The following is a 1,127,715-nucleotide window of genomic DNA, read 5'->3' as shown; positions in this document are numbered from 1 at the left end:
GGTGCCCCCAGAAGTTTTTTTTGTTTCTGTTTTTAATTTTTTTAATGTTTATTATTTTGAGAGAGAGAGACAAAGCATGAACAGGGGAGGGACAGAGAGAGGGAGACACAGAATCTGAAGCAGGCTCCAGGCTCTGAGATGTCAGCACAGAGCCCAACATGGTGCTCGAACTCACAGGCAGAGAGATCATGACCTGAGCCCAAGTCGGATGCTTAACTGACTGAGCCACCCAGGTGCCCCTGGAAGTGTTTCATACAGAGTTTTACATGCTGTCTTCCCTAAGTTTGTCCTGTATTTGGCTGTCAGAAAAATGTATTTTTATTTGCCTGGGAAGTTTCAAAATGGAAAATAGCTTTAATCAATATCAATAAATCTAAAAGCCAACTTCACTTCGGGCCAACTGTTGACACATACATTGACAATTCTGAGCAATTCGTGTGAACTGGCCAGTTATATCTTAAATAAAATTATGCTTCCTATTTAAATGTTCCACGTTTTCCTTGTAGATTTCTTGGCATGTCTCTAGTACTTACAACTTAACACTATATATAAGTGGTATATATACCACTTTTTTTTTTAAATATAATTTATTGTCAGGTTAGCTAACATACAGTGTATACAGTGTACTCTTGGCTTCGGGAGTAGATTCCCATGATTCATCACTTACATATAACACCCAGTGTTCATCCCAAAAAGTGCCCTTCTCAATGCCCATCACCCATTTTCCCCTCCCTCTTGCCTACCCCCCCCCCCATTAACCCTCAGTTTGTTTCGTGTATTCAAGAATCTTATGGTTTGCCTCCCTCTGTAACCTTTTTTTTCCTTTCCCTTCCCCCATAGGTGTCTGTTAAATTTCTCAAATTCCACATATGAATGAAAATATATGATATCTGTCTTTTCCTGACTGACTTATTTCACTTAGCATAATATCCTTCAGTTCCATCCACATTGTTGCAAATGGCAAGATTTCATTCTTTTTTGTTACCAAGTAGTATTCCATTGTTTATATATACCACATCTGGGCTCTTCCCATAACTTGGCTATTGTTGATACCACTGCTATAAACATTGGGGTACACATGCCCCTGTGAATCAGCACTCCTATTTCCTTTGGATAAATTTCTAGTAATGCTATTACTGGATCATACAGTAATTCCATTTTTTGAGGAAGCTCCACACTGTTTTCCAGAGTGGCTGCACCAGTTTGTGTTCCCACCAAGAGTGCAAAAGGGTTCCCCTTTCTCCATATCCTCACCAATATCTGTTTCCTGAGCTGTTAATTTTAGCCATTCCAACAGGTGTGAGGTAGTATCAATGTGGTTTTGATTTGTATTTTACTGATGATGAGCAATGTTGAGCATCTTTTCATGGGTCTGTTGGCCATGTGAATGTCTTCTTTGGAAAAGTGTCTATTCATGTCTTCTGCCCATGTCTCTACTGGGTTGTTTTTCAGGTGTTGAGTTTGGTAAGTTCTTTATAGATTTTGGATACTAACTCTTTACCTGATCTGTCATTTGCAAATATCTTCTCCCATTCTGCTGATTGCCTTTTACTTTTGTTGGTTGTTTCCTTTGCTATGCAAAAGCTTTTTTTCTTAATGAGATCCCAATAGTTCATTTTTGCTTTTATTTTCCTTGCCTTCAGGAACGTGTCAAGTAAGAAGTTGCTGTGGCTGAGGTCAAAGAAGTTGTTGCCTGTTTTCTCCTCTAGGATTTTGATGGTTTTCTGTCTCACATTTAGGTCTTTTATCCATTTTGAGTTTATTTTTGTGTATGGTGTAAGAAAGTTATATATCAGTTATTTTTAAAAGCATCCTTAACCCCAAGTATCCTCAGAGCTGAGCATCAGGGACCTCTGCCTTTAGATACAATCTCAGTCATCTTGCGGCATCAGCATTTCCTGCATGCAGATGGCAAAGTCTGGTAATAATGCCTCCTGGGTGATAGCCAAGGTCTGGAGCTTTACTCTGAAGTCTTGGTGAGGATGCCTTCAGACAGAAGATGAACAGCTGCTTCCATGTCTCAAGAAAATACTCCAGTATAACCTAACAGTTGTAGGATATGTGAAGGTTTTTGTGATCTGGTCCCATCAAGTGAAAACATTCTTCCATTAAAGCAGTCATGATGAACTTGAGTTTTAAACAATGATGGGCTGACTCTTTTGGTAAAGTTTTTTATACAGGCATACCTCAGAGATAATCACGGGCTCAGTTCCAGTCTACAGCAATGAAGCAAATTTCACAATAAAGCAAGTCAAATTAATTTTTTCGTTTCCCAATTTGTATAAAAGTTATGTTTTTTACACTATTCTGTATCTGTTAAGTGTGTAATAGCATTATGTCTTTAAAAATCTGTGAATTTTGGGGGCGCCTGGGTGGCTCAGTGGGTTGAGTGGCCGACTTCGGCTCAGGTCATGATCTCGCGGTCCATGAGTTCGAGCCCCATGTCGGGCTCTGTGCTGACGGCTTAGAGCCTGGAGCCTGTTTCAGATTCTGTGTCTCCCTCTCTCTGACCCTCCCCCATTCATGCTCTGTCTCTCTCTGTCTCAAAAATAAACGTTAAAAAAAATTTTTTTTTAAATCTATGTTAATTTTAAAATACGTTATTGCTAAAAAATGTTGACCCATCATCTAAGCTTCCAGTGAGTCATAATCTTTTGCTGGTGGAGGGTCTTGCCTTGATGTTGATGGCTACTGACTGATCAGGGTGTTGGTTGCTGAAGGTGTGGAGAACTGTGCCAATTTCTTCAAATAAGATAAACTGATGGGCTAATTCCACTGACCTATAATTCAGGCTCGCTTTTCTCTCTGGCCGTTCTACCTTCCCCTTCTTTCCACTGGGCAATCTGCATGTCTAAATCCATCTTGGTTTTCGGAAGATGGTGGCTTAGGAGGATGCTGGGCTCACCACGCATCCTGCTGATCACTTAGATTCCACCTACACCTGCCTAACTAACCCAGAAAACCACCAGAAGACTAGCAGAACGGAGTCTCCGAAGCCAAGCGCAGACGAGAGGCCCACGGAAGAGGGTAGGAAGGGCGGAGAGGCGGTGCGTGCTCCACGGACTGCGGAAGGGAGCCGGGGCAGAGGGGCCCGCCGGCCAAGCAGAGCCCCCAAGTCTGGCTTGCAAAAGCAAAGGGGCTGGACGGAGTGTGTTCTGACAGCAAGCGGGACTTAGCATCTGTGAGGTCATAAGTTAACAGCTCTGCTCCGAAAGCGGGAAGGCTCGAGGACAAAGGGAGGGAGAGTTGCTGAGCCCCGGGACGACAGAGCTCAGTTTCGCGGGGAACAAAGGCGCTCGCCAGCGCCATCTCCCTCGCCCACCCCCCAGCCAAAATCCCAAAGGGAACCAGTTTCTGCCAGGGAACTTGCTTGTTCCACGCAAACACCCAACGCTGTGCTTCTGTGGAGCCAAACCTCCGGCGGCAGGCCTGACTCCCTCCCGCTGCCACAGGGCCCCTCCTGAAGTGGATCACCTAAGGAGAAGCAAACTAAGCCTGCCCCTCCTGCACCCGTGCACCTTGCCTACCCACCCCAGCTAATACGTCAGATCCCCAGCACCACAAGACTGTTACTGTGCAAGTAGCCCAGACGGGCCACACCACCCCACAGTGAATCCCGCCCCTAGGAGAGGGGAAGAGAAGACACACACCAGTCTGACTGTGGCCCCAGGAGTGGGCTAGGGGCAGACATCAGGTCTGACTGCAGCCCCGCCCACCGACTCCAGTTATACACCACAGCACAGGGGAAGTGCCCTGCAGGTCCGCACCACTCCAGGGACTCTCCAAAATGACCAAACGGAAGAATTCCCCTCAAAAGAATCTCCAGGAAATAACAACAGCCAATGAACTGATCAAAAAGGATTTAAATAATATACAGAAAGTGAATTTAGAATAATAGTCATAAAATTAATCGCTGGGCTTGAAAACAGTATACAGGACAGCAGAGAATCTTGCTAAAGAGATCAAGGGACTAAGGCACATTCGGGAGGAGCTGAAAAACGCTTTAAACGAAATGCAAAATAAAATGGAAACGATGACGGCTCGGATTGAAGAGGCAGAGGAGAGAATAGGTGAACTAAAAGACAAAGTTATGGAAAAAGAGGAAGCTGAGAAAAAGAGAAAAAAAATCCAGGAGTATGAGGGGAAAATTAGAGAACTAAGTGATACACTAAAAAGAAATAATATACGCATAATTGGTATCCCAGAGGAGGAAGAGAGAGGGAAAGGTGCTGAAGGGGTACTTGAAGAAATTATAGCTGAGAACTTCCCTGATTTGGGGAAGGAAAAAGGCATTGAAATCCAAGAGGCACAGAGAACTCCCTTCAGACATAACTTGAATCGATCTTCTGCATGACATATCATAGTCAAACTGGCAAAATACAAGGATAAAGAGAAAATTCTGAAGCAGCAAGGGATAAACGTGCCCTAACTTATAGAGGGAGACCTATAAGACTCGTGACTGATCTCTCTTTTGAAACTTGGAAGGCCAGAAAGGATTGGCACGAGATCTTCAATGTGTTGAACAGAAAAAATATGCAGCCGAGAATCCTTTATCCAGCAGGTCTGTCATTTAGAATAGAAGGAGAGATAAAGGTCTTCCCAAACAAACAAAAACTGAAGGAATTTGTCATCACTAAACCAGCCCTACAAGAGATCCTAAGGGGGATCCTGTGAGACAAAGTACCAGAGACATCGCTACAAGCATAAAACATACAGACATCACAATGACTCTAAACCCGTATCTTTCTATAATAACACTGAATGTAAATAGATTAAATGCACCAACCAAAAGACATAGGTATCAGAATGGATAAAAAAAACAAACCCATCTATTTGCTGTCTACAAGAGACTCATTTTAGACCTGAGGACACCTTTAGATTGAGACCGAGGGGATGGAGAACTATTTATCATGCGACTGGAAGCCAAAAGAAAGCTGGAGTAGCCATACTTATATCAGACAAACAAGACTTTAAATTAAAGTCTGTAACAAGAGATGAAGAAGGGCATTATATAATAATTACAGGGTCTATCCATCAGGAAGAGCTAACAATTATAAATGTCTATGCGCCGAATACGGAGCGCCCAAATATATAAAACAATTACTCATAAACATAAGCAACCTTATTGATAAGAATGTGGTAATTGCAGGGGACTTTAACACTCCACTTACAGAAATGGATAAATCATCTAGACACACGGTCAAAAAGAAACAAGGGCCCTGAATAACACATTGGATCAGATGGACTTGACAGATATATTTAGAACTCTGCATCCCAAAGCAACAGAATATACTTTCTTCTTGAGTGCACATGGAACATTCTCCAAGATAGATCATATACTGGGTCACAAAACAGCCCTTCATAAATATACAAGAATTGAGATCATACCATGCATACTTTCAGACCACAATGCTATGAAGCTTGAAATCAACCACAGGAAAAAGTCTGGAAAACCTCCAAAAGCATGGAGGTTAAAGAACACCCTACTAAAGAATGAGTGGGTCAACCAGGCAATTAGAGAAGAAATTAAAAAATATATGGAAACAAACGAAAATGAAAATACAGCAATCCAAACGCTTTGGGATGCAGCGAAGGCAGTCCTGAGAGGAAAATACATTGCAATCCAGGCCTATCTCAAGAAACAAGAAAAATCCCAAATACAAAATCTAACAGCACACCTAAAGGAAATAGAAGCAGAAGAGCAAAGACACCCCAAACCCAGCAGAAGAAGAGAAATAATAAAGATAAGAGCACAAATAAACAATATAGAATCTAAAAAAACTGTAGAGCAGATCAACGAAACCAAGAGTTGGTTTTTTGAAAAAATAAACAAAATTGACAAACCTCTAGCCAGGCTTCTCAAAAAGAAAAGGGAGATGACCCAAATAGATAAAATCATGAATGAAAATGGAATTATTACAACCAATCCCTCAGAGATACAAACAATGATCAGGGAATACTATGAAAAATTATATGCCAACAGATTGGACAACCTGGAAGAAATGGACAAATTCCTAAACACCCACACGCTTCCAAAACTCAATCAGGAGGAAATAGAAAGCTTGAACAGACCCATAACCAGCGAAGAGATTGAATCGGTTATCAAAAATCTCCCAACAAATAAGAGTCCAGGACCAGATGGCTCCCCAGGGGAGTTCTACCAGACGTTTAAAGCAGAGATAATACCTATCCTTCTCAAGCTATTCCAAGAAATAGAAAGGGAAGGAAAACTTCCAGACTCATTCTATGAAGCCAGTATTACTTTGATTCCTAAACCAGACAGAGACCCAGTAAAAAAAGAGAACTACAGGCCAATATCCCTGATGAATATGGATGCAAAAATTCTCAATAAGATACTAGCAAATCGAATTCAACGGCATATAAAAAGAATGATTCACCATGATCAAGTGGGATTCATTCCTGGGATGCAGGGCTGGTTCAACATTCGCAAATCAATCAACGTGATACACATCACATTAACAAAAAAAAAAGAGAAGAACCATATGATCCTGTCAATCAATGCAGAAAAGGCCTTTGATAAAATCCAGCACCCATTCTTAATAAAAACCCTTGAGAAAGTCGGGATGGAAGGAACATACTTAAAGATCATAAAAGCCATTTATGAAAAGCCCACAGCTAACATCATCCTCAACGGGGAAAAACTGAGAGCTTTTTCCCTGAGATCAGGAACACGACAAGGATGCCTACTCTCACCGCTGTTGTTTAACATGGTGCTGGAAGTTCTAGCATCAGCAATCAGACAACAAAAGGAAATCAAAGGCATCAAAATTGGCAAAGATGAAGTCAAGCTTTCGCTTTTTGCAGATGACATGATATTATACATGGAAAATCCGAAAGACTCCACCAAAAGTCTGCTAGAACTGATACAGGAATTCAGCAAAGTGGCAGGATACAAAATCAATGTACAGAAATCAGTTGCATTCTTATACACTAACAATGAAGCAACAGAAAGACAAATAAAGAAACTGATCCCATTCACAATTGCACCAAGAAGCATAAAATACCTAGGAATAAATCTAACCAAAGATGTAAAGGATCTGTATGCTGAAAACTATAGAAAGCTTATGAAGGAAATTGAAGAAGATATAAAGAAATGGAAAGACATTCCCTGCTCATGGATTGGAAAAATAAATATTGTCAAAATGTCAATACTACCCAAAGCTATCTACACATTCAATGCAATCCCAATCAAAATTGCACCAGCATTCTTCTCGAAACTAGAACAAGCAATCCTAAAATTCATATGGAACCACAAAAGGCCCCGAATAGCCAAAGGAATTTTGAAGAAGAAGACCAAAGCAGGAGGCATCACAATCCCAGACTTTAGCCTCTACTACAAAGCTGTCATCATCAAGACAGCATGGTATTGGCACAAAAACAGACACATAGACCAATGGAATAGAACAGAAACCCCAGAACTAGACCCACAAACATATGGCCAACTCATCTTTGACAAAGCAGGAAAGAACATCCAATGGAAAAAAGACAGCCTCTTTAACAAATGGTGCTAGGAGAACTGGACAGCAACATGCAGAAGGTTGAAACTAGACCACTTTCTCACACCATTCACAAATATAAACTCAAAATGGGTAAAGGACCTAAATGTGAGACAGGAAACCATCAAAACCTTAGAGGAGAAAGCAGGAAAAGACCTCTCTGACCTCAGCCGTAGCAATCTCTTACTCGACACATCCCCAAAGGCAAGGGAATTAAAAGCAAAAGTGAATTACTGGGACCTTATGAAGATAAAAAGCTTCTGCACAGCAAAGGAAACAACCAACAAAACTAAAAAGCAAACAACGGAATGGGAAAAGATACTTGCAAATGACATATCAAAGGGCTAGTATCCAAAATCTATAAAGAGCTCACCACACTCCACACCCGAAAAACAAATAACCCAGTGAAGAAATGGGCAGAAAACATGAATAGACACTTCTCTAAAGAAGACATCCGGATGGCCAACAGGCACATGAAAAGATGCTCAACGTCGCTCCTTATCAGGGAAATACAAATCAAAACCACACTCAGGTATCACCTCACGCCAGTCAGAGTGGCCAAAGTGAACAAATCAGGAGACTATAGATGCTGGCAAGGATGCGGAGAAACAGGAACCCTCTTGCACTGTTGGTGGGAATGCAAATTGGTGCAGCCGCTCTGGAAAGCAGTGTGGAGGTTCCTCAGAAAATTAAAAATAGACCTACCCTATGACCCAGCAATAGCACTTCTAGGAATTTATCCAAGGGATACAGGAGTACTGATGCATAGGTCCACTTGTACCCCAATGTTCATAGCAGCACTCTCAACAATAGCCAAATTATGGAAAGAGCCTAAATGTCCATCAACTGATGAATGGATAAAGAAATTGTGGTTTATATACACAATGGAATATTACGTGGCAATGAGGAAAAATGAAATATGGCCTTTTGTAGCAACGTGGATGGAACTGGAGAGTGTGATGCTAAGTGAAATAAGCCATACAGAGATCCCATAGGGTTTCACTCTTATGTGGATCCCGAGAAGCTTAACAGGAACCCATGGGGGAGGGGAAGGAAAAAAAAAAAAAGAGGTTAGAGTGGGAGAGAGCCAAAGCATAAGAGACTGTTAAAAACAGAATAAACTGAGGGTTGATGGGGGGTGGGAGGGAGGAGAGGGTGGGTGATGGGTATTGAGGAGGGCACCTTTTGGGATGAGCACTGGGTGTTGTATGGAAACCAAATTGTCAATAAATTTCATATAAAAAAAACACAATACAAATAAATCCAATGCAATAAAGTACCCTAAAAAAATAAATAAATAAAAATTAAAAAATAAATGTTTATGTTTATGTCTTTATCAGGTCTTTGATTACTTAAAGTGAAAACTTCTCAATGTTAAATGAGCTAAATTTTGCTAACAACTATATAACCCTACATATCTGTCTTTGGAATCTCCCGTTTCTTTCTTTTTTTTTTTTTTAATCTCGTATTGCCTACCTTGGTTAAATAAGATTTGTAAAGATCTGTAATCCTATTTAGGATATGCTTTATAACTTTCTAAGGTTTTTATAAACCTAAATTGTAAATGAAGTCTTTTTGACCAGTTAGGCCTTTTTATTTGGTATGTTAAGTGGAAAGCTCTGTCAAATAATGGTAAAACTTAGGTTGTATTTCTTGGGTAAAAGCTATAACTGCTCAAATATATATGCAATTCCTAAATTTTTAATGTTTTGGCAATAAGGCCATCACTTGATATTCTGACTATCAAAGTGTTATGTGTCAGTAATAACCAAATTTCCTTGTCATCATGAACTCTCACATCATATTTTTAACCATGTCCATTTTTTACTTCTGTCATTTATAGTTAATTGTTCTGATGTTCCTACAAAACGTGTTTCATCTTCAAGGAGACTTATAAAAAGGATCTTTAAGACAGATACAGGTTTTTGAAATCTTTAAGATTAATATAAAAATGGGTAAGAATTTCCAGAACTAAAAAGCTGCATTCAAACTGAACAAGAATTAGAAACATAGAACTAAATGAACTGAGGAAAATGGTCACAGTTTTGTGACTCTTGTTTTAAAGTATTGCTGGTTCTCTAATGTTTGCTCTTCTAGATTAAGGAAACTTTCTCTTAAGATATCCATTATATACAGTAGTAGGATACTGAGTACAATAGATAGGATAATAGAGTACAAACTGAAGTATTTAATTTTTCTCTCTACTTAAACCTTCTAAAACTCAAAGATTATCAGTGAGTATTCTTTCATGACAATTGCAGTTATTTGCATTAGTTCAATAAGAATCTGTTCTTGTAACAAGACACCATTGGAAATACTGGTCATTTTACCAAGGCTTTGGCTGGAATTGTAGCAGGTTTCTCGCACAGAGAGTCGTGACACTGAGGCTTTTCTTTCCAGAAAGGTACTTTATTTGTACTGACATAGGCTTAGAGGATTTTTACCCCCAAGCTGAGTCCTGAACACCACATGGTATAGCCTTTTATGCATTTTCTACTTTGTATCCCATATATGGGTAACATATAGACATACAGTCTGATTGATTGGTCTCATGTTACAGGGTAGTGACTGATGCACATATGCACATAGCCAAGTGGCCTTCCCTTATCTTAAGGTCTTTTCTCACCACATTCCTTAGGGAGGGGATTCTACTACATTCCCCCATTTGATTCTCAGACCCCCCTATTTTGGGTCAAAGAGCATAACCTTGGTTTAGAGGTCTATATTTTCATAACATTATCACATGCATGGCTATAGCTATTTTTCTTTTAACCATTGCCTCAATGAGGCTGTAGACAGACCGTATAACCAGGGGAGCTAAGCAAGGTAGGATTAAGCAAGTTTCCAAAATCAAGAGGATAATTCCCATGAGGGTTTTGAATGCCCTAAGAGTTAAAAAAAAAAATCCTCTGAATAAAACTCCCTGGGGTCCCAACCTTTCCAGGTTTAGATTGGGACATGAGCAACTTTCTCACTTGATCTGTGATCTTTTCTATAACTTTTCCTTCATCATCTATCTGTAGGCAACAGTTAGTTAAACTAACTAGTTAAACTAACTAGTTAGTTAAACTAAAGTTAAACTTAAACTCCTGCCTCTGAAGCAAGCAAGTAATCTAAGGCCAAGCGATTTTGATAGATAGCATTGCACATTTTGGTCTGCTGCTCAGCTAGTAAATTAAAAGCCCTGGCAGTTCTATTGGTTATAATGTCTACAACTTCTTGCAGCATGATTATGTTGTTTAGCATAATAATGGGATTACAGTAGCTCCAGGACCCATCCTCCGCCCAGGTGGCAGGGCCATAATATTAGATTATATGCTCAGGAAGCCATTCATCATCTTTCCAATTGCCAATTTGTAAGGCACATCATTTCCTTTGAGTCTCCCTGTCCGCATACACTTGGACTCCCAAATGTTCCCCTCTAGCAAGTGGGAGCAGTAAGAAATAATGACGGATAGTTCCCAGCACACATAACCCAGACCAACCTGAAGGAAGTACTGTATAGGCTGTCCTTCCACATATCCAGTATATTCCACCTGGTGCCCACCATTCGATGGCTGCATCGACATTATCCCAGGCCTCTTGGAGATGAGAGAAGTTAGACAGGGGTGGGGTGTCACAGACTTTGAGTCTGGAGTTCTCTCTTGTCCACCAAAAGAGCAGATGCAGAAATGAATACGAGAGAGGCTAATGTCTGAGAGGAGACAAGAGCCCTGCATAAGCGTCCTTTCTCCATATTTATTAGGATCAGAAGGCTTACATATGTGATGCAGAAGTAAAACTTACATACATGGTGCAGAAAGAAACAATAAAACAGTAATCATTAATTCATGTGTGTGAGAGAAAAGAGATTTTCAAAGATACGCGGTGTTAGGGGTTAGGATCAAGACAAATCAAAATAGCCATGCAGATGGCCATTTATTGCAGGAACCAGGCACCTTATCTGTTTATCTTAACTCTTCTACAGGCTAAGACAGATAGAGAATGCTACCTCAGGGTTAACAAGGTATTTTGGTCACTAATTAGCCCTCAGCCCTTTCACTGTGTGGCGACTTTCCACCCTAACCCTTGTTAATCCATTGGTGCAAACTCGAAGAATTCTTAAACTTATCCTCCACAGTGGGGATCTGGCTCAAGGTGATCTGGGGTTCCCCACTATTGGGTTTCCCAGGCAGTTGAGTTATAAAATCTTTGGCCCAGGCATGTCAAGCTTCCAACAGAGATGGTGAACTTCCTTCCCCAAGGCAGGAATTTTTTTTTTTCCCCAAGGCAAGTTCCCTTTCCCCAAGGTAGTTTTTGTTTTTGTTTCTGTTTTTTGTTGTTGTTGTTGTTGTTGTTGTTGTTTTACCAATAATTGAGGTTTTGAGGAACCCCAGTAGTAGGACGGGGTATTCTGTTCCACTATAAGATTCATGTGGATCTATTTCTGTAGACTCCCATGGCCATTGATCCCCCCATATTGGTACCAACAAAGCATCCTATCCACAAAAGGAAGGAGAGTGCTAACAGAAACCTCTCACCATATTCCCAGCCAGACAGGGTGGTTTCAGCCATTTCTATGGTGAAAAATAGACCAAGAATCACAATAACAGTGAGAAACAAGGGGTAACAGTACATCACAGTAAGGAAACAGATATGGAAAATAAGAACAGTATTTTGTTACACTGGACCGTGATTCCTCACGCTTCTGCTGTGCATAGATTAGTCAGCTTCCAGAGTGACTAAAACAGGGCTGCAGTCTCTCAGAGCCTCTGGAGTTGCAGATTGCTTCTTCCATATGGTCAGCTTGCACGTTGTTGATGGATCAGGAATGCATTCCCAATTTTGAGATATCAGTTTAACTCTGCTGTGGTGAATCCAGGGTCCCACCTTGGCTACCCTTACTGCAGTAGAGGTAGACAAAATAACACTGAACGGGCCCCTCCAGAGGGGCTCTAGGGGTTGGACATTCCACTCCTTCACCCATACAGCATCTCCTGATTTAAAGAGGTGAGCGTCTGTAGTCAGACTCTCAGCTCCCTAACCTAGTGGTGTAAGATGGTTAAGGTAGAGCCAAGGACCGTCATCTGTTGTCTTACGGTTAGATTGCCTGTCTTATTTAGAAACCCCCCCCTTATGCCCTTGATAATGGGGGGAGGGTACCCATAAAGAATTTTATAAGGGGAGAACTCCATCTGCTTCTTTAGTGTCCCATTTATAGCTGCAGTCTGCCTCCCTGAAGGTCCCTTATCTCTCCCTGCCTAATGTTAACCACTTCCCTATTCATTCCTCCCCTGTAATAGGACCCCTAACTGTTGTTAGGGAACAGGGATGATGACCATTCTGGCTTCTTCAAGTTGATAAGGGACAGTGTGGGGGACAAACAACACTAATATATATTGATAGAAATTGTAGTGGTTTCCTCGAGCAGGTCATGGTGCCTGAAAAGGGTCAAGGGAGAGTTTTCTAGGGTAATGAAAATGTTCTATAGTGCTGTTGGTTATACAGATACATACCTTTGTCAAAATTTACTGAACTGTAGGTTTAAGATCTGGGCATCTTATTGTATATAAATTATACCTCAATTCTAAATAGTAAATATTTAAAAAAATTCAACACAATTAGGGGCATCTGCCTTGCTCAGCCAGAAGATCATGTAACTCTCGATCTCAAAGTTATCAGTTTGAGCCTCACATTGGGTGTAGAAATTACTAAAAAAAATAGATAAACTTCAAAAAATTCAGCACAATTATATGCCATTTACACACCTGTTAAAATGGCAAAAATAAAACAAGAAACTGATAATATCAAGTTTTGACATGGATATGGAACAACTGAAACTTTAAAAAAATTTTTTTACATTTATTTATTTATTTTGAGATACAGAGGGAGACAGAGCACAAGCAGGGGAGGGGCAGAGAGAGAAGAAGACACAGAATCCGAAGCAGGCTCCAGGCTCTGAGGTGACAGCACAGAGCCCGATGCAGAGCTTGAACTCACAAACTGTGAGATCATGACCTGAGCTGAAGTCAGATGCTCAACCGACTGAGCCACCCAGGCACCCCACAACTGAAACTTTTATACATTGCTAGTGGGAATACAGAATGGTTTAGCGACTTTGGAAAAAAGTTTTTCTGTTTTTTTTTTTTATATTAAACATATACTTATGACCTAACAATCCCAGCCCTAGGCATTTACCCAAAAGAAATGAAATGTGTGTTCACACAAAAACCTGTACACAAATGTTTACAGCAGCTCTATTCATAAGGACCAAAAACGAGACCATCCACATGTCCATCACCTGGTCAATGAACAAATGATGCCGTTTCATACAATGAAATACTGTTCAGCAATGGGAAGACATAAACTTTCAACAACCTGGATGAATCTCAAAAACAACACTAAGTTAATCCATCCTCGAATGGCTACATAATGTATGATTCCTTTTAGATGATGTTCTGGAAAAGACAACACCGTAAGACAGAGAATAGATCATTGGTTGCCAGGGGCTGGGGCTCAGGGAAGGAGATTAACACAAAGGGGCATGTGGGAATCTCTGGAGATGATAAAACTATTCTCTATTTTGACTGGAGTAGTGAGTTCATCAGGATTCATGAAACTGCATATCTAAAAAGGATAACTTTTACCATAAGTTGTACTTCAATAAACTTGACTTTAAAAATAGAGAGGGGTGTCTGGGTGGCTCAGTCATTTATGTGTCTGACTCTTGGTGTCAGCTCAGGTGATGATCTTGTGGTTGTGAGATTGAGCCCTACCAGGTTCTGTGTTGAACATGGAGCCTAAATGGGATTCTCTCTTTCCCTCTCTTTGCCCCTACCCTGGTTCATGCTCTCTCTCTCTCTCTCTCTCTCTCACACTCTCACTCTCCTTCTCTTTCTCTAAGTAAACTTTTAAAAAAATAGAAGGTAGGGACGCCTGTCTGGCTCAGTTGGTAAAGCATGCAACTCTTGATCTCAAAGTTGTAAATTCAAGCACCGCATTGGGTAAAGAGATTACTTAAAAATAAAATCTTAAAAAATTAAAAAAAGAAAGTCATTTTATAAATGAGTAGGTGGAAAATTTAATTCCAACTAAAGTTCAATATAGTGTCCTAATTCAATGCAAAGAATATGACCTGATTTGTAAAAGCAAACCAACAAAACAACAGCACAATCGCACATAGTCTCATATTCTGCAATGCAATATGTAGCTCTGATTTTGGTTTATATGAAGACATATAGGTTCATGACACATATAATCCCCGTGTTTCATTGTGCTAGCTATTCACTCAACAAATATTGAGCATCTACTGTGTACTTCGCCCCATGAGAGATGCTGACCATAACATGGTCAGATATAGGCCTGTTCCCAAGAATCTCATCGTGCAGTGAAGAAAATATATCATAAAAAGGATATATTTATCTTCAAAAAATTAATCATACCATTATGAAAGAAACTGAAGAAGACACACATAAAAAGGAAAAAGATTCCATGCTCCTGGATAGGAAGAACAAATATTGTTAAAATTTCAATACTACCCAAAGCAATCTATATATTCAATGCAATCCGTATCAAAATAACACCAGCATTCTTCACAGAGCTACAACAAACAATTCTAAAATTTGTAGGGAACAAGAAAAGACCCTGAATAGCCAGAGCAATCTTGAAAAAGAAAACCAAAGCAGGAAGCATCACAGTCCTGAACTTCAAGCTGAATTACAAAACTGTAATCATCAAGACAGCATGGCACTGGCAAAATACAGACACTCAGATCAATGGAACAAAATAAAGAACCCATAAATGGGCCCACAAATGTATGGTCAACTAATCTTTGACAAAGCAAGAAAGAATATCCAATGGAATAAAGACAGTCTCTTCAGCAAGTGGTGCTGGGAAAACTGGACAGCAACATGCAGAAAAATGAACCTGGACCACTTTCTTACACCATACACAAAAATAAACTCAAAATGGATGAAAGGCCTAAATGTAAGACAGGAAGCCATCAAAATCCTCAAGGAGAAAGCAGGCAAAAACCTCTTTGATCTTGACCGCAGCAACGTTTTACTCAACACGTCTCCAGAGGCAAGGGAAACAAAAGCAAAAATGAACTATTGGGACCTCATCAAAAGAAAAAGCTTCTGCACAGCAAAGGAAACAATCAGCAAAACTAAAAGGCAACCGATGGAAGGGGAGAATATATTGCAAATGACATATCAGATAAAGGGTTAGTATCCAAAATCTATAAAGGAACTTACCAAACTCAACACCCAAAAAACAATCCAGTGAAGAAATGAGCAAAAGACACGAATAGACACTTCTCCAAAGAAGATATCCAGATGGTCAACTGACATGAAAAAATGCTCAACATCGCTCATCATCAGGGAAATACAAATCAAAACTACGATGAGATACCACGTCACACCTGTCAGAATGAATAACATTAACAACTCAGGCAACAACAGATGTTGGCAAGGATGCAGAAAAAGAGAATCTCTTTTGCACTGCTGGTGGGAATGCAAACTGGTGCAGCCTCTCTGGAAAACAGTATGGAGGTTCCTCAAAAAGTTAAAAATAGAACTACCTTTTGACCCAGCAATTGCACTATGAGGTATTTATCCAAGGCAGGCAGGTATGCTGTTTCAAAGGGGCACATGCACCCCAATGTTTATAGCAGTACTATTGACAATAGCCAAGGTATGGAAAGAGCCCAAATGTCCATTGAGAGATGAATGGATAAAGAAGATGTGGTATATGGAAATGCCAGCTGGTGCAGCCACTCTGGAAAACAGTATGGAGGTTCCTCAAAAAATTAAACATATAACTACCCTGCAACCCAGCAGTTGCACTACTAGGCATTTATCCATGGGATACAGGTGTGCTGTTTCAAAGGGACACATGCACCCCCATGTTTATAGCAGCACTATCAACAATAGCCAAAGTATGGAAAGAGCCCAAATGTCCAATGATGGATGAATGGATAAAGAAGTGGTATATATATACAATGGAGTATTACTCAGCAATCAAAAAGAATGAAATCTTGCCATTTGCAACTACATGGATGGAACTAGAGGGTATTATGCTAAGTGAAATTAGCCAGTCAGAGAAAGACAAATATTACATGATTTCACTCATATGAGGACTTTAAGATACAAAACAGATGAACATAATGGAAGGGAAGTAAAAATAATATAAAAACAGGGAGGGGGATAAAACATAACAGACTCTTAAATATGGAGAACAAACAGAGGGTTACTGGAGGGATTGTGGGAGGGAGGATGGACTAAATGGATAAGGGGCACTAAGGAGTCTACTCCTGAAATCATTGTTACACTATATGCTAACTAGCTTGGATGTAAATTTAAAAAATTAATTAAATAAAAATAAAGTAAAATGAAATGAAAAAAAATTAATCACACCTTGTCATTTTCACCAACAGACAGGAATGTCCATGTTCGTTATAACACATCCTGAATAGCAATTTGATGATCTGAAGCCCTTATTCTTTATTTCCTTTGTTTATTTTAGCCTGATGTCAATTTAAAATAAAAGTCAATTTAAAAACCCCTTTGCATGCTACAAAATATTTTGTGGCTGATATTTGTCATCATTATAGTAAAAGATGTAAAAGATTAAAAAAAAAAGATTGCATTCTGAAGGCCTAAAAATCTCCACTTTAAGGCTCACAGGAGGGTGACCCCTCTGGAGTATATCCTAGTAGAAAGAGTAATAAATATGTTAATACTTTTAACATGTGAAGTACTCAGTGGCTGTGACATACAAAGAAACATTCTGGTTTCTGCCTTTGAAGAGCTTATAATTTAGGTAAGGAAACCTGAAGTTTATGAAAAAACATCTTCCCTATAATATCCACATGCAGTGCTTATCCAGCTTGAGTGTGCATCAGACTCACCTAGTAGGCATGTTAAAACATAAGTTCCTGGACTCCACCCCAGAATTTCTAATCCAATAGGTCTGGAGTGGAACCCAAGAATCTGCTGTTCCCAAGGGATCCCATCTTGCTGTCCTAATGAGTAAAATGTCAAAGGTTTGTGTCAGAGGAGAGATCACGTCAGATGAGCTGATCAAAAAAGCTTGGAGCATCAAGTGAGGACAGAGCTAGGCTCAGAAGAACAGACTCAATTGCTTTGGGAATATCTATATATTATATATCTATAATGTAGATATATAATAAAAGTAAAACATCAAAAATGCAGGTTGGGTGTTGTTCATGAAGTTTAGTGGGAAAGAAAGTTGGAAAGTTCAATTGCATTAAATTGTGGGGGAATTTGGGTATCATCTAATGTATCATTTACTACCCTCTAGGTTGCAAGTAATAGAAACAAACTGTTTTATCTATTGCTGCACAAAAAATTATCCTGAACTTGGTGTCTTAACACTATTTCATAGCTTCTGTGAGTCAGGGATTTGGGTATGGCCAAACTGGGTGCTCCTGGCTTAATAAAAATGTTGGCCAATCCCCCGGCTGCATGTGTTCTGGGGTTCAGGTCCTATCTGCTGGACTCCTGGCATTTAATAACTGTTTCTCAAAGACATGTGGTAACTTGTTTTTCCTTTTTTGTTTTAAAAATAATAATGTCTCAAAAAATACACAAAACAAAAGGAAGAATATCTAATCACAGAGCAGAAGTAAACACTGCCGATATTTTGGGGCTCCTGGGTGGCCCAGTTGGTTAAGCATCCCACTTCAGCTCAGGTCATGATCTGGCAGCTCATGGGTTTGAACCCCCTGTCTGCTCTGAGAACTCAGAGTCTTGAGCCTGTCTCAGATTCTGTATCTCCTTCTCTTTCTGCCCCCTCCCCTGCTCATTCTCACTCTCTCGCTCTCTCTCAAAAATAAACATTTAAAAAATTTTTTTAAATACTGTCAATATTTTAGTACATGACTGTCCAGTGTTTTGTATGCATACTTCTAAATTTCTGGTATCAATATCAAAAGTGACATCATACTCTACTTCTGATTTATAACCAGTTTGTTTCATAACATGCTATTTTCCTGTGTCATTAAATAATTATGTCAAAAAAAAATATCGATAGGCTGCAATGATCTCATGGCATCAAAGAGAAAATGTGCCCCATGCTCATTCACATGAGCCTTGACAGGCTTCAGGTCCTCACTGGCTGCTGGCCAGAGATTATGATTCCTTGTCATGTGGCCTTTCCACTGGGCTGCTCACATAATGGCAGCTGGCTTTCCTCAGAGCAAGGGATGAGAGTGAGAAAGACCCGAAATGCAAGCCATAGTCTTCTTATAAACTATTATTGAAATAACATCTAACCACCTCTGCTATATGCTCTTCAACAGAACTGAATCCAAATGCAGTGCACTATCCAGGGGAAGGGTTTACATAAGGGAATAGACATCAGGTGTTGGGGATTTGGGGTACCAACTTCAAAGCTATCTACCACAATCTACCCTCTGGCCTCCCAATCATTTGTGTCATTAAAAGCATCAAAATGCATGCACTGCTCTTGCAAGGCTCTCAAAAATTTCATCCCACTATAGCATTATAGTGATTTAGAAGGTGATTTAGACTCACCTTCTAAATCAAATTCACATGCCAATAGGGTATCTTGAGACAGTTCCTTAAGTACAGTGGCTCACTCTGGTTTCTTCACCTGAACATAGATGAAACTAAAGAGACAAGTGATCTACCCCATACATAGTCACTATATAGTGGTGGGACAAGTGTGGGATAATTGTCAGGGTCATTCCTGTTCAAAAGGGGTGGGTGGGGGGGTGGAAAGATAGGAAGCAGATTCACAATGATTTTGTTACCCAGCTGACCAAACATGGAAGTTTCTTGACTAGATCTGAAGACCTGGGAATACTTTTCAGAGTTCTTGGCTCTACCCTCTGGTCTCTTGGTTCTGCACTCAGTCACACTTTTTCCTTTTCCTAGACTGCCTCCTGGCAGTAGAATTCTGAGGGTCCAAAGTACTTTCCTCATTCCCACAATCTCTGTTCCTTCTAGTCCAAACTGGTGGTTCTTCTGGTGACATAATACTACTAAAGTTTTTGTGGGTGTCCTTTGAATCTTTTCAGGTTCACTCAATTAGATACACCCACAAATAAATGTCTTTGAAATAAACCCCTTCCTTATATTGCTCTTCCTCCAGCTTACTAAGGACCCTAATATTTGAAACACCCTTAATCCATTGACAGGGCCTTCTATGTGACTGAAGTATACTCTGAAGCACAACTTTTGCTCTTTCTGGAGAATCAAGAAAATATTTTGAAAAGATTTTATAGTTATAGTCTCAGTATCTTTAGACCACATTTTCTTGACAATGCTACATATTTCCTCTTTGCTCAACAGCCATTTTTTAATTTTAGCCTCATTTGCCACATGGATAAGCTGAACATATTCAAAACCATTAATTCAAGTTCCTTTTTATTTAAGAGTCTTCTCAAATTATCACTCCTCTCTCGTGTTTACTATAACCAACAAGAAGAAACCAGGCAGTATCTTTAATATTTCACTTGGAAAATTCATTAGCTAGGTCACTCAATTCATCAGGGATATTTTATTCTTTCAGCATAGCTGCAGGCAACAGCATTGGTAAACATTCTGCTTGGACATAACAAGGATCTTCTTTCACAGTTTCCAACAACATTTTTCTCATTTTTTAGGCCCTTTCCAGTATTTTCCTCAAAGTTCAAAACTCTATGAGCACTGTTGCAGGCATTTCAAGGTATCATCAACACTAAACTCAAACCATGGTTTCAAAGCCACACCCACATTTTAGGGTTTTGTTACAGCAGCATTCCTGCCTTGGTACCAAATTCTGTGTCAGTCAAGGTTTGGTCCAAGAAGAAGGAAACACTATTATATATATAACCCATGTATATGTGGATATTCATAAATAGACTTGTCACAGGACTTCTGCTACAAAGATTTGATCTTACAAAATTGTGAAAGCCAGTCTATCAGTCTCCACAAGGCTGTGGGTCTGCATCTGATCCTGGAGGATGTTGTCCACAGGGCAGGATGTTAGGAGGAGAAGATGGATGTGAAATGAGACAGAACAAAAACAAGCTGGAGTCCACAAGCTTATGCTAGAACCCCATTCAGAGAGACCGAAACCCATGTCAACTCCTGTTGTTTCTGACCATAGTAGGCTAGGTGACCTGCAAAACTGGGGCCTTTCATCATGACACTAAAAAGCACAGAACCTGGTTCAGGAGTCAGAGGATCCAGAGAAGGAGGCAGTGGCAGGCCTTGTTTTAATGACATGGACTGTCAGAAATGCAACACATGTATGAGCTACAAAGTTGCTGCTGCCTCATTTCCCTCCCAAGTCTCTTTTAAAAATTTCTCTTGTGGGGTGCCTTGGTGGCTCAGTCAGCTGAACAACCAACTTTGAGTCAGGTCATGATCTCAAAGTTTGTGAGTCTAAGACCTGCATTAGGCTCACTGCTGTCAGCATGGAGCTGTCTACTGATCCTCTGTCTTCCTCTCTCTTTGCTCCTCCCCTGCTCATATTCTCTCTCTCAAAAATAAATAAAACATTAAAAAAAAAAAAAAAACCTTTCTTGTGATACTTAGGCACCATACAGGAAAGACAACCCTGGGGACATCTGGCTGGCTTAGTTGGTGGAGCATGTGGCTCTTGATCTTGGGGTCATGAGTTCAAGCTCCATGTTAGGTGGGGAGATTACTTAAAAATAAAATCTTAAAACAAAAATAAGGAAATAGTTCTGGTAAATGTAGGTCAGCATAGCCAACTTGAGAAATCACAAAACCATCCCATCAATTCTATGTACCATTAAGAAAAGGTAATTTATTGTAAAGGGAAATCTCCACATAACTGGAGGGCAGGAACGTAGGGATTTGAACCCAGAAATAGAAACTTGTTCTACACTCAAGGAACTCTCCTCTCTCTCCATTTCTGGTTTCTATTTCTCTAAACCTATAAGCTTTATTTCATTTCTTGGGAGAACACCTCTCTTTGCATCACTGTGCCTATGGTGGTTGGAAGACAGACTTTCACAGCTCCCAAGTGCATAAGACCATTTCTTGATTCCTGTCTTAGCTTGAGTTCCCCCAGAAAATTCAGCCTAAGGTTAAGATGCATGTGCTTCAACTTTCTGATGAAGTACAATCCCTGTAGCAGGAGTCAGAAAGGAGAGGAGTGAGTCAAGGAAGGAGGAGACCTATTGGTATGGGAGTGCATTGTTGAGCAAAGAAAGCATGCCCATTCCATCTCTCAAGATATGGCCCCAAGAGACCACATAATCTCTTGTGTCAGGAAGAAGAGAGAATTGATCTTTTGGCTCCCCTCTTGTAAGTCAAAGCTTTGCCCATAAAAGAAAGATGTGGGGCGCCTGGGTGGGGCAGTCGGTTAAGCGTCCGACTTCAGCCAGGTCACGATCTCGCGGTCCGTGAGTTTGAGCCCCGCGTCAGGCTCTGGGCTGATGGCTCGGAGCCTGGAGCCTGTTTCCGATTCTGTGTCTCCCTCTCTCTCTGCCCCTCCCCCGTTCATGCTCTGTCTCTCTCTGTCCCAAAAATAAATAAAAACGCTGAAAAAAAATGTTTAAAAAAAAAAAAGAAAGATGTGCCCTCTGCCCATCTATGAAGTCCATCTGCCAGTTTCACAGACCCTCATGCCTCATTGTTGACAAGGAAGCCCCAGGACAGGAAGTGAGAGGTCCATGTAGACACCTGAAGAAAGTTCTCTTGGTTTTTGGTTGAAGACCACACAGACCTATCACAGATGAAACAAGGATCCCAAAGACAGAATGAGATGTGAGTGGTACAGTTCAAACTCTAAATTTCCAAGTAAGTGTGGTACATTGAGTAAACTTAGGTTAACTGTCCACCCAAGGTTTAATACAGTGGGGGGGGGGGGCGGGGGGAGAGATTTTATTGTACACATATGGCTAGTGAGATCCTGCCACTTTGGAATGGTGAGATTAGCTAAGAAGAAATTTAGGTTTTTGTTAATACTATTAGAAAAAAATATTAATATTGGAAATGAGACAAAATTATCATTTGAAGATAATAATTGTCTTCCTAGAACTCCCTCCACTCAAAATCAGAGGACAATTCACTAAATTAGTAATAATGCTTTCCTATATACCAATAATAGGTTAGAAAATATACTGGAATAAAATAATCAATAACCCAAAAGATTTCTGCTACATTTAAGCTAAGTCGTCTGGACTGTGTAGAATAAAGAACATATCAAGATTAGATTCAGCAAAAATGATAGAAACCCTAAAATACCATGAATATAAAGAGAATAGGGTTCTCTCTCATGTAAAACTAAAAAACTCTGGAGTTAGAGCAGCTCAGGTATGGCAGTTCTTGGTGACAAGGTCCTAGGCTTCTATCTTTTGGTCCTCCATCCTTAGCACAAAGCTTTCATTTCATATTTCATGAGGGTTATCAGCCAGCAGAAAAAAAGGAAGTACTAGAGACTGACATATCTTCCCTTTAAAGACACCTTTCAGAAGCTTCACACCTACTCCTACTTGGGTCACAATAGTCAGAACTTTGTATCTAACTGATGAGGTTTTTCTGGGGTGATAGTGGGGTTGACAGGCTCCAAGAAAGAATTCTTGAAGATGTCTTTGGTGCAAAAAGGTGATTTTATTAAAACATGGGGACAGTATCCACGGGCAGGAAGAGCTGCCCCCGGACCATGAGGAGAGACTGGTTATACACTATAGAGTTGGGAGAGGTAAAGTCCAGGGGAAGTTTCCAAAGAGATTTTCATATGCTAAAGAGACTCACAGGAAACTGAAGTCCTAGTTATTGTCAAGCTGAAGTTTTTCCCTCTAACAAAGCATTAGTATTAAGACAGTAGGGAGTTTCCTGGAGAAACTTTTACTCTGCCTGCTTCAAGTATTTACCAATGGGCTGCAGGTTATAAGGAAATTTAGTTCTATCTGACGTTTCCTTCTGCCTTTGTTCCACACATCACTATGGAGGGGAGATGTTGGGGCTCCAGGAAATGGAGTCTATAGGTTTCCAGAGATTAGAGTGTTGATAAGATTGCCTTTTTCTTGTAATTTACTAAGATATTTGTAAATAGATGGAGATTCAGGTCCTGCAGGACAATAATCTCTATCCAGTTAGCCATTTGTTTTTCCCCTTCCTTTGTTCTTGGGCAGCCACCGGTGCCCAAGGAATATCACACATGCCCCACCTGGGGATGGGGGGGCGGGGGGGGGGTGGATGGCGGCCTGTCAGCTTGCCTTATGCTCCCTCATCATAACTACACCTAATTGTAAGCAAGGCAGGGAAATGTGCACCCAGCTAAAATGGTAAAAGTGGTCATGGATGTGATCCATCCACTAACAAAGAAACAGGGGAAGCAGCTACTTACTTATGGGTCACTAGCATTTTCTAACACAGTAAGAATAAGAGAGAAATGATCAGCACTGTACTTCTTGCTTTGGTTTAGTTTGGGTTTTTAATATTTTTAAAAACTTTTTTCTGGTACAAATACCAAGTAGACAGCTCAAAGTGTCTGACCTCAACAAAAACATGCAAAAACCAAACAGAAACTGTTAGAATCAACTTTGCCAGAACTCTGGAACAGTCAAAGGTTAACAGCAATGAGAACACCAATAAAATTGAGCAACTTAAAAACAATAAGAAAGATTTGTATGTTTTTATTTGCCCTTCTCCCATCCCCTCCCCATCTTGCTTGTGGCCTTGAGGACAGGAGCCTATTTTCTCAGTGCAGGACATTTGGTCTCAGAGGGAACAGGACACATCTTATTTGCAAAGATTATGTTTACCTGTTTATCTGGGGCTACTGGCAAGACTGATACATGGTGTTTGCCTTTGTTTTGCCAAATTCAGAGCTCATTTAGGGAAGAAAGGAAGTAGGTATTCTACAACAACACTGTACGTTAAAAAGCAACCTACAGCTGCCTCAGGCAAAAGATTGTTGTTGAGGAATACAGTAGAGCACCTGAATTCTGGGAGGAAAACCAGGGGTAGAGAGTTTCTTGAGGAAATGAGGGCATTCAAAAGTCCTATATGTACTGGGGATTTTGAAAACCACACACATGCTGAGGGCAGGATGCAGGCTCAGAAAAGATATGAGAGTATCTTAAGCTTTTACCTCTAACTGATCTACAGGCTCAGTGCAAGCAGGAAGTGTAGATTAAGGCCTGGCTAAGCATTGAAGGAGCACCCCAGCACAGAACCAATCTGAAAAGATGGGAAGAGAGTTTTCTCTTCTCTCCCTCCTACCCTCCCTCCCTTTCTCTCTTTCTCCTGTCATTAAGGAAATCTTTGTCAAAACACTAGCTAAACACAAGCTAAGAGAATATAGACTTCAGAGTCCACATGTGACAAAGAATACGGACCTTACACTTTAGAAAAGACAGTAAGCACATGAACACCTACAAATCATAGCAAATGAAAGGGAGGACCTACACCAGCTGACTCCATCTTGTTCTGTGTCCTACACCTTGAGTGACTATGTCCCCGACATGCCCCCTTTCCGGGAAAATTGCAGAAACCTCAGACCAGGCCTCCTCCCCTTGAGTAACCTCCTGCTCACCCGTTCAAACTTCCTGATCAAAACACGACCTGCGTAACAGGACTCCGACCCTTTCCCAGCCAATCGGCAGAGGCCATGACCCTTCCCCAGCCAATCGGCTGAGGCCACAGCCATTACCTCACCAACAGCCCCTAGACCCCAATAAAACCTTTGTGCTTTTAAAACTCTCTCTCCCCAGCATCTCACCGCTGCGTAGGTGCAGGTAAGGGATTGAGCTGGAGCTAGCTTGAATAAAGGCTCTTTGCTTTTGCATCGGACTTGGCTCCCTGCTGGTCTTTGGGGATCACGAATTCTGGACATAACACAAGCAAGAAATAAACCCTGATAAAGGGGGAAAATCTGATTTCTAGAGTTACCACATTATAATAAACAAAATGTCCAGGTTTCAATAAAAAAAATTAATGAAGCATGCAAAGAAGGAAGAAGTATGGCCCATTCCCAGGTAAAATTAAAAGCAACTCTCCCTGAGGAAACATAGACATCAGACTTACTAGACAAAGGTTTTAAGTCAGTTGTGTTAAATATGCTCAAGGAGTTAAAGGAAATCATGGATAAAGAGATAAAGCAAAGCAGGAAAAGAATGTCTCAACAAATAAAGAATATCTTGGGGCACCTGGGTGGCTCAGTCGGTTGAACGTCCGACTTCAGCCCGGGTCATGATCTCGCAGTCTGTGAGTTCGAGCCCCGCGTCGGGCTCTGTGGTGACAGCTCGGAGCCTGGAGCTTGCTTCTGATTCTGTGTCTCCCTCTCTTTCTGCCCCTCCCCCCTGTCTCTCTCTGTCTCAGAAATAAATAAACATTAAAAAAAATTTAAAAAAAAAGAATATCTATAAAGTGATAGCATTATAAAAAGGAACCAAAAAATTCTGGAGCTGAAAAACACAATAACTGAAGTGAAAATTTCCCTAGAGAATTTCAATAGAGATTTGAGTAGCCAGAAGAAAGAATCAGTAAGCTTGAAGATAGATGGGTTGAAATTGACAGGTGTGACAAGAATGAAAAAAGTTCAAGAGCCTAATGTACAGCGAGCAAGTGTACCAACATACAGATAATGAGAATCCTAGAAGGGAAGGAGAAAAGGGAGCAAAAATAATTTTGGAAAAAATAATGGCCAAAAACTTCCAAAGTTTGATGAAAGAAATGAATCTACACATTGAAGAAGTTCAGTGTTGGGGTACCAGCTGCTTGATCAGTTAAGCCTCCAACTCTTGATTTCAGCTCAGGTCATGATCTCAGGGTCATAAGATTAAGTGCCATATTAGGCTCCACACTGAGCATAGAACCTGTTTAAGATTCTCTCTCTCTCTTGTAATAGGTCAACTTATAAAATATCACAAAGTTTATTGTATATAAATTCGGCTTAAACTCACCTTTCATGAATAATTGAGATAAAAGCTTATGTAGTTCCCTATTAGGGTTATTGGAAATTACTAACCACCCTATCTTGCTTCTGTGACTTCGCCTGCTTGTTAAATAACGTAGGTTGCAAAATGCTCCCCCACCCCTTCTACCAAGATCTGGCCTAGGCAAGACCAACATGTAAAAAGTCACAAACTCACTGCCCCACGGTATCTTAGGTTTCTAACTATGGTCATTTTAAACCCTCTTAGGACAAAGAACTTTAAATTGATAGGTTCCCGTCAAAACTAACGTCTGTGTGTCACAATATAATTGGCTACCATGAAATGCTGTAAATTGTAATTGGTTAACTAAATAATGACATTCTCTGACTTGCTAAAATCCATATAAGTTCACTGCTACCTTTGTTTGGGGCCATTCTCTGCACTTTTCTCCTTAAGATCAGGAGATCAGGTTTGGCCCAGCCATGAATAAAATCTTGCCTCCCTTCTATTTGGCGTCTGGTGGTTTTTATCGACAGCACCCTGTTTCATCTCTCCTCCTCTGCCCCCACCCCCCCAAATAAAAAGAATGAAAGAAGTTCAATGAATTCAAAAAGGATAAACACAAAGAGATCCACACTGAGACACATTGGACTCTCAAACGTATGGCCCGTATGCTCCCCACCTTTACCCAGTCTGTGTCCAAGCTTTCTGCCTGTCAGTGGTGCCTCCCTCCAGAGTCTTATCCCTGGGGTGTCAAACCCCCCACTTCAGAGGCTCCTGTGGCTTGGACCTGCGCTGATCATCTCTGGGGGAGGGTCTCGCAGAGCAATGGCTGGGTACCAACTTGTCCCAGAAAATGTTAGCATGACTGCACAGTGGCAAGGCTCAGAGTTTATGGTAAACTGCAATACACAACTCATGCCAGATTTTGCTACACTCAGTTGGCATCTTTATTCCAACATCAGTAAACGTGGAGCTCTCTGGGATCTGCCAGGACTTTTGCCTGTGGATAAGCCCTGCCACCTCTACCAAATGCACTCCAACCAGGGGAACTGCTTCTTCCGATGTGGCACATAGGCCCCTCAGACCATGCTGCCTACTCCTGGGGATTCATCCCACTTCCTTACCAGAACACTGCCAGGCACTGAGCTCCAAAACTACAGACTCTTCACTCCACTGTTATGGAAAACTGGCAGTATTGAAACCCTCTCCTTTTTCCCTGTCAATGGTTTGGGGGAACAGATTTCTTGTCCAGTGCCCTGTGAGTATTTTCATTCTTTCTATCTTTCTCTCCAGCTACTTCCAGGGGGAGTGTTTTTCTTGCACAATACCAACACACTGCACTCTTTCCCCCTTTCTCTTTCTCTCTCTATCCTTTCTCTATGAATATGGGTCCCTACCCTCCACAGCACTGCCGCTTTTCTCTCCCCTACTCAGCTATTTCACCTATTTGAACCACATACCTGCCAAGATCTCTCACTCAAATTATGCAGATTGTTGCATTCTCAGATCAATTTCCTAGGTGTTCAAAATGGCTCGATGCTGATCTAGCTGTGTTTCAGGGACAAGACAAGCTCAGGTTCTTCATACTACTCTGCCATTTTGACTCCCATTATTCATAGTCTTTGCATTAAATTGAAATTTGACCTGTAACCACAGTCACAGAAATGCAACATTTTGGAAAGGTTAATCTGGGAGTGGTATGCAGAATTAATGAAGAGGAAGAGAGACAGAAACTTCAAGTAGGTGATTATTCCAGTTATGGAGACTGGATTGTAGAAGTAAACACTTTGACAATAGGAGTGAGATAAAAACCTTGAGAACAAGCCCCTATATACCCAGGGCACTCCCTGCCTGGTGTTGCTTTTCTTTCAGAGCAGAACTAGAACCAAGAAGCAAACCCAGACCGGTTCAAACTGATCCAAGACAGGATGGTCACCAAATTTGAACTTTCATTGACTTTTTCCCTCGTTTTAATGTTAACAATCACACCCAGAGATAGACACTTAGCATGCAAATGAAACATGTTCTATCAACTGTACCTGCATGCCTACTTTCCTGGGATTCCCTGCCCCTACATGCTTAACCATCACTCCTTTCCCACCTCAGCCTCTATAAAACTTTCTCTGGCTATTGTTTGGGGAGCTAGTTTGACACCTTTGTGGTGATTGTGTCTCCCCTTACCATAGCTTTTGCCCCAGTAAAGCCTTGCCTGTGGTTTAAATTTTGGTCCAGCCCATTTCTATAGTTTCTGGGCCCAAGGACCCAAGTCTGGTAAGAGTAGTATGATGGGTTTTTGACGTGTGAAAGTAATTTTGTATATGTAATAAAGTTCCTAATTAGTTGACTTTAAACGAAGGAGAGTATCTTGGTGGGCCTTATTTAATCAGTGGAAGCCCTGTAAAAGAAGGCTTAGACATTCTCTGAACTAGACTCTTTTTTTTTTTTTAATTTTTTTTCAACGTTTTTTATTTATTTTTGGGACAGAGAGAGACAGAGCATGAACGGGTGAGGGGCAGAGAGAGAGGGAGACACAGAATCGGAAGCAGGCTCCAGGCTCCGAGCCATCAGCCCAGAGCCTGACGCGGGGCTCGAGCTCACGGACCGCGAGATCGTGACCTGGCTGAAGTCGGACGTTTAACCAACTGCGCCACCCAGGCGCCCCTGAACTAGACTCTTAACAGTAGCTGGGTCTACAGTTGTTCTTCTTTAGCTGGCTCTTCCTTCCTGATTACCCATAAACACCAAATTCAGCTTGTGTTGGTGGGGTTCCATCCTGCTTGTGATCATCTCTTTCTGATACTATGTGACAACAGCATTGGCCCATGCCCATGAATTCCTGGCTGCCCACTAACTTCCCCTCCTGATGGCCTATCCAACACATTTTGGACCTGCTTAGCTCCAGCCTGAACAATTAGGTAAGCAAATTCCTTGTAATAAATTTTAATATGGATTATATATGCACATATATATCTCCTAGTGTTTCTACCTCTCTGGTTGAACTCTGATTGATATACATTTTGATATTTTATACTAAATATGGCTCCAGAACAACAGAATCTTAAGAATAAATTCTTGAAGAAGAAGAAGAAGAAGAAGAAGAAGAAATTCTCTGAGGAGTGCCTGAGTGGCTCAGTCGGTTAAGCATCTGACTTCGGCTCAGGTCATGATCTCACAGTTTGTGAGTTCAAGCCCTGCATCGGGATCCACGCTGACAGTTCAGAGCCTGGAGCCTGCTTTGGATTCTGTGTCTTTCTCTCTCTCTGCCCCTACTCTGTTCAAACTCTGTCTCTCTCTCTCTCTCTCTCAAAAAAATAATAATAATAAAATAATTTTTTAAAACATTGAAAAGGTTAAAAACAAAGAATAAATTTTCTGAATTGTTTCTGGGTTTTCTGGAATTGGCTCTCTGGTTAGATTTAAGGCACTAATGACCCTGTTTCTGGTGATAATGAAGACACTGTAAGTTCATAGCATCACATGGCATAAGAGTTACTCAAATTTCACTGTTGGATATCTACAATTGAATGATGGTGGGAGGGGAGGTTCTAGGTGCCCAAGTATTTGTTAGAATATTTCAGTAAAAATAAGATAGAGAATGGAGTTGAGTGGTTGCTTCTAAATACACAGAGAAATTGAGGAAAGTTAAGAATGAGCCAAAGGGACTTTTGGGGAAGATGGTGGAGTAGGAGGACCCCAAGCTCACCTTTTCGCATGAATATAGCCAGGTAACACTCATATCAGTGTAAATAATGCAGAAAACAGCCCAAAGATTGGCAGAACAGATTCTCCACAGCTAAATGTAGTCACTGTGGAAAACAGTATGGAAGTTTCTCATAAAATTAAAAATAGAGGGCCCCTGGGTGGCTCAGTCGGTTAAGCGGCTGACTCCTGATTTCAGCTCAGGTAATGATCTCACTGTTTGTGAGATCGAGCCCCATGTTGGGCTCCACGCTGGGTGTGAAGTCTGCTTAAGATTCTCTCTACCCCTGAACTGCTCATGCTCTCTCTCAAAAAAAAATTAAAAATAGAATTACCATATCATCCAGTAATTCCACTATTGGATATTTACCCAAAGAATATGAAAACACTAATTTGAAAAGATATATGCACCTCTGTGTTAACTGCAGCATTATTTACAATAGTCAAATTATGGAAGCAGCCCAAATATCCAGAAAAATGAATGAATAAAGAAGAAGTGGTATATATATGCTGTAATATTACTCAGCCATAAAATAAGAATGAAATCTTGTCATTTGCAACAACACAGATGGATCTGGAGGGTATAATGCTAAATGAAATATGTCAGTCAGAGAAACACAAATACAATATGATTTCACTCATATGTGGAATTTAAGAAACAAAATAAATTAAGAAAAAAGACAAACCAAAAACCACACTCTTAACTATAGAGAAAAAACTGATGGTTGACAGAGGGGAGGTAGGGGGTGGGGATGGGCAAAATAGATGAAGAGTACACTTATCATGATGAGTACTGGATAGATGTATAGAATTGTTGAATCACTATATTGTATATATGAAACTAATAATAACACTGTATGTTGACTATACTGGAATTAAAAAAAGAAAAAACAGAATGAGTTGAAAGCCTCACACTCCCAGCTTAAGTTCTAATAAAGGGCCAAAAGCTTCTATACTTGCCCTGAAAAAAATCTTATCTCCTATAGCTGCAAGCCCAAGATTTCCAAAAATCAAACCCACCACCTTTAGTGAACAGCTGAATTACAATACAAATTGAATTCCTAACTTCACAAGGTCTTTTTTGTTAAAGTCAGGGAATTGATTGGGAAGGAATGGGATCCTAAAAATTGGAATGGGGCCATACCAGGTGATCCCAATGAAGTTGGGGATATCAAACCCTTAAATTCTACTGAGTCTTTGCCAGACAAAACAGCCCTTCCACCATAGCCTGAGGATGTTAGCCCTCTTTTGTTTAAATAACCTGTAATAGTCTCCCTGTGGCAGTTGCCTTGAGAGGCACCAATGATCTTTCTTAGAACTTACCCCACAACCTCTTTTGCCATCTAGGCATATAAACCACACTGCAATCCCAGCAGGCTTCAGAGGATGAAGTGCAAACTGTGACCCAGAATATTACCATCATTTTAAATTCTGGTTTTAAGACAAAAAAAAATTTCTTATATTCACCTGAGGTCCTTTGGACCCATATGAATGGTAATGTAACAGTGGTCTAGGCCAGCTTGGAAGAGTAGAATTCACTGTTTTGAGGGAAAGGGACAGTGGTTTCAAAAGACCCTTAGAATTAGTTCTTATCCTTCCACCTCCTTTCTCCCCTGCCACCTCTCCCGATATTGACATGGATATTTGTATATGTTAACCATATATTTTTGTTTTCTTCCTTCTCTCATCCTCATCATCTAACATAAGATATATCATTAATAGTAACTTTATATTGCAGTGTAAAAATTACAGCATACCAAGGAGAAGAGAAAGCATCAGCCATTGATGAAGAGTCCCCATCACCAGAGTGACTGTGAGCTGGGGAAGGGGAAATAACCTTAGCACTGACTGCCTGCCTGACCTTCTGTCATCTGTTGGAGCCTGCATTCTGCAAATCTGGAGATCTCAGTCTGCTTTCCAGGTCCAGGGGCTGCTGGAGGGCAACCAGGTCATCACCCTCAGTGATTCCCTGGGTGGTAGGGGTGACACTGACCAGAACAAGCAGTTCCTAGTCTCCTAGGAATTAGAATATTCTGCACAGGCTCAGGTGGCCAGGGCTGCCCTCACCAGGCCTTCCAGGCTGCCAGATTGAGGCAGATAAGACAGCTTCCATAGGGCCAAGGAACCTTCTGCTTGCCTATCCCCCAAACCCCTCACCCCAGATGGGATAGTCCCTACCTCCGGGAAGTACTTGGAGTATTTACAAGGTTCCATTCTAAGAAGGGCTCCAGGCAGCACCAGGTATAGAAATTGGAAGAACTCTCCATCCTCATCATCACTACATTGGACACCTTTTATTATAGATAAATTTTATACAATGTTGTATAAAAACAATAATAAATAATAATGTAAAAGTAACAATAATGATGAGTAACAACAATGATAATAATGACGACCACAGTAAGAAGTAGGAGGCGGTGGGGAGGAACAAGAGATGCAAAGGGGGAGAGAAGATTAAGTTCAGACCCTCTGAGTGAATAACCACCTATCCACATGAGGTCACTGGCAGTGGTTTGAAATCAGAGTCCTAAATTTGGACCAAGAAATGTGTTCCATGAAGGCCAAGGAGGAGCAAAATGAGAGGGGAAAAAAGTACCCCCCCCCTCACCCATGCAGAGGGCATGGCTAAGGCTGGGACTCCTGTTTGCATTCTTAGAGGAGAGGCCTGCAGTGGTTGTGGGGCTGTGAGAGAGGTACCTTGGTCAGGGACCTGTCCTGCAGCAGGGCCTTGGGCTTCCCTAGAGATCAGATCAGCAAGGAGACAGAGTCCAAGCTCCGACTTTAGCCCCAAGCCCTTCCACATCAAACTTTTGGTACAAGCTCTGAAGGCGGTACCCTCTCTGAAATCACTTTCCGCTGCCCTTCTGGTATTTGTTCTACCTGCCCCCTCTGGTTCCTGCCTAAAGCATTCGGAGGGTGTCCCTTCAGTGCTCCCCGCTGGCAGAGGTGGCACTGCAAGGAAGAATGGCTTTTAGCTCCCAAAGAACTTACAAACGGCACAGGCCAACTAAGCAGGCGTTAGCAGTTCCCGGGCCCTTTACAGACTTAGATCATATTCAGTCTCAGGGAGGCCAAAAACATCTTCCTTGGGATTTCCAAGCTCACATGGGCAGAGCTAAGCCTCCAGAGGGGTTCTTGGAACATTTTTATAGTCTCATTTGACAAACAGGCACAGGATGGCAATGCTGAACCCGGGAGCAGCTGTGTGTATAAGATATATTCAATGTTTTATAACAACAATCAATAATAATTGTTAACGTATTAATTGATTAATAAGGAAAAGAACAATTTGATTACAAATGGAGGATGAGGGAGAGGAATCGAGGATGAGTCCTCATTTTATGGCTTCAGCAACTGGAATGAAGAGTAGTACTCTTCCATGAGATGGTGATAAAGGTGGCTGAGCAGATTTGGAGCTTGGGAGGCAGAGGGGAAAACAGTTTTAAAGAATGCTCAAGTTGAATTCCTGCAAAATAGAAATATCCAAGAGTCAGTTTGACAGAGGTCTGGCCAAGAGAAATAGAAGGAAAGGATGCAGAACGTTGTGAAAACATTTCAATAACGAAAATGTTTTCTGGATACAGATTGTCTTTTTCCAAAGTTTTCCACAATAAACACATCTTATTTACCATTATGGTATTCCACACAGCATTTCTTCTAATCAAGGAACTCACTTCAGAACAAATAAAATGTAGCAATGGGCCCATGCTCACGGATTTAACTGGTTCTATCATGTTGCCCATCATGCTGGAGCAGCTGCCTTGAAAGAATTTACTTAGATTATTTTTAATTTCTTTCAACATTTTCTAGTTTTCAGTGTATGTCTTTAACCTCCTTGGCTACATTTTTTTCTAAGTATTTTATTCTTTTTGATGCTGTTGTGAATGGAACTGTGTTCTTCCTTTCCCGATTGTTCAGTGCAAGTATATACAAAAGCAACTAATTTCTATATACTGATCTTGTATCTTGCAACCTTACTAAAACTCTTTTACTAGTTCTAGTGGGTTTTTAGTGGACTCTAAGATTTTCTACATATAAGATTATGTCATTTGCTAATAGTTTTTCCTTTTTCCTTTCCAATATAGGTATCTTTTCTTTCTTTTTCTTCTTCTAGTTGCCCTAGGTAGACTTTAAGTACAATGCTGAGTAGAAGTGATCTTAGGGGTAAAGTGTCCAATTTTTCACCATTAAGTGTGCGGGGTGTCTATAAATGCCTTTCATCATGTTGAGGAAGTTTGTTTCTATTCATACCTTGTTAAATGATTTTATTATGAAAGGCTATTGGGCTTGATCAAATGCTTTTTTTGTATCATTGAGTTCATTGTGTGATTATTATTTATTCTATTGATAATGATGTTAATTGATTTTTGTATGTTCAAATAACTTTATATTCCTAGGATAAATCCCATTTGGTTATGGTGTACAATTTTTTAAATATCTTGTTGCATCCCATTTGCTAGTGTTTTGTTGAATGTTTATGTGATTTTTAAAAATTACGATAAATTACACATAAGAAAATTTATCATATTAACCATTTTTTAAAAATGCTTATTTATTTTTGAGAGAGAGAAAGAAACAGAGTGTGAGCAGGAGAGGGGCAGAGCTGTCAGCTCAGAGCCCAACACAGGGCTTGAACTCACAAACTGTGAGATCATGATCTGAGCCAAAGTTGGATGCTTAACTGACTGAGCCACCCAGGCATCCCACATCTTAACCATTTTTAAGTGCATAGTTCAGTGATATTAAGTACATTAACATTGTTGTGCTACCATCACCATCCATCCTCAGAACTCTTTTCATCTTGTAAAACTAAAGGTTTGTACCCATTAAATAATAAATACCCATTCCGCCTTCCTTACAGCCATTGGAAACCACCCTTATATTTCCTACCTCTATCAATTTCAGTACTCTAGATACCTCATAGAAGTGGAATCATATAGCATTTGTCCTTTGTGACTAGCTTATTTCACATAGAATAATGTCTTCAATGTTCATCCACATAGCATGTGTCAGAATTTCATTTCTTTTTCAGGTTGAATAATATTCCATTGTATGTATATTCCACATTTTGTTTCTTCATTCACATGTCAATAGATAGTTGGGTTATTTCCACCATTTGGCTATAGTGAAAAATGTTAATATAAACATAGTTATACAAATATCCCTTTGAGACCATTGTTTTGCATTTATACCCAGAAATGAAATTGCTAGATCATGTGATGATTCTATTTTTCATTTTTATAGCATCTGCACCATTTTACATTCCCACCTATAGTGCATAATGGTTCCAATTTCTTCACATCATCAACACTGGTTATTTTCTGTTTTTAGGGTTTTGTTTTGTTTTGTTTTGTTTTAAGTAGCCATACTAATGGGTGTGCAGTAGAATTTCATTGTTGCTTTGACTTGTGTTTCCCTAATGATTAGTGATGTTGAATATCTTTTCATGTGCTTATTATGCATATCTTCATGGGAGAATATCTGTTCAAGTCCTTTGCCCATTTTGTTTTTTTAATTTTAATTTAAATTATAGTTAGTTAACATACAATGCAATATAGGTTTCAGTAGAATTCAATGATTCATCACTTATATGCAACACCCAGTACTCATCATAACAAGTGCCCTTCTTTGTACCCATCACCCATATAGCCCATCCCCCATCCACTTCCTTCCATCGACCCTGAGTTTGTTCTTTATCTTTAAGAGTACCATATGGTTTGTTTCCCTCTCTCTTTTTCCCCCTCCCATATGTTTGGGTTTTTTTCTTAAATTCCACATATGAGTGAAATTATATGGTATTTATCTTTCTCTAGCTGACTTATTTCACTTAGCATAATACAATCTAGCTCCATCTATGTCATTGCAAATGGCAAGATTTCATTCTTTTTGATGGCTGAGCAATATTCCATTGTGAATATATACTGCATCTTCTTTATCCACTCATCAGTCAATGGATATTTGGGCTGTCTCCATAGTTTGGTTATCATTCATAACACTACTATAAACATCAGCGTGCATGTATCACTTCAAATCTGTATTTTTGTATCCTTTGGGTAAATACCCAGTAGTGCAATTGCTGGATCATAGGGCAGTTCCATTATTAACTTTTTGAGGAAACTCCAAATTCCAGAGTGGCTACACCAGTTTACATTTCCACCAACAGTGCAAAAGTGTTCTCCTTTCTCTGCAAATTCACCAACATGTTGTTTCTTGTATTGTTAATTTTAGCCATTCTGACAGGTGTGAGATGGTATCTCATCATGGTTTTGATTTGTATTTCCCTGATAAGTGATGTTGAGCATTTTTCCATGTGTCTATTAGTCACCTGGAAGTCTTCTTTGGAAAAGTGTCTATTCATGTCTTCTGCCCATTTCTTACCTGAATTATTTGTTTTAGGGGTGTTGAGTTTGATAAGGTTTTTAATAGATTTTGGATAATAATTCTTTGTCAGACATGTCATTTGAAAATATCTTCTCCCATTCCATAGTCTGCCTTTTAGTTGTGTTGATTGTTTCCTTTGCTATGCAGAAGGTTTTTATCTTTTTTTTTTTATTTTTTTAACATTTATTTATTTTTGAGACAGAGAGAGACAGAGCATGAACGGGGGAGGGGCAGAGAGAGAGGGAGACACAGAATCGGAAGCAGGTTCCAGGCTCTGAGCCATCAGCCCAGAGCCTGACGCAGGGCTTGAACTCACGGACCGAGAGATCGTGACCTGAGCTGAAGTCGGACGCTCAACCGACTGAGCCACCCAGGCGCCCCTCTTTTCTTTTTCTTTCTTTTTTTTTTTTTTTTGACATGTATTCACTTTTTGAGAGACAGAGACAGAGTGCGAGCAGGGCAGGGGTAGACAGAGGGAGACACAGAATCCAAAGCAGGCTCCAGGCTCCAACCTGTCAGCACAGAGCCCGATGCAGGGCTCGTACTCATGAACCATGAGATCATGACCTGAGCCAAAGTCGGACGCTCAACCAACTGAGCCACCCAGACGACCCCAGGAGGTTTTTATCTTGATGAAGTTCCAATAATTCATTTTTTCTTTTGCTTGCCTTGCCTTTCAGGATATGTCTAGTAAGAAGTTGCTCAAAGGTCAAAGAGGATGCTGCCTGTGTTCTCTAGGAATTTGATGCTTTCCTGTCTCACACTTAGGTCTTTCATCCATTTTGAATTTATTTTTGTGTATAGTGTAAGAGAGTGGTCCAATTTCAGTCTTATGCATGTCACTGTCCAGTTTTGCCCACACCATTTGTTGAAGAGACTTGTTCTATTGAATATCTTTCCTGTTTTTTCAAAGATGAGTTGACCATATAGTTGTGGATCCAATTCTGGGTTTTCTATTCTGCTCCATTGATCTATGTTTCTGTGTTTGTGCCAATACACAATATGTTTCTGTGTGCGGTCTTGATGACCGCAGCTTTGTAATATAGCTTGAAATCTGGAATCGCGATGCCTCCAGCTTTGCTTTTCTTTTTCAGAATTCTGTTGGCTATTCGGGTCTTCTGTGATTCCATACAAATTTTAGGATTGTTTGTTCCAGCTCTGTGAAAAAATGCTCATGGTATTTTGATAGAGGGATTGCATTAAATGTATAGATTGCTTTGAGTAGTATAGGCATTTTAACAATACTTGTTCTTCCAATCCATTGAGCATGGAATGCTCACATCTTGGTGTCTGTTTCAATTTCTTTCATAAGTGTTCTATAGTTTTTAGAGTCTAGATCTTTTACCTCTTTAGTTAGGTTTATTTCTAGGTATCTCATTGTTTTTGGTGCAATTGCAAATGGGATTGATTTCTTGATTTCTTTTACTTCTGCTTCATTATTGATATATAGAATATACAACAGATTTCTTCATGTTGATTTTATACCCTGTGACTTTGTTGAATTCATGTATTAGTTCTAGCAATGCTTTTGGTGTAGTCTTTTGGGCTTTCTGTATAGAGTATCATGTCATCTGTAAGTAGTGAAATTTTGATTGCTTCCTTGACAATTTGGATACCTTTTATTTCTTTTTGTTGTCTGACTGCTGAGGCTAAGACTTCCAGTACTATGTTAAATACTAATGGGTAAAGTGGATATCCTTGTCTCATTCCTGACTGTAGGGGAAAGGCTCTCAGTTTTCCCCATTGAGGATATTAGCTGTGGGTCTTTAATATATGGCCTTTATGATGTTGAGGTATGTTCCATCTATTCCTATTTTGTGTGTGCAGCAGTTATCAAGAATGGATGCTGTATTTTGTCAAACGCTTTTTCTGCATCTATTGAAAGCATCAAAAGGTTCTCATCTTTTATTAATGTGGTATATCACACTGATTGATTTGCAAATATTGAACCAGCCCTGCACCATATGAATAGATCACACTTGATCATAGTGAATAATTATTTTAATGTACTGTTGAATTTGAATTCCTAGTACCTTGTTGAGAATTTTTACATCCATGTTCATCAGGGATATTGGCCTGTAATTTTCTTTTTAGTGGGGTCATTGGCTTTGTAATCAAGGTAATGCTGGCCTCATAAAATGCATTTGGAACTTTTCCTTCCATTTCTATTTTTGGAATGGTTTGAGAAGAATAGGTATTAACTCTATTAAAGTATGGTAGAAGTCCTCTGGGAAGCCTTTTGGCCCAGGATTCTTGTTTGTTGGGAGATTTTTGATAACTGATTCAATTTCTTTGCTGGTTATGGTCCTGTTTAAATTTTCTATTTCTTCCTGTTCGAGTTTTGGTAGTGTGTGAGTTTCTAGAAATTTGTTCATTTCTTCCAGATTGCCCAGTTTGTTGGTATACAAGTTTTCATAATATTCTTTTATAATTGTTTGTATTTTTGTGGTGTTGGTTGTGATTCCTCCCCTTTCATTTTTGTTTTTATTTATTTGGGTCCTCTCTCTTTTGTTTTTGATAAGCCTAGCTAGGGAGTTATCAATTTATTAATTCTTTCAAAAAATCAGCTCTTAGTTTCATTGCTCTGTTCTACTAGTTTAATTTTGTTTCTGTATCATTTATTTCTGCTCTAATCTTTATTATTTCCCTTCTTCTGCTGGATTTAAGTTTTATTTGCTGTTCCTTTTTAGGTCCTTTAGGTGTAATGTTAGGTTGTGTACTTGGGACCTTTTTTGCTTCTTGAGGCAGACCTGTATTGCAATATACTTCCCTCTTACTACTACCTTTGTTGCATCCCAAAAGTTTTGCAGTGTTATGTTTTCATTTTCATTAGCTTCCATGTGTTTTTTAACTTCTTCTTTACTTTTCTGGTTAACCTGTCCATTCTTTAGTAGGATGTTCTTTAACCTCCATGCATTGTGGTCTTTCCAATTTTTTCTTGTGGTTGATTTCAAGTTTCATAACATTGTGGTCTGAAAATATGCATAGTATGATCTCGATGTTTTTTTTACCTGTTGAGGTCTGATTTGTGACCCAGTATATGATTTATTCTGGAGAATATTCCATGTGCATTTGAGAAGAATGTGTATTCTGCTGCTTTAGGATAAAATGTTCTGAATATATTTGTTAAGGCCATCTGGTCCAGTGTGTTATTCAAAGCCATTAATGATTTTCTCCTTAGATGATCCATCTATTGGTGTAAATGTGGTGTTAAAGTCCCCCAATATTATTGTATTGTTATCAGTGAATTTCTATAAGTTTGTTATTAATTGATTTAGATATTTGGATGTTCTAATTTGGGGGCATAAATATATATGTTAGTTCTTCTTGATGGATAGACCTCTTCGTTATGATATAATACCCTTCTTCATCTCTTGTCACACTCTTTGTTTTTAAATCTAGTTTTTCTGATATAAGCACAGCTACTCCAGCTTTCTTTTGACTTTAACATGAAAGATGGTTCTCTGTGTGAGGGCTTGTTTAGTGGTCATGAACTCCTTTAGTTTTTTGGGGGAAATTCTTTACCTCTTCTTCTATTCTGAGTGACAGCCTTGTTGGATAAAGAATTCCTGGCTGGATAGTTTTCTGATTTAGTATGTTGATTATATCCTGCCACTCCCTTCTGGTTTGCCAAGTTTCTGTGGACAGATCTGCTTCAAACCTGATGTGTCTTCCCTTGTAGGTTAAGGACTTTTCCCTTGCTGCTTTCATAATTCTTTCCTTGTCTGTGTATTTTGTGAATTTGACTATGATATGTCTTAGCAATGGCCAGTTTTTATTGAATTTAGTTAAAGTTCTCTGTGCTTTTTGGATTTTGATTTCTGTGTTCTTCCCCTGATTAGAGAAGTCTTCAGCTATAATTTGCTACATGAAGCTTCTGCCTGTTTTTTCCCTCTCTGCATCTTCTGGGACTCCTATGATATGAATGCTATTTTGTTTTAATAAGTCACTGAGTTCCCTAAGTCTACTGTTGTGATCTATTGCCTTTTCTCCCCCTTTTCTTCTCAGCTTCTTTATTTTCCATAATTTTATCTTCTATATCACTGATTCGTCCCTCTACTTCATCCATCCTCCTTGCTATGACATCCATTCAGGATTGCTTCTGTTTTAGCATTTTAATTTTCACTGGACTAGATTTTATCTCTTTTATCTCTGCAGTAAGGGACTCTATAGTGTCTTCTATGCTTTTTTGAAGCCTAGTTAGTGTCCTTATAAGTGTTATTTTAAATTCTAGTTCAGGCATCTTACTTATATCTGTGTTGATTAAATCCCTGGCCTTCACTTGTTCCTGTTCTTACTTTGGGGTGAATACTTCCATCTTGTCATTTTGGAGAAAAAAAGGGGAAAAAAGGTAAAATTAAATTTAAATTTAAAATAAAAAAAATGAAGGGCACCTGGATGGCTCAGTTGGTTAAGCATCTGACTTCAGCTCAGGTCATGATCTCACAGCTTGTGAGTTCAAGCCCCATGTCGGGTTCTGTGCTGACAGCTTGGAGCCTGGAGCCTGCTTCAGATTCTGTGTCTCCCTCTCTCTCTGCCCCTCCCCCACTTGTGCTCTTTCTTTCTCTGTCTGTCAAAAAGGAATAAAGCTTCAAAAAATTTTTAAATTAAAAAAATGAATAAAGGAAGCTAGATCCTAGATGTGTTTTGGTTTGCTTGCTATGAGAAGCTGTTTGTAGTTGTGCAGCTTTATTCTCAAAGATTTCTGATCTGTTTCTTGGGTGTTCAGAATGATCAATATTTATATAGCTATGTTCAAGGTAGGAGGCAAGGTTAGGGTCACCCTACTCCTCTGCCACTTTAACTCCTCCCCCCTTTGCCCAGTCTTGAATCGAGTTGCTTGTTTTTTGCTGTTGTGGAGTTGTGTAAGTTCTTTATATATTTTGTATTTTAGCCCCTTATCAGATATATGACTGGAAATATCTTCTTCTATTCCAGGAGTTGCCTTTCACTTTACTTGTTGTGTCCTTTGATGCACAGAAGTTTTTAGATTTGTTGTTAGTCCCATTTGCCTATTTTTTCTTTTTGTTACCTGTACTTTTGGCAACATATCCAAGATATCATTGCCAAATTTACTGTCATGAAACACTTCTCTTATGTTTTTCTTTAGAGTTTTATAGTTTTTGCTCTAACATTTATGTCTTTGACCTATTTTGAGTATATTTTTGTATGTGGGTTAAAGTGATTATCCAAATTCACGCTTTTGCATATGGATATCCAATTTTTACAGTACCATTTATTAAAAAGACAATCCTTTCCCAATTGGATGCCCTTGGGGGTCCCTCTGAAGCCTGCTTCACTACCATGGCACTTCACTGTATTTGGCAGCTTTCTCCAGGCAGCAAGCCACATCAACAACTGACACACTGGGGTGTGGGGACACAGAAGGGCATGCCAGTGAGCTTTCCATTCAGCTCAGGGATTATTTTGCCTATAGCCTTGGCAGTGTCAGTAGAAGCAGGGATGATGTTCTGGAAAGGCCCTCAGTCATTATTCTACAGCTTCCCAGGGGGGGCCATTCACAGTTTTCTGGCTGGCAGTGATGGCATGGACTGTGGTCATGAGTCTCTCTATGATGCCAAAGTTGTCATGGATGACCTTGGCCAGAGGTGCCAAGCAATTGGTAGTGCAGAAGGCATTGCTGACAATCTAGGGGAAGTTGTCATACTTCTCATGGTTCATGCCTGTCACAAACATGGGGGCATCAGCAGAAGGGTCTGGTGGTGAAGATACCGTGGACTCCACAACATACTCAGCATCAGCATTATCCCCATTTTTAAAAAAAAAATTTTTTTTTCAACGTTTATTTATTTTTGGGACAGAGAGAGACAGAGCATGAATGGGGGAGGAGCAGAGAGAGAGGAAGATACAGAATCGGAAACAGGCTCCAGGCTCCGAGCCATCAGCCCAGAGCCCGACGCAGGGCTCGAACCCACGGACCGCGAGATCGTGACCTGGCTGAAGTCGGACGCTTAACCGACTGCGCCACCCAGGTGCCCCAGCATTATCCCCATTTGATGTTGGCAGGATCTCACTCCTGGAAGACGGATATGGGCTTTCCATTAATGACAGGTTTCCCATTCTCAGCCTTGACTGTGCCATTGAATTTGCATTGGGCAGAATCATACTGGAACATGTAGACCATGTTTAGGTCAATGAAGGGGTTATTGATGTTGACAATATCTATTTTGCCAGAGTGAAAATCAGCCCTGGTGACTAGGTGCCCAATACAGCCAAACCTGCTTACTCCAACCTTCACCACCATGTCTTGGGATGTAAGACATGGCAAGACTGCACCAGAAGATGCCACATCTGTTGAACAAGGAGGAGCAAAGAGCTCCTTCTGCTAGTGATTTCTAGTTTTATTCCACTGTAATCAAAAAAGATGTTTTGTATGATTTAAATCTCTTTAAATTCCTGAAGACTTGTTTTGTTGCCTAACATATGGTCTATTCTAGAGAATGTTCCTTATACACCTTAGAAAAATGTTTATTCTGATGTTGATTGGAGTGTTCTGTATATGTCTTTTAGATCAAATTGATTTTAAAAATTTACTATAAAGCTATAGTAATCATAACATACAGTAATCATAACAATGTAGTACTGGCATAAAGACAGACATACAGACCAATGAAATAGAATAGAAAGCCATAAAGAAACCCTCACATATATGGTCAAATTATTTTTGACCAAATAAGGAAATAGAATACTTGAACAATATGTCCTTAGCTTATTAATAATAGTTTTGAAAAATCTTATTCTGATAATTCCAACATCCCTCCCATACCTGAGTATGGTTCTGATGCTTGCTCTGTCTCTTTAAACTGTTTTTTTTTTTTTTGCCTGTTATTGTCCTTAAAATGTTTGTTGAAACACATATATTATGTACTGGTGATGCTGGCAGGCTGGCTCCAGAGATCCAGAGAGAGTCCTGCAGGACCAGCCAAGAGGGTCATTGGCTGTGTATAGGATGGAAATCAAACTCAAGTCAGCAGGCAGTAAAAGCAGAGTTTATTGAAGGTATAGAGGGAGTGCACATACAGAAGGAATGTCTGGGAGACTCAGGAAAGGAGGGGGTCTTGTCTTTATTTGGGGTCTGGGGATTTTTACTGCGGACAGTGGTCTGGTGTCCGTGTCCTCTTAGGCATCCAGGAACTGGTTAGAACAAAGATGAGATCACAGATGTTATTCCTTGGAGTCAGGGGTCTTGGCATTGAGATGTCTAGCTCTGGTGATCTGGAATACATATATGATAACTTCATCTGATCATTCTCATCTGGTCCTTCCTTAGATGTTATCAGTTCTAGAGAAATCATGAACTCCTTGTCCCTTACAATGCTATTTGCATTACAAGGCATGTGTCATGTGGGGTGGAGGTACAAGTCTTAGCAAGAATAGAAGCAGGAAAAGGAGAAAAAGCAGATTTTTATGGAGTCTTTCAGTTTCTCTATCTTACTGGGTAAAAGGATCTGTGGTAAATAGACTTTTATTGATATGACATTAAGATGTAGTGGGGTGGGAAGAATTCCATAGTTCATGAAATTATGATTATGATGAAGAAGCAAAAGGTAAGCTGAGAGCAAAGCACAAGCTAACACCCTGCAACTACCCTCCCACCCAGGTAAGATGTATGTGACATTTGTTAGGCACTCCTGGCTGCCCAAGAATAAAGGAAAGAGGAAAAACAAATGGTCAACTGATAGGATGTGAGTCTTCATCAGTTTGCAACTGTCTTAATGCTTTACAAGAAAAAGCAAGCTCCAGAAACCTATAGACTCAATTTCCTGGACCCCTAACATCACCCTCCTGTCCATAGGATAGAAAATCTGACATAGTCTTCATAACCCCAGTCCAGCTCTTTCTGCCCGCAGGAACTGTCCCTTGCTATAATCTTTTTTGCACTAAAAATGTCTTAAGAATTTTTTTTTTGACCAATCCTCCTAAACCCCCCTTCGAACTATATCAATTAGTTCTCCATTTTCTAGTAAGCCTATGCCCCCGGGCTGTGAACTTCACAAGTGTTTCTCAGTTTTCTCCCCTTTAGGTGGGACAGGATGGCTAGAAGGGGCTGCATTGACTATTTCCCTTCACTCAGGTTGGTTATGCTTTGATACCCCACAACCCCCCCCCCCGCCCCTGCCATGAGTTAGGGTTTGTTGAAATGGTCCTCTTGAGGACAGGCTTTGTTAAGAACATACTACTCTGGAATATTTCAAAACAGTTCCTTTTTCTCCTCTTGCTGGAAGCACAAGGTGATTTTTCTCCAGTCTTCACTGTGAGAACATAGTAAGACTCCTGGAGATAAAAATTGCAAAATTTTGGATATAAAACAGGCTCCCTCCTGGAATTTTTAAGTCTTAAGCTTATCTACCCTGAGGCTCTGGCAGTTCATTAGTTTCAGCTTAGGTTTCCCTACCCTAGTACTAGGTCCCTAAAAGTTTCTGTTCATGGCTTTCTCTTTTGGTAAGTTCTGATTCTTTGTATCCACCTGTCTTATCTCTCTGATTTATGAGTTAGCAATTTGTCCTGTGACCTCACTTCTTTAATGGATCTAAGAACTGTTGATTTTCAGTTCTTGTAGCTTTTTACTTGTTAGGACACAGTGACAACTTTCAAGCTCCAGATATGCTAGACCAGAAACTGGATCTCCAGAATTTCTCTTTGTCAATATTCTCATTTTGTTCATATAACAATATATCAATGTATGCTTATATTGTGTTTTCCTGATTTCCTTTAGTTCTCTGTATGTGTTCTAATTTAGCTCATCAAGCATATTTGAGGTAGTTGTTTCAAAGTCTTTGTCAAGTAAGTCTGAAACCTGTGTTTCTTTAGAGTCAGTTTCTGGAGATTAATTTTGTTCCTTTGGATGGGTCACGTTTCCCTGCTTCTTTGTATGCCTTGTGATATTCTGTTGAAAATTAAGCATTGAAAAAACAGGTACCTCTCTCAGTCTTTGCAGACTGACTCCATGCAGTGGAAGACATTCACTAATCATTGCAAGTGAAGACTTAAGGCATGTATCATTCTTCATTCTTGGGGTGTGTGAATGCTTCTGCCCCCCATACCCTATATATACAGCTGCTTTTAAAATGTCTTGTTTCCCTAAGAGTCTCAACCTCAGGGCTTTAGATGTTCTATTGTATTCATCTATGCATAATTAATCTCTAGGTCTGAAATTCCCTACAGCTTTCCACCATGCTCTGACATCCACCACTGCTTTCATCAGCCTCCAACCTGATATTCAAATTAAGCCACCATTCCTGTCATCACTGTGAGCCAAGCAAGACAAAAAACAATCTCTCTAAAAACCCCCAGACAAGTCAGAACATTGCAGACAACTCCCACTTTTTTCCTTTCATCCTAAGGGAGAGACCAGAAATTGAGTGGCTTCCTCCTAAATCAGACCGGGTTTGGGGGGGGGGGGGGGAGGAAGGGTAGTAGGCAAGGGTGATCAAAAATGCCATGAAATTTTTGTTTGGAATATTTTCAGTATAACTTTTTCTTTGTGCATTTGTTTAGTTGCTGCAGATTACTAACTGGTTTCTAGAGTACTCACAAAGCTACTTTGGTAAGCTACTGGGTGGCTTATAAACAACTTGATGTTTTTCTGGGAGAACAAGGGTTTAGGGTTTCCTACTCTGTCATTTTGCTCACACCAACCAACACATTATCTTTTCTATGTGGTAAAATTATGTAATAATCTTGAGATTCATCCATTTTGTGATAATGCTTCCATCATTCTTTCCTTTTTATTAGTGTTATTCCATTGTATGAATATAGCACGATTTATCCATTTTTCCTAGTTATGCACTTTGAGTTGTTTCTAGTTTTTGCTATTATGAATAAAACTCATAAGAATGTTCATGTACAGGGGCACCTGGGTGGGTTAGTCAGTTAAGCATCCAACTCGTGGTTTTGACTCAGATAGTGATCTCATGTTTCATGGGTTCGAGCCCCACATTGGGCTCTGCGCTGATGTGAAACCTGCTCAGGATTCTCTCTCTTCCTCTCTGCCCCCTCCCTCCCTCATCTCAAAAATAAATAAATAAACTTTAAAAACAAAGAATTTTCACATAAAAGTTTTTGTGTAGAGATACATTTTCATATCTCTTGGGTAAATACATAGAAGTAGAATTATTGTACCATGGTGTACATGTATGTTTTTATAAGAGATATCCAATATGATTTCTTTTTTTGAAGTGTCCTGTTTTTATTGGGTTGTCATTTTACTGTTGATTTGTAGGAGTTCTTTGTATACTCTGGATATAACTCCTTTGTCAATTACATGTATAGCAATATTGTCTTCTAGTCTGTGCCTTGGCATTTCATTCTCTTAACATTGCCTTTTGATGGGAAGTTATACAATTTTGATCCAATCAATTTATCATTTTTTCCCTAAAGATATTGATGAAAGAAACTTATCTGTTCTAAGAAGTTTTTGCCTATGTCTACCATAAGATTTTGAAATTATTCTTTTATGTTTTCATCTAGAAGCATTGTATCTATCTTTTAGATTTCACATTTAGATCTATGATCCATATTGAGTTAATTTTTGCATATGGTGTGTGCAAGGGGAAGGTTCAGTGTTCCCCCCACATGGTTATGCAGTTATTTAGCACCTTAAAAAAATCCTATTTCTCATCTCATTGAATTACTTTGGCACCTTTACTGAATATCAACTGACCATACCGTTGTGGGCTTGTCTTAGTCCATTTGGACTGCTATAACAGAATACCATAAACTGGGTGGCTTATAAACAACAGGATTTTAATTCTCAAAGTTCTGGAGGCTGGGAAGCTCAAGATCAAGGTGCTGACAGATTCAGTGTCTGGTAAGAGCCTACTTCCTGGCTCATAGACCTGTAACCTCACATAGTGGAAGGGATGAAGAACTCTCTGGAGTCTTTTTTCTAAGGACACAAATCTTATTCATGAGGGCTCTACCCTCATGGCCTAATCACCTTCCAAAAGCCCCACTTCTAAATCCCAACACATTGGGGATTTGGTTTCAACACATGAATTTTGGAGGGACACAAATATTCAGTCTACAGCAGGACTTATTTCTCACTATTCTGTTTCATTGATCTATTTGTATATCCTCATGCCAAGACCATACTTTTTCTTTTTTCTTTTTGACAAAGAAAGAGGAGCATAAATATGTTACAGTAGTTGTATTAAAGTCCTTCCCTACTAACTCCAGTATCTCAGTCATGTTGAGATCTATTTCTCTTGGCCTATTTTTTTTCTTAATTTCTTGATTTCTTGTGGGTTTTGTTTGTTTTTTCACTTGTTTTTTGTTTTGCTTTGTTTTGTTGCAGTCTTGGCATTTATGACTATATACCAAATATCACAAATGATTCATTGTAAAATTAGAAATATAGGTAAGAAATAAATTTCTCACCACGAGACATTATTTTATAATTAGGATGACCCAGCTATTTCAGACTATGTGAGTTATGCTGTGTATTACCAATATAATGGAAACTATCATTTGAATGACATTTCAAATCTTTGTATTTTTTTCTAGTAATCAATTGCTGATCATCTTTACTATGGCCGTGTTAATTATATACATACTATATATACATATAAAATCTTGGATTATAATTCAAAATTATATAAACTGGGCACTTACAGTTTGTTTTTGTTTTTTCCCAATGATTTCCTCACCCATATTTCCCACTGGTTTTTCTTTATCTTTCTTTCTTTCTTTAATTAATTAATAAATTTTTAATTTACATCCAAGTTAGCATATAGTGCAATTATGATTTCAGGAGATTTCGGTGATATATCCCCTGTGTATAACACCCAGTGCTCATCTCAACAAGTGTCTTCCTTAATGCCTCTTACTCATTTAGCCCATCTCCCCATCCACAACCCTTCCAGCAACCTTCAGTTTGTTCTCTGTATTTAAGTCTCTTATACTTTTCCCCCTCCTTGTTTCTATATTATTTTTGCTTCATTTCCCATATGTTCCTCTGTTTTATATCTTAAAGTCCTCATATGAGTGAAGTCATATGATATTTGTCTTTCTCTAATTTTGCTTAGCATAATACCCTCTAGTTCCACCCACATAGGTTTTCATTCTTTTTGATTGCCAAGTAATACTCCATTGTGTGTATATGTGTGTATGTGTGTGTGTGTATTCTTTATTCATTCATCTGTCAATGGACATTTGGGCTCTTTCCATTCATACTTTGGCTATTGTTGAGCCAAGACCATACTTTTAAATACTGGGATTTTATACAATTGGTATTGTTTCTTCCTTGCATGTTTTATAGAATTCACTCCTGAAGCTATATAGACTTGGAGATTTTCTTTGAGGGAAGGTTTTAAATTACCGATTCAATTATGTTTCTTCTACCAATATGGAACCATTTATATTTTCTATTTTTTTGTGTGTGTCAGTTTTGGAAAACCATGTTTCCAAGAAATTTGTGTTTCTTCTGTATTATTAAATTATTTCCTTGAAGTTTTTCATATACTTCTTTTTAATACCTTTTTATTTTTTTTATCAGAAACTATTGGTGTTTCCCTTTTTATTTTTGAAGTTGGTAATTTATGTTTTTCTAAAATCAATTTTGCTAGGGTGTAACAATTCTATTAATTTTTTTTTCTTTCAAGCAAGCTCTATGCCCAATGTGGGACTTGAATGCACAACCCTGAGATCAAGATTTGCACATTCCACTGACTGAGTCAGCCAGGTGCCCCTCTAAAAGTTTTTTAAAAGTAAGCTTTTTTGCTTGGTCATCTCTCTTCTAGTTCATTGACCTCTGTCCTTATCTTTATTATTTCTTTAATTTTTATTTTCTTTGGATTTCATTTGCTTTTCTTCCCCCTAACTTTTTTGAGGTAGACATTTAGATAATTGATTTTAAACCTTTCTTGTTTTATATGTATTTCATATATAAACTTTACCTCTGAGAATTCATTTAGCTGCATCTTGCAAATTTTAATGTTGTTTTTCATTATTAGTCCTGCATATTTAAAATTTCCATGTGATTTCTTATATGATCAAAGGGATATTTACAGGTGTATTATTTCATTCTTTAATAGTTGAGCATTTAAAGTTATAATTTTGTTATTCCTTTTTAGTTTAATTCCATGGTGGTCAGAGAAGGTACTATATGATTTCAACCCTTTGAAATCTGTTGAGATTTGTTTTACTTCCTAGCATAGGGTATGTTTTGCGAATATTAAGTATTTGAAAACTTTCATTCTTCTCAGTAGTACCGGGAGGGTTCAGTATAAAGGTTTTGAGCATCTTTTATTGAATGCAATGTATTCTGTATTCTGTATTGTGAAGGTAATATTTAGGTCAAATAGGTTAGTTGCTTGCTTTATTTATTTATTTATTTATTTATTTATTTATTTAAATATTTGTTTGCTTAAGTAATCTCTATCCCCAATGTGGGACTTGAACTCATGCCCCCAAGACCAAGAGTCACATGCTCTTCCAACAGAGCCAGCCAGGCACCTTCACTAATTGTTTAGAAAATTTTTCTGTATCATTATTTATTTTTGTGTCTGCCTGTTCTGTCAGTTATGAGGAGAGAATTAGGATCTCTAATAATGACTGTATATGTTCATGTTTCTTCTTCTGATTCTATCAATTTTCCCAAGCATTCTAAAACTTATTTGGTGCATACATACTAAAAAAAAAGTTTTTTTCTTAATGAATTGATCTCTTTATCTTTATCAAATGTCCCTTTTTATTTCAGGTGACTCTGTCTTTAAGTCTTTGATATTAACATAGTGATGAAAACTTTTTTATGATTGTTATATAAATGGTAGATTGTTTTCCATCTTTTTAATTTCAACCTCTTTGTCTATTTTAAATAGCATATATTTGGGATTTGTTTTTATTCAGTGTAACAATTTAATTGGAGTGTTTAGTCCATTTACACTTAATGTAATTGATAATATGGTTGGATTTAAGCCTAACAGCTTGCTCGTTGTAACTGCTTATCTTATATGCTTTTTGCTTTTTTGCTGTCTTCTTTGGATTGAGCATATTTTAGCATTCTATTTTATTTCCTCTCTTGGCTTTTTATATATGCCCGATACACCTTGAATTTGTATTCTATCACTTCATCTACAGTGTAAAACAAAACAAAACAAAACCCTTTGGAATCTAACTTTGAGACTCAGCCCTGGACAGAGTGAAGTAGTAATCTGATTGAAAATGTGTGGCTGAGAACCAGAAGCTTACTTAAAGCCCATGTTTTGCAGGAGTGTTAGGGAGTTCCAGGAACTTCTATGAAAAATGTTCTCAATATTTAAACAACCGGTAGATTCTGGTCTAGTCAGGATCCATTTGCTGTGACTTTTTGCATTATCCAGACAACAGCTGAAAGTAAATCTTTTGTGGTTTTCATAGTTAAGTGGCCAGATTTAGAATACTTGATGCCCATCATTATTGGGCATCCACTAGAACCACAATGTCGGTGGGTGGGTGAAGGGGAAGTGGGTAGGTGGGGTGTGTGGGGTGTTTAGGGACGTTTTTTCTCCTAAGCATGCTTGTGATACGCTCACTCCATTTACTGTTTCCACATGATTTGTTACTAAATTGGCCTCTGTCAAGATTGTCTTTTGGGAATTGTTCAAGTTTTCTTCTGCCAGCCAACCCCCCCCCCCCCGCCCCAGCCATTCCCCCAAGTCTGCACTTGTGTTTGCCCCTGGCTCAGAGAGAGATGGGGTTGAACAGATATGATCACTGCAGGGTCTGTTGGGGTCATTCTCCCCTAGTTGGCTGGGCTCTGGCGGTGTATACCTGTTGCACCCTGTACCTGGCCGCCTGCCATGCTCTGGCCTGCGGAGTACAGGTGTGCGCACCTTCTACATGGCAGTGGCGACGGAACGACGCGCCCTGAGTGTCCCGCCTTTTAGTCTTTTCTGCAGCTCATCCACCGACCGCCCTGATCCGATGGAGCCCCGGAGCAGGATGCGGGCCCCGCTCCTTTTCCTCCACGAGCCCGGAGGCTCCCACGGGGAAGCTTCACAGCAGTACTCCCCAGCTGTCCCACGCAGAGCTGAGGCAGGTGGCCCTCGGGGCTGTCCCTAGGAAGCACCTTAGGCGGCCGGAGGGGAGCGCAGCCAGGGTTTTTCGGTTGCCTCCTTCCAGTCCATTGGCGTCGGGCGTGGGCGGGCCGGCTGGATCGGGGTGGGGGGCGGAGGGGGAGCGAGCAGGGGCGGTGGGCGGTGGGCGGTGGGGGTGGGGGGGTGCACCGCGCAGAGGAGAGAGCTGCCAGAGCTGCGGCCCGAGCGCGGAGGGAGGAGCGCCAGGAGGAAGAGGCCGAGCCGGGAGAGCCCCCGCCCCGGGAGGAAGGGGAGGAGGCCGGGTGTTTCCTGGCGCATTCCCGGCCCGCCCGAGTGACTCACTCAGCCTGGAAACTCCCAGGGCCCGTCCGGGACCCCCGAGCCGCCGCCGCCGCTGACCCAGGTGAGGAAGGCTGCTGCCCCCGCCCAGCTCCATAAACCCTGTGAGGTCCAGGCGGCCCTCGGAACCGAGTCGGGCATTGCGGCGGCGGTGCCCGGCCGGGGCCCCGTGGGCGGCCAGGACTTGGTTCTCCGCGGCGCGGCCTCCCCGGCGGCGCGGCCTCCCGGGATCGCTTTGGCCCACGGACGCCTGTTTCCGTGCCTTCGAACCCCCAGTTCCAGGGCATCCCGGTCTATGCGCCCTTCGAAACCCTCACATTCCCGGCCCCAGCGCTCTCCGGCCCCTGACTCCTCATCCAGCGCCCCCGGCCCCTGCGCCCCGGCATTCCGGATCCCGACCCCCCCCCCCCCCCGCACGTGGCAGAGCTCAGTGGAGAGGGTATATTGGTGTTTTGTAGTTATTGTTGGAAAGTAAGGCGCAGACAGCTTGCAGTGAGATCGTGCGGCGAGACCTGAACCAGTTTTTGCTCATTTTGTGCCCCTATCTGAGGGAAGGAGGAGACACTGGCCAAGCGAAACCATTTTGCAGAATCTTGGAGACGAGTTTTAGGCTTTGTTAAGGCGCGGGGATTGTTACGTGGGCTGCGCTGTTCCTACAGCCATACTGAGTGTATTTTAAGGATGAAATACGTGCGCTTAGTTTGCAGCACATTGTGGGTGTGAGAAAAAGGGTGAGAGGGTAATTTGGGAATGGGGTTTAAGGAGCGTTTTTTAAGCTGAGAGGCGTCCAGACCATGTCCACTTTAGTGTTATGTCTAAACAGTACAGATAGCAGTTGCTATTAAACCTAGTGTTGGATGATCTGTGCTTCTGTGGGCGACTGAGACTTTGTAGTGTTTCTTTTCTAGTAGAGGGTACTGTGTGCCACATTGGACGGTTTTTACTGCTTTGTGAGCCCAGTGGTATTTCTTGGCCTTTTTCTAATATTATTTCTTCAATGATTAGTGATTGAAGTAGCATTGATACCTGGTACTGTAGATCAGATTGCTGTGCTTGACCCCTCGTCACCAGCTCTTGGTGATTGTGCCAGAAAATCCTGTCCAGGTTCATCAGCCAGAGGTGGCAGTTTCTGATGCTGTGTGCTGGAATGCCTGAACCATTGAGGGTCCCACCCCTGCTGTCCCTTATCCCTGCAGGTTGTTAGTGGTTTTCCGTGTGAAATGTAGATGTGCAGGCACAGAGCTGAAAAGAAATCACATTTTAAATAAACGGGGACACAGCAAGTATGCATTTGTAGGAATTCAATAGGAATTTGGTGCTGTTTCATTCTCTGCTGCCTTTTCCCCCCTAGAGCATCATCTCTGTGACAGAGGCAAATAGAATTGTGGTGGAATACATTTCCTGTGTTAATACATATATACATGTGTTTGTGTGCTGATACGTCGCTCAAAGAAAATTTTCCTTTATTTTGGTATGTGTGTTTATTTGGATTTATTTTTAAATTTACATGCAGTAAAGTTATCTTTTTGGTGTATGGTTCAATGAGTTTTGACAAATGCATAGTCATATGACTCCCATCACAATCAAGATACAGAGCAGTTCTGTCACCCGCCAAATTCCTTCAACTGTCTTTTTGTAGGCAGCCCTTCCTCCCATTTTCAACTCCCGGCAACCACTGAGTTGTTGTCCATTGTTACAGTTTTGCTTTTTCCAGAATGTCGTATACGGTCTTTGAGTCTGGCTTATTAGTTCACTTAGCACGATGAATTTGAGATTAATCCATTTGCTAGTTTATCCCCAAGGGGTAAAGACATGAAGATTTGAAAAGTGTACGTTTAGGATACAGCCTGAGAGATTCAAGCAGTATTTAAAAATTTTTTCTTTAATGCTTATTTATTTTTGAGAGAGAGAGAGAGACCGAGCTCGAGCAGGGAAGGGGCAGAGAGAGAGAGGGAGAAAATCCGAAGCAGGTTCTAGGCTCTGAGCTGTCAGCATGGAGCCTGATGCGGCACTCGAACTCATAGACCGCGAGATCATGACCTGAGCTGAAGTCAGATGCTCAACTGACTGAGCCACCCAGGCGGCCTCAAGTAATATATTTTTTTAAATTAATTTTATTTTTTTAAATTTACATCCAAATTAGTTGGCATATAGTGCAACAATGATTTCAGGAGTAGATTCCTTAATGCCCATTACTCATTTAGCCCATCCCCCCTCCAACAACCCCTCCAGTAACCCTCTGTTCTCCATATTTAAGAGTCTCTTATGTTTTGTCCCCCTCCCTGTTTTTATATTATTTTTGCTTCCCTTCCCTTGTGTTCATCTGTTCTGTGTCTTAAAGTCCTCATATGAGTGAAGTCATGTAATATTTGTCTTTCTCTGACTGACTAATTTCACTTAGCATAATAACCTCCAGTTCCATCCACGTAGTCGCAAATGGCAAGCTTTCATTCTTTTTGATTGCTGAGCAATACTACGTTGTATGTATACGTGTGTTGTGTGTGTGTGTGTGACACACACACACACACACACACACCACACAACCACATCTTCTTTATCCATTCATCCATTGATGGGCATTTGGGCTCTTTCCATACCTTGGCTATGGTGATAATGCTGCTATAAACATTGGGGTGTATATGTCCCTTTGAACAGCACACCTGTATCCCTTGGATAAATACCTAGTAGTGCAATTGCTGGGTCATAAGGTAGTTCTATTTTTAGTCTTTTGAGGAACCTCCACACTTTTCCAGAGTGGCTGCACCAGCTTGCATTCCCACCAACAATGCAAAAGAGATCCTCCTTATCTGCATCCTCGCCAACATCTGTTGTTGCCTGAGTTGTTAATGTTAGCCATGCTGACAGGTAGGTGTAAGGTGGTGTCTCATTGTGGTAGTGATTTGTATTTCCCTGATGATGAGTGATGTTGAGCATTTTTTCATGTGTCAGTTGGCCACTTGGATGTCTTCTCTGGAGAAGTGTCTATTCATGTCTTTTGCCCATTTCTTCACTGGATTCTTTGTTTTTTGGGTGTTGAGTTTGATTAGTTCTTTATAGATTTTGGATACTAACCCTTTATCTGATATATCATTTGCAATATCTTCTCCCATTCTGTCAGTTGCCTTTTAGTTTGGCTAATGGTTTCCTTTGCTGTGCAGAAGCTTTTTAGTTTGATAAGATCTCAGTCGTTCATTTTTGCTTTTGTTTCCCTTGCCTCTGGAGACATGTTGAGTAAGAAGTTGCTGTGGCCAAGATCAAAGATGTTTTTGCCTGCTTTCTCCTCAAGGATTTTGATGGCTTCCTGTCTTACATTGAGGTCTTTCATCCATTTTGAGTTTATTTTTGTGTATGGTGTAAGAAAGTGGTCCAGGTTCATTCTGCATGTCGCTGTCCAGTTTTCCCAGCACCACTTGCTGAAGAGACTGTCTTTATTCCATTGGATATTCTTTCTTGCTTTGTCAAAGATTAGTTGCCCATATGTTTGTGGGTCTATTCCTGGGTTCTCTATTCTGTTCCATTGATCTGAATGTCTGTTCTTGTGCCAGTACCATACTGTCTCTTGATGATTATAGCTTGTAGTATAGCTTGAAGTCCGGGATTGTGATACCTCCTGCTTTGGTTTTCTTTTTCAAGATTGCGTTGGCTATTCGGGGTCTTTTCTGGTTCCATACAAATTTTAGGATTATTTGTTCTAGCTCTTTGAAGAACGCTGGTGTTATTTTGATACAGATTGCATTGAATATGTAGATTGCTTTGGATAGTATCGATATTTTAATAATATTTGTTCTTCCTATCCAGGAGCCTGGAATCTTTTTCCTTTGTGTGTGTGTGTGTGTGTGTGTGTGTGTGTGTGTGTGTCTTCTTCAATTTCTTTCACAAGCTTTCTATAGTTTCAGTGTATAGATTTTTCACCTCTTTGGTTAGATTTATTCCTAGGTATTTTATGGGTTTTGGTGCAACTGTAAATGGGATCAATTCCTTGATTTCTCTGTCGCTTCATTGTTGGTGTATAGGAATGCAACCAATTTCTGTGCATTGATTTTATATCCTGCAGCTTTGCTGAATTCATGAATCAGTTCTAGCAGTTTTTGGGTGGAATCTTTTAGGTTTCATCTGTGAAGAGTGAAAGTTTGACTTCCTCCTGGCTGATTTGGATGCCTTTTATTTCTTTGTGTTGTCTGATTGCAGAGACTAAGACTTCCAGTACTGTGTTCAATAACAGTGGCGAGAGTGGACATCCCTGTCTTGTTCCTGACCTTAGGGGGAAAGCTCTCAGTTTTTCCCCATTGAGGATGATATTAGCATTGGGTCGTTCAAATATGGCTTTTATGATCTTGAGGTATGATCCTTCTATCCCTACTTTCTTGAGGGTTTTTATCAAGAAAGAATGCTGTATTTTGTCAAATGCTTTCTCTGCATCTGTTGAGAAGATCATACGGTTCTTGTCTTTCTTTTATTGATGTGATGAATCATGTTGTTTTGTGGATATTGAGCCAGCCCTGCATCCCAGGTATAAATCCCACTTGATCGTGGTGAATAATATTTTTAATGTATTGTTGGATCCAGTTGGCTAATATCTTGTGGAGGATTTTTGCATCCATGTTCACCAGGGAAATTTGTCTATAGTTCTCCTTTTTAGTGGGGTCTCTGTCTGGTTTTGGAATCAGGGTAATGCTGGCTTCAGAGACAGAGTTTGGAAGTTTTCCTTCCATTTCTATTTTTTGGAGAAGTTTCAAGAGAATAGGTGTTAACTCTTCCTTAAATGTTTGGTAGAATTCCCCTGGAAAGCCATCTGGCCCTGGAGTCTTGTTTTTTGGCAGATTTTTTATTACTAATTCGATTTCCTTACTGGTTATGGGTCTTTTCAAATTTTCTATTTCTTCCTGTTTCAGTTTTGGTAGTATATATGTTTCTACAAATTTGTCCATTTCTTCCAGATTGCCCATTTTGTTGGCATATAATTGCTCATAATATTCTCTCATTGTTTTTATTTCTGTTGTGTTGGTTGTGATTTCTCCTCTTTCATTCTTGACTTTACTTATTTGGGCCCTTCCTTTTTTTTTTTTTTTTTTTTTTTTTTGACCAAACTGGCTAGTGGTTTATCAATATTGCTAATTCTTTCAAAGAACCAGCTTCTGGTTTCATTGATCTGTTCTACTGTTTTTTTTGGTTTCAGTAGCATTAATTTCTGCTCTAATCTTTATTATTTCCTGTCTTCTGCTGATGTTGGGTTTTATTTGCTGTTCTTTTTCCAGCTCTTTAAGGCATAAGGTTAGGTCATGTATCTGAGATCTTTCTTCCTTCTTTAGGAGAGCCTGGATTGCTATATACTTTCCTCTTATGACCGCTTTTGCTGCGTCCCAGAGGTTTTGGGTTGTGGTGTTATCATTTTCATTGGCTTCCATGAACTTTTTAATTTCCTCTTTAACTTCTTGGTTCGCACATTCATTCTTCAGTAGGGTGTTCTTTAGTCTCCAAGTATTTGTTACCTTTCCAAATTTTTTCTTGTGGTTGATTTCGAGTTTCATAACGTTGTGGTCTGAAAATATGCACGGTATAATCTTGAGTAATATTTTTAAGTCATGAAAAGAATGATAAAACTTCCAGTTATTAAAAAATTGAAACCATACAGAACTCTGTGTGTGTGTATATATATAAATATATATATTATACATAACATATATAATACATATATTTTAAGTTTGCTTATTTATTTTGAGAGAGAGAGTGTGCAAGCAGGGAAGGGGCAGAGAGAAAGGGAGAGAGAGAATCCCAAGCAGGCTTTGTGCTATCAGTGCAGAGCCCGATGCGGGGCTTGATCCTATGAACCATGAGTTCATGACCTAAGCCAAAACCAAGAGTTGGACACTTAACTGACTAAGCGACCCAGGCACCCCCAGAACTATATATATTAAAAGTGAAATTTCCTCAGTACTTCTGTGGTACTATATAGCCTTTTCTGTACATACACATAGTTTTTGGTTTTTTGTGTGTGTTCTTTTGGTAACATAATGAGATTATATTGCATATGTCACTGTACCTATCCATTTGATGATTTTGGCTGATTTAAAGACCTTGGAGATATTTATATGTTGGCATACACAGTGTATATACACAAATTTTCCTTCATTCCTTTTTAATATCTGTATAGTGTTCCATAACATGGACATATTATAATTTATATAATCAGCTTCTTATTAATTGACATTGTTGTTTCACATTTGTCACCACCATAGTCAATACTTTTGTTTCTATCTTTGTGTACATACTCAGGCTTATCATTCTGGAAGTGAGTTTGGGTTTAAATAATACCTTGAGTACCTATGCTCCAGCAATGTTCTAAGCCAGGGTTATTTTTCCTATAAAGGTCCAGAGAGTGAATGTTTATCACAACTACCTCATTCCACTGTTGTAACATCAAAGCGGCATAGACAATATATAATGAGAGTGTGGCTGTGTTTCAATAAAAGTTTAATTACAGAAACACCAGTGTGGCTAACTCTAGTTCTGGGTACTTTACATACTACGTATCCTTGCAGCCCTCAAATGTAGGTGCAGTTATTAGGCCCACTTTATGGATGAGAAAATTGACAAAGAAATGAAGTATATGTCCAAGTTTATGTGCCTGGTAAGTAGCAGAGCCAGCATCTGACTGCATACATCAAGTTGAAAATGAGAAAGAAGCTGCCCCAAATACCTTCCCCAAAATGTTAGATCCTAGGACCTGACCCTCACACACACTTACTGAATCACTCGCTTATGATTCTTTTAAGGCAATATGCTTACTCAGCACTCCAGGAGCACTTGCCTTCCCACTCCTCAGATGGGCCAGTGTTCCCTTTGTCCCTCTCACTGTGTGACTGTGTCCTGGCTTTTGATTTGTGTTTCACTAGCATCACCTTATAGAGAGGTCAGCTCAGTGTCTGGGACCACCCAGCTACCCAGTGGTAGGAAAGACAGACTTGAGCAGGTGAGATCAAGCTGGGTCCTGGCAAGTCTGCTGCTTTGAGTTGTTGATGTCTGCTCCAATATCATTACATGAGCCCAGGTGGGCACATTGGTTGGCCTGCCTTGACTCATTTTCCTTCTTTGGAGTCATGGGGAAAGTACCTATTAGATTGTTACGAAGATCAAATGAGATAGTACAGGAAAAATTCTGTAGAAGGGACAGCTACTATTAGTGCTATGTTTTCTAAAGCCTTTATATTAGAAAAAAATTTATTTTATAAAAGTGTGAAGTTTTAAGTAACTAACCTGTCTCCTCTACTTTTATTGTTTTTGCAACCAAAATTTAGCCAGCTCTTAGCAGCCCCAGGTATAGTATGGATTAATTACATCTACATAATGTAAGAACTTTAATTTAGGCATTTCAGTAAGGACAGAAAAAGAAAAAAAAGGCATAGAAGTTGGCAGGGAAAATGAAACTGTCCCTTATTTGCAGATGACATGATGATCTGTACAGAAAGTCCAAGGCATCTATGAGAAAACTATTAGGACTAGTAAGTGAGATTAGCAAGGTCACAAAATGCAAAGTCAATACATGTAAGTCAATCATTCTGTATACTAGCAACATACGATTAGAAAGTGACATTTTAAAATACCATATTCAGGGGCACCTGAGTGGCTCAGTTGGTTGAGCAACCGACTCTTGGTTCAGCTAAGGTCATAATTCCGGGTTGTGGGATTGAGCCCTTCTGGGCTCTGCGCTGAACGTGGAGGCTGCTCGAGATTCTCTCTCTCCCCACCTTGTATTCTCTCTCTCTAAAAATAAACATAAAAAATAAAATAAAATACCATTTTCAGTAGTTTAAAAAAATCAAATACTTAGATATAAATCTAAAAACACAGGAACTGTATCCTGAAAACGACAAAATGCTGATGAGTGAAACAAAGATGATGTAAATAAATGGAGGAGCATACTATGGTCCTGAGTTGGAACACTCAACATGGTAAAGATGTCAGTTCTCTTCAAATTGATGCATAAGTTTAACACGAGTCCAGTAAGATATCTCAGCGAAAAAATATTTTAAACAAGTTATTGAGGTATAATGTACATAATTTATTTACTTTAAGCATACAGTGATTTATAGTAGATTTACAGGGTTGTGTAGCCATCACCATAATCCGGTTTTAAAACATACTTTTCACTCCAGTAAGATTCCACGTGATCTTTTATAATCCCCATTTCTAACCCAGCTCTAGCTAATTGCTAATTTACTTTGTCTTCTATAGAGTTGCTTTTTCTGATCATTTAACATAAATGGAAGTATACAGTTTGTAGTTTTTATGTGTGGCTTCTTTCACTTAAAATACTGTTTTTGGAAGTTCATTTCTGTTGTAGCATGTATCAGTATTTCATTCCTTTTTAGTACATTTATATTGTTATGTAACCATCACCACCAATCATCTCCAGAACTTTTTCATCATCTCAAACGGAAACTCTGTGCCCATTAAACAAAAACTCCTCATTCCTACATTTCCCTAGCACCTGGCAACCACCATTCTACTATCTGTCTGTGAACTTGACTATTCCAGATATCTATATAAGTGCGATAATATAATATTTGTCCTTTTTTTTTCTGGCTTATTTCACTTAGTAAGGCCATCCGCTTTTATCATGTATTAGAATTTAATTTCTTTTTAAGGTTGAATAATATTTCCTTGTATGTATATACCATATTTTCTTTGTCCATTCATCTGTTGATGAACATTTAGGTTGTTTCCACCTTTGTCTGTTGTAGAATGCTGCTATGAACATGGATATACAGATACCTCTTTGAGATCCTGTTTTCAATTCTTTTGGGTATATCCCCAGAAATAGAATTGCTGGATTATATGGTAATTCAATGTTTAGTTTTTTTTAGGAATTGCTATACTGTTTAACACAGCAGCTGCACCAGCATTCCCATCAGCAATGTACAAGGGTTCCAGTTTCTTCACAACCACACTAACACTTGTTATTTTCTGGTTTGTTGGTTTGTTTTTAAACAAATATTTTTTGTATGTTTTACATTTTATTTATTTTTGAGAGAGAGAGAGAGACAGAGCAGAAGTCGGGGAGAGGCAGAGGGAGAGGGAGACACGGAATCTGAAGCAGGCTCCAGGCTCTGAGCTGTCAGCACAGGGCCCAACGTGGGGCTCAAACTCTTGAACCGTGAGATCATGACCCGAGCTGAAGTCATAATGCTTAACCGACTGCGCCATCCAGGCGCCCCATGTTGGTTTGTTTGTTTTGATAACCATCCTAATGGGTGTGAAAGTGCATCACATTCTGATTTGGATTTGTATTTCTCTAGTGATTAGTAATGTTGAGCATCTTTTCATGTAGTTATTTGTCATTTATATATCTTTGGAGAAATGTCTGTTCAAGTCATTTGTACATTTTTAAATTACGTTGTTTGTCTTTCTGCTGTTGAGTTGTGGTAATTCTTTATATATTTTAGATGTGAATCTCTCATCAAATAATAATTTGCAAATATTTTCTCGCATCCTGTGGGTTGTCTTTTCACCACTGACAGAATCCTTGGGTGCATATACTAGTTTTTAACTTTCATGTCTAATTTATCTATATTTTCTTTGTGGTCAGTCTTTTGGTACATATCTAAGAAATCCTTGCCAAATCCAGTGTTATGAAGCTTTTCCTAATATATTTCCTTCTTAAGAGTTTTTTTTAGTTTTAGCTTTTATGTTTAGGTTTTTTATTTATTTGAGTTAGCTTTATATATAGTGTAAGGTAATGGCCCAGGTTAATTCTTTTGCATGTAAATATCCAGTTTCCCCAGCACCATTTGTTAAAAAGACTGTCCTTTTCGGGGTGCCTGGGTGGCTCAGTCGGTTAAGTGACCAACTTCAACTCAGGTCATGATCTTGCGGTTTGTGAGTTCAAGCCCCACGTCAGGCTCTGTGCTAATAGCTCAGAGCCTGAAACCTGCTTCAGATTCTTTGTCTCTCTCTCTCTCTCTCTCTCTCTCTCTCTGCCCTTCCCCCACTCATGCTCTGTCTCTCCTTCCTTCAAAAATACATAAACATTAAAAAAAAAAAAAAAAAGACTGCCCTTTTCCCATGGAATGGTCTGGACACCCTTGTTGAAATCATTTGACTGTATATGCAAGGGTTTATTTCTAGTACTATTCTGTTTCACTGGTCAGTGTGTCAGTCTTTATGCCAGTGCCACATTGTTTTATTATTGTTGCTTCATAGTAAGTTTTGAATTCAGTAAGTGTGATACCTCTGACTTTGCTGTTCTTGTTCAAAATCATTTGGCTCCTCTGGGTACCTTGTAACTCTATATTAATTTGGGGGTGTGATTTTCTATTTTTGCAAAAAATGCTGGTGGTATTTTGAAAGAGATTACATCAAACTGTAGATGGCTTTGGGTTATATTGTCATCTTAGCAATATGAGGTTTTCTAAACCATGAACATAGAATGTATTTATTTGTATCCATGAACATGGAATATACTTATTACTTTCAGCACTGTTTTGTGTTGTATGAATCTTTCACCTCCTTATTCTTAAATATGTATTTTTCTTTCCTTTTTTAAATTTTATTTTAATTCCACTGTAGTTAGCATACAATATAATTAACATATAGTGTAATATTAGTTTCAGGTGTACATATAGTGATTCAACAAATTTCTACATTACTCAGTGCTCATCATGGTAAGTGTACTATTATTAATCCTTTCATGTGTTTCACCCACCTCCCCTCCGGTAATCATCAGTTTGTTCTATATAGTTAAGTGTCTGTTACATGGTTTGTCTATCTTTTCCTTGATCATTTGTTTTGTTTCTTAAATTCCACACAAGAAATTGTATGGTATTTGTCTTTCTCTGCCTGACCGATTTCACTTAACATTATATCCTCTAGATCCATCCATGTTGTTGCAAATGGCAAGATTTCATTCTTTTTTTATGGCTGAGTACTATTGCATTCTATGTATATATCACATCTTCTTTATCCATTCATCTATTCATGAGTGGCTTCCATAATTTGGAGGTGTAAATAATGTTTGCAATAAACATAGGGTTGCATATATCTTTTCGAATTAGCGTTTTCCTATTCTTTGGATAAATACCCAGTAGTGGGATTACTGGATGATAGAGTAATACTATTTTTAGTTTTAAAGAACCTCCATATTGTTTTCCAGAGTGGTTGCACCAGTTTGCCTTCCAGCAACAGTACCCAAGGGTTCCTCTTTCTCCACATCCTAACCAACACTTGTTTCTTGTGTTTTTTTATTTTAGCCATTTGGATGGGTGTGAGGTGATATCTCATTATAGTTTCGATTTGCATTTCCCTGTTGGTGAGTGATGTGTCTGTTGGCCATCTGGATGTCTTTGGAGAAATGTCTGTTCATGTCTTCTCATTTCTTTTCTTTCTTTCTTTCTTTCTTTCTTTCTTTCTTTCTTTCTTCTTTTTTTTTTTTTTTCCTTTTTTTTTTTGAAAGAGAGAGCATGTAAGCAGGGGAGAGGGGTAAGGGAGAGAGAGAAAAGCTTAAGCTCAGTCACACAACCCTGGGATCATGACCTGAGTTGAAATCAAGAGTCAGGTGCTCAACCAACTGAGCCTACCCAGTGTTGCAGGGAGTATGGCCGGAGTCGCAAAAGATGAGTCTGCAAAGTGCAGTTAAGTGAAGGTCCTCATACTCAAGTCGGATTGAGGCCCCGAATCCAGAATGAAGCTTCTTTTTATTAGGATAATTGCTAAAGACTATGTGCGTAAAGTCAGCTAAGCAAGTGTGTTAATCAATCTAATGGTTAAGCTTTTCAAGGTTGAATTTCGAGTTAATTGGTTTCTATAACACTAGGAAGGGTCCAGTGTTAAGGAGGATCCGGCCCTGGACAATGTTAATGGCTCTAGGCGTTCCTTATAAGCCTAACTACAGCTGTATTCAGCTGTGTAAATATGTCCTAAGGCCTTGCACCTTCTCCAGGCCTTCCCTTTTGAAGTCTTTTCCTTTGATGCTTCTCTCCTGCATCTCCCACAACCCAGGCTCATTTCTTAATTGGATTATTTAGTTTTTGGGTGTTGAGTTGTATCAGTTCTTTATATATTTTGGATACCAATCCTGTACTGGATATGTCATTTGCAGATAGCTTCTCCCATTCCATGGGTTGCCTTCAGCTATGTTAATTGTTTCCTTTGCTGTCAGAAGCTTTTTATTTTGATGTAGTCCCAATAGCTGATTTTTGCTTTAAGTTACCTTGCGTCAGGAGACATTTCTAGAAAAATGTTGATGTGGCCAATGTCAGAGAAATTACTGCCATGCTCTTTTCTAGGATTTTTTGGTTTCATGTCTCACATTTAATTCTTTAATCCATTTTGAGTTTAATTTTGTATATGGTATAAGAAAGTGGTCCAGTTTCATTCTTCTGCTTGTGGCTGACCAGTTTTCCTAACACCATTTGTTGAAAAGACTGTCTTTTTTCCATTGCATTTTCTTTTCTGCTTTATCAAAGATTAGTTGACCATGTAGTTGCGGGTTTACTTCTAGGTTGTCTCTTCTGTTTCATTGTTCTGTGTTTGTTTTTGTGCTAGTACCATACTGTTTTGATCACTACAGCTTTGTAATATGTATAACTTGAAGCCTGGAACTGTGATACTTCAGCATTGCTTTTCTTTTTCAAAATTTAGGGTCTTTTGTGGTTCCATACAAATTTTAGGGTTTTTTGTTCTAGTTCTGTGAAAAGTGTGGTTGGTATTTGGATAGGAATTCCATTAATCTGTAGATTGCTTTGGGTAGTATAGGCATTGATACAATTTTTATTCTTCCAATACATGAGCACTGAATGTCTCTCCATTTCTTTGTGTCATCTTCCTTTCTTTGATCAGTGTTTTATAGTTTTCAGAATACAGGTCTTTCACCTCCTTGGTTAGGTTTATTCCCAGGTATCTTGTTATTTTTGGTGCATTTGTAAATGGGATTGTTTCTTTAATTTCCCTTTTTTTTTTTAATGTGTAGAAATGCAACAGATTTCCGCACATTGATTACTTGTATCCTGCAACTTTACCAAATACCTTTATGAGTTCTAGTAGCTTTTTGGTAGAGTTGTCCAGGTTTTCTAAATACAGTATCATGTCATCTGCAAATAGTGAAAGTTTTACTTCTTCCTTACCAGTTTGGATGCCTTTTATTTCTTTTTGTTGTCTAATTGTTCTGGCTAGGACTTCTAGTACTGTATTGAATAAAAGTGATGAGAGTGGACATCCTTGTCTTTTTCATGGTCTTAGGGGAAAAGCTCTCAGTTTTTTCCCATTGAACTCTCAGTTTTTCATGTAAGGCTTTTATTAAGTTGAGGTATGTTCCTCCTAACTCTACTTTGTTGAGAGGTGGTTTTTTGTTGTGTTTTGTTTTGTTTTGTTTTGTTTACCATGAATGTATGTTTTACTTTGTTAAATGCTTTTCCTTCATCTTTTGAAAAGATCATATGGTTTTTTTATCCTTCCTCCTGTTGATGTGAAGTATCACATTGATTGATTTGCAAATATTGAACTACCCTTGCATCCTGGGAATAAATCCCACTTGATAATGGTGAATGATTTTTTTAATCTATTGTTAGATTCAATTTGCTAGTATTTTGTTGAGGATTTTTGCATCTATGTTCCAGAGATACTGGCCTGTAATTCTCTCTTTTTTTTTTTTTTTTTTTTTTTAGTGCTATCTGGTTTTGGTATCTGGGTATTGCTGGCCTCATAGAATGAATTTGGAAGTTTTTCTTTCTCTTCTATATTTTGGAATAGCTTGAGAAGAATAGGTATTAACTTTTTTTTTTTTTAACGTTTATTTATTTTTGAGACAGAGAGAGACAGAGCATGAACAGGGGAGGGGCAGAGAGAGAGGGAGACACAGAATCTGAAACAGGCTCCAGGCTCTGAGCTGTCAGCACAGAGCCCGAAGCGGGGCTCGAACTCACGGACCGTGAGATCATGACCTGAGCCAAAGTCGGACGCTTAACCGACCGAGTCACCCAGGCGCCCCAGTATTAACTTTTTAAATGTTTGGTAGAATTCTCCTGTGAAGCTTTCTGGTCCTGGATTTTCATTTGTTGCAAGTTTTTTGATTAATGATTCAGTTTCATTGCTGATAATTAGTCTGTTCAAATTTTCTGTTTCTCCTGCTTCAGTTTTTGGAGGTTATATGTTTCTAGGAATTTATCCATTACTTGTAGGTTGTCCAGTTTATTGGCCTGTAGTTTTTCATAATACTGTCTTAGAGTCATTTGTATTTCTATGATGTCAGTTGTTATTTCTCCTTTTTCATTGGTGATTTTGTTTGAGTTCTCCCTGTCTCTCTGTTTTATGAATCTGGTTGGAGGTTTATCAATTTTGTTGGTTTTTTTCAAAGTATCAGCTCCTGGTTTCACTGATGTGTTCTATTGCTTTTTTAGTTTCTACACCATTTATTTCTGCTCTGATCTATTATTTCCTCCCTTCTGCTGGTTTGGGGGTTTGTTTATTGTTCTTTTTCTAGCTCTTTTATGTATAAGGTTGCATTGTTAGAGATTCTTCTTGCTTCTTGAGGCATACCTGTATTGCTATAAACTTCCCTCTTAGAGCTACATTTGTAGCATCCCAAAGATTTTGGATCATTGAGTTTTCATTTTCATTTGTCTCCAGGTATTTTTTTTTTTATTTCCTCTTTGATTTCCAGGTTGACCCATTCATTGTTTACTACCATGCTTTCAACCTCAATATATTTGTGCTCTCCAGATTTTTTCTTGTGGTTGATAGCATTGTGGTCAGAAAAGAGGTATGGTATGACTGATCTTTATGAATTTGTTGAGATTTGTTTTGTGATCTAATATACGATCTGTTCTGGAGAATATTCTGTGTGTACTTGAAAAGAATGTGTGACCTGGTGTTTTAGGATGGAATGTTCTGAATATATCTGTTAAATCCTTCTGGTCCATTGTGTCAGTCAAAGACACTGTTTCCTTGTTGATTTTCTGTTTCAGTAATGTGTCTGTTGATGTAAGTGGGGCATTAAAGTCCCTCACTATTAGTGAATTGCTACCGATTAGTTCCTTTATGTTTATTATTAACTGTTTTCTGTATTTGAGTGCTTTCCTGTTGATTGCATAAGTATTACAATTGTTCTATCTTCTTGTTGGATTGTCCACTTTATTACCATATAGTGTCCTTCCTTGTCTCTTGTCACAATCTTTGTTTTATTTATTTTTGTTTTTTATTTTAATGTTCATTTTGAGAGAGTTTGCAGGTGCTTGTGCGAACAGGGGAAGGACAGAGAGAGAGAGAGAGAGAGAGAGAGAATCCCAAGCAAGCTCTTGGAGCTTGGAGCCTGATGTAGGGCTCGATCCCACAACTGTGAGATCAGCAACCCCAGCTGATACCAGAGTCAGCTGCTCAACTGATTGAGCCACCCAAGCACCCCTACAGTCTTTGTTTAAAGTCTGTTTTGTTTGATATAAGTATTGTTATCCTGGTTTGCTTTTCACTTTTTTTGCATGATAATGCTTCTCCATCTCTTCGCTTTTAGTCTGCATATGTCTTTAGGTCAAGGAAGCATATAGATGGGTTTTGCTTTTTTGTTTTATTCATTTGTATCTTTTGATTGAAGTGTTTAGTCCATTTGCATTCAAAATAATTATCGATAAGTATGTATTTATTGCCATTTTGTTACTTGTTTTGTGCTTGTTCTTGTAGTTCTTTGTTCCTTTCTTCTCTTGCTTTCTTTCATGGTTTGCTGGCTTTCTTTAGTCATATACTTGGATTCTTTTCTCTTTATCTTTTGCATATCCATTACTGGTTTTTGATATGTGGTTATCATATCAAAGGTTTATATGTAACATCTTATGTATATAGTAGTCTATATTAAGTTGATGGTTGCTTATGTCAGAACTCACTATTTGTGCCTTTTCCCCCAACATTTTAGGTGTATGGTATCATACTTCACATCCTTTTAGTTTGTGAGTCTCTTGACTGAGTTGTATAGGTATATTAAATTTTACTGCTTTTGTGCTTCCTACTTTTCTTACTCCTATTTATGGTCTTTTCTTTCCACTCAGGAGTGGAACATTTCTTGTAGGGCTGGTTTAGTGGTGATGAATTCCTTTAACTTTTGTTTGTCTGGGAAACTATCTGTCCTTCTGTTCTGAATGATAGTCTGACTGGATAGAGTATTCTTGATTGTGGGCTTTTTCTTCCAGCATTTAAATATATCATGCTACTCCCTTCTGGCCTGCAAAGTTTCTCCTGAAAAGTCCACTGATAGCTTTATGGTAACTATCTTCTTTTCTTTTGCTGCTTTTAAGTTTTTTCTTTATAACTACTGTTTGCCATTTAAATTACTGTATGTCTTAGGGTAGATTCCCTTGGGTTGATTTTGTTGGTAGCTGTCTGTGCCTCCTAGATTTAGATTTCTGTTTTCTTCACCAGATTTAGGAAGTTTTCAGCTATTATTTCTTGACATAAAATTTTCTATTCTTTCTCTTTTCCTTCTGGGATCCCTATGATGAGAATGCTATTACACTTGATGATGTCACTGAATTCCCTTCGTCTGTTCTTATTTTTTATTGTTTTTCTCTCTCCTGTTCAGCATGATTGCTTTTCATTACTGTGTCCTACAGGTCAGTGATCCATAGTTCTGTTTGCTCTCATATACTGTTTGTTCCCTTTAGTGTATTTTTAATTTCATTTATTGAGTTCTTCATCTCTAATTGGTTCTTTTTTGTTTTCTGTTTTTTTGAGGACCTCCTTGAAGTCCTCCATTCTTTACTCAAGTCTAGTAAGTATCTTTATGACCATTATTTAATTTTTTTAATATTTGAGAGAGAGAGAGAGAGAGAGAAAGAGAGAGAACATGAGTGGGGGAGGGGCAGAGTGCAAGATGGAGACACAGAATCCCAAGCAGGCTCCAGGCTCTGAGCTGTCAACACAGAGCCCGACGTGGGGCTCGAACTCACAAACTGTGAGATCATGACCTGAGCCAAAGCTGGATGCTCAACTGACTGAGGCACCCAGGTGCCCCAGTCACCATTGTTTTAAATTCTTCATAAGGCATATTACTTATCTCCATTTTGTTTGGGTCTCTTGCTGATTTTTCCTGTTCTTTCATTTGGGACATATTTCTTTGTCTCCTCATTTTGTCTAACTTTCTGTGTCTATTTCTATGTGTTAGGAAAGTCAGCTCTGTCTCCTGCTCCTGAAAATAGTAGCCTTATGAAGAAGAGGTTCTGAAGTGCCCTACAGGGCAGTATCCCCTGTTCATCAGAATGTTACATTTCAGGGGTATCCTCTTTGTGTTGCATGTGCCCTACTGTTGTGGCTGAGCTGATTTGCCTTCAATCCAGTCATGTGCAGTGGCTTTCTTTGCCTGTTGTGGTCAAGATTTGGTTCCTTTGTTGTTAGTGTGTTATTCTGGGGCTGTCTTGGTCTTTTTTTTTTTTTTTTAAGTTTATTTGTTTATTTTGAGAGAGAGAGAGAGTGCAGGGAAGGGGCAGAGAGAGGAGAGAGAAAGAGAATCCTAAGCAGGCTCTGCACTGCCAGCACAGAGCCTGACAAGGGGCTCAAACTCAAGAACCATGAGATCATGACCTGAGCCAAAACCAAGACTTGGACACTTAACCGATTGCACCACCCAGTCACTCCAGGGCTGTCTTGGTCTTGAGTCAGTTCAGGCATTTGCCAGAGCTGCAGTAGCACTGAACTAAAGGTTGCTTTCCCTGTATTGTCTCCTGAAGATCTTTCATTAGTAGGTAGGGCCTGCAGTCAGACCAGATGTCTTCTCCTAGCCTACTGCTGGGGCCACTGTCTGACTGGTTGTGTGCCTAGGCAGAGGCACTTTGAAGTGATGTTGGCCTGTGTTGGGGCTGCTTGCATACTGTTAGACTTGTGACACCTCTTTGGGTGAGCTCCAACCAAGAGTGTAGTGGATGGGGCTGTCCCCAGGAGAATGCGTAGGTTGGGCTCACAGTGCCTACAAGGTCCATGCTGGTCCATTGTAGGAAGGCACCTGCTGCTCCTTGGGAAAACTAGGCTGGTGGGTTTGGTGATGATGGGTCCACAGAAGTGCTTGGGGGTAGGGGTGGGGCATACTGTTAGCAAGGTAGGTGGAGAGTGTGGGAGAGCACTGGTTCTCAAAGGTGTGCTTGTATTATATCTATGCTGGTGTGTTGGGAGGGTGGAGAATGGCACCCACCAGCTCCTTTGTTCCTAGAGAAGTCTCCCAAAGATCCCTGCCCTTCCAGGTTATGTTCCAATATTAGTAAATAAATCTCCTTCCTGTATTCCCCAGGCATTTTTCAAAATGTTGCTTCTCTCTTGTATCTCAGGGGGACTGTTTGTTGTGCATTGCTTGAAGGGTGGGGACTCAGTTTTCTATTGCCCTCAGGCTCTCCCAGAGCTGACTGAGCTCACTGGTTTTTAAGGTTTCTGGTGTGATTGTAAGAACTTGGAGAATTAGGCTCCTCTGGTTTTGAAACTGAATGTTATGGGGATTCATATATCCTGTGTGGGAGCCTTGTGTGGGGTTCTGCTCCTTTCACCTTTCCATGCTCATGGTGTACCTCTGTCCTGAGGACAGTTCTGTGGGTCCATTTGGCTCCCGACCATGTCTCCCCCCTTCCTACTTTCTTTTCTGTGGCCTCTTCTCTACATTTAGCTGTAGAGGGTCTATTCTGCCAGTTTTCAGGTTGTTTTTTGGGTCATTTACACTGATGTGGGTGTTATCTAGTTGTACCCACTGGACAAGGTAAGTTTGGGTTCTTCCTACTCCACCATCTTCCCTAGAAGTCCCTTTTTAAAATGTTGATGCTATTGTACATAGAATAAATAGAATGTTTTCTTTATATCTCTTTTTGGTTGTTAATTGCGACATAAAGAAATACAGCTGATTTTAATGTGTTGCTTTAGTATCTTGCAGTTTTGCTAAATCATTTATTAGCTCTAACGTTTTTTTATTTTTATTTATTTTTCTAAATTTTTTTAAATATTTATTTATTTTTGAGACAGAGACAGAGCATGAATGGGGGAGGGTCAGAGAGAGAGAGGGAGACACAGAGTCTGAAGCAGGCTCCAGGCTCTGAGCTGTCAACACAGAGCCTGACACGGGGCTCGAACTCACAGAGTGCAAGAGTCCATGCTAGTTGGTGATACAGAAAAACCCATTTTTTTTTTCAACGTTTTTATTTATTTTTGGGACAGAGAGAGACAGAGCATGAATGGGGGAGGGGCAGAGAGAGAGGGAGACACAGAATCGGAAACAGGCTCCAGGCTCTGAGCCATCAGCCCAGAGCCTGACGCGGGGCTTGAACTCACGGACCGCGAGATCGTGACCTGGCTGAAGTCGGACGCTTAACCGACGGCGCCACCCAGGCGCCCCTGGAAAAACCCATTTTTTAAATAAAACCCATTGTTTTATTTTTAATTTTTTATCTTTCAAAGTTTTAATTTAAATTCCAGCCAGTTAACATATAGTGTAAATTTAGTTTCAGGTATAGAATTTTAGTGATTCAACACTTACATACAACACTTGGGTGCTCATCACAAGTGCCCTCCTTAATCCGTGTCACCTATTTCAGCCATCCCCCACCCACCTCCGCTGGGCAACCATGAGTTTGGTGTCTATAGTTGAGTCTATTTCCTGGTTTGCCTCTCTTCCCCCACACTGCTGTGTTTCTTTGTGTTTTTTCCTTGAATTCCATATTTGAGTGAAATCATGGTATTTTTCTTTCTCTGACTTATTTCGCTTAGCATAATTCTAGCTCCATATAAGCTGTTGCAAAGGGCAAGACTTTATTGTTTTTGATGGGTGAGTAAATGGACACTTGGGCTCTTTCTATAGTTTGGCTATCGTTGATAATGCTGCTGTAAACACTGGGGTGCATGTATTCCTTCAAATTAGTATTTTTGTATCCTTTGGGTACATACCCAAAGTATTTATAGTAAGGCACATTGTTTTAAAATGTGGGAGAGAAAGGCAAGGTTCAGTAAAGTATGCTTCTTTTCTTTACATGATTTATTATTATTTTTTTTTAATTTTTTTTCCACGTTTTTATTTATTTTTGGGACAGAGAGAGACAGAGCATGAACGGGGGAGGGGCAGAGAGAGAGGGAGACACAGAATCGGAATCAGGCTCCAGGCTCTGAGCCATCAGCCCAGAGCCTGACGCAGGGCTCAAACTCACAGACCGCGAGATCGTGACCTGGCTGAAGTCGGACGCTTAACCGACTGCGCCACCCAGGCACCCCTACATGATTTATTATTTTACATGTGAACAGATTGCATAAAAATATTGGACATTTCTACTTTTCTGGGAAGTACCTTTATTTGCATATAGAAGAGGAAGAAAATCAGTGTTCATATGTTAGCAGAATCATTTCAGTTTCTTCTTTGGTTATGCTGTGGAGTTTGGCAAGCAAAATACTTTCAATTTGTAAAATAAAAATTTAGAAATACTGGGAAGACTCCTCTTAGTGGTCATGTTGACTCAGGGTGGAATCAACACGTGCATGGCACTCTCACTGTGGGTGCCACAAGCAGGACTCTTGAGTGGGCACCAAAGTGATCAGTTCTGCATTTTCCTGCCTGTGGTTTCACCATGTTTTGTAACCTTGGTGTTGAGCTGCTTTGGCAGTTTCTATTTTAAACAAAGATTAGTCCTCTCAGTGCCTGTGTAGAGCTAACACTTGCTGGCTCTTGGATAGGACACACCTTCACTTGGCTTGTCTGACAGTGGGCCACACTCCTTGCAGATGTCCCCAGAGGGAGGCTCTGGATCTCAGTCTGTGCTAGACTCTGTCTCCATGTGTGCATGGTGGTAGTGCCTCCCCTGCAACATACCCCTGGGTCCCCAGCTTCTGGCCTCTGAATTGGTGTCCCCATGCTTCATTCCTTCCTTAGAGCATCCAGGTGCTAGCTATTGCTGTACATACTGCTGCCTACCCTTCCAGAGCTTCAGGTCAATTTTTGACCTCTTTGTGAGCTGGGTTAGCTGCCACCCTATCTTACTGACAGTGAGAACACAACCTAATCTGGTTCCTGGCCCTTGGATGCTTACTATTTATTAATAGGCATGTACCTAACAATAGTTTTTTTTCCCTAAAGTTTATTTATTTATTTTGAGAGCGATTGACAGAGAACAAGAGCAGAAGAGGGTAGAGAGAGAAGGAGAGAGACAGAGTCCTAAGCAGGCTCTGCACTGTCAGTGTGGAGCCTGACTCAGGGCTCAAGCTCACAAACTGTGAGATCATGACCTGAGCTGAAATCAAGAGCCAGATGCTCAACCATCTGAGCCACCCAGGCACCCCCTCCCCCAGCATAATGGTTTTACTTTCATTTCTTTTTTTTTTTTTTAATGTTTATTTATTTTTGAGAGAGAGACAGAAAGAGAGCACTAGTAGGGGAGGGGCAGAGAGAGAGGGAGACACAGAAACTGAAGCAGGCTCCAGGCTCAAACCCACAAACCATGAGATCATGACCTGAACTGAAGTTGGGATGCTTAAACAACTGAGCTACCCAGACAGACACCTCTACTTTCATTTATATTTTTGTGGTGGACAGTAATTTATCTAGGTAAGACCTTACCTTAATAAAAGTTACAGATCTGTGAAGTTATTTGTTGAGTTCCTTTGTGAGTATGTGAGACCTACTGGAGTTAAGTGTTTGATTTACTAAAGATTTAAATTTAGAGGCTGTAGTAGGAACAGAAGTAACCAGAACCAGTTTGCTTACTGTTTATGTTTTGAGCTGTCTCTCTTAGTGTTTTAAACCAGCCTTCTAAAGAAGCCACCTTAAGCTGATGTCCATCGTCCCTAGGTTCAACCTTTATTGGCATTTATTTTCTTTTGCTCTTCATTTTTATTCTTTTACACTGGTAGATGACTGTCCTTCCAAATACATGCAAATGATTTCACCCAAAAGTGTTTTCAGATATTTTCTGTTTCTAGAACAGTGTTAGAGGAATGGTGATAAAACAGAAATACATCTCTGTGGTGACAGAAGTTTATCCTCTAATCTGCTAAAACATAAGCCCCCCCCCTCCCCCCCCCCCCCCCCCCCCCCCCCCCCCCCGGCCTGAGTCCTGCTCTGGGCTGGCCTGGGCTGGCCCCAGCAGGCAGTGCAGACTGAAGTTGTCCAGGCTCAGAGGAGGCCTCGTGTGGAGACTTCAAGTCAGCTCTGTAATACTGCCCCAGGAGCCCTGTGGTCACCCTGAGGTGCTGTTGGGGGTCTGAACCAGGGCTGGACCCTTCAGGAACAGATGCCTCCATGCTGTGCTCTCAGGGGACCTTGGCAGGGATGTCTGGACTGTGGATCCTCTTAGGCACCCCTTGTCAGCAGCCCCCAGCCACCTGCCAATCCTTTTGCTTCACCTGCCATGTCCATGTCTGAAGGCAACGGTCTTATCTTACACCTTTGTTTTGTTTTGTCTCTGCCACACCTTTCCTGACAGTATCCCATTTCCTAGGGATACTGGCTTATTGCAGACACACTCATACTGGTACGTGTCACACACACACACACACACACACACACACACACACACACACACACCACACTTTTTTTTTTCTTTTTGTTTTTATCTCTTGGCACCAGCCATACTGCCAGTTGAAAATCAGTCTCACTGCTTTAATTTTTGTGAATTCTTTGCAGCCTAAGTATTCTTTTTTTTTTTCCTAAGTATTCTTTTTTTCGAAGACCATTGAGTTGTATAAGGACTCATTGTGTATTGTTACCTTTTAATGGAACTGCCAGCAGACGGGGGCTTCCCTTTCTTCCCTCCCACCTACCCCCATGCTACCCAGAAACAGGGAAGACTATTAAATCATATTTATTTTTACAAAATGTTCTCTTATTCACTGTTCTTTGCTTCAAAAGAGTGTGGTAACTATTACACTTTATAGAAATCATCTTGCCTTTTCGCTTGGCTGCTTACTGTGGCTCTGTCCCCTGTTCCCATGCTTCCCACCTGCCCCTGGGCAGCTCTTTCGGGGGTTCTGGCTCTTGCTTGCTTCTCTCTTGCCCCTCAGGCCTAAGCTGCTTTCTAACACACAACACTCACCCTTGTGAAACTCATTTTATTGACTTCTCTGTTTGCCTCTGGCCTTTACCCAAGTGGACACAGTGCCTGGTGCTGGGGTGGGTAGCTCTGTCCCTGCTCTGTGGGGCCTCTGAGCCTTGCTCTGCTCATCTGTCAGAGTGTAATGGCCCCACCTTGAGGGTGGGTGAGAGGACAACTTATTGAGAGGATGTCAGGATAAATCTGAGCCTGAGGGGCAAACATTGCCAGGTGAAGGAGAAAGAAGAAGGTCAGAAGCCGTCAGCCTTCAGCATGTCAGGTGGGTACTGCCCTTCTAGTGGGCAGCTGTGAGGAACTCCTGCCCAGTACTGGGAACTCCAGCCTTCTGACTACTTGTGATTGCTTGACCTCTGCCTAGGGTCCTCTGATACCCACCTGTGATGGCCACCTGAGATGCATGGGACATCATCCTTGGGCTCTAAGTCCAAGTGGGAGATGAAAGGAAGAGGTGCCCCTAGTTCCCTCTGCTCAGGAGCTGCACTGGCAGCATTGTCCAGGCTGCTGGCCCTGTGTGAGGGGATTTATGCATGCCAGTATGGTCTGTATCACAGCGGGAGAGGGGAGTCTGCATTTAGATACCTCTTATGGAGGCAGATGCCAGCAGGATTTTGAAGACCCTGCCCTGCACAGACCTGAGCCTTCATTTGGCATGAGTCTGCTCCTGGCCTTGAGCAACCTGCAGTTGTTTGACAACCACCTGAGGTCACCTGCATCCTGGGAGTGCCTCACTCAAGGGCAGGGAACTTGGGGCATAGAAGGAGGAAGTAGCCTAGCTGGGCTGGGAGTGTTATAGTGTGTCACAGCACAGCCTTCCTTCCTCTGCCCTGTTCCTCCAGCTCAAGCTCACAGGCATGTGGTCCACATACCAGGGTCATGCTCAAGCTTGTTTTTATTCCCAGCCATCTGCTTTTTCTGCATTGAGCATGTATTGTTTCATGGTCAAAAAACAGCAGCGCATGGCGGATTTTAACAGCCAGTTGGTGCAAGGGCATAGGGACCCTGTCTGGGCAATTCTGCTCAACTCATTCTAGCTCTGTGTTAGTTTTCTTAGGCTGCTACAACAAATACCGCAGACCAGGTGGTTTAAGGAACAGAAATATATTGTCTTACAGTTCTAGAGGCTGAAAGTTTGAGATCAAGGTGTCTTCCAAAGTCTCTCTCCTAGGCTTGTGGACGGCCACCTTCTGTCTTGTGTTCCCATGTGATTTTCCTTCGGTGCTTGTGGTCACAGGCCACCCTGCTGTGACCAAGCCCCAGCTGGTGTGCATCTCTGTACATGAAGCTGTATGTGAGCTGAACTGGTGGAGACAGAAATGGGATTGAGTTATTAAACTGTAAACTCCCACCAGGCAGCACTGTTGGGTTTGAGCACTGTTCCAGATATGTCATTTTCATTATGCTTTTGGGCATTGGCATTGTGGAAGCTGGTTACAAAGTCTTATCACTCCTTCCAGTGCTCTGTCCCACAGGCCTTGTGGTAGCCAAGCAGATGATGCACACTTGTCCTAGGGATACCCAGGCTTTGTGGGGGCTGACAGTAACATGGGCAGTAGCATGGACCTGAGGGGATGAGGCAGGAAGAGGCAAATTCCTGTGGCTTGGGGCAGCTAGAGTGGTTACAGAGAGCATGGACTTCATTTCTAGAGTGATGTGATGCCCATAATGAGCACAGGATTTCCTGGTGGCAGTTAGAGATGGAGAAAAGTAAATAGATTTAAAAGAAATCTTGGGGGTGGCTCAGTCGGTTAAGCCTCTGACTTTGGCTCAGGTCGTGATCCTGCAGTTCGTGGGTTCGAGCCCTGCATCGGGCTCTGTGCTGATAGCTCAGAGCCTGGAGCCTGCTTCGGATTCTGTGTCTTCCTTTCTTTCTTTCCCTGCCCTGCTTATGCTCTGTCTCTCTCTCTCAAAAATAAACAAACGTTAAAAATAATAATAATAAAAGAAATCTTGGAGGTGGAACTGTGAGGTGTCAAAGAATAAATCAGGACAGAGACTTTGGAGACTTGGACCCAAAGCTGACTATTCCAAGTTTCCTTAATGTGGTTGAGGCAGAGGCCATGCAGATACACATTTGTGGAAGATGCACAGGATGGAGAGACGTGGGAATGTTTCTGGGGCCCTGGGATTGTGTATGTGTATTCATGGCAGCTGTATGTGTATTCATGGCAGAGTGTTTGTTGAGGGGTGTTTATGGCTGTGAAAAAGATGAAAATGTGACAAATAGGAAAGAACAGTAGTGAGGCACAAGGCACAAGGCATTGGCCTTGGCCAATGGTCCACACAAAGCTAAATGGGTGCTGCGGGAAAATGTTCAATAGTTTGAAAATTTTTATTTTGAACATTTTTATGGAAGTTGGAAGAAAGAAGCAGCTTACAAAACAGCTTGTATCATATTCTCTTCTTTCTGTGGGGGATGGAGGCATTATGGACTTTTTTCTCTTTTCCATATTTTCTGATTTATGTATGGTAAATATTGCCTTTTTTTTTTTTTTTTTGCTCCTGATTTTTGTTGTTGTTGTTGTAACATAAAATTTACCATTTTGACCATTTTTAAGTGTATAGTCAGTGGCATTGAGTGCATTCACGCTATTGTGCAGTCACCACCACCAACTTTTCCAGAACTTTTCCCATCTTCCCAGATGGGAACTCTTGTACCTATTAAACACTAACTCCCCATTCCCACCTCCTTCCAACCCCTGACAACCATTGTTCTACTTTCTCTCTATGACTTTGACTACTCTAGGTACCTAACATAAGTATAATCACACATTCTTTGTCCTTTTGTGGCTGGTTTATTTCACTCAGTATGAAGTCCTCAAGGTTCGTCCATCTTGTAGAATGTGTGAGAATTTCCCTCCTCATTAAGGCTGAATAGAGGTGTGTGTGCACCATACAAATATTGCTGTGTTTATATGAGAAAAGTATTCTTTAATAGTGATTTGAATAGAGCATTTATGTTTTTCCTTGAATGTGACCTAAGTGTGTCACTGAGTCTGTCTGCAGCCCTCTTGTACCACCTCTTCTCCCATCAAAGGTGGTCTTGGGCTCTCTTGGGCAGAGGTGGAGGAGGAAGAAGGGTCCTGTGGGCGCTGGGCAGAAGGCCAAGATGACTGGTCACAGGGCAGTATGGCTGTCCCAGGGTAGTTAGCCTGACCTGTTTTCTCACTGACCAATTGCACAGGTGGCATGGGAGCATGGAGGCACTACAGGAGCCCCCAAGCCTCTCCTGGCACAGATTGGGCTTGGGCCATGCAAAGGGCCAAAAGCAGGACTCAGGGCTGGATCCATAGGAGACATGGTGCCTTGGAAGATGTTACTGGGACTCCCTACTCTGGCTCTTTAGGGCAGTGGCCAGTGCGAGAACCAGCCTTCACTACTTGGTGCTTTGCTATCCTGGACTTCTTCTTTCATAAGTATGCAGAAGAGGAAGTCATGATGATAGAAGGAAGTCGATGATGGAAGTTAAAAGGCCATCTTCCTTGTTTACAAAGGACCAGATATTTTGAAAAATTATCTGCTACATTTTAAATTTATGGTTAGAAACATGCAGAATAGATATGTTGTTGAAGGGACTTTTGTGTAAATGCTAATTAGTCCCAGTAGGTCCTAGTATTCAGTTCCTCTGTGTTCTGGCTGATTTTCTGTCAAGGACAGAATTGTTGCTGTCAGCGCACTTGTGTATTTACTTCTCCTTTCAGTCCTGTTGGTGCTGGCTTGTTTGAAGCTCTCTCCTTAGATGCATCCACATTGAGCATTGTTCTGTCTCCTTGATGAATGACCTTCTGTCATCACGCAGTGCACCTCTTGAGCCCTGGGAATTTCCTTGCTCTGAAGTTTACCTCTCACATAGCCATTCCAGCTTCCTTGGGACTGGTGCTTGCATGGTTTATCTTTTCCTCTTTTACTTTCAACTTATGTCATTATATTTGAGGTGAGCTTCTTGTAGCTGGCATATAGTTGAGTCAGGATGTTTTTCATCCTGACAGTCTCTGGTCTTTAGTGTGTTTAGACTGTTTGTGATCAATGTATTTATTGGTATGTTTGGATATAGGTCTACCATTTTATTATTTCGTACTTTTTATATTCCCACCCCACATACACTTACATATTTTTGTGTGTATATATGTGTGGCTTATAAACAATAGAAATTTATTTCTCACAGTTCTAGAGGCTTAAAAGTCTAAGATCAGGGTGTCAGGGTCCCAGCATGGTCTTGTCTGGTGAGGATCTGATTTTTAATAAGAAATACGTATTTGGGGGCACCTGGGTGGCTCAATCGGTTAAGCACCTGGCTTTGACTTTGGTTCAGGTTATGATCTCACAGTTCATGGGTTTGAGCCCTAAATTGAGCTCTGCCCTGACAGTGCTTGGAATTTTATGTCTCCCTCTCTTTCTGCCCCTCCCCTGCTCATGCTCATGTGCACTCTCTCTCAACATGAATTTAAAAAAGAAATATATATATTTAATTTAAAAAAGAAATATATATATATTTGGTCTTCATGTGTTTCTGACAGAGAGTTCCTAAAATCCTTGTAGTTCCCTAAGTGGAAAAGAATATAAAGGTGTCTTGATATTCATTAACAAACCCCTTTCAAAAAAAATTTTTTTAACGTTTATTTATTTTTGAGACAGAGAGAGACAGAGCATGACTGGGGGAGGGTCAGAGAGAGGGAGACACAGAATCTGAAACAGGCTCCAGGCTCTGAGCTGTCAGCACAGAGTCCGACGCGGGGCTCGAACTCACGGACCGTGAGATCACGACCTGAGCGGAAGTCGGCCGCTCAACCGACTGAGCCACCCAGGCGCCCCAACAAACCCCTTTCAACCACATCTGAGTTTATGTTAATGAGGTAACTTTTGGAAAACTCCTTAAAAATGGGAGCCATTTGCCAGGATTGGGGGGGTTGGAACTTTTAATCCCACCTCCCTGACCTTGGAGGTTGAATCCTTTGCCAATAGCCAGTTATTTAATCAGTCATGCCTATGTAAGGAAGCCCACAAGGACAGGATTCTGAGAATTTCTGGATTAATGAAATATGTGAACATTTGGGAAGAGTATGGAGCACTCAGAGAGGGCATAGAAGTTCAACACCCTTTTCCATAACTTGCCCTATGCCTCTCTTCCATCTGGTTGTTCCAGAGTTATATCCTTCATAATAAACTGGTAATCTAGTAAATAAAATACTTTGCTCAGTTCTGTGAGCCATTCTGGCAAATTAATTGAACCCAGGAAAGGGGTTTTGGGAATCTCTAATTTCTGTCAGAAGCACAAGTGACAACCTGGACTTTTGATTGGGGTCTGAAGTGGCACAGGGGGCAGTCTTGTAGGATTGAGTTCTTAACCTGTGGGATCTGATGCTATCTGCAGCTAGTTAGTGTCAGAATTGAATCATAGGACACCCAGCTGGTGTCTAAGAATTGGTTGGTGGTGTAGGGGGAAAAAAACCCATGCTTTGGAATTGGTCACAGAATCAGAGGACCCTTTTCCAGGTTGCAATCCCCAGCTTCTCATTGTGTCCTCAAATAGCAGAAAGAGGATCCCTATTTTTTCCATTGCTCTGCTTCCTTTTCCTGCCTTCTATTGGTTATCTGAACATTTTTAGTATTCCATATTAATTCATTATATATGATCTTTTTATAAGTTATGTTACTTTTCATAACTTTTTTATTGGTTGTTCTAGGGATTGTAAAGCACACGCTTAACATTTCAGTTTACTGAGAATCAGTATTTCACTACTTCAAATGGATTGTAGAAATCTTACACCTTTCCCTTCCCCCCCTTATGTCATAGTTCTCTTACATATTATGTTTATAGTCACCGAAATCCTATTAGACAGTGCTTTAATTTCTTACTTTCAACCACAAAATATCTTTTAAAGAGCTCCAGAAGAAACAGTCTATTCTCTTGTTCAGTTTAACCTCTGGATCGCTTTTGCTTTGTTCTATGTGTCCCAGGTTTCCTTCTGGTATCACTTCCCTTTTATCTAAAGAACTTTGATTAGCCTGTTGTCTATGAATCCTCTTACTTTTCCTTTATCTGAGAATGTTATTTCACCTTCATTCTTTTTTGTTTTTAATTTTTTCCAGTGTGTATTTTATTTTTGAGAGAGAGTGCATGAGCATGAGCGGGGGAGGAGCAGAGAGTGAGGGGGATAGAGGATCTAAAGCAGGCGGTGCATTGACAACAGCAAGTCTGTTGCGGGGCTTGAAGTCACAGTGAGATCATGACTTGAGCCGAAGTTTGACACTAAACCGACTGAGCCACCCAGGCACCCCTTCACCTTCATTCTTGAAGACTATTTCACTTGATATAGGAATCTGTGTTGACAGTTCTTTTCTTCCAGACTTTAAAAAGTGTCATTCTACTTCCTAAGGCCTCCTTGGTTTCTGAGGAGAAATCAACAGGCATTCAAATTGTTGTTCTGTAGGTAACGCATTTTTTTCTCTGTTTTAAAGATACATTATTTTCATCAGTTAATTTTTTTTAAATATAGTTGACACCCAATATGTCACATTAGTTTCAGGCATACAACATAGTGATTTGACAAGTTTATACATTATGCTGTGTTCACCACAAGTGCAACTACCATCTATCCTGATACATCCCTGTTACAATACCATTGACTGTATTCATTATGTTGTGCCTTGTATTCCCATGACTTATTCATTCAAGATATCTTTTTTTTCCTTTGCTTTAGTTTATAACAGTTTGATTATGATCTGTCCAGTAAGGATTTCTTTAGGTTTATCCTGTTTGGGATCTATTAAGCTTCTTGAATTCATATGAGTGTTCTGCCAAATGTGGGAAGTTTTCAGTCATTGTTTTCAGCTATTTTTTTACCCACTTTCAGCACTCCTTGCACTCATAACACAAATGTTAGACCACTTTTCTCATCCCAAAGTTCCCCTGAGGATTTTCACGTTTTTCCCAACCTTTTTTCAGTTGTTCAGATTAGATAATTTCTATTGTTCACCGAATCTTTGTTTTGCTCTTGAGCTCATGTAGGGGCTTTAAAATTTTTCACACAGTATTTTTAGTTCTAAAAGTTTAAGGATTTTCTTTAGTTCTTTATATAAAGGTTTTTTTTTTTTTTCCTCTGACATTCATTTTCTTTCAGTTTGGAAGTGTTGTCATTGTTAGAGCATTTTTTTAGTAGTTGCTTTAAACTCTGATGCATGATTGTAGTATCTGTATTATTTCATTGTTGGTATGTTAGTCATCTTTTCCTATAAGAATTAAGACATTCTGGTTCTTTGTGTGCTGAGTCGTTTGGACTGCAACTGGACGTTTTGTATATTATGAAATGAGACTCTGGGTCTTAAGTCCTAGGCAAATGCTGACTTTTTATTTTAGAGTCAAACAACCTGGTTCAATTTAGGGTGTGGTTTTGACCTGCTTTCTCTGGCGTGTGATTCAGTGTCAGTTCTGTTCTCAGAGCCCCTGCGGTGCCATTTGGATCTGTCCTATGAGTGCTGCCTCTGGCCATCTGGGAGTTTTCTGTGGTCTCAGGGATTGGGGTGTGAGAGGATCAGATCCATGCATTTGTCTCTTGGGCATGGGCTCAAAGTTCATGAGCAACTTTATGGGCTTGCTCTTCTGAGATTCTTCCTCTTCACATTGTCCCTGGGGCTGTCCAGTACCTTTGGGTTCCTTTTTTGGTTCTTAAGCCAGCAGCTTGGGGGTTTGGTAACTTGCCCTACCATGTACTTCTATACCCACACTTTCTCTGGGGCCTAGTGTTGGGAGGAGCTTCTTCCATTGAGTGTTCTCATCCAGCTTGTCTGCTGCTGTTTCCTTCTCACAATACATGTAAGCTGCCTCATGTGTCCCATCTGGGGTCAGAGCTGCCCCACATGTCCTATCTGGGATCAGAGCTGCTTGGTGTGTCACATCTAGGGTTGCAACTGCTTATACTCCCTGTGGCCTATCCAGGTTCAGACCAGCATTCAGCTGGAAGCAGGCTGGAGTGTGCGGTCTCCTCTCCTGGAGCTGGCACAGATGTGTTAGATGACACCCACCTTCATTTCTCTGTACTAGCCTTCTCTGTACTAGCCTTCGAGTTTATGCTCTCAGTCCTTTGCTAACACCTCCCTGTTTCATGTTGGCCCTTGGCCCTCAGCTTAGCCTCTACAGGCTGACCATGGAGAAAGGGCTCTGGCCTTTTCCATTTTCATCCTTAGTGTGTAACGTTGCTTAGAGGACCCACCTGGGAAGGTCTGCATGCTGGGAAGCACTGTTGCCCCCTTAGAGGATGTGCTGGCTTTCTTGAGGGCAGACATGGTGTTGAAGATGATATTCCCTACTCTGGCCCTGTAGGAGCCCCTCTGGGAGCCCTCTAGAGATGATGGCCTTAAGGTGGAAAGGGTGACAGGAAGCATGTGCCCTGCTCTATGACACTCCTGGAAGCTAGAAGAGGCTACATCATGCCTCCATTGCCAGCAAGCCCTAGAAGAGACACCAGACTCTGGGGGATTGGTCCTGACACCTCATCCACCCCCAGTTCCCTCAAGTGAGGGGTCAGGGGAAGGGGGTCTGATTGCCACACCTTGGAATGGTTGTCAGAGTATTACTACCCTTCCTCACAGTACAGGTGGCTCTGTGTTTTGTTCTAGGCCAGGATGGCAGCCCAGGTGACACTGGAGGATGCACTGTCCAATGTGGATCTCCTGGAAGAGCTGCCTTTGCCTGACCAGCAGCCCTGCATTGAGCCCCCACCATCCTCACTGCTCTACCAGGTGTGTGCCGAGTGGAAGTGGGGTGCATTGTCTGCAACACTGACCTCCACGTGATGGTTTTTCTCTTCCTTTCAGCCAAATTTCAACACTAATTTTGAAGACAGAAATGCATTTGTCACTGGGATTGCAAGATACATTGAACAAGCAACTGTCCATTCTAGCATGGTAATTCCTTCTGTTTGTCTTTGTTTTCCTTGGGGGAATAGTACCTGTACTGACAAATGTACACCTTTTTGGTATTATCCTGATATGATCTGTGGTAAGGAAAAAAAGAAGAAAGTGGATGAAAATGCCTTATGTTTTTAAAAAGACCTTTGTGTTTCTTATTATAAACATAATACATATTCTTTCTGAAAATTTAGCATATATAGCCCAGAGAAAACCTTTGTCAGCATTTTGAGGGAGTACCATTCTCTCTCCTCTTTATATTTTTATTATTTTTTTAATGTTTATTTATTGATTTTGAGAAAGAGAGTGCACAGTTGGGGAAGGGGCAGAGAGAGAGAGAATCCCAACCAGGCTCTGCGCTGACAGTGCAGAGCCCAGTGTGGGGCTCGAACTCGTGAACCGTGAGATCACTACCTGAACCGAAATCAAGAGTCAGATGCTTAACCGAGCCACCCAGGCACCCCTCTCTCCTTTTTATTTACGCTTGTATTCACGAACACAGTTATACACTAAGATATGACTTCGATTGCATGAATGAATTGCAGTGTTATTATGTATTTTAATGATTTCATGAACTTTTCACTTGTCTTTAAAATGTGCCAGATAAGGTGATTTTTCATAACTGTATAGTTCATTTTGTAAATGTCCACAGTTGAATTACTTTTGCATGTTTACTTAGTTTCCCTTTTTTTCTTTGTAATAGAAAATGCAGTGATGAATATCCTTCCAAATCCATCATTATTCCCATTGGTAGATTTGTAGAAGTGAAGTTACTGGATTCAAGGTTGTAAACATTTTAAAGCATCTTAAGAATATGATGAAATTGTAGTTGATGTTTTTAGAACATCTCTGAACTTCTTACCATTTTTATCAAAGGAAACAATGTGAAAGGAGTAGACACTAAAGCAGTTTAAAAATGATGGCAGTCCTCTTTGCATGGATACTCTCTCTGGATTTTAAGTGTTGCAGAAATACAGCTTTTCCTCCCCTGCACTGGGGATGGCAGAGCTGCCTCAGTCTTAAGAGCCTTGAAGACCCTGTGCGCATCTGTGCTACTTCAGGTCTGCACTGGCAGCAGGTTGTTTAGGGTTGAATGGAGCTGAGGAATAGTGGCTGTGGCAGGTGCCTTGGGCTGTGCTGGCTCCTCTCCAGCCAACAGAAGCCGTGAGAGTGTTTGGGCGGTCATTGTGGCCACACTACTACACTGAACGTCACCAGCCTCTTAGCAGCTATCTTGTGGCGTGCAGGTCCTCGTACTTGTCTATTCTCAAAGTGAGAGGATACTATGAAGTATCTGGGTTTTAGCAACATGGCATTTCCTTTTTTATGATCATTTTCCTACTTGTCTTTGATTTGCCCTTTGTACCCTTGCAGAATGAAATGCTGGAGGAGGGCCAAGAGTACGCGGTCATGCTATACACCTGGAGGAGCTGCTCTCGGGCCATCCCACAGGTGAAGCCATCCCAGCCAGGCCACGCTGTCATTCCTGTGATTCCATCCCTGCTGGCCACGCCCCTACCACAGACCTCACTCCTACCCTTATGGTTCCCTCATCTCAGCCAGACCACACCCCCATGCCACCAGCCCTGCCTCTATCCCACCAGTACTTTCCCCCTCCTGCACCCTACCCCACAGCCTGCTGGGACTGCCTGCTCTCCTATCTAGCTAATTTGAAGCCTCTATATCATACTTGTTTATTCCTAGGTGAAATGTAACGAGCAGCCTAATAGAGTGGAAATTTATGAGAAAACCGTAGAGGTCCTTGAGCCTGAAGTTACAAAACTGATGAATTTTATGTACTTCCAGGTAAAACGGTGAAATAATCCTAGGGGTTTAATGCAGAGGAGTAGGAATCTGGCCCACTCTCACCCATCACCATGACTTACTAAACAAAGTGTATGTGAATTAAAGCAGTCATCATGGCCTCTGAGACAAAAGGGCACCAGACCTTTGTCAGTCTACAGCTTTATTGGCCCTTCCAGAATAAATACGTCTTTTGTGTTTCACTTCTCTTATTTCTTTAAGAGTGAATGAATATTTCCTTCATGAAGACTGCTTTCTGTCAGTTCCAAATATGTTTGTCTTTCTGCCAGTTTGTACTTTTGATTCATCTTGTTTTTCAGATGTTTTTCTCTCAGCCTCTGCTGACTGTCCACTTAGTGGTCCTTGGCCTGCCTTGGCTCCTTTGGCCCATTGGTTGGGTGGAGTAGCCACAGGGAGGGGACTTGCTGGCTTTTTAAGGATATACTTTGGAATTGTATGAAGGTTTTTATTATAGATTCCTTCAGCAAAAGGAGAAGATAGAACTTATTAGGAGATGAATTTTTGTTTTATCTTAAAGGTTATTAAGAGGAAAAATTTCCCTGCCCCCATCTTCACCTCTGAAAGTGAAAACATCTGTTTGTAGACCTTCTATTGGAGCATTTCCTCAGTAACTTTGCTTGAATAATCAACAAAATTCTTTTATTTTAGGGATAGTTGGTAAAGTGGAAAATTAATGGTGATTATCACAGAGCAAAGGCATGTGGAAATTACTTTATAGAAACAAGTCTCATTACCTGAGCTGTAAATGTCCATTCACTTGGGTGGGTATTTCATCAAAGAGTAACAGTGACTGTGCTTGCAGGTGGGCATGGAGTTGGCCCATCAGTGACAGCAGTTTTTTTGCCCTCCCTTCCTCTTTTCAGAGAAATGCCATTGAGCGTTTCTGTGGGGAGGTGAGGCGCCTGTGCCACGCGGAGAGAAGGAAGGATTTTGTTTCTGAAGCCTATTTGATCACGCTGGGAAAGTTCATCAACATGTTTGCTGTGCTGGATGAGTTAAAGAACATGAAGTGCAGTGTGAAGAATGACCACTCGGCATATAAGAGGTGAGCTTTGACCTTGTGCCCTAGGACCTTGCAGAGAGTGCTCAGGCAGGCAGAGTGGTTCTTGATTAGCCACATGCTCTGCACCTAGTAGGTGCACATCCCATATGTGCTGAAATAACCACAACTGTTTGGTAGTGGTTGTTTGGCAGGCTCAGGACTATTTGAATACACACTCCTACGTATAAGATGCAGGGGTAGCTGGCGGATTATGTGTGTGGCGATGTATTGAGTGAGATGTCTTCTCATAGAGTATGTGTACATTGTGGTTTTATGAAGCTAGAGCGGAATATGGACACCCTGGTCATCCTCAAATGTTTGTTGAGGACCTCTGGGTGCTCAGCACATGTGAGAAGGAAGATGTGCACAAGATCAATCCCTGTTACAGAGGGTTAGGGTCACTGTAAGGCTTTTGGCTCCATAAGCATCTTGATGAACAGCACCTCACTTCCTGGTTGTACATTTTGGGAAGGTACACACCATCACAGCAGTGGGCAGAGCTGGCCTGTGGACTGTCTTGGGGTCACACTGAGCTTCCAGGTCCCCAAAACCAGCTCTCCTCCAGGGAGAATGTGGAGAACTTCTGGAGAAGAGAATTGGAAAAGGTGGGTGTGCCATGGAATACTGTGAGGGAGCAGTTGATGGCAGGAAGAGGAAGAAGGGTGGTTGTTTAGAGCAAAGCGAGCTGTCTTCTAATAAACTTTCTTTAGAAAGTCTGTGCTTGGTACTGTTGAAGGCATGGTTGGCTGGAATGAGATGCTGACTACTGTTTCTTCTGCTAGACAAAGAATCTTTGCTGTGAAATTAAATTTGATGAGATTTTACTTTGCATTGGAATAGGCTTTAGTTGTGTTGTATCTGAAATCACACAACCGTTGTCGGGTCTTTAAAATAAAATCAACATGGGATATAGTGCTAAACAGATCTAAGATTGAGGCAGCAGTAGGAGTTAAGCTGGATCATCTAGGGTTTTAAGCTTGGTCCATGTGAAGTTAAGTGTAGGCATTCATCACCTAGAATTAGCTCTATACAGAAGCCTGGATCTCCAGAACTAGAGAATCCTTGGAGTTGACCTGTTAACCTTGCTTGAATAGGAAAGTCTGGAGTTGACCTTGTTTGATGTGCTTGCAGGCAGTCCGCACCCCCTCTAGGAGCCACCCAAGCTCTCCTGAGCACAGAGTGGGCCTGGGGCACCCCCCAGCTGCCATTGGCTTCTTCCTTTGACCTCTGTTTGGGATCCCTTATCATCTTCCCAGATAGTAACCCCCATTTCTCCCCAGCCCTCACACACTTACACTCACACTTTTTATTTGCACCTGGAAATAGCTAACAGTACAAATGTTTCTGAGTATAAATGCCAGGATAACCTATATGGTGAGGCTTGAGGAAAATAGAAAACAGCATCTTTGATTTTAAGTTTATTTATTTTGAGAGAGTGAGACAGCATGTGCCTGGGTGTGTGCGGGAGAGGGGGCATCTCTCAGCACATAGCCCGATTGGGGACTCAGTCTCATGAACTGTGAAATCATGACCTGAGCCAAAATCAAGAGTCGAACTCTTAATCGACTAAGCCACCCAGGTGCTCCAAAAAAGTGCTATCATATCAGGGTTCATATTAGGTTTAACTATATAATTTATTTTTTAGTTTTTAATGTTTATTTTTGACAGAGAGAGAGAGAGAGAGACAGAGCATGAGCGGGGGAGGGGCAGAGAGAGAGAGGGAGACACAGAATCGGAAACAGGCTCCAGGCTCTGAGCAGTCAGCACAGAGCCCGACGCGGGGCTCGAACTCACAGAGTGCAAGATCATGACCTGAACCGAAGTCAGACGCTCAACCAACTGAGCCACCCAGGTGTCCCTAACTATATAATTTTTTAAAACCCAGAGAAATAATAGAGGCTTAAACAAGATTGCAGATTATCTCTCATTTCTCTCTCATCTGAAAAGTCCCAAAGTAGGTGATCTGCAACTGATGAGGGGATTCCACAGTGCTCATACCAGGGCTCCTGCTGTCCTGCTGCTCTGCCATCTTCATGTGTTGTCTCACGGTCCAAGATTGTTGCTTGAGCTCCAGCTATCATGTCTGCATTCCAGTCAACAGGGAGACAGTAGAATAGAAGGGATCATACTGTTTATTATCCATATACTTCCAAGTACTTTGCAGTGCTTTTCATTATATCTCATTGCTCAACCATTGGTCATGTGAAGATGAAGCACATTGCTGTAACATGGAAATTCAGGATTTATTCCTAAGGAGGTATGGAGGAAATGACTGTTGGGATAGGTTATTAGCCTTTACCATGGGAATTTTTTTCAGTAAAACCCCAAAGTTTTTAGGTTGCACAGACATGTCCTTAGGTGGCCAGTTTACGCTAAACTTTTTGGGGGACAGCCCTAGATGTGCAGAATGCTCACATTCGCTGCTTTATGCTGCTTTGCAAGACTCAGAGACTCAGTGTGTGCCTTCCAGTCTTATTGGACCTAAGTGTACAGGTAATTCTGTGTATGCTGTTTCCTCTCTCCTCACATTTTCTCTGTGGGTAGGTCAGGTGGACAGTTGTTTGTTATAGATGTTATAAGTGAGGTTCAGGAGAGTTCAGGAGGTCAATCCAAGATTGAGCAGTGTTTTGGTGGTGGAACCAGGATTCTGTCTCTGACCTTTGGCACCAGAACTGTGTGTGGTCCCTGACTTGTGGGAGACATGGTGGCCTAGAGGATTCTTGGTGGAGAACATGGACAGTGCCGGCCATCTTCATTACCATACTCTGGGAGTCACAGAGGGGGAGGCAGTCTTTCTCAGACTTAGGAACAGGTAGCCCAAGGGAGAGGCCAGTGTGCAGGAAATCCCCAAGAAGGCCTGTGGTTGGTGCTGCCATGTCTCTGAAGAAGTCCATTAGCTGTTGGACAGTGAGGTCGTGAGCTGTCCAGGTTGGCAGAAGAGTGACCTGGAGTCCAGGGTAGAGAAGTTTGAGGACGCTGAAATTATAACTCGCTTCTAAGACCTACATTATCACAGATAACTGCAGCCAGATAAAGTAATCTTGATTTTCTGTGCTTTTTTTTTTTTTAATCATTAAGTCCGTTGGTTATATGACTTTTTTTTTTTTTTTTTTGCTTTCAAAGGGCTGCTCAGTTTTTACGTAAAATGGCGGACCCACAGTCCATCCAGGAATCACAGAATCTGTCCATGTTCTTGGCCAACCACAATAAGATCACCCAAGTAAGGCTTCCCCCACCCTCCCCACTTTGGCTGATGGCATGCACTGCTGGGGTCTGAGGGCCAGGGAGCTAGGAGCAGTCAATGGCATGGATTTCCCACTTTGTGTTTCAGTCTTTACAGCAGCAGCTTGAAGTGATTTCTGGCTACGAAGAGCTCCTCGCTGATATTGTGAATCTGTGTGTGGATTACTACGAGAATAGGATGTACCTGACACCCAGTGAGAAACACATGCTTCTCAAAGTACGTGTATGGGCATGGCTGCGCACATAACTGTGCAGAGAGACAGCCTTGCTCTCAAGAAGAGGCTGTGCTTTGACTGTGATGCTCTTGCCAACCTTTTCTTATTCTCACGCTTGCCGTGTGTGTGTGTGTGTGTGTGTGTGTGTGTGTACACGTACGTGTGTTTGTGTACACAGCACCCTCCACCCTGCTCACAGCCTGCACTATAGGCTCTCCAGACACATTCCTTTGAATGTGTCCCAGGCTTGATCCCATTGTCAGGTATATGACATGCCTACCCCTGGAGAACGTGCTCATGACTGAGGAGTCCTGGTCAAGGGCTTCTGTCAGCATTAGCTTCTTGTAGCAAAGTTATCATCAGATTCTACTTGTTAAGGATGTGATTCCTAAGAATTAACACTACTGTGTCTCCATGATTGTAGTAGACTTTTCTTGGTCAAGAGCATGGCCTTTTACCATACTTTTCTTTATTACTCAGTTTTAAATTGGGGAGTGTTTTCAGTGACATTTCTTACTGGGATGAGGAGAAGTCAGTTCTGCCATTGCATTTGCTCTGCTTTCCACCTTTGGGAAGGATGGCCCTGAAGAACACTGTGCTGAGTGTCCTGTCAGCACAAACCCTTCCCTATAAGAGTGGGCCCAGCCCCAAGATCTCTTCCCCACAGGAGAGCATGGGCGAGTTGGTGCCCTCTCAAGTGGAGCACTTTATGACAGTGGAAATATTCTGTTTGTGCCATCTGGGGTGGGAGTCCCTGGCCATGGATACTTATGGAAATACATACTTAGTATTTCATTGGGCTTAATGAGAGGTGGGTGTTTGTGCCTGGAGAGAACAGTAAAATACACACAAGAAATGACACAGATAAAAGAAGAGCTTCTTATGAAGGGATAGCTATTTATGAGGAGCTTTTAAAAGTGCTTTTTGAACTTTTTTTTTAATGTTTATTTATTTTTGAGAGAGAGACAGACAGACAGAGCATGAGCAGGGGAGGGGCAGAGAGAAAGGGAGTTACAGAATCTGAAGCAGGCTCGAGGCTCTGAGCTGTCAGCACAGAGCCCGACGTGGGGCTCAAACCCATGAAACCGTGAGATCGTGACCTGAGCCAAAGTTGGATGCCAACCGACTAAGCCACCCAGGTACCCCTAGAAGTGTTTTTTGAAAGAAGAATGAACTCCCACTTCAAATATATGAACTGTAGCATTAGAAGTTTTTATGGGTAATTAAACTTTTAGGTCTGAGTTTTATGTGCCATTTTGTGATTTTCAGGTCATGGGATTTGGTCTATACTTGATGGATGGGAGTGTCAGCAACATCTATAAACTTGATGCCAAGAAAAGAATAAACTTATCCAAAATTGATAAGTACTTCAAGGTGCGTTACATTTTTTTAGATAAGCCTTTCTTATCAAGTGTATACACTTAATTTTGGGAGTTAAACCTCTGTGCCCCATATTTGGAAACGTGGGTATGGGCAGTGGGGCGGGGGGAAATCACTGGCTCCCATCTGCAAAGGCAGCAGTTTTGTCTGGGTTTGAACCTTGTATAAAGGGCATCATGCCAGGTGTACTCTTTTGTATCTAGCTGCTTTCACTCACTTATTAGATTCATCTCTGTGAGATCCTGAAGCTGTAGTCCTTAGGTTTTCATTGTGGTATCACAGCCCATTTTATTATTATACCTCAACTTATTTATCCATTCTGCTGTGATGGACATGAGTTTTGGCTGGTACGAACAGTGCTCCTTTGATTTAGTGCACATCTGCGCATGTTTGTGTTTGCTCAGGGCTAGGATTGGGGGCCACAGGCATATACATTTTCAGTGTTAGATGTAGGCTAACAACTTCCCACATGGCTATGCTGATTTGCATTCCCATCAGCTATGAATGAGCCTTCCTGTTGCTCCACATCCTTTGCCAACACTTGACACTCACTTTTTTGAGGAAGTGCATCCTAAAGGGTGTACATCATTGTGATATTTTTGGCTGACATTTCCTTGTGGTTTAGTTCATATTTCTCTGATAACTTCACGCTCTTCATCTTTTGTGTGTTCTCTTGTGAAGTGTCACTTCAAGTTTCTTGCTCCCTACCCCGCTCCCCCACCCCCCTTGATTTATAGTTCTTTATATATTCTGGGTACATGTTCTTTGTTGAATACATGTGTTATAAAATACATGCATTCTGTGCTTCTGGCTCTCCTTTTCCCTTTCTTAAAGGTGTCATTTGGTGGACAGCAGTTTTTAATTTTAATGTAATCTAATGTATCAATCTTTAATATCTACTTTAAGAAATCTTTGTAGGGGTGCCTGGGTGTGTCAGTTGATTAAGCGTCTGACTCTTGGTTTTGGCTCAGGTCATAGTCTCACAGCTCATGGGATCGGGCCCCATGTCAAGTTCTGCACTGACAGTGTGGAGCCTGCTTCGGACTCCCTCTCTCTCCCTCTCTCTGTTCCTCTCTCTCTCCCCCCCGCCACTTGCTTTCTCACTCTCTGTCTCTTTAAATAAACAAACATTAAAAAAAAAAGAAATCTTTATATAGAGTGGGCTTATAAGAATTTTCTTCTTGTTACTTTCTAGAAATAGCACTATTTCTTTTTCCATCTAGATCTATAATCCTCCTGGATCTGGCCTCTGTGTATGGTGTGAAGAAGGGTGTTGACATTTTTTGATTTTCTTTTTTCCCCTTATGGGTATCCAGTTGATTCCGTCCATTTATTGTAAAGGCCATCTTTTCCCCCATTGCTGTGCATTGTTGCCTAGGTCATAAAGCAGGTGTCTATATATATGTGATACTGTCTTAGGTTTCCTGTCCTCCTCAACTGCTCTCCATGCTCCAGGGCAACACTGTCTTAGTTGCTATAGTTTTCCGTAGAACAGATCTGCTTATCAAGAAGACTTTAAGTTACGTTCTTCAAGATTATCTTGGATATTGTCCCTTTACCTTTCAAAATAAATTTTAGAATTGGCTTGTTGATTTCCATATACACAAACACATATATGCACTATCCATAAACCATTTTTCTTCTTGGAATATTGTTTTGTTTTGATGTTTATTTATTTTTGAGAGAGCATGGGTACGGGAAAGGTAGAGAGAGAGAGGGAGACACAGAATTTCAAGCAGGCTCCAGGCTCTGAGCTGTCAGCATGGAGCCCAAAGCAGAGCTTGAACTCACGGACCACGAGATCATGACCTGAGCCAAAGTCTGGTGCTCAACTGACTGAGCCACCCAGGCGCCCTCTTCTTGGAATATTGTTTGGGATTCCATTGAATTTATAGATCAGTTTAGGGAGTGAAAAGTACCAAGTCTTCCAAAACGTTAACTTGATATATTTCTCCAGTTACTTAGAACTTTAAACTTTCTCTAGAATTTTTAGTAGTGTTTTTGTTTAGAGGTCTTGAACATATTTTGTTAGATTTATTCATATATATTTTAGTTTTTTTGATGCTATTGCAAGTCGTTTCCCTTTAGATTTTAATTTTCTGTTTGTTACTAATAGAAATGCAAATTGATATTTTTTTATGAGCATGGATCTAGCAACAAGGTAGGTTAATTGTAATATTTGAATTGGTTTTATGAATATTGGTTCTTAAATTGTATTTTGTGCAGAGATAGTATTCAGCCCATAGTAATTACTACCATTATTCATTGATTGTATTTGGTGAGTAAACATACATAATGACCTTATTTTTTTTGTTCTTTGAATATAGCAGCTCCAGGTTGTTCCACTGTTTGGGGACATGCAAATAGAACTGGCAAGATACGTCAAGACCAGTGCCCACTATGAGGAGAATAAATCTCGGTAGGAGGAGAGTGAGTTGTCCAGTAGAACATTCTGCAGTGTTCTCATTGTGGTTTTATAACACTTATTTATCTTGACAGTTTTAATCATCTGGAACCAAAACCAAAAACCCATCTGGTAGGCCCTGTCACTTGTGACTGCCTACTTTTAAATTTATTAAAACATGCAATTTATTTTCTTTGTTAGAGAAATTTAACCAAGAAATTTAACCAAGAAATTTAACCAAGAAATTTATTTTCTTGCTTATTTTCTTGGTTAGAACATCTGTATTTCATTTTTTTTTTAAATATGTGAAATTTATTGTCAAATTGGTTTCCATACAACACCCAGTGCTCATCCCAACAGGTGCCCTTCTCAATACCCATCACCCACCCTCCCCTCCCTCCCACCCCCCATCGAACATCTGTATTTCAAATGTTAGTAGTGGCTACTATGTTAGCACAGCTATAGAACTTTTCCATCATCAATCGCTTCTCGGCCTTTTGGTTAAGATCAAGTGTAGAACTTTTCCATCATCACAGAGAGTTCTTTTGGATAGAACTCACGGAGAATGTCCAAGTGTAAACAAGCGGCACACTGGTAAATGCTTAACAACTAGCCCTGCTGGGCAGTGGGATGTTTGCATTTATATTACAGAGCTTATAAAACTATCACTGAAGAGCCAAATCCAGCCCAGGGCTATTTTTGTAAGATCTCTGTTGCTGTGAATGGCTTTTACATTTTTTTTTTTTTTAATGTTTATTTATTTTTGAGAGAGGGAGAGGGAGACAGGATCTGATGGGCACTGCGCTGATAGCAGAGAGCTTGACAGGGACAGGGCTTGTGGACAAGGCTTGAACTCACGACCCGAGATCATGACCTGAGCAGAAGTTTGAAGCTTAACTGACTGAGCCACTCTGGCCTTTACATTTTTAAAGGGCTGGTTTTTGTTTTTGTTTTTTTTTAAAGAAGACAATGGCTGTGTGACAGTGTAGCCCACAAATTCTGAAGTATTTACTTTCTGACCTTGTACAGAGAGAGTTGGCCAGCCCCTGGCATAAAGAAAGGGTCTGTAGCTCACAATTACAGATGAGAAAAAAAACACACCATACTTTTTTTTTTTTTTTGTAGATTCCACATAGCTGGTTGAGTCTTCACAGGATGCTTTGTTGACTCTTGCCAAACAGGTGTATCCATAGCCAACCTACAATTGCAAATAGCCATGATTTTGAAAAATCAATTACATCTCAATCTGCTTATTCAGAGGTTGGCAATCTTTTTTTGTAAAGGCTGAATTATAAACACTTTAAGGCTTTGCAGGCACATGTGGTATCTGGCATATATTCTTCTTTTCTGTTATTGTTGCTTTTTTTAAATAATAGAAATGTGAGTACCATTTTGTATGGCTCTAGGGCCGTATAAACACAGGTTGTGTTTGGTCTGTGCTGTAGTTCGTTGAGGTCTGTGCTAGCTTATTTCCTAATAAAATTTACCATTAAATTTGATATACCATCCAGTTAGGTGACTTCTCATTCTTCTCTAAGTTACGTTCATTAAACTGAAACCTCTTTCTGCTTCAGCACTAATTCAAGCTCTGATCTGGAGCATGTGCTGATTTACATGGTGTAAATACTCCCACCATGACTGACTTGAGGCTAACAACTTGTTTCAGCTCTAGTAGCATGCCATTACACAGTGCTTCTACCCTAACAGACACAGATGAGCTCTAGATGAGAGGTAATGGTAAAACCAGTAAGACAATCAGGAAACAATGAGTTTTGCATGCTTATTTCTATTTTTTTTTAAATTTTTTTTTAATGTTTTTATTTATTTTTGAGACAGAGAGAGACAGAGCATGAATGGGGGAGGGGCAGAGAGACAGGGAGACACAGAATTGGAAGCAGACTCCAGGCTCCGAGCCATCAGCCCAGAGCCCGACGCAGGGCTCAAACTCACAGACTGCAAGATCGTGACCTGAGCTGAAGTCGGACGCTTAACCGACTGAGCCACCCAGGCGCCCCTTATTTCTATTTTTTTAATATGATCTATTGTAAGTCAATAGCATATAATTGGTGTTAGTGGGCATTTAACAGCCACCTTGGGAGGTGCCTGAGCAAGTAGCGGTGAGCTTTGAGAGCCCAACCCACTAGCCCTGCACCGACATCTGGGTTCAGAAAGGGTGGCCAGAGTGTGTGATGTCAGCAGTCAGGTTCTGGGCTCTAGGGCCTTGCTTTAGGTGGACATGCTTTTTGGGGCCTGCAGGGGAGGCAGGTTTATTGAGGGTGGAGCCTGGTCTAGGGCCTGGGCCTCATGTACTCATTGCAGACTCAGGGAGCCACCTTGGATGATGCCAACATAATCATTGCATCATCTTATAGTGGAATCAGAAAGTAAGAAAGGACTGCTGCTTGAGACAGTGTCCCCATTATTTTGAAAAGTGGTAATCTGAATTCCTTCCCTTCAAGCAAAGAGGACCAGTTTGTTAAAAACATGGTGAGAGTGTCTGTGCTGAGTGTGAGGGAGCAGAGGTCAGAGCCCTAGGGCCCATACTTTCTGCCTAAGAGCTCCAACAACTTTTAATTCTTAATAAACTTCTTTCCCATTAAATTGACTGCTGCTAAAATGGTGTATTGTGCACATAAGTCAACTGTCTAACTTCCAAGTAATGTCAGTTTTCAACTCCCTATAAGGATAACTTTTGTTTCGGAGTCTTTGGCTGACTTGTTTTCTACTATAGCTTATGTTTTCACATGTGAGTAATAAAGAATTCTTAGTTCCCACCAAATCTGCAGTATGTGTCAAGGGTCCTTGCACGGTGATGCAGTATCCTAAATCCAGCAACACCTCTCAGCTTTTTGAAAGTAGTTGGCTGATTAAAGAGAAATTATGATTCCTTTTCCAAAACACAGGTATCGGAAGATAGGACAGTGACCCTAACACAGGGAGATGGGGCTGGCTGGCTACTTCTTTGCTGAGAATTCATATTCTCTCCGAGCCTCTTTCTCCTTGGTAGCATGCAGGACCAGTAGGCCATCCTGTGTGCCTGCTGTGCATATGTCCCTGACCACCCAGCATTATGATGTATAAGTCTTATGCAGGTACCCTTTCAGGTAATACACATTTTCCCTTCACTGCCAGATGGACATGCACATCATCCAGCAGCAGCCCGCAGTATAATATCTGTGAGCAGATGATCCAGATCCGGGAGGACCACATGCGCTTTATCTCAGAGTTGGCGCGCTACAGCAATAGTGAGGTAAGTGGATCTTCCATGCCTGCCTGTGCTGGTACCTAAGGCCACAGCTGTGCAGGAGCCTCTGGCTGGATAGGAGGACATGTCCTGTGCACCCAGAGGAGGGCCTGGAGTTGGGGGTAGAAGGAAGCACTGTCTCACCTATAGGTCTTTTTAATTCCTTCCAGCTTTGCAGCTGGGTTTTCTGTGTCCTTATTTGGGCTGGTCACATTTTTCCCATCTGCCAAGCATACCTCCAGGCCAGCCCTGCCTGTATGTGGGGTGGATAGGAGTGGAGAGGTCTGAGTCCAGAGGAGCAGTGGGAATGTCATTTTTCACATCTGAGCAGGCAGGGCAGCGAGGTCAGGGACAAGCAGTAGTCAGTGGTATGGGTGTTACACATAGTCTTTGAGGGACTATGAGACCCTATGAGTCCCCTTTGGGGACTTGAGACCACATACACCGGTCTGGTTTTTGAGACTGTGGTACTTCAGGGTTCTCAGGAGGACCATTAACATTTGGAGGGAGTAACTCTGTGTTGACCCCACCTACTGCAGGGCAATGAGCTCCCCTGTTTCTCACCCAGCAAACACTAGCCATCATGTAACCAGAATGACTAGAAGATAGTCCAAATGGCTCAGAGCACATGCTTATTCCAAGCAGACCCCTGGTGGCCAACTCCCCAGAGAGAAGGTAGTATCTCACTCCTTCCCAGCCACCAGCACAACCCACAGGATAGAGATGGGGTGGGTGTTCAAGAAGGCTGTGCTGATAGAATTGTAAACCAAACTCTTGGAAAGCTCTCAGACAACATATAGAGTTGATTTCTACCCTAAAAATAGGTGCATTTGATAGCATGTATGGTTCCTGTCTATTTTTCCTCTGGTTTCTGCTGTCATACCTTTATAATTACAGTAACGGTTTGAATAAGAAAAAAGAGATCTGTCTTTGAATGCTGCACAGTTGTTTTTTTTTAAATAAAATTTATTTATTTATTTTGAGAGTGAGAGAGAGAGAGAGAGAGAGCACAAGCGAAGGAGGAGCAGAGAGATGGAGAGACAGAATCCAAGCAGGCTTCACACCATCAGCACAGAGCCCAATGCAGGGCTCGAACCCACGAACTGTGAGATCATGACCTGAACCGAGATCAAGAGTTGGACACTTACCGAGTGCCACCGAGGTGCCCCTGCACAGTTTATTTTTAAACAGATTTATGGATATTTAATCCACATACCATACAATTCACCCATTTAGATTGTACAATTCAAAAGTTTTTAGTTTATTCACTGAATTGTGTAACTACCATGATAGTCCATATTCGAACATTTATTACCCCCAAAGCAACTCCATACCCGTGTGCTTCTGCTCTGTATATAGATCAGAGGTTCCAACCACCCTCTCCTTTGGGTTTCCATGTGTCTTACAGAGATAAGGGCTCTTTTTAAACATGGCTATAGTACCATTATCATACCTTAAAAAAAATCAAGTATTCCTTAATATTAAAATCGTTGTTTAGTGTCTTCTATCGACTCACAAATGGTTTATTTTTCCAAGTTTGTTTGCCTCAGTATCCAAATAAGTTTTGTGCACCATAGTTGGTTGGTGTGTCTCTTACTCCCTGTGGTGTCATTTGCCATTGATATGGTTTGAAGTGTTGGGGTTCAGAGCCAACAGCCAGGAAAGAATTTTTGAAATGTCTTTGGTGCATAAAAGTGGTTTTATTAAAGCCCAGGGACAGGAACCATGGGCAGCAAGAGCTGCACTAGGGTTGTGAGGAGTGACTGGGTTTTTTTTAAGTTTATTTATTTTGAGAGATTGCACACGTATGTGTGTGTGTGAGCAGGGTAGGTGCAGAGAGAGAGAGAGAGAGAGAGAGAGAGAGAGAGAGAGAGAGAGAGAGGTTGTGTGCACATGCAAGCAGGGGAGGGGCAGAGAGAGAAAAAGAATCCCAAGCAGGCTCTATGCTGTCAGAGTAGAGCCTGGCGCAGGTCTTGATCTCATGAACCACGAAATCATGATCAGAAATGAAATCAGGAGTTGGACGTTTAACTGACTGAGCTACGCTGATCCTCCTACATAAGATTTTCTATCCTTTGGAGGGCAGGGTAATGTTAAGCCTCCAGGAAACAGTCTGTAGGTTTCTGGAGATTACCTTTTTTCTTATAAATCATTGAGACAGTTGCAAACTCACGGAGACTCGTCCTACATGACTGTGATCTCTATCAGTTAACCCTTTGTTTTTCCCTTCCTTTGTTCTTGGGCAGCTAGGAGTACCTGAAGAATGTCTCACGTATCCCACTGGGGTGTGAGCTTGTGCTTTGCCTTCAGCTTGCCTTTTGCTCCTTCATCATCATGTCCCCTGTGCTTCCACTGCGTTGGTTCTTAGATTCAGGAGCCTGATTAGACTCCTCTTTCATCTGGCCACCTGGCCCATAATTTGCTGCGCTGCAGTCTGCTAGAGTGCTGGCTGTCTCACCTGGGTTGTAGATAACCACTGTTCACTGCCAAATGTATGAATTCATTAGGGCTGCAACCTGATGGTACTCTACTCTATTCACTCCTTCTCGCTCTGCATGTATGATTCCTTCAGGAGAGACAGGTCAGAGCTGGATTCCTTTACTATGCATATCACATTTTCAAATAACTGATTCTCTAGCATCATCTAAGGTAATAAACTTTTTTGAATACTCTTTTGAAGTAAATCTACTTCAGATTCTTTTTTTTTTTCCCTTTCATGCTGAAAATCCTGGTTCTTAATTTGACTACAGCATTTTTTGACTTGATGTCTTATCTTAGTATACACTTACCAGTCTTAAAATAGCAATACCAGCACTGCTAATAACAATATAATTACTAGAAACAGTATAATTGTATATTGTCATATGTGATGTTATAATATAGTATAATGACAATATAATTACTAAAAAGTATTTTAAGATTTCTTTTGTAGTTAATTTTGTCCTTAGATTTTCTCCCTCTAGGGTTAGAGAACAAATCATTGTTTTACTTTTTTTCTTTCTTTCTTTCTTTCTTTCTTTCTTTCTTTCTTTCTTTCTTTCTTTCTTTCTTTCTTTCTTTCTTTCTTTCTTTCTTCTTTCTCATTGTTTTTCAAAGTCACTTGAAGTGGTTTTTGTTGGTCTCAACCTCCTGATAGTGATACCTGAGGGACTCACCTATCTTTGGCAGTCTCCATAGACATGTCCCCGAGCAGAGCCAATACTGTGGCTGCACAGGCCCTGTGGTTCTTACTACAACTGCAAGATGTACCTCAGCAACAACCATCAGGGAACTTTGGGGGAAAAAGGCATATGTACTCAGAGTTCTGGAAGGTACATGGCATGCCTGGGGCCACAAAGTGAAATGACAACGGAGTGTGGACCTCGAGCTCTGTCTTTATTAAGAGACCAGGGTGTAGGGTACCTAGGATTTCATTGGTTTACTCTTTATTGGCAAATTTCAAACATAAGAGCAGGAATGAGGGCAGTAAAGTGGGTCACTCAAGTGATGATTTATGTAGGTCACCAAGAGCTTTCTAGAAGGGGAACTTCATAGATTGGGCTACCTGGCTCTTTATCTACTTATGTAGCTGGTACTGTGTTTATTCTAGATGGATGTTTTTGAAATAGATGCCTCAGCAATCAAAAGCTTAATGCCAGGCACTTACACTATAATAAAAAAGCTCATTGTCAGATACCTGCACTACCTAGTTCCTCTGTGCAGTCATGCACCCAATTCAAGTACACACTTTAATTCATTGTTTCATTTTGCTTTTGAGTTTTAAGGATTGCTTTTTTCCCCTAATTTAATTTTATATCATAATTATATAAAATATTTATGTGGTTCCAAAGTCAGAGGTACAAAAGGAGGTATATTCCTCTCCACCCTGCACTTTCCTGTCTTTTAGGTAGCCATTCTTAAATTTTTTTTCTACATTTATTTATTTTTGAGAGACAGAGAGCACAAGTGGGGGAGGGGCAGAGAGAATGAGACACAGAGTCAGAAGCAGGCTCCAGGCTTTGAGCTGTCAGCACAGAGCCCAATGCGGGGTTCGAATTTACAAACTGACAGATCAGGACCTGAGCTGAAGTCCGACGCTTAACCGACTGAACCACCCAGGCGCCCCTAGGTAGCCACTGTTAAATACGAGTTTTCAGAGGCACCTGGGTGGCTCAGTCAGTTAAGCATTAGACTTCGGCTCAGGTCATGATCTCACAGTCCGTGGGTTTGAGCCCTGTTCCAGGCTCTGTGCTGACAGCCTGGAGCCTGCTTCAGATTCTGTGCCTTCCTCTCTGTCTGCCCCTCCCCTGCTCACAATCTGTCTCTCTCTCTCTCTTTCTCTCTCTCTCTCTCTCTCTCTTTCAAAAGTAAAACATTAAAAAAAATTTTTTTAACTCTTTTAAAAAAGTAGAAAAAATAAATTTAGGTTTTCATTTTTTATATAAGCAAATACACACGATGTGCATGTTTTCCTTTATTAGCTAAGTAGAAGCATAACTATGCACATGGTTCTCTTAACACCATGTCCTAGAGATCCCTCCAGCACAGTCTGCAGAGACATTCTCTTCTTTGAGAGCTGCAGAATGTCCATTATCAGGGCTCTACTGTTGCCAGCCTTTTGTCATGGTAAAGGCTCATATGCCTACATCATTTTGTAGTTTTGCAAATGCACCTTTAATGTAGATTCCCAGTGGGTCTGATAGGTCATGGGGTAAATGCATAAGTGACTTTTCTAGATGTAGGGCAACTTCTTGATGTTCCTGTGCTGCTCTAGGTTGTCACAGGGTCGGGCCGCCAGGAGACTCAGAAAACAGATACCGAGTACCGGAAACTCTTTGACCTGGCGCTTCAGGGCCTGCAGCTGCTGTCTCAGTGGAGTGCTCACGTGATGGAAGTGGTAGGCACTCTATGCTTGCTTCTATTTGGAAATGCAGAGACCTGAAAGAACATCTACCCCTGGTTGGTTACAAGTGCTTTTCTTCCCAAGGCCATCAAGAAATTAACTAAATGATATTTTTTCTGCATTAACTTTAGTCTTTGTTCGAGAATGAATTGGCTTTTTATTTCTAACCCTAGAAATAAAAATGTATATCAATCTAAATGTTTCTAAGATGGCTCAGAATATGTTTTGTCTGTTTATGAAAAAGTCTTATCTTTTAAAACATTTAGATAGAATTTGTACCATTATGATTTTTAATTCTCATGCAATTTATTATTTATTTATTTATTTATTTATTTATTTAGAGAGGGAAGGGAGGGGCAGAGAGAGGGGGAGAGAGTGAGAGAGATAAAGAGAGAGAGAAAGAGGATCCCAAGCAGGTTCCATGCCCAGTGTGGAGCCCAATGCAGGGCTCAGTCTCACGAACTGTGAGATCATGACCTAAGCAATCAAGAGTCAGATGCTTAATTGACTGAGCCACCCAGGTGCCCCTAATTCTCATTTTTTTTAAATGCTTTCTCTGTGGAGTTCCAGCCATTGGTTTCTTTTGTTTAGCATTACTAAAATAGTTTCTGATGTGATATGAAGATTTGGATACCTGTAAGTTTTGGAAGATTTTCCCTCCTCTTGTTTACTTTGATTAGATGAAAATTATTAAATCAGATCAGCACATGATCATTTGAAGAGCTGATTTTAAAAAGAAGTGGTGATGAAATGGCTAGTTTTAGATATTCAACACAAAATATCCTGGACATTTTACCTGATATATTTCTTAAACCTGAAGTCACATGGCTAGAATGTTTTGCAGTTTTATGGAGATGAACTCTTGGTGTGTGTGTGTGTGTATGTGTGCATAGTGTATGTGTGAGCATGCATGCATGTGTGTGATTTTCAGATGCAGCTAATATTAAAAGACTAACCTTTGGTTACTTTGGTGATGGCCATGCCAGTCAGACCAGAAGGTAAGCATTTTACGTTCAGTGTGGATGTCTCCCCCTTTTCTGACCACACCAGTATTCATGGAAACTTGTGCACCCAACGGACAAGTACTCCAACAAGGACTGCCCAGACAATGCTGAGGAGTATGAGCGCGCCACCCGCTACAACTACACTAGTGAGGAGAAGTTCGCCCTGGTGGAGGTGAGGTTTGCTTTCTTTTCCTCCTTTGACTCTGGCCTCAGACTGTCTGTCTTCCCATTCAAAGCAGAGGCAAAATCTTGAGTAAAATTCAATGAATAGTTTCATGTTGTTGCTTCTGTATAGGACAGCCCTTTGTATCTGTTGTAGTTGTCAGCAGAACAATAAAATAGGATGTGAGTTTCTGGTTTCTGTATTGATAGCTCCCTGTGAAGATCAGGGGTTTGTTCACAAGTATCTGGGAGTAGGACACATCTTGGGGGAGGGGGCAGAAGAGGAACAAAATGTGGACCCTGGTGGTCTGAGAGGACCCCCTGTGTTTCCAGCTGTTGTCACCAAGTTCTTTGCTCTCACATATGTTGGCTGTGTTCCCTCAGCTCTGCAGTGTCTTCATGAGCCTTTTGATGAACAGAAGTTCTTAATTTCAGTGCCATTGAGTTTCTTTTCTTTTGTAATTGGACTGTTTTTTGTCTTGTTTAAGAAAACTTTGCATACCCTAAGGTCATAAGATATTCTCCTCTACTGCCTTCTGGATGTTTTATTATTCTGACTTTCACATTTAGATCTGAAGTTCACCCCAAGTTAGTTTATTTTTAAGTTTATTTATTTAAGTAATCTCTACACGCAACGTGGGGCTCAAACTCACAACCCCGAGATCAAGAGTCACATACATCCTCTTCTAACTGAGCCAGCCAGGCATCCCTCTCCTCCCCCCACACCCAAGGTTAGTTTTTAAAACACTTCTGCCCCCATTGCTCCATCTTGCCACCTTTGTTGTCAGTCAAGCGATATGAGTGTGATATGGGTGTGATTCTGGTCACTTTTCTAATCCATTGTTTTAATTGGTCTATCCTTGTTCTAACACCACCTCCTTCTTAATTACTGTAAGTTGATTCTGTGTCAGGTAAAGCAAGCTTTTCTGTCTTCAAGAGTTCCTTGGTTATTCTTGCCCTTTGTATTTTCATACAAATTTTAGAATCATTTTTTCATATCTCACAGTGAAACCTGTTGGAATTTTTTATGGGTATATGAATAAACCTATAGATCATTTTAGGGAGAATTGATAAATTTAGAATATTGAGTCTTTTATAAACATGATATATATCCCTCCATTTATTTAGATTCTCTTTTATAATCTGTAAAACTCTTCCACATCTTTTGTTAGCTTTATTTCTAGGTGTTTGTATATGTGCTGCCGAAGCGAGCACTTATTTCTAGGTGTTTGATATGAGATGGTATATTTTAAATTTTTTCTAAATGTTTGTCACTGCTATTTAACATGTAAATTATTTTTTGTATTTTTCTTTATATCTACTAACTTGTCTAAACTCATTTATTAATTGTAATAAATTATCCATTAGATTTTCTACCTATATAATCATCTGAAAATGATGACAGTTTTATTTATCCCAATTTTCCATTTTTATTTGTTTTTTAAATCACACTGGGTAGGATCCCTACTTGTTAAATAGGAGGCACTAGGCTTTGTCTCATTCCTCATCTCAAAGGGAAAGCTTTCAACATTTCACTGTATAATGTGTTTGCTACATGTTTCTTAATGCCAACAATCATCAGTTTAAGGAACTTGTGCTCAATTCCTTATTTGCTAAGAGATTTTATTATGAGTTGATATTACTTCTATTAAACACTTGGCATCCACTGAGGTACTCCTGTGACTTTTCTCTTTCATTCCATTAATGTGTTAATGTGGTTAATTTATATTGATTGTGAGGGTCCTCCCCCCCCCCCCCCCACTGGTTGGTTTGTCTTTTTGTTTTTTTGTTTTGTTTTGACCAGGTTTAATGTAGCCTTGCATTCCTGGTATAAACTCAACTCAGTCATAATAGATTATCCTCTTTATATATTGTTAGATACAGTTTGCTAATATTTGGCTTAGGATTTTTATATCAAACTTGATGAGAGTGAAACTGTCTTTTACTATCCCTTTTAAAATAAACCTTTTAGGGGCGCCTGGGTGGCGCAGTCGGTTAAGCGTCCGACTTCAGCCAGGTCACGATCTTGCGGTCCGTGAGTTCGAGCCCCGCGTCGGGCTCTGGGCTGATGGCTCAGAGCCTGGGGCCTGCTTCCGATTCTGTGTCTCCCTCTCTCTCTGCCCCTCCCCCGTTCATGCTCTGTCTCTCTCTGTCCCAAAAATAAATAAAAAACGTTGAAAAAAAAATTTTAAAAAATAAAATAAACCTTTTATTTTAAAATATTTTCAGTTACAGAAAAATTGCAAAGATTATACAGTAAGTTCCTGTATACCCCACACCCATTTTTCACATTTTATATTAGTATTGTTATAATTAATAAACCCATATTGATACATGATTATTAACTAAAGTCCATATTTTATTCAGATTTCCTTAGTCTTTCCATAATGTCTTAATTCTGGTCTAAGATCCCACATTACATTCAGTTGTCATATCTCCTTAGGCTCCTCTGGGTTGTTTTTCAGACTGCCTTTGTTTTGAATGACCGGTCAGGTATTTTGTAGAATGTTTCTCCATTGGTATTATCTGATTAACCTGGGGTTATAGGTTTGAGGAAAGAGGATCACAGAGGTAAAGCACCATTTCAGTCATATCACATCAAAGGTACATGTGGTCAACAAACTCATCACTGTTGGTGTTGACCTTGATCACCTGGCCAAGGAAGTATTATCAGGTTTCTCTATTATGAAGTTACCTACACCTTCCCCTTACCCCTGTTCTCCCCTTTTTATGGTGTACTTTAGGGAAGGAAGTCTGTGCTCAGCCCACACCTGTGGAATGGGTAACATTACTTCTTTATAACCATCCATTCTAGTTTTCTGGATGCTGGCTTCATAAAACAATTCATTGAGGGCTCCCTTCTTTCTGTATTGTCTGTAGTCATTTGTGTAAGGTTCATATTCTTCCTTAAATGTTTGCTAGCATTTATGTGATGGTTTTTGGTGATCAGTTTCTTTACCATGCACATTTTCTATTTCTTTTTATATCAGTTTTGGAAAGTTGTATTTTCAGGGATGGTAAGTCGTATTTTCAGGGAGTTTTCAAAGAATCTTTTAAATTTTTCTAATTTTTTTGTAAATATTTTTTAAAGTTATTTTTAACATTTATTCATTTTTGAGAGGGGGCGGGGGACAGGATACTAGCAGGGGAGGGCAGAGAGAGGGGGAGTCACAGAAACCGAAGCAGGCTCCAGGCTCTGATCTGTCAACATGGAGCCCGACATGGGTCTCGAACTCCTGAACTGTGAGATCATGACCTGAGCCGAAGTTGGCGCTCAACTGACTGAGCTACCTAGTTGCCCCTAAAATTTTCTATTTGTCGTAAAGTTTTTCATAATAAATTCTCCTCTTATTTTGTTAACACCTTTTTTTTTTACATCATATGCAATTCATCTGTTTTGAAGTATAAACATTCAGTGCTTTTTTTTAGATATTCACAGAGTTGTGCAATCACAATCAAATTTAGAACATTTCTGTTATGTCAGAAAGAAACTTTGTACCCATTAGCAGTCACCCAATTCTCCCCTCCCTTTTGCCCTAGGCAGCCAGTCTGCTTTGTGAACTCTGTAGATTTGCTCATTCTGAACAGTTCATATAAATGAAATCATACAATATGTGGCTGACTATGATTGACTTCTGTCACTTAACATAATGTGTTTAAGGTTCACACATGTATCAGTATTTCATTCTTTTCATTGCTGAATAATATCCCATTATATGGATGTATCACATTTTATTTATTTATTAGCTGATGGATATTTTGGTTGTTTCTAATTTTTCACTATTGCGATTAATGCTATTAGCTTTTCTGGACTAGCTTTTGTATGGACTCATGTTTTCATTCCTTTTGATACACCTAGGAGTAGAATTGATGGGTCATATGGTAACTCTGTGTTTAACATTTTGAGAAACTACCAGATGGTTTTCCCAAGTGGCACCACTATTGTATACTCCTATAAATAGTGTATGAGGGTTCTACTTTCTTAGAATCCTTGTTAGATTCTAAGATCCTTGTTAGATAGAATCCTTGTTAGATACTTCTTAGAATCCTTGTTAATTGTCTGTCTTTTTGGTTCTGGCCACCCTACTGGATGAGAAGTATATCTCATTATCATTATGATTTTGATTTGCATTTTCCTAACAACTAATGATGCTGAGCATATTTTCATGTGCTTGTTGGCAATTTATAAATCTTCTTTGGAGAAATGTCTATTCAGATCCTTTGTCCATTTTTTAATTAGATTTTTATCTTCTTATTGAGTTTTTTATATATTTTAAAGAGTTCCTTATCAGACATGATTTGCATTTTCTTCCGTTCTTTGGTTGTCTTTGACTTTCTTAATGGGGTCTTGGGAGCATCCCTCATCAAAACAACACAGATTTAAATCAGCAAAAGGCACCTGGGCATAGTCTAGGAGAAACCAGATGCAAACTTCTAGGTATCCCCTACTAGTGCAGTTGTGCAGGATGTACTTTATTTTCCCGGCAAAGATGAATGGCAGCATGAGAAAAATGTTGCCAGCTAGGGAACCTTACCCAAGATCTTAGTGTCCAGGTTTAATAAAAAACCTCAATAAAGGGGGTTAATAATGTCAATAATGTAGGTCAGTAGTGTAGGCATGCAGCTGCTCAGACTCCAGACTCCAGTGCAAAAATAGGTGTTTACCATAAATTACATTGTTGGTATAAACTATCTAGTCACACTGGTACTGCAGTGGCCCAGAGCCTTAGGTAGCCACAAACACTCTTTTCAGAATATTCGGAGGCTCAGAGCTCAGTTCCTAGGAGTTGGCCAAGGAAGGGCCAGTCCTAAAAACAGGGCTTTCTTGGGAATATGCAGGGTTTGATTATCTCAGTCCTCAGAGTTTATCCTTTCCTGCGTAGGAGTGTTTTGCATGTGGATATCTAATTATCCCACTACTGTTGAAAATGGAATATTTCCCTGTTGAATTGTTTCCACACTCTTATTGAAAATCAGTTGACTGCAAATTGATAGAAATGTGTAAATTTCTGAATTTCTGTTTCTATTCCATTGACGTGTATGTTTATCTTATGTTGATATAGTCATATAGTCACATAATCTCTTAATACCTATAAACTGTGTGACAGTTGATAAGGTGTTTTGGGGTGATGGTAGAGTTCGGAGCTGATGGCCAAGAAAGAATTCTTGCATCATCCTTGATGTAAAAAAGGTAATTTTATTAAAGCACGGGACAGGACCCATGGGCAGGAAGAGCTGTCCCGGACCCTGAGGATAGAATAGTTACATACTTGGGAGTTGGGGGGATGTAAAGTCTAGAGGAAGTTTCCAGTAGGATTTTCTTGTGCTAAAGAAGACTCATAAGATCCTGGAGGCCTAGCTCTTGTCAAGCTAAGGTTGTTTTTTCCCTTTAGCAAAGCATGAACATTAAGACTGTAGGGAGTTCTTAGAGAAACATTTTACTCTATATTTGTCAATGGCTGCAGGTTATAAGGAATTTTAATTTTATTTGCCATTTCCTTCTTGCCTTTGTTTCCCCCATCAGTAATCATCCCCTTTTCTTTCTTAATGCTGGTAATTGTGGCTTGTCTATTTTTCTTGATTAGTCTTGGCTGGACATTTGTCAATTCTATTATTTGTTTACTTATTTTTTTAAACAGCTTTATCTTCATTGATCACCTTCTGTGATATGCTTGTTTTCTGTTTTGTTAATTTTTACTTTTATTTACCTCTAGTTCTGGGGGGGGGGGGTTATTTTGCTATTCTTTTTGTAGATTTATGATGAATATTAGATTATTATTATTTTCACACATTTTTGTTTTCTAATGTATGCCTCTAAAGCTCAAAATTTTACTTTTTTTTTTTTAATTTTTTTTTTCAACGTTTATTTATTTTTGGGACAGAGAGAGACAGAGCATGAACGGGCGAGGGGCAGAGAGAGAGGGAGACACAGAATCGGAAACAGGCTCCAGGCTCTGAGCCATCAGCCCAGAGCCCGACGCGGGGCTCGAACTCTCGGACGGCAAGATCGTGACCTGAGCTGAAGTCGGACGCTTAACCGACTGCGCCACCCAGGCGCCCCTCAAAATTTTACTTTTTAGCATACTTTTCCCACATACCATAAATTTTTAATATGTAGTGTTTTCATTTTCATTCAAAGTGGTTTGAATTTTATTTCAGTTAAAAAAATTTTTTTTAATATTTTATTTATTTTTTGAGAGACAGAGAGAGATAGAGTGCGAGCAGGGGAGGGGCAGAGAGAGAAAGACGCACAGAATCCGAAGCAGTCTCCAGTCTCTGAGCCATCAGCACAGAGCCCTATGCAGAAGATGATAACCTGAGCCAGTCTGATGCTCAACCAACTGAGCCACCCAGGCACCCCTTGAAATCAGTTTTAATTTGAATTGGGGCATTTGCCTTTTTTGGGCAGAAATCCCCCCCACCATTAGAAAAGCAACACAGAACCATCAAATAGATCCCTAAAGCAAACAAATAGAACACTAAAGTATGTAGTAAGCGCAGTATATGATGCTGCCACAGAGATGAACTTTAAGCATTTTAGTGTAGTTTCTTCCAGGCCTTTTTATGCATATTAATTTAGCATGCTGTTACTGTTTAACAAGTGGAATTTGGGCTATAAACTCTTATAACTTCTTTTTTCTTTTCCAGCTAATAACATATTTGCTTTCCTGAATCTTTTTTGTTCTTTTTCCTTTAAAGTCCTTCACAGGGCATGTGCCTTTATGCATTTGGGAGTGCTTTGAGTCAGTCACCAAATTCTCTGTTAGCTCCATGTCAAGCGAAGCAGATCCATCCCTGCCCTCAAGGCACTCATGGTCTAATGGAGTCAGACCCAGGCATAGGGACAGCTACTGAGCCAGAGCTCCTGAGAAGAGTTACAGGGTAGCAGCTTCAGAGCAGAAACATAGGAGGCCAGGGAAAGGTACTATGCATGAGAGGGAGGCAGCTTCCAGGTGCAACTTGGCATCACCTGAGAAGGAGCCATCGCCTGTTCTCCTCCACCATACTGAAACTCATGTGTCCCCCTGCAGGTGATTGCCATGATCAAAGGCCTGCAGGTGCTAATGGGCAGGATGGAGAGTGTGTTCAACCACGCCATCCGGCACACCGTCTATGCTGCGCTGCAGGACTTCTCCCAGGTTACCCTCCGGGAACCACTCAGGCAGGCCATCAAGAAGAAGAAGAATGTCATCCAGAGGTCAGCCTCAGTGTAATACCTCCCTGTGAGCTTGGAGTCCAAAACTGTAGAATTAGTTTAGTTTAAACAACTGTATAGTTACATTTTCATAAATATGCTCAATGCATTTATATTCAACCTTCAAAATCCCTTCTGGTAAATGTCCTCTAAGATTTTTCATCTCAAAATGTGTTGTCTTTAAGTATTTTTGCTTCTGTTCTTTTTGGCCTGTCCTACAAATTGGCCAAAAAATACATAGATATTGCAGACATCTTGTAGCGATCCTGAGCTAGTTTTCTCTTAATATTTAGCCTTTTAAAGTTGTCTTTCAAAGACATTTATGTAAAATGAAGCTTACAAGGGCTCACAAGTGTATTGATTTCATTTTCTTGCTTTATAATTGATGTGTTTATCACCTGGCTTGGTATGATTTTTAGCATTAATAAAATTTTATACTGTGAGTCTTCCCATTTTGCTCATGCTTGCTGTAGTAGGAAGCTAACCACATGGGAAATGTATAGTCTAAGAGTAACTTGGGTTTTAACTAGAATTTTCACCACGAGATAGGATAGGTACATCTGCCAAGTGTGGTGCCTATGGGGGGGTCTCCACATGGTGGGATGGGAGCATGTTTCAAATGTGTCCGAGACATAGACCCAGTCCCCACAGTTGTGTCGGTGACATGTTCCTTTAGAAATCAGGGAATCAGCCAAGGGAGGTCGAGTTTCAGCTCCCTAGGTGGATGTTTGTGGTCTGTCCTCTTGTTGCCCTTTGCATGACAGTGTTCAGGAAATAAAACACCACTTCCAGGCTAATTGATGCAAACTGCAGCTAAGTCAGATCTTCTGGGGCTACTAATGTCTCAGAGAAAACAGTCTATCCAAAGATAATTTCACTTTGAACTGGTCCATTATCATATCCCACACTGTCCCCAAAGGAAATCAGGTGTGAAAATTGGTTTTCCAGCTGTGTTAGGTGAGGAGATGCAGTGATTGTAAAAGTCCTGAAGCTATAAGTGCTCCATGCCTCACTGATGACTTGATGGGGCTGTTTAGTGTTCTGCAGGCCATCAGGAAGACCGTGTGTGACTGGGAGACGGGGCACGAGCCCTTCAATGACCCAGCCCTGCGGGGCGAGAAGGACCCCAAGAGTGGCTTCGACATCAAAGTACCCCGGCGTGCCGTGGGACCCTCCAGCACGCAGGTTTTCATCCTCCCTGCTCCCCTGCTCTATCTGTTCCCCTGAGTGGGCTAACCCAAAGCTGAGGGTTGGTAAGCAAGACCGGGAGTAAAATGACATCACCACTTCTGCTCAAGATGATCAAGTATTGCCTGTGCCTTTTCTGCTCCTTGGTTCCCTGCCCAAGTGAATCTGGAGCATTCTTGTGATTCTCAGATTTGATCATTTGCATGCAGAACTTAATTTGACTGCATCAACTCCTATCACAAAAATGTGGGTGAAAGTCTATGTGTCCGTATTTATGCTGTGTTTCCTGATAGGTGTTTAAATGTATGGTTATAATTTTTACATTGGGCCTAAAAATGATTGTTTCTGAAGATAAAACTTTTAGAAATTTAAGAATATACCTTTTTTGTATCCCTGGTCTTAAGCCACCACTGCTCTTCTCTCTCCTGCCATGCTCAGCCCCCTGCTCCCCAAAAGCAGCCTTATTCTGACTCTCATATCTGATTTAGTATGTCCTTCTGCTTTTCTCTTCCCATTTTGGGATGTAGTACTTCTTAACTCATCATTCTTCTGTTGAGGGCTTTTATAATCCCTTCTTGCCAGTCTTTCAGAGAACTACCAGCAAAACACATTGTTGGCTATAAATGAAACCTCTCAAATATCTGGGAGGAAAGCATTTGGCCCACCCAAGGAAGACGCTTGTCCTGATTCTGTCCAGTGTGCATGCACCCTTCCCACCCTCCATTCCCATGTGTGTCTCCCCACCCTATGATGTGTGTGTCCTGTGACTAACGGCTCTCTCCCACCTCTCCCCCCATCTGTCCATGTCTAGCTCTACCTGGTGCGCACCATGGCGGAGTCCTTGAGCTCTGCCGAGCTGCTGAGGCAGCTCAAGTCTTTGGGCATGGAAAGACTCTTGCATGTGGTAAACGCGTTTCTGAGGCAGTCCTACACCTATCCGCCTCTTTTAACCTTTGGTGGTAAGACATCATTTGTTTTTCTTGTTGACATTATGGCACGGAGGTGAATTGCTCCGTTACAAGTTCTTTCTCACAGGCAGCACCAACTTGGCTACTTAGATGGGCGCCCAGACCCACTTTGAGGAGCTGGCATAGTGGTAGGCTTACTGTTGCAGCCTGGCTCTGGTCAGGGCATAGCACAGTAATCTTTCTCTTGTGGTTTATCTGAGTTTGGTATAACTAATGTGCCATGTATATTTTCTCCCCCACAAATGTTTCCTTGGATAATGCAGCTTTACATGGTGAGAACCATGCTAGAGTCCCTCATTGCAGACAAAAGTGGTTCCAAGAAAACCTTGAGAAGTAGCCTTGAGGGGCCCACCATATTGGACATAGAAAAATTTCATCGAGAGTCATTCTTCTACACTCACTTGATTAATTTCAGTGGTAAGAGCTACTGCTGACCAGCGTCTGGCCCAGCATGTTCTAACACTAACACTGTCTAGAATGCTTCTGCTGACCATCCCTGCTGTGGTCCCTCACACACCCAGACGATGATCCATGTTGTAACCTTCGTGGTATTTCCTTGCCTGTTGCTTTAAATGCACGGCTGGCAGGGCTCCTTCCATGTGGCGTGGCCCTTAGAAAGATGAGGGCCGTGGGCCTGCAGCTGGCTCTGTGACCTGAATGCAAAGCCTTTGTAACCCATACAAGGTTAGAAACACAGACAAATGTCATCTGTCACCTGGCTCGAGAACAAGATAGTGATGAATATGAGAAACAACCTCCATGAGCACTGATGTGTGGAAGGTGGCAAATCACCTTGACCAGGGCATTGGGTGGCTACCCTTTGTCAATGTGGAGTCTGTGTTTACTCCAGTGCTGCAGCAGCTTCCTCAGAGCAGGAAGCCTCTATCTTGGCTGGGAGTATAGTGGGTTTGGAGTAAACAGTAAGGCTTTTGTTTTTCACTCGTCAAATGATGGAAACTTTTTTTAAAGTTTATTTATTTATTTTGAGAGAGAGAGAGAGAGAGAGGAGTGGGGAGGGGCAGAGAGAGAGGGAGAAAGAAAGAATCCCAAGCATGCTCTGCACTGTCAGTGCAGAGCCCGATGCAGGGCCCAAACTCATGAACTGCGAGATCATGACCTGAGCCAAAACCAAGAAGTCGGATGCCTAACTAAGCCACCTAGGCACCTGGAAACATTGTTTTAAAAAAAAATTTCTGTTTTGCATTAGATAGATTTGTATTGAATATGCATGTAATGCTGCATCTTTATCCTAAAATAAAGTAACACGGTTTTTATTTATCCTTTTATTATTTATTTACTTACTTAAGGTTTACTTATTTTTGAGAGAGTGAGAGAGACAGTGTGAGTGGGGGAGGGGCAGAGAGAGATGGAGACACAGAATCCGAAGCAGGCTCCAGGCTCTGAGCTGTCAACACAGAGCCCAACGTAGGGCTCAAACTCACAAACCGTGAGATGACCTGAGACAAAGTCAGATACTTAACCAACTGAGCCACCCAGGTGCCCCTATTTCTCCTTTTAAAAAGGCCATTTTCCCCCTTCCCAGTCCCTCAAAGAAGCTCACAGGGTTGACAAGGTCCCATTGGCAGGTGGTGGTATACCAGACCAGCAGGGGCCAGATGCTGAATCTTCTCTTTTTGTGAGCAGGAATGTGCAATGTCTAGGGTGGCTTTGCTTGCAGCCACTTTGTGGTTGTCTCATCCCTAGTGTGAGGTGCCGTGTGACCCCTCCCTGCTCATATCTGCTCCCGCATGGCTCACGGCTGAGATTGAAAGAGTCAGCATCTCACACATGCCCCCCTCCCACCTGAGATTGTCCTGCTGAGTCTTTTCTGCTTGCAGAAGATTAACGTGATGTCGTTTGAATCCTTCAAGAAACGCTGCAGCAGTGCTGTGACCTTTCACAGTTGTGGTTCCGAGAGTTCTTCCTGGAGCTAACAATGGGCAGGAGGATCCAGTTCCCCATTGAGATGTCCATGCCCTGGATCCTGACGGACCACATCCTAGAGACCAAGGAGGCATCCATGATGGAGTGAGTGCCCTGTTGACCTGTTTTAGTTATTTGTGGTAACCAGGGTCCGTGGTGGCATTTGGGAGCTGGGAGAGGGAGGAAGAGGCTGGACTGTTTTCAGCACTTTATTTGAAGTTGTCATACTTGGGGTAAGACTTCAGAGATTAATACAAGTAATGGGTTTCTTGGCTTTAGACTCCAACTGGAACATAGCGGAAGTCACTAAGTCCCACTGTGTCCAAGTAAGGCCCTGGGGACTCAGCTAAGATCAGCAAAAGGAGATGTGGCCTGGCCTTTCGTGTGGCACAGCCTCTGAGCCAGATGAATTTGGGAGAGAAAGTATTAATTGAACAGCTTTGTTTTGTGGTCAGGACTCAGGGCCAACGGAGGGGATCAGAGATTTTGAAAATATGAGGTCCATGAAGGTATTCTTGGGAACTGACCCAGCAGGTTCTTCGACACACAGAGCAAATGTCTTTGTCTTTGCCTATGCACATCAGTTCTTATGTGGTGGTCAGGAGGATGGCCTTCCACTTTCTCTGGAGTGGCCATATCCTCTGTTCTACAACACTGGAAATCTAATGCAGAGGCCTTGGCATGCCTCTTTGTCGCATCTTTGTAGTTGAACTTGACCCCACTGCTCACACAGCCTCCCTGCTGTGAGGTGGGAGGGGCCTTGTACCCTCAGAGGATCCTTATTACTGGAGACCTCTGGCTGCTGCCTTCTGTCCAGACACGGGGCAGAGGGAAAGGGGCTTTCAAAAGCTATGCTGGTCATGGTCATGGTCAGCTGTAGGACCCAGGACCTTTATGTTTTTCTTGTTAAGTCAGACAGTTCATTCTTAGAAATAAGAAAATAACTTGTTTTTGTGGTTATAAAAAATACTGTATTCTGTGGTGAGAAACTTTAAACATAAATGAGAAGATGCAGCTACAGGAGGCCCTTGTGGACCCAACGGGCCCTGGGCATGACCTCCATAAGTGTGTCCCATCTGTGGGATTGTCTGGCTTATTAGTCCATTAGGATCCTGGACAAAAACCTAGTTTGGTGTTTGAAGTAAGAACTGTTTTTCCTCATGTGAGAGGTTGGCAATGAATGTTAAATTTCACTTGGAGTATGGGATGTGAGAGCCGAAAAGCCCTTTGTGGAAGGCTGGGCTGACCACTTGCCCCCTCTGCAGGTACGTCCTCTACTCCCTGGACCTGTACAATGACAGCGCACACTATGCCCTCACCAGGTTCAACAAGCAGTTTCTCTACGACGAAATTGAAGCAGAGGTGAGGGCCCAGGCACCTTTAACAAACTTTAATTTCCTTTTTCTCTGAGTGTTACAGGAAGCAGATTTTCTTTAATAGTACAGGAGGTTTAAACAATAGAATGAACTTTGAAATAAACATTTTGTAGTAAACCTTCCTATCTGTACTTTTCTCTCTGCATCTACACATGTGATGATTGACAGCATGTCATAAGCACCTGTTTCCTCACCTGTCTTCTGTTAAAAACACAGTTTAAAGCAGGTGCATCTACATAGTAGATGTACTGAACCAACCCCTATTTTATTTCTTTCATTTTAGTTTCTTAGTTTTGCATATTGTAAGTAATGCTTTGATGAACTTCCTTGCACCTAATTTTTTAACTGTGTTCAATTATTTTTTGAGTACAAATTCCTATAAGTGGAATTATTAAATTTTTCTACATGTAGCTAAGGAGATAAATCTAAGGAGAAAATTTAAAAATTTTCTAGTTTAAGATATAAGACAGTTTAAAGCTCAACAAATTACATCGTGCATCTGGATTTCCTTCTCTGCCTCCTCGCAAAAACTAGAAAACGCTTCTTAAGGGCAGACACCTGCAGGTCCTGTAGTGTTTCCCCTTTGAGCACATGGTGTCCTGTGAGCACCATGTGGGGTGGGGAGACTAACCCTATTTGCAAGGGAGAATACAGTTTTAGGGGTGGAGTCATAGGGTTTATCCATCCTATGTGTCTTCACCAACCTCACTGCTTAGAGCAGCCAGCCATGCTCCAGAGGATGCCACCACACACAGTAGTTCCTGGGACACACAGCCTGGTGGCAGAGCAGAACCCAAATACAATTAAACCACTGGGAACACTTGATAAAGAGAGACTTTTTCATACTCCTTTGCCTTTAAGAGACATGAAGCTTTTTTCTCCATCAGTAAGAAAGGTTCTGACATAATTCCAGTGGCTGTAGTGGTCACTCCTGGCCACACCATAATATATTTAATCTGCTGGTGTTAGACAATGAGTTTATTTCTTGGGGTGCCTGGGTGGCTCAGTCAATTGAGCGTCAGACCCTTGGTTTCGGCTCAGGTCATGATCTCATTCATGGTTTGTGGAATTGAGCCCTGCGTCAGCACAGAGCCTGTTTGGGATTCTCTCCCTCCCCTCTCTGTCTGCCCCTTCCCCACTTGCTCATGCTTGCTCTCTCAAAACAAATAATCTTAAAAAAAATTTGAGGTTGTTTTTTGTCTCTCTTTGCTAATAATTGCCTTTGTTTGCCTTAACAAAAGATTTTCTTTTAATTTTATATTCCCAGAACTTATTTTATAACTGAAAGTTTGTACCTTTTGACCACTTTCACCCATTTTGCCTACCCTTACCCCTGCCTCTGGAAACCACCAGTCTGTTTTCTGTGCATTCTTTTTTTTTTAAGTTTATTTATTTTTGCAAGAGGGTGTGAGTGCTAGTGGGGGAGGGGCAGAGAGAGAGAGAGAGGGAGAGAGAGAATCCCAAGCAGGCTTTGTACTGTCAGTACAGAGCCCAGTGTGGGGCTTGATCCCATGAACCGTGAGATTTTGACCTGAGCTAAAATCAAGAGTCAGCTCAACCGACTGAGCCGCCAAGGCACCCCTCCCCCCTCTTTTTTTTTTTTTTTTTTAAGATTTCACACATGAGATTGTACTGTATTTGTCTTTCTTTGTTTGACTTACTTCAGTTAACATAATGCCCTTAGGGTCCATCCATATAGTTGCAAATGGTAGGATTTCTTTTTTTATGGCTGAATAGTATTCCATTTTATATATATACATATATATATGTATATATATGGATAAATATATATGGATATATACACATACACACACGTGTGTGTGTGTGTGTATATGTGTGTGTGTGTGTGTGTGTGTGTGTGTGTGTGTGTATACCAAAATTTCTTTATATGTTCATCCATCAATGGACACTTAGGTTGCTTCCATGTCTTGGTTATTGTAAATAATGCTTCAGTGATCATGGGAGTGCAGATATCTTTTCAAGTTCGTGTTTTTAGTTTTTTTGGATAAATACCCAAAAGTGGAATTTGCTGGATCAAAAGATTTTTTTTTTTTGAAGTTGGGTTATTTGATCTTTAGGGAATAAAAATCTAATATATGCTTTCTTTTTCTTCAGGTGAATCTATGCTTTGACCAGTTTGTTTATAAACTGGCAGACCAGATATTTGCATATTATAAGGTTATGGCAGGAAGGTATGTGGTTTATGATTTGGACATGAAATCTTGGGTTACTTGACATTTCCATTAAAATTCACAGCATATGAGAAATGTCTTCTCTTCCTCTGTACTAGTTTGCTTCTTGATAAACGTTTACGATCAGAATGCAAGAATCAAGGGGCAACGATCCATCTCCCGCCATCTAACCGCTATGAGACACTGCTTAAGCAGAGGCATGTGCAGGTGAGCCAGACCTCTCCTGGGCATGGTGAGGCATGGAGCCAGCACTGGAAATAGTGTGGTTTTCTTTGAGCTGACTGGGTATTAATAGATGTCAGTATGTTGTGTTACTGTGGAGACATCCTTGTAAAGTGTTGAGATTTTAAAGACAGTTTCTTTTGGATACCCTGAAATACAGAGGAAGATTTGTAGCACTCTGCACCCTGTCCTGTTCTACCTCTGGGGAAAGGCATGGCCCCAGAGGGCTTGGGTCCTCTCTAAGAGCCCAAAATTCAGAACTTGGAAGGAATGAAGGTGAGAAACACTTGTCAGCTGAGTGTTACAGAGGAGCTCTCTCTTGGCCAGCACAAAGAATAAAAAATACAGTGTTTACTTTTGTTTCCTTAAAAACAATATGTCAGAAAAATGAGTAATATACAGAAAACTGTAGGGAAAAATGCATATAATTCTACAGATAATTACCATTCACATTTTGAGACATTTTCTACCAGGATTGTATCTATATGTTTATGTTATTGAAATGATATTGAGAAACACATATGTTTTTAGGATTCTGATGTAGAGAGGGAATAATTTTCTCTTATTCATTCTTGTAATACTGTGAAAGTTAGGCATGTGCAGACTGCTCTGTAGTGGGGGTTGGTCCTGAACACCATTGTGAGGGGTCCTAACTGACAGACCCAGATTTTCAAGGTGTGTGGTGAAACTTAGAGTTTCTCTCCATGATGTTAAGTATAAATTCAGCAAAGGATGCTACAAAAGTCCTTTATGGTTTTGACCTGAAGGAATTTTAGCTCTAGGAAAGTAGAGTATTTGATCATGACACCTATATATATAATTTGATCTAAAATGTTTACATTTTGTGTATTATTTGTTTTATCTTTTGGAATTGGATTGTGGAACAGATATATTTAATATCTGTATAGGTGTGTAAGTATATAGATATACATATACATATATACATATGCATATATACATTTGTTTTTTATTGTTCATTCTTTTTTCCTTTCTCCATCTTCCAGCTCCTGGGCAGATCCATAGACCTTAATCGCCTGATTACTCAGCGTGTCTCAGCAGCCATGTATAAGTCTCTGGAACTGGCCATTGGACGATTTGAAAGTGAAGACCTGACATCAATAGTTGTAAGTGCTCTCCCCTTTGTCAAGCTCAGCAGAAACTGGTCACAAGGATTGGAGCTAATTTTAATTTTGTCCTTATGATAAACTGAACCAATAGTAGGTTCAGTTTTTGCATAGAAATCAAAAGCTTTGCACTACTCGAGCTTGGCCTATCCTGAGTATCGTTTTTTAGTGTCTGTTCTTATTGGCTGCAATTCTAAGATGACTTCAAAGAACAAATAATCCTAACCTTGAATAAATTACACCTAACTATGGTAAGAGAATAAAAGAAGGAAAATTTGGGGCCTCTGGGTGGCTCAGTTAAGCATTTGACTCTTGGTTTTGGCTCAGGTCATGATCTCACAGTTCGTGAGTTCGAGCCCCATGTTGGGCTCTGTGCTGACAGCACAAAGCCTGCATGAGATATTCATTCTCTCTCTCTCTCTCTCTCTCTCTCTCTCCCCCTCTCCCTCTCCCTCTCCCTCTCCCTCCCCCCTCCCTCCCCAGCTCCTCTCTCTTTCTAAATAAATAATTTTTTTAAAAAAGGAAAATTTTAAAAATCAAAAAGAAATGAACACAGAAAAAAAGGATTTGAAAGAAAATCATATAGAAGATTAACAATGAAGATCCAACATACAATACATATCACAAGGGTCTCTGAAGAGAAAAACCAAAGCAGTGTGACCTGAAAATTGTGTTTCCAGGAAATGTGGATAAAATTTAGTACATGCTATAAATATATATTAAAAGCCTGTGGCATGTGCCTGGGAAAACTGACCCAAAGTGGCCAATACCAAGGAATATTTCAGTGGAAGTATTAGATTTTTTTTTTTTTTAATGTTTATATTTTTGAGAGAGACAGAGCATGAGTGGGGAAGAGGCAGAGAGACAGGGAGGTACAGAATCCAATGCAGTTTCCAGGCTGTCAGCACAGAGCCCAACATGGGCTCATCCAACTCATGAGATGCAAAATCATGACCTAAGTTGGAAGTCAGACGCTCAACCAACTGAGCCACCTAGGTGCCCCTGTTAGAAGTATTAGATTTTAAAGGAAAAGAAAAAATTCTCTGGATATCTGAGCAGAGTGATAAGAGAAAGAAAATTTGTCTTCAGAGTTTGTCTACAGCTATTCATGCCAGAAGCCAAGGAAAGGAAATGAGAATTAAGGATTTTATGCCAAACCAAATAGATCTTCCAAGAATGAAGGCTTCAGACATTGTTAGTGAACATGTAAGAACACAAGGAAGGTTGTTCATTACTAAAGATGCAGTTTTGGCTAGAACAAGAGAGGCGTCAGTGAGCACTGGGCTTCAGCAACTTGGGTTCAAGCATCTCCACATAGGGTGAGCAGTGCTCCTCATATTCTTCCACAGAATCAGGATGACTGACATAGATATCTTATATTCTTTGTCTTCATACTTGGTCTTTTAAAGCTGGTGTGTAACTCACATGTACAGTGCACCTCAGTTTGGACCAGCCATGTTCTCATTGCCATTATGTGGCCATTGGCTACTACAGTGGATAACACAGACCTAGGCATATTTATGAGCAAATTAGAAGTTTGGAAATCTATCTGTGAATGCACTTGCTGACTGTGCTTTGTCGCTGTGCACAGTAAGAGAGGCTGACTCAGGCTGATGCCTGAGGACACATAGCGTGCCAGCAGGGCAGGGGTGGATGCATCCTAGTGGTCTCTGCCCTAGGGGTGGTTGGAAGCCAGTGAGGGGGCAGTGCGGAGGTTTCCTTAGTGGAAAAAGGATGATGGAGGTGTGACCACGGTTAGGAGGGGTGTTTCCAAAAGAGTGGAGAGGACATAATGAATTTAGGTGTAAGAAGCAAGCTCCTGTGGCCTACTAGACCCCCACTGTGTATATTCTTGGTCTAGCTCACCAGCCTTACCTCTGTGTATACTATTCTCTCCTACCCAGCCCACCCTAGCACCATGGCACTGCCCATGTAAGGAATGGGGGCCAATGAGCTGGGCTCAATTCTGTCCTCACACCCCTGTCTTTGTGGTACTATAGGAGTTGGATGGCCTCTTGGAAATCAACCGCATGACCCACAAGCTGCTAAACAGGTACCTGACACTGGACAGCTTTGACGCCATGTTCCGGGAGGCCAACCACAATGTATCAGCGCCATACGGGAGAATCACCCTCCATGTCTTCTGGGAACTCAATTACGACTTTCTGCCCAACTACTGCTATAATGGCTCTACCAACCGGTGAGCATGTAACCTCATGGATAGTTTTGGATGCCCTTGCCAAAGGGTTCCTAAACAGGATATCTCTGGGCCTCCACATTGTCCATTAAGTTGCTTTTTCCCTGTTCCCTATCATTTGTCACGTCCAGGGTACTCAGGCCCTCCCAGTTTCCTCTTTTTGCAAGTATAGCCTTAGGCCAGCCCCTGGGCATGTTTTATGGCTTTGCATGTAGAGACTCCACTGGGGCACTTGCTTGTAGGTCAGAGCAGGATCTCATGGTGCACGTGGACAGTAGCTGCAGGGTCTGCACCACCTCCACCGTTGTCAGTCTACCTGATGTTGGAATATAGTGGGTGACTTTCTATTTTTCTTCCATTCTGGGATGTTGGGGTGTATGAAGATCAGTTTGTGAGCCACACTCTCACCAACCTACCGTTTACTGCTATGTTGAACGACATAAAAGTGGCCAGTTATGTGGGTGGCACGGTTGATTAGTGGTTTAGCCTCCTGATGTGGCCCAAATCCTGGGACAGCCCTGCCTTGGCCTCTGTGCACTGGGCAGCTATCTGTCCAGGTTTGTTCTCTGTGCTCTACTCTAAGCTGACCTTCTGCTCTGTGTCAGCATGTGCCAAAGACATGTGTGTGTGTGTGTGTATGTATGTGTATTATGACCACTTTTTAAAAATCACTGTCTGGCTTTTCTGCTAGATCTGAACATCCCACCATGTATTAGCTGAATTGTTACTGACTTTCAAGCCCAGTTTTATGTCTCAAAGGACATACTGAGGACAGAAGGGAGGCCCTCCTGTGGTCTGATCATGTCTGCTATTGCCATTTTCTATTTAGGACCTCAAGGTTGGTTTTCCTTATAGGGACACAGGCTTGGCCCAAGGTGCATGGGGCTATGCCATCACACCAGCCCCAGGTAGCTGACACTTGCCAGGCAGCAGTAGTGGGAACGTGACCATAGCTTCCAGAGCCACAGGGGGAGGAGTCCCAGTCAGTCTCCTCAGATTAGGGGGCTTCTGGGCCTGGCTGGGCATATACCAGAACCAGACTTTACACACTACTCATCATTGTTTAACTTCTTTGAAGGTGTCTAGTCTCCTGAAACAGATATCTTTCAAATTGTTAGAGTCTGGATTAACTGAAAAAATATTTTTATTACATAAATAATGCATCATAATTGTAGAAAAGCTAGAAATCATATATACATATATGAGGAGGAAAATAAATCCCTAGAGATTGCTCGCATTAAAAAATATATCGATGGGGGGGGGCATCTGGGTGGCTCAGTTGGTTACTGAGGTTCCGGTCATGATCTTACGGTTCGTGAGTTCAAGCCCCACATCAGGCTCTGAGCTATTAGCTCAGAGCCTGGAGCCTGTTTCGCATTCTGTGTCTCTTTCTCTCTCTGCCCGTCCCCTGCTTGTGCTCTCTCTTTCTCTCTCTAAATAAATAAACACTTAAAAAAATGTTTTGGGGCTCTTTGGGTGGCTCAGTTGGTTAATTTTCCGACTTGGGCTCAGTTCATGATCTCATGGTCATGAGATTAAGCCCTGTGTTTGGGCTCTGCGCTGGGCATGGATCCTGCTTATGATTCTCTCTCTCCCTCTCTCTCTGCCCCTTCCCTACTCTCTCTTTCTCAAAATAAATGAATAAACATTTTTTAAAATGTGTATTTCTTCTACAGTTTTTGTCATACAGTCAGATATACATATATATTTTTTTATTTTGCAGAAATGAGTGCTATTAGGCATGCTATTATATACACATTTTTATTCCACATGATATATCACAAGGAGGGTCATTCTGTATTAGACTATAAATATGCTTTTCTGCTTCTGAAAATCTGTTTAAGTCATGGCTGATGTTTGCAGGACCAAAGAGTTGTTTTGGTTGATCCATTTGGAACCTTTGGAATTAATTTCTGTTACCTTTCCTTAAATTGTTTTTGCCTTGTCAGGTGTCTCTGAAGGTTACATGCAACAGAACTCCACCATCAGTAGGCTGAAAAAAAGGTGTTATGGTGAGGTTGGAATTGGGCAACACAGGAAGTTGTGATTTTTTTTTTTGGTATTATTTTAGATTGTATTTTTTAAATGTTTATTTATATTGAGAGAGAGAGAGAAAGAGAGAGAGAGAGAGAGAGAGAGAGTGTGTGTGTGTGTGTGTGTGTGTGTAGGGGAGGGGTAGAGGGGGAGAGAGAGAGACAGGGAATCCTAAGCAGGCTCCATGCTGAAAGCACAGAGCCCAGCCTGACTTGGGGCTCAAACTCACAAACTCTGAGATCATGACCTGAGCCAAAACCAAGAGTCAGTTGCTTAACCAACTGAGCTACCCAGGCTTTTTAAAAATTATCTAGCATTTGGTCTTCCTTTGAGGGATTTCTCAGAGATCTTGCAAAAGGAATAATGAAAGGTGTTCCCTGAGCCTTCCTTATGCCTGTTGGACTGCCCTGGTCTCCTCGGTGATGGTTCAATGGGTCAAGTCCTCAGAATTGATGTGAGCTGTGTAGAAGATCTGCAGAGGAGGATCAGGATTACATGATGATGAAAAGCCAGCATTTGCCATAAACTCTTGTGTTGAACTGCTATGTTTTCTGAAAGATACTTTAGACATATGAACACAAGTTTGGTGAGGAAGAGTGGAGTTAGGGAAATGGATCAAATTCTGAGTCCCTGCCCACCAAGATAGGCCCTTGTTGGATGCCCTGTTTGGGATTGATGATGGAGAACATCCCCCCTTCAAGGTTGCCTGGCCTGCTGGCAGTAGGGGTCTTATTGTCAAAGACAGAATTGACAGGGCTCAGGTTAGGAAGTTGGTACTATGAAAGGTAGAAAACCTCCAGGCCAATGTCGGTTATAGGACCCTGGTAGAACTGTGTGAGGAACATTGAGGCATCCAATATGTAACTGAGGAGTGGTGTCAGGTCACACCTCAGCCCTCAGCTACCTGAGACCATACAATGTCTGATGTAAATGACAGTGAGCAGAAGGGGCAGCTTTGGGTGCCTTCATCTCTTGTGGCATATTTCTTCCATTGGCCCATGAGATGTGAATACCCCTGTTTGCAGAGTGAGCACAGAGCCCATGGAGGCTGTGAGTGGTCCCCACCTGTGTTGTAAGGATGCTGCTCTGCCCACCAAGGCTCCTGAGAACTGAACTGGAATCCTGAGAAGACAGACAGAATTGTGTCACCCAGTATTTTAATTCCATCCCTGAGGGTTTCCTAAGAACTGTTCAAGGGAAACCAGAACTTCACTGGTTGCTTATTTTTGATTAGTGATTTTGTCTGATGGCTCTAGGAAGTGGTTTAGGGTAGCCTATGACTTAAATTTAACCTATACAGCTGATAATTGTGTGAAAATGCTGTAGTTCTGGAAATAGGCAATGATTGGGATCAAAGTCAAGCCTCAGAGGGAGGAAGGCCACAGAGGAATGGGTGTGTCCTCAGTGCAGTGTACAGTGAAGCAAAGGGCATTACTTTGTCTGTTACTGGTGATGTTAACTTCTGTCTTTTGGTTAGGATGGTGGCTGCCTGGTTTCTCCACTGCCATGTTATCATTTTTCTGCTTAGAATTTATAAGTAATTTATAGAGAGATAGTTGAGACTTCATAAATAAACTGTTCCTCATTAAAATTTGGCCTACTAGTTTTATCATCTGTTGATGATTCTGACCCAACTCAGTTATCATTATGGTGGTTGACAATGGTGATTTTCAAATGTCATCATTCCATGTATATATATTAGTTGGCCTTCAGCTATATATGTTGGCATATATTTATTTGTTTATTATAAGTAAAGACTTGCAGATTCTAACTCAGCATTGTAATCTGTTATTATCATGATTTGGTTTTTGTGGCTTAAATTGACCCCATTTTGGCCAGTGGGAGCCCCTTCCACCTGGTTTTGGTGTCCTATTAGCTGTCCACATCATTTTGAAGCACTGCCCTACTTTCTGCACCACAAAAAGTTCCAGGTTCATCTTGTACTTCTCCTGCTCTATCTTTGCAATTTTTTATTTCTACAAGGATTCCTTTTAGTGGAGAATATTTTACATCTAGGCTTAATGTTTACAAAGTAAGTCTGGGTGTTAGATATGTTCATTGCTACTGGAATGTCATTGTTTCTAGACTCTTTTGATGTTCAGAGCTAGGGAGTACCTGACTATGTACTGTATTAAGTCCCTGTATTACCACAAACCTTGGGGCTTAAAACAACCAAAATTTATTTTCTCACAGTTCTGGAGTCTAGATATCCAAAACCAAGGTGTCAGCGGGGCTGTGCTTCTTCTGAGACTCTGGGTAGAGACTTTTCTTGCTTTTCCCCAGCTTCAGGTGGGTGGTCAGCAATTCTTGGCCTTCTTAGCATGCAGCTGTATCATTCCAGTCTCTGCCTTCTTAGACACATGCTGTTTTCCCTTCTTCCTACAAGGACATGAGTCATATTGGATCAAGGGCCTGCTCTGCTTCAGTATAACTTCATCTTGACATTTGCAGTAGCCCCATTTCTAAATAAGATCACATTATAAGGTACTGGTAATTAGGACTTCAAATTATCTTTTTAGAGGACACAACCCCATAAAATGTTTATGTGGTGGGGGGTGGGGGTTGCTTCTCTGTAGCGGTCTACATGTTCTAACCCTGAATTCACACTAATATCTTCAATTCCAGTTCAGCACTGCAGTTCTCATTCTCGTTTTCTCCCTCCCTTTCCATTTTTATAACTCCTTTCTACAGTGAGAATCCTGTTTCGTTATTAGTATATTTACTCACTTGCTTAATTCTAGAAAATGCAGAAAATTCAAAATTACTAATCCTTTCCACCATGAACACAAGCCTACTAACTGGAATTCCAATTTTTTTATCTTTACATTGAGTGTATTTATACTCAATATATTTGACTATATGTATATATTTCATATGTATATAAATACATAGTCAAAATACAGTGCTTAAAAGTTATTTGGGATAATGAAGTAACAGGGTTTGGATATATCTTTTGCCTTAAACAAGTGAAAAATTTATGAAACCACTGTTTCAGGCATTGCCTATTTCTCTAGGGGAAAGGAAACAAAGGAGGTAAGCCCTACGACTTCCCTGGGTTTCTGCTTGGAAGCACTTTCTGGGCTTCAGTGTGGAAGGATGTATCCCAAGTACAGCTTCGAAGTCTTATTTGGTAGAAGGGACAGATTGGAAACAGAGGATTCTGAGACAGCTGGAATTTGCAGGGCAGATTTGCAGTATGAGAGAAGAGAGAGCTGCATAGAGGAATAGCTCCTGAGACCAACTTAGGGGCCCTTTAGTCTTTGTTTGAATATTAAACTGTGTGTGCATTGTGGATTGTGGAGATCCATCTTTGTGGATCTCCACAAAGATGGGCAAAGAACAACTTTTTGGGGGCTCTAAGCTGAAGAATTCCCGGAGCTGACACAGAGCTAGGAGCCATCTGAGGCCCTGCCAGCAAGAATGGGGAGACCTCACCAAATACCTATGCATTCAGTAGAATTGCCAGAAGGGCCTGCCTTAGTACTAGCCCTAAGCTGTTTACAATACCATGCCACCCTAATTATGAAAGGTTCCAGCTGACTTGCAAGCAGTTTTAACATTCTGCCCAATATAACTCAACAGTCTTTAAAGGGTAACAACAAAATCCAGACACTCAAAAGCATGACATTTCTGTGTAAATGTACTCCCCTCAGATATGCATGTTCATTTCATGCACTGGTGGTATTATGCCAAGTACATCCTTTTTTATTTATTAAAGTGTAATATGTGTTAATCAAGTGCTTCATGTTTAATAGTTAGCAAATCCATGCAGTAATGATGCTACTTTATAAAAGTTTTATAAGGTTTTTGGTTTTCTTTCTTTCTTTCTTTCTTTCTTTCTTTCTTTCTTTCTTTCTTGAGAGAGAGAGAGAGAGAGCAAGCAAGCAGGGGAGGGGCAGAGAGAGAGAGAGGGAGAGAGAGAATCCCAAGCAGGCTCCTCTGTGCTATCAGCACAACACAGAGCCCGACACGGGGCTCAGACCCATGAACTGTGAGATCGTGACCTGAGCCAATTATCAAGAGCCAGACATTCAACCAACTGAGCCACCCAGGAGCCCCAAAAGTTTTATATGTTTAAATGAACTCTTCTGATATGAAAGTATTAGCCAAGCTTTTCATGTCCACTTTAAAATCCAAGCATTTGATTTTCAAGGTCTCCTAATCCATTATCAAGCCAGTATGTTGGCTAAATGAATGTGGTTATAAGTACTTAGTTTGCTCTTTCTTCCCATTAGCTTGTAACTAGTGATTTGAGTAACTGGATATCAGTGCCTGTATCTTCCTTCCCACTCCTATCCCCGAGGTCATCACCATGTCCAGAGACCCAGCAAGGCCTGAGTACTAGGTCATTACCACTTGTCAATGGACTGCATTAGGCATGAAATGGTCCTGGTGCCAACAGACCAGACTGTCTTCCAGAGTTTGGAGACTGCTTATGCAGTGGTAGGACCTGGGTGTTCTCACTCTGTGAATTCTGGATACATGTATATCATATTTCAGAGTGTTTATATCATCTGTACTATGGTTTTTGATTTCTTAGAATTTTCCTATGTGATGATTGTATCAGTTAACTGTGAGGAAAATTTAACTGATGGGTAATGGAAAAGTTCTGAATTTTAAAGAAGTGCCATTAAATTTTTTTGTTTTCTTTTCCTTTTTTTTTCTTTTCTTTTTATCCTTTTTGTTTAGATTTGTTCGGACAGTATTACCATTTTCTCAGGAATTTCAAAGAGATAAACAGCCTAATGCACAACCCCAGTATTTACATGGATCAAAGGTAGGCCCTTTTGTGTTTGTGTTAAAAATTTTAAGTTCACAATGAAGCATATTTTCTAGTTTAGTTTAATTCATGTTAGTTGCAGTGATTTAGATGTATCATGCCATGTGTGAAATGTTATTGTTTTCTTCCATTAGCATCTTCCTAAAAAGTAATAGTAGTGTTAGGACAGCCCTCTGGCTGTCGTAGGTGTCCAACTAGGCCTGGCCTCACTCCTGGCACTACAGTAAGTGAGGTTGTCAGCAGATTTAATGGTTTAAAAATATCAAACCAGGAAAGTGTGGAATAGGCTCAGGGCCATATCTGTGACAGAGAGGGCAGGATACCTTGTCCAGGTGTGATGCCACAAAGGGAGGGGCTGAGGTGGGAGGGGGCGTGGAGAAAAGGGTTGACATCCAGAAACCACAGGCAAGCAGGCAAACTGGCAAAAACCACAGAACCACTGCTGTCTAGTAAGGTAAGACAAGTGTCCAGGCTGAGGGTGGCTGAATTTGTAACAAGAGTATTATTAAAGGTTAGTTTTGTTAATAATTAAAGCACTCTTAGGGTTTCATAAAAAAAAGACAAACCCTTGATAGTAAAAATGAGATAGATTTAATGAGCAGATATTTCCAAAAAATGTAGTAAAAAAAAATAGGAATAGGTAACTGGCCTCACCAGTAATTAAAGAAAAATAAATGAGTGCACATGGGACTGTATGATTCTAGGGAGCCAGCTGAAATGTTTATCAATATTTAAATGTTCTCACTTGTAGGAAGCTGGACAGCTAAGGGAATAAATCAGACAAGTATAAAGTAAGGTCTGCTATGGGGGTGGTCATAACAACATTGTCATAAAAAATACGGAAGCAACCTAACTGACCATCACGTAACACTCCAATAACTTACTGTCCACTGGAATACAGTCATCACAGATAATTACATAGATTTTGTGATAGGTTGTGGGGGCTGTATTGTATTAAGTTGAAAAAAAAAAAAAAAGATCACACTCCAAACAGAATATTCCTTATTACAAAAAGATAAACCCAGAGAAAAGATTAGTGGATGCTAAAAAGTGGCTTTCTCTGGGAGGGCTGAGTCTGAGAAACGTTTTCCTTTTCTGAACTCAGTTTATGATGTGTGTGCATTGTTCTCACTAGTTATTTTAAGCTGTTTCCTCTGATGTTGGTGTCAGCCTCGGTCTCCACACAGCCTGTAGGCTGTGTGGGGAAGTGGATCATGGCCCCTGCCTGGTCATGGACACCAGCGTCTATGGCCTTAGAACCTAAAGCTCTGAGCAGCTGCTGCTTCATTCGGCTCTAAAGCTCTAAGGGGCTGAAGTTTGGGCAGTACCATCTTCATATTTTCTGCACATTCGTCTCACAGGTGCAGAAGTGAGCCTATTAATAATGACATAAAAGGACCACTCTTCACATCCCTAGTGCTGGCTCTCAGGAGGGTGTCAGAATTTCAGCCTTCCCTTCTGACTAGTCTTTGAAGAGACAAGTCCTTGGCTCACCCTCCTTCTCTTCCTTCAACTTCTCCAGGCTTGTGATATCATCTCCCTTTGGCCACTTCTGTCTTAATCAGAGCATCATAACACTTTACAAATTAATGTGACCATTGAAAGTTTTCAACCTGTCAGCCAAGAAGGAAATGGTAGATGTCTTAGTGGGATAAGCCAGAGGGTTAAGTAGAGGATATATTTGGGAGGAAGGGGGAACCAGTGTTGAGAGAACTAGAAACTGCCTGTGTTTTGCAAGGATATGTGGAACTTCAAGCTGAAATGGATGCTGTCTCTGTTTTCCACATTTGGGTGGTGCCATGTACTCTGCATTGTGTGTGGGAAGGGCATGTCCACTTGAGAAGCTGTGTTCCTAGGATGCTGTGAAAGGAACTGTTGTGATAGAACCTTGGCTGGTTTTTAGAGAGGCCTTGCTCTAACAAGATCTGGATGCTGAGAAGGAACCAGCCCTGCACAGGACCCCGTGGTCCCGAGTCTCTGTCACAAGATGGGGGTGGGGAGGGGTGGTGTATGACAGGCAGCTTGGGCCGGGGTCTGAGGGAGGGACCAGGAGCAGATGGAGAATGTTGCCAGGTGGGAAGATGTTATCCTAGTCCAGGCAGGAGGTGGTGCCTTGGACCAGGTGGCATTGACAGAGATAGAAGTAGCTAGACTCAAGGGGTATTTTGGAAGTGGATGTGACTGGACTTTGGCTAATAACCCAAAGATTGAAGGGGAGAGAAACGGAAGACCCAAAGATGTTTCCTAGGTTTCTGGCAGTTGGTGGGTGGAGGTGTCCATTTTTGAAGTCAGACAGGGCTAGATTTAGGAGGGTTAAAGGGAAGAGGCCTTTATCCCTGGGGCCTGTGTCCACTCCTCTTCCTAGGTCTGTCTGCTCTGCACATCATAGACCTTACTGTGAGCGGGGGAGGATGCTGCCCTGCTGGGTATCTGTTTTGGACACATCAGGCAGGTTTCATGGCTCACTCAGCTGAGGCAGAGGTTGTGGGAGTTGGTGGGCTGGGTTGGAGGATCATATTGCCCCGTTTGTTAGGGTCAGGATTTTGGCTGCTGTGTTAAGCCTAGTGATGATGACCAGGAGTGAAGAAGGCCAGATGTCATTGTTCTTTCTGCTGTGTTCTGGGACTGAGTGTCATTTTTAAAAATATTAAATAATGTTTTTTTTCTACCTATACCAAGTTGCAGTCATAGTCTCAGGGCTCACTCAGCAAGTGTTTCCTGGGCATGCGCTGTGACCCAGGCTGCACCTGGCCTGAGCCAGGGAGCAGAGTTCTTGGCTCAGCAGGTGAGTGCAGGCCTTGTTCCACAGAGGCCTGAAGGTGTGGACTGGGCCCTGGTGTGCAGACAGGTACCAAGAGCCTGGGCAAGGGAAGGGCCCCAGCAGTTTTGGGAGCATGGCCAGTGAGGCAGGGAGGGTGGAAAGGAGACTGAAGCTGTTGAGATACAAGCAGGGGGCCACATGTCCCTGTTCTCTCCCTTCCTCCCACTTGGCCAAAGATTTCTCGCCTGCAGAGGAGTCCCCAGCAGCACTGCCTCAGAGAAGGGAGGTGGAAGATAAAGCACCTGACTCAGTGCTGCCTCTGGGAAACCCCACTGGTCAGACAGGTGATGCTTATGATGGGACACGAGGCCCAAGCAATTAACAGACTCTGCTCCTGTCCCATGCCCAAGAGACACCCACACTCTGTGGACCCTGAGAGAAGGCTGTTCTCATGCTCTGAGCTGCTGCTGGTCGAGTGTAGCTGGCAACAGGTGTAGACCTGTGTACATGTGTTGAATCTCAGGGCAGTCGAGGCTAGGACACAGGTCAGGAGCTGAGGGGCTGCTACCCCATATCACCTACACTAGGACATCCTTTTAGATGCCAGCTGATCTGAGAAGTAGAAGAGATGCTTCTAACCCATTCTTTCCTAATCTATTCTTTAGAGTGTGAACCTTTCATTTCTGTCTTCTTGTTTGCCTTCATTGCTGTCACTACAGATGGTAACTTGAACTTGATTGTGCTAGGACTATGCCTTTGGAAGTGGGCAAACACTGTGATTCTGGCTGGTGTATTGGTGCAGGCTGCCCACCTCCTCTGCCCCTCCAGAAAGGCGTGAGGATTTTTAGAAGGATTAGAATAAGTACTCTATGCCCCCTTTCTGAAATTAAAATGTAATCAGTGTTGAAACCTATCCCGAAGCTGACCACCTGAAGGGTGTATCAAAAACGAGTGAAAAGTCTTATTTAGGGGAACAAAAGAAAGCAATTATCAGAGAGAACTTAAAACAACCAGAATACAGTGTACAGGTATAGAATTCACATTCTATACTGATGCCACTACACTGATGCCATTTTACTCAGAATATATCATAGTTATGTTTAGTAAAATTCAATCATTTAAAAACAAATAAATAAATAAAGTGTAGTATTTTACCTTCTTGGAGCTAAAAGAAGTTTTATATAGTTTTAGAAGATAGGACTAGAAATTTTGGCAAGTAAGATAGAAATTTCTTGGGTCTGTGTTAACTAAAAGATTTGCTATGAACTAGGCTTGATTCTGAAGTTTAATCCCTGTCTTAGGCATGACCACAAAATATGTCTTTATAATGCTAAGATAAAAAGAGAAGAGCCTGTGGGAAGGAGGAACCAAGAAATGAAGTGATTTTTCCATTCTCTCCTCCATTTCCTCCCCTGCCCCAGCATTTGGAGAGGATGACAAGGCGTAAGGGAAGTTTGGCGCTTTGAGGAAAGGTAGATGCTTGTGATTTACCACACATTTGCACAGCGTCTGGCCATGGGGTGTCAGACCAGCCTCCCGCATGGTCGTTGGAGGGATGGATTCCTGGGAAGAAGGCTTGTGGTGTTGGTTCTGAGAGAGTGGTTCCTCACCAGCACTATTGTGTCCATCCTGCTGCCCAAACACAGTGTGCATCCATCCTGGTGTTAATGGCTCAGGATTTGGTTTTATACTGGAGTTTTTGGTTTTATACTGATTTTCCTCCAGGAATTCAGGCAGCAGTGTTACTGCTTCTTGTACAGCAAAGATCCTGAGGGGCGTGGGGTCTGTGTTCACACCTCATGTGTCCTCAGGGGCGTGAGCAGTCTAGGGTCATCTGCTGTACCCATTCGGAGGAAAAGAAAGATTAGATGAATTGGACTTGATTATTCTTTTAAAAGTGATCAGCTGCGACCGAACTGCAGATTTCAGCCTCAGTTTGTCAAATTACGTTTGTGTCATTTTTATTCTTATGCCCTAAACTAGTAATTTTTGTTAAATTGTTTGGATTCTAACAAAAAGTCTGCCAAAAATTTGGGTGAGTGACATTGGTGTTGACTGTTCATCTTATATGATACTTTTTTGAGGACCAAAAAAAGCAGAATGACAATATATCATGATATCAGAGTTGAATATTGTATTCAGAGACATCATTTTACTTCATTTTGTTGCAATGCAGTTTATAGTGTTTGTACCTGTGAGATTATGGAATACCATGAATCCAGTTCAAAAATCTAATGTGTTTTTTTTTTTATTTTAATGAATGATGAACTAGGATAAGTGTCTTGTGAGAATAATATTGACTTAGATGAGTGGCTCATTTATGGTGCTGTTTGGTTCTTGGAATATCACCACTCTAAGTGAACATGCTCTTGAGTATGTCACTGATGCTCTCTTTCTGTAAGATAAGTAATATTGTCCCTGACTTACAGTTGAAGACTCATACCGTCAAGGGTGTTAGAGAACCCAAGACACACCGCTAGTGAGTCTAGCTCTGTGTCCTCTGGTTTCAAGGTGAGACCCAAGTCTTTGTGTCAGGTGTGGCTGGCAGAGTGTTTCTTGAATTGAGCTGTAAGTATTTATTTTACAATAAAGTATTTGTAACTTTGCCCTTTTCAGAGGTAGTGCCTTCTCTTCTTCCTCTGAGTAGTTACACCACTTTAGTTGTAGTGCCCCTGGGATGTGCCCTATTTGGGGTGAGTGTAGTCCATAGGGAAGCTGGACATTAGCTGGGAGGTGGGGGAGTATTTTTTTAATGTTTATTTTTGAGAGAGAGACAGAGCATGAGTGGGGTAGGGGCAGAGAGAGAGGGAGACACAGAATCTGAAGCAGGCTTCAGGCTCTGAGCTGTCAGCACAGAGCCCGATGTGAGTCTCAAACCCACAAACCACAAGATTATGACCTGATTATGACCAGGTATTATTAAGCCACAGTCCCTACGCAATTCAGGGCAACTTTGAAAGTGAATTTTCTCATTTGTAATATGAGGCCCTCAGATTTATTTTTGTTTTTAAGTTTTATTTTAATTCCAGTTAGTTAACATACAGTGTTACATAAGTTTAGGTGTACAATATACTGATTCAACAATTCCATACATCACCCAGTGCCCATCATGACAAGTGCACTCCTTAATCCCCATCACCTATTTCACCCATCCACCCCTCCTGTAACCATCAGTTTGTTCTCTGTAATTAAGAGTCTGACTCTGGGTTTACTCCTCTTTCCTTTTTCCCCCTTTATTCATTTGTTTTGTTTCATAAATTCCACATATGAGTGAAATCGTATGGTATTTGTCTTTCTCTGAGTGACTTCTTATATGTGTGTGTGTGTGTGTGTGTGTGTATGTTGTGTGTACACACACACACCCCACATCTTCTTTATCCATTCATCAATCAGTGGACACTCAGCTGTTTCCATAGTTTGTTTATTGTAAATAATGCTGCTGTAAACATAGGGGTGCATGTATCCCTTTGTATTAGTGTTTTTGTATTCTTTGGGTAAATACCCAGTAGTGCAATTGCTGGATCACATGGTAGTTTTAACTTTTTGAGGGACCTCCATACTGTTTTTCAGAGTGGCCTCACCAGTTTGCATTCCCATCAACAGTGCGAGAGGGTTCCCCTTTCTCCACATCCTCACCAACACCTGTTGTTTCTTGTGTTGTTGATTTTATCCATTCTGACAAGTGTGAGGTGGTAGCTCATTGTAGTTTTGGTTTGCATTTCCCTGATAGTAAGTGATATTGTACATCTTTTCATGTGTCTGTTGGCCATCTGTTTGTCTTCTTTGGAGAAATATCTGTTTGTGATTTCTGCCCATTTTTAATTGGATTATTTGCTCTCAGGCCTTTGAGTTTTAGAAGTTATTTATATACTTTAGATACTGGCCCTGTATCAGATAGGTCATTTGCAAATATCTTCTCCCATTCTGTAGGTCACCTTGTAGTTTTTTGTTGATTGTTTCCTTCACTGTGAAGAAACTTTTTATTTTGATGTAGTCCCAGTATTTTACTTTCGCTTTTGTTTTCCTTGCCTCGAGAGATATACCTAGAAAGAAGTTGTTAAGCCAATGTCAAAGAGCTTATGGCCTATATTTTCCTCTAGGATTTTTATGATTTCAGGTCTCACATGTAGGTCTTTAAACCATTTCGAATTTCTTTTTGTGTATGGTGTAAGAAAGTGGTCCAATTTCATTCTTTTTGCATGTAGCTGTCCAGTTTTCTCAACACTGTTTGTTGAAGAGACTTTTTCTCATTGGATATTCCTTTCTGCTTTGTTGAAGATTAGTTGATCATATAATTGTGGGTATATTTCTGGATTTTCTATTTTGTTCCATTGATCTGTGTGTTCATTTTTGTGCCAATACCATCTGTCTTGATCATTACAGCTTTATAATATAGCTTGAAATCTGGAATTGTGATGCCTCCAGCTTTGCCTTTCTCTTTCAAGATTGATTTGGCTATTTGAGGTCTTTTGTGGTTCCATACAAATATTAGGATTGTTTGTTTCAGCTCTGTGAAAAGGCTGTTGCTATTTTGATAGGGATCACATTGAAAGTGTAGATTGCTTTGGGTAGTATAGACATTTTTAACAATGTTCTTCCAATCCATGAGCATGGGATGTCTTTCCATTTCTTTGAGTCTCTTGGAGGCAGCGTATAGAGAGGTCTTGTTTCTTTATCCATTCTAACATGCTTTGTGTTTTGATTGGAGTGTTTAGTCCATTTACACTCAGAGTAAATGATGGATATGTATTTACAGCCTTTTTTTTTTTTTTTTTACTCATTTTTTCATTGTTCCTGGGGATTTTCTCTGTTTCTTTCTAGTCCTTATCACTTTTGGTCTTTCCTTCCCACTCAGAGAGTCTCCAATATTTCTTTTAGGGCTTGTTTAGTGGTTTCGAACTCTTTTTAGTTTTTGTTTGGGAAACTCTATCTCTCCTTCTATTCCGATGATAGCCTTGCTGAATAGAGTATTCTTGGCTGCAGATTTTTCCCATTCAGCACTTTAATATATCCTGCCACTCCCTTCTGGCCTGCCAAGTTTCTGTGGAGTGATCTGCTGCTAACCTTATTTGTCTTCCCTTGTAAGTTAGGGACTTCCTTTGTCTTGCTGCTTTTAAGATTTTTTTCTTTAGCATTATATTCACAAATTTAATTATGCTATGTTTTGGTGTTGGCCTACTTTTGTTGATTTTTGATGGAGCTCTCTGGTTTTTAAAGCCAAAATTTATGAATATTAGTCCTCTTATGTGAGCTCCCTGGTGCAGAGATCTTTTTCTCTGTCCATTTTGCACACTCAGTTCCCTCTTTTCTGTGGGCAGCCTCCTTCTGCCTTTCTGACCATTGTAACATTTCAGATGTAGCTTTTTCTCTGTATTTCGATGTGGAGTTTGTTCCCACAGTCTTTGGTTAGCTCTCCATCTTACTGACTTGGAAGTGGGTCATATCTCATTGAAAACATGAGATGGGGTAAGCTCAGGGTCCTCCTCCTCCACCATCTTTCCTAGCTCCTGAAACCTTTAGATTTCACTAACAATTTGCATGTTTTTCTTTTGAAACAGTAGAACTTATCAAGCAAAAACCTAACATGGAATCCCAGCACTTAAATGCAAATTTGAGGAGGAGTTAGGAAGAGGATATATCTGGTCTGATGATCAAAATATGCCCCTTTCAAGTGTGATTGGGGTTGTAAGGGTGGGCACAGCACAGGCACTTGGCAGTGCTTCCAACCTGGTCAGTGTTTTATTTGAAAATTGTTTTCAGTTTTCATACTTTCTGTTTTGGGGTCCTAGGACACCCACACATTTTGATTCTCCGGAAGAACTCACAGACTCACTTGTACTAACAGCTGTAGTTCATTATAGCAAACGGATGCAAAACAGGATCGGTAAGGGAAAAAGATGCATCAGGTGTGATTGAACTGGGCACAGGCTACCAAAGTTGTCCTTCATGGGGGTTGCTTGGGATGTGTAGTTTTTCTGCCCAGCGAAGAGAGGTCCACTCAGATCCTCAGGTCCAAGGCTTTCACTAAGGCTAGGTACATAGGAATATGCCACCTATGTTGACCGTTCATAGTTACTGAAACCCCAGAACCCCCAGAAGGAAAAGAGCCCATCATAAATCACTGTTTGTACATATAACCTAAACAAGTTTATATAGCGTGTTTAAGTGCCCTAGTGGTAGAAAACAACCTTATTGTGCACAGGCACCCCAATGTTTATAGCAGCGCTGTCAACAATAGCCAAAGTATGGAAATAGCCCAAATATCCATCGATAGATGAATGGATAAATGTACACAGACACACAGACACACACTGGAGTATTATGTGGCAATCAGAAAGAATGAAATCCTGCCATTTGCAACAACGTGGATGGAACTACAGGGTATCGTGCTAAGCAAAATTAGTCAGAGAAAGGCAGATATCATAGGACTTCACTCATATGTGGAATTTAAGATACAAAATAGATGAACATAAGGGAAGGGAAGCAAAAATAATATAAAAACAGGGAGGGGGACAAAACATAAGAGACTCTTAAATATAGAGAACAAACTGAGGGTTGCTGTAGGAGTTATGGGTGTGGGAAAGGGCTGAACAGGCAAGGGGCATTAACGAGGACACTTGGGATGAGCACTGGTTATTATATGTAGGGGATGAATCACTGGATTCTACTCTGAAATCATTATTGCACTATACGCTAACTAACTTGGATGTATATTTAAAACAAAACAAAACCCTTATTAGTTGGTAACAATCCAAAGGATGAATTCCCAGGAATTACAAGCAGGCCTGCTGTGCTTGTTCTTCAGAATCCTCACTTTTCTGATGTGGTTTTCAGTGTATGTAGAGGAAATATTTAAGACAATGATTAAGGGGGCAGGAGGAGGATACAGGGAACCTAAATGGAAGTGAGATTGGTACATTTCAATCAAGGTGGTAAAATGTTGGTAACAGTGGATTATGATTAACTTATACAATGTATAAGACCTAGAACAACCACTAAAACATCCGTGTGAAGAGATACTCTTGAAACTACTATAGGTCAATTGCAGTGGAATTCTAAAAAATGTTTAAGTGACTCAGAGGAAGTCAGGAAGAATGAAACAGACCCTACTTAGATATCAATAATTACATTATGTGTAAATGTCCCAAATGTAAGTGAGACATCTAAATACAATTAAAATACTGAGAGATAGGCAAAGTGGAGTTAAAAAGTTGATTAAGCAAGACATGTACTTCAAATTAATGATATAGGTAGGTTGAAAGTAAAAAGATGGATTAAGATATACCATGCAAACAATCAGAAGAAAGGAGTGATTCTATTAATATAAGGTAAAATAGAGTTCAAAGCAGAGAATATTAATCCGGGACCAAGAGGAACATTACATAATAGGGTCAAACCACCAAGAAAATAAGGCAGTCCTAAATGTTTGTGTACCAAACAATAGAACTTCAAAATACTTGAGACAAATACTATACTAACATGGGTGAAAGAAGAAATGAACAACTCCACAATTATAGTTGGGGAATTCAACATTTCTCTCTCTTAGTCATCAGTAGACAGAAAATCAGCAACAACAAAGAAGTAAACACCATCAAGCAGCAGTAAATTATTGACATGTGTAGAACACTCTACCCAACAAGGGCAGAACATACATGCTTTTCAAGTGCCCCTGGGGCTTCCCCCCAGATAGACCATATTCTGGGCCATCAAACAAACCTCAAGAAAATTTTAAAAGAGTTGTTTTAAAAAGACAACCAAACTAAATGAAATGCAAATATATCAAAATTTGTGGGATGCACCTGAAAAGTGCTGAGAGGGAAATACACAGCACTGAATGTTTATTAGGGGTCTCCCGGCTGAGTGTTCAATCTGTGTTCTTAGACAAGCTTGGAGGTCTCCTCCTATAAGAAACCACCCTGATTTCCTTTCTCACCCATTCTCCCTGAAAGGGCTGCTGTCCCAGCTCCCCATGTGTCCCTGAGATCAGTGTTTGCCCCAGATGTCTCCACCAGGAGACTGGAAACAGCTCCAAGGAGACAGCAATGAGGATGTATTTGTTTGTCATTCCAGGACCTTAAACTGGCACTTTGATAAATCTTTGAAACCAAATGTCTTTGTTTTCTTTTTTCTGTTTTAGCAAGCTTGCTTGTCATGTTTTTATGTTGAAGATATAAATACCAGTAAGGGCAGTCTAATAAATTCTCTGGAATTCTCCATCTTAAGGGCATGGTGTATTGAATGCATCTTTGGTGCAGCAATTTTTTCATCTTGGCTTCATAGTAACCACATTGAAAATTCTGGAGATTTCATCAAGCCCTTATATTCTTTGTCCCTCAGGCTTTGAACTTGGCCTACTCTAGCATTTATGGCAGCTACCGAAACTTTGTGGGGCCTCCGCACTTTGAGGTCATCTGCCGGCTGCTTGGCTACCAGGGCATTGCAGTGGTCATGGAGGAGCTGCTGAAGGTCGTGAAGAGCCTGGTATGTTTTCCTCAGTCTGCTTCCTTTTCACAGTGCAGTGTTCTGCACCCAATTCTTTTTTTTTTTTTTTTTTTTCATTTATTTTGGGGAAAGTGCAAGTAGGGGAGGGACAGAGAGAGGGGGACAGAGGATTTTTGAAATAGGCTTTGCACTGACAGGCTGATAGCAGCAAGCCTGATGTGGAGCTCGAATTCAAAAAACGAGAGATCATGAACTGAGCCATGGTCAGATGCTCAACTGACTGAGCCACCCAGGTGCCCCTGCACCCAATTCTAATGTGGGGAGGGGGGTTTTCCACTCCACTGAGCAATTCTCGTATACCAACTGGGTGTCCTATAATTCAACTCAATTATAGCACTGTCTACCTTGAAATAGCATGAGTTCCTACAGATTAAGGGCTCTGACCCACAAGACTGCCCTACCCTCACCCCCACTAGTTTCAAGTCTAATTTGTCACCTGTGCCTCTGACCCACTGGCTGTAAATCAGAGGTTTCTATAACCCCCTCCTTGAGTTCAATTAATTTGCTAGAGCAGCTCACAAAACTCAGGAAGCTGGTTTACTCTCTAGATTACCAGTTAATTACAAAGGATACAAATCCACAGCCAATGAAAAGATAACATAGGGAGAGGTCCTGAAGACAGGAGCTCCTCTCCTTGTGGACTTTGGAGCCTCTCATAGTGGCTTGTGGACCTGTTCTGGTTCCCAAATCTGTAAGCTCCCCAGACCCTACCCTGTTGGGGTTTTATGGGGGTTTCAGTATATAGCCACAATTGATTAAATCTCTAGCCTTTGGTGACTAAATTGACCTCCAGCCCCTTCTCCTCCCCAGAGGTCTGGGGGTGGTACTAAAAGTCCCAAATCCAACCATGGAGTTGTTTCTCCTGGCAGCCAGCCCCCATTGGTGGGTGGGCCTCCAAAAGTGACCTTAATAACGTAATAAGAGATGCTTTTTTTTTTTTTAAATCTTTTTCACATTTATTTATTTTTGAGAGACAGAGTGAGACAAAGTGAGAGTGGGGGAGGGGCAGAGAGAGAGGGGGACACAGAATCCGAAGCAGGCTCCAGGCTCCGAGCTGTTGGCACAGGGCCCGACGCGGGGCTCAAACTCACAGAATGTGAGATCGTGACCTGAGCCACAGTCGGATGCTCAACCGACTGGGCCACCCAGGCGCCCCATAAGAGATGCTTTTAAGGCTCTCAGGATAATTTGAAGGTTTTAGGAGCTCTTTGTCAGGAATAGATACAAGACCAAATATATATTTATTATAAATCACAGTATCACACATAACCTTAAATTTTCTGGGGTAGAAAAGCCAGGGGTCCTTCCTCTGTGGTGTTTAGCACCACTTTTGACCATATGTAGTTTGATTTCTCTCCCATCTATCTTCCTTTTTTCTTTTTTTTTTTTTAGTTTCTTTTTTTTATATTTAAAATTTTTATTTTAATTTCTTCCCCAACTTTCTTAATTCAAGAGAATAGGTCCACGGGGCGCCTGGGTGGCGCAGTCGGTTAAGCGTCCGACTTCAGCCAGGTCATGATCTCGCAGTCCGTGAGTTCGAGCCCCGCGTCAGGCTCTGGGCTGATGGCTCAGAGCCTGGAGCCTGTTTCTGATTCTGTGTCTCCCTCTCTCTCTGCCCCTCCCCCGTTCATGCTCTGTCTCTCTCTGTCCCAAAAATAAATAAACGTTGAAAAAAAAAAATTAAGAGAATAGGTCCATGTTATTTTAAACTAATTCGTAGAAAAAGTTAAGGGGTGCCTGGGTGGCTCAGTCAGTTAAGCCTCTGACTTCAGCTCAGGTCATGATCTCATAGTTTGTGGGTTGGAGCCCAGCGTTGGGCTCTGTGCTGACAGCTCAAAACATAGAGCCTGCTTCAGATTCTGTGTCTCCCTCTCTCTTTCTGCCCCTCCCTTGCTTACTCTCTGTCTCTCTCAAAAATAAATAAACATTAAAAAAAATTTTTTTTAAAGAAGTTATGTACCAAAATATAGCTTTCTTATAAAGGACCACTGCTGTTGCCCAAGGGAACCATAAAGGCATTATGGAGAGACCATATTTTAGTTGGCAAGCATCTGGGTAGGGACAGTTGTATGGAGAGGCCCATTTCTGATTGTGAAGTAGGAGTTTTCTTAAAACACAGATCTCCAGGAAACATTTATACTGGGGAATATGGAGGAGAGTCTGTTGGCCACGAGGAGTTCAGAGCTATCTGTGGGGTAGGCCTGAGCAAGAGGCAGATGGGCTCAGCTGTGAGGCAGTGGTGTGGGCAGGGTCCCGCTGCTGTTCAGACTTCTGTTGCCCAGTGATAGCTGGTTGTACCTGCAAGGCTGATGATGTGCACCCCTGTCCTGGATGCTAAGGGTTAAACTGTGAATAAAGGATTCAGACACTCATCTGTGTAACTTCAGATTGAGGTCAGAAGTTCTATGCAGAAGTATTTTATTTAAGTCTTTTTGCAAAGAGAAAGTGAGAGAATGATACATGTAGACTAACATGGATTTAGTTTTCTATGTTCTATTTCTGTTAATTGAGAAAGAACTTTATAAAATCTTAATCTTTAATCTTTTTCCATTATTTTAATAAACTACCTGTGATTAAGCCCATTTCTTTAAAATTTTTTATCATGAAATAGACACTTTCAGGCATTTCCCATGCTTAAAGCTGAATTAATGGCCACATAATTAAAGTAGCAGTCCATCAAGGAGATGATATGATCATTAACACAAAGCAAAACCTGACAGAATACTAAGAGGTTGACAAAATATACAACCTGTTTGGATCAGAAATCAATTAAGAATATATAAAAGTTGGGTCTTTTGGCACAGACATGAGCCCATGACCCACTCGGTCACTGCTGGGACCCCCAGCTAGAACCTCTGCCCCAAAACACATACCTTGTAAGGTGTTAGGCACATGAGGTGACATGGTCCAGTGTTGCAGCTACACCAAATCCGTCAGAGGAATACAGAAACTGCCCCATGAGGATGTCACTTCTTCAGAGCCACCACACTCACCACAGATGGATACAATTAGAGCTCCTTGCCCTCCCACTGTCATACCTCAGGCCACTTGTCTCCTGAAAGAAGAATTGTGTTTTAGAAGATGCATTTAGTTACTCCTGTAAAGTCACTCTGGTGGAGGTTGTTTTCTTTCTGTGGATAGGATTTCCTTTCCCAGCCAAAGTGATTCTCAGTCCTGGTCATTACCATGTGTTTTACTAACAGACTCCCTTTTAGAAGCCCCACGCACCACTCACAACCTTTGAGACAGTGGCAGCCAGTGGCTGATGCAGCCTATCTCTCCTACAGCTGCAAGGCACAATCCTGCAGTACGTGAAGACTCTGATGGAGGTGATGCCCAAGATCTGCCGCCTGCCCCGTCATGAATATGGCTCTCCTGGTGAGTATGGGCACCTCCCCAGGAGTGCAGTACAGAAGGGACAGCATAAACATTCAGACCTCAGTGCAGTATGTCAAGTCAGAAATTACTGATAAGGGTAGGATCTCCTTTCCCCAGGTGGGAGGAGGCCACGAACCTAATCAAAGCCTGGTTGTTTCCAATGGAACAAACAAACCAGCCTTTCTTTTGGGAGCAGGTGTGTTGGAATCATCACACTTGGGTGGGGAAAATATGGGGGAGAGGGGCAATGCCGCCTAATCACTGATGGGTGATGGGGCTCTGAACTCTGAACACCTGACTCTTGCACAGCACTGGGACCTTGAAGATCACCAACCAGGGAAGGACAGGGAACTCAGCTTCCAGGTCCAACTGCCCTGGGGATCCTTGCAAAATGGCAGTTGGTACCTGACAGTTGGGATGAGGGGTTTGAAAACTGTTAAGTCTCCAACTTTGTTCTTCGTAGAGTTGTTTTGGCTATTCTAGGTCTTCTGCGTAACCACATGAATTTTGGAGTCAGCTTGTGGACTTTTGACTGGGTCAGCATTTGAATGTATAGATCAAATTAGGGAATATTAGCTTTCTTTCCAGTGTTTATGCCTGGTGTCTTTTTGTACCTTATCACAATGTGCAGGATCTCCAGGACAGTGATGAAAATGTGTGGTCTTGCTCTGGGGCTCAGAGAGAGAGAATGCAGGTTCCACCACTGAGACTCATGACATTAGCTGCAGGGCTTTTGTAGATGTACTTTAGTAGATTAAGTACATCCCTTTCTACCTATGCCTGAGAAGGGATAATGAATTTTATAAAGACCTTCTGCCTCTGCTGGAGATGATGATGTGGTCTTTCTCCTTTATTCTTGTAATGTGCCTCCTCAGAAGATACAGGGTTGACAGAGAAAGAGGCTTTGGAGCTGAGTCCCAAGGCCCAGGTGATGGACAGGCTACTGTTGCAAGGAAGATGTTGGGGTCAGGGGACACATGGCCATCTCCATAGCAGGCACGATGGCAGTGTCAGAGGATGTTTCATGACCAGCACAGATGCTCCCAGCCGTAGAGCCCAGGCTGTGCCTCCAACCTCCCCAGTACCCTTACTCACTCTCTGCTACTACAGGCATCCTAGAGTTCTTCCACCACCAGCTGAAGGACATTGTTGAGTATGCGGAGCTGAAGACCGTGTGCTTCCAGAATCTGCGGGAGGTGGGCAATGCTGTCCTCTTCTGCCTGCTCATCGAACAGAGTCTGGTGAGTGCTCAGCCTAGCCAACCCCCAGGCCATGTAGAGTTATTCCCCATAGGTGACAGAAAAAAGAATTTTTTAGAGGCTTGATTTATTGGGGTTATTTAATGGGGGTAAAAAGGGAGTAAGTGTTACAAAGCACCATTTTTTTGTGTGTGACTATTTAGACTTTAATTTGAATTTGTTTCCTGCAACTGAAAAACAAAAATGCAGTGTAGTTCATCATTTAAGAATGTTCTACTATGTGAGCACTGTGGAAATATTTTAATATGTAGTATTTGCTATACCTAAACAAACATGGGACATGTTAGGGCACTACTGCCCAGGAGAGCTGTTTGCATGATGGAAAATTCTATATCTGAGGCTGTTGAGCACTTGAAGTGTGGCTTAGTGTGACTAAAGAACTGATTTTTAAGTTTGGTTGAATTTTAATTACTTTATGTTTAAAAAACTACATTAATGTCCCATGACTATTGTGGTGGATAGCATAATAGAGCAAATTCTGGAAGCTTACTATTACTGAGAAATTGCACAGGGGGACACCTGTTCTCTCCACTGGTTGCCTCCTTGTGGTGTCATTTAGCCTGTCTCTCAGGCCCCTCATGACAACTGACCATTCTGAATTGGAAAACCTAGTGACTGTAACATACACACTCTTGTGGCCTTACTCTGGTTTTCTCTCTGTTGTGACTAAGGAGGTGGGCATCTTCGTTTGTTGCTTGTTTTTCCTATTCTGTTAAATCCTCATTGTGTCTTTTGCCCATTCTTCTCTAACTTTATAGAAGCTGCTTGTATATCCTTTGTGTTTTACATGCATTGCAAATACTTCTCCCTGTTTGTGGTGTCTTTTCACTCTGATAGTGGTGATTTTTTTTTTAATAAACTGGTACTCTTAATTTGTTTTTTTTTTTTAAGTTTATTTATTTTGAGAGAGAACATGTGCAAGTGGGGGAGGGGTAGACAGAGGGGAAGAGAATCCCAAACTGACAGCGTGAAGCCCAACGCAAGGTTCAAATTCACAAACTGTGAGAAATCAGAGTTGGACGCTCAACCAACTGAGACACCCAGGCAACCCCCTTTTCATATCTTTTTGACAAAGTTCTTTCCTACCTAGGGAATCATAAAATACTCCCTTATATTTTCAACTGAAGATTTTAAGTTTTGTTTTCTAGATTTAAGTTTATAATCCTGGAATTAGTTTTTGTGTGTGATAAGAGTGGATGAAGTTTCTTTTCTCTCTGTGGAGCTAATCAGTTGTCTCTCCTCCAGTGGCTGAAGAACCCCTCCTTTCCTTTATGATCTGCAATGTCACTGTCATCTGCCATATTTCTGTGGATGCACTGGTCAGTGTCCAGGCTTTTGCAATGTCCTTTCTGCAGGCCTTCATGCATTGGTCATGTTTATGTCCATGGCATAACAACACATTGTCTTATTCCTGATAGCTCTCACTTAAGTCTTGCTACCTGACAGAACATATTTCCTTACCATATTCTTCTTCAAGGGTATGTTGCCTTTTCATACATTTTTGCTTTGCTTAAAGTATTGGTTTGCCAAATGTACTGAAAAAGCATGATATTTCAGTGTTAATTGTGTTGCATCTCTATACCTTTGGGGAGATTTTTTGCTGTGTTGCTTCTTAAAGGAGTCTCTTGTCTTCAGGACCTTGGGAGCTTGACAGAGGCAGGGTCATGCTTTAGAGTGACCGGGACCAGGGTGCCTATATACATTTCAGGCCATGGCAGCCAGACTACCATACTCTAAAGACTGAGCCACTGGATTGGCCACTTTACACCTAAATTAAAAAAAAAAAAGAAAAAGAAAATACATTGTCAGAGAGTCCAGGGTTGGATGTGGATACCTCCAGGAGCTGATGGCATCCCATTAGGACCTGCATCTTTTGACTTTACCCTCTGTTACTGTATTCCTGGGTAGACCCTTTCCATGTGTGTGACACAGAGGGGGAACCCCAGGCCATCTGCAAGTCAGCATGGACTCTGAGTGAGCAGCCCCTCATGTGCTATCCTCTTCCACAGCAGGAGTGACAGCATGAGGTGGAGGACCCACCAGAGTCACTTGGTGGGCTGGGCAATTCTGCAAAGAGCAGGTAGGCTGCCTGTAGAGGGAGCAAGCAGCTGATGTCCAGGGCAGCCTCACTCCAGGAACATATTAGGGAGAACTGAATCTTATACTACAATATTTTGTGAATTTTTGACAACCAGATAAGCTAAAAAGAATTATTTTAAATCATAATCTATCACGAAGTTTAAATATTTAATATAGGAAGATTCCCTTCATGTGTGACTTTTCCTGAACACATAGTGCCACACAGTATAAAGTGCCATCTCTCTCATCCATATGTATCTAAACCTGAAGGTGTGTTGTAGTCACTGGCGTTGAGTTATGGCAGGGAGCCCCAAGTTTTACTGAGGGAGGACTGCCTTAGAGAATTGACATTAGTTACTGGCAGAGAACCATTAGAAGGCTGATTTTTCTCCTGATCCAGCTGTGCTTTTAGGAAATACGATAAATGGTCAAAACCTTTTCTTCACCTACAAAATAGAACATGTCCAGGAGGCCTTATACGGACATAAAAGAATTATAGAACCACTGGTGTTTGATGCTGGAAGGACAGAACTCATCAACTAAAAGGAACAGTCCATACCCATTTTTAGGGCAACAGTTGGACATTTGTTGGCGTTTGGTTGGAGTGTGAGAGTGTGATGCTGTATTAGAAACTTAAAACAGAGAAATTGGAAACCCATGTGATCTTTGCTGCCTAGATCCCTAAATTATGCCTGTTGCAAATCTCTCAAGACTAGCAAATCCCTTCTGAGACTTGTTCAGCACTCAAAGACCTCACCACAATCCAGTGGGGATTGGTGCCTCAGCAGTGGAAGAATCCCCTGGGCCTCAGGTGCCTGGTGAGTGCTGGGTCTCTTAGCAGCCAGTTGACACAGCTCCCCTTCGTTCTCTCCCTTTTGAGACTAGGCCTGTATCTCAAGTGTATACTCTTGTGCTTAGTTCCTTTGAGTGACAAGCATAGTATTGGACACTGAGAAAAGATGTTAATTAGTAGTTGTCAGTTGACTTGAAAGCAAACTTTGGCTTATGAATGTATGAATATTTCTGAAACAATGAATAAAAAGACAATCTACAGTTTAATCATGTGCAGTTTTGTTTTTCTTTTTTTTTTTAATTTTTTTTAATGTTTATTTATTATTGAGAGACAAAGAGACACAGAGTGTGAGCAGGGGAGGCACAGAGAGAGGGGGAGACACAGAATCCGAAGCAGGCTCCAGGCTCTGAGCTGTCAGCACAGAGCCTTATGTGGGGCTAGTACTCACAAACTGTGAGATCATGACCCGAGCCGAAGTTGGTACCTTAACCAACTGAGACGCCCAGGTGCCCCGCAGTTTTGTTTTTCATGGCAGATTCTGTGACCCATGCCTGAGGCATAGTGAACACCATGCATGGCTCTCTTCTGGACGTGGTAGCCCTTCCCTATAAAAATGCCTGTCACCACCCTTCCTCAGGCCCTTTGCTTACTGTCACCCCTTCACTTCTCCTTTCTCCAGATCCCCTTGTCAGTGCACCTTGTGGAAGTGGTGAGAAGCCACATGTTCTGTGTTGGGCACGTCTGCTCCCAGGTTCAGTCCCAGATAGGAATTTTGTGGTGTTGGCTTTTGTCCTGTTGGAAGTAGGAGGTTATATTTTGCAGTATGTCCACTAGGGGAGAATTTCCCATGGTGGAAGGAGGTATGGCTGTTGTTCTCAATCTATCTCAGATGATTATGCCCAAGTCCCATCAAACCCACGGGCAGGTTTGAAGACGCTAGACACTGATCTCTTCTTAGTGGTCTCTACAAGGAAGGTGATAAAAAATAAGTTTTGGTATTTGTGTAGGTTCTCACTATCATATATGGAGGTATTAAGGATGAATCAGATTGTCACATTAGAAAAGTGGGGTAACTGTGACCCAACTGCCAAGGCAACAAGTATTTGGGTGGGGGCCTCCAGGGCCTGTCCATATGTGGCCATGCAGTAGTTGTCCCAGTTGGCACCAGGATTTGATTCAGTAACCAAAAATGTTGATCTTTTTTATTCTTAATTCATGCATTGGGTAGATACATGTAGCTTCCTGAAGTTTGTTTGTTTCATTCTATTTTCAAATTCTGCTCCTTAAACCCAACCTGGGTAGTATTGTTTTGGTGTTTTTTAGTTTATGCATGTGTGTCTAATAAACTTTTTTCCTTTTTATTTCTTTTTCTTTTTCTTTTTCTCTTTTCCTTTTCCTTTTCCTTTTTCTTTTTTTTGTTTCATATGTAGAATTTAGTGATTCATCACTTAAATACAACACTCGTGCTCATCAGTCATCATTAAGTCTTTCTTAATACCCATCACCCATTTAGCCCATCCCCCTGCCCACCTCCCCTCCAGCAGCCCTCAGTTTGTTCTATATACAGACATGTATACAATGGACATTTAGGCTCTTTCCATAGTTTGGCTCTTGTTGGTATTGCTACTATAAACATCAGGGTGCATGTATCCCTTCAAATCACTATTTTTGTATCTTTTGGATAAATACCTATGAGTACAATTGCCAAATCATAGGCAATTCTAATAGATCAGTTCTATTTTTAGCTTTTTGAGGAACCTCCGTTCTGTTTTCCAGAGTGGCAGCACCAGTTTGCATTCCCACCAACAGTACAAGAGGGTTCCCATTTCTCCGCATCTTCACCAACATCTTTTCTTTCCTGTGTTGTTAATTTTTTTTTTAAGTTTGCAAATGCTTTATTCTTTGTTTTACTGAAGACTATAGCCTGAGAAATGGCCTTTTAGATTGCTCTGAAGAACTTTGAAGCTTGTTAGCTACAGGGGAATATATATATATATATATATATATATATATATATATATATATGGGAAAGGATATACATTCCTTTTTTTTCTTTTTTTTTCTGCTCCTTTAATAGGATTTTTTTTTATTTTATTTTTTATTCTTTAAAATTTACATCCAAATTAGTTAGCATATAGTGCAACAATGATTTTAGGAGTAGATTCCTTAGTGCCCCTTACCTGTTTAGCCCATCCCTCCTCCCACCACCCCTCCAGTAACCCTCAGTTTGTTCTCCATATTTATGAGTCTCTTCTGTTTTGTCCCCCTCCCTGTTTTTATATTATTTTTGTTTCCCTTCCCTTATGTTCATCTGTTTTGTCTCTTAAAGTCCTCATATGAGTGAAGTCATATGATTTTTGTCTTTCTCTGACTAATTTCACTTACCATAATACCCTCTAGCTCCATGCACGTAGTTGCAAATGGCAAAATTTCATTCTTTTTGACTGCTAATACTCCATTGTATATATATATATATACACGCCACATCTTCTTTATCCATTCATCCATCGATGGACATTTGGGCTCTTTCCATACTTTGGCTATTGTTGATAGTGCTTCTATAAACATGGAGGCGCATATGTCCCTTCGAAACAGCACACCTGTATCCCTTGGGTAAATGCCTAGTAGTGCAATTGCTGGTCGTAGGGTAGTTCTATTTTTAAGTTTTTTGGGGAACCTCCATACTGTTTTCCAGAGTGGCTGCACCAGCTTGCATTCCCACCTGTGTTGTTAATTTTAGCCATTCTGACAGGTGTGTGAGGTGGTATCTCATTGTAGCTTTGATTTTTATTTCTCAGATGATGAATGATGTTGAGCGTCTTTTCATGTGTCTATTAGCTATCTGGATGTTTTCTCTGGAAAAATGTGTGTTCAGGTCTTTCCATTTTTTTACTGGATTATTTGTTTTTTGGGTGTTGAATTTTATAAGTTCTTTATATATTTTGGATACTAACCCTTTATCAGGTATGTCATTTGCAAATATCTTCTCCTGTTCTGTTGGTTGCCTTTTAGTTTTGTTGATTGTTTCCTTTGCTGTGCAAAGATTTTTATATTGATAAATTCCCCATAGTTAATTTTTCCCTTGCCTTTAGTTAGAAGTTGCTCTGGCCGATGTCAGAGAGGTTACTGCCTGTGTTCTCCAGAATTTTGATGGTTTTCTGTCTCATATTTGGGTCTTTCATCCATTTTGGATTTATTTTTGTATATGTTATAAAGAAGTGGTCCAGTTTCATTCTTTTCCATATTGCTGTCCAGTTTTCCCAATACCATTTGTTGAAGAGACTATTTTTTTTCCATTAGATATTCTTTCCTGCTTTGTTGAAGATTAGTTGACCATATAGTTGTGGGTCTGTTTCTGGGTTTTCTGTTTTGTTCCTTCAATCTGTGTGTCTGTTTTGTGCCAGCACCATACTGTCTTGATGACTACAGCTTTGTAATATAGCTTGAAATCTGGAATTGTGATGCCTCCAGCTTTGGTTTTCTTTTCCAGGATTGCATTGGCTATTCAAAATCTTCTGTGGTTCCATAAAAATTATAGGATTGCTTGTTCTAGCACTGTGAAACATGCTGGTGGTATTTTGATAGGGACTGCATTCCATGTACATTGCTTTGGGTAGTATAGATATTTTTTTTTTAATTTTTTTAATGTTTGTTTATTTTTGAGACAGAGACAGACGGGGCCTGAGCGAGGGAGGGTCAGAGATAGAGGGAGACACAGAATCCAAAGCAGGCTCCAGGCTCTGAGCTGTCAGCACAGAGCCCAACTCGGGGCTCAAACTCATCAACCGTGAGATCATGACCTGAGCCAAAGTCAGATGCTTAACCAATTGAGTCATCCGGGCACCCCAGTAGTATAGATATTTTAATAATGTGTGTTCTTCCAGTCCATGACCATGGAATGTTTTTCCATTTCTTTGTGTCATCTTCAATTTCTTTCATCATTGATTTATAGTTTTCAGAGTACAAATCTTTTAATTCTTTGGTTAGGTTTATTAGGTATCTAATTCCTTTTGGAGCAATTATAAATGGGATCGATTCCTTGATTCCTCTCTCTACTGCCTCATTATTGGTGTAGAGAGATGCAGTAGATTTCTGTACATTGATATTGTATCCTTCAACTTTGCTTAATTCATATATCAGTTCTAGCAAATTTTTGGTAGAGTCTTTTGGGTTTTCTACATAGAGTATCATGTTGTCTGCAAATAGTGAAAGTTTGACTTCTTTCTTGCCAATTTGGATACCTTTTATTTCTTTGTGTTATCTGGTTCCTGTGGCTAGGACTTCCAGTATTATGTTAAGTAACTGTCTTGAGTGTTGACATCCCTATCTTGTTCCTGACCGTAGAGGAAAAAGCTCTCAATTATTCCCCATTAAGGATAATATTAGCTGTGATTTTTTTCATAGATGGCCGGTCTCTATTATGTTAAGTTCCCCCTAAACCTACTTTGTTGAGGGTTTTCAGCAAGAATGGATGCAGTACTTTGTCAAATGCTTTTTCTGCATCTATTGAGAGGATCATATGTTTCCCATCCTTTCTTTTATTAACGTGGTGGATCACATCAATTGACCTGAGAATATTGAGCTCCCCTTTCAACCCTGGAATAAATCCCACTTGATTGTAGTGAATGATACTTTTAATGTACTGTTGGATTCGATTTGCTAGTATTTTATTGAGAATTTTTGCATCGATGTTCATCAGGGATATTGGTCTGTAGTTCTCTTTTTAAGTGGAGTCTTTGTCTTGTTTTGGAATTAGGGTAATGCTGGAGTCATACAATGAGTTTGGAAGTTTTCCTTCCGTTTCTATTTTTTTGGATAGTTTGAGAAGAAAAGGTTAGCTCTTCTTTAAGTATTTGGTAGAATTCCCCTGGGAAGCCATCTGGCCCTGGACTTTTGTTTGTTGGGAGATTTTTGCTTACTGATTCAATTTCTTTGCTGGATATTCTTTGCTCAAGTTTTCTACTTCTTCCTGTTTTAGTTGTTGTAGTTTCTAGGAATTTATCTATTTCTTCAAGATTGCCCAATTTGGGGGCATATGATTTTTCATAATACTCCCATAATTTTTGTATACATTTGGTGTTGGTTGTGATTTCTCCTCTCATTAGTGATTTCATTTACTTGGGTCGTTTTTCTTTTCTCTTTGGTAAGTCTGGCTAAGGGGTTACCAATTTTATTAATTTTTTAAAAGAAGCAGCTCCTGGTTTCATTCATCTATTCTGTTGGGGGGTTTTTTAGTTTCTATATCATTGATTTCTGCTCTAATCTTTATTATTTTCCTTCTGCTGGCTTTAGGCTTCTTTTTTTTTTTAATTTTTTTTAACATTTATTTATTTTTGAGAGACAGAGAGAGATAGAGCACAAGCAGGGGAGGAGCACAGAGAGAGGGAGACACAGAATCCAAAGTAGGGTCCAGGCTCTGAGCTGTCAGCACAGAGCCTGACGCGGGGCTTGAACTCACGGACTGCGAGATCATGACCTGAGCTGAAGTCAGCTGCTTAACCAACTGCTTAACCAACCCAGGCACCCCAGGCTTCATTTTTTTTTTTTTTTCTAGCTCCTTTACGTATAAGGTTAGGTTGTCTATTTGAGATTTTTCTGGCTTCTTGAGGTAAACCTCTATCGCTATATACCTCACTCAGGACTGCTTTTCCTGCATCACAAAGGTTTTGAACCATTGTGTTTTAATTTTCATTTGTTTCCAGGTATTTGTTTAATTTTCAATTTTTTTAAAAATATTTTTTTAATGTTTTTTAATTTATTTTGAGAGAGAGAGAGAGAGAGAGAGAGAAAGAGTGCGTGAGTTGGGGAGGGACAGAGGGAGAGAGAGAAAGAGAGTCCCAAGCAGGCTCTACGCCATCAGCGCAGAGCCCACTGTGGGGCTTGATTTCACAAACCGTGAGGTTATGACCTGAGCTGAAATCAAGAGTCGGTGCTTAACTGACTGAGCTACCTAGATGCCCCTCATTTATTATTTTTTTAATTTCCTGGTTGACCCATTCATTCTTTAGTAGGATGTTCTTTAGCCCCCATGTATGTGGTCTTTCCAAATTTTTTCATGTGGTTGACTTCAAATTTCAAAGTACTGTGGTTTGAAAATAGGCATGGTATGATCTCACTCTTGGTACTTGTTGAGACCTGACTTGTGATTCAGTATGTGATCTATTCTAGAGAATGTCCCATTGCACTTGAATAGAATGTGTTTTCTACTGCTTTAGGATGGAATGTTCTGAATAGGTTTGTTAAGTTCATTTGGTTCAGTGTGTCATCAAAGCCATTGTTTCCTTGTTGATTTTCTGCTTAGATGATTTGTCCATTGTTATAAGTGGGGTGTTGAAGTCCCCTACTATTCTTGTATTACTGTTAGTGAGTTTCTTTATGTTTGTTATTAATTGTTTTATATATTTAGCTTCTCCCAAGTTGGGGCCATAAATATTTACAATTAGTACTTCTTGTTGGATAGACCCCTTTATTATGATGTAGTGCCCTTATTCATCTCTTTGCAGTCAGTCGTTTAAAATCTAGTTTGTCTTGGGACGCCTGTGTGGCTCAGTTGGTTAAACGTGCAACTCTTGGTTTCGGTTCAGGTCATGATCTTGCATTTTGTGGGTTCGAGCCCCTCATCAGGCTCCATGTTGACAGTGCAGAGCCTGCTTGGGATTCTCTCTCTCCTTCTCTCTCTGCCCCTCCCCTGCTTGCTCTGTCTGTCTCAAAAATAAACTTTAAAAAAATCTTTTTTTAAATCTAGTTTGTCTGATAGAAGTATGGCTACTCTGGCTTTCTTTTGACATCCATTTGCATGGTAAGTGTCTCTCCATCTCCTTACTTTCAATCTGCAGATGTCTTTAGATCTACAATGAGCTATGAAAGGCAGTTGTATAGATGGGTCGGGGTTTTTTTGTTGTTTTTTTAATCAGTTCTGACATCCTTTGTCTTTTGATGGGAGCATTTAGTCTATTTACTTTCAGGATAATTATTGATAGATATGAAGTTAGTGCCATTTTATTAATTTCTTTTGTCTGTGTTCCTTTTTAGTCTTTGTCACTTTTCTTCCTTCATTCCACTTGAAGAATCCCCTTTAATGTTTCTGGCAGGGGGTGTTTAGTGGTTACAAACTCCTTTAGTTTTTGTTTGTCTGAGAAACTCTTTATCTCTCCTTCTATTCTGAATGATAGCCTTGCTGGCTAGATAGAGTATTCTTGGCTGCAGATTTTTCCCATTCAGCACATTGAATATATCATGCCTTTTTCTTGTCTGCCAAGTTTCTGTGGACAGATCTGTTGCTAACCTTATTTGTCTTCCCTTGTAAATTAAGGACTTCTTTTGTCTTGCTTCTTTTAGGATCTGTCTTTGTCTCTATTATTTGCAAATTTAACTACAATATGTCTTGGTGCTGGCCTGCTTTTGTTGATTTTGATGGGAATTCTTTGTGCCTCCTGGATTTGGAGGTCTGTTTCATTTGTCAGATTAGGGAGGTTTTTGGCTATAATTTCCTCAGATGAACCTTCTGCCCCCTTCTCTCCCTTTTCCTCTGAGACTCCTATGATATCAATGTTATTACATTTTATGGAGTCACTGAATTCTCTATGTGATCCATGATACTTCTTTCCCTCTTTTGTTCTTCATTATTTCCCATAATTGTATTTTTTTATGTTACCTATTCATTCCTCTGCTTCTTCCATCCTTGTCATTACATCCAGGCAGTTTTGATAATTAGTTACTGCATTTTTTCATTTTGGTCTGATTAGTTTTTAGCTCTTTTATCTCTGTGGTAAGGGACTCCCTGGTGTATTCGATGCTTTTCTCAAGCTCAGTTAGTTATGATTGTTGCTTTAAGTTCTGGATCAGGCATATTACTTATATCTGTTTCGATTAGATCCCTGGCTGTGACCTTTTCTTGTTCTTTCTTTTGGGATGAATTCCTCTGTCTTGCATTTTTTCTAGTTCTCTGTCTTCTTCTGTGTGTTAGGAAAGCCGTTACGTTTCGTGCTCCTGAGAGTTAATGGCTTTATGAAGAAGAGGTCATATAATGTCCAGGGCCTAGTGTTTCAAGAAGTGTCTCTGGTGCATATTTTATGCACTGTGCTGCTGTGTTACAGCTGCTCTTTCCTTCAGGTCAGTTCTCTGCAGTTTCTCCTTGCCTGCGGTGGGGAAAGTCTGGACCATTGCCAGAATATAGCAACTTTTAACTAGGTGTGCTCTTGTCTGCTTGTTAAAAGAGACTGGATTCTATTTCCACTAGAGCTAAAGCTTTGTAGAACTCCATGGTCCTTAGACATAGTGTGTGTGGGAATTTGTGCTGGTCTTCTGGAGAATAGGCCAGCGGCTCTGGTCCTTAGGCATACTTGCCCAAGAAAAGCACTACCAGCATAGCACAGGAGGGTGGAGCTTGGTGTAAGCAGTTTAGGCAGCCAGTATTGACGCTGTGGTATTTACTGAAGTTAGTTTATGCTGAGGGGCAGGGGAGGAAATGGCTCCAGCCAGCTCCTTTGTCCAGAGAGGGGAGTTCATGCTTGCTTCTGTTTAAGAAGCTCTCCCAGAGGAGGAAGCAGTTTCTCCTTGTGTGTCCCAAGCATCCAGATCGCTGCTTTCACACTGTCTGGGTCCAAGTTGCTTGCCTGCCTGGAGCAGTGCAGTATACTTTGAGCTCTATCCCAGCCAGGCCAACTGAGTTTTAAAACTCCAAACTTTAGGGACCTAGCATGGCGGAGATCTGCACTCATCCCCTTAAGGAGGGTCTTGCCACACCAGGACTGATGCAGGTTTGTTCCAGAAGGATAGTTGTACAAAGTGCAGGAGGATGGGGTTTTAAGTAAAGTACACTAAAGACCCAGTGTACAGGTTAGCCACCCTCAGCAAGTATCCCTGGGCCTATGCTGAGGTGTGGGGGAGGGAAATGATGCCCTCCACTCCTTTGTCCCTAGAGAGGCAATGCCACCTCTCTCAGATGCGCTCCAAGAAGGAGGAACGGTCTCTCCCAGCTCGGTCCACGGGATCCTCAGATCATGCCTTCTGCCTCCTGTCTTCTCTACAGGAGCACTGTAGCACCCTCGGAGCTTTATACTAGCCACACAATGGACCACCACTCCAGTCTTTGAGCCCCACTGGTTGCAGAAACTCAAGAAAATCAGCCTCTCGGGGCGCCTGGGTGGCTCAGTCGGTTAAGTGTCCGACTTCGGCTCAGGTCATGATCTCGCGGTTTGTGAGTTCAAGCCCCGCGTCGGGCTCTGTGCTGACAGCTCAGAGCCTGGAGCCTGTTTCAGATTCTGTGTCTCCCTCTCTGTCTCTCTGACCCTCCCCCGTTCATGCTCTGTCTCTGTTTCAAAAATAAAACGTTAAAAAAAAATTAAAAAAAAAAAAAAAAGGAAATCAGCCTCTCTTTTTTTCCTAGTCAGTGGCTTTGAGGAAGTGTTTTCCTTGTGTATGCCTCAAGGCCTGTGTATACCTGTGTATGCCTCTCTCTTGCCTCTCAGCGACCAGGGCTCCCTCCTCTCTGCAGCACCCATGATCTGTTTCTTCCCCAAACCATGTCTCTGCACCTCCTACCTCCCTTCAGGTGGACTCTTCTCTCCCTCTAGTTGTGCAGTTTGTTCTTTCAGTCCTTAGATCGATGTCTTGGGTATTCAGAATGATTTGATATTTATCTAGCTATGTTCGAAGTACGAGACAAGCCTAGGGACCCCTGCTACTCTGCCATCTTAGCTGTGCCTCCATTAAACTTTTTATTTTAGAATAGTTTTTTTTTTTTTAATTTTAGAATAGTTTTGATTTTAGAATAGTTTTCATTGCTTATTTGTTTTTAATGGTAGTTTTTATAGTTTTTAACAATAGTTTTTATATTTATAGTCTTTAGTTTTTATTGTTTTTATAGCTGTTCTTACTTTGTTTGTTTGGTTTGGGGGCAAAAATTTGAGCTCATTGGCAATAACACCTGGAAGCAGCACAGCTGGATGAACCACCTGTCTTGAATGGTATTCCTGGCCTGTAGGCTACTTTACTGCCTGCACAGCTCTCCTTGTGTGTGGCTCTGCCTCCAGCATCCTACCTGGTAGCTATGGTCCCTTGTCAAAGTTTCCCATCCTCCATCCATTTCCCTGAGTACTTTTCTTGCAGTCAATCAGCTTCCAACTGACCCCCTTACACTCTGACCATTCACTCACCTCCTCATTATTGTTTTCACTCGACAGTAAATATATCCTGGAGATCACTCTACATTTCTTATCTTTTTTGAGCTGCACATTATTCCATTGACATCACACTCCATTATGTGTTTGCGTACCATGCAATCATCATCTGATCATGTCCCTTTTTTTTTTATCTTGTTCTTCTCTCCTCCACACCTTCTTCGCCTAGAATAGAAGGCCCAAGCGAACAGGTCCTGGGTGCACTGGCCTAGAGGTGACTTCTACTACATATATTCTGCATGAAGAGCTCATGCTTTGGTGCTGGCCTCAGGAATAGAAGGCAGAGTGTGGAGGGGTCAGTCTCCTGGTTGAACAGGTCACAGCTAACTGGCTGCTGCACTAGATTTATGTTAGGTGACCATAGGACACTCACTTATAAGTACAGAAAGTCTTATCTTACTTTTCTTGGTCTTACCTTTGCCATCATCTGGGGAGATCCTTGGAAGGGAAAATAGCATCAGTTGGTATATGTCTTGACCTTCTGTTAATAGTTCTTTTGTTTAATATTTTTTTTTAATTATTGTAGAATTATAAGATTTTAAGATGGGTATACAGGAGAAGGTTCTGTGGAGAGCCTGATGTAGATTGAGAGAGAGCTTACTCACCTCTTCTGCCTGCCCCATGGTGAACACACCAATCTTAGGGACCCTTTTTTGTGGTTTAAGAGCCTTCAGTCTCTGGAAATAAGCCCTGTTCTTGACCACCTTTAGATTCGTGGTGGGTTTTTAGTTCTGCAACTCTTGTGATATTAGAAGTAAACTCTACCTCTACACTGCAATATTCTGGAGAATGGGTCTTCTTTTTATTACCTCTTTAAAAGAGTTGTGTTCCAAAAGTAGGTTCAAGATGACTACTCAGAACTTGGTTTGGGTGCAAGAATGATGCTGCCTTTCTTTCTGCCTCTAGTGCTGCTCACAGAGGAAGCACCTTCCTCCTGTCTATGCAGTGGTGTCTTGTTATAAAGTCTTATAACTCAGTTACAAACTTAAGAGGCAGGTAGCAAAAGTAAATAAAATTTGAAATTCAGTTATTCAGGTGTACTAGCTGCATGTGGCTAGTAACTAAATGTATAGCACAAACAATACATTTCCATCATTCCAGAGAGTTCTACTGCACAGTGCTGCTTAGACTATTTATTTTACACTAAAATGGCAAAGATATAGATCTTGTTTTCAGCACCAGACTTCTGTCTGTCTTTGCAGTGAGGTAAACTTCCTAATGCAACCTTCTGTTCCTTTGCTGTAGTCTTTAGAAGAAGTGTGTGACCTATTGCATGCAGCCCCATTTCAGAACATCTTGCCAAGAGTCCACGTGAAAGGTGAGTTTCTGTGCCTCTGACCAGGGAGTCCAGATTGCCTATGCAGTGTTGAGTGGTGACACATGGTCTTTGTGACCAGAGAACTCAGTGCTAGTTTTGTTTGAGTTTGGTCCCTGTTCAGTCATAACTGAAGGTAACTGGAAATGTAACATAGTTAAATTAATATTGAATAATCGAAATATTTAAGACTAAAACGGTATATCTTGGATGTGCTTCAGAATAGCAGGGGACGTTGAGTATCTATGAAACAAGAGTGGCACGAGTTGATCCTCATTATAGCAAATGGGTACAGAGAGTTTTTGTACTATTCTTTGATTTTGATTACATTTATAATTTTTAGTGTTTAAAAAAATGAATGTTGAACAGAAAATCAGTTCTGTCATTTTGAGTTAAAATATCAAATGAACCAGTTTTCTAAAACAATGTTCAAAGAATCTATGTGTATAATTTTAAGAAATCTTCATGTGTTTCTTTGACAAAATTAAACTTCAGCAATCATTTTCCATGCAAAGGAACAGAAAGTTAAAAAAAAAATTAAAATATTTTTTTCTACTGCAGAGGGAGAGAGACTTGATGCCAAAATGAAAAGACTAGAATCAAAGTACGCCCCACTGCATCTTGTCCCTCTGATTGAAAGACTGGGGACCCCTCAGGTAATGCGTACTGTGACAGCTGTCACTGTGGCAGGTTTGGTATCCACATCAAACCACTGGCACGGCTGGGGCTTCAGAACACAGGTTCTGGATGACGCACCCTGGAAGGTGTAATGAGGTTGGATGGGCCCTCTCAGGCCTCAGTGTTTCCAGTGGGGTTTGTAACTGGACCTTGTCCCAGGATGATTGGGAAGTTTAAGTGAGCTAACATGTGCAAAGGGCTTAGGACATCACCTAGCATGTAAGATGTACACAGTAAATGTTACTTTTTTGTGTGGTCTGTCCTTTCATGAAGAAGGCTTTTTTCATAAGTTTTTAATAACAGAAAGTGGGAGTCTCCTATAGGAGGCAAGGTGTCAGGGTAGAGTTCCATGATTTTATATCAGCTTAAGCTAGAGCTGGGTTTCATAGTTGTGGCACTGTCCCCAGTTTGGATCAGATAATTTTTTGTTGTGGGGGCTGTCTTATGAATTGTAGGATGTTGAACAGTATCCCTGGCACAACAGCCTCATGGAAATATGGCATAGAAGCAGCAGTGTGAAAAACACCTGAGGCAAATGAAAAGGAGAGTAGTTTACTCATCTCAGAGCTCATCTTGGAGGGATTGAGATCCTTGGAAGATTTCTCCAGGAACAAAGGAGCTGGCAGGCACCATTTCCATCCTCTGCCCCCAGCATAAACTCATGGCCACCTTCAGTATAGCCAGCACCATGTTGACACTTACTGCCTAACTTGCTAACATTGCTACCCCACTCCCCACTGTGCTGCAGCAGATCCACGCCCTCTAGACAGGCTCACTTCAGTCCCAGTATAGCAGGAACCCCCTACAGAGGACTGGTGCTGCACAAACTTTGCTAATACCACCAAATACCAGGCTCCCCTGCCCCTCGCCATTACAGCTCCTCCCCTCCAATATGCTCTTGGCCAGAGCCCATCCAGGGCAGTGCCACAGGCCTGGCAGTGTGCAAGTACCTTGACAAGGGTCAGTGCCAGTCCAGAATGACTCTTACCCTGGACAGAGGGAAAGATAATCACACACACAAGTCAAACAGTGGGCCCAGCAGTTGGCTGGGGGCAGACAACCAGTCTGGCTGCAGGCCCTGCCCACCAACGAAAGCTCAGGGGACAGTACAGGGAAAGCAGCTGTAGTTTGGTGCCACTGCATCTCTGGCAAACACCTAGTCTGACTCAACTCAAGCCCTAGGCATCATGAGACTGGCCCATTAACACCACAGGGACCAAGCAAGTACCCACAATAGGCAAAGAGCCACTGCAGACAACTGAAGGAAAAGCTCAGCCACAACAGCAGGACATGCATACCATATATAGGAGACACACCTTAAGTGGCACTACAGGACCTCTTCATAAAAGCTACTTCTTTCGAGAACAGGAGACATAGCTGATTTTCCTAACACATAGAAAGAAACACAGAGAGTTCATTCCTGGGATGCAAGGGTGGTTCACTCACCACTGATCAATCAGTGTGATACATCAGTAAGAGAAAGGATAACAACCATATGATCATCTCAATAGACTTAGAAAAAGGATTTAGCAAAGTACAATATCCATTCCTGATAAAAACCTTCAACAAAGTAGGTTTAGAGAGAACATACCTCAACATAATGCAGACTTTATATAAAAAACCCACAGTGAGCATCATACTCAATGGTGAAAAACAGAACTTTTCCCCTAAGATCAGGAACAAGACAGGATGTCCACTCTCACCAGTTTTATTCAACTTAGTACTGGAAGGCCTAGCCATAGCACTCAGGCAACAAAAAGAAATAAAAAGCATCCAAATTGGTAAGGAAGAAGTAAAACTTTCATTATTTGCAGATAACATGATACTATATATAGAAAACCCTAAAGACTCCATCATAAAACTACTAGAACTAATAAATGAATTCAGTATATTCCCAGGATACAAAATCAATGTACAGAAATCCATTGTACTAATCTGTACACTAATGAAGCAGCAGAAAGAAATATTTAGACAATCCCATTTATAATTGCACCAAAAATAATAAGATATTTAAGAGTAAACTTAACCAAGGAGGTAAAAGACCTGTACTCTGAAAATGATAAAATATTGCTGAAAGAAAGTGAAGATGATAGAAACAAATGGATAGATATTTCATGTTCATGGATTGGGAGAATAAATATTATTAAATATCCATATTAGCCAAAGCAACCTACAGTTATAATGCAATCCGTATCAAAATACCAACAGCATTTTCACAGAACTAGAACAAAGAATGGTAAAATTTGTGTGGAACCACAAAGAAATCCCAAGTAGCCACAGCAATCTTGAGAGAAAAAAAACAAAACAAACAAACAAACAAAAAAGCTGAAAGTATCATAATTCCAGATTTAAAGTTATATTCCAGAGCTGTAGTAATCAAACAGTATGGCACTGGCACAAAAATAGAGATCAATGGAATAGGATAGAAAGTCCAGAAACTATGCTTCAATTATATAGTCAATTCATCTTTGACAAAGGGGGAAAAATATGAAATGGGAAAAAGATAGTCTTTTCAACAAATGGTGTTGGGAAAACTTGACAACTACATACAAAAGAATGAAACTAGATCACTTTCTTATGCCATATACAAAAATAAATTCAAAATTGTTTAAAGACCTAAATGTGAGACCTCAAACCATGAAAGTCCTAGAGGAGAACAAAGGCAGTAATTTTTCTGACATTGGCCATAACAACATCTTTCTAGATATGTGTCTTGAGGCAAGGAAAACAAAACTATAAAAATAAACTATTGGGATTTCATCAGAGTAAAAAGTTTTTGCATAACAAAGGATACAACCAACAAAACTAAAAGGCAAACTGCTGAATGGTAGGGGATATTTGCCAGTGACATCCGATAATGGGTTAGTATCCAATATATATAAAGAACTTATACAACTGACACTAAAAAACCAAATCCAATTAAAAATGAGCAGAAGACTTAAACAGATATTTCTCCAAAGAAGACATCCAGATGGCCAATAGACACATGAGGAGATAACATCACTCATTCATCATCAGGAAATTCAAATCAAAACTACAATGAGATATCATCTCACACCTCTCATAATAGCTGAAAGCCTAAACACAAGAAACAATAAGTGTTGGCGAGGATGTTGAGAAAAAGGAACTTTCTTGCACTGTTGGTGGCAATGCAAACTGGTGGGTCCACTTTGGAAAACAGTAAGAAGGTTCCTCATTAAATTAAATAAATGATAGATAGATAGATAGATAGATAGAACTATATCTAGGATCCAGTAATCGCACTACTGGGTATTTACCCAAGGAATACAAAAACACTAATTTGAAAAGTTAAACGCACCCATTTTTATTGCGATATTACTTAAAAAAAGCAAGTTATGGAAACAACCCACATGTCCATTGATAAATGAATGGATAAAGAAGATATGGGGTGTGTATGTGTGCATGTATACATATATACATATACATATATATGTATATGTATGTGTGTATATATGTATATGTATACACACAGTGGAATGTCATTCAACCATCAAGAAATGAAATCTTGCCATTTGCAACAATATGGATGGAGCTAGAGTATAATGTAAGTGAAATAAGCTAGTCAGAGAAAGGCAAATACAATGTGATTTCACTCATAGGTGGAATTTACAAAACCCAACTGCAGAGAACAAACTGATGGTTGTTAGAGGGAAGGTGGGTGAAATAGGTGAAGGGGATTAAGAATAAAACACTTTTCTGAGGACACCTGGATGGCTCAGTCAGTTGAGCACCTTACTTAGGCTGAGCCTTGTGAGTCTGAATCCCTCATTAGGCTCTGTGCTGACAGCTGGGAGCCTGGAGCCTGTTTCAGATTCTGTGTCTCCTTGTCTGTCTCTGCCCCTCCCCTGCTCCCCATTCGTGCTCTCTCTCTCTCTGTCTCTCCCGCTTTCTCTCTCAAAAATAAACAAATACACTTAAAAAAAATAATTTTCTTGATGAACACTGAGTGGAATAGTTGAATCACTATATTGTATACCTGAAACTAATATGACACTGTCTGTTAACTACATTGGAATAAAATTTAAGAAAAATTTTTTTAGAACACAGTATCCCTGACCTCTGCTGACTAGATACCATTCACCTCACCCCAAGCTGTGACAATCAAAAATGTCTCCACACATTGCCACATGTCTTCTGAAGGCAGAATCACTCCCAGTTAAGAACGGCTATAGTAGACAGTTCTCCTAGACTGAAGTATATTTAATCTAGTAAGACATATATGTAATAGCTGACATATTTATGTTGCTGATGCTTATTTCTAGAAGTCCTCTTCTGCAAATTAGGATAGTTTTCAAGTAAGTCAAAAATAAATCTGGGTAGTTTGGTTTCAGCAGTGAGCCTGCCATGGCTCATAACATTCCATCCTTTCTGCAGCAAATTGCAATAGCGAGAGAGGGGGACTTGCTGACAAAGGAACGTCTCTGCTGTGGCCTATCTATGTTTGAAGTCATCCTGACTCGGATCCGGACCTTTCTGGACGACCCTATCTGGCGTGGGCCTTTGCCCAGCAATGGAGTCATGCATGTGGATGAGTGTGTTGAGTTTCACAGACTTTGGAGTGCCATGCAGTTTGTCTACTGCATTCCTGTGGGAACACACGAGTTTACAGTCGAGTAAGTGTACTCAGTGGATGGGGAAAGTGGGAACAAGCTGGTGTTAGGCTCACATAGAAGACTACATTCCTCTGGAAGTGGACTAGAAGTTTTTCAAGTTGCTTTAAAGCTATTTAAGTGGAAGTTCTTAATGCTCAGGAGGTGACTTGGGGTGAAGTTTCTAGGTGTTCTCTGAACCCATGGAAACTTAGGTAAGTTAAGTTTTCTTAACTGTGCATTTTCTAGATGCGGGTGTCCACAGCTTCATAGAATCATTGTTCTTGGAGGGTCTGTGATCTGAAATAAGGTTAGGAAACAGCGTGCCAAAGGAACTCAAAAGAGACTTTTACCAAAAAGGACACGTCATCTGCTGCTTGGCGTTCCCTTCCTGGCCTGTTCCCAGTAGATCCCTTGGTCATTGAATTCTGGACACAGAGTTGTAAAAGACTTTATAATTGTTTGTTGATTGCTTGTTGTCCTTGTTGCTTCTTATTTCTAGGCAGTGCTTTGGCGACGGGCTCCACTGGGCTGGCTGTATGATCATTGTACTTCTTGGGCAACAGCGGCGCTTCGCTGTCCTGGATTTCTGCTACCATCTACTTAAAGTCCAGAAACATGATGGCAAAGATGAGATTATCAAAAATGTGGTATGTGGAAGAGAATCTTCCACTATGTGGAAGTTTCACAAAATATTTACTGAAAGTTATTTTTCTGGGAATGTTTTTCATCCCAATACATAAGGTGACACCAACTGAAGCTTTCTTTTCCAAAATGAATCTAAATATACTTGCTAAGTAAAGCAGTCAGGCAATTCAAATAGTAATTATTCCATTTTCTTTCTCTTTTTAGGGTACTTAGATCTGCTTCATATTATACAGCCTTATAGAATCTGCATTTTTAGATTATTGGCGTATTATTCCAGTTTCTGGCTTCCTTTGTTATAGTCAAAATGTGTGTGGTTTGTTTTGTTTTGTTTGATTTCTTTGTTATGACTGCTCTTTAGGCCTTTTTCCCTTTGTCATTTTATGGATTCTTTGTAATTCTAGAAAATACTCAGCCATTATCTTTTCAAATATTTTAGTTTTCTTCCATTCTATTTTCTTTTAGGACTGCAGTTACTTACTTGTTAGATATTCTTCTGGTTTCCATATCCCTTATCCTGTTAGTTTTCTAATTAGGTTCCAAATCCACAACAGATTACCACAGGCTTAGTGGTTTAAAACAACACCCATTCTCTCACAGTTCTGTAGGTCAGAAGTCTGGGTACAGAATGACTCAACTGACTTTATTTATCATCTCAAGGCCAAAATTAGTGTGTCTGTAGCACTGTGTTCCTTTCTGGAGCCTCTGGGGATGAATCTGCTTCCAGGCTCATTCAGGTGGTTGGGTGGTTGCAGTCCCTTGCAGTTAGAGGACCAAGGTCCCCATTTCTTTACTTCCCATTGGCCTACATCCTTCTACTTTCCACATGAACCCCTCCAGCCAAGGTGGGTCAAGTCCCTCCCATGCTTCCAATCTATCAACTTTCCTTTCTGCTATATCTCCTGCCTCTACCTGAAGGAAGTTCTCTGCTCATATGATTAGGTTGGATTCACCTAGAAAATCCAGGGTAGTTTCCCCATTTTAATGTCTAATCTTAACTACATTTACAGTCTCTTTTGCCATGAAAGGTAACATTTTCATAGGTTCTGGGGATTCAGGCATGGACGTCTTTGAGGGGCTACTCTACCTTCCGTATCTCCCATTTTCTGGTCTCTCTGGGCTGTTCCCAGAGTACTTTATTCAGTTATCTAATTCATTCAGCTGTGTCTAATCTGCTGTTTTTAGTTTTGAGAAATAGTAGTTTATTTTTAAATTTTTGATTCAGAGGATGCCTGGGTGGTTCAATCGGTTAAGCACCTGACTTGATCTCAGGGTCATGAGTTCAAGCGCAGCATTGGGCTCCACACTGAGTATGAATTCTATGTACGTACATATATGCATACATACATGTGTGATGCCTACATATATACACACATACATACATACATACATACTTACAAGTTTGATTTAGTTCAAATCTTGGTGGTAATTGATCATTTTATCTTCTTCACCAAATTTTTCCCTTTTTTTTTTTTACACATTTGATGTATTATATTTTTTAATTCTAGTATGTGAGGCCTCAAAGGTTATCTCAAATTCTGAAATGTTTTGTGTGTTAGGTTTTTTATTTGCCAGCTCTTGTCCAATTGAACTTAATTTGGATTGCTTTTCTCCCAAGATATTTATTTGCTTCTCATCTCCACAGGCTGTTACCAACTTGGGGCCACATTAGCCTAATTAGAGGGTCCTGGCTTCATGGGGAGTCTTCAGGTGTAGCCCAGCTTGCTTACAGCCCAGGCCATCTCCTCATCTCACTGCTGCTGGTGGCATCTGTCCCTGAGGAGGTCCTGGCTTCTGCTTTACTTCCTGCATAGACAAAACCTGCAGTGCTTTTTAAAGTTTCTTCCTGTGTGTGTGTGTGTGTGTGCATGTGTGTGTCTGTCTGTCTGTGTGTCTGTGTGTGTGTGTGTGTGTGTGTGTGTGTGTGTGTGTGTCTTTTATTATTAAACCAGGAGGATCTATCAAAGTATCCTGTCTATAATAACTGGAAATCTAAAACTTGTATTAGATTACTGGTCTTTCCCCACTGACCATATTATCTTCATCTTTACATCACCAATTTTTAGCACACAGCAGGTTCTTAATACCTGTGTGTTGAATGAATAGGTCTAAGTTGTAAAAGTAAATCTACCATCAGTAGTATGAAACCAATAGAGAAATGTATTTAAATGTAAAATACATTCATTGTCCAATAGGTACATTACAGAGATGTGTGCTAGTAGTTTGCTATAATTTTTGAGAAAATGTGAAAATTCTGACATTTTGAAACATGAAGAATAAATGTACATGTTTTAATAATAAAACATCCTAATTTTAACTGTTGCAGCCATTGAAGAAAATGGTGGAGAGAATTCGCAAGTTCCAGATCCTAAATGATGAGATAATTACTATCTTGGACAAGTACTTGAAGTCTGGTGATGGAGAAAGCACACCTGTGGAGCATGTTCGCTGTTTTCAGCCACCTATCCACCAGTCCCTGGCCAGCAGCTGAGGACATGTACATCATGTTTTTGAAGAGTCCCAGTACTGACTGCATTTAATAACTATAAGGGCATGTTTTTCTTTCCATAAACTATTTAGTAAGATTTTTAGTGACTATTTTTCAGTATCTCTGTGCCTGTTAAAGGGGGTACTTTTCAATTTAAAAGCTTAATTTTATAAAATTATTTTTCTAGACTAAAATTGTATATGCCTCTGGTAATTAGAAAGTCTGAGAATATTAGCTGCTAATTGTTGCCATCATGTTCTTACAGAATTATTTTGCATTTTTCTATGGAATGTTCCAACAACTAGCTATGTCAAAATGCTGCTGAGTTCATCCATATATTCCTTAGCAAAGGATCAGTAATGTTTGGGGAAAGATTTATGGACTTAAGAAACTTAATACCAGCTCATTGTAATAAAATCCACTACCAATTAGAATTAAACTTAATGCTTATTTAGCTTTTGTTTAGGGATTTTTCTGATGGTCTTTTATGAATAACCTTTTCTAAGTCATTGTTCCTTTTTTTGTGTCAGTATTTCAGAAAATAGTGAACTTGATTCCTCTGCTTCTACTAAATCCAGTTGTGACAGTCTAATTTGTAAGGTATGATTTAAAGGTTACAGAAATCAAACTAATAAAACTTAATTGTGTTCATTCATTTAGTGTTGTTGATAAGGTTTTGGAGTGATGGGGGTCTGGAGCCAATGGCCAAGAAAGAATTCTTGAGACATCTTTGGTGCAAAAAAGTGATTCTGTTGGGGTGCCTGGTGGGCCCATTGGTTAAGCGTCCAACTCTTGGTTTGGGGTCAGGTTATGATCTTGCTGGTTTCATGAGTTATGATGAGTTTCATGAGTTTCATGAGTTATGATCTTGCTGGTTTCATCAGGCTCCACGCTAGCAGCCCAGAGCCTGTGTGAGATTCTCTCTCTCCTTTTTCTCTCTGCCCCTCCCCTACTCACCTTGTCTCTGTCTCTCTCAAAATAAATAAATAAACTTAAAAAAAATTTTTTTTAAACATGATTTTATTAAAGCATGAGGACAGGACCCATGGGCAGAAAGAGCTGCCCTGGGACAGTGAGGAGAGACTGATTATATACCTGGGAGTTGGGGGAGGTAAAGGCAAGGGGAAGTTTCCAAAGAGATTTTCATATGCTAAAAAAGAATCACAGGATACTGGAGGCCTAGCTATTGTCAGGCTAAGGATATTTTTCCCTCTAGCAAAGCATTAACACTAAGACAGTAGGGGGTTCCTAGAGAAATGTTGTACTCTGTATTTACCTCAAGTATTTGTCAATGGGCTGCAGGTTCTAAGGAAATTTAATTTTACCTGCCATTTCCTTCCTGCCTTTGTTCCCCATATCACTATGGAGGAGAGGGTGATGTTGGGGCTCCAGGTAACTTGAGTCTACAGGTTTCTGGAGATAAGGCTATTGATAAGATTGCCTTTTTCTTATAATTTACTAAGATATTTGTAAACTGATGGAGACTCATGTCCTGTATGACTGTGATCTCTATCAGTTAACCATTTGTTTTCTTAACTTTCCTTTGATCTTGGGCAGCCAGGAGTGCCTGAGAAATATCACACATATGATGGGGGGAGGTGTTTGTGGGGTGTCAGCTTACCTTATGCTCTCTCATTTTGTGACCCTATGCCCTTGTTTGGGCAAGGTACTTTACTTATCCCAGTGCACACACCTGGCTCAGTAGGTCTGAGTCTAGGTCACCTGCAACCTTGCAGGAAGGGACAAGACCATGATAGGGAGTAACTGCCGTATGGCTTTGGAAACACACCACTAAAACCAAATCCAGCAGCATCATACATGCTACTAAAAATAAAGTCTGTGAACTATTCCATTCTACTCTTTAACCTTGACTTATTATGAAATGAAACTATTCTTTACAAAAAGTTGCCTAAAAATGTTGCTTTTGATAATGTGAACTAATGGCAGATTGAGGTAGTATCTGTGCTCACTCTATACTGAAAGTATAGAATATGTTGAGGAATTACGATTAATGGCTAAATTTAAGTAATTCATTTAATAAGTTCTGTAAGATTCTGTTATAAACTAAATCATATGTAGTAAACATTTATGTACAAGACAATTTCAAGTGTTATAAGATGTTGAAATAAGAATTCATTAAACTATGCATTCTCAGTGAATGCAGTATCACACCCAACAGAAGTGAAAATTGATTCTTACTCTATTATGTACAAAGTACAGATACACAGTACATAAACATATAGAATATGTGAGAAGTAAGGGAAATAATTCATTTTTCAGAAATACCAAATAAAAGCTGTGCTGTCTTGTTAGGAAAAATGTATGAATACCTCCCCACCACCACCACAATGAAGTCCCAAACCTTTAGACACTTCACTTCCTGTTTTTTTTCCCCCTTTCCATTTTGTGAGCTTATTTTCACAGGTTGCATGTGCCAAAGAACAAAGGGAAGAGAGACTAAAAGTCTCTGTGACACCTCAGGGAATGTACATTTGTTCCAATCAGACTACTTCTTGCCTTAAGGGTGTAGGGGATGTCTAGGTAAGGCTATAACCTCTGTAGTACTCAGCCAATGAGGAGCCAGAGAAGGGACTTGCATGTTAGGAGATAAATTGCTATAACTGCCCTGAGTGTGCCTTCCGGTCAGACACTAACTTTCTCAAGAATGTTGATTAAAGCCTCACTTCACTGTGCTCCAAGTCTCCGCATCCCTCCTTTGATTGGGTTGGTGGGCCTATTTCTCACAATTTGGGGGCTTGTCCAGTATTCACCTTAACCTGCAGGGTCCAAGTTCTGAGAAAGGGGAGACACGTCCCACCCTGGTTTGGGTGGCCTTTCCATGGGAGGACCCCTGGCCTCTGCAGGATCCATGGAGCTCGAGCTTTTTACCTTTGGAGACAGAAGAAGTGATGCTGGGGGAAGGGTAAAAGACAGGTACCACAGCAACCTGGTAATTCCGTGCATGGTCCAAGATAGGAAAATTAGACTAAGTACTGCTTGGGGGTCAGGAAATCTTTGGAGGCTATTTGTGACTGAGATCTATCCTATATATGAAGTGAATGTAGAGTCTCCATCTGCAGTTTCGTTCTCCCAAGAGGGGAATGGAGGGAAACGGCTGGAGACAGACAAAGCGAGTCCTGGAGAGTGCAAGAAACCTCCATTGAGAGTGGTTGAGCACCCCAGGGAAACTCAGAAGCAAGAACTAACCTGGTTGAGGATGGGGAACAAAAATTCTAGGCCTAGGGATAAGGGAAGAGACACCCAGAAAGAGGTGGGGTCTCGTCAGATTCCTCCACATAGTCCCCAGAGTACTGGGAGGATGCTCCTTGTACAAGGAACAAGGACAAACCTAAAATAATCAAACTCTACTGCATTGCTTGGACTAAAGACCCAATTCAATGACTATCTGTTTTTTGGCCCATTTGGCTCAGCGGAAGACTGGGTCTATGGCTGTGGTACTTCATGTGAATGACAAAAGTTCCAGTACAAGGGAGGAAAGGGACTCACTATGCTCTCTGCTGGTTATCAAGAGCTCTCCCTATGTTTTCAAGAGTAAAATGAGAGAGATCTCAGGTTTCTATTTCAAAACCATGACTGTAAGGGCTGAGACTGAGGAAACATGGGATCTTCGTCTTCAGTCCCCAAGGACTCTCCCTTGGGATGCCTTTTTTCCCCCCTGGAATCAATTCAGATTGCAAGATCTAAGAAAAAAAAAAAAAGGATCTTTTATATTACTGCCTGGCCTCGATACTCATTAGGAGATGAAGAAAAATGGCCCATTAATGGGACATTAAATTTTAATACAATCCATCAGATCTCCTCTGCAAGAAATAGGACAAATGGAGGTACCCTGTGTCCAGGCTTTCATGACCCTAAATAAGGATCCAGAATTGAGGGCCTCTTGCAGAATGTGTTTACCCAAATGTGTTTGGCTAGTAAACTCCCTCCTGATATATTGGATGATTGTCTAAGTAGGCCTCCTCCAAATAAACCCAGGTTGCCAGAGGAAACAGGCCATTTCTAACGAAGGGGACTCTGACACTCTCACTGTTCCTCCTTCCTAATAGACTCTAGCTGTATGTGGGGGTTTCTTCCTCATTCATTTCCTGGGTTAATGATTATGATAATTAGAGCTAATTGGTTAGTCTACCTCAGGGGAGAGACTTTAAGGAATATTCCCAAGCAGCTGCTGAAACTCCTTCCTTTTGTTTCAGGGAAATTCCCTATCTTCTCCAGCCTGATACAGACTCCATATTTCCACTTAGGTGGAAAAAAACATTGGCACCTGCTCCTCTGTTTGAGCTGATGAGGTTTAGAACCAGGAATCTTCTTTCTCTGCCTTCTGCTAGCACCTCATCTCTTCTGCCTTCCCCTCCTCCTCCTCCTGTTTCTGCACACCTACGGTGCAGCCTGCATAACTGATTCTATACCCTCCTCTCTGTCTCTGGCACCATTGGCTCCTCCTCCCACCCTTGATGTCAAGGAGTGAAGAGCACTCACTTGGACCTCCCACTTCAGATTCCCCCACTGGTAAAAGCTGACAATTGACTGACTTTTAAGTGGACACAGGTGGAACATAACTCATGTATTGAGTCAGCATTAAATATGAAGCTTGTTGGGGCGCCTGGGTGGCGCAGTCGGTTAAGCGTCCGACTTCAGCCAGGTCACAATCTCGCGGTCCGTGAGTTCGAGCCCCGCATCAGGCTCTGGGCTGATGGCTCAGAGCCTGGAGCCTGTTTCCGATTCTGTGTCTCCCTCTCTGCCCCTCCCCCGTTCATGCTCTGTCTCTCTCTGTCCCAAAAATAAATAAACGTTGAAAAAAAAAAAATATGAAGCTTGTTTTCTCAGCCAGAGTGTTCAGCCAGCTGAACAAAAGTTTCCCAACGTAGACAATGGGACAGGGTTGATTGGGACATTAATCCTGGGGACAGGGTTAGGATGCAGGATTTAAGAGAGCTAATAATCAAAAGGATCAGGAGTAATCAAAAGGATCAAATCTACTCCAAGATATCAGAATGTTGCCAAGGCTTTTGAGATACAGCAAGAGAGGAGTACTACATGGCAATGAGAAAGAACGAAATATGTCCCTCTGTAGCAACGTGGATGGAACTGGCGAGTGTGATGCTAAGTGAAATAAGCCATACAGAGAAAGACAGATACCATATGTTTTCACTCTTATGTGGATCCCGAGAAACTTCATAGAAACCCATGCAGGAGGGGAAGGAAAAAAAAAAAAAAGACGTTAGAGTGGGAGAGAGCCAAAGCATAAGAGACTCTTAAAAACTGAGAACTGAGGGTTGATGGGGGCTGGGAGGGAGGGGAGGGTGCATGATGGGTATTGAGGAGGGCACCTTTTGGGATGAGCACTGGGTGTTGTATGGAAACCAATTTGACAATAAATTTCATATATTGAAAAAAAAAAGATACAGCAAGAGAAAGAGGAAACCCCAACTGCTTTCTTACAGAAGCTTAGGGATCAAATGAGGAAGTATTCAGGCCTATATCTGGAGGACCTAGTGGGGCAAGGTCTCTTGAAGGTTAATTTTGTAACTAGAAGTTGGCCTCATATTGCCAGAAGGTTAAAAAAGATGGATACATGGAATGAAGAGCAGATAGAATTGCTCAGGGAGATTCGAAAGATTTGTAAAGAGGGATGAGGAGAGAAAAAAACAGAAGGCAAAGATTATGGTAACTACTGTGGAGAAAATGAAAGGAAAGGGGAAATAGAGAACCCCCTGGAGTGGGGGATGATGAGGAAAACAAGGGCAAGAGAAATATAGTTTCAATAAATCTTACAGCTTGCAGCCCACTGATAGACATCTGAAACATGCAGAGCATGACCTTCCTTGAGGAACATATGGTTACCTTAATGCCTTAATATATTTGTTTTACTACCTAGGTTTACTGAAGGTCAAATTAGATATTGTTGGATATCTAATGAGATAAAATGCTAAAGCACTGATTACTAAACCTCAGTTTATGCTTTTAACTTCTTATTGCAGAGAAACTAAGGCTATTTGGGTCTGTTTGTAAACATGCTTTGTGCTTAATAGATTCATAAATTTGCCATCTAAAGAATTCTGACGAATGGTTCACAACTGGTAACTACTTAGTTTTCACATGGAGACTGAAGTTTCTAAGAGTTAAAATTCTGCTAACTGTAGTTAAGACTGATGGAAATAAGTAAAGCAACTCTGTAGAGAAGTAAATGTGTAAGAAAGATATAAGAAATGGAAATATATTTTTGTTGAAGGTAAACAAAAAAAAAAAAAAAAAGTAATTTTGTCCTGAATGGAGAGAAATGGCTTGGGACAAAAATCTGAATACAAAGGAACATTGTAGAAGGTTGATGAAGGGAAATCTTTGGAAAGGAATTTTATGTGTGATTAGGATAGACTAAGGTTAAAATGAGTGGATTTTATTTATTTTTATTTTTTTTAATCTTTATTTTTGAGAGAGTGAGCAGGGAAGGAGCAGAGAGGGAGACACAGAATCCAAAGCAGGCTCCAGGCTCCAAGCTGTCAGCACAGAGCCCGATGCGAGGCTTGAACTCACGAACCGTGAGATCATAACCTGAGCTGAAGTTGGCCGCCCAACCAACTGAACCACCCAGGTGCCCCATAAATGAATGGATTTTAAAGGTACACTGGTATAAGATTAAAATTGCTCATCCTTTCATCCAAAGGCTGGGAAAATGGTGGTGATACCCTCGCTGCTGGCATTTGTGTTGCTTCTGCAAGGCAGAGGAATGGATGACTATGATATATAGGGATTTTACCGAGATACATGGGAGCCATTTTGCTACACTTAGCAAAGTGTATGCTGACTTGTATAAATCTAGATACTTTAGGGGTGACTTGGTGTCTTGGTTGAGCGTCATGATCTTGCAGTTTGTGGGTTCGAGTCCCACATCAGGCTCTGTGCTGACAGTTCAGATCCTGGAACCTGCATCGGGTTCTGTGTCTCCCTCTCTCTCTGACCCTACCCTACTCACGCTCTCAAAAATAAACATTTAAGAATTTTTGCGGGGCGCCTGGGTGGCTTAGTCGGTTGAGCATCTGACTTCAGCTCAGGTCATGATGTCACAGTCCATGAATTTGAGCACTGCATCGGGCTGTGTGCTGACAGCTCAGAACTTGGAACCCACTTTGGATTCTGTGTCTCCCTCTTTCTCTGCTCTCTTTCTCTCTCTCTCAAAAATAAACATAAAAAATTTTTTTTATTTTTAAAAATTTATATCCAAATTAGCATATAGTGCAACAATGATTTCAGAGGTAAATTCCTTAGTACCCCTACCCATTTAGCCCATCCCCCCTCCCACACCCCTCCAGTAACCCTCTGTTCTTCATATTTATGAGTCTCTTCTGTTTTGTTCCCCTCTCTGTTTTTATATTATTTTTGTTTCCCTTCCTTTATGTTCATCTGTTTTGTCTCTTAAAGTCCTCATATGAGTGAGGTCATATGATTTTTGTCTTTGACCAATTTCACTTAGCATAATACCCTCTAGTTCCATCCATGTAGTTGGAAATGGTAAGATTGTATTCTTTTTGATTGCTGAGTAATGCTCCATTGTATGTATATACCACATTTTCATTATCCATTCATCCATTGATGGACATTTGGGCTCTTTCCATACTTTGGCTATTGTTGATAGTGCTGCTATAAACACGGGGGTGCATGTGTCCCTTCGAAACAGCACACCTGTATCCCGGGGATAAATGCCTAGTAGTGCAATTGCTAGGTCGTAGGTAGTTCTATTTTTAGTTTTTTGAGGAACCTCCATACTGTTTACCAGAGTGGCTACACCAGCTTGCATTCCCCCCGCCAAAAAATTTTTTTAAATGGACACCCATGTGGCTAGAACATATTTATGTGGGCATTGCTGAAAAAGGCAAGGGAATAGACCTTGATGTGGCCCTTTTAGCCCCACTCAGTGGCCGATATTATCCTTACAAAGAAAAGGTTTTCAAATCCCTGTTGGGCCAAGATAAAATTATTCCATCCTCTACAACCAGGGGAGTCTTGCTTAATTGTAGTCAATACCCCCAAAGTCCCGTAGGCAGCAGAGAGGGGTGAGAAATTGGGGAAGACAAGGTCAGCTTTCAGAGGTAGGGTCAAGCCTGGATAAAAGTGACTACTCCCAGCACCTTGCGAGACTAACAGGACTTTTTGGCTGCCAGTCGCATAGCCAACCAAAATGCAGGGTCAGGAGATAAGGCTTCTGGCCCACTATAAGAAATTGAGATAAGGGTTGTCTTTTCCTCTTTTTCTTAGAAATGGACAATTCCCCAACCAAGACCAATAAAAAATTGAGATGATTTTGATCTACAAACCCTAAAGAAAAAGGGACTCCTTTTCTTTTGTACCAAGGCGTGGCCCCAATACAAATTGGCCTGGCAGCCACAGGGAAATATCAATAATACTATCCTACAATTGGACTTGTTTTGCAAACATGAGGGGAAATGGGGGGTGGGAGGAATCCCTTATACACATTGTTTTGGGGCCTTAAAAAAATCAAGATACTTGTAAGCAGTGTAAGGTCAATCCTTACTGGTAACCTTTTCCAAAGTCTAGCAATCAGGAGGGGAAACAAGGGCCTGTACCCAAAGCCAACCTTAGGGAAGAAGGAAGGGAAGTCTTCCACCTCAACCTCCTCCTCCGTGGGTCCTTGATCCATATATCCAGACTTAAAAATGAGCACTTCTGCTCCCTGCTGCCCACCTTATCCAGGCCCTCCCTATAGTGTAACAGGCATGTTTCCTCTACAAGAAGCTAGGGTGCTGGAAGGAGAAACTCAAGGAGGTACCACTATAAGATTACAAGTACCTTTTCATTACAAGATTTAAGTTGGATAAAAGGATGTCTAGGTAAATTTTCTGATGATCCAGGTAAGTATATAGAAGCCTTTCAGAATATTCATGTATGTTTTAACATGGAAAGATATAATGCTTTTGTTGAATCAGACTCGAGAAGCATGGTGTTCTGCAGCAGCTGAGAGATCTAGAGATGGGACTGGAGGTCCTATAGGGGACTTCCAGTTCCCTACTGGAGCTCAGGCAGTTCCATCCCAAGATCCTAATTGGGACTATAATAATCCCATTGGGTAATGGTATCGCTGCCACTTCCAAGCCTGTGTTTTGGAGAAATTAAGGAGGTCTTTTAAGCCCTTAATGCTAAATTAGCCAGTATTCTACAGACACAGAATGAGAGCCTGGTGACTTTCCTGGAAAGGTTAAAGGAGGCTCTCATTAGAGGGCTATCTTCTCTGATACTCTCTGAGGCTGAGATGATGCTAAAGGACAAATTTGCCATTCAGTTGGCCCAAGATATTTGGAGAAAGCTGCAAAAATTTGGCTGTTGGCCCAGAAGGGACCCTAGAGGTGCTCTTATGAGCACTTATGAGTATATTACAACCAAGATCAAGAGGAGAATAAGGAACAGGAAAGGAGGCCTAAGAAAAAAATCTGAGGCCTAGTTGCAAGCTTAGGTATTATTTCAGACCAGACTTCCCGAGGTCCTGGCACTAAGTGCCATTTATGTGGCCATTCAAGGCACTGGAAACAAGAATGTTCTCAGAGGGGACAACTGAAATCAAAACCCAGTATGCAATGCCCCTTGTGTGGAGACAATTGCTGGAGATCTTAATGCCCTTGGGGATCTCAATCTGCCAGGGCTCAGATAACCAGTGTCCCTGAAAGGGACAGATGGGGCCTGGGGCTCTTTACAGTGGCTCCCCCAAACCAACTATATATTGGAAACCCAGAGTCTCACATACCTCTGGATATAGAAGGAAAACCAATTGATTTCCTTCCTGACATCAGAGTCACCTTTTCTGTCCTTTCCACTTCTAGCCAACTATTCTAATGCAGCATAATGATTGGAAGCATCTCTGGAAAACATGACTAAATTTTTCTCTCAGCCTCTGGGATGCATATGGGGAGACATAATTTTTTTCACATTAAAAATTTTTCAGAGAGAGAGAGAGAGAGAGCATGAGCAGGGGAGGGGCAGAGAGAGAGACACACAGAATCCAATGCAGATCCAGGCTCTGAGCTGTCAGAACAGAGCCTGATGTGGGACTTGAACCCACGAACTGTGAGATCAGACCTGAGCTGGAGCTGGACACTTAATGGACTGAGCCACCCAGGCACTCCCACATTCTTTTTTGATAATGCCAGGGAGCCCCACTCCCTTGCTAGGAAGAAACATCATGACTGATGAGGGAGCATAAGGCAAGCTGAAGGCAAAGTATAAGCTAACAGCCCCCACCACCCCCAGGTGGAATATGTGTGATGTTCCTCGGACACTCCTGGCTGCCCAAAAACAAAGGAAAGGAAACAAATGGTTGATAGAGATCACAATCATGCAGAAGTCTTCTTCAGTTTATGGATAACTTAGTAAACTGCAAGAAAAAAGCAATCTTATCCATAGCCTAATAAAAATCTATAGACTCCATTTCCTGGAGCCCTAATATCACCCTCATCAAGATGTAAGGGGTTTTCAGGGCAAGTACTTATCACTATGGTGATGTGGGAAACAAAGACAAATGAAAAATTCCCTTACTGCCTACAGTCCAACAAGTCCTTGAAACAGGCAGAGTGACCTTCCTCTATGAGTTCAGCTGCCTCGATGATAACACTTTAAGGGCAAAAGGGAATCTTGGCTTATCATCTTGACCCCCCCAGGATCCTGTGAGTCTCCTTAAACATATTAAAATTCCTTTGCAAACCTCCTTTATCTTTAATTCCTAAGAATATGTTGGCAATTATACTCCAAGCATATGGCTCTTAATATACATCTGAAGGGTCTCATGACTGAGGTTTTACTAAGCAGCGTTTTCCTAACTAGCCCCTCAAGGTACTGGAAACCTTCCTTCCAAAATTCCTTAGAGACTTACACTGTAACTCCTTCCCAACCTGAAGGTATATAACCACTCTTCACAACCCCAGTGCAGCTCTTTCTGCCCGTAGCATGTGGGCTGCACTGGGGTTGTGAAGAGTGGTTATATGCTATGGAGTTGGGGAAAGTAAAGAGGAAGTTTCTTAAAGGAATTGCCATATGCTAAAGAAGACATTACTGGAGGCCTAGCTATTGTCAAGCTAAGGTTGTTTTTTCCTTTAGCAAAGCATTATCCGTAAGACAGTAGGGAGTTCCTGGAGATTAGGCTATTGATGATTGCCCTTTTCTTGTAATATTACTAAGATATTCGTAAACTGATGCAGACTTTTTCAGTTTAACCATTTGTTTTCTGTCCTTTCCTTTGTTCTTGGGCAGCCAGGAGTGACTGAGGAATATCACATATCCCACCTGGGGGTGGGGGATGTGGTACCTTATCCTTTGCCTTCAGCCTGCCTTATGGTTCCTCAACTCCAAAACCCCATCATGAATTACAGGCTATAGTGCTGCTAGCTCCAGGATGGATAAACATTTGCCTAAACTTATAGTAATTTAAATATCAAATATCAATCTTTCCTTGAGGTAAATTACACCTCATGGAATGCTTATGGAAACTGGATGGCCAAAGAAGGAATTGAAGATTGAGGACCATGAACTCTTTCAGAAGCTTAATTATTCTATTCAACAGTATCACAAGATCCAAATAAGTATGGAAGAGGGAGGAAAAACTATAAATTGATTTAAAAATATATATATGACCAGACATGTCAGGGATTGTTTTGAATGGCTACAATATGTCTTTCCTTCCCATGGTGTGATCTCCTCCTGTTACAGAACCAGGCTGGAATGCTGGCAGAAAAACCAAGCAGCACTCGGAGATCTTGGTGGATCAGAGATTTATTTAACACCAGTTGGCTCAGAGGAGACCGTTTCTCCAAAGATCTGAGCGCCGAATGCAAGTGGGAATGGTAATTTATAGTTGTCAGCTTCCATATCTGTGGGGTTTTTCACGTGCATGGCAGGGCAAGAAGAACCCAGAAGAGAGGTCTCCAAGCTAGAGACCAGAGCTTGTTTTAGTTCCATCGGCCATCTTGTGGCGTAAAACTTTATTCATTTTCCCAACACTCCCTAGGAGGCATTGCATTTAGAATATTAATGCTTGTTGGTATGGTATTCTTTTTATATGTCATTCATAGATGCCATTGCATATGCCAGAAAAATAGGACAAAATTTTGCTGAGACATTCCAAATAATTTCTCATTGTATCAGACCTCTGGCTTGACCTCTGAACTTGCCCTGCCATTCCATTATTACCACCCCCTCAGCAGGAAGCAGTTAAGATTATTGTCCCAATTCCTAATGGCAGTGTGGAGTCACATGTTCAAAGGGGGAATATGATAGGAAAAAAAAGGATTCAGTAAACAGAGAGGGAAAGGTTAGGACCCAAGGTGCCTGGGTAGGGGAAAACATACTTTGGAACAATGCTGGGAGCATCTGACCACAGCAAACCTCCTCAGGCGTAAGGTTCCTTTTAAGAATGTAACAGACACTACCTACTCCACTTCAGGTTTCCCTCAGGAATTGGACAATCCAGCTCCTAGAGCTATCAAGCCAGTAAGTTGGAAGGAACAGGAGGAAAGATAGGGGGGCTGACCAGAATCTTACAAATTTCTGTGCCTTACGGCTAAAATAATCTGTTATTATTGGAAGATAAACCTGTGAGGAGAGCCAACACTTGCTATGTTTGTGACTTCAAACATAAAGGAAATATAAATGAAAATGGAATCAACTTAGAAGAGGGATTGTGAGAAGGGAGAGGATTCATCTTCAGAAATAACAAATAAGAGCTGTGCTTTATTTATGTATAGTTGCAGGTACAACCTATTGGATATTTACAACCCACACCCCCTCCACCCACCACAATGGAGTCCCAAACCTTTAGATGCTTCACTTCCTGGTTCTTCCCCTCTGTTTCGCAGGCTGCATGTGCCAAAGAACAAAGGGAGGAGGGACTGAAAGTGTCTGCAACTCCTTAGGCAATTTATTTTCATAAATCGTCTGCTGTAAGTGCCCTCAGTGTGCCTTTCGGTCAGACACTTGCTCTTGAAAGGACGTCGATTAAAGCCTTGCTTCAGATGCTCCAAGTCTCCATGTCCCTCCTTCGATTGGGTCGGTGAGCCTATTTCTCACAGTGTATCTGTGATATTAAGATTACATGGGAGAGGCAGTTAGGAAAAAAAATGTCTACAAAGGCTCTTTACAGGATTAATAAGAAAATGGTGATGAAAAGGAAATTTATTTCATGAAATTTGGGAGACTAACTCGGTCCTGATAAAGCCAATGCAGAGCTGTGTGGGACGTTGGTGCCATTACCACAGTGAGGCTCTGGCGACCTCCAGGCAAGGACAGTGAGGCACCTGTGGTGACTGGTTACACAGTGGAGGTCAAGCTGTGTGACCTGGGGTAGGAGCAGCAGAGTGGGAACAAGCCTGTGTTCTTCCTATTACCCAGTGGATAGTGTCAACTATCACTTTTATACGGCCAATTGCTATGATGATCTGTTTTGAAGCTGGATGGAGTTCATTATATAATATTCTACCTTTTTGCATACATTTGAAATTTTCCATAAACACTTTTTCATGGATGTTTTTAAAAGGTCAAAATATATAGTGGTCTACACAAACTCTTAAGTAAAATATCTGGTACAAAGAAACCATATTTTACAAACATCTTAAGTGTGTTCTAAGCATTCAGACTTAGATGAGAACTGTTTCAATTTTTCTTTTTATTATAACATGAACTAAATTTAAGAAATTAGTCTTTTGACTTTATTTCCCAGAGTTGTTAGATCTAAATGACAATATAACTCATTATGAAAATACACTGAAAAGTACAAGAGCTGATGTAAAATGGTAATCAAGGTTCCAGGTATCAAGGGATTAGAGTAAGTGAAGAATGAAACTGGTCAGGCTGTAGTCTGACAGACACAGGATGCGCTGGTTTAGCATGGTGCCATCAAGGAATAGGAAGACCATCAAATGTGTGGTGGTAAGTCACAGTGTGAGAAACATTGCCTCAGGCAACTTCCTACCCTCTTTTTTTTTTTTTTTTTTTTTTTTGTAAATTAGTTTTTCTTCATTTAGTAACTTAGGTTTCTCTTTTAACATTTTAAAATTAAGTCATCAAACAGGAGTCATTTTTACAGGTAAGGTAAATCACAGGATAATGTATTAGGAAAATTTTGTTCCTTTTTAAATCAAAAAGCCTTCAGATGGTCAGGGATTGATGGAGTGGGGATGACAAATGTACATTTCAGATTTTCATCACCAATGAAAAAATACAGCATTTTTATAGACTTAAAACTGTCAGTGCATTTAGATTTTGGTGAAGGAAAATTTAAAATACCTCTATAATAATACAATGTTAATAGAAATTGGCCATGTACTGAGGTCATTTTAGTGAGCTACCATCATGTAAATATAAGAAAAGTAATTTCTTGGTCCAAATCAGTGAAATTTTAAAAAAGATTGTCTCTAGAGAACATTTTTTGAGAACAATGTTTTTTCAGACACATTCTGATACTCAAATTAACTTTATAACACAATTATAGATTAACCTTTTAATTACATTTTTCTTAAAAAGCTGTGAGATTTCCATTTCTTCGGGAGACATTTTCACCACTGTGTTGTTCAATTCCACAGGTTAAGTTTTCGTCATTATTACTAAGAACTTCATACATGTTAGACAGATTGCCATTCATTGCTTTTTCATCTTGTCGAAAAGACACAGGGAGACTTGCTAGAGTAAAGCTGACATCTTTAAAGGCATGCAACAAGAATATTCCCACAATGATTGTAAAGAAGCCACTCAAAGTACCAATGACATCATCAACAGGCATATCTTGCCACTCCTTAAAAAGAATAGCTGAACAAGTTAAAACTGATGCTGTAAAGAATACATAATATATTGGAGTCACAATGGAAGTGTTGAATATATCCAGAGCCCTGTTCAGGTAATTAATCTGTGTGCTTACACAGACTATAAGGCTCAGCAGCAGAATCCAGGCCAGGGGATGTCGCAGCACAGGCTTTCCAGCAAACAGCTCTTTGATAGCAATGCCCAGGCCCTTAACACAGGAGACTGAAAATGCTCCAATTACAGAGCAGATTGTTATGTACACAAGAATGTTTGTCCGTCCATGGCGAGGTCCCACCACGAAGATTAAGATCAATGACACAATGACCACAAGTGTTGCAAAGACCACAAAACCTGGAGGAGGCAAGAAAAGGCTTATTTTAGTAATGGTGTAAGTATTAAAAGAAACCCCTGAGAATCCAAAACTCAATACAAAGGAGAAAAGGTGTGTCCCTAAAATAAGTATTAGATTTCTTTTGCTACCCTAGCAAAAGCACACTCATAAAAATTTAGTTAAATGTATACACTGGAAGCACCATAACATGCTTCATATTCACAAATTGTTATACCACTAACATTTTTAACATAGTATCTCAGGCCCCATGATAATTAGACCATAGGAAACATCAGAATGATTCACAGCCACCTATTCTAGAAGATCTTACTACTTCCTACCCACTGGAATGCTCTAATTCCAAGAATGGAAATAATCAGAAACTAGTGGAGAGAAATTATGAGATGATCTTGAACACTCAACAATTTATAGATGCTGAAAAGAACAGCAGTTATAAAGTTCATCCTAAAAGGAGTAAATTTTTTAAATATTTAGAGACAATATTTAGAGACAAACACTGGGGTAAAGAGCAAATCAATAAGAGAATCTGAAAAGTATTGTCAGGGTTCTCATTGAATATGGAGAACTGAACTTAGCAAACAAATGTGTAGCACCATGGGCCAGGCACTTTTCTCAGAAATTTGCACTGATTAATTCATTTAATCCTCACAACTACCCAATAATATCAATACTATCATCTGCATTTTAAGATGAGGAAATTGAGCAGTCACTCCTTAAACTCTGCTAATAAATAAATAGTAATAGGATTCTTAAAGAATGTACAAAAACAAGAACAGGTAAAGGAGATGACAGTAACATTATGGAAGCCAAAAAGCAGAAGATAACTCATAACTGATAAAGCATATCTACGAAAGCTGAATCCCACATCAGCAGTGATCAAAGACTAGAATGTAACTCAGTTTACAGCACAGAACTTTCCAAAGATACAATGTATCTCTGGAAGTGGGGTTAGGGGAGACTGAGAAACAGGAGGCCTGGCTGAAAGTCTATTAAATTATGATCCCAGAATCCCTGCTCAGTTCTGAACATCTGAGTGACTGTTCTTCCTTCCACAGTGAACTGGAGGACTCTGGGCCAGTTGAGTATGAAGGTACCACACTAACACAGAACTTTAGGGTAAGGTAAATGTCTATGCCATTGACTCCCCCTGTCCCACTCAACTCCCAGGACTCAGGCAGCCAAGGAGGAGACTTTGCTGGGGATTTGACAAGCCCGACATTCAGAAGGCAGCCAAGGATCACCAGGAGAGGCACCAAAACAAACAGAAAAAAACAATGGTGAAATACCAGAGAAGCAACCAGAACTTGAAGGGGCAAAATTGGAGAAAAAGGTAAGGTCCACACTCATCTCTCTGCTTTCTCCTTTGCAATGACTGCCAGTTCTAGAGTAGGGAGTAAGGATGGGCATAAAGGCCAGCAGAAAGTGGTGACTTGAGGCATGTGGAAGTTTCAGTAGACTAGGCAAAAATAAAACCTTGGAATTTTGGGCTGCCTAAGCAGCTAGGACACAATGGACCAAGATTCCAGAAAGCAAGGAACTGAAGACAAGTGAGCCCAAATTTCTATGTGCAACTCCCCTTAAGGCATTTGTAGGCACAGAAGCTGCACGTGCCTAGGTTAGAGAAGCCAAGTGGACAGCCTGGTGAAAAAGCAAGAGAGCTGAGTGAAGAGGCCTGCAATCTTGGAATGCTAACACAGACACTGCCATTCAAAGTTCACCAAGGTGGAAGGTCCAAGTAAACATCCCAGGCTATCAGCTGAGAGAAAAGGACTTTGATCAAGAATATAAGCAAAATGGAAAGACACCAGCCCCTAAAAAGATAGAAGCAACACTTTAAGTTAAAAGTAATCTGTACTTGTATCTGCCCGACAGAAGAAATTTAGGTTCTCTCTGAAGGAATAAAACATCATTTAGAGCCTTTACACTTTTTAATATTGTATGTCCAGCATTTAACTGGAACTGCCAAAAGACAAAACTAAATGACTGAAAACAAAAGAAAAAATGGAGCCCACAAATAATCTTGACGTTGAAGTTTGCAGAAAAACTTTAAAATAACCAGGACTCTCTGAGGACTTGCTGCTTACCACCATGCATGTAATTGACCATACATATATGTGAAATGTTGAGAGGGTGAATTTTGTGTTGTGTTTTTTTGGCACACACACACACCAAAGAATAAAAGCAAGCTCTTGGAAATTAAACATGAAATAGCAGAAATAAAAAGTCAAAGAGCTGTAAGACAAAACTGAGGATATATCCCTGGACACAGAGCTAAAAGGAAAAATGGTAAAAACAGGGAAAATATATATAAGAAAAGTCATGGTACAATCAAGGAAGTCCAATCAACAGAAGAATAAGAATTTCACAAAGAGAAAACAAAGAAAATTAAAGGACAAACTGATTTCCTAGAGTGAGATACACATTTCCAGATTTTAAAAAATCCATCAAGTATCTGGGACAATGGATAAAACTGGCCCACAGCTAGGTACATCAGTGGAAAATTTCAGACGACAAAAGCAAAGACGACATCCTGAAGGTTTCTAAAGATAAAAGATGGGTCACATATTAAAGATAAAGAATCAACTGTGTTTGATTTCTTAGCAGCAACACTGGAAGTGAGAAGACAATGAGGTCACATAGATTAAAGGCATTTTTATATATACAAAGTCTCAAAAAGTCTCATCTCTTCTGTGCCTTTCTTCTCTCCTACAACAGTGGCTCCAACCAAAATGAAGGAGTAAAACCAGGATTCAGAGCCAAGAAAAAATAGAAAGTGGAGGGGATCCTCTACAATGCTGATGAAGGAAAATCTAGAATGACAAATGTGCTAGCACCCTCAAGATACCAGTCTAGACTAAGGTCAAAAGAGTCTCTGGCAGAGATTTCCAGAAGAGATGAAACTGCAGAATACCTAATATGTTTGAAATTTCTGAAGGGAGAATTAAGACCACCGGAGAAAAGCTTCAAGATGGACTGGTATATTCACAGAAAAGTTATCAAACAATATCTTTATTAGTAAAGGAGAAGAAATCACAACATATCATATGTCTAAACTGGGAATAAAAGTTATGTAGTGATTATAAATAAATCACTTACACGGAACTAAGTACATTCAACAGGTAGTAGATATAACAGATGATGCCTAAAGCCAGAGACTAGCAGCAATATAAGCATGTTATTTATAGACAAAGAGTTAAAAGAACAAAATAAACAAGGGTTTAGGGGCTGATAGGGGAGGAAAATGACCACTATTTTTCATAATAAGCTATGTAGAACAATTTGTCTCTTTACATGCACATAAAATTTTAGTTAAAATAAAAACTAAATAAAAAAGCAAACTAGTAAGACTGATACAGCTTTTATTATTTCTTACCTGGATCTCCTAGCTTGTGAGACATTTCATTTAGAGTCTCGATCTCCTCTTCTTTTGGAGCATGAATGACCATAACTGTAGATCCTAGAATACTTAGCAACCATCCAATTTTCCCATGAAGATTAAGTCTTTCATTTAGAAAGTATGAAGAAAGAATGGCACTAAAATGGTGGAGAGGAGTGTGGAACATTAAAATAATCACACTTTTCTCATATTTAAATATCAACACAACTCAGAATTTTAAGTTATTAAAAAACTAAAACACTGTGAACTTGTAAAGATTCTGGCTTTCAGACAAAGCTAAAATGAAAGTTTCCAGAGAAACACTGGTTTCATCATACACTAAACCAGCATAGTTACCGTATTTCTACTGTAGAAAATATGAAACTTACAATAAATGGAGCTGTGGCACAAATTTATAGCATTTTTATTGCATTTTATAGCATTTATAGCCTAAGAATATAAGTACAAACCCAAATTTTATACTTAAAATTGGCTCAACTTTATTTATCCATACTGGTTGATGCATACTTCCTATGTGTTCGTGTAATAATTTGTCTATTAATTAAATCATCAAGTTTAAAAATTTTTTTGATGTTTATTTGATAAAGAGACAGAGCATGAATGGGGAAGGGGCAGAAAATGAGGGAGACACAGAATCCGAAGCAGGCTCCAGGTTCTGAGCTGTCAGCAGAGCCCAACACGGGGCTCAAATCCATGAGCTGTGAGATCAAGACCTGAGCCAAAGTCGGATGCTTAACCCACTGAGCTACCCAGGTACCCCTAAGTTATCAAATTTTAATACATTATAGCCAGTTTAATCCAAATCTAAAAATATATATAATGTAAACCTATAAATATAATGGTATAATATACAGAAAATTCAGGGTAAAAGACAATGTACCATAATATATCATTATATATTACATAGTATCTTGAAAAATTATGTAATTTACATATAATATCAATTTATATATATATACAGACTATCTTGGGGGAGAAAAATTAAAAGAAAACTTATTAATCAACTTTGAGAATAGTAGCCCAAATCCAACTTCAACTATTAGGGGCTAAGCTAATTAGCTATTGGGGCTAAACATTAAGATAACAAAAAGGACAAATCTTGGACTGCTCCAAATGAGTACCCCGAATCAGGCTTCAGAGGCACATAATCTTGCACCAAATCACTGATTTTCTGTAGTAGGTATAAAAACTGATTTATCAACCATCATCTATCAAAGTGTACATGTCTCAAATGATAAATGTTCCAACAAGTCCAACTTGAAATTTTAAAAAATTGTAATAAAAGTAGAACTATCATTGGCTCTGAATACAAGAAAAGCATAGATGCATTTTCTCTCCCAAATCAACAGCATGCCTATGCACAAAAGATAACCCTTTAAAAGCAAATTATACACAGCTTAAAAAAAGTTCTCAAGATTGTTTAAATATAAATTATTCTGAGCATGTATAATTAGATGGTACTGAATACTTCATGGACTAAAATACCGACTGCTGTTTCTACATATGAAATGTAGTGTCCTTACCTTACTAGGACGCTGAGAGCTCCTAACGGAGTCACTAGGGTGGCTGGTGCAAAGGCATATGCAGCAAAGTTGACCACCTCACCTGCTCCCACTTGGGAGATAGACAACAAAAGAAACTCAGGAACAAATCACTCAAAATGGAAATGCCTGCATTTTATTTTCATTTAGAGTTGACCCATGAACCGGAGTTTAAACTTTGTCCACTTACATGTACATTTTAACCACTGTAGATGTATTCTGTATGATCTTAATATTTTCTCTAGTTTATTAAGAATACAACGTATGATACATATCACATACAAAATATATGCTAATTAACTATGTTGTTGGTTAAGACTTCTGGTCAATAGCACACTAATAGTAAAGTTTTTAGGGAGTCAAAAGTTATTTGTAAACTGTCAACTGCACAGGGGGTTGGTGCCACTAACTCCCATGTTGTTGAAGGGTCATACACACACACACACACATAATAATGTACTATTTATATATTATGTACTATATATATAATATATATGTGTATATATTATGTATGATTTCAATTGTATTTAGCAATTTATTTTCTCCCAGCTATTCATAAAGGTTCTTCTGTAAATTATCAACACTAAAGTTCCAACTAATTAGAAACAAATCTGTAATTTTAACTGGAAGAGACCTAATTTATGCTTACAGATTTTTAAAAATAAAATTTTAATAGATACCTATATCCTATGACAACAAACACAAATCAATTAAAGCAGCTAAAACTGGTGTAAAAGCACTTCTCCCAAGTCTTTTTCACTAGCTTTTTCTTTTTTTAAAACCCAACTCTTATATTCGAAGGACATCCTTAGGTACCTACAATGTTCCAGATGCTGTTGTAGGATCAGGAAATGCAGCAGTGAGCAAAACAAAGATACTGTTCTTCTAAAATTTACATTTTGTGAGGGAAAACAGGCAAAATAAAGGTCAAGTGATTAGCCACGCAGTGTAGAAAAACAAAGTGACAGAAAGGAATGGAGTGCTGAGGGCAGGATCGTGGTGCCAAACATGGGCACTCTGATAGGAAACTTTTAGACAGTCTGGTCTGAAGTGAAATATTTACCTGCAGCTATCCGGGGGGGAGAATGTCCCAGTCAGGGAGTACAGCAAAAAAAACCTCTGACTCAAGGCAATGTCTGGCATGTCTGAACAGCAAGGAAGGCAGGACAGCTCCAATAGAATGAGCAAGGGGAGAGTAGCCCAGGAGTCAGAGGTAGCCAGGGCCATAAGGCACAAGTCCTTTGTGAGTCCTGACAAGGATTTCATCTAAATTGAAAGGCCACTGGGGAATCTTATGCAAGGGAAGGATGGGATCTTATAGAAAAAGATCACTCATGGCTACTGTTTTCCAAAATGGTTATACCAAATTTCACTTAGTAGAGTAACAGAGCTCCCTTTGTCCCACTTGGTGGTACTGTCAGATTTAGAAGTTTGCTCATCTGTTAATGGGGAATGGGATTATTTTATTATTCTTCCAATTTGCATTTCCCCTTTTCATGTGTTGGACAAAGGAAATCTTTTAATGGAGAAGCTGGTCAACTTTTTTTTCCTGTCTGCCAGTAAATCTATTTGTTTTCTCTTACTGATTTGAGGTAAGTTTTTATATATTTTGGATGTAAATCTTCTGTGGGTTAAAAATTGCCCTAGGCAGGAGAGTCTTTGACAAGGTGGAGGGGAGTGAATCCAGAACACAGATGGAGGGGCTAGCCTAAGCAGGAGGAGGAGGTTTTTCTTTGTAACGAGAAAAAGGGATGAGAAAGAAGGTAAGATTTCAGATTTGGTGTGGGAAATGGAGGGAGTTCTTAATGGCTTTTATGATCTCTCTGAAGTAGAAGGCCTACCACTATTTGAGAGTGTGGAAGCCAGTGGAGTTGGAAGAGGAAAATAGAAAGTTTAAAACAGACTCACTGATACTTCTTTTTAAGTTTATTTATTTATTTTGAGAGAGAGAGAGAGAGAGAGACAGACAGACAGACAGACACTCCCAAGCAGGCTCTGTGCTGTCAACACAGAGCTCAACGGGGGGAACTGTGAGATAATGACCTGAGCCAAAATCAAGAGTCAGATGCTTAACCAACTGAGCCAGCCAAGTGCTCCTTGTTTTATTTTTTAATGTATATGTATTTGCAAACCCCCTCTCTCCCAAGACTCACTGATTTTTAGGGCAATTGAAACTACGCTGCATGACACCGTAACAGTTGATGTATGTCATTATACGTTTCTCCAAACCCACAGAATGTACATCAAGAGTGAACCCTAATGTAAATTATGGACTTCGGGTGATTGTTATGTGTCACCACTCTGATGAGGGGTACTGATAATGGGAGAGGCTATAAATGTGTATGGGCTGGGAGCATATGGGAAATCTCTGTCCCTTCTCCTCAATACTGCTTTAAACCTAAAACTGCTCTAGGTTAACTAAACAACAACCAGAAAAAAAATAAAAATAAAAATTTCCCTAGGCATGTAATAGAGTGTGCTAAAAAAAAGCCCTGAACTGGAGGAGTTTCAGAATATTGGAAAGTCACAAGGACATGATGAAATGGAACTAGTGGCAAAGAGGTGCTATCTGGAAAAAGAGGAATGTGAAAAAATTAAGAGTTTTTATCCAAGGTAAAGTGCCAGAAGAAAACATCACAATAAAGTTACAACAGCTAAAAGCTGAAGCAATATCAAAGAATAGCTTTGTAAATGAAATCATTTCACGAATCAAAGTTACATGAGAAAGTCCCATCAAAGGAACAAATATTGATAAGCTATTGTTTGGAATACTTTTGTATTGTTTTATATCAACCCTTTTTTCCACAGTGTTGACAATTTGATATCCATGAGATACCAACTTAATATTTAGTAATATTTTGAGTTAAATCAGCAAAATATTACAACCATTTTTTTGCCACATTCTGTAATTTGCCTTGTCATTCTTTTAAACTCTTGATAGTGCTTCCTACAACTTGCTTGAGAAATGTTATTTTTTAATTTTAATTCCAGTATAGTTAACAGTGTTGTTAGTTTCAGGTGTTCAATATACTGATTTGACAATTCTATACATTATTCACTGCTCATCTTTAAGTGTACCTTAAAAAATTTTTTTTATTTTTTAGAAAGAGCACAAGAGTGGGGGAGAGGGGCAGAGGGAGAGAGAAGAGAGCCACAGAGCTTGATTCCACAACTCCAGGACCATGACCTGAGCCGAAATCAAGACCAGGGCGCTCAACAGACTGAACCACCCAGGCACCCCTTAAGTGTACTCTGAATACCCTTCACCTATTTCACCCATCTCTTATATGGGAGATCTTTCTTTAAATTCTTTATCCTTCAAATTCTTTAGTGTTCTCTTTCACATTTAAGTTTATAAACCACCTAAAGTTTTTATGTATGGAGGTAGATATCAAATCTTATTTTTTTCCATACGGATTGTTACAATAATATATACTGAAAAGCATATTTCTCTATTTCAATATCATCTTTGCAATAAATATACTGTTTTTGGGTTTTAGGGTTCGCCATTCTTTTCTATTGGTCTATTGTGTATTTTGGCACAGTACCATACTCAGTGTAGCTTCATAATAAATCTTAATACCTAGTAGAGTAAATCCTTTCACCTTTTCTTAAGAATATCTTTGCTTTAGGGGCACCTGGGTAGCTCAGTCGGTTAAACAGCCTTCGGCTCAGGTCATCATCTCATAGTTCCTAAGTTTGATCCCTGCACCGGGCTCTGTGCTGACAGCTCGGAGCCTGGAGCCTGCTTTAGATTCTGTCTCTCCCTCTCTCTCTGCCCCTTTCCCGCTCACATTCTGTCTCGCAAAAATAAACATTAAAAAAAAAAAAAGAGTATTTCTGCTTTACTTGGACTTCTGTATTACCATTCAAATTAAAAAAACAAATTTTTTTTTCTAACGTTTATTTATTTTTGAGACAGAGAGAGAGCATGAACGGGGGAGGGTCAGAGAGAGAGTGAGACACAGAATCTGAAACAGGCTCCAGGCTCTGAGCTGTCAGCACCGAGCCCGACGCGGGGCTTGAACTCACAGACTGTGAGATCATGACCTGAGCTGAAGTCAGACGCTTAACCGACTGAGCCACCCAGGCGCCCCTCAAATTTTTAAATCAACTTACCATGTAGCACATAAGCACATAGGTTTTAAAAGGAATAGCACTTAACCTGTCACTATGGAGAGGAATGTTGACTTTCCAATAAGGAATCCTTCAATCCATGAAAATAATATATCCTTGTATTTGTCTTTTTCTCAATAAGATTTCATTTTTTCCATCAGTATCTTTCTCATCTTTTGTTAGATTTAGAATTAAATAATTCTTATTTTTAAGAATTATATGCAAATGACACCATTTTAACATTTCATTTTCTAATTGTTGCTGATAATACAGAAACAAAGCTAAGTTTTGTATATTGACTTCGTAACCCAACACCACTTTGCTAAATCTTAATTTTATAATTTATCTGTATATAATTTGGAATTTTTATACCCACAATCATACAATCAGTAAATAATAAGTTTATATATTTCTTTCTATTTCCACCTCTTTGCCTTACTGCATTTATTATGAAATTCTTTCAGGATATTGAAGGAGTAACGAGAAGTCATTTGTTTGTTTCCAGTTTCAAAAAAGGAAGCCTTCAATATTTCATTTTGGTGCTTATTTTGATTGTTCTGGTTTCACTGGTCTTGAAATGACTTATTTGAAATGGTTTTTTAGTTATGAATAGTTGCTGAATAAAAATTCGGTAAACTGAAATGATGCTTTTTCTGAATTTATTAACATCATTAATTACAGTGATTGGTTTTCCAAAGTTATGCCAACTTTACCCCCCTAAAATAAATCTAGTTTGTTCATAATTTATTTAGGATTTTTGCATATATGTTCACAAATGAGACTAGACTATTTTTCCTTTCTTACACAGAGTCAAGTTTTGGTATTAGGATTATACTAGATTTTTAAGAAGAGTAGGGGAATGTATACCGTTTTTTCTATTATTAGGAAATTACTCAATTGCAATTATTTCTTTTAAAAATAGGGGCGCCTGGGTGGCTCAGTTGGTTAAGCATCTGACTTCCGCTCAGGTCATAATCTTGCAGTCCCTGAGTTCAAGCCCCACGTCGGGCTCTGTGCAGACAGCTCAGAGCCTGGAGACTGCTTCAGATTCTCTGTCTTCCTCTCTCTGCCCCTCCCCTGCTTCCACTCTGTCTCTCTCAAAAATAAACATTAAAAAAATTTAAATAAATATATAAATAAATAAAAATGACCACAGAACTTGCCAATGAAACCATCTGGGCCCAGGGCTTAATGTATGTAAAGGTTTTAAAACTATAGACCCAATTGTACTAAGTTAGTAGAAATCTGCCTATTTTATCCAAGTTCTTATATTTACTGAGATAAAACTGTTCAAACATCCTGTTGGTATCTACAAAACTCTAGTTACATTACCAGCTATTCTGCCTTCTCTATTTCTCCATCAGTTTCAACAAAAGGTTTATCAATTTCATTTAGATCATAAACCCAAATGTTGGTTTTAATACCTTTTGTTTTCTATTTAATTTTAGCTCTTTATTTCCTTCTACATTTTCTTCTTTTTTTCTTGAACTAGATGCCTCACCTTTCTTATTTTTAATTATATTTATTTAAAACTGTAAATTTTAATAACTTCAGTAATAGTCCACAAGTTATGATATTTTGCATTGGGCACCAACATACTACTTTCTAATTTGAACATATTTTCTATTTTCATTCTGACTTCTTTAAACCATGGAGTACATAAGTGTATTTCTAAACTTCCACACATAGGGATTTTTATGTATTCTTTTTGTTACTGATTTCTAAGGTAATTATAATGATCTATGAAAACACTCCATTAAATCCTTTGAAAACTTTAAGACTGGCTTTATGGTCTAGCAAATAGTCCATTTGTATAAATATTCTTTCCATATGCCCTTGAAAACAATGTAGATCAATGACATGTCCAAAAAGTTTGTTAAATTTGCTCTTCAAATGTTCTATAGACTTAACAATTTTACTCTGCTTACCCTATGAGAGTGTTATATTAATATTTCACCATATGGTGTTGGATTTGTCTATTTCCCCTGTTCCTGTGTCAACTTCTGCTTTTAATATTTCAAGGCTATATTATTGAAGTTAGAACTGTTAAAGCTTCCTGAGAAGTTGAACCTTTTATCTTTATGCTTTGAATTATATTTTACCTAGCGTACTCTTCAATCTCAACTTTCTTCAGGTGTTTTTCCATCTTTCTCTTTCAGCCATTCTATATCCTTGTTTTACAAGTGCATCTTGTAAAAGACATGTAGTTAATTTTTATTTGTTTTTATAATTCCAATACAATAATCTTGTCCTGGTTTCCATTCTTAGCAGCACCTGACTCTGACCCTTATTAGCCCAATTCAGAAGTTCACTCTCTCTCCTACCTACCTGCTCTGAAGTCTGCAATTACATCTAGAGCAGAAGTGTCTTCAGCTTATCATTCTGAGCTTTACGCCTTTCTCTGATCTTGGCTAGGTAATTCACTACATGTTGGATCTTTCATGTTTTTAAGAGTGTATATTCTATCCAACCTTTTAACTTGTTTTCAGCAAATCTTATCAGTTCATCTTCAAAACAAAATCCAGTATTCTACCACTTCTTAACACGCTCACTGCAACTCCCTTGGGTCCATGCCATCACCACCTCTTACCTGATTATTTCAATAACCTCCCACCCGGTTTTCTTGCTTCTTCCCCTATGTGGTCTATTCCTCAACACAGCAGCCTGAGAGACCTTATTAAAACCTAAAGCATATCATGTCACCCCTTTGCTCAAAAGTCTCCAGTGACTTCCCACACATTAAAGTCAGAGTCATTTCTGTGATGTACAAGACCCACCCTCATTACTTCCCTGAACTCATCCCCTGCTACTTCCCCCACATTCACTCTCTTGCTGTTCTTGCCTCTTTAATGTTACCTGAGGCTTTAATAATCCAGTGCTGCATTAATAAAGCACTCCAAAATGTGGCAGTTTAAAAGACAAGCCATATTTTCTAATAGTCAAGATCTCATGGTTTCTCATAACTTCTATTGGTCAAGACTTCAGAAAGGGATTAACAGGTACTTCTCACTCAGGGTTTTTCAAGAAGTTTATAGTCAAAGATATAAGCTGGGGCTGCAGTCATCTGAAGGCTGGATTTCCCTCAGTAAGCAACCCAAGCAATCAAGGCAAAGCCACAGGCTTTTGGTGACTTGGCATCAGAAGCCACACATTACAACTTCTTTTGCATCCTATCACCACACTGGGCCAGCACTAATTCAGTGTGAGAGGATTATACAAAAGTGTAAATACCAGGGGGCAAAAATCATTCTGAGCTATCACACTTCAAAAGGTCAGATTTGCTTCACCTCATAGCCTTAATATTTACTGTTTCCTCCTGCTTAAAACATTCCTCCCCCAAATATCCATATGGCTAGCCCCCTCATTTCCTTTACATCTTTTATCCATCTATCCTTCACATCCCTTCCCTATCTTACTCCTAGCAAATGTTAGCATTTGTCACTAACACACACATTTTAATTTCTTTATCTTGTTTATTATTATTTGTCTTCCATCTAGAATGTTAAGTCTTATGTGCATAAGGATTTTTCTGTTTGTTTCAACAGTTTATCTCCAGCGCCTACAACACCTGGCATACAAGAAACAATCAGTATTTGTTGAATGAATAGTCAAATCAGTCTCTTTGTTATTTCAACTGCTCTTAAACTTATAAGAACATTTACATAATTTAATCCTGAATACTTTGAAGGCTCAGTGAATTAAATATCATTTTTTATGTACTTTTTAAAAATGTTTATTTTTGAGAGAGAGAGAGAGAGAGAGAGAGAGAGCAAGCAGAAGAGGGGCAGAGAGGAAGACAGAATCTGAAGCAGGTTCCAGGCTCTGAGCTGTCAGCATAGAGCCTGAGGCAGGGCTCGAACTCAACGGGCCAGGAGATCATGACCTGAGCCAAAGTCGGAAGCTTAACCGACTGAGCCACCCAGGCGCCCCTCTATAAACTTTTTTAAAGGTAATCATCAAAATAAGCATGGACACTCTTATCAAATGGATACCTGTTTTCCAATTTGGAATGAAAGTCAATGAAGGGGGAGGAATTAAAAATGGGATGTTTTCTACAATCTTTTTTTTTTTTTTTAAGTTTATTTATTTATTTTGAGAGAGAGAAAGAGTGCACAAGGAGGAGTGGGGCAGAGAGAATTCCAAGCAGGCTCCACACTGTTGGAGCAGAGTCAACAATCCCACCAACTATGAGATTACAACCTGAGCTGAAAACAAGAGTCAGATGCTTAGCCAACTGAGCCACCCATGTGCCCCTCTATGATCTTTTACTATCAAATTTATCTTCTTAAACTGAGAATTTAAAAAAACACAGGTATATTAAACATGTTTTAATCAGACAGGTAAAAGAAAGTCTTCTCATTCAAATTAAACTATTAAACTGCTTGCTAAATGACTTTTACTGGCTTAAGTTTTACATATTTTGAGTACTGTTCATTAAAAAACAAGAATTTAAGAGGTGCCTGGGTGGCTCTGTCAGTTAAGCATTCAACTTTGGCTCAGGTCACGATCTTGTGGTTTGTGAGTTCGAGTCCCGCATTGGGCTCTGTGCTGCTTGGAATCTGGAGTCTGCTTCAGATTCTGTGTCTCCGTCTCTCTCTGCCCCTCCCCTCACTCTCTGTCTCAAAAAAACCCCCAAAAAACACTAAAAAATTTTTAAAATAAAAATGAAGAATTTAATTAGTTTTAAAATGTGCTAGTAATATGAAGCTGTACTAGTATATGCAAATATTTTAATATACAATTATATTTTCTTGAAATGTTCTCTATACATACTTGATAGCAATCCAGCCCACCACAACCATTCTTTAAGATATGCATGGCCACCTTGACCTGTGAATGAAAAAATATTTCACTTTTTGGGAACATTATCAGACTCTTATAAATTTATGACAACTATTAGCTATGACAGATTTTAAAACATCTTATTTGTTGATGATTATTACTTTGAATAAAGGTTCCATCATGATTTCTTAGATAATATTTTTATGATTTTCTTAGAAAAGAGGATGAGGATAATGAAAATGTTACAATTTTTAGGTTTGCACTATACTACAAACCTCATTCCTAGAGTGAAGTAATTAAATTAATCCTTATATTCAGTCCATACTTCATTCTTTTGTTTCGTGAACTCAGCTTCAATAAACCAAGTAAAGAAAATGAACCAGTAAGTAGTAGTCCAGCTTCAAATAAATTAGTCTGAAAGTGGATAAGCCATATAGGTGTGGGTTAGCCCCATTTATGAGGCAGTTACCTTGGAGAAAGGGGTCTTATATTGACCATACATAAAAAGTTAAGCATTAATCACAGTCTGGGGCTGCTAGGATATTCACCCTCCTTTTCTACTTGACTTTCTTCCCAATAAAAATAATAAAACCAGGAAGCAACTGGTACTTAAGCCATTGTCCAAAAGAAAAAGCCAATGCAAATGAACTCTTTGATAAACATATCCATCATGGACAATGCAAGTACCTGTCTTAGGACAAGAATGAGGAATATACTTGTTCACGCAGTATATGCCAATACTCTCTCCTTTGCCCACTAACCTCTAATAGAGGCTACTATTTTAAGATGGTTTGACTAGCTCTGGCCATAAAGATGGCACAGGAAAGAGGGAGAAGGTGTTTTGTTTTGTTTTGTTTACTACCAAAGCAGGTCTTCCTGTGAGGTCAGAACCAGACCTAGAACTAAAGCAGAGACTGAGTGATGAAACACGGCCAGGATGCAACATGATGCTGTTGTGAATGCGCCAAAGTCAGAGTGGGGTTCAATCATAACGAGTATCCCCCAAGATCTTGCCTTCAGTAAGATTCTGATTCTATTCATAAACCCTTATTTCCTTCTCTGCAGAAATATCAAAATTTTAAGATAAGACTGGATGCTAATAGGGCACTGGTCCTTATTTCCACTTTGAAAGTAACTATAGGAGTGAACAGCTAGCTTATTAATGACATTGTCTCACTTTTATTTTTCTCATTACAAAGTAACTGATGTTTGATTCTCTATAAACATTTACAAGGCTTGCATAGTTCAAAGTTTCAAATACACTAACTAGGAATTAAGATGTGGTCATCTACCATCAAGAACCTGAGTAAACAAGCATACACAGATATCATTTCACAGTCACATAGGGCATAGCCTACCTGCTCTCATGGAGCCTTTCCTGGCAAGGCGCAGAAGACCTTTTTTTTTCAAAATGAAACTCCCGCCAATGAAAATGCTGGAGCTCATAGCCAATCCCAAACCAATGTAAAAGTCATATTTTCCACGCCCCTGGATCATTTCGTTTGTTACTGAAGTTCTTTAAATCACACTGATTACAAAACAGAGAAACCGCTGGTGCTAGAGGCAGGGTTATGCAGTCTTCAAATCTAAACAATGCAAAACAAGACAAGATTTTCAGAGAATGATAGTGATAGTCCAAATGCAACTCAAAAATTTACTCCATTTCTCTTCTCATAAAGGAATATTTTCATTACTACTATTGATAATATATTTACTATTTATAATTTACCACTAATGTAATTATCTCTCTTCCAATTATGGCAAAAGATAGGATCATGATATAAAGCCATACTAAAAAATCAAACTCATGGAATCAGGGAACAGACTGGTGGCTACCAGAGCCAGGGATAGAGGAGTGACAGATATGGGTATAACATAAAGAAGTCTGGGGGTATAATGTACAGCATGGTGACTACAGTTAAAAATACTGTGTTGTACATTTGAAAGTAACTAAGATCTTAAAAGTTCTCATCACAAGAAAAAATTTATAATTGTGTGAAGTGATAAATGTTAACTGAATTTATTGTGATCATTTTATAACATATACATATATGTAATCATTATGTTGTATACCTTAAGCTAATATAATGTTATATGTCAGGGATAACTCAATAAAACTGAAAAAAATTATGGGAATGCAAGCTGGTGCAGCCACTCTGGAAAACATATGGAGGTTCCTCAAAAAACTAAAAACAGAATTACCCTACAACCCAGCAATTGCACTACTAGGCATCTCATGTATCCATGAGATACAGGTGTGCTGCCTTGAAGGGACACATGCACCCCAATGTTTATAGCAGCACTATCAACAATAGCTAAAGTATGGAAAGAGCCCAAATGTCCATCAATGGATGAATGGATAAAGATGTGTTGTATATATATATATATTTATCTACCACATGTATGTACACACACACACACACACACACACACACACACACACACACACACACAATGGAGTATTACTTGGCAATCAAAAAGAATGAAATCTTGCCATTTGCAACTACGTGGATAAAACTGGAGAGTATTATGCTAAGTGAAATTAGTCAGAGAAAGACAAAAATCATATGACTTCACTCATTTGAGGACTTTAAGAGACAAAACAGATGAACATAAGGGAAGGAAAACAAAAATAATATAAAAACGGGGGGGGGGGACAAAACAGAAGAGACTCATAAATATGGAGAACAAACTGAGGGTTACTGGAGGGGTTGTGGGAGGGGGGATGGGCTAAATGGCTAGGGGCACTAAGGACTCTACTCCTGAAATCATTGTTGCAGTATATGCTAACTAGTTTGGATGTAAATTAAAAAAAATAAAAAAACGAAAAAACCAGACCTCATCTGAACAGGCAAGACAGCCAGAGATTGTATACCATGTGCATGGTACTATCTATGCAAAATATGGTAGAGGAATATCTGTAGGTTAAATAAATACTGTTGAAGCAGTAAGAAAAAAAAAAAAAAAAAGAAAAACAATACACTAAATTTAAAAATTTAAATTAATTTTATAAACTCTAGTTTCATATTTAAATAATGGTTCCAGTCTTAGTTGACAGTCCAAAGTAAAAAAACTTTGCTGTTAAGAAAAAATATTCTACAGAATGAAAATAAATCATAAAAATATACACATTTAGTTCATAAATACATTTACCAGTTTCACAACATGTCCTTTTTAAATAATCTACACAGAGAAACTCAAAATTTTCTCACCCATACACTTTCTTCTTTGAAATCTATGTAGATATAAACAGATGGTTATTTATTTGTTATTTAGCCTATTTGGAGGTGTGTAGAAAGAAAACAGCCTCCACATTATTTTGTTAGCAGAGGATGATCATTCTAACAGACAGATGTTTGCCATAGTGCAAGTGTGATACTGATGGACTTTTTGGAGAACATGAGGGCCATGGACCTAGAGGGCTCAAACCCTAAGACCAGACAGGAAGCAGAGGCTTATCAAAGACATTTCAAATGTCACTCATGAACTCTGCTAACAAATGAACTAAAGCAAAGTGCAGAAAGTAGAGGGAAAGATATTACTCAGCAAGAAGGTTTATGATTAGTTATAACTTACTGCCAGCCCAACTTTCTGGTAGGTCCTGAGATTTTTTGTCCCCCAAATTAACTACTGAGTTCCAGAACTAATCTACAATTCAGTCAGGATCCTCACTCATTAACCCTTGCCCACTAGCCAACTTTTTCCATTGTTCAGGTTATGAGATTCTGGCTTTTAGCAAAAGCATCATAACCCTAACCACCTAACCCCTCAATTGCTTTATCCATTCACTCAAACAGTATTTACCAAACATAAGCATTAAGCATTATGCTAAGCTCTATGCATAAAATGGTGATAGCTAAATTTTAGTCTTCCATGGGAGACAAACAAAAGACAGTTAAATAAAGGGTGATAATGTTCTGTAATAATGGTAAAAAGGGGCCAAAGGGGCCAGTGTTTAGATTTGCCTGTTGAGTCACATTATGGTTCCCAGAACCCTTCATAAGAACAGTCCTTCCCAACCCATTGATTTGGGGCTTGGCTCCATGGCTTATGCTGGCCAATGGGGGGGAAGGTGTAAGTGACAGGAGTGCCAGTTCCAAGTCTAGACCTAAAGAGGACCTTTATATTTCTGCTTGCCCCTTTGCACCCTGCCATCACCCTGTGCACAGCCAAACACAGAGTCATCCCTGCTGACTTAATGAACCATGAGTACGATCATAAATAAATGCTACATGCCACTGGGATAACTAACTTACACACCTAAACAGACTTACTACAGATAAATATAAAATTCCCGTCAGATTTTTGAAAAACCAAAACTTGTCTGCAGAAATGGGGATCAGTGGTAAAGATGGGTGGCAGGCAGACAGGGGTTCATTGTATTATTCTACTCTATGTACTATGTATGTTTGGACGTTTCCATATTAAGGTTTTTTAAAACACATGTTGCAGTGCTCAAGAGCTGCAGAGATGTCAGGAGAGAAACAACTGACAAGTCCCAAAAGCAAAGTCACCCCACAATCTAGGATAAGATAATATTGAAACATGGAAAGAACATAAGACACTCAAGTCAGGGAGGTGCTCCGAGTTTTATAAGTATCAGTCACATACAATATGGATGAGATTAGCTAATTGAAACCTTTCCAGAACTGATCTTTCTCATAAGGATTTGGAGAAGTATCCCTAGTCCTCTGAATGCCACTCCTAAGGGAAGAAAATGCATTGAGAAAGGTCCAAGGCAGGGAATTTGGAAGATTCAGTCCTGCCTCTAGCTGGGTGCATGACCTTGGTTGAGTCGCCACCTTAACAGAGACACATAAGAAAGAAGCTAAAGAATCTGTAAAGTTACTGATTTCCAAATTTCAAATAAACTATTGGTCTCTTTATGTGGTAGCCCCAAACTTCAACTTAACTTCAGCTTGCCTTTGGAATAATTCTGGACTGTGACAATCAGTTATGTACAGAGACATAAACATATGCAGGGAGGAGGGAGGCAGCAAATTTGGGAATAAAATGATTAGCAGAAAGAATTACTTCTATAGACTGTAAGGGTGCCTCGGTGGCTCAGTGGGTTAAGCGTCATCTTTGGCTCAGATCACAATCTCGCAGTTCATGAGTCTGAGCCCCATGCTGGGCTCTGTGCTGACAGCTCAGAACTTGGAGCCCGCTTCAGATTCTGTCTTCCTCTCTCTCTGTCTCTCCCTAGCTCATGCTCTGTCTCTCTTGAAAATAAACATTAAAATATATATAGAGAGGGGCGCCTGGGTGGCACAGTCGGTTAAGCGTCCGACTTCAGCCAGGTCACGATCTCGCGGTGTGTGAGTTCGAGCCCCGCGTCAGGCTCTGGGCTGATGGCTCAGAGCCTGGAGCCTGTTTCTGATTCTGTGTCTCCCTCTCTCTCTGCCCCTCCCCCATTCATGCTCTGTCTCTCTCTGTCCCAAAAATAAATAAACGTTGAAAAAAAAATTAAAAAAAAAATAGAGACTATAAAAAGATTATGACAACAAAAAAAGTGTGCTTAATGGTATTCCCAGCACACTCTAAATGACTCACTTAACCATGTTTATGACCCAGTCTTCCTCACTAGACTGTCAGATGCTGGGCTCCTACAGCTTCAAAATATGTCTTAATATCGGTTTTCTCAGTGAATATAGATGAATGGAATAATTATAATTGGCCCTAAAAATAAAGCTGTATCATTTAGATCAGCTTCCTAAAATGTAACAACTGTTTTTACAGTGTATAAACTTACGAACTGTAAAAAGTTGTCAAAGTATGCTGGGAAGTGATAGTGTTATATGTAAGTGAAAATGCAAAGGTAACAGTAAAAAGTCTGGGAAGATGGAAGTAAAGAAACCTAGCTACCAAACACACTTCAGCCCACTCTGCATTCCAATGAACAAGGATCACCTAATAGTCATCAAAGCACCCCCTAACTTAAAATCAGCTCCTTTAACCATTATCATCATGAAGCACTGTTCTTAATTATCATTCAAATTCTACTGAGGAAGTGACTACCTAAAGTTCTCTGGTCCACAAACCTCCCTTTTAAAAGTCTGAACAAGCTGATTTATAGTTTGAATATTCTGAAATCTATAAAATATAACTTTGTTACCTACATAGATGATACCCATAAACAAGTCAGGTTTAGCTACAGTTCCAATCCAATAGCTTCACAAATCCAAATTCAGACTTCACTTACATAAAGCTCATTTTTTAATTTTTTTATTTTAGAGAGAGACTGCAGGCACACTCACAAGCAGGTGAGAGGGACAAAGAGAAAGAGAAAGAGAGAGAGAGAGAGAGAGGGAGGGAGAGGGGGAGAGGGGGAGAGAGAGAGAGAGACTACACCTTAAGCAGGCTCCATGCTCAATGCAGAGCCTGGCGTGGAGCTCGAATTCACGAACCCGCGAGATCATGACCTGAGCCAAGGTCAGACGCTTAACTGACTAAGCCACCCAGGTGCCCCTGAAATGGATTGTTTTATTCTTGAGTATACTATGAAGTAGGGCCAGGTTTAAAGACAGCTAAACAAGAAAACTTAGTATGTTTCACTTCAACTATGTTCTCAAATCAGAGATGACAAGCTTCAGGTGATAATGTGCCCATCCTACCTCTGACAGGGACCAGGTAGAAGGTTCCATCCCATTCTCCTCTCCTCTAGCTGTTATATTATTTATAGTGTGGTCATCTGTTCAGTAAACATATGCGGAGCAGCTCTAATATGCCAGATGTTGGGGTTATAAAGATGATTTGATCACAAGTCCCTGACCTCAAGGATTCCACAGCTGAGTAAAATGATCTGAAGTGACCCATTTTAATTTTAAGCACACTTTTAAAGGCTCTTAGAATTTCCAAATTGTTCTTTCTGAAGTTTAATTTTCAAAGGTGATTTTACTTTTACGAATATTTATAACATTAACTTTCATTAAATACAAGTTATGTTAAAAATGAAATAAATATATCTTAAAGAAAATAAAGTTTTGAAATTGGTCCACCTTCTTCTAAAATATGGAGAACATGTAACAGGAAAAGATGGGACTAGTATTCTACCATCTATAAGATAAGCTGATACTAAGATTTGCTTTGCAAAATGACTAACAGTAGGCAACACAATTACCAAAGTCATATACTTTTTAAAAATATACCAACAGAGGGGCGCCTGGGTGGCGCAGTCGGTTAAGCGTCCGACTTCAGCCAGGTCACGATCTCGCGGTCCGTGAGTTCAAGCCCCGCGTCAGGCTCTGGGATGATGGCTCAGAGCCTGGAGCCTGTTTCCGATTCTGTGTCTCCCTCTCTCTCTGCCCCTCCCCCGTTCATGCTATGTCTCTCTCTGTCCCAAAAAAAATAAATAAACGTTGAAAAAAAAATATACCAACAGAAGTACATTTACAGCTTTAAACTTGTCACAGCATTTTTGACATTTCATTTTCACAAAACCTTGAAAGGTATGTGGTGAGGGCCCCATGAAGAGAAAACAGGTACAGAGATGTCAAGCAACTTCTCAAGAAGTGGGTAGGTAGCAGAACCAGTGCTAGAATCCAGCCTTTTGCCTTTCCCACTGGAGTCTCCATTTAGACCCAGAGGTGGAACACAAGGAAGTAACAGCTCCAACCAGGCTGTCAGTGTAAATCATCATCTGCCCAATCTGCTCCTCCTTGTATTCTGACCATGGCTTCACCATCCTCATTACCCAAACTGGATACAAGGGCCAAGAGTACCATATGGAGTATACCTTTGTGAAATACAGCCTCATATCTCCATGGCTCTCCCAATCCTCATTCAGCTTCAACAATGATGCTATCACACTGCTCTATAAAACACATCTGTGCTATCTCATTCTCCTGCTTAAAACCTTAGAATGGCTACCCAATGTTTACAAAAAGAAGTTCAAATTTTGTAATCCTCTAACACCTTTCACCATTTGTTCCCAACCTAACTTTTAAATCTTATTTCCCTATACTATAATTCACATACCCTATGATACACCAGAGGTCAATATACTGCTGTCATTCTTACCTACTCCTTCTCCTCCTCCATACCTTTGTTTATATTCTCCCTTCATCTTAAAAAAAAATTTATTTTTAATGTTTATTTTATTTTTGAGAGAGAGAGAGAGCATGAGCAGGGGAGGGGCAGAGAGGGAGACACAGAATCTGAAGCAGGCTCCAGGCTCTGAGCTGTCAGCACAGAGCCTGACGCAGAGCTCAAACTCACGAACTGTGAGATCATGACCTGAGCCGAGGTTGGACGCTTAACCTACTGAGCCACCCAGGCGCCCCTTCCCTTTCGTCTTTTAAGGTGCAAACTCAAAATGCACCTCCACAATGAAGCCCTGCTTGAATTCCACAAACCAGAGAAATCAATCTTTTCTGAATTCCTTGGCCTTTAAACCTACACTTCTCTTTGGACACTTTTCTAGCCTATATTATGGTTACTTATGTATACGACTTACATCCCCTTCATGGTGGCTTCTTGTGGACAGGTGCTTATCTCATTTACTCAACCAACAAACATTGACATGAATATATACTATGTTCTAGGAATGGGAATATAGCAGTGAATAAAACAGACCAAAACCCTGCCCTCATGGAATTTACCTTGTGTTGGAGGTAGGGCAAGACAATTAAAAAAAATAATAATAAATAATAATATTATATTGGAAGGTGGTAAATACTATGATTAAGGGCATTGAGGAGTTGGGTTGAGGGGATTCTATTTGAACTAGTTTGGTTAAGAGGCCCAGTGGAGAAGATAACACTGAGTAAAGCCCTGAAAGAGACAGGAAAAGAACAAAGCTGAGGAAAAATGCAAAGGCATGGAGGTATGAACTGTTATGCAGCTTTCCAGGAAAAGAAAGGCCACTGTGGCTGAAACTGAGTGAACAAGGGTAGGCAGGATACCACAGCAGGGTATTTTTATATAAAAGAAATATCCTGAAAACAAGTGTAATTCTTTTTTATCATTTCCCTCTAAATAGTAATAGCTACTACTTACTGAACACCTATGAAGCACTGTTCCAGGTAACTGATACACATTATTTCTAATACATACAATAAGAAGAAGGTATCTTTATCCCCACCTTACAACTAAAGAAACCAAACCTCCAAGGGGTTAAATCACATGCAGAGGACCACACAGAAAGTTATACAGTCTGAAATGGAACCTAAGTGTCTACTAGACTCTACTTCTATATGGGCTGCCCACACTGAATGAAAACTAATATTAGAGTTCTTAATCTTTACTTCTGTTTGGTTTCCACTGATTTAACTTTTTCCAATCTCTTACTTTGCTAATTATTTTTAAAAAGTTTTCTTTAATGTTTATTTTTAAGAGAGTGAGAGCGAGCGGGGGAAGAGCAGAGAGAGCAAGAGACAGAATCTGAAGCAGGCTCCAGGTTCTGAGCTGTCAGCACAGAGGCCGATGCAGGGCTCAAACTCTCCAACAGTGAGATCACGACCTGAGCAAAGTCAGCCAACTTAACCGACTAAGCAACCCGGCTTCCCGCTAATTATTTTTAAAAACGGTACTTATAAATACTGCAGAACCTAAATCTCCAATCCAAATTTAGCAACATCAGTTATAAATTAAAATTTTAACTTACATGTAAGTTTAATATGGTCTCCCTTATGAAAAAAAAGGCTGGAAGAGGTCAGAGATGACTTATTCACTCTCATTTCCTTGTAAATAATACTCTTTATTCTTATTTAAAGTTTTAAACCCTGGTAGAGTAGCTCCGGCCTGGAAAGAAGAAAATACATAAGTAAGCAAAAGGACTGAACAGTTACCAAACAGTTTCAAAAATTTGGCTACTAGCCTCCATAGTCTTTTTACTTACCAACATGAAACCTACTCAACCAAGCATAAACAACATAGTACTTCAACAGATAGCTTACTGCAATGAAACAAAGATCTCTACTCTCCCATCTTACTTTTACTACTAAAAAAAAAAAAAAAAAAAAGTACTACCTAGGTATATGGTTTATAGAGAATTTCTAAAAACAGAAAACGTAGTCCTGTATTAAACGAATTGAAAAACCTAGTGAACAAATTAAAGAGACACAAAAACAAAACTAAACGTATATAGAGTTTTTATGAAAAGGAAGGAGGGATTAAATGACTTTATAAAAGTTAGGAAATTAAAAGTCATGTTCAACGGCTGACTTCTAAAACTTGTTCAACGGTCAGTTAATATCTTCGCAGCAGCTGAAACAATCTAAAACTCACAACAAAACGAAAACTATGTGAATGAGCTGAATGAACTGGTGCCCCGACAGGGTCAAGCCAGATTTCCATAGAATTTAATAGCAACCCAATTCGCAGTGGGATTCCTTGAGGCAGGATAAGAGGAAAAGCCCTTCCATTTCACAACACACGTGTTCCCAGGGAAGAGAAAGGCGCCCCTGAAGGGCCCCTGCCAACCCAAGACCAGCAGATTCGACCACAGCCCCTTCGCCCTTGCTTGAAAGAAAAAATTAAAAACTGGCGACCTCACCCCAACTGGAGGCCGCCCATGGTCCCCTCCACTACCTGGCCTTGGTCACCTCCGCTCACACGCCCACACAGGCCGCACGGGCCGCCCCTTCTTGAGCTCGCGCGGCCAGTGCCTTAGACGCTGTCCAGTAGGAGGTGAGAGCATCCAGGGCTGCAGCCGTGCGCGCCGCCTCCTCCATGGGGGAGCGCCGAGGGGAGCCTGCCCCGGATGACCCGCGACCGCCGCCGGGACCTAGAGCTGGAAGTAGCAGAGGAGAGCCTGGGCGCGGTAGAGTGACGCAAAAGGAGGCGCGCGCACGCGCAGTGCAACGCAGCAAAGGCCCGCCCCGGCCCACCTTACTGTGGATTTCCGGTTTCTTTAGCTGGCCTTGGGCTGTGGAGAGCAAAGAGAGCGGGGCGGGATGAAGGAAGGAGTGGATGCGATATTTTGCAAAGTAGGTTCGACGAGCAAGTGATTGAAGTCAAAGAACTGTGTGCTGCTTGCTTAAAATGCGAATTCCCTTACGCGGTTACCGTGTAAAGCTGCATTTTAAGCAGACTGCCTAGCAATCCCTAGGGAAATGGTGCTCCGAGAGGGCAAGGGGCGGAGCTAGGGCTGGGCCAGGAGGCTGGAGGCGGGTCCCGGAACGCAGAGGTGCGAAACCAAGTGGTGGGGGCGGGATTGGGCTCCAAGTGGGGCTGTTTCTTCCCGAGGGTGACCTAATCGAAACCCGTAGAGATGGCGTTCTTTTTAGTGGTTTGGTAAAAGCGCCTTTTGAGACACTTGGAGCAGCGATGTATTTCTCATGAGATACATAGGCAACCCACTGTTAGACTATCCCGCCTTGGCTTTCTTAGAACCCACAATCATGGTTTTCTATAAAATGGACAAAGACAGAGGGCTCATTTATAAGAGGAGGGGGCGGGATGGGGTGCGACTAGCCAGGTCGGGTTATAGGTGCCAAGGTCCTCTGGGTATGTTGTTCCTGTTTCTGAATAGATTAAAAAAAAAAAAAAAACAAACTAGTATTTGAAATGTTAATCATGTAGAATGGGATTTTTTCTTTAAGTTTATTTTGAAAGAGAGACCACGAGCTGTGGAGGGGTGGGAAGAGAGAGAGAGATCGATCTCAAGCAGGCTCTGCACTGTCAGTGCAGAGCCTGAGGTGGACTTGAACCCATGAACCATGGGATCAAGACCTGAGCTGAAATCAAGGGTCCCATGACCACCAACTGACCCACCCAGGTGGAGGCGGGGGGGGGGGGGGGGGGGGGATGTTTTTAAGTGAGTGCTTGTTGAACCAGAAAATGCCAAATATAATTTGCTCTTTTCAGACTAGTCTAATTGGACTACACAGCCCCTACACTCTGGTTTTGTTATAAGTGACTATGCAGCCACTAATTTAAAAGTTTTTAATCTTTTGTGAGCTTGGTAACCAGCTAATCGTGCCATTTTAGAACTGACTCAGAGGGCCTTTTTTGCTTATTTCTTTGGTCTCAGCCAAATTCTAGCTGGATTACATAGCCAAATAAGGAATTACATTACATATTGAAAGATGGTTGGCATGTTCGTCTCTGATGATGTGATAGATTGATGAAAAATGGCGGCAATTCTCTGCTTATAAATGTACCCAAACATTTTGCAGAGTGACTTTGCAGCTCCACCCCATCCCCTGATTCTGCCTTGGCCTTGGGACTGGGGATAGTTTTCGGCCAAGAAAATGTGGTGGTTCCCAGTCTAAATTTTGCTAAGAAACTGGACTAGCTTGCTGGAGAAGGAGACCATGTGGAACAGAGCAACTTGTAAAGCTACCCAGATGAACCATACTATGTCCAGACTCCAGAGACTGAGCCAACAGACTGATCCAATTGGTTGAATGCACTGTTGATCCACAGACCTATGAAAAAGACTAAATGATTGTTGCTTTAAGCCACCAATTTTGATGTGGATTGGTATGTAGCAATAACTAACAAATGCCAACAGATACCTATAGGAGGCAGATGATTATAATGAAAGTAGTGGTTTGCATGAATACTTAGAAATTATGTTAATTTAACTTAAGGAATTTGTTTGCAGGTCTTCTCTGCCAGTATTCTAATCATTCCAGCAAAGCCCTGCTTCATCTATTCAGCTTTCTCTCTTTGTTGTAGTCCACAGACTCCTCTCACATTTATCTGGTCCTCCCATCTGACACTTAACAGTCACATTATACAATGCATTGTTTCATAAGTGTACATAACATACCTTGCTAACATTATGCAGGCTTCTTAAATGCCCAGATCACTCTCTAGCACGTGATGTTGCATTTCTTTTTTTTTTTTTTTAATTTTTTTTTTTTAACATTTATTTATTTTTGAGACAGAGAGCATGAACAGGGGAGGGTCAGAGAAAGAGGGAGACACAGAATCCAAAACAGGCTCCAGGCTCTGAGCTGTCAGCACAGAGCCCGATGCGGGGCTTGAACCCAGGGACCACAAGATTGTGACCTGAGCCGAAGTCGGAAGCTTAACCGACTGAGCCACTCAGGCGCCCCAGCATTTCTATATATAATGTGAATGCTCAAGCATTGATCATAAGACATTTTTAAATTTTTAAAAATCCACTTCCAGGGCGCCTGGGTGGCACAGTCGATTAAGCGTCCGACTTCAGCCAGGTCACGATCTCGCGGTCTGTGAGTTCGAGCCCTGCGTCAGGCTCTGGGCTGATGGCTCGGAGCCTGGAGCCTGTTTCCGATTCTGTGTCTCCCTCTCTCTCTGCCCCTCCCCCGTTCATGCTCTGTCTCTCTCTCTGTCCCAAAAATAAATAAACGTTGAAAAAAAAAATTAAAAAAAAAATCCACTTCCTTTTCAAACACTGCTGGTGGGATTATAAAATAGTGCAACTTCCTCGGAAAACAGTTTGGCAGTTCCTTAGAGAGTTAAACATATATCAACCATATGACCCAGATGTTCTATTCCTAGGTATTTATCCAAAAGAAATGAAAGCATATATCCACTAAAAACTTGTAATTGAACATTCAATAGCAGCTTTATTTGTAATGGCCAAAAAAATGTAAGCAACTCAAATGTCCAACAACAAAGCAACTGTGGATGAGCAACTGTGGTGTATCCATATAATAGAATACCACTGAACAATAAAAGGGAATGAACTACTGATACATGTTATAACATGGCTAATTCTCAAAATAATTTTGGTAAGTGAAAGAAGCCAGACCAAAGGAGTATATAATAAACAATTGTAATATATAGCAACAAAGTGGGTGGTTGACTGGGAGTGGAGGGAACAAGAAAGGCAGAGAGGGATCATAGTGGGTGGGGCAAAAAGAAACTTTGGGGTGATGTATATGTTTGCTGTTTTGCTCATGGTGATGCGATCAATCTATAACATATCGCATACATCAAAACCTACCAAATGTATATTTTATATATGTGCAGTTTACAGTATGTCAATTATACCTCAATAAAGCTGTAAAATTTTTTGTCAGTTATAGAAACAACTTATATAAGCAAGACTTCTCTACTAAACAGTATTTTTGAAAATCATGTATTAGTAAATCAAATAGTTTTCTCATGTCTAAATTGTTCTTAAGTTGCTCTTCTGTGTTTTGGTTTTGTTACCACAGAGGCCAGCCAAGAGCCCAAGAACAGCATTTCAGGTGTACAATATAGTGATTCATCACTTGCATACAACACCGTGTGCTCATCTCAACAAGTGCATCACCTATTTAACCCTAATCCCCATCACTTATTTAAACCACCCCCTCCCCATCTGTCCTCTGGTATCTCTAGCATTTTAAAGGTATTATATAAATGTTTTCCAATTAATATTATTAAGTTTACTCAAGACCATAGACTTAAAAATGTAGTAGGGCATATTCTAAAAACATTTGTTGGAGGGAGAGAGGAGAGCTGTCTGGAAAAGATAGTAATAACTTGAAGTAAATTTAGGTAGAACACTAGGATGTTCATTAAAAGCCAGGAATTGGCTTTTAATAATTACCTCATTTGATGAAATGGGGAGTGGATATGGTAGGCAGAATAAAGCCCCCTTCCCCAAAGATTTCCACAGTTCTAACCCATAGAACCTGTTACTATGTTATGTTAGAGGCAAAAGGGACTTTGCACCTGTGATTGAATTAAGGGTCTTGAGATGGGGAGATAATCCTGGATTGTCCAAGTGGGTACAAAATAATTACACGGGTTTTTGTAAGAAGGCAGGGGCGCCTGCAGGCTCAGTCAGTTAAGTGTCTGATTTGATTTCAGCTCAGGTCACGATCTCCTGGTTCATGGGATTAAGCCCTGCGTCAGGCTCCACACTAAGAGCATGGAGCCTGCTTGGGATTCTCTCTCCCCGCCCCCACCCCTCCCCGTTTCTCTGCCTCTCCCCCATGCACACATGTTCTCCCTCTTAAAAAACAAAAAACAAAACAAAGGCATAAGTGTCAGAGACAGAGAATGAGATATGACAACGGAAGAAGGATCAGGGAGATGCAACATTGCTAATTGCTAGCTTTAAAGTTGCAGAAAGGGGAATAAGCCAAAAAATGTGCAAGGCCTCTGCTGAAAAAGGCAGGGAACAGATTCTCACCTAGAGCCTCCAGGAAGAATATAATCCTGATAACACCTTGATTTTAGCCCAGTTAAATTCATGTTGGATTTCTGTCCTCCAGAACTGTAAGATAATAAATTTGTGTTGTTTTAAGCCAAAAAGTTTGTAGTAATTTGTTAGAGCAGCAATAAGCACACCAAATTTGGGTAAGGAGGACACTAAGATCCCCCTAACATCATCACCAAAAGTAAAAGGATTCCATTTTATAGACAGGCAACCACACTTTGACTTCTCCATCTTCCATCCCTTTATTTCAGTTATTTTATATGGATTTGTTGTGTTTGTTACTTGATTAGCATCCCTCCTACCCTGCTTGCCATGGTGCAATTCAAATCCCAACTTTCAGATTTCCTCAGCTGGAATCCTTCTCTTCTGAACTGCTAGTACAGATAGAAGTATCTTTGTTTTTGTTTCCTGACTGCCTTAGCTCTCAAACTCAAAAAAACTTTTTGAAACGACCATGTGAGGTTTGAAATATGGTGTACCAGGTGATAAACATTAAAACAAAGATGCCAACAATGCCATGAGTCATCAGAGAGGCACATGACTCAGGAACAGAGAAAATAGAGCATAAGCTCTTTGGAGGGCAGGGGGCATGCCTGATTTTATACAACCCTCAGAACTAGGTGCAGTACTACTAGCTACTACTGCGCTTGGCTAGAAGCTGAAACTTACAGTTCTATACTAGTAACCAACCAGGACAAGTTTTTGTAGAATTTGGCACTTACACGCTTCACAACCTCAAAAACCTGTGTGGAAAGGGGTATCCATAGAAACATTTGGTGGTTTTTAAAAATGTCTGTTCCTGATTTCTAAATAGATATAGTTTGATCAAAATGTGAGTAATTAGGGGCACCTGGCTGGCTCAGTCAGTGGAGCATGTGATTCTTGATTTGGAGGTTGTAAGTTCAAGACCCACTTTGAGTGTAGAGATTGCTTACAAGTAATCTTTTTAAAAATGATTTTAAAAATCTTTTTAAAAATGTAATTAAATCCTTTTGGACAGAGCCTAAAAAATACATATTTTTTCTCAAATAAAATATTTTTCTGTTTAACAAAGTGACTTACAGGACACTAAAAAGATTAATAATAAGATTTCTGATGATACTTGTAGTTTTAAGATGTGTTATAATTCTCTAAAGTTTTATGTGCTTAAAATATAATAAAATGTTATGTTATATACTCCCCAAACATGTAAAAGATATTAATATATTAAAATATACCTGGTTTTCTTTAATTGTGTCAGAAAGTAATCACTAGATGGTAAATTCCTTCACACATCATGGTTTTGCTCCCTAAGATATTCACAGGCACATATTTTTTAAATCATGATGGGAACTGGGCTATTTGTTTCTGTAAAGAACATGGGAAACATTTAATTGAGGAATTAGGATGATATAGAACCTGGGACTACATGGGTGTTTCAAGTAGTGGGTAAAAAAAAAAAGCAACAAATGTTCAGCTAGAAATAAGTTATTTTATTTTAAAACACATACAGATTAATAAATATTATTGGAAAACTTAATAAATAGCCTTTTTTATTTACATAAGGCAATTACAACATGCTATGACTATTTCTATAAAGCAAAAGATAAGCAAGTCTTAGCCATTGACAAATGTGTGTATGTATGCTAATTGGAAGCTCCCCTGATACATTTACAGGAAAAAACTTATGCAGTCAATCAACATTTTACATTTTTTATCTAGTCTTCTTCTCTTTCACGATTATATTCCATTTTACAAGAAAGTAATAGTTGTCATTTAAAAAGGCAACAACACTCAGGAATGCTACTGGAAAACAGTACCTTTAAATTATTCCAAAGTGCAAAAACACTGACATAGAGGTGGGGGGAGGGAATTAGTACATTCTGACAAAGAAAAGAAACTTTTCAACGTGACCTTTTGGCACTAGTGGTTTGGGAGCTCCTGACATTTACCTGGTGTCAGGTAATTCATGGTCAGGGTTGAGCTGCTTGGAAGCAGGAAGTTCAGCATCATTCCTACCAAATTTAACACAACAGAATCAATCTGGTTCACAGGTCATTGAATCTTCTGCAGAACATAAACATACGCAGAATGTCAGAAAATCTTATCACATCATCAGAATGTGATCTTTCAGTGCAGCTTTTAAAAGTCCCTGTTTAACCTTCACGTTTTATAATAGAATATATAAAAGCCTTCCTTAAAAAAAAAAAAAAAGAAAAAAGAAAAATTAAAGCTTCATGGAATCGTGCAAACTTTACACCCAGCACTTCCTTTGCTTACTCAGTGCTTGAAGCTGCATGTCTAAAGCACAGTCCTGAGCATACAGAATGCCCAGTGCAAGCTGAGTTTCCACTTCACCACTCCAGAGCAATCCTACACATAACACTCTTGTCTGAGGCTACCAGCACACGCTAAAAGTGTGAGTGCTCTAAAACAGGTGATTTGGAGAACCATCTCACCCCTTTAGAGGTAGAGAAACTGAGGCACAGAAAGGTTAAGTGACTCACCTATAGTTGCACAATTCAAGGAAAAATAGAGAAAAGAACAAATAAATCTTTCTCCCTGGCTCATGCTCTGGGGTCCTAGACAATGCTTTTTATCACATTGGGTACATCTGAAATAGATTTATTTACATGATCATTGTTCTACTGAGTATCAACTTTTTACTACACAATAATTTTTGATGTAACATAAAGTTACATTTCTTAAAATATAATTCTCTTGTTGCATTTCACAGCATGTGAGAAATGTATATGAAAATAAACAAGTAGTGATACTGAGCCAAATTCTCATTCTCATTCCTATAATTCTTAATCTTTTCAAGTATATGATGGAGGTATAAGAATCTGGCCAGATGTGAAAAATCACCAATAAACTAAAGGACAGACCCTTAAAATTCATCACCAGTACAACTGTGAGGTGGAAGTGAGGAATACAGAAAATTGAGGTATTTTATATGATAAACTGTTTTATGGTGTGACTGGTGTGCAACTTGATCTTTTCTCTTTCCAACTCAAGTTAACAGGCTTCTAGCTATGACTATGAGTAAAACATATGAAAAACTAACATGGACATGTCCTTGGGAAGAAGGTCAATACTAAGTTGTTAATGTTACATTTTTGGTCCCTGAGAAGGCGGAACACCAAGATTCCATCTAATCCTGCTTGATGGGTGAACTACTTCCTTGGTTTCAAACACAGTGAGAAGGATAACTCCTTCAGACCACTGGAACCAATCAGACAGTCATGAACAGATCTAAATTGAAGCATTTTTCTCTTTCCAGTTTCCTACTCGGTCATAAGAGGTCTAAGTCAGGATCAAGTAGGCATCAAAAAAGAGCAATGGCCATGGCTCTGTAGACAATTGGAGCACTTTCTCCACTATTCTAGATTAGTTGAGCAGCTTGGAAAAGAGAGGTACCATCTCCCAATAAGAACTATGCAGCCATCAATACCTTTGGTCTCCATGGACCAAAGTGCTTGTCTACACCTGGAAGACACTGCATATCAGTGCTTTACAAATGTCTAGGAACTAGCTTCTAGAAGTGAGCACAGTATTTACAAAGAGTGAAGCTGTCAAGGAAGAAGGAAGATGAGGGGTGACTGTACACGTTAATAGTGTTCTGACAGACATGAAACCCAAAGAAAAAGAACAAAGACCAACCTACTACAGCTGGAATGAACTTCTGGAAATAATATTGAGTATAACAAACTTGCTTGAAAAGTAGGAATTGAAAGAATATTTCTTATTGCTGAACCAAGAGCAGCAAAGTGTATTTCACTAACATTCTAATGTGAAAATACTGTAGTGACATCTGACTGAAGAACGAGTTATGAGCAGTTCTTATTCCATGTGTGGCAAGAAGCAGACCGCCCTTCCTCTCGAGGACCTTCTCTACAGAGATGGAATAGTCCTCTAGAAGAACAAAATGCCCAGGGTGGTCTCAGAATCCTTAATAGGCCCTACACTTGATCAATTAGCAAAACAGAAAGCAATCTTTTCAAATGCAAAGATTCAGATGAAAAAACAAAGCATTGTCCAAGTAGTAGAGGAGAGAAACGGCTTATTTAAGTATCCAGAGTAAATTTGCAAATTGTGATCAGAAATAGAAGATTTTAGAGAGGCTTGAAAACAAGTAGGCGGTAGGTAAATTTCTTCTTAGTTTATCAGAGATAAAGCCCAAGGAATAGTATAATCATGAAAATGTTTCATATGTATTTACTTTTGGAGAGACCAATGAGACCCATTCCCATTCTAGCTCCTCCCAAACTCTCACTTTGAGGCCTTTTTTTTCTTTGCAATTCCAAATGAATTATGAAAACATGAATGTATAAAAAATACATATATATTATTAAATCAGAAGTTATATGCTCTATGTCAAACTTGAAAATTGGGCTCTTTAGACTGCTGGTCATGTCCATTTGAGGCTAGAGTCACACACTTGAAATACAATCCTAAGAACTTTGTCCCACTGGAAGGAAAGCTGTGCATCCCACCAAAATAATCTGCTAAACCTGGGAGAGTCCAACTGTTCCAGAACAAGTCATCCTTAAGAGGAGATCAACTATTACTACTTTCAGATTTTGTTTTGCTATAAACAAAACAAAACAAAACAGGGATGATCATCCAGAAAATACCACTGCTGAGTATCCATGGAGTAACTGTGAACTAAAATATAATGAGGAACACTAATAGATGAATTTAAACTAAGCTTCAACTGTAAGCTGTAACAAAATAAACAAGATAATTTCCTTAAGACACATGAACTTTCTCAGTATACTTTTGTTCACCACATGTATTCTTTTAATGTCTCAAACTCCTTATGTAGGAAACTATTATACTGACACTGCTACATGATATTTTCAGAAAGTTCAGTTCAATAAATTAAGGCTTGCATTCCTAAAAATACCTGATAATAAAAAAACCCAAATCTTTAGGAGCTGATAAAAAAAAAGTGAGGGACTTTTTGAGTATTTATTAACTGTCAGTTAATGTAAGATTAAAAATTTTTTAAACAATTTTGTTGCTGCTCTTAGTTCACTAATCACTGACAACTCATGCCATCACATGTACTTTTAATTCATAAAGGTGTTCTTCACTGTATGTTAAACTATCCTCATTTTATTTAGCCTCTTTTATTTAGCCTTTTATTTAGCTTCCCCACACTTTAGGGAACAATTTCTTTGGTATTTAGAAATGCTCTTTTTGCCTGAAAAAATATTTTTTTCCTTAGTGAGTAACTTTAATTTGGGTATTATTAAATGTGATATTCTAGTTCACTAATTCTGCCTTACCCAATCCAATTTTCCAACTTGGCACAGTTCCCTATTAGATAAAACATTGCATATGAAGTACATGATATCTTGATGAAACAACTTGCATCACTTTGTGCTTTGCTCCCACTTACTATACATAGGAGGTTACTATAAACAGACAAATGATCTCTTTGATCCAAATATTGGCATATTTAGTGGCTATTTTGCATTTCAGAAGATTAATGAGAGGTTGGGTGAGGAATTATAGGGTGCTCTGTCATCTCAAACAACAGGGAGATGGCTAAATTAATTGTTTTCATTTTAGTAGAAATTCTTTTGAAAACTTACTTTGTATGTTCCAATTTTCAGAAACTTGCCTGAGCTTGACTGTGTCTTTTAACCTGTTCCTGTATTATAGGGAACCTGATATATGTGCTATTGAACAGTTACTCTCTCATCTAACAACCTTATTATCAAGTTGAATAATTTATTTCTTTGGAATGGCCACAATGGTCACTGAAAGAGAATGTGGATATATTTGATACTGGGTCCCAGTTACATAGATTAAATACAAATAAAATACCTTATGCTACTTAAGTCAACTGTCTTTAATTGGACAATAAATACATGCTAAAAAGGTCAATTTGCTCTTATGTGTCTTTCACTGTGACTTTCTTCCAACAAATGAATATACTGTTATTTCTAACTGCTCTATACATTTATATTTTGAATAGTGAAATATTAAAGTATAATCAAAGAGTTATTCTAAGAGAACATACACATAGTAATAGTCAAATTAAGTGAAGAGTTCAAGTGATAAAGGCACTGAAATTGATTTGAGCTATTGAAAGTCATCCTATAAATGGAACTCTGCATCATGTCCACTCATTCTCTATGTTCAATTAAAATGTCTTGGAGTAGGAGGTGGGAGAGTCAGCTCATTAGCAGATTAAAAACAATTAAATGTATATACTTCTTATTTGGATGAGGTACCTGAATGTTATACATGCTTAATGCAAAATAACACAACTACAGACACATTTACTGTATAGTCAGACTGTAAGACAACAATTTCCCCCATTTCCAAAATAATCTTCTAAGTAACAATATCTGCTCCCCTGCAAAGACTAACCGGAAAGAGCCCAACTTTATCTTCTATTAAATAATGTTAAAATATTGTTAAAGGAAATAGTATTCATGAAAGCTTCCAGGTTAATGGCAATGAACATGAGATTCCTCTCATCAGAGAGAGATGATGCCCAGACAACCATTTAGCAACTTTAGACTGCAGAGGGCTGGGCCCCTACTTGGATGCTGAGCAATGCTCCCTACTGTCCACCAGACCACCCATTAATATGCAAGCAACTTTAATACCAGTGATTAGGGTCTCTTCTACTTCACATCAAATTAGGACCAGAAACCACATCCATTTCCTATTCCTTGAGCCACCCACCCCCCTGTTGCATCCTAGTCTGTTTTCATATTAGATTTGTTCATTTCCCCAAGGTTGAAATTGAACTCTTTGAACACCTGTATAAGGACAATCCCAACAGAGACAGTAGTGAACCCACAGGCCATACCCAAGAAGTCCACCAGGCCCACGTTGCTCCATTCCCGAAAGAGGATGGCCGAGGCTAACAGGACGAGGGTGGTGAATACGACGTAATAGATGGCCCCGAACACAGAGGAGTCGAAGCACTCAAGTGCCTTGTTGATGTACCTGAACTGGACAATGATGCTGCAACCAAGCACGGCGAGGAGCACCAGGCACAGGCAGAGTGCCCGTTGACTGGATGGGTTGTTGTGGAAGATGTCTTGGGCTGCCAGCCCGATGCCCTTGGTGGAAGGCACGGTGAAACTCCCCAGCAAAGAGCAGATACTAATGTAGACCATGATGTTGGTAGGCCCATGGGCTGGTGCAATCCAAAAGATGAGCAGTAGCAGCATAAGGAGCACGATACACAAATAGCCCACAAACACTGGAAAACAGACAATTTTCTTACTTTAGAGTCAATTCAACAAACCCTAGGCAGAATGTGGTCCTGTGTGTGTGGCCAGAGTGGGAGGGTTCTTCAGGAACATGTGAGAAAGCTGTGGGGTAGTTGTGCTGTTGCAGTGATTTAAGGGCTACATATAGTGGGCCAAGGCCAGCGGCCCTGAGATGTGGAGATAGTACCACACAAAAATCTCATTCTTCTCACAACTTCTGAGGGTCTCCTTGGACTTGTAAGTGACAAATGTGCTTATAATTATCAGAGCCTAGAACCCAGTTATATATAAAACAAAGTAATTTTTGCATATATTTAATATGCACTGAATTTTTCAGAACTTCATTAAGAACTTCATCCCATTGCTCACAACAATATCCCCTGAATGTTTGAGTTAATAGCACGACACTCCACATGAGTCTTTATTTACAGCTCCCAGGCTCTCAGCAACTCCACAAGGCATGGGGTCTACTGTTATGTCTTCTATAGTTGTACCTGAGCATTCTATTTTATTATAAAGTACTATTGGGCTATTTCTCCTTCATATTACATTTAAGGCTTTATTTGCTTTGAAGTTATGTGTACAAAAGGAGGTTGTAATTTCTAATTCAATCTGAGATTATAAAGGAGGTGTTAGAAGCTGGGCCTGACAGGGCTAGGAACAGCCTGGACATGCACTAGGCAGGCTGTGACTCTTCCTCAAACGTAAGAAGAAAAAAGAACTACGGAGCCCTGTTCTGAGGGAAGATTCAGGAAGATGACCTTAAAATTTCTTCTGAGGCAATTCTTTGACAAAAAAATTCATAATGTTTTTTTAACTTTTAGAAAAAAAATTTAAAAACTTAGAAGCCTGTTGGGGTGCCTAGGTGACCCAGTTGGTTAACAATTCAACTCTTAATTTCAGCTCAGGTCATAATCTCACAATTCGTGAGATCAAGCTCCACATTGGGCTCTGCACTGGCAGCATGGAGCTTGCTTGAGATTCTCTTTGTCCTGAGCATGTAAGCACATGAGCTCTCTCTCTCAAAATAAATAAACATTAAAAAAAACTTAGAAACCTCTTTAATTTATAAGTGGCTAGAATAGGGGCGCCTGGGTGGCTCAGTCAGTTAAGTGTCTGATTTCAGTTCAGGTCATGATCTCGCAGTCCGTGGGTTCAAGCCCCACGACAGGTTCTGTGCTGACAGCTCAGAGCCTGGAGCCTGCTTCAGACTCTGTGTCTCCCTCTCTCTGTTCCTCCCCTACTTGCACTCTGTCTCTCAAAAATAAAATAAACATTAAAAAAAAATTTATAAGTGGCTAGAATAACATCATTTTATATTCCAGGTTAAAACACGTTATTCATGTTAAAAAGAAAAATCTTTTAGGGGCATCTGGGTGGCTCAGTCAGCTAAGTGTCCAACTCTTGATTTCAGCACAGGTCATCATCTCACAGTAGTGAGATTGAGCACTGCATCGGGATCTGTGCTGACAATGCAGAGCCTGCCTGGGATTCTCTCTCTCCCCCTCTCTCTGCCCCTCCCTGCTTGAGCATGTGGCTCTTTCTCTCTCAAAATAAATAAATAAACTATAATTTAAAAACAAGAAAAATCTTTTTGCTACCATCATATTTTCATACCAAATTATTATGGCAGTATTCAAATTAGATATGTTTTTTGTAAAAGTTAAGACCTGAATATACTGGTATCATCCACATTTATCAGAAAGTAAAAGGCCTTTGGATATACTTTTCTGAAAATTACATAAAGTAAATTCTTCAGGATATTCATATCCATTTTTCTGATTTTTTTCATGTTTTTGTACTTTCATTTCTCACAGTTTTGGAAATATTTTGGCTTTTACAGGAGGAAGTAAATATAACAATGCTAAATGTTTAGGGATAAAAAATTACAGGAAAATACAGTCTTGGTTAATTTCATTATGAATCCCTTTTGAAATTTTACAGATATTTCCACTGCAATGTCATTCACTGCCAATTAAAAGCTATAAAAGAGTGGTGAGGTATTTGTGGCTTAGAGATGTCTGTATTTGGGATATTGGTGTGGATGCAGTTTTGTGCTGGCACCTGTCTAAACTTGTTGGTAAGCAATATAAGATGGTCTGCTGGGAGTAATTTAGAAGAATCTATACTTTAGGCCAGTACAATTATGTAGACTGTTGTTTTTTTATAGCATTTGTCATGTCAAAAACATGTAGAAAAACTATACAGAGATCTCTATGGGAAATCCAAAGATAAATCAAATTGGGTCTCAGCTCTCAGTTTCACATTACAGGGAAGTGAGAGGCTTGGGCACAACAGTGGTCCTGAGGGGAACATGGTCCAGAGCAGATCCCAGGAGGACTGACACAAAAGAGAAGAGACAGTAGGAATGCAGGAAAGGAGGTAGGGTGGGAGCACTGGGAGGTGGCAAGAGGTGACAGGAGGAGGCGTGTGGGGGGTGGTCATAGGAGGTAGGGGAATGGAAAGGCCATGGTAAGTGGGAGGTGGGTGCTCATGGGATTGAGGCCTGAGGGGATGAGGCCGCGTTGAGGGGGCCAGGTGATAAAGGCGCCCATGCGCAAGATCCCAGAGGTCCGGAAGAAAGCAGAAGCGGTACTGAACTCCAGGGAGCAGGAATGCAAGGTCCAGAACCACCAGACCTCCTCCCACTCCTGGGGCAGCAGGAGAGCAGGGGATGCTATAAAGTGTAGGGCACAGCAATGGCCACTCATATGCAAAGTCAAACAAAGGGTCTGTGAAAACAGACCATAGGTAGGCCAACCCAAGCCCAGGCCTGGATCACACTGGAGACAGGCAAGCTCTCTGGCACCTTTGCTAGAAAGGAGTTACCTGGGTTAGTCAGCTTCTCTTCCAGCTCAGCCTGAGTGGTCACACTCTCAGATTTCGGGGAGTGGATAATCAATACAACAGAACCTGCACAACTTAGCAGACATCCCAACTTGCCCAAGATGTTGAGCTTTTCCTTCAGAAGATAAGAAGCTAAAATGGACCTTTGTTTAAAAAAAGAGAGAGAAAAATCGTTAAAATTTAATACTATCTGACCTGTTTCTACTAACTGTAGTTATTTTAGAAAAGCCATATTTTCTTCATAGCCATATTCATTTTTAACTTAGTTTTTAAGAGTAGAAAAGATTAGGAATTTATTGAAATTATTAAATACAAAGGATTTTCATACCAGTACCATGCAGTCAATACATAGTTAATGACTCTTAACTCATACTGCTATACATTATTTCAGTAGATATGAAATAGATCAGAATAGAAAAATAAGTCATCATTCATAAAACGAGGTTTTATGGTTAAATAAAAATATTCTTTCCTTATTTCTTTATTTTTGTTTATTTATTTATTTTGAGAGAGAGAAAGAGTACGTGTAAAGGGGCAGAGAGAAAGGGAGAGAGAATCCTCATTGACAGTGCAGAGCCTGATGTGGGACTCAATCGCACAAACTGCAAGATCATGACCTGAACCGAAACCAAGAGTCGGATGCCTAACTGACTGAGCCACCCAGGTGTCCTGTTTCCTTATTTTTAAAAGCAAACAATCAAAGAAACTATGTTAAGTGGGAAAGTAGGATATGAAAACTGTTAAAATAATTATAAGTTATTCACGATCAAAACACGTCAGTTAAAATAAATTAAGAAAATGCACAAACAAGAAAAAAACCAAAATGCTAATAGTAATTACATTATGGTAGGAGTATGGGTGATTGGTTATTTTTCTCTTCTATAATACCTCAAATATTTAAAATGTGGTCACATTATTTTTTACTGCAAAAAAAATCATCTTAAAACACCTATAATTTTTTTAAAAAGTTTTTGTTTTGTTTTGTTTTTTAATTAAATAGGCTCCACGTCCAACATGGGGTTTGAACTCATGACCCAGAGATCAAGAGTCACATGCTCTACCTACTGATTGATCCAGCCAGGCACCCCAAAATCTCTATAATCTTAAGGTTGGTAATATGTTTCCTTTTTTTTTTTTTTTAATTTACATCCAAGTTAGTTAGCATATAGTACAATAATGATTTCAGGAGTAGAATCCAGTGATTCATCCCCTACATATAACACCCAGTGCTCATCCCAATAAGTGTCTTCCTTAATGCCCCTTGCCCATTTATCCCATCCCTATATTTCTCCATATTTAAGTCTCTTATGTTTTGTCTCCCTCCCTGTTTTTATACCATTTTTGCTTCCCTTCCCTTATGTTAATCTGTTTTGTATCTTAAATTCCACAGGAGTGAAGTCCTATGATATTTGCCTTTCTCTGACTGACTAATTTCACTTAGCAGAATACCCTCTAGTTTCATCCACGTTGCTGCAAATGGCAGGATTTCATTCTTTTTGGTTGCTGAGTAATACTCCATTGTGTATATCTATACACACACACACCAAATCTTCTTTATTCACCGGTTGATGGACATTTGAACTCTTTCCATACTTTGGCTATTGTTGATAGTGCTGCTATAAACATTGGGATGCATGTGCCCCTTTGAAACCGCGTACCTGTATCCCTTGGATAAATACCTAGTAGTGCAATTGCTCGGTCGTAGGATAGTTCTATTTTTAATTTTTTGAGGAACCTCCATACTGTTTTCCAGAGTGGCTGCACCAGTTTGCATTCCCACCAGCAATGCAAAAGCATTCCTCTTTCTCTGCATCCTCGCCAGCATTTGTTGTTGCCTGAGTTGTTAATTTTAGCCATTCTGACAGGTTTGAGGTGGTATCTCATTGTGGATAGGATTTGTATTTCTCTGATGTTGAGCATTTTTTCCATGTCTGTTAGCCATCTGGCTATAGATGGCTATCTTTATTTATTTATTTATTTATTTATTTATTTATTTATTTATTTATTTATTTTTCAATATATGAAATTTATTGTCAAGTTGGTTTCCATACAACACTCAGTGCTCATCCCAAAAGGTGCCCTCCTCAATACCCATCACCCACCCTCCCCTCCCTCCCACCCCCCATCAACCCTCAGTTTGTTCTCAGTTTTTAACAGTCTATTATGCTTTGGCTCTCTCCCAGTCTAACATCTTTTTTTTTTTTTCTTTTTCCTTCCCCTCCTCCATGGGTTTCTGTTAAGTTTCTCAGGATCCACATATGAGTGAAAACATATGGTATCTGTCTTTCTCTGCCTGACTTATTTCACTTAGCATAACACTCTCCAGTTCCATCCACGTTGCTACAAAAGGCCATATTTCATTCTTTCTCATTGCCATGTAGTACTCCATTGTGTATATAAACCACAATTTCTTTATCCATTCATCAGTTGATGGACATTTAGGCTCTTTCCACAATTTGGCTATTGTTGAGAGTGCTGCTATAAACATTGGGGTACAAGTGCCCCTATGCATCAGTACTCCTGTACCCTTGGGTAAATTCCTAGCAGTGCTATTGCTGGGTCATAGGGTAGGTCTATTTTTAATTTTCTGAGGAACCTCCACACTGCTTTCCAGAGCGGTTGCACCAATTTGCATTCCCACCAACAGTGCAAGAGGGTTCCTGTTTCTCCACATCCTCTCCAGCATCTATAGTCTCCTGATTTATTCATTTTGGCCACTCTGACTGGCGTGAGGTGATATCTGAGTGTGGTTTTGATTTGTATTTCCCTGATAAGGAGCGACGTTGAGCATCTTTTCATGTGCCTGTTGGCCATCCGGATGTCTTCTTTAGAGAAGTGTCTATTCATGTTTTCTGCCCATTTCTTCACTGGGTTATTTGTTTCTCGGGTGTAGAGTTTGGTGAGCTCTTTACAGATTTTGGACACTAGCCCTTTGTCCGATATGTCATTTGCGAATATCTTTTCCCATTCCGTTGGTTGCCTTTCAGTTTTGTTGGTTGTTTCCTTTGCTGTGCAGAAGCTTTTTATCTTCATAAGGTCCCAGTAATTCATTTTTGCTTTTATTTCCCTTGCCTTTGGGGATGTGTCGAGTAAGAGATTGCTACGGCTGAGGTCAGAGAGGTCTTTTCCTTTCTCCTCTAGGGTTTTGATGGTTTCCTGTCTCACATTCAGGTCCTTTATCCATTTTGAGTTTATTTTTGTGAATGGTGTGAGAAAGTGGTCTAGTTTCAATCTTCTGCATGTTGCTGTCCAGTTCTCCCAGCACCATTTGTTAAAGAGACTGTCTTTTTTCCATTGGATGTTCTTTCCTGCTTTGTCAAAGATGAGTTGGCCATATGTTTGTGGGTCTAGTTCTGGGGTTTCTATTCTATTCCATTGGTCTATGTGTCTGTTTTTGTGCCAGTACCATGCTGTCTTGATGATGACAGCTTTGTAGTAGAGGCTACAGTCTGGGATTGTGATGCCTCCTGCTTTGGTCTTCTTCTTCAGAATTACTTTGGCTATTCGGGGCCTTTTGTGGTTCCATATGAATTTTAGGATTGCTTGTTCTAGTTTCGAGAAGAATGCTGGTGCAATTTTGTTTGGGATTGCATTGAATGTGGAGATAGCTTTGGGTAGTATTGACATTTTGACAATATTTATTCTTCCAGTCCATGAGCAGGGAATGTCTTTCCACTTCTTTATATCTTCTTCAATTACCTTCATAAGCTTTCTATAGTTTTCAGCACACAGATCTTTTACATCTTTGGTTAGATTTATTCCTAGGTATTTTATGCTTCTTAGTGCAATTGTGAACGGGATCAGTTTCTTTATTTGTCTTTCTGTTGCTTCATTGTTAGTGTATAAGAATGCAACTGATTTCTGTACATTGATTTTGTATCCTGCGACTTTGCTGAATTCCTGTATCAGTTCTAGCAGACTGTTGGTGGAGTCTATCGGATTTTCCATGTATAGTATCATGTCATCTGCAAAAAGTGAAAGCTTGACTTCATCTTTGCCAATTTTGATGCCTTTGATTTCCTTTTGTTTGTCTGATTGCTGATGCTAGAACTTCCAACACTATATTAAACAACAGCAGTGAGAGTGGACATCCCTGTCAGGTTCCTGATCTCAGGGAAAAAGCTCTCAGTTTTTCCCCGTTGAGGATGATGTTAGCTGTGGGCTTTTCATAAATGGCTTTTATGATCTTTAAGTATGTTCCTTCTATCCTGACTTTCTCAAGGGTTTTTATTAAGAAAGGGTGCTGGATTTTGTCAAAGGCCTTTTCTGCATCGATTGACAGGATCATATGGTTCTTATTTTTTCTTTTATTAATGTGATGTATCACGTTGATTGATTTGCGAATGTTGAACCAGCCCTGCATCCCAGGAATGAATCCCACTTGATCATGGTGAATAATTCTTTTTATATGCTGTTGAATTCGATTTGATAGTATCTTATTGAGAATTTTTGCATCCATATTCATCAGGGATATTGGCCTGTAGTTCTCTTTTTTTACTGGGTCTCTGTCTGGTTTAGGAATCAAAGTAATACTGGCTTCATAAAATGAGTCTGGAAGTTTTCTTTCCCCTTCTATTTCTTGGAATAGCTTGAGAAGGATAGGTATTATCTCTGCTTTAAACGTCTGGTAGAACTCCCCTGGGAAGCCATCTGGTCCTGGACTCTTATTTGTTGGGAGATTTTTGATAACCAATTCAATTTCTTCGCTGGTTATGGGTCTGTTCAAGCTTTCTATTTCCTCCTGATTGAGTTTTGGAAGAGTGTGGGTGTTGAGGAATTTGTCCTTTCTTCCAGGTTGTCCAATTTGTTGGCATATAATTTTTCATAGTATTCCCTGATAATTGTTGGTATCTCTGAGGGATTGGTTCTAATAATCCCATTTTCATTCATGATTTTATCTATTTGGATCATCTCCCTTTTCTTTTTGAGAAGCCTGGCTAGAGGTTTGTCAATTTTGTTTATTTTTTCAAAAAACCAGCTCTTCGGGGCGCCTGGGTGGCGCAGTCGGTTAAGCGTCCGACTTCAGCCAGGTCACGATCTCGCGGTCCGTGAGTTCGAGCCCCGCGTCAGGCTCTGGGCTGATGACTCAGAGCCTGGAGCCTGCTTCCGAATCTGTGTCTCCTTCTCTCTCTGCCCCTCCCCCATTCATGCTCTGTCTCTCTCTTTCTCAAAAATAAATAAATGTTAAAAAAAAAAAAAGAAAAAGAAAAACCAGCTCTTGGTTTCGTTGATCTGCTCTACAGTTTTTTTAGATTCTATATTGTTTATTTCTGCTCTGATCTGTATTATTTCTCTTCTTCTGCTGGGTTTAGGCTGCCTTTGCTGTTCTGCTTCTATTTCCTTTAGGTGTGCTGTTAGATTTTGTATTTGGGATTTTTCTTGTTTCTTGAGATAGGCCTGGATTGCAATGTATTTTCCTCTCAGGACTGCCTTCGCTGTATCCCAAAGCATTTGGATTGTTGTATTTTCATTTTCGTTTGTTTCCATATATTTTTAAATTTCTTCTCTATTGCCTGGTTGACCCACTCATTCTTTAGTAAGGTGTTCTTTAACCTCCATGCTTTTGGAGGTTTTCCAGACTTTTTCCTGTGGTTGATTGCAAGCTTCATAGCATTGTGGTCTGAAAGTATGCATGGTATAATTCCAATTCTTGTGAACTTATGAAGGGCTGTTTTGTGACCCAGTATATGACCTATCTTGGAGAATGTTCCATGTGCACTCGAGAAGAAAGTATATTCTGTTGCTTTGGGATGCAGAGTTCTAAATATATCTGTCAAGTCCATCTGATCCAATGTATCAATCAGGGCCCTTGTTTCTTTATTGACCGTGTGTCTAGATGATCTATCCATTTCTGTTAGTGGAGTGTTAAAGTCCCCTGCAATTACCACATTCTTCTCAATAAGGTTGTTTATGTTTATGAGTAATTGTTTTATATATTTGGGGGCTCTGGTATTCGGTGCTTAGACATTTATAATTGTTAGCTCTTCCTAATGGATAGACCCTGTAATTATTATATAATGCCCTTCTTCATCTCTTGTTACAGCCTTTAATTTAAAGTCTAGTTTGTCTGATATAAGTATGGCTACTCCAGCTTTCTTTTGGCTTCCAGTAGCATGATAAATAGTTCTCAATCTAAATCTAAATAGTTCTCACTCTCAATCTAAAGGTGTCCTCAGGTCTAAAATGAGTCTCTTGTAGACAGCAAATAGATGGGTCTTGTTTTTTTTTTATCCATTCTGATACCCTATGTCTTTTGGTTGGCGCATTTAATCCATTTACATTCATTGTTATTATAGAAAGATACGGGTTTAGAGTCATTGTGATGTCTGTATGTTTTATGCTTTTACTGATGTCTCTGGTACTTTTTCTCACAGGATCCCCCTTAGGATCTCTTGTAGGGCTGGTTTAGTGGTGACAAATTCCTTCAGTTTTTGTTTGTTTGGGAAGACCTTTATCTCTCCTTCTATTCTAAATGACAGACTTGCTGGATAAAGGATTCTCGGCTGCATATTTTTTTTGTTTAGCACACTGAAGATCTCATGCCAATCCTTTCTGGTCTGCCAAGTTTCAAAAGAGAGATCAGTCACGAGTCTTATAGGTCTCCCTTTGTATGTGAGGGCTCGTTTATCCCTTGCTGCTTTCAGAATTTTCTCTTTATCCTTGTATTTTGCCAGTTTCACTATGATATGTCGTGCAGAAGATCGATTCAAGTTACGTCTGAAGGGAGTTCTCTGTGCCTCTTGGATTTCAATGCCTTTTTCCTTCCCCAGTTCAGGGAAGTTCTCAGCTATTATTTCTTCAAGTACCCCTTCAGCACCTTTCCCTCTCTTCCTCCTCTGGGATACTGATTATGTGTATATTATTTCTTTTTAGTGTATCACTTAGTTCTCTAATTTTCCCCTCATAGTCCTGGATTTTTTTGTCTCTCTTTCTCTCAGCTTCCTCTTTTTCCATAACTTTATCTTCTAGTTCACCTATTCTCTCCTCTGCCTCTTCAATCCGAGCCGTCGTGGTTTCCATTTTGTTTTGCATTTCGTTTAAAGCATTTTTCAGCTCCTCGTGACTGTTCCTTAGTCCTTTGATCTCTGTAGCAAGAGATTCTCTGCTGTCCTCTATACTGTTTTCAAGCCCAGCGATTAATTTTATGACTATTATTCTAAATTCACTGTTACATTATTTAAATCCTTTTTGATCAGTTCGTTAGCTGTTGTTATTTCCTGGAGAGTCTTCTGAGGGGAATTCCTCCGTTTGGTCATTTTCGATAGTCCTTGGAGTGGTGAGGACCTGCAGGGCGCTTCCCCTGTGCTGTGGTGTATAACTGGAGTCGGTGGGCGGGGCCGCAGTCAGACCTGATGTCTGCCCCCAGCCCACCACTGGGGCCACAGTCAGACTGGTGTGCGCCTTCTCTTCCCCTCTCCTAGGGGCGGGATTCACTGTGGGGTGGCGTGGCCCATCTAGTCTACTTGCACACTGCCAGGCTTGTGGTGCTGGGGATCTGGCGTATTAGCTGGGGTGGGTAGGCAAGGTGCACGGGGGCGGGAGGGGCAGGCTTAGCTCGCTTCTCCTTAGGTGATCCACTTCGGGAGGGGCCCTGTGGCAGCGGGAGGGAGTCAGATCCGCTTCCAGAGGTTTGGCTCCACAGAAGCACAGAGTTGGGTGTTTGCGAGGAGCGAGCAAGTTCCCTGGCAGGAACTTGTTCCCTTTGGGATTTTGGTTGGGGGATGGGTGAGGGAGATGGCGCTGGTGAGCGCCTTTGTTCCCCACCAAACTGCGCTCTGTCGTCTGGGGGCTCAGCAGCTCTCCCTCCCTTTGTCCTCCAGCCTTCCCGCTTTCCGAGCAGAGCTGTTAACTTATGACCTCCCAGACTCTAAGTCGCGCTTGCTGTCGGAACACAGTCCGTCAGGCCCCTCCGCTTTTGCCAGCCAGACTTGGGGCTCTGCTTGGCCGGTGGGCCGCCCCTCCGCCCCGGCTCCCTCCTGCCAGTCCGTGGAGTGCGCACCGCCTCGCCGCCCTTCCTACCCTCTTCCGTGGTCCTCTCGTCTGCGCTTGGCTCCGGAGACTCCGTTCTGCTAAGCCTCTGGCGGTTTTCTGGGTTATTTAGGCAGGTGTAGATGGAATCTAAGTGATCAGCAGGATGCGCGGTGAGCCCAGCGTCCTCCTACGCCACCATCTTCTAGAATTATTTCTTGATGGCTATCTTTAGAAAAGTGTCTATTCACAGGGGCACCTGGGTGGTTCAGTCAGTTGAGTGTTGGACTTCGGCTCAGGTTCATGAGTTGGAGCCCCGCATCGGGCTCTGCACTAACAGCTTGGGGCCTGGAGCCTGCTTCAGATTCTGTGTCTCCCTCTCTCTCTGCCCCTCCCCCACTCACATTCTGTCTCTCTCAAATATAAATAAGTATTTTTTAAAAAGTGTCTATTCATGTCTTTTGCCCTTTTTTTCACTGGATTATGGTTTTTGGGTGTTGAGTTTGATCAGTTTTTTTAATAGATTTTGGATACTAGCCCTTTATTTGATATGTCATTTGCAAATATCTTCTCCCATTCAGTCGGTTGCCTTTTAGTTTTGCTGATTGTTTCCTTCGCTGTGCAGAAGCTTTATATCTTGATTAGGTACCAATAGTAGTTCATTTTTGCTTTTGTTTCCCTTGCCTCTGGAGACGTATTGTGGCCTTGCTGTGGCCAAGATCAAAGAGGTTTTTGCCTGTTTTCTCCTGGAGGATTTTGATGGCTTCCTGTCTTAAGCTTAGGTCTTTCATCCATTTTGATTTTATTTTTGTGTATGGTGTAAGAAAGTAGTCCAGATTCATTCTTCTGCATGTTGCTGTCCAGTTTTCCCAACACCATTTGCTGAAGAGACTGTCTTTTTTTCCATTGGATACTCTTTCCTGCTTTGTCAAAGATTAGTTGGCCACACGTTTGTGGGTCCATTTCTGGGATCTCTATTCTGTTCCATTGATCTGAGTGTCTGTTCTTGTGCCAGTACGATACTGTCTTGATGATTACAGCTTTGTAGTACATCTTGAAGTCTGGAATTGTGATACCTCCAGCTTTGGTTTTCTTTTTCAAGATTGCTTTGGCTATTCGAGGCCTTTTCTGGTTCCATACAAAGTTTAGGATCATTTGTTCTAGCTCTGTGAAGAATGCTGGTATTACTTTGATACGAATTCATTGAATATGTAGATTGCCTTGGGTAGTATTGACATTTTAAGAATATTTGTTCTTCCAACCCATGAGCATTGGAATATTTTTCCATTTTCTTGTGTCTTCTTCAATTTCTTTCATAAGCTTTCTATAGTTTTCAGTGTATAGGTTTTTCACCTCTTTGATTAGGTTTATTCCTAGGTATTTTATGGGTTTTGTTGGATAATATATTTCTTATTTCTCTGTATAACATCAGTATACACTTTGAATTGGAAAACCAAGACTTTTAGTTATCATGGAACTAGTAATTGTCACTTTGTTGTTGTCTATGCCAAATGCACTCAGAGAACATGAACATCCATGAGGAAGGCACACCAGACCCAGATATACTGGATTATTTCCTTTTTAATCCTTGTTTACAGATAAAAAAGCTGAGCCTCAGAAAGGATTATTACTGAACCCAAGGCCACAGAAAGCTAACAAGAGGTGAAATCATGGTGATGACATACACATAAAGCCAAAGCTCCAACTTTTTCCATATACCACTTTGTGTCTTTACCCCTACACAGCCTGGTCCTCAAGGAAACCTTGGCAATGTACTTGGGGAAATAAATAACATCACTAAAAGAACCAACAAATGATGTTAGAATACACAACTGGGTGTTAAATTGAGGGGCTCCTCATAGCTGCACACAGAAGTGGAAACCAGAGGACTGGGAAGCTCTCAGTGCAAGAGATGAGCCTGGGATGATAAGCAGGCTATGCCACAGTGGAAGGTGGCTGCCATGCATGAAAGCAGAGAGGCAGCTATGAGCCTGAACCACAAGGCCAACTCATCTCTTAGTCCACTGTAAAATACCAGAGTACAAATTAAATAGTACTGCAAAATAGTTTATTACTCAGTTTCCAAGATGAGGGGTCATAGCAACCACTATACAATACACTATGTGGAGCCACACAGGGAACCACCAGGGTTGGTCATGAGATGGGGTAAAGGAAGAACCTATCGTGGTTTCTGTGAGAAGGAATGGGGAGGAAGGGTAAGCCCAGGTTTAGAATTGGCTAATGTGATTAATTTCAAGACTCTGGGGCATAGGCGCTCTCCCTAGTTGTCTCATACCTGGCCCTGGGGAGATTAGGCTCTGGATTAGTTGGTTTACATTTGAAAAGAATGCCTCCCCCACCTAAGGGGTGATAAATGAGGGAGAAGGCCAAGGCAAGGTGACTTGGGCTTATTATTGGATTGTCCAGAACTAGGTGTGTTTAGCACATGCATGTAGGGCAGATGTTAAAACATCAAGTTTAGAGAAGTTAGAAACATAGTATAGTACTGTGTCATTTAAGGACACACGAAGAAAGGATTTGGGCAACTACTCACCTCTGAGTCTATTCCTCATTAAGAATTAGTCCTTGCCCTCCCCTCTGTGGCTAGGAATGAACAACCCCATGGTGGCTGCGATGGAGGCGGAGTATCTACCTAACAGGCCTCCCCAGCACGAAATCACCAACTATTCAATTCAAAACCTTTCTCTTATTGCTTTCCCTGGGCTGCAATCATTAGAGCCTATTGGCTTCTGAGCTGAGATTAGATGAAAGGCAATCACGAATCAACAAACTGTCCCATAGGCCCAACCCAGACTACTATCTGCTTTTGTAATTAATGTCTTACTGTACCACAGTCATGTCCACGTGTTTTGTCTGGTCCATGGCTACCTTCCACTACAACACTAGAGTTGAGCAGTTGCAACAGAGCCCATACAGCCCACAAAGCATAAGATATTTGCCATCTAGCCCTTGAGAGAAAACGTCTGCCACCCTCTAAGTTAAATGGTTAAATGGTCAGTGAAACTGATGGCATAGCTACCTGGAGAGCTGGTCTGAGATGTACCTACAAGTTACATGTTGGCATCAGGGCCACAACACAGAGAAGCAGTGTCTGCACTGGTGAGGGTGGGGGTGGGAAGGTGAAGTGGGGAACAGTTTGATAAAGAAAAGGCAAGAGAAAGAGGAAGAAAGAAACTTAATGCCAAGAGTCAATAAATTATCTCAATAAACATATAGCAATAGGAAACAAACAAAATGTGCTATTCACAATAGCTAAAACATGGAAGCAACCAAGTGTCCACTGATGGATGAAAGGATAGGCAAAATGTTGTCTATATTGGGGCACCTGGGTGGCTCAGTCGGGTAAGTGTCTGACTTCAGCTCAGGTCATGATCTCATGGTTTGTGAGTTTGAGCCCCGCATTGGGCTCTGTGCTGACAGCTCAGAGCCTGGAGCCTGCTTCAGATTCTGTGTCTCCCTCTCTCTCTGCCCCTCCCCCACTGACACTCTGTCTGTCTGTCTCTCTCACAAGTAAATAAACATTAAAAATTTTTTTAATAAAAAATAAATAAAAATGGGCAAGATGGTAAATTTTATGTCTATTCTGCCACAATAAAAAAAAAAATTTCTTTAAATGTTCAGAGAGCAGGAGAGTGCTCATGTTCCCATGAGGGTGGCCATTCAGAGAAAATTTAGGTTATGAGAAGGAAACATATACCATGGGAATAATCACTTACACACACATAAAAATGCTGTGGAATTAGGAGTATGAGTTTACGAAAACTCAGGGATTTACTAGATTGACTAGATATTTTATTATTTATTATATTTACTATAATCTACCTATCTATATTATTAAAATAAAATCAAATGAACTTTTTTTTTGTTTTTTGTTTTTTGTTTTTTAGAACGTAAGGTTGTTACCTTTTTACAATGTTTATTTATTTTTGGGACAGAGGGAGACAGAGCATGAACGGGGGAGGGCCAGAGAGAGAGGGAGACACAGAATCGGAAACAGGCTCCAGGCTCTGAGCCATCAGCCCAGAGCCCGACGCGGGGCTCGAACTCAGGGACCGCGAGATCGTGACCTGGCTGAAGTCGGACGCTTAACCGACTGCGCCACCCAGGCGCCCCTCAAATGAACTTTTTAAGAGAGCAACTTATGACAAGTTTATTTGGCAAAGTAGATAAAAGTCAGACTTTTTTTTTACTTGAGAGTGCATGTATATATATTATTAGTGATATAGACAACAACCTTTTCAGAGTATGTTCTCTTTTTACTTACCTACTGAAAAAAAAAATTTAAGTTTGAGAGAGACAGAGATAGCACAAGTGGGAGAGGAGCAGAAAGAGAGGGAGACAGAGAATCTCAAGCAGGCTACATGCTGCCAGCACAGGGCCTGATGTGGGGCTTGAACTCATGAAACTGCAAGATCATGACTTGAGCCGAAATCCAGTCAGACACTTAACCTACTAAGGCACCCAGGAGCCCCTACTTACTTATTTACTTGGAGCAAGAAATGAATCTATGTATCTATATGATTCAAATAGTATTTTCTAAAACAAAAGTCGGAAGAAATTGATGCTGCATTTCTAAGACAGTGGTAGCTACAAACATTTTTCAAATGACAGCATTAATAAACAGTAGAATGTTATTAGGAGGTTGCTAAAAAAAATGAAGGTTAACTTTTTCAAATGATTTGTCTTTCCTCTTCTAACAGTATCGTGTGTCATACTGAAATGAGTACCAAATTATTTGCCCCAATTTTATTATAAACAATGTTACAACATAAAAGGCAATTTAAAAATTTAAAAATGACAAAATCTCTCCATGCTGTCAGACACTTCTTTACTTTCTAACATTCTCCTCAGTTCTATCCATATCCACATATTTTTCCTTGAACTCACAATGGGCTCCATCATGCTGTTTGTTCCCCCTCATCCACTGCTTCTCTAGGAAATTTACTTGTGAAAATACTTAGGACAGTTTATGGAACATGAAGCACAATAAATGTGGTTCTCTTTCATTTATAAAACCATTTACGTATGTTATAAAGCTGAAATTGTCTTTGAATATTCAATATCATTTGACATTTATATTGGTACATATACATATATCAAATATTTCCCCCTAATCATTTTCTAAGATTCTGTTCCTCAAAACTGGACTCTTGCTTAAAGATCAAAAACACTTGGATGACTCTGGATATCCACTGCCATTATGCCTTCTGAAAGTCTATATTAGTTTAAATTGGATAGACAGTTTGTCTATTTTCTTTCTTTTTCACAGTTTTACTGAGATACAATTAACATAATACAAAATTCACCCATTTAAAGTGTATATGTAAAGTGTATGGAATAGAATTACACATCGATCACCACAATCAATTTTAGAACAAACTTTAGTATGCCAAAAGCAACTCTTTAGGACTCCTTAGCCATAACTCACCACACTCCCTCATGCATACATCCCTAAGCAACCACAAATCTACTTTTTGTTTATATATATTTCCCAATTCAGGACATTTCATATACATGAAATCAGATAATGTATAAATGGCTTATTTCACCTAGAATAAAGCTTTCAAGGTTTATCTATGTTATAATGTATATAAGCAATTCATGTATTTTATAATAATATCCCATTGTATGAACACACCATCTATTATATATCCTTTAAATTTTTTTGAATGTTTACTTATTTTTGAGAGAGAGCACATGTGAGCAGGGGAGGGGCAGACAGGGAGATACAAAATCCGAAGCAGGGTATAGACTCCAACCTGTCAGCACAGAGCCTGATGTGGGGCTCAAGCTCACAGACAGCGAGATCATAACCTGAGGTGAAGTTGGATGCTTAACCAACTGAGCCACCCAGGCACCCCTATTATATATCCTTTGTCACTTGATGGACATTTGAGTTGGTTCCACTTTTTGTCTGTAATGAATAATTCTACTATGGACATTTGCATACAAATATTTCTATAGACATATATTTTCATTTCTCTTGGGAATTTACTTAGCTGTGGATTTGCTAGATCATATGGTAACTCTATGTTTAACTGTTTGAGGAATTGCCAGGCAATTTTCCTAAGTAGCTGCAACAGTTTGCATTCCCACCAGCATTGTAAAAGGTTTCCATTTACTACAAGTTCTAGCCAACACTTGTTAATATCCTTCTTTATGAATACAGCCATCCTAGCAGAGGTAATATCTCATTATGGTTGATCTGCATTTCCCTGTTGGTTAATGATGTGTATTACTTAATAGGTTTATGAGCCATTTCTAGATCTTTGGAGAAAGGTACACTCAGATCTTCTGCCCATTTTTAATTTATTTGTCTTTTTATCAATGACTTGTTATGTAGTCTAAATACAAGTTCCCTATTAGATATATAACTTCAAAACTTTTCTAATATTCTGTCAGTTGACTTTTCACTTTCTTTCTTTTCCAGCTTTATTTATATACAATTGACAACAGTATGTAAGTTTACAGCATACAATGTGTTGATTCAATACACTTATACATTGCAAAATGATTGCCACCAGTGTTAGCTAATACCTCCATCATGTCACATAATTTCCACTTTTTTTTTATCTGTATGTGTGAGGGCATCTAAGAACTCTTCTCTTAGTAACATTCAAGTATATAATACAGTATTAACTATAATGACCATGCTGTACACTGAATCCCAGAATTTTTCATTTTCTAACTAGAAGTTAGTATACTTTGACCAACACATCCCATTTCCCCCACATCCCACCTCTCATACCCACCAGTCTATTTTTTCTTTTTTTTTTTAAGTTAAAATCCAGTTAGTTAACATACAGTGTAATATTAGTTTCATGTGTACAGTGTACTGATTCCACACTTCCATACAACACCACTTGCTCATCACAACAAGTGCACTCCTTAATTCCCATCACCTATTTAATACATCCCCCTACCTACCTCCCCTCTGGTAACCATGTTTGTTCTCTACAGTTAAAAGCCTTTCTCTTGGTTTGCCTCTCTATCTCTTTTCCCCCCTGTTGTTCATTTGTTTTCTTTTTTTTAATGTTTATTTATTTTTGAGAGAGACAGAGACAGAATGTGAGTGGGTTAGGGGCAGAGAGAGAGGGAGACACAGAATCCAAAGCAGGCTCCAGGCTCTGAGCTGTCAGCACAGAGCCCTACGCAGGGCTCAAACTCACGAGCTGTGAGATCATGACCTGAGCCGAAGTTGGATGCTCAGCCGACTGAGCCACCCAGGCGCCCCTCATTTGTTTTGTTTCTTAAGTTCCATATATGAGTGAAAGTCATATGGTATTTGACTTTCTCTGATTTACTTATTTTGCTTGGCATAATAAGATGTGGCTGCTCCATCCACATCTTGCAAATGGCAAGATTTCATTCTTTTTATGGCTAAGTGGTACATATACCATTGTATACATATATACCACATCTTCTTCATCCATTGATCAGTCAATAGACACATGGGCTGTTTCCATAATTTGGCTATTGTAGATAATCTTGTTATAAACATTGGGGTGCATGCATCCCTTTGTATCCTTTGGGTAAATACCTAGTAGGGCAATTGCCGGATTATAGGCTAGTTCTATTTTCAACTTTCTGAGGAACCTCCATACTATTTTCCATAGTGGTTGCACCAGTTTGCATCCCCACCAATAGTGCACAAGTGTTCCTTTTTCTTCACAACTTCGCCATGTGTTATTTCTTGTGTTGTTAATTTTAGCCATTCTGACAGGTGTGAGGTCTCATTGTAGTTTTGATTTGTATTTCCCTGATGATGAATGATGTTGAGCATCTTTTTCACTAGTTGGCTGGCCAGCTGTATATCTTCTTTTAAAAAAATGTCTATTCATGTCATCTGCCTATTTCTTAACTGGGTTATTTGTTTTTTGGGTGTTGAGTTTTATAAGTTGTTTATATATTTTGGATTCTAACCCTTTATCAGATATATAATTTGTAGATATCTTCTTTGATCCCATAGGTTGCCTTTTAGATTTGTGGATTGTTTCCTTCACTATGCAGAAGCATTTTATTTAATGAAGTCCCAATAGTTTATTTTTGGTTTTGTTTCCCTTGCCTCAGGAGACATATCTAGGAAGAAACTGCTACAGTTGATGGCAAACAGGTTACTGCCTGTGTTTTCTTCTAGTATTTTTATGGTTTCATGTTTCACATTTAGGTCTTTATTCAGAATTCCATTTTGAATTTATTTGTGTATGGAATAAGAAAGTGGTCGAGTTTCATTCTTTTGCATCATGATGTCCAGTTTTCCCAACACTATTTCATTAAGAGACTGTCTTTTCCCCACTGGCTATTCTTTCCTGTTTTGCCAAAGATTTCCTGCTTTGTCAAAGACTAATTGACAACAATTAGTTGACTAGTTATGGGTCCTGGGTTCTCTATTCTGGGTATTCTATTCTGTTCTATTGATCTATGTGTCTATTTTTGTGCCAGTAACATACTATTTTGGTTACTACAAGCTTTGTATTGTAATGTGAAGTCTGGAATTGTGATGTCTCCAGCTTTGCTTTTTCTTTTTCAAGATTTCTTTGGCTATTCAGGATCTGTTGTGGTTCCATACAAATTTCAGGATTGTCTGTTCTAGATCTGTGAAAAATGCTGGTGGTATTTTGATGGGGATTGCACTGAATGTGTAGATTGCTTTAAGTAGTATAGACATTTTAACACTATTCTACTAGTGCATGAGCATGGAATGTTTTCTATTTCTTTGTGTCACCTTCAATTTCATTCATCAGTGTTTCACAGTTTTCAGAGAACATGTCTTTCACCTCTTTGGTTAGATTTATTTGTAGGTATCTTATGGTTTTTGGTACAATTGTAAACGGGAATGATTCCTTAATTGCTTTTTCTGCTCTTTCATTATAGTTGCACAGAAACACATGAGATTTCTGTATGTTGATTTTTTATTCTGCAACCTTACTGAATTTGTGTATTGGTTGTAGCAACTTTTTGATGGTGCTTCAAGTTTTCTATATACAGTACCATGTCATCTTCAAATAGTGCAAGTTTGACTTCTTCCTTGCTGATTTGGATGCCTTTTATTTGTTTTTGTTGACTGATGGCTGTGGCTCGGACTTCCAGTACTATATTAAATAACAGTGGTGAGAGCGGACATACCTGTCTTGTTCCACGCAATAAAGGAAACCTCTCAGTTTTTCTCCATTGAAAATGATATTAACTGTTGGTTTTTCATAGATGGCCCTTATTATGCTGAGGTACATTCCCTTTACACCTACTTTATTGAAGGTTTTTCTCATAAATGGATGTTGTACTTTGTCAAATGCTTTTTCTGCATCTATTGAGAGGATCATATGGTTCTTATTCTTTCTTTTATTAATGAGGTGTATCACATTGATTTGCAAATATTGAACCAAAAGTGCAGCCTAGTCATAAATCCCACTTAATCGTGTTCAGTGATTCTTTTAATGTATGGTTGGATTTGGTTTGCTAGTATTTTATGCAGAAATTTTACAAACCTGTTCATTAGGAATACTAGCCTATAGTTATCTTTTTTAGTGGAATCTTTATCTGGTTTTGGTATCAGGGTAATATTGGACTCATAGAATGAGTGTGGAAGTTTTCCTTCCATTTCTATGTTTTGAAATAGTTTGAGAAGAATAGGTATTAACTCTTTAAATGTTTGGTAGAATTCTCCTGTGAAGCCATCAGGCCCTGGAGTTCTGTTTGTTGGGAGTTTTCTGGTTACTGATTCAATTTCTTTGCTGGTTAGTAGTCTATTCAAGTTTTCTATTTCTTCCTGTTTCAGTTTTGGTAGTTTATGTGTTTCCAGGAATTTAACCATTTCTTTTAGTTTGTCCAATTTGTTGGCATATTAATTTTTTTCAATTTTTAAATTCCAGTTAGTTAACATAGAGTGCAATACTGATTTCAGTAGTAACACTGTGATTCATCACTTACAACACCCAGGACTCATCACAAGTGCCATTTTTAATACCCATCTCCCACCCAAATCCCTACATCAACACTCAGTTTGTTTTCTATTTTTAAGAAATAAAAATAAAACATCGTTTGTTCCCTCTCTATTTTTGCCCCTCCCATATGCTCATCTATTGTATTTCTTCAATTACACGAGTGAAATCATATATTTGTCTTTCTTTGGCTGACTTATTTCCCCTAGCAAAATACACTCTAGCTCCATCCACATCATTGCACAATTGCACATGTAAAGATTTCATTCTTTTTAATGGCTAATACAAAATTGTATGTGTGAGCATGTATGTTTGTGTGTGTGTGTGTATATATATGCATATATGCATATATGTATATATATGCATATATGCATATATATGTATATATATGTATATATATGTAGATATGCATATATATACATAAACACCACTTCTTCTTTATCCATTCATCAGTCAAAGGACATTTGGGCTCTCTCCATAGTTTGGCTATGGTTGATAATGCTGTTATAAATATTGGGGTGCACGTACCCCTTCAAATCTGTATTTTTGTATACTCTGGGTATGTACCTAACAGTGCAATTGTGGGATCATAGAGTAGTTCTTATTTACCTTTCTGAGGAACCTCCATACAGTTCTCCAGAGTGGCTTCACCAGTTTGCATTCCAACCAACAATGCAAAAGTATTCTCCTTTTTTCATATCCTAGCCAACACCTGTTGTTTCTTGTGTTGTTAATTTTAGTGATTCTTTCAGGTATGAAGTGGTATCTCATTGTTGTTTTGATTTGTATTTCCCAGGTGATGAGTGATGTGGAGCATCTTTTCATGTGTCTGTTAGCCATCTGGATGTCTACTTTGGAAAAGTGTCTATTCATGTCTTTTGCCCATTTCTTAACTGAGTTGTTTCTTTTTGGGGTGTTGAGTTTGCTAAGTTTTTTATAGATTTTGTATACTAACCCTTTATCAGATCTGTCATTTGCAAATATCTTCTCCCATCCGGTAGGCTGCCTTCTAGTTTTGTTGATTGTTTCCTTCACTATGTAGAAGCTTGTTATCTTAATGAAGTCCCAATAATTCATTTTTGCTTTTGTTTCCCTGGCCTCTGGTAATGTGTCTAGTAAGAAGTTGCTCTGGCCGAGGTCAAAGAGGATGCTGCCTGTGTTCTCCTCTAGGATTTTGATGGCTTCTTGTCTCACATTTAGGTCTTTCATCCATTTTGAATTTATATTTGTGTATGGTGTAAGAAAGTGGTCCAGGTTCATTCTTCTGCATATTGCTGTCCAGTTTTCCCAACACCATTTGTTGAAGAGACTGTATTTTTTCCATTGGATATTCCTTCCTGCTTTGTTGAACAGTTGACCATGTAGTTGTGGGTCCATTTTGGGTTTTCTATTCTTTTCTTCTGATCGATGTGTCTGTTTTTGTGCCAGTACCATGCTGTCTTGATGACTACAGCTTTGTAATACAGCTTGAAGTCTGGAATTGTGATGCCTCCAGCTTTGGTTTTGTTTTTCAGGATTGCTTTGCCTATTTGGGGTCTTCTGTGGTTCCATACAAATTTTAGGATTGTGTGCTCCAGCTCTGTGAAAAATGCTGGTAGTATTTTGATGGGGATCGTGTAGATTGTTTAGAGTAGTATAGACATTTTTTTTTCAATATATGAAATTTATTGTCAAATTGGTTTCCATACAACACCCAGTGCTCATCCCAAAAGGTGCCCTCCTCAAGAGCAGTGTAGACATTTTAAGAATGTTTGCTCTTCGGATTTTGATCATGGTCATTTCCAAAGCGTTTGAACTGGAATTCATTACCACTGGGTTGCACCACCCATGTGAACTTGCACATCCCTTTCAGGGAGACCTGGCCTCAGGAGATGACAGCATTCAGTCCTGGGAGGAGCCTGCAATTAGTCATCACTTGCAGTTGGTGCCATCCCTAGGAATCCAGAACTGTAAAAAGCTAAACGAAACCTGCTGTCTGAATGGGTGAACCTGCACGCTGGGGTCCTTCTGTGCCTGCCCCCCTCCTTCTATGGCTGGAACTGTGAGCATGATTCACACTAAGAGAACTGTAAGTCTGGTGCCCCACGGCACCTGGCTGCCCAAGAGACGGTCCATGTATAAATGCTGGCACTGCCAGGTTTCACTGCTTTCCTCCAACATTTCTACCGAGGTGTGATGGCCATGTGATGCGTGAGCACTTCCTGGTTTCCAGGACTCCAGAATTAACACTGTGTTCAGGCACCATTTTTTGCTAGCTGGCATCTGCCTTGCTATACAAGATACTGTTAATGGACACTTGCATATGCAATATTTGCTATGCAAATTCTGTAACCTGTAAACAGGTTACAGAAGACTGTCACTCTAATGTCCTAACTGGAAGGTGACCATTTGCCTTGAAATAGTGGACAGATTTTCATCATGGTTCCTAACATTTTCTTCTTTTCTTTTTTTAAGTATGTGATAATTTATTTATTGTTTTTTTTTTTTAATTTTAACTTTAATTTACATCCAAATTAGTTAGCATATAGTGGAACAATTTCAGGAGTAGATTCCTTAATGTCCCTTACCCATTTAGCCCACCCCCCTCCCACAACCCCTCCAGTAACCCTCAGTTTGTTCTCCATATTTATGAGTCTCTTCTGTTTTGCCCCCCTCCCTGTTTTTATATTATTTTTGTTTCCCTTCCCTTATGTTCATCTGTTTTGTCTCTTAAAGTCCTCATATGAATGAAGTCATGATTTTTGTCTTTCTCTAATTTCACTTAGCATAATACCCTCCAGTTCCATCCACATAGTTGCAAATGGCAAGATTTCATTCTTTTTGATTACTAATACTCCATTGTATATATATACCACATCTTCTTTATCCATTCATCCATCAATGGACATTTGGGCTCTTTCCATACTTTCACTATTGTTGGTAGTGCTGCTATAAACATGGAGGTGCATATGTCCCTTCGAAACAGCACACCTGTATCCCTTCGATAAATGCCCAGTAGTGCAATTGCTGGGTCATAGGGTAGTTCTATTTTTAATTTTTTGAGGAACCTCTTTTCTGTTTTTCAGAGTGGCTACACCAGCTTGCATTCCCACCAACAATGCAAAAGATCCTCTTTCTCTGCATCCTTGCCAACATCTGTTGTTGCCTGAGTTGTTAATGTTAGCCATTCTGACAGGTTTGAGGTGGTATCTCATTGTGGTTTTGATTTGTATTTCCCTGATAAGGAGTGATGTTGAACATTTTTTCATGTGTCGGTTGGCCATCTGGACGTCTTCTTTGGAGGCGTGTCTATTCATGTCTTTTGCCCATTTCTTCACTGGATTATTTGTTTTTTGGGTATTGAGCTTGATAAGTTCTTTATAGATTTTGGCTACTAACCCTTTATCTGATATGTCATTTGCAAATATCTTCTCCCATTCTTTCAGTTGCTTTTTAGTTTTGCTGACTGTTTCCTTTGCTGTGTGGTCCCTAACATTTTCTTAAAGTCCCAACTACTTTCCTCTGCCCTTTCCTCTCCAAAAAACTTGTTTAAAAAAAGCCAGCCATATTTACATTGTGGCCAAGTTCCAAGTGTTTCTTATTATTTCCCTTTAAACAATTGAATTCTATCTTCATATTATTAAAGACTACTCCTAATGTGGAACTGAGGCTAAAGCTTGGAGTAGAGTTGATCAAAATCAATAAAGACCTCATCTTTAGGGGCGTCTGGGTGGCTCAGTCGACTGAGCATGCAACTTCAGCTCAGGTCATCATCTCATAGTTCATGGGTTTGAGACCTGCATCAGGCTCTCTGCTGGATAGCTCAGAGCCCGGAGCCTGCTTCAGATTCTGTGTCTCCGTCTCTCTCTGTCCCTTCCTTGCTCATGCTCCGTCTCTCTCTCTCTCAAAAATAAACATTTTTTTAATTAAAAAAAAAAAGAATGTAAAAAAGACCTCATTTTTAAAAGGAAAGGAAGCCTCCGAAATGCTAGAGAAGACAAGGGCAGCCCTTTTTTCTCAATGCATTGTAAAGAGATTGAAGTCTCCTTGGAAAAAAATTCTACCTAAATTTCCCCAACATGGGGCACCTGGGTAGTTCAGTCAGCTAGGTATCCAACTTCGGCTCAGGTCATGATCTCAGGGCTTGTGAGTTCGAACCCCATGTCAGGTTCTGTGCTGACAGCTCAGAGCCTGGAGCCTGCTTCAGATTCTGTGTCACCCTTTCTCTCTGCCCCTCCCCCACCCACGTTCTCTCTCTCTCTCTCTCTCTCTCTCTCTCTCTCTCTCTCTCTTAAAAATAAACATTTAAAAATAATAAACTGCTTTCTCCATACAAGTATTTTAACTGTTGTAAAAAAGAAAATGTTCACAATATATGCATTTAGTTGTACACCAGGTGATAAAACTATGTACCGTAAAACTCATTTTTAAAATACATTGTGTGTATGAGCATGCTCAGTAAAAATGGGAAATCTATGGACCAAAAAAAAAAAAAAAAAAAAAAAAGTTTGCTGTTTCAATCCATGAACATGGAATGTTTTTCCATTTATTTGTGTCCTCCTTAACTTATTTCATAAGTTTTCTACAGTTTTCAGAGTACAGCTCTTTTACCTCTTTGGTTAGGTTTATTCCTAGGTATCTAATTGTTTTTGGTGTAATGGCAGATAGGATCGATTCCTTGATTTCTCTTTCTGCTGCCTTGTAATTAGTATACAGAAATGCAACCAATTTCTGTATGTTGACTTTATATATCATGAGACTTAGCTAAATTCATGCATTAGTGTTTGCAATTTTTTGGTAGAGTCTTTTGGGTTTTTTACATAGAATATCATGTCACCTGCAAATAGTGAAACTTTGACTTCTTTCTTGCTGATTTGGATTCATTTCTTTTTATTGTCTGATTGCTGAGGGTAAGACTTCCAGTACTATGTTAAATAGTAATGGTGAGAGTAGACATCCTTGTCTTGTTCCTGACCATAGGGGAAAGGATCTCAGTTCTTCCCCATTGAGAATATTAGCTATGGGTCTTTCACACATGGCCTTTATAATATTGAGATATGTTCTATATATCCCTATTTGTTGAGGGTTTTTATCAAGAATGGATGCTGTGACATGGTGCCTGGGTGGCAAAGTTGACCATCTAACTGTTGGTTCAACTCAGATCATGGTCTCATGGTTGGTTTGTGGGATTAGGCCCCACATCAGATACTTCATGGACAGCCCCAAGCCTGCTTGATATTCTCTCCCTCCCTCTTTCTCTGCCTCTCCCCACTCACACACACACACACACACACACACACACACACACTCTCAAATAAATACACATAAAAAAGAATGGATGTTGTATTTTGTGAAATGCTTTCTTCTGCATCTACTGACTTGATCATATGGTTTTTATTCTTCGTTTTATTAATGTGGTATATCATGTTGATTGATTTGAGAATATTGAACCAGCTCTGCAGCCCTGGAATAAATCCCACTTGATCATGATGAATAATTCTTTTAGTGTACTAGTGGATTCAGTTTGCTAGTATCTTGTTGAGAATTTTTACATCCATGTTCTTCATTGGGGTCTTTCTGGTTTTGAAATCAAGGTGATGATTATAGACTCATTATAGAATGAGTCTCGAAGTTTTCCTTCCATTTCTATTTTTTGGAACATTTTGAGAAGAACAGGTAGTAACTCTCCATTAAATGTCTGGTAGAATTCCCCTGGGAAGCCATCAAGTCCTGGGTTTTTGTTTCTTGGCAGATTAAAAAAAAAATTTTTTTTTAATGTTTATTCATTTTTGAGAGAGAGAGAGACAGAGTATGAGCAGGGAAGGGGCAGATAGAGAGGGAGACACAGAATCTGAAGCAGGCCCCAGGCTCTGAGTTGACAGCAGAGAGCCTTATGTGGGGCTCAAACTCATGAACCATAAGATCATGACCTGAGCCAAAGTCAGAAGCTTAACCAACTGAGTCACCAAGGCACCCCTCTTGGGAGATTTCTGATTAGTGTTTCAATTTCCTTGCTGGTTATGGGTGTTCCAATTTTCTATTTTTTCTTGTTTCAGTTTTGGGAGTTTGTATGTTTCTAGCAATTTATCCATTTATTCCAGGTTGTTGGCATATAATTTTTCATAATATTCTAATTGTTTGCAGTTCTGAGGTATTGGTTGTGATCTCTCCCTTTTTATTTGTGATTTTAATTTCTTGGGGTCCTATCTCTTTTCTTTTTGATAAGTCTGGCTAGAGGTTTGTCAATTTTATTAATTCATTTGAAGACCCTGATCTTACTTTCATTGATCTGTTCTGGTTTTATTTCTTGTTTCTACAGTGTTTATTTCTACTCTAGTCTTTATTATTACTCTTCTTCTGCTGCCTTTAGCCTTATTTTCTGTTCCTTTTCTAGCTCCTTTAAGTGTAAGGTTAAGTTGTGTATTTGGAACCTTTCTTTCTTCTTGAGGTAGACCTGTATTGCAATATACTTCCCTCTTATGACCACCTTTGCTGCAATCCCAAAAGTTTTTGACTGTCATGATTTCATTTGCTTCCATGTAATTTTTTATTAGGTCTTTAATTTCCTGGTTAACCCATTCATTCATTAATAGGATTTTCTTTAACTTCCATGTATTTGTGGTCTTTCTGAATTTTTTCTTGTGGCGACTCCAAATTTCATAGCGTTGTGGTCTGCATATATGCACAGTACGATCTCAGTCCTTTTGTACTTGTGGGGGGTTGATTTTATCTTTTTTAAAAAGTAGGCTTCATGCCCAATGCAGGGCTTGAACCCACAACACTGAGATCAAGACCTGAGCTGAGATCAAGATTGGATGCTTAACTGAATAAACCACCCAGGATCCCCATGTGGAGGGTTGATATATGAACCAGTATGTGATCTATTCTGGATATTGTTCCATGTGTACTCAGAGAATGTGTATTCTGCTGCTTAAGGATGGACTGTTCTGAATATATTTGTTGAGTCCATCTGGTCCAATGGATCATTGAAAGCCATTGTTTCCTTGCTGATTTTCTGCTTAGATGATCTGTCCATTGCCGTAAGTGGGATGTTAAAGTCCCTTACTATTATTGTGTCATCATCAGTGAATTTTTTGTTATTAATTGATTTATATATTTGGGTTCTTTCAAGTTGGGGGAATATTTACAATTGTTAGGTGTTCTTGAAGGACAGACCCCCTTAATTATGATATTATGCCCTTCCTCGTCTCAAGTTGAGTCTTTGGTTTAAAATCTAGTTAAAATTGGGTATAAGTATGGCTACTCTGGCTTTCTTTTGCCATACATAAGCATGATAGATGGTGCTCCATCCCTCCCTTTCAATCTGCAGGTGTTTTTAGGTCTAAAATGAGTCTTCTAGGCTTCTGTGAAGATGGTGGCATAGGAGGACACTGGGCTCACCGCGTCCTGCAGATCACTTATATTCCAACCACACCTGCCTAAATAACCCAGAAAACCGCCAGAAGACTAGCAGAACGGATTCTCCAGAGCCAAGTGTAGACGAGAGGCCCACGGAAGAGGGTAGGAAGGGTGGAGAGGCGGGGAGTGCTACACGGACTGGTGGGAGGGAGCCGGGGCGGAGGGGCAGCCCGCCAGCAAAGCAGAGCCCGAGTCTGGCTTGCAAAAACGGAGGGGCCGGATGGAGTGCGTTCTGATAGCAAATGGGACTTAACATCCGGAAGGTTATAAGTTAAGAGATCTGCTCAGAGAACGGGAGGGCTAGAGGACAAGGGGAGGGAGAGTTGTCGAGCCCCGGACAACAGAGCACAGCTTGGCGGGGAACAAAGGCGCTAGCCAGCGCCATCTCTCTCGCCCATCCCCCAGCCAAAATACCAAAGGGAACCAGTTCCTGTCAGGGAACTTGCTTGCACCACATAAACACCCAACGCTGTGCTTCTGGGATCCATCCCTCTGGCAGGTCTGACTCTCTCCCGGTGCTGCAGGGCTCCTCCAGAAGCGGATTTCTGAAAGAAAAGCAAGCTGAGCCTACCCCTCCTGCCCCTGTGCACCTTGCCGATCCACCCCAGCTAATACGCCAGATTCCCAGCACCACCAGCCTGACAGTGTGCAAGTAGCAAAGACGGGCCATGCCACCCCACAGGAATCCCGCCCCTAGAAGTGGGGAAGAGAAGGTACACATCAGTCTGGCTGTGGCCCCAGCGGTGGGCTGGGGGCAGACATCAGGTCTGACTGCGGCCCCGCCCACCAATGCAAGTTATTCAAGACAGCACAGGGGAAGTGCCCCGCAGTTCCGCACCACTCCAGGGACTATCCAAAATAATGAAACGGAAGAATTCCCCTCAAAAGAATCTCCAGGAAATAACAACAGCTAACGAACTGATCAAAAAGGATTTAAACAATATAACAGAAAGTGAATTTAGAATAATAGTCATAAAATTAATTGCTGGGCTTGAAAACAGTATAGAGGAGAGCAGAGAATCTATTGCTATAGAGATCAAGGGACTAAGGAACAGCCAAGAGGAGCTAAAAAATGCTATAAATAAGCTGCAAAATAAAACGGAGATGACCACAGCTCGGATTGAAGAGGCAGAGGAGAGAATAGGTGAACTGGAAGATAAAATTATGGAAAAAGAGGAAGCTGAGAAAAAGAGAGACAAAAAAATCCAGGAGTATGAGGGGAAAATTAGAGAACTAAGTGATGCACTAAAGAGAAATAATCTATGCATAATTGGTATTCCAGAGGAGGAAGAGAGAGGGAAAGGTGCTGAAGGTGTACTTGAAGAAATAATAGCTGAGAACTTCCCTGATTTGGGGAAGGAAAAAGGCATTGAAATACAAGAGGCACAGAGAACTCCCTTCAGACGTGACTTGAATTGATCTTCTGCATGACATATCATAGTGAAACTGGCACAATACAAGGATAAAGAGAAAATTCTGAAAGCAGCTAGGGATAAACGTGCTCTAACATATAAAGGGAGACCGATAAGACTAGTGACGGATCTCTCTACTGAAACTTGGCAGGCCAGAAAGGAATGGGAGGAAATCTTCAATGTGATGAACAGAAAAAATATGCAGCCAAGAATCCTTTATCCAGCAAATCTGTCATTTAGAACAGAAGGAGAGATAAAGGACTTCCCAAACAAACAAAAACTGAAGGAATTTGTCACCACTAAACCAGCCCTACAAGAGATCCTAAGGGGGATCCTGTGAGACAAAGTACCAGAGACATCACTACAAGCATGAAACCTACAGACATCACAATGACTCTAAACCCATATCTTTCTTTCTTTTTTTTTTTAATTTTTTTCAACGTTTTTATTTATTTTTGGGACAGAGAGAGACAGAGCATGAACGGGGGAGGGGCAGAGAGAGAGAGGGAGACACAGAATCGGAAACAGGCTCCAGGCTCCGAGCCATCAGCCCAGAGCCTGAGGCGGGGCTCGAACGCAGGGACCGCGAGATCATGACCTGGCTGAAGTCGGACGCTTAACCGACTGCGCCACCCAGGCGCCCCTAAACCCATATCTTTCTATAATAACACTGAATATAAATGGACTAAATGCACCAACCAAAAGACATAGGGTATCAGAATGGATAAAAAAACAAGACCCATCTATTTGCTATCTACAAGAGACTCATTTTAGAACTGAGGACACTTTCAGACTGAAAGTGAGGGGATGGAGAACTATCTTTCATGCTACTGGAAGTCAAAAGAAATCTGGAGTAGCCATACTTATATCAGACAAACTAGACTTTAAATTAAAGGCTGTAACAAGAGATGAAGAAGGGCATTATATAATAATTACAAGGTCTATCCATCAGGAAGAACTAACGATTATAAATGTCTATGCACTGAATATGGGAGCCCCCAAATATATAAAACAATTACTTACAAACATAAGCAACCTTATTGACAAGAATGTGGTAATTGCAGGGGACTTTAATGCCCCACTTACAACAATGGATAGATCATCTAGACACACGGTCAATAAAGAAACAAGGGCCCTGAATGATACATTGGATCAGATGGACTTGACAGATATATTTAGAACTCTGCATCCCAAAGCAACAGAATATACTTTCTTCTCGAGTACACGTAGAACATTCTCCAAGATAGATCACATACTGTGTCACAAAACAGTCCTTCATAAGTATACAAGAATTGAGATCATACCATGCATACTTTCAGACCACAATGCTATGAAGCTTGAAATCAACCACAGGAAAAAGTCTGGAAAACCTCCAAAAGCATGGAGGTTAAAAAACAGCCTACTAAAGAATGAATGGGTCAACCAGACAATTAGAAAAGAAATTTAAAAATATATGGAAACAAATGAAAATGAAAATACAACAGTCCAAACGCTTTGGGATGCAGCAAAGGCAGTCCTGACAGGAAAATACATTGCAATCCAGGCCTATCTCAAGAAACAAGAAAAATCCCAAATACAAAATCTAACAGCACACCTAAAGGAAATAGAAGCAGAACAGCAAAGACACCCCAAACCCAGCAGAAGAAGAGAAATAATAAAGATCAGAGCACAAATAAACAATATAGAATCTAAAAACACTGTAGAGCAGATCAATGAAACCAAGAGTTGGTTTTTTGAAAAAATAAACAAAATTGAAGCCAGTCTTCTCACAAAGAAAAGGGAGATGACCCAAATAGATAAAATCATGAATGAAAATGGAATTATTAGAACCAATCCCACAGAGATACAAACAATTATCAGGGAATACTATGAAAAATTATATGCCAACAAACTGGACAACCTGGAAGAAATGGACAAATTCCTAAACACCCACACACTTCCAAAACTCAAACAGGGGGAAATAGAAAACTTGAACAGACCCATACCCAGTGAAGAAATTGAATCAGTTATCAAAAATCTCCCAACAAATAAGAGTCCAGGACCAGATGGCTTCCCAGGGGAGTTCTACCAGACGTTTAAAGCAGAGATAATACCTATCCTTCTCAAGCTATTCCAAAAAATAGAAAAGGAAGGAAAACTTCCAGACTCATTCTATGAAGCCAGTATTACTTTGATTCCTAAACCAGACAGAGACCCAACAGAAAAAGAGAACTACAGGCCAATATCCCTGACGAATATGGATGCAAAAATTCTCAATAAGATACCAGCAAATTGAATTCAACAGCTTATAAAAAGAATTATTCACCATGATCAAGTGGGATTCATTCCTGGGATGCAGGGCTGGATCAACATTCGCAAATCAATCAACGTGATACATCACATTAATAAAAAAAGATAAGAACCATATGATCCTGTCAATCGATGCTGAAAAAGCATTTGACAAAATTCAGCATCTCTTCTTAATAAAAACCCTTGAGAAAGTCGGGATAGAAGGAACATACTTAAACATCATAAAAACCATTTATGAAAAGCCCACAGCTACTATCATCCTCAATGGGGAAAAACTGACAGCTTTCTCCCTGAGATCAGGAACACGAAAGGGATGTCCACTCTCACCGCTGCTGTTTCACATAGTGTTGGAAGTGCTAGCATCAGCAATCAGACAACAAAAGGAAATCAAAGGCATCAAAATTGGCAAAGATGAAGTCAAGCTTTCACTTTTTGCAGATAACATGATATTATACATGGAAAATCCGATAGACTCCACCAAAAGTCTGCTAGAACTGATACATGAATTCAGCAAAGTTGCAGGATACAAAATCAGTGTACAGAAATCAGTTGCATTCTTATACACTAATAATGAAGCAACAGAAAGACAAATAAAGAAAGTGATCCCATTCACAATTGCACCAAGAAGCATAAAATACCTAGGGATAAATCTAACCAAAGATGTAAAAGATCTGTGTGCTGAAAACTATAGAAAGATAAAGAAGGAAATTGAAAAAGCTACAAAGAAATGGAAAAACATTCTGTGCTCATGGATTGGAAGAAGAAATATTGTTAAAATGTCAATACTACCCAAAGCTATCTACACATTCAATGCAATCCTAATCAAAATTGCACCAGCATTCTTCTTGAAGCTAGAACAAGCAATCCTAAAATTCATATGGAACCATAAAAGGCCCCAAATAGCCAAAGTAATTTTGAAGAAGACCAAAGCAGGAGGCATCACAATCTCAGACTTAGGCCTCTACTACAAAGCTGTAATCATCAAGACAGCATGGTATTGTCACGAAAACAGACACATAGACCAATGGAATAGAATAGCAAGCTGAGAACTAGACCCACAAAAGTATGGCCAACTAATCTTTGACAAAGCAGGGAAGAACATCCAATCAAAAAAAGACAGTCTCTTTAACAAATGGCGCTGGGAGAACTGGACAGCAACATGCAGAAGAATGAAACTAGACCACTTTCTTACACCATTCACAAAAATAAACTCAAAATGGATAAAGGACCTGAATGTGAGACAGGAAACCATCAAAACCCTAGAGAAGAAAGCAGGAAAAGATTTCTCTGACCTCAGCCACCGCAATTTCTTACTTGACACATCCCCAAAGGCAAGGGAATTAAAAGCAAAAATGAGGGGTGCCTGGGTGGCTCAGTCAGTTGGGCGTCCGACTTCAACGCAGGTCATGATCTCGCAGTCCGTGAGTTCAAGCCCCGTGTCAGGCTCTGTGCTGACAGCTCAGAGCCTGGAGCCTATTACAGATTCTGTGTCTCTCTCTCTCTCTGACCTTCCCCCATTCATGGTCTGTCTCTCTCTGTCTCAAAAATGAATAAATGTTAAAAAAAAATTTTTAAAAAAGCAAAAATGAACTATTGGGGCCTCATGAAAATAAAAAGCGTCTGCACAGTAAAGGAAATAATCAACAAAACTAAAAGGCAACCAACGGGATGGGAAAAGATATTTGCAAATGACATATCAGACAAAGGGCTAGTATCCAAAATCTATAAAGAGCTCACCAAACTCCACACCAGAAAAACAAATAATCCAGTGAAGAAATGGGCAGAAAACATGAAGAGACACTTCTCTAAAGAAGACATCCAGATGGCCAACAGGCACATGAAAAGATGCTCAGCATCACTCATCAGGGAAATACAAATCAGAACCACACTCAAATATCACCTCACGCCAGTCAGAGTGGCCAAAATGAACAAATCAGGAGACTATAGATGCTGGAGAGGATGTGGAGAAACGGGAACCCTCTTGCACTGTTGGTGAGAATGCAAAGTGGTGCAGCCACTCTGGAAAGCAGTGTGGAGGTTCCTCAGAAAATTAAAAATAGACCTACCCTATGACCCAGCAGTAGCACTGTTAGGAATTTACCCAAGGGATACAGGAATACTGATGCATAGGGGCACTTGTACCCCAATGTTTATAGCAGAACTCTCAACAATAGCCAAATTGTGGAAAAAGACTAAGTGTCCATCAACTGATGAATGGATAAAGAAATTGTGCTTTATATACACAATGGAGTACTACATGGCAATGAGAAGGAATGGAATATGGCCCTTTGTAGCAACGTGGATGGAATTGGAGAGTGTGATGCTAAGTGAAATATGCCATACAGAGAAAGACAGCTACCATATGTTTTCACTCTTATGTGGATCCTGAGAAACTTAACAGAAACCTATGGGGGAGGGGAAGGAAAAAAAAAGAGGTTAGAGTGGGAGAGAGCCAAAGCATAAGAGACTCTTAAATAAAACTGAGAACAAACTGAGGGTTGATGGGGGGTGGGAGGGCGGGGAGGGTAGGTGATGGGCATTGAAGAGGGCATCTTTTGGGATGAGCACTGGGTGTTGAATGGAAACCAATTTGACAATAAATTTCATATATTAAAAAAAATAAAATAAAATGAGACTTCTATAGGCATCGTGTAGGTGGGTCTTGTTTTTTTGTTTGTTTTGTTTTTTTAATCCATTCTGATACCCTATGTCTTTTTATTGGAGCATTTAGTCCATTTACATTCAGGATGATTACTGAAAGATAGAAGTTTTGCCATTGGGTTACCTGTAAAGTTGGTGTTTCTATTGATGTTCTGTTCCTTTCTAGTCTTTGTTGCTTTTGGTCTCCCCCTCTTGCCCCCTGCCCCACTCAAAGAGTCCCCTTTAAAATTTCTTCCCTGATTGGTTTAGTGGTCACAAACTCCTTTAGTTTTTACTTGTCTGGGAACTCTTTATCTCTCCTTCTATTCTCAATGACAGCCTTGCTGGATAAAGTATGCTTTTTCTTTTTTTAAATTTTTTAAATTCTTTTATTTATTTTTGAGACAGAGAGAGACAGAGCATGAGCAGGGGAGGGGCAGAGAGAGGGGGAGACACAGAATCTGAAGCAGGGTCCAGACTCTGAACTGGCAGCACAGAGCCCGACGTGGGGCCCAAACTCACGGACCGCGAGATCATGACTCGAGCTGAAGTCAGACGCTTAACTGACTGAGCCACCCAGGTGCCCCATAAAGTATTATTTTTTTTAATCAAAAGGAATAACAAGCGAATTTATTATTTACTTATTACTGTATTTGTCGCTTGATAGATATCATGTAACCATTACTTTTATTAATATGTAATATTTAAATATAAATGGCACAAAAAATGAATAAAACATAAATGTGACTATACATATATTTCCAAAGTTTATATACATTAAGGAACCTCAGAATTAATCAACAGATTAGTACTCTATTCCTGTTTTGATAGTTGAATATATTTTTCTTTTTAGTCTGCTATCTTACGAGGCTGTTAAATTATAAAGTAGGTATCATCGTAAAGACAGTAATTTTGTGATCAAGAAAAAATACTTAAAGAATTTTGAGTGGGGGGCACCTGGGTGGCTCAGTTGATTGAGCCTCTGATTCTTTTTTTTTTTTTTTTTAATTTTTTTTTTCAACGTTTTTAATTTATTTTTGGGACAGAGCGAGACACAGCATGAACGGGGGAGGGGCAGAGAGAGAGGGAGACACAGAATCGGAAACAGGCTCCAGGCTCTGAGCCATCAGCCCAGAGCCCGACGCGGGGCTCGAACTCACGGACCGCGAGATCAAGACCTGGCTGAAGTCGGACGCTTAACCGACTGCGCCACCCAGGCGCCCCGAGCCTCTGATTCTTGATTTTAGCTCAGGTCATGATCACATGGTTCATGATATACAGCCCTGCACAGGGGACTGCCTGTGATTTTCTCTCTTCCTCTCTGCTCCACCTCGCTCATGCTTGCTCGCTCTCTCTCTCTCTCTCTCTCTCTCTCTCAAAATAAATAAACATGGAGGAGCTGTTGGATAAATAATTTTTATGTGTTGGAATGTTAAATCTTGATTTAAACCCTGCTTGTTCCATGTTCTCAATCCTTGCCGAGAATCACCTGAGCCATGCAGGAAGATCAGCAAGGCGCTGTGTGCTGGCAACACCATGCAACGCTGCAACCGAATTGAATCCAATGCAGCCGCCATTGCTGCCGCCCAAAGAGTTTCGTCTGGATAAAGTATTCTTGATTGCATATTTTTCCTTTTCAGCATGTTTGAATATATCCTGCCACTCCTTCTTGGCCAGCCAAGTTTCTGTGGACATATCTGCTGTGAACCTGATCTGTCTTCTCTTGTAGGTTAAGGATTTTTTTTTCTGTTGATGCTTTCAGGATTCTTTCCTTGATGTATTTTGTGAATTTGTCCATGATATACTTTGGCGATGGCCAGTTTTTGTTGAATTTAATGGGAGGTCTCTGCATTTCTTGGATTTTGATGTCTATGCTCTTCCCCAGATTAGGGAAGTTTTCAGCTATAATTTGCTCACATAAACCTTCTGCCCCTTTTTTTCTCTCTTCATCTTCTGAGACTCTTATGATACAAAAGTCACGGAGTTCCGTAAGTCTGTCTTCGTGATCCATTACCTTTGTTTCCATCTTCTTTTCAGAATCATTATTTTCCATATTTTTATCTTTTATATCACTAATTCCTTTCTCTGCTTCATGCGTCCTTTCTGTTATGCAATCCATTTGGGTCTGCATCTTAGTTATAGCGTTTTTATTTTTGGCCTAAATTTAATCTCTTATCTCTGCAGTAAGGGATTCTCTAGTCTTCTATGATTTTTTAAATCCTACCTCAGATATCTTACTTATATCTGTATTAATTGAATCCCTGGCTGTCATTTCTTCATGTTGTTTCTTTTGGGGCAAATTCCTCTGTCTTGTCATTTTGGAGGAAAAAACATAATAATAAAATAAAATAAAAATTAGAAAAAAAAAGGATGCTAGATCCTAGGTGTGTTTTGGTCTGCTTGTTAAGAGAAGCTTGAGAGAAAAAAAGTAAAATTTTTTTTAAAAATCTGCCTTTTCTATATTCTAGAAAAAAAAAAAAAGAAAGAAAAAACAAAAAGCCAGATCCAGTTTCCCCTAGAGCTGACACTTTGCAGCACTCTGTGATCAGCAGACTTAGTGCATGAGAGGGAGTTGTGTTGGTCTTCTGGGAGAGTGGCCTGCTGCTCTCATTCTGAGGTATATTTGCCCTAGTGGAGATGTGCCTGGAGGATCCGGGGGGGGGGGGGGGGGGGAGTGGAGCTTGGTGTAATGTGTCTGTTCTCTGCTTGGTGGTGCTGTTTAGCTCACTGAGGTTGATTAGTGGTAGTGGGCTATGGGTAAAAATGGTTTCATCCCCTTCTCTAGTCTCTGAAGCAGAAAGTTCCAGCCCTCACAGACACACAAATGATCCCCTCTGCTCTGTCCCTGGTGTCCTTGACCAGGCTATCCGCTTGCCTAGGCATGGCAATCTTGTGTTTTATACCTCAGGTGCAGCTGTGTTTCAAAACCTCACACTTCAGACAATGCACTGCTTGAACCCACTGCCTAATCCTGAGGGAGGTTCTTGACACACTGTGGCTGGTACCAGCTTTTTACAGAAAACAGAACTGTGCAGCAGAAGTGGCCTGAAGTTTATGGTAAACCACAAAACACAAGGGGCACTAGGGTATGCTGCCCTCAGCTGACACCTTTGTTCCTATACTGGTGAACAGGGCCACCCCACAAGGTCTTTTGTGCATGAAGAGGCCCTATCACCGCTTCCAAATGCACTCCAAGCAGGGGAGCCACTTCTCCCCGTGCAATGAAGGGGATCCTCAGACCATGCTGCCTGCGCCTTGGGCTCTGCCCTGCTTCCTTACCAGAGCACCACCAGGCACTGAATTCCAAAGTTTCAGATTCTGTGCTGTTTATTTATTTTTAAATTATTTTTAATTTTTAGAAAGAGAAAGCACACACACACAAGCCAGGGAGAGGAGCAGAGAGAGAGAGAAAGAATCTTAAGCAGGCTCCACTCTAAGTGCACAGCCAACATGGGGCTTAATCCCACAACCCTGGGAATATGATCTGAGCTGAAATCAATGGTCAGATGCTCAACTGACTGAGCCACCCAGGTGTCCTTGCACTCTGCCATTTATAAAAACCTGGTGGTATGGAAACCCTCTTCTTTTTCCGTGTCAACGGTTTTGGGGAACAGTTTCATTTGCAATCCCCTGCACATTTTTATGCCCCCCCCCAACTTACCTCTCTGCAATCAGGGCTCCCTCCCCGCATCAGCAGAGCCTCTTTTCTCCCAAAAGTCAACTCTCTGCAGTTCCTACCTCCATGGGTTGTTTGTTCTGTTTGTAGACGAGAAGCTTTGTTTTCTAAGACTTTTGACTGATTTCTTGGATGTTCAGAATGATTTGATATTTATCTAGCTGTTTGCAGGAGGAAGCAATCATAAGGCTGCCCTACTCCTCTGCCATCTTAACCAGCATATAGTTTTTCATAATATTCTCTTATGATTGTTTGTATTTCTGTGGTGTTGGTTGTTTCTCCTCTCCCATTTGTGATTTTCTTTATTTGGGTCCTTTCTCTTTACTCTTTGATGACTGGCTAGGGGCTTACCAATTGTAATTTTTTAAATTATTTTTTATTTAATTTATTTTTTAAATTTACATCCAAGTTAGATAGTATATAGTGCAACAATGATTTCAGGAGTAGATTCCTTAATGCCCCTTACCCATTTAGCCCATCCCCCCCTCCCACACCACCTCCAGTAACCCTCTGTTTGTTCTCCATATTTATGAATCTCTTATGTTTCGTCCCAATCCCTGTTTTTATATTGTTTTTGTTTCCCTTCCCTTCCTTTCTGTTTTGTATCTTAAAGTCGTTATATGAGTGAAGTGATATTTGTCTTTCTCTAATTTCGCTTAGCATAATACCCTCTAGTTCCATCCACATAGTTGCAAATGGCAAGATTTCATTCATTTTTATTGCAAAGTAATACTCCATTGTATATATATACTACATCTTCTTTATCCATTCATCCATTGATGGACATTTGGGCTCTTTCCATACTTTGCCTATGTTGATAGTGCTGCTATAAAGGGGGTGCATGTGTCCCTTCGAAACAGCATACCTGTACCCCTTGGATAAATACCTAGCAGTGCAACTGCTGGGTCATAAGGTAGTTCTATTTTTAATTTTTTGAGGAACCTCCATAATGTTTTCTGGAGTGGCTGCACCAGCTTGCATTCCCACCAGCAGTGTAAAGAGATCCTCTTTCTCTGCATCCTTGCCAACATCTGTTGTTGTTGGGATTGTTAATGTTATCCATTCTGACAGGTGTGATGTGGTATCTCATTGTGGTTTTGATTTGTATTTCCCTGATGATGAGTGATGAGCATTTTTCATGTGTCAGTTAACCATCTGGACGTCTTCTTTGGAGAAGTGTCTATTCATGTCTTTTGCCCATTTCTTCACTGGATTGTTTGTTTTTTGGGTGTTGAGTTTTATAAATTCTTTATAGATCTTGGATACTAACCCTTTATCTGATATGTTGTTTGCAAATATCTTCTCCCATTCTGTCAGTTGCCCTTCAGTTTTGCTGATTGTTTCCTTCGCTGTGCAGAAGCTTTATATCTTGATAAGGTCCCTATAGTAGTTCATTTTTGCTTTTGTTTCCCTTGCTTCTGGAGACGTGTTGAGTAAGAAGTTGCTGCGGCCAAGATCAAAGAGGTTTTTGCCTGCTTTCTCCTTGAGGATTTTGATGGCTTCCTGTCTTACGTTTTGGTCTTTCATCCATTTTGAGTTTATTTTTGTGTATGGTGTAAGAAAGTGGTTCAGGTTCATTCTTCTGGATGTCACTGACCAGTATTACCAGCACCACTTGCTGAACAGACTGTCTTTATTCCATCGGATATTCTTTCCTGCTTTGTCAAAGATTAGTTGGCCATACATTTGTGGGTCTATTTCTGGGTTCTCTATTCTGTTCCATTGATCTGAGCTTCTGTTTTTCTGCCAGTACCATACTGTCTTGATGATTACAGCTTTGTAATACAGCTTGAAGTCCAGGATTGTGATGCCTCCCGTTTTGGTTTCTTTTTCAAGATGGCTTTGGCTATTCAGGGTCTTTTCTGGTTCCATACAAATTTTAGGATTATTTGTTCTAGCTCTGTGAAGAATGCTGGTGTTATTTTGATAGGTATTGCATTGAATATGTAGATTGCTTTGGGTAGTATTGACATTTTAGCAATATTTGTTCTTCCTATCATGGAGCATGGAATATTTTTCCATTTCTTTGTGTCTTCTTCAATTTCTTTCATAAGCTTTCTATAGTTTTCAGTGGACAGATCTTTCACCTCTTTGGTTAGATTTATTCCTAGGTATTTTATGGTTTGGGTGTGTAATTTTTTCAAAGAAAAAGCTGGTTTCACTGATCTGCTCAGTTTTTTTTTTTTTTTCAACATTTATTTATATTTGGGACAGAGAGAGACAGAACATGAGCGGGGGAGGGGCAGAGAGAGAGGGAGACACAGAATCGGAAACAGGCTCCAGGCTCTGAGCCATCAGCCCAGAGCCTGACGCGGGGCTCGAACTCACGGACTGCGAGATCGTGACCTGGCTGAAGTCGGACGCTTAACCGACTGCGCCACCCAGGCGCCCCTCGTTTTTTAGTTTTTATATCATTTATTTCTGCTCTATCTTTATTATTTCCTTCCTTCTGATGGCTTTAGGCCTAATTTGTTGTTCTTTTTCTAGCTCCTTTAGGTGTAAGGTTAGGTTTTTTATTTGGGATTTTTTTTTTCTTTTGCTTCTTGAGGTTGGCCTGTATTGCTACCTACCTACCTCTTAGGACCACTTTTGCTGCATCCCAAAAGTTTTGGGCCATTGTGTTGTAACTTTCATTTGTTTCCATGTAGTACTGTTTTATTTCTTCCTTGATTTCCTGGTTGACCCATTGATTGTTTATCTACCTTCTGTTTCCATGAGTTCAGTTTTTTTTAGATTCCATATATCAATGATATCTATAGTATTAGTCTTCCACTAACTTATTTCACTTAGCATAATGCCCTGAAGTACATTCATGTTTTTATAAATAGCAGAATTTTCCTTATAGTGATTTTCCTTTCTTTTTCAATAATATATCACGTCTTTTTTTTATCCATTCATTCATTGATGGACATTTAGTTTGTTTGCATACCTAACTATTGTGAACAATGCTGCAATGAACATGGCAGTGCAGACAGCTCTTTGAGATCTTGTTTTCATTTCCTTTGGATATATACCCAGCAGTGGGGCTGCTGCATCATGTGCTAGTTCTATTGCTAGTTTTTTGAGGAACCTCCACACTGTTTTCCATAGTGGCTATACCAATTGACATTACCGCCAATAAAACACCAGTGTTCCCTTTTTTTAATGCCCTTCCTAATACTTGTTACCTCGTAGTTTTTTGTTTGTTTGTTTGTTTTTGATAATAGTATTTCTAACAGGAGGGAGGGGATATCTTACTATTGATTTGATTTACATTTCCCTAGTGTTAGTTCTGTCAAGCACTTTCTTGTAACCGTTGGCCATTTGTACATATTCCTTGGAAAAATGTCTATTCATATTCTCTGCAAATTTTTAAATCATATTGTTTGTGTTTGCTATTGAGTTATAGTTCTTTATACTTTTTGGATATTAACCCCTTATTAGATACACGATTTGCAATATATATTCTCCCATTCTGTTGGCTGTCTTTTCATTTTGTTTCTTTTGCTGTGCAGAAGCTTTTTAGTTTCATGTAGTCCCACTTATTAATTTTTGCTTTTGTTGTGTTTTAGTTTGTATCCAAAAAATAATTGCTAAGACCAATGTCAAGGAGCTTCCCCCCTATGTTTACTTCTAGAAATTTTATGGTTTCAGGTCTTATGTTTAAGTCCTGAATATGTTTTAAATTTTGTGAGTGGTGTAAGAAAGCGGTCCAATTTCACACTTGTGCATGTGGTTATCCTATTTTCTGAACACGATTAATGGAAGAAACTATCCTTTTCCCTCTCCACTTGATTCCCTTGTCAATGTTAGTTGACCATATATGTAAGGGCTTATTTTGGGGCTCTCATTGCTGTTCAACTGGTCTGTGGAATGGCCAATACCATACTGTCATGATTACTATTTTCATGCCAATAACATACTGTTGTGATTACTAGCTTTATATTCTAGTTTGCAGTCTGAAAGTGTGATGCCTCCAAATTTTTCTTTCATTCTCAAGGTTGCTTTGGCTTTTGCAGACCTTTGTAGTTCCATATACATTTTAGGATTATATTTCTGTATCTGTGAAAAAAGCCATTAAAATTCTGATAAGGACTGCACTTAATCTATAGATGGTTTTGCATAGTATCAACATTTAAACAATATTAATTATTCCAGCCCATGAATATGAGATTTCTTTCCATTTGTACATGTCTTCAATTTCTTTCATCAAAATCTTGTAGTTTTCAGAGGGTTCAAGATGGTAACATGGAAAGACCCTGAACTCATATCCTTCCAGGGACACAGCAAATCTACACCTATATACAAAGCAATTCCTCCTGAAGAACTGAGGGTTGACTGAATAGCTTTTGCACAACAAAGGATAGAGGGACCACACAGCAACTGGCAAAAGAGACAGAGGCATGGTAAACATGGAAACCCCACCCCTGATGCTACAACTATAGTGGGAAGGAATAGCACTAGGGGACCTACCTGCATGCATATTCACCTGCCCTAGGACACAGAAAAAAAAAGCTATGGCTTAAAGGGAAACTAGAATTGAAGTGAAATAAGCCTGTAGCACTTGCCAAGTAATAGAGAAACTGCTGGAACTCTCTCCAGGTTCAGAGGTACTTGTCAGCACCACTGTTATGTTCACCTTCCACCTTGAAACCACAGATCGGAGTAGGGTGCAGGTGCCTGAGCTGGCATGTCACCTCAATGAGCACCAGGCCTCTAGCTCACACCAACCCCAGCATATGCCCCAAGGCAGTCCCTAGAATGATGCCTATAAGGGCTCTGTCTCCACAAGGAGGCCCCCATACTGATTCCTGCTCAAGCTCCAGCCATCCCACTAACACCGCCCCAGTATGGTGGACACTGGGACTCCCCTGAAGTGCTCCCACTACAACTCTAGCCATCTCACCAAGGCAGCACAGGTACAAAGCTCCCAGAAAACCCCCAGCATGCATCTACTTCAGCTCTAGGTAGCCCTGATGCGGAACCCCCTGGATCACCAACCATCAGCCACATCAACTCAAGCTGACCCACAAAGGCACACCCTGCATCAACACCCCAGGACACCAGGCCTGTGCCCACTTCTTCACTAACTGTCCTACACTGTATGTTAACTAACTTGAGGATAAATTTTAAAAAATATAAACAAACAAATAAATAACGACCAGGAGACATACTGTTTCACCTAATTCATAGAAACAAACACAGAAAGCCAAACAAAATGAGGAGACATATAAATACGCTCCAAACAAAGGAATAAGAAAAACCTCATGAAAATAATTAAATGAAATGTAGATAAACAATCTACCTGATAAGGAATTCAAAGTGGTGGTCATGATGATGCTCAATGGACTTGAAAGAAAAATGGATGGGGGCACCTGGGTGGCTCAGTTGGTTAAGCGTCTGACTTCAGTTCAGGTCATGATCTCACAAGCAGTGGGTCTGGGCCCTGTGCATCAGGCTCTGTGCTAATAGCTCAGATTCTCCCTCTCTCTCTGCCCTCTCCTACTTGCACTCTGTCTCTCTTTCTCTCAAAAAAAAAAAAGCTAAAAAAATTTTTTTAATAAAAATAAAAATGTATTCTTAAGTATTTGTTTGTTTTGGTACTATTTTATAACTGAATTGTTTCCTTAATTTTCATTTTTGGCTTGCCCACTGCTACTATATACAGATACAATTAATTTTTTATATTGAGCATATATACAGCAACCTTGCTGAACTTGTTTATTAGTTCTAACAGTTTCTTAGCAGGTCCTTAGGATTTTCCATACATAAGATCATGTCCTCTGCTAACAGAGATAGTTTGACACCTTCCTTTCCAATCCAAGTGTCTTTTAATTCATTTTTGTTCACTCAATTTGCTTGCCCAGCTACAGTGGCTAGAACCTTTAGTACAATGCTGAATGTAAGTGGCAAAAGTAGATGGCTTTTTCCTGATCTAAGGGGGAAATCATCCAGTCTTTAACCATTAAATATGATGTTAGCTGAGGGTGGGGGGTGGGGATTCACAGAGGTCCTTCGCCAGGTTAGGAAGTTACCCTCTGTTTCTAGCATATTGATTGTTTTCATCATGAAGGGGTACTGAATTTTATAAAAGGATTTTGCTATGTCTATTGACATGTATTTATTCTATTGATGAGGTGTATTAACTAATTTACACTGATGCTAAATCTATCTTGCATTCTTGAGATAAATCCCACTTGGTCATACTGTATAATCCTTTTTATATATTGCTGAATTTAAATTAGCTAGTGTTTTGTTGAGGATATCTGCATATACGTTAATAAGAGAATGGTTTACAGTTTTCTTTTCTGATTTCTTTGGTTTTCTTACCAGGGTAATATTGCCTTATAGACTGAGTTGGGAAGGGTTCCCATCTCTCCTATTTTTGGGAAAAGTTTGTAAAGAATTCTATTAATTCTTCTCTAAATGCTTGAAAGTACTCACCTCAAGTGAAACCACCGCTACTTGAATTTTTCTTTGTTGGAAGTTTTTATATTACTAATTCAATCTCTTTACTTGCTGTAAGTCTATTCAGATTTTCTATTCTTAAAACATTTTCAGTAGTTTGAGTCTTTCTAGAAATGTGACCAATTCATCTAAGTTATCTAATTTGTTGACATACTGTTGTTTATTTGCTTATAATTTTTCTATTTCTGTAGAGCTGGTGGCAATATCCCTCTTTTGTTTCTGATTTTAGTAATTTCAGTCTTTGTCAATCTAGCTGAAGGGTTATCAATTTGTTGATCTTTTTAAAGAACAACCTTTGGGTTTTGCTGCTTTTCACTGTTGTATTTCTGTTCTCTATTTCATTTATTTCAGTGATTTTGCTTTCTGATTTCATTCTATTGCAATCAGAGAAAGTATTCTGTATGGTTTCAATACTTTCACATTTATTGATGATTATTTTTATTGCCTAGCATATGGTCTATGCCAGAAAATGTTCCATATATATACTTGGGAAAATGTGAATTCTACTGTTGGGTGGAGTGTTCTCTCTGCCCTTCCCCCACTCACGCTCTCTCTCTCTCTCTCTCTCTCTCTCTCTCTCAAAATTAAACATTAAAATTTTTTTCAAAAAATCCCTTATATCATAGCTTTAATTACTGACATATTTAACTTAAATCTTTTTCCATTTTATTTTTTATTGTAGTAAGTTAAACTTTTCATTTTTATTACTTCAAACTTTAGACACTTCTTATCCTTTCAACATCTGAAAGATACTCTTTTTTTCAAGTTGTAAAAATAAAATTTTTCTTATCCATGGGCCATAAATCATGGAAATATAGCTAACTTTTTTTCCCCTCCTCTTTTACAGATTAAACCTCCATCACACATACTATGGGTTGTGCTAAAGTAAAGATGCAAACTTATTCAGTAAAAATCAGAGACAGAAAATGTCTACAGCTATATGTAATGGATTACTGGGTACATTAACTCATTGGATTTGCCACAGCTTTACACCGAACGCTGAACTCTGCACTACTGAGCAGGATGACATACTTCAATATATCACATAATTCACATGAGTCATGCACTGCAATAGTATCAACAAACCATTCAATGTTGTATTTGCCTCTATTTCCACACTTGATGGCCATCCAGTATATAATGCTTTATTCACTTATTTTGATGGTTCTATGATTTAAATTGATGTTCCTACAAATTGCTTACCAGTTTTCCCAATATAATTTAAAGGAAAAAAAAACCCCTCTCTCTTTTAGACTAGAGACATGACTGTTAAATGCAGTTTCCAATACTAGACTAGATCCTGTGCTAGGAGGAAAAATGATGGCACAAATGAAAAACAATGGTATAAAAATAATGGTATAAATGGTAAAAATAAAGGTATAAAGAATAATAGTATAAAATAAGGGTATAAGGGGACAATTAACAAAATTGGAATACGGAAGGCAGATTAGACACATGTATTACAATGTTAAATTTATTGAAATTGATCATTGTACTATAGTTATTAAAGAATATTTGTGGGGTGCCTGGGTGGCTCAGTCAGTTAAGGTTCTGACTCTTGGTTTTGGCTCAGGTCATGATCTCATGGTTTCATGAGTTCAAGCCCCACATTGGGCTCCATGCTCACAGTGTAGAGCCTGCTTGGAATTCTCTGTCTCCCTACCTGCCCCTCATCCACTCACGCTGTCTCTGTCTCTCTCAAAATAAATAAATAAAGTTACTTGTCATGTTAGGAAAGAATATTTGTCATGTTATGAAATACAAACTGATGTGTTTAAAGGTGAAGAATCATGATAGAATACATAGTATTCTAGCGGATCAAAAAGACCTCACAAAACAAACAAATAAAAAACCAAAGAAACACCACATTCATATAGAACAATGGTTCTCAACTAGGGATGATCTGCTTCCTCCCCAAGGACATTTGCAGTGTCTGGATATATTTTGGGGGGGGAGGGGTACCATTGGCATCTGATCAGTGGAGTCCACAATGCTACTAATAAGCGCCCTACAATGTACAAATCAGCCCTCACAACGAATGATCTGGTCTCAAATGCCAACAATATTGAGGTTGAGAAACCTTGATGCAGAGAAAGCAACTGGTAGAGCGAAAGGGATAAAATAGCAACAATAGCCGTGTCTAGGTGAGCGTTATGAGTGTTGTTTTGATTATTCTTTTGTTTTAAAGTTTTTATTTAAATTCCAGTTAACATACAGTGTAGTATTAGTTTCAGGTGTACAATACAGTGTCTCAACTACTTACAGACTCCACCTGGTGCTCATCAAAAGGGCACACTTTAATCCCCATCACTTATTTAACCCATCACCTGTTTTGATTATTCTTTTTTTTTTTCTTAAGTAGGCTCCACACCCAGCGTGGAGCCCAGCATGGAGCCCAGGGCAGGGCTTAGACTCACAACCCTGAGATAAAGACCTGAGCTTAGATCAAGAGTCAGACACTCAGCCAACCAGACACCCCCCTACCCTGAATTTTAATTATTCTTAATCTTGTAACTTTTATGTAATTTGGAAATTATTTCCAAATAAAAAGTGTTTTTAAACTTCTTTTATAATTTTTTTAATGTTTATTTTGAGAGAGAGAGAGAGAGAGCGAGAGAGATCACGCGCGCATGTGAGTCGGGGAGGGGCACAGAGAGAGGGAGACAGAGAATCTGAAGCAGGCTCCAGGCTCTGAGCTGTCAGCACAGAGCCCGACACAGAGCTTGAACTCACAAGCTGTGAGATCATGACCTGAGCCCAAGTTGAACTCTTAACTGACTGAGAGCCCCAGGCACCCTAAACTTCTTTTAAAAGTACTATGTTGTTATGATTATCATACACTGAGTCATTACAGAGAAAAGTGGACCTATTTTGGGGCTCTGTATTCTATTTCTAGTCTATCTCCTGAAGATTTGGAGAAGTGAACATTTCTGGTGAGGTGACTTAATAACTGCTAAAGTCCACAGAAACAGTTCTTTGGGTCTTAATTAAGCAAGGTATTTTTTTTTTTATTAAATTTTTTTTTCAACATTTATTTATTTTGGGGACAGAGAGAGACAGAGCATGAACGGGGGAGGGGCAGAGAGAGAGGGAGACACAGAATCGGAGACAGGCTCCAGGCTCTGAGCCATCAGCCCAGAGCCTGAGGCGGGGCTCGAACTCACGGACCGCGAGATCGTGACCTGGCTGAAGTCGGACGCTTAACCGACTGCGCCACCCAGGCGCCCCTAAGCAAGGTATTTTAATATATGCATATTAAATGTGCAATGTGCAAAGATTCCAGGGTCTGATTATTTGCCTGATTTTTTTTTTCAGGAGAACAAATCAGAGTGAGGTTGGGCTCTAGGAAGTTGGAGCAGTGATTCCCCAAAGTGAGCACCATTCATGCAATCCAAGCTCTTAAGGGCCATCCAGACACAAAGCAACATCAAGCCACATGCGATATTAGCCTTTTGGGATAACAGCCACATCCTACAAACACATTTCCAAAGTTAACCTCTAGAAAACACGTTTGTGCTTTCAGCCTACAGAATTTTAAAGCCTAATTAACTTTAAAGTACAATTTAAATGTAATCATAAGACACCCTTCTCTGAGAGTCTGTCTGGAATGCAGCAGAATACCAATAAATAAATGAGTTAGAAACTTGGATTTTATTTCTCTTCTATTATATCTCTGTTTATTAATAACTTCTCCAAAGGTAAAACGGAATATAAATAGGTTCACAGGAGGATATGTATTAAGCTATTTAATAAATGTTTCATAAAATCATTTTTTTAGGTATGCCAATGTAATAAAAAGACTCTACTTGTAATGCATGCTGGCTGGCAGCCTTCGAGCCCCCAGTCCTACCTTTTTCCCTTTGCCCCACATCTGGGCAACCTGATAAGAAAGCCTGCTCATACCCTTAGACCTTTGGTGTCCTCAGTCCCTGGCACTGGCAGAAATTTCAAACCACACAAGCCCCACCTGAGTGTGGGAACCTCCATCCCACTCACTTTCTAACAATAAAAACCCAAAGTCCCACCTCCCTCATTTCCCTCTGGACCAAAGAGAAACCCTTCTCCTAGGTGTGGGGATCCATGTGCTATAGATTGTTATGAGTCATGAACTCTATTTTACACCCATTGGTGCCCATGTGTCATTTGTTCCAACTCCATAATTTTCCAGGGTGGAGTGGGAGAATTGTCCAGTGTCTGGTAGAGGATTCTAGCTACCCAGATAAAACAGTAACTGACTAGTTTTGCTTAATGATTTCTCAGAATCACTTGTCAAGGCAGCAGGAAGACTCTAGTCTCTAAGTCTTCCAGGGCAAAGACCAGAAGAATGATAGGATCATACTTACTGATGTCCACACATAAATTAGGGTCTGAAATATACCAAAGCAAATTTCTATGAGAAAGGTTAATAATTCACAAAACAAAATTGAAAGGATAAAATTAAACCATACAGAGTAGAATACTGAAGTTACAATTAGTTACAATTTTGCTTTTACTATTATAGAGACAATTAAAATAGAAAGTTTTTTTTTTTAAACTACATGTTAAAAACAAAAACACAGACTCCCAGCTCTCACCCAAACGGCACTCCAAGGGCACCCAGTGGAGTCACCAGGACTGTGGGGACCGCCGTGTAAGCCAGGAAGTTTCCAATCTGGCCAACAGCCACTGTCAAGAGAATCACAAGGATACCACTTGCAATTACAGCTCTCTTTCAGCAATGATCAGAGTTTAATTGGGCAAGGAGCTGTTCTGAAAGGGCTATTTCTTCTCTATTACTTGTAAGGAAGCAAATGTGGGGCATTATTGCATAATTAAGGGTCCTGAAGGCAGGGGAGAGCAGGCCCCAGAGTGTCACTGACCCAAACTGGAAGACTAGTTTCCTCTGTGGAATTTCCCAAACTAAATGGCAGTGATTGACAGTAGGCGCAACAGCGTATATTTCCACTTTCCCCTTAACACATCCTTGTTTTACAACTAATCGCGTAGAATTTCTTGAGCCCCTTCAATGGCTTGGGACTTAACTCCAGTATAGACCACTGGGCCACAGTGACACGCTGCTGATATACCAGGTAGAAACACAACTGCCTGCATAGGACTGCATTCAGGGCTATACTAAGAGAGCTTAAAGATGAGCTCCTCAATAAAAGGAAATAATATCTGCTAGGTAACATCTTGCCTGAAAGGCAATGTGTGACAAATAAACCTCATAATATTGTTGAATTTTATAGTATAATTTTTCTTTATATATTTAGGGTTCTGAATTCTAATCCTATTAATTTTTATATGATAGCACATAACCTCTGCATGCGACCTCTTTTATCAGTCTGATTGAAGAAACTCTCCTTTGTAAAACCAATTACGTTCGACAAAACAAGAAATTTCACCAAGTGCCAACAGCCTGACTACAGATGAGTAAGCAGGAGCTATTTTAATTTCTTTGGAACCAGGACAGTCTGACCTGGACTAAATTCAGGGCTTACTGCAGGAAGTAGGACCCTCTACCTCCTCCCAACCGTGACTCCCACCCTGGTCCACAGTCCAAAGAATGCAGCCACACTCATTCCAACCTCTGCAGTCCTGCTAGAGGAATGACTGATCTTAAGAAAGAAAGCACATCAAACTGTTCACCACACTGGGTACTTACTTGCAATTGTGCCTGCCCACCACACAATGTCTGTTAAATAGGAAGTACCTATGAAAGAGTGAGATAAAAAGGTCAGAAAAGTACAAAGCAAGAGGTTTACAAACTATATACTTTAAAAAGGAACTTTTACTTGAAAATAAAATTGAAAAGAATATTGAATGCCATACTGCTTAGTCACCATTTTAAGAATCTTTAAGTTAGTCTATAAATAGCAGCATGAAAAACCACTAAAAGTGGCAAATACAGGTATTTTTTTGCAATGAACACAAGCTGACCCAAACAAGTCAAGCCTTTATTAAAGAAACATTTTTGAGCTCATCATGTGACCCAGAGTCACAAATATTCTTTGGCATGAAGTTTTATGTTGAAGTCCAGTTCTCTCATGCATTTACTGTAGGTCATTTATATGATAATTTTATTAGTATAGGCTTCAATGACTTGGTGGTTAAACAGGTTAGTCAATTTTCAAAATTTACCTTTCTCATATGGCTCTCTTTTCAACCATTTGGGCAGCAGACCTTTTCTCTCACTCAGTGATTTGACATTTTACACAGTTTCTTGTACTCTCTTAGGTTACCCTCATATACCCCATGTATAGTCAGACAGAACCATGAGCAGGTGCCCAGGCCTCTCCATCACATGGGTCCCTCCTTCCTGTATGAGGAACCTGCAGCAAGATGGTCTCCCAACCGTTGAGACACAGATTTGTCCCACTTCAGATATGTCAAAATGTTTGTCTGACAGGTTTCTTCACTTCAGGTTAAAGTACCTAATTCTAGAGTTTAGCCATTCTAATAGGTGTGAGATAATATTGTGGTTTTGATTTGCATTTCCCTGATGAGTGATGTTGAGCAACTTTCCATGTGTCTGTTGGCCACTTGTATGTCTTCTTAGGAAAAATGTCTATTCAGATCTTGTGTCCATTTTTTAACTATATTGGGGTTTTTTTTGGTGTTGAGTTGTGTAAGTTCTATAAAGATAACTTATATCTTAATATTTTGGATATTAACCCTTATCAGATATATCATTTGCAAATATATTCTCTCATTCAGTAGTAAATGATGTTACAATAGGGATGTAATGGGACAGATGGTAGCTATACTTACAGTGAACACAGCATAATGTATAAACTTGTCAAATCACTAAGTTGCACATCTGAAACGAATGTAACATGTTATCAGCTATACTCATTTAAGTAACTCTGTAGTTACCTTTATAGGGAAATTACTTTTTAAAAAATAAAGTACCTAATTCTAACTGGACGTTCTAATTCTTAATAATTTAGTATAATGAACACAGGAAGTCAGTGATTCATGGAGGAACAGAATTACAGGTATTACAATATGTACTTGAAAACAGTGAAATGGGGCTAATAAGTAATGACAGAGTAGGAAGAATGGATGAGTTAAAATATGATCATTTGGCAACATCACAATAAAAACCAATGTAGCAAGAATCATTAATGGATACTAAAGCAAGTGGATAAAAGTTTGTTGAGGAATATAAGATTGCCACATAGTCTCCCTTAATCACCTCCATCAGTTTTTCATTAATTATTAAGAGAAAAGCTTACCTTTACAGTACTCTATAGACCCTGACAGACATCACCTAACCAAGTGGCTCAAGTTATCATCAGCAAAGGGACAAATCAATATTACATGCTTCCTGAGCGGATGCACTGAGAAGGATACAACATTATATCTGGTATTCCCGCCAAAGTGCATCACTTGAATTTAAATATGAGGAAACTGTGAAATAGACTATGAATTTGCTGGTTTGCACTCTAAAAAAGTGGGCACCTGGTTGGCTCAGTTAGTTAAGAGTCCGACTTCGGCTCAGGTCATGATCTCACAGTTAGTGAGTTCAAGCCCCATGTCGGGCTCTGTGCTGACAGCTCAGGCTGACAGCCTGCTTCAGATTCTGTGTCTCCTTCTTTCTTGCCTCTCCCCTGCTTGTGCTCTGTCTCTCTGTCTCTGTCTCTCTCAAAAAATAAATAAGCATTAAAAAATGTTTTAAAAGACAAGGTTCTAAAGACAAAGAAAGGCTAAAGAACTGTTGCAGATAAAAGAAAACTAAGACATGGTAACTCAACACATAAGATGCTAAATGAAAAAAAAAAACGTTGCTATAAAGGACAGTATTAGGGCAATTGGCAAAATCTAAATATGGACCGTTGTCAAGAAAAGACTTATAAAACCCACTTTCTTTCTACATGAGAATGTGACGCAAGGTTCACTTTCTGGTTCTAGGAAGCTGACAGCCATGCGGCCAGAGGATAACACTTAGAAATGACTTCTGATGGACAAATAGCACCTGACTGGAGGTCGGTGAACACCTGGTAGAGATCCCATTACTTGGACTCCCGAGTGCAATGCCTCTGGGAACAAGTATGTCTCCTGTGGGGCTTGGGAGCTCTGCCTCTGTGACTTTACCCTAGGGGGCACGAGGCTCATAAGGCAGGGCTGCTGTGGCATTGCCTACTGCAGCTCTGCCTCCAGGCCCCTGAGCCATGCTTTGCCTCTGCTGCCAACCTTCAGCAGGAGAGGGCACAGCACTAGCTATGGCTCCTGTCCTGTGTCCCTGAGTGTGTCTGAGGCAAACGTGGACCGTACAGCTGAGCCCAAGAAAGCCCCTCCTAGTAAGCACTGTAGACTAGTTACCAGATATTAGTGCAAAATCCATGTTGAATTTCCTGAATGTGTTAATCACACTGTGTCTACTTAAAAGAATGCCCCAGTACCCCCCAAATACATGCTATATTTAAGAAAAAAATTGTTTTAGTTTTTATTTTAAGTAGGCTCCATGCCCAATGTGGGGCTTGACTCATGACAATCAAGAGTCACATGCTCTACCAACTAAGCCAGCCAGGCACCCCTGCATGCTGAATTTAAAGAATGAAAGTTCATGAAGTCCACTTCCAGAATGCTGGTGTGAGGAACCCTGTGGACCAGTTTCCCACTGAAACAACAATAACTGCCAAATAAAGTATTAAAATTGTTTTTCAAGTCTCTGAAATTGCCCTAAAAGCATATAGCAAATAAAGAAACGTGTACTCAAGAAAAATCTACTAAATCACAGTGAGAACAGTGTAAGCCCTTAGCACATGAGCTAAGACCTATTTGTTCTCTCCCTCACTGCAATTCAGCTTCACAGAAGCTCCACTCCAGGCTGGTAACCAAGAAAATGAGGTCCCCTCTCCCTTTAGCTCTCCATCACCAGGAAGAGCAGTTCTTCAGCATTTCTTATCCCCTTCAAGTTGAATAGGCTAAATATCTGATCAGTGTATCCAAGAGTTTAGGGACTTCTTTCCCCAACCCAGCCCCTACCCAGAGACTCTATCCCTGGTACAACAGGCCCTGATCATCCTATCCTGTTTTAAGCCTGAAGGTAGGGTGCAAGTCTCATGCTTAGAGAGGCAAGCAGAGATCAGAGGCTACCAACTACTCCCAATAACTAGTCTCAACAAATATACCTGCCTTAAATTAACTGGACAAGACTATGAAGCAACTAAAAGCTAGATGTGATACCCAATGAGGCAGACAAGAGAAAAATTAGGTAAAGAAACAGTCAAAGCCCAGCTAGTCATCTCAAGTAAAGGTGCACATACCCAAGACTATAACCTCTGAGGTGTGTGTCATTACAGGCTTCACAGGGGAAACAGACTTTACCAAAATACTCCACTAAACAAATTTAGGTCACTAAACAAATAAACAAGCAAACAATCCACCGAGACAAGGAGGTCAATCAAATTCCAGAGTTGCTATCATACATTACCTAAAATGTCCAGATATCAACAAAATTCATGACAAAACAACAACAAAACAACCCAATTCAAAAATGGCCAAAAGACTTGAATAGACATTTCTCCAAAAAGATACACAAATGGCTAATAAGCACATGAACAGATGCTCAACATTGCTAAACATTAGGGAAACACAAATCAAACCCATATCACTTCACATCCACTAAAGTGACTACTATTCACAAAAACAAAACAAGTGTTGGTAAGGATGTGGATAAACTGGAAACCATGTGCACTGCTGGTGAAAATGGAAAACGGTGCAGCCACAGTGGAAAAGGGAATGGCAGTTCCTCAAGAGGTTACATATAGGGTCACCATATGATCCAGCAATTCCCCTTCAAGGTATATACCCAAAAGAACTGAAAGTGGGGACTTAAACACATATTTATTTGTACATCATGTTCATACCAGCATTATTCACAATAGACAAAAGGTGGAAACAACAAGTATTCTACAGCAGATGAATGAACAAATGGACAGACAGAATACAATGGACATGGTCCTTTTTGCTATACACGAAAAAGCAGCAAACGGTACAAGAAAGATTGTTATTCAACCTTAAAGAGGAATGAAATTCTGCTACATGCTACAGCACAGATGAACCTGAGAGACAGTATGTTAAGTGAAACAGCCAGTCAAAAAATAACAAATATTTTATAAGTGAACTTAACATGAGGTACTGAGAGTAGTCACTTCCATAGAAACAGAATGTGATAGGGGCTGGGAGTGAGAACGGGGGGTTCCTGTTAAATGGGTACAGTGTTTCCGAAGGAGATTATGAAAAAGTTCTAGAGATGAATATTGGTGATGTCTAACACAACATGAATGCCTTTAACACAGCCAAACTATTCAATTAAAAATGGTTAAAATAGTAAATTTTATGGCATGCATATTTTACAACAATAAAAAAATAACTGGAGCAACAGAGGCCTGAAAATGTTAAGCCCATGACTCCCTATCATCTTGAGATATAAACTAAGTCAAGAGCTTCCAGCATTATGAATCATAAACCAGAACGCCCATGGTAGGAGTGCCTGGAGCCTCCACAATATCTGCAGTCCATCCTACAATGACACTATTGCCATCTAGTGGTCCTTGAGCCCTAGACCTTTGGGGTCTCCTGTAACCTACGTGCTATTCAACTTCAGGAGGAGATGCTGGGTCAAGTTACTCTCCAGGCAGTGCTTCTTGATGGGAAAACTGTTATTTCTGTCTTTTTTTTTTTTGGTGTTCAAATGTACTAAGAAGATGGGTATAGGGACCATTCTACAGAGATTCTGTGCCTTTTTGCTCTTGATAGTTTGTCTTCATCTTTTTCCTTGTAGGTCTCTTAGGGGTTAAGTAGTATCAAGAGGAAGCAAGGCAAAGTTTTCCTGTTTATTCTGCATGCTGGGAATGAGGAACATTTTAGGTTCATGAATAACTTATTGTATATTTGTATTATAATTAAAGATAAAATATTCGGGGCGCCTGGGTGGCGCAGTCGGTTAAGCGTCCGACTTCAGCCAGGTCACGATCTCGCGGTCCCTGAGTTCGAGCCCCGCGTCGGGCTCTGGGCTGATGGCTCAGAGCCTGGAGCCTGTTTCCGATTCTGTGTCTCCCTCTCTCTCTGCCCCTCCCCTGTTCACGCTCTGTCTCTCTCTGTCCCAAAAATAAATAAATGTTGAAAAAAAAAATTAAAAAAAAAAAGATAAAATATTCTTGCTCCATTTGTTACACATGAAACAGAAGCAAAGAACACAAGGTAAACAATAATTAAGTGCTTGAATGATGTTGGTTTCTATTAGGTGTAAAAGTTCAAAGAAAAAAAATGCTGTGTGATGGCATGATCATGTAATAATAAAAATAAGAACCCCTGCTCCCTAAATACAAGACATGCAAAAAAGCCAGGAGAATGTGACCTACATTACATACACTATACAAACAGGGAAAATGCAGGCAACTAAAACCGCCTGTAAGAGGGCCTAATTTCAGACTTCACAAAAATCTCAAACCATCCATTAAAAATATGTTCAAGTCACTAACTGGAATTAAGATAAAAACTTAAAAAAATATGTTCAAATAAGTAAAGAAACCATGCTTAAAGAAGTAAAGAAGGTATGTGTAAATACAACTTCTCATCAAATAGAGAGTATTAATGAAGAGATAGAAATGACTTTAAAAAAAAACAAACCCAAACTGAAATTCTGGAATTAAAAAGTACAATACTGGAATGAAAAAAGAAATCAATAGCAAATTTGAATATTCTCGGCAAAAGAAAGATTTAGTGAATTTGAACATAGATTGATAAAGACTGTACATTCTGAAGGAGGGAAAAGCATAAAGAAAAATAAATAGAACCTTAGAAAAATGTGAAACAACATTAAGTACATCAACACAGTCATAATGTTACTACCAGAAGGAGAGAAGAGAGGAAGTAGAAGAAAAAACATTCAAGGAAAAAAAAGGCTGAAATTTATGAAACATGATGAAAATTCAAGAAGCTCAACAAACTCCAAGAGTTCCACACACAAGTCACATTGGTAAAAATGCTCAAAGATGAAGAAAAATTTTAAGAGAAGCAATAGAAAAATGAATGATAATACGCAAGACAATCTCAGTAAATTAACAACTGATTTCTTAGCAAATTTTAATTACAATTTTTAAAAAATGTTTAATTACAAAACACAAATTTGTTTCCCTTTCTCACCTTAACCGATTTGAAAAGCTATGGGACATATGTGCACAGAACTGTTGTTGGATTTATAATACATAGAATTGTAATATATTTAACAATAACAGCATAAAGGATGTGGGTGTGATCAAAGTTTTACTGAGTAAGGACACGATAACTTAACTTGAATGCCGTAAGAACAAATAAAGAGAACAAAGAATGGTAAATAAAAAGGTTAACATATCGATGGAGTGCCTTGGTGGCTCAGTTGGTTGAGTGTCTGACTCTTGATTTCAGCACAGGTCATGAGCTTGGAGCTTAAGATTCTCTCTCTGTCTCCCTCTTTCCCTCTCCCCCAGCTCGCTCGCTCTCTCTCTCTCTCTCTAATAATAAAAATAAAAATAATTAAAAAAAATTTTAAATGGTTAACATATTAAACTCTATAAATCTAGGGGCGCCTGGGTGGCGCAGTCGGTTAAGCGTCCGACTTCAGCCAGGCCACGATCTCGCAGTCCGGGAGTTCGAGCCCCGCGTCAGGCTCTGGGCTGATGGCTCAGAGCCTGGAGCCTGTTTCCGATTCTGTGTCTCCCTCTCTCTCTGCCCCTCCCCCGTTCATGCTCTGTCTCTCTCTGTCCCCAAAATAAATAAACGTTGAAAAAAAAAATTAAAAAAAAAAACTCTATAAATCTATATTTGCTTTTCTTTATTTTAGAAACTTCTTTAAGGACATAAAATTATATAAAGCTTGCATTACTTTAATCATGTATTGCAACAATATATTGTTGGGTTTGTAACATAAAAACAATAACACAAATAAAAGAAGCAGCAATATACAAGCAAGGCTTCTATATCTAATTAGAATTAAATTAGCATAAGTCTAAAGTACATTTCTTAAAAAATTTTTTTTCTAATGTTCATTTATTTTTGAGAGAGAGAGACAAAGCGTGAGCGGGAGGGGGAGAGAGAGAGGGAGACACAGAATCAGAAGCAGGCTCTTGGCTCTGAGCTGTCAGCACAGAGCCCAACTCAGGGCTGAAACTCACAAACCATGAGACTATAACCCGAGCCAAAGTCAGCCACTTAACTGACTGAGCCACCCAGGTGCCCCTAAAGTAGATTTTCTAAGTTAAGATGTATATGGTAAGTTTAGAGCAACCACTAAAAAAATAATGCAAAAATACATTGACAGGGAAAATATCAGGAGGGTGAGATTCAAGTGGTAAAACAGGAGGATCCTGAGCTCCCCTCCTCCCATGCACACCAAAACTACAGCTACCTATAGAACAACTCTCTAGGAGAACTACCTTAAGACTAACAGAATAGTTAGTCTGCAACTAAAAATATAATGAAAAAGCCATATAGAGATGGGTAAGAGGGGCAGAGAGTCTAGTAGGAACTCATGCCCCCAGAGTAACAAACCAAAAGCAGAGGGATATCACAAAATGGAGGTTATCTCTCGGGAGCAAGGGGATCAAGCCCCACATCCGGCATCCCTACCCTGAGGACCTGCACTGAGTAGATGAGCCCATATAAAATCTGACTTTGAAAATCAGCCCAGCTTAACTCGAGAAGAACCAAAGGGCTACAGGATATTAAGACTCCAATCTTAAAGAGCCAGAGCACTATACCACTCACTCCATGACTCAGCATAGAGCCAGAAGTTTGAAAAGTAATTGGACCATGCATGAAGGAGATTATTTGACTAATTTTAGGGTATCTGCTAGAGGGGCTGGGATCTATAAGAACTTTCTCCAGGAACGGAAGTGGTGGTACAATTTTTATTATTCTCCTTCTAACTAGCTGACCTGGTGCTGGTGGGTACCATTTCTGGTAACTTCCCGCACCTTGCTAGCACCACTCTCCCCACCCTGGGGACTCACCCCACCTACCCTGCCCACCCAAGCAGGCACACTTCCCAAGTGGCTTCCACCTAACTCCCATCCCCACAGCACCTGGTGGGAAGCATCAGCTGAAACCACACCCTCCTCTAGGGACTCCCACAGGGCAGAAGGGAAGGAGGAGCATCCTTGCCCACCAGCACACTCACAACAGTAGTGGCCTGGTTTCACAGTCAACCACACCAGGGGCCAGTCAAGCCCACCAGTGTGCCCACAGCAGTCACGGCTCAGCCATGATAGGAGGACATATGAAACCCACAGAGGCGACATCCCTGGAGCATGTAGTTCTGATAACCAGGGGGGATGGTGCTTCTGGGCCCCAAAGAAGACCCTGTATATAAGGCCCCTCTTTCAAGAACAAAAGACATAGTTGATCTACTTAATGCAAAGAAATAAACACAGAGAGTTAGACAAAATGAGGAGACAGAGGAACATGGTCCAAATGCAAGAATAAGACAAAACCTCAAAAAAGAACTAAATGAAATGTAGATAAGCAAGCTACCTGACAAATGGTTCAAAATAATAGTCATAAAGATGCTCACCAAATTTGGGAGAAGAGTGAATGATCTCAGGGACAACTTCAACAAAAGAGAAAACATTAAAAAGTTCAATCAGAGCTAAAGAATACAATAACAAATAAAAGACATACTAAACAGAATCAACACCAGATTACATAATACAGAAGAACAAATCAGGAATCTGGAAGAGAGGGTAGAGGAATTCAGCCAAGCAGAACAGCAAAAAGGAAGGAAGGATGGATTTTAAAAGATACTTTAGGGAACCCCTGGGAAAGCATCAAACACACTAACAATTGCATTACAAAGGTCCAAGAAGGAGAAAAAAAAGGCAAAAAAGTTATTTGAATGAAAACATAGCTGAAAACATTCCTAATCTGGGAAAAGAAACAAACATCCAGGTCAAGGAAGTAAAGAGAGTCCCAAAAAAGATGAGCCCAAAGATGTTCATATAAAGACACATAATAATTAGAATATAAGAAATTAAAGACAAACTCTTAAAAGCAGCAAGGAAAAAGCAATTAGTTACATGCAAGGGAACCACTGTAAGTCTGTCAGCTGATTTTCAGCAGAAACATTGCAGACCATAAAGGAGTACAATGAAATATTCAAAGTGCTTAAAAAAAAAAAACTATTGAGAATACCCTACCTGGCAAGGTTATCATTCAGAATTGAGGGAGAAATACAGAGTTTTGGAATCAAAAGTTAAAGAAGTTCATTACCACTAAATCAGCCTTATAAGAAATGTTGAAGTAAATTCTTTAAGTGAGAAAGAAAAGGCCAAAACTAGAAGAAAATTATGAATGAAAAATTTCACTAAGAAAAGGAAACATATAGTAAAAGTGGTAGATCAACCACTTTTAAAGCTATTATCAAGGTTAAAAGTCAACATTAGTAAAATCAACTATGTCTAAAATAATTAGTAAGAGATCCACAAAATTTAAAAATGTAAAATATGACATCAAAAAATTAAAATGTGAAGGGGAAGTAAAAGCGTAGCATTTTGACATAGTGTTTGCACTTAAGTAACCATCAACTTAAAATAGACTGCTATATGTACAGAATGTTATATATGAATCTCAGAGTAACCTCAAACCATAAAACTATAATATACAAAAAATAAAAAGGAATCCAACAGTAACACTAGATAAAATCATTGATTCACAAAGAGAGCAAGAGAAAAAAAAAAAGGAACAGAGAACTACAAGAACAAACAGAAAACACTGAACAAAATGACAATGTGTACATGTCTATCAATAATTACTTGAAACATAATTGGATGAATGCTCCAGTCAAAAGACACAGGGTTGCTTAATGGATTAAAAAAACAAAAAACAAAAAAAACACCAAGATCCAACCATATGCTGCTTACAAGAGACTCACTTCAGACCAAAAGACATGTACATATTGAAAATGAAAGGATGGAAAACAATAACCCATGCAAATAGAAATAAAAAGAAAACTGGCATAGCAATACTTATATCAGACAAAATAGACTTTAAAATAGACTACAACAACAGACAAAGAAAGGTATTATATAATGATAAAGGGATAAATCCACAAGAAGATATAGGGATTTTAGGTATCTAGGCACCCAATATAGGAGCATCTATGTATATAAAGCAAATATTAACAGATTTAAGAAAGAAATTTACAGTAATGTATTAAGAGTAAATGGTTTTAACACCCAACTTACATCAACAGACAGGTCATCCAGATAGACAGTGGACAAAGAAACAGTGGACATAAATGACACATTAGACCAGATGGACCACATGGACTTAACAGATGTACACAAAACCTTCCAACCAAAAACAGCAAAATACACATTCTTTTCAAGTGCACATGAACATTCTCCAGGATAGATGACATACTGAACCACAAAACAAGTCACAATAAATTCAAGAATACTGAAATCATATCAAGCATCTTTTGACAATTATAGTATGAAACTAGAAATCAACTGCGAGAAAAAAACTGAAAAAAAAAAAACCCCACAAACAAGTAGAGGCTAAAAACGGCATACTACTAAACAACTAAGGGCCCAATGTAAAAACCAAACAGGAAATTTAAAAATACCTTAAGACAGGTGCACCTGGGTGGCTCAGTTGGTTAAGCATCTGACTTTGGCTTAGGTCATGATCTCACAGTTTGTGAGTTTGAGCCATGCATTGGGCTCTCTGCTGTCAATGTGGAGCCCACTTCGGATCCTCCGTACGCCCCCCCCCTCCGAACATCCCTTATTCATGATCTCTCCTTCTCAAAAATAAACATTAAAAAAATAAAAATAAAAATAAAATACCTTAAGACAAAACAAAAACAAACACAATACTCCAAAATCTATGGGATGCAGCAAAAGCAGTTTCTAAGAGAGATGTTTATGTCAATACAGGCTTACCTCAAGAAACAAGAACTATCTCAAACCACCTATCTTTACACATAAAGGAAGTGGAAAAAGAACAAAAAACCCCCAAATTAATAGAAGGAAGAAAATAGTAAAGATCAGAGACTAAAAGAAACAACAGAAAACATCAATGAAACCAAAAGCTGGTTCTTTGAAAAAATAAACAAAATTGATAAGCCCTTAGCCACACTCATCAAGAAAAAGAGTGACCCAAAATAAATAAAATCAAAAATAAAGAAGAGAACTTACAACTGATAGCACAGAAATACAAATGACTTCTATGAACAATTATATGTAAATAAATAGGACAACCTAGAAAAATGGATAAATTCATATAAGCACACAATCTTCCCGGGCTGAATCAGAAAAAAATAAAAATTTGAACAAATCTACTACTAGTAATGAAACTGAATCAATAATTAAAAAAAAAAAATCCAAACTCATTCTATGAAGCCAGAATTACCTTTGATTCCAAAACCAGACAAAGACCCCACTAAAAAGGATAATTACAGTCCAATATCCCTGATGAGCCCGGATGCAAAAATGCTCAAAGGATACTAGCAAATCAAACTCAACAATACATTAAAGAATTATTCACCATGATCAAATGTGACTTACTCCTGGGCTGCAGACTGATTCAATATTCACAAATCAATGTGATACACTATGTTAATAAAAGAAATAAAATAATAAGAACCATACAATCCTGTCAATCAATGTAGAAAAAGCATCTACAAAATACAGCATCCTTTCTTGATTAAAAACCCTCAAGAAAGGAGGGATAGAAGGAACACACCTCAAAATCATAAAGGCTATATACAAAAGACCCATAGCTAATGTCATCCTCAATGGGGAAAAGCTGAGAGCCTTTCCCCTACTGTCAGGAACAAGACAAGGATGCTGGTACTATTTAACATAGTACCGGAAGTCTTAGCCTCAGCAATTAGGTAACAAAAAGAAATAAAAGGCATCCAAATCAGCAAGGAGGAAGTCAAACTTACACTCTGCAGATAACATGACACTCTATATAGAAAACCAGAAAGACTTCACCAAAAAATTACTACAACTAATACATGAATTCAACTAAGACACAGAATATAAAATCAATGTACAGATATCAGTTGTATTCGTATACACCAATAATGAAGCAGCAGAAAGAGAAATCAAGGAATAGATCCTATCTGCAATTGCATCAAAAACAATTAGATACCTAGGAATAAACCAAACCAAAGAGGTAAAAGATCTGTACTCTGAAAATTATAGAAAACTTAAGAAAGAAATTGAAGAGGACACAAAGAAACAGAAAAACATTCCATGCTAATGGATTGGAAGACTGTTGTTATAATGTCTATACTACTCAAAGCAATCTACACATTTAGTGCAATCCCCATCAAAACACCACAAGCATTTTTCACAGAGCTAGAACAAACAATCCTAAAATTTGTACGGAACCACAAAAGACCCTGAATAGGCAAAACAATCCTGAAAAAGAAAAACAAAACTGGAGGCATCATAATTCCAGAATTCAGCTGTATTATAAAGCTGTAGTCAAAATAGTATGGTACTGGCACAAAAACAATAAATCAATGGAACAGCATAGAAAATCCAGAAACGGACCCACAAGTGTATGGCCAATTTATCTTTGACAGAGCAGGAAAGAATATCCAATGGAAAAAGTTTCTTCAACAAATGATGTTGGGAAAACTGGATAGCAACATGCAGAAGAATGAAACTGGACCACTTTCTTAAACCATACACAAAAATAAACTCAAAATGGATGAAAGACCTAAATGTGAGACAGGAAACCATCAAAATCCTAGAAGAGAACACAGGCAGCAACCTGTTCGACATCAGCCACAACAACTTCTTGCATATACATCATCAGAGGCAAGGGAAACAAAAGCAAAAAAAAAAAAAAACTTTGGGACTTCATCAGAATTAAAAGCTTCTGCACACTGAATGAATCAACAAAACTAAAAGGTAGCTTAGGGAAGGGACCAGATATTTGCAAATGACATATCTGATAAAGGGTTACTATCCAAAATCTATGAAGTTAGCAAACTCAACACCCAAAAAACAAATAATCCAGTTAAGAAATAAGCAGAAGATATGAATAGACACTTGTCCAAAGAAGACATCCAGATGGCTAACAGACACATGAAAAAATGCTCTACATCACTCATGATCAGGGAAATAAAAATCAAAACCATGATGAGATACCAACTCACACCTGTCTGAATCCCTAAAATTAACAACAGGAAAAAAAAAAAAAAAACAGGTGTTGGCAAGGATGTGGTAATGAAAACTGGTGCGCCACTCTGGAGAACAACATGAAGCCTCCTCAAAAAGTCCAAAATAGGGGCGCCTGGTGGCGCAGTCGGTTAAGCATCCGACTTCAGCCAGGCCACGATCTCGCAGTCTGTGAGTTCGAGCCCCGCGTCAGGCTCTGGGCTGATGGCTCGGAGCCTGGAGCCTGTTTCCGATTCTGTGTCTCCCTCTCTCTCTGCCCCTCCCCCGTTCATGCTCTGTCTCTCTCTGTCCCAAAAATAAATAAACGTTGAAAAAAAAATTTTTTTTTTAAAAAGTCCAAAATAGAACTACCCTACCATCTAGCAATTGTACCACAAGGTATTTACCTAAACGATACAAAACTACAGATTTGAAGGAGGACATGCCCCAATGTTTAAAGAAGCATTATTTTTTTTTTAACGTTTAATTATTTTTGAGACAGAGAGAGACAGAGCATGAACGGGGGAGGGGCAGAGAGAGAGGGAGACACAGAATCGGAAGCAGGCTCCAGGCTCTGAGCCATCAGCCCAGAGCCCGACACCGGGCTCGAACTCACGGACCGCGAGATTGTGACCTGAGCTGAAGTCGGACGCTTAACCGACTAAGCCTCCCAGGCGCCCCTTAAAGCAGCATTATTAACAACGGCCAAGCTATGGATAGAGCCAAATGTCCATCGACTGATGAATAAAGAAGATGTGATATATTTATATAGGAATGTTACTCAGCCCTCAAGAAGAATGAAAACTTGCCATTTGCAAAGATGTGGATGGAATTAAGCAAAATCAGAGAAAGATAAATACCATATGATTTCATTCATATGTACAATTTAAGATACAAAACAGGGGCGCCTGGGTGGCTCAGTCGGTTAAGCCTGCGACTTCAGCTCAGGTCATGATCTCACGGTCCGTGAGTTCGAGCCCCGTGTCGGGCTCTGGGCTGATGGCTCAGAGCCTGGAGCCTGCTTCCGATTCTGTGTCTCCCTCTCTCTCTGCCCCTCCCCTGTTCATGCTCTGTCTCTCTCTGTCTCAAAAATAAATAAACGTTAAAAAAAATTAAAAAAAAAGATACAAAACAGATGAACAGATGGAGGGGGGGAGAAGAGAGAAGGAAACAAAGCACAAGAGACTCTTAATGATAGAGAACAAACTGAGGGTTGCTGGAGGGAGATGGCTGGGAGATGGGCTAGATGAATGATGGGTATTAAGGAGGGCACTTGTAGTGAGTACTGTGTGTTGTATGTAAGTGATGAATTGCTGAATTCTACTCCTGAAACCAATACTGTACTATATGTTAACTAAAATTTAAATTTAAAAAAAAATAATAAATTCCCAACAAACAAAAGCCTAGGAATAGACACTTCACAGGTAAATTCTACCAAACATTTCATGAAGAGTTAATACGTATCCTTCCCCAACTACTCCAAAAAATTTGAATAGGAAGAAATGTTTCCAGATTCATTCTACTAGATATGCATTACCCTGATACCAAAGCCAGACAAAGAGACTACAAAAAAATAAAAATTACAAGTCAATATTCTTAATGAATGAATATAGGTGCAAAAATCCCCAAGAAAATATTAGCAAACTGAGTTCAACAATACATTAAAAGGATCATTACCACAATTAAGTGAGATTTATTCCAGGGATGCAAATGGTTCAATATCCACAAATCAACCAACCTGGTACACTATATTCACAAAGTAAACGAGAAAAATCATATGATCATCTCAATAGTTGCAAAAAATGTATTAGACAAAATTCAACATCCATTTACAAATAAAAACTTCACAAAGTGGATAGAGAGGGAATAAACTTCAACATTAAATAAACCACATAGGGGTGCCTGGCTGGCTCAGTCTGAAGAACATGTGACTCTTGACTTTGGGGTCATGCATTCAAGCCCCACATTAGGTATAGAGATTACTTAAAAAAATAAATAAAACTTAAATACGCACATACGTACATATATACCATATATGACATTACCACATATGACAAACCCTCAGCTAACATCATACACAACAAGGAAAAGCTTTTAAAATCAGGAATAAGACAAAGATGCTCACTCTCACCACTTTTATTCAACATAGTACTGGATATTCTAGCCACAGCAAAGCAAAAAAAGAAAAAGCAAAAAAGCAGAAAAACAAAACAAAAATAAAAACAAACAAAAAACACTCAAAACTATAAAAAGAAAGAAAAAAAGAAAGAAAAGGCATCCAAATTGGTAAAAAAGGAAAACTGTCACTATTTGCAGATGACATAAAACTATATATATATAAAACCCTAAAGACTCCTCTAAAAAATGATTACAATAGATGAATTAAGTAAATTTTCAGGATACAAAATGGACATACAAAAATCTGTTGTGTACACTTATAATGTATACACATTATATGTAAGTGTATATACACTTATAATGACCTAGCAGAAAGAGAAGTTAAAAAAATAATCCCATTTACAACTGCATCAGAAAGATAAAATACCTAAGCATTTAACCAAGGAGGTGAAAGACCTTATAGTGAAAACTGTAAGCCACTCATGAAAGAAACTGAAGACGACACATACAAATGGAAAGATAAACCCTGCTCATGGATTAGAAGAATTAATATTGTTAAAATGTGTATACTCAAAGCAATCTACAGATTCAATACAATCTCTATCAAAATTATCAATGGCATTTTTTTCACAGAAATATTACAGACAATCCTAAAATTTGTATAGAACCACAAAAGACCCAAAAATAACCAAAATATTCTTGAGAAAGAGCTAAGCTGGAGGTATCATGCTCCTTGATTTCAAACTACACTACAAAGCTCTAGTAATCAAAACAGTACATTATTGGTGCGCACGCGCGCACACACACACACACACACACACACACACAAAGACACATAGATCAACAGAGCAGACAATAGAGCCCAGTTATAAACACATGCTTACACGGGCAATCTACAACAAAGGAGGCAAGAATATACAATGGGGGGAAAAGTCTTTCCAATAAATGGTGTTGAGAAAACTGCTCGTTTACATGTGAAAGAATGAAACTAGATCACTTTCTTCCACCATATATCAAAGTTAACTAAAATGGGGTAACCACTTAAATGTGAGACCTGAAAACATTAAACTCCTAAAAGAAAACATATGCGGGGCGCCTGGGTGGCTCAGTCGGTTAAGCCTCCGACTTCAGCTCAGGTCACGATCTCGCGGTCCGTGAGTTCGAGCCCTGTGTTGGGCTCTGGGCTGATGGCTCAGAGCCTGGAGCCTGCTTCCGATTCTGTGTCTCCCTCTCTCTCTGCCCCTCCCCCGTTCATGCTTTGTCTCTCTCTGTCTCAAAAATAAATAAATGTTAAAAAAAAATTAAAAAAAAAAAAAAAGAAAACATATGCAGTAATTTCTTGGGACATCAGCCTCCACAATATTTTTCTGAATTATCTCCTCAGGCAAGGGAAACATAAGCAAAAATAAACTATAAGGACTATATCAAACTAAAAACCTTTAGCACAGCCAAGGAAACCATCAACAAAACAAAAAGGCAACATGATGAATGGGAGACAATACCTGCAAATCACATACCTGATAAGCAATTAACATCCAAATTATATAAAGAATCCATACAACCCAATACCAAAAAACCCCAAATAATCTGATTAATAAATGGACAGAGGAACTGAATAGATAGTTCTCCACAGAGGACATACAGATGGCCAACACACACATGAGAAGATGCTCAACATCACTCATCATCAAAAAGACAAGAAATAACACGTTGGTAAGGATATGGATAAACCCTCATGCATTAAACCCTTATGCACTGTTGGGGCGGGACATAAATTGGTGTAACAGCTAAGAAAAACTATATAAAGTTTCCTCAAAAAATTAAAAACAAAACTACCATATGATTTAGTAACTCTATCCCTAGGTATCTACCTAAAGACAACAAAAATACTAATTGGAAAAGGTATATGCACCCTATGTTTATTGCAAGATTATTTACAATAGCCAAATTATGGAAGCAACCTAAGTACCCACTGACAGATGAATGGATAAAGATGTGGGGTATGTGTGTGTATAGATAGATAGATAGATAGATAGATAGATAGATAGATAGATAGAGATATAAATATATATATATATATATATATATATATATATATATATATATACATATACATAGAGTGGAATATTAGTCATAAAAAAGAATGAAATCTTGTCATTTGTGACAACATGGGTGAACCAGACAGTCTTATGCGAAATGAAGTCAGACAAAGAAAGACATATTTGGTGTGATATCACTCACATGTGGAATCTAAAAAACAAACAAAAAAACGAACAAAGAAAACAAAATAGAAACAGACTCATAAAAACAAAGAACAAACTTGCCAGAGGGGTGAAGAGGGGGCAGGGGAAAGATGGGCAAAATAGGTGAAGAGGATTAAGAAGTACAAACTTCCAGTTATAAAATAAGGCATGGGGATACAAAGAAAGCAAAGGGAATATAGTCAGTTATACCTTAATAACTACATGTGGTGACAGATGGTAACTAGACTTGTCATGGTGATCATTTTGTAATGTATGGCAATGTCAAATCACTACATTGTACACCTGAAACTAATATAATGTTGTATGTCAACTGTACTTCAAAAACCATATATACATAGTGAAAAATCACTAAAGGAATAAAATATTACACTAGAAAAATTCACTTTATGCAAATAAAATGAGTATAGAAACAGAAAGTATATGAAGCATATACAACAAAGAGTAAATGGCATACATAAATCCAACTGTAATAATTACAATATTTAACATCAGTTGGTTTATAGTATCATTCAAGTCTTCTATTCCTTGTAATCTTCTGCCTAGTTTTCTATAAAAACTTTACTAAATAAATTTTTGAAAGTAGCATACTAAAGTCTCCAACTATTATTACTGAATTTTCTACTTCTTTTCTATGTCAATTTTAATGTATTTTGAGACTGCTGTCAGGTACATACTGATTTAGAATTGCTACATCATCCTCATAGATGGACCATTTCATTGTTATAAAATGTCCTTTGGTTTTTTTTTTTATAAAATTTTTTTTAACGTTTATTTATTTTTGAGACAGAAAGAGACACAGCATGAACGGGGGAGGGGCAGAGAGAGAGGGAGACACAGAATCGGAAACAGGCTCCAGGCTCCGAGCCATCAGCCCAGAGCCCGACGCGGGGCTCGAACTCGCGGACTGCGAGATCGCGACCTGAGCCGAAGTCGGACGCTCAACCGACTGAGCCACCCAGGCGCCCCTGTCCTTTGTTTCTAATAACAATTTTGTGTTACAAATCTACTTTGTTTCATATTAGTATAATAACTCCACTTCTCTTTTGTGTATAAATAAATATTCTCATTAATTTAAATAATTGTAAATGTACATCATCCTACAATATCTTGAAGCTCATTTGTATGGCAGATGCGCACAATAATCTACTCAAATTTTTAAAAAGTTCTGTATTAGATATAACAAGATTTGAGGGACTTTAAAATTGAGGAATCAGTCACAATTGTGGGGAAACAGAATGTTGGAGGCAGAGAATGGTCAACTCCTTTTATTGCAATGAATATAGTTTGGTCATCAGTGCTTATGGAGTCAGGGATTGCTGCCGCAGCAGTATCTGGAATATGGGTGACCCTCCTGGGGCAGAAACTGGTCCAAGGATGCCAGGAGCCAATGCAATGAGACCCATGGGTTCTCCTCTTTCACTGCTACATTACCCAACACCATTTACCACCATATAGCACATGCATTTGGAGGTTTAGGAAAAAAAGTGTTAACTAAAATGGGGAAAAACCTGGGATACAAGGTACCCAGGGATGGGGAAATAGGCTTTTGGTCTCCCTTTTGTCAAAGGATACAAATCAGCTCCAAGTGTCTCAGACTCTTCCACTTATATGCACCAGGAGGAGCTTGCATTTGCTGAAATCCAAAAGCTTTTTAGATAACCCTCACATTTTAGGGCAATATCAGGCAAAACTTTTCTGCTTCCATGGACATTTAATAAGTCAGACTTTCTGTCTGTATACCTGTCCCACACCCTTTACTAGAAACCAAAGTGAAGCTCCTGCAGGTGGTCCCCAAGGGCTTCAAATGAGTAGTATCCCTCAAACAAGTGCTCTGCCTAAGGGTGGATAGGCTGGCTTGCCCATCCACCTGTGCACAGCCTCCTCGCTGAGCTGGCTGCCTCAGGTTCCTTCCTCTTTTTATAGCTATGAGCTCCTGGATGCCTGCATTCCATAACAGCTCTCAGCCTCTGTCATAAGTAGAAATTTTTCTCTTATTCTAAAACCAGTTGGTTTCTTCAGTTTCATCTTCAAACATCACTGTACCTAAAGATTTTAAAGTCACTCACCTTACATCAGGAGGCACTCATTCAAGCTTATGCCCACACTCCGTTTCCCAGCTGCTTCCCAGGACACTTCAAGTCCTCTGGGATCAGCAAGAACAGAGAGCCACAGAATTGTAGAACACTGAGGATTTTTTGTTTGTTTGTCTACGCTCACATGTCCTCTCCTCCACTCCTACGTATGGGCTGCAGTGATCCTAATAGTTAAGTTGTAGGGGTATTTGTCTCACACTGGAACCCCTGGGTGCTGAGAGTTGAATGACTGTTTATAACAGCAGAACTATAAAACAAAGAAATGTTGTGCGAATACAAAAAAGACTTGTCAGGATGATAACATCAATTGGCAGTGATGCTGTCCAACCATGGACTTGTAGCTTTTGAAATCTTCCATTAAGTTATGTAAGTGCATCAGAAATATCCTTAAATATTACTTTCTAGCACAAAAATAGTCATCTAGTTTATTTACCTTTTGGATTATACCATGGAAAAATGGCTTCCTTTCATGCATGCTCCTAGAGCAACAATAGAAGTTGCTGCAAACAATAAAAATAGAGTGCATCACTATGTCCTTTACTAATTAATTAATGCTTCAACTTAAAAAAAATGTGCAAAATGATGCTACAGTTTTCAGAGTTCTTTAAAAAGGACTAATAAGAAATTTTATTTCCAAACACCAACGTAGCTAGATGGGGCTATTAATTAGAATCAATTTGAGCACTGGTATTCACCAACTTATAAATCGATTTAGCATTTGAAGTTCTTTTGTACATCAATTATTAAATATGTGGAACTTATTTTCCCATAGAAATAGTTTGGCAGTCTTGAAAAAGAGGAACAGGGGCGCCTGGGTGGCGCAGTCGGTTAAGCGTCCGACTTCAGCCAGGTCACGATCTCGCGGTCCGTGAGTTCGAGCCCCGCGTGGGGCTCTGGGCTGATGGCTCAGAGCCTGGAGCCTGTTTCCGATTCTGTGTCTCCCTCTCTCTCTGCCCCTCCCCTGTTCATGCTCTGTCTCTCTCTGTCCCAAAAATAAATGAAAAAGAGGAACAAAGTTGTAGGGCTTATACTATCTGATTGTAAATTTTACTATAAAACTACATAATCAAGACAGTGTGGCACTGGCATAAGGATAGACATATACAATGAAACACAACACAGTTCAGAAATAAACCATACATGTACAGTCAAATCATGGGCTGAAGTGGCAGTATAATTCAATAAGAAAGTCACTTTAATAAATGGTGCTGCATCAACTAGATATCAGTAGGGAAAATATTGAACCTTGATTCATGCCTCAGCTATACCCAAAAGTTAACTCAATAGCTTACAGACCTAAAGGTAAAAGCTAAATCTACAAACTACTAGAGGAAAACACAGGACAAAGGCATCATGACCTGAGGAGAAATGAAGATTTCTTAGGCAGAAATCAAATAAAAAAGCACCAATCATATAGAACAAAAGAAGTTACAGAGGTTGGAAGATGGTGGCAGAGTAGGAGGACCATAAGTTCCCCTTGTCCCATGAATACAACTAAATAACTATCACATCATTCTAAATACCCCCCATAAATTGACCTAAAGACTGGCAGAACAACTGCACAGCTAACAGTAGAGGAGAGGTCACATCAAAGAGGGTAATTAGTGCAGAGCTGTGGTTCGGGAGGGAAACAGGTTGTGGCCATTGTGATGGGAAGGGAGCTGTGGCTGCAGAGATGGATGAAAGACAGACTAGCACACAGGAGAATATGCAGGGAAAACAAATCCCTATAGCAATTGCCTTAGAAGGTGAGAGGGGTTGAATTTCATGAGTTCTGGCAATGAGCCAGACTTAAAGCCTGGACTTTTAAAGGTCAGTGGGCTAGGATGGGATAGAGACTGGAGGGTATCATGCTGCTCTTGGAACAGAGGCAGGCAACAACTCACAGACATACAATGTGGAAACAGCAATCTGAAGAGCGCCAGGGATACACAATGGGAAGGCTATTCATTCATTTCAGAGTGCATTCTAGAGAGACAGTGTTCACAGAAAACCCCTCCAAGAACAAAGGAACTGGACAGTGCCATTACCTTCCCCTATCTCTCAAAACCACAGGACCACCTGCAGGTGGCACTACTTAATTACACCAAACCCTACCCCATCCCACACACACTCGGGTGGAACTACTCCTCCAATTCATCCTTGCCTCCGTCCACACGCAGTAGGCCCCACCCCTAGAAGACCTGCTCACACTGCACTTCCCCAAGGGTTTTGCAGAGCCTGGATTCAGGTGGTGGTGGTGACAGGTCTCATTTCACAAAGGACCAGAGTATACCTAGTAAAAATATGTCACATTCAGGCTAGGAATCCAAAACTGCCCATAACAGACAAAGTGAGCCTTTGCAGACAACTGGCCTGAGGGATAAAGCAGCCCGGAGAAAACAGAAGAGCACATGCAGCACACAGTGGAGATATACCTGGAAGTCCCAGGCCCTGGGCACTGAAGGATACTATACTGCAGTGCACTACGTGACCTATTCTTCATAAGGCCAATACCCTTAAGAACAGGAGACACAGCTGATGTTCCTAACACAGAGAAAGAGGCACAGACTTAGACAAAATGAGAAGACAGAGAAATTTATTCTAAATGAAAGAGCAGGACAAGGTCATGGCCAGTGATCTAAGCAAAACAGATACAAGTAATATGCCTGATAGAGAATATAAAATAATGACCACAAGGATACTCATTGGACTTGAGAAAGGAATGGGAGACATGAGTGAGACCCTTAACACAGAAATAAGGAATAGTAGAGACAAAGGGTTCAATAAATAAAATGAGAAACAAGCTTGATGGAATGATCAGCACGCTGGAAGAAGCAGAGGAACAAATTAATGACCTAGAAGATAGAGTAATGGAAAGTCATTAAACTTAAGAAAAGAGAGATAAAGGAATTACGCATGATGAGAAAAGACTTAGGGAAATCAGTGACTCCATCAAATGTAACAACATTCATATTATCTGAATCCCAGAAGAAGAGAAAAGGGAGGAGGAAAATGTAATTGAAGAAAAAAATAGATGAAACCTTCCCTAATCTCGGGAGAAGAAACAGATATCCAGATCCAGGAGGCAGAGAGAAACCCCAACAAAATCAACAAAAGCAGAACCACACCAAGAAATACTGTAATTAAGTTGACAAAACATACTGAAAAATATAAAATTTTAAAGTGTAAAGTAAAAAAAAGATAATAACTTACATGGGAAAACACATAAGGCTAGCAGGGGATTTTCAGCAGAAACTTTGCAAAGCAGAAGAGAGCAGCATGATACATTCAAAGTACTGAATACGAAAAGTCTGCAGCCAAGAATATTCTATCCAGCCAGGCTATCATTCACAGTAAGGAGAGACGTAGAGTTTCCCAGACAAACAAAAACTAAAGGAGCTTGTGACCACTAAGCCAACTCTACAAGAAATATTAAAGAGGGCACTTTGGAAAGGAGAGCCCAAAATTGAATATAGAGGTAGGAAACACAAATGCATTAAAATGATTATTTCTATAAAAAATCAGTCAAGGAACTCACACACACAAAAAAATAACACATAGCTAAAATGTGAGGAGAGAAGAGTAAAGAATGGGTTCAAACTTAAATGACAATCAACTTAATATGGTATATGTCATATATATATATACATATATACATATATATACATATACATATATACATATATACATGTATATATATGTACATATATACATATATATATACACATATATATATATATATGCCTCTTCATATATATATATGCCTCTCTCTGCCTCTCCCTGCCTCTCCCTTGCTTATGCTGTCTCTGTCTCTCTCAAAAAATAAATAAATAAACTTAAAAAAAAAAGTGAAGGAATGGAGAATCATCTGTCATGCAAATGGATGTCAAAAGAAAGTGTGTGAAGCAATACCATTATCAGACAAAATAGACTTAAAAACAAAAAGTGTAACAAGAGACAAGAAAGGACACTATATAATAACAAAGAAGACAGCTGAGGAGAGAGTTAAGATGGTGGAGTAGGACGGGGATACTGGGCTTGCCTCGTCCCTCAAACACAGCTAGATTAACAACAAATCATTCTGAACACCTAGGAAATCGATCTGAGGGTGAAAAGAACAATATGCACAATTAGAGGGAGAGACTGTGGTAGGTACAAGGTGCAGAGACATAAATTAGGGGAGAGAAAAGCCGCCACAGAGGAAAGAGAGCCTTTTTGCAAAGAGATGAGAGAGAGAGAAAGAGAGAGGGGGAGAGATAGCAGTGTGTTGGGTTTGTGTAAGAAAAACACTTCCCCAAAACCACTGACTGGGGATTAGGAGGATGGATCACAAGTTTTTACAAGCAGCAGAGCTCAAATTCTGAGCTTTTAGAAGTCTACACCATTCAGCAGAGTCGAGCTGGTGAGTGCAGTGGAGTTCCTGGGAAGAAGGAGGGCAGAGGCCTTGGAGCAAAGAGCATGGTGTAGGGAATCCCTGGGCTGCACTGGGAGAGAACATTCCCCTTCCTGGAGTACATTTGGAACAGGGTATACTGCCTCTCCAAGGACAAAAGACTGATGGTCGCCATTGAGTAACTGTTCAACAGCAAGGGACAGAAGCTCACACAGAGAGTAGATAACCTGGTTGCTGCTTTTCACTGTTTCACAATAAACTCTAAGCACGAGTTCAGCCATACAACTGCTTTGCTGGGACAAAACAGCACCAGATGCACCATGGCAAGTCTCTCCTCTGTGGGAGGGAAGCAGTTCCACACCCTGCAAGGGTCCTTTAAGATTTGGATTTCTGAATCCTAGTCACAGGCCAGAGACAAAATACAGGAGAACTGTGGCCCTAGGCATGCCAACAGCCTTGTCACAGACAGGGTGAGAGCAGGAATCTGACAGAAGCCAGGAACACAAGAGGGAAATTCTTCAATCTGTGAGAGATTCCTATTAGTAGGTGCCAGGTCTCCACTCCGGAGACCAGAGAGCAGGGTGATGCCACTTTCTCACTACAAACCAGCATGGACAGACTTCAGTGAGCAACACAGCACCCACAGTGGAGGCTGGAGCCACTTACCCCAAACCCTTACCCTGCCACTCCACACCGCCCCCCCCCCATGCCCTGCAGATACATCTTTACTAGGGCAGGTGTGACTGTGACCCAGTGTAGTGGGCCTCTCCCCCAGGGGACCAACCATCACAGGCTACCTGCAGTCACAACTCTATTGATCACAGAGTGCTCCAAAATGTCAGCTTCAGATCAGGTGGAAATAGGACTAGGCTTTTTTTCCTCCCCGCTTTGGAATTAGGCTTATAGTTGTTTGTTTTTTCATTTCCTTTTCGCTTTTTTTGGCCCAGGCTTTTTGTTTTTTCTGTTTCTTTGAAATCAGGCTTATGGGGTTGTTTGCTTTTTTTCTTTTTCTTTTCTCTTTTTCTCATTCAGACTTATTATTATTCAGGTTTATTTTAACAAACAAACAAAGCACACCTAATTAAAGGTCCAAACACTCCCCACTGCAAGCAAGGAGAAACTCTCCAGAGGACTGACCTGTGGGAAAGAGCAGCCAAAACACAACAGCAAAGTGCACACAGCATACACCAGAAACACTTCTGAAGTACCTGGCCCTGGACAGTGCATGACCTCTTCTTAATATAGCATTACTCTCAGGAGCAGGAAACATAACAAGCTTTCATAATATGTAAAAGACAGAAACATAGCCAAAATGACAAGATGGAAGAATTCTCCCCAAAAGAAATACCAAGAAGAAGTCACAGCCAGGGATTTACTCAAAACTGATATAACCAAGATATCTGAACAAGAATTTAGAACAACAGTCATAAGAATACCAGCTGGGTAGTAGAAACCAGAGAAACCCTTCCTGCAGAGATCAAAGACTGAAAAACTAATTAGGCTGAAATTAAAAATGTTAACTGAGACGCAACTGGATACAGTCACAATAAGGATTGAAGAAGCAGAGGAGAGAATAAATGACATAGAAGATAAAAATTAAAGGGGTACCTGGGTGGCTCAGTCAGGTAAGCATCCAACTATTGATTTCAGCTCAGGTCATAATCTCGCAGTTTGTGCTTGAGCCCTGCATCAGGTTCAGTGCACAGTGTGGATGGAGCCTGCTTGGGATTTTCCATCTCCCTCTCTCTTCCCCTCTCTGCTCATGCTCTCTCTCTTTCTCTCTCAAAAGTAAATGAGTATTAAAAAATGAATGAATGAATGAATAAATAGAAAATTATGGAAAATAATGAAGCTGAAAAGAAAAAAGAAGAAAACTATCAGATCATGAAGGTAGATTTAGGGAACTCAATGACAAAATAAAGTGCAATAATATCAGTCTCTTAGGAGTTCCAAAAGAAGAAGAGCAGGAAAAAGGGACAGAAGGTTTATTTGAACAAATTATAGCTGAGAACTTCCCTAACCTGGGAAAGGAAACAGGCATTCAAGTCCAAGAGGTATTCAATGTGCTAAATGGGAAAAATATGCACCCAGGAATCCTTTATCCAGCAAGGCTGTCATTCAGAATAGGAGAGATAAAGAGTTGCCAAGATAAACAAAAAAGGAGTTCAGGAATACTAAACTAGCTCTGCAAGAAATATTAAAGGAGACCCTTCCAATGGGAAAGAGAAACCAAAAACAACAAACACTAGAAAAAAACAGAGACAATCTACAGGAACATTGACTTTACAGGTAATACAATAGCACTATATTCATATTTATCAATAATTATTCTAAATGTAAATGGACTAAATGCTCCAATAAAAAGAAAATGGGCATCAGAATGGATTTTAAAAAAAGCTCCATCAATGTGCTTCTTACAAGAGACATATTTTAGACCCAAAGAAACCTCCAGATTGAAAGTGAGGGGATGGAGAATGATTAATCATGCTAACAGACATTAAAATAAAACTGGAACAGCCATACTTATATCAGACAAACTAGATTTTAAAACAAAGAATGTAATGAGAGATGAAGGGTACTGCAAAATAAAAGGGTCTATCAAAAAAGATTTAACAATAAGTATTTATGCCCTCAACTTAGATAATCCAAATATATAAATCAATTAATCACAACCATAAAAAAACTCATTGATAATATAATAATAGTAGGGGGCTTTAACACCACACCTACAGCAATGGACAGACCATCTAAGCAAAAGATCAACAAGGAAACAATGGCTTTAAATGACATACTAAAGCAGATGGACTTAACAGATACATACAGAGCATTTCATCCTAAAGCAGCAGAATACACATTCTTTTTGAACAGATACACCACAGATATACCAGCAATTATAAGAGAATGTTACAAAAAACTATATGCCAACATATTGGACAACCTGGAAGAAATGGATAAACTGTGAGAAACATTATTAAACTACCAACTAAAACAGGAACAGAAAATTTGAGCAGACTGATAAGAAACTGAATCAGTAATCGAAAAACTCTCAACAAACAAAAGTCCTAGACCAGAAAGCTTCACAGGCAAATTCTACCAAACATTGAAAGAAAAGTTAATACCAATTCTTCTCAAACTATTCCAAGAAAAAAAAAAAAAAAAAAAAAGGAAGGGAAACTTCCAAACTCATTCTATGAGTCCAGCATTACCCTAATACCAAATAAAGACACCACTGAAAAAGAGACCAACATCCTGGATGTTCACATGATGCAAAAATCCCCAACAAAATTCTAGCAAACCAAATCCAACAACACATTAAAAGAATCCTTCAAAAAAAAAAAAAAAAAAAAGAAAAGAAAAGAAAAAAAGAATCCTTCAACACAATCAAGTGGGATTTATTCCTGGGCTGCAAAGGTGGTTCAATACTTGCAAATCAATCAATGTGATACATCACATTAATAAAAGAAAGGATAAGAACCATATGATCCTTTCAGAAGATGAAGAAAAGCATTTGACAAAGCATAACATCCATTCATGAGAAAAACTGTCAACAAAGTAGGTTTAGAGGGAACACATCTCAACATAATAAAGGCCATCTATGAAAAACCAACAGCTAATATCATCCTTAATGGGGAAAAATTGAGAGTTTTCCCTCTACGGTCAGAATAAGAGGGGATGTCCACTCTCACCACTATTATTTAACATAGTATTGGAAGTCCTAGCCATAGCAATAAGAGAAGGAAATAAAGAGATCCAAATTATCAAGGAAGAAGTGAAACTTGCACTATTTGAAGATGACATGATACTCTATATAGAAAACCTGAAAGACTCCACCAAAAAATTGTTAGTAATGACACACAAATTCAGTAAAGTTGTGGGATACAAAATCAACATACAGAAATCTGTTGCATTTCTATACAGCAATAATGAAGTAGCAGAAAGAGAAATTAAGGAACAATCTCATTTACAACTGCACCAAAAACAGAAGATACCTAGGCATAAACCTAATGAAAGAGGTTACAGACTTGTATTCTGAAAACTATAAAATACTGATGAAAGAAATGAAAGACGACACAAAGAAATGGAAAGACATTCCATGCTCATGGATTAGAAGAAATATTGTTAAAATGTCTATACTACCCAAAGCAATCTACACATTTCATGCAATCCCTATCAAAATATCACTAGCATTTTTCACAGAGCTGGAAGAAACAATCCTAAAATTTGTATGGAACCACAAAAGACCCCAAACAGCCAAAGCAATCTTGAAAAGGAAAAGCAAATTGAGAGGTATCACAATTCCAGATTTCAAGTTACATTACAAAGCTGTAATATAATCAAAACAGTATGGTACTGGCAGTAAGACAGACATATAGATCAAGAGAATATTAGAGAAAACCCAGAAATGAACCCACAAATGTATGGTCGATTAGTCGTACTGGAAGTAAGATAGGCACATAGGTCAAGAGAACAGAATAGAAAACCCAGAAATAAACCTACAAATATATGGTCACTTAATCTTAAAAAAATTTTTTTAACATTTATTCATTTTTGAGAGACAGAGAGAGACAGAGTGCAAACAGGGGTGGGGCAGAGAGAGAGGTAGACACAGAATCCCAAGCAGGCTCCAGGCTCTGAGATGTCAGCACAGAGCCCAACACGGGGCTCGAACTCACAAACTGTGAGATCATGACCTGAGCCAAAGTCAGAGGCTTACCTGAGCCACCTAGGTGCCCCTATGGTCAATTAATCTTAAAGCATGAAGGAATATCTAATGAAAAGACAGTCTTATCAACAAATGATGATGGGAAAACTGGACACTTCATGCAAAAGAATGAAACTAGACCATTTTCTTACACCATACACAAAAACAAATTCAAAATGTATTAAAGATCTAAATGTGAGACCTGAAACCATAAAAATCCTAGTAGAGAACATAAAAATCTGAGAAGAGAACCTTGGATTGAAGTATCCTCTTTGACATGGGCCATTGTAACTTCTTTCTAGACATGTCTTCTGTGGAAAGGGAAGCAAAAGCAAAAATAAACTATTGGGACTACATCAAAATAAGGTTTCCACACAGCAAATGAACCAATCAACAAAACTAAAAGGCAATCTATGGAATGAGAAAAGATATTTGCAAATGACATATCTGATAAAGGGTTATCCAAAATATATAAAGAACTTATAAAACTCTGGGCACCTGGCTGGCTCAGTCAGACCATGCGACTCTCGATTTTGGGGTTTTGGGTTTGAGCCCCATATTGGGTGTAGAGATTACTTACAAATAAAATCTTTTTTCTTTTTCTTTTTCTTTTTTCTTTTTTTTTTTTAACGTTTATTCATTTTTGAGACAGAGAGAGACAGAGCATGAATGGGGGAAGGTCAGAGAGACAGGGAGACACAGAATCTGAAACAGGCTCCAGGCTCTGAGCTGTCAGCACAGAGCCTGACGCGGGGCTTGAACTCATGGACCACGAGATCATGACCTGAGGCGAAGTCGGCCGCTTAACCGACTGCGCCACCCAGGCGCCCCAGAAATAAAATCCTTTTTAAAAAAGTACTTATAGGGGCGCCTGGGTGGCGCAGTCGGTTAAGCGTCCGACTTCAGCCAGGTCACGATCTCACGGTCTGGGAGTTCGAGCCCCGCGTCAGGCTCTGGGCTGATGGCTCAGAGCCTGGAGCCTGTTTCCGATTCTGTGTCTCCCTCTCTCTCTGCCCCTCCCCCGTTCATGCTCTGTCTCTCTCTGTCCCAAAAATAAATAAATGTTGAAAAAAAAAGTACTTATAAAACTCAACACCCAGAAAGCAAACAATCCAATTTAAAAATTGGCAGAAGACATGAACAGACATTTCTCCAAAGACATACAGATTGCCAACAGACACATGAAAAGATGTTAATCATCATTTACCTACCATCAGGGAAATGCAAGTCAAATCCATAATAAGATATTACCTTACACCCATCGGATGGCTAAAATCAACAACACAAGAAACAACAGGGTTTGGTGAGGATGTGGAGAAAAAGGAACACTTGTGCACTATTGGTGACAATGCAAACAAGTGCAGCTATTGTAGAAAACAGTATGAAGGTTCCTCAAAAAGTCAGAACTGCTCTATGATCCAGCAATCACACTACCAGGTATTTACCCAAAGAATACAAAAACACTAATTCAAAGGGGTATATGCACCCCTATGTTTATAGCAGCACTATTTACAATAGCCAATATATGGAAGAAGCCCATGTGTCAATCAATAGATGAATGGATAAAGAAGATGTCATATATATATATATATATATATATATATATATATACACACACATATACAATGGAGTCTTATTCAGCCATCAAAAGGAATGAAATCTTGCCATTTGCAACAACATGAATGGAGCAAAAGAGTATAATGCTAAGTGAAATAAGCCAGTCAGAGAAAGACAAATACCATATGATTTCACTCAGATGTGGAATTAAAGAAACAAAACAAACAAGCAAAGTGGAAAAAAAAGAGAAAGACAAAACAAGAAACAGACTCCTCTTAAAAAAAAATTTTGATGTTTGTTTTTAAGAGAGGCAGAGCACGAGCAGGGTAGGGGCAGAGAAAGAGGGAGACACAGAATCCAAAGCAGGCTCCAGGCTCTGAGCTGTCAGCACAGAGACCGACCCAGGGCTTGAACTCACGAACCATGAGATCAAGTCGGACGCATAACCAACTGAGCTATCCAGGTGCCCCAAGAAACAGACTCTTAATTATAGAGACCATACTGATGCTTATTGGAGAGGAGGCAGGTGGGGGATGGGTGAATAGTTGATGGGGATTGAAGAATCCACTTGTGATGAGTACCAAGTGATGTATGAAATTGTTGAATTACTGTATTGTACACCTGAAACTAATATAACAGTGTAGGTTCAGTTACTGAAATTAAAATTAAAACAGAACACACACACACACAAAATTAAACTTCATCAAAACTAAAATTTTCTGTCCTTCCAAAGGCACCCTTAAGAAAATGAAAAGGCAAGCCACAGAGAAAGATTTGCAATTCCTTTATCTGACAAAGGACTTGTATCCAGAATATACGTACAAACTAACAATCAATAACAAAAAGACACAATCCAATAAAACATAGGCAAAGCTCTTTAAAAGACACCTCATTAAAAAACATATACAAATGGACAATAAACTCATTAAATGAAACTACCATAAGGTATCAAGAAAAAGAGAATGAAAATCACAGGATACCACTGTACACTTACCAGAAAGGTTAAAATTTAAATATATGACAACACTAAATGTTGAAGAGGATATGGAACACCTAAAACCCTCATATATTGCTGAGAATGTAAAATGGTACAATTAGAGTGGGAAAAATGTTTAGTAATGTCTTAAATTTACTTATATACCTAGTATATGATCCAGCACTATTATTCCAAGGTATTTACACGAAAGAAATGAAAACATTATGTTTTAAAAAGAATTATATGAGACTTGTCATTGCACCTTTATTCAAACTGCAAAACTTTGGAAACAACCAAAATGTTCATCAACAAGAGAATGAATGAGCAAATTATGGTATATTCAAACAATGGAACACTATTCAGCAATATAATAAATGTACTATTGATAATAGCATAATGAATCTTCAACCATGCTGAGCCAAAAAAAAAAAAAGTAGACGTAAGAAAGCACATACTATATAATTCCACTTACATGAAGTTCAAAAATAGGCAAAACTAATTCATTCTATGCAGATAGGTATCAGAAGATTGGGTACTCTGCTGTGGTGTGGGGAGCACAGAATATAAAAAAGACATGAGGGAACATTCTAGGGCTACAGCAATAATCTATTTCTTTACTAGGGTGTTAGATACACACGTATATTTATTTGTCAAATAACCCTAACCCTAACCTAACCCTAACCCTAAACTCATCAAACTGTACCTTTAAGATTTGTGCAGCTTATTCTATGTAATTATACTCTAATGTTTTTAAAAAAGAAACAGCGTATAAGCAATGCATAAACTTCTAGGTTAGCCCACACAATGGTGACCATAATGCAATAACTGCTATGGTAGTTTCTCAGTTTCTTCAGGAAATGACATTGTGTTTCAAGAGGAAAATGAATCTGGTATATATTAACACATTCTCCTTCCTCATCATACTCCCCCAGAAAGCTCAATGCAATACTTGTATTCTATTTTCTTACTGTGTCCATCTATCAAGTATTTACTAGAATGATCATGTACACAATCCTTAGTGAATACGAAGACTTAAAAAGTCTCCCAAGGGATGGTTTCTGCCCTGAAAGAGCATCCACTTCCTCCTTGCTGTAACTGCAGAGCTTTCTCTCCCATTTTTTTCCTCACAGAGATGGAGACTGCCCCCAACCCACCCTGAGGGCAGAGAAGCCAAGGTGACTGATTCTTGCTTTCATGACAGGTAGATGTCAGATATTTATAGCTGTACTAGTGTGCTCTGTTTATGTGAACAGAACAATCTATGATAATGAGCTCTCAGTCATGACTAGTAGAATGCAACTATAGCAGAGAGAAGCCAAAATTGTGGAAAACAAATTTTGGGAATATATGTTTATATTTCCTCTACATTTAAATATGAGCATGGAAATAGATATGATATTCCTGGAAATCTTTTTGGCTATATATATATATATATATATGTATGTATAATACATACTTGTGTATGTATACAGTTTATAAAAACATCACTTTTAGGGGCACCTGGGTGGCTCAGTCAGTTAAGTGACCAACTCTTGATTTTGGCTCAGGTCATGATCTCATACATCACCCAGTGCTCATCACAACAAGTGTACTCCTTAATCCCCATTACCTATTTAATGTGAAAAGTGATCTTTTCTAGTCCATCATGGTTAAAAAAGGTTTTTTTTTTAAATGTTTACTTATTTATTTTGAGACCTCACACATACGTGCAAGCAGGGCAGGGGCAGAGGGAAAGGGAGAGAGAGAATCCCAAGCAGGGTTTGTGCTGTCAGCATGGAGCCAGATATGAGGCTCAATCTCATGAACTGTGAGATCATGGCCTGAGGCAAAATCAAGAGTAAGATGCTCAAATGACTGAGCCATCCAGGCACCCTCCCCCCAATTTTTTTTTAAGTTTATTTATTTTGAGAGAGAGAGAGAGCATGCACAAGAGCAAGCAGGGGAGGAGCAGAAAGAGAGAGAGAGAAAAAGAATCCCAAGCAGGTTCTGCACAGTTAGCATGGAGCCCCATGCAGGGCTTGAACTCATGAACCGTGAAATCATGACCTGAGCTGAAATCAAGAGTCAGATGCTTAACTGACTGAGCCACTCACGCACCCCCAAAATTTTTTAAATGACTGTTTACTCATTACGGACTTAATTAGACTGAAAATATAAATAACATTTTATACTATACAAATATTTTTGAGGAAAAAATATATTCTGTTCAACAGCAATCCAATAAGACCAAGGGTTATTTCACTTACATTGTATGAAAATGAGAATAAATTTTTATTTGCCTTAAAGTCTTTGAGTATTATTCACAGTTATAATAACACAGTATCAGATTACAAAGTAAATTTCACACTTAAGCCTTATCTGTAGGTAAATCTATCTTCCCTCTTACCTTCCCTACAGGGACCAGGGCAAAATAGATGATCTTCATAATGAGCATGAGCTGGGTTAAAATCCTGATACCAGCAGTTCCACATCAGGTGCATGCCTCAGGGGATCTATGCCCTTATACATTCCCCTCCCACACTGAACCTGGGTTGGCCCTGAGTAAGCCAATAAAATGTGGCAGAAGTGGCACTGCAAAACTTCTGAGATCAGGCCACAAATATCCACACAGCTCCCACCATCATCCTTGGAAGATCTGGTCTAAGGGAAGCTACCCACCATGTAAGGGATCTGACTTCCCCATGAGACCATGGAGTAAGGAAGCCCAAGGTAGCCACATGTGAAGAGACTATATGGAGAGATGGAGAAAGGGAGGGAAGGAGGAAAGCAGAAAAGGAGGGAGGAAAAGACAGAAAGAAGAGAGGGGGCTCAGCAAGCTGATAGATACAAGAGTCTGGGACACCATGGGTTTTCTATTAGTAGCCTCCTTTATCTTCTCTTCTTATGGAAACAGTATCAGTTAAACCAGGTACAGGCTTCAGAGCTATTCTCACCATGTTCCTTATCAACAATAATCTCTCTTCAGGACTAGACAGAGATCAGATAGGTGTAGATGTTCAGATGTAGCAGTAACTCTGGCTTCATTTACTTAGTAGAGGCCACAAGTAAATGACGTCAGCTTTAAGTACCTTGAAGAAAGCTCTGAAGTCTTTTCATAAAATATAAGGTCCAGTTTTACCTTCTTCACTCAAGTTATACATGGCCAGTTAGCATTACTGAGTATCCATCACATGCCTCCCAAGTGGACAGGAGCTGTGCCCTGCCTTGATAAGCCGAGATCCAGGGGAACAGACAAGTAAACAGGCCATCATCCCATGGGTTTCAGAGGCAGAAGGGGGTTGAGGACCAGCGCCAAGGAAATGCATGGGGGAGGAAACTGACCCCATCTGTCAGGGTCTGGAGGGTTCACAGAAGCAGCAGAAACTAATCGCAGACCACTGCAGGGATGAAGACAATGTGTGTCTGTCTTCTCTGTGGATGTGGAGGCACCTAAGTGTGCCTGGAGATGGCAGGAGAAGCAACGAGAAAGAACACATACATCCCACAGCCAGGGAATGCACGTGCTTCAGAAACAATGTACAGAAGGCTTGGGACAGCAGGCAGAATGCCTGAATCCCAGGTTCCATGCTCACAACACAACTCACTCACCTTTCCAGTGTCTTAACAGTATGACTACAGTTTTAGACTATACTCCTCAGGAAAGAGACTATGAAACCTGGAAAGGATTTTTATTATGGTAAAATAAACATAAAATTTATCATTTTAAACACTTTTAAGTGTACAATTCTATGACATTAAGTACATTCACATTGTTGTACAACTATTACCACCATTGATCTCCAGAACCTTTTCATCTTCTCAAACAGAAACACTGTACTCGTTAAACACTAACTCTCCATTCCCTGCTTCTTGCAGTCCCTGCAACCACCATCCTACTTTCCGTGTCTGTGAATTTGACGAAGTACCGCATATGAGTGAAATTATACAGTGTTCATCTTTTTTTAACAGGCTTATTTCACTTAGAATACTGTTCTCAAGGTTCATCCATGTTGTAGCATGTGTTAGAATTACCATCATAAGAGGCTAAAAAGGCTAAATAACATTCCATTAAATGTATATACCACAATTTGCTTATCTGTTCATCTGTCAATGGATATTTGGATTGCTCCCACCTTTTGTTTATGCTATGTCCTTTTGTTCTTGCTATAAACATGAGTGTACAAATATTTGTTTGAGACCCTTCTTTCACTTCTTTTGGGTAAATACCCAGAAGTGGAATTGATGGGTCATATGGTTAAGTCTGTGTTTAATTTTTTGAAGACTCGCCATACTGTTTTTCAAAGCAGGTGCATCATTTTACATTCCCATCAAAAATGCACAAGAGTTCCAATTTCTCCACACCTTCACCAATACCTGTTATTTTATGTCTTGTTTTTTGTTTCTTTTATTTTTATAATAGCCATCCTAATGTGTGTAAGGTGGTATCTCGTGGTTTTGAAGAAAGGGATTTTAAAAAGATCTGCTGGTTCATCCTGGTCTAGGGCGTTCTATATAAAGTAACTTACTATGCAATTTTCCAAAGCTTCCAGCAAATTCAACCACATGACTTTCCTGAGACTGTTCCACAAAGCCTGTCCCAGGGCAGGATACCACCCCCAGGCTATCAACCTCCCTAGCCATCATTGCCTACGTGTGCCAGAATTCTGAAGTTGTAACTGGCTTTCCACAAATGCTTTCACACCCCACAATTACCTTGTTTTTCTCACTTAAATCTTTCTTTAACCGGACTCTGACACTAGACATACTATAAATGATCTGTGGCCCCTTGTGCCCCCTGCCCTCTTCTCATACAGAGTCCTTCAGAGGTGCCCCAGGAGTCAGGTAGTCCACCATGAGCTTGTGTTATGGAAAGTGCTCCTGGACTATCCGGGTACTCTGTTTATTGGGAAGGTCCCTTCAAGAGTGAGTGAAAGCCTGTAACAGAGGAAACTTGGCCCCAAAACCCCCAGTAGAAGGGCTGTGACCAAAACTTGCCTCTCCTGAAGCTAAAACTCAATGCTCTCATGTGGCACTTTGTTTAAAGTTGAAACTGCCCATTTCTTCACTGGATTGTTTTCTGGGTGTTGAGTTTGGTAAGTTCTTTATAGATTTTGGATAGACACTTCCAAAGACGACAACAGATGGCCAACAGGCACATGAAAAGATGCTCAACATCGCTCATCATCAGGGAAATACAAATCAAAACTACACTGAGATACCACCTCACATCAGTCTGAGTGCCTAAAATTAACAACTCAGGAAGCAACATACGTTGGCAAGGATGTGGAGAAATGGGAACCCTCTTGCACTGTTGGTGGGAATGCAAATTGGTGCAGCCATTCTGGAAAACAGTGTGGAGGTTCCTCAAAAAATTAAAAATAGAATTACCCTACCACCCAGCAATAGCACTACTAGGAATTTATCCAAAGGATACAGGAGTGCTGATCCATAGGGGGATATGTACCCCAATGTTTATAGCAGCGCTATCAACGATAGCCAAATTATGGGGAAAAACCCGAATGTCCATCAACAGATGAATGGATAAAGAAATTGTGGTTTATATATACAATGAAATACTACTTGGCAATGAGAAAGAATGAAATCTTGCCATTTGCAACAATGTGGATGGACTGGAGGGTATTATGCTAAGTAAAATAAGTCAGTCAGAGAAAGACAGATATCATATGTTTTCACTCACATGGAATTTGAGAAACTTGACAGAAGACCATGGGGGAAGGAAAGGGGAAAAGTTGTTTCAAACAGAGAGGGAGGCAAACCATAAGAGACTCTTAAATAGAGAGAACAGAGGGTTGATGGAGGGGCGGGGGAGAGGGGAAAATGGGTGATGGGCATTGAGAAGGGCACTTGTTGGGATGAACACTGGGTGTTATATGTAAGCAATGAATCATGGGAATCCACTCCCGAAGCCAAGAGCACAGTGTATACACTGTATGTTAGCTAATTTGACAATAAATTATATTAAAAATAATAATAAAGTTGAAACTTTCACTGAGACAGTTTTTTACAGTGTAAGAAACTGACTGGTCTCCCTTAATGCAAGACCTTGACTTCCTAGTTCTTAGCTACCTCCTCTTTCCTCCTATCTCTCCCATATCAGTCATTTCATAATGGTCAACTCTACTGCTTGTTAGCAGAGGTGGGAAAAGATTTTAAGGAGAGTAGATTCTGAAACTGCATATCCTCATAATAAAAGTTTCAAGAATATCTGTTGAACAAATCAAAACTACATTGATCAAAACAAGACTATATATCTGTCTTCCATCACGGTGAGCAACCCAGCTAACCTGAATCTGCAGCAATGGGTTGTAAGTGGGAAAGTATGAAATTAGCAAACAGCACATTTTCACTTTATTAACTTAAAGGCATAGTACATAGTTATAAATAACAGCATCAATTATGGGTGGGTTTTTTTCTGGTTGTGTTTTTTTTATTTTCTTATTCACTAATATCCTCAAACACATAAGCTGAGATAAAAAAACACATTTTAGTTTTACTCAATAATTGTTTGTTTTTATTAACTAAAGTCCATATTCAGGTTTCCTTAGATTTTACCTAATATCATTATGTGTCCTTAGACGACTCCTGTCTGTGATAGTCTCTCAGACTTTACAACCTTGGCAGAGGACTGGTCATATATTTTGCAGGATATTCCTCAATGTTTGTGAGATGTTTTTCTTATGGTGAGACTGGGGTTGTAGGTTTTTGGAAGGACACTACAGAGGAGGAGTGCCCTTCTCACATATCTTATCAATGGGCACATGTGTTATGTTTAAGTTACAGTAAACACTTCACACACCCCCTGAAACCTGTGAAATTGACAGGTGCTTCCAGAAAAATAGGCCAATGCCAGATGTGTCTTAGAGACATGTCTGCATCCCAAGGAAAGCATACTTGGTTTTATTTAGATTTTATGTAAAGTTCAGTGTTTTCACTTCTAAGTTGAATTCTTTAAACAAATATCCATGATTTTATATTTTCATTTGAGATTGCAGTCTTTCTGAAGGGATTTTTGACTCTCCATCCAGGAAACTCTGAGAAAGTTTCACCTGTGTTCTGGAATCAGCACTATTAAATAAGTTTACTTATTCTCAAACCCTTGACCTGGTGGTCTCATTTTCCTGAGAACTCTTAATACTATTCTTGTGAAAATAACAGCTAACAACCCACAAGATTCTCTGTCCTCCTGAGAGCAGCATTTCTTGTGTCTCACAGCATGCTACATCTTGCATTCAGTAAATCGTCCCAGGGTTCTCTTAACACAGACGCTGTCAACGAACTGTGCTACATCTCTCACTTTCCACATTACTAAGGAGTGGGGTCTGGTGGCTTATCCACCAGGGGAATACTCAGTTGACCCATTTTTTGCTTTTTCAGAAAAATCTGCCTTCAGTTTTCTCCACACTGAAGATCACTTGTAGCCAGATGGCTCAAGTCTAAACCAGAGTATCTCAATCAAGGACCCCAGGAACAGAAGCTACAAAGAAGCACAGACCTCTTGCTTGACCCTGCGAGTGAGAGCCTTCTTGGCCCACCTGTTCCCCGCTCCACCCCCCGCGGCCCTGCCTCGTGCACAGTTCTTTCTTCTGCACTGGCGTGGTCACTGCAGGGGGTTAGGGGAGGCAAATTAGAGGGTCTTGCTCTCCCCTAGGCCGAGGCCACAGTCTAGGCGAGAGGTTGCTCCTTCTGGGCAAGCACTGCACTCCGACCATTTTGGGATACTATAAACCGGAAGGTTTCCCTAGCAGCGAATGGGTGCGGGTGACAGGGTCGCCTAGGCTCCAACCCGAGGGCAGGTTGGTAGGCTGCGAGGCTGCAGAGGGAGTGGGAGGGTCTGGGAAGGAAGAAAGAAGTCAGCTGGTGAAACCCTGTAAAATTGAACAAAGCCTCTCTAGACGCTAGGAAAAGAGAAAAAGGGTGGGGGAGACACAACTACCACGGCTCAGGGTGCATCGGTTGATTCTCGGACAGCTTCGGGAACTGCGAGAGGACAAGACGCGGCAGCGGCTGTTACGCTTCTAGGGCGCAGGGCCGCGGCAGTGCCTGCGCTTCAGGTGGGCGAGGAGACTCCCGCCCGAGCAGCTTGCCCTCCGAGGTGCTCCGCCTTGGCCCTAGGCCGGGTCTAAGCAGCGACCCAAACACCCCCAACTTGCGGCCGCTCCCCTGCTCATCTCCCGGCGGCTGCTCCCTCCATCCTCACCCCCTTAACCCAAAGCGCAGCCCCTGCGGCCCGCCCTACCTCGTCGCTTGGCGCGCACGATGCCCTTTTTTTGCAGCACGAACGTGGACCCATTCACCAGGCTCGACACGACGGCCACGCCCAGGCCAAGCGACACCGCGGCGGGGCTCGGGCTGCGCGCCCCCTCCCCGGCCGCCGCCGCTGCCGCCGCTGCAGTCCCCATTCCGCCCGCGCCCGCCCTCCGCGCCTGCGCCTGCGCGCCGCGCGCGCTGGGGCTGGAGGGGGTGGACCCGGGGATCCGCTGGGCCTGGACGGAGTGGAGGGTTGGGTTCGGACCGGGTGTGGGTGTGGGGAGAATTCCGAGTTCCGCGGAGGCGGGAAAGGGGAGGAGTAGAACTTGGTCTCCGTGAAGAGGTTGCAGTGGGGGACCCTGGGGCTCGTCCAGTGGGGGTGGAGCCCTGGTTCCGCGGAGCCGGGTGATGGAGTAGAGAGGAGGGGAGTGACAATGAGGAAGGAGAGTGAGGTGAGGTAAGAGGGGGCGGTGTGAAAGGGATAAAGTGGTAGATGGGTGGGTGGAGGTAGGGTTCCCAGATTTGGTAAATGAAAATACCGGAAGCCCACTTAAGTTTTTATTCGAGATAAATAATTTTTTAGTGTCCCATGCATTATTTGGGACCAGAAGGAGGTCGGCACGACACCGCCTTTGCTGGGATCACGATCCCAAAGCTTCTAGTCGGAGGCCGTCAGGGAATCTCAAGTGGGTCCTAAAACCTGGACGACTCAGCTGTAGACACTCAAATGGGACTGCTGAATCGGGTGAAGTCAAGCTGCCTCCACAGTGGAGCAGGAAGCCTGTAACCATACTGTCTAATTTCCTAATTTATTTTCAATAAAATATATCAAAATTATGGAAAGCATGGAAAACAGGAAATAGTTATTTTGAAATTCCACAATCCCAAAACACTATAGCCTAATTATTAATTTTCCCTTAGTATACATTCTTTTACGTATTTCCAGCTACAATATACAAAATATCCTTTTTATTTAAAGTTATAATCAGTTTCTTTGTTGCTACATAATTATGATTATTTTAATGACAGTATAATTTCCCATAAAGTTAATTACCATAGTTTGTCCAACCATTTAGCAGTTGTTGGTTGTATGGTAGTTTTGACTACCAGTTTTTTTCTATTATAAATGATGCTGTAATAAACATCTTCATAAATTTTGAAAATGCTAGGTTAGAGTATAAAACCTATGCCGACAACATTACTAGTTTGTGGAGCAGTATGAAATAATATACTATTCTGCACGAAAACTTTAATACTGAATGAATCTAGCCCATTGTTTATTCTTTTGTATTGTGGTAACATACAGTTGACCCTTGAACAACAGGGGTTTGAACTGCTTGGGTCCACTCACACTTGGATTTTTTTTACAATATAGTACTGTGAATGTGTTTTTTCTTCTTTATGATTTTCTTGATGTTCTCTTTTCTGTAGCTTACTTTATTGTAAGACTACAGTATATAATACATATGTAAAACGTGTTTTAATCTACTCTTTATGTTATTGGTAAGGCTTAGGTCAACAGTAGGTTACTAGTAGTAGTAGTAGTAGTAGTAGTAGTTAAGTTTTTAGGGAATCGAAAGTTATTTGTGGATTTTTCTGTGCGGGGGGGAGGGGGGGTCAATGCCCCTAAACCCCAGATTGTTCAAGGGTCAGTTGTATATAACATAAAACTTGTCATTTTAACCATTTTTAAATGTACTATTGATATTAATTATGTTGACAATGTTGCAACCCTCTCTACTATTTATTTCTAAAAATTTTCCATCATCTGAAAATTTCCATCTGAATTTCCATTTCTTCTTCCCCCTACTTCCAATCTTCTAATCTACTTGCAGTCTCTATGAATTCACCTATTCTAGATATTTCATGTAAATGGAATTATATAATATCTGTCCTTCTGTGACTGGCTTATTTCACTTAGCTTGGTTTTCATTTGGTTTTAAGGTTCATCCATGTTGTAGCATGTATCAGAACTTGATTCCTTTTTATAGCTGAGTAATATTCCATTGTGTGTGTGTGTGTGTGTGTGTATACACAACATTTATATATATATATATATATATATATATATATATATATATACACAACATTTTATTTATCTGTTCATCTGTTGATGCACACTTGGGGTGTTTCTGCCTTTTGGCTTTTGTGAATAATGTTGCAATGATCACCACATGAAAATATCTGTTTCAGTCCCTGACTTAAAAATGTTTTGGATACACTGTACCTAAGAATGGAATTGCTGAGTCATGGTAATTCTATGTTTAGTTTTTTGAAGAACTGCCAAACTTTTCCATAGTCTCTGCACCATTTTACATTCCCACCAGCAATACACAAGGATTCCAATTTCTCTACATTCTCACCAATACTTGTAATTTTCCAGTTGTCTTTTCTTTAATAGCCATTGTAGTAAGTGTGAAGTGGTTGCTTATTCTTTTTAAATATACTTGTGAACATCAGTGGTATTTCCTGAAATAAGCAGTAAGTCCCATTATAACTCTTAGAGGCAAGTGAAAGCAGTAGCAGCAGCAACAGCAGCATTGCCAAAATAGTCATAATCATTTACTTCTCTAATAATGCCAGTATGTATATGTAAATATATAAATATGTATGTAAACATATACATAAACACACACACACATGCCTTCAGTGCTTTTGGCAAAAAGAGTAATGCTCATTAAAAAAAAAACTCAGTGAATTCAGTAAATGCCAGAGAATATAAAGCCTCACCCCAAATTCCATCACCCTACAGTAACTATTATTACCATTAAGAACTCCACTACAAACATTTTTCCAGATGAGTAAATGGGTAAAAGGATAGATTTTATCACATGGGAAGGCACATATGGTATTTTAATTCAAAGCTAAAACTATATTACATGGATTTAACATTTAAAAAGCTGAAATAAAAATGGAGTGACTACTGAAAGCTGAGGTAAAATGCTATTCTACCACAAGAGATATTAGTTCCTAAAAGATGCTTCTAAAATTAAAGTCAGTGAAAAACATTAAGAGGTGGGAGTAACTATGTTTCATTTAACTCTTAACTTTTAGACAGTATAAATTGACTCCTTGCAATAACAAATGAGGAAATCAGCTCACTTTCCAAATCCTTGCAATTTTTTTTTGTATTTGCCAAGGCTTACAACACTTAGAAACTACCATGTATTCATAATTCTATACTTGTATAATCTTAAATATATATTTTACTGGGTTCATTATTCACATCACTCTTACCAGTTTTTTTTCTATATTTCAATTCACTAGAAAATTTTCAATGAACAGACACTGAAAATAAACCATAGGTGCTATAATCTTTGAGGTTTTTAAATGTTATGGAATGTTTACGTGAACCACAAAATGGACAGATTTATCTATTTATTTATTTATTTATTTTTTAATGTTTATTTATTTTTTTTTCAATGTTTATTTATTTTTGGGACAGAGAGAGACAGAGAATGAACGGGGGAGGGGCAGAGAGAGAGGGAGACACAGAATCGGAAACAGGCTCCAGGCTCCGAGCCGTCAGCCCAGAGCCCGACGCGGGGCTCGAACTCACGGACCCCGAGATCGTGACCTGGCTGAAGTCGGACACTTAACCGACTGCGCCACCCAGGCGCCCCATGTTTATTTATTTTTGAGACAGAGAGAGACAGAGCATGAACAGGGGAGGGGCAGAGAGAGAGGGAGACACAGAATCTGAAACAGGCTCCAGGCTCTGAGCTGTCAGCACAGAGCCCGATGTGGGGCTTGAACTCACAGACCGCAAGATCATGACCTGAGCCGAAGTCGGACGCTTAACCGACTGAGCCACCCAGGCGCCCCTAAAATGGACAGATTTAATAATTTCAGACTGTACTTCCTTTCCCTAAAACACTGCAGATGTTATTTCATCTTTTGGCATTAAATGTTATTTTAAAAGTCTGAGGTCGCATTGAACACAAACAGGGTCTAAATAATGTTAAAGAGGGTTAATTTTCTTGGGTGTGCTAATAAGATTGTGATTATATTAATATCTTTATTACAGACAATTGGTTAAATATTTACAGCTGAAGTGATTATGTTGGAAATTTGCTTTTTAAAAAAAAATTTTTTAACATTTATTTATTTTTGAGAACAGAGAGACAGACCATGAGCAGGGGAGGAGAGAGAAAGAGGGAGACACAATCTGAAACAGGCTCCAGGCTGTCAGCACAGAGCTTGACATGGGGCTCGAACTCATGAGCCATGAGATATGACCTGAGCCAAAGTCGGATGCTTAACCGACTGAGCCACCCAGACGCCCCGGAAATTTGCTTTTTATTTATTTATTTGTTTGTTTATTTTATTTAAAAAATATTTTTAACGTTTATTTATTTTTGAGACAGAGAGAGACAGAGCATGAATGGGGGAGGGTCAGAGAGAGAGTGAGACACAGAATCTGAAACAGGCTTCAGGCTCTGAGCTGTCAGCACAGAGCCCGACGTGGGGCTCGAACTCACGGAGGACTATGAGATCATGACCTGAGCCGAAGTCGGCCACTTAACCGACTGAGCCACCCAGGCACCCCCAGAAATTTGCTTTTTAAAATGTTATAAGGTTGGGGTGCCTGGATGGCTCAGTTGGTTAAGCATCCAACTATTTTTTTTGTTTCTTTTTTTTTTTTTAATTTTTTTTTTAACGTTTATTTATTTTTGAGACTGAGAGAGAAAGAGCATGAACAGGGGAGGGTCAGAGAGAGGGAAACACAGAATCTGAAACAGGCTCCAGGCTCTGAGCTGTCAGCACAGAGCCCGACGCGGGGCTCGAACTCACAGACCGCGAGATCGTGACCTGAGCCGATGTCGGCTGCTTAACCGACTGAGCCACCCAGGCGCCCCAAGCGTCCAACTCTTGATTTCAGCTCAGGTCATGATCTCATGGGTCATGAGATTGACCCTTGTGTTGGGCTTTGCAGTGACACTGCGGAGCCTGCTTGGGATTCTTTCTCTCCCTCTATCCCTGCCCCTCCCTGGCTCAGGAGCACATGCTTTCTCTTTCTTGCTCTTTCAAAATAAATAAGTAAGTAAACTTTAAAAAAAAATTAAAATTAAATTTCATAAGTAAATAAGATGAGTGTGTAAGCATATGTGTAAATGGATTTATCAAGCGACACCTGTTACCGTCTCCAGGCAAGGAAAAGTCCTGCTGCATGGAAGATAGCACAGTAGGGAATGGATACCTGCCACCAAGAGCAGCAGTCACAGGATTTCTACCCATTCCATGGTATATAAATGTCAGGGTCACCAAGAGAGATAAGACTCACATAGGCACTGGATAGCACAAACCTTTACTCTCACACAGAAGAGACAGAATAAGACCAGCTTCAGCAGTAGGTTTCAGTCTCTCGTGGTCAACAGGTCGCAGCCTGCAGCCAATGTGGGCAATGGCCTGCATACACCCCTCTTTTGCTGCAAGCAAAGGACCCCATTCCCACCCCTCTGGGAATGGATATAGTAGTGGGGTTGGCTAAGGGCCATATGATGCGCCTGCTTAAGCAGAACAAAGGAGTACACAGAATCTGAAACAGGGAAAGAGATTGTCACTCAAGGTGATAAACCCAGAAGAGGCTGCCAAGGCTCTTTACTTCTTGATAAAGAAGTATTCTGTGTCCTAGACACATTCTCATGCAACCAGGTAGGGATCAGAAGACTGCACACAAGTGATTGCCTTTCCCACCAAGTTTAAAAAAGTAAAAACAGGGGCACCTGTGTGGCTCAGTCAGTTAAGTGTATGACTCTTGATTTCGGCTCAGGTCATGATCTCACGATTCGTGAGTTCAAACCCATGTGGAGCCTGCTTGGGAGTCTCTGCTTGGGTAATGTGTAACGTATATGAGGATTGCATGCTATTCTCTAGTGTTTGAAAACATTCTCTTTTTAAAGTTTATTTATTTATTTTAAGAGAGAGAGAGAGGGAGGGAGCGTGCATGCAAGCAAGGGAGGGGCAGTGAGAGAGGGAGAGAGAGAATCCCAAGCAGGCTCCATGCTGTCACTGCACAGCCCAACACAGGGCTTGATCCCACAAACCTGGAGATCATGACCTGAGCTGAAATCAAGAGTCAGATGCTTAACTGACTGAGCCACCCAGGTGCCCTGAAACCATTCTTAATAAAAGTATTTATGTTTTTTTTTTAACTCTGAAGACTGCCTGATTTTTAAAAATATATAAATTTTTATTTCTACACTTGAGAAGAGTTTAAATACAAACAAGTAATCAGGAAAGATTGAAAAATCTTTTTTTTTACTTTATTATAAAATATTTCAAATATATATGGAAGTGCAGAGAACATTTTTAAAAATCCATGTACCCATCCCTCCAAATCTGTCTAATCATAATAGATTATGCAAAGTCTTCTTTTATTATAATATAATAGCAAAGTCCTCTTTTATTCCATCTCTCTTACTTCTGCCCAGAATCTGCAGAATTATTCTCCTTGAAGCTCAATAACTCAATCAGGATATAACAGTACTGATCAATCTATACCATTTCTCCTAGTACATAGCATATTCTTTCTTTTGTAAATTGTTTTTCCTTCTTTCAGCAAATTTCTATCACTGTGTTTTTATTTTGCATCTTTTTTTAAAGTTTATTTTGAGAGAGAGAGAGAGAGAGAGAGAGAGAGAGAGGGAGGGAGAGAGAGAATCCCAAGCAGACTCTGTGCTGTCATCGCAGAGCCCAACGTGGGGCTGGATCTCACGAACCAAACCAATCATGACCTGAGCAGAGATCAAGAGTCAGACACTTAACCAACTGAGCTACCCAGGTTCCTGCCACTGTGTTTTTTAAACATCCCCAAGCTACCCCTCCCCATCTTACGTTCTATCAGGTGAGTTCTCTATTTTAAGGACACCAATTATTCTTATGTTGGATATTCTTTTATTATGTTATGTTTTTTTTCTTCTGAATTATCTTGATATTTATCCTCTATGTCTATAACCACAATAGGATAATGGTGATATTCTATTTACTTCATTAGCTCTGAAATTTTGTTTTCTTCAAATCTGTTGTTTGTTATATAGTCCTTGAGTTCTTCTTTTACTTATTTTATGTTCTTATTAAGTATCTGTGTCAGGACTTCCCAGGACCACCCAGAAGGTAGATGATTCACTTAGGTAGACTCACAGGACTTAGCTTATAGTCATATGAATGACTATGATTACAATGAAAGGATGCAAAGAAAAATCAGCAAAGGGAAAAAGTCCATGCGATGAGGTCTGGAAGAAACAAGGAGCTTCCAAGAGTTCTCTTCAAAAGAAGTAACACACATGTGCTTAATTCCCCCAACAGGTTATGATGATATGTCTGAAACACTATCTACCAGGTAAACTTGCCTAGAAGTGCAGGGATTTTATCAATCCAAGAGTCTCTAATGGAAAGCAGTTGTTCAGCATAAACCATATTGCTTGTACAAACAATGTAGGCACAGTGAGCCACTCTAATCAGTTAGGGAAATGGATAATAATTTAATGGTAAGAGGACTCTCCAAATTCAGATTCCCAGATACCAGCCCAAGGCAAACTTTGAAAGCAGGCCTAAAGACAGTAGTCTCACATATGCTATGCTCTCTTCAGAACAGCATCCTGGAGTAAAATTCTTATCATGGAGTTTACTCTTATTCCTTGGGTAATGTTGTCTTCCAGACTGTTTTCTTCATCTATTTATGTATATCTATGTATCTATCTGCATGTATTTCTTTTTCTTTTCTTGTCTTTTTTTTCTTTTTTTTTCATTTTTTAAAATTTTTTATTTTTTTCCATATATGAAATTTATTGTCAAATTGGTTTCCATACAACACCCAGTGCTCATCCCAAAAGTAGCCCTCCTCAATACCCATCACCCACCCTCCCCTCCCTCTCACCCCCCATCAACCCTCAGTTTGTTCTCAGTTTTTAAGAGTCTCTTATGCTTTGGCTCTCTCCCACTCTAACCTCTTTTTTTTTTTCCTTCCCCTCCCCCATGGGTTTCTGTTAAGTTTCTCAGGATCCACATAAGAGTGAACATATGGTATCTGTCTTTCTCTGTTTGGCTTATTTCACTTAGCATCACACTCTCCAGTTCCATCCACGTTGCTACAAAGGGCCATATTTCATTCTTTCTCATTGCCACGTAGTACTCCATTGTGTATATAAACCACAATTTCTTTATCCGTTCATCAGTTGATGGACATTTAGGCTCTTTCCATAATTTGGCTATTGTTGAGAGTGCTGCTATAAACATTGGGGTACAAGTGCCCCGAGGCATCAGTACTCCTGTATGCCTTGGGCAAATTCCTAGCAGTGCTATTGCTGGGTCATAGGGTAGGTCTATTTTTAATTTTCTGAGGAACCTCTACACTGTTTTCCAGAGTGGCTGCACCAATTTGCATTCCCACCAACAGTGCAAGAGGGTTCCCATTTCTCCACATCCTCGCCAGCAACTATAGTCTCCTGATTTGTTCATTTTGGCCACTCTGTCTTGTCTTTCTTTCTTCCTTTCTATCTTTCTGTATTTCTTTCTTTTTGCTATTTTATGTTTGTATTAATAGCCTCTCCAATACAGAAGTCAATTAAAGCCAAGAAAGTATGCCTGAAAAAGTTATTTGAGTAGATAAACTAAATACCATAAAGCCAACAGATTGATTCTATTAATTTTAAAAGCAGGTGAAACTCTGAAGTCTCACTCAGAAAAGCTATCTACTCTTATGTTACACACAAAACTAGTAAGATTTAAATTTTATTAGGACTTCCTAAACTATTATCTGGTGAAAAAATGTTGATAGGCTGTGGACAACTGGGTAACCATATAAAAAAATTAAATTGGATCTATTCATTATAATTTAAAGAAAGATAAATTCCAAGTAGGTGACTTTTTCCAATGTTAAAAAGAGCCTCATTTGTTTTCTTTTGTTTTTTTAGATTCTGCACATAAGCAAAATCATGTTGTATTTGTCTTTCTCTGCCTTATTTCACAGAGCATAATACTCTCTAGGTCCATAGGTCCATAGGTCCATCCATGTTGTCACAAATGTCAAGAACTCATCCCTTTTTATAGCTGAGTAATATTCCATTATATGTATATGTATGTGTGTGTGTGTGTGTGTGTGTGTGTGTGTGTGTGTGTGTATTCTTTATTCACTTATCTATTGATGGACACTTGGATTGCTTCCATATGTTGGCTGTTGTAAATAATGTTACAGTGAACATAGAGGTGCATATATCCTGTCGAATTAGTGTTTTTGTTTCCTTAAGGTAAATACCCAGTAGCGAAATTATTGGATCATATGGTATATATGTATGAATGTATGTATGTATGTATTTTGGTATTTCTTTTTTTAGGTTTTTGGGGAACCTCCATACTGTTTTCCACAGTAGCTGCACCAATTTACATTCTTACCAAAAATGGATGAGGATGTAGACACATCCTCATCAACACTTGTTATTTCTTATCTTTTTTTCTAGCCATTCTGACAGGTGTTAGGTGATATCTCATTATGGTTTTAATTTGCCTTTCCCTGATGATTAGTGATGTTGAGCAACTTTTCATCTATTCTATTGGCCAAAACAAAGAAAAATCAGAGGCACCTGGGTGGTTCAGTGGGTTAAGTAATTGACTCTTGATTTTGGCTAGGGTCTTGATCTCATTGTTCATGAGTTTGAGCCCCACACTGGGCTCCTGCTGCCAGTGCAGAGCCTGCTTGGGATTCTCTCTCTCTCTCTCTCTCTCTCTCTCTCTCTCTCTCTCCCTCTCTCTGCTCCTCCCCACCTCTCTCTCTCAAAAAATAAACTTAAAAAATTAAAAAAAAAACACAAAGAAAAAGCAGAAACAGACCCATAATACAGAGAACAAACTGATTGCCAGAGGGGAGGCAATGGGGAATAGGGCAAAATAGGCAAAGGAGAGTGAGAGATACAGGCTTTTATTTATGGAATGAAATAAGTCATGGAGATAAAAGGTACAACATAGGGAAGATAGTCAATGGCTTGTAATAGCATTATATGGTTGATGGATGGTAGCTACACTTGTGAGCATAACTGCATATAAACTTCTCAAATCACTATGTTGTACACCTGAAACTAATGTAACATTGTGTGTCAATTATAATAAAAGTAAAAAAAGTATACTTAAATTTAAGTATAATTTAAATTTAAATATACTTAAATTTTAAAAAATAAAAAATTAATTTAAAAGAGTGCCAGTCAACATCATGATTGCAGCCTTTTAAGACTCCAAGTGAAGGATCGAGCTAAGCCTTACTCTCTACCCCCAGAAACTGTGAGAAAACAAATATTCTTTAAAACTTAAAGTTTGTGGTAATTTGCTATGTAGCCATAGGTAACTAATGCAGTTGCTAGTTTTTTTGTAGCATAATTTAATGTGTACCTCTATCATCCGTATTTTCTATAAACTAGATGTCACTTCTAGATGTTTGATTAGATTACAGTTGTACCTTTTAATATTAAAAATATGACATAGATGGTGCTAGTGATTTCTACTGCATCAAATCTGGAGGTACCTAATGCCTGATAAGGTCAGTGGGTTCAGGTAGTGAGAACCTGTTCTTTCTTCTGTAAACTTCCCTATCATCCTTCCAGCTAAAAGTTTCATCCATGAAACTTTGCCTGATGATCTTTGCCTGATTAAATAAATTAGATTAAATGCCAAAATAATGATGTTTAAAATTCAATCATTTTTTTACTTACTAACTGGAATCTTTCTTAAGTGTGCAGCTTGGTCTATCTATATCTATATCTATATCTATCTATATATCTGTACCTATATCTATATCTATACCTATCATCCCCCCCTACCCAGATCAAAATATAGAGGATTTCTAGGACTCTAGAGGTTCCTTCTGGATCTATACCTTCCCTCAAGAAAATCACTATTCTGACTTCAATCATTATCATTTTGTTTTGTCTTCTTGAAGTTCATATAAATGAAATACAGCACATTCTCTCTTGTAGCTGGTTTCTTTCTTTCTTTTTTATTTTTTAATGTCCCTTCCCAAAGTTTCCAGTGTTATTTTCCATTGATTCTAGCCATGGCTCTCTTGCTGTTCCTCATGTATACTCATGATTTCTCATGTTGGTCTCATTATCTACAAGTTCCTTGCCTAGCTCTTATTCCACCATGCAATCAATGTATAATAATTTGAGGAACCTGGGTGGCTCAGTCTGTTAAGTGGCTGACTTCAGCTCAGGTCATGAACTCATGACTCATGGGTTTCAGCCCCACATCAGTCTCTGTGCTGACAGCTCAGAGCCTGGAGCCTGTGTCTCCCTCTGTCTCTCTGCCCCTCCCCTGTTCACACTCTGTCTCTCTCAAAAATAAGTAAACATTAAAAATTATAATAATTTATTTTGTTACCTGTGTATTATCTTGGAAGAGACAAGAAAGCATCATTAATTTTTTTTATCTATTCTTCTCTCTCTTTTCTTTTACTCTTTAAAGGAACTAGTCTGAGGCCAACTCCATAAACAGATAATCATTTCTCTAAATTTGTTTTTTTTCAATATATGAAGTTTATTGTCAAATTGGTTTCCATACAACACCCAGTGCTCATCCCAAAAGTAGCCCTCCTCAATACCCATCACCCACCCTCCCCTCCCTCTCACCCCCCATCAACCCTCAGTTTGTTCTCAGTTTTTAAGAGTCTCTTATGCTTTGGCTCTCTTCCACTCTAACCTCTTTTTTTTTCCTTCCCCTCCCCCATGGGTTTCTGTTAAGTTTCTCAGGATCCACATAAGAGTGAAAACATATGGTATCTGTCTTTCTCTGTTTGGCTTATTTCACTTAGCATCACACTCTCCAGTTCCATCCACGTTGCTACAAAGGGCCATATTTCATTCTTTCTCATTGCCATGTAGTACTCCATTGTGTATATAAACCACAATTTCTTTATCCGTTCATCAGTTGATGGACATTTAGGCTCTTTCCATAATTTGGCTATTGTTGAGAGTGCTGCTATAAACATTGGGGTACAAGTGCCCCGAGGCATCAGTACTCCTGTATGCCTTGGGCAAATTCCTAGCAGTGCTATTGCTGGGTCATAGGGTAGGTCTATTTTTAATTTTCTGAGGAACCTCTACACTGTTTTCCAGAGTGGCTGCATCAATTTGCATTCCCACCAACAGTGCAAGAGGGTTCCCGTTTCTCCACATCCTCTCCAGCATCTATAGTCTCCTGATTTGTTCATTTTGGCCACTCTGACTGGCGTGAGGTGATATCTGAGTGTGGTTTTGATTTGTATTTCCCTGATGAGGAGCGACGTTGAGCATCTTTTCATGTGCCTGTTGGCCATCTGGATGTCTTCTTTAGAGAAGTGTCTCTTCATGTTTTCTGCCCATTTCTTCACTGGGTTATTTGTTTTCCGGGTGTGGAGTTTGGTGAGCTCTTTATAGATTTTGGATACTAGCCCTTTGTCCGATATGTCATTTGCAAATATCTTTTCCCATTCCGTTGGTTGCCTTTTAGTTTTGTTGGTTGTTTCCTTTGCAGTGCAGAAGCTTTTTATCTTCATAAGGTCCCAGTAATTCATTTTTGCTTTTAATTCCCTTGCCTTTGGGGAGGTGTCGAGTAAGAGATTGCTATGGCTGAGGTCAGAGAGGTCTTTTCCTGCTTTCTTCTCCAGGGTTTTGATGGTTTCCTGTCTCACATTCAGATCCTTTATCCATTTTGAGTTTATTTTTGTGAATGGTGTGAGAAAGTGGTCTAGTTTCAACCTTCTGCATGTTGCTGTCCAGTTCTCCCAGCACCATTTGTTAAAGAGGCTGTCTTTTTTCCATTGGATATTCTTTCCTGCTTTGTCAAAGATGAGTTGGCCATACGTTTGTGGGTCTAGTTCTGGGGTTTCTATTCTATTCCATTGGTCTATGTGTCTGTTTTTGTTTGTAGCTGGTTTCTTTCACTCAACAATATGTGAGATTCACCCATGTTGTTGAATGTTCCAGTACTTCATTCTTTGTGTGTGTGTGTGGGGGGGGGGGGTTAGTAGTATTCCGTTAGGTAAATATAACACAATTTATCCTTTCTCTTTTTGATAGACATTTAGGTTGTATCCAGTTGGAGACTATCATGAATAAAAATGGCTCTGAACATTCTTATACAAGTCTCTCTGTGGACATATGCACTCATTTCTTTTGTGTAGATACCTAGGAGTGGAATTTCAGAAGGTAGGCATAAGTTAAGCCTTAACAGAAAACACCAAACAGTTTTCCAATGTGATTATACCATTCTACACTCCCATCCGAATTGTTTGACAGTTCAGGTACCACCACACCTTTCTGATACTCACATTTAACCTGTTAACTTTTAGCAGAGATAAAATAATGGAAAGACCCAAAGTAAATAGGCATATTCCTAAGAACACTCAGTAAAGCATTGTTCACCCAATTCTGGTACTTAAAACTATGATGTGGCCAGACTGAAGAAAGAAGCCTGGCAGAACCCTCTGGGTGAAGTGCATGTCCCTTCGGTGAGCTATGTATCCCATATACTCAAGTCCCAGGAGGAAGAGAAGAGATAAAGAAGGTTCCTTCTGGGCATGCTAATCTCTTCTGGACTTTTTCACCCTTGGGTCTCTACAACAGAATGAGAGAGAGAGAGAGAGAGCACAAGTGAGAGAGAGAGAGAGAGCACAAGTGAGAGAGAGAGAGAGAGCGAGAGAGCGCTCTGATAGTGTCAGAGAGTAGTGTCTCCTGCCTCACTCTCCATGAGAGGCCAGCCTCTTGGCTCCTCTTTCAGGAATTCTGAAATCCATAGTTCCTTGGTATGCTCATTTATTAAACATGGTTTATTGTTTTTCATTATGAAAAATTTAAATCCCAGTTAGTTAACATATAGTGTAATAATCATTTCAGGATTAGAATCTAGTGATTCATCACTTCCATGTAACACCCAGTGCTCATCCCAACAAGGGCCCTCCTTAATGCCCATCACCCATTTAGCCCATTCCCCTACCCAACACCCCACCAGCAACCCTCAGTTTGTTCTCTGTATTTAAGAGTCTCTTATGGGTTGTCTTCCTCTCTGTTTTTATCTTATTTTTGCTTCCCTTCCCTTATGTTCATCTGTTTTTTTCTTAAATTCCACAAATGACTGAAATTATATGATATTTGTCTTTCCCTGACTGACTTATTTCACTTAGCATAATACCCTCTAGTTCCATCCATGTTGTTGCAAATGGTAAGATTTCATTCTTTTTGATTGCCAGGTAATCCATTGTATATATATGGATGCCAAGTCCATTGTATATATATACCACCTCTTCTTTATCCATTCATCAGTTGATGGACATTTGGGCTCTTTCCATACTTTGGCTATTGTTGATAGTGCTGCTCTAAACAGTGGGGTGCATGTATCCCTTAGAATCAGCATTTTCCTATCCTTTGGATAAATACCTAGTAGTGCAATTGCTGGGTCATAGGGTAATTCTATCCTTAATTTTTAAAAGCTTATTTATTTATTTATTTAGAGAACCAGTGGGGGAGGGACATACAGAAGGGGGGAAGAGAGGAGCTGGAGTAGGCTCTGTGCTTACAACAGAGAGCCCAATGTGGGGCTTGAACCCATGAACCACAAGATCACAACCTGAACTGAAGCTGGATGCTTAACTGACTGAGGTGCCCCTATTTTTAACTTTTCAAGGAACTATTAAACATGGTTTTCAAAAAATTTTTAATGTCTATTTATTTTTGAGCGAGAGAGAGAGAGAGAGAGAGAGCCAGCCAGGGAGGGGCAGAGAGAGAGGGAGACACAGAATCTGAAGCAGGCTCCAGGCTCTGAGTTGTCAGCGCAGAGACTGATATGGGACTTGAACCCACGGATGTGAGATCATGACCTGACCGGAAGTCGGACACTTAACCGACTGAGCCACCCAGGCGCCCCTATTAAACATGTTTTAAAGCAAAGTCTCCCAGCTCTGTTGGATGGGTTCCCATGAGGGGAGCAAGGGCCAACGAGGGGTCCTTTCCTAAAGGTCCTTTTCTTTTTTTTTTTAATTTTAAATGTTTATTTATTTTTGAGAGACAGAGAAAGAGAGGGAAAGAGTGGGGGGAGGGGCAAAGAGAGATGGAGACACAGAATCTGAAGCAGGCTCCAGGCTGTCAGCACAGAGCCTGACGCGGGGCTTGAACTCAGGAACTGTAAGATCATGACTTGAGCCGAAGTCAGACAAACAACTGAGCCACCCAAGCGCCCTGAAGGTCCTTTTTTGAAGGCAGCACTCTGGTTAGAGTCTTCGGACCTCCAGGTCTTGTAATTACGGTGAGACTCCCCAGAAAAAGCCTTCCAGGCATGTGGTAGAGCCAAATGGCTTTGAGAAGGCAGTATTTGTCCCCATCCTAAAGAACGCTCATGCCCATTTGCTCATGCTTGGGGGTGTGCAACTCTGGGCTGAGTCAACTATCTACGAGCAGGACTCAATGGAGCAGAGGGAGACCCAGCAGGTCTGACCTTGAAAGAAATAAAGCCTTTCCAGGTGCAGGTCTAGTCAGTCTTGGGCACCTACTCTATAATTTCCAACCACACTCAGAAATTCTGGCGCACAAACCAACTAGTGAATAATAGATTTCTAGAGCTAAAAAGGGCCTTAGGAATATCTATTCTAAATCAACACATGCATTATGCATTTTATACAAACTGGAGGCTCCATAAATGCTAGCAACTGCCTGTTTGGAGGTCACGGCAAGCAGATTAGATTTTAAGTGCAATGTGAGTGATGGGGGATGGGCTTTAAGGTTTTAGGAACAGAAAGAAATATATTTTGAGTGAAATGGGTAAATTGAAAATGAGGTTTTAAGTTAGAACCATTAAAATTTTTTTTTAGAAAAATCTCTCACCTCCAAAATTATCAGCATTTCTACAGAGATAACTAAGTGAGAAGAAGAAAGAATTCTTTGTGGGGAATGAAATTTAAATGTCTTTGTGCATAGCTATCAGGGTTTTTTGTTTTGTTTTTATATTTTGTTTATTGTGAAATACAACACATTTGGAAAAGTACATAAAACAAATGCACAGTGGAACAACATGTTATAAAGTCAATTCCCAGGTAAACACAAACCAGTTCAAGACCTACCTCCATGGTTGGCAAAAGCCCACAAGAACCTGCCTGCTCCTGTCTCACAGCCACCTCCTCCCACTCTAGTGGAACTACTCTTTTGCTTTCTTGCTTTTCTTTAGAGTTTTATATCCCAGGGGTAGTGAAAGCATTGGAAAACTACAGCCTACAAGCCAAATCTGGCACCCACTCTGTTTTCAAATAAAGTTTTGATGGAATATAATCACACCCATTACTTTATGTACTATACTGTTTACAACTACTTTCAGGCTACAAGAGCAGAGTTGAGTAGTTGTTGCAGAGACCCAGATGGCCAGCTAAGTCTAAAATATTTCTTGACTCTTCAGAAAAAATTTGGTGCTTCCAGATGTATTGTATGATTTACCAAACTTGTAGTTTGCTGCCCCCTGGTGTAGTGAAGGCGCTACCAATTTCCCACAGCTGTTGGGAGGATTGGCTGCACAACTGCCTACTTCTGGCAGTTCTGGGGAGGAAACCAGGCCAGAGTGTGTCTTGGTGCAACCCTCAGTCAACTGATGATATTATAAATGTAATTGTCTTTTAATTTCACTTTTGAATTCTTTATAACTAATTTATAGAAATGCAAATGGTTACCAATATTGGTCTTGTGTCCTGCAACCTCAGTGAACTTGTTTCTTACCTCTAATAAATTTTTAGTAGACTCCTTAAGGTTTTCTACATAAAGCTCATGTCATCTACAAAAAAGTTTTACTTCTTCCTTTTTCATCAAGTTGCCTTTCATTCCTTTTTAATGCCTAATTGCCCTACCTAGAACCTCATGTTGAATTTTTTGAACAGTTATAGCAAGAGCAGACATTCTTATCTTGTTCTTGATCCTAGGTGGAAAGCTTTCAGTCTTCCAATTAACTATGTGGTGAATTTTTTTGTAGATGCCATATGTCAGATTGAGGAAGTTCCCTTATATTTCTAACTTGTTGGGAGATTTAAAAAAATCATGAATGGGTGTTAGGTTTTATCAAATTCTTTTTCTGACTACTGAGATGATATGCATTTCCTTCTTTTCCTATTAATATGATTTTTACGTGGATTGAATATCATATGTTGAAAAAACCTTGAATAGCTGGGATAAATCCCACTTGGTCACAATGTATAGTCCTTTTTGTATAGCTGCATTTGGTTTGCTGGTATTTTGCTGAGAATTTTTGCGTCTATATTGATAACAGATACTGGTTTATAGTTTTCTTATGATGTCTTTGTCTGGTTTTGGTATTCGAGTAATACTGAACTCATAGAATGAATTTGGAAATGTTCTCTTCTATTTTGTGAACGAATTTGTGAAGAGTTGGTGTTAATTTTTCAAATATTTGGTAGCATTCACCAATGAAGCCATCTGGTTTGGATCTTATCTCTGTGGGAAGGTTTTTGAATATTGATCAATCTTCTTTACTTTTTATAGACTTATTCAGATTTTCTATTTCCTCTTGAGTCAGTTTTGATATTTTTGTCTATCTAGGAATTTCTCCATTCCATGTAGTTTATCTAATTTGTTGATAAGTAATTATTCATAGTATTCCCATATAATCCCTTTTATTTCTGTAAGGTTGGCAAATTAACATCTCCAGATATATTCCTGATTTTAGTAGGTTGAGTCCTATCTCTTCTTTTGTTGGTCTAACAAAAGGCTTGCCAATTTTGTTAATCCTTTCAAAGACCAAACTTTTAGTTTTGTGATTTTTTTCTATTGATTTTTTATCCTCTATTTAACTTATTTCCACACTAATCTTTATTATTCATTCCTTCTGCTTGCTTTGGGTTTAGTTTAGTCTCCTTTAGTTTGTTCTTTTTCTAGTTTTTAAGTTGAAAGTTTACATTATTTGAGGTCTTTATTTATTTATTTATTTATTTATTTTTTAATGTTTATTTTTGAGAGAGAGACAAAACTCAAGTGGGGAGGGGCAGAGAAAGAGGGAGAGACACAGAATTTGAAGCAGGCTCCAGGCTCTGAGCTGTCAGCATAGAGCCCAATGTGTGGCTCGAACTCACGAACAGTGAGATCATGACCTAAGCCAAAGTCAGGCGCTTAACTGACTGAGCCACCCAGGTGTCCCTCTTCTTTTTTAAATGTAGGCGTTCACAGCAGTAAATTTCCCTATAATAATTGCCTTTTCTGAGTGCCATAAATTTTGGTATTTTGTGTTTTCATTTTCATCTAAAATATTTTATAATTTCCCTCTAATTTCTTCTTTGACTCGTTATTTAGAGTGTGTTTTAAATTTCCACCTATTTTTGACTTACCAAATTTCCTTCTATTATTTTATAATTTCATTAGAATTGAAATTACTTTGTTTAATTTCAATCCTTCTCACTTTATTGGTGCTTGTTTAATGACCTAACATATGGTGTATCCAGAGGAATGTGTCATGTACACCACGGAAGAATATTTGTGTTGCTGTTGTTGTTGGATGGAATGTTCAATAGATGACTGTTAAGTCTATTTGTTTTTTTTAAGTCTATTTGTTTATAGTGCTGTCAAGTCTCCTATTTCCTTGTTGATCTTCTGCCTAGTTGTTCTAACCATTATTTAAAGGGTGTGTTGAAGTCTCCAACAATTATTTTGAATTGTCTATTTTTCCCTTCAATTCTGTTCATTTTTGCTTCATATATTTTGATGATCTGTTATTAGGTACATAATGTTTATAACTATGTTATATCTTTTTACCATATTGAACATTTTATTAGTATGTAAGTTTCTTTATCTCTTAGAAACTTTTTAAAAAACTATTTTTAATGTTTATTTATTTTGAGAGAGAGAGAGGGGGAGAGCACATGAGCAAAGGGGGGAGGGGCAGAAAGAGGGAGAGAAAATTTCAAGAAGACTCTGTGCTGTTAGCGCAGAGTCCAACGTGGGGCTTGAACCCATGAAACCGCGAGATTGTGACCTGAGCCAAGATGAAGAGTCAGATGCTTAACCAACTGAGCCACCCACACGCCCCAAGAAACTTTTTGATTTAAAGTTTATTTTGTCTGATATTGTACAGTCACTTCAGCTCTTTTTGGTTCCTATTTGCATGGTATATCTTTTTACTTCTTTTTACTTTCAACCTATTTTTGTTTTTTGAATCTAAAGTGGGTCTCTTACAGATAGTATATTGCTGGATCATGTGGGCTTTTTTCCCCCTTTTAAATCCATTCAGCCAGTGTTTAACTTTAAATTGAAGAGTTTAATTGGTTTATAGTTAGTGTAATTATTGATAAGGTAGGAGTTATGTCTTTGATTTTGCTATTTTTGACATGTCTTATGTCCTTTTTGTTATTATATTCCTCAATTATTGGCATTTTGTGTTAAATAAATATTTTCTAGTGTGCCATTATAATTTCCTTGTCATTTCTTTCACCATATAATTTTCAGTTAATTTTTAGTTGATTCTTGAGTGTCACAGTTAAGCTTGTGCTATTTCAACCCTCTAGATTTCAGTAAGGGCAATTACTCCCATGACATAAAGGCCTTGTTTCCTCTGTTGAATTTCAAGTTATAGGTTCTGAGTATAAACAAGTATTCCTAGGGTACCAAGTGTTGTCTCCTTTGCTTGTTATTTCTCTGGTGTCTGGGATCTGACTATTGGCAACTCTTCACTGGAAAATAAGGCCTTGTCAACTTTTTTGTTAGATTCAATGTTTCTAAGGTTCTAAGGAAAAGCAATCTGTCATAGCAGCATGGCCTTGTTGCCTTTGCTTCTTGGATCAAAAATCTGTAGGTTCTGAATATGAGCAACAACAGTGTCTTAGTTTGTTTGGGTTGTTGTAACAAAAATTCTCTGCTTGTATAAACTGTATGGCTTATAGACAACGGAAATTTATTTCTCATAGTCTAGAAGCTAGAAGTTGAAGACCAAGGTACTGTCAGATTCAATGTCTGGTGAGGGCCCATTTCCTCATGGTTGGCTGCCTTTTCACTGTGTCCTCACATGGTGGAAGGGGCTAGGGAGCTCTTTGGGGTCTCTTTTATTAGAGTACTAATCCCATTCATGAGGGCTCCAACCTTACAGTCTAAGCAACTCCCAAAGGTCCCATGTCCCAATACCATCACATTTGGTAGTGGGAATACTTGGCTCATACTCAGAACCTGTAACTTGACTCAGCACACAGAGAAAACAGGGCCTTTATATTCTGGGAGTAATTGCTCTTACCAAAAACCTAGAGATTGAATTAATTTCAACATATGGATTTTGAGGGGACATCAACATTTAGTCTATACTTAACATGGATGGCTTCTTTTACTCTTTCACTCTTCTTGCAAATCTCTGCATCTAGGATCTAATTCTGGACATGTATTCTTTAGGCAAGAAAGCCTTATCTCCTCTTTGTGTTAGATTCAGAATTTCTAGGTTCTGAGGTTGGGCAACTATACCCAGGACATCCAGACATTAAATCCTCTGTTTGGTAGAAAACAAATACAGTATTTATATTGTGATAATGGACAACTACTTCTTCTGGCCTTTTCCTCACTGCTTCCTCACTCAAAGATCCCCAGAACACGAATAAGTGGAACTACTCTTGGGGGCAATAGGCCTTACTCTCTTTACTTTTTATATCTCAGATCCCTGGGTTCCAAGCATGAGCAACAACTCCCACTACAATTAGGTGTTGTTCTCCCTTTGTTGGCTCATACATCTCTAGGTTCTGAATATGTGCACCTGGGGGCACCTGGGTGGCTCAGTCGGTTGAGCATCTGACTTTGGCTCAGGTCATGGTCTCATGGTTCTTGGTTTGAGCCCTGCATCAGGCTCTGGGCTGACAGCTCAGAGCCTGGAGCCTGCTTCGGATTCTGTGTCTCCCTCTCTCTCTGCCCCTCCCCTGTTCACACTCTGTCTCTCTCTCAAAAATAAATAAACATTAAACAAAATTGTAAAAAATGAATATGTGCACCTGTTTCAAGAGTTCCAAAACCATGTCTTCAGTTTGTTAGATCCCAAATTGGTAGGATTTGATTTATGGGTACTAATACTTCAGGGCACTAAGACCTCATTTCCTATAACTGTTAGATACAAGGGAGGCTAACTACTTTCAGGGCAACAAGGCTTTGTCCCTTCTGCTTGTTATACAACATTCTTTGTAATACAAGTATGTCCAACTTCTTGTCTCCTCTGCTTGTTGGTTCTTGGTTCAAAATATGGGAAATGACTTCCAGGTCAGCAAGGCCACTGCTTGTTGGATCAAACACCTCTAGGTTTCCAAGCCTCTATTTCCTGGGCTTTAAAACTTGTTCCCACTGCTTGTTAGGTCCAAGATGTGTACTGTAAGTGCCTGACAAATAACTTTCTTTTTTTAACTGTAAGTGCCTGACATTAAGATTTTGACTGCTGAGGCATCCATTTCAAAACATATTGCTAGCTGTGTGATATAGTACACAACTAGATCAAGAGCTAGGCTGCTCTATACATGAAGTTCCCCCTTTTAAAAAGCTCATGGTGACCTAGATAACTGACTAAGTGACCCTGATTTTCCTTTCCCATGCTTTAATTCCTGCTCTGTGTTTTAAATTCACCAGCAAAGAATGAACTTGTGAAACGCTAGGCACCCTACCCTTGATCCCTATAAAGTCAGAACCCCAGGTCTATGCATACACACACTCACTCTCTCTCTCTCTCTACCTGTGAACTCACTATAAAGCCCTGGGCATGTAGTGTACCCTCTAGGACCTATGAATAATAACATAACTTTTTTTTTTAACAAAGTTACCTGATTGTTGTTGCTGAAGCATGTTTTGCAATCACAATAAACACCACAAGGGTCTATCCAGCTACAACATTGGCTGCAGTTGGAGAAATGTCTGTGGGGGCTACCACAAGTAATATGGGCATGGGTGAGAGCCCCAAGTATTCCTAGCTGACAGTATTACTATACATAGGCTGAGACCAACACAAAAAAAATGTCTAGGATTCAAGTGTGAGTGCATACTTTCTAGGCACCTAGACCTTGTACTATATACTTGTTGGATCCAAAGTCTCTAGGTTCAAAGTATAGAGAACTATTCACAGGTTATCCAGGGCTGGGCTGACCTCCTCTCTTGTTGGTACCAAAATCTAGGTTCACAGTAGAGGTACAAACCCCAGTGTGCAAAGACCTGGTCTCTTCTGCTTGTTGGATCTTAGGCTTCTGGGTTACAAATATTGGCCATAATTTGACTCTAAGGTCTTGTGTGTTTTTGTTTAGCAAGACTTTAGGTTCCTAATGTGGGCTACTACTCTCAGCTTAACAAGGCCTATTCTGTTTTGCTTGTTGGATATCTAATGTCTAGGAACCAATTTGAGCAACAAGGCCTTGTCTCTTTTGCGTTGTATCCCAGGTCTCTATTCAAGTTTGAGAAAATACTCCCAGAAAACCAAGACCTGGTCAAATTTCTTTAGTAAAAATGAGCCTCTAGTTTCTGAGTATGAGCCACTAATCTCCAAACATTAAAACTTAAAAAAAATCTGCTTATTGGATGCAAAGTCTCCAGAGTTTGAGTAAGAGAAACCATGTCCAAGGCATGAAAGTGTGTTTTATTCTCCTTGCTGGATCTCAGGTCTCTAGGTTCTGGGTATAGGCAGTGACTTTGAGGACATCATGCCTATTCTCTTAAGTTTATTGGATCCCAGGTAACTACATCTTGAATCTGGACAACTACACTGAGGACATTAGGAACTCATCTCCTTTCCTGATGGATTCTGGATATTTATGTTTGGAGTATGGGCTTATATTCTCAGGTTACCACATCTCCTCTGCTTGTTGGAATCCTGGTCTCTAAGTTCAGATTTTGAAGAACTATTCCCAGAGCACCAGAAAGGTGTTTCCTTTGCTATTTGTTTTCCAGGTCTCTAAGTCTTGAGTACATATACCTTCTAAGGCAGAGAACCTTGTCTCCTTGCTTGATGGTTCCTAGTTTTCCAGGAAGCGGCCAAGGAACAAGGCCCAAGGCACAAAAGTCTTGTATCCCCCATTTATTGGATTCTAGGTATCTATATTTTGGGTTGGGGCAACTTCTTCCCAGGAAAAAGGTATCACATATTTTCCTTTTGGGACTCCAGGTCTCTAGATTCCAAAAATTGTTACATGCTTTCAGGGCACTAGATCGATTTTCCTCTGCTTGTTGGGTATCATATCTTTAAATTCTGATTATGGGCAAATAATCTCCAGGCACAGAGGCATATGTTACTTTGCTTGTTGGAGTCTAAGTCTCCAGGATCTTAGAATGAGCAATAACACCAAGGGCACCCATGACTTTGTCTTTTTTCCTTAATAGACTTTCAATCTCAGAGATCTGACATAAGCAACTGTTTCCAGGGCACAAAGCCCCTGGCTACTCTGCTTGAAGGAATTCAGGCCTCCAGGTTCAGATTATGAGCAATGATTCCCAGGGCACCAAAGACTATATCCTCTATGTGTTCTCTAATTTCTTCTAAGAATGAGAACCTACTCCTAGGGTATCAAAGCCTTGTCTTGTCTCCTTGATGGATCTCACTTCTATGGTTCAGAAAACTCTTGCAAGGGCATCAAGTGGTCTCCTTTTTTTGTCACATTGTGGATCTCTGAGCTGAGCATGGACAACAATTACCAGGGTACTAAGGTCTTGTGTCCGCCCCTTGTTGTGTTCCAGGTTTGTACATTTTCAATATTTCTTCCCCAAGCAAGAAAGTCTCATATATTCTGTTTCGTGGATTCAAGGTCTCTAGAATCTGAGAGTTGGTAAGTACACTTAGGGCACAAAGTTCTCTGCTTGTTAGATCTTAGGTTCTGATCATGGGAAAATATCCTGGCAGAGGTATAGACCCCTCTGACTTTTGGATTCCCAGTATATATTCTGGGGCTTGACCACTACTCTTAGGGCTCTGAATCCTTGTCTCCACTGTTTGATTTTATGAGCTGAGTTTCCAAATATAGGCACCTATTTTCAGGGCACTGAGACCTTGTCTCCTCTGGTTGTTGGAAATCAGTCTGCAGGTTCTGAGTATGGTCTACGATCTCTAGGCACAAAGGCCATGTCTCCTATCTTGGTTGGATCTCAGGTTCCTGTTCCAAGTAGGGATAACGATTACCAGGTCATTAAAGCTGTCTAAACTACTTGTCTGAATCTAGTTATTCAGCTTCAGATGATGAGAATCCCATGTGTTCCACATAGGGTTAACTACCCCCAGGGTGTCAAGGTCCTGTCTCTTCTGTTTGTTGCATCCTTGGCCTCTATGTTCTGGCAATGAGTCTCTACTCCATGGGCAACAAGGCCACGTTTCTTGGTAGATCTCAGACATCTAGGTGCTGAGTATGGCTGACTTCTTTAGGATTCACAGCCTTGTCTGCTTGTTGGGCTAGACTTAGGCTCCCAGCATAAGCAATTATTCTCTGTTGCAGGGAGTATGGCTGGAGTCGCAAAGATGAGTCTGCAAACAAAGTGCAGTTAGGTGAAGGTCCTCATATTCAAGTCAGAATGAGGCCCCAAAACCAGAATGAAGCTTCTTTTAATTAGGATAATTGCTAAAGACTATGTGCATAAAGTCAGCTAAGCAAGCGTCTTAATCTAATGGTTTAGCTTTTCAAGGTTGAATTTTGAATTAATTGGTTTCTATAACACTAGGAAGGGTCAGGTGTGAAGGAGGATCCAGCCCTGGACAATGTTAATGGCTCTAGGCGTTCCTGCTAGCTGCAGCCACGTTCAGCTTGTAAACATGTCCTAAGACCTTGCACCTTCTCCAGCCCTTCCCTTTTGAAGTCTTTTCTTTTGATGCTTCTCTCCTGCATCTTCCACAATTCTCTGTGCTCCAAGTCTTGTCTCTCAGATTTGGATTCCCAGGTGTCTAAATTTCAAATATGGGCAACTACTTTCATGTCATAAACACTTTGTCACTCTATCATTGCTTTAGCTCTCATTTCTAAATATTCTTGAGATTTCTCAACTTGGCTATATTAAAAAATTTTTTTTTAACGTTTATTATTTTTGAGACAGAGAGAGATAGTATGAACGGGGGAGGGTCAGAGAGAGAGAGAGGGAGACACAGAATCTGAAACAGGCTCCAGGCTCTGAGCCGTCAGCACAGAGCCTGACGCGGGGCTCGAACTCACGAACCGCGAGATCATGACCTGAGCTGAAGTTGGGCGCTTAACCAACTGCGCCACCCAGGTGCCCCTCAACTTGGCTATATTTAAAATGTAATATCATGGGGCGCCTGGGTGGCGCAGTCGGTTAAGCGTCGACTTCACCCAGGTCACGATCTCGCGGTCCGTGGGGTCGAGCCCCGCGTCAGGCTATGGGCTGATGGCTCAGAGCCTGGAGCCTGTTTCCGATTCTGTGTCTCCCTCTCTCTCTCTCTCTGCCCCTCCCCCGTTCATGCTCTGTCTCTCTCTGTCCCAAAAAATAAATGTTGAAAAAAAATAAAAAAAAATAAAAAAATAAAATGTAATATCATTTCCATTATGTCTAGGTGTTTTTAATGGTAAGGTTTTTTTTTTCCTCAGAAAATCTATTCCATCATATTTTCAGTAATCAATTTTGCTAGTTAACTAAAATAAATGTATACACTCCAATTTTTGTTCTGAAGTTTTATTAATTTTTAAGAATATAATTTTATGTTTGTATGTTTGGAAAATTAGAAAATACAGACAAGCATAACTAAGGGAATAATAACATCATTTTCCACTGTGCAAAGTTTATCATTATTAATCCCTGAGAATTACATTTCCAGATCTTTTCCTATGCATGCACACACATATACAGATACTCTTTTGCTAAAATGTTTCCATCCTATACATTATTTTGCAACTTGTTTTTTCTGCATCAGTGATATCCACCTATTCAATGTCAGTATTTATTCACTTTATTTATTTATTTATTATTTATTTATTTATTATATTTTAAAAAATGTTTTTTTAATTTTGAGAGAGAGAGAGAGAGAGAGAGAGCACGAGATGGGGAGGGGCAGAAAGACAGGGAGACAGAGAATCCCAAGCAGCCTCTGAGCTGCCAGTGCATAGACTGATGGGAGGCTCAAACTCAAGAACAGTGAGATATGACCTGAGCCCAAATCAAGAGTCAGAGGCCTAACCAACTGAGCCACCCAGGTGCCCCTCACATAATTTAAAATCCAGATTTTATTCAGATTTCTCCCATTGTCCTTCAAACAGCCTTGTCATACAAATTGTCAAAAATATCCCAAGCCAAGACTCTGCTTTTATATTTGGTCTCTTAAATTGCTTAACTAGCTCTTAATTCTCTTTTCATCTAACTGAGACCATTTCTTCACACCATTGACTTGTAGATGAGACTAATTCAAATTATTTTCTTTTGATGTCTTTAGCAAGTTTCTCTATTTCCTGTGTTTCTGATAGCTCAAAGGTTATAAGATCCCAAAGATGTGGTTTAATGAAAACTTAAAAAAAAAAACAACTATAATGTATCATAGTGATATTGTGCATTTAATATTGTGTCAGAAGACTCAAAATATCTGGTTGACCCTTCATAAGTGGTGCTAAGAGTGGCCACTGAATTAGGATGATGTCAGTAGGAATGCCCTGTTCCTCATTAACCATTCACAAAATGGTTTAGCAGGAGTTGCCTGAGTCAATGTAATTAGGATTTATAAAACACTGATTCCTTAAGTATGCCATTACTTCTACATTTATTACCTGGCTTATTCTGGGAAGTATATAATAAGAATAGATGGGGATATGCTGCAGGAGCAAACAACTCTTGAATCCTGATGACTAAAAAAAATGTTTTCTTCTTGGTCAAGCTATATGTCAAATATTGTTTAGTAGTGAGACCTCTGCTTTCACAATCACTGAGGGACTCAGGTTGATGGAGGCTCAAATTCAACACCTGCTCCCATTATTGTCATGACGAAGAGAATGCTAGAATGTCTCACATTAGCAACTTACTCTCCAGGCTGGAAGTGACACACGTTACTTCTATCCATGATCCACTGGCACTACCTCACTTCAAGGAGAAATACAATCTTCTGATGTTCTTGGAAAAAGGGGGACTACTGCTGGCACTAACACTGGTTATTGAACACTTACTCTTTGCCTGCCACCTAGTATACATTGTCTCCAACTGGCTGTACATTCCAGGAGATAAGTAGTTATATCCCTACTCCATAGACAAAGAAAGTGAGGTTAAAGATTTCTACAAGGTCTAGAAAGTATCAAAGTCATAATTCAAATCTAGGTCTTTGTGACTCTACAGCTCATGGAGGGATCTTTTGGTGGGGTAGTGGGATGAAAGTATCTTCATTTCTTTTGTCTTGGAGTTTGGGGTCTTCTTAGGCTCTGGTTGACCCTAAGGATAACTGGAGTTAGGGTGAGGCCAAGGAAAATGATGATGAAGATGATGACAATGACGGTGATGATGATGATGGTGATGATGATTATGACATATATTGAGATGTTACCAGGCATTTATTAAGTGTGTTGCATCAAGTACTTCAATCTTCGAAGTAGCTCTATGAGGTAAATACTTTTATTATCTTCATTTTAGAATGAGGCTAAATAACTTGCCAAAACTCACATAGCTAGTAAGTAGCAGAAGTGAGACTTGACACAGGCAATCTGACTGTGAAGTTTTTCCTCTTGATGACTACAAACCTAATCAGTCAGGCCTGGTCTTGCCTTAGACTTTATTAAGAGAGATAAAGAAATTTTGACAGCTGTGTTATAAGTGCTTACCCAGTTCGTACATTTTATTTGAAAATGTATCAATCCTATAGCTTCTGCAAAAGGACTGGGTCCAAGTAGGTATTTTTCACTACATGACTCACCTCCTAGCTCTGGTGACTGACACTAAGGATGGAGACTTTCCTCAAGAAAGAGGGATCCTCCATAGCCTGGCAATAGCCAAGGAGATTTTTTTCTCTTGGGAATCAGGAGTTGGGGCATGGAGTCAGGTAGATAGTGGTGGGACTTTGAGCCATGTACAAACAAATGAAAGCCAGACAGATTTCTGAGGAAATATCATTTTAAGTAGAGAGAATGGCAAGTGCAAAGGTCCTGAGACAGAAACATGTTAGGCATGTTGGAGAAGTAGCAAGAAGACCAATGTATTTGGAATGAAGTGGGTGAAGAGGGAAGCGGAAGTAACTAAGAACAGAGAAGGAGCCAGGAATAGATCAGGCAAAACCTGTAGTAATGGCCTTGGATATTATTTAACATATGATGAGAAGACATTAGAGAATTTTGGTCATGGAGAGAGATAATCTGAAACATATTTGAAAAGTATCATATTGGTTACTGGGTGAAGAATGGATGATAGAGCACAATAATGGAATCAGGGGGTGCAGTTAGAAGGCTCTTACATAGATGCAGGTGAGAGATGAAGGTGTTTTGGTTCACATTATTGTAGAGGTGATGGGAAGTGGTCTAATACAAGATAGAGCCATAGAGTTTGTTCTTGGATTGGATGCTGGATGTAAGAGAAAGAAAGGAGTCAAGGATGATTGCGAAGGTTTTGGCCTGAGTAATTGGGTGCATGGTGATCTATTTATGGAGAGGAATAGGGTATGTGGAAGGGAGATCCTACATTCAGCTTTGGACATGTCAAATTTGAGGTACATATTATTCTTCCAAGTTGGATGTGAGACTATGGAACTTAGAACTGGAGATCTATATATTTTATGTCCTCAACTCTGAGATACACATTTTCTGTATATTATTATCTCTGAAACCAGGATACATCCCATTATCATTGGCTGTCAGACAAGTGGCATTTGTGATTTAGCTATGACATCTTCTTTTGACACCTGTTAGTAAGATCAAGAAAATAACGGCATCAATACATCTTTGATTTAATGAAAGATGTCAAACCTGGGGGTATTGGTGTATTGAAAGCCATGAGATTAGCTGACACTATTCAGGAAGTGTTGATAAAAAAGAGAGCTGAGGAATAAGCTTGGGTCATTCCATTATAGCAAAGTCAGGAAAATAAGGAGCCCGATGATGGATTTCCAGTCACATAGAGGAAACTGGGAAAATGTGAAGAAAAGATATCAATTATGAAGTCATGAGCAAATGTGAACAAACTACTAGGAGCTTACATATGGTGAGGATTGATTACATGAGATTTAGCCAAGTGAATATCATTGGTAACCTCTGTAAGAATATTCTGGTGGAGTGGTAGGAACAAAGCCTGACTGTTGTGGTTTAAGTAAGAGTGAGGTGAAGTAGAAGTATAAAGTAGGGACCATTTGAAAAGGAATTTTGCTATTAAAAAAAAACAACAGAAAAAGGAGATATATTCTGGAAGGATATGAGAATTGAAAGGAAGGTCTTTATTTTTTGAGATGAGAGGAGGGGAACGGGGAGAGGGAGAGAATCTTAAGCAGGCTCCATACCCAATGTGAAGTCCAACATGGGGCTCTACCTCACGACTCTGAGATCATGATCTGAGCTGAAATCAAGAGTTGGATGCTTAACTGAGCCACCCAGGCACCCACAAAGGAAGGTCTTTAAAGCTAGGATCCCATGCATATTTATCAGTTGATAGGACAGATTCAGCAGTGAAGGAGACATTCAGGGAAGAGTGAAGGTGAGGTGAGGCAGCAACTAATACCTGAGTGGAGTCATTGATATGTGAGGGGGTGGACCAAGAGTACTAGCAGGGGGATTGTGTACCCACAAGATATGGAAGCTTTATCCACAGTAATAGAATGAAAAGGAAAAACTACATAGTTATGGTGAAAATTTTCATGATGAGAACAGTTTTCTCAGGGTGCTTCTGGCTTTAATAATATCTGCTTGTTAATTATTTCTAATTTTAATAAGTCTGGAGGTGGATGGACACAAGACTGGGTCAATCAATGGTGCATATATGATTTCCAGGACCTCCTTTTATCCTTCCACTCTGTTGTCCCCAGCTGGCTGGCTTTTCTTCCTTAGGCCTGTTGTATCCTTGGTACCAGATGGTTGTGTGGCACTAGGGAAAGGGAAAGGTCTGTGGAGTAGATATTCAATTGTGTGCCTCAGGAGTTCAGGCACATAGTAACTACATGAAGCGGATTCACCTAGCATTCAGGTTTGCCAGGCAAGTACAATGGAGAGAAAGAGGAATAAATGATTAGAAATTATGGACAAGCAATATCATGGACTGCAAAACTGAACTTGGCAAAAAAGAAAAGTGAGGATGTGAGTCAAGACTTCTAGAGGGGTTGAAGATTGTTTGCATAATTACTAGAGGAAGTGAACTGGAAAGATAAGATGCAGTGATCAAAGAGTCAGAAGCTCACAACTGTGATCTTCTAAATGATTTCATGAATGGAACAGATCATGGTGGTGAGTAGCTCAGGAACAGCAGGAAACAGGATGGTTAAAAGTAAGGCCATGAGGAAGTAGAGGCAGGAACACTGAGTGGGTGACTCCTGTGCTAGGAAAAGCCCTGACAATGGAGCCAGTGATAGCAGTGGTAAAAAGGTCATGAGTGGAGTGGTTTAAATCTTCAATGAACATGAAAAGTGATGGATAGGACCATGGATTGTTGCAATCAGGAGGGTGGTATAATCCAGTATCAAGTGTTTCAAAGAAGTTCAGTTTTGTCTTGTTTTTAAGTGAAGCAGGAGGAATAATGGTCTAAAAGTGTCAGGGATCTACTTCTTGCCCTAAGATGTATGAATGTGGAAGAATAAAAAGCCACTGTTTTCCACAAGGACTATAGGTTTTTCATTATAACAGGACTATGATGAGACTATGCCTGTAAGTTCCACAGGGTTCAGGGGTAGGGTTGTGGGAATAGATGAGAAATAGGTACCTAAAGATAAGACTATGGAAAGAAATGAGATTAGGAATATACAAAGCTTTAAATTTACTCATCTTTTTTTTGGGTTGTCATCTGTGCTTTTGGTGCCATAATTAAGAAATCATTGCTAAATTCAATGTCATAAAACTTTCCCTCTATGTATTCTTCTAAGAGTTTTATACTTGTAGGTCTTACCTTTAAGTTTGATTCATTTTGAGTCAATTTTTATATATGGTGTAAGGTAAGGGTCCAACTTCATTCTTTTGCATGTGGAAATCCAGTTTCCCCAGCACCGTTTATTGAAAAGACCAACCTTTCACCATCGAATCATCTTAGCACCCTTGTTAGAAATCAATTAACCAGATATGTGAGTGTTTATTTCTGGGTTGTGTGTTTTATTCCATTGATTTACGTGTCTATCCTTGTGGAAGTACCATGCTATTTTGTTTACTGTAGTTTTGTAGTAAGTTTTGTTATCAGGAAATATGAGTCCTCCAACTTTGTTCTTTTCAAGATTGTTTTGGTTTGTATATAGGTTTTCATAGGTGTTCATTAGCAGGTTGAGGAGTTCCCTTCTCTTCCTAGTTTGCTCAGAGTTTTTATGAGATGTTAATTTTTGTCAAAAGCATTTTCTGCATCTATTGGGATGATCTCATGATGAATTGCACTTAGCTCTGAATGTTAAACCAACCTTGTATTCATGGGATAAATCCCAGTCATGCTGTATTATCCTTTCTAATGTTGCTGGAATCCATTTACAAAAACCTTGGCTAAGAATTATTATACCTAATGTTCATGAAGGACTTTGGTTTTAAGTTTTCTTCCAATGTCTTTTTCTGGTTTTGTTATCAGGGTAATACTGTGGGTATTGAATGAAAATTTTTCCTCCTCTTCAATTTTTTGGGAGAGTTTATGTAGAACTGTTTCTACTTCTTTATTAAATATCTAGTAGAAGCAGAATCTATCAATGAAACAATCGGGGCCTGGAGATTTCTATTTTGGAAGGTTTTTAAACTGTGAATTCAATGTTGAAAATAGGTATAGTCCTGTTCAGGTTATCTATTTTGTTTCGGCAGCGTATAACTTTCATGGAATTAGTCCATTTCATATAAATTGTCAAATTTGTATGTATAGAATTTTCCTAGTATTTTCTTACTTTCATTTTTGAAGATTTTATTTTTAAGTAATCTCTACACTCAGCATGAGGCTTGAACTTACAACTCCAAGATCAAGAGTCACATGTTCTACTGACTGAGCCAACTAGGTACCCCTACCTTACTATCCTGTTGAAGTCTGTGGGGTCTTTACTGGTATCTTCTCTTGTATTCCTGATATTGGTAACCTGTATGTTTTCTCTCTCTTTCTCTCTCTCTCTCTCTTTATTGGCATGTAAGGGTTAAATTGTAGTGTAGGGCTAATGCTTAGCTTGAAAAATAACAGCTTTGTGTTGACACTGAAGGTTAAGAGATAACAGCCTTGCTTTGCTCTGGTAAACTATGCCTCATACCCTTGTAAATTAGGCTTCACCAATTAAGGAAACAAAAGTTCAAAGAGAAGAGCATCAGAGGCAGGGTCAAGGAGATCCACTGGTTGCAACTTAGAGGCAGAAAGTCTAAAGTAAACACCTCATTAGGCAACTGTTTCTAACTCATCTGGAACCTGTTTCTTTGTTCTGTTCCCAGGTGATGATAAAACGATGTGATCGGTTATAAAAACTCTGTACCCCGGCTGTTCGGGGCCGCACTCTTATCAAGAGTGTTGGTCCCGATTGGTCGGCCTTGCCTCTCATTGTAATAAACTTTGTTGTGACTGTCACTGGTGCCCGTAGCATTCTGTTTCAGGAGTTGTGTGGATGCAACAGGCAGTCTTATAGATATTTATCTTTTATCTTTTCAAAGGAACAACTTTTAGTTTCAATTACTTTCTCTGTTGTTTTTCTATTTTCAATTTAATTTATTTCTACTCCTGTATTATTTCCTCCTTCCTCCTGTTTTGGATGTATATTGCTTTTCTTTTCCTAGTTTCTTGAAGTGTAAGTTTAGATCCTTGATTTTAGACCTTTCTTCTTTTCTAAGAAAAGCAGCTAATGTTATAAATTTCACATTCATACTGTTTTAGCTACATCCCACAAATTGTGACGTTATATTTTAATTTTTATTCAATTCAAACAGTTCTATTTCCCTTGAGATTTCTTCTTTGACCTGTGGATTACTTAGAAGTATATTGTTTAATTCCCAAGTGTTTGGAGATCTTCATGTTATCTTTCACTGACTTGTAGTTTAATTCTATTATGGTTAGAGAACATACTTTGTAGGAATTCAATTATTTAAAAAAAAGTTTAAAGATACGTTTTTTGGCCACTGGTTCAGTGGTACTGATTCCCTTCTCCGATTCCCCTGCTCCTTGAATTCTGCCTAGGATTTTAGTTGCTTTCAGTGGGACAGCAGGAGGCTCTAACAGATTCAAGACAGCCTCCCGCGCTGTGTTCTCACCTGTACAGGTGCCCAAGGTACACACCCTTGTAGCTCGGTGCAACCCAATCTCGTAAGTCCTACCCCGCCCACAGGTGGTTCGGAACGCAGTGCTGAGCCGGGGACAGGAGTGTGTGCGTGCAGCGGAAATCCCGCCCCCCGGCGCTTGCGGTTGGCCCTGACCGCAAGGGGTGAACCCCTAGGAGGAAGATGAACAGGGTTGAAGGAAGCAGGAGAGATGGGAGGAAGGGCGAGTGGGCTCCTGTTTTCCATTGGCTGGGCCTGCCTCGTAGACTCTCTGTGATTGGCTGGGCGCGGGGGCGGTAGTCCCGTGTCGGCCCGCCCCTCCGGTCGAAAGAGGCATAAGGATCACCAGCGCCGGCGGAGCCAGCGGCTTCTTGGAGGCTGTGTCCGCACGCCGCCGAAGTGTGGCGGCAGGGCCTTAGCGCGTCAGGTCCTCGTCCCCGGGGGCGGAGAGGGCGGCGAGCCGCTGGGGCGGCGCGGGTCGGGACCTAGGGCACGGTCGAGCTAGGGCGCGGCGGGCGTTGGCGCGGCTGCCGGACCTGGGCCTGCGCGGACCGCCCGCGGCGCGCGTCTTGTGCTGTCTTTCCATTTCAAAGTGATTATTCTTTTGGATTTTTCTGCAGACGTGACTTTTGATTAATTTGTTTCACGCACCACTTACTGGTACGGAATAAAGAGGCAGATGCATGCTACTGTCATTTGTCGTTGAAATGTGGGCTTCCTGTCTTTCCTGTGTTTACCTTTTGGATTTAAGGGAAGGGGATGACATTGTGATTTGGTCTCCTGTGACCGTCCATTCTCAATGTCTTGACGACGTAGTACAGAAACCAGGCGAATTCCGTGTGTGGCTTTTACCTATATTGGAAGTAGGCTTTTTCGTTCCTCCTCCTCCTTCCTGTCTCTCCATCTTTCTCTTCCTTTCTCTTCCTTTCCTTCCCCTCCCCCAACGGTTCTCTTCTCCCATCTTTCTGTGTTTTTTTTTTTTTTCCCCCGCATTAAACCTTGTGGGAGGGTCTTTGTACAATTCTGAAAAGCTTTAGGTGTTCCAACATTTTTATTTTACTTGCAGGACTTACAACTGGGAGGAAGCTGGAGGAAAGATGCCCTCTGATTCTTTCTGTTTGGCTGCCCAGACTCGACTTGACTCCAAATGGTTGAAAACAGATATACAGGTGGGGTTTCCACATGCCTTTTTCTTAGTGTGTTTCTGCCTCCATACTTAATTTTCTGTTTAAAGCTTTATATGGGATAAGTAAGAGGATGCAGATCAGATCTCGCCATGGTAGAGAAGCAGGTTTATTTCCTATAGTTTAAAATGTACCTTTATTGTATCAGTTTTTATAGACTGTGGCTACATTTTAATTGAAATTATGTGTAAGTGCAAGAAACTTGAGATCTGATTATGCAAACATTTTTCTTATTACTATTTTTAAGAGGTCTGTGTTATTAAGTATACCTTGGTGATATTTAATGATAGTTTTTGAGATGTTCAGATAGGAGGGGAAGTGACATGTAGTAATTTATTATGTCCTGCAGAGACTCACAGGACCCTGTGTTTGTGTTCCTGGAGAGACAAGAGTTCATTTGAGCTGTTTGTTTAGTATTTGTGACTGGTCGTATTAATAGGAAGTGCTCAGGTTTTCACATAAAGAATGTGTGGAAACAAAATGTTGGCCTTAGACTTTCTAATGTTTTGATTTAATAATGTAATTGCAAGCTTGTCCAGACATTGTCAAATAAATAATAGCAGTAATGTTTCTGTAGACTTTTTTTTTTTTTGCCACAAGTTAGTTTTCTTTGTAAATGGTTTGTAAAAACTACTTTTGTTAACTCCATATTAACAGGAAAAAGAAGTGTCTGAAATATTTTGTAGTATATATGGGTTTTCTTTCTCTTTCCTGAGGTTAACTGTTTTAACTATTTATCAAGTAATCTACCTTTTTCAGTATAATCTTGCACAGTTTATCAAGAGTCATATATTCTGTAAGCACTTGATCATAGATACTTGAAGTATTATTGCCCTTCCTTTTTTTTTTCTTTTAAAAGTTTTATTTAAATTCTAGTTAGTTAACATACAGTGCAGCATAGGTTTCAGGAGTAGAATTCAGTGATTCATCACTTACATACAACATCCAGTGCTCATCATAACAAATGTCTTCCTTAGTACCCATCACCCATCTAGCCCATCCCCCACCGACCTGCCTCCCCTCGGTTCTCTATCTTTAACAGTCTTTAATGGTTTGTTTCTCTTTTTCTCTCTTTATTCCCCCTTCCCATATGTTCATCTGTTTTGTTTTTTAAACTCCACATGAGTGAAATCATATGGTATTTGTTTTTCTCTGACTTATTTTGCTTAACATAATAACACTCTACCTCGATCCACGTCACTGTGCAAGATTTCTTTCTTTATGATGGCTTAGTAATATTCCATTGTGTATTATGTATTTGTGTGTGTGTATATACACACACACACACATATAACATAGATGTATACATACATATATACACTACCACATTTTCTTTATCTATTCTGTATTTATCAGTCAGGGACATTAGGGTTGTCTCCATAATGTGACTATTGTTGATAATGCTGCTATAAACAGTGGGGTGCATGTACCCCTTTGAATCTGTTTTTGTATACTTTGGGTAAATACCTATTAGTGCAGATGCTGGATTGTAGGATAGTTCTATTTTTAACATTTTGAGAAATCTCCATGCTATTTTCCAGAGTGGCTGCACCAGTTTGCATTCCCACCAACAGTTATTGCCCTTTCTTAATTTTTTTTTTCTTAAGTGTTGAGTCTCAAGTCATGATCTCATGGTTTGTGGGATTGAGCCTTGTGTTGGGCTCTGCGCTGGCAGCACAGAGGCTGCTTGGGGTTCTTCTTTCCCTCTCTCTCTGCCCTTCTCCCGCTCACGTATGCACGTGCTCTCTTCTCTCTCAAAAATAAATACACATTAAAAAAAAAGTGTTGAGGCCTAGTAGGTATGAGAGCCAGGTGCTTAGAACTATGTTGTGGATTTTGGGATTGTTATTAATGGTATAATGTTAGATTAAAGCACAAAGAATTGGGTTATGAATTGGCATAGTAGTGACTCTTTTGGTTTGTTATTGTTTAAACGTTGCCTTTTATTTGGCAATTACTGTTCATTTTCTTTTGTTATTTTTTTAAAAAGTGGGGTTGTGGGAGGTAAGATGAGTAATTTCTTATTTCTGAAATCTTGAGATTCAGGGAAACTGATTTTAAGGCTTGTTTTTTAAATTAGTGTTTTTGTATTTTGCAAAACTTGTTGAAGTAAAGAACTTTATCTCATGAAGTTCTTCTTTTCTTTTTAATCACTATTGAATAACTGCTTAATGTGAGTTTTAACATCTTGATCTAAAACCAGTTTAATGCTGAGTTTAGTGCCTATGATGATTCAGGCAGATATGCTTAAAAAGAAACACTGCTTATGCTTTGGAGTGCTTACTATTTTCCTTTTGATTTAATGTAACATACGGTGCTTGGCCCTTCATAGACATTTCAAATATTAGTCAAAGTCATCCAAACTTATCCCAGGAGTAAGTGAAGAGATCTATGTTTTGGAGAGTGCACCAGAGGGAAAATGTGTTTTAGGTATTGAAGCCACTTAATATCATGAAAAAGGTGATCATGGACCTTGGTTATATATAGTTTCTCAAGCATTGCTTATTATATGTGAGGAATAAATGTCGTTTTACCTTAAGAAATGACTTAGACATAGTTTCACTCTTTGGAATCCTTCCCGCAGACACACATTGCAGATGCAAGCCTTGTTCCGATAGGTTTTACCCTCTCTACCAACTGGAGTGGGAAGTGCCCCATTTCTTAGGTAGAGCTTTTGTATTGGGAACAAAATTGATAACTGGTTAATTAATATTATGTGGGGTAGAAACATGTTTCTTAACCATAGGATTTAGCAAATCTATTTTCTATAGCTATTTTTGTTTGAAATGTCCTTGAGGTTTTTAGCAACTTTAGAAAAGAAAAATTTTTAAAGGCTATGAAAACTTTTAATATGTGTATATTATGAAAAGCATGGACACTGATCCTAGACTTTCTTGTTAAATGTGTCAGGCCTAAGATGTTGCAACGAGCTGCCCCTAATGGAGTGACAATTGTATGGCAGGCGGCAGGCGTATATCTGGCTTTTACATATATAATGCTTTTTGCGTTTTCTTTAAAATTTTTTTTTTAATGTTTATTTATTTTTGAGAGAGAGACACACATAGAGTGTGAGCAGGGGAGGGGCAGAGAGAGAGGGAGACATAGAATGTGAAGCAGGCTCCAGGCTCTGAGCTGTCAGCACAGAGCCGGACATAGGCCCAAACTCACTAACCACGAGATCATGACCTGAGCCGAAGTCGGACGCTTAACTGACTGAGCCACCAGGCACTCCTGCTTTTTATGTTTTTGATACTCTTCTTTTTTTTTCTTTTAGAATTAAAAAAAAATTTCTTTTAACATTTTATTTATTTTTGAGAGACAGAGCCCAAGTAGGGGAGGGGCAGAGAGAGAGACACACACAAAATCTGAAGCAGGCTCCAGGCTCTAAGCTGTCAGTACAGAGCCTGATGCAGAGCTTGAACCCACAAACCACGAGATCATGACCTGAGCTGAAGTTGGATGCTTAACCAACTGAGCTAGCCAGGTGCCCCTTCAATACTCTTTTCTGATTGTTGTGTGGAGTACTTTGAATCGGCAGTTCTTCACAACTCTCTTGAAGAGTCAATAAAATACAGAGCTAAGAGATGTTGTCTACATAATCACTACCGTTACCATTTTTTATATTTAAAGTAAAAGTCCTGTTTGATGTGATTGGTAGTTTCTCAGTGAACTGAAAAGTCAATTAAGCAAAGGAACTATAAAAAATAGTTTTTTTTAAAGGTATATGATACCTTAAAACCTTTTTATTCTTTTTTTTTTCTTAAATTTGATTCAAGAGATAGCAAAAGGGGGAGGGGTAGAGAAAGCAAGAGGGAGAGAGAGAATCTCAAGCAGGCTCTACACTGTCAGTGCAGAGCCCTATGCAGGGCTCCATCCTGTGAACCCGGAGATGATGACCTGAGCTGATATCAAGAGTTGGATGCCTAACTGAGACACCCAGGTGCTCCAAGAGCTTTTTATTCTTAAATCATATATGCACATTTATTTGCTAGTCTTGATGTAAGGCTAAGGGTATGTCTTTGAGCATAGTTCAAGAATGGTATTATCCTTTTCTTGCATAATCTGTACTCAGATTAATCTCCTTACAGTTTCTATTTTTGGGTTCTTTGAAGTAGAGCATGAAATTAGATATGTATGATGCAATTTTTTTTAACTTTTTATTTTGAAGCAATTATAGACTCATAGGAAGTTGCAAAGAAAGTGGAGACATCACTGTATACTCTTCACCCAGACTCCCCCAGTGGTTACATCTTATATAACTATAGTACAGTATCAAAACCAGGAAATTGACATTGGTACAATGTGTATATAGTTCTCTGCCAATCATATAATTATACCACAAAGATCTGCCTCTTGCTCCTGTATAGTCACACCCTCCTTACCCCACCATCTCTGACCCCTGGCAATCACTAGTCCATTTTCCATCTTTTTAATTTTGTCATTTTGAGAATGTCATATGGTAATGTGACCTTTTGAGATTGGTTTTGTTCGTGGTGTAATGCCCTTGAGGTCCATCAAAGTTGTTGAGTATATTAATAACTAAACTCGAATCATTTGTCCCTTTTAATCATCAATTTAAAATGAGTAAAGATAAGTTAAATATTAAACATAAAATTATTACATGTATATACTGTCACTTTATGCTTGGAAATATCAGTACCTTAACATAAAAGTGATCATCTTGGTAAATTCTATTCTCAGGTTTTCCAGTTGACAGATGAGATGTAGAAATAAAAGAATTTTGTAAATACAGGTAACTTAATATTCATAATGGTATCTTTTGATTAATTTCTTGTCTATAGGATAGGTAGCGTACCTCACTTTTTTTTATTGATGAATTTGGTTATTTGTCTTTTTCTCTGTATTTTGGATTAATTTTATCAGAGCTTTATACATATTGTTAGTCTTTTTTTTAAAAAAAAATAACTGTTCTTAGAAAAGACTAATAATGTTTATAAGGAGAATATAATAAGGTTACCATCACACATTGACCACAAGACTTTTTTGCAGAAGAAGATTGAGTAACACATTTATGGCACCCTCTAAGAAAAGAAAATGTGAGCCAAGGATGTTATGTTCTAGTAAAACTGACTTTTCAGTTTTAAAAAAGGCACAACTTTATCAATGAACGAATATTGTTCCCATGAGCTCTTCCTGAGGAAGCTAGTAGAGAAGGATCTTGAGATGACTTAATGACTATAGACGGGCATGAAGACTCTTGGTTATGTGTGGAGCCTGGAATAAATGAGTTTTAAAAGGGAGAGAGCATATTATGTAATTGCTGTAAGCTTAGGCATGGTACATTATAGTATAACTGTTCTGCCAGTATCTAATCTATTAATGATACGCATCGAAAATTTCACTTTAGGTGTTGTATTTCATCTGGGGTTCCATTCAGGTCCTTTTTATATCTTCCATTTCACTTGTCATCAGGTTCATATTTTCATATTTGTGAGCCTGTGGACATATCTATATAATAATGCTTTTAACGTTCTTGTCTGCTAATTCTATTATCTCTATCACATCTAGCTTTATTTCTATTGATTGCTTCTGTTGTTTCCATTGATTGATTGCTTTGATTATGGAGCATTTTGTATGCCAGGACATTATAAGTATTATGTTATTCTGTGCTGGCTTTTGTTTTATTTATTTTTTTAATTGAATGCTGGACATTATAAATATTGTATTATTCTGTGCTGGATTTTTTTTTTTTTTTTTTTTTAAGAGCATTAGTTTGTCTGGCATGCATGTAGGTTAGTTGGGATCAACTTAACTTTTTTAAAGCTTGATTCTCAGGTTTGTTCAGGCTGATGTAGCACAGCCTCTAGTCATGTGCTAATTTATCTGCCTTACTAAGGCAATACCCTCCTTAGGACTCTTCCTAATGCTCGGTGTGTTGGGTGTTTTTTTCATTCTGTTTGGTAGAAACATAGGCTTTTCACAGACTGGAAATCATGGGAATTCTGCCCACTTCTTTCTAGAGCTTCTTTCCCTAGCCTTGATAATTTTTTCAACTATCGGTATTCAGCCCAAGACTCAAAGTGTCCCCTCTGCCCATCTCTAGGGATCATTCTCTGCAGCTCCCCCTTCACCTGTATTCTTGTCATTTTAACCTACTTATAGCTGAACTGTCTCTTCAATTCAGCAAGACCTCTGGGCTCTATTTGGATTCCCCTTTCCTGTGCTGCATCCTGGAAGCTGCTTCTAGGCAGTAAGCTTGGGCACTTGTAGGGCTTCATTTGTTGCCCTTCTCAGGGGTCATAGCCCTGGGCTGTTGTTGTCCAGTGTTTGAAAACAGCTGTTTGATGTATTTTGTCTGGTTTCGTAGTTGATTACAGCAGAGAGGTAATTCCTAAACAAGTTAATCCTTCACCGGCAGAAGCAGCATAGGCCTTCCTAATCTGCTTTTAATCTCATTCAGAGTTCTTAATTATCGATAATGTATTTTTTTGATTCTAGAATTTCCATGTTTTTGTTTAAATGGATTTTATTGAGTGCAGTTATATTTAGTAAGGTACATCTATTTTAAATGTTTAGTTTCAAGTGTTTTGGCATTTTTTTTCCTTCCTTTATAGTTTCTTTGCGTCTTCCCTTCCCCCTGGGCTGGCACCCCAGCATACCCATGGGCTTCCCTTCCCCTGCAGTCTTGGATATAATGTCACCAATAGCATGTGCGTTATGGCTTCCCAACTGCCTACCATGGAGCCAGTGACACAGCCTACAAGGTAGTGGGAGAGCAGGATCTAGCTCCCCATGGACTGAACATTCATCTCTTGACAAGGAGAGATAAAGGAACTAGTATTTTAATTTATTTCTTTTTTCTTCCCTCCTTGGATTGTTGATGGTTTCTTTTTGCAAACCTAGTAGAAGAGCCCCACATGCCTAGTGAATGTGCCTAGTCAACAACCTGCTGTATCTGCTATTCACTGTGGAGTAGGGCCTTTTTCTGTAAAGGGCTAGATGGTAAATATTTCTGTGAGCCGTGTGTTCTTTGTAACAACTACTTACCTCTGCCATTGTCATGCCACACATAATATATAACAAGTATGTCTGGGTTCCATTAAAGCTTTATTGATACTGAAGTTTGTCATAATTTTCATGTGTCACAAAATATTTTCCTTGACTATTTTTCAGCCATTGAAAAATGTAAGAACCATTTTTGGTTTGTGGGCCATATGAAATCAGGTAGTGGGCCAGATTTGGCCTGTGGGTTAGGCCTTAGTTTGCTTACCCCTGTGGTAACGTGCTGTGTCTTATGCTTCATGTATTCCCTTGTCCCCCTTTCCCCTGCCTCTCACTGCCCTGGGCTGACATTTGCCAAGTAAAGTGTCAGGACTTTAATCTATTGCTCAGGCTCTCCTTTTTAGGACAGTCTGTGTCTATATTTCTATCTTTTGTATCTGCTCTTGGTCTGTTTCTATTGTCTTCTATACATTTTTTTTTCCATTTTTCTGTCACATTATCTTGCCTTATCCATTATTATTTTTGTTTGAGTTCCAGATAACTGTGTATGAAAAACTATTGTGATGATTTGACGCTCTGGCTCTGGGTGACAGTTTCCTCCTCTGGAGGGGAATCTATCAGTCCAGTTGCACTAGCAGTCCCAGGTCACTGCAGAGAAGTTGAGAACTGAGATGAATCAAAACTGGGCTTCTTCCCTAGGAATGCCATCTGCTCCCACTTCACCCCTGCTTCTCGTGTGTGTGGGCCTTCGAGGTTTTGCTCAGAGCAAGGTTTATTTACTAGGCCTTTACCCCATGAGGACCCTGGCTGCAGCCTGTTCCCCAGCAGCTCTGCTCAGCTATTGGCTTAGTCCTGCTCACAGAATTGGCAAGTGCCTTTTGGGGAAGCAGACTTAGGTTCTTTGGGCTGTACTTCTCTCTTGGGTCTCAGGCCTCCTATTCCTGGCTGCCTGATGTCTCAAAACAGATGTACTTTATGTTTCTATCTGACCTTCCTTGGCTTACTTTTTAAGTGCATTCTCTCTCTGTCTCTCTCTCTGTCTGTCTCTCTTTTTTTTTTCTTGGTATCTCTAAGCTCTAAACACCAGTGTTATTCAACTGGGACTGCATCCAAAGACATTGATGCAGTCACCTTGTGGGTAATCCCAGTGTGCAGTTGGGGTTGAGGATGTTGGTTACTCTCTCTCCTTGGGCGTTGGCATTTCCTCCAGGTCCTGATCCTATATCCCACTTGCTGATGACTCTCAAATTTGGATCTCTAGTCCTGAACACTCTGTTAACATCTGGATTTGTATTTGCAGTGTGTGTGTGTGTGTGTGTGTGTGTGTGTGTGTGTGTGTCTGTGAGTGTGCATATAAGTATATGCATGTGTGCGTGGAGAGAGGATCTCGGTGTTCATGTTCATAGTTAGTGCAAATCTCAGTGGTTAACACTGAGTTAGTTCTCTCTCGTTCTGATTCTATCCCTACCTTTTTTTCCATTTGTCTCATCTGTCTCATTTGATCTGAAATGTCTTAAGTACTTTACTTTCCTTGTCTTGGCTTAGGCTGTCATCCTTTTTTGGGGTGACTCTTGGCAAAAGGCTCCAAAGTTATTTTCTTTGTTTCTAGTTTCTTCTTCTGTCTCTATCCATTGCACTGATAGTGAGTTACGCCTTAAACGATGATCATTTATTCCCTGGACCACCTAAAGATGCCGTGTAACTGCTGGAGGCACACATGAGGCTGGTTTATCTGGCTCCTGTTTGCGTCCCAGGCTTATGTGGCTGTGTGAAAGCTGGACTGAACCCCGGCAGTGTTAGCTGCCCTCCTCTTACCTAAACGAGTAGATGGGCCAGGCTTTTCCCTTCCCTTATTAAAACAACAGGGGCGCTGAATGTTTGTGGCTCACTCTTTAGGAAGGAGTTTCCTTTTCTCCTTGCCAGTTGATACTTTTATCTTTTTTTCTTCTTTTAATTTTTGTAAATGTTTATTTATTTTTTTTGAGAGAGAGATACAGTGTGAGCAGGGGAGGAGCAGAGAGAGAGGGAGACACAGAATGTGAAGCAGCTCCAGGCTCTGGACTGTCAGCACAGAGCCTGATTCAGGGCTCGAACTCACCGCGAGATCATGACCTGAGTTGAAGTTGGAAGCTTAACCGACTAAGCCATCCAGGCGTCCCAAGAGTCATATATTTTCATTCTAAGTGTGTTTATGGCAGTTATCTTGTTAGTGAGGTGAACAAATAAAATATGAGGGCTGAGAGAAAGCTGTTGCTTCTATGAAAACTAAGTTGGATGCTGAATTGGTTTTCTCTTGCTGTATAACAAGTCACTGGCCACAAATTTAGCACCTTAAAACAACTCATGTTTATTCTCTCTCTGAGTTTCTGTGGGTTAGGAGTCTGGCCACAGCTTAGCTGGGCCCTCTGCTTTGGGTCTAATAGGCTGCATGAAATCAGGGTGTGGGCCATGGTGTGCTCTCATTGGTGTCCTCTTTGTCAGAATTTAGTTCGTTGCAGTTGGGGGACTGAGTCATGGGCTCCTAGATGCTGCCCGTCTGCATGGCAGCTCATGGCAGTTTGCCTCTTCATGGCTGTAGAGAATGTCTCTTCTGGATGGCCCCACACTCTTCAGGGCTTACACCTGATCAAGTAGGGCCTCTAGGGTAATCTTCTTTTTTATTAACTAGAAATCAACAGATGTGGGACTTTAATTATATGTGAGAAGTTCCTTCATGTTTGCCATAGATGGAAACAAAACCTGGTCACAGGTGTGATGTCCCATCTTATTCATGGGTACCCACCCAAACTCAGAGGGGATTACACAGGGTATGTATGTACTAGGGGAAGAGGATCTTGAGGGCTTAGACTTTTGCTTACCACACATGCTTTGGGTAAAAGTGAGATGCTGAAAATATTATTTGTACAGGTTAGGTAAAAGAGAACTCTAAAGGATTGGGGAAAAGGTCTTGAAAATCTGGAAGAATTCTAATCTGAGATTGCTTACAAAGTGCCCTTTAATTCTTGCTCCATTTAAAGAATTGGAGACTGGAAATAGTGGATGCTTCATGAGGGTGGTGCATGCTGGAATGATGACAAGGAATGAGTTAGTGGACTTGTAAAAAAAAAAAAAGGCCCTAGCTTTTCTTTAAAAGATGGCCAAACAGGGACGCCTGGGTGGCTCAGTCAGTTAAGCATCTGACTTCGGCTCAGGTCCTGATCTCACAGCTTGTGAATTGGAGCCCTGCATCAGTCTCTGTGCTGACAGCTTGGAGCTTGGGGCCTGCTTCAGAGTTTGTGTCTCCCTCTCTCTCTCTCTGCCCCTACCCTGCTCACACTGTGTCTCTCTCTCAAAAAATAAATAAACATTAAAAAAAATAATAATAAAAAAAGATGGCCAAACAGATGTGTCTGTTTTAGTGTAAAGTGTCTTGTGTGTATGATATGAGGGCTTCTGTTTTCAATGGGTGCCTTCTCTGGGTGTCCACCCCTGTGCCTCATTGGCTGCTTGCTCTGGGAAGCCTTTTCTGACTCCTAAGTACTGACAAGTGAGAGTTATTTTTGTTTTTTTTTCTTTGAATATTACCATGGACTCATGTGTTTTTATTTACTTTTGCAGTCCACTGCAGTTATGTATTTTGATGCTCAAAATTGTTTTAAATTTGGTCAGTGGATTCCCCATAAGTCCTTAACCAGCTTTTTTGGTGCAAACACAAAATATTCCAGGCTCATCTTGTTGCCCTGACCCTTGAATCAGCCTTTTTTCCTAAGAGCCCAGATTTTGTTCAGTGGGAAGTGAGATTTAAAAACTGATACGTGGGTGCTGGGAGTACTTATTGCTGTCAGAGTATCATTGATTCTAGGTCCTTTCCAAAACGAAGCACATATATTCAAATATAAATTCATATTGAGATTTCCAGTTCAGTTTGTTCTTAAAAATGTCCTTGATTTTATTTCTTTTATACTTAAAACATTCATATCTAGTAACACTAACATAACTGCTGTAAACACGTTTTATTATGTTAACACTGCTGTATCATACAATATATATGAGGTAGTTTTAAGATTTTAATTAAAGTCAATATTATGATTATTGATAAGACCAATGAGTAAAGTTTAAGATATTTTTTCCCTTAGAGTATATTTGACTAATGATGTATAATTGAAAAGGCCCCTGAGATGCTTTTCTTTGTGATAAACGTAGGTTAATTTGCTTGTTACCAGTTGTAGATTTTGCCTTTTTATGTTGAATTTTAATTTTTGAAGATCAAAATCATTGTTCTGTTTTAGAAGTAAAAATATATAAAGTTTATTGAAAATCTTTCATTCATCTCTACTGCCCATGTTCCTCTCCTTGTCTCCCTGTAGATAATTATTATTATTTGTTTCTGGTTTATCTTTCCAGAGTGCGTATGTATGTGTCTTTTTTCTTGTGTCTTATGCAAAAGTTAGCATGGTATGTATACTGTTATGCACTGTGCCTTTTTCACTTAACTATATTTTTTGGGATGATTTTTATTAAATGATGATTGAATAAAAAAGAGGAAATGAAAATTTTTTAAAAAATCATCTAATTCTTTAAGAATTGCATTGTGAGTATGATCATTCTGTAAGTTTATTATTTATCGTTACCAGCTTGCTTTCACACGAGATGGGCTCTGTGGCCTGTGGAATGAAATGGTTAAAGATGGAGAAATTGTATATACTGGGACAGAATTAAACCAGAATGGAGAGCTTCCTTCTAGAAAAGGTAAGGACCTTTCACTAGTAGTTTTCATTTTGTAAAGACCTTTATAAATTGTAGTTTATAGAAATTTTGGAATGTGCAATGGGAATATGAGTACCTGAACATAACTCTGAAATTTTGTTTTCTCTTTGGTGATTGTTGTCTAAATTACAGTTAATTATGAGCTACCTGGATTTCATTGTTCTTTGTAAATGAAGGTCTTTTCATTGCAAAGCTACCTTGCTCTGGTGTCCTTCCCCAGTTAATATTTCTTCTTTTAAGTTTTACAATATATCTTGCCTTGTCAAACTATAAATAGTAATTATTACAAGAGTGAGGAGATACAATTACTCCTGAAATTTTTCCTGTCTGACTCTTCTATGGGAATATATAAAATACTTTTTGTAAGCCTTTGGCCTGTGGACTGGACTTGGCCCCTTATTTCATTGTATCTTGTATTTTTTGCAGAGAAATACCAGCAAACACTCTTGTTTAGGCCTGTTGTTATGAAAAGTCAACAAGACTCCGTCATTTAGTTGTTCTCGACCTTGGCTATGGCTCAGAAACTTTTGAGTCTTTAAAAAGAAATGGATGCCTGTACCCACCTCAGACCTGTAGAATCTCAAAAACCCACTTGAGATCTACTGCTGAAGTTGCTGAAGTTTGTTAGTCCCACTATTTGAAAGCCATCAAGGTGGATAAAAATATTACTTTGGAAAGTAGTTCTTACCCTCTTTGTAGGATGAATTGAGATAGTGTCCATTTGAAAATACACTGGAAAACATTGGTATATTTTTTTGGTTACAACAGCTAGAATTTTCTTTTTTTCCTGGCATTTCATTGTGAAAATTTCCATACACCCAGAACAACTGACATATCTACATAGTGAGCAGTTGCAAACCCCACAGATCCTACCACAAGTGTTTCTCTTCACTTGTTTATCTCAGGGGTCTGTGGATCTCCATTCTTCTGTCCATTGGTGCATCTTACCTGGCTCCCTTACTTCATGCATATCATTTACTTGATTGAGTTCAGTTTAGCTTTTTCTTTCAGTAAAATATATGCATAATGAAATGCATATGTTTTATTATTCCACAAGTTTTGACAAATGTAACTTGTGTAACCTAAACCTCTCTCAACATTACTTCCCACTTAGAAAATTCCCTTGTGCCCCTTCCTGGCCCCTTCCAGACCCCACTTTCTAGATGCAGACATGGGTCTGATCTTTCTTTCTGTTGATTAGTTTTGCCTGTTCTAGAACTTCATGTAAATGGAATGATGTAGTAGTTTGTTCTTTGAGTCTGGCCTCTTTCACTCTGTAATTTATTAATAGTTTCAGTGGTTCATTATGTTTAAAAAAAAGTTTCCCATCTCTTCTTCCCGCCCCTCCAGTATTTGTTAATGAATTAAACAATATTTCCTCCAATTTTTTTTTTTATGAAACACTCATTCTAAAAGATGCTCTGAGAAAAACTATTTACTTGGAAAAATTCAAAGTGTTGAATTGAGAGTACTATATTCAAAGTATATTTCTGATTATATTTGATGAATATGTTTTCTTCTTTTGAAAGTCATATGGTTAGAAAGCAAAGCATAATTTTTTTTTAATGTAGGTCCCAATTGAATAGTTTTTTGGGGGATCATTTTTTTGGTATTCAGTAAAAGTTTCTATTTTAGGTGTGGCCTGATGTGTGCTTTTTATTGTTAGAAAATACTTTTTTCATGGATAGGTTTGTATCTATACCAAATTCCACTTAGAAGACTATGTATGGGGCACCTGGGTGGCTCAGTCGGTTGAGCGTCTGACTTCGGCTCAGGTCATGATCTCGCGGTCTGTGGGTTCGAGCCCCGCATCAGGCTCTGTGCTGGCAGCTCAGAGCCTGGAGCCTGCTTTCGATTCTGTGTCTCCCTCTCTCTCTACCCCTCCTCTGCTCATGCTCTGTCTCTTTCTCTGTCAAAAATAAATAAACATTAAAAAAATTGAAAAAAAAATAAAAGACTATGTATGTTGATGGTATTGTAGCTGATTATGAGGAAAATACAGATTAGAGTAGAAGTTCTTTAGATACACAGTATTCCTTGTTGTATTTTCAAAGATTACTTTCTTTGGGAAAGGATCAGTTTCTTTCTTCCACAAACAGCCATGCTAGGATAGGTTTTTATTGTTGTCAAGTTTGATTCTTTCATGGCTTATTTCTGGGAAATAGTGGCTTCTAATAATTTCTATTTCCCCTGGAATAAACTTTATTACTTTCTTTTGCAATCAGATGTAGAACTTGCTAGTCCTACTGTTGAGGAAAGAAAGCTGCCTCCCATATAGTACAATTTTTTGTTAATTTTTGGGGATATTCCCCCACAAAAGACAGGCTGGATTATGGTCTCATACTTTTTCAAGTGAATGTTTCTAATTAACACCCTATGTGGGGTTGTTTGTATTTATTATTTTGAGGGAAAGTAGAGGAGGGAATAGGATATTAAAACAAGAAAGTTAAGAGGCTACTAAAAGATATGCTAAGCTTATTTTTTATATTTGCTTAGGGCTGGCCTTGTATGAAGAATTTAAGCATGAGCTCTTTAATTTATTGTAAACCTTTTTAGTCTATGCAGGTAGTAGAAATATTAACCAGTACTTTGCTTAGCTGCTATATTTTTTCTTGAAAGTATTTTCTCATTATTTCCTTTTATCTTCAACTTTACCAACAAACGGAAGCCACAGTTTGCACAAATAACAGGGGAAGAGCTGGAAATTGAAGCGAGGCCTCTTGAGAAAGTTTTGCTATTTCTTTTATACTACAGATATTATTTATTGACACCAGGATCAACTTCTTGTAGTTCCATGGAGCTGATGAGTTCATGTTGTGTATAAGTGTGATAATTGTTTTGAGTGTGTGTATGTGGGTGTCTAGTCAGTACTCTTTATGTGTTTTTAAGAGCTCAGAGATTATTTACTTGACCATGAATGTTTCCATTATATCCTATGCTGATTGGCAGCTTTCCTGCTGTTTTATAACTTTTCTCTGGAGTTGTAAAACATTAAATGTGGGCTTTCTCCCACAATAATTCATGATTATTTGGGTAAAAAAAGGGTGTGAGCAGTTCAGGGGTAGTGTTGGCTGAAGTTTGAGCAACAGTTATGGAGACCTGGTCTGGGTTTGAGGGATGGTGGTATGTGAGGTTATGTAGGAGAAGTGGGCTCTGGCCTCCAGGTGGAGGACTGTGGAAAGCAGGAATGGCAGTGGATGTGCAGGGGCGACAGGGAGCAGTGAGCAGGAAGCAGCAGAAGTGTGTTGTGCCAGACTGTAGTGAAATGTACTCTTTCAGGTGCCCTGCTGCATCTAAATCCTGGGAAGTATGCTTGTTGATGCAGTGGACACATTCCCTGGGTGACATGTTTATACTTTGAAGTTTGAAAGCCACTGCACAGAGGGCCATGAATATTAGGAAAATTAGAGAAGACTCTGTCCTCCTGCGGTGGGAACTCAAAGAATTAAATCCTGATTCCCTAGCCCAAGGAGTCTCAACCTCTGTTGCTCATTAGAATAACCTGGAGGGCTTGGTTAGACACCCATGGCTGGCCCTTCCTCCAGAGCCTCGAATTTCTTAGAGTTGGGATGGGGCCTGGGACTTTGCATTGCTAACATGTTTCCAGAGTCCCAAGGATGATGCTTGCTTTTCAAAGCGTATGTCATGTTTGCTTTTAAGGCACAGTCTATTGCTTTGGGAGTTAGAGACGCAGAGGAAAGGAAAAGAACCTCCTCATGTGCTGCTTAGGAAATAAGAATATTAAAGAAAACCAACCATATTCCAAAGCAAATGACCACAATTAGATTTCCCTCATAAACTTATTCTGTTCTCCATAATTAGTTCTTGTTGCTTTGGATCTCGAGTCCTTTATGGAAAGCGTAACCCACCTCTGGGAGTCTGCCTGGTGTCTACTGGCAGGGGTGATGTCAGCTTCTGCTGGAGTCTGTTCCCTACAGGATTAGTAGTTCCACTGAGGCTCTGTGTTCTTGTTTATTGAAGAACCATTTCTGGCCTTCACCTTTGGAAGGAAGCAAATAAGACATAAAGCTCTGGTTAATTGATTATACTTAGCAACAGTATCAGAATGGACAGGAGTAAAATTCTTGGCGTGATGGGCTTCGTGGCTGTGTGTGAGGATTTGTTTGTTGTCCACCCTGGGGGTTAGAACATAGCAAGGGCAGCGAGGCATGGATGCATCTCTAGAGTCTCTCACTGTCCTGGGAACTACAGAGTGTTTGTTCATATAACATGCTACTTGTATGAAATTAGGCACCTTAATTTTCTCTTTTTGATTTGCTAGCTCTTCCCATATTGTGGGCCTAGAGCACAGGGAAACTCTAATGATAGTAGTGAGCTAATAAAGAAATAAGGAACATCCCAACTCTACTTAATTTTATGTTCGGCCTTCCTTTTGCTTGTGAGCATTTCATCATGAATTCTGTGATGTGGGAGCCCATGTTTGTTATTCTGGTCATCTGGAAAGTGCCAAAGACCATTGGGATGTAAAAACACCTTGACAATTTTTAGTTCAGAATTTTGAGTCTGATCCTGCGAAGATGGTATCAAACAGTTTCCACAGGAATCTGACCTGGGCTCTAGAGGGGAATGTCTATGCTCTGACTTTTCCCAGCTGGCATGGAGAAGTGGTTACAGAGAGGAAACCCAGTCTAGTAGTAAAGGGCTCACACTTTTGTTTCTTGATCAACTTGGTAAATTCTGACACATTTTTACAGATTTTGTAAACCAAGGCAGATAATATGTGAATTTGAATTCTATGTGGAAAAGTGCTACTTATTTAGTAGTAGAGATTTTTTTCTTTGGGACAACCAATACAAAACAAAGGGGTAGCAGAAAGCAAACATATGAAGAAAACGTAATAGGGTGGTTCAAGAAGCTTCCAGGGAAGGTCCCTGAGATCAGGTGCCAAAGCCTTATGCCTTGTTCACATCCCCTCACCCTGCTATGCCTTCACATTTACATTCCTCACCCTGCCTGTAACAACTCTATAATGGCTATGACCCGTGGGGACAAGCTCTGTTTTTTCACCATGGTATGTACCCCCACCACCAAGCAGAGTGCTGGCACACAGGAGGGATCCCATAAATAAGTAATCTGTGTTGTGAATTAGTGAGTACTTTCAGCTTCAGGCCGAAGAGGGGTGTACAAATTCCCCTAAGAAGGATGGGACACAGAAGATAAGTGACCTTTTATGTATCATTCAAGTGAATGCTTTGAGCTTTTTTACTCTGCTATCCATCCTTCTGAATATTCTTCCTTAATTTTATTTCTCCATCTTTTAAAATCCAGTTATTGGTTTGATCATTTTTTTTTACTGGAGAATGAAATTTTCCTGTTAAATGAACATAGGTATCTTTTTATTTATTCTGAACCCTTTAAATTGTAAGGGTGCCATGTTACATGTATTACATTACTAATAATGAGCTAGACATAAGAGATAGTTGCACTGTATCTTTATAATGCAAAAGAATATTGGGGCACCTGGGTGGGTCAGTCAGTTGAGTGTCTGGCTTCGGCTTGGGTCATGATCTCATGGTTTGTGCGTTCGAGTCCCTTGTTGGGCTCTGTGCTGACAGCTCAGAGCCTGGAGCCTGTTTCAGATTCTGTGTCTCCCTCTCTCTCTGCTCCTCCCCCGCTCATGCTCTTGTCTCTCTCTCTCTCAAAAATAAATAAACATTAAAAATTTTTTTTAATCAAAAGAATATCAAGGGAAATTTGACCACTTCTGTGTTTGTGTTCTTTTTATTTATTTTTTATTTATTTATTTATTTAATTTTTAATTTACATCCAAGTTAGTTAGCATACAGTGCTGTAATGATTTCAGGAGTAGATTCCAGTGATTCATCCCCTGTGTATAACATCCAATGCTCATCCCAACAAGTGTCTTCCTTAATGCCCCTTACCCATTTAGCCCATTCCCCCCACCCAGAGCCCCTCCATGTGTTTATGTTCTATTAGAAAGTTGTCACGTCTAATCTCTCTTAAAACTGTACTTCTTTGTAAGTAGAAAAAAATTTCAGTGTCATACAAATACATAATACAGTATCTTTTTTTAACTAGTATTTGATTAGTTGGGACCCTTAGTGTGATGGTTAAATTATGTATCAACCTTGCTGGGCCATGTTGCCCAGATGTTTGGTCAAATACTATTCTGGATATTTCTGTGAAGGTGTTTTTTGGATGAGATTCACATGTAAATTGATGGACTTTGAGTAAAGCAGATTACCCTATAATGTGGGTGGGCTTTATCCCAAGCAGTTGAAGAGCATGAATAGAAAAAAGACTGACCTTCAGCAAGAATGAATTCTGCCTCCACATTTCCTTTGGATACAAACTAACATAACTGGTTCCTGTGTCTCCAGTCTGCCAGCCTGCCCTGCAGATTTGGGGCTTGCACTTCTATGATTGTATGAGCCAGTTCCTTAAAATAAATAGCTTCTGCCTCCCTCTTTCCCTTTCTCTCCCTCTCCTATACATTCTTTTGGTTCTCTTTCTGTGGAGAACCCTCACTAATGTGCTTAGTTACCCATAGTTTTCTCCTACAGTCAATCAGTCTGTCTGTTTGTCTGTCTGTCTATCTATCTATCTATCTATCTATCTATCTATCTATCTATAGTTTATTTTTTGAGAGAGAGAGAACGGGAGAGGGGCAGAGACAGACGGAGACAGAATCCCAAGCAGGCACCAGTCTGTCAGCGCAGAGACTGTTGTGGGGCTTGTTCTCATGAACCATGAGATCTCATTACCTGTGTGAAAATCAAGAGTCGGATGCTTAACTGACTGAGCCACCCAGGCGCCCCTCCTGCAATCTATTTTTCAGAAGCAATTGATAGTGAACAAGATTTCTTAAAGTTAGTGATTAAGGTAAAAACAAAACCCAAGTGAACCTTCTCGGATGGTGAAATGCTGATTTTCCTGATGGTGGCCCAAGACTGTTACAGGTATACCCCTCCTGCTGTGTCCCCCACAGAAGTGCTTTCTGACTCTAGGCTGCTGCTGCCCCTGGGTGCCAAGCCTTCACACCTTGGCACTCATCCTTCTGTAGGTCCTGGATATAGCAACTTGAATGGAAATCACTTTGGATGGTTTGTAAAAACTTCCTCACTGTAACTGGACAGGAATGTCTTAAAGTCCTGAGGTCATCCAGTCCTAGTTCCACTTTCTTTTTTTTTTTTTTTTAACTCTTTTAAAAAAATCTTTTTTTTTTTTTTTTTTTTTTTTGAGAGAGAGAGCACACACGTGAGCAGGGGAGGGGCAGAGAGAGAGGGAGACACAGAATCCACAGAAGTCTCAAGGCTCTGAGTGGTCAGCACATAGCTGACCCCACTGACCATGAGATCATGACCTGAGCCGAAGTCAGACGCTTAACCAACTGAGCCACCCAGGCACTCCCCTAATTCCATTTTCAGGGACCAGGTGGCAGAGGTCTCCCCCGTCAGTGGCCTCTCAGGTATATGGTCTTGGAAAGTCAGCTTCTCCAATTTCTCCTTCTTCCCAGCTTTCCATGATTTGTGATGTGTTTGGGCAGTTTGTGTTCTGTTTATTTTCTCTCTGTAAACTTTTAACCCTGCATCCATAAAAAGGAGAGCAGACAAATACTGAAGCGAATGTGATGTTGTCTCTGAACTGGTCATGCTAATTCTTATTGTTTCAATTATTCTTCTCTGTTGTTTTCTTAACCTCTAGTGACTTCATTCTGCCTTTGTTGTTGTAAATGTTCTCATTTATGCCCCTGAGAATAAAACTTGAGGTATGCTTAGTGATACTTCTTATCTGCTTCCTGGTGACTGTCAAAGCTTTTCATCCTGGACAAGAGATTATATGACCAGTATACCCAGTTTAAAATGATCATTTTGTATTCTTATTTGTAAAATTTGTAGAATGGTATAGGTCACACGTTGGCAAATTTTCTGTAAAGGGTCAGATAGTAAATATTTTAAGCCTTGTGGACCATAACTATGAGGTAAGTATGAGACCCTGCAGCTGTTGTACCAAAGCAGCCAAAGGCAAAACTAAGCAAATGGATGTGGCTATGTGCCAATAAAACTTTATTAACAGACCAAACTGTGAAGTTCATATAATGTTAATATCACAAAATATTATTCTTTTGATTATTTTTCAGTCATTTAAAAACATAAAATCATGGGGTGCCTAGGTGGCTCAGTCAGTTGAGTGTCTGACTCTTGGTTTTGGCTCAGATCATGATTCCAGGGTCATGGGATTGAGCCCTGTGTTACCCTGAGCATGGAACCTGCTTGAGATTCTCTCTCTCTCTCTCTCTCTCTCTCTCTCTCTCTCTGACCTCTGGCCCTCTCCCCTACCCTCTTTCTTTCTCTAAAAACAAAAAGTAAAATCTTTTCTTAGCCTTTGGGTCAAACACAAATTGGACTGGGGCTAGAGTTGGCCCCTGGCTCTGTCAGTGGACCCCACAGTGGAAACCCAGGGCCTAGCAGTTAGAGCCAACACTGTGTTCTAGCCCCAGCTCTGTTTCCCTGGCTAGGACCTACTCTGGGAAGCACAGTTTCTACATATGTGAATGAGAGACAACAAGGCCTGTCTCCGTGAAAGGTCATTTGTAAAGCTTAAAAAGGATAATATTGTTTGGCTAGATGCCAAACTATGTAGTATACATTGGTTTATTTTCATTTTTCGTTAGCTGTCCCCCCCTCCCCTTAATATCCTGCTTTTTGGGGTATCATTTCTAAAATTAAATGTATCTTGTTTCTTAAGATACTACTTTGTTCTCATACTTCCCGTTATTAGGTTAAAATAAGGGGCTAAATAAATCACTTATTTAGTGTTTAGTTTCTCAGGTCAAGATAGAGGGTTATCTACTGCAGATGCAAACTGTTTTCCCCCTATCCTTAATACATTTCCTCATGTCTTAACTGGCCCAAGGCCATGTCCTGCTCCAGCTTTCAGAACCTAGCTCATTGCCTGAAAATGCTTCTTCCAGACTCTCTTCCAGCTGTCTTCCCTGGTCCTTGATAAGTCACTCAGGACCTTTCCAAAGCCTGATTTGTATTGATTAGTTATGTATGTGATATATATTTTCTAGAAGTTTTTTAGGGCTATAGAAGGTATCTTTTACTTTTGTATAAAAGTGTTTACCATGGTACTTTGATGTGCTGGGTGGTAAATACATGTTTGTTGAACTTAATTGAAATTTTACTGTAATTTTAGGGAAAACCATTTAAACAATTTTTATTTTTAAAAGTACTATGGTGCAATTTATTCCTTTTAGATGTTCAGTTCAATAAGTTTTAAAGACATATATAGATTCATGTAACCATCATTGTGATTACGATTCAGAACAGTTTCATTGTCCTTAGAAAAATGTTCCCTTGTGTCACACATTTCCCCAACCCCTAATCCCTGGCAACCACTCATCTGTTGTCCATCACTGTAGTTTTGCCTTTTTGAGAATTGTCATATAAATGGAATTATATGTAATATAACATTTTGAAATTGGCTTTATTTACTCACTAGTTATATCTTTAAGATTCATCCAAAGTGTGTGCCAATAGTTCTTTGTATTAGAGTAATATTCCATGGTTTGTACTACAGTGTTTATTCATTTTGGTTGTTTCTATTTTTTTTGGTAATTATAATCTGCTATGAACATTTCTGTACAAATTTTGCATGAATATAGTTTCCATTTCTCTAGGATAAATACCTAGAGATGTATGACTGTTGGGCTATATACTAAGTGTATGTTTCACTTCATGCAAAACTGCCAAATTTTTTTTCACAGTGGCTTTATTATTTTGCCTTCCCTCCAGCACTGTGTGTTAGTGCCTGTTGTTCTGTATCCTTGTCAGCACTTGGTATTACCAGAACTTTTAATTTTAACTATTCTTATAATTATGTAGTAGGAGCTCATCTTGGTTTTATTTTGCATTTCCTTAATGGCACGTAATGTTAAATACCCTTTCATGTCATCCTTACATCCTGTTTGATGAAGTTTCTGTTTATAATTTTTGTTAATTGGTTAATTAGGTTGTTTTCTTTTTGTTTAGTTTTGAGAATTTTTTTATGGTTTGTATTCTCATTACGGGTCCTTTCTCAGATACATGATTTGTAAATATTTTCTCTCAGTCTGTACCTTGGTTTTTTATTCTCTTAATAGTGTATTTTATAATTTTTTCTTTTATTGTGCTTTTGATCTCATGTCTAAGAATTTTTTTGCCTGTTGTCTGGTAATGAAGATTTTCTCCTATGTTTTCTTCTAAGAGTTTTATAGTTTTTCATTGTATTATTAGACCATTAGTCCATTTTGAGTAAATTTTTGTATAAAGTACAAGGTTTGGGTTGAAGTTATTTTTTATTTTTGCACATGGATATCCAGTTTTTCTAATACTATTTTTTCCTATTGAATTGCTTTTGTACTTTGTAAAAAATGAATTGACTTTATTTGTATGTGATTATTCCTGGACTTTCCAGTCGTTGCATTGATATGTGTCTATCCCTTTGCTAATGCCGCACTGTTTGCTTACTGTGGCTTTATAGTATTAGAATTGGTTTTAAGACTGTGGCTAAGTACTGAGTATTAAAATTGACTCTTCCAACTTTATTGTTCCTTTTCATAATTGTTTTATTTATCCTAGTTTTTTTGCTTTATATGTAAATTTTAGAATCAGCTTCTCTAATATCTACAAAAAACTTGCTGGGCTTTTGATTGGTATTCTGTTAAATCTATAGATCAGTTTGGGGAGAATTTACGTCATTACTATATTTTGTCTTTCAATTCATGAACGTAGTATATCTCCATTTATTTAGGTAGTGTTTTATTTCTTTCATCAGGATTGTGTACTTTTCTGCATACATTTCCTATACATATTTTGTTAGTTTGTACCTAAGTATTTACTTCTTCTGGAGCTATTGTAAATGTTTTAAATTTTTTTTGCTTTCCAACTGTATGTTGATATTATATAGTATGTCTTCTACATTATGTCTGTTATGTAGAAAATATGTAGATGATACTATATATTACATTTTTGCGTGTTGGCTTTGTCTCCTGTGACCTTGCTAAATTCACTAGGCAGTGCTTGTAGAATGTTTCTTGGGATTTTCATGAAGGCAGTCATGTTGTTTTTGAATAGGAACAGTTTTTTTTTTTTTTCCCAATATTTCTTGCCTTATTGCATTAACTAGGACTTCTAGTACAGTATCAAATACGGGTGAAGAGAGTGGATATCAATGCCTATACATCAATTGATAGTATCAAGTGATTCTTATTTCTGTTGGGGGGTTACATTGATTGATTTACAAATATTGAACCAGCATTGTATTCCTGGGATAAACTCCTCTTGGTTTTGGTGTATTATTCTTTATATGTATTGCTGGATTCAGTTTACTAATATTCTATTGAGAATTTTACATCTATGTTCATGAGGGATATTCATTTATAGCTGTTATTTTTTGTATGATTGACCCTTGAACAACATGGGTTTGAACTGTGTGAGTCTGCTTCTATGCAGATAGTTTACAGCATTGTACTGTAAATGCATTTTCTCTTCCTTATCATTTTCCTAATATTTTTTTTTTTCTGTAGCTTACTTTATTGTAAGGATGTAGTATATAATACATATAACATACAAAACATGTGTTAGTTGACTATATTATTAGTAAAGCTTCTGGTCAACAGTAGGCTATCTACTAATAAAAGTTATTAGTAGATAATTTTTTTGAGGAGTTAAAAAATTATATGCAAATTTTCAACTGGCAGGGAGTTGGCACCACTGCCCCCCGTGTTGTTCAAGGGTCAACTGTACTTTTGTTTGTCCGGTTTTGGTAAATGAGCTGGGAAATGTTCCTCCTCCCATTTTCTGGAAGAGATTGTAGAATTGGTATAAATTTCTTCTGTAAATATTTAGTTGAATTCTCCGTCGAAACCTTCTAGGTCTTGACATTTCTAGTTTGGAAGGCTTTAAACTCTGAACTAAATTTCTTGAATAGTTATCACACTATTTAGCTTACCCAGTTCTTCTTGGGTGAATTTTGGTAGTTTGTGGTCTTTGAGGAACTGGTGTATATCCTCTAAGTTGTTGAATTTGTGTATTTAGAGTTGATGTAGTATTCCCTTATCCTTTTAATATCTGTACTGGCTCTAGAGATACCCTTCTTTCATTCCTGATACTTGTAATTACTGTCTTTTCTCTGTTTTTCTTTTCCCAAGAGTCTTGTGCATAGTTTATCAATTTTATTTAACTTTTCAACAAATCAACTCTTAGTTTCATTGATTTATTTTTCTGTTTTTCTCTCTTCAGTTTTATTGATTTCTGCTCTTCATTATTCACCTCTTTCTGCTTGCCTTGGGTTTATTTTGCTTTTCTCTTTCTAGTTTCTTTTTTTTTTTTTCCAACGTTTATTTATTTTTGGGACAGAGAGAGACAGAGCATGAACGGGGGAGGGGCAGAGAGAGAAGGAGACACAGAATCGGAAACAGGCTCCAGGCTCTGAGCCATCAGCCCAGAGCCTGATGCGGGGCTCGAACTCAATGGACCGCGAGATTGTGACCTGGCTGAAGTCGGACGCTTAACCGACTGCGCCACCCAGGCGCCCCTCTTTCTAGTTTCTTAAGGTGGAAGTTTAGATTGTTGACTTCAGACCTTGTTTTTTTGTTTTGTTTTTTTTTTTTTTTGTAAACATAAGCATTTAATATTATAAATTTCCCTGTAAGGACTGTTTTAACTGCACCCCACAAATTTCGATGTGTTTTCATTTGATTCAAAATATTTTTAAATTTCCCTGGAGACTATTTTAACCTGTGCATTACTTTGAAATGTGTTAATTTCCCAGTCTTTTGACATTGTCTTGTTATCTTTCTGTTAATTGATTTCTGATTTTATGCCATATAGACAGGCCTTATATACTTAGTATAATTGATTTCAGCTCATTTAAATTTGTTAAGATTTGTTTTATGACCCAAGATGTGGTCTATCTTGGTGACTATTCAATGTATACTTTAAAAAGAATGACTTCTGCTGTAGTTTGGTGATCAATGTGTAAAATGTTGATTTCATACTTTTGGTTGAGGTCATGATCTTGTACTTTATTATTGCTGGTTTTCTTTCTACTAGTTCTATTACTGAGAGGGTAGTTTAGATATCTCTAATATAATTGTAAGTTGGTCCATTTTACCTTGCAGTTCTCATTTTGTGTTTTGATGGCTTATTGTTAACTTCATATGCATGTAAGATTGTTATGTTTTCTTGAAAATTTACCCCTTTATTATTATTGCTCTTCATCTCTGGTAATTTTCTTTGCTGTGGAATCTGTTTTGTCTCATATTAATAAAGTCATTTCACCTTTCTTTTGATTAGTGTTTCTTAGTATATATTTTTTCCACCCATTTACTTTTTTTTTAAGTTTATTTATTTATTTTGAGAGAGAGAGAGAGAGAGAGCGCAAACATGAAAGCATGCAAGCAGAGGAGGGGCAGAGAAAGGAGAGAGAGAATCCTAAGCAGGCTCCATGCTGTCAGAACAGAGCCTGATGCAGGACTCGAACTCATGAACCACGAGATCATGATCCAAGTGGAAATCAAGAGATGGACGCTTAAGTGACTGAGCCATGCAGGCACCCCTCCACTCATTTACTTTTAGTTGCCTTGTATCATTACGTATTAAATGAATTTTTAGAGATGGCATATAATTGAGTCATTTAAAAAAATACATTCTGACACTTTGTCTTTTAATTTGTGTTTAGACTATTTATATGTAGTATAATTAATGATATGTTTTGGTTTAAGAATCATTTTATTGTTTGTTTTTTTACTTGTTTTCTGCTTTTTTTTCCTGTTTACCTTACCTGCCTCTTTTAGGGTATTTGAACATTTTTTTAGTATTCCATTTCAATTTATTTATTGTGATTTTTGAGTGTATTTGTTTATAGTTTTTTTAATGGTTGCTATAAGGGATTACAAAATGTGTACTTAAACATTTCGGTTTATTTAAATCAGTATTTTACCACTTTAATTGAATGTAGAAACTTTACCACCTATAGGTATCTTTACTCTTCTCCCTTTATGTTATAATTGTATTATTTGTATATTACTTCCACATGCTTTGAAAATCTTATTAGACAATGTTGAAATTTTTGCTTTCAGTCTTCAAGTGAACGTAAAGAAACCTAAGAGAAGAATAATTTATTTACTGTTATATATATCACTGCTATTGCTCATTTTTTATTCCAGATGTTCCAAATTCCCCTCTACTATTGTTTCCTTTGTTCTTAAGATCTTTTTAGCAATTCTATTAAAATAGGTGCTGATGACAAGTTCTCTTAGTTTTTCTTCATTTGAGAATGATAGATCTATTTGCTACATGTAGAATTCTAGTTAATAGTTGTTTTGTTTCAGCACTTTAACACGTAGAACCCTAATTTTAGTCCTTATACCATAATTGGCCTTTTGATGCCATGACATCAGTTTAAACCTTGGTGATGACTGAGACTTTTAGGGGGAAAAGTGCTTCCTAGGAAGTGAGTTGGTACTTGACTGGGAAGGAGAGGACCATATGGTGAGGTGGACATCAAAAACGTGAACTTTACAAGTATCCTTTGTTATGGAAATATAGTTCATCAAGTGACCCTTGTGGTATTGGTGTGGGGAGTATGTGCCCCCAGGGGGCGTTCATTTAAGGTTAATCATTACCTGTGGCAATGGTGACAAAAATTCCATTTGCCAATTGTGAGTAATTTAAATAGAAGTTCTCTGAGGAGTCTATTGTGCTTCTCAAGTAAACTCGATGACTCCTCTTCTAGGGGAGGTGGAAGTGTCATTGAATGCTTTCCTAAAGAGCCCAGCATAGTGTATTCTGAGAAGTGGAATGAATTCTTTGGTCAACTCCAGAGGGGTGTAAGGAGTAATGGTCCTTGTCCTTACAAGGATAAGACAAGTGAGGCCTCATATTGGGGCCTTAGTATACATAGGGATGTATCACCTTGATTTATATTTTCAAGTTTTCTTTCATTTTCAATCTTTATTTTTGAGAGACAGAGAGACGGAGTGCAAGCGGAGGAGGAAGAGAGAGGGAGACACAGAATCCGAAGCAGGCTCCAGGCTCTGAGCTGTCAGCACAGAGCCCAATGCAGGGCTCGAACTCACTAACCTCGAGTTCATGACCTGAGCCAAAGTTGGACACTTAACTGACTGAGCCACCCAGGTGCCCCACCTTGATTTATAGTTTCAATGTTTGTGAGGCAAGAGATTCTTGGAGTTCTTTACCCCCAAAAGATCAACACTAAGGCTATGGCTCAAAGGTTTGTAAAAATGTGCATATGGGGCCGTTTGTTGGTTAGAAAGTCCAGTGCTAAAACAGCTGTCAGAGGTTTTGCTAATTGTACTGGCCTTTGGGTCCCATCCTTTCTTAGGGACACCCTCACAAGGGGATGAAAGCAGCAGCATTCCATTGAGCTCCATCACATATGATGGTAGAGATGCTGTCCATAAAGTGTGTGAACTCCAAGTTCTGTTCATTCAGTTGATCTAAGGGGCTCCCCCAGTAGCCATGGAGAGGGGTGACTTTCAGCATTGTGGCATTAGAAAAGGGACTGAGAACAGGGGAGTCCACCCCCTTGTACAAGTGGGCAAAGGGGCCCAGGTTTGGTTCCATGTTATAGCTGTGTCAGGCTTGTAGGGAGGTTGCTTCCATGACCCAAAGCATAGTGGGGAGCTGAGTGTGGGCGGTCATAGGCTCAGGTTCTTTGGGAGCGTCGGTTTCCAGGAAAACTCAGTATATGGCCAGCAGTTTCCACTCCAATGATGCATAGTGTAGGGCTGGTAAGAGCCCTTACATCTGAAGCCCCCGGGCAATATGTTGTCATTACAGGTGGTTTGGAGACTCCAGGGGGCCTGCAAGTAAGGAAGTAAGTTTAGGAAGTAAGTTCCTAAAGCCTCTTTAGTGAAAAAGTCTCTGAGGGTGTGAAAAGGAGTATTTGTTATTAATTTCCTAGGCCTGCTGTAACAGAATACTACAAATTAGGAAGCTTAAACAACAGAAACGTATTGTCTCACAGTTCTTCAGTCTACAAGTCTGAAATCAAGGTGTCAACTGGGTTGTATCCTTTTGAGGGCTAAGAGAGAAGGGTCTTCCAAGCCTCTCTCCTTGGCTTCTAGATGACATTGTCTCCCTGTGTTTTCACATTGTCTTTCTTCTGTGTATATCTGTGTTCTGTGTTCAAATTTCCTCTTTTTGTGAGGACACTAGTTATACTGGATTAGGGCCCACCCTAATGATTTCATCATTAAAACATTTTTTTTAATGTTCATTTGTTTATTTTGAGAGAGAGAGAGAGAGAGAGTGAGCAAGGAAGGGGCAGAGAGAGGGGGAGAGAGAGAATCCTAAAAGACTCTGCACTGCTAGTGCAGAGCCTGCTGTGGGGCTTGAACCCACAAACAGTGAGATCATGACCTCAGCCTAAATCAAGAGGCATACACACAGACAACTGAGCCACCCAGGTGCCCTCCTGATGGCTTCATCTTAACTTGGTCATCTGCAAAGACCGTTTTTGCAAATAAGGTCACATTCATAGGTACTGGAGATTAGAACTAAAACATCTTTTTGGAGGACAAAGTTCATTGTATAACAGGTCCCATATTTGTTAAGCCAATTTATAATTGCTAAATACTTAATTTTAATTAATTATTCATTGTGTCAGAGCATCTAGGCCTACGATGGGATATTTTAGGGCAGTAGTTGCTATGACCAGGGGAAATTTAGGCAAGACAATAGTTCTGATGGTTAAAATAAGGCATACCTGTTGTCCTATAGATTATATGTAGTAATTTTCCTAAGATTATAGGGGGTACTTTGGTTACATTTAGTGGGATCTCCAGGCATAAATGTAATCTGAGCCCCACTATTGATTAAACTCCCTGGAGGTTTGCCAATTGGTGCATTTTAGCAGATACTAAAGTTAATTCAGAACCTGTAACATATATAAAAATTCTCAACAAGATACTAGCAAATAGAATTCAACAGTACATGAAAAGAATTATTTATTATGATTAAGTGGGATTTATTCCTGGGATGCAAGGCTGGTTATTTCTACACCACATTCCTAAAATAAAGGATAAGAACCATATGATCCTCTCAGTAGATGCAGAAAAAGCATTTGATGAAATACATTCTGGATAAAAACTCTCAACAAAGTAGGGATAGATAAAACAACCTCAACATCATAAAGGCTATATGTGAAAGACCCACAGCTAATATCATCCTCAGTAGGGAGAAAGTGAGAGCCTTTCCCCTACGGTCAGGAACAAGACAAGGATGCCCACTCTCACCTTTACTATTTAACATAGTATTGGAAAACCAAGCAATCAGACAACAAAAGGAAATAAAGGGCATACAGATCAGCAAGTAAGAAGTCAAACTTTCACTATTTGCGGACAACATGATACTCTATGTAGAAAACCTGAAAGACTCCACCAAACAATTGCTAGAGCTAATCCTTGAATTCAGCAAAGTTGTAGGATATAAAATCAACGTGCAGAAATCTGTTGGATTTCTGTACACCGATAATGAAGCAGTAGAGAAAGAAATTAAGGAATCAGTCCCATTTATAATTGCACCAAAACCAATAAGATACCTAGGAATAAACCTAACTAAAGAGGTAAAAGATCTGTGCTCTGAAAACTATAGAAGACTTATGAAAGAATTGAAGAAGATGCAAAGAAATGGAAAAGCATTCCATGCTCATGGATTGGAAGAACAAACATTCTTAAAATATCCATACTACCCAAAACAGTCTGCACATTTAATGCAGTCCCCATGAAAATACCACCAGCATTCTTCACAGAGCTAAAACAAACAACCCAAAAAAATTTGTGTGGAACCACAGAAGACTGGAATAGCCAAAGCAGTTCTGAAAAAGAAAAAAACTGGCGGCATCATGATTCTGGATTTCAAGCTATATTATAAAGCTGTAGTCATCAAGACAGTATGGTACCAGCACAAACACAGACACATAGATCAGTGGAACAGAATAGAAAACCCAGAAATGGACCCACAACTATATTGGTCAACTCATCTTCGACAAAACAGGAAAGAATAGCCGATGGAAAAAAGACCGTCTCTTCAGCAATGGGTGTTGGGAAAACTGGATGGCGAAATGCAGAAGAATGAACCTGGACCACTTTCTTACACCTTACACAAAAATAAACTCAGAAGGGATGAAAGACCTAAATGTGAGACAGGAAATCATCAAAATCCTAGAGGAGAACACAGCAACCTCTTTGAGCTTGACCAGAGCAACTTCTTACTAGATATGTCACCAGAGTCAAGGGAAACAGAAGCAGACGTGAACTACTGGGACTTCATCAAGATAAAAAGCTTCCGCACAGTGAAGGAAGTAATCAACAAAATTAAAAGGCAGCCTAACAGAATGTGAGAAGATATTTGCAAATGACATATCTGATAATGGGTTAGTACCCAAAATCTATAAAGAATTTATCAAACTCAGCACCCAAAAAACAAACAACTCAGTTAAGAAATGGGCAGAAGAATGAATAGACACTTTTCCAAAGAAGACATCCTGATGGCTAACAGATGCATGAAAAGATGCTCAACATCACTCATGTTCAGGGAAATACAAATCAAAACCATGATGAGATATAACCTCACATCTGTCAGAATGGCTAAAATTACCAACACAAGAAACAACAGGTGTTGGCAAGGATACAGAGAAAGGGGAGCCCTCTTGCACTGTTGGTGGGAATGCAAACTGGTGCAGCTACTTTGGAGAACAGTATGGAGGTTCTTCATGAAACTAAAAATAGAACTGCCCTACAATCTAGCAATTGAATATTTGGTATTTACCCAAAGGATACAAAAATAAAGATTCGAAAGGGTACATGCATCCCAGTGTTTATAGCAGCATTATCAACAATAGCCAAACTGTGGAAAGAGCCCAAATGTACGTTGACTGATGAATGGCTAGGGAAGATGGAGTGTGTTTCATCAAGAGAATGAAATCTTGCTATTTGAAACGATGTGGATGGAGCTAGAATGTATTATGCTAAGTGAAATAAGTTAATTAGAGAAAGACAAATACCATATGATTTCATTCATGTGGAATTTAAGAAACGAAACATGAACACATGGGAAGTGGTGGGAAAAAGAGAAGAGAGGGAAACAAACCACAGAGAATCTTAGCTATAGAAACAAACTTAGGGTTGTTGGAGGGAAGTGGGTGGGAGATGTGCTTGATGGGTGATGGGTGTTAAAAGAGAGCCCTTGTTGTGATGAGCACTGGGTGTTGTATGTAAGTGATAAATCACTGAATTCTCCTGAAATCAATATTGCATTGTATGTTAACTAAAATTTAAATTAAAAGCATGAAAAGTAGGTTTACATATTTTTAATAATTTTTTAAAAAGTTTTATTTGAGAGAGAGAGTGTGTGCGCACAAGCAGGGGAGAGGCAGAGAGAGAGAATTCCAAGCAGACTTCATGCTGTCCGTGCAGAGGCGGACATGGGGCTCGACCTCATGAATTGTGAGATCATTGCCTGAGCTGAGATGAAGAGTCAGATGCTTAACTGACTGAGCCACACAGGCGCCCCTAAACATTTTTAAATTAATGGAATGATAATGTTCATTGTAAACAAGTTTAATCAACACAGCCGAGTATGAATAAAAAGAACCCTGTATTATAGAGTCATGAAAGCTCATTTATCTTTTTGTTGTATAAGTTCTTTCAGTAAACTTTGGGGTTCCAGTTGGGTCAAATTGTGGACCTTTGTTTCAATTTAATTTTTTTTTCCTCCTAAGAGCTTCAAGTCAGTATTGTCAGGGCTAGGAGCCTCCCTCATGGCACTGGTTGCTTTATAGGATTTAAGGACCCTGGTGTACACTGGCCTTGAATTAACCCCTTTGCTGTGCCCACTGCTGCCGTGGATGTTTTCTCTACAGACTTGGGGATCAGGATCTTTGTTGTGACAGAGGCGTGGACAATGGAGTGATGGGTGCAGTGGACCAGTACAGGGCCCACAACCCAGAGGGTAATGCTTTGAAACCATTCTCTGCTTTAACCTTGCCTTTTCTTTCTGTGCTAGCCTTTGATTCTCTGTCTTTGTCTCTCTTTCCTCCCCTTCTCCCTTCCCTCTCTCCCTCTCCCTCTCCAAATTTTCTCAGTATTCTGGCATTTTCTGTTTTGTGCAGTAACTCATAGTGATGATCTTCTGAGTTGTTACAGGAAAGATTTGGGGTTCTGGTGACCTGCCTCTTCCTCTACAGAATGCCAGTCAGTCTCCAGGAGGTTGGGGTCTAGATATCTAGTAAGGTTATTTGTGTCTGGTGAGGAGCAAATGGGATGACACATGCGAGCTGGGGCCAAGTCCCCCATGCAGATGCTGGTGTTCCTCTGTCATATAGCAGGTTGGAGGTGGGCTTCTGAGCTTTCACTGATGGCAGAACTGAAGGTTAGAGATGTTCACTGATCTTATGCCTAACTGCTTGTAAAAGATTGAATTTGGAGAATCAGGTTTTCATTCCAGGACACTTCTCTCACACTTGTGCAAAAACCCCAAAATTTTGCAAACCCCTGTTCTTAATTAAAAAACTCAGTAACAATTCTTTCATTATTTAGTTTTTAGCAAAAAGACAGTAACTTGTTAAAAACACAAGTGCCATAGTTATTTGGCCTCTCCTCTCACTTGTCTTACTTTAAAAAAAAAAGTTTTATTCTGTGTGGCCTTAGTTTGTTACATTAAGAGAGGTTGTGGTATCTAAAACACTACCATTGTTACTTGAAAAACAAATAATCCAGTGAAGAAATGGGCAGAAGACATGAATAGACACTTTTCCAAAGAAGACATCCAGATGGCCAGAGACACATGAAAAGATGCTCAGTGTCACTCATCATCAGGGAAATACAAATCAAAACCACACCGAGATACCACCTCACACTGGTCAGAGTCGCTAAAATGAACAACTCAAGAAACAACAGATACTGGTGAGGATGTGGAGAAATGGGAACCTTCTTGCACTGTTTGTGGGAATGCAAACTGGTGCAGCCGCTCTGGAAAACAGTATGGAGGTTCCTCAAAAAATTAAAAATAGAACTACCCTACAACCCAGCAATAGCACTACTAGGAATTTATCAAAGGATACAGGAGTACTGATTCATAGGGGCACATGTACCCCAATGTTTATAGCAGTGCTTTCAACAATAGCCAAATTATGGAAAAAGCCTAAATGCCTATCAACTGATGAATGGATAAAGAAGATGTGGTTAATATATACAATGGAATACTACTTGGCAATGAGAAAGAATGAAATCATGCCATTTGCAGCAGTGTGGATGGAACTGGAAGGTATTATGCTGAGTGAAATAAGTCAGTCAGAGAAAGACAGATATCATGTTTTCACTCATGTGAATCTTGAGAAACTGAACAGAAGACCATGGGGGAAGGGAAGGGGAAAAAAACAGTTACAGAGAGGGAGGGAGGCAAACCATAAGAGACTCTTAAATACAGAGAACAAACTGAGGGTTGATGACGGGGTGGAGGAGAGGGAAAGATGGCTGATGGGCATTGAGGAGGGCCCTTGTTGGGATGAGCACTGGGTGTTGTATGTAAGCGATGAGCCATGGGAATCTACCCCCCAAACCAAGAACACACTGTACATACTGTATGTTAGCCAATTTGACAATAAATTGTATTAAAAAAAACAAAAAAATCTACCATGTTGTTTGGTCAGTTGCATTTACACTGAGTAAAATTATATCTTCTGTGCTAGTGATCCTTAATACTGGCTGAATATTAGAAATACTTAGCAACTTAAAAAAGGTAGTGCCCAGGTCCTGTCCCAGAGCAACTCAACCAGAATCTCAGGTGACAGAACTCAGGCGTGGTATCAAAGATATGTGTGCGCATGTGTATAGAAGTGTGTATATGCATACCCCTCACCCAGTGCTTCTGAGGGCTGAGAACCTCATTCCAGGTTTTTTTCTATGACTTAAGCAAACATTAGAGATGCTATGTGATTTTATATTTGCAGTGTATAAAAATGTACATATTTCAAAAAACATCTGTCTACCCTTTGGCCACCTGTGCCTCTAGCCCCACATTTCCACTGACACTTCACGTTACTTAATTATCCAACAGATCATTGAAGGCTTACTTCTTGGCATGCATTGTTCTAGGTACTTGGGATAACCAAGTACCAGATGAAGAGGGGGAAAAAATCCTGTCTTGGAGCTTATATTTTAGTTTACGAATGATTGCCAATTTGGTGAATGCAATGTAGTATTTTATTGTTTTAGTTTATATTTTTATAAACATGAGTTTGAGTAACTCTTCATAGCATTAGTCATTTGGGATTTCTCCTGTTTGATATCTGATAATTTTCTTACAGAATACGGGAGTTTCCTGAGTACTTGTCACTTGTTGGTTTTAGTTATTTTTAGATACTCCTGTTTGTAATATGATATCTCTTTCACAGATTTATATGTGTATTTCTAATTATGTAGAAAATAATTCATTTAGTATTGGCCTTCTAGGATAGGACAGGTTTAGGTGAGCTGTGTCTTTATTTGCTCTGTAAGGAGTTTCATGACATTTGTTCTTGACTGAAACCTAAATTGTCAGTGGTCTAAAGTCATGGTTTTCAACTTTTGGGTCCCAAAACTCCTGAATTATACTCTGTCAATGGTGGTGGTCCTGTGTAGCAGTGGTTCTCGGTGGAGTAGGGCAATATATAGAGTTAAAAATGATTATTGAATCATGCTCCCATTACACATCCTCCCTTCTTTTGGACACACTTGGGGGTCACTGGATAAAAGCAGTCACATGAAATTCAGTTAGGTGATATCAAAGCTAAGTTTCTGGGGGGCACCTGGCTGGCTCAGTGGGTAGAACACATGACTGTTGATCTTGGGGTCATGAGTTTGAGCCCCAAGTTGGGTGTTGAGATTATTTAAGGAAATTAAAAAAAAAAGACTAAGTTTCTTAGTTGTGAAATGTAGTAAGGAATTGATGGAATATTTTAGAAGACATGCTTCAAAGAAGAGTTTGAATGATATATTGATTTCTTTATTAAAAGGTTGCTGGGCCATTCATTACTTCATAAATCACACTGTACCTTTTATGGTGATGATTCATATAATTTTCTTTTAATCCTCAAATTTTCAGCTAATGTTGAGTATTGTAATGAACTTTCCATTTTTGGGAGGGACATTTGCAAAGAGACTGACAAGTGGATGCTACATTTTGAAAAGGAATTTATAGATATTTTTTTGATTTTTAATTTTTTAGATGATGGAGTTGATACTCAAAGTGGAACAAAGAAAGAAGATCTGAATGACAAAGAGAAAAGAGATGAAGAAGAAACTCCTGCACCTGCATGTAGGGCCAGATCAATCCTAGAGAGCTGGGTATGGGGCAAACAGCCAGGTATGTATTCTGAACTTCTGAGATTCTGGTACTTTGGAAAGTATCAGATGGACCAGATGGACATTTGTTTTTTGGTAGTGGAGTTCTTTTTTTAAAATTTATTTTAGAGAGAGAGTGTGAGGGAGAGGAGCAGAGGGGAAGCGAGAGAGAATCTTAAGCTGGTTTCATGCTCAGCACACAGCCCAACGTGGGACTTGAACCCATGACCCTGGGATCATGGCCTGAGTCGGAATCAAGAGTTGGATGCTAAGCTGACTGAGCCATCCAGATGTCACAGTTATGGAATTCTTTAAAAAATTTTTTTTAATGTTTCTTTATTTTTGAGAGAGAGAGAGAGAGAGACAGAGCGCAAGTGGGGAAGGGGAAGAAAGAGAGGGAGACACAGAATCTGAAGCAGGCTCCGGGCTCTGAGCTGTTAGCACAGAGCCCGATATGGGGCTTGAACTCATGGACTGCAAGATCATGACCTGAACCAAAGTCAGACACTTAACTGACTGAGCCACTCAGGCACCCCCAGTTATGGAACTCTTAAAAATTTAACTTAAAAATTTTTTTATATTATGGTAAATTCTACATAACATACAATTGACTGGTTCAACCACTTTTAAGTATACAATTCAGTGACATTAAACATATTCACAATGTTTTGTAATCATCACCACCATCCATTTACAGAACCTTTTCATATTCCCAAACTGAAGGAAACTTTATACTTATTAAATGGTAACTCATGTTTCTTCCCTACCCTCAGCCCCTGGAAACACAATTCTACTTTCTGTCTTTAGTATTTTGACTAGTTGGTTACCTTGTGTAAGTGGAATCATAAAGTATTTGTCCTTTTATGTCTGGCTTATTTCATTATTTAGCATAATGTCTTCAAGGTTCATCTATGTTGTAGTATGTGTGAGAATTTCCTTCCTTTTAAAGGTTGAATAATAGTCCATTATATGTATAGATCACATTTTGTTTATCCTTTCATCCATGGATGGGCATGTATGTTGCTGCTATCTTTTAGCTGTTGTGAATAATGCTGCTATGAGTGTAAGTATACATAAGTTCTGCTTTCAGTTATTTGTGTATATACCCAGGAATGGAATTGCTGCATCATGTAGTAATTCTGTGTTTAATTTTTTGAGGACCTGGCAGACTTTTCCACAGTGGCTACACCATTTCATTTCCAGCAGCGTATGAGTGATCCTGTTTCTGTGTCCTCACCATCATTTGGTGTTGGCACTTTTTTTTATCATTAGGTGTGTGGTGTGCTATCTCATTATGGTTTTAACTTGCAGAATCCTGTGGCTGTTTACCATCTGTGTATCTTCTTCAGTAGAATACCTATTCATGTTAGATTTTTCTTTTTCTTTCTATCATGGTGTTTTTACACTTCTGTATATATTCCAGATACTAGTCCTTTGTCATATATGGTTTGCAAATAATTTCTCTCAGTTCATAGCTTATCTTTTCACCCTCTCAACAGTGTCTTTAGCGCAGCAAAAGTTTCAAAATTTTGATAAAGTTCAGTATAGATTTTGCTTTCTTTTTCTTCCTCCTCCTCCTCTTCCTTCTCTTCTTTGCCTAGACCTTGAGCCTGAAGATTTTCCTCTGTTTTTTCTCTAAAAGTTTTGTAGTTTTATGTTTTTCATGTATGCTTCTGTTTCATTTGAGTTAAATTTTGTGTGCAGTGTGAGGTTTAAGTCAAGTGGTTTTTATTTTTTATTTTATTATTATTATTTTGCTTATACATAATTGCTCCACCATTTTTTGAAAAGGCTACCTTTTTTCCATTGAATTGGTTTTGCACGTTTGTCAAGAATTATTTGGGTATCCTTGTGTGGTCTATTTCTGGTTTCTCTATTCTGTTCTAATCCATATGTGTATCTCTCTGCCCACAGCATGCTCTTCATTACTATAACTAAGAGTAAGTTTTAAAATCAGATAGACTGGTTCTTCCCACTTTATTATTATTTTTTCATATTGTTCTAGCTGTTCTGGTTCCTTTGCCTTTCCTTACAAATTGTTAGATAACTTTTGGATAATTTAATATCCATGTTTCATTGCTAGTGGATAATTTAATATCCATGTATTCATTGCTAGTATATAGAAATACAATTTATTTCTATATGTTTATCTTGTATCCTGCAACCTTATTACTCTAGGAGGCTTTCTTGAATTTTCTATGTAGACAATCAGTTTTATTTCTCCCTTTCCAATCTATGTGTTTTCTATTACATTTTTTTGCCTTATTGTTCTGGCTAGAACTTCTTTACTATGTTTTATAAAAGTGGTGAGAGCAGCCTTACTTTATTCCTGATCTTAGGGGAAAACATTTAGTCTTTTCATTGTTAACTATAATGTTAGCATAAGTTTTATAGATGCTTTTTATAAAGGTGAAGAAGTTCCTGTCTATTCCAGTTTCCTGAGAGTTTTTATTGTGAATGAGTGTTGAATTTTATCCAATGCTTTTTCTACATTGCTTGATTTGTCATGTGATTTTTTCCCCCCCTTTAGTTTGTTAATATGAAGGATCTGATTTTTGACTATTGAACCAGCTTTGCATTCTTGGAATAAACACCACTTGGTGATGATGTTCTTTTTATTAATTCTAGAATTAAGTTAATTTTACTTACTAATATTTTGTTAAAGATTTTTGTGCCCAAATTCACGAGAACAATATTCTGTAATTTTTTTTTTTTTTGGTACTGTTTTGGGTTTTGATATCATGCTAATACTAGCTTTTTTTTTTTTAAATTTTTTTTTCAACGTTTATTTATTTTTGGGACAGAGAGAGACAGAGCATGAACGGGGGAGGGGCAGAGAGAGAGGGAGACACAGAATCGGAAACAGGCTCCAGGCTCTGAGCCATCAGCCCAGAGCCTGACGCGGGGCTCGAACTCACACACCGCGAGATCGTGACCTGGCTGAAGTCGGACGCTTAACCGACTGCGCCACCCAGGCGCCCCAATACTAGCTTCTTAAAATGTATTGGGAGTATTCCCTTTTCTGTATTACAGAAGAGATTGTTTAGAATCTGTCAATTATGTGTTAATATTTGGTAACATTCTTCAGTGAAGCAATCTGAATCTTGTGATTTCCTTCTTGAGATTCTTAAATTATGAATTCAGTTTTCTTTTTTTTTCTTTTTTTTTCTTTTTTCTTTTTTATATGAAATTTATTGACAAATTGGTTTCCATACAACACCCAGTGCTCATCCCAAAAGGTGCCCTCCTCAATACCTATCACCCACCCTCTCCTCCCTCCCACCCCCCATCAACCCTCAGTTTGTTCTCAGTTTTTAAGAGTCCCTTATGCTTTGGTTCTCTCCCACTCTAACCTGTTTTTTTTTTTTTTCCTTCCCCTCCCCCATGGGTTCCTGTTAGGTTTCTCAGGGTCCACATAAGAGTGAAACCATATGGTGTCTGTCTTTCTCTGTATGGCTTATTTCACTTAGCATCACACTCTCCAGTTCCATCCACGTTGCTACAAAAGGCCATATTTCATTTTTTCTCATTGCCACGTAGAATTCCATTGTGTATATAAACCACAATTTCTTTATCCATTCATCAGTTGATGGACATTTAGGCTCTTTCCGTAATTTGGCTATTGTTGAGAGTGCTGCTATAAACATTGGGGTACAAGTGGCCCTATGCATCAGTACTCCTGTATCCCTTGGGTAAATTCCTAGCAGTGCTATTGCTGGGTCATAGGGTAGGTCTATTTTTAATTTTCTGAGGAACCTCCACACTGCTTTCCAGAGCGGCTGCACCAATTTGCATTCCCACCAACAGTGCAAGAGGGTTCCTGTTTCTCCACATCCTCTCCAGCATCTATAGTCTCCTGATTTGTTCATTTTGGCCACTCTGACTGGCGTGAGGTGATACCTGAGTGTGGTTTTGATTTGTATTTCCCTGATAAGGAGCGACGCTGAACATCTTTTCATGTGCCTGTTGGCCATCCGGATGTCTTCTTTAGAGAAGTGTCTCTTCATGTTTTCTGCCCATTTCTTCACTGGGTTATTTGTTTCTCGGGTGTGGAGTTTGGTGAGCTCTTTATAGATTTTGGATACTAGCCCTTTGTCTGATATGTCATTTGCAAATATCTTTTCCCATTCCGTTGGTTGCCTTTTAGTTTTGTTGGTTGTTTCCTTTGCTGTGCAGAAGCTTTTTATCTTCATAAGGTCCCAGTAATTCACTTTTGCTTTTAATTCCCTTGCCTTTGGGGAGGTGTCGAGTAAGAGATTGCTACGGCTGAGGTCAGAGAGGTCTTTTCCTGCTTTCTCCTCTAAGGTTTTGATGGTTTCCTGTCTCACATTTAGGTCCTTTATCCATTTTGAGTTTATTTTTGTGAATGGTGTGAGAAAGTGGTCTAGTTTCAACCTTCTGCATGTTGCTGTCCAGTTCTCCCAGCACCATTTGTTAAAGAGGCTGTCTTTTTTCCATTGGATGTTCTTTCCTGCTTTGTCAAAGATGAGTTGGCCATATGTTTGTGGGTCTAGTTCTGGGGTTTCTATTCTATTCCATTGGTCTATGTGTCTGTTTTTGTGCCAATACTATGCTGTCTTGATGATGACAGCTTTGTAGTAGAGGCTAAAGTCTGGGATTGTGATGCCTCCTGCTTTGGTCTTCTTCAAAATTCCTTTGGCTATTCGGGGCCTTTTGTGGTTCCATATGAATTTTAGGATTGCTTGTTCTAGTTTCGAGAAGAATGCTGGTGCAATGTTGATTGGGATTGCATTGAGTGTGTAGATAGCTTTGGGTAGTATTGACATTTTGACAATATTTATTTTTCCAATCCATGAGCAGGGAATGTCTTTCCATTTCTTTAAATCTTCTTCAATTTCCTTCATAAGCTTTCTATAGTTTTCAGCATACAGATCCTTTACATCTTTGGTTAGATTTATTCCTAGGTATTTTATGCTTCTTGGTGCAATTGTGAATGGGATCAGTTTCTTTATTTGTCTTTCTGTTGCTTCATTGTTAGTGTATAAGAATGCAACTGATTTCTGTACATTGATTTTGTATCCTGCCACTTTGCTGAATTCCTGTATCAGTTCTAGCAGACTGTTGGTGGAGTCTATCGGATTTTCCATGTATAATATCATGTCATCTGCAAAAAGCGAAAGCTTGACTTCATCTTTGCCAATTTTGATGCCTTTGATTTCCTTTTGTTGTCTGATTGCTGATGCTAGCACTTCCAGCACTATGTTAAACAGCAGCGGTGAGAGTGGGCATCCTTGTCGTGTTCCTGATCTCAGGGAAAAAGCTCTCAGTTTTTCCCCGTTGAGGATGATGTTAGCTGTGGGCTTTTCATAGATGGCTTTTATGATCTTTAAGTATGTTCCTTCTATCCCGACTTTCTCAAGGGTTTTTATTAAGAAAGGGTGCTGGATTTTGTCAAAGGCCTTTTCTGCATCGATTGAAAGGATCATATGGTTCTTCTCTTTTTTTTTGTTAATGTGATGTATCACGTTGATTGATTTGCGAATGTTGAACCAGCCCTGCATCCCAGGAATGAATCCCACTTGATCATGGTGAATAATTCTTTTTATATGCCGTTGAATTCGATTTGATAGTATCTTATTGAGAATTTTTGCATCCATATTCATCAGGGATATTGGCCTGTAGTTCTCTTTTTTTACTGGGTCTCTGCCTGGTTTAGGAATCAGAGTAATACTGGCTTCATAGAATGAGTCTGGAAGTTTTCCTTCCCTTTTATTTCTTGGAATAGCTTGAGAAGGATAGGTATTATCTCTGCTTTAAACGTCTGGTAGAACTCCCCTGGGAAGCCATCTGGTCCTGGACTCTTATTTGTTGGGAGATTTTTGATAACCGATTCAATTTCTTCGCTGGTTATGGGTCTGTTCAAGCTTTCTATTTCCTCCTGATTGAGTTTTGGAAGAGTGTGGGTGTTCAGGAGTTTGTCCATTTCTTCCAGGTTGTCCAATTTGTTGGCATATAATTTTTCATAGTATTCCCTGATAATTGTTTGTATCTCTGAGGGATTGGTTGTAATACTTCCATTTTCATTCATGATTTTATCTATTTGGGTCATTTCCCTTTTCTTTTTGAGAAGCCTGGCTAGAGGTTTGTCAATTTTGTTTATTTTTTCAAAAAACCAACTCTTGGTTTCGTTGATCTGCTCTACAGTTTTTTTAGATTCTATATTGTTTATTTCTGCTCTGATCTTTATTATTTCTCTTCTTCTGCTGGGTTTAGGCTGCCTTTGCTGTTCTGCTTCTTGTTCCTTTAGGTGTGCTGTTAGATTTTGTATTTGGGATTTTTCTTGTTTCTTGAGATAGGCCTGGATTGCAATGTATTTTCCTGTCAGGACTGCCTTCGCTGCGTCCCAAAGCGTTTGGATTGTTGTATTTTCATTTTCGTTTGTTTCCATATATTTTTAAATTTCTTCTCTAATTGCCTGGTTGACCCACTCATTCGTTAGTAGGGTGTTCTTTAACCTCCATGCCTTTGGAGGTTTTCCAGACTTTTTTCTGTGGTTGATTTCAAGCTTCATAGCATTGTGGTCTGAGAGTATGCATGGTATAATTTCAGTTCTTGTAAACTTATGAAGGGCTGTTTTGTGACCCAGTATATGATCTATCTTGGAGAATGTTCCATGTGCACTTGAGAAGAAAGTATATTCTGTTGCTTTGGGATGCAGAGTTCTAAATATATCTGTCAAGTCCATCTGATCCAATGTCTCATTCAGAGCCCTTGTTTCTTTATTGACCGTGTGTCTAGATGATCTGTCCATTTCTGTAAGTGGGGTGTTAAAGTCCCCTGCAATTACCACATTCTTATCGATAAGGTTGCTTATGTTTATGAGTAATTGTTTTATATATTTGGGGGCTCCGGTATTCGGCTTATAGACATTTATAATTGTTAGCTCTTCCTGATGGATAGACCCTGTAACTATTACATAATGTCCTTCTTCGTCTCTTGTTACAGCCTTTAATTTAAAGTCTAGTTTGTCTGATACAAGTATGGCTACTCCAGCTTTCTTTTGGCTTCCAGTCGCATGATAAATAGTTCTCCATCCCCTCACTCTCAATCAAAAGGTGTCCTCAGGTCTAAAATGAGTCTCTTGTAGACAGCAAATAGATGGGTTGTTTTTTTATCCATTCTGATACCCTATGTCTTTTGGTTGGCGCATTTAATCCATTTACATTCAGTGTTATTATAGAAAGATACGGGTTTAGAGTCATTGTGATGTCTGTATGTTTTATGCTTGTAGTGATGTCTCTGGGACTTTGTCTCACAGGGTCCCCCTTAGGATCTCTTGTAGGGCTGGTTTAGTGGTGACAAATTCCTTCAGTTTTTGTTTGTTTGGGAAGACCTTTATCTCTCCTTCTATTCTAAATGACAGACTTGCTGGATAAAGGATTCTCGGCTGCATATTTTTTCTGTCTAGCACCCTGAAAATCTTGTGCCAATTCTTTCTGGCCTGCCAAGTTTCAACATTTATTTATTTTTGGGACAGAGAGAGACAGAGCATGAACGGGAGAGGGGCAGAGAGAGAGGGAGACACAGAATCGGAAACAGGCTCCAGGCTCTGAGCCATCAGCCCAGAGCCTGAGGCGGGGCTCGAACTCACAGACCGCGAGATCGTGACCTGGCTGAAGTCGGACGCTTAACCGACTGCGCCACCCAGGCGCCCCTGGCCTGCCAAGTTTCAAAAGAGAGATCAGTCACGAGTCTTATAGGTCTCCCTTTATATGTGAGGGCATGTTTACCCCTTGCTGCTTTCAGAATTTTCTCTTTATCCTTGTATTTTGCCAGTTTCACTATGATATGTCGTGCAGAAGATCGATTCAAGTTACGTCTGAAGGGAGTTCTCTGTGCCTCTTGGATTTCAATGCCTTTTTCCTTCCCCAGTTCAGGGAAGTTCTTAGCTATTATTTCTTCAAGTACCCCTTCAGCACCTTTCCCTCTCTCTTCCTCCTCTGGGATACCAATTATGCGTATATTATTTCTTTTTAGTGTATCACTTAGTTCTCTAATTTTCCTCTCATACTCCTGGATTTTTTTATCTTTTTCTCAGCTTCCTCTTTTTCCATAACTTTATCTTCTAGTTCACCTATTCTCTCCTCTGCCTCTTCAAGCCGAGCTGTGGTGGTTTCCATTTTGTTATGCATTTCGTTTAAAGCGTTTTTCAGCTCCTCGTGACTGTTCCTTAGTCCCTTGATCTCTGTAGCAAGAGATTCTCTGCTGTCCTGTATACTGTTTTCAAGCCCGGCGATTAATTTTATGACTATTATTCTAAATTCACTTTCTGTTATATTATTTAAATCCTTTTTGATCAGCTCATTAGCTGTTGTTATTTCCTGGAGATTCTTCTGATGGGAATTCTTCCGCTTGGTCATTTTGGATAGTCCCTGGCGTGGTGAGGACCTGCAGGGCACTTCCCCTGTGCTGTGGTGTATAACTGGAGTCGGTGGGCGGGGCCGCAGTCAGACCTGATGTCTGCCCCCAGCCCACCGCTAGGGCCACAGTCAGACTGGTGTGTGCCTTCTCTTCCCCTCTCCTAGGGGTGGGATTCACTGTGGGGTGGCCCGTCTGGACTACTTGCACACTGCCAGGCTTGTGATGCTGGGGATCTGGCGTATTAGCTGGGGTGGGTAGGCAGGGTGCACAGGGGCAGGAGGGGCAGGCTTAGATCGCTTCTCCTTAGGTGATCGTCTTCAGGAGGGGCCCTGTGGCAGCGGGAGGGAGTCAGATCCGCTGCCGGAGGTTTGGCTCCGCAGAAGCACAGAGTTGGGTGTTTGAGCGATGCGAGCAAGTTCCCTGGCAGGAAGTGGTTCTCTTTGGGATTTTGGCTGGGGGATGGGCGAGGGAGATGGCGCTGGCGAGCGCCTTTGTTCCCCACCAAACTGAGCTCTGTTGTCAGGGGGCTCAGCAGCTCTCCCTCCCTTTGTCCTCCAGCCTTCCCGCTTTCCGAGCACAGCTGTTAACTTATGACCTCCCAGACGCTAAGTTGCGCTTGTTGTGGGAACACAGTTCGTCAGGCCCCTCCGCTTTTGCAAGCCAGACTCAGGGGCTCTGCTTGGCCGGCGAGCCGCCCCTCCGCCCCGGCTCCCTCCTGCCAGTCCGTGGAGCGTGCACCGCCTCGCCGCCCTTCCTACCCTCTTCCGTGAGCCTCTCCTCTGCGTTTGGCTCCAGCGACTCCGTTCTGCTAATCCTCTGGCGGTTTTCTGGGTTATTTAGGCAGGTGTAGGTGGAATCTAAGTGATCAGCAGGACGCGCGGTGAGCCCAGCGTCCTCCTAAGCCGCCATCTTGCCGCTTCCTCATGAATTCAGTTTTCTTAATAGTTGTATGGCAGTTTCTTTTTGTTGTAAAAATTTTTTTTAATTTTTAATTTAAATTTAATTTAATTTAATTTTTTTATTATTTTTTAAATGTTTATTTATTTTTGAGAGGCAGAGAGAGACAGAGTGTGTGTGGGAGAGGGGCAGAGAGAGCGGGAGACACAGAATCTGAAGCAGGCTCCAGGCTCTGAGCTGTCAGCACAGAACCCAATGTGGGGCCCGAACTCATGAACCGTGAGATCATGACCTGAGCCGAAGTCGGATGCTCAACTGACAGCCACCCAGGCGCCCCTAAAAAGTTTTTTTTTTTTAATGTTTATTCATTTTTGAGAGAGAGAGTGAGTGAGCATGAGTTGGGGAGCAGCAGAAGGAGAGGGAGACACAGAATCCAAAGCAGGCTCCAGGCTCTGAGCTGTCAGCACAGAGCCCAACGTGGGGCTTGAACCCATGAACTGTGAGATCATGACCTGAGCCAAAGTCAAACCAACTGACCCGCCCAGGTGCCCCAGTTGTATGGCAATTTAAATGATCTGTTTTATATTTGCTGAGTTGGGATAGTTTGTATTTTTTGAGGAGTCTGCCCATTTTGTCTAAGTTGTCTAATTTATATGTGCAGAATTGTTCCCTAATAGCTCCTAATTATCTGTAGAGCCCATTTCTTTCTTTCTTTTTTTTAAGTTTATTTTGGGAGAGTAGGAGTGTGAATGGGGGAGGATCAGAGAAAGAGGGAGCGCGAGAGAGAATCTCAAGCAGGCTCCGTTCTGTCATCGTAGAGCCCGACATGGGGCTTGATCTCATGAACCCTGAGATAATGACCTGAGCCGAAATCAAGAGTTGGATGCTTAACCGACTGAGCCACCCAGGAGCCCTGAGCCAGTTTCTTTCTTGATATTTGTAATTCATGTCTGTTCTCTTTTTGTTTTTTGTCAGTCCTGTTTATGGGTGTGTCAGTTTTTGTGATCTTTTGAAAGAACCAGTTCTCTGTTTTATTGATTTTTCTCTACTGTTTTTTCCATTTTCAATCTTACTGTTTTTGCTCTTAGTTATTTCCATTTTTTTTTTGCTTACTTTTTGATTTATCTTGCTATTTTTTTCCTAAGTTGCTGAGATGGGAGCTTATATTTATTGATTTGAAATTTTCCCACTTTTCTGATGATGTATTTAGTACTGTACATTTCTTTTTTTGTTTGTTTTTTTAAAGTTTATTTATTTATTTTGAGAGAGAGTGAGTAAGCAAACACAAGCAAGGAAGTGGTATAGAGAGAAGGGATAGAGAGAATCCCAAGCAGGCTCTGCAGTGTCAGTGCATAGCCTGATGCGGGGCTTGATCTCATGACCCATCAGATCATGACCTGAGCTGAAATCAAGAGTGGGACACTCAAGCAACTGAACCACCAGGCGCGCCAGTACTGTACATTTCTCTCATGACTGCTTTAATTCCCCCCATGCCCCCCATTTTGCTGTGTTCTATTTACAACTTAAATCAGTATATATATATATATATTTTTAACATTTATTTATTTTTGAGACAGAGAGAGACAGAGCATGAACGGGGGAGGGTCAGAGAGAGAGGGAGACACAGAATCCGAAACAGGCTCCAGGCTCTGAGCAGTCAGCACAGAGCCCGACGCGGGGCTCGAACTCACACACCGCGAGATCGTGACCTGAGCCGAAGTCGGACGCTCAACTGACTGAGTCACCCAGGTGCCCCAAGTCAGTATATTTTTGATATCCCTTCCTCTTTGACCCATGGATTATTTAAGAGTGTGTTGTTTTGTTCCCAGGAGTATGGCAATTTTCCCATTATTTTTCTGTAACTGAATTTTTCTGTTTCTAGTTTGTTTCCATTGTTTTGGAGAACATACTCTGTGATTTCACTTCTTTTAAATTTGTTGAGGTTTGTTTTGTGGCTCAGGATATGACTGTTTTGATATTTGTTGTGAATGATTGTGTATTCTACTATTGGCTGGAGTGTTTGAAACATGTTGATTAGATTGTGTTGGTTGTTCCAATCCAAGATCCTGTGGGTAGATCCAGTGGTGTTGTTGCATTCTTTTGTGTCTTGTTGTGTCAGTTGTTGAGAGAAATGTTGAGGTCTTCAACTGTAAGGGTATGTAAATGTCCTTTTCTCTTTTCAGTTTTTTTTTTTGTTGTTGTTGTTGTTGTTCACATATTTTGTGGTTTGGTGCATACACATTTAGAATTATTATGTTTTAATGGTGGATTGACAATTATCTCATTAAATTTTTTTTTTTTTAAGATCTACCCTATGACCCAGCAATAGCACTGCTAGGAATTTACCCAAGGGATACAGGAGTACTGATGCATAGGGGCACTTGTACCCCAATGTTTATAGCAGCACTCTCAACAATAGCCAAATTATGGAAAGAGTCTAAATGTCCATCAACTGATGAATGGATAAAGAAATTGTGGCAGTCAACAGCAATGAGAAAGAATGAAATATGGCCTTTTGTAGCAACGTGGATGGAACTGGAGAGTGTTATGCTAAGTGAAATAAGCCATACAGAGAAAGACAGATACCATATGGTTTCACTCTTATGTGGATCCTGAGAAACTTAACAGAAGACCATGGGTGAGGGGAAGAAAAAAAAGAAAAAAAGAGGTTAGGGTGGGAGAGAGAGCCAAAGCATAAGAGACTCTTAAAAACTGAGAACAAACTTAGGGTTGATGGGGGGTGGGAGGGAGAGGAGGGTGGGTGATGGGTATTGAGGAGGGCACCTTTTGGGATGAGCACTGGGTGTTGTATGGAAACCAATTTGACAATAAATTTCATATATTGAAAAAAAAATTTTGTTTTTTAATCTTATTTTTGAGGGAGAGGGAGACAGAGTACAAGTGGGGAGGAACAGAGAGAGAGGGAGACACAGAATCCAAAGCAGGCTCCAGGCTCTGAGTTGTCAACACAGAGTCTGATTGGGGGCTTGAAGTCATGAACTGTGAGTTCATGACCTGAGCCTAAGTCAAACACTTTACTGACTGAGCCACCCAGGAACCTCTTCTCATTTTTTAATGTTGCTCTATGTTTCTAGTAATTATCTTTGCTCTGACGTTTATTTGACACTAATATACCCGTTCTTGCTTTCTGTTTGCATGCTTTTTGTTTTTTCTGTCCATGTACTTTTGCCCATTTGAAGTTACTTTCTTGTATATGGCTTATAGTTGGGTTCTGTTATTTAGTCTACTCTGCCAATATCTGTCTTTTAATTGGTGTCTTCATTTAGACTGCATTGAATTTCATGTAATTATTGATAAATTGTAGCTTAAATTAAGACTTCTGTTTTACATTTTCTCTTTGCTCTGTTTTATTCATTTTTGTTTTGTTCATACTGCCTCTCTTGACCATTTTTAGAATTTCATTTTGATTTATCTATAGTGTTTTTGAGTTGATTTTTTTGTGTATCCTTTTTAGTAGTTTGTGTGGTTAATACATTATATATATATAACTAAGGACAGTTTCCTGGTTGTGTCATTTAACCAGTTTGATTGATGTGCAGAAACCTTCCCTTTATCCTTTTCTGTTTATATGATTGCCTTAAATATTTTGTTGCTTGTATTTATAACCACATTTGGTAATACTATAATTTTTGGGTGAAGGTTCAGACATGTTAGAAAAGTCAAGAGATGAAGAAAATACTATTGTATTTACCCATGTATTACTTACAGTGTTCTTCCTTCCTGAGTGCCAAGGTTTTCCTTTTATTGTTTCCATTCTGTTTAGAGAACTTCCGTTAGCCATTCTTTTAGCGTGGGTCTGCTGATGACATATATTCTTAGTTTTCCTTCATCTGAGAATGTTTTATTTTCCTTTCATTCCTGAAGGAGGTTTTTGTTGTATTTAGGATTCTGTGTTAATGATTCCTTTTTTTCCCCCATCACTTTAAAAATATTTTGTTGCTTTCAGCTGGCCTCTGTGGTTTCTGATGAAAAATTTGCTGTTACACGAATTGTTATTCCACCATAGTTAAGGTGTTTTTCTTTGGCTGCTTTTACAATATTTTCTTTGCCTTTAGTTTAATTATGATGTGTCTTAGTGTGGATTTCTTTGGGTACATCCTGTTTGGAATTTGCTCACCTTCTTAGATTTGTAGATATACATCTTGCTGATGTGGGAAGTTTTCAGCTTTACTTCTTAGAATACTTTTTCAATCCCACCCCCTTCTTTAACCACCCGAAGTTCAATGAGAAAAGTGTTAGATCTTTTATTATATTCCCATAGGTCCTGTGGCTGCTCATTTTTTTTCCTTTTTTTAAGATGAGGTATAATATGTATGAGATACATAATAAGTATGAGATATAATGATATATGTAACATCTTAGTTTCAGGTGTACAGTATCTTGATTTGGTATTTACATATATAAGAATGATCACCATAGTAGTCCAGTTACCATAGTCACCATATATAATTAAAAAAATTTCTGTGATGAGAACCTTTAAGATCCACTCTCTTAGCAACTTTCAAACATGTAGTACAGTATTAGCTATAGTCACTGTTGAACACTACACCCACATGACTTACTCATGTTATAACTGAAAATGTGTATCTTTAGATCCCCTTATCTGTTTTGCCTGCTCCCTCAACCACCCTACCCCAGTGACTCAAACAACCACTAATCTGTTCTCTGTATCCTTGAGCTTGGTTTTGTTTGTTTGATTTTGTTTTGTTTTGTTTTGTTTTTACATTCCACATACAAGTGAGATCATCTAGTATTTATCTTTTTATATCTGATTTATTTCACTTAGCATAGTGCCTTCAAAATCCATCTTTTTACGTCGGACTTACTTCACTTAGCATAATACTTTCATAGTCCATCTATGTTGTTACAAATGGCAGTATTTCCTTTTTTATGTCTGAATAATATTACAATGTGTATATACACCATATTTTCTTTACTCCTCTATCCATCAGTGGACATTTAGTTTGTTCCTATTTCTTGGCTATTGTAAATAATGCTGAAAATGGGGGTACATATATCTTTTCAAATTTGTGTTTTTGTTTTCTTCACATGAATACCAAGAAGTGGAATTACTGAATCATATGGTAATTCTGTTTTTGATTTTTTTGAGAAACCTCCTTACTGTTTTCCATAGTAGCTGCACCAATTTACATTCCCAAAAATAGTGTAAGAGTGTTGCCTTTTTTTCTACATCTTAACCAGGACTCATTATTTCTTGTTTTTTTTTTTTTTTTTTTTTTTTTTTTATTCTAGCCATTCTAATAGAGGTGAGGTTATATTGATTTATAGTTGTTATTTACATTTACCTGATAAATGTTGTTGAGTACCTTTTCATATAGCTGTTGTCCATCTGTATGTCTTCTTTGGAAAACTGTGTATTCAAATCCTCTTCTTATTTTTAATTACATTTTTTTTTTTTGCAATTGAGTTGTATGAGTTTTTTAAAATATATTTTGGATATTAACACCTTATCCCTTATCAGATACATCATTTGCAAATATTTTCACCCAGTTGGTAGGTTGCCTTTTCATTTTGTTGATAGTTTCCTTTGCTATGCAGAAGCTTTTTAGTTTGCTATAGTCCCATTTGATTATTTTTGCTTTTGGTGTCAGACGGAAAAAATCATTGCCAAGGTCTGTGTCAGGGAGCTTACCACAAATGTTGAATTCTAGGATTTTTATGGTTTCAGGTCTTACATTCAAGTTTTTTATCCATTTTGAGTTAATTTTTGTGTGAGGTGTAACATAGTGGTCCAGTTTCATTATTTTGTGTGTGCCTGTCCAGTTTACCCAACACCATTTATTGAAGAAACTGTCCTTTCTCCATTGAATATTCTTGGCTCCTTTGTTGTAAATTAATTGACCATTTATTTCTGGGCTCCAATCTGTTCCATTGATCTGTGTGTCTGTTTTTATGTCGATACCATATTGTTTTGATTAGTATAACATAGTAATATAGTTTGAAATTAGGGAGTGTGGTGCCTCTGGCTTTGTTCTTTGTCTCAAGATTGCTTTGGCTATCTGGTCTTTCGTGGTTCCATACAACTATTAGGATCATTCTGTTTCTATGAAAAATGCCATTGAAATTTTGACAGGGATTTTAAATCTGTAGATTGCTTTAAGTACTATGGACATTTTAACAATATTAATTCTTCCAGTTCATGAATATGTTATCTTTCCATTTACTTGTGTCATCTTCAGTTTCTTTCATCTATATCTTCTATTTTTCAGTGTACAGGTCTTTGGCCTCCTTTGTTAAAGTTATTCTTAGGTATTTTATTCTTTTTTTTTTTTTTTTAACTGTTAAGCACTTTATTTATTTATTTATTTATTTATTTATTTATTTATTTATTTATTTTTAATATATGAAATTTATTGTCAAATGGTTTCCATACAACACCCAGTGCTCATCCCAACAGGTGCCCTCCTCAATACCCATCACCCACCCTCTCCTCCCTCCCACCCCCCATCAACCCTCAGTTTGTTCTCAGTTTTTAACAGTCTCTTATGCTTTGGCTCTCTCCCACTCTAACCTCTTTTTATTTATTTATTTATTTTCCTTCCCCTCCCCCATGGGTTTCTGTTAAGTTTCTCAGTATCCACATAAGAGTGAAACCATATGGTGTCTGTCTTTCTCTGTATGGCTTATTTCACTTAGCATCACACTCTCCAGTTCCATCCACGTTGCTACAAAAGGCCATATTTCATTTTTTCTCATTGCCACGTAGTACTCCATTGTGTATATAAACCACAATTTCTTTATCCATTCATCAGTTGATGGACATTTAGGCTCTTTCCGTAATTTGGCTATTGTTGAGAGTGCTGCTATAAACATTGGGGTACAAGTGCCCCTATGCATCAGTACTCCTGTATCCCTTGGATAAATTCCTAGCAGTGCTATTGCTGGGTCATAGGGTAGGTCTATTTTTAATTTTCTGAGGAACCTCCACACTGTTTTCCAGAGCGGTTGCACCAATTTGCATTCCCACCAACAGTGCAAGAGGGTTCCCGTTTCTTCACATCCTCTCCAGCATCTATAGTCTACTGATTTGTTCATTTTGGCCACTCTGACTGGCGTGAGGTGATACCTGAGTGTGGTTTTGATTTGTATTTCCCTGATAAGGAGCGACGCTGAACATCTTTTCATGTGCCTGTTGGCCATCCGGATGTCTTCTTTAGAGAAGTGTCTCTTCATGTTTTCTGCCCATTTCTTCACTGGGTTATTTGTTTCTCGGGTGTGGAGTTTGGTGAGCTCTTTATAGATTTTGGATACTAGCCCTTTGTCTGATATGTCATTTGCAAATATCTTTTCCCATTCCGTTGGTTGCCTTTTAGTTTTGTTGGTTGTTTCCTTTGCAGTGCAGAAGCTTTTTATCTTCAAAAGGTCCCAGCAATTCATTTTTGCTTTTAATTCCCTTGCCTTTGGGGAGGTGTCGAGTAAGAGATTGCTATGGCTGAGGTCAGAGAGGTCTTTTCCTGCTTTATTCTCTAAGGTTTTGATGGTTTCCTGTCTCACATTCAGGTCCTTTATCCATTTTGAGTTTATTTTTGTGAATGGTGTGAGAAAGTGGTCTAGTTTCAATCTTCTGCATGTTGCTGTCCAGTTCTCCCAGCACCATTTGTTAAAGAGGCTGTCCTTTTTCCCTTGGATGTTCTTTCCTGCTTTGTCAAAGATGAGTTGGCCATACGTTTGTAGATCTAGTTCTGGGGTTTCTATTCTATTCCATTGGTCTATGTGTCTGTTTTTGTGCCAATACCATGCTGTCTTGATGATGACAGCTTTGTAGTAGAGGCTACAGTCTGGGATTGTGATGCCTCCTGCTTTGGTCTTCTTCAAAATTCCTTTGGCTATTCGGGGCCTTTTGTGGTTCCATATGAATTTTAGGATTGCTTGTTCTAGTTTCGAGAAGAATGCTGGTGCAATGTTGATTGGGATTGCATTGAATGTGTAGATAGCTTTGGGTAGTATTGACATTTTGACAATATTTATTCTTCCAATCCATGAGCAGGGAATGTCTTTCCATTTCTTTAAATCTTCTTCAATTACCTTCATAAGCTTTCTATAGTTTTCAGCATACAGATCTTTTACATCTTTGGTTAGATTCATTCCTAGGTATTTTATGCTTCTTGGTGCAATTGTGAATGGGATCAGTTTCTTTATTTGTCTTTCTGTTGCTTCATTGTTAGTGTATAAGAATGCAACTGATTTCTGTACATTGATTTTGTATCCTGCAACTTTGCTGAATTCATGTATCAGTTCTAGCAGACTGTTGGTGGAGTCTATCGGATTTTCCATGTATAATATCATGTCATCTGCAAAAAGTGAAAGCTTGACTTCCTCATTGCCAATTTTGATGCCTTTGATTTCCTTTTGTTGTCTGATTGCTGATGCTAGAACTTCCAGCACCATGTTAAACAACAGCGGTGAGAGTGGGCATCCCTGTCGGGTTCCTGATCTCAGGGAAAAAGCTCTCAGTTTTTCCCCGTTGAGGATGATGTTAGCTGTGGGCTTTTCATAGATGGCTTTTATGATCTTTAAGTATGTTCCTTCTATCCCGACTTTCTCAAGGGTTTTTATTAAGAAAGGGTGCTGGATTTTGTCAAAGGCCTTTTCTGCATCGATTGACAGGATCATATGGTTCTTCTCTTTTTTTTTGTTAATGTGATGTATCACGTTGATTGATTTGCGAATGTTGAACCAGCCCTGCATCCCAGGAATGAATCCCACTTGATCATGATGAATAATTCTTTTTATATGCCGTTGAATTCGATTTGCTATTATCTTATTGAGAATTTTTGCATCCATATTCATCAGGGATATTGGCCTGTAGTTCTTTTTTTTTTACTGGGTCTCTGTCTGGTTTAGGAATCAAAGTAATACTGGCTTTATAGAATGAGTCTGGAAGTTTTCCTTCCCTTTCTATTTCTTGGAATAGCTTGAGAAGGATAGGTATTATCTCTGCTTTAAACGTCTGGTAGAACTCCCCTGGGGAGCCATCTGGTTCTGGACTCTTATTTTTGGGAGATTTTTGATAACCGATTCAATTTCTTCGCTGGTTATGGGTCTGTTCAATCTTTCTATTTCCTCCTGATTGAGTTTTGGAAGAGTGTGGGTGTTTAAGAATTTGTCCATTTCTTCCAGGTTGTCCAATTTGTTGGCATATAATTTTTCATAGTATTCCCTGATCATTGTTTGTATCTCTGAGGGATTGGTTGTAATAATTCCATTTTCATTCATGATTTTATCTATTTGGGTCATTTCTCTTTTCTTTTTGAGAAGCCTGGCTAGAGGTTTGTCAATTTTGTTTATTTTTTCAAAAAAACAACTCGTGGTTTTGTTGATGTGCTCTACAGTTTTTTTAGATTCTATATTGTTTATTTCTGCTCTGATCTTTATTATTTCTCTTCTGCTGGGTTTAGGCTGCCTTTGCTGTTCTGCTTCTATTTCCTTTAGGTGTGCTGTTAGATTTTTGTATTTGGGATTTTTCTTGTTTCTTGAGATAGGCCTGGATTGCAATGTATTTTCCTGTCAGGACTGCCTTCGCTGTGTCCCAAAGCGTTTGGATTGTTGTATTTTCATTTTGATTTGTTTCCATATATTTTTTAATTTCTTCTCTAATTGCCTGGTTGACCCACTCATTCGTTAGTAGGGTGTTCTTTAACCTCCATGCTTTTGGAGGTTTTCCAGACTTTTTTCTGTGGTTGATTTCAAGCTTCATAGCATTGTGGTCTGAAAGTATGCATGGTATAATTTCAGTTCTTGTAAACTTATGAAGGGCTGTTTTGTGACCCAGTATATGATCTATCTTGGAGAATGTTCCATGTGCACTTGAGAAGAAAGTATATTCTGTTGCTTTGGGATACAGAATTCTAAATATATCTGTCAAGTCCATCTGATCCAATGTATCAATCAGGGCCCTTGTTTCTTTATTGACCGTGTGTCTATGATCTATCCATTTCTGTAAGTGGGGTGTTAAAGTCCCCTGCAATTACCACATTCTTATCGATAAGGTTGCTTATGTTTATGAGTAGTTGTTTGATATATTAGGGGGCTCCGGTATTCGGCGCATAGACATTTATAATCGTTAGTTCTTCCTGATGGATAGACCCTGTAATTATTATATAATGCCCTTCTTCATCTCTTGTTACAGCCTTTAATTTAAAGTCTAGTTTGTCTGATATAAGTATGGCTACTCCAGCTTCCTTTTGGCTTCCAGTAGCATGATAAATAGTTCTCCATCCCCTCACTCTCAGTCTAAAGGTGTCCTCAGGTCTAAAATGAGTCTCTTGTAGACAGCAAATAGATGGGTCTTGTTTTTTTATCCATTCTGATGCCCTATGTCTTTTGGTTGGCGCATTTAATCCATTTGCATTCAGTGTTATTATAGAAAGATACGGGTTTAGAGTCATTGTGATGTCTGTATGTTTTATGCTTGTAGTGATGTCTCTGGTACTTTGTCTCACAGGGTCCCCCTTAGGATCTCTTGTAGGGCTGGTTTAGTGGTGACAAATTCCTTCAGTTTTTGTTTGTTTGGGAAGACCTTTATCTGTCCTTCTATTCTGAATGACAGACTTGCTGGATAAAGGATTCTCGGCTGCATATTTTTTCTGTTTAGCACACTGAAGATCTCGTGCCAATTCTTTCTGGCCTGCCAAGTTTCAAAAGAGAGATCAGTCACGAGTCGTATAGGTCTCCCTTTATATGTGAGGGCACGTTTATCCCTTGCTGCTTTCAGAATTTTCTCTTTATCCTTGTATTTTGCCAGTTTCACTATGATATGTCATGCAGAAGATCGATTCAAGTTACGTCTGAAGGGAGTTCTCTGTGCCTCTTGGATTTCAATGCTTTTTTCCTTCCCCAGTTCAGGGTACGTTCTCAGCTATTATTTCTTCAAGTACCCCTTCAGCACCTTTCCCTCTCTTCCTCCTCTGGGATACCAATTATGCGTATATTATTTCTTTTTAGTGTATCACTTAGTTCTCTAATTTTCCCCTCATACTCTTGGATATTTTTATCTCTCTTTCTCTCAACTTCCTCTTTTTCCATAACTTTATCTTCTAGTTCACCTATTCTCTCCTCTGCCTCTTCAATCCGAGCTGTCGTCGTTTCCATTTTGTTTTGCATTTCGTTTAAAGCGCTTTTCAGCTGCTCGAGACTGTTCCTTAGTCCCTTGATCTCTGCAGCAAGAGATTCTCTGCTCTCCTCTATACTGTTTTCAAGCCCAGCGATTAATTTTATGACTATTATTCTAAATTCACTTTCTGTTATATTATTTAAATCCTTTTTGATCAGTTCGTTAGGTGTTGTTATTTCCTGGAGATTCTTCTGAGGGGAATTCTTCCGCTTGGTCATTTTGGATAGTCCCTGGTGTGGTGAAGACCTGCAGGGCACTTCCCCTGTGCTGTGGTGTATAACTGGAGTTGGTGGGCGGGGCCGCAGTCAGACCTGATGTCTGCCCCCAGCCCACCACTGGGGCCACAGTCAGACTGGTGTGTGCCTTCTCTTCCCCTCTCCTAGGGGTGGGATTCACTGTGGGGTGGCGTGGCCCGTCTGGGCTACTTGCACACTGCCAGGCCTGTGATGCTGTGGATCTGGCGTATTAGCTGGGGTGGGTAGGCAAGGTGCACGGGGGCAGGAGGGGCAGGCTTAGCTCGCTTCTCCTTAGGTGATCCACTTCAGGAGGGGCCCTGTGGCAGTGGGAGGGAGTCAGATCTGCTGCTGGAGGTTTGGCTCCGCAGAAGCACAGAGTTGGGTGTTTGCGCGGAGCACAGAGTTGGGTGTTTGAGCGGAGCGAGCAAGTTCCCTGGCAGGAACTGGTTCTCTTTGGGATTTTGGCTGGGGTATGGGCCGGGGAGATGGCGCTGGCGAGCGCCTTTGTTCCCCACCAAACTGAGCTCTGTAGTCTGGGGGCTCAGCAGCTCTCCCTCCATTTGTCCTCCAGCCTTTTCGCTTTCCGAGCAGAGCTGTTAACTTATGACCTTCCAGACGCTAAGTCACGCTTGCTGTCAGAACACAGTCCGTCAGGCCCCTCCGGTTTTTGTCAGCCAGACTCGGGGGCTCTGCTTGGCCGGCGAGCCGCCCCTCTGCCTCGGCTCCCTCCCGCCAGTCCGTGGAGCGCGCACCGCCTCGCTGTCCTTCTTACCCTCTTCCGTGGGCCTCTCGTCTGCGCTTGGCTCCGGAGACTCTGTTCTGCTAATCCTCTGGTGGTTTTCTGGGTTATTTCGGTATTTTATTCTTCTTGATGCAGTTGTAAGTGGGATTGTTTTCTTGATTTCTCTGATAGTTCATTATTTATAGAAATGAATCAGATTTTTGTGTATTGAGTTTTGTATTTTACTGTACTAAATTTGCTTATTAGCTCTGACAGTTTTTTGTTTTTTGTTTTTGTTTTTGTTTTTGTTTTTTTGGTGGTCTTCAGAGTTTTCTCTGTAGAATACCATGTCATCTACAAATAGTGACAGTTTTATTTTTTCCTCTCCAATTTGGATGCCTGTATTTCTTTTTCTTGCCTGAATGCTCTAGCTAGGATTTCTTATACTACGTTGAATGGAGTGGCATCCTTGTCTTGTTCCTGATTTTTGAAGAAAAGCTTCCAGGTTTTCACTGTTAAGTCATTGTTAGCTGTAGGCTTGTCATACATGGCTTTTATTATCTTGAGTTACATTCTGTTTATACCTGCTTTGTTGAGAGCTTTTATCTTAACTGGATGGTGAAATTTTTCAAATGCTTTTTCTGTATCTATTGAGATTATCATATGATTTTTATTTTTCATTTTGTTAATGTATACACCACATTGATTGATTTGTGGATGTTTATCATCCTTGCATCTCTGGGAATAAATCCCATATGTTCATGGTGTATGTATTGTCCTTTTAATGTATTTATGAATTCAGTGTGGTAATACTTTGTTACGGATTTTGGTGTGTATGTTCATTAGGGAAATTGGCCTGTAATTTTTTTTTTCTTGTGATGTCCATATCTGGCCTTGGTATTAATAATTCTGGCCTTATAAAATGAGTTAGGAAGTGTTCTCTCCTCTTCAATTTTTTTGGAAGAGTTAAGAGAAGGGTTGGTGTTAATTCTTTTTTGAATGTTTGACAGAATTTACCAGTGAAGCCATCAGATTCTGGACATTTTTTTGTTGGGAGGTTTTTGATTATTGATTAAATTTTCTTACATAGTAGTAAGTACATAGTAATTTCTCATGAACTTTTGTATTTCTGTATTGTCAGTCTAACATCTCTTTCATTTCTGATTTTGAGTCCTCTCTTTTTTTCTTGGTGACTTTAGCTAAATGTTTGTCAATTTTGTTTAAATTATCAAAGAACCAGTTCTTGGTTTCATTGATGTTTTCTTTTGCTTTTTATTACTTATTTCATTATTTCATCTCTGATCTTTGTTTTTTCCTTCCTTCTATCAACTTTATCCTTCATTTGTTCTTCTTTTGGTAGTTCCTTGAGGTGTAAAATTAGATTGTTTATTTGAGATGTATCTTGTTTCTTGATGTAGGCGTTTATTGCCTATCTCTTTTAGAACTGCTTTTGCTGCATCCCATGAGTTTTGGTATGCTCTATTTTTATTTTCATTTGTCTACAGGTAGTTTTTGATTTCTCTTGATTTCTTGGTTGAAGCGTTGGTTGCCAAGTAGTGTGCTGCTTAATCTCCACATATTTGTGAATTTTCCAATTTTCTTTTTGTAATTAATTGATTTCTAGTTTCATACCATTGTGGTTGAAAAAGATGCTTGATGTGATTTCAGTCTTCTTAAATTTATTAAGACTTTTCTTGTGGTTTAATATCCTGGAGAATTTCCATGTTGACTTGAGAAGACTATATATTCTGTTGTTTTGCCGTATATATTTGCTATGTCCATCTGGTCTAATGTGTAAATTAAGGTGATATTTCCTTACTGATTTTATGACTGGATAATCTATCCATTGATGAAAGGAGAATATCAAAGTCCCATGCTGGTTTATTGAGATTTGCTTTAAATATTTATATGGTCTTATGTTGGGTGCATAAATATTTGTAAATGTTACATCCTCCTGTTGGATTGACTTTTTAAAAAAATGTTTATTGATTTATTTTGGTGGGGGAGGTCAGAGAGGGGGGAAAGAGAATCTGTGCTGAAGGTGTGGAGCCCAGCATGGGGCTCAGTCCCACCAACTGTGAGATCATGACCTGAGCTGAAATCAAGAGTCAGGTGCTCAACTGACTGAGCCACCCAGGTGCCCCTGCATTGGCTTTTTTAAATCATTATGTAATGCTTTTCTTTGGTTCTTATACAGTCTTTATTTTAAAGTCTGTTTTGTCTGATATAAGTGTATCTATGCCCACTCTGCTTTGGTTGTCATTTGCACAGAATATCTTTTTTAATCTCTTCACTTTCTCTTTGTGTCCTTATGTCTGAAGGTGGATCTCTTGTAGGCAGCATATAGATAGATCTTGTTCTTTTATCCATTCAGCCACTCCATATCTTTTGATTGGAGAACTTTCTGTACTTACATGTAAACTGATTATTGGTAAGTATGTACTTACTGCCATTTTGTTAATTGTTTTCTGGCTGACTTGTAGTTCCTCTGTTCTTTTGTTTTCTTTGTGGTTTGATGGCTTTCTTTATTGTTATGCTTAGATTTCTTTCTCATTATCTTTTGTGTACCTGCTGTAGGTTTTTGTATTATGGTTAGCATGAGGTTTGCATATTTATAAGTCTATTTTAAGTTGGTAACAACATAAGTTTGAAAACATTCTAAAGCTCAAACTTTTTACTCTCACCCCCATGCTTTATATTTTTATGTCATAATTTATATCTTTTTGTACTGTGTATCTCTTAATTATTGTAGTATATAATGTATTTTTACTAATTTTGTCTTTTAACCTTTATACCGTGTTTATAAGTGATTAATCTTCTACCTTTACTATATATTTCTCTTTCCTGTGAGAGTTGTACTTTCATATATTTTCTTGTTACTAATTGGTTACCTTTCTTTTCAGCTTAAGAAGTCCCTTTAACGTTTTTTGTAAGGGGTTAGTAGTGCTGAATTCCTTTAGCTTTTGCTTGTCTAGAAAATTATCTCTTTTTCAGTTCTGTATAACTTTGTTGGGTACAGTATTCTTGGTTGGAAGTTATTTTCTTTCAGCACTTTGAATATATCATGCCAGTCTTTTCTGGCCTGCAAAATTTCTGCTGGAATATCTTCTGAGGGTTCCTTCTATGCAACAAGTTGTTTTTTTCTTGCTGCTTTTAAGATTCTTTTTGTTTTTAATTTAGGCATTTTAATTTAGTTACAGTGTGATTTTAGTGTGGGTTTCTTTGAGTTGTCTTATTTGGAACTCTCTGGGCTTCCTGGATCTTGATGTCTTATCCTTTGTTAGATTAGGGAAATATTCGGATGTTATTTTTTCAAAGAAGTTTTCTGTCCCCTTCTCTTTCTCTTTCTTCTGGGACTCCTATATTGTCAATGTTAGTTTACTGGATGTTGTCCCAGAGGCCAACAGAGAAATTTAGTAGGAATGTGGCTGTTGGCTCCCAGGATCTGAAGCTGCCAGGCTGATGAAGGTAGTGGCCTCATGGCTAATAATCATTAGAGACAACATACACAGGATATTCCTGCTCTTGCCAACACTGGAAGCTTTACTGGTGTAGGGAATTTGCAGAAGGGAACTTAATTTACTGCTCAGCTTAAGGCAGTGTTATGTTTAGTTGGGAGATCAGAATCCTTTGAATTATTTTCATTCATGCAGTTGTCTTCTAGGTACTTAAAAAAAAGCTCCTTAATTGTGGAAAATTCAGACATACATAATATAATAGAGCAGTATAATGGAAATACCACTTACCTATCACACATTTTACTACAGTTAGTCTTTGAACAATGTGAGGATTGGAGCACTAATCCCCATCTAGTCAGAAATCTTCATATAGCTTTTGATTTCCCCAAAACTTCACTATTAATAGCCTATTGTGGACTGGAACTGGAAACATAAGCAGTCAATTAACGTGTATTTTTTTTTATATGTATCATATACTGTATTTTTATGGTAAAGTAAGGTAGGGAAAAGAGAATGTTATGAAGATCATAAGAAAAAGAAAAAAAACATTTATAGGACTGTAGTGTATTGATGCAGTAAGTTTACATGGTCTGTTTTCAAGATGAATTGTCAATAATATTTCGATATTGTCTTATATGATATGCACTAGATATACATAGTATAAATGCTGGATAGTAAAAATGAAAAGATACTGTGAAAACGAAATTCCTATTTATTTACAGGTATAATGATTCATGAATCCATAACAAAGAAGCAGCAATGTGATTGGTTTATGGTAGCCTAGTGTAATTGATACAATTGCTTCATGGTAGCCTCACCTATACGCTAATGAATGGATTGTTATAAGATTTTTATAGCATACTCTATTAGAGTCATATTTGTAATGCAATATTGGAAACATTGTTAAAAGTTTTTAGAAAACCACTTACCTGTGATGATAGGCTGATATACTATTTCTCCAATTATGAGAGTGAGAGACAGAGGGGTGCATACTGTACAGTAATGTAATTCTTTGAAAGGAAAGTTATAAAACAGCAAGGAAACTAACACATTATTAATTTTATATTAAATATCACTTTATGCCTCTATAAGGGTAGGCTATCTACTTCCATATAAGTCTTGCACACGACGTTCTAAATGTTGAATACTTATGATGATGATGTTGATGGTGATGATGACAACATAAAAATGTCTTCTACAGTTCTTGCTGTACAGTTATTAGATTTTCACACAATGGCACTCACACATATACATCAGATAACTTTATTAACTTTATGGCATGATTATTCATTAATTGGAGGTGAATTATCATAAAGGTATTCATTATTGTCCTAATGTTGTGTAGGCTGAGGAGGAGGAAGAAGAGGAGGGGTTGGTCTGTCTGCCTCAGGGGTGGTGGAGGCAGAAGAATTGGAGGAGGTAGAAGGGGAGGCAGGAGAGGCAGGCACATTCAATGTAACTTTATGGGAATACATTGTAATTTCAGACTTTTTTGCCTTTTCATTTCTCTGAAAATGTTTCTATATGTACCAACCCTTCTTCTACTGTTTGCTTTAGTTTCATTGCCCATATCATAAAAGGGTCCACATTATAAAAGAAGTCAAAACTGTTTTTGAATAATTGGAACCCTTCTGCGAAGTTGTGTAATGTCACTTTTTTTTCTGGCATTGCTTCTACATCTTCTTCATTGTCTTGCTTGCACTGATTGGGAATCACTTATCTTCATTACATTATCTTCTGTTAATTCCTCTGGTGTGGTGTCTGTTACCTCTTGAATTTCTCCAGGATCCATATCTTGAAACCCTTTACTCCTCACCCTTTTGCCTTATCCACAGCCTCTTTCTTGATTTCTTTGATTGTCTCTGTCATAAATCCCATGAAGTCATGCACAAAATCTGGACACAGTTTTCTCCAACAGGAGATTTGTTTCAGGCTTGATGGTGTTTATAGCTTTTTCTATAACAGCAATGGCATCTTCAGTGGTGTAATCCTTCCAGACTTTCATGATGTCCTATCAGGATTCTCTTCCACAGTGTTAGTGATCCCTTCCACAGAGTACTGTGTGTAATGAGCCTTAAAGGTCCTTATGACTCCCTGATCTAGAGGCTGAATTAGAGACATTGTGTTTGGAGGCAAGAACACCACTTTGATGACACCTTCAGTGTTAAACTCAAGGGGTTCTACATGGCCAGGGGCATTGTTCAATATCAAAAGAACTTTAGAGGGGAACAGGAAGATGGTGGCGTAGGAGGATGTTGGGCTCACCTCGTCCTGCTGATCACTTAGAATCCACCCACATCTGCGTAAATAACCAAGAAAACCACCGGAAGACTAGCAGAACGGACTCTACAGAGCCAAGCGTAGACAAGAGGCCCATGGAAGAGGGTAGGAAGGACAAAGAGGTGGTGGGAGCCGGGCAGTGGAGGGGCAGCCCGCCAGGCAAGGCAGAGCCCCCGAAGTCTGGCTTGCAAAAGCGGAGGGGCCAGACTCTCTGAGTTCTGGCAACCAGCGGGACTTAACATCTGGAATGTTAAAAGTCAACAGCTCTGCTCTCTGAGAGCTGGGAGGGTGAGAGGACTCCGGGAGGGAAGGTTGTTGAGCCCTGGAGGGACAGAGCTCTGTGGGGGAAAAAAGGCGCTGGCACACGCCATTTCTCTCTCCCATCCCCCAGCCAAAATTCCAATGGGAACCATTCCCGTCGCTGAACTTGCTGGCACTGTGCAAATGCCCAAAGCTGTGCTTCTGTGGATCCATCCCTCCAGTGGGCCTGCCTCCCTCCCAGTGCTGCAGGGCTCTTCCCTCAGGGGACCACCAAGAACAAAGCTAGCTAAGCCTGCCCCTCCCACCTCTGTGCACCTTGCGGATCCACCCTGGCTAATATGCCCTTGGCCAGATCCCATCGAAGCAGCACCACAAGCCTGGCAGTGTGGAAGCAGCCCAGACAGGAGCCACACCACTCCACAGTGAGTCCTGCCCCTGGGAGAAGGGAAGATAAGGTACATACCAGTCTGACTGTGGCCCCAGCGGTGGGCTGGGGGCAGACATCAGGTCTGACTGCGACCCTGCCCACCAACACATGTTTCTCCAGACAGCACAGGGGAAGTGCCCTGCAGTTCAGAGCTACCACTGGGACTACCCAAAATGATGAAATGGAATTCTCTTCAAAGGAAACTCCAGGAAGTAGTGACAGCTAATGAATTGATCAAACTGATTTAAGCAATATAACTGAACAAGAATTTAGAATAATGGTCATAAAATTACTCGCTGGGCTTGGAAAAAGCATAGAGGACAGCAGAGAATCTATTGCTACAGAGATCAAGGGACTAAGAAATAGTCATGAGGAACTAAAAAATGTTATAAATGAGGTGCAAAATAAAATGGAGGTGATCACAGCTCAGATTGAAGAGGCAGAGGAGAGAATAGGTGAATTAGAAGATAAAATTACAGAAAAAGAGGAAGCTGAGAAAAAGAAAAAAAAATCCAGGAGTATGAGGGCAGAATTAGAGAACAAAGTGATGCAGTCAAATGGAACAATATCTGTATCATAGGAATTCTAGAAGAAGAAGAGAGAGAGAAGGGGGCTGAAGGTGTACTTGAGCAAATCGTAGCTGAGAACTTCCCTGATCTGGGGAAGGAAAAAGGCATTGAAATCCAAGAGGCACAGAGAACTCCCTTCAGACGTGATTTGAATCGATCTTCTACACAACATATCATAGTGAAACTGGCAAAATACAAGGATAAAGAGAGAATTCTGAAAGCAGGTAGGGATAAACAGGCCCTAAGACAAAGGTAGACAGATAAGGGTAGTAGCAGACCTATCTACTGAAACTTGGCAGGCCAGAAAGGAATGGCAGGAAGTCTTCAATGTGAAGAACAGAAAAAAATATGCAGCCAGGAATCCTTTATCCAGCAAGTCTGTCATTCAGAATAGAAGGAGAGATAAAGGTTTTCCCAAACAAACAAAAACTGAAGGAATTCATCACTACTAAACCAGCCCTACAAGAGATCCTAAGGGGGATTCTGTGAGTGAAATGTTGCAAAGACCACAAAGTACCAGAGACATCACTGCAAGCATGAAACCCACACACATCACAATGACTCTAAACCCGTATCTTTCAATAACAACACTGAATGTAAATGGACTAAATGCTCCAACCAAAAGACATAGGGTATCAGAATGGATAATGAAACAAGACCCATCTATTCTCTGTCTACAAGAGACTCATTTTAGACCTGAGGACACCTTCAGATTGAAAGTGAGGGGATGGAGAACTATCTATCATGCTACTGGAAGTCAAAAGAAAGCTGGAGTAGCCATACTTATATCAGACAAACTAGACTTTAAATTAAAGGCTGTAACAAGAGATGAAGAAGGGCATTATATAATAATTACAGGCTCTATCCATCAGGAAGAACTAACGATTATAAATGTCTATGCGCCGAATACCAGAGCCCCCAAATATATAAAACAGTTAATCACAAACATAAGCAACCTTATTGATAAGAATGTGGTAATTGCAGGGGACTTTAATACCCCACTTACAGGAATGGAGAGATCATGTAGACACAGGATCAATAAAGAAACAAGGGCCCTGAATGATACATTGGATCAGATGGACCTGACAGATATATTTAGAACTCTGCATCCCAAAGCAACAGAATATACTTTCTTCTCGAGTGCGCATGGAACATTCTCCAAGATAGATCACATGCTGACTGGGTCACAAAACAGCCCTTCATAAGTATAAAAGAAATGAGATCATACCATGCACACTTTCAGACCACAGTGCTATGAAAGTTGAAATCAACCACAGGAAAAAGCCTGGAAAACCTCCAAAAGCATGGAGGTTAAAGAACACCCGACTAAAGAATGAATGGGTCAACCAGGCACTTAGAGAAGAAATTTAAAAATATATGGAAACAAATCAAAATGAAAATACAACAGTCCAAACGCTTTGGGATGCAGCAAAGGCAGTCCTGAGAGGAAGATACATTGCAATCCAGACCTATCTCAAGAAACAAGAAAAATCCCAAATACAAAATCTAACAGCACACCTAAAGGAAATAGAAGCAGAACAGCAAAGACACCCCAAACCCAGCAGAAGAAGAGAAATAATAAAGATCAGAGCAGAAATAAACAATATAGAATCTAAAAAAAAACTGTAGAGCAGATCAATGAAACCACGAGTTGTTTTTTTGAAAAAATAAACAAAATTGATAAACCTCTAGCCAGGCTTCTCACAAAGAAAAGGGAGATGACCCAAATAGATAAAGTCATGAATGCAAATGGAATTAGTACAGCCAATCCCTCAGAAATACAAGCAATTATCAGGGAATACTATGAAAAATCATATGCCAACAAACTGGACAACCTGGAAGAAATGGACACATTCCTAAGCACCCACACACTTCCAAAACTCAAACAGGAAGAAATAGAAAACTTGAACAGACCCATAACCAGCGAAAAAATTGAATCAGTTATCAAAAACCTCCCAACAAATAAGAGTCCATGACCAGATGGCTTCCCAGGGGAATTCTACCAAACATTTACAGCAGAGGTAATACCTATCCTTCTCAAGCTGTTCCAAAAAATAGAAAGGGAAGGAAAACTTCCAGACTCATTCTATGAAGCCAGCATTACTTTGATTCCCAAGCCAGACAGAGACCCAGCAAAAAAAGAGAACTACAGGCCAATATCCCTGATGAATATGCACGCAAATATTCTCAATCAGATACTAGCAAATCGAATTCAACAGCATATAAAAAGAATTATACACCATGATCAAGTGGGATTCATTCCTGGGCTGCAGGACTGGTTCAACACTCACAAATCAATCAACGTGATACATCACGTTAATAAAAGAAAAGATAAGAGCCATATGATCCTGTCAATCGATGCAGAAAAAGCATTTGACCAAATTCAGCATCCTTTCTTAATAAAAACCCTCGAGACAGTCGAGATAGAAGGAACATACTTAAACATCATAAAAGCCATTTATGAAAAGCCCACAGCTAATATCATCCTCATTGGGGAAAAACTGACAGCTTTCCCCCTGAGACCAGGAACACGACAGGGATGTCCACTCTCACCGCTGCTGTTTCACATAGTGTTGGAAGTGCTAGCATCAGCAATCAGACAACAAAAGGAAATCAAAGGCATCAAAATTGGCAAAGATGAAGTCAAGCTTTCACTTTTTGCGGATGACATGATATTATACATGGAAAACCCGACAGACTCCACCAACAGTCTCCTAGAACTGATACGTGAATTCAGCAAAGTCACAGGATGCAAAATTAATGTACAGAAATCAGCTGCATTCTTATACACTAACAATGAAGCAACAGAAAGCCAAAGAAACTGACCCCATTCACAATTGCGCCAAGAATCATAAAATACCTAGGAATAAACCTAACCAAAGATGTAAAAGATCTGTGTGCTGAAAACTATAGAAAGCCTTATGAAGGAAATCGAAGAAGATACAAGGAAATGGAAAAACATTCCATGCTCATGGATTGGAAGAATAAATATTGCTAAAATGTCAATACTACCCAAAGCTATCTACACATTCAATGCAATCCCAATCAACATTGCACCAGCATTCTTCTCGAAGCTGGAACAAGCAATCCTAAAATTTGTGTGGAACCACAAAAGACCCCGAATAGCCAAAGTAATATTGAAGAAGACGACGACCAAAGCGGGAGGCATCACCATCCCAAACTGTAGCCTCTACTACAAAGCTGCAGTCATCAGGACAGCATGGTATTGGCACAAAAACAGACACACAGACCAATGGAATAGAATAGAGACTCTAGAACTGGATCCACAAAAGTATGGCCAACTAATCTTTGACAAAGCAGGGAAGAACATCCAATCAAAAAAAGACAGTCTCTTTAACAAATGGGGCTGGGAGAACTGGACAGCAACATGCCGAAGAATGAAACCAGACCACTTTCTTACACCATTCTCAAAAATAAACTCAAAATAGATGAAGGACCTGAATGTCAGACAGGAAACCATCAAAACCCTAGAGGAGAAAGCAGGAAAATACCTCTCTGACCTCAGCCACAGCAATTTCTTACTTGACACATCTCCAAAGGCAAGGGAATTAAAGGCAAATATGAACTATTGGGACCTCGTGAAGATAAAAAGCTTCTGCACTGCAAAGGAAACAATCAACAAAACTAAAAGGCAACTGACGGAATGGGAAAAGATATTTGCAAAGGACATATGGGACAAAGGGCTAGTATCCAAAATCTGTAAAGAACTCACTAAACTCCACACCCGAAAAACAAATAATCCAGTGAAGAAATGGGCAGAAAACATGAAGAGACACTTTTCTGAAGAAGACATCCAGATGGCCAACAGGCACATGAAAAGATGCTCAATGTCACTCCTCATCAGGGAAATGCAAATCAAAACCACACTCAGATACCGCCTCACGCCAGTCAGAGTAGCTATAAGGAACAAATCAGGAGACTATAGATGCTGGCGAGGATGTGGAGAAACGGGAACCCTCTTGCACTGTTGGTGGGAATGCAAACTGGTGCAGCCGCTCTGGAAAACAGTGTGGAGGTTCCTCAAAAAATTAAAAATAGATCTACCCTATGACCCAGAAACAGCACTGCTAGGAATTTACCCACGGGATACAGGAGTGCTGATGCGTGGGGGCACTTGTACCCCAATGTTTATAGCAGCACTTTCAATAATAGCCAAATTATGGAAAGAGCCTAAATGTCCATCAACTGATGAATGGATAAAGAATATGTGGTTTATATACAGAATGGAATGCCACTTGGCAATGAGAAAGAATGAAATCTGGCCTTTTGTAGCAACAGGGATGGAACTGGAGAGTGTTATGCTAAGTGAAATAAGTCATACAGAAAGACAGATACTGTATGTTTTCACTGTTATGTGGATCCTGAGAAACTTAACAGAAGACCATGGGGGAGGGAAAGGAAAAAAAATAAAGGGAGGGAAGGAGGCAAACCATAAGACTCTTAAAAACTGAGAATAAACAGGGTTGATGGGGTGGGAGGGAGGGGAAAGTGGTATGGGCATTGAGGAGGGCACCTGTCCGATGAGCACTGGGTGTTGTATGGAAAGCAGGTTGACAATAAATGTCATATATATATATATATATATAAAGAACTTTAAAGGGTAGTCCCTGTTTGATAAGGTACTTCCTGACATCATGGACAAAGCATTGATGGAACCCATTCAGAAAAAGGGTTCTTGTCCAGCCCTTCTTGCTGGACAACCAGAAGACTGGCAGCTGGTTTTTATATTTGCGTTTCAAGACTTGGGTATTAGCAGTTTTATAGATAAGGGCAGTCCTGATCATAAGCCTGTCTGTATTTGTCTATCCCTGCCTGCCTTAAATCCTGGTGCTCAGTTCTCTTCCTTAGTAATAAGGAAGAGTTTGTGGTATTTTCTTTTTTTCCAGAATAGAGCACTTGCATCTGCATTAAAAACGTGTTCAGGCAGATTTTCTTTCTCTTCAGTGACACTCTGAATGGCATCTGGAAACTTGTATGCTTCCTCTTGGTTAGCAGAAGCTGCTTCTCCTGTTATCTTGACGGTTTTTAAGCTAAACTTCTTTCTAAAATTCCCAAACTGTCATTTACTGGCATTAAATTCTTCAGATGTTGATCTTTACCTTCTTTTTGCTTTAAGTTGTCATATAATGACTTCGCTTTTTCTCAAATCACTTTAATGTCTCTATAGGTATGCCTTTCTATAGCAATCCTGCACCCATATAAAAGCTGCCTTTTTAGTACTAGATAAAAGGTATTTCGCATAAAGTGCAATGTTTTTGTGTTTGATAGTAGTGTAGCTGCTGTGTCAGCTTTATGAATTTCCTTTTCTTTTTTTCACATTGGTTTTTATACTTGATTCATTTATCTTGAAATGGCAGGCAACCACAGCTGCAGACCTCAACCTATGGTCCATATCAAACAGTTCAACCTTTTCTAGTAATGTCATGACTTTTCTCTGCTTCTTGGGAGCACTTCCAGCATCATAAGTGGCACTATTTATGGGTCCCATGGTGTTATTCAAGGTTTACAGTATTGCACTAAACACAATGAAAGTATGCAAGAGAACTACTAGAGATCACTTTTTACTGCAGTATGCAATTTAGTAGAGAGATGAACTGCTCATGTGGAGATGATTAACATCTTTTTGGCATTTTAAGTGGATATTCGGAACACTTGAGCTCACTGCAGTAGCAACAGGAGGTGGTTATGAAATTATTACAGTAGACATTACAGTAAGTCTGTACTGTTGTTAATTTTATGCTGTTATGATTTAATACTGAATCTTTAGATTTGTTTACATTTCTTTCGACTGTGAATGGCACCATGTAGGGACTGTATTTTTGTGTGTAAGTGTTGATAAATTTTAACTTTATAATAGATTTGTTTATATTTTATAGTAAAAAATGAAAAAATAAACTAGTAGCTACATACATTTTATGCATTCATGACAAACCTAACATTAATTTTTTCATATTTGAAATTTGAATATTAATTGAGATTTTTCCTATTTGTGATTTGTCTGTAAGTTTTAAAAAAAATTGTTGCAAATCTCCATAAAATTTTCCAATATATTTATTGAAAAAAATGTGGGTATAAGTGGACCCGTGTAGTTTAAAACTGTGTTCTGTAAGGGTCAACTGTAATTACTTTATTTTTCCCTGAAATATTCCAATAAATATATTACCTTTCATGAGTCATATATGCTATGCAGTTTTCTTCCTTCCTTTCTTTTCCTTTTCTTTTTTCTTTTCTTTTCTTTTCTTTTCTTTTCTTTTCTTTTCTTTTCTTTTCTTTTCTTTTCTTTTCTTTTTTTGTTTTCTTTGAGAGAGTGAGAGCATGAGTGGAGGAGGGAAGAACAAGAGGGAGAGAGAGAATCTTAAGCAGGCTTCATGCCCAGTGCAGAGCCTCGTGCAGGGCTCAAGCTCATGATGGTGATATTATGACCTGAGCCGGAATGATGAGTTAGACACTGGGGCACCTGGGTGGGTCAGTCGGTTAAGCATCCTAGGTCATGATTTCACAGTTCGTGGGTTCAAGCCCCATGTGGGGCTCTGTGCTGACAGCTCAGAGCCTAGTGCCTGCTTCGGATTCTGTGTCTCCCTCTCTCTCTGCTCCTCCCCCATTCATGCTCTCTCTCTGTCTCTCAAAAATAAATAAAAGTTAAAAAAAAATAAGAGATGATTAACTGGCTGAGCCACCCAGGTGCCCCTATGCTGGGCAATTTTATTGAAACATGTATATTTTGAATTTGGTTATACAGCATGAATATAATGGATAGATTTTTTTCTCTGTAGGAAATATGCTGCTAAGTACTGACTTTATAATTTAATGTTAAAAACTTTTATATAGTGTTTCAGAGAGGCAGCATACCATGGTGGCTAAGAATGGTCTGTCTCATATGCTGTAATCCTTTGGGTCACCTTGCACAAATTCTCTGTGCCTCAGTTTCCTCCTCCTTAAAATACATGTACAATACTACCTCTTGATGGTGACTGAGAGGTACTTAATAGGTATAAGGTGCTTAAAACCATTTTGGCACATACTAAGTATTCAAGTGTTATATATTATTGTTACCATTCACTTTATCATCTTTATAACAAACTATGAGCAAGATATTGAGAGGCTGGGTATTTTCTTCTTGTTTTCTAGATGTGAATGAATTGAAGGAATGTCTTTCTGTGTTGGTTAAAGAGCAGCAAGCTCTGGCCATACAGTCAGCCACTACCACCCTTTCAGCCCTGAGACTCAAGCAGAGGCTGGTCATCTTGGAACGATATTTCATTGCCTTGAATAGAACTGTTTTCCAAGAGAATGTCAAAGTTAAGTGGAAAAGCAGCAGTATTTCTTTGCCTCCTGTGGACAAAAAAAGGTAATAATATAATGAAGAAGGAATCCTGATACCAGCTAAATATAAAATGCAGGCTGTTTGGTTGAGGAAGTTTAAGTACAAGTTTCAATATAGTCCCTTCCATTCTTGCTTTCCCTTTTTGTATGTTTCATATAATCTGGAGAATGGCTTTGCTAATTTGCTGAGAGTAACAGACTATGCTTCTTAATCTGTGCCATTATTTAATTTATTTATTAAAAAAATTTTTTTTAATGTTTATTTGTTTTGAGAGAGAGAGAGACAGAGCATGAGCGGGGGAGGAGCAGAGAGAGAGGGAGACGCAGAATTTGAAGCAGGCTCCAGGCTCTGGGCTGTCAGCACAGAGGCCAATGAGTGGCTTGAACTTGTGAACTGTGAGATCATGACCTGAACCAAAGTTGGGCATTTAACCGGCTGAGCCACCCAGGAGCCCCTGTGCCATTATTTTAAAATGCTTTTCTGTCAGTAACTGTGGAAGCCAGTGAAGGTGTAGATAAGCATATCTAGATTTTTGAAAATGGGGCCTGAACATTATATTGTTTTTGTTTTGTTTTATTTTGCTTTTGGATAGGGAATACTCAGATCATAATATTTAGTGCCTAGCTAGTTTAGATGCTTCAGTTTTTTCTTCCTAATGTGATTTTCTTATTCTTTAACTCTTCAAAATTTTTTTTAATGTTTATTTATTTTTGAGAGAGGGAGAGAGAGAGAGAGAGAGAGTGAGCACAAGCAGGGAGGGGCAGAGAGAGGGGGAGACCCAGAATCCGAAGCAGGCTCCAGGCTCTGAGCTGTCACCACAGAACCCGACGCAGGGCTCCAACTTGTGAAACACGAGATCATGACCTGAGCCAAAGTCGGTTGCTTAACTGACTGAACCACCCAGGTGCCCCATCTTATTCTTTTATTATAAGAGATGTTTCAGATATATGATTTTTAATATACTGGTGTACATCAGCAGATTGTTCTCAGATGTAACTAGAATGCTTAAGGCTTGTGTAGAGTTTTCTTTTCCCAAAATGTAGCTTTCTACCACACTTTTGTTCTCAGAAGCGTTGACTAAAAGATTTCCAGATTTAACTCATATTTTATGTAGTAAAAAGAATTGGTTTTATTTGATTGTAATACTGATTTTTATTCCCTAGAGAGCACATGGAATGTACAGGGGCAGAAAGAAGCAGGGGGGAAACCTTATTTTGCTACTGGGAGACAAGAATTGCTAAATGTATCATGTTTCATGTATTTTTCCTTTTAAATCTAGTTGAAACCACATTACATGTCCTATATTTGATAGTAGTTTTAAGATAAATTAAACCAAGTGACAGAGGAGGATTCCTGCCCATGTGATGATAACCAGCAGCACAGTTCTCTCTTTCTTGGCTGGAGAGTGAGTGGTCTTTGTAGTGATCATTGATCAGGGAGGGGTTCTGCATATGGGGATGATAGATTCTAAGCCTTTTAAGTGTTCCTGTGTGTTTGTTGAATGAAAATGAATTCTCTAAGATGCAGAAGTGTCTTAGACCCTAACTGATTTTTCTTTGTGCTTTTTCCTTTGTGGTGACATAAGAGTTGGTGGGTGAATTGAAATCTGTCTTTCACTGAAGCAAGCAAATTCCTAAAATTAAAAAAAATACATATTTTGAGATAATTATGGGTTCACATGGAGTTGTAAGAAATAGTACAGATTCCTTATACCCTTCATCTACTTCCCCCCAGTGGTAGCCACTTGCAAAACTGCGGTATACTATCACAATGAGGATATTGACTTTGATACAGTTTACTTCTCTTACTCATATTTCCTCAGTTTTACATGTTTTCAACTCAGTTTTTTACATGTTCTCAGTGCATGCATGTGTCCATTGTGTTTCCATACAATTTTATCACAGGTTTGGATTTCTCTCACTATTGCCACAGTTAGAGTACAGGACAAGGAGCCTTTTTATAGCCACATTCACTTCCTTTTCCCTCCCCTTTGCCTTATCCTCTTTCAGCCACTAATGTGTTCTTCATGTCTATTATGTAACCTTGGCTTTTTTCAATCAGGGTTACCTCCTTGAGATTCTTTCAAGTAATTGTATGTATCATCATTGCATAGTAAAATTCTGTGACATGGATGTGCCTCATTTGGTTTAACCATCCAGTGAAGGACATAAGTTATTTACAGTTTTTGAGTTTTATTAATTAAAGCTGCTGTGAATATTTGTGGACAGGTTTTTGTGTGAACCTCAGTTTCATATTTTTGGAATAAATGCCCTGGAGTTCAATTGTTGGGTCTTATGTTTAGGTTTGTAGGTCATTGCTGCGCTCTTTCCAAAATAGCTGTGTAATTGTATAGTCTCATCAACTATGTATGAATGATTTAGTTTCTCCATAGCCTTGTCAGCGTTTGAATTTGTTGCTGCTTTGTTTTAGCCAATCTGTTAGATGTGTCATGATATCTTCTAAATTTTTGTAGATTTCCTCATTTCTCAATTTACTGAATAGTGGTGGATTTCACCTTTTTTTGTGGAATTAGCAATGGGTTGGATTGTTGACTGGTGTGGATGGGAGTGGGTCTAAGCTATTTGCTTTTTTTTTCCTTGAGTATCTGTAAAATAGAGAGTGACTTATTGAAGATTTAGCAGTTTTTAAACTGTGCAGATTGAGGACTGTTGGGCACTTTCTCAGGGGCGATTATGATTACCTGAGGGGAGCCCCAGTTTCATGCTTTTCCTGGAGCAATTTTCTCCCAGAGGGAGAATAGACTTAGCATGTGTACTTCCCGTTTTAAAGACCACGTGTATTATTATACATATGTATCTTGTAATATTTATATTTCTCATTCAGAAATAAAGTTTAAATCTCCTTAATCCTGTCTCCTAGGCACCCAGTCCCCTCATTAGAGGCAGCCACTACAAGAAATTTCAGTTTCTTGTGTCTCCTCATGAGCTTCCCTTATAGAGCTCAGGATTCACAGAATGCATACTAGCTGCCTCTCTGGGATCCACACGTTCTTCACTGCTAATTTTACTTGACATTGTATCTTGGGAAGGTCATTCCATATCATTACCTATTTTTCATAGCATTTCCCCCTGATTGTGAAAGAATATTATAGTAAGTTTGAAAAATATGATACATAGTAGAAATATTCAGCCGTATAAAGTTGCATGATTGAGTTTATATTGTACACTTTTTTTGTATTCTAGTTTTTTTTTTTTTTAGAATATCATGGTATACTATTTGTATAACTTTAAAAAATAAGCATATCTTGTTAAATTTACATACAGAAGTAGTAAAAAGCTTAAAAAAGACATGTGAGAATGATAAGCACTAAATTCAGGAGAGGATAAACTCAGCAAGATGAGGGTGAAAGAGAATAGGACAGGTACATGGAGTCGCTACTCCTGGTCAGCACATAGACCTAAAAGGGGCCAAAGCAAATACAGATTCCATAGCCCTAGGTGCAGTCCCGGGAATTTGTCGTATTGTTCTCTCAACGCCCTCACCTGCCTTTTCTTTGCTACATGAGCTTTAATCTCTCCATTTATGTATTTATATGTTTATTTTCTGTTTACCATGTGTGTCTCCCTGACTAATAATATCAGCTCTCTGAGATTATTTTGTGAGAATTTCTGCAAGTCATTTAAAATTCTCTGTAAATGCCTTTTTTTTTCTTCCTTAAAGAGGGAACTTCCTTTACAAAGGACATTTGGTAAAAGTTTTTAAATATGAAACTAAAAGTCACTTGTGATCCTGCTGTCTAAAGAAATTCAGTGATCACATTTTGGTACAAATCCTTCCATATTATTTATTTTATTTTAGTATTTGCACAGTCCTCTGACCAGTTATCACAACTCCCATGTGTGTTGTCCGCAGTTCCCGACCAACAGGCAAAGGAGTGGAAGGACTTGCGAGAGTCGGATCCCGAGCAGCTCTCTCCTTTGCCTTTGCCTTTTTACGCAGGGCGTGGCGATCAGGTATGTGGGCTCAGAGTGTCATTCGGTTTCCTCACCACATCAGGAGACTTGGGTTCTCTTCTCAGTTCTGCCACCACATGCCCTTGGGCTGATCCCATATAGTCTGTGTGCCTCATTTTTCTTGTTTGTAGAATGAGAGGCTTCAGTCTATTTGACTTTTTTTTTTTTTAATTTTTTTTTTTTTTAACGTTTATTTATTTTTGGGACAGAGAGAGACAGAGCATGAATGGGGGAGGGGCAGAGAGAGAGGGAGACACAGAATCGGAAACAGGCTCCAGGCTCCGAGCCATCAGCCCAGAGCCTGACGCGGGGCTCGAACTCACGGACCGCGAGATCGTGACCTGGCTGAAGTCGGACGCTTAACCGACTGCGCCACCCAGGCGCCCCTCTATTTGACTTTTCAGGTCTGTTCTTTAAAAAAAAAAAAGTAAGAGAAAAGTGTGTATGTGTTTATATCGCAGGTAAACCACTGTTAGTACATCAGTGCTGATTTATTTTCTAGGAGAACAAGAAGTTAGAATTGCTCATGAGAGAGTCATAACATAAAGAACTGACTTTGGGGCACCTGTATTAAGTTTTAATCTCTTGAGTTCTTGGAGTATCTCATTGAGAGGAAAGTGAGGGATTGAAAATGTGACAGTGGTATCTTCTCACACAGAGGGGTTGGAGGACCATCTGGGAGAGTGGGGAGGGCTTTACTTGTCAGTGCTGCCTGAGGAGTGGATGGCCTCCTCTGATGCATGTGTGCCCAGGTGAAGATGCGGATCTATGCAGCGAGCTATTGCAGGAGTCCCTGGATGCCCTGAGAGCCCTGCCTGAGGCCTCGCTCTTTGATGAGAGCACAGTGTCCTCTGTGTGGCTGGAGGTGGTAGAGAGAGCAGCCAAGTTCCTTAGATCCGTCGTGACAGGGTGAGTTCTTTCTTTTCACATCTTAACTCTGAATGGTTCTAACATATTTCAGTCTTGTCTCACCTTCTCTTTAGAGCAGGTTTGTGTGTGTGTCTCCAGCCTGCCCTCAGTTCTGTTATTCTGGATCTTGGTTTTCAGCTTTTCAAATGTTTGCTTTTGATATTCTGATTAGACCCTGGAAGCTATCATATTGAATCAGATGGAAAAATGAAAAATATTTTTGTAATGTATTTTTTTTCAGGTATTTATGATTTGGGTATCAGTCATTCATTAAGTGAGCATCTATTGGGTGCCTTTCAGTGAGAATATGGATGCTACCATTCTGAGTGATGGGTGTTGTCTTAATAGACAACATGGTACTAAACAGCTACTCAAGATCAAAATGTTTAAACCTCAATCTATTCTTTTTAGTGTAAAAAATTTTTGAATGTGAATCATTTTCTATAAACAAAACCCTGAACTCTGGTCTTGGGTGTTATATATTTTTGTTAACTTTAAATTTTTAGGTTTTTAAAAAGAAAAAGTATATATACTTAATACATAATTCAATGCCAAAGACATAATTAGAGGAGAAGTGAGTCTTTTCTCATTTGCTTTGTCAAAAGAGGTCACTGCTCTGCCCCTTCCAATGTGCAAGGACACCTGTGGTCTCTGTGCTAACAGACTGTGAGTTTGGCTCCCTAGAGAGCTGATATAGGCATTGTGACAAGGTTTTGGGCTGGGGGCCCTGAAAATAGGCTTTGAATTACAGCTGATCCTTGAACAATGTAGGGGGTAGAGGTGCCAGCCATTCACGCAGTTAAAAATCCACATATAACATTTTACTTCCCCAAACTAAACTAATAGCATGTTGACTAGAAGCCTGACCGATAACATGAACAGTGGATCAATGCATATTTTATGTTGTATGTATTATTTACTGTATTTTTATAATAATACCCTTTTCTTAAATTTTTTGGTATTTCTAAGCTACATGGTTCATCTGTGAGTTTTTTCAAATTGTTGCAAATCTCCAAAAAATTTTCCAATATCTGTATTGAAAGAAAATCTGCATATAAGTGAATTTGTGCAGTTCAAACTCGTGTTGTTCAGGGTTCAACTGTAATTTCAAATATTCAGCTATAATGTTGATGTCAGAAAGCTCTCAGTTCTCCATCTTGGGTTCAGAAGAATTGTCATTTATTATTGGGGAAAAGTTAAAATATTTATTTGATAAAAGATAAAAATAAGCATAGACATTTTGTCTAGAGTCTCAGGTGCTTTTAGAAGTTGATTTTTCTCCATTTTCATAGAGGGATGTTGATACTCTAATAGCCTTAGATTTCACTGAAAGTGGAAACATATCTAAACATGTTTCTACTCATGATTTGAATAATGATATAAATAATTTTATGCTGTGGAAACTGGAATATGTGTTTTCTAATGTAGTCATCTTTTGTATCTGAAGTCTTTTAATAAAAACATATCTTTTTAAGTTAATTGTATACTTTATTTTTTATTAAAATTTTTTTAATGTCTATTTATATTTAAGAGAGAGAGAGACTGCATGAGTGGGGGAGGGCAGAGGGAGACAGACAGAAGCTGAAGCAGGCTCCAGGCTCTGAGCTGTCAGCACAGAGCCTGATGCGGGGTTTGAACTCACAAGCCGGGAGATCATGACCTGAGCTGAAGTCAGATGCTTAACTCAGGCACCTCGTTAATTGTATACTTTAAAATCTCTGATTAAATTTGAGTAGTAAGTCTCAGAAACTTGATTCTAAATATTAAAAATATACATGCTGTCTTTAAGTTCTCATGTTACTTTGTTCTTGCATCCACTGCTGTCATTTCAGAGATGTTCATGGAACGCCTGGTACCAAAGGGCCAGGAAGCATCCCCCTGCAGGACCAGCACCTGGCCCTGGCCATTCTGTTAGAGCTGGCTGTGCAGAGAGGCACACTGAGGTAAGGGGTGCTGCAGGCTGGGAGCATTTCATGGAACACCTCTGTATATGAACATCTGTTTCACTTTATGGCATTTCATTGAATCATTTGTGTTTATAAAAATGTGTGGTGTTCTATCATCAAAGAACCGTATCCCAGGACTTTCTCTTCTTTCAAGCCTGGGTACACTTAGGTTTTCTTCACTTTCCTTTTTTTTTTTTTTTTTTTTTTTTTTTAAAGTTTGTTTATTTATTTTTTTAGAGAGCAAGCAGGGAAAGGGTAGAGAGAGAGGGGGAGAGAGAATTTCAAGCAAGCTCTGCACCGTTAGTCCAGAGCCCGATGTAGTGCTCAAACCCATAAATTGTGAGATCGTGACCTGAGCCAAAAATCAAGAGTTGGCACCTTAACTGACTGAGCCACCCAGGCGCTCCTCTTCACTTCATGTTTTATGTTCAACTTTTGTAGTCTAAGACCTGTTCCTTTTTTTTTCTTTTTAATTTTCTTCAAATGATTTTTATTCCATTAGTTTAAGGTCCTAGAAATTCTCTTTAGAAAGTGCTGTTTGAACTTCTTAACTGGTTTTATATTTCTTATCCTCAGAAGGTGGATATGTTGTGCTAAAATCTTGGCATTGATTAAGTGATTTTACTGCCAAGAATTGTTTTCATGGCGTTATTTTAGTTTCCTTTTCAATCTAAAGTATTTTTCCTATTTTATTTAGCTGTCTGCTTTTATTTTTGACAGTCCATGGCAATAAAAACTAATATGTTTTTACTAGATAATAAAGATATTTTCTCTTTCAGCCAAATGTTATCTGCCATCCTGTTGTTGCTTCAATTGTGGGACAGTGGGACGCAGGAAACTGACAATGAGCGGTCTGCCCAGGGTACCAGTGCTCCTCTTCTCCCTTTACTGCAAAGATTCCAGAGTATCATCTGCAGTAAAGATGCCCCTCATACAGAAGGTGACGCTCACGTAAGTACCATAAAAAAACTCTGCCTTTAAGTAGCTTTCTTAATTCGGTTATCCTAAAAGAGTTAGACTTTTATAAACAAAACCAGGGTGCATGTCTGTGGCAGTAGTTGTCTCTAGGGGAAAGTGTGTATTTGGTGATGACAATAGTGAGTCAGATGTAGGACAGGTGTGGGATATCATGGGGTGAGTTTCATTCGATGCGGTGGAATATCACTTGAGCATATGGCATCTGTGTGTGTGTGTTCTGGATTTTGTATACTTAGTAGGGAGAATGTATTTCTTGACATGTATCAACTTGTACTTCTAGAGAGATTCCTCTACTGCTTTTTGACCATGTAGTTTTCTTTCTGCTGGATTAGAGCCATTTAGCCCTTTGTGTTTGTGGGTTTATTATTACCTGTGTGTTCCCAGTAACCAGTCATGTTGTGCTTTGGCTGTGATGGAGAGTGAGTTTAAGATGCTGTGGAAGATATAAAGAAGGCATGCTCACTTCCATGAAAGAATTAGTTAGTAGAGGCATGAAAATGGGTAAAAATTCTGACAATATTTCAAGAACAAAGTGAGAGAGTCAAGCAGGTCCTTATGGGCACTTGCAGTAATAACATGGGGAGGCGGCACAAGTTGCTGAAGCTGAGCTGGTGTGGGATGGAGTGTGTGTTCGGTTCTGAGGATGTGCTCCACCGTGAGGTCGTGTAGTTGCCTAGTGGTTAATGTTTATTTGTTTTGACCTGCCTTGAGAAGTCTGGTAGTCCTTCTCCTCCATGTTACTCCATATACTGTTTATGGAGAAGACAGTTCAACGAGCACCAGCTGTACTGCAGCACAGAGCTAAGTCTGACATACCCACTTTTAAATACATATTATAAAAAGAGCATTGAAAATAGTGGCTTACTTTTTGGCCCTTTCTTTGTGCAGGGCACTGCATGGAGTGTGTCACCTAAGTCATCACTGTGTTTGTCCTAGGAAAACAAGGCTGGTAGCAGAGGAGGGCCTGTCTGGGTCCTGGGTCTGAACCCCTGGGACTGCTTCTTTTTAGAAGTACAAGTTTGATCTTGTAGGTCTTTTTTTGGGGGGGAAGACAGCCATTCCATTATAAAGTTAATTTTCTATCACTTGGCAGTCTTTAATTGTAATAAGGCTTTCTGCCTTTAGAAGAATTAGATTTGGGGTGCTTGAGTGACTCAGTTGGTTAAGTGTCCTGACTCTTGATTTTGGCTCAGGTCATGATCTCACAGTTCATGGGATTGAGCCCTGTTTTGGGCTCTGCGCTGACAGCTGAGGCCTGCTTGGGATTCCCTCCTTCCCCCCCCCCCCTCTCTCTCTCTCTCCCTCCCCCCCTCCCTCCCCCCCCACTTTCTCCCCCTCACCCTCTCCCTCTGCCCTTCTTCCCCTCTCATTCTCTTTTTCTCAAAATAAATAAACAATTTTTAAAAAAGAAGAATTAGATTTACTTAATGTTAATGTCCGAGTAACATTAGGTTTCCTTCAGAGTGGGTGGCATTAGGTTTTGGTTTTCAGTTTGTAAAGCCAGGTTGAGGTGTAGTGCTGTGTTCCTAGGAAGCTTCCTCTGCATTCTGAGGACTATTGGCCGGGCCAGGGGGTGGTGGGGGGAGTGGGGTGGGGAGCCTGCAGGATGTCTGGACCATGTCATTGACCTGTGTAGAGTATGGACATGCGTGATGGATGTGCAAATGTGCAGGCACTGCTGTGTGCAGTTTTACAGCAGGTGTGTATATATGTAGATGTGTAGGGTCAGTGCATCAGCAGTACTTCTCATCTGATGGCTAAAAGGAGTAGATGATGCACAACTGTGAATACCAAAATATAAAGAGTTGTTAATGGCTAATTGTGTTACTTGAATTTTTTCCAGCGTTTTGAAGATGCTTGTTTACTTTTCTTCTCTAGCTTTTGTCTGGTCCTCTGAGCCCTAACGAGAGTTTTCTGAGATACCTTACTCTTCCACAAGATAATGAGCTCGCCATTGACTTACAACAAACTGCAGTTGTTGTCATGGCCCATTTAGACCGCCTGGCTACTCCCTGTATGCCACCTCTGTGTAGCTCGCCAACATCTCATAAGGTACCTGCGCTACCAGTGTTTCTTCTTTGTATCTTTGTGTGTACTACAGTCATTAGCACCTGTAGGTTCTCATTCTGTGCCACTTTCTCTGGTATTGGGGGTGGAGCTGGCTTACAGCCTTTTTTTTTTTTTTTTTTTTTTGGAAGTAGGGTCCACGTCCAATGTGGATCTTTAACTCACAACCCTGGGATCAAGAGTTGGATGCTCCACTAACTGAGCCAGCCAGACACTCTGCTGGTGTACAAGTGTAAACATGTATACATTTTAAGGTATTGTCAGTGGTCAGAGTGAGTGGTGAGCAAGCTGAGGTGTACATGGGTTGAGGACCCAATTCAGTGTTGCAGGTTCCAGATTCAGGAGGTATAGCTCCAGAGAACTCTCCTTTATCCAAACAACCACATGCTGTCCTGCCTTCCTCAGGGAGATTCCAGCATATTTTTTTGTACACTAAGAGCTCAGAACATGGGCTGTCTGTAATGTCTGTAATGCTGCTCAGAGCACTGATGACACTAATCTACATGTGTGTAGAGCCTGCCAGTGCGGGCCACCTGAGGACTTCACATTCACAGTTGCATCTGACCATCACAACACTACCCCACTGTATTGATGAGAAAACTGCCATTTGGAGTGGCAGTGAATTTTGGCAGGGTCACACAATAATCCTGGATTTGAATCCAGTTTTTTCTAACTTTTATTTTTAGCAGGATGTGTATTTATCTCATTTTATAGTCATTTGTTTTTTTCCAAATAATTATATTCACATGGTTCAAAAATCAAAATTAAATGCAGAGACGATGTTATTTCCCTGTCCCCCCACCCACCTGGTTTTGCACCTGCTACTTTTCATTTTTCTAGTCTCTTATATATCCTTCAGTATTCTCTGAAATGAATATATTAGTGGTAGCATGTTGTAGCTTATTTTTGTCACTACACAGTTTGTACCAAGGAGTTTATCAATAAACAAAGCCTCTCTCTTTATTTTAATGCAACTCAGTATTCCATGTATGGTTGTATCATGATTTTTTTGTTGGAACCTGTGTGGTCAGAAGTGTACTATTCCAGTAGTGCTGCAATGACCAACCTCATACATTTGTTCTTGTTCGTGCAAATGCATGCACCAGTGGTGATGTACCTGATGTGGGTGGACACTAGCCGATTATCACAAAATTGTTCACACACAGCTTGATCCTTCTCATCCCCACCAACAGTTGGATACTTGTCTGCCAGCCTTGTGCTTAGGCTTTTAGGTTTCTGCCTGTTATGGTAAAAATGGTAACCTGATATGTTTTGAGCATTTGTTTAAGGTTTACTTGTATTACTTTTTTTTTTTTTTTTACTTGTATTACTTTTTAATAGGCTCTGTTAAGATGAAGTGCTGTGGAAAAATATGCTTGATCTTACCTGTAACTGAGGTAATATGGGATGTTTTGAGTTATTTTGATGTTTTGGATCATCTCCTTTCTTTACTTGCTTTGTTTTTATCCCACAGTATCTCAGTGTTACTCTTAGCATAAATTATTCTTTTTTTGACTAAGAAAGAAATTTTCTTGCCACTCTAAACAAAACGTTTACTTTGTTATCTTACAGGGATCATTGCAAGAGGTCATAGGATGGGGGTTAATAGGATGGAAATACTATGCCAATGTGATTGGTCCAATTCAGTGTGAAGGACTTGCCAATCTGGGAGTCACGCAAATTGCCTGTGCTGAGAAGCGCTTCCTGATCTTGTCAAGGAATGGCCGTGTGTACACGCAGGCCTACAACAGTGACACACTGGTGGGTGTTCTGGGCCCAGATTGCTTTCCTTGGTGGGTGTTTTTCTACTACAGGAGCTACAGAGGTGTCTAGTCTTTAAGTCATTTGATTTCTGAAGATTTGGAAACCTCTGTTCAGTGTATTTTATTAGTTTTATTTAATAATCTCAATCATAATTGTTGCCAAAATCTTGGGGCAGAATTTCTTAATTGTTAAGATCAGGAGCTCCTTATAGTAACACTTATTGCCCATTATGAATCCCATTTTTAAACTAACTTTCCATGTGTAAACTCAGTTGACTTTGGGGGTGAGGCAGTATCAGATAATCTGAGGAAATTGGGCCTTGTCAGTACATGTTCCTATTAAAGAAAGGTGCTCTTTACCTGGGGTTGTTGAGTTTTCATTGTGTGGAGGTGGCCTAGTAATGTCACAGAGCTCTTGGAGGCTGCCCACTCTTCTGTTGGTAGTGGGCAGGGCATCTAGACAGTTGGCTGGCAGTCTCCATAGGCTCATGTTCTTTCAGTTCCAGGAGCGTTTGTTAAAATAAGATGCGTGAGAAGAGTCATGCTGTTTTCATTGTCCTTGGACTGCTTACTAATTTTCTTCCTATTTTTACCCTTTTAGGCCCCACAGCTGGTCCAGGGTCTTGCCTCCAGAAACATTGTAAAGATTGCTGCCCATTCTGATGGTCACCACTACCTGGCTCTGGCAGCCACCGGAGAGGTGTACTCCTGGGGCTGTGGGGATGGAGGACGGTTGGGCCATGGGGACACTGTGTATGTATGGCCCATTCTTGTAATTGACTTGCTCTTCTTTTGAGTTACTGTATCCAAAATAGGGTGGAAAAGGAGTGTGAATGGGTGTTCCAGTTGCTCTGACATTTAGGGCTAGGGTGGAGAAAGCAATCAAGATGTGTCAGCCCCTGGGTGATGCTATGGGAGTTCTGCCCACAGCACAGAAGATGACATCAATTGGCCTTCGTGTTCTTCTCTCTCAGATGGAATGCTTCCAGCTTTTGTCACTCCTGTTTTAACTATACATGGCACACCTCACACTGTGGAATTTTCTAAAGCAAATCCCACGCTACTTGTTTCTTCATTCACAAACACTTCAACATGTCTCTATCAAATAAGATCCTCCTTTCCTTGAGCCATTTCATTTTCATAGGTACAAAAGTATTTCTTAATGTCCTATTTTGTAGAAGCTTTTGATTATTGTGAGAGACCAGGAATAAAACAAAATGATTGTTCTAAATGCATTGTTGTGAAAATGGAGAGTACCCATAGCTGCCACAGAGTGGTGGGAACACTTTTATATATTGCTGGTTTGAGTGGAGCCTAGTGGAGCAAAACTTGGGCATTTGATTAAAATTGAAGATGCACTTGAAGGGGGTCAGAGGCATGAACAGCACTGTTGAGAGGAGTCTGGCCTGTTCTCACTGCAATGGGATGGAGTTGGACATCCCTGGGTAGAATCCCAAGCCATGAAAAAAGCTGAGCAATGTGTATTGAGTGTTAGCATTCAGCAGAAATATTCCAAACTTGGCAGTATTGTCAGGATTCAGACAAGTGTGGTAAAATGATGGTGAGAAACAAAGGAATGATAACTACAGAATTTAGAATTGTTATTCTCGGACTGAAAGGGATGAGATGGGCAGGGCTCATAGGATTCGAAAGGATGGAGATACAGGGTGGAGGCAGTAATTTTTGCTTCCAGTATGCTAGTTGTAATTTGTACTAAATTACAAAAAAAAAAAAAAAAAAAAAAAAAAACTACCTTGTAATAAAATAATACTCAGTTGAGGTTAAGTGCTAGATGCTAGGAGTTGGAGAGAAACTTTGGGAGATTGAAACTTGAGCTGAACAGGAGGGAGAAATGGTATCAGAATAGGGTTGTTCAGCTCTCCCTGTGCCTGTATGTGCCCCTGCCTCTGTGTGTATTTATTTATTTTGCAGAATAGTGGGTCACAAAGTTAGTATACCATGTTTTTGGAGAGGCTAGAGTAGGTGTTAACAATCACAGTGAACATGTTATGGATTGAAAGCATAAGGTATTTTTCTAGTTTTGAAAGTGAAGAGCCAACTAGTAAGGCCTCTACCTGCTGAATTCTTACTGCCTCCTACTTTTCAGTTGTAAAATATAATTTGGAGTGTGATTAGTAAACCTTGCTCCTTCATTCCCTCATTTATTTAACAAATGTGTAAATTTTAGCCATCTGTATGAGGTTTACAAATCCATCAATTTTAAGAGAACAGTTTAATGAATTTCAGCAAATGCACCATAACTGAGACACAAATTATTTCCATTGCCCCTGCTATTTTCTTTGGATCCTTTGCAGTCAACTCCTGCTCTCTACCTCCAGTTCCTGTCAACCACTGGTCTGCCCTCTGTCACTATATGGTATTTTGTTTCTGGCCCCTTCACTTAGCAGAGTTCCTAAGCTTCAGCCAAGTTGTTGGGCGTGTCAGTACTTGCTTTGTCCCTGTTGCTGAGTGATCTGTTTATGGATGGGCCACTGTTTTGGACCATTGTGAACAAAGCTGCTCTGGACTTGATTGTATGAGTCTTTACCACTGTTTTGATATTACTGCTGGATGTCATGCTTGGCATTGGGTACCCAGTTAACACACAATCATGGAAATGTTACGTGTTTGAATTCTGTGTTCCTTAATTATTTCATAAGACAGCTGAAAGGCCAAACTGTCTTGGCACTCTGATAGTTTATTCTGATAGTTATTTTCTTTGCTAACACTAATAGGACATGCTTAGAAGGACATTCATATTTGTTCCCATTCTCTCCACAGGCCTTTGGAAGAGCCTAAGGTGATCTCTGCTTTCTCTGGAAAGCAGGCTGGGAAGCATGTGGTGCACATCGCATGTGGAAGCACATATAGTGCAGCCATCACTGCCGAGGGGGAGCTGTACACCTGGGGCCGAGGGAACTACGGCCGACTAGGCCATGGTACATTTGCTGTGAGCTGGCTCGAGCATGTGGTGGGAGGTTTTCTCTTTGGAGGAACTTACATTAATGATAGTCCTATCTGTTTGAAGGCTCCAGTGAAGATGAGGCCATCCCAGTGCTGGTAGCTGGGCTTAAAGGATTGAAGGTCATTGATGTGGCATGCGGGAGCGGGGACGCTCAAACCCTGGCCGTGACAGAGAATGGTATGCAGTACTCATGCTGCCCTGGGCAGGTTCTCAGGATGAGGAGTGCCGCTTTCCTAGAGGGAGTAAGCTTTGGAGTAGAGTGCACCTCATATGGTTGCCCCTTTGTCCATTTTTAAGTGGTGTGCACCTCTGGGTCCTTGGCAGAGGTCCAGAAGTTATAAGACTTTTAATTTCTGTTGCCAAAAACTGCTAATTAGCAGCTACATCCTAACTATTTGGGCATTTTATTTATTTATTTTTTTATTAAAAAATTTTTTTTAAATATGAAATTTATTGTCAAATTGGTTTCGAAACAACACCCAGTGCTCATCCCAACAGGTGCCCTCCTCAATGCCCATACCACTTTCTCCTCCCTCCCACCCCATCAACCCTCAGTTTATTCTCAGTTTTTAAGAGTCTTATGGTTTGCCTCCTTCCCTCTCTGTTTTTTTTCCTTCCCTTCCCCCATAGTCTTCTGTTAAGTTTCTCAGGATCCACAAAAGAGTGAAAACATACGGTATCTGTCTTTCTGTATGACTTATTTCACTTAGCATAACACTCTCCAGTTCCATCCATGTTGCTACAAAAGGCCAGATTTCATTCTTTCTCATTGCCAAGTGGTGTTCCATTGTGTATATAAACCACAAATTCTTTTTTTTTTTAATTTTTTTTTTCAACGTTTATTTATTTTTGGGACAGAGAGAGACAGAGCATGAACGGGGGAGGGCCAGAGAGAGAGGGAGACACAGAATTGGAAACAGGCTCCAGGCTCTGAGCCATCAGCCCAGAGCCTGACGCGGGGCTCGAACTCATGGACCGCGAGATCGTGACCTGGCTGAAGTTGGACGCTTAACCGACTGCGCCACCCAGGCGCCCCATAAACCACAAATTCTTTATCCATTCATCAGTTGATGGACATTTAGGCTCTTTCCATAATTTGGCTATTATTGAAAGTGCTGCTATAAACATTGGGGTACAAGTGCCCCCACGCATCAGCACTCCTGTATCCCGTGGGTAAATTCCTAGCAGTGCTGTTTCTGGGTCATAGGGTAGATCTATTTTTAATTTTTTGAGGAACCTCCACACTGTTTTCCAGAGCGGCTGCACCAGTTTGCATTCCCACCAACAGTGCAAGAGGGTTCCCGTTTCTCCACATCCTCGCCAGCATCTATAGTCTCCTGATTTGTTCCTTATAGCTACTCTGACTGGCGTGAGGCGGTATCTGAGTGTGGTTTTGATTTGCATTTCCCTGATGAGGAGTGACATTGAGCATCTTTTCATGTGCCTGTTGGCCATCTGGATGTCTTCTTCAGAAAAGTGTCTCTTCATGTTTTCTGCCCATTTCTTCACTGGATTATTTGTTTTTCGGGTGTGGAGTTTAGTGAGTTCTTTACAGATTTTGGATACTAGCCCTTTGTCCCATATGTCCTTTGCAAATATCTTTTCCCATTCCGTCAGTTGCCTTTTAGTTTTGTTGATTGTTTCCTTTGCAGTGCAGAAGCTTTTTATCTTCACGAGGTCCCAATAGTTCATATTTGCCTTTAATTCCCTTGCCTTTGGAGATGTGTCAAGTAAGAAATTGCTGTGGCTGAGGTCAGAGAGGTATTTTCCTGCTTTCTCCTCTAGGGTTTTGATGGTTTCCTGTCTGACATTCAGGTCCTTCATCTATTTTGAGTTTATTTTTGAGAATGGTGTAAGAAAGTGGTCTGGTTTCATTCTTCGGCATGTTGCTGTCCAGTTCTCCCAGCCCCATTTGTTAAAGAGACTGTCTTTTTTTGATTGGATGTTCTTCCCTGCTTTGTCAAAGATTAGTTGGCCATACTTTTGTGGATCCAGTTCTAGAGTCTCTATTCTATTCCATTGGTCTGTGTGTCTGTTTTTGTGCCAATACCATGCTGTCCTGATGACTGCAGCTTTGTAGTAGAGGCTACAGTTTGGGATGGTGATGCCTCCCGCTTTGGTCGTCGTCTTCTTCAATATTACTTTGGCTATTCGGGGTCTTTTGTGGTTCCACACAAATTTTAGGATTGCTTGTTCCAGCTTCGAGAAGAATGCTGGTGCAATGTTGATTGGGATTGCATTGAATGTGTAGATAGCTTTGGGTAGTATTGACATTTTAGCAATATTTATTCTTCCAATCCATGAGCATGGAATGTTTTTCCATTTCCTTGTATCTTCTTCGATTTCCTTCATAAGGCTTTCTATAGTTTTCAGCACACAGATCTTTTACATCTTTGGTTAGGTTTATTCCTAGGTATTTTATGATTCTTGGCGCAATTGTGAATGGGGTCAGTTTCTTTGGCTTTCTGTTGCTTCATTGTTAGTGTATAAGAATGCAGCTGATTTCTGTACATTAATTTTGCATCCTGTGACTTTGCTGAATTCACGTATCAGTTCTAGGAGACTGTTGGTGGAGTCTGTCGGGTTTTCCATGTATAATATCATGTCATCCGCAAAAAGTGAAAGCTTGACTTCATCTTTGCCAATTTTGATGCCTTTGATTTCCTTTTGTTGTCTGATTGCTGATGCTAGCACTTCCAACACTATGTGAAACAGCAGCGGTGAGAGTGGACATCCCTGTCGTGTTCCTGGTCTCAGGGGGAAAGCTGTCAGTTTTTCCCCAATGAGGATGATATTAGCTGTGGGCTTTTCATAAATGGCTTTTATGATGTTTAAGTATGTTCCTTCTATCTCAACTGTCTCGAGGGTTTTTATTAAGAAAGGATGCTGAATTTGGTCAAATGCTTTTTCTGCATCGATTGACAGGATCATATGGCTCTTATCTTTTCTTTTATTAACGTGATGTATCACGTTGATTGATTTGTGAGTGTTGAACCAGTCCTGCAGCCCAGGAATGAATCCCACTTGATCATGGTGTATAATTCTTTTTATATGCTGTTGAATTCGATTTGCTAGTATCTGATTGAGAATATTTGCGTGCATATTCATCAGGGATATTGGCCTGTAGTTCTCTTTTTTTGCTGGGTCTCTGTCTGGCTTGGGAATCAAAGTAATGCTGGCTTCATAGAATGAGTCTGGAAGTTTTCCTTCCCTTTCTATTTTTTGGAACAGCTTGAGAAGGATAGGTATTACCTCTGCTGTAAATGTTTGGTAGAATTCCCCTGGGAAGCCATCTGGTCATGGACTCTTATTTGTTGGGAGGTTTTTGATAACTGATTCAATTTTTTCGCTGGTTATGGGTCTGTTCAAGTTTTCTATTTCTTCCTGTTTGAGTTTTGGAAGTGTGTGGGTGCTTAGGAATGTGTCCATTTCTTCCAGGTTGTCCAGTTTGTTGGCATATGATTTTTCATAGTATTCCCTGATAATTGCTTGTATTTCTGAGGGATTGGCTGTACTAATTCCATTTGCATTCATGACTTTATCTATTTGGGTCATCTCCCTTTTCTTTGTGAGAAGCCTGGCTAGAGGTTTATCAATTTTGTTTATTTTTTCAAAAAAACAACTCGTGGTTTCATTGATCTGCTCTACAGTTTTTTTTTAGATTCTATATTGTTTATTTCTGCTCTGATCTTTATTATTTCTCTTCTTCTGCTGGGTTTGGGGTGTCTTTGCTGTTCTGCTTCTATTTCCTTTAGGTGTGCTGTTAGATTTTGTATTTGGGATTTTTCTTGTTTCTTGAGATAGGTCTGGATTGCAATGTATCTTCCTCTCAGGACTGCCTTTGCTGCATCCCAAAGCGTTTGGACTGTTGTATTTTCATTTTGATTTGTTTCCATATATTTTTAAATTTCTTCTCTAAGTGCCTGGTTGACCCATTCATTCTTTAGTCGGGTGTTCTTTAACCTCCATGCTTTTGGAGGTTTTCCAGGCTTTTTCCTGTGGTTGATTTCAACTTTCATAGCACTGTGGTCTGAAAGTGTGCATGGTATGATCTCATTTCTTTTATACTTATGAAGGGCTGTTTTGTGACCCAGTCAGCATGTGATCTATCTTGGAGAATGTTCCATGCGCACTCGAGAAGAAAGTATATTCTGTTGCTTTGGGATGCAGAGTTCTAAATATATCTGTCAGGTCCATCTGATCCAATGTATCATTCAGGGCCCTTGTTTCTTTATTGATCCTGTGTCTACATGATCTCTCCATTCCTGTAAGTGGGGTATTAAAGTCCCCTGCAATTACCACATTCTTATCAATAAGGTTGCTTATGTTTGTGATTAACTGTTTTATATATTTGGGGGCTCCGGTATTCGGCGCATAGACATTTATAATCGTTAGTTCTTCCTGATGGATAGAGCCTGTAATTATTATATAATGCCCTTCTTCATCTCTTGTTACAGCCTTTAATTTAAAGTCTAGTTTGTCTGATATAAGTATGGCTACTCCAGCTTTCTTTTGACTTCCAGTAGCATGATAGATAGTTCTCCATCCCCTCACTTTCAATCTGAAGGTGTCCTCAGGTCTAAAATGAGTCTCTTGTAGACAGAGAATAGATGGGTCTTGTTTCATTATCCATTCTGATACCCTATGTCTTTTGGTTGGAGCATTTAGTCCATTTACATTCAGTGTTGTTATTGAAAGATACGGGTTTAGAGTCATTGTGATGTGTGTGGGTTTCATGCTTGCAGTGATGTCTCTGGTACTTTGTGGTCTTTGCAACATTTCACTCACAGAATCCCCCTTAGGATCTCTTGTAGGGCTGGTTTAGTGGTGATGAATTCCTTCAGTTTTTGTTTGTTTGGGAAAACCTTATTTATTTCTGAGAGACAGAGAAAGGCAGACCATGAGTAGAGGCGGGGGATAGAGAGAGAAAGAGAGAGATACAGAATCCCAAGCAGGCTCCAGGCTCTGAGCTGTTAGCCCAGAGCCTGATGCGGGGCTCGAACTCACGAAATGGGAGACTGTGACCTAAGGTGAAGTCGTATGCTCAACTGGCTAAGGTACCCAGGCACCCCTGGGGATTTTATTTTTTTAATATAAAATGAGAGTTACAGTAGAATAATTGACATTATGAATTGTTTCTGGTTATTATGTTTCTTAATGTCTAGGTATCTTTGATTCCCTGTGGTGAATCCTGCTTTTGTCTGTGTGGATTCAGAGTACGAAGCTACATTGTTGGCTTGTTTTTGATTTTACTTTTGTATTTGTCTTCATTAGTGAGACTGTACTCATTTTGCTTTTTTTGAGCGTATATTTATTAGGTTTAACGGTTAGAATTAGATTGATATTTTAAACTGTTATTTGTTAATGTTGTGAGGGTCTGTCCTCAGAATCGTGGTGATCTGTCAAAATCAGCTGGGGAGCCTGTCTGCCCCCTCCTGCAGAAGTTGAATGGCAGATTGGGAATTGACTTACTTTTGGGAATTTCTTTAGTAAGAGGACAAAAATAATTACGTCATCTTCATGTCCACATAGGGCCCCTCCCCGCCCCACACCTATTCCCACTAAAGGATAGGCATAGAGTCATCTTTCTTCTGCTTCTATGAGTCTTAGAGAAAAATGGTCTCATCAGTCATCTGAAAGTTCTCTTCTAGCATGAAGCTTTCAGTTTGACGTCTTGTTTTTAAGTGTCCATTGTTGAGTGATTGATAATATGTTATAAAACTCTTAACAAGGAAGTTTTTTCTTAAGTAAGCCTTATTAGGGCTTGTTCTTGAATTCTTAGTGTGAAACTGCTACATAAGTAAAACTGTGTAAAGTGTTGACTAAATTGCCTTGATTGGAAACTGTGCATGCTGTTTACCTCCCACTGGTGTTTCTTTGGTGCCGGTGTTATAAAGGGAAATGTCCCTGGTATGTTACTATTCTTTGAGAAGACTGGTATAGTAGAAGTCTGCTTGTCTGTTCGGTCTGGTCCTGGATGACAGGCTCACTGAAAAAAATTGGAGAAAGTGGGAATTGTGGGCTGGGCTATGTGAACAACAGGCATTTTGCAAGGCATGTAGTATATGCACATTCTTTGATAATGTGTATGGGACTGCTGAGTTGAACATTGCTATGTTTCTTTCACTACCACCTGCTAGTGTATCATATACAGTTTTAGATCAGGGATTGACTGTTTTTGCAAATAGACTGATATTGGAATGCCACCTTGCTTATGTATTATCTGTGGCTGCTTTCCTATGACAGGGGAACAATTAGATAATTGTAACAGAGACCACATTGCCCACAAAGCCTAAAAATACTTACCTTCTGAGCTCTAACAAAAAGTTTGCTGGGGCGCCTAGGTTGTTCAGCTAGTTAAGCATTCGACTCTTGATTTTGGCTTAGGTCATGATTTCATGGTTTGTGGGATTGAGCCCTGCATCGAGCTCTGTGCTGGCAGTGTGGAGTCTGCTTGGGATTCTCTCTCTCCCTCTCTCTGCCCCTCCCCTGCTCTCTCTCTCAAAATAAATAAATAAATATTAAAAAATATTTTTAAAAATTTGCTGATCTTTAGATTATTTAAAACAGAATGGAGGAGTGTCTGGGTGGCTCAGTCAGTTGATTGTCCGACTCTTGATTTTGGTTCAGGTCACAATCTCATGGTTGTGAAATTGAGCTCTGCACTGAGTGTGGAGCCTGCTTAAGATTCTGTGTCTCTCTCTCTCTCTCTCTCTCTCTCTCTCTCTGTGTCTCTCTTCCCCTCATCCTCTACTACCTCTCTTCCCTGCTCGTGTGCTCTCTCTTTAAAAAAAAAAAGAAAAAAAAAACTTAGTCACTTATGGAGTGATGTAATTTCTTCTTTTATATTTCTTCTCATTTCTTTTCTACAGTTTTCACCTGCACCTAATTTAGCAGGTTTCTTTTTTAATAATTCATATTTATTGACTTTTTGCAAATTATCAGAGTAAATATAAAACAAACACATTTTTGTAATTTATTGCTTTATATAATATTTAATTAGATTATACTCACAAACATTATTAGAAAGAAATGCCGTCCTGCAGTTGACTTGTGGTCAGCATGACAGGAACAGTGTGCAGGCAGACTTGAGAGAGAGTGGTCAGGGAACTACAGCTGTGTTCAATGGGTTCAGTTATAGTATTTTATAGAGGCAGTGGGTCTTTTGTTCTGTTTTCACTACTTGGTTGAACTGAACCCAGTCATTGAGCACAAACTAGGAAGAGTCAGGACTTTATTCTTTTAGCTAAAAACAAAAACAAAAAACCACACCCAGCTTTCCTTTTCCTATTGCTTCTATATCAACCTGAAGTATAAACTAGATTTCATTTGGTAAGCGGTCACCTGGTTATTGTTATTATAGTTAATATACTATATATATAAGTCTAGATTTATGTTATTGGTTATATTGAGTATTTTCAGCCACTTAGAAGTTGCATTAAGATGTACAGTTGTTTTTACTTAAATATATTTGTATTTTTTAGGTCAGGTGTGGTCTTGGGGAGATGGTGACTATGGAAAATTGGGCAGAGGTGGTAGTGACGGCTGCAAAACACCAAAGCTTATTGAAAAGCTTCAAGACTTGGATGTTGTGAAAGTCCGATGTGGAAGTCAGTTTTCTATCGCTTTGACGAAAGATGGCCAGGTTTATTCATGGGGAAAAGGTGACAATCAGAGACTCGGGCATGGAACAGAGGAACATGTTCGTTATCCCAAACTCTTGGAAGGCTTGCAAGGTAAGTGCAAAATGAAAACTTTTAAAACCTTTTGAAGCTTTTTCTTTAGTAATCTTTTCAAGTTTGTAGGTCTTTCCTTTATTTACCTACTATTTCACGAATTAACTCATCATTAGAAGGCTTTTACCCACATTTTTATAGGTATAGATTATAAATGGAAAATGGTTTTGTTTCTATTTAAAAATGGTGTAGAATTATTCTCACCAGATTTATTTTGAAATTCGTTCAGTTTTACAAATATTGGTGCCAGGCATCTATTCATCACTATGTAAGCTGGCCTTAGTGAGATTAACTTCTGTTGGTGAGGTCACCTGTAGTTATACTGTAGACATTGCTAAGATGACGGGTGTATATAGTGCTGTGGGAGCACAGTGGGAGGAGATAGGATTGGTGTGCCTAGAGTGGTCTCATTTGAAATTATCCTTGATAGGTGAATCCTGCTTATTTGGTTTCAAGGGCATCTAGCATGCATTCTAGATAGAATGGGAGCCCAGGCATGTAGGTGTGCTTTGCAGGTGCCTTCTGAAGTGTGGGAGAGGTTGGTGATAGGTTTATCAGGTGGGGCTTGTAGTGCTTTAGACTGTTTTCCTAAAGGACCTAGACCATAAGTATTTTAGCTTTGAGTACCATACACTGTATGTCTCAACTACTCTTTTTCTGCTTTTGTACCCCAAAAGTAGCCATGGACAATATGTAAACAAATGGTCCTGGCTATGTTAACGGCTTTATTCATAGAAACAACCCTTGGCCTGTGTTTGGCATGAGGGATGAAGTTTGTTGGATCTCTGTGCTGGATCCTACTTTATGTTTTTGCTTTTTTGTCAAGGGAGTTTAAAGGGAGACTTTTATTTTTTTTTTTTTATTTTTTTTTATTTAAAAAAAAATTTTTTTTTCAACGTTTATTCATTTTTGGGACAGAGAGAGACAGAGCATGAACGGGGGAGGGGCAGAGAGAGAGGGAGACACAGAATCGGAAACAGGCTCCAGGCCCTGAGCCATCAGCCCAGAGCCTGACGCGGGGCTCGAACTCACGGACCGCGAGATCGTGACCTGGCTGAAGTTGGACGCTTAACCGACTGCGCCACCCAGGTGCCCCTAAAGGGAGACTTTTACATAGGACTTGCTAGTTTCTTTCCTGATGACAAGGTTTTATGGTGTCTATTATTTTCTAAGTTTCTGAGATAAGTTGTAGGGTAATACAGTTGGTTTATATTATGGAGCTATGTTTAAATTTTGTTAGCCTTTCTTGTTTATATTTTTTTCATTTAGCTAAGGAAATATGCTTCCTCAGCAACATTTATTAGATACAGAGAGAGCTTATCATGAAAATATTTACATAATTTTTGGTATATTTTGGTTGTTGTCAACTTATCATAGGCTCTTAGAATTGTTCTCCTTACTCTAGTAGAATTTTGCAGCTGAATTATTTTTTATGTTGACATTTCTGAAGACATTCCTTGTGCTGGTCATGTTAGACTTACTATTAAGCAAAAATATAATACTTGGATAACACTGTTTAAATAGGAAAAATGTATTATTTGACTTTAGAAAAAAGAGATTTTTGTCTTAGAAAACTTCCTTAATGAAGAGGGTACTTTGATATTCATCAGGATAGCCCACAATGTGGGCTATAAAACACCCCTTAACATATTTAAAAGAAGGGAGATCAAACAATGTCTGCTGTCAGACTACAGTATAATTAAACTAAAAATCAATAAAAGATAGCTGAAATATCCCCAAGTACATGGAGATAAACTTCCAGGGTACCGGGGTTGCTAAGTCAGTTAAGCATCTGACTGGCTCAGGTCATCATCTCACGGTTTGTGGGCTCCAGCCCCACATTGGGCTGTCTGCTGTCAGCTCAGAGCCCACTTGGGATTCTCTGTCTTCCTCTCTCTCTCCTGCTTGTGCATACTCACACACTGTTTCTCTCAAAAATAGATAAACATTAAAAAAATATTAAAAAATAAACACTAAACTTCCAAATAACACATGGTCAAACAAAAAACTCTCAAGAGAAATTTTAAAATATTTTGAACTAAATGAAAATGAAAACAACTTACCAAAATTTGTGGGATGCTGTGAAAGCAGTGCTTAGAAAGATATTTATAGCACTGAATTCATGTATTATAAAAGAAGAAAGATCTAAAGTTAGTAATCTTTGTGTTCAGGAAAGGAAACCATCAACAAAATGAAAAGGCAACCTATAGAATGGGGGAAATATTTGTAAATCATATATGGGATAAAGGATTAATATCCAAAATATATAAAGGACTCATACAATTCAATAGCAACAAAACAAGACAAAACCTGCTCCAAAACCAATTTGTTGAAAAATTGGGCAGAGGATCTGAGTAGACATTTTTCCAAAGGTGGCTTATAGATAGCCATCAGGTATATGAAAAAGTACTCAATGTCAGTAATCTTCAGGGTAAATGCAGATCAAAACCACAGTGAGATATCACCTCATACCTGTTTGAACAGCTATTATCAAAAAGATAAGAAATAACTAGTGTTGGTGAGGATGTGGAGGAAAAGAAACTCTTGTGCACTGTTGATGGGAATGTAAATTGGTACAGCCACTGTGGAAAACAGTAAGGAGGCTTTTCAAAAATTAAACACCCAGGGGCGCCTGGGTGGCGCAGTCAGTTAAGCGTCTGACTTCAGCCAGGTCACGATCTCGCAGTCCGTGAGTTCGAGCCCCGCGTCAGGCTCTGGGCTGATGGCGGAGCCTGGAGCCTGTTTCCGATTCTGTGTCTCCCCCTCTCTCTGCCCCTCCCCCGTTCATGCTCTGTCTCTCTCTGTCCCAAAAATAAATAAAAACGTTGAAAAAAAAATTAAACAAACAAACAAAAAAACCAACTACCATGTGATCCACCTGTTCCGCTTCTGAGTATTTATCTGAAGGAAATAAATATGCTAACTCAAAAAGGTACCTGCATCCTCCTGTTCATTGCAGCATTATTCATAGTAACCAAGATATGGAAACAACCTAAGTGTCCATTGATAGATGAGTGGATAAAGAAAATGCAGTATAATGGAATATTATTCAGCCACAGAAAAGAAGGTAATTCTTCCATTTGTGTTAACATGGATGGACCTTGAGGGCATTATGCTAAGTAAATAGGTTAGACAGAGAAAGGCAAACACTGTATGATGAGAAATGAGAGAGAAGACATACTACAGATCCTTTGAACTTTATAAAGATGATAAAGGAATACTAAGAACAACTCTATGCCCCCATATTTTGTATTGTAGATACAAAATGCCCCCCATTTGTATTGTAGATGAAATGAACCAATTCTTTAAAAGACACAATTTGCCAAAACTCATACAAGAAGAAATAGACAAACTGAATCGGCCTATATCTATTAAATTGAGTCAATAATTGATAACTTTCAGAAAGCGTGAGGCCCAGATGGGTTTACTGGTGAATTCTACCAAACATTTAAGGAAGAAGGGAGAAATTATACCAATTCTCTATAATCTCTGTTTCAGAGGAGAGAAGCAAAGGGAATACTTATTAACTCATTCTGTGAGGCCAGCACCACCCTAATATCAAAGCCAGACAAAGACATTATAAAAAAATTACAGACCAACATCTCTCATGAATATAGATGCAAAAATCTTCAATGAAATATTAACAAGTCAAATTCAACAATGTATAGAAAGAATTATATATCACCACTAAGTTGAGTTTATTCTGCATATGCAAGATTGGCTAATTCAGCATCCAAAAATCAATGTAATCCATCAAATCAAGAGAGGGATAAGAAAAATCACATGATCATATCAATAGATGCAGAAAAAACGTTTGATAAAATTCAAAGCCTATTCCTACTAAAAACTCTCAATAAACCAGGAATGGAGAGAACTTCCTTAACTTGATAAAGAATATCTATAAAAATCCTACAGCTAACATTATACTTAATGGTAAGAAACTCGAATCCTTCCCACTAAGATCAGGTACAAGGAAAAGATGTCTCATCTCACCATCATCTCTTTTCAGAACCATGCTGGAAGTTCTAGCTAATGCAGTAAGACAATGAAAGGATAGTAAAGGAATGCAGATTGAGAAGGAAGAAATAAAACTGTTTGTTCACAGATGACATAAAAGTCTATGTAGAATATCTGAAAGAATTAACAAAAAAGCTGGAAGTAATAGATGGTTATAGCAGAGTTGTAGGATATAAAGTTAATATACCAAAGTCTTGTTTTTTTATATGTCAACAATTAAGAAGTGGAATTTGAAATAAATACATAATATCATTCACATTAGTAGTAAGGAAATGAAATAAATAGGTATAACTCTGACAAAGTAAGTACAAGAGCCATATGAGGAAAACTATGTAACTGATGAATGAAATAAAAGGAGAACTAATAAATTGAGAGATATTCTTTGTTCATGGATAGGAAGATTGAATATTGTCAGTTCTTTCCAGCTTGATCTATAGATTTAATGCAATCTCCATCAAAATCTGAGCAAGTTATTGTATTGGTATTGACAGACTGATTCTAAGTTTTATGTGGAGAGGCAACAGATCTAGAATAGCTAACACAGTATTGAAGGACAAGAACAGGTTGGAGGACTGACACTATGCAGCTTCAAAACTTAATATAAAGCTACAGTAATCAGGACAGTATGATATTGATTACAGTATAGACAAATTGATCATTGAAACAAAGTAGAGAGCTCAGAAATAGACCCACATAAATATAGTTAATTGATCTTTGAGAAGGGAGCCAGGGCAATACAATGAAGCAAAGGTGAGTTTTTCAACAAATGGTGTTGGAACAATTAAACATTCACATGCAAATAAAAGTGAATACTTGATAATAGGGGAGGCTATACATGGGGTGGAGAGTATATGGGAAATCTCTGCATTTTTCCTCAATTTTGCTGTGATCCTAAAATGTTCTAAAAATAGAAAGGAAAAAAGATATACTTTGCATGATTATACCTTGGGACAGGAGAATACGATTTAATGATTAATTAAAAATACACTTATCTCTTTCTGAATGAAAAACTGAATATGGAGAAAAAAAATAACAGCTCTGGGGTGCCTGGGTGGCTCAGTCAGTTGAGTGTCCGACTGTGGCTCAGGTCAGGATCTCACAGTTTGTGTGTTTGAGCCCTGTGTTGGGCTCTGTGCTGATAGCTCAGAGCCTAGAGCCTGCTTTGGATTCTGTGTCTCCCTCTCTCTGCCCCTCTCCCACTCAGGCCCTTTCTCTCTCAAAAATAAACATACATTAAAAAAAAAAAAGGTAACAGATCCTTTTCATACCTTAACATTGTTTAATTTTCAGGCTGCAGGTCTTAATAAATTGTAGCTACTAAACCATAACAAGGGTTTTAATAACATACATGAAGCAGATGAATTATGCATAGTATTAAAGCAATGGATTAGCCTTTAGAAGTTGACATTAAATACCTTCTGACCTGAATGATCTACAACAGAAGTCAGGTGTGAAGCTGTGTTGTATCTTTCCTCTTAGGGAAGAAGGTAATTGATGTGGCTGCAGGCTCCACCCACTGCCTGGCTCTGACTGAGGACAGTGAGGTCCATAGCTGGGGCAGCAACGACCAGTGTCAGCACTTTGACACCTTGCGTGTGACCAAACCAGAACCTGCTGCACTGCCAGGACTGGATACCAAACACATAGTTGGAATTGCCTGTGGACCTGCTCAGGTACTGAGTAGATAGTTTGGTTAGATATTTTGTAGAATTTTGGTTGCCCATCCCTCATTGCTAGGATATTGAAATACCATTGACTTGTGTGTGTTGTTCTTATATCCTGTAGTTGTACTAAACTCACTTATTAGTTCTAGGAGTTTTGTGTCAATTCCCTGGAGTTTTCTTCAGAAACATAGACACAGTTTTATTTCATCTTTTTTCTGTATTTCTTTCCCTTGCCTTATTGCACTGGCCAAGACTTCCAATATAATGTTGAAGAGTGGTAAGAGGGCACATCCTTGTTCCTGTTTGTAGCGGGAGAGCATTTAGTCTTTCACTATTAGCTAGGATGTTAACTGTAGGATTTTTTTTTTTTAGTAGATGCCTTGTGTCAGATTAAGGAAATTTCCTTTAACTCCTACTTTTTTGAGAGTTTTTTTTTTTTTAATACTGAATAGATGCTGAATTTTGTCAGATACGTTTTTCTTCTCAAATGATATGATCATGTAGTTTTCCTTCTTTAGTCTGTTTATATGGTAGACTATGTTAATTGATTTTCAAATATTAAGCAAACCTTGCATTTCTGAGATAAACCCCACTTGGTTATGGTGTATTATTCTTTCTTATATATTGCTTTATTTGATTTGCTAATGTATTGTTGAGGATTTTTCTGCTGATGGTCATCAGAGATAATTGGTTTGTGGTTTTATACTGTGTGTCTTTTTATCAGGGTAAAACTGGTCTCATAAAAAGTGTTGGAAAGTGTTCCTTTCTCTTCTGTTTTCTAGAAGGGATTGTGTAGAGTTAGTGTTATTTCTTTTTAAATTTTTTTTTTCTTTGGTGAATCCATCTGAGCCAGGAAATTTCTTTCTCAAAAGATTTTTATGTAAAAATTGTTTCTTTAATAGATGCAGAACTATTCAGAGTGTTTCTTCTTGAGTAGGTTTAACTGATTTGTGGCACTCAAGGAGTTGTTCCATTTCATCTAAGATGTCTGAGTTTTGTGTGTAAAGATTTCCTTAGTATTCTTTTACTAACCTTTTGAAGTCTTTGGGGTCTGTAGTAATATATTCTCTTTCATTACAGATATTAGTAATTTGTGTGTGTGTGTGTGTGTGTGTGTGTGTGTGTGTGTGTTTCTTTGTCAGTTTTGCCTAGATATTTATCCATTTTATTGATCTTTTTAAAGAACTTTTAGTTTCAAAAAACTTCCCTTTGTTTTTTGCTTTCAATTTCATTGGCTTCTTCTCTTTGTTATTTTTTTTTCCCCTTCAGCTTGCTTTGGGTTCACACTTTTCTATTTTTAGTTTCTTCAAGAAAAAGCCTAGGTTAATTTTAGATCTTTCTTCTTTTGTAATATTTAAGCAGTTGATGCTCTAATTTCCCTCTAAGTAGTGCGAATTTGCACTCATACATTTTGATGTATTTTGTTTTTGTTCAGTTCAAAATACTCTCTAATTTCTTTTGAGAATTGCTCTGTGACCTATGTATTATTGTGTCACTTAATTTTAAAGTGTTTGGAAATTGTACTATTATCATTTTCTTACTGTTCCTAGTTTAATTTTATTGTGGTTAGGGAACAAACGATATGATTTCAATTCTTCTAAGTTTCTTAAGATTTGTGTCTCAGGATATGTTCTCTTAAGTGAATGTTCTGTGTGTGTGCTTCAAAAGGGTTATGTATTTTGTTTTACATGTATTTTGCTGTTGTTGGGTGAAGTGTTCTATAAATGTCCATTAAATCCAGTTCATTGATGGTATTCAATTGTTGTATATCCTTGCTGATTTTTTGTCTGCTTCTATCTCTTTCTAGGAGGATAGTGTTGGTATTTCCAAGTATAATTATGGATTTCTCCATTTCTTTTGGCTCTATCAGTTTTATTTTTTTTTAATATCAGTGCTTTTGGTCATTAAAAAAATTATGGTTGACTATACAGTGGCATTAAGTATATTCATGAGACTGTGTAACCATCATTGTTATCCATCTCCAGAACTTTGTCATCCTAAACAAAAATTCTGTACCCATTAAACATTAGTCTCCTTTTCTCTTCCCTTTGGCCCCTAGTAACCTCAGTTTACTTTCTGTTTCTGTGAATTTGCCTATTCAAGATACTTCATATAAGTATAATCATATAATATTTGACCTTTTGTGTCTGGCTTATTCCACTTAGCATAAGTTTTTTAATTTTTTTTTTTTAATTTTTTTTCAACGTTTTTTATTTATTTTTGGGACAGAGAGAGACAGAGCATGAGCGGGGGAGGGGCAGAGAGAGAGGGAGACACAGAATCGGAAACAGGCTCCAGGCTCTGAGCCATCAGCCCAGAGCCCGACGCGGGGCTCGAACCCACGGACCGCGAGATCGTGACCTGGCTGAAGTCAGATGCTTAACCGACTGCGCCACCCAGGCGCCCCAAGTTTTTTTAAATTTTTTAATTTTTTAATTTTTTAATTTTTTAATTTTTTAAATTTTTAATTAAAAAATTTTTAAGCATAAGGTTTTTAAGTTTGTTCCATGTTGGAGGATGTTTCAAGATTTTATTCCTTTTAAAGGCTTAATAATATTCCATTATATGTATATCCCACATTTTGTTCATTTATTTCTCCTTTTTTGTACCTTTGGCTATTGTGGTTGTGTTGCTCAATACCCAATGCTTTCATTTGGGTCCACGCTTTCATTTTTTTGTTTTTGTTTTTGTTTGTTTGAGTATATATCTAGGAGTGGAATTGCTGGATCATATGGTAATTATGAGGAATTTGAGGAACTGTCAAACTGTTTTCCACAGCAGCTGCATGATTTTTACATTCCCACCAGATATGCACAAGGGTTTCAGTTTCTCCACTTTGTTTTTGGCCAACCCTGGTTATTTTCTGGTTTTCTTTCTTTGATTGTTTGAAGCCATCCTTGTGTGTATGAAGTGGTATCACACTGTGGTTTTGATTTGCACTTCCCTAATAGAAAAGATGTTGAACATTTTTTTATGTGTGTATTGACCATTTGTATATCTTCTTTGAGGAAATGTTGATTAAGTCCTTTGCCCCTTTTTGAATTTTTTCTTGAATTGTAGGAGTTCTTGATGTATTGTGGATATTAATCCCTTATCAGGTATATGATTTACAGCTATTTTTTTCCCCATTCTGTGCTTGTCTTTTCATTTTGTTGATAGTGTCCTTTGATGCACACAAGTTTTTAATTTTGAGTAAGTCTACTTTATCTATTTTTTCTTATGTTGCCTATGCTTTTGGTGTTATATATATCCAAGAAATCTGTTGTTATGTAGATTTCACCCATTGTTTTCTTCTGAAAGTTTTATAGTTTTAGCTTTTATGTTTTGGTCTTTGATCCACTCTAAGTTAATTTTTGTATATGGTATAAGGTAATGATATAATTTGATTGCTTTGCAGTTTTCCCAGCACCATTTGTAGAAAAGATTGTTCTTTCCCCATTGAATGGTGTTGGCACTTATCAAAAATCATTTTACTGTATAGGTAATGGCTTATTTTTGGGCTGTCCATTCTGTTTCATTGGTCTGTATGCCAGTATTTCATTGGTACTTTATGCCAGGACCATGCTGTTGTGATTACTGTAGCTTTGTAGTGTAGTAGGCTTTGAATTAGGAATTGTGAGTTTTCCAGTTTTGTTCTCTGTTTCAAGATTATTTTGTTTATTTGGGGTCACTTGAGATTCCATATACATTTTAGGATGGGTTTGTCAGTTCTTGTTTTATAGATTTTGAAGCTCTTTTTTTTTCTTTTTTTTTTTTTAAGATATGTGCACATTTAGGTTTGCTTTGTCATCTTGATGAATTGGCCAAGGGCATTATACAGTATGCCCCCTTTATCCTTCTTTTTCTTTGCTCTGAAGTCTGTTTTGTCTGATTTTAATGTAGGTGCTTCATTTTTCATTTATTTTGTAAAAATTTTATTAGGTTTATTTTGGGAGAGCACGCATGTGAATGGGGGGAAGGGCAGAGAGAGAGGGAGAGAGAGTATCTTATGCAGACTCTGTGCCTAGCACAGAGCCCAATGTGGGGCTTGATTCCATGAACTTGAGTTCAGACTCAAGAGCCAAAATCAAGAGTCAGACTAAGTGTTAAGTACTGACTGAGCCACCCAGGGGCTTCTTGCTTTTTATTTAATAGTGTTTGCATACTGTAACTTTTCCATTCTTTTAATTGAAAAAAAATTAAAAATTGAAATAATTATTGTAGGAATTTGCCAATGTCGTGGGTTTTGTTTATTGAGGTTATATAAGAAGTCAATATTCTAGTTCCTTTCCCTTGCCATATAAAGTTTAGAATAGTCTTGTCTATGTCAGCAAAAACATCTTGCTTGGACTTTGATAGGAATTGTATTCAACCTGTCATCAATTTTTGGAGAATTGGCAGTTTTGCTGTATTTAGTCTTCCAATCAATGAAAATGGTATGTCTAGATATTTATTTACATTTTCTTTGATTTCATTTATTAGCATTTTCAGTATATAAGTCTTTGACATGTTTTGTTAGATTTATATCTTTTACTTTTAACCCAAATGTCTCATTATGTGTATAGTGAGTTTCTTGGGTACCGTGTATAGGTGCATTTAAAAAAAAAAATGCTTGAGTCAATCTGTCTTTTAATTGATATATTTAGATCATTTATGTTTACTCCAATTTTTGACGTACATAGATTTGAGTCTTCCATTTTCTTGTTGGCTTTTGTTTGTTCTATTATTCCTCTATTGTGCTTTTCCTGCCTTTTTTGGGAGTATATGAACATTTTTTAATATTCCACTTAACTTTATTTATTTTGAATTTGACTTTATTTCTTTATATAATTTCTTTTTAGTGGCTGCTGTAGGTTTTACCATAAACATACTTAATTCTTTGCAGGCTACTTTAGAATCAAAATGTAACCATTTTTAATTGGAATGTAGAAACCTGTTGTTTAGTTTTCAAATGCTTAAGAGATTTTTCTAGTTATTTACATCTAGGTTATTCTTATTGGCTTCTAGTTTCTGTTGGTTTCTAAGAAGCTTAATTTGATTATGTTCAGAGAACATATTCTATGATTTCAATTCTTTTATATAGGTAAGAAATATTTTATGATTAAATATTTTAAATATGACTATTCTGTTGTGGTTTTCTAGTAAGTGTCAGTTTGATCTAGTTCATTGATGGTTTTATTCGTTTCTTTTAAAGTTTTACTTTTTTTAATATCTCTTTGTTCTATGTTATTAGGAGGATAATTTTGCTGTCTTCAACTATATTTTTGGATTTATCTATTTCTTTCATTTCTGCCAGTTTTTACTGCCGTGTGTTTTCTGGTTCTGTTGTTAGGTACATATCATTCAACATTGTTCTGTCTTCTTGTGAATTGACCCTTTTATCATTGTATAATGTCTCTGTTTAGCCCTGGTAATTTCCTGCCTCTGAAGTTTGCTTTGTTTGATATTAATATAGCCATTTTCTATTCCTTTACTTAAACTTTTTTAATCTTTATATTTAAGGTAGATTTCTTGTTGATACCATATAGTTAGATTTTGGTTTTCATACCTCCTGACGACTTCTACTTTTTGTTAGTATGTTTAGACCATTTACATTTAATTTAATTATTTATAAGTTAGATTTATTTCTACCATTGTGAGGTTTTGTTTGCTCTCTTTTTTTATTCCTTTATCTTTTCCTGACTTCTTTTGGGTTGTTTGAAAAATTTTTAGTACTCCATTTTAACTTACTGAGTTGTCTCTTTGTGTAGTTTTTTAGTGGTTGCTTTAGAGATTAAATATACCTAACCTTTCATTATTTACTTACAGTTATTTGTAACTGTTCAAGTAGATTATGATCCTCACTGTTATCTATTAGTGTGCATTAATAATTTTGAGAGTGAAAAGATTATAAACGTTGTATCTTTTTATTTGTGGCACAATGAGATTGGGTCCTAAAATGAGAGAGAAGATTGGAAGCTGATAGTGTATATAAGCTAGACAACCATGAAAGTACATTTGTATTGGGGACAATTAGAGGTATGAATAAGTAATAATTTAAGGCATCTTCATAATTCATAATGGTGAATCTTTTCTGTGAAACAGTCCAAGAACTGAATGTGTGAATTCATTTTAGGTTCTTTTGTTTCTTCAATAGAGTTTTGCTTGGTCGTCTTGTTCTGAGTGGTCCATTGGCCTCCGTGTCCCTTTTGTGGTAGATATCTGCTCAATGACTTTTGAGCAGCTGGACCTCCTACTACGGCAAGTGAGTGAGGGGATGGATGGCACTGCTGACTGGCCTCCACCTCAAGAGAAAGAATGTATGGCTGTGGCAACACTGAATCTTCTACGACTTCAGGTATTAATGATTTCCTTTCCTCTCCCTCCCTTTGTAAGTGTCTTAGGTATTTGTAATAATGTTTATGTATATTGAAGGGTATGCATTTTAGCCTGTTAATTGAACTGCTAATGAAAAATGTAAAGTATTTAAAGTGTTTAGATTATTTAGATTAGATTATTTAGGCTTAAAAAAATCAGTCTAGGGGCACCTGGGTGGCTCAGTCGGTTAAGCATCCGACTTCAGCTCAGGTCACGATCTCGCGGTCTGCGAGTTCGAGCCCCGCGTCGGGCTCTGGGCTGATGGCTCAGAGCCTGGAGCCTGTTTCCGATTCTGTGTCTCCCTCTCTCTCTGCCCCTTCCCCGTTCATGCTGTGTCTCTCTCTGTTTCAAAAATAAATAAACGTTAGAAAAAAATAAAAAAAAAATCAGTCTAGTTATATTTGTTCTGGAAGTCAGTCTTGGCATGCAGGGTGAGAGTATATATGGATTGTTTTATTTCTGCAATAATCAGCTTGTTTGCATTCATCATGGAATCAATCTTGAATTTACTGTTGTATGTGGAGAAACAACTGAGTGAGATAGTGGATAACTGAGAGACCAGTGGATGTGTTAGCCAGTCTCTCCTCTGGAGTATGAAAGCTCAACTCTGTAAGCTTGTCTCCCTCCATTTTGTCACAGGGAAGGTTAAGGTGAAAGGTCAAAATATGAAAACCTACAAACATATTTTTCTTCCTTTTTTTTTTTTTCTTTTTTTGTTTGTTTGCTTCTTTGTTTCTTTTTTAAAGAAAAACTGTAGCTGAAATCTTTGGTCATCATATTTCTCTTGGCAATAAAATCCTATGACTGAATGTCAAGAAAGTAGTTTTTCTCAACAAAATAATTTTTCCCTTTATAATACAAGGATTTCTATGTAACCCATCATGTCCCCCTCTTCTTCTGTCCCCCTTTTGCCTTGGTTCTAAAAGGCACACAGCTTATGGTAAGTGATGAATCATGGGAATCTAGTCCCGAAGCCAAGAGTACACTGTATACTCTGTATGTTAGCTACCTTGACAATAAATTATTAAAAAAAATAAAATAAAAAATAAAAAGCACACAGCTGAATTTAGCGTTTAGTTGCATTAATCAAATTAGCAGAAGTTTGGAGAGTACTTCTCTTTCCCAAAAATCTTCTAGAGGAGCTCATTTATTAGGGCCTCTGTGGTTCCCTTCCATGATTCCACCCAGTTGTTGCTTCCCATGGTTTGTAACAATGTTGCTATTCTGGTCATTGCTGTGGAGAAAGACCTCATGTTGTTTTAGGTTCAGTTCCTTTTGGCCTACATTTACCTGGTGACATATGTTTTTCTGTTGCTTTATTCTGTTTTTTTAGGTCCTTATGTTTTAATTGCATCATTTTAAAAATTCACTTACAAAGCTTGATTCTTTTTTTATTGAAAAAAAATTTTATTTTATTTTATTTTTTTAACATTTATTTATTTTTGAGACAGAGAGAGACAGAGCATGAATGGGGGAGGGTCAGAGAGAGGGAGACACAGTATCTGAAACAGGCTCCAGGTTCTGAGCTGTCAGCACAGAGCCCGACGCGGGGCTCGAACTCACGGACCGCAAGATCATGACCTGAGCCGAAGCCGGCCGCTTAACCGGCTGAGCCACCCAGGCGCCCCAAAGCTTGATTCTTAAAAAGAATCCAATTTGAGGATCTTTATTCATTAGGTGAATTTAATTTTTTTATAGTTTTTGTGATTGCTAATGTATTTGAATTTAGGTCTTCTGATAAGTTTTATGTAAGTTTATTCTTCATTTTATTATTTCTCTCTTCTTTTAAATGTTTGTGTATTTTTGAGAGAGACAGAATGTGAGCAGGGGAGGGGACAGAGAGAGAGGGAGACACAGAATCCAATGTAGGCTCTAGGCTCTGAGCTGCCAGCACAGAGCCCGATGTGGGGTTTGAACTCACAAGCTGCATGGTCATGACCTGAGCCAAAGTCAGACACTTAACTGAGCCACCCGGGCGCCCCTATTATTTATCTCTTGATCAAGTTTCGAAAATAATTTTTTTAAGTTTATTTATTTATTTTGAGAGCAAGAGCAAGAGGGAAAGAGGCAGAGAGAGAGGGAGAGAGAGAATCCCAAGCAGGCTCTTTGCTGTCAGTGTGGAGCCCCATACAGGGATTGAACCCACGAACTATGAGATCATGACCTGAGCCGAAACCAAGAGTTGGATGGTCAACTGACTGAGCCATCCAGGCACCCCTCCAAAACAGTTTTTTCTTTCGTGATACCTTTAATTGTTCCTAAATTTTTAAATCTGATTTCTGGACATTAATCATGTCACAAAAAAATTAAATATTTGTTAATTCCACAAAATGTTAAGTAACTAGTCCTTCTCTTCCTGAAAAATATAGGGGCTATAGGATGCATTACCCTAAGCTCCCCGTTCCACCTTTTGTGTTTTAATTGTCAGGTAGTCTATTATTACATTGGATCCAATGCACACTTTTTTGTGTATGTGCCTCTAAAAGAAATGTGCCCCTAAAAGAAAAATGCTCCCAATTGTGATGTGTAAGATACATTTCTGATTTAAGACATGAAAAGAAATGCCTGTTAGGATTGGTGAAATAATTATTTTTATATTGTTACAAAAATAATAATCATTTTTTGCTTTTCTTTGAATTATTATAGTCATAACTGTCATTTTAATTTTTTTATTAAAATTCTTTTTAAGTTTATTTATTTTGAGAGAGACAGAAACAGCACAAAATGGGGGAGACTGCCAGCAGAGAGAGAGGGAGAGAGAGAATCCCAAGTAGCCTCCATGCTGTCAACACAGAGCATGATGTGGGGCTTGAACCCATGAAACTGTGAGATCATGACCTGAACTGAAATCAAGAATCAGGCACTTAACGGACTGTGCCACTCAGGCGCCCCATTATAATCGTCATTTTTAAAGAGACCATGCTTACTTTGATGTAGCCTTTTTTTCTTTTTTTTTTTAACCAATTTGTTTTGTCATTGTTGCTTATATCTTCTCCCTCCTGAGTACCTCCTTCAGTAAGTTTCTTCATCAAGGTCTGTGAATTGTAAAGTCTGAAAACTGTTTGCTTGAATGTTTCTTAAGGTAGTTTAACAGGGCTTAGCTTTCTAGGTTACATGTTATTTTATCAACAGTTTGAAGATGTTTTGTCTTCCAATCTTTATTTTTGCTGATGAAAATTGTTTTATTGATGTAATTGTTTCTTTGTAGTTAAGGTGTCTTTCTTTTTGGTAGCCTTTCAGATGTTCTTTTGTTTTGTAATTTTAATACATTATGTCTAGGTGAGGATTTATTTTTGTATATATAACTTGAGGTTATGATTCTCATTCTCATGTTTTGTTAAGTTTTGAAAAATAGTCACCATTTACCATTGAAATTAACTCTTTTTTTTATCTACTTTTTTTTAATCTACTTCTCAGTGTATGTTGAACTTCTCTTGTCTTCCTAAGTATCACAACTTCTTTGATATTTTAAAAATCTTTTTTATCTTTTATGATGTTCATTTTCTGTCTTTTCCATTCTGCCTTCTGGTTTTTCATTCAGTGCTCTCTTTCAGTTCCCAAATCCTTTCTTTAGATGAATGTTCCATATTTTTGAATTGTCCATTATAAAATAAATACTTGTATGATCATTGCATTCCATGCATTAACTCATTAAATCAGTGTGCCACCCATCTGAGAGTTAGGACCTGTGATGTATATTGCATAAATGAGGACACAGGGAGAGGTTCAGGAATGTGGCCCAGATAAGGTACCCATGGCCTCAAGGTTTAGGGCTGGAACCTGGGCCCAGGCTTTTCACACTTCTGCCTTGAGGTTTTTATTCTTGTAGCTGTTTTTTTTCATTTTTAGAATTTATATTTGGGTCTTTTTCAAAGCTTTCATTTTGTTCATTATATTCTTCTGGGTTCTGTTCCTTCCTTGATCTCTAAGAACATTTTCTTTTTTTATGGATTCATTCCATTGTTTTTATTGCTGCCTTGGGGTGTGAGTTTTGCCTCTTATAAGAGCTCTGTTTTTTGATTCTACCTTGTGGTGACCTAGTATGGCTTGTCCTTTCTGACTGCAACACCACTTTCAGAGGAGGGTTTGCTAGGGGTATCCCCTTGCCTTTGGCTATGATGATGTCCCCAGACGACAGTTTTGTATTTGTGTCTCTTAAGTGTCATGAGTTTCTCAGGCTCCAGATGAGTTTTGGTTTTCAGTTCTTGACTTGTGATATGTGTACCTAGATGGTTGGTGTAAACTTGATTTTACATCTGTTCACAGGACAGATTTTACATCTGTCAGGTCTCTGATTTATTGTGGGGTCTCTTTCTACCAAAAGCTTTTATGGACAGTGTTGTTTTCAGGCCCTGGCTGGCAATAGATGGGTGATCTTCAGTGGCTTCCAAACTTCTGCAGGAAGCTCAGGTTCAGTGGGCTGTCATGGGCAGCTGGGATCTCATGCCCCAAGGCCTTGATCTGTTCTTAGAGTCCAGAACCTCTTGGCTCCTGCTGCGTGTATCTCTCTGAGTTCTGGTTTGGCCCTTGAGGAACTTCCTTGTATACTCTCAGCTTGGCTATATAATCTTTTTTTTTTTAAAACATTTTTTAAATGTTTATTTATTTTTGAGAGAGAGCATGAGAGGGGCAGAGAGGGAAAGGAACAGAGGATATAAAGCAGGCTCTGCATTGACAGCAGTGAGCCCAATGTGGGGCTTGAGCTCACAAGCTGCAATACCATGACCTGAGCTGAAGTCAGATGCTCAACTGACTGAGCCACCCAGGCGCCCCTATATTTTTTTTAACAGCTTTCGGGTTGTATTATATTCGCTATTTCTCTGTTTGGTGCAGATGACTGGTGGTGGGGTGGAGGTTGCTGTTTCCACTTGATTTTATTTCTTTTAATGTTTATTTATTTTTGAAAGAGAGAGAGAGATAGAACATAAGTGGGAGAGAGGCAGAGAGAGAGGGATACACAGAATCCGAAGCAGGCTCCAGACTCTGAGCTGTCAGCACAGAGCCCGATGTGGAGCTCGAACTCACAAATCGTGAGATCATGACCTGAGCCACTCGAGTGTGTAACCGACTGAGCCACCCAGGTGCCCCTGTTTCCACATGATTTAACCTCTCCATTGGTCTTGAGCTCTTCCATATATGTATTTATAGTGGGTTTAAAAAATTCCTCTTAAAAATACCTTACTGTGGACTCTCACCTAGTATGAGTAAAAGTTTTTAGTCTAGTTAAAAAAATTCATATAGCAGAGCTTTTTTCTTTATTATTTGAATAAAACTCAGTTTGAGGTATTATTTAATCTTTAACAAGATTTGAAATACACTTGTTTTTAGGACTTCTAAATTAAAATTCTTTTTCTCCTTTCAGTTGCATGCTGCCATTAGTCACCAGGTTGACCCAGAATTCCTTGGTTTAGGTCTGGGCAGCGTCCTCCTCAACAGCCTGAAACAGACTGTGGTGTCTCTGGCCAGCAGTGCAGGTGTGCTGAGCACCGTGCAGGCAGCTGCCCAGGCTGTGCTGCAGAGTGGGTGGTCCGTGCTTCTGCCCACTGCTGAGGAAAGGGCCCGGGCGCTCTCTGCTCTCCTGCCCTGTGCAGGTGGGTTTGGGGATGGGGTGGAGTGGTGGGTGCACAAGAGGGTGCCAAGGGGCATTGGCACTTACCTCACATTGTCAAAAACACTTTCCTTTCCAGTTTCAGGCAATGAAGTAAACATAAGTCCAGGTCGTCGATTCATGATTGATCTTCTGGTGGGCAGCTTGATGGCCGATGGAGGCTTAGAGTCGGCCTTAAATGCAGCCATTACTGCAGAAATCCAGGTATGGTTCTAGGAGTATGTATGTGAGCTGACAGAGGCAAGTTTTACCTGTCAGTGAGCTGAGATTGAAACACTGTACTCAGGTGAAGAAATAACAACATTTTGCAAGAATTATTGAAAAACTGAAACATAAAATGGTTAGTAACATCCAAATATTTTCTGTAATTAAAGCTTTTTTATCTAACTAGTTAAAAAAACTTGAGATATTAAGTATGATAAAATATACCCACTTTTATCTACTTAAATGAATATGACAGATACCCTGATCACATTATGAATCATTTCCATCACCCTAGAAAGTGTCATTGTGCCTCTTTGCACTCCAGGACTCCCATCCTCCCTCAGATTAAATTAGTGTTGCCAGTTCTGATTGCCACATAAATGGAATCATATAGTATGTACTATTTTATGTCTGCTTTATTTTACATTGATAATTTTCAGACTCATCTGTTGTTTTTACCATTGAGTATTTCATTGTATGATTATGGCACTGTTTGTTTATTCATTGTCCTCTTGATAGACATTTGATTAAAATTTTTGATTCTGTAAAGCTGCTTTGATCATGCTGTATACAAGTCCTTTAGTGAACATGTGTTTTTCTCTTGCGTAAATACTTGGAAGTAGAATTTGCTAGGTCTTTTGGTGACTGTGTTTTTACAGTTTCCCAAAGTGGCTGTGGCATTTAATTTGAACCAGCCAATATGAGAGTTCTAGTTCTAGCTCTTCTTGACCTCACCGACATGAGTCATGTCATTCTTCATAAATTTAGCTATTCTGGGTGAGGGAAGTGTGGTTTTAATTTGCATTTGTATGTACTTATTGGTCATTCATAGCTTCTTTTGTTGCTTTTATTGTTGCAATAGTTTTTTATCTAAAAACTAACACTGACAAAATTAGATGAAGTAAATACATTGAAAATATCTTTGAAAGCATACTTAAGAAGTACTTTGATTAAATTGAAAAAAAAAATAGGGGCGCCTGGGTGGCTCAGTCGGTTACGTGTCCGACTTCAGCTCAGGTCATGATCTCATGGTTCGTGAGTTCAAGTCCCGTGCCAGGCTCTGTGCCGACAGCTCAGAGCCTGGAGCCTGCTTCTAATTCTACTTCTCCCTCTCTCGCTGTCCCTCCACTGTTCACGCTTTGTCTCTCAAAAATAAATAAAAACATTAAAAAAAATTTAAATTGAAAAAAAATAGACGAAATCGTATAAATAACATTAGGAACAACTACAGTTCTTTGTATAGCTATTATTTTCCAGGTACTATGCTGTGTACTTTATTTTGATTTTCTCTTTTAACTTTGTCAACGGTGTTGAGTGGAAAAAGTGGTTTAAAATTCCATTTTATAGATGTGGACATATGTACCACAAAAGTGTAGTGATTTGCTAAGGTGTTAGGACTAGTGAGTGGTAGGTTTGCTGATTCCAAGCCTCTTCCTTTTCTTCCTCTTCCCCACACAGCTCTGTGTGACAGCTTACCTGATGGAAGCCGTGACAGAGAACAGACAGAGGAAGTCCACGAGTGGGCCAGATATGACCCAAGCAGTATTTTTAGAACCTATTAATTTAGTTAGCAAATGTTTATTCCTCACTTCCTGCTGGACAGAGGGAGGGACCTTTAAGGAGGTATTGGAGGCAGGGTATTGCAGAGGTAGAGAGGCTACAGAGATACATAGATTGTGATCTATATAATCATTAAGCCTAAAAGATAACTAAAAGGCCATTCATTTTAAAACAAAATTGTTATAAAGCTACAGAAAGACATAAACAAAAACCTCATATTTAAGAATTATTAGTATGCCAATATTGTTAATATTTTTGTTTTATTGTCTGACTTTTGAGGATGCAAATGTTTACTAATGATGTGATTATGAGGCTAGGATTAATTTCAGTGGTGTGTTAATTTGCATCTTTTTTACTCATCAGGTTGCCATGTTTTCTGTTGTATATTTTACTGTCCATTTGTTCTGTTGTTTTGGAGAAGTCTGTCATATGAAAAGGGAGTTCCTTCATATTCCTTTTTATTTTTTATAAGTAATCTATTTACCATTTAGGTTTTAGATATTTTTACTACAATTATTAATTATATTCTTTTTATTTTTTTATTTTATTTTTTTTTCAATGTTTTTTATTTATTTTTGGGTCAGAGAGAGACAGAGCATGAACGGGGGAGAGGCAGAGAGAGAGGGAGACAGAGAATCGGAAACAGGCTCCAGGCTCCGAGCCATCAGTCCAGAGCCTGATGCGGGGCTCGAACTCACGGACCGCGAGATCGTGACCTGGCTGAAGTCGGACGCTTAACCGACTGCGCCACCCAGGCGCCCCAAATTATATTCTTTTTAAAAATGTAATTTATTTTGATAGTGTGCATGAGTCGGGGAAAGGGCAGAGAGAGAGGAGAGAGAAAATCCCGAGCAGGCTCCAAGCTGTTAGTGCAGAACCCAGTGCTGGGCTTGATTCCATGAACTGTGAGATCATGACCTGAGCCAAAATCAGAAGTTGGATGGTTAACTGACTAAGCCACCTGGGCGCCTCTAAGTATATTCTTATGGATTATAAGTCATTGAACAGAGTATAAGAATGATTATTAGGAATGAGTTTTAGAAATGAAATTGTGCTGGGTTAAAAGGATGCACATTATTCATTTTTCTGATTTATGTTGCTCTCTTATCCTTAACAGTGGGTAGCCACTGAGGCTGAGTCTTCATCCCTATACCCCTCAAGGATTGGGATGGATTGTTGTTGGTGTTTAGACTGTTCTGGTTTTTGCCATTAGAAAATGCTCAGAAGGAAAGAAATTTTTTGCTTTTTCACCATAAATTTGGTTACTAGAACAATGCTTGGTATATAGTAAGTCCTCAGGAATATTGGTTGTGTTTGGCAAAGATACCTTCTATTTTTGTTTTTTGCCTTTTTGTTCCTTTTTTTTTTTAAATAATAGCTTTATTGAGATCTAATTCACATACTATAAAATTCACTCTTTTACAGTGTGTAATTCAGTGGTATACTCACAGAGTTGTGCAACCATCATCACCAGTGATTTCAGAACCTTTTCATTACTTCAAAAAGAAACTCTGTGTCCCTTAACAGTCACACCCCCTATCCCCTACTTGTCTCAACCATTGACAACTGCTAATCTACTTTCTGTCTCCTGAAGAATTTTTAGCTCTGGACATTTCATATAAATGGATTTATACAATACGTGACCTTTTGTGTCTGGCTTTTCACTTAGCCTAGTGTTTTCAGAGTTTATTCATTTCATACTTAATTTTTTCAAATTGCTAAATAATATTCCATTGTATGGCATAGCACATTTTGTTTATACATTCATCAGCCAATGGACATTTAGTTGTTTCTATTTTTAAGTTATGAATAATGCTGTTACGAACATTTGTGTATAGGTTTTTGTTTGGACAGGCTTTTTTTTTCTTATGGGTGTATGCCTAGGAGTGGATTTGTTTTGTTTTATAGTATCTCTGTGTTTATGTTTTGAAGAATGGCCAGATTTTTTTCTTAAGTGGCTGTGCCACTTTATATTCCCAGTAGCAATGTATGAGGGTTCTGATTTCTCTCCATCCTTGTCAATGCTTGCTACTGTCCAACTTTTCTTTTATAGCTATCCTAACAGATGTGAATTTCCCTGATGACTAATGATGTCTAACATCTTTTCATGTGCTTATGAGCCAGTTATATATCATCTTTGAAGATACTTCTATTCAAATCCTTTGCTTATTTTTAAGTTGGTTATTTATTTTTTAATTGTTGAGTTGTAAGAATTCTTTCTGTATTCTGAACACATGTTTCTTATCAGATACATGACTTGGGAATATATCCTCTTATTCTTGGGTTCTTGCTTCATATTTGCAAAATAGATAGACTGTGTGTGTATGGGGCAGATCACATTAAGTATTTCTTAGATCCAGTAGCAGGAGAAAATATTTTAGGGACTTTACAGAAGGAACCTGGAGAACGTCAGCAATGGCAGCCTGGGTAATGGAGTTATAGGACAAATAGTCTGTTTAGAAACTGAGCACCTGAGCAGTGGGGTTTCTGACAGTGGATGTGGGCCAGTGTCACCAGGTGGTTTTGTGAGTTAGTGCACAGAAGCTGGGACATCTAGGCTGTGAGATCAGGGCTCAGCTCAGGGTGCATTCACACTTGGTACTAAGATAACTGGTAACCAGTTTCTGTTTTATGAATTACAGGATATGGAAGCCAAAAAAGAAGCACAGAAGGAAAAAGAAATTGATGAACAGGAAGCCAGTGCCTCGACATTTCATAGAAGTAGGACTCCATTGGATAAAGATCTTATTAATACTGGGATCTATGAATCTTCTGGAAAACAGTGTTTGCCTCTGGTTCAGCTCATACAACAGCTTCTTAGGTAAATAGTATTAGATATATTTTAACAGGAGGATTATTGGTTTTCATAGTAAGATAGTGAGATCTAGTTAGCACTAGGGTCTGAAAATGTTTTGGCTGTTGAGGTATACTCTGAAAATTATGTAGAATAGGTTTTGGGGTAAAGAGCAGACTCTTTTAAGTTTTTATTTTAATTCTAGTTAGTAAACACACAGTGTTATATTACCTTTAGGTATACAATATAGTAATTGAACAGTTTCATGTATCATCCTGTGCTCATTTTAAGTGCACTCCTTAATTTCTGTCGCCTAGTTAAGCCATCCTCCCACCCCCCTCCCATCTGGTAACCATCAGTTTGTTCTCTGTAATTAAGAGTCTGTTTCTTGGTTTGTCTGTCTTTTCCCCCCTTTACTCATTTGTTTTATTTCTTAAATTCCACATATGAGTGACATCATATGGTATTTGTCTTTCTCTGCTGACTTATCTTAAGTACTTAGTATTATACTTTCTAGCTCTATCCATGTCATTGCAAATGACAGGGTTTCATTTTTTATGGATGAATCATATTTCATTGTGTATACACACCACATCTTCTTTATCCATTCATCTATTGAGGGACACTCGGGCAGCTTCCCTTTGAATGAGTGTTTTTGTATTTGGGTAATACCCAGTAGGATGATTCCCGGATCATAAGGTAGTTCTGTTTTTAACTTTGAGGAACCTCCACACTGTTTTAAGAGCAGACATTAAATATAGATGAGGGGAGAGTTTGGAGTGTGTGAGGTAGAACTGGAGATTCTAAAGATTTTCAAACAAGAGAAAATTGGAGTGTACGATAAACAGGAAAAGATTCTTAGCCTCATTAGTAAGCAGTAGATGCAAATGAAAATCATTTTGGTAGAACTTTTTTTTTTTAAATTGGTTGTATCATTGCCTCATTGCATATGTCATAGAATTATATGTATTACTAAGACAACTTTTATTTTTTTATCTTTTTAATTAATTATTTAATATAATTTATTGTCAAGTTAACTAACATACAGTATGTACACTGTGCTCTTGGCTTCAGGAGTAGATTCCCATGATTCATAGCTTACATACAACACCCAGTGCTCATCCCAACAAGTGCCTTCCTTAGTGCCCATCACCCATTTTCCCCTCTCCCCCCACCCCCCATCAACCCTCAGTTCTCTGTATTTAAGAGTCTCTTATGGTTTGCCTTCCTTTCTGTTTGAAACATTTTTTTCCCCTTCCTTCTCCCATGGTCTTCTGTTAAGTTTCTCAAATTCCATGTGAGTGAAAACATATGATATCTGTCTTTCTCTGACTGATTTATTTCACTTAGCATAATACCCTTGCAGTTCCATCCACATTGTCACAAATGGCAAGATTTCATTGTTTCTCATTGCCAAGTAGTATTCCATTATATATATAAACCACATCTTCCTTATCCATTCATCTGTTGATGGACATTTGGGCTCTGTCCATAATTTGGCTATTGTTGATAGTGCTGCTATAAACGTTGGGGTACCTGTGCCCCTATGAATCAGCCCTCCTGTATCCTTTGGATAAATTCCTAGTAGTGCTATTTCTGGGTAGTAGGGTAATTCTGTTTTTAATTTTTTGAGGAACCTCCACACTGTTTTCCAGAGTGGCTGCACTAGTTTGCATTCTTACCAACAATTGCAAGAGGGTTCCCTTTTCTCTGCATCTGTTGTTTCCTGAGTTAATTTTATATAGTGATTTTTTTTTTTCCAACGTTTATTTATTTTTGGGACAGAGAGAGACAGAGCATGAAGGGGGAGGGGCAGAGAGAGAGGGAGACACAGAACTGGAAGCAGGCCCCAGGCTCTGAGCCATCAGCCCAGAGCCTGACGCGGGGCTCGAACTCACGGACCATGAGATCGCGACCTGGCTGAAGTCGGACGCTTAACCGACTGCGCCACCCAGGCGCCCCACCTGAGTTAATTTTAATCATTCTGACTGGTGTGAAGTGGTATCTTGATGTGGTTTTGATTTGTATTTCCCTGATGATGAGCGATGTTGAGCATCTTTTCATGTGTCTGTTGGTCATCTGGATGCCTAAGACAACTTTTAATTAAAATTTTTTTTTTAATCTTTTTATTTATTTTTGAGACAGAGAGAGACAGAGCATGAGTGGGGGAGGGACAGAGAGAGAGGGAGACACAGAATCCAAAGCAGGCTCCAGGCTCTGAGCTGTCAGTACAGAGCCTGACATGGGGCTCGAACTCATCAACCACGAGATCATGACCTGAGCCGAAGTTGGATTCTCAACTGACTAAGCCGCCTAGGCTCCCCGACAACTGTTAATTTAAATGCTGAAGTAAATAAAAGAATGGTGAGCATTATTTCTGAAGGCCCTATCTGGAGGAGGTAAGAATCAGTCAGAGTCAGAATATAAACAGGAACCTTGGGCTGAAGTGATCAGACACTGTTCCTGAAAAATGTCAGCCAACATTTCATTGTCATTCAAAAAGACCAAAAAAGCAAGGTGATTTTTGAAAGGTATTTGTTAGACAATGGAAAACTCTTGGCTCTTCTATTTATTTATTTATTTTTATTTATTTTTTTTTAATTTTTTTTTCAACGTTTATTTATTTTTGGGACAGAGAGAGACAGAGCATGAATGGAGGAGGGGCAGAGAGAGAGGGAGACACAGAATCGGAAACAGGCTCCAGGCTCTGAGCCATCAGCCCAGAGCCTGACGCGGGGCTCAAACTCCCGGACCGCGAGATCGTGACCTGGCTGAAGTCGGACGCTTAACCGACTGCGCCACCCAGGCGCCCCTTGGCTCTTCTATTTAACAAAATTCTTTCCTGTGTAAACTTGGCTCCTGTTTTGTTTCATTTTCTATACATAGAGAAAGTATTCTAGAGTGTTGGCTCAGGTAGTAGCCAAGTTCAGAGAACAGGGGGCTCTGCATGTATGTCCAGAAGAGTGGTGGGTAGTATGCTGCTGGTGTGGGGGCAGCCTGCTGTCCATACCTGAAGCACCAGAATTTACTGGACACATTGGGAACTTTTAAGAGGAAGTTTTAGAGCTAATTCTTTAAATAGATTATAGTAAATGCTAATTAAAAAAATTTTCCTATTTTTTTTTTTAATCTGATGATTGTTTCTTTTGATCAGTATCTCATACATTCTCATCTTTAGTACAACAGATTGAAAGTGAATTAACTCAGTGTAGTTGGTGGTAGTGGAAAGACGCTGGGATTTATTCCTAGAAGATTTCACTTGTGACTGCTTGTATAAAATTGGCAAGTGAAACTCTCCCCAGTGTGGTAACTGGAAGAGTAATAACAGGAGCAGTGTTTATAGAGTTAAGGATCAAATGAGAAAATGGATGCTGAGTGCTTTGTAATTAAAAAATGAAGTTCTATGCAGAAGTTTTAAAGCATAAAGCATGTATTTTCTGAAACAATATTGAGTTCTTGAATGCCCTACCCTTTGCTGAGGAGGCTGTGTCAGGACTCCTGGTGTTTGTCAGAGAGTGAGTGTGTGTTCCCTGATCTTGGCCTATGGTAGGTTGCCCGGCCTGTTTATTCCCTTGGTGTGGAGAGACTTGTCTGTTTTACCCATCAATGCCTGTTACTGTACAGTCTGGAAGTCTCTTGCCATGTTTGACTGATTAGCACTTGGAATTTGTCCAGTGTAGCTGAGACACTGAAGTTTTATTTTTTATTAATTAAAATTCAGTTATTTTAATTGAATTATTAATTATTTATTAAAATTCATATTTAAAACCTTGGACTTGATTCAGTTGTTAGAAAACTTTTAAGTGTGTTTTTGAGTTTAAGTTTTATGTCGAAATAGTATTTTCAATATATTGGGATACTTTATTAATACTGGTTTTACATTTCTTTTTTTCTTTATTAATGTGACTGGCAGAACATTAAACATTTTTTTAAGTTTATTTGTTTATTTTGACAGAGTGAAAAAGAGCACAATCAGGCAAGGGGCAGAGAGAGAGGGAGAGAGAGGATACCAAGCAGGCTCCTCACTGTCAGCATAGAGCCCAATGCGGGGCTCAGTCTCACAAACTGTGAGATCATGACCTGAGTCGAAATCAAGGGTTCAGTGCTTAACTGACTGAGCTAGCCAGGTGCCCCAGTGACTGGCAGAACATTTTAAATGACATATGTGGCTTCCTGGCATTATGTTACTATTGGACAGCACTTTTTAGACCATCTCATAGGTTGTCTTCTGAACCTTTGGTAACACAGGGAGGAGCTGTCTCCACAGCAGTTTTATAATAATTATATACCTGCTTAAAAAACACAAAAACTGAACCCTGGAAGTAAACAACACTTCACAAAAGTTTTAGAATATAGAGAAAGGAAAATGTGACAACACCTTTCTCACTAACAGAGTGCCTACGATCCAGACTCTTCATAAATGTAGAAAGTGTACTTCTCTCATGTAGAGAGAGACTTTGATATTTAATTTTCTTACCTTAAGTGTGATTGAAGGTAGCTCAATGTGTTGACCTAGCTGATACAGTTGTTGAAAAATAGTCTAAAGATGGAAGAGATTGTAAGGATGTTTTGTATACTTTATTCCTTGGAAAACAGGTTAAAGAAATTGCAGTTTGCCAAGAATAAGTTGTGAAACAGATTTCAGAGTAATGCTTTAGTCTTACACTGGCAAGAAGCCACAGAAAAATATTTATATAAAATCAAGAGCTATGAAGATTTTTTAATTAGTGAACTCTACCAGAATTATACATTTTGATTATGGTTCAGGATTTTTTATTAAGGAAATAAGTTAACATTTATATTAGTGTCCTTTGCTCCTTCTTGTATAGCATGAAACCCAGATTTTTTCTACTGTCAAGGCAGGGTATCAGGTAGTAGAATAGAAAGGTGAGGTTGACTAGAGGCAAGACCCTGTGAGCACCTACCTTCATTTTGTGTGGATGGAGTATCCCTGTGCAGTAGCCAAGGGCTTCTTGCTGTTCTTTCTTAGCAACTTTTGGATGTGTGTTGGAGTTGTGCTGGAACTCCTCAAATGTTTCCTGCTCCTCTTCTTCCTCACAGTGCTGTTAGTTCCAGGAATGAATCATGGGGGCAAGTGCAACTGACAGGTTTTCCACAAACCTACTGTCAACGTTAGAAATCAAAGGAGTGGAATAGAATTCCTGTCTGTGGCCTGGTGTTATGCAGAGTTCTCAGACTTACCTGCTCAGTGGCAATGCCAGGTGTTGGCTGGCTGGCCCTCACCCTCCCTGAGATGGAGCTACTTTGACAGCAGCCCAGAGCAAGGCTCTGTTTTAGCTCTTTTCTTCCCCTGATTCATTCCTCTGTTCTTAGTACGGGGATCAGGCCTTGTTTGACTGGTGGTGGGACTGTCCCTGGGTGGCAGGGTCTTATCTGGTAGTCTATGTCTCCTGTAATCTACGTTCACACTCATACGGAACTTAATTTCCTCAAACATAAACAGAACATACTCTCCTTTTGAAGCTTCAGGGGCTGACTCAGCATTGCAGAATCTAGTACCAGCAGCCGGGCACTCTATCACCTACAGTGTCCATTCCTCTTCATTCTCTTGACTTGACTCCCTGCCCTTGTTCCTTTGCAAGTTTCTTGTGGAGCCAGAACATTTTACTACTGTTCTAATTTTACTTTTGGGACCCATGGTTTTTTTTTTCCTTTTTCACCCTATTAACTGATGGTTTGTGGCTCAAGTTAGATCCCACTGCTCTTTTCTTTGCTGCTGTATTGTTTGAGCACCTGTTACTCTGACCTGGTCTGTTTGCACCTGCTTTGGTCTTCCTTCCTGTGCTTTCTGAGCCCTGTGTGCCCCCTGCATTGCCCACCTAGGTACTTAACTTGAGTAGGTCTCAAGGCAGATTTGTGAGGCAGATGCAGAAAGGCGAGTAAATCTTGTATTTAAGAATAGTGTCACGTCTATATTTGAAATACAGCTTTGGACAAAAATAATGACACAGTTGTTTTTTTCCCCAAAGGTCTGTTTTCTATCATTTTGGACCATTCCACACAGCTCTTTAGAGCACATTTGTAAAGCAAAGGGCATCATTATATCTTTTACAACTTCTGTGCTTCTTTTCTCAGTTTTGACTGAGGTTGTGTTTACTGCCGACACACCCGACTCATATTTGGGGAAGGAAGCCCGCTACAGGTCACCTGGATGCATGATTATATTTCTGAGTTTAGTTTTTGTCGTGCTTTCTTAATACTTTTTTTTTTAATAGACATAGCTTGTTAAATTTTGCAATCTTCTTTCCTCTGCATAGAAACATTGCTTCTCAGACAATAGCCAGATTGAAAGATGTTGCCCGTCGGATTTCATCATGTCTAGACTTCGAGCAACATAGTCGTGAAAGAACTGCTTCATTGGATTTGTTGCTGCGCTTTCAGCGCCTACTTATCAGTAAACTTTATCCAGGAGAAAGTATTGGTCAGACCTCAGATATATCTAGTAAGTTGCTTAAAATTAAAATGTCTTATGTGTATTTTGGGCTTTTTAATTTAGGCCTATTCTACACTCCCAGATGAGTAGTTCTTATATTATTAAATGTGCCAATTTGGGGGGACTTCATTTTGTATCCACTTTTTTTGGGGACAAATATTAGACTCATCAATATTTTTTGTTTCCTCGTCTTAATATTTAAGTTCTTTGGACATCAAAAATAGTTTCCTTTATGTTCAAGTTAGTCTTAACAGACAATTTATCAGACTTACTCTACGTGTCTGTTATGGAGTGTTGGATACTAACATAATGTGGGAACAAAGTAGTGACATAGCATTTGTTGATCGCACTGGAAAACCAGGTGGGGAGTAATGCAAGGAATGAATCATCATTGGAGGAAGGCTGGGTCTCAGTTATAGCACTGGTTTATTAGCCGCTAGACATGGGACTAAGTCTGAGATTTACCAGGGGGCTGTAGGTTGCTCACCTGCGGGGCTGGGATAACATCTGAGGGTGCCTATGAGGATTAAAATAAGATGATATTTAAGCACTTAGTTCTGTGCATGACATAGATTAGAGTACTTTCCACAAGCTCAAAAGGTGGCTCTGTGTAAATTGGCTTTCTCTGTCAAGGATGGAAACATCTGCTGCTGTTAATATTTTTATAGATGTTATATTCTAAAATATCTTAGTTGCTGAAAACTGAAAAGGCTTATATATATTCTAAAATATCTTAGTTGCTGAAAAAATTAGGCATTTGTAGATAGAAAATTTCAGGTTGAAATAGGTGAACTTATAGTTCGAAAGAGACATCTCAAAGACAAAATCATGAGGACTGAAGAGCCTTGTAGGAAGAAAAGTTAAAGATTTTAGGAGATTGAAAAATGCCTAACTTTGTTTATTGGAAGTAATTTGCAAGTGTTAAGACTTGAAATTTGATAACATTTGTGTGTATTAGGTGTAAGGTTTTAACACTCTATAAATTATGACTTTAGTATTTACATTAAAAAATTTTCTAGGTATTATATAGTGCAGTGTATGAAAATTTACATAACCAAATTCACTGTTTCTCAAATACTGTGACATAAAAACAGCCAGGGAATATGGGTTAATTTTCTCCTTTGAGAAAATTGTTATACATAAAAGATGTATAGATGAGGGTGGAATCAATGAGATATATTTACGAAGTAAATTTTAATGGTAAAAATGAAATTTTCTAAATCTTTCTTCAAGGTCCTGAGCTTATGGGTGTTGGTTCCTTGCTGAAGAAGTACACAGCCCTTTTGTGCACACACATTGGAGATATACTGCCTGTGGCAGCCAGCATTGCTTCCACCAGCTGGCGGCACTTTGCAGAGGTGGCCTGCATTGTGGAAGGGGACTTCACTGGTACCTTTTTTATATCCTACCTTCAGACATTTATTTATTTTCAGAGATAGATAAGACTTAAAATTTATCACTTCCTGATAAACCTGCATGCCTTTGCCCCATACATTTTCTAGTCATGTTGGCTTTTCTCCTTTTCTTTTTTTACTTGCTTGACAATTCTGTTGGTGTAGGAGTTGTGTCACTGTAAATGTAATTAGTGATTTAGAGTCATACAGCCATTATTAACATTTCAATAATGAGGTCATTGGGAATTGTCTAATTTTATTTCAGCCCCATAAAAATTAATTGCGCCTTTCAGGACCTTAATAATTTCCAGTATTTCTTAATATGTTTTCAAGTTAGTTCTGTGACACTAGAGCATTCTTATTAAGTGCTTTTTTACTGAAAGTAAACTTAGTTGTAAACACTTAAGTTTTCTGAATAAAAGACAAGTTCACAGAAGTGTTGAAACACAGTGGTTTTGAAAAGTATTCTTGTAACTCAGAGGGTTCTGTTTGATACCTTTGTTTGTCTCTTTCAAAATGAAAGATAAAATAATCCTGTAGAAATATGCTTTCCTTATTTCGTGATTTATCAGAATTTGAACATAGAACAAGCTTAGAAAGTAGTTTTATAGGATATATGGTTTTATTTAAATCTTAATGCTGTTTTTTTTTCTTTTAAAATTTAGGTGTTCTCCTTCCAGAACTAGTAGTTTCTATAGTGCTTCTGCTCAGTAAAAATGCTGGTCTCATGCAGGAGGCTGGAGCTGTCCCTCTGCTGGGTGGCCTGTTAGAACACCTGGATCGGTTCAATCACCTTGCACCGGGAAAGGAAAGGGACGATAACGAAGAGTTAGCCTGGCCTGGCATCATGGGTATGACATCTTAACTTCTAGAACTTCTGCTGAGGAAAGTTTATCCTGATCTAACCTATTCTTGCCTTTTTATCCGAAAGGATACTTCACAAAGAGAAACCAATATTTGCCATTTTCACTGATGGGAGTATAAGTGGAAAATCAAGATAATCCAAATCAGAAGAGATTTAGATTATATATAAGAAATGATTTTTCTGTTAATTGTTGTTACTTTCTGAATTGGACTATTTTAGAAAGTTCTGTAGAACCCTTTCTTGGGTGTTGTCTCCAGAAGGTACTGTTGCGGCGATTAGATATAGTCCAGCTTTGGAGGCTGACATCAATATGGGATGACTTTTTAAACTCATTTCTAACTGATGTTACTAAGTTGTGGAATTCCGATATTTAGCTGAGCACTTCCCTATATGTACTGTCTATAGTGCTTACCAAATTGGGATGGAACTTGTCTTCTCAAAGTTTTCAGCTTTGACATTTTTTAAGTGTATGTTACCATACTGTGTATGGTTCTGACTTCCTGGACTCATAGAATTAAATTGAAGTTGTGGTTCATTTGTATTTTGTAGGAAAGCTCAGGCAAGCTGGGCTTTTTTCCCCTTCCATTGTAGATTGTCATCTTCTAACATAGGAGTTTCAAATAAGAAGTAACAACTATCCTGAAGAAAATAACAATAGGATATGGAGCATAGTTTTTAATTTTTTTATATCACTAGTATTTTTAGCACCCTTCATTTGTATTTATGAAGTTAAATGTTATTTTTGTCTCTATAGTTAGTATGGTTGAAGGCATTTAATCTGATTAAGCAGTTCAAACTTACTCATTTAAAAATCTTTTTTTATTATGAAATATAGCACATACTCAAAAGTACAAAAAACAGCTCTGTGACTGATCATAGAGAAAATCATTCGGGGCGCCTGGCTGGCTCCATTGGTTAAGCGTCCGACTTCGCCTCAGGTCATGATTTCACAGTCCGTGAGTTTGAACCCTGCGTCGGGCTCTGTGCTGACAGCTCAGAGCCTGGAGTCTGCTTCAGATACTGTGTCTCCCTCTCTCTCTGCCCCTCCACCACTCTCTCTCAAAAATAAATAAACATTAAAAAAATTAAAAAAAAAAAAAAGAAAATAACATCCATCCAGATTAAGAAATGGAATGGTGGCAGGAACATCCTAAACACTGCTTCTTGTCTCCTGAAAGATACCTCTCTCTGGTCTTGTGTGGTTGCTGCTCCTCTACTTCTCTTTATCATTTTATCAGACAGGCTTGTGCTCCTTAATAGTTTGTTTAAATATTCTTATGTCTGTTTCTTTTTTTAAATTTTTTTAAAAATTTATTTTGAGAGAGAGCAAGAGTGAGGGAGGAGTAGAGAGAGAGGGAGACCAAGAATCCCAAGTAGGCTCTGTGCTGTCAGCACAGAGCCCCAAGAGGGGCTCAGTCTCATGAGTTGTGAGATCATGACCTGAGTCAAAACCAGGAGTTGTGTGCTTAACCAACTGTGCCACCCAGGTGCTCCTCTTATGTCTGTTTCTTGTTGGAATTAATTATGTCTATTTCTTGTTGGTTTGTAGGGTATGCTTTAGTACAGAATGCCAGGTTTCCATAGTGATTGTGCTGATTTTCATCTCCATAGAGTGTGAGAGTTCTCACCATTCCACCCCTGTGCCAAGAGGTCACATGTCAGTTTTTCCCTAGGCATTTTGTCCATAGGATCATTGTACCAGCACTCTTGGGTGAAAGGAGTGTCCTTGGTCACTCTTCAGGAGTACCACTTTTGTCAAAATCAGTTGACTGTCTCTGCCTATGTCTATTTCTCATCTTGCAGCTTCCCTTTGTGACTTCTGCACTTGTTAGCACCCTCTGGTGCATTGTTGAATACAAATGGTGATACTGGGCAGGCTTGTCTTGTTTAGGAGCAAAAGAAAAGCTTTCCAAATTTCACACATGAAATATGAGGTTTGTTAAGGGATTTCTTTGTAGAAACCTTTTTTAAAAAAAATTTTTTAAGTTTATTTATTTTTTGAGAGAGAGAGAGACAGAGCATGAGCGGGGGAGGGGCAGAGAGAGGGGAGTCACAGAATCTGAAGCAGGCTCCAGGCTCTGACCTGGCAGCACAGAGCCTGACGTGGGGCTGGAACTCGTGAACCGTGAGATCATGACCTAAGCCAAAGTTGGACGCTTAACCAACTGAGCCACCCAGGCGCCCTCTTTGTAGAAGCCTTTACATATTAAGGAAGTTTCCTTCTATTCTGCTTTGCAATTAAGTTTTAATTAATCTCAGTGATCATATAATTTTTCTTTTTTCTATTAACGTGTTAATTATTGATTTTTCAAAAGTTAAATCAGCCTTCTGCATCTGGAATAAAACTATCTTGATCGTATTATATTGGTCATATTAATATGTATTGCTGTCTTGATGTGTTTTGCTTTTTTCCAACAATTTTGCATCTGTGCTTGTGAATTGTAGTTTTCTTTTAATGCCCTATAAGTTGCTGATAATCACCCCTCCACTAACAAAGAGGCTGTAATTTAGGAACATGACAGCTTCCCATGCAATCTCTGTTAAATTTCTTTTTACAGTCTGTCAGCTGAGAATATTAGCTTGTTGGTAGAAACTATCTGAGGGATCCAGTAGTACAAAAACATAACAAGGCATTTAAAGTTTTAGTAAGACAGGCTGTGCTAGTCTCTTAGAGTTACTTAGAGAATGTTCTTTCCTCTTCTTTTTTTTTTCCTCCCCAGAAGGGTATGTATAAGATTGGTAGAATTTGCCAGATAATCATCTTGATCTGTAGTGTTGTGAACAGTTTTTTTTTTTTTTTTTGGTTTTGGGGGTGGTAATATAGAGTGGAAACCCAACTTTTTTTTTTTTTTAACTATGGTGTAGTATACATAACATAAAATTTTTCATTTTAACCATATTTAAGTTTTCCATTCTGTGGCATTAAGTACATTCACGTTATTGTCCAACCAACACCACCATCCAGTTTCAAAACCTTTCATCTCTCCTGAATTGAAACTCTGTACCCATTAAACATTAACTCTCCATTCTCCACTCCCTCTCACCCTTGACAACCACCATTCAACTTTCTGTTTCTATGAATTTGACTACTCTAGGTAGGTCATGTAAGTGGAAGCATACAGTATTTGTTCTTTGGTAAGAACAAATGTGTCAGAATGTGTCAGAATTTCCTTCCTTTTTAAGGCTGAATAATGTTTAATAATATTGCAAACAAAATGGTTTATCCAGTCATCTCTTGATATACACTTTGGTGGTTTCCACCTTTTGGCTGATGTGACTAACGCTGTCATGAACATGGGTGTGCAAATGTCTGTTTGAAGCCCTGCTTTCACTTCCTTTGGGTTAGAGGCTAAAAGTGGGATTGCTGAGTCATATGGTAATTCTGTGTTTAACTTCCCACCATAATGTTTTCCACAGTGGCTGTTCCATTTTACATTCCCACAGGCAGAGTACAAGGAAGGGCTCTATTTTTTCACATCCTTGCCAACACTTGTTTTTTTCTGTTTTATTGATAACAGCCATCCTAATGGGACAGAGTGGTATTATAATGTAGTTTTGATTTGGTTTTCCTTAATGGTTAGTGATAATGTATGTCTGTTCTTGTGCTTATTGGTCATTTGCATATCTTTGGAGAAGTGTCTATTCAAGTGTTTTTCCTATTTTTGAATCAGGTTTTGTTATTGTTGCTATTGTTGAATTGTAGGAATTTGTTATGTATTCTGGATGTATATGATTTAGTTATATTTTCTCCTTATGTGTGGATTGCCTTTTCATTTTGTTGGTAGTGTCCAGCGATGTTTAATTTTGATTAAGTCCAACTTAACCTAGTTTTTCTTTTGTTGCCTATGCTTTTGGTGTCCTGTTCAAGAAATCATTGCCAAATTATATGTCATGAAGGATTCCTCCTGTTCTTTTCTAAGAGTTTGATATTTTATAGTTTTAGCTCTTCAAATCTTTGATCTGTTTTAAGTTTTGTATATGGTGTATAAGGTAAGGGTCCAACTTGATTTGTTTGTAATTGGATATTCAGTTTTCCTAGCACCACTTGTGGAAAAGATTGTCCTTCCCCCATTGAATGGTTGTGACACTCTGTCCAAAACATTTGACCATATATATGAGGATTTATTTCTGAGTTCTGTATTCTATTCCATTGATCCAGTTGTCTGTCTTTATGCTGGTGCTACTCTGGTCTTTATTATTTCTTTTCTTCTTTCTTAGGGTTAATCTGATATTTTTCTAGCTTTTAGAGAAATGATGTTTGTTCATTGTGAAAACACAGATAAAAGTAGGGGAGAATAGGATAATGAACCTGGATTTACAAGTATTCACATTTCAGCTTCTCCTCCACTTAACTTAGTGATTGAATGATTGAATCATTTTAAAGCAGATCTCTTTAAGACATTTTGACACACATTACCTGTTAATGATTAGAACTTTTTTGGTAATAAAACCTTAGTATCATTATTCTAAGATTAATAGTGATTCCTTAATGTTACATGCAGTCTATGTTCCATTTTCCTGGATTATCTAAAAAGGTCTTTTTATTAGTGGTTATTTTGAATCAGCATCTAAATACGTTTTGCATGTTATAGTTGGTTGATATGCTTCCAGTCTCTTTTTCATTTAACAGTGTATCTCTAGGCCCTCCTCTTTGTCTCTGTGGTCATACTCTTTATTTGTCAAAGAAGCAGGGAATTTGTTCTGGAGAATTTCATATTTTCTGAATTTGGTTGATTGCCCTCTCTTTTAGTCTAATATCTCTCAGTTACACTTTCTCTAAACAATTGGTTATATGTATAGGGGTGATGAGGTTTGGATGCAGATTTGGATTCAGTTTTTGATAGAGTGTGTCTGAGGTCATGCTGTGTGTTTCTTGTTTCATTGGCTCTGAGGCCTGTGATTCTGTGTGACACCCACCTTCAGTTCTGTTCAGATGGACCAGGGAGTTCATATACAGTCTGTCTTCTATAAAATCCCCTAGCAACCTTGCCTTCATTTGTCGGGGTAGTACAAAGTACAATTTGTACAGGTAAGGACATGATCCTAGCTTGACTCCCCTCTTCAATCACCTCCCTATATCATTTTTCAGTGATACTGAGTTAATGTCCTAGCACTTTGAAAGGTGACCAGTGAGGCATTCTTCCTTTATCTTCCCCTTCATTCCTCCCCTCCTTCTCTGTTTTTATTTATTTTATTTATTTTTTATTTACTTATTTTTTTTTGAGAGAGAGTGAGCCTGGGAGGGGCAGAAGTAGATGGAGAGTGAGAATTTAAGCAGGCTTCATGCCCAACACAGACCCTGACTCAGGGCTCAATCTCCTGATTGTGAGATCATGAGCTGAGCCGAAATCAAGAGTTGGACACTTAACTGACTGAGCCACCTAGGTGCCCCTTTTTAAAATTTTTGACTATCGTGAACTCTTAGAATTTTATTGATTTAATGTTTATTAACTTATTTACTTTTTTGCTTTTTTTCCCCCTACTATATATATTTAAAGGTATAAATGCCCTTAAACACATATTTAGCTCTAGAAGTGTGGATCTATAGTATTTTCATTATCATTCATTGTATTTTTTCTATAGACATTTTTTTTCTGGGAAGTCAAATATGAATTTTTATTTTATTTTTGTTACCTATTTGTAATTTAACTGCATTGTAGTCAGTGCATATGCTCTGTAACTTTATTTCTTTGAAATTTTTGGGATTTGCTTTATTGCCTTATACATAGTCAGATTTGCTATTCATGCTGCTCATGTGATATTGTTTTTGTTTTGTTTTATAATCATTGCATGTTCTTTGTGCATTTATTTTTTAATGTTTTTATTTATTTTTGAGACAGAGAGAGACAGAGCATGAGCAGGGGAGGGGCAGAGAGAGAGGGAGACACAGAATCTGAAGCAGGCTGCAGGCTCTGTGCTGTCAGCTCAGAGCCCGACGCGGGGGTCGAACTCACAGACTGTGAGATCATGACCTGAGCTGAAGTCGGACGCTCAACCAACTGTGCCAGCCAGGCGCCCCAAATCATTGCATATTCTTAGTGAATTTTTGTTTGTGGTATTAGTTACAGCGAGAGATATGTTAATCTCCTATTGTGATTATGGATTTGTCTATTTCCCTTTATGGTTTTTTTGCATGATTTGTTGTATTGCTTTATCTCTTGATCTATTGATTGATTAATTTTGGTTTCTGTATATGCAGAATCATTTTTTACAGGTCAGAACTGTAGAAATAATGAGGAGGTGACACAGATACGCAAAGCTGATTTGGAGAACCACAATAAAGATGGAGGCTTCTGGACTGTGATTGATGGGAAAGTATATGATATAAAGGACTTCCAGACACAGTCATTAACAGGAAATAGTATTCTTGGTAAGGCCTCACTTTCTACGTCATGGTTAAAAGTTACAGCATGTGCCATTTTGAGCAGAGTATTTGGCTTTTAAGCGATCAGTTGAGTATATTGCTCCACCCCCCACGTTTTAATCTACTGGTGACTTTGGTGTGCGGCCTATCAGCAAATTCAAACAGGTTTGAAGAATTCCTTATCATTTTGTATTTGTTTCAACACCTGTTGAAACTTGTTTCAAATCCTGAGTTGGTGCAGGCAGCTCTGGGAGGGGATGAAAGATCATTATTATACTTTGGTAACCCTCACACTGGAGTCACCTGCCTGATCTATTTCCTACTTGACATTTCTACTATTGGTGTCTAAGCAAATTGTATTGAAATAATGTTGCTTTTGTTTTTTTTGTTTTAGCTCAGTTTGCAGGGGAAGACCCAGTGGTAGCTTTGGAAGCTGCTTTGCAGTTTGAAGACACCCGGGAATCAATGCATGCCTTCTGTGTTGGCCAGTATCTGGAGGTGAGACTGTGTGCGTGGGCATCATGGTGTATGTCAGGGGAGACCTCCTCTGTATATTTGTGATAGGTGGTTTTTACCTTGAAGTATTATTGATAATGGGGCCTTTCGGTGGAGGTGCATGTCATTAAGTGATACATATGAAGATCCTTTAGAAGTTTTTTCATAAATGAATTTATTTACACTCATTCGTGTTAAGATTTATGAAGTATTGGTCTTGAAAAATTATTGTAAAAGTTGTTAATTTGTAACACATGTAGACACTTTTCCACACACAAAAAGGGGTTAATCTTTGGCCTTTACAGTTTTATTGTAAGCTTATGTAGAAATTTGAAGTGGCTTACTATCTTGAGATATATATTTTTGGGGGAAGAATTATCTAGTAGCATAATTCTTTAGAATAGAAGTATGTCCTACCTATGCATGAGCTTTGGAATTTATATGTTGGGATTGGTTTTCCAGGTATAGATCCATAAGTAATAAAATTTATTAAATGCCACATAGGTAAGACTTAAAGCATTGCATAGGGAGAGATTGACTTTGCTTGTAAATTATCTAATAAGACTGGCAAAGTTTTTTTTCATTTGATCTCTTTTCTAACTGGTTTCTTTTTGTTAACATAAATTTATACCTCCACATATTGTGGTCCTAGTTCACTACTCACAGCAGTCCTTTCATATTTTTGGGTTTTTGGGGGTGTTATTTATGCATATAACAATTCAGTATATTTTTTGAAGTATACAGTCAATCTGTAAACTTCTATTTGATTCTTTAAGGAATTATCTAGTTTACCTGTTGTTTTTTATATTTTTTAAAAAGTTTATTGTGTGTGTGTGTGTGTGTGTGTGTGTGTGTGTGTGTGTGTATGTGTGTGAGAGAGAGGAAGGGGGGGGGGAGAGAGAGAGAGAGAGAGAGAGAGAGAGAGAGAGAGAGAGAAACAAGGGAGGAACAGAGAGAAAGGGAGAGAGAGGATCCCAAACAGGCTCTGCACTGTCTGTGCAGAGACCCAGGTAGGGCTCGAACTCACAAACCGCGAGATCTTGACTCAAGCCGAAGCAAGAGTTGGACACTCAACTGATTGAGCTACCCAAGAGCCCCTCTAGTTTACCTGTTTATCTGAGCTTTGGTTTTACCACCAGTAGATCTGTGTGTTTACCGTTTGCTTTGTAGGGTGTGCCTACAGCACACAGCATGTATAGCAGCATAATAGGATGTAGGAAAAGGGTATCCAGAGCATCTGCTTCTCTTCCTCATGGAACTTTGTCTTGTTTAGGGATATAAGCTGTTGCTCTTTTGGTTTTTATGTTTTCAATTAACCCTGTTTTCTCAGACTGATGATGAAATTTATCTTTCCAAGCCTGACCAAGAAGTTGTTACCATACCAGATCTGGGAAGTCTCTCTTCACCTCTGATAGACACAGAAAGGAATCTGGGCCTACTTCTCGGATTACATGCTTCCTATTTAGCTATGAGCACACCACTGTCTCCGGTTGAGATCGAATGTGCCAGTAAGAAAAATTTGCTTTCTGCTAACAGATTAGAAGGTTATTTTAGCTGAGTCTTACGTGCTATTTAGAATAGGAGAAGAATCAACACAGTTGTTGGTGAGTAAAAATAAGGATCGTGGGACTGTGACACTAAACCAATGAAATAGAAATAGTTGTGAATGGCTTTCATTTGCTTTCATGACCTGTGGCAGCAGAGGAAGCTAACAGGTGCATGGAAATATCAGTCCTATGCGTGCTCTCACTTTTGCTTCCTGTAACAGATGGGTTCAACTTGGCTGTCGTCTCCATGTGACATGGATTGGCTGTTCCTATTGGGGATAATATTCTTTTTGAGGATTGTGTTTTTACTAGACCCAAATACCTTTTGGGACTGCGACCTTTTTAATGACCTAAAGTAATAAAATTTCACTATATTCCTTAAGATGGATTTAAAGTTTTGTTTACATATTCCTACATTTCTCTGTCTGCCAACCATCCAGCAAGCATTTACTGAGTAAATACTCAGTATGAGTTACCATGCTAGGTGCTCAATGCATTAAGTGTGCATTAGACACTTTTCTGCTTTTAGGTGCTTTTTGTGTGATGATGAGCCAGACATTATAATAGAGCAGTACACAGGGTAGAAGAGCATGAAATGGAGAAATTTGTAATTTGTTCTGATGGGGAAGAAACCCCATCAGAGGTGAAGGAGTAAGGACATTGGAGTCCCAGAAAAGTGAGTGTGTGAATCTTCTGGGCAGAAATACAGGTGTGTGAGGAGCATTTGTTAAGAAAAGTAGGGCTTCCTGTTGCTTGTGTATGTGTACTGTCAGGAGAGAATGCTAGTGGGCAAGGATGGTCAATGTACTTGGTCAGCCCAGCCTTCTGGAACAAGCCTTTGGTGTGCATGCTGGGCATTTTGCTGCCTGCAGAGCCTCTCAGGGGGATGGACTCATCCTTTCCCTCAAATATTTGTAGTATGGGGAAGATACATTTCTTCTAAATCAGCAAAGAGGGTGGGAAATGAGAAGAGTCAGAGTAGAATTGATCAGAAAGTACTATGGGCCCTGGTGGGTGGGGCCTAAGCCATCAGAAACCACCTTTAGAGCAGTATCTTTGAGAGATTAGAGGGAGTTCTAAATGTAGAGACCTAGGGAAGGTCATGATCATATTTGTGTTTTAGAATTAATGTAGCACTTAGGAGAATGCTCCTGGATCTTCTAAAATCTAAATTTTCAGTAAAAGAACATGGAGTACATCCCAAATTTGATTGCTTGGGTTTTGGAGGACTATTTTGATAATAGAAGTCATTGAAAAAAATTTGTAGCAATGAACAAACTGATTCTTCATTTTTTTTGGTGAATCTCACTCCAGTTATCTTAGCAATTAGAATGAGCATCCACATTGGCACTGATGCATATTCTTGTGTGTCTAGCCATGCCTCACGCAGGTCTCCTTTGTGAGACACACATAGTCTACTGGGTCTCCAGTCTCCAAGGATCTGTCTCTTACTAAGGTCCCATGTTATATGATTAGTAGTCTCTCATTTTTATTATTAGATTAATGCTCTAGGGAAATATGTCCTTCCCTGAGCATGTTTTTTCTTTGTAGTCCCCTTCTCATGTGCTGCTTTCCTACCTGGATGCTCAGTGTTTTTACCTTTATCCAGATCTCTGCTCAGTTGTCACTTCCACAGAAAATCCTTTACCGACTCTTGCAGTAGTGGAGGTCTATATACTCTTGTACCAGCTGTAGTACTTTGTAGCATACAGTTATCCTAATTGAAATTGAGTGATTGCTTGTGTAAGTGTTGCCTCCATGCTGCTCTCCCTAGTAAAATGCAATGCCCCAGTGTTCCCACAATATCAGTAGAATCAGTCAGCTCCATGTTTTACTGGGTATCTAGAAAAGTTGTACTGGAACTATTATACTGAGTTCTGATACCATGCTTAAGATGTAGTGAATAGCCAGAAGTGTCCAGAAGTGTTAACCTATTTTCATGCAGACATAGGAATTATAAGCCAGTCTATATAAATGTTAGATGTGACTCTTTAATATGAATGATGCTGAATTTTTCCTCTTAAATCAAATATTCACTTCTTATCTTTTATATCAATGTTTATTTCTGAATAGTACACTCAAGTTTCTCTTTAATGTTTGCATATGCACTTTCTAGAGTGGCTTCAGTCATCCATCTTCTCTGGAGGCCTACAGACCAGCCAGATCCACTATAGCTACAATGAGGAGAAAGACGAGGACCATTGTAGCTCTCCTGGAGGCACTCCTGCTAGCAAGTCCCGACTCTGCTCCCACAGACGGGCCTTAGGAGACCATTCCCAGGCATTCCTGCAAGCCATTGCTGACAATAACATACAGGATCACAATGTGAAGGTGAGCGAGGCCTTCCCACACTTAGTATCCTTGGTTTACCGTAAAACTTTGATATGTGAACGCTTTCATGTTCTCTGATTTGCTTAGCAGAGACTTTAGTTACATATTATTTGTAGGGCTGGTTTTGAGGTAAGAGGCTGGCTCAGTTCTGGGTGCCTGACTCTTGACTTCAGGTCAGGTCATGATCTCAAGGTCATGAGATAGAGCCCTGTGTTAGGCTGTGCACTGGGCATGAAGCCCGCTTAAGGTTCTCTCTCTCCCTTTGCTTCCTCCCCTGTGTGCATGCGCGCTGTCTTTAAAAAAAAAAAAAAAAAAAAAAAAAAGAAAAAAAAGGCTGATTCAATTCAATATGTCAGTGATGTTTTAGAAGCATTGCTGATTGCAAGTACATTAGAAATTGTGGCATGTAGTTTGGAATTTATGAGGGCGTGTTAGGTGGCTCTGAAGTTACCCTCCAGCTGTTTCTGTTACAGGACTTTCTGTGTCAAATAGAAAGGTACTGTAGGCAGTGCCATTTGACCACACCAATCACTTTTCCTCCTGAGCACCCTGTGGAAGAGGTTGGCCGCTTACTATTATGTTGCCTTTTAAAGCATGAAGATTTAGGTATGAATCTTGACATTTTAGCTATACTATACGTTTTTCAACTGACATGCAATGTGCATTCATTCTTACGCCGCCCCTTTTTAAAAATGTCTTTTACAGGTCACGTGGCATTATCTTTAGTTCACGCAGGAACCCTTGGTATTGAGCAAGTAAAGCACAGAACATTGCCTAAATCAGTAGTGGATGTTTGTAGAGTTGTTTACCAAGCAAAATGCTCACTCATTAAGGTAAATACATTTTTATTCTTTTTTTTTGTGCTTTGCAGATAGTTGGTAAAATATTTGTTAAGTTGTCTTTTCATATTTAACTTTGTAGACGCATCAAGAACAGGGTCGTTCTTACAAGGAAGTCTGCGCTCCAGTCATTGAACGTTTGAGATTCCTCTTTAATGAACTAAGACCTGCAGTTTGTAATGATCTCTCTATAATGTCCAAGTTTAAACTGTTAAGTTCTTTGCCCCGTTGGAGGAGGATAGTTCAGAAGATAATTCGAGAACGAAGGAAAAAGAGAGGTAAAAGATGGGAAGATGCTGTCAAAGTGTGTGCTTTTCCCCAGTATATTTGAGTCTGTGATTTGAGTGAAGCTGTTTGCTACTGCTTAGTACATGTGGATTTCCACAACTGCCATGATATTTGTTATGTGTATTTATGATTAAATAGACAAATCCTGCTTATTTTTCCTAGACATCAGATAATGATACAACTTTGCTATTGAGTATGTTATGATTTGGTAATTATTAAATTGATGCTGTACAAGGTAAATACTATAAACTTTATTAAATTGATGGGGAAGAGGAAGTGTCTTTTTTTTTTTAATCACTTGTCCTGGTAAATGAGATATATGAGAATGTTTATTCTTTTAGTTAATCTTGCCATTATTGTAAGGAAATGTTTTCCTTTGGAAATATTGAGTATTCTGATACATGGAGAATTGTTATGAAAGGAACTAAAAGAATTACTAATATTTTCAGGAAGCAACTGTTTAGGGATGTGGAGAATTTTTATATTAAATGAGCAAAATTTGAGTACAAGTACATGAATTTGGAATTTGGTTAATTATGATTATAAACACGTTTTGCAGAAATTTCTGATTATATTCTTATGAATTATACCAATTTATTCACAGATAAGCTTATTAAACTATTATTTACTGAGTTTTTGATGGACATTATGAACAATGATGTCATAAAAGACTAACTTTGTGTTAGAAGCCATCCTAAATTGATTGTTCTTGAGAAAACTCTTAACCACAACAATTTGCCTGAATCCTAGAGATGCTCTGAATCAGGAAATCATGGTAGGAATGCTTCTGAGATCCCCTAACCTAACCTAGGTAGTGAGGAAATTCATAGTAGAGGCACAGGCCTGGGAGACCACCATCTCAGCTTGAGGAACAATGATGCCCTCACCACCTGGCCATCGCCTCCATGGATTCTGAGGCCATGTTGTCACCTCTTAAAGTTTCTTGTTGTGGGTTTAAATATTTAGTTGTGTAAGTTTGAAGCTGTTTTTGTTTTTATTTTAAGAAAATCAAATAACTTATAATGATTATTACTGGTGCTGTGTTAGGCTCACCAAAAGCACCCTTAAATTTGATGATTCACTGGACTCAGAGGAGCTGTTATACTCACAGTTACAGTTTATTACTGTGAAAGGATACAGATTAAAATCAGCAAAAGGAAAGGCACATTGAGGGAAATCCAAAGAAAACTAGGCCTAAGCTTCCAGTTCCCTCCCAGTGGAGCTGCATAGGGCCGTGCTTAGTTCTCTCAGCAGTGATGTGTGACAGCATGTGTGAAGGGCTGTCAGCAAGGATGCTCACCTGAGCCTTGGCATCCAAGATTATTATTGTGGGTCAGTCACATAGACATATGGGGCCTGCATGGTTACTCTCAGTTATTTAGACTCTAGCTTCCACAGTAGAAACAGGTGATAACTGTAAGTCACATTCTTAGCATAAACTGTCTGTTCAAACTGGAAAACATGGCCTTAGACCTCAGGCATACAGAAACAGTTTTCTCAGGCAGAACATGTCAAGGACTTGGATCTCAGTTCACAGGAGATGGCCAAGTGCTGAAAGGACAGTGTTTCTTGGGAATTTGCAGAGTTTGGGCAACCCAGACCTGCTGTGTTAGTGTTTACTGCTCATGTGTATTATTAATTATATTCCTTATTATATTACTTGCTGAGAAGAAATAAACTAAAAGTCTTGAAAGGGAGCAAAAATATGAAAGCAACACCACATATCATATTGAAAATTCAATAGAAATTTCCCAAATTAAAGAGACTAACATAGTAAAAGGTATCCAGTTAATTCAGTTCAGTTGCATAGTGGTGACAGATTCATTGCATTGGTCCAGAGTGGGCAAGCTGGGGACAAATGCAGCCTGCTGCTTGCTGTATGTTGCCCATGAGCTAAGATTGGGTTTTGAATTTTAAAGTTACTTTTTAAAAAACCAAAAGAAGAATAATATGTTTGACACATGGAAATTATATGAAGTTTAAATTCAAGCATCTGTAAATAAAGTTAGCTGCTTTTCAGCTTGCAACAGCAGAATCCAGTATTTGCAATAGACTGACTGGCCTGCAAAGACTAAAATACTCACCATCTATCTGGCCCTTTAAGAAAAAGTTTGCTGACTACTGGGCTTCTCTTTCTGTATGACCATCATAGCACCTTCCCCATCTTTCTGTACATGATGTGGAGTAGCAGAGCGTTATTATTGAATGTCATGTGAGAATAATCATGATAGTTTTTACTTTTGTAGTTTGAGCATTTCAGTTGACAGTGGTATTTACATGTTTGAGTAAAATAGGTCCTTTACCTTCATGCATATTTAATACTTCTTAATTTAAAATTGTATATAAGTAAATGAATTTTATAATGAAAGATGTTTTTAATCATAGTTCCTAAGAAGCCAGAATCTACAGATGATGAAGAAAAAATTGGAAATGAAGAGAGTGATTTAGAAGAAGCTTGCATTTTGCCACATAGTCCTATAAATGTGGATAAAAGACCCATTACAATTAAATCACCTAAGGTGAAGTATTTTCTGTGATTCTGAGGCTGGCTGAATAGAAACACAGCACATAGCAAGGGAACCCATAAGTATTGTCACTTTGTCCTTGAGCGTCTATAGGATAGAGAGTGTAGTGGGTTATTATACATATGGGTGACCGCCCCAGTCATGCCTAACACACTTGATTTATGGTGTCCTGGTTAGATCGATAGCTGGAAAAGTGTTCCCTTTTACTTTTAGTAGTACATTATATCATTATTCATTTGCCATTCATTCACTGAATGTATACTTTGCTCTAGAAACTGTCCTGGTCACATAGGCTGTTGAAACCTATGATAATTTAACTTTGTATACCATGTTAGTCTGTTCCAAAGTATGTAAGTATAGAGATTATAAATTCATTTATAAGCCTATTTATGGCATAGTTATTTTTGCCATAAATTAGTTATTTAATTTAAAGTATTTTACCAATTTAAACGTACTTGCATTTATTTATAATTTATTTGAGTAACTGTTTCAGAGCCCATGTTAATAAGGTAAACTAATGGTAAAAATGGCTTTCTTTTGTCAGGATAAATGGCAACCACTGTTGAGTACCGTTACAGGTGTTCACAAATACAAGTGGTTGAAGCAGAATGTTCAGGGTCTCTATCCACAGTCTGCGCTCCTCAGTACAATTGCCGAATTTGCCCTTAAGGAAGAGCCAGTGGATGTGGAAAAAATGAGAAAGTGCCTACTAAAACAGGTAAAATTTGCTAAAAACATTCTTCTCTGCATGGGTTAATATACACAACATTTAACTGTATGCATTCATATTTTGCAGTTGGAGAGAGCAGAAGTTCGTCTGGAAGGGATAGATACAATTTTAAAACTGGCAACCAAAAATTTCTTACTTCCATCTGTGCAATATGCTATGTTCTGTGGATGGCAAAGACTTATTCCTGAGGGGATTGATATAGGGTAAAACTTTATTATAACATTTTTTCTTAATAAGGGAAATTCTGGCAACAAGACATTATTTTATTGAAATTAAAAGTCTGGCAATATTCTGATTTTTTTTTTAATGTTTATTTTTGAGAGAGAGAGCGCAAGTGGGGTGGTGGGGGGTGGGGGGAGTGGGCAGAGAGAGAGAGAGAGAGAGAGAGAGAGAGAGACAGAATCTGAAGCAGGCTCCAGGCTCTGAGCTATCAGCACAGAGCTCAACATGGGGCTTGAACTCATGGACTGTGAAATCATGACCTGAGCCAAAGTCGGACGCTCAACTGACTAAGCCACTCAGGCACCCCCTTTCCGGCAATGTGCCACGTAAAATTCTTTATCTTTGTTTGAAAGGGAACCTCTTACGGATTGCCTAAAGGATGTTGATTTGATCCCACCTTTTAATCGGATGCTGCTGGAAGTAACTTTTGGCAAGCTATATGCTTGGGCTGTTCAGAATATTCGAAATGTTTTGATAGATGCAAATGCAAAATTTAAAGAGCTTGGTGAGTTAAAAAAAAAAATCTGATGTTTAAAAGGCTGTATTAAGATTGCTGTTGAAGTATTGCCTGTAATCATGTTAGCATTATCTTATAGTTTGGCTCTTAATTATATGTTGTGGAAACTTACAAATGCTAATTTTTTGCTCTTTGAGAAGACTTTAATAACTTTGTACATTAGAATGATAATCTTTTAAAAATTTTTTATTTTTATATTTATAGATATATAGATATATTTATATTTTATTTTTATTTTTTGAAAGTGTGCACACACGTTCCTATGTGTGGGGTCAGGGGCAGAGGGAGAGGGAGAGAGAGAATCTTAAGCAGGCTCCCATGCCTAGTGTGGAGCCCCAACTCAGGGCTTGATCTCATGACTGTGAGATCATGATCTGAGCTGAAATCAAGAGTTGGACACTTAACTGACTGTGCCACCCAGGTGCCCCTAGACTGATACTCTAAGCTGCTTTAAGGTTTCTCAAATTTTAAATGGAACTTTCAAAATTCAGCAGAAGACACAATTTTGTAGTGTCCTAATAGTAAGCTTTTACATTTTAACATTTTCATGTGTATCACTAACACCATATACCCTAAAGTGTATATCCTTTATTAATACTTAATTTATTGAATAGTTTGAGCACCTGCAGAGAAATGCTAGGATTGGTTTTGTGGAAGAGAAGTGAAATATGACTCTTGTATATGAAATAAAATGAATAAGCCACCAGGGATATTTAGAGGAGCTGCATGTTAAGTTTTGCAGACAAATGGAAATAGGTATATGTGGATTGATGGTGATAGGATTATTGCAAAGCAATGAACAGCTGCCTGATGTCCACACTCTTTGGAAACCCATTGAAAAAACATAGTTTTTAAAAAATTGCTATTGTTTTCCTCATCTGTATGTTCTTATATCCACATGCAAGAAATTTATGTGGGTGCTAATGCCATTTAGGTATCCAGCCTGTCCCTCTACAAACCATTACCAATGAGAACCCGTCAGGACCAAGCCTGGGGACGACCCCACAAGCTCGCTTTCTCCTGGTGATGCTCAGCATGCTCACCCTGCAACATGGTGCAAACAACCTGAACCTCCTGCTGAACTCTGGCATGCTTGCCCTGACACAGACAGCACTTCGGCTGATTGGTAGGTTGACACTAGTCATTTATGAAAATGCCAAGGTTTTTCCTTCATCTTTTCTTTCTCTTTATAAATTTTTTTTATTGTGGTAAAATGAAAATAACATAAAATGTATCATTTTTTTACAATTATTTTATTTTATTTTTATTTTATTTATTTATTTTTTCAATATATGAAATTTATTGTCAAATTGGTTTCCATACAACACCCCGTGCTCATCCCAAAAGGTACCCTCCTCTATACCTATCACCCCCCCCTCCCTCCCACCCCCCATCAACCCTCAGTTTGTTCTCAGTTTTTTTTTAATTTTTTTTTTTCAACGTTTATTTATTTTTTGGGACAGAGAGAGACAGAGCATGAACGGGGGAGGGGCAGAGAGAGAGGGAGACACAGAATCAGAAACAGGCTCCAGGCTCTGAGCCATCAGCCCAGAGCCCGACGCGGGGCTCGAACTCCCGGACCGCGAGATCGTGACCTGGCTGAAGTCGGACGCTTAACCGACTGCGCCACCCAGGCGCCCCTGTTCTCAGTTTTTAAGAGTCTCTTATGCTTTGGCTGTCTCCCACTCTAACCTCTTTTTTTTTTTTTTTTTTTCCTTCCCCTCCCCCATGGGTTGCTGTTAAGTTTCTCAGAATCCACCTAAGAGTGAAACCATATGGTATCTGTCTTTCTCTGTATGGCTTATTTCACTTAGCATAACATTCTCCAGTTCCATCCACGTTGCTACAAAGGGCCAATTTCATTCTTTCTCATGAGGGTACAAAAAAGTTATGTAACTAGATACTGGTAATGCTTGTACAACACTGTGGATATGCTTAATGCTAATCAATTATAAAGTTGTTTAAAATGAAATCATTTTTTTTTCTTTTTTTTCTGGTGTGTCAGTTCTGCTTTACTTTTTTTTTTTTAATTAAAAAAAATTTTTTTAATGTTTATTTATTTTTTAGAGAGAGAGACAGAGTGTGAGCAGGGGAGGGTCTGAGCAGGCTCCAGGCTCCTAAGCAGACTCCAGGCTCTGAACTGTTTTCACAGAGCCTGATGTGGGACTTGAACTCACAAACTGCGAGATCATGACCTGAGCTGAAGTTAGACGCTTAACCAACTGAGCCACCCAGGCGCCCCCTTTTTTTTAATTAAAAAAATTTTTTTTTTGTATTTTAATTTACATCCAAGTTAGTTGGCATATATTGCAATTATGGTTTCAGGAGTAGAATCCAGTGATTGATTCATCCCCTATGTATACAACACCCAGTGCTCATCCCAAGGCATTCCTTAATGCCCCTTATTTAGCCCATTCCCCCCACCCACAACCTCTCCAGCAACCCTCAGTTTGTTCTCTGTATTTAAGGGTCTCTTATGTTTTGTCCCTCTCCTTGTTTTTATATTATTTTTGCTTCCTTTCCCTTATGTTCATCTGTTTTGTATCTTAAATTCCACATATGAGTGAAGTCATATGATATTTGTCTTTCTCTGACTAATTTCACTTAGCATAATACATTCTAGGTCCATCCACGTAGTTGCAAATAGCAATATTTCATTCTTTTTGATTGGTGAGTAATACTCCATTTTGTGTGTGTGTGTGTGAGTGTGTGTGTACATTTCGATACGTTGGCTATTGTCAGTAGTGCTGCTATAAACATTGGGGTGCATGTGCCCCTTCAAAACAGCACGCCTGTATCCCTTGGATAAATAGCTAGTAGTGCAATTGCTGGGTTGTAGGGTAATCCTTTTGTGATTTTTTGAGGAACCTCCATACTGTTTTCCAGAGTGGCTGCACCAGTTTGCATTCCCACCAGTAGCGTGAAAGAGATCCTCTTTCTCTGCATCCTCACAAACATCTGTTCTGGCCTGAGTTGTTAATGTTAACCATTCTGACAGTTGTGAGGTGGTATCTCATAGTGGTTTTGATATGTATTTCCCTGATGATGAGTGATGTTGAGCATTTTTTCATGTGTCTATTAGCCATCTGGATGTCTTCTTTGGAGAAGTGTCTATTCATGTCTTTTGCCCATTTCACTGGGTTCTTTGTTTTTTTGTGTGTTGAGTTTGATAAGTTCCTTTATAGATTTTGGATACTAACCCTTTATTTGATATGTCATTTGCAGATATCTACTCCCATTCCGTTGATTGCCTTTTAGTTTTGTTGATTATTTTCTTTGCCCTGCAGAAGATTTTTATCTTGATGAGGTCCCAATAGTTCATTTTTGCTTCTGTTTCCCTTGCCTCCGGAGACGTGTTAAGAAGTTGCTGTGGCCAAGATCAAAGAGGTTTTTGCCTGCTTTCTCCTCGAGGATTTTGATGGCTTTCTGTCTCACATTTAGGTCTTCCATCCATTCTGAGTTTATTTTTGTGTATGATGTAAGAAAGCGGTCCAGGTTCATTTTTCTGCATGTCGCTATCCAGTTTTCCCAGCACCAGTTGCTGAAGAGACTGTCTTTATTCCATTGGATAGTCTTTCCTGCTTTGTCAAAGATTAGTTGGCCATACGTTTGTGGATCCATTTCTGGGTTCTTTATTCTGTTCCATTTATCTGAGTTGCTTTTTTTCTGTCACTACCATACTGTCTTGATGATTACAGCTTTATAGTACATCTTGAAGTCTGGGATTGTGACACCTCCAGCTTTGGTTTTCTTTTTCAGGACCATTTTGGCTATTTGGGGCCTTTTTTGGTTCCATCCAAATTGTAGGATTGTTTGTTCTAGTCTGTGAAGAATGCTGGTGTTATTTTGATAGGGACTGCATTGAATATGTTGATTGCTTTGCGTAGTATTGACATTTTAATATTTTTTCTTCCAATCCAGGAGCATGGAATATTTTTCCTTTTTTTCGTGTCTTCTTCTATTTCTTTCGTAAGCTTTCTATAGTTTTCAGTGTATAGATTTTTCACCTTTTTGTTTAGGTTTATTCCTAGGTATTTAATGTTGTTTGGTGCAATTATAAATGGGATTGATTCCTTGATTTCTTTTTCTGTTGCTTCATTATTGGTGTATAGAAAAGCAGCCAATTTCTGTGCATTGACTTTATATCCTATGACTTTGCTGAACTCATGGATCAGTTCTAGTAGTTTTTTGGTGGAATCTTTTGGGTTTTCCGTATAGAGTATCATGTTGTCTGTGAAGAGTGAAAGTCTGACTTCCTCCTTGCTGATTTGGATGCCTTTTATTCCTTTGTGTTGTCTGATTACTGAGGCTAGGACATCCAATACTATGTTGAATAATTCTGTCGAGAGTAGACATCCTTGTCATATTTCTGACCTTAGGGGAAAGGCTCTAAGTTTTTCCCCATTGAGGATATTAGTGGTGGGTCTTTCATATATGGCTTTTATGATCTTGAGGTGTGATCCTTCTATCCCTACTTTCTTGAGGGTTGTTACCAAGAAAACATGCTATATTTTGTCAAATGCTTTCTCTGCATCTATTGAGAGGATCACGTGGTTCTCGTCCTGTCTTTTATTGATGTAATGTATTACATTGATTATTTTGCAGATATTGAAGTAGTCCTGCATCTCAGGTATAAATCCCACTTTGTCGTGGTAAATAATTCTTTTAATGTATTGTTGGATCCAGTTGACTACTATCTTGTTGAGAATTTTTGCACCCATGGTCATCAGGGAAATTGGTCTGTAGTTCTTCTTTTTAGTCAGGCTTTGGGTTTGGAATGGAAGCCTTCCTTACATTTCTATTTTTTGGAATAGCTTCAAAAGAATAGGTGTTAACTCTTCTTTAAACTTTTGGTAGAATTCCTCTGGAAAGCCATCCGGCTCTGGGCTCTTGTTTCTTGGGGATATTTTTGATTACTAATTTGATTTATTTACTGGTTATGGATCTGTTCAAATTTTCTATTTATTCTTGTTTCAGTTTGGTAGTGTATATCTTTCTAGGAATTTGTCCAATTCTTCAGATTGCCCCGTTTATTGGCATATAATTGTTCATAATATTCTTTTATTATTGTTTGTATTTCTGCAGTGTTGGTTGTGATATCTCCTCTTTCATTCTTGATTTTATTTGGGTCCTTTCCTGTTTCTTTTTAATCAAACTGGCTAGGGGTGTATCAACTTTGTTAATTCTTTCAAAGAATCAGTTCCTGGTTTCATTCATTTGTTCTGGTTTTTTTTTTTTTTTTTTTTTTTTTCAATAGCATTGATTTCTGCCCTCATCTTTATTATTTCCTGTCTTCTGCTGGTTTTGGGTTTTATCTGCTGTTCTTTTTCCAGATCTTTAAGGTATAAGGTACGTTGTGTATCAGATCTTTCTTCCTTCTTTAGAAGGTCTGGATTGCTATTTACTTCCCTCTTATGACTGTCTTTGCTGTGTTCCAGAGGTTTTGCTCTGTGGTGTTATCATTTTCATCGACTTCCATGTACTTTTTAATTTCCTCTTTAACTTGTTGGTTAACCCGTTCATTCTTTAGCAGGATATTCTTTAGTCCAAGTATTTGTTGTCTTTCCAAATTTCTTCTTGTGGTTGATTTCAGGTTTCATGGTGTTGTGGTCTGAAAGTATGCATGGTATGATCTCAATTTTTTTTTTTTTTTTTTTAAATTTTTTTTTCAACCTTTATTTTATTTTTGGGACAGAGAGAGACAGAGCATGAACGGGGGAGGAGCAGAGAGAGAGGGAGACACAGAATCGGAAACAGGCTCCAGGCTCTGAGCCATCAGCCCAGAGCCCGACGCGGGGCTCGAACTCACGGACCGCGAGATCGTGACCTGGTTGAAGTCGGACGCTTAACCGACTGCGCCACCCAGGCGCCCCAGATCTCAATTTTTTGTACTTGGTGAGGGCTGATATGTGTCCTAGTATGTTATCTGTTCTGGAGATGTGCAGAGATCCATGGAGATCCATGTACACTTGAGGAGAATGTGTATTCTGCTTTAGGATGAAATGTTCTGAATATATCTGTTAAGTCCATCTGGTCCAGTGTGTCATTCAAAGCCATTGTTTGCTGGTTGATTTTCTGTTTAGATGATCTGTCCATTGTTGTAAATAGGATATTGAAGTTCCCTACTATTATGGTATTATTGTCAATGAGTTTTTATGGTATTATTGTCAATGAGTTTCTGTATGTTTGTGATTAATTGATTTATATATTTGGGTGCTCTCACGTTTGGCGCATAAATGTTTACAGTTGTTAGGTCCTCTTTGTAGATAGACCACTTAATTATTATATGATGCCCTTCTTCATCTCTTGATACAGTCTTTATTTTAAAATCTAGTTTGTATGATATAAGTATGGCTACTCTGGCTTTCTTTTGTTGACCATTAGCATGATAGATGGTTCTCTATCCCCTTATTTTGAATCTGAAGGTGCCTTTAGGTCTAAAATGGGTCTCTGGTAAACAGCATGTAGATGGATCTTGTTTTCTGATCCATTCTGTTACCCAGTGTCTTTTGATTGGAGCATTTAGTCCATTGACTAATATTTTCAGGAAGCAACTTTTTAGGGATATGGAGAAATTTTTATATTAAATGAGCAAAATTTGAGTACAAGTACATGAAATACTTTGGAATTTGGTTAATTGTGATTATAAACACGTTTTGCAGAAATTTCTGATTACATTCTTATGAATTATACCAATTTATTCACAGATAAGCTTATTAAACTATTATTTACTGAGTTTTTGGTGGACATTATGAACAATGATGTCATAAAAGACTAACTTTGTGTTAGAAGCCATCCTGAATTGATTGTTCTTGAGAAAACTCTTAACCACAACAATTTGCCTGAATCCTAGAGATGCTCTGAATCAGGAAATCATGGTAGGAATGCTTCTGAGATCCCCTAACCTAACCTAGGTAGTGAGGAAATTCATAGTAGAGGCACAGGCCTGGGAGACCACCATCTCAGTTTGAGGAACAATGATGCCCTCACCACCTGGCCATCGCCTCCACGGATTCTGAGGCCATGTTGTCACCTCTTAAAGTTTCTTGTTGTGGGTTTATTTAGTTGTGTGATGTTTGAAGCTGTTTTTGTTTTTATTTTAAGAAAATCGAATAACTTATAAATGATTATTATTACTGGTGCTGTGTTAGGCTCGCTTATTTGCTGCTCTGCTTCATCCCTGCTTGCCGTCGTGGCAGCCATTTGAGATTGCATCTCAACTATAGCATCTTTTTTTTTTTTTTTAATTTTTTTTTTCAACGTTTTTGTTTATTTTTGGGACAGAGAGAGACAGAGCATGAACGGGGGAGGGGCAGAGAGAGAGGGAGACACAGAATCGGAAACAGGCTCCAGGCTCCGAGCCATCAGCCCAGAGCCTGACGCGGGGCTCGAACTCACGGACCGCGAGATCGTGACCTGGCTGAAGTCGGATGCTTAACCGACTGCGCCAACCAGGCGCCCCGCGAGAGGTTTTGATTACCGATTCAGTCTCTTTACTTATTCTAGGTCTACTCACATTTTCTATTTCTTCTTAACTCAGTTCAGATCATTTGGGTGTTTCTAGGAATTTATCCATTTCATCTAGGTTAGCTAATTTGTTGTTGTATAGTTGTTCATATATTCTCTTACTGTTCTTTTTATTTCTGTAGAATCAGTAGTAATGTCCTCACTTTCATTTCTGGTTTTAGTTATTTGCGTCTTGTCTCTTTTTTCTTAATCTGCCTAAACATTTGTCATTTTTTTGATATTTTCCAAAAAACTGACTTTTATTGATTCTATTGTTTTTTAATTATTATCTCTGCTCTAGTTTTTATTCTTTCTTTCTTTCTGCTATGGGTATATTATTGTGTTCTTATTTTTCTAGTTCCTCCAGGTGTAGAGTTAAGTTACTGATTTGAGATTCTTCTTCATTTTTGTTAAGTTTATTTATTTTGAGAGAGAGTGTGTGTATGCAAGTAGGGGAGAGGCAGAGAGAGAGAGAGAGAGACAGAGAGAGAGAGAGAGAGAATTCTAAGCAGGCTGTGCACTGTCAGTGCAGAGCCCAGCATGGGGGTCAAACTCACGAACCATGAAATTATGACTGGAGCTGAAATCAAGAGTTGGACTTTTAACCCACTGAGCCACCTAGGCACCCTCTTCTTTTTTCAATGTATGCCTTTGTAGATAACAATTTCCCCAATAGCACTGCTTTTTCTGCATCCTATAAGTTTTGGTATGTTGTGTTTTTGTTTTCATTCGTCTCAAAGTATTTTTTTTAATTTAAATTTTAGTTAATTAACATACAGTGCAATATTGGTTTCAAGAGTAGAATTCAGTGATCATTACTTATGTACAACACCTAGTGCTCATCACAAGTGCCCTCCTTAATACCCATCACCCGTCTAACCCACCTCTGACCCACCTCCCTCCATTAACTCTTAGTTTGTTCCCTATCATTAAGAGTCTCTTGTGGTTTGTTTCTCTCTTTCTTCTTTCCCTCCCTTCCCATATGTTCATCTGTTTTGTGTCTTAAATTCCACATATGAGTGAAATCATATGGTATTTGTTTCTCTCTCATAGACTTATTTTGCTTAGCGTAATATATTTTAGCTCCATCACATTGCTGCAAATGGCAAGATTTCATTCTTTTTGATGGCTGAGTAATATTTCAGTGTGTGTGTGTGTGTCTGTGTGTGTGTGTGTGTGAGAGAGAGAGAGTGAGAGAGAGAGAGAGAGTGTTTTTTTGTGTGTGTATACCACAGCTTCTTTATCCATTCATCAGTTGATGGACATTTGGGCTCTCTCCATAGTTTGGCTATTGTTGATAATGCTGTAAACATTGGGGTGCATGTACCCCTTCAAATCTGTATTTTTGTATTCTTTGGGTAAATAACGGTGCAATTGCTGGATTAGTAGGGTACTTCTATTTTTAGCTTTTTGAGGAACCTCCATACTGTTCTCCAGAGTGGCTGCACAAGTTTACATTCCCACCAGTAGTGTAGGAGTGTTCCCTTTTCTCCGCATCCTTACCCACGCCTCTTGTTTAGCCATTCTGATAGGTGTGAAGTGGTATCTCATTGTTTTGATTTGTATTTCCCTGATGATGAGTAATGGTGAGCATTTTTTTCATGTGTCTGTTAGCCATCTGGATGTTTTTGGAAAAGTGTCTATTCACGTCTTCTGTCCATTTCTTAACTGGATTATTTGTGTTTTGTGTGTTGAGTTTGATAAATTCTTTATAGATTTTGGGTACTAACAAAATTTCTCTCATGATTTTTTTTTTACTTTGGGTGGTTAAGTGTTTGTAATTTAATTTCCATATACTTGTAAAATTTGTAGTATTCTTTTGTTATTTCCAGTTTCATTCTGTAGTTGTTGGAGAAGGTAATTGGTATGATTATAGTATATTTCAGTTTATTGAGACTTGTGGTCTAGTATACGGGCTATCCCAGAGAATGTTCCATGTACCCTTGAGAAGATTGTGTATCCTGCTTTTTTTCAGTTCTGTATATATGTGTGTCTATTAGATCTGATTGGTTTCTAATGTTTTTTGTGTGAACTTTGAAATACTGCAGCATCGGTCTTCTAAGTCCAAGTGAAAAAGCAAGGCTTTCTTAAGCTCTTTGGTCTTCTCAATCTTTGTGTCCGCATGACACAATTCAAAAATATGCATCAGTCTAGAAAACAGTCAGCCTCTATGAGTCATGCATCTGATTTCGTAAGACCTCATGAGTAATTAAAAAATGCTTTTAAAAAGTCTCAAACTTGTATTTCCATCTAGAAATTGCTTCTCTTTTTATATCATCTCCCTTTTTTCCAGAGGATCCAAATAGGTAAAAGTCATAGCACAAATTATTAATTATGGGGGCCTTTGTTAGGAGTTTAAATTTCAACCTTCCTCCTGGCTACAGAAAGCAAGGGAATTGTGTCCTATGAATACATATCTATATTTACCGCTTTCCTTGATTAGGATTATTTTTCTTTAATATAAGATATTATAAGCAGGGTGCTTGGGTGGCTCAGTCAATTGAGTGTCCGACTTCAGCTCAGGTCATGATCTCATGGTTCATGGGTTCAAGCCCTGCAACAGGCTGTGTGCTGACAGCTCAGAGCCTGGAACCTGCTTTGGATTCTTTGTCTTCCTCTCTCTCTGCCCTTCTCCTGCTCATGCTCTATCTCTCCCTCTCCCTCAAAAATAAATAAAAACATTAAGAAAAAAATTATAAGCATGTAATACTTTATATTAACTTTATGTATGCATCAGATATCACAACCACAAAATACAAAAGCACTTAAAAAAAGGTCCCCCTTTTTTTCTTATTGCAAATGTATTCAAATCCTTTGCAGTAAATTTGGCATTTATAGGGTTAGCATTATATCTGCCAGGGAGCTCCTAGCTGGAATGTAACAGATGCCCTTTTTGAGGTCTCACTGAGGCACCATTGAGCTGGGCTGAAGAAAAGAATATTTTTTTTCCTAGTAAAACTGGGGAAAAGCTTTACTTTATCTAAAGCTTTACTCCAGCCCTAAGAATTGAATAACCGTTTATTTTTTAAATCCCTTTTGGAGGAGAGAGGATCACAGACTATGTACATTTTTGACCCACCCAAGCCCACCTTTGGGAATGTTTGGGCACCTTTTCCTCCCACTTGGAGGAGAGAACAAAGACTGAAGGAGTTACCAGGACTGTACTTTCCCCTTTCCCCCCACCTCAGGTTAGCCAACAAGACCAAAAGCAGCCAGGGGATCCAGCACGCTGATTCCTGGGGTTAAATTCACTATTTTAAAATCCATTTGTAAATTTTACTTCTTGTAGCTGATGGTTCAGCTTCTTTTTTTTTTTTTTATTTTTTTTTAAACGTTTATTTATTTTTGAGAGAGAGACAGAGCATGAACGGGGGAGGGTCAGAGAGAGGGAGACACAGAATCCAAAACAGGCTCCGGGCTCTGAGCTGTCAGCACAGAGCCCGACGCGGGGCTCAAACTCACGGACCGCGAGATCATGACCTGAGCCGAAGTTGGCTGCTTAACCTACTGAGCCACCCAGGCGCCCCGCTTCTGTTTTATATTATGGATGATTTCATTGCCATCAAGGACCAAATATTCATCATACTCCACCCCTTCATTCTTCCTTTTACCAAACAATACTTACGCAATATTTCAGCTAGTCAAGGTTGTTCTAGAGATTCCTACTGCTGCCATCCCTGTGTCAGAGTCCCTAAGACCACGCCCAGATTCAGTGCTTTGTGAGAAGACCTTATCAGACTCCGGGTATAGTCACACTGAGGGCTAAGATTTACTACAGTGAAAGACTAGGAAGGAAAATCAGTGAAGGGAAGAGGCACATGGGAAAAGTCCGGGAGAAACTGACACGAGTCCTGTCCTAGTGGAGTCACACAGGATGAAGTTCATTCTCAGCAAAGAGTTGTTGATTGTACATGTGAAATGTTGTCTACCTGGGAAGCTCATGAGAGACTCAGCACCTAGGATTTGCACAGGGGCAGGTCATGTAGGCACCTCCTGGCATATACCCAATTTCTAGACCCCTAGAAGGAAGCAGGTTTAAGCAGAGACCACATTGTACAAATAGTTTAGGCACTGTGAGGCCTCTTATCAGGGAGGGGTGGGAGCCCTCCTGAGATCCAGGTTCTCAGAGGCCAGCTGAGGGCTACCTTGCAAGCCAGCCCTTTCTAAGGACAGTGGTATCAGGCCTGCTGTTCTTAGCTCTTTTCTGCATAGTATCATAATTAAAGTTTGTTAATTTCTCATTGTTAGACATTTAGGTGGTTATCCTTTGCTTTACTATTCTAATAAAACATGTGATGAGTATTTTTCTAACTTAATCATTTGCTTTTTTTGGAAGAGGGGGCATAATTCCTAGAAGTAGAGTAAATGTCTCTGTTGATCATTCTATATCTTTTATATCTTCTGATACTTTTCTTTAATTAAACATTTTTTTTAAAGTTTATTTATTTTGAGAGAGAGAGAGAGAGGGAGGGGCAGGGAAGGGCAGAGAGGGAGAAAGAGAGAATCCAAGCAGGCTCCACACTGTCAGTGCAGAGCCCCGATGTGGGGCTCGAACTCACGAACTATGAGACCATGACCTCAGCCGAAAACAGGAGTTGACTTCTTAACCAGCTGAACCACCCAGGTGCCCCTCTTCTGATATATATTTATATATTTGGTTCTCCTTTTATCTTTTTAAATTCTCATCAATAAATCTTTCATGGTACTTATTATATTGATAATACACTATACACTATAGATTCTTTAAAATTATTTTCATCAGTCCTTACTAATTTTTGAAAAAAGTATATTAAGGGGTGCCTGGGTGGTTCAGTGGGTTAAGCACCTGACTTCAGCTCACGTCATGATCTCATGGTTCATGGGTTTGAGCCCTGCATCAGGCTCTATGTTGACAGCTCAGAGCCTGGAGCCTCTTCAGTTTCTGTGTCTCCCTCTCTCTCTGCCCCTCCCCCATACTCTGTTTCTCTCTCTCAAAAATAAATAAACATTAAAAAAAATTAAAAAAGTGTATTAAGATTAGGATATTGTAACTACTTGTTGGCTCACCTGCTGTTTTTGATGCTCTGATAGGTCCTAGTTGTGATAATATTGAAGAGGATATGAATGCTTCTGCCCGAGGAGCTTCTGCTACAGTTTTGGAAGAGACGAGAAAGGAAACGGCTCCTGTACAGCTGCCAGTTTCAGGGCCAGAACTAGCTGCCATGATGAAGATTGGAACCAGGGTCATGAGAGGCGTTGATTGGAAATGGGGTGATCAGGTACTCAGATTTGATTTTAAACACATTAGCCACACATTAGTCACCATCCTTACTTGCTTGCTCTTAGTGGGTGGAATTGGAATATATAACTATGTTAACTCAGGGCCTATGCAATTGACAGATGACGTAGTTGTGGATTCCTGGGCAGGTGAATAGAGTCAAAACAAGTAGAGAGTATCAGTGGCTGTAGGGGCACCTCAAGCAGGATCATGTATTTAAGGAGTCATGGCTGTTTTTAGAAAACTTACTGGCATGGGCTCAATTTGAGGGGGAGCCTAGAGTAGGAGCAGGAGTAAGCAGGAAAGAGTAGACTTCATCTTATTAATAGTGTTCTAAAAGCTGTGAGGCAGAAAAACCCAGGTGCTGAGAGGTGGTGGCCATGTGCCCAATTAAGTGCCCCAACCTAGCAGTTTCAGGTGTGCCAGCTGGGTGGTGGCCACCTCTCTGTTTCTCCTTGTGGCATATCACTCCCAAGCTTCTGTGAGGTCTCACAAGGAGAGATTGTGGGGACTGGTGTCTGTGTTATTACCGTAGTCACTAGCTAAGGATAGTGCTCACCTTCCTACAGTGTGGTAGCATTCTTGGCACCTCTAGGTTTTCTTAACCTCACTGTTAAGCATGGGTCTTACCAGAATCATTTCAGAAGTGTCCTAGAACAGGTAGCAGCATCCTAAAAACAGGTTTCACTCATAGACATGAGAGACGGAGTCTCCACTCTAGGTTCCAGAGAGAAAACTGAAGAACAAGAAGAAAACAGGAGATGCTGGTGCTTGTTTCAGGTTTCTGGTATTTTGAAGCCCAATGGAGGGATCGAGCCAAGGAATAGGGCATCAGGACTAGGCTGGAAAGCCTCATCTCTAGTTGGTTTAGGGAGGATGCTGATTGATGCAATTCTTTTCCCATTTACCTCTTTGGTAAAGGAGCATAAGCCAGTTATTTCCTGATGTTTGATTTAAGGTGATGATGTGAGCTGTGCATGGTGCAGGTGGGTTTGGAGCAGTCTGTGGGCACAGTGACACAGCAGTCCTTACAGGCTTTGTGTGACAGAACAGACGTGGGCCCTCTTAACTGATCTTTGTTTTGGCTTCCTCAGGATGGACCTCCTCCTGGTCTTGGGCGTGTGATTGGTGAACTTGGAGAGGACGGATGGATCAGGGTCCAGTGGGACACAGGCAGCACCAACTCCTACAGGATGGGGAAAGAAGGGAAGTATGACCTCAAGTTGGCGGAGCTGCCAGCCTCAACACAGCCCTCAGCAGAGGACTCGGACACAGAGGATGACTCTGGTGGGTGCCTTGGGGCTGTTTAGTCTGGGGCAGCTTGGCAAGCTGTGTGCTAATGCTAGCTGGCTGTCCTTTTCATCTGGAAGTGAGAACAGTGTGTCAGAACTCACCTGCAGACAGTGCTCTGTAGTTTTGGACTTGCCCCTAAAGGTTCAGTTTAAATAAGCCCCAGGTAATTCTGATATAGGAGTTAAAAGCATGGCTCTGGTAACTGGCAGCCTAGCTGGATTTGACTCCCTTGCTCCCTTTGGGGACAGTCCAGTAAAGTTTGGCACTGTAGGGCTTGCTTGCTATGTCTTTACCTCTAGTGGACCTTCTCATTTGGCTCTGAGTCTCCTGTGTGAGGTAGTGAGTCAGTGCCTGGTGGACTAGGAATAATGTGGAATTAGTCAGTACAGTATTACCTTAAGGAAACCAGAAATGAAAATTTGGAGTGAACCCAGAAAGTTAAATCCTATCTAAGTAAATCCAAGGTTGTGGGAGGAGGACTTCATGACATTCTCCAATGTGTCCAAAAGACTTTGGGATGTATGAATGAAACTTCCCATGGCTGGTCTTGGTGAGACTGTCCAGGAGGCCTGGGCTGATTCCTGGGGCTCAGGTGCTAGCTGTATGCACTGCATGGTCAGGCTTTGGAAGTCACTTGTATGGTCAGGAGAGGAAACCTAAGAGGCTGAGCTCAGTAGAAGATGGGTGGTATGGAGAGTGGAAAAGGCTCTGCTCCATCCATGTCACTTGTGGGGGCCCACGCCCCCTCAGATGTAAACAGATGATGCCTTGTGGAGCTGTTGGGAGTAACATATGTGAAATTTGGAGTCATGCTTAGTTGGTCAGGGCTGGTTTTGTTATCACTGTGTCTGAGCACACGATGTCTAGGCCACTTGTCCCTCCTCCCAGTTCTCTGTCTGGGGTCTTCACTCAGACAAGTCAGAACCTGAGCAGAGCTGGCTAAGTGACAGAACTATAGCTTGGCTGTCATGTGCCCCCTTGTCAGAAAGTCAGTGGCTTTGACACATGAGCCTCTGCTTCCCCTCCATAGAGCAGGCACTTCTGTCTTCATCCAGGGCATAGCTAGCTCATCAGCAAGCAGTTTTTGACATTTGATAACTTGTCTTTCTAAAAGAATAAATCCTTGTAATTGTTTTAGTGCTTCTGAGCCATATGTGGAGATAGCTTTAAAAAATTAAACTGTAATTTGGAAGGCTTATTTTCTTTGAGGAAGGTGGGGACAGAGATGATTACGGTGTTTAGTGTATTTTGAATTCTTTTCTTGTAAAGAGCTACTTCCCTTTCCACAGTAAAAATTGTGATATTAAATTCCTTAAAAAACTGTGTTATGAAATCCCTTAAGTTACATGCAGGGATATTTTCCAGTTCTATTTGAGAATATAGCTTCTTATTTTGATACTTTTTTTCCAGAAGCTGAACAAATTGAAAGGAACATTCATCCCACTGCAATGATGCTTACCAGTACTGTTAATTTACTACAAACTCTTTGTCTCTCTGCTGGAGTCCATGCTGAAATCATGCAGAGTGAAGCCACCAAGACCCTGTGTGGACTGCTGCGAATGTTAGTGGAAAGTGGAACGACGGACAAGACATGTATGCAATGAATAGTTTTGGCCTACAGAGTACTGGGGCTATGAATTTGGTGTGTGTGTCAGTGAGTGTGAGCATGTGGGTGAGTGTGCGTGTGTATTAGTGTCCTAGGGCCGCTGTAACAATTTACTGCAAACTTGGTTAGTTTGTTTGGGCTGCCACATCAAAGTACCATACACTTGGGTGGCCTAAATAATAGAAATTTTTTTCTCCGTGTTCTAGAGGCTAGAAGTTCAAGGTGTCAGCAGAGCTGGTTCTTTCTGAGGGCTGTGAGGGAAGGATCTGTTCTAGGCCTCTCCCCTACCTCCTGTAGTTTGCTGGCAATCTTTGACATTCTTTAGTTTGTAGATTACTGACCTCATATTTACCTGTGTGTGTTTGTCTCCAAATCTCACCTTTTTATAAGGTTACCAGTCATAATTGGATTAGGGACCCACCTTAACCTAGTTTAAGTTCTTCTAAACAAATTATATCTCCCCTGGACCCATTTCCAAATAAGGTCACATTCTAAGGTACTAGGGGTTAGGACTTCAACATACTGATTTTGGGAGGCAGGTAGGACACAGTTCACCCCATAATGGAGTTATGGAGACCACATTTTCCAACATCAAGGATTTTTGGAGACCAGAAGTCTAACATCAAGGTGTCAGCAGGGCTGTGTTCCCTGCAAAGACTTTAAAAGAGGATCCTTTCTGTCTCTTCCAGCTCTGGTACCTCCAGGGTATCTTAGCTTGAGGCCACAGCACTCCAGGCTCTGCCTCATTTTCACACAAAGGACTGCCCTGTGTCTCTTTATGTCCTTTTCTGCTTCTTTATAAGGACTTTCATTGGATTTAAGGTCCACTCTGATCCAATACAGTATTATATCAATCCTTACTTTAAGGAAGTACATCTGCAAAGAGTTTATTTTCAAATAAGGCCACATTCTGAGGTTTTGGATGAACATGAATTTTGGGGGATACAGTTCAACCCACTGAAATGTTTGCATGAAAATGTGAATATGTCTAAGTGTGGAGAGAAGGAGTTGATGGAGTGGGAGGAGTGAGTGTGTGTGTATGTGTGAGAGTGCTTGTGAGTATGGGAGAATTTGTCTCTGAGTGAGACTGAGTATGTGAGTGGCTACAGGTGTGAGTGTGAAGTGGGGAAGGGAATGTGTGTGAGTAGCTGGGTGTGTTTGTGAGTGTGTGTGGTAATTATGAGTGATTGTGTGTCAGTATATCAGTGACTATGAAAATGAGTATGTAGGATTGTGGTAGGGTGTGACTGTGAAAGTTGTGTGTGTGTGTGTGTGTGTGTGTGTGTGTGTGTGTGTGTGTGAGTGTAACTGAGTGCAGGCATGAACTTGTGTCTGATGGCAGTGCCTCTGGAAGCCTAGAGAGCAGGAGGGCTGGGCCCTGGCAGGTGGGCCTCTGACAGGAAAGAGTGGAAGCCCCTGGGTACCCATGAGTGGAGACCTGGAAGCCAGGAGGAGCAGACAGGGTCAGTTGCATCCGTCAAATTGGATAAACCTCATGAAAGCCTCCTAGTCTTGTTCTATTACTGCAGACTTATTAAACTTGGATTGGAAATTTATGGTGCAGATTAAATATAAACAAGATCATGGGAGATATTTATTATTATTATTTTTAAAGTGTATTTATTTTTGAGAGAGAGAGAGCGAGAGAGCACATGTGTGCGCACATGTGTGCGCGTGAGCCAGGGAGGGGCAGAGAGAGAATCCCAAGCAGGCTCTGTGCTGTCAGCAAAGAGCCCTTTGTGGGCTCAAACTCATGAATTGTGAAATCATGACCTGAGCTGAAATCAGGAGTCAAACACTTCATCCACTGAGCCACCCAAGTGCCCTGATGATATGTAACACGTGAGGTTTTAAAATATACAAGATGTACTCTAATAACTGCTGTTTGAATTGTGAATCATTTTCTTACTGCCTATAAATAATAAGTACATGAAACTCCTTAATTGGTTTGAGCTACTCATGTACTTTGAAGGTTTTAAAAGTGTTGTAAAATGTTCCTTTAGTAGGGTTTTCTCTCACTCCTCTCATTTTGAATTAGTGAAATTGTAGTATATTTGTAAAGTAGGCTATTATCGAACATAACACGGTAAGTACATTAAAAGTGTAGATTGTGCTGAGTATTTATTTCTAGAAATTTGGTGCCAAGCTAGTTTGTTTCACTGTGGCAGCTTCCCCAAACAGGCTGGTCTGCCGGGAGCAGCACCGGAGCTGGTGCACGTTGGGCTTTGTGCGGAGCATTGCACTCACGCCACACATGTGTGCTGCCCTCAGCTCCCCACAGTGGATTGCCCTGCTCATGAAGGTTGTGGAGGGACATGCACCTTTCACTGCTGCCTCACTGCAGCGACAGGTAATTGTGCTGCTGGGCTGATGGTGTTCAGTGTGAATTTTGAAACTGTGCAATCCCCTTAAGAGGTGGCATCAAGATACCAATTCTCCCAGTCATCATAATTAGGTGCCTGTACTCAATGAGTGCAGAAAAGAACTGGAACTAACCCAAAGTAGATTTTCTAGTGCAAGGGGCTGAAGTCCTTGATTATTTTAAATTGATTTTAAGTTGCTAAACTGTAGTTGACTTGCTTTTCTTTGAAGTGATAAATCCTACCAGCTTCTCTTATCTGCTTCATAGGAGTTGTAGTATAATTGTCTTCAGAAGAATTAAGCTGAAAAGAATTATTTTTTAATTAAGTGAATATCTGCATCTGTAGTGTAGCTTTTTCCAACTCCTGATAATCTATATCATTAATCAACTTGGGTGTAATTATCTGGTTGTAAAATAATGGATATCTGAATTTTCACATGATTAATTGCATTAGAGGGACAAAAAAAAAGAAAATAAAAATCTGTTATCTCTTAACGTAAAACCACAGATTATGGTTTTCTTTAATGTTTGCCGTTTTAAATTGCCTTTTGTCAGATCTTAGCTGTGCATTTACTGCAAGCAGTGCTTCCATCATGGGACAAGATCGAAAGGGCAAGGGACATGAAATGCCTTGTGGAAAAGCTGTTTGGTTTCTTGGGCAGCTTGCTCACCACCTGTTCTTCAGATATCCCGTTCCTCAGAGGTGGGCCTCTCTCCTTACTTGTGTCCTGGTTCAGTGAGCAGGGCACCATGTAGCTCCTCTCTCACATGTCTCTTTCAGAATCTACTCTGAGGCGGCGGAGGGCACGCCCACAGGCCTCTCTGACTGCCACTCATAGCAGCACCTTGGCAGAAGAGGTGGTGGCACTGCTCCGCACACTCCACTCCCTGGGTCAGTGGAACGGCCTCATAAACAAGTACATCAACTCTCAGCTCCACTCTGTCACCCGCAGCTGCACAGGAAAGCCACCAGAGGGGGTGGGTGCCGCGTTTTCATATCTGTTAGTTTTTCTTTGTAGAATGTTGATTTCACTTTTAAATTATCTTTTGAAATGACATGTATTTTGTTTAAAGATATTTTAAACCATATTGTAGTGGAAATAACTACTGAAGAAACTAGTATAAAAATGAACTTGGCTTAGTTATAAATGTGTAAGAAACAGGCAGCACCCTTGGCTGTCTTCTTCAAACTAGCTGTCTGTTTGCATTAGGCCCTGTTAGAGGATTACTTTCCTGACTCCGAAAACCCAGAGGTGGGGGGCCTCATGGCAGTCCTAGCTGTGATCGGAGGCATCGATGGTCGCCTGCGCCTGGGGGGACAAGTCATGCATGATGAGTTTGGAGAAGGCACGGTGACTCGCATCACCCCAAAGGGCAGGATCACTGTACAGTTCTCAGACATGCGGATGTGTCGCGTTTGCCCATTGAATCAGCTCAAACCAGTAGGTGAACTTGTATTCAGTTACTTGGTAATAAGGCAGAGGAGTTTTATGCTGGAACTGAGTGCTAACATTAGTGCTAGAATGAACTTGATTCTTGTAGTTCATGCACGCTGTCTAGGAAACTATGCAACCTGAGGAAAGCCATATGTCTATCTTCCCTTGTTTGCTTTGTGTCTGTGATAAATAGGGCCTGGTCTCATGGTGTTACACAAATTACTAGTTCATGTCTTATTTTAGCCCCCAAAGACATAAAAGGGTGTTAGTAACATAGAAGGTACTGGTAATTATGTTTGTTAGTTTTAATTATCTTAAAATGTAAATTTATGAAATCTGACTTTTATTGAACAACTCAACTTTTAAAGAAACCTAAAAGTGATTCCTTAAAAAAATGACCTTTCTTCGTAAATGCTTATTTATTGTGTTGAGTGACATGACTTATGTAGCAGCTGCTGTCATCTTAAATCTGTGAATTAAGGATGTATAGGGAAAGAGAGTCATTTATATTATTTTGATGTAATCTAAGTATAACCTGACTATATTTCTATAAAATACTGTTTTTGATTTATAAATGAATACATGCATGTTGTAGAAAATATGTAATGCATAGAAAATGCCTAAAGAGATAATCATCACCAGCCTGACATAATTATTATTGATAAGTTGTTAAAAAATTAATTTAGGTTATATTTACTATACATATAAATCTCTATTTTATCTTTAATGGAATATTTTAAAATTATTTTCAGATATAAAAAGACTTACGATATGTATATTTTAGAATTAAGATTCATGGTTTGATAATTTTTAGAACGTTTCATTTGCTCATTTCATTGGATGGACTTTGAAGGTTTCTATCTTCTTGCTTTAGCTCCCTGCTGTGGCATTCAGTGTCACCAACCTCCCCTTCACAGAGCCTATGCTATCTGTCTGGGCTCAATTGGTAAACCTTGCTGGAAGCAAACTGGAAAAACACAAAGTAAAGAAGTCACCTAAACCGGGTTTTGCAGGTCAGTACATGGTACTTCTTGGTGAAACAACTACAATCTTAACTGGTATTGCTTGGACAATGTCATTTTGTGAGAGCAAGTTCCTGTGACTGTCAAAGTCTTTGGGTTTCAAAAGATTGACGATTTGTTGAGTTATAGTGGACATGAAAGCTTGAATATGGTGATAAGAGTGTGTAGTACCAAGAATGACACCATGGGGAGAGTGGCGTCTGAAGAATCCCTAGGTTCCCCCCTACCCCTACCCCATGCTCCCCGACTTTCCAGTGCCAGCATTTATTCTGAACAAACTGTGTTTGAAGAAGAATCTGTGTTTTCTCTCCCCCCCCCGTTAACCCTCCAGCCATGGCTCTTTAGTTCAGTTGCCTTTTAGGAGCTTTGCTTCTGGCCTCATCAATGCCAGACCCAGTAAGGCCTGCATGTTTAGAGCTGCCTTGCTTCATATCTATAGACATTGGGCTAAAACAAAGGTCACCTGTGCTTAAAGCCTTCCTTCCTTTGGTCTGGAATACTGCTTCCTTAATTTTCCTTATGTTGCCACTTGCATGTTCTTTGAAGAGTTCTTCTCCTTGACTATTCTTTGCACATTGGAAATCCTTGTGAGTTTCTCCATAACTTTTGGCTCATTGTGTCCACTCTTACTGAGCTTTTTCACCCATTTCTCCCCATTCCTGTGATTGCTGCTGCAACATTTATGATAGCGATCACCTTTAACTCTGAATATCCAGTTCACATTTCTGGCTGGAGGGCCATGTGCATGTATACCACAGCATGTTCAGAATTCCGCTAACCTTATCCCTTAGTCACTCTTTCTCTTCACAGTGAATAAACCTGGCTGCCAGGCAGTCAGGCTTTATGCCTGAGAGGCACCTGTGATCCTCCATCCCCTTCCATCCTATGTTGCTGTTGGCTGTGTTGCCTTCTGTGGCCTCTGACATGCCCTGCTGGAACACTGTTGCCACAACTATAATCCGGCTGTACTTGTGGTCTGCCTGCATTTTGTGGCAGCTTAGCTTCCTCCTCAGTTGGCTGTCAGGCACCACTGCAGTCATTTGTTTAGGTAAGACTCCAGGGAGTGCCATGATCTTGTTGAGTTAGAGAACTGTACGTTGTGACTATCAGAAAAAATCATCCTGGAGGAGTGTTGGCAAGAAAAGGTGAAGATATTTTGTTTGTGACATAGATATCTGGTTGAAATTTTAGCAATATGGGAAACATTGATTATACTAATAATAACTGACATGGATCTAACTTTGTTAAACCATTTAATTCTCACCCTAATCCATCAAGGTAGCTGCGTGGGCAGCAGGAAAAGGGGAAGACCCAGGGGAGGTAGAGGATACTTATCCAGAAAGGCAAGTCCTTCATTATTGACAGTATTTGGCATGTCCAACTAATTCCTACAGGGCAGGGCATTGTTTGTGCCACTTTACAGGCATGGCACTGTGGTGCAGGAGGCAGAGCACTTTCCCTAAGGCCACACAGCTGGTGAGGAGAAGAGCCCAAGCAAGGTGTGCCGTTTCTGAGTCCTTTTCTCCCACAGGACAAGTAGACCTGGAGCTGCTGAGGTGCCAGCAGTTAAAACTGTACATCCTGAAGGCGGGCCGTGCGCTGCTTTCACACCAGGACCAGCTTAGGCAGATCTTGTCTCAGCCGGCTGTTCAGGAGGTCACAGCTGCTCATACAGGTATCTTTTTAAGGAAGCTGTTATAGATATGTAAGGAATGCAGGTACTCCCATAGAAAACAGGCAAAAGACATGAGCAAGTAGTCCATAAAAAGGGAAATAGAGATGGTTTTTAAATGCATGAGAAAGATGTGTAACCTGGCCAGAAATTGATGAAGTGCAAATGACAGTGTCATAATCTTATAAGACAAAAGATCCATCGTTCCATCTTTTATGCCTACCCCCAGAAGACACCTTATCACTTGACACAAAAGCAGTTCTCTCACCTCCATGGCCTTCCTTTTTCAAATACACTTATACCTCTCTAGTAGACTTATCATCCTGAATATCAGACCTTACCATACAGGTCCCTGCCACAGCTCTAAGTCAGTCTTATGTTTCACCCTGGTATTCAAGGCATTCTATCACATTCAAGGATCTGATGGGAAGGGAGGGAAAACAGTAAAACAGTGGTGTCCTGCTTTGTTAAAGTGTGGCTCATGGACCAGTAGCACTGATGGCACGTAGGAGCATGTTAGACACGTAGATTCTCAGGCTACACCCCAGACCTAAGAAATCAGAGTTTGCATTTTAATAAGGCCCCAAGGTGGTTCATACATATCTAAAGTAGCACTGCTTTAACACATTGCTTGTGGGAATTTAAGTTGGTACAACCAACATTGAAGAAATGTTACACTTTAAAATACATGTGTATTAGGGGTGCTTGGGTGGCTCAGTCGGTTGAGTGTCTGACGTCGGCTCAGGTCATGATCTCGCGGTTCGTGAGTTCGAGCCCCGCGTTGGGCTCCTGTGCTGACAGCTCAGAGCCTGGAGCCTGCTTCAGATTCTGTGTCTCCCTCTCTCTCTGCCCCTTCCCTGCTCATACTGTGTCTCTCAAAATGAATAAACTTTAAAAAAAAAATTTTAAATACGTGTGTACACACGCACACACATCTGTATCTGCATCTCTGTGTCTAGCTCTGTATCTCCATTGACCTGGGAGTCATCTTGTGGGAATTTATCACATGAAAAGGCATGAAGATATGTGTTTACGGATGCCCATTATGGCTTCTTTGTTGGTATTGTTTTTAGGTTGAAAACTGGAGACACTTTTATGCCCATTATTAGGTGGTGTATCCATACACTGGAATACCAGCTGACTTTATTTTCTTTAGACTTTTCTATATTTATTCAATTTTCTGGAATAAGCTTATATTACTTTGAATAGAAAAAAAAAGCCATAAAATATTTTTTGATTATCTACTCTTAAAAAAGATGTGCTAAAGTATTAGAGGGAACAAGATAGTCCTTGTTTATGACCCCAAACTCTCTGGGGTCAGAGTGAAAAGAGAAAATGAATGCAGATGGCTCTGTACAGGTTATGATGCCAGTGCACTGTGAAATGTGTAATTGTAGTTCCACAAGTGTCTTGGGGATACAGGTGGCTGAGGGCTGGGGAGGGCAGCTTCTGAGGGGTGTGGCAGACTTGAGGTGCAGCATGATGAAGAAGCTCTATTTTGGTGGAAGAGACAATAGGAGCACAGATGTATCAGTGAGTATATAGGAGAATGTTGAAGTGCTTCACTTTGCAAGGAGCTCAGGATTTATTGATGAATGTGGGGCAAAAGCTGGAGAGGTCAGCTGAATTCATGTGATAGAATGCCTTGAATACCAGGGTAAAACATAAGACTGACTTAGAGCTGTGGCAGGACCTGTATGGTAAGGACTGATATTCAGGATGATAAGTCTACTAGTGAGGTTTAAGTGTATTTGAAAAAGGAAGGCCATGGAGGTGAGAGAATTGCTTTTGTGTCAAGTGATAAGGTGTTTTCTGGGGGAAGACATAAAAGATGGAAAGGTGGTTCCAGTAGATCATAACCTGGTGGTTTTGATAATAACCTCATGGGAAACCAGTGAAAAGTCAAAGATGGCTGATGTTTCAAGCTTGAGCTACCGGGATGACAGGAGGGCGTGCCTCTGATGAAGATTAGAAAGCCTAGTGTAGTGTGCGGTTTTCTGTTTCTTAATCTTAAGAGGGTATTGTGAATTTAATTTTAATGTGCTGAGTATAAGGTAAATCTAATGAAAGTGCAGATTTATTCTGTATTAGACAGTAGGGACCTTGGAAACTATCCATAATTATAGAAGATCAGGAAACCAGAGACCAGGGAATTGGACTGACTGCTCTCTGGTCACCCTGATGAGTAGCTCTGTAGGAACTGAATCAGGGTTACTATCTCACGGTTGGGACAGAGTAGGGGCTCCAGATAGCTCTGTAGAGTAGGGCTTGACAAATTATCATGGTTACCTGTTTTTGTAAAGTTTATGGGAACACAGCCGCACCTACTTATTTACACGTCATCTTAGGCGGCTTTTACTCTTCAGTGGCAGAATTGAGTAGCTGTGGCAGACCATGCAGCTGATAAGCTTGAACTGTTTACTCTCTGTCACTTCAAGAGAATGATTTTCCAACCCGTGGTCTAGAGAATTAGTTGAAGTCACCAAACCAACCAGCGAACTCAAATGGTGAGTGGGCTCCAGGCAGTGGGACTCAGTGGGCCTGTGGCAAACAGGAAGTGCTAAATGCCTCACTCAAAGCTGCTCAGAGATTAAAACAGACAAAAAGATGTTACCCTGACCACACAACATATCTGGAATTGGTGTCAGTTTATGGTCTGAACAAGGGTTAGCAGGAAAGGCCAAGGCTAAAAATAAAAAGGGAGTGTTCATAGAAGAGGTTTCTGAAGCAATGAGTGTGCACCAAGAAAGAGAAGATATAAGAACTGGACAAAAGGCAGAAATCTGGGAGGTAGCTTTTTTTTTTCTTTTTGGCTCTGAGGAGATAGATGAACCAATAAAGGACAGATGCCAAAAAGCAGGGAGTGGAAAAATTTTTAGACTAATTTTTGATATCTGAGCCTTGAAGATTTTGATCGTCTAGTGCTTGAAGAGGTAGAGAACATGTTCAGTGCAACATCTTTAATAGTAAAGAGATGTTAGGAGTTGAAAATGTGATGTCGTGCATATTTTTTTTTTATATTCAGATGATGGAGCAGCTGCATCCCCTGACCTTGGGGACATGTCTCCTGAAGGGCCACAGCCTCCAATGATCCTCTTGCAGCAGTTACTGGCCTCGGCCACCCAGCCATCTCCAGTGAAGGCCATATTTGACAAACAGGAGCTAGAGGTACGGTAGCAGCCTCTGCAATTTTAATCTGGTACACTAAATTTGGAACAATTTTTTTCCTAGATGTGTATTTTCTTAAGGATATATTCTGAATTTTAAATAATATGCTAAAATAATTCTTATGACTAGTTAGGCTTTAACCATGTTTGTCATAGAGCATTATAATACTAGTTAGAGGGGGAATGAGTTGAAGTTTAACCTTATTTTGAATATATGTGAATTCTTTGAAAAAGTTAATGAGATTCAACATGGGTCAGATGCTCAAATATTCATGGCATGATCTTTTTCTAGGAAATAATTGTTATTGAAGGAGCCCATTAGACCTTGGAATATTGCACTGGCATGTTTGTTCCACTCACAAAAAAGCAAAGGCTTTTTTGGGCATGCACTGTTGCTGCCAGGCTCTTGGTCCTTGCCCTGTCGCAGAGCACCTGTGCTGCACAGTGTAGCTTAGGGATCAGGCTGTGGGCATGTTCCCATAGCCACATGTGATCAGGTCTAAAAGTTATGGGGACTTTCATGGCCTGCAACATGAGGGACTAGATGTTTCTAAAAATCCTTCTTTCTATGTAATATGTAAAAAACTTTGGATAAAATATCAAAGACAAAAACCAAACCTAGAGTACTCAAGTTGCCAGGCAGAATATACCCTAATAGAAATTCTTTGAGACCAGGACTGCAGGGAGTTGGATCCGAAGTGAGGAAGCAGCTGTATCAGGTTGATGGGAGGGCTGACAGTAGTCCAAGAGTGAGGTAGGAAGAAGTAGGTAGCAAGAAAGTAAGAACTGAGGTAGGAAGGAGGTGGGGTGCAAAGGGAGAAGGCAAGAAGTATTGAGCATGAGAATAGGGAGCAGTACAGTGCCTTCTTTGAACTGGCCTGAATGCCAACTACTTGCTAGGTCTAAAAACCACTAAGATGAGGGTCAGGTTGAAGTAGCCATAGAACAGCAGGGTTTCTAGTCACTTCTAAAGATAAAAAGAGGGCATTGAAAGCAGTTGAAGAGCAAATTGGGCAGAATGCAACCTGGAATCACACTGGGAGGTACCCAGTGTTAAGAGGAAAGATGTGTAAGGAGACAAGGAAACTAGAGTTATCCTTTAAGAATTGGGAAGGACTACCAAAGAGAGATCTTTCATTGTTTTATCTCCATTGATTTAGATGAAAATTCAACCATCATTGTTATTCTGTTTGAAGTGCCTTTTTGTCATAGACGCTGGGTCTAAAGTTCTTTCTTGTCTAGCAAGAAAGCAGGACTCAGGATTAAATTCGAGAGATGGTTAATGTCCAGGAAAAGACAAGAGCCCCGAATTAGGGTCCTTGCCCTGTTTTTATTAGGATCAGAAGGCTTACAAACATGGTGATGGATGTGCACAAAGAGACAATGAAATTATGAACATTAACTCATGGATGTGAGGGAAAGGGGGTCTTGAAGATATTAGGGGTTTGGGTTAATACAAAACAAAATCCTGGCTCTGGAGGCGGCCAAAGGTTGTTTACAGCAGACATGAGGCACCAACTCTGTTTATGTTAGCTAGCCTAGGGGATTAGACTGATGGAGCAAGTAACCTCAAGGTTAACAAGGCACCTTTTCTTTTGCTAATCAGTTCTCCTCTGGGCAGCTTTACCTGCAGCCCAGTGGTCTGTAGCCCTATTTACTTGTTTACCTAATTTGGTCCTTCCTTCCTGTGAAAGCAGCTTTCTGCTATAATACTAAATAGGGGGGAACTTTTGCCCTGAATCTCTAGTCTTGTTTGACTCATATACCTTTATATTGCGGGCCTTTGCACCCCCTCTCTATTCTGGGGGCCTTAGCCTCCCTTCTCTATCCTTATTCACCTAATCTTGTTTACCCAAACTTGGGTGTGAGCATCCTATGGCTTTGTAATTCTTTATGCTTGTTAACTCATTGGTGCAAGCCCAGGGAATTTCTAAGCTTTTTCCTCACACCTTTTTTCTCCCATTCTGGCTGCATTTAATATTTTGTGATTTGTTTGTTTTTTGTTTTGTTTTCTACAGTTTGACTAAGGCATGCCAATGTATGTATGTATTTTTTCTCCCCCATCCTCTTGGGATATGCTCAAGTTACTTGCATCTCTGGCTTGATATCCCCCCCACCCCCCCGCACCAAATTTGGAAACTTGTTAACTATATTTTCCTGTCCTGTTCTTTGCTAAGACTACCGTTACACATCTGTGAGATTATTAATTTGTTTCTGTGTATTTTGTAGGTCTTTTTCTCTTCATTAATAAACTTGGCTAATTTTCTGGATCTGTTTTTAGGGTCAGGCTGTTCTGCTTTGTTGGGTCTAAATCTGCTGTAAGCCATCTAAGAGAGTCTTTATATTTTCAGATCTCACGTTTCCATTTGGTTCTTATTTTATAGCTCTATAGTTCTGACAGTTCTTATCTCTTCACTCTCTATTTCTTTACTGTATATGTATGTAAAACATATTCCTGATAGTTGTGTTAAATTTCTTTTTAACACGTGGGCCAGCTGTCTGCTACTATTGGCAGTTTTTTTTCTCTTGATTATAATCAGTTATTGGTTCTGCTTCTTCACCTATATGTAGTTGTTAGTATATTCTGGATGTTTTAGTTCTTTTTTAAATGTTACTTATTTTAGAGAGTGCATGCATGTGAGTGGGGGAGGGGCAGAGAAAGAGGGGGGGACAGAAGATTGAAGTTGGCTCCACATTGACAACAGAGAGCCCGATGTGGGGCTCAGACTCATGAACTGTGAGATCATGACATTAGCCGAAGTTGGCATCTTAACCAACTGAGCCACCCAGGCACCCTGTATGTTTTAGATATTACACTGTATCCGCTCAGTGTTCTGTCAACATCTTCTGGAGAATGTGAATTTTATTCTCATAGATGGTTTAGTACCTGGCAGTTCTCCCCAATCCTGTGGAGGCTTGGTTCTAGACTTTTTATTTATTTATGTATTTTATTTATTTTTAATACGAAATTTATTGTCACATTGGTTTCCATAAAGCACCCAGTGCTCATCCCAACAGGTGCCCTCCTCAATGCCCATCACCCACATTCCCCTCCCTCCCAACCTCCATCAACTCTCAGTTTATTCTCAGTTTTTAAGAGTCTCTTATGGTTTGGCTCCCTCCCTCTCTAACTTTTTTTTTCCCCTTCCCCTCCCCCATGGTCTTCTGTGAACTTTCTCAGGATCCACATAAGAGTGAAAACATATGTTATCTGTCTTTCTCTGTATGGCTTATTTCACTTAGCATAACACTCTCCAGTTCCATCCACGTTGCTACAAATGGCCAGATTTCACTCTTTCTCATTGCCGAGTAGTACATTGTATATGTAAACCACAAGTTCTGTATCCATTCATTGGTTGATGGACATTTAGGCTCTTTCCATAATTTGGCTATTATTGAAAGTGCTGCTATTAGATACTGCTGCTATTGGGGTATTAGATAGTGCTGCTATTGGGGTACAGGTGCCCCACTGTTTCAGCACTCCTGTATCCCTTGGGTAAATTCCTAGCAGTGCTGTTGCTGGGTCATAGGGTAGATCTATTTTTCATTTTATTAAAAATTTATTTTATTTTATAAAATAAACCTCCACACTGTTTTCCAGAGCGGCTGCACCAGTTTGCCTTCCCACCAACAGTGCAAGAGGGTTCCCTTTTCTCCACATCCTCGCCAGCATCTATAGTCTCCTGATTTGTTCCTTTTAGCCACTCTGACTGGCGTGAGGTGGTACCTGAGTGTGGTTTTGATTTGCATTTCCCTGATGAGGAGTGATGTTGAGCATCTTTTCATGTATCAGTTGGCTATCTGGATGTCTTCTTCAGAAAAGTGTCTCTTCATGTCTTCTGCCCATTTCTTCACTGGATTATTTGATTTTTGGGTGTGGAGTTTGGTGAATTCTTTATAGATTTTGGATACTAGCCCTTTGTCTGATACGTCATTTGCAAATATCTTTTCCCATTCCGTCACTTGCCTTTTAGTTTTGTTGATTATTTCCTTTGCAGTGCAGAAGCTTTTTATCTTCACGAGGTCGCAATAGTTCATATTTGCTTTTAATTCCCTTGCCTTTGGAGATGTGTCAAGTAAGGAATTGCTGTGGCTGAGGTCAGAGAGGTATTTTCCTGCTTTCTCCTCTAGGGTTTTGATGGTTTCCTGTCTGACATTCAGGTCCTTCATCTATTTTGAGTTTATTTTTGAGAATGGTGTAAGAAAGTGGTCTGGTTTCATTCTTCGGCATGTTGCTGTCCAGTTCTCCCAGCCCCATTTGTTAAAGAGACTGTCTTTTTTCAATTGGATGTTCTTCCCTGCTTTGTCAAAGATTAGTTGGCCATACTTTTGTGGGTCCATTTCTGGAGTCTCTATTCTATTTCATTGGTCTGTGTGTCTGTTTTTATGCCAGTACCATGCTCTCTTGATGACTGCAGCTTTGTAGTAGAAAGTCTGGGATTGTGATGTCTCCTGCTTTGGTCTTCTTCAAAATTACTTTGGCTATTCGGGGTCTTTTGTGGTTCCATATGAATTTTAGGATTGCTTGTTCTAGCTTCGAGAAGAATGCTGGTGCAATTTGGATTGGGATTGCATTGAATGTGTAGATAGCTTTGGGTAGTATTGACATTTTAGCAATATTTATTCTTCCAATCCATGAGCATGGAATGTTTTTCCATTTCTTTGTATCTTCTTCAATTTCCTTCATAAGCTTTCTATAGTTGTCAGCATACATATCTTTTAAATCTTTGGTTAGGCTTATTTCTAGGTATTTTATGACTCTTGGTGCAATTGTGAATGGGGTCAGTTTCTTTATTTGTCTTTCTGTTGCTTCATTATTAGTGTATAAGAATGCAGCTGATTTCTGTACATTAATTTTGCATCCTGTGACTTTGCTGAATTCATGTATCAGTTCTAGTAGACGTTTGGTGGGGTCTGTTGGGTTTTCCATGTATAATATCATGTCATCTGCAAAAAGTGAAAGCTTGACTTCATCTTTGCCAATTTTAATGCCTTTGATTTCCTTTTGTTGTCTGATTGCTGATGCTAGGACTTCCAACACTATGTGAAACAGCAGCGGTGAGAGTGGACATCCCTGTCGTGTTCCTGATCTCAGGGGGAAAGCTGTCAGTTTTTCCCCATTGAGGATGATATTAGCTGTGGGCTTTTCATAAATGGCTTTTATGATCTTTAAGTATGTTCCTTCTATCCCAACTTTCTCGAGGGTTTTTATTAAGAAAGAATGCTGAATTCGGTCAAATGCTTTTTCTGCATCGATTGACAGGATCATATGGTTCTTATCTTTTCTTTTATTAACGTGATGTATCACGTTGATTGATTTGTGAGTGTTGAACCAGTCCTGAAGCCCAAGAATGAATCCCACTTGATCATGGTGTATAATTCTTTTTATATGCTGTTGAATTCGATTTGCTAGTATCTGATTGAGAATTTTTGCGTCCATATTCATCAGGGTTATTGGCCTGTAGTTCTCTTTTTTTGCTGGGTCTCTGTCTGGTTTGGGAATCAAAGTAATGCTGGCTTCATAGAATGAGTCTGGAAGTTTTCCTTCCCTTTCTATTTTTTTGGAACACCTTGAGAAGGATAGGTATTAACTCTGCTTTCAATGTCTGGTAGAATTCCACTGGGAAGCCATCTGGTCCTGGACTCTTATTTGTTGGGAGGTTTTTGATAACTGATTCAATTTCGTCACTAGTTATGGGTCTGTTCAAGTTTTCTATTTCTTCCTGTTTGAGTTTTAAAGTGTGTGGGTGCTTAGGAATGTGTCCATTTCTTCTAGGTTGTCCAGTTTGTTGGCATATAATTTTTCATAGTATTCCCTGATAATTGCTTGTATTTCTGAGGGATTGGTTGTACTAATTCCATTTGCATTCATGACTTTATCTATTTGGGTCATCTCCCTTTTCTTTGTGAGAAGCCTGGCTAGAGGTTTATCAATTTTGTTTATTTTTTCAAAAAAACAACTCGTGGTTTCATTGATCTGCTCTACAGTTTTTTTTTAGATTCTATATTGTTTATTTCTGCTCTGATCTTTATTATTTCTCTTCTTCTGCTGGGTTTGGGGTGTCTTTGCTGTTCTGCTTCTATTTCCTTTAGGTGTGCTGTTAGATTTTGTATTTGGGATTTTTGTTTCTTGAGATAGGTCTGGATTGCAATGTATCTTCCTCTCAGGACTGCCTTTGCTGCATCCCAAAGCGTTTGGACTGTTGTATTTTCATTTTGATTTGTTTCCATATATTTTTAAATTTCTTCTCTAAGTGCCTGGTTGACCCATTCATTCTTTAGTCGGGTGTTCTTTAACCTCCATGCTTTTGGAGGTTTTCCAGGCTTTTTCCTGTGGTTGATTTCAACTTTCATAGCACTGTGGTCTGAAAGTGTGCATGGTATGATCTCACTTCTTTTATACTTATGAAGGGCTGTTTTGTGACCCAGTCAGTATGTGATCTATCTTGGAGAATGTTCCATGTGCACTCGAGAAGAAAGTATATTCTGTTGCTTTGGGATGCAGAGTTCTAAATATATCTGTCAAGTCCATCTGATCCAATGTATCATTCAGGGCCCTTGTTTCTTTATTGATCCTGTGTCTACATGATCTCTCCATTCCTGTAAGTGGGGTATTAAAGTCCCCTGCAATTACCACATTCTTATCAATAAGGTTGCTTATGTTTGTGATTGTTGTATATATTTGGGGGCTCCGTATTGGGCGCATAAACATTTATAATCGTTAGCTCTTCTGATGGATAGAGCCTGTAATTATTATATAATGCCCTTCTTCATCTCTTGTTACAGCCTTTAATTTAAAGTCTAGTTTGTCTGATATAAGTATGGCCACTCCAGCTTTCTTTTGACTTCCAGTAGCATGATAGATAGTTCTCCATCCCCTCACTTTCAATCTGAAGGTGTCCTCAGGTCTAAAATGAGTCTCTTGTAGACAGAAAATAGATGGGTCTTGTTTCATTATCCATTGTGATACCCTATGTCTTTTGGTTGGAGCATTTAGTCCATTTACATTCAGTGTTATTATTGAAAGATATGGGTTTAGAGTCAACGTGATGTGTGTAGGTTTCATGCTTGCAGTGATGTCTCTGGTACTTTGTGGTCCTTGCAACATTTCACTCACAGAATCCCCCTTAGGATCTCTTGTAGGGCTGGTTTAGTGGTGATGAATTCCTTCAGTTTTTGTTTGTTTGGGAAAACCTTTATCTGTCCTTCTATTCTGAATGACAGACTTGCTGGATAAAGGATTCTTGGCTGCATATTTTTTCTGTTCATCACATTGAAGACTTCCTGCCATTCCTTTCTGGCCTGCCAAGTTTCAGTAGATAGGTCTGCTACTACCCTTATCTGTCTACCTTTGTCTTAGGGCCTGTTTATCCCTACCTGCTTTCAGAATTCTCTCTTTATCCTTGTATTTTGCCAGTTTCACTATGATATGTCGTGCAGAAGATCGATTAAAGTCACGTCTGAAGGGAGTTCTCTGTGCCTCTTGGATTTCAATGCCTTTTTCCTTCCCCAGATCAGGGAAGTTCTCAGCTATGATTTGCTCAAGTACACCTTCAGCCCCCTTCTCTCTCTCTTCTTCTTCTAGAATTCCTATGATACGGATATTGTTCTTTTTTTTTTTTTAATTTTTTTTCCAACATTTATTTATTTTTGGGACAGAGAGAGACAGAGCATGAATGGGGGAGGGGCAGAGAGAGAGGGAGACACAGATTCGGAAACAGCCTCCAGGCTCTGAGCCATCAGCCCAGACCCTGACGCGGGGCTCGAACTCCCGGACCGCGAGATCGTGACCTGGCTGAAGTCGGACGCTTAACCGACTGCGCCACCCAGGCGCCCCCGGATATTGTTCTTTTTGATTGCATCACTTAGTTCTCTAATTCTGCCCTCATACTCCTGGATTTTTTTATCTCTTTTTGTCAGCTTCCTCTTTTTCCGTAATTTTATCTTCTAATTTACCTATTCTCTCCTCTGCCTCTTGAATCTGTGCTCTGGCCGCCTCCGTTTTATTTTGCATCTCATTTATAGCATTTTTTAGTTCTTCATGACTATTTCTTAGTCCCTTGATCTCTGTAGCAATAGATTCTCTGCTGTCCTCTATGGTTTTTTTTCAAGTCCAGTGAGTTATTTTATGACTATTATTCTAAATTTTTGTTCACTTATGTTACTTAAATTCATTTTGATCAATTCATTATTTGTCGCTACTTCCTGGAATTTCTTTTGAGGAAAATTCTTCTGTTTTGTCATTTTTGGTAGTTTTCTGTCCCTTATGTATTTTAAAGCTTGTGAGTTCTGCACCTGTCAGCACTGCTGTATTAAAGGAGGGTCATACACTGTCCAGGGCCTGGCCCTTTAGGAGGTGCTCTTTTGGAGATTGTTACTTGCTCTGTGTTGTTGTGACTTTGGTTATATTATTACTGTACTTATAGTAGTATTTTACTATGAGTAAATATTTACGAGTAAAAAAACCTTCCACCAGGTGTGCTTTGAATTTTTCCTTGGAGTAACCCTGTAAAGGAAAACAGACAAACTGGAGACAAAAACATGCAAACACACAAACAAATAAAAGCAAAAACCTAAAGTCTAAAAACAAAAAACCCCAAAACACCTACCACAAGTAAAGAAGAAGGTGAAAGCGGTGATGATGGAAGAGCACATACAAAGAGAGAAATGACTGGAGCTGGGGAGGGGGGCAGAGAAAAAATAAACATTGATAGTCAGAGAGACTAAAAGGCCTAATCCAGAGAGAGAAAGGAAATAAAGAAGGCGGCAGAGAAAATTAATGAAGATAAAATTACCCAGACAGAGAAACTATATGGCTTGATTATTGCAGGGAGAGAGAAAGGAGTGTGAAGAAGGAGTTGTAGAACATGTATCAAGACAATGGATTCAATATGTCTTTTTAGACAGACCAATAACCAGAGTAACCAGCCTAGGGGAAGGAAGAGATAAGGAGGAGAAATGGGGCAGGGGGGACGATATATTACATATCCAGAATTGACCTATAGTTAATCCTGGCAATGCTGCATCGCTTGTAGGTAGTAGTTATCTTCAGGGTCTGTGCAACTCCAGTGGATATGCAGTTACCCAGTGCAAGGGGGCATGGTTTGGCGTTTTCTGGACCAACTTCCACTATGGGCCTGGGAGTGATCCCTGAGGCGCCACCTTGGTGGTGGCAGTGGTGGTGGTGGTGGTGGTGGTGGTGGGATGGAGGGGCGGGGGGCAGAGGGTGGGGTGGGGGGGGAATGGTGATTCCCCAGTCTCTTCTTCACGGAGCTGGAGCTAGACCTGGTGGACTCAGTTTGAGTCATCCTCACTGTGCCGTGGGCACAGATGGGGCGGGCCTTCTCTCTCTGCCAACTCCCCTGACCCTGTGCTTGGCTAGGATTCAAAGTCTCGCTCCGTGGTTCTGACGCTGGGGAAGCGCCTTTCAGTGCAGGATATGTGGTCCCGGCTGGCTTTGTCTGTGCCGCAGCACTTCAGGGAGGATCTCCTTCTCCTACAGAGGAGCTCCTGGGGTGGCACACGAAGGCAGGCTTTGTTTTTTCCCACAGCACTCCAGGGGAACAGTGGCCTTACCCTTCTGTAGACTGAGCCCTCCACCCAGCCACCGTACCCGGAGGTGGCGGACACAGGCAGGTTCTGTGCTATTGCGCAGCCCTCCAAGGAGGGAACCTCTTTCTCCAGCTGCAGACTGAGTCTCTGACCTACCACCGCACCCAGGCCTGGCTCCTCTCCTCCCCAGGTGTGCAAACAGGGAGCTGGCCCAGTCCAAAGAAAGCCCCCCAGTTAGAGATCAGATGCCTCTCAGTCTCATTCCAAGGTCTTTCTCTTGTTCAGATACAGTCCTGCACTTCCCTTGCCACTCTTTCTCTTCCCTTTGTCTCTCGCAGAAGGGAGTGTCTCCCCTCCATGCCCATGTGGCCTTTTTTATCTCTCCCAGTCCACCTTTTTTCCAGTTTTCCCATTTTCTTCCTAGTAGATTCAGTCTCTTTTCCTCCCAGGCTCTGGTGTTCAAAGTCTTTGGCTTCTACACTTCTTTGTTTGAGAGATGCAGGACGTATGGATTCCCCCTACTTCTCCACCATGTTGGCCGCCCATCTGGTGGCTAATGGCCAACCACCAGTGGTGGTTGATTTTTGTTTTGCTCTTAGTCTTGGTTTCTGTATTCTAATTCTGCAGGATTTAGAATCATTTCCGAGGCTTCAGTGGAAACCTTTACAGCTTGACCAACTCCATCTAACTTGGTTGGACTGGGACCTCAGACTGTCTCCCTAATATTGCACAGGTATAGAATCCCTCTAGCCTTCCAGCAGTTCCTTTATGCTGGGTTCTTCAGAGTCTCACAAATGCTCAGTTTTGGAATCAGCCAAGAATTTGGGATAGTTTTATGCACATTTTGTGATTTCTCCCTCACTTCTGACTGCTTTGGCAGGACTGAATTCCAGTTTCTGACTGCAGTCTAATAACACTGCCTGGTCAGCTTGCCTTCTGGCTTCCCTTGTGGTCAAGGGTTGTATTTGTTTCAGTTTTGATTGCTTTGGCTGTTCTCCAGAACCTTCAAACTGTTTTTAAAAATATTTTGTTCAGGGTTCATAGTTATTATCAGTAGAGGTTTAGTCCAGTTCACCCTAACTCCTCATTATCAGAACCAGAACTCTAAACTCAGTCTGGTTCTGAATTGTAAGCTTTTAGGATGAAGACCATCACTTGTGAGTTATTCACACTTCACAGCAAAATCCTAGGTTTTTGACACTACCTAGGCACTGGAAGGCTTAATGGAGTCCTCTTTATTTCTTCTACCCTGTTTCTTCTTATTCCTTCCTCAGATGCTCAGTTCAAAAACAATAGCAAGTCTTAGACCATATGAAAGTAATTGGAGATGAAGAGCAAAGTGTTGCAAGTAGTTCAGTGAAAGGATTGTGTGTACTGGGAGTAGGGATTCCTAACGACAACCTCAATAATGCATATATTCATTGATTGTAATTTATTTCCCAATATTTTTTATTTCCTTTATTTTTTTTATACCATATTTAACTCGCAGAGTGGTTCTTTTACCCTTGAATCACTGAGAGTTGATTTGATGGTACATGAGAGAATTCCATGTCGTCTCTGACTTGTTTTACAGAAGAAGAGAGCAGGAGACCGGACCCTGCCTCCTGGGGCATGGGGAGGGGGTGAGGGACTCCTTCTTTCTCATCTGTCCCCTCTTAGTCTGCATTTAACTTGCTCAACTTGTTTCCTACTCAGAGCGGCTATGAAGCTTTCTTTAATGGGCACTGATAACTGGCTAATTTCCTGGGCTCTGTGTGTGTTGTAGCAGGAGTTGTTTGACCATCACATCTTTCCTCTGCATTAAACTATGAAAGTTGTCTTTGTTGTTTGTTGTTAACATGTTTTATCCATTCATTTAAAAATAACACATGTAAATCTGAATTTTCTGTTCTTCTGTACTGCATTTCATAGTAGAAGTTTGTAATTTCCATTTTCATAGACTGCTTAAGTCTTTTGACTTTTCTAAACCTCCCAGCTTCACTCTCATTTGTCCAGGCTGCAGCACTGGCTGTATGTCAGTGTTTGGCTGTGGAGTCCACTCACCCGTCAAGCCCTGTGTTTGAAGACTGCAGCTCCAGTGAGGCCACAACACCTGTCCCTGTACAGCATGTTCGCCCTGTCAGAGCAAAGAAGCGCAAACAGTCACCTGCTCCTGCTCTGCCTATTGTGGTTCAACTCATGGAAATGGGATTTCCTAGAAGGAACATAGAGTTTGCACTGAAGTCACTCACTGGTGCCTCAGGGAATGCTGCTGGCTTGCCAGGTATTTTGTTTTCCTTGTGGGTGTTTCACTTAATTTGCCCACACATTTGTTTGTGGGTTTATCTTGAGATGCTAACATCAGATGCCTATGGGCAGGTGGGTGCTGTGGATCCTCACTCAGGGTGCACTGTGTGTACTTGCTTGTAGGTGTGGAGGCCTTGGTTGGGTGGCTGCTGGACCATGCTGATGTGCAGGTCACAGATCTTTCGGATGCAGACACAGGGTCTGAGGAGTGTTCAGATGAGGAGGTGGTGGAGGATATGGACGACGCAGCCTACGCTGTGGTTAGTGCCTCCTGTGTGGTTGCCCATCTGCCTGTGTCTACCTGTCCTGTGCTTTGGGATTCCTGTATGCTGTTCCATGAGGTCTCTCTGCAGTTTTGCCAGGCACACAGTAAAGCTAAGTGCTAATTGTTTTTTTGTGCCTTAATTACTTGAGCTGTAAAACAGACCCTTGTTCAACATCTAATGGTATTGGGTAGCCAACACCCATTTTTGTGTCATATAAAAAGCATGTTTTATATGACACAGTGACTTCTCATTTCAGTAAATTGTTTCATGAGATTAATTTGGAAATGTCTCAGAAATTTTCTATACTTTTAGCTTTTGATATTCATTCTGTTTACCATATTGTGTCTTTTAGAATGAAGAATTTTATAGTGAAAATACGTATAATATTTCATATTTTATTTTTTGATATTAAAGATTTCACATACTTCAAGTAGGCTTATCTGGCTCACAATTTTTAAAAAATGTATTTATCTTTTGTAGTCTACTGGTGCTGTTGTAACAGAGAGCCAGACGTACAAAAAACGAGCTGATTTCTTGAGTAATGATGATTATGCTGTTTATGTGAGAGAGAATATTCAGGTGAGTAAATGTCTTAGGCTGGAACCTTGTTCAGGTTTTCAGTGAGCAGAGGCCTGGCGAAGGAGGGCACAGAACCCAGCAGGGAGGCTGTTGTGACTGGAGCAGAGGACAGAGGAAGAGAAGATGAGCAAGGGGTGCCAAAGCTAGAGAGCCATGCCACAAAGACCTGTGCTTCTCAATTATTTCCATTTTGGACATTTTAAAAAACCTATTTCTGCTTGTTTTTCTTGTATCATTCTTACTCCCATCTAATTTTTAAAATCTAGTTAGGCTATTTATTTATTTATTTATTTATTTATTTATTTATTTTTTAATTTTTTTTCAACGTTTATTTATTTTTGAGACAGAGAGAGACAAAGCATGAACAGGGGAGGGTCAGAGAGAGGGAGACACAGAATCCGAAACAGGCTCCAGGCTCTGAGCCGTCAGCACAGAGCCCAATGCGGGGCTCGAACTCACGGACCGCGAGATCATGACCTGAGCCGAAGTCGGCCGCTTAACCAACTAAGCCACCCAGGTGCCCCTAGTTAGGCTTTTTATGTAGTCCTTTATGTATCTTAAATCTTTTCTTTAGTTGTTTTAATTCTTTTGTTCTAGTTAGTATACTTTAGAGAAAATCCCAGAAATCATCTCATTTAATCTGTAAATCTGTTAATATACATTCCTAACACAAAAAAGATTTTGTTTTTGTTTTGTTTTTGTTTTTGTTTTGTTTTTGTTTTTGTTTTTGTTTTTGTTTTTGTTTTTGTTTTTGTTTTGGTGAGCTCTACACCCAGCATGGGGCTTGAACTCACGACCCTGAGATAAAGAATTCCATGCTCTACTAACTGAGCCAGCCAGGTGTCCCGATAAAGGATTTGTTTATAACAACAACATTACTGTTACCTAACATTAGCTAAGAAAATAAGCAATAATTCTATAATATCTCATATCCAGTGCTTACTCAGATTTTCCTACTTTTCTCAGAAATTGCTTTTTGAAACAGTAACATTTTTGAATTTGGATACAAACAGGGTCATACACCTGACATTTGGATGATGTCTCTCTGAAGTGTCTTTTAACCTGGAACAGTTTTCCCCTCCCATTTCTTTTTCTCCTTTCCATGTCATTTATTTGTGGCTTCTTCCTCCCTCTTCTGCATCTCCTGTTAAATCAGAATAAGGGCTGGTGGGGTCGGGGAGCTGTTGGACTCAGGCAGTGTCTTAGGCACGAATGCATCATCTGGACCAAAATGCAGTGTTGCTGGTTAGGTCTTGTTAGTCTATTCCATCTGCTAAGAAGTTCTCTATTGTTCACTTTTGCACTTTGATATCCATTTGTGTTACCACTTAGACTTTTTATGAGGGGTTGCATAATAGTGATTTTCTAACTGTGTCATGCCTTTCAAATTTATTAGCTGGAGTTTATTCTTTGAAGAATGCTTTTTAAATCAACTCTAGTTACTCTTTATAATACAGTTATATAGGAAAGTAAGAATAAGTGCTTGCTTTTTTTTTTTTGTTTTTTGTTTTTGTTTTTGCTTTATCAATTTTCAGAATGGTGAGTTGGTGCCATGGAACTTACACAGGTGACCAAAAGAACCTTTGCTTATTATCATTGTGATAAATTTATTGACTGATAGGGGTTTGATGTGTTTCAACCATTATTCCTATTGATTAAATTGTTCTTTTGAGTGAACACATTAATCTTTGAGCACTCCCTTGCTTTATGGCACAAGTTGATCCATGCTCATCTTGTGTATTTCCTGCTCCAGACATTGAGCCAGCAAGTTTTCTAAAGAGCCCTGGTTCCACCTAGTGTAAAATGATTTTGAGAGTACACTCAGTGCTAGAAGAAATCCTTTCTTAGATAATGCTATGTATAATTGTTCATCTATACATTGGACTGAATTTTTAATTTAATTTTAATCTTAGGTGGGAATGATGGTTAGATGCTGTCGAACATATGAAGAAGTGTGTGAAGGAGACGTGGGCAAAGTTATCAAATTGGATAGAGATGGATTACATGACCTTAATGTGCAGTGTGATTGGCAGCAGAAAGGAGGCACTTACTGGGTTAGGTATATTCATGTGGAACTTATAGGTGAGCACATTTTTAAGTGAGTTGTTACACTTTTTTCTTAATTAGTGACAGAGTTCCCAGGAATGAATACTAATTATAGTTCACTTATTGTAATTTCTAGGCTATCCTCCACCAAGTTCTCCTTCTCACATAAAGATTGGTGATAAAGTTCGTGTCAAAGCCTCAGTCACCACACCAAAATACAAGTGGGGATCTGTGACTCATCAAAGTGTGGGGGTTGTAAAAGGTAATATTATCCAGGCAACAAAATTCCAGATGTTAGCTTTTCATCAACTAATATGATAAAGTCATTTTTTTTTTTCATTCAGGGGCAAGAAAAACAAGTATGAAGATAGCTTATAGTGTTTTTTTGCTTGTCAGTGTTCTCTAGACCAGGAACTCACATATAGTTGAACAGAGTCAGGTTTATTAACTCATTGCCACTTGTGAGGATGCATACCCCAGAAAATGGGGTGTCTCCATAGGTGGGTATAGCAAAGGATTAATGGGGTTTGTGTTGGATACTTTGGGAAAAGTTTAAAGGAGTAGGGTTATTCTAAGAATGGGTGTCTTAATAATTATTATCTATATGTCAGAAAGAATGGAGCTAGGATGAAGTTAATGATTGGCAAGGAAGCAGTTGTTCATATTAACCAGGATTGGAGGTTAGGGGAGGTTGTCTGGTTGTGTTTGTGGTTTGGGTTAGATTTGAACTTGATCAGACATGATTAAAGAGAAGTTTTGGTTTTGTCTTGATTCATTACAGTCACAGGGTAATCTTATTTGATGTTGGTGTTCTGTAAACTTGTTCTGTCATTCTGCCAAATGGCCTATATGTGAATGTTTGGCCAACCCCCTCAATTGGGGACTGTTTCTGTCTCTCTCTCTCTGCTATATAAAAATTTAGGACTAAATTTAAGAAAAGGAAAAGTGCAAATGATGGGATTTAGGAACTGGAAATACAATTCTTTTCAGTTTATGTTTAAATGTGATATTATAGAGATTTCAAACTAATCAGTGTACTTTAAAAGGTATACTATGTCCATTTGAATAATTACATGAGAAGTAATTAAAAATGCATGTGGTTTTATTTTATCTTTAAACTCTTTTAATGGCATAAAGAGATCCTGTTTTGTTTTGTTTGAACCTTCTATAATACTCACTGTCAAATACCTTAGATTAGAAATGGCCATAATGGTGGTGCTTGTCTAGTGGGAGTGTTAGAATGTCTCAGGTTACATGAGAACAAATGGTTTATTTAACATTTTACTTTAGTTTAACATTTTTCTTCAGTTAACAGGTTCTTAAAAGCTTTATGAATCAAAACAGATTTATTAACGTAAGTTTTTATTATTACAGCATATTTGACATATGATGTTATATTAGTTTCAGGTGCACAACATAGTGATTCAACAATTCATTATATTATACAGTGCTCATCACAATGAATGTAGTTACCACCTATCACCATACAATGTTATCACAATATTACTGACTATATTCCCTATGTTTCATCTCTGTAACTTTTTTATTTTGTAAGTGGAGGTCTGTACTTCTATTTTAATTTAATTTATGTTTTAAATTTACATCCAAGTTAGTTAGCATGTAGTGCAGCAATGATTTCAGGAGTAGATTCCTTAATGCCCCTTACCCATTTAGCCCATCACCCCTCCCACAATCCTTCCAGTAACCCTCTGTTTGTTCTCCATATTTAAGAATCTCTTATGTTTTTGTCCCCCTCCCTGTTTTTATAGTATTTTTGCTTCCCTTCCCTTGTGTTCATCTGTTCTGTGTCTTAAAGTCCTCATATGAGTGAAGTCATATATTTGTCTTTCTCTGACTAATTTTGCTTAGCATAATACCCTCTAGTTCCATCCACATAGTTGCAGATGGCAAGATTTCATTCTTTTTGATTGCCAAGTAATGCTCCATTGTATATATATATATATATACCACATCTTATCCATCGTTGGTCATTTGGACTCTTTCCATACTTTGGCTGTTGTTGATAGTGCTGCTATAAATATTGGGGTGCATGCGCCCCTTTGAAACAGCATACCTCTATCCCTTGGATAAATACCTAGTAGTGCAATTGCTGGGTTGTAAGGTAGTTCTATTTTTAATTTTTTGAGGAACCTCTGTACTGTTTCCCAGAGTGGCTGCACCAGTTTGCATTCCCACCAGCAGTGCAAAAGAGATCCTCCTTCTCCGCATCCTTGCCAACATCTGTTGTTGCCTGAGTTGTTAATGTTAGCCATTCTGACAGGTGTGAGGTGGTATCTCATTGTGGTTTTGATTTGTATTTCCCTGATGATGAGTGATGTTGAGCATTTTTTCATGTGTCATTTGGCCATCTGGATGTCTTCTTTGGAGAAGTGTCTATTCATGCCTTTTGCCCATTTCTTCACTGGATTGTTTTCTGGGTGTTGAGTTTGGTAAGTTCTTTTATAGATTTTGGATACTAACCCTTTATCTGATACATTGTTTGCAAATATCTTCTCCCATTGTCAGTTGCTTTTAGTTTTGCTGATTGTTTCCTTTGCTGTGCGAAGCTTTTTATTTTGACTCATCAGAATAGTTCCCAATAGTTCCCAATAGACTTCCAATAGTTCATTTTTGCTTTTGTTTCCCTTGTCTCCGGAGACTTGTTGAGTAAGAAGTTGTTGCGGCCAAGGTTAGAGAGTTTTTTGCATGCTTTCTCCTTGAGGATTTTGATGGCTTTCTGTCTTACGTTTAGGTCTTTCATCCATTTTGAGTTTATTTTTGTGTATGGTGTAGGAAAGTGGTCCAGGTTCATTCTTCTGCATGTTGCTGTCCAGTTTTCCCAGCACCAGTTGCTGAAGAGACTGTCTTTTTTCCTGCTTTGTCAAAGATTAGTTGGCCATACGTTTGTGGGTCCATTTCTGGGTTCTCTATTCTGTTCCACTGATCTGAGTGTCTGTTCTTGCGCCATGTACTTCTTTTTTAAAATTTATTATTTTTAAAAATTTTATTGAAATCCAAATTCTAACATAATAATGTAATAATGATTTTAGTAGTAGAATTTAGTGATTCATCACTTACATATAGCACTCATTGCTCATGGCAACAAGTACCTTAATGCCCATCACCCATTTACTCCATCCTCCCCACCCAGTACCTCTCTAGCAACTCTCAGTTTGTTTCTCTGTATTTAAGAGTCTCTTATGACTTGCCTTCTTTCTGTTTTTATCTTATTTTTGCTTCCCTTCCCTTATGTTCATCTGTTTTGTTTCTTAAATTCCACATATGAATGAAATCATATAATCTTAATGTTTATTTTTGAGAGAGAGACAGAACGTGAGTGGGCAAGGAGCAGAGAGAGAGAGAGAGAGAGACAGACAGACAGACAGAATCAGAAGCAGGCTCCATGCTCTGAGCTGTCAGCACAGAGCCTGATGAGGGGCTCTAACTCACAAACTGTGATATCATGACCTGAGCCAAAGTTGGACGCTTAACTGGCTAAGTCATCCAGGTGCTCCTCATGATAAATTTTGAAAATAAGAACTTGGTTCAGAAGTTAATGTTTTGTAGCAGAGTGCTCTCACCCAAGGTCAAGAGATCTCTTAACATTATTATTAGTTTTATTTCGTAAGATACTAAATGGAGTTTTTGACTTGATGTAATTAAAAACAAAGTAACCATATTGTGGAAAATTTCAAACATATACAAGTAGAGAATATAGTGTAATGAGCCTCCGTGTGCCCATCACTTGGCTTCAACAGTTGTCAGCCCCTGGTCAAAGTTGTTTCATCCATGATCCCCGCCCTTGGTTATTTTAAAGCTAATCCCTATTGACACCATGTGTTAGTTCGTCCATAAGTATCTTAGTATGTCTCTCTAAAAGAGAAATACTCTTGGTAAAACATAAATAACTATAATGTAATTATCACATGAGTAGTTAGGTATAGTTTTAATTTTAATTTTAGGTTTTTATTGGTGACTGAGATGTTTCAGCAATTTCTATTTTGTCCTAGCTTTCAGTGCAAATGGAAAAGATGTCATTGTCGACTTCCCTCAGCAGTCTCACTGGACTGGGCTGTTATCAGAAATGGAGTTGGTGCCTAGTGTTCATCCTGGGGTTACGTGAGTTAATTTTTATATCACTAGATTTGTTTTGGGGGAATGTTTTTCTTTGTAATTAAATTTAATAAACAGCCTTATCTTTTTCTTATCAACTCAATGATTTTTTAAAAAATAGGTGTGATGGCTGTCAGATGTTTCCTATCAATGGATCTAGATTCAAATGCAGAAACTGTGATGACTTTGATTTTTGTGAAACATGTTTTAAGACCAGAAAACACAACACCAGGCATACATTTGGCAGAATAAATGAACCAGGTATGATAGAATGGTTGTTTTTTTTTAATAAAATATTATTAATGAAATAATTGTGCACACATATGTATTTAGTTTACTCTTTAAAGGTCATGTTTATATGGTGAGCACTGAATAGTGTACACAGTAAAACAGGAAACATGATCTTACACACTTGGTAACTTGGTATCTTTTTTTTTCAAGCAGTGAGGCACTGTGAGAATTGAATAACAGGATTTCTTTGCTTGTATTTTCATAAAGAACATTAAAAAGATCTTAAGAAACTAAGAAGTGTTTTATTCGATGGGGTGTGGAATTGGATAGATGGAGAGTGAGACTTTTTGTGTATCTTTTATTATAATTTTTTGTTGTGGCAGAATACAACATAAAATTTGCCATATTAATCACTTTGAAGTGTAACAGTTCAGAGAATGTTGTACAACTATCACCACTATTTATTTCCAAAACTTTTTCACTGCTCCAAAAAGAAACTCTGTACCATTAAGCAATAATTCTCCATTCTCCTCTCCCCCAGCCCCTGGCAACCTTTAATGTGCTTTCTGTCTCCATAAATTTGATTACAACATGTACCTCATATACGTGGAACCAAAATTTGCCTTTTTGTGTCTGGCTTATTTTACTTAGGATTATTTTTCCAAGGTTTATCCATGTTGTAGCATGTGGATACTTCTTTTTATAGCTGAATAATATGTCATTGTACGTACATACTACATGTTGTTTATACATTCATCCATTAAAGAACATTTGGGTTGTTTCTGCCTTTCAGCTATTGTGAATAATGTTACTGTGAATATTGGTGTACAAATCTGTTTGAGTCCTTGTTTTTTAAATTGGTAGTGGAATTGCAGGGTCATATGGTAGTTCTTTAACTTTTTGAGAAAATGCCAAAATTGGCTGTACCATTTTATATTCTCACTAGTAATATATAAGGGTTCTAATTTCTCCATCTCCTTACCAACATTTGCTATTTATTATTATTTTTTTTTTAATTATAGCCATCTGATTTTAAGTTTCCCTAATGACAAATGACATTGAGCCTCTTTCCTTGTCATTTTGGCCATATCTTTTTTTGGAATATATCTATTTAAGTCCTTTGTGCATTAAAAAACATTTTTTTTTTAATTTTTATTTTTGAGAGAGAAAGACAGAGTGCAAATGGGAGATGAACAGAGAGGGAGACAGATTCCAAAGCAGGCTCTGAGTTGTCAGCACAGAGCCTGAGGCGGGACTCAAACTCATGAACTGCGAGATCATGACCTGAGCCGAAGTCGGATGCTTAACTGACTGAGCCACCAGACGCCCCTTTTTAATTTTTTTAATGTTTATTTATTTTTTGTGTTTTACCCCTTTTTAAACTTTTGATGTTGAGTTATAGAAATTCTTAAAATATTCTGCACATAAAACTCTAGGAGATAGGTGATCTGCAAATATTTCATCTCCTTCTTTGGGTTGTCTTTTCACTGTCTTGATAGGCTTCTGTGATACATAAGTTTTTAATGTTAATGAAATCCATTTTATCTATTATTTCTTTAGTTGTCTGTGTATTTGGTGTCATATTTGCTTTCGGTGTCAATAAATCCAAAGTCATGAATGAAGATTAATACCTATTTTTCTTTCTAATAGGTTATATAGTTTTAGCTCTTAAACTTAGGGTTTGATCCATTTTGAGTTAATTTTTGTACATGGTATAGTGTAAGAGTTCAGTTTCATTCAGTGAACATGTGTGCAGTCTAGTTTCCCGAAACTGTTGAAAAGACTATCTTTTCACCATTGAATGGTCTTGGTACCCTTTTTGAAAATCAATTGAACATAGATGTGAGAGTTTATTTTTGGGCTCCCAGTTCTGTTTTATTGTTTATTTGCTTATCCTTATGCCAGTAGCAAACCATACATTGTGATGATGGTAACTTTATAGTAAGTTTTTGAAATTGGGAAGTGTGAATCCTCCAAAGTTGTTCTTTTTCAAGATTGTTTTGACTATTTGGTATCCCTTAAAATTCAATATGAATTTGGGGATGAATATTTCTGTTTTTATAAGCATTATTTGTATAGGAATTGCATTGAATTTCCTTATTGCTTTGGGCAGAATTGTCATTTTAATCATATTAAGTCTTCCAATCTATGAACGAGGGATATCTTTTCCATTTATTTACTAGACCTTCTTTCAGCAGTTTTTGTTTCAGCAATATTTTGTGATATTTCAGTTTACAAGTCTGTGCCTTCTTGATTAAATTTATTCCTAAGTATTTTTATGCCATATTAAATGGAATTCTTAATTTCCTTTTTGGAATATTTTTTGTTAGTATATAGAAATATACACTACACTTTCAACACATTTTGTGTGTTGAGTTAGTATCCAGCATCTTTGCTGAATTTATTTATTGTCTCCTACAGTTTTTTTTTTTTTTTTTGGTGGTTTTTAAAAATTTTTTTCTACATGTAAGCATAGTATCTATGCACCAAGATCATTTTACTTCTTCCTTTCTGATTTGAATGCCTTATATTTCTTTTTCCTGCTTTAGCTAGTTCTTCCAGTACTAAGTTGAATGGAAGTGGCAAAGTTGGGCATCCTTTTCCTACTCCTGATCTTAGGGGGAAAGCTTTCAGTGTGTTAACATTGAGCATGTTAGCTGTGGGTTTTTCATAAATAGCCTTTATCGTGTTGAGGAAATTGTTGTCTAATTCTAACTTTTATTATTTTCTTATCTTTATGTAGATTTGTAAAATGTAGAGTTATCTCCTTTTCAAGGCTAACTTAGAATACTTTCCTTTTTTCTTATTCAGCCTGCCATAGGTTTGTCAATTTAATTATTCTCTCTCTCTCTCTCTCTCTCTCTGTCTCGCTTCTTTTTTTAAAGTTTTTTCAGAGAGACAAATTTTGGCTTGGTTTGTTGTTTTTCATATCTTTTTCTTTCTTTTTCCTATGGAATTTGGATTTAGGTTGATTCCCCCCCACCCCACCCCCATCTTGAGGTTAATGTTTATCTCATTTTCTCACTCTGTCTTTTTTAATATATGAACTTAAAAATTTAAATTTATCTTTAAGCAAGGCTTAAGCTGTTTTCTGCAATGCTGCTGTGTAGTAGTAGTATTTTTAAAATTCCATTTAGGATTATTTTTTTGTATTCATTGGTTTTTAAATTTTCAAACACATCAACATTTTTACTTGTTTCTGCATTGCATTCAGAGTGTGTATTCTGATTGATCTTTGACATTTTCTGAAACTTGCATGTGATCATATGACTTAGTATATGATTGGATTTTATAAATGTTTAATGTATGCCTAAAAGAATGTCTCCTGCAGTTCTGCGGTAAAGTTAGTGTTTGCTTAGTGTATCTTTTTTAACCTTTTACCCTCAGTCTTTCTGTATTCTTATATTTTCAATATATTTCTTATAAGTTGTAAGTAGTTTTTTAAAATTCCAATATGATTATTTGGATCCTTTAGGTATTTACAAGGCAGTTTATGATGTATTTTTATTTAAAGTGATCAAATTCTCAGTGGTTTTTATTTGTCCCTCCTGTTCTCTGTTCCCCTTTCTGCATTACATCTGTGTTTGGTCTGATAATGTTTTTTATTATTTAACACTGAAGCCCCCACACCCTGCCCCCCCCCTTAGTGGCTAAGAAGTTACATACATTTTAGTGTATATTTATATATTATATGGGTAGTGTGTATGTTATACACATTTTTAGTATAAGTCATTAAGATAGTAAAACATTCATCTTTGACTTATCAAAATCTAATTATTATTTAGTATTTTTACTCTCTTCTAAGCAATGCAGAGATCTTGGGTCCCTTTAACTTTATTTACTCTTATTTTGATTTAAATTATCATGTTTTTATTGTGTTTTACAATTTTACACACATTTTCAACCATATAAGACATATTATTGGTATTGTATATAGCCATTATTTATTTAGATTTTTTCACATACTTAACATTAAAAAATTTTTTAAAGTATTTATTTTGAGAAAGAGAGAGCACACATGTGTGCGTGAGTAGGAGAGAGGCAAAGGGAGAGAGAGAATCCCAAGCAGTCTCCGCACTGTCAGCACAGAGCGCAACATGGAGCTGGATCCCATGAACTGTAAGATCATGACCTGAGCAGAGGGGAACAGCCAGACATCCAACTAACTGAGCCACCCAGGACCCCCTCTGTTCTTCTCTATATCTTGCCTTTTTATCTGTCATTATTCTTCCACCTGAGGAATAGCCCTTAATTTTCCTTAATGGGTCTCCTTCTGTAATGCTAATGAATTACTTTTTTGTGTTTCTGAAAATACCTTATTTCTCCTTCATTTTAGAAACATATTTTTTAAAGAATTTCCTTTAAAATACTACTCCTAAAAAAAAAAATACTATTCCTTTGGGGCACCTGGGTGGCTCAGTCGGTTAAGCCTCTGACTTTGGCTCAGGTCATGATCTCATGGTTTGTGAGTTCGAGCCCTGCCTCAGGCTCTGTGCTGACAGCTCAGAGCCTGGAGCCTGCTTCGTATTCTGTGTCTCCCTCTCTCTCTCTCTGCCCCTCCCTTGCTCATTCTCTGTCTCTCTCTTTCTCTCTTTCTCTCTTTCTCAAAATAAATAAATATCAAAAAAATAAAAAATAATTAAAAAATGCTTTTCGTTTGTAATTTGGTTTATGTTATTTCTTGAAGTCACTTCTATTAAAGCTGATCATCTTTGTATTTCCTCTTAGTCTGTTTTTGAGTTACTTTTTTGTTTTTGCACAAATTTTTAAAATTTTTTAAATTTTTTTAATTTTTTGAATTTACATCCAAGTTAGTTAGCATGTAGTGCAGCAGTGATTTCAGGAGTAGATTCTTTAATGCCCCTTAGCCCATCACCCCTCCCACAGCCTCTCCAGTAACCCTCTGTTCTCTATATTTAAGAGTTTCTTATGTTTTGTCCCCCTCCCTATTTTTATAGTATTTTTGCTTCCCTTCCCTTGTGTTCATCTGTTCTGTGTCTTAAAGTCCTCATATGAGTGAAGTCATATATTTGTCTTTCTCTGACTAATTTTGCTTAGCATAATACCCTCTAGTTCCATCCACGTAGTTGCAGATGGCAAGATTTCATTCTTTTTGATTGCCAAGTAATGCTCCATTGTATATATATATATACCACATCTTATCCATCGTTGGTCATTTGGACTCTTTCCATACTTTGGCTGTTGTTGATAGTGCTGCTATAAATATTGGGGTGCATGCGCCCCTTTGAAACAGCATACCTCTATCCCTTGGATAAATACCTAGTAGTGCAATTGCTGGGTTGTAAGGTAGTTCTATTTTTAATTTTTTGAGGAACCTCCGTACTGTTTCCCAGAGTGGCTGCACCAGTTTGCATTCCCACCAGCAGTGCAAAAGAGATCCTCCTTCTCCGCATCCTTGCCAACATCTGTTGTTGCCTGAGTTGTTAATGTTAGCCATTCTGACAGGTGTGAGGTGGTATCTCATTGTGGTTTTGATTTGTATTTCCCTGATGATGAGTGATGTTGAGCATTTTTTCATGTGTCATTTGGCCATCTGGATGTCTTCTTTGGAGAAGTGTCTATTCATGCCTTTTGCCCATTTCTTCACTGGATTGTTTTCTGGGTGTTGAGTTTGGTAAGTTCTTTTATAGATTTTGGATACTAACCCTTTATCTGATACATTGTTTGCAAATATCTTCTCCCATTGTCAGTTGCTTTTAGTTTTGCTGATTGTTTCCTTTGCTGTGCGAAGCTTTTTATTTTGACTCATCAGAATAGTTCCCAATAGTTCCCAATAGACTTCCAATAGTTCATTTTTGCTTTTGTTTCCCTTGTCTCCGGAGACTTGTTGAGTAAGAAGTTGTTGCGGCCAAGGTTAGAGAGTTTTTTGCATGCTTTCTCCTTGAGGATTTTGATGGCTTTCTGTCTTACGTTTAGGTCTTTCATCCATTTTGAGTTTATTTTTGTGTATGGTGTAGGAAAGTGGTCCAGGTTCATTCTTCTGCATGTTGCTGTCCAGTTTTCCCAGCACCAGTTGCTGAAGAGACTGTCTTTTTTCCTGCTTTGTCAAAGATTAGTTGGCCATACGTTTGTGGGTCCATTTCTGGGTTCTCTATTCTGTTCCACTGATCTGAGTGTCTGTTTTTGTGCCATTGCACATATTTTACATGCCCATAGAAATGTATTTCTTTTTATTTATATTCTTTGGGGTTAGCAGGATTCTTTATTTTTATTTTCTTTTTTTCCCCTTAGCTGTATTTAGGAAATAAATTGACATATAACATTGTGTAAGTTTAAGATGTACAGTGTGACGATTTGGTACATGTATATATTGCAAAATGATTACCACAGTGGGGTTAGTTGGTTAGTTGACAAATCCATCACTTCACATAATTACCTTTGTTTTTGTGTGGTGAGGGTAAGAACACTTAAGGTCTTCCTCAGCAACTTTCAAAGCAGGGCTTTTTAAATCTCTAGCTTGATATCTTTTGTCAGTTCTAGAGATTTTTCAGTCAGTAATATCTTCAAATATTGTCTGTGTCCTATTGTCTTTTCTGTTTTTGGGATTCCTATTTCATCAGTGTCAGAGCTTCTTTCTATTCTTTTTCACCTGCTCTTTTATGTTTTCTAAGCTTTTGCTCCTCAGGACTTCTTTCTAGATATTGTTTAGTAATTCTCTTTTCACCTGAGTCTCGTGTGCTAGTAAACCTATTCATTGAGTTCTTAATTTCAATTACTACATTTAATAATTTTTTTTAACGTTTATTTTTGAGAGTGAGAGCGTGTGTACTAGTGGGGGAGGGGCAGAAAGAGGGAGACAGAGGATCCCAAGCAGGCCTCTTGCTGTCAGTGCAGAGCCCAATGTGGGGCCTGAACTCACAAACTCATGAGATCATGACCTGAGCCAAAATCAAGAGTTGGCCACCCAACTGACTGAGCCACCCAGGTGCCCCTAACAACTGTAATTTTTCTGTTTTTTAATATAGTTTTCAATTCTCTGCTGAAATATTCAATGTTCTTATCTTTTCAGACATAAGTAAGTATGGTTATTTTAAAAACTGTCTTATAACTCCAATATCTAGAGACTCTGTGGGTCTGTTTTTATTGTCTGTTATTTCTGATAGTTTTTTTAGTCATGTCTTAGTCTAGTCTCCTCGTATGCCATTATGTACTGGACATTATATTTAAAAAAAATGTTTCTTGAATCAGTTTGAGGCCCAAGATATTATCATTCTTCAGAGACTGAGGGGAAAGAGGGTTGGTCTTCCAGGTAATTGGGGTAAGTAACTATCTGAGTTCACCTCAGTCCAGTTTCAGCAACTGAGATGATTTCATGCTGAGCTTTAATAAAATAAACAGCACTGCACAGTTCACTCTTCTTCTTGGGATTTTTCCTGTTGAGATCCCAACCCAAAGTGTGGGTTTTTCTGTGGCTATCTTCTTCTCTCCTGGTGGGCTCTGGACTCCACTTCTTGGTCCGCACCTCTCCCCTGCCCAAGGCTGTCCAAAGTAGTGTGGTTTTTTTGGAGGCTCTCCTTACTGACAATTATGATCAGGGACAAGTAGCTTCTGATCCATGGTGTTGCTCATCTGGACATCTCTTTTCATCTCAGCTTTTCTTAGATTCTGGTCCCATAATTCTTTACCATCTTGTTATTTCTGATACTTTTAAGATTTTTTCATCTTTAAATGTTTTATCTGCCTTTTCTAGTTGTCCTCAATTGGGGGGGGGGCCTAGATGAATTTCCAGATGTGCCATTCATGGATGTAGAGACTCTTTACAGGTTTGGTTTTGCTTTGCATTTGTAACAGCATTTTTAATCAGAATGGCTTTTGTTAGAACTGTTGCTGAACTCCCTCCCTCCCCCAGCTTCTATGTATTCTTTCATCTGCAAATATGTCACTCTGTTGTTACTTGACAGTTAAGTAGAATAAGCCATAGCATTATATAAACTTCATTTCATAAATTGGTATAAAATACACTGACTAAGCTTTTGAAGCTATTTTAGGTATTCCATCCTTTTAAGTTGAAAACTTACTATTTTCTTGAAGTAAGAACTTCTCACTGTGTAGTATTCTTTATTTCTTGGTTGTGAAGGTTCTTCCATACACATCTTAACACTGTTTGACCACCATTAAATAGGACAGTCTGCAATATTTTGTGGCCGTTCTGGAAAACAGCTGAAGCGTTGTCACAGCAGTCAGCCAGGAATGCTGCTGGACAGCTGGTCCCGGATGGTAAAGAGCCTAAATGTGTCATCCTCTGTGAACCAGGCTTCTCGTCTTATTGATGGCAGTGAGCCCTGCTGGCAGTCATCTGGCTCACAAGGAAAGGTAGTGTGCCATGTGGCACTTCTAGAAATGCTTTTATTTAGATGGCTTTACCATTTTAAACTTCAAAATGAACTTTGAAAAACCTGCTAAGTTACACTGTGTTGATACCTGCCAGTACTGATTTTATATTTTAGTTCAAAATTATTTTTAAAGCTATGAGTAGTACACCATCCAATATGTATTATCAGATTTTTTTTCTTTTACCATTTTTTATTTGTTTTTGAGAGACAGAGACTAAGCATGAGCAGGAAGGGGCAGAAAGATGGAGACACAGAATCTGAAACAGGCTCCAGGCTGTCAGCACAGAGCCCGATGTAGGGCCCAAATACATGAACTATGAGATCATGACCTGAGTCAAAGTGAGATGGTTAACCGACTGAGCCACTCAGGTGCCTCTATTGTCAGAGATTTTAAGCAATATATGTACCATATTATCTAACTGACCAATTGATAGAAAGGGGTAATTGCTGTTGTTTTTGTTAACTCTCCCACATAAAATGTATGAGTTCAGATTCTGCTTCTGGTGAGCACTTTTTCTAATATATCTGAACAAATATGTGTTGCTCTTTGGAATGTTATCATGATTGCGCTCACATGTGGGTGTACATCTTTTGAACTCATGGTCAGTCTTGGAGAAAAGGTTTTTTTTTTTTTTTTTCCTATCTTGATTCTAGTATTTTTTATAGTCCACTTCTTGATGGGTATAAAGAGGCCACTGAAGATCAGGAGTCTCTAAACACATAGTTTCTGGGGTTCAGAGTGAGACTTTCTTGTAATGAACAATTAAGTAGTAGAGTAGAATAGTCCTCTCTCTCAGGTCATATCATATATTTAGAAAATCTCATGTAGATTCAGTCTTCAGTGATACTATTTTAATAGCTAAAATATGGCTGAGTTTTACTAATTGAGAGTACATTTTTTTTTAAGCATTGGATTCGTTTGGAGATTTTCCCAGATGTTCTTGTTCATAGATTAAAAATGATAGTTGATCCTGCTGACAGTAGCTACATGCCTTCCCTGGTTGTGGTGTCAGGTAATTGAATTAGTTTACTCAAAGAATATCTTCTCTCATAGGATAAAAACTCCTTTGTCTGATTCCTTTACTCTCTTTTTCCCCACTAGGTGGAAATTCCCTAAATAACCTAATTGAACTAAAGACAATCAACATTAATCCCACTGACACCACAGTATCCCTTCTGAATGACTGCACAGAGGTATGATATCGTTTTTGATGGTTTGCAAAGGACAGTGGAGGTGACTTTTTTGATTGTCTCTAAACTAACATTGAGCCTGCTTTCCCCCCTGAATTAGATTAAACAGGTATATAATTTGAATTTGCTGCTTATCAGATCAGCTTGAAAAGGAAACAAAATAAATTTCATTCTCACTATCTTAAGTAAGAAGTGAGGGTAAAGCTCCTAGCAAAAGTTGTTACTGGGCACATCATACTGGTTTTTGTATCCAGCACAGGATTGTTTTTATTAAGTATCTATTAAGATGTGATGGTTTTTTTTCTACCTGCACATGTGACACCTAAATTGCTTTTTTGTTTTCATTCCTGTGGCATCAAGTATGGAACATGTCCTGAAATACTGAGCTATTGATTTGCTTGGTTATAAAGTAATTTTTAAAATGAATACAAGTTTATTATAAATATTGAAAATGCTGTCAAGTTTCTTTTACACAGTCCCTCTATTACAGAGCAGTGAGACTGTCTCATATCTTTCAGTAAATCTTTTCACACAGGTGTCAATACAATTTTAATAAATTAAATATATTAAAAATAATACAAAATAAGATAGTTTTTAATACCACCTATATATTATTGTTTCATGAGGACTTATTTAATTGGTACAATGATAGTAGGTAAAGATATCAAATAATTGACATTTATTCATCTAAAATTTATAAGTGAGTTCAAAAAATAAAAAAAAAGTTTTTTTAATGTTTATTTATTTTTGAGAGCGAGAAAGAGACAAAGTGAACAGGGGAGGGGCATAGAGGGAGGCACAGAATCTGAAGCAGACTCAAGGCTCCGATCTGCAGCACAGAATTTTTGAACTCACAAACCATGAGATCCTGACCTGAACCGAAGTTGGATACTTAACCCACTGAGCCATGTGGGTGCCCCATAAGTGAGTTTATTTTTAAATTATTAAATTCAGTTCAGCATTTATTATTACTATTATTGTCATTGGTCTACCCACATAAGAGCAGACAAGTTCAAGGTGGTCCTAGTGTGTTATTTAAAAGAAGCTGATACATAGCCATCAAGTTAATTTGTTCATGGGTGAAAAGTTGGTAACTTGTATCTAGTCTATGGTAATGTACCAGCTTCTTTTCCCAGGTCTAAGAGGTGATGATCCGGCCTTTATTTTCAAACTTCAATAAATAGAATTATGGGAAACCATTCATTCCTGAATGTCATTATTTTGGGATATACCAACTAATTAATTGATAATTAGTACCAGTGGTGGTAATAAGTGAATAAAGTCATAAATTATTGAAAGGAAAGATAATACTGAATTTTTCTGAAAAAAGGTAATACCGAGTTTTAGTACATTTTACTGTTAACTCATTGCTAGATAACTGAAAGCAGCTTGTCTAATGTCTTAATTATACTTCTCAATATTGTTGTACTTTAAATCAAGTAGAGTTAATTAAATCAGTAACTAACAGATGATTCATAAAAGGTGTATTAATTGTAATACAATAAATTTTCAACTTAGAACAATTTATTACATAATATTTGGTAAGTATAGAGTAGTGTACATGACGTGAGAAATATGAAGCATTGTGAGTAGTTGGAAAACTCACGACCCACTCTCTATTCCTCCAACCAGCTTAAGAACGAGAATATTATCATTCCTGGGAAGCCATTGGACATTCTAGCATTGCCTTTCCTATAAAAATGGCTTGTTGTGGTAATTTTCTAACATAACCAAAAATAAAAAGTATACTGATTCCCCCACAAACCTTTGACACATCTTCAACAATTATCAACATTTTTGCCATTCATGTTTCACTGTCTCCTATATCTTCCCCCTTTTTTTAAATTCCTAGAGTGTTTAAAAGCAAGTCCTAGATATGACCTTATTCCACATTATGTACTTCAATATTAACCTGTAAAAAATAAACATAAAAAATTAAATTAAAAAAACGAATAAATAAGAAATATAAAAGGGATGCCTGGGTAGCTCAGTCAGTTATAAGTCTAACTTTTGATTTTGGCTCAGGTGATGATCTCATGGTTGTGAGATTGAGCCCCAAGATCTATGCCCAGCGTGGAGCCTGCTTAGGATTCTCTCTCTCCCTTTCTCACTCTGCCCTCTCTCTGCTCGCTTGCTCTCTTTCTCTCTCTCTGTAAATAAATAAACAAACCTCCAACAAGGACTTTAAAAACGTAATCACAATGCCATGATCACACCTAATAGTTATTCTTTAATATCATACAATATCCAGTCAGTGTTTACATTTTTTGGAGTTATCCCATAAATATCTTTTTGCAGTTGGTTTGTGTGCCTTTACTTTGCACTTCATTTAAGTCTTGATTCTCTTGGTTTTGTTTTGCCAAAGAAAGAAATTGGTTTTCATTTCCTGTAGAATTTTTCATTTTTTCATTTGTTTTTTTGCATTCCAGTGGTTTTGTTCCATCTTTGTTTCCTGAGACATCTTAGGTAGTAGATCTTGTGGTTTGATCATGTCCATTTGGGGCAATAAGAAGTCAGTGGAAGTGTGTGTGCTTCATGCTGGCTCATCACTCTTTGTTCACATGAAATATAGGCATAGAGGAATACTGTAGATGCCAGATACAGGATGTGGGGCACTCTGCACGACAAAGAACCAACTTTAACAAATGGATGTCAAAGGCATAACAGAGAGAGGTTGCATCCTGTTTGGATCCTGATTTGAACAAGCCAAGAATAGAAAAATGTTTATGAGATGATCAGAAATGTTGATTATTAGATGATAGAAAGAATTATTGTTTTAGGTATGACCATAGTAATGTGGATGCATTTTTTAAATGCCTATACTTCAGTGACACACTGAAGCTTGAAACAACATGGTCCCTGGAATTTTCTTATGATAATCCATATATGAACAAAATTGCTCGTAATGTTGATAACTTGGAACTAGGTGATAGGGCTGTGGGGCTTTTTGTGTGATTTTCTCTAATTTATATATATTCAAGTATTCTTTATACTAAAAATTAAGAATGCTCTGAACTACTTGACGTTTAATCTCTTTCCAAATAATTCTTGGTTCTATAATGCTTTAAGACAGAAAAGCTTGTAGTCATTCAGTAAGGCTATTATACTGCTTCATTTTAGTAAGAAAATGAGTATGAGTCCCATGCCTTGGATATACATACGTGGTGATTAATGACTTTTTAAAACTGTACAAAAACTCCAGCTTAAGTATCTCATGTATTTGAGTTTAACAAGTCTGTAGCTTACCGTTTTTGTGTCTAGTATCACAGGTATATTGAAATTGCAATAAAGCAGTGCAGGAGCTCAGGAATTGATTGTAAAATTCATGGTCTCATCCTGCTGGGGCGGATCCGTGCAGAGGAGGAAGATTTAGCTGCAGTTCCTTTCTTAGCCTCTGATAATGAAGAGGAAGAAGATGAAAAAGGAAACAGTGGGAGGTGAGAGCCATTTGTTACTGGTGGTGCTCATTCCAAAATTCTCACCCTTAAAAGCAAATATTTAATTGGAGTGTATTTAATAATGAGAGTAATTTTATGCACTCAGGAATGTTTGGAAAATTTTAGTTTTAAAAAATTTTAACTTAATTTTTGAAAAATGTTTAATGTAGAAACACATTGGGGTGCCTGGGTGGCTCAGTTGGTTGAGCGTCTGATTTCAGCTCAGGTCATGATCTCATGGTTCGAGAGTTCGAGCCCCGTGTTGGGCTCTGTGCTGACAGCTCAGAGCCTGGAGCCTGCTTCAGATTCTGTGTCTCCCTCTCTCTGCCCCTCCCCCATGCACACACATGTGTGTACTCTCTGTCTCTCAAAAATAAATATTAAATATCATTAAAAAGAAGAAATAAAAATGTTTAATTTTTCTACCTGAAATATCACAATTAAGGTTTTGATATATATCCTTTTAGTTTTCTTTTTTATCTGTCACTAATTGTGTTTTTCCAAGAGATGGTGTGATATGATATACATTTTATAAACTTTTTGCTAAATATTTTGTTAACTTTTAAATTAAAATATTGTGTAAAATATATATAATAAAATTTATCCTCAACTATTTTTATTGTTTTAGTAAAAAAATTTTTTAATGTTTATTTATTTTTGAGAGAGAGAGAGAGAGGGAGACAGACAGACAGACAGAGAGACAGAGCATGAGAGGCAGAGGGGCAGAGAGAGAGGGAGACACAGAATCTGAAGCAGGCTCCAGGCTCTGAGCTGTCACCACAGAGCCCGATGTGGGGCTCGAACTCACAGAGTGCAAGATCATGACCTGAGCTGAAGTCAGAGGCTTAACTGACTGAGCCACCCAGGCGCCCCAGCCTCTTAACTGTTTTTATTTTTTGATCAAGTGGGATTCATTCCTGGGCTTCATGGCTGGTTCAACACTCGCAAATCAATCAACGTGATACATCACGTTAATAAAAGAAAAGATAAGAACCATATGATCCTGTCAATCAATGCAGAAAAAGCATTTGACCGAATTCAGCATCCTTTCTTAATAAAAACCCTCGAGAAAGTCAGGATAGAAGGAACATACTTAAACATCATAGGGCCATTTATGAAAAGCCCACAGCTAATATTATCCTCAATGGGGAAAAACTGAGAGCTTTCTCCCTGAGATCAGGAACATGACAGGGATGTCCACTTTCACCACTGCTGTTTCACATAGTGTTGGAAGTGCTAGCATCAGCAATCAGACAACAAAAGGAAATCAAAGGCATTAAAATTGGCAAAGATGAAGTCAAGCTTTCACTTTTTGCAGATGATATGACATTATACATGGAAAACCCGATAGACTCCACCAAAAGTCTACTAGAACTGATATATGAATTTAGCAGTCTTAGGATACAAAATCAATGTACAGAAATCAGTTGCATTCTTACACACTAATAATAAAGCAACAGAAAGACAAATAAAGAAACTGACCCCATTCACAATTGCACCAAGAGTCATAAAATACCTAGAAATAAACCTAACCAAAGATGTAAAAGGTCTGTATGCTGAAAACTATAGAAAGCTTACGAAGTAAATTGAAGAAGATATAAAGAAATGGAAAAACATTCCGTGCTCATGGATTGGAAGAATAAATATTGCTAAAATGTCAATACTACCCAAAGCAATCTACACATTCAATGCAATCCCAATTAGAATTACACCAGCATTCTTCTCAAAGCTAGAACAAGCAATCCTAAAATTTGTATGGTACCACAAAAGGCCCCGGATAGCCAAAGTAATTTTGAAGAAGACCAAAGCAGGAGGCATCACAATCCCAGACTTTAGCCTCTACTACAAAGCTGCAGTCATCAAGAGAGCATGGTATTGGCACAAAAACAGACACACAGACCAATGGAATAGAATAGAGACTCCAGAATTGGACCCACAAAAGTATGGCCAACTAATCTTTGACAAAGCAGAAAAGAACATCCAATTGAAAAAAGACAGTCTCTTTAACAAATGGGGCTGGGAGAACTGGACAGCAACATGCCGAAGAATGAAACCAGACCACTTTCTTACACCATTCTCAAAAATAAACTCAAAATAGATGAAGGACCTGAATGTGAGACAGGAAACCATCAAAACCCTAGAGGAGAAAGCAGGAAAATACCTCTCTGACCTCAGCCACAGCAATTTCTTACTTGACACATCTCCAAAGGCAAGGGAATTAAAAGCAAATATGAACTATTGGGACCTCATGTAGATAAAAAGCTTCTGCACTGCAAAGGAAACAATCAACAAACCTAAAAGGCAACCGACGGAATGGGAAAAGATATTTGCAAATGGCATATCAGACAAAGGGCTAGTATCCAAAATCTGTAAAGAACTCACCAAACTCCACACCCGAAAAACAAATAACCCTGTGCAGAAATGGGCAGAAAACATGAATAGACACTTCTCTAAAGAAGACATCTGGGTAGCCAACAGGCACATGAAAGGATGCTCAACGTCGCTCTTTATCAGGGAAATACGAATCAAAACCACACTGATATACCGCCTCATGCCAGTCAGAGTGGCTAAAAGGAACAAATCAGGAGACTATAGATGCTGGCGAGGATGTGGGGAAATAAGAACCCTCTTGCACTGTTGGTGGGAATGCAAACTGGTGCAGCCGCTCTGGAAAACAGTGTGGAGGTTCCTCAAAAAGTTAAAAATAGATCTACCCTATGACCCAGCAATAGCACTGCTAGGAATTTACGCAAGGGATACGGGAGTGCTGATGCCTCGGGGCATTTGTACCCCGATGTTTATAGCAGCACTTTCAACAGTAGCCAAATTATGGAAAGAGCCTAAATGTTCATCAACTAATGAATGGATAAAGAAATTGTGGTTTATATATACAAGGAATCCTACTGGGCAATGAGAAAGAATGAAATCTGGCCATTTGTAGCAACGTGGATGGAACTGGGGAGTGTTATTCTAAGTGAAACAAGTCATACAGAGAAAGACATATACCATATGTTTTCACTCTTATGTGGATCCTGAGAAACTTAACAGAAGACCATGGGGGAAGGAAAAAAAAAAAGTTAGGGAGGGAGCCAATCTGTAGGAGACTCTTAAAAACTGAGAATAAACTGAGGGTTGATGGGGGTGGGAGGGAGGGGAGGGTGGGTGATGAGTATTGAGGAGGGCACCTGTTGGGATGAGCACAGGGTGTTGTATGGAAACCAGTTTGACAATAAATTTCATATTAAAAAAAACCTTTTTAAATGTATGTAGTTCCTTGGCATTAAGTACATTCATATTATTGTGTAATTATGGGCAGTATTTATCCCTCAAATATCCATACCATTAAGTAGCCTTTTGTTAGGACGCCTGGGTGGCTCAGTCAGTTAAGTGGCCACCTTCAGCTCAGGTCATGATCTCAAAGTCTGTGGGTTTGAGCCCCACATCGGGCTCTTGGTGACAACTTGGAGTCTAGAGCCAGCTTCAGATTCTGTGTCTCCCTCTGTCTCTGCCCCTCCCCTGCTCACACTCTGTCTTTCTCAAAAATAAAATCAAAACCAAAAAAAAAATTAACAAAAAAATAGTCTTCTGTCATGTAATTTTATTGAGTGCAGTATTTCGTCTTATGACAATGTTCTCATTTGCTTACTCAATTAGATATTTTGCATGAATATTATAGTGATGAATATTAGTGTACTCATTCACCATACATCTATTGAATACCTGTTATTAGCTAAATCCTGTTTCTGTCCTGTGAATGCTGTGGTGAATATGCAAATTAAGACAAACACACACATTAGAATTCATCATCAGAGTGGCCTTACGGCTGTGGAAAGTGCATGAAGGAGAAATGCATGGTGCTTTGAGAGTCAAACAAAAGACCGTTGATCTACAAAAGAGCATTGATCTCTCAGGAGAACAAGAAAAACTGTCTCCAAAGGCATACTTTCAGGAAAAGTCAGAGTTTTCAAAACAAAGTGGGCAGAAAAAGGTGTTTCGGGCAGGGGAATAACATATACCAAGGGTTAAGAAAGACATCTGCCAGGTTTCTGCACATTCACTTTTTTAATTCTTTTTTTCCCCCTTACATTTATTTATTTATTTATTTATTTATTTATTTATTTATTTATTTATTTATTTATTTATTTATTTATTTATTTAATGACCTAGAGAGACAGAGCACAAGTTAAGGAGGGGCAGAGAGAGAAGGAGACACAGAATCTGAAGCAGGCTCCAGGCTCTTAGCTGTCAGCACAGAGCCCAATGTGGGGCTCGAACTCACAAACTGTGAGATCATGACCTGAGCTGAACTTGGACGCTTAACCGACTGAGCCACCCAGGTGCCCCAGAAAACAGTGCATTTTCAAGTGTTGTGTGTGGGTTATATTCAAATGGCTTTGTTTCTTAAGGCATAAGTAAGAAATTTTCATAAAATACAAAAATTCATACAAATAGTAAAACCAATATCTATCTTGTACAGAAAAAAATTTAAATATATATAAAAATCCAAGATGGCTTTTAGACTGTAATCTAACTACTTCTGAAATATATCTAGATTATAGGTTCTTTCTTTCTGTCTTTCTTTTTTAATTTTATTTTTTATTTTTTAAAATTTACATCCAAATTAGCATATAGTGAAACAATGATTTCAGGAGTAGATTCCTTAATGCCCCTTACCCATTTAGCCCATCCCCCCTCCCACAACCCCTCTAGTAACCTCAGGTCTCCATATTTATGAGTCTCTTCTGTTTTGTCCCCCTCCCTGTTTTTATATTATTTTTGTTTCCCTTCCCTTATGTTCATCTGTTTTGTCTCTTAGTCCTTATATGAGTGAAGTCATATGATTTTTGTCTTTCTCTGACTGACTAATTTCACTTAGTATAATACCCTCCAGTTCCATCCACGTAGTTGCAGATGGCAAGATTTCATTGTTTTTGATTGCCAAGTAATACTCCATTGTATATATATACCACATCTTCTTTATCCATTCATCCATTGATGAACATTTGGGCTCTTTCCATACTTTAGCTATTGTTGATAGTGCTGCTATAAACATGGGGGTACATGTGTCCCTTTGAAACAGCACACCTGTATCCCATGGATAAATTCCTAGTAGTGCAATTGCTGGGTTGTAGGGTAGTTCTATTTTTAGTTTTTTTGAGGAACGTCCATACTGTTTTCCAGAGTGGCTGCAACTACTTGCATTCCCATCGCTTTTTTAATTCTAAGATGTTTATGGAGGACTGGAGTGTGTAGGCAGATGTTTGAGCTCTGTTCACGTCCCAGTAGAAAACAACGTAGATAAATCACTTTCCTCAGATAAGTTGTATTTCCCTAGAGAAACTGCTAAAAGTAAATTGCTAAATCAAATGATATACAAAGTCAGTTGATACGTGTTACTGTTGACCTGCTAGTGTAACCTGTTCCTTGCGGATACTAGAAGGAGGCAGGTACCCTAGTGCTGGCTGAGTTCTTCTGCACTGCCCTTTTCACTAAGTGTTTTTTAGTTTTTTAGACAATGTAAGCTGTCTTTCTTTTAGAAACAGAGGAGCTCTGCCTCTCACTGTTATTAAAACACATTCTCTTAGTCATGGATGGGTGGCAACTGTGGTAATAAATCAGGTTATTCTGGGGTTATGTGATCTTGGTTTTGGATTCTGTTATGTATTATTTTGGAACCTTTGCACTGAAACTGAAAAGAAAATAGTATATATGATACTACCTCATCTAGAATATATATCATATTGTATGTTACGGTTCAAACTGGTGGTATCTATATACGTTAATTAAGGAAGGAAAATTCCAGTTTCCTTGAATGAATCATTGAGATTTTTAAGAGGAAGATCTATAGATTTGCATATTCGTATTCAGTAGCTGTGAAAATGAATTGGGCAAATATGTAAATACATGTACTATATATATGAGATAACCAAAAATGTTTGAGCTGTACTCATTGATGAAATTTTTACATAATTGAATACATTAACAAAATAATTCTAGGTATTTGAATGTAATGTTTTTTCCTGTCAGATCTTAATTAGCTAATGATTTCAGGGTGAATGAGTAGTCCAGACAGTCTCCCCTTGCCCACACTAACTACCCACTGACCTCCATTCCTGCTGGTTGATAATTACATGGTACCAGTTGTTTCATATCTTGCATATCACTCTTGGTGTCCCATACATATTTTTGACTAAAATGTGTTGTAAGTATGTCAAAAATACATGGTCCCTGATTTACAGTAGTTTGACTTGTAAGTTTTCAACTGTACGATAGTGCAAAAGTGATACACATTCAGTAGAAGCCGTATTCGAATTTTGAATTTTGATCTTTTCCCAAGTTAGTAATATGTGGTACAATCCTCTCTTTTAATACTGGATAGCAGCAGCAAGCCTTAGCTCCCAGCCATGTGATCACAAGGGTAAATAACCAATATACTTATTATAGCCATTCTGTTCCTATACCATTCTGTTTTTCATTTTCAGTACATTATTCAAGAAATTACATGAGATACTCAACACTTTATTATAAAATAGGCTTTGTCTATTTTGTCCAACTGTAGACTAAGTGTTCTGTGCATGTTCAAGGTAGGGTAGGCTAAGCTATGATTTTTGAATAGGTTAGGTGCAGTTTTAAAATGCATTTCAACTTATGGTATTTTCTATTTATGATGAATTTATTGGGGTATAACGCCATTGTAAGTGGAGGAAGATCTGTACTTACAATATACATTACTTGTTCTCTTTTGCCTGGTATCAGATGAAAGAATTTTCCTACATTTTTATTCCCAACCCATAATATTTTGATCCCTGAAAGTAAATATTCATTAGTATATAATGTATTAAAAAAATCTTACTTATCTGGAATCTAGTCTTGAGCCTTCACTTTTCCATCCTCACTTATAAAAATAGAACAAAAGCAAACAAAAAGGCAAACACCTTAAACACAGAAGAAGCAGTTCCTTAGTAGCTGGCATTACCTGACAATGAAGAAAATCTAACACTGTCCCATTTACTTGGTGGTCTTGAGTTCAAGAACTGGAGTACTTTATTGATTCAACTTCCAACCCATTGAGGGCAGGTCAGGAGATTTAATGAGCAAGGTGGTGGGAGCCAGTAGCCAGAGCTTTGCTTCAGGAGCCTTGGGGTACAGAGCAGGCCCCTCAGGAGAGCAAGGAGGTGGGGGATCTCTAGCCCAGCTGCCCTATGTGGAGGGCAGAGGGTGTGAAGGATAAAAATTACATTTTGCTTTGGGACATGTATCTGTGTTAGAGTACCTCAAAAGTCATATGGCTAAATCTATTTTATTACTTCTTTGAGGGGAAAAATGTTTATTGTTTAATAAACCAGTTGTTTATTTAGATTTACGGACATTGCCACAATGCCAGGCCCAGTGGTGATTCCTGAGGCCATTTAATCATTAAGTGTTCTCTGAATTTAACATCTGTAGTAGTTGTGTATTGAGGCATTGGGCGGGTATATCTGTGAGACAGTAAAACAGTTGTTTTGTTCAACTTGATGTGTAAGAAGAAAGAGAGCTTCATAGTGTGTCATAGAAAGGTCTCTGCCAAAAACAAGGCTAGAGTTAAATTACACTATTGAAAGGTATTATGATGGCATCTAGAAATTTTGACCCTCTGGAATGCTAACTTGTGTATTTACTTGAGGTTTTGTTGTATTAAAACAAAACTTTTAAGAGTTTCTGATAATAACCATCAAACTTTGCTTGCTTGAGGTTGCTTTCTTTTTTGTTTAAAAAATTTTTTTATATTAAATGACTTCTATTTCTGTCTTTTTTGTTTGGTTAGCCTTATTAGAAAGAAGGCTGCAGGGCTGGAATCAGCGGCTACAATAAGAACCAAAGTGTTTGTGTGGGGACTGAATGACAAGGACCAGCTGGGCGGCCTGAAGGGCTCTAAGGTATCCCTCTCTGCCTGAAGTTCCTCACCTGACACTCACCTGTCATCACCTGTCATTACATGATCAAGGAGGATCTTTGCTGGTGCCTTTGTCCCAGAGAGGCTCAAAAATAATCAGACCTCTTTGGAGGTTTTTATGATGGTATACCTTCTATAAGTTGTTGTGTAAATTGGCTTTTCTAAAGAAATTCTTGATATGAACTTGCAGACATTATCAGATTTAGTTTCTATTAAAGCCTCTGTCCTTAGAAAATAGTGCACTTCAGATGTAGTGGTATTATTGCTGTTTTATAAACTAGAAAATATACTTTTGGAAAGATTTGACAAACAGATGAAAATTATAGACTGTAATTATATTTTGCCTTCAGTACAATAAACATTTTCGCTAACCATGAACAAAATAATGTGTAAAAAATGCCATAGTGGCATAAAGATGAGCAAGACGTCATTTAAAGACTAGGTACAACAAATGATGCATTTGAACTAGGGTTGAATTCAGCATCTGTTATGTTACTTAGTGTCTCTTACCCAAGGAGCCACAAAACAAATTACTCGAAATTTAGTGCCTGGAAATAGTTTCCCTTCCGATGAGTGTCTCTGCCTTTCAGTATTCTGTGAGACTTCACCCATCATAAGATCCCTTATTAACTTGCATTGTTGAGAAGCTGATAAAGTTAGAACAAATTTTAAATCTCCCCTTTCAAATACAACAAATTTTCATCTTTATTTGAACATCCTTGAATCAGTTTGTGTTTTAAAGCCCCAAGGCTCCATTTGGAGGTGGGCAGGGGGCAGTAAGCTCTGGGAGTCTCAGTTGTAATCGTGTGGGGCTGTATAGAGGATTTGTTGGAGTTTGCACGTGAAGCATAGATTTGGCATTCCATGGTTATGATGAAGATTCTTTCTGGTGCTGGAGTAGTGATTATCTGATAATTTTGGGGAATTATAAAGATAAAGTCTTTAAGAATTTTAAATTAAGTCATACCCATACCAATGGGAAATTGAAGCACATAATTTCTGAGAGATGTCAGAATCAATAAGAATGAGCAGGAAGTGACATGAAATAAAATGCTTACCAGATGCTGGGTTACATCTTTACATTATATATATTTTATTTTTCACTTTTTATTGTGGAGCTGTTCAGACATAGCAGGTAGAAAGAATAGGGACCTGAGCCCTCATGTTCCTGTCCAGCTTCAACCGTTAACAGTAGAGGGTCATGGTTTTTGTCTTTATTTATTTTATACCTCCATCCCTGTTTAAAGTAGATCTCAGCATATCATTTCATCTTTAGAATACTGTACTGAATCTCTTAGAGAAAAGAACATCTTTGGTTAATATAACCATCCAAATTACAAAGTTTACATGTAATTTTAAACGTGTAAATAAAATTGTTTTTTTCCTTCTTTTGCTTAACAACAAATCCTGTTCTAGATAAAAGTTCCTTCGTTCTCGGAGACACTATCTGCTTTGAATGTAGTACAGGTGGCTGGTGGTTCTAAAAGTTTGTTTGCAGGTATGATTATTCTTACACTAAAAAATTTTTAAATTATGCTTAGCACTGAAAACATAGTTGTTATGTTGTGAAAAGTGAGTCCTATCCTCCTTCTTGTTCTTTGCAGTGACTGTGGAAGGGAAGGTATATGCCTGTGGAGAAGCCACAAATGGCCGGCTGGGGCTGGGCATCTCTAGTGGGACTGTGCCCATCCCTCGGCAGATTACAGCTCTTAGCAGTTACGTGGTCAAGAAGGTGGCCGTTCATTCAGGTACCAGGCCAGAGTTGGCACTTGTATGCAGATAAGCCTTTTGCTCATGCTCTGTAAATAACTATGGCCCTTAAATATTTTTTCTGAGGGCGTCCTTGCATTCCTTTTCAAGTTTTACTTAATTGTTAAGAATAAAAATTGGATAATATAAATCTCCAGGTGGTCTAGAATTTATTGTTGGTACACAAGGGTTTTTAGAGACCAGTAGTTGTCGGCATTCCAGGCGTGTGGGGACTAACCCTCCAAGGTATGCATTTTCAGTCTAGAAGCAGTGGTCACTGGTTCATGACATCTTTGAAATCATCATGTTCTGTGCTTAAATATAAGCTTGAATATCTTTGTGAGGAAAGAGCCTATAACTTTCCTCAGATTTTCAAAGTGTCTGTGAACCCTAGTAATAAGAAAGATCCTCTGAAAAAATCCCACTCCCTCAATTTAGAACCTTTACTGAGAATTATTCCAAAGCACTGTGTGAGGCCTCTGAGGAATGGAACTAAATTAGATACAAAATTCAGTTCATGCCTGCACTGAATAGGTTTGGGTTTAGCCCCATATAAAAGCAAGTCCAAACAGTAGTGGCATGAGCAGGATAGAATTTTACTTTCTCCTCTGTAAAAGTCTGGAGCCGGGGTCCAGGGCCAGTATGGTAGCTGAATGCCCACGAGGAGCATAAGCACAGGCTCGCTCTTTCTGTCCATCCTTAATAGATGGCCATGCAGCTCTCGTAGGTGAGCACAGACAGTTGTTTCCTCCAGCCCACTCATTCCCTCGAAGCAATTTTCAGGAAGCCTTGCTCACTTCTGTCATGTCTCTGTCACCATCTTCTCTGGACAAGGGAGTCTGGGAAGTATACTTTTTAGCTGAGTGTATTGTTACTCTCCTTGCTGTGGGTTCTGTTGGTAAAGAATAGGGCAGAATGAATGTTGTGGGGGACTGGGATCTCAGGAGTTGGCAGGTACACAGGTGACAGAAAATGCCAGTAAAGATAGTGCTGTTCAATCATGGGGCAGAGTGGATGGACTGGGACAGTGGTCCACACTGGGGAAGAGCATGAGCATGAAGATTGAATACAGTGCCTTAATTGTAAATGATACTGTTTTTGCTTAAATAACTTCACTGTTGGTGTGCATTTTTCTAAAGCTTAATTGCCAGTACATTTGATAATTTGCCTAATCACAAATGTACTTATTTCTACTTTTTTCCATCTGAATTTTGATCTTTTGTATATTTAACATAACAGGAACCCCATTATTAAATGGCACTGTTTTTTTCTTCATTGCAAGTAAAATTCTTTCTAGGATTTCAACTTTGTAGTTTATTTTTTTTTTTATTTTTTTTTTTTTAAATTTTTTTTTTTCAACATTTATTTATTTTTGGGACAGAGAGAGACAGAGCATGAACGGGAGAGGGGCAGAGAGAGAGGGAGACACAGCATCGGAAACAGGCTCCAGGCTCCGAGCCATCAGCCCAGAGCCTGACGCGGGGCTCGAACTCACGGGCCGTGAGATCATGACCTGGCTGAAGTCGGATGCTTAACCGACTGCGCCACCCAGGCGCCCCATCAACTTTGTAGTTTAATAAAAGTTCACTTACTTTATGTATTTGTCACCCTGAAATGTTGATCCTATCTACTCATTTATTCAGCACATATTCATTGAGCACATACTCTATGCCAGGCAGAGTAAGTAATTACACTGTGAACTTTTTGTAATGCAACTTTGGCAGCCCATATCTGTGTGGATGTTGCAGGTGGCCGGCATGCTACGGCTTTAACGGTTGATGGGAAGGTGTTTTCCTGGGGTGAAGGTGACGATGGCAAACTTGGACACTTCAGCAGAATGTAAGAATATTTTCTTCATTACTTGCTAGTAAGAAACTGTTACTGATAATAATAGTGAACATCTTTTGGTAGTTATTTTGCAGAAAATTAAATAAGATAGGTCATTTTTGAAAATGGAACTTAAAATATCTATTTGTTAAAAATATCTGTGCATGTGATTTGGCCTCACATGATCTGTTTTAATGTTTGATAGTTGATCTACAGATGTTTGACTAAATGTGGATCAGTGTTGATGTCCTTTTTTTCTTCTTTAAAAAGCCTTGATCAATTATGGGGAATATTATTTTATCTTGCTTTAGGAACTGTGACAAGCCACGGCTTATAGAGGCCCTGAAAACCAAGCGTATCCGAGATATTGCCTGTGGCAGCTCGCACAGCGCAGCCCTCACATCCAGTGGGGAGCTGTACACCTGGGGCCTTGGAGAGTATGGCCGGTTGGGACATGGGGATAATACAACACAACTGAAGCCCAAAATGGTGATTATACACATTTTTGTTGCTTACAGAAAACTTACCATCTGCTGATTTCAAGAGAAGATAAGCTTCGAGTCTAGGAAAGTTCATAAAGACATGTGCATTATTGGCTTTCAGTCTGTGGAAAAAATTTCCCTTGTTTTTTCAGTGCCTGTGCTTGATTCTGTTTTTAAATTTGTAATTGAGTAGGTCAAAGTCCTTCTTGGTCACAGAGTAATCCAGGTTGCATGTGGAAGTAGAGATGCACAGACCCTGGCTCTGACTGATGAAGGTGAGCTGCTGCCAGACTCTATGTTTCTGGGTGGGTAGGAACATCACGAATGCTGGCCTGAAGTACATATTTTTTGAACCTAGGTTTGGTATTTTCCTGGGGTGATGGTGACTTTGGAAAATTGGGCCGAGGAGGAAGTGAAGGCTGTAACATTCCCCAGAACATTGAGAGACTGAATGGACAGGGTGTGTGCCAGATTGAGTGTGGAGCTCAGTTCTCCTTGGCTCTCACCAAGTCAGGAGTGGTATGGACTTGGTACGTAAACTCCCTGTCACCCATCAATGTGTCCGTGTCCGTGTAGACAGTGGTGGGACCCTGTACCCCATGCCTACCCTGGAGGGATGGTTAACTCTTCATTTTCTTACTTATCCAGGCATCTTTGTTCTTTTATTTATTTTGACTTAGGATTAGTGACAATATTATAATAATAAATTTCTCATTGTAACTCGGTCATTTGGGAAAGAACAGTAGAGAATTTTTAGCCCAGCTTGTCTTTTCTGTTTAGATGAAGTTTATATAGAGGGTTTCTTCTTCCTTACCATGCCAGAAGCCTAGTGATCAAATGGACAGAAAGCAGATTTTTTATTTCTTTGATCCTGAAAAAGTTCACGTCTGTCTTGTGAAAGCTTATTTTATTAAATTTAAAAGGAGTAGGGCACCCAGCTGACCTTGTGACAGTGTGATGGGCCTTTGCTTGAGTGTTATGACTCAGCAGCAGCTTGAGGAAGAATTAGACCTGAGAGGACTTTTTTTTTTTATATGAAATTTATTGACAAATTGGTTTCCATACAACACCCAGTGCTCATCCCAAAAGGTGCCCTCCTCAATACCCATCACCCACCCTCTCCTCCCTCCCACCCCCATCAACCCTCAGTTTGTTCTCAGTTTTTAACAGTCTCTTATGCTTTGGCTCTCTCCCACTCTAACCTCTTTTTTTTTTTTTTCTCCTTCCCCTCCCCCATGGGTTCCTGTTAAGTTTCTCAGGATCCACATAAGAGTGAAACCATATGGTATCTGTCTTTCTCTGTATGGCTTATTTCACTTAGCATCACACTCTCCAGTTCCATCCACGTTGCTACAAAAGGCCATATTTCATTTTTTCTCATTGCCACGTAGAATTCCATTGTGTATATAAACCACAATTTCTTTATCCATTCATCAGTTGATGGACATTTAGGCTCTTTCCGTAATTTGGCTATTGTTGAGAGTGCTGCTATAAACATTGGGGTACAAGTGGCCCTATGCATCAGTACTCCTGTATCCCTTGGATAAATTCCTAGCAGTGCTATTGCTGGGTCATAGGGTAGATCTATTTTTAATTTTCTGAGGAACCTCCACACTGCTTTCCAGAGCGGTTGCACCAATTTGCATTCCCACCAACAGTGCAAGAGGGTTCCCGTTTCTCCACATCCTCTCCAGCATCTATAGTCTCCTGATTTGTTCATTTTAGCCACTCTGACTAGCGTGAGGTGATACCTGAGTGTGGTTTTGATTTGTATTTCCCTGATAAGGAGCGACGCTGAACATCTTTTCATGTGCCTGTTGGCCATCCGGATGTCTTCTTTAGAGAAGCCTCTATTCATGTTTTCTGCCCATTTCTTCACTGGGTTATTTGTTTTTTGGGTGTGGAGTTTGGTGAGCTCTTTATAGATTTTGGATACTAGCCCTTTGTCCGATATGCCATTTGCGAATATCTTTTCCCATTCCGTTGGTTGCCTTTTAGTTTTGTTGGTTGTTTCCTTTGCTGTGCAGAAGCTTTTTATCTTCATAAGGTCCCAGTAATTCACTTTTGCTTTTAATTCCCTTGCCTTTGGGGATGTGTCGAGTAAGAGATTGCTACGGCTGAGGTCAGAGAGGTCTTTTCCTGCTTTCTCCTCTAAGGTTTTGATGGTTTCCTGTCTCACATTCAGGTCCTTTATCCATTTTGAGTTTATTTTTGTGAATGGTGTGAGAAAGTGGTCTAGTTTCAACCTTCTGCATGTTGCTGTCCAGTTCTCCCAGCACCTTTTGTTAAAGAGACTGTCTTTTTTCCATTGGATGTTCTTTCCTGCTTTGTCAAAGATGAGTTGGCCATATGTTTGTGGGTCTAGTTCTGGAGTTTCTATTCTATTCCATTGGTCTATGTGTCTGTTTTTGTGCCACTGAGAGGACTTTTAAGAAGCATTTGAAATTGTCATGTGTTCAAACTCTTTATATAAAATCTACATCAGTAACTTAAGTGTTGTACAATATATTGTTAAGGATCTTACTATAGAATTAGTGAATTAATTTGAATTAATGATATACTATTTTATAACATAATTTCAGAGACCCTAGGCACTTAGTCTGATGTTAACATGTTGGCTTTAATGGGTGTTTTCCTGTGGAACATTACCTGATGATAACCATATATTAAAATGCACACTGTTGACTTTCTTGCAGGGGGAAGGGGGATTACTTCAGGTTGGGCCATGGCTCTGATGTGCATGTGCGGAAGCCGCAGGTGGTGGAAGGGCTGAGAGGGAAGAAGATTGTGCATGTGGCCGTCGGGGCCCTGCACTGCCTAGCTGTCACAGACGCAGGGCAGGTAAGCTGAGGTGACAAGTCCTTGTATCAAAAGTGTAACTTACGATGAAATGAAATGAAATGATGAAGAACTAGGAGGGTGGGCTGTGCCCATTTTGTTCCTGTGTGTATCTGTCCAGTTGTAAGCATGGGCAGGGCACCCAGTAAAGTGTTGTTGACTAACATGTATTACAAAGTAGTGGGTTTTCCTGCTCTAAAATCCACCTGTAAATGAGAAAAGATTATTGTCATGGAAGGTGCTCCTACTGCTAAGGTGTTAGCAGTGTTTCACTTTAGAACTTGATAGCTGATGGAGAGATATACGTACATCATTTTAGAAATAAAGTAATTCATGACAAGTATTACTCCTCCATGACAGGCTCATGAATGTTATATTTTAAAAATTCATTTATGACAACAAATTAGCACACTGTTTTTAAAACAAAATGACTTAAAATTAATTATTCCTTCTAGTTCTGTAAAGCCAAGAAGTGAATTACTGGAAAAGTGAAAATATTGTTTTTGATCATTTTTCTTTGCAAAATAAAGGAAAAAAATAAGTATTGAACCTTATTGAAGAGGAGAATCTCCCTGCTTCCTAAAACAAAGCCAAATAGATGAATTCATTGGATTGATATTAAGTAGATACTTATTGATAGTCATTAGAAAGAATTTTGAAGTAATTTTAGAGAAAATGTTCGAAATGTTGAAAAATTCTGTTTTTGTTCCCTGTAACAGGTTTATGCTTGGGGGGATAATGACCATGGCCAACAGGGCAATGGTACGACCACGGTTAATAGAAAGCCCACACTTGTGCAAGGCTTAGAAGGCCAGAAGATCACACGAGTGGCTTGTGGGTCTTCACACAGTGTGGCATGGACTACTGTTGATGTGGCAACACCCTCTGTCCACGAGCCTGTTCTCTTTCAGACTGCAAGAGACCCTTTAGGTGCTTCATATTTAGGTAACACAGAATTGTTTTTAGTATGAGATCCTTCTGTATGGTACAGCAACATTCTAGATAGAATATTTAATAAGACCACCAGATTAGAGGTTGTAGCACTGTGTTAACTGCATTCTGAACCAAGACCACAAAATAATCACGGTATTCTGATTTTTGCATGCTGGTATGAAAATTTTAAAAGGAAGTACTGATGCTGATTCTTATATTATCAGGTCCACTCTGACAGTGCTGTATAATAACTGCTTGACATATGTAAGCACTGTGCTGGGCTACTTGGTATTTTCAACAGCTCTATTCAGGTATAATCAACAAACTGTACATATTTAAAGTGTAATTGCTGTGAGCTTTGACATGTTTGTGCCTGTGAAAGCATCACTGAGTCAAGATAAGTGAACACAGATATATCTTTTGTGCCCCTTCTCAAGTTCCCTTCCTCCCACAACTCCTGACTTGTCTTCTGACACTATATATAGATTTGCATTTTTTAGAGTTTTATATAAATGGAATCGTACAGTATATACTTTTCAAATCTCACTTTTTTCACTCAGCATAATTATTTTGAGATTCTTCCATGTTGCATGTATCAGTAATTATTTCCTTTTTATTGTTGAGTAATATTTCACTTATGGATATACTGTAATTAGTTATTTATCACCTGTGGTGATAATAATACCACCTCCATATTTTTGTCTACACTTGGTTTGGTCAGTCTTTATAATTTTAGCCTAGATTTGTGTAGATACGTAGTGGTATCTCATTGTGGTTTTACTTTGCATTTCACTGCTGACTAATGATGTTAAGCATCATGTTTATTTACTATCCAAATATATGTTTTGTTGTAGTGTCTATTCCTATCTTTACTGTAGTTAAACCTAGGTTGTTTTCTTATGATTGAGTTTTGAACGTTCTTTATATATTCTGGATCCAAGTCTTTTGTCAGATACGTGACTCGCACATATTTTCTTGAAATATGGCTTATCTTCTCATTCTCTTCAGGTCAATTTTAAAGAGCAGAAATTATTAATTTTGATAAAATCTATTTGATCCAATTTTTTTTAAATGGTTCATACTCTGGGTGTTATATCTAAAAAAACCTTTGTGTACTCAAGGTCATAAGATTTATTTCCTGTGTTATGTAAGATCTTTAGTTGTAGATATTTAGGTCTATGCTTGATCTTGAGTTAAATTTTATATATTGTATGAGATGTGCATTGAAATTCTGTTTTGGAGGCATGTGTGTGAATACCCAGTTGTTTCAGTTGCATATATTGAAAAAACTATTCTTTCTGCATTGAATTGTCTTTTGCACCTTTGTCAAAAATCATTTGTGTATGTGTGGATCTATTTCTGGATGCTCAGTTTTATTGACTTATTTTTGTGTTTTGATGCTAATACCACATTGTTTTGATTACTATAACTTTATAAAAGACCCACATTTGGGCTGTGGTAATTCTTTAGCTTTGTTCTTTCTCAGATGCTGTTTTGAGTATTAGAATCAGCTTGTCAGTTTTTATGAAATAGCCTTCTTGGAATTTTGATTGCATTGACTATGGATCAGTTCAGACATCTTCGTAATATTGAATCTTCCAATCCATGGATGTAGCATTTCTTTGCATTTTTTGAGGTCTTTAATTTTTCTCAGCAATATTTTATAGTTTTACTTTATAAGTCTTTGTCGTATTTATCCCGGAGTATTTTATATTGTTCATACTGTTATAAGTGACATTTGAAAATTATTTTTGTTCCTTGTGTATTATCTAGAAATACTCAAGTTGGCACTTTCTAATATATAGAAATACAATTGATTTTTTTAAGGCAATTTTATCTTTCTTTATTCTAATAGAAATGTATTTTTTTCTCCTCTGTCACTCATGAGGGGACATTCAGTCTCCAGCATCATCGGCTTTTATAATTATCTGAAATGTGGTCTTCTGGCTTCACCATTTATTAGCTGTATAAACTGGGGCAAGATCCTGAGCCTTCCTGTGTGCTGTTTCCTTTTCTGACATAGATGAAACTGGGGCTTGACTGTAGTCTTATCTTTTCCAATTTATATTAATCAGGGGTTCCATGTGGGTCTGTTTAACTTACAGCTCTTTTCATGTCACATTATGTTGTTACATTTTGACATTGCCCTTTCCCATCAGCACAGTACTCTGGAGAGTCATCCATGTTGTTGCATGTTTCAGTAATCCATTCCTTTTTATCACTGAGTACTCTTCTATGTTTTAACTATTCACACACTGAAGGACATTTGGATTATTTCTAGTTTTAGGCTATTACAAATAAAACCTGCATGAATATTCACATACAGGTGTTTGAGTCTGTCTTCCATATCTGGGATAAACCCCCCTTGGTTTTGCAGCTTTTTGGTTTTTAAAATTTTTCTGTTGTTTGTCTGCTTTTAGCTGTCTGTTCTCATCTTCATTAGTTCTTTCTTTATGCTTGATGTTTATTTTTTGTCTAGTTTCTTGATCATTGATTTGAGACCTTTTATTTTTCCTAATGTGAACTTTTAATAGTATAAATTTTCCTTTCAGCACTGCTTTTTAGCTATAGCTCACAAATTTTGATATGTTGTTTTTTCTTATTCACTTTTATGTATTTTAAAAATTCCCTTTTAGACTTTGTTTTGACTTATGGGTTATTCTTTGTTAGATTCAGTTTGCTAAAAAATTTTTTTAGGAACCTTTTCCTCTTTGTTCGTGGTAGATAGTGGTCTGTACTTCTCAAATAATGTCTCTGTCTGGTTTTGGTATCAGGGTCAGGGTAATGCTGACCTCATAGAATGAAGTGGTAAATGTTCCCTGCTTTTCATTTTCCTTTTAAATTTGTGTATAATTGGTACTCTTTCAATAGAATTCATTAGTGAAGCCATATGGGCCTAATGTTTTCTTTGTGGGGTTTCTTTTAACCACAAATTTAATTCCCTTAAGGGATACAAGGTTATCTCTTTCTTTTCCAGTAAGATTTATGTCTTTGATGGAAGTTGTCCTTTCATGTAAGTTGTTGAATTTATTGGCAGTATTGGCTTATTTTCCTTTTAATATTTGTGGAATCTGTAGTAATGCCATTTCTTTCATTCCTTATATTGGTGACTGTATCTTCTCTTTCCAGTTTGTCTAGAGGTTTATCAATTTTACTAATTTTTTTCAAATAACAAATTTATAGTTTCCTTGATTTTTCTCTATTGTTTTTCTGTTTTCTGTTTTAGTGATGTGTGCTCTAATCTTGTTAATTTGTTTCTTTTTCTTTTGATTTAATTTGTTCTAATTTCTTATATTAGAAGCTTAGGTCATTGATTTAGGATCTTCCTGCTTTTCATATGGAGCCATTTACGTTTCTCTCCTTAATTATTTGACTTTGTAATCATTCTGTCAGTTACCCTTTTTATCCCTTTGCTTTGAAGTTTTTTGTTTTTAAAATCTAATTTGTCCCATATTAATATAGCCACTCCAGCTTTCTTTGATCAGTGCTGTATAGTATATAACCATGCTATTCCATGCACTGTGACATACTATATCTTTTTCATCCTTTTCCTTTTAACGTATTGTGTCTTTATATTAAAAGAAGTTTCCTTGGGGTGCTTGGGTGGCTCAGTCAGTTAAGCATCCAACTTTGGTTAAGGTCATGATCTCATGGTTCATGGGTTTGAGCCCCATGTTGGGCCCTGTACTGACAGCTTAGAGTCTGGAGCCTGCTTCAGATTCTTTGTCTCCCTCTCTGCCCCTCCCCCACTCATGCTCTGTTTCTCTCTCTCTCAAAATAAATAAACATTACAAAATATTTAAAAAAATAAAAGAAACTTCCCTTTAGGCAACATATAGTTGAATTTTGCTTTTTAAAATTTGTGCTGACAACCTCTAACTGGGGGTGTTTAGTCCAATTACATTTAATATGATTAATGTATTTGTTTTAAATCTATCATCCTGTTTTTTTTAAATCAGTCTTCACTGTTCATTGTTTTCTTTTTGCCTTCCATTAAATTATTTTTTATATTTTTTCTCCTTTGTTTTCTAGGAGTGCTAACATACTATGCTATTTTACTGATTGTTTTAGAGTGTATATTATACACCTTTAACTTATTATAGTCTATCTTTAGATGTTACACTATTTCACATATAGTATATGAGTTATATAACAGTATATTCTATTGCTTCCCTCCCAGACTTTGTGCTATTGTTGTCATATTTCTGTGCAGGTTGTAAACATCACAGCATCTAAAATTAATTTTCTTTATTAAAAAAAATCTTCTTATGTTTATTTTATTTTTAAGAGAGAGAGAGAGAGAGAGAGAGAGGGACAAGAGCATGAGCAGGGGAGGGGCAGAGATAGAGGGAGACACAGAATCTGAAGCAGGCTCCAGGCTCTGAGCTGTCAGCACAGCTTGACAGTCAAGCAGGACTTGAACTCACTAACCACAAGATCATGACCTGAGCCAAAGTTGTACGCTTAAACTGACTGAGCCACCCAGGTGGCCCTAAAATTAATTTACTTTAAACATTAGGTTATCAATTCAAATGTTTTAAATAATAAGAGAAGAATGCCTCTATATTTACTCATGTAGTTGCCATTTTCAAGGTTCTTCATCCCTTTGTGGAAAACCATGTTTCCATCTGGCATTATTTTCCTTCTATTTGAAGGACTTCCTTTTTTATGTTTTATGGTGTAGATGTGCTGGGGATTTTTCCTGTCAGCTCTTAATGTCTGAACTAGTCATTATTTTGCTTCATTTTTGCAATTTATTTTAGCTGGGTATAGAATTATAGATTGACAGTTTTTTCTTTTAGTTCTTTAAAGAAGACCCAGTGTCTTCTAGCTTGCATTGTTTTCATTGGGAATTTGCTGTTATTCTTATCTTTGTTGTTCTGTACATAATGTGTCTTTCTTCTCACACAGTTTTGAGACTTTCTCTTTATCCCCCTGGTTTTGAGCAATTTGACTACAATGTGTCTTGGTACAGTTATCTTCATGGATCTTGTGCTTGTACTTCTTGGATTTTTGGGTTTATAATTTTCATCAAATCTGGAAATTTTTCAGATTTTTTTTTCTTCAAAAAATTGTTTTTTCTGTACCTTTCTCTTTCTCCTCTTTTGGGAACTCTGGTTCTCTATGTATTAGGTCTCTTGAAATTGTCCCATAGGTAATTGATGCTCTGTTCATTTTTTGCTTTCTTTTCTCCTCAGTTTCATTTTGCATAGCTTCCATTGCTATGTCTTCAAATTCACTAGTTTTCATTTTCTAATGTGCTGATTATGTCACCAAACTATTTTAATCTCAGACATTGTAGTTTCCTTTCTAGAAATTTGATTTGAGTGTTTTTATATCTTTCATATTTCCATTTCCCCCTTTGAACATACATAATATAGGTATAATAAGTGTTTTAATTTCCATGTCTGCTGGTTCTGACATTTGTGTCAGTTCTGGGTTATTTAGATCCATTGATTTTTCTTAATATTTATGAATTGGGTAGTATTTTCCTGTCTTCCTGCCTACCTGGTAACTTTTAGTTAGATACTGTACATTGTGAACTTTACTTTGGATGTTGGTAGAGATTTTTGTATGTCTGTAAGTCTTCCTGAGCTTAGATACAGTTAGGTTACTCTGAAACATTTTGTTCGTTTTGGGTCTTGGTTTTGGATTTGTTTAGTGGCTTCAGACCTCTTATTAGTCTGGGGCTGGTTATTCTCCACCGCTGAGACAAGATCCTTCTGAATACTCTACTTAGTGCCCAGTGAATCATGGGGTCTTCCTGTGTGGCTGACAGGAGCAAGTGCTATGCTTATCCCTCTGTATTCTTCAAGATGGTGCACTGGGCCTCCAGTCCTTTCATGTAGTTCTTTCTTCGACTTTGGGAAGTTTCCTGTCATGTAGGCATGCATCACCTTTTGCTGCATCCTCAGCTGGGGTGAGTAAGGTTACCTGCACAACTCCAGAGCAATATCAGGGCAACTCTCTCCTCTCTGCTTCTGTTCTATAAACTCTGACTATATTGGCCTCCCTGACTCTGAGGTCTGCCCCCTTTATGCACATAGACCACTGTACTCCACCTGGTTCCCTTCCCTTGGCTGAGGCCTGTGAGCTCTTTGGGCAGTGAAGAGTCGGAACATATGTCTAGTAAGACTATTTATTGGTGAACATCTTGTCTTCTCTCCATTGTTTTGTATTATTTTTTGTTTTGCATTTCAATGGTAAGTAAATACAGGCAGTTATTGTATTTTCATAGCACATATATATGTTATAAATGCATTTAGCAAAAATCTGCATTTTTTTTATAGTTATAGCAAAGCTTTGATGAAAATGGCTTGTTTTTAGAAGTATAGATAAATAGGTTGTTTGTTGTTTTTGTTTTTGTTTTTACTCTGGGAGACCATTAATGAACCTAATACCTGATCTCTGAAATAACAAAATGCAGATTACAGTGTGTTTTATAACTAAACTGAAAGGTCAAATAGGAATAGAGCAAACTCTGATCTTTAAAGTTGAACCCACACTTTATTTTCCTTTTTCAGGTGTGCCTTCAGATGCTGATTCTTCTGCTGCCAGTAATAAAATCAGTGGTGCAAATAATTCTAAGCCAAATCGCCCTTCTCTTGCCAAGATTCTTCTGTCATTGGATGGGAATCTGGCCAAACAGCAGGCCTTGTCTCATATACTTACAGCATTGCAAATCATGTATGCCAGGTAGGCTTGTTGGCTAACTTTTGAAATCCTGTAGTTATGTAAACTTTGAGTTTCTGTATTTTTGTTTTTTATCATATGTCTAGGAGACTGTTGTGGTGTTATCTTTAAATGCTGTGAGTTTTAGTTCATATACCCTTAGATAGTGAATGATGGTATCTTCGTGCTTTCTTTAATGGGGAATGAAATAGGAATCAGAAATCCAAACTTAAAAACATTTTGTTATTCTTTATGGTGAGTAAACTCTAAGCATTACTGTTTGAGGAATGATATTGATGTCTATTGATACGAATATGCAGTAATGTTTAAGACCACTGGTCATCTGCTTCACTCAAACACTTGATAAGGCAGAGTTTTGATAATACTATCTTTCCAACATTTTGCTGCTATTTTCTCAGTCTGAATAAGTTGCCCATCTGTCATGGTTATGGACTTGATGAGTAGAAATAAATTACATAGGAAAATTAATTTCAGACCAAAGTCCAACTCTGTCATTGAGAAGATGTTTAGTCTTTGCAACTTTGTGTGAAGCACCCTTGGTACACAGCTCTCAGTAAATAAAAAATTATCCTCAGCCTCTAACAATAAGCCTAGAAGATTTCTCAGGGAAATCCAGGGGTTTATTCTTGTCTGATTTTTATGTTTGATATTTTTTCACCTGTCATCACTGTGGTCATTCAGATAAATAAATCTTAAGTAAACATTTTAGCTTTTAGTTGATGAATATTAGCTCATTAGTTTCCCAAAACTCCTTTATGTGTATCCTATAAAAATGAAGGCATCATTCAGTAAGGGCTTGTCCCTGCTCCTGACTCTTCTGTCCTGCAGTGGTAAAGGGCAGTTCACCACAGGCCTGGCTTTCTCTCCTGACAGAGATGCGGTGGTCGGGGCCCTCATGCCGGCTGGCATGATCGCCCCAGTGGAGTGTCCCTCATTCTCCTCCTCGGCACCTCCTTCTGATGTGTCTGCTATGGCCAGTCCTGTGAATGCAGAGGAATGTGTACTGGCTATTGATATTGAAGACAGACTGAGTCCAAATCCATGGCAAGAAAAGAGAGGAGAGGTAAAAATAAATAGAAAAGCAATAAAGCAACATTAGGTCAAAAAGAAATGGTAGCTACTTTGTATCTAGAGAAGTATAAGTCATTCTTCCACTAATTCAGAGTGCTTTTGTGCCTACTTCTGTGATTTTTGGCTTGGATTAGAAAATATTTTATTTAAAAGGATCTTTTTAGTGCTTAAGTAGAAATAGATTTATTCATTTAAAAAGTTGCTAAATGCAAATCCATAGTCCTTTATCTGCAGTTCTGACACCTTAAAGCTATTTTGGGGAAAAACCCAACTTGAAGAGTTGTGAGCTCATTTTAATCTTCATGTGACCATTGTGAATATTAATAGGTTTTCATGGGAATATGAATGTGCTTGACTTTGCAGGGTTTCCCTGTACCCCACTGGAGCTGGTGGTGTATGCTCCTTGCTAACCTCTATAACATCTGTGACATTCCAGATGACCCAAGGGGTTTGAGATCAGGCTTTTTGAAATTGTGTGGGAAGTGTGCCATGTTGCTGAGTTTTTCCTTTCCTTGTATACTTTTTAAACTAGATGATCTCTTCTGAAGATGCCATGACTCCCTCTGCAGTGACCCCATCTGCTTCCTCAGCTTCTTCTAGACCATTTATCCCAGTGACGGATGACCCAGGAGCTGCCAGCATCATTGCAGAAACTATGACAAAAACCAAAGAGGTCAAAGGGATTTCTTCTTTAACATTTTATTTGGAAATAATCTTAAATGTACACAAAAGTTGGAGAAATAGTACATAGAAATACAACACATTATACTACCATATACCATTCACCTAGGTTCTCCAGTTGTTGGCATTTCTGAACCATTGTGGGGGAGCTGTAGGGCACAATCCCCTTTCATCCTCAAGGCTTTAGTGTGTATTTCCTGAGTGTCAGGGCATTACATTGATCCAGGATTACTTTCTAATCCATAGACTTAATCAGGTCTTTGCTCATTGTTCCAATAGTGTCATTTATGGGTTTAGAACCCATCTCAGGGTTGTGTGTTGTTTCTTTAGTACTCAATATGGGACATTCTTTAGTCCTTCCTTTTGGCTGAAACACCATACGAAGGATGTAGAGTTCTTTTCATTGCACCCCTCTGGGGTATGTGCATTGTTGATTTGCTGCATTACTAGTGATACTAATTCTTATCACTTAAGAGTATCTGCCCGGTTTCTCTACCAGAAGTTAATAAGAGTGTATTAGTAATTATTCATGAGGAGATACTTTGAGACTGTAAATACCTGTAAGTACCTTGTTCCTCATCATATTTTTACCCACTAGTTTCTAGTATCTGTTGATGATTCTAGCTGAATTCGTTATAACTGTGTTGTCACATGATGATTTTTCAGATTTCATCATTCCTTTTGGAATATAATTGTTGCTGTTCTTCTGTGAGAAGCTCCCTTTCTCATCTTTGTCTGTCTGTCTATCTACGATGATATAAAGTAGGATGGGATCCTACTTAATGACATACATTACTATCCTCATTTGACACCCCAATTATCCTAGACTTGGCCCTTGGGAGACCTTTTTGGCTGGTTCATTTGTCCTGACATGTCCCCATAATTTTTGAGCACTTCCTTACTTTTTGGTACAACAGTGTGTTCTGGACTTATCTTTCATTTGCCCTGTCCCTGCTCTGGAATCACCCATTTCTCCAACGATCCCTGATTCCTTTTAGTAGATCATAGAATTTAGAAACAAGATCTGGAAACTTGGTAAGTTGACTGCTATCGGATGTTCTTGGTTTACACCTTCTCAGCAAACATGCACGCATCTGAGCATTTTTTTTTCTCATTTAGCATCTTATCTTTATAATAAACACCATGAGGGGTACCTGGGTGGCTCAGTCAGTTAAGCGTTCCACTCTTGATTTCAGCTCAGGTCATGGTCTTGCAGTTCATGAGATCGATCCCCATGTCAGGCTCTGTGATTGCACCTTGGAGCCTGCTTAGGATTCTGTCTCTCCCTCTCTCTACCCCTCCCCCACTTGTGCATGTGCTTGTACACTCTCTCTCTCTCTCTCTCTCAAAATAAGTAAATGAGAAAACCCCCAGCAAAACCATGAGTAGTTCAAACCACTATTTCAGCTTAGAATAAAAACCAAAAACATTTTCAGTTTTAGTCCAACAACCACAGGATTTATCTTTGCTCTCTCCCTTTCTGTATTTAAAGTATATAATCCTTTTATTTGTTGCTGGATTGATTTGCTCTTTTGTTGAGGGTTTTTATAGCTGGTATTCATAAAGGATACTACTAATCTATAGTTTTCTTATGATGTCTGCCTGGTTTGTGTATTTGAGTAATACTGGCCTTAGTGGAATGAATTGGGACAGTGTTCTTTTTTACTGTTTCTTTTTTAGAATAGTTTGAAGGGTTAGTGTTACTTCTTCTTTAACTATTTTGTAGAATTTTATGTGTCCCTTTAACCTGTTCTCATCATTTTTTGCGTGTTTCCTTGCTTTCTGGCACAACACACAGTTCTAGTCTCAACAAAATGATTTATCCTCCAGCCCAGAAATCAAATGTTTCTCTAGGAAGTCTTGGTTCTTTTCAGTGGAGAATTGCATTTAGAAGGCAAGATCTGGGCCTTCATGTCCTCATTTAAGTTGAGGTGTTGATGTTCTCAAGCATTCTTAGTGGACAGAGCTAGGGAATAAATGTGTATGTATATACACACAATAGATATGTATTCTTATATTTATTTAACTATATACCTACATATCTTGAAAACCACTGGTTCACAACAGTACAATCAATTCTAATACCAACACAGGATTCATTCTTCTTTTCTCCCCCTCTGTATTTATAACTCTCTTCTCTGAAAGTGAGAAACCTGATTCCTATTATTGGCAGTTTATTTATTTCCTCTTAGGTAGCCAGCCTCCCATGTTGGCTGCTACACCTTGCCCCACATGGATACCCCCTTTTCTCCACACAGCTCCTGACACTCAAAACCAGAAGTCATCCCCAACGGATACCCCCTTTTCTCTGCACAGCTTCTGATACTCAAAACCAGTTTGACTTCTGCTCAACTGCTTGATTTGTGACCTCTCCCTCACCTCCCAAGCTGGCTTACCAAAGCAGGGACCCATTCTGTCACACCAGCCACCCCCACATGTGGACACCCTCCCCACCCCCACTTAGGTGTTCCCTATGCTTGGCTATCTTACCCTGCTCACACTCTCTCCCTTCTTCTTTGGGGACAAACATGCGTTCTTTTTTCTTTTCTTTTTTTTTTTTTTTAAGTTTTTACTTAAATTCCAGTTAGTTAACAGTGTAATATTAGTTTCAGGTATAAATGATAGTGCTCATCAAACAAGTGTACTCCTTAATCCCCATCACCTACTTAACATGCATTATTTTCAATTACATTTGGAACTCTTGATTTATTATTCTATTACTACTGGCAAAAATATGTCCTATGGAAATTATTCTTAACCATCTGTGGTAATAAAAAGATTGCCATTTATAAATTATGTGGCTAGACTCAGCTTCTCATACTTCATGATCTCCTATGGTGAAGGTTTAATGCAGAAATTATCCTGAATTATATAAAATTTTTGCTTTTAGGTAGAAGAGGGATTTCTTTCCTACCAGTTTATTTAAGAGACATAGGCACTAACCAGATTATACCCCTAACTTCCTATCATTTCAGTTTTGGTTTGAGTCATAAATAAATAAATAACATAAAATATAAATGTAAATAAATAATTTTCATATTAGTATTAGGTTAGTATTAATCACGTGTTAATATATTCCACTGAATGCTTTTGCTGCTCTTCAGTGAGTGAGATTCTGTAATGGCATCATTTCTGATGAACTACACTTAACGATTCTCTGGGTCTCCATGCAGAGGTAGGAGCAGGGTCCATTTCTTTAAAGGGAGGAACTGTGTTCCTAGCACAGAGAAGTATGGTGTCCAGGGCCTAAGTCTGTGGAATTTGCACATTGGGTATGTCACATTTCCCTTAAGTTTCCTATGTGGGGCTTGTGCTTCCTTTACCTCGTTTCTTTTTCTGGAAAGGTTGGCACTAGTTTTGCTGAGATCCAGAAAGCAGAAGAGAAAAGGAGAGGCACATCTGGGATCTTGTTCTTCCCCTAATGATCCAGACTCTGCCTGGGGAACTAGAAGGTCCTGTGTTGTCCCCCATTCAGCACAGGGTCTCAGTGATTCCCATTCCCTCTACGTTCAAAGGCTCTGGGATTTCCCACCTCTAATGGCTCCTTGTTCCTTTCTATAAGTCACACCCCACTACAACCCCCAGAGGCTCTTAGGTGTTGGATAGCAGGCTGTGAGGCAGCAGTCCTGGATGGGACATCCTCACAAGGTCAGAGGCTGCCACAGGCAAATAAGGGGCTCATTTCACCTGCTACAGAGGAGGGAGAGGTAAATGATGACAGGTGTGGTATGTTCTAACTGACATACTGTGAATGAGAAGTAAGAGGAGAATATCTATTTTCATTTTCAAAGTACCCAAGGAACAAGAGATAATGGATACTGTGTTACATGCCAGCCAACAAGTCACTTTAAAGCAATTTAGAGGTTCTAGGAAAGAGTTATGTAGAGAATGTAGGCAAAACATGTAAAAGTACAAATTTAGTTGATAGAAAATCCCCAAGCATATCTTATGAATCAGGGAGGGGTAAATTGTATATGTTGTGACTTCATTCCAGGCCGTCCACCTATGATTCGAATTTGGTCACAGTATAAATTGTCATTTATTTATAGTTTACGCATGCCTTTTCATAGATATTATCAGTATTTTGTAAAATAGTTAATTGGTCTTGAAAGCATAGTACATGGTGGTGGAAATTTTAGAGGTCTGTCCTGGCATTTCATGCTCTTAAAGGCTAAAGGCCTCAGAAAGTCCCTTATTCATCAGTAGTAGTCATGTATTCTTTGAGTTTATGGGTAAACTGGTGACTATTTCATAATGTATCATTCCTCATTTTAATTGTTGGACTTTTTAGGATGTTGAAAGCCAAAATAAAGCAACAGGCCCAGAACCTCAGTCCTTGGATGAATTCACTAGTCTGCTCGTTGCGGATGACACTCGTGTCATGGTGGACTTGCTGAAGTTGTCCGTGTGCAGCCGGGCAGGGGACAAGGGCAGGGATGTGCTGTCAGCTGTGCTGTCTGGCATGGGTACCGCATACCCACAGGTGAGCCATGTGATGGGTGTCGTGGGCTCCTCTCTGAGGGATATGCTACTGTTGACATCACACCTTCTCTCGTGCTTGATTTTATTCTAGGAGATAGCAGTTCAGAAGGACTCCTTGTAAACAAGCCCTTTCTCTGTCCTGTGTGCTGTGGTTGTCCTCACTGTGCCTTCTGACATCATTTTGGTATTTTTTGCCATTTAGAAATTTCTGATTTTTATGAAGTTGGATCTGCCAGTTTTTTTCATTGATGGCTTCTGAATTTTGTATTATGCTGAGAAACTGCTTGCCTATGTGACATTATTTAAAGAAAATTTCCCAAGTTTCTTCCAATTATTTTTATGATTTCATTTATTATATTTACATTTTTGAGCCATCTGGGATTTATCTTGATATAAGGGATAATGTAGGGATCCAACTTTATTTTTTCCTAGATGGCAAACTTGTTGTCTGACAACCATTTATTGAATAATAATAAAAATCCATCCTTTTCCCAATGATTTGAAAAACATTTTAATCATATTTTAAATTCATGTGTATATTTGGGTCCATTTATGGACTCTTCTGTACATTAACCTATTATGGCAAAATAGTTTTAATATTTGGTAACATGGGGTCCATCAGGATTTTCTACTGTGGTGGCTAGCTGAGCCATCCGGTATAGTGGCTTCCAGTCACATGTACCTGTTGACCACTTGATGACTAGTGCACCTGAGGAACTGAAGTTTTCATTTTATTTAGGTTTAATTTAAATGTGTATAGCTACATGTGGCTAGTTTAGGGTATAAAGTCAGCATCATATCAGTACATCTTAGAAATTGGATTGATCAGTCCTAAAACTTTTTGGCTTCCTAATGACTCTTTTATTTATCAATGGCCTTCTGCCTTTTTAGAACTGGCCACATCAGGGAGTCTGATGCCATGAACTCTGTACAGAAATGTAACCTGTGTTTTTCTAGACCTTATATCACTGCCGCCCAAATGAGAAAATACTTAAGTGTGGTTGAGTGGTCTTGAAAACATAGTAAATGATTTGGTAGTTAGTAAATTAAATGTTTTGGGGCTTGTTATTTCTTAATCGTATTCAGGAAAAACAAGAGGTAGGTTTCCTACTTTCTAGTTTTTTTAAGGCAAGGTACTTGGCACAATTCTGAGAGATTGAATCAAGATGAATTGCCACAAGCAAAAGCTTTTTGTTTTTTGTTTTTTTGTGTTTTTGTTTTTTTCACAAGTTTATTGCATTTGTGAGAGGAAAGGATATGAATGAGGACATGGATTTAAAGTAATAATGCCCAGGGGCGCCTGGGTGGCTCAGTCAGTTAAGCGTCCGACTTCAGCTCAGGTCACCATCTCGCGGTCCGCGTGTTCGAGCCCCGCGTCGGGGTCTGGGCTGATGGCTCAGAGCCTGGAGCCTGCTTCCAATTCTGTGTCTCCCTCTCTCTCTCTGCCCCTCCCCCATTCATGCTGTGTCTCTCTCTGTCTCAAAAATAAATAAACGTTAAAAAAATTTAAAAAAAAAATAAAAAATAAAAAAAAATAAAGTAATAATGCCCAATATTTAGTACACACATATCTGCTAGGCCCAGTTGTAAGTGCATTCTCAGTATAGATGGTAGATGTTCTCTGTTTACAGATGAGGAAACTGAGGCTCTGAGACGTTGTCCACTGGCTGTGGACACTCAGGTTGCTGGTGGGTGGGAGAAATGGGACTGGACCCTGAGTGCTCTGAGGGAAAAGCCACATCTGTGATGCCTGTGTCACCCTCTTCTTGTTGACCTGTCCTGGGGGAGTGATGGGATTTTCAGAGGAGGATTGTGAAGCCCAGAAAACTGGTGGACTGTGTGGTAGGTGTTTGATGCTCCCAACATGTGTGTCCCAGTGATGCACACTAGGTTTAAGGGGAAACAGAAGCAAAGATAGGAGTGTCTTCAGACTATCCTGGTCAGGGGCAAGATGCTGGTCCTGTGTCACCCCAACCTAATATTTGGGACTCTTAAAAGAGAGATGTCTGAATTTATAGTCCTGTTACCTAGATAGCAGTGATATTAGTTTGTCATTAACAAAACTATTTACTAAGCTAATCTATTTATTATCTAAATGTGAGGAAAAATAGAGGAGAAAAATCATTTATTCCTGGAAAGTATGGAATACACAATAGTTTTTTTCTCTAAATTTCAAAAATTTTCAGGCTCTTAACTGCTACAATAACATATTCTTATTTGTTTTTAAAAATAGAAATCAAAGAGTTTATAATCACCAGTATTTACCACTTCAATGGTGTGAATCAGTAAAATTTTAAAATGAAATAAGTATTGGGGAGCCTGGGTGGCTCAGTTGGTTAAGCGTCTGACTCTTGATTTTGGCTCAGGTCACAATCTCATTATTCACAAGTTTGACAACTGCATCGGGCTCTGTGCTAACAGTGCAAGCCTGCTTGGGATTCTCTCTCCCACCCTCTCTGCCCCTCCCCTGTGTGTGTTTTCTCTCTCAAAATAAATAAACTTTAAAAAAATGACATAAGGACATTATGGATTGTTCAGAGAAGATGGCATTGGGGCTGACCCTTAATGTCCTGGGTCAAGGGAAATCCCACTTATGTTTGTGCTTGTAGCTGTTTGTTTCAGGTATTATGCTGCTGTTTGATCTGGGTGGCTTGATTGTTCCTATCTATTCCTGCCCCCTCCTGTTTGACCCCAGTGACTTCTAGGATCTTGGTCATTTTTATCACCTTTCTGCTCCTGCCCTGGATATTTTTGTTCCTGAGGCAGATTTTTCCTCACTAGGAAGTAATCTTGTCTTGGTATAAAAAACTGTTGTGATCACACTTTCATTGGTTGGCACATATTGAGTGTCTTGTGTATGTGAGGCAGCTCCCAGCTACTTACAAGCTTCACAGCACCTCTGAGGTCTGTGCTATCTTGATTTTATAGATGAGGGAACCAAGCCCTGATTTAAACTAGATTTATCAAATTCTGAAGTCCTATCCTGGTGCCCTGATCGTGTCCCTGCTTCCTCCCCCAGGTGGCAGATATGTTGCTGGAGCTCTGTGTCACTGAGTTGGAGGATGTGGCCACAGACTCGCAGAGTGGTCGCTTGTCCTCTCAGCCTGTGGTGGTGGAGAGTAGCCATCCCTACACAGACGACACTTCCTCCAGTGGAACAGTGAAGATACCAGGTACTCAGCGCTGGCCTAGGGGGAGGAGAGAGGAGGAGGGGGGAAGAATCTCTGCCTATAGAATAGCTTCATTTCAATAATTGTATCAGAAGTACACCATTTTATAGAAAAGAAGCTACAGAATTGCTTTAGAATTATTCCCCAACTTTTTAAAAATACTTTTTTTCTCAAAATAAACATGATACAGAAAACCATGCAGAATGAATGTTTAGCTTAACGATTATCAGGTGTGGTTGCCATAGTCACCAAAACTCAGATCTAGAAGAAGTCCTGTGCCAGTTTCCAGAAACTCTTCTTGTGTCCCCACTAAAGTGATTGCTGCCCGCCCTTAGAGATAATGCTGACTTGTATTTCTGGGCAGTTTCTGTTACCCAGGTGTGTACCCTCTTCTAAGTCTCTTTCTAATTAATAGTTTCTATCTTTTAAGTTTCTTATTGTAACTTCAGTTCTTTCCTTGATTTTCTTTTTCCTTTTTTTCAACAATCTATGTGTTGAGGAACCTCAGCCTTTAACCCATTGGTCTTCCCTGCAGCCTGGATTTACATACTCCTGCTGCACTTCAGCCTATTCTTGATCCTTGTCTTTCTGCAAATTTCTCCTGATTCAGAGTTCTAAGTAGTTCAGACCTTTGGCAAGACCATTGGTGGTTGTGTCCCTGTGCCTGCTTGTCTTTCCTTATGTGATGTCAGCAGCTACTGATACTCAGAGCCTGAGGCCATTAATCCATTGGGGGTTGCAAAATGGTGCTATTCTAATTGTTCCATTCTTTTCCTGTTTATTAGCTGGAATACTTTATAAAGAGATATTTCCCCTCATCCTTTAGTTAGTTATCTAGGGGTGCTGTTTGCATAAGCAAGACAGGATTAAAAGCTTTCTTCTATTTATATTTTTAAGAGGATGAATTGATTCCCTATCATTCTTTGAAGGTGACCAGAATTTTTTTTTCTTTTATGTTGTTATGAACTTACGGATTTAAACATATATGATGGGCTTTAATCCCTTGTGACTATTATTCTGTTGAAGCTCAAATTATCCCATCTCTAGATATCAGGAACCTCTTCAATTTGTTCCGGAAATGACATTGGTGATCCATTGATAACCTCCATGCAGTCTGGTATAACAAGATGCTTTGGGCTTGTCATGTAGTTTCTGCCCCCTACCTGGAATCTTCCTTGGTGTCTTTCAGTGGAGAAGGCATTTTAGATTACTGGGCTGTCATTGTTTCTAGACCTTTTCAATAGACAGAGGTAGGATGAATGGTTGGGCAGTCCCCTTTCTTTTGAGTTCATACTGATACATTGTATTCAAATTCAGAACTGCAAGGTTTCTGTTAACCTCTAACATTACTTCTGTGTTTTCTTCTATACTGAAAATCTTGATTAGATAGGGGATGACAGAATTATAATATCTCAAAATTATTCATTTGCTTTATTTCACATTTCAGAAACAAGAGACTAAGGGTTCAAATCTAATATAAGCAAACATGAATACAGTTCCTGAAATAGCAAAAAAAAAAAATTTGGCTTATTCTCTCTTCCTTCTCCCAACTTTATTAAAATGTGATTATACTGTATCTACCAGAGCATAATAACCATTACATACCGTATGTCTATTCAATCTTCATTTAGTTTTATTTTTACTCTGTTAATGCTCACTTCTAGTCCTTTGTCTCTCTCTCTTTTTTAAAAATATTCATTTTGAGAGGGAGAGAGAGAGAGTGTGTAAGCAAGGGAGGGGCAGAAAGAGAGGGAGAGAGAGAATCCCAAGCAGGCTCTGTGCTGTCAGCTTAGAGCACGTCATGGGGCTAAATCTCATGAACCATGCCATGACCTGAGCTTAAATCAAGAGTCGGTCGCTCAACTGACTGAGCCATCCAGGGGCCCTATCTCTTTTTTCATTATGATTGACTGAAGCTCACACTTTAGTCAGTTCTTCAGTGGGCTCAGGATAGCAGCCCTGGGATCGGCTTGTCCATGACAGTTTGTGCTCAAACTTGAAAGTTAGGTTTTCTTGGTAGTAAATTTTTGGATCACCTATTCTTCCTCTGTGAAAGTGTGATGGTGGTAATCTGTTTTTCCACTTATGTATTGTGCTTTGTTTCAGTAATTTTACTAGAGTATGTTTTCAAATGGTTATTATAGGCGGTATTCACAGATAGGTGGTATGTTCCTTTAAAATGCAGTTTCAGACCTGCAGTGCAGACCTGTTGTGTTAGTTTGTACTGTACTTTCCATGAAAGAACCCGTGATCATCATTGTGTATTAGATACCTTTTAGACTCCATGTTAACTATTGCCTCTCAAATACTTCCTACCTTTCTCTTTTTCTTCTTTTCCTCCTTCTGTTTGTTTTAAAGCATCATCTATTTGTGTTCATTTACTCTTATGCCCTTTCTAATTTAGTCTGTATTTAAAAATTTTTTTAATGTTTGTTTTTGAAAGAGACCAAGTGTGAGTGGGGGAGGGTCACAGAGAGAGGGAGACACAGAATATGAAGCAGGCTCCAGGCTCTGAGCTGTCAGCACAGAGTCCAATGAAGGACTTGAACTCATGAGCTGTGAAATCATGACCTGAGCTGAAGTTGGATGCTTAACTGACTGAGCCACCCAGGTGTCCCACTCCAGCTTGGTAATAAAACTTGAAGTCCGGAATTGTGATGCCTCCATTTTTGCCTTTCTTTTTCAAGGTTGCTTTGGCTATTCAAAGTCTTTTGTGGTTCCATATAAATTTTAGGATTGTTTGTTCTAGCTCTGTGAAAAATGCTATTGGTCTTTGGATAGGGATTGCATTAAACGTGTAGATTGCTTTGGGTAGTATAAATATTTTAACAGTATTTGTTCTTCCAATTCATGAGCATGGAACATCTTTCCATTTCTTTGTGTCTTCAGTTTCTTTTGTCAGTGTTTTATAGTTTTCACAGTACAGGTCTTTCACCTTTTTGCTTAGGTTTATTCCTAGGTATCTTATTATTTTGGGTGCAATTGTAAATGGGATTTTTTTTTTAATTTCTCTTTCTTTTGCTTCATTATTAGTGTATAGAAATGCAACAGATTTCTGCACATTAATTTTGTATCCTGTGATTTTACTGAACTTATTTATTAGTTCTAGTAGTTTTTTTGGTGGAGTCTTTAGAGTTTTCTATGTGAAATATCATGTCATCTGCAAATCAGAAAGTTTTGCTTTTTTTTCTTGCCCATTTGAATACCTTTTATGTCTTTTTGCTTTCTGAATGCTGTGGCTAGGACTTCCAGTACTATGTTGAATAAAAGTGGTGAAAGTGGACATTCTTGTCTTATTCCTGACTTTAGGGGAAAAGCTCTCAGTATTTCCTCATTGAGTATGATGTTCGCTGTGGGTTTTTCGTATATGATCTTAGTTATGCTGAGGTATGTTCCCTCTAAACCTACTTTTTTGAGAGCTTTTAGCATGGATGGATGTTGTACTTTTTCAGGTGTTTTTTCTGAGTCTGTTGAAATGATCATATGGTTTATATATCATGTTGATGAATTTGTGAATGTGGAACCATGCTTGCATCCTCAGAATAAATCCCATTTTTTGTGGTGAATGGTTTTTTTAATGTAATGTTGAATTTGGTTTGCTAATTTTTTGCTAATTTGGTTTTGCTATTTTTTTTGAGGATTTTTGCATCTATGTTTATCAGAGATAGTGACCTGTAGTTCTCTTTTTTTATGTGGTGTCTTTATCTGGTTTTGGTATCAGGGTGATACTGACACCATAGAATGAGCTTAGAAGTTTTCCTTCCTCTTCTGTTTTTTGGAATAGTTTGAGAAGAACAGGTATTAACTATTTTTTAAATGTTTGGTAGAGTTCACCTGTGAAACTGTCTAGTCCTGGACTTATATTTGTTGGGAGTTTTTTGATTACTGATTTGATTTGATTACTGATTCAGTCTCCTTGCTGGTAATTGGGCTATTCAAATTTTCTATTTCTTCCTGTTTCAGGTTTGGTGGGTAATATGTTTATAGGAATTTATCCATTTTTTTCTAGGTTGTCTAATTTTTTGGCATATGGTTTTTAATAACATTCCCTTACAATTAAAAAAATTTTTTTTACTGTTTATTTATTTTTGAGACAGAGGGAGACAGAGTGCGAGTGGGGGAGGGGCAGAGAGAAAGGGAGACACAGAATCTGAAACAGGCTCCAGGCTCTGAGTTGTTAGCACAGAGCCTGATGCGGGGCTCCAACCCATGAACCCTGAGATCATGACCTGAGCTGAAGTTGGACGCTTAACTGACTGAGCCATCCAGGCGCCCCTCCCTTACAATTTTATATATTTTTGTGGTGTTGGTTGTTATTTCTCCTCTTTCATTTGTCACTTTTTTTTATTGGAGTTCCTTTTTTTTTTTCTTTGATGAGTCTGGCTAGAGGTTTATCAATTTTGTTGATCTTTTCAAAGAACTAGCTCCTGGTTTTATTGATCTATTCTATTGTTTTTTTTAGTTTCTATATCATTTATTTCTGTTCCAATCTTTATTATTTTCTTTCTTCTGCTGGTTTTACATTTCATTTGTTGTTCTTTTTCTAGCTCTTTTAAATGTAAAGTTAGGTTGTTTATGTGAATTTTTCTGTTTTCTTCATGTAGGCCTGTATTGCTATAAACTTACCTCTTAGAACATTTTTGCTGCATTCCAAAAGTTTTGGACCATTTTGTTTGATTCCATGTACTTTTTTCCCCCAAAGTTTATTTACTCATTTTGAGAGAGAGAGTGAGCATGAGCAGGGAGGGGCAGAGACAGAGGGAGACAGAGAGAGAGAGAGAGAGAGAGAGAGAGAGAGAGAGACCCAAGCAGGCTCCATGCTGTAAGCACAGAGTCAGATGTGGGGCTTGAACCCACAAACTGTGAGTTCATGACCTGAGCTGAAATCCAGAGTCGGATACTTAACCAGCTAAGCCACCCAGGCGCCCCTGATTCCATGTACTTTTTGATTTCTTCTTTGATTTCTTGGTTAACCCATTTGTTTTTCAGTAGCATGTTATTTACCCTCCGTGTATTTGTGGTTTTCCAGACTTTTCCTATAATTGATTTCTAGTTTCATAATGTTGTGATCAGAAAAGATGCATGGTATGGCTTTGATTTTCTTGAATTTGTCAAGGCTTGTTTTGTGGACTACTCCGTGATCTATTTTGGAGGATGTTCTGTGCCCTCCTGAAAAGAACATGTATTCTGCTGTTTTTGAATGGAATGTTCTGAATATGTGTGTTAAATTCATCTGGTCCAGTGTGTCATTCAAAGCCACTGCTTCCTTGTTGATTTTCTGTTTGGATGATCTGTCCATCAGTGTAAGTGGAGTGTTAAAATCTCCTACTATTAGTATGTTACTTTCAATTAGTTTCTTTATGTTTGTTATTAACTATTTTATGTATTTCAGTATTCCTGTATTGAGTGCATAAATATTTACAGTTGTTATATCTTTTTGTTGGAGTGTCCTCTTTATTATTGTAATGTGTCTTTCTTGGTATGTTGTTACAGTCTTTGTTTTAAAATCTACTTTATCTGATATAAGTATTGCCACTTTGGCTTTCTTTTGACATCCATTTATATGACAAGTGTTTCTTCACCCCCCCCCCCCCGCCAGTGTGCAGGTGTCTTTAGCTCTGAAGTGAGTCTCTTGTAGGCAGCATATAGATAGGTCCTGGTTTTTTGTTTGTTTGTTTTGTTTTTTATCCATTCTGACACCTTGTGTCTTTTGATTGGAGCATTTAGTCCATTTACATTCAAAGTGATTATTGATAGATACCTATTTATTGCCATAAATTGATTGTTGTTTTGCAGTTGTTTCTGAGGTTTTTCTCTGATCCTTTTTTCTTTCTTTCATGGTTTGCTGGTTTTCATTAATGATATATTTGAATTTCTTTCTCTTTATTCTTTGCATATCTATTGGTAGGTTTTGATTTGTGGTTACCATTAGGTTTGTATATAACATCTTCTGCATATAAACAATCTATATTAAGTTGATGGTTGTGTAAGTTTGAACCCATTTTTTTCTCCTCTCTCCCCCAATGTTTTAGTATATGGTGTCATATTTTACATCTGTTTATATTGTGAATACCTTGACTGATTTTAGTTGTGTCATTTTGTTCCCCCAGTCTTTGGGCCTCTTTCTGTGTTGTTTGCTCTGATGTGAGTGTTACCTAGTTGTATCTGTGGGGTAAAGTGAATTTAGGGTTTTCCTATCTGCCTTCTTCCCCAGAAGTGCTTATCATTTCTACTTTTAAAATATATATATTATGAACTTAGCCATTTCTCTCTAACTCCAGGCCATTCTGGGTCCAGCCACCTAGTCACATCCAGTTTATTATATGAGCACCATATATTAGTGGGCTGCTCATGTTCCCACTTCTACACCTAACCTTCTGTGTCTTCCAGAATCATCTCCCTACAGGACATCCAGAGATGCTCTCTTAAAACCACCCTGTAAACCACCCCAGTCAGAACACGCTGGTCTTCTGCTTAAAACCCACCAGTATATCCCTATAACCTTAAAATAGGAGCTGAACTTCTCTAACCATGGCCTATACAACTTTGTATGAACGCTGATCACCTCTTCAATGTATTCCTTTCTCCCTCGTTGTCTCTCCCTCCTGGCGCCTCCTCGTCATCTTCTTTCCTAGTCCTGAAATATATTCCAGGCTGAGGATATTTGTCTCACTTCATATTTGCCATCTGCCTGAAATATTCTTCCCCTAGGCAATTAGTTATAGAGTTCTGACCATTCTCTTGTTCAGAGAATTTTTTCCTAACCATCATATGCAGAAACAGCCTTTCCCCAATCTCATTTCACACGTCTTTCTTTTTTTTTTTTTTTTAAATGTTTATTTATTTTTCAGACAGAGAGAGACAGAGCATGAATGGGGGAGGGTCAGAGAGAGAGGGAGACACAGAATCCTAAGCAGGCTCCAGGCTCCTAGCTGTCAGCACAGAGCCCGACATGGGGCTCGAACTCACAGACCGTGAGATCATGACCTGAGCCGAAGTCGGACACTTAACCGACTGAGCCACCCAGGCGCCCCACATGTCTTTCTTTATAGCAGTTTAAAGGGCATCATCCACAGACCGTGAGATCATGACCTGAGCCGAAGTCGGACGCTTAACCGACTGAGCCACCCAGGCGCCCCACATGTCTTTCTTTATAGCAGTTTAAAGGGCATCATCTATTCCTTAATCTAGAGCAGAGACTGACTACAATCAGTGTTGTATACATAGGGGGAGAGTGGAAATCCTTTTCCTTGTTCCAGTAGGGTGAATATATTCAGTCTCTCAGCATTAAATTCATTAACTATAGATTTTTCATAAACGCCCCTATCAACTTGGGAAAGTTTCTATTCCTACTTAGTGGGGGGTAGTAGGTACATTTTATGAATGAGTGTTGGATTTGGCAAATGCTTTTTGTGTGTTTTGTTACTCAGTAATGCATATTGCAGAAATCAGTTTTTGGATATTAAACTCACTCTAATCTTAAACAAATCACAGTTGTTCATAATGTATAATCTTTATTATATGTTACAGGATTTGGTTTGCTAATATTTTGTTAAGAATTTTTGCATCTATTTTCATGAATAGTATTGCCCTATAGCTTTCTTTTAGGTTTGTATTTTAAAATTTATTCATTTATTCATATAGCTTTTCTTTCTTTTTTTTTTTTTTTATTTTTAAAAAAAATTTTTTTTTTTCAACGTTTTATTTATTTTTGGGACAGAGAGAGACAGAGCATGAACGGGGGAGGGGCAGAGAGAGAGGGAGACACAGAATCGGAAACAGGCTCCAGGCTCTGAGCCATCAGCCCAGAGCCCGACGCGGGGCTCGAACTCACGGACCGCGAGATCGTGACCTGGCTGAAGTCGGACGCTTAACCGACTGCGCCACCCAGGCGCCCCTATAGCTTTTCTTTCTTGTGATAGCTTTGTCTGGTTTTGGTGTCAGGATAATACTGGCCTTAATACATGTTCCTTCCTCCTCTTTTCTCTGAAAGAGTTTGTGTAGGATTGACATTCTTCCTGTTGGGAACGCAAGATACCTCTCTTCCTGTTGGGGTCTGCAACTGATGAAGAATGGTAGGGCATGAGAGCTCCCCATTCTAGCCTCCTGACTTCATTTGAAATGAGGTTTCCTTTATTCAGCTTCACACATAGGTTTACCAGTTTATTATAAAGGATATTATAAAGGGTGCAGATGAATAGTGAGATGAACAGGTACATAGGATGAGGTCAGGAAAAAACCTGATACAGGGGCTTCTGTTGCTATGAAACTGGGGTATATCATCCTCCCAGCTTGGTGTCTTATCAAATCTTGCTATTCAGGAGTTTTTATGTATCTTAATCTACAATACCCCCTCCACCTTACCTCCCCTTCCCAGAGATCTCTTGGTGGTAATGAAAGAGCCAGCTCTCTAATCATTTGGTCTTTCTGGTGACCAGCCCCATTCTGAGGTAATCTAGAGACCCCACCCTAAATTACCTCATTAGCATAAACTTAGGTGGGCTCAAAAAGGCTCCTTATGAATGACAAAAGACACTCCTAACAGAAAATTTCTAGGGTCTTAGGAGCTTTGTGCCAATGATGAGATACAAGATATGTATAATAAAATACATATTTTATTATAACACAATAGTGATATTCCTTCTTTTTTTCCTGGTTTTGATCATTTGTATCTTCTACATTTCTGCCCCCCCAGTCAGTCATCTTGAAAGTTTATTTTGTTGATCTTTTCAAAGAACTAATTTCTGGTTTCATTGACTTGTTTCTTTCTTCAGTTGTTTTTCTGTTTTCTCTTTTACTGATTTCTATTCTGATCTTTATAATTTTCTTCCTTCTGCTTCAGGTACAATATGTTTTTGCTTTTTGTTTTTAGTTTTTTTAAGGTAGAACCATAGATTATTGAGACCTCTTTTCTTTTTTTTTTTTTTTTAATTTTTTTTTTTTCAACGTTTATTTATTTTTGGGACAGAGAGAGACAGAGCATGAACGGGGGAGGGGCAGAGAGAGAGGGAGACACAGAATCAGAAACAGGCTCCAGGCTCTGAGCCATCAGCCCAGAGCCTGACGCGGGGCTCGAACTCCCGGACCGCGAGATCGTGACCTGGCTGAAGTCGGACGCTTAACCGACTGCGCCACCCAGGCGCCCCAAGACCTCTTTTCTAATAGAGTTTGAAGTGTTAGATTTCCTTCTAAACACTGCTTTGGCTATGCCACATAAATTATGATAATGCTGTGTTTTCAAGTTTTGTTCAGCCTAAATATTTCCTAATTTCTTTTTTGAGATCTCTTGTTTGAATCATGGATTATTTAGAAGTGCCGTTTAAGTATTGGAGGTTTCCCAAATTTCCTTGTTTTGTTGATTTCTGATTCAATTCCACTGTAGTTATACAATTATGGTTGTAGTTGTTCAGTCATACATTGAATGATTTCACATCTTTTAAATTTATTGAAACTTGTTTTATAGAATGTGGTCTATCATAGAGAATGTTTCATGTCTGTTAATAGGAATGTACTTTCTTCCTTTGTTGGGGGAGTGTTCTGTAATTATTATCTGTAAGGTTAAGATGATTGGTAGTCCTGTTGAAATGTGTAGTCTTACTGATTTTCTTTCATTCATTCTGTCAGTTCTGGAGACTTGGATATTGAAATCTTCAGCTATAATTGTGGACTTGTCTACTTCTTTCATTTCTATCAGCTTTCCATTCATATATTTTGGAGCTTTGTTGTTAGGTATGCATACCTTTGTAATTGTTATTTATATCTGATGTTTGACTCTTTTTTCAGTGTGAAATGTCCCTTTTTGTTTCTATTAACATTTCTTGCCTTAAATTCTGTTTTGTGTAATATTTGTATAGCGACTCCATTTCTTTTATGGTGATTGTTTCCATACTAGATTTTTTTCCAACTTTTTACTTTGAACTTTTTTTGTCTTTGAGCCTGGGTTTGTCTCTGGTTATGCGCCTTTTAGTTGCATCTTGCTTTTTTCATCCAGCAATCTCTGCTTTTTGATTGAGATGCTTAGGCCATTCATATCTAATGTAATTATGGCTTTGGTTGGATTTACATCCGGCATTTTGCTATATTTTCTCTAATGCCTGTGTCTTCTTTTGTTCTTCCTTTAGTGCTTTCTTTTGTGTTAAAATTTTTTCGTGTGTAACATTTTAATTCCTCTGTTGATTTTCAGCCACTTTTTTTAGTGTTTGCTCTAGGGTCTAAAATAAGCATTTGAATATATCACCATCCACTTCATGGTTAATATCTTAATTCTGGTAAAATGTAGCAACTTTGCTCCAGTGTAGTTCTATTTCCTTTTGTCTCCTTTTTGCTGTTATTGTCATATATGTTACATTTATATATGTTAGAAATCTGTGCCACATACTTGTAACTATATCTGTTATACATACATGTATATGGTATGATAATCATTGCATTATGTCAAGGATTAGCAAACTTCTGTGTGTCACAAAATATTATTTTGATTTTTTTTCTAACCATTTGAAAATACACAAATCATTCTTTGCTCACAGGCTATGCAAAAATGGGGGGTGAGACAAATATGGCCCATGGACTATAGTTTCCTAAGCTCTGCTCCATGTAATATTTTGTCTTTTAAAAGTATTAAGAAAAGGAAAGGGAAAAAAATACTTATGCTGTATCTTAACCCACATATTTCCCTTTTCCAGTGCTTTTTATTTCTTCCCATGGATTCAGGTTTCTGTTTGTTATCATTGTATTTCAGCCTGGAATACTGTAAATGGTTTTTCTAAAGCATATCTGCTAGCAGTTCTCTCACTATGTGTTTATTTGGGAATGTTTTAATTTTGCCTTCACTTTTTGAAGAATAGTTTTGCTAGGTATAGATTTCTTAGTTTAGAAATCTTAGAGTTTTTCCCTTTTATTATTTTAAACATGTCATCCCACTGGTTTCTGACGTCCATTGAAGGCAGCCATTAATGGTATTTTGTACCCCTAGATGTTTTGTGACTTTTTTTTAATCTTGCTGCTTTCATGATTTTCTCTTTTTGTCTTTGGTTTTCAGTAGTTTCAGTATAATATGTCTAGGTGTGGATCTCTTTGTTTTATCCTACTTGGGATTTATTAATTTTGGGAACTGTAGATTAATGTTTTTATCAAATAAGGAGGTTTGGGCTGTATTTTTTTAATTACTCTTTCTGTGCCCTTTTTTTCTCTTCTGTTTTTTGGGGGGAAATTCCCAGATGCATATGTTTGTATTCCTTAATGTTGTCTCCTAGGTGTTTGAGACTTTCTCATTTTTCCTGTCTTTTTTCTCTTATTTTCCAGGAGTAAGAGAGAAATGATACAGTCTTCAATTTGACTCCCTTTTTGCTGCCATTTTGCCCATCTAATGAATTTTTCATTTGGGTCATTCTATTTTCCAACTCCAAAATTTCCCTTTAGTACTTTTTTCATAGTTTCTCCCTCTTTATTGAGATTCTATATTTGTTAAGTCAGTCTTATCATTTGTTACCATGTTTTCTGTGTTACCTTATTTTCTCTGGTTTTCTTGGATTTTTCGAACATTTCAGTTGCTTTATTGTTTGCTAGATCTAGCATTTGGGCATCAGAGTTCATTTTTATTGACTGATTTTACTTTTGAGTATGGCTCACATTTTTCAGTGTTTTTGCTTGTGTCATAATTTTTTTGAAAAGCGAACATTTTAGGTAGTAGTATGTAGTATCATCTGGATTCTGATATTCTTTTTCAAGATTTGCATTGGTTGATGGGTTATTTTCATTGTGTTCTGTACTTGTTTTGTAACATGACTGTAATTCTCTCCGAAATCTGGTTCCCTCACAGCATGTGGCCTCTGATGTCCCGGTTTCATTATTTGGTTCTCATTTTTGTTCTCTAGCCTGACTTCTAGAGTTTGTTCTGTATCCTCTTGGCTTATGCTCAAGCCTGTTGATCTCCCCTTCTGTTGGTGGATCTACATGCAGGTGGGAGCAGGGAGGGCATAGAACTCTGTTTTGGCAGTTTTCTTGTGTGCACGCATCCCAGTTTGTCCAGGCCTCCATGATGCCCTCATTGGCCCTTCTGTGCTCTCTGAATTTTATGATCTCCTTGTTAAATTTCTGGATAGTTCTCAGATTTAATACTTACCTCTCAGATTTGATACTCACTCGCCAAACCATGTTCTCAGGCCAGTGGAGATGGAGGCTTTCTTGTTGGTCTTTTTATTAGCAGTGCCCCTGGCATGCATTTTCTGCTCCCTGCTCTGCACCAGTCAGCTTTCCCTGGAGGCAGAGTCCCATCTTGGTAGAACTGTCCTCCAGCTTGGATGGAAACATACTCAGGCAAGAACATCATAGGTACTCCCATCTCTATCCAAGTTTGGCAGTTTTTTTCATGAATAAACACTTCTCAACTTGTTGTTTGCCTTTAATTTATTTGCAGAGCCCTGAGATTATCATCTTTTATAATTTTGAATGGTTTTATAGCTGCTTTGAAGGAGGGGATTTGTTAACCTCTTCCCTCCACCATAACCTAGGTCCTGCTCTTCATTAATTATTTTGTAAGCTAACTTTTCCCACAGAAGACTCTAGATCTAATACTAAATGTTGATGAATATGGTTTCATGTGGCATTTTAAGTGTGTGTGGGGTGGGGGGATAATAAAGTTTGGTCTGGCAACTGAGGTTGCAGCCTGAAAATTTGCCCAGAAATGAGAGCACAAAATGAATTTGCCAAGCAGAAGTGTATTCTTGGGCTTTCCATCACAGGTGAAGTCTTCTGTGGGAGATAAAGTGGGGAGAAAGAGGCAGTCAATCTTAGATTCTTGTCTATGAGGTCAGTTCCTCCTGACTTTCTGCTTTTCATTAGCTGTTAAACATCATATTAGTCTCACTGTTTCTATGTGTCTGTTGTGGCTTATGGCCTTGTCTGTGGTATGTCATTTGGGAGTGATCACTGTGTGTTTTGTGCTCACTTGACCTCCAGGTGCAGAAGGACTCAGGGTGGAGTTTGACCGGCAGTGCTCTACAGAGAGGCGCCACGACCCTCTCACAGTCATGGATGGTGTCAACAGGATTGTCTCCGTGCGGTCAGGTGTGAAGGGAGGTTGAACAGGACACTATCTGCCCACCTTCATAGATCAGAACTAGTAACTTATTAAACAGAATGCTACTGCTTCATTCCTGTGTGAGACTAAAGGAAGGGATAGTAAGCTATTTTGCTGCAAAGTATAGAAGGTTTTGTCTGCCTGTTCACAGTACTTTGAGTAAGATAGTTATGAGAATGGTATCTGCACCTCACCAGTGAATTACTGGGTTCCTGGTAGGTCCTTGTCAGGACATTGGCCATCTTGGAGGCCCAGTTTCACCCAGATAGCTAGAGATGGTGCTGTAAGACATATGGGAGTACGAGGCTTGTGCAAACTAAAATTTGATGTGTGAAAAAGCTTCCTAAAGGGACTTGGTTTATAATTGACTGCAGTAAGGGCTGGGCTCAGGTTTTGGTAAGATTGTATGCTCTGTGAGGAAATCTGGGGCTCTTTCTCCTGTTTCCTGGGTAACTGCCATCACATAAGACCTTCCCCAGGAAACTCTCTGTAGCCCTTGACCTGGGCTTGTGTGCTGCTGGCTCTGCAGTGTGGTAGCTATGTATCAGGGCAGTGCCCACCTGTCTTCATTTTCCCTAGTACTTGATGTAATGTGTATGGAAGGGCAGTATGTATTAAATATCATTCACTAGGAGTAGAGGGAACTCAGATTTTGGAGAACTTGGGTTGGAGGAGCCAGCTGTTCTTGAGACATAGTGTGAATGATTTTGCTTTGTTTTTAAAAAAGTTTGTGTTTATCACATGACATAGTGAACCCAACCCTGGGGCATAATTTTCCCCACTAGGCCGAGAATGGTCTGACTGGTCCAGTGAGCTACGCATCCCAGGGGATGAGTTGAAGTGGAAGTTCATCAGTGATGGGTCTGTGAATGGATGGGGCTGGCGCTTCACAGTCTATCCCATCATGCCAGCTGCAGGTAAGTAGGGGGCTTGCGATGTCCAAATCTTGATGACTCAAGCAAGGTGGACACATAAATTGTTTTCATTTAGTACATTGTACTCTGCCTTCTCCTGTTGTGTTGGGAGCCAGCACTGCCCAAGGCCCCACCATGGTGGTGATCATAACTGCCAAAGAGCAACCTTAGTAGCCCAGTTGTTGGGATGTTAGGACTCCATTACCTAATGGGAAAGGAGTTATTATTGTTGAATGAACTTCTTAAGCTGTTTGATTTTCAGATAAAATGTCTAATACAGTGCATAGTTGTGTGACATAGACAGTGGCGGTACCATGGGCACCCTCTAAGCATGGCATCCGAGTAGATGAGGCCCACTCATTGGTCAGATTGTACAGGTCTTCTTGTGGGGTAGCCCTTATCCTGTCCAACATGGAAACATTTACAATGCTCATTTCGCAGGCCCTAAAGACCTCCTTTCTGATCGCTGTGTCCTCTCCTGTCCATCCATGGACTTGGTGACATGTCTGTTAGACTTCCGGCTCAATCTCACCTCAAACAGAAGCATTGTCCCTCGCCTTGCAGCCTCGTTGGCAGCCTGTGCACAGCTGAGTGCCTTAGGTAAATAGCACCTTTATTATCATGTCTGTTGTACTTGATGGGAAAAATGGTCAAGCTTCTGATATTTTCTGTCTGCTCATTTAAGCTGCCAGTCACAGAATGTGGGCCCTTCAGAGACTGAGGAAGCTGCTTACAACTGAATTTGGGCAATCAATTAACATAAACAGGCTACTTGGAGATAATGATGGAGAAGCAAGAGCTTTGGTACGGAACATTACTTCACAGTTTCTAGATGTTTGACTTTGGGAATAAAATGTTGCTTGAATAATTTAAGGGGCGTCTGGGTGGCTTAGTCAGTTGAGTGTCTGACTTTGGCTCAGGTCATGATCTCGCAGTCTGTGAGTTCGAGCCCCACATCAGGCCCCGTGCTGACAGCTCAGAGCCTGGAGCCTGCTTCAGATTCTGTATCTCCCTCTCTCTCTGCCCCTCCTCCACTCACACTCTATCTCTGTCTCTCAAAAATGAATAAATGTTAAAAAAAAATTTAAAAAAATATTGCTTGAAAAATTTAAGTCACTGAGAAGAGTTGGGAAATTCTACATAACAATAAGCCTGCTTTTGTCCCATCCAGACTCCTTTATGTTACTCCATATACTGAGTACAGGCTGGCCTGTGATTTTTGGAAACAAAGATGTGTCAATGGCTGTGAGCATAGGATTGTATCTGTTAGACTTTGCAACAAGTCTGGCTCACCACATCCCCTTATTTTGTTGGATGAGGTAGTTACTGTTAAAAGGATGCTTGATCCTAACGATCTTGGGAGTTGGGACTTTGTAGGCCAAAAAGGGCCTGGTTCCCTGCAAGTGGCTATATTGAAATCTAGACGAAGCATTCTGAGGTAAATGTTCAAGCTCTTCTTTTAAATTTTAGTGTTCATCAAACCTATTTGAAAATATCAATACACATTTTTTTAGGGAGAATAGTATCAATATAACAAAACTTTTGACTCACAGAAATAAAATGGTTACTTTCCCTACATTTTGGATTGCTTTACTAGGATATAATCTTGTTGTTTTCTTAGAGTTTTACAGGTAGTGCTCTTGCTGCTTTGGTAAAAGGCCTTCCGGAAGCTTTGCAAAGGCAATTTGAATATGAAGATCCTATTGTAAGAGGTGGCAAGCAACTGCTCCACAGCCCATTCTTTAAGGTAATGTTTGAGTTGTTTTAAAGTGATGAGACCCACAAAAGTATGGCCAACTGATCTTTGACAAAGTAGGAAAGAATATCCAATGGAAAAAATACAGTCTCTTTAACAAGTGGTGCTGGGAGAACTGGACAGCAACATGCAGAAGAATAAAACTAGACCACTTTCTTACACCATTCACAAAATAAACTCAACATGGATGAAGGACCTGAATGTGAGACAGGAAACCATTAAAACCCTAGAGGAGAAAGCAGGAAAAAACCTCTCTGACGTCAGCTGCAGCAATTTCTTACTTGACACATCTCCAAAGGCAAGGAAATTAAAAGCAAAAATGAATTATTGGGACCTTATGAAGATAAAAAGCTTCTGCACTGCAAAGGAAACAATCAACAAAACTAAAAGGCAGCCGATGGAATGGGAAAAGACATTTGCAAATGACATATCAGACAAAGGTCTAGTATCCAAAATCTATAAATAACTCACCAAACTCCACACCCGGAAAACAAATAATCCAGTGAAGAAATGGGCAGGAGACATGAGTAGACACTTTTCTTTTTTATTTATTTATTTTTTCAACGTTTATTTATTTTTGGGACAGAGAGAGGCAGAGCATGAACGGGGGAGGGGCAGAGAGAGAGGGAGACACAGAATTGGAAACAGGCTCCAGGCTCTGAGCCATCAGCCCAGAGCCCAACGCGGGGCTCGAACTCACGGACCGCGAGATCGTGACCTGGCTGAAGTCGGACGATTAACCGACTGCGCCACCCAGGCGCCCCGAGTAGACACTTTTCTAAAGAAGACATCCCGATGGCCAACAGGCACATGAAAAGATGCTCAACATCACTCCTCATCAAGGAAATACAAATCAAAACCACACTGAGATACCACCTCATGCCAGTCAGAGTGGCTAAAACAAACAAATCAGGAGACTATAGGTGTTGGTGGGAATGCAAACTGGTGCAGCCGCTCTGGAAAACAGTGTGGAGGTTCCTCAAAAAGTTCAAAATAGATCTACCCTATCAGCAATAGCACTGCTAGGAATTTACCCAAGGGATACAGGAGTGCTGATGCATAGGCGCACGTGTACCCCAATGTTTATAGCAGCACTTTCAACAATAGCCAAATTATGGAAAGAGCCTAAATGTCCATCAACTGGTAAATGGATAAAGAAGTTGTGGTTTATATACACAGTGGAATACTACTTGGCAATGAGAAAGAATTAAATCTGGCCTTTTGTAGCAACATGGATGAAACTGGAGAGTGTTATGCTAAGTGAAATAAGTCATACAGAGAAAGATGCCATATGTTTTCACTCTTATGTGGATCCTGAGAAACTTAACAGAAGACCATGGGGGAGAGGAAGGGGAAAAAAAAGTTACAGAGAGGGAAGGAGGCAAACCATAAGAGGCTCTTAAAAACTGAGAATAAACTGAGGGTTGATGGGGGGTGGGAGGGAGGGGAAAGCGGGTGATGGGCATTGAGAAGGGCACCTGTTGGGATTAGCACTGGGTGTTGTATGGAAACCAATTTGACAATAAATTTCATATTAAAAATAAATAAATAAAGTGATGAGAGAGCTGGTTGGCTAGGAGAGACACAGAGAGTGGTCGTGCGTAGTGCCCCACATTTCAGGCCTCCTTGAGGACATGGGTAAGTATTGCTGAAGTTGAATATGAAAAATTTCCAGAAATGACTATGACCTAATAAGCCCTTAATACTTTGGCCAAGTATTAGTGTACTTTGAGATGCTTGACTTAGGCAGTAAGTGTTGTGGCAGTTGTCAGATCTGAGGTCTTGTGTATAAGGTGCATCACTAGGAGCTGGGTGGGAATAATCCACACCACTGGTAATGGTAAAACACTTGCAGACACATAGCAGTCAGCCTGGAATAAGGAGCTCCTGAATGAGAACTCACAGAAACCCTGTAATGGTGTCTGTCTTTAGCATGCAGTGTTGGTGAAATAGATTCTTAGCTGCATTTCTGAGCTTCCTTGTTTTGTTAATTTTTGGTTGCTACAGGTACTGGTAGCTCTTGCTTGTGACCTGGAGCTAGACACTCTCCCTTGCTGTGCTGAGACGCACAAGTGGGCTTGGTTCCGAAGGTACTGCATGGCCTCCCGCGTTGCTGTGGCCCTGGACAAAAGAACACCCTTGCCACGTCTTTTTCTTGATGAGGTATAGCATGTTATTTTGGAATGTAAAAACATTTTCCTTATTCAGTCATGGTGTAAACAGATGCCAATATTATGAGACACAGCAACATTTCTCTTACAAAGGGATACCATAAAGAAAAAATCACATAGGTGAAAATGAATAAATGCATACTGTGAATTTCAGTTAAAGTTTATTTTTAGTAAACTAAAGATATACTAGTACTGCCCAGACATTTCAGTATCTTAGACTTGATTATAATTGTATTGATTTTGCTTATTAACTATAAAATCACAGTATTGATGTTGGCATTCCCTCAGATTCTGCAATCGGGATTACTCCTGTGTTGTTACCTTAATATTATGTGTTTCATTTTTGAGAGGTGAGTGTTTATTGATAATCTCATAATAATGTTGTCTAGGTGGCTAAGAAAATTCGTGAGTTAATGGCAGACAGTGAACACATGGATGTTCTCCACGAGAGCCACGACATTTTTAAAAGAGAGCAAGATGAACAACTTGTGCAGTGGATGAACAGGTTATTATATCAGAACCAAGAATAATGCTGTACACTGGGGAAAGGTGTTGTATGTGCAGTTCTTTCCCATGTTAATTGTTCACTTAATGTTTGTTGTAGGCGACCAGATGACTGGACTCTTTCTGCGGGTGGCAGTGGAACAATTTATGGATGGGGGCATAATCATAGGGGACAGCTTGGGGGCATCGAAGGTGCAAAAGTTAAAGTTCCCACTCCATGTGAAGCTCTTGCAACTCTCAGACCCGTGCAGTTAATTGGAGGAGAACAGACTCTGTTTGCAGTGACAGCTGATGGAAAGGTAAGGGTGCCTTTTCTGTGTCATATGTTAAAAACTAAGAGACAGCTATGGCTAGAGTGCGTTATTGGTCCATGGTATGTGTAAGGACTCTGTATTAAAACGTTATCTCAAGGTTAATAGTACTTATTGTTGGAAGCAGTTATCATTCTAAAATATTTCTGTATGATCTTTGATGTGTTCTATAACTTTACAGTGTTTTATTTTGAAATACAGCGTACGTAGAAAAGTGTACTGTTTGCATATCAATAATACATTAGAGTATTCCTTTTTTTTATTTGCTAGTGTAATGCTTTTTAAAAAATTAATTGCTTCTAGTATGATGAAATGTTGATACTTACATATTGTCTTTATGTTTGGTGACCTTATTCAACTATTTTCTTTCTTTTGTATATCTCAGGATTTCTTGTATCTTCTTTATAGAGTCATAATCTGTAAATCAGTTTTGTTCCTTTTCAGTTCACCACTCTTATTTTTTCCTTTTTGTGTGGAAGAAAGGAAGCTCATTGTATTGGGTTGTTTTGATATAATATTGAGCAGGGGTGGTAGTTGTGGGCTTGTTCTTGTCTTAATCCAGTTTGCAAAGTAAACACTGTGATTGAACATTTCACAAACTTACTGTGAGGTTTTGGTGGATGATCTTTATGAGATTAAGGAAATTTCCTTCTCTTTCTTTTTTTTTTTTTTTTTTTAATTTTTTTTTTCAACGTTTATTTATTTTGGGGACAGAGAGAGACAGAGCATGAACGGGGGAGGGGCAGAGAGAGAGGGAGACACAGAATCGGAAACAGGCTCCAGGCTCTGAGCCATCAGCCCAGAGCCTGACGCGGGGCTCGAACCCACGGACCGCAAGATCGTGACCTGGCTGAAGTCGGATGCTTAACCGACTGCGCCACCCAGGCGCCCCTTCCTTCTCTTTCTACATTAAAAAAAACTATTCCTATGGATGTTTTCTCCTTTAGTGGATTTATGTCGTGAATTGGATTAATTGGTTTTCTTATATTAAACCCACTTGCATTCTGTGGAGACACCCACCTTGGTCAGGATGTTTTATATTTTTTTGGTTTGTGTTTGTGAATATTTTCTTTGGGATTTTTGGGAGCTCCAAGATCTTAAAGTGCGATTATAATAATGTTTCTGTCTTATATATTCCTTGTCTGATTTTGGTACTCTATTATTATATATCTATTTAACTTACAACAATTAACTTAAAAATGCATGTTTATTATCTTGCAGTTTCTCTGGGTCAGGACTCTGGAAGGTGGCTTAGCTTGGTCCTCCCACCTAGGATCTCTCCCCAGGCTGCAGTTGCCTCAGGGCTATACTGAGCATTCAGTTCCTCATGAGCTGTTGGTTGAGGCTGCCCTCAGTTCTTTGCCACATCACACTGTAGCAGCTGGCTTCCTCAGAGCAAGCAAGGGAGGTGTAGCACAACACAAGTTACATTCTTGTGTGACCTAATCCAAAAGTGACAGTCCATCCTTGTTGCCATATTCTGTCCATTAGAATTGAGTCACTAGGTCTAGCCCATGTTCAAGAAGGGATTACACAGGGTGTGAATTAGGGACTCTTGGGAACCACATCAGAGACTGCCTGCCAAGAATGTCAAGATTGTGCTAGTCTCATAAAAAAGGGTTGAAGTGTTTTGTTTTGTTTTGTTTTGTTTTGTTTTGTTTTGTTTTGTTTTGTGTCCTTTTTCTATTCTCTGGAGAATTCTATGTCTTTTATTGTTTCCTGGTTATTATAACATGCATATGTAAAATCTGAAGTGAATTACTACTTCTGTACTCCTCCCAAGTAATACAAATAGCTGATACTTTGTTATCCTGTGTTCTGGCACAAACCCATTAGGGAATGATAGGCATTATTATTTTTGTTGTTATTTTTCCAGATTTACCCAAATGTTGCACATGTCTTTGCTCACATTATTTCTTATGTCTCAGACCTTATATCTTTAAACAGTTTCTTCTACTTCATTTTGCTTCTACTTTATATTTTCATTTTTCTTTAGTGAGTCTTTTGTTGGTTTATCCTCAGATTGTTTTTGTTTATTTGAATATGTCTTTATTTTATCCTTTATCCTAAGTAAGAGTTGCAAACATTTTCTGTAAAGGTCGTGATAGTATTTTTGGCTCTATGGGTCATGTGGTCTCTGTTGGCAACTATGAAAACAAGCCTATGAATGATATGTAAATGAATGTGTCTGGGTATGTCCAATAAAGCTTTATTTACAAAAGTACATGGTGGGCCTGATTTGACTCATGGGCCATAATTTGCCAACCCCTGTTCTAGAGTATGAAATTTTAAGTTGACTGTTATTTTCAGTCAGCCTGTTAAACGTTTTATTCTTTTGGATTTTGGACTTCATTGTTGCTAATGAGATGTCAGCGGTCAGACTAACTTTTACCCAAATGGAGGTAATAAATCTTTTCTCTATGGCTGCTTTTAAGATATTTCTTTAGTGATCTGCATTTTGCTGTGATATATTTTTATTGCCCTTTTTTGTTTTACTTTGTTTTTTCCAGGTGGTAAGGGATGGGAGAGGGGGGCTTTCTGGCTCTTGAGAAGTGGTCTTTAAACAACTCTGGTAAATTCCTAGACTGTTTTTTTGCCTTAGATATTGCTTCTACCATATTCTCTGTGTGATCTCTGCCTGAAAATGTGTTCTGATTGTTGAGTGCTTTATATCTCTAACTCCTTCTTTCCATGTTTCCTCTTCTCTTTGTGTTTCTATGCTATATGCTAAAGAATGTCTTCAGATTCATCTTCTAGTCTCTTGTTATCTATTTATTATCTGCTATTAAATGTATCTGGGTATTTAATTTCAATTATTGTGTTTTTAATCCCTGGAAGTTCTGCTTTGGGTAATTTTGTAATTCCTTATTCCTTAGGGATACTTTCAAGCTTTTATTTCTTTAAAGATAATATTGGACTGTTGTTCTGACTCCCTCATGGCATCTTTTTTCAACTATGAGCTGACCCTTTTCCTTAGAAAATTTTATGTAGAAATTCTTTGAGGCTTAGTTGGAAATCACTCATCAAAAGAGAATTTATAACCCTGGGGTACTACAAATCTAAGTCATTGTAAATTAAATTCTCAAAGGAATTTAGACCATACATAGTATAAATTTAGACTGAAAACCAACCTAATGATCACCTTTCATGGTTGTGAATTCTCAGGAGAGCTTTTTCTCCATATAATTTAGTGCTGAGATTGAGAAAGGGAACTTGCTTTGTTGTTTTCTTTTTATTCCTCACAGTTGGCCCACTGGAGGATCATCTTTCTAAAAGGAGACTCCTTTTAAGCTTGGTACTTTACCCTCGACACCCCGTGTGCTGAAGATTCTCAAAACCTTCTCAGGGGACACTGGCTTTAGGGCTCTTTTATCAGTCTGAGTTCTTGGTTTCACTTTCTGTTTTAGTCCTTGAGGTTTTCCTTACTATTGTGTCATTGCAGCAATGCATTTGAAACAGTATGAAACAATATTTAAATTTTTATAGGAGGGATGTTTGACATGCATTTGGAAAAGGCAGTCTGATTCTTTTTTAAATTAATGATAAACCTTGTGCCCTGAAATAATTACTCACTTAGAACGAAAGAAAAATAGTGTATTCTACTGTGTGACTTATATGCAGCCTTGCTGAAATACTACATCTATTTATAGTTTTTCTATGAGTGTTTCTATCAGTGTTACTATCAGAGATTTGCTTCCAGGGAAAAGATCTTCTTTTTAAAATACATTTTGTGAACTTAGGATTTTAAATAGTCGTAACTATTTCATTTTTAGTGTTTGATAAAGCACGGAAAAGTCTTAAACATTCTTATTCTTGTAACTTTTTTTTTTTTTTTTTTTTTTTGAGAGAGAGCAAGCGCACATGTGTGTGAGCCAGGGAGGGGCAGAGGGAAAGGGAGAGAATCTTAAGCAGACTCCATGCTCAGTGCAGAGCCCAGTGCAGGGCTCAATCCCACGACCCTGACTGAGCCACCCAGATGCCCCCATTCCTGTGATTTTTAACTTTAAAATTCATTTCTCTGTGGTAAAAATATCTAGCACACTGAGTTTGTTAATTACTAGAATATAGGGATATTTAGATAAAAATCTGATATTTATATTCTTCTCGTCTTAGCTGTATGCCACTGGATATGGTGCAGGCGGCAGACTAGGAATTGGAGGGACAGAGTCGGTATCTACCCCAACATTACTTGAATCCATTCAACACGTGTTTATTAAGAAAGTAGCTGTGAACTCAGGAGGAAAACACTGTCTTGCCCTCTCTTCAGAAGGAGAAGTTTACTCTTGGGGTGAGGCAGAAGATGGGAAGTTGGGGCATGGCAACAGAAGGTATTATGTGAAAACATTATTTTTGATGTTATGCTTTCCTTGTTTCTTTTATCTCTTGTATAACATATTGGCACTTTGTTTTTCAGGACAACATTTATAATAATCTACTCAAGTTAAATGTTAATGACTTATTTGGCAGAAATAAGTTCATGTTCCAATGTGTGGGCTTGCCTCCACTACCCTTCTAGTTGAGGGGAAAATCAATTCTGAATTTTCGATTTTTAAGTACTAAGTACATTGAGTTTCTCTTAGTCCTTCTCCCCAAGTTTTCTTCCTCCGATCCCGAGTAATTCACTGAATCAACAGTTGGCATTTTGGTAACGTGTGATACTAAAGCTGTAAATACAGAGGAAATGGAAGGAGTGAGGGTAAGGGGACACCCAAATGACAATATTTTTTAAACAAAGTAACCAAACTTTCTAGTTTTTAAAAATTAATGGGAATTACCTGCCCAGTTGGAGTAACAAAGACCTTCATCTCTGAAATAACTTAAAGTACCAGACTAAATATATGAAACAGCTGCCCTAAAGACAATGGATAACAGGCAGTAAAGTTACATACAGTGATCTACAGAGGTGAATACTGACAGTCACATGTGTCAGTGGCCAAGGAACTCAGAGGCCAAGGAACAAACCACCCAAAAGGACTAGAAGGAATGGTCCACAGAGCTCACAGAGGGCAGATAATACAGCTTGCTTCCAAAACCTGATAATTCCCAGAACATTGGTTAGAGGACTAAGAATGATGTTGCACAAAAGTGGGTAAAAAAATTAAAGGTAGACTGTTGCTCTGATCCCATCAATAACGCTTAAAAGCAAAACCTGAAAGGATTAAATTGTTCACAAGGAACCATAAGCTCAGGAATATCTTTATCAATACAGACATATCAAGCGCTCAGCAAGATAAACGTCACAATGTTCTAGATCCATTCAGACATTACCAGGCATGTGTGTCTTCAATAAATAGTATTGGGAAAATTGGATATTCAAATGCAAAAGCATGAAATTAGATCCCTGAATTATACCACTTACAAAAATTAACTCAAAATGGATTAAAAACCTAAATATAAGTTCTGAAACTATAAGAGTCCTCTAAGAAAACATAGGGAGAAAGCTCCTTGACCTTGGTCTTTGCAATGTTATTTTGGATATGACACTAAAAGCACAAGCATCAGAAGCAAAAATAAAGTGGGACTACATTAAACTAAAAAGCTTCTGTACAGCAAGTGAAACAATCAACAAAATAAAAGGCAGCCTATAGAATAACAGAAAATATTTGCAAACCATATAACTGGTAAGGGATTAATGTCAAAAATGTGTAAGGAACTTGTATAACTCAGTAGCAAATAATAAAAAAAAAAACCCAATTAACGAATGGGCAAAGAACCTGAATAGACATTTTTCCAGAGAAGACATACAGATGACCCACAGGTACATGAAAAGTTGCTTAGCATTACTGATTTTCAGGGAAATGCAAATCGAAGCCGTGAGATATTACCTTACACCTGTTAGAATGGCTTTTATTAAAAAGACAAGATATAAGTGCTGCTGAGGTTGTGGAGAAAAGGGAAACTTTATACACTGCATATAAATTATGCAGCCACTATAGGAAAACATAGAAAAAAGTAAAAAATAGAACTACCATGTGATCCAGCAGTCCCTCTTCTGGGTGTATATCTGATGAAAATGAAATAATTTTCTTGAAAGGATCTATACTCCCATGTTCAGTGTGGCATTGTTCACAATAGCCAAGACATGGAAACAACCTCAATGTTCATCCACAGGTGAATGGGTGAAGAAGATGTGGGGTGGGGTGGGGTGGTGGTGGTGTGTGTGTTAGAATATTATTCAGCCATAGAAAAAGAAATCTTGGCATTTGTGATAATTTGGATTAACCTAGAGGACATTATGCTAAGTGAAATCAGTCAAAGAAAGACAAAATACTATGATTTCACTTATATTTGGAATCTAAAAAAACTGAACTCCTAGAATTAGAGTAGACTGGTGGTTTCCAGGGGCTGGGGATTGGGGGGTTGGGAGATGTTGACAAAGGGTACTAACTTCCAGTTATAAGATGAATAAATTCTGGGGACATAATGTACAGCATGGTGACTGTAGTTAACAATACTTTATTGTATCCTTGAAAGTTGCTCAGAGGGAGTAGATCTTCAGTGTTCACACCACACAAAAATTATTATGTGAGATGATGGCTGTGTTAACCTTATTGTGGTAATCATTTTGCAGTATATATGTATCAACTCATCATATTGTACACCTTAAATTTATACAATGTTTTATGTCAATTATATCTCAAAGCTGTAAAAAATTTATCAGGCATGCAAAAGAGTAGGAAAATATAGCCCATATAAAGAGAAAAATCATTCAATTAAAACTGACCCAGAAATGACATAAGTAGTAGAATTACTAGATAAAAATATTAAAACAGTATTTTAACCACATGCCTATATCTTTAAGAAACTTGAGGGAAAACTTAAGCATGTTAGAGATTGAAAGGTATTTTAAATGCCCTAATCAAAGTCTGGGATGAAGAATACAGTGCATGTGTTTAATATAGATTAAACATTTTAGAGGAAAAGATCAGTGAGCTTGATGACGTAACAATAGAAACTGAAACAAATGAAACACACAAACATATAAAATGAATATCACATCAGTGAATTGTGGACAACAGCCTCAAGTGGCCTATTATATAAGTAAAGTCACCAAAGGAGAGGAGGATAGGGGATTTTGAGAAATGATGGCTGAAAAATGTCCAAATTAGATCTAGGAATAAAAGAGAACTTCTGTAACTTGATAAAGGGCATCTCTGTTAAATATAGAGCTAATAGTGACTTAATATGACATACTGAACTTCCCCTAACTATAGGAACCAAGACCAAGGACATCTGCTATCAAGATTCAGCATTGTACTTCAAGATTGTCAAGTGAAGTTCAGCAGTATAAAGATATAAAAGGCATTCAAAAGGGAAAGAGAATTAAAGCTGCTTCTTTACACGTAGTATAATTGCTTATATAGAAAATCTATGGTACCTACAAAAAAGCTACTAGAATCAATAAGTGAGGTTAGCAGGGTTGCAGGATAGATCAATAAATAAAAAGCAATTTTTAAGTTTGTCTTTATACTATGCAAATGTAATCGGAAATTGAAATTTAAAAATACCATTTATATTACCCCCCCCCCCAAATTGAAATAGTAAGGGATAAATTTGACCAAAAAAAAAAAAAAAACATGGATGACTTAGAGAAAACTATAAAATATTGCTAGGGAAGATTTTAGAAGACTTAAAAATCAATGAATGAGTATACTGTGTTCATGGATTAAAAGACTCAATATTGTTGATTTATTAGTTTTCCTCAAATTAACCTATAGATTCAACCCCTTCTCAAACAAAATTTCTGTAGAAATTGACAAGCTGATTGTAAAATTCATAGAGAAATACAGAGCACCTAGAATAATCAAAGCAACTTTGAAAATCAGGAGCAAAGTTGGAAGACGCTACCTTATTTCAAGCCTGATTTTAAAGCTACAGTAATCAAAACAGTGTAGTACTGTTGTAAAGAGAGAGAAATGTATTAGTGGAACAGAATGGAGTCTCAAAATGTACCACAAATACTGAATAATGAGTGTGGAAAAATGAAGTTTGATTTCTGCCTTATAACTTCCAATGCACAATTTACAAAAGTGCAGTTTATTGGAGAACAGAGCTTTTTCAACAAATGGTCTTGAACAATTGGATAACCATATAGCAAGCAGTGAACTTTTTGACTTGCACTGTATCCAAAATTAACTCAAAATGAATCATAGTCATAAATGTGAAACCTAAGTCCAAAAGCTTACAGAAGAAAACATGAGAGAAAACCTTTGTGACTTTAGGTCAGACAAGGAGTTTTAGAAAGAACTCCAAAAGCATGATCCAGTAAATAAAAATAGGATAAATTGGACTTCATAAAAATGTGAACTCCAGGTGTTTGAAAAGACATGCTACAGACTGTGAAAGCATTATTTGTAATCATACATCTGGCTTAGGTCTTACTTTCAAAATTATTATAAAGAGCTTTCAAAACTCAGTAAGAAGAAAACAAACTTATTGTCAGTGCTTGGCACATTGTAGGCTAGTTGACATTCATATGATAAAACTCTATAAATGAAATGTTGATTTATAGCAAGGGTGGATGAATTGTTTTGGTAAAGAGCCAGGTAGCCTACATATTTTAGTCTTTGTAATATATGCTTCTTTCCTTTTTTTTTTTTTTTTAACAACCTTTAAAAATGTAAAATTCATTCTAGGCTCATTGGCTTTTCAAAAACAGGCCATGGGCCAGACTTGGCCCACATTTGGGCACTAGTCTCCTGGCCTCTGATTTAGCAAGTCTCCTGCTTAGTGGCATTAGGGCAACTGGTATAAAGGAAAACATTTAGGAAATTATGATATTTTGAGTTCAGGTCTGAATGATTCTTCTTAATTAACAATTGATTTTATGACAATAACCAAAGCGTAGAAAGAGCCCAAATGTCCTGAATGGATAAAGAAGATGTGAGATATGTATGTGTGTATACACACACACACATACATACACATACTCCATTATATATATATATTGTAATGATAAGATATAATGATAAGAGATATATACATATGTATGTATGATACACATATATGATAAGGTGTATATATATATATATATATATACATAAGATATATATATATATATGTGTATATATATATATAATGGAGTATTATTTGACAATCAAAAAGAATAAATCTTGCCATTTGCAACAGCATGAGTGGGACTAGAGTGTATTATGGTAAGTGAAATTAGAGGAAGACATATCATATGACTTCACTCATGTGGAATTTAAGATACAAAACAGATGAACATGAGGGAAGGGAAACAAAAATAATATAAATACAGGGAGGGGGACAAAACATAAGCGACTCTTAAATATAGAGAGCAAACTGAGGGTTGCTGGAGGGGTTGTGGGTGGGAAGATGGGCTAAATGGGTAAGGGGCCTTAAGGAAGACACTTGTTGGGATGAACACTGGGTGTTACACATAGGGGATGAGTCACTGAAATCTATTCCTGAAATCATTGCACTATATGCTAAGTTGGATGTAAATTTAAAAATAAAAAATAAACATAAACAATTCATTTGAGAAGTGTACATTGAATAAGTATATAACAAACCAAAAGCCTAGTATTTAATACTTTTAAAATATTTAAGAATAAAACTATTTCAGTTATATTTGGTGGCCTTTTTTGCAGTCCATGTGACCGCCCTCGCGTCATTGAGTCTCTGAGAGGAATTGAAGTGGTTGATGTTGCTGCCGGTGGAGCCCACAGTGCCTGTGTCACCGCAGCAGGGGACCTCTACACATGGGGCAAAGGCCGGTATGGCCGCCTGGGGCACAGCGACAGTGAGGACCAGTTAAAGCCAAAGCTGGTGAGAAGGCGCCTTGAGAAGGTGCTCAGAGGCCTGGGGTGTCTCCTCACACCCTCACTTTTGAAGGTGGTGGGGAGGCAGCTTCTCATTGTCATTATGCCATTTTGATTTTTAAAAGTCAAAAGTATTTCCTGTTATGGTTTCTTTTTAGTTTTATGGTCTTAGCCTCATTATTTACAAGGAGGTTTATATTCCATGTGTCATTTAAACAGAATAGTATTTGAAATCTCCTTTTATTATTTTATTTATATTTTACACATATAAATATATATAAATAAATATTACCTGGCATCTAGCTAAATGCTTTGGCTTCTAGAAGGCCCACTGTATTTTGGGTGAGGCAGTGAATAAGACTTCCTGGTGTGGTAGGACTGGCTCACTAGAGACACTGATAACCTGCCTCCCATCATTTAGATTGATTTGGTTCAAACTGATGAAGGTGTTTTTGGTCTTATCTTACATGATTATTAAAATTACACATTCTTTGTAAAGGCTTAAAACAGTACCGCCCCCACTCTCCCAACCCAAGATCATCACAGTATTTTAAAGCCTTTCCTTAGGTAAACCTTCTTTCTGCTGTGATTGCATAACCTTGATTTCTTTTTTTTGAAGGTGGAAGCACTGCAGGGCCACCACGTGGTTGATGTTGCCTGTGGTAGTGGAGATGCCCAGACCCTCTGTCTCACTGATGATGACACTGTCTGGTCCTGGGGGGATGGGGACTACGGCAAGCTTGGCAGAGGAGGCAGTGATGGCTGTAAAGTACCCATGAAGGTATTTGTGTCTGCACAGTGGGAGAAAGGCACCTTTCCCAATGACCTGGGACTTGAGGGTTCCACGTCTTTGTGGAGCTCTAGAGCCCGCCCCTCCCCACCCCAGGCCCTCCTAGGCTTACCACCCCATCCCCCTCTGCATGCTTCTTAGGAGTCTTTTAACCTCATCTTTACCTTCTTTGCAGAAAATATAATGGGTAGTTGAGTAAAAAGTGAAAGGCCCAAAGGTATTAAGATATATTAAGTGCTATTTGTGCTGTCTTGGGAAATTTATGTAAGTTAGCACAACCTGTGGTTTTATGTAGTATATAGACCTGTTTGAAGAAAGGGATAACAAATTGTTCACGGTCTTTTCAATTCACAGAGTTCTGTAGCTATGATTGTAAATAGTACTTGCTGAAAGGGTTGCAGCTAGCTTAGCCAGAAGCTGTGTTAAATAGACATCCTGTGACACACTAAGAGAAGAGACTGTAGGCCTGGGTTGGGGGTCAGATTGCTTTTCTCCATGTGATCTGCATGACTCTGAGCAATTTCTTAACTTTGTGAGACTCTCTTGCCCTTGTGAATGGGTAGTTGGCAGAGATTAAGTTCATTGATGTGTTTAGATCATGTGCTGACTGCTGTGCTGCCTACAGTGCATGAACATGATGGAGCCATTTAGCTGAGGTGCTTTGCTGTGGATTTGGGAGTGTGTGTGCTGTGAAAGAAAACTAGAAATTGTTCTCTGCTTGGTGTTTGGTCTTGTTGGGGATCTGGGACTGCATGTGAGGAGTAGAGACCCTCACAGTGCATAGGCAGCTCTGTGGGGGAGGGGGGCAGCATTCTACTAGGGCCCCCTCAGATGGGACAAGAGCCTGGCCAAAACTGCATAGCTTTTCTTCCCAGAGCTGTGCAGCCCAGTATAGGAGCTGTTGGCCACACATGGCTTTTTAAGCTTAAATGTAACTCAACTAAAATTCACTTCCTTGCTCATACTGGCCGCATTTCATGTGCTCAGTGTGAGCATGTGTCTGGTGACTTCCATACTGGGCAATGTGGACACAGAACATTTCCATTACTGCAGAGAGTGGTTTTGGCAGGCAGTGCTTAGAGCCAAAGCCTGGTGGAGATGTGCCTGGAGACATCCCTGCATGCTGGTGAGCATTGCTGGAGAACCAGAAGCTCAGTGCTTCCTCTTCATTCTTATCATTTCTTATTCCTTTTCTCTTGCAGGTATACAGTGTTTTAACCACATTACAAGTTACTTAAGGTTTCCAAATTTATGAAAAAATTGTGTGTTGTTGACTTTCTTATGCTTAGGAAAGCTTTAGACACAGGCTTTGCACCTTCAGGGATTAGGATGTTGAGCATTGGGGGAATGGAAGTTATTACTTGATATGATTGTGACAGAGGTGAGGGTGAGGAGAGAACGGGGAGAATTGTTTTTAATTAATTTAAATTTAAAATCAAATATGAGGGGCGCCTGAGTGGCTTGGTTGATTGAGCATCTGGTTTCAATTCAGGACATGATCTCGCAGTTCTTGAGTTCAAGCCCCATGTCAGGCTCTGTGCTGACAGCTCAGAGCCTAGAGCCTGCTTTGGATTCTGTGTCTCCCTATCTCTCTCTGCCCCTCCCCTGCTCACACTCTGTCTCTCTCTGTCTCTGAAAAATGAATAAATGTTAAAAAAATCAGGGGCGCCTGGGTGGCTCAGTTGAACGAACATCTGACTCAGCTCAGGTCATGATCTCGCAGTTTGTGGGTTCAAGCCCCACGTCGGGCTCTCTGCTGACAGCTCAGAGCCTGGAGCCTGCTTGGGATTCTGTGCCTCCCTCCCTCTTTCTTTCCCTCCCCGCTCACATTTGATCTCTCTCTGTCTCTCAAAAATAAACATTAAAATTTTTTTTTTTAAAAATCAGATATGAGAACTTAAGTCTGAGAACAGTCACAGGTAACAAGGAGCATAGCTTGCTGGGTGAGAAAAAGTGATGACTAGGTTAGTGAGCCCCAGTGAAACTTCTGGGTGTAGGTTGTGAAGGGCCTGGACCCCCGATGTACACGGGTGGAAATGACTTCTCATACTAGCTTGACCAAGGTCATGTTTGATTTGATTAACCTGGATAGATGGATAAGTTCTAAAGGCCACAACCTGGTCCTCTTGGCCAATCCTCCTCCCCCTTTTTGCTGATCCTCTCTTGGGGGCCTGTGGGGTCTGAGAGGGTTGGAGGGCAGAGGAGCATTGCAGGGCTTACTGGAGAATGGGGCTGCCACACCAGAAAGAGAAATAGAGTTGGGAGAATAGATTCTGGGGGAAAATGATCATAGAACTTCAACTGTGACATGTCCATTTTTAGTGACACATGCTGAGTGTCATTGTGCAGTAGCATGGGCTCGTGGTCTAGTGTCAGCAGGTGTGCCTTTAGAGTGAGGCATCCTCCTGAGAATACTTACTTGGTTAAGTGGAGTAGGACTTTAAGTTGTGTGAAATATTTGACCTGAGTAAGGATTTTCAGAGTTCTTTATTAGATTTAGTTCAGTCTCTGTGTGGTTGCAGCAGTCAGAAAAAACCTTGATTCAGTCTGATTGAACCTTTTTCCCTTCCAGATTGATTCTCTTACAGGCCTTGGAGTGGTTAAAGTAGAATGTGGATCCCAGTTTTCTGTTGCCCTTACCAAATCTGGTGCTGTTTATACATGGTATGCAAGATTCTGTTTGCTTAATCTCACAAAACCAGTTTGTTAATTTGAAGTTATATTAACTGACATCTCATAGACTGAGATGTAACTTCTATAGCAGGCTGTGATTTGTGTCCTGATGTATGGTGCTTATGCCAGGAGGGTGGGACGGGGTGGTAAACGACAGGGCCTTGCACTCATAATTCGATGTTTCATTTTGTGCAGGGGCAAAGGTGACTATCACAGGCTGGGCCATGGATCTGACGACCATGTTAGAAGACCTCGGCAGGTTCAGGGGTTGCAGGGGAAGAAAGTCATTGCCATTGCCACTGGCTCCCTGCATTGTGTGTGCTGCACTGAGGACGGTAAGTGGGGAGGCCCGGTGTTGCAGCACAGAGGCCTTTAAATCTAAGAAGTCTGGTCAGGGATAATATATGCATATATATTATCTGAGAATTTCTGTGGTGAACAGGGCCTGGTGTTAACACCTCTGAATATGTTAAATTTCATGGCTGTGCAGAAAAGAGCAACCAGAGCATACCTGATACTGTTGTCCTTAGGAAGGGCTGCTTGCAAGGTGAGCCTCAGCTGGCCGCTGGGAAACGAATTTGGGGAGGGCTCTCTCCCTTCCCTAATTGATAAGAGGCCTTGCTTTGCCTAAAACTGCACAATATGGTCTCTGCTGAAACCTGTTTCCTGGAACATGGGTATTTGCCAGGTGGAGGTGCCCATGTGACAGCCCTAGTGAAAACTAGGGGCTCTAATGAGCTTCCCTGGTAGAAGGCACTTTGCATGTGTTGTCACAACTCTTTGCTAGAGGAATTAAACTTGTGCTGTGTAACTCCACTGGCATAGGGTCCTTGGAAGCTTGCATCTGGTTTTCTCTGGACTTCACCCATGTGCCTTTTCCCTTTGCTGATTTTATTTCATGTTCTTTCACTGTAATCATAGCTGAGTATGACTATATGCTGAGGCCTGGGCGTTCACCCAATGAATCAGCAAACCTGAAGGTGGTCTTGGGGACCCCAGTACAATGGCAAAAGGGACTTTGTAGATAGAATTAAGGTTGATCATTAGCTGACTTTACAATATTGAAGTTATTCTAGATTATTTGATGGGCTAGTATAATTACATAGACCCTTCACAACAGAAAAGGAGGCCAAAGAGTCAGTCAGATGTGACAGAGAAGAGGCAGGAGAGAGTTTTCAAAGTGTGAGAGAATCTTGATCCACCATTGTTGGCTTTGAAGATGGAGGAAAGGGACCAGGGAATATTGGTGGCCTTGGGAAGCTGGGATCAGCCATCAGCTGATAGCCCACAAGGAAACAAGACCTTGGTCTTCCCAAGAACTGAATTCTTCCAACAGTCTGCATAAACAAGGAAATGAGCTCTCCCCTAGAGCATCCGGAAAGGATGAGCCTGCTGATATCTAGACTTTAGCCTAGTCAGACTCCTGTTGGTCTTCTGACCTACAGAACTGAAAGAACTGTTTAAGCCAGTAAGTTGTGGTAATTTGTTATGGCAGTAATAGAAAACTAGTGTATCATCTTTCATTAAAAAAGCCATTTCCCCCCAGTTTTGTCTCCTTTTAAAGCCTTTGATAAATTATATGAACATGTGCCCTTTAATTGTTTCATTGATGGAAAAGTTTCCTATATGAATAAGCAATTTTTATGGCTTATCATGGGACTGGCATTATAGTTCTTAACCAAGAACTTACAATACATTTTTTTATTTGCTTTAATTCTTTAAATTTTTGAAGCAAATCACACACTTAGAGAATAGTTGGAAGTGCAGTACAAAGAACTTTTTTTTTTTTGATCCGTTTGAGAGGTGCTGCCCTGATGCTCCATCACCCTGAACATTTGAGTGTATATTTTACAAATAGGAACACTACTAAACAATCCCATCATGGCTGTTTATTTGGGAAATTCACACTGGTTATTACTCCACCTAATCTTCACTCCCATTCATGTTATAGCACGGGTTATACTTAGCTGTCATTTTAATGTCTCACCTTCTCTGAGACAATCCTCAGTTGTCCCTGAGTGTGATTCTTTGACACTTCTTCAGTCTTCCTGAGCTTTTTGGACTGTGACACATTTAAAGATTACAGGCTGTTTATTTTGTAGAACATCCCTCAATTTGAGTTTGTCAGATATCTCCTCAGTAGATTCAGGTTGCACATCTGTGATCTTAATTCAGTCTGTGTTCTTAATTCATTCTAAATTCATCAGGTGTCATATAGTTTCTCTTTGTCCCAGTGGTGTTAACTTGATTAAGGTGGTGGCTGCTAGGATTTTCCATTCTGAATATCTTTTGTAACTAGTAAGTATTTGGGAGGGTATTTGAAGCTATTTAAATATCCCTTTTCTCATTGTATATTTTATTTTCATCAAATATTTGATATTTGTTTTTAATTTATATCTATGTGGGACTCATGGTTTCCTAATTTATTCATTGGATTGTACATAATCTGTTACTGTTAATAATTTTGATGCTGAAATTGGCCCTGTTAGGCTAGCTTTATTTCCTTTTTTTTTTTTTTAATTTTTTTTAACGTTTATTTATTTTTGAGACAGAGAGAGACAGAGCATGAACAGGGGAGGGGCAGAGGGAGAGGGAGAGGGAGACACAGAATCTGAAACAGGCTCCAGGCTCTGAGGTGTCAGCACAGAGCCTGAAGCGGGGCTCGAACTCACAGACCGTGAGATCATGACCTGAGCCAAAGTCAGACGCTTAACCGACTGAGCCACCCAGGCGCCCCTTTATTTCCTGATGTGTGCCCATCATTCACTGGGTACTTCCTTGCTTTCTGGCACAATAAGACACCCTATCTTCTTGACCCTCCAAGGCCCAAGCCTAGCATTGACCATTTCCACAAGGAGTCTTGGTGTCTTTAGAGCACAATGGTGTTTAGAAGACAAGATCAGGTCGATAGATGTGCTCATTGCTCATTGCTCTCTCTGGCTCAAAAATAAATAAACATTAAAAAAAAGATTAAAATCCTTGATAGTCTACAACACACTAGAGAGGTTAATATGGTAACTAAAAGGAGAACAATGGCCAAGGATGTGATGTGCTTATTATATATATATGTGAATAATATACAAATTTGCATCTATGTTTATTTTTGTATATATATATATACAAATTCTACACATTCACACCAGGAGCCCAGATTCTAGTTCTATACCACAGGGTGATTCATTCTAGTTTTCTTTCCACACTTACAACTCCTTTCTCTTTTGGTGAGAAGTCTGGATTTCATTATCTCTAATATAGGGATCCACTCACTCTGCCTGAATGTGACCAGTGCCCCATCATTACCTTTGCTCTCTCCCCTGCAAGGATCCTTACCTGACTCGGGCTGTGACTGCCCATTCTGGGCCACCCTCACACATGGGCCACTCTGCTTGGGCCAACTCCCCACACTGAGCGACCCCCTGTATGGAAGTTTTTGTCATGTATGGATTCTGATTCTCTGCATCCAGTTGTACCTCTGCAGAGAAGTCCTCCTCTCCTTACTTGTGCTGTAACACTGACCCAGTGGCTTTAGGACTGAATTGTCTAGGGTGGGAATGGGCCAGCAAGCACACTGCCGTTGATCATGTAGGCACTGCACTTTACAGAGTGCTGCTTATGGCTGCATGGCTCTCTTAGGAGTCTTTGTGGAATATGGCAAGGCTAATCTCTAGAAAACTAACCTCATTTCTATTTTAGTCACCAAGTGACCTTACCCTAGGAATAGTTTTCTGGTGGTGTTCCATGGTTGGGATCTAGTATGGTACACTGAAAAATACGATTCTCATTATGATGAATCTCATGTTTGGGATATGAATAACTATAGGAAGAACTATGTGTTCCTTTAAAAACAGGTTGTGTTTTTTAAAAAAAAAAACTGATTTTTTTTCTCTCCATTTAACATAAAAAATTAATTTGGGCAGTTAAGGATATTACCATCTGTTTTACTATTACTTTGATAAAGAACTGTTACAGTTAATGTGCTTACTCCTGTGAACAAATGCTATTGTATTTTTAAGACCAGAGTCTTGTGCCTCTTACTAGAAAAGGCATGTTGGCCAGCAGGGGCTCTCAAGAGTTCTGAGAAGCGTGCTCCCTCTTTGGATGTTGCAATTAGAGACATCTAGGTCACACATGAAGTTGACATTCAGACAGCTGACCACCAGCACCATTTGAAGGGAGAGATGATTGTGATGGGAAGATGGTAGAGGTTGTGCATTCACTGGTCCTAGTATACAAGTTCTTGTTCTAAATCCACTTCATTTAGGTGAAGTTTATACGTGGGGCGACAATGATGAGGGACAACTGGGAGATGGAACCACAAATGCTATCCAGAGGCCTCGGTTGGTAGCTGCCCTTCAGGGTAAGAAGGTCAACCGGGTGGCCTGCGGCTCAGCACACACCCTTGCCTGGTCAACCAGCAAGCCTGCCAGTGCTGGGAAGCTGCCTGCCCAGGTTCGTACTGGTTGGGCTGGGTGGGCTAGGAGGTGTACAAGTAGTGACAGAGTTACTATCTGTATATTGACTTATGCATGTAAGTAAGCCACACTCACATTTCATTTTCCATTGTATATTTACACAGGTGTTCCACTGAAGATAATTCGGGTTAATATTCACATTAACCAACATTGTCCAATATCCATGTGTCACCTTCATTCTAAATCTTATAAACTGTACAAAACCATTCTGATAGTACAGGCTGCACACTTTCCTTAGTAAATGTATTTCTATAGACTAAGTTTTAGCATTTTCCTTGGTTCACATTACTTGGCTCAAGCAGTCAAACTGGCTAGAATATTATTCTAAAACCAATGAAGTTTTTCACATCAGACTCAGAAGTCTCAGGGATTCCTTGTTTTTGAAAAGAAAAAAAAAAACTTTTTCAGAATTCATCTACAAACTGTGACTTATCTGTGCATTTGACACCTAAGTTGATTTAATGTAGTTTCAACATTTCAGGTTCCCATGGAATACAATCACTTGCAGGAAATCCCCATAATAGCACTGCGGAACCGACTGCTGCTTCTGCATCACATCTCAGAGCTCTTCTGCCCCTGTATCCCCATGTTCGACCTGGAGGGCTCTCTTGATGAAACTGGACATGGGCCTTCTGTGGGGTTTGACACTCTACGAGGAATTCTGATATCCCAGGGAAAGGTACTCTTGTAGCAATCTTTGCTATAGGCAAAACTGGTTTTTTCAGTAAAATTTAATCCAACAAAAATTCCCAAACTGGGAGTAGACAGAATACAGTGTATTCCGCAGGGACTCATTGTTGAGTACCTGCTATATGCCAGGCTCTGTTCTGGGTGCTCAGAATGTATCAGTGAAAAGCAGACAAAAATTTCTTCTCTTTTGGAGATTACGTTAAAAATTAATAGTGTGGTGCGTTGTTTCCCTGTTGTAATCTCTGCTTCCTAACTCCCCCTTTAAGGGGTGGGGTGGTTTGCAAAACTAAGCCTCGTTCTTGCCCATGTTCTCTGCTTACCTAGCCATGAGGCATTATGGCAAATCTCCACTGGCAGCAGGAAGGATAAATGAGATAATTTCTTCCCCAGGGATGTCCAGCAGAGGGTGCCAGATATTATACATCATTTAGATAGAAATTCAATATCAGGATATGTAGAGATTCCTAGTCAAAGGATAATTTAACAGGCTGTGAATAGAATCATGAAGGAGGGCATCTAAAAATCACTGGACATATTTTGACCCATTGACATTTGTAATAATTTGAGCTTTTTAGAAATAGTATGCCTGATTCAGGAGTTAAGAGTTTCCCATTACTGGACATCATCGTTTCTGGCAAGTAGGTTGGCAGGATGTTCTAAAAGAACCATTGTGTGGTAGGGGTAATATTTGTGTAGAAAAAAGCATAGAGGTCAGATTGAGAACTCCTAATTTTGAAAAGCCTATGATTCTGAGACCTATTTTGTGACTTATTTTGTTATCAAAGATTACGGTCCTTTTTTTTTTTTTTTAATAAAATCTGGATTATTTGGAGTCCTATCCAAATAGATTTATTCTTTTTTAAGAATGGCTTTGTTTGCACTTAGCTGGAGGGTCCACACATTTTATTTTCATGTGTGGCTTAGAGACAAGTGGACATTGATAAGGATTGTAGTAATGGTAAGATCTCTCTGATGATGGGGAAGAGGAAAAAGTTGTATGCAGTTAACATTGGTAAGAAACTTAACTTCAACCATTTTTTAATAATAAAAAGTAGCAAATTGATCCCTTTTACCATTTTTTAAAAATCTATCAGAGTGGAGATGATAATAGGCAGCTAGGAAAAATCCTTTCCTCATAGGGAGACAACCAAGTGAGAGGCAGGATGGATCCCACATGGATTGCATGAGTGTTCTGCAGGCTGTGAGCACAGGGGCAGGACAGCAGGAGCACTGAAGGAGTCTGGCAGGCAACTTCAGTGGCAGAGAATGTGTAATCAGCCTCTGTTTTGGTCCTGGGTGAGAAAGGATCACATCTGCTGGAAAATTTGGGAAATGGGTGTTGGTGGTGACCATGGAACATTATTACCAGTATGCAATTCAGAGCACAGAAGAGAGAGCATCATAGGAGACCCCTGCTGGATCAGGCCATTCAGAGAAGGGAAATGCATGTTCTTGTGGAGGAGGAGCTGTCCTTGGCTCTGGGCAGAGCAGTCAGGTGGGATGGAGGACAAAAGTAGCTGGTAGGTGTTGTACAAGGGTGCATGGTGATGAGTGCACCTATGCGAGCCCCTGTGTGGCGTAGGGTGCCCTGTGAAAGTCCCTTTTTGGTAATGGGTGGACCACTGTGAGGTGTGATGGGTCTGTCTCTGTGGGCTGGTTGCCGCTATGACACCCTTACTTGACTTTCTCTACCTCTGAGGCCTCATCCTTGGGCTGCTTAGGGCTCTTGCCCTTCCTGCTTTCAGAGGTTGGAGTTCTGACCTGGGAGAGGGACCTGGATACTCTTGTAGGTACCTTGTGCTCCCCCAACCATGCTATCTCTGGACAACGGCAGAGTTATCCACTTGGCAGAGACCTGGGACTCCAATCGATCCTGTGTCGTTTGTGTCTCTTGAGTCTGCTTCCCTACCCCTGTCCTCACTGGTGCTACCGGTGCCCTGGTCCATATGAGTATGGCAGGCCTACCTGTACGTGGGTGTCATTGGGCCCCAGTATTCAGGTTTCTGTCAGTGTATGGTACCTATATGTTTCCTCCTTCACTGGTCTCCCATTCTCACCCCAACCCTGGATCAACATACAGGACTCCCTGGCCCTGCTGCTGGTTTGTGGTTTTGTCACAACAGTGACACTGAGGCATAGTGTTTAATGTCAGTCCTGCCGCGAGTGGACTTGTGGTCTGTCTGGGAGACCTTGGCTTTTCTAGTTAATCCTCAGGGCCTGGCCTGAGTCCCAAGTCAGAGAAGATATGTGCCAGACTCTGGCCCTCCCCACTCTCTGCCCAGAGCATGGTGGGCTTCTCTTGCCTCCAGATGGGGGGCAGAGAGCACAGGTGGGCCTCTGCATAGGCTGTGCCTCTGGCACCACCTCACAATTTGAAAAAGAAGAGTTTGTTCTTAAGAAAATTTGACTTTTAGGAGAGAATATTTAAAACAAAACTATGACATGATTTATCTATGGATAATAATATTTCCTATGTCAGATTCTAAATTTTGTCTATCTGTCATATTTTAGGAGGCAGCTTTCCGTAAAGTAGTACAAGCAACTATGGTGCGAGATCGCCAGCATGGGCCCGTGGTAGAGTTGAACCGAATTCAGGTAACAAGTGGAAATTGTTCTGAGTCTGATACTTCTCAGATAAGATGGTTTTGTGGTTGGGAGTTGTGGCTCCACAGCCTGGGGGAACAGCAAACTTTCTCTTGTGCCCTTGCCTTAGAGAGCAAGGTATTACCTGTCTATGGTGTCCTGTGGTGCTGAGCCTTTTAGTTGGGAATGTAAATTGTTTTGTTTGTAACAGAAGTAAGAAAGATTTATTTCAGATAATCCAGAAGCATGCATACAGATAAGCAAAGAGGGAAAAGTAAAAATGACCCATATTTCCACCACATGGCGATAATTACTGCTGACAGTTGGAGGTGTGTTTGTATGTTTGTTATAACTGAAACTGGGTGCCTCTCTTTTGTAACTTGCTATTTTTTCCCCCCTGAAAACATTGTAAGCACCTCTCCCTGCAATACAGTGGGAGTGTGGGATTATTTTTGCTGACCCCCATGTTCTCTTGGTTTTTCTGTGCAGGAGGCTAGAAAACCATGCCCACTTTTCTGGAATACAGCTGTGCTACTCGTCACAGCCCCAACTACAAGTGTATCTTCAGTTGCCCTCCTTGGGTTAGGTTCTGAGAAGGAGGTTAGGTCAGGGGCCCTCCATGCATCAAATTGTATGTGGGGACAGTTCCCATTCCCAACAGCCTCACACCTTTCCTGGCTCTGATAGCTTTCTTTGCCCACTTAATAGACCAGAATCACTAATACTGTTCTCTAGTAATGAATAAATGAAAAGTAGACCATCTCTGAATTAATATTGCTGCCAAGTATAGATAAGCTTACAATTTAAAAAATTAACTGGAAACCAGAGGAGCTCCAGTACTGATTATGGTATTGTGTGGTACTTGACATTTAACATGCAAATGAATTGGGCCCCACCTCTTGGAACAGAAACAGAGAGTTATGAAGAACAAATTCTTTGTTCCTTTATATTAACACATGATTTCTACCCTGGTGTTGGTTATATGACTAGACATTTCTCCAGAGTTGTACTTGAGGGCATTTTGAATTAAGACACAAACTCTTATCGTTTGTTGGAGAACACATGTGACCACACTGATGGATGTGGTCCCTTCACTGACGTCAGACTGTTTAATGCTAAGCTCTAGGTCAGTCAGCCTACTGTACAAACAAATGGGCTGTTTAATTAGGTTCATGAAAAAGGTTTTATTTCCGCACCTTGGAGGATCATTTTGGTTTGCTCTACATTATTAGGTCTTAAACACTAAAGTTCATAAGTGAGGAAAGCTCACCTAACAGATTGTTGGGCATTCCTAGATCGTATGCATGCCCTAGCCACATATAGGTGCCTGATCAGGGTCAGTGACCTGATACAGGTGGTTAAATCTGGGGCTTTTGGCATCATTGAACCTTGCTTACCTGGAACCCAAGTTAGGTGTGCCTTTTCTGTCTTTCCCTTACCTCAGATTTTGCACTCATCATGTTTGGATGCCTCTTTCCTTCTAGTCTTTATATTCTAGCACAATGCCTTGTGTTATGAAAATGTTCAGGACATGTTTGAAAAAAACAGAATGGATAAAGGGCAAATTAATATTAGCATTTTTAAAAGGCACATAAACAACTTTCAATGCAGCATGCCATGGCTACTCCAGTTATACCCAGTGGCCTTCTGGTACCAGAGCCAGATCTTTTTCAATTCAGAGTTCATACTTCCATCCTGAAGCTGGAAAGATCTTCCACAAAATAGACATAGAATTGTTCTTCTGATCAAAAATAGAGTACAGGATGAGAGTGGGAGGTATTCCATGAATCCAAGTTGAACTCAAGATACCAGTTGATCCAGAAAGGTGGTATCAACCATCCTGTGGCCACAGGATGCTCCTGGCATCAGCCTCCTCCCATGGGGATGCCACTGTAGATATTCTCATACTGTCTGTGCAAAGTGTTCTGGAGACACTAAAACATAGGCGTGTTCCTGAAGGGTTTTCTTTGTTTGAATTTGATTTAGTTTTATAACAGAATCTGAAAATCAGCGTGCATAAAAATTTTTAATTTAAAATTTATTACAGAATTAATGCATACTCATTTCTGAAAATTTAGAAAATTCAGATTAAAGGCAGTTAAAATGACCTATATTTCTACTGTCCAGAAGTAGCCACTGGTACACAGGTGCATCCATGCAGAGTCATAGCTATCTTATCATAGCCATTTCCTTCAGAGGAGCCAAAAGCATCAGCCTCTGTTAACTGGTATTATAAATGGAGGTGATGTGACATTCACAATGGGAAGCTGGGTCTGTGGCTTGTTCCTTATGAACAGACACACCCCTCTTCTTTTCTTTAGTGCAGTTTCCATCAGGGATTTGGGTACCTTAAAGAACTGCTGTGAGGTTTAAATAAAATCACATCTGTGAACATAGAGCCAAATGTGTGGCACACAGAAAATTTCATTCCTTAGGAGTCTGTTATCATTAGTGTCATTATTTATAAGTCTTGTTTATAGTTATTTGTGTGTGAGAATTAGCTATTTATTTAAAAAAATTTTTTTAACGTTTGTTCATTTTTGAGAGATGGAGGGAGACAGAGCGTGAGTGGGGGAGGGGCAGAGAGAGAGGGAGACATAGAATCCGAAGCAGGCTCCAAGGCTCTGAGCTGTCAGCACAGAGCCGACGCGGGGCTCAAACTCACAAACCGTGAGATTATGACCCGAGCTGAAGTTGGACACCTAACCGACTGAGCCACCCAGGTGCTCCAAGAATTAGCTATTTAAACTCACCTTAGAACTCATTAAGAAGTTAAGGATTGTAAGAGTTTAGCTGGAGGAGGCAACAGAAAAGTGCATTTTCAAGATCATTTTTTCCTTAACTTTTCATTTTGCAATTATTTCAGACTGAGCTTCTCAGGTGATTCTGAAGCACAGCATAGCCAGCAAAGCTGTAGGGTTACTGAGTCCATACCAGTTGAGGGCCTTAAAGGCTCTTGGTCTGATCTGTTTGAAAATCTTAGATTAGGGGCACCTGGGTGGCTCAGTCGGTTAAGCGTCCGACTTTGGCTCAGGTCATGATCTCATGGTTTGTGGGTTCTAGCCCTGCATCGGGCTCTGTGCTGACAGCTCAGAGCCTGGAGCCTGTTTCAGATTCTGTGTCTCCCTCTCTCTGTGCCCCTCCCCCACTCACGCTCTGTCTCCCTCTGTATCAAAAATAAATAAATATTAAAAAAAATTAAAAAAAAAAAGAAAATCTTAGATTAGGATGAGAAATAAAGATAGGAAAAGTGATTGGGGGAAATGCAGTGACCCAAGGGTTGGAGTAGGATATGTGCAGGTGAGTAAGGGAGGGGAGCAGGGTTCTGTTCTGGCTGAGATAGTGGCTCCAGGTTTGGGTTCATAGTGCTGATAGTCTGCTAAGGAGAGCTGCTTTTGGAGCTCCTGGCGTCTTATTCATGGAGGCCAAAGCAGAGCGGTAAAGTGGTTGGCCATAGTTAGGTTAATGAAATGTGTGGATGAATCAGATTGTAGTTACTAACCACACCAGGTGCCACCACTCTGTGTGAATGACCAATGAGGTTTGTGATTTCTTGAAGGAATGTTTACTTAGACACCACCAGTCCTGAGGGTGCTGGGCTGTGGCAGTGTGCTGCAGGCATTTGGGTGACCAGAGGCCATGCCTCCCATGATTATAGCAGAGCTTCTATTGGCACAGCTGTCCAGCAGGCATCCTGTGCATGAGGCCTGAGCAGGTAAACATGTGGTATCGAGTGAGGGGAAAGGAGTGTGAAACCAGTCTTTGAGGTCCTCAGAGGGTTTGTGTGCAGGAAGAGACATGAGGTCCCTCTTGGGGGGAGGAGGGAGAATCATAGAGAAATGAGGTATGGCTTAGTCTAGAAGCTCTTCCACCTTGTACAGATGTGTTTTGTGGATTTTGCTTTGTTTTGTTGGGTGATCACAGCAGCATCTGAGTGCTGCTGGCTGTGGACTCCATTCATGACAGCTCTTTAGGTCTGGCAGCAGAGTGCTGGCTGGACTTCTACTCTGGTGACCAAGGCAGAGGGAAAAAAAGGGTAACAGGAGGGGTAAGTGGCTATAGGGCTCATTATTGCCCAGGGCTGGTTGGCTGTGGAAGATAGAAGCTGTGTCCTTTCTGCTGCTGCAGCTGTTTCATATTTGTTTCTTTCTCCTCTGTAGGTCAAACGTTCAAGGAGTAAAGGTGGCCTAGCAGGCCCCGACGGGACCAAGTCTGTCTTTGGGCAGATGTGTGCTAAGATGAGCTCGTTTAGTCCTGACAGCCTCCTCCTCCCCCACCGTGTCTGGAAAGTCAAGTTTGTGGGTAAGAACTTGCGTGCACTGCAGACCTGTGGTCCTGAGGGTTGTCAGTCTGAACACAGGCATTAGTGCAATGGGCATTACAAGGAGAGCTGAGAAGCCCAGCTGGCTGCACCCTGTGGGGTTTGCTGGGGTGACTATGAATTACTGATTCTCTTTTCTTTCAAGGTGAATCTGTGGATGACTGTGGTGGTGGCTACAGTGAGTCCATAGCTGAGATCTGTGAAGAACTGCAGAATGGACTCACCCCCCTTCTGATTGTGACGCCCAATGGTAGAGATGAGTCAGGTGCCAACCGTGACTGCTACCTGTTCAGCCCGGCTGCTAGGGCGCCCGTGCACACCAACATGTTCCGCTTTCTGGGTGAGCCTACTCACACAGGCATCGTGTGACTGTGTGTGCCTTAGTTAGCTTAATGTCTACTGTGTCTTGGGAATCACAGATATTTTGAGTACTGTATTCGGTCTTAGCTTTTTTGATGTGTACCTGCAGGGACATGCAGAACCCAGCCATCATTTGCTGGGTGCTAAGGGGCAGAAAGTGTCTTTGGCACTCAGAAGATCTGAAATTTCATATTTCTGTAGTTTAAATGTATCTGAAACTTGGAATCAGATCTGAGGGGATTTTGGTGGTTGGCCAGTCCCTTCCTCCTGTTGCATTAAGTATTTGTGCTGAGTGCTCCTGTTGCTGCCTGTACTTCTCCAGCCATTGCACCTACCTTCCTTGAGAAACTCCAGCTTTTGTTTTGTCATCAAAGGAACGGGGATTGGCCTCTGTGTGGTTTATATCCGTTGGTGGAAAGAGGAGGAGAATTAGAAACTCTCCCATAGGAATAAAAGGAACAAAGGAAGTAATGAATTTAGAATAGGACAAAATGTTTTAAGGATGGAGCTAACTTGGGGTGCCTGGGTAGCTCATTTGGTTGAGTGTCTAACTTTGGCTGAGGTCATGATCTCATGGTTCATGAGTTTGAGTCCCACATCGGGCTTGCTGCTGTCAGCACAGAGCCTGCTTCAGATCCTCTGTTCCCTTTTCTCTTTGCCTCTCTCTCTCTTTTTTTCTTTCTCAAAAATAAACAAACATTAAAAAAAAAAAAAAGGATGGACCTAAGTCTCCATGAATTTGGGTAGCACTGGTTTAGAAGGCAGTGAGGCCCCAGTGTAGAGCTAGTCTCTACTGTGTTGTTGATTGAACTAGCTGTTTCATCATTGATTTCAAGTATCTACTGTCACTTGTGCTTTGAATGAGCAGGTGTGTTACTAGGCATTGCTATCCGGACTGGGAGTCCCTTGAGCCTCAACCTGGCTGAGCCTGTTTGGAAGCAGCTGGCTGGGATGAGCCTCACCATTGCAGACCTCAGCGAGGTAACCACCAGGAAGGTGGGGATGGGGAAATATGACACTTTGTGTACCTGATACAGAGTACAGGGGGGTGCCTCAGGCTGCAGACTACCTTCTGGTAGCAAAGAAGGTCTATGGATATGAGGCCAGTTTGCTGCCATAACTTGGTAGACCATCTGTTTTGTGGTGCTTTGCAACTTGAAATCTTGTCAGATAATAATGTTCACCATTTTTCCTGTGGAGGAGGGGAGCTTGTGAGTGGCTGGGTGGTGGCTCTGGCTTTCAGTGGGGGAAACATGACTGACCAACCACAGCCAGCATCCTCCCATTGGCCATCCTTCCCTTGGTACCATGACTGTAGGGTGAGCTTCATCTCCATCCAGTGGCTGTTGCTCTCTTAGCTGTTAATTTTAAGGACTTCCTTGAATTACAAGTTCTTTCCTCAGCTCCCTGGGTGAAGTACTTTCTCACTGCTGGTCTCTGTTATTTCCTGGCGTGTACAGTGCACCAACAGCTTGAGGTATGCCCAGTGCAGACTGAGGCCCCCTTGTGGCTGAGTGTCTCAGGTGTGAACTACAGTCAGAGGTGTAGGAAAGACCCAGACTTAACATGTCGGCTCCCTTTTTTCCCTTAAAAGGTTGATAAAGATTTTATCCCTGGGCTGATGTACATCCGTGACAATGAAGCCACCTCAGAGGAGTTTGAGGCCATGAGCCTGCCCTTCACTGTGCCAAGTGCAAGTGGTCAGGACATCCAACTGAGCTCCAAGTACACACACATCACCCTGGACAACCGTGCAGAGTATGTTCGGCTGGCAATAAACTACAGGTGTGTGGTCATCTATCCTCCATTGTTTTGATTCAGTAAATAGCAAAAATAGAAAATGGTTTGCTTGGATGGCTGCATTTTTCAGAAATATCATACAGTAAAATGCTAATGGACTTGGTTCCACCTGCTGCTGATCTGTAGTCATCAAAACTTGTTTTGTAATCCGAGTCCGAGTACTCATTATTGCCTGAGATTCCTGGCTCTGACTAGAATACCAAGGTGGATAGAATTGCCCTGTTTTGGGAGCTGTCCAAACAGAGGTCACAGGGCCTTTGGGTGCCCATCTGTGTGATCTGTCAACACTCCTGGGCAGGACTGTGCCTGGCCCCTGCCTGGCCATCACACCAGCATGGTTGCTGTGTGGCAGGTCCGCAACACCTGCCCTCCCCATATAGCTTTTGCCCATTGCTGCTTCCACCTGACATTACAAGTCCATACAGTGTGGTCCTTGGGGACCTCATTCTCCAGAAGCACCTGGCCAAGTGTTGTGGTGAGACTGCATATTGGGTGGACTTTACTTGCTGAGTTCTGCTTGTGAGTGGTCCTGGCAACTGTGCTGTGCTGTCTCTCTGTGTTCATTTCTGCCTTGTGCCCTAACTCACCAGTCATGAGGGCCACAGTACCTGCTTCCAGAGGGTTCTTACTGTTGGTGCTCTGGAGCCTGGTTCTCTGATTATGTATATCTAATTCTGGCTCCTTCCTGGGTGTGCAATAAATATTAAGAATTGTGTCTTGGAAGCTGTAGGTAGTTTTTAAAATTATCTTCTATGTGCCAGTGTAGCTGCACTCAGAATGTGATGCCATTTCTATAAGATGCACACCTTGGTCATCTGTGTGGTAAGTCTTGGTATAAGCAGGACAAGATCTGTATTACCAAAGATAGAAATGCAAAGTGATTTTTCTCTTTCAGACTCCATGAATTTGATGAGCAGGTGGCTGCTGTTCGGGAGGGAATGGCCCGAGTTGTGCCTGTCCCCCTTCTTTCTCTGTTCACTGGATATGAATTGGAGACAATGGTATGCCCCTAAGTGCTACTGCCCTGGAACTGCCTTTTGCATATTGAGCCACCAAATCAGTGCCACTAGTTAATGTCTTGATTAAATCTTGCCCATAATTTACATCTGAAGTAGCTCATGCCTGTTGAATGAAGTGAAAACATGTTCAGGAAGCTGGTGTTCCCTGCCTGCCTCTTTCCCTCCCTCGCAGCTATCACCCCACACCAGGGTGGAGCGCAGGGTCAAGTGCACATCCATCTGAACACACAGGACCTGTCCTCCCAGCCATCCACTCCAGCTCTTACACCCATCCTGCCCCAAACGAGCCTTGGTAGAAAGAAAAAATGATTGACTCTGTACTGAAGTGAAGAGTCAAAAGTGTCAACCATCCCTGACAGTGTGTCCTTCTGCAGGTGTGTGGCAGCCCAGATATCCCTCTGCATCTTTTAAAGTCGGTGGCAACATACAAAGGGATCGAGCCTTCTGCATCCCTGATCCAGTGGTTCTGGGAGGTGATGGAGTCCTTCTCCAACACAGAGCGTTCCCTCTTCCTTCGCTTTGTGTGGGGCCGGACGAGATTGCCCAGGACCATCGCAGACTTCCGGGGCAGAGACTTTGTCATCCAGGTGCGGTTCCTCCACATCTTGTGGTGTCAGCTGTGGGGGCATGCTCCTTGCACACGATCATACTGCAGATTAGAAATGGGACTCTCATGTTATATGGTTTTTCTTTCTTCCTGGGAACAAAAATGAAAAGCACACCAAACTTCTTTGATTTGATCACTCAGAATTTTATGACTACAGGATTTAGGTCTCACTTTCTACTTCTGGAAAATTTATCTGGCCACCACAAGAAGATACTGCTATTATGTTAGCATATTTGAGATTTTGAGCACACATGTCATTTAAAGCATATGTCTGATTCTCTGGTTGAATTAGGTAAATTAAGTAATGTTGCTTACTGAGAAAAATAAGAGCACCATCAGACTGAGAGCAGGAGTTTTGCTTTGATTTCTAACTCGGTGATCTGATGGCCGGAAATAGGCTCCATTTATCTTCCAGGTCATGGGGACTCAGCTGCCCTCTCTCTCCCTCCTCCATCCTGAGGCACTGAGTATGACTTTCCAGGTAGCAATACCATGGGAGTGGGGAGCTTCCTCAGAGGGCAGATTGGGGTGGAGGGTCCATTCTCTCTGCATGCTTGGAAGGATTTGGGGATGGGTTCCTTCCTGAGCATAGCCTGAGTCCAGTCTCTGGCCAGGGTTGCAAAAATAGTTGGAGATCTTTGAGAACACATGTAGTTTTTCTCTCCTAAGGTGGGTAATTACTGGATTTCATCCACACGTCTTGCTGGCTTCATAATATCATATCTGTAGTAATTGAAAGGGGGCTAATGGTTCAAGGAGAATTCCCCATGTAAGTGGGTGCTGAGGACGTGCCTTCTGCCTGCCTTGTGCCAGGCCCTTTTTACAGCACTGATTTGTCAAAAGTAGTTGTCACAGTAACCAACTGCTATTTTTGACCATAAGTCCTAGGAATTATTGAGCTGTTCCTTTTAATTTCTAAAATTGACTATAGAGTATATGTTTTCTGATATTTTGTTACTCTTAGCCAAAAATGTTATGATTTTTGTGAGAGTCAAGAATCTAATGAACATAATAAAATACATTTGCAGTTTTATCTGTCCTTGCACAACATCTCTGATTATTTAACATTTTTTCATCAATAGGTATTGGATAAATACAACCCTCCTGACCACTTCCTTCCTGAGTCCTACACCTGCTTCTTTTTGCTGAAGTTGCCTAGGTATTCCTGTAAGCAGGTGCTGGAGGAGAAGCTGAAATACGCCATCCACTTTTGCAAATCAATAGACACAGATGATTACGCTCGCATAGCCCTTACGGGAGAGCCGGCTGCCGATGACAGTAGTGATGACTCGGAGAACGAGGATGTGGATTCATTTGCTTCAGACTCTACACAGGATTATTTAACAGGACACTGAGATAGAGAAATGCCATTCATCGCAAGACACCAAGAGACTGAGCAAGAAGGCAGAGCACTACAGTTTAGAGTGCTGGAGGTATAATGTATTTGATGAGAAATATTAGGTCTCTAAAATGCATGGGGGTGGGCAGGGAGACTGATCGCTGGTGATTGAACAATGAATGGAATAATGATTGGGAAATCAGCCCTTGCACGAGGGGCACTATGTGGACACTAACATTTATTTTTGAGACTTAAAAGGGTCTTCTCACCCATAATGCTGCATTACATGTAGGACTTCTGTGTTTACTACAGTGTGTAAATGTTATATAAATACTGAATTGCAGCATCCCAAAAATGAATAAAAAGCCTTTTTACTTGTGGGTGCAATAGACTGTGTTTTTTTCTTTTTTTTCTTTTTTTTTCTTTTCAAGTGTTGTGCGTTGTCTTGATTGTACATTGGAAATACTGTGTAATGATTAAATCGTATTATAAATACTTCAATTAATATTACCCTGAATTTGTTTATTAAAAGTTTTTTGAACATTAAATGATCAGTATTACTTGAATGCATCCAGATATTATTTAAATCAAAACCAAAATAAAAAGGCCATTGGTCTCCCTCTTCTCCCCAGGTGCACATTTTAGCATATGCAGCATGTAACTTGAGTTGAGGCCTTTCTGTGAGCAGTATCTATGATAGAAGGTATACTATATATAATGTTTGTGTCTTGTATATCCCTAAATTTTAATTCCCTATGAATAAAACATCTGTCACAAAATTATAAGCTGAACTTTCTTACCTGGTTAGACTAGTACTTGGTGGTGTGCTACAACCAAAAAGTAGTCTTTGATATAGCATTAGTTAAAGCCATTCCAATCTAGGTTAGACTTTTTTGCTTACAAAAACCAAAGTCACTCTGGTGATAAAGGAGGAATGGGTATTAGGAGAAAGGAAAGTTTCAAGAGGAGTGGCTGGCATTGGGAGCTGGGGACCAGGAGCCTTCAGGATCCATTCCCCTGTCCTGCACCCCACCTGTCCTGGTTCCCATTCCCATCTGCCTGGGGTCAGGGGTGTGTTTCTGGTCTAGCCAGCCATGGGGTACTATTTGAGGTGCTTGGTCTAGGGTTGTGTGTATGGCAGGTTCCCTGCAAAGGGAAGGACAGAATAGGGTATGAAAGTTGGCCGACGGGTCTGGTGCACTAGAACTTGAGGTAAACTAGATGTAGGCAAAAGGAGGTATTGTATGTTGGGAGATGATTTCTTTATTCTGGGATACAACATTTTGCATTAGAAAATCCAAAGAGGAAGTTTTTCCAGGAATTTATCCATGATCAAATTGATGAATGCCCAGATTAGTCTTTTATTTTTAACTCAGCTCAAAATCTCCATAATCTGCAAGGTATTTTTTAAATCACCAACCCTTTTGTTGTCAGTCAGCTTTTGCTGCTTAACAAACTACCCCCAAAGTCAGTGGCATACAAGATGCAGCATTTATTTCTCTCATGCATCTGGGTTGGCTAGTCTTGGCTGAATGGCTCTAGACAACAGGTAAGGTAGGGCTCTGCTTCACAGATCTTTCTGACTGTCCAGGGCAAGAGAACAAGTGAGAACAGGTGAGGCCTATGCTCAGAACTGAACTTTCACCTCCACCCACATTCTGTGGGCCAAAGCCAACCAACTATGTGGCCAACCCCAAAACCAGTGGGCTGACAAATGTCTTTTGCCTGTAGAATAGCAGTTCTCAGAAAAGTCTTGTTTGAGGATCCCTTGGGTTCCCTTTCATGGTGTCCCAGGAGGTCTTCCCTTTTCCAGCTATATATCTGCATGAGGCCAAATTTTCTTTATATCCTTCAACCGAAACTATATTATAATATATGGATGGCAGAAGCAGAAATGGGATTCCAGGTATCTTCTCATAAGCCAGATAGTAAAACAGATTAACATGTTTAATACCATTCGTCCCACTAAATTTTGTAGTTTTGGAAAATAATTTTTCAGAATAGTATTCATGTTAATAAGTAGTGGGTTTTTTTTTTAAATATGTGAAATTTATTGTCAAATTGGTTTCCATACAACACCCAGTGCTCATCCCAAAAGGTGCCCTCCTCAATACCCATCACCCATCCTCCCCTCCCTCCCACCCTCCATCAACCCTCAGTTTGTTCTCAGTTTTTAAGAGTATTATGCTTTGGCTCTCTCCCACTCTAACCTCTTTTTTTTTTTTTTTCCCTTCCCCTCCCCCATGGGTTTCTGTTAAGTTTCTCAGGATCCACATAAGAATTAAAACATATGGTATCTTTCTCTGTATGGCTTATTTCACTTAGCATAACACTCTCCAGTTCCGGGTTTGTTTTCTTTTAAAATGAATGAATATTTTAAAACTTTTTAGTTTTAATTTCCAACATGGTAACAATTGATAGATAGAACCTGGATAAAAATTAGTGAATGAAAAAGGGTTCTGAGTCAAACTGCTGCAGAGGAGGGAACTGCAAAGTCATGACCAGAAGTGTGGTCCAGAGATGTGCAAACAGATTGGGTAGCCATACCTTCTACCACACTGGCTTTGTCTTTGCTGGGTTTGCACTGTTCAGAAGCACTTGTTTAAGTCCTACTTGTTATGAGCTCTTTTTCTTTAACTTAGGAAATAGTGGAGGATTATCTATTTCCTATTTTTGTACTATTCCACTAAAAAAAAAAAATAGGGACTTTGATTTTTTTAGGAAGAGTTTCATTTTTGTCCAAGACAAATCTCTAAGACAGTTACAGATCCTCTTCAATTTAATCTCTTTCTCTTATTTATGAAGCCTAAAGTTATAGGTTCATTTTTTTAATGATAAACACTAAAATAAATAAATAATTTTGTGAGAGAGAATGTGAGTGTGTGTGCACGTGCAAATGTTCAGGGGAGAGGCAGAGAGAGAGAATCCCAGGCAGGCTGTGCACTGTCAGCACAGCGCCTGATGCAGGGCTCAAACCCATAAACCTTGAGATCAAGAGCCGGACACTCCACCGACTGAGCGACACAAGTGTCCCATAAAGTTATAATTCATTTTGGCAGACTGAAATTAGTACAGCAGAACCTATGGAAGGATAAACTGTAGGAAAGACAGACCCATCCATGCTAGGAGTGAAAATCCTCAGTCACTGATAAAGACTACTTAATTTTATTGGCAGATTCCATCAACATTTTGAATTGTGGATTAATCCTTTCTGAGGCATAAAGTTGGTGTGATACATCATGTTTGTTTTTCTACCAATAAAAATGGTAATGGATGTGCATTTACAATGCATATGAAGCTATATCTGCTTAGATTTATAAAAACTTAATATGATGCCTGACACCAATGTTCACCCTTAGAATCCGTGACAAATTCTTTTTGGTTTTCTAAGCATAGAGCATCTCCAGTATTGTCCCCCAGGGCCTGATAGCCTTCCCTTCCCTAGTGCTTGCTCAAGGGGCTGTCAGCCTCTTGTGCCTTTGTTTGAACTTATGTATCCTCCACACAGCCACATGACCAGCTGCCTTACTCTGCAGTTTTTCATTTGGTACATCCCATTTTTTAAAGCCCAAGTACAAGCTCCAGGAGCTGGGATCAGTTTCCTTTAGCATGTCCCAGCGCTGGGACCAGGCCTGAGTGAAGAGCAGTGCAGGGTGGTGTGGAGTGGGTAGCCTCTGCTCTGCCACTTGATCTATGACCTCAGAAGTGGCTGCTGGCTCTGTGTTGTTGCTGGACACTGGGCCCAAGTCTGACAGGTCCACTTCTGGAAGACACATCTTACCATCTATAAATGGCAGCCCTTGCACTAGTGGCTGTTTGAACGCTAGAGAATGTAGAGACAGTACCTGGCTGACAGGTGTTCAACAATGAACGCTAAGGAAGGTTATTAATTTTCACCAGCATAGAATACTACTGTCCAGCATCAGGGTGACCACTGGTTTCTGAGGTTGTTAGAAACATCTGGGTTGACTAGAAATCGGCATACCAGAGAGAGCTTCCTAAGTCCATGTACATGTGAATTGTCTTGACTTGCAAAACTAGCCAGATACTTTCTTTTGGGAACAGTGGAAGAGAAGGGAGAAGTCTGAGGTATAGGTGACCTAGCCTGGTCTTTCATATGCTAGCTGTTCACATATGTACCAGGCACTGGGGTTGAGGCCTTCTCCAGGCTGGGTCTGATGGCTGGAGCATCTAGGGAACATGGAGTGTGACACCCCTGGAGTTTCAGTCTCCTCTGTGGATTAGGGTCTTCTGATCCTTCCTATCTCTCAGTCTCAGTACAACTCAGGCTTTAGCACTGACACAGCTGATTAATCACTCCTTTTTTTGTAGGTAAATACTTTATAGCAAGTGTCTCTGATAGGGTATGTCTCTTGGAAATCCCAATGGGCTTAGTAAGAAGGCCATGTATCGTGAATCTTGGGTGTGGATGGGCTGGGGATCCAGCTCCTTTTGTGGGTCCATCTGCCCTGGGAGCCTAGGCTCTGTTCTGTCAGAGCTCAAGGGTGCCAGGCAGGCTGGCCAGGGCTCATGCCCAAGACTGCAGGAATAGGCCATGAGGGTTACCCACTCCTGCCCTGTACTAGCCCTAGGTCCTTCCAACCACAGGGCTGCCTACAGTGAACCTCTGCCTCTTTGTGAATCAAAAAGGGAGTCCATGACCATGGGACTTCTACCCCCTGAGGGGCGCATCTGAGACTAACGTGGCCATGGCAGTGTCCAGGGTTACCTGGTTACCCCACCACCCCACACTGGCTGGGCAGTCTAACATTGCTCTCAGAAGGCACAGGTAATGTTCCTGTGGTACCACTCCGTCCTGGGTGCAGGCTGGATGAGGTGAGTCCCTGAGCCGTCTGCTTGAGTGCAGGGACATGCAGGGAGCACAGGAGATTTGAGAACTAGTTCTACCAACCCTGCTATACTGTGGGGTCTTTTGGCCTGTGGATAGGTGAGCTATACTGTATGCAACACATGCCACATACTATAAATGCTACCATCAGGCTGAGAATAGTCCCTGGCCTCCTGCACTTGCTCTTGTTGGCATGTCATGGTGGTCACAGGCATTTGGTGTCTCTCTTGTCCTTACAAAATTCTTTTTGTGTCATTGCTGTTACCTCAGCCTCAGCTTTGCACCCTGTTGTGTATGTGCATGCTCAGTGGAGGCACCCGTGCCCAGGGCCCCTTACTATCACTCCTCCTTTAGTTGGCTTGGATGGAAAGAGGCCCTTAGAGGGAGGGACCATTATTTCTCAAAGTAGTAACATCCCAGTCTCAGTGCAGGGTACAGAAAAACCTGTAGTTGACACATTGGTCCTAGTGAAGAGGGCACAAATGCAGGACTCTGGGCATTTCCTTTCTGCCTCACCAGGGCTGGAGTAGGCTAGACCTACTGCTGGCAGTGAGTCTCAAGGACACCGTCCTCATGGGTGAGCAGGTGTGAGGAGCAGGCCCTTCTCTGCTGCAGGGAGCTCTACCTGGTGAGCCTCATCCCAGCCACTTTTCAAAGGTTTTTTTCCCCTGTATACAATGGGATCTGCACAATGAATTTTCCTCTAGATCATTACATTATAAAATAGACTTTTATTAGAGCAATTTTATATTTAAAGCAAAATTGAGCAGAAGGTGCAGAGATTTCCCATATACCCCTTATTCTCACACATGCATTGCCCCCACCAGAGTGGTACATTTGTTGCAACCAATGAATTTACCATTGCGGTATCACATAGAAAGATCTTTTGTGCTCTGTCTACTTACTTATCTCTCCCTCCCCCAAGCCCCTGATCTTTTCATTGTCTCCATAGTTTTGCCTTTTCCAGAGTGGAATCTTTTTAGATTGGTGTCTTTCACTTAGCAATGAATTTAAGATTCCTTCATGTTTTTTCATGGCTTGATAGCTCCTTTCTTTTTAGTGCTGAATAATATTCCATTGTCTGAATGTACCAGTTTATTTATGCATTCATCCACTGAAGAACATCTTGGTTGCTTCTAAGTTTTGACAACTATGAATAAAGCTGCTGTAAATATCTGTGTGCAGGTTTCTGTGTAAATGTAAGTTTTGAACTCCCTTGGGTAAGTAGCAAGGAATGCAACTGCTGGATCATATGGTAAGAGTATGTTTAGTTTTGTAAGAAGCTGCCAAATTGCTTTCCAAAGTGTCTGTGCCATTTTGCATTCCCACTAGCGGTGAGAGTTCCGGTTGCTCTACAGCTCATTACATATTAAAATGCCTTTAAAGTGCAGACTTGAAGGGGTTCCTGAGTGGTTCGGTCAATTAGCTCTTGATTTTGACTCAGGTCATGATCTCCTGGTTTATGAGATTAAGCCCCAATGCCAGGCTCTGAGCTGATAGTGTGGACCCTGCTTGGGATTGTCTCTCTCCCTCTCTCTTCCCCTCCCCCACTTATCCCCCCCCCCCCCGCCATGCCTCTAAGTAAAAGAATAAAGTACAGACTTGAATCCCAAGATTCCTCCCATTGCTTGCATCATGACTTCATTGTTTCCTTGCTACATCCTTGGCTAGGATGCAGTCTGTGGCAATTTAAACATGGCTCTAATGTTCTTTGACATTTTTCCCATCAAGAACTGGAGACTGTGTCCTTTTCCTTGAATCTGGCCTCATGACTGCTTTACCAATGGAGTATGATGGAAGTGACACTGGCCAGTCCAGGGTTCAAGGCTGAAGGAACTGGCAGCTTCCAATTCCCGTCCCTTAGGCCCCAGCCACCATGCTGTGAGCAAGTCCAAGAGTCAGGGCAGAAGCCACATGGCAGGGCAGGCAGTTTCACAACAGAAGTGAGTGAGGGCACCTCCAGATGCTTCCATTCCCCAGTCTCAAGTTGCTTCCTGCCTTTGTGCCACCTTGACTGTACTGGAGCCCAGATGAACTATTTCCACTGTGCCTTTCTGAGTTCCAAGACCCATGGCATCTGGGAGCATGATAAATGGTTGCTATTTTTTACCACTAAACTTGGGGTGGTTTGTTACACAGCAGTAGATAAAGAGAACCCATGTGAGTCTGCATTTGATTTTTCTTCTTTCTCAGGTCACTCTCTGGGCTGGGCTAAGAGACAGAAAAGGAAATTGCCCTGGCTGTCTGCCCAGTGTCCCCTCTCTCCTACATCTTTTAGGAGTCAGTGCACAGGCTGGGAAAATTGAACTACCTGTGGGCAGCAGTGGAGAAACAGGATGTGTAGCCTATGCAGTCAGAGCAGGCAAAGGCTGGTGGCCAGAGAGGCCTGCACAGTGGGTGGTCACAGGGACCCCTGAGAGAAGGTGGGATTTCCAAAGGGGAGTTGCAGACAGGTTTCCATGTGAAGTGGGGCTGGAGGACTGGGATGGAGATCACTCTGAGTCACACCTATCTGTTGAGGGTGAGAAGCCAGGGGCACTTCACTGGATCACCCACAAAGGCAGAAAATATGTACATCTGCACATCCATATAAAACTCACCACTACTTATATAATGTAAGCAAAGGGATTTTATTACAGGTATATTGGAATTTATACATTCAAGTACTGCATACTATTTTTTAAAATTTTTATTTATTTTTAAGAGAGAGAGAGAGAGCATGTGCAAGCAGGGGAGGGGCAGAGAGAGATGGAGACATAATCTGAAGCAGAATCCAGGCTCTGAGCTGTCAGTACAGAGTCCAATGCGGGGCTCGAACTCACAACCCCTGAGATCATGACCTGAGCCAAAGTCAGACACTTAACTGACTGAATCACCCAGGCGCCCCTCAAGTACTGTGTATACTTGAAAATAGCAAGTCAGATTCCAATGATACTGCTCTTTGCTAAGAATATTTAGAAAGTCCCTATTTTGGAATTTCCCTTGGTGAAATCTTGCCCAGCTCAGGAATCACATCATTTCTGACATTGTCCCCAATCACTTCTGACTGAAGAAATCAGAACCTCTCCACGGTACAGCACCGGCACCATGAATTATGCTGCAGGTTTCCAGTAACATTATCTGCATCCAATCCTCATTAACTGCCTGAAAGGAACGCTGAATTGGACCTGGCTTCAACAACCAAGAGGATGGGCTGGCAATAACTGAGGAGCCCAGAGATGGAAAGCTTGACTCCTGTTCCGGTGTGGAAACCTGTACTGTGGGGGCTTTGTTGCCATGTGGGATGGGACATGTAGATGCCAATCTCTATCAGGGGTGGGATTTCCTCCATAATTTAGGCCACATGCACCCACTCCTGGAGCAGGGGTAGTTGATCCCACCACAGACATTAGGGACTTATGATGAGGGAGTGAGAAGGAAGCATGCAGTCAGCCCTGCTCTCCAGGCTTAGAGTCAGTAGGTGGACATTAGTAACACAGGCACTAGGCACCATGTGTTTGGCCATGGTTGTCCTCCTAATGCTTCATGATCCTCCTTTGGACCTACTGGCCTGCACATCAAGGTTCCTCGGGTGTGGATACCATTCTGTAAGGGTGGGAGCAACCCAGAACCTTCCAACCATTCAGAGTGCCTGCACATTCATGCTCTGGGCTCCCCCCCTTGATACTTTCTATCCTGTATTGGTGTTTCTTGAGGCATTGGAGGAGAATGTGCAGGCTCAGGGATGAGCATGGATGAGCCAGCATTTCTGCTGTGTTCACAGGCTCTGTAGTGCCCTGCCCCATGTGGATGGAGTCACCAGGCACAGCATATATGAACTGTGTCCACACCCAACGTGTGCAGTGATATGATCTGAAGTGTCTGAAATGCCGTACTGGACCTTACTGTAGAGAACTTGGGCTCTCTGGTGGTTGTGGCCAGCTTGGGGACTGCAGTGTGACAGTGCCCACCATGTTCTAGGAGACCCAGAGGCTCTTTGGATCCCTGGTGTCTGCTCCTGGGTAGTCTGACCACACTATGTCCTATGCAACATGCTTGTTATAAAGTCTGTGCCTCCCAAATACCTAGCATAGCCAGACTCCATGAAGAAACAATTCTCCCAGAGAGGTTTAAAGAGACATTTTCCAGAAAGAGAATTTTTGGGTTTTGCCTGTTACATGGTGGAGGACCCAAGAGCCTCTAACTTCCTGCCAATCCTTGGGCAGTGCTTGGGGTGGGGTGAAGTGGGGCTAAGATCCCACTCGAGCTGCCTGGCCCACTGCAGGCCTGGGTGTCTGTGTCTGTGTAGTTTATGTGTTTGTGTGTGGCTCTATGTGTCTTGAGCGTGTCTGTGCATGGGTGTTGGTGTGTGTAGTTATGTGGCTCTCTGTGTGTCTATTTATATTTCTGTATTTCTGTGTGTGTCCCTGTTTCTGTGTGTGGTTAATGTGTGTATAGTGTATGCTTGTGATATGTGTGTCTCTGTGTGTGTGTCTTTGTAGTTTGTGTTCTGTATGTGCGTGTGTCTATATATGTGCCTGTATTTCCTTGTGTGTTTGTGTCAGTATGTAGTTTATGTGTCTATGTGTGTGTAGTGTTTGTGTGGTGGGCTGGTGGCCATGTATATACTTATCTGTACCTGTGTTTAGCTTTATGTGCCTGTGTGTTCTATTTGTACGTCTGATGCATCATGCATGAGTTTGTGTGTCTCTGTTTATGTTTCTTTGTGTGTGTTGTATGGGAGAAAGGGTGAGCCTTCTACAAATGTAACATTGACCACAGCCCAAAGCTAGAGGGGGAACAGGCAATGAGAAAATAACAGGAATCTGGTCAGGTTTATCAGTTCTAGCTGAGAACTCTTAAAATGCAGGAGAAAAAAAAGGAAGCAAAATATGCACTCAGTTTATGTTTTTCCCAAATCTCGTTCACAGGAAAAAACCTGTTACAAGTACTTGGCTACCTTCTATAAACTAGACCCTGGGATAGGCACAGCAGGCAGACTGTCCGCTTTCAGAGAGGGTCCGGCCTTCTACATTTTCTGCATTTTTTCCCCCTCCATTCCCAATGGGTCTTCCATAGCTCTTGGGGCGAGGGAGCCCTCTCATCCTCTCCGGGGCAGGCTGCCCTGGGTCTGGGGGAGTCTTCCAGAGGTGCGGTCTGTGGGAGTGGCCAGACCGGGAGGTGCGGAGGAGGGCTCGCCCCGCCCCCGCGGTGCCCACGCCCGCATCCAGTCCCAGCAGAGTTTTCCTTAGCTCTCCACTCACCGTTCGGGAGCTATCAGTTTGTATCTTACAACTTCACTTTTGGAGAAAGATCAAGTCGTCAGGCCAGTGGGGAGAGAGGACGTGAGGAGCTAACCTGTCTGTTCTGGGAAGCAGGTAGGGTTTTAAAAAGCCTGTGTTGAGTCGTTGCTTTATGGAGGGGAAAATGAGTAGCTGGTGTGAGCACAGGGCGCTCATTACCACACCAGGCATTTTCTAGATTTAACGGAAGCCGCTCACTGAGAGGCAAGTTCCCAGGACAAACCGGGCCCCTCACCCCGGGGTGGCCCATGGGGATACTGAGGGGCGTTTGGACGTGTTCAGACAGCGAATGTTCTGCTTGAACTGCAGGGCGGCATCTGCTCCCACTGCTGGCTTCACACACGTGAGCGCTAGTCAGGCGTTTCTGTGGAATGCGCCGGCGGGGGGGTGGGGGTGGGGGAAAGCATTAAATCCCCCAGAGCCTCTTCTTTTCACTCTGACCACACACAGCGGAATAAATGGATTGGATGTCGCTAGCTCATTCCAAGGATATGGATAGTAAGCACAAGCTTCCCTGTGTGGATATTCTTGGGGTTACAGACCCAGGCCTGCCTCGGCCAGGTGCCTAGCCTTCCACCACACAGAACTGGCTGCTCCTGAAGTTCCGCAGGTGATCCTTTGAGCACTTCGGGGATGTGACAACTCCACAATATGCAGTGATTCTGAGGGAAAGCAAATAGGAGGCTGTTGTCAGTTGTGAGCAATTATCTCCTGAATACAAGGCAGTCCACTGTTACCTAAACCACCTAGGAAATGCAGTTCCTGAATTTGCTTATAGGGGTTGGCATGGAGTCTGCTGTCCAGGCACCTGGAGCAGTGCCTGCTATCCAGGTCCTTGGAGTAGGACTTGTGGGGGCTGGGAGCTTCACTGCTAATGATGATACCAACTCACATAATTGCTAATGAAGATTAAATCTCATTAAAAACAACAGAGGTGAAAGCTCTAGGTAAACCATGAAGGACTGAACAAAAACTGCTTGTTATTGCAATTTAGTTTACAAACATTTGAGTGCAGTTGTTCATATCAGATGTAAAGTGCAAGTGATTTAGGAACATAAGTTTTATTATACTGATGAAAAGCAAATACTGATACTGTTTTTATTCTTGAAAAAAGTCATGGCCCCTTTGAAGTTAGCTGAGGTCTGAGGAACATCAGGAATTACAGAGGAAAGAAAAGCCCTGTCTGGAGATTTAGCAGTACCCACACCTGGGACACCTGGGAAAGGTTTTAAGCCAGAGGACACGTAGTCTGATGTGTATTTTGGAAAGATCACTGTGGTTGGGTGGTAGGTAGCTGAGTCTTGCCCACTGAGAGGTAGCTGCACAACCAGGGCAGTGGTAGGGGACACTTCATAGGTAAAGGGTCTGCAGGGTGAGGACAGTTCTCAGGCTCTGGGTTTGTGATGGGTGCATCTAGAAGGATGCTGGACATCAGGGGAGACAAGAAGGCAGCTGCACACAGTGATCTAGGCTGCAGAGGGGAGCTTGGGAGCATTGCCTGTCCACTAGTGAGATCTAAGCCTTTTGGGAGAGGGAGAGGAATAGGGCCTTTTAACTCTGGGGTTAGTTGGGGAATGGTGGGGATAGGGTGGGGAGGATTTGGCTTGCAATGGAAACATGAAAGGCCCGAAAAGGGGGAGGACAACCTAGAGGCTGGAGGCCCAGAAGAGGCGGCCTGTGTACACAGGAAGGGGAGAGCCTTTCGGGGAGTTTTCAATCTTTCCTATATATTGGAAAATAGGAGAAGAGACCCCACACACCAGGTGTCTCTGGTTAGCTCCTGGGGGCAGCCCTACCACTTCGCAGAAGCACTTTCCTGTGCTTGAAAGCAGTCTCCTCTCGGCCAGTTGCCCACACACGGGGCACTATCCTAGTGGCCCAGGCCCTCGTGAGGTGGGGCCCGACTTAGTGGCCTGTGAGGCCACTCATTCTGTGATGAGGTCGGTGCTCTGGCCGTGCCCCAACCTGCTGTGCCCTGTGCAGCAGGAGGTGCGCTCTGAGAGAGAAGGGAGCGAGGACTCGCCCCAGCACGGGTCTCTCTCTCTCTCTTTTTTTTTTTTTTGACGGGCAAAGGACAGTTTCAAACTTGTTTGCAGGATGCGCGAAAAGTCAACAACACAGCGCCGCAGGAATAAGCGAAACAGCCTGGAGTGCAGGTAGAAGAGATGGATACTCCTTCACCTGGGGGCTGGTGGCAAGGCCTGGCGTGAGAGGGTGTCCTGCCCAGGCAGGCAGGCGAGGGCAGGAGGCTGAGCACGGCGGCCCAGTTCCAGACTGCAGCGGGGATAGCGCGCTCCTGGAGGCACTCAGAAGCGCGCCCACTAGTTACCTTCCCTGGGCACAGTACGGGGAGAGCATAAAAGCGATTACAAACTATCCTGTTGGGTTGAATGTTCTAGAAACTTCTACCCAAATTCACATGTTGCAAACCCCATCTGAAGAGATACAGGGTCAGACTTTTGTGCCCTAGCCTGTTGTGCAGGTGGAGGCACAGCCCACTCTGCACTACCCACCACAGACATATCTGCCTTTTCTCAGAGTGGACTGAGAAGTAGTCTGACCGGGGAGCTGGCCTGCACCAGCCTCCTCGCCCTAGGGGCTGTGCCTCTTTCCAGGCTTCATCAATTAGAAAGGTGCACTGGGCTCAAACTGCCGCAGCCTCGTCCCCACAGACAGCCACGCCCCTGTGGACGCAGATCCTCCTACAGTCACACCTGGAGGCCTCAGCCAAGCAAATGCAAATACAGCATTTACCCTTCAGAGGCAGCCACACACCCCTGGAGACACAGCCATGTGGACAGCTCCACACTGACTGCGGAGCTTTGGGCCTCAGTAGTGCTTACCATGGAAAGGAACATTGGAAGATTCAAGTGTTTTTTTAGGACCTTGCACAAGAGGAGAATATTAGCGGCCGAGCGGGTTATTTTCAATAACAAAGTTTTCACAGCAGCCAGTATACTTTTTTCTTTTTCTTTTTTCATTATTGTATTATGTCAAGTGATTAAAGAACTTGAAGAAAAGTGTTCTTAAAATTCACAAAGGTACTATATTCCAAATGATGTATATTGCTGCTACTGATTTACTGTAAAACCAACATGAGGATCGTCCTTCAGTAATTTAATTAGTTTAATTGGCATGCCTGTGCAGGGGAAGGCACCAGATCCTCAGAACGGGAGGTGCATGGGGTGTCAAAAAGATAGTTGTTGGACTGGGGTGCACGGAGGGCAGGTTCCTGGAACCCCTGTTCTCCTGTTGCTTCCTGCCCCTCATGCTCTGTCAGGCCATTTGCACCAAACTTGAGCTGTGCTCCATAAATGCCAACAAACCCTGCCATGCCCACAAAAGCCCGGCCAAGTTCTGTTAAGAGCCATTGGGGGTGCCCTGGCCTGGTGCTAGCATCTGGGAACACAGCTCCGCAGATCCCCGCCTTTCTTACATCTCAATTGTCTGATCATCGTCTCAGGCCCAGCAACCAACAACAACTGCTGGACCAAGTTGAGAAAGGCCCAAAGGCAGAATTCTGTTCTCTCCTCAACATTGGCAGGTATTGGAACCTGTGTCCTATGCCCTGCCCCTGTGCACTGAGCCTTGGCCTCCAGCCACTCTTGACCCAGAGCTATCCTCCCAATGAGCCCCTCCACCGCATCACAGGCACATCTGTGGGAGGAGCAGCAAGGCCAAATAGCACAACCTGAAGCAGGGTTGGTGAACTTCAGCTATGTCTCCAGGCAAGGCGTGGGCAGAGTGTCAAGTCTGTGTCAGGACACACCAACAGGAGGAGGGCCTAGTTGGGCAGGGTCCTTGTAGGACCTGGAGGGATGGGGAAGTACTGCTACAAGGCTGCTGGGGAAGGGAGCAGAGCCAGAGGGCAGACCCAGGAGCTGCAAGATCCAGGTGTGAAGATAGGAACATTCCATGGGGTTTGAAATGTCAGCCACAATATCTACTTTTTTACAGAAGTTGGTGGCAATTTGGTCAATTTGGTATGAATCTTGCTTAGAAGGAAAAGCCTGGGCTCAGCCATGGTGGAGGGCTGTCTGGCAGAGGGCCATAGCCCCTCTGTTACCACTCAGACCTCACGTAGTAGCTCTCCCACCCCAGCAGGAGCCTGCTGTGTCCTCTACCCCTGCTCAGGACACAGCTGCACCCAGGGGCTCAGGGGTGTAGCTCTTCCCCTATTGACTGCAGATGTCTATTGTAGTCTGAGGTTAGCTCAGTGCTCAGGGTGGGCCCTTCTCTGTGGAGTCTTAAGGGGTGAGTCCCAGACATCTCTCTGCATGTCAGGCATATGGGGAGAGGCTAGGCTGAAACTGTGGGTTCAAGAGAAGAGCAGCCACAGGCTAGGGTGCTGGAGAGGGTTTTTCCAGAGGTTAGTCCATGGGCTAGCATGTTGGGAGGGCCCCCTCAGAGGATGGGCTGTGGGTTGGGATAGTGGAGGTGGGCATTCCTAGAGGATGGATAGTGGAATTGGGGGTTGGGGTCCTCATAGGACAGATTGTGAGCTGGGGAGTTGGAAGGTGTTGGGAAATTGAGAGTGGGCCATGGGCTAAGGTGTTGGGGTCCCTCCCAGAGGACAGTCTGTAGGACTGGAATGCTCCAGCCATCTAAATGAAAATTAATGACCAGGTGTAAGCAGGAGGGTTTGGGATGTGTTTAGAAGACCTGGATGAGAAACGTAAGAGAAAGAGAGGGACCTCTGGGTGAGCAGAAGCCTTTGTGATCCCAGAAGGTATCCAGAAAGTGAGCTGAACAAGAGCAGAGGCACTGGGCAGTTGCTGAGCCAGGGTACAGAGGAAGTTGTGGGTGGGAGACTCAGCAGAGAGCTAGTTGGGTCAAGAGATAGACCTCTCTAGAGAATGGCCAGTGTTTAAAGCTGAGACTAAGATCTCCTAGGGAGGGCAGGCCTCAGGTGAAGGCTGGGAATAGTGGAAAGAGCCAGCAAAGGAGAATGAGGAAGAGCAAGAGCCTCAGTTAACCCTGAGAATAAAAGGGAAGGCTGCTGAGAATCTGAGAAAGGGCCAGAGCTTGGAAGTTATTGGAGGTGACCCTGACTAGATTGTTTTCCATCAGGTTGGGGGGACATGAGGTTGGTTGAAGTGGGTTCAGGAAAGAAAGGAGAAATGAATACAGTGGTCTTGAGAAGTTTGCTCTAAAGGACAGGAGAGAAATTGGGCAGTGGCTAGAAACCTCTGTGAAGACAGAGAGATTAAGGTTTTTATTTTGAGGTAATTATAGATTTACATGTACCTTTTACCCATTTTCATCCAATGGTAACATCTTGCAAAATTATGGTACAATATCACAACCATAATATTCACATTGACACAGTCAAGATACAGATATTCCATTATTGTGAGGACTCCTCATGTAGCCCTTTTATAACCACACCCACATCCCTTTTGCCTGTATCACTTGCTTTACACATGGCAACCACTAATCTGTTCTCCATCTCTATAACTTTGCTATTTCAAGAATGCCAAACATACAGAATCATACAATGTATAACCTTTTGGGATTTGCTTTTGTTTTTTTTTTTTTTAACTCATTACTTTCACTGTAGTTTCATGCTAGTTGTTGTATATATCACTAGTTGTGCCTTTCTACTGATGAGTAGGATTCCATGGTATAGATGTACCACAATTTGGTTAACCACTCATCCGTGGACAGACATTTGGGTTGTTTCCAGTTTTGGATTATTATGGATAGAGCTGCTGTGAGCATTCATGTACAGGTTTTTGTGTGAATATATAAGTTTCATTTACCTGCTGGGATAAACATCCAGGAGGGCAATCGCTAGGTTGTATGGTGGTTTTTTAAGAAACTGTCAAACTGCTTTCTAGAGGGTCTGTGCAGTTTTATATTCCCACCAGAAGTGTATGAGGGGTCCAGTCTCTGCATCCTCTGCCAGCATTTGCTGTTGTCTCTATTTTGTTCATCTTAGCTATTCTCATAGGTGTGTAGTGATATATCATAGTTTTAGTTTGCATTTCCCTAATGGCTAATGATGTTGGACATTTTCTCATGTGCTCATTTACTATCTGTATATCCTCCTAAGTGAAGTGACTCTTAATATCTGCACTTACTTGATATTTTTTAATTTTTAATTTTCCTTTCTGTTGAGTTTTGAGAATTCTTTATTATTATTATTATTATTATTATTATTATTATTATTTAGAAATATTTTTTTAAAATACCAGTATAGTTAACATATAGTGTTATATTAGTTTCAGATGTACGATACAGTGATTCAACAATTCCATACATCACCCAGTGCTCATCGGGACAAGTGCACTCCTTAATCTCCATCACCTGTTTCACCCATCCCTCACGCCTCTCCCTTCTGGTAACCATCAGTTTGTTCTCAATAGTTAAGATTCTGTTTCTTGGTTTGTTTCTGTCCCTCATTTCCCCCCCTTTGTTCCCTTGTTTTGTTTCTTAAATTCTATATATGAGTGAAATCATAGTATTTGTCTTTCTCTGACTGACTTATTTCACTTAGCATATACTCTCTAGCTCCATCCATGTTGTTGCAAAGGGAAAATTTCATTCTTTTTAATGGTTGAATAACATTCTGTTGTATATATACTATTTTTTCTTTATCCATTCATCTATCCATTCATCACTTGGGCTATAATTTGTCTATTTTAAATAATATTGCTATAAACATCAGAGTTCATGTATTCCTTTGCATTAGTGTTTTTGTATTTGTTTTGTCAAATAACAAGTAATGTGATCCCTGGATCATAGGTTTATTGTATTTTTAACTTTTTGAGGAAACTCCATACTGTTTTCCAGAGTGGAGTTTTCGGTTTGCATTCCCACCAACATGCAAGAGGGTTCTCCTTTGTCCACAGCCTCACCAACTCTTGCTGTTTCTTATGTTATTGATTTTAACCATTATGACAGGTGTGAGGTGACATCTTATTTTAGTTTTGATTTGTGTTTCCCTGATAGTGAGTGATGTTGAGCATCTTTTCATGTGTCTGTTGGCTGTCTGTATGTCTTCTTGGGAGAAATTTCTGCTCATGTCTTCTGCCTATTTTAAATTGGATACTTTGTTTTTGGGTGTTCAGTTTTATAAATTATTAATACACTTTGAATACTAACCCTTTATCATATATGTCTTTTGCAAAGCTCCAATTCTGTAGATTGCCTTTTGGTTTTGTTGATTGTTTCCTTTGCTGTGCAGAGGCTTTTTATTTTGATATAGTTTATTTTCACTTTTATTTCCCTTGCCTCTGGAGACATATCTAGTAAGAAGTTGCTGTGGCCAAGGTCAAAGAGGTTGTTGCCTGTTTTCTTCTCTAGGATTTTATCTTATGTTTAGGTCTTTCATCCATTTTGAATTTATTTCTGTGTTTAGTTTTCTTTCCTCTTCTATATTTTGGAATAGTTTGAGAAGAATAAGTATTAACTGTTCTTTTAATGTTTAGTAGAGTTCACCTGTGAAGCTGTCTGGGTCTGGAATTTGTTGGGAGTTTTTTGATTACTGATTCAGTCTCCTTGCTGGTAATTGGTCTATTCAAATTTTCTATTTCTTCCTGTTTCAGGTTTGGTGGGTAATATGTTTGTAGGAATTTATCCATTTTTTCTAGATTGTCTAATTTTTTGGCATATGGTTTTTAATAACATTCCCTTACAATTGTATTTCTGTGGTGTTGGTTTTTATTTCTCCTATTTCATTTGTAATTTTATTTATTTGTGTCCTTCTGTTTTTTGATGAGTCTGGCTAGAAGTTTATGAATTTTCTTTAGCTTTTGAAGGAACCATCTCCTGGTTTCATTTATTTGTTCAAAAAAATTTTTTTTTAGTTTCTGTATCATTTATTTCTGCTCTGATCTTTATTATGTCCTTCTTTCTGCTGTTTTTGGGTTTAGCAAACAAGTTCCTTCTCTAGCTTCTTTAGGTATAAGCTTAGGTTGTTTATTTGAGATTATTCTTGCTTCTTGAGGTGCCCTGTATTACTATAAACTTCCCTTTTTAGAACTGCTTTTGCTGCATCCCAGAGGTTTTGGGCTGTTGTGTTTTTATTTTTTTCTGTTTACTTTTTGATTTCTTCTTTGATTTCTTAGTTAACCCATGTTATTTAAATTCCATGTATTTGTGGTCTTTTCAGGTTTTTTCTTGTGGTTGACTTCTACTTTCATAGCACTGTGGTCAGAAAAGGTGCATGGTATGACTTCAGTCTTCTTGTATTTGTTTAGGCCTGTTTTGTGGCCTAATATGTGATCTATTCTGGAGAATGTTTCATGTACACTTGAAAAGAATGTATATTCCGCTGTTTTAGGATGGAATGTTCTGAATATATCTGTTAAACCCATCTTCTCCAGGGTGTCATTCAGAGCCATTGTTTCCTTGTTGATTTTATCTTCAGATGATCTGTTCATTGATGTAAGTGTGGTGTTAAAGTCTCCTACTATTATTGTATTACTATCAATTAGTTCCTATATGTTTGTTATTAACTGTTTTATGTATTTGTTGTATACATGTGGTCCTATGTATTTTATGTATTTGGGTGCACAAATATTTACAATTGTTATATCTTGGTGGATTGTCCCCTTTTATAATGATATGGTGTCCTTCTTTGTTTTTATAGTCTTTATTTTAAATATTTTGTCTGATGTAAGTATTGCTAATCTGGCTTTCTTTTGCTTTTGTTTTTGTTTTTAAATCTGGCTTTCTTTTTACATCTATTTGCATAATGAAAGTTTCTTCATCCCCTCACTTTTAATCTGCAAGTGTCTTTAGGTCTAAAATGATTCTTTTGTAGGCAGCATATAGATAAGTCTTGTATTTTTATCCATTCTGTCACTCTATGTCTTTTTTTTAAAGTTTATTTATTTATTTTGAGAGAGAGAGAGGTGGGGGAAGAGGGACCGAGAGAGGGAGAATCCCAAGCAGTCTGCACTGTCAGTGCAGAGCCCGATGTGGGGCTCAAACCCACGAACCATGAAATCATGATCTGATCTGAAATCAACAGTCAGATGCTTAACCAACTAGCCACCCAGGCACCCCTGTCACCTTATGTCTTTTGATTAGAGTGTTTAGTCCACTTACATTTAAAGTGATTATTCCTGGGGGCACCTGGGTGGCTCAGTCGGTTGAGCGTCCGACTTCGGCTCAGGTCATGATCTCATGGTTCATGGGTTCAAGCCCCATGTCGGGCTCTGTGCCAACAGCTCGGAGCCTGGAGCCTGCTTCGGATTCTGTGTGTCCCTCTCTCTCTGCTCCTCTCCTGCTTATGCTTTGTCTCTCTGTCTCTCAAAAATGAATAAATGTTAAAAAAGTTTAAAAAAAACTAAAAAAAAATAAAGTGATTATTCCTGGATATGTATTTATTGCCATTTTCTTACTTGTTTTGTGCTTATTTGTGAAGTTTTTTTATGATCCTTTCTTGTTTCTTTTATGGTTTCCTGGTTTTCATTAATGATATATTTGAATTTCTTTTTCTTTATTCTTTGCATATCTATTAGTGTTTTTTGATTTATGATTATATTAGGTTCATATATAAGATATTATGCATATGGCAGTCTATATTAAGTTGATTTCACTTAAGTTTGAACCCATTTCTTTACTCCTCTCCTTCCCATGTTTTAGGTATATGGTGTCATATTTTACCTCCTTTTATTTTGTGAGTTCCTTGACCAGTTTTTTAACAGAAATATTCATTTTTTGTTTTTTGTTTTTGTGTTTGCTACTTTCATATTGTTACTTTTGGTTTTCCCTTTCCACTCAAAGAGTCCCCTTTAATATTTCTTTCAGGGCCAGTTTAGTGGTCATGAACTCCTTTAGTTTTTGTTTGGGAAACTCTTCATCTCTGGTTCGATTGGCTGCATATTTTTCCCACTCAGCGTTTTGAATATATCATGTCATTCCTCCTGGCTTGCAAAGTTTCTGCTGAAAAGTCCACTCATTGCCATATGGGGTATATAACTGTCTTCTTTTGTCTTGCTGCTTTTAAATGTTTTTCTTTATCACTACATTTTGCCATTGCAAAATGTTTTTGTGGATCTGCTTTTGTTGATTTTGTTGGGGGTTCTCTGTGCCTTCTGGATGTGGATATCTGTTTCCTTCCCCAGATAAGGGAAATTTTCAGCTATTATTTCTTCAAATAAATTTCAATAATAAAAAATAATTTTCTGCCCCCTTTCTCTCTCATCTTCTTCTGGGACTCTTATAATATGAATGTTATGTTTGATACTGAGTTCAAACGGAGTCACTGAGTTCCCTAAGTCTATTGCCATTTGTTTTTCATTTGTTCAGCCTGATTACTTTCTATTACTCTGTCTTCTAGGTCATTAATTCATTTTTTCTGCTTCTTCTGATATGCCCCGATTCGAGAGACTCCCCGAAAACAAACCACCAGAGTCCAGAGTCAAAGCCAAGCGGCAAGGGTCGTTTATTGCAGGTTCGAACCCGTTCCTCCGCGCACTCGTTGCCGGTGACGCTAAGAGGCCCCTAGCGAGGATCTTACAGCTTCTTTTATAGACAGGCACAAACAAGTTAGGGATTTTTCACGGTTACAGAGCTGTTATTGGTTGACATTTAAATTTGAACACTCAGCAGAACTTGATTGGTTCCCACCTTTAGGTCAGACCACAACCGGGCACGCCCTGGCTGGTTTCTGGAATGGCGGGGGGGGGGGGGGGGGGGGGGGGGGGGGGGGGGGGGGGGAGACCTTTTCTTTGCAGCTGTGAGTACACCTGGTAATTTTTCTCTTAGTCTCTCACTTCCAGCCTGGTGTTCATTCCATCAAGCATGTCTCTCATTTTGTTTATTGAACTATTCATCTCTACTGTACTATTCCTTATCTCTGTGTTAAAGGTTTTACTGATGTCTTCCACTTTTTTCTCAAGGTCAACAAGTATCTTTATGATCAGTCCTTTAATTCTTTATGAGGCATATTACTTATATCTGTTTTGCTTAGATCTCTGACTATGGCCCTGTCATGTTCTTTCATTTTTTTCAAATTCCTCTGTTTTCTCATTTTGTTTAAGTCTCTGTGCCTGTTTCTCTTAGTTAGGAAAGTCATCTCTGTCTCTGTTCTTGAGGGTAATGGCCTTATGAAGAAGAGGTCCTGTAGTGCCCTTGCAGTATAGTGTCACCTGTTCCCAGGGCCTGTTGCTTCTGGGAGTATCTCCAATATGTGCTGCATGAACTCTGCTGTTGTTTCCTGGCCACTTTATCCTTTAGGCCAGTCATCTGCAGAGGCTCATTTTGCCTGTTATGGGCAGTGTTTTGTCCCTGGCCTGAATATGCTGAGTTTTAATTAGGCGTGTGCTGGTCTGCTTTTGAAATGAGACCTGTTGAGGGGCACCTGGGTGGCTCAGTCAGTTAAGCATCCGACTTGGCTCAGGTCATGATCTCACGGTTTGTGGGTTTGAGCCCCGCATCAGGCTCTGTGCTGACAGCTCAGAGCCTGGAGCTTGCTTCAGATTCTGTGTCTCCCTCTCTCTCTGCCTCTCCCTTGCTTGTGCTCTCTCTCTGTCAAAAATAAATAAACATTAAAAAGAAAGAAAAAGAAAGAAAGAAAAGAAAAGAAAAGAAAAGAAAAGAAAAGAAAAGAAAAAGAAAAGAAAAGAAAAGAAAAGAAAAATGAGACCCGTTGCCAGCACTGCTGAAACCAAGGCCCCACAAAACTCCCAGGCTGGGAAATGTGGTGTGGGCAGGGGTTTTGGTTGGTCTTCTGGGGGAGGAGGCTACTTCACTGGGACTGGGGTAAGCATGACTGGGAAGGGAGGTTCCACCATAGCCTGGGGGACAGGTACTGGTGAAGCAACTTAGATAGCCTAGTGTCAGTGCTGCACTGGTTTCTGCAGGTAGCCCTGTGTTTATGCTGAGAGATGGGGAGTGGGGGCGGAGAATGGCACCTGCTAGTTCCTTTGTTCCTAGAGGAATCTCTGGGTGAATGCTGCCTCTCTGGGATATGCTCTGAGATGAGCAAATTACCTCCCTTCTGTGGGCCCCAGGTGTTTTCAGATCGCTGTTTCCACACTGTAGGTCCACATGCTATTTCCCCTGCCCTCTCTCCAAGAGCAGCCTCAATGCTCTTCAGGCATTCCCTGAGCCAAAGCTTCTGACCTTTAAAACTCAAGGCTTTAAGCCCTGCTGGTTGGAAGAACTCACAAAATTTGGCTCCTCTTGCTTTCCAAGCCACTTGCTTTGGCAATTTGTCTTCCTTGTGTGGACTCCCTTGTGCTTTAATCTGTCTTTGCCCTTCTCTGGGACCGTGGCTCCCTCCCCACTGCAGCAACCATGATCCATTTCTCTCTCAAACTGTGTCTCTGAACTTCCCACCTTCTTCGATATGGCCTGTTCTCTACCTTTAGTTTTGGAGTGTAGTTATGGAGAAGTCAGGTTCATTTCTGAGGTATTTAGGATGATTTAATGGTTATCTAGTTGTATTCATGAGCTGAGCTGAGCCTAGGATCCTCCTACTCTGCCACCATCTTCTCTTCCCTGAGAGTTCTTTATGTATTCATATCCTTTCCTGGATATGTGATTGGCAAGTATTTTCTCCAAGTTTGTGGTTTGTCTTTTCATCCTCCTAACAGTCTTTCACAGAGAAAAAAATTATAATATTGGTTAAGTCCAATTTATCATTTTTTTTCTTTTTATGGATCGTGTTTTGGTGTCAAGTTTAAGGTTGTTTTTTTGTTTTGTTTTTGTTTTTGCCTAGCCCTATATCTAAAGATATTCCCCTATGTTTATTTGTAAAACTTTTATAGTTTTACATTTTACATTTAAATGTGTGTTGCATTTTTAAAAAATTTTTTAATGTTTATTTATTTTTGAGAGAGAGAGAGAGAGAGAGAGAGAGAGAGAGAGAGAGAGAATGAATATCTGAAGCAGGCTCTAGGCTCTGAGCTGTCAGCACAGAGCCCGATGCAGGGCTCGAACCCATGGACCACGAAATCATGACCTGAGCTGAAGTTGGACACTTAACTGACTGAGCCACCCAGGCGCCCCAGTGTGTGTTGTGTTTTGAGTTAACTTTTATATAAGTTATGGGAAATAAACTAAAGGTTCTTTTTCTTTTGCCCATGGATATCCAGTTGCCCCAGCACAATTTGTTGAACAGGTTTGTCTTTCTTATGTTAAATTGCCTTTGCACCTTTGTCAAAATCAACTGGGCGTATTTTCATGGGTCTATTTCTAGGTCCTCTGTTCTGTTCTGTTGATGTATGTATGTATGTATGAGTCTGCTCATACCACACACTCTTAGTTACTGTAACTAAGAGTAACAGTAACTGTATAGTGTAAGTCTTGCATTTTGATAGATTGGTTCCTCCCATTTTAATCTTTTTTTCCCCAAATTACATTAGGTATTCTAGATTATTTGCCTTCCCATATGATATTTTGAATTTTATATCTATAAAATATCTTTCTGGAATTTGATAGGAATTGCATTAAATCTGTATATAAATTTGGAGAGAATTGACATGTTTACTATGTTGAGTCTTCCAATCCATAAACATAATTTATCTTTTAATTTATTTAGTTGTTTGATTCCTTTCATCAGTGTTTTATGGTTTCTAGCATATGAGTCAGTACATGTCTTTTTGGATGTACATCTAAATATTTAATTTTTTAGCAACTGTAAATTGTATTTTCAATTTTGGTGTCAACATGTTCATTGATAGTATATGGAAGTATAGATTTTTAAAATATTATCTTGTATCCTGTGACCTTGATGAACTCATTTAGTTCCATGAGGATATTTTTGTTGATTACTTGGAATTTTATTATGTAGAAAATCATATCATCTGCAAATTGGGGCAGTTTTATTTCTTCCTTTCTACTCTCTCTACCAACTCCCCCTCCCCCCTTTTTTTTGCCCTATTGCACTGGCTAGATATTCTTGTACTATATTGAATATCAGTGATAAGAGTGGAAATCCTTGCCTTGTTCTTGATCATAGCAGGAAATTTTCAAGTGTCTTTGTATTAAGTATGTTGTTAACTATAGGTTTTTTGTAGATAGTCTTTATCAAGTTGAGGAAGTTCCCCACTATTCCAGTTTTCTTCAAATTTTTAGCATGAATGGGTATTGAATTTTGTCAAATTGATATGATTATAACAATTGATATGGTTTTTCTTCTTTTGCCTGTTAACATGGTAGATTATATTGATTGATGTTTTTATTAGCTTTAATGATATATAATTATCATATAATATGTCCATTTAAAAGGTACAATTCAATGATTTTCACTATATCCACTGAATTGGGTGGTGATAGCCACAATCTATTTTGGGGCACTTTCACTAACCCAAAATAAAGCCCCATATGTTTCACTCCTCTCCTAATGGCAACCACTAATCTACTTTCTGTCTCGGTAGGTTTGTCTATTCAGAAGACTTCATGTATAAATGGAATGAGGCAATATGTGCTCTTTTGTGACTGGCTTCTTTCACTTAACAGTGTTTTAAAAGTTCATCCATGTCATAGTATGATCAGTATATTATTCATTTTCATTGTTGAATAGTATTCTATCATATGGATATACCACATTTTATTTATTCATTAATAATGGACATTTGGGTTGTTTTTACTTTTTGAGGGTTATGAATAATGCTCCTATAAACATGTACGCGTTTTTTTTTGTGGGCATGTGCCCCATTTCTCTTGGTTATCTACCTAGAAGTAGAATTATTGATTCATATGGTAAGTGTATAGTTAACATTGATCAATTTGTGAATCCTTAACTAGTTTTGCATCTCTGGAATAAATTCTACTTGGTCATGGTGTATATTATATATTGTTGAATTTCCTTTGCTAATATGTAATTATTTTTGTGCCACAGCCACATTCACTCCCTCCCTCCCTCTCTTCTCCCTCCCTCTCTCCCTCCTTCTTTTCTTTTCTTTTCTTTTCTTTTCTTTTCTTTTCTTTTCTTTTCTTTTCTTTTCTTTTCTTTTCTTTTCTTTCTTTCTTTCTTTCTTTCTTTCTTTCTTTCTTTCTTTCTTTCTTTCCTTCCTTCTTTCTTTCTCCTTCCTTCCTTCCTTCCTTCCTTCCTTCCTTCCTTCCTTCCTTCCTTCCTTCCTTCCCCTCCCACCCCCTTCCCCCTCTCTCCCTCTCTCACTGTTTCTTCCTTCCTTCCTTCCTTCCTTCCTTCCTTCCTTCCTTCCTTCCTCTTTCTTTCTTTGCTTCTTTCTTTTCTTTTCTTTTCTTTTCTTTTCTTTTCTTTTCTTTTCTTTTCTTTTCTTTTCTTTTCTTTCTCATACTGCCTCTGATTTTGGTATAAGGATAACACTAACCTCATAAAATTAATTGGGAAGTGTACCTCATCTTCTTGCCTCTGTCTGATTTTGGTATAAGGGCAACAGTAACTTCATAAAATTAATTGGGAACTCTTCCCTATTCCCAACCTCATCTTCTATTTTCTAGAAGAGATTGGGTAGAATTGGTGTTATTCTTCTTTGAATGTTTGTTAGAAGTTTGCAGTGAAATTCAAAATCAATCTACTTAGTAGTTGTAGGATTATTCAAATTATCTATTTTATATTGGGCGAATTGTACTCATTTGTGCTTTTTGATAAATTGGTCCCTTTCATATAAGATGCCAAATTTATGTGTGCAGAGTTGTTCATAATGTTCCATTATTGTCCTTTTCATGTCTGTAATGTCTGTAGTGATGTTCCCCATTTAATTCCAGACATTGGTACTTTCTATTCTTTTATTCTTTGTCAGTCATAGTAGAGGTGTTTGTCAATTCTATGGATGTTTAAAATTTTTTTAATGTTTATTTTTGAGAGAGAGAGAGAGAAAATGCACATGGGAGAGAGGCAGAGAGAGAGGGAGACACAGAATCTGAAGCAGTCTTCAGGCTCTGAGCTGTCAGCACAGAGCCTGATGCAGGGCTTGAACTCACAGACTATGAGATCATGACCTGAGCTGAAGTCGGGTGCTTAACCAACTGAGCCACCCAGACACCCCCTATTGATGTTTTAAAAGAACAGGTTCTTTGTTTCATTTATTTTCTCTGTTGTTTTTCTGTTTTCTAGTTCATTGATTTTTACTCTTATATTTATTATTTTCTTACTTCTGCTTTCTTTGGTTTATTTTGCTCTTCTTTTTCTAGGTTACTAAGATGAGAATTAGTTAATTTGATGAGAGTTTAGATTATTGATTTGAGACCTTTTCTTCTTTCCAGAATGAACATTTAATGCTGTAAACTTCCCTCTCATCACTGCTTAGCTTTATTCCACAGATTTTGAAATGTTATATTTTAATTTTGTTTAGTTCAGTACAATTTTGATTTCCCTTGAAACTTCCTCTTTGACTTCTGGGTTATTTAGAAGCGTGTTGTTTAATTTTCAGGTATGCAGATTTTCTGCTTGTCTTTCTGTTATTAATCTCTGATTTGATCATGGCTACAGAACACACTGTGTGTTTTCAATTCTTTTAAATTTTCTGAGGTTTGGGTTGAGAGATCCAACATGGCAGAGAAGTAGGGGGATCTGAATTTACCTCATCCCTCAAACACAGCAATGTGGAGGCCAAAGGACTCTGAATTCCAAGAGTCCAGGCTGCAGAGTGACAGAGATGTCTCCAGGGACCCATGGGGACAACCTGGCAGGCCATAGGTGCATGATTGTGAACTGGGAGAGATAAAATGGATGGCATAGGCACTGATGGGAGGGATTCCTCCTCTGCAGAGAGCCAAAGGGAAGAGAAATAGAGGCTGTGGAAGGACAATATCTGGACAAGAGAAAAACCACAGACTGGGACGGAGAAAGAGCCAGTTGCTAACTGTGGGGCTTTCTCTGGACTGGGGCCAGCTGCCCCGTTTGTGCACCTGGGGAGGAGGGGAGCCAGCCCCTGGTTCAGTAACTAGTTCAGAGGTGCAGTCCACAGTGGGAGAAAGCAATACCCTCCCTGGAGTGCTGTAGGAAGAAGGTATATAACTGTTCAAGGGACAAAGACTGCCTGCACCCACCAGCCAGAGGCCATACATTGATGGCATGGAGTGGCACTTCCCCGAAACTGGGGTGCACAGGGGGACCCTTTAAGACATTGGGGTTTAAATCCCAGCCAAGAGCCAGGGAGGCACAGGAGTTGGTGGAGTGGGACAAACTGCTTCATTTGCACCTGTGGCACTGTGAGGACGGCCTGAACAGAGTGGTCTGGGACACCCAGTCCATGGGTGTTGCCATTTTTCCCCCTATCACCAACAAGGTGGGGCTTCAGGGAACGACAGTAGGCCCACAGTGGAGGCAGGACTGGTGCACACCAAACCATGCTCCTCCATGCCAGGTAACTGCATATCTACTGAAGCAGTATTGATGCTGATGAACCAGACAGCCCCTCCTCCAGGCCAGCACTGCCACCAGTTCCAAGGCACCCAGCAGTTTTGCATTTTTTGATTTAATTCTTGGAAAATTCATAGTAGATATATGTTTTTTTCTTCCTTTTATCCTTATTTCTTCCCTCTAGTCTGGTTATTCTGGTTGTTGGTTTGTTTAAGCAGACATATTTAATCTATTCTCTTTATACCTGTTCTATATCTCCTTATTTATTCCCCCCCCCCGGATTAAGCCATATAGTTTATCTTCTTGGTCAATTTTCTTTTATTTCAACTCCCCCCCCCCCATTGGTTTGTTGTAGCTCGTATTTTTGGTTGTTTTGTTTTGTTTTTTGTTTTTGTTTTTTGCTTGTTTGTTTTTTGTTTATTTGTTTTTTGTTGTTTTTTGTTTTGTTTGTTTTCTTTTCTAGGGCTACTTCAATGAACAAATCAAAGCACACCTGATGGAGGGTCCAAAACATCACTATGGGGAGGGAGATAAAGCAACCAAAGTCACAACAACAGAGAGCAAGGAACACACTCCAAAAAAGCACCTCCTGAAGGGCCAGGCCCTGGACACTATATGACCCCTCTTTAATATAGTAGTGATCACAGGTGCAGGACACATAACAAGCTTTTAAAACACACAAGGGACAGAAAACTAGCCAAAATGATGAAACAGAAGAATTCTCCTCAAAAGAAATTCCAGGAAGAAATGACAACTAAAGAATTGATGAAAACAGACATAAACAATCTAACTGAACAGTTATTTAGAATGATAGTCATAAAATTAATTACTAGGCTTGAAAAAAGGATAGAAGACAGCAGAGAATCTATTGCTGCAGAGATCAAGGAACTAAAAAATAGTTATGATGAATAAAAATGCTGTAAATGAGGTGTAAAATAAGCTACACATAGTGACAGTGAGGATTGAAGAGGCAGAGGAGAGAAAAAGTGAAGTAGAAAATAAAATTATGGAAAAAGATGATACTGAGAAAGCTGAGAGAGAGAAAAAAATTCTGCACCACAAGGGGAGAATTAGATAACTAAGTGATTCAATGAAACATAATATCTGTTATCATAGGAGTTCCAGAAGAAGAAAGAGAGAAAGGGGCGGAAAGTGTACTTGAACAAATCATAGCCAAGAACTTCCCCAGTTTAGGGAAGGAAACAGACATTGAAATCCAGGAGGCACAGAGAACTCCCTTCAGTGGTAACTTGAATTGATCTTCTGCATGACATATCATAGTGAAACTGGCAAAATAGAAAGATAAAGAGAGAATTCTGAAAGCAGCTAGGGACAAACAGGCCTTAACCTACAAGGGTAGACACATAAAGGTAGTAGCAGACCTATCTACTGAAACTTGGCAGGCCAGAAGGGAGTGGCAGGAAATACTCAATGTGCTGAATAGGAAAAATATGTAGCCAAGAATCCTTTATCAAGCAACACTGTCATTCAGAATAGAAGGAGAGATAAAGGTTTTCCCAGACAAACAAAAACTGAAGGAGTTCATCACCACTAAACCAGACCCTAAGGGGGGGCTCTGTGAATGGAATGTTGCAAAGATCAAAAAGTACCAGAGACACCACTACAAGCATGAAACCAACAGGATAACACAATAACTCTAAATCCATATCTTTGAATAATAACACTGAATGTAAGTGGACTAAATGCTCCTATCAAAAGACACAGGTTATAAGAATGGATACAAAAACAAGACCCATCTATTTGCTGTCTATGAGAGACCCATTTTAGACCTGAGGACACCTTTAGATAGAAAGCAAGGGGATGGAAAATCATCTATCATGATACTTGTAAGTCAAAAGAAAGCTAGAGTAGCCATACTTATATCAGAAAAACTAGATTTTAAACTAAAAGTTGTAACAAGAGATAAAGGGCATTATATCATAATTATGGGTCTATTCATCAAGAAGAGCTAACAATTATAAATGTTTATGCACCCAATTCAGAGGAACCCCAATATATAAAACAATCACAAACCTAAGCAATCTTATTGGTAAGAATGTGGTAATTGCAGGGATTTTAATACTATACTTACAACAATGGACAGATCATCTAGGCAGAAAATCAATAAAGAAACAATGATCCTGAATGACACACTGAACCAGATGGACTTGACAGATATATTCAGAACTTTTCACCCTAAAGCAGCAGAATACACATTCTTCTCGAGTGCACATGGAATATTCTCCAAGATAGATCACATACTGGGTCACAAAACAGCCCTCAATAAATATAAAAGAATTGTGATCATACCATGCACATTTTTAGATCACAATGCTATGAAACTTCAAATCAACGACAGGAAAAAGTGTGGAAAACCTCCACATGCATGGAGGTTAAAGAACATCCTACTAAGGAATGAACAGTCAACCAGGCAATTAAAGAAGAGATTCAAAAAATATATGGAAAAAATGGAAATGAAAATACAACAGTCAAAAACCTTTGGGGTGGAGCAAAGGCAGTCCTAAGAGGAAAATACATTGCAATCCAGGCCTATCTGAAGAAATAAGAAAAATCCCAAATACAAAATTCTAACAGCACACTTAAAGGAACTAGGAGCAGAACAGCAAAGACACCCCAAGGCCAGCAGAAGAGAAATAATAAAGAGCAGAAATAAACAATATAGAACCCAAAAAAACCATAGAACAGATCAATGAAACTAAGCTTGTTTTTTGAAAAAATAAACAAAATTGATAAACCCCTAGCCAGACTTCTCAAAAAGAAAAGAGAGAGAACACAAATAGATAAAATCATGAATGAAAATGGACTTATCACAACCAATCCCTCAGAAATACAAACAGTTATCAGAGAATACTATGAAAAATTATATGTCAACAAACTGGACAATCTGGAAGAAATGGACAAATTCCTAGACACCCACACTTGCCGAAACTCAAACGGGAAGAAATAGAAAATTTGAACAGACCCATAGCTAGTGAAGAGATTGAATCAGTTATCAACAATCTCCCAGCAAATAAGAGTCCTGGGCCAGATGGCTTCCCAAGGGAATTCTACCAGACATTTACAGCAAAGTTAATACTTATCCATCTGAAGATGTTCCAAAAAATTGAAATGGAAGGAAAGCTTTGGCTCATTCTATGAAGCCAGCATTACCTTGATTCCAAAACCAGACAGAGACCCCACGAAAAAGGAGAGTTACAGGCCACTATCCCTGATGAACATGGATGCAAAAGTTCTCAACAAGATACTTACAAATTGAATTCAACAGCATATAAGAAGAATTATCCACCATAATCGAATGGGATTCATTTCTGGGCTGCAGGGCTGGTTCAGTATTCACAAATCAATCAATATGATACATCACATTGATAAAAGAAAGGATAAGTACAATATGATCCTGTCAATAGATGCAGAAAAAGAATTTGACAAAATACAGCACCCTTTCTTTTCAACTTCTTTTAACATTTATTTTTCAGAGACATAGAGTGTGAGTGGGGGAAGGGCAAAGACAGAGGGAGAAACAGAATCTGAAGCAGGCCCCAGGCTCTGAGCTGTCAGCACAGAGTCTGATGCGGGGCCCAAACCCACAAACCACGATATCATGACCTGAGCCGAAGTCGGACGCTTAACCGACTGAGCCACCCAGGTACCCCACAGCATCCTTTCTTAATAAAACCCTCAAGAAATTCTGGATAGAAGGAACATACCTAAACATCATAAAAGCCCACAGCTAATATCATCCTCAATGGGGAAAAACTGAGAGCTTTCCCCCTGAGATCAGGAACATGACAGGGATGTCCACTCTCACAACTGTTGTTTAACATAGTGTTGGAAGTCCTAGCATCAGCAATTAGACAACAAAATGAAATAAAAGGCATCAAAATTGGCAAAGAAGATGTCAAACTTTCACTTTCCACAGACAACATGATACACTACATGGAAGGCCAAAAGACTACTAGAACTGATACATGAATTCAGCAAAGTCTCAGGGTACAATATCAATGTACAGAAATCGGTTGCATTTCTCTACACTAATAATGAAGCACCTGAAAGAGAAATCAAGGAACTGATCTCATTTACAATTGCACCAAGAACATAAAATACCTAGGAATAAATCTAACCAAAGATGTAAAAGATCTGTATGCTGAAAACTATAGAAAACTTATGAAGGAAATTGAAGAAGACAAAGAAAGGGAAAAACATTCCATGCTCATGGATTGGAAGAATAAATATTGTTAAAATGTCAATACTACCCAAAGCTATCTACACATTCAATTCAATTCCAATAAAATTGCACAAGCATTCTTCTCAAAGCTAGAACAAACAATCCCCAAATTTATATGGAACCACAAAAGACCCTGAATAGCCAAAGTAATATTGAAAAAGAAAACTAAAGTGGGAGGCATCACAGTACCGGGCTTTAGCCTGTATTACAAAGATGTAATCATCAAGACAGTATGATATTGGCACAAACACAGACGCATAGACCAATGAAATAGAATAGAGAACCCAGAATTGGACCCACAAATGTATGGCCAACTAATCTTTGACAAAGCAGCAAAGAGTATCCAGTGGTAAAAAGACAGTCTGTTTAGCAATGGTGCTGGGTGAACTGGAGAGCAACATGCAGAAGAATTAAACTAGAAGACCACTTTCTTACACCATACACAAAAATAAACTCAAAATGGATGAAAGACCTAAATGTGAGACAGGAAAACATCAAAACTCTAGAGGAGAAAACAGGCAACAACATATTTGACCTCAGCTGCAGCAATTCTTGCTTGACACATCTCCAAAGGCAAGGGAATTAAAAGCAAAAATGAACTATTGGAACTTCATGAAGATAAAAAGCTTCTGCACTACAAAGGAAACAATAAACAAAACTAAAAGGCGACTGATAGAATGGGAAAAGATATTTGCAAATGACATATTAGATAAAGGATTAGTATCCAAAATCTGTAAGGAATTTACCGAAGTCAACACCCAAAAACAAATAATCCAGTGAAGAAATGGGCAGAAGACATGAATAGACACTTTTCCAAAGAAGACATCCAGATGGCCAACAGACACATGAAAAGATGCTCAATGTCACTTATCATCAGGGAAATACAAATCAAAACCACACTGAGATACCACCTCACACTGGTCAGAGTGGCTAAAATGAACAATTGCACTGTTGGCGGGAATGCAAACTGGTGCAGCCACTCTGAAAACAGTGTGGAGGTTCCTCAAAAAATTAAAAATAGAGCTACCCTATGACCCAGCAATAGAACTACTAGGAATTTATCCAAAGGATACAGGAGTGCTGATTCATAGGGGCACATGTACCCCAATGTTTACAGCAGCGCTATCAACAATAACCAAATTATGGAAAAAACCTAAATGTCCATCAACTGATGAATGGATAAAGAAGATGTGGTTAATATATACAATGGAATACTACTTGTCAATGAGGAAGAATGAAATCCTTCCATTTGCAGCCACGTGGATGGAATTGGAGGGTATTATGCTAAGTGAAATAAGTCAGAGAAAGACAGATATCATATGTGTTCACTCATATGTGGAACTCGAGAAACTTAACATAAGACCATGGGGGAAAGGAAGGGGAAAAACAAAGAAGGAGGGAGGCAAACCGTAAGAGACTCTTAAATACAGAGAACAAACTGCGTGTTGATGGTGGGGGGAGAGGGGAAAATGGCTGATGGGCATTGAGAAGGGCACTTGTTGGCATGAGCACTGGGTGTTGTATGTAAGCAATGAATCATGGGAATCTACCCCCAAAACCAAGAGCACACTGTACACACTGTATGTTATCCAATTTGGCAATAAATCATATTAAAAAAATAAATTTTCTGAGGTTTGTTTTATGGTCCAAGGTATAGTATATCTTGGTATATGTTCTATGGGCACTTAAAAATTATGTTCTGCTGTTGTTGGGTGGAGTATTCCATATGTGTCAATTAGATCCTATTGGTTGATGGTGTTATTCATTGCGTCTATATCCTTGCTGATTTTCTGTGTGGTTGTTCTATTAATTGCTGAGAGGGAAATGAAATTTCCAACTATAGAACTGTACATGTGTCTTCCTTCTTTCAGTTCCATTAGTTTTTTGCATCACATATTTTGCAGTTCTGTTGTTTGGTACATACATATTTAAGATTTCTGTGTCTTTTTAGTAAATTGACTCTTTTATTATTATATAATGTCTCTCTTTGTACCTAATAATTTTTCTGAAGTCTATCTTATATCAATACATCCAGTTGTGCTTTCTTTGGATTAATGCTTGAATATCTTTTTCCATTCTTTCACATTTTAGCCTACTTATATTATTATTTTTGAAGTAATTTTTTTGTAGACTGTATATAGCTGAATCATGTTTTATAATCCACTCTACCAGTCTCTGTCTTTTAATTATATTTATATCATTTATATTCAATGGAAGTTTAATGTTAGGAATGTGGGTTAATTGTCTTATTTTGTAATTCCATTTTGATTTATCTGCTGTATTTTTGAATATATCTCTTTTGTAGCTTTTTCAAGTCGTTTCTCTAGGTGTTAAATTATATATACAATACTTGTCATAGTGTTATCATTTTATCAGTTTGAGTTAAATTTAGAAAAACCTTACCCTTCTCTATATCCTTTTACTTCATCCATTTGTGATAAATTTGTCTTAAATATTTCCTCTACATAGATTTATAACTACATCAAAGAGTGTTACAATTTTTGCTTCAAAATCAAACATAATTTAGAAGATCCAAGAGGAGAGTAAAATGTTATATTTACCCATTTCTTGTTTCCATTTTTTCTTTTTTACCTTCCTGATGCTCCAGAATTCCTTCCTTTAGCTGTCCTTTTATGTTTCAATAACTTCCATTAGCCATTCTTTTAGGATAGTTCTTTTAGTTTTGTCCATCTAAGGTCTGATTTCATCTTCATTCTTGAAGGATATTTTCACTGGATAGAAGATTCTAGGTTAATAGTTTTTATTTTTTCATTACTTGAAAAAATATTCCACTTCTTCTGTCATTTGAATTGTTTTTACTGTCTAGGTATATTGTCATTTGCTAGTGGTTTCAAGATTTTTTCTTTGTCTTTTTTTAGTCTTCAGAAGTTTGTCTATTTTATGTCTTGATGTGGATTTCTTTGAATTTATCATTTTTTAATATCATTAAGTGTCTTGGATCTGTAAGGTTTATGTGTTTTGCCAAATTTGGGGAGTTTTCAGCCCTTATTTCTTTAAATGCTTTTTCATCTACACAGTCTTTCTCTTCTGGGATTCTGATTACATGAATGTTAAATATCTTATTATTTCCCACATGTTTCTGAGGTTCTGTTAATTTTTTAAAAACTGTCAGATTGTATTTCTGTTGTTCTGTCTTCCAGTTCATCAGTTCTTTTCTCACCACCCCCCTCCATTTTGTTGTTAAGCTCATCTTTGAGTGTTAATTTTGCTATTGTTGTTGTTTTTTTTTTTTCCACTTCTATTTGGCTCTTCTTTTCTGAGACTGTTTCTATGTGGGATTTTCTCTTTTCCCCCCATTTGCTTCAAGTGTCTGTTATTGCTTGTTGAAGTGTTTTTATTTTGGCTGCTTTAAAAATTTCAGTCAGATAATTCTAACATCTTTTATTTAATTGTTTTCTTCTATTTTTTTCAAGTTGAGGTTTTCCTGGTTATCACTGTGACAGTTGATTTTTTTTTAATTAAAATCTTTTGAGTTTCATTGAACATTTTGGGTATTACGAAACTCTGTATTCCTATTTAAAGTTTCTTTTAGCTGACTTCCTCTGACACCACACCAGCGGAAAGGCCTGGTACTGTGCCATTGCTTCCAGGTGGGGTTAGATGTTCAAGTTCTTCACTTGGCTTCAGTTTACATCTGGATGAGGAAGGATTCTCTATTTCTGGGTGAGGATGGGGCTCTGGCTCCCCACTGGGCCTCTGCTGATACCATCCTGGCTGGAAGGGGGTAAAGCACCATATTACTTCTTATGTGGCTTCTAGTGACACCATTGGGGGTGCCCTCATTACTGCCAAGCAGTGGTTAAAGTCTTGACTTTCCTCTTGGCCTCCTCTGACATCTTAGCAAAGATGGGGAGGGGTTCTTTTTATTGTAGGGAGGGGTGAAGTTTAGGTTCCCAGTGTGTGGTTTCTGCCTACACAGGGGTTGAGGGGTGTGTAGGGAGCAGGTGGGACTACCTAGCACCCAGTAGAGGTGAACATCCCAGATCCCCATAAGTCTTCTCTGACACCAATAGGGATGGGGGCCTGGGTCCTTTATTTCAGCCTGGGGAGGGTGGAGGTTTAGACTCCCCACTTGGCCTTTGCTGTCTTGGGTGGATATGGGTTTGCAGTGTTTGGCTCCAGTTATTTTAGGCAAGCAGTTATTGCCTAAAAGTTTTCTGTCCTGCTAAGCTGCACCTTAACTACTCCTTTGGTTAGAAAAAGTAGGCTTTAGGGGAGCCTGGGTGGCTCAGTCTGTTGAGCGTCCAACTTTGGCATCAGGTCATGATCTCGCAGTTTGTGAGTTTGAGCCCCACGTCGGGCTCTGCTGACAGCTCAGAGCCTGGAGCCCGCTTCAGATTCTGTGTCTCCCTCTCTCTGCCCCTTTCCTGCTCATGCTGTCTCTCTCTCTCTGTCTCTCAAAAATGAATAAATGTTTAAAAAAAAAAAAGCATGCTTTTCTTGGGACTTTTTTGGTCTGTGCTTGTTGGTCTTTCCAGGTTGCCAACTTCTTCAGCACCCTTTCTGGGATATATGAGGCAAAACAAAAATTCAGGGGCCTCACTGCTCTGTCATTTCTTGGGTCCCTAACCAGTTTTCTTTCTTCTCTCTACCTTTCAGAGTCTTCTTATGGTCGCTTTATACAAAATGTCAGGTTTTCATTGTATTTATCAAGAGAAAGAGGGAAAAGTAGGTCTACTCTGTCTTCCTGGGAGCAGTAGTCCTGAGATGTATCTTTATAGTGTTGGCAGATATCACAGTATGTTTCCATGCTGGCCTGAATTCTTCACGAGAGGAGAATTGCAACAATACAACTGAGTAGGTGAGAGTGGGAGGGCTCCAGTGTACCCAGTAGGGTTGCAAACTGTTGTGTACTTGGGAGGCTGGACATTTTATTCTCATTCCTACTAGTTTTGTCAGTGTGCCAATTCTGGGACTTTTGCTATCGGAGACATTCATCACCTTCACTGTTCTCTGCTTTGAATCTCAGTGTCTGGCTCCTGCTTGGGCTCCCAGGTCAGCATCTTCCTACTGAGTTTGGCCAATAGGAAGCTCTGCTGGGAGATTGAGGGATGGGGAGAGGTAAGCTGGTACTTCTTACCACTCCACTGTGCTTTGGGAGGCATCTCTTCTGGCACTCCACCTTCTTTCAGAAAGGCCCACCATGGTTTCTGCACTCACCTTCTTCCTCTGCTCCTCAGCTATGGTGGGGTGGAAATTTCCCCACTGTTGCTAATTGCTAGCCTTTGGTGAGTGTCACAGCATGTCCACCTCTTGTGTAACCAGTTCCACGGTTAGGTCTTCAGCTTCTATTTCCTTCTTGGACCCTGGTTGATTCAGTCAGTGAAGGAAGGAAGAGGCAAAGGCAGCAGCTGAGGTTGAAAAGGAGGGAGGGTGTATGGGATTTTAAGGAGGGAGATGGAGGAGAACAGGAATGAAAATTGCCCTGGGAGATGTGTTAAAATTGTTGGGCAGTTTTAGGACCCAATGGGAACACTGCACATAGAAGTCATGTAAAACTGTCAGAACCACAGAGGGTTCTCTATGGCTACATTCAGCTGCTTAGATGCTGGCACAGGGAAGGAAAGCCAATGTTGGGGGTTTTGCCATGGGTGGCAGACAGACCCCAGGGTAGCCCCCATGATCCCTACTGCCTGGTGGTCATGTCCTTGTGTGATTCCCTCCCCTGAGTTAAAGGTAGGCCTTGTGCCTGGCTTCCAACCAGTAGGATATGGCAAAGGCAGTTGATGGGATGTTGCTCCTGTTGTTGTGTTACATTATGTAAAATTTTGCCTTGCCAGTGGATTCACTCTGGAGACTCATGGTTGCTTGATGAAGTGGGCAGACATGTTGGAGGAGTCCACATGGCAAGGAACTGCAGGAACCTGTAGAAGGTGAGGGTGGCTTCTGAGAGCTTAGTGTGTGGTCTCTGGTCCACAGCTAGCAAGAAGCCAGAGCCCCAGTCCTATAGGACCAGGAAGTGAATTCTGCCAACATTGAGACATCTTGGAAGCAGACTTTTCCCTCATTGAGCCTCTAGATAAGAAAAAAAGCCTGATGACACCTTGAGATCCTTAGAAAATGACCCAGCTAAGCCTGCCCCAACACCTGACCCACAGAAACCCTGAGCTTATAAACATGTGTTGTTTTAAGCTTACCAATTTTGTATTAATTTGTTATGCAGCAATAGAAAACTCACACATCAGGTGAGCTTGACAGAATGAGTTGGGGCAAGTAGGAGGAGAGGGTTTGCTGGGGAGAGGAGTGGGGACAGGGGGTGTTTGGCTGATGAAGAAGCAGAGAAGCTCCCTGCCATTGAGGTGATCACATAACTGAGAGTCCAGGGGGTGGGAAGCATCATCTCTGTAGATGTTGAAACCAAAATATGGCAAAGGTAAAACAAGACCACAAGCTATGATTCAGATCTTCAAAGAATGAAGAGATATGACCAGGAAGATATTAGTTGTTTCAGTAAGGGGTTGGTGGGGCATTCCAATGACATGTTCTAAAGCAGCTGGAATACTTTAGGGATGGGAGAAGATTGCAGTGGAGAGCAAGGAGGATACCTTTCCAAACTCTTGGTAGGGGTAACTACATAATTTCTGGAGCCCCATGCAAATGAAAATGTAGGGCTCCTTTTTCAAAAAACAGGAAAAGTGTGATGTTAAGAGTATTAAAATGTAAAGCTTTTTCCTTTCTTCCACACTCTTTTTCTTGACTTGTCACAGTATTTTAAAATGTCATTATTCTAAGGAAGGAAAAATTAAAAATCTAAATTATTAGCATGAATGTCATCCCTGATCTTTATTTTGAAGTATAATTTTAAATGCAAATATGAGAGCATTTAACTTGTAGGTGGAATCAGGAAAGTTGTACAGTTTGTATTTTGCAGTTCATACATGCATGTGGACTTTGTTCTTACCAGACAATGGAAGCATTGCACTAAACTAATGTAAATGTATTTACTTTACTTTTTGATACAGGCATATTCTACCAACACTCCACCTTCTTCTTACTGATGAGTGAGTCACAAGGAGTGGTGAATCCATGTATTGTACCCATTGAACCCATAGTCATGTACATTGCTTCTCAGTGTTGCAAATCCTGCTCAACCAAAGCTCACAACGAGTGTTGGGTTCAAAGCAACCATTGAAAGCAAACCATTCTGCTGCAAATCAAAGGTTATTGCTGGGGTTATGGGATGCTAGCAAATGTAAAAGAATAAAATTGTAATGGTTAGAAATATAATCCAAGAGTAGGACATCATAACCTTTTAATTTTACTTTCAATAAGCAGTTGTTTTCATTTTCATAGTAGGTATTATTTTCTCATTACAAAGGTATTAATTTGTTAGATGCAAAACCCATAAAACCATAGCATAGACAGGAACAAAGGAGAAAGCCCCCACCATCCAGAGGTACTCATGTTTCAGAGGCTGAGTCTTTTTGGCCTTCTGTTCTATGAAAATGCTATGTATATATTTATATCAAGAAAAATATCATAGTTTATCAATGTTTTTTCTGTATCCTTAATTTTCCCCCATATCAATCAATATCCTTATAGAGCATTTTAGTTGAATAGCATTTCATACTTCACACATATTACAACTTAACTAATGCTTCAGAGAGAGACTGCATGGATTCTATATGGATTCCCCGAAGTGCAAACAATATTTCCAGTTTGCTTTTCATCAACAGTGGTTTCTTTCTGGCTGACCTGGTGAGAAGAGTGACAACGGAACATGCATCTAGAGAACAAAGATGGTGGGCTGACCTCTGGTGTGCTGGAGATGGAGCTACATCAGTCATCTGCTCCTATGTGTGCTGGCCTGGGAAGGCCAGGGCTGGTGGTACCTGCCACCAGCAACCGCAGGCTACTGAAGGGAGTCAACAGGGTAGACCCCACATCCCCCTACTCCAGCAGGGCAACTGGGCAGAGCTGCTTGGCTTCTGTGGACCAGGATTTTGGTTCATTCTTCACAGAGCAGAGGTGAGTTTATAATAGTTTTATCTGGTAAATGTGGAAGTCACAAATATTGTGTTTTATGAGTGTAGTTCCCCTATTTTTTGTGGGAAATTTTCAGATATTATACAAGGAATGCAAGAATCTTTCTATCATTAGATCACTTTCCTGGCCTGTTTCAAATGAATGCTCTTTCTAAAATGTAGCTAACATAACTCCAAAAGATTATAAAAATAGAAAAAAGTTTTTAGCATGAACTTGGAATTTATTATATTATTTTAAGGCGTTAAAAGTATTCCATGATTTTAAAAGGCACATGCTGTATCCTTATATGCTTATATATATGTATCTTGAAATATGCTTTATTCCTATAAATGTCAAGTGAATCATTTCAATATTGTTTTTCATGTTAGAAAAATCTTGATTTACATTAAAAAACTATTGATAAACCCTTAAATATTTACCAAAGTAAAATAATAAATAGGTATAAAAGTGTGCTATAAGTGTCTATTCATACCCATGTAGGGACATACTGGTTACCCTGCAGATCTGGGTATCCTGGTCCCTACAGGCAAGAAGTCCTGCTTGGGGCAGTTGCTTAGCCAGAACCCATGCAGTACCAGTGGTCTAATGTTGAAAAAAGCAAAGATCACAGAAATACATACAAGTGTGGTATATAGCCCTGCCACTTGTCTGAGACTGCCTTCTCAGGTCCTAGCTCTGCATGGCATCTGCTTTGATGCGTGGGAGTTTGCTGTCATCAGCATCTTTGGCTCAAGCTGCTCCGCTGCTGTGTTCCTGTGAATATAGAACGTTGGCACAGTAGGTGTGTGGGGATGGGGAGAGGTACCTGCCCATGAGTGTGCCTCTCTGGAGCTGAGTAGGGGATTGTCGGTGCCTGGCCCACCTGAACCAGTAAAGGGCTGCAGGTATGGTGGGGCTGGGTCCACTTGTCAAGGCATGCGCACAGGGCTACCTAGCCCATGGGAGAGCTTCCCACTGGGCTGGGGTGGGTGGGCAGCTCCCAGCTGTGAGGGCCAGCTTTATTTTGTAAAGGGCTAGAGGAGGCCATTTCCTGTTTGTGTCCCACACCTGGAACTGTGGGGGTGGGGCAGCTCCTTACCTGGGAGGCCCTAGAGAGATAAAATAAGTTGGCCATGGCTCCAAGCCACACTCCACTACCCCAACTGTGCAGGCAGCTAGGAGCAGGCAAAGGAAAAGGGCCCCTCCACCACCACTCACTGCCTCAGGTTGGCTGAGGCTGGGTGTGAGGCTGGCTTTCTCACATCCTTGATTGACTGTATGTAGATTTACACCTGGATATAGGAGAGAGCTATGGGCTCCACCTGAGTCAGAGTAAAAGGACAAATCTATATACAACCATATCTCAGAGATTTTCTGATTAGGTTCCAGACCACCACAAGAAAGCAGATATCTCAATAAAGCAACTCAAATGAGTTTTTTGTATCACAGTGAAAATAAAAGTTATGACTACACTATACTGTAGTCTAATAAAGTGTGCAATAGTATTATGTCTACAAAAACAATGTGTATATCTTAATTAACAAATACTTTATTGCTTAAAAATGGTAACCATCAAAGATGGCTGAGAAGTAGGGGAACCTGGATTTCCCTTGTCCCTCAAACACAGCTGTATTGAGGTCAGATCACTTGGAACACCCTGGAAATCAACCTGCGGAGTGGCAGAAGGATCTCTGCAGGTGGAGGGAGACATTGGAGGGATTGAGGTATGTGTATATGAATTGGGGGACATAAAATGGCATAGGCAAGGTGGGGAGGGAACCCCTTTTGTGAACAGACAAAAGGGAGAGAAAGAGAGAGGGATTCAGTATCTACTTAGCATTAGAGGAAAACCTCTCCAGACCATGGACTGGGGAATGAGAAATATGGAGAGTGCTGGTTTCCATTTTGCAAACAGCCTTAGGAGCTGAAACTTAGAGGTATGAAAGTGCCCAACTTTCTCTGGACTGGAGCCGGCTGTGTGTGCACGCCTGGCGGGAGAAGGAGCCAGCCCAGGGTGCTGTAGCAATCTCAGGGGCTCACTGGAGAGAATAGTCCCTTTCTTCCAGTACTGTGGGAAGAGGATTTATTGCCTCCCCAGGACAAAAGACCCTTTGGTGGCAGCCAAAGGCCTTTTATCAGCAGGGCTGAGGGGCCCTACAGCTGGACAGGGTCCCCACAGTGCAGGACCGTTTAAGACATCAGGGTTTGAATCCCAGTCGAATGCCTAGAAGGCGCAGGAGAACTGTGGAGCAGGGCAAGCTAACTGTGCTATTCTGTGATGGCTGCCTAAATAGCATGGTTTGAGACCCCCGGTTGGGAGAGAGTTTGGAGTGTTGGCCATTTTTCTCCCAAACACCAACATGGAGGGACTTCAGGGAAGCAGCACAGCAGTCCCCCAGTGGAGGCGGGCTTACACCAAACCCCGCTCCTCCATGCCTGGCAACTGGTTTTCTACTGGAGCTAGACTGACTGAGCCAACGCAGCCAACCTCTCCTCCAGGTCAGCATAGCCACTGGTCCAAGGCACAACCAGACAACTGTTCTTTGTTTTTGTCTGTTTGTCTCTCTGTCTGTTGGTTTGTCTGTTCTTCTATTCTCTCTACCTTCTTTTTTTTCTTTTGGAATCAGGCTCATAGTTTCTGATTTGTTTTTGGTGAATTGATATATATATATATATATATATATATATATATATATATATATATATAAAATTTTTTTCTGCTTTTTTTGCTGTTTAGTCAGGCATTTTTACTCTTTTTACACCTTTCCAATATCTTCTTTTTCTTTATTTGATTTTCTCTCTCTCTGGATTAAGACTTATACTCTCTGTTTAGTCTTCTTTTCTCTCTTTTCATTTTTCTCTTTGTGTGGGATCAGGCTTCCCCCCCCCCTTTCCTTTTTTTATAGGGCTACTTCAGTGAACAAATCAAAGCACAACTGGTTGAAGGTCCAAACACTCCACCACTACAAGAAAGGAGGAGCTTTGAAGAGGACTGACCAGTGGGATAGAGCAGCCAAAATGCCACAATAGAGTGTATGCAACACACCAAAAAATTCCTGAAGTGCCAGGCCCTGGATAGTGTATGACCCCTACTTGATATAGTAGTACTTGCAGGTATGGGACATATAACAAGCTATTAAAACATGTAAAAGACAGAAACCTAGCCAAAATAATGAAACAGAAGAACTCTCCTCAAAAGAAAATTCAGGAAGAAATGACAGCCAGAGATTTGCTCAAAACAGATATAAACAATATATCTGACAACAATTTAGAATAACAGTCATAAGACTACTAGCTGGGCTTGAAAAAAGCACACAGGACACCAGAGAAAACCTTTCTGCAGACATCAAAGACCTAGGAACTAGTCAGGATAAATTTAAAAATGCTATAACTGAGATGCAAAACAAATGATACAGTGACTGCAAAGATGGAGGAAGTGGAGGAGAGAATAGGTTAAGTAGAAGATAAACTTACAGAAAAAAAATTAAGCTGAAAAAAAGAGGGAAAGGAAATTACTAGAACATGAGGGGAGACTAGGAGAATTAAGTGATTCCAAGAAACTAAAAAATATCCAAATCATAGGAGTCTCAGGAGAAGAGTGAGAAAAAGGGGCAGAAGGTTTATTTGAGCAAAGTATAGCTGAGAATTTCCCTAATCTGGGGAAGGAAACAGGCATACAAATTCAAGAGGCACAGAGAACTCCCTTCAAACTAACAAACCAGGTCAACGCCATGACATATCATAGTGAAACTTACAAAATACAAAGATTTGAAGGAGAGTTCTGAAAACAGCTAGACACAAAAGGTTTTTTTGTGTACTTTATGTGTCTACTACAAGGGTAGACACATAATGTTAGTAGCAGACCTGTCCACTGAAACTTGGCAGGTCAGAAGGAAGTGGCTGGAAATATTCAATGTGCTGAATAGGAAAAATATTCAGCCAAGAATCCTTTATCCAGAAAGTCTGTCCAGAATAAAAGGAGAGATAAAGGCTTTTCCAGACAAACAAAAACTAAAGGAGTTCATGACCACTAAACCAGCCCTGCAGAAAATCCTAAGGAGGACTCTGAATGGGAAGTAGCAGCAAAGACTACAAAGGACCGGAGACATCACCACAATATGAAACTTACAGATAATACAATGGCAATAAATCCATATCTTTCAATCATCACTCTGAATGTAAGTGGACTAAATGTCCCAATAAAAAGACATAGAGTATCAGAATGGATTGAAAAAAAAACAAAATCCATCTATATTCTGCCTACAAGAGACTCATTTGAGACCTAAGGACACCTGCAGATTGAAAGTGAGACCCATCTATCATGCTACTGGATGTCAAAAGAAAGCTGGAGTAGCCATACTTATATCAGACAAACTAGGTTTTATTTATTTATTTATTTATTTATTTATTTATTTATTTATTTATTTCTATTTTTTAAATGTAATTTATTGAGAAATTAGCTAATGTACAGTGTATACAGTGTGCTTTTGTTTTTGGGGGTAGATTTCTGTGATTCATTGCTTACACACAACACCTAGCACTCATCCCAAGAAGTCCTCTCCTCAATGCCCATCACTCATTTTTCCATCTCCCCCATCAAACCTCAGTTTGTTCTCTGTATTTAAGAATCTCTTATGGTTTGCATCCCTCCCTCTCTGTTTGTAACTATTTTTTATCCTTCCCTTCCCCCATGGTCTTCTGTTAAATTTTTCAAGTTCCACATATGAGTGAAAATATATCATATCTGTTTTTCTTTGACTGACTTATTTCACTTAGCATAATATGCTCCAGTTCCATCCACGTTGCTGCATATGGAAGGATTTCATTCTTTCTCATTGCCAAATAGTATTCCATTGTGTGTGTGTGTGTGTGTGTGTATATATATATATATATATATATATATATATATATATACACACACACACTATATATATATATATATATATATATATATATATATATATATATATACACACACCATATCTTCTTTATCCATTCATCAGTTGATGGACATTTAGGCTTTTTCCATAATTTAGCTGTTGTTGATAACACTGCTATAAGCATTGGGGCACATGTGCCCCTATGAATCAGCACTCCTGTATCCTTTGGATAAATTCCTAGTAGTGCTGTTGCTGGTTTATAGGGTGGTTATATTTTTAATTTTTTTGAGGAACCTGCACACTGTTTTCCAGAGCAGCTGCACCAGTTTGCATTCCCTCCAACAGTGCAAGAGGTTTCCTGTTTCTCCACATCCTCACCAGCATCTGTTGTTTCCTGAGTTATTAATTTTAGCCACTCTGACCAGTGTGAGGTGGTATCTCAGTGTGGTTTTGATTTGTATTTCACTGATGATGAATGATGTTGAGCATCTTTTCATGTGTCTGTTGGTCATCTAGATGTCTTCTTTGGAAAAATGTCTGTCTATTCATGTCTTCTTCTCATTTCTTCACTGCATTATTTGTTTTTGGGTGTTGACTTCGGTAAATTCCTTACAGATTTTGGATACTAATCCTTTATTTAATATGTCATTTGCAAATATCTTTTCCCATTCTATCAGTTGCCTTTAGTTTTGTTGATTGTTTCCTGTACTGTGAAGAAGCTTTTTTATGTTGATGATGTCCCAATAGTTCATTTTTGCTTTTAATTCCTTTGCCGTGGAGACATGTTGAGCAAGAAATTGCTGTGTCTGAGTTCAAAGAGGTTGTTGCCTGTTTTCTCCTGTAGGATTTTGATGGTTTCCTGTCTCACATTTAGGTCTTTGATCTACTTTCAATTTATTTTTGTGTATTGTATAAGAAAGTGGTCCAGTTTCATCCTTCTGCATGTTGCTGTCCAGTTCTCAAAGCACCATTTGCTAAAGAGATTGTCTTTTTCCCATTGGATACTCTTTCCTGCTTTATTGAAGATTAGTTGGCCATATATTTTTGGCCAAATTCTGGGTTCTCTATTCTATTTCATTGATTAATGTATTTGTTTTTGTGTCAATGATGATTACAGCTTTGTAGTAGAGGCTAAAGCCGACAAACTAGATTTTAAAACAAAGACTGTAATAAGAGATGAAGAAGGGAATTATATCATAAGTAAGGAGTCTACCCATCACAAAGAGCTAACAGTTGTAAATGTTTGTGCTCCCAATGTGGAACACACAAGTTTATAAATCAATTAATCATAAATATAAACAAATGCATAGATAATAATACTGTAATTGTAGGGGATTTTAATACTCTACTTACACAATGGACATATCGTCTAGGCACAAAATCAATAAGGAAACAATAGCTCTGAATGACACATTGGACCAGAGGGATGTAACAGATATATTCAGACTTTTCATCCTAAATCAGCAGAATACATACTCTTTGTGAGTGCACATGGAACATTCTCCAACATAGATCGCATACTGGTTCACAAAACAATCCTCAACAAATATAAAAAGCTTGAGATCATACCATGCATATTATCAGTCACAATGCTATGAAACTTGAAATCAACCACAAGAAAAAATTTGAAAAGCCCCAAAATACACAGATGTTAAAGAACATCCTACTAAAGAATGAATGGGTCAACCAGGAAATTAAAGAAGAAATTTAAAAATACATAGAGACAAATTAAAATGAAAAAACAACAGTCCAAACCCTTTGGGCTGCAACAAAGGCAGTCCTAAGAGGAAAATACATTGCAACTGAGGCCTATCTCAAGAGGCAAGAAAGGTCCCGAATACACAACCTAATCTTACACCTAAAGGAGCTAGAAAGTCAACAGCAAAGAAACCCCAAAGTCAGTAGAATAAGACACATAATAAAGATTAGAGCAGAAATAAACAGTATATAATAAAAAAATTAGTACAACAGATCAATGAATCTAAGAGTTGTTTTATGGAAAGAATAAACAAAATTGATAAACCCCTAGCCAGACTTTTTTTAATTAAAAAAAAAATTTAATGTTTATTTATTTTTGAGAAACAGAGAGAGACAGCGAGAGCAGAGAGAGAGGTAGACACAGAATCTGAAGCAGGCTCCAGGATCTGATCTATCATCAGAGAGCCCAATGCAGGGCTTAAACCCATGAACCATGAGATCATGACCTGAGCCAAAGTTGGATGCTTAACTGAGTGAGTCACCCAGGCACACCCCTAGCCAGACTTTTCCAAAAGAAAAGTAAAGGACCCAAATAGGTAAAGTCATGAATGAAATAGGAGAGATCACAACCAATACCACAGAAATACAAACAATTATGAGAGAATACTATGAAAAATTATATGCCAAAAAAACTGGACGATATTGAAGAACAGACAAATTCCTAGATAGTCACACACCATCAAACCTCAAACAGAAAGAAATAGAACATTTGAACAGACCCATAACCAGTGAAGAAATTGAATTGGTAATCAAAAATTGTCCCCCAAAATAAGATTCCTGGACCAGATTGAATTCTACCAGACATTTAAAGCAGAGTTAATACCTATTCTTCTCAAGCTGTTCCAGAAAGTGGAAATGGAAGGAACGCTTCAAGACTCATTCTATGAAGCGAGAATTACCTTGATTCCAAAACCAGACAAGACCCCACTAAAAAGGATAATAAAAGCCCAATATCTCTGATGGAATTGGGCAGAAATTCTAAACAAGATACTAGCAAATCGAATTAAACAGTACATTAAAAGAATTATTCACTATGATCAAGTGGGATTCTTTCCTGGGCTGCAGGACTGGTTCAATATTCACAAATCAACCAACATTATAGATCACATTAATAGAAGAAGGAATAAGAACCATATGATCCTGTCAATAGATGCAGAAAAAGCATTTGAGGGGTGCCTGAGTGGCTCAGCTGGTTGAACGTCCGACTTCAGGTCATGATATCATGGCTCGTGAGTTGGAGCCTTGTATCAGAGTCAACTGCCAGTGTGGAGCCAGCTTTGGATCCTCTGTCCCCTTCTGTCTCGTGTCCCATCCCCACTCATGCTTTCTGTCTCTCAAGAATAAATAAACACGAAAAAAAGAAAAAGCATTTGACAGAATACGGTATCCAAGAATGAATTCTTAATAAAAACCCTCAAGAAAGTTGGTATAGAAGGAATATACCTTAATATCATAAAAGCCATATATTAAAGGCCCACCGTTGATATCATCCTCAATGAGGAAAACCTGAGGGCTTTCTCTAGATCAGAAACATAACAGGGAGTCCACTCTCACCACTGTTATTTAACATAGTGTTGGAAGTCCTAGCCTCAACAATCAGACAACAAAACAAAATAAAAGGCATCCAAATTGGTAAAGAAGAAGTCAAACTGTCACTCTTCACAGATGACATGATACTCTGCATGGAAAACCCAAAAGGCTCCACCAAAAAACTGCTAGAGTTGATACAAGAATTCAGTACAGGTGTAGGATATAAAATCAATCTACAGAAATCAGTTGCATTTCTATACACCAATAATGAAGCAACAGAAAGAGATATCAGGGAATTGATCCGTTTACAATTGCATCAAAAAACCATAAAGTACCTAGGAATAAACCTAACCAAAGATGTAAAAGATCTGTACACTGGAGACTATAGAAAGCTTGTGAAAGAAATTGAAGAAGACACAAAGAAAAGGAAAAACAGTCCATGCTCTTAGATTGGAAGAACAAATATTGTTAAAATGTTGATACTACCCAAAGCAATCTACACACTCAATGCAATCCCTATGAAAATAATACCAGCATTCTTCATAGAGCTAGAACAATCCTAAAATTTGTATGGAACCACAAAATACCCCAAATAGCCAAAGTAATGTTGAAAAGAAAAACCAAAGCTGGATGCATCACTATCCCAGGCTTTAGCCTTTATTACAAAGATGGAATCATCAAGACAGTATGGTATTGGCACAAAAACAGACACATAGATCAATGGAATAGATCTGTGGATCTATTGGAATAGAATCTATGTATCTGTGTGGAATAGAATAGAGAACCCAGAAATGGACCTACAAATGTATGACCAACTAGTCTTCAATAAAGCAGGAAAGAGTATTCAATGGTAAAAAGATAATCTCTTTAGCAAAAGGTGCTTGGAAAACTGGACAGCAACATGCAGAAGAATGAAACTGGACCCACTTTCTTACACCATACACAAAAACAAATTGAAAATGGATGAAAGACCTAAATGTGAGACAGGAAACCATCAAAATCCTACAGGAGAAAATAGGCAGCAACCTCTTTGACCTCGGCTGCAGCAACTTCTTACTTGACATGTCTCTGAAGGCAAGGGAAATAAAAGTAAAAATGAACTATTGGGACCTCATAAAGATAAAAAAAACTTCTTCACAGTGAAGGAAACAATCAACAAAACTCAAAGGCAACTGATGGAATAGGAGAAGATATTTGCAATTGACATATAGGAAAAAGTGTTAGCACCAAAAATCTATAAAGAACTTACCAAACTCAACATCTGAAAAACAAATAATCCAGTGAGGAAGTTGGCAGAGGACATGAATAGACACTTTTCCAAAGAAGACATCCAGATGGCCAACAGACACATGAAAAGATGCTCAACATCGCTCATCATCAAGGAAACACAAATAAAAGCCACACTGAGATACCGCCTCACACCAGTCAGAGTGGCTAAAATTAATAACTCAGGAAACAAGAGATGTTGGAGAGGATGTGGAGAAAGGGTAACCCTCATGCACTGCTGGTGGGAATGCAGTGTGGTGCAGCCACTCTGGAAAACAGTGTGGAGGTTCCTCAAAGAATCAAAAATAGCAGACTACACTGAATGTTAACTAACTTCAGAATAAATTTTTAAAAATGCTTATCATCATCTTAGCTTTTACAAGTTCTAATAGCCAATTACAAATCACCAAAACAAATATCATAGTAGTGGAAAATTTGAAATATTGCAGGGACACCTGGGTGGCTCAGTCAGTTGAGTGTTCTGATCCATGGTTTGTGGGATCTAGCCCCATGTCAGGCTCCTTGCTGATAGTGTGGAGACTGCTTGGGATTCTCTCTCCTCTCTCTGCCCCTCCTCCAGCTCGCTTTCTCTCACTGTCGAAATAAACAAGCATTTTTTAAAAGGAAAAAATTTAAATATTGTAAGAATTACCATAATGTGGAAGACATGAAGTGAGCAAACACTGTTGGGAAAATGGTACCAATAGACCTTCTCCTCACAGGGTTGCCACAAATTTTCAATCTGTAAATAATGCAATATTTGCAATGCCCAGTAAAAGGAAGCACAATAAAACAAGGTATGCCTGCAACTTATTTAGAGGCTGTGACAGGAAAGAAAATGGAGGCACTTCCTGCTTTATGCATGTAAGGTCAGCTGTTCAATAAACTGAGTATTAATACTTATAATCTTGAAAGTCAGGATAAGTAAGAAATGAGAATTGAGAATGAAAAATTCTCAATTGAGATTGAGAAATGAGAAATGAGAATGAAAGAGGCCAATAACAGACAAAACTCATTTAGGAAGAGACTGGTCAAAAGCACTGGAAGGGACCCAGGGGCACATGTATCAGCTGGTTGGGGCATTAGGATGGTCCCAGCCAGTATGTAAAGGGGATGAAAAGCTAATGAGCTTTTAATTTACAGAGCTTTTAATTGAAGTGGGTAACAGTCTGCACAACTAGGAGAGTATTTTTACAAATTCTTTTACCTTCAGTGTACCAGGAGGCAATCTGGAGACACCCATTATGGGCTTCACAGGCAGGAGGTCTTGTCCCTTGGGACCTGATTCCAGGTACAGTAGGATGGAGAGCATGAGGAGGGTGTGCTGAGGGCTCAGGAAGGTCAGTTGGGATGTACCAGCAGCTGCCTGAGGATTGGAGAAAACTTGGGGGACCAAAGGCCTCTGTGCAGCTCTCTCAACCCTTCTGTCCCCACATGGTAAGGATAGAGCCCAGAAATTTCTACCCTCCTCAACAGGGGGACAAACAGAAGGAAGTGTCTAGGGAGTTAGTCTGGGGACCTCTTCATCAGGGCAAAGGGCCAGACCTCAGGGATGCAGGGATGGTCCATAGGTTTAGGGTAAGGGAGGTGAGAGTAGGTGGAAGCCAGGAGACAACAGCCATAGATAAGAACAGGTCCCAGGGATGGTAGAGATGAGCACTCATGAGCCATAACTTCCCCTGTAGAGCTTCTAGGAGAGGGAGCAACAGCAACTAGGAAACATATAGGGGCAGCTCACAAAAGACCCAGGAGAATGGCTGTTGGCTAGTCCTTCTGTGGTGTGAGCCCTTAGGACAAGGATCAGCTTGGTGTAAGTATGGAGGGTGTAGTCCATCCTCACTTGTGCACTTAGGTGAGTTCCTCAAACAGCATGCTCTTCCTGGGCAGAGATGTGCTGGTGTTGTCTGGTTGCCCCAGATGCATCTCTTTTTAAAGGTTATTCAAGGGCTTCATTACATTTTGCAATTCTTGTTTCATGAAAATAAGTATAAAATGAAGAGATGTGTTCATGTGGGTAATAAAACACAGAGGTCTTTCAAACCTAATATAGGTAAGGCAGGATGGAAATCACTGGATATGCAAACAAACAAACAAACAAACAAAAAAAGCAAACCAACTCTTTACCTCAGAGAATTGAAAACTTATTAACTGTTATAGGTTTGTGAAGAGAATGAAACTAAAGAATGCTATGATAAGCTACAAATACATTGCTTAATATTGTGTTGAAAAAGTAATTTGGGATTTCATATTTTTTAACTCTCTGAGAACAGTCCTCTTGCAACCTGTTCATTTTCTGTTAATTCTGAATAGAAGGGAAGCAGGCAGATGTTTGTAGAGTGTTGCACCCCTTTTGTCCTTTGACCTCCAGCAAGTCTAGGGGCAGTTTCTCAAATCAGTTGTACCACCTGTGTACAAACTGGTTAGTAAGTGTTTTCTTAAAACTATTAAAATCTTTGTGAAACAAGGCAGGGTATAGATAATGTGACTATCATGTCTTTCATAACACCTTTTATTGTATCCTGTGGCTTTATAGAAAGCCATTTTCTGAAATGAAATCTCAAAATTGTTTTGGCTATTCTATGCCATTAGCCTTTTCATATAATTCTATCATCAATATGTCAATTAAAAAAAATTCTGCTGGCATGTTGATTGGAGCTTCACTGAACCCATATGAATTTAGGGGGGATTGATATTTTAATATTGAGTTTTCTGATCCAGAAACTTAGTATATCTCTCATTTATTTTGTTCTTATATAATTTATCTCAGTAATGTTTTATAGTTTTCAGTGAGCAGGTCCTGGACATATTTTGTTAGATTTATCTATAAATAGCTCATTTTTGATATTTTTAAAATGGTGTTTTCAACATTAATTTACATTTGTTCATTGTAAATATATAAAACATAGTTTATTTTGTGCATTGATCTTATATCCTTCCTAAACTCACTTATTAATTCGAGTAATGTTTTTGTTTGCAATTTTTTGTTTGGATTTTATAAATAGATAATCGTGTCTGTGAATAAACACAGTTCTACAATCAACATAAAAATCAATTGTCTTTGTATACATGAGTAGTGAATAATCTGAAAATAAAATTAAAACATTTCCATTCACAAAAACTTTAAAAAGAATAAAATTCTTAGGATTATATTTAACAAAAGGAGTGTAAGACTCTTATAAATGAACATTGAATAATTTTGCTGAGAGAAATTAAAGGAGATTTAGATAAATGGAAAGACATTCAGTGTTCACTGTGATTGGAAACCAGTGTTGTTAAGATGATAATTTTTCCTAGATCTATAGATTTAGCACAATCCCTAAAACAATCTCAGGAGTTTTTTTTGGGGGGGGGAGCAGAAATTATTGAGCTGATTCTAAAATTTACATGGAAAGGTAAAGAATCCAAAATAGGCAAAATGATCTTGAAAAAGAAAATGAATTCATGGGACTTTTTCTTCTAAATTTTGAAGCTTGCTTCAGAAGAATAATATCAGTAAAATGGCAGAGTCGGAAGTTTCTACCTCTTGTTCCCCACATAGACGTGGAAAAATAAGCAGAAATGCTCAGAACAAACATTGTCAGAGCTCTAAAAATCAGTAAAAAATAATTAAAGCTACCAATCAAATGCTGAACCAAGTAAAAGGCAATTTGAAAGTGGTAGGAAAGTTTTGTGGCATTTTTACTTGCCCTTGCCCTGCTCCTTCCCAATCATGGTTGGCAGTATTAGCCATGACAGACCAATTTTAAAACCTGACCCTTGGTTACAGACAGAGAAGAGCAGACCTTACTTGTAAATTATTGTGTGTGTCTCTTCTAACCTATTTGGGGGCCAGCTGAAGGAGACTCTCATCTCTCTTTTGCCTAACCTGGAGCAGATAGTAAAAGTGGTGGGTGTTGCTTGAAACACTGTAAGGGGATTTAACAAATTGCAGATATCAGGGACAGAAATTACTTGTTGAGATGTATCACAGAGTGCCTAAGCCCCAGGTGCAAAACTTGGGGAGATTCTTTGGAAAAGTAGGATAATAAACAATACCCACTTGTAGGGGCAATTTAGAAAGCTATATATGGTAAGGGCAAGATCCATGGCCAGAAAAGACTGAAGAAGACCCTCAACTTTCACCTCAAGCATAGCCCTTGTTCTGGTGGAAGACTAAATGTTGATGGAATACCCCAGAACAGAGTCAATCGGTAAAGACTGAGAAAAGTGTTTGCGTTTTTTGTATGTGTATTTTTTTCTTTCTTTTCCTTTTTCTTTTTTGGCTTGTTTTCTTAAATTTCTGGCATTCAAGGATATCTTTGTCAAAACATTAACTCAACATGAACTGAAGGAATACAGATGTTAGTGATCACACACAAGTAAAAATACAGTCTTTGGAAAAACTAATATAAAATTAAATGTAAAAATTTTTCTTTTTCAAAATTTACTTAAATTGTAGTTAATTAACATATAGTGTAATATTGATTTCAGGAGTAGAATTTAGTGATTCATCACTTACACCCAGTGCTCATCATAACAAGTAGCCTCCTTAATTCCCATCCCCCATTTTGCCCATCTGCCATGCACCTCCTTCCATCAACCCTCAGTTCTCTATGTTGAGGATCTCTATGGTTTGCTTCACCGTCTCTCTTTTTTTCACTTTCCTCTACATTCATATTTTGTTTCTTAAATTCCACATATGAATGAAATTATAAGATATTTGGCTTTATCTGACTGGCTTATTTCACTTAGTAAAATACACTCTAGCTCCATTCACATCGTTGCAAATGGCAAGATTTTATTCTTTTTGATGGATGAGTAATATTCCATTGTGTGTGTGTGTGTGTGTGTATGCACACACACATATACATGAATATAAATGGATATGTATATACAGATATATGTGGATACAGATCTGCATCCATTCATCAGTTGATGGACATTTGGGCTCTGTCCATAGTTTGGCATTGTCGATAAGGCTGCTGTAAACATTGGGGTACATGTGCCCCTTCAAGTCAGTATTCTGTATCCTTTGGATAAATACCTAGTAGTGCAATTGCTCTATTTTTAACTTTTTGAGGAAACTCCATACTGTTTTCCAGAGTGGCTTCATCAATTTGCATTCTCACCAACAGTGAAAGTGTTCCCCTTTCTCTGCAATCTTGCTGACATCTGTTGTTTCCTGAGTTATTAATTTTAGCCATTTTGACAGGTGTGAGGTGGTATCTTATTGTGTTTCTGATTTGTAATTCCCTGATGATGAGTGATGTTGAGCATCTTTTCATGTGTCTCTTAGCCATCTGTATGTCTTCTTTGGAAAAATATCTATCCATGTATTCTTCCCATTTCTTAACTGGATTATTTGTTTTTCAGGTGTTGAGTTTGATAAGTTCTTTATAGATTTTTGATACTAACCCTTTATCCAGTATGCCACTTGCAAATATCTTCTCCCATTCTATAGGTTGCCTTTTAGTTGTGTTGATTGTTTCCTTTGCTATTCAGAAGATTATCTTCAGGTGCCTGGGTGGCTCAGTCAGTTAAGTGGCCAACCTCAGCTCAGGTCATGATCGCACAGTCTGTGAGTTTGAGCCCTTTCAGGCTCTGTGCTGACAGCTCGGAGCCTGCTTCGGATTCTGTGTCTCCCTTCTGCACCTCCCCCACTCACACTCCGTCCCTGTCTCTCTCTCAAAAATAAATAAACATTAAAAAATTAAAAAAAAAGAAGATTATCTTGATGAGGTCTCAATAGTTCATGTTTGCTTTTGTTTCCCTTACCTCTGGCAACATGTCTGGTAAGAAGTTGCTGTGGCCAAGGTCAAAGAAGTTGCTGCCTGTATTCTTCTCTAGGATTATGGTAGTCTTTGTCTCACATTTAGATGTTTCACCTTTTTGAACTTATTTTACTATGTGATGTAAGAAAGTGGTCCAGTTTCATTCTTCTGCATGTCGTTGTCCAGTTTTTCCCATATCATTTGTTGAAGAGACTGTCTTTTTTTCCCATTGGATATTCTATCTTACTTTGTTGAAAATTATTTGACCATATAGATGTGGATCCATTTGTGTATTTTCTGTTCTGTTTCATTGATCTATGTGTCTGTTCTTGTGCCAGTACCATACTGTCTTGATGACTACAGCTTTGTAATATAGCTTGTAGCTTGGAATTTGTGATGCCTCCAGCTTTGCTTTTTCTATTTCAGGATTGCTTTGGTTATTCAGGGTCTTTTGTGGTTCCATACAAATTTTAGGATTATTTATTCTAGCTCTGTGAAAAATGCTGTTCATATTTTGATAGAATTGCATTAAATGTGTAGATTCCTTTGAATAGTATAAACACTTTCACAATGTTTGTTCTTTTATTCTATGAGCATGGAATGTTTTCCCAATTCTTTGTATCTTCTTCAATTTCTTTCATAAATGTTCTAAAGTTTTAAGAGTACAGATCTTTTACCTGTTTGGTTAAGTTTATTTCTAGGTGTCTTAAGATTTTTTGGTATAATTGTAAATGGGATTTATTCCTTTTTCTGCTGCTTCATTACTGGTGTATAGAAATTCAACAGATTTCTGTGTGATTTTATATACTATGACTTTGCTGAATTCATGTATCATTTCTAGCAATTTTTTGATGAAGTCTTTCAGGTTTTCTACATATAGTATCATGTTATCTGCAAATAGTGAGAGTTTGACTTCTTCCCTGTCAATATTATTGTCTTTGATTTCTTTTTGTTGTCTGATTGCTGAGGCTATGACCTCCAGTAGTATATTAAATAACAGTGTTGAGAGTTGACATCCTTGTGTTCTTACTGACCATAGAGGAAAAGCTCACAGCTTTTCCCAATCGAGGATGAAATTTGCTGTGGATCTTTTGTATATGGCCTTTAGGATGTTGAGGTATGTTCCCTCTGTGTCTACTTTCTTGAGGGTTTTTTTTTTTTTTAAATCAAGAATGGATGCTGTATTTTTTCAAATGCTTTTTTTGCATCTATTGAGAGGATCATTTGGTTCTTATTCTTTATTAATGTGGTGTATCATGTTGATTAATTTGCAAATATTCAACCACTCTTGCAGCCCAGGAAAAATCCCCACTTGATTGTGTTAATTCTTTTAATGTACTGTTGGGTTCAATTTACTAGTATCTTGCTGAGAATTTATGCATCCAGGTTCATCAGAGATATTTGTCTGTAAATCTCCTGTTTAGTGGGGTCTTTGTCTGGTTTTGGAATCAAGGTAATGCTGGTCTTGTAGAAGGAGTTTTGACATTTTCTTTTAATTGCTATTTTTTTATTAAAAAATTTTTAATGTTTACTTTTGAGAGAGAGAGAGAGAGGGTGAGCAGGGGAGGGACAGAGAGAGAGGGAGAAACAGAATCCAAAATAGGCTCCAGGTTCTGAGCTGTCAGCACAGAGCCTGGTGGAGGGCTCGAACCCACCAACTGTGAGATCATGACCTGAGCCGAAGTCTGATGCTCAACATACTGAGCTTTCCGGGCGCCCTTTCAATTTCTATTTTTTCGAACAGTTTGAAAAGAGTAGGCATTAATTCTTCTTTAAACGTCTGGTAGAATTCCTTTGAGAAGTCATCTGGTCCTGGACTTTTGTTTGTTGGGAGATTTTTGATTACTGATTCAATTTCTTTGCTGGTTATGGGTCTAGTAAGATTTTCTATTTCTTCCTATTTCAGTTCTGGTAGTTTGTGGGTTTCTAGGAATTTATTCTTTTCTTCCAGATTGCCCAATTTGTAAGCTTAAAATTTTTCATAATATTCTCTTATGAATGTTTGTATTTCTGTGGTATTGATTGTGATCTTTCCTCTTTATTCATGATTTTATCTATTTGGTCCTTTTTCTTTTGTTTTTGATAAGTCTGGCTAGGGATTTTCAAATTTAGTAATTCTTTCAAAGAACCAGCTCCTAGTTTTATTGATCTGTTTTACTGTTTTTTAAAAAAATATATCATTATTTCTGCTCTAGTCTTTATTATTTCCCTTCTTTTGCTGGCTTAGGCTTTATTTGCTGTTTCATTTCTATGTTAGGTGTAAAGTTAGGCTATGTATTTGAGACCTTTCTTCTTGTTATATACTTCCCTCTTATGACCATTTTTGCTGCATCCAAAAGTTTTGGACTGTCATGTTTTCATTTTCATTTGCTTCCATGTATTTTTAAAATTTATTCTTTAATTTCCTGGTTAACCCATTCATTCTTAAGTAGAATGAACCACCATTTATTCCTGCTATTTCCAAATTTTTTCTTATGGTTAACTTCAAGTTCATAGTATTGTGATGTGAAAATATGTATAGTGTGAATTCAACCTTATTGTACTTGTTGAGGGCTGATTCGTGACCAAGTATGTGATCTATTTTGGGGGAGTGTTCCATGTGCACTCAGAAAGAATGTGTATTCTGCTGCTTTAGGATGAAATGTTCTGAATATATCTGTTAAGTCCATCTGGTCCAGTGTGTCATTCCAAGCCATTGTTTACTTGTTGATTTTCTGCTTAAATAATCTGTCAATTGCTATAAGTGAGGTATTAAAGTCTCCCAATATTATTGTTATCAATGAGTTTCTGTATGTTTGTGATTAATTGGTTTATATATTTGGGTGCTTCCAGTTGGGGGCATAAACATTTACAATTGTTAGATCTTCTTGATGGATAGACCCCTTAATTATGATATAGTGCCCTTCTTCATCTCTTGTTACAGTCTTTGGTTTAAAATCTAGTTTGTCTGATATAAATATGGGTACTCCAACTTTCTTTTGATGTCCATTAGCATGAGAGATGGTTGTCCAACCCCTCACTTTCAATCTGCCAGTGTCTTTAGGTCTAAAATGAGTCTCTTGTAGGCAGCATATATATGTGTCTTTTTTTTTTTTAAATCCATTCTGGTACCCTATGTCTTTTGATTGGGGCATTTAGTCCATTTACATTTAGAATGATTATTGAAAGATATGAATTTAGTGCCATCATATTACCTATAAAGTCATTGTTTCTGGAGATTTTCTCTCTTCCTTTCTAGTCTTTGTTGCTTTGTGGTATATCCTGCCACTCCCCTCTGGCCTGCCAGGTTTCTGTGGACAAATCTGCTGATAACCTGATTTATCCTTCCTTGTAGATTAAGTATTTATTTTCCCTTGCTTCTCTCAGGATTCTTATCTGTGTAATTTGCAAATTTTACTACAATACGTCTTGGTGCTAGCCTGCTTTTGTTGATTTTGATTGGAGTTCTCTGTACCTCCTGGATTTCCCCAGATTAGGGAAGGTTTTAGTTATAATTTGCTCATACAAACATTCTTCCCCATTTTGCCTCTCTTCTCCTGGGACTTTTAGATATGAAAGTTATTATGCTTTATGAGTCTTTGATTTCCTTAAGTCTACATTTGTGATCCAATATTTTTCTTTCCCTCTTCTTTTCAGCTTCATTCATTCCCATAATTTTATTCTCTCTATCACTGATTTGTTCCTCTGCTTTATCCATCCTTGTCATTGCACACAGTCAGTTTTGCATCTCCATTATAGCATTTTTAAATTGCAGACTGACTAGGTTTTAGTTCTTTTATCTTTAAAGTAGGTGATTCTCTAGTGTCTTCTATGCTTTTCTCAGCCCAGTTAGTATCCTTATCGTTGTTTTTAAATTCTGGTTAAGGCATATTACTTATATCTGCTTTGATTAGATCCCTGGCCATGACCTCTTTTTGTTCTCTCTTTTGGGATGAATTCATCTTGTTGTCATTTTGTCCAGGTCACTCTATTTTTTGTGTTTGTGTTAGGCAAGTCTGTTATATTTCCTCCTCCTGAGAGTAATGGCTATATTAAAAAGAGGTCTTATACCGTCCAGAGCTTGGAGCTATGCAAAGTGTTTCTGGTGTGTGATATGTTCATTATATCATTGTGTTTTGGCTGTTCTTTCCTCAGGTCAGTCCCTTGCAGAGTTTCTCCTTACCTATAGTGGGGAGTGTTTGGACTTTGTCCAGAATGTGGTGAGTTTTAACTAGGTGTGCTTTGGTCTGTTTGTTAAAATAAGCCTGATCCTATTTTCATTATAACTGAAGCTTTGCAGCACTCTATAATCAGTAGACCTGGTGTGTGTGTGTGTGTGTGTGTGTGTGTGTGTGTGTGTGTGTGGTTTGTGTTGGTCTTCTGGAGAAGGGACCTGCTGCTTCTCTGGCCCTCAGGTACACTTGCACTAATAAAGATATACCTGCAGAACACATGAGGGCAGGGCTTGTTGTAAGTGACTCAAACCTAAACCGTGGGTCCTTTGCTACTTGCTGAAGTCTGTCCTTGGTAATGGGTGGGGTAAAAAATAGCATTGGGCCACTCTCTTCCCAGGAGGGGGATGTTCGCCCCCCACCCTCCTGCTGTTCAGGAAGCCCTCCAGATGAGCAATCTTCCCTCTCATGTCCCAGGCTTCTGTCAGGTCCCTGCCATCACCCAGTCTGTGTCTGTGCCATGTGCCTGCCTGACAGTGCAGTAGTCCTGTGTTTTACCTCAGATGTACAGCTGGGTTTTAAAACTCCAAGTTTTAGGGACCAGGCTAAACATAGACCTGCACTGGTCTTCTGGGAAAGGGTCTCGCCATGCTCTGGATGCTGTCAGTTTGTCACAGAAAGCAGCCATACGACTGCACAGTGGCTTGTAGTTTATGGTAAAGCACAGCAAAAAACCTGTGTCTGGGTTATCTGTCCTTAACAGGTTCCTCTGCTACTATAGTAATGAATGGGGGTTCTCAGTGGTTACTCTAGGCTCTTTTGTCCCCTGAGAGGTAGTGCTACCTCTCCCAAATGCACTCCCAAGAAGGGGAACTGTCTCTCCCAGCATGTCACAGGGAATCCCACAAGTATACTGTCCTCTCATGGGCCTCTGTTTCCTTCTCCACCACTACACCTGCCAGGATGGACCCCTGTGATGGTGCACACTTTTTAAGCTTCAGACTTTGAGCTCCACTCTTTGTAAAAACTTGCAATAATCAGCCCCTCTCATTTTCTTAGTTAATGGTTTTGGGGAATGCAATTTTCTGCATGCTGCTTTCTCTCTCTCTCCCTCCTTCTCTCTCTCTCTTTCTCTCTTCCTTCTCCTCCTCCTCTCATAGTCGTCATCGTCATCCTCCTCCTCTTCCTCCTCCTTCTTTTTATTCTCTCTCTTTCTCTCTGATCAGGGCTTCTTCCACTTCACAGCACCTGTGATTCTTTTTTCCCCCAAATCACATCTCTGCAGCTCCTACCTTCCATGATGTGGCCTATTTTCTCCTTATAGCTGTGTGGTTTGTTCTTTCAGTTCTCTGATTGATTTCTTTGGTGTTCAGAAGGATTTGATATTAATATAACTGTGTTTTAAGGACAAGGCGATCATAAAGTTCCCCTACTATTCCACCATCTTAACTCCTCTCCCCTTATTTTGTCTGATATTAATATAGCCATCCTAGTTCTCTTTTGGTTACTGTTTTCATGGAATATTATTTTCTACCTTTTTATTTTCAACATACTTGTGTGTTTAGATCTAAAGTGAGTCCCTTGTATATAGCATATAGTTAGTTCTTGCTTTTTAATTTATTCTGTCAGACTCTGCCTTTTTTACAGATAAGGAAAGATATCTGCCAATTTGCTATTTGTTTTCTGTATATCTTATGTAATATTTTTGTCCCTTATTTTCTCCATTACTGCTTTTTCTGTGTTTAATTGATTTTTATATAGTGATACATTTTGATTTCCTTTTCATTTCCTTTTTTTTTGTAGATATTTTCTTTGTGGTTACATCAGAATTATGCCTAACATCCTCGAGTTATAACAATCTAATTTTTAAAATTGTATTTATTTATTTTTTGAAAGAGAGAGTGCAAGTGAGGGTGGGGCAGAGAGAGGGAGAGAGAATATCCCAATCAGGCTCCACATTGCCAGCACAGAGCCTGATGTAGAGTTCAAACCCACAAACTGTGAGATAATGACCTGATCCAAAATCAGGAATTGGACACTTAACAAACTGAGCCACCCAGGAACCCCTATAACAATTTAATTTGAAATGGTATTAGGTGCACTATTTTACTCATAACACTGCTGACACCAAATGAAAGATTTTTTTTTCTTTCTGACACCAATCAATTCTCTGATTCTCTGCAAACACCAACTGGGCGTCTAACAACTCAATTCAATTATGATACTATCTACCTGGAGTTAGTGTTAGATCCCACAAGTTAAGGGCTCAGTTCCACAAAACTGTCCCCACTTTAGATGCCAATTGTAAGTACTAGGTATCCTGCACTTCTATCTGATTGGCTATTAATTGTGGGTTCTCATGACCCCCCTCCTTAGGCTTGATAATTTGCAAGAATGACTCCTAGAACTTAGGAACAGACTTTACTTATGCTTACTGGTTTACTGTAAAGGATGCAACTCAGGAAAGGCCGAGTGGAAGATATGGATGAAGCAAGATGTGGGGTTAGGGGTGGCATAGTGTTTCCATGCTCTCTCCACATGCAGCAATTTCCCAGTATCTTGATGCATTTACCAACTCGGAAGTTCTCCCAATCTGTCTTTTAGAAAATTTTTTAAATTTTAGTTTTTTAATTTACATCTGGATTAGTTAGCATGTAGTGAACAATGATTTCAGGAGTAGATTCCTTAATGCCCCTTATCCATTTAGCCCATCTCCCCTCCCACAACCCCTCCAGTAACCCTCTGTCCTCTATATTTAAGAGTCTCTAATGTTTTGTCCCCCTCCTTTTTTTAATATTATTTTTGCTTCCCTTGATTTATGTTCATCTGTTCTGTGTCTTAAAGTCCTCATATGAGTGGAGTCATATGATATTTGTCTTTCTCTGGCTAATTTCGCTTAGCAAAATACCCTCTAGTTCCATCCACGTAGTTGCAAATGGCAAGATTTCCTTCTTTTTGATTGTCGAGTAATACTCCGTTGTGTGTGTGTGTGTGTGTGTGTGTGTGTGTGTGTATCACATCTTCTTTATCCATTCATCCATCGATGGACATTTGAGCTCTTTCCATACTTTGGCTGTTGCTGATAGTGCTGCTATAAACATTGGGGTGCATGTGTCCCTTCAAAACAGCATACCTGTATCCCTTGGATAAATACCTAGTAGTGGAATTGCTGGGTCGTAGGGTAGTTCTATTTTTAATTTTTTGAGGAAACTCCATACTGTTTTCCAGAGTGGCTGCACCACTGTTGTATTCCCACCAACAATGCAAAGGAGATCCTCTTCTCCGCATCCTCGCCAACATCTGTTGTTGCCTGAGTTGTTAATGTTAGCCGTTCTGACACGTGTAAGGCGGTATGTCATTGTGGTTTTGATTTGTATTTCCCTGATGAGGAGTGATGTAGAGCATCTTTTCATGTGTCGGTTAGCCATCTGGATGTCTTCTTTGGAGAAGTGTCTATTCATGTATTTTGCTGATTTCTTCACTGGGTTCTCTGGTTTTTGGGTGTTGAGTTTGATAGGTTCTTTATAGATTTTGGATACTAACCCTTTATCTGATATGTCGTTTGCAAATATCTTCTCCCATTCTGTCGGTTGCTTTGTAGTTTTGCTGATTGTTTCCTTCGCTGTGCAGAAGATCTTTATTTTGATGAGGTCCCAGTAGTTCATTTTTGCTTCTGTTTTCCTTGCCTCCAGAGACGTGTTGGGTAAGAAGTTGCTGTGGCCAAGATCAAAGAGGTTTCTGCCTGCTTTCTTCTCGAGGATTTTGATGGCTTCCTGTCTTACATTGAGGTCTTTCATCCATTTTGAGTTTATTTTTGTGTCTGGTGTAAGAAAGTGGTCCAGGTTCATTCTTCTGCATGTCGCTGTCCAGTTTTCCCAGCACCACCTGCTGAAGAGACTGTTTTTATTCCATTGGATATTCTTTCCTTCTTTTTCAAAGATTAGTTGGTCATACGTTTGTGCGTCCATTTCTGGATTCTCTATTCTGTTCCATTGATCTGAGTGTCTGTTCTTGTGCCAGTGCCATACTGTCTTGATGATTACAGCTTTGTAGTATAGCTTGAAGTCCGGGATTGTGATGCCTCCTGCTTTGGTTTTCTTTTTCAAGATTGCTTTGGCTGTTCTGGGTCTTTTCTGGTTCCATACAAATTTTAGGATTATTTGTTAGAACAAATAATCTGTGAAGAATGCTGGTGTCATATTGATAGAGATTGCATTGAATATGTAGATTGCTTTGGGAAGTATCGACATTTTGACAATATTTGTTCTTCCTATCCAGGAGCATGGAATCCTTCCCCCCTTTTTTTTTTTTGCATCTTCTTCAATTTCTTTCATAAGCTTTCTATAGTTTTCAATGTATAGATTTTTCACCTCTTTGGTTAGATTTATTCCTAGGTATTTTATGGGTTTTGGTGCAATTGTAAATGGCATCGATTCCTTGATTTCTCTTTCTGTTGTTTCATTGTCGGTGAATAGGAATGCAACCGATTTCTGTGCATTGATTTTGTATCCTGCAACTTTGATGAATTCATGAATCAGTTCTAGCAGTTTTTTGGTGGAATCTTTTGGGTTTTCCATATAGAGTATCATGTCATCTGCGAAGAGTGAAAGTTTGACCTCCTCCTGGCCGATTTGGATGCCTTTTATTTCTTTGTGTTGTCTAATTGCAGAGGCTAAGACTTCCACTACTATGTTGAATAACAGTGGCGAGAGTGGACATCCCTGTCTTGTTCCTGACCTTAGGGGGAAAACTCTCAGTTTTCCCCCCCACTGAGGATGATATTAGCATTGGGTCGTTTTTATGTGGCTTTTATGATCTTGAGGTACGATCCTTCTATCCCTACTTTCTTGAGGGTTTTTAATCAAGAAAGGATGGTGTATTTTGTCAGATGCTTTTTCTGCATCTATTGAGTGGATCATATGGCTCTTGTCCTTTCTTTTATTGATGTGATGAATCACCTTAATTGTTTTGTGGATATTGAACCAGCCCTGCATCCCAGGTTTAAATCCCACTTGGTCGTGGTGAATAATTTTTTTAAGGTATTGTTGGATCCGGTTGGCTAATATGTTGTAGAGGATTTTTGCATGCATATTCATTGGGGAAATTGGTCTATAATTCTCCTATTTAGTCGGGTCTCTGTCTGGTTTTAGAATCGGGGTAATGCTGGCTTCATAGAAAGCGTTTGGAAGTTTTCCTTCCATTTCTACTTTTTAGAACAGCTTCATGAGAATAGGTGTTAACTCTTCCTTAAATGTTTGGTAGAATTCCCCTGGAAAGCCATCTGGCTCTGGACTCTTGTTTTTTGGCAGATTTTTGATTACTAATTCAATTTCTTTACTGGTTATGCGTCGTTCAAATTTTCTATTTCTTCCTTGGTTTCAGTTTTGGTAGTGTATATGTTTCTGGAATTTGTCCATTTTTTTCCAGATTGCCCATTTTATTGGCATATAATTGCTTATAATGTTCTCTTATTGTTGTTTTTATTTCTTCTGTGTTGGTTGTGATCTCTCCTCTTTCATTCTTGATTTTATTTATTTAGGTCCTTTCCTTTTTCTTTTTGATCAAACTGGCTAGTGGTTTATCAATTTTGTTATTCTTTCAAAGAACCAGCTTCCGGTTTCATTGATCTGTTCTACTGTTTGTTTTGTTTCGATAGCATTAATTTCTGCTCTAATCTTTATTATTTCCTGTCTTCTGCTGGTTTTGTGTTTTATTTGCTGTTCTTTTTTCAGCTCTTTAAGGCGTAAGGTTACGTTGTGTATCTGAGATCTTCCTTCCTTCTTTAGGAAGGCCTGGATTACTATATACTTTCCTCTTATGACCGCCTTTGCTGTGTCCCAGAGGTTTTGGGTTGTGGTGTTATCATTTTCATTGGCTTCCATGAACTTTTTAATTTCCTCTTTAACTTCTTGGTTAGCCCATTCATTCTTTAGTAGGATGTTGTTTCATCTCCAAGTATTTGTTACTGTTTCAATTTTTTTCTTGTGGTTGGTTTTGAGTTTCATAGCCTTGTAGTCTGAAAATACGCATGGTATGATCTCAATCTTTTTGTATTTGTTGAGCGCTGATTTGTGTCCCGGTATTTGGTCTGTTCTGGAGAATGTTCCATGTGCACTGGAGTAGAATGTATATTCTGGTGCTTTGGGATGAAATATTCTGAATATATATGTTAAGTCCATCTGGTCCAGTGTGTCATTCAAAGCCATTGTTTCCTTGTTGATTTTTTGACTAGATGATCTGTCCATTGCTGTGAGTGGGGTGTTTGAAGTTCCCTACTATTATAGTATTACTATCAATGAGATTCTTTATGTTGTGATTAATTGATTTATACATTTGGGTGCTTTCACATTTGGCGCTTAAGTGTTTACAAATTGTTAGGTCTTCTTGGTGGATAGACCACTTAATTATGATATAATGCCCTTCTGCATCTCGTGATACAGTCTTTATATTAAAGTCTAGACTTTGTGATGTAAGTATGGCTACTCTGGCTTTCTTTTGTTTACCATTAGCATGATAGATGGTTCTCCATCCCTGTACTTTCAATCTGAAGGTGTCTTAAGGTCTAAAGTGGGTATCTTGTAAATAGCATATAGATGGATCTTGTTTTCTTATCCATTCTGTTACCCTATGTCTTTTGTTTGGAGCATTGAGTCTATTGATGTTTAGAGTGAGTACTGAAAGATACGAATTTATTGCCATTATGTTGCTTGTACAGTTGAAGTTTCTGGTGGTGTTCTCTGGTCCTTTCTAAGTTTTGTTGCTTTTGGTATTTATGTATGTATGTATGTATGTATGTATGTATGTATGTATGTATTTTTTCATCTTTTCTCCTCTCAGAGAGTCCCCCTTAAAATTTCTTGCAGGGCTGGTTTAATGGTCACACACTCCTTTAATTTTTGTTTGTCTGGGAAACTTTTTATCTCTCCTTCTATTTTGAATGACAGCCTTGTTGGATACAGAATTCTTGGCTGCATATTTTTCTGATTCAGCACATTGAATATATCCTGCCACTCCTTTCTGGCCTGCCAAGTTTCTGTGGATATGCCTGCTGCAAACCTAATCTGTCTTCCCTTGTAGGTTAAGGACTTTTTTTCCCTTGCTTCTTCCAAGATTCTCTCCTTGTTTGAGTATTTTGTGAATATGAGTATGATATGCCTTGTTGATGGTCGGTTTTTGTTGAATGTAATGGGAGTCCTCTGTGCTTCCTGGATTTGGTGTCTGTGTCTTTACTCAGGTTAGGAAAGTTTTCTGGTATGATTTGCTCCTGTAACCCTTCTATCCCCACTTCTCTCTACCTTTTCTGGGACACCTATGGTTCCTATGTTGTTCCTTTTTAATGAGTCACTGATTTCTCTAATTCTTAAATTGTGCTATTTTGCCTTAATCACCCTCTTTTTTTCTGCATTATTCTCCATAAGTTTGTCCTCTATATCACTGATTATCTGTTCTGCCTCATCTATCCTTGCTGCTGTGGCATCCATTCTATATTGCAGCTCAGTTACAGCATTTTTATGTCATCCTGACTAGCTTTTACTTCTTTTATGTCTTCAGAAAGGGATTTTAATCTATTTTGACTCCAGCTAGCATTCTTATTATCGTGATTCTAAATTCTGGTTCAGACAACTTGCTTGTATCTGTGTTTGTTGAGTCCCTGACTGTCGTTTCTTTCTGTTCTTTATTTTAGGGTGAATTCCTTCATTTTGTCATTTTGAAGGAAGAAAAGGAATTAATGGGGTAAAAAAAAATTTAAAAAAATAAAATGAAAAAATATTAAAATTAAAAAAATTACAAACAAACACACACAAAATCGAATAAATGATGCTAGATTCTAGGTGTGTTTTGGTCTGGGTGTTGAAAGGGACTTGACAGATTAGTGAAAAAAGGTGAAAGAAAGAGAAGGAAATTAGTTGACAATTTGAAAAAATGAATGCACTGATGTAGACTAAAGTGAAATTATGTAATTAAAATAGAATTTGAAAAAACTTACACAAAAGTGAAAAATATTGTAGAAAATATTAAAGAAAACATTAAAAAATTGAAAATAAAAATGATTTTTTTCTCTTTATTCAAGGAAAAGAAAAGAAACGAAAAAGAGAAAATAGAAAAAAGAAACAAAAAAAGAAAGAAATTGAATAGATGGACCAGCAAACAGACTGAAATACGATTAAAATTACTTCGTTTTCCCCTAGAAGTCAAACTATGAATCTCTTTTATAGTCCATAAACTAAGCAGGTGGAGAGACTTGTGCTCCTGAAGAGTGAGGTTGGCCCAGATAGGTGGGGCTTAGTGTAATGGCTCTGTTCTCCACTAGATGGCACTGCTTATCTTACTGGGGTGGATTGTTGTGGTGCTTGTAGGTGCGTATGTGCATGCGTGGGAGCAGTGAAAATGGCATCACCCAGCTATTCAGTCTCTAGTATCTGTTCTCCCTGGTCAGCAATCATGCACCTGTCCTTTATCTTCAGCTTCCATCCACTCCCTGCTTTTACACAGTCTGTGACCAAGTTCCAGATAGCACCTCTCTCCTGAGTTTTGTCTCAGATGCAGTTGTTTCTCCCGACCCCTTACTTCTGATGGACTGTGGCTTTGACTGGTTCTGCCCTTCTGCAGAAGGGTCTCACCAAGCAATGGCCAGGTGCTGGTCATCCCCAGGAACGTTTGTGGGACTGGGTTGCTGCTGATGCCCAGAGACTGTGGCCAATTGCCAGCCCGCCCCAGAAAAAGTTCATGAGATAGTGTAGCAGCAGCCTTTCAGTTATAATGGAAAATCACAGCACACATCTGGTACCAGGCTTCACCCTAATGACATTGTTCCAGCACCAGCAAATGTGGTTGTTCTCCCAGGTCCACTGGGGCCTTGCCTTTGGAGGACCCACACAGCCTCTATCAGGTGTCCTTCTAGGAGGGGAACCGCCTCTCCCCATGTGGTCTGAAGAACCCAGACTCCACTCTGCTCCTGGGGATTTGCCCTTCTACCAGAGCACTGCCAGGTATTGAGCTGTGGAGTTTCAGACTCTGAGCTTCCCCTGTTCATAGTCTGAATGGTATTTAAACCCTCTCCTTTCTCCTTTCTCCCTTTTTAGTTCAGTCTTGTGGCTATTTCCACTTTTCCACTTTTTCTCCGGCTGCATTTGGTGGGAAGTGCTTTTCCCGTATTCCCCCCTCCCCATCTCTGTCCTCTCTCTGCATGCAAAAGTGGCTCCCTGCTCTCCATGGCTTCTCTTTCCCCCAGTTCACCTCTCTGTGCCACATACCTGCTGATTTCTGTGGTTCAGGGTGTGCAGATTGTTGTTTTAATCTTCAGATCAGTTTTCTAGGTGTGCAGGATGGTTTAGTGTTGGTCTGGCTGTATTTCATGGACGTGAGACACACAAAAAACTTCATGCTATTCTACCATCTTAGCTCCTCCCCCCCATTTTTTTTAAAACAGAGATTATGTTTTAAATGGCACCATTATGTAGGCACCATTGATTAAATCATTGACAGTTGGTGATTGAATTCAATCTTCAGTCCTTCTCTTTCTTTCCACTGAGCTAGACTTCCTCTGAGTTAGGGATCAACTTGAGGTAAAGTTTAAGTTTTTCTCAGGAATTTTCTGGTCATTTGTCTGGCCTGGGTATGTGTGTGGCCTTTTAGATTCCCTTGTATTCATGGCTGCTTTTGAATGTCCTAATTTCTCAAAGATTCTTACCCCAGTTTCTTCTATGGCCTTAGATGATCTATTGTATATCTCTACCTATAATATCTTGCCCTAGATGTTTGTGGGTTTGTAGTCCACCTTGAAGGTTTTGTTAGCAGATGACTGCTGATTTTCCCACCTGCACTAAGTTATGTGAAACAGAGATAAGCACATTTCATCATATAGGAATCTTTCACGTATCCCCCAGACAGCTTAGGATAGAGATGCTCAATACATTTCAAATGAAGTCTTTTTTGCATTTTCTACTTTAAAAGGTTGGGATGAACTGAGAACCAGACTTCCACCTGTTCAAGAGTCAGATAACTTCCACATCAGGGAGTGTGTGGGTCAAAGGCAAGTGAAATGCCTCCAAACTTTCCTACCCTTTTGAAGATGGCTTGTTAATGTTTGGGCTTTTGGTTGATTGCTGTAAACCTTTGACTGTTTTCCAGAGCTCCTACAAAGTTGGTTCAAAAAATTTCTGCTCCTTCTTTCCTTCTTTCCTCTCTCCTCCTCTTCTTCCTTCCTTCCTTCCTTCCTTCCTTCCTTCCTTCCTTCCTTCCTTCCTTCTTTCAGTTTCTGTGAGGGAAAGAGGGCTTAGAACTTCCCAGGTTTCCATTTTCCTCTCTCCTTTATTTTGAAGAGTCATTTTACAGTCCATGGAATTATTAGTTGAAGGGCTTTCTTTCTGAACATACTGTTGAGCCACCATATTGAAATTTTTATTTCACTTGTACTTTACAAGTGAAAAGTTTACAAGAACTTCTATTTGTTCTTTTTAATACTTTTTCTTTACTGATATTCTCTATTTTATGAGACACTAGTCTCATGCTTGCATATAGTTCTTTAAATATGGGTTCCTTTGGTTTTTTGAACATGTTTAAAATCACTGATTTAAAGTTTTTGTTTAGGATGTCCAATGTCTGACCTTTTTCAGGGAGGGTGCCTATTAACCATGCTCCTTGTGTATGGGGCATACATGCCTTTGTATGTCTCATAAGTTTTTGTTGAAGTTGGAAGTTTTAAATGATATAGAGTGGAACTCTGGAAATCAGTTTCTTCCTAAGGTTCTTTCCTAAGGGAGAAATTCTTCCCCTTTCCTATGGTTTGTTGTTGTTGCTGTTCTTTAGTGACTTTCCTGAGTGAATTTTGTTAAATCTGTATTATTTACTGTGTGTTGCCATGGAATTATCTTAGCATAGTGATTTGATGACAAAATTTTTTTTAATTTTATTTTATATATTTAGAGAGAGAGCAAGTGAGAGAGAGAGGCAGAGAGAGAGAGAGACAGAGAAAATCCCACAAGGTGTAGAGAGAGAGGGAGAGATGTTGGGAGAGACAGAGAGAGAGGGAGGGAGAGAGAGAGATCGAGAGAATGGAGCCCAGAGCAGGGCTCATGCTCACCTGAAGCAGGACCTGTGCTCCCCCAAAGCAAGTTGTGAACTCATGAAACGTGAGCTCATGACCTATGCCAAAGTTGGATGCTTAACCGACTGAGCCACCCAGGTGCTTAATAGAGATATTCTTAAATGTCTAGAACTCCTAAGTCTCCCTTTTTGCCAAGGGGCTATATGTGCATGTTGGGATAAACCTTTAACATTCAGTCAGGCACTCTGCCTTATTCTTCATTTCTTGCTTGCAAAGTCTCAAGGTCAGCCAGACATGACACATTAGGGCCTTCTCAGGTATTTCCTGGGCCTGTGCTTAGCCCTGGAAGCCCAGGTCCAGACTATGCACATGCATGTGGCTTATGGATTCCCAAAATGTGTTGGAACTTTTCAAAATCCACAATACAACTAGCATATAAAAGAGCCAACTCTAGAACTCTGCCAAATTATCAATAACAAAAAAAGCAACCTACTGAATGAGAGAAGATATTTGCAAATGATATATCCATAAGGAGTTAATATCCAAAATATATAAAGAACTTATGAAACTCAACACCAAAAAACTGCAAACAACTCAATTAAAAAATGGGCAGAGGACCTGAGTAGACATTTTCCCAAAGAAGACATACAGATCACCAATAGACACATGAAAGGATGCTCAACATCACTAATCATCAGGGAAATGCAAATCAAAACCACAATGAGATATCACCTGAAACCTGTCGGAATGGCTATCAAAAAGACACTAAATAGCAAGTGTTGGGTGTTGTAGACTCTGGGTCTAAACTTCTCTCTTGTGTAGCAAGAGAGCAGGATGCAGGATGAAAAATGAGAGATGGCTAATGTCCGGGAAAAGACAAGAACCCTGAATAAAGGTCCTTGCCCCATTTTTATTAGGATCAGAACACTTACAAACATGGTGATAGATGTGCACAAAGAGACAATGAATCTGTGAACATTAACTGTGGATGTGAGGGAAAGGGGGTCTTGAAGATATTCGGGATTAGGGGTTTGGGTTAATACAAAACAAAATCCGGGAACTGGGCAGTCGGGAGGAGGTTGTTTATTGTGGACATGAGGCAGCACCTCTGTTTATCTTAGCTAGCCTAGGGGATGAGACAGATAGGGGAAATAACCTCAGGGTTAATAAGGCATCTTTTCTTTTGTTAACCATCTCCACTCTGGCTGCTTTGCGAAGCGGTCTATAGTCCAATTCACCAATTTACCTAACTTGGCCCTTTTCTTCTGTCAAAGCAGCTTTTCTGCTATAGTAGTAAATTGGGGGCATTTTTGCCCTGCATGCCTAGTCTTGTTTACCTCATATACCTTTGTATTGGGAGCCTTTGTGCTCATTTCTATTTTGGGCCTTTGCCCCTCCCTCTCTCTTCTGGGGACTCTGCACCCCCTTTCTATTTTGGTGTGTCTTTGAACCTCCCTATTCCTGGTGCCTTTTCACCTCCCTATTCTTGGGGTGCCTTTGCACGCCCATATTCTTGGAGTGCCAATCTGGTTTACCCAAACTCAGGTGTGAGCATTCTATGGTTTTGTATTTCTTTATGCCTTGTTAACCCATTGGTGTAAGCCCGGGGGATTCCTAAGCCTGTCCCCCACATTTGGGGAGGATGTGAGAAAAAGAAACCCTTGTACACTGTTGGTGGGAACAACTGTCAAAAACAGTATGGAGATTCCTCAGAAAATTAAAAATAGAAATACCATATGGTTCCATAATTCCACTACTGGGCATTTACTCAAAGAAAACAGAAATACTAATTGAAAAATATATATGTATCCCTATGTTTATTGCAACATTATTTGCAATAGCCAATATATGGAAGCAATCTAAATGTCCATTGATAGGTGAATGGATAAGGAAGATGTCTATATCTATCTATATCTATATCTATATCTATATCTATATCTATATATCTATATCTATATCTATATCATCTATATCTATATGTCTATATCTCTATACACATCTATCTATATCTCTATAACATATCTCTATGTCTATAGATATCTATATCTCTATACACATCTCTCTATATATACACATCCGTATATACATATATATACATCCACAAGAAAGAATGTGTATACACACACACACACACACACACACACACACACTCATATCCCTCCAAAAATTGAGATTATGTCATTTATGACAACATGGATGGACCTAGAGGGTATTATGCTATGTGAAATAAATTAGACTGAGCAAGAGAAATCTTATATAATTTCACTTATATATGGAATCTAAAAAAACAACAAATGAATAAACAAACAAAAAGCAGAGTCAGACCTGTTACAAACTGATAGTTGCCAGAGGGGAAGGGAGTGGAGGAAGGGAAAAATGGGTACAGTGGGAATTACAGGCTTCTAGTTATGGAATGAATAAGTCATGGGAATAAAAGGCACAGCATAAGAAATATAGTCAGTGATATTGTCATAGCATTGTATGGTAACAGATGGTACTATGCTTGTGATGAACATAGCATAATGTATAAGCTTGTTGAATCACTAATGTTGTACACCTGAAACTAATATAATAGTCCGTGTCAATTATGCTAAAAAAAGAGAAAATATATTTAGCTCCCCCCAAAAGTATTACTCTGGCAATTTTTATCTGTGTTTTTATTGCTTTTGTGGAGAAAATTTTTACTGGTTCTTATTCTGCCATTCCAGCTGTTACATCCTATTGATTTTATTTGAAAGAAAATCTCATAAATATAATATTTCTGAGATACTAAGTGGAAGTACATTTCTGTACCTGCAAGGGTACAGGAAGTTTGGATTTGTCTTAGAAGAAGCCAGTCATGGCTCACTTTTGTATTTCAAGCTAGGATTTAAAAAAAAATCAACAATATCAGGGTGATATCTTTGTGAGGCTGGCAGGGAAGTGCTGGTCTGGCTGGGCACATCACTGCTTGCAGTGCTCCACTGAGGGGTATGTCAGCATTGCTTGAGGAAGTGCCCACATCAGTGGTCTATGACAGATCCCTGGTCTTCAATTCTGGGCAGACATGCTGAGGACCTACAACTCCCACTTGCCAGCACTCCTGGGGAGTCTGACAGAGACAAAATATAAGGATTTTGAAGGAGAGATAACAATGACAGTGGTAGAAGCTTGCATAATGTCCTTAGGGCTTGGTGGAAGCAGCACAGTTGTGATGAGGGGCATGTCTGTCTGTGATTGTTCCCATAACCTTTCCATCATGGGATGTGCAATTGTGTGTGCATGGCATTTCTTGGAAGGGGAACAACCGTCCTGATCAGGAATTTAAAACTTCAATTGAATTAATGTATGCATTAAAAATAGTCTGTTTAAAATAGGAGACTGAGCAACTACTAAACTAGCATCCCATTCTTCCATTTATAAAAAGGCACTAGGGGCCAACTTATAGAACATGAGTTAATTAATTACACGTGGAAGTGATATGGTGGCTATTCCAACAATGCTCAAATATTCTTCCTTCTCAGCTGGTGTTTGCCCTTCCCTCCTTTGGGTCAATACGATGGATAATCTGCAAAAGACTATTACTGGGAATCAAAAAACATTGGGAAGTCTTTAAAAATTAGTCTCCTTTTCACATAGTTTTATGTAGAATATCATTCAATCTCATTAGTTATTTAGATTGATCAGTAGTTTTAGCTTATTATTTTGCTCACTTTAGGCTTATTTCTAGACTTTCACAAATTATTATTTTATTTTGAAATAATCTTATAGAAAAGTTACAGTGTATTTTGAGAAACTCCCATATACTCTTCATCTAAAAACTCCAGTCAAGTTTTGCCATCTTTAGGAATAGTGACCTTCCTTTATAGCAAAGAACCCAATTCAGAAGCACATATTGCATTTTATTGTGATTTTTTTTTATGTCCTTCAGTCTGGGACACTTTTTTGAATCTCCTCTTGACTTTCAGGATGTTGGACCTTTTGAAGATTAGGGTATAGTTATTTTATAAAAGTTTCCCTCATTTTCATTTTCCTGATACGTCCTTCTGATTGGATTCAGGTTATGCATTTTTAGCAGCCACATCAGAGAAGCAATGCTGTGCCCTTTTCATTTCATCCTGTTAGGTGGTGCTTGATTTCATTTTGTCCCATTACTTTTGCTGTACACTTTGATCACTTAGTTAAGGTGATGTCCACTAGTCTTCCCCACTGTGAAGTTGCTCTTTTCTCTTCTGTAATTAATATTTTGTGGAAATGTCAATATCTCATTCCTCATCTGATTTATTTACTCAATAGTTTTAGTGTCTTTTGATGTTTCTTGTTTGAATTAACTTTACTATGGTGGTGCTGGATTATCTAAGTGCTCATTAGCATCTTCTTTGATGGCATCATTGGTGTTCTGCTCACTCACTGCATACCTGTGAGGATTTTGACACGAGTCTTTGTTTTCCTTTTTTCTCCATTAACAGTCATTCTCATAAGGCACTCTTTCATGAGCAATTCCAACTCTGAAGTTCCCTCAACCTCCTTGCACTTGATGACATTTCTCTACATTCAATGTCACTGGCTCACACTCATGACTGTCTTTGCCCATGTCTGCCCCAGAGCAGTTTTGTATCTTGCCCTTCTGGCTTTCTTATCCTTTATTCCCAACATTTCCTTGAGCTCATTAAGTTTCTCAGCCTTCTCTCATGCACACAATGCTTCTTCCTACTGGCCCTCAGGGTGTGTTTTTCTCCTCTTCCAGCATGTTTCCAGTGACTGTGTCACTTTGTCTCTCTTGGCACCTTGTGCCTTCTCACCCAGCTGTATCTAAGCTTTGGTTCTCTCACTCTGACTCTCAGGGTACTGAGTGCACTAGCAGAGAATGGCCATTACAAAGTCTGAATGGCCACTACAAAGTCCTTACCCTTGCAAGCTTCCACCTCACAGAGTTTCTAGGAGGAACCCTTTTTTCATGAGTTGATTCTGTACTCTCAATTTTATGGCCCATGGAAGCTATCCTACAACTTCCCCACTTTTTCCAGTCTTCCTCTTTTCTAGCAAATGGCCCTACCTCCTATTGCAGAGAGTGAATTTGGACCGCCACTCTTGAACACTCTCAACTCTGTGTCTCAGTTATGTGCACAAAAGTGTCTTCTGATTCTGTGGGTGAAGCTGGTGAATCTTGTCATTTCTCTGACTCTATTGAGGGGTTGGACTCTGAAGAGTTGGGGTTATGCCTCCAACTCTGAGCTTATCAACCACAGCTCCCACCCTCCTCTCTGTGGCAGGGCTGCCCCATCACCCAGGGGCTATCTGGACTTGACCTGTCTTTTTTTGTGCTATCAATTACACATGTGGGGATCATGGTGTGAAGTACCCAGGGATGTCTGTGATGGCAACAAGCATAGCAAGATTGCTGCTCCCTGGCTGTGATTTGCTGAGTGGCTTTAGTGGAGGTTTGTGAGGGGAAATGCCATCAGTAGAGGATGGAAACCAGTGCTGGCCTTTAAGCTTGCTCCTGTCTCTACTAACAGAAATTAAGGCGGTGTAAATTTGGACAATTCAATTTTGTACTTTTCTGTTAACTTAAGGAGTCAAGTTAATGGTTTTAGCATCATTTCTAGTGTATAAGCAGGAAATGACTCCTGGGTCAGGAGGTCTTCCACTGAGAAATGTCACTTGGTTCCTGACCTGACCTGTAAAAAAGGCTTCTGGACATGATCCCACCGTCCCTGGAGCTGCCTGAATATTCTCCAAATGCAGATTGACTGTGTCTCTCTACTGCCCTAGTCCTATGTGGCCCTTGTCACCCTGGAAACAGTGTCCTCAGGGTTCCCTGGGGACCAGCCTTTCACCTCTGCTCTCCTGCACTCTGTGGGAACAGAAAGGAACCTGGGCTCAAATGGACCTTTCATGTAGCCTTTCACACATCCTCAGAGAGGTCAGTTTTTTCAACTTCTAAACAAGGAGGTGCATTTTGTACAGATATGTGATCTTCTAACATACTGCATGTTCCCCTTTCCTGGTGGAGGGCAGCCATCATGGCGTTTTATCTTCACCCTATAGGAATGTGTCTTTTCATCCAGTACCAATAGAGTTGTCCTCAGATGCTGGTCCCTCAGGGGTTTGTCACCACAGGCCAGACTCTGCTGAACACCTGCCCGGGCTAGGCTAGGCTTTGGCATATGACATTTATTACCTCTTCTAGTCCCACTGGCCTGTAAGAGGGGTGCTATTCATTGCCATTTTGGGGGCATAGAGGTCAGTGTCCTCCTTTCTGGTCTCTCTAAGAATGTTTGACTCTGAACTGTTCCCCTGTTTTCAAGGAATACACTGTCCATTGTGCAGTGAGTGGCATTGCTGTGCTTTCTCCTCTCATCATGGCCAAGGGTCCAGTGGTAGGGCCCTTCATCTCCCTCACCTTTGCCACTCTGTTTCACCTGCCCATGGGGTCTAGGTCATCTCTAAGCTTCATTCACTTCTGAAGTGTTGCATGCTCTGCCTGAGTCCTGTCAATGGTGGGAACTGGTGCTTTGTGTCCACATCACTCGGGCAGTCAAAAAACTGTGCCCCTTTTGTCCTGGGCTTGTGTGTTTGATGTTGCTCCTCAGGGGTGAATCCAGGACTTTTCATTCTTGTTAGAGGGTGACCACACTTCCCCACTGTCCTGAGTGCCTGTGTCCTGGCTGGGTACTCAACTCCTCCTCACCAAGCCCCTCATACACATGGCCCTTGGGAGCCTTCCTGAGGCTCTGGTACCTGCCTGATCCTGGACTCTATGTAAGGGCTGGTGAACTTGTTCATGCCCCTGGCCATCAACCCTCAGGACTCAGCTAGACCACACTAAGCAATAAGGGCAGGTGGAAAAGCCTGTTCCTCAGCTGTGATTCTGGGGGGACTGCAGAGGGTGAGCTTGCATATTGGGTGGACTCCTTTATCCTGGGCCTCACCTGGGTCCTGTTCAGCTTCCCAAGGGCATATTTTACTGGCCTCACAGGAGAGAGGAGCTATTGGCTCCTCACCTTCCTGGCTGAGCACTCCCTAACACTTTTGGGTACTGGCAGGGGTGGGTTTAGAGAGCATGCCTGAAGCTCCTAAATATACAAGTTTGTTGCCTATTGCTGTACTATTTGTTGAATAGTAATTCAATTATAAAAGGCTTTGAAGTCCCATTCACGCTTGGGGTTTGTTGGAGGTCCCAAGGGGAAAAACACAGCCACCTAGGGCAGGGCATGAATAGAGAGATACCAGCAGCATCTGATCTTACCCACCCCTCTAGGGACCAAGGCCATGGAAATTATGAGCCAGGGGTGAGACTCTGAGGATCCTGTGCCAGGAGGACCTTCTGGGGTAACTGAAGGGATACCTCTTTTCTTTTTTTAATCTTTGTTTATTTATTTTATGTATTATTACAGAGAGAGAGTGAGAAGGGGGAGGGGCAGAGAGGGAGAGAGAGAATCCCAAGAAGGCTCCATGTATCAGTGCAGGGCCCAATGTGGGGCTCAATCCCATGAACTATGAGATCATGACCTGAGCTCAAATCAAGAGTCTGATGCTTAACTGACTAAGCCACCCAGGTGCCCCTGGAGGGATGCTTCTGAATTATGGCAGAAAAGTTTCAGGGTGTGAGGCTGTGCAGAATGAGGAAGAGCTGTGCTGGGAACTCAGGTTTAAGGTAGGTCTGGGAGAGATGTGGACTTTCTGTAGATTGAGTGGCCATAGTTGGGAGCTGGGTGTGCAAGGCTGGAGATGCATCTGCTCACCAGGACCACCAGGGGGCATGCAGTCTCAAGTAAGGTCAGGGGGAATCCCGGGGTGGGAGAGCTAGGTCCCAACAGGTGACCTGCATGCCAAGCTTTGGCATCCCTCATTCTTGTTTTTAAGGTGTCCTCATCTTATATCTCTACCTTTATTATACTTTTTCCCATTTTTAAAAGTTTTTTCCTCTTTTTTCTTGTGTTAGTATGCTGCTTTGTGTCAGACTGTCTTGAGGCACTCACATGGCTCCATATTACTTGTGGCAGCCCCCACAGACATTTCCCTGACTGCAGCCAGTATTGAGACTGGTCTTGAAAGACATACCTCTGCAACAATCTTCGGGGAACTTTGAAAAAGCAAGGTTTATTCCTTACAAATCCTGGAGGGTATGCTGCATGCCTGGAGCCAAAAAGCAAGGTTGTAGGTAGACAGAGAGGGAGGAAGTGTGGACCTGGGGCTCTGCCTTTGCTAGGGTCAAGGGTAGGGTGTTTAGGGTTTTATGGATTCTCTCTTTATTGGTGAATTTAAAACACAAGAGCAGGAATAAAAGCAAGGAAGGGAGTACCCATAACAGAAGATTTATCACTGTAACCATTTTTAAGTGTGTAGTATTAAATGCATTCACATTGTTATATAGCCATCACCACTATCGTCTTTTTATCTTGTGAAACTGAAACTCTATACCCACTAAACAACTCCCTATTCCCTTTTCCCCTCAGTCACTGGCAACTACCATTCTATTTTCTATCTCTGTGACTTTAATTCCCCTAGATACAATATACAAGTGGGATAATATGGTATTTGTCTTTTTGTGATTGGCTTATTTCACTTGGCATGATTTCTCAAGCTTCATCTATATTGTAGCATTGCAGAATTTCCTTCCTTTTTAAGGCCTGAATAATATTCAGTTTTAAATTTGCAATCTTATTATAGTTTTCAATAGCCTTGCAAGCCTCATTAAATCTTGTCTGGAACAAGACAAACCAATTAAAAAAGGTTGGCTTCAAAATTTCATGGTAAGGAGCAGTTTTTAAATTTCAACCTTTTAATTTTTTTTTCTGTGTGCTTTTGACAGCAGTATTTGGATCACCAGGATTATTACTATATATCCATAAGAGCAACCAAAATAAAATTGCAAGCACTGATCTTTAAAAAAAAGAGAGAGAAGTGACATAGCTTTATTTAACCAGGGCAACCACTATGGGCCTTCTAATACAGGGAAAAGCCCTGCAGTTGGCCTTGTTTCACTGAACAAGTACTCAGTTTGCTCTCTAAGGGGTAATGTGAGTCCAGGCCCAGAACAATGCAGAGGCATAAGTGTGCCAGACCTGGGGACAGCTTGTAGGGGTGGGGTTCTGGAGGCCAGTTTGCCTCTTGTGGGTACTTCCTGTGTCTTTGGAGAGCACTGTCTTTGGAGAGCAACCCCATCCCAGCATCACTGCTCTTCTCTGTGTAAGAGACAAATAAAACAGAGTAAGCTCAGAAAGCAGGTCATAAAGATTTTACCACAGAAGAAGGAAGTTTTTCAAAGGAAATACAAATGCAAAAGAGGTGAGGACAGCAGCTAGCCAGACTTGGCCCCTGGTTTCTAATCCATCCTGGTGGGCTGTGGTGGATGAGCTCTGGAGTTCTGCCTTTCATCAATGGAGAGACAGGGTAAACCTCTTAACAATGCAAGTTTGCGTTTGGCTTACAAATGGATACACATGTGAACCACATTTCCCCAATATCACTTTTTCACCATTGGGCAGACCCTCAAGCTTAGAGGATCAGGATTCCCCTGTTCTTCTGACCCTTGTAAGTCCCCAGGAAAATGTCTGCTGGTCCAGTAAAGGGCATCAGGTGTGACTTTCGTGGGTCAGGCATTTTGCTGCAGCACCCCCAGCTCTGGGTAGGGCCCCACATGATACCCCTTACCCCCTGTCAACCCAGAATGAGGTACATTGCCTCTCCACGTATGGCAGATATTTATAGATTTGTGGCTCAAGGCCCACCCGGGAGATGCCAGCTAGATTCATCTGGGGAGGGGTCATTTTGTTGGACAATTTACTTTCCCCTCTGACTTTACTTCTGAGTTTCTTGAGAACAAATTCCACTACTCTCTTGGGATGATGGTTTTCTTTCTTACCTATGCTCTTATGGCAGTGGCCATTCATACCCTTTGTCTTGTTCTCAGATCATTTATACTCCAGGGAAGGTCTCCTCTCTCTCATAGCAGGGGCCATGTCTTATTCATCTCTGCCCCTCCACTCACTTGGCATAGTAAATGCTTGATAAATATTTGAATAGAAGAGATGTGTATATGTATTTCTGAGCCAGTTGTTTTGGGGGGTGGAGTGTACAGCAAGGCCACTGCCAGGCAGCGTAATGTACTCTGAAGTATTCTGAAAGTGCAAGAAGTGTTATCCATGTGGTCTTTGTATGTGCTGAGAGCACACTCAGTGATGATGATAGTTGGGCAGCAAGAGGGGCCCACTGGTATCTAGGATGTCTTGGGAGGGACAAGCTGCCAAGTGGGTCCTGACAAAGATGGGGCAAGCTTCTCAATGTGAGGACACCACAGAGAAGGGTTGTTGTTATGTTGAGGGCCAAGGCAGTGTAATAAGGCAATGTCTTTAAGTTCCATGGAGTTGAATTGTTGCCTTTAAGAGATGGTTTCCACAAGCATTGGATTGTATCGCCTGTAGGTGTTCATGTGGATTAAAAATAATGAGAGCTATGAGCACTAAAGAATTGAGTAGTTTCAAAATGATTTCTTTTTCAAAGTATTGGTAAAATAAAAGGCTAAATACTTTCCCTGTTTGAAACTCTTATAAATCAGACTTTTTGTGTCCAAATCCTATCTTTTTGAAACATGTGTTCCATTGTACCATCAGTCATTCACTTTGTAACAGAGGAAGTGTGTTCAAAAAAGCAATAAAGGCACAAATCATGTATTTCCACAGGCTCTTCCATTATAGAAGTGCAGTGACCACCTTGTCTGAATTGATCACTTCTCATGAGAGAAGGGAGTCCAAGAGGACATTGGACTGGCCAAGCTCGCATGAGCACCTGTGGCATGCAGATAGCATGAGGCTACAGCACCCCCATCTTCTCCCCATGCCTGGCTCAGAGTGAGGCACTAGCCATCTTTGAATTTATTGTTGGTCCAGTACCCTAGTCTTCATACAGCAGCAAGCACCTTGTTGGTGTTCTGGGTATAATTTAGGAAACCCAGATTCGGGAGGTAAAATGCTAAATGGGATTTCAAGGGAGAGGAAGGACTGTGCAGGACTCAGTGCTCTGGGATAGTGCTTCTTGGTGGTGCTGGATTTCCCATGCCTTGGATTCTGTTTGTCTACTGTGGATACTCTCCAGGCACACACTGTGCTCCTGCTCCCAGCCTCTGAGGCCTTGTTTCCAGACTTCTGACTATGAGTGGAGGAAGTCTTTGGAGGAACAATATCTCCATAATGCACACTTGGGAAACATACAGGAATATTCCTATTCAGGATACTACTCCAAATGAACTGTGTAGGAATGAACTTCCTGTGACTAGTCAAGACCTACACAAAAGGCAGACTGAAAGAGACTTTAGGAAGCTTTAGAAACTTCTGAACTTCTGCAGTTGGTGGTTCTCAGGAGAAGGACTGAGCAGTTAGGATGTCAATCATGCTGACATGAATGAAAAAATAAAAGCAATACTGAAAAAAGTCTCAACACAATCATTTTACAACCTTATAAAAATTTTTTATCCAGATAAAAATGTGAAAAAAATCCAAGTGCAAGGCAAGACATCTGGAAAAACATGTGAAGAGAAATACACAAAAAAAGAACGAACAAGGAGAAGTTGTGAAAATTAATTTGATGGACCTAATATTTCATGTGATTGGATAAAGTATGGATCGTTCATGTTATGAAAGTGGACACACATTTTTTATTAATATATATATTTCTAACGTTTATTCATTTTTGAGAGACAGAGACAGAGTATGAGTGGGGGAAGGGTAGAGAGAGAGGGAGACACAGAATCTGAAACAGACTCTAGGCTCTGAGCTGTTAGCACAGAGCCCAACGTGGGGCTTGAACCCACAAACTGTGAGACCATTCCCTGAGCTGAAGTTGAACGCTCAATTGACTGAGCCACCCAGGTGCCCTGAAAGTGGATACACATTTGAAGAGGAATAAAAAGTTATTCAGTCCTACGCCAAAATAAAATTCAGATTTAAGCGGAAAGAATAATAACATAAGTAATAGAAAAAGTATCTCTGAATAAATTTTTATGTAATTTTGTGTTGCGATGTCTGTAACTATGAAACTGAGTGTATTGAGGGCTCCACATCTGGGCCTAGAGCCAGGGCAGACACTGATTGACTGTAGAGCCACCAGGTAGCATAGCTTCATTGTCATAGTTCAGCATGACTGTGATCATGAGCCCTTCACTGCCTTGCTGGCCTCTTGGCCATGTGACCCTAATCTTAGCCTCTATTTTAGTTAGATTGCATTGCTATAGCAAAATTCCACAGGCTGGATGGCCTAAATATCAGATGTTTATTTCTTACAGTTCTGGAGGCTGGAAGTCTGAGATCATGGCCCTGTGCAGGCTGCTGACTGCCCCAACCTCCAGCAAGAAAGTCCTGGGGAGTTGGAGCTGTTTTTCCTTCTGGTATTTCACTCAAGGAGGAGGGGCTTGGACTGCCTTCACACCCTCGACTCCATCTAGGTGAAGTAGGGAGTGAGGTAGAACCAAGAACTGGGATAGGAGGGAGGTGTCCCCCACTATCATGGGACAGACAGCCATGCTGGGGCAGCCATACTTCCTCTGTCCTGTCCTCCATTTATTTTGAGCTTAGAGCAGGCAGTCTACAGATTTCTGCAGAACCTGGGCATGTGACAGTCTGAGAGGTGCTGAGAAAGCAGAGAGTAACTTGGAGGGCTCTTTCAGTCTTGCATTCCTTATGGGGACAGTACTGGGTGATGCAGGCAGGCTGAACGTGAGTGGTTTGGTGGTCTGGTAGTGTCCTCTCTCCAGCTCCCACCTGAAGACCACTGTCCTGACTTTACTCAGAGTTTGTATTGGGTGTTGATGAGAGATGTTCTCATGATAGGATGCATGCTTTGTTTGTGATAGAAGCTATCCTCCTCTTAGGAAAATGTCATGGTGGATGACAATCCCATAAACCAGGGGTTAGTTCACTTTCCACCAGGAATGATCCACATGTATAAGGCTGTGGAGGGACATGAGTTCAGGTAGAGTACAGGTCCCAGTGACAGATTGCCCACTAGTCAGGTGCCCCTGATGCTCTACCCACCCTCAGGCCATCCCAGCAGTCCTGGGATGAGAAGTGAGGCCCGTGGTATCTTTGAGGCACACTGGGAGTCTGTCATGGATCACTAGCCATTTGGCCATTGACAGGATATGGGCAAGAATCTTCTCTGAGGGTCAGTGCATGTCCTTAGTTCTGTCATGAGAGTTCGGGTCAATCAAAATGGGTGCGGGAGGTGCTATAGGCATCAGAAAACACAGAGGGGCACATTCCCTTCTTGGCCACAGATATGCTGCTCAGCCCCCAGGGACCACGGTAGCCACCTTTGGAGGGCCACCATATACACAGGGATGTCTGCATACATACACATGTATACACATATAGACACATTCACTTGCATGCATCCATATACAGATACATATTTATACATGTATACATATATACATTTATACATGTAGATATATACACACATGCACACATTTATATATACACATATACATTTACACATATACATGCATAATACACATTTACATACATATACTCACATATATACACATTTATATGCAGTATATACATGCACATTTACACATGTAAAATACATACACCTATATACATATTTACACACATACACACTCACACATGCATGCATATACACATTTATACATATATATGTATGTATATACATATATATGTGTGTGTGTGTATATATATATACATATATATATGTATATATATATACAGTTATTTATATATATGCACACATGAACGAGCTATTTCTACTAGCCTGGACCATTGGGAGTTTAGAAGAGGATGGACCAGGAATGGTCTGCTTGTCTGAGGGATCATTGAGAACAGACCTCAGTACCCTACAATCTGGGATCAAATCCAAGGCTGCTGTTTACACCATATCTCAGTCTCCCTCTCCTTATTTCAAGGTGGATGTAACAGTGGTGGTTACCATAAGCATTATGAGACACAAGCAAAGGGCTCAGGATGGGCCTGGCTGGTTGCAAGAGCTTTGAGTATGATCTTGTCCTGAGGGGGACCCCTCTTTCTTGGGGGGATCATCATGGGCTGCAGGTGATGTGTTTGGACTCTGGAGACCTCACTAACAAGAGCCCAGACTTATTTTGGGAGCTTGAAGGGAGGTAGCTATAACAGCCCTGAGCAGAGCAGCTCTGTCCAGCAGAGTGACTACCTCCTAGTCAGTGACTACCCCATATCCTGTCAATGGCCTCCATGAGAAATACCTGGAAATAGCTAGGGTATTTTGAGGGGTCTAATTTCTGGCACTTGGGCTAGGAGAGCATTGTGTTAGACTACTTGGGGATGAAAGAAGCTTACCTTCCTCTAGGTCAGGCTGCTGAAGTACTGCCAGTACTTTCTTATATCTCTGACCTCCCACATCTCCCAAGGCATTCTCCTTCCCAGGATTGTGAAGGTGAGCTGGAAGCCATGGCAGGCTTTCCCTGGCTCACCCATGTGGGTACTGCCTGGTGACTTCCTTACAAGATGAGGACACTCCTTACCACGAGGATAAATGATACCAGTGATAATAGCAGGCATTCTGATAATGAAGCAGCTGTGGCTACAAGCCTCTCAAACCAACACTCCTTGGTGATTTTATGACATTAATATACTTTCATATGCATGTTAATTTAGGCTGTATTAGAATTACCTTTGGATATGATTTTTGAAAATGGAGTTCCATTTAAAATTTTCATTCCTACCTACATGTTAAAATTTGACTCTATATTGAAGACCAACCTTGAATTCTTTGTGTGAAGCTTCACCTAGCAACTCCTGTGGGCAGTCCTCTATCATACCTCTGTATGCTTTTTCACAATTTTTACTTTGTGTTATGCTTGTTTATGACTGAGTCTTACCTGCTTGATTAGGGGATGGGTCAGCCAATTCACTTTCCATTTTCACCCTTTCTAAAGCAGTGCTGGGTTAGTACTGCTATAGTTGGTATTCCTATAGTACTCCTCCTACAGAGGAGCTATAGTCTATTATGAAATACATAATTCCAAAAATTAACATTTCCCATATTGGAATTTTGTCTATGCTTGTGAGCTTTCTTGATTTGAGGCATTAGACATCTGTGAAAAATGGAGAAATAGTATTATGGCATTTTATAGTATTATTTGCCTTACATGTATTCATAGTTTATGAAGTATATACTCCATGATGAGGTGGAATTATTTTGGGGGTTTATGGTTTTATTTTCATGTTCTCCAATCAACTCTTACTGATTGCCATCTTTAACTGGCAAATTAAAATTTGGTCAATTAGCCCCAAGGCCAATAGTGCTCATAGTTAGACTGAAGTTGGGCACTGTGTGATTCCAAGTTTCAAAGGGTCATGAACAGCCTATCAGCAAAGGCCTAATTATTTTTCTATGTGAATGTACTGTAATTAGAACACAGCTGTGTGAGTTGTTAGTTTACAAGTGTCTAATGAGCTATTTCCTTCCCCAATCACATTAGTTGGGGAGTTAATTGGGTCCATCTGTTGTATAATCCACAGTATCTCTGATATCTGTGGTTTTATAAGCATGTAGCAAACTTAGGCTCTGGGTTCACAAGGAGGGTTTTGGTGCCTGAGTTCAAAGAAGAAATTTAGTGAAGTACAGGAAGGGTGACGCTGAGCTGGGCAGGAGACTGCTTTGTAGGAACTGTGCTGCAGGAAGCATAATCTCAGGGCTTGCAGTGAGGAGCAGAGTGTAAATGGGCAGGATCACTATCATCTGGGCCAGCATTTGAGATCTGGTTGCTGAGAGCAGTACCCATGCCGGTGGGCTACTGGGCAGTGACCTGCATTAGGTTAGAGGTTTCTCTCCATCTCAACGAAGTAGAGATGTAGTTACACATACAAAATTCTGGCTTTTCTTCACCAAGCGCATTCTGGAACATTCTGAAGAATGGCCTGCTAGAGGGTACATGATTGTGGGAAAGGTAATGTGGGTCACACCTGGGGACGTGTGCACCAGGGCTGACAGAAACCACACAATCCTCATATGAGTAGACCCTGCCTGCCCTCCACCATCACATGCTTAAAGAGCCCCAACTTGTCTGTCCATCCTTCAGAGGCTATTCTGGGGCTTGGCCTCCTGCCCCCTGGGAAGGTCCCGGAACACATTTGTTTCTGAGACCACCTTCATCAATTAAGAATAGGATAAGATCCACGTGCAGCCTTCTTCCTAGAGCCAAAAAAAAAAAAAAAAAAAAAAAAAAAACAAATAAAAGGATGGGCAAATGATTTTGCAGATTTTTCAACCACATTTGATGCTTGCCTAGAAAGATTAGCATACTGAAAAGTGATTGTGCTGGCAGACAGGGAGCTAGGATATCTAAGCTGTTCTTCCTTTCCTCTGGTCGGTGCCACCATGGCTTTGTTTGTGAGACCTGCTTGGTCACCTCACATCCCTTCTGAGAAAACCCTGCACAGGACCACAGACCACACACTGTCCTGCCTCAAGTGGTGGGTGCCTCCTGGGGACATTGACCCTTTTGGGAGAGGCCCTGGCTGATTGTGCCACCCCCACGTCAGGTCCTTTCCTCTGTGGGTATGAGCCTGGCAGAGCCCGGGTCACCATGCCATGTGTAGGGCTGCACCTGCACCAGCCTAGGCTCTGCAGGATTGACACCAATGAGGACCTGTCCTGTCTAGATGTGGTGGGATGTGGCAGAGATGGGGCTGGAGATGGGGGTGGAATAGGAGAGGGATGGAGCTGGATGGGACTAGACGAGGTCAGGATCAGGGCGAGCACCAGTTGCATTCCACCTCCAGCACTGCAGGAGAGGAGCTCTTACTTCCCAAGGGTCTGCTCCTGACCAAGATGTTTATTTACATTGCAGATATCTAGAACATATCTGTGTGTTGAGTGTGGATCTTAGTTCTTAGCACATTGCTTTATTTTTCAGCCTCACCCCTTTTTAGCTACTCAGTTTTATGCGAGCTACTTAACCTCTTTGTCCTCTGCTTATCTATGAGATGGGTATAAAAATGCCAGCTTATATAAGTTATGACTTCTAAACTAGTTTTTGAAATTGCTTTCCTTGTGGTACAATATATAACATAAAAGTTGACATTTTAACCATGTTAAAGTATACAATTCAGTGGTACTAATTATATTCCTAATATTGTGAAACCATCATCAGTATCTAATTCTAAGACTTTTTTCATCACTCTACACAGGAGCTCTGTATCTGGTAAGGAGTAACTCTCCTTTCCCCCTTCCCAGCCCCCAGTAATTTCTAATCTACCTTCTGTCTCTAACAAATTTACCTAGTCTAGATATTTCATATTAGTGAAATCATGCAATATTTGTCCTTTTGTGTCTGGATTATTTACCCAGAATGTATGTATGTATGTATGCATCTATCTATCTATCTATACACACACATATACATATCTATGTGTATATATACACACATACATATGTATATATATACACACATATACATATATACACACACATACATATGTATGCTACATGTATATGCTATATATGCTACATCATATATATATATATATATATGCTGCATATATATATATATATTCATGTTGTAGCATGTATTAGAATTTCATTCCTTTTTATGGGTAATTAATATTCCATTGTATGAATATACTGAATATATGAATTTTGTTTATCCATTCATCTATTGATGGACACTTGGGTTCTTTCCACATTTTGGCTATTGTGAATAATGAACTGCTGCAATGAATGTTGACATACAAGTATCTGCTTACGTCCCTGTTTTCAGTTATTTTGGATATCCCACCAGTGGAATTTGCTGGGTTATATGGTAACTCTATGTTTGACTTTTTGAAGACCCACCAAAATACTTTTCACAAATATTCCCACACTTTATAGTACCACTTGCAGTGTATTTGGGCTTCAATTTCTCCATCACCTCCCAGTGTTGGTTATTTTCTGTTCTTTTGATTCTAGCCATCCTAATGGGTGTGAAGTGATATCTCATAGTGGTTTTGATTTGCATTTCTCTAATGATGTTGAGAATCTTTTCCTGTGCTTCTATCTTCTTTGGAGAAATGTCCATTCAAGTCCTTTGCTAATTTAAAAATTGGATTATCTTTTGTTGTTGAATTGTAGGAGTTCTTTATATATTCTGGGTATTAAACCCTTATCAGATATGTATGATTTCTAAACTATCCCATTTAATAGGTTGTCTTCTCACTTTCTTGGACAAAGTGATTTTCATTTTTTAGCTTATTTTTTTTAAGGTGTATTGAGATATAGCTGACATAGAATTTAATTTTGATGAAGTCCAGTTATCTGTGTTTATTTTTTTCTGTTGTTCATGCCTTTGGTGTCATATCTCAGAATCCATTGCCAAATCCGAGGTCATACAGATTTGCTTCGATTTTTTTCCTAAGAATTTTATGGTTTTATGTTTTAAATAAATGATCAATTTTGAGTTAATTATTTTCTAAGATGTTAAGGATTCAACTTTATTCTTTTGCCAACTAGGGAATCTCATTGTCCCAGCTCCATTTGTTGAAGAGACTGTTCATTCTCTACTCAGTAGTCTTGGCACTGTTGTCAGATGTCAACTGGCAATAAATGTATGGGTTTATTTCTGGACTCTTAATTTTGTCCCACTAGTTTATATGTCTATCCTTATGACAGTGTCACACTGTTCAGATTACTGTACCTTTGTAGCAAGTTTTGAAATCAGGAAATGTGAGTGATGAAACCTTGTTCTTTCTCAGGATGTTTTGATTACTTGGGGCCCCTTAAAGTCACATATGAATTTGAGAATTGGCTTTTACAATTTCTGCAAAAATGACCGACAGAATTTTGATAGAGATTGCATTGAATATGTATATTGCTTTAGGTGGCATTGACATTTTAACATTATTAATTATTTCTATCCATGAACGTGGGATATCTTTCCATTTATTTAACTCTTCTTTAATCTCTTTCAGCAATGTTTTCTAGTTTTCAGCATACAGATATTGCAGCTTCTTGGTTAAATTTTGGCTAAATATTTTATTCTTTTGGATGATATTATAAATGGAATCATCTTAATTTGCTTTTCAAACTGTTCATTGCTGGTGTAGAGAAATATAACAGATTTTTATGTTGATATTGTACCTGCAATTTGCTTGATTAATTTTTTATAGTAGCTTTCTTGAAAAAATTTTTGGATTTTCTATATATAGGATCATGAGATCATGTTTGCAAATGGGGATAGTTGTACTTCCTCCTTTCCAGTTTGGATGCTTTTAATTCTTGCCTAATTGCTCTGGCTAGAACTTCCAGTACAATGTTGAATAACAGTGGTGAAAGCGGACATTCTTTATTTGTTTCTGATATTAGCAGGAAAGCTTTCAGTCTTTCACCATTGAATATGATGTTAGCTGTGTGTTTTCCACAAGTTACCTTTATCATATTGAAGAATTTATCTTCTATACCTAGTTTTCTGAGTGTTTTTCACCCTTCTTCCAGAGAACTTGGGCTTAAGATGAAAGATGACAGGAAGACATAACCACTGGGGGACAGTAGCCTAGATGTATTATTTCCTGCAGTCAGCTAAAGCTAAAAGGAGACGAAGTTGGAAAGATCCAAGGTTGATGCTATGAACAGATGCTGATACCAGGCTGGAGAGTCTAAGATTCATCTTCTATGCCAGTGTTTCTCACAGTGTGGTACTATTTAAAAATTCCTTAGGTGTTGTAAACATATAGCTTCCTGAGCCATACACTTCTCTGAATCAGAATCTATAGGATAGGTTCCTGGGAAATTGTCTTGAAGCAGACTCCCAGATGATTTGATTGTATGCTTACATTGGAAACCACTGCTGTAAGCCATGGAAGGAGAAAATGAAATGAGAATGGCAGGAGGAGGATGTTTTGGCAAACTTGGGAGGGAGAATCTAACACCCTTGGAATTGTTCCAGGTCTACACACCTGATAATTCCAGGACACCAAAGTTTAAAAAGAGGGTTACAAGAGGGAACTCTTGAGCAGATGGATTTTAGGATAACACGAATTCATTTTTAGGCATGTTGATTTGAAGTGTGAGCAGAGCTGTGCTATAGCTCTCTCTCCTGGGTAGGGACACAGCCATGGCAGAGTCCCATCTATTGTGTCTGATGTATGGGAGATGCTAATACATGCTAGCTTCTCTCACCCCATGGAATTGATGGCTTTCCCTGGCCTTAATCATGTGAACTGTTAGTTAATCTCATCCTTACATCTTAAGCTTGCTATTGCCAGGTGCTGTGCTGGGAGTTGAGCTCATGATATAGTTTAAGGGGTAGATATATAAACAAGTAGCTGCAAAGTATGCAATAAATGACACAACAGAGGTGAGTGCAAGGTACAGCAAGGGCAGAGGGAGGGTGAGCTCCAACTCTCTTGGAGGAAAATGGATCCACCTAAAAGAACGAAGAGTACTTGGAATGCAAATGGCCTTAGTCAATATACACATTTCTTCTTATTGTCTTTCAAAGATAATTGATAATTAAAATAAAAATAATAAAAATGTAGTATGGGTTTTATAACATGCAAAATATGACAGTAATAGCACAAATGTTGGGAAGAGAGAAATAGATACACATTATTTTAAGTGTGCCATTGTGCACTATAGATGTATACAGTTACATACATGTATATGTATGTATATATGTATATATTACTATTGTGTGTTATATAGGAACAAGTATAATATAATTTTAAGTTAGATTTTAAGCTAAAGATGTATACTGTAAACCCCAAAGCAACAACTAAACTAACAAAGAATTGTAGCTGATAAGCCAGTCACAAAGGGGATAAAATAGAATCATACAAAATACTCACTCACTGCCAAATAAGGCAGAAAAAGAGGAAAGAGGGAGTAAGGAACAGATAGACAAATAGAAAATAAGTAGCAAGTTGGTAGATGTAAACCTAAATAGATCAATAATCACGTTATATGTGAATGGACTGAATTAATACCTTATGTATAAAGGAATTCACTTTAAGCAAAGATAGATGAAAAGTAAAAAGATTGAAAAAGACATACAATGCTAAAATGGACACAGGAAGAGTGGGGTGGACACATTAATATCAGAACAAGTGGATTATAGAGCAAAGAATATTGTTAGGACTAAAAGGGCCATGTCATAAAGGGGTCAGTTCATGAACTTAAGAAGATCTGAAAAATACATGAAGCAAAAAGTGATAGTAAAAGAGGAAATTAAAAAGTATATGGAAGCCAATGAAAATGATAACACCACAACCCAAAACCTCTGGGACACAGCAAAGGCGGTCATAAGAGGAAAGTATATAGTAATCCAGGCCTTCCTAAAGAAGGAAGGAAGATCTCAGATACACAACGTAACCTTACGCCTTAAAGAGCTGAAAAAAGAACAGCAAATAAAACACAAAACCAGCAGAAGACAGGAAATAATAAAGATTAGAGCAGAAATTAATGCTATCGAAACAAAACAAACAGTAGAACAGATCAATGAAACCGGAAGCTGGTTCTTTGAAAGAATAACAAAATTGATAAACCACTAGCCAGTTTGATCAAAAAGAAAAAGGAAAGGACCTAAATAAATAAAATCAAGAATGAAAGAGGAGAGATCACAGCCAACACAGAAGAAATAAAAACAACAATAAGAGAACATTATAAGCAATTATATGCCAATAAAATGGGCAATCTGGAAAAAAATGGACAAATTCCAGAAACATATACACTACCAAAACTGAAACCAAGGAAGAAATAGAAAATTTGAACGACGCATAACCAGTAAAGAAATTGAATTAGTAATCAAAAATCTGCCAAAAAACAAGAGTCCAGAGCCAGATGGCTTTCCAGGGGAATTCTACCAAACATTTAAGGAAGAGTTAACACCTATTCTCGTGAAGCTGTTCCAAAAAGTAGAAATGGAAGGAAAACTTCCAAACCCTTTCTATGAAGCCAGCATTACCCCGATTCTAAAACCAGACAGAGACCCGACTAAATAGGAGAATTATAGACCAATTTCCCCAATGAATATGCATGCAAAAATCCTCTACAACATATTAGCCAACCGGATCCAACAATACCTTAAAAAAATTATTCACCACGACCAAGTGGGATTTAAACCTGGGATGCAGGGCTGGTTCAATATCCACAAAACAATTAAGGTGATTCATCACATCAATAAAAGAAAGGACAAGAGCCATATGATCCACTCAATAGATGCAGAAAAAGCATCTGACAAAATACACCATCCTTTCTTGATTAAAAACCCTCAAGAAAGTAGGGATAGAAGGATCGTACCTCAAGATCATAAAAGCCACATAAAAACGACCCAATGCTAATATCATCCTCAGTGGGGGGGAAAACTGAGAGTTTTCCCCCTAAGGTCAGGAACAAGACAGGGATGTCCACTCTCGCCACTGTTATTCAACATAGTAGTGGAAGTCTTAGCCTCTGCAATTAGACAACACAAAGAAATAAAAGGCATCCAAATCGGCCAGGAGGAGGTCAAACTTTCAGTCTTCGCAGAAGACATGATACTCTATATGGAAAACCCAAAAGATTCCACCAAAAAACTGCTAGAACTGATTCATGAATTCATCAAAGTTGCAGGATACAAAATCAATGCACAGAAATCGGTTGCATTCCTATTCACCGACAATGAAACAACAGAAAGAGAAATCAAGGAATCGATGCCATTTACAATTGCACCAAAACCCATAAAATACCTAGGAATAAATCTAACCAAAGAGGTGAAAAATCTATACATTGAAAACTATAGAAAGCTTATGAAAGAAATTGAAGAAGATGCAAAAAAAAAAAAAAAAAAAAGGGGAAGGATTCCATGCTCCTGGATAGGAAGAACAAATATTGTCAAAATGTCGATACTTCCCAAAGCAATCTACATATTCAATGCAATCTCTATCAATATGACACCAGCATTCTTCACAGATTATTTGTTCTAACAAATAATCCTAAAATTTGTATGGAACCAGAAAAGACCCAGAACAGCCAAAGCAATCTTGAAAAAGAAAACCAAAGCAGGAGGCATCACAATCCCGGACTTCAAGCTATACTACAAAGCTGTAATCATCAAGACAGTATGGCACTGGCACAAGAACAGACACTCAGATCAATGGAACAGAATAGAGAATCCAGAAATGGACGCACAAACGTATGACCAACTAATCTTTGAAAAAGAAGGAAAGAATATCCAATGGAATAAAAACAGTCTCTTCAGCAGGTGGTGCTGGGAAAACTGGACAGCGACATGCAGAAGAATGAACCTGGACCACTTTCTTACACCAGACACAAAAATAAACTCAAAATGGATGAAAGACCTCAATGTAAGACAGGAAGCCATCAAAATCCTCGAGAAGAAAGCAGGCAGAAACCTCTTTGATCTTGGCCACAGCAACTTCTTACCCAACACGTCTCTGGAGGCAAGGAAAACAGAAGCAAAAATGAACTACTGGGACCTCATCAAAATAAAGATCTTCTGCACAGCGAAGGAAACAATCAGCAAAACTACAAAGCAACCGACAGAATGGGAGAAGATATTTGCAAACGACATATCAGATAAAGGGTTAGTATCCAAAATCTATAAAGAACCTATCAAACTCAACACCCAAAAACCAGAGAACCCAGTGAAGAAATCAGCAAAATACATGAATAGACACTTCTCCAAAGAAGACATCCAGATGGCTAACCGACACATGAAAAGATGCTCTACATCACTCCTCATCAGGGAAATACAAATCAAAACCACAATGACATACCGCCTTACACGTGTCAGAACGGCTAACATTAACAACTCAGGCAACAACAGATGTTGGCGAGGATGCGGAGAAGAGGATCTCCTTTGCATTGTTGGTGGGAATACAACAGTGGTGCAGCCACTCTGGAAAACAGTATGGAGTTTCCTCAAAAAATTAAAAATAGAACTACCCTACGACCCAGCAATTCCACTACTAGGTATTTATCCAAGGGATACAGGTATGCTGTTTTGAAGGGACACATGCACCCCAATGTTTATAGCAGCACTATCAGCAACAGCCAAAGTATGGAAAGAGCTCAAATGTCCATCGATGGATGAATGGATAAAGAAGATGTGATACACACACACACACACACACACACACACACACACAATGGAGTATTACTCGACAATCAAAAAGAAGGAAATCTTGCCATTTGCAACTACGTGGATGGAACTGAAGGGTATTATGCTAAACGAAATTAGTCAGAGAAAGACAAAAATCATATGACTTCACTGATATGAGGACTTTAAGAGACAAAATAGATGAACATAAGGGAAGGGAAACAAAAATAATATAAAAACAGGGAGGGGGACAAAACATAAGAGACTCTTAAATATGGAGAACAAACAGGGTTACTGGAGGGGTTGTGGGAGGGGAGATGGGTAAATGGGTAAGGGGCATTAAGGAATCTACTCCTGAAATCATTGTTCACTATATGCTAACTAATTTGGATGTAAATTAAAAACAATAAAATGAAAAAAAAGTGATAGAACACAAGAAGAAATAGACAAACCCAAAACCGTAGTTGGAGATTTCAGGACCCTTTGTCATTAACTGACAGAACCCTCAAAGCCTGGACTTATTCAAATGCATATCATATACAGGGGAGAGAATTGTGGTTTACAGAGAAATTTCACAACATTCGTCATTTTCTGTGGTGTCTCCAATTCATGTGTCTTCTCCAGACCACCAGAAAAGTATCTCCTCTATCCAGGCATGTTTCTAAGAAGAGCTTAGAAACCCCCAAATGTGTCACCAGCAGGGTCTATCTAGGAACATGAGATAGAGACTGAATCTGCCATCAGCCCATGCCTACTTGAATATTTTATTTAAAAATAAATATTCTATTTAAAATTAGACTTCCTGTTTCTTAATGGGATATCACTGCTGAGCACGTGGTATATACACACATACACGATATGAAAAATATTAACAAAAAAGTGTAAAATGGTCTTCCAGAGAGCTGTGTACCCCATCAGAATAATAATGATCTTAGGTTTCATACAATAACATATTAAGGCACTTTCAACTCATCTGTATTCCTATTAACAGTGCTGAATATTTTTCATCCTTGGACTCATGCATCCATTTGTCTGTCTGGGAGAGAATGAGTATAGAAAAATCTAGCTTTTTGCTCAGGGCCCATATAACTTTCATTAACGTGGAAAGTATTCTATCATCTTCCTTGAAAACACGTAAGTCTATCTGGTTTGTTTTGGGATGAGTATACTTTTGTGGGATTTTTTTGTGCAATAGAAATGATTTATCTCTTCAATAACCAGCCCTATCATAAGCTTATCCAAAGTTAATAATTTTCTGGGTTTTCCAACTAATTGGAGTGAATGTTGGTCTGATTTCTTCCCACAGGTTTATTTCTGATTGAAAATAATCTTTCCAATACTGATTTTATTGTTTATTTGGTTGAGAGTTTTTAAACTTGTTTATTACAGTGCAGTGATTTTTCCATACAGGAGGTCTTCCCATTCTAATCATCTGCTTTAAAAGAAAGGATTGCATCTTTTACATCTGCAGTATTACTTAGCCTAAGGACCGACACTTCTAGCTTACTACCTTTGTGGTAGCCCTGGAAAAAATGGACACCAATCTTTTTTATTGTGGTTTTTTGGGGGACGTATACTGAGCAATCACCAGCTTCTACAGCAATCTGGCTAAGGACAGGCATGCATATTTCGCCTTATTACTGATATGTCTACTTCATATGCCTCACTGGGCCCAATCACCACCTGACTGCTCTAAGCCCATCTTTTTGAATTATAAACCTGAACTGTAAACTTCAAAAATTACACTACTGGGTCACTAGCTACTTAAACTCTTTTCTTTATGGGAAGTAATTCAAATTGAACCTTAATCAGTATGAACCAATCAATATGATTGATTTTATGTTCAAGTAAATCCTAAAGTTGTTCCTATAAATCTAAGTAAAAATTATAGATATATAGATATATATTTAATTTTTTATTTAAATAATAAAGGGTAGTATTTGTTTGAGTAGAACCCAATGATTCATCGCTTACATATAACACCAAGTGCTCATCCCAACAAGTGCCCTCCTTAATTCCCATCACTCTTTTAGCCCATTCCCCCACCACCTCCATTCCAACAACCCTCAGTTTGTTCTTTGTATTTGAGAGTTTATTATGGTTTGCCTTCCTCTCTATTTTTATCTCATTTTCCTTCCCTCCCCCTATGTTTTTATCTGTTGTATTTCTTAAATTCCACATGAGTGAAATCATATGATATTTTCCTTTTCCTGACTCACTTATTTCACTTAGGATAATACACTCTAGTTACATCCATGTTGTTGCAAGTGGCAAGATTTCATTCTTTTTGAACACCAAATAGTATTCCGTTGTATAAATATATACCACCTCTTCTTTATCCATTCATCAGTCGATAGATATTTGGACACTTTCCCTAGTTTGGCTATTGTTGATAGAGCTGCTATAAATATTGGGATGCATGTGCCCTTTAAAATCAGCATTTTTGTATCCTTTGGATAAATAGCTAATAGTGCAATGGCTGGGTTGTAGGGTAGTACTATTTTTAATTTTTTGAGGAGCCTCCATACTGTTTTCCAGAATGGCTACATCAGTTTGCATTCCCACCAACAGTGCAAGACTGTTCCCCTTTCTCTGCATTTCAGCCAACATCTTTTGTTTCCTGAGTTGCTAATTTTAGCCACTCCAACAGGAGTAAGTGGTATCTCATTGTGGTTTTGATTTATGTTTCCCTGATGATGAGTGATGTTGAGCATCTTTTCATGTGTCTGTAGGCCATCTGGATGTCTTCTTTGGAAAAGTGTCTATTCATGTCTTCTGCCACTTCCTCACTGGCTTATTTGTTTTTTGGGTGTTGAGTTTGGTACGTTGTTTATAGATTTTTGACACTAGCCCTTTTTCTGATATGTCAGTTGCAAATATCTTATACTATTCTGTCAGTTGCCTTTTAGTTTTGTTGATTGTTTCCTTCACTGTGTAGAAGCTTTTTTATCTTGATGAGGTGCCAGTTCATTGTTGCTTTTATTTCCCTTGTCTTCAGAATTGAACTTCAGAAATTGCTGTGGCTGAGGTCAGAGAGGTTTCTGCCTGTTTTCTCCTATAGAATTTTGATGGTTTCCTGTCTCACGTTTAGGTCTTTTATCCATTTTCAATTTATTTTTATTTTTTAAAAAAATTTTTTACTAAAGGCCATATTTCATTTTTTCTCATTGCCACGTAGTATTCCATTGTGTATATAAACCACAATTTCTTTATCCATTCATCAGTTGATGGACATTTAGGCTCTTTCCATAATTTGGCTATTGTTGAGAGTGCTGCTATGAACATTGGGGTACAAGTGCCCCTATGCATCAGTACTCCTGTATCCCTTGGATAAACTCCTAGCAGTGCTATTGCTGGGTCATAGGGTAGGTCTATTTTTAATTTTCTGAGGAACCTCCACACTGCTTTCCAGGAACTGGAGAGTGTGATGCTAAGTGAAATAAGCCATACAGAGAAAGACAGATACCATATGGTTTCACTCTTATGTGGATCCTGAGAAACTTAACAGGAACCCATGGGGGAGGGGAAGGAAAAAAAAAAAAGAGGTTAGAGTGGGAGAGAGCCAAAGCATAAGAGACTGTTAAAAACTGAGAACAGGGGCGCCTGGGTGGCGCAGTCGGTTAAGCGTCCGACTTCAGCCAGGTCACGATCTCACGGTCCGTGAGTTCAAGCCCCGCGTCAGGCTCTGGGTTGATGGCTCGGAGCCTGGAACCTGTTTCCGATTCTGTGTCTCCCTCTCTCTCTGCCCCTCCCCCGTTCATGCTCTGTCCCTCTCTGTCCCAAAAATAAATAAACGTTGAAAAAAAAAAAACTGAGAACAAACTGAGGGTTGATGGGGGGTGGGAGGGAGGAGAGGGTGGGTGATGGGTATTGAGGAGGGCACCTTTTGGGATGAGCACTGGGTGTTGTATGGAAACCAATTTGACAATAAATTTCATATATAAAAAAATAAAATAAAATAAAATAAATAAAAAAATTTTTTTTAATGTTTATTTTTGAGACACAGAGAGACAGAGCATGAATGGGGGAGGTTCAGAGAGAGAGGGAGACACAGAATCTGAAACAGGCTCCAGGCTCTGAGCAGTCAGCACAGAGCCCAACGCGGGGCTCAAACTCAGGGACAGTGAGATCGTGACCTGAGCCGAAGTCGGATGCTTAACCAACTGAGCCACCCAGGCGCCCCTCAATTTATTTTTATATATGGTCTAAGAAAGTGATCCAGGTTCATTCTTCTGCATGTTGCTGTCCAGTTTTCCCAGCACTATTTGCTGAAGACACTATTTTTTTTTCCCATTGGATATGCTTTCCTGCTTTGTCAAATATTAGCTGTCCATACATATGTATGTTCCTTTCTGGGTTCTCTAGTCTATTCCTTTGATCTACGTGTCTGTTTTTGTGTGAGTACCATAGTGTCTTGATGATTACAGCTATGTAATACAGCTTAAAGTCCAGAATTGTGATGCCTTCAGCTTTGGTTTTCTTTTTCTTTTCTTTTCTTTTTTAATGTTTATTTATTTTTGAGAGAGAGAGACAGAGAGAGAGAGAGACGGAGAGTGAGCGGGGTAGGGGCAGAGAGAGAGGGAGACTTAGAATCCAAAGCAAGCTCCAGGCTCTGAGCTGTCAGCACAGAGCCCGACACAGGGCTCGAACCCACAAACTGTGTGATCATGACCTGAGGTGAAGTCGAACGCTTAACTGACTGAGCCAGCCAGGTGCCCCTTTGATTTTCTGTTTCAGCACTACTTTGGCTATTTGGGGTCTTTTACGGTTTCATACAAATTTTAGGATTTTTTGTTCTAGCTCTGTGAAGTATGCTAGTGTTATTTTGATAGGGATTGCATTGGACATGTAGATTGCTTTGGGTGTGATTGACATTTTAACAATATTTGTTCTTTTAATCAGTGAGCCTGGGATGTTTTTATATTTCTTTGTATCTTCTTTCTTTCTGTCATAAGCTTTCTATAATTTTCAGTGTATAGATATTTCACCTCTTCTGTTAATTTATTCCTGGGTATCTTATGGTGTTTGGTGCAATTATAAATGGGATCAATTCCTTGATATCTCTTTCTGCTGCTTCATTATTGGTGTATAGCAATGCAACTGATTACTGTACATTGATTTTTATATCCTGCAACTTTGCTGAATTTATGTATCAGTTCTAGCAATTTTTTGTTGGACTCTTTCAGGTTTTCCATGTAGACTATCATGTCATCTGCAAAGAGTGAAAACTTGACTTCTTCCTTGTTGATTTAGATGCCTTTTATTTGTTTTTGTTGTCTGATTGCTGAGGCTAGGACTTCTGGTACTATGTTGAACAAAAGTGGTGAGAGTGGACATCCTTGTCATGTTCCTGACCTTAACTGGAAAGCTCTCAGAGTCCCTGGGTGGCTCAGTCAGTTAAGTAACCAACTCTTGATTTCAGCTGAGGTCATGATGTCACGGTTGGTGAGTTCGAGACCGTGTTGGGCTCTGTGCTGACAGCGTGGAGCCTGCTTGGGATTCTCTCCCTCTCTCACTACCCCTCTCCCAGTTGCATTTCTCTCTCTCTTTCTCTCTGAAAAGTAAATAAACATTTTTTTAAAAAAGGGGAAACCTCAGCACCTGGCTGGCTCAGTCAGTTGAACATCCAATTTTAGCTCAGGTCATGATCTCACAGTTCATAAGTTTGAGCCCCGCTTTGGGCTTTGTGCTGACAACTCACAGCCTCCAACCTGCTTTGGATTCTGTGCCTCCCTCTATTTCGGCTCCTCCCCTGCTCACACTCTTTCTCTCTCTCAAAATAAGTAATCATAAACAATTAAAAAAAATAGGGGAAACCTCTCAGTTGTTCCCAATTGAGAATGATATTATCTGTAGGCCTTTCATATATGGCTTTTGTGATGTTAAGGCATGTTTCTTATATCCCTACTTTCTTGAGGGTTTTTATCAAGAAAGGATGCTGTATTTTATCAAATGCTTTTTCTGCATATATTGATAGGATCATGTAGTTCTTACTCTTTCTTCTAATAATGTGGTGTATTACGTTGATTGATTTGTGAATATTAAGCTACTTCTAAACCAAGGTGTGAATCCCACTTGGTCATGGTGAATAATTCTTTTAATATACTGTTGAATTTGGTTTTCTAGTATCTTGTTGAGAATTTTTGTATCCATGTTCATCAAGCATATTGACCTATAATCTTCTTTTCAGTGGGGTCTTTTTCTGGTTTTTGAATCAAGGTAATGCTGGCTTCATATAATGAGTTTGGAAACTTTCCTTCCATTTCTATTTTTTGGAACAGTTTGAGAAGAATAGGCATTAACTTTTCTCTAAATGTTTGGTAGAATTCCCCTGGGAAGCCATCTGCCCAGGACTCTTATTTGTTGGGAGATTTTTGATAACTGATTCAATTTCTTTGCTATGGTTACGGACCTGTTCAATTCTTTTATTTTTTCCTGTTTGAGTTTTGGTAGTGTGTTTCTAGGAATTTGTCAATTTCTTCCAGATTGCCCAGTTTGTTGGCATATAATTTTTCACAGTATCCTCTTTAATTGTTTGTATTTTGGTGGTGTTTGTTGTGATCTCTTTCATTTGTGATTTTGTCTCTTTGTGTCCTCTCTCTTTTTGAGAAATCTAGGTAGTGGTTTATCAATTTTGTTTATTCTTTCAAAAAGCCAACTTTTAGTTTTATTGATCTGTTCTGCTGGTTTTTTTTTTGGTTTGTTTCTATGTGCTTATTTCTGCTTGAATCTTTATTATTTCCCTATGTATTCTGGCTCTGGGCTTTATTTGTTGCTACTTTTCTAGCTCCTTTACGTGTAAGGTTAGGTTGTATATTTGGCACCTGTCTTGCTTCTTTATATAGGCCTAAATTGCAAATGTGCTTTCCTTTTAGGGCTGCCTTTGCTGCATCCCAAAGTGTTTGGACTTTTCTGTTTTCATTTTCATTTGCTTCCATGTATTTTTAAATTTCTTCTTTATTTTCCTGGTTAACCCATTCATTTCTTAGTAGGGTGTTCTTTAATCTCCATGTATTTGAGGGCTTTTATTTGTCTTGTGGTTGATTTTGTTTCATAGTGTTGTGATATGAACATATGCATGGTATGATATCAATATGTTTGTACCTGTTGAGTGTTGATTTGTAACCCAGTATGTTATCTATTCTGGAGAATGTTCCATGTGCACTTGAGAAGAATGTGTATTCTGCTTTAGGATGAAGTGCTTTGAATATATCTGTTAAACCCATCCAGCCCAGTGTGTCATTCAAAGCCATTGTTTCCTTACTGATTTTAAAGTCTCTTAGTATTATGGTATTATTATTGATGAGTTTGTGTTTGTGATGAATTTGTTTATATATTTAGGTTCTTCAAGCTGGGGGCATAATATTTACAATTGTTAGCTTTTATTGATGATAAACCCCTTAATTATGACATAATGCCCTTCTTCATCTCTTGCTACAGTCTTTATTTTAAAATCTAGCTTGTCTGGCATAAGTATGGCTATTCCGGCTTTCTTTTGATATCCATTAGCATGATAAGATGGTTCTCAATGTGCAGGTGTCCTTAAGTCTCAAATGAGTCTCTTGTGGGCATAATATAGATGGGTCTTGGTTTTTTACCCATTCTGATACCCTGTGTCTTTTGATTGAAGCATTTAGTCCACTTACATTTAGTGCCACTGTGTTACATGTACAGTAAGTGTTTCTGGTGATGTTCTCTGGTCTTTTGTAGTCTTTGCTGCTTTGTCCCTCTTTTTCCTCCACTCAGAGATTCCCCCTTAATATTTCTTGTAGGGCTCATTTAGTGGTCATGAAGTCCTTTAGTTTTTGTTTGGCTGGAAAAGTCTCTCTCCTTCTCTTCTGAATTACATCCTTGCTAAATAAAGAATTCCTGGCTGCATATTTTTCCTGTTCAGCATATTGAATATTTTCTGTCACTCTCTTCTGTTCTGCCAATTTTAAGTGGACAGGTCTCCTACTACCCTTATGTGTTTACTCTTGTAGATTAAGGGCCTTTTGTCCCTACCTGCTTTCATAATTCTCGTTTAATCTTTGTATTTTGCAAGGTTCACTATGATATGTCATGGTGTTATCTGTTTCTGTTGATTTTGAAGGGAGTTCTCTGTGCCTCTTGGACTTGGATGCTTGTTTCCTTCCCAAAATTAGGGATGTTCTCAGCTATACTTTGTTCAAATAAACCTTTTGGCCCTTTTTCTCACTCTTCTTCTTCTGGGACTCCTATGATACGGGTATTGTTTTGTTTCATGGAATAACTTAGTCCTCCAAGTCTTCTCTTGTGCTCTAGTAATTTCCTTTCCCTCTTTTTTCAACTTCATTATTTTCCGTAATTTTATCTTATATTTCACCTGTTCTCTCCTTGGCTTCTTTTTCTTTTTAAAAAAACTTAAAATGGTTTTATATACTTTTGAGAGAGAGTGAGAGCATTAGCAGGGGAGGGACAAAGAAAGCAGAGACACAGAATCTGAAGCAGCCTCTAGGCTCTGACCTGTCAGCACAGAGCCCCATGTGGAGCTTGAACTCATGAGCTGTGAGATCACGACTTGAGCCTAAGTGAGATGCTTAATCGCCTGAGCCTCCTGGGTGCCCCTTTCCTATGCTTCTTCAGTCCTTTCTGTCACTGTATACAGTTTATTTTGCATCTCAGTTATAGCATTTTTAATTTTTTAATTCATCCTGACTAGTTCGTAGGTCTTTGATCTCAGCAGCAAGGGTTTCTCTGGTGTCCTCTGCTTTTTCAAGCCCAACTAGTAGACTTATGACTGTTGTTCTAAATTCTTGTTCAGATTTGTTTATATCTATTTTGGGCAAGTTCCTGGCTATGATTTCTTCTTGATCTTTCTTTTGGGGAGAATTCATATGTCTTGTCATTTGGGCTAAGTTTCTGTTTTTTTTTGTGTGTGTTTTAAAAGCTTGTTATGTTTCATGCACCTGAGAGTACTTCTATATTAAAAAGGGGTCATACACTGTCCACAGCCTGGCACTTTAGAAAGTGTTTCTGATGTATGCTGTGTATACTCTGTTGTTGCATTTTGGCTGCTATTTCTCACTGGTGAATCCTCTGCAGAGCTTTTCCTTCCTTGCAGTGGTGGAGTGTTTGGACCTTTAACCAGTGTGTTTACACTTGTTTATTGAAGTAACCCTAGAAAAAAGTGGTGGTGGGAAGCCTGATTACATAAAAAGGGAATAGGAAAGGGAACAGAAAAACAGAGAATCAAAAAACTATAAGGCTGATTCCAAAGAAAAAAAAAAAAAAAGAAAGGAAAAAAAGCAGAAGGAAAACGAAAGGAATAAAAAAGCCTGATTTAAAAAAAAAAGAGAAAAGGAAGCGATAAAAAACAAATAAGAAACTATGAGCCTGATTACAAAAGAAAAAAAGAAGAAGGAGGCAAAAGGGAAAAAAAGAATTGTCTGTTTGTGTCTGGGGGTTGCTGACTGTGCTCGTCCTCTGGAGGAGAGACTGGGTGCTTTGGCTCAGAGTCAATCTTGCCCCAGTAAATAAGCAGTTACCAGGCACAGAGGGGCAGGGCTTGTTGTAAGTGGGTCCTGCCTCCACTGGGGGCCACTGTGTTGTTCTCTGAAGTCCCAATGTGTTGGTGTTGGGGGGGGGAAATGGCACCACCTCAGTCTCTCATTCCCAGTTGGTGATCTCAACTCCTGCTGTTCAGGAAGCCCTCACAGAATAGGGAGGGAAGTCAACTTGCCCTGCTCCATAACTCTCCTGTGTTTTTTCTTTAGTGCACATATGGGATTCAAAACCCAGAGTCTTAAAGTACTCAGCACCACATGTATCCATTCCCCTTCTCCAACATAGAGCCACTCCACCATGCTGATGAAAGGTCTTTGACTAGAACCTACAGGGTCTTTTGACCTTGGGGAGGCAATAAACCCTTTTCCAAAAGTACTCCAGGAAGGGGACTATTCTCTCCCAGTATACTCCAGAGATCTCTACACCACCCTATGCACTCTGAGGCCAGCTCTGTCCTCCCTAGGAGCACATGCCACAGCTCCACTCTGGAGAAAGTTGTGCACTTCCAAAACCTCAGTATTTGAGCTCCAAAAGATGTTTGCAAAAAAAAAAAAGAAAAGAAAAAAAAAAGAATGGGAATATTTAGTACTTCTCACTCCCCAGAGAGGTTTTCCTCTTGTGCTAACTCAATGCTGCACTATCTCAACCCCTCTCTCTTTCTCTCCCTTTTGTCTCTCCACAGAAAGGGTTTCCTCCTCTCCATGGTACTGCCATTTTTCTCTCCCTAATTCACATCCATGCACCTCTCACTTGCTAAGGTCTCTCCCTCCAACTGTGGAGATCCTTCTGCCATCCTGCAGATGGATTTCCTGGGTGTTCCAAGTAATCTGATCCTAATACAGCTGTGTTTGAGGGATGAGGGAAGCCCAGAGTTCCTCTACTTCTCCTCCATCTTAACTCCTCCCATCTCCAATACTACATTGATTAGAAGTAGCAAAACAGATATCCTCAAATTGTTCTTCATCTTAAAGGAAAAGCCTTCAGTCTTTCACTATTGATTATGATGTTAGCTGTGAGTTTTTCATATGGCCTTTATTACGTTGCAGTTTCCTTTTATTCTTAATTGCTGAATATTTTTATCATGAAAGTGTGTTGAACTTTTTCATATACCTTTCTGCATCAATAGATGATTGTGTGTTTTTTTACCTTCAGTGTTAATATGGTGTGTTTCATTGATTTCCATGTTTTGAACCATCTTTGAATTCCAGGGATAAATTCCACTTGATCATAGTGTAAAACTTCTTAATATGCTGCTGATCTGGGGCACCTGGGTGGCTCAGTCAGTTAAGTGTTTTGGCTCAGGTTTTGGCTCAGGTCATGATCTCGTGGTTCGTGAGATTGAGCCCTACATTTGGCTCTGCACTGTCAGTGCAGAATCTCTCTCTGCCCCTCCCCTGCATGCACATGCTCTTTGTCTCTCAAAATAAATAAATAAACAAAAAGTCTCTAAAACATAAGCTGATGAACTGACTTGCTAGTGTTTTGTTGAAGATTTTTTTTGCATCAGTACTTCTCAGGGATATTGGTCTATAGTTTTCTGCTCTTGTAGTATCTTTAGTGTAAAGGTAATACTGACCTCATTGAATGAGCATTCCCTCCTCTTCAGTTTTCTTAAAGAGTTTGAGAAGTATTAGTGTTAATTCTTCTTTAAACATATGGTAGAGTGCATCAGCAAAGCAATCTGGTTCAGGCCTTTTTTTGTTGTGAGGTTTTTGATTACTGATTCAATTTCTTTAATAGTTGTGGTCTATTCAGATTTTATTTTTCTTCACTTCTAGTGTTAGTAGGTTGTGTATAGCTAGGAATTTGCCCATTTTATCTGCATAATCCAATTTGTTAGCACACAGTCATTCATGGTATACTCTTGTGATCCTTTTTATTTCTGTAAAATTGGTAGTAATGTTCCTGCTTTCAATTCTTATTTTAGTAATTTGAGTTTCTCTCCTTTTTCTTAGTCAATCTAGCTAAAGATGTGTAAACTTTATTGATCTTTGCAAAGAAACAACTTTTGGTTTAATTGCTTTTCTCTATTGTGTTTCTCATCTCTATTTTATTAGTCACCTCTCGAATCTTTGTTTTCTTACTTCTGTTAGCTTTTGGGTTTAGTTTTTCTTCTTTTCCTAGTTTGTTAAGGTGTAAAGTTAGGTTGTTGATTTGAGGTCTTTCTTTTGTTTAAATATAAACATTTACAGCTATAAATTTCCCTTTTAGTACTGCTTTTGGTTCATCCCATAAATTTCATATATTGTGTTTTCATTGTCATTTGTCTCAGGGCATTTGTCTCCAATTATATTAGTTTTCTAGGGCTACCATAACAGAATAGCACACATGGGATGCTTTAAACAACAGAAATTTATTTTCTCATAGTTCTGGAGGCTGTAAGTCCAAGATCAAGGTGCTGGCAGGGTTAGTTATCTCTGATGCCTTTCTCCTTGGCTTGCAGATGGCTGCCTTCCTACTACCTCTTCACACTGTTGTCCTTTAGTGCACATGCACCTTTGGTGTCTCTCTGTGTGTCAAATGTCCTCTTCTTATAAGGACACCAGTCAAACTGGATTAGGATCCACCCAAATGGCCTCATTTAACTAAATTGCCTACTAAAGATATCTCCAAAAATAATCATATTTTAAGGTATTGGGGGTTAGGGCTTCAACATATGAGTTTTTTTTTTTTTTATTGTGAAGGGGAGACACAATTCAGCTCACAGCAGAGCTTTTCTAATTTATCTTCTGAATTCTTCTTTGAGCCATTGGTTGGTTGTTTTGTTTAATTTCCACATATTTGTGCATTTTTATTTTTCCTTTTTGTTATGAGTTTCTAGTGAATTCCATTGTGATTGGAAAAGATACTTTGTATGATCTCAATGTTTTAAAATTTATTAAAACTTATTTTATGGCATAACATATCGTCTATCTCAGAGAATGTTCCACATGCACTTGAGAAAAATGTGTAATTCTTCTGTTTTGGGTAGAGTGTTCTGTGTATGTATTTTAGGTTCAATTTGTTTATAGTGTTGTATAAGGCCTCCAGTACTATATGTATCTTTTATTTGATTTCTAACCATCATTAAGAGTGGGACATTGAAGTCTCTAACCATTATTGTAGAGATATCTATCCCTTCAATTATGTCAGTGTTTTCCTCATATCTTTTGGAGCTTGATGTTTGGTGCATATTATTTGTAATTGTTATTGACAGCATATAGTTGAATCATGTTTTTTGTTTTGTTTTTATCCCTCTGCCAGCCTATGCCTTTTGATTAATGAGTTTAATATGTTGATATTTAAGGGTCACTCATATGAGAAGAATTACTTTCGGCCTTTTGTTTTATGTTTTCTGTATGCGTTATAGCGTTTTATGTCTTATTTCCCTCATTACTGCCTTACTTTGTGTTTAGTTGTTTTTTTATAGTGACATGTTTTGATTCCATTCTCATGTTTTGGGTGTATATTTTAATAATATTTTCTTTCTGCTTACCATGACAACTAGATATGATGTTCTAAAATTGTAACAACCTAATTTTAATTGATACCAACTTAACTACATACAAAAACTCTACTTCTATATAGTTATGCCCCTGTTTGTTATTGATATCACAAATTACATTTTTATACATCGTGTACCTAGTAACATAGATTTATAATTATTTTTATGAATTTATTTTTTAAATCCTGCATAAAATAACCAGTGGAGTGTTAGGCTGAAGAAGTGGGAAACTGTTCTCATGTTTCCTGCTTCTTCATTCACAGCTGATTACAAACATTGCTTTTGAGCAGCCTGGGCTATAGGCTCTCCTTTCTGCCATTAATTAAACTTAGCAGCCTGGCCCTGTTTGGGCAGAACAATGATAGACTCTCTGAAGCTCTGACTATATTTAGGTGAGGAATTATTGAATCCTCCAAACCCTTCTGAAAAATGGCACATGAGTAGGTGGCAGCTTCCCTGCTCACTTTCCTTCCTCAGGTCTGCTTTTTGTCAATGAACACACTTGTCTGTTTTCTGTGTGATCACTTTCATGACAAACCCAGCTTTTCCCAGCCTGCTCATTTGCTTTTTCCCTTCTGGAAATGTAGTTTGGGCCAGTGAATCCAGGATGAAAACAGGACAGAAACAAGAGTCAGAAAGAGAGGGAGAGATAGATGAAGGCAGTAGCAGAATTTTGTATTCCTTGTTACTGGCTCTGGGTTCCCTGTCAGGTAGAGCTAGCTTCTGTGCCTGCATTGATGATGTCTACATGATATAGGGCTTGTGAAAGACTGAGAGAAAACCTCTTCCTCTACCACTGATAATCAAACCATTACCTCTCCAGTGTGTCCTTTGTACTAATCATTGTCTCTTGTCTGGCCTTTAGAAGTGTGACTCTTCTCAGAAGTGTTAATATATCAGGCCTTCAATATTTTTAACATTCTTCAATACTTTTTTCTCAATAAAATGACATAAGCACTGTAGGAATGCCAAATGTTTGGATCTATAAAGAACTAGGGTGTCTGGGCCTATGGAAACTATTATAGATGGGGGAGGGCTAGAATGTATTACCAACACTGTCCATCTTGTAGGTTGGCACAAATAGATCTTAACAATAATGCAGCAAGGTTTCTTGACAATGGTGGACCTGAATTAATTCTGGCTGTTTAAAATTTACTGCTTAAGGATCTAAAATGTGGCTAATACCCAGGGATTTGGGGACAGGGAGTTGTTCCCTTCTATAACTGGAAGGCATAGTAAAGGGGGCAGGCTCTCTATGGACCATAGGCACCAAGACTCTTCTTGACCCAGTGACTCCACTTCTAGGAACTTTTGGAGGCACACACTAAAATCTACTAGGACTCTCATAATGTTTGTTACTTATATTAGTAAAAAAGTAGAAATTCCCTAAATTTCCAACATTTCCATCACGTTAAGCCTTATGTGGTGATCCATGTAATAGAATATGATGCCAACATTTAAATCACATTACAGAAGAATATTTAATAACAGAAATGCTAGTGACATAGCTAAGTTAAACAATTAGAAGAGAGGACAAAGCAATTTATATATTTGAATATATGTCTGAACACATGCATATTTGAAGCTGACTTTAAAAATATTCATGTATATGTAGAAAAAAACTGAAAAGAAGTTTTTTATTTTTAATTTTTTAAAAGTTTTTATTTAAATTCCAGTATTGTCAGTCAGTTAAGTGTCTGACTCTTAATTTTGGCTCAGGTCATGATCTCATGGTTTGTGAGTTTGTGAGTTTGAGCCCCACATCAGGCTCTGCGCTGATGGTGTGGAGCCTGCTTGGGATTCTGTCTCCCTCTCCCTCTGTTCCTCCCCTGCTTGCTCTCGATCTCTCTCAAAATAAATAAAAACAAACTTAAAAAACTAAATTCCAGTATAGTTAACATACAGTGTAATATTAGTTTCAGGTATATGATAGTGATTCAACACTTCCACACATCATCTGGTACTCCTTAATCCCCATAACCTAGTTCACCCACCCCCTCCCCCACCTCTTGTAACCATCAGTTTGTTCTCTATAGTTAAGAGTCTTTAAATGTTCACAACTGGCATCTCTGAATTACAGAACTGTATACACTCATTTTATCTGTTATCCTCTTCTTTAGTTTCTAAGTTATTTAAATAAGTATTGGCCACTTAAATTTACAAGCATATATGAATTTTGCAAATTTATATCCACAGTTGTTGAGTCACTAGGGAAAATGGATACTGTTGAATTTTGTGAATTTTAAAAGCACCCTGGTTTAGATGTGAAGTCATAAAAATGTCAGTGAGATTTTTTTTTATCAGAAGGAGAAAAGGTCAGGAATATTTCATCAATATTTTCTACCTTAATTAAGCCAAAATGACCCTGGAATTTGTGTTTCTTGGGAAATCCTGAATCTTTTTTATGTGCGGTTTGTGAGTTTTCTATCCTCCAGGACAGCAGGTCAGGGGTCCTTTGCAATAACAGGGTCTGAAGGCCTCTCTGTGCTTCCCCTCTTTGCAAAAAGAAATTTACTTGGAACAATGGAAAATAATGTGTCGACAGTGTGAAGTTAAGTTTTAAATTTCTGAAATATACTGAAATATTTATGGGAAATTTACTAGTGAAACATTTTATTTTGGGCTCTTTAGAATCATAACTCAATAATCAAAAGCCTAGAAACTACTCTCTGTATGTTTAACTAAAATTATAAGATACTATGTGTACACAAAGTGCACTAGAAATGTTAAATAATGAAATCAGCCAGATGTGCCAACCAGAGAAAATACAAATATATTTCTGACTTTTCCCTACTTTGATTTTCTTCCTTCATGGCCACAAGGTGAATTCTCAGCATTGCACACTGTGGTTCTACTGTGAGCTGTGCTGAGAGCCTGTGGGTAGTACTTTCAAGGAGCAATAGTACATCATCCTTTTGAGCATTCTCTGCTCTTCAGTGGGTCAGTGGTGATTCTGAGCTCATTACCGATTTAATGCTTTAGAAAACTGTTTCACGGAGTCAAAAAGCCATCTCATGCAAATAAGCCACAACTAATGGGATTTAAGTAATTCATTATTAAGTATTTAAGCACTTCCATTGAACTCGGTGCCACTTAAGGTACCAGATAAAACAAGATGGAAATGACATGGCAGCCATTCATAAGAGGCTAAGTGTAATAGAAATCATTGAATCAATAGCTAAGCCCCATGTTTTCCATTTATATGCCCTAATTTAGTGTGACTTATTTAGTGAGTTTTTTTTCTTTTATCCGCATTATACATCTGAGAAAATGGAAGCTCAGAGTGGTTAAATAGTGTGAGTGAGGTCATTGTAATGGTCACCTCTCCCAGAAGTGCTATGTAACAAACCACCCCAGGGAGTAACAGAAAACACTGGATATTAGTTGACTCATTGAAGCATTTCTGTAAATGTACTTGAGGCCCTATTCTTTTACAGTTATGAGACATGAAAATTTTAAAAGCCCAACTAATAGTGTAACCCAGTTTGAATAGCTAAAGGGCACTAATTAAATCCCTCAAATGGAATTAATCTTTTATCTTGTTTATTTCCTCCGCTAGTTGGGGCATCTATTCTATACCTTGTTCTCTGCCATGCTCTTCTCCCTGGCTGTTAAAGCCCCTGCAGACAGAGTCCTCAGTCATCTGTGTTTCCCATTAAAAGTGCTCAGGGCTGCCCAGAGGTGACATTCAGACAACACTTGGTGACCCAAGACAGACTCCTTTCCTGACTTTGGCATGGAGTGGTGGGTATTGTTAGACACAGCTTGGGGCCTTGGTCTTATTTATCCAAGAGACTGAGTATTGTCTGTATCACAAGTGCATGCTTGAATTAGAGGGAGAAAGGGGGTGGAAATATTTTTCTTGGTTTTGTTTTGCATTTATGATCTGAAGTACTATTATTTCCCTGGGTGAGTGCTTCATGGTATCCACAGCAGCTCTGTGTTTCCTTTAGGAAAGAAAATGCACTAGTGTGTAAAATGACATATTACCAACAGTTAGGAATGAAAATTATTTCTGCAGCTTGTGGGCTCTGTTGTGCCTGTGCAATTCTTTCCATATAAAAAGCTCCTATTTGGATAAGTTTATGGTGGCTTTTCCTCTAGTATAGGCCAGAACAGTGGAAGGGGGTCTCACACAGTGTGAACCTTTGCTTTGCTTCATTTGTGGCTTGCATAACCCTGAGAGACCCTTCCCTGCCATTTTATCATTTCATTTTGACCCCATGGGCCCTGACTTCTGCTTCTTGGAATTTTATGGGAAGCCATTAAGATATTTAAAATGTGTGATCTTAGGAAGTAGAATTTTCTAAGTATAGAAAGGCCCATCAGACTCTGAATGGTTTTCTCCATGAAAAGCTCTGTATGGGATGGCAAAGGTGGCTGGAATCTACTGTTAATGCTAAAGTAGGCCTAAAAGTATCAATACCACAGCATCTGGTTTTCTATGTGAGTTTCTGCTTTGCATTTCCAACCTGGTTTATGCTGGGGAGAAGAGTTGTTTCTAATTGTGTCTCCTAAAACTCCTGCTTTTTATAATTCAGGTATAACTTCTGTATGATTACTGAATCACAGGCATGTTCTTGGCGGTAGCCCCCAATTACCATTGTCTTTGTATTGGTGATGCCTTTTCCTTCACTATGTCTTTCAGGTCTTACTCTTCTTTACCTCAGTTCTCCAACTCCAGGTCAAAAGACCCCTGCTTTACAGAAAATACCCCTTTGCTGGGAAATTCCTCACAAGAGAAAGGGTGAGTTTCCCCCCACTCTCTTCTTCTAAAATTAAGAAATCTCTGAGCATTTCCCTTGTCACTTATGCTAGAAAATTTCTTCCTAAGGTATGAATTTTTGTCATATGTTGTTTGTCACATGTTGTTTGGTCTCTGCCAGGTCTTTGTCAATTCAATGTAGTAAATATTCATGATTCTAGTAGTTGTATTGTGTGGCTTATGAATTTCCAAATAACCATGAGCATAACCCTGTAATGATTAAATAATACATGTGCACATTCATGATGTACACAGCTCTCATGGGCCATCTTACAAGGCCAGGGCTGTCAACTGGGGGTGAAGAAGATACTGTCCAGAGATATGTCTTTTGTTGTCACAGCTGGGGAAGGGGTACTATTGACGTTTAAGGGTAAAGGCCAGGGATGCTGCTAAACATCCTACAATACACAGAACACTTCCCCACAATAAGAATTACCTGGTCAAATGACAATAGCAATGAGGTTAAAAATGTATGATGTAAGAGAAAACTCTACTTCCTTCAAGTTTGAAGGTCCTACTGGGGACAAACCATGATGGTTCTGAAATCTCTGAGCAGAGCTGATCTGGAGGATAACTTACTCTGTCCCCTAGAATGAAGGGCCCTGGCCTAGGTATCCAAGCTCTTCTCTTCTTCCTTTTGTGGACAACTTTTGGAAACCCAAACCACCTGCTCAGTATCCCATGATTCCCTATACATTACAAACTTAGTGGCATTGTCATGGGCCCTTCCTTTCCTGCCCTCTGACCCCATGCATTTGCATCAGCAGGCAGGCTGCTGTGTTACTTGCACTCATCTCCCTCCCAGACTCTGAGGAGCTGCCCACCCTCTCTCCAGCCTTATCTGCAGCCTGTCTGCATGGGGGTGGGGCTTCATATTTTACAGAGTAAATCAAAATTCTTTTGGGTACTTGTATACCATGTGGATTCCTGGTCTCACTTGCCAAAGACTCACCCCATTTAGATAGGGTGTAGGAATGTAGATTTATCACCTCCAAGTTCAGAGACAATCTGGCTTCCTCCAGAAGATTCCTGATGACAAGCTGTGTCTCTCTAAAAGGTTCCCACTGAGCCCTTTGACTAGAGGATCCTCCTCCCCTTCTGGCTCTCCAGGGCAGTCTCATTCAACTTCAAAGGGGCTCAAATGTCACCTCTTTTATGAAACATTTGTCCCCCCCATCTCCCCACCAACTCCCTCAAGGGTTAATGCCTCTTCTGAGCTCTCAACACCACATTTATGCCTATACTTCAGAATATGCCCATATGTTCCATGGTTATGCCTACTAGCCTGTGTCTTCATCTTACATCCCAGTGTCCAGCACAGTCCCTGAAACCAGGAAGATAACTTATTTTTTCTCCATTTCTCCTAATAAACAACTTTGAAAACAAACACTTCATACATTGATTCCCTTAATGTTTTCCTTTGAATTACTTGGTAAACCATTAACATTATTTTATAACCCATGTTTCATTGGAAAAGCATAATGTGCAGCATTTGTACTGGGCATATGGAGTGCAGAAACATGCTCTGGGATGCCAAGCTCTGCCTCATGTCACAAAACCACTTCAGAGGAGCAGAACATGAGTCAGGTTTTTTTCCCTTTTTTTCAGGGGTTTGAAGGCAGGTATGTGCAGCTGATGGTACAAGGGTCAGAGCATGCTCTGCATCTGCACTGACCAGCATAGTTACCACGCATCAAGGTGTTATTCAAAGTCAAATTAATTAAAATTAAATAAAATAAAAAATTCAGTTCTTCAGTTACATACTTTCAGTGACCAATGAACATGTGTGACTACCATACTGGATAGGGCAGAGAACACTCCTATCCACCATAGAAAGTTCTATTGCACAGCATTGTTCTAGAAATACTGACGTTAGCTGCCCTGTTGCCGCTTCTAAAAGAAGTTTCCTTAGTTCCAATTTTGGTTACAGTTGTATTTGTTCACCAGCTGGGGGTGGGGGGGGTTGTGATATTATTCCTTACACATGAGTATTTCCTGGTCACAAACTGTATATTTTCAGTATTGATTAGTTTGTAGCACTGTCAGCATCATTTATTATTGTTACATATTGGTTTCACACAGCCTAATTTGCATCTTTGGGCTTCTCAGTATGAATAAGACTAATTTTTTTCTTGTTGTGAACCACTTTGAAGGCAATTATGGGTATTCAGGAGAATCATAATGTCCTGTAGAGCTAGCTGGGCTTGAGAGCCATTATTTGTTTCTAAGTTCATGGCCTTTTATGTCAATATTGTGATCCAATGAGTATTCCAAGCAATACATGAAAACACTGGGCTTTGATGCAACCTCATTAGACTCAAGTACATCTGTACTGAGCAGGTTGTTCAGAAGCCCAAAGATTCAACTAAAAGTCAATGGATATGTCTACATGTAATTTTGAGAAAAGTTTGTGATTCCTCTTGAATCATCCTTCTAGATATAGGTTCCATCCTTGGGATCATCTAGTCCAACACTAATGTTCTCCACTCCTGCTCATGCTCATGTACAGGCTGGGTGGAAAAGCCAGGTAGATCATCTTCCCTATAGCTCTATTATAGAAAGATAACTATACAGAAGAGGGAAGGTTTACACCACTCACTCTGCAATAGGACAAGTATAACAACTAGGTATTGAGAATTGCAACATAATCAAAGAGAAAGCAATTACCAAAATGAGCTGGAGCTGGTCTGAGACAGAAATAGCTTTATTGTAAAGTTCCAAATTCAGAACAAACTGATGTTTCTTGAAAGTCCACAATTCATTTTGAAGACTTGAGTTACCCCAAATGATTTTCCTTAAGATAAGTGTCCTATGATGTCAAGAAAGACATATTTCTACTACTTGGACAGCACTAAAATGTCTGTGGTCCTTTTAAAAACTAGAATTGATTCCACATTTCACACTCACCACTGAAATGAAATCTTGTTTTGGAGATGCTACTATTTCTGTGAAAATAACTACAAAGTCTTGCTTTCCAGGTCATGGGGCATGCCTATTTGCCATCCAGAGTTTATCACTGCTGAAGAATCTTGGGGGAACAGCTCAGCTGAGTGGGATGGAGGATCTCTGCTGAGCAAAGACTTGGCTGGTTCCTCTGGATCTGCCTCCCAAGAGAAAGGGGAGCTTCTGGACAGTGCTCACATCAGGTCCCGTCTTTTGAAACTGAGGTAGGGAGACTTTAAGTGCTAGCACTGGAACAGGGTGATGGTTGTACAGAGCATCCCATTTGTCTGGGACTGAACTGTGGTGGGGGGGTGTCTCACCCTCACTACATCCTTCCCAAGTGGCAGAGTGAAGATGAGGAGGAAAGGTTTTCATATTTGGCCAGGCTGCACTTTTCCTGGAAGATTTTTAACCTTTTCTCCAGTTCCTGGAAGATATGTAAGGTGACACTGCTAATTGGCATGGATCTGTGAGGCTATAAGACAGCCCAATTACAAACCTAAATGACTAACATCCTACGCTCCTTCCTGTTTGTGATTCAGGGGTCTTCATGACCTTGAGGTTTGCAGATGGAATCAGTTCACTTCAGCAGTCCTCATGGTGTTTTAGAAGATGATATGATCCCTTGAAGTTAGTGATAAAGTATGTTATTAAAAAGGTTGGGTGCATCTTTCAGGAAACTGTGTTGTTGGGCTGGGTGTGAGTTGGGAGCCTGAGACTGAGCACATGTGAGGAAAGGGGTTGGTGGTAGTAGTGGTGGAAAGGCTGTGCTCATGCATGTGTAGGAGGTCTTAGGCATGCATATGTGTGGGAGGGCTGAGAGCATTGTAGAGGACTATGCAAGCTGGCCAACTATTGCTGGAGCACCTTTACTCTCCCTGCTTTGTTTTCTGGGCTTCCATAGGTACATTTATTTAAAGGAAAGTTCATGTTGAGACCAACATGTTTGAAAGTGGCATCTCCAGGGACAGAATAAGGCTTGGGGACCCTGGTAATCAGGTTCTCATTCCAGATATGTTCTGAGGTAGCTGAGGGACCAGCAGAGTCAGATACCTCTGTGCAACTGTCTCCTTTTCACCTTGAGTCTCCCTCACTACAGCAGAAGCCTGTGTGGGCTTCTGCTAAGATGGTCTGTGGGAAACCTCACTGATAGGTGAGAAGACACTATGTAGATATCAGACACTAGTGTTATTATTTGTCTACATTAGGGGAACTGTCTTTTCTGAAGCTATTTGAAGGGCTGATTACAAGTGTACCTATCTGTATGCCCAAAGTACACTTGACTGTTCCCAGAGAGGCCCACTGTCAATTATTCTATTGATCTTCCTAGCAATCTTGAGAGATAGATGAAGAAAGGGACTTCATGGAGGTTAAGGATTTTTCCCAGGGTCATGCAACTTGTAAGCTAAGGTGGGTATGCAGGGATGTTACCCCACATTCCCCATTTGTGCTTGACTATGGAGATATCATTTCCCAGCATGCTCCCCAGCCATGTATAGCTTTTTTCATGATGACTGGTCTCAGCTGTCTGCATAGATATGATAAATATTTGGCCATAGAATCTGCTATGAAATTATGTGAATAGTGTGAAAGTGTGTGAATAGGGATCTGGTCCCATGGGCTACCAGGACAGTAAGCCCTGACATCCTTCCTCAACTGGTTGGTTCACAGCTCCAGAGGATGCCAGGTTCTTCAACTGTCCTGTACCATGGAAAAATTAAACTTTACTTTCTGTAATTGCTCTATATTCCAGGATTCATAGAATAGTTTCATTGAGCTTGCCACTGAACTAAAAATTTTAGTGCTATTCTTTTTAACAGGTCTAAAAAGTACCATGTATGATCATTAAAGAAACTTTGAAAACATATTTGGTTTGTCAACTCTGCTGTATATGTCAGTTATGTAGAAAAATGTTTTTAGAATAATGCCTCTTTCTTTAAAAAACTATCATTTTGATTCACATTTATTACTATTTTTTAAATTTGAGTATAGTTGACATATAATATTTTATTTTTAGATATACAGAACAGTGTTTCAGCAACTGTCTATGTCATCCTACTCTCAACATAAGTGTAGTTAACCATCTGTCACCATGCAACACTCTTAAAATACCACGGACTATATTCAGTACTATGCTGTACTTTTTTTATTCCTGTGTTTTGTTCATTCTATAACTGGAAGACTGTATTTCCTCCTCCCCTTCACCCCTTTTGCCCATCCCTCAACCTCCCTCCTCTCTGGCAACCATCTGTATTTATAGGTCTGAGTCTGCTTCTTGTTTATTCATTTGTTTTGTTTTTTAGATTTCATATGTGAGTACAATCAAATGGTATTTGTCTTTCTCTTTTTGACTAATTTCACTTAGCATAATATCTTCTAGGTCCATCCATGTTGTCACTGATGGCAAGATCTTTTCCTTTTTTATGGCTAAGTAATATTCTATTCTATGTAAATATAAATATAAAAACACATACACATGCACCACATATTTTATATCCTTTCATTTATTGAAGGACACTTGGGCTGCTTCCATATCTTGGCTATTGTAAATAATGCTACAATAAACATAAGGGTGCATATATATTTTTGAATTAATGTTTTTGTTTTCTTTGGGTAAACACTCAGCAGTGGAATTATTGGATCATATGGTATTTCTATTTTTAATTTTTTTGAGGAATCTCCGTACTGTTTTCCACAATGGCTGCACTAATTTACATTTCCACCAATAGTGCATGAGGGTTCATTTTTCTCCACATCCTTATCAACACCTTTTTATTTCTTGTCTTTTTCATTTTTGCCATTCTGACAGGTATATAGTGATATCTTCTTCGATATCTTAAAGTGGTTTTGATTTGTAATTCCCTGATGATTAGTGATTTAGTGATACTGAGAACCTTTTCATGAATATGTTGGCCATCTGTATGTCTTCTTTGGAGAAATGTCTATTTAGGTCCTCTGTCCATTTTTTAATTGGATTTGTGTGTGTGTGTGTGTGTGTGTGTATGTTTGTGTGTGTGTGTGTGTGTGCATGCATGTGTGTGTGTTGAGTTATATAAGTTCTTCCTATATTTTGGATATTAATCCCTTATCAGATATATCATTTGCTAAGGTTTTTTCCCTTTCAGTATGTTGCTTTCTGTTTTGTTGGTGGTTTCCTTCACTGTGCAGAAGCTTTTTAGTTTGATGTAGTCCCAGTAGTTTATTTTTAATTTTTTTAGATTTTTTAAAAACCTCTGCAATTATTAGTTTATTAGTGTCATCCAGGACTCAGATATTCAGTATTCCTACTGAAATTACATAAACAAATGCAAATGGAAAGTATCCAAGTCAAAATTATATAACAAAACATCACTCCATCACAAAATTGTGTACAATTACAAGAATGCTATTTTAAAACACTGGCACTTTAAGAGAACTATAATCTCAAAAACCACAAAATTGCCAAATTGTTCCCTAAACTGCTAAGTAGATAAACATGACTCTAATGAATGAGTTTGGGTTTCGTAAAGAAAAATCAAATTCAAATCCAATAGCTCCTACTGAAATACAAAGTTTTAAATGTCTTCTTCCCTCAGGCCTATTTGATTTATATAAAGGAGCAAACTACAATATAGGAAAATATACCAGATTTTAAGTGTGGTATACATTTTAGAAGTTTGTCCAATTAATTAAAAATACCTTTAATGGAGAGTCAAGTTTCCTAAGAAATCCATATTTAGATAAATAGGAGAAGACATTTACAGCCAGCACTTTTTTTTCCAGAGCCTTTTCTGGGACTAATGTCAACAAAAAATTTAATATGGCAGTCTTGTATTTTAAGCTCACACTTTTTGGGGATACATTCTCAGGTCTTCTTTAATGTGGGAACTGCAAATATAACTGCCATTACATGGTAATGGGTGTTAAAGAATGTAGAGTCCTCATGTAAAGATTAGAACATACTTTTCTCTTAGTCCTTCAAGGACAGAATTTCAAAATGTTTGATTCTACTAATCCCATGCTGTGAATAGACTGATTACTCTTCACTTTATATATGTGACTGGGCTATGTGAAATCTGTATCAACTGATCAAGACTGGAGTTTCAGTTATGGATGAAAACTATCTCAATTCAACTTTATTACCCTCATCATGAGTATGCAGGGTGTAGACAAAACTTTTTATCAGCTAACTATATGAAAAGATAAACACTGTAATAACCCATGTGATCCAAAATGGGCAAAAGCAAAAGACTAACTTCCCCTCAAGAAGAAAAATTTCAGACGTATGAAAAGGACAACAATACTAATAAAAAAATTGTATTTATTTGGAAGCATTCAGAATGTCAACAAAACAGCTGCAACTTTTTTTTTTTTTGCAACTACAGAGTGGTATTCAGTTAACATAACAACTAAGCTGCATCAGAGACAACTGAAGATGAAAAAACTACCATTCCCATATATAACTAATTTGTGCTGTGCACAAACAAGAACCTGCTTTAAATTTCCATGCCAATTTACAACCCCCATACTGTACCAGACAAGGTTAGTGGCTATTGAAAATACCACCAGGACAGGGCTATCTAAAGACACATTAGGTAGTGTGTTAACTATACAAAAAAGACACTCTACAGATTAAAAAAAATCCTACACAGCCTTATATTTCAATTTTTTTCTTTAAAAAGAGTGAGTTGTATACAGGGGGGTTAAATTCTTTATAGACAAGAAAGAAAAAACTGCTAGAACCAACTTATTCATCATCATTATCTTCATCTTCATCTTCTTCATCTTCCTCCTCCTCATCTTCCTCGTCCTCTTCCTCTTCCTTCTTTTTCTTGCTTTTTTCAGCCTTGATGACTCCCTTTTTTGCTGTATCAGGATTTCCTTTAGCTCAGTATGCAGCAATATCCTTTTCATATTTTTCCTTCAGCTTCGCAGCCTTCTTTTCATAAGGCTGCTTGTCATCTGCAGTGGTGTTAATTCCACATGTCTCCCAGTTTCTTTGCAACATCACCAATGGATAGGCCAGGATGTTCTCCTTTGATTTTTGGGTGATACTCAGAACAAAACAAGAAAAAGGCCGAAGGAGGCCTCTTGGGTGCATTGGGGTTCTTGAACTTCTTTCTTGTTTCCCCTTTAGGGGGGATTAAGTTTTCATTTCTTTTTCATAACGGGCCTTGTCCACCTTTGCCATGTCTTCAAACTTTCCTTTATCTTTAGCAGGCATGGTCTTCCACCTCTCTGAGCACTTCTTAGAAAATTCTGAGAAGTTGACTGAAACATCTGGGTGCTTCTTCTTGTGCTCCTCTCAGCAAGTTTGCACAAAGAATACATGTGATGACATTTTGTTTCTCGGCTCCTTAGGATCTCCTTTGCCCATGTTTAATTATTTTCCTCAGCAAGCCACAGAGTCACCCAGTGCCCATCTGGCTCTCACTTGCCCTGGCACTGTCTCTATCCCCAGTAGTTTATTTTTGCTTCTGTTTCACTTGCCTTAAGAGACACATCTAGAAAACTGTTGCTATTGCCAGTGTGAAAGAAATGACTGCCTATATTCTCTCCTAGGGTTTTAGTGTTTCAGGTTTCACATTTAGATCTTTAATCCATTTTGAGCTTATTTTTGTATATAATGTCAGAGAGTAGTCCAGTTTCATTCTTTTCCATGTAGCTGTCCAGTTTTCCAGAACCATTTATTGAAAAGACTGTCTTTTACTTATGGTATATTCTTGCTTAGTTGTCATAGATTAATTGACCATGTAAGTGTGGGTTTATTTCTGGAGTCTCCATTCTGTTGCATTGATCTGTTTTTGTGCCAGTACCATGCTGTTTTGATTACTATAGCTTTGTAGTATATCTTGAAATCTGGGATTGTGATATCTCCAGCCTTGATTTCCATTTAAAAAGGAGTTGTTGAATCAGATTTTGGAAGTGTAAAATGATTATTCATTAAATTAATTAAATCTAAGAGAATGCAAAACAAGACTTAGCCATTTTGAAAATATCAGAAAGGTATTGAAAAAGATGTTTCAACATGACTTTCTGCATTCTACAAACATGTGTCAAGCACAGACCATGTACCAGCGCCCTTCCACAAACAGAGACAGAGTACAAACACCCCAGAGCCTGCTCTTGAGGGCCGGCCAGTGGGAGAGCACACCTCAGGGCTGGGCAGTGATAGTGTCATTAGAAGATGAGATTCAGTGGGCCTGGGGATGTGATATGAGCAGAGGTGGAACTCAAAGGACTCTAAAGGCTTGGGGAGACTCAGATTCACCTAGGCCCCAAGAACCACAGGTAAGAAAGATATATAATGATGACTGTGTCAGGACACTGTCAGGAGACCTCAGAGGGGGCCAACAGCATGCCCTGATTGTTAAATTATAATTGTTAAATTATAAATTCTTAAAAGACTCTGTTGGTACAACCAGTAACAGCACTGCAATTTCTTTTTTGAATTGTTTGGTTACATCTTAGTCAGTGTGTTTTTCGATCAAATTCACATTCCTACTTTCCAGAAAACTTAGGGGAATATAATTGATAAATACAAGCCTGATAGCCCAGATAAATCTTGTGTCCAGGAAACTCAGCCTTTAAAAATGCTAGTGAAGATCCTCCAAATTTGAATTTTAGCCTCTCCAGCAAGAAACATATGCAAATACTCAACGTTAACTTTGCCCTCCTCTGTAACTTTCACCAAGCTGCTTTTTATGATGCCATGCATTTACAGGTCAGCAGTGTTTTCCTTCATACCATGTTATGGAAAGAATTTCTAACATGTGCTTTGAGATTGATATTACCCAAAGCTTCATAAAGGTATCTGAGGTTTGGCAGACTAGACAGATGCAAATAGGACTGCTGTTGGTGTGACTTGGGGCCTACTTTTTCTCTTACAGGTGCTGTATACGGTGGCTGAAAGTTGCAAGCCTGTTTGTCTTTGTGGTGGTGTGCTCTGTGAGTACCACAGAGCTCTGCTGATGGGTCAGCAGAGCCATGGGGTGCCATGGGCTGGGTAGCAAGGCACCTGAGATATGGCGCTCACACTTTCTTTGGAGGAGATACTGAGGGCATGTGGGATGGTGGGCTGAGGTTTGTGAGGGAGGCATCCCCTTAGCAATGCTCAACTGCTGTGATCCACATGTGACACAACAGAAGACCTGGGGACTTGGCTTTGCTTTATAGAAGCAGTTAGCTTACTCCCTGGGTCTAACTGTCCACCTCAAAGTGGCTTGCCAATTCTGTTTTCAACCACATGCAATAAAACTATTGTGTTGGGATATGTCCAGCATCATGGGTGGCCCCAAGAATGTTTAGTGTCCCTTTGAGATGGTGCTCTAGGCCTCCATCTAACTGGGCTGCCCTGTTTGGGAGGGAATGAAGCTCCCTGTTTGCCCTTTTCTTGGATGCTTCTCCAATTCCACTTGCCCATGCATTCTAAGGGAGGACTGCAGAGCCATGTTTCTGGAGGTGACCTGAGTATGTCCTCTGACAGGAAGAGTCAGGTGTCTTGCTGCATTTGTGTGGTTTATATCCTGATGTAGTCCTCGCTGGAATCACATTGCAGGTGCTCAAATTTTTTTGCCAAATGAGTGTAAGATTCTTTGTGCCCAGGTGTGCATATCTGTATGTGTACACATGTGTGTGTACATGCCTGGCTGTGTGTGCATATGTGGGTGTGAGGTCCTCTGTGTCTGGCTGTGTGTTTGTGTGTCTGAATGCCTGTGTGGGACATGTGGGTCATTTGTGGTCTGTGATCATTTTAAGATTGTATCTGTGCTTGGGGTCTTAATTCTGGGGGTGTATCAATTTTCAGCATTGACATAAGATAGTTTGTGTGCACCATTGCTGAAGATCCCAGTGGGTGGTTGGTGCATGCTGCTGTGACAGCATGTGAGATTGTGAGCAAGGATGGGGTGTGTGAATGGTGTTTTCATGACTGTGCAATGTACATTCCAAGATGTGTGTGGCCATGGCTCTTCTATGTAGGCAGCCTGTGGTTATGGCTCATGCTGAACGCTATATGACTGGAAACTTCACATGACCAAATGTGGCTGTGAATACTTATTTTTTATTATCTGTATCTGTGGACATGAATATTGGGGCTCTGTGTATGTGTGCAAGATTGTGCATGAGAAGAGTCTCCTCTTCTAAGTGTGACATATAGAGAGCAATGTTGCATCTTGAGCAGCAAGGGTGGTGCATGAAGTCAATACTGGCTGAACTGAATTGAATACCTGCAACCCTTTAAAAACCCATAGGGAGGGGAGCAGTGGCCCAGAGAAAGGAAGTCTATGCATGAAATAAGAAACAATTACATTGAACTCTGAAAACTTCATGAGTTTACTTTTTTGGCTACCAGTTTACCTCTTTACTTCCTATTCACATAAATGTGTGGTTCTGAAGCTCCCGCTGTTTAACAAGGCTGGTGGTGGGGTGGGGACTGGGATTTTCAAGGAGAAGGAAGGGTGGGCCAATTCCCCCACTGATTTCCGGAGGTATTACCTGAACATGTTGTTTAGTCTTAAGCCTTCTTCTGGGAGATAAAGTTTTGGTGATTTGAGGAATTTGTTTTGAACTTCTGTAACAATCATCTTATGATCACTTCAATGTACTTTCTGATCAGGTATAAGCTGCTCTGCGAATTCCACAAAACATACTTTAACCATCACGTGGGTTGTGTTCCCTTTCCTCCAGTATGGGAAAACCACGTTTACCTACCTCTGATGATTTAATTTTGTGGCTGGGTGGTTAATCCTTAAAATCAACAAATATCAATAGTTAAGATCCATTATAGTGGAGAATAATATAGTGAATCAGAATTTTATATTTTAATATCTAAGAAAAACTATTTAGAGTGAGCTGGTGAATATTGGATACATCAGTCAACACCATTATTATACCCATATTTTCAAATTTTATCAAAATTATTTAAATACTATTGTTTTTCTGCTATAAATCTATCATTAAATGTTTCTGATTGTTACAGATTTTATTCAGCCTGTATCCAGATCAAGGAAAGTTCTGGCAGTTGTTGGCTGTGTCACCCCTGCAAAGCTACTGTATCCAGTTTGTAGACTGCAAAGGATAGTTGTCCATGGTTGAGATTCACAGAGACACCAGAGAACTATTACAACTGTTACTGAAGGTCACAGCATAGGTGATCACTGTTCCTCTCATGAGTATTGTGTTCCTCTAGGACATTAAAAAAATTTCTTTTAAATTTCACTTATTTATTTTTGAGAGAGAGCACGCATAAACTGGGGAGAGGCAAAGAGAGAGGGAGAGGGAGAATCAGAAGCAGGCTCTGTGCACTGTCAGCATGGAGCCTGATGTGGGGCTCGATCTCATGAACTGTGAGACCATGACCAGAGCCGAAATCAAGAGTCTGCTGCTTAACTGACCGAGCCACCCAGGCACCCCTTACTGCAGGACATGTGATGAAACATGAGGCCAGAACAGAAGACAAGAGAAGCACTAGTGAGATTGTGATGGATAGCTGGTGGTGAGTTTCCTCCTGGGGTGATGATGATAGCCAACTGGCACATTCCAGTTAGGGCCTGGCTCCCCTGGGCTCTTGGATACTCTGATTTGTACCCCTACCCATTTCCTTTTGCATTTCAGCTTAGGTGGTTTCTAATGACCTATATTTTTCTTTTCTTTTTTCTTTTCTTTTCTTTTCTTTTCTTTTCTTTTCTTTTCTTTTCTTTTCTTTTCTTTTCTTTTCTTTCCTTTCCTTTCCTTTCCTTTCCTTTCCTTTCCTTTCCTTTCCTCTTCTTTTCTTTTCTTTTCTTTTCTTTTCTTTTCTTTTCTTTTCTTTCTCTTCTTTTCTTTCTTTTATTTTTAATTTTTTTAGAGAGAGTGTGTGAGCAGGGGAGGGGCGGAGGGAGAGAGATAATCTTAAGCAAGCTCCACACTCAGCATGGAGCCCCATGCAGGGCTCGATCTCATGACTGTGAGATCATGATCTGAGCTGAAATCAGGAGTCAGACTCTCAACTGACTGAGCCACACAGGTGCCCCTCTACTGGCCTTTCTTTAAATTCATTGGTTCTTTTCTTTGGCTGTGTCATCTGGGCTTGATGACTGCTTGGTTTCTTCAAATCAAGTTCTCTCGTGTCTTTTTAATAAAAGCCAGATGTGTTGTATAGGATAATAGATATTGAGTGTGTTAGTCAACTTGGACTGACCTAACAAAATACCACAGCCTGGGGGTAACAGACATTTATCATTCACAGTTCTGGAGGCTGGACGTCCAAAGTCAAGGTGCTGACCAATTTGATTTCTGGTGAGGGCTCTCTTTCTGGCTGGCAGATGGCTGCCTTCCTCCTATGTCCTACAGGGCCTTTCCTCAGTGTGTGTGTGTGTGTGTGTGTGTGTGTGTGTGTGTGTGCATGTGTATGTGGAGAGGAAGAGCATTCTCTGGTGGCTGTTCTTATAAGGACACAATCCTTTCATATCAGGGCCCCACTGTATGACTTCATTGAACCTCAGTTACTTCCTTAGAGGCCCCATCTCTAGACATAGCCACACTGGGGGTCAAGGCTTCAACATATGATTTGGCAGGGGGACATAGCATTCAATCCATAACACTGTGGGCTTTAGCTGGGGTTCTGTGTAAATCTAGTCAGAGTTCGGCTATGTTGCAGTGTGTGGTTGCCATGGTAACCTCTAATATCCCAGACGCTTGGAATTGCTTGGCTTTTCTCCAGCTGTCTGCTAGGCTGTGCACTGTTCCTACTCCTCTGCGAGAGGTAGAGTTACTTTCCCCTCTTTCCTGCCACTACTGGCTGCTGGGGTTACATTGTGCCCTTAGGCTACCAGATTTGATGTGCTTCCCCAGGAAATTAAGTTTTCTCCACCAGTCTTCTCAATCTCTCCATATCTTCCCTGTGAGCACCTGCTAGGGTCCCTGGAGCAAAACCTTACAAGAAGATGCTAACACCCCTATTTTGTGGCTCCCAGGGCCTCCCAAGTCTCACGCTAGCTCACACTTGACCTTGAGCTGTTTAAAAATTTTCTGATTTAATCTTGCCTGCTTCTTTATGTGGTGGTAGCACCTGTCTCAGGGAAGCAATGCTTGGCCATGTTCCTCCCCGCATTCACCTGCCTTACTCTAGATTTCAAGTTAGGTGTTGTGATGCAGCCTCATTCTTGATAGAATAAGTCATTAACTTAACATTTGTTCCCTGTTTTCTGGTTGTGAGAGTGGGATTGGTGTGTTTCTAGCTCTTTATGTATCCCAAATGAAACTGGAAGTCCAGAGCCCACACCCTCTCTTAGAATGGACATTGGGATTAGGATATTGAAGCATGAAATCCCCTAAAGTTCCCAGTCCTGCTTAGAGCAGTAGGGTTAGTGGTAGGTCCTGAGGAAGGGACATCTTGGAAAGCAAACAAAGGAGGAGAAGAGGGTAAGGAGGAGAAAGGAGTGGGGAGGAAGAAGAAGCAGGTGGAGGAGGAGGGTGGTGGAGGAGGAGGGAGAAGAGGAGGCAGATGTGTCCATTTCAAGTATTTATGATAATTACCTTTTATTTTCTGATTATTGCCTTTTAAAAGGAATTAAATCATGCATAGAGCTACATGGAAAGATTTTTTTCTCTAGTATCTTCAATTGATAAGCTGGGTGCACTGAAATTTTAGGAAATTGGATAATTTTCCTTGCAGTCACCAAAAGCTATCATATATTATTGTTTCTTCTAGTTCTTCTGAGGAGTTCCCCAGAATATCCTCTCACTCAGTTGAGCCACTCTTCACCCACAGGGTATCAGCAACATTCCAGAAAGACCTGGAACTTAAGGCCTTCAGGTGGGCTCATGAGATGGCTCTGGTGAGCAGTGCATGGTGCATCCCTGCCCTTTAATAAATGAGAGTACTCATCTGTACCTGCTCTCAGGACAGGGTAGCTCTGTTGTCCATCTAAGGGCTTGCTAAAGTCTTGATGTTTGCTTCACCACTTTAAAAATGTGTCTGAGTTTTAGGTAAAGATGTATATCCCTGTGAGAGAATTGGAAAGCTCTGTGATTTTTATGAGCTTTGTTTTTCATTCATATGTCTTACCTCTATATCATCTCCATTAAACAAAACTAAGATATCCTTCTGCTTTCCTCAGCTCCTCCTGGAGCCTTCTCAAAGAAAGGTGTGGAGGCCTGGCTTCATGATGTCCCTATAAGATAGATGCTGCCTTCCCTTCATGGGACTTCACTGTAGGTGATCATAACCTGCTGCCCAGGGTGACCCAAGAGCTTGGAGTGAAGGGCTGGATACTGTCCAGAAACAGTCTTCAGTGATAACCAGATAGGGAGAGGGAAATATTTTGGAGAATCTGGGTTATTACCATACTGTGGCAACTCCTGTATGAACCTTAGCAGTTAGTAGAAATCATAAGTAAGCATAAGTAAGGATATAACAGGATAAAATCAGATAATAACAAATAAGAGTCCTCTATTCATCCCACCAAGAAATGTACCTTGTCACTTTTATTCTACAGCATTGTGCACAGTCTTCCTTCCAAAGCAGCCCAAGTACACTAGGCCTTTCCTGGGACTTGAATGAGCCTAGGTCCATCCTGGTGGCTGGCAGGCAAAAATGGTTTCTCCTGGCAGCAAGGGCAACTGGGGAGGTCTCTCTCCTGTTCTCTGAGCAGCGTGTATATTTGGGTGAAGACAGAAGAGAAGTGGAAGGGATAGAGAGAGCTGTATGAGATGGTAGGGATGCTGCAGAGTGGCTCTTATATGTTTAGTGACATTTGTGAAGGATGGCAAGTCAGACTTTATTCAGAAACCTAGTGATAGTTGCAGAGACCACTGCAGTGTGGGAGAGGGATTGAACTTGAAAACTGGGACTTTAAAACTAAGGAACAGGGTGGGGGGCAGTGGATAAAAAACTACCAAGAGGAAGCATCAGGGGTGAGAGGAGACTCTGGCCGAGCTGACCTCACTGGATTCTTGCTGTAGGCCGGCCAGGGTGATCAGACATCAATTAAGGATGGTGGGGCATGAGGAACCTGATCAGATATTGAGTGTGATCAGATATGGGGAATGCAGATTCTGACTAAATTAACCTACCAGGATTCTTGCTAAAACTGGACAATGCAGAGATAAACACAGAACCCCCAAAGTCATGGCTTAGTCTTAGAGAAGAGAGTTCAAAGGTGCATGACTAAAGTTTGGTCAAAAAGAGACTCACTCTGTCAATCATTAACCCCAATTAAGGCTGATTTAAGCTTCTTGTGGGTTCCTCAGAAAACATAATAGATTTCCCATATGTTTCTGGAAGCTCACAGACCTTCTTCAAGGACCCTAGGCTGAGAACTTCCTGAGGGGGGTTGTGAAAGGAGAGATCAGAGGTCATAGGTCTCCCTCAAATGTCCCCAGAGAGCCAACTGCTGATGGTATCTACAAAAGGTGGGGGCAGACTGGGGAAAAGCTAGCTTGTGCACCAGAGTTTGGACCTTTGAAGGTGATTCTCAGCAAAGGGGTGTTATTGTGCAGGTCTGAGGCAGCCAGTGATTCTGGCCTGGTTTTGAAAGTCAGTAGTGGTGTTCTCATTGTTGTTCTCATTAGTGAAGAACCCCATTGTTCTTCCTTGTTGACTTCTGGCCAGACCCCTGGATGGACCGAGCTGAGTAAGAGGCCTGGATGACAGACACTAGGGGTGTGTGTTTTAGTGGGAAGTGATCTTGGAGAAAGCTCCCGTATGCATTAACTGGAGAATAACAAAGCTACCTTTTCTCCTATGAGGTTTTCTTTGTAACAATCAGGCTTTGTCACCTCAGTAATTGTAGGGGTTATTTTAGAAGCTTTGTGAAACAGGAAATGACTGTGATTGCAGGCACCTGAGGTTCTTTTTCCCTGAGTTGTTCTCTGTGCTTATTATGGGGGAGACATGTTCAAGGCTCCCAGGTCATTAGGTGAATAATGGTCAGCAAGCCAGGTTAAATATAAGCAGCTTAATTAGGCTTGTTCACTGGCCTTCCTCCTTTTCTTCTCTCCCTCCTCCCTTCTATTATTTTTCTTTGTTTCTTGACATATGGTCCATTTTCCATCACACCTTTCATAGTAGATCTGGGCTCCCAAAGTACATAAAGGAAACACTATACACATTAAAGGATTTTGTCCCCTCCTGTTCTTCCTCTCTTACATCCTAAGCTCCTTATACTACTTCATAATTATGTTCTCCAATATGGTAACCACTAGCCACTAGCCACTAGTGGCTCTTTAAATTTAAATTTATGTTAATGAAGTAAATAACATTAAAGTTTCACTACCTCATTCACACCAGCCATATTTCAAATGCATAATAGTCAAATGTGATTTGTGGCTACCATATCAGGCAGCATAGATATAAAACATTCCTATCACCACATAGAATTTGATTGGTCAGTACCAGTCTAGAAATTAAGGGCAATCATTCATCCATTTGGTCCCAAACACTGGAGAAAATACATTGGCACTAGATAGATTTATTTTTATTGAATTGATCAATCTTAAAAGTTTCGTACTTTATCAAATGACATTGCTCCCATTTTTATCATGAAGATGGGTCCAAAGGGTCCCCACTTTCTTACCTCAGTTCAACTAAGCAAAAGTAAGAAAAATTGCATAAGTTAAACAGTAAGGAAGACTTTATTTAAGACTATTGGCAATGGCGGGGGGGGGGCGGGGAGATTGAACTCAACTCCAAATACAACAGGGGAAGCTAGGAATCTACAGTAGGATGAGGGTGAGGATGGAAAATTACCAAGGGGAACTTGGTTGTGTATGAGGAGAGAAGGGATTCTCAATAAACTGGGCTCACCAGGCCAAAGTTGAGGACTAATCAAGAAGAGGGCTCAGAGGAGCCCGACTCGTTTGGTCAAGGAGGAAGTCCTGGCCATTGTTAATGAGCCTGGCATTTGATAGGCACTGTAGCAAACTTAAGGGTAGATCCAAGGGGACTCTACAGTTTAGGCAGAAATGAAGGCCTCTCTTCAGGCTGTTGTGGATTTGTTCCATGTCCAGCAGCAGCACATTGCCTGTTGTTCAGAAGTGTTTTATGTGTCTTTCTCCCCACCATACATACACCTCTAGGACAGTTGCCCACACTTGGACAACCAGTGCAGAGTCAATGGTCACACTCAGAGGACAACAGGAAGATGCTTAACCAGGAACTCAGTGGAGGGAGGTCTAGGGGGCTCACAGAGTAGGAAGAAGGTTCATGGAAGACATGTCAAGTTAGGTCATGAAAAATGGCTTTGATTTGGGTAATGGGAAAGGCAGGAGATTTCTTTGATGCAGTCAGAGGAAGGATGCAATTTCTCTCTGACTTCTCTATTGCCCGCCCCCAGCAGGGACTCTGATCTATGTTTGGAGGACTTCAAGGATGATGCTGTAAACAAATATTTATTGGTAAAATAAGTATTTTGGGGGCGTCTAATGTGGTGAGAACTAAATTAGTCTCCAGAGAAGTAGAGAAATGAATAAGATGCAGATACTTTTCTTGAGGAGCGAGACCAGTTGGGAAGAAAAATCTTAAACTGCAATATGGCATGAGTCAAATCTACAGAGGATCCACTGGAGTCGTAGATGACAAGCAAAGATTTTAAGAGAGGAGTGGAGAGCTTGAGTGAGATCTCAAAAGATGGCAGAAGTTCTTCATACTTGGAGAAGGCATTTGAAGCAAAGGCAGGGTACTATGTGTTAGGAGAATGGCAGATAGTTCAATATGTCTGCAAGTCAAGGATCAAAGCTGCCTGCAGGGATGAGGCTTGATTAGAGGCTCCTGTTTTCTGTGATCTGGAAGTCACAGATGACGCCAGAGCATCTCAGTGGGCTTTGAATCCTAAGTACATGGTGGGCATGTAGAAAGACAGAGGAAAGGAAGGGTGGAAGTAAATGTGGTCCTGTGTCTATGTGGTTTTGTGTGCGCTCCATGTGATTAGTTAATCACAGGGTGATTTGTTATATGGTTGTCTCCTCAAGAGGTCATGAGATGCCCCTTAACCCCCAGGTTTTTATTCATTTATTTCTTGGTATGCAATAGATGCTCCACAAACATTCCTTAAATCTGAGGGAGAAGCCACTGCTTTTCCAATGTTAGCCTCTAGGTGGTGCTGTTCCATCTCCTGGGTTTCTGCAAGGTCTCTAGAATCCTTTCTGAACTAAAATATTTCTCCCCACCCTGTATCTTGTGTTTGATCAGGGGAAAGACGAGGACAGGAGTAATTTTGGCGTGGCAGAAGCAGCAGTGTCTCTTTGGGCCTTTTGTTGGTACATCCTGCCTCATGTGTGACTTCTGTTTCCATTTGTCCTTGATGGAACCCAAGTAGCAGCATAGGTATGTGGAGAGGCTTTCCAGCCAAGTGCTGGGGACAGCTGCACATTCTGGGCTGTCTTATAGACAACAGTGCTGATAAAGCGCTTTCTTTACCAGGATGTGTTTGTATAATAATTTTTTTAAACTAGTATATTTTGCTGGAGGAAATGGATAATGAAAAAGGATTAACCATTCACTGGCACTCAACACTCAATGCAAATCCTGTATATGCTGTGGCAACAGTGAAGTTCTACCTTTTCCCTAAGTCTCTTCCATAAACCAGCTGTTTCTTTTAGGGTTTCTGAATCTTCCTACAACTGGTGAGCTGCTGCTAAGACTTTTGAGGCCTTATACAAAACATAGATTATTTTGAGATTCATTTTTCCACCTACAACAATTTTCTCTTCTGGATGAAAATGACTGGGCCAGCCTCTTTGTAAAATCCATGTCATGTCCCCCAGGACCTTGCAGCAGAGGCAAGAGTTGGCCCAGAACAGAGAGGGAAGGGCTGAGTCGCACAGACCCCTATGTTTGTGCAACACCCAAATGCAGGATGTAAGTGCTAAGGGGCGAGCCTGCAGTGGGGAGTAAGTACCATGGGAATTATATTTTGTGTGGGGAAAAAGCCTCTTTTCCTGATAATTCTTCCCTGATCAAGACCCCTTAACACACTTTGAGGGAATTTCTCTCCTCTCACTTATTTAGCTGACTTCAGAATTCTTATTTTAAGTTCTCTTTGTGATTTCTCATTGTACAAATAGAGACCTGGGACCTGAGGATTTGGGCATGGATGTTGATCTGTGTATCTGTTCAGTCATGCAGCCATCCTGTCTACTAGCTCACCATGGGTCCAGGAACTTGGGCAGGAGTTTTATGCTGGCTGCAAAAGCAGAAGCAGAGATAAGGGTAGAATGGGGAGACACCACCACTTAGAGGTTAAACCAGAGGACCTGAAACATACACAATCAGAAATGCAATTTCTGCAGGGCAAAACACAATGTAAAGCCAATGTGTATGTCAGGAGTGAGGTGCTGAGGAGATAAGGAGTGGTCAATGGCTGCAGTACAGTTGGAGGAAACATCCTGGATATACATTTCTGTGTGCACCTTCTGAGAGGGTACTCACTGAGTGGGTGGTGGGGGTACTTTAGGCCTCTCTTCCATGCTTTGTGGTTCACCTTGACTTTGCCTCAGCTTCAAACCTCACCAGCCATGTGGACTCCACACTGCTCCAGGTGGACCTGGAAGGGGCCCTGGTGGCCAGTGGCCCAAGTCATACTGGAAGAGAAGAACATGTTGTGGTGGAGGTGACCCAGGCCGATGTTCCAGGCTCCAGGCGGCGGCGGCCACAGCAGGTTACACTTATACTTTACTTAAAAGGAATTGAAAAAACTCATTTCATCTCTTCATAAATTGATTTCCTTTTGAGTGGATTTGATGGGAAGCCATAAGGCAATGACACCATTCTTTTTTTTGTAATTTTATTTTTTATTTTTTAAAATTTACATCCAAATTAGTTGGCATATAGTGAAACAATGATTTCAGGAGTAGATTCCTTAATGCCCCTTACCCATTTAGCCCATCCCCCCTCCCACAACCCCTCCAGTAACCCTCAGTTTGTTCTCCATACTTATGAGCCTCTTCTGTTTTGTCCCCCTCCCTGTTTTTATATTATTTTTGTTTCCCTTCCCTTGTGTTCATCTGTTTTGTTTCTTAAAGTCCTCATATGAGTAAAGTCATATGATTTTTGTCTTTCTCTGACTAATTTCACTTAGCATAATAGTCTCCAGTTCCATCCACATAGTTCAAGTGGCAAGATTTCATTCTTTTTGATGACACCATTCTTAGGCAAGCCCTGTCTTTTGCTTTGTCTTTGCAATTATTTTTTCTCCTTTTGTCTAAGATAATTATAAAACTCTTGCAATTTCAGTAAAATCAGGCTTGTGAGTTTTTTATTCAGATGATTTTATTGGACAATTCAGGGAAATATATATTTGAACGTAGTTTTCTGTTGTTAAATCACAATTAAACTTGGGCCTTACCTCATGGTATAGAAGATACACCACAGTTCCTTTGGGTTTGTGGACACTTAACCAAGTAGTTAAGACTTGCATAATTTCCTAAACCTTCTGCTTCTAAAGCAATAGGCTCTTGTACTTAGTGTCTCCTAGACCATCTTTAGCTCCCATACTTTGAAGACAAGGAAGGTCAGCAGTGGTGTTGTCACCATGGCCCAGAGCCCAGACAAGGCCTGGCCCCTCTCTGGGCATCCTGACCTATATCCCAAGTCCTGATAACTCCCTGGGATTATTATGGTGACTTGTGTATGAAGTTCATAGGTTTTTCCTTTATAATCCAGAGAAGGAAACCCTGCTGTTGCACAATGCTGTGTCATCCAAAACAGAGTGTCTGATGGGTTACTACACCCTCTTATTTTCCTGCCATGCAGAGCAGGGTCCACAGAGCAAAGGCATCATTATTAATTAAGCTGCAGTTTCATGGGTGATGGTCTATGCAGCACCAGTGTTCTAAAAGTGTTGCCTTGGTCGTGGTCTTAGGATGTAAACTTGGCTTCCTTGTGTGCAATGCACAGCCTGATGGCAACGGCTTCTCAGTAAAGACAAGGTGGGCACACATCTGTCTGCTCTGTCTGTGAGTCTTGTGTGGAAGAAGATGTGACCCTTTGCAGCCTGCTGACATAACTGCCTGCCCATGGGGCTGCACTGAGCTTCTCTGCTCCAGTGCCAGCACAAAAATCCAGCTCAGAAACACGAGGAACACAAAAGTCCTTTACTACTAGGCTTTTTCTGATATACTCTTTCCAAATATTGAAGTGTTTTAAGAGAACATATGAACTCTCATTCATGCTTTGACTAATTTCAGAGTTCCTATTTTCATTTACTTCATGATTTTTGGGCAGCAAGACTCCCGTCCTCCCATTGAAGTTTCCCTGGCCCCTCAGCTGCCCCAGCCAGCCCCCACTCTCTGCTCATATCTGGCTCCCCTCAGCTGGTTCCTCCACTACCCTGCTTGGGACAGGAAGATGTGGGATGGATTTGCCCACAGCAAAGGAGCTTCATCCTTGGATCCTGCCTCTCATGTGCTCCTGTGACATGGGTGTGGAGACTTGTCTCTAGTTTGCAAGCAGGAGGCAGTTGTAAGTAAGCATTTTCATGAGTTGCCTCAGAGGGCTCAGAAGATTCCAAGTCTCCCATAAAGTGCAGTGATTTATTTTGCTCATAATAAATCATTTTGACATCTATACCTTTGTATCTTTTATACTAGTTCTATGTGTGTACTTTTGTATTCTTTTTTCTTAAAGCCCTTCATAATGTAGAAATTTCCAGTTCCATACAACTTGGATATGCTCTAGTGTCAGGGATTTGGGAGTTGTGTAAAAAGTCCTTGCTGTCCTCTTTTTCTCCTTATTATAAACAAACACGTACACTGAATAACACTGAATCCCAAGTGATGGTTCAAAGCCTTACTGTGATATTACATTTCAACTTCTACAGGTCACTCAGAATTGGACTGTATTTTTAAATCCGAGAAGAAGTGAGCGCTTGGTGGTGAGCAGGACCTTTGAGATACTGAGCAGGTGGGTCTCAGGTGATCAAAGATCTTGAGGGAAGGTCTTCTGAGACATGCTCACTTAAAAAGTTTGACCTGTGAGACTCAAATTTTTGGCACGAATAGCCAGATCAATTATATGACTTGGATGGGATGCTCTAACTGGGGAGACTGTGAACATGAGGGATGTAGGAGGGCATCATAACCACAAGTGTCAGGAAATGAGGATTTATTTCAGGGTCCATTTTGAAGCAAATGGTATTTTATAGTTGATTTTATAGTCATTAATATTATGAAGCTCTACAATGGAGAATTCCAGGAAATTTTCGGATTCTTTCTCTTTTTCTTTAATGCCACTCCATATTATGTCTGTAGGAGTTTGCTAGTCCTGTCATAACAAATACCACAGACTGCTTAAATTAAAAAGTAGAAATTTATTTCCTCAAGGGTTCAGCAGAGTTTGTCTTTTCAGAGGCCCCTCTCCTTGGTTTGACAATGCCTTCTACTTCCTGTGTTTTCACATGGTCTTTTCTGTGTTTGTGTCTGTCCCTATCCCTCTTATAAGGATACCAGTCATACTGGATTAGGGACCACACTAGTGACCTTATTTTAACTTAATTACTCCTATAGAGACTCCGTCTCCAAATATAGTCATATTATGAAGTATTTGAGGGTTAGGGTGTCAACATCTATATTTTGGGAGGACACAGTTTGGCTCACAACAGTTGCTGACCAAACTTTTAGAAAAATGCTTTAGTTTCACCATGCCACATACTGTTAATTATTTGGATGCTTATTATTCCAGGTACTTTCCCCCATCATCTGTGACAACCCATCTATATATTCTCAGGTTACATGTGGCCCTTTTCCAAATCACTGTCATGTGACAATGGTTGGCTTTGCTATTTGTTAGCAGGTAAAGCAGTCAGTGTGTGATGAAGAGAAAGAGAATTTTAATTTTAAATGGCTAGAACCAATGTGAAAGTTCCTGCTCCTTGTTAATTGTTGGGGTGGCACCTGCCATGAAGCAGATACTGCCAGGTGGAGGCTGAGGGATCTACATTAGATGGATCTGACCACAGGGAGGCTGTGTCTGCATCTCACACTACTCATATATACCCTCAGAGCTCCTTGTCTGCCAGGTCAGGAATTGGGCTAAATCACTCTGAGATTAATTTGGGCTCTCATTATGGCCATAGATAACTTGTGTTGGGAAGGACACCAAGGAAATAAGCACTAATTGTTGACATAGGGTCTGGTTTCCTTTACTAATGGTAATATCTTTGCTTCATTCTACAGAGATACTGTTTCTATCAGCATTCGAGCCTCTGTCCAGCAGACCCAGGCTGTTCCTCTTCTGATGGCTCATCAGTATCTCCGTGCAAGCATAGAAGCACAAGTGATCATTGCTGTGGTCATCCTTGCTGGGGTCTACATGCTGATTATATTTGAGGTAACTTTCATGTCAGCTCTCAGATTTATTTGGGCTCACAAGTAAGTGTCTTTCAACGTGTGGATGTTTTGGATGGGCTAAGTTCTCCTTCTTTTTTTAAGTTTCTTTATTTATTTTGAGAGAGAGCATGAGCAGGGGTGGGGCAGGGTGAGAGGGAGAGAGAGAATCCCAAGCAGACTCTGTGCTGTTAGCATAGAGAGGGCCTGACATGGGGCTCAATCTCACAAACAATTAGATCATGACCTGAGCTGAAATCAACGGTCGGATGCTTAACTCACTGATCTACCAGGTGCCCCTCAGTTCTGCTGTTTCTTTTTTTTAAGTTTATTTATTTATTTTGAGAGAGAGAGAGAGAGAGAGAGAGAGAGAGAGAGCGCACAAGGGGCAGAGAGAGAGAGGGAGAGAGAGAATCCCAAATGGGCCCCACACTGACAGTGTGGAGCCCAACTTGGGGCTTGAACTCACAAACCACGAGATCATGACCTGAGCTGAAATCAAGAGACACTTAACCGACTGCATCACCCAGGTGCCCCTCACTCAGTTCTGCTTCCTAATCAAACTGCCATGGCATCTTTCCTAAAAAGGAAGATTCCACCATTCTATGTAGAAAATTGATCTGTACTGGAATATTTGCTGAATGTTGGCAATTGACACATGCAAGATGAGCTGCATCATGTACCAGCAAAAATTTACCTGAGAAAACTGAATATGTGCATGATTTTCTTACTCTCATTCTGCTGCTCACTTGAAATGTGACCCTGAAGTTGGGGCAAATGTGGAAACTCTCTGAGATGTACATTAGACTGTCCCCTATTTGTTTCATAGGAATATGAATGTTATAGAGACTTGAGAGACCTTGGGCTATATGGGGGGGAAGGATTATTATCTGTTATGCTTATCAATTCAGTGTATGAGCCTTTTTACAAATGATCTTATGTCTTATAAATTATGTGTTTTTGGGGAGCTAAGCATGGCCCTACCTTTAATAGCATGAAGCAAAGTGCAGACACTGCCTGGGTGGGCTGGTACATTGTTAATTTAATTGTGAAACCAGACTTACTGCAACACATTGATGAGAATCTTGGCTCCAGTAGGTTGAGCCTGGAAGGTCAGTAGAGAATGTACTTCTAAAGAAGCATTTCTTCTTTAGTGTAGGATAGGTATGAGAAATACCTTGGAGTTGTCAAGAAAATGGCCTGCAGGAGAAATGGCCAGGAAAGTTCCAGAAGTTTGCCTGTGGTTGTCTAGTGTGCCTGGTGAGGAATGTTGGCTCCAGTAAGTTGAGCCCAAATTGTCCAACAAGGTCCACTCATTAGTTGTTATATCTCTTATGTCTTCTTTATTCCAGAGTAGCTCTATTCTCTCCATTATTTTTCTCTTCTTTTTTCTAAACCAATATCATCATGTTTCAGGGTTCCCTTGGTCACCTAAACACTGTGATTTTTCTAGAAGGGCTCACAGACTCACAGGCAGCTCTGCCCTGTCTGGGATGTGGTTTATTATCATGACCAGCAGTGGAAGAAGCCTCATCAGGAAGTCTGGATGAGTCCAGAAGCAGGGTTCTGAAAGGTCTCCTTTCCCAGAAGGGGCCACATAGAACATGCTCCTTCCTTCAGCAGTGGCATTTATGCCCAGGGCAGCCTGCTTGAGACTCAGAGCTCCAGGGTATTGATGAAGGCTTGTCATGTAGGCTCCCTGAGCCCACCAAAGTCCTAGCCTCCCAGAAAGAAAGCAGGTGTTAACCATAAATCACATTTTATAAAAATAATTTAGACATGCTAGTAAAGCAGAATGCAATGTTCTAAGCCTATATAACAACATTATCACTTTCTATCATAAGGAATATTCCAAAAGCCAAGTAGCCAGATTCCAGCCAAGGGCCAACCCTAGAGCAGGCTCTTCTAAAGGCTCTTCTAATGATGGCAACCTTAGGCCTTCCAGGTTAGCTCTTTACTGTACCACCATCTAGTTCAAAAATATTTTTCTGTGGTTCTGTAGAACATCTTGCATCCTGGATTGGGCTAATGGACCCCTCATGGGATTCTTATTCTATTCCTTTTATTTGGTATGGACTACAATTTATATCTGAAGCCTTCAGGTTTTATTTTGGGGCCCTTTTGCTTCACAGGTGTTATAGGAGTTTGACTTGCACCAAGGAGAAGTGTAATGTCTAGATGTCCCCCTTGCAGGGATGCTGAGATTGCTTAGTGAGTTTAGGTGGTGGCAGCCTGGCCCAGTGTTTATGAAGTTCCCTGTGACCTTTGCTCCTAATAGTTTTAATATTCACCAGGGACCATTAGCATTTGCAATGAATTTTCTAATTCTGTTATTCTGTCTGCATTTATAAATGACACATTCTGTACTGAAGAACTTTCTCCCACCCAATTTCATTAACGTGAAACACACTTAATGCCAGAAACACAAGATAAATTATTTTTCCTTAATTATCAACTTTCATAATAATGATTTGTTGCCTTAGCAACTTCCAGTGGTGTCCACTGAATTTATTTTTTGTCTGTCTCCCATTTACTATCATTTTGAACTTATGGGTTTAATAAATTCAATGTACTTTAATCAGTTACAGTCATTAGTATTAATGCCAATTTATTTTTGAGAAGACTTTTTTATTCTAGAATTTGACTTTTTTTGTGTATAATTGTACAACCTTTCAAAATTACATAATTATAAATATTTATTAATCTTTCATTAATTAATGGCTGTTATTAATAGCCATTCAGAAAATGCTTTTCCCTCCCTCCCAACAGCCATGTTGAAGTAATAAAAGTCCTGTAAAGAGACCAATTCAACATGGCTTTTACCCTGGCAGAAACAAAAAGTGAGGAGGTTAGAAGAAACTAGATATATTAGTTCAATGAAAGGATCATTAAGGGCACCCTTTATAAGTCAGTCAGGTGAACTGCTGCCCCTCAGTATAAGGCCTCACTCCTCTCCTGCTCCATATTATAAAATACCAGCCACATTATCTATCAAAAACCTTTTTTGTTATTGTTTTGAAATAATTAAAGATTCACAGGGCATTGCAAAGAAATGTGCAGGGAAGTCCAATCTATACTTCCCCAGCCTCTCTCAATATTAATGTGTTATATGACTATGGTTTAATAATATCAAGACCAAGAAATTGACATTGGTACAATCCATAGACCTTATTCAGACTCAGTGGTTATAGAAGTGGCAGAGAAGTATGGAGACTCTGAGCTTGTCTTGCTCCTGAAATGCAGCTAGATCAGCATCAAAGCACTTTGAACACCTAAGAAACTGACCTGAGGATTAATGAAAAAGTCTGCATAATTTGAGCCACAGAATTTGGCAGGTATATGGTATGGAGAGGTGAATTGGGGGAGAGAAAAGCTGCAGAACCATGGAGGGTAGGGAGCTGTTTTCACAAAGAAAGGACAGAAAGAGAAAGAGAAAAGGGATGATTGCAGCACATTGGGATTGTGCAAGAAAAGCACTCACCCCTGAAAGTACCTGGAAAGGAAGAGAGAGAGAGAAAGAATTAAAACACTTGCAGGGGACTGGACAAGAAATCTGTTCCCCAAAACCCCAAAATTTGAGAGAACAGAGAGGTTTTCAATACCACCAGAATTCTATAAACAATGGAGTGCAGAGTCTGAAGTTCTGGAGCTCAGTGCCTGCGAGTGCTCTGGTGAGAAAGTAGGGTGAATCCCTAGGATCAGGCAGTGTGGTCTGAGGGGTCTGTGTGCCACACGGTGAGAAGCTTTTCTCCTGCTTGGAGTGCAACTTGGTAGAGGACATACAGCCTCCCTGTGGGCAAAAGTCCTCATGGACCCTGGAGAGCAGCCACGTTTGCTGATATTGAGACAAAGATGCCAGAGTGTGGTAAAATCCTGGCACCAGCTGTGTGTTGTTTTTCCATAAACTCTGAGCCTCTCCTGCTGCATGATCACTGGAATGTTTTCTGGAACAAGCTGGCAACCAGCCATTGCTCTGTGAGACCCACCCCCAGAGAATTAGTGTGGGTCTCTGAAGTGTGGAGTTTTGAAACAGCCTCATCTGAGACAAAACTCTGGAGGGAGGCACTACCTGGCAGGTGGACAGCTTAGACATGGACAAGGTAGAGGCAGGGAGTGGATGGAGACCTGAGACAAGGGAGGGGTGCTTGATCATAGGTCAGGGAAGTGCAAAGTTCCTGTGCCAAAGACTAGGGAGCTGGGTGAAGCCATTTTCACCTCTGGCACATACAGGGATCCACCCCAGTAAGCTAATCAGTACCACCAAGTGGAGAATGGAGCCATTACACCAAGCCCCACACACCTGCACCCTCCAGGCACATCCCCCAGAAGATCAAAACAAATCCTTCCCACCTGCTTAGTCTACAGACTAGTATGCTTCAAAGTTTCAGTTCGAGGGGAAACTGGTTGTAACTTCAGTCAGGTTTCCTTCTGCTTGCTGGTTCATTTATTTGTTCGTTTTCTTTACTTCTGTTTTTGCTTAAATTGTTTTCATTTTTTTCTTTCTTTTCTTTTTATTTCTTGGATACAGAAAGAGCAAATTCTTTTTTTATTGTTTTTTTGTTTTGTAAATTAAAAATATTCTATTTTATTTTCTTTATTTTATTTTACTCTATTTTATTATTTAAAATTAAAAAATTAAACTTTTCCCCTTCCTTTCTCTTTTTTCTCTATTCTGTCAAGCTTTTTTCAACAAGCAGGTTGAAACACACCTAAGATCTATCTTTCTTTACTTGAATCTTTTTTTGTCTTTGATTTTTTAATTTTAAGTTTTCATTTTACTGTTTTTCTTTCTCCAAAATGACAAGACAGAGAAATTCACCCCAAAAGAAAGAACAGAAATAAATAATGGATTTAATCAACACAGATGTGAGTAAAATGTCTGAATTAGAATTTAAAACCACAATTTTAAGAATCCTACCTAGGGTTGAAAAAGCATAGAAGACACCAGAGAATCCCTTTCTGTGGAGACAAAAGAACTAAAATTTACTTAGGCCAAAATTAAAAATGCTGTATCCAAGATGCAATCTCAAATGGATGCCATGACAGCAAGGATGAATGAAGCAGAGCAGAAAATCAGTAATATAGGGGATAAAAGTATGGAAAATAATGAAGCAGAAAAAAAAGAGGGAAATAAAGGCAAAAGGTCATGATACAAGACTTAGAGAACTCAGTGACTTATTAAAGATGAATAACATTTGAATCATAGAAGTCCCAGAAAATAGAGAGAGGGAAAGGGGAAGAAGGTTTATGTGAACAAATTATAGCTGAAAACTTTCCTGATCTGGGAAGGACACAGACATCAAAATCCAATAAGCACAGAGAACTCCCATTAGGTTCAACAAAAACTGACCATCACCAAGGTATATCATAGTCAAATTCACAAAATACACAGACAAAGAATTATGAAAGGAGGAAGGGAAAAACTGTCCTTAACCTAAAGGGGAAGACAGGTCAGGTTCACAGCAGATCTGTCCACAGAAACTTGGCAGGCCAGAAAGGAGTGTCAGGATATTTTCAACATGCTGGATTGGAAAAGTATGCAGCCAAGAATTCCTTATCCAGCAAAGCTATGATTCAAAATAGAAGGGGGTATAAAGAGTTTCCAGATAAACAAAAACTAAAGGAGCTTGTAACCACTAAACCAGCACTGAAGGAAATTTTAAGGGGGAACTCTTTGAGTGGAGAAAAACAAAACAAAACAAAACAAGGCAAGACAAAACAAGACCAAAAGCAACGAAGACTAGAAAGGATCAGAGAGCATCACTCAGAAACACCACCAACTCTACAGGCCACACTATGGCACTAAATTCATATCTTTCAATAATCACTCTAAATGTAAATGGACTAAATGCTCCAATGAAAAGACATAGGGTGTCAGATGGATAAAAAAATAAGACACATCCATATGCTGCCTATAAGAGACTCATTTTGACCTAAAGACACCTGAAGATTGAAAGGAGGGCATGGAGAACAATCTTATCATGCTAATGGATGTCAAGGGAAAGCCAAAGTAGCCATACTTATATCAGACAAGCTAGATTTTAAAACAAAGACTGTAACAAGAGATGAAGGGCATTCTATCATAATTAAGGGGTATACCAAGAAGATCTAACAATTGTAAATATTTATGCCCCCAACTTGAAAGAATCCAAATATATAAATCAATTAATCACAAACATAAAGAAATTCACTGATAATAATAACATAATGGTAAGAGACTTTAACACTCCACTTACAATAATGGACAGATTATCTAAGCACAAAATCAACAAGGAAGCAATGGCTTTGAATGACACACTGGATTGGATGGACCTAACAGATATATTCAGAACATTTCACCCTAAAGCTGCGGAATGCAAATTCCTCTCGGGTGCCTATAGAACATTCTCAAAAACAGATCACGTACTGGGTCACAAATCAGCTCTCAACAAGTACAAAAAGATCAAGATTGTACCATGCATATTTTCAGATCACAATGCTATAAAACTTGAAATCAACCATAAGAAAAGATTTGGAAATACAATGAATACTTGGATATTAAAGAGCATCCTACTAAAGAGTGAATGGGTTAACTGAGAAATTAAACAGGAAATTAAAAAGTACATGGAAGCCAATGAAAATGACAACACGACAGTCCAAAACCTCTGGGATGCAGCAAGAGTGGTCATAAGAGGGAAGTATATATAAATCCAGGCCTTCCTAAAGAAGGAAGAAATGTCTCAAATATGCATACTAACCTTACACCTAAAGGATCTGGAAAAAGAACAGCAAATACAACCCCAAACCAGCAGAAGAAGGAAAATAATAAAGATTGGAAGGGAAATCAATGATATCAAAATAAAAAAGCAGTAGAACACATCAACGAAAGTAGGAGCTGGCTTTTTAAAAAAAATGTTTATTTTTGAGAGAGAGAGGGAGACAAAGCATGAGCTAGGGAGGGGCAGAGAGAGAGAGGGAGACACAGAATACGAAGCAGGCTCCAGGCTCTGAGCTGTCAGTGCAAAGCCTGATACAGGGCTCAAACCCACAAACCTTGAGATCATGACATGAGCTGAATTTATTTTTTTTAAATTTTTTTAACGTTTATTTATTTTTGAGACAGAGAGAGACAAAGCATGAATGGGGGAGGGTCAGAGAGAGAGAGGGAGACACAGAATCTGAAACAGGCTCCAGGCTCTGAGCAGTCAGCACAGAGCCAGACGCGGGGCTCGAACTCATGGACCATGAGATCGTGACCTGAGCCGAAGTCGGACGCCCAACTGACTGAGCCACCCAGGTGCCCCAACATGAGCTGAATTTAGAGGCGTAACTGGCTGAGCCACCCAGGTGCCCCAGGAGCTGGCTTGTTGAAAGAATTAAAAAAATTGATAAGCCACTAGTCAGATTGATCAAAAAGAAGAAAGAAAAGACACAAAATCACAAATGAAAGAGGAGAGATACCAACCTCTGTGTGCAGAAATACACACAATAATAAGAGAATATTTTGAGCAATTATATGCCAACTAATTGTGCTATCTGGAAGAAATGGACAAATTTCTAGAAACAGATTTAAGTGGTTATACATACACTTTGTGTGTGTGTGTGTGTGTGTGTGTGTGTGTGTATGTGTGTGTTTGCATGTGTGACTGTATACAATTATATATATAGCTTTGTGTAAGTACAACTGCAATAAGGATACTTAAACTGTACCATCACCACAAGCTCCCTGTGATAGCTCTGTATAGCCACACCCATCTCCTTCTTCATCATCTCTTAGGCCTGGTAACTACTAATTTGGTCTCCCTCTCTATAATTAAGTTATTTCACCAATGCTTTGTAGTGTAATAATGTAGAGTGTGTCCTTTTGAGATTGGCTTTTTTTTCAGTCAGCATGATTTCCTTGAGGTTCATCCAAAGTGTTGCATAATCACTATTTTATTTCTTTTTTATTACTGAATAACATTCTGTGATATGGATGGAATAATGTGTTTAAGCATTTATCCTCTGAAAGGCTAAAATGATTTTTTTCATCGTTGGACTACATAAATAAAGATGCTATGAATACTTAAAAATATTTTTAAAAAATTAATGATGTTTTATGTTGTTTTATATGTACTTTATTCTAGACATAAGGACTTTGTTGGTTGTGTAGTTCGCAAATGTTTTGTCTTAGTTCAGTTTATAAATGTTTTCTTTCATAGATTGTGCTGTTGGTGTCAAGTTAAAGAACCTACACCTAGATCCCAAAGATCTTTTCCTATGTTTTTTCCTGAACTTTATGTCGTCTTACTTTTACATTTGAGTCTATGATCCATTTTGTGTTCGCCTTTGTTTAAAGTGTGAAGTTTAGGGAGAGACTAACTTTTTAATCTATGGAGCATTATTTAAACTTATGGACCTCCAGCACCATTTATTGAAAAGCCTAACTCATTCGAATTGCTTTTGATCATTTGTTAAAAATTAATTGGACATATTGTGTGGATATATTTCTTAGTTCTCTATTGTGTTTCATTGATCTATGTGTGTATTCTTCCACCAGTACCATGATATCTTACGTACTTCGGATATATCATAAATCTTGACACTGAGATGAGTGATTCATTCCACTTTTATTTTCCAGAATTTTACTGTCCATTCTATGGTCTTTGTCTTTCCATATATATTTTAGAAAGACCTTCCAGTCCATGAATATTATATGCCTCTTCATTTATTTAGGTATTTGATTTATTTCATAATTTTTCATGACAAAGATTGTGTACATATTTTGGTAAATTTATACCTAAGTGTTTCCTCTATTTTTGGGGCAATTGTTATGGTATTGTGTTTTTATTTTAGTTTCCATTTTTTCATTGTCAGTATATACAAGTGCATTTGATTTTTGTATGTTGATCTTGTAACCTGTTAATTTATTGTTAATAATAACACTAACAATATTTTTACTTATTAGTTCTTGGAAGTTTTTTTTGTAGATTCTCTGGGATTTTCTATATATATAATCATACCATTTGCAATAAGAACACTATTATTTATTTATTTTTTCAAGTCTATATGCCTTTAATTTTCATGCTTTATTGAAGTGGTGAAAACAAGAGTGGTGACAGTGTATATCCTTATCTGTTTCTGATCTTAAAGGGAAAGGATTCTGTCTTTCACCATTAAGTATGATGTTATGTTTAGATATTGTAGATGCTGTTTAAAAGATTGAGTAAATTCTTTTCTTTTCTTGGGATACTGAGAGTTTTTACCATAATTGGGTATGGAATTTTTGCAGTGTCCTTTTGTGTCAATTGATTTCCTTCATTAGCTGTTTGATATGGAAGAGTACACTGATTTATTCTAGAATTTTGGACCAGCCTTGCATATCTCGAACAAATCTTTCTTTTCTAATGTATATATTGGTGTAACTTTTTTGTATCACTTTTGCTCTCAGCACTTCTTTTTTTTAAATCTTAATATCTTACAACTTATTGTTTTAATTTTTTTAGTTTTTTTTAATATTGAGTTATTTTTCTTTTTTTATTAAATTCTATTTTTCATTTTTTAAAATTTGCATCCAAATTAGTTAGCATATAGTGCAACAATGATTTCAGGAGTAGATTCCTTAGTGCCCCTTACCCATTTAGCATCTCCCCCCCCCACAACCCCTCCAGTAGCCCTCAGTTTGTTGTCCATATTTACGAGTCTCTTCTGTTTTGTCCCACTCCCTGTTTTTATATTATTTTTGTTTCCCTTCCCTTATGTTCATCTGTTTTGTTTCTTAAAGTCCTATATGAGTGAAGTCATATGATTTTTGTCTTTCTCTGACTGACTAATTTTACTTAGCATAATAGCCTCCAGTTCCATCCATGTAGTTGCAAATGGCAAGATTTCATTCTTTTTGATTGGTGAGTAATACTCCATTGTGTGTGTGTGTGTGTGTGTGTGTGTGTGTGTGTGTGTGTGTATATATATATATATATATATATATATATATATATATATATATACCACATTTTCCTTATCCATTCATCCATCGATGGACATTTGGGCTCTTTCCATACTTTGGCTATTGTTGATAGTGCTGCTATAAACATGGGGATGAATGTGTCCCTTCAAAACAGCATACCTGTGTCCCTTGGACAAATGCCTAGTAGTGCAATTGCTGGGTTATAGGGTAGCTCTATTTTTAATTTTTTGAGGAACCTCCATACTGTTTTCCAGAGTGGCTGGACCAGCTTCATTCCCACCAGCAATGCAAAAGAGATCCTCTTTCTCTGCATCCTTGCCAACATCTGTTGTTGCCTGACTTGTTAATGTTAGCCATTCTGACAGGTGTCAGGTGGTATCTCATTGTGGTTTTGATTTGTATTTCCCTGATGAGGAGTGATGTTGAACATTTTTTCAGGTGTCGGTTGGCCATCTGGATGTCTTCTTTGGAGAAGTGTCTATTCATGTCTTTTGCCCATTTCTTCACAGGGTTCTTTGTTTTTTGGGGTGTTGAATTTGATAAGTTCTTTATAGATTTTGGATACTAACCCTTTATCTGATATGTTGTTTGCAAATATCTTCTCCCATTCTGTCAGTTGCTTTGTAGTTTTGCTGATTGTTTCCTTCGCTGTGCAGAAGATTTTTATTTTGATGAGGTCCCAGTAGTTCATTTTTGCTTTTGTTTTCCTTGCCTCCAGAGACGTGTTGAGTAAGAAGTTGCTGTGGCCAAGATCAAAGAGGTTTCTGCCTGCTTTCTTCTCGAGGATTTTGATGGCTTCCTGTCTTACATTGAGGTCTTTCATCCATTTTGAGTTTATTTTTGTGTCTGGTGTAAGAAAGTGGTCCAGGTTCATTCTTCTGCATGTCGCTGTCCAGTTTTCCAAGCACCACCTGCTGAAGAGACTGTTTTTATTCCATTGGATATTCTTTCCTTCTTTTTCAAAGATTAGTTGGTCATACGTTTGTGGGTCCATTTCTGGGTTCTCTATTCTGTTCCATTGATCTGAGTGTCTGTTCTTGTGCCAGTACCATACTGTCTTGATGATTACAGCTTTGTAGTATAGCTTGAAGTCCGGGATTGTAATGCCTCCTGCTTTGGTTTTCTTTTTCAAGATTGCTTTGGCTATTCTGGGTCTTTTCTGGTTCCATACAAATTTTAGGATTATTTGTTCTAGCTCTTTGAAGAATGCTAGATGTTATTTTGATAGGGGTTAATAATAATGCTGGTGTTATTTGATAGGGGTTGCTTTGAGTATGTAGATTGCTTTGGGTAGTATCAACATTTTAACAATATTTCTTCTTCCTATCCAGGAGCATGGAATCTTTTTCCATTTTTTGTGTCTTATTCAATATCTTTTATAAGCTTTCTATAGTTTTCAATGTACAGATTTTTCACCTCTTTGGTTAGATTTATTCCTAGGTATTTTATGGTTTTTTGTACAACTGTAGATGAGATTGATTCTTTGATTTATCTTTTTGTCACTTCATTGTTGGTATATAGGAATGCAACCGATTTTGTGCATTGATTTTATATCTTGCAACTTTGCTAAATTCATGAATCAATTGTAGCAGTTTTTTTGTGGAATCTTTTGGGTTTTCCATATAGAGTATCATGCCATCTGCAAAGAGTGAAAGTCTGACCTCCTCCTGGCCGATTTGGATGCCTTTTATTTCTTTGTGTTGTCTAATTGCAGAGGCTAAGACTTCCAATACTATGTTGAATAACAGTGGCAAGATGGACATCCCTGTCTTGTTCCTGACCTTTGGGGGAAAGGTCTCAGTTTTTCCCCACTGAGGATGATATTAGTGTTGGGTCGCTCATATATGGCTCTTATTATCTTGAGGTATGATCCTTCTATCCCTACTTTCTTGAGGGTTTTTATCAAGAAAGGATGGTGCATTTTGTCAAATGTTTTCTCTGTGTCTGTTGAGAGGATCATATGGTTCTTGTCCTTTCTTTTATTGATGTGATTAATCACATTAATTGTTTTGTGGATATTGATCCAGCCCTGCATCCCAGGTATAAATCTCACTTGGTCGTGGTAAATAATTTTTTTTAATGTATTGTTGGATCCGGTTGGCTAATATCTTGTGGAGGGTTTTTGCATGCATGTTCATCAGGGAAATTTGTCTATAGTTCTCCTTTTTAGTGGGGTCTCTGTCTGGTTTTGGAGTCAAGGTAATGCTGGCTTCATATAAAGACTTTGGAAGTTTTCCTTCCATTTCTATTTTTTGGAACAGCTTCAGGAGAATAGGTGCTAACTCTTCCTTAAATGTTTGGTACAATTCCCCTGGAAAGCCATCTGGCAATGAACTCTTGTTTTTTGAGAGATTTTTGATTACTAATTCGATTTCCTTAGTGGTTATGGGTCTGTTCAAATTTTCTATTTCTTCCTGTTTCAGTTTTGGTAGTGTATATATTTCTAGGAATTTGTCCATTTCTTCCAGATTGCCCATTTTATTGGCATATAGTTGCTCATAATATTTTCCTATTATTGTTTTTATTTCTGCTGTGTTGGTTGTGATCTCTCCTCTTTCATCTTGTTTTTATTTATTTAGGTTCTTTCCTTTTTCTTTTTGATCAAACTGGCTAGTGGTTTATCAATTTTGTTAATTCTTTCATAGAACCAGCTTCTGCTTTCATTGATTTGTTCTACTGGGTTTTTTGGTTTTTTTTTTTTGTTTTTTTGTTTTTGTTTTTTTGGTTTTGATAGCATTAGTTTCTGCTCTAATCTTTATTATTTCCTGTATTCTGCTGGTTTTGTGTTTTATTTGCTGTTCTTTTTCCAGCTCTTTAAGGCATAAGGTTATGTTGTGTATCTGAGATCTTTCTTCCTTCTATAGGAAGGCCTGGATTGCTATATACTTTCCTCTTGTGACTGCCTTTGCTGTATCCTAGAGGTTTTGGGTTGTGGTGTTATCATTTTCTTTGGCTTCCATGAACTTTTTAATTTCCTCTTTTACTTCTTGGTTAGCCCATTCATTTTTTTGTAGGATGATGTTTCATCTCCAAATATTTGTTACCATTCCAAATTTTTTCTTGTGGTTGGTTTCAAGTTTCATAGCATTGTGGTCTGAACATATGCACGGTATGATCTCGATCTTTTTGTACTTGATGAGGGCTGATTTGTGTCCCAGTGTGTGATCTTTCTGGAGAACATTCCATGTGCACTGGAGAAGAATGTATATTCTGGTGCTTTAGGATGAAATGTTCTGAATATATCTGTTAAGTTCATCTGGTCCAGTGTGTCATTCAAAGCCATTGATTCCTTGTTGATTTTTTGACTAGATGATCTGTCCATTGCTGTGAGTGGTGTGTTGAAGTCTCCTACTATTATGGTGTTACTGTCAATGAGTTTCTTTATGTTTGTGATAATTTATTTATATATTTGGGCATTCCCACATTTGGCACATAAATGTTTACAATTGTTAGGTCTTCTTGGTGGATAGACCCCTTGATTATGATATAATGCCCTTCTGCATCTCTTGATACAGTCTTTATTTTAAAGTCTAGATTTTCTGATATATATGGCTACTCCGGCTTTCTTTTGTTGACCATTAGCATGATAGATGTTTCTCCTTTTTTTTTTATTATTATATGAAATTTATTGACAAATTGGTTTCCATACAACACCCAGTGCTCATCCCAAAAGGTGCCCTCCTCAATACCCATCACCCACCCTCTCCTCCCTCCCACCCCCCATCAACCCTCAGCTTGTTCTCAGTTTTTAAGAGTCTCTTATGCTTTGGCTCTCTATACCTGTACTTTCAATCTGAAGGTGTATTTAGGTCTAAAGTGGGTCTCTTGTAAACAGCATATAGATGGATCTTGTTTTCTTATCCATTCTGTTACCCTATGTCTTTTGATTGGAGCATTGAGTCTATTGATGTTTAGAGCGAGTACTGAAAGATACGAATTTGTTGCCATTGTGTTGCTTGTACAGTTGGAGTTTCTGATGGTGTTCTCTGGTCCTTTCTAAGTTTTGTTGCTTTTGGTATTTATGTATGTATGTATGTATGTATTTTTTCATCTTTTCTCCCCTCAGAGAATCCCCTTAAAATTTCTTGCAGGGTTGGTTTAGTGGTCCTAAACTCCTTTAATTTTTGTTTTGTCTGGGAAACTTTTTATCTCTCCTTCTATTTTGAATGACAGCCTTGCTGGATAAAGAATTCTTGGCTGCATATTTTTCTGATTCAGCACATTGAATGTATCCTGCCACTCCTTTCTGGCCTGTCAAGTTTCTGTGGATAGGTCTGTTGCAAACCTGATTTGTGTTCCCTTGTAGGTTAGGGACTTTTTTTCCCCCTTGCTGCTTTTATGATTCTCTCCTTGCCTGAGTATTTTGTGAATTAGAGTTTGATATGCCTTGTTGATGGTCAGTTTTTGTTGAATCTAATGGGGTTCCTCTGTGCTTCCTGGATTTTGATGTCTGTGTCTTTCCCCAGGTTAGGAAAGTTTTCTGCTATGATTTGCTCACATAACCCTTCTACCTTTATTTCTGTCTCTTCCTCTTCTGGGATCCCTATGATTCTGATGTTGTTCCTTTTTAATGAGTCACTGATCTCTAAGTCTTAAATCGTGCTCTTTTGTCTTAATCTACCTCTTTTTTTCTGCTTCATTTTTCTCTATAAGTTTGTCCTCTATATTGCTGATTCTGTGTTCTGTCTCATCCATCCTTGCTGCTGCAGCATTCATCTGTGATTGCAGCTCAGGTATAGCATTTTTAAATTTATTATGACTAGTTTTTACTTCTTTTATCTCTTCAGAAAGGGATTCTAATCTCTTTTTGACTCCAGCTAGTATTCTTATTATCGTGATTCTAAATCCTGTTTCAGACATCTTGGTTGTATCTGTGTTGATTAAGTCACTGGCCGTCATTTCTTTGTGCTTTCTTTTGGGGTGAAGTCCTTCATTTTGTCATTTTGAAGGGAGAAAAGGAATTAATGAGGTAGAAAAATTAAGATTAAAGATAATTAAAATTAAAAAAATATTAAAATTAAAAATACACAGACACAAAATCAAATAAATGATGCTAGATCCTAGTGTGTTTTGGTCTGGGCGTTGAAAGTGGTTTGACAGATTTGAGAAAAAAAAGGGGGGTAAAAAGGAAATCATTTGAGAATTTGAAAAAATGAATACACTGAAGTAGACTAAAATAAAATGATGGAAGTAAATTAGAATTTGAGAACATTTACACAAAAGTAAAAAATATAGTAAAAAATTAAAGAAAAATATTTTTAATAAAGTTAAAAAAATGATTTTTTTTCTGTTTCTGTATTCAAGAAAAAGAAGTAAAAAAGAGGAAAAAAATTGAATAGATGGACATGCTAACAGATTGAAATATGACTGAAATTACTTCATTTTCTCCTAGAAGTCAGACTATGAAGTGCTTTATAGCCCATAAACTAATTAGGTGGTGAGACCTGTGTTCTTGAAAGGGAGGTTGGCCCAGTTGGGCAGGGCTCAGTATAACAGCTCCATTCTCCACTAGATGGCGCTGCTTACATACTAGGGTGGAGAGTTGTGGCGCTTGTAGGTTGGTATACGCATGTGTGGGAGCGGTGAAAATGGCGTCACCCAGCTACCCAGTCTCTAGTATCCTTCTCCCTGATCAGCAATCACACACCCATCATCTCTCTTCAGCTTTCATCCATGCTACAGTTTTTCACTGTCTGTGACCAGGCCCCAGTCAGTACCTCTCTCCTGAGTTTTGTCTCAGATGTGGCTGTTTTCCCTGGCCCCTTACTTCTGAAGGACTGTGGCTTTAACCCATTCTGCCCCTCTGCAGAAGGGTCTCACAGAGCAATGGCCAGATGATCAATGGCTGAATGACGGCTGTACCCAGGAATGCTTGCTGGACCATGCTGCTTTTGGTACCCTGAGACTGCAGCCAGGTGTCAGCCCACCCCAGAAAACGTTTGTGAGATAGTGTAGCAGCAGAGTTTCAGGGATTATGGAAAATCACAACACACATCTGGCACCGGGCTTCAAATTTAACGACCTTGTTCCAGCACCAGCAAATGTGGCCATTTTCTGGCGTCTGCTGGGACCAGGTGGCTTCAGCAGTCTCTACCAAATGTCCTTCCAGCAGTGGAACCACTTTTCCCTGTGTGGCCCAAGAACCTCCCGGACTCCACTCTTTTCTTGGGGATTCACCCTGCCTACCAGAGCACCTCCAGGTATTGAGTTGTGGAGTTTCAGACTTTGCACTCTCCTTGTTTATAGTCTTAATGGAATTTAAACCCTCTCCTTTCTCCTCTCTCCCTTCTTAGTTTAGTCCCTGTGGCTGTTTCTAATTTTATACTTTCTCTCCAGTTGCTTTTGGGGAGGGGTGTTTTCCCATATTCTTCCCACCCCCATCTCTGTCTTCTCTCTACCCACAAAATCACCTCCCTTCCCCTGGCTTGTTGCTCCCCAAGTTCACCTCTCGACACCATGTACCTGCTGAATTCTGTGGTTCAGGTTGTGCAGATTGTTGTGTTAATACTCCAATCAGTTTTCTAGGTGTGCAGTGGTTTAGTATTGGTCTGGCTACATTTCATGGACTTGAGACACAGAAAAAACTTCCATGCTCTTCCGCCATCTTGGCTCCTCCTTCTCCCTCTTAGCACTTCTGTAGCTGCATCCTACATTCTGATAAGTTGTATTTTCAATTTCATCTAGTTCTATCTTTTTTTTAATATATGAAATTTATTGTCAAATTGGTTTCCATACAACACCCAGTGCTCATCCCAAAAGGTGCCCTCCTCAATACCCATCACCCACCCTCCCCTCCCCCGCCCCCATCAACCCTCAGTCTGTTCTCAGCTTTTAACAGTCTCTTATGCTTTGGCTCTCTCCCACTCTAACCTCTTTTTTTTTTCCTTCCTCTCCCCCATGGGTTCCTGTTAAGTTTCTCAGGATCCACATAAGAGTGAAAACATATGGTATCTGTCTTTCTCTGTATGGCTTATTTCACTTAGCATCACACTCTCCAGTTCCACCCACATTGCTACAAAAGGCCAGATTGCATTTTTTCTCATTGCCACGTAGTATTCCATTGTGTATATAAACCACAATTTCTTTATCCATTCATCAGTTGATGGACATTTAGGCTCTTTCCATAATTTGGCTATTGTTGAGTGCTGCTATAAACATTGGGGTACAAGTGCCGCTATGCATCAGTACTCCTGTATCCCTTGGATAAATTCCTAGCAGTGCTATTGCTGGGTCATAGGGTAGGTCTATTTTTAATTTTCTGAGGAACCTCCACACTGCTTTCCAGAGTGGCTGCACCAATTTGCATTCCCACCAACAGTGCAAGAGGGTTCCCAGTTCTCCACATCCTCTCCAGCATCTATAGTCTACTTATTTGTTCATTTTGGCCACTCTGACTGGCATGAGGTGATATCTGAGTGTGGTTTTGATTTGTATTTCCCTGATAAGGAGGGACGTTGAACATCTTTTCATGTGCCTGTTGGCCATCCGGATGTCTTCTTTAGAGAAGTGTCTATTCATGTTTTCTGCCCATTTCTTCACTGGGTTATTTGTTTTCCGGGTGTGGAGTTTGGTGAGCTCTTTATAGATTTTGGATACTAGCCCTTTGTCCGATATGTCATTTGCAAATATCTTTTCCCATTCCGTTGGTTGCCTTTTAGTTTTGTTGGTTGTTTCCTTTGCTGTGCAGAAGCTTTTTATCTTCATAAGGTCCCAGTAATTCACTTTTGCTTTTAATTCCCTTGCCTTTGGGGATGTGTCGAGTAAGAGATTGCTACGGCTGAGGTCAGAGAGGTCTTTTCCTGCTTTCTCCTCTAGGGTTTTGATGGATTCCTGTCTCACATTCAGGTCCTTTATCCATTTTGAGTTTATATTTGTGAATGGTGTGAGAAAGTGGTCTAGTTTCAACCTTCTGCATGTTGCTGTCCAGTTCTCCCAGCACCATTTGTTAAAGAGACTGTCTTTTTTCCATTGGATGTTCTTTCCTGCTTTGTCAAAGATGAGTTGGCCATACGTTTGTGGGTCTAGTTCTGGGGTTTCTATTCTATTCCATTGGTCTATGTGTCTGTTTTTGTGCCAATACTATGCTGTCTTGATGATGACAGCTTTGTAGTAGGCTAAAGTCTGGGATTGTGATGCCTCCTGCTTTGGTCTTCTTCTTCAAAATTACTTTGGCTATTCGGGGCCTTTTGTGGTTTCATATGAATTTTAGGATTGCTTGTTCTAGTTTCGAGAAGAATGCTGGTGCAATGTTGATTGGGATTGCATTGTATGTGTAGATAGCTTTGGGTAGTATTCACATTTTGACAATATTTATTCTTCCAATCCATGAGCAGGGAATGTCTTTCCATTTCTTTAAATCATCTTCAATTACCTTCATAAGTTTTCTATAGTTTTCAGCATACAGATCTTTTACATCTTTGGTTAGATTTATTCCTAGGTATTTTATGCTTCTTGGTGCAATTGTGAATGGGATCAGTTTCTTTATTTGTCTTTCTGTTGCTTCATTGTTAGTGTATAAGAATGCAACTGATTTCTGTACATTGATTTTGTATCCTGCCACTTTGCTGAATTCCTGTATCAGTTCTAGCAGACTTTTGGTGGAGTCTATCGGATTTTCCATGTATAATATCATGTCATCTGCAAAAAGTTAAAGCTTGACTTCATCTTTGCCAATTTTGATGCCTTTGATTTCCTTTTGTTGTCTGATTGCTGATGCTAGAACTTCCAGCACTATGTTAAACAACAGCGGTGAGAGTTGGCATCCCTGTCGTGTTCCTGATCTCAGGAAAAAGCTCTCAGTTTTTCCCCATTGAGGATGATGTTAGCTGTGGGCTTTTCATAAATGGCTTTTATGATGTTTAAGTATTTTCGTTCTATCCCGACTTTCTCAAGGGTTTTTATTAAGAAAGTTGCTGGATTTTGTCAAAGGCCTTTTCTGCATCGATTGACAGGATCATATGGTTCTTCTCTTTTTTTTTTTTTTGTTAATGTGATGTATCACGTTGATTGATTTGCGAATGTTGAACCAGCCCTGCATCCCAGGAATGAATCCCACTTGGTCATGGTGAATAATTCTTTCTATATGCCGTTGAATTCGATTTGATAGTATCTTATTGAGAATTTTTGCATCCATATTCATCAAGGATATTGGCCTGTAGTTCTCTTTTTTTACTGGGTTTCTGTCTGGTTTAGGAATGAAAGTAATACTGGCTTCATAGAATGAGTCTGGAAGTTTTCCTTCCCCTTCTATTTCTTGGAATAGCTTGAGAAGGATAGGTATTATCTCTGCTTTAAACATCTGGTAGAACTCCCCTGGGAAGCCATCTGGTCCTAGACTCTTATTTGTTGGGAGATTTTTGATAACCGATTCAATTTCTTCGCTGGTTATGGGTCTGCTCAAGCTTTCTATTTCCTCCTGATTGAGTTTTGGAAGAGTGTGGGTGTTTAGGAATTTGTCCGTTTCTTCCAGGTTGTCCAATTTGTTGGCATAAAATTTTTCATAGTATTCCCTGAGAATTGTTTGTATCTCTGAGGGATTGGGTGTAATAATTCCATTTTCATTCATGATTTTATCTATTTGGGTCATCTCCCTTTTCTTTTTGAGAAGCCTGGCTAGAGGTTTGTCAATTTTGTTTATTTTTTCAAAAAACCAACTCTTGGTTTCGTTGATCTGCTCTACAGGTTTTTTTAGATTCTATATTGTTTATTTCTGATCTTCATTATTTCTCTTCTTCTACTGGGTTTAGGCTGCCTTTGCTGTTCTGCTTCTATTTCCTTTAGGTGTGCTGTTAGATTTTGTATTTGGGATTTTTCTTGTTTCTTGAGATAGGCCTGGATTGCAATGTATTTTCCTCTCAGGACTGCCTTCGCTGCATCCCAAAGCGTTTGGATTGTTGTATTTTCATTTTCGTTTGTTTCCATATATTTTTAAATTTCTTCTCTAATTGCCTGGTTGACCCACTCATTCGTTAGTAGGGTGTTCTTTAACCTCCATGCTTTTGGAGGTTTTCCAGACTTTTTCCTGTGGTTGATTTCAAGCTTCATAGCATTGTGGTCTGAAAGTAAGCATGGTATAATTTCAATTTTTGTAAACTTATGAAGGGCTGTTTTGTGACCCAGTATATGATCTATCTTGGAGAATGTTCCATGTGCACTCGAGAAGAAAGTATATTCTGTTGCTTTGGGATGCAGAGTTCTAAATATATCTGTCAAGTCCATCTGATCCAATGTATCATTCAGGGCCCTTGTTTCTTTATTGACCGTGTGTCTAGATGATCTATCCATTTCTGTAAGTGGGGTGTTAAAGTCCCCTGCAATTACCACATTCTTATCAATAAGGTTGCTTATGTTTATGAGTAATTGTTTTATATATTTGGGGGCTCCAGTATTCGGCGCATAGACATTTATAATTGTTAGCTCTTCCTGATGGATTGACCCTGTAATTATTATATAATGCCCTTCTTCATCTCTTGTTACAGCCTTTAATTTAAAGTCTAGTTTGTCTGATATAAGTATGGCTACTCCAGCTTTCTTTTGGCTTCCAGTAGCATGATAAATAGTTCTCCATCCCCTCACTCTCAATCTAAAGGTGTCCTCAGGTCTAAAATGAGTCTCTTGTAGACAGCAAATAGATGGGTCTTGTTTTTTTATCCATTCTGATACCCTATGTCTTTTGGTTGGCGCATTTAATCCATTTACATTCAGTGTTATTATAGAAAGATACGGGTTTAGAGTCATTGTGATATCTGTATGTTTTATGCTTGTAGTGATGTCTCTGGTACTTTGTCTCACAGGGTCCCCCTTAGGATCTCTTGTAGGGCTGGTTTAGTGGTGACAAATTCCTTCAGTTTTTGTTTGTTTGGGAAGACCTTTATCTCTCCTTCTATTCTAAATGACAGACTTGCTGGATAAAGGATTCTCGGCTGCATATTTTTTCTGTTTAGCACACTGAAGATCTCGTGCCAATTCTTTCTGGCCTGCCAAGTTTCAAAAGAGAGATCAGTCATGAGTCTTATAGGTCTCCCTTTGTATGTGAGGGCTCGTTTATCCCTTGCTGCTTTCAGAATTTTCTCTTTATCCTTGTATTTTGCCAGTTTCACTATGATATGTTTTGCAGAAGATCGATTCAAGTTACGTCTGAAGGGAGTTCTCTGTGCCTCTTGGATTTCAATGCCTTTTTCCTTCCCCAGTTCAGGGTAGTTCTCAGCTATATTTTCTTCAAGTACCCCTTCAGCACCTTTCCGTCTCTCTTCCTCCTCTGAGATACCAAGTATGCGTATATTATTTCTTTTTAGTGTATCACTTAGTTCTCTAATTTTCCCCTCATACTCCTGGATATTTTTATCTCTCTTTCTCTCAGCTTCCTCTTTTTCCATAACTTTATCTTCTAGTTCACCTATTCTCTCCTCTGTCTCTTCAATCCGAGCTGTCATCGTTTCCATTTTGTTTTGCATTTAGTTTAAAGCGCTTTTCAGCTCCTCGTGACTGTTCCTTAGTCCCTTGATCTCTGTAGCAAGAGATTCTCTGCTGTCCTCTATACTGTTTTCAAGCCCAGCGATTAATTTTATGACTATTATTCTAAATTCACTTTCTGTTAAATATTTAAATCCTTTTTGATCAGCTCATTAGCTGTTGTTATTTCCTGGAGATTCTTCTGAGGGGAATTCTTCCGCTTGGTCATTTTGGATAGTCCCTGGCGTGGTGAGGACCTGCAGGGCACTTCCCCTGTGCTGTGGTGTATAACTGGAGTTGGTGGGCGGGGCCGCAGTCCGACCTGATGTCTGCCCCCAGCCCACCGCTGGGGCCACAGTCAGACTGGTGTGTGCCTTCTCTTCCCCTCTGCTAGGGGCGGGATTCACTGTGGGGTGGTGTGGCCCATCTGGGCTACTTGCACACTGCCAGGCTTGTGGTGCTGGGGATCTGGTGTATTAGCTGGGGTGGGTAGGCAAGGTGCACGGGGGCAGGAGGGGTAGGCTTACCTCGCTTCTCATTAGGTGATCCACTTCAGGAGGGGCCCTGTGGCAGCGGGAGGGAGTCAGATCAGCTGCTGGAGGTTTGGCTCCGCAGAAGCAGAGTTGGGTGTTTGCGCCGAGCGAGCAAGTTCCCTGGCAGGAACTGGTTCCCTTTGGGATTTTGGCTGGGGGATGGGCGGAAGATGGCGCTGGTGAGCGCCTTTGTTCCCCACCAAACTGAGCTCTGTCATCTGGGGGCTCAGCAGCTCTCCCTCTCTTTGTCCTCCAGCCTTCCCGCTTTCCAAGCAGAGCTGTTAACTTATGACCTCCCAGACGCTAAGTCGCGCTTGCTGTCGGAACACAGTCCATCAGGCCCCTCCGCTTTTGCCAGCCAGACTCGGGGGCTCTGCTTGGCCGGCGAGCCGCCCCTCCACTCCGGCTCCCTCCTGCCAGTCCGTGGAGCGTGCACCCCCTCACTATCCTTCCTACCCTCTTCCGTGGGCCTCTCATCTGCGCTTGCTCCGGAGACTCCATTCTGCTAATCCTCTGGCGGTTTTCTGGGTTATTTAGGCAGGTGTAGGTGGAATCTAAGTGATCAGCAGGACGCCCGGTGAGCCCAGCGTCCTCCTATGCCACCATCTTCTCTCTCTCCTCACCAAAATAATTTCATTGAAATGAGGATTATTTTCAGTTCCCCATATAGGGCGATCTGGAGAGGAGAGCTTGATCCAGCGAGACCAGATAGAATGTTCTAACAAAACCTCCAGAGTAATTAACAGGCGTTATCTACCCAAGGAATGGAACAAATAGGAAGTTCAGGTTCTAAGGAGCTGCCTTGTTTGTGCCGGTAGCCCCACGCTAGCTCTTTATTAATTGCACCACCTGGGATGCTGATAGCGAACTGAGCTTTGGAACATTTCAGGCCTGGCATGGAATGCAGTTTTTACACAAGTGTCTTGTGGTTCAGAAATCCGATTTCACAGCTTATCTTCCATTAGATGAAAGTGTTTACGGTGCGTCTGGAGCTGGAGTAAGTTCCTGCGGGTGCCCAAGAGCAGGGGCCTCCTCTCTCCTCTCATTAATTTGCTGATGCCTAACTGCACTGACGCAGCGGTGAGATACCGGGGAGAGCGCTAGTTCTATCTTTTAAATCTTACTTTGAAACTCCCTCTTTGACCCATAGATTAGTTAAAAGTATGTTCTTTAATTTCCAGATTTTTAGAGATTTTTCTGTTGTTTTCGTTACTGAATTATAGTTTGATTTACTTAAGGTCAGAGAACTTATTCTGTATGACTTCAGTTCTTTAATATTTGTTGAAAAAATTTTTATGCCCTAGGTTTATGGTCCATTTTGTTGAATATTCCATGGGCTTAATGTAATATGATTTTCCCACTGTTTTATAACACTAATGCTACTTGCAAATAGAAATTGTTTATACTTAGGCCAAGCAATAACTTGTGAAACTGAAATACTGCTGTTTTTTTGTGTTTGTAATTTGATATAGAAGGTGGAGGATGTTGCAGAAGTTTTAGGAAAATAGTATGCTTGACCTTGTGTTTCTGAAACTCCTGTGCTTCCAGAATCCCCTGGGAGCATTCCCACGTTATGAGGGGGAGATCTGGATGCATACTTAGACCTGTGGGCTTTCTAAAAGCAGAGTCAACATTGTGGCATTCCTAGGATCTACTGTAGGAGTCCATTCTAGGGGTAGAATTTGCCTTAAGTGAGGACTGAGAAGTTATTTAAGTCTGGGGTAGAGCTGTTTTCCCAGAACCTTAGGGGTCTGATGGGTCCTGCTGTTGCCATCTGCACCCCTCCTCACTAAGAGAGAGTGGGTCTTGGGGTGACCTGCAGATCTTCTCATCTGCCCTCCCTCTCTGCTGCTGCCAGCTACTCTCCTTATGCATTATGCCCTCCTTGACCCCTCTTGGCCTGCTCTACTGTAGCTGTGTCATACTTTGCACTTTCTATTGTGCCATCTAGTTCATTCATTATGTGAGTTGTGTGTTCTCTGCAATTTTGTTCTGTACTGATTCCTGGTGCCTCATACAGAACCTGACACAGAGTAAGTGCTCAATAAATATTTATGAAACAAGAATGTTCCCAGAGTGTCTTTAGATATTTGACCAGGTACTGAGGTCCTACTCTGCATCTAGTCTAACCTGGCTCTTGGGAGTGGGAGCACCATCCACCTCTGACCCATGAGTGAATGACTGTCTGGCAATGAAGCATAAGGTAGGGTTCCCTTTGGCCTTTTAATAGCTTCATGAGATGAAATAATTTCAGGAAGTTCTCTAGGTTATTTAAACTTCTTGTCCTATAGATAATCCTGTTTGGCACTTTCTTAACTGAAGATTTGGGGTTGTATTTCTCATCCTTGTAAAGTAGTTCTTGGTAAAGCTCCAAAGAACAAAATTGTATCAATCTTTCTAATTCTTGAACTTTGCATATTTAATAGGGTTTCTGGAGATTTCCCAATGCAGCATTCTAAAAATTCCATTATCACAGTGAAGGCTTCTGTGCCCTTATACTATATGAAATCATATTGAAACAGTGTGACACGGTCTTAATGACAAATATTTCACAATATAAAGGAAATAATACTTTTCCCCTATGTGCCCCCCATTTAATATCTGGAATTATGTTTTAGGAAGAATTGCCACCACGGGTTCCTTTCTGTTGGAAACAAGAAGGTTTTTCTTTCCTTTTCACTCACTTTATCTAATTGAAGCAAAATGATGTAGCCTTTGTGTGAGATCATGTGTCATTGCCCTGGGTCCTTTAATTTAGAAGCTCATAAAGCATTTGGTTTAAAAATTAACTGTGAAATGAAATTCAAAATAGATGAATAGAGAACACCTCTAGTCTTCCAGGGGGCCTCTACTTTAATCTCCAGAAATGGGAGGTGCATTTGGAGAGAGGTGAGATGCTATATTTCACAATGCAATGTACATACCCCAGTGCCATTTTCCAGTGGAAGCCTCCAAGTCAAGCCTTCGTAATTTTTGCTATTGTATTTTGCAAGGCTGAAATTTAAATTATAGCTGTGGCTAATGGCTCTGCCCCCTAATTCATTTCCCTTTGTCTGCAAGTCTTTTCTTATTGCTGAGATGTTACTATTGTGATTCACAGAACATATTGCTTCTAGTAGCATCTGGCAGACTTTGTCTAGCAGGCTCCATTACCTTGTTCCAGAGATGCCTTTCTTTTTCTTCTTTGAAGTCAGAGACTTCAGAACTGCAAGAGAGCTGGTGGATTATGTAATACAATTCCTTTACTTAACAGAAAAATATGCTGAATTTCAAATACACTTTTGTAATTGAAAGAGTTGGATGGGGCATGAATCTTCTAACTATACTTGGCCATGCTGTCTACATTTCTTCTGATAAGATCACAACTTGATATTTCAAGGGTTTTCAAAGCAATTCATTAGAAAAATATCCGGTATTTTGTAGATTTGTCTTGAAGGAAGTGTCCCAGCACTCCTGAAGGTTGTTACACATGCCCTTGACTGTTCCTGGACATGCAGTCTGTGAACTGAATTATCTGTTTTGAAGCTAGATCAAGTTAAGAGGTATGCGTGTGTGGGCGGGGGGTGGGGAGGATGATAGTGCATAAAGAAGGGCCACAGTGGGACCTGAGAGCTTTAACTTCAAAGAAAATAGTGATGCTATTGATACCTAGCAGAGCTAATGTGTGAAAAGGCAAGCACAGCTCTTGAAAATTCTGTGTTAATAGGACCTCCACCATAATCTCATGAAATGGGCTTTATTATTATACCCACTTTATAGGTGAGTAAATTGAAGCTCAGGGAAGTTAAATTGCTTGCTAAAAGTCCCTGAACTGGTAAAGGTGAAGTAGGGGCTCAACCCTTGCTTCTACCTAGGCTGCATCACTTGTCAAGGAGCAGGGAAATGTCTGAAGCCAGAATTGCAAAAGCTAGACAAAGAGTGAACAAATGTCTGTTATGGCATACCATGGTCCAGCTTTGTGTTTGCAAATGTTATATTATTTAATTCCAAAAACGTGTGGTAGTCCAGAACCTGTGAATATATGACCTTGTAAGGCAGAAGAAATTTGCAGATGTGATTAAGTTAAGGGCCTTGGGAGAGTATATTGGATTATCCAGGTGGGCCCAATTCCTTGAAAGTGGAGAACCTTTCCCAGCTGTGGGTAGGAGACATAATTATGGAATAAGGGTCATAGAAAGGTGATGTGATTACTTTTTATCCACTGTTGATAGCTTTGAGAATTGAAAAGATGGGCATTGGTTCTGGAATATGGATAGCCTCTAGAAACTGGAAGAGCTGAGGAGATGGATTTTTCCTAGAGCCCTCAGAAGGAATGCTGTCCTGCTGACTGTATGTTGGGTTTCTGACTTATCAAAGTATAAGTCTGTGCTTTTTTAAGCCACCTACTTTGTGACAGCAGCCCTAGGTAACTAACATAGGAGGTTCCCATGAGGGAGGTGTTACATTCCTGTTTTATAGCTGGAGAAACCATGCAGAAGACAACTTGATACAGATCTCAGCTGTGGTAAGTGGGAAAGGCAGGACTGAACTCATCTTCTTCCATGACCACCTACATCCTCTTAGGAGGGAGAGTGGAAGTATTAAAGGTTGCCACATGGTTGCTGAGCTTCATTACATAACTGAGAATCGGGGCCTCAGCTTAGCTGCCTCGCCTCAAACATGTGGGTGGTGCAAGGAGCTGATTGCCCTTGTGTATATGCAAGAAGAAATCAGAAGTTGATAGGTGGGGGCTTGCCTTTTCTCCCAGTTTTATGATTAATCAAAAGACCTGGCTGCTATGAGCTGAAGGCATCAATTGGGAGGACATTTGGGGCAAGTGTGTGTGTGTGTGTGTGTGTGTGTGTGTGTGTGTCAGAGTGTGAGGAGGGTGTAGAATGTGTGTGTGTGCAAGTGTGAGATGGTTGATGCTGCATGAGTGTGCAAGATTATAGATGTGTGTGAGTGTAAAACTCAGTGGATGTGTGAGTGCAAGATTGTGTGTGTCTGTGTGTGCTTGTTAGTGTGAGTGTGATTGTGTGTGTGCATGTGCATGAATATGAAACTGAATATGTGTTGAATGTATGCATAAGATAGATCCCAGTGCTACTTTGTCTTCATGTCACTGGATTACCTCTGGCACCACAATTGGGCTGCTCTGAGGCAGGGGTGGAGAGTCTGACCTATTGCCCACACCTGGCAGTTTGGAGAATTGATTCCCTGGAGGCCTGGGTGCCCTCAGGATTAGAAGCAGACAAGTCCTGACCACAGGGGAGTGTCCACATCCAAGTCCTGGCCTGAGCTTCAGTTTGCATGTCTCCCCACATGATCTCCTTTAGGAGATGGGGCTCAGGATCAGGGTGCAGGAGGCACTGCCATGCCCCCTCAGCAAGGGCACATCACACTGAGGACAGGGATAGGCTTATATCCTTTCCTTTACCACTTGAGACCTCCCAGGGTGTGGACCTGATCTAGCACTGGGGAGGGATGGGAACCACAAGGGGCAGGTGGCATCAGGGCACATCTACTGGGGACAGGGAGAGTGATGGGAGCAGTGGGATATTTCTTTCTCCCATCTGTTTTGCTTCTATGGTCTAGCTTGGGCAAGTCTCTTGATAGTACAGTACAGTTTCATTGTTCTTGAAAGTTATTTTATTTGCTGACAATGTGTTATTTTTTTTTACAAATGGAAAACAAATACTTTGTTTTAAAATCTTTGCTACATGTCATTATTTTTATCACTGTAAAGCTCAGCACAGATGCCAGCAGTACAGAAATGGCCAACAAGAAAAAAAAATAAAACCCTGAAGGAAAATCAGAAACAAAACCCCCAGAGCCTCGTCTCCCTCCCCTCTCCTTCCCCAAAAGCCCTATAATAACTGTACAATATTATAGTCCTGATCACATTTAAAACCAATTATTAAAAACAAGGATTCCATTGGAAGCTCAACTTTTTGGATTCTTTTTTTTTTTAATTTTTTTTTCAGCGTTTTTATTTATTTTTGGGACAGAGAGAGACAGAGCATGAACGGGGGAGGGGCAGAGAGAGAGGGAGACACAGAATCGGAAACAGGCTCCAGGCTCCGAGCCATCCGCCCAGAGCCTGACGCGGGGCTCGAACTCACGGACCGCGAGATCGTGACCTGGCTGAAGTCAGACGCTTAACCGACTGCGTCACCCAGGCGCCCCAACTTTTTGGATTCTTAAACTGTGATATAAATATATATGTATATGGTATGTGTGCACATAGAATAAAAAAAAATCTCCTTTTCACCTCCACTACCTGGCACCAGACTGGAGACAAAAGGGAGAGAAACCCAGTAATGATGTTCTCTCAGCCTCTCTAAGGCCATCTATGCCCCTCAGCCTCCTATGGCTACGTTTAATATGTCTTCTCCTTATTAATTCAGTCTTGCACTTAAGATACTGGCCTGAGCTAATTAAAAAAAATGGCTGCTACACATGACTGTTACCTGAGAAATGTACAGAGAGAGAGTAATAACCTGTATCTGCATTTATATGGCTATAGTTAACTCCGTGACCCTGTTAGAATGGGAGTCCAGGCCCCATCTATCACATGGATTCATACTCTTGTATCATAAAGCAAAATCCAATCTTAAGATTGGAGGGAGCAAAGAGGAAGAACTATAGGTCCAAAACAGACCCAAGTCTCAGTTTCTAGTCAGACTGAACTGGGAATGGGATGAAGGAGGCTACTTTGCAAGACTTGGTTTAAACTCCAGCAGTGAAGATTTCCCTGGGACTGCTAATCCAAGAAGTTGAGTTTCCATGCAGAAATAACTGCTAAAGAAAACACATCATCTGTGATTCTCACAGAAAAATGCAGTAAGTATGGCCAAGTATGGGGTTTTAAAAGGGGGTTATCTTCACACCCTAAACATCTGTAATGTTTGCAGATATTCTCTATAAGGTGAGAGCACCAAAAGCAGGAATGACCCAGCTTTACTACTAAATATGTTCGATGAGAGACAAGCCATATCAAAAGACTTTATATATCTGCTTAGAGTTGCATATTGGCTGGGGATAGATGTAAGTGCAGCAAAGATGTTTGTTTAAATACTCTTTGGCTGCAATACTAAGTGGAAAATACATAGAAGATTTAACTCCTTAGGACTCTTTGAAAATTACATGGAAAAACAAAGATAAAATCTGAGACAAATTCTGCATAACTCCCTAATAGGGAGAAAAAGATAGAGAAACACACATGTGCACACACACACACACACACACACACACATACACACTCTTTCCTTCTCCCTCTCTCACTTCCTCACTCACTAGGCAGCAGAAAGAGCCTATGCTCACTTCCTAAAGCCATTCAGGTATATGTAACCTACCATGTTTCATGATCTTCAAATAGGAGGACATTTCTCCTCTCCCCAACCTTATTCACAATTTCTTTCCCAAAACAAGCCACAGTATCCAAGGCAAATAGTGGATGTTAGTTTCTCTAACCTGCCTATTGACCATAGCAAAAATCATTTCTGCAGAAATCTCTGGTCAGGAGGTGTAAGGAAAGGCATTCTTAACTTCACCCAGCCTCAGTTTTTCAAAGATCCCCAAAGCCTTCAGGATTCACCCCATTTCTTCTCAGAGGCAGGAGGGCAAGGAAAGGCCAGGAGGGGAAGGGGTATACATTAGGGGTGAGGGAAATGATGGGAGAGGGACTTTTATTTTCTTTACAGAAACATTTGCTTTTTAAAAACAAACAGTGACTTTCCTCCCCCACCCCTTATCCTCACCCCAATAGTTCTATTCTGAAAAGGAGGGAACCATAGTTAGGTCAGGAAATTCTGCGTTGTTGTAGCTGTTGCTCTGGTCTCCCAGCATGGACAGCATCTCCTGGAAGACCTCAGGCGGGCCAGGTTGCCATGCTGATAGCTGTTGCTCTCTAGAACTTGAGCGATGATGAGGCTGCTGGCCCTGTTCCTGTGGCCAGACTTACACCCTCTGCTGTCTGTGTCTGGAATTGTCCTGTAGTCTGTCCAGTCTCAGGAGCAAAGTTGGATCCATGATTGGTGAGACTAGGGGAGGCAGCAGCACCAGGTGACGCAGTTGAAGCACCAGGGAGGGACATGGGGCTGAAGGAGGACGGAGTCTGAAAGCTTCCCATACCAAACTGGGAAGAACGAGTCTTGGCTGTAGCCTGAGTAGCCACCTGCTGGGCAGAGAAGTCTGGGCGGGTGGTAGGGTCCAAGTTGGGGTTCCTTGGGGGTGAGTTGGAGTGGTGGGAAATCTGGGCCAACATCTACCCTGCAGAAGCTGATGGCTGGACGATGGTTACAGGAGAGGCCAGATCACTATTTCTGAAATTCTCTGCCGGCCGGGGGTGGGGGTAGGAGGGAATGTGTTGTCCTGTGAGAATAGCTGTTGGATGGCAGGGACAGTGCTGGAGGAGATGCCTTTACTCTGATCTGCACTGATGTTGGAGTAGATTTCTGAAAATCTTGGATCTCTATCCTTGGCAAACAGACCATCTGACTTCTCAAGGGGCTTACTGTGTTCTGGCCCTGTGGTTGTTACAGGCTGAACAGAAACCTGGGAATGATGGTAGCCAGCCAGTCCATTGTTTTCTGATACCACATCCAATTCTGTTTGCTGTTGATGCTTCCTGGATGCCAACTGCCCTGAGCCCATCTCTAAGGGTAAATTAGCCATGGGACCTACCTGTGGTCTCTGGATTGTGTTGGACAGTGTAGGCCTTGGTTGATGGCTGGAGTTCTTCACATTGGTGGTACAGATGATGTACTCAATTTCATCTGAGTAAGTGTTCTGGAAAGTAAAGGAGCTGGTTCTCATCCAGAGCCATTCCCGGTTCTTAGACCAGAACCGGAACATGACAGACAACACTTGGCCTCTTAACTTCACCACTTGTTACAAGCTGTCTCTTAGAAGCTGTTGGTCTTCAGGATGAGAGAATTCTACAATATTCTTTCCTAAGAGTTCCTGTGGTTGGTAGCCAACAGTAGCCACACAGCGGTGTTCCACAAAAGTGAATATCCCCTCAATGTTGTGCCGTGAGATGAACTCTGTCGGTCGACAAATGTTACTCATGTCTGTACAGTTGGGAGAACTGGTTACCTGTAGTCTGCCAATGGCCACTAGGCAAAATTTGCTCCCCTGGCCAGCCTCTGGATCATCATCTGGGAGGAAGACACCTGCTGGGGGCCAGGCCTTGATATAGCCTGTGCAGTGGACCACCACAAAATGAGGTTCCCCATTCTTCACAGAGCCAAGTCCATTCCTGCATCTGTTCCTCACAAAGCTCAGTCTATTCATGGAGACTGGGTCCACAGAGCTATTGCTGCACCTTCTACGGCAAATAAATTATCTCCTTGAGCCCATACACATCTTCATGGAAGACTGTTGGCCTTCCTTTTTCATTGTTCCAGTCTTCAGGTCTGGAAGGATACGCCCTGTCAGGTCATTTTCTGAAGTGGAAAGCTGATCATGAAGTTTTTCCACATCATCTGGATGCACCTGATCATAGGGTGTGCTACCAAACCATTCAGACTGGTTCAAAACAGGGGTCACTGAGTCAGAGATGTAAACTACCAGACCTATCTCACATGAGACAATAAACAGAAAGCCATCCGCTGCCTCCAAGATCAAAGGTTTGAGTTCCTGATCAGTGAGGAACGAAGGCTTGTAGGTGCCATCAGTGGATGTATTCCCAGTTCCTCACAAGGAATTCATGTGAGAGACTGCCATGGGTAAGATGGTTAGCTTGTCTGGTTTTTGAGCCAGGGCACTACAGGTGGGCGCCATGTCTGACAGTTCTGTGATGTAGGCTGTCATCTTGTTCCGTTGCCCCTGTTCAATTTCACTGTGATTTTTCCTGGTGAGTCTCTCTTTATCTGCAGAGCTCTGCTCATCATCCAACCTGGCAAGTCACTCCTTATCATTAGACATCTGATCATCATCACACCTCAAAAATTTACCTTCTCCATCATCATCAAAATCCAACCCTGGTCACCACTTAATAGCCCTGTGGACAATGGCTCTTCCACCTTGAATCCCAGCCCCAGGGTTTCCTGAGGCAATGGCTGGACCCAGTGATGGTACATCTGATGTCATTTCTGGGTAGCTCAGTTGGTTAAGCATCCGACTCTTGATCTCAGCTCAGGTCTTGATCTCACAGCTGTGAGTTCAAGCCCCACGTTGGGCTCTGCACTGGTTGTGAAGTTGGGGTTAGCAGCAGCCGCTGCCTTGGCCGCAGATGCCACTACCTACGCACCCCCCCCCCCAGTGGGAGGAGCCACCACCACCGAACTGGGGGAAGGGGGAGGAGAGAGCCACTCCCCAAACGCGGTACCCTACAGCCACCACCCCTACCACGGAATCCAAGATTGACAATGTGTTATTTAAAAGATTCTCTTTTGGTATTCTACAGAACCCTTCCCTCTTTTCCTCATTTCTTCCTTTCTCCTTCCTTCCTGTCTGCCTGCCTGCCTGCCACTTTTAGAGCACTGGAGGTCTGGAATGCACAGATTTCTAAAAATTTCTAAATTGACACATAACATCGTGTAAATTTAAAGGGTACAACATCTTGACTTGTACATTTGTATATTGCAGTATGATTACCACTGTAGTTTAACCAACATTTCTATCACAGTTACATAATTATCAATTCTTTTATGTGGTGAGAATAATTAAATCTAGTCTCTTAGCAACTTTGAAGTTTATGATACAGTACTGTTGACTATAATCACTATGCTGTACATTAATTAGATCTCCAGAACTTACTTGCCCTCTGGTTGCAAGTTTGTACCCTCAAACATCTCCCCAATTGCCCGCCCCCCACCTCCCCCCATCCCTGGTAACCACCATTTTGCTCTGTTTCTATGTTTGGCTATTTTAGATTCTACATATAGGTAAGTTCATACAGTAATTTGCCTTTCTCCATCTGACTTATTTCATTAGCATAATGCCCTCAAGGTCCATCCTATTGTCACAAATAGCAGGATTTCCTTTTTCTCATGGCTGGATAATATTCCATTACACACACACACACACACACCATATCTTCTTTATCCATTGATGGACAATTAGGTTGTTTCAATATTTTGGCTATTGTGAATAATGCTACAATGAACATGGGGGTGTGAATATCTTTTTGAGTCCTGTTTTTGTTTCATTTGGAAGTAAAGGAAACAGACATACCTAATGTGGTATTTTAATCCTGTGGTGAAAATAATTTCCATTTGATGACATGTGACCATAGAGCAGTCATTTTGGAAGAATGTTAAAAGGAAGTTGTGGGAAAATTCAAACAACATATTTTTCTAAACTCTATTTCAATTTTTAGGATATAGTCACATGAAAAAATAGTGTTTGGTAGCATCCTAATTCCCTAAATGGATCTGTGGAATTGTAGCCACCTATTGTGATTCTCCAAAGCCAGAAGAATTAACAACTGGCATATTTCTTTTACTGTGGTAGCTAAGCTTCTGTAGTTTCTTAGCAGAAATGTTTGTAGTATGCAATAGGAATTTGTACCTTATGAACTTAGCCCTGAAAATTCAGTGACACAATTATTCTTATTTTCCTTTTTGAGGAGAAACCTAATCTGTCCTCCTAGGCAACAGAGGATCAATTGGTGACTGGATATGTTTTGTATGATTGAGGACTGCTGCAGATGACACCTTTAAGCTCCAGGATCTATAATTTTGTGTAACATAAGTCATGCCAGAAAATTAACTCAGTATTATGTGGGTAATACCTAGAAAGAAAATATATGATTTGTTCATATGCATTCTCCTTAGGTCACACAGTACATGAGGGGCCTTTCAAAGGGAATATATCATATAAAAACCAGTAATGGTAAAATATCAGCAAGAACAAACAGCCAGGACTGACAAAATACACATAAGGGCAAAAAAAAAGTGGGCATTGGAGGCAGGGTACTAGGGCACAGTAGATTGCTTCCATCTGCTCACATGCTATCTTCCAAAGCTGGGTGAGGGCCTGGGGTCGGGTGATGTTTGGGAGCATATAACACAATCCACCCCAGTCCATCCACTGGTTACAATGGTTGCCTCTGCACCCAAATATACAACCTCCCTACAAGATGCACTAAAGCTGTCCCCCTATTCAGCCTCCTGGTCCAATCTGGGAGCTACAACCTTTGAGTAGGAATTCTCTGCCTCTCATTCACACTATGAACCAGTGTAAGATGGGGATGCCATACAACCCACTTCTCACCCTGGGAGGGCACTGTGAGGAAGCACACAGGCTTACAGGGAACCTACACAGGTGGCATCAACTAATAGCCTCCCATTCCAGCATCCACCTCACACCTCAAGCCCGCATGTTCCGGCATCTACCTCTTACCTCACAACCCCCTGTTCCAGGATCCACCTCACATCTGCCAGTCCCTGTTCTAGCATTCACATCTCACCACACAGCGTCCCATACCAGTATTCCCTCTCACCTCATAGCCCTCTGTTCCAGCTTCCATTTCTCACCTCACAGCTCCATGTTCCAGCTTCTACCTCTCACCTGACCAGCCCCTGTTCTAGCATCTGTTTCTCGCCTCACAGCCCAGTGTTCCAGCATCCACCTCTCACCTCACAGCCCTGTGTTCCAGTTTCCACTCCTCACCTCACAGCCCCATGTTCCAGCATCCACCTCTCACCTAATAGCCTTTGTTCCAGCATTCACCTCTCACCTCCCAGGCCTCTATATTCCAACATTCACCTCTAACCTCACAGCCTCATGTTCCAGAATCTTCATCTCACCTCATAGTCCCATGTCCAGAATTCATTTCTCCCCTCACAGCTTCTATGTTTTAGTATCTGCCTCACCCCTGTGTGCAAACCTCCAAGCTCATTAGGTACATTTTTGGCTTCTTGTTTGTCAGAGGTGACCCTCTTATTAAATATTTTCTATTGTATCAGTTGAGTTGCGATTTTCCCTCACCTTGTATATTAGTATTTTTTATGGACTACTGCCCAGTCTATAAAGCCTTGCTACCTATTTTAGGTTTTAGGTTTTTGTATCTGGAGTGTCATACTTTGGGGCCAATTTCCAAATTAGTCAGCATTTTCTATGTCCACAGCCATCCAAACATCCCAGTGACTTAACCTGTTGCTTTCTGCTCTGCTGGGATCTGATGACAGGACTGTTGCCTGCACGGAACCTCTGAAGCTCTGCTCAGATTGGCATTTGTTATTCTGTTCTGAATAATAGTAATTCTAGATAGGCACACTTTTGGTTTCATGGAGGAAAACCTTATTAATAATAAGGGAAAGCAAATATAAGGAATTAAACAATTATGGTAAACATAAAGAGGGAGAGAAGTACAGAGAAGCGCAAAGAAGGCTCATACATCAAATTGGGTACTCACAACATCCAACCTTCTGTCTGGGGAAGCCCCTCAAAGAACAGCCCAGGTGGAGTCTTGATTGAGGGTGCTGGGTGGAGCACCCTCCCCTCAGGTGAGACTTCCAACTAACTATTCCTGCCAAGGCAATATGTATACTACCCATGTGTTGTTTATGGTTAGTCATTAAGTTTGCCTTAGTGCATACCCAAGCGAGCTGGGGCTAGGACACTTTTCTCTGTTTCTCTTATCATATCTCACAATCTTTGGAGTCTATACATCTGCATATTTCTCTTCCCTCCCTGATCCATTCCAGGGGGTCAGCCTGGTCTGGCTCAAGGAGGTGATGCATGTTAATCCCTCTTGGCATCAGGAACAGAAGGGCCAGTTCTGATCCTAAGGCAAGATATGGAGTACAAACCAACTAAGCCCTCCATGATTGTGTATGTGTGGCTCTGGGCAGAAATGCATGACAAATCACACAAACAACTTCTATACGGAACACATGCCTGCTTGTGTGGCCTCAGTGGACTAGCAGGACTAGACATTGGCTCCCAGATAACCTGCAGCCACTCCCAGGGTACATGTTCTTTTGCCTGTTCTTTCTGGTTGCCTCTTGAGAGGGAAAGCCCAGTAGCAATTAGGTTTTGGAAACATTGCAGAAAGGTATATGTGTATGTATGTTTAACCAGCATTTTCCATGCCTATTGTGTCACAGGGTTTTATGTTGAGCTAGGATTATCAACACATCAAGGAACTCAGGATCTTTGGAACACACTTAACATTCCATCCGTTTTCCATGTCATGTGAGACTCAGTAGAGAAATGGCTGAAAGTTCTGCTAGTGAGAAGGGAGCCCGGTGGTGGCATGTAGGGTGAGAGGTTGTGGCTTTGGTGCCAAGTGCCTAAGGATAATTCAAGCCCAATGTAGTCAGTCTGAGAATAGGGTTAGGCTGAAGGCAGAGAACACTGATTCAAAGTGAGGATAATGTTTAGATTCCAAGGCACTGGTTCTAATGAAAACCTGGGTCATTTGATAGTGTTCACTTTCTGTGTGTGTCTCTCTCTATTCTTTGCTCCCTCTCTCTTACCTTTTTCTTCTCATTCTTCTTCCTCTTTTCTTCCTTCTTGCACTAGTGTAAGGCTACATTGTCATAATAGCAGAATATGTAGTATTTTTTTTATGTAACAAAATAACTGGAATAACTGAATATAATTGATTTAAGCCCTTAACTATATCATAAGGAATGCAATTAAAGTAGAACTTTATCATCACCCATGCAATCTACTTCATAAGACATTGAAAGTGGTTACCCACATTAACAGAGGTTCTGTGATTGGCATGACACCTGTCAAGGTGGTTGGAACCTACATTGCCCAGAATAGTTTATAAACATTTTGAAACAACTTTGCCTGTATTATTTGTAAAAATAATAGTTAAAAAGGCATTGCATCACGTAAAAGTGATCTCTGTGAGCACTGTTGAGAAAACTTGCATTTCAATGTGGATTTTGAGCTTAATTTTAGATTTCTGTAGTATGTCACACATAACAGACAAAATATAGAGATATATTCTTGCTTGTGAGAGCTGTTTCTAAGTGATTTGCAATCTCTGAGCAGAATGCATTTAGGTGCAGACTTCATGAAATTATGTACAGTGCTTTAATTTATTATCTTTCATGAAGATTTCAGTGATTTTAAAGTCAAGTGCATTAAAAACCATTTTTGACCAATGAGAAAAATGTTCTATGTATTGCTTTTCCCAAAACTAGAAAAAAACAAGACAAATGAAACCTGCCTTGGAATGGTAGTGAGAAGGAAAAGAACTTTGCATCTTGGCAACCTGCCTCATTATATTAAACAAGAGTCAGGGAAATTAACATACACCCAAATAGGCTGCTTAGAACTTACTTAAGGCTCCATGCTGTTTTGAAGTTTGTTGATCTGCAACATTTTCCTTTAATTCGTTCTTGCTGTTCTTTACTCTTTCTCATACACACACATACAAAGCAAAACAAAAAAAAAAAAAAAGATGTGCATTTTTTGGGCAAGTAGTTGGTTTGTTTTAAATGAAAAATGATGAGATTAAACACAGACCCCTCCTGAGCATGACCCAATTGCCTGGCCCTGACTGCTGGCACATCCTTTCCTTTCCTTCTGCCTCTGACATTGCAAAAGGGGTTGCCTTTTGGCCCTGGATGCCTATTCAGGCCTGAATCTTCCTCTTTCTCTGGGTGTCTTGTGTCCTGACTGTGTCATACCTTCAGGCCTCTCTGTCCCAGGACCTCAATCACTCTGTTTACTAAATACTCATTTCTTGTTTACAGGGACTGGGCATACCAGTCTCTGTATTTACTGAGTCCTCAATGCCAGGAGCAGTGACCAGTGAATGCACTGTTGTTGCTGTGCTATTTTTCAATTAAAATGAGCATCGTGTGAATGCTCCTTATATTTTGATGGCATTAATTTCAACGTTCCAGATTTAGGAAGATATTGCCATGGAATTCTGGAATGAGAAGGGTCTTTAGGGTCATCAGATTTGACCCCAAATATTCTTATTCTTTATTTATTTATTTTTTTACTGTAAGTGCTATGCTGAATAGGATCCTAGTTCTATCCTCGATTTAAATTTTGCAATGACTTGGAGGAGAGAAGCAATGACTTTTTTAAATTAAAGTTTTAATTTTGACATAACTACATATTCACATATAGTTGAAACAAAGAAATACACTGATTTCCTGCACTCTTTATCCACTTTCTCTCAAGGGTAATGTTTTGCAAATTGTGGGGGTGGGAAAAATTTCCCTTCTTCCCTCCTATGTGCTTTGTCTGGTCTGGGAACCCTAAAGTTTCCCAGAGCCAATTCCAAAATGGTCTCCCCCTAGCATCAGGCAATTCTCAGATACCAGCAGGGTGTCTGAGAACTTAACTTAATTTATGACAGTATCTACTCAGTGCTAGCACATCAGATTCCACAGGTTAAGTGTTCCATGCCCAACCCTAACTTCAGAAACCAGTCATAAGCCCCTGGCTTCTGACCAACTTGCAACAAATTAGGGATTCCAAAAACCTCCTCCTTAGGTTTGATTAACTTGCTAGAGTGGCTCACAGAATTCAGGGAAATACTTATTTTTATTAGCTTATTAAAGAATGTGAAGAGATATATTGGGCAAGGTACCCAACAAAAGAGCTTCTGTTCTTATGGAGCATGGGGCCCAGCTTGGTGGCATGTGGAAGTGTTTTGGTTCCCCAAGCATGGAAGATCTCTGAAAACAAGGACCAAAAAGCTATCATTTTGTGTTTTTATCGAGGCTTCATTACATAGTCATGATTAAATAAGTCATTGGCCATTGGCCGATTCAGCCCCTCTCTAGAGGTTGGGGAGTGGGGCTAACAGTTTTAATTCTCTAATCACATGGTTGGTCCTCCTGGCAACCAGCCACTGCCCTTGGATGGGGTCCAAAAGTCAACTTCATTAATGACACGACACCCATTTCATTCCTCCCTCCCTTCCTTCCTTCCTTCCTTTTTCCTTCCTTCCCATTTAAATTTTTTGTTTAAATTCCAGTTAGTTAACATACAGAGTAATATTAATTTCAGGTGTACAATATAGTGATTCAACACTTCCATACAACACCTGGTGCTCATCACAACAAATGCACTCCTTTTTTATTTTAAGTTTTTATTTAAATTCTGGTTACTTAACATACAGTCTAATATTAGTTTTAGGTGTACAATTTAGTGATTCAGCTCATCCATTGAACACCTGGTGCTCATCAACATAAGTGCACTCCTTAATCCAGTTTGACTTTCATAGGTCTGAAATGTTTTTAAGAACTGTAGATGAAGACTAGATATAGCTGGGAAATAAATGTTGGTCATCTGAGTGACAAAAGATATTTTTTTAATTAGTCATTATATCACTATGTCATTGTGTCAGTTGGTTTGATAATTAAGTTGACAGAAGATAGATTAGTAGGAGAAAACAAACTAATTTTGTACATGTAGGAGCCCCATAAAAACATGAGACTCAAAGATATGGCCAAAGAAGGCAGATTTTATACCTTTTAGACAAGAAAATAATAATTTTGTGAAGAATTGACAAGACAAAGGGATTTGTCTACTACTTGGATAGTAAATTAGTGAAGTAACAAGTCTTGTTTATATAGCCTTTTCAGCCCTAAATTCCTGATGAGGATGGCTTCTATCCTAGTACAGGAAAAGTACCTTTCATATATGAGATTTATTTTTTCTTTTAAGGGGATCAACAAAAGGTTCAGAGTATCTTTCTTGCAACAGCTGTTTATTAAGTAACTTTGGTTCAAAATAATCAATATGCCAAAATGGCATATTTTGGGTCTGACATATTTGGCTCCTCTTTACAAAACTGTAGTAGAATATCACAACCAGGGCATTAACATTGCCACATTGAGGATACAGAACATTTCCATCCCCACAAGGATGCCTTATGTTTTCCTTTTGTACCCACACCCAATTCCTTCCATTTCTTATAACCCCCCTTCTTACTGACAATTACTAATCTTCCCGCCATTTCTATAATTTTATCATTTCAAGAATGTCCAAATTGAGTCATACATTGAGTGACATTTTAGAATCGGTACTCAGTGTAATTCTGTTGGAGGTTCATCCAGGTTGTTGCATGTATCAGTGGTTTATACCTTTTCATTGCTGAGTAGGATTCCATAATGTAGATGTTCCATGGTTTGTTTAACCACTCAACTCTTTAAGGACATCTGGGTTATTTCCAGTTTGGGGCAGTTACAAATAAAACTGTGATGATTATTCATGTACTGATTTTGTGTGAACACAGGTTCTCATTTCTCTGGAATAAAATGCCCAGGATGGAATTGGTGGGTAGTAGGGTAGTTGCACGTTTAGGTTTTTGGACCATTTTACATTGTGTAAATGTAATGTGTGAATGAGCCAGTCTTTGCATCTTCACTAGTATTTGGTGTTGTTTCTACTTTTTATTTTAGCCATTCTCCTAGGTGTGCTGGGAAGTCTCATTGTTTCTAGCCCTAAAACCCCTTCAGGACTCTGTGGGAGAAACATCTGCCTGCCCTTTTTTCTCCCTCCAACTTGTTCTGAGGTACAGACCCATGGCTGTGTTTCGTTCCCCCACAGGTGGATTATGAACTCTGTGAGGGGCACTGCTGGCTTTAGTTTCCTGGCCATTCCCTGAGCACAGTTGTCTGTCACTGCCTTGACATTGTGCCTTGACTGTTACATGAATAGGAAACACTTGCTCACATTTTGGAGGCACTGGCCTCCTCAAGGGGTCATGTGAGGGGATGGGGTGGTTTTTACTTCAAGAGTCCCTGGTGGGTGGGCAGAGGGGCTCTCTGCCATGTCCTGGGCCCTGAGTATCCATCTGTGCTGAGGGAAGAAGGGCCTGCCAGGTCCCATGACTGGGTCCAAAGCCTGAGGCTCCAGGTGATCTATCCTTCAAAATCAAGGTGAAGATATTCATACCCATTGTGCTTTGCTGGGCATACCAGGTGCACTGGAGCCCACATTGCAAAGTGGTGTCAAGTAGCACTGGCCTGCCCTTTGAAATATTTCTGTCATGCAGGCTCTTGCACTCTGGGCCTAGAATGGGAGGGGCAGCTCTGATGATCTCTGAAATGTCTTCTGGGCTATTCTTCTACTGTGTTGGACAGTAGGTTTTGGCTTTTGTTTAGATGGCTGACTAATCTCCCCACTGTCTTGATGAATAACTCCTAGCTTCCCATTGTGATGTCAGATCCAAACTGATGTCTTTATGAAATTTGGCCATATGCTTTGTGTATTCTCTTGAAGATTTCTCATTTCTTTTAGTTTGGATAGGCTGAGAATTCCACATTTTAAAGTTTGGCTTCCTTTTTAATTAACTGTTCCATCTTTAAGTCACTTCTCACTTCTCTCATTTTACTCAAAGCTGCTCCTGCAACCCTTTGCTTAGAAGACTCATCAACCAGTTAGCCAATTTCATCCCTTACAGGTTCTACCTCTCACAACTAGGATACAAACACAATTCAACTAAGTCCTTGGCCAGTTTATAACAAGAATTTCCTTTTCTTCATTTTCCAATAACATGTTCCTCATTCTGTCTGAGACTTCCTCAGAATAGCCTTTACCATCAATAGTTCCACCAACATTTTATTCTCAACTACTTAGGTATTCTCTCTGAAGACTGAGACTTCTCTTCAGATGACTCTCCTACTTCTGAGCCCTTGCCAGAATTGTTTTTAATGGTCTATTCACAGCAATTAAGGCTTTTCCTAGTGTGCCTCTTCAGAGTCTTCCACTCTCCACCCATTACCTAGTTCCAAAGCTGCTTCCATATTTTTAGGTATTATAGCAGCATCCTCACTTCTCAGTTTCTTAGGGCTGCTATAACAAAATGCAACAAACTGGGTGGCTTATAAATGACAGGCATTTATTTCACAGATTTGGAGGCTGGAAGTGCAAGTGCCAGCGTGATCAGATGATCACGTGATCAGAACCTCTTTTAGGTTTCAGACTTCTCATTGTATCATCATGTGATGGAAGGGTCAAGAGATCTCTCTGTATCCTCTTTTATAAAGGCACTAATCCTATTCTGAGGATTCCACCCTCATGACCTCATGACCTCCCAAAAGCCCACCCTCTAATACCATCACCTCAGGTATATGAATTTTGGGAGGACACAAGCATTTAGACCATAGCAGCAACCATTAGCATGGTACAATTTTATTTTTTTAATTTAATTTTTTATTTTTAAAATTTACATCCAAATTAGTTAGCATATAGTGCAACAGTGATTTCAGGAGTAGATTCCTTAGTGCCCCTTCCCCATTTAGCCCATCCCCCTTCCCACAACCCCTCCAGTAACCCTGTTTTCTGTCCATATTTATGAGTCTCTTCTGTTTTGTCCCACTCCCTGTTTTTATATTATTTTTATTTCCCTTCCCTTATTTTCATCTCTTTTGTCTCTTGAAGTCCTCATATGAGTGAAGTCATATGATTTTTGTCTTTCTCTGACTAATTTCACTTAGCATAATAGCCTCCAGTTCCATCCACGTAGTTGCAAATGGCAAGATTTCATTCTGATTGCCAAGTAATACTCCGTTGTATACATATACCACATTTTCTTTATCCATTCATCCATCGATGGACATTTGGGCTCTTTCCATACTTTGGCTATTGTTGAGAGTGCTGCTATAAACATGGGGGTGCAGTGTCCCTTCAAAACAGCATACCTGTATCCCTTGGATAAATGCCTAGTAGTGCAATTGCTGGGTCGTAGGGTAGCTCTATTTTTAATTTTTTGAGGAACCTCCGTACTGTTTCCAGAGTGGCTGCACCAGCTTGCATTCCCACCAGCAATGCAAAAGAGATCCTCTTTCTCTGCATCCTTGCCAACATCTGTTGTTGCCCGAGTTGTTAATGTTAGCCATTCTGATAGGTGTCAGGTGGTATCTCATTGTGGTTTTGATTTGTATTTCCCTGATGAGAAGTGGTATTGAGCATTTTTTCATGTATCGGTTGGCCATCTGGATGTCTTCTTTGAAGAAGTGTCTATTCATGTCTTTTGCACATTTCTTCACAGGGTTCTTTGTTTTTTTTGGGTGTTGAATTTGATAAGTTCTTTATAGATTTTGGATACTACCCCTTTATCTGATATGTCGTTTGCAAATATCTTTTCCCATTCCCTTGGTTGCTTTTTCGTTTTGCTGATTGTTTCCTTTGCTGTGCAGAAGCTTTTAATTTTGATGAGGTCCCAGTAGTTCATTTTTGCTTTTGTTTCCCTTGCCTCTGGAGACGTGTTGAGTAAGAAGTTGTTGCGGCCAAAATCAAAGAGGTTTTTGCCTGCTTTCTCCTCAAGGGTTTTGATGGCTTTCTGTCTTACACTGAGATCTTTCATCCATTTTCCATGGTATAAGAAATCGGTCCAGGTTCATTCTTCTGCATGTCACTGTCCAGTTTTCCCAGCACCACTTGCTGAAAAGACTGTCTTTATCCCATTGGATATGCTTTCCTGCTTTGTCAAAGATCAGTTGGCCATACATTTGTGGGTCCCTTTCTGGGTTCTCTATTCTGTTCCATTGATCTGAGTGTCTGTTCTTGTGCCAGTACCATACTGTCTTGATGATTACAGCTTTGTAGTATAGCTTGAATTCTGGGATTGTGATGCCTCCTGCTTTGGTTTTCTTTTTCAAGATTGCTTTGGTTATTTGGGGTCTTTTCTGGTTCCGTACAAATTTTAGGATTATTTGTTCTAGTCTGTGAAGAATGCTGGTGTTATTTTGATAGGGATTGCATTGAATATGTAGATTGCTTTGGGTAATATCAACATTTTAGCAATATTTTTTCTTCGTATCCAGGAGAAGTGAAAAATCTATATGCTGAAAACCTAGAAAGCTTATGAAAGAAATTGAAGAAGACACAAAAAAATGGAAAAAGCATGAGACAATTTTAGAATATTAATTTATCCCATAAAGATCCCTAGGGCCCATTTGGAGTCAGTCCTTATTGTTACCTCCAGCCACAGGCAACCCTGATCTTTCTGTATCTCTAAATTAACCTTTTCTGGACAGTTCATATAAATGGAATGACACAATGTCATCTTTTGTGTTTCACTTTTTCACTTTGCATAATGCATTTTGGGTTCATTCATAATATAGCATGTATCATTAGCTCCATGTTGTAGCATATACTACATTTTGTTTATCCACTCATCATGGATAGACATTTGGAATGTTTCCAGTTTTTTGCCTATTTTGAATAATGTTGCTATGAACATTTATGCTTTATGTGAAGCGTTAAAAAGATAAACTGAGGTATAGTACATTTTTAAGAGTTTATTTGACCAAAAATCAGTTAGAATTGGGCAGTGCCAAACTGGAAGTGGTTTGAAGTGCTCTATCAACAGGAGCTATGGGAAAGACTTTTACAGAGAAAAGGGGGAAAGCAAAGTAAAAAAATGATTTGATTGGCTATAGCTGAAGCATCTGCCTTATTTGGGAAGCCTAGTTAGCTGTTTATGATCAGTTGTTCTTAGATTTTGATTTCTTTTTTTTTCAATGTTTATTTATTTGGAGAGAGAGAGAGAGGCATGGGGTGGGGTGGGGCAGAGAAAGAGGAGAGAGAGAATTCCAAGCAGGCTCTGTGCTGACATGGCAGAGTCCAGCAATACAGGGCTCAATCTCATAAACTGTGAGATCATGATCTGAGCAGAAATCAAGAGTCAGATGCTAATCAAATGAGCCACCAGATGCCCTATAGATTTTGATCTTTTAGTCTTGAGGCATTTATTATAGGCTTAGATTTTGGTTTGTTTATGTAGGCTGCTAAGGCATTAGAACCACTTCTGTATTTAATGGCCTCATTTAATTAATTTAATAGGACATATATTTTCATTTCTCTTAGGTAGATTCCTAAGAAAGGAATTTCTGGTCATATGGTAATTTATTATTTAACTTTTTAAGAAACTTCCAAACTTTTTCATGAGGGCTGCACCATTTTATATTCCCACCAGCAATATTTTATTTTATATATTTTAATGCTTGTTTATTTTTGAGAGAGAGGGAGACAGAACATGAGCGGGGGACGGGCAGAGAGAGAGGAAGACAGAATCTAAAGCAGGCTCCAGGATCTGAGCTGTCAGTACGGAGCTGGACATGGGGCTCGAACCCACAGACTGCAAGATCATGACCCGAGCTGAAGTTGGATGCTTAACTGACTGTGCAACCCAGGCACCCCTCCGACCATCAGTGTTTGAAGGTTCCAATTTCTCTGCATCCTTGCCTTTCTATGAAGATATTTTGTCTCAGAAATTCCATGTCCATTTGAATTATAATTAAATAGAAAACATACTTTCATGATTCAGTGGTAACACTGAAATCTCAATTAGATTAAGCATTTGGCTATGTACCTTTGGTTTAATAACAGTGTCATTAATTGGGAAGAATTGATATATGTTGTAGAACTAATGGTCTACTTTCCTCAGGATTATATGATAAATAATTAATGACAATTTACTTCAGGCTTCCTTATAGAATATACGTTAGCCTTCTGCTTCTATTCCTGGGTCATCTAGTTATTCAGGAAATGAAATTAGCTTTCATTAGAAGGCAGACTGGTGGTGTTTGTGTGTGTATTTGGGGTTTCCAGATTCTGAAATAAAAGGACCCATGATTTGTATGTATTTTTAATAGATATGGTATAAAACGGCATATAGAAATAACATTGATGGATGCTAATAGCAATATAGGCTTTTTGTACATTTTAAAACCCTGTGGACTGGAATGCAATAATTTCCTATGTTCCTTTACAGATTGTTCACAGAACACTGGCAGCCATGTTGGGTTCCCTTGCAGCATTAGCAGCGCTGGCTGTGATTGGAGACGTAAGTTGTAACATTTTGAGTCAATGGCTTACCACTGTATAGAATATAAGATTCAAAGATAGTCCAACAATTAGGCATTAGCTAGTGATTTTCATTCTTTTATATGCTATTTCCACATTTCTCCCTCAGGAACCATGCTGGAGGCATGAACCAACAAACCTTATCAACATTGATGACTGTTTTTCATTTGACTTTCACACACATTTCTTATTTTGCATTTTAGCTGAGGAAAGGCTCATCGCTATGCAGTTGCTCAGAGCTGTGTAGCTGAGTGGTTAGATTTGGCTCTGGGTGCTGTCAGCCCTTGAGAACTAGAGGGGGCCATCCTGCCTGGAGCAGAGAGGTGAGAAATAGTGAGGTTGGAGTTCTGTCTTGCAGACATCAGGAGGTCCCTGGAGATGCATATTTGGGGGTGATGGCACCACATCAGGGTCTGCATGTGGCCTGTCTGGCAGGAACATAGGAGTGAATGTAGAGAAGCAAAAGCAAGAGAGCCCAAGTGTCCACTGGAGATAGAGGCCTGCCATTGTTGAAGGAACAGTACTGGAACTGAAGAAGGTGGCAGCACACAGAGCTGGATTTGAAAACAACTCCATATTTTTGTATCCTTTGGGTAAATACCTAGTAGTGCAATTGCTGGGTTATAGGGTAGTTAGTTCTGTTTTTTAACTTTTTGAGGAACCTCCATACTGTTTTACAGAGTGGCTGCACCAGTTTGCATTCCCAGCAACAGCAAAATAAATGTCATATAAAGACAAATGCCATATGATTTCATTCATATGTGGAATTTAAGAAACAAAACAGATGAACATATGGGGGAAGTGGAAAAAAAGGGGGGGGGACAAACCATAAGAGACTCTTAACAATAGAGAATAAACTGAGAGTTGATGGAACCAGGTAGGTGGGGGTAGTTGAGTGATGGGCATTAAGGAGGGCACATTTTGGGATGGGCACTGAGGGTTGTATGTAAGTGATGAATCACTGGGTTCTGCTCCTGAAACCAATGTTACACTGTATGTTAACTAACTCGAATTTAAATAGAAATTTGAAAAGAAAAAATAAATCTATAGAATTTAAAGGATTTTTTCTTCAAAGTACTACTAAAGGCCATTTAGTTAGCCAAAGAATAATAACTGGTTTAAAAAACTAAGTGGGGCTATGTTGTTATTCATTCATTCATTCACTCATTCATTCATTCATTTTGGCTAGAGTTGGTATAAAAAAATACTAACCCTAAGGGTAAAATGTCCCAGAATGCTAAAACTTATACATAAACCACTGTTATTTTTATTAACTGCTAAGGAGTAATATAGTAGTAGCTATTTTGTTTTAGAAGACATTAATGCGGCACACATCTTGTGCTGCGGGTAGCTCCTTGGGCCACCATGCAGTCCTTTCCCAACAATGAGACTCTCAAAGTGCCCTCACTTCATACTCTGTGCTCCCAATTCCCCATGACCCCAGCCTTCCCTACTCTGCAGGGTTGTTAGAAGATGAAGTGAGATTGGATGAACAACTGGTGAGTAGGACAAGTGTATCTTTCAGTTATTGCCATCCTGGCCTCATGCTCCAATACCAAGGAAGGCATGTGGGAACTTCACTGATCTCAAGGGTCAGTCCTGCATTTCAGGCTGCAGTTCTGGAGTTGGAGTTGCCAGGGACAGGGTTTAGGAAATTTGCTTTTCTTGTTACTAAATGTATAAGCTTGACATTATAATGTCTTGGGTCACGAGTCGTTTTCACTGATGTTATACTCTAATTTTAAAAGCAAGTGGATAGTATGATTTTTGACTGTGGTCAAATGAGTGGGCTTGCTATAAAGAGTGGCACATTTTTTACAGCTATCACCAGAAGGATGATGCCTCAAACTAATTGGGAAATTTGTACTTTGATTGCAGAGACCCAGCCTGACCCATGTGGTGGAGTGGATTGATTTTGAGACCTTGGCCCTGCTATTTGGCATGGTAATTACAATCCTCTCAGTGGGACAGGGCTCCAAGCCTGCTGTAATCTGGGGCCTTCTCTTTTGCTGCCACTGCTGATAATACTTCATTATATTAAAGACATTGTACTGCTTGACAATTAGGGCTTGATTAAGAAGTGTTAGCGCAGGCCTAGCCAATTTCTCCTGTGGAGGAATGAAATGATTGGTGCTCTGGTTAGTTAGCTGGAGAATTGCAGTCTTAGTCCTGATAGTTAAATAATATTGTCGTTTAGATAACTTAGTAACATTTTTGAGTTGCTTCCCTTAAAATATACAATGGATTATCCCAAATAAGTGAACCATATAAGTTTTGGTGATTGGAAAAACACCTGTAATTAAATACATGGAAAATGAAAGAAATTGAACCTAAGTAATAGTTTGTGTGTCATAAACCAATTTAACTAGAATAAGTGAAATTTGATAAGATCCTGAATATCAGTAGGAATGCCTCACATGTTCTTGAACAGACCCTACAATGGCTAAGTGGCCTGAAGGAGGGTTTTCCCTTTCTGGACAAAAGATCCACTCTGTGTAAAGCAGATTATTATGTATCTTCATTTTCCTGGCTAATATTTTATCCCCCCTGGTAGTCATAAGAGAGGGCCATGCTACTCTAGGCTTCAATGTGACCCAAACTAGCTGCTTCCTCTCTGAGTGCAGTGTAAGGAGACAGGTCAGTGCTCTGAACTTAGCCTTTATAGAGAAGTTCATATTCTTGTTGGTCTTGAAAAGTATGTAGTAGAGTCTGGGCATTTGGAAGGAAGAAGGAAGACATACCAGATGTCTCATAAAAGAGGTTAAAAAAACCTTAAATGAATGATATATTAGTTTGCTGGCTCTGCCATAATAAAGTACTACAGACTGGTGTCTTCAACAACAGAAATTTATTTCCTCATACTTCTGCAGGCCAGATTTCTGAGACCAAGTCAGCAGTGCTTGTTCCTTTTGAGGCCTCTCTGCTTGACTTGTGGATGATCATCTTCTCCCTGTATCTTCACATGATCTTCCCTCTGTGTGTGTCTGTGTGCTTATCTCCTCTTCTTATAAGGATACCAGTCATATTAGATTAGGGCCTCACTTTAACTTATCCTGAGGTACTGGGGTTAGGATTTCAACATAGGAATTTGTGGAGGAAAGTGGCACAATTGAGCCCATAACACATGGTTTAATTTTTTTTTTCTCAGTTGAAACCATTCAGCAAGCTCCTATGATTCTGGAACTTTGGAGGCGCAAAGATAGTTTATGTATCCAGGCTCCTGCCTTTTCTTCTTTATTTCATGGCAGTTAGCCACCCCATGGGGCCACTTAACCCTGGTCCCTGAATTTAAGTCTCTTTTGGGTAGTTTTGGCAACAAATGTGTGGATCAGCTTCCCCACAATGATGGAAGACCACATAGGACCTACCCATTCAGTTCATGTGAAGCTTCTATTGGTGAGTGAAACACCACATTCTACAGACAGTAACAGGTGGCCATTTGGATTAGGATGAACATCGATGGTCATTATAGACAAGGTAGATATTTGTATTGAGTCTAAACTGACTTTTGGAAATTTTTGTTTTGTACTGAATATTTGAAAGATAATATTGGGCCTACTGTTTTCTAAGTACTTTAATTTACGTAATTTTATTGAATTTTCACAACAGCCTTAACAAGGAATAAAACATTCAGAGGTGAGGTGAGGAAACTAAAGTACAGAGGATTGAATAATATTTTTGCATAAGGTTAAACTACTTCTAAATGGAAGGATTAGTACTTGAACCTGTAGCTTTTCTCTCTAAATTCAACAAATGGTATATTGCCATCATAGGAGGTAGAATAAAGAATCTTCCAGAATCTTCTCTGGGTTCTGTGAACCCAGAGAATAATCATTTCAATGTAACTGATCTTATTTGTGTCTCTTGGTCAAATTGGTGACAAAAATCTGTCCCATTATTTTAGGAAACAAAATTTAACTCAGTTTAAAAATCTTAAAATATTTAATTGTTGCTTGTGTGGACATTTAGGTGCAGAAGGCCACATTCTGGCTCATTTCCCTTCCTGCTTCTAGCTTTGTGTCTGTGAGCAAGTCATCTCCCATCTCTGCCCTGTGGTTTCCTCATCTATAAAACAGAGAGTAATGGTAGCACCTGATGACTTTTGTGAAGATTAGGTGGAATGATAATTTACCTGGACAAAAATAGAGGTGCAAGCCTTATAGCAAGAGGCTCTATTCAAGAAGTTACTAAGTGGACTACACTCAGCAAAAAAGCATGAAGCTTGATGAAGTGGTAGCTTTCATGCAGAGGCCTTTTAACTGATCACTCTGATGTCCTTTCAGGATGTTACACTTCTAAAAGATTCCTCTTGTCTCCTTTTTCTGTTTGCCCCACAGATGATCTTAGTAGCCATATTTTCAGAAACTGGATTTTTTGATTATTGTGCTGTAAAGGTAGGTTTGATGTGGGATTTAATATTTATGTATTAATATTTATGTATTAATTCACTGTTATTTACCATTACATATTCAGTCAATAAAGCTACCACTTAAAGCAAATATTTTAAAATTCCATCTTCCTTTACAAAATTATGGGTGTAAGGCTGGGTACAATTGCTGTCCTAAGTTAGGTGGCTCTGAGCAACACTTTGATCTTCTCAATAAACTGAAGGAGATCAAGGAAAAGAGTATTTGGGTTGAATGTTTGTGTAGCATTAGTTAAATTGGCAAGTTGAGAGCTTCATATCAAAAATTGTTTTGCATTTTAGAGCATCTAAATATTTCAAGTCATCAGCTTCTGATTACTTTACTTTGTGTTGAAATAATTTCAGTGATGACTTTCTAATTATTGAACATATAAACATTCACTTTTATAACTGAAATCCTGGGAAATCTGCCAGCAAGTTCTGACGGCCAGACTCTGCACTGGTGCTATGTCTCAGGGTTGGTGAGAGGAGATCTTACCATATTTTGCTAATGCAAAGGCTAGTGTTGTGCTTGATTTTCTTTTTTGAACTGGAAAGTTCTTCTAAAAGACTATTTACTCATCAAAGCCCTTTGCTTTGTCATTCTCTGAATGACAGAATTTTTGCCGTCTTTGTGTACCATCTTGCATCTTCAAATATCTGGTCTCTTCCTCTCAATGTCTTGGTACTGAAAATCCTTAAGATCTAAGTCCCTTAGATAACCAACAATCAGCAGGCTTGAGGGTCATAGCCCAGGCTGTCTAGCCAAAAGGAGATTGTAAGATACTGGATAATGTTAAAGGGATAGAGGGAAATCACCTTGTGACCAGTGAACCATCAAAGGGCACTGTGAAGAAGGAGAATCAGAGGGAAGGAAGGTAAATCATGGTGGATTCAGAATGTCCAGGTACAGGTCATCACTTCCTCATCTTAGCAAATTTAGGAACTCATTGGTCTAAGTTTTAACCCACCATGTCGTGGCTATTTGGATCACTGGCTCTTATAATCTGTAATGAAAAGTCACATCTATTCTCCAACCCCACTGATCCTGGCTTGTTCCTTTCTGTGTGTGTACATCTCAGACATACCAGCTCTCTAGGGGAAGAGTGTGGGCCATGATCATCATGTTGTGTCTCATTGCCGCTGTCCTGTCTGCCTTCCTAGACAATGTCACCACATTGCTGCTTTTTACTCCTGTGACGATAAGGTATGTAGAGTGGCCCTGTATGGTGGTGTGTTCTGGTTGCTCAATCTAGTCCCCATGTTCCCTTTGCTGGTGTGCCCTGGTCCAGCCCGTGCATCCTCCAGGACTGTGGTGCTCAGTGCTCATGGCTATGGCTATGGCTTTTCCTTGTGGCCATGGCTATGGCAGGAGCAGTGGTGGCCATAGAAATATACATGGAAGTCACCAGACGTAGGCTTTGCTGTCCAGGGGTGTGGGGCAGATGGGTTCCAGGAGTTCTTATCCATTGAGATGGTCACAGGTGAAGCAGAGCAGTGTGGAAGCTCCTGCCAGATGGTCAGGGATATGTATCCAGGTGCTGGGGAAGTTGGAGCAGCCATCTTGCTCTCCTCAGGCTTAGAGGGTTATGGGACCTGGCCTGACAAGGCTCTGCAGGGTAACTTTGGGAAAGAGAAATTCAATTTGATTCCATTTCATTTCTTTAAATTAGACATTTCATTAATTAGACATTTATTGAACATCAGAGGCCATTTGTCTTGAATCTCTTGAAGCTTGAGCTTCAGGCCTGGTCATTATGCAGGCCACTTGTAAGGCCATGGAACTATACTTTTATCTAGACTTTATGTTATTTACTTTGAAGATGGTTCCCCAGCATATCATGGCCCTTCCGTGCTTGGACCCACCATGTCCTGGTACTTGGTCGTAGGGAAACACATACTCCCTGAGTGTTCATGGGAGCAAGGTAGGTAGTGAAGGGTGCCAGACAAGTCACCTCAGCTCCACTGATCTGGGTGGTAGCATCAAAAGGACTAACCTAAGCTAGTGTTTTAAGGATTCTGTTAGATAGGAGACCTTCTTAGACATGAGGCATGAGACACAGCAAGTTCAAGTGTGTTCTGGTTGCTTAATCTAGTACCCATGTTCCCTTTGCTGGTGTGACCAAAAAGGGGCTACTTCCAAGGCTCAGGAGTAAATCTAGGTGATGCCTTTGGAATTTGAAGAATGGTGTCTCTCAGAGGTGGAGCGAATTGGAGTGGGGGATAAGGGGAGGAGAAATAAGGGTGGAGAAGAGCAGAGAACAGGCAGCGTCCCCACAAGTGCAGTCTGCAGTGTTGAGAGTTGGTTGTTGAGAGTTGGTCTCTTGCCCAAGCTCCTGCAAGCTTGGCCGCATTGTCATGCCCCACATGCAGACAGGGATTTAGCCTTCCTGTGCAGGGGTGTGTGGCACTTCCTAGTATGTGGGGTTCTCCTGAGGGCAAATGAAAGCTGGAACAAATGTGGCTCAAGGGTGCTGTAAACTGTAACATGCACTACTAATGGCAGACACCAAACTCTGCCTCTAGGATATCTCAAGGGCAAGAGGCAGGGCACCTTCACCCCCCTGAACCAAGGTGACTCTGCTGCTGTCACTGGTTTAAAAGCCATACTATCACCTATGCACCAGGTCCCAGAATATCATTGTGCTCTCTGATGACAGTTCCAATGAGAGCAGGCTTCCATGGGGTACCCATATTCCTGGCATTCCTGGACAGTCTAGAAAGCTGAGGGTTTTCTCAGCCTTGCTGGGATTTGTTTATATCCTCACTACTACAGAAACCAGCTTTGTAATTTTCTGTGAGTAGCAATTCTTAGTCTAAAAGTTACAGCTTTCAAGATTTAAGTGTTAGTGTATTCATATTCACTATATATATTACCATATTCTTCATGATTTTATAAGCTTAATCATGTTCTTCTGCCTTTGTCTGGAGGAGCATAGTCTTCATCGTTAAACAGCTTGGTCCATTTAGATAGGATGCCATCTCTGTGCTTGCTCTGCCATTGTTGATTAACATACACTAATTATTTTCTTGCTTGAGGCAGATCCTGGAAACTTCCTCAGCTGAGCGCTACTGCTGCTGCTGATTGGGGTCTAATCCTGTTTTTGGATTCATTCTTGGATTCATTCATTCATTCATTCATTCATTCATCCCCAGACACCATTCCCTCTTCAGTTTCCTCATGGCTCTGTAGGCTGATCCCCTTCAGATGTACTGTTAGTTTCTCTCTGACCTGGGAGATGAAGGGAAGGACCCTTGAGTGCAGCAGCCTAGTAACCCAAGTCCCGGTTTCTATATGGAAGGAGACAGTATGGATTGGCAGGCGTGGTGGGACATGATGTGTTTCCCAAACCTTCTTTAGAGAAACATCTTTCTTTCTTTCTTTCTTTCTTTCTTTCTTTCTTTCTTTCTTTCTTTCTTTCTTTCTTTCTTTCTTTCTTTCTTTTTCTTCCTTCCTTCCTTCCTTTCTCTCTTTCTTTCTCTCTAATTTTTTTGAGAGAGAGAGCATGTGTGAGAGAGCACACAAGTGAGGGAGGGGCAGAGGGAGAGGGAGGGACAGAATCTCAAGTGGGCTCCACACTCAGTGGAGCAGGGATCCATCTCGTGACTGTGAGAGATCATGACCTGAGCCAAAATCAAGAGTCAGAGGCTTAACTGACTGAGCCACCCAGGAATCCCAACATTTTTCAACTTTGGGCTCGTTGTATCCACATTGGGAGCCTGTAGACTTCTGCTGCCCAGGCCCACTTCCAGGGATTAGTCTGTCATGGGCCGGGCAGCAGGACTTTCAAAGGTTCCCGTACAAATCTTATGTGCAGTCAAGATAGGAAACCACAGCTGTAGAGTGTGTGCTCCTTCTCTAAGGAAGAAGTCTATGGATAGTATTTAGAAGGGAGGGGCAAGAAGATAGCATCTGAGAAAGGGAAGGTGGGTAATGAATTACGTTGGTAGGCTTGGTGTGAGCTACTGAGTTGTGGTACTGTCTGCTCTGCCCCACCCCTGACTCAGAAGGGTCTGGTGGCCAGCAGACTAGTGTCAGGGTCTGCACACAAGGGACTGTGCTCCCTCCAGATCTGTGGGGGGTTGATGAGGGTACATTTTCACACTGCTGTGAAACCAACCACAGGTGGGTGGTTGGTTGAATTTCAAAGAAATGCAATTCTGAGGGTCAACTGTAGCTCTGTAAACATTGTCTTTGTTCATCCTCCAGCATTGCACTTCTTATAGGTGTGTGTGTGTGTGTGTGTGTGTGTGTGTGTGTGTGTGTGTGTATGTGTGTGTGGTGTGCCTCCCTTATACAAACAAGTGCATTAAAAATATTTAGATTGTACAATTGAAGAGCATGGCTACTTTTATTTTCCTCCATTTGTGACAGATTGTGTGAGGTGCTCAACCTTGATCCAAGACAAGTCCTGATTGCAGAAGTGATCTTCACAAATATTGGAGGAGCTGCCACTGCCATTGGGGACCCACCAAACGTCATTATTGTTTCCAACCAGGAGTTGAGGAAGATGGTATGTACAGTGTAATAGGGTTGCTTTCAATAAATATAGGTCCCAACTTACCTGCCCATTTGGCATTCTACACAATGTGGAAGACTTTATTAGAAATTAAGCTCTTCTATGTCACTTCTTCATATTAAGTGTTATTGGTTATCTTGAGAGGGGAGATTAGGTGACTGATCCTCCAGTGTAGAGTGAAGTGGTTTGAATTGATTCATTTCCATTCTGATAAATTATTAAGAAAAGGATGGATAACATGATGTACTTAGGTGTAGGAGATGATGTTTGCATTATATTAATGGGAACTGAGGTTTCTTCCAACTAATGTTAAAAATAAAATAATCTGTCCCTCACATTTTCAATTGTGGTGGATGAATTCACTGATGAAGAACTTAAACATTTTTTAAAGGGTCATAAAAGAAGGTCTTTAGGAATTTTTGGAAAGTTCTTATAAATATTAACATATAATTTCTTTGTATGCTAAAGTAAAAAAGTATTAGTGAAAACAGTATTTTATACATCTTAAAGAGTTTGAAATTATATAGGTTTCATTTATCATTCTTTGGTCATTAGAATTTTCTCAGTAGCTCTTCTGTGAAGTGTCAGCAAAAATGTTTCCAAATTGGTATCATTTATTTTAGATGATATGTTTATGTGTGTGTCTATGAAGTGTGCCAGTATATTTGTGTGTGTTTGTGCTGTCTTCTATAAAAATATTTAAGCCTTTGAGCATAGTTCTAAGGTATTGAGATCCAGGGTATGACTTAGGTGCTTTGTCTAAACTTTAATGCTCCCTAGTTACCCTGGGAAACCAACTGGCAACACTTCACCAGGCTTTCTGTGTGAACTGAGCAGTATGCCCAGTATCATGTTATCCCAGAACACATCAGAAGGTGGCAGAGCCTTGTGATCTGTTCTAGGGGCACCTATCACCCAAGATAGGCATCATACACCTTGAAGAGAAGTATTTTTAATTTTTTAAAAACATTTATTCATTTTTGAGAGAGACAGAGCATGAGTGGGGGAAGGGCAAAGAGAGAGGGAGACACAAAATCTGAAACAGGCTCCAGGCTCTGAGCTGTCAGCATACACCCTGATGCAGGCCTTGAACTCATGGACCATGAGATCATGCCCTGAGCTGAAATTGATCACTCAACCACCCAGGTGCCCCTGAACAGAACTATTTTTAGAGAAAGATACTGTTTTATTTTTATTTTGCAGTAATACATTTATTGTAGAAAATGTATATCATACACACAAGTTTTAAAAATTGTCATAATCTCACCATTCAGAGATAAATCCTCTTAATGATTTGGTGCATCTAGTTTCCCAGAATATTTGTATGTAGATACACATGGATGAAAAAAGATACACAGCTTCTGCTCTGCCAAGATAGAGTAACAGGGATTTACCCTGAAGCTTGAGATATCCAAAAAGAAAATTAATGAAAATTCAAAAAACAAAACCCCAAGCAAAGCAAAACCAGATAATGGTAATCAAGATACAGGGCATCAGACAAAAAAATTACAGTGTTTTTTGAGAATTGGGAAGCAAATGAGGTGAACCCTATCATTGCCCCAGTTCACTGCCTTGAGAGAGTTTCCAGGATGCAGTACAGAAAGGGAAAAACCCATGTGGAGCTCATCAGACTGCCCGAGTTCAGGAGACAGAACTGAGAGTCTGGAGAGACCAAGGTTAAGATGTCTTTTTTGGTGAATTCTCCAAATACTTAAGGAAGAGATAATGCTATAATACCAATTCTACATAAAGCTTCACAGTAAATTAAAGAGGAGAGAATACTTTCCAACTCATTCTATGAGACTCTGACACCTAAAGTGGACAAAACCAATATAAGAAAAGTATTAACAAATGTTTTATGAACATAGATTTTTGATTTTTAATTTTTAAATGTAATTTTTAAAAAATTATCATATCCAATTTAATAATATGTAAAATGGATAATATATCATAACCAAGTAGAATTTATCTTAGGAATGGAAGATTGGTATGATATTTGAAAAACCAATCAGTGTAATTTACTAACAAACTAAATGATAAAGTTCATATAAAAACTAAAATAATAACAAACTAAGTAATAAAGTTCATCTATTGAGATGCAGAAAAATATTTGGCAAAATCCAACATCCATTACTGCTTAAAAATCTCTCAATAAACTAGAAAATAAGAGAACTTTATAAGTCCAATAAGGAGCATTTCTGAAAACACTACAGATAGCATAATACTTAGATGTGAATGCCTCTTCCTTAGATCAGAAACACGACAAAGATGTCCATTCTCACCACTTCAATGTAACATTTTAGTGGGGGCTCTAGCTGATACAATAAGATAAGAAAAGAAATACAAACCATCCATATCAGAAAGGAAGAATTGAAAGTCTTTACTTACAGATGACACGACTGTCCATGTAGACAGTCTGAAAGAATCTGTAAAAAAGCTTCTAGAAATAATAAATTTGACAAGTGTGCAATAAAAGATCAATATAGAAAAATTAGTGTTTTTCTATATTCTAGCAGTATACAATTGGAAATTAGCATTGATATATAAAATACTTTAGGGTAAATCTGACCAAACATATGCAACACCTGTATACTGAAAACTATAAAATATTATAGAGTAATTAAAGATCTAATTAAATGGAAAGAGATACTTTGTTGATGGATCAGAAGACCCAATATTGTTAACATATCAATTCTTCCCAGATTGATCTACAGATTTATACAATCCCTATCAAAACCATAGCAGGTTTGTTGTTTTTGGTAGAAATTGACAGATTGATTCTAAAATTTATTTGGAAACTCAAGTGTCCAGAATGTCCAAAAATAACTCTTAATGGGAAGAACAAATTGGGAGGGCTAGTGCTACCTAATTCCAAGATTTATTATAAAGCTACAATAGTCAAGACAGTGTGGTATTAGCATCACTAAAAGTAAATAGGTAAATGGGACAAAGTAGAGTCTGGATATAGACCTCCACATAGATGAACAAATGATTTTTAACAAACAAAGGTGGAAAGCCAGTTCAGTGGGGAAAGAATTGCTTTGGTTTTTTTTCACAAATGGTTCTGGAACAAATTTGACATTCATATGCAGGAAAAATGAACATCAATCCACACTTCCCAGTTTACCTAAAAACTAACTCATAAGTGGATCACAGACATAAATGTAAAAGCTAAAGCCTTAAAAGTTCAAATAGAAAATAGGTATAGAAATAGTTCAAGTAAGAGCATGGCTACTCCATTTCATTAGATTGTTTTTAGAACTTGGCTTTCAGTTTCTTTTATTTGTCTCTCCTTTTTTCTTCTTCTTATGACAACATATTAATGAATTAATGCAACAGCTTAGCTGTCCCTGGCGAGCATCACATTAGTATTAATGTAAAATCCTGAGCATGATGTCTTTCTTGGCACAAACTGAGTTAACTCTGCATCATTTTAAGCCTTCCTTTAGAGTCCTAAATCTGAATGCTCTGAACTAAACAGTAGAATGTGACCCTAGATGGGCTCTGAGTCCTGGGCCTCTAGCAAGTCATATAGAAGGCTGAAGGGACAGTCTGTTATACTAGTTCCACATTCCTCCATGACATGCTGGCATGCTGTTATAAATGTCCAGAGTTTAAATATGACAGTAAGTGAGAAATGTCAGGTTTTCATAAAAATTCACAGAGGGCCGTGGAGGTGAGCACCCTCTCTGCATTGAGGCTGAGCCTAGGCTTCTCACACAGCTTTGTGCCCAAGTGACATCCTCTGGGGAAATGGCTTTAGGGCTATCCTTGTTTTATGGAAGATGGAGTTCCTTGTCTTCTACTTAATGACTTTCCTTGAATTTTTGGGTTAAACTGTCTATCATAGGAAAGGTATCTAATGAATGTTCTCTTGTAGATAACCAAGTGTGGTTTTAATTTATTTTATAGTAGCTCAGAGATAAGAGAATACTTATTTGTATAGGGACACAAATGAACTTATTGCTCTAGGGATAGTGTCTTCAGCAGAGATTAATTTATTAAACCTCATTATCAATGATAGCACAGCCACACATTTGTGTGCACGTTTATTCTGCATTATTTGGTTGTTTATGAACTGAACTAGGAAGAAAAAAGATTATAAAATAAAAATTAATTTTGAAATTAATTTTTAAAATATTAATGAAGAAAGTTAATACTCCATATGTAATTCAGAGGAGTTATAAAAAACAGTACTGGACTTTGGAACAGTAAAAGAAGTCACATAAGAAAATTCTTCCACATTCCCTGAGGATTAGGAAGAAGTTACAGGGAGTTATGAAGAAAGTTCTTCCAACATACCCTTCTACACCCTGTTCACTCCTCCCAGATCTCTTAGGATGGTTCTTTGTTTGTGGGATTTCCAGTACTGACCAGGTAGGTGGGGAAGAGTTCCAAGGTCCTTCTACACTGTAGTAGGACTTTCAATAATGCCTTGTTCCTTCATCTCCCAGTGGACTAACAGGGATGTAATCCTTTGCTGGTTACATTTACTCCTTTATGCTTGTTCTAGGGAGACTTATCAGTGTTGAACACAACTGTTTATCTTTTAAATAACAGTTGAAAAATCTGTTTAGGGGAGCCATGTCCCCTGTGCTTCTGAATGACATCTCATAGGTCAGAGGAAGGCTTTCTCCATGGTGTCCCAGAGAAGTGTACACTGGGACATTCCTCAGGGCTTTCACACCATGCAGTATGCATGCTGGGGTGTTCTTTTGCTGCTCTTCCACCACCATTTTCTTCCACTCCATCAGCTGACAACTTTGATGCTGTCACTCTCTGCTGTTTCCTGCTCTGCCTTTCCTATCACTTCCTCTTAGTTTCCTTTGTGGGTTTTCTGATTCCACATGGCTCTCCAATATCTGTGGGCCTTGGAGTTCTGCTTTTTTAAATTTTTTTTTTTACAATCTTTCCTCTTGGGTCAACATTCTGTAGTAGACCTCATGCCCTCTATGGTCTGCTTTGTCTTCTGTATGTTGGGATGACCCATTTCTATGCCTTTTCCAGAGGTTTCTACCTTCCTCAGATCCATGTATATCATGACCTCTGCTCCACATACTCCATGTATCCTCATATTAAGGATGTACCACACCAGATCCCTCCTGTCATCACACCCACTCTATAGAGCTGGGGTCTTCTACTTATTGAGTATCCAGATATGATTCAATCTTAAAATTACACCATGATATTTATGAAAACATACAGCAAATTCAGCTAAGCCATTCTCCAACCCAATTGACTGTTTTGACTTTGTTCCAGAGTTAGCCTGAAAGCACGACCCCTAGAAAATGATATTGGTGGGCCAAGAGTTACTCTGCCAGATGATACATATAGCCCCTTTGAATATATATAGTTTATGAAGCCGTGGATGTTCTAATATGATTCTGAGGGGGATACTTTTTTCATAGTTTTACATGCCTCAAATTTTGACCACTTCCACTGTCAAATGAGAACTTTGTGGAAAATTAATAAGAACATAGCTAAGTGGATCCCAAACCAAAACAGTACAAAACAAGACTAAAGGGAACAAAATAAAACCAGCACTTTGCAAGACATGGCTGCATTTAAGCATTGTATTGATGGAAGTGTAATAGTGGGTGGTTTTGTTACTGAGAACATTAAGGAGAAGAGTGTAGGAAATTACAGAGGCACGTAAAGCAGCAGGTAGGCCCAGATACACGCACCTAATAAGCTTAGTGAAAATATTTGCATCCCGTGATATATTTCATCTGCCTGTATTATTCTTAAATTTTTCAGCTGCGATTTTCCCACTCTGCATTGTTCTTACTTGATAAATCCACCCATTACAACTCTGGTAGCAACCAAATACTTCCACTCAAAGTTGTATTGTTTTGTTGTGAAGGCCTTCTAGGACCCCCTTAGTCTTTTTCTTTCTTTAATCCACCCCTCACTTTTTTTTTCAATTTCCCCATAGTTTCTAACAGGACAAAAAATTTATAGTTAATATGTTAAAAAAAGGACCCAGAATTACTCAGGATACAAATACCTCTGCCTTAGTAGTCACCTTCCTTCAAAAAATATTAATTATATTCTATGACTGTGTTGGTATAAAGACAAATATATTCATATATTATTTTAGGCCATTTTCTTTGACTCAAAAGTTCTTCTTTTGCTTTTTTCCCAGTTTTTATTTAAATTCCAGTTTGCTAACATACAGTGTAATATTAGTTTCAGGAGTAGAATTTAGTGATTCATCACTTAGAAACAACACCCAGTGCTCATCACAATGAGTGCCCTCATCAATACCCATCGTCCATTTAACCCATCTCCCTGCCCACCTCCCCTCCATCAGCCCTTTTTGCTTTTAATTTTAGAAGACATTAAAAGATTTTGAGGTGTCCCTGAAAGTTTTGTGGACTTTTTTAAACTAGATGTTTGGGGCATGAGTTCTATAGATGAACACCAAGTCCAAGGTAATATCCTTATTGAAGAACTACCAGAAAAGTGGTGAAATCTTATATGGCCATTAAAAACATTCTTTGAGTCCCACCTCTTTGTAGGTTTCTTGCTGTCTATGTATGAATGAATTCATATAGCCCTGTCTATCGTTCATAATGCTGTTTTCCCGGGTAACCACTGAACGTGCAGATAACTAACTGTAAGAGATTAAGAACTTCAGATTATTGTACAACTGTCAAGCCTAAACTCTGACACAACCTTATAGATAATGGCTTCTAGTTATAATATATCTTTAGTAAATTTAGAAGTGGTTTTAGATCTTTTCTAGAAGTGAAAAGGACAAATAAATTTTAATAAGCAACAATATAGTAAATATTTCTCCTCCTAATGCAGACCTTTTGAAGGTGGTCTTTCTGACCCCTGTCTTGGGCACTGTCTCTCAAGGTCCTCACTTACATTCTCTGGGACTTGCCCCTCTAGCCCCCTGAGTGTACCCCCCACCCCGAGGTGGAGAGACTTGCCCACATTCTGTGTGAGCACATATATCTGCCACACTACTGTGGTCCTTCCTGCCCTGGAGTAGCCCCCCATACCTGCGCTTTGTCACTGGGCTTCTAACCTCCTTTGTGGCACCAGTGGTCCATAGACACTGCAGATAAAACCTAGAGTTCTCACCAGTGAGAAGTTGGTTCTCATGGACAACTTCATGGGGACAACAACTTTATCTGTCATGCTGGGGGCTCAGGGATCACCTTCACCATACCGTTGAGGTATAAGCACTGAGTAAAAGAAAGACAAAACCAGCCAATGATGCTGCTGACTTGTTCCTTGACAGATTAACCGAGTGGAGATTTTATCCCCAAAGAGAGATATCCTCAGCAGCTGACCATGGCAAATAGTTCTGCAGACAGGCAAAGGAAGTGTGAAGAGATGGAGAAGTTCTTTCCTGGACCCCTTGTGGACAGTAGGGACACTCTGAACCACCTCAGTCCTGATGGCCACTGGTCTCCCTGTAGAGGGCTGTGCTCTCCAGCCAAGGATGCTCTTTCACATAGATAGCAGGGATTTAAATGAAATATTTAAAAAAACCAAGTTTATCTTGAAATGGGCAAATATTGCCACATAGTTTTATGTTTTGCCCCTGTCAGTCTTTATTTGTCCTGGGAGAATGTGTCAGTCCTGTGTGGTGAAGGTAGACCCAGTTAAGATTAAGAGTGTCTCTGATAGCCTGTTTTTGTTTTCTCCTAAGGTTGATTGTTTTTCAGGTTTGAACTGGTTTATCAGTATGAAAGAAACAAACCTTAAGCATTTTCAATATTGTAAAGAAGAGTACCTGTTCTTCCTTGGGTGTTGTGCTGGACTTTGTGGCCCTTGTGCTAACATCCATCATACTGATGTGCCTACCCCTGCTGGGTCTCAGTGTTATGCCCTCCCTGGATCCCTCATGTGGGGGGTGATCCCTGAAGAGGGAGCTGTGCTATCTGTTATTTCAGGGGAAAGTCCTATCTGTCATTTCATTTCCTCTTTTCTATTTCTAGGGCCTGGACTTCGCAGGATTTACTGCACACATGTTCGTTGGGATTTGCCTCATTCTACTGTTCTCCTTTCCACTCCTCAGACTCCTTTTCTGGAACAAAAAGCTTTATAACAGGGAGCCCAGTGAGATTGTTGGTGAGTATGAACACCTCCTCATACAGCCTTAGAGTTTACTATTATAATATTATCTTTTTCCAGAAGAAATTGCCACAGAAAGGCAGGAGTTTTCTTACATACTGAGATATGTTCCCATCTGCCTCCTGGTATGCACTGTGCTTTCAGGGGCTTTAAATCCATGGACCTCTTTAGTTTTCTGTAGAGTGAAATGTGGGAAGCAATGGCTTCTGTTTCTAGTTTGCATGCCATGACATCATTAGACCACGTGTATACAATATAAGTAGCATAGTATAGAGACTTTAGTGTTCAAATATGTCATACTTTGTGATTAAATGTGATTACAGGGGCGCCTGGGTGGCTCAGTCGGTTAAGCGTCCGACTTCAGCTCAGGTCATGATCTCGCGGTCCGGGAGTTCGAGCCCCGCATCGGGCTCTGGGCTGATGGCTCAGAGCCTGGAGCCTGCTTCCGATTCTGTGTCTCCCTCTCTCTCTGCCCCTCCCTCGTTCATGCTCTGTCTCTCTCTGCCTCAAAAATAAATAAACGTTAAAAAAATGTGATTACAAAAGTGACAACATAATCCAACAGAGAGGACGATGTACCATGTCAGTCAAGAATGTATCGGCGAGGCACCAGGCAGCAGGAAGAGGGCTCATGACCATCTTATGGCTTTGCATTTTTCTCACCTAAAATTTTGGTAAATGTTTTATTGAGAACATTACTGATGAGGATATGTTAGAAGCAAGAGATTATTTGGGAAATAGCCATCCTCTCCTCAGCCAGACCAATATAGGACATTGTGCAGTTTGCCTGGGTAGCAGAGCACATCTGGGTGACAGGAGTACATTAACAAAGGTGCATTTCTTTCTCTGTAGTTTCAGATGGTGTGGTGTCCTCACAGAGCTCATAGATTGTATATTTACCTCTCTCATCCTGTTATTACTCTGTCCTTGTGTTGTACAGGACTTCAGGTTTTATCTATAGTAAGATAACAAAATACCATTTTTGTATGAATAGATAAGGATCTATAGGTTTTGTTACCAGCCCTCCTGCTCATCAGATGTGACTGTACTTGGCAGATTTGCCTTTCTTTCATTCATGACTTTTGTATTCAGAATTTGACAATTTTTGTTCTAGTTTGGAAAACATTATCTTATATACCGTCTCAAGAGTCATCCATATAAAACAAGCTTGTTCTTAGTAAAATGTAGTCATCCACCTCTTCCAGAGAAATGGAATGATACACAGAAATGTCTATTTTAGGAAATGCTTATTGACCAAATGCCCAAAACATTGGAGTGTCCTTGTGGATGTAGAAATGGTACTTTATTTTTTTAAATTTTTTTTTCAACGTTTATTTATTTTTGGAACAGAGAGAGACAGAGCATGAATGGGGGAGGGGCAGAGAGAGAGGGAGACACAGAATCGGAAACAGGCTCCAGGCTCTGAGCCATCAGCCCAGAGCCTGATGCGGGGCTCGAACTCCCGGACCGCGAGATCGTGACCTGGCTGAAGTCGGACGCTTAACCGACTGCGCCACCCAGGCGCCCCAGAAATGGTACTTTAAACATGACCAAGCAGTAAGAAATTCTGGGTGGACCCTCCGCCTAACCCCAACTGAAGATGATGTAAGTGCAGGACAAGTGGGAACATTTCCTGTGCTTCAGATGCTCATGGGGCACTAGGATTGGCATAGGCCCCACCCAACAGGACCTGAACTATAGGGGGTGAGCTTAGGATGGGGGACTGGAGATAAGGGGGGTGCAAACACAGGTGTTGGGGGCTAAATAGAACTGTCCTTTTTATGTAATCCTTTTTTTTTTAATTTTAATTTTATTTTTCAAAATTTGCATCCAAATTAGCGTATAGTGCAATGATTTCAGGAGTAGATTCCTTAGTGCCCCTTACCCATTTACCTTACCCATTTAGCCCGTCCTGCCTCCTACAACCCCTCCAGTAACCGTCAGTTTGTTCTCTATATTTAAGAGTCTCTTCTGTTTTGTCCCCTCCCTGTTTTTATATTATTTTTGTTTCACTTCCCTTATGTTCATCTATTTTGTCTCTTAAAGTCCTCATATGAGTGAAATCATCTGATATTTGTCTTTCTTTTACGAATTTCTCTTAGCATAATAGCCTCCAGTTCCATCCACGTAGCTGCAAATGGCAAGATTTCATTCCTTTTGATTACTGAGTAATACCCGATTGTGTATATATACCACATCTTATTTATCCATTTATCCATCAATGGACATTTGGGCTCTTTCCATACTTTGGCTGTTGTCGATAGTGCTGCTATAAATATTGGGGTGCATGTGTCCCTTTGAAACAGCACACCTGTATCCCTTGAAAAAATGCCTAGTAGTGCAATTGCAGGGTCGTAGGGTAGTTCAAGTTTTAGGTTTTTGAGGAACTTGCATACTGTTTTCCAGAGTGGCTGCACCAGCTTGCATTCCCACCAGCAATGCAGAAGAGATCCTCTTTCTCCGCATCCTTGCCAACATCTGTTGTTGCCTGAGTTGTTAATGTTAGCCATTCTGACAGGTGTTAGGTGGTATCTCATTGTGGTTTTGATTTGTATTTCCCTGATGAGGAGTGATGTTGAACATTTTTTTCATGTGTTGGTTGGCCATCTGGATGTCTTCTTTGGAGAAGTGACTATTCATGTATTTTGCCCATTTCTTCGCAGGGTTCTTTGGTTTTTGGGTGTTGAGTTTGATAGGTTCTTTATAGATTTTGGATACTAACCCTTTATCTGATATGTCGTTTGCAAATATCTTCTCCCATTCTGTAGGTTGCCTTTTAGTTTTGCTGATTGTTTCCTTCGCTGTGCAGAAGATTTTTATTTTGATGAGGTCCCAGTAGTTCATTTTTGCTTTTGTTTCCCTTGCCTCTGGAGATGTGTTGAATAAGAACTTGCTGCGGCCAAGATCAAAGAGGTTTTTACCTGCTTTCCCCTCAAGGGTTTTGATGGCTTCCTGTATTACATTTAGGTTTTTCATCCATTTTGAGTTTATTTTTGTGTATGGTGTAAGAAATGGTCCAGGTTCATTCTTCTGTATGTCACTGTCCAGTTTTCCCAGCACCACTTGCAGAATAGACTGTCTTTATTCCACTGGATATTCTTTCCTGCTTTGTCAAAGATCAGTTGGCCATACATTTGTGGGTCCATTTCTGGGTTCTCTATTATGTTCCATTGATCTGAGTGTCTGTTCTTGTGCCAGTACCATACTGTCTTGATGTTTAGAGCTTTGTAGTGTAGCTTGAATTCTGGGATTGTGATGCCTCCTGCTTTGGTTTTCTTTTTCAAGATTGCTTTGGCTATTTGGGGTCTTTTCTGGTTCCATACAAATTTTAGGATTATTTGTTCTATCTCTTTAAAGAATGCTGGTGTTATTTTGATAGGGATTGCATTGAACATGTAGATTTCTTGGCTACTTTGCCATTTTAACAATATTTGTCCTTCGTATCCAGGAGCATGGAATCTTTTTCCATTCTTTGTGTCTTCTTCAATTTCTTTCATAAGCTTTCTATAGTTTTCAGTATATAGATTTTTCACCTCTTTGGTTAGATTTATTTGTAGGTATTTTATGGGTTTTGGTGCAATGGTAAATGGCATCGATTCCTTGATTTCTCTTTCTGTTGCTTCATTGTTGGTGAATAGGAATGCAACTGATTTCTGTGCATTGATTTTTATATCCTGCAACTTTGTTGAATTCATGAATCAGTTCTAGCAGTTTTTTGGTGGAATCTTTTGGGTTTTCCATATAGAGTATCATGTCTTCTGCGAAGAGTGAAAGTTTGACCTCCTCCTGGCCGATTTGGATGCCTTTTATTTCTTTGTGTTGTCTAATTGCAGAGGCTAAGACTTCCAGTACTATGTTGAATAACTGTGGAGAGAGTGGACATCCCTGTCTTGTTCCTGACCTTAGGGGTAAACTCTCAGTTTTTCCCTATGGAGGATGACATTAGCATTGAGTCATTTGTATGTGGCTTTTATGATCTTCTATCAATACTTTCTTGAGGGTTTTTAATCAAGAAAGGATGGTGTATTTTGTCAAATGCTTTTTCTGCATCTATTGAGAGGATCATATGGTTCTTGTCCTTTCTTTTATTGATGTGATGAATCAGATTAATTTTTTTGTGGATATTGAACCAGCCCTGCATCCCAGGTATAAATCCCACTTGGTCGTGGTGAATAATTTTTTTAAGGTATTGTTGGATCCGGTTGGCTAATATGTTGTAGAGGATTTTTGCATGCATATTCATTGGGGAAATTGGTCTCCTATTTCTCCTATTTAGTCGGGTCTCTGTCTGGTTTTAGAATCAAGGTAATGCTGGCTTCATAGAAAGAGTTTGGAAGTTTTCCTTCCATTTCTATTTTTTGGAACAGCTTCAGGAGAATAAGTGTTAACTCTTCCTTAAATGTTTGGTAGAATTCCCCTGGAAAGCCATCTGGCCATGAACTCTTGTTTTTGGGGAGATTTTTGATTACTAATTTGACTTCCTTACTGGTTATGTGTCTGTACAAATTTTCTATTTCTTCCTGTTTAAGTTTTGGTAGTGTATACGTTTCTAGGAATTTGTCCATTTCTTCCAGATTGTCCATTTTGTTGGCATATAATTGCTCTAATATTATCTTTTTCTTGTTTTTAATTTCTTGTTTTGGTTGTGATCTCTCCTCTTTCACTCTTGATTTTATTTATTTAGGTCCTTTCCTTTTTCTTTTTGATCAAACTGGCTAGTGGTTTATCAATTTTTTTATTCTCTCAAAGAAGCAGCATTTGGTCATTGATCTGTCCTACTGTTTGTTTTGTTTCCATAGCATTAATTTCTGCTCTAATCTTTATTATTTCCTGTCTTCTGCTGATCTTGGGTTTTATTTGCTGTTCTTTTTCCAGCTCTTTAAGGCGTAAGGTTAGGTTGTGTATCTGAGATCTTCCTTCCTTCTTTAGGAAGGCCTGGATTACTATATACTTTCCTCTTATGACCGCCTTTGCTGTGTCCCAGAGGTTTTGGGTTGTGGTGTTATCATTTTCTTTGGCTCCCATATGCTTTTTAATTTCCTCTTTAACTTCTTGGTTAGCCCATTCATTCTTTAGTAGGATGTTGTTTCGTCTCCAAGTATTTGTTACCATTCCAAATTTTTTCTTGTGGTTGGTTTCAAGTTTCATAGCATTGTGGTCTGAACATATGCACGGTATGATCTCGATCTTTTTGTACTTGCTGAGGGCTGATTTGTGTCCCAGTGTGTGATCTTTCTGGAGAACATTCCATGTGCACTAGAGAAGAATGTATATTCTGCTGCTTTAGGATGAAATGTTCTAAATATATCTGTTAAGTCCGTCTGGTCCAGTGTGTCATTCAAAGCCATTGTTTCCTTGTTGATTTTTTGATTAGCTGATCTGTCCATTGCTGTGAGTGGTGTGTTGAAGTCTCCTACTATTATGGTGTTACTGTCGATGAGTTTCTTTATGTTTGTGATTAATTGATTTATATATTTGGGTACTCCCACATTTGTCACATAAATGTTTACAATTGTTAGGTCTTCTTAATTATGATATAATGCCCTTCTGCATCTCTTGACACAGTCTTTATTTTAAAGTCTAGACTTTGTGATGTAAGTATGGCTACTCTGTCTTTCTTTTGTTGGCCATTAGCATGATAGATGGTTCTCCATCCCTGTACTTTCAATCTGAAGGTGTCTCTAGGCCTAAAGTATCTCTTGTAAACAGCATATAGATGGATCCTGTTTTCTTATCCATTCTGTTACCCTATGTCTTTTGATTGGAGCATTGAGTCCATTGCTGTTTAGAGTGAGTACTGAAAGATACGAATTTATTGCCATTATGTTGCTTGTACAGTTGGAGTTTCTGGCTATGTTCCCTGGTCCTTTCTAAGTTTTGTTGCTTTTGGTATTTATTTATGTATGTGTGTATGTATGTATGTATATATGTATGTATTTTTTCATCTTTTCTTCCCTCAGAGAGTCCCCCTTAAAATTTCTTGCAGGGTTGGTTTAGTGGTCCCCAAATCCTTTAATTTTGTTTTGTCTGGGAAACTTTTTATCTCTCCTTCTATTTTGAATGACAGCCTTGCCGCATAAAGAATTCTTGGCTGCATATTTTTCTGATTCAGCACATTGAATATATCCTGCCACTCCTTTCTGGCCTGCCAAGTTTCTGTGGATAGGTCTGTTGCAAACCTGATTTGTGTTCCCTTGTAGGTTAGGGACTTTTTTTCCCCCTTGCTGCTTTTATGATTCTCTCCTTGCCTGAGTATTTTGTGAATTTGAGTACGATATGCCTTGTTGGTTTTTGTTTGTTTTTGGTCGGTTTTTGTTGAATGTAATGGGAGTCCTCTGTGCTTCCTGGATTTTGATGTCTGTGTCTTTCCCCAGGTTAGGAAAGTTTTCTGCTATGATTTGCTCACATAACCCTTCTACCCTATTTATGTCTCTTCCTCTTCTGGGACCCCTATGATTCTGATATTGTTCCTTTTTAATGAGTCACTGATTTCTCTAATCCTTTTTTTCAATTTTTTAAATATTTATTTTTGAGAGAGAGAAACAGAGTGTGAGTGGGGGAGTAGCAGAGAGAGAGGGAGACAGAGAATCCCAAGCAGGGTCCAAGCTCTGAACTGTCAGCACAGAGCCTGACAGGTGGCTTGAACCCACAAACTGTGAGATCATGACCTGTGCTGAAGTCAAATGGTTAGCCAATTGAGCCACCCAGGTGCCCCAGATTTCTCTAATTCTTAAATCGTGCTCTTTTGCAATAATCTCCCTCTTTTTTTCCTGCTTCATTATTCTCCATAAGTTTTTCCTCTATATTGCTGATTCTCTGTTCTGCCTTATCCATCCTTGCCGCCATGGCATCCATCTGTGATTGCAGCTCAGTTGTAGCATTTTTTATTTCATCCTGACTAGTTTTTACTTCTTTCATCTCTGCATACAGGGATTCTAATCTATTTTCGAGTCCAGCTAGCCTTCTTATTATCGTGATTCTAAATTCTGGTTCCGACATCTTGCTTATATCTGTGTTGGTTAATTCCCTGTCGTTTCTTCCTGCTCTTTCTTTTGGTGTGAATTCTTTCATTTCATCATTTTTAAGGGAGAAAAGGAATTAATGAAGTAGAAAAAATTAAAATAAAAATATTAAAATAAAAAATATTAAAATTAACAAAATAAACACACACACACAAAAATCGAATAAATGATGCTAGATGATAGGTGTGTTTTGTTCTGGATGTTGAAAGTGGCTTGATAGATTAGAGAATAAAAGGGGGAAAAAGAAAAAAAAAGGAAATTGTTTGAAAATTTGAAAAAATGAATACACTGAAATAGACTAAATTGAAATGATGGGAGTAAAACAGTATATGAAAAAAATTTACACAAAAATAAAGAATAGAGCAGAAAAAAATTAAAGAAAAATATTTTTAATACAAATTAAAAATAAAAATGATTTCTTTCTGTATTCAAGAAAAAGAAAAGAAACAAGACAAAAACGAAAAAGGAAATCATTTGAAAATTTGAAAAAGTGAATACCCTGAAGAATACTAAAATAAAATGATGGAAGAAAATAGAATTTGAAAAAATTTACACAAAAATAAAATATATAGTAAAAAAATAAAGTATTTTTAATAGAAATTGAAAATAAAAATGAATTTTTTCTCTTTCTGCTGAATTGTGTGGTTCAGCTTGTGTAGATTGTTGTGTTAATCCTCTGATCAGTTTTATAGGTGTGCAAAACGGTTTAGCATTGGTCTGGCTGTATTTCATGGACGTGAGACACACAAAAAACTTCCATGCTGTTCTGCCATGTTGGCTCCAAGGACTGTATTTTCTTGATAGCATTGATAATGCCTCATCTCTTGTGGTCTACAGAGCAGGGCATGTGCCTTTATTAAGAAAAAAGAATCCCAGATCCTTCTGTCCTCTTACAGCTTTCTAATGGAGAGGACAACTACACATGATCCCATTCCTTTCCTGTTTTGAAAAAAATTAATCAAAATTGGCTTTTAAAAAAAGATATTTCTGGCACTAGGATACCTTGATCAACTTTTGCCATTGACCAATGTATTGTTTTTCTAGGACTGATGTAACAAAGTACCATAGACGAGTGGCTTAAACAACAGATGATTTATTTCCACAGATGCTAAGACAATTTAGTAAGCTAAAGGATGGCTTATTTCCTCACAGTTCTGGAGGCTGGAAGTCCAAAATCTATGTGCCTATAAGGTTGGTTGGTTCTGAGTAAGGATGTGTTCCAGGCCTCTCCCCTTGGCTTTTAGATGGCCAGATTCATGTTCCTGTGGCATTCTCCCTGTGTGTGTCTATATCCATATTTCCCCATTAATAAGGATACCAGTCATCTTAGATTTGTGGCCACACTAATGACCTCACCTTAATTAATTACACCTGCAATAACACTATTTTCAAATAAGGTCACATTCTAAGGTATTGGGGATTAACACTTCAACACATGGGTTTTGGAGGAAACACAGTTCAACATATAATGACCAGTTAGAGATGTTTAGAATGTTTTATCATCAACTAGTATATGTAAAATGAGATAATTTGATATTAATTTTAGTTTTCTGATGGAAAGGATTGCACCAAGAGAGAGCTAAGGAAACTGTGATCCCAATGAATGAGTGTGTGGGCACAGCTGTACCTCAATGGAGAGTCAGACAGTTATCTTATTCAGTTATGCTAGATTTCTCCCAACCATCCTGATGATCAGAATGACCTGAGAACAATTGTTATATATTTAGATTACCAGGCCCAGCCCCAGGAATTCGGTGCTGTTAGTAAGCTCTTCTGGAGAAACCATCTTGACATGAACTTAGGATACATGGATTTAGAAGTATAGGAAACAGATCTGTATAATCAACTCTTCCACTCTTCCTGAGTAAGGGGTTAAGAAAAGCTTTGAGGGAAGGGGTGGGGGATAATTGGGATCTGCGTGATGCTAAAGCCCCATGTCAATGCCATGACAATATGTAAATCAGCACAGAGTGAGCTATGCAGTGTCAGGGCAAATGCTCTGGGCCACCATGGGGCATAGGGCTCTCCAATTTTAGAATGCTTATTTTTTGAGTTTATTTATTTTTGAGAGTTGGGAGGGACAGAGAGAGAGGAGAGAGAGAATCCCAAGCAGGGTATCAGTGCAGAGCCCAATGCAGGGCTTCATCTCATGAACTGTGAGACCATGACCTGAGATAAAACCAACAGTTGGACGCTTAACTGACTGAGACACCAAGGTACCCTTAGAATGCTTGTTATTACTACAGATTCCCAAGCCCTATTGTAGAGATTTGGGTTCAGCAGGTCTGTGATGGCATTCAGAGCATTTGTCAGAACAGGCTTGGTTATGCTGAAGTAAAGAAGTAACTCCAAAATCTAAATGAATTGCAAAGCCCTGTCCCCCCCCCCCCCGCCCCGCTCTCTTTCACTTCATTACTACTGAAGGCTGGTAGTACCCTGCTTGTCATCAGTTCTCAGAGCCCTGAGCTTTTGGTCATCAAAGTAGAACCACTTGTTCCACCCCTTTATTGACTGACACAGGGTGCCTCTGTTCATATTTTGTCATCCTGATTGTCACCAGGCCCCACCAGTCACAGGGGCCAGGATGTATCAGTCTGACAAGTGCCCAGATTGGAAAACAACATGACTTACTTGGTAAAATTCACAAATAGCCAGCACAATCTGCCCTCCTGTTCACCAGATATCAGCTCAAACGGCTTCTTGTTAATATTTTGTATAGAATTTTTGTGTCTGTGTACATTACGGAAATTGATGTACAGTTTACTTTCTTGTAATGTCTTTTTTTTTTTTTTTTGCTGTACTCATAGGATGAGTACAGAAGTATACACTCCTCTTCAACTTTTTTGGAGGAGATGATATAGAATTGCTAACACTGTTCCCTTAAATGTTTGGTAGGGTATTTACAGGCCTGGATTTGTGTGTGTTGGGGGTTTAGCTAAACATTCAAATTCCTGATTAGATACAAAGCTGGCTATTACAGTTATCTATTTAGTGATTTATCATTTACATATAACAACCAGGGCTCATCACAAGTGCCCTCCTTAATACCTATCACCCATTAAGCCCATTGCCCACCCACCTCCCTCCATTAACCCTCAGTTTGTTCTCTATAGTTAAGAGTCTCTTATGGTTTGCTTCCCTCTTTCTTCCTTTCTTTTTTCCCTTCCCATATGTTCATCTGTTTTGTTTCTTAAATTCCACATATCAGTGAAATCATATGGTATTTGTCTTTCTGACTGACTTATTTTGTTTAGCATAATACATTTGCAAATGACAAGATTTCATATATATATATATATACACACATAGTATATAGTATATACACATGTATATATGTATGTATATATTATACATGTATATATACATGTATATATACTATATACATACATATAATATACACATAATATTATATATAATATTTCATTCTTTTTGATGGCTGAATAATATTCTATTGGTATATATACACATATATAATATTACATATATACTTAATATATATAATATATAAATATATAAAATATTACATATATAATCATTCTTTTTGATGGCTGAGTAATATTCTATTGTGTATATATACACATATGTAATATTACACATTTATAATATATACGCATATACAATACACATATATAATATTCTATTGTGTATACACAATATATATACCACATCTTAAAAAAATTTTTTTTAATATTTATTTATATTTGAGAGAGATAGAGAAAGACAGAGCATGAGCAGGGGAGGGGAAGAGAGAGATAGAGACAGAATCCAAAGCAGGCTCCAGGCTCTGAGCTGTCAACACAGAGCCCAATGTGGGGCTTGAACTCACAAGATGTGAGATCATGACCTAAGCCAAAGTCGGATGCTCAACTGACTGAGCCACCCAGGTGCCCCTATGTATAACACATCTTTATCCATTTATCCATTGATGGATATTTAGGCTCTTTCCATACTTTGGCTCTTGTTGATAATGCTGCTATAAACATCAGGGTGCATGTATTCCTTCGAATCATATTTTAGTATCCTTTGGGTAAATACCTAGTAGTTTAATTGCTGAGTGGTAGGGCAGTTCTATTTTTAACTTTTTGAAGAATGTCCATAGTGTTTTCTAGAACGGCTGCACCAGTTTGCATTCCCCACCAACAATGTAAGAGGGTTCCCCTTTCTCTGCATCCTTGCTAACATCTGTTATTTCCTGTGATGTTAATTTTAGCCATTCATACAGGTGTGAGGTGGTATCTCATCATGGTTTTGATTTGTATTTCCCTGATGATGAGTGATGCTGAGCATCTTTTCATGTGTCTCTTAGTCATCTGGATGTCTTTGGAAAAATACCTGTTCATGTCTTTGACCCATTTATTAACTGAATTATTTATTTTTTGGGGTGTTGAATTTGATAAGTTCTTTATAGATTTTGGATACAAACCCTTTATCAGATATGTCATTTGCAATTATCTTCTCTCATTCCATAGGTTGTTTTAGTTGTGTTGATTGTTTCCTTTGCTGTGAAGAAGGTTATCTTAGTGAAGTGCCAATAGCTCATTTAAAAAAATTTGTAATGTTTATTTATTTTTGAGACTGAGAGACAGATTGTGAGCAGGTAAGGGGCAGAGACAGGGAGACACAGAATCTGAAACAGGCTCCAGGCTGAGCTGTCAGCACAGAGCCCAATGCAGGGCTCAAACTCACAAACCATGAGATCATGACCTGAGCAGAAGTTAACTGACTGAGCCATCCAGGTGTCCCAAAATAGTTCATTTTTTATTTTGTTTTTCATGCCTCTGGAGATTGATCTAGTAAGAAGTTGCTCTGCCTGAGGTCAAAGACATTGCTGCATGTTTTCTCCTGTAGGAGTGTGATGGTTCCCTATCTCACATTTAGGTCTTTCATCCATTTCGAATTTATTTTTGTGTATGGTGTAAGAAAGTGATCCAGGTTCATTATTCTGCATGTTTCTGTCCAGTTTTCCTGACACTATTTGTTGAAGAGACTGTTTTTCCATTGGATGCTCCTTCCTGCTTTGTCGAAGATGAATTGACCATATAGTTGTGGGTCCATTTCTGGGCTTTCTATTCTGTTCCATTTTTTTTAAGGATTGTTTTTTTTTTAGAGATTATTTTGGCCATTAAGAGTCATTGTGGTTCCTTACAAATTTTAGGATTGTTTATTCTAGCTCTTTGAAAAACTGGTAGTATTTGGATAACGATTGCATTGGCTATGTAGATTGCTTTGGGTAATATAGACATTTTAACAATATTTGTTTTTCCAATCCATGAGCCTGGAATGTTTTTCCATTTCTTATGTCCTCTTCAATTTCTTTCATAGGCGTTCTATATTTTTCGAGTATAGATCTTTTACCTCTTTGGTTAGATTTATTCCTAGGTTTTTTTTTTTTTTTTTGAGTGTGAGAGTGGATGAAGAGCAGAGGGAGAGGAAGAGAGAATCCTAAGTAGGCTCCATGTCTAGCACAGAGCCTGATGTGGGACTCAATCTCATTCCCATGAGATCATGACCTGAGCCAAAATCAAGTGTTGGATGCTTAACTGACTGAGCCACCCAGGCGCCACATTCCTAGGTATCTTATGGGTTTTGGTGCAATTGTAAATGGGGTAAATTCTTTTATTTATCTTTCTACTGATTCATTGATGTATAGAAATGCAACATATTTCTTTACATTGATTTTATATCTTGTGACCCTCCAGCATTTGTGTATCACCGTTTTTTGGTAGAGTCTTTTAGGTTTCCTGTGTAGAGTATTATATCAACTGCAAATAGTGAAAGTTTGAGTTCTTCCTTGCTAATTTGGATGCCTTTTATTTATTTTTGTTGTCTGATTGCTAAGGCTAGAACTTCCAGTACTGTGTTGAATAACAGTGGTGAGCGTGGACATCCCTGTCTTGTTCCTAACTGTGGAGGAAAAGCTCTCAGTTTTTCCCCATTAAGGATGATATTAATTGCAGGTCTTCGGTATATAGCTTTTATTATGTTAAGGTATGTTCCCTCTATCCCTACCGTGTTGAGGTTTTTTTTTTTTTTCAAGAATGGATGCTGTATTTTGTCAAATGCTTTTTTTGCATCTACTGAGAGGATCATATGGTTCTTATCCTTTTCTGTATTAATGTGGTGCACCACATTGATTAATTTACAAATATTAAACCATCCCTGAAGTCCAGGAATAAATCCCACTAAGTCATGGTGAATAATTATTTTAATATACTTTTGGATTTGATTTGCTAGAATCTTGTTGAGAATTTTTTCATATGTGTTTATCAGGCATACTGGTCTGTAAATCTCATTTTTAGTGGGGTCCTTGATTTTGGAGTCAAGGTAATTCTGGCCTGTAGAATGGGTTTGGAAGTTTTCCCTCAATTTCTATTTTTGGAAAAGTTTGAGAAGAATAGGTATAAACTCTTCTTTAAATGTCTGGTAGAATTCCCCTTGGAAGCTCTCTGGCCCTGGACTTTTGTTTGTTGGGAGATTTTTGATTACTGTTTCAGTTACTTTGCTGGTTATGAGTGTGTTCAAATTTTCTATTTTTTTCTGTTTTATTTTTAGTAGTTTTTATGTTTCTAAAAATTTGTTCATTTCTTCCAGATTGCCCAGTTTGTAGGCATATATTTTTTTATAGTATTCTCTTATAATTGTTTGTATTTCTGTAGTGTTGGTTGTGATCTCTTCTCTCATTTGTGATTTTATCTATTTGGGTCCTCTCTCTTTCTTTTGGTAAGTATGGCTAGGAGTTTATCAATTTATCAATTTTGTTGATTCTTTCAAAGAACCAGCTCTTAGTTTTGTTGATTTGTTCTACTGTTTTTTTTGTTTGTTTCTATATTGTTTATTTCTGCTTTAATCTTTATTATTTCCCTTCTTATGTTGACTTTAGACTTTATTTGCTGTTCCTTTTCTATCTCCTTTAGGTGTAAGGTTAGGTTGTGTATTTGAGACTTTTTTTGCTCCTTGAGGTTTGCTACATCCCAAAGGTTTTGGACTGTTGTGTTTTCATTTTCATTGGCTTCCATATATTTTTTTACTTGCTCTTTAATTTCTTGGTTAACCCATTCATTTTTGGTAGAATGTTCTTTAACTTCCATGTATTTGAGGGCTTTCCAAATTTTTTCTTGTGGTTGATTTAAAGTTTTATAGTGTTGTGGTCAGAAAAGATGCTTGCTACATTCTCAATGTTTTTGTATTTGTTAAGGGCTGATTTGTGATCAAGTATGTAATATATTCTGGAGAATGTTCCATGTGCACTCGAGAAAGATGTGTATTCTGCTGCTTTAAGATGAAGTGTTCTGAATATATCTATGAAGTCCATCTAGTAGAGTGTATCATTCAAAGCCATTATTTCCTTGTTTATTTTCTGCTTAGATGATCTGTCCATTGCTATAAGTGGGGTGTTAAGTTCCCTACTATTATGTTATTATCAATGAATTTCTTTATGTTTGTTATTAACTGAATATATATTTGAGTGCTTTCAAATTGGGGGCATAAATATTTACAATTGTTAGATCTGCTTGATGGATGGACCCCTTAATTAGATATAATGCCCTCGCTGATCTGTGGTTACAGTTTTTATTTCAAAATCTAGATTGTCTGGGGGTGCCAGGGTGGCTCAGTCAGTTTGGTGGTTGACTTTGGCTTAGGTCATGATCTCACAGCTCATGGATTCGAGCCCCGTGTTGGGCTCTGTGCTGGTAGCTCAGAGCCTGGAGCCTACTTCAGATTCTGTGTCTTCCTCTCTCTCTGCCCCTCCCCCAATCACACTCTGTCTCTCTCTCTCAAAAATTAATAAACATTAACAAAAATTTTTTTATCTAGATTGTCTAAGTATAGCTACTCTGGCTTTCTTTTAATGTCTATTAGCATGATAGATGATTCTCTATCCCCTCACTTTCAATCTTCAGGTGTCTTTAGGTCTAGAATGAGTCTCCTGTAAGCAGCATATACATGTGTCTTATTTTTTTTAACCCATTCTGATACACTATTTGTTTTTATTGGAACATTTAGTGCATTTACATTCACAGTAATATTGATAGAGAAGAATTTAGTGCCATTGTATTGCCTGTAAGATTGGTGTTTCTGGTGATTTTCTCTGTTCCTTTCTAGTCTTTGTTGCTTTTGGTTTTTCCTTCCCACTCAAAGAGTCCACTTTAATATTTTTTGCAGAGCGGGTTTGGTGGTCACAAACTCCTTTAGTTTTTTGTTTGTCTGGGGAACTTTGATCTTTCCTTCTATTCTGAATGACAGCCTTGCTGGATAAAGTATTTCTGGCTGCATATTTTTCCCATTCAGCATGTTGAATATATCCTGCCACTCTCTTCTGGCCTGCCAGGTTTCTGTGGACAGATCTACTGCTAACCTGAATTTTCTTTCCTTGTAGGTGAGGGGTTTCTTTTTCCTTGCTGCTTTCCGGATTCTTTTCTTGTCCCTGTATTTTGCAAATTGTCCTATGATATATTTTGGCTTTGGCTGGCTTTTGTTTAATTTGATAGGAGTTCTCTGTGCCTCCAGGATTTAGATATCTAAGTCCTTCCCCAGATTAGGGAAGTTTTCAGCTATAAATTACTCAAGTAAACCTTCTGCCTCTTTTCTCTTTTTCTTCTGGGACTCCTATGATACCAATGTTATTATGCTTTCTAGAGTCACTGAGTTCTCTAAGTCTACATTCATGATCCAATACCTTTCTTTCCTTTTTTTTTCAGATTCATTATTTTTCATATTTTTCTCTTCTATATCACTATTTCATTCTTTTGCATCATCCTTCCTTGTCATTATAGTCAGTTGGTTTTGCATTTCAGTTATAGCATTTTAAAAAATTTTAGCCTGAGTACTTTTTAGATCTTTTATCTCTGTAATAAAGTATTGTTTAGTGTCTTCTATGCTTTTCTCAGGCCCAGCTAGTATCTTTGTGATTGTTGTTTTAAATTCTGGTTCAGGCATATTACTTATATCTGTTTTGATTAGATCCTTGGCTGCGACCTGTTCTTGTTCTTTCTTTTGCAGCGAATTCCTCTGTCTTGTCAGTTTTTCTAGGTCACTGTGTGTGTGTGTGTGTGTGTGTGTGTGTGTATGTTAGGAAAGCCTGTTATATTTTCTGCTCCTGAGAGTAATAACTATTTTAAAAAGAGGTCTTATACCGTCCAAGGCCTGGTGCTTCAGGAAGTGTTTCAGAGTTTGCACTCTGCTGTTATGTTTAGGATGCTTTTCCCCTCCAGTCAGTTCTCTGAAGAGTTTCTTCTTGCTTGCAGCTGGTGGGGGGGTGCAGGGGTCTAGGCATGTTTGACTTTGTTAGGTGTGTGGTGTTTTAACTAGGTGTGCTTTTGTCTGCTTGTCAAAATAAACCTGATCCTATTTCCACTAGAGCTGAAACTTTGCAGCATTCTACAATCAGTAGACTTGGTGCGTGTGAGGGTTTTGTGTCGGTCTTCTAGGTGAAGGGCCTGCTGTGTTGGTTCACAGGTTGACTTGCCCTAGTAAAGATGCACCTGCAGGGTGTAGTGGGGTGGGGCTTGGTGTAAGCAGCTCCAGCCTCCACTGGGGGTACTGTGTTGCTCACTGAAGTCTGTTAGTGCTGACAGATTGGGGAAAATGGCTTTGCCCCACACTTTCATCCTGGAGCAGGGAATCTGCTCCCACTGTTCTAGAAGCCCTCACAGAAGAGCGAGCAGTCTCCCTTTTTGTGTCCTTGGCTTCCATTAGAGCCCTGCCTTCACCTTGCCTGTGCCCAAGCTGTCTGCCTGCCAGGTGGCACAGTACTCCTGTGTTTTATCTCAGGCATGTGGCTGTTTTTCAAAAGTCCAAATTTTAGGGAACTGGTGCAGCATGGATCCATGCTGATCCTCTGGGGGAGGGTCTTGCCATGCTGCAGCTGGTTCTGGCTTGTCCCAGAAAAGCAGTTGCAGGATCGCACAGAGGCTCAGAATTTATGATAAAGTTCAGCAAAAAACAAGGCACCAAGGCTTGCTGCCCTCAGCAGATGTCTCTGTTCCTATGCTAATGAATGAGGCAGCATGTTGGCACCCTCCAACTCTTTTGTCCCCTGAGAGGCTGTGCCACCTCTCCCAAATGCACTCCAAGAAGGGGAATTGTCTTTCCTAGTGTGACCCAGGGGATCCTCAGACCCCACTGTCTGCTCCTAGGCCTCTGCCTTCCTTTCCAACAGGAGAACTGCTATGCCTGCCAGGCTCCATCTGGCAGTGGCATGGACTTCTAAAACTTCACACTTTGAGTTCTGCTGCTTGTAAAAACTTGTGATAATCAGCTGTTCCAGTTTTCTCAGGCAGTGGTTTTGGGGAAGTGTTTCTGTTGTGAAGTCCCCTGTGTGCTGCTTTCTCTCTGTTTATCTGCCTCTATTCTGTCTCCAAGATCAAGGCTCCCTCCCCTTCAGAGCACCCATGATTCTTTTCTCCCCAGAATCATGTCTCTGCACCTACCACCTTCCACAATGTGGTTTCTTTTCTCACTCTAGTTTTACAGTTTATTCTCTCAGGATTCAGATTGATTTCTTGGGTGTTTGGAATGATTTGATATCTGTCTAGCTTTTTGAGGATAAGGCAAGCATAGGGTCCCCCTATTGAGCCACAATCTTAAATCCTCTCTTATCTCTGCTTTTCTCTGATGGGTCTGGTTAGAGTTTTATTAATTTTATTGATCTCAGGAACTAGGTTCTGATTATATAGATTTTTCTCTAAATCTTTCTCTTTTAATGATTTATACTCTGATATTTATTATCTTCTTACTCTGAGATTATTTACTCTTCTTTTTCTAGTTTCTTAAAGTAGAGGTTGAAGTTATTAATTTTGTATATATCTTCTTTTCTAATATAGGTGTTCAGTGCTCTAAATTTCCTTCCAGGTACTACTTTAGTGACCTCCTACCAATTTTTGTATGTTTTGTTTCATTTCCATCCAGTTCAAATTACTTTCTAATTTCCCTTTTGATTGATTTGATCCTTGGGTATTTTAGAAGTGCTTATTTACCACATATTTGGAGAATTTCCAATTACCTAAATTAATTTAAGAGTGACCAGAGAATATACTTGGTAAAACTTGAATCTTTTTAAACTATTAAGATGGTTTTATGGCTAGAATGTCTAGCCTTGTAGATATTCTGTATGTACCAGAAGAGAGTATGTATTCTGCTGTTGTTGGGTGAAATTTTGTCAATATGGTCGATTAGGTCAAGTTGGCTGATAAAATTATTCAAGTCTTCTATATTCTTGCTGGTTTTATTTTTTAAAATATTTTAGGGGCGCCTGGGTGGCGCAGTCGGTTAAGCATCCGACTTCAGCCAGGTCACGATCTCGCGGTCCGTGAGTTTGAGCCCCGCGTCAGGCTCTGGGCTGATGGCTCAGAGCCTGGAGCCTGTTTCCGATTCTGTGTCTCCCTCTCTCTCTGCCTCTCCCCCGTTCATGCTCTGTCTCTCTCTGTCCCAAAAATAAATAAACGTTGGAAAAAAAATTAAAATATTTTAAACCTTTATTTATTTTTGAGAGAGAGAGAGACAGAGACAGAGACAGAGACAGAGACAGAGACAGAGACAGAGTGTGAGTGGCGTAGGAACAGAGAGAGAGGGAGACACAGAATCCGAAGCAGGCTCCAGACTCTGAGCTGTCAGCACAGATCCCGACCTGGGACTCGAACTCATGAACCGTGAGATCATGAATGGAGCCAAAGTCAGACACTTAACCAAGTGAGCCACCCAGGTGCCCCTATTCTTGCTGATTTTCTATCCATTTATTCAATAAATTACTGAGAGATGAAAATAGAAATCTCTAATTATGATTGTGGATTTGTCTATTTCTCTTTACAGTTATGATTTTTGCTTTATATATTTCAAAATTCTGTTATTAGGGTACATAACATTTGGGATTATTTCCTCTTGAAGATTTAGCACCTTTATCGTTATAAGGTGACCTTCCATATCTATATTCATATTCTTGCTCTGACATCTATTTTGTTGTTAATGTAGCAATTCCAGATTTCTCTTGGCTGGTTGTAGGGTAGTATATCTTTTCCATTCTTTTATCTCTATATTTAAAGTGAATTTCTTGGAAGTGGCTAACAGTTGGGTCTTGATTTTTTTTATCCAATTCCTGATAATCTCTCTTTTAATTGGTACGTTTAGATTATATTTAACATGATTAATAATATGATTAAAGTGTATCATCATGTTATTTTCTATTTGTGCCTTCTCTTCTTTATCCTTTCCCCTTCATTTTATGCTTTATTTTGAATTGATTGAATATTTAAAAATATTTCATTTTATCTTTTCTTTTTGCTGTTACATTTTTTTGGCTATAGTTGTGTTTTGTGAATTTAGTGATAGTTATACTACTAACTTCAAGTGATACTGCTTAACATAAACTATAAGAAACTATAAGAAAATTACAGTAGTATAATTCCATTTCTCAACTCCTGGCCTTGGCATCTTCCCCTGAAACTCATCATTTGGAGCTGGATGACCCTCCTCTAGGCATTCTGGCAGTCCCCAGATCCTGTGAGAGAGCACATCCCACATGGTAATGTCTTCACCTTTTTGTACCATGTATATGGTAACCCCAAGTAATGCTATAAGAGGTTGGTTGAAAAGCTCAGGAAGATAGGGACAGGAGGTAATCAGAGAGGTGGATATTAGACATCTGATGATATCTCCTGGTCAGGGGCCAGTGTGGAAAAGGTAAGAGCTTATATAGCGGGTCAGAGCTCACAAAAGCACTTGCCATTTGAGGATCTAGAGTCTTTCCTGTAGACCTTTGGCTTTATTCTGCAAGCCATGGTAAACCAATTTGAAAGAAGGAATCTATCTGTCTGTCTGTATATCTGCTACCCTATCTTTCTAGATAGACCAGCCTAGATAGATTTATCTTCCTAGAAGATAGGTAAATATAAAGATAGATAAAGATAGATAAAGTGTCTTCTTTCTATATATCTATCTATGTAACTGTATCTGTCTATATATATCTATCTATAAAATAGATAGAATAAGCAGTGTTTTATGACTAACCGTGGGTGGATTGGTAGGAAGTGACTCCAGTTAGAGGTTACTGAGGAGGAATCAGAGTCAGTAAGTGTGAGGAGATGAGGTCTGGACAAACTGATGACCTGAGACAGGAACAAGTGGACCCTGTAAGAACTATACCAGTATATCCTTAACTGTTTTTGTGGCCAGTACTGCCCTAGTTCATGTTTACTTATGACATATCTTATATCTCTTTCTAACTTGTTGGAGACCAATCCTGTAACTTATTAATTTTTATCCTTTAGCATCTAGCATGGTATCTGACATGCTCAATAATGTCAGTGTAGAAATAGTGAAGAATGACATTGATAAGACCCAAATGATGTTTCGGGCTCACATACCTGGAAGATGAATGATGTCGTATAAAAACTAAGAAAGTGAGAGGAGAGAGAGTTTTGTGGAGGGAAGATGGAATGTTTACCTGTGAACCTGACAGCACAAGATGCAGAGGGCAATTTCAAGTAGCCCATTGAAACCATAGTCTTAGAGCTTAGCAGAGAAGAGAGGGTGTGGAGATGGCAGAAGAGGTGTGGAGGAAGCCTGAGAACTGAGGAGCAAATGCACTTGGGTTCTGGGTACAGGCAGTGAGCTTCCTTTCCCTGGGCAAAATCTCTCAACTAAATTCCTTGATAAGTGATGATGTATTTCATTCCAAAATGATGAAAACAAAAGTATACTACCTAAGGATTCATGCATGGGGATTATCTGGGGACAATAGCTCCTCCTGTTCGATTTGATACATTAGAAGGCAGCTAGGCTCTAGGTGTACACAAAGGGGCTGAGGCTGCGTCTGGAAAGGACGCCTGCAGAAAGGAGCCCTGGGGACCTGGAAGGCCAGTTCCACGGATGCAGCAGTGACTCCCAGGCTCTGCTTCTCCACACATCGATGGGGAGAGACCCCACAGCCGTCATTGCATGGACTAGCCTCAGAGACTAGCCATGCTCTTGTTTAGCTCTTTAAAGTTGATCCACTTGGGAAAGTGACCATCACCTATGCCTTGAAAGACAGGCTGGAAAGTCTCTGTACTTTATGGATGGGCTTTGAATGATATCTTCTGTGTAATGTGGTTCACACCATTGGATGAAACACCTTCACTGAAGCCTCTGCATGACCTCATCTCTCCTTTCCTGTCCCTGTGTGATATTTTTGTGCTCAGTCATTCAGAAGTCTATTCGATTTTCTCCTCCTCCTCCTGTTCCTCCTTTTAATGTTATCATAACCTCATAGGTTGTTTAATGAGATGTGAGGCACTCTGAAAGGAAATTACAGATATGTTTCTCTGAAGAAGATTTTGAATTATACCCAAGTTTATTTATTTTTTATTTTGGCAAACTACAAAGTGTCAATATGAACTGAATGAAAACACATTACACAGCTTAGTTCCAAAGAGTTGTCATCTTTGTAAGGCTAGGTCTTTAGAGAAAAGCGTGTGTTAACTGAAATAGTTTTAGTGCCCCTATTCTCTCCCACTTCTCTTTTCTGAATCTTGATGCAATTTGCAATAGCTCTGCCACATAGTAGGTAATCAACTCTTGTGTACTGAATAGAGGGGGCTTAAACAGTGGTGTTTTCCTAGTCACTAAACCACAAGTACGTGCTACTTCTCAGTATTTAGATAATGGGCCTGCCTTGCCTCTGCTCTGAGCTAGTTGTCAAGTGCTCTAGTCCTGCTTCAAAGGGTTCTGTCTTTTTCATCTTGAATTCTTGTGATATGAGGTATAGTACATTGCACATAAGAGGTGATTGATGAAAATACTGTTATTCCTTATATTTTTTGGTGGATATTTGGAGAAATTTCTGTAGCACCTTTAACTGTAAAATAGAGGTTAAGTATAAATTTTCATAAAAGATTTTGATATTTTAGGAGCCAATGAATTGACAATTCATTTATCTTTTCTATACCAGAAAATGTCTGAAATGATGAGTAAAATTTGCCTCATTCTATTAATTTGAGCATTACATAAGTTTGTCTAAGTTTCTCTCACCTGTGTTCTTTCACAGATGCAAGCTCAGCTTGGAGGCCTGGTCAGGAGGCAGGGCATTCACTACCTCCTGCTCTTATCAGATGCCTTCCTGCTGAGAACTACACTTGTATCTTCCATGTTCACTAGATCTACTTCAATGATTAGGCAGTGTCTGGATTTTGGCTGAGAGATCGAAACTCCTGGCTGTAAGAAATAATTCCCTGGGAGGGGAAAAGTATGTTGGGTGATAGCATTGATATGTATATTCAAGAATTTATTTCTCACCAAAATCACATTACTTTGCATCCATGGCAATTTTTTAATGTGGGCTTTGTCTCCTGGTTCTATTACAATAACACGAATGCTAAGTCACTGCTTTGGTTTGGTTCTTGGTTATTTGTGTATCATCAGGTATATGTTTCATAGTCTTGGAAGGTTGTGAGGAGTAGGTGCCTGCTGATGTCTGAGGTGGTGGGACACTCAAGCCTTGGCTTTTCTTTCCTGCAGAACTGAAGCACGAGATCCACGTCTGGCGCCTGACTGCGCAGCGCATCAGCCCGGCCAGCCGAGAGGAAACAGCGGTTCGGGGCCTGCTCCTGGGGAAGGTGCAGGCACTGGAGCACCTGCTGGCCCGAAGGCTGCATACCTTTCACAGGTACCAAGCCAGGACCCTGCTTGGGCTACTCTTGGTTTATAGCAGTGGCTCTCAATTTTACCAGTTGTGCTCAATGGTTGAATTGTATCAATAACCTATTTACTACCACCCCCCACCCATGGTGTCTAAATGTCATACAATGTACAAGTCAAGTAAGTTAAAATGATGCTTCTTCAGAGTACTTCATGGTACTACAAAATAGTAACACTAGCTTCATGCCAATGAAGCTGTGTAAGTCTCTTGTGGCACATTATTTTGTCTAGCCTCACTTACATCTCTGGAATATGTTCTGGTACCAGCCCCAGTTTAAGGATGAGATAACTGAGGCTCAGAGAATTTGAGCAACTTGTCTAGGGTTCTACAGCTAGGAAAGAGTGACACTGGGGATTGAATCCACACTCAAGCACTGCCTGTCACACCTTCACACATAACACTTGTTCTATAACAAGAATCAAAAACAATTAATATAACAAATTAACAAAATACTCTCCCAGTAGTTGATTTTCAGGGACCTCAAAGTACTTAAGTCCTACTCAATTCATTTCCTGTTATTTGCTTTTAATCAAAGCTGATATGTAAAAATGAAGGGATGAATTTTTCCTCCAACTCTGATGAGGTGCTGAGTTCCAACCTGTCTTCAATTTGGGAGAGCTGATAGAAGAAGCAGGAGCATATCTACCCTTCAGGGACATTGAATCATTACTGCCACAGAGATGGGAGCTGGGCTAGAATGAGGAGTCTGTCAAGGCAAGGAAATGCCTGTGAATGTAGTGTGAATGATCTTACATGTTGCAGTTTGCTGAAAGCAGCCCTGTATTCCTGGGCTGATGACAGGAGCTGGGTGTGGTGACTGTGCTGACCCTTGAGGGTCATCCAGTATGGTCTTGAAGCCTGTTATTTTAGTGGGGGCAGGAGGAAGGCTACAGGGAATGTGTGGAATCTTACTCTCTTCAGCAAAGTGCTGTCTCAGCTCCATCCTAGCCTAGGACCAACCTCCACCAGGTGGTGCTTGGGAAGCAGGACCTCGTGTCCTGAGGCTCCAGGAGGGCCCTGAATTGCAGGCTGGGGACCAACTTCCACCACAGGCATAGATCTTAAAAGGAGAAACTTTGTAAATGAAAGATGCTGGCTCTGCAGATTTTGTTTGTATGTATTATTTTAAAAAATTGTCTTCAGGATTTGCCTGCATCTGCTGTGATTTCCTTTAGGGTCTGTTCTGGCTGTGTAGTCAGCCTCTTTTGATACTTGTGGCATATAAGTGCTCATAAAACTAAATTCTCCACAGTATAGCTCTTTTTCCTGGTTAGTAGGGAAGAAAATAAAGCAGAAATTGTGGACTGTTAGGAAAGGTTAAAAGGGAAAGGCATGTTGGAACAAATGAGGGTGACTGAATCAGATCAGACGTTCCCATGACCAGAGGAGAGAGAAGCACACATAAGTTCTTTAAAATTGATTTCCATTGATAAAAATCACCACTAAAGCAAGTGGAATTTCTTTAATGTTTTTTCCTTTAATAAGTTTGGTAGTCAATATAAAATAACTTCATTTTGAAAAAAAGTATAGGAAAATAGAAAGTAAAAAGAGAAAAACAAAAGTATCTTACTGTCATCCCCCTCATTCACATTTTGGTCAGTATTCTTCTGACATTCCTTGTGCTCATGCTCACACATACACATGCTTGCACACTTGCTTCCTTAACATTCCATTCATTTCCTGTATTACTTTTCTTCGGAAATACAGAAATATATTTTCCAATCCATAAACCCAAGTTCACTGGTCACCTTCAATGACTAGGTGTGCCCAGTATGTGGCCAAATCAGGCATCACTTAGTGCCTGGTATCTAGGCCAAAGGTCCATGCTAAACATACGCTGACTGCTGCCTTGCTGATCTCACTGCTCAGTAGCTCCAGGAAAATAATGAGACTGCCTTTTTCTCTTTTAGACAAATCTCACAGGAAGATAAAAATTGGGAGACCAATATCCAGGAGCTCCAGAAAAAGGTACTGTGGTTTATTCTCTCAGGGTTTCTGAATCACCTTTTGCTTCACAAAAGTTAAGACTGAAAGTAATTTCTCTTTTTATTCCTATAGTTGTACACAAGACATGAGTTATTTCTAGGAATAAATGGGAAAAATCATTTTCCAGGCATGATAGGCCTATTTTGTCCTGAAATGGAAAAGTTAAAATTTTTAAATACCCTTTGAGATAGAGTGGCCCTTTCTATGGTTAATGCAGCTGCAGAGAAAGTTGGCTGGGTGCCTGAGGTTCTTGCAGCTCTTCCTGATCCTAAAAGGCAGGTCTTATGGTTCCCATTGTGTGGATGAGGAGATTGAGGCAGAAACAGATGAGGCATGCAGTGTGAGATGGAACAGCTTTAGGGACAAAGATGGAGTGTGTGGTGTACATTCTCTCATATGGCTCTGACTTCTGGTGGGCTGTAGCTTTTGAGTTCTGTTGCTAATTTTCCTGCTTTAACAGACCTTTTTTTTAGCCTATCTGAGAACACAGTGCCCCTCTCCTAGCTGAGAGAACTCTGCTCCAGATCTGCTGGGAGACATTTATATCTTTTTGAAATTTCAAATCCAGGTAGTTTCTTTCCTAGGGAGAGATTGATTACCCACTTTCTTATTATGATAGGAACATTTTGTCCCTTTATAAAGAAATTTAGGTATGGTGGTCCTGATGGGTAATGTGTCCTTTGGGTCTCTCTTCCCAATCTCTGCACCACTGAGATGGTTGGGGTTAGGAAAGGAGGGTGTGGCTATGACACTTTTCTGGGCCCCAGGTTTATGCAGATCCTGCTTGCTTTGCTAGACCATGTAGTGCTGGCTGTGAATTAGGGAAAAGATTGTGTATCTCTCTGTGTACGAGGTAGATGAGTATTGAAGAGAGGTGGAAGGGAAAAACAAGGAGCTTGTATTAAATGAAAGAGTTCTTACTGTGATAGCTCCAGAAAGGCAAAAGGAGAAAATTTGACAGACACTAAAAATAACAGATAGGAATACATTTTGGATCATTTCCGCTTACACCAACAAAATGATGCTGGAATGTTCTTTGATCTTCCTGCTCCCTCCATTCCCAATCCTAGAACTGCCCATGGTAATACCTACGTTCTATAATTAACATGGCTGCATGGAGGGTTTATAGTGCCTCCCCTTACAACAAGTGAGGGGCCATGTCCTTTTCCTCCTAATTCACCATCATAGACTCATCTAGCCAAACTGGCCTTCTTTGGAAGTGGGAAGGAGAAGATGAGTAGGGGCCAGTTGAGCCACAAGCTTTGGCAGTGGGTGGGGAAGGAAGAGATAATCAGGAGGTGGCCCACATGATTCGTGAGCAGGGGGCTAGGGACTGCAGACAGAGCCAATGTAACATGTAAGAATATGCTTGCAGTTTTTATGACAGCAGCTTTAACTGTATGAGTAGAGAAATCCAGAGAGAAAATCTATACCTATACACACATCTATCTCCGTATCTCTATACCTATACCTGTACCATCTTTCTGTACTTCTATCTCTATCCATATGTATACCCATAAATATCTGTCACTGTCTCTCCCTTTCTATCCATATATACACATCCATGTCTATATCTATCTAATTCTAGATATACATAGACAGATGTGCTGGCAGGACCATACTTAGGAAAGGACATGGCATAGTTGTCAGTTCACATGGTAGAGCATGATTCACATAGGGGCCTGTATGGGTAGGGCATGATGACCCAGGGCTCATCTGTGCCAGTTTTCCTGGATCTCTTCCCTTTCCCCAACTCCACACAGCTGTTGCTTTTGGGGCACAGCACCCTCTGGGGACCTCACCCCATCTTACTCTGTGACTCAGGCCCACTTAAAGGAGGTATAGTACCTTCATTAACCATTTAAGGTTAATGAAGGTACTATAGAGTTTTCTGTCACCTCCCGTCACCCCTGAGCGACTCTACAGGCTACCAATGATGTCATCTTGATGGCTATGAGACTGCCAAGTGTCTTCCAGAGTCCCTGTGAACATGAAAGGATATAGTAGGAGCCTTCAGCAGGAGTCATATACTGCATGAATATGTTAACCTCGGTGCCACCATGAACAGGGATTTGTGTAATAGGAGGAAAGTTGAATTAAAAGGATGTGAGCATGTAGCACCTGTGGAAATGTGTGGCCAGGTCCTTGGAAGTTACATGTTGTTTCCCCAGTGGTTTTGCCAACGTCTAACCTAATTCTTGTGGTGTATCTGGGAGCACTTTCTGCATCATATTGATAAGCTATTTAGTCAGGTGTTTTATAAAAGGATTGTCCTATGCTTTAACTTTATTGTGTTTATTTTTTAATAAAGGTTTTGAATGCTGTAATTCCAAATCTGTAGTTTTCTTTATAATGCATCACCTTATCATCTTCTTTGAAGTTCAAGATGTTGTATTTTTCATCTTAAGGAGAAAATTGTAGTGATTCAAGACATGTAGGATGATGGACACATTGCAGGAAACAGAAGATTGTACCTAGTAAATGAGTTGTGTTTTTCTCTCTTACAGCACAGGATATCAGACAGGATTCTGCTCACCAAATGCCTGATGGTGTTGGGATTTGTTATCTTCATGTTCTTTCTCAATTCATTTGTTCCTGGTGTTCATCTTGATCTTGGTGAGTCTAATTTTTTGTTACCTTTTGTCTATAGGCTTTGCAATTGCTATCACAGTCTGGAAGGGAAGATTTCAAAGCTTGTTCCCAGACATTGGTCATGAGGGTGAGATGGAGGGTGGCCATCTTTGATAGAAAAAAGGAAACCTTTATCCACTACCTTTCCTTTTGTTTTCTGGAAGAAAGGGAATGAGAGAGAGAGAGAGAGAGAGAGAGAGAGAGAGAGAGAGAGAGAGATTCCTCTCCAGCCCCTAGTGTCTTAGTGCATGGGTCCTCGGCCCCTCCAGGGTTTAACATTAGAAGAAATATGGAGTAGATATTATCATCTTTCTCATACTTGATAACCAGATCTTTAAACTGTTGCTTGAGAAGCACTTCAGAAGAGATGGGAGGTCACATCAACAAGGTCAGAGTCCTACAGTTTGTGCAACTTGACATGAGGATTAGATGAGTACTGAAAGGGCCAGAGGAGTGCAAAAGGCCTATACAACCCCCTGTTCCCTATGGTGCCCCCGTTTTCCCCACACAGCAGAACCTGTTCTCCCACCCTTTCCCATATGTTGCTTGCTTTCACAGTGCTGTGGCTCTCCCTTTCCATTTCTCAAGCCCTGTGTCAAGGTTGTAGGGCCTGTTCCCACTTGAGATATGACTGTCTTGAAAATTGAGCTCACCAGATATCTTGTTAACTCTGGCATCTTTCCACTCTTCATCAATATTTTCCACATTCCTTAGGTTTTGTTTTGTTTTTTTTTTTACTGATTTAACAGTTCTCTCTATTGTTGCTATTACTTAAAACAAAACAAAACAAAACCCAAACCACTTCCAAAATGTACTTCATGGTAGGGAACTTTAGAAGAAGGTGGCATAGGAGGACACTGGGCTCACCTTGTCCTGCTGATCACTTAGATTCCACCCACACCTGCCTAAATAACCAAGAACACTGCCAGAAGACTAGCAGAATGGACTCTATGGAGCCAAGCATAGACAAGAGGCCCACAGAAGAGGGTAGGAAGGGTAGAGAGGTGGTGTGCACTACATGGACTGACAAGAGGGAGCTGGGGTGGTGGAGGGGCAGCCCACCCAGCAAGGTGGAATCCCCAAGTCTGGCTTGCAAAAGTGGAGGGTCTGGACTGCATGAATTCTGACAGCCAGAGGAACTTAAATCTGGAATGTTATAAGTCAACAGCTCTGCTTGGAGAGCGGGAGGGCAAGAGGACACCGGGAGGGAGAGGTGTTGAACCCTGGAAGAGAGAGCTCAGCTCAACGGGGAACAGAGGTGTGAGCCAGTGCCATCTACCTCTCCCATCCCCCAGCCAAAAACCCAAAGGGAACCTGTTCACCAAATGGGCATGGGTCGGCCTCTCTCCTGGTGCTGCAGGGCCCCTCCCGCAGGGAACCACCAAAGGCAAAGCGAGCTGATCCTGCCCCTCCCACCCCTGTGCACCTTGTGGATCCACCCCAGCTAATATGCCAGATCCCCTCAAAGCAACACCACAAGCCTGGCATGTGCAAGAGGCCCAGACAGGGGCCACACCACTCCACAGTGAGTCCTGCCCCTAAGAGAGGGGAAGTTAAGGTACACACCAGTCTGACTGTGGCCCAGCAGTGGGCTGGGGACAGACATCAGGTGTGACTATGGCCCCGCCGACCAACACAAGCTACTCCAGACAGCACAGGGGAAGTGCCCTGCAGTTTTGTGCCACACCAGGGACTATCCACAATGATGAAATGGAAGAATTCTCCTCAAAAGAAACTCCAGGAAGTAGCGACAGCTAATGAATGGATCAAAAACGATTTAAGCAATATAACGGAACAAGAATTTAGAATAATAGTCATAATATTAATCGCTGGGCTTAAAAAGGGTATAGAGGACAGCAGAGAATCTCTTGCTACAGAGATCAAGGGACTAAGAAATAGTGTCATTAAAAATAATATAAATGAGGTGCAAAATAAAATGGAGGTGACCACAGCTCGGATTGAAGAGGCAGAGGAGAAAATAAGTGAATTAGAAGATAAAATTATGGAAAAAGAGGAAGCTGAGAAAAAGAGATAAAAAAATCCAGGAGTATGAGGGGGAGAATTAGGGAACCAAGTGGTGCAATAAAATGCAACAATATCCATATAATAGGAATTCCAGAAGAGGAAGAGAGAGAGAAAGGGGCTGAAGGTGTACTTGAACAAATCATGGCTGAGAACTCTCCTGATCTGGGGAAGGAAAAAGGCATTGAAATCCAAGAGGCACAGAGAACTCCCTTCAGACATAACCTGAAATGATCTTCTGCACGACATATCATAGGGAAACTGGCAAAATACAAGGATAAAGAGAAAATTCTGAAAGCAGCTAAGGATAAACATGCTCTAAAATATAAAGGGAGACTGAAAAGACTAGTGGCAGACCTATCTACTGAAACTTGGCAGGGCAGAAAGAAATGGCAGGAAATCTTCAATGTGATGAACAGGAAAAATATGCAGCCAAGAATCTTTTATGCAGCAAGTCTGTCATTTAGAATAGAAGGAGAGATAAAGGTCTTCCCAAACAAACAACAATTGAAGGAATTCATCACCACTAAACCAGCCCTATAAGACATCCTAGGGGGGATTCTGTGAGTGAAATGTTGCAAGGACCACAAAGTACCACAGGCATCACTACAAGCATGAAATCTGCAGATATCACAATGACTCTAAACCCATAACTTTCTATAATAACACTGAATGTAAATGGACTAAATGCTCCAATCAAAACACATAGGGTATCAGAATGGATAAAAACAAGACTCATCTATTTGTTGTCTACAAGAGACTCATTTTAGACCTGAAGACACCTTCAGATTGAAAGTGGAGAACTATCTATCATGCTACTGGAAGTCAAAAGAAATCTGGAGTAGCCATACTTATATCAGACAAACTAGACTTTAAATTAAAGGCTTTAACAAGGGATGAAGAAGGGCATTATATAATAATTACAGAGTCTATTCCTTAAGAAGAGCTAACAATTATAAATGTCTATGTGCCAAATATGGGAGCCCCCAAATATATAAAACAATTAATCACAAACATAAGCAAACTTATTGATAAGAATGTGGCAATTGCAGGGAACTTTAATACTCCACTTACAGTAATGGATAGATCATTTAGTCACAGGATCAATAAAGAAACAAGGGCCCTGAATGATACATTGGATCAAATGGACTTGACAGATATATTTAGAACTCTGCATCCCAAAGCAACAGAATATACTTTCTTCTCAAGTGCATGTGGAACATTCTCCAAGAAAGATCACATACTGACTGGGTCATAAAACAGCCCTTCATAAGTATAAAAGAATTGAGATCATACCATGCACACTTTCAGACCACAATGCTATGAAGCTTGAAATCAACCACAGGAAAAAGTCTGGAAAACCTCCAAAAGCATGGAGGTTAAAGAACACCCTACTAAAGACTGAATGGCTCAACCAGGGAATCAGAGAAGAAATTTTAAAAAAATATGGAAACAAATGAAAATGAAAATACAACAATCCAAATGCTTTGGGATGCAGCAATAGCAGTCCTGAGAGGAAGATACATTGCAATCCAGGCCTATCTCAAGAAACAAGAAAAATCCCAAATACAAACTCTAAGAGCACACCTAAAGGAAATAGAAGCAGAACAGCAAAGACAGCCTAAACCCAGCAGAAGAAGACAAATAATAAAGATCAGAGCAGAAATAAACAATATAGAATCTAAAAAAACGGTAGCGCAGATCAATGAAACCGAGAATTGTTGTTGTTGTTGTTTTTTAATAAACAAAATTCATAAACCTCTAGCCAGGCTTCTCAAAAAGAAAAGGGAGAGGACCCAAATAGTTAAAATCATGAATGAAAATGGAATTGTTACAACCAATCCCTCAGAAAGACAAGCAATTATCAGGGAATACAAGGAAAAATTATATGCCAACACACTGGACAACCTGGAAGAAATGGACAAATTCCTAAACACCCACACACGTCCAAAACTCAATCAGGAGGAAACAGAAAGCTTGAACAGACCAATAACCAGCGAAGAAATTGAATCAGTTGTCAAAAATCTCCCAACAAATAAGAGTCCAGGACCAGATGGCTTCCCTGGGGAATTCTACCAGACATTGAAAGCAGAGATAATACCTATCCTTCTCAAGCTATTCCAAAAAAATAGAAAGGGAAGCAAAACTTCCAGACTCATTCTATGAAGCCAGAGTTACTGTGATTCCTAAACCAGACAGAGACCCAGTAAAAAAAGAGAACTACAGGCCAATGTCCTTGATGAATATGGATGCAAAAATTCTCAATAAGATACTAGCAAATCGAATTCAACAGCTGATAAAAAGAATTATTCACCATGATCAAGTGGGATTCATTCCTGGGATGCAGGGCTGGTTCAACATTCACAAATCAATCAACGTGATAATTCACATTAATAAAAGAAAAGATAAGAACCATATGATCCTGTCAATAGATGCAGAAAAAGCATTTGACAAAATTCAGCATGCTTTCTTAATAAAAACCCTTGAGAAAGTCGGGATAGAAGGAACATACTTAAACATCATAAAGCCATTTATGAAAAGCCCACAGCTAACATCATCCTCAATGGGGAAAAACTGAGAGCTTTTTCCCTGAGATCAGGAACACTACAGGGATGTCCACTCTCACTGCTGTTGTTTATTTTTTTTTTTTAATTTTTTTTCAACGTTTTTATTTATTTCTGGGACAGAGAGAGACAGAGCATGAACGGGGAAGGGGCAGAGAGAGAGGGAGACACAAATCAGAAACAGGCTCCAGGCTCCGAGCCATCAGCCCAGAGCCTGACACGGGGCTCGAACTCACGGACCGCGAGATCATGACCTGGCTGAAGTCAGACGCTCAACCGACTGCGCCACCCAGGCGCCCCATTTTTTTTTAAATTTTTTTCAACGTTTTTATTTATTTCTGGGACAGAGAGAGATCACTGCTGTTGTTTAACATAGTGTTGGAAGTTCTAGCATCAGCAATCAGACAACAAAAGGAAATCAAAGGCATCAAAATTGGCAAAGATGAAGTCAAGCTTTAACTTTTTGCAGATGACATGATATTATACATGGAACATCCAATAGACTCCACCAAAAGTCTGCTAGAACTGATACATGAATTCAGCAAAGTCACAGGATACAAAATCAAAGTACAGAAATCAGTTGCATTTTTATACACTAATAATGAAGCAACAGAAAGACAAATAAAGAAACTGATCCCATTCACAATTGCATCAAGAAGCATAAAATACCCAGGAATAAATCTAACCAAAGATGTAAAACATCTGTATGCTGAAAACTATAGAAAGCTTATGAAGGTAATTGAAGAAGGTATAAAGAAATGGAAAAACATTCCGTGCTCATGGATTGGAAGAATAAATATTGTTAAAATATCAATATTACCCGAAGCTATCTACACGTTCAATGCAATCCCAATCAAAATTGCACCAGCATTCTTCTCAAAGCTAGAACAAGCAATCCTAAAATTTGTATGGAACCAGAAAAGACCCCAAATAGCCAAAGTAATTTTGAAGAAGACCAAAGCGGGAGGCATCACAATCCCAGACTTCAGCCTCTACTACAAAGCTGCAGTCATCAAGACATCATGGTATTGGCACAAAAACAGACACATAGACCAATGGAATAGAATAGAAACCCAAGAGTTGGACCCACAAAAGTATGGCCAATTAATCTTTGACATAGCAGGAAAGAACATCCAATGGAAAAGAAGACAGTCTCTAACAAATGGTACTGGCAGAACTGGACAGCAACATGCTAAAGGATGAAACTAGACTACTTTCTTACACCATTCACAAAAATAAACTCAAAATGGGTAAAGGACTTGAATGTGAGACAGGAAACCATCAAAACCCTAGGGGAGAAAGCAGGAAAAGACCTCTCTGACCTCAGCAGTAGGAATTTCTTACTTGACACATCCCCAAAGGCAAGGGAATTAAAAGCAAAAATGAACTATTGGGACCTCATGAAGATAAAAATCTTCTGTACTGCAAAGGAAACAATCAAGAAAGCTAAAAGGTGACCAATGGAATGGGAAAAGATATTTGCAAATGACATATCAGACAAAGGGCTAGTATCCAAAATCTATAAAGAACTCACCAAATCCACACCTGAAAAACAAATAATCCAGTGAAGAAATGGGCAGAAAACATGAAGAGACACTTCTCTAATGAAAACAGGCAAATGAAAAATGCTCAATGTCACTCCTCATCAGGGAAATGCAAATCAAAACCACACTCAGATACCACCTCATGCCAGTCAGAGTGGCTAAAATGAACAAATCAGGAGACTATAGATGCTGGCGAGGATGTGGAGAAATGGGAACCCTCTTGCACTCTTGGTGGGAATGCAAACTGGTGCAGCCACTCTGGAAAACAGTGTGGAGGTTCCTCAAAAAATTAAAAATAGATCTACCCTATGACCCAGCAGTAGCACTGCTAGGAATTTACCCAAGGGATACAGACATGCTGAAGCATAGAGGCACTTGTACCCCAATGTTTATAGTAGCACTTTCAATAATAGCCAAATTATGGAAAGAGCCTAAATGTCCATCAACTGATGAATGCATAAAGAATTTGTGGTTTATATACACAATGGAATACTACTTGGCAATGAGAAAGAATGAAATCTGACCTTTTGTAGCAACGTGGATGGAACTGGAGAGTGTTATGCTAAGTGAAATAAGTCATAGAGAGAAAGACAGATACATATGTTTTCACTTTTATGTGGATCCTGAGAAACTTACCAGAAGACCATGGGGGAGGGGACACACACAAAAAAAGAAAGGTTAAGGAGGGAGGGAGCCAAAGAGACTCTTAAAAACTGAGGACAAACTGAGGGTTGATGGGGTGTGGGAGGGAGGGGGTGATGGGTATTGAGGAGGGCACCTGTTGGGATGAATACTGGGTGTTATATGGAAACCAATTTGACAATAAATTTCATATTTAAAAAAAAAAAGCAAAATGTACTTCAAATGAATTATAGATTTATGGGAAAGATAAATTTGAAGTCCTATCAAGGAATGTGTTCTTTAACCAAAAACTTTATTTATGGATTTCCTTCAAAGTAAGCTCTGTTAAGATATTTTAAATATCTTTTCATAAAAATTTTATTTACTGCAACATTTGAAGAAGATAACTTCTGTAGAAAGTAAAGCCTCTAACTTTGTAAATTAGTTGGATAATGTGAGCAAGCTTCAGTTATTCACACCATGGCATTGCTCCTTTGCTTCTAGGCTACCACTAGAAATGTTTAGATTATAACTTAATTTCCCTTTTCTGTCATGTGTAGAAAGACACATTGCTAGAGTCTTACACATAGAACATGATGTACATGCTTTTGACTGGATGTTCAACTTTATATCATGTGTTTACAGCCTCTGAGAATTTATTTTCTTAAATAATTTCAAAACCAATTTGCCAGGCAGCCTGGGCTAAGTTCCAAGTTGACAAGTGTTCTTTGTCCACACCTGAGAGTCAATCCACATGGAATCCTGATGTAATAATGAAGAATGCCAAAGCCATACTTGTAAAAATGTCATGAATTTTAATTGTATTTGGTGTATTACATTTAGAAATTATTGTTGTAATGTAGTTATTTTGAATTATACTGCATACATAATATAATTTTAACATTAAGAGATGGTCATCACTGGCAATTAAGCAAATACAATTAGACTGGTGTTTGTGGGCAGAGAAGTTCCATTAAATAAATCTTGGGTGTTTGTTTTTTTTAATTTTTTTTAATTCTTTGGTGTTTATAGAATATTTTTTTCTAATTTTACTTGGGATCATACTTTAAAAGAACACAGCATGCATTTGAAAGACTAAAAAATATATGGGAGTTTGCATACAATTTTGTTAGCATTTGGTAGTGATCATTGTATAAATAACAATATTTTTAAAGTTTAAAGTCACATCTTTAACTGTATGGACTTTTAAAAATCTTGAATACCATGAAACCTTTTAGCCTGAGAAGTCCATACTTTTTACTAAGATGTCACATCTCTTTTTGTGTGGTTGTTGTATCTATGATTGAGGGGCTTCTTTTTTGCTTTTAAGTCTTGTGTTTCGTTAGGATTGAACAAATGATTTTATCTGGGGATCCTGGAATACATAATTCCTATATTTGCATTCATCATGATAGAAGACTTAGGTTGACTAGGAGAAAATTTCGATTAGCGTATATTTTAAATGGAGTGCAGTATCCTTAGAATTACAGTAACTCCCCTCATGGGAACAGGAGCAAAATTGATACATGACCTTCCCAGGTCTTCAGCCAGTAGAGATGGGACCATTTATTTTTAGTGAATTACTGTTTTTAATGTGATGTGCTGTGTAAGTTGAGTATAAAATATTATGTCATATAACATGAAGTGATGTCATATCACACAATGTGCATCATGAAAAACAACATCATATAAAACAGTGTGATGTCATTTGATAAAGTGGTGTCATATATCACTGTGTACAATGTGACATCACATAATTAAAGTGTGGTATCATATATCAGATCATGCCATGTAATAAAACAGCATCATATAACATATTCCTTCATTTAAACATCATATCCTAAACACAACATTGACTCTCATTTTATTTTTTTATTTTAATTTTAATTTTAAAAAGTTTTTATTTAATTATTTTGAGATAGAAAGAGAGAGAGAAGGGGGGGGCACAGAGAGAGAGAGAGAGAGAGGTGGAGAGAGAATCCCAAGCTGATTCTGTCAGCACATAGCCCAATGCGGGGCTTGATCTCATGGAACCATTGAGACCATGAGCTAAGCTGAAATCAAGTTGGATGCTTAAGCAACTGAGCCATCCACGTGCCCCTCATTTTATTTTTTAAGTTATCACAAAGAAAGACTGATTTTTCCTTTTGATACGAAGTTTTATGAATTTTAACAAAGATGCATATTTATGTAACCACCACTACAATTAGAATACAGAACAGTTTCATCACCCAAAAATACTTCAAAGTTACCCTTTTGTAGTCACCACCTGTCTTAATCCCAGCAACTCCTGATCTGTTTCCTATCACTATAGTTTTGTCTTTTGGAGAATGTCATACATATGTAGTCAGAGTATATGCAACCTTTGAGATTTGCTTCTCTCACACAGCATAAAGCCTTTCAAATTGATCCAAGTTGCTGTGTGTACAGTAGTTCATTATTTTTGTTGCTGACTAGTCTTCCATGGTATGGATATAGTTTGTTTATCCATTCACCCATTGAAGGACATTTGGATTATTTCCAGTTTTTGGTGATTGTGGTGATTGTGAGTAGACTACTCCAAATATTCATGTACATGACCTTGTGTCCACTTAAGTTTTCACTTCTCTTGGGTAAATTACCTAAGTGTGGGACTGCTGGGTCATATGGTGAGTGTATATTCAGCTTTAAAAGAAACTGCTGCTCCATTTTCTAGATTGGCTATAGCACTTTGTGCTCTCACAGCAGTACATGGGATTTCCAACTTTTCCACATCCTCTAGTGTTTGACATGGTTATACTCCATCCCCTGGAGTTCCACAATGCCTTGTAGAAGCCTTAGATCTAGAACTCACATGTTATTCTAATCATTTGTTTGTGTCTCTGGCCCCAGGTTATCCTCTTTGCCCAAGCTAGACCCAAGGGCGTGGTCCATGTCTGCTAAATTTTTCTCTCCTCAGTGCCTTGTATAAATGCCTGACACATTAATGGATATAAGATATAGGATTACATAATGTACGAAAAAACTTCTTATTGAGTAGTATAGATTCCAACTTAATTATTTTAAGAATTTAAATGTGGCTGACTTAACTTGGATTCTGTAAAGAGCAAAGCCTGGAGCAAAGGCTTGTGTGTGAGATTTTCACTGGGGAGTATGATTCCTGGGAAGAGAAGTGAAGGATAGGGAAACAGAGTAATGTCAGGCAAATGTGAAAAACACTACACTGTGGAAACATGGAAGCAGAGTTGTGAAGAGAGTGAGCCCAAACAAGGCTGCATCATCATCTGTCTACCAATGTGGGCCACTGGTTGCTGTATCTCGGGATTGTCTGGGGAAAAGTATGAAATATGTCTCAGGTCTGTCTGTGGGGTTGTGTGGGAGAGTGGGGGCATTTACCTATTGGGTCCCATAACCCATTGGTCCAGGTTCCTCCCCATTGAATGCCATCTTGCAAATGTTTACAGCTGGTACATGCACAAAGGTCAAGCAACAGAAAAGCGACAGTTGAGAAGTAGGTGCATGGGTTCAAAACAGACTAAATCAGGGTGCATCTGTATGAGGGCACATCCACATAGAGCTGGCTACTGCCACAGGCTTCAAGTGAGAGACAGGAGAGCTTTGAGTATCCCAAGGGTGCAAGAAGTGCTACAATAATGAAGAAAGAAAAGGTACCTGTCCTTTTATGTGCATCTGGCAAGTAGATTGTTCCCCTAAGTGCAAGGATCTTTATCTCACAACATATGCTAGAATTAACTCTAGTCTGCTCATTTGTTACACACAGGTCTACAGTCCCTACAGGAAATTCTTGGTACAAGATATGTTTCAAAATTCTGATATCTTTGTATGTTACAAATATAATTCAGTGCACATACTGAATTATATATAATGTAACACCCCCAAGAGATTCGGGGCCAGTACCTTGTCATCTAAGAATTGGTATCTCTGGAGTGAAACATGAATATTTATACAAGGTGGGATAAATTAAGACCACAAATTGCCTCATTTCAGTTCAACTCAGATTTTATTAAATTTTGGCATAAAACTTACAATAAAAATTTTTGCTCTTCTGAACTTTAGGACTTCATAATTGTGGTAATTGATGAGGAAACTATAAGAGTCAGTGAGCCACTTCAAAATGTTGTCTTTGGACTTACAATTTATAACTTCATTAGCAGTTTTCTAGGTCTCCTTTGATGATTAGTTCAGGATGTTTCCCTAAGCTCTCTCACAATATGTTTGATTAGGTTTCAGTTCTGGAAATTTTTCTATAATTATTTCCCTGATTATGATTTTGAAATTGCCAGTGTTCTCACTGACCCTTGGTGTCCTATTGTTGAGCAATTTTATTGTCTTTGTTTAAGTATTTTTAGCTACCAATAAAGCAACTTACTTGTTCAGTCTTAAGCAAAATAAAGGATTATTAGAATCATACTGGGTTCACTGGCAGACTGCAGGGGATGATGGGTCCTGGGCAGGGGGCAGACTCAGGAAAAAGAAAGACATCCTGACAAAGGGCATGTTCCTGTTTTCCACACACCCTTCATTCTCTACTCACAGCCTCATGCTTCTCCATACAACATTTTCTTATCTTTTTTCTGTTCACAGCAGAATAGAGATGATCTGATTTATAGAATCTCACTTACAGAAACACAGAGAGAAAAGGCTATTTTGATTTCCAGATTCCCTGATGAAGAGTTTGATTGGCCCAGGTTCGCTTAGCTTCCTTTTCTAACCTAGAGATTATGACCAAGAGGACAGGGGCCACATGTTTTATACTGGAGTGGCTGGAGGTATAGTGCTTAGAGGAAGGATGGAGTCATTGTGAACTGGACAGACATCTCCAAAACTTCCTAATATGTTTCCCAGGTACTCTGATTTCTAGGAAGTAATTCATTTCAATTATATCATTCATGTATTAATTAAGTCATGCATTATGGCATTTGTACAACAAATGCAGGTAGTGGTTTAGGGGCTGGGTATAAGGTGGTGAACATAAATACTAAGTCACTGCTCTCATTGGTCTCTCATTCTGGAGGGGAGATGGGTCTATACTGATTTACATGAGGTGGAATGAGGACTCCACAGCTAATTTAGACACAGATCTTTAGAGCTCTTATAGTCTGATGCAAAGGCAGGCAAGTTTACAAAGTTATAAAGCTAAATATGATCACTTCCATAATCAAGGTACAGATGAACTGCTATCAATGTCAAAATGAAAGAGAGCTAGAAGTAGGAGGGGGTAAGGAAATGGAAGAAAAGGAGGAGGAAGAGGAGGAACAGGAGGAAGAAGAGGAAGAGGTGGAAGAGATCACATCCAATTGAAAAGGCAGGGGAAATGCCTCTTGGAGGAGGCAGCATTTGCCACGGACTTTGACAAAAGAGTATGATCCCAAAGGTTAGGGATGAGATTAAAAATTTCATCCAGATGGAACAAGTTGAGCAAATACAAGGAAGAAAGTGACCCTTGTAGAAATTCCAATCAAAAGCGGTAACAGTTGCCCCGCGGTGACCCATAGTATATGCCTGGCAACTGAATGATTGCGTCGCAAGAAATAGTTCAGCAGCACCTTCATGTTGAGCAGGTGGTTAAGAAATGTCATAGTTCTAAGTGAGATCAGAAACTCAGGAGCCCATAGGATGGATCTGTTCTTTTTATGGCTGAAAGGATTTGACCAGGTTGTCTACTAGCCGACATGTTATCAAACCATAAACTTAGACTGGTAATGTGAAATTTTACATTATAACAAGGATACCAGTGTATTAGTTTAGTGTCCCCTGTTGAGGGGACAGTATATCTGGGTCTTGGGGTTAGTCAAAAGATTTGAGTGTTTCATGGCATCATGCTGTGATGCCTGTGAGTGACATATGAGGAATTGAGCCTTTAAGTAAGTCACATGGTTACCTTGTCAGTGAGGGCTGAGATAATCTAGTTTTGAGGGTCTTCTCAGGACTCTGCTGCCTCAAAAAAAGGCTTTTTCTTCCTATGGCTTCAAAGTAGACCTAAGTGAATTGTGGCACTCATCTGGGTTGGAAGGATGGTTTGGGCTCAGACACAGTAAGGTGGGAGAAGGGGGAAAACAAATGGAGAAGACAGTGAGGAAAGTTCCAGTGGCTGAGAAATTTAGGAAACCTGATCCATCACTATGAGTGGAAATTGTTACATGCATTTTGTGTCAACCTGATAATAAAAACATTTAAGTCCCTAGATAGATCCTTCCTAGTTTTTATCAAGTATTCATCTTAAATGAAAGTAATTATCAATGTGATAATTTGGAAACCTGATCCATCACTATGAGTGGAAATTGTTACATGCATTTTGTGTCAACCTGATAATAAAAACATTTAAGTCCCTAGATAGATCCTTCCTAGTTTTTATCAAGTATTCATCTTAAATGAAAGTAATTATCAATGTGATAATTTGGAATGATGATAAATAGAACAAATAAGTCTTAGCTTTTAAAAATCAGAGTAAAGTACCTATTTTCCTTATTAATCTCAACATGGGTAAAATTACTACATTCTCCATTACACTGAAGAAATGAAACCATGAGAGAGAGAGAGAGAGAGAGAGAGAGAGAGAGAGGGAGAGAGAGAGAGAGAGAGAGAGGAAGAGGAGGAGGAAAAAGAAGGAGGTAAGAAGAGGGAGAGAGAGAGAATGGCTTAGATTTTTTAAATTAAGATATGGAAATCACTACCATAAATTTCATCTTTGTGTATAATTCAGTGTTTTTTAATATATTCACAAAGTTGTACAACCACTGCCACTATCAAATTCCAGGACATTTTCCTTACCCTCAGATAACCTCACACCGATTAGCAGTCACCATTTCTCCTCACATTGCACCCTACACCTCCCTCCAATCCCTGGCAACTGATAATCCTACTTTCTGACTGTATGGACTTGCCTATTCTGGACATCTTGTATAAATGGAATTATTCAATGTGCGGTCTTTTGTGTCTTAGCATAATGATTTAAAGATTCATCCATGTGGCAGCATATTTTAATACTTCATTACATTTTATATGTGGCTGAATAATATTCCATTTTCTAAGCTGTACCATAGTTTATCTGTTAATTGACTGATGGACATTTTGTTTTTTCCAATTTTTGGTTGTATGAATAATGATCCTATGAACATTTGTGTATGAGTTTTTGTGTGGACATATGTTTTAAGTTCTCTTGGATGTATACCTAAGAATGGTATACACTACACTTTACCTATTTTTTAAACTGGCTTATTTGTCTTGTTGAATTATAAAGTTCTTCATATAGTCCAGATACTAGTCTCTCATCAGATATGTGATTAGTAAACATTTTCTTGTATTCTGTGGATTTTCTTTTTGCTTTTCTTGATGGTGTCCTTTGAAACACAAAAGGTTTTTATTGTGATGAAGTCCAATTTATCTGTTTGTTTCTTTTTTTCCTTGTGCTTTTAGGGTTATATCTAACAAACCATTGCCTAATCCAAGGTCATGAAGATATGTACCTCTGCTTTCTTTTAGTGTTTTATAATTTTATTTCTTCCAGTTAGGAAGATCCATTATTTTTATATATGTTATGAGGAGTGGTCTTTTCTTTTCTTTTTTTTTTTAATTTTTTTTTCAACGTTTATTTATTTTTGGGACAGAGAGAGACAGAGCATGAACGGGGGAGGGGCAGAGAGAGAGGGAGACACAGAATCGGAAACAGGCTCCAGGCTCTGAGCCATCAGCCCAGAGCCCGACGCGGGGCTCGAACTCACGGACCGCGAGATCGTGACCTGGCTGAAGTCGGACGCTTAACCGACTGCGCCACCCAGGCACCCCAGGAGTGGTCTTTTCTATATAGGATGTGGTTTAATTACTAATACAATCTTTCTTTTTTTTTTTTTTTAAAAAACCTTTTCCCTCAGTTTTATTGAGAAATAATTGGCACATTGCTGTATAAGTTTAGGGCATACAGCATGATGGTTTGACTTACATGTATTGTGAAAAGATTACCACAGTAGGTTCAGCTAATATTTATTTTCTCTTATAGATACAATAAAAACAAAAGAAAGAAGAAAAGTTTAATAAAGGAAGAAAAATTTCCTCCTTGTGATGAGAACTCTTAGAATTTAGTCTCCTAACAATTTTTGTGTATATCATACAGCAGTGTTAGCTATAGCCTTCATATTGTGTATTATATCCCTAGAATTTTTTTTATCTTATAATGAAAAATTCAACTCTTTAGTCAAATAGATATATTCAGATTTTTATTTCTTCAGTCAGTTTCAGTAGTTTGTGTCTTTTTAGGAATTTGACAGTTTTAGGTTATCTAATTAAGATTTTTTTCAAAGGATTACAAGCATATCTTATAGATATTGTAAGTTCAGTTCCAAATCACTGCAATAAATCAAATATCATAATAAAGCAAGTCAAATGCATTTTTTGGTTTCCCAGTGCATGGAAAATTATGTTTACACTACGCTGTAGTCTATTAAGTGTGCAATAGCATTATGTCTAAAAAAAAGTATACATACTTTAATTTAAAAATATTACTAAAAAATGCCACCATCATTTGAGCTTTTAGCAGGTCACAATCATTGATCACAGATTACTATAACAAATATAATAAACATTAATGTAAAAGCTTGAAATATTGTGAGAATTACCAAGGTGTGACACAGAGACCTGAAGTGAGAAAATACTGTTGGAAAAATGATGCTGATAGTCTTGCTCGATGCAGGGTTTCCACAAACCTTCAATTTGTAAAAAATGCAGTATCAAAGAAATTCAATCAAGTAAAATGCAATAAAATGAGGTTTACCTATATGTTATAATCTTTTTAAATTCAGTAAAGTCAGTAGTAATGTCCCTACTTTTCTTGGTCAGTTTAGCTAAAGGTTTATCAATTTTATTGCTCTTTTTTGAGAATCAACTTTTGGTTGTTTTTTTCTGTTATTTTTTCTGTTATTTGTTTCATTATATCCATTCTCATCTTTATTATTTCCTTTCCTCTGCTTGCTTTAGGTTTAGTTTGCTGCTTTTTTTTTTTTTTTTTTTTTTTTTTTTTTTTTTTTTAGTTCTTACCATGAAAGATTAGATTATCCACCTGAGATCTTTCCTTTTTTTGAATGAAGGTGTTTACAACTGTAAATTTCCCTGTTAGTACTACTTTGCTGCATTCCAAATTTATTGTTATGTGTTTTCGTTTCCATTCATCTCAAGTATTGTCTAATTTCATTATGATTTCTTCTTTGACCCATTGGTTTAAAGAGTGTGTTGTTCACTCAGGGAAGATTAATCCCCATAACATTTGGTTTAAAAACCAGAGAGGCTGATTTCTGTGAATTTATAAAACCAGTGGTACTTGGAGCCTGGAGCTTTAAAAGTCTGCTGAGTCAGCACTGAGTGAGCCTTGGGTGAGTGATAGCTGCATTGCTGCCCTTAAAGAGACTGCAACTTGTGTGGAGAGGCAGCATAAAAATAGCAGTTCACACAATGATGGGAGCAAACAGGAGGCAGATCTTGTCATACTAATTTTGGAGCATGTTTAGGGGCTTCTCTGAAAATGAGGGAACTAGCAGGTGCCATTTTCCTCCCCTACCCCTCTAGCATAAGCACAGAGTTGCCTGTGAAAGGCAGGGCTGTACAGACCCTTGCTACCTAACCCATTAGTCATGTACCATGTGCCCAAGTTCACCTGAGGACTGGCCCATTCCAGGCCTGCTAGCTTTGGCTCTGGGTCAGAGCAAGTTTTGTTAAAGCTGCACATGCTTTCTGATCAGACACTCAGTGCACAGCTGCTGCAGGGCACTGTGCAGTCCACCACTGTCCCTACACTGCACCTAGCTGTGTGCCTCCGACCGCCTTGCATATCACACTCAGGCATGTACTCCCAGCCACCATTTCATGCTATGCCAAGGCTACCTTGCCTGTAGCACCCAGCTGAGTGCCCCCAGCAACCACAGCACACCGTGCTCAGCCACATATGTGTGGTACACCCAGCAGCCAGGTGCATGGCTGCCCCTGCCCAGCCACCATACTATGTCCAACCACATACCCCAGCCACCTTCACATGCTGGGTCCAGCTGTGCCAGTCTCCAGCAGCCCTGTCATGCATACCTTAGCTGTCATAGTGCTTTGAGGGATATAGCATAGGACTAGTGGACTAGTGAGAATTTTGCTAATACTGCTGCCCCCTTAGAGCTGGCCTGCCTGGGTCCCACTAACACCACAGAGAGCAAGCACAGCCCACAACAGTCAGAGAGTCAGTGCAGATGACTGCACTGAAAGGAAAAATGACTCTAGACACAATAGCAGGAGGTAAGCAACACGCATAGGATACTTTCCTGAAGTGCCAGGTTGTGGTGAACAGGGAACACCACGCTGCAGGGACTCCAGGATGTCTTCTTTATAAAGTTACTATTTTCAAGAGCAGAAGAGACACAGCTGACCTTAACACAGAGGCAGACAAAATGAGGATATAGAGTTTATCTGAAATAAAAGAACAGGACAAGGCCATGACCACAGATCTAAGTAACATGCATGATAGAGAACTTAAAGCAATTACAATAAAGATACTCCTTGGGTGTGAGAAAAAAATGGAAGACATCAGTGAGACCCTTAACACAGAGATAAGGAATAACATAGCAGAGAGAAATGGCATAATAAACAAAATGAGAAACACACTTGATGGAATGGAATGGCCAGCTGGAAGAAGCAGAGGAATGATTTAATGACCAAGAAGACTACAGTAATGGAAAGAAGTCAGTGGAACAGAAGAGAGAGATAAGAATTATGCAAAAGGAGAATAGAAGGAGAATTAAGTGACTCCCTCAAATGTAATGACATTTGTATTATAGGAGTCCCAGAAGAAGAGGAGACAGAAAATGGGGCAGAAAATGTATTTGAAGAAATAATAGTTGACACCCCCCCCCCATTGGGGGAAGGAAACAGATACCCAGATGCAGGAGGCAAAGAGAACCCCCAACAAAATTTTAAAAAGCAGATCCACACCAAGACATATTGTAATTAAATTGGCAAAATATAATGACAAAGAAAAAAATCTCAAAAGCAGCAGGACAAAAGAAGTCATTAACATACAGGTGAAAACTGATAATACTAGCAGGAGATTTTTTCAACAGAAACATTGCAAGCCAGAAGGAAGTGGAATGATATATTCAAAGCGTTGAATGGGAAAAATTTACAGCCAGTAATACTCTATTCAGCAAGGCTATCATTCAGAATAGAAGGAAAGATAAGGAGTTTCTGAGACAAAAAAAAAAAAAAAAACAAAAAAAAAACACCAAAGGAGTTCATGACCACTAAACCAGTTCTGCAAGAAATATTTAAAGGGGACACTTTGTGTGGAAAGGAGAGACCATAAGAGATAGTATTGAGGTGGTAGGAAACACAAAAGCAGTACACATGAATATTTCTGTAAAAAATAAGTCAAGGAACTTATAGAAAAGAATATAGAATATAATAAAATATACCTAAAATGTGAAGAGAGGGGAAAGGATTTGGTTCAAACTTAAATGACCATCAACACAATATAGATTGTTATTTGCAGAAAATGTTACATACAAACCTAATGGTAAGCACAAATCAAAAGTCACTAATAAATATGGAAGAATAAGGAGAAAGAAATCCAATATATCACTAAAGAAAATCAGCAAACCATGAAAAAAAGAAAGACAAGAAAGGAACAGAGAGACTCTTCAGATACAATCACAAAACAAGTAATAAAATGGCACTAAGTATGTATCTATCAATAATTACTTTGAATGTAAATGGACTAAATGTTCCAATCAAAAGACACAGGGTGACAAAATGGATGAAAAAGACCAACAAGATCCATCTATATGCTGCCTACAAGAGACCATTTTAGGCCCAAAGACACCCACAGCTTGAAAGTGAGAGGATAGAGAAACATTTATCATGCAAATGGATGTGAAAAGAAAGCCAGAGTAGCAATATTAATATCAGACAGAGTAGATTTTAAAACAAAAGCTGTAACAGAGACAAAGGAGGACACTATATAATAATAAAAGGTAAAATCCAAGAAGATATAACAATTTTAAATATTTATGCCTCCAACTTGGGAGTACCCAAATATACAGAAACAATAACAAATATAAAGGAACTTACTGATAGTAATACAATAATAGTAAGGACCTAACACCCTACTTATATCAATGGACAGATCATCCAAGCAGAAAATTAACCAGAAAACAATGGCTTTGAATGACACACTGGAGTAGATGGATTTAACAGATATTTTCAGAACATTCCATCCTAAAAAAGTAGAGTATATATTATTTTCAAGTGCACATGAAACATTCTCCAGAATATATCACATATTAGCCCAAGAAACAAACCTTAACAAATTCACAATACCATGCATCTTTTCTGACCACAACACTATGAAACTTGAAGTCAACCACAAGAAAATTATCTGGAAAAACCACAAATACCTGGAGGTTAAATACCATACTACTAAAGAATTAATGAGTGAACCAGTAAATCAAAGAAAAAAAAGTACATGGAAACAAATGAAAATGAAAACAGAACAGTCCAAAACCTCTGGGATACAGCAAAAGTGGTTCTAAGAGGGAAATTTACAGCAATACTGGTATACACCAATAAGTAAGAAAAATATCAAACAATCTAACCTTGCACCTAAGAGAGCCAGAAGAAGAACAACAAACAAAACCTAAATTCAGTAGATAGAAGGAAATTAGATTAGAGCAGAAATAAATGATATAGAAAGTAAAAAGACAATAGAACAGATCAATACAACCAGGATCTGGTTCTTCAAAAATATCAAATAAAATGATAAACCTCTAGCCAGACTTACCAAGAAAAAAAAATAGAAAGGACTCAAATAAATAAGATCACAAATGAGAGAGAAAAACTATCAACACCACAGAAATACAATCATAAGAGAATATTATGAAAAGCAATATGTCAACAAATTAGCCTTGAAGAAATGTATAAATTCCTAAAACATATAAACTACCACAGCTGAAACAGGAAGAAATAGAAAATTTGAACAGACCAATAACCAGCAAGGAAATTGAGTCAGTAATCAAAAACTCCTAATAAATGAAAGTCCAGGGCCAGATGGTTTTACATGTGAGTTCTACCACACATTTAAAGAAGTTAATACTTATTCTTCTTAAACTATTCCAGAAAATAGAAAAGGAAGGAAAAATTTCAAATTCTTTCTATGAGGCCAGCATTAACCTGGTACCAAAACTAGATAAAGACACCACTAAAAATGAGAAATACATGCCAATATCCCTGATGAACATAGATGCAAAAAAACTCTCAGCAAAATTCTAGCAAATCAAATTTAATAATATATTTAAAAAAATCATTCACCATGATCAAGTGGAATTTATTCCTGAGTTGCAAGTGTGGTTGAATATTCGCAAATCAATCATTGTGATACATCACCTCGATACGAGAAAGGAAAGGACCCATATGATAATTTCAATAGACACAGAGAAGGCATTTGACAAAGTACAACATCCATTGATTATAAAAACCCTCAACAAAGTAGGGTTAGAAGGAACATACCTCAACATAATAAAGGCCATATATGAAACATCCACAGTTAGCATAGTCCTTCATGGGGAAAAACTGAGATCTTCTCCTCTGTGATCAGGAACAAGAAAAGTTGTCTATTCTCACCACTTTTACTCAACATAGTATTACAAGTCCTGACTACAGCAATCAGACAACAGAAAGAAATAAAAGGTATGCAAATCAATAAGGAAAAGTAAAACTTTCACTATGTGCAGATGACATCATACTGTTTATAGAAAACCCAAAAGACTCCACCAAAAAATGCTAGACCTGACAAATTCAGTAAAGTCGCAGGATACAAAATCAATATACAGAAGTCTATTGTATTTACATATGCTAATATTTAAACAACAGAAAGAGAAATTAAGAAAATTATCCCATTTACAATTGCACCAAAAATAAGATAACTAGGAATAAACCTGACCAAAGAGGTGAAAGACCTGTACTCTGAAAAGTATAAAACACTGATGAAAGGAACAGAAAGATGTTGTGTGCACATGGATTGGAAGAACAAATGTTGTTACAATTTCTATACTACCCAAAGAAATATATAGATTTAATGCAATCCATATCAAAATACCACCAGCATTTTTTACAGAGCTACAACAAAGAATCCTAAAATTTGTGAGGAATCACAAAAGACCTACGATAGCCAAAGCAATCTTGAAAAAGAAAAGCAAAGCTGGAGATATCACAGATCTAGACTTAAAGTTATATTGTATAGCTGTACTGATTAAAACACTATGGTACTGGCACAAAAATAGAGCATAGATCAATAGAACATAGCAAAGAACTTAGAAATAAAGCCACAGTTATATGGCTAATTAATCTTTGAGAAGGCACAGAAGAATATCCAATGGGAGAAAGACAATCTATTCAACAAATGATGTTGGGAAAACTGGATAGCAACATGCAAAAAAATGAAACTGTACCACTTTAATACACCATACACAAAAATAAATTCACAATGGATTAAAGACCTAAATGTGAGACCAGAAACCATAAAAATCCTAGAAAAGAACACAGACAGTAACTTCTTTGACATTAGTTTTAGCAACTTCTTATTAGATATGTCTCCTGAGGCAAGGGAAACAAAAGGAATAGTAAAGTATTCAGGTTATCTCAAAATAAAAAGCCTCTGCATATCAAAGGAAACAATCAACAAATCTAAAAAGCAACCTATGGAATTGGAGAAGATATTTGCAAATGACATACTTCATAAAGGATTAGTATCCAATGCATGTGAAGAACTTATAAAATTCAATATGCCAAAAACAAATAATCCAGTTAAAAAATGGGCAGAGGACATGAACAGGCACTTATCCAAAGAAGACATACAGATGGCCAACAGACACATGAAAAGATGTGCATTATCACTAATCATCAGGGAAATGCAAATCAAAACCACAATGATATATCACCTCACACATGTCAGAATGGCTAAAATAAAAATCACAAGAAACAACAGGTGTTGGTGAGGACATGGGGAAAAAGGAACCTTCTTGCACTCTTGGTGGGAATGCAAAGTGGTACAGCTACTCTGGAAATCAGTATGGAGTTTCCTCAGGAAGTTAAAAATAGAACTACCGTATAATCCAGAAATTGAACTACTGAATATTTATCCAAAGAATACAAGAACACTAATTCATAGGGATACATTCACCTCCATGTTTATAAGCAGCATTATATACAGTAGGCAGGATATGGAAGCAGCCCAGTGTCCATTGATTGATGAATGTATAAAGAAGTGGCATATGATACACATGTGCACGTGCACACCCACACTCCCTCCCCCCACACAGATACATACAATGGTATATCATTCAGCCATAAAACAGAATGAAATCTTTCCTTTTGCAACAACATTGGCTGTAGGTAGAGAGTATAGTGCTAAGTGAAATAAGTCAGAGAAAGACAATTATATGATTTAACTCATAAATTGAATTTAAGAAAGAAAACAAACAAATGGGAGAGAGAGAGAGAGAGAGAGAGAGAGAGAGAGAGAGAGAGGTAAATCAAGGAACAGACTCTTAATTATATAGAACAAACTGATGGTTAATGGAGGGGAAGTGGGTGGGGATGGGCTAAATGGGTGATGGAGATTAAGGAGTGAGTTTGTAGTGATGAGCACAGGGTGATGGAATGATGTATAGAAGTGTTGAATTACTATATTGCACACCTGAAACTAATATAACACTTTATGTTAACTAACTGGAATTAAAATAAAAACTTATGGGTGCCTAGGTGGCTCAATTTGTTGAGCATCTGACTCTTGATTTTGGCTCAGGTCATGATCCCAGGGTCATGGGATTGAGCCCTGTGTCAGGCTCTGCACTGGGTGTGGAGCCTGCTTAAGATTCTCTCTCCCCCCCCCCCCCCCCCGTGCATCTCCTCAGTTATTTCCCTCTCTCTCTAAAAAGTAATAATAAAAACTTAGAAAAACAAAAAGAAAAAAAAAATCTCTGGGCCAGGCAGAAATCTGAGTTAGCTTTTGTACAAGAGTCCACTTTCTCCCCAGGTCACTTGCTTCCTGAATACTGCTCATATTCCTTTCCAATAAAAAAATAAAGATTGTCTTGTTCAATTTCCACATATATGTGTTATTTCCCCAATTTTTTTTAGTTATTGAGTTTTAATTGTGGTCAGAGACCATACTTAGCATGATTTCCTTTTGCATTTATTACTTTACATGTAAAATCCTTTTACATTTATTTAGACTTGTTTTATGGACTAATATGTGGTCTACTCTAAGGAGTTTTCCATAATCATCTAAGAAAAATGTGTATTCTGTTGTTCAGTGGAGCATTCTGTAGATGTCTATTAGGTCTAGTTGTTTCACAGTGTTGTTCAAGTCTTCTGTTTCTTTGTTGATCTTCTCTCTGGCTTATCCATTATGGAAAAGGGGGTAATAAACTCTCAAACTATTCTTGGTGAATTGTCTAGTGTTCCTTTCAATTCTGTCAGTTTCACTTCATGTATTTGTGCCTCTCTTGTTAGGTGCATATATATTTATAATTGTTAGGTCTCCTTGGGAAAAAATGACCTTTTAATCATTATAACAGTTTTTTGTGTTAAAATCTGTTTTTAGTGGTACTAATAGCCACTCCAGCTTTATTTGATTTTGATAGGTCTAGGTGTGGATTTCTTTGAATTTATTCTATACCATTTCGTTGAACTTTTTAGATGTTTTCATTACATTTGGGACATTTTTCTCCTGTATTTTTCAAATACTCTTTTTCTTCCTTCCCATTTTCTTCTCCTTGGGGACCCCCTTTATGTGTATGTTGGTACACTTTATGGTATCCTGCAGATTTCCGAGGCTCTATTTATTTATTTTTTCATTTTTCTTTTTTCTTTTTTTCTTTCTGTTACTGAGACCAGATAATCTCAAATGACCTATTTTGAAGTTTGTTCATTCTTCTTTCAGCTCAAAAATGCTGTTAAGTCCCTGTAATACATTTAAAGATTTTAGTTATTGTACTTTTAAAATATAAGATTTTTATTATTTCTTCTTTGTGTATCTCTTTCTTTTAAAAATTATTTATTTGGTGAGATGATGTTCTCATACTTTAGTTCATTGAACATATTTTAAATAACTGATTTAAAGGCTTTGTCAGGTAAGTCCAATGTCTGGGCTCTCTCAAAGACACTTTCCTTCTTTCTTTCTTTCCTTCTTTCTTTCTTAATTTAAATCTAAGTTAGTTAACATATAGTGTAAAAATGACTTCAGGAATAACACCCAGTGCTCATCCCATCAAGTGCCCTTCTTAATGCTCATCACCTATTTAGTCCATCCCCTGACCCAACACCCCACCCCCAACCCTCAATTTGTTCTCTGTATTTAAGAGTCTCTTATGGTTTGTCTCCCTTACTATTTTTATCTTACTTTTGCTTCCCTTTCCCTGTGTTCATCTCTTTTGTTTCCTAAATTCCACATATGAGTGAAATAATATAATATTTATCTTTCTCTTACTGACTTATTTTTTATTTTGCTTAGTATACTACACTCTAGTTTCATCCACATTGTTGCAAATGGCAAGATTTCATTCTTTTTGATCGCTGAGTAATATTTTAGTGTGTGTGTGTGTGTGTGTGTGTGTGTGTGTGTGTGTGTCGCATCTTTTTTATCCATTCATCAGACGATGGACATTTGGGCTCTTTCCATACTTTGACTATTGTCTATAGTGCTGCTATAAACATTGGGGTGCATGTGCCCCTTCGAATCAGCATTTTTTGTATCCTTTGGATAAGTAGCTAGCAGTACAATTGCTGGGTTGTAGGGTAGTTCTATTTTTAATTTTTTTGAGGAACCTCCATACTGTTTTCCAGAGGTGCTGCACCAGTTTGCATTTCCACCAGCAGTGCAAAAGGGTTTCTCTTTCTTCACATCCTCACCAATGTCTGTTGTTTCCTGAGTTGTTAGTGTTAGCCATTCTGACAGGTGTGAGATGGTATCTCATTGTGGTTTTGATTTGTATTTCATCTCAAGGATAATTTCTTTTTTTAATTAAAATTTTTTAAATGTTTATTTTTGAAAGAGAGACAGAGCTTGAGGGGCAGAGAGACAGGGGAGGGGCAAAGAGAGAGGGAGACACAGAATCTGAAGCATGATCCAGGTTCTGAGCTATCAGCACAGAGACTGATGCAGTGCTTGAACTCACGAACTATGAGATCATGACCTGAACCCAAGTTGGATACTTAACCAATTGAGCCACCCAGACACCCCTCAAGGACAGTTTCTATTGACTACCTCTTTTCCCCTGTGTATAAGCCATATTATCTTGTTTCTTTGTGTGTGTTGTTAACTTTCTTTTCTGTTTCCTTTGTAGTTGTTGAAAAGTGGACATTTCAAATAACATAATATGGCAGCTCTGGATATCAGATTTTCCCTTCTCAGCATTTGTTGTTGTTGCTGTTTGTTTAGTAAATTTCCTGAACTACTTCTGTAAAGTCTGTATTTTTTGTCATGTGTGACCACTGAAGTCTGTGCCTGGTAGTAGGAAGGTAATGATTGGATAGAGACTTCCTTATATACTTTAAACCAATCATTCCTCTGCATTTGCCAAGAGGCTCTGTGTGTTTGGGCATGGCTTCAATGTTCCAACATGCAATTTAAAACTTTTCCAATGCCTTCACTTCCTGCTTCTATGAGGCCTTAGGGCCACCCAGAAGTGAGAGATTAGGTTCTTCTCATGTCTTTCTTGGGCACATACACAATCCTATGAATGCAGCTAGATTCCCAGGAACATATGAGAGCTTTTCAAAATCTCTTACGGGAATCTTATACTCCAGCTTTTCTTTTAAGATTTTTTGGTCAGCTTCAAAGCCCCAATTGTTATTGCTGCCACAAACAGCTGATATGTTAAATAGTTGCCACTGATTATGTTTAACCTAACCCTGGGGGGAAAAAACTGTAACCAGTGAGTGTGCTTCTAGGTCATGTAGTCCTGAAAGTGATCTTTCAGGTCCTACCTTAAAGGAGTGGGAGTTTTCAAGGAACTTCTAGACAGGTCAAATAGTGACAGTTCTCTGGGATGTGGCTTTTGGGAAACTCAAATCCTATTCTTTCTCTTCAGTGGCTGCTAGGATGCTGGTTTTCATTGTGATTATGGGGAAGTTGGTTTTTATTTTATTTACTTATTTGTTTCTTTATTTTTAATTTATTTTTTAAAATTTACATTCAAGTTAGTTATCATATAGTGCAACAATGATTTCAGGAGTGGATTCCTTAATGCCCCTTACCCATTTAGCCCATCTCCTCTCCCACAACCCCTCCAGTAACCCTCTGTTTGTTCTCCATATATAAGAGTCTCTTATGTTTTGTCCCCCTCCTTGATTTTATATTATTTTTGCTTTCCTTCCCTTATGTTCATCTGTTTTGTCTCTTAAAGTCCTCATATGAGTGAAGTCATATGATATTTGTCTTTCTCGGACTAAATTTTAAAAAAATTCTTTGATGTTTTTATTTTTGAGAGAGAGAAGAGAAACAGAGTACAAGCAGGGGAGGGGCAGAGAGAGAGGGAGACACAGAATCCGAAGCAGCCTTCAGGCTCCGAGCTGTCAGCACAGAGCCTGATGTGGCGCTTGAACCCACGAACTGTGAGATCATGACCTGAGCTGAAGTTGGACGCTTAACTGGCTGAGCCACCCAGGCGCCCCTTCTCTGACTAATTTTGCTTAGCCTAATACCCTCTAGTTCCAACCACATAGTTGCAAATGGCAAGATTTCATTCTTTTTGATTGCCGAGTAATACTCCATTGTATAAATATGCTACATTTTCTTTATCCTTTCATCCATCGATGGACATTTGGGCTCTTTCCATACTTTGGCTATTGTTGATAGTGCTGCTATAAACATGGGGGTGCATGTGTCCCTCGAAACAGCATACCTGTATCCCTTGGAAAAATACCTAGTAGTGCAATTGCTGAGTCATAGGGTAGTTCTATTTTTAATTTTTTGAGGAAACTCCATACTGTTTTCCAGAGTGGCTGCACCAGTTTGCATTCCCACCAGCAGCGCAAAAGAGATCCTCTTTCTCTGTACCCTCGCCAACATCTATTGTTTCCTGAGTTATTAGTGTTAGCCATTCTGACAGGTGTAAGGTGGTGTCTCATTGTGGTTTTGATTTGTATTTGCCTGATGATGAGTGATGTTAAGCATTTTTCATGTGTTGGTTGGCCATCAGGATGTTTTCTTTGGAGAAATGTCTATTCATGTCTTTTTCCCATTTCTTCACTGGATTCTTTGTTTTTTGGATGTTGAGTGTGATAAGATCTTTATAGATTTTGGATACTAACCCTTTATCTCATATGTCATTTACAAATATCTTTTCCAATTCCATTGGTAGTCTTTTAGTTTTGTTGATTGTTTCCTTTGCTGTGCAGAAGCATTTTATTTTGATGAGGTCCCAATAGTTCATTTTTGCTTTTGTTTCCCTTGCCTCCAGAGACTTGTTGAGTAAGAAGTTGCTGCGGCCAAGATCAAAGAGATTTTGCCTGTTTTCTCCTCGAGAATTTTGATGGCTTTCTGTCTTACATTTAGGTCTTTCATCCATTTTGAGTTTATTTTTGTGGATGGTGTAAGAAATTGTCCAGGTTCAGTCTTCTGCATGTCGCTGTCAAGTTTTCCCAGCACCACTTGCAGAAGAGACTGTCTTTATTCTATGGGATATTTTTTCCTGCTTTGTCAAAGATTAGTTCGCCATATGTTTGTGGGTCCATTACTGGGTTCTCTATTCTGTTCCATTGATCTGAATGTCTGTTCTTGTGCCAGTACCATACTGTCTTGATGATTACAGCTTGAAGTGTGGGATTTTGATGCCCCCTGCTTTGGTTTTATTTTTCAAGTTCAGGGTCTTTTCTGGTTCCATACAAATTTTAGGATTATTTGTTCTAGCTCTGTGAAGAATGCTGGTGTTATTTTATAGGGATTGCATTGAATATGCAGATTGCTTTGGGTAGTATCAACATTTTAACAGCATTTGTTGTCAATCCAGGAGCATGGAATATTTTCCCATTTTTTGTTTCCTCTTCAATCTCCTTCAGGAGTTTTCTGTAGTTTTCAGTGTATAGATTTTTCACCCCTTTGGTTAGATTTATTCCTAGGTATTTTATGGCTTTTGGTGCAATTGTAAATGGGATCGATTCCTTGATTTCTCTTTATGTCACTTCATTGTTGGTGTATAGGAATGCAACCGATTTCTATGCATTGATTTTATATCCTGCAACTTTGATGAATTCATGAATCAGTTCTCACACTACCTTGGTGGAATCTTTTGGGTTTTCCATTTAGAGTATCATGTCATCTGTGAAGAGTGAAAGTTTGACTTCCTCCTGGAAAATTTGAATGCCTTTTATTTCTTTGTGTTTTCTAATTGCAGAGGCTAAGACTTCCAATACTATGTTGAATAATAGTGGCGAGAGTAGACACCCCTGTCTTGTTCCTGACCTTAGGGGGAAAACTCTCAGTTTTTTCCCATTGAGGATATTAGCGTTGGGTCATTCATATATGGCTTTTATGATCTTGAGTATGATCCTTCTATCCCTACCTTCTTGAGGGTTTTTATCAAGAAAGGATGCTGTAGTTTCTCAAATGCTTTCTCTGCAATTATTGAGAGGGTCATGTGGTTCATGTCCTTTCTTTTATAGATGTGATGAAACACATTGATTGTTTTGTGTATATTGAACCAGCCCTGCATCCCAGGTATAGATCCCACTTGGTTGTGGTGAATAATTTTTTTAAGGTATTGTTTGATCCGGTTGGCTAATATCTTGTGGAGGATTTTTGCATCCATGTTCATCATGGAAATTGGTCTGTAGTTCTCTTTTTTAGTGGGGTCTCTGTTTGGTTTTGGAATCAAGTTAAGCTGGCTTCATTTCTATTTTTTGGAACAACTTCAGGAGAATAGGTGTTAACTCTTCCTTAAATGTTTAGTAGAATTCCCCTGGAAAGCCATCTGGCCCTGGACTCTTGTTTTTTGGGAGATTTTTGATTACTAATTCGATTCCTTTATTGGTTATGGGTCTGTTGAAATTCTCTTTTTCTTCTGTTTCAGTTTTGGTAGTGTGTATATTTCTAGGAAATTGTCCATTTCTTCCAGATTGCCCATTTTATTGGCATATAGTTGTTCATAATATTTTCTTATTATTGTTTTTATTTCTGCTGTGTTGGTTGTAATCTCTCTTCCTTCATTCTTGATTTTATTTATTTGGGTCCTTTCCTTTTTCTTTTTGGTAAAACTGGCTAGTGGTTTATCAATTTTGTTAATTCTTTCATAGAACCAGCTTCTGGTTTCATTGATCTGTTCTACTGGTTTTTTGTTTGTTTGTTTGTTTGTTTGGTTTTGATAGCATTAATTTCTGCTCTAATCTTTATTATTTCCTGTCTTCTGCTGGTTTGGGGTTTTATTTGCTTTTCTTTTTCCAGCAGCTCTTTAAGATGTAAGGTTAGGTTGTGTACCTGAGATTTTTCTTCCTTCTTTAGGAAGGCCTGGATTGCTATATACTTCCCTTTTATGACCACCTTTGCTGTATCCCAGAAGTTTTGGGTTGTGGTATATCATTTTCACTGGCTTCCATAATCTTGTAGTTTCCTGTTTAACTTCTTGGTTGGTCCATTTATTCTTTAGTAGGATGTTCTTCAGTCTCCAAGTATTTGTTACCTTTCCAAATTTTTTCTTGTGGTTGGTTTCAAGTTTCATAGCGTTGTGGTCTGAACATATATGCACGGTATGATTTCGATCTTTTTGTACTTGCTGAGGGCTGATTTGTGTCCCAGTATGTGGTCTACTCTAGGGAATGTTCCATGTGCACTGGAGAAGAATGTATATTATGCTGCTTTAGGATGAAATGTTCTGAATATATCTTAAGTCCATCTGGTCCAGTGTGTCATTGAAAGCCATTGTTTCCTTGTTGATTTTTTGATTAGATGATCTGTCCATTCCTGTGAGTGGGGTGTTGAAGTCTCCTAGTATTATGGTATTACTATCAATGAGTTTCTTTTTGTTTGTGATTAATTGATTTATATACTTGGGTATTCCCACATTTGGCACATAAATGTTTATAATTATTAGGTCTTCTTGGTGGATAGACCCCTTGATTATGATATAATGCCCTTCTGCATCTCTTGATACAGTCTTTATTTTAAAGTCTAGTCTTTCTGATATAAGTTTGGCTACTCCGGCTTTCTTTGGTTGACCATTAGCATGATAGATGGTTCTCCATCCCTGTACTTTCAATCTGAAGGTGTCTCTAGGTCTAAAGTGGGTCTCTTGTAAACAGCATATAGATGGATCTTGTTTTCTTATCCATTCTGTTACCTTATGTCTTTTGATTGGAACATTGAGTCTATTGATGTTTAGAGTGAGTACTGGAAGATACTAATTTATTGCCATTATGTTGCTTGTACAGTTGGAGTTTCTAATGGTGTTCTCTGGTCCTTTCTAAGTTTTGTTGCTTTTGGTATTTATTTATGTATGTGTGTATGTATGTACGTATGTAGTTTTTTCATCTTTCTTCCCTCAGAGAGTCCCCCTTAAAATTTCTTGCAGGGTTGGTTTAGTGGTCCCCAAATCCTTTAATTTTTGTTTGTCTGGGAAACTTTTTATATCCTTCTATTTTGAACGACAGCCTTGCTGGATAAAGATTCTTGGCTGCATATTTTTCTGATTCAGCACATGAATATATCCTGCCACTCCTTTCTTGCCTGCCAAGTTTCTGTGGATAGGTCTGTTGCAAACCTGATTTGTGTCCCTTTGTAGGTTAGGGACTTTTTTTCCCTTGCTGCTTTTATGATTCTCTCCTTGCCTGAGTATTTTGTGAATTTGAGTATGATGTGCCTTGTTATGGTCAATTTTTTTTGAATCTAATGGGGTTCCTCTGTACTTCCTGGATTTTGATGTCTGTATCTTTCCCCAGGTTAGGAAAGTTTTCTGCTATGATTTGCTCACATAACCCTTCTACCCCTATTTCTCTCTCTACCTCTTCTGGGACCCCTATGATTCTAATGTTCCTTTTTAAGGAGTTACTCATTTCTCTAATTCTTAAATCACGCTCTTTTGTCTTAATCTCCCTCTTTTTTTTCTGCTTCATTATTCTCCATATATTTGTCTTCTATATCACTGACTCTCTGTTCTGCTTCATCCATCCTTGCCGCCGCGGCACCCATTCGAGATTGCAGCTCAGTTATAGCATTTTTTATTTCATCCTGACTAGTTTTTACCTCTTTTATGTCCACAGAAAGCGATTCTAATCTATTTTAGACTCCAGCTATTATTCTTATTATAGTGATTCTAAATTCTGGTTCAGACATTTTGCTTGTGTCTGTGTTGGTTACTTCCCTGGCTGTCATTTCTTCCTAATATTTCTCTTGGGGTGAATTCCTTCTTTTCATCATTTTAAGGGAGAAAAAGAATTAACGAGGTAGAAAAAGTTAAAATAAAAAAGTTAAAATTGAAAAAATATTAAAATTAAAAAATTAAAAACAAAAACACACACAAAAAAATCAAATAAATAATGCTATATCCTAGGTGTGCTTTGGTCTGGGTTTTGAAAGTGGTTTGATCGATTAGAGAAAAAAGGGGAAAAATTAAAAAAAGGAAATAATTTGAAAATTTGCAAAATGAATAGACTGAAGTAGACTAAAATGAAGTGATGGAACTAAAATAGAATTTGAAAAAATTTACACAACAGTAAAAAATTTAGTAGAAAAAAATTAAAAATATATTAAAAAAATTGAAAATAAAAATGAATTTTTTCTCTTTCTGTTTTGAAGAAAAAGAAAAGAAATGAAAAAGAGAAAGGAAAAAAAGGAAAGAAAGAAAATTGCATAGTTGGACTGGCTAAAGACTGAAATACAACTGAAATTACTTTGTTTTCCCCTAGAAGTCAAACTATGAAGAGCTTTATAGTCCATAAACTAAGCAGGCAGTAAGGCTTGTGTTCCTGAAAAGTGAGGTTGACCCATTTGGGTGGGGCTTAGTGTAATAGCTCCATTCTCCACTAGATGGTGCTGTTAGCCTACTGGGGTGGATTGTTGTGGCGCTGGTAGGTTTGTATGCACATGTGCAGGCATGGTGAAAATGGTGTCACCCAGCTTCCCAGTCTCTAGTATTGGAACTCTGTTCTCCCCGGTCAGTAATCATGCACCTGTCATTCATCTTAGGCTTCTGCCCACTCCCCACTTCCACACTGTCCATGACCAAGCCCCAGGAAGCACCTTCCTCCCAAGTTTTGTCTCAGATGTGGCTACCTTCCCCAGCCCCCCACTTCTGAGGGACTGTGGCTTCTACCCGCTCTTTCCCTTTGTGAAGGGTCTCACCAAGCAATTGGTGGGTGCTGGCCACACCAGGAACTCTTGCAGGACCATGTTGCTGCTGATGCCCAGAGACTGCAGCCAGGTGCCAGCCCTGCCCAGAAAAAGTTCATGAGTCAGTGTAGCAGCAACGCCTCAGGGATTATGTAAAATCACAAGACACATCTGGCACCAGGCTTCACCCTTAACGACCTTGTTCCAGCACCAGCAAATGTGGCCATTCTCTCAGGGCCATTCTCTCTGGGTTTGCTGGGCCCAGGTGGCCTCACAGCCTCCACCAAATGTCCTTCCAGCAGTGGAACCGCTTCTCCCTGTGTGGCCCAAGAACCTCCTAGACCCCACTCTGGTCCTGGGGATTCACTCTTCCCACCAGAACACCACCAGGTATCGAACTGCAGAATTTCAGAGTCTGTGCTCCCCTGTTTACAGTCTTAATGGAATTTAAACCCTCTCCTTTCTCCTTTCTCCCTTTTTAGTTCAGTCCCTGTGGCTGTTTCCAATTTTCCACTTTCTCTACAGCTGCTTTTGGGGAGGGGTACTTTTCCCATTTTCCCTGCTCCCCCACCGTCTCCATCCTCTCTCCTCATGCAAAAGAGGCTTCCTGCCCTCCGCGTCTTCTCTTTCCCCAATTTCACCTCTCCAGTCCACGTACATGCTGAATTCTGTGGTTCAGGTTGTGCAGATTGTTGTGTTAATCCTCAGATCAGTTTTCTAAGTGTGAAGGATGCTCTAATGTTGGTCTTGCTGTATTTCATGGACTGAAGACACACAAAAAACTTCCATACTGTTCCACCATCTTGGCTCCTCCCTCGCAGCTCAGCTTCTTAAAGAGAATATAGGAAGTACTAAAGGTTGATAACCTCTATTACCTTAAAAACATAAACTTCCATTTCTTTTGAGAAATTAGTGAGAAAGATATCATAGAGTGAAAAAATATGTGCAAAAATATTTTCCATTACATTTGGAAATTATATGTAGAATATATAAAGAATACCTATAAACTTGTAAGAGAATGACAGGACACTCAGTAGAAAAATGGACAAGAATCCTGAACAGACAAGAGGATATATTGAAATGATTGAAATTACCAAAAGCATATGAAAAGGTGCTTTTTCTCATAAGTCATCAGTAAAATATGATTTTAAACCACAAAAAGATACCATTATATATACACACATAAGTGGCTAAAATTTTAAAGATTGACATTAGCAAGTGTTGAGAGAATGTAGAGCAACAAGAAATGTCATATATTGCTGATAAGATTGTAAATTTGTACAAAGAGTTTGGCAGCATCTACTAAAGTTTGTTCTTTAAAGTTTGTTGCCCATAAAGTTTGTTCTTAGTTATATTACCGACAGAAATGGGTACATATGCACACCAAAAAACATATGAAAACGCTCATAACACCATTATTTATAATAGCCTCAAGCTAGATGCAATTCACATATCTGTCAATCCTAGAATAGATAAATAAATTGTGGGATAATCATACAGGGTAATACTATTAAAAATAGAAATAAATCTGAGGTGCCTTGAGTAGCTCAGTTAGCTAAGCAACCAACTCATGATTTTGGCTCAGGCCATGCTATCAAGGTTGGTGAGATCAAGCCTTGCATCAGGCGCTGATAATGTGGAGCCTGCTTAGGATTTTCTCTGTCCTCCTCTTTCTTCCCCTCCTCTGCTCACTCGCACGTGCTCAGTCTTTCTGTATCAAAATAAATAAACATTAAAAAAAGAAATAAAAATAAATATATTACTGCAATTGTAACCACATGGCTGAAACTCACAGACATGTTTAGCAAAAGAAAAGTTTTATAGAAAAGAGTACATACTACATGATTCTATGTATAAAAAATTCAGGAACAGGCAAATCTAGTCTATGGTGTTAGGAGTCAGGGAGTGAAAGGGAGAGTGTAGGAATAGAGGAAATCTAAATGGGCTTTGGAATATTGATAATGTTCTGTTTCTTGCCCTGGGAGGTTACATGCATGTATTTCTTTTGTAATTGAACTACATTTTTAATTTAAAATCAATGTATTTTTTCTGCATGTATGCTATAGTTCAATTAAAATGTTTATAAAATGGTTTAATAGATGCATTCACTGTATCAGTCAGGGTCCTGCCAGAAAATAGATGGTCTACTCCAACTTGTTAATTTGGAGGATTTAGTAATGCGGGTATTTACCAAGGTGTGGGCAAGGTGGAAGGATCCACAAAGGGTAGTGTGGTGTCCTAGAGCTAGTGTGTGTGTGTGTGTGTGTGTGTGTGAGAGAGAGAGAGAGAGAGAGGAAAAGAGAGACAAATAGAGACAGAGAGACAGGCACAGAGAGAGAGGGGAAAAGAGAGACAAACAGAGAGAGAGATAGACAGAGAGGCACAGAGAGAGAGAGAGAGAGAGAGAGAGAGAGAGAGAGAGACAAAGAGAGAGAGATGGGGGATGTGGGAAGAAAGAGAGAGAAAGGAAGAGACGATGGAGATTCCTAGTAACTAGAAAGATGTGATGACAAGGCCACCTTGAGAACAGCTGTGAGACCTTTAGTGGAAAGACCCTGTAGGGAGGGATCCAAAATAATGAATATGTGGAATCCTCTCTCACCCCAATGCTATCTCCTATGGGGCTCTCCTTTGGCAAAGGCCAGCTAGAATCCTGGACATGAGAAAATTTTTATGTGGTCCACACAAGTCAGCTTCTGGGGCAGAGAGTTGGTTGGGACGGTGGACCATGGATAGGAAAGAGCAGCTCAGCAAGGTTTCCTGGATCTACTTTCACCTGTCAATATTGGTGGAAACTTTGTTTGAATCAAAATGCTTAGAACTAGAATCACTTATATTTCAATCACCTTTATTCTTCCCAACTTCAGCTCTTTTAAACTATTGACTTGATGCAATCATGGTATTTCCTAAGCCTGATTAGAAGTCACATGGAAGCTTTCAGGTGTTGAAAAGAAGTCATTAGCTTCACTCTGAGCTTTGATTTCACAGCCACAGAAAGAACCTTGGGTTGTTTACAGCCACTTCCCTGGATTGAGTAGGGAGAGGGCAGATCTGGAGCCAGATCATCCTGGCTTTAAACATAGCTCCAATACTTGATGCCTGTGGTTACCTGCTGTGCCTAAGTACCCCTAACCCCTGAGATTGTTGTGAGGACTGAATCACTTAATATGGACAGAGATCTTAGAAACAAGGCCTGGTACACAATTGAGTGTGATGTGAAAAAAAAGTTTAGGCTGATTGCTAAGCAGCTCAGGAAAATGTAGGTTGATGAAAAATGGTCTTGCTTTTGCTTGATTTTGAAGGGAAGCTAGAAAGAAGAGAACTTTTCTCATGAGAGGAAACCTGTGCAGGCTATATATTAGTTTCAGGTAGTGAGCTACCCTCTCCTTTTGGTCCCAGGCAGTTGCCCTATGCATAGTTAACAGAACTTAACCTCTTGGTGACTCAGCTTTCTATAACTTTGTAATCCAACTCATCCCATGCTGCTTGTCCCACCTTCTCACCCAACTGTTAACTATGAGCTCCCCAGGAGAAGGCATTGGGTTTTCACCCTGGAGACTCAGGACAGGATCAGTAGTAGGTCTAAAACTACTCCACAGACAACCACAGTGTTTCTTTGAACCCAAAAGGCCTTAATTCTTTATGATAAATCTCTTGTGGCCTATTTTAGGTAGTTCATGGCCAATAAACATGAGATACCTCACCAAAGCAGGGCAGGCAGAGTGGCTTTTACTGTATCCAGTACACAGAGTCCTTTTGTGAGGTTTCCTGGTTTGAAGGGCGGTTATGAGGCATATAACTGTTGAGATATTCTCTAGAGATGCATCCTGTGTGGCTTAAGACATATAGGTTAGTTCATGTTAACTGTAAGTAATAGATTTATCAGAACAGTATTGCTTTTGATCAGAGGCTCCTGAAAATGTTCAGAGCAAGGAACATAGACAATATGTTTTTTTATTTTATATTCTTTATCTTTCTTTCTTTCTTTCTTTCCTTTTCTTCTTTCTTTCTCTTTCTTTCTTTCTTTCTTTCTTTCTTTCTTTCTTTCTTTCTTTCTTTCATATAAAATTTATTGTCAAATTAGCTAACATACAGTGTATACAGTGTGCTTTTGGTTTGGGGGGTAGATTCCTGTAATTCATCGCTTACATACAACACCCAGTGCTCATCCCAACAAGTGCCATCCTCAATGCCCATCACCCATTCCTCCCCACACCCATCAACCCTCAGTTTGTTCTTTGTATTTAAGAGTCTCGTATGGTTTGCATCCCTCTCTGTTTGAAACTATTTTTTCCCCTTCCCTTTCCCCATGGTCTTCTGTTAAGTTTCTCAAGTTCCACATATAAGTGAAAACATATGATATCTGTCTTTCTCTGACTGACTTATTTCACTTAACACCCTCCAGTTCCATCCACATTACTGCAAATGTCAGGATTTCATTATTTCTCATTGCCAAGTAGTGTTCCATTGTATATATAAATCACATCTTCTTTATCCATTCATCAGTTGATGGACATTTGGGCTCTTTCCATAATTGGGCTATTGTTGAAAGTGCTGCTGTAAACATTGGGATACATGTGGCCCTAGGAATCAGCACTTCTGTATGGACAATATGTTCTTTATAAAAGATTGCAAGGTTTCAGATAGAACAAAATTGAGTTACATTTCTGAGTACATGAAACAAGCCACCTTTTGGGGAGAGGTTTAATAAGTGGAATTACAAGGCTTATTTATAAGTAGTGAAAGCATTCCATCTAAAGACTGAGCACATGAGATGAATCCAACTAGGTAGAATGGAAAGCAGTTCTCACGGAATGGGGATTGAATCCTGGTTTTGTCCCCAGCAGGCTGAAGAAAACCCATTAATCTTTGGGAGCCTGAGCTTTTTGTTTTAGTTTTTGTTTTTCCCACAGGCTAGTTTGCTGTGAGGTGATCAGCACATGCCTATGTCAAGGACGCTTGCTTAATGAGTGGTGGAAACCTTGTTCTACTTTCCTTTGAATCTTTCTGACCAGGGCCTTAGGAATTGGAGGGAAAAGTCCCATTTGTTCTTTGTTCTGCTTTGAAACTTGGCTCTGTTGGGGGATTTGAATGAGAAAGTACAGAGCCCCTCATCAGAGGTTTCATTTCAAGGAATGGTAAAGCACTTGGTGAGAGATTAATGCTTATTCATGGAAGGTGTTGGATAGAAGCTCCATAAGATAAATAGAGCTTAGGTAATTTTGCTTTTTAGTCTTATCCATCTTCAGTCAACTGAATTTTTAATTTTTAGAAGAGTCTCAATGTCACATTGTTAGTATTTGTAATAGAATGTAAAGCCTGAAATTGTGATGTTCTCATCTCTGGCTTTTTCTTCCAGCACATTATAAAAGAACCCACCACTTCATCACTTATCGCTTGCTGGCTATCACTGAGGAGCCAGTGCTGAGTGAGAACAGAATGGAATGTTTCTAATAGTGACCCAGGGAAACCTGTTAGGAGGTGCCACTTTAACTCCTCAGTAAAGTAACCAGGCATTACCAAGCAGATATGCTTGTGAACAGGCAGTTTGATTAGTGCTGCTGGCTCCGCAGACAATATGATTAAAATTAAGGGAGAAATTGAGGCTTTGCTGGGACAAGGTGAGACCTCATTCAATTAGAGGTTATTTCAGGGAATTTTTATGACACAGCAAGGCTCTGTGAATATAGAATCTGTTCTGAAGTTGGATTGATGAGTGCTATGACAGGAGTTTGGGCTGGAGGAAAATTCAAGCCTCTACAAATTGTTAAGTGAAAATAGAACTATGTAGAGAGTCCTAGTTGAGCTTCCATCTTCTTTCCTGACTGAAGTTTCTCTTAGGATCAGGAACAATAACTTGTATTTTTACTGACTCAGATATTCTTACTGCCATATGGCAGGGCAAGCAATGCTATGCCATTTCTGGTTGTAGAAAAACGTTATCCAGGGAAAGTGCAACTGATGAAAATTTTTTTACTGGGAATTTAAAGAAATCTTATCTTTAAGAGAGCAATCAAAGAATCAGCCATCATAAATGATGGAACAGGTAAACAATAATTGTCTTTAGAACTGTGGTAGGTGCTCATTGAGGGTAGCTGGAGAGGGTGTAGTGGTGGGATGGGTTAAATGGGTGTTGGGTATTAAGGAGGACACTTGTGATGTGCATTGGGTGTTATATGTAAGTGATAGACCACTAAATTCTCCTCCTGAAACAAATTACAAAACTGGGAAAATTAAAAAAAATTTTTTAATTTTAAAAACCAATAAATTCTTAAAAAAAAGAACTGTGGTAGGTGCTATGAAGAATTCAGAAAAAGGTAACGAAATCTAGTCAGGCAAAGATAGCTATACACATGGAAAAATTAGGCCACTCCAGCTCCTTCACTTACAAAAACTTCAGTGATTTCCCTCTGTCTACAAATGAGGTTCCAATACCTCTGCATCCTATATAAGACCTTCTGGTCTACATCATGAATGCTAAATTACAATGCATTTCCCAATGTATCTTTCTTCTGTTATTTTTATTGTGTTAAAATATATCACATAAAATTTGTCACTTTATACATTTTAAAGTGCATAATTCAGTGATATTAATTACATTCACTGTGTTGTATAACCATTACCACAATTATTTCTAAAACCTTTCATCACCCTAATAGAATTAAATTAAACACTAATTCCTCATTCTCTTCCCCTGTATCCTCAGCCCCTGGTAACCTATGATCTACCTTCCATCTCTATGAATTTAGGTAAATTCCGAATTTAGGTAAATTACCTTTTGTAGATATTGCATATAAGTGGAATCATACAATATTTGTCCTTTTGTGTCTGGCTTATTTCAATGAGAATAATGTTTTCATGATTCATCCACGTCATAGCATGTATCAGAACTTCATTTCTTTTTGTGACTGAATAATATTACATTTTCTGTATATATACCACATTTTGCTTACCCATTCATCTGTTGATAGATACTTAGGTTGTTTGTACTTTTTTGCTGTTGTGAATAATATTACAGTGGTACAAAGGTATCTGTTTGAGTTCCTAATTTCAGTTCTTTTGGGTATATGCCTGGGAGTGGAATTGCTGGGTCATATGGTAGTTCTATGTTTAGCTTTTTGAGGAACCACTAATTTGTTTTCCACAGCAGTTATATCATTTTTTTCCCACCAACAATGTATGAGAGTCTCGATTTTCCACATCTTCTCCAACGCTTGTTATTTTCTGTTTTTCACCCCTAATTATAGTTGGGTTTTCTGTTTTGTTCTATCAATCTATGTGCCTGTTTTTGTGTCAGTACCATACTGTTTTGATCACTACAGCTTTGTAATATAACTTGGTGTCCAGAATTGTGATACCTCCAGCTTTGATTTTCTTTTTCAAGATTGCTTCAGCTATTTGGGATCTTTTGCATTTCATACAAATTTTAGGATTGTTTGTTCTAGCTCTGTAAAAAATGCTGGTGGTATTTGATAGGGATTGCATTAAATGTGTAGATTGCTTTAGGTAGTATAGGCATTAAAAAAATTTTTTTCTTCCAATCCAAGAGCATGAAATTTTTTAATTTCTTTGTGTCATCTTTAATTTCATTCTTCAGTGTTTTATACTTTTCAGAGTACAGGTCTTTCACCTCTTATTTAAGTTTATTCCTAGGTATCTATGTTTTTGGTGCAGTTGTAAATGGGATTGATTCTTGATTTATCTTTCTGATGCTTTCATAATTGGTGTATAGAAATGGAAGAGATTTCTATACATTGATTTGTATACTGCAACTTTACTGAATTCACGTAGCAGTTCTAGAAATATTTTGGTGGAGTCTTTTGGGTTTTCTGTATAGAATATCATATCCACAAATAGTGAAAGTTTGACTTCTTCCTTGATAATTTGGATGCCTTTTATTTCTTTTTATTTTCTGATTGCTATGGCTAGGACTTCCACTACTATGTTAAATGTGAGAGTAGACATCCCTGTCATTTTCTTCACTGTAGAGGTAAAGCTCTCAGTTTTTCCCCATTGAAGATATTAGCTGTGGATTTTTCACATATGACCTTTATTATGTTGAGGGATGTTCCCTCTAACCCTACTTTGTTGAGGGTTTTCACTATGAATGGATGTTGTACTTTGCTAAATGCTTTTTCTGCATCTGTTGAGAGGATCATATGGTTCTTATACTTTCTTTTATTAATATGATGTATCACATTGATTGATTTGTGAATGTTGAATCACTCTTGCAGCCCAGGAATAAATCCCACTTGATTGTAGCGAATGGTTCTTTTAATGTGCTGTTGGATTTGGTTTGCTAGTATTTTGTTGAGAATTTTCGCATCCATGTTCCTCAGGGATATTGGCCCATAGTTCTCTTTTTTAGTGGAGTCTTCATCTGGTTTTGGAATCAGGGTAATGATGGACCCATAGAATGAGTGGAAAATTTCCTTCCATTTATATTTTTTTGAAATAGTTTGAGAATAATAGGTATTAAGTCTTCTTTAACTGTTTGGTAGAATAGGACATCCCTATGAAGCCATCTGGTCCTGGACATTTGTTTGTTGGGAGGTTTTTGATTACTGATTCAATTTATTTCCTGGTTATTGGTCTGTTTAAGTTTTCTATTTATTCTTGTTTTAGTTTTGATAGTTCACATGTTTCTAGAAATTAATCCATTTCTTCCAGGTTGTCCAATTTGTTGCCATATATTTTTTCATGATATTCTCTTATAGTTATTTGTATTTCTGTGGTGTTGGTTGTTATTTCTCCTCTCCTATTTGTGATTTTATTCATTTGGGTCCTTTCTATTTTTTTCTTTTGATAAGTCTTGCTAGGGATTTGTCTTAACTTTTTCCAGAGAACCAGCTCCTGGTTTCATTGATCTGTTCTATTATCTTTTTCATTTCTATATCATTTATTTCTGTTCTAATTTTTATTATTTGCCTTCTGCTGGCTTTAGGCTTTGTTTGTTGTTGTTTTTCTAGTTCCTTTAGGTATAATGTAAGTTGTTTATTTGAGATTTTTCTCGATTCTTGATACAGGCCTGTATTGCTGTATACTTATCTCTTATGATCTCTTTTGCTGCATCCCAAGTGGTTTTGGACCATAGTGTTTTCATTTTAATTTGTTTCCAGGTGTATTTTTATTTCTTCTTTAATTTTCTTGTTGACCAATTCATTCGTTAGTAGCATTTTGTTTAACCTCCATGTATTTGTAGTCTTTCCAAATTTTTTCTTGTGGTTGACTTTAACTTTCACAGCATCGTGGTCAGAAAATATGCATGATATGACATGAGTATTTTTGTACTTATTGAGGCCTGATGTGTGACCTAGTATATGGTATATTTTGGAGAACGTCCCATGTCCCATGTGCACTTGAAAAAAATGTGTATCCTGCTGCTTTAGGATGAAATGTCCTGGATATATCTGTTAAGTCTGTCTGGTCCAGTGTGTCATTCATAGCCATTGTTTCCTTGTTGATTTTCTGTCTAGATAATCTGTCCATTTATGTAGGTAAGGTTTTAAAATTCCTTACTATTATTGTATTACTTTTAATAAGTTCCTTTATGTTTGTTATTAGTTTTATATATTTGTTTTCTATAAAGTTGGGGGCACAAATATTTATAATTGTTAGACCTTCTTATTGGATAGTTCCTTTTATTATAGTGCCCTTCTTCCTCTCATGTTACAGTCTTTGGTTTAAAATCTAGTTTGTTTGAAATAGGTATTGTTACTTTCGCTGTCTTTTGACATCCATTGGCATGACAAATGTTTCTCCATCTCCTCACTTTCAGTCCAGAAGATTTTATGGATTATGTAGATGGGCCTAGTGTAATCACATGGGCCCTTAAAAGTACGAGTGAAGACAGAAGAGTCATTTTGAAGTTTGAGAGGGACTTTACCTACCATTGCTGGCTTTGATGATAGATGAAGTTGGGGGGGGGGGGCGCGGTCATGAGCCAGGAAGTTTGAATGGCCTCTAGAAGCTAAGAACAACTCTTGGATGACAACAGCAAGGAAATTGGGACCTCAGTCTTTTTTTTAATTTTTAGTTTTTTATAATTTTTTTGCATGTATTTATTTTTTGAGAGACATAGAGAGACAGCACAAGTTGGGGAGGGGCAGACAGAGAAGGAGACACAGAATCTGAAGCAGGCTCCAGGCTCTGAGCTGTCAGCACAGAGCCTGATGCAGGGCTTGAACTCAAGAGCTGTGAGATCATGAACTGAGCCAAAGTTGGACACTTAAACCACTGCACCACCCAGATGCTCCAGGGCCTCAGTCTCAAGGCTGTAAGGGATTGAATGCCGGCAACTTGAAAGAATTAAAAAAACAGATTCTCTCCTAGAGCCTCCAAAAAGGAATTCAGCCCTGCCAACACCTTGATTTTGTCTTGATGAGGCTCTAGTGAGAAATGTAGCTGAGCCCACTATACTTCTGATATATGAACACTGTGATATTAGATGTAGGTTTTATTTTAAGCCACTACGCTTATGGCAATTTGTTATGGCAGGTATAGAAAACTAGTACTCTTTTTATGTCTACAGAATTTATAGACATGTCATTGTCCTTATTCTTGATATTGGCAAATTTTGTCTTCTCATGTTTTATCTTATTCAGATTGGCTAAGGTTTATCAATCTTCTTGATTTTCTCTAAGAGCCAACTTTTTGTGGCATTGATTTTCTCTAATATTTTTCTATTTTCTATTTCAATTATTCTTGCTCCAGTCCTTATTCTTAATTTTCTTCTACTTATTTTGGGTTTTATTTGCTCTACTCATTAAAATATGTGCAGACTATTTTAACATAAACTTCACAAAAGAAGATCTATGGATGGCAAATAGCTACATGAGAAAAAAGTTCATCATTAGTCATTAGAGAAATGCAACTTGAAGCTAAAATAAATATCCTTCATACTCATTGGAATGTCTAAAATTAAAAAAGGCTGACCCAGTGTTGAAAATGTGAAGGAAATGGAATTCTCATATACTGTTGGTGGTGTAAAATGTTACAGCCATTTTGGAAAACAGTTTCATAGTTTCGTGAAACACAAACATCCTATAATATTAATCTATCATGTGATCAACTAGTCCATTCCTAGGTATTTTCCCAAGGGAACTGAAAACATATGTACATACAGATAATTGTATATGAAAGTTAATAGCACATTCATTTGTAATAGTCAAGTAATGGAAGCAATCCAAACATCCCATCAACAGTGAATAGATATGTACACTGTGGCATGGCCATGCTATAGCATACTACTAAATAATACAAAATAATGAGCTATTGAGCCACACACCAACCCTGAAGAATCTTAAAATAGTTCTGCTGAAATGGAAGCAATCAGACAAAAGAATGTATGCTGTATGATTACATTTATAGAAAATATAGAAAATGTAAACTAATCTATATTGAAAGAAAAGATGTATTCCTGGGCATAGAGTAGGGTAACAGGGGGAGATAGAGGGGATACAAGAACGTGGACATTAGTAAAATGCTAGGGATAGTGAATATGTTCATTATCTTGATTATTGGTTTTATGGGTACATATATTAGCCAAAATATAAATTGTACATTTTATTTATTTTTTTTAAATTTTTTTAACGTTTATTTATTTTTGGGACAGAGAGAGACAGAGCATGAATGGGGGAGGGGCAGAGAGAGAGGAAGACACAGAATCAGAAGCAGGCTCCAGGCTCTGAGCCATCAGCCCAGAGCCTGACGCAGGGCTCGAACTCACGGACCGCGAGATTGTGACCTGAGCCGAAGTCGGACGACTAACCGACTGAGCCACCCAGGCGTCCCTAAATTGTACATTTTAAATATGTTTAGTTTGCAGATATAAATTTTCTTCATTAAAGAAAATGATCAGAAGATAAAATCTTAGTGTGTTAGCATTTGAATTACATCTATGTCAATATGTCCACTTATTTGTTTTCCAGGGTGGATTGCTATTATGGGTGCCATCTGGTTGCTAATTTTAGCTGATATCCATGATTTTGAGATAATTCTACACCGAGTGGAATGGGCAACTCTTCTGTTCTTTGCAGCACTTTTTGTTCTAATGGAGGTAAGGCTTTAGAATTCTTGCAAAGTAATCCTTTTCTGACTTTTATGTTTCATACTTTATTGTGCGAATGAAAAAAGCCTAAGTCTATAGTCTTTCCACTTATTTAACATGGGGGAAATGATGGAAGTTATAAATAGACTATTTTAAGTTAAACCAGGTTTTATTTCAGCCACCTAAATATTTTCTGGTAAATTGTTTATTTGGTTGTTGTTTTTAAAAATTATCTTTGTGATTTATAAACTTGCTCTAAAGTTTATAGTAGAATTTGCTCTAAGTTGTGTTTACAGCTGAGTGACTTGTTACAGAAAATTGTCAGGGTGATATTATCTTGATGATCTATTTCATTTTGTGTAATGTTTAACTAAATATTCTATGTTATCATGGAAAAGACTACATAAAAAGAGTGAATATTATTTTGGTAATAGTTGTTATGAAATGTATTCAAAAAATTATTCACATTATTATTCAATCTTGAGACTTGATTTATGAACTTGTGTCCTCCTCAAATACAAGGTTTGCTGAAATAGAAAAATACTACTCCCTAAATCTCAAGCACACCAAATATCTCACATTAATTAACTTACTGATGGTAGACCCATTTGGTTTTAATTATTCTGTGTAATAAAACTTTGATACTCCCCCCACCATTTGTCTTTAAGACAGGGCCTTTGAAGTTTTGTAATCTACATCTTTGCTCCTAATGGGTTGTGTAGGTGTAATCAAGTGACTCAGTCCCTCCAAGTCTGTGGGGGGTTGTGAATTATATTCTAAATCCTCAGTTTCACACTCAAAACATTCAGCTTTTTTTTTCAGGGTGTTCTTTCCACACTGAACACATAGAATATGGCGGGGAGAATTCTGGTTACTGTTTTCATGATTGGACTTTGAAAGTCTCTGCCTCAATTACATGTTTACTCCAGGTATAAATTGCTATCTCATCTGGGTTTTGGGCATATTTTTCCATATTTTATACTTCACTTTGTTGATGTAGTAAACAATGGAATTTTAAAAACAACTTTATTGGGGTATAATTTACATATCACAATAGTCACATGGTAAGTTTACAATTTAATGATTTTTAATAAGTTTAGAACATTTCCATCATCCAAAAAAGATCCCACATGTCCATTTACGATTAATTAGAATTAATCTTGACTCCAGATTTAGGCAATCACTATTTTTTTCTGTCTATTGATTTGCCTTTCCTATACATTTCATCCAAAAGAATCATATAAAGGAAAAATCATAGTTTTTTTCTGTCTGCTTTCTTTAATTAGAATAATGATAATAATGTTTGTTCATCCATGTCTTTGTATGTATTTTAGCTCATTTGTTTTATTGCTGAATAGCATTCTACTTTGTGGATACCATTTGATGAATATTTGTATTCTTTCCAATTTTGAACATTATGAATATTACCATCATAAACATTTGTGTAAATTTGTGTGTAAACTTCATGTGGAATATATTTTCATGTCTTTGAGATATATGCTAGGTTTTATCATAAGTTTAGCTTCTTAAGAAACTGTAAAAATGCTTTTCACAGTGACGGTACCATTTTACATTCTCATTGGCAGTGTAATAGTATTCCAGTTTCTCTACAATCTCACTATCACACTTTGCCTTTCTTTTTTTTTTTAAATATATGAAATTTATTGTCAAATTGGTTTACATACAACACCCAGTGTTCATCCCAAAAGATGCCCTCTTCAATGCCCATCACCTACCCTTCCTTCTCTCCCACCACCCCATCAACCCTCAGTTTGTTCTCAGTTTTTAAGAGTCTCTTATGCTTTGGCTCTGTCCCACTCTATCCTCATTTTTTTTCCTTCCCCTACCCCATGGGTTTCTGTTAAGTTTCTCAGGATCCACATAAGAGTGAAAACATATGGTATCTGTCTTTCTCTGTATGAATTATTTCACTTAGCATCACACTCTCCAGTTCCATCCACATTGCTACAAAGGGCCATATTTCATTCTTTCTCAGTGCCACGTAGTACTCCATTGTGTATATAAACCACAATTTCTTTATCCATTCATCAGTTGATGGACATTTAGTTTTTTTCCACAATTTGGCTATTGTTGAGAGTGCTGCTATAAACATTGGGGTACAAGTGCCCCTATGCATCAGTATTCCTGTATCCCTTGGGTAAATTCCTAGCAGTGCTATTGCTGGGTCATAGGGTAGGTCTATTTTTAATTTTTTGAGGAACCTCCACACTGTTTTCCAGAGTGGCTGCACCAGTTTCCATTCTCACCAACAGTGCAAGAGGGTTCCCGTTTCTCCACATCCTCTCCAGCATCTATAGTCTCCTGATTTGTTCATTTTGGCCACTCTGACTGGCGTGAGGTGATATCTGAGTGTGGTTTTGATTTGTATTTCCCCGATGAGGAGCGACGTTGAGCATCTTTTCATGTGCCTGTTGGCCATCCGGATGTCTTCTTTAGAGAAGTGTCTATTCATGTTTTCTGCCCATTTCTTCACTGGGTTATTTGTTTTTTGGGTGTGGAGTTTGGTGAGCTCTTTATAGATTTTGGATACTAGCCCTTTGTCCGATATGTCATTTGTAAATATCTTTTCCCATTCCATTGGTTGCCTTTTAGTTTTGTTGATTGTTTCGTTTGCTGTGCAGAAGCTTTTTTATCTTCATGAGGTCCCAGTAGTTCATTTTTGCTTTTAATTCCCTTGCCTTTGGGAATGTTTCAAGAAAGAAATTCGCTGTGGCTGAGGTCAGAGAGGTCTTTTCCTGCTTTCTCCTCTAGTGTTTTGATGGTTTCCTGTCTCACATTAAGGTCCTTTACCCATTTTGAGTTTATTTTTGTGAATGGTGTAAGAAAGTGGTCTAGTTTCATTCTTCTGCATGTTGCTGTCCAGTTCTCCCAGCACCATTTGTTAAAGAGGCTGTCTTTTTTCCATTGGATATTCTTTACTGCTTCGTCAAAGATTAGTTGGCCATACTTTTGTGGGTCCAATTCTGGGGGTTCTATTACATTCCATTGGTCTATGTGTCTGTTTTTGTGCCAATACCACATTGTCTTGATGACTGCAGCTTTGTAGTAGAGGCTACAGTCTAGGATTGTGATGCTTCCTGCTTTGGTCTTCTTCAAAATTACTTTGGCTATTAGGGGCCTTTTGTGGTTCCATATGAATTTTAGGATTGCTTGTTCTAGCTTCAAGAAGAATGCTGGTGCAATTTTGATTGGGATTGCATTGTATGTGTAGATAGCTTTGGGTAGTATTGACATCTTAACAATATTTATTCTTCCAATCCATTAGCATGGGATGTTTTTTCATTTCTTTATGTCTTCTTCAATTTCCTTCATAAGCTTTCTATAGTTTTCAGCATACAGATCTTTTACATCTTTGGTTAGGTTTATTCCGAGTTATTTTATGATTCTTGGTGCAATTGTAAATGGGATCAGTTTCTTTATTTGTCTTTCTGTTGCTTCATTATTAGTGTAGACGAATGCAAATGATTTCTGTACATTGATTTCGTATCTTGCGACTTTGCTGAATTCATGTATCACTTCTAGCACACTTTTGGTGGAGTCTGTCCAGTTTTCCATGTATAATATCATGTCATCTGCAAAAAGTGAAAGCTTGACTTCATCTTTGCCAGTTTTGATGCCTTTGATTTCCTTTTGTTGTCTGATTGCTGATGCTAGAACTTCCAACACTATGTTAAACAACAGCGGTGAGAGTGGGCATCCCTGTCGTGTTCCTGATCTCAGGGGGAAAGCTGTCAGTTTTTCCCCATTGAGGATGATATTAGCTGTGGGCTTTTCATAAATGGCTTTTATGATGTTTAAGTATGTTCCTTCTATCCCAACTTTATCAAGGGTTTTTATTAAGAAAGGATGCTAAATTTGTCAAATACTTTTTCTGCATCAATTGACAGGATTATATGGTTCTTATCTTTTCTTTTATTAATGTGATCTATCACGTTGATTGATTTGCAAACGTTGAACCAGCCCTGCATCCCAGGAATGAATCCCACTTGATCATGGTGAGTAATTCTTTTTATAAGCTGTTGAATTCAATTTGCTAGTATCTTATTGAGAATTTTTGCATCCATATTCATCAGGGATATTGGCCTGTTGTTCTCTTTTTTTACTGGGTCTCTGTCTGGTTTAGGAATCAGAGTAATGCTGGCTTCATAGAATGAGTCTGGAAGTTTTCCTTCCCTTTCTATTTTTTGGAATAGCTTGAGAAGGATAGGTGTCATCTCTGCTTTCAATGTCTGGTAGAATTCCCCAGGGAAGCCATTTGGTCCTGGACTCTTATTTGTTGGGAGATTTTTGATAACTGTTGCAATTTCTTCACTGGTTATGGGTCTGTTCAAGCTTTCTATTTCCTCCTGATTGAGTTTTGGAAGTGTGTGGGTGTTTAGGAATTTGTCCATTTCTTCCAGGTTGTCCAGTGTGTTGGCATATATTTTTTCATATATTCCCTATAACTGTTGTATTTTTGAGGGATTGTTTGTAATAATTCCATTTTCATTCATGATTTTATCTATTTGGGTCCTCTCCCTTTTCTTTGTGAGAAGCCTGGCTAGAGGTTTATCAATTTTGTTTATTTTTTCTAAAAAACAACTCTTGGTTTCATTGATCTGCTCTACAGTTTTTTTAGATTCTGTATTGTTTATTTCTGCTCTGATCTTTATTATTTCTCTTATTCTGCTGGGTTTAGGGTGTCTTTGCTGCTCTGCTTCTATTTCCTTTAGGTGTGCTGTTAACATTATGTATTTGAGATTTTTCTTGTTTCTTGAGATAGGCTGGATTGCAATGTATTTTCCTCTCAGTACTGCCTTTGCTGCATCCCAAAGCATCTTGATTGTTGTATTTTCATTTTCATTTGTTTCCATATGTTTTAATTTCTTCTCTAATTGCCTGGTTGATTCATTCGTTCATTCATTAGTAGGGTGTTCTTTAACCTCCATGCTTTTGGATGTTTTCCAGACTTTTTCCTGTGGTTGATTTCAAGCTTTATAGCATTGTGTCTGAAAGTATGCATGGTATGATCTCAATTCTTTTATACTTATGAAGAGCTGTTTTGTGACCCAGTCAGTATGTGATCTATCTTGGAGAATGTTCCATTTGCACTCGAGAAGAACATATATTCTGTTGCTTTGGGATGCAGAGTTCTAAATATATCTGTCAAGTCCATCTGATCCAATGTCTCATTCAGGGCCCTTGTTTCTTTATTGACCATGTGTCTAGATGATCTATCCATTGTTGTAAGTGGGGTGTTAAAGTCCCCTGCAATTACCACATTCTTGTCAATAAGGTTGCTTATGTTTGTGAGTAATTGTTTTATATATTTGGGGGCTCCCGTATTCGGTGCATAGACATTTATAATTGTTAGTTCTTGATGGAGAGACCCTGTAATTATTATATAATGCCCTTCTTTATCTCTTGTTACAGCCTTTAATTTAAAGTCTAGTTTGTCTGATATAAGTATGGCTACTCCAGATTTCTTTTGGCTTCCAGTAGCATGATAAATAGTTCTGCATCCCCTCACTTTCAACCTGAAAGTGTCCTCAGGTCTAAAATGAGTCTCTTGTAGAGGGCAAATAGATGGGTCTTGTTTTTTTATCCATTCTGATACCCTATGTCTTTTGGTTGGAGCATTTAGTCCATTTACCTTCAGTGTTATTATAGAAAGATATGGGTTTAGAGTCATTGTGATGTCTATAGGTTTCATGCTTGTAGCGATGTCTCTGGTACTTTGTGTCACGGATCCCCCTTAGGATCTCTTGTAGGGCTGGCTTAGTGGTGATGAATTCCTTCAGTTTTGTTTGTTTGGGAAGACCTTTATCTCTCCTTCTATTCTAAATGACAGACTTGCTGGATAAAGGATTCTCAGCTGCATATTTTTTTCTGTTCATCACATTGAAGATTTCCTGCCATTCCTTTTTGGCCTGCCAAGTTTCAGTAGAGAGATCCGTCACAAGTCCTATGGGTCTCCCTTTATATATTAGAGCACGTTTATCCCTAGCTGCTTTCAGAATTTTCTCTTTATCCTTGTATTGTGCCAGTTTCACTATATGTCATGCAGAAGATCAATTCAAGTTGTGTCTGAAGGGATTTCTCTGTGCCTCTTGGATTTCAATTCCTTTTTCCTTCTCAGATCTGGGAAGTTCTCAGCTATGATTTCTTCAAGTACACCTTCAACACCTTTCCCTCTCTCTTCCTCCTCTGGAATACCAATTATGCGTAGATTATTTCTCTTTAGTGCATCACTTAGTTCTCTAATTTTCCCCTCATACTCCTGGATTTTTTTATCTCTCTTTTTCTCAGCTTCTTCCTTTCCATAATTTTATCTTCTAGTTCACCTATTTTCTCTTCTGCCTTTTCAATTCGAGCTGTGGTCGTCTCCATTTTATTTTGCAGCTCATTAATAGCATTTTTTAGCTCCTCCTGGCTGTTCCTTAGTCCCTTGATCTCTGTAGCAAGAGATTCTCTGCTGTCCTTTATACTGTTTTCAAGCCCAGTGATTAATTTTATTACTATTATTCTAAATTCACTCTCTGTTATATTGTTAAAATATTTTTGATCAGTTCGTTAGCTATTGTTATTTCCTGGAGGTTTTTTTGAAGGGAATTCTTCCGTTTCATCATTTTGGATAGTCCCTGGAGTGGTGCAGAACTGCAGGGCACTTCCCCTGTGCTGTCTTGAATAACTTGCCTTGGTGGGCAGGGCTGCAGTGAGACCTGATGTCTGCCCCCAGCCCACCGCTGGGTCTACAGTCAGACTGGTGTGTACCTTCTCTTCCCCTCTCCTAGGGGCGGGATTCACTGTGGGGTGGCATGGCCCTTCTGGGCTACTTTCACACTTCCAGGCTTGTGGTGCTGGGGTTCTGGCGTATTAGCTGGGGTGGATTGGCAAGGTGCACAGGGGTGGGAGGGGCAGACTCAGCTCGCTTTTCCTTTGGAGATCTGCTTCGGGAGGGGCCCTACAGCATCGGGAGTGAGTCAGACCCGCTGGAGGGATGGATCCGCAGCAGCACAGCGTTGGGTATTTGCAAGGTACAAGCAAGTTCCCTGACAGGAACTGGTTCCCTTTTGGATTTTGGCTGGGGGGTGGGCAAGAGAGATGGTGCTGGCGAGCACCTTTGTTCCCCGCCAAGCTGCGCTCTGTTGTCTGGGGCTCAACAACTCTCCCTCCTGTTGTCCTCCAGCCCTCCTGTTCCCCGAGCAGAGCTGTTAACTTATAACCTTCCAGATGTTAAGTCCCGCTTGCTGTCAGAACACACTCCATCTCGCCCCTCCGCTTTTGCAAGCCAGACTCAGGGCCTCTGCTTTGTTGGCGGGCTGCCCTTCTGCCCTGGCTCCCTCACGCCAGTCCGTGTAGTGCACACCACCTCTCCACCCTTCCTACCCTCTTCCGTAGGCCTCTTGTCTATGCTTGGCTCGGAGAATCTGTTCTGCTAGTCTTATGGCGATTTTCTGGCTTATTTAGGCAGGTGTGGGTGGAATCTAAGTGATCAGCAGGACACGCGGTGAGCCCAGCGTCCTTCTATGCCGCCATCTTCCCAGAAGCCCCTGCCTTTCTTTTTTGATTATAGACATTCTAGTAGGTGTGAAGTGGTACCTCATTGTGATATTCAACATCATGTTATTAGCCATTTGTATATGTTCATGGATTTCTATTCAACTCTTTTCACTTGGGATTTTTTTGTTGTTGAGTCATCATTGTCATGAGTCATAATTGTCCTTTGTATATTCTGTATATTAATCTTTCATCAAATATGGTTTGATTCTGAATGTACATTACCATTATATAGAAATACAATTAATTTTTCATATTGATATATCCTGTGACCTTGCTGAGCTCATTTATTAGTCTCATAGTTAGTTTTGGATTCCTTAGAATTTTCTTTCATGTCATTTGTGAATAAAGACATTTAAATTTCTTCCATTTCTGATCTGAATGCCTCTAACTAGCTCATTTTCTCTCCCTCCCTCCTTTCCCCAATTTTTTCTTCTCTTTTTTTCCCTCTTGTCTTGTTGGCTAGAACTTCCAGTTCAGTTGAATAGAAATAGTGAACATTGACCTCCATACCTTGTTCCTGAGCTTAGGGGAAACACATTCAGTTTTTCACTATTATGCGCAATGTTTGTTGTAGGTTTTTTTTTAATAGAATCTTTTTATCAGGTGAGAAAGTTCCAATATATCTCAAGTTTCTTGTGAATTTTTATCAGAAATATATATTGGATTTTGAAAAATGTTTTTCTGTATCTACTGAGATGACCATGTGATTTTTATTCTTGGGTCTATTAATTTGAATCTATTAATATGGTATACTACATTAATGGATTTTCAGATGCTAAATCTACTCTGAATTCCTAGAATAAATCTCACTTGGTCATGGTGTATAATAAATTGTTGAGTTCAGATTGTATGAGAAATATTGGTCTTTAATAATAATAATACTAATAATAATAGGATTGTAATTGTAAAGGATTGGCTTTAATATTCAGTTGAGGTTTTCAGTGAGCCACCTGGGTCTGGAATTTAATTTGTGGGAAATTTTTGTGTTTGTTTTACTAATTCAGTTTCTTTGGTCATTCAGATGTTCTCTTTCTTCTTTCATAAATTTTAGTAATTTTTGTCTTTTATAAATTTGTCTATTTCATTTAAATTGTTTATTTCTGGCATAAGTTTATAATATTTCCTTATAATACTTTTTGTTTCTGTAATGGCATTAGTGATGACCCGCTTTCATTTCTGATTTTGGTGATTTATCTCTCTCTTTTTCTTGATCAATATAGGTAAATTTGCACAATTTTGTTGATCTTTTTAAAAGAAGAACAAATTTTAACTTCATTGAATCAGTCCATAGTTTTTGTTTTGTATTTCATTGATTTCTAACCTTCATTATTTTATTTCTTATACTTGCTCTTGACTTAGTGTTCTCTTTTCCCTCCTACGTTTTTAAGGAGGAACCTTTGGTTATTGACTTGAAGTCTGTCTTAAAACTATACATTTTCCCAAGCACCACTCCTCTGAATTCCTTAAATTACATGTATTCATTTCATTTTCATTTAGTGCAAAATATTTTCGAATTTTCCTTGTAATTTCTTTTTTCAATCATAGATTATTTAGAAGTATGTTTTTTAAGTTCCAAATATTTGAGGATTGTCCATACTTCCTTCGTTTTTTATCTTTAATTTAATTAAGTTTTGCTTTCCATCATTTCAGTCCTCTTAATTTTATTGTTTGGTCTCAATAAAATTTTATTGTTTGGTCTCAATAAAATTTGGTCTTTCCTGGAGAATATTCCACTTGTGCTTGAAAAGTTTGTGTTCTTTCCTGTTGTTTGGTGGAGTGTACTATAAATGCCAGCTATGTCTTCCTTGTGAACAAATTTAAGTCTACATATCACAAATATTCTGTGTAGTGGTTCTGTCAATTTTTGAGAATTAGATATGGAAGTCTTCACTATTTTTGAATTGTGTACTTTTTCTTTCAAATGTGTTCATTTTGCTTTGTATTTTGAAAATCTGTTGTTAGGCACATATGTTTTATAATTATATCATCCAAACTAATTGAGGTTTTGTCATTATTATGTGTCCTTCATTTTGTTTAGTAATATTTTTGTGCTAGATTCTGTTTTGACTGATATTGATATAGCCACTTTAGCCCTCTTTTGTTTACTGTTCAAATGGACTTTCACTTAAAGAAAATAAAGTTTGATGATTTTTCTTTTGATGGAAATGTTTAATCCATTCACATGTAATAAAATTATTTTACACTTGAGTTTATGTCTTCCATTTTGCTATTTGTTTTTGCTGTCATGTTTATTTTTTATTCTCTCTTCTGCTTTGCTGCTTTCTTTCGGTAAATAAATATTTTCTTCTGTACCGTTTAAATTCTCTTCTTTGTTTCTTTCTTTACACGGAATTTTTGAATTTTCTTTTTAAAGATTATATTTATTTTGAGAGAGGATGTAAGGGAAGGGCAGAGAGAGTGAGAGAGAGAGAGAATCCCAAGCAGACTCCACACTGTCACCACAGAGCCCAACATGGGGTTTGAACTCATGAACTGTGAAATAATGACCTGAACCAAAACCAAGAGTAAGATGTTTAACCTACTGAACCACCCAGGTGTCCCTTGAATTATTTTCTTATTGGTTACAGTAGGAGTTAAACTATGGATCTTAATTTATTACAGTCTACTTTGGATAAATAGTAACTTACTTCTAGTAAAATATAGAAATCTTTCTCTAATATGGCTCCAATTTCTCCTCCCTTCTTTATGTTTTTATTCTTGCATATATTTATAAGTATGTTATATGCCTAACATAGTTTTATCATTATTATTTTATGCAATGCATTTTAAATAAAATGAAGAAAATAAAAATATATTCATAGTCATATATATATATATGTCATATATATATATATATATATATATATATATATATATATATATATATATATATATAAAAGACCTTTTTCAATAGCTCTTTATTCCTTTGCATGGATTTAAGTTGCCTTTTGGTGTCAGCCCAAAGAAATTCCTTTAATGTATCTTGTAAAGCAGGTCAGCTGGCAGTGTATTCTCTTGATCTTTGTATGTGAATGCCTGTACTTTGCCTTCATTTTCAAAGAATGGTTTTGCTGGATCAATATATGATTCTTGGTTTCTAGTTGTTTTTTTTCTTTCAACACTTCAAGTCTGTCATCCTACTGCCCTCTGGTCTCCATTAATTCTTATGGGAAGTCAGCTGTCAATCATACTGTTTTTCTTCTACACATATTGATTCATATTTCTATTGAAGCTTTTGAGATTTTGTCTTTGACTTTCAGTAGTTTGATGTGATGCATCTAGGTGTGGATCTCCTGGTGTTTATTGTACTTATGAGTTTTTTTGTTTTTTTTGGCTTTTCAGGTCTGTAGATTATTTAAAAAATCAATTTTGATTATTTGAATAGTTTTGACTACTATTCCTTCAATTACATTATTATTCCTCCTTTTTCCTCTTTAAGTTGTATTATTTTCTGCTCTTTCTGGGACTCCTATAATAGTCATGTTTGTTTGCTTAATGGTATCCTAAAGTTCTTCATTTTTTCACATTTCCTCGTTATTTTTTTTCCTGTTCTATAAAGCAATAATTTCTATTGATAAATTTAAGTATTCATTGAGTCTTTTAATGTCATCTCAAATTTGTTGAGTCCTCTGGTCAATTTTTCATTTCACTCATGATTTTCAATTCCAGAATTTCCATTGTATTCTCTTAAAAATAACTTTTATCTTTTTATGATTCTCTACTTAAGGCATTATTGTCATAATTTTAAACATGATTTCCTTTAGCTCTCTGAACATATTTCAAATTTGTTTTAAAGTCTTTTCTGAATCCAACACCTGTGCCCCCTCTTACAATTTGTATTGACTATTTTCCCCCATAAAGTATGGATTATACTTTCCTGTCTTTGTTGTTGGAAAATGAGAAATTTAGATAATACATTTTAGCAACTCTGGATACTAATTAATTTCCCTGGAAGGTTGTTGCTAATTCTGTTTATATTAAGCCACTATAAATATTCTTCCTTGTATTTAGAAACAATTTTTATCTTAAAGTCAATTTTGTCTGATATTAGCATAGTATATCAGCATTTTTTATTATTGTTTGTATGGAATATCTTTTTCAATCCTTTTAATTTCACTGTATTTGGATCTTAGAATCTAAGTTGAATTGCTTGTATATAGCATATAGTTGGAACATATTTTTAATAAAAATTCATTTGGCCCAAATCCACCTTTTAATTGATGTGTTTATTCCATTCATATTTAGTGTAAATATTGAGAAGTTAGTATTTATGTATAATTTTTAAATTTTACATTACTTTTTATATGTCTCTTTTTGTCTGTTTTCCTGATCTTGTTAAGGCGTTTGTTGATACCACATATAGCTGTTAGGCTTCACTAATTCTCAAATAATTGCTCTATTATTTTTGACAATTCCTGTGTCATGAATTCCTGACAATTCCTGAGTTAGAATAATCCAGTTACATTTACTTCCCTTTGAAGAGGTAGTTTTGAGAATGTTTTTTTGTGTTTCTTGTTTGTTTTTTTCTGACTGTAACAGGCTTCTTCTTAACTGTCTCTTTCTCTAGTTCCCTCTGGTGAACTAGGTGGCCTAGTTAGTTTTGTTACTCTCATGGAGTTTTCAGCCTCCTCTTAATTGCTTACCATCATGTCTTTATTGTTTTTGAGAGAACTCTGAAGCTTGAACTTCACTACACTGTTTTATTTTTTACTTATTTATTTTTAATATGAAATTTATAGTCAAATTGGTTTCCATATAACACCCAGTGCTCATCCCAACAGGTGCTCTTTTCAATGCCCATCAGCCAATTTCCCCTCCCTCCCACCCCCCATCAGCCCTCAGTTTATTCTTAGTTTTTAAGAGTCTCTTATGGTTTGGCTCCCTCCCTCTTTTTTTTACCCCTTTCCCTCCCCCATGGTCTTCTGGTAAGTTTCTCAGGATCCACATAAGAGTGAAAACATATGGTATTTGTCGTTCTCTGTATGACTTATTTCACTTAGCATAACACTCTCCAGTCCCATCCATGTTGCTACAAAAGGCCAGATTTCATTCTTTTTCATTGCCAAATAGTATTCCATTGTGTATATAAACCACAATTTCTTTATCCATTCATCAGTTGGTAGACATTTAGGCTCTTTCTGTAATTTGGCTATTGTTGAAAGTGCTGCTATAGACATTGGGGTACAAGTGTCCTTATGCATCAGCACTCCTATATCCCTTGGGTAAATTCCTAGCAGTGCTATTGCTGGGCCATAGGGTATGTCTATTTGTAATTTTTGAGGAACCTCCACACTGTTTCCCAGAGTGGCTGCACCAATTTGCATTCCCACCAACAGTGCAAGAGGGTTCCCATTTCTCCACATCCTCGCCAGCATCTATAGTCTCCTGATTTGTTCATTTTGGCCACTCTGACTGTCACGAGATGATATCTCATTGTGGTTTTGATTTGTATTTCCCCGATGAGGAGCGACGTTGAGCATCTTTTCATGTGCCTGTTGGCCATATGGGTGTCTTCTTTAAAGAAGTGTCTATTCATGTTTTCTGCCCATTTCTTCACTGGATTATTTGTTTTTTGGGTGTGGAGTTTGGTGAGCTCTTTATAGATTTTGGATACTAGCCCTTTGTCTGATATGTCATTTGCAAATATCTTTTCCCATTCCGTTGGTTGCCTTTTAGTTTTGTTGATTGTTTCGTTTGCTGTGCAGAAGCTTTTTATCTTCATGAGGTCCCAGTAGTTCATTTTTGCTTTTAATTCCCTTGCCTTTGGGGATGTGTCAAGTAAGAAATTCCTACTGCTGAGGTCAGAGAGGTTTTTTTTTCCTGCTTTCTCCTCTAGTGTTTTGATGGTTTCCTGTCTCACATTAAGGTCCTTTACCCATTTTGAGTTTATTTTTATGAATGGTGTAAGAAAGTGGTCTAGTTTCATTCTTCTGCATGTTGCTGTCTAGTTCTGCCAGTACCCTTTGTTAAAGAGATTTTTTTCCATTGGGTGTTCTTTCTTGCTTTGTCAAAGATTAGTTGGCCATATTTTTGCGGGTCTAATTCTGGGGTTTTTGTTGTATTCCATTGGTCTATGTGTCTGTTTTTGTGCCAATACCATGTTGTCTTGATGACTGCAGCTTTGTAGTAGAGGCTACAGTCTGGGATTGTGATGCCTCCTGCTTTGGTCTTCTTCTTCAAAATTACTTTGGCTATTTGGGGTCTTTGGTAGTTCCATACAAATTTTAGGATTGCTTGTTCTAGCTTTGAGAAGAATGCTGGTGCAATTTGGATTGGGATTGCATTGAATGTGTAGATAGCTTTGGGTAGTATTGACATTTTAGCAATATTTATTCTTCCAATCCATGAGCACGGAATGTTTTTCCACTTCTTTGTAGCTTCTTCAATTTCCTTCATAAGCCTTCTATAGTTTTCAGCATACAGATCTTTTACATCTTTGGTTAGGTTTATTCCTAGGTATTTTATGCTTCTTGGTGCAATTGCGAATGGGATCAGTTTCTTTATTTGTCTTTCTGTTGCTTCATTATTAGTGTAGACGAATGCAAATGATTTCTGTACATTGATTTCGTATCTTGCGACTTTGCTGAATTCATGTATCACTTCTAGCACACTTTTGGTGGAGTCTGTCTGGTTTTCCATGTATAATATCATGTCATCTACAAAAAGCGAAAGCTTGACTTCATCATTGCGAATTTTGATGCCTTTGATTTCCTTTTGTTGTCTGATTGCTGATGGTAGAACTTCCAACACTATGTTAAACAACAGTGGTGAGAGTGGACATCCCTGTCACGTTCTTAATCTTAAGGGGAAAGCTCTCAGTTTTTCCCCATTGAGGATGATGTTAGCTGTGGGTTTTTCATAAATGGCTTTTATGATGTTTAAGTATGTTCCTTCTATCCCGACTTTCTCAAGGGTTTTTATTAAGAAAGCATGCTGAATTTTGTCAAATGCTTTTTCTGCATCGATTGACAGGATCATATGGTTCTTATCTTTTCTTTTATTAATGTGAATTGTCACGTTGATTTTATTTGTGAATGTTGAACCAGCCCTGCATCCCAGGAATGAATCCCACTTGATCATGGTGAGTAATTCTTTTTATAAGCTGTTGACTTCAATTTGCTCGTATCTTGTTGAGAATTTTTGCATCCATGTTCATCAGGGATATTGGCCTGTAGTTGTCTTCTTTTACTGGGTCTCTGTCTGGTTTAGGAATCAAAGTAACGCTGGCTTCAGAGAATGAGTCTGGAAGTTTTCCTTCCCTTTCTATTTTTTGGAATAGCTTGAGACGGGTAGGTATTAACTCTGCTTTAAATGTCTGGTAGAATTCCCCAGGGAAGCCATTTGGTCCTGGACTGTTATTTGTTGAGAGATTTTTGATAACTGATTCAATTTCTCTGCTGGTTATGGGTTTGTTGAAGCTTTCTCTTTCCTCCTGATTGAGTTTTGTAAGTGTGTGGGTGTTTAGGAATTTGTCCATTTCTTCCAGGTTGTCCAGTGTGTTGGCATATGATTTCTCATTATATTCCCTGATAATTGCTTGTATTTTTGAGGGATTGGTTGTAATAATTCCATTTTCATTCATGATTTTATCTATTTGGGTCCTCTCCCTTTTCTTTGTGAGAAGCCTGGCTAGAGGTTTATCAATTTTGTTTATTCAAAAAAAAAAAAACAACTCTTGGTTTCATTGATCTGCTCTACAGTTTTTTTTAGATTCTACATTGTTTATTTCTGCTTTGATCTTTATTTTTTCTCTTCTTCTGCTGGGTTTGGGGTGTCTTTGCTCTTCAGCTTCTATTTCCTTTAGGTGTGTGCTGTTAACATTTTGTATTTGGGATTTCTCTTATTTCTTGAGATAGGCCTGGATTGCAATGTATGATTCCTCTCAGTACTGCCTTTGCTGGATCCCAAAGCGTTTGGATTGTTGTATTTTCATTTTCATTTGTTTCCATATATTTTTAAAATTTCTTCTCTAATTGCCTGGTTGACCCATTCATTCTTTAGTAGGGTGTTCTTTAACCTCCATGCTTTTGGAGATTTTCCAGACTTTTTCCTGTGGTTGATTTCACGTTTCATAGCATTGTGTTCTGAAAATGTGCATGGTATGATCTCAAGTCTTTTATACCTATTAATGGATGTTTCGTGACCCAGTATGTTATCTATCTTGGGGGATGTTCCATGTGTACTCGAGAAGAAAGTACATTCTGTTCTTTTGGGATGCAGAGTTCTAAATATATCTGTCAAGTCCATCTGATCCAATGTATCATTCAGGCCCCTTGTTTCTTGAATTATCCTGTGTCTCGATGATCTATCCATTGTTGTAAGTGGAGTATTAAAGTCCCTGCAATTACCACATTCTTATCAATAAGGTTGCTTATGTTTGTGAATAATTGTTTTATATATTTGGGGGCTTCTGTATTCAGTGCATAGACATTTATATTAGCTATTCCTGATGGGTAGATCCTGTTAATTTTATATAATATCCTTCTTCATCTCTTGTTATAGCCTTTAATTTAAAGTCTAGTTTGTCTGATTCAAGTATGGCTACTCCAGCTTTCTTTTGACATCCAGTAGCATCATAGATAGTTCTCCATCCCCTCACTTTCAATCTGAAGGTGTCCTCATGTTTAAAATTGAGTCTCTTGTAGGAAGAAAATAGATGAATCTTGTTTTTTTATACATTCTGATACCCTATGTCTTTTGGTTGGAGCATTTAGTCCACTTACATTTGGTGTTATTCTTGAAATATGTGGGTTTAGAGTCAGTGTGATGTCTGCAGGTTTCATGCTTGTAGTGATGTCTCTGGTACTTTGTGGTCCTTGCAACATTTCATTCACAGAGTCCCCCTGAGGATTGCTTGTAGGGCTGGTTTAGTGGTGATGAATTCCTTCAGTTTTTGTTTGTTTGGGAAAACCTTTATCTCTCTTATTCTGAATGACAGACTTGGTGGATACAGGATTCTTGGCTGCATATTTTTTCTGTCATCACATTGAATATATCCTGCCATTCCTTTCTGGCCTGCCAAGTTTCGGTAGATAGGTCGGCTACTACCTTTATATGCCTACGTTTGTAAATTAGGGCCTGTTTATCTCTAGCTGCTTTCATAATTCTCTCTTTGTTTTTTGCCAGTTTCACTATGATATGTCATGCAGAAGATCAATTCAAGTTACGTCTGAGGGGAGTTGTCTGTGCCTCTTGGATTCAATGCCTACTTTCCTTCCCCAAATGAGGAAAGTTCTCAGCTATGATTTGTTCAAGTACACCTTCAGCCCCTTTCTCTCTGTCCTCTTCTTCTGGAATTCCTGTGATGGGGATATTGTTCCATTCGATTGTATCACTTAGTTCCCTATTTCTCCCCCCATACTCCTGGATTTTTTTTTTATCTCTCTTTTTCTCAGTTTCCTCTTTTTCCATAATTTTATCTTCTCATTCACCTATTCTCTCCTCTGCCTCTTCAATCTCTGCTATGGCTGCCTCCATTTTATTTTGCATCTCATTTATAGCATTTTTTAGTTCCTCATTACTATTTTTTAGTCCCTTGAGCTCTGTAGCAATAGATTATCTGCTGCCCTCTATGCTCTTTTCAAGCCCAACGGTTAATTTTATGACTATTATTCTCAATTTTTGTTCCATTATATTGCTGAAATTGGTTTTGATCAATTCATTAGCTGTCACTATGTCCTGGAGTTTCTTTTGAGGAGAATGCTTCTATTTCGTCATTTTGGCTAGTCCCTGTGCTAGCTCCAAACTGCAGGGCACTTCCCCCTGTGTTGTCCAGAGAAACCTGTGTTGGTGGTGGGGCCACAGTCAGACCCAATGTCTGCCCCCAGCCCACCGCTGAGGCCACAGTCAGACTGGTGTGTACCTGATTTTTTTCTTCTCCCCCACAGCAGGACTCACTGTGGATTGTTGTGACTTCTGTCTGAGCTACTTGCACAATGCCAGGTTTGTGGTGCTGCTATGATGTGATCTGGCCAAGGGCATATTAGCAGCAGTGGATCCACAAGGTGCACAGGGAAGCGCCCTTCAGCCAGGGGGGAGGGAGGCCAGTCAGAGGGATGGATCCAAAGAAGTACAGTATTAGGTGTTTGGGCGGTGCAAGCAAGGTCGGTGCCTGGAACTGGGTCCCTTTGGAATTTTGGCTGGCGGTTGGGAGAGGGAAATGGCGCTTGCCAGTGCCTTTGTTCCCCCACCAAACTTTGTCCTTCTGGGGCTCAACAACTCTCCCTCCTGGCATCCTCTCACCCTCCCAGCTCTCTGAGAGCAGAGCTGTTGACTTTTAACATTCCAGGTATTAATTCCCGCTGGCTGTCAGACGTCACAGAATCTGGCCCCTCTGCTTTTTGCAAGCCAGACTGAGTGGGCTCTGCCTTGCAGGGCGGGCTGCCCCTCCACCGCCCTGGCTCCCTCAGACCAGTCCGTGTAGCATGCACAGCCTCTCTGCCCTTCCTACCCTCTTCCATGGGCGTCTTGTCTATGCTTTGCTCCGGAGAGTCCATTCTGCTAGTCTTTCAGCAGTTTTCTGTGTTATTTAGGCAGATGTGGGTGGAACCTAAGCCATCAGCAGGTTGAGGTGAGCCCAGCATCCTCCTATGTTGCCATCTTCCTTTTCTAATCCCCCATCAAACTCTGTTTTAAATAAAATAAAATTATTTGGGTAGAATTTCAGAACTCTTTTCTTATGACCTGACTATCCTCCTGCCCAAGATGTCTGAGTCACTGATGAATACCTAGGGCAGGGAGTGGCCTGTTTCTCTTGAACTGATTCTTCTGCTTTATCAGGGCACTGAGTGGGGGTGGTAGTCTCAGGTCTTCTAGGCTTGCCTTTCTGGTTTGTAACTTATACCCTGCATAGGGTCCATGAGGAGAGTCATGGTTCCAGTATGCTTCTTTTGACGCACATTATGTAGTACTTCAGTACTCTGGTGTGTTGGTGCAGGAAGAGATCTAATTTCTTATCCAAACTCTTCTGTTATTAGGCTCTGCAACATGGAGATAGGAGGAAGGAATGCTGGTAGCTTGCTTCTCCTAGGGAGATATGGTTGTTTTTCGCTGTGAGTTAGGGAGAGAGAGCAATATCTTCTTGAACATACCCAGAGTCTCCATTATGCTGAGTCCAGGGTGGGGAATGCGTTATATTTGATGTGCTACTGGTTCTTGTTATTCTCATGAAGATTTTCTTGAATAAATATGTCTTCACTGGTTGCATGCCTTTAGGACAATTTCCAGAGACTTTCATTAAAAATTTTTTATACCACTTTTTGTTGTTCTCTTGGGAAGTAGGCCTGCAGAGCTCCTTATCTGGTCATCCCCAAATTAAACTTCCCCACGTTCCTTTTTACTTTTTTCTTTGTTTGTTTTTTAGTTAGTTAGTTGGTAGTTTGTTTATTTATTTATTTATTTATTTATTTATTTATTTATTTATTGTCCTTCTGAGGTCAATAATTGGTGATTTCCAAAGTTAGTAATAATTCTGAAACAACACAAATACATTAGCAGCTGAGTTTCCCTTGACTGGTATTTCAATGTTTATTTATCTCACTCTAACACAACAGAATGGTCTACAGCAAAGTAAAACCAATTAGCATGGTCTTTAAAATTGACCTGGAATGTTTCACAAATGCAATGATGTTTCAAGTATTTTTTTTTCTGTGTGTATGTTTATGTACATTAGCTGGGTAATATGTCCTAGTGTTTATTTTATTTTCTTATTACTTCTTAGAGGCCACAGTAATAATTATAACCTAAGGCACTCTTAAGTTGGTAAAATCCTCAGCATACATTGTAGGAACCGATGGGGGCTGTAGAACCACCCCTCTCCTGGCCTACGTCTTGTGCTGCATCTATTGGGACCATGCCTGGGTTTTCTTACTACCTGATGTCTTTCATCTATTCATGTAATTGTGGGTGTCAGTGAAATAATGGTTCTTTGAAAAGAGCTATATGATTTTTATCTTCTTGGATATTTTGGACTGTATACTCCTTTCATTTTTTTCTTATGTATTTTTTATAGCTTACTTGATTCCTTCTAATTGCCTCTTGTTTTTATCTGGACAAATAGGGGAACAAACTGATATATTGTTAATTACCTTGATACTGGGGAAGGCAATTATATCCATTTCTTCTCATTATATTCATTCTGCAGCATTATCCTAGTGAGAAAAATCAAATATTTTTTGCATGTGAGTACTGCATTGGAAAAATTTGTCTAGTAGTTTTTGGGATCTGTATCCCAATCATTCAAATTCATGAGACATTGATTATATAATAATCTTAATAAGTCAGAATATAATTTTATAAAATTTACTTCCATGATTAAAAAAAATTCTGGCTACTATGGGGATATAATATGTTTTCACTTAGAAAAAACAAATAAAGAATTAATTTGGGCATGAAATTAATGTCAATAAAACTATCCCAGAAAGTTTGGTGCTTTCTAATAAAGAGAATTCTGAAATAAATATTGGTTTAGGCATTAATGCAACAGAGAATTTTGGTTCAGAATCCAACAGGAAGGGTTTTGACTATAGCCAAGGGATGCATCCTTGCCTTAGCATTCTACCTCCATATTTTCACTTGAGTCCTCAGCAGATATGTTTACCATAATTACTTATATCTTCCTGACACCATTTCATTGATCTTGAAAGTCATCAGGGGACTGAGATTTGTATTACTGCATTTTAAAATAGTTTTTTCTTTTATTTTGAGAGTGTGTGTGAGCATGATAAGAGCAGAGAGAGAGAGAGAGAGAGAGAGAGAGAGAGAGAGAGAGAGACTCTCAAACAGGCTCTGCACTGTCAGTGCAGAGCCCAATGCAGAGCTCGATCTCATGAACTGTGAGATTATGGCCTGAGCTTAAATTAAGAGTTGGGTGCTTAACTGACTGAGACACTCAGATCCACCTTAATTGCATTTCAAATTTTGTTCAAATCACTGTAAAAATTGTGATTTTTTTTTCAGTAAGTTCAGTGATTTTTCAACTTGAGTCATCTAAAGTGTGGGGAGTTTAGGATCAACCAAATCTCCAAGTATAACCTTAACAGCGCTTGTTCATATGCACCTCTTTCCCAGCACAGTGCTGAGCGGCAGGTTAATGCTTATTCTGGTAGGACCTGGACCCTGAAGGGACAATCAACTTGTCAAGATCATCTGACCATTTTCTTTTTTGAAATAGGGAAAATACTGTTAGGAGTCAGTATAATAAGAGCCAGATGCTATCCTGTCTGTGTTGTCTCATCCGCAGTTACCCTTTCCTTTAAAAACAATAATTTATTGTCAAATTGGCTTCCATACAACACCCAGTGCTCATCCCAACAAATGCCCTCCTCAAAGCCCATAACCCATTTTCCCCTCTCCCCCACCCCCCATAAACCCTCAGTTTTTTTCTTAATATTTAAGAGTTTCTTATGGTTTGCCTCCCTTCCTCTCTGCTTATAACTTATTTTCCCCTTCTCTTCCGCCATGGTCTTTTGTTAAGTTTCTCAAGATCCACATATGAGTGAAAACTCAGTTACCCTTTCCATTTTTCTCCTATTCATTCTTACTCAACAGGGCTTCACTTTGTTCCTCCTCTCAAGGATCAGTCTAAACAACTTTATTAGACTAAACCAGAACCTCAATGCAGCTACATTTCATCTCTGGAGTGTTGGGGAAGTGTATGGATTAGAATCTTTCTCTCATGTCATGAAAGACAGGGCCATAGAGCTACAGGGCCATGAAAGCACACCAGTGGGTGTACTAAGGGAGGTCTATGTACCAAACTAAAGACTAGGGGTGACTCTTACAGTTCAGGTTGCTAGTTTTAAGACATTAGCATAATATTTAAGAGAGATTTTAACATCAGAGAGATCCATGGTCAGATCGTAGCTTGCTGCTTCCTCATTATGAAATTTTAGGCAAGGTACTCAATACCTCTTAGTCTCAATTTCTTTATCTTTAGAATTGGTTTATTAATATTAATCTTGGAATGTTGCTTATGAAAAGCCAATAAGCAGGGAGCCAGGGTGGCTCAGTCAGTTGAGTATCCGACTTTGGCTCAGTTTATGATCTCCCAGTTTGTGAGTTCTAGCCCCATGTCGGGCTCTGGGCTGACAGCTCAGAGCCTGGAGCCTTCTTTGGATTCTGTGTCTCCCTCTCCGCCTCTCCCCTGTTTGTGCTCTGTCTCTCTCAAAAATAAATACACATTAAAAAATAATAAGAACCAATAAGCTCATATATTTAAAATACTGAATATCCATTTCATCTCATAGTTAATACTCCTAAATTGCTTTCTCCTATCATTTTTTTTTACTTGGCATTTATTTAAGTTTTTATTTCAATTCTGGTTAGTTAACATGCAGTATTATATTAGTTTCAGGTATACAATATAGTGATTCAACACTTTTATACATCTCCTTGTGCTCATCAGGACAAATGCATGCCTTAATCCCCATCACCTATTTTACCCCTCTGGTAACCATCACTTTCTCTAAAATGAAGAGTCTGTTTCTTGCTTTGTCTCTCTTTTTATGTTTTTCTTTTTGCTTGTTTGTTTTGTTTCTTAAATTACACATATGAATGATACCATATGGTATTTGTCTTTCTCTGACAGACTTCTTTTACTTAGCATTATACTCTTAGTTCCATCCATGTCATTGAGTTTTGAGTTTGATAAGTACTTTATAGATTTTTTATACTAATCCTTTATCTTATTTGTCATTTGAAAATATCTTCTTCCACTCTGTAGGCTGCCTTTTAGTTTTGTTGATTGTTTCCTTCACTGTACAGAAGCTTTTAATCTAGATGAAGTCCTAGTAGTTCATGTTTGCTTTCATTTTCCTTGACCTCAGTGATGTGTCTAGTAAGAAGTTGCTCCAGTTGAGGTCAAAGATGTTACTGCCTGTTTTCTCTGGAAGGATTTCCTGTCTCATATTTAGGTCTTTCATCCATCTTGAATTTATTTTTGTGCATGGTGTAAGAAAGTGGTCCAGGTTCATTCTTCTACATGTCCAGTCCACTTTTCTCAACACCACTTGCTGAAGAGACTATCTTTTTTCCATTGGATATTCTTTCCTCCTTTGTTGATGATGAGTTGACTGTATTTTTCTAGGTCAATTTATGGGTTTTTTATTCAGTCCCATTGACTTATGTGTCTGTTTTTGTGCCAGTACCATACTGTCTTGACGACTAGAGCTTTGTAATATAACTTGAAATCCAGAATCGTGACACCTTCAGTTTTTTTTTTTCTTTTTCAGGATTGCTTTGGCTATTCAGAGTCTTTGGTGGTTCCATACAAATTTTAGGATTGTTTGGTATGGGTCTGAAAAGAATACTGGTGGTGTTTTGAAAGGGAATGTGTAGATTGCTTTGGGTAGTATAGACATTTGAACAATGTTTGTTCTTCCAATCCATGAACATGGAATGCTGTTTCATTTCTTTGTGTCATCTTTAATTTCTTTCACAAGTATTCTATAGTTTTCAGAGTACAGATATTTTACCTCTTTCATTAGGTTTATTCCTAGGTATCATATTATCTTTGTTGCAACTGTAAGTGGGATTGATTTCTTTCTTTTTCTGCTGCTCTATTATTGGTGTATAGAAATGCAACAGATTCCTGCATGTTGATTTTATATCCCATGACTTTGATGAAGTTATGTATTAGTTCTAGTGATTTTTTAGTGGAGTCTTTTGGGTTTTCTACATAATGTATCATATCATCTGCAAATAGTGAAAGTTTGAGTTCTTCCTTGCCCATTTGTATACACTTTCTTTTTTCTGATTGCTGAAGCTAAGACTTCCAGTACTGTGTTAAATAGTAATGGTGAAACTGGGCATCCTTGTCTTGTTCCTGACCATAGTGGAAAGGCTCTCAGTTTTTTCCCATTGAGAATAATATTAGCTGTGGGTTTTTTTATATCTGTCCATTATGATTGAATTATGTTCCATCTATTGCTATTTTTTTGAGGGTGTTTATCAACAATGGATTCTGTATTTTGTCAAATTCTTTTTCTGCATCTATTGACAAGATTGTATAATTCTTATGCTTTCTTTTATTAATGTGGTGTATCACGTTGATTGATTTGTGAATATCGAATGACACTTGCAACCCAGGAATACATCTCTCTTGATTGTAGTGAGAAATTTTTGTAGTGTATTGTTGGATTCTGTTGGTTAGTATTTTATTGAGAATTCTTACATCTATGTTTATCAGGGATTTGGCCTGTAGTTTCTCTTTTTTAGTGGTGTCTTTATCTGATTTTTGCATCAGGGTGATGCCGGCCTCATTGAATGAATTTGAAAATTTCCTTACCTTTTCTATTTCTTGGAATAGTTTGAGAAGAATAGGTATAATGTCTTGTTTAAATGTTTGTAGAGTTCCCTAGTAAAGCCATTTGGTCCTGGACTTTTGTTTGTTGGGCGATTATTTATATAACTGATTCACATTCTTTTTAGGTTATCAACTTATTCCATTTTTCTATTTCTTCCTGCTTTGTTTTTGGTAGTTTATATGTTTCTAGAAATTGATCCTTTTCTTCCAGGTTGTACAATTTGTTGGTATATAGATTTTCACAGTATTCTCCTGTAATTGTATTTCTGTAGTGTTGGTTGTTATTTCTGCTCTCTCTTTTGTGATTTTATTTATTTTATTTTTTTAAGTTTATTTATTTTTGACAGAGAGAGAGAGAGAGACAGAGCATGAGTGGGGGAGGGGCAGAGAGAGGGAGACACAGAATTTGAAACAGACTCTAGGCTCTGAGCTGTCAGCACAGAGCCCAATGCGGGGCTTGAACTCATGGACCACGAGATCATGACCTGAGCTGAAGTTGGATGCTCAATCGACTGAGCCACCCAGGCACCCCTGTGATTTTATTTAAGTAGTCTCTTTCTCTTTTCTTTTTGATACGTCTGCCTAGATGCTTATCAATGTCATTAATTTTTCAAAGTACCAGCTCCTGGTTTCCTCGATCTGTTCTGTTGTTTTTTAGTTTCTATATTATTTATTTCTGCTGTCATCTTCATTATTTCCTTCCTTCTTCTGGCTTTATGCTTTATTCATTGTGGTGTTTTATCTCCTTTGGCTCCTAAGGTTAGGTTTTATATGTAAGATTTTTCTTTCTTTTTGAGGTAGGCCTGTATTGCTATATATTCCCTCTAAGGAGTGCTTTTGCTGCATTCCAAAGGTTTTGGACCTTTGTGTTTTCATTTTCACGTTTTTAGGTATTTTTAAAAATTTCTTTAATTTCCTGATTGACCCATTTATTGCTTAGTAGCATGTTATTTAACCTCCCTGTATTTGTACTGTTTCCAATTTTTTTTCTTGTGGTTTACTTCTAGTTTCATTATGTTTTGTTTAGAAATGATGCACGGTATGACTTCCATCTTTTTGTCTTTTTTTGAGGCCTGATTTGTGACCTAATATGTGATCTATTTTGGAGAATGTTCCATGTGCACTTGAAAAGAATATGTATTCTGCTGTTTTAGGATGGAGTGTTTGGAATATATTTGTTAAATCTATCTGGTCCAGTATGTCATTCAAAGTCATTATTTCCTTGTTTAGTTTCTGTTTAGGCTATCTGTTCATTGATGTAAGTGGAATGTTAAGGTACTCTGCTATTATTGCATAAATATAAATTAATTCCTTTTTGTGTTTACTTATTATTTTATATATTTGGGTTCCTTCATGTTGGGTGCATAAATATTTTTGGGATTGTTATATCTTCTTTTGGATTATCCCATTTATGAATATATAGTGCCCTTCTTTGTCTTTTTTTTTTCTCTTTTTACAGTCTTTGGTTGAAAATCTAGTTAGTCCAATATTTGTATTGCTGCTCTGGCTTACTTTTGATGTCCAGTTGCATGAAAAATATTTCTCCATCTCCTCACTTTCAATCTGCAGGTGTCTTTAGGTCTAAAATGTGTCTCTTTTAGGCAGCATATTGATAGGTCTTATTTTTTGTCCATTTTGACACCCTATGTATTTTTTATTGGAGCACTTAGACCATTTATATTCAAAGTGATTATTGATATATACGTATTTAATTTTTTTTAACGTTTTATTTATTTTTGAGACAGGGAGAGACAGAGCATGAATGGGGGAGGGTCAGAGAGAGAGGGAGACACAGAATCTGAAACAGGCTCCAGGTTCTGAGCAGTCAGAACAGAGCCCGATGCGGGGCTCGAACTCACAGACAGTGAGATCATGACCTGAGCCGAAGTTGGACGCTCAACCTACTGAGCCACCCAGGCGCCCCAATATAAATGTATTTATTGCCATTTCATTACTTGTTTTGTCATCATTTCTGGAGGTTTTCTCTGTTACTTTCTTTGTCACTTTTGGTGTCTTCTTTCCACTGAAAGTATTCCCTTTAATATTTATTGCAGGGCTGATTCAGTGGTCACAAAATCCTTTAGTTTTTGTTTGGCTGGAAAACTCCCTCCTTGTATTCTGAATGATAGCCTTACTAGGCAGAGTATTCCTTGGTGTAAATTTTTCCCATTAAGAACATGGAATATATAATGCCACATGGATTGCCAAATTTCTCTTGAGAAATCTCCAAGTAGCATTATGGTTTTCCCTTGTAATTTAAGGACTTCTTTTGTCTTGCTGCTTTTCCGATTTTTTTCTTTATCACTATATTTTGAAAATTTAATTACAATGTGTCTTAGTGTTGGCTTGCTTTTATTAATTTTTTTGGGTGTTTTCTGTGCCTTCTGGATCTGAATGTCTGTTTTGTTTCCCAGATGAGGGAAATTTTTAGCTATGATTTCCTCAAATAAATTTTCTGCTCTCTTTTCTCTCTTTGTCTCTGGGACTCCTACAGTATGAATATTATTAGGTTTCATGGCATCATTGAGTTCCCTAAGTCTATTCTCATGTTGCATATTCTTTGTTCTCTCTTTTGTTAAGCTTCATTAATCTCCATTACTTTGTCTTCCTGGTTAATTATTAATTCCTCTGCTTCTTGTAGTCTGATGTTCATTGCATCAAGCCTGTTTCCAACCTCATTTATTGCCCTCTCCATCTCTGATTTATTCTTTTTAAACTATTTATATCTGTGGTAAGGGTCTTACTGATGTCTTCTATTATTTTCTGGAGATTGTCCTTGTCCCCACTGATATCCACAACAGAGTCCTCTGAAATCACCATCTAGGTCTTAGATGAATTCCAGACTCTGCATTGTGAAGTTTTTCCATATTTCAAAGACATCTGAAGTATCTCTTTTGGGAAGTCTTCCCAACCTTTTAAGTTCCAATATAGTGAAGTATCCCTCCTCTCTGATCCCAAGGCTCCAGGCACATAGCAGTGCTCCATTTCTGACTTCCTGGTATCTCCCTGAAAGATCACACCTGCCTGGTGGCAGAGCCTTTGCCTCACCTGCCTGTTCTCCATCAGTGGGCCCTGTGCTTGGTATCCTGGGGTTCCGGTGGGTGGATATTGACTTATGGGAACATGTACAATGACCTTGACACCTGCTGTTACCTGATGTGGCTGTAGGATGAAGGTATCCCCCACAAAGACTCAGAATCTCAGGAAAATTAGGGCCTATGAAAAGTTAAGAAATAGAAGAACTAAAACCAATAATCACCAAAGTAGTAATTAGTAGAAATTTATTGTGCATTTGGGCAGCATCCAGTCCTGAGGGAGAGGGCTTTCTCTTCTCTGGTCATCCAAGGTGGTTGCCTCCCATTTTAGGGCCCCTCCTAGGTTCAGGGGATATGTCTCACTTATGTTGGTTAAGCACATTTAAAGCACTGGGTATTGGGTGTGGTGTCAGCTTGGGCTTATATCATTCTTGGAACATAAATCGTTGTCTAGGCTGTAATCTTTGCAATAGGTAGAAGAAGAGACCGACTATGCATATTTACCTATGGCTACTCATATAACTTCTGCTGCCTTCAAGAAACAAGAATAAAGGATGCTGGGATGAAATCGTAAGGTAGTAATGATAATGTCCTTAGAAAAAGTTACTTAAATTAAATACACTTACAAAGAAGCAGTGATGTTTCAGGGACTAGGGAATTATTGCATTTGTTGAGTAGACTCAGTTGGTAATAAATGTCAGAAACTCTTGGGAAGTCTAATGGATGGATGCTAACTCCAGGTACAATTGGATCAAGGGATCAAAAGATATTGCCAGGACTGTGGCATTGTCCTTCCCCCCAATGCCGGGACTCTGCTCAGCTTTATTTTCAAGCACGTTCTTCCCAGGATAGTCTGGAGAAGCCCAGCCCATAGTTTAATATCTCAGAAAGAGACACCTGCTCCCAGTATGTGATCCACCTCCTAGGCCTTTGATGTTCTATTCACTGGGAAAGAGGCTGTCTGTGATAGGTGGTGGGAAGAGGTAGCCGTAGGTACACAGTTTATAGGGAGCAAGGACGGCTGACTTCCAAAGGGAGGAACTGACTTTTTTTTGAAAATGAATGTGTATGAGTGTGTGTGTCAGCTTGGCCTGGCAAAAAACATTCAACCTAGAAACATTCTGATTTGATGACTCAGTGCCTGCTCAGTGTGTCCATCACACTGCTGTGTTAAGACCTTACCCACAGGATCCTGGCTTTTCCTACTGACAGGATGCCCTTCCTGTACTTCAGCTTAAGGTCACTTCTCCAGGTCCTTCCTCAATCACCAAATTCATAGTCTACTTTCTTGATGGCTCTTTATACCAGTTATTGTTTGTGTGAGGTCTGACTCCACAGGGATGGATGGTAAATGCCAGGAGTGTGCCCATGTGCCCTTGGAGCCCAGACACGGTATGTACTTAGGGATGTTTGAGGAGTGAAAGATTTACTCTAAGCTTGGTGGTTTCTTCTGTTCACAGATTTTTCTTAGATATTTTTGATGTCACTGAGGCAAACTAAGAACTAGATTTCTTAAACTCAGCAATTTATACTTCAATTTAGGGAAAAGAAATACATTAAAAAAGTAAATTTAGGGGCGCCTGGGTGGCTCAGTCGGTTGAGGGTCCGACTTCAGCTCAGGTCATGATCTCACGGTCCGTGAGTTCGAGCCCTGCGTCAGGCTCTATGCTGACAGGTCAGAGCCTGGAGCCTGTTTCAGATTCTGTGTCTCCCTCTCTCTCTGACCCTCTTCCATCCATGCTCTGCCTCTCTATGTCTCAACAAATAAAATAAACGTTAAAAAAATTTTAAAAAAAGTAAATTTAGTCAATTTATAATTATGGCCTCAATAAGCTCCATTTAAGTGTAATATACCAAGTATGCTAATTTGTTACATAAATCAAGTCATAGATACATTTTAATGTTCCTAGAGTTATGAAATCATCTAAGCTTCATAAAAAGAAGGCATTTGATCTATTTTGATTTTCCTTGGAAGGCCCTATTTGTCAAAGAATAGTAAAAGAGTTTTAATTTCACGATTTCAAAGTTTGCCAATGTTATATAGCTTGAAGAACTCAGAGGGGTTCTCATGCCTACTGGGTCTCACAGATCATAGAATTTCCATTGCAGGGAACATGAGAGCTTAATTGAATCTTTTCATTTTATGAATAAAATTTAGATACCAGACACATCAAATAGCACTCCCTGGGACCCCTCCAGGCACAGTGGCTCTCAGTGGGCAGCTCCAGACAGATTCCTGCCCCTCCTATACCCCTCATTGGGCAGAACTCACTGTAAGTCTTGTGTCCTCAGCCCCATGAGGCTGCCAGTGCCACCCCAAGGTAGAAGGTTTGAGTGGACTAAACAGCCACATTCTGCTACTGCACTGGGTTTTATATCCAGAATTTGTATGTTCATTTGGGAGGAACCTGTACCACCATCTGTAGCTTCTCTTAGGGGACTGTTTAGAGCACAACTTTTCTGGTCCCAAAGCCAACTTAACTTAGCAAGTCCCCAGTTTCCTTTGGGTGAGGGAAACATGTCCTAGTATTCTATTCTTCCCACTGCTCCAAATCTGAAGTATTGTCTAGTCTGGTGGTTGTGGTGCTGACTTTGGTCTAAATGCAGTGTCCAAGCTGTCCCACACTTGGCTGAGCTCTAGGTGAGTGTTCCTTCCACCTCCCTGCTTTCTGTGGGCACTCCTCTTCTTCTCTTGGCCAAATGCTAGATTGGTATTCCTCTGTATAAACAAGGTGCCAAGGCAGTAGACTTTCTTTGCAGCATTGAGTGGGGCCCAAATGGTTTCTCCTTAGCCTCCCTCTTCTTTCAATGGTGCAGCCAGTAGAGGGAATTGTCATCACCCCAGAATGTAAACTTGGAGTTGAGTTCTAGTGAGCCTGCAAGAGGACCTTATCTTCAAAGGTCCAAATCCTATAAGACAGTGGTTATTGATTTTTGCTGTTAGCAAGACATGTGTGTCATAGACCCAATCCATTATAGGTGAGTTTCTCTGCCAAATAAATGATTGGATTTTTAAAATTTAATTACTTAGCCTTATATTGCTTTCCTTTCTCCTATAATAATTTCTGTATGCTATCAACCATGGGTTTGCAGAAGGAATTAAGTGTACTAAAATTTGGTTTTAGACATTGTTGACAGTTAAGTAACATAGATTGTAAATGTATGCTCTAATTATGATTTTCTTTTGCATCTTGTTAAATTATGAGATACTTATGTGGACAGTGAACTATTTTACATTACTTTAAGATTATTGCCATTAAAATGATTTCAAAATGAAAAATGCAACTTTTAAAACCTCCTGAGAAGATTACTTAATGTTGGCTATATAGGTTTACTTGTTCATTTTTTAAAAATTATTTATTAACTTTCAGTTGTACATGTTGTTCTCACAGTAGCATGTATGTGGCCTGTTGAAATCCCAGCCAAGCAAGATAAAACTTTCCCTATTTCCTCATCTACCTGCTGTGTTTGATTCTCTTGGGGAATCATCTTTGCTAGGGCCTTACTTCTATACATAGAACAAAAAATATGATTATGAAAATGCTTTCCTTAAGTGTTTAAAACACTCAGTCATTTTTTTAAACTCAAATTTCATAATTTTAACTTTATCAAAAAGGGTACTGCTCAAACTTATTAAAATTAGAAAATTTGCCTTAAGCACCATTGAGAACCATCAGTATTTTACTATATAGCCTATTTTATCTATGTTTAGTTTTAAAACAAAATTAGAATCATTTAAAAATAAATTGAGAATCATTAAAAATTTTTTTTACATTTATTTATTTTTGAGAAACAGAGTGAGACAAAGTATGAGTGGGGGAGGGGCAGAGAGAGGAGACACAGAATCCGAAGCATGCTTCAGGCTCTGAGCAAGTGGTCAGCACAGAGCCTGATGCGGGACTCGAACCCACCAACTGTGAGATCATGACCTGAGCCGAATTCGGACGCTCAACAGACTGAGCCACCCAGGCACTCCTAAATTTAGAATCATTTTATGCATAACTTAAAAAGTCCCATATTGCAATTATACATATTCTTTAATAACCTTCTTCTAAACTCTTTACAAGGTAAATGTATTGCTATATCATTTAAAGAATATACAATGTTACAATGTATGACTATACTATACTCAGATTCCCCGTTAAGTTGGTATTTTGATTATTTCTACTTTTTTTTCCCCGCCTGAAACAGCTCTGTAAAGAACATTTTTGAGGACTGGGTGGCTCTTTGACTCCCCTTACTAGGTAGGGTCTCAGCAAGAAACTATGTACTTGAAGGTCAAGGGTTTGGGAAAAGAACAGGTGTGTTGAAGTTCTGCACTGGATAAGAAAAAAAGTCATGACTGTATGGCCCAAAGGGGGAAGGGGAGAGCTGGGAGCTGCAGCTCTGGAGAGGACTGCTGAACCCTGGATTATAGCAGATTGCAGTGGGCCAGGAAGAGCCAGGAGATTAAATACCCTCACCTTGTTCCTCCCACCTGTCAAATTCTGCCAGTGTGTTCTATTAGCCAGACCCACACAACACCAGAAGATAGGAGAGACTGACTGAGTACAGCTTCTAGGAGCACAGAGCCACACAGCTTCCAGGAGCACAGAGCCAAGGAAAAGGCTGAAAGCAGGATGGGGGCAAATGTGGGCTGTCACAGTTCAATCCTCCACTTGTGCCTGTTATTTTTATCCTACTCCAGGAGAAAATCACGCAACCCCAATACAAGAGTTGCATAATAGCCCATCATCTGTGTAGTATGGGGTGTAATGTTGATTCAATTATACCCAAAACCTAATTTTTAGCTACTCTAGTGCTCTTCATATATGGCAATGGAGAATAAAGGGCAGGAGTGGAAGAAGAAGCAGTGAAATACCATAACACATATCTGCTTCAGTCCCAGCTTCTATAGCTGGCATGAAGTCTGGATTGTTAATCAATTTCCTTTTCTAACATCTTTGCCTTACCCTGCCACCATTTCAGCTACGTGGATTTTATTCATTGTTGGAGGTGACCCAAACCTTCATTCCAATAGGATCTGAGTCCTTGGTGGTCATGTCTTCACTGGAGTGCCTGGGTGTCCATGGATTAGGATTGACAGAATGCAAGGTAGCATGTAGGTGAATGCCCCATTTCTGGACGGTTCTCCTCTGGACAGTTCTCTATGAAGGAAAAGAAACCCAGCTCCCTCTGATAATTGGGATTGGTCATCCTGGATAGTAGAGGGACTACTCTTGTCTGCTTAATGCTTATAGAATATGAGGAGCCCAAAAGGTCATGGGACGCTCTCCACTTCCAACATAACAGCACCTTCATTATGCTCCCTGTTAGTTACATTGGCTAAGCTCAATATTATAGAGACAATGAATTCATTGACTAGGTTATGGAGTATGATAGCAAGAGGGTCCCTCCCATCTCTACCCTTTGGTTCTTGCACTCATGCTTTCTAGTGGGTATGCAGGATATAGGGACATATATATTGTTCATTTGTTTAAAGCATATACTGCATGATGTAGGGTGTCACCCCAACTTTGCAGAGTTTGGGGTTGCAGAGGGTAGTGCAGCTAAACCTTGAGTAGACGACCAGTGTACCTGAGTAATGGATTCTGGTATAACACTCTTCATTTGCTGTAATAGGAGTTACTTATCAAAGGAACTGGGTGAGAAACCAACGTTGGAGAGAAAATTCTGTAGTCAATAAATAATGGGGCTGGTTGAAGCCTTGCAGGAAGGGAGGGGAAATTTTTATCTGTATTGATTTTCAAGCTAATCACAAGCTAAACAGCAGTGATTGATTCTCTTGCAGTTGTGGACACCAGAAGTCTGAACTCTGTCGGCAAGAGTTTTCAGAGGAAGTATAAACTCAGGGTTTTACTTCTAGAGGCTTCAGAGGAAAATCATATGATTTTTCTTAACTTATTAATACGATTACATTTTAGATTTTAGATATATTTTCAAATTTTAAACCAGTCTTGCATACTTGGAAGAAATCCTACTCAGTTATGGTGTATAATTTTTCACACATTTGTGAATTCAGTTTGGTAACATTTTGTTGAGGATTTTTGTGTCTAAGTTTATGACATACATTGATATGTAGTTTTATTTTTTATACTATCTTTGTCTCATTTGGGCTTCATAAAATGAGTTGGGAAGGCTTTACTCTTTTTTTTTTTTAATGTTTATTTACTTTTGAGAGAGAGAGAGACAGAGCACCAGTGGGGGAAAGGCAGAGAGGGAGGGAGACACAGAATCTGAAGCTGGATCCAGGCTCTGAGCTGTCAGCACAGAGCCCAATGCGGAGCTTAAACTCATGAACCATTAGCTTATGACCTGAGCTGAAATCTAACGTTTAATCGACTGAGCCCACTGCCCCAAGGCTCTCTTCTTATTTTATTTTGTGGAAAAGCTTGTATAGAATTGGTGCTAAGTCTTCCTTAAGAAGACGTATGGTGTGGTGGAATTCTCCAGTGAAGCCATCTGAGCTTGGAGATTTTTTTTTTTTGAGATTTTAAATTATGAAGTTGACTTTTTTAAAGGTTAAAGAGATAAGATTATATATTGTATCTAAGTTAAGTTTTGATATTTTGTGTTTCATGAGGAATTGGTTCATTTCTTCTTTGTTATTGAATTTGTGGACGTAAAGTTGTTGATAGTATTCTTTTACTATTTTTTAAATGGGTGTAATATCTGTAGCAAAACTCTATATTTATCTTCTGATATGGGTGATTTGTATATATTTATTTGTATATTTGTCAGTCTTGTTTTAAGTTTGTCAATTTTATTGATTTTTTCCTGAAGAAAGACTTCCCCTTCCTACTATTGTTTTTCTCTGTTGTGTTCCTATTAAATTTTACTGATTTTTGCTCTGATCTTTATTATTTCCTCCTTTCTGCTTCAATTGCCTGTCTTTTGCTCCTTTTTGCTAGTTTTTCTGAAGTAGGAATTTAGATTATTTATTTTAAAGTTTTCCTCCTTTCCAATGTTAACATTTAGTGCTATAAGATTTCCTCTCATTTCTACTTTAACAGTATCCTATATATTTTCATATGTGGTGTTTTTATTACCATTTGTCTCTATGTATTTTAAACTTTACTTTGAGGCTTCTTGATTGACCCATGAATTTTATTTAGAAGTGTGTTCTTTAGTCTTCATATGTTTTAGAGATTTTTCTATTGTCTTTCTGTTACTGATTTCTATTTTATTCCATCATGATGGTTAGAGAACATACTCTGAATAATTTCCATTCTCTTACATTTGTTGAAATTTGTTTTATGACCTAGAATATAGTCTCATGGCAAATCTTCTATGAGAACTTGAAAAAAAAAGACGTGTTATATTATTGGGTGGAATGTTCTATATATATGAATAAAATCTTTTTGGTCCAGTGTTGTTCAGTTTTTCTATACCTTCAATGGTTTTTATATCTAATAGTTCTATAATATGCAGAGAGGGGGTTGTTGAATTCCCAACTATACACATGGACTTGTCTATTTTTTTTTTCTTTTAGCTCTACCAGTTTTTTTTTGTTGTTGTTGCTGTTTTATTGTTATCTGTGTACACATTTAGGATTGTCATGTCTTTCCAGTGCAGTGATACATTTATCATTATTTAATGAACTTCTTGGTCTCTACTAGTTTTCTTTGTTCTTAAGTCTAGTTGCTATTAATATAATTACTTAAATTTTTGTGTGAGATATATCTTTTCCTGTCATTCTTTAAATCTTCCCATCTTATTTACTTAGAAATGAGTTTCTTGCAAGTAGTATGTGGTTGGGTTATTTTTAAAATCTACTTAAATCAAGACTTAAAACTGCCACTTAGATTATTTATTTTCTGTTTCTAGTTTTTGTGTTTCTCTTTCTTTGACTTCCTTAAACTGTTTTGGGTTATATCTTGATTTATTTATAGTATATTTGAGTATATCTCTTTGTATAGTTTTTGTAGTGGTTGTTCTGAGGATTTCAATATACATTTGTGACTTATTGGAATTTGCTGGTATTATCATTTACCGTTTTGAATAAAGTGTGAAAACCCCATTTCCATTGAGATTCCTTTAACCTACTGCATGTGTTTAAATATCATTATCTTGAGTATCAGATAATATTATAATTTTTGTTTTAATTATAAAATGTGATTTATAAAACTCATGAGGAAAAGTGTAGTCTATTGTATGCGCATATATTTCTACTCTTTATGTTGCTCTCTTTCTTTCCTGATACCGCAGAGTAATTTTTTAAATAATTTGCTTTGTGTTTGAAAAGCTTCTTTTAGGCAGTATTTAGGGTAGGTCTAGTAAATTCTTTTAGTTTTTCTCTTTAAAAGTGTCACTATTTCCTTTTCATTCCTGAAGGATAGTTTCACTGGATATAGAATGTATAATTGACAGTTATTTTCTTTAATCCCTTGAAAATTTTCTACCATTAAAACTGATGTTCCCTTATAGGTAATATATAGAATTGTCTGGGTGCTTTCAGTATTTTTTTGTCTTTAGTTTTTAGAAGTTTATGATGTGTCTTGGTGTGGATCTCTTTGCCAAATTTGGGGAAATTTCAGCCTTATTTCATAAAGTACCTTTTCCACTCTATGCTCATTCTCTCCTTGCACTCCAATGACATGAATATTAGAACTCCCTGAATCTTTCCTCTGTCATCTCCACTTTATCTTGAGCCCATACTAAGAATTTTTAAAAATATTTATGTTACTGTATTTTTTTTTAGTTTTATAATTTCCATTTGGTCCCTTAAAAAAACCCCTCTATTTCTTCATTCTGGTTTTCTATTTAAAAAAATCAAAAGAGTTTGTAATTGATTATTGGGACATTATATACTGACTGCTTTAAAATCCTTTTTAGATAATCCAACATCTGATTTATCTCCGTGTTGGGATCAACTGATTGTCCTTTGTCATTCAAGCTATGTTTATTTGTTTGTTTCTGATACGACAGCTAAATTTTGGGTATCTTGGGTATTGTATCCATTATCTTAGGGTACTCTGAGTCAACCCTAAATCTTTTATTTCGGCAGGCAGTCATCCTGTTTTAAGTTTAGCCCTCAGGTTCTGGCCTGTGGTGTATGGTTCCAATGACAGTTTAATTTTCAGAAACCTTGTAGTGCTACTTTGATCTATTTATTTGGTGCAGTGGGGTTCCCCCACGTCCCTGCTAGTGTTGCCTAAGAGGGTGGAAGGGATTTGCCCAGGTTGGGCTGCCTGGGTTTCTCTTTGTTGGGGAAGAGGAATCTCGGGCCTAGAGGAATGAAGAGGCCTCCCAAGTGGGTGTTCATTATAATGGGATCCCCCTTCCTGTGGGAGCCTCAGAACATTTCTTGAGCCATGCAATGTGATAGGATACTTCTACCAGTGTCCCATAGCTATCCTAGATATTTATTAGCAGGGAAGAGGGTCTCAGTCCTGGTATCAAAGTGGACTGAGATCCCTGGTCTGTGTTGTAGTGGCATCTTCCTGCAGGATCTGCATGCCTACCAGGTATTTCTCAGCAGGGGAGGAACAACTTCCCTGGCCACCTTTGTTGGCAGGCTCTATTGATCTTCCTTGCCAGGGGAACCATAATCACCTGGTATTGTCAGAGGGATCCCATTCCACCCAGGGGAGGAACAAGCCCACTTGACTCCCTTTTCTTGCTATGTTGAGGGGGGAGGGTCAAAGAATGTTGGTTCTGGGAGATGGATGATACCCTGGTGCTGATTGTTCTTCCTGTCATGTCCTGATACCCTAGTGCTGATCATTCTTCCTGTCCTGAAAGCAAAGCAGTTTGCTTTCCTATTACCACCTGTAAGAATTCTCCTTTGGTTGTCTCTTGATTTATTTCCATGATTTATAGTTGTTCTTAATAGAGATGAGCAGTTAGAAAAAAGTAGATGACCAGGTAGAAAGAATATCATTCTGTTTGGTATGGAAGTCTCCTGAAATTGCTCATTTATTTATTTTTAATCTCTGTCATTTTGTTTTTAGTTGGTTTCCAGTAAAGAACATACATTTGGATCTAATTTTAAACTACTCACTGTTATGTCCTGTATTTGATATTTGTTATATTTCCTTGGTATTTCCTTTTCCCATCTATTGATGAAGTATATTGTTAAAATTTCTTTGTATCTATTTTACCAAGTGTTTTGAAGCTATAGACAATATTTGTATTCTCTTAGTTATTGGCTTAAACATTAAAAAGAAATAATTAAACCTATGTTTATAATCATAAGAATAAAACAAGAAGTGGATGTTTTAGGGATTTGAGAGACATTAAGTAGGTTTATTGACTTCTCAGGTGGTAGGTTTTAGTTTGAGAATGTTGAAGGAGACACTGTTTCCACTTTTGCCCTGTGGTATTGAAAAGTTAGCCTTCAAATGCTTCTTGGATCTTTCTGGGAACACTTTTGAGCAGGATATACCCTTCTGTACTGCTGCAAACACTATTCATTTTCTTAGAATGTTTGTCAAAAACAATAATATTTGGTGTTTTCATAGCAGTGTTTTGTCCTGGTTGCACTTGGAATATAATCCAGAGCCTCACCACAGCTTATTAAACATGAATGGTCAGGCTGTAGCTGCCACTTACACATTATTTTCCATCATACATTCACTTGTTCACTGAACCCAGACCCAATCGCCTTTTTGTTAGGTGAATGTGTATTTGTACTTGTCACTTCTACCTGGGTGCTCCTCCTAAGCAGGCTGCTAGCTGCCTAACAGTGCTTGGCACATATCAAGCACTCAATAAATATTTGTCAAACCAATAATGGAATGAATGAGACTAGGCAATGTGGAATATTGCTTTATGAGGATTTTGCATTTATAAAATACTTATATTTATAAATCAAACCACATGTCTGTAGATATAACAGTCATTCACAGTAATTGTCACAGGTGCTATGCTATGTGGAGTGGTTCTCAGATGGATTCATCTAAGAAAGCTTCTTGTGAGGCTATTTTTATTGGAATCTTAAAATAAGAAGAAAGAAAATATTTGCTATTTTTAGGCCATATTAGAAAGCTTTGGTGATTTCCTGGTTCCTAAGCAATGAGTTATCCTTGCAAGCACATTTATGCTTTGTGTCCGTTTCCTTCTTTGGATGTACAGGATGTTTGGAAAGTCTTCGCATGCATCTACATTTATTTGTGTCTTTGTCAATGGGACATCTTTAGCTATGCCAAGACTCTGTCACTGAAAATAATAATAGTGCTAATAATAAGTGGGAAAAAAGCTCTAATTTGTAGGTTTAATGTAATAATTTTATGTTAATAGTTAATAACTCATGCCAAGTTCCAAATCAGTCTTCACTGCAAGGCATTCCAAGTTCTCCTTGGCTATCCATCATTTTCTTGTATATAAGCTACTTTTTGAAATAAATTACCTTTATTTATAAATCCTGAAGTTTATAACATAAAAGTCATACGTTCCTTAAAAACAGAGAAGGAGGAAAACCATAAGAGACTCTTAAATACAGAGAACAAAGTAGGAGTTTCTGGAGGGGAGGTGGGTGGGGGGATGGGCTAAATGGATGATGGGCATTAAGGAGGGCACTTGTTGGGATGAGCACTGGGTGTTATATGTAAGTGATAAATCACTGGATCCTTCTCCTGAAACCAGTACTACACTGTGTATCAACTAGCTTGAATTTAAATAAATAAATTTGGAATAAAAAAAATAATATATTCCTTATATTCTCAACTGCCTTAAGAAATGTTAAGATCAAATGAGAAGTAATAATGTGAATGAGTAAAAGAATTTTCATTCACTGGAAAAATTAATTTTGAGGGGTGCTGGCAGAGATCACAGTTGCTTACACCTAAGGGGCAGAGAGTGACTACCAATATATTCAGATTACAAGTTCAAAAATACCAATGGCTGGGGGGCCTGGGTGGTTCAGTCGGTTAAGCGTCCGACTTCAGCTCGGGTCACGATCTCGCGGTCCGTGAGTTCGAGCCCCACGTCAGGCTCTGGGCTGATGGCTCAGAGCCTGGAGCCTGCTTCTGATTCTGTGTCTCCCTCTCTCTCTGCCCCTCCCCCATTCATGCTCTGTCTCTCTCTGTCCCCAAAATAAATAAACATTAAAGAAAAAAATTTAAAAAAAAACAACAAAAATACCAATGGCTCATTCTTCTTGCCTTGGGGAAAAATACAAATATAGAAACCACCCCCTTAAAAAATAAAACTAAGCAAATGAAAACACAAGAAAACACAACACTATTACTACCTAAAACACTCAATAAATTTTTTTTATTTAATCTTATTCCTTTAATTTAGTGTTTTTCAATAATTATTCAAGTCTCTTTTAATATGTCTCTTCCATGGAATATAAAAATAAGATTAGTTTTTAAATTATAAATGCCTTTAATGGATCTTTAATTCCAGTGTGAGGGAACAACATAAGCAGTTTATTTATGTATTTACTTTTAAATGTTTATTTATTTTGTGAGAGAGAGCACATATGAGCAGGTAAGGGGAAGAATGGAGAAAGAGAGAACGAGTAGGAGAAGGGCAGAGAAAGGGGGAGAGAGAATTCTAAGCAGGCTCCATGCTAATGGCATGGGCCTTATGTAGGGCTTGATCTCACAAACCATGAGATCATGACCTAAGCTGAAATCAAGAGTCAGATGCTTAACTGACTAAGTCACCCAGGCTCCCCAGAAGAAGTTTATTTTTAGATAATGAGAGTGGTCACCTAGCTTTACTGCTAGGCACCTGAACAGGAGGGTCATTTAAGTGGTGCTTTCTCTTATAGCTGAGTCTATAAAGAAGTGCTATCTTATAAATAAAATTGTTAGTGAGTTCACTTGGAGGATACATACATAATTCTGGGGAAAATGGACATACAGGCATTTTCATTTTTGGATATTTGTAGCAAAAAGGATTTATAATGAGCTCTTTCTTGGTTTCAGTAATCTGTTTCTAACCTAGCTATGACATTCTCTAAAAATAGTGCTGTAATTTAAGTTCAGTTAAAATAATTCCCATTTAATGTATTCCAAATGTTTGTGAAAATAGCTGAATGTGTCAGCTGTTAAACATATCAGAACTTTCAAATATATTTTACAGGTTTCCAAATTTAGGGTGTTTGTTTTTCTTTTTTTCGATGAGGTTAGATTTTGATGGAGATGATTTTAAAATAAGATGAGATATCATGAAAAGGGAAAACCAGCAGGGAAAGGTAGATCAGAGGGCATCTGAGAAAAGGACTCCAAAGAGCACATGGTTTTCTATTTGACCTCTTGAATATTGACAGACTTGTGCTTCCACCTTGGTACAATTGATGGTCATGGAACTATCAAACATTTCCTTTCAAATTCTGGCAGGATTCAGGTTGATTTGCATCCTTATCACTTTATTCAGAGTTGCTGTGTGACTCATGCTGTCCTTCCTAGCTCAGCAGCGGGCTCCAAGGTGGACACAGGGTCTAGCTATGCCCCTACCCAGGTCCCAGGGTATAATGGGTATGTAGATCAATTGGAGAGGATTTGGCAGAGGAGAAATAGCACATTTAATCTATTTTTAAATCTAAAAGTTAGCTGAAGGAAGAGTATTTTAACTGAGTTACATAATAAGAAAGAATATTGTATTCTAGTTCTTTGGGGGTACAAACCTATTAAAGGTTATTCCTCTCTCTGATTACAACTGAAACTCTGGAAAAAATATAAAAGCCAAGTATTGATGGACTCTGAACAATAAACAAAACCAGGTGAATTATGGAAGGGAGTTAATACTTGGAAAAGTGACCCCCTTGGGGTGATTTTCCTATTTTTCTGCCTCCTAGATTTCCCTCCAGGACAGGAAGGCCTTAGTCGTGGCATGGCATGGTGGCATAAATTCCTAGCCATAGTATCCTCATCTTTCCACCCAGAGGAGCCAGGGAAAGTAGTACCTGTGGGCTGGGAACGAGGAAATCTCAGAAGAGAGAGTCAGGGAATTCCACACCCCCAATTCCATGCATGAACATGTACAGTTCTGAACAATGCATGCATGATACAGACCCAAACCAGCCTAGTGTAGGCCTAGAGGACTATCTGAGATTACAACCATTCATACAAGTCTCTAACTCTTCAATGACATATATGCTGGACAGGCACAAATCAACATAGCAAGGTTTAAAGAACTCAGCTGAAACTTGAACCATCTCCATGAGTCTCCAAGTGCTGAACTCTGCATATGTGAGAGAGACCAAAATTATCATGGAAAATATGAATTTGAACCACTACCCCTGGAAGGTGAGACAGAAATTGTGTTCTGAACCTAACTTCTAACAGAAAAGAAAAAAGGCAAGAAAGAAAAGGACGGTGTCCAGAAGATTATAGCAGGACCCAGAATCTGCATATCTTATCTTTGACAATATCCAGGAGATGATGCTAAAGGACTCAAAATACAAAGAATGAGGAAAATGCAATAAATTCTCAGGGAAAAAGGCAATAAATAGATTTTAATCTAGACAAGATCCAGATGTTGAAATGACCAAAGAATTTGAAGTAGCTATTACAACATGCTTAATGAGATAAAGAAAAATGAATTTGAAATGAATGAAAAGATAGGAATCATTAGGAGAGTAACAGAAATTATAAAATAGAAGCAAATACAAAGGTCAGAATTTAAAAATATAATACTTCATTAAAAAAAACGTTTTGGGTTCAGTAAAAGAATGAATATGACCAAAGAAAAGGTCAGTGAATTGAAAATAGAACACTATATATTATCCAGTCTGAAGGGCTTGGTAGAGTTAAGTATAACATATTTATTTAATTTGCCATTTATAAAGTTCTTATTAGATATTTGTATTTTGACTTTCTTTTTTCAATTAAGAGATCAGTTACTTTGAACTGAGTTATTAGATATAATGTTTAAGTATTTTGAAGATTTCCCTTTATGTTGTCTTACACTCTATACCATGGACCTTGATATTTGGGATAATTATATGACACTAAATATATAAATAGATAGTTGTTTATAGGCACACATCAAGGTGTGCACATAATACTGTGTATGTGTATGTATGTATGTGTGTATGTCTGTATACACACATAAATAACCATCTGTATTTGATATCTAGCAAGAAGTTTTAATCTGGTTTAGACCTCTGACTTTTCCTTTAGTTAGTAGTATAGAATGAAATAAAGGATGTGACTACATTTAACTGTGTTTTTCAAATTAAAAAATGTTTTATTTATGGATTATTATAAATCACTGATTCTTATCAGGGGGTGATTTTGTGACAACACTGGCACTGCATGGAGACAGTTTTGGTTGTCATATTGGGGAGTGGAAGCCAGGGATGGTAAACATTCCACAATGCACAGTACAGCCCTACGACAAGGAATTATTTGGTGCCTAATGTCAACAATGCTGACTAGATTTATGAACAGATTTATCTAAATAGATTTATCCTTATGATTTAGTTGATTTAATAGCACACTTATCTTAAAATTGTGATTGAAAACCCAACATTTGGGTTCCACAACTTTAAAAGGAAGGCTAACAAACAACTCTACATATGGATGGGGAAGTTGTAAACTTGCATTTAAACATGGTCAAGCTGATGTTTTCAATATTCATAGTCATTCAGCATGGTGACATCACAGTGAAAAAGCCACATTTGAGAAGTGCAAGGCAGCTGTGTCACACCCACATCTCATTCCTTACAAGTGCTTCCTGTCTGGGATCCATTGTGGTCAGCAGAACATCCCTTCCCTGGCTGTGGTGAAGGCAACAGCCTGAGCAGAACGCCTCCTGAGCTTACATCTCCTTCGTCTAATCTTTCCTGCTTGGACTCAATTTTCTCAATCTGTCTAGTACTGAGAAAATAGTTACATGCTTCAGTTAAATATATCTATTCTTCCTTTCTTTGACAGTTATAAAAACCATGCATTTTCTTTGATTCTTATGTGATGTTGAACTTCAAAAAGAAATTTGAAATGTAACTTAACTTGAAAGACCTTCTATATGAGCAGCATTTCATTATGTACAATTGAACAGTGCTCCTATACACTGATACTAAAAAGATGCCATTCCATTCAAATTTAAATTTAATGTGGACAGTAACACAAATCAATGAAAATTCCTGCCTGTGGTATGGTGCATTCTTCTCAGTGAATCATCAGTGCGTGTATCTGATAGTAAATTATTTATAGACTGTGTATTTGAGTATAATCCTTTATAAGAAATGAGAGCTAGGACCTGCCTTATGTTCACTTGTTTTCATTTTAAAGGCATATTTAAAAATTTTGCATATATTCTTAGTTTTAAACTGATTTTCATCATATATCCATTTCTTCTAGGCACTGGCACATCTCCACTTAATAGAATATGTTGGAGAACAGACTGCTTTGCTAATAAAGGTACATTAAATATTATAATAGAATGTATCCCAGCCTCTGTTACTTTGATTTTGTAAAAAAAATCTGGTAAGAATAGGTCACAGACTATGTAAAAAGTATAGCAGAGAATCCTTTTTGTCCTGTGCAGCCTAGAGATGAAGGGAGACTTTCTCCAAAGAATGTATAATTATAGAGGCCTGCAATTTTGCTATGAGCCTTTAGTTAAAATCTGTCTAAGAAGGAGAACAATTGAGACACCAGTCTTAGTAAGTGAATAAAAATGTACAGCTCCAGTCCTCTGCCAGGAGCTCAGGTCAGTATAACTAATATATGCTGCCACTGAGAATGGAGACACCCTGCTCCCTTCCCTAGGTACTGGTTGGCTTGGGTGTGGCTGGGAATCATTCTTCTTAGTTTCTTGTAGACCCAGCAGAGGCTCCTGATAATAGCAAGGAAAGCCCATGCTGGTCCTGTTTACACACCTGGGTCTGCCTTTGTCTTCCGTGTGAGAGGAAGGGCTGGCAGCCTTGTGGTCTCTTCTGAGTCTCATATGTCCTACCATCAGATCCTCAGTGTGTGTGATTTATCAATGGCAACTGTGATACATAGCACTGCTATTATCTGCTTCCTTCCAGATGGTCCCAGAGGATCGGCGCCTCACAACTGCCATCATCCTGGTGGTCTGGGTCTCAGCCATTGCATCATCCTTGATTGACAACATCCCATTTACCGCTACAATGGTGAGTTACACTGCTCTTCCATGTGATATGGACCCAACTTGCCTGGACACAATCTGGGCTTACCTTTCCTTCAAGAAGAAGCAGAGAATGAACCATGTCTGTTTGCTGCACTCGTAGCTATGGAGGAAAGATGTGGCAAAGCTTAGGGCCAGCTGGGCCAGAGATACTGAGTCCACGCTACAAGCTGGAATCCGTGGGCCTGCAGCTGCAGTGGGAAGTGCATCATTAACTAGTTGTTTCAGGGTTAGCCCAACTGAGAGTTGCCACACTTCATGGAAAAGACAGTCTATTTATTTATTTGTTCTTTGAAAGAAAATTGTAAGACACCAAAGATAGACTGGCTGAAGGCAATCATCCTTTATTCCTTGTGAATGCAGACACTGGCCAGTGTGGCTTCTGGTGCTTGGCTTGGGCAGAATTTTGAGTTCTCTATGTGGCCCTGACTGCAGCTGAGATTGGGATACACATTAAAGGTCTTTTACAAGGCTGATGAGCCCTGTTCTTGCTGTGTTTTCTGACATCACTGATTGGTATATGGCAGAGCTGTGAATCCCTGGTATGACAAAGTAAAGGAAGGAATGGGGGCTTGCATACAAGAAACTGGGGTCATGTCACAATTACCAGAAGTTCCAGGTGTGAACACTCCTCATGGTTGGACTCTGGACAGGGTAATTTTCTCTGTTCTTGTGACCTTGAGGGCCCACCCATCCCCCTTCCAACAGCCTTTGCAAGGGGGCTCCCATTACATTCCACCACCTTATATCACACTGGGAAACACTTGAGACCCAAGGAAGTAGAGCAGAGAGCCTGTCAGTGAGGAGAAAGGTGGTGCTTCTCTCTCTCACAAGACCTTAGGCTGACCTGGCACTCTATGTCCCTCACTCATTGCCTGCAGGAATCAGTGTCTGCAGGTTGACTCTCTAGTTACATAGGTATATTATTCTTCCATGGTCTGGGTTTGGTAATTCTGAGCTAATGCTATGACTGTTATTATTTTTTCATGAAGTCCTGAGTTAGAGAAGTTGTACAGATGTTGAATGCCCTAGTTTGGGACACAGCAAAGCCCATCTCTTCCTGAGTGGTGTCTTCTCTCCAGAATGTGTCTCACAGTGTCCAAAGTTGAAAGAACTAGATCATAGATGGGCTTATCTCTCTAATTTGGCTGGACAAGGCTTCAGTTAAAATTCCAGCATGTGCACAGTTGGGTTTTAGAAGAGCACCCCAGAACTTTTTTGGGATTAGATTTGCTCTTTTAAATTTTCCTTATTCCTTGGGCTCTCCCCTTGATTTTGACTTTTGCTTATCTTTAATGGGAACACTATTTTTTAATGTTTACTTTTTGAGAGAGAGAGAGACAGAGAGAGACAGAGAGAGATAGAGAGAGATCCAAAGTAGGCTCTGTGCTGCCAGGTTCTGTGCTGTTCAAGATGTGGGGCTTGAACTCACGAACCATGAGATCATGACCTGAGCTAAAGTCTCATGCTTAACTGACTGAGCCACCCTGGCACCTCTTTAACGGTAACACTATTAAAAAATATTTAACATTGGGGTACCTGGGTGGCTCAGTCAGTTAAGTGCCAGACTTTGGTGCAGGCCATGATCTCACAGTTTGTGGGTTCAAGCCCCGTGTCAGGCTCTGTGCTAACAGCTCAGAGCCTGGAGCCTGCTTCAGATTCTGTGTCTCCCTCTCTCTTTCTCTCTCTGCCCCTCCCCTGCTCATCCTCTGTCTCTCTTTCTCTCTCTCAAAAATAAATAAACATTAAAAAAATTTAAAAAATTAACATTAAATTAATTCAATTTAATATTGACATTCCAGCTTTGTTTAGTGCAATCAGAACAGACAAGGAGCCTCTGAAACAGGAAGCTTGAAGCCCCCTCTCTCCTCTTATCCAACGTGCCATTGTTAATTACTCAGTTGCTTGGGGCATAACAGGGTCCAAAGGGCTGAGGCTGTGGGAGGTCCTGGGGGTCTCTATCAACTGGTTTGGAAATATTTCCTTTTTGTTTTGTCTAATTTTTATTTTTTAATTGAAGAATAATTAATATACAGCCATATTAATTATATTAGTTTATACAGTGTTTATACCAGTTTCTACAATATAATGATTCAACAACATTGCTCAGTGCTCATCACTTTAAGTGTTTTTTTAAATGTTCATTTATATTTGAGAGAGGGGGCTGGAGGGGCATAGAGAAACTAAGACAGAATCTGAAACAGGCTCCAGGCTCTGAGCTGTCAGCACAAAACTCAAAGCGGGGCTCAAACATGAGCAGTGAGATCATGACCTGAGCCTAAGTCAGACATTTAACCAACTGAACCACTCAGGTTCCCCTAAGTGTTTGTTTTTTAAATTTGAATATAAATTTAAATTTGAATTTTTAAAGTTGACAATGTTACATTAGTTTCATATGTACAACATAGCGATTTGACAAGTTTACACATTATACTGTATTCACAAGTGTAACTACCATTTGTCCTGATACATCACTATTATTATATCATTGACTATTCTTTATGGTGTGCCTTTTATTCCCGTGATTTATTCATGCTATAACTGAAAGCCAGGATCTCCCTTTCCCCTCTACCTGTTTTGCCCAAATACCTACCCCAGTCTCCTCGGGCAACCATCAGTTTGTTCTCTGTATTTATGTGTCTGGTTCTGCTTTTTGTTTGTTTATTCATTTGTTGTTGTTTTTTAGATTCCACTTTTGAGTGAAATCATATGGGGGCACCTGGGTGGTTCAGTTGGTTGGGCGTCGACTTTGGCTCAGGTCATGATGTCACAGTTCTGAGTTTGAGCCCTGCGTTGGGCTCTGTGCTGACAGCTCAGAGTCTGGAGCCTGCTTTGGGTTCTGTGTCTTCCTCTCTATCTGTTCTTCCCCCATTCTCTCTCTGTCTCTCTGTCTCTCTGTCTCTCTCTCTCTCTCAAAACTAAATAAACATAAAAAAATAAAAAAATAAAAAAGAAATCATATGGTATGTGTCTTCCTGTCTTTTTTTTATTAAAAAATTTTTTTTAATGTTTATTTATTTTTGAGACAGAGAGAGACAGAGCATGAATGAGGGACGGTCAGAGAGAGAGGGAGACACAGAATCTGAAGCAGGCTCTAGGCTCTGAGCTATCAGCACAGAGCCCGACGCAGGGCTCGAAATCATGGACTGTGAGATCATGACCTGAGCTGAAGTCGGTCGCTTAACCGACTGAGCCACCCAGGCGCCCCTGTTTTCTTGTCTTAAAAAATATTTCCATTCAGGGTAATCCTATTAACATCCGCCCGCCCATCTCACCTTCCTTCAGCTTCCTGTCTGCAATTAACAAGGAGCTGTGGGAGCACACATGAGCCCAGACCTGCTTTTGTGGGCAGCTTTCTTAGGTGTCCCCAGTAAATGTACTTGCAATACATTGCTAATGACTGAGAATTCCCTGACAGACTTTCTCCATTTAAACCTTATCTTTTCAGCCTCATTTGCTTGAACAGGAAGAATTCTCAGGCAATTTGCAAGTTAAAATGTAATTATTCTTGTCTTGGATGTTGAATTCAAAGAATGGTAATTTATGCACATGATTTTGTGTGTTTTCTCTGACTTCTTGGATACTCATCATTATCTGTATTATCTTGCCTTGGTGTGGTAGTCAGTTTTTCAAGGCTGGCTTGTTCTCATGTATCTTCTTCTTCTAGGTCTTTGTGGTCTTCTCCTTGCCACTTGCCCTGCAGGAGGTGCTTGGGCAGAGGACAGACTGCTGTAACCCCTGACAAAGAAAAATGCTCTTTCAGGGTGGTAGAAGTCAGAAGCATTTCACATTTGCTTTTCTGTCTACATGATCTCATTTTTGTTTTCATTCATCCTTTTCCTTTTCCAGGATCAAAATAATGTGGAGGGTTGAACCTGGTCTAGCAGATTGCAGTTAGGTTTAATAACATGAGCATTTGTAGGAATTAACAGTTAAGGTTCTAGAGAAGGTGAGTCTGGGCTTGAATCCCAGATCCATCATTGTGCAAGCTGAGAAAGCATTAGGTCAGAGAAAATAGAAATGACAGCAGCAAAGAGATGCTGTTTCCCCCATTAGGTTGGGAGAGCTCCTGCAGTTTGATCACTCTGGTACTGGCAGGCTGTCAGGTTGCAAGTCAGCCCCTTGGGGACAGTGCACAACCTCTTTGGGAGGCCCCTGCCCCCCTCTGGTGGCCGAGAGTGTGGCCTCAGAAGGGCCCTGCAGTGCCCAGGCTGAGGGTCTGTCACCTTCCATAGGTGTGAGGACTAGCCACTTTGCCGGATTCTAGCTCTGTGGCACTCCACAAAAAACAAGTAGCACATTTGGGGGACCAACAGCCTCAGACAAGATTCATCACAGCATGTCCGAGAGACATAAGAAAATAAACAATAAGTTGTAAGTACAATTCAGGAGATTTTAAGCATTGAATAAAAAGTACTTTCTGAAACTAAAACCCATAACTTAAAAAAATACTGAATAATGAATTGAAAAAAAAGTCAGCGTTAGGCCTGAGTTAGTGGGTTTGAAACCAAATGAAAGAGCTAACTAAAAGTACAGAGCAAAAGTACAAAAGAGCAGAATCATGAAAAAAGGTAAGAGATTTGGGTGAGACCCAGGAACCCTAGAATGATAATGATAGGAGTTCCAAGAAGAAGAAAAGAGATGCATTGCATTGACAATATGCAGCCCCTCCATCTCAGGTGGGGTCTGGGTGTCAGCAGCCTTGGAGCTTGTACAAATGTATGCATTGGCTACCCAGACCTGCCAAGTCAGAACCTGTACCTGGACTAGGTGATGGGTGACTGCCTGCACATATGCATTGGAGATGAGCTGGTCTGGGCCAGCGCCCCATCTGCAGTATTTCCCTACCACTACAAATATGCCTGCCAGTGAAGAACTACAATCCCACCCTCTCCATTCTCAGGATCCCCTGTGAAGATGCAAGCTAACCCTAGTATTTGCCTGAGGCACTCATTAAATCCCACAAAAGGAAAGAGTGGGCAATTCCTCAGAGGCTGGAGCACTCCCCTGTCTATAAGAGACGGGGACAAGTCTCTAGATTAAGTGTCCAAACTTAAATGTCTCACCTGGAGACATTTGGTAGACATCAGCAGCAAAATGACAACCATCAAGAGTGCTAGCTGGGGGTAAATGCACATTGACCCCAGTAGTGGTGGGTTTAAGGAAGGCAGGTGGTAGGTACAGGGAGGTTAGATGTGGTAGAGTAGAGGGAGAGCAGGTGTTCTGAGCCCAGGGAGAGCAGGGTGGTGGGTGTAGGAAATGCAGGCATTGTGGATTTAGAGAGAGGGCAGGTGTGCTGGGCCAGAGATAGGGAAATACCTGTACAGCTGTGATGCATCTTCCCCCTGCAGGGAAGTAGGCATGGTGTGTGCACTTATCTGATTTTTCCAAACAACAACAATAACAACAACAATAACAACAAAAACCAGGTATCACTATTTTTCTATGAAAAACTTTCAGCTCTCAAATGTTGACAATAAATTCAAATTTCAAAACTGACCCTGTTGGCATCTTCTATTTACATTCCCTTTCACAGAACAGAACATCCTTTTGATGCTCACTGTCTGATAATGCTACAGGGTCATCTTAGGACAGCTATCCACGTGAAAGTGCTGTATCTGCCCCTTTGGCCTTGCCTCATGCCCAGGGCAGCCCTTGCCCTAAGAACCACTGCTGCTTCCTGTTGTTGCCTACATGGGCCATCTCAGCCCTCTTCTGAGTATCTTCTTCCATGTGTCTCTTTCACTGCTATAAGGAATAGCCAAGCCAGCCTCCCTTTAATTGTTAATTCTCCTGCACTCAGAAACTATCCTTTCTAGGGTCGTGGATCAGATGCCCATTGTAGGGGTTAGAGGCCAGGCAGCAAAGTATGTGTCCTCCTGCTAAGATATTTGAAAAGGAGTTTTATATGTATTTTTAGGTAAATTGATATTACAGTATTTAATTCTAAATGTATGATTTAAAGGAATGATGGAATGCTTTTAAGAATGTTAACATATGCTAACAATTACATTCTTAGGAACTATTTTAATTTAGGACGAGCAATTTTACATATTAACTTAAATGTATGAACCAGTCACATTTTTTTTTCAGAATTCCTTGGGATCATAGCTGAGGTGACCAGCCCAGGGGTGGACACTCAGCTGGTCCTCTTGTACAGTGCTGTATGCTGAGCTGATGCAAGTAACGTTTCATGGGATGAGGTGACATCTGTGGTATGATGACCCTGTAACAATATCAAGAAGAGAAGTTGTTTTGTACAGACCCAAAGCCAAACTAGTGATGTTAGGGGAACACAGAGGGTCCGGGCTTGGTATGCCGGCAGTGTGTGTCCCTGGCAAGTATCTCCATGGGCCCTGAGGTAGGCAGCAATTCATCGTCACCTGTCTTCCTCCTTTGTTGGGGATTTCTTGGGGCTCAATTGGGATCAGTGCAAAAAGAGCCTTTCCCAACACTTGCATGATTTTCAACATCCTCAGGGCTATGATCCAGGAGCCACCCTCCTTAGTCTCTTCCCATGGGCGCTAGGACATCCATTTCTTAGGGCTGAGGAAGCAGCTCACTTTGATGATGTATGAAAGATCTGGAAATTGAGTCCTTTAATACTACTCATCTGTTTTAGCTCCTTTAAAATCTTCATGTACCCCCAAAGAGAAATGTAACCCAGTCCTGGACCTTGCCCTAGAGTTTATTGTTGCTGATAACTTTATGACCCAAGTCAATAGCCCTTCCTGATGACCCACACTGCTTTACATTCTCCCTTTCCTCCTTAAATACCTACCTTTCATAACTATTATTATGATTATCTTTGTGTATTAATCCTCAGCTCCCTTGCCACTATTAGGCTTCACAGTCTTTCTTTGGGAAGCAACACCCACTGCCAGGTTAATCCTGCCCCCTGCCTCCCCATCCACATGCACAGACAATGAAACAGAGCAGCAAGGATTGCTGACTTGTCTCCCAGCCACAGCCCTTCCATCATGGACCCTCAGTGCTGCCTTCCACACAACTTCGTCCTGGGCCTCATCTTCCCATGATTCTTGATGACTCCTGCACACCTCTCATCTCTCTTTGAGCCTCAAGCATCCTTTCTTTCCTTTCTCACAGTTGGTGACCTAGCTTTCCTTTTGTGATGAGATATAAGCAGTGATGTGAGAGCTTTCATGAACAATGACCACTGTGGCTGCCTAGTGCATCCTACCTTCCTTCCAGTTGTATGGGGGACATTCCCACTCAGTGGAGGCCAGTCCCTCCACCTGGTGCCACAGCCAAAGTTCTCTCCTGCATAATTTATTTTTCACTTTCCCCTGCATAGTTCTTATCAGGATCTAACATGCTGCTATCTCTCCTCTCATGAAGACCCTCAGTGAGCCACATATCTCCGTGGCTCCCTTCCCTTTTCTCTGCTTCCTTTAAAAGCCAAACTCTTTGAAAGCAAGGTCTTTCCTTGCCATACTCATCTTGCTGTAGCCCCTCTTCATTTTTCTCTTGACTCCACCGCAAGATCTCACCCTTGTGAGAATCCAGTGATGTTCCTGGTTCTCTTCTAACCTGGACTGTCAGCAGCACATGATAGAGGTAACCTCTCTCCTACTTGGGTTCTTTCCCTGTTTGACTCCTCAAAATTCTCCTCATATCCATGCAGCCACTCTTCCTTGGTCTCATTCTGCAGGCCCTCTTCATCTTCCAGCCCCAAACACTGGAAGATGTTCTGGCCACTTCACTCTCTAGACTCTTTGCTAATGGTATCATCCAAGCTCATGTTCTAAATTCCACCTGCATCCACCTGCTCCTGGGCTTCTCCCATATCCAGTTGCCCTGCTCACCTCTCCACTGAGATAAAATAGGTATCTCAAACTTAACATGTCCCAAAAGAAACTCTGACTACATCCTTCCCCAATCTTTCTCACTTCCATAAAAATTTCATATGCTCAGAGTCCCAAATTTTAGAACCAGCTTGATCCATTGCTTCTTCTTATACCCCACAGCCAGATGACCTTCAGAGCTTCTAAATACAGCCAGTTTCCATAATCTTTACCATTGCCCCCAAATCCTAGCCAACATTTCCCACCTGTATATTGCAGTTACCTCCAAATTGTTCTGTTTCCACTCTTGCTCAGACCCAAACATCCATTCTCCACTGAGTATCCCCACTTTGCTCAGCACAACTCAGAGTCTTGCAGTGCCTGCATGCATGCCTTACCCACTTGGACACCATTACTTCCTTTTTTTTTTTTGATTTAACTCTATTTTTTATTTTTTAAAATTTAGATCCAAATTAGTATATAGTGAAGCAATGATTTCAGTAGATTCCTTAATGCCCCTTACCCATTTAGCCCATACCCCCTCCCACAACCCCTCCAGTAACCCTCAGGTTGTTCTCCATATTTAAGAATCTCTTCTGTTTTTCCCCCTCCCTGTTTTTATATTATTTTTGTTTCCCTTCCCTTATGTTCATATGTTTTGTCTCTTAAAGTCCTCATATGAGTGAAATCATATGTTTTTTGTCTTTCTCTGACTGACTTCTTTCACTTAGCATAATAATACCCTCCAGTTCCATCCATGTAGTTGCAAATGGCAAGATTTCATTCCTTTTGATTTCTGAGTAATACCCGATTGTGTATATATACCACATCTTCTTTATCCATTCATCCATCGATGGACATTTGGGCTCTTTCCATACTTTGGCTATTGTTGATAGTGCTGCTATAAACATGGGGATGCATGTGTCCCTTCGAAACAGCACTCCTGTATCCCATGGATAAATGCCTAGTAGTGCAATTGCTGGGTCGTAGTGTAGCTCTACTTTCTGTTTTTTGAGGAACCTCCATACTGTTTTCCAGAGTGGCTGCACCAGCTTGCATTCCCACCAACAATGCAAAAGAGATCCTCTTTCTCTGAATCCTCGCCAACATCTGTTGTTGCCCGAGTTGTAAATGTTAGCCATTCTGACAGGTGTTAGGTGGTATCTCATTGTGGTTTTGATTTGTATTTCCCTGATGAGGAGTGATGTTGAACATTTTTTCATGTGTCGGTTGGCCATCTGGATGTCTTCTTTGGAGAAGTGTCTATTCATGTATTTTGCCCATTTCTTCACTGGATTATTTGTTTTTTGGGTGTTGAGTTTCATAAGGTCTTTGTAGATTTTGGATACTAACCCTTTATCTGATATGTCATTTGCAAATATCTTTTCCCATTCCCTTGGTTGCCTTTTAGTTTTGCTGATTATTTCCTTCATTGTGCAGAAGCTTTTTATTTTGATGAGGTCCCAGTAGTTCATTTTTGCTTTTGTTTCCCTTGCCTCCGGAGACATGTTGAGTAAGAAGTTGCTGTGGCCAAGATCAAAGAGGTTTTTGCATGCTTTCTCCTCGAGGATTTTGTTGGCTTCCTGTCTCACATTAGGGTCTTTCATCCACTTTGAGTTTATTTTTGTGTATGGTGTAAGAAAGTGGTCCAGGTTCATTCTTCTGCATGTCGTTGTCCAGTTTTCCCAGCACCACTTGCAGAAGAGACTGTCTTTATTCCACTGGATATTCTTTCCTGCTTTGTCAAAGATTAGTTGCCCATACGTTTGTGGGTCCATTTCTGGGTTTTCTATTCTGTTCCATTGATCTGAGTGTCTGTTCTTGTGCCAGTACCATACTGTCTTGATGATTACAGCTTTGTAGTATATAGCTTGAATTCTGGGATTGTGATGCCTCCTGCTTTGGTTTTCTTTTTCAAGATTGCTTTGGCTATTCAGGGTCTTTTCTGGTTCCTTAGAAATTTTAGGATTATTTGTTCTAGCTCTGTGAAGAATGCTGGTGTTACTTTGATAGGGATCGTGTTAAATATGTAGATTGCTTTGGGTAGTATCAACATTTTAACAATATTTGTTCTTCCTATCCAGGAGCATGGAATCTTTTTCCATTTTTTCGTGTCTTCTTCAATTTATTTCATAAGCTTTCTATAGTTTTCAGTGTATAGATTTTTCACCTCTTTGGTTAGATTTATTCCTAGGTATTTTATGATTTTTGGTGCAATTGTAAATGGGATCGATTCCTTGATTTCTCTTTCTGTCACTTCATCATTGATGTATAGGGATGCAACTGATTTCTGTGCATTGATTTTATATCCTGAAACTGCTGAATTCATGAATCAGTTCTAGCAGTTTTTTGGTGGAATATTTTGGGTTTTCCATATAGAGTATCATGTCATCAGCAAAGAGTGAAAGTTTGACCTCCTTCTGGCTGATTTGGATGCCTTTTATTTCTTTGTGTTGTCTGGTTGTAGAGGCTAAGACTTCCAATACTATGTTGAATAATAGTGGCAAGAGTAGACATCACTGTCTTGTTCCTGACCTTAGAAAAACTGACAGTTTTCCCCCATTGAGGATGATATTAGCTTTGGGTTGCTCGTATATGGCTTGTATGATCTTGAGGTATGATCCTTCTATCCCTACTTTCTTGAGGGTTTTTATCAAGAAAAGATGCTGTAGCTTCTCAAATGCTTTTTTCGCATCTATTGAGAGGATCATATGGTTCTTGTCCTTTCTTTTATTGATGTGATGAATCACATTAATTGTTTTGTGGATATTGAACCAACTCTGCATCCCAGGTATAAATCCCACTTGGTCGTGGTGAATAATTTTTTTAATGTATTGTTGGATCCGGTTGGCTAATATCTTGTGCAGGATTTTTGCATCCATGTTCATCAGGGAAATTGGTCTATAGTTCTCCTTTTCAGTGGGGTCTCTCTCTGGTTTTGGAATCATGGTAATGCTGGATTCATAGAAAGAGTTTGGAAGTTTTCCTTCCATTTCTATTTTTTGGAACAGCTTCAAGAGAATAGGTGTTAACTCTTCCTTAAATGTTTGGTAGAATTCCCCTGGAAAGCCATCTGGCTCTGGACTCTTGTTTTTTGCAAGATTTTTGATTACTAATTCGATTTCCTTACTTGTTTTGGGTCTGCTCAAATTTTCTATTTCTTCCTGTTTCAGTTTTGATAGAGTATATGTTTCTAGGAATTTGTTCATTTCTTCCAGATTGCCCATTTTGTTGGCATATATGATCATAATATTCTCTTATTATTGTTTTTATTTCTGTTGTGTTGGTTGTGATTTCTCCTCTTTCATTCTTGTTTTTACTTATTTGGGTCCTTTCCTTTTTCTTCTTGATCAAACTGGCTAGTGGGTTATCAACAATTGTTAATTCTTTCAAAGAACCAGCTTCTGTTTTCATTGATCTGTTCTACTGTTTTTTGGCTTCAGTAGCATTAATTTCTGCTCTAATCTTTATTATTTCCTGTCTTCTGCTGGTTTGGGGTTTTATTTGCTGTTCTTTTTCCAGCTCTTTAAGGCATAAGTTTAGGTTATGTATCTGAGATCTTTCTTCCTTCTTTAGGAAAGCCTGGATTGCTATACACTTTCCTCTTATGACCGCCTTTGCTGCATCCCAGAGGTTTTGGGTTGTGGTGCTATCATTTTCATTGACTTCCATACACTTTTTAATTTCTTCTTTAACTGCTTGGTTAGCCCATTTATTCTTAGTAGGATGTTCTTCAGTCTCCATATATTTGTTACCTTTCCAAATTTTTTCTTGGGGTTGATTTCGAGTTTCATAGCATTGTGGTCTGAAAATATGCACGGTATGATCTCGATCTTTTTGTACTTACTTAAGGCTGATTTGTGGACACCATCACTTCTAATTTCACTTTCTATCACTCTTTCTTTGCCCACTTAGCTCCAATCACACTGGCCTCCTTAGCTTTCCTTGGACACATCAAGTAAGCTTCTGCTTCTGAGTCTTTCTACTTTCTATTCCTTCTGCCAGAGACTCTTCACACAGATCATTAGGAGCTTGGTCTTGGTTCCTCACTTATATTCTTAAAATATTACCTTCTCCATAATAAATTTATTGCCAGCCATCTCCTTTTTACTTATTTTTTTCCCATAGCACTTAATACCTAACATTGTGTTATGTTACTTGTTTTGAACTGGTTAGTTGTTTAGTGTTTAATTTTAAATAAATGTACATATTCATATAGTTTAAAGTGCTAAGTCAGTCTAGAATTCTTATTTAAAAACAGCACTTTTATATAGCCTTAATTTCCTCTTTTTCTCATGGAAAACCTTTTTCATCATTTGATGCTTTCTAATTTTATTTTTTGTCTTCTGAGTGGTACTGTCTGTGTTTCTGCTCCTTCTCTGGCTGTGTCCTCTTTTGGCTGAGTTCTAGCGTCTTTCTATTTGTTTCCTCTTTGGAGAGGCAATGGCTTCCTTAAATTGACACATTTGGTGCCGGATTTCATAAGGGATATCGGTCTATAGTTTTCTTGTAGTGTTTTTACCTGGTTTTAGTAATGCTGACTTCATAGAATAAGTAAGTATTGCATTCTCTTCAGGTTTGGGGATAGTTTGAGAAGGACTGGTGTTAATTTTTCTTTAAAAGTTTTTAATTTAAATCATAAAGCATTTATTAAATGTTTCACATGTTTTGTAAAACTCACCAGTTTGGAAGTGTTCCCTCCTCTTTAATATTTTGGAAGGCTTTGAGAAGGATTGACATTAATCATTCTTGACATTTTTGGTAGAATTCACCGGTGAAGCTATCTGGTATTGGGTTTTTATTTTTTGGAAGATTTTTCACTACTGATTCTATTTCCATACTAGTTATGGTTCTATTCAAGTTTTCTATTTCTTTGTGATTCAGTCTTGGTAGCTTGCATGTTTCTAGGAATTTGTCCATATCTTCTCAGTTGCCTAATGTCTTGTAATATAACTGTTTGTAGTAGTCTCTTATGATCCTATGTACTTCTGTGGTATCAGTTGTAATGTTTCCTTTTTTGTTCCTGAGTCTTCTTTTTCTCTTAGTCTAGCTAAAGATTTGCTAATTGTATTTATCTTTTCAAAAAAAACTAGCTCTTAGTTTCGTTGATGTATTCTATTGCTTTTCTAGTCTATTTCATTTATTTCTGCTCTAATCTTTTGTTATTCCCTCCTTTCTGCTAACTTTGGGCTTAGTTTGTTTTTTTAGTTCCTTGATGTGTAATGTTAGATTACTTATTTAAACTTATTTTTTCCTAATGTGGGCATTTATTGTTGTAAATTTCCCTCTTGGAACTGCTTTTTCTATCTCATAGGTTTTAGTATGCTATGTTTCCATTTGTGTCAAGATGCTTATTTCCCTTTTGATTTCTTCTTTGACTTATTGGTTCTTCAGGGGCATGTAGTTTCATTCCACATATTTGTGAATTTTTCAGCTTTTCTTTTGTTATTGTTTTTAGTTTTATACTACTGTGACTGGAAAAGATGCTTGATATGATATCAATCTTCTTAATTTGTTAAGACTTGTTTTGTGACTTAATGTATGACCTGCCTAGAGAACGTTCAATTAGTGTTTGAGAAAAATGTGCATTTTGCTATTGAATGGAATGTTCTGTATATGTCTGTTAGGCACATTTGTTTTAAATTATAGTTCAGATCCAATATTTCCTTTTTGATGCTCTGTCTGAATGATCTTTCCATTTTTGAAAGTGGGGTCGTGAAGTCCACTATTAATACTATATTGTTGTCTAATTCTACCTTCACACCTGTTAATACTTGCTTAATATATTTATGTACTCTGATGTAGGGTGCACATATATTTACAATTGTTATAATCTCTTGTTGAATCAACTCCTTTAGCATTATATAACGACCTTCGTGTGTCTTTACAGTTTTGATTTAAGGTATATTTTGTCTGATACAACTATAACTACCCCTGCTCTCTTCGGTTTGCATTTGTATGGAGTATATTTTCCCATCACTTTGTTTTGATGTATGTCCTTGATGTTGAAGTGAGTCTCTTGTGGCAGCATATAGTTGGTCTTTTTTTTTTAAATCCATTTAGCCACTGTGGGTCTTTTGATTGGGGAATTTAGTCCATTTACATTTAAAGTAATTATTGATAGGGGTGCCTAGGTAGCTCAGTTGGTTGAGCATCTGATTGTTGACTTTGGCTTAGGTCATGATTTCATGGTTTGTGACTTTGAGTCCCATGTCAGCCTCCATGCTGAAGGTACAGAGCCTGCTTAAGATTCTCTCTCTCCTCTCTCTGCCTCTCCCTCAAAAATAAATAAATAAAATTTAAAAAATAAAGTAATTATTGAAATTGAATGAATGACTTTTGCCATCTTGTTAATTGTTTTCTCATTATTTTGTAGTTCCTTTTTCCCTCCCTTGTTGTCTGACTTTGTAAATTGATGGTTTTCTATAGTGTTCCACCTTCATTCTCTTCTCTTTATCATATGTATATCTACTATGATATCTGCTATATGGTTTTTGTATTGTGGTTACCCTAAGGCTTTCATAAACATCTTATAGTCACAATAATCTATTTTAAGCTCATAACAACTTAGCTTCAATTGCATATAAAAAGTCTATGCTTTTGCTCTTTCTTTCTTTCTTTTTTTCTTTCTTTCTTTCTTTCTCTCTTTCTTTCTTTCTTTCTTTTGAAAGGGCACAAGTGAGTGAGGGGCAGAGAGAGAGAGAGAGAGAGAGAGAGAAGTGGGGCTCATCCTAGGCAGGGCTCATGTTTTACTAGAAGCGGGGTTTGTTTTCACCTAAAGCGGGTCTTGAGCTAACCCAAGGCAGGGCTCATGCTCACCTGATGTGGGACTCAAGCTCATGAACAGTGAGATCATGACCGGAGCCAAAGTCAGATGCTTAATGACTGAGCCACCCAGGTAGACCCTATTTTATGTTTTTGATGTCACAGTATACATCTTTTAATCTTGTGTATCCATTATCAGATTGTTGTAGGTATATTTATTTTTAGTACTTTATCTTTTAACCTTTATACTAGAGTTAAGTGTTTCACATTCCACCATTATAGTATTAGAGTATTCTGAATTTGACTGTATACTTACATTTACCAGTCAGTTTTATACTTTAATTTGTATTTGTGTTATTAATAAGTATGTATGTTTTCATTTTAGCTTGAAGAACTTTGTTTAGCATTTCTCACAAGGCAAGTCTAATGGTGATGAATGTCCTTAGCATCTGTTTGTCTAGGGAAGTCTTTATTTCTCCTTAATTTCTGAAGGACTGCTTTGCTGGGTAAAATATTCTTGGTTGGCAGTCTTCTTCCTTCAACACTTTGAATATTCTCTTGTGGACTACAAGGTTTCTGCTGAGAAATCCACTCATCGCCTTATGGGTGTTCCTTTGTATGAGAGGAATTATTTTCTCTTGCTCATTTTACAATTCTTTGTCTTAATTTTAGGTACTTTACTAATACTGTGTCTAGAGAAGAGTTTTTTGTTTCTTTGGTAGAGTCATGTTTTCCTGATTCTTCATGATCCCTCTAGTCTTGAATAAATAGTCACCTCTTCCAGATTTAATGGACTGACTTATGTAAGGAAAGACCTTTACCTTTAGGTGAGGGCATGCTGGAGTGTGTTGTGACCTAGGTATAGTGGTTGAGGGTATGGAGTGTTGGGAAAATGTGACAGCTCTGTTCTGGGGTATATGGTTATGTTAGCTCAGCCTGCTGAAGTCCACAGCGTTGACACTGTGTGGTCCTTGGTGACTGTCATGGGTGGTCCACAGAGGCTACAAAGGCTGTTGTGATCCCCAGGAGTGCTTCCAGGTTCTGTGGTTAGGGGCCAGAGTTAGCAGAAGTGGTGGTCAGAGCTGATGATGAGCACATAATTCATTGCAGGGGGAAGCTGCAAGTGCCTTGTGGTGGCAAGGGCCATTTGCAAATATACACATAGTTGTGGGGGCCAGGAGAAGCATCAAGGGGTAGGGCCAACCGAGGTTACACTGCAGCTGCAGAGGCTCTGGTTGTCTGTGTGTACTACCATAGCTACTTGTTCTTGCCACAGGTGCATGATGGGAGGCTAGTTTTAGGAGATAGGCTAGGGGCATGCAGATGTACAGCTGGAAGGGCTACCTGCAGGTGAGCCCAGTGGTGCAGACCACTGACAGGAGATAAGGCCAAATGTAGGCCCACAAGTTAGTATGGGGGCCTTGGCTACTGGTATGCACTCCTGTGACTACAGGATCTTGCCATGTGTGTGCATGTGGCAGTAGAAGTCAGTGACACATATCAGGCCAGCAATACGTGAGTAGACAGCTGGAGGGGCTAGCCCTGAGCATATGCACAGGGGTGGGAGTCAGCTGTAGGGGTCTAGGCTTGTGTCTTGCACTTGCACAGTTGCAGCAGCCTGGGCTGGCTACTGATGCAGGTCCTGGGCTATGGGTGGGGCTAGCAGAGAGGAAGTGAGGAGGGATTCAGGTGGCTGGTGTCAGGGAACACAAATACCTGTGGGGAACACAAATACCTGTGGTAAATCTTCAGGGGTCTGCGACAACCATTCTGGCCATTAGTGTCTTCAGGGGTCAAAGCTACCAGAGTCCTCTGCAGATCAGGTCACTATGAACTGCAGTCTGCCTTTCTGTGTAGCTGATACTGGTGGGTCCTGCTTTTCTTCCTGGTTCATAGCCATCTCTGTATGTCTCAGGTTTGCCAGGTTTCTGGGTGGGGTGAAATTTAAGTGGGTACTTTGTGTGGTGCCCTGAAAGGCTGGGTAAGTATGTTGCTCAATACACTTTCTTTCCTGGTGTGGGGACCTCATTCTAGCTAAAAAGTTACCTCTTGGGGGGCGCCTGGGTGGCGCAGTCAGTTAAACGTCTGACTTCAGCTCGGGTCACGATCTCGCGGTCCGTGAGTTCGAGCCCCGCATCAGGCTCTGGGCTGATGGCTCAGAGCCTGGAGCCTGTTTCCGATTCTGTGTCTCCCTCTCTCTCTGCCCCTCCCCCATTCATGCTCTGTCTCTCTCTGTCCCAAAAATAAAATAAACGTTGAAAAAAAGAAGTTACCTCTTGGAACTGAGCAGTGCTGGCTTGGCCAATGGATGACACAGGTAAAATTAAACTTTTTCCTTATCTTTCGTGTGGTTTTCTCAGGTTTTCTCAGGTTCCACTAACATTTCTTAAGTGGACCATAGTCTTATCTCAGAGCTGCTTTTGTTTGTGGATTGCTGTCTAATTGTTCATCTTTGAAAGGATACAGAGGCTGGGTCTTATAGTCCACCATCTTGGCAATGTGACTTTGATTATCTCTTTTATGAGATGAATTGTTCCTCTCTTGATGCTTTAAGTATTTTATTTTTGTCTTTTGGATTTGATCATTTGACTATAAGCTGTCTTAGTGTAGGTCTCCTTGAGTTATCCTGCTTGTAGTTCATGGAGTTCCTTGGACATGTATATTCATGTATTTCCTCAGATTTGGAAAGTTTTTGGACAGTATTTCTTCAAATATTTTCTCTGCCTCTTTTTTTCTATCTTCTTCTGGGGCTCCTATAATACATATATTGCTATGTTTGATGGTTCTTACAGTTTCACAGGCTCTCTTAATTTTTTTTCATTCACTTTTCCTTCTTCTCCTCAGACTTGATAATTTTGAACGTCTTACCTTCAAGTTTGCTGACCCTTTCTTCTGCATGCTCAAATATGCTGTGAGTTCTTATGAGTTTTTATTTCAGTTATGGTAGTTTTCAGCTCCAGAATGTCTACTTCATTCCTTTTTATAATTTCATTTTTTAATAACTTTTATTTATTGATATTCTTATTTTATTTATGCAACATTTTCTTGATTTCTTTTTGTCCTTTGTCTATGATTTCCTTCTGTTCATTGAACACATTTAAGACAGGTGATTTAACATCTTTGACTAATAATTCTAATGTCTGGGTTTCTATCATTATTTTTAATTTCTTCAGCTGTGAATGGGCCATATTTTCCTATTTATTTGTATGTTTTATAAGTTTTTTTGTTAAGAACTGGGAGTTTTGAGTATTATGTTGTAATAGCCCAGGAGATTTAATTCCCCCACTCCTCAGGGATTATTAAATGTCACTTATTGAGAAACTAGAATCATTAATTTCTGACTTTTCCAATATTTTTTTGCACAGTGTGTATTTCTTATTGTGTGTGGCCATTGATGTTTCTCTTCTATTATCTCTATGGTAAACCACTATTTTGAAAAACATTTTCTTAAGTGTTTTGCTCCCAAAAGTGTGGGGGAAACAAGTAGTTTCATTAAATCTGGAAACTGCCTCATCCCTCAGGGATTAAAACAGTGGCCAGCCTCTGTGCTAACTCCTTAGTGATCAAACACAGTGATCAGTAATCAACACACACACCCAATTTTTTGGAGGACAGGATCCACCTTGCCCACCTTGCTAGCAGGAATTTGCACTATAAAGGTAGATTGCTACCTCCATTGTTATCTGCCACAGGGATGGGAGAATGGAGAATAGTAACCAGTATAAAAAAGGCCAAAATTAATCAACCTCTTTATTAATCTCTTCCTTGGCTCCTGCAAGTGTTTTTCCACACTCCATATTTCCAAAATAGTTACAAGAATACTTCAGGGACATTTGTGGGTCTGATTCCAGACCACACAATAAAACAAATATTGCAGTACAGTGTATCAAATGCTTTTTTGATTTTTCAGTGAATATAAAAGTTATATTTACACTATACTGTAGTCTATTAATTGTGCAATAACATTATATCTAGAAAATAATGCACATATCTTAATTTAAAAATTCTTTGTTGCTGATAATAATGCTAACCAGCATCTGAGCTTTCATCAAGTTATAATCTTGCTGGTGGAGGAAATTACCTCCATGTTGATGGCTGCTGACTGTTCAGGGTGGTAGTTGCTGAAGATTGGGGGTTGTTGTGGCAATTTCTTAAAACAAGAAAACAATGAAGCTTGCCACATCAATTGACTCTTTTCATGAAAATTTCTCTGTAGCAAGTGATGTTCTTTGATAACATTTTACCCACACTAGAACTTCTTTCAAAATTTGAGTCAGTCCTCTCAAACCCTACCGCTGTTTTAACAACTAAGTTTATGTAATATTCTACGTCCTTTGTTATCATTTCAACAGTCTTCACAACCTTTTCACCAGGAGTAGATTCCATTTCGGGAAACCATTTTGTTTGCTCATCTATAAGAAGCAACTCCTCATCAGTTAAATTTTTATCATGATATTGCAACAATTCAGTCACATCTTCAGGTTCCACTTCTAGTTCTCTTGATATTTCCACTACATCTGCAGTTACTTCCTCCTCTGATGTCTTGAACCTCTCAAAGTCATCCATGAGGGTTGGAATCAACTTCTTCCAAACTCCTGTTCATGTTAATATTTTGACCTTTTCCCACAAAACATGAATGTTCTCATTGGCATCTAGAATGGCGAATCCTTTCCATAATGTTTTCAATTGACTTTGCCCAGAGCCATCAGAGTGATCACTATCTATGGAAGTTATAGTCTTAGAAAAACGTTTTTCTTAAATAGTAAGACTTGAAAGTTAAAATTATTTCTTGACCCATGGGCTGCAGAATGGATGTTAGTTAGTAGGCATAAAAACAATAATCTCATTGTAAATCTCCATCAGAGCTTTTGTGTGACCAGGTACATTATCAATGAGCAATAATATTTTGAAAAAAATCTTTTTTTTCCCCTAGCAGTAGGTCTTAACCGTGGGCTTAAAATATTCACTAAACCATTTTTAAAAGAAATGCAGGGGCGCCTGGGTGGCTTGGTCAGTGAAGCGTCTGACTTCAGCTCAGGTCATGATCTCATGGTCCATGAGTTCGAGCCCCGCGTTGGGCTCTGTGCTGACAGCTCAGAGCCTGGAGCCTGTTTCGGATTCTGCGTCTCCCTCTCTCTCTTCCCCTCCCCTGTTCATGCTCTGTCTCTCTCTGTCTCAAAAATAAATAAATAAATAAATAAATAAATAAATAAATAAGTAAATAAATAAATAAATAGAAAGAAAACAAATGCACTGTCAGCAAGACTGCAATTCCATTTATAAAGCACAGGCAGATTAGATTTAGCATAATTCTGAAGGGCCCTAGGATTTTTCAAATAGTAAATGAACATTGGCTTCAACTTAAAGTTACCAGCTGTATTAGACCCTAGCAGGAGAGTCAGCCTCTTTGAAACTTCGAAGCGAGGCATTGACTTCTCCTCTCTAGCTAGGAAACTGCTAGATGGCATCTTCTTCCAATAGAAGGCTGTTTTGTCTACACTGAAAATGTATTATTTAGTATAGTAGTCACCTTCATTAATTATCTAAGCTAGATCTCCTGGATAACCTGTTGTGGCTTCTACATCAGCACATACTGTTTCACCTTGTACTTTCATGTTATGAAGACAGCTTCTTTACCTTAAGCCATATGAACCAACCTCTGCTAGCTTCAAACTTTTTTTCTGCAACTTCTTCACCTCTTTCAGCCTTCATAGAATTGAAGAGAGTCAGGGCCTTGCTTTGGATTAGACTTTATCTTAAGGGAATGTTACTGGTTTGATCTATCCAGATGATTCAAACTTTCTCCATATCACCAATAAGGCTGTTTCACTTTCTTATCATTTTTGTGTTCACTGGAGTAGCACTTTTAATTTTATTCAAAAATTTTTCCTTTTCATTCATAGCTTGGCTGTTCAGTGCAAGAAGCCTAGATTTTAGCCTATCTTGGCTTTTGCCATACCTTCCTCACTAAGCTTATAATTTCTAGCTTTTTGTTTAAAGTGAGAGATGTGAAATTCTTCCTTTCACTTTAACACTTAGAGACCACTGTGGTGTTATTATATAAACTAATTTCAATATTGTTATGTCTCAAATAATAGGAAGGCCTGAGGAAAGGGAGAGAGATGGGGGAATAGCTGGTCAGTGGAGCAATCAGAACACACACAACATTTATCAATTAATTGTACTATCTTATATAGGCGTGATTTGTGGTGTCCCAAAGAAATTACAATAGTAACATCAAAGATCACTGATCAAAGATTACCATAACAATAATAATAATAATAATGAAAAAGTTTGAAATATTGTAAAAATTACCAAAATGTATCACAGAGACCCAAAGTGAACAAATGCTGTTGGAGAAATGGCATGCCAATTGACTTGCTCCATTCAGGGTTGCCACAGACCTTAAATTTGTAAAAACTGCAATATCTATGAAGCACCATAAAACGAGGTGCAATAAAGAAGGTATGTATGATTGAATTGCATTTCTCCAAAAGATAGGTTAAAGTCCTTATCCCAGGTTCCTGAAATTGTGAATTTATTTGGACATAGGGTCTGTATACAGATCTTAAGTTAAAATTAGTTCATTAGGATGAGCCCTAATCCAATATGACTTGTGTTATAATAAAAGTGGGAATGTGGACATGGAAGCAGATATGCAAAGAAGGAAGAACATGTAAAGATACACAAAGCAAAGTTAGCTATGTCACTGGAGTGAGGCACCTATGAGCAAGAATTGTTGGCAATTACCAGAAACTAGATGAAGCAGCAAAGGATGGTCCCCTAGAGTTGTCAGGGAAAGCATGGCCTACTAACATGATTTCAGACTTCTAGTTTTCACCACTTTGAGACAATGTATTTCTGTTCTTTCAAGCTACTTGGTTATGATAGCCCTAGACACTGTATGCAGTTACTTCAGATAGTTGCCAACTGTTCAGTAATTATTTAGGTGGAAGGATGGATTTCTGGAGCTATCTACTCTGCCATCTTCTATGACATCCTTATTTATTATTAAATTTTTTTCTCTCTCTGCTTACTCTCATGTAAACTCGATGAGGGCAGGGAACTTTGTCTCTTATATTAACTGCTATGTGGACGTAGCATTAATAGAGTGCTGCAGCCACAGGTCATTTGTGAATAATTATTAAATGTTTTCAGACACAAATGACATAACCAGTAAGGAAATCGAATTAGTAATCAAAAATCTTGCAAAAAACAAGAGTCCAGAGCCAGATGGCTTTCCAGGGGAATTCTACCAAACATTTAAGGAAGAGTTAACACCTATTCTCTTGAAGCTGTTCCAAAAAATAGAAATGGAAGGAAAACTTCCAAACTCTTTCTATGAATCCAGCATTACCATGATTCCAAAACCAGAGAGACCCCACTGAAAAGGAGAACTATAGACCAATTTCCCTGATGAACATGGATGCAAAAATCCTGCACAAGATATTAGCCAACCGGATCCAACAATACATTAAAAAAATTATTCACCACGACCAAGTGGGATTTATACCTGGGATGCAGAGTTGGTTCAATATCCACAAAACAATTAATGTGATTCATCACATCAATAAAAGAAAGGACAAGAACCATATGATCCTCTCAATAGATGCGAAAAAAGCATTTGAGAAGCTACAGCATCTTTTCTTGATAAAAACCCTCAAGAAAGTAGGGATAGAAGGATCATACCTCAAGATCATACAAGCCATATACGAGCAACCCAAAGCTAATATCATCCTCAATGGGGGAAAACTGTCAGTTTTTCTAAGGTCAGGAACAAGACAGTGATGTCTACTCTTGCCACTATTATTCAACATAGTATTGGAAGTCTTAGCCTCTACAACCAGACAACACAAAGAAATAAAAGGCATCCAAATCAGCCAGAAGGAGGTCAAACTTTCACTCTTTGCTGATGACATGATACTCTATATGGAAAACCCAAAATATTCCACCAAAAAACTGCTAGAACTGATTCATGAATTCAGCAGTTTCAGGATATAAAATCAATGCACAGAAATCAGTTGCATCCCTATACATCAATGATGAAGTGACAGAAAGAGAAATCAAGGAATCGATCCCATTTACAATTGCACCAAAAATCATAAAATACCTAGGAATAAATCTAACCAAAGAGGTGAAAAATCTATACACTGAAAACTATAGAAAGCTTATGAAATAAATTGAAGAAGACACGAAAAAATGGAAAAAGATTCCATGCTCCTGGATAGGAAGAACAAATATTGTTAAAATGTTGATACTACCCAAAGCAATCTACATATTTAACACGATCCCTATCAAAGTAACACCAGCATTCTTCACAGAGCTAGAACAAATAATCCTAAAATTTCTAAGGAACCAGAAAAGACCCTGAATAGCCAAAGCAATCTTGAAAAAGAAAACCAAAGCAGGAGGCATCACAATCCCAGAATTCAAGCTATATACTACAAAGCTGTAATCATCAAGACAGTATGGTACTGGCACAAGAACAGACACTCAGATCAATGGAACAGAATAGAAAACCCAGAAATGGACCCACAAACGTATGGGCAACTAATCTTTGACAAAGCAGGAAAGAATATCCAGTGGAATAAAGACAGTCTCTTCTGCAAGTGGTGCTGGGAAAACTGGACAACGACATGCAGAAGAATGAACCTGGACCACTTTCTTACACCATACACAAAAATAAACTCAAAGTGGATGAAAGACCCTAATGTGAGACAGGAAGCCAACAAAATCCTCGAGGAGAAAGCATGCAAAAACCTCTTTGATCTTGGCCACAGCAACTTCTTACTCAACATGTCTCCGGAGGCAAGGGAAACAAAAGCAAAAATGAACTACTGGGACCTCATCAAAATAAAAAGCTTCTGCACAATGAAGGAAATAATCAGCAAAACTAAAAGGCAACCAAGGGAATGGGAAAAGATATTTGCAAATGACATATCAGATAAAGGGTTAGTATCCAAAATCTACAAAGACCTTATGAAACTCAACACCCAAAAAACAAATAATCCAGTGAAGAAATGGGCAAAATACATGAATAGACACTTCTCCAAAGAAGACATCCAGATGGCCAACCGACACATGAAAAAATGTTCAACATCACTCCTCATCAGGGAAATACAAATCAAAACCACAATGAGATACCACCTAACACCTGTCAGAATGGCTAACATTTACAACTCGGGCAACAACAGATGTTGGCGAGGATTCAGAGAAAGAGGATCTCTTTTGCATTGTTGGTGGGAATGCAAGCTGGTGCAGCCACTCTGGAAAACAGTATGGAGGTTCCTCAAAAAACAGAAAGTAGAGCTACACTACGACCCAGCAATTGCACTACTAGGCATTTATCCATGGGATACAGGAGTGCTGTTTCGAAGGGACACATGCATCCCCATGTTTATAGCAGCACTATCAACAATAGCCAAAGTATGGAAAGAGCCCAAATGTCCATCGATGGATGAATGGATAAAGAAGATGTGGTATATATACACAATCGGGTATTACTCAGAAATCAAAAGGAATGAAATCTTGCCATTTGCAACTACATGGATGGAACTGGAGGGTATTATTATGCTAAGTGAAAGAAGTCAGTCAGAGAAAGACAAAAAAACATATGATTTCACTCATATGAGGACTTTAAGAGACAAAACATATGAACATAAGGGAAGGGAAACAAAAATAATATAAAAACAGGGAGGGGGAAAAACAGAAGAGATTCTTAAATATGGAGAACAACCTGAGGGTTACTGGAGGGGTTGTGGGAGGGGGTATGGGCTAAATGGGTAAGGGGCAGTAAGGAATCTACTCCTGAAATCATTGTTTCACTATTTGCTAACTAATTTGGATGTAAGTTTTAAAAAATAAAGAATAAAATTTAAATGTCTGAAAAAAAAGGCAGAAATGAATATGGACAAGAGAATATGGTCCCAACCTGGTGGAGGAAGAAGATGTGTGTTATATGTGATAATGGGAGTAAGCTATGGGCATAATGTGTCATAAAAAATCAGTCACTTTGGGAAAGTAAGGGAAAGTTCCAGAGGAGAGATGCCCAAGTGCTGTGGGAAGCTGCCCTTTGTTTGCTCCTCCAAAGAACCAAAACTTCAAGTTAGAGACTGCATCTATAACATTTGGGTTCATTATGAGACAACAAAATCAAAGAGTGAAACATGCTGTGAAGACTGCTCAGGGGCCCCCTGTGTCAGGAGTTTCTGTTTCTGCATCAGATAGATTTCCCAGGATGTTACTCATTTCTCTTCCAGTAAATATTTGGGGCTACTGAAAATGAAAAAGTGAGCTTTTCAAAATGCCCTTTGTGATCCAGCAAACAGTAAGTGCTATTTCTCAGACCTTACAAGGCAAATCTGGAGAGCTATATGCAGGGCTGGCAGAGCAACATGTGCAGTAGGAGTGTATGCAGTAGTCTAGCAGAGAGGAGTGCAGAGAGAGGTGAATAGGTCTGCAGGTTGACTACAGCCTTCTGGTCAGTGCTCTGCTGGGGCTCATGGGGCCCCCTAAATGTGTCTTCCTTCTGGCGAGTCCATAGATCAGTAGCACTTCCTAATGCATGCTCTTCTCATGGCTGAACCCGAAGCTCTGGAGAGGCTTGCAGTAATGTGAGATGCTTCTTTCTAGACCACTTACCTATCTTTGGTAAAGCAAGCCATGGGCCAAGCCCAGTGTCAGTTGGGGTGGGGAAGTAGATCCATCTGCCCCCTGGGGGCCACTGCAGAAGCATACACATGAAGTCCCACTGCAGGGATAAAGACAAGGGAGTGATCCACTCTTCCTAGATAAACAATGAGGCATTACTTTTTATGATATCAGGTGACCTGTTATCTACCAGAGCATGGTTATGCCGTCCCCTGATTCTCTACTGCAATGAAATCACATGTCACTTATATGTCTCCACATTGGTTTCAACTTTCTGCTTGTGACTTTGGGAAATGCTTTTTGAATGGTTTACCAATGGAACCCTCCTCCTCCAGCTCTTTAAAGACATTTACACAAGGCAACTGCTCTGAGGCAACAGGTCCAAGGGTCCCTCCGTAACATCTCGTGGGCTGCCTTTAGATGCCTAGCAGTGACATCATAGACATTCCCCCTAAGTGAACTGGAAGCAGACCTCATGGCTACATTCCACTTCACCCCCTACTCCCAGTTCCTTCTCCTACATTAGCAACAAGAGCCACAAGGGGGCATGCTGTTGGGACACAAATTCATTACAGAAACTTTACAACTACTACATGTTTCTTTGATTACAATAATGTGAAATTTATCTTTGTCAAAATGTGCATGATTGACTAGAGAATTCTACTTTCTGATTGTTGATTATGATAACTGTTATGATATAATTAACATAAACAGGATTGGGAATACTGCCCAGAGGGCACTGGTGTGAAGTGGTTTAGCACAACTTTACCAGTTTGGAATCAGAGAACTGTGTTCAGGTTCCAGTTTGGCCACTTATAAGATATGGGTCTCTCCATGCCTTGATTTCCTCATCTATCAATTGAAGGAATAACAAATACACCAGAAGGATGTTTGAGGATTAAATAAAATTATATGTGCATGGGGTTAGTATAGGACTTGGTCCACTGCAGGGCTAAGAAATGCTAGTTAGATGGTTATAGTTATGGTCCCAGCCACTGTAGGAGGTTCTATAGGATGGTACCCCATTTAAGATCCACAACAGTAGTCAGGGTAGCTGAGGAAAAAGAGGACCAGTTAGCTGGTCATATAGGTGTAAACAAAAACATACCAGTGGGCTCAAACTCAAGGTTTTGTGGATTCTGAAGTTTACTTTGGTTTCCTTTTGAACATCCGATGCTTCTTATAGTTTGTGAAAAAAAATGCTTTGGATCTTGCCAATCAATCACACTATGGGAAGCTTTTCTGGGCTTCCATGGATATGATTTTAGTGTTCTTTTCCTCTACAGATTCCTGTACTCCTGAACCTCAGCCAAGACCCCGAGGTCAGCCTGCCTGCACCACCACTCATGTATGCCCTGGCCCTTGGTGCCTGCCTGGGAGGTAAGGGGGTACTGATGCATGGAGGGAAGGGGTTGCTAATGCTGTAGTGGGCGTGAAGTGATGGTTAGTACATGCCAAATTGAAAGTATATTAAGGAGAGTCTGGATGATTTACAGAGTGGAAACCCATCTTCAGCTTTGAGCCAATTCTAGAACTGTTTTGTTTCTCTACAAGGCCTGTCACTTCCTACTCTCTGCAGAACTTCTCCTGACATTCCTACTTGGCAACCTGAGGACAATCATTACTGACATCTCAAAGTAAATGTGCTCCCATGCTGCATCCACACTGTACCCACACAGATGTGGTTTATATTTAGAAACATTTTGAATCAGAAGTCATCTTCAGTTGCAGTCTTATTCCCTCTGTAAGGGGTTAGGGAAGAAGTGATGAGTGGGTAAGCAAAGAACTAGAGACTCTAACCTAAGAGTAAGAAGAAAGATTAAAGATTTTTCTTTTTTGGAAATGGGTATTGTCCTTTGGAGAAATTGAAAGGTGAATTAGAGAAAGTGTCAGTAGAGACTGACCTCTGATAAGCAAACAGAAGGGCTTTGATAATCTTTTGAGGGAGCTGTATTAGAGTCCTTCTCGTATTTAGGAGGCCTAATCACCTTTGGGAACAAAAGAGAATTTTGAAGAATCTTATATAAACACACAAGATACATTTTAACTTTTTATTCTCTTATCCAAGCATGCTTAGATAATCCAGTGTGCTTTGTTCTTTGATTGATCTGTGACTATTAAATCAATAACTTTCAATTTATTTTATCTCTTTGTTTACAAAGGGGGATTAATGTTATTCAATGAAGTGCTATGATTTCTGGAGACAGCCAATTCACCTAATTCAGCAGCTGAGATCTCAAGTTCTTATGAGACTACACACCTGTTAAAATGCCCCCATTTAAGCATTAGCCCCAGGAAAAGCAATAATTGTGTTCACAGCTACATTTAACATCAGTGATAGAAACAGAACCAGAGTAACCTGGAAATGTGTCCTTTCTGTGGGAATTTGTTCATGAAACCTTCCTGAGCCTCTGCTATAACCTGACACTGTGCTCTTGACTGGGGAGATGGTCACCTAAGCTAAGGTAACACCTTAAACAGATATGTCTTCTAATGGCAGCATGCATAGAGTGCTGAGGGAGCATCAGAGAGAGAGAATGAGAGAGAGAGAAAGAGAGAGAGAGAGAGAGAGAGAGAGAGAGAGAGAGAGAGAGAGACAGAGAGAGACTAGAGAGAAAGTCAGAAAAGGTTCTCCAGAGAAGAAAGTTTTGAGCTAGGTCTCAAGCAGTGAGAAGCCTCTAGGTAGTGCTGATTCCCCAGAATGTGTAGAAGGAATGTGGATGGGATTATCAAGGACAGAATTTAACATGGACCATTTATATGGCTATTAACCTAAAATATCAATAAACATTTGTTGACTGAGCTCCCTCTTAAAGCAGGAACACAGCTGTAATGAATCATAAATATATTAAGCCTTGGAATCTTTGTACCCTAGTAGCTCTAGTCATTGAATGATACTTGTTCCTCGATTGCAGATACCCAGTTGTACTGAGTGTTAACTCTACACTTACTCTGTCAGGGACCCTCTCTCATTGACTCGGGGTTTGGAATTACTTTTTTGAAAAATGTGGAAAAATGTATATGGCATACAATTGGCATTTTTTTTTTACCATTTTTAAGGATGTGTAATGTTATCAGCCATTAGAGAAATGTAAATTAAAACTATAATAAGATATCATCACATACCTATAAGAATGGCTAAAATAAAAAATAGTAACAACACCAAATATTGACAAGTATGTGGGGAAACTTTAACACTTATATATTATCATTGGGGCTATATAATGGTACCATCTCTCTGGAGAATAGTTTGTCAATGTCTTAAAAAAAACTAAACCTTGAAACTATCATAAAACCCAGCAATTGCACTCCTGGACATTTATTCTAGAGAAATGAAAATTTATATTCACCCAAAACCTACATATAGGTGTAGGAAGCTACATTTATAGCTTGGAAGTTTATGGAAGTTTATGGAAGCTTTGTTTGTGATACCCAAAAAGTAGAAACAAACCAGATGTACTTCAATAAACTGTGTTACATCCCTACCATGGAATGCTACTCAACAATAAAAAGAAATGAAATATTGACATACATGGCAACCTTGATGAATCTTCAGGGAATTATGTAGAGTGAAAACAGTAAATCTCAAAGGTTACAGACTCCGTGTTTCCATTTATATGATATTCTTGAAATTATAAAGTTATAGAATGAAGAATCTAAAGTTATAGATTAGTGGTGGTGAGGAGTTAAGTACAGGGCAAGGTGGAAGGAAGTGGGTATGGCTATAAAAGGGTAAAAGGAGAGATCATTGTGTTGATGAAAATTTTCTGTATATTGAGTGTATCAATGTCAGTATTCTGATTGTGACATAGTACTATGGTTTTGAATTCTATTACCATTGAGGAAAACTGGTAAATGGTACATGGGATCTCTTTATATTATTCCTTACAACTTCATATGAAGGTAAAATTACCTCAAAATAAAACCTCAATTACAAGAATAAAAAAAGGGAAAAGCCAGAGGAAAAATTGATTAAATCCATAATTACTAAGAGAAATAAACATAGGTAGGCTGACAGAAATAAAATCAAACAAATAGCCCAGATTCTAGAGGCAAAAGTCAAAGAATAAATTACAGAAGAAAAATAATACACATAAAAGTTCATTATGGGAAATCCCATATTTAACTTCTAGAAAAATCTCAGGAAGGACAGAATGAAATGAAAGAAGGAATTTATCCAAGAAATAATAGAAGCAAATTTTCCAGAGTAAAAGCATTACATGAGTGTATACATACAAATGCCATCTTTGTGAAATTTTAGAACTCAAAGAGGCTTAGAAACTTGCCCAATGTCATACAACTACTAAATCGAAGAACTTGGAATCCACAGTAGTGACACCTAGGACCTCTTTCTCTCTACCACATGGAACCCATGCCATACATGGAATACCATCAAAAGTCTGTTAGCATCTTATTAAATTGCTGCAACAACCATTGGCATCTGAATAGTATCCTCACATTCTTAACCTTATGTGAACCCCAACTATCCTATGAGATGCCCAGGAAAAGTGGTGACTGTCCTCATTTTATTCACATGTCTCCCCTACATTTCTTCCCCAGTAATGTGAGTCAGAGACAGCCAGATGGATTCTTGCTCTGTGTCAAAGACATTTGAGTCAAGGAGACATGAGGGAGTTATTCTGTGGGTATAGAGGGGATCCTGGTAATGATTTCCCTGATCCTGAGAACAAACCTTAGGCAAGAGACTGGTCCTACTTCTTTCTCTGGATACTGTCCCCTGTCATGTGGTAATGAGATACCTGGAGTCATTTCCAGCCTGAGTGTGGGGCCAAGACAGTGTTGATGAGTGGCAGAGCACACAGGTGGAGATAACTGGTCCTGGACAATGCAACTGAGCTCTGAAACAAACAATGAGTCCTAACTTGCTCCACTTTTGACTCCCTGTCATAACACCTATATTACCAACACCTTCCTGTTTTGCATCTTCCTTTCCTTACAACCCAAACCATTTTAATCAATATAACAGAGCTGGTCAGTGACTACTCATGGTTATACAGCTTAGCAGATTTGGATTTCGATGGAGGTCTTCAGAACCAAATCTAGCATTCTTTCCACTATGCCCACAGATATACTCTATTTCCAATGTTTGTGCAGGACCTATGGTCTGGCTGACCCAACACTGCTCCCAGTCTCTTCTCTGTTGTGTCCCTCTACTGTAATAGTTGCTCTGGTAGCTCATCTACTCTGCTTGTCTCATTTTGATGACCAATAAGACATGAGGGAAACCTGTTTTGGAGCCTGTTGACATAGATTTTGCCCTTCTGATAAAAATGCGTTGGTATCAGTTCCTCTTCATGCTTCCAACCTTAGATATAACAACCATAAAACCATCTGTGATGGGAGGGAGAGGCCAAGAGAATTATGAAGACCTGCCTCTGACATTACTTAAGAGACACTGAACTGATTCTCCAGACCTCTGCCCCAAGCCTTCTTGTTACAAGGGAGGAGATTATTTCCCTTTGTATGTAAACCAGTGTTAGCTAGGTTTTCTGTTACCCATAGTTGAAAGCATTCTTAAAAGAAATTTAATAAATTAATGCACCACCTTCCAGTTTACAAGGCATTAAGGAGGCTGAATGCAAAGGGATGACTGAAAGGCAGGTCTGGGGGAATGAGGCCAGGGTGTGAAGACATATCCCAGTGCAAAAAGGGCTTTTGGGGAATAGCAATCCCCATTGTGCCATCCGTGCAACATTCCTAAAAAGGTGGATAGGAGTGAAATGTACAAAAGCTGAGCAACTGCTATACATGAGAGAAATCAGCCCAGCCCTTGCTCATTTCTCTGTCTCATCTTCCCTCTAAGGAAAGAGTTTGAGTCATGGGGCTCTTCAGTTTACCTCTCTGTCCCCACCCAGCCCTCCTCTTCCTGCCCAAGTTGTCATGCAGCCAGAAGACCAAGCTGCTGTCCTTTCCCTTCCCTTCCATTCCCCGAATCTGGAATTGTTCAGGAACAAATTTACCTACTGAGCCAGTGCACCTTGGCAACATGAGGGACTTTCATTTTTTTGGCAAGTGGCACATTGCAGTTGAGGAATTCATACCAACTCCAGTATGATGAGATGCTATTGATCTAGGGAATGCCATCTTAACTGGAAAAAAGGGGTATTTTTTTCAATTATGAATCCCTAACAGGAGAGAAGAAAAGTATTGCTTTTTAGTTTTGGAGCTCACACAGGTTGCTGAATGTGCCCCTGGATCACGTGTTTAAGCTCCATAAAATCCAGAAGCAGAGCTCTCCATGATAAGTCCTGGAGTAGCAGTGTTTGGGAATGGCAGGGCAGGTACCGTCCAGGCAATGAGGTGTGTGCCCTGCAATGGAGACTGGTAGGCAGGGTCTTCTGAGGATCATGGGCTTCCCTGTGGGGACAACCTTGGTAGACATGGAAACATTTGCAACAGGATGGCTTGCCAGGGTGTGGAATCTCATTGGTGGATCTCCTCACCCAGAGCAAGAGCCAGCTGGCTGTCAGGATGATGGGATATGTCAGTGTGACACACCAAGAGGAGGCTGTCTAAAGCCATAATTGATGTGGAATTTGTATTTCACCACCTGCTCAAGACCTTCAGATGCCTTGCATGACTTTCTACAGAAAGGCCTCGGGTATATGTCATGCAGACTGAATCTTGCCTTCTCTGATCCTTCTCTGGAGTCAAAACAGCTGGTTCTAGTCCTGGGCTTTTCACTTGTCAGCCCCAACATTTCAGCATGTTGCTTTTCTGTGCCTGTTTCTTCATGGGGACACTGGGAACCTCAGAGATCATGATGAAGATGAGACTCCAAGCCTTTAGAATGCTTTTGATCCTGAGTAGACACTGAGAAGACATCTGGTCTTGTCCCTCTCAAATACTTCTCCAGTACAACTCACCCCACATCCAGGTCTTGTTGAAGCTGGTTCTTCCTTCTCATTCTCCTTGCTGCCTCCTAAATCTCCTCTTCTTTAGGGCAGCACTACTATCTGGCCACGGCCTGGTGGACTTGGCCCTCTGAACATTTCTCTCGGCCTCTGTGATCTCATGCCTGCTATGCATCTCCTATGTGGTATGTCTGTCCTGTCTCCCCAAGAACATGTACTCCCTGAGCCCCAAGAGGGTATGAGCTGATTTTTCCACAGAGAGTGGCCTACTGGGATGGAAGGGAGAGCTGTCTAGGATTGGGAAATTAGCAAGAAGCTAATGGAAATCAGGGAGAGGAGTAGAGACAGATGTCAGAATTGACATGGAAATAGACTCAGTTCTAGCAGATGTTTGAAACACAAGAGGTCTTCAGAGTGGTCCTGGAATCCTGGAATCATCTGAATGAGCTTTCTATCACTACTGTAACACACAGAAAAACTTAGGGTATTTATTATCTCATATTTCTTATCTTCCAGGTAAGGGTGGCTCAGATGGATCTCTGCTTAGAGTCTCATGAAGCCAAGATTAAGGTGTCTGCAGGCTGTGCTCCCTTCTAGTAGCTCTGGGATGGGTCTGCTTCTGAGCTCACTCAGATTGTTGCCAGGATCCAGTTCCTTGCAGCTCTAAGACTGAGTCCCCATCCCTTGCTGGTTGTAAGCTGGGCTGCCCTTAGCTCCAGAAGGCCTCTTCATTCTGGAACTTGGGCCCAAATCTCAGAGTTAGCAACAATGTGTGGAATCCTGCTCATGGTGGGAATACCTCCCTCCCCTTTCAGATCTTTCTTGGGATCCTTCTGACCCCACTGTGATCTTTCTGACTCTCCCCACCCCATTTATTCTACCACCCCCACCCCTCCTCGGGTTCTCTCTGAGCCCCTGGGATATCTCTGACTCTCCCTTTAAGGCTTCTTTTCTGCTTTCAGCTGGAGAAAATTTTCTGTTTTTAAGGGTTCATGTGATTCAATGGGTCCACCTAGAGAATCTAGGGTCCTAGATAGTCACCCTTTCTTAGGGTCCATAACCTGAATTACTTCTGCAAAGTCACCTTTGCCATACAGGGTAACATGATGACATAACCACAGGTCCTGAGGATTAAGGCATGGGCTTCTTTGCAGTGGGTGTGGGGAGCATTGGTCTGCCTCCCACACCACCTGGATCAAGCCAGTATCACCTGTAGCCTGGCATGTCCCCCAACCAGGCTCTCTGCTTCCTCTGTCACCACCCTAAGTCTGTTCTGTGCACAGCAGACTGGTGTCAGTCTGTCATGCCCTTCTCTGTCATGTGCAGAGCCACCACTGCCCTTCCTGTTACTCTTGGTAGTGCCATATACTCTGAATGCACTGAGAAACCAGTGGACTGTCACAAAAATGGGATATCAGAAACACAGTGACCACAAGCAGAGTGGGGCTAATCTCAAGGAGGCCTTGGCATCACAAGGCTTGAGCTTGGTGGTTTCAGGGTGCTGGGGAGACCCTGAAGGATTTTATTGTGTTCTTAAGATCCAAAGTCTTCATCTTTTGAGCAAGCATATAAATGGATGTCAAAGGTTTTCACTGAAAAAAAAAAGTCTAAGTTGTCTATAAAGGAAAAACAGAGAGAGTGAGATGAAGCTTGAGCTTGCCTTCACTAGCCTTTGCACAAGAAGTCTAGGCTGCATGTTTGACAGGTGGTTTTGTTGCCTGTATGTGTGTTTCAATGAGAGGATAGGACTGCAAGGAAGGAGGGAGGAGGAATGTGCATTCAGCTGAGTGTCATTTGCACTGACACCTCATCTACAAGTGCCTCTTGTGGAGAATGAGCCCCAGGCTGTGCGCCTCCTCTAGTGGAAAAATCCAGAAGGCCACATTGATCTGAGGTTATTTATTCTGTACTTCTTTCCATACTCAGCACTCTGGAAGATGCAGAGATTATATGTTACTGGATTCTCAGAAAAGAGAGCACTTAGGGGCTCAACTTTTGCAGCCAAGACTCAACCCCTAGTTCTCCTTCTCCTGCTCTGCTGTTACTTATGTTGTCAAGTCTCAGAGAGTCTGCTCCCTTGTGTCAACAGGCAGTAGGCAGTTCCAGATTTGTGTCTCAAATTTCACTAGTCCTTAGGAAACACAGCCTTTTCCTTGGTGGTTTATGCACAAAGTTAGAACTGAACAAAACTGGCTGAGCCTGGGTAATGTGCCTATTCTTGAGCCCTGACCTCTGAGATTAGGAGTTAAAAGATGCTGATCAATTTCATCGAACAAATTCACTCTTCCCTGAATCAGTAGTGATGAAGGGGGGCTCGTCTTGGGCCACATCCTTCTCCATGACCTAACCAGTATGTATGCATGTGTAGGTTATGACTCCGCACAGATCTTGTACACTGTCAGAAAGGCTCACCCAGAGGGGCATTTAATTATCCCACTTGTTGACATCCATCCTTCCATCAACAGACAGTCAGGGTTTTCTGTTGGGTGTCTGGGCCTGGAATGCTAAGGAAGGTGGTTCTTGTTTTTCTTTTACTTTCTTTCTTTCTTTCTTTCTTTTTTTTTGTCTCGTGATCTCTATTTGATTAATTAATTAAATAATTTATTTATTTATTTATTTCAATATATGAAATTTATTGTCAAATTTGTTTCCATACAACACCCAGTACTCATCCCAAAAGGTGCCCTCCTCAATACCCATCACCCACCCTCCCCTCCCTCCCACCCTCCATCAACCCTAAGTTTGTTCTCAGTTTTTAACAGTCTCTTATGCTTTGGCTCTCTCCCACTCTAACCTCTTTTTTTTTTCTTCCCCTCCCCCATGGGTTTCTGTTAAGTTTCTCAGGATCCACATAAGAGTGAAAACATATGGTATCTGTCTTTCTCTGTATGGCTTATTTCACTTACCATCACACTCTCCAGTTCCATCTACGTTGCTACAAAAAGCCAGTTTTCATTCTTTCTCATTGCCACGTAGTACTCCATTGTGTATATAAACCACAATTTCTTTATCCATTCATCAGTTGATGGACATTTAGGCTCTCCATAATTTGTCTATTGTTGAGAGTGCATCTATAAACACTGGGGTACAAGTGCCCCTATGCATCAGTACTCCTGTATCCCTTGGGTAAATTCCTAGCAGTGCTACTACTGGGTCATAGGTTAGGTCTATTTTTAGTTTTTTGAGGAACCTCCACACTGTTTTCCAGAGTGGCTGCACCAATTTGCATTCACACCAACAGTGCAAGAGGGTTCCCATTTCTCCACATCCTCTCCAGCATCTATAGTCTCCTGATTTGTTCATTTTGGTCACTCTGACTGGCGTGAGGTGATATCTGACTGGCATGAGGTGATATCTGAGTGTGGTTTTGATTTGTATTTCCCTGATGAGGAGTGATGTTGAGCATCTTTTCATGTGCCTGATGGCCGTCCGGATGTCTTCTTTAGAGAAGTGTCTATTCATGTTTTCTGCCCATTTCTTCACTGGGTTATTTGTTTTCCGGGTGTGGAGTTTGGTGAGCTCTTTATAGATTTTGGATACTAGCCCTTTGTCTGATATGTCATTCGCAAATATCTTTTCCCATTCCATTGGTTGCCTTTAGTTTTGTTGATTGTTTCCTTTGCTGTGCAGAAGCTTTTTTTATCTTCATGAGGTCCCAGTAGTTCATTTTTGCTTTTAATTCCCTTGCCTTTGGGGATGTGTCAAGTAAGAAATTGCTACGATTGAGGTCAGAGAGGTCTTTTCCTGCTTTCTCCTCTAGGGTTTTGATGGTTTCCTGTCTCACATTTAGGTCCTTTATCCAGTTTGAGTTTATTTTTGTGAATGGTGTGAGAAAGTGGTCTAGTTTCAACCTTCTGCATGTTGCTGTCCAGTTCTCCCAGCACCATTTGTTAAAGAGACTGTCTTTTTTCCATTGGATGTTCTTTCCTGCTTTGTCAAAGATTGGTTGGCCATAAATTTGTGGGTCTAGTTCTGGGGTTTCTATTCTATTCCATTGGTCTATGTGTTTGTTTTTGTGCCAATACCATGCTGTCTTGATGATTACAGCTTTGTAGTAGAGGCTGAAATCTGGGATTGTGATGCTTCCTGCTTTGGTCTTCTTCAAAATTACTTTGGCTATCTGGGGCCTTTTGTGGTTCCATATGAATTTTAAGATTGCTTGTTCTAGCTTCAAGAAGAATGCTGGTGCAATTTTGATTGGGATTGCATTGAATGTGTAGATTGCTTTGGGTAGTATTGACATTTTAACAATATTTATTCTTCCGATCCATGAGCACAGAATGTTTTTTCATTTCTTTATGTCTTCTTCAACTTCCTTCATAAGCTTTCTATAGTTTTCAGCATACAGATCTTTTACATGTTTGGTTAGGTTTATTCCTAGGTATTTTATGCTTCTTGGTGCAATTGTGAATGGGATCAGTTTCTTTATTTGTCTTTCTGTTGCTTCATTATTGGTGTATAAGAATGCAACTGATTTCTGTACATTGATTTTGTATCCTGCAACTTTGCTGAATTCATGTATCAGTTCTAGCAGACTTTTGGTGGAGTCTATCGGATTTTCCATGTATAATATCATGTCATATGCAAAAAGCGAAAGCTTGACTTCATCTTTGCCAATTTTGATGCCTTTGATTTCCTTTTGTTGTCTGATTGCTGATGCTAGAACTTCCAACACTATGTGAAACAGCAGCGGTGAGAGTGGACATCCCTGTCGTGTTCCTGATCTCAGGGAAAAAGCTCTCAGTTTTTCCCCATTGAGGATGATGTTAGCTGTGGGCTTTTTATAAATGGGTTTTATGATGTTTAAGTATGTTCCGTCTATCTCGACTTTCTCAAGGGTTTTTATTAAGAAAGGATGCTGAATTTTGTCAAATGCTTTTTCTGCATCTATTGACAGGATCATATGGTTCTTATCTTTTCTTTTATTAATGTGAATTATCACGTTGATTGATTTGCAAATGTTGAACCAGCCCTGCATCCCAGGAATGAATCCCACTTGATCATGGTGAATAATTCATTTTATCAGCTGTTGAATTCGATTTGCTAGTATCTTATTGAGAATTTTTGCATCCATATTCATCAAGGACATCGGGCTGTAGTTCTCTTTTTTTACTGGGTCTCTGTCTGGTTTAGGAATCACAGTAACTCTGGCTTCATAGAATGAGTCTGGAAGTTTTGCTTCCGTTTCTATTTTTTGGAATAGCTTGAGAAGGATAGGTATTATCTCCGCTTTCAATGTCTGGTAGAATTCCCCAGGGAAGCCATCTGGTCCTGGACTCTTATTTGTTGGGAGATTTTTGACAACTGATTCAATTTCTTCGCTGGTTATTGGTCTGTTCAAGCTTTCTGTTTCCTCCTGATTGAGTTTTGGACGTGTGTGGGTGTTTAGGAATTTGTCCATTTCTTCCAGGTTGTCCAGTGTGTTGGCATATAATTTTTCCTTGTATTCCCTGATAATTGTTTGTCTTTCTGAGGGATTGGTTGTAACAATTCCATTTTCATTCATGATTTTATCTATTTGGGTCATCTCCCTTTTCTTTGTGAGAAGCCTGGATGGAGGTTTATCAATTTTGTTTATTAAAAAAAAAAAAAAAAACAACTCTCGGTTTCATTGATCTGCTCTACCTTTTTTTTAGATTCTATATTGTTTATTTCTGCTCTTATCTTTATTATTTGTCTTCTTCTGCTGGGTTTAGGCTGTCTTTGCTGTTCTGCTTCTATTTCCGTTAGGTGTGCTGTTAGATTTTGTATTTGGGATTTTTCTTGTTTTTTGAGATAGGCCTGGATTACAATGTATTTTCCTCAGGACTGCCTTTGCTGCATCCCAAAGTGTTTCGATTGTTGTATTTTCATTTTCGTTTGTTTCCTTATATTTTTAAATTTCTTCTCTAATTGCCTGATTGACCCATTCATTCTTTAGTAGGGTGTTCTTTAACCTCCATGCTTTTGGAGGTTTTCCAGACTTTTTCCTGTGGTTGATTTCAAGTTTCATAGCATTGTGTTCTGAAAGTGTGCATGGTGTGATCTCAAGTCGTTTATACCTATTAATGGATGTTTTGTGACCCAGTATGTGATCTATTTTGGAGAATGTTCCATGTGTACTCAAGAAGAAAGTATATTCTTTTGCTTTGGGATGCAGAGTTCTAAATATATCTGTCAAGTCCATCTGATGCAATGTATCATTCAGGGCCCTTGTTTCTTTATTGACCATGTGTCTAGATGATCTATCCATTTCTGTAAGTGGAGTGTAAATTCCCCTGCAATAACCACATTCTTATCAGTAAGGTTGCTTATGTTTGTGATTAATTGTTTTATATATTTGGGGGCTCCCGTATTTGGCACATAGACATTTATAATTGTTAGCTCTTCCTGATGGATAGACCCTGTAATTATTATATAATGCCCTTCTTCATCTATTGTTACAGACTTTAATTTAAAGTCTAGTTTGTCTGATATAAGTATGGCTAGTCCAGATTTCTTTGACTTCCAGTAGCATGATAGATAGTTCTGCATCCCCTCCCTTTCAATCTGAAAGTGTCCTCAGGTCTAAAATGAGTCTCTTGTAGACAGCAAATAGATGTGTCTTGGTTTTTTATCCATTGTGTTACCCTATGTCTTTTGGTTGGAGCATTTAGTCCATTTACCTTCAGTGTTATTATTGAAAGATATGGGTTTTCGAGTCATTGTGATGTCTGTAGCTTTCATGCTTGTAGCGATGTCTCTGATACTTTGTCTCACAGGATCCCCCTTAAGATCTCTTGTAGGGCTGGTTTAATGGTGACAAATTCCTTCAGTTTTTGTTTGTTTGGGAAGATCTTTATCTCTCCTTCTATTCTGAATGACAGACTTGCTGGATAAAGGATTCTCAGCTGCATATTTTTTCTGTTCGTCACGTTGAAGATTTCCTGCCATTCCTTTCTGGCCTGCCAAGTTTCAGTAGAGAGATCCATCACGAGTCTTATTGGTCCCCCTCTATATGCAGAGCACGTTTATCCCTAGCTGCTTTCAATATTTTCTCTTTATCCTTGTATTTTTCCAGTTTCACTATGATATGTTGTACAGAAGTTTGATTCAAGTTATGTCTCAAGGGAGTTGTCTGTGCCTCTTGGATTTAGGAGGATGGTTCTTATCTGAGATCCCATTCTACTGCTCTGAAGACACCTGTTCTCTCCTAGAGTTGTTAGCCTGTCTTACATTTTCCTTTAAAATGTAAATAAATGCCACCACGTCCCACAGTGATTTGCCAATTCTCCTTAACATTTCCTCTTTTCTATCACATAGAACTGTCACAGTCCTATCTGTAAATGAATTTCAGTATTTATAAGCAGTAAACTTATTTTCTGGTTGTCGGTGTTTTGTTTGTTTTCTGCAGATATTTGCAAAGCAATCACTTTGATAGTACCTGTAAAGTAATCATCAAATCAAAAGCCTGTGAGATGATCTGAATATTGCAGAACAAAAGGTAATAGAAAGCTACTACTAAGATAAACTGAAATTTTATTTTACTTTAAAAATTTTGATTCCAGGTAATGGGACACTGATTGGAGCATCGTCAAATGTAGTTTGTGCAGGAATTGCTGAGCAGCATGGATATGGATTCTCTTTCATGGAATTTTTCAGGTACTTTAAAGCTCATTTTAAATTTCTGTTTATTTGATCCCGAAGCTCACTTAATTAAAAAAAATACCAATATGTACTGTTAAGCACTAGGATAAACATGTTTTTAGCAATTAGAGAGATGTTAGTGTTAGGTGAGCGTAGCTAAAAGAAAACACACATTAAAAATTTATTGCTGAGATTAGCTTCATAACCCAGAGCATGATTCATGTATTCTGAATAAGATTGACTCTAGGGGTCAGTAAATGGTTATGGGATTCCTGGGTGTTTTATGTTGTTCTCTTGAAAATTCCAACTGGGAATTGTGCGTTGACTATCAATGATGGGCTGCATAATGAGTATCTGTAGACCTCCTACCAGATTGCCCAGTGAAAAATCTTGTACTTGAAAGGACCCAGGAATATTGCAGACAGAGGCAGCCTGGCAACATGCATTCATGTGTGGACACCTATCAGGAGGGCAGCACAGAGATGAAGCCCTGGGTGAGGAAAAACAGCCAATGCTTGCTCCTACAAAGGAAAAGCCGCTCCAAAGGAGCGGGGCCCATGCTGGAGTCCTAACTCCCTGCGTGCCTGTTTTCATATGGCATCACTGCACTTTGAAAAAAAAAAAAGAGGTTAGAGTGGGAGAGAGCCAAAGCATAAGAGACTGTTAAAAACTGAGAACAAACTGAGGGTTGATGGGGGGTGGGAGGGAGGAGAGGGTGGGTGATGGGTATTGAGGAGGGCACCTTTTGGGATGAGCACTGGGTGTTGTATGGAAACCAATTTGTCAATAAATTTCATATAAAAAAAAAGAAAGTAGGTGAATGGGCAGAATTGCCATTGGCAGCTCCAAAAAATGGTGCTGCTAAAATGAACTGACATTTGGTGTTGAACAAGATTTCTGTTGACGTTCTTGGATTGTAAGCTCACAGCTCATGTATGCACAGTGAAGGTTCTCAGAACCAGCCCTGCTTAAGATTTGAAACAGTAGCTCTGCCTGAGAGGTAGAGTGACCTGAAGCCTATGGAGACTGTGACCTTGGGCTTCTGCAGGGCACTACTTGGCTGGGCTGGGCCTGGGATAAAACTCCACTGTCATACCTTGGTAAAAACCAACATCAATTTCTGTGCATAATGCTGACTTTTGGCAGACTTATACTGGCCATTTCTGTTTGAGTGACTAGTAATTCTTGACAGTTTTACTCACACACTAAAATTAGTTAATCAAAACTCCTGGAAGACCTGGGCATGGGATGGAGGGACGAGGCTGGACAATGAGCTGTGGGGATACTGAATGTGCTTTACTCTCAGGAGGACTCTGGAACATTGTTGTCCCCACTACTAAGAGATGGGATCAGAAACTTATCACTTGACCACCATCTTCTTGTTAGAGTTCATCTTCCTCTGCTAAGCATAAAAGAAATAATCCTATCACTTAAACAAGGCTGTCATTCAAGTGTCCCTGGTCTCCTTTGTGAGCCAGGCATGTGATACCCTGGCCCTCTACCTGCTGACAACCATGGCTGGACTCAATATAGGGACTCTCATGGCCATTTAACAACACTGGTTGGTCTCACAAGTAGGCTTGAGAGGGCTGGTATTAATATCATAAAAGTTTAAAGGATTTCTAGGGCAACAGTACACCCTGGTCTGATATTTTCTCCAGTGTAACTTTGAAATAATAATAAGGACATCTGCTTGACTAAAAGGTTGGTGTGCAGCCACTCAGATCATGCATAGAGCCCAGGGTTTAGCTCCAGCAGGTGATGTATTGCACACTGAACTTTCCAATATGTGCCCCTTGTGTGCAGAGTTACAGTGGTGAAAGCTAGGATAATATTTAGTAGCTTGGGAGCCTCAGAAAGACAGGGGCAAGACTGTCAGTTTCTCTTCCAAAACCTCTTTAGCTAGTGGCCTTAACAATGGCATCCACCTTCTTAGATGGAGAAAAAATATCTCTCTGGTTAGTAATGTTCAAGAGCCACATCTTATTTCTGTCTGGTTCCACCTCTGATCATTCTTCTTGTCAGGTCCTTGCTGCTCAGAAATCAGAGCAGTTTTCTCATAAATGGTCATCTAATTGTTCAGCCCATATTTGCATAAAATTTTTGGTTTGAAGTTACAAATGTATTAAATGGACTTTTATCTACCTAATTTCAAAATTTCTTTCACAAAAGGTGGCTACCTATGATGCACAGTGCAAAATGTTGACTTCCCACTTTATTAAAAAAATTACTATTTTGGGGGGGTGCCTAGGTGGCTCAGGCAGTAAGCATCCGACTTTGGCTCAGCTCATGATCTTGAGGTTTGTGAGTTTGAGCCCTACGTCGGGCTCTGTGCTGACAGCTCTGAGCCTGGAGCCTGCTTCAGATTCTATGTCTCCCTCTCTCTCTGTCCCGGGAGAGACAGAGAGACACTTGTGCCCTGTCTCTCTCTATCAAAATAAATAAATATAAATTTTTCTTAATAAAAAATCCCATTTTTAATGACTATATGAATATATATCCAAAGGGAAATGTAAAGGTAAAGGAATAAAATATAAAAGTAACTCATAATTTTGCTACCCAGAAATAACCACTAATCAAAATTTCGTGTTTTCTTCCATTTTCTCTTCCTCTCTTGATACATAGATATTTGTTAAAAAATTTTTTAATCTCATTATGTTTTACCTTTCATTTTTCAACATATATTGGAACATCTTATCAGGTCATTAGTTATTCTTCCAAAATAGGATATGTTTATACCTACAACATGTGGATATATCACTATTTTACTTTTGTTGGGCATATAGGTTGCTTCCTATTCTTTGTTATCATAATTAATGCTGTGTTGAATACCTTCACAGATAAAAATTTGTTTCATTATTGCTAGTTGAAAATAAACTTCCTGACATACAATTGCTGGCTAAGTGAATGGTTTTTTAATTTTTTCTGTTTAATTCCATTATAGTTAACATATACTGTTATATTGGTTTCAGATATACAATATAGTGATTCAACACTTCCTTACATCACTCTCTGCTCATCTTGACAAGTGCACTCATTAACCCTCATCACCTATTTCACCCCTCCCCTCCCCCACCTTCCCTCTTAAACCATTAGTTAGTTCTCTATAGTTTCTTGATTTGTCTCTTTTTACCCCCTTTGTTCATTTATTTCTTAAATTCCACATATGAGTGAAATCAAATGTATTTGTGTTTCTCTGACTGACTTATTTTTCTAAGAATTATACTTCCTAGATCCATCCATGTTGTTGCAAATAGCAAGATTTCATTCTTTTTTTATGGCTGAATAATACTTCATTGTATATATATATAACACATACTGTTTATCCATTCATCTATCCGTGGACATTTGGGCTGCTTCCATACTATGGCTATTGTGAATAGTGCTGCAATAAACATTGGGGTGCATATATCCTTTTGAATTAGTGTTCTCATATTATTTGGGTAAATACTCCGTAGTATCGTTACCAGATCGTATGCTAGTTCTATTTTTTAATTTTTTGAGGAAACTGCATACTGACTTTCACAGTGACTACACCAATTTTCATTCCCATCAACAGTGCACAAAGGTTCCCTATTCTCCACATCCTCATAAACACTTGTTTCTTGTGGTTATTTTTTCTTATATTTTTTAATTTTAGCTATTCTGATAAGTGTGAGGTGATATCTTATTGTGGTTTTGATTTGCATTTCCCTGATAATGTTGAGCATCTTTTCATGTGTCTGTTGGCCATCTGTATGTTTTCTTTGGAAAAATGTCTATTTATGTCTTCTGCCCATTTTTTAATTGGATTGTTAATTTTTGGAGTATTGAGTTTACAAGTTATTTATATATTTTGGATACTAATGCTTCACTGGATAAGTCATTTGCCACTCAGTAGGTTGTCTTTTAGTTTTGTTGATTGTTTCCTTTGCTGTGTAGAAACTTTATTTTGATGTAGTCTCAATAGTTTGCTTTTGCTTCCCTTGCCTTAGGAGACATATGTAGAAATAAGTTCTTATGGCCAATGTCAGAGAGATTACTGCCTGTGCTCTCTTGTAGGATTTTTATTTTCAGCTCTCACATCTATGACTAAACACATTTTGAGTTTATTTTTGTGTATGGTATAAAAAAGTGATTCAGTTTCATCCTTTTTCATGTAGCTGTCCAGTTTTCCCAACAACAATTGTTCAAGAGACTGTCTTTTCCCCATTGCATATTCTTGCCTCCTTTGTTGAAGGAGCTTTATAGTATTGACTTTATATTATATTTCATTGATCTTTGTATCTATTTTTTGCTGTTACCATACTGTTTTTGATACTACAGCTTTGTAATACAACTTGAAATTTGAAATTGTGTTACTTCCAGCTTTGTTTGTTTGTTTGTTTTCAAGATTGCTTTGACTGTTCAGGGTCTTTTGTGGTTCCATTTAAATTTTTTAGTTTGTTCTAGTGTTTTTTGGTTTATTCTAGTGCTGTGAAAACTTTTGGTATTTTGATAGGGGTTGCATTAAATCTGTAGATTGCTTTGGGTAGTATGGACATTTTAGCAATACACGTTCTTTCAATCCATGAGCATGGAATATCTTTCCAATTGTTTGTGTCCTCTTCAATTTCTTTCATCAGTGTTTTATAGTGTTCAGAGTACAGGTCTTTCACCTCTTGGTTAAGTTCATTCCTTGGTATTTTTATTTTTTTGGTGCAATTATAAATGGGATTATTTCTTTAATTTCTCTTTCTGCAGCCTATTAATGTATAGAAATGCAACAGATTTCTATACATCGATTTTTTATCCTGTAACTTCACTGAATTTATCAATCCTAGCAATTTTTTTGGTACAGTCTATATGGTTTTCTATTTAGAGTATTGTGTCATTTGTAAATAGTGAAAGTTTTACTTCTTTCCTACCAATTTGAATGATTTCTATTACTTTTTCTTGTCTGAGTGATGTGACTAGGACTTCCAGTAATATGTTAAATAAAAGTGGTAAGAGTGGGCATCCTTGTCTTGTTCCTGCCCTTAGGAGGAAAGCTCTCAGTTTTTCCCCCAATTGAAGATGATGTTCACCTTGGGTTTTCTATGTATGGCCTTATTATGTTGAGGTATGTTCCCTCTAAACCTACTTTGTTGAGGATTTTTTCCATGAATGGATGTTGTACTTTGTCAAATGCTTTTTCTGCATCTATTGAAAGGACCATATGGTTCTTATCCTTTCTTTTATTAATGTGGTTTATCACATTGATTGATATGAGAATATTGAACCACCCTGGCAACCCAGGAAGAATTCCCCACTTAATTGTCGTGAATGATTTTTTTTTCATGTATTGTTGGATTCAGTTTCCTAATATTTTGTTGAGGATTTTTTGCATTTATGTTCATCAGAGAAATTAGCCCATAGTTCTCTTTCTTCCTAGTGTCTTTATCTGCTTTTGGTATCAGGGGAATGCTGGCTTCATAGAATGAATTTTGAAGTTTTCCTTCCTCTTCTATTTTTTTTTTTTTTTTGAATAGCTTGAGAAGAATAGGTATTAACTTCTTTAAATGTTTGATAGAATTCATCTTGAAGATCTCTGGTTCTGGACTTCTGTTTCTTGGGAGTTTTTTTTTTTTTTAAGATTTTTTTTTCAACGTTTATTTATTTTTGGGACAGAGAGAGACAGAGCATGAACGGGGGAGGGGCAGAGAGAGAGGGAGACACAGAATCGGAAACAGGCTCCAGGCTCTGAGCCATCAGCCCAGAGCCTGACGCGGGGCTCGAACTCACGGACCGCGAGATCGTGACCTGGCTGAAGTCGGACGCTTAACCGACTGCGCCACCCAGGCCCCCCTCTTGGGAGTTTTTTGATTGCTGACTTAATTTCATTGCTGGTGATTGGTCTGTTCAAAATTTCTATTTCTTCCTGATTTAGTTTTGGGAGGTCATATGTTTGTAGGAATTTATCCATTTCTTCTAGGCTGTCTATTTTGTTGGTGTATAATTTTTCATAATATTCTCTTACAGTCCTTTGTATTTCTGTAGTGTTGGTTGTTATTTCTCTTCTTTCATTTCTGATTTTGTTTATTTGAGCCCTCTCTCTCTCTCTCTCATTCCCTCCCTCCCCTCCTTCTCTCTTTTATGAGCCTGACTTATCAATTTTGTTGATCTTTTTCATGACCAGCTCCTGATTTCATTGATCTGTTCTATTGTATTTTTAGTTTTTATTTATTTCTACTATAATCTTTATTATAGTTTCCTTCTTTCTACTGTTTTGGGATTTTTTTTTCTAGCTCCTTTAGGTGTAATGTTAGGTTGCTTGAGATTTTCTTGCTTCTTGAGGTAACCCCGTATGACTATAAACCACCATCACAGAACCCTCTTAGAATCCCCTACTTTTGCTGCATGTCACAGATTTTGGACTGTTGTATTTTCATTTTTTTTTTTAATTTTTTTTCAACGTTTATTTATTTTTGGGACAGAGAGAGACAGAGCATGAACGGGGGAGGGGCAGAGAGAGAGGGAGACACAGAATCGGAAACAGGCTCCAGGCTCTGAGCCATCAGCCCAGAGCCTGACGCGGGGCTCGAACTCACGGACCGCGAGATCGTGACCTGGCTGAAGTCGGACGCTTAACCGACTGCACCACCCAGGCGCCCCTGTTGTATTTTCATTTTTATTTGTCTCAATGTATTTTTTAAATTTACTCTTTGCTTCTTCTTTGACCCATTCATTGTTTAGTAGCATGTTATTTAACCTCAATGTATATGTGCTCTTTTCATATATTTTCTTGTGGTTTATTTGTAGTCTCAAAGCATTGTGATCAGAGAAGATGCATGGTATGACTTTGATCATTTTGAATTTGTTGAGACTTGTTTTGTGGCCTAATATGTGTTATCTATTCTGGATAATGTTCAATGTGCACTTGGAAAGAATGTGTATTCTTCCGTTTTAGGATGGAATGTTCTGAACATATCTGTTAAATCCATCTGGCTCAATGTGTCTTTCAAACTTACCATTTCCTCGTTGACTTTCTGTGTGGATGATTTATCCATTGATGTAAGTGAGGTGTTAAAGTTCCTTACTTTTACTGTATAACTATCAATTACTTCCTTCATATTTGTTATTGACTACTTTATGTATTTGGGTACTTTCATTTTGGGCGCCTAAATATTTAGAATTGTTGTATCTTCTTGTTAGATTGTATTCTTTATTATTATGTAGTGTCCTTCTTTATCTCTTGTTACAGTCTTTGTTTTAAAGTCTAATTTTGCCTAATATAAATATTGGTACTCTGACTTTCCTTTGTTTTTCATTTTCATGATAAATGTTTCTCCACCCCCTTACTTTCAATCTGCAGGTAACTTTAGGTCTGAAATGAGTCTCTTGTAGGCATATAGATGGGTCTTGCTTTTTTAATTTTTTCCATCACCCTATGTCTTTGATTGGAGCATTTAGTCCATTTACATTCAAGGTAATTATTGATAGATATGTACTTATTGCAATTTTGTTAGTTGTTTTATTGCTGTTTTTGTAGTTCTTCTCTGTTCCTTTCTTTCCATATCCTCTTCTCTCACAATAAGTTGGCTTTCTTTAGTGATATACTTGGATTCCCCTGTATTTATGTTTGGCATATCTATTACTGGTTTTTGATTTGTGGTTACTATTAGGTTTGTATATAATATCTTCTGCATATAGCAGTCCATATTAAGTTGATGGTTGCTTAAGTTTGAAGACATTCTTTATTCATCACCCTGGCACATTTTAGGTATTGGTGTCACATTTTGTGAGTCCTTTCACTGCTTTATACAGATATACTTATTTTCCTGCTTTGATGCTTTCTACTTTTGTTACTCTTACTTATGGTCTTTCCTTTCAACTCAAATACTCCCTTTTAAAATTTCTTGTAGGGCCGGTTTAGTGGTCATGAACTCCTTTAACTTTTGTTTGCCTGGGCAACTCTTTATCCTCCATCTACTAGGAATGATAGCCTTGCTGGACAGAATATTATTTATGGCAGATTTTTTCCTTTCAGTATTTGAATATATCATGCCACTTCCTTCTGGCCTGCAAACTTTCTGCTGAGAAATCTGCTGACTGCCTTGTGGGGTTTCCCTTGTAGTGATCTGCTCTCTTTGCTCCTGCTGCTTTTAAAATTGTCTCTTTATCACTACTTTTTGCCATTTTACCTACTATATGTCTTGGTGTGGACTTCCTTGGGTTGATTTTGTTGAGGGCTCTCTGTGCCTCCTGGATCTGCATTTCTGTTTCCTTCCCCAATTCAGGAAGTTTTTGGTGAATATTTCTTCCAATAAATTATCTTCTCTCTTTTCTTTTTCTTATCCTCTGGGATCCCTGCAATAAAAATGTTATTATTCCTGATGGTGTAGCTGAGTTCTTTAAGTCTATTCTCATTTTGCACAACTTTTTCCCTTTCACCTGCTCAGCTTGATTGTTTTCCATTCTCTTTCCTTCAGGTCACTGATTTGTTATTCTGCTTCATTTAGTCTGCTATTTATTACATCTAGTATATTTTTAATTTCATTCATTATGTTCTTCATGTCTGGTTCCTTTTTATCTCTTTGTTAAGGTCTCAATGGTGTCTTCCATGCTTTCCAAGTCCTGTGTGTATATCTTTATGATCAATATTTTAGTTTCTCTATCATGCATATTACTTATTTCCATTTCTCTTAGGTCTTTTGCAGTGATTTTGTTGTGTTATTTCATTTAAGACATATTCCTTTGTCTCCTCATTTTGTCTCTTTGAGTCTTTTTCTCTGTGTTAGGAAAGTCAGCTATGTCTCCTGCTCTTGAAAGTGCTGTCCTTATGAAGAAGAGGTCCTGTAGTGCCCTGCAGTGCAATGTCCCCTGTTTCCTGGAATGTGGTGCTTCAGGGATATCTCCTATGTGTGTTGTGTGCATCCTTCTGTTGTGACTGAGCTGCTTTTTCCTTCAGTCTTGTTGTCTGCAGTTACTCTTTTTGCCTGTTGTGGGCAGTGTTTGGTTCCTGTGGTGTTAATGAGCCAGACTTGGGTCACCTTGGGCTTAAGTTGAGTTAGCCCACGTGTTCACCAGAGATGTAATAGCACCAAACTGCTTGGTGCCTTTCCTATGTTGTCTCAAGAAGTTTTTGTTGGTGGGCAGAGCCTGGATTAGGACCAGCTGTCTGCCCCCACCACACTGCTGGGGCTGCAGTCTGACTTATGTGTGTTTATCTTTCCCTTTCCCTGGGGCAGACATTACTTTGGAGTGGTTCTGGCCACTGTTGGGGCTGCTTGCACAGTGCTAGGTTTGTGGCACTTCTTTGGATGGGCTCCAGGCAAGAGTTTATTAGAGGGGGGGAAGATCCACACATGTGTTGTGTGCAGTGTTAGCAAGGTTTACCTGCTGGTCCTCTGTGAGAGGAGAACTGCTACCGCTGCTGCCACTGGGACCAAAGCCTACCAGTTTGGAGGGGGTAGGTCACATGTGCAGGGGCAGAGCATGCAGTTTTAGCAAGGTTTGCCTGATCCCCTTGGTGAGGAGACCCATAGTGCCAGGACTGAGGCTGGAGGGGGCAGATTTGCTAAAGCATGGGGAGGGGGGTGTAAGCAAGTTAGTTAGTGAATGTTTGTGCTGCACTGGTTCCCACAGGTGGCCTGTGTTTATGCTGAAGGGGTAGGGAAATGGCATTTTTCTCCTGGAGGAGTTTCTCCTAATGGTCTCTGATTCTCCAGGATAAGTTATGAAATGAGTAAATAACTCTCCCTCCCATATGCCCCAGGTGTTTTTTAAAACTGCTGCTTCAGTGCTGTATCTCTGTGGGCTCTTTGTTGTACTATCTGTTTAATGGCAGGGACTTAATTTCTTAATGCCATCTAGACTCTTCCAGAGCCCAGCTTGCTGATTTTTAAAATTCCAGATTTTGAGTCCCACTGGTTGTAAGAACTCATGAAACTTAGTCCCTCTTTTTTTCAAAGCCAAATGTTATGGGGATTCATCTTCCCCATGCAAGTTTCCCAGTGTGATAGTCTGCATCTCTCCCTTGTCTGCACCCAAGGCGTCCTCCCTCTGGTGAAAGGCCTGCAGTCCATTTGGCTTCCCACCACATCTCTGCCCTTCCAATCCTGTTCAGTGTGGCCTTTTCTATATATTTTGTTGTAGGGTTTGTTCTGCCAGTCTTTGGGCGGTTTTCTGACTGGTGTGAGTGATATCTAGTTATATCCATGGGAGGAGGTGAGGTTAGCATCTTCCTACTCCATCTTCTTTTCAGCCTTTCCTAAATTTTTCATTCTTAATGGCAGATGAAATAAGTGTTTTACAGTCTTTGATTTGATGAGATATAGTACAATTTTTCAGTCTAAGCATTTTTATTTTTACTCCAGTGGAGAAAAGGAAATGTGGCTGGAAGGAAAAGCACTAGGTGGGCAGTCAGGAACTCCTCCTCCCAGCTTTGCTTCTGTACTGACCAGCTCAGTAAGTTGGCCATGTCACCTTTTACTGGAATTTCCCCTTCTCTTCTGGGAAAACAGGATGAAAGATAAGTCTGGGACCTCAGTGCTTGCAGCAACCCCTCAGGTTGCTGCCTCAGCTAGCGGATGGCACTTGTTGCCAGGACTCACCAATGTATGGAATCTGGGCTGCAAGTGCAGCATGTGAGAAGGTGAGGCCTGAGTGCCTTTAATTTATCTTTGAAGTTTAATATTTTTACAGAGATATGCCCTGGAGTTGATTGTTGTGTCAATTTTTCTCAGGTATTTAATGTGCCCTTCTAGTAGACTTGTCTTGTAGTCTTGTCTAGTACAAGTCTTGTAGACTTGTAGACTCAAGTTTTTTTCCTTTCCTTTTCATTTTTTTTTTAGCTTCAGAAAGGTTTCTTGGATTATTTTTAACTGTTAATATACATTGTTTCATGAGTCTGTTCATTTTGGATCTTCTTGGCTTGTCTTCTATTTCAATCACTTTCCCTTGGACTGATGTTATTAACTTAATTTATTTTTACACCCTTGTTTACTTTCTTCTTTCTTCAATGTCTCTTACTAATTTTTCATTTGACTATATTTTTCTATATATTCTAAATTATATTCCTTATAATTATAATATAATAATAATATATGACTATATATTTTAAATTATATTCCTTATAATTTAATCTTTGTTTCTGATATGATTTGATCTTTTGATTTATCATTTTATTTCTTCATGTTTTTGTCTATTTATGTTTTTAGCATTTGGGTTTGTGGTTTAAGGTGTTCTTTTTGTTGCTGTTTTTTTTTTCTTCATATTTCCATGTGCTTATTCAAGATATATAGTTCCGTATAGAATCTAATGCAGTTTTATTTTCTAGTTCATATTTAGCCTTTTAGAGAAATCTTTATCAGTTTCAGTATTTAGATTCTCATGTTCTGTTGTTTTCTTATGGAAGCCTTGCGTAGGTGAAATCTGCTTTTATCCACGTGCTTTCATGGATGGGTTTGGCCTTTGGGGTCAAAGGAATTTGAAGATTCCTAGTCTAGAGCACCCTCTGTGGTCAGTGCCATGGACTGAAGTTTTTTAAAGATGATTTTGTTTTATTTATTTTTTGTAGGTGAGGGAATGTCTATCAATTTTTGGTTCTTTTTGTCTTATAAGATTATTTCCTCCTCTTGCTGCCTTTCCCTTCTCATCCCAAACTCCAATGAGCATTCCTGCCTTCCTTTCTGCTTTCTTCTCTCCCAGAAAGGATATGTGTCAAGGCTGCTGCCTGTTATTCTGTGCATGTTTGCATCCTTTCTCCGTTGTCTCTGCTCTGATTGAGCAGGATTATTTTTCAGCATTTTAACACTTAGCTTGGAGTTACTTTTTATAGCTGTTGTTATTCACTCATCCTTATAAACTTAATTCCCTTTTTTCCTTTTCATGAAGTTTTCTGATTCCTTTAGCAATTTGTAAAGACCTGGGGCAGGGGCTTGAAAGACAGTTATGCTGGGAATTGGTGTTTATTTCTTTGCTGACATGTAATGTAAAGTTTATGGTGCTCTCTGTCTTCTAGTTAGTTATGTTGAAAGTGTGGTATCTACGTGGTTTTATTTGTACTTCTTGCTGATCCGTAGAGTTTATTGTGAGCTGTGTGGAGAGCTTTGGATTTTGGTGGCTGTCATCACCTTGGCCACCAGAAGTCCTGCCCTCCTTCTGAAGTAATAGTGATATTACTCATTTATCCCTTGTGATCTTTTGTGATGACTGTAGGGATACAATAGAATTTTATCTTGTTCTCTTTGGAGTGGATTATTTTTTAAATGAAGATTATTCTCATGTTGAATTCTCTCACTGAACAGGAAAATAGTTTTCATGGTATTCTCCTCCATGGGACACACCTCCATGGGGTACCCTTCATAAAACATACTTTATAGGGCATTCCTTCATTTGACATATGGGTCACATAGGGCTATTTGACACATGGGTCAAATAAAGTTGTTTCATCAATTAATGATGCAGATTTTTACCATTTCTTTAAATTTAGAGACAAAACAAGATGAATTTTATTGTGTAAATTAACCTCCACATAGTTTTTATCATTTGCTCTTTTGTTTCCTTTTGAGATTTATTGGAACACAGCTAACTCTTGTGAGACTTTAAAAAAATGAACAAGTTGGTAAATTAAAATTTTTTTAATGTTTATTTATTTTTGAGACAGAGAGAGACAGAGCATAATGGGGGAGGGTCAGAAAGAGGGAGACACAGAATCTGAAACAGGCTCCAGGCTCTGAGCTGTCAGCACAGAGCCTGACGCAGGACTCGAACTCATGGACCGCAAGATCATGACCTGAGCCGAAGTCGTCCACTTAACCGACTGAGCCACCCAGGCGCCCCAACAAGTTGGTAAATTAAATTAAAGAGAAAAAATATCCAGAAAATAAACTATTTAGAAACTAGTATTCTAAAAGCAACATTTGAAAATGTCTTGCCTTTGTTCAGTATGACTCAGAAAGATCACAAACATTGATTAACATTAAATTAAGATAAAGTTCTTTGGCCACTAGATTTTATGAAGTGTTCATTCTAGATCTTTTTTGAAGGATATACTGGTGGACACTTATATTTTCTCAAATGTCAAAACTGATCTAACATATTTTTTTAGGTTCATCTCTATGTTAATTGTGCTGCTATAAACTCACTGAACCAGAAGTCAAATCATTTCTTTCCTTGTGAGTTAAAATCATGAACATCAGATCAATATTTTCTGAATATAAATTACAAGTTAGTCTCATCCATACACTAAGTTTGTTAAGAAAGAAAGGGTTATTTTCATGTAACTGTTTCCTAGTTAGAGCAGAAGCAGTCCTCAGATTTCCCTGAGGAGACAGGCCTGTTTTGTGTCTGAAGGAATACTTAAACCCACCCACCCCTCATTCTCCTGCCCTTATTCAAACATAAGGAACACCTTTTGTTGGTTTGCACTGAGACATAAAATCTTCAGCCTTAGAGTTAAACCAGTTGTGTAGATTAGCATATTTTTTAACACTTCTAAGCAGTAATCCCGAGTATCGCTACTATAAGGGGGAAGGAGTTGGGCAGGCTTAGAGCACTGAAGAGCTATTTGAGACTTTTGAAGGTAAAAGAGTTCCAAAAAGGCCAAGAGAGCCATAATAGCCCAAGATACCCAGCCAGAGGATGCCATGAGAGGTAATGCAAAGAATGTTCTACTAAGTATTTATTGATTTTGTTTTCCATTTTAATGGAAACAATTACCCTGTTTTGATTTGGAGTAATCCCCCTTTCCTCACTAATGCACTTTCCAGGAAGGTATGTCCCAGAATGGGGGGAGGGACCCAAGGCAATTAAGGAACAATTGAAGGATGGCACATAACTCAAAGGAAAGATGGCACAGTTTTTGACCAGCACCAAAAACTGTTGAGTTGTTGGAGATGTAAAGTTCCTTCCACTTGACAAGGGTAATATAGAAAGCCTGAAGATGTTGTATGACATTACTAAGAAGCCTGAATCTGGGCTCTAAACCTAGAGGAACCAGAGTCTGGGAAAGGATCTTGATATCCTTGTTATCTCTATCCCTGTTATTGTGGCTGCATAACAAGTTACACCAAAATGTAGTGGCTTCAAGAAGCAGCAATAATTATTTTGCTCTTTAATTGTACTATCTTTGCAGGACTTGAAAGAACCAGTTTGTTTCTGTTCCACTCAGAATCATGAAGGGCTACTCAAAGGCTGGAGACTAGAATCATGTGAGGCTTGCTTACTTACTTGTCTTATGGCTGGGCTGTGGAGGTTCAAAGACTTAGAGGTTGAATTGACTGAGGCATCCTAGGCATCAGTCTGTAACTCTATGTCACAGGCTCTCCCAAATTCAGAGGAAGGAACCTCCAAATAGAAGAGTAGCCATGTCACATGGTAAGAAGAGCATGAGGGATAGACCATATTGGTGCATCCAAATTTGGAAAATACAAGGTGCCAGGTCATTTTATCTACCCCCAGACTTGTAGCTCACATCATCTCATAACTCGCCTTCTGCTTAACCATTCTGTATTGGACTTTATGTCACTTGTAACTATAAGAGCCCTTAGTTATACAGAGACCCAAAGAAATGTCACCATTTTATGATCTTTTTCAAGAACTCATACTGATGTAGTTGTCTTAATCAGGTGAGTGATTTGATCAAAATTGGTCCTTATTTTCTGCGTTCCATTATATCTAGAAGGCCCAAGTTTTTATTGAAGATGGTTTTCAAGAGCCAGGCATTTCTTCATTTGAACTTCCTAGATTTTGTGACAATGTGTTGTCCACTTTGGCTTATTGCATGGGTCACACTCTGGAACTCATGGCCAAGTTATATAGGAGATGGTATTTGTCACAACAATGTACTGTGAAATACTTTGTCTCTCCTGTGGCTGTACTCCTTGTCAGCAGCCACTGGTTGCTATGGAAGACAGGTAGAGAAGCTGTTTCAGCAAAATTCTGCCATCACCAGGAAATGTTTTTTGTCCTCACATCAATCAATTCTCCAACTCTCTGACACCATCTGTGTATCCTATAATTCAATTCAATTCTAGCTATCTAGAGTTAGCACATACTTGCAGGTTTAAGGGCTCAATCCACAAGGCTGCCTCACTTCAGATGCCAGTTGCAGGTATCAGGTCCCCAGGCTACCCACACTTCTACAAAGTTGGAAGTTTCTATAACCCCCCTTTTCAGGTTTAATAATTTGCTACAAAAGCTCACAGAACTCAAGAAAGCACTTTAATTATATTGCCAGTTTATTTTAAAGGGTACAAATGAATAGCCAAATGAAGAGGTACATAGGGAAAACTCTTGAAGAGTCCCCCAGTACAGGTGCTTCTCTTCCTGTGGAGTTGGGGTATGTCATCCTCCTAGTATGTAGATGTGTTTACCAACCCAGTAATTCCCAGAACCCTGTTGTTTAGGGGGTTTTATAGGAGTTTTATTATGTGGACATAATTGTGGCCATTGGTGATTGACTCAGTATCCAGCCCCTCTCCTCTCCCTGAAGGCTGGAGAGTGGGGCTGAAATTTCCAAGTTTCTAATCAAGGCTTAGTCTTTCTGGTGACTGGTTCCCATCCTGAAACTATCCAGATGCCTACCATAAGATGCCTCATTAGAGCCAAGACACTCTTATCACCTTTATCCGTCATGGAATTCCAAGATACATAAGAGACTGTTAAAAACTGAAAACAAACTGAGGGTTGATGGGGGGTGGGAGGGAGGAGAGGGTGGGTGACGGGTATTAAGGAGGGCACCTTTTGGGATGAGCACTGGGTGTTGTATGGAAACCAATTTGTCAATAAATTTCATATATATATAAAAAAATAAAAAAAAAGATATTTAGGAGCTGTATGACAGGAACTGGGGACAGACACCTAATATCTTTCTAAATGTTCACCACTAGGAAAAGGGCATGGAATGTGCCTGCTGTGTGTGATGGTACATCAACTAGGTGTTCACAGAGGACAACGCAGCTTTGTATAGAGACCATCCACCAAAGCAGGGATGAAATGTGTGCTGAGAAAGCCATTCACTATCAGTATTTCTTTATATGCTAACATTTTATTCTCTAAAATATAAAATTGAAAGATAATATCATGGAGTTGTCTAATGGGAAATTTCCCTATGTCTTTGCATTGATCAAGTTTCCTACAACTGGAAAGAAATTCAGTGGGACCATTTGTAGCCTAAGTGATCGTATTTATTTATTTATTTATAATTTTTTAATATGAAATTTATTGTCAAATTGTTTTCCATACAACACTCAGTGCTCATACCAAAAGGTGCCCTCCTCTATACCCATCACCCACCCTCCCCTCCCTCCCTCCCATCAACCCTCAGTTTGTTCTCAGTTTTTTTTTTAATTTTTTTAACGTTTATTTATTTTTGAGACAGAGAGAGAGCATGAACGGGGGAGGGTCAGAGAGAGGGAAACACAGAATCCGAAACAGGCTCCAGGCGTCAGCTCAGAGCCCGACGCGGGGCTCAAACTCACAGACTGCGAGATCATGACCTGAGCCGAAGTCGGCAGCTCAACCGACTGAGCCACCCAGGCGCCCCGGTTCTCAGTTTTTAAGAGTCTCATGCTTTGGCTCTCTCCCTCTCTTACCTTTTTTTTTTCTTCCCCTCCCCCATGGATCTGTTAAGTTTCTCAGGATCCACATAAGAGTGAAAACATATGGTATCTGTCTTTCTCTGTATGGCTTATTTCACTTAGCATCACACTCTCCAGTTCCATCCACGTTGCTACAAAAGGCCATATTTCATTCTTTCTCATTGCTAAGTGATTGTTTTTATGCAAATTGTTTTCAATGTATTATTGACTGAATGGCAGAGAATTCTTAATTCCAACCATTATGGAATTCAGAAATCATGAGCAAATTAAGATAATTTAAAATGACTAAAAAAGGCATAAGAGACTTAATAGAATTAAAAGGATGAAGAAGTAAATGCCTTTGTAGAGTAGAAAATGGTGAGGTGGAGGTCAGATTAGTCCCAAGACAGCTTTAGTCATATTCTACAGTCTCCACAAACAAAAAACACATCTGGTAACTTCCTGGAAACCACAATGGAATGCAGTTCAGTGCTTATGGATGGCAGAAATGCTGTCTATTCCTCATGTATCCTTTCATGGCAGACAGCATGTTTATTGGCTTTTAAAATATATATATTCAAGTTAATTAACATACAATGTAGTCTTGGCTTACATATGACACCCAGTGCTCATCCCAAAAAGTGCCCTCCTTAATGCCCATTACCATATAACCCATCCCCTCAAGCAACCCTCAGTTTATTCTCTGTATTTAAGAATCTCTTATGGTTTGCCTCCCTCTCTGTTTTTATCTTATTTTTCCTTTCCTTCCCCTATGTTTATCTGCTGAGTTTCTCAAATTCCACATATGAGTGAAATTATATGATATCTATCTTTCTCTGACTGACTTATTTAGCTTAGCATAATACCATGTAGTTCCATCAATGTTTCAAATGGCAAGATTTCATTCTTCTAAATTGCTAGGTAGTATTCCATTATATATATATATACACATACATATCACATCTTCTTTATCCATTCATCAGTTGATGGACATTTGGATTCTTTCCATAATTTGGCTATTGTTAAATTTTTGAAGAAAAGGGAGCTTGGTCTAAACTTTCCCCCTTGGAATATGCTATTTTGAAAAGTAATGAAATGAAAACTTTTTAAAAAAATATTTATTTATTTTGGAAGGACAGAGAGATAGAGAGAGACAAGCATGAGAAGGGGAGGGGCAGAGAGAGGGAGATATGGAATCTGAAGCAGGCTCCAGGCCCCCAGCTGTCAGCACAGAGCCTGATGAGGGGCTTGAACTCACGAACCGTGAGTTCATGACCTGAGCCGAAGTTGGACGCTCAACCGATGGAGCCACCGAGGTGCCCCTGAAATAAAAACTTTTAATTATGAATTTAGATATTTACATTAACAAAGATTCACATTCTTTACTTATAAAATGATACATTTATGAACAACTAAATTTAATGAATTTTAATTATATATTTATATTTAACGAATGTTTAATGAATATTCATTGTGTAAATAACATTCATTTATGTTCATCTGTTCTGTCAACACATATTTGTCACTATCAAGAAGTAAGCTCAAGTAGTGCATAGGTAAACCAGACAGACAATGGTCTTGCTGAGCTTGGAGTCTGGCCAGGTGAAGAGCAATACACACAAGTAAGCATATACTACATGAATTATCCGCAATGTGAACAAATGCTACTATGCTAAAAATATTAATTTTCTGAGATAGGAAATAGTCCCAAGGAGGCAAATTGTGTATAGTCTCTCAGGAAACAAAGCAACTACTATCACTCTGGTGCAGGAGGCTTTGGGGGAGTCCTGAAAGAGGCTGCATACTCCACCTTATAAACTCAATGGAGAGAGACTGGGTTTATTTCAGGTGTGATGGGAACACACAGAAGGGCTTTAAGCAGGAAAACAATGTGATGTTATTTTTATTTTGAAAAGACCACTTTCACTGCAGTGTAGTGAGCAGATTGGAGGAGTCAAGAGTAGCAGCAGAGAGACCAGTTAGAGGTTGAGGTCTGAGGCAAGGGATTCACCTTGGGAAGAGAAGGTGAGGAAAACGAGCTACAGTTTGGAGATGGAATCAGCAGGGCTTAATGATGGAGAGAAGGCATGTAACTTGGGCAGCGTGGGGGGTGGGGGGAGGAGTTGCAATAACCTGGGGAGCAGATATTTGACATTAGCCCTGGATGATATAGGAGAAGGAGAAGAAAGAATACAGGATGCACTCAGTCAGGATTCTTGGTTGTGGGTAACAGAAGCCTGTATCAAATTAGCCTGGGCAAGAGGGAGAATGGAACAGCAATCTACCAACTCTGGATGGGCAGTGTCTTGAGCTTCAGAGACAATAGGAGCCAGACCTTGCTCTCCCCATCTTTCACCACTGCCTCATTCAGTGTGGGGCTCTTAGGGAATGGCCACCCACAGCTGCAGAGATGAACTGAAATAGGCTCCCTCTAGCATCCTTTTAAAAATTCCCAGCGAAGGGCTCTAAATGGTCTAAATTAGGTTAGGTGCCACTCTTGGACCGGGGCTTTGACACTTAGTCCCAGCTGTTTTAGTGTGTATCCAGGCCTCTTGTCGAGGCCAGTCACCAAGTGATACATTCACCATGGGGGAACAGGTATGCCTCCCAGAAAAGGGGGGTGGATGCTGTTTGGAGAGTCAAAACAATAGGCATCCACCATGTGTGTGTGGCAGGTGAGGAGGACACTGGAGAAGTCCCTGTCTGCCTCTCAGCATCAAACTCCCCAGGCACTGACACTGCTGATGCTTTTACTCTCAACATTCCCTCAAAGAATCTTACAGAAACACAGCTCTCAATTGGTGTTTCCTGACCTTACCAAAAGGGCAAACCCTCCACTTTGAGCCAGCCCACTTCCCTGAGCACTCTACCATAAACAAGCTTTCTTTTCCCATGGAGACACAATGCTACCCTTTGATATAATAAGTTCCAATCTTTATTTGGATCCACTGCCAGTTTGGTGATCTGACAGACAGTCCTAGAGCTATATATATATATATATATATATATATATATATATATATATATAATATTTATATTATGTTATATTATATTATATTAAATATATTTTATATATTTAATATAATTATATATATTTATATATATAAATCATTATAAAGCTGCCCATACAGTATGATATTTAAAATAGTATAGTATAATGATTTAAAAGTGCAAAAAATAATTTAACAATATTGTAAGACAACTTACTACTTTGAAAATAATTGTTCATTCTGAATCACTTCTTTTCAAAGTAACTTCTGTTATTTATATTAAAATTGAGATTCTGACTAAAAATGACATTATACCAATAGAACATCCTTACTTTTAGAAATTTGATTTATTTCTGTTTATTCACCTCTCGTTTTAATAAGATATTCTATCTTGCTTTAATAAGGTTTTACTCTCTCTTCATATATAGATTTTGGACCTTTTCGACTTTTTCCTAGATGTTTTATTCTTTTGTTTAGCTGTTGTAAATTCAGTTGTTTTAACTTATGTCTTTCTTTACTCTTGATTCACAGCCTTGGAAAAAGTGATTGATGGCTTTTTGTTTATCTTGAATTCGGCTGATATTTTTGATTCTCTCATGTTATTTATTTATTTATATAAAATATGGAACACTTCATGAATCTGCATGTCATCATTGCACAGTGGCCATGCTAATCTTCTCTATAGCATTACAATTTTAGTATATGTACTGCTGAAGCAAGTATGATTCTCTCATGTTTTTTAAAAATTAAATTTTCTTGTATTTTCTTAGGAACATAATTATATCACCTGTAAATAGAATTTTCCTTTCTTCCTCAGAATTTATACCTTTTTAAAAAGAACATTCTGTTCATATTTTATGTATCAGAATCTCCAAAACAGTGTGCCAAATAGTAGTTACTGCAAATATTCTTATTTTCCTGCTTTTAATGGTAATTGTGCATGTTACTGTTAAATATACTGCTGGTTTTTGCTAGTTTGTAAGTAGTTTTTAGTTATATTGTACTTTTTTGTCAATTATCACTGCATTTCATTATATACTTTTTGTGCATCTGTTGATATAATTATATGATTTTTTCCCCATTAATTCATTATGTAATGAATCGTATTTCAGATTTTCTAATATCAGGTAATTCTTATATTTTTGGAATAAGTCTTATTTGGTATATTCCCTTTCCTTTTGAATGATTTTTATCAGAATTTTTAGATCTATGTTCATAAGTAAATATGGTCACAACTTTTCTTTTTTACTATATTAGGTTTTTACAGTTATTCTAGTTTCATCAAATGAAGCAAGGAGCTTTTTACAAATGAAATGGTAAATCCATTTGGATCTGATGTCTTACATTTTGCTAGGAAATAACTTTAAATTCTTTACTGTCCTTAAATTTATGGTCATATCTTATATGTGGAAATACACACCCCATATAATTTTAAAATAGTCTGACATTATACATATATATGTATATGTATGTATGTATGTATGTATATATGTATGTATATGTATTCTTTCTTTAATGAAACTTCTTAGAAGTTTGTATTTTTTTTAAGTTTATTTTGAGAGAGAGAGTGAATGAACACGAGTGGAATAGGGGCAGAGAGAGATGGAGAGAGAATTCCAAGCAGGCTCTGTGCTGTCAGTACAGAGCCTGACAGGGGGCTCAAACCCATGAACCATGAGACAATGACCTGACCTGATCAAACCCATGAACCTGAGATCATGACCTGAGTCCTACCAAGAGTAGGACACTTAACTGAGCCACCCAGGCATCCCAGAAGTTTATATTTGTATTTGAGGTTTCAGAAAATAGATTTTTGCCTTTTACCCTTTACATAATTTGTTTTTGTACTACATTATTTTCATTTTTTTATCTTAATCCACCCCTCTTTTGTAAACAATATTTATTGTGCTCTTTTATTATCTTATAGTGTTCAGTATTTTATTTTCAGCCCTTTAAAGGTAAAACGTAATAAAAATATTTTTATATTTCACCTTTTGTAACTTTTCAGTGTACCATGAAGTGTATTAAATGTTTTTCATTTTATCACTTTCTATACTATTTACCATTCATTTTTATTTTTTTTTTAATTTAGGGGTTATTTAGAATATTTCTTAATTTTATGTAAGTTATTTTAATCAATTTTATTGCTGTTTCCTTTTTTTATATTGCATAGGTAATATTCAAATGGTTAAATAAATTAGAAAAAGTAGTACATTGAGAAGTCTTGTTCTTAGCCTATCACCATTTATTTCACTTTCTCTCCACCTCCTCATGTCTACTTTTATTACTTTCTTGTCCTTTTTCCAGTCTACTTTTCTGCAGACAGAGGAAACTCTTAAATGTATATCCTTATTTCACCCCACTTTCTTATACGTAAGTTAGCACATTATATGTGCTGCTCTGCATCTTGCTTTTTTCCTCCATACTATATATCCTAAGACCTCTCCATAGAGAATTTCCTCATTCTTTTTTGTATGTTCATTTTTAAGAGCTATATGTTAATGCATTGTCTGGATAGAATATAGTTTATTTAAATAATTTTTATTGATGGGTGCTTAAGTCATTTCCAAACTTGTGCTCTTTAGAAGGTAAAAAGGAGAAAGCATTGTAATGAGTAACTCTGTACATATATCAATTCCTAGATGTGGAATTTCAGGATTAAAGGGTAATACATTTATAATTTAATAAATATTGTTAAATTGTTCTACATAACAGTTTATAGTTGCTTTCTAACTAGCAATTTATGAGAATGCTTTTCTATTAAAATTAGTGAAGTAGAATACCTTTTTACAAGTTAAGGTACAGCTTCATTTATTTTGAACTCTTCATATTTTTCTACATTTTTTGTGGCAGTATTAGACTTCTTAAATTGAGTTCATTCATTCATTCATTCATGAGTTTTAAAGGCTCTTTATAAATTACAAAGATGAATCTTTTGTGATTTGAGTTAAAAATACTTTTCCTAGTTTTCTTTTGCCTTTTGCCTACCATCACCACCTCCTCTTTTTAAATTTGTCATGCAAAGTCATTTACGTTTCTTTATTCTGTTAAATTCATCAGTCTTTTTGTGTTTTATTATATATATATATATATATATATATATTTTTTTTTTTTTTTTTTGAGAGAGAGAGAACATGAGCAAAGTCGAGGGGAGGAGTAGAGGGAGGGAGAATCTTAACCAGGTTCCATGCTCAGCATTGATGTGATGCTGAGGGCTGATGTGGGGCTTGATCCCACAACCCTGGGATCATGACCTCAGCCAAAATCAAGAGTCAGACACTCAAGTGACTGAGCCACCTAGGCACCTCTTTTGTTTTAAATCATAATTTAAAAGGCCTGTCTACTCTAATGTTATAAAGCAATTTTCCCTTAGTTTCCTTCAAGATGTTTGTGATTGCATTTTACATATTTAAGTTATTGATCTATTTGGAATGTATTCTTGTATATGGTGTGAGAAATGGATCTAACTCATCTTTTGCAAGGTGGGCACCCAGGTCTCCCCAAATTCTTTACTAAAATGTTGATCTTCACCTCACTGTTTTAATGTACCACCTTTATGCTGAAAAAAACTCCTGTGGGGTTTGGGGTATATTGTGGACATCCAACTGTGTTTTATGAGTTCAGTGTGGCATTACCACAAGGTTTACTTTGTTGAGACTTTATAGAATGTTTTACTATATGGCAGGGCAAATATCCCTTTATACTTTTCCATTTCAATGTTTTTTCTGGCTATTCTTATTTGTCTTTTCAGATGAGTTATAGAATTGCTCCTTTAGATTAATTAAAAAAAAACCTTGAAGCACCTGGGTGGCTCAGTCGGTTAAGCATCTGACTCTTGATTCTGGCTCAGGTCATGATCTCTTGGTTGTGAGTTCAAGCCTGGAATCAAGTTCCACACTGAACATGGAGCCTACTTAAGATTCTCCCTCCCTCTTCCTCTACCTCTTCCCTACTTGCACTCGCAGGCACTTTTCTCTTTCAGTAAACAAATAAACAAACAAATAAATAAATGAATGAATAAATAAATAAATAAATAAATAAATATAAGTAAAATAAAAACAATTATTAATTTGATTAGGATTATAATAATGCTTGAATTAACTTTCAGATAATTGACATCTTTTTAATATCAAGTTCTTCTTTTAAAAGAACATTTTGTTGTTCAATTATAATTTATATTTAAAATTTTTCCACATCTGATTTACACAGTCATGATGTTTATTCCATAGTATATTTGCTCATCTAATATCAATTGTAAGTGGAATTGTATTTTCCATTATATCTTCTGATTGCAGTTTTCATATTTTACAGCTATTGATTTTTTATTATTAATATTATATGCTAATATTTTATTAAATTATAAAATATTAGGAGCACATATCACCATTAAATGATAATTTCACCTATTATTTCCAGTTTTTATATTTTGCTTTTATCCTTCCCTCTAATTGCATCGGTTTATAGCTCCAGTACAAGGTTAAAATAGCAATGATGTTAGTGGATATCTTTATCATTTGGTCATAGTATATTTTTTAATGTGATCTGGATTCAGTCTGCTAATATTTTATGTGGGAATTTTATATGGACATTAATAACTGAGTTAACATGTAGTCTTTTTAAAAAAATTGTTTGTTTAAGTACGCTACACACCCAATGTGGGTCTTGAACTCAAAACCCTAAGATCAAGAGTCAGAAGCTTTCCCAACTAAGCCAGCCGGGTACCCCAACATGTAGTATTTATTGTATACTCTGTCAGATTTTGGAGTCAATCTTGTATTTCATAATATTGAGAGTTTTCTTTCTTTAGTCATTCTCTGGGACAATTTAAATTGCATTGGGCTTATCTGTTTTTCAAAGATTTGGTACAATTTTCCCTATGAAATTATTTGGACCTGAGACTTCTATTTTGGGGGAGAAGGTATCTGTTTTACAGTTTATTTTCTCATATCTTCTTTGGAAATTAGTCTCTTAGACTTTCAATCTCTTCCTTAGTTCTGTTAAATTATATTTCCATCCATGTTTTCAAATGTAGTTGTACATAGTTGTGCAAATTAGTTTCATATGATTAAAAAAAGTTCTGATTCTCTACTATCCAACTCAGAGATAGCCTTTTGGGCCATATGAGAAGTATGTAAGCATAGCCACCCCAAAATGGTGTATATTTCCTTCAAATCCACATGCCTATATCGATTGTTGTGCTGCCTTCTTAAAATGAAGGGAAGTAAAGTATAGTCACTGGTACTGTTCATGCTGACTGCCCCACCCACAAAAGCTTTATTTCCTGCACATGTATAAGATTTATTGACAAATATCTATTTGTTATGCTTATGTCTTTTGTTTTTTGTTTTTGAGAGAGAGAGAGAGAGAGAGAGAGAGAGAGAGAGAGAGAGAGAGAGAAAGCAGGGGAGGGACAGAGAGAGTGGAGACACAGAATCTGAAGGAGGCTCCAGGATCTGAGCCCAGCTTGTCAGCACAGAGCTGGTTCAGATACTCATACTGCTTTTGGGAACTATCTATCTTCTACACAAGTCAACATGGAAAGCTGAGTGGGGATGTGATAAGCAAGTGTTTTTAGTGCCTATTATCTATAGATCAGGGATGCTAATGGAAGATGCTACCATTGAAGTTGGCTCCCTGCTTTCAATAGGGATGATGCTGAGGATATAGGTACAGGTACAAAGGCAAAGTTGGCCATATCTGTAGTTCACATATTCCATCTGCCCCTGGACACTCCATGTTGCTACTGCTGTTAATGCTGTGACCAGTCCCTTGAACAGGTCTTCTTTGGCCTAGGCCATGTACTCTGTTTTAGCTGCAACGGAGTTTGGAAAGTGAGCATCTGGTACTCCAAGTTCTAGGTGAGAAGCGGTAACCAGGTACTCAGATATGTCCTCTAATTCCTTGCATTCCAAAAAATATCTTTCATTTGTCCTGATATATGTATTTATTTATCTAATAAATTTATTTATCTAATGACCCCTTTGTTCCATATCTGTCTTACTCTTCCTTCACTTTAAGTCAGTGGGAGTTGCCTGTTTACATGCCACCTTGATTGTTCTCCCTAGATTGCTGCCTCCCCAGATGTAAGCTGCTCTTTCTCTTGGGCATTGCCGAGCTCTGTGTTTCATTAGTAATCCTGTCAGTAGGACAGATTTGTCTTCAGAATAACACTCAGAAAGGGGACCAGTAGTCCTTCTCTAATTTCTCTATCTTAGAGGATCTTCTAGCACCCTCAATGGGTGGCAGAACCCCAGCAATTGGGGTTCTTTGCTATTACCCAATGCTACAGAGAACCCTAAAGCATGCCTCCTTCCTAAAGTATGCAACCTCAGAGAGAACTTTCCAAGCACTCCCAACTTCTCCTGCTTATGATGAGTTTATTCTAAGCAACCATCTTTCCAGACATGGAATAGCAGTTTGTTCCAGATAAATCATTGCCTTATTTTCTACTATCTTGGTGGATATTTTTGATAACATGGGGTTTGTGATGTTACATTCAGCTTCAAAGCACTGTGATTTTTCCAACCTGTGATTATTTGGGCCATACAAGTTTCCAGCTATACTTGGCAGTACTTCTAGAACTTACTAGGAATAGCTGAATGTTTTATGCAGAAATTTCCTTTCTCTATAAATTCCTCCCTCTGGCTCTGAGATGGTCTGTGAAGCTTGAAGTAAAAAAAGTGAGAAATGCATAGGGTGTGAAGTCCTGCCCCTAGGAGAGCCTGCTTTTGGAGAGGCCAGGCCAAAATGGCTGTGTGAAGGTACCTCAGGACCAGTGAAAAGAACCCATTGGGTACGTTGGTATGGAAGTCCCCAACAGAGACAGCTAGCTGAGGGTGTGGCCCTTCACAGGAGGATGGACTTCAGTGCTTGGCCTGTGGAGAAAGGTCATGAAGGGAGTAGGAGTGGACATAGAGTGAGATAGGGGATGGGTACAGAAGTGACCCTGATGTTAGTCCAGGTTTGGAATTTATCATTGGCTATAACCTCACTTTATCTACATGCAGCTTAAGTTTCTACCCATTGCTTGCACAGAGCAGTATGAAAGTCATAAGAAAAAAAAATCAAGTTCAAGTCACAAGTCCAGCAAAGTCTATTTTATAGTTAAACGATTGGCAATAAATCCTTAGTGCCCTGTGCACTAAGATAAGACCATCTTATCTAGCAACCAACCACACTTTCAAGTGTTTTTGTTTCTCTATATAAAAAAGATTGGGGGCACCTGGGTGGCTTAGTTGGTTAAGCTTCCGACTTTGGCTCAGGTCATGATCTCACGGCTTGTGGGTCTGAGCCCTGCGTCTGGCTGTGTGCTGACAGCTCAGAGCCTGGAGCCTGCTCCTGATTCTGTGTCCCCCCTCTCTCTTCTCCTTCAACACTCATGCTCTGTCTCTCAAAAATAAAAAAAAAGAAAAGAAAAAGATTGTGAAAAGTCTATCAGTGTGTAAAAGGCAAAAAAGTGAATGAATGGACAACAAATTTCAGAAATCTGAATTTACATTTTTAAAAAGATTATTTACTTTTCTCTTGATTAAAACAAAATGATTATACATATTTTAAGTTTCTCTATATTTATCTCTTCCACAGTTTTTAAGTATTTTGTGAGTTTTCTACAAAATTTAAAATAAACTATTCTCCCTTTTCAGAATTTAAATGGTTTTGTTTCTACCTTCCAATCAGCTGTGTATTATGAACAAATTTACAGCATCTTAATGGTTTCCTTTGAGTTTTTCTCAATTTATTTTTTTTTCTTAAATCATAAGGAATAAACTAAGTATTAAGTAGTACAACTACTACGCAGGTCGGATTTGACTGGTGTACTAATCACAGTCCCCAGCTCTGTCAGCATTCTTTGGAAGGTGGTATCCTCCTGAATTTCCATTTTTCTCTAGTAAACTCACATTTGCCTATTAGGATCTTCCTTCCAAAATGTAGCTCAATGACAACTTTTGAGAATTAATTACAAGATCTCTTGTGATTTAATTTTCTTTTCTTAAAATTTAAATCATACTTTGATTTTCTAGTTCTTGGCTGGTCAGCTCCTTCAGCATTGTCCTATTTCTTCATCGCTGGCTACTTTAAATTTCTAGGTTTGTGTAATTGTCAGATGTGCTGGGCTTATTGTCTTATTATATTTTTCCATGTCCAAAGAGATGGAGCTGAGTCTAATATACTGATAAACATTTGTGAGAGGCCCCTTACTATGCTGTGCTGGTTGGGTTCTGTATGATTGTCCAACAACATGCAGCAGGCCTCTCTCCTAAAGGACACAGAAATCTTGTCAGGGAAGCTCATGCATACAGGGCTTCCTACTGAGAATCATACTTAATTCTCTAAGATGTTAACAGAAGGGTCACAAAGTGAGTGTTTGTGTTGAAATGAGATTTGGACTCGTGGGTAAACAAAGAAAATTCTTACTGCACAATGTCTCAGCTCTTAATATGCTAATATGTCTTGTGAGTCTTTAAGGGGACACCAAACTATGCAGAATGTCCCAAGGTGTTAGGCCACTTATATCTCAGGATACATCTTGACAGAGTTGTCTTCTACCAGCTTGGAAACTGTCCAAGCCAACCCCACTTGCAAGGTGACATCATTTAACTGGTGAGGGGGGATTTGGGCCTGAGTTCCTTTCCTGGGAATGTGATGTTGGGCCTGAGTCTGAGAGCCACAGAAGAGGCATGAATGCAGGAGATTGTCATGCATGTATTCTCATGTGCTGAGAAAGGAAGAATGAAATGTGCAGAGAGAGGCTGAGAGGAGAGGCAGAGGGAGCACCCAATGGTATTCAGGCCCATGTTTCAGGCTGCACTGAGTGTCAGATGCATCCTGACCTATGGGATGCCCTACTACCCTCTTAACTACCCCACTTCATGCTTAGACTGAGGCACAGTCTAATTATCTGAGGCACAGTCTAATAGCTGAGAGCCTTGTCCCTGGGCTTGAACTCTTATCCTACTATTTACTACTCTGTGTGAATGATGAGGTTCCTTGACTTATCTGTGCTATAGTTTCTCATTTGCAAAATGAGACTATGATCTACTCCTGTCTCAGCATGCTATTGCAAGCATGGAATATAATCACTCTTTAGTTTAGGTAAGAACACTCAGAAAACTACCTGGTCCTATGACATACCTTATGAAACCAGAATGCTTTTTTGGGGAGATACTTTCTACTTTCTTCCAGAGAACTGTGACTCACCAGTTGAGAAGCAGTATAAAGGGCAGGTAACTGCTTGACATCTATGGTGGACATTGGCACAAATTCTTACAGGCCTATATAAAAAAATATTCTCCAGATGATGAGTTTTGCAGATTATGTGTCCATTCTCTGTCCCAACTGGCTTCCTCTACAATAATCTTAGCTCTCCTACCTAGTTGTTGTCTAGGATTCAGAGGAAGAAAATAATTTTATTTCCTTAGATATATTATAATTTATTTTATTTTTTATGAATATAATTTATTGTCAAAAGGCTTACATCCAACACCCAATCCTCGTCCCAACAAGTGCCCTCCTCAGTGCTCATCACCCATTTTCCCTCTCCCTCACTCCCCCATGCACCCTTAGTTTTTTCTCTGTATTTAATAGTCTCTTGTGGTTTGCCTCCTTCCCTCTCTGTAACTATTTTTTCCCCTTCCCTTCCCCCATGGTCTACTGTTCAGTTTCTCAAGATACACATATGAGTGAAAACATATGATATATGTCCTTCTCTGACTGACTTATTTCACTCAGCATAATACCTTCCAATTCCATCCACATGGGTGCAAATGGCATGATTTTATTCTTTCTCATTGCCAAGTAGTATTCCATTGTGTATATAAACCACATCTTCTTTATCCATTCATCAGTTGATGGACAGGCTGTTTCCATAATTTAGCTATTGTTGAAAGCACTGTTATAAACATTTGGGTACACATGCCCCTATGCATCGGCACTCCTGTATCACTTGGGTAAATTCCTAGTATTGCTATTGCTGAGCCATAGGCTGGCTCTATTTTTAATTTAAAATTTTTTTTACCGTTTATTATTTTGAGAGAGAGAAAGCAGGGAAAGGGCAGAAAGAGAGGGGGACACAGAATCAGAAGCAGGCTCTAGGTTCTGAGTTATCAAGACAGAGCCCGATGCAGTGCTCAAACTCACAGACCGCGAGATCATGACCTGAGCTGTAGTAGGCTACCCAACCAACTGACCCACCCAGGCGCCCCTCTATTTTTTATTTTTTGGGGAACTTCCACACTGTTTTCCAGAGGGGCTTCATCAGTTTGCATTCCCACGAACAGTGCAAGAGGGTTTCCCTTTCTCCACATCCTCACCAGCATCTGTTGTTTCCTGAGTTGTTCATTTTAGTCACTCTGACTGGTGTGAGGTGGTATCTCAGTATGGCTTTGATTTGTATTTCCCTGATGATGAGTGATGCTGAGCATGTTTTCATTTGTCTGTTGGCCATCTCATGTCTTCTTCGGAAAAGTGTCTACTCATGTATTCTGCCCATTTCTTCACTGGGTTATTTGTTTCTGGGTGTGGAGTTTGGTGAGCTCTTTATAGATTTTGGATACTAGCTTTTTATCTGAGATGTCATTTGCAAGTATCTTCTCCCATTCTGTCAGTTGCCTTTTAGTTTTGTTGATTGTTTCCTTTGCAGTGCAGAAGCTTTTTATCTTCATGGGGTCCTAATAGTTCATTTTTGCTTTCAATTCCCTTGCCTTTGGAGATGTATTGAGCAAGAAATTGCTGTGGCTGAGGTCAAAGAAGTTGTTGCCTGCTTTCTCCTCTCGGATTTTGATGGTTTCCTGTCTCACATTTAGGTCTTTCACCCATTTTGAGTTTATTTTTGTGTATGGTATGAGAAAGTGGTCTAGTTTCATTCTCTGCATGTTGCTGTCCAGTTCTCCCAGCACCATTTGCTAAAGAGACTGTCTTTTTTCCATTGTATGCTCTTTCCTGCTTTGTCAAATATTAGTTGGCCATACATTTGTGGGTCCAATTCTGGGGTCGCTATTCTATTCCATTGATCTGTTTGTTTTTGTGCCAATACCATCTTGTCTTGATGATTACAGCTTTGTAGTAGAGGCTAACGCCTTGGATTGTGATGCCTCCCACTTTGGTTTTCTCCTTCAATATTACTTTGGCTATTCGGGGTCTTTTGTGGTTCCATACAATTTTTAGAATTGTTCTAGCGTTGAGAAGAATGCTGGTGCAATTTTGATTGGGACTGGATATAATGTGTAGATTGCTTTGGGTAGTATTGACATTTTAGCAATTTTTATTCTTCCAATCCATGAGCATGGAATGTTTTTCCATTTCTTTGTATCTTTTTCAATTTTCTTCATAAGCTTTCTATAGTTTTGAGCATACAGATCTTTTACATCTTTGGCTAGGTTTATTCCAAGGTATTTTATGGTTCCTGGTGCAATTGTAAATGGGATCAGTTTCTTTATTTCTCTTTCTGTTGATTCATTATTGATGCAAAAAAAAATGCAACCAATTTTTGTACATTGATTTTGTACCCAGCAAATTTACTGAATTCATGTATCAGTCCTAGAGTCTTTTGGGTTCTCCATGTAGAGTATCATGTCGTCTGTAAAAAGTGAAAGTTTGACTTCTTCTTTGCCAATTTTGATGCCTTTGATTTTATTTTGTTGTCTGATTGCTGAGACTGTGACTTCCAACAGTATGTTAAACAACAGTGGTCAAAGTGGACATCCCTCATGTTCGTGATCTCAGGAGGAAAGCTCTCAGTTTTTCCCCATTGAGGAAGATATTAGCTGTGGGCTTTTCATAAGTGGCTTTTGTGATGTTTAAGTATGTTCCCTCTATCCTGACTGTCTTGAGGGTTTTTATTAAGAAAGGATATTGTATTTTGTCAAATGTTTTTTCTATATCTATTGACAGGATCATATAGTTCTTATCCTTTATTTTATTAATGTGATGTATCACACCAATTAATTTGTGAATATTGAACCAGCCCTGAAGCCTAGGAATGAACCCCACCTGATCATGGTGAATAATTCCTTTTATATGCTGTTAAATTCTATTTATTAGTATCTTGTTGAGAATTTTTGCATCTATGTTCATCAGGGATAGTGGCCTGTAATTCTCCTTTTTTTTGTGGGGTTTCTGTCTGTCTTAGGAATCAGGGTAATCTTGGCTTCATAGAATGACTATGGAAGTTTTCCTTCCATTTCTATTTTTTGGAACAGCTTGCAAAGGATAGGTATTAACTCTGCTTTAAATGTCTTGTAGAATTTCCTTGGGAAACCATATGGCCCAGTACTCTTACTTGTTGGGAGATTTTTGATAACTGATTCAATTTTTCACTAGCTATGGGTCTGTTCAAAATTTCTATTTCTTCTTGTTTGAGTTTTGGCAGTGTCTGAGTGTTTAGGAATTTGTCCGTTTCTTCCAAGTTGTCCTGTTTTTTGACATAAAAATTTTCACAGTATTCTCTTATAATTGCTTGTATTTCTGACGGATTTGTTGTGATAAATCCATTTTCATTTGTGATTTTATCTATTTGGGTCTTCTTTTTGAGAAGTCTGGCTAGGGTTTATCAATTTTATTTTTTCAAAAAACCAACTCTTAATTTCATTGATCTTTTCTACGTTTTTTTAAATTCTATATTGTTTATTTCTGCTCTGATCTTTTTTATTTCTCTTCTGCTGGCCTTGGGGTTTCTTTGTTGCTCTGCTTCTAGTTCCTTTATGTGTGCTGTTAGATTTTGTATTTGGGATTTTTCTTGTTTCTTGAGATAGGCCAAGATTGCAATGTATTTTCCTCTTAGGACTGCCTTTGCTGCATTCCAAAGGTTTTGGACTGTTGTGTTTTCATTTTCATTTGTTTCCATACAAGTTTTAATTTCTTCTTTAATTGACTGGTTAACCTATTCATTCTTTAGTAGGATATTCTTCAACCTCCATGCTTTTGGAGATTTTCTACACTTTTTCCTATGTTTGATTTCAAGTTTCATAACATTGTGTTCTGAACGTTTGCATGGTATGATCTGAATTATTTTGTATTTATTGAGGACTTTTTTGTGACCCAATATATGATCTATCTTGGAGAATGTTCTATGTGCACTTGAGAAGAATTTCTATTCTGCTGCTTTTGGATGAAAAGTTCTAAATATATCTGTCAAGTCCATCTGTTCCAGTGTATCATTCAGGGCCATTGTTTCTTTACTGATTCTGTGTTTCTTTACTGATGATCTGTCCATTGCCATAAGTGGAATATTAAAGTTCCCTGCAATTACCACATTCTTACCAATAAGATTGCTTAGGTTTATGATTAATTGTTTTACATATTTGGGTGCTCTCTAATTCGGTGTATAAATATTTATAATTGTTAGCTCTTCATGATGGATAGGCCCCATAATTATGATATAATGCCCTTCATTTCTTCTTAACAGCCTTTAGTTTAAAATATAGTTTTTCTGGGGGTGCCTGGGTGGCTCAGTCAGTTAAGCATCCAACTTCAGCTCAGGTTATGATCTCATGGTTCACAAGTTCAAGTCCCATATTTGGCTCTGTGCTGACAGCTCAGAGCCTGGAGCCTGCTTCGGATTCTGTGACTCTTTTTCTCTTTGCCCCTCCCCAGCTCATGCTCTGTGTATCTCTGTCAAAAATGAATAAACATTAAAAAAATCTAGTTTTTCTGATACAAGTATGGCTACTCCAGCTTTCTTTTGACTTCCAGTAGCATGATAGATGGTTCTCCATCCCCTCACTTTCAATCTGAAGGTCTCCTCAGGTTTAAAATGGGTCTCTTGTACACAGCAAATAGATGGGTCTTGTTTTTTTTATCCATTCAGATGGCTTATATCTTTTGATTGGAGCATTTAGTCCATTTACATTCAGTGTTATTATTGAAAGATATGGGTTTATAGTCATTGTGTTATCTGTAGGTTTCATGCTTGCAGTGATGTCTCTGGTCCTTTGTGGTTTTGCAATACTCACAGGGTCCCCCTTTGTGATACTCACACAGCCCTGTAGGGCTGGTTTAGTGGTGATGAATTCCTTCATTTTTTTGTTTGTTTGGGAAAACCTTTATCTCTCCTTCTATTCTGAATGACAGGCTTCTTGGATAAAGGATTCTTGGCTGCATATTTTTCCTATTCATCACATTGAAAATTTCCTGCCACTCCTTTCTGGCCTTCCAAGTTTCAGTAGATAGGTCTGCTACTACCCTTATGTATCTATCTTGTGGGTTAAGTCCTGTTTATCCTTAGCTGCTTTCAGAATTCTCTTTATCTTCATATTTTGCCAGTTTCACTATGATATGTCATCCAGAAGATCAATTCAAGTTATGTCTGAAGGGAGTTCTCTGTGCCTCCTGGATTTCAATGTCTGATTCCTTCTCAGATTGGGGAAGTTCTCAGCTATGATTTGTTCAAATACACCTTCTGCCCCTTTATCTCTTCTTCTTCTGGAACTTCTCTGATACACTGAATGAATCACTTAGTTTCTAATTCTCCCCTCATGGTACAGAATTTTTTTAATCTTTTTTTTTCTCAGCTTCTTCTTTTTTCATAATTTTATCTTCTATTTCACCTATTCTCTCCTCTGCCTCTTCAATTTTGGCTGTCATTGCCTCTAGTGTACTTTGTACCTCATTTACAGCATTTTTAAATTCATCATGACTATTTTTCATTCCTTGATCTCTGTAGCAATAGATTCTTTGCTGTTGTCTATGCTTTTTTCAAGTCCAGCAATTAATCTTATAACTATTACCCTAAATTCTTGTTCAGTTATATTATTTATATCTGTTTTTAGCAATTCTTTAGTTGTAATTTCTTCCGGAATATCTTTTGTGGGGAATTCTTCTGTTTTGTCATTTTGGCTAGTTTTCTGTCCCTTATGTGTTTTGAAGTTGTTGTTTGTCCTGCACCCGTGAATACTACTATATTAAAGAAGGTTCATATACTGTCCAGGGCCTGGCTCTTCAGGAGGTGTTTTTTGGAGAATGTTACTTGCTCTCTGTTGTTTTGACTTTGGTTACCTTATCTACCTACATGTGGTGATTTTTGAGCCCTCCACTAGGTGTGTTTTCATTTGTTGGTTGAAGTAGCCCTGGAAAGGAAAACAAACAAACAAGCAAGCAAACAAATAACAAACAGAAAACAAAGACACTCAAACACACACACACACACACACACACACACACACACACATACACACACAAACACACAAACGAAAAAAATAAACCCAGAAACACCAGCTACAAGTAAACAACAGGTGGAGATGGTGCTGATGAAAGAGGCCTTATCCCATTCAAAGAGGGAAATGACAGGGGCAGGGAAAAAGAATAAAAATGGATCAGAACAACTATGGGCTTAATCCAGAGAGAGAAAGAAAGGGAAAATGAAAAAGAAAATAATGTTTTCCAGACAGAGACATTGTATGGCTTAATCCAGAGAGAGAGAATGGAGAATAAAGAAGGAGGTGTGGAATATGTATCAAGAGAATGGATTAACTATGTCTGCTTAAACAAACCAACAACCAGAGTAACAAGACTAAAGGAGGGAAGAGATAAGGAGAAAAGGAAGGAAGAATATATCTATATAAAAAAACTGTCCTGAGAATTAAATCAGGCAATGCAATGGTGCTGGTCTGGAGGAGGGGCCATCTGGTTCATCAGCGTCAATCCCACTCCAGTAGATAGGCAATTACCAGGAGTGGAGGGGTGTGGTTTGGTGTAGGTGGGTACCGCCTTGACTGTGGGTCCCACTGTCCATTTGCTGAAGTCCCCCCTTGTTGGTGATGGGGAGAAAAATGGGCAACACCCCAGTCTCTCCTCCACCGATCAGCTGTCCCAAACCACTTTGTTTGAGCCATACTCACTGTGCTGTAGATGCAAACAAGGTGGTTTGTCCCACTCTACTGACTCCTGTGCCCTGGCACTTGGCTGGGATTCAAACTCCTCCGTGTGCCCCAGTACTGGGGAAGTGCCACTCCATGCTGCTAGATATGCTGTCCCAGGCTGGCAGGTGCAGGCGGGATTTGTCCTATCCCACAGCACTCCAGGGAGGGGATCAATCACTTTCTTGTACTGCATACTGCACCCCTGACCTAGCCACCAAACCCATGGCTGGCTCCCCTCCTCCCCAGGTGCACAATCTGCGCAGCCATCCCTGGTCTGGAGAAAGCCCCTCAGTTAGAGATTGGATCTTTCTCCCTGCTGGTCTGTGGTTTTTTTCTTTTCCAGATATAGTCCTATGCTTCCCCAGCCTCTACTTTTCTTCCCTTTATTTCTCCACAGAAGGAGATCCCTCCTCTCCATTCATTTTGTCTCTCCCAGTTTGCAGTCATGAACCTATGGCCCATCAGTTTGTCCTGGTGGGTCTCTGGAAGCATGACTGTCTCTTTTCCTTCTGGACTCTTGGAGTTCAAAGTCCTTTAGCTTCAACACTGCTTTGTTTGTGAGATGAGGGAGCTTCAGATCCCCTTATTTCTCTGCCATGTTGGCCCCTCCAGATATAATAGAATTTAGAAGGCAAATCTATTATACACATTCAGTTGTCACATTGTATGGCTAGAGTATAAATGGGTTCTCATATTCTGCTGTCCTGGCCAGGGCCATCTCTGCTGTCCTGGCCAGGCAGCCACCATCCTCTGCCTGAATTCCCTTGGGCCCTCTGGGCTCTGTCACTGCAGCCTGTGCCCACAGAAGCCTGTGGCCCACTCCATCATTCTGCCTCCATTTCCCCTGGGGACACCTCAGGTGCCCATACACTCATCTGCCTGTCTGCGTAGAGTTCCCTCCCCATCCACTGCTACATCTTGGCTTCTTCCCTGCCTCCTCACTGCTACTCAGCCTTGAAGCAGGTGCAGGCTCATACTCCCCAAGAAGCCCCTGGGGCTGACAACTGTTGTCTCTTACAGCACAGAGTAGAAGTAGCCTGTCCCATGAAGGAGGAAACCCTTCAACATGGAAACTGAATTTACATTTGCCTCCTAACATGTGTTCTCAGGCAAGAGTAGACACACAATGGCCTGGGCCTCAGGCAAGTATGGGGAAGGAAGAAGATGCCCACAGCTGGTGCTGTGGGGGCTGCCCTCTTCAGTGCTGGTCAGGTGGGCAGGGATGTTAGCCTTCTTCAAGGAATCAAGTCACCAAGCAGTCATTTCTTAATTAGGAGAATCATCTAGAGTCAGTTTTCAATTTTGTCTAATGTAATGATGATTATGTCATGTAATGACAATGTAATGATTGCTGATTGTTTAAGACACAGATTAGATCTTAATTAAAATTCTTAAATTCTTTTTTTAAATTCTTTTTAATGTTTGTTCAGTTTTGAGAGACAGAGAGAGAGTGTTAGCAGGGGAGGGACAGAGAGAGAGGGAGACACAGAATCTGAAGCAGGCTCCAGGCTCTGAGCTGTCAGAACAGAGCCCAACACAGGGCTTGAACCCATGAACCGTGAGATCACGGCCTGAGCCGAAGTCGGATGCCTAACCAAATGAGCCACCCAGGTGCCCCCCAAATTCTTAAATTCTTAATTTGTCCCCAAAAGGGCCACTCATGAGTATAGAGAATAATTGTTATCTTCACTTTTTGTGCATGTCACTTGTGATTAATGCCGCATGTAGGTGAGATGATCAGATATACTTTTGATAGTCCACTGAGGTCCCACCTCAACAGAGAGGCTATGAGAATTACCCTCTTGCAAAACTCAATTATGGCACAGACCTTGACTCATATGTGAAGTGGTCTTTAGAAAAATTGTGTAGCTTTTTAGGTGAGTGTGCTACATGCAGAAAAGAGATAATAGAACAAAACCTATTGCTGTCCTTAGAAAGGCCTGGTTGCAAGGTTTCCATCACCTGGCCTCTAGGAATCTGGGTTTTGGGAGGGCTCTCATCATTCCCTGACAAGAGGCCTTGCTGTCCCTGAACTGTTTGAGCAATGTGGTCTCTGCTGACACCTGCTTCCTTCCAGGGTTCTGAAACTTGGATGCATGTCAGGTGGAGGTGCCTAAGTGACTCCCTCAGTGAAAACTCTGGGTGCTAAGTCTGTAGTGAGCTTCCCTGGTAGACAGCACTTCACTTATATTGTCACAACTCTTTGCAGGGGGAATTAAGTGTGCTCTGTGGGACTTGACTGAAAGAGGACTCTTGGAAGCGTGCTGATTTTGTTTTTCCATAATAAATAGTAGCCCCAAGTATGACTATATGCTGAGTCCTCCTAGTGAATCATTGAACGTAAAAGTGGTCTGGGAGACCTCTGACACATAACTACTTGAGACAGCTTGGGTCTCAAATATTTGAGTTAGTAACAATACTTTCAGAGATTACCTCTGATTGGCGTGTGTGTGTGTGTGTGTGTGTGTGTATTTGCTTTTTTATTGTGGTAAAAAAAAATATATATATCATATAAATTACCATCTTAAGCGTTTTTAAGTGTGAGCTGAGTGACATTAAGTGACATTAAGTGTATTTATGTTGTTGTGCAAACATTACTACCATCATTTCCATTTTTATGATGTCAAACTAAAACTGTATCTGTTAAATAATGACTCCTCTTTCTCACCTATCCTCTATCCCTGGCAACCATCATTCTACTTTCTGTCTCTTTGAATTGGACCCTTCTAGGTACCTCATTTGAGTGCATTCATACGGTATTTGTTCTTTTGTGTCTGGCTTCTTTCACTTAGCATAATGTCCTCAAGGTTCAGTCACACTGTTGCATGTATCAGAATTATCATTCTTTTTAAGGCTGAATAATACTCCACTGTGTGAATATTTAATGTTTTGTCTATCTATTCAGTCATCAATGGACATTTGGGTGGCTTCAACTTTTTGGCTATTGTGGACAATGCTTCTGTGAACGTGGGTGTACATATGTGTGACCTAGTCTCTGCTTTACCTTCTTTTGGGTGTATATCCAGAAATAGAATTATTGTATCATATGGTAATTCTATGTTTAATTTTTTGGGAAATTTCCATACTATTTTCCACAGTGGCCACACCATTTTACATTCCTACCAGCAATGTACAAGGGTTTTAATTTCTCCACATCCTCACCAACACTTGTTATTTACTGTGTTTTTGATAATAGCCATCCTAAAAGGTGTGAAGTTGTAGCTCATCATGTTTGTGTTATTTTTTATGAGATTTGGATGTACAGATAATTATAGAGGAGAAATTATTTGGTCCATTCAATCTAACACTTTTGCTTCAAAAATTAAAGTATTTCAAGTGGAAAGTCAGACAATAGCTTACTTTACATACAAAGAGAGAGTTGACTAGGTATTTGACACTTCATTGTTATAATATTTAGACCTGAAATTGCCAACCAACAAATAACTGATCTTTTAACAATCTAGATTTTATACTGAAATTTTATTTATTCAAGAAAAACTAAGGTTTTGACAATTTAATTTTACATAAGTGTGTATCATTCTATTTAAATTATTTCCTCATTTTACATCAGCATATTTTTATGTGCTAACCTAAACTCAATGTCATGATAATAATTTTATTTTGTGCATCACATTGAAGACTGCATACTTTACAGCATCTTAAGGATAAAAACAAATAAAAGTACAAACACATTTTTAAAAGTGGTTTCAAGATTATTTTGATACTGGAGCAGCCAGATTACCATTTGAGTTTATGGGTTTAAGAAATGTGCCTGGGTTCCTATTTATAGTGTAAAGCTATTGATGAGTTTCATTATCCCATTTAATTCAAATTCATATACACTTCAGGCTGTCTAATATTGCAGTGTGAATAATTTTGTTGCCTCAAAATGCTTTTTTAAATGAGCATCTTGATTAGGAAATAAGTCAACATTACATTTTATTTTCATTGTAACAATAGAACTAATTAAAAGTTTCAAAGATAACTAGCAGTATTATGAACTAATATAGAATTTAGGGATGATTTGTGTATAGGTGGAGAAAAAGTACTAACTCTATAATTGAATAAAGGTTTTTTCAGTTCATTCATTTTTTAATTGAATAATTTATTAATCATTTAAAAATTAACTGGTTATAATAGAGATGTTATCCACAAAATGCTAAGATAATTGACTAAAAAGTGAAAAAATTCTAGTTAATGTTTTTTTTTTTATCTTTAGCTATATGGTTAGATTTTCCCTGGGTTGACTCATTGTTCAGCAGTAGGTAAACATGGACTTAATTAATTTTTATCTCTGATAGATTTATTATTTTGAGGAAAAATAAGTAATTCATTATAATAGCAAATAAATTCATCAATATTATCAGTATATGACTAATTCAATTAGATCTACAGCCAGTCTTCCTGCCTCCCTTCCTCCTTGTTTCTGCTCTCTCTCTCTCTTCCCTCTCTCCTTCCTTTTTTTTATTAACATATAAGTAAAACAATGCTTGAGCAATACTAGTAGATATCAAGAACTATTATAAGCTCTAATAAAGAGAACAGTGTGGTATCGATGCAAAGACAGAAAAACAGTTCAGTGGCATTAAGTGGAAAAGAATAGAGAGCCTGGGAAGAAACCCAACTTGATTATCATTCTTTGATTTACCACAAAGTTTATATGGCAGTTTAGTAATGAAATGACTTTATTTACAATAGATGGTGCTTTGTCAATTGATTATCTATATGGAAAGTAAATGTACCTTGACTCCTAGCCACATTATACACAAAAATCATTTCCATATGTATTTCAGATCTAAATGTGAAAGGCACAATGTAAATCTTTTAAAGGGAAACATTGAAAAAATATTAGTGAACTTACAATAGTACATTTAATAAACAGGACCCAAAAGACACTAACCATAAAAGAAAAAAGAAGAGAAATCAAACTCTATTGAAGACCTTTTGATCATCAAAATTTACTATTAAGAAAGTGAAATGAAAAGCAACCTAAAAAGTGGGAGAACATATTTACATCCAAGAAAGAATTTGTATTAAGAATATATAAAGAGTTCCTAAAACTCAATCATAATCTCCATACACATAGTCCAATAGAAAAATTGGCAAAACATTTGAGTGACATTTCACTGGAAGAAGATATCCAGTAGCCAATAATCATATTAAATGATTCTGAAACTCATTAGTCATACAGGAAATTCAAATACAAACCATACTGCCATATTATCACATACTCATCTAAATGACTAAATTGAAAAAGACAAAAAGTAGCAAATGTTGGTGAAGATATGAAGCAACTGGAATTCATGCACAGTTACTGCTAGTGGAAATGTAGATTGCTGCCATTACTTTGGAAGCACCTTGATAGTATCCACTAAAGGTGAGCATTTGCATACCCTATGAACTCTCAGTCCCACTCCTAGGTATATTCCTAACAGAAACACAACTTTATTTCCATTTAAAAACATACTAGAATGGTAATACTAGCAGTACAAATTAGGTATATAATGTGTAACAATATTGAAGAATCTCAGAAACATGATTTTGAGTGAAAGAAGTCAGACACGAAAGAGTGTATGTCATTTCAGTTACATAAAGTACAAATAATAGAAAAATTAATTTGTGCTGTTAGAAAATAGAATAGTGATTCCTCTTGGGGAGTGAGATAACTAGAGGAAATTATTAAGAGACTTTGGGTGCTAGTAATGTCATATTTTATGACAGTGCATGCTCAGTTTGTAATAATCCCATTTATATATATGTATACTTACTTTTGCATTTATACTCTATTGATGGACCATGGTCTGGTCACCTATTTTTAACTAAAGTTTTATTGGAACACAGAGATGCTCATTCAGTGATATATTGTCTATGGCTACTTTCACACTATAGTGGAGAGTTAAGTTGCCAGATCCACAGTACTTCAAAATATGCAAATAGGTTTTGTTAAGATACAGACAAGGAAATACTGGGCTGCAAATATGTGTGTGTGTGTGTGGGGGGGCTACTTGTATGCATGTGTTTGTAAACCTGTGTAAATGTGCATGAGAGTGTGCATGTCTGCTTATGTGTGTGTATAGTGTGCATGAGAATACATAGACAAATGTGTATGTATGCATGTGAGTATATATATGTGCATTTGTAAATGTGCTTTTATGGTATTTGTGTGTGTACATGTGTGGGTGAGTGCATGTATGTATGTGAGCCTGTGTGCATTTCTTCACATGTGTGTACACATGCACAAACATCACAAACACATACCTGTGGCCCACATGTATGCATGCACATGTATAGATATGTAGGTGTGCATGTATGTATGTATACACATGCATGAACTGCATTGTGATTTGATGTGCACACATGTACAACTGTGTGTGTGTGTGCATAAGTGTTCTTGCATGTATCCATCCATGTGTTTGCCTGAACATATGCTCATGTGTATGTGTGTGTATTCATGTCCATTTATGTGCCTGTGTTTACATGTGAGAGAGAGAATGTGTGTAGTTCCAATTGAATATTGTCAGTTAAATTTCTCTCTTGCCTTGTGCAACTATCTTGAATTAATGTTTCAGGGACAGTAGCAGCATTACTAGAAAATGAACTAATTAGTCTTGCTTACCTTTGTTAAAATAAATAGCCATCTCAAGAATGTACATAAATTCTCCAAAAAAAAAAAAAAAAACCACACACACACACACACACACACACACACACACACACACACAAAAACCCCCAAAACAAGTAAATATAAACCACTGCTTCTCCCATGTTGTTGTGAGTTTTGGATGGCATCGAATTTGAAAGGAATTTTGCATTTAAAAAAATTATGGAGTATCAAAGACAAATCATTTGAGACATTGTTTTGAGATTATTGTTTTCTTTCTGGCAGAAGGAGAGAGTCTGCATTTACCTATAAGTCAGCTTGTATTTCTCTCTTTTGCTGTCTGACCCAGCAATCCAGGACAAAATATCCATACAACTTTGATTACTTATGTTAGAGTGTCTTGAAATGTTTTAGTAGATAGTTAATCCCAAAGGCATGTTGCTACTTAAAGTCTGTAACAATGAAGAATAACCAGAATACTGAGAAATTATTCTTCTGTGTATAGTTTATATATCCAATCTATTTACTTTTTCAGTTAATGGACCTTACTTGAGGCCATTTTTGAATAAAAAGGAAAATGAGTTAAAAAAATTACAGTCCACATTTTATTTAGATAACCTTATTTTTTCCCTAGTGTCTTTTTCTGTTCTAGGATCCCATCCAGGAGACCACAATACTTGCAATCAGCATATCTCTTAAGTCTCTTTGTGGCTGTGCTAGATTTTGAGTTTCCTTGTTTTCAGTGCCCATGGCACTTTTGATGTATGTTGGTCAGATATTTTGCAGGATAAAACTGAAACTTGGATTCATCTGACATTATTCTCATGCCTATACAGGGATTATGGGTTTTGTGGAGAAAGACCACAGCTTTAAAGTGTTATTTTCATCACCTCATGTCAAGGATACGCACTATCAACATGACTTACAACCATTGATGTTAACTTGATCCCTGGGCTGAAGTAGTTAATGATTGTCAAGTTTCTCCACTGCAAAGTTCCTTCCCCATCCCCATACTGTCCTCTTTGGAAGAAAGTTATTGTATACAGACCACACTTACAGGGTGTGGAGTTACAGTACAAATTAAGAACAGGGTGGAATATCTATAGAACATATTCTGAATTCTTCTACATAGATTTATTTATTCACTCTGAATTATTCACTTATTCAGTCATTTTATTCTTATAAGTATGGACTCATGGATATTTATTTTATACTTTGATGATGCAATATTACTTTATTTTTTACTCAGGTTATTCCAGCTTTGGCCACTGGGAGCTCTTTCTGTTAGCTCCTGTGTCCCACTGACATATCCCAACATTGTGTTTTATTGTGTGTGTCTTTGAGCTCTTCCTCATTTTCTAGCATTACAATATGCCACAGGGTCATCTTGTATATCCTGCTCCAGTCCTAGTATCAGCCATTTCTTCAATGAGCCCTGATTTTATTTTATTCTATTTTATTTTATTTTATTTTATTTTATTTTATTTTATTTTATTTTATTTTATTTTATTTTATTTTCTTTCTTTTCTTTTCTTTTCTTTTCTTTTATTATTTTTTATTTTGATTTTTTTAAGTTTATTTATTCTGAGAAAAAGAGAGAAAGCAAAGGTGGGGGAGGGTCAGAGAGAAGTAGAGACAGAATCCCAAGCAGGATCTGCAATATCAGTGCAGAGCCAGATGCGGGGCTTGAACTCATGAACCATGAGACCATGACATGAGCCGAGATCAAGAGTTGGCTTAACAGACTGTACCACCCAGGGGCACCTATTTTGATTTTTTTAAATTGGAGAATGGTATTAGAAAATGAGATCTGAGCCTTCAGTGGTTTCATTGATACTGGGATGTCATTGATTCTAGATCCTCTCAGCAGATAGAACATGGAAATATAGGCATGTATACTAATCTATCTATCTATATATCTATACACACACACACACACACACACACACACAGGTCTATAACTATTTCTAATGTAACCATCTGTTTCTTTTTATTTATTTTGAGAGAGAGAGAGAGAGAGAGAGTGTGTGTGTGTGTGTGTGTGTGCACATGTGCACATGCAAGCAGGGGAGGGGCAGAGAGAGAGAGAGAATCCTGAGCAGGCTCCGAACTGTCAACATGGACCTCAACACAGAGCTCAGTCTCATGAATTGCGAGATCATGGCTTGATCATATCAAGACTCAAACGCTTAACCAAATGAACCACTCAGGTGCCTTTACAACCGTCTGTTTCTGTATTAAGCTAAACAGGAGTTCACATTGATGTCTCCAACTCTAATTCATTAACGTATGGCTAACTCTAGCCCTACTGCTTGCTTATCTGTAACCTCTCACTCCACCATGAGCCTTAACTCTCACCATCTGCCATCTACCTACTTAATTTTTCAATTCCAGGACACATGTATGGCAATATCAGACTTCTTCGCCTGTATCCCCATGGGCAACAGCTTTATCTACTAGAGTCCAGTGCTTTTGTATAATTCCTTTTCCCTTTAGTTTTATAAACTACACTCATTTCTAGTTATTTAGATCAGCAACCCTCCACCTGCCAGTGTGGCTGTTTCATACAGTTATAGTGCGATTAGATTATTTTGTCACAGTCTAGGATCCCCTGACATCATAAATGATTTTTGGAAATTTACATACATCAAGGTTCACTTTTTGTGCCATTTTACCATATAAAAAAAATCCCTGTGCTTCTCTATTTAGTTTATCCTCCCCTCCCCCACAATCCTAGGCAGTCACTGATCTTTATACTATTTCTATACCTTTGCCTTTTTGGAATGTCATATAAATGTAATCATATAGTTTGTAGCCTTTTAAGACAGACTGTTTTCCCCCAACTTAACAGTATGCACTTAAGATTTATGCATGTCTTTTCTTAGCTTGATACCTAATTGGATAGCTTGTTTCACTGCATCACTTTATCTCACTGTGTGGATATACAGGGTTTGTTCATCCATTCACCCACTGAAGGGCATTTAATTGGCTTCCAGTTATTGGAAATTATGAATAAATTATGAATAATCTGCTATAAATGTGCATATTTATATTATGCAGCTTTTTTTGTGGGCATGAGTTTTCAAATCAGTTGAGTAAAGACTTAGGAGCATGACTGCTGAGTTGTATCATGAAACTACATTTAGCTTTGTAAAAATTTGCAAAACTGTCTTCCACAGTGGTTGTACAATTTTGTGAAACTTGATTTAAAAATATGCTTAACTTTTGTCATTTATAGGGTGGGAATCTATGCTTTGTCATCACCTGAGATCAGGGCATAAGGAATAAGTTGTTTAGACTAAAAGATGAGATTTTAGAATTAAAGAGAAGCATGATCCAATAATTAGCTTATCCTTCTTGGCTATGAATCTCGGTTATGTCAGTAACATTAATATTATAAATGGGATGTTTGCTATAATTTACCTAAGACCTCCATGTTAGGTAGAATGATCAACTTAAAGGATCACAGTCTCATACATTAATTTTCATATACAGACAGGAATATTGATGCTAATGTTATTATTTTGAACTTTTTCATGAAATGCTAAAAACCTTTCTGAAATAAATGGCCTAAATGTGAAAAGATTTTAAAAATATTTTTTCTCAATTATATTATTTAGCTTGGGCTGCTATAACAAAATACCATAGAGTAGCTGGCTTAAACAACAAAATTTGTGTTTCACAGTTCTAGAGGCTGGAAGTTCAAGACCAGTTAATTCAGTTCCTGGTGAGGGCTCTCTTACCAGGAGGGCTTACAGATGGCCTCCTTTTTGCTGTGTCCTCACATGGAAGAAAGAGAGAGTGTCTGGTGTCTCTCTTCTTTCAAGGAACCAGCCCTGTTGGATTAGAGCCCCACCCTTATAACCTCATTTAATCTGATTGATCCTTATCTGGTAGTCTGTACCAAAGACAGTCCATTCTGCTTATAAGACATTCAGAAATGCAAGTGACCAGTGAAGAGCTGCCTCACACCAGCTTTCTTCCTGGTCTTCAGCAGACTTACATTCAGTTACATGAATGTAACCTCTAAAGCAACCTCTTGTTATGTCAGACTTAAACATCTGCTTATGTCACTGCCATGTTCAGAAGTATCCAAGGTTCTCTGGGTTTTCTTAGTTTGTTGAGAATGACAACTCTTTTATGGCATTAATCACATTTTACCTTCTTTTACATGACTTTTCCCTTGTTGTATTGTAAACTTCTTGGGGGAGGAGACCATATTTAAAAAATATTTTAATGTTTAGTATAGTAGGTGTCTCATTAAATATTGAATTGATGTTTTTAGTCTTCCTTAAGAAATTAGATGTATACTTTTTAGGTTTTAGAAATGTGACTTCTGAATCATATTTCCTAATATGTCATTTTATTAGAAGGTAGGTTCCTAGGAATTATCAGAGTTAAAATATCAATTATTCATATGTCTACATACATATATGTATCTTATATCAAGGATGTAAAAGTTCAGTGCCCTACTTACAAAGATCTCCCAAATTCACATATAGACCCTTCTTTCTTGACGCTTACACCTTGGATGAGTGTCATATACATAAGCAAAGAAAGCTAAAAATATAGACAGGTTAACATAGGTTTGAAATTAATCATCAGGGGACTGAGACACTAGGAATGGTGAGCCTGGTGGAAGCTCTGTGGCCTGAACTCACAGGTTTGACTTTGGGAGGGGCTTTGAAGATAACTATGGTTACATAATAGTGAAAAAAGGGAAAGGCTTTCTAAGTGAGAGCCTCACCTGAGAAGAGACTGGGGGCAGAAGGTCTGAACTCTGCTGGGTGATGGATACACTCTGTTGATTACTGTTGTGGAAGCTTGGTACAGACTACCTTTACAAGGATCTTGGTACAACAACTAGCCTTGAAATACAGAGTGTTCTCCATTTGGAGAAAAAGGCAGGGATACTTACTGTCCCCTATAATAGATTTGAGTTCCCTATGCTCTGAATACCTCTTCTGACATGGCTCAGTGCATGTGCAAGTGTTGCCTGACCCTTTTGAGTTGCCCAGTGGAAACTGAAGCTCTGGGATCTGGCTGTAGACAGGCTAATGCTCAGACTGCTTGCTGAGCCATGAGTAGCAAGTCCTTTGTGTCTAACCCCAGAGTCTTGTGCCTGTGTTTTCTGACAGCCTCCATGAAGGGTGGGTAGGCATGCTTTGATGTCATTCAGAGGTTACCATCAGCAGATTTTGCAAAGAGAAGCCTCCTGTTTCTACAGTTTATGTCCAAGAAGGAAACAGATGGCACCTCAAGTGGGGAATTTGAGGAGAATTTATTACAAGAAATATTTACAAGGAAGAATTCAGAGCTTGAAGGCATCACTGTTCTTGAACCAAACAGAAGGGGAGGAATAAATTTAGGGGACTTGGAGAAAAAGGCAGAGTAGAGCTGGCCAATGGCGCTTTTCCTTGCCAAACTTTCCAACGTGGCTGGGACCTAACTCCCAGTGTACATACTATGCAAACATGAGTGTATATGGACACATAAACACATACGTGTTTGCATATACATGTGTGTATATGTACATTTTGCATATATATTCCTTTCAAAAGATTAAAAATGATAGCATTCTGTATACACTATTCTTCAGCATCTTATTTGTTCATTTTTTTTAACTTCACAAGAAAACTTAAAGGACAGTCCCCATTAGAATTCTATAACTCTTCTGCTCTTAAATGTTATTTTGTATCCTATTATGTGATAGCTCATTCTTTACTTTTCCTGCTGTGTGTTGGTGGACATGTTTTTCCAGATTTTGGTAGCCTGTTATAGATGCTTTTGGGACATGTACATGTCTCTAGAATGCAGTCTTATGAGTTGAAGTGCTGGGTAAGCACTCTCAGTTATTAATAATTTGCTGGGTGTTGCCAAATTGCTCTCTCAATAAGTTATACTAATTTACCTCATCCCACAAGTATGGGGATGCTTTTACTGTAAACGTTTACCAATTCTGTACGCTTTTTATCTTTGCCAATTTAATGTATAAAAAATGGTATCTCCTTGCTTAACCTAATCTCTTAAGTTAAGCACTGCTTTGAGGAAGTTTATTTCCTGTTGTACATGTATTGTCTGAGCATAGACATCATGAAGACTTTTCTGTGAGCTGTGTCCCTTGTTCCTGATGCATGCCAGGAGAGTCCTGCTGTAGATGAGTCTCCTAGCTACAGTGCTCACAGATTTCACTATGGGCTGAGGCATTTGAGCAAGTTGAAAGAGTTTTCCCCCATTCATTTAGTTAAAATTATCTACTCAAATATTTCAGTATTTTTTCTGTGATATTTTACTTGGATTGCTGGCTGGAGGTCAGTCTTTCCTATCTCTCCCTGCCATGTCAGTGATCAGAAGGCACAAGAAAAGCCCTGCTCCAGGTGGGCATCTTGGACACTTCCTTTGATGGCCACAACCCTTTCCTTATTTATCCGTGGGACAAATCCACACTTTTTAAAAAGCTTATTTAGAGAGAGAGAGAGAGAGAGAGAGAGAGAGAGAGAGAGAGAATGCGTGAAAGTAGGGGAGGGGTAGAAAGAGAAGAGAGAGTATCCCAAGCTGGCTCAGTGCTGCAGGGCTTGATCCCAAGAGCCCTGATATCATGACCTGAACCAAAATCCAGAGTCAGCTGCTTAACTGACTGAGCCACACAGCTGCTTCCACATTTTTGTTTTAATACGAACACATCTGTACTTAATATAATAACACAATGATCCTAAAGATGGATTGAACCAAACTTAACTAATGTTTTAAAAGTAATAATATCTGTTTTAGTGTTTCAGCTTTTCCTTGTCCTATTGGCAATGAATAATTGTCAACATTTTACTAATTGTGTTACTATACTAAATATGTCAAATATTCTACATCAGCTTCTTCTGTCTTTTGTCAATAGGTATTATTATATGTCTTAGACATTTCTTAATCATTCTTTATTGCCATACATTTATATATTATATTCTGCAGTCTTATTCACTGTTTTTCATGCTTATTTAATATCCCATTCTTCTCCACTGATAAGATCTTTCTTACGTCCTTTTTGCTTTAAAAATTTTGTTTTGTCTTTTCAAAGTAAACTGATTTTCTCCTATGTTCATCTTTTATCTATGGATTTTAAAAGATGCAAATACTGTTGTTTCCTCACCTCTGGTTTAAGAGGTTTCTTCATCATTTTTTATCAGGGCTTTCTGAAGATGCCCAGGATTTGTTATTTCCAGACTCTTGAGCATGAAATATATGTGAAAAGTCTCTTTCTTCTACATCACGAAGTTCAGTGTACTATTATGCACCACTATAATTGCAAATCTTACTGATCTGATAGATCCTCCTAGTGGAAAAGCTTTGAATGAAAATGAAATGGTTCCCTTTAATGAGCTCAACTATCTTGCATATCTGATGATTTCTGTTATTTTATTTCCATACTTACAATATAGATTTGTTGGGACCTGGAAGACTAAGGACATTTTCTCCCATTTCTATGTCACTTGAGCCTGACTGAAGCACTCTCTCTCCTTTGTTTGTGCATGTAAGTGTTTGTGTAGAGGCTATGGGAAGGCAGGTAAAGAAGCCAATGGGAGTGGGTTGACCCCTGCTGAACATTGAAGGTGCAATGAGGGATCAGGGGAGGAGAGAGGCCCTTTCCATTTGGCTGGGACCCTGGAAAGGTGCTGGCCCCACACTTCTTGCAGGGGAGAGCTGGGCAGACTCTGTCCTCTGCTATCACATTCCTGATGCAATGCCAGTACCTTCTCTTTGTTCCCACATTCTGAGAAACATTTGTGTTCTCAGCAGTCCCTCCCTGCTGACCCCTCAGAGCCTATTTGTTCATATACATGTTATGTTTGGGGCCAGGCCACTGGCTTGGAGGACCCTGACTGGGACTGGGTAGGGAGCCTCTGAGCATCTGTAGTGGGCATGTGAGAAAAAAGGGGTTTTGGAGAGAAGTAGTTTTATGATAAGAAGCAGTTGAAGAAGGGCCAGGGTGACTACGAGGCATGTATTAATGAGGGTCTTAGCAAAGTAAATGCAGACAGGGATGGCCTTGCGTGTTTTACCTCTAGTTAACTAGACAATTACAGTTATAAAGTCACAGTAGGAGAGACAGATTATTTTTCTTTTTCATTTCAAGGCAATAAACATTATTAGTATTTTAATTTTTTCTTATCTCTATCTTCTGCCTATGGATATCTTACTATACATTTTTTAATTTTATTTTTTAATATAATTTATGTCAAATAGGGTAACATACAATGTGTGAAGTGTGCTCTTAGTTTTTGGGGTAGAATCCCATGGTTCATCCCTTACATACACACCCAGTGCTCATCCCAACAAGTACTCTCCTCAACGCCCATCAGCCATTTTCCCCTCTCCCCCACCCCTCCATCAACCCTCAGATTGTTCTCTGTATTTAAGAGTCTCTTATGATTTTCCTCCTTTCTCTCTGTTTGTAACTATTTTTTCCCCTTCCCTTCCCCTATGGTCTTCTGTTCAGTTTCTCAAGATCCACATATGAGTGAAAACATATGCTATCTGTCTTTCTCTGACTGGCTTATTTCACTCAGCATAATACCTTCCGGTTCCATCCATGTTGCTGAAAAAGGCAGGTTTTCATTCTTTCTCATTGACAGTAGTATTCCATTGTATATATAAATCGATCTTCTTCACCCATTCATCAGTTGGTGAATATTTAGGCTCTTTCCATAATTTGGCTATTGTTGAAAGTGCTGCGATAAACATTGGGGTACATGTGCTCCTATGAATCAGCGTTGCTGTATCCTTTGGACAAATTCCTGGTAGTGCTATTGCTGTGTCGTAGGGTAGCTATGTTTTTAATTTTTTGAGGAACTTCCACACTGTTTTCCAGAGGGGCTACACCAGCTTGCATTCCCACCAACAATGCAAGAGTGTTTCCTTCTCTCCACATCTTCTCCAGCATCTGTTGTTTCCTGAGTTGTTCATTTTAGCCACTCTGACCAGTGTGACATAGGATCTCAGTGGGTTTTGATTTGTATTTCCCTGATGAGGAGTGATGTTGAGCATCTTTTCATGTGTCTGTTGCCCATCTGGATGTCTTTTTTGGAAAAGTGTCTATTCATGTCTTCTGCCCATTTCTTCACTGGATTATTTGTTTTTTTCTGGTATGGAGTTTGGTGAGTTCTTTGTAGATTTTGGATACTAGCCCTTTATCCGAGATATCATTTGCAAATATCTCCTCCCATTCTGTTGGTTGCCTTTTAGTTTTGTTGATTTTTTCCTTTTCAGTGCAGAAGCTTTTTATCTTCATGAGGTCCTAATAGTTCATTTTTGCTTTTAATTCCCTTGCCTTTGGAGATGTGCCAAGTAAGAAATTGCTGTGGCTGAGGTCAAAGAGGTTTTTTCCTACTTTCTCCTCTAGGGTTTTGATGGTTTCCTGTCTCACATTCAGGCCTTTCATCCATTTTGAGTTTATTTTTGTGACTGGTGTGAGAAAGTGGTCTAGTTTCAACCTTCTGCATGTTGCTGTCCAGTTCTCCCAGCACAGTTTGCTAAAGAGACTGTCTTTTTTCCATTGGATGCTCTTTCCTGCTTTGTCAAATATTAGTTGGCCATACATTTGTGGGTCAAATTCTGGGGTTGCTATTCTGTTCTATTGGTCTATGTGTGTGTGTTTGTGCCAATACCATACTGTCTTAATGATTACAGCTTTGTAGTAGAGATTAAACTCTGAGATTGTGATACCTCCTGCTTTGGTTTTCTTTTTCAATATTACTTTGGCTATTTGGAGTCTTTTGTGGTTCCATACACATTTTAGGATTGTTTGTTCCAGCTTTGAGAAGAATGCTGGTGCAATTTTGATTGGGATTGCATTTAATGTGTAGATTGCTCTGGATAGTGTTGTCATTTTAACAATATTTATTCTTCTAATGAGCATGGAATGTTTTTCCATTTCTTTGTGTCTCCTTCAATTTTGTTCATAAGCTTTCTATAGTTTTCATCATAGCGGTCTTTTACATCTTTGGTTAGGTTTATTCCTAGGTATTTTATGCTTCTTGGTGCAATTGTGAATGGGATCAGTTTCTTTTTATTTCTCTTTCCGTTCCTTCATTATTGGTGTATAAAAATGCAACTGATTTCAGTACATTGATTTTCTGCCCTGCAACTTTGCTGAATTAATGTATCAGTCCTAGGAGTCTTTGGGTAGAGTCTTTTGGGTTTTCCATGTTGAGTATTGTGTCATCTGTGAAAAGTGAAAGTTTGACTTCTTCTTTGCCATTTTTGGTGACTTTATTTTGTTTTGTTGTCTACTTGCTGATGCTAGGACTTCCAACAGTATGTTAAAAGCAGTGGTGAGAATGGACATCCCTGTCGTGTTCCTGATCTTGGGGGGAAAGCTCTCAGTTTTTCTCCATTGAGGAAGATATTAGCTGTGGGCTTTTCATAAATGGCTCTTATGATGTTTAGGTACGTTCCTTTGATCCCAACTTTCTTGAGGGTTTTTAATAAGAAAGTATGTTGTATTTTGTCAAATGCTTTTTCTGCATCTATTGACAGAATCATATGGTCCTTATCCTTTCTGTTATTAATGTGAAGTATCACATTGATTGATTCGTGAATATTGCAGCCCAGGAATGAATCCACTTGATCATGATGAATAGTTCTTTGTAAAGGCTGTTGAATTCTATTTGCTGGTATCTTGTTGAGAATTTTTGTTTCCATGTTCATCAGGGATATTGGCCTGTAATTCTCCTTTTTTTGTAGGGTCTTGGTCTGGTTTGGGAATCAAGGTAATGCTGGCTTCATAGAATGAGTATGGAAGTTTTCCTTCCATTTCTATTTTTTGGAACAGCTTAAAAAGGATAGGTATTAACTCTGCTTTAGATGTCTGGTAGAATTTCCTTCGGAATCCATCTGGCCCAGTACTCTTATTTGTTGAGAGATTTTTGATAACTGATTCAATTTTTCACTAGCTATGGGTCTGTTTAAATTTTTGATTTCTTTCTGTTGGAATTTTGATAGTGTGTGGGTGTCTAGGAGTTTGTTCATTTCTTCCAGTTATCATTTTTTTTGACAAATAATTTTTCACAGTGTTCTCTGATAATTGCTTGTATTTCTGAGGGATTGGTTGTAATAAATCTATTTTCATTCATGATTTTATCTATTTGGGTCCTCTCTCTTTTCTTTGAGAAATCTGGCTAGGGGGTTATCAACTTTTTAAAAATTTTTTCAAAAAAACAACTCTTAGTTTCATTGATCTTTTGTACTGTTTTTTTTTTTAATTCTGTTTTGTTTCTTTCTGCTCTGATCTTTATTATTTATCTTCTTCTGCTGGCCTTGGGGTTTCTTTGTTGTTCTGCTTCTAGTTCCTTTACGTGTGCTGTTAGATTTTGTATTTCGTATTTTTCTTGTTTCTTGAGATAGGCCTGGATTGCAGTGTATTTTCCTCTTAGGACTGCCTTTGCTGCATCCCAAAGGGTTTGGACTGTTGTGTTTTCATTTTCATTTGTTTCCATATAATTTTTAATTTCTTCTTTAATTGCCTGGTCGACCTATTCATTCTTTAGTAGGATATTCTTTAACCTCCATGCTTTTGGAGGTTTTCCAGACTTTTTCCTGTGGTTGATTTCAAGTTTCATAGCATTGTGTTTGAACGTTTGCATGGTATGATCTGAATTATTTTGTATTTATTGAGGACTGTTTTGTGACCCAATATATGATCTATCTAGGAGAATGTTCCATGTGCACTTGAGAAGAATTTCTATTCTGCTGCTTTTGTATGAAAAGTTCTAAATATATCTGTCACGTCTATCTGGTCCAGTGTATCATTCAGGACCATTGTTTGTTTGTTTTTTTGCTTATTATTATTTATTATTTATTGATTGGTTTTCTGTCTGTATGATCTGTCCATTGTTGTAAGTGGAGTATTAAAGTTCTTTGCAATTGCCACATTCTTACCAACAAGATTGCTTAGGTTTGTCATTGTTTTATATATTTGGGTTCTGTCAAATTGGGTGCATAAACATTTATAATTGTTAGCTCTTCTTGATGGATAGACCCTGTATTTATGATATAAAGCCCTTCTTCATTTCTTGTTGACAGCCTTTAGTTTAAAATCTAGTTTTTCTGATATAAGTATGGCTATTGCAGCTTTCTTTTGACGTCCAGTAGCATGATAGATGGTTTTCCATCCCCTCACTTTCAATCTGAAAGTGTCCTCAGGTTTGAAATGGGTGTCTTGTACACAGCCAATAGATGGGTCTTGTTTTTTTATCCATTCAGGTACCCTATGTGTTTTGACTGGAGCATTTAGTCCATTTACATTCAGTGTTATTATTTAAAAATATAGGTTTAGAGTCATTGTGTTATTTGTAGGTTTCATGGTTGTGGTGATGTCTCTTGTCCAGTGTGGTCTTTACGATAGTCACAGTCCCCCCCCCCCACCTTAGGATCTCTTGTAGGGCTAGTTTAGTGGCGATGAATTCCTTCAGTTTTTGTTTGTTTGGGAAAACCTTTATCTCTCCTTATATTCTGAATGACAGGCTTGTTGGATAAAGAATTCTTGGCTGCATATTTTTCCTATTCATCACATTGAAAATTTCCTGCCACTCCTTCTGGCCTGCCAAGTTTCAGCAGATATGTCCGCTTCTACCCTTATGTGTGTACCTTTGTAGATTAAGGCCTGCTTATCCCTAACTGCTTTCAGAATTCTCTTTATCCTTGTAGTTTTCCAGTTTCACTATGATATGTCATGCAGAAGATGGATTCATGTTACATCTGAAGGGTGTTCTCCTGGATTTCAATTTCTGTTTCCTTCTCAGATTGGGGAATTCTCAGCTATGATTTTTTTCAAGTACACCTTTTGTCCCCTGCCCTCCCTTCTTCCTCTGGAACTCCTTTGATATGGATATTATTCCGTTTCATTGAATCACTTAGTTCTCTAATTCTCCTGTCATGGTCCAGAAATTTTTTATCTTTCCTTTTCTCAGCTTCATCTTTTCCCATAATTTTATCTTATATTTCGCTTATTCTTCCCTTTGCCTTTTCAATCCTCACTGTCACCACCCACCTCTAGTGTATTTTGCACCTCATTTACAGCATTTTAAAAATTCATCATGACCATTTTTTTTAGTTCTTGATCTCTGCAGCATAGAGTCTCTGCTCTCTTCTATGTTTTTTTCAAGCCCAGTGATTAATCTTATGACTCTTATTTTAAATTCTCTTTCAGTTTTATTGTTTAGATCTGATCAATTCTTTAGCTGTCATTTCTTCCTAGAATTTGTTTTTTGGAGAATTCTTCTGTTTCATCATTTTGGCTAGTTTTCTGTTCCTTATGTGCTTGTTATGTGCTGTTCCTTATGTGCTTGTTATGTGTCCTTCACCTGGGAGCACTACTTTATTAAAGTGGGATCATACACTGTCCAGGGCCTGGATCTTCATGAGGTGTTTTTTGGAGAGTGTTACTTGCTCTTTGTTGTTTTGACTGTTGCTTTAGCTCCCTACTAATAGTCATGTCTTGGATACTTCACCAGGTGTGCTTAGTTTTGTTTGCTGAAATAGCCCTGGAAAAGAAAACAAACAAACAAACAAACAAAAACAGAAAAAAAAACCCACCAGCTGCAGCAAACAATGGAATGGTATCATTTTTGATGGAAAGGCTTTATCTCTTGCAAAGAGAGATATGATATAGGGCAGGGAAAAAGAAAAGAAAAGAAAATTGACCAGGCATAGAAACTCTATGCCTTAATCCAAAGAGCCAGAGGGGGGAAAATAAAGAAGGAGATATAGAACAGGTATAAAGAGAATAGATTAAATATGTCTTCTTAAACAAACTAACAACCAGAATAACCAGGCTAGAGGAGAAAAGAAATGAGAAAATTAAGAGAAAAAAATATATATAATAAGAATTGTCTAAGATTTAAATCAGAAAATGAAAATCAACTGGGTGCCTTGGAACTTGTGGCAGTGCTGGTCTGGGGGAGGCACTGTCTGGTTTATCAGCCTCAATACTGCTCCAGTAGATATGCAGGTGCAGAGGGATATGGTTTGGTGTAGGTGGGTCTGGGATCCGCAGTGGACCCACTGTCAGTTCCCTGAGACTCCATCTTGGTGATGGGGAGAAAAATGGTGACACCCCAGTCTCTCCTCCATGGACCAGTGTCCCAAACCACTCTGTTCAGGCTGCTCTCACAGTGCCATGGGCATGAACGAGGTGGCTTGTCCCACTCTGCTGACTCTCACGCCTCCCTGGCTCTTGGCTGGGATTTATACCCCAATGTAGGAGAGACATATTCTATCATGGGGATGATGTATACCTAGAGAATTCTTTACATCATACATTTCTTCCTTCTTCTAAGCAAGAGAGGGTTTATTCTTTTGTTGCTATTGGAATTGGATCTTTTTTGGGGTTCTTTAGAAAGAGAAACCAACCTGACAGTTTTATATCCTGACCTAGGAAATGAATAGTTACTTCACTAAAATGGCACTGCCATGGGAAAAAAATGCAATTTATCATACAGTTGTCTTTAATTAATGTTTTTTTAATGAAAGAGTTTTTAAAAAGTTTTATTCTTCTTCCTATCAGTACCAAAGCCTGTCATGAACTTCTTTCCAGCCAAAAGTGCCACCACTCTGTCCCATTATATGGTGATAAGTTTGAGACTGATGAGGGGAAAATAGGGCATATTCCTACCTTCACAGTACATAATAGCTGGAATTATCCTCTCTTTGCTGGGAACTCAACAGGGGAAAATATTTTCTCTCAAGAATTTTTCTTTTGGAAAACCCTTATAATTTTATAATTGAATAGTAACTGAATACTTCAAGTCTACATTATATTATTGTACATGTGGTTGGTAAAATGAATTTGGGTGTTTCTATGGGCAGAAGGTTGTAATGTATTTTGATAAATGAAGACTTTCATCCAAGAATTCACATGATTTATGGTGGGTCTTCACTCCAATAACTATCTCATGGTTGAGTCATCAACTTTATTATACATGCAATATCAGTTAATAAAAATGTTCAACTTTTTGTGAAAATTATTTTTGGAATTATTTATGGAATGACAAAATTCAACTTTGAGATCATTTTTTAAAAATGTTTGTTTCCCTGATGAGGAGTGACGTTGAGCATCTTTTCATGTCCCTGTTGGCCATCTGGATGCCTTCTTTAGACAAGTGTCTATTCATGTTTTCTGCCCATTTCTTCACTGGATTATCTGTTGGAATGCAAATTGGTGCAGCCACTCTGGAAAGCAGTGTGGAGGTTCCTCAAAAAATTAAAAATAGACCTACCCTATGACCCAGCAATAACACTGCTAGGAATTTACCCAAGGGATACAGGAGTACTGATGCATAGGGGCGCTTGTACCCCAATGTTTATAGCAGCACTCCCAACAATAGCCAAATTATGGAAAGAGCCTAAATGTCCATCAACTGATGAATGGATAAAGAAATTGTGGTTTATATACACAATGGAGTACTATGCGACAATGAGAAAGAATGAAATATGGCCCTTTGTACCAACATGGATGGAACTGGAGAGTGTGATGGTAAGTGAAATAAGCCATACAGAGAAAGACAGATACCATATGGTTTCACTCTTATGTGAATCCTGAGAAACTTAACAGAAACCCATGGGGGAGGGGAAGGAAAAATAAAAGAGAGGTTAGAGTGGAAGAGAGCCAAAGCATAAGAGACTCTTAAAAACTGAGAACAAACTGAGGGTTGATGGGGGGTGGGAGGGAGGGGAGAGTGGGTGATGGGTATTGAGGAGGGCACCTTTTGGGATGAGCACTGGGTGTTGTATGGAAACCAATTTGACAATAAACTTCATATATTGAAAAAACTTAAAAAAATGTTTGTTTATCTTTGAGAGAGACAGAGAATGAACAGAAGAGAGATAGAGAGAGACACAAAGAACCTGAAGGAGGCTCTAGGCTTCAAGCTGTCAGCACAGAGCTCGAACTCACAAACCATGAGATCATGACCTGAGCCAAAGTCTGACGCTTAACGGACTGAGCCACTCAGGTGACCCAAGATCATTTTTATAAAGTGGTTTGAAGTAAAAATGAAGCAATCCTTGACCTGTTTAATCATTGTCCAACCCTTTGGCCACAAGGTCAGTACAGCAGCAAGGGGATTACATCTGCTGAGGCCTCCTGCACCTGGTGTGGGGCTTAGCATTTGGTGCCCTTTCTTATTTGGTCACTATGTCTGTCACCTAAATGGCCAGGTCTTATTAGCTTCATTTTATAGGTGAGGTAACCAACATGGTTCTTGTGACTTGGTCATAATGACAAAGCTACATCATCCTCCTGCTCAAGTGACATGGGTGCTGTCCACCCCAGACACAAAGTCATATTTCCCTATATACAGAGAAAAGATGAGCTTTCATCACAGTATTTATAAAACCCTGAAACAACACTAAGCCATTTTATTCTCTTGATTGACTTATAAATTAAAAAAATCAATATATCTGAGTTTCCTAAGCTCCAAAAATTGATAACTGTTTGAACTATAATAGTTCTATTGGAATGGGGAGCAACAAGGAGACGGGGGGAAATGTCATTCTTCTCAAAGTGAGTGAAACACTTCAGAACAGTGAGATTCAGCATTATCCAAAATAGAAGTTATAAGAAATTGAAGAAATATAAGAAATTGGAGGATATGAGTAAAGGCCTGCATGGGCAAGAGTAGGTTCATGTTGAGGCAGAAAGAGAGCAAAGAGGATGGAGCTGTGAGGTTGGGGATCCCAGAGGAGGTTGGAGAAAGCAAATGGCATGGAAGACACCTGATTTTTCCCTCAGAGGTTACAGTGAGAACTAGTTGGAGAGACAAGAGCACTGAGGTGAAGGGGATCCATTCAGTCCAGGAAAGTGAAGATCTAGAAGATACTGAGGCAGGAGCAGGATATCCATTATCCTGGGACATGACAGATGCATAGGACATTCTGGGTTTGGAATAACACTCCATGTTAATTTCTCACCTATGACTTCCCACCAATCCCACCTCCAGTTTTCTGACTCCAGACCCAATTTTCTAAGGCCCATCCTCCTTGATGCCCTGTTTACCAGAATACACACCTTATCCCCTTTCCTCCCTTCAGGCACATCCTCCCCCTTTCTGTCAATCTGGTATATTTTCCTAAATATTCAGGCCAGAAACCTGAGTCATATAACGTCAGTGCTGTACTGAAATGTACATATCATTCTCCAACCCTCCCTCAGAAATATGCGTTGTTTCCCAATTTCTTGTGTCTTCCAACTCCTAAGAATGTCCACTTGTTGTTTAGTTATACAGTTGGACAATCCTTATTCATGAGTAAGTGGATTCTGCCTATATGGTCTTCTGCCCCTCTCTCTACCTCATTAGTCCTAGCACAATATTCTCAGCCCAAAGATAAGGTGGTTTTAACTTCTTCCCCTGATCAGTGTCTTGGTCAGTTCAGACTACTATAACAAAGTACCATAGACTGGGTGGCTTATGAACAACAGACATTTATTTCTCATGGTTCTGGAGGCTGGAAGTCTGAGATTAGGGTGCCAACGTGGTCAGGTTCTCTTTCAAGTCTCAGCCTACTGACTTCTCAATGTGTCCTCACATGGTGGAGAGAGAGCAAGAGAATACTCTGGGGTCTCCTTTATAAGGGCACTAATCTCATCCATTAAGTCCCCTACCTTTGTGACATAATCACATCCCAAATACCTTCACATTGGTGGTTATGACTTAATGTATGAATTTGGGGAGACACAAACAATTAGCTGATAGCATATAGCCAGTTCTCACAGAGCTTTCCCTTCTCCACCTAAAATCCTTTGGTGATAGTCACATCCTTGCCCATTCTATCTGAGCCAGTGTGAGTTCTTCCATTTCTTCTATAAAGTGTGGGCTTGCCAGAGCAGAAAGAAACCATTTTCTCCCTTGTTTTATACTATATCCCTCTATTTGTGAAGCCTGATTCTTCATTAACCCCCGTGTGGAGTGAGGAGAAAGGAATATCTACTGGAGCAAAAGACTGGGTGATTGAATTCCATTCCCTTTGCCTTGTGTATCCACTGTTTTCACAGTGTCTTCACAGCAGAGAGCAGACAGGCATGAAACAATTACCTAAGTGAGTTAAGAAAAACAATTGCTTTTGCTTTCTTATTACCTCCATCATCAGAGGAGCCTCCTTCATCTCATCCCCAGATAGCTCACACTTCCCTTTATTGGGAAGACAAGGTCTAAATCTACTCTTTTGACTGAAGGGGTACTATGGATTGGAGACTTTCATTGAAATCAGTGGCAGGGCTTGGATTTATTGCTTGGTCTTTCTCATTTTCCTGAAGAAAATAGACTTTAACAATAATCTTCTCTCATATAAAAAAATAAATTCTAAGGAAAGAAAATCACTCATGGCCTCCAACTTACTGAAGTACTCTAGAGCAGAGTTTTTCAAATGTTCCTTTAAAATGGTTACATAACCTGGGTGCTAGGACATGAAGCAAGTTTCTCTTTGTACTGGGAAGTATTTGCTGTCCACAGGAGGCTGGTCTGTGAGTTCCCTGAGGGAAGGGCTCTGTTTTCTTATTCCTCACTGCATGCACATTGACAGCATTTATCACTGCATGAATTCATATGTATGTTTGCACATATATGAACAAGTATGTGCATAGTCATCTATCTTTGCAAGTAGTGACAAGTGACATTGAGAAAAATAAGTTACAAAATGAGGTGCTTGGAAGTACAAGGTGAAGGTTGAGGTGGGGCTTCTTTTGAGGAATTGGTCAGCAAAGACTCTCTGAGATGCGCTTTGCTCTGAGAGACATAAGGGTAAGTCATCAGACAGTGGGGAGCAGGAACTTGGTGAAGGAACCCTCTGTGGAGAAACCCTGATGGCTAGGGGTCACCTCAGGCAAGACATAGCCTTAAAGACCCTGTCAGGAACTTAGATGTCATTTCTGTGTTACATGAAACCATCAGAAGGGTGTAGGCAGGGTGTGGTATGACTAGATTTTCATTTGCTAGTATCAGTTTGGCTGCTGCAGATGACAGAGTGGCAGCCAGAGCCAGTTAGGGTGATTCCAGTTGTCTAGAGGGGTGCTGGTGGTTTGGACTGGGGAAGGCATGGGCTGGGCGTGACGTGGGACATACATTCCTGGTAGAGCTGAGGGGATTTGTATATGTGTTCAGATGTGGGATTTGAGGCCTGGATGAGTATCAGGGATGATTTTCAGGTATAGCTGGGGCCATTCTGGATGAAAGCAGGAACATAGATGGAAGCACAGTGTGAAGAGGCTGGTGAAACACACAGGCTTGGTGACACACACCTTGTTTGCTACCTACCAGCTTTTATTAAGCTTGCCAGAAGTCTGCTCCAAAGTATGGGCCACCACTGGAGTGAAAACTTTTCTTTTTTTTTTGTAGCAAACACCTTATTTCCTATGGGAAAGAGATAAGGAAATTTGGCAAGAATCTGGCCTCTTAACCACCCCCAGACTTTCCAAACTGCTAGGGTAAATCCTGTCCTGACCCTTCTCCAACAGGGTATGGCCCAAGGAGGTGGATCCATTCACATTTGACTCCCTGATTTCTCTTCAAACTTGGCCTACTTGCCTCAGAGTACTTTATCCTTCTGGGTGGGAAAACCAGGTTTTATGACTTGTGCACACTTTACACATCTGTGAATCATTATATAAGCGTCATGTTCTTTCAATCTCCTAAGCTTTGGAAACTTCAAGCAAGGCACAAACTGAAACCAAAGTCTTTTGTCTGTTAGAAATTGTAGCCTTTTTTTGGTGGAAGTCTAGGATTTTATAAAACTTCAATTTGGAGACAAAAACTGGAAATGAGCCCTTTACTCTCAGTTCTCAGCTGTATCATCCCCACCCCAAGGAGGGCCAACAGGAGATCAGGATGTCAAAAAGCCTGCCAGCTATGTGAGCAGTCAGAACACCACCATGCCACTTTAGCCAGGCAGCACATAAAACTGGGCATCTTATTAAGCGTGTTTCTTTTTTTTTTTTTTAACCATTTTCTCACTGTCTCAGAAAACTTCCATTGTAATTTCCCTTTGAGGATGAGGCTCTGCCATTCAGCCTAAGACGCAGGCATGGAGAGATGATGCTAGAGGCTCTGGAACCCCTCTGACTTCCTGGTCCTCTGGGACCTCCATCTCACTTGCCTCTGGTGAACCATTGCATCTGGCCACCCAAAAATGTCTTTGGGCTGCTTCTCTGTTGCTCTCTGCTGGGTCATCTGTGCACTCCTGTGGTTTCTGTTCCATCTGGATGTTGGAGACAGGAATCCCCTCTAACCAGATAGTCACCAGGCAACTTCCTACTTATTCCACACCTCCACATGGATGACCTGGGCTCTGCTCCCAGTCTGGTCCAGAGCATCTGCTGAGCAGCCCACTCCAGCCCAGTTCTGCCATTCAGAGGAAGGTCCCCGGACCTTGGTGTCATCCTTCTTTCTCTCCTTTCTCATGTGCAGTCAATGGCCAAATCCTGGGCAGGGCAGCTCCCTGGACATGCTGCCAGTGTCATCCACATCTCAGATCTCCCAGGGCTCTGATCAAGGTTCAGTGCTCTGCTCTTAGCTATCTTGAAATTCTTAGTAATTTTTGAACCAGGGGCCCTGTATTTTCACTTTGTACTGGGCTCCCACATGGTGTAGCCAACTGCCTACTGGTTCTGTCTGTGAAGTATCTAGAACACCCATCCACTTCTCTCATGTCTTCTTTATAGCTTCTCTGTTTTTACCTTACTGGTGGAAGTAATTGCTAGTCTATTCTTGCTTCCCTCTACTCACTGTATACACAATATTTTCAAAATGACTTTGCATTGCATTAAGTGTCATGTCTAAGTAGGTAACCTGTCCTAGCCCTGTGTGGACACAGCCACTCCTCATGTACCTGTACCCTGGTGCTGATACTTCCCAGGTGGAGCTCCTGCCCTCACCTTTCTCAGGCATCTCCTCAGCCCAGGCCCACCCTCCCCACTCTAAAATATCTGCTCTGCTAACTCTTCTCAATCTAGACCACACTCCTAATGTAGGGCTTCCTGACAGGTGCTTCTTCACTGCATTGATGGCAGGTGCAGTTAAATAACTAATTGTGCAGAGAGTTGTTTAATGTCTGTGTGTCTTGCTAGAATACAAACTCAGTGAATTTTTGGGTCATAATTATGGTGGGAGGAGAGCCTAACACAGGGCTTTATATCCCCTGGATGCTAAGTAAATATTGATGGAAGGAAGGAAGGAAGGAAGGAAGGAAGGAAGGAAGGAAGGAGAGGAAAGAGTGACTCGCTTGAGAAACTACTAGCTCTACATTGATGATTGGGGTGTTGAGCTCCAGGACGCTGGTGATTCCAAGGCCACTGGTGATTTTGTTGTCTTTCTCAGCCAAGGGAAGGAGGAGTGCAGCCCCAAGGCCCCCATTTCTGGCCTCCTCCCTGGCATCATCCCCAGGCATCTTCCCATCTTCCCTGGGCTTCAGTTTACTCACCTGATAAAGAAGAGGTTGAACCAGATGGTTTTTGAAGTCCTTTGTGGTGCTAGAATTTTATAATTCTATTTTTGTCAAGCCTCTCAGGAAATAAAACTGCAGTGTAAATAATAAAAATAAAAAAGAACATTCTATTTGAAAGTGCTGTAGGCAATTCCTTTTTTATATTCCCAAGAAATGATGCTATTTCCATCCACATGAAATTGGGCCATTCTGGCTTTCTGTTTCGCAAAGTCAAACTGGGTGACTTTTTTCCTTTAAGTTTCAAGAAGACAATTTAAGTACAAGGAGTCTGATATGGTTAATTTTTCATTCCTTGTGTGTAAATGTTGCTTAAGTGTAGTTTGGGGCTAAAATTCACAATCAGTGAGAAAAATATCAATGTTCAATTTTCTAAACTCTTTATGGTAGACAAAGATAGAGGGTGACAATTTACCATTCTTTGAACAATTTCTGGGTGAAAATTGTATCTGTGAGTTTGTTAGTGAATTTTTTTAAAGACTGAATAATAAGAAAAACTTTTTTGTTGTTATTTTTAACATTTTGCTATATTCTGCTATAGTCTCTTTTTACTTTTTAAAAATATCTTTATTGAGGTATGATTAATATACAATAAACTGCAAATGTTTATAGTATAAAACATAAGTTTTGACATATATATGTATATATGTATATGTGTATATATATATATATATATATATATATATATACACACCTGTGAAACTTCCCATAATCCAGTATAGTTAATATACTCATCATACTGCCCCCAGACACTTCTTCTTGCCCCTGCCTCCTCCCGTACCCAATGAACTGCTAATATGTGTTCTGTCACTTAAGATTAGTTTGCACTTTCTAGTTTTATTTTATTTTTAAAGTTTACTTATTTATTTTGAGAGAGACAGAGAGACAGAGAGAACAAGTGGAGGGGGGCAGAGAGAGAGGAAGAGAGAGAATCCCAAGCAGGCTCTGCACTGTCATCACAGAGCCTGATGCAGGGCTTGAACTTATGAACCATGAGATCATGACCTGAACCAAAACCAAGAATCAGATGCTTAAGCGACTGAGCCACCCAGGCTTCCCTGCACTTTCTAGTTTTATATAAATGGAATTATCCAGTGTGTATTATTAGCTTGTCTTGTTTCTTACACCAAGCACATTTTTTTTTTTTGAGATTCACATACGTTGTGTGGATCAATGCTTCATTCCCTTTAATTGTTGAGTAGTATCCCATTGTAAGGGTTTTCCACAGTTTGTTGTTTCATTTCTTGAACATCTGGGTTATTTCCTGTATATGGCTGTTACAAATAAAGCTGCTAAGAATATTCAGATACAAGTTTTTGTATGGACTTACCTGTCTTTGGGGTAAATACCTAAGAGTGGAATGATTGGAACATATGGTAGGTATGTTTTTGAGATGTTAAGTAATCACCACACTGTTTCCCAAAATGATTTTATCATTTTCAGTTCCCACCAGCAGTGTATGAGAATTCCCACTTTTCCACATACCAACATGCAATATTTCCTATCTTCTTTATTACTGTCATTGAGTGGGTATAACTGCTTGTGTGTGTGTGTGTGTGTGTGTGTGTGTGTGTGTTTAATTGCAATAAAGTACACATAACAAAAAATTTACCAGTTTAACCATTTTTAAGTGTACAGTTCAGTAGTATTAAGTACATTCACATTTTTTTTCAACCATCACTCTCATCCATCTTCTGAACTCCTTTCATCTTGCAAAACTGAATCTCTGTCCTCCTTAAACACCAACTCCCCTTTCCCCTCTCCCAACCTCAGGCAACTACCACTCTACTTTCTATCTCTATTGATTCGACTACTCTAGGTACCTCATAAAAGTGGAATCATATAACATTTGTCATTTTGTGATTGTCATTTTATGACAATGATATAAAATGTCCTCAAGGTTAATCTGTATTGTAGCATGTGTCATAATTTCCTTCCTTTTTAACGTTGAATGATATTCCATTGTATTTATTTATTTATTTAAAATATTTTTAACTTTATTTTTTATTTTTTAAAAATTTACATCCAAATTAGTTAGCATATAGTGCAACAATGATTTCAGGAGTAGACTCCTTAATGCCCCTTACCCATTTATCCCATTCCCCTCTCCCACAACCCCTCCAGTAACCCTCAGTTTGTTCTCCATATTTATGAATCTCTTCTGTTTTGTCCCCCTCCCTGTTTTTATATTATTTTTGTTTCCCTTCCCTTATGTTCATCTGTTTTGTCTCTTAAAGTCCTGAGTGAAGTCATATGATTTTTGTTTTTCTCTGACTAATTTCACTTAGCATAATACCCTCCAGTTCCATCCACGTAGTTGCAAATGGCAAGATTTCATTCTTTTTGACTGCCGAGTAATACTCCATTGTGTATATATGTATATATACCACATCTTCTTTATCCATTCATCCATCGATGGACATTTGGGCTCTTTCCATACTTTGGCTATTGTTGAGTGCTGCTATAAACATGGGGGGTGCATGTGTCCCTTCAAAACAGCACACCTGTATCCCGTGGATAAATACCTAGTAGTGCAGTTGCTTGGTCATAGGGCAGTTCCATTTTTAGTTTTTTGAGGAACCTCCCTATTGTTTTCCAGAGTGGCTGCACCAACGTGCATTCCAACCAACAATGCAAAATAGATCCTCTTTCTCCAAATCTTTGCCAACGTCTGTTGTTGCCTGAGTTGTTAATATTAGCCATTCTGACAGGTGTCAGGTGGTATCTCATTGTGGTTTTGATTTGTATTTCCCTGATAATGAGTGACGTTGAGCCTTTTTTCATGTGTCTGTTGGCCATCTGGATGTCTTCTTTGGAGAAGTGTCTATTCATGTCTTTTGCCCCTTTCTTCACTGGATTATTTGTTTTTTGGGTGTTGAATTTGATAAGTTCTTTATATATTTGGGATACTAACCCTTTATCTGATATGTCATTTGCAAATATCTTCTCCCATTCTGTCAGTTGCCTTTTAGTTCCATTGTATTTATATATTACATTTTGCTTATCCACTCATCCATCAATGGACACTATGGGTTGTTTCCAATTTTGGCTATTGTGAGTGATGCTATTATGAACATGGGTGTACAAATATCTGTTCTAGTCTCTACTTTCAGTTCTTTTGGATATATACCCAGAAGTGGAATTGCTGGATTATAAATTCTCATTATGGTTTTAACTTGCACCATTCTATTGACTGATCGTGTTGGACATCTTTTCATGTGCCTATTTTCCATTTGCATTTCCTCTTTGAAATGTGTCTGTTCAAATATTTAGCAAATTTTTGTGTGTGCTTTTTGTCTTAATATTACTGAATTTTCAGAGCTCTTTATATAGTCTAGACACAAGTTCTTTATGAGATATACACTTTGCAAATATTTTCTCCCACTTGTGCCTTGTCTGTTCATTCTAAGAGTGACTTTTGAAGAGGAGAGGTTTCAAATTTCGAGGTTTTAAATTTTAATTAACTATATATTATGGATTATGCTCTTGGTATTGTATCTAAGAAGTCTTTACTTAATTAGGGTCACAAAGATTGTCTCCTGTGTTTTCTTTTATACATTTAACAGTTTTATGTTTTACATTTATGTCTTTGATCCATTTTGAGTTAATTTTTGAGTATGCTGTGAGGTATGGATCCAAGTTTTTTCATTTATGTTTGTTTTGCATATGGATATGCAATTATTCCAGTAGCATTTGTTGAGAAAGCATCCTTTCCCACTGCATTTCCTTTGTGATTTTTTCAAAATTCAGTTGTGCATATATTTGAGAGTTTATGTCTGAACTCTGATTTGTCTGTCTTTACACCAGTGCCCTGTTGTCTTGATTACTATAGATTCATCATGAGTATTGAAAGCAGGTAGTGTTATATCTCCATCTTTGTTGTTATTTTTCAGCATTATTTTGACTATTCTACATTATTTGAATTTCCATATGAATTTAAGAATCAGTTTGTCAACTTCTACAAAAAGCCTGAGACATTTATTGTGATTGCTTTGAATCAGTAGAACGGTTTTGAGAGAATTGACTTCTTAACACTATTAGTTCTTCCAACCTTGGCCAAGGTATATCTTTCCATTTATTTAGTCCCTTTTATTGCTTTCAGAAATATTGTATAGATTTCAGTGTACAAGTGTTTTGTATCTTTTTTCAGGTTTATTGCTAAGTATTTCATTTTTTTAATGTTTATTTTTGAGAGAGAGAGAGAGAGAGAGAGAGACCGTGGGGGAGGGTCAGAGAGAGAGGGAGACACAGAATCCGAAGCAGGCTCCAGGCTCTGAGCTGTCAGCACAGAGCCCAATGTGGAGCTCGAACTTATGAACCATGAGATCATGACCTGAGCTGAAGTCTGAGCCACCCAGGTGCCCTGTAAGTATTTCATATTTTTGATGTTATTATAAATGTTTTTTTAAATTTTAATTCCTGTTTATTACTATTATATAGAAATATAGTAAAGTATATTGGACTCAGTTCCTACAGCCTTGCTAAAAGTATTTATCAGTTCTAGTAGCCTTTTTGTAGATTCCATCAAATTTATTATGTAGATAATCATTTAGTCTGCAAATAAACACAATTTTAGTTCCTTTTTTCCCCAATCTGTACTCCTTCCCCCCCCTTTTTTTTTGTTGGCTGATTACATTGACTATAATTTCCAGTAAAATGCTGAAGAGCTATTGTGGGAGAGGATATCTTGTATTGTTCCTGATATTAACAGGGAATCACTTAGAATTTCATCAAGTATGATGTTGGCTGTGTGTGTGTGTGTGTGTGTGTGTGTGTGTGTGTGTGTGTTTAGAAGCTGTTTGTCAGTTTGAGGAATTTACCTTCTACTTTGGTTTGCTGAGAGGTTTTATTAAGAAGGGACGTTGAATTTTTCAAATGCTTCTTCTGTGTCGATTAAGGTGATTAAATACATATTTTAAGTTTGTTAATATAGTGAATTATACTGGTTGGTTTTCAAATGTTAAACTATTCTTACATTCCTGGATAAATTCCACTTGGTCATGATGTATTTTCCTTTGAATATATTTTTAGATTAGATTTTCAAAATTGTTAAGAAATTTTATATCTCTGTTTATAAAGTATATTGTTTGTGGCTTTCTTTTAATGTTTTTGTCTGGTTTTTGTATCTGGGTAATTCTGGTCTCATTGTATAAGTAGGGAAGTATTGCCTTTTATTCAATTTTTTGAAACAGTTTGTGTAAAATTACTATGATTTCATTCTTATATGTTTGATATAACTTACCAATAAAGCCATCTGGGTCTGGGATTTTCCTTATGGGAATAATTTTTACTGTGATTTCAATTTCTTTAATAGAACCAGAGCTATTTGTTTTACCTTTTTCTTCTTGAGTGAATTTTCATACTTTTTATCTTCAAGGAATTTGTTCATTTTGTCTATTGTCATATTGATATACATAAAATAGTTTATATTATTTTCTTATTATCCTTTTAATACCTGTAGAATCTGTAGTGTTGTCACTCTGTCCTTCAAGACACTGATAATTTCTGTCTTCTCTCTTTTTTTCCTGATTAGTTTTGGCTAGGAGTTTAACAATTTTATTGATATTTTGAAAGAAATTGCTTTTGATTTTACTGATTACTGTTTTTTCCATCTTCTAGTTCACTAATTTGTGTCTTAATCTTTATTGTTTTTTCTTCTGCCAAGTTTGTCTTACTTTTTTTTTCATATTTTTCTAGTTTCTTTATTTCTTCCTTCCTTCCTTTTATTTTCTTTCCTTTTTTTTTTAGAGAGAGAAAGAGCACAGCAGCAGGGGAGAGGTGCAGAGGGAGAGAGAGACAAAGAGAGAGACAGAATTTTAAGCAGACTCCATGCTCATTGTGGAGCCTCATGTGGGGCTTGATCCCATGACCTGAGCTGAAACCAAGAGTTGGATGCTAAACTGTCTGAGCCAGGTGCCCCTTCCTAGTTTCTTAATGTAGAAGCTGTAGTCATTGATTTGAAACTTTTCTAATTTAAGTGTTTTAGTGCTATAAATTTCCTTAGGACTGCTTTAATGTCCTACACATTCTGATATATTGTGTTTTTGTTTTCATTCAGTTCAGAGTACAGTATTTTCTATTTCTCTTTTTATTTCTTCTTTACTACACAAGTTATTTAGTTATTAACTATTTAGTCATCTTCTAAGGATTTTTCTGTCATTGATATCTAATTTAATTTCATGTGGTCAGATAAATATACTTTGTATCCCCTTATATGGATCTGTGAGGTCTCATGTGCTCTGGCCCCTCCTGTCTGACCATATATTGTACCATTCTCCCCTTTCTCAATCAAGTCTTTTTACTGTGTTTTGAACATTCTAAGCCCATGGCTGCCCCAGGTCTTTGTACCATTACCTTTCTCTGGGACTTTTGTCCACCATTCAGGCACATGACTGACTCCTCAGTTTTTTTCAGTTTTGTGCTCAATGTCACCTTAGCAGAGAGGCCATTTACCACTCAAAACCACAATGGGAGCTCCCACACCTTCTCTGCCCTATTTTTATCCATAACACTTAACACCTCATGGAGTGCATATGTATTTGTCTGTTGTCTCTCTCCCCCAACCAGAGTAAAAGGCCACAGAGAACAGGGTCCTGAAGTGCTTGCTCTTAGGTGCCCAGGGCTGGCACAGTACTTGCTTGCAGTGGGTGTTTAATATGTATTGAGTGAAGGAGTGAATGCTGTCCACTAAGCCCCAAGGGCTGCTCCAGATTTTAGCTAAGTCTGGTCCTTCTCTGTAAATGCACAAGCTGTTGTCACCCCTTTACTTTACCCATAGAGTTTCTCTGACAACTGAAAAGAAAATGGCTTCCACTTTGTAGAATAATGAGAAATAGTCATGTTTTTAAAGCTGCTTACTAAGAACTCTCTCGTTCAATGAAAAACATTGTTTGGTTTTCTTAAGATCCAATTGTTATGCAGATTTGACAATGTACGCAGCTGGTCTTTCTCTTTATCTAAAAGCCCATCTGGGTTCTTCTCAAGAAAACCATATTCTAAATGGAATTCTTTAAAGTTGCAGCCCCCTCCCCTTTTTTTTCAAATCAAGCTGTTACACAGCTACACTGTGACTCAGTACTTACTGGCCTAACTTTGTTAAATGCTTTGTAAATCCAAAGGTTTATAAATTTTAAAGAAGAGTACAAAATCCTGTAACCATCATGTTATTTTAAATGTTGGAATTGACATCCAGACCCAAATGTACTATTTGTGTAGTGATTAATGAAGTGTCATTTTAAATGTGCCTGGTGCTTTTTGTGTGTTTATTTTGATGCCAAAAGATTTTTTTCTTTGAATCAGTAAGACAGGGTCAGAAGGACTTCTATAACTTGAAAAGAGATTACAGTCTTTCCTCTCTCACTGAGGACATCTCAAACTTCTGAATTTTCTTCTCAGAATCATAACCTCCTGCAACATGAAGGTTCTTGTAAGTTATCATTATACAGAAAATTTTGAAATAAAAGGCCAAACTGAGAATAAAGTCATATTACATTAAAAAACAAAAACAGCATTCCTGTATTCTTTGGATAAATTTCTAGTAGTGCTATTGCTGGGTCATAGGGTAACTCAATCTTTAATTTTTTGAGGAACCTACCTCCACACTGTTTTCCAGAATGGCTGCGCCAGTTTGCATTCTTACCACAATGCCAAATATGTAGAAGTTGAGAAACTTAACAGAAGACCATAGGGAAAGGGAGAGAAAAATATAGATTTATAGTTACAGAGAGGGAGGGAAACCGTAAGAGACTTTTAAATACAGAGAGAAAACTGAGTGTGAAAGGGAGTTGGTGGCAGGAATGTGGGGAAAATGGAAGATGGGCATTGAAGAGGGCACTTGTTGGGATGAACACTGGGTGTTGTATGTAATGATGAATCATGGGAATCTAATACCAAAGCCAAGAACACACCGTATACACTGTATGTTAGCTAACTTGACAATAAATTATATAAAAAAATAAAAAAAATAATAAAAAATAAGAACGAAAACCAAAACCAAAACCAAAAACACCTCTTGTACTGTCAAACTTTGTTGTATAATTGGGGAGAAGACATCACCCAAAATTGGGTGTTTGTTGTTTCACACAGGTCTTGGCATCAGAATGAAGCTCATCCAAGTCCCTTGTCAGCCTGTTGTGACTGCTGGCCACAGCTTGGCCTTTCATCTTCCTCCAAGTCCTCTTCTCAGCCTCACCTCCCATCTCAAAACTCTGTATCTTTTTCCTTAACCCAATTGGTCATTAATTTAAACCAAAACATTTTATTTTTGTTTTTTAATGTTGCTCTAGCAATGGTGGGAGGTCTGTAGTCCTATCCTCCAACACTACATGCCACCAGGTCTGCACATACCATGCGGGCTAACATGCCCTCCTGTCCTGCAGTAGGCTGCCATCCTCAGGGAAACTCACAGGCAGGTAGCTCACCTGCTGGCCTCTCTGCAGAGTGCCATTGCAGTCAGGCCTGGACCAGAGAGTCAGTAAGGACTGTAGGGTAGCCAGTTTGGGAACCATGTCTGTCCACTGAGGGCCCCTGAGTCAACATCTGGGCCATTCCTAGGAGTGCCCTTGTTTTCTAATCATTCCTCAGTCTGTCACTGCTGTCCCTCCATTGCATTCTTCAACTGCTTTTTACCAGTTCTGTGTAGTGAGGCTGGTTACCTCTTATTCTGAAAATCATTTTTTTCCACTGAAGATTAATCTTATTCTAAATATTATTACCCACTCACAAATTAAACATAACAAATGAAACTTATACCATTTCATTTTTGTTTTAGAAACTTAAACCAAAGCTTAATTATTCAGAGTATTTATATTATACTCCTTCCAAAGGGTAAGAATATTCTTAATAAATGTGAATGGTTTCTCTGCCTGGTTTGAGTTTCTTAATGCACATAACACTCATGCACTAGAATAGAACCTAGGTACCCAGCTAGGAGACAGGATGATTTCAGGGGAATCTTGAGAGTTCTAATGTCCAAATTCCATGGCTATGAATTGCTATTGACCCATGTGAACTGACTAAAGGCTGAAATTCCATCTTTAGAGTCATCCCTTTATATCAAGGCTGTTCTACATCATGGTAGTGTGAAGAGATAAAAAGAAGAGGCATACGGTGTTTGGCACACAGCTGGGTCTCAGTAAATATTTGTTGAATGATTTAAGAGAAATAATAATATAGCTAATAATTATTAAGTGTGAAATGGATTTTCCCCATTACTCCTCCTTGTTAAAGTGGGAGAATCATTCCCATCCCCTGGAGGAAAACACCCCAAGAGGATAAGCTGTGTGGTCCAGGCCTTGGGCTCTGACCAGTGGGGCCACTGGGCCCAGCACTCTGGCCCTAAGACTTGAAATTATATAGGTCATGCAGAAACAGAGAGAGATGGGAAACCTTCACTGAGAAACAGAAGCATGGGGATGCAGGCCTGCCTTGTGTGGCCTTTGATTCCTGAGGAATTTTTCATACAGTTTGGTACTACTAGTTGCTTCCAAAATGGGACTAGGAAATGTTTCCAATAGTTGAAAAGAATGCTCTTGATGATGATGCTTTTCCCATGAATGCTTTGAGCCTTATTAAAAATATTGGGGGACACTGACACTCATGAGGACCTGCTCCACCTGGCACTATGGTAAGTGCCCAGCATGTGCTATTTCCATAAATTCCCAGGCATCACGATGGCCCATTGTCCTATGAGGGTGCTGATGCTCACAGTGGATGGGAACTTGCTCAAGGCCTTTCAGAGGCAAGTGGTAGGGCTGGGTTCTTCACAGATTTCTCTGCCCCAAGTCCAAGCTCTTTTTTTCCATACTCTGTCTCTTCCCGTAGACATTTTGGAAGCACATGTCTTAGTGGAAAATAATCAGCATGGATGTTCAGGACTTGGTGGTGTTCCAATAAGTATGACAACAAATGTTGCCCATTCCTCAACCCAGAAAACAGATGTGTGCATCAGAAGAGCTCATGATCCTGTGGAACTATTGATGGCACAGAGCATCTTTGTCCTATCTGTCAGTGTATAATCAGGCTAAGGTTAGTGTACAAGCAGTAAAGACTAAAGAACTCAAGATACTGGAGAAGGTACAAAAAACATTGCTTTAGGGCAAGTATCGATTTTTTTTTTCTTAAATAGGAAAATTCAAGTGAATGGAAGTACATTTTACAGTTACAAGTTTTACAAGTGAAACATTTCCAAAGGCTATAACCTTGTCATTCGTGAGGTTCCTCTTCTAATACAGTGTTGTGTATGGAGATGCTGCTGCCAAGACCAGCTATGAGAGAATGCAGCTTTGGAGCCTTGTGGAGAGTCCAACAGTGAGATAGTGCTTCCAGGTGGAGTTCTGCCTCCAGTGACCACCTGCTCTCAGATCTGGGAGACATGACCAGTTTCAAAGTTTTAAAGATCTTGAAGGCCATGAGGGAAGCAGAGAGATAGTTGTTGAAGAGATGGGACTGGTCTGGAGTGTAGCATTAGCTGAGATACAGCAATAATGAGAGATAAGGAGCCAACTAGCTTGTGAAGAATTAATGATGTGGGCAAGGAAGGGGGAAAAAGAAAGTGTTCAAGGAGACTCCTGAGTGTGGCTTGAGAAACTGGGTCAGCAGCAATATCATTCATTGAGACAGGAGAGCGCTAATGCTATATGGATGACTTCAAATTCTTCGAAAATTCAGCCAAAAATAAAGACACAAGAATTTTTCCAAAACACTGTTGTTAAAGGCCAGTCAGTCCATTCTGAACAATGCCAACATCTCTGTAAATTACATAAAATACCATGTCAGATAATGGCTTGGTGCTATGTGGAGTACAGCAGTCTAAGGTGATAGAAATGGGCTTAATTTAAACTAATTTTAACCAAAATGAAGGTTTTTCTAGGCACCAGATATCCAATAGGCAGTGACATTATCTTGCATTAGGTTAAAGTGAAGTCACCCACAGTATAAAATGAAATGAAGTACCTCAATGATTAAAAAGCTAGAAATCAACTCCCTGTGAAATATTTCCCATCTGCTTCCCAATGCCATAGAAATGGTCTGGTCTGGTCTGCTCTCTTTCTCAATAGGATATATGAACTGCATGAAAAAGTTGTTTTCAAGCTATATAATCTGAAAAGAACTAGCAATTAAAAGGACAAAACTACTAAAGTAGATATTATCTTTGTGCTGAGGACAAAAAATGCATGTATGTTTTCATTGATCTTCCAAAATATGGCCTTTTATATGGAACTTCAAGGCAAAATTGGCATTTAAGAAGGATGTAGGCATTTCAACAAGAATGGTCTTAAGAGCATATTATTTATAAATGCATTTTCTACACCATCACTTGGAGGATATATATTTAAATGTGTGCCTGCGTATACTTTCCTTTTAAGTTCTTGGCTCTATAGCACACTTCCTTTTATGTAACAGTCAGGGTGATAATGGTAATGGATGCACTGTTCAGCATTTGCACACATTTACGGGAAATTTCTTAAGTCATGGTTCCTTAGGTTTAAGACTAACAGGAGTATTAATGTCAAGGGTGTTCATCGCTATACTCCTGCTATTTATTGATATATCTCCAACTCATTTGAAGTGTTGTCTGAACAGAATGTGTGTAAAAGTTCACCTTTAAATTTTCAGCTCCAGAACTCACTGTTCCTTCAATATTTACATATAGTTTCCTCCAACCTGAGTGTGGTTTCCTCACACACCTCTTGGGCAAATGAACTGTGTTGCCTTCCACATGGTGGAGCAGAGGGTTCTAATATGACACTTACATGTCTGACGTGTGCAAACACCAGCAGACAAAACTACCCAAATCTTTTAAACTCGTGTTTATGGAATTTTCTGGAGGAACACAGAAGCTTGGATACCCTGGCCCTAATGTGTGTGCAAGAGCTGGCTCGCAAGAGCTGATTGCTAAATTTTCAGGATTTTTGCCACCCAGTTGTTAAACGTAGTTGTTATTAAAAATTAAGTTATGTAAACTTACAATTAAGTATATTAAAACAAAAGTAATAAATATTCAAAATGCATCTCTTCCTAATTAGTTTGCTACATTTTTCCATTATGTATGCCCTTGAGGTTATTTACATTTGTTTTATCTGTGTGGTAGAAATGTTATATAACAGTGTGCTGCAGTGATCACTCACTGGCTCCATGTTTAATGGTGTCACATTTTTGTGCTTGAAATTTGTCATGGTGGGAGTATTAACACCATTTATTTTTACCAGCACACTTAGTATATAAGGATAAATTTTTCTCCCTTGAAAATCTTGGTGTATAAATTCTTATGCACTAAAAATCATGCTTTGTCATTTTAGAATGCAGTACTATCTTACTTCTAATATAATTTCTAATATTATAAACATCTACCATTTTTTGAGTGCCTACTTTTCTCCAGGCTTTGTATCAGGTACTGATATGCATCAATCTCATCTTTTACTAAGTTGGAATGGAAACCTGGATCCCTTCATTTAGATATTAAATCTCCCTACCACACATTTACTTGCTCTAAAAATCCTTTGTAGAACTTTCATTCTTTCAGGCTTAACCTTCAATCTGTATGTTAAAATTTTTAATGTTTATTTATTTTTGAGAGAGAGAGAGAGAGAGAGAGAGAGAGAGAGAGAGACAGGGCATGAGTGGGGGATGGGCAGAGAGGGAGGGAGACACAGAACCCAAAGCAGGCTCCAGGCTCTGACCTGGCAGCACAGAGTCCAACATGGGGCTCGAACTCACAAACTGAACCCTTAGATTGTGACCTGAGCTGAAGTCGGACACTTAACTGACTGAGCCACCCAGATGCACCCCCCAATCTGTATGTTAAGATGCAAAAAAGCTGGGGTTCCTGGGTGGCTCAGTTGGTTGAGTCTCCCACTTTGGCTCAGGTTATGATTTCATGGCTTCAAGTTGTAGCCCCACATCGGGCTTGCTGTTGTCAGCACAAAGCCTGCTTCAGATCCTGTCCCCCTCTTGCTCTGCCCCTCCCTCACTATGCTTTCTCTCTCAAAAATAAATAAAACATTAAAAAATTATAAAGATGCAACAAAGCTAAATGTCTGGAAATCGTGGTGGCCTCATGACTCTTGCTGCACCTCCTTTGATGTTGCAGTCACACGGTGCTGTGCTCCTCCAGGGGGCAGTGGAAACTTTAGAAAACAGCTTAGAAATGAACAGCAGGACAGAGGATGCAGCCTTTTGCAGTGAGGGTTGAGGGGAAGCTGACCTTGACAAACCTTTGTGTGCGTTGAAGTCGGCATGGAACCCACCATCTCCAGGACAGGGTGGGTAAAGCTACTAAATCAATACTTCAGACAAAGAATTGCCCATATTCTGTCCATATTTTTGGTATTTAAACGTGGCAGCAGTAGCCTCATTCTTGAATCGGCATGGAATTCTAAATTGTTTTCTTAACCTACAAAAGATAAGGTGCTCTCAATGTGCCTGGATCATAAAGAATGCCTGTTTAGAGTAAAACTGCTCTACAAAAAGCCACATGTGATTCCCTCTCAACACAAAATGGGTACTTGGGACTGGGTGGGGTGTAACTACAGTACTTTCTGTGGATCCTATGTAATGTGGCAGTGGCTGTTAGGCTATTCAGTGTGGGATTCAGATGTCCCAGTGTAGCAGGCCTAGAGGATCCAGAGTGTGGGCCAATGCTGGCCAGCAGAGACTGGTTTGTGAGCAAGAGTGTTTTCCTGGGAGCTGATGGAGGTGTCAGCCAGCACCTGCTGACACTCGCATGCAGTGATGGAAGGTATTGTCCATTTATCTCCACTTTCATTAATACTAAAAGAAAAATGTAGCCTAAGTTGATGTACACAAACATCAAATCTAAAGTGGCAGTGTGTGTTTTGGGTCGAGCTATCTAGTTGTCAGCATAGTAAGGGGTTTCCAGACACCACTAGACATAGTCTCTAAACCAGCTGCTCTCCAAAGTGGATGGTTTTCCATAAGAAGAATGTAGTTTGGAGACCATGATATCCAATATAAAATAAGTCAGTTTGTATGTCATAAGATTGGAGCCTGGGTGGCTCAGTTGTTTAAGTGTCCGACTTCTGCTCAGGTCATGATCTCACAGTTCATGCACTCGAGCTCTGTGTAGGTCTCTGTGCTGAGAGCTCAGAGCCTGGAGCCTACTTCAAATTCTGTGTCTCCCTCTCTCTCTGCCTCTCCCCCACTCATACTCTGTGTCTCTCTCAAAAATAAATTAAAACATTTAAAAAAGATTGGAGGTAACAGAAGTTTAAGCTTCTGTAGGAATTTAAGGTAGTAAAGAAGGAGTAGGGCAGGATGGATGTGCCCCAGAGAGAATTAGCTGGCACCCCCACAGCACCCTCAGCTTCTGTTCTAGGGCCCTATGATTTGGTAATTGCCAAGGAGCTATGTTGAGGCAGGCTGTCATCACAGCAGTGGCTCCTGCCCACCCATGATGCCTGTGGTCCACCGTGGGACTCAGGATGGCACCTGGCCATGCCTCCAAAAGGTGATCAGGCAACTGGCTTCTCTCTGGTTTTCATAAGGGTCTTAATGCAGGGTTGCTGTGTAAAGGGGTGTATGAGTTCTTTGAGCTTTCAACACATGTAGCTGTTTTTCCTCTTCCTAGATTCAGGTTCTTTGAAGATCTGACCTAATAAGGATCTTTCTTCCCTGGGGAGGAATTTCTCTAGGAAACTGTCAGAGTCCTGACTCCCAGTAACCTTTCCTTTATTTGGCTCCTGATTAATCCTCCAGATCCACCTGATATGCTTGTATCTGACTAACCTCCAGCCTTTATGGCCACTTCTGAATTCTTTTACTAGGAACTCTCCACCCCACCAAACCAGTGAAAGCAAATGGACACAGAAGGTGTGTAGGAGCCCCAGACTGAGGGTGCCTCTTCAGCTCACTCACCCATGGCCTTGCCAGCTCTGCTAGAAAACCAAATTCCATTACAAGTACTAAGCACACACTGGGTGATACTTTCACCTGGCTCCTTTCTATGTAGGACAGATGTGTGTTTGGGGACAAACTCATTATTTGGGGATAGATGTGCGTTGTACAATATTATATGTATTTCTGGGAGTTTAAGCCAAGTCTTTCTGTTGTTTTTTCTGAGGCTATAATGTTAATAATACAATCCACTGAGTTCAGAAGCATAGCCCTGCCATGGACCATGACCCTAACTAGGCTTTTCCTTGACACGTTTTATCTCAATTGGATATCCACTGCTACATAAAGGATGGAGCAGAAAAGGAAAGGTAGATTGGACAAGCAGACCAGCAGTGAGGCTTCTTCTGTGGTTCATTGAAATGTCATAATGCCTGGTCCACTTCTGTGCATGATAAACATTAGTTGACTGAAATATATTCCTCCTTTACATTTCCTGTGAGTCTCTCCTATACTTCAACCCCTCAGAAGGTGTGGCTGTATATTGTGCTTACTTATCAACATCTGGCTCTGTGCCTCTATAATGAACATTGAGAGCATGGTGAGTAGATTAAGAACTAAGCATGTATACTTTCACCCTCAGCTAATGAGAAGATGAGAAGATGACACAGTACAACCCCAGGGCTTATGTGGGTCATCCTCTCTCCCTGTCACATGGAATTATAGCACAGCAACAGGGAAAGGGGACATAGTGGTCTCAAGAAACTTTCAGATTAGAAAGTTTACTCCACATCATCATGGAACATTTGTAGGTGTTTGCTCCTTTGGGGAAAAATGTAGATACAGAGGTACTCCTAACTTTCTCCTTTCTGTGTTGTCTAAAATAAACCTGTGTTATTCCTCATACCCTGCTCAAAGTCCCTTTCTGAGGCCATCTCCTGATTGACCGTCTATATCTTCCCTGTTGAATTTACCTACTCTTGGATTTTCACATCTTTTCTTTCCTTCAGTGCAGATATCTTCTTTTCTTTGTATTCAAATTTATTTGCAAACTTTAACTTGCAGATGTAGCAAGCATCAGAAAATGTTGTTCGGTTTCTGTTTTATCAGCATGGTTATCTGATAGCAACACTTAGAGAGTTTATTCCTAGGCAGTCTCCATGTTAATGACCCATTTCCTATATAGAGAAGTGAAGAACTTTATAGTGGGCCAGTTTTCTCTAAGATGTGAAGATATTTGCACTGAAGTCATCTTGGCAAGATGAAGAGAACCCTGATATCAGGGCCTCTGAGCTCAGTCTCCAGCTTCAGCAGTCACCACATGCTCTTTTCTCTTCTGCAACATGGTGGACATGTTGTTTACCACAAAATGTTGTGCAGGTTGTAGTAGAACCACTCCAAAAGCAGAACACAAGAGTACAATTATAGTATTGTTTTTGAAGGCTTTTAAAATGAAATTATTCCTAAAAAGAAGGCTGTCTCAGGAGTCAAAGATTTAAGTGAAAAAATCACAAATTAAGTAATTTGAACTCTGTTCCAAGTATTTAGCAATCCCAAAATATTGAATAATGAAAATGTCATTTAACTATAGATACAGAATACAGTGAGAATTGCAGATTCAGTAATGCAAACTTGGTGACTATTCTACATTTTACCAGTGATATCGGATAATATGCTCCTGATCTATCCCCCAGGCTAGGCAGACATAGATGAAGCAGAGGCCCCACAGTTACCTTCTTTTTATTTATTTATTTATTTATTTTTATTAAAAAATTTTTTTTTCAACGTTTATTTATTTTTGGGACAGAGAGAGACAGAGCATGAACGGGGGAGGGGCAGAGAGAGAGGGAGACACAGAATCAGAAACAGGCTCCAGGCTCTGAGCCATCAGCCCATAGCCTGACGCGGGGCTCGAACCCACAGACTGCGAGATCGTGACCTGGCTGTAGTCGGATGCTTAACCGACTGTGCCACCCAGGCGCCCCTCCACAGTTACCTTCTTGAAGCTTTGCCTTAAGAGGTTGGGGCTGCTGCAAAGTTCTGCCGAAATAAGAACCCTACTCCCACCCACTTCTAATAGCACATCCTCTAGGTCCTGAATGAGCTCTGCCAAGGATGGGAGAATCTTTACTTTAGAATGTAAATTTTTCATATTTCTTAGAGAATCTTACTCAATATTGAAATTCATAAGAATAAAACCTACAAAAGTGAAAACAAATGTCAAAGATATAGCATTCAGAGACCCTAACAAAATACATATTCTAAGAAATTGATGAAAATTACAGGGAATCCATTTTCTACAAATTTTACATAGAGATTAAAATTTTTAATTTATATTTCAATATACATGTAGTAAAATTCAGTCTTGTGGTGTAGAGTTCCATGAATTTTTAGGAATATATTGTCAGATATCTAGCACCACAATCAAGAAACAGATCAATTCTATCACCAGGAAAAAAAATTCCTTTATGCTGATCCTTTATAAATAACCCCTTCCCCCACCACTAACCCCTGACAACTTCTGATTTAGTCTCCATCCTGAAGTTTTGCCTTTACCAGAATGTCATATAAGTAGAATAATGGGGAAGACTAAGCATGAATTAGAGCAAGAGGTATTTTGGAAATCTCTGTACCTTGTTAAGCCTTTGACTCTGCTTCATTCATTTACCAAAAAGTACTTGAGTTTCATCTATGTTGCATGTATCAATAGTTTGTTCCTTTGTATTTATGTGGATAATTCCATTGATGGGTGATCAGCAGGTTGTTTATTCACCACTTGAAAGTCATTTTTTCTTTTTTTAATTTTGGATGAAGAGGAATAAAACTGTACTGAACACTCATGTACATGTTTTTATGTGAACTAAATTTTCTACAGGCATGTCTGGGAACAGGTTGCATGTAACTTGAGGGTCTAGTAACAAGGACTCCATATCTCAATTCATTAAAAAAATGAGAGTAATTAGGGTATAATTTCATACAGTAAATTTCACTCTTTCTGGGTGTGTATTTCAATGGGTTTGGACAATATATACAGTTATGTAACCACCATCTCAACTGAGACAGAATATTTCTCCCAGAAGTTCTGGGTACTGCTTTATGTTTAATTCCTTCTCCTCACTCCTGGTAAGAACTCATCTGATTTCTGTCCCTGTAGTGTTTTAGTTTATTTTGGGGTTTTTGGGTTTTTTGTTTGTTTGTTTGGCTTGGGTTTTTTGTCTGTTTGTCTAGTTCAGAGGCTTTAAAAATTTTTATTTTAAATATTTTATTTATGTATTAATTGTTTTTTATATTTATTTTCAAGTTAGTTAACACACAGTGAAGTTTTGGCTTCAGAAGTAGAACCCATTGATTCATCCCTTACACATGACACCCAGTATTCATCCTGAAAAGTGCCCTCCTTCATGCCCGTCACCTATTTAATCCATCCCCCTACCCACCCCCACTCCAGCAACCCTCAGTTTGTTCTCTGCATTTAAGAGTCTCTTATGGTTTGCCTTCCTCTCTGTTTTTATCTTATTTTTTCTTCCGTTCCCTTATGATCTTTTGTTAGTTTCTCAAATTCCACATATGATTGAAATCATTTGATACATGTTTTTCTCTGACTGACTTATTTTGCTTAGCATATACCCTCCAGTTTCATCCACATTGTTGCAAAATGCCAAGATTTCCTTTTTCATTGCCAAGTAGTATTCCTGTGTGTGTGTGTGTGTGTGTGTGTGTGTGTGTGTGTACACACACACATATACATACCACATCTTCTTTTTTTCTTCAATATATGAAATTTATTGTCAAATTGGTTTCCATACAACACCCAGTGCTCATCCCAAAAGGTGTCCTCCTCAATACCCATCACCCACCCTCCCCTCCCTCCCACCCCCCATCAACTCTCACTTTATTCTCAGTTTTTAAGAGTCTCTTATGCTTTGGCTCTCTCCCACTCTAACCTCTCTTTTTTTTTTTCCTTCCCCTCCCCCATGGTTTTCTGTTAAGTTTCTCAGGATCCACATAAGAGTGAAAACATATGGTGTCTGTCTTTCTCTGTATGGCTTATTTCACTTAGCATCACACTCTCCAGTTCCATCCACGTTGCTACAAAGGGCCATATTTTATTCTTTCTCATTGCCTTGTAGTACTCCATTGTGTATAAAACCACAATTTCTTTATCCATTTATCAGTTGATGGACATTTAGGCTCTTTCCATAATTTGGCTATTGTTGAGAGTGCTGCTATAAACATTGCGGTACAAGTGCCCCTATACATCAGTACTCCTGTATCCCTTGGGTAAATTCCTAGCAGTGCTACTGCTGGGTCATAGGGTAGGTCTATTTTTAATTTTTTGAGGAACCTCCACACTGCTTTCCAGAGTGGCTGCACCAATTTGCATTCCCACCAACAGTGCAAGAGGGTTCCCGTTATTCCAAAACCTTGCCAGCATCTATAGTCTCCTGATTTGTTCATTTTGGCCACTCTGACTGGCGTGAGGTGATATCTGAGTGTGGTTTTGATTTGTATTTCCCTGATAAGGAGCGACGTTGAGCATCTTTTCATGTACCTGTTGGCCATCTGGATGTCTTCTTTAGAGAAGTGCCTATTCATCTTTTCTGCCCATTTCTTCACTGGGTTATTTGTTTTTCGGGTGTGGAGTTTGGTAAGCTCTTTATAGATTTTGGATACTAGCCCTTTGTCCGATATGTCATTTGCAAATATCTTTTCCCATTCTGTTGGTTGCCTTTTCATTTTGTTGGTTGTTTCCTTTGCTGTGCAGAAGCTTTTTATCTTGATGAGGTCCCAATAGTTCATTTTTGCTTTTAATTCCCTGGTCTTTGGGGATGGTCGAGTAAGGGATTGCTACGGCTGAGGTCAGAGAGGTCTTTTCCTGCTTTCTCCTCTAGGGTTTTGATGGTTTCCTATCTCACATTCAGGTCCTTTATTCATTTTGAGTTTATTTTTGTGAATGGTGTGAGAAAGTGGTCTAGTTTCAACCTTCTGCATGTTGCTGTCCAGTTCTTCTAGCACCATTTGTTAAAGAGACTGTCTTTTTTCCATTGGATGTTCTTTCTTGCTTTGTCAAAGATGAGTTGGCCATACCTTTGTGGGTCTAGTTCTGGGGTTTCTGTTCTATTCCATTGGTCTATGTGTCTGTTTTTGTGCCAATACCATGCTGTCTTGATAATTACAGTTTTGTAGTAGAGGCTGAAGTCTGGGATTGTGATGCCTCCTGCTTTGGTCTTCTTCTTCAAAATTACTTTGGCTATTCGGGCCTTTTGTGGTTCCATATGAATTTTAGCATTGCTTGTTCTAGTTTCAAGAAGAATGCTGGTGCAATTTTGATTGGGATTGCATTGAATGTGTAGATAGCTTTGGGTAGTATTGACATTTTGACAATATTTATTCTTCCAAACCAAGGGCTGGGAATGTCTTTCCATTTCTTTATATCTTCTTCAATTACCTTCATAAGCTTTCTATAGTTTTCAGCATACAGATCATTTACATGTTTGGTTAGGTTTATTCCTAGGTATTTTATGCTTCTTGGTGCAATTGTGAATGGGATCAGTTTTATTTGTCTTTCTGTTGCTTCATTGTTACTGTATAAGAATGCAACTGATTTCTGTACATTGATTTTGTATCCTGCGACTGCTGAATTCATGTATCAGTTCTAGCACACTTTTGGTGGAGTCTATCGGATTTTCCATGTATAGTATCATGTCATCTGCAAAAAGCTTGACTTCATCTTTGCCAATTTTGATGCCTTTGATTTCCTTTTGTTGTCTGATTGCTGATGCTAGAACTTCCAACACTATGTTAAAAAACAGCGGTCAGAGTGGGCATCCCTGCCGTGTTCCTGATCTCAGGGGGAAAGCTCTCAGTTTTTCCCCATTGAGGATGATGTTAGCTGTGGGCTTTTCATAAATGGCTTCTATCATGTTTAAGTATGTTCCTTCTATCCCGACTTTCTCAAGGGTTTTTATTAAGAAAGGGTGCTGGATTTTGTCAAAGGCCTTTTCTGCATCGATTGACAGGATCATATGGTTCTTTTCTTTTATTAATGTGATGTATCACGTTGATTGATTTGCGAATGTTGAACCAGCCCTGCATCCCAGGAATGAATCCCACTTGATCATGGTGAATAATTATTTTTATATGCTGTTGAATTCGATTTGCTGGTATCTTGTTGAGAATTTTTGCATCCATATTCATCAGGGATATTGGCCTGTCGTTCTATTTTTTTACTGGGTCTCTGGTTTAGGAATTAAAGTAATACTGGCTTCATAGAATGAGTCTGGAAGTTTTCCTTCCCTTTCTATTTCTTGGAATAGCTTGAGAAGGATAGGTATTATTTCTGCTTTAAACATCTGGTAGAACTCCCCTGGGAAGCCATCTGGTCCTGGACTCTTATTTGTTGGGAGATTTTTGATAACCGATTCAATTTCTTCGCTGGTTATGGGTCGGTTCAAGCTATTTCCTCCTGATTGAGTTTTGGAAGAGTGTGGGTGTTTAGGAATTTGTCCATTTCTTCCACGATGTCCAATATGTTGGCATATAATTTTTCATAGTATTCCCTAATAATTGTTTGTATCTCTGAGGGATTGGTTGTAATAATTCCATTTTCATTCATGATTTTATCTATTTGGGTCATCTCCCTTTTCTTTTTGAGAAGCCTGGCTAGAGGTTTATCAATTTTGTTTATTTTTTCAGAAAACCAACTCTTGGTTTCGTTGAACTGCTCTACAGTTTTTTTAGATTCTATATTGTTTATTTCTGCTCTGATCTTTATTATTTCTCTTCTTCTGCTGGGTTTAGGCTGCCTTTGCTGTTCTGCTTCTATTTCCTTTAGGTGTGCTGTTAGAGTTTGTATTTGGGATTTTCTTGTTTCTTGAGATAGCCCTGGATTGCGATGCATTTTCCTCTCAGGACTGCCTTCGCTGCATCCCAAAGCATTTGGATTGTTGTATTTTCATTTTCGTTTGTTTCCATATATTTTTTGATTTCTTCTCTAACTGCCTGGTTGACCCACTCATTCTTTAGTAGGGTGTTCTTTAACCTCCATGCTTTTGGAGGTTTTCCAGACTTTTTCCTGTGGTTGATTTCAAGCTTCATAGCATTGTGGTCTGAAAGTATGCATGGTATAATTTCAATTCTTGTAAACTTATGAAGGGCTGTTTTGTGACACAGTATATACTCTATCTTGGAGAATGTTCCATGTGCACTGGAGAAGAAAGTATATTCTGTTGCTTTGGGATGCAGAGTTCTAAATTTATCTGTCAAGTCCATCTGATCCAATGTATCATTCAGGGCCTTTGTTTCTTTATTGACCGTGTGTCTAGATGATCTATCCATTTCTGTTAGTGGAGTGTTAAAGTCCCCTGCAATTACCACATTCTTATCAGTAAGGTTGCTTATGTTTATGAGTAATTGTTTTATATATTTAGGGGTTCCCGTGTTCAGTGTATAGACATTTATAACTGTTAGCTCTTCCTGTGGATAGAGCCTGTAATTATTATATAATGCCCTTCTTCATCTCTTGTTACAGCCTTTAATTTAAAGTCTAGTTTTTCTGATATAAGTATGGCTACTCCAGCTTTCTTTTGGCTTCCAGTCGCATGATAAATAGTTCTCCATCCCCTCACTCTCAATCTAAAGGTGTCCTCAGGTCTAAAATGAGTCTCTTGTAGACAGCAAATAGATGGGTCTTGTTTTTTTATCCATTCTGATGCCTTATGTCTTTTGGTTGGTGTATTTAGTTCATTTATATTCAGTGTTATTATAGAAAGATATGGGTTTAGAGTCATTGTGATGTCTGTATGTTTTATGCTTGTAGCGATGTCTCTGGTACTTTGTCTCACAGGATCCCCCTTAGGATCTCTTGTAGGGCTGGTTTAGTGGTGACAAATTCCTTCAGTTTTTGTTTGGGAAGACCTTTATCTGTCCTTCTATTCTAAATGACAGACTTGCTGGATAAAGGATTCTCGGCTGCATATTTTTTCTGTTTAGCACACTGAAGATCTCGTGCCAATTCTTTCTGGCCTGCCAAGTTTCAAAAGAGAGATCAGTCACGAGTCTTATAGGTCTCCCTTTATATGTTAGGGCACGTTTATCCCTTGGTGCTTTCAGGATTTTCTCTTTATCCTTGTATCTTGCCAGTTTCACTATGATATGTTGTGCAGAAGATCGATTCAAGTTACGCCTGAAGGGAGTTCTCTGTGCCTCTTGGATTTCAATGCCTTTTTCCTTCCCCATTTTAGGGAAGTTCTCAGCTATTATTTCTTCAAGTACACCTTCAGCACCTTTCCCTCTCTCTTCCCCCATGGGATACCAATTATGCGTATATTATTTCTTTTTAGTGTATCACTTAGTTCTCTAATTTTCCCCTCATACTCCCGGATTTTTTTATCTCTCTTTTTCTCAGCTTCCTCTTTTTCCATAACCTTATCTTCTATTTCACCTATTCTCTTCTCTGCCTCTTCAATCCGAGCTGTCATCATTTCCATTTTATTTTGCATTTCATTTAAAGCGTTTTTCAGCTCCTCCTGGCTGTTCCTTAGTCCCTTGATCTCTGTAGCAAGAGATTCTCTGCTGTCCTCTCTACTGTTTTCAAGCCCAGTGATTAATTTTATGACTATTATTCTAAATTCACTTTCTGTTACATTATTTAAATCCTTTTTGATCAGTTCATTAGCTGTTATATCCTGGTGATTCTTTTGAGGGGAATTCTTCCGTTTGGTCATTTTGGATAGACCCTGGAGTGGTGCAGACCTGCAGGGCACTTCCCCTGTGCTTTGGTGTATAACTGGAGTTAGTGGGGGGGCCGCAGTCAGACCTGATGTCTGCCCCCAGCCCACCGCTGGGGCCACATTCAGACTGGTGTGTGTCTTCTCTTCCCCTCTCCTAGGGGCGGGATCACTGTGGGGTGGTGTGGCCCGTCTGGGGTACTTGCACACTGCCAGGCTTGTGGTGCTGGGGATCTGGCGTATTAGCTGGGGTGGGTAAGCAAGGTGCACGGGGGCAGGAGGGGCAGACTTAGCTCGCTTCTCCTTAGGTGATCCACTTTAGGAGGGGCCCCTCTTCCGTGGGCCTCTCGTCTGCGCTTGGCTCCAAAGACTCCGTTCTGCTAGTCTTCTGGAGTTTTTCTGGGTTATTTAGCCAGGTGTAGGTGGAATCTAAGTGATCAGCAGGACACGCAGTGCGCCCAGCATCCTCCTAAGCCACCATCTTCCCAAAATCCCCCACATCTTCTTAATCCATCCATCAGTTGATGAACATTTGGGCTGTTTAATTTGGCTATTGTTTATAGTGCTGCTATAAACATTGGGATGCATGTGCCCTTTTGAGTCAACATTTTTGTATCCTTTGGATAAATTCCTAGTAATGCAATTGCTGGATGGTAGGGTAATTCGATTTTTAACTTTTTGAAGACACTCCATACTGTTTTCCAGAGTGGCTGCTCCAGTTTGCATTCCCAACAGTGCAAAAGGGTTCCCCTTACTCCACATCCTTGCCAACATCTGTTGTTTCCTGAGTTGACATGGGTGAGGTGGTATCTCATTGTGATTTTGATTTGTATTTCCCTGATGAGTGATGTTGAGCATCTTTCATGTGTCTGTTGGCCATCTGGATGTCTTCTTTGGAAAAGTATCTATTCATTTCTTCTGCCCATATCTTCACTGGATTATGTTTTTTGGGGCCTTAGGTTGATAAGTTCTTTATAGATTTTGGAGACTCTTTATCTGAGGTGTCATTTGCAAATATATTCTTATTCGATTAGTTGCCTTTTAGTTTTGTTGATTGTTTCCTTTCCTGTGCAGAAGCTTTTTATCTTGACGAGGTCCCAATATTTAATTTTTTCTTTTATTTCCCTTGCCTCTGGAGACATGTCAAGTAAGAAGTTGCTGCAGCCTAGGTCAAAGAGGTTGCTGCCTGTTTTCTCCTGTAGGATTATGATGGTTTCCTGTCTCATATTTAGGTCTCTCATCCATTTTCAATTTGTTTTTGTGTATAGTGCAATAAAGTGGTCCAGATTCATTCTTCTGCATGTTGCTGTCCAATTCTCCCAACACCATTTGCTCAAGAAATTGTCTTTTTTCCATTGAATACTGTTTCCCACTTTGTTGAAGATAAGTTGGTCATATGTTTGTGGATCTATTTCTGGGTTCTCTATTCCACTGCTCTATGTGTCTGTTTTTGTGCCAATACCTACTATCTTGTTGATTACCACTTTATAATACAGATTAATGTTTGGGATTGTGATGTCTCCCACTTTGGTTTTCTTTTTCATTGCTTTGGTTATTTGGGGTTGTTCATGGTTCCATACAAGTTTTAGGATTGTTTGTTCTAGCTCTGTGAAGACACCGGATTTATTATTTTTTTAATGGTTATTTATTTTTGACAGACAGAAATAGAGCATGAGTGGGAGAGGGGCAGAGAGAGAGGGAGACACAGAATCCAAAGCAGGTTCCAGGCTCTGAACTGTCAGCACAGAGCCCGTCATGGGGCTCAAACTCACAGACTGAAAGATCATGACATGAGCTGAAGTTGGATGCTCAACCGACTGAGCCACCCAGATGCCCCTGGAGTTATTTTGATAGGGACTGCGTTGAATGTGTAGATTGCTTTGGGTAGTATAGACATTTTAATAATATTTGTTCTTCCAATCCATGACCATGGAATGTTTCTCCATTTCTTTGTGTCTTCAGTTTCTTTCATAAGCTTTCTGTAGTTTTCAGCATAAAGATCATTTACCTCTTTGGTTAGGTTTATTCCTAGGTATTTTATGGTTTTTGGTGCAGTTGTAAATGGGATCAATTCCTTGATATCTCTTTCTGTTGTTTCATTATTAGTGTATGGAAATTCAACCACTTTCTGTACATTGATTTTATATCTTGTGACTTTGTTGAATTCATGTATCATTTCTAACAGGTTGTTGTTGTTGTTGTTGTTGTTGTTGTTGTTGTTGTTGTTTTTGACCGTTTTAGGTTCTCATCAAAACTGAGAGGAAGGTGTAGAGATTTCTTACCTGTCCCCACTCAGGCGTAACCTCCTCCATTATCGACATCCCCCATTAGAGTGGTATATTTGTTATAACAGATGAACCTACATTGACACATCATTATTGATTAATGTGTCACCCAAAGTCCCTAGTCTACCTTAAGGGTCACTCTTGATATTGTACATTGTGTGAGTTTAGACAAAGTTTTATGATACATATCCATCATTATAGTATCATACATAGTATCTTCACTGCCCTAAATATCCTCTGACCTTTGTCCCATCCCAATCCCTGGCAACTATTGATCTTTTTACTGCCATCTTGGTTTTTCCCTTCCCAGAATGTGCTGTAGTTGGAATCACTCAGTATGCAGCCTTTTCAGTTTGGCTTTTTTTCACTTAGTAATATGCATTTGACTTTCTCTGAGTCTTTTCATGGCTTGATAGCTCATTTCTTTTTAACACTGAATAATATTGCATTGTCTGGATGTACCACAGTTTGTTTATCCATTCACCTACTGAGAGACATCTTCCAAGTTTTGGCAAGTATGAATAAAGCCGCTATAAGCATTCATGTGCACATTTTTCTGTGGATGTAAGTTTTCAGTTGCTTTGGGTAAATACCAAGGAGTACAATGGCTAGATAATATGGTAACAGTATGTTTGGCTTTTTAAGAAGTGAAATAAGTCAGTCAGAAAAAGACAGATATCATATGTTTTCACTTATATGTGGAACTTGAGAAACTTAACAGAAAACCATAGGGGAAGGGAAGGAAAAATAAGTTACAAACACAGATGGAGGTCAAACTATAAGATACTCTTAAATACAGAAAACAAACTAAGGGTTGATGGGAGTAGGGGATAGGGTGGGGGAAATGGGAGATCAGCATTGAGGAGGACACTTGTTGGGATGAGCACTAGGTTTTGTATGTAAGTGATGAATTAGGGGAAACTACTCCCAAAGCCAAGACTACACTGCATACACTGTATATTAGCTAACTTGACAATAAATTATTTTTTTAATGGAAAGAAAAGAATTGTTAAACTTTCAATGTAGCTGCACCATTTTGCATTGTCACCAGCAATGAGTGAGAGTTTCTGTTTCTCCACACTCTCACCAGCATTTGGTATCATCAGTGTTTTGGATTTTAGTATAACAGATGTGTAGAGGTATGTCAGTTTTGTTTTAATTTGCATTTGCCTGATGACATATGATGTGGAGCATCTTTTTATATATTTATTTGCTACCTAAATATATTCTTTAGTGAGATTACCCCTATACTTTCACTTTTTTCAGAATCTCATAAAAATGGAATGTAGATCCTTCACTTAACATAATGCTTTTGAGATTCAATCATGTTCTTGCACTTATCAGTAGTTAATGTCTGTTTACTGCTGAGGAGTATTCTATTATATGGATATATCACAGTTTGCCCAGGGGTCTTTGTGTGGATATATGTTTTTATTTCTCTTGGAAAAATACTTACTAATAGAATTGCATGGCCATGTGATTTGTGTATGTTTAAGTTTATGGAGTTGCTGTATCATTTTGAATTTCACCATTAATGTATGAGAGTTGCAGTAAAATTTTATTTTTAGCCATTCTAACATGTGTGTAGTGGTAGGTGATTTTAATTTACATTTCACTAATGACTAATGATTTTGAAAATGTTTCTATCTGTTTATGTCCTTTGGTGAAGTATCAAGATATTTTTGCCTTTTAAAAATTGGATTATTTTCTTCTTGTTAGGTTTTGAGAGGTTTTTATATTCTTAAGGTTCAAGTTCTTTGTCACACATGTGATTTGCAAAATTTTCTTGTGTTTCCATTTTTGTAATAGTATGTTTCTCAGACAAAAGTTTTAAATTCTGATAAAGTCCAACTGATGAATTTATTCTTTTGTGGGTCATGCTCTTTGTGTTCTAAGAAATCTCTGTTTTAGCACAAGGTCACAGGTTTTTTCTCTTAGATTTCCTTCAATAAGTTATACATTTTACCTTTAGGTCTATGATCCATTTTGAGCTTATTTTTGTGTGTGGTATGAGGAATAACTAAATAATTATTTTTGTTAACATATACAGCATCACTTATTGGAAAGACCATTATTTTTTGCTTCTTTGGCACTTACTGCTGAGTAAGCTGCTTTGGCACTTTTGTCAAAAATCAAATGAAAAGGCAGACTATCTATACACTTAATAAGTGATCCAGGGAATATGATAGCCAGAGTAGGCTTTGATAAGCTCCTATGTATATTTTGAGGAATCTTCATACTGTTTAACATAGTAGATGCACTGTTCATTTTACATTCCCAACTGCAGTGCACAAAGGTTCTAATTTCCTCACATCCTTGCCAACACTTATTATTTTGCTGTTATTTATTTTTTGATAGCCATCATCCTAACTGGTGTGAGGTGATTATCTCATTGTGAGTTTGATTTGCATTTCTGTGATTATTAGTGATGCTAGGCATCTTTTCATATGCTTGTTGGGCATTTGTATATTTCTTTGGAAAATTGTCTTTTAGGTCATTGAAAATATTTTGTATTCTGTAGGTTCCTTTTTCACTCTCTGGATTGTTTTCTTGTTTGTTTGTTTGTTTTTAGTTTTTATTTTTATTTTATTTTATTTTTTGCCATACAGAGCTCTTTAAATTTGATGTAGTCCATTTGCCCAGTTTTGCTTTTGTTGCTTGTGCTTTTGGTGTCAAGAAGTCATTGCAAAACCAAATGTCATGAAGATTTTGCCCTGCTTTTTCTAGAAGTTATTTGAGTTAGTTTTTGTATATGTGTGAAAGAAGGGTCCAAATTCATTCTTTTGCATATAGATATCTAGTTTTCCAAGTACCATTTGTTGAAGAAACTACATCAAAATAAAAAGCTTCTGCATAGTGAAGGAAGTAATCAACAAAACAAAAAGCCAATTTACTGAATGAGAGATATTTGCAAATGAATGATGTATCTGATTAGGGGTTAATATAAAAAATATATAAAGAATTATTAAATTCAATACCAAAAAAACCCCCAAATAATTTGATTAAAAATGTCTCAGCATATTTTCTTATTTTCCCTGTGATTTCTTCTTTAACCTGTTGGTTGTTCAGAGTATGCTGTTTAATTTTCACATACTTGTGAATTATCTAGTTTTCTTTTTGCTGTTGATGTCTAATTTCATTCTATTGTAATCACAAAAAAAAAATCTTTGGTATAATACTCTGTCGTCTTAAATTTTTTAAGACTTGTGTTGTGCCTTAACATGTGATCTCCCTTGGAGAATGTTCCATGTGCAATTGAGAATGATGTGTATCCTGCTATTGTTGGGCAAAGTGTTTATATGTCTGTTTGGTACAATTGGTCTGTAGTGTTGTTCAAGTCCTCTGTTTCCTTATTACTCTTCTGTCTGGTTGATCTATTATTGAAAGTGGTATATTGAAATATCCTACTATTATTATGTTACTTTTTATTTCTCCCTTTAATTCTGTCAATGTTTGCTTCATATATTAGGGTGCTCTGCTGTTAAGTGCATATATATTTATAATTGTTCTATCTCTGGTTAGTTGATCTTTTAGCATTATATAATGTTCTTATTTGTCTGTTTTAACAGTTTTCAAGCATAAAATTATTTTTCAAGTCAAAGTGAAATAAAAGTTCACCATTTTAAGTGTACAATTCAGTAACTTTAAGTATATTCATGATGTTGCACAAGTACCACCTCTATCTAATTCCAAAATATTTCCATCATCCCCAAATAAAAATTCATTCCCATTAAGCATTTGCTCCCCATTTGCTGGTTGTCCAAACCCCTGGCAACCACTAATTTGCATTCTATCTCTATAGAGTTACCTATTCTAGATATTTCCTATGAACAGGGTCATATAATATATGATCTTTTGTGTCTGGCTTCTTTCACTTAGCATAATGTGTTTGAGGTGCATCCACATTGTAGCATGTATCAGTACTTCGTTTCTTTTTTTATGGCAGAATGATATTCCATTTTATGTATATATACAATTTATTTATCTATTCATCTATGTATGGGCACTTGGGTTGCTTCTATCTTTTTGCTATTATGAATACTGCTGCTGTAAATATTGGTGTACAAATACCTGTTCAAGTCCATGCTTTCAAGTCCTTTGAGTACATATTCAGACGTAGAATTGCTGGATCATTTGGTAGTCCTATATTTAGTTTTTGAGGAACTGCCATTTTTTTTCTATAGTGACTGTACATTATTATATTTCCTCTAGTAGTGTACAAGTGTTCCAATTTTTCTACATCCTCTCCAATACTTCTTCCTTTTTCAAATGTAAGACAATTGTATATGTTGAGTGTAAAGTAGTATCTCGTTTTGATTTGCACTTCCCTAATGATTAGTGATATTGAGTAGTTTCTTTTCATGTGCTCATTGGCCATTTGTATATCTTCTTGGACCAAGTGTTCACTCAAGTCCTTTGCCCATATTTTAGGAGGGGTATTTATCTTTTTCTTGTTGAGCTATAGGGATACTTATATATTTTGGTTATTAACCTCTTATCAGATATATGATTTACAAATATTTTTCCATTCCTACACGTTGTCTTTTCACTTTATTCATTATGTCATTTGATGCACATTTTATATTTTGAGTAAGTCTGATATATATATATATATATATATATATATATATATATTCTATTTCTATTTTAATCATTTTGCCTGTGCTTTTGGTATGATATCCAAGAAATTATTGCCAAATCCAATGTATTCCCAATATTTTCTTCTAATAGGCTTATATTATTAGTTCTTATGTTTAGGTCTTTGATCCATTTTCAGTTAATTTTAGCATATGGTGTAAAGGTATAACCTTATTCTTTTGCATGTGAATATACAGTTTTCTCAAAACCATGTTATTGAAAGATTTTCCTTTTCTCACTCAATGGTCTTGGCACTTTTACTGAAATCATTTGTATATTTGAGGGTTTATTTCTGGATTCTGTTTCTTTGTATATCTTATGATCTAAAAATTGAAAATTGAGCATTGAAAAGACAACCACCTCTTCCAGTCTTTGTTGACTGGCTCCATGCAGGGAAAGACCTTTACCAATCAGCCTGATTTGAAGGCTTACTGTCTTCTAAGGCCTTTGCTGGGCATGCATCTACCCTGGGTCTGCATACGCTTTTGGAAAATTCCCCACCCCCACCCCCCACCAAATTCTACTTACAAATGTTTTAATTCCCTAAGAGTGTCACTCCTGTTTTTTCTTGCATCCTTAGCTGTTCAATTGTATTTCTCTATCAGTGATCTCTTAACCTATGTCTTTAGATTCTGTAGTCCCCTGTGGCTTTCAGGAGCTAAGCAGCTATTTCCTGCAGTTTTCAGAAGCCTGAGGCCCAAGCATTCTTAACTGTTTGAATTTCAAGGCAGGTGTTACAGAGACTGATCCCACAGGCAGCTGCCAGAAATGTTAGAACATTGCAAGTTTGGTCCTCTCTACTCTCTCAGGTTCATGGAAGTGATCTGGGGATCAGTCCATGGCTTCTCCCAAAATGTATGACACCAGGGAGGGTGTGGGGCAAGTGTGAGTAAAAACGCCCTGAAATTACTGTTTTGAATGTCGGTTTTTCTTTTTTTTTTATTTAAAAAAAAAATTTTTTTTTTCAACGTTTATTTATTTTTGGGACAGAGAGAGACAGAGCATGAACAGGGGAGGGGCAGAGAGAGAGGGAGACACAGAATCGGAAACAGGCTCCAGGCTCTGAGCCATCAGCCCAGAGCCTGACGCGGGGCTCGAACTCCCGGACCGCGAGATCGTGACCTGGCTGAAGTCGGACGCTCAACCGACTGCGCCACCCAGGCCCCCCAAATGTCGCTTTTTCTTGATTGGTGGGTTGCTTTATTGCTGTAGATCTTTGACTGATTTCCAAAACTCCTATAAGTTATTTTGATTAGTTTCTAGTTTATTTAGTGTTTCTAAATATTTAGGGGGAACAAGGGCCAGGAGCTTCCTAGTCCACCATTTTGTTCTGCTCCACTCTTGTTTTTAATGGTGGAATGGCATTCTGTTATGTAGGTATACCATTCATGTATTGTTGGATATTGGGCTGTTTCTACTTTTTGCTACTGTGAATAGTGCTGCTGTGATCATGTTTAAACATACATGGGATTGTTTGAATACCTGTTTTTAATTCTCTTGTGTATAAACCTAGTTGAAGAATTTCTGGGTCTCCCTTATTTTTGAAGTATTTTTTTTCTGGGTATAGAATTTTATGTTTACATGTTTTTCTTTCCAGCACTCTAAAGATGCCTCCCCATCATCTTCTAGCTTGCAGAGTCTGCCAAGACTTCTGCCATAATTTGTTTGTTTGTTTTCTCTTTCTGTATAAAATATGGTTGTTTTCTCTGGCTACCTTAAACAATTTCTCCTTCTTTGGTTTTCAGTAATTTGAATATGATATATCTAAGATTTGATTTTGGTTAGTTTGTTTTTTAGCATTTATAAAGCATGGTGTTTTGTTTTGTTTGTTTGTTTCTTGCTTTTAGATTTATGGTTTGATATCATTAGTTTGAGAATATCCTTGGAAACTAATTTTTTCTGCCCATTTTTTTTTCTTTTCCTACTTCTAGGATTCTAGTTATACACATTAGATGAATTGATATTGTCAATTCTTGGATGCCTTGTTATTTTTTTTTCTCTTCTTTTTTCTCTTCATGTTTCAGTTTGGATAATTGTTATTGATCTGTCTTCAGATTCACTAATTACTTTCTGAAATTGTCAAGTCTGCTCGTGAAGCAGCATTTCATTTTTGTTAACATGTTTTCTCATTTCTAGCATTTGCATTGGATTCTTTCTCATAATTTCCATCTCTCTGCTAAAATTACCCATTGATTTTGTATGTTATTTGCATTTTCCATTAGGCTGTTGAACATATTAATGTCAGTTATTTAAAATTTCTAATCTGAAATTGTCATGCCTGAGTCTGGCTTCATTAATTGCATTACCTCTTGAGAGTGTGTTGGCTTTATTCTAGCTTATTCATATGTCTCAAATTTTTTGTTGAAAGGTGGATGACAGAAAATAAGGCAAATATTAATTTATGCCTGGAAATGAATGCACCTTTCCTTCTGTTAGGCCTTTCATGTGGATATTTGATTCACTCTAGTCAGGAGTTGACTTGGTGTGTGTCTTGCTGTTGCTTGATCACTTTCAGTGTCCCATACATAATCTTCAATCCTCTAGTGTTATCTTGTGTTTAAGGAGGGAAAATATTTGTCAAAAGGTTTTTCTCAATGTCTTCTCCATCCTCATTTTTAAGTCTTTCCTTTGTGTTGAAGTACAGAGAGTGTCTCTCCAGGCTCTTAAAATATAATACTATTATTTTTAGCTCAACACTTGTTCACTTGGTAGAGGTGTGGTGGGGGTTTTCTTTGTTATTTGCATTAAGTTTTTTTTCTCAAGTAGGCACTGTGTCCCTAGGTCTTGACTGTGTGGTCTTTTAGATTCATGCCCCTCCCAAGCTGTGCTTCAATCTATTCACTGTTCTTGACTAACCTTCTGGGCTTATGGCTTAATGTCTTGTTTGTTTCCCCTGGCTGAAATGGGTTTTTCTCAGTGCTCTGGGGTATGGTATTTGTTGCCTTTCACCCAGAAATTCTAGGCTTTGGTACATAAGGGGATCATGGAGAAAGATTCAAGCCTGGTGTCATTTCTTCCAGCAGCATGTGCTGACACATCCACCAGGTCAGTACCACAAGGGATGCTTTCTCAGGACCTGGCCAGTCTTTTCTGTGAGCACTCAATGAGGTCCATGGTGAAGAAGCTGCAGATGAGTATAAAGACTTTTTTTTTTTAATCTGAAGTCCCTAAGAATTCTATATTCTCTTGTTATTTCACATTCTTATTTTGCCATTTTTTTAAAAAGATGTTGGTTAAGCTGTTTGTAATAGTGGCTGGCCTGGGTCTACAAGTAATCACACTCAATTTCTCCTTACAGGTACCTGCCTTTCCTTAGATTTCAGGTTAGTTGCTCCAATAACTCAGCTCTATGGTGGTTTTAAGAAGATTTTGATTTTCAGTTTGTCTGGATCTTTTTTGCTACAAGATTGGGAATGATGCTCTTTTTGCTTTTTTCTAATTGAAGTCTTGCATGGAATTAACTTACCAGGATGGGAGTCACTTTGATATATTTATTAAATCAAAGTATGAAGTGTGGGGAAAAAAAATTAAAAAACTGACCAAATCCTGTCTTTATAACATTCCAGTAATTCACCTTCACATGTATTTTCCAGAATGACTTTGGCTTTTATGCTTTGGGTCCCATGTTCACACTGTGCTTCTCACCTGGGATACTCACCCAGATCATCCCTGAGTTCCAGTAACAGTTCATCATTAAGATCCAGTTTGAACACCTTCTTAATAAAATATTCATAGGTCATCATAGCAGGGTGTGTAATCTAACTGGTCCCATTTAAGACATGATTAGCTGTGTCTCATACTACCTAGAACACTGTGTACATTTTCCTGCATTCCTATAAATCTAGTCCAGAGCCCAGCATAATAAAACTCTGAAAAGTTATTTAATGAATGAGGCTTAGTCAGAACCAGTTAAGAATAATTTCACATATGGGGGTACCTGGATGTCTCAGTCAGTTGAATGTCTGACTCTTGATTTCAGCTCGAGGTCATGATCTAGTGGTTTGTGAGATTGAGCCCCATGTCAGGCTCTTCACTAATAGTGCAGAGCCTGCTTGGAATTCTCTTTCTCTGTCCCTCCCTCACTTGCATACATGTGCACATGCTCTTTACCTCTCAAAATAAATAAATACACTTAAAAAAGAATAATTTCACACATTAACTTGTGTTATAGTAGTTTTCTATGGATCTGTATTCTTTACAAATTTATGACATACTGAAGACAAAATTGGTCTTATTTGCTTTACAATCCCTATGGGGATAGTAGGCTTTTGATTTATTTATTTATTTATTTATTTATTTATTTATTTATTTTATATGAAATTTATTGACAAATTGGTTTCCATACAACACCCAGTGCTCATCCCAAAAGGTGCCCTCCTCAAAACCCATCACCCACCCTCTCCTCCCTCCCACCCCCCATCAACCCTCAGTTTGTTCTCAGTTTTTAACAGTCTCTTATGTTTTGGCTCTCTCCCACTCTAACCTCTTTTTTTTTTTTCTTCCCCTCCCCCATGGGTTCCTGTTAACTTTCTCAGGATCCACATAAGAGTGAAACCATATGGTATCTGTCTTTCTCTGTATGGCTTATTTCACTTAGCATCACACTCTCCAGTTCCATCCACGTTGCTACAAAAGGCCATATTTCATTTTTTCTCATTGCCACATAATATTCCATTGTGTATATAAACCACAATTTCTTTATCCATTCATCAGTTGATGGGCATTTAGGCTCTTTCCATAATTTGGCTATTGTTGAGAGTGTTGCTATAAACATTGGGGTACAAGTGCCCCTATGCATCAGTACTCCTGTATCCTTTGGGTAAAATCCTAGCAGTGCTATTGCTGGGTCATAAGGTAGGTCTATTTTTAATTTTCTGAGGAACCTCCACACTGTTTTCCAGAGTGGCTGCACCAATTTGCATTCCCACCAACAGTGCAAGAGGGTTCCCGTTATTCCAAAACCTTGCCAGCATCTATAGTCTCCTGATTTGTTCATTTTGGCCACTCTGACTGGCGTGAGGTGATATCTGAGTGTGGTTTTGATTTGTATTTCCCTGATAAGGAGCGACATTGAGCATCTTTTCATGTGCCTGTTGGCCGTCCGGATGTCTTCTTTAGAGAAGTGTCTATTCATGTTTTCTGCCCATTTCTTCACCGGGTTATTTGTTTTTCGGGTGTGGAGTTTGGTGAGCTCTTTATAGATTTTGGATACTAGCCTTTTGTCCGATATGTCGTTTGCAAATATCTTTTCCCATTCTGTTGGTTGCCTTTTAGTTTTGTTGGTTGTTTCCTTTCCTGTGCAGAAGCTTTTTATTTTCATAAGGTCCCAGTAATTCATTTTTGCATTTAATTCCTTGCCTTTGGGGATGTGTCGAGGAAGAGATTGCTACGGCTGACGTCAGAGAGGTCTTTTCCTGCGTTCTCCTCTAGGGTTTTGATGGTTTCCTGTCTCACATTCAGGTCTTTTATCCATTTTGAGTTTATTTTTGTGAGTAGTGTGAGAAAGTGGTCTAGTTTCAACCTTATGCATGTTGCTGTCCAGTTCTCCCAGCACCATTTGTTAAAGAGACTGTCTTTTTTCCATTGGATGTTCTTTCCTGCTTTGTCAAAGATGAGTTGGCCATACCTTTGTGGGTCTAGTTCTGTGGTTTCTATTCTATTCCATGGGTCTATGTGTCTGTTTTTGTGCCAATACCATGCTGTCTTGATGATGACAGCTTTGTAGTAGAGACTAAAGTCTGGGATTGTGATGCCTCCTGCTTTGGTCTTCTTCTTCAAAATTTCTTTGGCTATTTGGGGCCTTTTGTGGTTCCATATGAATTTTAGGATTCCTTGTTCTAGTTTCGAGAAGAATACGGGTGCAATTTTGATTGGGATTGCATTGAATGTGTAGATAGCTTTGGGTAGTGTTGACATTTTGACAATATTTATTCTTCCAATCCATGAGCAGGGAATGTCTTTCCATTTCTTTATATCTTCTTCAATTTCCTTCAAAAGCTTTCTATAGTTTTCAGCATACAGATCCTTTACATCTTTGGTTAGATTTATCCCTAGGTATTTTATGCTTCTTGGTGCAATTGTGAATGGGATCAGTTTCTTTATTTGTCTTTCTGTTGCTTCATTGTTAGTGTATAAGAATGCAACTGATTTCTGTACATTGATTTTATATCCTGCAACTTTGCTGAATTCCTGTATCAGTTCTAGCAGACTTTTGGTGGAATCTATCGGATTTTTCATGTATAATATCATGTCATCTGCAAAAAGCGAAAGCTTGACTTCATCTTTGCCAATTTTGATGCCTTTGATTTCCTTCTGTTGTCTGATTGCTGATGCTAGAACTTCCAGCACTATGTTAAACAGCAGCGGTGAGAGTGGGCATCCTTGACGTGTTCCTGATCTCAGGGAAAAAGCTCTCAGTTTTTCCCCATTGAGGATGATGTTAGCTGTGGGCTTTTCATAAATGGCTTTTATGATCTTTAAGTATGTTCCTTCTATCCCGACTTTCTCAAGGGTTTTTATTAAGAAAGGGTGCTGGATTTTGTCAAAGGCCTTTTCTGCATCGATGGACAGGATCATATGGTTCTTCTCTATTTTTTTTTTGTTAATGTGATGTATCACGTTGATTGATTTGCGAGTGTTGAACCAGCCCTGCATCCCAGGAATGAATCCCACTTGATCATGGTGAATCATTCTTTTTATATGCCGTTGAATTCGATTTGCTAGTATCTTATTGAGAATTTTTGCATCCATATTCATCAGGGATATTGGCCTGTAGTTCTCTTTTTTTACTGGGTCTCTGTCTGGTTTAGGAATCAAAGTAATACTGGCTTCATAGAATGAGTCTGGAAGTTTTCCTTCCCTTTCTATTTCTTGGAATAGCTTGAGAAGGATAGGTATTATCTCTGCTTTAAACGTCTGGTAGAACTCCCCTGGGAAGCCATCTGGTCCTGGACTCTTATTTGTTGGGAGATTTTTGATAACCGATTCAATTTCTTCACTGGTTATGGGTCTGTTCAAGCTTTCTATTTCCTCCTGATTGAGTTTTGGAAGCGTGTGGGTGTTCAGGAATTTGTCCATTTCTTCCAGGTTGTCCAATTTGTTGGCATATAATTTTTCATAGTATTCCCTGATAATTGTTTGTATCTCTGAGGGATTGGTTGTAATAATTCCATTTTAATTCATGATTTTATCTATTTGGGTCATCTCCCTTTTCTTTTTGAGAAGCCTGGCTAGAGGTTTGTCAATTTTGTTTATTTTTTCAAAAAACCAACTCTTGGTTTCGTTGATCTGCTCTACAGTTTTTTTAGATTCTATATTGTTTATTTCTGCTCTGATCTTTATTATTTCTCTTCTTCTGCTGGGTTTAGGTTGCCTTTGCTGTTCTGCTTCTATTTCCTTTAGGTGTGCTGTTAGATTTTGTATTTGGGATTTTTCTTGTTTCTTGAGATAGGCCTGGATTGCAATGTATTTACCTCTCAGGACTGCCTTCGCTGCATCCCAAAGCGTTTGGATTGTTGTATTTTTATTTTCGTTTGTTTCCATATATTTTTAAAATTCTTCTCTAATTGCCTGGTTGACCCACTCATTCGTTAGTAGGGTGTTCTTTAACCTCCATGCCTTTGGAGGTTTTCCAGGCTTTTTTCTGTGGTTGATTTCAAGCTTCATAGCATTGTGGTCTGAAAGTATGCATGGTATAATTTCGATTCTTGTAAACTTAGGAAGGGCTGTTTTGTGACCCAGTATATGATCTATCTTGGAGAATGTTCCATGTGCACTGGAGAAGAAAGTATATTCTGTTGCTTTGGGATGCAGAGTTCTAAATATATCTGTCAAGTCCATTTGATCCAATGTCACATTCAGGGCCCTTGTTTCTTTATTGACCGTGTGTCTAGATGATCTGTCCATTTCTGTGAGTGGGGTGTTAAAGTCCCCTGCAATTACCACATTCTTATCAATAAGGTTGCTTATGTTTATGAGTAATTGTTTCATATATTTGGGGGCTCTGGTATTCGGCGCATAGACATTTATAATTGTTAGCTCTTCCTGATGGATAGACCCTGTAACTATTATATAATGTCCTTCTTCATCTCTTGTTACAGCCTTTACTTTAAAGTCTAGTTTGTCTGATATAAGTATGGCTACTCCAGCTTTCTTTTGGCTTCCAGTCGCATGATAAATAGTTCTCCATCCCCTGACTCTCAATCTAAAGGTGTCCTCAGGTCTAAAATGAGTCTCTTGTAGACAGCAAATAGATGGGTCTTGTTTTTTTTATCCATTCTGATACCCTATGTCTTTTGGTTGGCGCATTTAATCCATTTACATTCAGTGTTATTATAGAAAGATACGGGTTTAGAGTTTGTGATGTCTGTATGTTTTATGCTTGTAGTGATGTCTCTGGGACTTTGTCTCACAGTGTCCCCCTTAGGATCTCTTGTAGGGCTGGTTTAGTGGTGACAAATTCCTTCAGTTTTTGTTTGTTTGGGAAGACCTTTATCTCTCCTTCTATTCTAAATGACAGACTTGCTGGATAAAGGATTCTCGGCTGCATATTATTTTTGTCTAGCACCCTGAAAATCTCGTGCCAATTCTTTCTGGCCTGCCAAGTTTCTAAAGAGAGATCAGTCACGAGTCTTATAGGTCTCCCTTTATATGTGAGGGCACGTTTACCCCTTGCTGCTTTCAGAATTTTCTCTTTATCCTTGTATTTTGCCAGTTTCACTATGATATGTCGTGCAGAAGATCGATTCAAGTTATGTCTGAAGGGAGTTCTCTGTGCCTCTTGGATTTCAATGCCTTTTTCCTTCCCCAGTTCAGGGAAGTTCTCAGCTATTATTTCTTCAAGTACCCCTTCAGCACCTTTCCCTCTCTCTTCCTCCTCTGGGATACCAATTATGCGTATAGTATTTCTTTTTAGTGTATCACTTAGTTCTCTAATTTTCACCTCATACTCCTGTATTTTTTTTATCTCTCTTTTTCTCAGCTTCCTCTTTTTCCATAACTTTATCTTCTAGCTCACCTATTCTCTCCTCTGCCTCTTCAAGCCGAGCTGTGGTGGTTTCCATTTTGTTATGCATTTCGTTTAAAGCGTTTTTCAGCTCCTCGTGACTGTTCCTTAGTCCCTTGATCTCTGTAGCAAGAGATTCTCTGCTGTCCTGTATACTGTTTTCAAGCCCAGTGATTAATTTTATGACTATTATTCTAAATTCACTTTCTGTTATATTATTTAAATCCTTTTTGATCAGCTCATTAGCTGTTGTTATTTCCTGGAGATTCTTCTGAGGGGAATTCTTCCACTTGGTCATTTTGGATAGTCCCTGGCATGGTGAGGACCTGCAGGGCACTTCCCCTGTGCTGTGGTGTATAACTGGAGTTGGTGGGCAGGGCCGCCGTCAGATCTGATGTCTGCCCCCAGCCCACCGCTGGGGCCAGTCAGACTGGTGTGTGCCTTCTCTTCCCCTCTCCTAGGGGTGGGATTCACTGTGGGGTGGTGTGGCCCATCTGGGCTACTTGCACACTGCCAGGCTTGTGATGCTGGGGATCTGGCGTATTAGCTGGGGTGGGTAGGCAAGTTGCACGGGGGCAGGAGGGGCAGGCTTAGATCGCTTCTTCTTAGGTGATCCTCTTCAGGAGGGGCCCTGTGGCAGTGGGAGGGAGTCAGATCTGCTGCTGGAGGTTTGGCTCTGCAGAAGCACAGAGTTGGGTGTTTGCGCGGAGCGAGCAAGTTCCCTGGCAGGAACTGGTTCTCTTTGGGATTTTGGCTGGGGGATGGGCGGGGGAGATGGCGCTGGTGAGCGCCTTTGTCCTCACCAAACTGAGCTCTGTCGTCAGGGGGCTCAGCAGCTCTCCCTCCCTTTGTCCTCCAGCCTTCCCGCTTTCCGAGCAGAGCTTTTAACTTATGACCTCCCAGATGCTAAGTCGCACTTGTTGTTGGAACACAGTCCGTCAGGCCCCTCCGCTTTTGCAAGCCAGACTCGGGGGCTCTGCTTGGCCGGCGAGCCGCCCCTCCACCCTGGCTCCCTCCCGCCAGTCCGTGGAGTGCGAACCGCCTCGCCGCCCTTCCTACCCTCTTCCGTGGGCCTCTCGTCTGCGTTTGGCTCCGGCGTCTCCGTTCTGCTAATCCTCTGGCAGTTTTCTGGGTTATTTAGGCAGGTGTAGGTGGAATCTAAGTGATCAGCAGGACGCCCGGTGAGCCCAGCGTCCTCCTAAGCCGCCATCTTGCCGCTTCTCCAGGCTTTTGATTTATATTATTAAATAAACAATAATAGCTTTCAAAGATGGGCACTCAGTGGCACTCTCAGGGGAAATAGGGAGAAAAGGGCATGATGAAGTGAGGAGAGAAGAAAGATGCACAGTTAGGTGCCATGAATACTACCAGGCTCAACCATTTTTGAGTCCCCATTCTAAGTCATGATGCTTTAGCACAGCATCTGCAAATCAGTTTGTGAGAGATTTTCTTTACACATTGTATGGAATGGCTAGCTACCAATACAACAATCAAAATATGTGTAAACAATTGGTTATTCTTGGAGGAGGGGCCAAGATGGCAGAACAGCATGGAAGATTTTTTGCCTCTCTATTCCCTGAAATACAGTTAGAACAACACCAAACACCAAATCTTTCACACCTAGAAAATTGATTTGAGGATTAACACAACAATCTGCACAACTTGAACCATATAAATTGATAGGTATGTGGTATGGAAAGGTGAACTGGAGGCGAGAGAAGACACAGAGGGTAGGGAGCTGTTTTTGCTTGCAGAGAAGATGGAGATAGGTTGGAGGGTACAGGAAAAGCACCCACCCCTTGAAAGCAGCTAGAGATGGAAAAAGACACAAGGGACAGAACAAAAAATGGAGAAAGGAGAAAGGAGCGGGTTTAAATTCTATTAAGACTCTATAAACAGAGTGAATGCAGAGTTTGAAACTCCCCAGCTCAGTACCTGATGGAGCTCTGGTGGGAAGGGTGAATCCCCAGCAGCAGACAGCAAAGTCCTCAGGATCCTTGGGCAACATCAGGTAAGGTGGTTCCTCTGCTAAGAGGACATTTGATAGAGGCTGTGAAGCCTCCCCACAGGCAAAGTTCCCAGTGGATCCCAGAGAACAGCCACATTTGCTGGTGTTGGAACAAGGACTTTAAGGGTGAAGCCTGGGGCCAGATGTGTGGTGTGATATATCATAATCCCTGAAATGCTGCTGCTGCACGATTTGGCAAACTTTTTCTGGGGTGGGCTGGCACCTGGCTGCAGTCTCTGGCCATCTGCAGCAGTATGGTCATGTGAACATTCCTGGGGGCAGCCAAGAACCTGACCATTGCTTGGGGAGACAGTCCCCCAGAGAGTCTGAGCAGGTCAAAGCCACAGGGACCTCAGAAGTGAGGGGTTTGGAATAACAACCCCATCTGAGATGAAACTCAGAAGGGAGATACCACCTGGCAGGCTGACAGCTTGGTCTCAGACAGCATAGAAGCGAGGAGTGGACAGAAGCTGGAGACTAGGAGGGGTGCTTGATTCTGGTCAGGAAGAGCACAGGGTTTTGATACTAGAGACCAGGTAGCTTGGTGACACCATTTTCACCCCTCCTGTGCATACACATCCTTGCCTACACTCACCACAATGGTCCACCCCAGTAAACTAAGCAGCACCATCTAGAGGAGAACAGAGCCATTACACCAAGCCCCGCACAACTGGGCCAACCGCACTCTAGAGGAACACCACATGACTCTCTGCCTGCGTAGTTTATGGACTACAAAATGCTTCATAGCTTGATTCCCAGAGGAAACTGGATGTAATTTCAATCATATTTCATTCTGTTCACTGGTCCATCTATCAAGTTCTTGTTTTTCTTTTCTTATTCTTGAATACAGAAAGAGAAAAAAATTATTTTTATTTTCCTTTAAGTTTTTCTACTATATTTTTAACTCTTTTGTAAATTTGAAAAATTCTATTTTACTTTCATCATTTCATTTTTATTTTGTTGTATTCAGTTTTTAAATTTTCAAAAAATTTTTTCCTTTTTTTTTCTTTTCTTTTCTTTCCCTTTTTCTCTATTGTATGAAGCTTCTTTCAACAACCAGACCAAAACACACCTAGAATCTAGCATCCTTTATTTGATTTTTTGTGTTATTTTTAAGTTTAATTTTTAAAATTTTGTTAGTTTTCTTCCTTCAAAATGACAAAATGAAGGAGTTCACCCAGAAAGAAAGAACAAGAAGAAATGACAGCCAGGTACAGAACAGATACAAGCAAGATGACTGAAACAGAATTTAGAATCAAAATAGTAAGAATACTAGCTGGGGTTGAAAAAGCATAGAATCCCTTTATCTGGAGATAAAAGAAGTAAAATCTAGTCAGGACAAAATGAAAGATGTTGTACCTCAAATGCAATCTCAAATGGATGCCACAGTGGCAAGGGTGGATGAAGCAGAGAAGTGAATCAGAGACATAAAGGACAAACTTATGGAGAACAATGAAGCAGAAAAAAATAGGGAAATTAAGGCAAAGAGCACAATATAAGAATTAAGGAACTTAGTGACTCATTAAAAAGGAATAACATCCAAACCATAGGGGTTCCAGAAGATGAAGAGAAAAAGGTGCAGAAGGCTTATGTGAGCAAGTCATAATGGAAAACTTTCCAAACCTGGAGAAAGACACAGATATCAATATCCAGGAAGCACAGAGGATTCCCATTAGACTAAACAAAAACCAACCATCACAAGGATTACCATAGTCAAATTCACAAAATAGGCAAGGAAAGAATCATGAAAACAGCAAGGGAAAAAAGTCTTTAACCTACAAGGGAAGGCAGATAGGGTTCACAGCAGTCCTATCCACAGAAACTCATCAGGCAATAAGGGAGTGGCAGGATATATTCTCTGTGCTGACTCATAAAAAATATGCAGCCAAGAATTCTTTATGCAGCAAGGCTGTCATTCAAAATAGAATGAGAGATAAAAACTTTCCTAGACAAAAACTAAAGGAGATTGTGACCACTAAATTGGCCCTGCAAGAAATTTTAAGGGGGACTCCCTGAGGGGAGAAAAGACAGGAAAAAAAGCAAACAAAAATACCAAAATTAACAAAGACTAGAAAGCACCAGAGAACACAACCAGAAACTGCCAACTCTATAGACAACATGACAATAAATTCATATCTTTCAGTACTCGCTCTAAATGTCAATGGACTAAACACTCCAATCAAAAGACATAGGGTAACAGAATGGATAATAAAACAAGATCCATTTATATGCTGTTTACAAGAGACCCATTTTATTTTTTTATTTAAAAAAATTTTATTAATATGAAATTTATTGTCAAATTGGTTTCCATACAACACCTAGTGCTCAGCCCAACAGGTGCCCTCTTCAATGACCATCACCCATCCACCCCTCCCTCCAACCCCCCATCAACCCTCAGTTTATTCTCAGATTTTAAGGGTCTCTTATGGTTTGCCTCCCTCCCTCTCCAACATTTTTTTTTCCCTTTCCCTCTCTCATGGTCTTCTGTTTTCTTAGGATCCACATAAGAGTGAAACATATGGTATCTGTCTTTCTCTGTATGACTTATTTCACTTAGCATAACACTCTCCAGTTCCATCCACGTGGCTACAAAAAGCCATATTTCATTCTTTCTGATTGCCAACTAGTATTCCAATTGTGCCGATTGTGTATATAAACCACAATTTCTTTATCCATTCATCAGTTGATGGACATTTAGGCTCTTTCCTTAATTTAGCTATTGTTGAAAGTGCTGCTATAGACATTGGGGTACAAGTGCCCCTGTGCATCAGCACTCCTGTATACCTTGGGTGAATTTCTAGCAGTGCTATTGCTGGGTGATAGGGTAGATTTATTTTTAACTTTTTGAGGAACCTCCACACTTTTCCAGAGCGGCTGCACCAGTTTGCATTCCCACCAACGGTGCAAGAGGGTTCCCATTTCTCCACATCCTCTCCAGCATCTATAGTCTCCTGGTTTGCTCATTTCAGCCATTCTGACTGGCGTAAGGTAATATCTCAGTGTGGTTTTGATTTGTGTTTCCCTGATGAGGGGTTACATTGAGCATCTTTTCATGTGCCTGTTGGCCATCCGGATGTCTTCTTTAGAGAAGTGTCTATTCATGTATTCTGTCAATTTCTTCACTAGATTATTTGTTTTTTTGGGTGTGGAGTTTGGTGAGTTCTTTATAGATTTTGGATACTAGCCCTTAATGCAATATGTCATTTGTAAATATCTTTTCCCATTCCGTTGGTTGCCTTTTAGTTTTGTTGATTGTTTCCTTTGCTGTATAGAAGCTTTTTATCTTCGTGAGGTCCAAATAGCTCATTTTTGCTTTTAATTCCCTTGCCTTTGGAGATGTGTCAAGTAAGAAATTGCTTCGGCTGAGGAAGAGACTCATTTTAGACCTAAAGACACCTTCAGTTTGAAAGTAATGAGATGGAGAACAATCTTTCATGCTAACGGTCGCCAAAGGAAAGCAGGAGTAGGCATACTTATAACAGACAATCTAGATTATAAAGCAAAGACTGTAATAAGAGATGAAGAAGCACATTATACCATAATTAAGAGGTCTATCCACCAAGAAGATGTAACAATTGTAAACATTTATGCTCCAAGCATGATAGCACCAAAATATATATCAGTTAATCACAAACATACAGAAACTCATTGAAAATATTACCATAATAGTAGGGTACTTCAACACCCCACTTAGAGCAATAGACAGATCATTGAAACAGAAAACCAACAAGGAAACAATGGCTCTGAATGACACACTGGGACAGATGGACTTAACTGATATATTCAGAACATTTCATCCTAAAGCAGCAGAATACACATACTTCTCAAGTGCACATGGAACATTCTCCAGAATAGATCACTTACTGGGCCACAAATCAGCCCTCAACAAGTACAAAAAGTATGAAATCATACCATGCATATTTTCAGACCATAATGCTATGAAACTTGAAATCAACCACAACAAAAAATTTGGAAAGACAACACATACTTGGAGATTAAATAACATCTTACTAAAGAATTAATGGGATAACCAAGGAGTTAAAGAGGAAATTAAAAAGTATATGGAAGCCAAAGAAAATGATAACATCACAGCCCCAAACCTCTGGGATGCAGCAAAGGCTGTCATAAGAAGGAAGTATGTAGCAATCCAGGCCTTCCTAAAGAAGGAAGAAAGGTCTCAGATACACAACCTAAACTTACACCTTAAAGAGCTGGAAAAAGAACAGCAAATAAAACCTAAACCAGCAGAATATGGGTAATAATAAAGATTAGAGCAGAAATCAATACTATCAAAACCAAAACAAACAATTAAACAAACAAAAAAAAAAACCCAGTAGAACAGATCAATAAAACCAGGAGCTGGTTCTTTGAAAGAATTAACAAAATTGATAAACCCCTAGCCAGTTTGATGAAAGAGAGAAAGGAAAGGACCCAAATAAATAAATCAAGAATAAAAGATGGAAGATCACAACCAACACAACAGAAATACAAATAATAATAAGAGAATATTATGACCAATTAAATGCCAATAAATTGGGCAATCCAGAAGAAATTGACAAATTCCTAGACAAATATAAACTACCAAAACTGAAACAAGAAGAAATAGAAAATTTGAACAGACCCACAATCAGTAAAGAGTAGTAATCAAAAAATCTCCCAAAAATCTCCCAAAAAAAGACTAGGGCCAGATGGCTTTCCAGCAGAATTCTACCAAACATTTAAAGAAGAATTAACACCTATTTCTTTGAAATTGTTCCAAAAAAAAAAAAGAGAAAAGAAATGGAATGAAAACTTCCAAACTCGTTAGATGAAGCCATCATTACCTTGATTCCAAAACCAAAGACCCCACTGAAAAGGAGAACTATAGACCAATTTCCATGATGAACATGGATGCAAAAATCCTCAACAATGTACTAGCCAAACAGATTCAACAATACTTTAAGAGAACTATTCACCACGACCAAGTGGGACTTATGCTTGGGATGCAGGGCTGCTTCAATATTTGCAAAAAAAAATCAATGTGATACATCACATCAGTAAAAGACAGGACAAGAACCACATGATCCTCTCAACAGATGCAGAGAAAGCATTTGACAAAATACAGCATTCTTTTTTGATAAAAACCCTCAAGAAAGTAGGGATAGAAGGATCATACCTCAAGATCATAAAATCCATATATGAAAGATCCACTACTAATATCATCCTCAGTTGGGAAAAACTGAGAGCTTTCCCCCTAAGGTCAGGAACAAGACGGGGATGTCCTTTCTCGCCACTGTTATTCAACATAGTATTGGAAGTCATCACCTCAGCAATCAGACAACACAAAGGAATAAAAGGCATCCACGTCCTCAAGGAGGAAGCCAAACTTTCACTCTATGCAGATAACACAACACTACATATGGAAAACCCAAAAGATTCCACCAAAACACCGCTATAACTGATTCATGAATATAACAAAATCGCAGGATATAAAATCAATGCACAAAGATCTGTTGCATTCTTATACACCAATAGTGAATCAACAAAAAGAGAAATCAAGGAATCAATCCCATTTATAATTACACCAAAAAGCATAAAATATCTAGGAATAAACCTAACCAAAGAGTTGAAAATCTATACACTGAAAGTATAGAAAGCTTATGAAAGAAACTGAAGAAGAATGACAAGAAAAAGAAAATTATTCCATGCTCCTGGATTGGAAGAACAAATATTGTTAAAATATCGATACTACCCAAAGCTATCTACATATTCAATGCAATCCCTCTCAAAATAACACCAGCATTCTTCACAGAGCTAGAAAACAATCCTAAAATTTGTATGGAACCAGAAAGACCCTGAATAGGCAAAGCAACCCTGAAAACGAAAAACAAAGCTGGAAACATCACAATCCGAGACTTAAAGAAGGATTATAAAGCTGTAATCATCAAGACAGTATGGTACTGGCACAAAGACAGACACTCAGATCAATGGAACAGAATAGACAACCCAGAAATGGAGCCACAAACATATGGCCAACTATTCTTTGACAGTTCAGGAAAGACTATCTAATGGATAAAGACAGTCTCTTCAGCAAATGGTATTGGGAACACTGGACAGTGACACGCAGAAAAATGAAACTGGACCGTTTTCTTACACCATACACAAAAATAAATTCAAAATGGATGAAAGACCTAAATGTAGGACAGGAAGCCATAAAAATTCTACAAACTAAGCAGGTAAAAACTTCTTTAACCTCGGCTGCAGCAAGTTCTTACTCAACACATCTCTGGAGGCAAGGGAAACAAAAGCAAAAATGAACTATTGGGACCTCATCAAAAGAAAAAGCTTCTGCAAAGGAAAAAATCGGCAAAACTAAAAGGCAACCAATGGAATGGGAGAAGATATTTGCAAATGACATATCAGATAAAGGGTTAGTATCCCAAATCTATAAAGAACTTATCAAACTCAACATTCAAAAAACAAATAATCCAGTGAAGAAGTGGGCAAAAGACATGAAGAGACAATTTTCCAAAGAAGACATCCAGATGGCTAACAGATACACGAAAAAATGGTCAACATCACTCATCGTCAGGGAAATACAAATTAAAACCACAATGAGATACCACCTCACACCAGTCAGAATGGCTAAAATTAACAACTCAGGAAAGAACAGATATGGGCAAGGATGCAGAGAAAGAGGATCTCTTTTGCACTGCTGGTGGGAATGCAAACTGGTGCAGCCACTCTGGAAAAGAGTATGGAGGTACCTGAAAAATTAAAAATAGAGCTACCCTACGACCCAGCAATTGCACTACTAGGCATTTATCCAAGGGATACAGGTATGCTGTTTTGAAGGGACACATTCACCCTCATGTTTATAGCAATGCTATTGACAATAGCCAAAATATGGAAAGAGCCCAAATGTCCATTGTCAGATGAATGAATAAAGAAGTGATACACACACACACACACACACACACACACACACACAATGGAGTATTACTTGGCAATCAAAAAGAATGAAACTGCCATTTGCAACTACATGGATAGAACTAGAGGGTATTATGCTAAGCAAAATTAGTCAGAGAAAGACAAATATCATATGATTTCACTCATATGTGGAATTTAAGATACAAAACGAATGAATATAAGAAAGGGAAGCAAAAATAATATAAAAACAAGGAGGTGGACAAAACATAAGAGACTATTAAATACAGAGAACTAACAGGGTCACTGGAGTTGTTGTGGGAGGGGGGATGTGTTAAATGGGTAAGGGGCATTAAGGAAGACACTTGGGATGAACACTGGGTATTATACATATGAGATGAATCACTGGAATCTACTCCTGAAATCATTATTGCACTATATGCTAACTTGGATGTAAATTAAAAAAAATAATTTATTATTCTTAGAAATGTCAGCTTTTATGTATGGGTATATTTTTTGTGGTTTTCAATTTTGCTAACAAAACACAAAAGTTGTAGTGTGTCGCTGATAACTAAATTTGTGATAGATTGCTTTTCAACTTGCATTAGAAAATACCCATAGTTATGTTCTATTGGATACTTCCCATATTTTTTTCTTCTTTAGCCAACTATATTTTGTTACAAAGTATGTAATAAGGAAGATCAAACTATCTTTTTTCCTTCTACTTCATCTCATTGTAATTGCCTCATCAGTGCCAGGCAAAGACTTTCCAATTGTGGCCCTAACTCACCCTCCTGTGAGGAAAGTGTGCCCGAACACAGCTATCTGCCAGGGAGTGGTATTTTTGCCTGCAGTCTGTGGAAGGTGGCTCATCCTTGCAGATGAAGTGGCATTTCCTAATTAGATCATAATTCTTAACAAACCCTGAAGGCAAGGGTTATATGACCATAAAATGGGTTACTTGGAAGGCTGAGGAAAAAGGGAATAGTAAACTTTGTATTTTTGACCTGTTGGAAATAATTCAGCTTTAATTAAAATATAAATTTTCTTTCATTAGTCTTGGACATTATATATATGAAAATTTTATAGAGCTATCTTGATATTAAAAAGGAGAGGAGAGAGACAGAAAGACTGAGCAAGAGAAAGAATGGGTTCAATTCTCAATTCTTTGTCAAAATATAATGTAAGTCATAATAGAACAGAGACTTTTTTTCCTGTAGTATATCTCTAGCACAGAGAATAGTGTTTGGCACATTAGGTAAATGCTCAAAGACATGTATTATAAGAATAGACTACAGCAAATCCCTTTACTACTCAGGCTTTGGTAGGTTTTTTCATGTGTAAAATGAAGTTTTAGACAAAATTACCTCCGAAGTTATTTTTTAATTTAGTAATTTTAGAAATTTATTATAATTTTGATATCAATAAGTTATTTTTAAGGTTTTACAAATTGTCTTAATCTCTGATATGATATATAAGAAGTATGAAGCAGTTATTAAAGATGATAGGCTACACGAAATAAATGAATGGACTTGATCACTGTTTAAATCTCTTGAGTTTTGAAGATCCCAGGAAGCAAGTATTAAGTAATGGCAAAATGAAATAAAAAAGATATTATAGGAGTGCTTGGGTGGCTCAGTTGGTAGAGCATCTGACTCTTTTTCTTGGGGTTGTGAGTTTGAGTCCCACATTGGGTGTTGGGCCTACTTAAAAAATATTGTAAACTTAGAGTGACAAAATAGTAGTAAAGAAAGCTCTCTGTGGTGGATGCTCTACATAGGTAGTTTGGGGACAGTTTATTTTAAATATCTGAGGTAGGAGGCACACTGAAAACTAGCCCTCATCCACAGAATAAGAATGGTCAAGGATTTAAAATATTTTCATCTGAGAATGAGTTGAAAGGTAAATGCTGGAAATGAGAATATGAAAGGGGCTTGGTAGATACTGAGAGAAATATTTCCGTATTGCTACAAGGAATAGAAATGGGACCTCTGAGTACGAGTGAGATTTTTGACTCAATGAAAGGGAAGAATTTTATCAGAGCTCAGGATGGAATGCTTTATGAGGCAGCTAACACTAGAATCCTGTAAATGTTCAATTTGAGATTAGAGCATTGACAAAATGATGGTTATGTGTATGATGGCCACAATCTGGTATTTTTTGAGTGAAATTTATGAGAGGAGACACTCACCTTAAAATGGTGTAGAGAAAGTACTTTGATACAATGTCAGAATAATTCTAAATTATTATTTTTAAATTTATTATTATTTTTTAAATATAATTTATTGTAAAATTGCTTTCCATACAATACCCAGTGCTTATCCCAACAGGTGCCCTCCTCAATGCTCATCACCCTCTTTCCCCTCTCCCCCAACACCATCAACCCTCAGTTTGTTCTCAGTATTTAAGAGACTCTTATGGTTTTCCTCCCTCCCTCTCTGTAATTTTTTCCCCTTCCCCTCACCCATGGTCTTCTGTTAAGTTTCTCAGGCTCCACATATGACTGAAAACATATGTGTCTTTCTATGGCCTGACTTATTTCACTTAGTATAATACTCTCCAGTTCCATCCACGTTGCTGCAAATGGCCAGATTTCATCCTTTCTCATTGCCAAGTAGTATTCCATTGTATATATAAACCACATCTTTATCCATTCGTCAGTTGATGGACATTTAAGTTATTTCCATAATTTGGCTATTGTTGAAAGTGCTGCTATAAACATTGGAGTACATGTGCCCCTATGCATCAGCACTCCTGTATCCCTTGGGTAAATTCCTAGCAGTGTTATTTCTGGGTCATAGGGTAGTTATATTTTTAACTTTTTGAGGAACCTCCACGCTATTTTCCAGAGTGGCTGCACCAGTTTACATTCCCACCAACAGTGCAAGAGTGTTCCCTTTTCTCCACATCCTCGCCAGCATCTGTTGTTTTTTAAGTTGTTCATTTTAGCCACTCTTACTGGTGTGAGTGGTATCTCAGTGTGGTTTTGATTTGCGTTTCCTTGATGAGGAGTGACTTTGAGCATCTTTTCATGTGTCTGTTGGCCATCTGGATGTCTTCTTTAGAGAAGTGTCTATTCATGTCTCTGCCCATTTCGCCACTGGATTATTTGTTTTTATCCTGTGTGGAGTTTGGTGAGTACTTTATAGACTTTGGATACTAGCCCTTTATGTGAGATGTCATTTGCAAATATCTTCTCCCATTCCATAGGTTGCCTTCTAGTTTATTGTTTCCTTTGCAGTGCAGAAGATTTTTACCTTGATGAGGTCCCAATAGTTCTTTTTGCTTTCAATTCCCTTGCCTTAGGAGATGTTTCACATAAGAAATTGCTGCAGCTGAGGTCAAAGTGGTTTTTTCCTGCTGTCTCCTTTAGGATTTTGATGGTTTCCTTCTCACATTCAGGTCCTTAATCCATTTTGAGTTTATTTTTGTGTATGGTGTAAGAAAGTGGTCTAGTTTCATTCTTCTGCATGTTGCTATCCAGTTCTCCCAGCACTATTTGCTAAAGAGACTTTTTCCGATTGGATGCTCTTTCCTGTTTTGTCAAAGATTAGTTGGCTATACTTTTGTGGGTCCAACTCTGGAGTCTCTATTCTATTCCATTGGTCTATGTGTCTGTTTTTGTGTCAATACCATACTGTCTTCATGATTACAGCTTTGTAGTAGAGGCTACTGGGAATTGTGATGCCTCCCTGTTTAGTCTTCTTCTTCAATGTTACTTTGGCTATTTGAGGTCTTTTGTGGTTCCATACAAATTTTAGGATTGCTTGTTCTAGTTTCGAGAAGAATGCTGGTGAAATTTTGAATGGGATTGCATTGAATGTGTAGATTGCTTTGGGTAGTATTGACATTTTGACAATATTTATTCTTCCAATCCATGAGCATGGAATGTTTTTCCATTTCTTTGTATCTTCTTCAGTTTCCTTCATAAGCTTTCTATAGTTTTCAGCATACAGATCTTTTACATCTTTGGTTAGGTTTATTCCTAGGTATTTTATGCTTCTTGGTGCAATTGTGAATGGAATCAGTTTCTTTATTTCTATTTATGTTGTTTAATTATTGCAACCGATTTCTGTACAGTAATTTTGTACCTTACGACTTTGCTGAATTCATGTATCAGTCTAGCAGACTTTTTGTGGAGTCTTTTGGGTTTTCCATGTAGAGTATTGTGAATTCTGTGAAAAATGAAAGTTTGACTTCATCTTTGCCAATTTTGATGCCTTTTATTTCCTTTTGTTGTCTTATTGATGATGCTAGGACTTCCAACACTATGTTAAACAAAAGTGGTGAGAATGGACATCCCTGTGGTGTTCTTGATCTCAAGGGGAAAGCTCTGAGTTTTTCCCCACTGAGGATGATATTATCTGTGGGCTTTTCATAAATGGCTTTTATGATGTTTAAGTATGTTCCTTATATCCCAACTTTCCTGAGGGTTTTTGTTAAGAAAGAATCTTGTGTTTTGTCAAATGCTTTTTCTGCATCGATTGACAGGATCATATGGTTCTTATCTTTTCTTTTATTAATGTGATGTATCACATTGATTGATATGTGAATATTGAACCAGCCCTGCATCCCAGAAATGAATCCCACTTGATCATGGTGAATAATTCTTTTTATATGCTATTGAATTCTATTTGCTGGTATCTTGTTGAGAATTTTTGCATCCATATTCATCAGGGACATTGGCTTGTAGTTCTCTTTTTTTTTTGCTAGGTCTCTATGGTTTGGGAATCAAGGTAATGCTGGCTTCATAGAATGAGTCCAGTAGTTTTCCTTCCCTTTCTATTTTTTGGAATAGCTTGAACAGGATAGGAATTAAGTCTGCTTTAAATGGCTAGTAGATTTCCCCAGGGAAGCCATATGGTTCAGGACTCTTATTTCTGGGGAGATTTTTGATAACTGATTCAATTTCTTCACTTCATGTGTCTGTTCAAAGTTTCTATTCTTCCTGTTTGAGTTTCGGTAGTGTGTGGGTGTTTAGGAATTTGTCCATTTCTTCCAGGTTTTCCAGTTTGCTGGCATATAATTTTTCATAGTATTCCCTGATAATTGCTTGTATTTCTAAAGGGATTGGTTGTAATAAACCCATTTTCATTTGTGATTTTATCTATTTGGGTCCTGCCACTTTTCTTTTTGAGAAGCCTGGCTACAGGTTTGTCAATTTGGTTTATCTTTTCAAAAAACCAACTCTTGGTTTTATTGATATGCTCTACTATTTTTTTTTGATTCTATATTGTTTATTTCTGCTCTGATCTTTATTATTTCTCTTCTTCTGCTGGGTTTGGGGAGTCTTTGTTGTTAAGCTTCTAGTTCGTTTAGGTTTTATATTTGGAATTTTTCTTGTTTCTTGAGATAACCCTGAATTGCAATGTATTTTCCTCTTAGGACTGCCTTTGCTGCATCTCAAAGGGTTTGGACTGTTGTATTTTCATTTTCATTTTCATTTGTTTCTGTATATTTTTAAATTTATCCCCTAATTACTGGTTGACCCATTCATTCTTTAGTAGGATGTGCTTTAACCTCCATGCTTTTGGAGGTTTTCCAGTACCTTTCCTGTGGTTGACTTCAAGGTTTTTGTGATCTGAAAATATGCATGGTATGATCTCAATTCTTTTATATTTATTTAGGGCTGTTTTGTGACCCAGTATGTGATCTATCTTGGAGAAAGTTCCATGTACACTTGAGAAGAAAGTATATTCTGTTGCTTTGGGATGCAGAGTTCTAAATATATCTGTCAAGTCCATCTGGTCCAATGTATCTTTCAGGGCCATTGTTTCTTTACTGATTCTCTGTCTAGATGATCTATCCCTTGTTGTAAGTGGAATATTAAAGTCCCCTGCAATTACCACATTCTTATCAATAAGGTTGCTTATGTTTGTGATTAATTGTTTTATATATTTGGGTGCTTCCAAATTCTGTGCATAGACATTTATAGTTGTTAGCTCTTCCTGATGGATGGACTCTGTAATTATGATATAATGCCCTTCTTCATCTCTTGTTACAACCTTTAATTTAAAATCTAGTTTGTCTGATATAAGTATGGCTACTCCAGCTTTCCCTTCACTTCCAGTAGCATGATAGATAGTTTTCCATCCCCTCACTTTCAATTTGAAGGTGTCCTCAGATCTAAAATGAGTCTCCTGTAGACAGAAAATAGATAGGTCTTGTTTTTTTTTTGTCCATTCTGATACCCTATGTCTTTTGATTGGAGCATTTAGTCCACTTACATTTAGTGTTATTATTGAAAGATATGGGTTTAGAGTCATTGTGATATCTGTAGGTTTCATGCTTGTAGTGATGTCTCTGGTACTTTGTGGACCTTACAACATTTCATTCACAGAGTCGCCCTTAGGATGTCTTGTAGGGCTGGTTTAGTGGTGATGAATTCCTTCAGTTTTTGTTTGTTTGGGAAAACCTGTATCTCTCTTTCTATTTTGAATGACAGGCTTTCTGGATAAAGGATTCTTGGCTGCATATTTTTCCTGTTCATCACATTGACAATTTCCTGCCATTCCTTTCTGGCCTGCCAAGTTTCTGTAGAGAGGTCTGCTACTGCCCTTATTTGTCTACCTTTGTATGTTAAGGCCCGTTTATCCCTAGCTGCTTTCAGAATTCTCTCTTTATCCTTGTATTTTGCCAGTTTCACTATGATATGTTGTGCAGAAGATAGATTCAAGTTACGTCTAAAGGGAGTTCTCTGGGCCTCCTGGATTTCAATGCCTGTTTCCTTCCCCAGATCAGGGAAGTTTTCAGCTATGATTTGTTCAAGTACACCTTCATCCCCTTTCTCTCTCTTCTTCTTCTGGAATTCCTATGATACAGTTATTGTTCCATTTGATTGAATCACTTAGTTCTCTAATTCTCCCTTCCTGATCCTGGATTTTTTTAATCTCTTTTTCTCAGCTTCTTCTTTTTCCATAATTTTACCTTCTAATTCACCTATTCTCCCCTCTTCCTCTTCAGTCTGCACTGTGGCCACCTCCATTTTATTTTACACCTCATTTATAGCATTTTTTAATTCATCATGACTATGTTTTAGTCCCTTGATCCCTGTAGCAGTAGATCCTCTGCTGTCCTCTATGCTTTTTTCAAGCCCAGCAATTAATTTTATGACTATTATTCTAAATTCTTGTTTAGTTATATTGCTTAAATCTGTTTTGATGAATTATTTAGCTGTCACTTCTTCCTGGAATTTCTTTTGTGGAGAATTCTTCAGTTTCATAATTTTGGTAAGTGTTCTGTCCCTTATGAATTTTAAAAGCTTGTTGTGTGCTCTCCACCTGTGAGCACTGTTACATTAAAGTGGGGTCATACACTGTCCAGGGCCTGGCCCTTCAGGAGGTATTTTTGTTGAAATTGTTACCTGTTTTCTGTTGTTGTGACTTTAATTATTTTGTCTCCCTACTATTTTATTTCCCTAATTATTTTATTTCCCTGTTATTTAATTAAATAATTTTATTTCCATAGTGATGTTTTGGATGCTCCACCAGGTGTGACTTGATTTGTTCCTTGAATTAGCCATGGAAAGGAAAATAAACAGATAGACAAATAGGAGAGAAAAACACACAAGCAAGTAAAACAAACAAACAAATAAACAAAAACACAAATCTAAAAAGAATCCAAAAGCAAAAAACCAGAAACACAGGGTATAAGTAAAGAACAGTGTGGAGGCGGTGCTGATGGAAAAGCACATATACAGAGAGAAATAACAGACGAAAGGAAAAAGAAAAAAGAAACATTGATTAGGCAGAAAGACAAAAAGGGTTAATCCAGAGAGAGAGAAAAGAAAACCAGGAAAGGGGTGGGAATAAAGGAACGAATATAAAGTTACCCAGACAGAGAAAGGAATGTAAAGAAACACCAATGCTGTGGCGCTTGTCTGTAGGAGCTGTCTATCTGGTTCCACAGGGTCTGTCCAGCTCCAGTAGATACACAGTTACCTGGTGTGGAGGGGCATGGATTGGTGTAGGCTGGTCCCGCCTCCACTGTGGGCCCCTGGGACAGAGTCCTGAAGCCCCATCTTAGTGGTGGTGGGGGGGGAAATCGGGATCCCCCCAGTCTCTTCTCCACAAACCTGGTGGACTCCATTTGAGTTGTCCTCACTGTGCCGCGTGTACAGATGGGGTGGTCCTTCTCACTCCACCAACTTCCCTGACCCTACACTTGGCTAAGATTCAATGTCCCACTCTGTGTGCTCTGGCACCGGGAAGCACCTCTCTGTGCAACCGGATATGTGGTCCTGGCTGGGTTTGTCTGTGTCACAGTACTTCAGGGAGGACTATCTTTTCCTGCTGCAGACTGCCTCTGACCTCGCCGCGGAGCCTCAGGGTGGCGGTCGCAGGCAGGCTTTGTCCTTTCCCACAGCACTCCAAGAAGGGGACTGCTTTCTCCTATGGTGGACCGTGCCTCTGATCTACCACTGAACCCAAAGTCTGGCTTCCCTCCTCCCCAGATGCTCAAACAGGGAGCCAGCCCCAGTCCAAAGAAAGCCCTACAGTTAGAGATGGGATCCCTCTCAGTCCCAGTCTGAGGTTTTTCTCTTGTCCAGATACAGTCCTAGACTTCCCCAGCTGCTCTTTCTCTTCCCTTTGTCTCTCTGCATAAGGGGGTCCCTCCTCTATGTGCCTATGTGGCCCATTTTATTTCCCCCAGTTCGCAATCACCCACCTATTATCTCTCAATTTGTCCCATTTTCTTCCTGTTAGAATCAGTGTCTTTTCCTCCCAGACTCTTGGAGTTCAAAGTTCTTTGGCTTCAGCACTTCTTTGAGAGACACGGGAAGTATGGATCTCCCTACTTCTCTGCAATGTTGCCCCCCCAATAGAATAATTCTAGATTAGACTAGAGCCTAAGTACATTTCCTCATACTTTTGTATGAAGACATATATATGAACCATGGCATCTTAGTCTTTCATTGTTTTGTACCTGAAGTAGCTAAAATAGATTTTTGTTCTTGATAGTTACCTAATTCTTAGTACTACAACTTTGTTTCTCCCCATTTCTCTTTAAAGGATATCCCACAGAACACTGCTCATTTGAATTAACTTAAGAAAGAGGGTTTCCAGGTAAAATCATTTTGGAAACACTGCATAATACATTAAACCCTTGGAGAATGACAGTGCACATTGGAATATCAAATTCCAAGGAACCCTGTAGTTAATTACTTCAGTAACCTATGTTATTTTTTATCCAGAATTTCTCTAATGTATTTGACCCTGGAATTTCATTTTGAATAACATTTGGAGACACGCCAATGAACCCATGTTGGAAGCAGGGTAGTCAGGCATGGTACCTCTCTCTGAGGGTCTTGGAGCTCCTGCACAGGGACTTTTTACAGGCTGCATAGGTAGCATGTGCTATTCTGATGTGTAACAGAGGTCCCTTGCAGGAAACCAGAGCCCACTATCCAGAAGAGGATGCTTAGGCAGCTAACTGTGGCTTGGAGACAAGGGGCATAACAGTGGCAGCCTCTGGGGGAAGCTCACCATCCAGAACAGACTGGCTTGTGCTTGGGCACCAAGAAGTGGGGAGGGGGATGGAAAAAAGGATTGCAGAGGCCACAGTTCACCTTCTCCTGTTTTTCAGGGAATGGAGAGCCTGGTCATTGTGATATAGGACTTCCTTGAATGCAATTGGGGTAGAGAAGGCAGTCAGAAACATTTTTAAGTCCTTTTAAGATAAGGACTCTGCTTTCAGCCATGGTCTACCTAATTCTACCTTAATGCTTTCTGAATCACTTATGACACTTTAAGTATTGAAGGAAACTTCCAAAGCTTTAGGGTATAACAGTTCTAGTTGATTTATTTTTTTTAATTAAAAAATTGTTTTTATGTTTTTATTTTATTTTTGAGAGAGAGAGACAGGGTGCAAGTGGGGAAGGGGCAGAGAGAGAAGGAAACACAGAATCCAAAGCGGGCTCCAGGCCCTGAGCTTTTGTCACAGAGCCTGACACAGGGTTCAGACTTATGGACAGTGAGAACATGACCTGAGCCAAAGTTGGATGCTTAACCGACTGAGCCACCTAGGCACCCTAGTTCTAGTTGATTTCTGTCTCTGCTTTCTTTCTATCTCTGTAATCTATTTGAGCCTCAGTCTTTTTCTTTTTTCTCTATCAAGTAAGCATGATACTATCCAACAATATCCAGGTTTTCGTAAAAATTAAAGAAGCATAAAAAGCTCATAAAACATTGCTTGGGATATAATACTTAAGTGAAATTCTTGCATGTTTTCTTTCCTTTCTCTTCCTGCAAGGAGCTGAATTTAGAGCTTTCTATTAACATAGAAACTCTTGAATCCCCTTTTGCTGCACTCTGAGTTCAGTCTCTGTGACCAGCCTTTCCCAGGTGGGGGCAGGCTCTCCCTCTGGACTTGCTCTAGCTTTCGTCTTCCCCAGTGTTTACTTGCTGCTTGCTGTGTGAGAGTGTCTTGGTGAGAACCCTGGGAAATTTCCAGCAGGTTTTCTCCTTTTGTGTCACACCATGACTTCTGATGTGAGATCTTTTTTTCTACATGATATACAATTTTAAAAAGATATAAGCAGAACATTGTAATTCTGAAAATAGATATGCTAGGGCTCTCCTTTTGTGCAGAGTGCTGTAGGAAAGGTGCACATGGTGACTGATTTAATATGAAATCAGCCCAAATCCTCACAGGATGCCTCTTGAAAAACAAAGCCTCTCACATGGGTCTTTCTTCCTTTTTTCCCCCAATTCTTTTTATGGTTGCATTCTTCTGGTGCATATGTGTTAGTTCAGAATGCAGAAAAATTTGTACTACCTGGCAAGATCTCTACTGAACACAGTGTTGTAAAGCTATAAAGAAAAGCCATTTGGATTTTAAAATGCCTAATTGACTTTAGGGGTTTCAGTTTCAGCAAAAGTTGATGTTAAAAACTGACATTAACTGATGACATTATGTATCTCCAATGCCTCTATAATCTTGGTATGCTTGAATTTTTTTAAAACTGAAATCTGAATTCCTAAAATGGGGTCAACTTAATAAAGATTAATTATGCTTAAAGTTTTTCCTTACCTGATATTCTACTTTGAAAGTCCACTTAAAAACATTTATTTTATTGAGTTATAATTGACATATAACATTATATTAGTTTCAGTTTTACAACATAATGATATGAGACTTGTATGTGTGGTGAAATGGTCACCACAATAAGTCTACTTAACATCTGTTACCACACATGGTTACAAATTCTTGTGATAAGAACTTTTAAGATTATTCTATTAACAACATTCAAACACACAACATAGTATTTTAACTATAGCCACCATACTTTACATTATATCTAATGACTCATTTGTTTTATAACTGGAAGTTTGTATCTTTTGACCTGTTCAACTCATTTTGCCAACCCCCACTCCTGGCTCTGGCAAACAGCAATCTGTTCTCTGTATCTGTGAAATTTTTAAGATTCCACATATAAGTGAGACCATAGTTTGATCATATGATCAAAGATCATATTTACCTTTTTGTCTGACATTTCACTTAGTGTAATGCCCTCAAGTTCTACTCATGTCACAAATGGTAAGATATTATTTTTATTTTTTAATGGCTAAGTAGTATTCTGTTGTGAAGGCACACACACACACACACACACACACACACACACACACACTTTCTTTATCCATTCATCCATGGATGGACACTTGGTTTTTTTGTATCTTGGCTATTGAAATAAAGCTGCAATGAACATAGAGGTACATAAATCTCAAGTTAATGTCTTCATTTACTTTGGATAAACACCCAAAAGTGAAATTGTTGAATTGTACAGTAGTTCTATTTATCATTTTTTTAGGAACCTCCATAATCTATTCCATAGTGGCTGCACCAACTTACATTCCCACCAACAGTGTATAAGAGTTCCCTTTTCTCCACATCCTCTCCAACACTAGTTATCTCTTGTCTTTTTGATTAATAGCCATTCTGATAGGTATGAGGTGATATCTTCTACTGAAAGAAAAAAAAGAAAAAAAGCCCTAAAATTTGAATGGAACCACAAAAGACCCCAAATATCCAAAGCAATTTTGAGAAAGAACAAAGCTGAAGGTATCACACTCTTGGATTTCAAACTATACTACAAAGCTATAGTACTCAAAATGGTGTTGTACTGGCACAAAAACAGACACATAGATATATGGAGCAGAATAGATAGCCCAGAAATAAAACAACATTTATATGGTCAGTTAACGTAAAACAAAGGAGGCAAAAATATACAATGGGGGAAAGACAGTGTTTTCAATAAATGGTGCATGGAAAACTGGACAACTACATACAAAATAATGAAACACTTTCTTATACCATTTACTAAAAAAAACTTCAAAATTAATTAAAGACTTAAATGTAAGATCTGAAGCCACAAAACTTGTAGAAGAAAACATAGTAAGATTTTGGACATCAATCTCAGCAATATTTTTTGGATCTGTCTTCTCAACCAAGGAAAAATAAATAAATAAATAAATATGACTAAACCAAACTAAAAGCTTTTGCACAGTGAAGGAAACCATCAACAAAATGAAAAGTCAATCTAGGGAATGTGAGAAGATATTCACAAATGATTTATCCAATAAGGTGTTAACATCCAAAATATGTAAAGAATTCATACAACTCAACATAAAACAATCTGATTAAAAAAATTGGCTGAGGACCTGAATAGACATTTTTTCAGTGAAGACATAAAGATGGCTAACAGACAAATGAAAAGATGCTTAACATCACTAATTATCAGGGAAATGCAAATCAAAACCAAAGTGAGATATCAATTCACACCTGTCAGGATGGTATCAAAAAAGCAAGAAACAGTGTCAGTGAGGATGTGCACTGTTGGTGGGAATGTAATTTGTTGCAGCTACTGTGGAAAAGTATGAAGTATGTTTCAGTCACTGGGGAAAAGTATGAAGTTTCCTCCAAAAATTATGAATAGAACTACCATATAATCTAGCAATTCCACTTCTGGCTATTTATCTGAACTCAATGAAAACATTAATTCAAAAAGACCTATGCATGCTTATATTCATCACAGCATTATTTAAAATAGTCAAGATATGGACGCAGCCTAAATGTCTGTTGATAGATGAATGGATAAAGAAGATGTGAGATATGATTATTATATTATTTATATATTATTTTATATCATATCAATATTATATTAAATATTATATATATATATAAAATATTCCATGGAGTATTACTCAGCCATTAAAAAGAATGAAATATTGCCATTTGCACCAACATGGATGGACCTAGAGGTCATTATGTTAAGTGAAGTAAGTCAGACAAAGACAAAAATTATATTATTTCACTTATATGTGGAATATAAAAAGAAAACAAAGCACAGACTCATGGATATAGAGAACGAATGGATGGTTGCCAGAGTGGAGGGGCATGGGGGGATGAATAAACTAGGTGAAGTGAATTAAGATGTATAATCTCCTGCTTATAAAATAAATTAAGACACTAGAATATAATGTATAGCATTGGGAATTATAGCAACTTTGTATAGTGAACAGATGGTAACTAGACTTATTGTGGTGACCATTGTGTAATGTATATGAATATCAAATCACAACCTAAAATGTTTATTGAAAACAAGCTCTTGGGGGACTTTGCTTAGATAAATGTGATTAAATTAAAAAGTAAGGAAACGGTAGCAACAATCAAAACATAATTGAAGAAAATATACCTGGATATTAAAACACACACACACACACACACACACACACACACACACACACAGAAACTGATTTTGGAATGTACATCAAAATATGCTCACGATGTCTCAGATAAAATTAACTATGACACAGCCTGTCAGTAATTTTAATAGCCAGGATAAAGAAAGATAACACTTTGGAGCACCTGCGTGGCTCAATCAGTTAAGCATCTGACTCTTGATTTTGGCTCAGGTCATGATCTTATGATTGAGCCCTGTGTAGGGCTTTGTGAACAGCATGGAGCCTGCTTAAAATCTCTCTGTCTCTCCCTCTGACCTTCCCCAACACGCACACACACGTTCTCTCACTCTCTCCCTGTCTCTCTCTCTCTCAGAAAAAAAAGAAAGATAATATTTCTACAAGAACACAAGAAACTTATGCACAAAAATAGAAACACAATTAAGAGACCTCCAACTCCTATTACTAAATGCCCAAAAACAAAGTTTGGATATGAAATGGCTATGATCCAAGGGTTTTAATATCAAGTCCAATCAAGTTCCATCTATCCACTGAAGTTACAGAAACCTTTCTGTGTCTCTGTTCCTAACCATCTGTGTGATCTTGGGTAGTTACTTAACCTCTCTGTGCCTTAGTCTTGTTATCTTTACAAGTAGAGAATAGTACTACCTACCTCAGTATTTTGTGAGAATTAGCTGAGCTAATGCATATAAATCTTGATGCCTGATATGTTAGCACTCATGGATATCATCTGCTGTTATAATTGTCAGATTGTCCTCCTCCTTTTCATCATCATCAGTGTATTAGGTGAGTCACAATTCAGGAACAACACCACTGCTAACATTTCCTGAAAGTGATTATTGAAATATGTATTCCATAAAGAAGCACTTAAGTTATGCAATTTGTGGTAAGAAAGTGATTAATAATAAATATTAAGATAAATTAAACACACACTTATAGAAATAAGATAATTAATGTTTATAAATAGACAAATCAAACTGAATTACATAACTAAAATGTATCTAAACAGAAAATATACATTATAAGTAGTAAGAACTTAAGAAATATAACCTTAATATATAATCCAATATTGAATTAATGAAGACAACAGAATGTGTTGAGGTGTTATTGAAAGATTTTAAAACTTTCTATTTTCTTTGTCTTGCATAGGAGGGTCAAAGGATAGTGGTTAATTTATCTTTTTTATTTAAGGTATATGGACTTATCTTTATATTATTAAACACTTAAAAGTAATTATGAGTGGAATTTAATTTTTAATTTTTTTTAAAGTTTATTTTGAGAGAGAGAGGGAGAGAGAATGAGTGGTGGAGGGGCAGAAAGAGAGGGAGAGAGAGAGAATCTTGAGCAGGCTCCAGACAACATGGAACCCCAGGCAGGGCTTGATCTCACCACGAAATGTGAGATCATGACTGGAGCTGAAATCAAGAGTCAGCTTAACTGACTGAGCCACCCAGGCACCCTGGAATTTAATTTTTAAATCAGTATATTGCTAAAGACAAATCAACAAAATTTATATAGAGAAAAGTATAATAAAAAAAGAAAGGAAACACAAATTTAAAAACATGAAACATAAACCAACATTATATAAAGAAAGCCAAATATAGCATTAAAAGTGAAGAATCAAGGGGTGCCTGGGTGGCTCTATCTGTTAAGCATCTGACTCTTGATCAGGTCATGATCTCATGGTTGTGATATTGAGCCCCATGTGCTCTCCACTGAGCATGGGGCCTACTTAAGATTATCTGTCTCCCTCTGTCCCTCCACTCACTCATGCATTCTCTCTCTCTCTCTCTCTCTCTCTCTCTCTCTCTCAAAAAAAGTGAAGAATCAAAAATAGAGAATAAAATCATATTGTAGCTGGCTTCTGCTTTAAAAACAGAGATCAGGGTAATATAGAAAAGATAAAAATAAAGCTGAATAAAGGAAGTCTGGCTAATACAATTGAAAAGATAATAAAGATAGAAACATGTGTAACGTAAAATATACAAGTCTTGTTTAAAATTTCAGTGGGATAGAGTCATATAATAGGTTTTACCTTCCAAAAATTATAGCACCAAAATGTACAAAATAACTTCAGTAAGAAATAAAAGAAGAAATTAACATAAAATTCATTGGTAATGTAAGACTTTCAGGTGATACTATCCATTTCTAAGAAATGAAATATTAGGTATATGGTTCTCTTTATTTTCTACGGAAAATATGCTTCCTTTTCAAGTGTCCATAAAACAGCTACAAAAATTTATTGTATTTTAAGCCATGAAAACAACCTCAAAGATTTAATAACTGAATGCTTACAAACCATAGTCTCTGACCACAATGAAATATTTGCATTGCATTGTAAATTAAAAATAAGAGGAAAAAGGTGATCCATTTTACAAAAGATAAATCAAAAGAAGTAATATAATAATAATAATAATATTGATAAAGAGTAATTGTATTAATAGAATTTTTGGTAGTAGTAACAAAACATTGATATTTTTTTTAAATATGAAATTTATTGTCAAATTGGTTTCCATAACACCCAGTATTCATCCCAACAGATGCCCTCCTCAATACCCATCACCCACCCTCCCCTCCCTCCCACCCCCCATCAACCCTCAATTTGTTATCAGTTTTTAAAAGTCTCTTATGTTTTGGCTCCCTCCCTCTCTAACATCTTTTTTTTTCTTCCCCTCCCTGGTGGTCTTCTGTTAAGTTTCTCAGGATCCACAGAAGAGTGAAAACATATGGTATCCGTCTTTCTCTGTATGGCTTATTTCACTTAGCATAACATTCTCCAGTTCCATCCACATTGCAACAAAAGGTCATATTTCATTCTTTCTCATTGCCAACTAGAATTCCATTGTGTATATAAACCACAACTTTATCCATTCATCAGTTGATGGACATTTAGGCTCTTTCCATAATTTGCCTATTGTTGAAAGTGCTGCGATAAACATTGGGGTACAAGTGCCCCTATGCATCAGCACGCCTGTATTCCTTGGGTAAATTCTTAGCAGTGTTCTTGCTGGGTCATAGGGTAGGTCTATTTTAAATTTTTTGAGGAACCTCCACACTGTTTTCCAGAGTGGCTCCCCCAGTTTGCATTCCCACCAACAGTGCAAGAGGGTTCGCATTTCTCCACATCCTCGCCAGCATCTTTAGTCTACTTATTTGTTCATTTTAGCCATTCTGACTGGTGTGAGGTGGTATCTCAGTGTGGTTTTGATTTGTATTTCCCTGATGAGGAGCGACATTGAGCATCTTCTCATGTGCCTGTTGGCCATCCGGATGTCTTCTTTAGAGAAATGTCTCTTCATGTTTTCTGCCCATTTCTTCACTGGATTATTTGTTTTTTGGGTGTGGAGTTTGGTGAGCTCTTTATAGATTTTGGATACTAGCCCTTTGTCTGCTATGTCATTTGCAAATATCTTTTCCCATTCCGTGGGTTGCCTTTTAGTTTTGTTGATTGTTTCCTTTGCAGTGCAGAAGCTTGTTATCTTCAGAGGTCCCAATAGTTCATTTATGCTTTTAATTCCTTTGCCTTTGGGGATGTGTCAAGTAAGAAGTTGTTGCGGCTGAGGTCAGAGAGGTTTTTTCCTGCTTTCTCCTCTAGGGTTTTGATGGTTTCCTGTCTCACATTCAGGTCCTTTACCCATTTTGAGTTTATTTTTGTGAATGGTGTAAGAAAGTTGTCTATTTTCATTCTTCTGCATGTTGCAGTCCAGTTCTCCCAGCACCATTTGTTAAAGAGACTGTCTTTTTTCCACTGGATGTTCTTTCCTGCTTTGTCAAGGATTAGTTGGCCATACTTTTGTGTGTCTAGTTCTGGGGTTTCTATTCTATTCCATTGGTCTTTGTGTCTGTTTTTGTGCCAATACCATGCTGTCTTAATGATTACAGCTTTGTAGTAGAGGCTAAAGTCTGGGATTCTGATGCCTCCTAATTTGGTCTTCTTCAAAATTACTTTGGCTGTTCGGGGCCTTTTGTGGTTCCATATGAATTTTAGGATTGCTTGTTCTAGTTTTGAGAAGAATGCTGGTGCAATTTTGATTGGGATTGCATTGAATGTGTAGACAGCTTCGGGTAGTATTGCCATTTTAACAATATTTATTCTTCCAATCCATGAGCACAGAATGTGTTTCCATTTCCTTGTAGCTTCTTAAATTTCCTTCATAATCTTTCTATAGTTTTCAGCATACAGATCTTTTACATCTTTGGTTAGGTTTATTCTGAGGTATTTTATACTTCTTAGTGCAATTGTGAATGGGATCAGTTTCTTTATTTGTCTTTCTGTTGCTTCATTATTGGTTTATAAAAATGAAACCAATTTCTGTACATGGATTCTGTACACTGTGACTTTGCTGAATTCATGTATCAGTTTTAGCAGACTTTGGTGGAGTCTATCAGGTTTTCCATGTATATGTCATGTCATCTGCAAAAAGTGAAAGCTTGACTTCATCATTGCCAATTTTGATGCCTTTGATTTCCTTTTGTTGTTTAATTGCTGATGCTAACAATTTCAACACTATGTTAAACAACAGCAGCGAGAGTGGACATCCCTGTCGTGTTCCTGATCTCAGGGAAAAAGCTCTCAGTTTTTCCCCATTGAGGATGATGTTAGCTGTGGGCTTTTCATAAACGGCTTTTATGATGTTGAAGTATATTCCTTCTATCCCGACTTTCTCGAGGGTTTTTATTAAGAAACGATGCTGAATTTTGTCAAATGCTTTTTCTGCATCAATTGACAGGATCATATGTTTTTTTTTCTTTTCTTTTATCAATGTTATGTATCACATCGATTGATTTGGGAATGTTGAACCAGCCCTGCATCCCAGGAATGAATCCCACTTGATCATGGTGAATAATTCTTTTTATATGCTGTTGAATTCGATTTGCTAGTATCTTGTTGAGAATTTTTGCATCCATACTCATCAGGGATATTGGCCTGTAGTTCTCTTTTTTTTTTTGCTGGATATCTGTCTGGTATAGGAATCAAAGTAATGCTGGCTTCATAGAATGAGTCTGGAAATTTTCCTTCCCTGTCTATATTTTGTAATAGCTTGAGAAGGATAGGTATTATCTCTGCTTTAAATCTCTGGTAGAACTCCGCTGGGAAGCCGTCTGGTCCTGCACTCTTATTTGTTGGAGATTTTTGATAACTGATTCAATTTATTCGCTGGTTATGGGTCTGTTCAAGTTTTCTATTTCTTCCTGTTTGAGTTTTGGAAGTGTGTGGGTGCTTAGGAATGTGTCCATTTCTTCCAGGTTGTCCAGTTTGTTGGCATATAATTTTTCATAGTATTCCCTGATAATTGCTTGTATTTCTGAGGGATTGGTTGTCATAATTCCATTTTCATTCATGATTTTATCTATTTGGGTCATCTCCCTTTTCTTTTTGAGAAGCCTGGCTAGAGGTTTGTCAATTTTGTTTATTTTTTCAAAAAACCAACTCTTGGTTTTGTTGATCTGCTCCACAGTTTTTTTAGATTCTATATTGTTTATTTCTGCTCTGATCTTTATTATTTCTCTTCTTCTGCTGGGTTTGGGGTATCTTTGCTGTTCTGCTTCTATTTCCTTAAGGTGTGCTATTAGATTTTGTATTTGGGATTTTTCTTGTTTCTTGAGATAGGCTGGATTGCAATGTATTTTCCTCTCAGGACTGCCTTCCATGCATTCCAAACCATTTGGATTGTTGTATTTTCATTTTCATTTGTTTGCATATATTTTTTAATTTCTTCCCTAATTGCCTGGTTGAGCCATTCATTCTTTATTAGGCTGTTCTTTAACCTCCATGGTTTCGGAGGTTTTCCAGGCTTTTCCTGTGGTTAATTTCAAGCTTCATAGCCTTGTGATCTGAAAATATGCATGGTATGATCTCAATTCTTTTATATTTATGAAGGGCTGTTTTGTGACCCAATATGTGATCTATTTTGGAGAATGTTCCATGTGTACTCGAGAAGAAGGTATATTCTATTGCTTTGGGATGCAGAGTTCTAAGAATATCTGTCAAGTCCTTCTGATCCAATGTATCATTCAGGGCCCTTGTTTCTTGATTGAGCCTGTGTCTAGATGATCTATCCATTGTTGTAAGTGGAGTATTAAAGTCTCCTGCAATTACCACATTCTTATCAATAGGTTGCTTATGTTTGTGATTAATTGTTTTATATATTTGGTGGCTCCCGCATTCGGCGCATAGACATTTATAATTGTTAGCTCTTCCTGATGGATGGGCCCTGTAATTATGATATAATTCCCTTCTTCATCTCTTGTTACAGCCTTTAATTTAAAGTCTAGTTTGTCTGATATAAGTATGGCTACTCCAGCTTTCTTTTGACTTCCAGTAGCATGATAGATAGTTCTCCACTTTCAATCTGAAGGTGTCTTTAGGTCTAAAATGAGTCTCTTGTAGACAGCAATTAGATGGGTCTTGTTTTTTTATCCATTCTGATACCCTATGTCTTTTTGTTGGAGCATTTAGTTCATTTACATTCAGTGTTATTATTGAAAGATATGGGTTTAGAGTCATTGTGATGTCTGTAGGTTTCATGCTTGTAGTGATGTCTCTGGTACTTTGTGGTCCTTGAAACATTTCACTGACAGAATCCCCCTTAGGATGTCTCGTAGGGCTGGTTTAGTGGTGACGAATTCCTTCAGTTTTTGTTTGTTTGGGAAGACCTTTATCTCCCCTTCTATTCTAAATGACAGACTTGCTGGATAAAGGATTCTCGGCTGCATATTTTTCCTGTTCATCACATTGAAGATTTCCTGCCATTCCTTTCTGGCCTGCCAAGTTTCAGTAGATAGATCTGTCACTAGCCTTATCGGTGTCCCTTTATATGTTAGAGCACGTTTATCCGTAGCTGCTTTCAGAATTTTCTCTTTATCCTTGCATTTTTCCAGTTTCACTATGATACGTCGTGCAGAAGATCATTTCAAGTTATGTCTGAAGGGAGTTTTCTGTGCCTCTTGGATTTCAATGCATTTTTCTTTCCCCAGATCAGGGAAGTTCTCAGCTACGATTTGTTCAAACACACCTTCAGCCCCTTTCTCTCTCTCTTCCTCCTCTGGAATCCCTATTATATGGATATTGTTCCATTTCATTCCATCACTTAGTTCTCTAATTCTCCCCTCATACTCCTGGATTTTTTTATCTCTCTTTTTCTCAGCTTCCTGTTTTTCCATAATTTTATCTTGTAATTCACTTATTCTCTCCTCTGCCTCTTCAATCCGAGCTGTGGTCACCTCTATTTTATTTTGCATTTCATTTATAGCATTTTTTAGCCCTCCTGTTTCTTAGTCCCTTGATCTCTGTAGCAATAGATGCTCTGCTGTCCTCTATATTTTTTTCAAGCCCAGCGATTAATTTTATGACTATTATTTTAAATTCATGTTCTATTATATTGCTTAAGTCCTTTTTTATCAATTTGTTAGCTGTTGCTACTTCCTGGAGTTTCTTTTGAGGAGAATTCTTCCATTTCGTCATTTTGGATAGTCCCTGGAGTGGCGCAGAACTGCAGGGCACTTCCCCTGTGCTGTCTGGAATAACTTGTGTTGGTGGGCGGGGTGGCAGTCAGACCCGATGTCTGCCCCCAGCCCACTGCTGGGGCCACAGTCAGATTGGTGTGTACCTTATCTTCCCCTCTCCCAGGTTCAGGACTCACTGTGGAATGGCATGGCCCCTGTCTGGGCTACTTGCACACTGCCATGTTTGTGGTGCTGCTTCTTTGGGATCTGGCATATTAGCCAGGGTCTATCTGCAAGGTGCACAGGGGCAGGAGGGACAAGCTTAGCTCGCTTTGCCATTGTTAGTGGTCCCCTGTTGGAGGGGTCCTGCAGCACCAGGAACGAGGTAGGCAGACCCTTCAGAGGGATGGATCCACAGAAGCACAGCGTTGGGTGTTTGCGTGGTGCAAGCAAGTTCAGTGACAGAAACTGGTTCCCTTTGCTATTTTGGCTGGGTGATGGGTGAGAGAGTTGGCGCAGTCCAATGCCTTTGTTCCTCGCTGAGCTGAACTTTGTCTTCCAGGGTTCAACACTTTTCCCTCCCATTGTCCTCTTGCCCTCCCGCTCTCCAAGCAGAGCTGTTGACTTATAACATTCCAGATGTTAAGTCCCACTGGCTGTCAGAACTCACGCAGTCTGGCCCCTCTGGTTTTGCAATCCAGACTTTGGGGGCTCTACCTTGCTGGGCAGGCTGCTCCTCTGCCGGGCCGGCTCCCTACCACCAGTCCATGTAGCGCACACTGCCTCTCTGCCCTTCCTACCCTCTTCTGTGGGCATCTTATCTATGCTTGGCTCCAGAAAGCCTGTTCTGCTAGTCTTCTGGTGTTTTTTTGGGTTATTTAGGCAGGTGTGGGTGGAATCTAAGTGATCAGCAGGATGCGGTGAGCCCAGCGTCCTCCTATGCTGCCATTTTCCCAAAGAAGACCTCAAAACATTGGTAATTAATATACACTATTTCAAGAGCATTTTCAAGAGCATAAAGTACTATACCTTGGTCATTGCTTTATTTACTATATTTTAAATTTCTTTGCAGAAAATATTATTTGATAAGAAGATTAGCCTAAGGGAGGTGGGTATTTGTTGAGGTATGCAGCAAATTCAAGTCACACTACCAGATTTTGCTTGGGCCCTGCTTTCTATGACTTAGTAGCAGCTGATTTGGCTCCAAAGAAGAAGGTAACATAGTAAAGTTCAAGGCAGGCCTTGGGGACGTACATGGGAGTCAAATCTAGCCTTGGTTATTTTAATTAATTTCAATTGAGGAAAAGTAATACACAAATGAAATAAAACAGGAAGAAGGAGGAAAAAAACAAGCAACGGAAACCAAACTTACTAAATTAGAAGACTAAAAATGGAATAAGAGAAGATAATTGCAAGTGACATATCTGATAAAGGGTTAGTCACCAAAATATATAAAGAACTTATAAAACTCAAAACCCAAAAAACAAATAATCCAGTTTGAAAATTGGCAGAAGGGGGGTACCTGGGTGGCTCAGTCAGTTAAGCTTCCAACTTCAGTTCAGGTCATATCATAGTTCATGAGTTTGAGCCCCATGTCTAGATTTGTGCTGACAGCTTGGAACCTGGAGCCTGCTTCAGATTCTGTGTCTCCCTCTCTCTCTGCTTCTTCCACATTCATTCTCTCTCTCTCTCTCTCTTTCTCTCTCAAAAATAAATAAACATTAAAAAACTCTCTTTATTAAAAAAATGTTCAGAAAACATGAACAGACATTTTTCCAAATAAGACATACAGATGGACAAAAGACACATGAAAAAAAGCTCAACATCACTCATAATCAGGGAAGTACAAATTAAAATTACAATGAGATATCACCTTACACTTGTCAGAATGGCTAAAATTAACAATACTGTAAACAACAGGTGTTGGTGAGAATGTGGAGAAAGGGGAACACTTGTGCACTGTTGGTGGGAATGCAAACTGGTGTAGCCACTCTAGAAAACAATATATAGTTTCCTCAAAAAATTAAAAATTTAACTATCCTACCATCCAGCAATTGAACTACTAGGTACTTACCCAAAGAATAAAAAAAAACTGATTTAAAGAACACATGCACCCCAATATTTATAGCAGCATTATCAACAATAGTCAAGTTATGGAAAGAGTCCAAATGCCCACTGACTAATGAATGGGTAAAGAAGAAGTGGTATATATACACAATGGAATATTATTCAGCCATCAAAAAGAATAAATACTTGCCATATGCAACGACATGGATGAAGCTATAGAGTATTATACTAAGTGAAATAAGTTAGAGAAAGATAAATACCACGATTTCACCCATATACAGAATTTAAGAAACAAAACAATCATAGAGGAGAGAAAGAGAGAGAGGCAAACCAAAAAACAGACTCTTAACTATAGAGAACAAACTGATGGCTATCAGAGTGGATTGGGTAGGGGTATGGGTTAAATAGGTGATGGGGATTAAGGAGTACATTTGTGATGAGCACCGGGTATTTTATGTAAGAGTTGAATCACTAAAATCTATACCTGGAACTAATATTTCACTGTATATCAACTAACTGGAATTTAAATAGAAACAAACAAAACCAAACACACACACACACATGCAAACAAGACTATAAATGGTAGAATTGATAAGTCAAGAGGTGATTTTTTTGTAAAAAAAAATTTTTTTTGTAAACACTCCACAGTGTGAATTCTGATGGGGGTGGGGGGGGCACTCAATCTCATGACTGTGAGATCATGACCTGAGCCAAATCAAGAGTTGGACACTTAACTGTCAAAGCCACCCAGGCACCCCAACATTTTTCATATTATAGATAAAACTTTGTCATCAACAAAGAAAAAGAATAAAAGTAAAAATTATGTGTTAAAAAGGGAATAAAAAGGGCACCTGGGTGGCTCAGCTGGTTGAGTGTCCTTCAGCTTAGGTCATGATTTCACAGTTTGTGAGTTCGAGCCCTGTGCCAGGCTCTGTGCTGACAGCTTGGAGCCTGGAGCCTGCTTTGGACTCTGTGCCTCCCTCTCTCTCTGCCCACCCCTCACTAGTAATATGTCTCTCCCTCAAAAATAAATAAAAACATTAAAAAATAAATACAAAGGGAATAAAACTACAGAGGCAAATATTAAAGTTACATTAGAATATTACATGAAAAAGAATTTTTCTAAAATAAATGTTTTTCTGGAAAAATATAAATAATCAAAGTTATTTTAAGAATCAGTGGAACCAAATAGATGCTCTCTTTGAAATTTTCATGCCCATTCTCCTCTTCTTTGCCTGTTAAATTCCTATTTTCTGTTGAACACGAAACTCAAAAGTCATTTTTCTTACAAACCTCCTCTGCTCTGCTCAGCCCCTCATGCCCCCCCACCCCAGTTGGGCACCACCAATGAAAGAGCTGCTTGCTTTTGGTGCTTGCCTTCAGAATCCTGAGTAGGGACCTCTAGATAGTACTAACTATATTGTTTTACAAATTTGATCCTCTGTTTTTCCCTTTCACTGTGGGCTACTTGTAGGCAAGGAGTGCCTGTTATTTCTCTTTATATCGCCCACATATTAGACAACAAAGAGTTCAATATAAATGATATTAAGTAATTTAAGACAGGATCAATTAATTGTAATAAAGGAAGAATTTCAGGGTGTATAGGCCAGAAGATGCCAGTAAATAGGAGGCATTAAAGATATGGGAGAATAAGGCACTTGGTAGAGAAACTTCTTAGAGGAGAGCCAGAGAGATGTAGTCCAGAGTTTGAGTCCAACACTCGAAAGAGGGAAAAAAGAAACGTAAAGATAAAGGCTTCTGGGTGGAGATGAGGAATGTTGCTGCCATTTCACCTAGATAAATGTGACATTCTTTAAAAAGTCAGAAGGGATGCATGCACCCCTGTTTATTCTAACATCATTTACATTTGCTACATTATGGAAGCAGCCCAAGTGCCCATCAATAGATAACTGGATAAAGATATAATATATATATATATATATATATATATATATATATATATATAATAGAATATTATTTAGCCATAAAAAAGAATGAAATCTTGCCTTTTGCAATGACATGGATGGACTAGAGAGTATAATCCTAAGTGAAATAAGCCAGTCAGAGAAAGACAAATAATATATGATTTCACTCATGTGGAATTTGAGAAACAGAAAAAATGAACAAAGGGAAAAAATGAGAGAGAGAGAGAGAGAGAGAGAGAGAGAGAGAGAGAGAGACAAATGAAAAACCAGACTCTTAACCATGTAGAGAATAAGCTGATGGTTACACACAGGGGAGATATTTGAAATAGGTGAAGGGGATTAAGAGTACACTTGTCTTAAAGAATACTCAGTAATATCAACACAACTAAAAGGCAACCGATGGAATGGGGAAAGATATTTTCAAATGACATATCAGACCAAGGGCTAGTATCCAAAATCTATAAAAAGGTCACCAAACTCCACACCCGGAAAACAAATAATCCAGTGAATAAATGGGCAGAAAACATGAATAGACCCTTCTCTAAAGAAGACATCCGGATGGCCAACAGGCACATGAAAAGATACTCAACGTTGCTCCTCATCAGGGAAATACAAATCAAAACCACACTCAGATATCACCTCACACCAGTCAGAATGGCTAAGATAAACAAATCAAGAGACTATAGATGCTGGCAAGGTTGTGGAGAAATGGGAACCCTCTTGCATTGTTGGTGGGAATGCAAACTGGTGCAGCGTCTCTGGAAAATAGTGTGGAGGTTCCTCCGAAAATTAAAAATAGATCTACCCTATGACCCAGAAATAGCACTGCTAGGAATTTACCCAAAGGATACAGGCGTACTGATGCATAGGGGCACTTGTACCCCAATGTTTATAGCAGCACTTTCAACAATAGGCAAATTATGGAAAGAGCCTAAATGTCCATCAACTGATGAATGGATAAAGAATTTGGGGGCGCCTGGGTGGCGCAGTCGGTTAAGCGTCCGACTTCAGCCAGGTCACGATCTCGCGGTCCGTGAGTTCAAGCCCCGCATCGGGCTCTGGGCTGATGGCTCGGAGCCTGGAGCCTGTTTCCGATTCTGTGTCTCCCTCTCTCTCTGCCCCTCCCCCACTCATGCTCTGTCTCTCTCTGTCCCAAAAATAAATAAACGTTGAAAAAAAAAAAGAATTTGTGGTTTATATACACAGTGGAATACTATGTGACAATGAGAAAGAATGAAATATGGCCTTTTGTAGCAACGTGGATGGAACTGGAGAGTGTTATGCTAAGTGAAATAATTCATACAGAGAAAGACAGATACCATATATTTTCACTCTTATGTGAATCCTGAGAAACTTAACAGAAGGAGGGGAAGGAAAAAAAAAAGAGACAGGGAGGGAGCCAAATCATGAGACTCTTAAATAAATCTGAGAATAAACTGAGGGTTGATGGGGTGGTGGGGAGAGTGGGTGATGGACATTGAGGAGGGTACCTTTTGGGATGAATACTGGGTGTTGTATGGAAACCAATTTGACAATAAATTTCATATTAAAAAATACTGAGTAATATATGGGATTGTTGAATCACTATATTGTATGCCTAAAACTAATTTAACACTATATGTTAAGTATACTGAAATTAATAAAAATCAGAAAGAAGGTTACATTCTAAATATGGGACAAGGAGCCAGGAAACAACATAGGTATTGGACAGAGCATAATAGAGTGTCTTCACATGGTGCCAGGTGTCTAGGAGGTTGTCTGACTTTCTATTTATGTTCAGTGGAGATTCTCAGCTGGTAAAGCGACTTCCCAACATGGAAGTGAGAGGCTGGCTGACTGCAGATCTCATGGTGGTAGTGATGAGAGTTCTAATTCCACAGATGGCCAAATAGTACTGATGCTGGTCAAGAGACAGAAGAAGATGGCAGAGGTGGGCACAAAGTATGCAACAAAAATGCCTTTTCTCAGGAGGAGAAAGGACAAGACATAATTTTCTCAAATTCTTTCTCTTTTGCTTGCTATAAAGATGGTAGATACATGTCATAAGCTTGAACGCATGAAAAAGAAACCACCCAAAAAAATCTATTCTGATGGGGGAAAAAACCAAATTATTAGAATTTCATCCTTGGATGCCTTTTCCTTCCCAAGCTTTGCCTCTTCACTTTAATGCTTTGTTCCTTGCCATGATTCCTATAATGTTCCTCTGTCATCCTGTCTAGTCTTTAGCCATGTGAACTGTACTGCTGGCAGATAGTCACCAATGCAATGTGATGGGGAGGACTCTGAAGACACCAGGAGACCTCCTCCTTCCTTGGATGTGCCTTCTTTCTTCTGTAGCTCTCCCTCCACATCATCACTTTCTACCCCTCCATGAACTCCTCTCTCTCTGGGAAATACAATGATGGGTCTTTATTTATAAGATGCAGGAAGCTCCTTCAGCCTTTCTTCATGAAGAGAATTAGCTAGTTGTCACCTGGAGAGATCCAGGAGATGAGGCATGCAGCTGTTCAAATTTAAAATGAGGGCTGAGGATGAGAAAGAAATTCCTGTCCTTGGGTCCTGAGTGAGCTGAAGACAGGTTAAGGGGCTGAAGAGCATGGCTCTCAAGGTACCCATGGTCTACAGAAAGTGGAGCCAGCTGTGTACCCACGTGATAAGCTCCCACGGTTCTGTAGAAACAGAAGCCATTCTTCTGAGAAACATTCATTACCTTTGTAGAAAGGAAACAGAAAAATGTCTTTTGATTAAGATCTATATTCATGGTGTGTTATAAAGCCTTTTGGAAAGGAAAAATAAAAAGGAAGAATGGTTTCAGTCTAAAACCCAAGTAGGAGACTTCATTAGCAAACATTTCCTTTTGAAAACCAGGTCTCTCTTCAGTGTGTGGAACTTTGCTCTCAGTGCAATGCCTGACCTCCATTGGAAATTGCATAGTTCTGGGGCAGCTTGTTTCACAGAAATCTGGAAGTTTTGGTTCCTTGGAGTACTGTGTGTCATCACAGTTGCGTTTTTAACCTAAAACTGAATACATCAAATGCAGCGTTTGTCTGGGCCTCCATCTGACATTTTGCATCTTGATTTGTGCTTTTTTTTTTTTTTTGCAACTTAACAAATTATTATTTTATTTTATTTTATTTTATTTTTTATTAGAAACTATGCACTCCAGAGGACAGTGGAATGTTTTTTTTCAATATATGACATTTATTGTCAAATTGGTTTCCATACAACATCCAGTGCTCATCCCAAGAGGTGCCCTCCTCAATACCCATCAACCACTCCCCCTCCCTCCCACCCCCCATCAACCCTCAGTTTGTTCTCAGTTTTTAACAGTCTCTTATGCTTTGGCTCTCTCCGACTCTAACCTCTTTTTTTTTTCCTTCCCCTCCCCCATGGGTTTCTGTTAAGTTTCTCAGGATCCACATAAGAGTGAAAACATCTGTCTTTCTCTGTATGGCTTATTTCACTTAGCATCACACTCTCCATTTCCATCCACGTTGCTACAAAGGGCCATATTTCATTCTTTCTCATTGCCATATAGTACGCCATTGTGTATATAAACCACAAATTCTTTATGATTTCATCAGTTGATGGACATTTAGGCTCTTTCCATAATTTGCCTATTGTTGAGAGTGCTGCTATAAACATTGGGGTACAAGTGCCCCTACGCATCAGTACTCCTGTATCCCTTGGGTAAATTCCTAACAGTGCTATCGCGGGGTCATAAGGAAGGTCTATTTTTAATATTTTGAGGAACCTCCACACTGTTTTCCAGAGTGGCTGCACCAATTTGCATCCCCACCAACAGTGCAAGAGGGTTCCCAGTTCTCCACATCCTCGTCAGCATCTATAGTCTACTTATTTGTTCATTTTGGCCACTCTGACTGGCGTGAGGTGATACCTGAGTGTGGTTTTCATTTGTATTTCCCTGATAAGGAGCGACGTTGAGCATCTTTTCATGTTCCTGTTGGCCATCCGGATGTCTTCTTTAGAGAAGGGTCTATTCATGTTTTCTGCCCATTTCTTCACTGGGTTATTTTTTTTCCCAGGTGTGGAGTTTGGTGAGCTCTTTATAGATTTTGGATACTAGCCCTTTGTCCGATATGTCATTTGCAAATATCTTTTCCCATTCCGTTGGTTGCCTTTTAGTTTTGTTGGTTGTTTCCTTTGCTGTGCAGAAGCTTTTTATCTTCATAAGGTCCCAGTAATTCATTTTTGCTTTTAATTCCCTTGCCTCTGGGGAAGTGTCGAGTAAGAGATTGCTACGGCTGAGGTCAGAGAGGTCTTTTCCTGCTTTCTCCTCTAGGGTTTTGATGGTTTCCTGTCTCACATGCAAGTCCTTTATCCATTTTGAGTTTATTTTTGTGACTGGTGTGAGAAAGTGGTCTAGTTTCAACCTTCTGCATGTTGCTATCCAGTTCTCCCAGCACCATTTGTTAAAGAGGCTGTCTTTTTTTCCACTGGATGTTCTTTCCTGCTTTGTCAAAGATGAGATGGCCATACGTTTGTGGGTCTAGTTCTGGGGTTTCTATTCTATTCTATTCCATTGGTCTATGTGTTTGTTTTTGTGCCAATACCATGCTGTCTTGATGATGACAGCTTTGTAGTAGAGGCTGAAGTCTGGGATTGTGATGCCTCCTGCTTTGGTCTTCTTCTTCAAAATTACTTTGGCTATTCGGGGCCCTTTGTGGTTCCATATGAATTTTAGGATTGCTTGTTCTAGTTTCGAGAAGAATGCTGGTGCAATTTTGATTGGGATTGCATTGAATGTGTAGATAGCTTTGGGTAGTATTGACATTTTGACAATATTTATTCTTCCAATCCATGAGCAGGGAATGTCTTTCCACTTCTTTATGTCTTCTTCAATTACCTTCATAATCTTTCTATAGTTTTCAGCATACAGATCTTTTACATCTTTGGTTAGATTTATTCCTAGGTATTTTATGCTTCTTGGTGCAATTGTGAGTGGGATCAGTTTTATTTGTCTTTCTGTTGCTTCATTGTTAGTGTATAAGAATGAAACTGATTTCTGTACATTGATTTTTTATCCTGTGACTTTGCTGAATTCATGTATCAGTTCTAGCAGACTTTTGGTGGAGTCTATCAGGTTTTCTATGTATAGTATCATGTCATATGCAAAAAGTGAAAGCTTGACTTCATCTTTGCCAATTTTGATACCTTTGATTTCCTTTTGTTGTCTGATTCCTGATGCTAGAACTTCCAACTCTATGTTAAACAACAGCGGTGAGAGTGGGCATCCCTGTCTTGTTCCTGATCTCAGGGAAAAAGCTCTCAGTTTTTCCCCATAGAGGATGATGTTAGCTGTGGGCCTTTCATAAATGGCTTTTATGATGTTGAAGTATATTCCTTCTATCCCGACTTTCTCGAGGGTTTTTATTAAGAAAGGATGCTGAATTTTGTCAAATGCTTTTTCTGCATCGATTGACAGGATCATATGGTTCTTTTCTTTTCTTTTATCAATGTGATGTATCATGTCGATTGATTTGGGAGTGTTGAACCAGCCCTGCATCCCAGGAATGAATACCACTTGATCATGGTGAATGATTCTTTTTATATGCTGTTGAATTCGATTTGCTAGTATCTTGAGAATTTTTGCATCCATACTCATCAGGGATATTGGCCTGTAGTTCTCTTTTTTTTACTGGGTCTCTGTCTGGTTTAGGAATCAAAGTAATACTGGCTTCATAGAATGAGTCTGAAAGTTTTCCTTCCCTTTCTATTTCTTGGAATAGCTTGAGAAGGATAGGTATTATCTCCACTTTAAATGTCTGGTAGAACTCCGCTGGGAAGCCATCTGGTCCTGCACTCTTATTTGTTGGGAGATTTTTGATAACCGATTCAATTTCTTCACTGGTTATGGGTCTGTTCAAACTTTCTACTTCCTTCTGATTAAGTTTTGGAAGAGTGTGGGTGTTCAGGAATTTGTCCATTTCTTCTAGGTTGTCCAATTTGATGGGTTATAATTTTTCATAGTATTCCCTGATAATTGTTTGTATCTCTGAGGGATTGGTTGTAAAAATTCCATTTTAATTCATGATTTTATCTATTTGGGTCATCTCCCTTTTCTTTTTGAGAAGCCTGGCTAGAGGTTTGTCAATTTTGTTTATTTTTTCAAAAAACCAACTCTTGGTTTTGTTGATCTGCTCCACAGAGTTTTTAGATTCTATATTGTTTATTTCTGCTCTGATCTTTATTATTTCTCTTCTTCTGCTGGGTTTAGGCTGCCTTTGCTATTCTGCTTCTATTTCCTTTAGGTGTGCTCTTAGAGTTTGTATTTGGGATTTTTCTTGTTTCTTGAGATAGGCCTCGATTGCGATGTATTTTCCTCTCAGGATTGCTTTCGCTGCATCCCTAAGCATTTGGATTGTTGTATTTTCATTTTCGTTTGTTTCCATATATTTTTTATTTTCTTCCCTAATTGCCTGGTTGAGCCATTCATTCTTAGGACGGTGTTCTTTAACCTCCATGCTTTTGGAGGTTTTCCAGACTTTTTCCTGTGGTTGATATCAAGCTTCATAGCATTGTGGTCTGAAAGTATGCATGGTATAATTTCAATTCTTGTATACTTATGAAGGGCTGTTTTGTGACCCAGTATATGATCTAACTTGGAGAATGTTCCATGTGCACTCAAGAAGAAAGTATATTCTGTTGCTTTGGGATGCAGAGTTCCAAATATGTCTGTCAAGTCCATCTGATCCAATGTATCATTCAGGGCCCTTGTTTCTTGATTGAGCCTGTGACTAGATGATCTATCCATTTCTGTAAGTGGAGTGTTAAAGTTCCCTGCAATTACCACATTCTTGTCAATAAGGTTGCTTATGTTTATGAGTAATTGTTTTATATATTTAGGAGCTCCGGTATTTGGCGCATAGACATTTATAATTGTTAGCTTTTCCTGATGGATAGACCCTGTAATTATTATATAATACCCTTCTTCATCTCTTGTTACAGACTTTAATTTAAAGTCTAGTTTTTCTGATATAAGTATGGCTACTCCAGCTCTCTTTTGGTTTCCAGTAGCATGATAAATAATTCTCCATCCCCTCACTCTCAATCTAAAGGTGTCCTCAGGTCTAAAATGAGTCTCTTGTAGACAGCAAATAGATGGGTCTTGTTTTTTTATCCATTCTGATACCCTATGTCTTTTGGTTGGCTCATTTAATCCATTTACATTCAGTGTTATTATAGAAAGATCCGGGTTTAGATTCATCGTGATGTCTGTATGTTTTATGCTTGTAGCGATTTCTCTGGTACTTTGTCTCACAGGATCCCCCTTAGGATCTCTTGTAGGGCTGGTTTAGTGGTGACAAATTCCTTCAGTTTTTGTTTGTTTGGGAAGACCTTTATCTCTCCTTCTATTCTAAATGACAGACTTGCTGGATAAAGGATTCTCGGCTGCATATTTTTTCTGTTCATCACATTGAAGATCTCGTGCCAATCCTTTCTGGCCTGCCAAATTTCAAAAGAGAGATCGGTCATGAGTCTTATAGGTCTCCCTTTATATGTTAGGGAACGTTTGTCCCTTGCTGCTTTCAGGATTTTCTCTTTATCCTTGTATGTTCCCAGTTTCACTATGATATGTTGTGCAGAAGATCGATTCAAGTTATGTCAGAAGGGAGTTCTCTGTGCCTCTTGGATTTCAATGCCTTTTTCCTTCCCCAGTTCAGGGAAGTTCCCAGCTATTATTTCTTCAAGTATACCTTCAGCACCTTTCCGTCTCTCTTCCTTCTCTGGGACACCAAGTATGCGTATATTATTTCTTTTTAGTGTATCACTTAGTTCTCTAATTTTTCCTTCATACTCCTGGATTTTTTTATCTCTCTTTTTCTCAGCTTCCTCTTTTTCCATAGTTTTATCTTCTAGTTCACCTATTCTCTCCTCTGCCTCTTCAATCCGAGCCATGGTCATTTCCATTTTATTTTGCATGTCATTTAAAGCGTTTTTCAGCTCCTCCTGACTGTTCCTTAGTCCCTTGATCTCTGTAGCAAGAGATTCTCTGCTGTCCTCTATACTGTTTTCAAGCCCAGCAATTAATTTTATGACTATTATTCTAAATTCACTTTCTGTTACATTATTTAAATCCTTTTTGATCAGTTCATTAGCTGTTGTTATATCCTGGTGATTCTTTTGAGGGGAATTCTTCCGTTTGGTCATTTTGGGTAGTCCCTGGAGTGGTGCAGACCTGCAGGGCACTTCCCCTGTGCTGTGGGGTATAACTGGAGTTGGTGGGCGGGGCCACAGTCAGACCTGATGTGTGCCCCCAGCCCACCGCTGGGGCCACAGTCAGATTGGTGTGTGCCTTCTCTTCACTGTGGGGTGGCATGGCCTGTCTGGGCTACTTGCACACTGCCAGGCTTGTGGTGCTGGGGATCTGGCATATTAGCTGGGGTGGGTAGGCAAGGTGCATGGGGGCAGGAGGGGCAGGCTTAGCTCACTTCTCCTTAGGTGATCCACTTCAGGAGGGGCCCTGTGGCAGTGGAAGTGAGTCAGACCCACTCCTTGAGGGGTGGCTCCGCAGAAGCACAGCGTTGGGTGTTTTTGAGGAGCAAGCAAGTGCTCTGGCAGGAACTGGTTCTCTTTGGGATTTTGGCTGGGGGATGGGCGAGGGAGATGGCACTGGCTAGCACCTTTGTTCCCCGCCTAACTGAGCTCTGTCATCCCGGGGCTCAGCAACTCTCCCTCCCTTTGTCCTCCAGCCTTCCCGCTTTCTGAGCAGAGCTGTTAACTTATAACTTCCCAGATGCTAAGTCACGCTTGCTGTTGGAACACACTCCATCTGGCCCCTCCACTTTTGCAAGCCAGACTCAGGGGCTCTGCTTGGCCAGCAGGCTGCCCCTCCACTCCGGCTCCCTCCTGCCAGTCCGTGCAGTGCACACCGCCTCTCTGCCCTTCTTACCCTCTTCCGTGGGCCTCTCGTCTGCGCTTGGCTCTGGAGACTCCATTCTGCTAGTCTTCTGGTGGTTTTCTGGGTTATTTAGGCAGGTGTAGGTGGAATCTAAGTGATCAGCAGGATGCGCGGTGAGCCCAGCGTCCTCCTACGCTGCCATCTTCTCCCGAAACTCCTGGATTTGTGCTTTGACATTCAAGTGTTTTTGTCTTCTGTAACAGAATGTGATGTTTGGAGCCAGAATGGATTGAAAATAATCTCAGAGGGAAATGAAAACATAATGTGATGCTATGTTTTGAACAAATATGCTTTTCCTAAGCCTTTTGGTGAAGGTACTGCTTTTCTGGGAGGCTTGGGGAGGAAGACAGATGTATCTTCTGGGAAGTGGAACTGCTCTTGGTAAATGTGGAGCATAAATGTGTATACTCAGAGAATGGCTGGCAGTGACAGGAAGTCATTAGTGCCCTCGCTTTAAATAAATCTCCTTTCAGTGGACTCTTGCCTGGACAGGGAGTGAAGCATTAAAACACCAACCAAACTAACGGTACTCCCACAGGAAAAAGCAGCAGGGACTCGCCCCAAGAAGGAAGATGCCAACTTTAGCAGTTTCAACAGAGCTGCCCCATCCTTGTCTTTACCCATTACATACTCAGGTGTGTAGCTACTGCTGTCAGTGCCATCAAATGCCAATGAATAACTTCATCATTTGTCTTGACTCTAACATTAGAGAATTCTTTGTCTGTATGTGTGACTTCCAAAATGTACAAGAAAAGGCCACCCTGATGAGCTTGCTAGCCTGGTGGAGATGTACACAGATGGTTGCAGAGCCCCTGCCAGTCTGTCTCAACCTCTTTTTTTCCTGCAAATGCTTCACTCTTGCATATACTCTGTGAAAGCTCCATGTAGAGCCAGAATCCCCTGCATCTACTCAAGGTCATAAACCTGCCTTTTCAAATGTTTTCATCCAGATATTGTGAGCCACCTAGAGCTGCATTGGACCACACAACCCCTAGTCAGTTTGGCACAATTAAGCCTTGAAATGTGGCAAGTCAAATTAAGGTGTTCTGTGAATGGAAAACCCACACTGGATTTCAAAGATTTAGTATAAAAATTAATGTAAACTATTCAATTTTATGTTGATTATATGTTAAAATATTTTGGGTATGTTGGATTCAATAATATATTATTAAATTTAATTTCACTTTTTTTTTTACTTTTTTTTAAAATATGTGGTACTAGAAATTTGAAATTACATAGTGGCTCACAGTATATTTCTATTGGCTTGTGGTCTGGGATTACCTTGCATTTTGAGTGAGCTGACAAGAAGATGACAAGTTTCTTCGCCTTCCCAGGACATAATGTCTTTTTCTATGATAAGGAGTGTCAAACATTTTTTTTTGTAAGGGTCAGATATAAATCTTTCAGGCTTCATGGGCCACATGGTCTCTGTTGCAACTACTCAACAGTACTTTGATGTGGCAGCCTCAGCTACCCTAGATGGTAGAACATCCATTTTATGATAAGTAAATGAATGGGAGAGAATGTGTTACAATAAAACTTTATTTACAAGAACAGTCAGTGGGCTAGTATTGGCCTGGGGGCTGTAGTTTCTTGTTTCTTGATCTATAAAAAATACTGATTTACCTAGGCCAATTCTCTTTGGACTGTAAAAGCACATTTTTCATTCATAGAATCCTTACTGTATACACATTTATGGGTTCAAGGATCTTATGGTACATGCAAATATCTTTGTATTATTTTTTGTTGGCATGTTATAATCCAACCAGCAGATGATGAAGCTTGAATCTAAAATATTAGAACTGATATCTGATATAATTCCCTTCTCTTTTTTTTGTCTCTCCCTCCCTGCCTCCTCTCTTTACCTCCCTCCCTTCCCCCTTTCCCTTTTTACCCCTCTCTTTCGGTCTCTATCTCTGTCTGTTTCTGCTTTTGTTTCTCTCTCTCTCTTCCCACTGGTTATGCTGGAGTTTTTATGTTGTGGTGTTAGGAGACTGTAGGCGGTATTAGGATAGGCTTAGGTTGATCCATTCTCCCGAGGCTCAGTGAATAATAAAAGGTCTCCCTTGGGGAAGGAAAAAAAAAAAAAAAAAAAAACAACAGGTTAGAGTGGGAGAGAGCCAAAGCATAAGAGACTGTTAAAAACTGAGAACAAACTGAGGGTTGATGGGGGGTGGGAGGGAGGAGAGGGTGGGTGATGGGTATTGAGGAGGGCACCTTTTGGGATGAGCACTGGGTGTTGTATGGAAACCAATTTGTCAATAAATTTCATATTAAAAAATAAAAAGGTCTCCCTTGTAGTCCTGGACATCTTGTCTGAGATTCACTGTCATGTTAAATGAATACTAAAGGGTCTCTTGTCAGTCTTTGCTCTGGTGGCTCATTATGTGACCAGATGCTTGTCTAAGGGATTTATAGGGGTGAACGCATAATCCTCATAACAACCTTAGTAAGTAGGTATTATTATTACTTCCATTTTAAAGATGAAGAAATTCAATCATGGAGATGTTTAATACTTTCCCAGGATCATGCAGCTGGATAAGAACAGAACTCTTAACTAATGTGTTGTGGTGGGAATGCATGTGGATTTTGAAGCCAGAAAAATATGCCAAAACATCATCTGCATCTTAGTGGTGGAATACTTTGTCAAATTCCTTAATATATTTAAGCTTCAGTTTCTTCTATGAAATAGGGACCTGCCTTATTGTGTTTGGGAAATTTCAACATCTGCATTCTCAACATCAGGCCCTTAGCATATAGTAGATGTGAATAAGTCACTTATTTCTGAGTTGTATGTTGTCATTGTATGGTTTACCTGTACCCACAGGGAAGCAGAATGTATAGTGATTAAAAGCATACACTCTAGAGTTAGACTGAGGGGGTTTGAATGTCTGTCCACACCAAAGGAGATTAGCCAAGTAACCTGGATAAGTCTGCTTCCTTTTCCGAATCCCATCTGCACAGTGGATGTGATGATATCAATCTCAAAAGGTGATATGAGCAGTTGATGAGGTCAACTTTATGAGGATTTCCACAGTGTCTAGACACTACATGAACAATTTTTTTTTTGATGGTGTCTGAATGCTTGCATCAGTCCCTAGATGATACTCCTTCTCAGGATTGTTGCCATCTCTGAGACACCAGTAACCATCTACGATGTTGGAAGCACAGCAGAACCATCTACAAGGAAATTCCTTTGGGCTTGGACTCCCCAAGAGTAAGCTCTTCTTTTTGTGGACTCCATCCTTTGGGAAAGCATACTTGCTTCTGAAACACAGTCAGGTGTCCTATCACCCAGGTTGAAGTATTCAGCATCTTACTTGACACTGACTCAATTCCATACAATCTGTCACAGTGTAAGGAAAGGTTTTGCATTTGTGTGAACGCTTGTGATGATGTCTGTGACACCTGGAGTTGAACAGACACTATTCCTGGGTGCATTTTTCCAGAATTCAATTATTAGGACTGACCTATTGCTAACATATTCAGCTATTTAAAAAAAAAACAAAACAAAGTTTACTAATCTCAAATTTAGATTATTTTACTGAAATCTGTTGTTTCAGTTTTCCATTTTGTAAAAGAAATGTGCCTAGAATAGAACTTACCACCTTACTGAAATGTCTAATTCTGGTCTAGAATTTAAGGAGCTATTTCACTTGTGGTTGTAGTTTCTGTGTTTAAATTACAGCTTCATAGAAAGAACCTTACTGTGACTCTTTCTGAGTAGCCACTCCCCATGCCCACAGCCAGGGGAAGGAAGAATGTTATAATCATTATCATTATAACACACTAGGCTCTTCCCAGTGAATTTTTAAGCCTTTTGGGACAAAAATTTTAGTCTTTGCAGTGACTTCCCTCAATGGCAATGCAGCACGAAGTAATGGCTTCAAAGCATGAATTCCAAATGTGAAATGGGAATCAATTGTGATTTGTTAGCTGGGATAGGAATTTGTGGGAACACAAGTACATCATGGGAAGAATATAATGAGGGAAACTTTCATCTTCTCATGACTTCTTTTGTATTTGTGCATACCTATACCTCCTGCACTTCACTGAATACAGAAGAAATTCCATTCTTTCCTCTTCCCTTCCTAGAGACAAGACATTATTTTCTAATCCTACCTCTAAAGCTCTCTTCACTATTAAGTGTTAGGAACTTCAGGGGTCTATAGGAATATGACATTTCTAGGAAATCAGTTTTCTCAGAAGGACAATTGGAAGATGATGCAGAGACTTAAAAAATGGTCCAGTTATATGACACTGACAGTTGTTAAGTGTCATTATCAAGACCAACACTCTAATGTTGTAGATGATTAAATTGAGGCTATAAAATGTCAATTAAAATTTGTAAAAATTGTAAGCATTTCTCAATAAAATGTCATACATTGGGAGATATCTAATGTAGGCATGCATCCATATCATCTAGGTTAAAACCAACTTTTCAATTTCTAGAAATAAGAAGTAATTGACTTTGTGGATACACGAACCTCCTAAGTCATGACAAATATAATGATGTAATGACACATGTAATAATTAATTTAGAACTCACATTACTTGCCAGACACCAGACACCACAATCCACTTCTCTTCATGTTTTAGGTTGGGCTTCCCAATGATGGTTGTCTCCTGCACAGTTGGGATGTGTTACCTTCTTGTTGCTCATGTCGTGATGGGATGGAATTAACAGCTATACATCGTTTGAAGACTAAGGGAAACTTGATCCATCACCAACATCAGTAGAAAACTGCCTCAAGACCACTCTTGGGAGAAGAAAAGGTGCTTATCATGGGGGTGCTCTGGAGTGGAAACCTTTGGCATCCACACTCATTCAGGTGAATGCTAGAAAATCATGGGAAATACAAGATAACTTACTAAAGATTCCAGTACAAGAAAATATGTATGTTTCAAAACAAGTCTTGCTATGCTCTGTAAGAAAAGACACAAATGCAATATTCGACCCCAAGTGGCTTGTACTGTTTAACTTTCAGTTTCCTGAGGTCATCAAGAGTTTTTTTATGTAATCATTTTCCATGTTAAAATAGTCTGCATCTCTGTACTCTTTCTGGGAAAAGGAAAACAGTTTGTAAGGAAACATTTTATGTATTAAAAAATAAACTGCAACTTGACAAAAGGTTTAGAATTAATTAGTCTCCTAGCTTTTTAGCAGTTTACACAATATAAAATTATATTTTATCCATTTATGTTTTTCTCTGGAGTTTTTAAGTCATCAATTACAAGTGTAGAAATTTGACTTGTAAGATGGTCATAAGTGCTTTTAAAATAATATTTTACAATTTAACAGCCTAGAATAATAAACTTGAGTTTTGAAGGTGGTTCAAGCTATTTCCATTGATTATAACAAAACTGTGGTTAATACACCCAGCTGTGCACACTCCACAGGACACCAGTGGTTCAGTCAATGCTTATTAAATGCTGGAATGCTTTGTGTGTGTGTGTGTGTGTGTGTGTGTGTGTGTGTGTGGAGTGTTACATGTGAGACAAGGCTAGTGATAACAAAGAGCAAGAGAGGGCAGCATGCTTCAGCTGAGGTCTCATATGCTCTGCTTAGGCAATACCATGGCTAAACCCCAGACAACTGATCTCTCCTTCAGTTTTTGTCTACTGCATCTGATTGCTTGAGATGAAGATGTTTACTGGGGATTCTCAGAAGTGGTAGTTGTATGAAGTGTCTGATTTCAAAAGGCTTAAGATTCCCAGGGCACTAAGTACTGGAAAGTAGGAGACCTTTATAGTTGCATTTCTGTCCTTGGCATCCTCAGAATGAATGTACCCTTTCTACAGTTTGGAATCTACAATTTTTAAATGGCAACCTGTGTCCTCCAAGAGAGAGTTTCTCAGAATATGCCCTTTGGATTCATAAGCCATCTTTTAATTCTTTGACAGCAAAGGTGACATGAAGCCCCAGTTTGTTTTAAAATCTGATCTTTGTCACAGAAAATGCTGTGTGGCACCTGCCTAAGTGCTCCAGAGGAGATTCCACTCCTGACTTTCCAGGGAAAGAGACCTGACAGCTCTTCTAGCTCTTGGTCCCTTTCCACATTGCCTTACTGACACCTAGATGGCCCCAAATTCTTTCACCAAAAGTCACTGTCTTCTCTTCTCCTGCATATTTCCATGCCTGGTGGTGGTGGTGGTGGTGGTGACTTCCTTGAGCCCAGCTGCTGCTTCTAACTCCTGGCTCTTCTCTGCTCCTTCAGCATCTACTCCCCCATGATGCCACAGCATCCATCTCTCCACCTCCCACCTCTCCTCATTGATGCCACCCTCAGTCCTCAGTCACTCCTTCTCATTCTTAAATACCTTTGTCTCCTGACTCATTTCTTCCTCTTCACCTTACTCCCTCACCTTCTCAGAATTCCTTATTGGGCATTCAAGCTTCATTACATCTGAACTTGGTCCCTGGTAACTGCCTCTTGAATTATTTGTCTCACATATCTCTCCATGACACTTCTTGTCACCTGCTCCAGATCACCACCCAAACATATCCCCCCATTGATGCTTTCAGTGCATCAGCCTCTCCCCCTTTCTAACTCCCACATCAGTTCCCTCCTAGCTCAGTTTTCTAATTCTGCTCTTAAATTAAAAACTGCTCTTAAAATTTTTTTTTCAACATTTATTTATTTTTGGGACAGAGAGAGACAGAGCATGAACGGGGGAGGGGCAGAGAGAGAGGGAGACA

General features: G+C 39.3%; 5 protein-coding genes, 1 long non-coding RNA gene, 1 other non-coding gene and 3 pseudogenes across 25 annotated transcripts; 3 read left to right on the top strand and 7 right to left on the bottom strand.

The window, feature by feature from the left end:
- Positions 1-39,614: 39,614 nt before the first annotated feature.
- On the bottom strand, positions 39,615-42,721 carry LOC109501095 (annotated as a pseudogene).
- Positions 42,722-83,494: 40,773 nt separating this feature from the next.
- CYFIP1 (cytoplasmic FMR1 interacting protein 1) lies at positions 83,495-167,728 on the top strand. 6 transcript variants are annotated; one of them, XR_002158171.3, is made up of 31 exons: positions 83,495-83,617; positions 83,693-83,782; positions 85,160-85,237; positions 85,490-85,591; positions 86,473-86,654; positions 89,775-89,871; positions 89,983-90,111; positions 91,379-91,483; positions 93,817-93,908; positions 97,026-97,143; positions 101,891-102,013; positions 103,070-103,195; positions 110,217-110,383; positions 111,418-111,565; positions 112,800-112,953; positions 114,408-114,564; positions 115,725-115,821; positions 117,951-118,027; positions 118,126-118,234; positions 119,254-119,373; positions 121,374-121,573; positions 128,294-128,381; positions 139,483-139,626; positions 142,935-143,025; positions 144,136-144,266; positions 158,583-158,655; positions 159,214-159,308; positions 163,726-163,964; positions 164,443-164,590; positions 166,231-166,369; positions 166,912-167,049. XR_002158171.3 is itself a non-coding variant. In XM_019832007.2 (30 exons), exons 1-30 carry the CDS (start codon positions 83,501-83,503, stop codon positions 167,074-167,076), a joined length of 3,762 nt encoding a protein of 1,253 aa, XP_019687566.1. In that variant the 5' UTR covers positions 83,495-83,500; the 3' UTR covers positions 167,077-167,728. The 6 variants fall into 6 exon arrangements, 5 of the variants coding, with proteins under 5 accessions (XP_019687566.1, XP_019687567.1, XP_019687569.1 ...); XM_019832007.2 differs by lacking the exon at positions 166,231-166,369 and having other exon boundaries at positions 166,912-167,728; XM_019832008.2 differs by lacking the exons at positions 112,800-112,953; positions 166,231-166,369 and adding an exon at positions 112,380-112,527 and having other exon boundaries at positions 166,912-167,728.
- On the bottom strand, positions 125,332-143,634 carry LOC109500561. 3 transcript variants are annotated; one of them, XR_006598988.1, is made up of 3 exons: positions 143,162-143,634; positions 142,521-142,702; positions 125,332-125,983 (listed from the first exon to the last, which is right to left on the bottom strand). It is a non-coding gene; the product is annotated as an uncharacterized LOC109500561 (long non-coding RNA). The 3 variants fall into 3 exon arrangements; XR_002158173.3 differs by having other exon boundaries at positions 143,320-143,634; XR_006598989.1 differs by having other exon boundaries at positions 143,360-143,634.
- Positions 167,729-179,795: 12,067 nt separating the features above from the next.
- Positions 179,796-206,854, bottom strand: NIPA2 (NIPA magnesium transporter 2). 3 transcript variants are annotated; one of them, XM_045058968.1, is made up of 8 exons: positions 206,606-206,854; positions 205,680-205,816; positions 197,434-197,661; positions 196,067-196,123; positions 187,160-187,250; positions 185,613-185,773; positions 181,597-182,238; positions 179,796-180,166 (listed from the first exon to the last, which is right to left on the bottom strand). In XM_045058968.1, exons 3-7 carry the CDS (start codon positions 197,570-197,572, stop codon positions 181,604-181,606), a joined length of 1,083 nt encoding a protein of 360 aa, XP_044914903.1. In that variant the 5' UTR covers positions 197,573-197,661; positions 205,680-205,816; positions 206,606-206,854; the 3' UTR covers positions 179,796-180,166; positions 181,597-181,603. The 3 variants fall into 3 exon arrangements, with proteins under 3 accessions (XP_044914903.1, XP_023110804.1, XP_006944227.2); XM_023255036.2 differs by lacking the exon at positions 179,796-180,166 and having other exon boundaries at positions 180,736-182,238; positions 206,571-206,854; XM_006944165.5 differs by lacking the exon at positions 179,796-180,166 and having other exon boundaries at positions 180,736-182,238.
- Positions 206,855-212,614: 5,760 nt separating this feature from the next.
- NIPA1 (NIPA magnesium transporter 1) lies at positions 212,615-308,695 on the bottom strand. The gene is made up of 5 exons (XM_023255034.2): positions 308,489-308,695; positions 268,667-268,714; positions 267,597-267,687; positions 221,216-221,376; positions 212,615-218,376 (listed from the first exon to the last, which is right to left on the bottom strand). The coding sequence occupies exons 1-5, from the start codon at positions 308,649-308,651 to the stop codon at positions 217,865-217,867; spliced, it is 975 nt and encodes a 324-aa protein (XP_023110802.1). The 5' UTR covers positions 308,652-308,695; the 3' UTR covers positions 212,615-217,864.
- Positions 308,696-342,072: 33,377 nt separating this feature from the next.
- On the top strand, positions 342,073-621,673 carry HERC2 (HECT and RLD domain containing E3 ubiquitin protein ligase 2). 9 transcript variants are annotated; one of them, XM_045058959.1, is made up of 94 exons: positions 342,088-342,212; positions 342,406-342,445; positions 342,852-342,954; positions 354,546-354,660; positions 377,940-378,077; positions 413,591-413,810; positions 417,660-417,760; positions 418,513-418,669; positions 420,502-420,612; positions 421,395-421,566; positions 423,472-423,645; positions 425,233-425,421; positions 426,025-426,176; positions 428,205-428,362; positions 428,452-428,565; positions 435,873-436,124; positions 441,621-441,814; positions 447,921-448,121; positions 453,504-453,732; positions 453,829-453,953; positions 458,156-458,334; positions 464,586-464,770; positions 465,995-466,150; positions 466,821-467,006; positions 473,220-473,390; positions 473,779-473,882; positions 475,210-475,387; positions 477,543-477,757; positions 478,231-478,363; positions 478,463-478,590; positions 478,679-478,874; positions 481,270-481,403; positions 481,954-482,127; positions 482,206-482,342; positions 482,715-482,866; positions 483,813-484,004; positions 495,455-495,642; positions 496,736-496,928; positions 498,345-498,527; positions 500,709-500,890; positions 501,458-501,605; positions 501,684-501,880; positions 502,114-502,344; positions 503,213-503,351; positions 504,892-505,035; positions 508,058-508,200; positions 519,747-520,014; positions 520,161-520,297; positions 520,784-520,882; positions 522,796-522,964; positions 523,065-523,190; positions 526,939-527,047; positions 527,163-527,302; positions 535,416-535,606; positions 536,534-536,639; positions 536,729-536,820; positions 540,079-540,254; positions 548,059-548,170; positions 549,604-549,685; positions 549,792-549,935; positions 551,685-551,775; positions 552,075-552,252; positions 552,439-552,520; positions 552,604-552,775; positions 554,942-555,086; positions 555,803-556,028; positions 562,541-562,712; positions 563,583-563,772; positions 564,313-564,453; positions 568,753-568,944; positions 571,963-572,116; positions 585,071-585,178; positions 585,977-586,108; positions 586,547-586,705; positions 586,791-586,909; positions 587,727-587,852; positions 589,869-590,024; positions 590,422-590,537; positions 590,637-590,835; positions 594,961-595,175; positions 600,462-600,639; positions 601,252-601,413; positions 603,995-604,086; positions 604,291-604,430; positions 608,357-608,544; positions 609,049-609,246; positions 611,769-611,852; positions 616,001-616,142; positions 616,307-616,501; positions 617,390-617,502; positions 618,116-618,306; positions 619,217-619,322; positions 619,715-619,927; positions 621,030-621,673. In XM_045058959.1, the coding sequence occupies exons 3-94, from the start codon at positions 342,883-342,885 to the stop codon at positions 621,300-621,302; spliced, it is 14,541 nt and encodes a 4,846-aa protein (XP_044914894.1). In that variant the 5' UTR covers positions 342,088-342,212; positions 342,406-342,445; positions 342,852-342,882; the 3' UTR covers positions 621,303-621,673. The 9 variants fall into 9 exon arrangements, with proteins under 9 accessions (XP_044914895.1, XP_044914894.1, XP_044914901.1 ...); XM_045058960.1 differs by lacking the exon at positions 342,406-342,445 and having other exon boundaries at positions 342,073-342,212; XM_045058962.1 differs by having other exon boundaries at positions 342,102-342,445; positions 475,237-475,387.
- Positions 621,674-631,183: 9,510 nt separating this feature from the next.
- On the top strand, positions 631,184-1,126,349 carry OCA2 (OCA2 melanosomal transmembrane protein). 2 transcript variants are annotated; one of them, XM_003986906.5, is made up of 24 exons: positions 631,184-631,492; positions 660,609-660,900; positions 732,986-733,084; positions 736,081-736,269; positions 742,915-742,972; positions 745,005-745,077; positions 753,503-753,663; positions 755,824-755,906; positions 757,178-757,331; positions 802,875-802,946; positions 804,845-804,910; positions 807,304-807,360; positions 808,454-808,578; positions 811,747-811,885; positions 819,850-819,982; positions 842,497-842,644; positions 844,588-844,645; positions 847,171-847,279; positions 891,318-891,445; positions 934,597-934,656; positions 935,271-935,375; positions 961,896-961,989; positions 975,011-975,104; positions 1,125,615-1,126,349. In XM_003986906.5, exons 2-24 carry the CDS (start codon positions 660,653-660,655, stop codon positions 1,125,697-1,125,699), a joined length of 2,538 nt encoding a protein of 845 aa, XP_003986955.3. In that variant the 5' UTR covers positions 631,184-631,492; positions 660,609-660,652; the 3' UTR covers positions 1,125,700-1,126,349. The 2 variants fall into 2 exon arrangements, with proteins under 2 accessions (XP_003986955.3, XP_044914892.1); XM_045058957.1 differs by lacking the exon at positions 631,184-631,492 and adding an exon at positions 659,875-660,092.
- On the bottom strand, positions 740,333-741,401 carry LOC101091538 (annotated as a pseudogene).
- LOC101091286 lies at positions 786,936-789,300 on the bottom strand (annotated as a pseudogene).
- On the bottom strand, positions 995,219-995,325 carry LOC111561049. Its single transcript, XR_002743419.1, has one exon. It is a non-coding gene; the product is annotated as a U6 spliceosomal RNA (small nuclear RNA).
- Positions 1,126,350-1,127,715: the final 1,366 nt, after the last annotated feature.

This window comes from Felis catus, chromosome B3 (genome assembly GCF_018350175.1).
Source record: "Felis catus isolate Fca126 chromosome B3, F.catus_Fca126_mat1.0, whole genome shotgun sequence".
In the NCBI taxonomy this organism is placed as follows: domain Eukaryota; kingdom Metazoa; phylum Chordata; class Mammalia; order Carnivora; family Felidae; genus Felis; species Felis catus.
Note: the sequence above shows the minus strand (reverse complement) of the source record. Positions and strands in the feature narration are given on the sequence as shown.

Excerpts from the sequence above, each read along its gene's own strand:
- CYFIP1 (XM_019832007.2), top strand. The coding sequence starts at position 83,501 with ATGGCAGCCCAGGTGACACTGGAGGATGCACTGTCCAATGTGGATCTC. Across the intron at positions 118,028-118,125 it reads TATAAGGTTATGGCAGGAAG|TTTGCTTCTTGATAAACGTT; the intron begins GTATGTGGTTTA and ends CCTCTGTACTAG. Across the intron at positions 158,656-159,213 it reads GCCAAGAGTCCACGTGAAAG|AGGGAGAGAGACTTGATGCC; the intron begins GTGAGTTTCTGT and ends TTTCTACTGCAG.
- NIPA2 (XM_045058968.1), bottom strand. The coding sequence starts at position 197,572 with ATGATCCAGGGGCGTGGAAAATATGACTTTTACATTGGTTTGGGATTG. Across the intron at positions 187,251-196,066 it reads GTGGGCTGGATTGCTATCAA|TGGGAGCAGGTGAGGTGGTC; the intron begins GTATGTATAGAG and ends CTATCTCCCAAG. Across the intron at positions 182,239-185,612 it reads TCACAAGCTAGGAGATCCAG|GTTTTGTGGTCTTTGCAACA; the intron begins GTAAGAAATAAT and ends TGCCTCCTCCAG.
- NIPA1 (XM_023255034.2), bottom strand. The coding sequence starts at position 308,651 with ATGGGGACTGCAGCGGCGGCAGCGGCGGCGGCCGGGGAGGGGGCGCGC. Across the intron at positions 268,715-308,488 it reads CGTGCGCGCCAAGCGACGAG|GTACTTCCTATTTAACAGAC; the intron begins GTAGGGCGGGCC and ends ACTCTTTCATAG. Across the intron at positions 218,377-221,215 it reads AGAGAAGCTGACTAACCCAG|TGTTTGTGGGCTATTTGTGT; the intron begins GTAACTCCTTTC and ends TCTGTTTTCCAG.
- HERC2 (XM_045058960.1), top strand. The coding sequence starts at position 342,883 with ATGCCCTCTGATTCTTTCTGTTTGGCTGCCCAGACTCGACTTGACTCC. Across the intron at positions 616,143-616,306 it reads CTGGAAAGTCAAGTTTGTGG|GTGAATCTGTGGATGACTGT; the intron begins GTAAGAACTTGC and ends TTTTCTTTCAAG. Across the intron at positions 618,307-619,216 it reads CGGCTGGCAATAAACTACAG|ACTCCATGAATTTGATGAGC; the intron begins GTGTGTGGTCAT and ends TTTCTCTTTCAG.
- OCA2 (XM_003986906.5), top strand. The coding sequence starts at position 660,653 with ATGCATCTAGAGAACAAAGATGGTGGGCTGACCTCTGGTGTGCTGGAG. Across the intron at positions 753,664-755,823 it reads GGCGGCGGCGGCCACAGCAG|GTCACTCAGAATTGGACTGT; the intron begins GTTACACTTATA and ends CAACTTCTACAG. Across the intron at positions 804,911-807,303 it reads TGGCCCTGCTATTTGGCATG|ATGATCTTAGTAGCCATATT; the intron begins GTAATTACAATC and ends TTTGCCCCACAG.